Source organism: Scyliorhinus torazame, chromosome 18 (assembly GCF_047496885.1).
Source record: "Scyliorhinus torazame isolate Kashiwa2021f chromosome 18, sScyTor2.1, whole genome shotgun sequence".
Classification (NCBI taxonomy): domain Eukaryota; kingdom Metazoa; phylum Chordata; class Chondrichthyes; order Carcharhiniformes; family Scyliorhinidae; genus Scyliorhinus; species Scyliorhinus torazame.
The window spans coordinates 48,353,910-49,507,342 of record NC_092724.1 but is presented as its reverse complement, the minus strand read 5'-3'; the positions used below and the strand labels follow the sequence as shown (position 1 = coordinate 49,507,342).

Sequence of the window (1,153,433 nt, the reverse complement as noted above, 5' to 3'; positions counted from 1 at the left end):
CATTTCAGGCTGAGCCCCACTTTTGCCTCTCACAGCAAGAACTAACCCCTCGGTCCAGTGCTCGCACCGTGCAGAGCCCTTGGGGCTACCATGTTACCAGATGGTAAAAGAATCAGCATTCAATATCCAGCAGTCTTTCATCTCCACCAGGTTTTGGCCATCTTCTACTAAATCCATTAACATTTTGCATTTCCTAAATCTGCTGGATTGCTTCTAATTGTTACTAAAAGATGGTAGGCACCCAGCTAATTTGAAAAGGTTAGAAATCCTCAGTATAAAGGCACATCCAGGTACAGTTTGTGTTCAGTTGGGTTACTGCCTGCATGGGAAGCGGTTCAATTCTGGCCTTGCATTACTGCCCGTGTGGAGTTTGCACTTTCTCCCCATGTCTGCAAGAGCTTCCTCCCAGTCCAAAGGCATGCAGGTAAGATAGGGTTATGGGGGTAGGGTAAGGGAGTGGGCATTGGTATCTTACTCTTTCAGAAGGCCTTTCAACACAGCAGCACACTGGTTAGCACTGTTGCTTGACAGCACCAGGTTATTCCTGGCTTGGGTCACTGTCTGTGCAGAGTCTGCATGTTCTCCCAGTGTCTGCGTAGGTTTCCTCCAGGTGCTCTGGTTTCCTCAAGTTCCGAAAGGCAGGCTTGTTAGGCGAATTAGACATTCTGAATTCTCCCTTGGGTGTACCCAAACAGGCGCCAGAGTGTGGCAACTAGGGGATGTTCACAGTAACTTCATTACTTGTGACACTAATAAAGATTATTTTATTAAAAAATTATAACAGAGGGTCAGTGGTGCAGACTTTGGGCCAAATGGCCTCCTTCACCACTGTAGCAATTCTGTGAAATAGTTCGGTGTTGTGCTGAAAGATCATTCTAAAGATAGCACCACAAGTCAGTACTCTGGAATGATAGGAAGTCAGTCCAAATAGGTAATATGAAGGTCCCACTAGTTTCCAGTGGAATATTGTTAGACATCAAGGAGCTCCTTCAAAACAATTATACCCAAAATAAAAATAAACAACAATCAAGAATTACCAATTGGGTCTCTTAATGCCCCCAGTTGATCCAATGAAAGCACCTAGGGCGCGATTCTCCACTCCCACGCTAGTTGGGAGAATCGCCTGGGCCGCCGGTCCGACACCCTCCCAAGCGGCGGGAACGGGCCGGTCGAGTTTCGCGGGCCAGAGAATCGCCGGAGATACCCAAAATGGCAATTCTCCAGCACCCCCACGATTCTGAGGCCCGGATGGGCAGAGCAGCCAGGCCAAAATGGCAGGTTCCCCCGGCACAGTCCACACCTGGTCACCGCAGTAGTGGGCAGTGCGTGAACGCTGGGGGGGGGGGGGGGTGGGGGGGGGGGGGGTGGCGACCTGCAATCGGTGCCCACCGATCGTCGGGCCGTCCTCTCTGAAGGAGGACCTCCTTCCTTCCGCGGCCCCACAAGACCCGTCCCCCATCTTCTTGCAGGGCGGATTGGGACAGGACGGCAACCACGCATGCGTGGGTTGGCGCTGGCCAACCCGCGCATGACGTCCGTCATGCGGCGTCGGCCACGTCATCTATGCGGCGCCGCTTTTACGCGGGCGACAAGGCCTGGCGCGGGTAGATGACGCGGCCCCGATACTGGCCCATTGTCAGGGCCTGAAATCGGTCGGGACCGGGGCCATTCCACGCCGTCGTGAATCTCGACGGCGCAGCCACTTCGGCGTGGGGATGGAGAATGTCTGAAGATTAAAATCAACCTCACGAGAGAATCAAATGGATCACAAGTTGCAAATCAGATTCTGGAAAAGTAGCAAATGTGACCCCACTATTGAAGGGAAGCAGGTACAACACTTGGATTTCCAGAAGGCATTTGACCAGGTGCCTCCACATTAAAGCCCAGTTGTGTAGGGGGCAACATTTTGGCTGACCATCAGAAAACCTGTGCATACGAGTGTTTTTCTGAGACAGGATAATGAGAAGTGGAGTCCTACAGGGGTCAGTGCTGGGCCTCAAAACGTTTTACAATTTCAGTGACAAGGGGTGTGAAGGCACAGTAGCTAAATTTGCAAATGACAAAGATAGGTGGATAGTATGCAGTGAAGAACAAGAGGATACAAGGATGTTGGAGACCCATGTAGAAAGGTTTGCGTTTGGGCAAAAATCTAGTAAAGGAGTATGATGCAGAAAAAAATGTGAAGTTGCTCACTTGGGCAGGAAGAATAAAGAGCAGAGTATTTAAAATGGAGAACAACTGCAGAATGCCACAGAGGACTCGCATGCATTATGCAGGTAGACAAATAAGTAAGAAGGGGGATTTCCAGCAGCAGCCATGTGTGGTTGCACATTTGGTGGCTCCCAAGGTAGATTTTTTCTGTCCTTCCCAAGCCAATTGTAGTGTTGGAGGGCCCAAGGAATGTAATACACCTCTGGTGGAAGTCTCATCAGACAAAGAAGAAACAGAAACTGGAGCAAATTCTCGTGATGTGACACAAGAGAAGATGGCAGAGAGCAAGGGGGCAGTGCTGCCTGCCCAGTGGTTGATGGAGCAGCCGCTGGAATTCCTCAATGGAAAATTGCAGCAAGAGGGGAAGAATGCCTCATAGGGTCCATCAACCAAACAAACATGGCCAAGGTGGTGGAGCAGCTTAGGGTGGCAATCGAGCAGATGGAGCTCAGGACCTGGCGATCTAAAAGGTGGAAGAGTTGATGGTGGAGCATGCAGATCGGTTGACCTCGCTGGAGGGAGAGATAGGGATGTCGTTGAGCAGCCAGAAGAGGCTGAGGGAGAAGCTGGAGAACTACTCCAGGAGGCAAAATCTGCAAATTTGTGAGGGTGCCAAGGGCATTAAGGTGCAGAGGTCTTGTGACGACATGCTGGAGAAGCTGGTGAGAGGGGGGGGGCCAAAGCTGGATCAAGCACAGGGGCAATGTGGAGGCTGCAGAGGGGGGGGGGGGGGGTCACCAAAGGTGATGCTGTATCGGTTCTTGGATGAGGAGACGATAGAGGTGGGCGAGGCAGACCAAGAAGTGTACCTGGGAGAGGAGTGAGCTGCGGATTTACTAGGACCTGATTCAGAGCTGGCCAAACATAAGCAGATAAAGGCCTAAGGCCGTTACCCACTACAGGAATGGGGTGAAATTTGGAGTTTTGACACACCAAAAGCAAGAATTGTATTTTGACTCATTGGAGGAGGCGATGGACTTTATGGGAGACCATGGTCTGGGAGGAGTGCAAGGACATTGAACTGTGGAGAAGAGTTGGATTGGGGCAGTGTACGACAGGGGAGCAGTGACAGAGAGTGTGCCATCTGTTTTGTTTGCTGGTGGGCAGAATAATGAAAGATAGCCAGGGGCTATCCCTGGAAATATCCTCTGCACCCTCTCAAGGAACTGCCATCAATTTTCCAACCTGTGACTAGACCAGGGAATTACATTAGGTGCTGTATAAATTCCCATTTTGTCCTGAATACCTTAGAAGCCCAAGATCCCATATGTTTTACTAATTATTCTCTCAACATACCTTCAAAGGATCCAGGCACAAGAACCCCTAGCCAGAGAACTCCTATAGTTGGGGGTGGGGGGAGGAAAGGGAACAGTAAGTACAACTAAAGGGCCAAGTGCTAAGTAGGTGAAAGGGCACTGGGGGGGGGGGGGGGGGGTAGGGAAAGTTTAAAATTCTAAATTTGCTGTTTACACTCTTAAAAAAATTAGTGTTTATGTTGAAACAGACCTCCGATATACACAGTACACATTTTCCTACTTTTATATAAAAACAGATAATGAATTCGGTCAAAGGTCGCAACAGCTCATAGAAATAATCAGTGAGTAAGATTTGCCAGCAGGGGCAGAGAGCGGTTCCTGAACTCGTGATAGTTGGATCATTATCTTACACAATGAGGTCTTCCCGCAAGAGTAACTAGTCTATGGGTCACCGAGTCAGAAAGCTGGAATTACACAGACCCACAGTTTCAGTACCTGCTGTTCTCCGTTCTCCTGGGACTCGGGTAGTTTGGAGACTTCAATGTTTTCGGCCACTTCTGACGCCATAACAAAACCGACGAAGTCTAATGGAAAGAAATTGGGATGGGAGAAAAGAATTAGCTAGTTTAACTCTCAGTCCGAGGGAGGGACGAAGTTAGAGTAAAGCCACTTGTCTCCACTGATTAAAGACTGAGGCAGAGTCAGGGCAACTTTTACAGTAACAAGTTGGGCGAAATCCCACAATTAAAAGTTTGCCACAGCCTTCGAACTGAAATAAATACCACCAGAACGGAACAATAAAAGCTCCATCGAACTTTTTGGAACATGAAGACAAAGTCTGAAACCTGCAAAGTCAAACAGGCAAAAAAATATAGTTTCTCACCTTACGAAATTGTCTTAAAAATATGCTCTGAGTCTCTCTCGCTCTCGACACAATTTAAACACCAAGTCCACAGCAGTGACTTTATAAAGAACCATCCGACATTATCGGGGCGGGGCACACTTCCTGATTGATAACAGATCTGACCAATCCACATTGAAAGAGTGAAATTTAATGAGGCACCGATCAATCAAAGAGTACAGAGGCGTGTCGTGGCCCGTGTCAATCTGGACTGAGCGCAAGTCTGAAGTTACGGATTGTGGAACCTAGAGTTACCCCAAGAGTTTAGCAGATACGACAGACACAATAAAGACTAAAGTGTAAAGGCCACCAATGCCTTCTAAAGAACACAAAAAATAGGACCGTACCACAGAAAAATCCATAGAATCCCTACAGTGCAGAAGGAGGCCATTCGGGCCATCTGGTCTGTGCCTTCCAAAGGAACACTCTATCTAGGTCCACTCGCCTTACCCTACCTCCATAACCCCGCACATTGATCATGGCCAATCTACCCAACCTGCACATCATTGGACTGTGGGAAGAAACCGGAACACCCGGAGGAAACCCACTCAGACAAGGGGAGAACATGCAAACTCCTCACAGGCACTCACCCAAAGCCAGAGTTGAATCTGGGTCCCTGGTGCTGTGAAGCAGGAGTGCTAACCACTGTACTGCCATAACCTGTTCTGCCATTCAATGTGATCATTACTGATTTGGGGCTTAAACTCCATTTTCTCGGCCTCTCTTATCCCTCAATTCCCTGACAGACCACAAATCTGTCTATCTTGGCCTTAACTGCATTCAACGATAGAACAAAGCTCTGAAGTTAATTGAGGATAAGGAGAACCATTTGACTCCCCTGAATCCCCACCTAGCATCCCTAATACTAGGGGCAATTTTATCATGGCCAATCCACTTAATCTGCACATCTTTATACTGTGGGAGGAAACCGGAGTACCTGGAGGAAACCCACGCAGACATGGGGAGAAAGTGCAAACTCCGCATAGACAGTGACTCAAGCCGGGAATCGAACCTGGGACCCCAGAGCTGTGAAGCAACTGTGCTAACCACTGTGCTGTGCCCCCCTGTGCTACCATGCCCCCCTCACCATGTCAAACTCGAAAGTACGAAGTTCTAGGCTTATTTCCAACTGTTGTCAGTCATTATCTCCCACGTCAGGTTCAAATAAGGAGGATAACTGGCATTCAAAATTCCCCCAAATAAATTATTTTGAGAATAATTTATTTAAAACTTTGTTTATCGTTTCTCCCTCTCCTTCACAAGACCCTGAGTTGACCTGGGCCCTTACCATGAAGCTTGTCTCCCTTGAAAAACAACACTAATAAAACAAAACTTACTTTTATAAAAGCTTTAACCATTTATTTGTTTCTTTTCATTAGTATCGATACATTGAAATTGAATCATTAACCTATCGAAGGACTATAAAAAGAGGCTTGGATGTGCTGCCACCTGAACAGAAATTTTTACAATCTCCACATCTCAGGAATGTGATGAATTGCACTTCAGATATTTTCAAGATATTAGCTTCTTAAACTATCGTAAACATCTCCAGGGTTCCACTGTGTTTTGAATATTCCTCTCCTAGGAAACAGCCTTGGTTTCCACCTTGTAACTCAATATTTTGATATACGGCAGGTGTCTTGAGGATATTCATTACATTGCATCCTGTGGCTTGACGTTTCCCTTTATGGCGGCACGTTTGCACAGTGGTTAGCACTGTTTCTTCACAGCACCAGGGACCTGGATTGGGTCACTGTCTGTGCGGCGTCTGCAAGTTCTCCTCGTGCCCGTGTTGGTTTCTTCCGGGCTCTCTGGTTTCCTCCCACAAATCCCGAAAGACGTGCTTGTTAAGTGAATTGGACATTCTGAATTCTCCCTCTGTGTACCCGAACAGACGCCATAGTGTGATGACGAGGGGATTTTCACAGGAAGTTCACAGTAACTTCATTGAAGTGTTGATGTAAGCCCACTTGTGACACTGATGAAGCTTATTATCACTTGTGTGACCATGGAATACAAAGCCCAATGTATGGTCTTACCGAGTGATAGGGCAGTTTTACCAGGCCTCCTCCGGCTAATTCCGTTTGGACACTCACATGGATATCAGAGTCTTCAGGAGAGGGGGCGAGAGTGGGTGGCGTGGTAGCACAGTGGTTAGCACAGTTGCTTCACAGCTCCAGGATCCTAGGTTCAATTCCCGGCTTGGGTCACTGTCTGTGTGGAGTCTGCATGTTTTCCCCGTGTCTGCGTGAGTTTCCTCCGTATGCTCCGGTTTCCTCCTACAGTCCAAAGATGTGCAGGTTAGGTGGATTGACCATGTTAAATTGCCTGTATTGTCCAAAAAGGTTAGGTCGGGTTACTGGGTTACGCGGATAGGGTGGAGGTATGGGCTTAGGTAGGGTGCTCTAAGGGCAGCACGGTGGTGCAGTGGTTAGCACTGCTGCCTCATGGCGCCAAGGTCCCAGTTTCGATCCTGGCTCTGGGTCACTGTCTGTGTAGAGTTTGCACATTCTCCCCGTGTTTGCATGGGTTTCGCCCCCACAACCCAAAGATGTGCAGGCTAGGTGGATTGGCCACACTAAATTGCCCTTAATTGGAAAAAAATGAATTGAGTGCTTTAAATTTAAAAAAAAAGGTAGGGTGCTCTTTCCAAGGGCCAGCACGGACATGATGGGCCGAATGGCCTCCTTCTGCACTGTAAATTCTATGATTCTATGATTCTAGGAGGGAAGAAGGTATGGTGAGACGCAGCGGAGAAAAGAGAATTGAAGGATGGAAGGGGAGAGGAGTCGAGATGTGGAAGGGAAAGAGAAGAGAGTGGAGGAAAAGAGGAGGAGAAAGGAAAAGGAATTGATAAGAGATGGTAGAAGAGGAGAACAGAAGAGGCGGAAGGGGAGGGGAAAGAGATGGGAGGGGGAATGACAGACGAGAGGAGAGAAGAGGGATAAGGGGTGCAGAAGAGAGGAGGAGGTGTAGTGAAGGATGGGAGGAGAGAAGAATGGGAGGGACAGCGAAGAAAAGAGGGGTGTGGAAAAAAGGAGAGGGAAGGAGGGGATGTAGAGCGATGGGAGGGAGAAGAATGGGTTGGAAGAGGAGAATAGAAAAATTCACAAGAATGACAGAGGCTTGGATTTTTAATAAGGTTGCATATATGAAAATCCAAAATAGAAACAGAATGTGCTGTAACCACATAGCAGGCTGATCAGTAACTGTAAAGAGGAAGGGCAGATTCATGTTAATCAGCAGAACTCTTCTGTGAAAGGTATCAAGCCAAAATGTTAACCTTTGCCTTTCAGAGGTTCATGACCTTGTTGCACATTTGACCCAGTTAGCTCGAATTCAGAATATTGCAAAACCCTGCACAGGTTCCTGATTCACAGACACCAGTCCAAGCAGCCCACAAACTACAAACGTTTAGAATATAGAACCTTCACACAGCTGACTCGCTGATTTATGACTCTGCCCCCTGCACTTAATACTTTTGGGGTACATTTCAGTAAGTTGGCACACCCCCTCCGCATCCCCACAAGTTTCATGCTGGTAAATCACTTCTAGAACTATCTGTGTCACATATGGGAAACTGCAGGGTAATAAATCTCACTAAATTTTGCATCATAAATTATTACGTAACTGTCCAATGTCCAATGATAATTGCTTTGGTAATCATTCATAATAGCGGGTTAGATGTTGTAATTGATGTGTAATCTTTCCTGTTTGCACATTATTTTAACTCTTGCTGTGCCAATCTATGTCTTTGTTATTGTGTCAATTTTCACTCAGGGTACGATTGTGGCATGAGGGTGCGGGGCTGAGAGATAATGGGACGAAGGACAAAAAGACCAGGGGTGGAATTTTCCAGCCACCCGTGGCAAGCCACTGCAATCTCCATTCACATCGGCGGGACTGGAAGACCCTGTCTGCGTGGAGGGCTGGAAAATTATATTATGATGCGCTGGGGTGGAATGAATGATGTGGAAAAAGTATGTTTCCCAGGGGCAATTTAACGCTCTGGGCCTCATCACCATAATCTAGGGCTGATTCCCATCTGATTCTGGTTTGAATGGCAAGGGGTTGCATTATACATTTTTGGCAGAGTGCGGGAGGCAGGATGGAAAATGAACGAATGTACGAACAGAAAATGGTGAAAAAACTCAGCAGATCTGGCAGCGTCTGTGGAGAGAGAAACAGAGTTAATGTTTTAAGTTCTTCTGACTCTTCAGAGAGGTAGAAATGTAATAGGCGCAATTTGCCGGTCTCATCACGCCTGACTTGGTGATGTGACGAGGCCGTTGCGAGATTCGCAACACTTGAGACGTCTCATGAGATTCAACCGAACCTCGCGAGATGTCGCGATCTGGATCTCGCCCGCAATGGGCGTGATCCAGATCAGCATATTTAAATAAGTCGTTCGGCTCATTTGAATATGGGTGCGCCCGATTCTCCCAGCCTCGACTGGGCGGCGTTTAGTGCAAACGTGGACCAGGGATAACGGCACCTGGGGGGTTTCCCAGGCACATGGAGACCCCTGGGTGGTTGTGGACAGGGCAGGGTGGCCCCCTGGCTCTCCCTCTGGCCCCCAGATACCTTGGCACTGCCACCCTGGCAGTGTCCAGGTGGCAGTGCTAGGTACCAGGGTGGCACTGCCAAGGGTTTGGTCCTGAGGGGGGCCATGCCCATGGAAAGGGGGATGAGGGGAGTATAATATCCTGCACATGACCTACGGGGTGGGAATGGTTGTCTTCCCTGTGCTCCTTGGAGAGTACCGGCTAGGGGCAGCTTATCTCAATTACCAAGAGTATATAAGGCACCAAGCAGAGAAGTACCCGGTAGGAGTCTACCAGGGAACGTAAATATACTGTGTAAATAAAACTTTGTTTTTATTTTCCCTTGGTTTGGACTCCTGTGTCCTTGTTAAAGGGGGTATTAAGCGTGGGGGGGGGTGAAGGGCAGGTATGAAGGGGCCTCATAAAGGTGGGGGAGGGGAGGGTGGGGGGCCTGAAATGAGAGGGTGGGGCCTGATTAAAAGGGGGGGGGAGAGAGGGGGAACCCGCAAACTCACTTAGAGATGAGGGCATCCTTTCAAAATGGCGACCCGATCTCTGAGGAGCCAGTCTGGCTGGTGAGTTCAGCTGCCGGTGATGAAAACATCTCTAAGTGTGGGCTTGACCAGGGAGAAATTCCCCAAGACCAAAAAAGATGTCTAAATGTGTTTGAATAGTGGTGTGGATCTCACCCAAAAAGATGGTGAGAACCACCCTGCCAAACTCGCCCAAATGACACTTAGGGCGTAATTCTCCCGAAAGATTTTTAAGTGTTGTCGTGAGCAGGAACTGTCGCGAGCTCCCTGCCGTTTGGCCCAGTGAGACTGACAATGCTTTTCAACATTAATTAGTCCACATAACAAGGCCTCACGGGCGTCTTGCCGCAAATGAAGGCTCGCCAGCTGATTCCGTGGCACCATGTTTGCCAGCCCCTCGCTAACAAGATCAAGCAGCACTTAAGCTGCACTTGCTCAGCCAACTCCAGCCAGCTCACAACAATGGCCCCAAGATTGAGGGACGCAGACCTGCGAGGCTGCTAGATGCTGTGGAGGCCAGGAGAAGTGTTCTGGTCCCCTGTGGATCCAGGGCGGTCAGCCATAGGGCAGCCAATGCTGCCTGGGACGAGGTGGTGATGGCTGTGAGCTTCGGGAGTGTGACCAGGAGGACTGGCCTCCAGTGCAGGAAAAAGGATAATGGCCTACACTGGGCTGCACGAGTGAGTAGACACCAAAGTACCCCCCCTCCCCATCCCCCCCGAAACCTCTCCACCTCCACAGCAGCATCCACTCCCCAACTCTCCATGTGACCCCCACTCCTCCCTCCACCCCATCTCCCTTCAACCGCCTCCACCTTTCCTTCACAGCTCCCCTCCCACCACTGTGAACCACGTGTGTGGCTAATGATGCCCTCTCTGTGTCTCCATCCACACTTTTCAACACCATAAAAGCCATCTACCTCACAGACCTGAAACGTTAACTCTGTTTCTCTCCACACAGATGCTGCCAGAACTGCCGAACATGTCAGCATTTTTCTTTTTATTTCACATTTCCAGCATCCGCAGTATTTTGCTTTAATTATGTTGGCTGTCTGGTGGGAAAGCGGCTGTTATAACCTGCCTGCTTACCATTGGCTGGGGACTAATGACAATCCCACAATCCTGTGGGAGTATGAGCTTCCCCAATGAGGGGGCGGAGAAATCAGGTGAAGAGGGTTAAAGTGAATAGCTGTCTACACTGCTGAAACCACCTCCCTGGATTTTTGTTGGATACAGGTTGGAAGTTGTTTTCTATTACACCATGCCTCTGTACTGACATTTGGATGTTTTTGATGCTGCGCTGGAAAGCTGGAACCAGTACGCACAACGGATGCATGACTATTTCCGGGCAAACAATATCACCGAGAACGAGCGCCAGGTGGTCATATTGCTCACCGCCTGCGGCCCACATACGTTTGGGATGATTAGGAGCCTTACGTACCCAGCTGCGCTGGACACCAAAACGTTTGATGAACTTGTGAATTTAGTGGGGCCACATTTTAACCCAACCCCATCCACGATAGTCCAGCGTTACTGGTTTAATACCGCTGAGAGGATCCCAGGAGAATCCCTTGCCGACTTTCTATCCAGGCTACGCAGGATTGCGGAGTACTGTGACTATGGTGAGACCTTGTCAGAAATGTTACGCGACCGTTTGGTTTGCGGTATTAACAATGTGGCCACCCAGAGAAAGTAGTTAGCTGAGCCAACATTGACTTTTCAACAGGCCATTCAAATAGTATTGTCCCGAGAGAGCGCAGAACGAGGAGTGCAGGAGATACAGGGAATGGAGGTGCATGCCTTGGGGCGCAACCCCTTCCGTCCGAAAACGTCCCCCCACACTCCTGCGGTACCTTGGGCGAGGCGACGTCCGGATCGACGCCAGTGGCCATCGGACATTCCTCCCCGAAGGGAGCCTTCTCCAGAACCAATGGATGAGGAGCCATGTCCGTGTCAGACTTGTAGGCGCCGACCCCGTCGCGGACGCCGGTCCTGGGGGCGCCAGAGGCGCCGTCGTTCCGACCGAAAGTAGGACCAGCCCAGGGGCCGTACCTTCCATGTGGATGAACCTGCGGCGACTACTCCTGAGGACGTGGAGACGGAGGATGACTGCCTGCAGCTGCATTGTGTGGCAGCTCCCCGTGTGGCCTCCATTAAGGTGACAGTATGGGTCAATGGTCACCCGCTTGAGATGGAGTTGGACACTGGCGCAGCGGTCTCCGTGATCGCCCAGAGGACGTTCGACCGCATCAAGCAGGGTATACAGACCTTTACATTAACCGACACACAGGCCAGGTTGGCCACCGACATGGGGGAACCATTGGACATTGCAGGAACTACGATGACCCCTGTTGTTTATGGACGCCAGGAGGGGCGTTTCCCACTTATTGTGATGCGCGGCCATGGGCCCAGCCTGTTGGGTCGGGACTGGTTGCGCCATTTGCGGTTGCAATGGCAGCACATCCTCCAAACAGTTTCTGGAGGGTTGACTGAGGTGCTAGGACGATACCCAGATGTATTCCAGTCCGGTTTGGGGAAAATAAAAGGGGCCGTAGCCCGTATCCAAGTCGAACCAGGAGCCACGCCGCGCTATTTCCAGGCGCGCCCGGTGCCTTACGCCTTGCACGAGAAGGTAGAAGGGGAGCTCACTAGTTTGGAGAGTTTGGGTATTATCAGGCCCGTCCGTTTCGCTGACTGGGCAGCACCAATTGTACCTGTAATGAAGCCAGATGCCGCAGTTCGCTGGTGCGACGACTATAAACTTACAGTGAATACGGCTTCCCGACTCGACCGACATCCAATGCCTCGCATAGAGTCTCTACGCAAAGCTTGCAGGCGGATTCTCGTTCTCAAAATTAGATATGAGTCACGCCTACATACAGTTGGTGCTGGACCCTGCCTCCCGACCATATGTAACGATTAATACACACCGGGGCCTGTATGAATATACACGTTTGCCCTTTGGAGTATCCTCTGCCTGCGATATTTTTCAACGCGTTATGGAGGGCATTTTGAGAGGTTTACCGCATGTCGCTGTCTAATTAGATGATGTTTTGATCACAGGGATGTCGGAGCAGGAACATTTGGAAAATCTGGAGGCTGTCCTGAGACACTTTTCGGAGGCTGAAGTCCATTTACATCGCACAAAGTGCGTCTTACAGGCGAAGGAAGTAGTCTACCTGGGTTATCAGATGGACCGCGAAGGTTTGCACCCCGTCGCAGAGAAGGTGCACGCGATTCAACAGGCCCCCGCCCCAACTGACACTTCGCATCTTCGTTCTTTTCTCGGCCTCGTAAACTATTACGGGAAGCTCCTCCCCAATCTGGCAACTACGCAGGCCCCGTAGCACATTCTGCTAAAGAAAAATCACACCTGTGTTTGGCGTCAGCCGCAAGAAACCGCTTTCCGGCGGGTAAAATTGTCATCGTCTGGGTTACTAACCCACTATGATCCTGGAAAGCCTTTGCTCGTCACATGTGATGCATCCCCGTATGGTATTGGGGCCATCCTGTCCCACAAGATGGAAAACGGGGCCGAGCGGCCGATACCTTTCGCCTCCCGCACATTGACTGCAGCGGAGAAAAAGTACGCGCAGATCGAGAAGGAGGGCCTGGCAATGGTTTTTGCGGTGAAACGTTTCCACCAGTACGTGTATGGCTGCCACTTCACTTTCGTGACTGATCATAAGCCTCTGCTGGGACTTTTCAGAGAGGATAAGCCAATCCGCCCATTGCTTCTGCACGGATCCAGCGCTGGGCTTTGTTGCTCACTGCATACGAATATTCTCTGGAGCACAAACCAGGAATGCAGATAGCGAATGCTGACGCACTGAGCCGATTGCCTTTATCGACTGGCCCCATGTCGATCCCCACGACCGGTGAGGTGGTTGCAACCCTAAATTTTATGTACACCTTGCCTGTCACGGTATCACAGATCCGTGAGTGGACCCAGACGGAGCCAGTCCTGTCAAAGGTTCGACACATAGTCCTGTATGGTGGGCAGCATAGACAGCTCCCAGGCGAGTTGTGGGCATTTTCCTCCAAGCTGTCAGAATTCAGCGTGGAAGACGGCATCCTCTTGTGGGGGACGCGTGTGATTGTCCTGGAAAAAGGACAGGAGCTGATACTAAGAGACTTGCACAGTGGGCATCCAGGTGTGACCAAAATGAAAATGTTGGCCTGGAGTTATGTCTGGTGGCCAGGCCTCGACACCGACGTTGCGAAGGTGGCCCAAAACTGCTCCATTTGCCAGGAGCATCAGAAGCTTCCGCCGTCCTCGCACCTACATCACTGGGAATGGCCAGGGCGGCCTTGGGCACGCTTGCATGCGGATTTCGCCAGCCCTTTTCAAGGATCCATGTTCCTTCTATTAATCGTATTAATCGACGCACAGTCTAAATGGCTAGAGGTGCATAAGATGCTAGTCACAACGTCCTGCGCAACAATTGAGAAGATGCTTTGTCTTTTAGTACGGATGGCCTCCCCGAGGTGCTGGTCACGGATAATGGCACTCCATTCACAAGTGAGGAGTTTGCGAGGTTCATGAAGATGAACGGCATACGCCATATCCGCACTGTCCCTTACGACCCGGCTTCAAATGGGTTGGCGCGCAGTGCAGGCATTCAAACGAGGCCTAAAGAAGCAGTCTTCCGGGTCAATGGACACGAGACTGGCTCGTTTTTTGTTTTCGTATGGAACCACCCCCCCATGCGGTGACTGGGGTAGCTCCCGCAGAACTCCTAATGGGCCAGAGACTTCGCACCCGCCTTAGCATGGCTTTCCCGGACATTGGCGCAAAAGTACGCCGCACACAAGAACGGCAGGGACAGGGTTTTTCTCTGCATCGGCCGATTCGGCAGTTTGCACCCGGTGACCCAGTGTTCGTTCGGAATTTTGCTGGTGGTGCCCAGTGGGTCCCTGGCGTAATCTTTCACCAAACGGGCCCTATATCTTACCAGGTGCAAGCCCAGGGTCGTCTCCAGCGCAAACATGTAGACCACGTTCGGTCTAGAAGACTATCCCTTCCAAAGATTCCCCGCCCCCGGATCTCATTTCTCCAGCCACAGAGACCAGAGACAATGAAAAATAGTCCTCACAATCTTCCGCTGGTGCCTCACTCAAAGCCTGCGCAGGCCGGTACAGATCCGCGTGGAGATAGAGACGCCGAGATGATGGAGGCAGCAGACTCTGACTCCGAGATGTAGACCCAGGACGCATCAGAGGGGGAATCCTCGGGTCCACGGGCCGTGGATGTACAACCGTTACGCCGTTCATCACGGAAGCACCAGTCTCCGTATCATTACACGCCGCCCGATCCAGCGCTTCGTGGAAATGGTGTCCGGCCTGCGGCAAAATGAGTCCGCGCCCTCCTTTGCCAGGGTCTTTGGTGGATTCCTTGGACTTTGGGGGGGCAGGGATGTTATAACCTGCCTGCTTACCATTGGCTGGAGACTAATGACAATCCCATAATCCCATATGAGCTTCCCCAATGAGGGGGGCCGAGAAATCATTAGCAGACTTCCTGTATAAATAAAGTTGGCCAGTTTGGAACCAGCAGGAAGGAGTGAGCAGCAAGCGAAGTTGCTGCTGCTGTTGTGTATACATATGTTATTGTAAATAAATGTAATTTCTTTGTATCCTTAAAACTTGTGCTGGATTCTTCGTGGCCCTCACAAAAGCAGCCAATCAACGATACAAATTTTGGTTCTGCATTCAATTGGGATTGTAGGCCGGAAGGGCATCCTGCAGAGGTGTTGCCTCATGTACAGCAACTCCCAAACATTTTCCCAACCGACGCCCAAAAAAGAGCGAGGGAAATGAAATATTGCGCACAAGTGGCTCAATAGCTTGTTAATTGGTCATTTCAAAATAGTGGGCAGGATTCTTATTTCAGCGTCCACTGATCTTCCATAATTTCTGAGACTGGCGTGATGATGTCATACTGCTGATGTCATCACGGCGTATTTTACGTTTGCGTGGGGGCAGGGTGCGTCCTGCCTGATTTATGGCCATAGAATCTAGCCCAAGGAGACTGGTCTGCAGGAGTGGGATGTTTCAGGAGGTGGGAGGTCAGTTGTGACAACCTCACCAATTCCCCAATGGGAATAAACCCGAATGGCTGTGATCTGTATAGCTCAGCCCCACAACAACTGGTAAATTCAATCCATTTTGGGGTGAATTTCCGGTTTTCATTTAATTGAAAAATGAGCAAGTGGATAGTTCTCTGGGAATGCATAGTTTTGAAAGGTGCAATTTTCATGTAGTTAATTAGAAATGGATTGTTAATTGTAGAGAAAATCAGCAACCTTTCACTCATCGCCAATAGAGAAATGTCACCCCACCAAGCCACAACCCACATGGGTAGGCCAGGGACATGGATAGAATCCCTACAGTGCAGAAGGAGGCCATTCGGTCCATCAAGTCAGCACGGACCCTCAGAAAGAGCACCCCACCAAGGCCCACTCCCCCACCCTCTCCTTGTAACCCCACCTAACTTGCATCTCTTTGGACACTAAAGGGCAATTTATCATGGCCAATCCACCTAACCCACACATCTTTGGACTGTGGGAGGAAACCGGAGCATCTGGATGAAACGCACACAGACATGGGGGAGAATGTGCAGACTCCACACAGTCACCCAAGACCCTGAACTGAATCCGGGTATCTGGCTCTGTGAGGCAGCAGTGCTAACCACTGTGCCACAGCGCCGCCATTCACTGACAAATAGTTCAGGCTCCAGTTAGGCAGTATACTAACAATCTGTGTGTTAGCTGTCATTTCTGCTTGATTTTAGCAGTCTGAAATTGTGAGGCAGAGGTTACCGGCAGTCAACCTCCTCAGCACTGCTTGGGCAGAAGCTATTCATTGAAAATGGTCACCTCAAAGTCTTTGCACTGGCGGTTTAAACTGTGGAGCAGCAGTAACAGGGTAAACATTCAGCTGGCTTCTGTGATCGACAAGCATTTAAATATTTAACATTCCTGCTAGTGCAGCGGGGGAGGTGTGGTGGAAAGCACCCTCAAGATAATGGTATTTCACTCATTATTTATTTTAGAAATAATGGGTTTTAACATTGCAAATCAACCAGACAGGGCCACTTTATTGTAAATTTTCCTTTTTAATTTACATACTCACTTGCAGGATGTGGGTGTCATTGATAAGTCTGTTGTTTATTGCTGATTTCTAATTACCTTGACAACTGAGTGGCTTGCTAGCCCGCTTGAGAAGACAGTTAGGAGTCAACCATGGTGGTGTGAAATCAGGCTGCGCATGGCAGATCGCCACCAATTGGATTTTAATGACAATCCCAGAGCTTTTACTGATGTCAGCTTTTTATTCTCACATTTCTAAAACCTGAGCTGAAATCTTCAAAATGGTGAAATTTGAGGATTATTAATCTGGAGACAGAAACTCATTGCAACCTTACTCTGTGTGCTGCGGGCAGCTACCTGCACCGGCCGTGCTGCGTTCTTCAATCATATCAAGTTTATGGAGGTCGGCCTGGAATAGTCAAGTCCAGAGGTTTCATAGACACGGCATGAGGTTTTCAGCAGCAGATGAGCTGAGTCAGTGGTGGAGTTGGCCGATGTTAAGTAGGTGGTCTTGGTGACGATGCCAATATATCATTGGAATTACCTCTCAGGGTCAAATACGACACCAGAGTTGTGAACAATCTGGTTCAGCCTCAGATAGTGTTTGGAAAGTTGGCTGGAGTTGGCAGTTAGAGAATTAATTTTGCAGTGGGGACCAAGTTCAATGGGCGGGATTCTCTGTTCCTGAGGCTAAGTGTTGACGCCGTCGTAAAAGCCGGCGTCAACAGGCCCCCAGGAGCAGTGATTCCGAGCCCCTCAGTAGGCCAGCACGGCACTGGAGTGCCCCACGCTGCTTCAGCTGCTGATACCAGAGTCAAATGGGCGCCGCGGGTCTGTACATGCGCAGTTCGACCGGCGCCAATGCGTGCATGCGCGGTGGCTTCCTTCTCCGCGCCGGCCCCAACGCAACATGGCGTAGTGCTACAGGGGCCAGCAAGGAGCAAAAGAGGCCCCCAGCCCGAGAGGCCGGCCCGCCGATTGGTAGGCCCCGATCGCGGGCCAGGCCGCAGCGGAGGCCCCCCATGGGGCTGGACCCCCCCTCTCCTTCCTAACAGGTCGCCCCGGATGGATGCACGCTGAGGTCCCGCCGGGTAAGACCGCACGTGGACGTCGCCGGTGGGACTCGGCCTTTTATGCGGCCACTTGGCCCATCCTGGGTGGAGAACCATGCCGGCGCCAATGGCGCTGATTCTCCGCTCTCCGGAGAATCGGTGGACCGACGTCGGGGCAGCGTTGCGCGATTCGTGTCCGGCCCCCCGGTTTGTCGGCCCGGCGTGGGCTGAGAGAATCCCGCCCTACGCCTTCAGTCCTCCCAATATTTGTTTGGTGGATGTAGGGGTCTCTTCTGTCCGCCTTCGCCTTCTTCAGCAGGTGTTTTAAGATCTGCACGGTATGTTCCACCATTCCATTGGATTGTGGATATTTGCAACTAGACAGTGTGGCAAAACGTCCAGTCCTGTGCAAATTTGCTGAACTCTGTACCCACATCAAAACTCCCCGCCTTCCCACTCTCCAGTAAAGGCCAAAATCCGACAGCCTTGGCAACTTGACTCTCTCCCAGTGTATCCTGTTATAATGAGCTGACCTCACAGTGTCCTTTGGAGTACAAAACCTGGAGCCGCATATTTCGAGTCATATTATTAGCTCTACTCTCTGTCCAATCATGTCAGAGCTCTATTTTGACTAATGAATAGCCTCCAACAACCTTTCTTGACAGATTCTTCCAATCATTATTCTCACTCTTTCCATAAAGGTGTTCAACCTTATATCTGTTAAAAATCTGTTATGACTCATTTTCATTTCTATGTTCCCTGTTCCTGCGCATATTCTCTACTTTGAAGTAATCATCTGAGTTCAATCTATTGATAAATTTTGTGGATTGAGTTGAATTCTAGAATGGGTTTGACAATAACCTCTAGTGCTGACCCTGCTTGCCTGTGACCCTAGGTACTGACCTTGCCAAAGGGTGAGGGGAGCACATATAATTTAAAAATGACTAATAGGGCACACCTCAGGCCTGACCAAGGAGGCTGGAATCCTGATATGGGTGCCGATTCACTGGGAAAGGGGACTGGACCTCACCAATGGACCTCTAAAAGCTGCATTAGTTGTTTTTACAAAGGGCTGAAAAATATTCAGTATAATTTCTTTCATACATTTGGTGAGCCCAGCTTTGCTGATCATGGGCTAATACATCCACAGTATCACCAGCCCTAAGGAAGGAGGTCCATGGCTCAGGCCACATTCCTGATGATATATCAGACCATATTTCGAGCAGAAGCGTGGGGTTCGGCTCCAAAAAAAAGACATTAAGGAAACCTGGCGGGGTATGTCGGGATCTGATAAATCTGGATTTCCTCCTAATGTTCGTCTCTACCCATGCTAGTCATTGCTAGCAGGCGTGCCTCAAAGTCAGCAGGTTGAGTGTCCGAGTTAAGCTCTAAAGACTTGAGCACAAAGGTGGACAATTCAGTGCAGTGCTGTAGGAGTAAAGTAAAGTTGCTATAGTCCCAGATGATCATAGGCTGCTTTCTCCTTTGAGGAGGAGAACTGACTGGTGGTGATGTATGAATAATCTCAGCCGGTACGGGAATTGGCCTCGCTCTGCATCATGAACCATTGTCCAGCCAACTGAGTTAAACCACCCCCACTGTAGGAGTGCCGCACTGTTGGAGAAACCATATTTTGGATTAGACGTTAAACCGAGGGAGGGAATTCTAGGACCTAGGGCCGAGGCAACTGGAGGCATGGGTACCATTGTTGGTGTGATTATGATTGGAAATGCACAAGATAATAATAATTGCTTACTGTCACAAGTAGGCTTCAATGAAGTTACTGTAAAAAGCCCCGAGTCGCCACATTCCACGCCTGTTCGGGGAGGCTGGTACGGGAATTGAACCCGCGCTGCTGGCACTGTTCTGCATTGCAAGCCAGCTATTTAGCCCACTGTGCTAAACCAGCCCCAGCCAGAATTAGAGGAGTGCAGATATTTTGGAGGATGGGGGATTGGCAGAGAAACAGATTTTGTGTTCATTATCATATCACTGTTTGTGGGAGCGTGCGCAAATTGATTGGCCTATTTCCAACATGAAAACAGTAGCCACACTTCAATGGTACTTCTTTGGCTGTGCTGGGTTGAGGTTGCAAAAGGTTATGTAAATGTGAGTTTTTCTTTTTCTCATCGTTGCAGTAAGGGACCCGATTGTGATCAAGAAACCTTCCTCCTTGGTGGAGGGATGAATGACCAAGGGGTATAAAATTAAGGTAAGGGGCAGGAGGTTTAGAGGGGACGGAAGGAAAAGCTTTTTTACTAAGAGAATGGTGGGAGTGTGGAATTCACTGCCCGAAAGGGTGGTGGGGGCAAAGACCCTCATAACATTTAAGAAGCATTTAGACGTGCACTTGTGATGCCAAGGCATTCAAGGCTATGGGTCTAGTGCTGGAAATGGGATTAGAATACTTAGGTTGTTTTTGACCGGCACAGACACCATGGGCCAAAGGCCCTTTCTGTGCTGTAGTCCTCTATGACTCTAATTGTGGGAGCTCTGGCTGACCCTCATTTCTCTAGTTCAGGGTGACTGCCAGTTCTAGCATTCTCACTGCAATGTGCTAACTGAACACAGAACGGGCAATTTTCCCTGGGCACATACCCAGAGACAGATGGACTTTACTCTGAGCCATCAGGTCCCATGTAAGTTCGGACTTTGGAATCTGAACTGACAACTCATATCTGTGAAGTTACTCAGTGCAGGGCACGGCGTGATTTAGCAGTCTCACTGATAACCCAGACAATGAAATCAACAGAGGCAGGACTGTTGTGTGTGGTAACGTTACACATATACCACTTCAACACACAATCTAACAATAGTAATTGGTTGAGTAAAGCTAGATCACTTACTGCTCTGGTTTGGTGGCCACTTGAGTGGTGAGCATTTCCTCACAAAGGTAACTGACCCCTTTAATTGCTCCGCACTTTAAAGTGACTCTGAAACATCTGCAATAAACAATTGTCTCCTTGATGTATGTTAAAGCCCTCCATATGAGGGTTGGATGCCACCGTCCACCTTCCCTGCTCTCCCATAGAGAGCTTGATGAATCCCAGATGGAATGAGAATAGTTGTGCAAATCACGATATTCTAAAGGTGGGAATTCCTTTTTGGAGAATATTATCTTAAAGATGAGGGGCGAAATTCTCCGCCCCGCCCCGCCACATTTCTGCGCCGACCGGCCGGCGGGAGTCTCCGTAACACCGGCCGGTCAATGGGGTTTCCCATTGTGGGGCACCCCCACGCCGTCGGGAAACCCCCGAGCGCCGGCAGAACGGAGACTCCCGCCGGCGGAGAATGACGCCCGTGATGATCACGCAAAAAATATATCTTGCAATCTCTTGTATTCTTCTCTCCATTTCTTGGAGGCATTGGCTCTGACAGAGGGCCATGGTCTAAAGGCAATGTTCCCCTGAGGTTTAGGCTCGGGTCACATGTCAGGGCCGAGCGTGCCTCACCAGCTCTGAAAGCCACAACTGGATTTGATGTTGGTTACTGATCAATGTAGAAATTGACATATATTGGGTGGAATTCTTCCCCCCCCCCCACGCTGGGTGGGAGAATCACTCGGGCGCCACGAGAGTCCCGCCACGACGCCCGCACGCAATTCTCCCCCCCCCCCAAACCGGTGCAGCGCGAATCATGGCTGGCCGCGGGAGAATCGCCGCTTGCTGTTGGTAACGGGCGAGCGGCGATTCTCCGGCCCGGATGGGCCGAGCGGCCTGCCCAACACGACAGGTTCCCACCAGCGGCGTCCACACCTGATCACTGCCGGCGGGAACAGCGCAGGAACGCTGGGGGGGCAGCCTGTGGGGGGGGAGGGGGCTTCCTGCACCGGGGGGGGGGGGGGGCTCAAAATGGGTCTGGCCCGTGATCGGTGCCCACCGATCGGCGGGCTGGCTTCTCTGAAGGAGGACCTTCTTTCCGCTGCTGCCCTGCAAGATCCATCCGACATCTTCTTGCGGGGTGGCCGCGGGGAGGACGGCAACCGCGCATGCGCGGGTTTGCGCCGGCCAACCCGTGCATGCGTGGGTGATGTCATTTACGCGGTGCCGGTCGCGTCATTTACGCGGTGCTGCTTTTATGCGGCACCAAAGCCTGGCGCGCGTAAATGATGCGGCGCCACTCCTAGCCCCCCAGGGGCGGGAGAATAGGGGGCTGGGAGCGGGCTCCGACGCTGGAGTGAAACACTCCGGTTTTCACTCCGGCGTTGGGACTTAGTCTCGCGATGGGAGAATTGCGGCCATTGTATTTTATATCTGTTGCATAATGCTATTAAAGAGTCTCGGTTAAGGGGCAAAATTCTCCGTAATCGGCGCGATGTCCGCCGACCGGCGCCAAAAACGGTGCAGATCAGCCCTGCATCGGCCGCCCCAAAGGTGCGGAATCCTCCGCATCTTGAGCGGCCGAGCCCTAACCTTGAGAGGCTAGGCCCACGACGGACTGATTTCCGCCCCGCCAGCTGGCGGGAAAGGCCTTTGGTGCCCCGCCAGCTGGCGCGGAAATGACATTGCTGGGCGGCGCATGCGCGGGAGCGCAGTGGAGGTGGTCTCTTCCGCCTCCGCCATAGTGGAGACCACGGCGAAGGTGGAAGGAAAAGAGTGCCCCCACGGCACAGGCCCACCCACGGATAGGTGGGCCCCGATCGTGGGCCAGGCCACCGTGGGGCACCCCCCTGGGCCAGATCACCCCGCGCCCCCCCCAGGACCCCGGAGCCCGCCAGCGCCGCCTTGTCCCGCCGGTAAGAGAGGTGGTTTAATCCACGTGGCGGGACAGGCATTCCAGCAGCGGGACTTCGGCCCATCCGGGCCGGAGAATCGCCGGGAGGGGGGGGCGCCAACCGGCGCGGCGCGATTCCCGCTCCCGCCGAATCTCCGGTGCTGGAGAATTCGGCAACCGGCGGGGGCGGGATTTATGCCAGCCCCCGGCGATTCTCCGACCCGGCGAGGGGTCGGAGAATCCTGTCCAAGGTATCCAGATTGTGTGTCTGCTAAAGCTGTAATTAAGAAGTCGTAAAAAGTGAGGTAACCATGGTTTCGAACCATTTACTTGTTACATATAGAGAGGTAATGGAACATTGTTATGATTGCTGGAGATTCCATGGAGAGTAAATAATTTATATGGGATTGTTTTTAGTCCTAGCTAAACAAGCTTGTGACTTCTTAGTGGGATACAGATGATATAATTAGTGGGAGAAGCCAGGTCTGTCTGTAGTTTTACACTTTGCCATAGGATTTGAGTCTGACAAGACAGAAGGATTTTAAGTTGAACCGCAGTTTTGCAAAATGCTGCTGCATTGAGCAGAAGTGTATTGGTTCTGCGCCGAAGAGGGCAAGTAATGGGAGCGATTCGCCAGAAAGATTTCAAAGTGTGGAAGCGAGCGGGAATTGCTGCGAGCTTCACTGCACTTGGCCCGACGAGGCCGGCAATGCTATTCAACATTAATTGGTCGACTTAACGAGGCCCCATGGCTTCACGCCATAAATGAAGGCTTACCAGCCGATTCTCCGGGACCGCGCTCTTCATGCCATCCGCTAGAAAGTCAAGCAGCACTTAATCAGCACTTGCACAGCCAGCCCCACTCAACTCACATGGTGCCGAGATGACCAGCCCAACGATTCAAGGATGCAGACCTGGGGAGGCCCCTAGATGCGGTCGAGGCCAGGACCGATGTTCTGTTCCCCCAAGGGTCCCGGAGGGTGAGCCGCAGGGCGGCCAGTGCAGCCTGGGACGAAGTGGCAGTGGCTGGCATGACCTGGGGGACTGCATGACCAGGAGGACTGGCCTCCAGTGCCGCAAGAAGGTCAACGACCTACACCGGGCAGCACGGGTGAGTTGACACCAATGTCCCCTCCCGAGACCTTTCCACCCTCATGCGCGCATCCCCCCCCAAACCTCTATGTAGTCCACAACCCTCCCTTCAACCCCCCTTTCCATTCAACACCCCACCCAACCCTTCCTTCACCACCCCCTCCCACCGCTGTGAATCACGTGCGCAGCTAACGATGCCCTCTCTGTGTTTCCACAAGGGAAGCTCTCCCACAATCGCGAGGAGAAGGCCCAGATTTCCGGAGGGGTGCCGGACATAAGAAACCCCACGACCTTCAAGGAACAGGTCCTGGAGGTGACGGTGTGGCCGAGGACAGAGCGGTCACCAATGAGCAGGTTGGCGCATGCCGCAGAGTTGAGGATCCACTGGGCCCCACCCGGAGGACCTGTCACACGTGAGTTGTTAATGCCTTACAGACTGACCCATCCCTGCAACTGACCACATGTCCATTCTCCTGCAGGTCCTCCAGCCGACTGCAATGGACCATCCGGGGTGGCCCCATCCCCTGCCTCCGAAAGAGACTACCTTGGAGGAGAGCTCCAAGGATGCCACAATTGACGCATCACAGCTGTCATCCCCACCCTCCAGCAGCGCAGAGACACACACCTCGGTGGGCAACATTAGTGACCAGGCTTTAGGGGCACAATCTGGTAAGCACCACACAGTCGCTGATGTACATCAGGTGGAGGCAGTAACGCCCAGGCGAGACAGCAATCGGATCTGCTGGATCCCAGGACCCAGCTGGGTCCCAGCCAGATGCTATCCCAGAGCTGATGGAGATGTTAGGGAGTGGCCGGGACATTCAGAGGGAGATGTCAGTGACACTTCAGCAGGTCCATAGCTGGTTGGAGGATGCCCAGAGGCTTCGGGCACAGGAGCTGTCAGCAGCAATGCATGGCGGCGAGGCCAACACTGCTAGGGTGGCGGCTGCAGAGGAGAGTCTGGTGCACAATGTCAGCAGCATTAGTGAAGGTGTCCAAGGCGAGGCACAGTCATGATGGCAATGGTTGAGGGCGTTGGCAGAATGTCCGACTCACTGGGGGACGTGACTCAGTATCAAGCTGACCTTGATGAGGTTCTGCGGGACATGTCCCGCTCTCAGCTGGGAATGGCCGAGGCGCTGCAGTGCTTGTCCCAGTCGCAGATGGGCATTGCTGAGGCGCTGCAGAGCATGTCCCAGTCACTGAGGAGCATCGCTGAGGGGTCGGCTCGACAGTGCAGACACTGGGGAACTACCATGATTGGCAGAGTAAGATGATGCAGGACATCTGGGGCTCGAACCAGCTGCCCCGCCATCCCGAGCTGATCCCCAGGGCCCTATGGGCACAGAGGGGGAGGAGAGGGCGCTAGGTGCCAAGCCGGACCCATCCCATAGCGTGCAGATGGTGGCCACCAGCTCACCTGAGTTCCACCCTTCTGATGAGGTTGCGGTTTGCAGTTGGCACACGGGGCAGGGCGGCACGGCTGTCCATGTACCTCCGGCCCCAGAACCCCCAGAGGACCCACGCCTGGGGACACACCACGTAATGGTAGAGCAAAGGAGACTAAGCACATTGAGGATCGCTGAGGGAACTGGGGAAGGGGGGAGAGGGCAGCGGAGGACAGGTAGGGGGTGGTGGGTAGAGTAAGGCAGTACCATTGGGAGAGTGAGGCATTGTATGACACCTGTGAAACATTAAAACCCCATCACCATAACCAGTATGATGCCTGTCACTTTCTTCCGCAGTGCGGGCCGACCTCCAAACCCTTGGCCGATCTCTCCAGGCATTCCCCCCCAGACACACCAAGTGCAGATGGGTGTGAGCGAGCATTTTGCAGACGGGCAGGAAGAGCAAAGGGCTAAAACAGCAAGACTGGCAGCAGAAATAGCAGATGATTTTGAATTTGGTTTTTGATATCAATTTCAAATGAAGGTTAGGAACTGGGGAAATGAGAAATCCACTGGTGATCAAGGCAAACGACGTCTAGTTGGAGATATTAATTAGTTTTTGCCTCGGATTAAGAAGGAAACTTATGAGGGTGGAAGAGAGGTAAGAAAACCTAAATGTTTTCTTTGTAATAAGGTTGGACACACAAAGTAGCAGTGTTGGTATCTTAAAACAAATACTGGGAAGACAGACTCTTTAAAACAGGATACGCCAGTGGGATACATTAAAGTAGCAAAATAAACCAGGGTTGCAGCTGAAGGGGTGCAAAAGATTATACAGCCGGTTCAGAGATCGGTTGAGAAGAAGGTGCCAGATCTTTTGAAAGATATTCAGCGTGATTGACCGGCCCCCCGCCGGGTCGGAGAGGCGTGAATCCCGCCCTGCCGCCCCGACGGCAGCTGCCCCCTCTCCCCCCCCGGTAATTCTCCGGGCCCCAATGGGCCGAGCAGCCATTCGTTTTTGGCCAGTCCCGCCGGCGTAGGTTAGACATGGTCCCACATGGTGGGACCTGGCAGGTAAGTCGGCTGGGGCGGTCCTCGGGGGGGCACGGGGGGATCCGACCCCGGAAGGGGGCCCCCACTGTGGCCTGGCCCACGATCGGGGCCCACCGATCTGCGGGCGGGCCCGTGCCGTGGGGGCATTCCTCCCGTCCATGCCGGCCCCTGTAGGGCTCCGCCATGGCCGGTGCGGAGACGACAACCCCCTGCGCATGCAGCAGAATACGCCGGCCGGTCTGCGCATGCGCGGAATCATGCAGGTGGTTCTGTGCATGCGCAAACTCGCGCAGTCCCTTCGGCACTGGCTGGCGCAGTGTCAACCCTTCCGGCGTCCACCTAGCCCCCGGCGAATTCCGCAGTTTTGGGGGCTGTTGACGCCGGAGTGGTTCCCGCCGGTTTTCCCACCGGCGTGGGGACCTAGTCCCCGGAAAGGAGAATCCCGCCCTTTATTTGTGAGGGTAATGTTTACTTTTCTGCACAAGGTGGAGTAGATAGATTAAGATCTTAAAGGATACAAGAGCAAGTCAATCTTTAATGGTGAGTGATAAGGAAATATATTGTTCAGAAGTAATATTGCCAGAAAAGGTGGTAATATGTGGGATTACTGGTGAAGTGAGTCGTATTTCATTATGTAAATTGAGGTTATAGAGTGCAGTGAGAAGTGGTGAAGTGGTGGTAGGAGTAACAGAGAAATTACCTTTTTACAGCAATACAGTTTATCCTGAGTAGCTGCAGATCCCGTAAATATCAACAGCATTTGTCAAGGACAGAAAATATCAGGAAGCAGCCCACCAAATTCACCAGCATGGGTTGTGATGTAGGAGTGGTTTCAAGACCTGTGTATTCAGTCAGCTTCCACGTGGGGTTATTCGCTGAGGCTCAGCTCAGTTCAGAGAGGAACGAACACGACAACCTGGACAAAGATGGCTTATTTAATCAAGCTTGTTACGTGTGCACGGAGAACAGACTGGATATCGGCCAAGACCTGTTCTGCCGAATAAAGACCAGGGGCGAGATTCTCTGACCTCCCGCCGGGAGATTCGGCGGGGGCGGGAATCGCGCCGCGCCAGTTGGCGGGTCCCCCCACGCAATTTTCCGGCCCGGATGGGCCGAAGTCCCGCCGCTAAAATGCCTGTCCCGCCGGCGTAAATTAAACCACCTACCTTACCGGCGGGACAAGGCGGAGCGGGCAGGCTCTGGGGTCCTGGGGGGGGGGGCACGGGGCGATCTGGCCCAGGGGGGTGCCCCCACGGTGGCCTGGCCCGTGATCGGGGCCCACCGATCCGCGTGCGGGCCTGTGCCGTGGGGGCACTCTTTCCCTTCCGCCTCCGCCACGGTCTCCACCATGGCGGAGGCAGAAGAGACTCCCTCCACTGCGCATGCGTGGGAAGCTGTCAGCGGCCGCAGGCACTCCCGCGCATGCGCCGTCCGGAGATGTCATTTCCGCGCCAGCTGGCGGGGCACCAAAGGCCTTTTCCGCCAGCTGGCGGGGCGGAAATTTGTCCGGCGCCGACCTAACCCCCCAAGGTTGGGGCTCGGCCCCCAAAGATGCGGAGCATTCCGCACCTTTGGGGCGGTGCGATGCCCGTCTGATTTGCGCCGTTTGGGGCGCCAGTCGGCGGACATCGCGCCGTTTCCGGAGAATTTCGCCCCAGAACACAGTACTTATACAGCGTTCAAAAATCAATAGCCCACTCCAGTTGGACGCAATGCAATCCCTGAAGCTGCTACTTTTAAACCAATAGAATCGCATGATGTGGAGATGCCGGCATTGGACTGGGGTGAGCACAGTAAGACGTCTTACAGCACCAAGTTAAAGTCCAACAGGTTTGTTTCAAATCACTCGCTTTCGGAGTACTGCTCCTTCCTCAGGCGAATCAATAGAATCGCAAGCAGTGTTTAAACTTCACCCAATAGAATTGCAAGCAGCACATGATTGATCCTCATCCTGACGCTGTGTGCAATCCCAGCAGCTTGCTGATTGTTTGTGAGAAACAGAACAACAGAACCAGCACCTTGAATTGTTTCACAAAGAGTTGGGCGGGATTCTCCACTCCTGCGGCCAAGTGCCCACGCCATCGTGAACGCCGTCGAGGTTCACGATGGAGTGAAACGGCCCCTATCCCGACCGATTCAGGGCCCGATAATGGGCTAGGAGTGGGGCCGCGTCGTTTACACGCGCCAGGCCTTGTCACCACGTAAAGGCGGTGCCGCATACATGACGTGGCCGGCGCAGCATTACTGGCGTCACTCGCGCATGCGTGGTTGCCGTCCTCTCCGAGTCCGCCCCGCAAGAAGATGTCAGACGGATCTTGCGGGGCTGCGTAAGAAATTAGGTCCTCCTTCAGAGAGGACGGCCCGACGATCAGTGGGCACCGATCACGGGCCAGACCCCATTTGAGGCCCCCCCCCCCCCCTCCGGTGCAGGATCACTCTCACCGCCCCCCCCGCAGGCCGCCCCCCCAGCGTTCCCGCGCTGTTCCCGCCGGCAGCGACCAGGTGTGGACGGCGCCGGGGGGAACCCGTCGTTTTGGCCTGGCCGTTCGGCCCATCCGGGCCTGAGAATAGCAGGGGTGCTGGAGAATCGCCATTTTGGGTGTCTCGGACGATTCTCTGGCCTGTGCCGCGGGGAACTCGGCGGGGCCGTTCTCGCCGATTGGGAGAATCGCAGGAGGGCGTCGGACCGGCGTCGCGGGAAACTTCGGCGACCCAGGCGATTCTCCCAACCGGCGCGGGAGTGGAGAATCCCGCCCAAGATGTCAGAAGTAATGTCCTTTTGGTCAAGTTAGCTATCCTAAATCCCATTTGATTACTTATTACTGCTCTGTCCTAAAAATACATGTTTAATGGTTAATAATGATTACTCAGTCCTATAATTCATCTCAATCCTTAATAAAATAACTTACATAAAACTACTCTAGTGGCATGCTAACGATTCAGTTTTAAGAGGTATCATCAGTGAACCCCCCCTTCAGGTTGGATGGCCCAAATTCAGACTTTTTAAACAAAGAATGGAGCTGTGCTTTTTAGATTTATCTATCAAAGTATTTGAATTACTATCAACAGGTAAGGCGGAGAGCCGGCTGCGACATTCGAGGGGGATATTTTATGAACAGGGGGAGAAGACCAGTTGCCTTTTAGCTCATCAGCTGAGCTGGCAGGCTGCTTCCCAGGAGATTGTGCAGACAAGTGGCTGTTTGGTTTCCACCCTGCCTAAGGTCAACGCGGCTTTTGAAACATTTTATTGGGATCTCTATAATGGATCGGAGCCGCCGGAGCAGAGTTCTGCATGACAGGGTTTTTTGATGGGATTACCTTCCCATTGTTTGGGGGGGACGGGGGGGGGGGGGGGGGGGGGGGTAGTTGCGGTGCAAAAGTGCTGGGATTGCAGTTGGGGCACCAATATATCTCAGCTATTAAATATTGTCCTTTCCCCCTCTCCAGTTCCTGAACTAGGGGTGATTGTTCCCATGGATGCTGTAAAAGTGTTTGATAGGGTGGAGTGCAGTATCTCTTTGAGATTCTTGGGAGGCTTGGTTTTGGGTAAAAGTTTATATCCTGGATTTGTTACTGCATAGGGTCCCCACTGCTAGTGTTCGCACAAGTGCCTTGAGCTCGGGTTATTTTCCACTGAATTGGGGCACAGGGCAAAGATGCACATTGTCTCCACTTCTATTTGCTTCAGAAATTGAACCGCTGGTCATGGTATTATGATCTTCCAGTAAGGGGAAGGGGATAAATCAGGGAGGGAGGGAGCATAGTGTGTCCTTGTGCACAAATGATTTGCTTTATATTATGGACACAGCATCCACTATGGATGAGGTAATGAAGCTACTTAGGAGTTTTGGCTCCTTCTGGGTTTAAGTTGAATTTGGATAAGAGCAAATACTTTCCAGTTAACCCCCCGGGGAGAGGAGCCTATCTGGGGATGTTACCTTTTCATCTGGTCAGATCTAGCTTTCGTTATCTGGGAATCTGGGTGGCCCACGATTGGGCCTCACCCCATAAATTAAATTATGCTAGTCTGGTTAATGGGCACAAATCTGACTTGTAGAAGTGGGATGACCTCCCCCTGTCCTTGGCGGCATGGTTCAGACTATTATAATGATTAGCCTCCCGAGGTTTTTCCTTTTTCAGTGTCTTCCCACTTTTTAGGATTTCTTCCCTTTGCCTTGTTAATAGCCCGGAGGGGAGTATTCCGCCCAGTGCCTTGGCCTGGTTGGGTGACCTTATGGTGTTCCTACATTTGGAGAAGGTCAAGTACACCATTAGGGTGTCAGTAGAAGGGTTCTACTTAAGATGGAACACATTCATTTTCTTTTCCAAAGAGTTAGTCGACATCAGTTGTTAAGGGGGTGTTAATTTAATATTGGGATGGGTGAGGATGGAGGAGTCCATCTGCACGAGAACGACCCTCCGAGCCTTGCCATAAGTTACCCTAGAGCCCCGAGAGACACAATGTCGGAGAAGCTACTCGATGTGGACAGTATGGAAAAAGGGAACTGCGGGGACATATACGGACAACATTTAGAGAGGACACGCTCACCACTGGACGGAACAAGGGAGAAATGGGAGGAAGAATTTGATTTGTTATGTTCTAGGTGTAACATAAGCGGCTTCCTTGTGGTGCACTTGACAAAGGAAGGTTCAGACGTGGAGATAACTTCAACACGTTTATTAAACTATTTACACTTCTATTACTCGGGTTCGACACTACTGCTAATCCTACTATAGCTACCCAGACTGACTAACCAGTTGCTGCAATCCACGTGGTGGGTGTAATATTGAATCAACCCTGTGTCTCTACTCACTGACTGTCTCCACTGGAAAGAGGCAGATCATGTGTGTGGTGTCCTTTATATATGGGTTGGTGTAATGCCCTCCTGTGGTGGTGTCACCTATGTGTGTATTGTGAATGTCCATTGGTTGTGTCCTATCTAACTGATCTATTGGTTGAGTGTGTGTGTGTGTGTGTGTGATGTCTTTGGTGCTTCATCTAGTGTCTAGCTAGCCTACATGCATTTACATTGATACACATCACCACATCCCCCCCTTTTTTATATGTTACATATTTTCTGCACACTTTGAGAAAATTGAACAAAAAACAGGTAGATAGGTTAAAGTATATACAAGTCATGGGAACAGTGATTAAACAAAAAGTCCAAATCATTCGTGTGAGCCCAAAAACCATCAATCATCATGGTCAAATGTCTCTCTTGGTTATGAACGCCATCAACGTCCCTGTACCACAGGCACCAAGAAGTGGTCAAATCACTTCGCTGTCTGATTTGGAGTCCCTTTCTTTTTTGATGTTTGTGATGGTGCTGTCGGATGGCATCTTGTAGCTGATAAGGTGTTGACGTTGAAGAGGTACCATCAACTGTATCATTCGAGGTCATGGATGTGCCATATTTGAAGTTGGATAAAACTGTACATACTGGTTCTGGCCACATGCTGTGCTGGAAGGGTGATCCTGCTGAGAGCCGTTGAAGCTTATCAAATTGGAAACAGAATTGCTGCTCGCATAAATATCTGGTGTTGGTGTGAAACTAGAACCTTGCATCTGATCGGAATATGCCGTCTGGCCAGGCTGGGGTGCAGCAAATCCTGGGCTGTAACTAAGGTATTGTCTGTAGTGCAGATTGCGCTTGCGCTAGTCCTCCTTCGGTCTTGATTCCATTAGTGGGCAATCCGTAGTGCTGGCCTGTTTGAGAATATGCGGCATAGACTGCTGGCTGCTGCATGCCTGAATACTGGGTTTGTCCAGCATGAGCTGTCATTGGCTGCACTGCTGGTGTGGAAAAATGTGTGGATATAGCGGTGGTGAATTTTGGTGTATTCCTCTTGGACTGTAGCCGCTGCTTGTTATTACTGACCCAGTGTAATTGTTAAGTGATCCATCTCCTGTCGTTGTGGCATCTGCTGTCACCCTGAGTGTGCCATCACTGAGGTTGCGGCACTCCCTGTCTGGAGTAAAGTCCGGCTTACGTGAATCAGAGTCGGCGTTTGGTTGCTCCCCATCTGGAGTCTTGTCTGTTTTAACTGAGTCAGTGTTGGTTTGTTGATGCTCCCCGTCCGGAGTCGTAGCAGGTTCACTGGAGTCAGCTGAGATTTCTTGAAGCTGCACGTCTGGGGTCGGAACATGCAGGAATGCATTGACTTGTGGAGAGGTTCGAGCAAATGAGGGTGGAAGTATCGTGGTGTCACTGGAGTCACCAGTGGTCTCACAGTGATCGTTGAGTGCCTCTGTACACACCGGCTGAGGTCTGTCACTTTGCACATCTTGCATGGGAAGTGGGATGCTGTCGTCACTCCTCTCACATACCGTGGGTAGAGCCTCAGTAGATGCTTGTTGTTCACTTGGGTTGGGTAAATTGTCAGACTCTTCATCTGGTGGCGCAAACAATGTGGGTGGACTGTCATTGCCTTGCTGTTGTCCTTCATTTGGGCTTGGACTGTCATAGTCGCTTTGTTCTTCACTGGAGCATGATAGACCGTCATGGTCGTCCTGCTGTGCACTGGAGCGTGGTAGACTGTCATAGTCTTCTTGCTGTTTACTTGAGCATGGCAGACTTGTATCGTCTGCCGCTAGTTGGTCAGAGGAGGTTGCTAGACCCTCATGGTCTTGGTCCTGCAAGGACTGCGCGTCGGAGTCTTGCGATGCTTCTATCGTGGAGGCTGTCCACGAGCTCGCTGCGGAAGCTTGTGACACTGGAGTCACGTCTTGTGTGTGCAAGGACTGCGCTCTGGAGTCTTGCATTTCTTCTATCGTGGAGTCTGTCCACGAGCTCGCTGTGGAGGCTTGTGACACTGGAGTCACTTCTTGTTCATGCAAGGACTGCGCTCTGGAGTCTTGCATGTCTTCTTTTGTAGAGTCAGGAACCCTGAGTGGTGCATGGACCACGCTCTGTGTGGCAGCAGGCCGCTCTCTGTGGGCTTGTACCGCTCTCTGTCTCTTGGAATCAGGCCGCAGATTAATCCTGCACTCACGAGTCAGGATGTCATATCTGCTGGGCTGAAGATCGTCAAATCCGAAGAACTCGTCGTCGGGGTTGTCAATGTGCAACAAGTCTAGTTGCGGTTCGGATTTGGTACTGGGGTAGCCTCCCAAGGTGAAAGGTTTGTCTGAGTCGTTGTCTTCTAGGACCATTTCATCACTGTTTGTTTGCGTCGGAGCTGGCATTGGGCTCGCAAGGTCCAGAGAAAAGGTCGGTATCGAAGTATTCAAGGTCGGAATCATCAGTTTGGGCATAGGTAACTGCTTGTTGCAGAGTTCTTCTGAGGTTAATTTCATTTCCTGGATCAATTTGAGGCATTGTGCTGTCATTCCAGGTGAAAGAAGGTTGTTTTACGGCTTTAAAAGATTTTCTCTTTGATTTGGGACATTTCCCCTTTAAATGGGCGTGGTCCGTGGCCTCTGACATCATGACGCGCGTGATGTAGCGCGTAGGAAGCGATTGTGCATGCGCAGATTGCTGTTCTTTTACTTTGGGCCTTTTTTGTGATTGCGCATGCGCGGCGCCTTGCACATGCGCAAACGGACCTTCCCGTTCTGTGCGCTTTTCGCACAACTGTGCAAGTGCAGTCCCTTTAGAAGGATGGCCGCCGATCACAATTATTCTCTGCTCCGGGATCTCGGCCTCGTGGTGAGTACTGGGGCTTCTCTTACCTTTTCTTGCTGGTTGGAGTGTGTTTTCCTCACAGTATTTGCCAAATTTGTCCAGGACTGCCTGGAAGTCGCTCCTGTTTTGCCCCTTGGAGAACTTGAATTTTCTAAAGATTTTTTCTGCTCTGGCACCGGCGATGAGGAGAAGCTCTGTCCTTTCAGCATCGGCCAGGTCTTCTAGTTCGGCTGCTACCCGGAAGATTTGAAACATTTGCCGGAATACCCGCCAGTTTTCACGGAGATCGCCGTGGCACTGGAGCTGCTGCGGAACCCAGATCGCGAACATCTTGCCTGGGTATCGTTGCTGATTGTCACTGTACGCTGAAGTATGGCTATCTGGATTGAAACAGTTCAGTCCTGGTACCATGATTTGTTATGTTCTAGGTGTAACATAAGCGGCTTCCTTGTGGTGCACTTGACAAAGGAAGGTTCAGACGTGGAGATAACTTCAACACATTTATTAAACTATTTACATTTCTATTACTCGGGTTCGACACTATTGCTAATCCTACTATAGCTACCCAGACTGACTAACCAATTTCTGCAATCCACGTGGTGGGTGTAATATTGAATCAACACTGTGTCTCTACTCACTGACTGTCTCCACTGGAAAGAGGCAGATCATGGGCGAAATTCTCCGGTATCGGCGCGATGTCCGCCGACCGGCGCCAAAAACGGCGCGAATCAGTCGGGCATCGCGCCACCCCAAAGGTGCGGAATCCTCCGCATCTTGGGGGACCGAGCCCTAACGTTGAGGGGCTAGGCCCGCGCTGGACCGATTTCCGCCCCGCCAGCTGGCGGAAATGCCCCGCCAGCTGGCGCGGAAATGACATTGTTGGGCGGCGCATGCGCGGGAGCGTTAGTGGCCGCTCACGGCACCCCGCGCATGCGCAGTGGAGGGAGTCTCTTCCGCCTCCGCCATGGTGGAGACCATGGCGGAGGCGGAAGGAATAGAGTGCCCCCACGGCACAGGCCCGCTGTGGATCGGTGGGCCCTGATCGCGGGCCAGGCCACCGTGGGGGCACCCCCCGGGGCCAGATCGCACGGCGCCCCCCCCCCAGGACCCCGGAGCCCGCCCGCGCCGCTTTGTCCCGCCAGTAAGAGAGGTGGTTTAATCCACGCCGGCGGGATAGGCATCCTAGCAGCGGGACTTCGACCCATCCGGGCCAGAGAATCACGGGGGGGGGGGGGCGCCCGCCAAACGGTGCGGCGCAATTCCCGCCCCTGCCGAATATCCGGTGCCGGAGAATTCGGCAACCGGCGAGGCGCGATTCCCGCCCCTGCCGAATATCCGGTGCCGGAGAATTCGGCAACCGGTGGGGGCGGGATTCATGCCAGCGTGATTCGGCGAGATTCGGAGAATCTCACCCCATGTGTGTGGTATCCTTTATATATGAGTTGGTGTAATGCCCTCCTGTGGTGGTGTCACCTCTGTGTGTATCGTGAATGTCCATTGGTCGTGTCCTATCTAACTGATCTATTGGTTGAGTTTGTGTGTGATGTCTCTGGTGCTCCATAGAACATACAGTGCAGAAGGAGGCCATTCGGCCCATCGAGTCTGCACTGATCCACTTAAGCCCTCACTTCCACCCTATCCCTGTAACCCCATAACCCCATCTAACCTTTTTGGTCACTAAGGGCAATTTATTATGGCCAATCCACTTAACCTGCATGACTTTGGACTGTAGGAGGAAACCGGAGCACCCGGAGGAAACCCACGCAGACACGGGGAGAACGTGCAGACTCCGCACAGACAGTGACCCAGCAGGGAATCGAACCTGGGACCCTGGCGCTGTGAAGCCATAGTGTTAACCACTTGTGCTACTGTGCTGCCCATCTAGTGTCTAGCTAGCCTACATGTGTTTACATTGATGCACATCACCACAGAATTAGGGACGGAAATAGGGGTGAGGACTCTGGAGCAAAGCACTGAACAGGGCCAACTCCAACACCTCCAAGGCTAAACCACATGCAACTTTAAATGCTACACAGAGCACACCTGACAAGAACCCGAATGAGCAAGTTCTTTCCGGAGATGGAGGACAACTGTGAATGGTGCCAGGGAGGCCCAGCTAACCGCACCCACATGTTGTGTGCCTGCCCCAGACTTGTTGGGTTCTGAACAGCCTTCGAGGTATTGTCCAAGGTTGTGGGGGTGAGGGTGGAGCCGTGCCTGAGAGTGGCATCGGATGAGCCAGAACTTCACATGGGGAGGAGGGTTTACGCCCTTGCATTTGCTTCCCTAATCACCCGTTGGAGAATCCTGCTCGGCTGGCGATCAGCAGCAGCACCCACAGCTGCAGACTGGCATGCAGATCTAATGGAATTTCTCCACCTGGAGAAGATCAAATACACCATCTGAGGGTCGGAAGATAGCTTGCACAAAGCATGGGGGAATTCATCAGACTGTTTCACAACCTGTTCGAAGCCAACAACAGATAGAATGGGGGGAGAGGGGGGAGGAGGGATGCATGGGAACCACCAGATCCACAGAAAGCACATAGGAACGAGGTGGGAGGGGGCAACAGCGGGAGAGACCCAAGGAAATACCAAAAGGGAACCCAGGGAGAGACCAACACGGGGACCAGAGGGCCCCTCACAAAGCTGAAGAACAAAACAAACGCCAAAACAAACCGTCTACGGTGAAGGGAATAGCCTAGGATAGGACCCGGAGACACCAGAAAAGGTCTTCTCACTGCCATCCTCTTGGCTGGAATGACAGTGTGTGTTGAGTGGAATGCTTAAAACCAGCTCCAACTTGTCACACTCTTTAACGGGAATTCCGCTCCCAGCGAATCAGATGCCAATGGTGCTGGGAATTGGTTGCAATTCACGTGGCCAATGTGCTGGCTTATTTGCATCTCCTGAATTTTGTTCAAACAGCGCCCCCAGCAAGAACACAAATTGCATGTGATTCAGTTCCGGCAGGATTACCTAGGGCGGGATTCTCCTTTGCCTGTCATCGGTATTGTAATCGGCGATCAGGCGGAGAATCCACTTCGACGCCCAAATCGGGGCTGGCAGGGGTTTGACGCTGGTCAGCCATGCTCCTCCCCTTGGAACTGGCATCATCGCATTGCACGCCGCCTGCTGTTGCAACGCCTTTGGCGTGTCATCGGCAGGCCCTCCCGTGATTCTCTGCCCCCGATGGGCTGAGTTTCCGATCGCGTGGGACACGTGTGGTCTCAGTGGTCGGAAACCTGGCGTGGCGGCAGTGGACTGTGTCCAGCGCCGCCACACTCGGCTGGGATCCATGCTGCTGGCCGGGGGGGGGGGGGGGGGCTTACGCGAGGGCTGGGGGGACTGCTGGGGGATGGCCAGGGGGTGACTTGTGGGGTAGCGGATGATGGGTCGGGTCAACACATGGCCGGCGCCATGTTGTACGCCGCGACCGCTGCAGGTCGTCGCCGTGCGTATGTGTGGCCAGGGACCCGGCCATCCTCCTGCAGTTTTTGCCGTGGGAGCCGGAAGTTTCACCCGGCGCCGCTGCTAGTCCCGCACATGTCCTGGAATCGGTGATGGGTCGGCGCCAATTTCTGGGTCACAAAATGGCCGTGAATTTTCCGTTCGAACCTGCACGTGGACGCTGAAATAGAGAATCCAGCCCCTAGCATTCCAAACGGAGAATCCAGCCAAGATGTATTGATAACGTAAATGTACAGCAGATGCTGCCTCATAGAATTTACAGTGGCGAAGGAGGCCATTTGGCCCATCGATTCTGCACTGGCCCTTGGAAAGAGCACCCTGCTTAAGCCCACACCTCCACCCTAGCCCCGTTATCCAGTCACCCCACCCAATCCTTTTGGACACTAAGGGCAATTTAACATGGCCAATCCACCTACCCTGTGCATCTTTGGACTGTGGGAGGAAACTGGAGCACCCGGAGGAAACCCACGCAGACACGGGGAGAACGTGAAAACTCCACACAGACAGTGACGTGAGGCCGGAATTGAACCCAGGCCCCTGGAGCTGTGAGGCAGCAGTGCTAACCACTACGCTACCGTGGCGCCCCAATTTGTGGGGCAATCTAGAACAAGAGGTCAGAGAAGTGGATGGTGAGTAAATTTAAGGAGAAGATGGACAGATTTTTAATTAGTAATAGGTTGGAGGGTTATGGAGAACAAGTAGGGAGTTGAGGCCGAGATGAGATCAGCCGTGATCGTATTGAATGACAGAGCAGGCTTGTGGGGCTGAATTGCCTACTTCTGCTCCTAGTTCTTATGTTCTTGTGATCTTATGTATGGCAAAGAGGTTGATAGAGGCAGACAGATTAACATACAGAAAGCACAATCAAAGAGGAACAAAGGTATAATTGGCTTGTGATCAGACGTGTGGGGCCCAGGCGAGGCAGCTTGAGTGATGGTGTGGGCCTAAGCGAGGCTGCTGGAACTGCGGGGCCCAGGTGAGGCAGCTGGAACTGTGGGGCCAAGAGAGGCTCCTCGAGCTGTGGGGCCAGGAGAGGCTCCTCGAGCTGTGGGGCCAGGACAGGCTTATGTAGCTGTGAAGCCCAGGAGAGCCAGCTGGAACTGTGGGTGCCAGGGACGTACTTGGAACTGTGGGTGCCAGGGGACGTTCCAGGAACTGTGGGTGCCAGGGGACGTTCCAGGAACTGTGGGTGCCAGGGGACGTTCTTGGAACTGTGGGTGCCAGGGGACGTTCCAGGAACTGTGGGTGCCAGGGGACGTTCCTGGAACTGTGGATGCCAGAGGACATTCCAGGAACTGTGGGTGCCAGGGGACGTTCCAGGAACTGTGGGTGCCAGGGGACGTTACTGGAACTGTGGGTGCCAGGGGACGTTCCAGGAACTGTGGGTGCCAGGGGACGTTCCTGGAACTGTGGGTGCCAGGGGCAGTTCCAGGAACTGTGGGTGCCAGGGGACGTTCCTGGAACTGTGGGTGCCAGGGGACGTTCCAGGAACTGTGGGTGCCAGGGGACGTTCCAGGAACTGTGGGTGCAAGGGGACGTTCCAGGAACTGTGGGTGCCAGAGGACGTTCCAGGAACTGTGGGTGCCAGGGGAAGTTCCAGGAACTGTGGGTGCCAGGGGACGTTCCTGGAACTGTGGGTGCCAGGGGACGTTCCTGGAACTGTGGGTGCCAGGGGAAGTTCCAGGAACTGTGGGTGCCAGGGGACGTTCCTGGAACTGTGGGTGCCAGGGGACGTTCCAGGAACTGTGGGTGCCAGGGGACGTTCCAGGAACTGTGGGTGCCAGGGACGTTCCTGGAACTGTGGGTGCCAGGGGACGTTCCAGGAACTGTGGGTGCCAGGGGACGTTCCAGGAACTGTGGGTGCAAGGGGACGTTCCAGGAACTGTGGGTGCCAGGGGACGTTCCAGGAACTGTGGGTGCCAGGGGACGTTCCAGGAACTGTGGGTGCCAGGGGACGTTCCTGGAACTGTGGGTGCCTGGGGACGTTCCTGGAACTGTGGGTGCCAGGGGACGTTCCAGGAACTGTGGGTGCCAGAGGACGTTCCAGGAACTGTGGGTGCCAGAGGACGTTCCAGGAACTGTGGGTGCCAGGGGACGTTCCAGGAACTGTGGGTGCCAGGGGACGTTCCTGGAACTGTGGGTGCCAGGGGACGTTCCTGGAACTGTGGGTGCCAGGGGACGTTCCAGGAACTGTGGGTGCCTGGGGACGTTCCTGGAACTGTGGGTGCCAGAGGACGTTCCATGAACTGTGGGTGCCAGAGGACGTTCCTGGAACTGTGGGTGCCAGGGGAAGTTCCAGGAACTGTGGGTGCCAGGGGACGTTCCAGGAACTGTGGGTGCCAGAGGACGTTCCTGGAACTGTGGGTGCCAGAGGACGTTCCAGGAACTGTGGGTGCCAGGGGAAGTTCCAGGAACTGTGGGTGCCAGGGGACGTTCCAGGAACTGTGGGTGCCAGAGGACGTTCCAGGAACTGTGGGTGCCAGGGGACGTTCCAGGAACTGTGGGTGCCAGGGGACGTTCCAGGAACTGTGGGTGCCAGGGGAAGTTCTTGGAACTGTGGGTGCCAGGGGACGTTCCTGGAACTGTGGGTGCCAGGGGACGTTCCTGGAACTGTGGGTGCCTGGGGAAGTTCCAGGAACTGTGGGTGCCAGGGGACGTTCCTGGAACTGTGGGTGCCAGGGGAAGTTCCAGGAACTGTGGGTGCCAGGGGACGTTCTTGGAACTGTGGGTGCCAGGGGACGTTCCTGGAACTGTGGGTGCCAGGGGACGTTCCTGGAACTGTGGGTGCCAGAGGACGTTCCAGGAACTGTGGGTGCCAGGGGAAGTTCCAGGAACTGTGGGTGCCAGGGGACGTTCCAGGAACTGTGGGTGCCAGGGGACGTTCCTGGAACTGTGGGTGCCAGGGGACGTTCCAGGAACTGTGGGTGCCAGGGGACGTTCCTGGAACTGTGGGTGCCAGGGGACGTTCTTGGAACTGTGGGTGCCAGGGGACGTTCCTGGAACTGTGGGTGCCAGGTGACGTTCCTGGAACTGTGGGTGCCAGAGGACGTTCCAGGAACTGTGGGTGCCAGGGGACGTTCCAGGAACTGTGGGTGCCAGGGGACGTTCCAGGAACTGTGGGTGCCAGGGGAAGTTCTTGGAACTGTGGGTGCCAGGGGACGATCCTGGAACTGTGGGTGCCAGGGGACGTTCCTGGAACTGTGGGTGCCAGAGGAAGTTCCAGGAACTGTGGGTGCCAGGGGAAGTTCCAGGAACTGTGGGTGCCAGGGGACGTTCCTGGAACTGTGGGTGCCAGGGGACGTTCCAGGAACTGTGGGTGCCAGGGGACGTTCCTGGAACTGTGGGTGCCAGGGGACGTTCCTGGAACTGTGGGTGCCAGGGGAAGTTCTTGGAACTGTGGGTGCCAGGGGACGTTCCTGGAACTGTGGGTGCCAGGGGAAGTTCCTGGAACTGTGGGTGCCAGGGGACGTTCCTGGAACTGTGGGTGCCAGAGGACGTCCCTGGAACTGTGGGTGCCAGGGGAAGTTCCTGGAACTGTGGGTGCCAGGGGACGTTCCTGGAACTGTGGGTGCCAGCGGACGTTCCAGGAACTGTGGGTGTCAGGGGACGTTCCTGGAACTGTGGGTGCCAGGGGACGTTCCTGGAACTGTGGGTGCCAGAGGAAGTTCCAGGAACTGTGGGTGCCAGGGGACGTTGCTGGAACTGTGGGTGCCAGGGGACGTTCCTGGAACTGTGGATGCCAGGGGACGTTCCAGGAACTGTGGGTGCCAGGGGACGTTCCTGGAACTGTGGGTGCCAGGGGACGTTCTTGGTACTGTGGGACCCAGGTGAGGCATGTGGAGCTGCGGGGCCCAGGATCCCAAACAGCTAAAGATTGGTGTGCAGGCTTTTGTCTATGCTGTTCCCTCCTGCCACCCTCTTATTTTTAAAGTAAGAAGTCTTACAACACCAGGTTAAAGTCCAACAGGTTTGTTTTGAATCACTAGCTTTCAGAGTACAGCTCCTTCCTCAGGTAAATGAAGAGGTGGGTTCCAGAAACATTTATATAGACAAAGTCAAAGATGCAAGACGATACTTTGAATGCGAGTCTTTGCAGGTAATTAAGTCTTTACAGGTCCAAACGGAGCAACTGGAGTAAATACCCTTACTTTTAAAAGGCATTGGAATAGAATGTTGATGAAGAGGAATCTGCAGACTGGGTTAAATGGCTAATGATTGCTGCTGTGTACTATATATTCAGAATAAAATGCCTATTGTATTTATATAAATATATGTCTATATATAGGAAAAACAACACCTGCTTTGGGATAAACTTCTCTTCATTATGCTACACGAATGAGAATTACAAATCCTGTCAGAATCCCGAGTGGAGCAAATGTAAAGGCTGTAGTACCCTCTGGTGGCCAGTTGAATTATAGGCTCAGTCACAACACTTTTTCTACATTCTGGGAAAGTTTTTTTAATATGTATTTTTATTAGGCCGGAATTCTCCGGCCGTTCGCTGGCAGCGGGATGTTCTGGTCCCGCTGGTAATGCACCCCGGCCCATGGGTTTCCCGGCACCGTGGGGTGGTATCAATGGGAATTCCTATTGGCAACTGTGGGAAGAGAGAATCCTGTCACCAGCGAACAGCGCGCTGCCTCCCGCTGCCGAGAGACATGTGGCTGGAGGATCGCAGAATCCAGCCCTAGATTTCTAAAATTTTTTTTTACAAATAATGCAACAAAAATATTTACAATGTAAAATGGGTACAGTACAGAACAAGAATTATTGTAAATACAAGAACAAGCAAGACAGGACGAATTTAAAACAACAAACTTCATGAACTCGTTTTAATACTAGATCAATCAAAGAACGGATTCGGTGAGAAAGAGGATAGGGCCATACGGTCGCACATCGTTATGTTTTACGAAATCAAGACTTGCAATATGGCTCAAATGAAACCTAACAGGAGTAGGTCAGACAAGGCGGAACCTATAAATTTGAGATAGGAGGTCCCACACTTTAGGAATGCATCAGACGTAGAACGGATTACAGACATCAGGAATTGCATAGAAATACATTCCGTGACTAATGCATGCCAGTTTTGAATTAATTTTACGAGCTGCGAAAGTTAGGATGTTGTACAGCCTTTTTTCATTAACGTCAGTAATTCTCCCATCTGGAAGACCCAGAATTAGGAACAGAGGATTAAGCTCTAAGACTCTGTTAAATATCCTCTCAAGCTCCTTAATTACACCAGACCAACAGGATTGAATCTTAACACAGGTCCATACGCAGTGTCTCTAATCACCCTCGACTATCAAGCACTAGGGATATCGAGAATATTGCAGGACCAAACCTGTGTCTCAGACCAGGGGTGAAATGCAAACCTTGCAGTATCTTAAACTGAGTCTCCTTCGTTCTATTGCAACCAAAATGTTATTGGCATAATCACATATACTGCCCCATGTCTCCTCATCGATATTAATTTTTCTCAAGACTGCAAGGTACCTGATGCACGAACATCAGAGATCTAGGACAAAAGATATCATAAAACTTTCTAATTAACTGTTTCAGCTCCACAGAAATCAGAATTTATTCCACTGGGGAAATTGAGGAGTTACGTCGCAAGATTGTCTTATTCAGGATTAAGTCTTAAAGTTGTAGATAATTTAAAAAAGAGACTCTCAGGATGTCAGATTGTTGACATAGCTGCTCAAAGAATGACAAGAAAACATCACTGAACAGGGGCGAAATTCTCCGGAAACGGCGCGATGTCCGCCGACTGGCGCCCAAAACGGCGCCAATCAGACGGGCATCGCGCCGCCCCAAAGGTGCGGAATGCTCCGCATCTTTGGGGGCCGAGCCCCAACACTGAGGGGCTAGGCCGGCGCCGGAGGAATTTCCGCCCCGCCAGCTGGTGGAAACGGCCTTTGTTGCCCCGCCAGCTGGCGCGGAAATGACATCTCCGGGCGGCGCATGCGCGGGAGCGTCAGCGGCCGCTGACAGTTTCCCATGCATATGCAGTGGAGGGAGCCTCTTCCGCCTCCGCCATGGTGGAGATCGTGGCGGAGGCGGAAGGGAAAGAGTGCCCCCAGGGCACAGGCCTGCCCGCGGATCGGTGGGCCCCGATCGCGGGCCAGGCCACCGTGGGGGCACCCCCCGGGGCCAGATTGCCCCCCCCCCCCCCCAGGACCCCGGAGCCCGCCCACACCGCCTTGCCCCGCCGTTCGAAAGGTGGTTTAATCCACGCCGGCGGGACAGGCAATTTATCAGCGGGACTTCGGCCCATCCGGGCCGGAGAATCCAGTGGGGCGGCCCGCCAACCGGCGCGGCTCGATTTTCCCCCCCGCCGAATATCCGGTGCCGGAGACTTCGGCAACCGGCGGGGGCGGGATTCACGGCAGCCCCCGGCGATTCTCCGACCCGGCGGGGGGGTCGGAGAATGATGCCCCAGATCTGCCAGCCTACAAATGTCTCTATCTCTCTGAGTATCAAATCCGTGATTGATAAGACCTGGTGGGAATTCTGGGCTGCCCTGGATGGGAGAAAGAGCGGAGGTCAGTTTAGATCTCCCTTCTAGTTGGTGGACTATTCTCCGTGCTCTAAGAGTATTAATAATAATAGGATTCTCACATCTAGCACAACCGGTCCCTCATGTCCTCATAAAATAACAACACCTGGGAAGGAAAAACCAACTGGTCTGCTTCAATATCGAGTCAAACGGAAGCAGGGTCCTTTCTAACACAATTCCTTATAAGTCTAAGGTGAGAGGCCAGTTGATATAGTCTAATATTCAGGACACCCTAAGCCCCCTTGAAACTGGGACCTGCAGCTTGGTGAACTTTATATGAGGCTTCTTCTTATTCCAAATTCATTCCATTAATATCCTTTAAAGCTCTAGCTGACAATAAGATTGGCAACATCTGCAGGGGGTATAACAATCTAGGCAACACATTAATTTTAATCAAGGCAATCCTGCCCAGCCATGAGGCCAACAGGGAAGACGAATGAGTCAAATCCCATCCAATGGAAGCAATTACCGGAGGGTGATTAGCCCCATGTAACTGCCTAAAGAGGGGATAATTGTAATGCTCAGGTACTTAAACCCCAATGGGGATCATCTAAAAGGAAAATTGGCAAGTGGGGGAGGTCTGCCCCTCAACTCTCCCCCTGGCCTAGTCTCCAATTTTGTAAAATTAATCTTATAACCGGCGAAGGTACTAAAATATAACATTTATTTTTTATTCATTTACGGGATGTGGCCATCGCTGGTTAGGCCAGCATTTATTGCCCATCCCTAGTTGCCCTTCAGAAGGTGGTGGTGAGTTGCCTTCTTGAACCGCTGTAGTCCCTGAGGTGTAGGTACCCACTGGGCTTCCAGGATATTGCCCCGATGACAGTGAAGGAACGGCGATATATTTCTGAGTCAGGGTGGTAAGTGATGTAGAGGGGAACCTCCAGGTGGTGGGATTCCTAGGTATCTGCTGCTCTTGTTCTTCTAGACGGTAGTGGTTGTGGGTTTGGAAGGTGCTGTCTAAGGAACCTTGGCGGATTACAGCAAAACATCTTGTAGATGGTACACATGGCTGCCACTGTTCATTGGTGGTGGAGGGTTTGTGGAAGAGGGAGCAATCAAACGAGCTGCTTTGTTCTGGATGGTGTCGAGCTTCTTGAGTGTTGTTGGAGCTGCACTCATCCAGGCAAGTGGAGAGTATTCCATTATGCGCCTGACTTTTGCCTTGGGGGGTCAGGTAGGTGAGTTATTCACTGCAGGATTCCTAGCCACAATATTAATATGGCTGGTCCAATTCAATTTCTGATCAATGGTAACACCCAGGATCTTGATTGTGGGGGATTCATCAATGATAATGCCGTTGAATGTCAAGGGGTGGTGGTTAGATCCTCTCTTGTAGGAGATGGTCATTGCGTGGCACTTATGTGGCGCGAATGTAACTTGCCATTTGTCAGCCCAAGCCTGGACTTGTCCAGGGCTTGCTGCATTTGGACATGGACTGCTTCATTATCTGAGGAGTAGCGAATGGTGCTGAACATTGTGCAGTCATTCACAAGCTTCCCCACTTCTGACTTTATGATAGAAGGCAGGTCGTTGATGAAGCAGATGAAGATGATTGGGCCTAGGACACAGCCTGTGGAACCCCTGCAGTGATGTCCTCGAGCTGGGATGATTGGCTTCCAACCACCACAACCGTCTTCCTATGTGCCAGGTATGACTCCAACCAGCGGAGAGTTTTCTCCCTGATTCCCATTGACTCCAGTTTAGCTAGGGCTCCTTGATGCCATACACAGGCAAATGCTGCCTTGATGTCAAGGGCAATCACTCTTCTCTGACCATGTCAGTAATAATGAGAACCGAGACATCTGGCTTTGACACAAACAGCGCAAATCATCTGTATAAAGCGTAATCTTATGCTGCTTCTACCCAAGACCCACCTAATAGTCTCCACCAGTGGCTCTATGGCCAATGGAAACACAACGGGGGATAGAGGGCAGCCTTGTCTAGTCCCTCTCTGCAGACAAAAGTTCTCAGAGCCAAAGCCATTTGTGAGCACTGCCGCCAATGGTCTATGGGACAGCACCAGAACCCACTTAATATATTCCTGGCCCAGCTATCAAATAAATTTAACCCTTTCTCTCCAGCCCATAAAAGGATGTAGCTGGCCTTTTCTTCTATATCAGTGTCTTATAGAAAGCTGTTGAACGCCAGTCTGCTCGTTTGTTTAAACTTCTCAAACAATATCATCAGCCTTCATCATGGGCTGCAGCCTTGAGTTTATTGCTGCGACAGTGGCCTTTTTAATTTTTCGCTCTCCCTCTTGCAATAGTATGGGTTGGTTTTTTTCCATATAATTCATCATTAAGTTTATTTAAAAAGTTTGGGTTTTTTACTCAGATTATCGCTGCCACAATAATCACATGCTACACTCAAAAACTCAAGATCCATCGAGTGTATTTCTTGTTGTTCTCCATGTAGCTAGTAGACTGGTACATTGGTGCGGCGGGGGGGGCGTAATCTCCAGCCCCCCCCCCCCCCGCTGCGGAAATGGCTCCACCGCCAGCCGCCGGTGGGAATTTCTGGTCCCCCTGAAGTCAATGGTTATTTACATTCCTCGCCCCGTGCAACCGTTGGGAAACCTGCGACGGGGGTTGACTTCGGCAGGTCTGGAAGATCCCACCAACGGGAATGGCTGAAGTATTCCGCCCATTGTTACTCAGCGCATGACTGCATTGCGATGGCGAATGCGGCACTCCGGATGTGCATTGTCATAACAATTAATTTCTGTTCTCATTCTGAATAATCTAACAATATAACCGTGCCTCACCTGTCATAGCCACCCTTCTGCTGTGGAGGAGTAGGCCATGGCAATCTGCAGGGTAGCAATGGCGCTCGATGATGATACGACTTTGGTCTCCACCAGCCTGGTGAGAGAATTAGATATCACACTGACACATGTCAAATGGCAAACACTATTATTGATTCACTCTCACCACTAACTAAAACTTCATAGAATCCCTACAGTGCAGAAGGAAGCCATTGGGCCAATCGAGTCTGCATCGACCCTCTGAAAGAACACCCTACCTAGGCTCAGTTCCCCGCCCTATCCCCATAGCTCCACCTAATCTTTGGACACTAGGGTGCAATTTAACATGGCCAATCCACCTAACCTGCACATCTTTGGACTGTGGGAGGAAACCGGAGTACCCAGAGGAAAGCCAGGCAGACGAGGGGAGAACGTGCAAACTCCACACAGATAGTCACCCAAGCTCGGAATGAAACCCGGGTCCTTGGTGCTGTGAGGCAGCAGTGCTAACTTTTGTGCCACCATGCCACCCCTTGAAAACGTGAACATTGCACAATGATGACTTTCGACCCTTTCCCCGTGTCAGTACTAACTCAAGTTTTTCATCTGTAACAGGTCTTCCGAGCAAGACGCAAAAGCTGCATTGTGTACTTTGAGGAGGCAGTCTCACAAGTACATGCACCACATAGACTGCAGTTACTCAAGAAGGCAGCTCACCGCTGTCTTCTCAAGGGCAATTAGGGATGGATAATAAATGCTATCCTAGCCAGCCTAGCCAGTGACGCCCTTATCCTGTGAGAGAATTTTGAAAAAAGGTGACTCATACTCACCTACTACCAACACAAATGCATACATCTCATAGACCTCCAAGGCAGCTAGTATCCTTGTTACCTAGTGAATCACACGTCACAAATGAGTGGGAGCAGGTTGGAGCAGTGGGCAGTCTCCCCGTCATAGAGTTGCAGGGACTAAGTTCTGCTCAGCCAACCGGAGGCATTGAACTTCAAGGGTCATCGGGGAAGAAGAAATTGATGAGCACCGACAGAAAATGCAAGAGACAACAACGTTCAGCAAGTCTCACAGCTTCAGAACTATTCTGGTGATAGGTCATCATCCGAAAGCCTTAGCTCTGTTTCTTTCTCCACGGATTCTGCCAGCCCTGCTGGGTATTTCCTTCATTTTCTGTTTTTATTCCAGATATCTGCAGTATTTGGCATTTGCGGAAAACATACCAGGTTCCGTCAGCATTTCCAGAGACACAGCACCAGCTGGCCCTCACCAATAACTTCGCACTTCACCTGCCACTTTAAATAGGAGGGAGGCGAGTCTTGCCTCGGCTGTTCAGTGTCTCAGTGCTCTCCAGCTCTTGGCTAGGAATGTGGGCAAGCTATGTGAGGTGTTATAACCTGCCTGAATCCTATTGGCTGGGGACTATTGGCTATTCCATGTCTCTTGGGGAGTATGAGCTCCCCCAATGGGGGGGGGAGGGGGAGGGGGAGGGGAGGAAACAATCATGAGTAGTTGCAGGTGTATTAATAGAGCTGGCCAGTTTGGTACCAGCTAGAGAAGGAAGCAGTGGTGAACTACTGCTGCTGTGTACATATTGTTGCAAATAAATGCATAAGACAATTACGCCCACATTTCTGTTTGACTCGACAAACTCATGCTGGATTTTTCGTGGCCCTCCCACGAGGGAAGATGGAGGAAGGGCAGAAGGAATTGGGGACTTCTCTCAAAGCACTCTCAATTCTCATCTCTTGATCCCCACCTCAGGTTAAGGCCCCATTGCCTCATGCTTAAATCACAGAGTCTCCCCCAGCAAATGCAGGTGGGGCCGTCTTTGACTGGAGCCTTATGGGCTCATAACCCAGTGTGTCGTCTGCCACAGACACCTCCGCTATCAGAGCAGGGGGACAAGCAGCCTACCCCCTATCTCTGCTGAAGCTGCAGGGGTAGCATCATATAGAAGTAAAAAGAAGAGCAAGAGGAAGACATTTTAGGTCCATGAGGAGAATTACTTGGGTGTTTATACCAAAGCCCTTCTGATAATATTTTTGTAAATGTTAATGAAGCAGAAACCCTTGTTCAAATCTCCACCACTCATTTATCTCCATTGTTGCCCCTTGGTTGCCAAATTGTCATCAGGCCTTGAGGAGAATAGTATGGCTATACTGGAAGATGGTGGAAGGGTATGAAGAAAATGGAAGGATTGTTGACGGTGGCAATGATTTATGTTGTGGGGATTGAGCAATGGATTCAGAATTGTGCCATCAGGGGTCATGTACTCGTTATCTGAATTGCGTCTGATGAATATGTCCTCAGTTTTCTGGTGATTGCTTATTCCCCATTGGTAGATTTTGCTATTGTTTAGTCATTGCTGTTAATTTATTATTGTTGAGAAGGTCAGAGACTGGGAGAGTTACCGACTCCCAAAATCTCTCCACCTTCTACAAGGCAGGATTGCGATGAAAAACTCTCCACTTGTTTGGATGAGTGCAGCTCTAACAACGCTCAAGAAGCTCGACACCATCCAGGAAAATGCAGCCCACTGGATTGGCATCCCATCCACCACCGTCAACATTCACTCCCTCCACCATCGGCGCATAGTGTATTGAAAGATGTATTGAGCAACTTATCAATGTTTCTCCGACAGGACCTTCCAAACTTTCAACCCTGACCAGAGAGTCTTAGAATTTCACAACACAAAAAGCGTCCTTTTGGCCCATCATACCTGCGCCGGCCATCAAACACCTATCCAGGGAGCACCGGATGCAGCGTGGTGGTAGAATCAGGCCTATTGTGTCTTGTGTACTCACGATGAGCTTTGAGGCCATACTTAGAAAAGTATCACCATTTTCACAGGAGCTGAAGACAAGTCATGTAATTATATTGGCCATCCCACTGCTATCTGAGCATCTCTCACACCCACAGAAACATTCTGACGGAACACAATTTTATCCAAGGTGAGCTCCAAGGGTTTCATCCCACCCCCCCCTCTCGGCCTCTTCCCCAGCAAAAAACACGTCTCTGACTGCCACAAGAATAGTTTTGACATTTAGCCTGCACTGCCCAGCAACCAAAAGCTTTGCCTCCTTAATTCCAAACTGACATTTGCCCTGCTGACAACTGTAATTTCCTTAATAGCAGTAATATAGCGCACAAGAGATTGAATGAATCGGTTGGGTTGTCAAGCTCTCTGCTAAACCTCCTCCGCTGCCTTAAAGCAGCAGAGTCCTCTTATTGGAAGTCTCTTTGAAAGCCAGGCTCATTCCATTTTCCAAGCACTGGGACATGCTGCACTGTCGCATTCCTTGCCTTGCTTCTGATGGGCCGAATGTTTTTTCTCCCCCACTGTCACCTTGCTGTCATGTACTCCATTGCATTCTGGCCATCGAACTTTCCTGATGGTTTGGCTGGTGAAAGCAAATCTCGAATTATAAATCTATTCCCAGTAATGGTGACTATGAAACTAACATCAATTGTTGTAAAATCCCACTGGCTTACTGACGTATTTTAGGGAAGGAAATCTGCCACCCTTACCTGGTCTGGCATACATGTGACTCCAGATCCACAGCAATGTGGTTGACTTGCCACTCAGTTCAAGAGCAATTAGGGATGGCCAACACATGCTAACTTTGTCAGCAATGTCCGCATCCCATCAAAGAATAAAGAAACAAAATGGGGCTCTATAAAGCAGGGTGGTCCCAGATTTAATCCTTCACATTAGATGGAATGCTTCAGTTACCCCTAGGTTAGTGATATAAATTAGGGAAAATTAAGATTACGAAAATGAAATTGGGGTAAAATAAAAAAGGGAATTGATAAGGGTAGCTGTCTGAAGGGGGTTTTGATATGTGAATTAGCACAGGATGAAAAAAAAGTGTTTAAAACCTCCATGACCCGGGGAAAACAATGGGGTATAGAAGAAGTAACTTCAAAGTGGAACGATAAGGGAATTGGCACTTATAGGCTAAAAAGTCGGGTCCACAGGGTGGGTAACGTCAAAGAGAAAGAATGATATATTCATATCACAATAACTTGAGAAAGACACAGTAGAGGCAGCGACCATCATATACACATCCAGCTGTAGAAAACAGTCTCCCCTGAAAATAAGTTATTGCTAAAAGGGCAACTAGTTAAAATCCAAAATTCGAACCATGAAGATTTCACCTTCGCTGAAACTGAAGACGGTTTTTCCAAATGTGGGCAAATAACCCGTGTGTGGTAATTATCTGCCGGATTTAGCTCATAGAGTTATATAATATTGGATGTTGTTTGGGAAAAAGGGGCAACTCAGAGTTCACGAAACATAGGTAGTTGGGAACAAAGGGGTAACTTTGTGTAATACTGTGTGTATGTAGCCATCAGTGTAGTTAAGCGTTGTGTGTTATTGTCCTTCTTATCGTGTGTTTTTTGTTTAAGTTCATAAATGTTCTTTATTAATTGATCACAAAATGACTGGACTATTTCTTCCTGGTTTGAATATCTTTTCTCACATTATACCAAACTGAAAATACACATGCACTGTAAATTCAATGATAATCTATGATTAATCTAGGACAAAGGTTCGGCACAACATCGTGGGCCGAAGGGCCTGTTCTGTGCTGTATTTTCTATGTTCTATCACTAAGAACTGATTTTCCCAGTTATCTTTCTGGGTTTTGGGATACCCTCACATTTAACATCAGCAGGGTTTGTGACATTAGGGATGGGGGAAAAGACGTGAGTCAGGGTAATAAAAACCAAAAATGCAGAAATGTTACAGGGACTCAAAACTTTGACCCTGCTTCTCTCTGCACAGATGTTGTCAGAGCTGCTGAGCTTTTCCAGCACTTTCTGCTTTTATTTCAGATTTCCAGCCTCTGCAGCATTTTGGTTTTATTTATGTGAGGCAGGCTTCCTGCTGCTGCTCACTGTGGTCCCTGAAGAATAGTAGGGAAATGAATCCCCCTGGTGTCAGAGTCCAACATTCCTCCCTCCACCAACATTGCCCAAAACCCCACCCCTCTCCCCCAGACTATTGGGTCAGTCAGCTGATCTTTGAGGGACCTTAATCTGCACAATTTGCTTGCTGCTTCAAGAATAATTAGTTGATTATCACATGCTTTGGGATCCTGAAGTTTTTATAAGCTGCTATATCTAGTCATAGAATCCCTACAGTGCAGAAGGAGGCTATTCAGCCCATTGAGTCTGTGCTGACCCCCTGAAAGAGCGCCCGCACCTAGGCCCATGGCCAAGTCATATCCCCATCACCCCACCTAATATTTGGACTCCAAGAGGCAATTTGAATGGTCAGCCCACCGAACCTGCACATCGTTGGACTGTGGGAGGAAACCAGAGCACCCGGAGGAAACCCCACGCAGACATGGGGAGAACATGCAAGCTTCACACACACACAGTCACCCAAGGCCAGAATCGAACCTGGATCCCTGGCGCTGCAATGCTAACCACTGTACCACTGTTCTTTCCACCTTCTCCCTCACTCAGTATTCTGTGCATCATGGAGTTTAGCCCCTTCACTTAGGGTTTTGAAATAATACAAAATATTTGAAAATCTGGCTGCAAACATTTAGATGATGGCCAAAAACCTATGCACTCTATTGCTGGCAATGGGTAAACACCCTGTAATGAGAGGATGATGGAGAGAAGCTAATTTGAAACATGTAATTGCATATTTTAATTTACCCGTTTTCACGGTGCACTTTGCATTGCAGTAGCCATAATTTTTACTGCCACGTTGAACAGCATTTTATGACCACAAAATAGGCAATTTGTGAGAAATGCCAGTAAACATTTGGTGGCAATTTTCAGCTCCAATAATCCTCTGCTATCTCACTTTAAAGCCTAATTGTAGCTTCCGCAGCTTGAGTTGCTGAAATGTCAGGCCACGTAATGTTGTTTTTCGAAAGCTGGCCTTGGCCTATCAGACTCTTTCTCCTCATACATCTGGGCCATCATTTTAAAAAAATGCACGGCTGTTGACAAGTCAAGACTGCCTCTTTCCTCCCATTTACAGTGCTTTATTATTCTCTACCAGTTTACAGATGCTGTATTTGTAAATATATTTATATTTTTTAAAAAACGAACACACTCAAAATGAAATTCTCCCATTTGCTCTGAAATAGCCAAAACATAGATTTTCTGAAGAAAAACATTCTTTTTTCAATCTAATCTTCCTTAAAACATATTTTTATTGATTAAGTTACAGGTTGCAAAACCACACATAATAACAGGTAAAAACAACCAAGGAGAAATTAAAATGACAAAAGAGATGAACCATAGGGGAAAAAGGAGAATGGAAGCAAAGAAAGATCACTACACATATTTACATGTACTTGTCTCCCCTCCCTCTGTGGCTGTGGTCCCCATTTGGCCGACCTGCCTCAGTTGGGCTCCTCCGTGTAGCCCGAGCATGTGCCTAATGTGTTAATTTTATTTTTTTATGTTCACTCTGGTTTCCCCTCCCCCACTTCCCTTCCCCCCCCCCTCCTTTTCCTTTAGGTTCCCTGGTTTGTTTGTGCCCCCCCGCCCCACCTCCGCTCTACTGGTTGTTGGCTATGAACAGGTCGTGGAACAAGTTGGTGAATGGTTTCCATGTCCTGTGGAAGCCCTCTTCTGACTCTCGGATGGCAAATTTTATCTTCTCCAGTTGGAGGAATTTGGACAGGTTGGACAGCCAGTCTGCAGCTTTGGGTTTTCTTGCCTATTGCCAGCCGAGCAAGATTCTCTGGCGGGCACTTAGGGAGGCAAAGGCTAGGATGTCGGCCTCACTCCCCATAAAAAGGTCTGGTTGTTCTGAGACCCCGAAGACCGCCACTTTAGGACATGGCTCCACCCTCACCCCCACAACCTTGGATATTGCCTCGAAGAAGGTCGTTCACAACTCGGTAAGCCTGGGGCAAGTCCAGAACATGTGGGTGCGGTTGGCCCAGCCTCCCTGGCACCGTTCACATTTATCTTCCACATCCGGAAAGACCCTAACCCACTACCAGTGACTTTAATTCCCTCACAGTGTTCCTTACGCCCTAATAGTTACCCAGCTTTCTCATAGTGACCCTAACCCTCCACCGATGTCCCTAACTCCCTACTAGAATCATAGAACCGCTGCAGTGCAGAAGAAGACCAAGTCTGCAACTGCCCTGTGGACGAGTACCGTATCTAGGCCCCCCCCCCCCCCCACACACGCCGTCCCCGTTTCCCCAGTAACCCACCTAACCTTTTGGACACTAAGGGGCCATTTAGAATGGTCAATCCACCTAACCTGCTCATCTTTGGACTGTGGGAGGAACCAGGAGCACCCGGGGTTAACCCACGCAGACACGGGGAGAACGCGCCAACTCCACACAGTCACTCAAGGCCAGAATCAATCCCGGGTCTCTGGTGCTGTGAGGCAGCAGGACCTGCAGAGAGGGAACCAGCAGAGAAGGGAGAGAATGTTCCTTTATTTTCACCTGTCTCTTTAATGGTCAATACATTTCCCTGGGATAAAAATCGCTTTTTAAATGGATCTCCTGTGGTGTTCCTTATTGGTCGCTTGGCACTTGGAACACAGACACATGCATAACATTTAGCTGTTGACTAATCTGAGCATGAGATGTGCTTAGCCTGGCTTGTTTCCAACGGCAACTGCTGATATATTGCCCATGGGAAAATACAGGTAAATCCTACTAATTGTTGCTGCTTGTAAACCCTTGTAGGTCCAGTTGAGAAACACTCAGCACGAACAGATCGACTTCTTCCACATATTCTTTCAAGGGCATTTGCCCTGGTACAATGTGTGGCATCTGGAGTGAGTGACAATTGAGTGTGAGAAATGTGACACAGTGGGGGCAATTTTAACCTGACTTAACAGTGGGGAAACCAGGTGAAACACCAGTTTTACCTTCCATCTAACAGGTGGAATTTAATGCCTTTATATCCAAACGTTTCTTATGATTAAGATTAAATTACTGTGGATGTTGGAATCTGAAACAAAAAGAGAAAATGCTGGAGAGTCTCAGCAGGTCTGGCAGCATCTGTGGAGAGAGAACAGGGTTAACATTTCAAGTCTGGATGACTCTTTGTCAAAGCTAGAGAGAACTGGAAATAGGATGAGATCTTTAATGTTGTGAATACGTGGGTGTGGGGTGTGGGGGGAAAGCAGGGGACATTGGATCTGGATAGAAGGCCAGCAATTGGTGGAGATTGACAAGGATGTTGTGAACAAAAAGACAAAGTGAATGTAAATGGTGGTGATAATGACTAAGAAGGGTGCTGATAGTGGCCCATAAAGAGATCAAAACGTGTTCATGGCAGAACAGGGGTAAGCAATGTGTCAAAGACCATAAGACCATAAGATATAGAAGCAGAATTAAACCATTCGGCCCAGTGAGACTGCTCCACCATTCGATCATGGCTGGTATGTTCCTCATCCCATTCTTCTGCCTTCTCCCCATAACCCCTGATCGCCTTATTAATCAAGAAAAACCCTTATTAATGGAGAACACAGATTTGTGTTTGAAGCGCTGTTACCTACAAGGCTCCAGACCAAGAGCTGGAAGGTGGAATTAGACCGAGTAGTTCTTTCTTAGAACATAAGAACTAGGAGCAGGAATAGGCAATTTAGCCTCTCGAGCCTGCTCAATACGCTCATGGTTGATCTCATCATGATCTCAACTCCATCGTCCTGCCCATTCTCCGTAACCCTTCAACCCATTACTAATTAAAAATCTGTCTAACCGCTCCTTAAATTTACTCACTGTCCCAGCATCCACTGCACTCTGGGGTAGGGAATTCAACAGATTCACCACCCTTTGGGAGAAGTAGTTTCTCCTCATCTGTTTTAAATTTGCTACTCCTTATTCTAAGATTATGACCTCTTGTTTTAGAATGCCCCACAAGAGGAAGCATCTGCTCCACACCTACATTATACATACCTTTTATCATCATGCGTACCTCAATTTGATCTCCCTTCATTCTTTAAACTCTAGAGAGTATAGGCCTAAACTGCTCAACCTTGCTTCATAAGAGAAACCCCATGGACGGGTTTCTCACGCCGTCGGGATTCTCCGTTTTGCCGGCTGGTCAATGTGGTTTCCCATTGTGGGACAGCCCCATGCCGTTGGGAAATCTCCGGGCTGGCGGCAAAACGGAGAATCCCGACAGTGGATAATTCCGCCCCATATCTCTGGAATCCATCTAATGAACCTCCTCTGAACTGCCTCAAATGCCATTACATATTTCCTCAAATAAGGGGACCAAAACTGTACACAATACTCCAGGTGCCGTCTCATCAATGCCTTGTACAGTTGCAACAATACTTTCTTACCCTGCACCCTATTTTTTCAGCCATAAATGCCAAAATTCCATTCATTTTCTTTATTACCATCTGTATCTTCATGCTAGTTTCCTGCGACTCGTGCACGAGGACACTCAGATCCCTCTGCACTGGAGCACCCCGAAGTCTCTCTCCATTTAGATAATAAGTTGCCGTTCCATTTTTCTGATCAAAATCAACTATCCATGTTAAGCTCCATCTGGCACATTTTGGCCCACTCAGCTAACCTATCAATATCCATTTGTAAGGTTCATCTTTGCAACTTGCTGTCCCAACTATGTCATCTTCAAATTTGGCTAGAGAACCTTTTATCCCTGTATCCAAGTCATTCATATATAGTGTAAATAGTTGGGGCCCGAGGACTGAACCCTGTGGCACCCCACTAGCTACATCTTGCCAACCAGAAAAAGACCCATTGATCCCGACTCTCTGTCTTCTGTCCGTCGGTCAGCCTTCTATCCAAGCGAATAAATTACCCCTAACCCCATGTGATCGAACCTTGTGTATTAACCTTCTGTGAGGCACCTTATCTAATGTCTTCCAGAAGTCTAGATATACTACATCTACAGGATCCCCATTATCCACTTGACTCGTTATATCTTCGAAGAACTCTAGCAAATTAGGCGAACTTAATTTACCCTTCAGAAAACCATGCTGACTCTGACGGACAATTTGGACAAAAAGGACAATTTTAAACAGGGAACAAATGGCCCTCGTGGGGTGGGGTAGGGGAAGGGGAGATAATCTCCACCTATCGCTGGCCTCTATCTAGCCCCACACAACCCCCTCAACAGTATGAACCAAATCCTATTTCCAGTTCTCTCTAGCTTTGACAAAGAGTCATCCAGACTCGAAACATAGCTCTGTTCTCTCTCCACAGATGCTGTCAGACTTGCTGAGATTGTCCAGCATTTTCTGTTCTTTTTTCTTCTTCATTCTTTCATGGGATGTGGGTGTCACTAACAAGGCCAGCATTCGTTGCCCATCCCTAATTCCCTGAACTAAGTGGCAGTTAAGAGTCAACCACATTTCTGTGGGTCTGGAGTCACATGTAGGCCAGATCAGGTAAGGATGGCAGATTTCCTTCCCTAAAGGGCATTAATGAGCCAGGTGTTTTACGAGAAGGGACAATGGTTTCGTGGGCATTATTAGACTTTTAGTTCCAGATTCTTATTCAATTCAAATCCACCATCTGCCCTCGTGGGATTTGAACCTGAGTCCGTGGAGCAGTACCCTGGGTCTCTGGATGACTAGTCCAGTGGCAATACCACTACGTCACCACCTCCCCCTTATCATTATTGTCGCATCATGCAGCTGTCAGGCTGTTAACAGGTGAACAGACTTGGATTTTTGTTTCTGTCCAGCAATTCCAATGTTCTGATGGAGAATGGGGCGCTATCGCTGTAGCTTTTGGATTGCATGTTGCACAAGAATCCGGAGCATTGTGGCATAATCATATTTTCATCCCGGTTGTTGTTAGCACCAGTTTCTGGGTCATGTGAGATAATTATCCATTGAAAGGAATACCCGTGAAACCACTGATAGAGGATCAATTGCTTAAATGTTTGCACCTGGGGGTGGACAGAGGCCAGTGTAGCCCCTGGGTCATCAGGAAAATCGCCCGGCACCGCCAACCTGCCAGGTTGGCACGACTGGTTGATACTGCCAGGTTGGCACTTACAAGGGACGGGACCAGGGGACAGGGCCAGGGAGTGGGCCCAGGGACCGGGACCGGGAGCGGGGCTATGAGGGGGGTGCGGTGCCGGCAATGATGAGTGGGCGGCGATAATTGATAGGGGGGAGAGGAGGTTCCTGGCGGTGGTGGATGGATGGGGGTAAGATTGCCGGCGCTAATTGATATGGGGGAGGGGAAGTCACTGTCGGTGATGGATGGGGGGGAATAGATTGCTGGCGATAATTGATATGGGTGGGGGGGGATTGCTAATGGTGACGAATGGGGGACCATTGTGGGGTGACCAGGGACTAGTGCCTTAACTTTGAAATCAGTGCACCCTTTAAAAAGGCCACCACTTTCTCTGTCAGCTGGGCTTGCCGATGTCTTTAGGCCCTACCCCTCAAGAATGACGGTGCAAAACATGCCCCCTGCTTTTTTTTGGACAAATGTCAGAAGATCTGGAGAGAAAATCGGGCTCTTTCTCCCGTGCTGATTTTCAGTCAGAACCTGACACTTCTCTGTTTTTTGGGAAAATTCCACCCTCGGTTGCAAGGGAGGGGGTGGATTCAATGGGAAATATTATTGACAGTGGCGGGACTAGAAGATTCCATTGCTGACCAACGACAGGCTGCCGAGAAACAAGCTGCGGTGCCTCAAGGGAAAGCACCCCCCCCCAGACTCTAGTGAAAGGCGCAGCTGCTGAAATGGGACAAAACTTTCAGCAAATAACATGCCATAACTTAGTGAGCTGTGAACCTTTAACCTGGTCTGCCAGCCTCTTTGTTGTTGTTAACAGCTCCACAACTCATTGAGAATGGTGAATCAATACTATATTAACTAGCACTGGGTAATTGATGGCTCTGCCAATAGTGGATAGGAAATGCTAATAAGATTTATTTATGCTAATAAAGCACCTCAGCAAATAGATATTTGAAAGCTTCTTTTAGAATGCTTCAGACTCGCTAATGAGTTTGATCTTAGTGAGTCCCAGAACACAGATGGCTTTGTGAGGTCCTTGCTGCAGGAAACCAGCAACACAGGTCCAGCTAGCCCTCAATATTACAGTAACTTTAATCAATGTATAACCTCACTCATTTCAATGATCAGGATTTGCTGCTCAGGTGGACTGTAAGATATAAAAATTGCTATCACTGATATTGGAATGCTGAGTCACATTTTCCTCTGTGTGTTATTATTGATCAAACCATAGGCATAAAAGTGACAATTTGGCCATTTGCACTGATACATTCCCATCTTAAGGTGAATTCTTTGTTAAGGCTTTGCTAGGCAAATTGATTGCAACTCCTTAATAGAATTTACAGGGCGATGGAGGATGAGAATACACCAAACCTCCTCAACTTCAGCACAGGACTGCTGAAACATTTGTATGTAATGGTGCAACGTACAGCATGGGAGATTTTCAGCCCCACTGGATGGGGACAATGGCCTTTGCGACAGAAGGTGGCATCAACAGTGCTATCAAGTGGCACTTACCGAAAACCTGCCAACCTTTTGGGTTCTGTCTGGATTGCTCAGCACCAGCTGCAGCCTTGACCCAAATATTGACAAAAGAGTTGGATTCCATGGTGTGAGTGTGATTGTGCCTGACATTGATGCAACATTTGACGGAAAGTGCAGCATCCAGGAGACCTAGTGAAATTGAAGTCGATGGGGATTGGGGGTAAACGCTCCACTGGCTGCAGCTGTACCCAATACAAAGGAAGACAGTTGTGTCAGTGGGAGGTTGATCATCTCAGCCGCAGGACTTCACTACAGAAGTTCCCCAGCGTGTCCTAGGCCCAATGCCTCAGTTTCTTCATCAATAACCTTTCCTTTTGGGGCTTCCGGGTGCGGCGATGACCAGCTAAGTTGCACGTTTCGGCAGCTCCCGGTGGAACGGACTTTTGGGCTCTTAATAAGAGCCCCAACGGCATTTTTGACGGCTAAAAGCACTGTGCGGTAAACCAGAAGGGAATCCCCCCTGGATACGGATGGAAAAAGGAGAGGAAAGTGGCCGGATTGCGGTGGATCCTTTGGAGCAGCGGCAAGGAAGGCAAGCAAAAACCAAGATGGCGACGGAAGGTGGCAGTTTAATATGGGGCCCTGAACAACACGAGTTTTTGAAACGCTGCGTGGAAGAGCTTAAAAAGGAGATGAAGAAGGAGCTGTTGGCCCCGATATTACAGGCGATTGAAGGGCTAAAAGATGAGCAAATGACCCAGGAGCGGGAGCTTCAGGTCGTGAAGGCAAAGGCTGCCGAGAACGAGGACGATATACAGGGCCTGGTGGTGAAGACGGAGATACACGAGGCACACCATAAATGATGTGTGGAAAGATTGGAGGTGCTGGAGAATAACGTGAGGAGGAATAATTTAAGGATTCTTGGTCTTCATGAAGGTGCAGAAGGGGCGGACGTCGGGGCATATGTGAGCACGATGCTGCACTCGTTAATGGGAGCGGAGGCCCCGGCGGGTCCGTTGGAGGTGGAGGGAGCATACCGAGTGATGGCGCGAGGACCGAGAGCAGGAGAAATTCCCAGAGCCATAGTGGTGAGATTCCTCCGTTTTAAGGACAGAGAGATGGTCCTTAGATGGGCAAAGAAAACTCGGAGCAGTAGGTGGGAGAATGCGGTGATCCGCGTATATCAAGACTGGAGTGCGGAGGTGGCGAGAAGGAGGGCGAGCTTTAATCGGGCCAAGGCAGTGCTTCACAAAAATAAGATAAAATTTGGAATGCTGCAGCCGGCAAGACTGTGGATCACATATCAAGGGAGGCACCACTACTTTGGGACGGCGGATGAGGCGTGGACTTTTATTGTGGAAGAAAAACTGGAATAAGCGGGTTACTAAAAAAGAACGTTTGAAACAAAGTGGTGGGGCGAGTATGGGGGGCGAAGAGGAGGGAAAAAGGGGGGGAAAGATGAGTTTAATGTTATTAATCCTGCGATGCGGTAACTTTTCTCTCTTCCACAGGTGGTGGTGGAGGGAGGAAGGGAGGTGGAGGAGATGGGGCGTTGGCCATGGGGGGGGGGGGCCAAAAGGGAAGCGCGGGCTTTGTTCCCGCGCTATTATAATCATGGCGGGAATAGGGAAGCAGGAAGGAGGGGGCGTCGCACGGTGCGAGCCGAGGTCAAGGGGGGAAGCCGAGGTCGGCCAGAGTTTGCTGACTTCTGGGAGCAACATGGGGGGTGTAACTACGCTAGTGGGGGATCTAGCGGGGGGGGGGGGGGGGTGGGAGTTACTGGGTTGCTGCTGCTGGGGAGAGGGGGGAGCCGGAATGGGGTGGGGTGGGCGGGGGGGCGCCGCCTGGGGGGGACACAGCTGCGTAGGAACCGGGTGAGGAGCTGGAAAAAGGGGATGGCTAATCGACAAGGGGGGGGGGGTAAAAAGCCCCCCAACCCGGTTGATCACGTGGAATGTGAGAGGGCTGAACGGGCCGATAAAGAGGGCACAAGTACTCGCACACCTTAAGAAACTTAAGGCAGACGTGGTTATGTTACAAGAGACGCACTTGAAACTTATAGACCAGGTTAGACTACGCAAAGGATGGGTGGGGCAGGTGTTTCATTCGGGGCTAGATGCGAAAAACAAGGGGGTGGCTATACTAGTGGGGAAGCGGGTTATGTTTGAGGCAAAGGCCATAGTGGCGGATAGCGGGGGCAGATACGTGATGGTGAGTGGCAAATTACAGGGGGAGGCGGTGGTCTTGGTAAACGTATATGCCCCGAACTGGGATGATGCCAATTTTATGAGGCGCATGCGAGGACGCATCCCGGACCTAGAGGTGGGAAAGTTGGTAATGGGGGGGGATTTTAATACGGTGCTGGAGCCAGGGCTGGACAGGTCGAGATCCAGGACTGGAAGGAGGCCGGCTGCAGCCAAGGTGCTTAAAGATTTTATGGAGCAGATGGGAGGAGTAGACCCGTGGAGATTTAGCAGACCTAGGAGTAAGGAGTTTTTGTTTTTCTCCTATGTCCACAAAGTTTATTCGCGAATAGACTTTTTTGTTTTGGGAAGGGCGTTGATCCCGAAGGTGAGGGGGACGGAGTATACGGCTATAGCCATTTCGGATCACGCTCCACATTGGGTAGACTTGGAGATAGGGGAGGAAACAGAAGGGCGTCCACCCTGGAGAATGGACATGGGACTAATGGCAGATGAAGGGGTGTGTCTAAGGGTGAGGGGGTGCATTGAAAAATACTTGGAACTCAATGATAACGGGGAGGTCCAGGTGGGAGTGGTCTGGGAGGCGCTGAAGGCAGTGGTTAGAGGGGAGCTGATAACAATAAGGGCACATAAAGGAAAGCAGGAGAGTAGGGAACGGGAGCGGTTGCTGCAAGAACTTCTGAGGGTGGACAGGCAATATGCGGAAGCACCGGAGGAGGGACTGTACAGGGAAAGGCAAAGGCTACACGTAGAATTTGACTTGCTGACAACGGGTACTGCAGAAGCACAGTGGAGGAAGGCACAGGGTGTACAGTATGAGTATGGGGAGAAGGCGAGCAGGTTGCTGGCCCATCAATTGAGGAAAAGGGGAGCAGCGAGGGAAATAGGGGAAGTGAGGGATGAGGAAGGAGAGATAGAGCGGGGAGCGGAGAGAGTGAATGGAGTGTCCAAGGCATTCTATAAAAGATTATACGAAGCTCGGCCCCCGGATGGGAAGGAGAGAATGATGTGCTTCCTGGACCGGCTGGAATTTCCTAAGGTGGAGGAGCAGGAGAGGGTGGGACTGGGAGCACAGATCGAGATAGAGGAAGTAGTGAAAGGAATTAGGAGTATGCAGGCGGGGAAGGCTCTGGGACCGGATGGATTTCCAGTCGAATTTTATAGGAAATGTGTGGACTTGCTTGCCCCGATACTGATGAGAACCTTTAATGAGGCGAAGGAAAGGGGACAGCTGCCCCCGACTATGTCGGAGGCAACGATATCGCTTCTCCTAAAGAAGGAAAAAGACCCGCTGCAATGCGGGTCCTATAGACCTATTTCCCTCCTAAATGTAGATGCCAAGATTCTGGCCAAGGTAATGGCAATGAGGATAGAGGATTGTGTCCCGGGGGTAGTCCATGAGGACCAAACTGGGTTTGTGAAGGGGAGACAGCTGAATACGAATATACGGAGGCAGCTAGGGGTAATGATGATGCCCCCACCAGAGGGGGAAGCGGAGATAGTGGTGGCGATGGATGCCGAGAAAGCATTTGATAGAGTGGAGTGGGATTATTTGTGGGAGGTGTTGAGGAGATTTGGCTTTGGAGATGAGTATATTAGATGGGTACAGCTGCTGTATAGGGCCCCGATGGCGAGCGTGGTCACGAATGGACGGGGGTCTGCGTATTTTCGGCTCCATAGAGGGACGAGGCAGGGATGTCCTCTGTCCCCGTTACTGTTTGCACTGGCGATTGAGCCCCTGGCAATAGCATTGAGGGGTTCCAGGAAGTGGAGGGGAGTACTCAGGGGAGGAGAGGAACACCGGGTATCTCTTTACGCGGACGATTTATTGGTGTATGTGGCGGACCCGGTGGAGGGGATGCCAGAGATAATGCGGATACTTGGGGAGTTTGGAGAATTTTCAGGATATAAGCTGAACATGGGGAAAAGTGAGCTGTTTGTGGTGCATCCAGGGGAGCAGAGCAGAGAAATAGAGGACTTACCGCTGAGGAAGGTAACAAGGGACTTTCGCTACTTGGGGATCCAGATAGCCAAGAATTGGGGTACATTGCATAGGTTAAACTTAACGCGGTTGGTGGAACAGATGGAGGAGGACTTCAAGAGATGGGACATGGATTCCCTGTCACTGGCAGGGAGGGTACAAGCGGTTAAAATGGTGGTCCTCCCGAGATTCCTCTTTGTGTTTCAGTGCCTCCCGGTGGTGATCACGAAGGCTTTTTTCAAAAGGATTGAGAAGAGTGTCATGAGTTTTGTGTGGGCCGGGAAGACCCCGAGAGTGAGGAAGGGATTTTTGCAGCGTAGTAGGGATAGGGGGGGGGGCTGGCGCTACCGAGCCTGAGTGACTACTACTGGGCCGCCAACATCTCAATGGTATGTAAGTGGATGGGAGAAGAGGAGGGAGCGGCGTGGAAGAGATTGGAGAAGGCGTCCTGTAGGGGGACTTGCCTACAAGCCATGGTGACGGCGCCGTTGCCGTTCTCACCGAAGAAATACACCACAAGCCCGGTGGTGGTGGCTACTCTGAAAATTTGGGGGCAATGGAGACGGCATAGGGGAAAGACGGGAGCCTCGGTGTGGTCCCCGATAAGAAATAATCATAGGTTTGCTCCGGGGAGAATGGATGGGGGATTTGGAACATGGCAAAGAGCAGGAGTAACACAATTGAGAGATCTGTTTGTAGACGGGACGTTTGCAAGTCTGGGAGCGCTGACCGAAAAATACGGGTTGCCCCAAGGGAATGCATTCCGGTATATGCAACTGAGGGCTTTTGCGAGGCAACAGGTGAGGGAATTCCCGCAGCTCCCGATGCAGGAGGTGCAGGACAGAATGATCTCAAAGACATGGGTGGGGGACGGTAAGGTATCAGACATATATAGGGAAATGAGGGACGAGGGGGAGATTATGGTAGATGAGCTGAAAGGGAAATGGGAAGAAGAGCTGGGGGAGGAGATTGAGGAGGGGCTGTGGGCTGATGCCCTAAGTAGGGTAAATTCATCGTCCTCGTGTGCCAGGCTAAGCCTGATACAATTTAAGGTGTTACACAGGGCGCATATGACTGGAGCACGGCTCAGTAAATTTTTTGGAGTAGAGGATAGGTGTGCGAGATGCTCGAGAAGCCCAGCGAATCACACCCACATGTTCTGGTCATGTCCGGCACTACAGGGGTTTTGGGTGGGGGTGACAAAGGTGCTTTCGAAGGTGGTGGGGGTCCAGGTCGAACCAAGCTGGGGGTTGGCTATATTCGGGGTTGCAGAAGAGCCGGGAGTGCAGGAGACGAAAGAGGCTGATGTTTTGGCCTTTGCGTCCCTAGTAGCCCGGCGCAGGATACTGTTGATGTGGAAGGAAGCCAAGCCCCCGGGTGTGGAGACCTGGATAAATGACATGGCAGGGTTTATAAAGCTGGAAAGGATTAAGTTCGTCCTAAGGGGATCGGCTCAAGGGTTCACCAGGCGGTGGCAACCGTTCGTCGAATACCTCACAGAAAGATAGAGGGAATGGAAAAGAAGAAGACAGCAGCAGCAACCCGGGGGGGGGGGGGGGGGGGGGAGGGGGTGGAGGAACCAGAGGGATTCTCAGGGATGTTAATATATAAGTATATAAGTATAATATGTATAGGTTGTTGTTATAGATAATTGTATATTGGACTGTTAAAACATATTTTTGGAGAATATTTATCTGGGACAAGGCAGTTGCCATTCAGTTTTGTTTTTGTTTTTGTTTATATATTATTTATTTCTTGTTTATAAAACTGGCCATTGTTATTTATATTGATACACAATGTACTGTGATGGTTGGCCAAAAATTTTCAATAAAATATCTTTAAAAAAAAAAAAACCTTTCCTTTATCATAAGATCAGAACTAGAGTATCCACTGATGATTTGGCAATGTTCATTTCCATTCGTAGTTCCTCATATAATGAAGCAGTCTGTACCCACTAGCATCAACATCCAGACGAGGGTAGCTAACCATCTAAAACTCGTGCCTCACAAGTGCCAGGCAGTGACCATTCCTATCAGAGGGAATCTAAACAGCTGTTCTTGATATTCACTGTCATTAGAAGCATAGAATAGATCCATAGAAATCTTACCCTAACAAGGCTCACTCCCTCGCTCTATCCCCGGAACCCGATAATCCACATAACCTGCACACCTTTGGTCAGTCAAGGGCAATTTAGCATGGCAAATCCATCTAACCTACACTTTTTTGGACGGTAGGAGGAAACCGGAGCACCTGGAGGAAACCCATGCTGACATGGGGAGAACGTGCACACTCCATTCAGACTGTCACCCAAGGTCGGAATTGAACCTGGGTTCTTGGTGTTGTGAGGCAGTAGTGCTAACCACTGTGCCGCCGTGTCCATATCTTGGAGGGGTTACCACTGACCTGAAATTTAATTGGGTCAGCCACAGAAACAGAGTGACAAAAGTAGGTCAGAGGCTGGGTATTCTGTTGCGAGTGATTCACTCCTGCCTTATAAGGTACTATTCAGGAATGAGATAGAATACTCCCCACATGTTTGGATAGGTGAAGCTCCATCAACACTCAACAAAGCAGTCTGCTTGATCTGCACCTCATCCACCACCTTAAACATTTACTCTTTCCACCACACCTGCAATGTGACTGCAATGTGTATCACCTTTGTCAGCTCCTCCAAAACATATGGCATCCACCATCGAGAACAGGGTTCGGTGACCTGTGGCTCCCTGGGTCTGTCGTGTGGCTTTCGAGAAGCTCTTGAATGAACGGGCCTTTCAGACATTGACTAAATTCTCAGAGAATTGTGGCCACAATGTACTCCCAGTGCAGAAACATATATTTTAAAAAATCATTACCTATCTAAAAGTTATTTTCCGTTGAATGCTTCACCAAGAAGAAGGCTCTGAGATAACTCTCACAAAGAGCACGAGGGATCACTCATCAATCTCCCCCTGGTGCTCGTGGAGCACATGTTCCCATGGTAATGGGTGGCGGCCCGTTCAGCTGGGACTCATTATCGAGCCCTTTAAATACCGTCCCAGACCCTGATTGGGAGTTCTGGTAATCCGGGGTGAACATTTGTGCTGTATGCCGCTGATGCGGCTTTACTTTTGAGTTTAAAATAAAATTAGTTAATCCTTCACCTTTGTGTCTCCTGGATGACAACTGGCGTCCTGCACCATTATCACTGAGGGTCACATGCAGGCAGACACATTATTCAGTAAAAAAGTGCACTCACCCTGGCCTTGGTGCTGAAGCTGTGTTGGTGAGCACATGTGTCATGTACTGACAGGCAGATAAATCATTGAAGAGACAAACATACTCCGCTCCTTGTTTTGAGGCTGCTTTGGAAATGGCTGCAAAGAACAGAATAATTAAAGAGGAAAATCGAGAATTTCGGGATGAATGAACTGATTCACTTGCATTCATCCCACATTTGGCAGGTCTCGCTGTGAGCCTCATTCACAATGAAAAATTCATCAACAACAGGAAATCAAATCTTGAGAGACATTTCACTAAAAAGCACAGTGCCTTAGCTGCAAGTTATGCAGATGGAGATGGCCAAATGAAAGCGATGCAGGAGCTGATGAACCAGGCAGCGGTATTGGGAAACACATTCGCTAAGTGGGTGAAATCATCAGGTAGCTTAACTGCTGTTGGTACTGTGGCTGCTGAAGAGATTGTGGAATGAGGAAAACTGTTCCCAGATCGTGAATTTCTTTATTCTTTATTCGTTCATGGGATGTGGGCGTCGCTGGGTATGCAGAAGAGTTCCTTATCAAATTGCAAAGCCACTTTACTCTGATGATAGAAACAAAAATGAAAAATTAAAGAGCGTGAGGGACAGAATAGTGAAAATGGCCACGGGTAGCACCATCCAACAGATTGAGGCTATGAATTCAACTCCAGTGTCAGCAAATGTTTTCTTGGGCGAATTCCATAAAAAGCAAACTGACAATTAAACAATGAAAGTTTATAGTCCTGCTTGAAATTAAAAACTGCAGCAGATTGTCTGGATGAAAAACAATTCTTCACAGATATCCAGCAGTAGAAATCACATGAAAATAAGAAGTTTTTTTCCATTTAAAAAATAAATTAATGTTAATTAAATGGTTTGTTCCATTATTTTAAATTTCCATTGACAGTGCGCTTGTGAGAGGGCATCAGTAAATTCACAACTTTTAATCCAAAATCTCTAAAATGTTATTGATAATTAAATGTCCTCTTTCATTGGTATTAATACAGGTACATTAATGAGTGTCAGTAAAATGGTGTTGCATGCAAATGCACAAGTGTGTCTCTCTTGTTTTTTTGTCCTAAAGGACAATCCTGCTATAAAGAGGGCAAACGGCGAGGTGAAAGTAGTGTACATTAAACTCAACAAACAGTTTGCACAGATAAGGTAAAGGGAGAACCTTGAACTGGATTCTCCGGTCCCCTAATCAGATGTTTCTCTGCCATGCGCCATTTGGGATTCCATCTTCCTGCTGCTTGTCAATGGGATTTCCCATTGTAACCACCCCATACCGCCGCAAAACCCATGGGCTGGGATGCGCTGCCGGTGGGAAAACTGAATCGCAATGGCCGGAGAATTCCAGCCCTCATCCGGGAAGGTCAGGATAAATTCAGTAATCCTGCACTCCCAGTGGGAAGCTTCATTCAATGGGAGGGTGGCCATACCTTACTTCCATCTGCCTCCCTTCAAACAAGGCTGACCCCAGTGAGCACAGAAGTAGTTAATTCACCCATTATTAAATGGCATACATTAGGCAAACACAAAGAAAATATTGAAGTTGAAAAAACTAACTCCAAACTAGTTCAAAGTAAATAAACAAAAATGAGCAAGAACTTCTTTACTCATGGAGATCATTTTCTTCAGAATAATTTACGAGACTGCATAGCAGAGATAAAGGCTGTGGGAGCATTGACAATACAGGGCACGCTTTGATTAGTTCAGTGGCCTTTTCTTATGTTGTGTTATTTTGGCTGTCTTCCATGGAAACTAGACAACAGACTAATTGCTAAGAGAATAGCGCGACTGTGGCATCTGTTGTGTAAACTTAAACTTACTTTGGCTGTCAATATAACATTGAGCCTATTCTTCTCTGAACAAGGAGGGGGATGGGCACATGGTGGGACACATCTTGCCTTATAGTTTCCAGGCTTCAAATGTGTGTTGTCAATGGGTTTCCAGTGGGGGTCAGTAGCAGTGAAGGTTCTTCCCCATTTTTATCAATGTTTCCCATAGCGTGATAGCAATCATCCAGTGGCTGTTATACTAGCAGGAGATAAAGACTTAGCTTGTCTGATCGATACTATTGCTGGTGTTAATATTATTACGACCCCAAAGAGACTGATACCGTCAAAAAATAATCTGAACTTGCAGTTAATAGCTCAAAGGATGGCATGGCAAGATTTCACATTTTAAGACTTTTACCGTAACAAAGGACTAAAAACACTCTTGATTAAACAATATCCCTTGAGGCAACTTATATACCTCAAACCACAAAATAGAACATTCATGTTATACTTTTTGCACAACTTAAAACACACTTCACTTTAGACTGTCCTTTTATTAGATATTCAATTCTCCCATAACCAATTCAAGGTGATTCTTAGTGCCAAAGTGTTTATTTCTGTTCTTTTCCGTTCTTAGCCTAGGGGCTTTTCTCTCAGAATTCTCTTTCATTTTTGTGTTCGCAAAAGGGGATGCAAAGTCAGCCAGGCAAATTGAGATACTGGATTACAACATTTAACAGGCAGACCTTCATTCCTGGGACATTTCTGATCTTGATAAGCAGAAACATCTGCTGGCCTTGCAACGAGGAAGTGTTTTGACAGAAGTAGATTTCTTTCATGGATTTCAATTGCCAAGCCAATTTGGGTTGATGGATGTTTGCAGCCTTAACCCAGTACTGCAAGCATACTTCAGTTCCTGATGAGATTCTTAACTTCTCCTTGGATATAAAATTAATGAATGCAATGTTCAAGATCCCAAATGCAGCTGCTGTTAATGGGAACTTTACTGCTGGTTTGAATAAGTACAAAAGGAAAGCCAATTTTTACTTTTCCTGAATTTTTTTCTCCCCCCTCCAACTCGAACTATAAAAGCTCAGGAGACCCGAGAAGGTGCTTCAAATGGAGGTAGAGTGGGAATGGGGCAAAGGGAGCACCAAAAGTACCAAAATAAAATGTATGTATAAAAATATATTTCCCTACACAAGAGGGAGACAGACAGTAGCGCGACTTTCTCAACACACTAGGGGAGGGGAGACTTGATTTTTGCAGCCTGGAAATCTTAACTCACTGGCAACACCCAGGTTGAAAGGCAACCCACTTCTGACCCCCACTTTCAAATAAACCCCACTGAGGCCAGCTCATAGTGTGCTCCAGCAGAGGCGAATGCAAGCTCAGTGTTTGTTAAACCCAACTCCTTAGCTTGACTCCCCTTTCCCTGGTGATCAGGACTTGGGGCCTAGTCTGTCTCAATCCAGCTCTGCTTCTTAAGTGAAAAGGCAAATATGGTTTTATCAGTTAGCTCTACTGCTTGAAACTTTTTAATGGTCATTTTCCTCCATTATTCTTTTTAAAATTATCAATTTATTATTTTGGCAATTGTGTTTCTCGGCATGTTGTTTATATTTTCTCTATACCGCAACTATTTTTTTGAAATTCATGTTTAATGTGCTAAACCAAGGGGACGTAATTCAACAGACTGCATCAGAAACACATCCCCCAACAACTGGACATGCTGTCAAGGTGCTCAGCCCTGGCCGTCACTTACTGGACAATGCCTTGGACATCACCATATGTGATGCGGACGTCGTGCTCCAGGCTCTCGACAGAGGTTGACAGGCGGGACCGGTGCCAGGGGTGATGCCAACTCACCAGTGCTGGGGACTTCCGGGTGCGGCTATGCAGAGCTAGGTCGCATATTCGGTAGCTCCCGCTTGGAATGGACTTTTGAGCTCTTTTACAGGGCCCCCCACGGCATTTGTTTGACATTTCCCGGTGTGGGAAGAAGACTGCAGCATTCCCCTGACAGTGTCCCACAGGAATGTTATGTCTTTTGGCTACCAGACCCGGCAGAAACAGTAAACGATTTGGCTGCAACAGGATAAACAGGGCCTCTTCCAGCATGCAGGCAGGGGAAGGGCAAGCTTAAAGCTGCAATCTGACTTGACTCTATCAAAGGTGAATTCTAGCAGCAGAGGGAACAACTGTGAAAAGATCTACCAAGGCCATTGAAGAAGCAGGACGAGGCTTCCGGTGGCGCCCATGGAGGAGTATGTCGCGCATGTGGCAGCTCCCGTCTGGAACGGACTCCCAGACTTTTTTCAGGAGTTTCCATAGACTTTTTGGGGCAGACTGGTGAAGCGAACACTGCCAAAAGGATTCCCTCTCGACTTCCGGTTGCGGCTATGCGGAGCAAAGCCGCACGATTCGGCAGCTCCCGTAACCACGGACTTTCGGGCTCGTTAGAGGAGCCCCAACGGAACTTTTTTTTTTTTTTTTGACGCAGGCCGTGGGGAAGGGAAGAGAGAGGTCCCCCTCCAACTTCTATGAAACGGACCAGAAGTGTAATGGCCAAAGGAGCGGCACTGGAGCAACGGGAGAAGTGAGGGGAAGAAAACAAAATGGCGGCGGCCAGGGACAAAGGGGAGCTGCAGGAGTTCATCAAGCGCTGCTTCGAGGAGCAGCGCGAGGAGGTGCGCAAGGAGATGTTGGCGCCTATGCTTTCGGCAATTGAAGGACTCGGGATCACCCAGAAGGCCCACGAAGCTAAGATCCAGGAGGTACAGAAAAGAGTCAGTCAGAACGAGGACAAGCTCGTGGGCCTGGCGGTGAGAGTGGAGCAGGACGAGGCGCTACACAAGAGGTGGGCGGGAAGACTCGAAGACCTGGAGAACAGGTCGAGGAGAAAGAATCTGCGAATCCTGGGTCTCCCTGAGGGTGTGGAGGGGGCTGATGCCGGGGCATACGCGAGCACGATGCTCGAGGCGATGATGGGCACGAAGGCCCCTTCGAGGCCGCTGGAGTTGGACGGGGCACATCGGGTGCTGGCGAAGAAGCCCCAGGCAAATGAGCCGCCAAGGGCGATGGTGGTGACGTTCCACCGGTTCACGGACAGAGAGTGGGTCCTGAGATGGGCCAAGTAAGTGGGACAATGCAGAGATCCGAATATACCCAGACTGGAGCACGGAGGTTGCAAAGCGGAGAGCGGGTTTCAACCGGGCCAAAGTGGCGTTGTACCGGAAAGAAGTGAAATTCGGAATGCTGCAGCCAGCGCAACTGTGGGTCATATACAAGGGCCAACACTATTCCTTCGAAATGCCTGAAGAGGCGTGGACCTTTGTACAAGCCGAAAAGTTGGACTCTAACTGAGGGTTTGTGAGGGTGGGGGGGGATGTTTTGGGGTTTGATGTGTGATGGTTGTTCTCTAGGGGGTCAATCACGCGCAGGAAATGTTACATGGGCTGGGGGAGAGAGACAAGGCCGCGACAGGAGCTGTGCCAGAGGTGGGGGAGCGGGCTTTGGAAAGGCGGGAAGGGGAACGAAGGAATGCATATGGATTGGGAGACTCCCACGCGGGGAGGTCAATGGGACGGCGGGGGAAGCCGGGGTCAGCAGGCGTCAGCTGACTTACGGGAATGACATGGGGGGAGCAAAAAAGCTAGACAGGGGTCTAGAGGGGGGGAGGGGAGGGGGGGGAAAAAGGGTTGCTGCTGCACTGGCCGAAAGGGAAGGGGACACAGAAGAGGTGGTCGGGATGGGGGTCCCCCCTCTGGGGGACTTAAGGGTGAGGGAGGCGTGGACACGGGACTGGCCCAGAAAAGGAGATGGCTAGTCGGCGGGGCGTGGGAGGTGTGAGAGCCCCTCCAATCCGGCTGATAACGTGGAATGTGAGAGGCCTGAATGGGCGAGTGAAGAGGGCTCGAGTGTTCGCGCACTTAAAGGGACTGAAGGCGGACGTGGCCATGCTCCAAGAGACACACCTGAAGGTGGCGGACCAGGTCAGGCTAAGAAATGGATGGGTAGGACAGGTATTCCACTCGGGACTGGGCGCGAAGAATAGCGGGGTGGCAATATTGGTGGGAAAGCGGGTGTCATTTGAGGCCAAGACTATTGTAGCGGACAATGGAGGGCGATATGTAATGGTGAGCGGTAGGCTGCAAGGGACGTGGGTGGTGTTGGTAAACGTATACGCCCCGAAATGGGATGATGCAGGATTCATGAAGCGCATGTTGGGGCGCATTCCGGACCTGGAGATAGGAGGCCTGATAATGGGAGGGGACTTCAATACAGTGTTGGATCCAGCACTGGACCGCTCCAAATCAAGGACTGGAAAGAGGCCGGCGGCAGCCAAGGTACTTAGGCGGTTTATGGATCAGATGGAGGGAGTGGACCCATGGCGGTTTGCAAGGCCGCAGGCCAGGGAATTTTCTTTCTTCTCCCATGTACACAAAGCCTACTCCCGGATAGATTTCTTTGTTCTGGGTAGGGCGCTCATCCCGAGGGTGGAGGGGACGGAGTATTCGGCTATAGCCGTTTCGGACCATGCCCCGCACTGGGTGGAACTGGAGCTGGGAGAGGAGAGGGACCAACGCCCATTGTGACGGCTGGATGTGGGACTGCTGGTGGACGGGGTGGTGTGTGGGAAGGTGACGGGGTGTATCGAAAGGTACTTGGAGGCCAACGACAATGGGGAGGTGCGGGTGGGGGTGGTATGGGAGGCGTTGAAGGCTGTGATCAGGGGACAGCTAATTTTCATTAGGGCTCATAGGGAGAAGACAGAAGGTATGGAAAGGGAGAGGTTAGTGGGGGAGATTTTGAGAGTGGTCAGGAGATACGCAGAGGCCCTGGAGGAAAGATTACTTGGGGAAAGACGACGGCTCCAGACGGAGTTTGACCTGTTGACCACAGGGAAGGCGGAGGCACAGTGGAGGAAAGCACAGGGGGCGACCTACGAGAATGGGGAAAAGGCTAGTCGGATGCTGGCACACCAGCTCCGTAAGAGGATGGCAGCGAGGGAAATAGGGGGAGTCAAAGATGGAAGGGGAGCCACGGTTCGGAGTGCGACGAAAATAAACGAGGTATTCAAGGCCTTTTATGAAGAGCTGTACAGATCCCAGCCCCCAGCGGGGGAAGAAGGGATGAGACGATTCCTAGATCAGCTGAGATTCCCGAGGGTGGAGGAGCAAGAGGTGGCTGGTTTGGGGGCACCAATTGGGTTGGAGGAGCTGAGCAAGGGTTTGGGGAAGGCCCCGGGACCGGACGGATTCCTGGTGGAGTCCTACAGGAAGTACGCAGACCTGTTGGCCCCGCTACTGGTGAGGACCTTTAATGAGGCAAGAGAGGAGGGGACCCTGCCCCCAACAATGTCGGAAGCGACAATTTCTTTGATCCTAAAGTGGGACAAGGACCCACTGCAATGTGGATCGTACAGGCCGATCTCGCTCCTCAATGTGGATGCAAAGTTGCTGGCAAAAGTGCTGGCCACAAGGATCGAGGACTGTGTCCCGGGGGTAATCCACGAGGACCAGACGGGATTTGTAAAGGGCAGGCAACTAAACACCAATGTGCGGCGGCTCTTAAACGTGATAATGATGCCATCGGAGGAGGGAGAAGCGGAGATAGTGGCAGCTATGGACGCGGAGAAGGCCTTTGACCGAGTAGAGTGGGAGTACCTCTGGGAGGTGCTGCGTAGGTTTGTGTTCGGGGTAGGGTTTATCAGTTGGGTTAAACTCCTTTACAGAGCCCCGGTGGCGAGTGTAGTGATGAACCGGCGGAGGTCGGAGTACTTTCGACTGTACTGAGGGACGAGGCAGGGGTGCCCCCTGTCCCCCCTGTTGTTCGCATTGGCGATTGAACCATTGGCCATATCATTGAGGGAGTCTAATAAATGGAGGGGGGTGGTCCGAGGGGGAGAGGAGCATTGAGTGTCGCTATATGCGGATGATCTGTTGCTGTACGTGGCAGATCCAATGGAGGGGATGGTGGAGGTCATGCAGACTCTAAGGGAGTTTTGGGAGTTTTCGGGCTATAAGCTCAATGTAGGGAAGAGTGAGCTCTTTGTATTACAGGCGGGGGACCAAGAAAGAGGGATAGGGGACCTACCGCTGAGGAGGGCGGAGGGGAGCTTTCGGTATCTGGGGATCCAGATAGCCAGGAGTTGGGGGACCCTACATAAACTGAATCTGACGAGGTTGGTGGACCAAATGGAGGAGGACTTCAAAAGATGGGACATGTTACTGCTCTCGCTGGCGGGTAGAGTGCAGTCGATCAAAATGGTGGTCCTTCCGAGGTTTCTGTTTGTGTTTCAGTGCCTTCCCATCGTGATCACTAAGGCCTTTATAAGAGAGTAGGCAGGAGTATTATGGGGTTTGTGTGGGCGAATAAGACCCCGAGAGTAAGGAGGGGGTTCCTGGAACGCAGTAGGGACCGAGGAGGGTTGGCGCTGCCAAACCTGGGGAGCTACTACTGGGCAGCAAATGTGGCGATGATCCGCAAGTGGGTTATGGAGGGAGAGGGGGTGGCATGGAAGAGGATGGAGATGGCGTCCTGTAAAGGAACGAGCCTGGAGGCATTGGTGATGGCACCGCTGCCGCTCTCGCCGACAAAGTATACCACGAGCCCGGTGGTGGCGGCAACGCTAAGGATCTGGGGCCAGTGGAGACGGCACCGGGGTGCAATGGGAGCATCGGTGTGGTCCCCGATCAGGGGTAACCACCGGTTTGTCCCGGGGAAGATGACCGGGCGTTCCAGAGCTGGCATCGGGCGGGGATTTGTAAGAATGGGGGACCTGTTCATTGACGGGACGTTTGCGAGCCTAGGGGCACTGGAGGAGAAGTTCGAGTTACCCCCGGGAAATGCCTTTAGATATACGCAGGTGAGGGCTTTTGTGAGGCGACAGGTGAGGGAATTCCCGTTGCTCCCGGCACAAGAAGTTCAAGATAGGGTGATCTCGGGTGTATGAGTCGGGGAGGGCAAAGTGTCGGAAATACACCAGGAGTTGAAAGAAGAGCGGGAAACGCAGGTAGAAGAGTTGAAGGGTAAATGGGAGGAGGAGGTGGGGGAGGAGATCGAGGAAGGTCTGTGGGCTGATGCCCTAGGTAGGGTTAATTCCTCCTCCTCGTGTGCCAGGCTCAGCCTGATACAATTTAAGGTGGTCCACAGAGCGCACTTGACGGGGGCGAGGTTGAGTAGGTTCTTTGGGGTAGAGGACCGATGTGGAAGGTGCTCAAGGAGCCCGGCGAACCATGTCCATATGTTTTAGTCATGCCCGGCACTGGAGGGGTTCTGGAGAGGAGTGGCGGGAGCAATATCTCAGGTGGTGAAAGTCCGGGTCAAGCCAAGATGGGGGCTAGCAATATTTGGAGTAGTGGACGAACTGGGAGTGCAGGAGGCAAAAGAGGCCGGCATTCTGGCCTTTGTGTCCCTTGTAGCCCGGCGAAGGATCTTGCTAATGTGGAAGGAGGCGAAGCCCCCCAGCCTGGAGGCCTGGATAAACGACATGGCTGGGTTCATAAAGTTGGAGAGGATTAAGTTCGCCTTGAGAGGGTCTGCGCAGGGGTTCTACAGGCGGTGGCAACCGTTCCTAGACTATCTCGCAGAGCGTTAGAGGAAGGTCGGTCAGCAGCAGCAGCAACCTTGGGGGGGGGGGGGGGGGGGGGCTGGAGGGGACGTCCTGGGAGGGGGGGGGTGGAGGGGACGTCCTGGGAGGGGGGGGGGGAGGGGGGGGCGGAAAGGGGGGACTGCCTGGGAGGGTGGATGAGCAAGAGATAACATGAAGGGTTGGGGAAACTGGCACGTACGGGTGAGGGCCAGTGTACAAAGCTGTGTAAATATATCATTTTGCCATATATATATCTTGCTCTGCGCGATTTCCCGTTTTTTTTTTGTTACGAGTGGGGGGGGGGGGGGTTATTGTGTGTAAGGGAGAAAAATTGTGTTAAAAAACTTTAATAAATATATATATTTAAAAAAACTCACCAGTGCAGCCTGGTGGAGGTCATTTAGCTTTTTGTGGCACTGTGTGGTGGTCCTCCGGTCACGCTCCCTGCACTGAAGGCCGTTGCGAGTGTTATTGGCTACCTTCTGAATGACCCACCGAGCCCCTTGGGGGGCAAGGTATCTTGTTGCGACTCGGGCCACGTCGGCATCACTGAATCTTGGAGCCTTGGTGGCATGGCTGCATGTTGTGTGGGATTACCCCTGTGGGATCCGTTTAAGTGCTGCTCCCCTTCATTAATGTGGGGTTGTCGAGCGCTGTCTCTGCAAATTAGCTGGTTGGGACTGTCATTTGTGGAGTGAAATGCATGGGTCCTCATTAAGTGGAGCAATTAATGATTTATACAGTGTCGGTCTCGCCAGGTCGACCGTCGGGAAGCTCGCGGCAGTTCTCGCTCGCTACCAGACTGAGAAACCGTTCTGTTTGATCGTGCCCTCAGTAGTCTGCTCCCAACTTGGTTCAGCTCCATCTTCTGATAAAGTTGGTCCTTCTTCAGCTTCTGCAGATGCTGTTGGTTCACAGAATCATAGAACAGTAGCAAAGTGGTTAGTACCGTTGCTTCACAGCGCCAGGGTCTCAGGTTCGATTCCCGGCATGGGTGACTGTCTGTGTGGGGTCTGCACGTTCTCCCCGTGTCTGCGTGGGTTTCCTCCGGGTTCTCCGGTTTCCTCCCACACGTGCTGTTAGGTAATTTGGACATTCGCAATTCTCCCTCAGTGTACCCGAACAGGCGCCGGAATGTGGCGACTGGGGGATTTTCACAGTAACTTCATTGCAGTGTTAATGTAAGCCTACTTGTGACAATAAACATTATTATTATGAAAATACAGAGTCTGCACCCGCCTTTTGAAAGAGCACCCTACCCAAGCTCACGCCTCCACTTTATCACCATAACCCAGTAACCCGACCTAACCTTTTGGACACTAAGGGACAATTTATCACGGCCAATCCACCTAACCTGCACATTTTTGAACTGTGGGAGGAAACTGGAACACCCGAAGGAAACCCGCGCAGACACGGGGAGAAAGTGCAAACTCCACACAGACAGTCACCTGATGTCGGAATTGAACCCGGGATCCTGGAGCTGTGAGGCAGCAGTGCTAACAGTAATGCCACCCTGCCGCCCCACTGGTGTAGAGTCTGAATATGGCTCATCTGACTCTGTCATAATTATAGGTTCAGTCATTTCCAAAACCTGAGTGTGAGATGTTGGCCTTCCAGATGCCGACTCTGCAAATTCTCTTTCTGAATTGAAGATCTGATTTGTGTGCCACTTCCAAATTCTCTCGTCACCAGTTTGCACCGTACAAGAACATAGAACATAGAACATAGAACAATACAGCGCAGTACAGGCCCTTCGGCCCACGATGTTGCACCGAAACAAAAGCCATCTAACCTACACTATGCCATTATCATCCATATGTTTATCCAATAAACTTTTAAATGCCCTCAATGTTGGCGAGTTCACTACTGTAGCAGGTAGGGCATTCCACGGCCTCACTACTCTTTGCGTAAAGAACCTACCTCTGACCTCTGTCCTATATCTATTACCCCTCAGTTTAAAGTTATGTCCCCTCGTGCCAGCCATATCCATCCGCGGGAGAAGGCTCTCACTGTCCACCCTATCCAACCCCCTGATCATTTTGTATGCCTCTATTAAGTCTCCTCTTAACCTTCTTCTCTCCAACGAAAACAACCTCAAGTCCATCAGCCTTTCCTCATAAGATTTTCCCTCCATACCAGGCAACATCCTGGTAAATCTCCTCTGCACCCGCTCCAAAGCCTCCACGTCCTTCCTATAATGCGGTGACCAGAACTGTACGCAATACTCCAAATGCGGCCGTACCAGAGTTCTGTACAGCTGCAACATGACCTCCCGACTCCGGAACTCAATCCCTCTACCAATAAAGGTCAACACTCCATAGGCCTTCTTCACAACCCTATCAACCTGGGTGGCAACTTTCAGGGATCTATGTACATGGACACCGAGATCCCTCTGCTCATCCACACTTTCAAGAACTTTACCATTAGCCAAATATTCCGCATTCCTGTTATTCCTTCCAAAGTGAATCACCTCACACTTCTCTACATGAAACTCCATTTGCCACCTCTCAGCCCAGCTCTGCAGCTTATCTATATCCCTCTGTAACCTGCTACATCCTTCCACACTATCGACAACACCACCGACTTTAGTATCGTCTGCAAATTTACTCACCCACCCTTCTGCGCCTTCCTCTAGGTCATTGATAAAAATGACAAACAGCAACGGCCCCAGAACAGATCCTTGTGGTACTCCACTTGTGACTGTACTCCATTCTGAACATTTCCCATCATCCACCACCCTCTGTCTTCTTTCAGCTAGCCAATTTCTGATCCACATCTCTAAATCACCCTCAATCCCCAGCCTCCGTATTTTTTGCAATAGCCTACCGTGGGGAACCTTATCAAACGCTTTGCTGAAATCCATATACACCACATCAACTGCTCTACCCTCGTCTACCTGTTCAGTCACCTTCTCAAAGAACTCAATAAGGTTTGTGAGGCATGACCTACCCTTCACAACGCCATGCTGACTATCCCTGATCATATTATTCCTATCTAGATGATTATAAATCTTGTCTCTTATAACCCCTCCAAGACTTTACCCACTACAGATGTGAGGCTCACCGGTCTATAGTTGCCGGGGTTGTCTCTGCTCCCCTTTTTGAACAAAGGGACCACATTTGCTGTCCTCCAGTCCTCTGGCACTATTCCTGTAGCCAATGATGACATAAAAATCAAAGCCAAAGGTCCAGCAATCTCTTCCCTGGCCTCCCAGAGAATCCTAGGATAAATCCCATCAGGTCCCGGGGACTTATCTATTTTCAGCCTGTCCAGAATTGCCAACACCTCTTCCCTACGTACCTCAATGCCATCTATTCTATTAGCCTGGGGCTCAGTATTCTCCTCCACAACAATATCTTTTTCCTGCGTGAATACTGACGAAAAATATTCATTTCGTATCTCGCCTATCTCTTCAGACTCCTCACACAATTTCCCATCCCTGTCCTTGACTGGTCCTACTCTTTCCCTAGTCATTCGCTTATTCCTGACATACCTACAGAAAGCTTTTGGGTTTTCCTTGATCCTTCCTGCCAAATACTTCTCATGTCCCCTCCTTGCTCGTCATAGCTCTCTCTTTAGATCCTTCCTCGCTACCTTGTAACTATCCATCGCCCCAACCGAAACTTCACACTTCATCTTCACATAGGCCTCCTTCTTCCTCTTAACAAGAGATTCCACTTCCTTGGTAAACCACGGTTCCCTCGCTCGACGCCTTCCTCCCTGTCTGACCGGTACATACTTATCAAGAACACGCAGTAGCTGATCCTTGAACAAGCCCCACTTATCCAGTGTGCCCAACACTTGCAGCCTACTTCTCCACCTTATCCCCCCCAAGTCACGTCTAATGGCATCATAATTGCCCTTCCCCCAGCTATAACTCTTGCCCTGCGGTGTATACTTATCCCTTTCCATCATTAACGTAAACGTCACCGAATTGTGGTCACTGTCCCCAAAGTGCTCTCCTACCTCCAAATCCAACACCTAGCCTGGTTCATTACCCAAAACCAAATCCAACGTGGCCTCGCCTCTTGTTGGCCTGTCAACATATTGTTTCAGGAAACCCTCCTGCACACACTGTACAAAAAACGACCCATCTATTGTACTCAAACTATATATTTTCCAGTCAATATTTGGAAAGTTAAAGTCTCCCATAATAACTACCCTGTTACTTTCGCTCTTATCCAGAATCATCTTCGCCATCCTTTCCTCTACATCCCTAGAACTATTAGGAGGCCTATAAAAAACTCCCAACAGGGTGACCTCTCCTTTCCTGTTTCTAACTTCAGCCCATACTACCTCGGAAGAAGAGTCCCCATCTAGCATCCTCTCCGCCACCGTAATACTGCTCTTGACTAGCAGCGCCACACCTCCCCCTCTTTTGCCTCCTTCTCTGAGCTTACTAAAACACCTAAACCCCGGAACCTGCAACATCCATTCCTGTCCCTGCTCTATCCATGTCTCCGAAATGGCCACAACATCGAAGTCCCAGGTACCAACCCATGCTGCCAGTTCCCCTACCTTGTTTCGTATACTCCTGGCATTGAAGTAGACACACTTCAAACCACCTACCTGAACACTGGCCCCCTCCTGCGACGTCAAATCTGTGCTCCTGACCTCTATACTCTCATTCTCCCTTACCCTAAAACTACAATCCAGGTTCCCATGCCCCTGCTGCATTAGTTTAAACCCCCCCAAAGAGCACTAACAAATCTCCCCCCCAGGATATTTGTGCCCCTCAGGTTCAGATGTAGACCATCCTGTCTGTAGAGGTCCCACCTTCCCCAGAAAGAGCCCCAGTTATCCAGAAATCTGAATCCCTCCCGCCTGCACCATCCCTGTAGCCACGTGTTTAAATGCTCTCTCTCCCTATTCCTCATCTCACTATCACGTGGCACGGGCAACAACCCAGAGATAACAACTCTGTTTGCTCTAGTTCTGAGCTTCCATCCTAGCTCCCTGAAAGCCTGCCTGACATCCTTGTCCCCTTTCCTACCTATGTCGTTAGTGCCAATGTGGACCACGACTTGGGGCTGCTCCCCCTCCCCCCTAAGGACCCGGAAAACACGATCCGAGACACCACGTACCCTTGCACCTGGGAGGCAACATACCAAACGTGAGTCTCTCACGCTCCCACAAAATCTCCTATCTGTGACCCTGACTATAGAGTCCCCAATTACTAATGCTCTGCTCCTCTCCCCCCTTCCCTTCTGAGCAACAGGGACAGACTCCGTGCCAGAGGCCCGTACCCCATGGCTTACCCCTGGTAAGTCGTCTCCCCCACAAGTATCCAAAGCGGTATACTTGTTTCTCAGGGGAACGACCGCAGGGGATCCCTGCACTGACTGCTTTTTCCCAGTCCCTCTTACAGTTACCCACCTATCTCCAATCTTTGGTGTAACTAATTCCCTGAAGCTGCTATCTATGACCCCTTCTGCCTCCCGAATGATCCGAAGTTCTTCCAACTCCAGCTCCAGTTCCCTAACTCGGTCTTGGAGGAGCTGGAGATGGCAGCACTTCCTGCAGGTAAAATCAGCAGGGACACTAACTGCATCCCTCACCTCAAACATCCTGCAGGAGGAACATTGCACTCCCTTCCCTGCCATTCCTCTAACTTTCTACCAAGATCTGGCTGACAACTAAATTAAATTTTTATAAAAAATAATAATAATATAATAAAATATGGTACTTACCTCAGACCAATGGGTTTCCTCTCCACCAGAATTTATTGGTGAGGGTCTTCCCAGACGTCCGCGAGTCGACTTCCTGTTCCCGCCTAAAAAACTAATTTAAAAAAAAAGAAAAATTCTCAGCTCCTGCTGAAATTGACTAACCAGCCAGCTCCACTCCCGCCGAAATAGACAGAAATAGACCCTGGGCGCGATTCAGCGGTCTCACGTTAAAGTCCGCTGAATGACATGTTCAGCGGGGTGTTTCTCAGCGGCTGCAGCACCGAGAAACATCCCACTATCCAACGGCACTTTGCCGTTTCTTTTGGCCCCGGGTGTTTCTCCCCGTCAAGGACCCACTTAGATGGATTTCCTGCTGTTGAGCTTGCCCTGATCTGTCTCCCCCCACGCCCTTTTGACCCGCCTTAACCCCGTAACCTTGGGGAGGACCACGGAAAGCCCCCCTTGATGCGACCATCAATTAACTCAAAGATGCGAGGAGAAGTAAACCGTGGTTTTAATCAGCTTAGAACAGTGCCTGCCTGCGACTGGTACAATACTGGGAACCGCCTGCAGGTCAGCTGCTCTTTATACTTCCTTTCAAGGGGAGGAGCCATGGGCGGAGCCCGTACATGCCCCAACATATCCTCCGTGGGTGATGCCACACAATGGCCCATAGGTGGAGCTCGCAGGGTTAACAACATAACACAACAGCAGAACATGATATAAATGCACTGGTGAATTATTGGCTCTATACATTCACCACATTCACCCCCTGTTAAAAAGTGAAGTCTGGCGGGGGGTGATGGGCTCATAAGTTCAGCCGGTCCGGCACAAAGATCGTGCGCTGCGATCACCGAAGCACTGGTGCTGCAGCCGATCCGGATGGCTGTGGAAGTGGTCCCGGTGCGGGCACAGTCGTGGACTCCGGGAGCGTCTCTTCTGGAGCTTCATTCCTGTGGACCGGTGTGGCGGGTGGGAGGGAGCGCGGGAGCCATGTAGCGGTGGGGGCGCTGGACATGGTAGGTTGGACGGGATATAGTGTGGGGGCTGCGGTGGTGGTGGTGGAGCCTGCGGGCGCCAGGTCCCGGAGGGAGACGGTATCTTGTCGGCCATCAGGGTGTTCGACATAAGCATATTGGAGGTTGGAGTGTAGGAGCTGGACCCTCTCTACCAGAGGGTTGGTCTTATGGCTCCGAACGTGTTTTCGGAGGAGGGCTGGTCCCGGTGTCTTCAGCCAGGACGGAAGTGAGGCCCCTGAGGTAGCTCCCCCCGGGGAACATCTTCAGGTACTTACAGGCAAGGGCGTTTGCCAGACGGCAGGTGATGCAATTCCCGCGGCTACTGCCACACACAGTACAGGACAGGGTGCTCTCGGGGGGGGTGGGTGGGAGTGGGGAAGATCTCGGAAACATACCAGGTGATGCAGGAGGAGGAGGAGGCCTCGGTGGTGGAGTTGAAAGGTAAGCGGGAGGAGGAGTTGGGAGAGGAGATCGAAGAGGGGACGTGGGCAGATGCCCTAGGGAGGGTGAACTCTTCCTCTTCATGCGCGAGGCTCAGCCTCATACAGTTTAAGGTGCTGCACAGGGCACACATGACCGGGACAAGGATGAGCAGGTTCTTTGGGGGTGAGGACAGGTGTGTTAGGTGCTCAGGGAGCCCAGCAAATCACACCCATATGTTCTGGGCATGCCCAGGCTGGAGGAATTTTGGAAGGGTGTAGTGAGGACGGTGTCGAGGGTGGTAGGATCCAGGGTCAAACCGGGCTGGGGGCTCGCAATATTTGGGGTGGCAGAGGAGCCGGGAGTGCAGGAGGCGAAAGAGGCCGGAATTCTGGCCTTTGCGTCCCTGGTAGCCTGGCGAAGGATTCTCCTTCAGTGGAAAGATACGAGGCCCCCAAGCGTGGAATCCTGGATCAGCGATATGGCAGGGTTCATTAAATTGGAGAGGGTGAAATTCGCCTTGAGAGGGTCGGTACAAGGGTTCTTTAGGCGGTGGCAACCGTTCTTAGACTTTCTGGCAGAACGATAGGCATTGGTCAATGGCAGCAGCAGCTCGGGGGGTGGGGGGGGGGGGGCGTTTACTTTATTTTTGTTTATGTTATTTACACTGGAAGGGTCTGAGGGGGTGTATACATCTGTTGTCTTAAGTCAGGGTGTTAATGTTAATTTATTATTTAGGGACAGGGGGGAGGGGTTTGGGGGGTTGCTTTTTTAGATTGTGCTTTGTACTTAACCCTGTTGGGTTCTTTTTTCTTTCTCATTTTGTTATTGATATTTTATGGAAACCTTTAATAAAAATTATTTTTAAAAAAAATAGACGTCTCGGACGACGAGCTCCATGTGCTGAGTGGCCGTAATGGCCTGGTAATTACAGTTACGTGCGAGGGCTTTGAGGTCACGTAGGTAGTCATCCAGCGTCTCCCCGGGGCGCTGGCGGCGAGTGGTGAAGATGTGTCGCGCGTAGACCTCGTTCACAGGCCATACGTAGAGGCGTTCGAGCATCGCATAGGAGGCGGCCTCATTGAGCTGAACAGAAATGCAATGGCTCACCCGTGCGTGGAGGAGGCTCAGCTTCTGTTCATCAGTGACGGATGGCGTGGACGAAGCGGCAAGATAGGCCTTGAAGCATCGAAGCCAGTGAGAAAAAATGTATTTCGCCAACGTGGCCTGCAGATCGAGTTCCAGTCTGTCAGGTTTTAGGGCTGATTCTATAGTTGTATTTAAGCTGATTAAATTGATGCGACCATCAATTAACTCAAAGATGCGAGGAGAAGTAAACCGTGGTTTTAATCAGCTTAGAACAGTGCCTGCCTGCGACTGGTACAATACTGGGAACTGCCTGCAGGTCAGCTGCTCTTAAGGGGGGGAGCCATGGGTGGAGCCCGTACATGCCCCAACATATCCCCCTGTGGGTGATGCCACACAATGGCCCATAGGTGGAGCCCACAGGGTTAACAACATAACACAACAGTAGAACATGATACAAATGCACTGGTGAATTATTAGCACTATACATTCACCACACCCCTCAACCCCCTCTACCTGGCAACCCCCCCGCCCCCCCCGGGCCAAACACCCTGGCAGTGCCAACCTGGGAACCCTGGCACTTCCGGCAGTACCTGTGTGGCACTGCCAGGGTGTCAGACTCGCGCTGCCAAGGTCTCCGGGTACCTGGGGGGTACCAAGGGACCACCCTGCCCTGTCTCTGACCACCCGGGGTCTCCAATGGCCTGGGAGAATTCCCAGGTGCCGCTGTGACTGATCCACGTTTGTGTGCACCAGTACTAAACGGCGCCCTGGTGAGGTCTCCCAGGCGCGGCAGTTGAGACCCGGGCGCTGGGTGAATCTGGTGTCTGGGTATTTCACTGAGCCTGGTGGAGCAAGTTGGGTGATTTGCGTGAGGTTTTACGCCTGGTGCAGAATCCGATTTGGAGCTCATGTGCAATTCACCAGTTGTGCGCGGATCCATGCCAGGAGCAATGGCATCACTGAATCGCACCACCTGTCTTTGCAATGTAGCCACTTCTCATTTGAAGAGTAATTTCATGTTAAAACTCTTTCTCCTTGATCAAAACTTCTTGGTTTCGATGTCCGTTCATGGCGACTAACTTGGTGTTGTTATTACTGCTCTACAATGGTAGAAGTGACAGGTGGTAAATGCAAATTAAATTTGGTTCTCAACTTCAGTTTATAAAACAATATCACCGAAGAGTTTTGGGTTGTCACATGGCTCGGGTTTCTGTAGGATATGAGAAAGTTGCTTACCTTTTTAGCTAATGGTCGTTCATATTTTGATGCTTTAATGACTTACTTCAATGAATCCATTGGTGAAAGAATGATAAGGTGCAGTTTTTATATGCTGATTGCATTTGTTTTGAAGGTAGTCCACGGGTTCCTTTGATGTGCACTGAGTCAGTCCCGTTATCGCTAATAATTGTTCCGGTTTGCCAAACTGTGCAAATACTTCATCCAGTCGTTTGATTGTCTTTTCAGTAGTCATTGACTCCATCATCATTACTTCGGGCCACTAGAAATGTGCATCCAACAGGACGAGAAACATATTCTTCAATTGGTCTCGCAAAATTGACTTGTCAATTCAAAATTGATTTTCGACAGCTGTTTTGGCCACTCCCAAGGGTGAAGTGCTTGAAGAGGTGGAGTCCTAGCACATAACTGACACTGACCTATTCCTTCTTCAATTGTGAGTCTAGTTCCGGCCACCAGAAATAACTTCTTGAGAGTTCTTTCATACGTACAATTGCTTGATGCCCTTCGTGGAACTGATCCAATCTTCAACTCCGCAAGCATGAAGCAATGAGAACCCTGATTTCCCCATAGAAATACTCCGTTTTGAACCGTGAATTCAAATTCCCTTGTTCGGTACAACGTGAATTCCGAATTCCTCCTCTGTTAACTGAAGGTCTACCTTTCGAGATCAAGTCCATCACCTTCCCTGTCACTGGTCCTGACCTCATGTGTCTTTGAGATGCTGAAATAGGTACACTATCAACCTGGGAAAAGTACACAGTTCTCCTGTGATTTGACTTTGTCCTGTGTTGGCAAACATGATAGAGCATCAGCTTTTGCATTTTGCTCAGATTTTCTGTATTTAATCTTGTAATTATGCGCTGATAAGATGAGGGACGATCTCCGCAAATGACTCAGAACTAGAGAGGATATTCCTTCGTATGGACCAAAGATCATTGCTAAAGACCTGGGTGGGGTTCTCCGGTTTTCTACGCCAAAATCGCGTTTGCGCTGATGGCATGGAACATTTATCCGTATTTTTGTGAACCCGGTGTGGCGGCTGCGGACTGAGTCCAGCGCCGCCACAGTCAGGCGGGAGCAGTACCGTGGGCAGGGGGGGCTTTGGCGGGGGCACTGGAGGGGGGTGGTCCGGGGGTCGCAAGGAGGGTTACTGGGGAATAGTATGTAGCAGGCTGGGTCCGCGCGCAGCCAGGAATAATTCACATTTCTCTCACTTGATGCAAAGATTTTCAGCCGTGGTGACTCCGGGACAGGATTCGTGGAGTTCTACGACAGCAAAACTGGCGCCGCACTTGGACCAATTCGTCGACCGTTAAGGGGCTAGCACTGGCGCCACATGTAACACAATCGATTCCAATGAGAAACAATGCCAGGTTTGCCAAGTTCGGGATTGACTCTCAGGATGCTGACAACCTGCAGCAGCATATATAGGGGTGGCACGGTGGCGCATTCAAGAAAGTTGCCACTTTAATTTGATCCGATATTCTGTTTTCAGCAAGATAACTAACATTGAAATTTCTCTTCAAAGGCACTCCATGATATTGCATTCTCGTTGACTGATTCAATAGTGTTGTATTTCTTTGTTGCCACAAAGAGAAAAGGTATGGAAGTGCCTATACTCTGGGTTCTTGTAAAACACAATGATAGGTTTATTAAGAGGTGTTGCTCATACAATCAGCGATGGAGAACTGCCCAAAGCTCGCCGAAACACTCTGCAGATGTCACTACATATCATGTGATGCTTAACCAGCAGGAATGTATTCTCTGATACATGACATGTCGTACCACCGTTTCCTGGCATCGCAGTAACCTATTAGTAAGTTTTAACTTTTCCTCCCCCCTAATTTATTTTCTTGGTTGGACTATGACTTTAAGAAAAAGGGCTGGATTCTCCCTTTAAGTGGCTATGTGACGATGTGGCCTGGGACCCGTGGTGTTTCACGACGAGCAAATCGGTGCCAACCCCTCATTGATTCCGGTACCAGTGAGGGGCTAGCGCCGGCACCCATGGATCTTGCCAAAAATGGCCGGAGAATGGCCAGGTCCCGGGCTGTGCATGCGTACGGCTGATGACGTGCACCGGTTGCGCCGTACAACATGGCGCTGGCCATGGTGACCCATCCCGCAAATCATGACCCCACAGCCCACACCCTGTCCACTCCCCCACCAGTCCCCCCAGCCCTTGCAGAAGCCCCTCCGGCTAGCGGCACGGATCCCGGCCGGGTGTGGCGTTGCTGGACACAGTCCGCAGCCGTCACACCGGGTTCCCGCATGGCTGATACCACACGTGTCCCGTGCCATCGGGAACTCGGCCCATCAGGGCTGAAGCATCATGGATGAGCTGGCCGATGGCGCGCCAACGCGATTGAAACCATGAAAATCCATTGTCCGCCCGATCGTCGAACATGATTTTGGCGTCGGGCTACGGAGAATCCAGTCGAAAATATTTTTTTCCTTTTCTTTTTTCACAAACATAAATTTGTTTTGAAACCAGAAGATTTCAGCTTTAATTCTGCTTAATCTTGGTTATTATCGCGGTATTAATTTAAAAAAATTTTGAGTAGTTGATTTTCCAAAAGGATATCTCTCTCTCTCTCGCTCTCACTCGCTCCCTCTGAGATGGAGAATCCAAAGCTGCAGCCCGCCACGTGCGAAGGCATGCAGCTGGAAAAGACTCCCCAGCATCGGTAAGTAAACCTGTTTTTTTACACAGCCTACCCACTCATTTATCATTCCGTGATCGTTTTCCAGGAGATGTTGTTCCCATCGATTATTTGAATCAACCAGCATTACCGTTGATGTGTGGCTGACAAAATTTATTTTCTTTTCCCGCCTCCAACTCTCCGAGCGCTCCTGGGATCGCGGTTGAGTAAAATGAAATTAAGGAATGGTCCGGAGTGCTTTTTATCAATTTGAAAATTAATGTACACCCTTAACAAAGGTTAAAAACTGGTGGAGCACTTTTAATGCTGCCTGTAAATTGGCACATTTCGCTTCTAGATGAGTGACCTTATGTTTGGCCTCCTCTCTTACCAAGATAGCACGTTGTGTATCTTGGTAGACCTTATCGCATTGGGTTTGGAAACTGCTTAAATGAAATTAGCTAGCCTGGTTGGCGCACGTGAGATCAGCAATTTCCCTGTCTTTATCAGCTTTTAGCTGGGCTGTTTTTACCTGGTGCTTTTCTCTCAGCGTTTGGGCTTGCGCTTGTATTTCGGTTTTGGATTGCTTGACCTCCTCCTGCCTATCCTCCTGTGTTTTCTTTATCTCCTGCTGGTGTTTGTGTTTTAATCTCTCTACCTCCTCCTGTGATTTCTTTTGTTCCCTACTTTCATCTGCGAGCTGCCGCGGCCGGTCACTAGGATCGCCTTGGTTCCTAACAATTACGCCAAGCAGCACACTATGGCCATTGGCTTCTTATAGTTTTGTGCACTTTTCCCCTGCACTTTACTCAGGTCTTCTCACCAAATTTCTCCTATCTTTCCGGGACCTGACTCGGTATTCGAACAGAAATCTGGCCACATGGGCCAGCATTTCCCCTTCATGTATTTTCTTAAAACTTCCTCCCATATGGGACACTTCTTCGCCGCTATCGCTATATCTTTCTCTGCCTGCTGAGGGCTCATTTCCTTTCCTATTAGATGCGCTGCCATTTAAAAAAATTTTTTTGGGACAAGGGGGTAGAGAGTCGATCGGACAGCGGGTACGGCTTGTGGCTATGTTCCGGCCCAAATCCCTCTGAATTTGCGCACAAATTTACAGAGTTGTTCCTGTCCTCCTCTGTTAGGAATGCATGAAATTAGTACACACTTCCGAAATTTGATGATTTATCTAATACGGAGTTCACACCTGTGGTTTTTCATTTTAAAATAATTCTCAAAATAGAGATCTTACACTCCCTTCGATTTATATGAAATCCTGGTCATTACGTGGGGCATTTGCCTTCTTAATTTGGGCTCAGGCTAAATCTCCAGGAATATAGGTCTTGTGGGATCTTTCAGAACAGCAATTGTTAGTTCCTGTTGAATCCCACCAGAGTCGCCAATTAAGTTGTACCTTTTAAAAAAAAAAAAAATTTTTTTATTGGAGTTTTCACAAAATATCAACAACAAAATGAAAAAAGAACCCAATAGAATTAAATACAAAACAAAATAAAACAACCCCCCTGCCCCTATACATAAATAATAAATTAACACCCCGAATTAACACATAGCAAACATAGCAAATATATACACCCCCTCAGATTCCCCAGTGTAGACAAACAAAAATAAAATAGAACACCCCCTGCCTCTCCTTCGACTCCTCCAATTGTGGGACATCCCCTGCTCCTCCATTACCCATCAGCAGGCTCTCCTCCTCCCCCTTCCATCCCAAGCATGGGAAACAACCCCCGCTTCCCTGCCCCAGCCCCGCCCCCTCCAGCCTTCAGCGCGGGAAAAAGCCCGCGCTTTCCACCTGCCCGGCCCCGCCACCTCTGACGCAGCTCCTCTTACAGGCCCAGACCCGGGCCTCCCCCTCCCCCGCGGGGCCCCATCCCCCCTACCGGCCATTCACCCCTACTCCATTTACTTGCCCCCTCCAAGAGCCCACCCGACAGACCCAACCAAAATAGTGCCCAACCCACCCTAACCACCCACACTGAATCAAAAAGAAACAAGAGCAAAGAACCCCCCCTCAAAATGTAACACACCAACCGCAGTCCCCGACCACCCATCCCGACCCTCAATTTGTGTCCAGCTTCTCGGCCTGAACAAAGGCCCACGCCTCTTCTGGGGACTCAAAATAATGGTGCCGGTCCTTGTAGGTGACCCACAGTCGCGCCGGCTGCTGCATGCCAAACCTCACCCCCTTCCTGTGCAGCACTGCCTTCGCCCGGTTGTACCCGGCCCTCTTCTTTGCCACCTCCGCGCTCCAGTCCTGATATATTCGAACCTCCGCGTTCTCCCACCTGCTGCTCCTCTCTTTCTCGGCCCATCTGAGCACGCACTCCCAATCAGCAAACCGATGAAACCGCACCAGCACCGCCCACGGCGGCTCGTTAGCCTTGGGCCTCCTCGCCAGCACTCTATGGGCCCCTTCCAGCTCCAAGGGACCCTGGAAGGACCCCGCTCCCATCAGCGAGTTTAACATGGTGACCACATAGGCCCCTACGTCCGACCCCTCCAGCTCCTCCGGGAGGCTCAGGATCCGCAGATTCTTCCGCCTCGACCGATTCTCCATCTCCTCGAACCGTTCCTGCCATTTCTTGTGGAGAGCCTTGTGCGCCTCCACCTTTACAGCTAGGCCCAAGATCTCGTCCTCGTTATCGGAGATCTTTTGTCGGACCTCGCGGATCGCCACCCCCTGGGCTGTCTGGGTCTCCAGCAGCTTATCGATAAAAGCCTTCACCGGCTCCAGCAGGTTCGCTTTGAGCTCCCTGAAGCAGCGCTGGATAACCTCCTGCTGCTCCTGTGCCCACTGCATCCACGCTGCCTGGTACCCGCCCGCCGCCATCTTGCTCTTCTTACCTCGCACTTTCTTTGGGTTCACCACCACTTTTTTAGTCATCCCGCTCCTGGTCCAAGCCGTACACTGTCGGGGGAATGTTGCAGTCTTTTTCCCACACCGAGAAATGTCGAAAAAATGCCGTTGGGGGCGCTGAAAAGAGCCTAAAAGTCCGTTCCAAGCGGTACCTGCCGAACGTGTAACTTAGCTCTGCATAGCCACAACCGGAAGTGAAGTTGTACCTTTTAAACCACAGTGTGTATTTAACCCGTATATGCTGGACAAATGTTCACACATGTTGCTTAATACAATAATTGTTTATTAACAAACACACAAGGTTAATATTAATCAATCACACACACATGCAAGTTGAACTCTAAACTAATACACTAAAACAACCTTAACTTAACTTCCAGGTGGCCTTATCTGTAACCTTGTAATCTAGCAGTGCTGGATGTCTGTTGCTTGTCTGTGAATTTGGCTCTGGTCCCTCTGTGGATCGCGTGGATGGTCTTCGCCTTGGCTGGTGAAGGGTTCACCATTGTTGTTGGCTGTCAAAAGCTGCAGTTGAGAGAGCGTGTGAGCTGCACTGCACCGTTTATCCCTGGGACTTTTGCGTGCTTTTGGGCGGTCCTAGGTGAAGTTCCAATGGATCGATCAGGTCATGATCACCCTGATCGATCTTAGCCAATTGGAGGTGGACATCCTGATGGCTGGGCGGGTCTCGGTCGGCCATAGCCGTTAGTGTCCAAGGCATGTAGGCGTTTCCAAATAAGGAAAGCAGGCTGATGCACGATCAATTACACTCAAGACGAAGTAATTTCATAACTGAAAGCTTTAATCGACTAGAACTTGTTCCCCAGCAGCTTCGGTACAGAAAGTGAAGGCTGCTGGGATGGCACCGGTTCTTATACTCCACCTGTCAGGGCGGAGCTACGTATCAACAGCCAATGGTAAACTCCTAGGTTTAACCAATGGTCATCAGCCTCTTAGGTACAGCAATACCTGATAATACTACACAGGCGCCACTGAGTCTGCCATTTGTTGTCAGTTTCTACCTGGAGCCCATTGTCGCAGGATGGCCGTTTAATGGCCTTTTTCCTATGTTCGTTTCTGCTTAAGTCTGAACTGCAGCCTTTTGTATGTTTGCAGTTGGCAGCCTGTCTGTGCTCAGGCTTGGCCAAATTTCCCATCGAACTCTGCGGGCGGCCATTTTAGGTGGCCCCAGGATTTTGAATATATATAGCATAAGGACCAGAACAGAACAATTGGGCCATATGGTCTGTATCTCTGCTGTAAAATTCAATGTAATAAATGCATTTCAGGCAGAACCTCAGGACAATGCTTTAGGCTGAAATTGTGTTTAGTTCCCAAGACAGCTCTCAACCAGAAGCCCACTGACTCTCGCAAATACCTTTGCTGCATTTCCTCACACCACCTTTCCGTAAGGGACCTGTTCCATCCTCCCAGTCTCTTTGTCACTCTTTTGATGACACAACCTTCCATACCAGTGCTTCTGATATATCTTCCTTTCCCCCAACTGTGGTTGACAGGGTCATTAACCATGTCCATTCCATTTCCCACACTTCTGCCCTTACCCCTCCCACCTCGCCTTCCAATTCACCAACTTCTACATAACTGGATCATCTTCCGCCATTTCCTCCACCTCCAGAGTGATGCCATCACAAACATATCTTCCCCATCCCTTCCACCATTCAGAAGAGATCATTCCCTCTGAGACAGCCTGGTGCTCTCCTCAATCATTCCCAACAATCCCTCCCCGACCACAAAACACCTTTCCCTGCAAGTGCAGGAGATGAAACACCTTCCCTTTTACCTCCTCTCATCTCACCGTTCAAGACCTTGTTTTGTTACCTGTGTGGTAGGTAACATGTGCTACTCAAATCTTGGTTAGTGATGAGGTCTTCTGAATCTCGATGAAGAAGACTCAAACTCGTCCAGTAGTAACAAAAGGTTTATTGAGTAACTATAACAATAATTGCATGAGTTCTTTACTTTAACTTTGATACTAGTGATAAGGTTAACAAGACCTAACTTGTTAACCTTATCACTAGTTAACAAGTGACTATACGTAACTCCACTAGCCATCTGAACTAGTCTGCTATTGCCCTGATCACAATGCACCCAAGAGAGAGCGAGAGACCCAATGTGGTTGCTTTTTATACCCCTGTTGGTCCGGCCCTCTCGTGATCATGTGGTGCTACTGATTACACATTAACCTCTTGTGTACATGCACATATAGAGATCACTACAGAACTCAAACGCTCCTTTCAGGTTAAGCAACAACGTACTTGTACCTCTTTCCATTCGGGAAACCGAATTCCCTGCTCACGGTGTGGTCTCCCCAACAATGAGGGGAAATATCCAACGCAGACAGGATGACCGCTTTGTGGATCACCTCCGCTCAGTCCGCAAGCACAACCCTGAGCTTCCAATCATCCGCCATTTTAATTCTCAGCTACACTTTCACTCTGCCCTCACTCTCCTTTACTTCCCATACTGTTTCAATAAAGTTCAACAGAAGCTTAAGGAACAACACCTCATTTTTCGATTGGATACTTTCCAACCTTCAAATTCAAAAACTTCAGATCAAAGCCCCTTTTGCTTTTTGTCTTTGTTGCAACTATTGACGATGATTCTGATTTTTTTTCTAATTAACCTCTATTCTAGATCTACCATTTGTTTCTTTCCTTTTCCTACTACCATCATTCCTTTTGTCATTTAATCTCTCCCGCCCTTCACTCGATCACTCTTTTCCCTTCATTCTTTCTTCCCTTTACACGCCTGTGTTCTTGCTTACTTCCTGTGACATCACCAACTTATTCAGCTCTGATGGAAGGGTCATCGAGCTGAATTGTTCCCGCCTTTTCTCTATCCACAGCTGCTACCAGACCTCCTGAGCATTCCCAGCATTTTCCATTTTGATATCAGACATTCAGCATCCACAGTATTTGCCTTCATATCTCCTGGCTTTTCTGCGTGAGCTTGGCAATTGGTGCCCCATCAGGATCGTTGTTTTGAGGCTGTGGGTTCATGTCAGGTCGGGAACTGGTTAGAAATTGTCCAAATGTTTCACAGGACCCAACTACATTCAAACCCAAGGTGCAGCGGCTGAATTACCCGAATGCATCTGACCCAGTGCAGCACAGCTTCCTGTTTATAAGTTCATTGTAAAACACCACACGCACAGGCTGCCTTGTAAATTTTTAATGAGTTTTGTTTATTGAGAGATTTTATTTTGAATCTGGCATAATTTCCTTGTGTTTATTTTATGGCAACAAGGAAGGAGATTCACATTTTATTTCATCATTGTTCATACATGAGAGCTTTCAGAATGGTAAAAAAAAATAATTTCCGTGGTCATAAAATTCAACATACAGCTTCTGGCTGACTGACTGCTCCATGAATTTTTTTTTTAGAAAAAGCTGCATCCGTTGATTCCTGCAAAATGTAATATTCAAAAGGCCAAACTTTAAGCCCAGATGTAACCATGTAAAGTGCATTTTTCTGCCCCCAAATGCCGTTAAAATATAAAGGTAAACAGGTGGTGGGCGATTGTCATTAGGTTAGTAACGGAGGAAGATAGGCTCGGGATGGTCACTGGAAGAAGGTGGGAAGTTAGAAGAAATGTTTTTCACAAAGTTGTCAGAATATGGGATGTTTTACCAAACATATGAAGGCAGACTGTGTGTTAAGTCTTTCTGATTAAAGTTAGAAATAATCTCACATTAGACTCAAAGCCCTGGAGCTTAACCAAGTGTGTTTGTTGATGCTCCCAATGTGGCTGGTGGATTGGTAGACTGTGACATTGTTACTCAGTATATGCAGTTCACCCGGGATGCATATTCATGTAACAAATTATTTCTAACCCTTCAATCCTGGTGTTGTAGGAATTGTGCTTCATGTAGCTCTTTGTGATGATATTGATGTTGTCTCGCTGGAGTTGCTTGGTGGCGGTGATTTCTGTTTTGCTAGATTAGGTGGAGGCCCAATATAGACTCAATGAATGACCTTGGCCTCTCAATTTCAGCAACAACTTTTGTTGGCTTCCAGGATTTCATGATCAGATTCCGCACGCATTTGGTCCTTACACTAGCTCAGGCAAGGATTTAGCGTCCTAGTTCAAGTGCTGACCTCCTTCTCACTGTGCACAAATGAGTTGTTGTCTTGTTTCATCCTGGTCACTTGGTGGAGATATCTTGGCAGTGTTGTTTTATACTCCTTCCATTCAACAGCTCTGCGGGCAATTTCATGTCGGCCTTGAAAGGTGCGTCTTCCCTTGTCTCTTGGGATTTTGTGAGCGTTCTCTTGGCCGTCTGGCTCATCTTTCTATAAACCCGTGTCCCTTGGGTAATAATGAGGTGATGATGTTTGTTATAACCTTCCTGCTTACCATTGGCTGGGGACTAATGACAATCCCACAATCCTGTGGGAGTATGAGCTTCCCCAATGAGGGGGGCGGAGAAACCATTAGTAAACTCCATGTATAAATAAAGCTGGCCAGTTTGGAATCAGCAGGAAGGAGTGTGCAGCAAGGGAAGTTGCTGTTGTTGTTATATATATATATGTTATTGTAAATAAATGTTATTACTTTGTATCCTTAAAACTCGTGCTGGATTCTTCGTGGCCCTCACAGAACTGGCGACGAGGGTTATCGTGAATAGCTGTCTCCACTGCTGAAGCCACCCCCTGGATTTTTGTTGGATACAGGTTGGAAGTTGCTTTCTATTATACCATGCCTCTGTACGGACGTTTGGATGTTTTTGATGCTGCGCTGGAAAGCTGGAACCAGTATGCACAACAGATGCGTTACTATTTCCGGGCAAACAATATCACCGAAAACGAGTGCCAGGTGGTCATATTGCACACCGACTGCGGCCCGCATACGTTTAGGGTGATTAGGAGCCTTACGTACCCAGCTGCGCCAGACACCAAAACGTTTGATGAACTTGTGAATATAGTGGTGCAACATTTTAGCCCAACCCCATCCACGATAGTCCAGCGTTACCGGTTTAATACCGCTGAGAGGACCCCTGGAGAATCCCTTGCCGACTTTCTATCCAGGCTACGCAGGATTGCGGAGTACTGTGACTATGGTGAGACCTTGTCAGAAATGTGACGCGACCGTTTGGTTTGCGGTATTAACACTGCGGCCACCCAGAGAAAGCTGTTAGCTGAGCCAATATTGACTTTGCAACAGGCCATTCAAATAGTATTGTCCCGAGAGAGCGCAGAATAAGGAGTGAGCTACAGGGAATGGAAGTGCATGCCTTGGGGCGCGACCCCTTCCGTCTGAAAACGTTCCCCCGCACTCCTGCGGTACCTTGGGCGAGGCGACGTCCGGACCGACGCCAGTGGCCGTCGGACATTCCTCCCCGAAGGGAGCCTTCCCCAGAACCAATGGATGAGGAGCCATGTGTCAGACTTGTAGGCGCCGACCCCGTCGCGGACGCCGGTCCTGGGGGCGCCAGAGGTGCGGTCATTCTGACCGAAACTGGGACCAGCCCAGGGTCCATACCTTCCATGTGGATGAACCTGCGGCGACTACTCCTGAGGACGTGGAGACAGAGGACGACTGCCTGCAGCTGCATTGTGTGGCAGCTCCCCGTGTGGCCCCCATTAAGGTGACAGTACGGGTCAATGGTCACCCGCTTGAGATGGAGTTGGACACTGGCACAGCGGTCTCCGTGATCGCCCAGAGGACATTCGACTGCATCAAGCAGGGTATACAGACCCTTACATTAACCGACTCACAGGCCAGGTTGGCCACCTACACGGGGGAACCACTTGACATTGCAGGAACTACAATGACCCCTATTGTTTATGGACGCCAGAAGGGGCGTTTCCCACTTATCGTGGTACGCGGCCACGGGCCCAGCCTGTTGGGTCGGGACTGGTTGCGCCATTTGCGGTTGCAATGGCAGCACATCCTCCAAACAGTTTCTGGAGGGTTGACGGAGGTGCTAGGATGATACTCAGATGTATTCCAGCCTGGTTTGTGGAAAATAAAAGGGTCCGTAGCCCGTATCCAAGTCGAACCAGGAGCCACGCCGCACTATTTCCGGGCGCGCCCGTTGCGTTACACCTTGCTCGAGAAGGTAGAAGGGGAGCTCACTCGTTTAGAGAGTTTGGGTATTATCAGGCCCGTCCGTTTTGCTGACTGGGCAGCACCAATTGTACCTGTAATGAAGCCAGATGCCACAGTTCGCTTGTGTGGTGACTATAAACTTACAGAGAATACGGCTTCCCGACTCAACCAATATCCAATGCCTCGCATAGAGGATCCCTACGCGAAGCTTGCAGGCGGACTCTTGTTCACAAAATTAGATATGAGTCACGCCTACCTACAGTTGGAGCTGGACCTTGCCTCCCGACCATATGTAACGATTAATACACACCGGGGCCTGTATGAATATACACGGTTGCCCTTTGGAGTATCCTCTGCCTGCGCTATTTTTCAACGTGTTATGGAGGGCATTTTGAGAGGTTTGCCACGTATCGCTGTCTACTTAGATGATGTTTTGATTACAGGGACGTGGGAGCAGGAACATTTGGAAAATCTGGAGGCTGTCCTTAGACGCTTTTCGGAGGCTGGTGTCCGTTTACGTTGCACAAAGTGCATATTTCAGGCAAAGGAAGTAGTCTACCTAGGTTATCGGGTGGACCGCGAAGGTTTGCACCCCGTCGCAGAGAAGGTGCGTGCGATTCAACAGGCCCCCGCCCCAACTGACACTTCGCATCTTTGTTCTTTTCTCGGTCTCGTAAACTATTACGGGAAGTTCCTCCCCAATCTGGCAACTACGCTGGCCCCATTGCACCTTCTGCTAAAGAAAAATCACACCTGGGTTTGGGGTCAGCCGCAAGAAACCTCTTTCCGGCGGGTAAAGCAACAATTGTCGTCGTCTGGGTTACTAACCCACTATGATCCTGGAAAGCCTTTGCTCGTCACATATGATGCATCCCCGTATGGTATTGGGACCGTCCTGTCCCACAAGATGGAGAACAGGGCCGAGCAACCGATAGCTTTCGCCTCCCGCACATTGACTGCAGCGGAGAAAAAATACGCGCAGATCGAGAAGGAGGGCCTGGCAGTGGTTTTTGCGGTGAAACGCTTCCACCAGTCCGTGTATGGCTGCCATTTCACTATCGTGACTGATCATAAGCCTCTGTTGGGACTTTTCAGAGAGGATAAGCCAATACCGCCCATTGCTTCCGCACGGATCCAGTGCTGGGCTTTGTTGCTTGCTGCATACGAATATTCTCTGGAGCACAAACCAGGAACGCAGATAGCAAATGCCGACGCACTGAGCCGATTGCCTTTATCGACCGGCCCCATGTCGACCCCCACGACCGGTGAGGTGGTTGCAACCCTAAATTTTATGTACACCTTGCCTGTCACGGCATCACAGATCCGTGAGTGGACCCAGACGGAGCCAGTCCTGTCAAAGGTTCGGCACATAGTCCTGTATGGTGGGCAGCATAGACAGCTCCCAGGCGAGATGCGGGCATTTTCCTCCAAGCTGTCAGAATTCAGCGTGGAAGACGGCATCCTCTTGTGGGGGACACGTGTGATTGTCCTGGAAAAAGGCCAGGAGCTGATACTAAGAGACTTGGACAATGGGCATCCAGGTGTGACCAAAATGAAAATGTTGGCCCGGAGTTATGTCTGGTGGCCAGGCCTCGACACCGACATTGAGAAGGTGGCCCAAAACTGCTCCATTTGCCAGGAGCATCAGAAGCTTCCGCCGGCCGCGCCCCTACATCACTGGGAATGTCCAGGGCGGCCTTGGGCGCGCTTGCATGCAGATTTCGCAGGCCCTTTTCAAGGATCCATGTTCCTTCTATTAATCGACGCCCAGTCTAAATGGCTAGAGGTGCAGTTCTCCCAGTGAGACAGAGAAGACAGCCAGGAGTGAGGCAGCAAAGAGTGAGTTTGGGAATTTGAATCGAGGTGGGAATTCAAAGCTGGATGGGGAGGAAGTGCTTTTTGTGACTGGTAAGTAGTGTTTCTGTTTTTCTGTTTCTTTTCATTGGTATATTTATTTATTTTTTCTTCTTTGTTTATATATTTATATAAATTTTTTTGGGGGGAAATTGAAATTGTTGAAGTTAACCAAAGGTTTAAGACATGGCAGGAGATCTCAGACCCGTGTCATGCTCCTCGTGTGCGATGTGGGAGCTCAGGGACACGTCCACTGTCCCTGGCTCCTTCACGTGCATGAAGTGTGTCCAGTTGCAGCTCCTGTTAGACCGCTTGACGGCTCTGGAGCTGCGGATGGACTCACTTTGGAGCGTCCGCGATGCTGAGGACGTCGTGGATAGCACGTTTAGCGAGTTGGTCACACCGCAGGTGAAAGGTACTGAGGGAGATAGTAAATGGGTGACCAAAAGACAGAGCAAGAGTAGGAAGGCAGTGCAGGTGTCCTCTGCGGTCATCTCCCTGCAAAACAGATATACCGCTTTGGATACTGTTGAGGGAGATGGCTCACCAGGGGAAGGCAGCAGCAGCCAGGTTCATGGCACCGTGGCTGGCTCTGCTGCGCAGCTGGGCAGGAAGAAGAATGGCAGGGCTAGAGTGATAGGGGACTCAATTGTAAGGGGAATAGACAGGCGGTTCTGCGGACGCAATCGAGACTCCAGGATGGTATGTTGCCTCCCTGGTGCAAGGGTCAAGGATGTCTCGGAGCGGCTGCAGGACATTCTGGGGGGGGGGGAGGGTGAACAGCCAGCTGTCGTGGTGCACATAGGCACCAACGATATAGGTAAAAAACGGGACGAGGTACTACAAGCTGAATTTAGGGAGCTAGGAGTTAAACTAAAAAGTAGGACCTCAAAGGTAGTAATCTCAGGATTGCTACCAGTGCCACGAGCTAGTCAGAGTAGGAATGTCAGGATAGAGAGGATGAATACGTGGCTCGAGAGATGGTGCAAGAGGGAGGGATTCAATTTCCTGGGACATTGGAACCGATTCTGGGGGAGGTGGGACCAGTACAAACCGGACGGTCTGCACCTGGGCAGGACTGGAACCGATGTCCTAGGGGGGGTGTTTGCTAGAGCTGTTGGGGAGAGTTTAAACTAATGTGGAAGGAAGATGGGAACCAATGCAGGAAGTTAAAAGGTAGTAAAACAGGGACAGAAATAAAAGGCAGTAAGGGGGAAAGTGTAAGGCAGAGAAGCCATAGTCAAAAATCAAAAAGGGCGACAGTACAAGGTACAGTGACTGAGGGGAGCTCAGTGAATAGGACTAGGAATACTAAAAGAAATAAAACGGGAAGTGAAAACATTAATGGTAAGCGACGCAGCAGGTTGTTACAGGAAGATATGGGTTCGACGACAAGGAAAATTAGGAGAAAGGTTAAGAGGAAATATAACTTAGGAGAGGTTACTGATCGAGGTGTTAAGATTAAGAACAGAGGTAAAAAAGCCAACATAAGTGTACTTTACCTGAATGCTCGTAGTATTCGGAATAAGGTAAATGAGTTAATGGTGCAAATCATCGTGAATGACTATGATTTAGTGGCCATTACTAAAACATGGTTAAAGGATGGTCACGACTGGGAGTTAAATATCCAAGGGTATCAAACTATTCAGAAGGACAGAGTGGATGGTAAAGGAGGTGGTGTAGCTCTGTTATTTAAGGATGACATCCGGGCAACAGTAAGGGATGACATCGGTGCTATGGAGGATAAGGTTGAATCCATTTGGGTGGAAATCAGGAATAGTAAGGCGAAAAAGTCACTGATAGGAGTAATCTATAGGCCACCAAATAGTAACATTATGGTGGGGCAGGCAATAAACAAAGAAATAACAGATGCATGTAGAAATGGTACAGCAGTTATCATGGGGGATTTTAATCTACATGTTGATTGGTTTAACCAGGTCAGTCAAGGCAGCCTTGAGGAGGAGTTTATAGAATGTATCCGCGATAGTTTCCTCGAACAGTATGTAATGGAACCTACGAGGGAACAAGCGGTCCTAGATCTGGTCCTGTATAATGAGACAGGATTGATTCAGGATCTCATAGTTAGGGATCCTCTCGGAAGGAGCGATCACAATATGGTGGAATTTAAAATACAGATGGAGGGTGAGAAGGTAAAATCAAGCACGAGTGTTTTGTGCTTAAACAAAGGAGATTACAATGGGATGAGAGAAGAACTAGCTAAGGTAGACTGGGAGCAAAGACTTTATGGTGAAACAGTTGGGGAACAGTGGAGAACCTTCCAAGTGATTTTTCACAGTGCCCAGCAAAGGTTTATACCAACAGAAAGGAAGGACGGTAAAAAGAGGGAAAATCGACCGTGGATATCTAAGGAAATAAGGGAGAGTATCAAATTGAAGGAAAAAACATACAAAGTAGCAAAGATCAGTGGGAGACTAGAGGACTGGGAAATCTTTAGGGGGCAACAGAAAGCTACTAAAAAAGCTATAAAGAAGAGTAAAATAGATTATGAGAGTAAACTTGCTCAGAATATAAAAACAGATAGTAAAAGTTTCTACAAATACATAAAACAAAAAAGAGTGGCTAAGGTAAATATTGGTCCTTTAGAGGATGAGAAGGGAGATTTAATAATGGGAGATGAGGAAATGGCTGAGGAACTGAACAGGTTTTTTGGGTCGGTCTTCACAGTGGAAGACACAAATAACATGCCAGTGACTGATGGAAATGAGGCTATGACAGGTGAGGACCTTGAGAGGATTGATATCACCAAGGAGGTAGTGATGGGCAAGCTAATGGGGCTAAAGGTAGACAAGTCTCCTGGCCCTGATGGAATGCATCCCAGAGTGCTAAAAGAGATGGCTAGGGAAATTGCAAATGCACTAGTGATAATTTACCAAAATTCACTAGACTCTGTGGTGGTCCCGGCGGATTGGAAATTAGCAAACGTGACACCACTGTTTAAAAAAGGAGGTAGGCAGAAAGTGGGTAATTATAGGCCAGTGAGCTTAACTTCGGTAGTAGGGAAGATGCTGGAATCTGTCATCAAGGATGAAATAGCGAGGCATCTGGATGGAAATTGTCCCATTGGACAGATGCAGCATGGGTTCATAAAGGGCAGGTCGTGCCTAACTAATTTAGTGGAATTTTTTGAGGACATTAACAGTGCGGTAGATAACGGGGAGCCAATGGATGTGGTATATCTGGATTTCCAGAAAGCCTTTGACAAGGTGCCACACAAAAGGTTGTTGCATAAGATAAAGATGCATGGCATTAAGGGGAAAGTAGTAGCATGGATCGAGGATTGGTTAATTAATAGAAAGCAAAGAGTGGGGATTAATGGGTGTTTCTCTGGTTGGCAATCAGTAGGTAGTGGTGTCCCTCAGGGATCAGTGTTGGGCCCACAACTGTTCACAATTTACATAGATGATTTGGAGTTGGGGACCAAGGGCAATGTGTCCAAGTTTGCAGACGACACTAAGATAAGTGGTAAAGCAAAAAGTGCAGAGGATACTGGAAGTCTGCAGAGGGATTTGGATGGGCTAAGTGAATGGGCTAGGGTCTGGCAGATGGAATACAATGTTGACAAATGTGAGGTTATCCATTTTGGTAGGAATAACAGCAAAAGGGATTATTATTTAAATGATAAAATATTAAAACATGCTGCTGTGCAGAGAGACCTGGGTGTGCTAGTGCATGAGTCGCAGAAAGTTGGTTTTCAGGTGCAACAGGTGATTAAGAAGGCAAATGGAATTTTGTCCTTCATTGCTAGAGGGATGGAGTTTAAGACTAGGGAGGTTATGCTGCAATTGTATAAGGTGTTAGTGAGGCCACACCTGGAGTATTGTGTTCAGTTTTGGTCTCCTTACTTGAGAAAGGACGTACTGGCACTGGAGGGTGTGCAGAGGAGATTCACTAGGTTAATCCCAGAGCTGAAGGGGTTGGATTACGAGGAGAGGTTGAGTAGACTGGGACTGTACTCATTGGAATTTAGAAGGATGAGGGGGGATCTTATAGAAACATATAAGATTATGAAGGGAATAGATAGAATAGATGTGGGCAGGTTGTTTCCACTGGCGGGTAAAAGCAGAACTAGGGGGCATAGCCTCAAAATAAGGGGAAGTAGATTTAGGACTGAGTTTAGGAGGAACTTCTTCACCCAAAGGGTTGTGAATCTATGGAATTCCTTGCCCAGTGAAGCAGTAGAGGCTCCTTCATTAAGTGTTTTTAAGATAAAGATAGATAGTTTTTTGAAGAATAAAGGGATTAAGGGTTATGGTGTTTGGGCCGGAAAGTGGAGCTGAGTCCACAAAAGATCAGCCATGATCTCATTGAATGGTGGAGCAGGCTCGAGGGGCCAGATGGCCTACTCCTGCTCCTAGTTCTTATGTTCTTATAAGATGCAGGGGACAACGTCCTGCGCAACAATTGAAAAGATGCGTTTGTCTTTTAGTATGCATGGCCTCCCCGAGGTGCTGGTCACGGATAACGGCACTCCATTCACGAGTGAGGAGATCGCGAGGTTCATAAAGATTAATGGCATACGCCATATCCGCACTGCCCCTTACCACCCGGCTTCAAATGGGTTGGCAGAGCGTGCAGTGCAGACATTCAAAAGAGGCCTAAAGAAGCAGTCTTCCGGATCAATGGACACGAGACTGGCTCGTTTTTTGTTTACGTATAGGACCACCCCCCATGTGGTGACTGGGGTAGCTCCTGCATGACTCCTAATGGGCCAGAGACTTCGCACCCCCCTTAGTACGGTTTTCCCGGACATTGGCGCAAAGGTACGCCGCACACAAGAACGGCAGGGACAGGGATTTTCTCGGCATCGGCCGATTCGGCAGTTTGCGCCCGGTGACCCAGTGTTCGTTCGGAATTTTGCTGGTGGTGCCCAGTGGGTTGCTGGCGTAATCTTTCACCAAACGGGTCCTATATCTTACCAGGTGCAAGCCCAGGGTCGTCTCCAGCGCAAACATGTAGACCACGTTCGGTCCAGAAGACTATCCCCTCCAAAGATTCCCCGCCCCCGGAGCTCATTTCTACAGCCGCAGAGACCAGAGACAATGGAAGGTAGTCCTCACAATCTTCCTCTGGTGCCTCACTCAAAGCCTGCGCAGGTCATTACAGAACCGAATGGTGATCGAGACGCTGACATGACGGAGGCAGCAGACTCTGACTCCGAGATGGAGACACAGGACGCATCAGAGGGTGAATCCTCGGGTCCACGGGCCGTGGATGTACAACCGTTACGCCGTTCATCACGGAAGCGCCGGTCTCCATCTCGTTACACGCCGCCTGATCCAGCGCCGCGTGCAAATGGTGTCCGGCCTGCGGCAAAATAAGTCCGACGCCCTCCTTCACCAGGGTCTTCGGTGGATTCCTTGGACTTTGGGGGGGAGGGGTGTTATAACCTGCCTGCTTACCATCGGCTGAGGACTAATGACAATCCCACAATCCTGTGGGAGTATGAGCTTCCCCAATGAGGGGGGCGGAGAAACCATTAGTAAACTCCATGTATAAATAAAGCTGGCCAGTTTGGAACCAGCAGGAAGGAGTGTGCAGCAAGGGAAGTTGCTGCTGCTGTTATATATATATATATATATATATATATATATATATGAGTTACCATTTTTGATTGTATATGAATAAATCAGCTTCCACAGTATGTATGGTCAGGGTGGCACTTCAGTAGCTATCATCTCGTCTTTCTGCTGTGTCTTTGCGCTTCCGGCATGCATTATATGTAGACGTATTCTTTAGAATGGTGGTAGAAACATCAAAAAAGAGAAAATAGGAGCAGGAGGAGGCCATTCAGCCCTTCGAGCCTGAACAAAAACAAAGTACAAGGAATAGTACAGCACAGGTACAAGTTCTTCAGAATTCCGAGTGCGCCGACCATGATGCCTGTCTAAACTAAAACCTTCTGCACTTCTGGGGTCCGTTCCTCTCTGCTTCCAACCCATTCATATATTCATCAAGGTGCCTCTTAAACGCTGCCATCATATCTGCTTCCACCACCGTCCCCGGCAACACGTTCTAGGTACTCACTACCCTCTGTGCAAAAACTTGCCTTATACCTCTCCTCTAAACTTTTCCCCTTGCTCCTTAAACTTATGTCCCCCAGTAATTGACTTTTCCACCTGGGAAAAAGCATCTGACTATCCATTCTGTCCACGCCACTCGTAATTTTGTAAACTTCTATCAGGTCGACCCTCAACCTCTGTCGTTCCAGCGAAAACCATCCATGTTTGTCCAGCTTCTCCTCATAGCTAGGCAAAACCTTCGTAAACCTCTTCTGTACCCTCTCCAAAGCATCCACATCCTTCTGAAAGTGGAGCGACCAGAATTGTATGTAATATTCCACTTGTAGCCTATCCAACTTTCTGTACAACTGCCCCATGACTTGCCAATTTTTATACTCAATGCCCTGCCCGATGAAGGCAAGCATGCCGTATGCCTTCTTGACTGCCTTAGTCATCTATGTTGCCACTTCAGTGATCTGTGTGCCCAGACCTCTCTGCCTGTCAATACTCCAAAGTGTTCTGCCATTTACTGTATAATTCCCCTCTGCATTCGACCTTCCAGAATGCATTACCTTACATTTGTCCAGATTAAATTCCATCTGCCATTTCTCTGCCCAAGTCTCTAACCGGTCTATATCCTGCTGTATCCCCAGACAATCCTTTTCACTATCCGCAACTCCACCAATCGTTGTGTCATCCACTAATCAGGCCAGCTATATTTTCCTCCAAATCATTTATATATACTACAAACAACAAACGTCCCAGCACTGATCCCTGCAGAACACCACTAGTCACAGCCTTCCATTCAGAAAAGCAACCTTCCACCGCTACCTCCCGTCTTCTATGATCGAGCCATTCTGTATCCATCTGGTCTGCTCATCTCTGATCCCGTGTGACTTCACCTTTTGTACCAGTCTGCCTGCTCCGCCATTCATTTAGATCATGGCTGATCATCCAACTCAATTGTCTGTTCCTGCCTCCCCCTGCCTCCAACACCCCCCCTGTATTTCCTTTTATTTCTTTCGCCCCAAGAGCTACATCTAACTCCTTCTTGAAAACATCCAGGATGCAACTTAATGGAAAACAGAGTTCTGTTTTGGGTGCCTTTAGCAGGCTGTTGTCCACCGCTTTTAGTGGCAAGAATGACCCCGTTATTAAACGGAACTCTGCTTCTTTTTCTTCTGGAGTTGCTTCGACCCATTTCCTGCACTAACAAGCTCAGCCCGCTCGTCAGTGCAGGAAGAGATCGGGGCGCCATTTAAAAATGATGCCCCGATCTCGCGACTCCCACCGCAGCCTCCGGAATGTCCCAACCTATCAATCAGGGAACCCTCGAGAGCCCTGCACCACACCGCATAAGGACAGGGCACCCTTGGGTCCAATCCCCGGCATGGGCAAGATGCTACCCAAACATCTTGGCACTGCCAGCCTGGCACCCTGGCAGTGCTGCTGCCAGCCTGGCAGTGACACATGGGCAGCCTTGAATTGCCAGGGTGGCAACCAGGTGGCACTTCCAGGGTGACAGGCTGGCAGTGCCACAGTGCCCAGGTGGCATCAGGGGTGCCAGATAACCACCCTGCCTAGAGCCCGACCATCAAAGGGCCCCCCATCTCATGGAAGACCCCCAAGTGCCGTTACGTCTGGTCCCTGTTTGTGGAAACCAGTGCAAAAAAATGCTACGACAGGGTCTCTGAGGCGAGGCTGTTCGATCCTGCACCTTTGGTATCTCCGGTGCAGACATATTCAAGTGATCCTAACTGCTTACTTGAATATGCAAATCTGGATCACGCGTGTTAAGGGTGAGATTCAGATCGCAATGCCTCGCAAGGCGTAACAAGCATCGTAAATCTTGCGAGAAGCCTCCCACGAAATTTACCGGCCTCTTTGCATCCAGAGTCGGATGCAACAAGGCCAGTAGATTGCGCCCACAATGTTTTGGCCTCAACTACTTTCTGCGGTAACAAATTCCACAAGCTTACCACTCACTGGTTCTGTGGAAGCTCCCACGTTCGATTCCCTGTTTGTGGCGAGTCAACTGATTTTATCTTGGGTTGAGGCGGACATGGCACAATTGGCCACAGACCCTTTTGGGGTGAGATGGGAAAGGCCTGTCTCAGTTTCCGCTCCTCTTTACCGTTTTGAGACGTTTGCCTTAATCTGAAGGTTGGGCCGGCCTGCGTTGCTGTCCATAAAATTCTGCCCACATTTGCCATTTGTATTTCACGGCTGGAGAATGGGGATCAATATTTCCCCTACTGTGGACTTCAGGAGAGCCAGAAGGCCATTGCCAGGAGTCCCAGTCTGTTTTGAGGGTTGGGCTTAATTAGCATTCGGTCCACATTCTACAAGCTGGAAGGCAGGTCACAACCCTGAGTCTCTGGATTACTAGTCCAGTGACAAAACCGCTACACCACCATCTCCCCATGGGTGGCCTCAAAATCTTATCTCTGCTCTTTTGTGTGAGATGTCAGATGACGGCCATATCCAGGACATGAATGTTTGCAGGTGGAACTAAAAATCTGCAGTCAGACATTGGGTGAGACATTACCTGAATGAAACATAAGGTCCCGAGGGGACTTGACAGGGTGGATGAAGAAAAGATGGGGAGTCTCGAACTATGGGAGTATGGTGGGGTTTAGCCTCTCACAGGACAGGGTCATAGGTGGGATCATTGTAGCTGTAAGTGGAATTTATGATTGCTGAACAGACCACTTCTCTAAGACAATTGAATAAAGTGATTGCTAGTTATTAGGGGAAATGTTTCTCTTTGGTCACTCTGTTCGAGCCACACATTAAAAATTCTGGTGTCATGAACTTGAGTGCAGAGGATCTCTGAGTGTGGAAGAGTATTTCCCTGCAGTGCCATATGCATTTTGCTCCATTGGAAAGAGATGATTGGTATATAGCTTGATGGGCATGTCTCCGCATCAAGCAGTGGCAGTGAGGAGGCAGGCCCCATGTTTACCTCAGACAGAGTGGGAATTGAACCTGCACTGTTGGTGTCATTCTGAACCTCACACTAGCCATTGAGACAACTGTGATGAAGGGATCAAACATCAAGTGATACTTCTGAAAGCTCAAAGCAAGAAGGGAAGTCAGGGAGAACCATTCATTCAAAGGGTCATGGGGTTAAAAAAGATTGATTGATTGATATTTATTGTCTCATGTACCGAAGTACAGTGAAAAGTATTTTTCTGCGGCCAAGGGAACGTACACAGTACGTATAAAATAGACAAAAGAATAATCGACAGAGTACATTGACAGTGGTGCATCGACAAATAATGATTGGTTACAGTGTGGAAAAAGGCCAAACAAGAGCAGCATAGGGCGTCGTGAATAGTGTTCTTACAGGGAACAGATCAGTCCAAGGGAGAGTCATTGAGGAGTCCAGTAACTCAGATTTTATCATAGAATTTACAGTGCAGAAGGAGGCCATTTGGCCATCGAGTCTGCACCGGCTCTTGGGAAGAGCACCCTACCCAAGGTCAATCCCTCCACCCTATCCCCATAACCCAGTAACCCCACCCAACACTAAGGGCAATTTTGGAGACTAAGGACAATTTATCATGGCCAATCCACCTAACCTGTACATCTTTGGACTGTGGGAGGAAACCGGAGCACCCGGAGGAAACCCACGCACACACGGGGAGGATGTGCAGACTCCGCACAGACAGTGACCCAAGCCAGAATCGAACCTGGGACCCTGGAGCTGTGAAGCAAATGTGCTATCCATAACGCTACCGTGCTAACTGTGGGGAAAAAGCTGTTCCTATGTCCGGATGTGCGAGTCTTCAGACTTCCATATCTTCTGCCTGATGGAAGAGTCTGGAAGAGGGCAAAGCCTGGGTGTGAGGGGTCTCTGACAATGCTGTCTGTCTTTCAGAGGCAGCGGGAGGTGTATACAGAATCAATGGGAAGATGGCACATTGTTGGGCCGAGCAGTTGCCATACCAAGCTGTAATGCAACCGGATAGGATGATCTCTATGGCACATCTGTAGAAGTTTGTGAGAGTCGATGCAGACATGCCGAATTTCTTTAACTTCCGTAGGAAGTAGAGACGTTGTTGGAATAGTCAGTTGGACGGTGTAAATGGATTTTGGAAATAATTGTTGTGTGAGAGAAGAAGACACAAAACAAAGAGGCTAGATCCAGAAGCTGAGAGTACGTTTCTGCAGCTGTTTTTGCCACTTGAAGATAACAGTGGTGAACTGTGTCATCCATATTGAGATGATCAGCTTTTGCTGGTGTGTACCATCCATGTTGAAGACTGTGCCAGTGAAACTTGGGTTGACTGTGTGCCACTGTCAAATGGGGATCAGACTAGCTCATAGAAGGGGAGGAGTTGAAATTCCTTGTGAGGAAGACATTGTTTGAAGGACTTTGTGACTCACTGTGATTGTTAAAATCTTATTGGATTGCTGATCCAATTTGTAAGATCTGTTTTAGTTGGAGCTGCCCTTTAATGTGCAATTTATAATTTCAATTTGGCCACAATTTCTCTGTTAATTCATGTTAAACACACACGTTAATTTTGTATGCTAGAGTATAAGATAGATGGCATTTAGTCTTCATGTTGTTGACTCTTGTATAATAAAAGTTCTTCTATTTTAAACTGTGGATAATTGTGGCTTTATTATTTTAGCAAATAACTGGGATTTTGAGTTTTGTCTACTTTAAAACACTTATTGGTCTCTACTGAGGTCGTAACCGTCTGCAGAAAGATGGGATGGAAGGAAATGGTGAGTAGGTGATAGCAAGTTAAAATAAAATAAGCTTTTTGTGAGAATGGTCTTTTCCCATTCTTTAACTTCCCCCGAGTAATTGGCCAGTGGTATTACTTTTGAACAGACAAATTATGATATAGAAAATGCACTTAAAAAGCTATGAACTGCAAATACTGAAATGACCCTGTAGCTATGGATTTGGTATTGCAGGTTAAAGCCTACAAGTTGTGTACAACGTCCAGTACTTAAACTTAATTATTGTGCTTCTCAAAAGGTGCATTTAAGCGGGAGCTAGGCAAGTAATTTACAGGAGAAAGGATTAGACTCAAAGGAGGCTCATATGGAGCATACCACAGCAGGATTGATGGCCTGTTTCTGTGCTGTAACCTCTGTGTAATAAATGACTGGCTGAAAAAGGTTGATCATCCTCGAGCTGTGAGGTGCACACTTTACACGTCTGATGTTATTAATTTTCCTCCGACTAACTAAACCACAACTAACAAAAATTGGAAAAGTTCTGTAAGTGCCGTTCGATGTTCCGTGGAGAATGGTGTGACAGACGGTCAGATATAGGCAAATTCCTACAGCATTAGGTTTCCCTGGTACTGTCGGGGCTGGATAAACAGATGGTGGCGCATAACATAAAGTTTCACAGGCGCAGTGTCAGCAAGCACATTTTTTGCAGATGTTACTGTTTAATATGTGTTGACACATTCCCGCTTAATGGATTCCTCATGTTGCTATTGGTTTTTCTAACTTGCCAGGACTCATTAAAGCAATGACTGTAATCAAATTTTAGTCAATTAAACATGAGATATTCTTTGGGTGTCAGTGGAGGGATTTTGGCAGTCATTCAAATGGGAACTTGGAAAACCCGGACTTAAAGGAATAAGACCTACAAGCCCCCATTTTCAGATTGAATATCTTGAAGCATAAAAGAGATATGCTCAACAACAGCAACAATATGCCTTATCTCATCTTCATGTTTTCTCTGAACGTGGCTCCTTATTGGGAGCGCAAAACTGTGGAATTTGTCATGTCTTCCCAGCATCGCACACTTATTGCAGATCTGTTTTTTAAACCACTCTTACATTACGGTAGCACGGTAGCATTGTGGATAGCACAATTCCTTCACAGCTCCAGGGTCCCAGGTTCGATTCCGGCTTGGGTCACTGTGCAGAGTCTGCACATCCTCCCCGTGTGTGCGTGGGTTTCCTCCGGGTGCTCCGGTTTCCTCCCACAGTCCAAAGATGTGCAGGTTAGGTGGATTGGCCATGATGAATTGCCCTTAGTGTCCAAAATTGCCCTTAGTGTTGGGTGGGGTTACTGGGTTATGGGGATAGGGTGGAGGTGTGGACCTTGGGTAGGGTGCTCTTTCCAAGAGCCGGTGCAGACTCGATGGGCCGAATGACCTCCTTCTGCACTGTAAATTCTATGAATTATTTCACTTTGAAGCAATTCATTGTAAGAGATCTGGAAACAGTGTGATGAGTTGCTTGCATAAATATACATCTTTCTTTCATCGTCCAGTCATACTTTGCAGCCCATCCACCTTTTCCTTCCTTTCCTTCCAGTGGTTAGCACTGCTGCCTTGGGGGCAGCACGGTGGCGCAGTGGGTAGCACTGCTGCCTCACGGCGCCAAGGTCCCAGGTTCGATCCCGGCTCTGGCTCACTGTCCGAGTGGAGTTTGCACATTCTCCCCGTGTTTGCGTGGGTTTCGCCCCCACAGCCCAAAGATGTGCAGGCTAGGTGGATTGGCCACGCTAAATTGCCCCTTAATTGGAAAAAAATTAATTGGGTACTCTAAATTTATAAAAGAACTTCAGAACTGGGTCCAAGACTATCTTTGGACTCATGCGCGACACCATGGAGATAATGCGGTTGAGTAATTAGGTTGGAAAATGGAGAGGAATTGGTCCAGGGGCCTTAGCTACGTTATTGGGGTCATCTGGTCACACTACCACACGGAGCACACCTGAGTAGAAAGAAGAATTTTGTTGGATCCGCCTGACGGTCATCAGCTCTTTAGTAAGATTAGGTGTGGGGAAGAAGAGGAAAGGGATGGTTGTAATGCCTGTCGAGTTGGAGATGCATCCTTTTGGCTCCACAGGAAGGGTTTCAGGAAGGCATTCCTCTGTTGCCCATTGCTGGGAGTGTTGAAGAATCCTGACAACAGACCCAGTCATTGGAAACTCATTTTGAAAGGGTGTCCTTCAAGCGGTGCTAAGAGGTATTGGTGCTCACTAAGCATTCTTTGCCGCTGAGCCAAATGTTCCCGATTGAAATCCCACTCCAGGGATTTGTTCGCCATGAAAAGAGTGGTCATGTTGCAGCTCAACAGGTTGATAATCTTTCCAACTCGTCCCCAGAGGGGGTAAAATGTGTGTGTGATGATATGAAGCAAATACACTGGCATTAGGTCCCTTATTAACATGTTCAAGGGGTTCAGTGCTTGCTTTAAGGCATCCATCTGAAAATTCCCATTTTGACTGATAAGTCGGATAGTTTTTCGTTGCTTCCTTGAATGATGTGTTTAAGTAAGTGTGCCATCTTTTGACTTTCCAACAGAAAGTTGGTTGTGCAGGTGTAGAGCCATCTGAAGGTAGAAGCATGGAGTTGCTCGCCCTGGAGTGAGAGTTGAACCCAAAAGTTTTGCGCCCCGAGGCATGGGCGCCACAGACGGAGCCCACAAGACCTCCAGCTGAAGGACCCTTTTTCGAAATGAGCACCTGAAGGTCAATAATGGCAGTATAACTTGGGTGTGCTGAACCCTTATTACTGTGAGCAGTCAGTGCTTTCAGTGACCTGGGGCGTCATTCTCCGACCCCCCAGCGGGTCGGAGAATGGCCGTTGGCCGCCGTGAATCCCGCCCCCGCCGGTTGCCGAAGTCTCCGGTACCGGATATTCGGCGGGGGCGGGAATCGGGACGCGCCGGTTGGCGGGCCCCCCCGCTCGATTCTCCGACCCGGATGGGCCGACGTCCCGCCGATAAATTGCCTGTCCCGCCGGCGTAAATTAAAGTACCTATTTACCAGCGGGACAAGGCGGCGTGGGCGGGCTCCGGGGTCCTGGGTGGGGCGTGGGGTGATCTGGCCCCGGGGGGTGCCCCCACGGTGGCCTGGCCCGCGATCGGGGCCCACCGATCCGCGGGCGGGCCTGTACCGTGGGGGCACTCTTTCCCTTCCGCCTCCGCAACGGTCTCCACCATGGCGGAGGCGGAAGAGACTCTCCCCACTGCGCATGCGCGGGAAACTGTCAGCGGCCGCTGACGCCCCCGCGCATGCGCCGCCCCGACATGTCATTTCCGCGCCAGCTGGCGGGGCAACAAAGGCCGTTTCCGCCAGCTGGCGGGGCGGAAATCCCTCCGGCGTCGGCCTAGCCCCTCAATGTTGGGGCTCGGCCCCCAAAGATGCGGAGCATTCCGCACCTTTGGGGCGGTGCGATGCCCGTCTGATTGGCGCCGTTTTGGGCGCCAGTCGGCGGACATCGCGCCGTTTGGGGAGAATTTCGCCCCTGTTGTGTATCTGTACGCTTCAAAGCTTCAATTTCCACAAAAACTGATGTTACGGCCTGAAGTAAGCGGTGTTCCGACTATTCCAACAGGTGTGATGATGAATTAGAAAAGAAAGTCAGTTTAGTGTCATTGTCGTCTTGTTCGAATTGATCTGCTTGTGCAGCTGTATCAGAATTTTTTTTATTGAAATGTGACATTTAGAAATCAATTAAGCTAGGAAAATTAATGATCTTTGATAAAGGAACAAATGCACCATCCTTCTCATCTCTTCTTGATGCACATTCTACGATTAATGATCCAAAGGCAACGAATCTCACCTGGGCTGTGTTCACGTTGCCGGTGTATTGCCCCTTGATACAACAGTGCTTCACATTCACTTGTTGAGGGCGGTAAAAATACTATAATCCAATGAAAATGTTTCCGTCTATATAGAGAATTTTTGCAAATTCTATTTAAGTCTGAGTTGAGCTCCTGCTCCCATATACCCATCCATCACCAAGAATGTGCTGACGTCAGCGCATGACGTGTCCAAATTGTGGCTCCGCCCATTTAAAGCAGCAATGTCCAGCCAAAGGCAGGCGATGTCTACAGCGTGGAAAGTCTGGCAAATACGCAGCCTTCTGCAGGACCACTCCACCGAACAACAGCCAGTGATCCCAGCTGCAACGCAGATGTGTCCGCTGCGTACAACAAGGCATGCAGGATTCTGATCCAGACAGCCCAACGGACCCCGATGCTGACTGCCTCGAGTCTCCATATTGGGTGGGCATCATCACCACACGCGAGTTGGTCTCTACCTTGCCTGCCAACCGCCTTTCAACCCTCAGTGTGGACCCTGACGACGGGTGGTGTGCCGTCATCACGGTCAACCAGCCTCGCATCCGATTTAAATTGGACACTGGCGCGTCTGCGAACCTCATATCACAGTCGGACCTTGACAGCATCTGACACCAACCTAGCATTCTTCCACCAGCCTGCCAGCTCCTTGACTACAATGGTAATGTCATAGCTGCCAGTGGGTCGTGTCAGCTAGGTGTCTCTCACAAGGCAATCAAGGCGATGTTGAGATTTGAGATCGTCCAGCCTGACAAGGCATCCCTGCTCGGTGCTCGCGCATGCAAACTCCTAAATCTGGTACAGCGAGTTCATGCCATGTCCTCGACACTGGCGACGCCCTTTCCCAATGCGAATCTCCAGGCTGAGATAGACGACATTCTCACACAATACCACAGTGTGTTTGATGGGATGGGTACGCTCCCATATCGCTACAAGATATTGCTCAAGCCGAATGCCACCCCAGTCATCCATGCACCATGCCGGGTGCCGGCTCCTCAAGGATCGTCTGACAACGCAGCTATGAGAGCTCCAAGACCAGGGCATCATCTCAAAGGTCACGGAACCCACAGACTGGGTCAGCTCCATGGTCTGCGTCAAGAAACCCTCTGCCGAACTCCGTATTTGCATTGATTCCAAAGACCTGAATCGTAACATCTTGCGTGAGCATTACCCGATCCCGAAGCGTGAAGAATTGATCTGTGAGATGGCTCACGCCAAATTCTTTACCAAGCTGCAACGCCTCCCCTGGCTGCTGGCAAATTCGGTTGGACAAGTCCAGTCGGAAGCTGTGCACTTTTAACACTCCGTCCGGCAGGTATTGCTACAACCGCATGCCTTTTGGTATCATATCAGCTTCCGAAGTATTTCATCATATAATGGAGCAAATGCTGGGGGGCATCGAGGGGGTGCGAATCTATGTGGACGACGTGATCATCTGGTGACGAGGATCATATTGCTCGCCTCAAACAGGTTTTCCACAGGATTCATGAAAATAGCCTCCAGCTCAACAGGGCCAAATGCTCATTTGGGCGGTCGGCTATCAAGTTTTTAGGTGACCACATTTCACAGCAAGGTGTGCCACCTGACGCTGACGAGGTGCTGGCAATCAATGCCATGAAGACACCAGAGGACAAAAAGGCGGTCCTCCGCTTCCTCGGGATGGTAAATGTTCTCGGAAAATTCATTCCCAACATGGCACCCCACACCATGGCCCTCCGGCATCTCGTTAAAAAGTCGACAGTGTTCCAGTGGCTTCGTGCACATCAAGTGGAGTGGCTTGAGCTGAAGGCGAAGCTCACCAAAGCCCCAGTACTGGCGTTCTTTGACCTAACCAAGGATACCAAGATATCCACAGATGCAAGCCAGGACGGCATTGGGGTGGTGCTCCTCCAGCGAGACGATTCCTCCTCCTGGGCTCCAGTGGCATATGCCTCCAGGGCCATGACTCCGACCGAACAACGGTATGCCCAGATCGAAAAGGAGTGTCTGGGTCTCCTGACAGGAATAGTCAAGTTTCATGATTACGTATACGGTCTGCCGAAGCTCACAGTGGAAACAGACCACAGGCCTTTAGTCCACACAATCCGGAAGGATTTAAATGACATGACACCTCGGCTGCAGCGAATTCTTCTTCGTCTCCGCCGATATGACTTCGAACTTGTCTACACACCGGGCAAGGAGCTCATCGTCGTGGATGACCTATCCCGATCCATCACTATGCCGTGTGAACCGGGCGACTTCATTCGCCACATCGAGGCACAGGTGCAGTTGTGTGCCAGCAACCTCCCAGCCACTGATGAACGAGTTGTCCAGATACGCGAAGAAACTGCCAAAGATCCTCTACTGCAGCACGTGATGCAACACCTTGCCCATGGCTGGCAAAAGGGGCAGTGCCCCCAGTTCTTCAACGTTAAGGACGAGTTAACGTTTGTCGAGGGGATCCTTAATAAACTAGATAAAATTGTCATTCCCCAAAGCATACAAGCCATGGTGCTCAGACAGATCCATGAGGGTCACCTTGGAGTCGAAAAATGTTGACGTAGAGGTCGGCATGCAGTCTACTGGTCTGGCATCAGCCAGGACATTGCCAACACGGTCCTCAACTGCACAACATGCCAGAAGTTTCAACCAGCTCAGCCCAAGGAAACACTGCAACAGCACAAGATCGTGACTTCTCTGTGGTCCAAGGTGGGGATAGACCTCTTTCACGCAAATGGGCGTGATTACGTGCTCTTGGTCGACTACTTCTCCAGCTACCCGGAAGTGGTGAAACTGTCGGACCTCCCGTCCAAGTCAGTGATTAAAGCCTGCAAAGAGACATTTGCCAGGCAGGGCATACCACTCACAGTAATGAGTGACAACGGCCCATGTTTCTACAGCCAAGAGTGGTCCGACTTTGCACGATCCTACTGATGTGTTGGGTGTTCTGGATCACATACAGGTCACCAACACTTGAAGTAGTGCAACACTATTTTATTAAAAGGTTAACTATTTAAACATACTCTCACTGTGGGTGAATACGATACGAGCTTTAACTAAAGACCTTTGCCTTGTCCTAACCAGTTGATGCACTCAGCACATGGTGAATGTCTGTGTTGCAGGCTGTGAGCTCTGTGCTCCTAGCTAGCTGCTACTTGAATGAGCGGGAACTCTGATGTCCCCTGTCTTTATAGTGCATGTGCTCTCACTGGTGATTGGCTGCTGTGTTGTGTATGTTGATTGGTCCCACTGTGTGTCCATCAGTGTGTGTCTGCACCATGATATACTGGTGTATATTATGGCATCCCCCCTTTTATATGAAAAAAATGTGCCTGTGTGACAATAAATAGTGTATGGTGAATGTTCCTGACTATGTGTGTGCGAAATATTTACAGGACTATGTACATAAAACTAAGCTATTTACATGGGAAGGTGCCTGGTGCAGAAAAAAACATTGTGTCACACAAATAACAAGATGAACACTATATACAAACCACTTGAACGATTAAACGGAAGAACAGAACAGACCAGAGAGTCCATTAGTGCAAAGTTCACAAATTAAGTCTCTGAGGTGGGCGACGAGTTCTGGTTGACCGCCTCAAGGGTGGGTCAGGAGCCACCAACTGAGGAGCGGGCTGGACTGCGTCAGAGTGAGGAGGATGTAGAGTAACCAGAATCTCTGCATAGTCCAGTTCAGGGACAACAGGAGGGCGTGGCACTGGTGGAGGATCACGTAGCGAGGGTGGAATGAGACGAAGGGCACGCCGATTATGGCGCAGAGAATGGAACCATCCAGTGGACGAACCAGGAACGAGTGGGGAGCCACCTGCCGAAGAACCACAGCAGTTGCAGACCAGCCACCATCCGGAAGATGGATGCGGACGTTGTCATCTGGAGCTAGAGCAGGGAGATCAGTTGCACGGGCGTCATGAGCCGCCTTGTGCTCTGCACGGGACAGTTGCATTCGTTGAATGACCGGAATGTGGTTGAGGTCTGGGACGTGAATGGACGGCACCGTCGTCCTCAGGGTGCGACCCATGAGCAGCTGGGCTGGTGACAGGCCAGTGGACAGTGGGGCCGAGCGATAGGCCAGCAGGGCGAGGTAGAAGTCGGATCCCGCATCGGCAGCCTTGCAGAGGAGCCGTTTGACTATGTGTACGCCCTTCTCCACTTTGCCATTGGATTGGGGGTACAGGGGACTGGATGTCACATGCACAAAGTTGTACCTCCTGGCAAAGTTGGACCATTCCTGGCTTGCGAAGCAGGGGCCATTATCCAACATCACAGTGAGTGCGATGCTATGACGAGCAAAGGTGTCCTTATGGGCACGGATGACTGCAGACGATGTGATGTCGTGCAAACGTACCACCTCCGGGTAGTTTGAAAAATAGTCTACAATCAGAACATATCCCTGCCCATCATGTGGAACAGGTCAATGCCGACCTTGGACCAAGGGGACATGACCAACTCAGGGGCTGTAGGGTCTCACGTAGTTGGGCCGGCTGGAACCGCTGACAGGTGAGGCAGTTGCGCACTGTGTTGGCGATGTCGTCATTGATGCCGGGCCAGTACACTGCCTCTCGGGCCCGTTGGCGGCACGTTTCCACGCCAAGGTGGCCCTCGTGTAGCTGTTCCTAGATGAGCTGGCACATGCTGTGCAGGATAACAATGCGGTCCAGCTTCAGGTCACCATCGACGACTGCCAGATCGTCTCTGATGTTGTAGATCTGTGGGCATTGGCCCTTGAGCCACCCGTCTGTTAGGTGGCGCATGACACGCTATAGCAGGGGGTCAGCCGCAGTCTCGCGGCGAATTTGGATGAGGCGTTCATCCGTGGTCGGTAGATTGGAGGCCACGAAGGCCACATGGGCGTCAACCTGGCAGACGAACCCCGCTGGGTCACACGGGGTGTTGACTGCCCTGGACAGAGCATCGGCTATGATCAGGTCTTTGCCCGGGGTGTATACGAGCTTAAAGTTGTATCGCCGGAGTTTGAGCAGAATGCGCTGGAGGCGAGGCGTCATGTCGTTCAAGTCTTTTTCTATTATATTGACCAGCAGGCGATGGTCAGTCTTGACGGTGAATTGGGGAAGGCCGTACACATAATCATGAAATTTGACGACACCAGTCAACAGGCTGTGATGGCAGCCACCTTGTCCGCATCCGGCCGCACACCCAACTGGGAGATGTGGTCCCCTAGGAACTTGAGTTCCGACTGGCCGAAGGAGCATTTGGCTCTGTTGAGGCGTAGGCCCTGCTCCCGTATGTTTTTGAACACGCGCTGGAGGCGACTGATATGTTCCTGCGGGGTGATGGACCAAATGATCACCCTTCACTGAGGTAGACAGCTGTGCTGTTGCACAACATCCCAGCAGACTGCAAAAAAGATTCTCCGGTTGATAATTGAATGGAAGATGAAGCCAACTTTGATCTGTGTCTGGAGCTGGAATGGTGTTTTTATTTAAAAAAAAAACAGTGGGCAGCACGGTAGCATTGTGGATAGCACAATTGCTTCACAGCTCCAGGGTCCCAGGTTCGATTCCGGCTTGGGTCACTGTCTGTGCGGAGTCTGCACATCCTCCCCGTGTGTGCGTGGGTTTCCTCCGGGTGCTCCGGTTTCCTCCCACAGTCCAAAGATGTGCAGGTTAGGTGGATTGGCCATGATAAATTGCCCTTAGTGTTCCAAATTGCCCTTAGTGTTGGGTGGGGTTACTGGGTTATGGGGATAGGGTGGAGGTGTTGACCTTGGGTAGGGTGCTCTTTCCAAGAGCCGGTGCAGACTCGATGGGCCGAATGGCCTCCTACTGCACTGTAAATTCTATGATTATGTCGTCAACATAGACGCAAACACCTTCAATGCCTTCCATCATTTGTTCCATGATCCTGTGGAATACTTCTGACGCCGATATGATCCCAAACGGCATCTTGTTGTAACAATATCTGCCAAAAAGGGTGTTAAAGGTACACAGTTTCCTGCTGGATCTGTCTAGTTGAATTTGTCAGAATCCTTTCGAGGGGTCAAGTTTGGTGAAGAGCTTGGCCTGAGCCATCTCGCATGTGATCTCTTCGCGCTTGGGGATTGGGTAATGCTCCCTCATTATGTTGCGATTCAGATCCTTTGGATCAATGCAGATTCTGAGCTCGCCGGAAGGCTTCTTTACGCACACCATGGAACTGACCCAGTCGGTTGGTTCCGTAACTCTGGAGATCACTCCTTGATCTTGGAGGTTCTGCAGCTGCTGCTTGAGGCGGTCCTTGAGGGGTGCTGGGACTCTGCGAGGTGCATGCACCACAGGCGTGGCGTTCTGTTTGAGTATGATCTTGGGAGATATGGGAGCGTGCCCATGCCTTCGAAGACGTCGCGGTGCTGGTCGATGAAGGCGCCCTGAAGTCAGCATCCTGGAAGGCAGACGTGTCATCAGGAGAGAGAGAGTGAACTCTTTGAACGAGGTTTAGCAATTTGCCCGCCTGTGCGCCAAGCAGAAAGTCCTTCGAGGAGCCCACGATCTCGAAAGGAAGGATGGCTTTTCGTGACTTGTGCGTCACTTCGATTTGGCACGAGCCGGTAGCAGGAATGATGTTGCCATTGTAGTCCAATAGCTGGCAGGCCGATGGGAGAATGGTTGGTTGACACGAAGGCTTTGGAAAGCAGACCACGTCATGAGATTGGCGGAGGCACCAGTGTCCAGGCGGAATTGTATTTGGGACCGGTTGACCATCAGGGTGGCACACCACTCATCGTCTGGATCGATGCTGTATACCGACAGCGGCTGGTGTCTTTGCTTCAGGGACAGCCTGTTTTTCGTTACGACACCGACTCGAAAAGGCGCCTTCGGGTCCTCGGTGTCACTGCTGTGTGGGAGGTCGGAATCGGACTCGGTGACCGTGGGTTGAATTGCCCGAACATTCCTGCGAGGCTGTCTGAAGCAATATGAATTGAAAGGCTGAGCTGCTCGACAGCAAGCAGCATAGTGGCCAAGTCTTCCACATCGTAGGCATCGTCGAGAGTTTGCATTGCCGCTTTAAATGGGTGGAGCCACAGTTGCCGCATGTCTTGACGTCAGCACGTTCGCTGCGCCACCACGCATGCGCAGTGCGGTCCTGCATGGTGCACGCCTGCGCATTATGTTCCTCCATGTCGCCGTCCCCTCGTTTGGTGCATACAAGCGCGGGAGTCCGTAAAAAGCGCGCAAAATGGCCGCCCTCATCCAGGCTGAGGCACTGGAGGTGTTCAATCACTTGGACCCGTTCGCCTCGTGGGGACCTTGCCGTGCCGTTTCAGCCGCTTGTATATGGGAGTACCAACTGGTAGCATTTTCATGTAGGACAAAGGTCTCGATGGCGGTCGCTAGGGTGAGTTGCTTTACTTTGAGGAGCTGCTGACGTAGGGGGTCCGACTGAACACCGAAAACGATCTGGTCACGTATCATGGAGTCGGAGGTGGGCCCGTAGCTGCAAGATTGCGCAAGGATGCAGAGGTGCGTTAAAAAGGATTGGAAAGGTTCGTCCTTACCCTGCAAACGCTGCTGGAACATGTAGCGTTCAAAACTTTCATTCACCTCTACGCTGCAGTGAGTGTCAAGTTTGAGGAGAACCGTCTTGAACTTCCTCATCTGCAAGGATGAGAGAGTTGAAAATATGGATGGCATGGTCCCCGGCCGTGGAGAGGAGAAGAGCAATCTTTCTGGTGTCCGAGGCGCCCTCCCTGTCCATGGCTTCAAGGTTGAGCTGGAAGCGCTGTTTGAAAATTTTCCAGTTGGCCCCGAGGTTGCCGGCGATGCGGAGCGGCGGTGGCGGGCTGATGTTGTCCATGTTGCAGAATGACGGAATGCTGCCGGAAGGCAGATCACTTGCAGGTAGGTCTAAGAAGTGCTAGTATGCAACCACTCCTGGTATCACGATGTGTTGGGTGTTCTGGATCACATACAGGTCACCAACACTTGACGTAGTGCAACACTATTTTATTAATAGGTTAACTATTTAAACATACTTGAACTGTGGGTAAATACGATACCAGCTTTAACTAAAGACCTTTGCCTTGTCCTAACCAGCTGATGCACTCAGCACATGGTGAATGTCTGTGTTGCAGGCTGTGAGCTCTGTGTTCCTAGCTCGCTGCTACTCGAATGAGTGGGAACTCTGATGTCCCCTGTCTTTATAGTGCGTGTGCTCTCACTGGTGATTGGCTGTGGTGTTGTGTATGTTGATTGGTCCCACTGTGTCCATCAGTGTGTCTGCACCAGGATATACTGGTGTACATTATGCCACCTACCACTTCAGTCATATCACATCCAGTCCCCATTACCCGCAATCAAACGGGAAAGGCCGAAAAAGGGGTCCATATTGTCAAGCGGTTGCTGTGCAAGACTGCAGACTCAGCCTCGGACTTCAACCTGACGCTGTTGGCATACAGGGCAACCCCTCTGTTGACTGGTTTGTCTCCAGCGCAGCTGCTCATGAACCGCAACCTGAGGACGACTGTTCCAGCTATCCATGTTTCAGACCTTGACCGCCTCACGGTGCTGCAGAAAGTGTAGCGTTCCAGCGACGAGCAGAAGATCACGTATGATGCTCATGCCAAGGATATACCTGCGCTGGCTCCAGACGATGTTGTTCACGTCCAGTTGCCTGAGGGAGGTTGGTCAGTCCCAGCTATTGTCGTCAGGCAGGCTGCCCCCAGATCCTTCGTTGTCCAAATGGCTGGTGGCTCCATTCTACGGCGCAACAGGAGGGCGCTACGAAAAGTTCCCTGTCCACCGCCTGGCCGCACTTCTCCGCATGCCTCCTCCAGACATCTCGCACCACGAGGCCACCGATCTGGCAGCAATCCCGCCTCTCCATGAGGCCACCGACATGGCAGCAATCCCACCTGTCCAAGTGCCGGCGTCCCCCCCTCCACCTCTGAGGCGATCGACAAGAATTTGTCACCCGCCACAAAGACTGAATCTATAGACTTAAATCTTGTAATTTTGTTCAGCTTGCTCTGTATCTGCACGATAGACACCTTCCCATGTACATATGTTCATTCACTCACCACTTGAAAAAAAATCATGCATGCATATATATCGCCACGTTCCAAAATTTACTTCAAAAAGGGGAGATGTCATAATATCCACTCATGTACATAATGAAATGCAGACAGGCCCTGCGTGTCCTTATTTCTGTGACCACCCCCCCCCCCACAGCTCCATGGGATCTCTGTGCGCCTCCAAGTCAGACCTCAAATGGATCCCTGATGTTCATCCCGCCATCATTCGTTGCCGTGCCTCCTAAAATGTGGAAATCCCACCCTAAACCTTTGCAGATTTCTCTCCATTAAGTTGCTCCTTTAAACTTTACTCTTTAATACCTCCTGTCCTAATACCTCCTAACATGCTTGGTATCTGGTAAGGTGGTAATGAGGAGGTGACATTGGATGAATTATTCTTGCAGAGAGCCAGCACAGACATGATGAGCTGAATGGTTCCTTTCTGTGCTGGGTAACCATTCTATGATTCAACGTCCCTTGGGAAATATTGTTATGTTGAAGGTGCTATAAAATGCAACTTGTTTTTGATACATTTGCACAATGGTGTCGATGATGACATTCCACAACTGCTATTATGTGGACCTATGTGTCACAATTCTGTGTTGTCAACATCCTATCATGAGTGACAATTGGAAAGAATGGGGTAGCGGAGGCAGGTACCTTTCACATTAGCTTTGGAAATCTCGTCATTTCCCATTCAGCCCATCTACTCCTGCTTGGGCCGACCCATTTAGTTGCTGCAGTGTCACGCTCATGATTTTAGTTTGATCCAAATATGAGGACCGGAATTTCCCAGCCATTCGCTGGCAGCCGGATTCTCAATGGGAATTCCCATTTACATCAGCAGTACCAGAGAATTCTGCTGCCAGCGAATGGCACGCTACCTCCCGCTGCCGAGAAACAGGTGGCTGGGAGCCTGGAGAATCCAGCCCAAGGTTTATGAGATTGTTATATTTTGTGACTGTGTCTTTCAGTTAGGGGAAAATGAAGGGGGTCATGTGGTCTCTTCTGAAGTCTGGGTGGTATGGCTGTTACAGATTAAAGGGAAGCCTGTCTTGTTTTACTCATAAAAATGTTTAAGGTGTTCTTACTTGGTGACAATGGGAGTAGCATCTGTGTTTACAGTGGTTAGACTGCTAGTTTCCAAAGCCCCAGGAAGCTAATAAGAATGTAAGGTTATAAAAAGCTATGCTTTAAACTGTTCATTTACTTGATAAAAGAGAGCCCTGGTCTCAAAGATTGCTAATCGGCATTACTACATAGATACAACGCCCATGTGATTCAGGGAGATGGCTGTGAGAGGGGAAGGGTTTCTAAGACCTCCATGAAACTCATAGACACAGGCAGTCTGCCAGGGTCGGGGAGATAGAACGCAGCTAGCTGCAGGCTTAAAATACCTATTGTTCATTATGCAGGAATGGAGGTGAGAGTTTGCATTTGGTTTAGAAAGACACATTTATGGGGATTTGAAATGAGACTGGAAGATTCACTTTGTTTCATTAGAGGAAGAAATGCCAGGAAAAACCATCTGTAAAAGACAGTCCTGGGGTAAAAGATACCAGGATTGGAAAGGAAAGGAATGAAAGTAAACACTCATGAGCGAAGAATCATTTTGGGCGGGGTCCAGGAAATTAAACGACTACTTAAGCGACAGTGTAAAGTATACCTGTGAAGTGGGTTTCTCAGTTGTGTTAAAAGTAAAAGGGGCAAGTTCTATTCTGTAGTTTGAAGAATGCATTGCCTACAAAAGTAGTGTTTAGTCAACATTGGTCTTGGTCTATTTGTTACAGCAAAAATCTTAAAACTGAAAACGTGTCCTCTCATGTTTTCAGCTATCAACTGGAAATTCAAAGTTATTTTCTTAACGAGATTGGTCTCTACCGGGTTCATAACAAATTGTACAGGAGAGCAAGGCAGGTCTAAAGAGAATGAGATGAATTAACATTTGTATAATGTCTTTCCCTTCCTCAGCATATACCACATTGCTTCACACCCAATTATTTTTTGCAGTGCAGATAAGTGAGGCCCTTATTCAATCAGAAGTTATTTGTGTGTATCCAGGGTTCAAATTTGAGGGAACAAAAGAAAGGTTGGGCTACAGTATTGCATACGTAATATAAAACATAGTCTTAAGACTGAGGATTCCCTTTGTTAAACAATTGAGCTATAAGTTGTTTTCTTTTAGCTCAACATTACATCTGTAAATGAAGCAATAATTGTTGAGGTGAACAAATGTTGCACCTACTGTGCAGTGACATTAAGCAAGACCATCTGGTTAGTGAGGCCTGAAGGAAGTAGCTATTAAATTTGCTTTAGTCATCTGTTTTGGCTGAGAAGATAAGGCGAGATCTAGTCAATGTGTCCTCATTCAGCACTAATGTCACTCCGTGATCCAATAATAGCAGGCATGCTCATTGCTGTCCAAGATGAAATATATGAATGGAACACTCTCTATGTAATACCTCTGTCAAGAACTGATAAAACTTATTGGGCTGGATTCTCCGATTTTGAGGCTAAGTACTGACGCTAGCGTGGGAACTGTGGCGTTTTACGACTCCAAAACCGATGCCGAACCCTCGCTGATCCTGGGCTAGAAGCCACGCTGGGTAAAACTCCCGGCTCGCACGACAAAAACGGCTGGAGAATGGCCGAATCTGTGGCCGCACATGCGCATGGCGACAATTTGCAGCGGTCGCGCCGTAAAGCATGGCACCGGCTGTCCGCAGATCCGAACTGCCAAATAGTGCCCACCTGGCCACCCCCTCATTATGCCCCACCAGTCCCCCTGGCCCTCGCGGATGCCCCCACCCAGCCAGCAGCATGGCCCCCGGCTGACTGTGATGGCACTGGACACAGTCCGCAGCCGCCACGCCGGGTTCCCGACTGCTCAGATCACACGCCAACCGCACGGTCAGGAACTCGGCCTATTGGGGGCGGAGCATCGGGGGAGGGCCTTCAGGTGACATGCCAATGCCGTTCCAACGGTGTGCGGCGCGGGCACGGTGATGCCATTTCGGAGGGGACGGCGAATATAAAACCAGCGTCAAATCGGCACTGCCCCCGATTTGGAGGTCAGAAGGGATTCTCCACCTGATCGCCGATTACAATATCAGCGTAGGGCAACGGAGAATATCGCACATTGTTCTCTGCGTCTCTCTACTTTTCCTCTTTCAAGACGTTTGCTAATATCTTCAATGTTGGGTCATCCGCCACATCACCCCTGTGCGTGGCTTGGTTCAATTTTGTTTGTAAAGTATTTTATTGTGTGGTAGGGGTTCAGACAGGATTTTTGGTGATTGTCTAGGCTTGCAAAAGCATGCTGCTTTGAGTCCATAATGACTTCATAGAATCATAGAATCCCGACGGTGTAGAAGGAGACAGTTCACTCCATTGAGTCTGCACCGACCCTCTGAAAGAACACCCCACTGAGGCCCAATCCCCTGCCCTATCCCCATATCCCCACCTAACCTTTGGACACTAAGGGCAATTTAGCATGGCAAATCCCCCTAACCTGTACATCTTAGGACTGTGGGAGGAATCCAGAGCACCCGGAGGAAACCCACACAGAGACGGGGAGAATGTGCAAGCTCCCCACAGACAGTCACCCAAGGCTGGAATCGGACCCGGTTCCTGGCGCTGTGAGGCAGCAGTGCTAACCACTGTGCCACCACGTCGCTTACAGAAAGTGTTTCCAAATTTGGACCTCCACAAGAGGTTAGAGTTTCTCTCTCTTCCAGATCTCTCTTATGTCTCAGTGATGCGACCTGACCTGATCATTGCATTAACATAATGGATTCTTGTGATGTTAACCCTTTACTCGATGTCCTCCCCCCAAAAAACATTATCGTTAGCTTATTTACACCTCTGGGGTGGATTCTCTGCCGCAGGTAGCGGGGTTCCTGATCTGGCGGAGAAATGTCTCAGCGAAACACTCCAGTTACAACTATTAGAAATTGGGTCCTTTTGTGTGTCTTCTAGTTGTTGCCAATTACAGGATTTGCAAGTCTTCCTAAACTGCCCGCAGTGTAGGAGAGTCAGTTGGCTGCCATAGCAATTCGTGACTTTGTAATTTCTTCAATTCATGCAAGCAGATTTTTTTTAAAGGAACAAAGAAAATAGGAGCAGGAGTTGTTCGTTCGGCTCTTTGAGCCTGCTCAGCTATTCAACATGATTACAGTTGATTGTCTATCTCAAGACCATACTCCAGTGCTCTCCCCATGCTCCTTGACACTTTCAGAGTCTAGAAATCAATCTATTTCCTTCTTAAATATATTCAGTGCCTTGGCCTTCACAGCCTTCTGTGGTAGAGAATTCCACAGGTTCACCACCCGCTGAGTGAAGAGGTTTCTCCTCATTTCAGTCCTAAATGGCCTAGCCCGTATCGTGAGAGACATGTCGGGAGGATATGATTTTCTTGACCATTGATCAAGTGGGTTTTATTTGTAGTACAATGGAGTATGTTAGACTAAGGGCAGCATTCTCTGGTCCCCCAGCCGTGCGTTTCTCGGCGGCATGTTGTTTGCTGGCCACGGGATTCTCTCTTCCTGCCGGTGGTCAATGGGATTTCCCATGGAAGCCACCCCACGCCTCCAGGAAACCCGCGGATGGGGGTGCGCTGCCAGCGGGAAAAGACAATCCTAACAGCCGGAGAATTCTGGCCTAAATCTTATATAGGGTTAACTGTAGTAGTCTGTGATGACATAGAAGGGAGTGACTATACTCATGGGATCAAAGTCTCTGGGACAGTCTAAAGTGAAAGTAAAAGGAAAGCAAACATGGTCAGAAGCTTGTTGGAGATTGTTCATCGTGAGCTGTGAATACTTCACGTTTACAGCTAGTGGTCTTCGGGAATCAGTAATAATAATAATGATAATAATAATAATTGCTTATTGTCACAAGTAGGCTTCAATGAGGTTACTGTGAAAAGCCCCTAGTCGCCACATTCTGGCACCTGTTCGGGGAGGCTGGAACGGGAATTGAACCTGCGCTGCTGGTCTTGTTCTGCATTGCAAGCCAGCTGTCTTAGCCCTTACCTTGGTTTGTGCTAAACCAGTAAAACTACTGCAACCCAACAACATAATAGTAGTACTGGCTTTTGATAAGACTCCTGTGTTAGTGACCTTGTCCTACCATATGATGCACAGTGCAGACAACAGATCATGTGGAATTTATCATATTATTTCATGTGATGGCATTACGGAGAATGAGGAAAGAGCTGCAGCCACTACTCGACTAGCTGACCTCGATCATTTATTTATTACCAACCTTTTTCTATTCTTTCAGCAACAATGTATGTTACAAAAGGGTTTATAACAAACCGCAGCAGTCTCAGAGTAGACAGCTAGCTGGCAGGGGCAATAAAAAGGCTCAGGGGAGGGCATAAGGTGATCCAAATGTTGAGTCTTGGAAGGTATTTGTAAAGCAGGAAGACAAGTCTGAAGGCAGAAGTACTGGTGGACAGGAGGAGGCATGGGAGATGGCTAAAGAGAGAGGCTGCCCATGATGGAGCACAGGGAACATGGATGAGATGTAGACTGGGTATCGGAGGAGGCAAGGGTACTCTCAGGATAGAGGAGACCACAGAGGCTAAAAGAGAGTGAGGTTATGGAAGGATTTGAAGGTAAGGACTGTTGTGTTCTGCTGCTTTGTGTAGCATAAGCTGCTTCCTTGATGTATGCTTTGACAAAGGAAGCTCCAGACTATGAAATGAGTTCAACTTGTTTATTGAACTATTAACATGGTTCTTAAATGGGTTCAACTCTCTGCTAATCTAGCTGTAGTAACTCAGTCTATCTTTACCAGCCTGCTCTAAGCCACGTGCTGGATGTGATGCTGCTGATCAACCCTGATGTACTCTCTAGATGTCTGTCTGTGGAAAGAGGCAGAGCATGTGTGCCCTGTCCTTTTATATGGGTTGTGAAGTGCCCCCTTGTGGCAATGCCACCTCTGGGTGTCCTGATTACCCATTGGTTGTGTCCTGTTGTAATGACCCATTGGCTGTATGTCTGCATGTCATGACGTCTCTGGTGCTCCCTCTAGTGGTTACTTAGTTGTAGCGTATTTACATTAACCCCTTGTGTATATACAGTGATGTATATCACCACATCCCCCCTTTTTTCGTGTTACATATTTTCTGTACTTTGTTAAGAAAATTGAACAAAATAGGTAGATAGGTCATGATGACAGTGATTGTTATACAATACCAAATAATATTTATGAGTCCAAAGTTCATGAATTTATATGGTCGAGTGGCTTTCTTGTTTTGTTATTGAAGTGTCGATGTTGATGTTGTCATTTCCTTGTCAACACCGTCAGTGTCCCTGTGCTTAAGGAACCAAGAAGTCATCAGGAGGTGTTCAAATGGTCAAATCACTTTGTTGTCTGATTTGGAATCTTTTATTTTTCGATGCTTGTGATAGCGATTCTTGATGTCATCTTTCCTGTCTGACCTGGACTGGTGTCTGTGTTTGTGGTATTGATGCCATATGTCAGCTGCCTTGAAAGCTGGTCTGCTTGTTTGTAGTGTAGCAAACGTGAATTTGTACGATGCGTTATCATGCCATGGTATGCCTGCACACTTGCCATTGTCTTGAGCTGTGCTGTCACAGTGTCCTGCAGTGGCAGAGTTGTACCATGTCGTACCAGTGTTGTTGGTTTTGTTGTGCTTGTTGTTGACATTGGTGCCTTTGGTACGCTTCTTGTTGTTGTCTGTGTTGTTGTTTTTGTAGGTTTTGTTGTTGTGTTTGTTGCGCTCAATGACCATTCCGAGTGGAGAATTTGAGTCCTTCACAAAGCTACTTGTGTCAGTGTCCTTTGTGGCATCTGCTGTTTCATTGAGCAGTTCGTCTTTGATTTCTCGGTGCTCCCCATCTGGAGTCATGTCCGGTTCACTTGAATCATCTTTGGATTGTTGATGCTCCCCGTCTGGAGTCCGTTCTGGTTCACCTGAATCATCTTTGGTTTCTTGATGCTCCTCGTCTGGAGTCAAAATGTTCAAGATTTTATTTTCTTGTGGAGAGGCTCGAGTGGATCAGGTTTCAATTGAGGTGGTCGCACTGGACTCACGAGTAGTTTCACTTGGATTGTCAAGTGCCTCTGTGCATACGAGCTGAGATCTGTCAGTCTCGCTGTGATGTTGCACATCTTGTATGGGAATTGTGATGCCTTCGTCACTTGTCTCGCATACAGTGGATAGACCTGCAGTGTCTTCTTGTTGGTTAGACAAGCTGGGTAGACTGTCAGAGTCTTCTTCTGGTGGCTCAAGTAATCTGGGTAGACTGTCATAGTCTTTCTGTTGTTCACGTGAGCATGGCAGACTTACATCGTCTGCTGCTGGTTGCTCAGATAAGGTTGATAGACCTTCATGGTCTTGTTCATGCATGGACTGCGCTTTGGAGTCTTGAGTTGCTCCCATTGTGGAGTCTGTCAACGAGCTCGCTGTGGAGGCTTGTATCGCTCTCTCTGTGGAGTCTAGCATCGCTCCCTGTGTGGAGTCGTGCAGTGGTCTCGCTGTGGAGTCTATCTGTGCGCTCTCAACGGAGTCGTGCAGTGGTCTCGTTGTGGAGTCGTTCATTGCTCTCTGTGTGGAGTCGGGGAATCTTCGTGGTGCGTGGACCACCCTCTGTGTGGAGTCGGGGACTCTTTGTGGTGCGTGGACCACTTTTCGTGTGGCACCAGGCCGTTCTCTGTGGGCTTTGTCTTCTTCGTGGATATTTGACAGGTTGCTGTCATCCAATGTATCGACGATCTGCAATGGCATCATGGTATTGGATTCATCTACCATGAGTAGAGTCGTTTTGAGCTTTGCAACCGTGTTGCTGATGCTGTGATCAGCATATCCGAATAACTCAGCCATGTCTGAATAGTATTCTTCGATGAACCAATTATCTTCTTGTGTTTCGGTATTGTCATTGCGCTCTTTGTGTCCAAGGAAGAAATCATTGTCTGAGTAGTAGTCTTCAAGAACCAAATTATTTCCTTGGGCGGTGCTAACTGCTTGTTGCAGGGTTCTGCTTAGGTTGAATTCATCTACTGGTGGAAGTTCAGGCATTGTTCTGTCTTTTGAGGTGAAAGAATGGTGTTTTGCAGCTTTAAAACTCTTCTTTTTAATTTTCGGACATTTCCCCTTTAAGTGGGCGTGGACCGGGGCCTATGGCGCTTGTGACATCATGCGTAGGACTCAATTGGTGTGCTCATTTCGGAACTGCGCATGCACGGCTTCTCGCGCATGCGCAAAACACTGTTTTGCTGGTTCGCGCCTTCTTAGGAACTGCGCATGCACGGCTTCTCGCACATGCGCAAAACACTGTTTTGCTGGTTCGCGTCTTCTTAGGAACTGCGCATGTGCGGACTGGGCTGGCTGAATACGTGCAAGATCGCTGTCAATCAAAATTGCCGTTTGCTTCTGTTTCAACCCTACGTCTGCCTCGTGGTGAGTATTGGCGCCAGTTTTACCGACTTCTTTTGTGTTTACCTCACAGTAGCTTTCAAATTTGCCAAGGACTGTCTGGAATCGCGTTCTGTCCTGCCCTTTGGAGTACTTAAAAGAGTGGAAGATCTATGTTGCAATGGTGAGTAGAAGAGCAATCTTCTCAGCATCGGCCACGCTTCCATGTAAATCTGAAATCGTTACGTGAATGCACGCCAGTTGGCACTGAGATTGCCGTGGTACCTGAGTGGATTAGGAACCGGAATCTCGATCATCATGCCTGGGTTTGGTTGCTGGTTGTCACGGATCTTGCTGAGTTGACCTAAATAGATTGAACAGGCACTCCTGGTATCATGTTGTGTTATGCTGCTTCGTGTAGCAAAAGCTGCTTCCTTGATGTATGCTTTGACAAAGGAAGCTCCAGACTATGAAATGAGTTCAACTTGTTTATTGAACTATTAACACAGTTCTTAAATGAATTTGACTCTCTGCTAATCTAGCTAGTAACTCAGTCTATCTTTACCAGCCTGCTCTAAGGCACGTGCTGGGTGTGATGCTGCTGATCAACACTGGTGTACTCTCTAGATGTCTGTCTGTAGAAAGAGGCAGAGCATGTGTGCCCTGTCCTTTTATATGGGTTGTGAAGTGCCCCCTTGTAGTAATGCCACCTCTGGGTGTCCTGATTACTCATTGGTTGTGTCCTGTTGTAATGACCCATTGGCTGTATGTCTGCATGTCATGACATCTCTGGTGCTCCCTCTAGTGGTTACTTAGTTGTAGTGTATTTATATTAACCTCTTGTGTATGTACAGTGATGCATATCACCACAAGGACAAAATCCTAACATTGATTCTTTGGGGCAGCAGAAGTGACAATAAACAGGCAGTGGCAATACAGGAGCTAGCAGCCCTTTTGCCCTTTAGTTGGTACTTTGCTCAATTGTGCTGGATTCTCCATCGGTGGGATCCACCGCTTCGCCGGCAGCGCATTCAAGCCCACAGATTTCCTGACAACTTGGGGGTGCCCACAATGGGAAAGCCGATTGGCTGGCTGCTGGGATGGAGGACTCCACTGCTGGCAGGGGCACGCCGCACCAGAAAATGGGTGTGGCAGGGCAGAAAATCCCGCCCCATATTTCAAGTGTGAGCCTGCCTATTTAACTGTGGAGTCTGAACCTGTCCTTACCTGATGTCTACACACACGCAACCTTAACCAAGGATCATTGAATTTGCGAACCATGATTTTAATTTTATCTCCCCAAAACCAGATGCCAGTTGGGATGTTTCAGCTACTCATCTGGCTGAGATCAGCCAAGACGAGATGGATCTCAGACCAAACATATTATTGATGTTGGAACTAGGTTCAAAATTAACCTGAGGAGCAGCAATTAAATTCTATAAGATTGCCTGCTCTATTGCTGCTCTCATTCCAGCGAAACACATTGGTATTTGCTGATCACTTCGATTGCAATTGGCATCTTACCCAATAAATGGCTGCATTGCCTCGCTGAACAGTTTCAACTGCTGAATAAACGCACAATTAGATAATGTAATTGGAGACAGAACAAATATCCCACCATTAGGGAGGAGAGGAAATTGGCTAGCCTTCCTAGCTATGATGGTCCTTCAAATGACCAATGCTGGAAAGTATGCTCATGCAGAGGTCAAAATGGCCGACTTGGGGGTAATGCCTCCCATTGAATAACCTGCTGATGCTCAGGTATCTGAGCTTGCGCATCAAAGAGGCACCAGGGAGCTGTTGGCGTCCGTGGAACTGTGCCCAGCAAGACTCTGAGCTTTCGCAGAAGAAGGGACAATTGGCAATTTAAGCTGCACCTACACTTATTCTGATAACCTGCGGTTCTTTCCAGATTTGTTGATGATACTCTGAGGTAGCAATCTTCCACCCTGACTCTGCAGGTTCCAGTTTCACTCCAGAGAGTTGGAGCAGTAAATCTAGGCTGACACCTCAGTGCCGAACTGTTGCAGGATGTGATCACACCCTCGGAGGTTGATGTAAAATACCTCCAGCACTATTTGAAGAACAGCTAGGCCCCTGGTGCCCTGACCAATAATTATCTCATATCCAAACCTGCAACGGATGATAAATATTCATGACCTATTTTATCATTTGAATAGACTGAGATGATGAAGTATCTTTTATCTGGGTTAATGAATCACAGACAGGGTTTTGCCAATTATGAGGAATGAGGATAGAATGACCTGGTCATAACTTTGTTGCTGTTTGTGGGAGATTTCTCTGCAAAATGTTTCTAACATTAAAACAGTGATTACACTTCAAAAGTACTTAATTAGTTTTTTATTTGCCTATTTCCATAATTTAGCAAAGAAAAGATGCCTGTAAAATTGCTGGACGATTTGTGTCATAGAAATATATAAATGCTGTGCTGTTGCTATCTTGTCCTCAATCTCCATATAATTTTAATGAAGTTGTTATATTTGCATGTTTATTTCCCATTAAACTTGCCGCAGAATGTTAAATTAACAGCGTAAGTACCCTTTTAGTGTGGTCATAATTGTTCATTGTTGTGTTGCCAATTTTGCCCAGAAGGTGAACAATTAAAAGTGTGAAATCTCATTTCTACATGTAGTGAATTGTTGGAGTTTTTTTAAATTCCAAACTTGAATTTGTTTCTTCCTGCTCATTTCTCTCCCTTAAATCTTTCTTTCCCTCTTTATTTCTTTTCCTATACCTGATTTGAATGGGATCACATTCCCTCTTATTAAATTCTCTCTTAATTTATCTTGCTAGAACCAGCCTGGCTCTCTACGCCTCTTATTTTAGAAAACACTTGGGTAGTTGGCAATTTTTCATTATTACGGAGAATTCTCTGAATGGGCTTGAAAACGATTGAAAATAGCAGAGAAAACAAGAATACCTTTTTAAAATCATTTATGGATTGGTTTTTTGCTGACAAGACCAGCATTCATTGCCCATCTCTAATTGGTCCGTAAGAGATGCCAGCGATCTAGGTTCTTGAACCATTGTAGTCCATATGGTGTAGGTACTCCTACACTGCTGTTAGGTAGGCAGATCCAGAATTTTGTTCTAGCGATGAAGAAGGAACGGTGAGATATTTCCAAAGCAGGATGAGGTGTGACTCAGAAAGGTTAGTGTTCCCATGCACCTGCTGAACTTGTCATTCTAGGTGATAGGAGTTTAAAAAAATTATTTCTTGGGATGTAGGCGTCACTGGTGAGGCCAGCATTTGTTGCCCACCCCTAATTGCCCTTGAACTGAGTGGCTTCCTAGGCTATTGCAGAGAGGGCAATTAAAAGTCAACTGCATCGCTGTTTGGGCCTGGAGTCATATGTAGGCCAGACCAGGCAAGGATGGCAGATTTCCTTCCCTGAAGAATGTTAGTGATTCAGGTGAGGTTTTTATGACAATTGGCAAAGGTTTCATGGTCATCATTAGACTTTTAATTCCAGATTTTTATTGAATTCAAATTTTACCAACTGCCATGGTGGAATTCAAACCCAGGACCCCAGAGCATCACCCTGATTCTCTGGATTACTAGTCCAGTGACAATAACACTGTGCCAATGCCTCCCCGTGCGTGTTTGGGAGGTGCTATCAAAGAAACCTTAGTTAGTTGCAGCAGTGGATCTTGTAGATGCTGCATGCTGTAGCTACACTATGCCAATGGTGGAAGGAGTGTAATGTTCAAGATAGTGGAAGGGGTGTCAATCAAATGATCTGTTTTGATCTGGATTGGGTTGAGCTTCTTGAGTGTTTCCTCTTGTGGACAAATGGACAGTATTCCTTCGTTATTCTGAATTGTGCCTTGTGAAGAGGTGGCTAATTAAAATTGGGACAATTGCACAGGAAGGATTACTCTTAAAGGGCAATTGCTGTTGTCTTGCAGGCAGCCAATGTACGGGCAGAAAAGTGGCAAAAATAGCAAAATTAATGACCAGATAATCTTTTCTTCATGCTGTTATTTGAAGGGATTCTCTGGGATATCAGGAGAGATCTGTAAAATTTTGTTGAACAAGCAGATGGCCTTGTTTTAGCAGCTCATCCAAAAGGCCTGCAATGTAGGACTCCCATGGTACTGCGTTAAAATGTCAGCCTAGATTAAAGTTTTCAGCTTCTGACAAACTCAGGAAATGGTGCTCTCTCTTCAAAGCACGCAAACCACCTGTTTATGGAATTCGATATGCCTGATCATGTGTCAGCACCTGTCACAGAACCTCCGAACACTATTCGTCTCTTGTGTTTTAACATTTAACCACTTTCCTGAAAAAGCAATTTCACTGAAAACTGCCCTTGAGACCGACTTTGATGAAGTTACAGAATTTACTCAATTGGCATCTCAATCCACTCTAACTTGGCTCTCCCAGGTCTTCTTAATAATACAACTTTGAAAACACTTATCGCAGTTTTGCAGCCTTGAGTTCGCCGTGAGTGCAAATAGTGACGTGGGTGCAAAATCTCGTGAGACTAAGAATACGAGAATCTCGTCGGCGAGATCTCGTTCTCTGAGCCTCCCCGCCTTCACCGGTGATGTAACGAGGTTCCTGCCCAGGAAGGTCGTCAACCTCATTTCAATACATTTTAATGTAAATAGCAGGCTTCCCTGCCATATTTCCCCCCACATTTGGAATTTCCCACTCACCGGCGTGACGTCATGTCGGTGACGTTTACAACTGCTTTGGAACCACGTGAAGGGACCCCGCTGGGGATGCACAGGTAGGCATAGCCCCGGGGTGGGGGGGGGGGTGTGTGAGAGGGACATGCCCAGGAAGTACCCTGGCAGTCCCTGGCACATTTGGCATTTCCCCCTGGCATCCTGGGTTTGCCCTTTGACACTGCCCCTGAAATCCTGGTAATGCCTCTTGGCACATCCCCAGCAACCTGACACTGCCCATTGGCACTGCTCCCTGAATGGCACCAGAGGCAGTGGCAGTAAGAGGAACCAAATTGACAGGGGAGAGTGCTGGAGGGCCTTTGGAGGGGGAGAATTACTCTTATCGATTAGGGAGAGGGGCTTCCCTTGTGCATGAGGGAAGATGTCCCCATGTCCATGAGGCGAGGGTCCCCCGTGTCCATGGGGGAGGTTTCCCCGTGTCCATTGGGTAGAGCTCCCCTTTAAAACAGTGGCCCAATATTCCCGGCTGCCAGCTTTCTCTGGCCCTGCTTCGCCAGGGTGACGGTGTGGGTCATGGCTCCAGATTCCTTTTGTACAGAGTGCTGGCTGAACTGATGGGAAAAGCCAGCGGTGCTGCCTGCGAGCTGCACACCAGCGTTCTCGCCTCAGCCAGCACTCTGTGCACAAATTGGAAAATTCTGTCCACTGGGCCAATCTTCCACCAGCAGCAGGAAGGTCGAGGCCAAAAATCAGTTTCCCAATGGCGGGATGAATTTTAGAAATTCTGTTACCGGGACTTTGAAGGTCTCCCAACGAGTAATGTCAGGAGTCCTTTTTGCGTGCTCAAAATAAGGCCAGCTCACCAGAATTAAGTTTCCCCTTCAATTTTAGTTCTGTGCCAGGGAGAAATTAGAATATTCATTTTTCTGACTGCACATTAGTGATGTGCAGTAACGAGGTAAATTCCTTCCATATTTAACGGTGAGATGGCACTGTATTGTCCTTTTGGGGGAACATTTATCAATGCCAGACTATGCGTGAGACCTGGTGGTGGCAGTGAAAGTCATAATGAATTGAACGGGGTAAGATGGTGTGTGGCCAGTCTCACAGCGGAAATTACCCCCAGTTCCAGTCCCACCACTGAACGTTCGCTCCAGAATGGAACATTCTGGCCATTAAAAAAGGGGTGGGGTGGGTGGATGGCAAGCCATAGAAAATTAAAAAACTACAATCTATAAAATCTAAATGAACACCGAAAACATATATACCAAGTAAATAAGAAGATAAGTTATAAAATTAAAATTTAATTTTGGAAGGCAATAGAGATGTCAAACTTAAGGCACATTTGATAGAATTAGCTAGTATTAGATAGAATTGTTCAATCCGCAATATAGCTTTTGGCAGAGTGCTTGACAGTATTCATATCCATGATTTTGATAATACCAAATTTTAACAATTTTATACAATATCAGAGTTATAGAACTGTGCTGACCATCTCCAAGACCAGTAATCCATACTCACCCAAATCAATTGCACTAATTTTCTTCTTCAAATTCCTTCCCCTGGAAATATTTATGCTGGCATGTGGGTTTAAATTGCCAGCTCCTCAGTACATTTCTCATGTGAGCAAACTTCAAACAATACAATTGTCATGGACAGAATGTTATTGCTCTCCCACTGTCCATGTTCAGTATGTTTTGTTTGGAAAGAAATGTGCCTTTTCTTACTCCACTTGATTCCATATCCTAATTAAATAATTCAGCAGCAGACTTTTGTAAGTTTAAAAATGCAGAAGGTTATTTATTCTTACACTTACCCCAAATCAACACAACATCAGGCACACTTGTTTTCACAGACACAAAGATCAGATACAGATAATAGTCTCTGGCTTATGCTCTCCAGCATCCAATGTGGCAGGCCTGCCATTTGTTGGACGTTTTTGATACTTTAAAGTTGAAAGGAAGGTCTTGTAAAGCAAAATGTTCACAGCAGTTCTGAAGTTTCTAGTAGATGAATCTCTAGCAAGTTGGTTCTCAGGTGAACTTTAACTGGAACAGGTAAAGTAAGCTGGCTGCCTGATGTCTCGCAGATTTATTTACTACTGGCTGAACTGATTGTTTGATGGCTTTGGTGAAATTCACTGCAAACAGTTCTTAGCTGATTTTTAAAAGCAGCAAAAATGTGGCTACCCTACCATGTAACCTTCCACAAATTTACATCAATTTACAAATAACGGATGGTGTTTATGTTGACTCCACATCCAGTGTTGTGCATTAATACATTTGAGGGTTTGAGACAGTCATCACAATACAATGAAACGTCAAGAGGGGCCATTTACTTCCATAAGCCACCAACTGAGTTTCATTCTTCCCTTTTGTTCAGTGTAAAACATGGAGACAGATAGTCTGAAAATGTCACCGTCTTTTTATATTGGTCTACCCTTAAACAAAACGATTTGTGAATTCTCCGGATGGCTTTCATTGTCTATATTTAATTAAGTATTTGATGGAGACTTGACAGTGACTGTAGCCCAAATACAAAACGTCACATTGGTTTGCATTGTTTGGATTGCAATGATTTGGGCCAGAATTAATTGCTCATCCCTAATTGCCCTTGGACTGAATGGCTTACTCGGACATTTCAGAGCTGTTGCTAACTTTTGGTTGGCTCTTAATTTGGTTCTGTTTAATCACGTTTGCTCAAGAGTCGCCAGGTATCTTCCGACACTGCCACAAGGTTCAGAACCGAATACTAATCAAAGACTCAATACACCAGTTAGTAAGTTCAAAAGCAATGCTCATTTATTTACACACATTCAAATCTACTCATGCATAAACTCTACAAACTAAACTACCACTATTACTAAAGCCTATATTGGCTTCGGACGTCCACTCAGTCAGAGGAACAATAGCCATTGCTCAGTTCTGAGGCTGCTGGGTTGAGCTGTTTACAGGGTAGCAACTAGGAGCATCTATCTTGTAGCGTGTGTTGACTTGGGACTTACTTGGTCTGATGCAGCTGCTAGGCAGGTCTCTCTCTTCGGTGAGAGCCAAAGCCAAAGGAGAGCGTTCTCCCTTGGGGGATACCTTTTATACGGAAAAGGGCTTTGCGCGCTTTTGGGCGGGCCTTGAACTTGACCTCAACTAATTGGGTCTTTCCCAATCATCTGCTTCGATTTTCCTCCAACAGAGGGGTGGTCCCTGATCGCTGGGCGTGTCCTGGTGACTGTCAATCTGCTTTGTCTTAGCTTCTTCTGGTGCCGGGGAGTCTGCCTTAACATTGTATATCTAAATGTTTCACTTTTGTCCCCGGAGATGGCTCATTAATATGTAGATTGTTTGGTACTTTCAGTCCTGTCTGAGAGTTTAAGGTTCTAATCAACAGACAGAGCTTGCACCTGCTTGTTTCTTAGCATTGTCCAATTTTCCCTGCATTCTTTGCAGGTCTCCATTTTGTAATCGGGATGTGGCCATCCCAGATGGCTACACTTCCTCCTTGTGATCCTCAACGCGAAGCGTGAAGGATCACATTGCTATGGTGTCTTCATCCTCTGACCACCCGGGGCACCCATGCTTAGGCTCTACACTGTCCTATCCTATGCAACACAATTTTACCTAAACCATTCAAAATACATTCATTATCATAAAATTCTACTGGGCGCTATGACATTAATACACGCATTACAGAAAAATAAAAAAACTCGAACCTCTAACTATTCTCAATAAGCTATCCTCATTCAAACAATCCAAAAATACAAACAATCCAAAAACAATCTATACATCTTAAACTGTACAAAATAGCAGCACACAAATTTCTCTGGCCTGGCAGTCAGACACAGAGGTTTACATCTCTTTATTCCACAGAATACATAAAGAAAATGGATGCTCTTTAACCCGTCCCAATGGGTTCGGGGGTCTGGTGGAATCCGAAAATGGGGGACCTAAATCTGTATACCGGGGTGCAAGAGCGATATGCTCTGTTTCGCCATTTCCTAACTCTAAACGTTTGCACGACGACACTGCAAAGTATCGCCAGCACTAAGAGTGCTTCGACTACATATGAGAGTGAGTACCAGGTAATAAACTTATCACACCAAGTCGGGGTATTGCTAGCTGTCGCTGGGCTAGTTATCTCGGGGTTCCGTGTATTGCAGGGGTGAGAGTCATTTACGGTTTGTGTGATAGAGGTCAGGGGGGTAACGCCCGCGCGCAACTGAAGGGATCCCGCTAAGATCCATGTGAACACGAAGGCTGTCTTCATCTTTGGCGGACTTCTTCTTTGTCTTCCTCTGGGGTTCCTGGGGTTCTGAGTTCTGTGAACACAAGCATAATTTCTGTTATTATCTTGCTTAAGATCTCGTATGTCTGTCTGCCTGTCCTTTATTGCCAATTTCCCTTTATAATTGGTCACTATCTGTGACTCACTCATTTTTTTTAAACCGAATATTTGGACTAGACATCTAAGAAAAATACTGCCGTACTGCGAGCCACCTCGCAGCCTGTGTGATTTACCATCCCAGTGTTTGAGGATGTAAATAGCACAGGGAAGCAACCTAAGGGTTGCCAAAACCAAACAAAAGAATTTTGAACATAATGAGCCAAAAATGGGATGCGTATGGGCCGCAGCGGGTAAGAAATGGGTGGAATCCCCGGGTAGGACGGTGAGCAATGCCGTATGTGCTCTACCCGAGCGTAGCTGACCAGAGAGTGGGTCCTCATGCAGGGCGGGGACCAATGCCGTTTCTCCACTGCCTGAGCAACCAGCAAGAACGGGTAAGAATGTGGTCGTCGTGGGGGCTGCCTCTCGAATTAGGAGAGCAACTATGAGTCGGGTTCTGTCGACAGACTAGTTCCCCTGAACTATTGTCTGGGACAAACTTGTACCTTTAACAAGGTTCTGGTGACAAACTAGTTCCTCTGAACTATTGTCTGGGACAAACTTGTTCCATTAACAAATTTCTGGGGACAAACTAGTTCCTCTAACAGCCATTTGGCGTCAAAGGGGGTGGTGACGTGGGGCCGTGAAAACTTTCCGAGTTTACACAACACTTCACGATAACACTAACGAACAAACATTCAACAAACATGGTGCAGGTTCCATCAGAAAGGACACCGTATCTCTCCATTGGTTCCTTTTTCTGCATCATCTGGACACCTCACTGCTCAACACAGGGTCGCAAAGGGATTTGTTTGGTGGGAGTCAGACTCTAAGTCATCATCTTCTCCCGGCTGCCAAACTCTTGTCTGTAGTAATCGTGCTAAAGCTACTTGGGGCGAATTGGGGTCCATCTCATCATTCCGGATGAGCCGGAACGAATTGTCTCGGTGCCAGAATCGTGTGTCGAGGTTGGAGCTACTATGCTTCAATCCGTAATCGTCGGGCGGTGGGTCTGGGTCAGGGGCTTTGATATAAGTGATCTCGAATGGGTCAGTAGAATCATGCTCAGATTTACTGGGAGTGGGGCCTGGTGCAGGGGTGTAGTCGTAACGTGGTGTGCTGTGGCTGTCGTCATTGTGATCGCTATCACTGTCGCTGCTGGTTGAGGGAAGGGAGAGGCGGAGTTGTGCCTCTGGGGGCGGAGTTGAAGTCGTGTCTGAGGACGGGCTGGAGTGGTTGCGGGACGGTAGGAATACGTCATATGTGGGCGGGGTATGATCGTCTGCTGCTGCGAGCAGGATGTGGTGTGTATGGTTATTCTGCGAGCTGTAAGCCTTGAGCTGGTTTATATGAAACCACGCAGACTTACCATTGGGATAGGTTATTTTGTATACTGAGGGGCTGACTTTGTCCGAAATGGAGTCAGGTCCGGAAAATTTTGGGGAAAGGAATGAAGTGGGGTTGTAAAGGAAAAGCATAACTTGTTGCCCTACTGTAAACTCAGTGGCGTGTACTGTTTCTTCCTTGCTCTGTTTCTTCCTGGTTCCAAGTCTCACTGCTGTGGCGAGTTGGGCTGCCTTTATGTTCTGTACTAGTTGTGTAACCGCGTTTCCATGTGTGAGGGCTGTAACTGCGGGACTGGCCAAATCCAGTCCCAGTAAATACTCAGTGCCTTTCATGGGGCGTCCGGTCATGAGGATGTGAGGGGTGTAACCTATGGATGTAGATACCGTGTTTCTTAAAAACATTAAAGCAAATGGGAGTACTGAATCCCAGGTGCTGTTATTCTGCTGTACCATTTTCCTGAGGGTAGCTTTCAATGTCCTATTCATTCGTTCTACAATACCACTTGACTGGGGGTGGCATGTGATATGGAACTTTTGTTGAATGCCGAAAATCGTGAGGACATTTTTCATTACACGTCCGGTGAAATGGGAGCCTTGGTCGGACTCTATACTGCGTGGGAGGCCCCATCTTGTAAAGATGTGGTGCGTTAATATTTTAGCTGTTGTCTTGGCCGTATTCGTTCGTGATGGAAATGCTTCCATCCATTTTGTGAAGGTGTCTATGACCACCAACACATACTTGTAACCATTTCTGCATGGGGGTAGGGGTCCTGTATAATCGATCTGGAGATTTTTCCAGGGTCCATTAACGGGGCGGGTATGACTAAGTTGAGCCTTTTTAGCATATCTGTCCGGATTGTTCTGGGCACAGATTAAACAATTCTCTACGTAGTGTGTGACATCGATTTTTAAATCAGGCCACAAGCAAAGCAGTCTGAGGTGGGCTAGGGTGGATTCAATTCCTTGGTGTCCATGATTGTCATGGAACTGACAAATGATCTGGTTCCTGTCCTGGCTGGGAACTATATAAATGCCATCCTTTAAAATCACACCGTCGTGTGTGGTGATTGCGTTTTTAAACTTGTCGTACGGGGCTGGGAAGGTTCCCTTTAAAACTTCCGTGAGTTTCTCGTCCTCTTTCTGGGCCTTCGCTAAATCCTGAATGTTGATCTGTGAGACCTGAACTGCATGTACTGTGCTTTCGGGGGGGGGGTTCCAAAAATAACCATGCCTGGAGCCTGCCTTCGCTAGGGCGTCTGCTTTAACGTTACCAGGGGGGGAAGAACGGTGATGACTGCGAACCTTAATTATTCCGTATTTCCTATCCTTCGCTGTCTCTAAGATATGGCGGAGTAATGGGGCTGAGGGTAGGGGTTTACCGTCCGTGGAAACAAATCCTCTTGTTTCCCACAGGGGTAGGAACTCTGTCAAACTATTACAGACATACAAGCTGTCTGAATAGATGTCTGCTGGGGTCGGGAATGAGTCTGGGTGGTCTACAATATATGCAATCGCTGCCAGCTCTGCTGTTGCGAGGCTAAGTGTCCTGGCAACTTTAATGAAATTTCATCTAGGGCGCGTCCCTGCACGTCCTCTACATATATACTGCAACCGGTGATTCTCTCTCCGTTCAACACTGTGGATGAGCCATCCACATCTATCTTCAGGGGTGTGCACGTGTCTGTGGGCTGGGGTTTCTGGGGTGTACGACCTGTTTTCCTGGGGTGTGTTTTGGGAATAAATGGGCCTGTGTTCTGTTTAGTGGTGATGATCTCACATTCATGAGGGGTGCCTGCATACTGCAAATTATCAGCAAGGGATGTGTGGGTTTTGGTTCTCTTTACCGTGATGTCCCGTACCTGCAAAAGAAAGGTCCAACGGGCTGCGGGGATTTGGCTGACTGTGCCATCTTTAAGTCGGCCGTCTAACAATAGCTGTGTCGGTGTGTGTTCTGTGAGGATGGTGATGGGGTTGAGTCCTGTCATGTAGGCGAAGTATTGTACCGCCCAAAAAACTGCGAGCAGGTGCCTTTCACAGGCAGAAAATCCTTGCTCTACGGGGTCTAACATGCGTGAGGCGTATGCAATGGGGCGTAACTGGTCGTGGCGTTCCTGGAGGAGCACGGCCGAAAGGGTTCGGTCGGTGCTTGCTACCTCGATAGCGTATGGGGAATGTGGATCTGGGACCTGTAGCGCGGGGGCTGTGCTGAGTGCTCTTTTTAAAGCATCCACAGCATCTGTATGCTGTGGAAGCCATTCCCAAGGTGCCTGCTTCTTGAGAAGTTCGGAAAGGGGTGCTGCTTTAGTGGCGACACCGTCAATATGGTTTCGGCAGCAGCCAACCAGTCCTAAAAATGACCGGAGGGCTGAGACATTGTGGGGAAGGGGCAATTTGACGATTGAGTCAATTCTCTTTTGCTCGATCTCGCGTTTACCATGAGTGATCGCTGTTTCCAAGTAAATCACTTTTTCTTTCAGAATCTGGGCCTTCTTGGGGTTGACTTTACAACCAATTTCTTTTAGGAGTGCTAGGAGCTTGACGAGAAGCTAAATGTGCTCTCCCTTTGTGTCTGTCTGTAGTAACAAGTCATCTACATACTGGACCAGACCATCAGGGCGGGAAAATTTTGCTAAACCATTTGTCAGCTGTCGGTGGAAATTGGAGGGGGAGTTGTGGAAGCCTTGTGGAAGGCACGTCCACGTATATTGTTGCCTTTGGAATGTAAAGACGAATTTGTACTGGCACGCTTTAGCCAATGGAATGGACCAAAAGCCGTTACTAATGTCCAAAACCGAAATTTTTTTTTGACTGGAGTCCCTGTTTGAGCATGGTCTCGGGATTCGTGGCTACGGTGGGGGCTGCTGCTGGGGTTACTTTGTTCAGTTCCCGGTACTCAATGGTCAGTCGCCATGATCCATCCGGTTTCCTGACGGACCAAATTGGTGCGTTGTTTGTGGAGGCTACTGATCTGAGTACGCCGTGATCCAACAAACTTTTTATTATTTTGGAGCTTTCTCCTTCTGCTTCCTGGGGAAATCTGTACTGCTTCTGGGGTTTAGGGTCGGGACCTGTAATATTCACAAAGCCAGCCAAACTGCCACAGTCGTGCTTGTGCTGTGCAAATGCTGCTTTATGTTCCTGCAGGACTGCCCTTACCTGTTTGTCTGCACTAATGGCTCGAGGGTCGAACCAGATGTCTCCTACTGAGCTAATTCTATTTACGTATTCTCCTACTGTGAGCATGGCGGGGGCTCATGCTGCGTTTGCCATTTTCCATACACACTTGTTCACTGGGTCGAAAGAAAGGTTATGGGAGCTCATGAAATCGATCCCAAGGATATGTTCTGCTGTCTGGGGAAGATCAACTAAAACTACGGGGTGCTTGGTTGTGATGTTCCCTATCTGTATTGCTGTAGGGGCCGTGATGTGTCCCTGTTGTAAATGGCCTGTAAAACCGCTGAGTGTAATGGTGTCTGTTGTGGGCCACATGTCTCGCTGAAACATCGTGGAGGAATTGAGTGTGATGCGGGACCCTACTGTGTCCCAAAGAAATTCTACGGGCTGTCCCCGGACTTTGCCTGCTACTACCGGTCTACCGGACTTGTCCCAAAGGGTGTCGCAGACCCAAGTTGGGGAGCCCGAACACCGTCAGTCGGTGCCGTTCATGTCTGTACTCTCCTAACGGGCGCTAACGCTATGGATCGGCTTTGCCCTATTCTTGTTTAGGGTGCCTGTCTGGTGGTTTCTCTGCTACTTCTGGGGCACGTTGCACTCTCGTGCAAAGTGTCCTAGCTGTCCACAATTGTAACATTCTTGAGGTTTTGGCTGGGGTTGGCTGTTCCTGCCCTCATTTACCCATGCGGGGTTCTGGTTTGCTTTAATTGGGTTCATTTATGCCTGCTCTTCATCGGGTTTTTTACGCAGAGGGTAGTGGGTGCCTGGAACTCGCTACCGGAGGAGGTAGTGGAAGCAGGGACGATAGGGACATTTAAGGGGCATCTTGACAAATATATGAATAGGATGGGAATAGAAGGATACGGACCCAGGAAGTGTAGAAGATTGTAGTTTACTCGGGCAGTATGGTCGGCACGGGCTTGGAGGGCCGAAGGGCCTGTTCCTGTGCTGTACATTTCTTTGTTCTTTGTTCTTTGGGTGTTGTAAATGCGGTTTTGCCTGCAATTGATTGCTCCCAAGCGCGGGACAATCTCTTCAAAACCCATTTTTCATTGTGGGCTTCATCTGAGGGGTCATAATTTGCGCAAGCTTTTTGTCCTGCTTCTGTGGCGTGGGAGACTAGACTTCGGGTCTATTTGGCCATATTATCTGGGGACAAATGGGCGCGGGCTAACTCTCCGAAAGCTGCGGTGAAGTGAATCCACAAGCGTCCAGCAAACGCTGTGGGGTGTTCTTTCTTCTTTTGCCTACACTTATTTAGGCCTTCTACTGTTAAAGCCAATCGCATCAAGGATCGCTGTGTGCATCTCTTGGAGTGTGCCTCCTCCTACATTCTGTGCGTTGGGAAGGGCTACGACTGAAGGGTCGAGGCTCAAAACTGTGCGCTTCACTTGCCCCTTTTCGTCCCAGCCGTATATGGTAGCCTATTGTTTGACTTTCGCGAAAAATTGGTGGGGGTCTGAAGTGGGGAGGAACGGGGTAATTTTTCCCACGCGTCCCGTAATTGGGTCACGGTTAACGGGGTTGTGTAAAGGAAGTCTGCTTCTCCTTCTCCTGCGGCCCTGCGGTGTGTGGTCACAGGATTCATGGGGTTGTGTTCTGCATGTTCGGTTGGGGGTTGGGGCGCTTTCCTTTTCTGGGGTTTTTCCTGCTTACATGTCCCATGTATGTATCTATGGGCAGTCCCGTTCAATTCCTGCCAATCGGGGCCATTTTCTTGATCTAATTGGGGTCCGAATGTACTCTGAAATCCATTTTGCACGGACAGCAGAGATTGCAATTCTGCAATTTGCTTCCGGGATTTTGCGTGGTCTACTGAGCTCTGCCTTTGTTCCATCGTGGAAGTATGGAGTGCTCGTAGGGTTGCTTTTAAATCATTGCACTGTTTCTTCAATTTCTCAACTTGTTGTTCAGTTTCTTGTCTTACCAAGACCGCACGTTGTGTGTCCTGGTAGGCCTTATCGTATTGTGTCTGAAAACTGTTCAAATGCGCGAGACAAGACTGATGTGCCTCCTTGGCATCATCCACCTCTCTGTCCCTTGCTGCTAACTGCTCTTTCAGATCTCGATTCTCCTTCTCTACCTCACTCACGTCTACCTCACTGGTTCTGTCTCTCTCCTCTATCTCTCTACGGAGTGTCCTAACGACCTCCTCTGTGCCTCACAATTGTGCCAAACAGGACACTATTGCCATCGGCTTGCGAGCTTTCCCTAAGCTCTTCTCGTGGATCTCTGACAGGTTCTCCCACCAAGTATGTCCTATACTCCCGGGTCCTATTTCCTCTTTATCACAGAATTCACTCCAAAGGGGCCATCCATTCCCTTTGAGATATTTTCTGATCTCATCTTCCCAAACGGGACACTGTCCTACTCTACTGCTGGTCGCTGCAACCTCAAATACCTGAGGGTTCATAAGGCATTCATTGCCATTCTCTACATCTAGGATCTTTACTGAATTTGGAACAGGGGGTGGTAAAGCAGTGGTGTAAACACGGCTACAGCTTACGCTAATTTCCGGCCTACAAAACTCTTGGCAGTTTTACGCAACAAAATCTCTCAGGTTTACCTTATATCCCTGTTAGTACGCATGCATTAACACACTTCTAAATCTCAGAGGCTTAATCAGTACTGCTCTAAATGCTTGTGGTTTTTCTTTCTGTTCCCAATTGGATTCTCAATTCAAATTTTGGGTTCTCTCGGAGTGGTTAGGCCACTTCTCAGTCGAGTCCCGGCGGAGTCGCCAGTAAATGTTGCTAACTATTGGTTGGCTCTTAATTTGGTTCTGTTTAATCACATTTGCTCAAGAGTAGCCAGGTACCTTTCGACACCTCCACAAGGTTCAGAACCGAATACTGATCAATGAGTCGATACACCAGTTAGTAAGTTCAAAAGCAATGCTCATTTATTTACACACAGTCAAGTCTACTCATGCATAAACTCTACAAACTAAACTACCACTATTACTAAAGCCTATACTTAGCTTTGGGCGCCCACTCAGTCAGAGGAACAATGGCCGTTGCTCGGTTCTGAGGCTGCTGGGTTGAGCTGTTTACAGGGTAGCAACTAGGAGCATCTATCTCGTAGCGTGCGTTGACTTGGGACTTACTTGGTCTGATGCAACTGCTAGGCAGGTCTCTCTCTTCGGTGAGAGCCAAAGCCAAAGGAGAGCGTTTCTTCCTTGGGGGATACATTTTATACGGAAAAGGGCTTTGCATGCTTTTGGGCGGGCCTTGAACTTGGCCTCAACTAATTGGGTCTTTCCCAATCATCTGTATTGATCTTCCTCCAATAGAGGGGTGGTCCCTGATCGCTGGGCGTTTCTTGGTGACGGTCAATCTGCTTTGTCTTAGCTTCTTCTGGCGCCGAGGAGTCTGCCTTAACATTGTGTATCTAAATGCTTCCCTTTTGTCCCCGGAGATGGCTCATTAGTATGTAGATTGTTTGGTAGTTTCTGTCCTGTCTGAGAGTTTAAGGTTCTAATCAACAGACAGAGCTTGAACCTGCTTGTTTCTTAGCATTGTCCAATTTTCCCTGCATTCTTTGCAGGTGTCCATTTTGTAATCAGGACGTGGCCATCCCAGATGGCTACAGTGCTAACCACATTGCTGTGGATCTAAAGTCGCATGTCAGCCAGACCAGTAACGGTGGCAGATTTCCTTCCCTAAAGGGCAATAGTAAACCAGATGGGCTTTTATGACAATTGGCAATGGTTTCATGGTCATCATGAGGCTTTTAATTCCAGATTTTCTTAGTGAATTCAGATTTCACCATCTGCTGTGGGTGGGATTTGAACCCAGGTCCCCAGAGTATTACCCTTGGTCTCTGGATTACTAGTCCAATGACAATACCTATTTGCCGCTGCCTCCCCATAATCATAGAATTTACAGTGCAGAAGGAGGCCAATCGGCCATCGAGTCTGCACTGGCCCTTGGAAAGAGCACCCACTGAAGTCCATGTCTCCACCCTATCCCTGTAATCCAACCTAATCTTTTTTTTTGGACACTAAGGGCAATTTAGCAGTGCCAATCCACCTAACCTGCACACCTTTGGACTGTGGGAGGAAACCAGAGCACCCGGAGGAAACCCACGCAGACACGGGGAGAACGTGCAGACTCCGCACAGACAGTGACCCAAACCGGTAATCGAACCTGGGACCCTGGAGCTGTGAAGCAACTCTGCTAACCACTGTGCCATCGTGCTGCCCTATACCTGAAATTGCAAGAACAAAAATATCTCTAAAAAGTGGCATCTAGCAATGAAAATTTCAGTATTTCAGCCATTTGACCAGAACTGCAAAACTACAGAGGTCTCCTTGTGGTGGTAAAGTGGAGCGCAGCAGAGAGAGGGATCGACCTAGGTATTTGGATGAAGGATATCCTGAGTGGTTGCTGACGAGCTGGAGGATATGTGAGGATGATGTAAGACAGATCAATGTGACATACCACTCTGACAACTACTGGACCTGACACTAAATCACACTCTAATTGTACTTTATAAAATGGAACTGGGATATAATCTTGACATATTCCCTTCACAAATACTTTGGCTTTATTAAACTTTGGAGGGAGAACAAAATCCTTCTCCAGTAAGAGAGCTTGCATAGCACCTGTATCCCTTAAACTAGTCATGGGGTTGACTACCCAGATCCCCTGGTAGGAGAAGCTACAAGCAGCAACAGCGGCAAAAGGTTCATAATGTACAGGGCATGACAGTGTTAGAAGGTTTTCCCAGTAAGAGTTAACTGGAGCCCAGACAAGGACGGATTCTCTGACACCCCCTCCGGGTCGGAGAATCCCCGGGAGGAGGCGCGAATCCCGCCCCGCCGCTCCAACGCCGGCTGCCCTATTCTCCGGTGCGTTTTTCAGGCGGCAGCGAGATTCCCGCCACGCCGGTCGGGGACCGTTGGCAGCGGCCCCCTCCCCCGGCGATTCTCCGGGCCTCGATGGGCCGAGTGGCTGTCCATTTTTGGCTAGTCCCGCCGGCGTGAATCACTCAACTCACGGACCGGCGGAACCTGGCAGGTAAGTATGCGTGTGCGGTCCTCGAGAGGGTGCGGGAGGATCCGAGCCCAGGGGGCTCCCTACAGTGGCCTGGCCCGCATTTGGGGCCCACCGATATGTGGGCAGGCTTGATCCGTGGGGGCATTTCTTTTTTCCATGCCGGGCCCCTGTAGGGCTCAGCCATATTGCCTGGGGGCTGGCGCGGAGAAGAGAACCCCCCGCGCATGCGTGAAAATACGGCAGCCGTTCTGCGCATGCGCGAACTCGCGGCGGCCCTTCGGCGCTGGCTGCAGTGGTGCCAACCCCTCCGGCGTCCACCTAGCACCTGAAAATGTGGAGAATTCCGCACTTTCGGCAGCTGTTGACGCCGGAGTGGTTGGCGCCGGTTTTCCCGCCGGCATGGGGACTTAGTCCCCAGAAGGGAGAATCCCGGCCTTAGATTTTCCAGCAAAAGTTCATCTCACTCCAGAGATTGAGCACAAAAGATTGACTATCCAATGGAGTACTGAAGGAGCACTGTAGTGTTAGAGGTGCTGACTTTCAGAAGGGAAGGTTAACCTGACGCCCCGATGTAAAAAGTCCTGTGGTGCATTCAAAGAAGAACAGGAGAGTTCTCCCTCGTGCCCTTCCACCAAGATTATTAAAACAGAAAATCTGGTCGTTATCACAATGTACTTCATGGGACCTGGCTGCAGGCAAATTGGCTGTCCCATTTCCTGAGTATGAACAATCATTCATCCATTATGGGTCAACTGAAAACTCAGTATCCAGTTCTTTAGGTGTTCCTGAGGATGAAGAGTGAGGAGGAGTGAAGCCATTTTTAAAATTAATTTACAGGATGTGGGCTACATTGGCCAGGCCAGCATTTATTACCCATACCTAATTACCCTTGAGAAGGTGGTGTTGAACTGCCTTCTTGAACTGCTGTAATCCATGAGGCGTAGGGAGGGAGTTACAGAATATTGACCCAGCGAAAGTGAAGGAACGGCGATATATTTCCAAGTCGGGACGGTGGGTGATTTGGAGGGAAACCTCCAGTTAGTTGGGTTCCCATGAATCTGCTGCCTTTGTCCTTCTCGATGGTAGTGGTTGTGGGCTTTGAAGGTGCTGTCTAAAGAACCTTGGTGTATTCCTGCAATGCATGTTGTATTTGCTTTTGACCAACCAATTTAGGGAAGGAGCATTAAATAACTTCATCAGTTTTTTCTTCACTAGTACATGCATTACATCAGCAATTATACTTCAACAATACTTCATTGGCTGGAAAATGCTTTATGATGCTCTAAAAGTACAAAAGATGCCCTGTAAATGCATTCTTTGTTCTATGAGATTTTGATTTCTGAAGGTCAAGACTGGGAACATTTCCCCCTCTGTAGTCCAGGAGCAATGAGATCAAGTGTAGTTGCTGATACTCAATTAGGTGAGATATTAAAGGCTATCACACAACACCAGCCAAAATGGAGAATTAACATCCATTTCCACTGATGCAATCGACTGAGTTGGATAATGTGTATGTGGCGAGAGTCAATCACTCCCAGTCCTACTGGATATCTAACAATGGTGTAATCATTGGTCTACAATACACAGCTTTACTGCACAAACCTGACAACTCAAAATCATTGCAGAATTTCTGTTGTGTTCCGTTGTGGAAATATTGGACTGCATGATGCCACAGTAATTATCATCGGCATCAATTGGAACCACAGCTGCACACTGGTTAGCACTGCTGCCTCACAGCACCAGGGATCAGGGTTCAATTCCGGCCTTGGGTGACTGTCTGTGGGGAGTACGCACTTTCTCCCTATCTTCTATCTGAGGCACTGTTGTCACTTTAAGAGCCAGACGTAGAGCAGTTGTTGTGACAGATGTTGAATCCAAATGCTGCGCGTCAGCTACATTCTACCTGTTCAGCCAAAACATACTTGTGTCTTCGTTCTCAAATGAAGCAAGGGAATAATTAATTGGCTTTCTCCAAATCACTCCTCTCAGCCTTGTGTGTTGCACCTGACTATCCTTAGCAATGGTTGCAAGCACCTGAATGATGTGAAAAATAGTTTTTAAAAAGCTGAATTGAATGTTATATGGCTAATTACGTGAGCTCTGGATTACGTCTGTTGAATAAAGGGAACAATAAATTGAACTTCTTTTCGTTCAAAAAGATTCACCCTTTAGTTTTACAAATAATAGTATATGGATAATTAACATTTCTGGTAAGTTTGTTAAGCCATTGGGTAAACAGAAAACATTCTCCTTTCCTCTGATCACTTTGACTTCTTGATGGAGGACAATTCATTGGACAATAGGTGCCCTTTGGTCCCTCACTCAAATAACCAGAATTCCTGCTTGAGCGTTAATAGTGCATATTGGTTGGGTATTTAAGTCCAGTAAATATCTCACCAAGCTCAAACTCAATGTTCGTACATAATGGCCAATAGAGAGGAGTAGCATGAACTATTAGTTGTATAAATCAAAATTAAGTATCTACAGGTGGGGAGAATTCACCATACAATTACTTGCGTACGCATAAAGAGACACTCATTCCATGACCAGCGGGCAATGTGGGGGCTGGGTGCATCATCATTGCCAAAATTACATTTTGGTTTAGTTAGTTAAATTTCCTTTGACAATGGGCGCGATCTTCCGGCCTCATGACGCTCTCGCTCAATCAAAACGAGGCCGGTGAATAGCAGGAGAGGCCAAAAGCGAGAACCATGCCAGGCGCCAAATTGTTTGCGATGCAACCGGCCCGCTCCCGTGGGAGAAATAGAGATCTTGCCGTAGCGAGGCGAGAAACCAATTATCACCACTTAAGCCCAATTTCCATACAATTAACGGGAGCCAACCCATATCCAATGGCCTCCGGTCGTTCTGCAGCCTCCCCAGCAAGTGTTCACAATTAGTACTCCTTTTCAAAAATGTAAACCTGGCGGAAGAGCTTCTGTGGGGAGCTGAGGAGGTGGGTAGCCATCTTTGCTCATGGGCAAAAAGCCCTGGGGTGCTGACCTTGCCTCCCCAGTGCTTGGCATGGGTGGGGGACTCTTGGCTGGGGGTGGGGGACCCTCTGCAGGGGTGGCCGCCATAGGAGGGTGGGGGGGGGGGGGGGGGGAGAGAGTGCTGGGGGGAAACCGGAAGGAAACAGCATCATAGCACCACCATGCCAACCCCTGGATTGTTTACCTGTTCCAGGAGCAACCCTTGTCCTTGCCTGTCTGCCCCACTGACTACCCATAACCCCCACCAACTGCCGAGGCCTTCGGCCATGCGGCTGAAGGCTTTTGCTAATAGGGAATTGGTAATCGTGGTGAAGTGAGCACTTCTCACATCCCAATTCGATTCCTGTGGGTGGGCGGGCCATTTAGCATGTGGGAGTCATTGCCCAGCATCCCATCATAACTTGATGCCTGGACACTGTGCTTGAACACTGCGGGACGTAACACCACACACGCAGCAGCCAACATCCGAACACCCAGGAGATGGGGCACAGCTCCGGGGACATGCCCACAGCCGGAGGGTGGGCGAGTGCCACGAGAGGGGGAGATGTCTAGAGAGATGGTCCAAGGGTTCGGAGGTCAGCCCGCATTACGGAAGAAAGTGACAGAGGCGGCATAATGGTTGTTCACAAATGTATTCAATGTGTTTTACAACCCCCCCACTCTGCTGATGGTCCCAACCCCCCCCCCCCCCCCCCCCCTCCACCTCCTCCACCGGCACCCTCAGTGATCCTCAACGTGCTTGGCCCTCCTAGGTGTTTCTAGGTGTCTCCCCAGGATGCACATCTGAGGTGGAGGCAGCCAGCTGCTTACCTTGTCCCGTGGCCTTTGATGAACCTGCCAGGCATCCTCTGGGGCTCTAAGGCCAGAGGGTCCTGCAAAGCCGTGCCGCCCTGTCCCATGTGGTGACTTCGAGATGCGGCCTCATCAGAGGAATGGACTTGGAGGAGCTGGTGGCTGTCGTGTTATTCACCCTGGGGTAACACGGACTGCAACAGGATGCAGTTGGACTGTAAAGCATACACCAAACGTAGGCATTGGTTCAATACGATTTATTGAGCTTCTGTAACAATGCACACAGCTGGCTGTGGGTTGACACTCTACTACTCTAAGTGTACTAACTCTAACTTATGACCAGGCTAGCTCTGATCCATGTGTAGAAGGTGCTGACTGATATATACACCCTGACTGTCACTACAGTTGTCACCAGTGGAAAGAGGCGGAGTGCTGATGCCTCATGTGTTTTATAGTTGGAAGCCCCCCTCTGGTGTTCTGTTTGGTGATTGGTTGTGTTCTGTCCTGTATGTTGATTGGCTAACCTGGGTGTCTGTCACTGCCTGTTTTTACCTCATGATGTGCATGGGTGCATATTATGACATCCCTTCCTTTTAAAAAAATAAAATAAAAAAATTGTCGGTTGCTTAGAGCGTATACGACATGTTTACAGATATAACTATTTACAGCAAGAGGTGAGTGAATGCATATGTACATGTCAGGTGTCTAGCATGCAGATACAGAACAATATGTACAAAGGAAATATTTATAAGACCAATCTCTGGGGCTGGCGTTGGATCCTTGTCGACCGCCCGAGAGGTGGAGGTGGGGATGACGGCGCCTTGACAGGCGGGATTGCAGTCTGATTGGTGGCCTCGTGGAGCGAGGTGACCGGAAATGCATAATGACAGCTGGGAACGTGACATCCGGTGGTGGGCAGGAAAGTTTGCGTAGTGCCCTTCTGTTGCGCCTGATAATGGAGCCATCAGCCATCAGCCATGCGAACCACAAACGACCTGGGAGCAGCCTGTCGAACAACAACAGCTGGAGCTGATCAGCCTCCACCAGGCAACTTGATGCAAACAGCATCTTCCGGAGAGAGCACGGGCAAATCAGTAGCATGAGCATTGTATGTCAGCTTTTGCCGGTTTCTGAGTTGCTGCACCTTTTGCAGCACTTGGAGGTGATCCAGATCAGGTAAGTGTATGGCCGGAACAGTCGTCCGCAGGTCACGATTCATAAGGAGTTGTGCCGGAGACATACCGGTGGACAGACGGGTTGCCCTGTACGCCAGGAGCGCAAGGTTAAAGTCAGAAGCAGAGTCCGCAGCCTTGCAGAGCAGTTGCTTCACAATATGGACCCCTTTTTCGACCTTCCTGTTAGATTGCGGGTAATGCGGTCTCGAGGTAATGTGCTTGAACTGGTATAGCTTCGCAAAGTTGGACCACTCTTGGCTGTAAAAGCAGGGACCGTTGTCGCTCGTGACCGTGAGCGGAATACCATGCCTGGCAAATGTCTCCTTGCAGGCCTTGATGACAGTCCTTGATGTGAGGTCTGACAGCTTCACCACTTCGGGGTAACTCAAGAAGTAGTCAATTATAAGCACGTAGTCACGCCCATTGGAGTGAAAAAGGTCGATTCCCACCTTAGACCACGGAGAGGTCACGATCGCGTTTCTTTGGGCTCAGCAAGCTGGAAACGCTGGCTAGTCGCACAATTGAGGACCATGTTGGATATGTCCTCGTTGATGCCAGGCCAATAGACAGCCTGCCAGGCCTGCGCCTGCATTTCTCGATACCGAGGTGTCCCTCATGGATCTGTCTGAGCACTAAGCTCTGCAGGCTGCGAGGAATAACGATACGATCCAGCTGAGGAGGATCCCCTCGACAACTGTTAGGTCATCCTTGACATTAAAGAACTTGGAGCATTGCCCTTTCTGCCAACGATTTGCAAGGTGATGTATGACCTGCTGCAGAAGAGGGTCCTTGGCAGTCTCTTCTCGAATGTTGACGACTCGTTCGTCTGAGGCCGGGAGGTTGCTGGCACACAGTTGCACCTGTGCCTCAATTTGGCGGATGAAGTCGGCCTGTTCACAGGGCGAGGTGATGGCGTGAGACAGGGCATCCACAATGATTAGCTCCTTGCCCGGTGTGTAAACCAATTCGAAATCATACCTGCGGAGTCGAAGGAGAATGCGCTGAAGCCTGGGCGCCATGCCATTCAAGTCCTTGTGAATGATATGGACTAGGGGTCTGTGGTCAGTCTCTACTGTGAAGGTTGGTAGACCATAGACGTAGTCATTGAACTTTACAATACCGGCGAGGAGGCCCAGGCACACTTTCTCTATCTGAGCATACCTCTGTTCAATGGGAGTCAAGCCCTGGACGCATAGGCCACTGGAGCCCAGGACGAGGAGTCATCCTTCTGGAGGAGCACCGCACCAATGCCGTCCTGGCTGGCGTCCGTGGAGATTTTTGTCTCCCGCTCTGGGTCAAAAAACGCTAGTACCGGAGCAGTGGTGAGCTTTGCCTTTAACTTGAGCCACTCTGCTTGATGTGTGGGTAGCCACTGAAAGGCAGTGGACTTCTTCACCAGGTGCCTGAGAGCCGTGGTGTGTGATGCAAGGTTGGGAATGAACTTTCCCAAGAAGTTAACCATACCCAGGAAGCGGAGTACCCCATTTTTGTCTTCTGGGATCTTCATGGTGCTGATGGCCTTGACTTTGTCCGAGTCCGGTTGCACGCACTGCTGGGATATTTGATCACCCAAAAACTTGATTGATGACATGCCAGAGGAGCAGTTGGCCTTGTTCAACTTGAGGCCATTGGCATGTATGCGTCTAAAGACTTGTTGGAGACGAGATATGAGTTCCTCTGGGGTCGTGGACCATATAATGACATCATCAACACAAACCCGCACACCCTCTCTGCCCTCCAGCATCTGTTCCATGATCCTGTGAAAGATTTCAGAGGCTGAAACAATACCAAACGGCATGCGGTTGTAACAGTACCTTCCGAAAGGTGTATTGAACGTGCAGAGCTTCCTGCTGGACCCGTCCAGTTGTATCTGCCAGAAACCCTGCGATGCATCTAGCTTCGTGAAAAATTTGGCATGTGCCATCTCACTGGTTAGCTCCTCCCATTTCAGAATCAGATAGTGTTCCCACATTATGTTTCGGTTAAGATCCTTGGGATCTATACATATGAGCAGTTCTCCAGAGGGCTTCTTCACACAAACCATCGAGCTGACCCAGTCAGTCGGTTCCGTCACTTTAGAGATTATACCCTGGTCTTGGAGCTCCTGCAGCTGCGCCTTTAAATGGTCCTTCAGAGGAGCCGGCACCCGGCGTGGTGCATGGATCACAGGCGTGGCATCAGGCCTGAGTAAGATTTTGTAGCGGTACGGCAGTGTGCCCATCCCACTGAACACATCCGGGTATTGTGACAGGAGTTTGTCAGCCTGAAGATTCATATTGGCAGAGGATATGGCATCTACGCGCTGGACGAGATTGAGTAGCTGGCATGCATGGGCACCAAGCAGGGAAGCCTTGTCAGGCTTGACGATTTTGAATCGCAGTGTGGTATTGATGGTCTTGTTGGAGACATGCAGGTGACAAGACCCTAACGCAGTAATGGCATTGCCATTATAATCAGGAAGCTGGCAGGCCGGCGGAGGAATTTTTGGTCACCTTTTGAAGCGGTCAAGATCTGCCTGAGATATGAGATTGGCTGAAGCACCAGTGTCCAGCTTGAACCGGATGCTGCATTGGTTGACTTGTACGACAGCACGCCATTCATCCGCAGAATCCATGTTGAGGATGGGTAGGCGTGTTGCTGACTTTGAGGAGGCCTTGTCATATATGGTAATGATGCCCACATGATATGGGGACTCCAGGCAGTTGTCCTCTGGATCCGTGGTGTTACCAGGTTCCGAATCCAGCAGCCCTTGCTGCACACATCGAATGCGTTTACGTTGGAACTGGGATCGCTGGCCCACGATCAGAAGTGCAGAGCTGCATAAGGCTGCATAATGTCCAGGCTTCCCACAATTTAAAGATCGCCTGCCTCTTGCAGGGCATTGCCGCTTTAAGTGGGCAGTGCCGCAGTTCGGACACGCCATGACGTTGACGTTGTAACGCTCCGTGCGTCGTCGCACATGCGGAGTGCGGTCAGCCGCCGCTCGCACCTGCGCAGTGTGGTCTTCGGCTGCTTCGTTCTCCCGTCTGTGGTGCGCATGCGTGGGACCCCGGGAAAAGCGTGCAAAATGGCTGCCTTCATCGATGCTAAGGCACCGCATTCGGGCGATGGCATATACATTCTCTGTCTCGTGGGAGGCAAGTTGGTCCTGTTCTGCCGATTTAAGGTGACTTTTAAGGGGTAGTGACTTTTTGCCTGTTCATGCACTTTACACGTCTCAATGGCTACTGGCAGGGTCATGTTTTTAATTTTGAGGAGCTGCTCCCGCAAAGAGTAGGAGTGGACCCCAAACACGATCTGACCCCTGATGAGGGAATCAGCGGTGCCACCGTAGTTGCAGGATTGCGCTAATATGCGGAGATGAGTTAGAAAGGATTGGAAAGGCTCATCCTTACCCTGAAGGCATTGCTGGAAGACATAGCGCTCAAAGCTCTCGTTTGTTTCGACTTCACAGTGACTGTCGAATTTGGCTAACACGGTCTAGAACTTGGTCTTGTCCTCGCCGTCGGCAAAAGTGAGCGAATTGAAGATTTGGATGGCCTGGTCCCCTGCAGTCGATAGGAGCAGCGCAATTTTTCTGGCATCGGACGGAGCCTCGAAGCCTGAGGCCTCAATGTATAGACTGAATTTCTGCTTGAAGACCCGCCAGTTGGTGCAGAGATTGCCGGAGATCCAGAGCTGTGGAGGGGCCTGGATCTTCTCCATGCCGCTGGAAGGCACTGCTGGTCGTCACTGAATTATTCAAGGTAAATTACTTAGATGAAGTAGACTCCTGGTATCATGTCGTATTATCCACTCTGGGGTAACACGGACTGCAACAGGATGCAGATGAACTGTAAAGCATACACCAAACGTAGGCATTGGTTCAATACGATTTATTAAACTTCTGTAACAATGCTCACAGCTGGCTGTGGGTTGACACTCTACTACTCTAAGTGTACTAACTCTAACTTATGACCAGGCTAGCTCTGATCCACATGTAGAAGGTGCTGACTGATATATACACCCTGACTGTCACCACAGTTGTCACCAGTGGAAAGAGGCAGAGTGCTGATGCCTCGTGTGTTTTATAGTTGGAAGCCCCCCTCTGGTGTTCTGTCTGGTGATTGGTTGTGTTCTGTCCTGTATGTTGACTGGCTAACCTGGGTGTCTGTCACTGCCTGTCTTTACCTCACGATGTGCATGGGTGCATATTATGACAGTGACCACCGTTTGGACAGGTCCGGGTTGGCACCCAGCACCCCCTCCTCTCGGTCGGGCCCATAGGGCCCTGCAGTTCACCTTGGGATGGAGGGGCAGCTGGTTTGAGTCCTGGCTGCCCCTGCATCATCTGGCACTGCCAACTCTGGCAGTTCCCCATGGTCTGCTACATCGTGTCAACGCCCTCGGCGATGCTCCTCAGTGATTGGGCCATGCTCTGCACTGCCTCGGCAATGCCCACCTGCGACTGGGACAAGCACCACAGCACCTCGGCCATTCCCATCTGAGAGCGGGAAATTTCCCGCAGAACCTCATCAAGGTCAACCTGGTACTGAGTTACATCCCCCGGCGAATCGGACATTCTGCTAAGACTTTCAGCCACGGCCGTCATCGGGAAGCACTGTAGCACAAGTGGATGGGCTGCACAGTAGCATAAGTGGATAGCACTGTGGCTTCACAGTGGCAGGGTCCCAGGTTCGATTCCCCGCTGGGTCACTATCTGTGCGGAGTCTGCACGTTCTCTCCGTGTCTGCGTGAGTTGCCTCTGGGTGCTCCGGTTTCCTCCCACAGTCCAAAGACGTGCAGGTTAGGTGGATTGGCCATGATAAATTGCCCTTAGTGACCAAAAAGGTAAGGAGGGGATATTGGGTTCCGGGGATAGGGTGGAAGTGAGGGCTTAAGTGGGTCGGTGCAGACTCGATGGGCCGAATGGCCTCCTTCTGCACTGTATGGTCTATGCTTCATGTTCTATGACTGTGCGGCACCTTGGATACCTTCACTAATGATGCTGACGCGTGCACCAGGCCCACGCATTGCCGGCGCCATATCCTGCACCTTTAGCCTCAAGGACATCTTCAAGCGGCCATGGATTTGCTGGAGTGATGCTGACATCTCCCTCTGAATGTCCCGGCTGCCCCCTATCATCTCAATCAGCTTTGGGTAACTCTGTACCACAGGCTCAGCATCAGGCTGGGACCCAGCTGTGTCCTGGGATATTGCAGCCCTCTGACTGCTGTCTCGCCTGGGGGTTCCTGCCTCCACCAGATGTGCATCAGCAGCTGTGTGGTGCTCACCAGATTGTGCCCCACAAGCCTGTCCACTAACATGCCCCACCGAGGTGCACGTATCTGCGCTGGTGGAGATGGGGATGACAGCTGTGCCTCGACTATAACGGTTGCATCCTCAGGGCTCTCCTCCAAGGTGTTCTCCTGGGAATCAGGAGAGAGGACTGTCATGATATGCGGACACACACCTAATGATATACAGACAAGCAGCTAATGGACACAGAGAACAGGACATGACCAATGAGCAGGCAGGACACTCAGGGGTGGGATCTGACTATAAAAGACATGAGGCACTCACACTCCGCCTCTTTCCACTGATGAACATCTAGAGAGTCAGTCAAGGGTGTTGTTACAATCTCACACCTCCACCACGTGGCTAAGAGCTAGTTTGGTTCAGTCAGACAGAGTAACCACACTTAAGTTAGCAGAGAGTTGAACTCACAGAGAACTGTGCTAACTGTGCTATTAGTTCAATAAACCTGATTGAACTAACATCAAGGTCTGGAGTATCTTTCTGATCTAAGCTGCATCCAGTTTCAGCCAGTGTTAGGCCAGAGTACCTAACATGACATGATACCAGGAGACTACTAATTTAAGGTGGCTTACCTCAGTCCATTCCGTGACGACCAGCAAATGTATCCCGGCACCAGGGAGAAGATTCAAGCTCCTCACCAGCTCAGGACCTCCGGCAGTCTCAGTGCCAACTGGCGGATATTCAAGCAAAAGTTTCTGCTGTACATCGAAGCTTCAGACCTCGAGGGTGCTTCTTATGCAAGAAAGATCGCGCTTCTCCTCTCGACAGCAGGTGATCAAGCCATCGAACTCTTCAATTTGTTTAACTTCACCGAAGGCCAGGACAAAACAAAGTTTCAGACCATCCTGGACAAGTTCGATAATCACTGTGAAGTGGACACCAATGAAATCTTCGAGCACTACATATTCAAATAACATCTTCAAGGTAAAGATGAATCTTTCAATGCCTCCCTAACTAGCCTCCACCTGCTAGCTCTGTCCTGCAACTTTGGTGATATTGCTGACTCCATGATCAGAGACCAAATCGTGTTTGGAGTTCACTCTGATCCTCTGAGAGAGCAGCTCTTAAAAATCAAGCATATGGCCCTGCCAGTCGCGATTGAAACATGTACAGTGCACGAGCATGCAAAAAAATCGGTATTCCCAATACAAATCGGCTGAAAATGAGAAACTTGCCTCCCACGAGGCAGTGAATGTGCAGGCCATCTCCCGGATGCAGTGCCTCAGCATTGAAGACAGCGGCCATTTCGCACGCTTTTCCCGGAGCCCCACGCATGCGTGATGCGAACGGGATAACGAAGCGGCCGACACGCACATTGCGCAGGTGCAGACGTCTGCCGACCGCACTGTGCATGTACGACAACGTACACCGCATCACGACGCTGACATGATGACGTGCCCGAACTGTGGCAACGCCCACTTAAAGGGACACTGCCCTGCAAGAGGCAGGCGATGTTTAAACTGCGGGAAGTCTGGACACTCTGCAGCCTTGTGCAGGTCTGCACCACCAGTCAGAGGCCAGCGCTCCCAATTCCGACAACGGCACGTCCAGAATGTGCAACGACGATTACAGGATTCTGATCCTGGCAGTACAACGGATCCAGAGGACGAATGCCTGGAGTCCGCCTACCGAGTGGGCATCATTACCACACGTGAACATGCCACACCTAACTCATCTCGCATTCAGTCCATCCTCGCTGTGGATTCAGAGGATGAATGGCGTGCGGTGGTGCAGGTCAACCGTTGCTCCATCCAGTTCAAGCTGGACTGTGGTTTTATGTATTAGGGGTAATACGGTACACCACGTGTCAACAGGCTATTGGTGGAGGGATGCCAGGTCCTGATAGGATCTGCCACCTACTAGGCTCCACCCAGAAATGCCGGTATAAGAACCCAGTTTTTCCCTCTATTTCCCTCAGCAGCTGCACTCTGTAACCACGCTGCTGGGGATAAAGTTCTGCTTAATAAAGCCTTCAATTGACATTACCTCAACCTGCCTCGCGTCATATTGATGGTGCTACAATTATTGTGTCTTGTTATAGTTATGGCATCATGACGACCCTGTTTGGCCCGTTGGCCCAGTTGAAGCGGTCATTTTGTGTTTTGTTCAAAGTTACGGCACAGTACCGACTCTGTAAACCCCTACCACCATGCGAACCACCATCCCGCCGGGTTTTTTTTCAACAAGGGGTGAATGTGGTGGAATGTATTAGGGGTAATACAGTACACCACGTGTCGAAAGGCTATTGGTGGAGGGATGCCAGGTCCTGATAGGATCTGCCACCTACTGGACTCCACCCAGAAATGCCGGTATAAGAACCCAGTTTTTCCCTCCATTTCCCTCAGCAGCTGCACTCTGTAACCACGCTGCTGGGGATAAAGTTCTGCTTAATAAAGCCTTCAATTGACATTACCTCAACCTGCCTCGCGTCATATTGACGGTGCTACAATTATTGTGTCTTGTTATAGTTATGGCATCATGCCGACCCTGTTTGGCCCGTTGGCCCAGTTTTCAGTTATTGTGTCTTATTATAGTTATGGCATCATGACGACCCTGTTTGGCCCGTTGGCCCAGTTGAAGCGGTCATTTTGTGTTTTGTTCAAAGTTACGGCACAGTACCGACTCTGTAAGCCCCTACCACCATGCGAACCACCATCCCGCCGGGTTTTTTTTCAACAAGGGTTGAATGTGGTGGAATGTATTAGGGGTAATACGGTACACCACGTGTCGACAGGCTATTGGTGGAGGGATGCCAGGTCCTGATAGGATCTGCCACCTACTGGACTCCACCCAGAAATGCCGGTATAAGAACCCAGTTTTTCCCTCCATTTCCTCAGCAGCTGCATTCTGTAACCACGCTGCTGGGGATAAAGTTCTGCTTAATAAAGCCTTCAATTGACATTACCTCAACCTGCCTCGCGTCATATTGACGGTGCTACATGGACACAGGTGCTTCTGCCAACCTTCTCTCACAGGCAGACTTCAAACGCATCAAGAAGCCCCCAAGGTCCTTCCAGCAGCCTGCCAGTTCCTGGACTATAACGGGAATGCCATCACGGCACTGGGGTCCTGCCATCTACTCATCTCCAACCGGAGTACCCATGCACGGCTAAGGTTTGAATTGTCAAGCCGGGAGGAGGACTTCCGGTTGCGGCAGGGATGAGTTAGCCGCACGTTTCGGCGGCTCCAGCTCCGACGGAACTTCGGGCTCTTTTAAGAGCCCCAACGGGGACTTGGACGGCCGTAAAACCCGGTGCGAGGCGCGAGAGAAGGGAGTCCCCCCCGAACGACGGAGGGAAAAACCGGCGGCGGCGGCTGCAGCCCGAAGAATCTGCAGCCAGACGGTCAGAGGGAGTGGAACAAAATGGCGGCGGAGAAACCACAGGTGACATGGGGGCCTGAGCAGGACGAGGTGGTGAGACGGTGCGTGGACCTGCTGAAGAAGGAGGTAATGACCCCGTTGTTACAGGCAATTGAGGGGCTTAAGGAGACTTTAAAGACCCAGGAGACTGAACTTCGCGTGGTGGAGCAGAAGGTATCCGGTATTGAGGACGAGGTCCTGGGCCTGGCGGTCAAGACTCAGACGCACGAGGCACTTCATAAAAAGTGTGCTGATAGGATTGTGGCCCTTGAAAATGGAGCGCGAAGGAAGAACTTTAGGATACTAGGTCTCCTGGAGGGTGTGGAAGGAGTGGACTGTGGAGCGTATGCAAGTAAGATGCTGAGCTCACTGATGGGTGCTGAGGCCCCTGCGGGCCCCATGGAGGTGGAGTGGGCAAATCGGATCCCGGCGAGAAGACCAAAAGCGTGAGAACCACCGAGGGCGATAATCGTGCGATTCTACCGCCTTAAGGACAGAGAAGAGGTCCTGAGATGGGCTACAAAGGTGCGGAGTAGTAGATGGGAGAATGCGGTGGTAAGGATCTACCAGGATTGGAGTGCGGAGGTGGCGAGAAGGAGGACGAGCTTCAACCGAGCCAAAGAGGTTTTGCACAAAAGGAAGGTGAAGTTTGGGATGCTGCAGCCGGCAAGACTATGGGTCACGCATCAGGAGAGGCACTATTATTTCGAGACGGCGGAGGAAGCATGGTCCTTCATCAATTAAGAGAAACTGGACCGGAACTGAGGGACTGATGCTGCAGGGAACTGTTATTGTTGTTATTATTGTTTTTGTTAATGAGATGGTGAAAGTTAATCGAGAAGTAAACAGGGAAGGGGGGGGACACTGGGGAAATGTGGGCGTCGGTGAGGGGGGAGAGGCGGGACATAGTCAGAGAATGGGGAAGGAGAGGGGGAGGGAAAGGGAGCTGCGCCATAAGAGGCGGGTCAGGTAAAGGGATGTTCCCGCGCCAGAAAGAATAAGGCGGGAAAACAGGCGCAAGGCGGATGGGAGTTCCCTCACACCGGGGGGGGCCGAGGAGCGAGCAGGAGTAGCCGGGGTCAGTTGAAGTCAGCTGACTTACGGAAGTTATATGGGGGGGAGCAATCAAGCTAGATAGGGATCTAGCGGGGTGGGGGGGGGGGAGGAAGGGGACAACTGGGTTGCTGCTGCGGAAATCCAAAAGGAAATGGCTAAAGAGAGGGTGGTCGGGGGCGGAATGCGACGCTGGGGGAGCGAGCGGGAGCGCGGAGGCGGGATATGGGACTGGCCTAGAGAAGGTAATGGCTAGTCGACACGGGAGGGGGGCGGGTAGCCCCCCAGTGAGGCTGATCACGTGGAACGTGAGAGGCCTGAATGGACCGATAAAAAGGGCCCGAGCGCTCGCGCATTTGAAAGGACTAAGGGCAGACGTGGTTATGCTCCAAGAGACGCACCTAAAGGTGGCGGACCAAGTTAGGCTAAGGAAAGGATGGGTGGGACAGGTGTTCCACTCAGGACTGGACGCAAAGAACAGAGGGGTGGCCATTTTGGTGGGGAAACGGGTAGCATTTGAAGCAAAGAACATCGTAGCAGATAGTGGAGGTAGATATGTAATGGTGAGTGGTAGGCTGGAGGGAATGGAGGTCGTGTTGGTTAATGTGTATGCCCCAAATTGGGACGATGCGGGGTTCATGAGACGGATGCTGGGGCGTATTCCGGACCTGGAGGCAGGAAATTTGATTTTAGGAGGGGACTTCAATACGGTGCTGGACCCGGGGCTAGATAGATCCAGCTCAAGGACTGGAAGAAGGCCGGCAGCGGCCAAGGTACTTAAGGGGTTTATGGACCAAATGGGGGGAGTGGATCCATGGCGATTTCTTAGACCCAGGGCTAGGGAGTATTCCTTCTTCTCCCACGTCCATAAAGTGTACTCCCGGATAGATTTTTTTGTTTTAGGAAGGTCGTTGATCTCTAGGGTGGAAGAAGCCGAATACTCAGCCATAGCGGTTTCGGATCATGCCCCACATTGGGTGGACCTGGAAGTAGGAGAGGACAGGGAGCAGAGAACACTCTGGCGATTAGATGTGGTACTGATGGCGGATGAGGGAGTGTGTGCAAGAGTGAGGGGGTGCATCGAGAGATACCTGGAGGTCAATGACGACGGCGAGGTCCCTGTGGGAGTGGTCTGGGAAGCACTAAAAGCGGTGGTCAGAGGAGAGCTGATTTCTATTGGGGCCCACAAAAGGAAAACCGAGGCCAAGGAAAGGGATAGATTACTGGGGGAGATTTTAAGGGTGGACAGGGAATTTGCAGAGACCCCGGAGGAGGAGCTGTACAGGAAGAGGAGACGACTCCAGACCGAGTTTGACCTTCTGACCACCAGAAAGGCGGAGGTACTGTGGAGGAAGGCACAGGGGAGGAGGTATGAATATGGGGAAAAGGCTAGTCAACTGCGAAAGAGGGCAGCAGCGAGGGAGATAGGAGGAATTAGGGATGAAAGGGGAGACACTGTGCGAAGGGCAGAAAAGATAAATGAGGTGTTTGAGACCTTTTATGAAGAACTGTATAGGTCTCAGCCCCCAGAGGGAGAGGAGGGGATGCGGCAGCTCCTGGACCAGTTGAGGTTCCCGAAAGTGGAGGAGCAGGCGGTGGCAGGCCTGGGGGCGCCGATTGGGGTGGACGAGGTTATTAGGGGACTGGGAGGCATGCAAGCAGGGAAGGCCCCGGGGCCGGATGGGTTCCCGGTGGAATTCTACAGAAAATATGTGGACTTGTTGGCCCCGTTGTTGGCGAGGACGTTCAATGAGGCCAGGGAAGGGGGGACACTACCCCCGACAATGTCGGAGGCAACGATATCGCTAATTTTGAAGAGGGACAAAGATCCGATGCAGTGTGGGTCCTATAGACCTATTTCACTATTGAACGTGGAGCCATAACTGCTAGCAAAGGTGCTGGTATCGAGGATAGAGGACTGTGTCCCAGGGGTGGTGCACGAAGACCAGACAGGGTTCGTAAAAGGGAGAGAATTGAATGTTAACGTGCGACGGCTATTAGGGGTGATAATGATGCCCTCAGTGGAGGGGGAGGCAGAGATAGTGGCGGCAATGGACGCAGAGAAGGCATTTGATAGGGTGGAGTGGGAGTATTTATGGGAAGTGTTAAGGAGGTTTGGGTTTGGGAACGGATTTATTCGCTGGGTTAGACTACTTTATGGGGCACCGACGGCAAGCGTAGTTACAGGTCGACATAGATCGGAGTATTTCCGATTATATAGGGGAACAAGACAGGGATGCCCGCTGTCTCCATTGTTGTTTGCGCTGGCAATTGAACCTCTGGCCATGGCGCTGAGAGACTCCAGGAAATGGAGAGGGGTGACTAGAGGGGGAGAAGAACACCGAGTCTCGTTATACGCGGATGACCTATTGCTATACGTGTCGGACCCAGCGGGGGGGATGATAGAGGTTATGCGAATCTTGAGGAGGTTCAGGGAATTTTCGGGGTATAGGTTAAACATGGGGAAGAGTGAATTATATGTGATACATCCAGGGGACCAGAGTAGAGAGATAGAAGGCTTACCGCTAAGGAAAGTGGAAAGAAACTTCCGATACTTGGGGATTCAGATCGCTAGGAGCTGGGGAACCTTGCACAGACTTAATCTGACACGGCTGGTAGAACAAATGGAGGAGGACTTTAAGAGGTGGGACATGCAGCCTTTATCGCTGGCGGGCAGGGTGCAAGCAATTAAGATGATGGTCCTTCCGAGGTTCTTATTTGTATTTCAATGTCTCCCTATTTTAATCACCAGGACCTTTTTTAATAAAATAGATAGGAGCATTACGAGCTTTGTGTGGGCAGGGAAAGTTCCGAGAGTAAGGAAGCGGTTCCTTCAGCGCAGTAGGGACAGAGGAGGACTGGCACTACCGAACTTGGGAGATTATTATTGGGCCGCCAATGTGGCAATGATACGTAGATGGATGATGGAGGGTGAGGGAGCGCCGTGGAAAAGGCTGGAGAGAAGGTCCTGTAAAGGGACGAGTCTAGAGGCGCTGGTGACGGCGCCGCTACCGTTCTCACCGAAAAGGTACACCACGAACCCGGTGGTGGCGGCAACACTGAACATATGGGGACAGTGGAGGCGACAGAGAGGGGTGCGGGGAGCCCTGGTGGGGTCCCCTATCAGGAACAATCATAGGTTCGCCCCAGGAAGAATGGATGGAGGATTTCAAAGCTGGTACCAGTTGGGAATTAGGAAGGTGGGAGATCTATTCATAGATGGGACTTTTGCGAGCTTGGGAGCACTGGAGGAAAAGTATAAGTTGCCCCGGGGAAATTTCCTGCGATATATGCAGGTGAGGGCGTTTACTAGACAACAGGTGAGGGAATTTCCGCGGCTCCCGACACAGGGGATACAGGACAGGGTGCTTTCAGGGGTGTGGGTCGGAGAGGGCAAGGTGTCAGAGATTTACAGTGAGATGAGGGAAGGGGGGGAGGAGTCGGTGGGCGAACTAAAAAGAAAGTGGGAAGAAGAATTAGGGGAGGAGATAGAGGAGGGTATGTGGGCTGATGCCCTAAGCAGGGTAAATTCCTCTTCCTCATGCGCCAGGCTTAGCCTGATTCAATTTAAGGTGCTACATAGAGCACACATAACGGGGGCAAGGTTGAGCAGGTTCTTTGTAGTGGAGGACAAATGTGGGAGGTGTGGCGGGAGCCCGGCAAACCATGCACATATGTTTTGGGCGTGCCCGGCACTGGAAGGGTATTGGAAGGGAGTGACGGGAGTGATTTCGCAGGTGGTGGAGGCCCGGGTCAAACCAGGCTGGGGGTTAGCTCTATTTGGAGTTGCGGAAGAGCCGGGACTGCAGGAGGCGAAAGAGGCCGATGTCGTGGCCTTTGCGTCCCTCGGAGCCCGGCGCAGGATCCTACTCATGTGGAAGGAGGCGAAACCCCCCGGACTGGAGGCCTGGGTAAACGATATGGCGGGGTTTATTAAACTGGAGCAGATAAAGTTTGCCCTGAGAGGATCGGCTCAAGGGTTCACCAGGCGGTTGCAGTCATTTCTCGACTACCTAGGGGAACGTTAGAGGGAAGACGGATGACCAGCAGCAGCAACCCGGGGGGGGGGGGGGGGAGGGGAGGAGGCTCAGTTGAGTATAGGTCAATAGAGTACGAGGTTTTGTTACTTGTATATTATTATTATTATTGTTAAAAAGTTTAAAAATTTCTGTTTTGTTACTGTTATCGTTTCGCTTGTTTTGTAAGCGGGAAAAATGTTGCTCAGGGAAAAAAATTTCAATAAAATATATTTAAAAAAAAAAAAAAGAAATTGTCAAGCCGGACAGGGCATCCCTACAAAAAGCTAAACCTGGTGCAGCGGGTTTATTCAACGACATCCTCCAACATGGATCTTCAAGCTGGCATTGACGACATCCTCGCTCAGTATCCAGATGTGTTTGACGGGATGGGTACTTTGCCATATCGGCCCCGGCTCCGCTGAAGGAGCGCCTGAAGGACCGGCTCAAGGAGCTGCAGCAGCAGGGGATAATTTCAAGGGTAACCGAACCAACTAGCTGGGTCAGCTCGATGGTGGTGGTTAAAAAAACCTCTGGAGACCTGCGCATCTGCATTAGTCCCAAGGATCTCAACCAGAATATAATGCGTGAACACTACCCCATCCCGAAGCGGGAGGAACTCACCAGTGAGATGGCACATGCATGGTTTTTCACGAAGTTAGATGCGTCACATGGATTCTGGCAACTCCAGCTGGATGAGTCCAGCAGAAGGCCCTGCACCTTATGCTGTTCGGCATCGTCTTGGCATCGGAGATATTTCATCGCATCATGGAGCAGATGATGGAGGGCATCGAAGGGGTTCGTGTGTACGTGGACGACGGCATCATATGGTCCGCGACCCCTGAGGAGCATGTTTCCCATCTCCAGCAGGTATTCCGCCGTGTCCACGCCAATGGCCTGAAGCTGAACAGGGCCAAATGTTGCTTTGGCATTTTGACACTCAAGTTCCTAGGAGACGTGGGGCGAGATTCTCCACTCCCGCGCCTGTTGGGCGAATCGCCTGGGCCGCCAAAATTTCCCGGGACGCCGGTCCAACGCCCTCCCGCGATTCTCCCAAGCGGTGGGAACGGCCCGGTCGAGTTCCGCGGGCCGCAGGCCGGAGAATCGCCGGAGACACCCAGAATGGCGATTCTCCGGCACCCCCGCTATTCTTAGGCCCGGATGGGCCGAGTGGCCAGGCCAAAACGGCGGGTTCCCCCCGGCGCCGTCCACACCTGGTCGCTGCTGTCGTGAACAGTGCGTGAACACTGGGGGGGGCGGCCTGCGGGGGGGGGGTGGGGGGGGGTAATGTGGGGTGGCCCGCGATCGGTGCCCACCGATCGCCGGGCCGTCCTCTCTGAAGGAGGACCTTCCTTCCGCAGCCCCGCAAGATCCGTCCGCCATCTTCTTGCGGGGCGGACTTAGAGAGGACGGCAACCACGCATGCGCAGATGACGCCAGTTATGCGGCGCCGGCCCCGTCATCTATGCGGCGCCGCCTTTACGCGGGCAACAAGTCCTGGCGCGTGTAGATGATGCGGCCCCGATCCTCGCCCATTGTCAGGGCCTGAATCGTTTGGGATTAGGGCCGTTTCGCGCCATCGTGAACCTCGACGGCGTTCACGACGGCGCGGCCAGTTCGGCGCGGGAGTGGAGAATCCCGCCCCAGATCTCTCAGCAGGGCATGTGCCCTGACACAGACAAGGTCAAGGCCATCGCAGCCTTGAAGGTCCCGGAAGACAATAAGGCGGTATTGCGCTTCCTGGGTGAGGCACGATCAATTGAACAAAGACTAGAGTTGGATACAACTGAGGATTTATTGCTCTAAGATATGTGGCCTCACACAGCAGCTGGCGAAATGGCTGCTGAATGGAGGACACGCATATTTATACTCTGCCTAATGGGCAGAGTCAGCAGGCAGGGACGACCGGTGAACCTGTTGTATAGGTCCTATCTTACATCACCTAATACAGGTGCAACAGTGGTTTACCACATTCACCCCCTGTTAAAATTAAGTCCTGCGGCGATGGTGGAGAACTGTATACAGTATTAGATCAGAAAGAAAATGTCTTCTGAAGTCCGGTGCCAGTTAGAGATTTAACCGGTCTGGTGCCTTGATGTTCCGCTGGGAGCGACGTAGCGGTGTCAGCGATGTCGATGCTGGCCTGATGTTCGGTGACTCCAGGAGCGTGCCGAAATCGTCTTTATCCTCGGGCGTGGGCAGGGGAAGGATGGATGGTCCTGGTGGGGTTAATGCTGGGAGCGCCAGGGGAGGGGTGGGTGGCGCCGGGCCGGAAGAGGTGTGTGTGTGTGGAACCTGCTGGTGCCAGGTCCCTGAGGGAAACAGTATCTTGGCGACCGTCGGGGTTCGCCACGTAGGCATACTGGGGGTTGGCATGGAGCAATTGCACCTTTCCCACCAATGGGTCCGCCTTGTGGAAGCGGACGTACCTACATTTTAAAAATGTTAATTTGTTAAATTGTGAAAATTACAAATGCTTCAATAAAATATTTTCTAAAAAAAGAAAATGTACCTGACCATCTGCTACCCCTTTCTAATAATAATAATAATAATAAATCTTTAGTGTCACAAAAAGGCTTACATTAACACTGCAATGAAGTTACTGTGAAAATCGCTAGTCGCCACATTCCGGCGCCTGTTCGGGTACATGGAGGGAGAATTCAGAATGTCCAATCCACCTAACAAGCACATCTTGCGGGACTTGTGGGAGGAAACCGGAGCACCGTGAGGAAACCCACGCACACACGGGGAGAACTTGCAGACTCCGCACAGATAGTGACCTAGCCGGGAATCGAAGCTGGAACCCTGGTGCTGTGATGTCACAGTGCTAACCACTGTGCTACCGTGCTGCCCATCCCCCTCCCCTCCTCCTCCAAACTCGCCCCCCTTTGTGCACACACAGACACACACAACACAGTGGAAAGGGTGGTGGAAAGGGAAAGAAAAATCAGCGGGATCACGTTTTAGTAAATCTGCATATTAAAGTGAGAAACCTAGTCTCATTTTAATGTGCAGATTCCCAAGTTACCTGAGGCATAGGATCTATCTCCTTTGCCTTGGAGATCTTGGGTGAGTGCTGTTCAGTACCTGTTGCCAGAAATGAAGACTATATGGAATGGCACTTGTGGGGGTCTCCTGGGGATTGGAGGCCTCCAGGTGCATGTGTTCTTGGCAAGGTGGTACCCTGGCCCTGCTGGTGCCACCTGGCAATGCCAACTGGGTGCCAGCCTGACACTGCCAAGGTTCCCAAGTGACATTGCCAGCTGGCATAGGTACTGCCAGGTTGGCACTACCAATGTGCCAAGAAGGCATTTTTTGTGTACTGGTGATTGGACTGTGGGGGCAGGGGTTGCAGGGACCCTGCCACAATGCATTGGGACTTGGTGTTCTGATCTCTTGCTATACTGAAGAGTTCCAACACCTGGAGCTCCTCAATGCACAAAATGTGGCTATGTGCGGCCTCAACTGTGTGTTCCCCACTGAGGCCCCCTATCTAACCTGAGTGCCGTTTTATAGCTAAGTGTTTCTCAGTGCTGCATGCGCTGTGAAACATGTAGCTAAATGTGATCACTGTGGGACTTTGTTCCCTTTTAGTAAAAGCACATCCAATGTCTTTCTGAAGTTCAGGCTTTGATTTTGGTTCTTTTTCCTTCTCGAGTTCAGATTTTTTTTTGTGGCAAGGTTGTCTATCTTCCCTGCAGACTCAGCATCATTTCAGGTTCACAGCAAAGGATGTGCCCGGCACGCACTGCTTTCAGAACAATAAAGCAGTTCTTTCACTTCAGCAAGCAGAAGAGAGAGACAATTCCTTTCACCTCCAAGGTCTAATCACTTCTGCTAATTTATCTCAGAAAGCATACTGCAGGAAACAATCACTGACCATTGTCAGGCAGAGCACTGTCACTAGTGAACCCACTGGTTGTCAATTAACCAATCGAACCTAATCCCTCCAAACCTGGTTCCTAAGATCCACTCAGTGCTGAAGATCCTGGCTTCTCCCTTCCAAAAACAAAACCTGGGAAACAGTGTCCTGGCAAGCAGGCTGATTCAACAGTCTTCTGCTTAAAGGCACACGCTGATTATGGGTTCATGGACTAATATAATAAAATAAAGAAATGGGAAAAAAGGATATAAACAGGAAGAACTCACACCAGCAAGAGTTTATCAAATTGTTACAAAAATATTGCAAATTGAATAAAACTGGGCAGACCACTGCCATCACCTTCGGCATTAGATGTGTACATATCAGCCATACCCAGCCCAGTCCTCCTCACTAACACCCCTGAGGACGTGTACCAAAGTTGAACCTGTTGTATATTGAATGGGATCACAGGGATAATGATTTCTACAATCAAAGGGATTACAGAGATAAAGTGCTGGACAATGTGGAATTACATTGAGTCGGAGACTATGCCAGAATGCGACATTGAAAGGCAACGAATTGAAGTCGAACATTTTACATCTTGTAGGGTGGTTATGCCTGTGTTGTGTCCAAATCTTGTGCCAAGGTCGATGTTGAGAGTTCCACCCGGGTTTATTCTTATTTGTAGTCATCCCAGGATCAATAAATCCCAAATTGTTTCACAATGATCAAGTTGTGGTTCAAATATTCAAGCTCATTGATCTCAATACTGGTCATTTACTCTGAGTTTAATTTTTTTCTCGTGATTTGTTAGAGCAGAATGACTTGCTGGGCCACTTCCAGGGACTGTTATGAACCAACCACATTGCTGTGGGTCTGGAGTCACATTTATAGACTTGCGAGAGCAGGAGAGACCGAATGATGTCTTTTGATGCAAAATAGAATTACATAGAATTTACAGCAGTTGATCGGGCGATCTGGAGTGCATTTAGATGATCAGTGGGTCGTGAAGATTGGTCGGGTGGTCAGGAGTTAGGGGTTCAAGTTGGGGGCGTAGCTTGGGCAGCATGGTGGCACAATGGTTAGCATTGTTGTCTATGGCACCGAGGACCCAGGTTTGATCCCGGTCCTGGGTCACTGTCCGTGTGGAGTTTGCACACTCTCCCCGTGTCTGCGTGGGTTTCACCCCACAACCCAAAGATTTGCAGGGTAGGTGGATTGGCCACACTAAATTGCCCCTCAATTGGAAAAAATAATTGGGTACTCTAAATTTATAAAAAACAATTTAAAAAAATTTAAGTTGGGGGGAGTTAGGTCTGGTCGGCAAGGATAGTTGAGTGTTGAAGGAGTTAGGTCATGGTTGAGTGATCTTCAGTCCAAGGGGGTGTGGTTGTGGGACCAGTAGGTCGGTACAGTACTCAGGTCGGAAAGAGTAGTTAGATTGGGAAGTAGCTACATAGTCGGGTTGGGGGGTAGTCGGATCTGTTTGAGGGTAGTCATGTGGTCGGGTCATGAGGGGGATAGTCGGGTGAACGGGGGTGTTCAGGTCAGCTGGGGAGGGAGGGTAGTCAGGTCTGGTCAAGAGAGTAGCCCGGGGAATCAGCGGGTGTGTTTTGAGTGCTGGTTTGTAGGTGCCCTGGTGTGAAACTAATCTTACTAAATAACCTGGTAACTACCCACGTATGTACTGTGGAACTGTGTCAAGTCTCCGACTCTAGATCAGAGTTCCAGGCAATTTCCAGGCAATTCCCACTTCGTGTGTGACAGGACTTCCACTGGGTCTTCAGTCATATGTCCAGTCTCCTATGATCTGGAAACTGGAAGATTTGGCCCATTATGTGTAATCAATTAACAAAATGCTCTTTTTGCAGCAACTTTCAGGCCTCAAAGATCTGTCCTTAGCCACATCCAACAAGAGAGCAAAGTCCATAGAATCCCCACAGTGCAGAATGAGGCCATTCGTCCCATTGAGTCTGCACTGACCCTCTGAAAGAGCACCCTACCTAGGACCACGCCCCCTGCCCTATCCCCATAGCCCCACGCATTGATCATGGCAAATCCATCTAACCTGCACATCTTTGGACTGTGGAAGGAAATCGGAGGAAACCCACGCAGACATGGGGAGAACATGCAAGCTCAACACAGTCGACCAAGGTCGGAATTGAACCCAGGTCCCTGGTGGTGTGAGGCAAAAGTGCCAACACCACTGTGCTGCCTGTGTAAGGACTTAAAGGGGCCTCATAGCTTTTACTGCATTCAGTCTGAGCTCTATGGCTGCCATTACTGCATCAGAGTTCGTAACCTAAAAATCTCTTCATGAGACCCCACAGGGGCATGGCGGTGGGGTGGGGGGGGGGGGGCAGTGGGGGGTGGTTATGATCACAATTTGGGAATCCCTCCCCCACAGGATGGTCACTGGTGGGAGTATGCAATTACAGATTGGCAAGTTTATATAGGATGTTACCATTATAATTGTTGTCACAGGAATTTATAAAGGAAAGGTGAGAGAGAAGGCCTGTGTTCACATAGATACTGAAACGTATGTCAAAAATATGAATTAATGGCAGCACAGTGGCGCAGTCGTTAGCACTGCTGCCTCACGGCACCGAGAACCTGGTTTGAACCCGGCCCTGGGTCACTGTCCGTGTGGAGTTTGCACATTCTCCCAGTGTCTGCGTGGGTCTCACCCCCACAACCCAAAGATGTGCAGGGTAGGTGGATTGGCCATGCTAAATTGCCCCTTAATTGGAAAAAGTAAAATAAAAAAAATATATATTAATTATATATGCTACATATGAATATATCAAAAATGATAATGGGGAATACACTCTGGGGATTTGGATAATGTAAAATTGATATGGGCCAGGGTTTAGAGAACCCCAAAGTGTATCATGGAGTTCACCTGACCCACAACTTTTAATAGATTGTGGTATGGGGAGCACACGGCCCACTCTACAGGTGTGGTACAGCAGAAATGGAAATGTATTTTTTAAAGCAAACCAATGTTTATTCTATGAACTCAAGTTAACCTTTTTAAAACATACAGTGAACATCTTAGCAACCATTAATTCAAATACAATCCCCAAAGAATACACTAAGTAATCCTTTAAGCTTTCCTTTTAACATCCATAAGACTTAAAACACCTTTTACCAGAAGCACATCAGGTTAAAGTCACTACTGTTATTAGTTTTAAATGACCAGAATCGATTTACAGTCTTTAGATTACAGAGAAAGACTCAAAACTAAAACACACCCTGCAGCAAACAGCCTAAAACAAAAGTAAAAAGCTGACAGACAGCCCAGCTCAACCCACTCGCTGACATCACTGCAGTAATAAACACCCCTTTCTTAAAGGTACTCTCACTACAGATACTTATATACACACCCATTTATAAACTCCCATTTCTTAAAGGTACTCTCACATGACACCTCCCCCCCAAGAAAAAAAACATAAACCATCAACTTCAAGATGGTTTCATTTTTCACATTTTCACCATGCTTTAAGAAATGGGCACAGAAAATATACTTTATCGTTTAAAAAAAACAACACACACAAACAGGTACAATAATATAGTCCATTTTTTTCATTCTTCTTCCTCCAATTGAAATCCTTCTCGATTGACAGTCTCTTTGAACAAGAAGGTCCTTGCACAATCCGTCCATTTCTCTACGCCTCGGCTTTTCTCTTTAAAGTCAGATACTTTAGTTCAATCTGATCACAGTGTCCCTTATAATTCTCCAACACATGAGCATTGGTTATCATAGCTTTCACAGCGGTCCACTGGAATTTGTTACGCTTCTTGAGCGAGTCAGTCAGTGGAGCAATCACGCTACAAAAACCTTACACCAATGTTCGAACAAATCCACTCATGCCAAGAAATCGCATTATTTCCCTTCATCTTGAGGGTATCGGAAACTCCTCAATAACTGTAGGTTTCACATCCCGTGTGACCATTCGACCCTATCCAATTCTATGGCCAAGGAAAGCAACTTGGGCTTTTCCAAATTCACTTTTGGCTAGGTTTATCACCAAACCCACCTCCTGAAGTCGATCGAATAACTCCATCAGATATTTTAAATGTTCTTTCCATGTCTGGCTGAAAATTATCAGATCGTCGATGTATACCGCACAATTGGGTAATCCTGAAACGACTTTGTTAGTTAACCGTCGAAATGTGGCTGGGGCGTTTTTCTACCAAATGGCATAACTTTGAATTGGTATATACCATCTGGAGTCACAAAAGCTGAAATCTCCTTCGCCCTTTCGGATAAAGGTACCTGCCAGTAACCTTTAAGTAAATCCAGTTTGGAAATAAAAGCTGATTGTCCCACTTTCTCAATGCAATCCTCCAAACGTGGGATAGGATAAGAATCCGTTCTTGTAACTGCATTAACCTTTCTATAGTCCACACACAACCATTGGGTACCGTCTGGTTTAGGTACCATCACTATGGGTGAGCTCCATTGGCTGCAACCCACTTCAATTATGTCATTTTTAAGAATACTCTCAATCTCTTTGTTAACCTGTGCCAATTTTAAAGGGTTAAGTCTACATGGATGTTGTTTGATTTGGAACAGCATTTCCCACATCTACATCATGTATAGCCATTTTAGTACTTCCCAATTTATCTCCACAAACTTGCCCACGTGATATCAATAACTCTTTCAGGTCAGTTTGTTTTTCCTCTGGAAGGTAACTCAACAATTTATCCCAATTTTTAAGAACATCCTCGTTTTCCAATTTAATTTGAGGTATGTCAAATTCACAGTCATCTGGATTTGGTTCATCACTTTAAGTTAGAATCATTAAAACCTCCTTTTCCTCTCCTCCCCTTTCAAAGTACCTTTTAAGCATATTCACATGACACACTTGGTGAGTTTTCCTTCTATCTGGTGTTTTTACCACATAATTCACCTCACTTAATTTCCTTTCAATCTGATTAGGTCCACAAAACCTTGCTTTTACAGGTTCACCTACCACTGGTAACAACACTAAAACTTTATCTCCACAGGCAAAACTACGAACTTTGGATTTCTTGTCCGCTACCCGTTTCATCACATGTTGTGCAACTTTTAAATGTTATCTAGCCAATTCACCTGCTCTATTTAATCGTTCCCTAAAATTGGACACGTAATCCAATAATGTTATTTCTGATTTCTCACTCACCAATTTTTTCGTAATCAATTTAAATGGTCCTCTATGACCAAATATTAGTTCAAAAGGACTGAATTTGGTTGACTCATTTGATGCATCCCTAATTGCCAACAGTACGAATGAAATTCCTTTATCCCAATCCTCTGGATAATCTTGACAATAAGCCCTCAACATTGTCTTTAATGTCTGATGCCACATTTCTAATGCTCCCTGCGATTCTGGATGGTACACAGTTGATTTAAATTGTTTTATTCCTAAGCTATCCATAACTTCTTTGAATAACCTTGATGTAAAATTTGATCCTTGATCCGATTGTATTTCTGTGGGTAGTCCATATCTAGTAAAGAATTTAAGTAACTCCTCCACAATCTTTTTAGCTGTAATATTACGTATTGGGATGGCCTATGGAAACCTAGTAGACACATCCATTATAGTCAAAAGATATTGATTCCCACTTTATATTTTAGGAAGAGGTCCTTTGCAATCAATTAGGACCCTTGTAAAAGGTTCCTCAAATGCTGGAATGGGTATTAAGGGCACTGGTTTTTTTCACTCTTTGCGGTTTCCCTATCACTTGACATGTGTAACATGATTGACAAAATTTAACTACACCTTTATGTAGTCCAGGCCAATAAAAATGTTTTTGGATTTTGGCTTGAGTTTTCCTTATTCCCGAATGACCTCCCACTGGTACCTCGTGCAACTTGCAACACCTCCTTTCTATACCCTATCGGCAATACTACTTGATGAATTTCTGCCCACTTTTCATCCACCTGCATATGTAAAGGTCTCCATTTTCTCATCAAGACATCACTTTTACGGCAATAACACCCAAGTAAACACTCAGATTCCTCTTCTGTGTATGCTTTCTGATACATCAGTTTTATTTCTATATCTTTTTGCTGTAACTCCGCCAATTTTTCTGAACTAAAAATATCCGCCTCATCCTCCACCTGTTTTTGTTCTTTTTCAACCATCTGATCAAAAATCGTTTCTGATAATTGCACTTCCACTTCATCTTCACTCTTTATTTCTCCTCTTGTCTTAAACTGCGACTTTGCGACCTTGTTACTACACAATCCTGAAAAATCCCAGAATATTCGTCCTTCAACACTTCAGTTGTCTGCTTTTCCACTGGCTTATCAACCACAGTAGGCATCACTCCCACCTGCGATCCAGCTATATCATTACCCAAGATAAACTGTATTCCTGGACAAGATAGTCTCTCTATTACTCCTACTACCACTTCACCACTCTTCACTGGACTTTCCAACCTTACCTTATATAATGGAACACTACTCCTCTCACCCTGAATTCCACATATTACCACCTTTTCTGGCTATATTCTTCCCAGACTACATAACTCCTCACCTCTTACCATTAAAGATTGACTAGCTCCCGTATCTCTTAAAATTGTGACTTCTTTACCTGCTCCTCCTGATGCACATGAGTAAACTTTACCCACACAAGTAAATTCTTTAAAGAGATCTGGCACCTTCTTATCGATCATCTCTTGATCAGGCTGTACACTCGTTTGCACCTCCTTCACTTCACTTGGGCTTTCCTTTACCATTTTAACAAACCCCACTGTCTTATTCTGTTTTACCACATCAGCCTTCCCAGTACTTTTCTTCAACCACCAACACTGTGACTTTACATGGCCTAGTTTATTACAGTGAAAACATTTGAAACTTTTCATTTCTTTTACACCCTCCTGGATTTATTTTTTAATCTGAGGTACACTCCTTACTATCTCCCATCAGATCACTTTTACCTTTACCACTTGAGTATTTCTCATGTCCCCAGTTTCTATCCCTCACAGGCTGAAATTGATGTCGGAAACCAAGCTTTGATTTATGAACTAATTCGTAATCATCTGCCATTTCTGCTGCTAATCTTGCAGTTTTAACCCTCTGCTCTTCCACATGAGTTCTCACTACATCAGGAATTGAATTTTTAAACTCCTCCAAAAGTATAATTTCTCGGAGAGCTTCATACGTTTAGTCTATTTTCAAAGCCCTTATCCATCAAAATTACTCTGTTTGATCCTTTCAAACTGCATGTATGTTTGACCAAATTATTTCCTTAAATTTCCAAACTTTTGTCTGTAGGCTTCAGGCACTAGTTCATATGCATCTAAGATGCAGGATTTTTTCACCTCCTCATACGACCCAGATACCTCCTCCGGTAGTGATGCAAACACTTCACTAGCCCTACCTACCAGCTTTGTTTGAATCAGTAATACCCACATGTCCTGTGGCCATTTCATTTGTTTAGCTACCTTCTCAAATGAAATGAAAAAGGCTTCTACCTCCTTCTCGTCAAACCTTGGCAATGCTTGGACATATTTAAATAGATTCCCACCAAGCCTTTGACTATGACACTCTTTATCACTATCCTCATCACTATCCATCAACTGTACGTTTCCCTTTACGTCTGCCAATTTTAACTGACTGTCATGTTTCATGGTCATTTTCTGAAGTTCAAACTCTCTCTCTTTATCTTTTTCCCTGATCTGTATCTCCCTTTCCTCTTTCTTTTTGTTCTGCTAGGGCTATTCTTTCTATTTTCCTTTCTTCTCTCTCTTTTTCCACTCTCTCTCTTTCTCTTTCTTTTTCCTCTCTCTCTATTGTATTCAAGCTGCTTTAATTCTTTTTCATGTTCCATTTGTTTAATTTGTAACTGAATTTTTGCTATTTTCAATGAGTCAAACTGTATCTGAGGCAACTTTAAATGCTTCGCCACTGCCATAATGACCTAATCTTTTCGCATTGTCAGGTAAAGTTAACTGCAATGCTTTTGCCAAATCTAACAGTCTGCTTTTAGTCTCCATCCGTAAGGTACTGCGTGTGACCGTCTCCACCCCCCAAAACTTCAGAGCCTCTGAAAGAGCCATTGTCCACAACACACTCCCTACTTAAACTGAAATACCACACCTGAAAAGCAACCACAATATGCTCACCCCTCAGTCTTTAAGTTCACTAAGTCAATCCAATAGATAGACTTTTATCCCGGACGAGCCCCCAGTTTGTTCAATGCCAGGGTTTAGAGAACCCCAAAGTGTATCATGAGTTCACCTGACCCACACCTTTTACTAGATTGTGGTATGGGGAGCACACGGCCCACTCTACAGGTGTGGTACAGCAGAAATGGAAAAGTATTTTTTTAAAGCAAAACAATGTTTATTCTACAAATTCAAGTTAACCTTTCTAAAACATACAGTGAACATCTTAGCAACCATTAATTCAAATACAACCCCCAAAGAATACAACACTATGTAATCCTTTAAGTTTTCCTTTTAACATCCATAAGACTTAAAACACCTTTTACCAGAAGCACATCAGGTTAAAGTCACTACTGTTATTAGTTTTAAATCACCAGGATCGATTTACAGTCTTTAGATTATAGTGAGAGACTCTAATTCACCTTCTGGCTGTGACTGCAGCTATTCAGCTTTGAAAACGAAACTAAAACACACCCTGCAGCAAACAGCCTAAAACGAAAGTAAAAAGCTGACAGACAGCCCAGCTACACCCATTCTCTGACATCACTGCAGCAATAAACACCCATTTCTTAAAGGTACTCTCACTAGAGATACTTATATACACACCCATTTATAAACACCCATTTCTTAAAGGTACTCTCACATGACAAAATATATTAATGAATATATTAATTAGCCAATTATTCTAATTTTAACTTCAATAAATTAAAAAGAAAACTTTGACCTCACTGTCCACAGATCATTCCCTCAGTACAGAGGGAGGCCATTTGGCCCATCGATTTTGCACCGGCCTTATGAACGAGCACCCTACCTGGGCCCACACCCCCACCCTATTCCTGTAACCTCACCTAACCTGCACATCTTTGGACACTAAAGGGCAATTTAGCATGGCCAATCCACCTAACCTTCGTACTGTGAGAGGAAACCGGAGCACCCAGGGGAAACCCACGCAGATACGGGGAGAATGTGCGAACTCCACACAGTCACCCAAGGTCGGTTTCAAACCCTGGCCTCTGGTGCCATGAGTCAGCAGTGCTAACCACTGTGCCAACACATCACAGACATTTAAGGTTCCAGCATCGTGCTAGATGCAAAGCAGCTTAATTTCCATCTCTAATCAAGGTCATAGGTCTATGAACTGCATATGTATCCAACAGAAAGTGCACTTTAACCTTATGTCCTTCACTTTTGGGCCCGATTGCAAGGATAAAATCCATTTGGATGATAACGTGTATAAAAGTGAAAACCTGTAGAAGCAAAGCTATAAATGTATAAGCAGCTATCACATCTTTGTTTACAAGAGTGAAAATGTTGAGTTTAAAAAATGAAATCTGAACAGTAATGACTAATGCTTAAAGGAAGTAAGTGTGACACAGAAAATAGGAACTTTCTTATAGATTTATTTTAACATGAATTGATCTACCATGTGTTGTACAATGTCCAAGAATACAGACTCTTAAAATGCCTCAAGTGCTTTGGTGTTGCTGTATCTCTGAAGTCTCTTCTCTTTCATTTCTGTGCCTTCCTTTTCTTATCTCAGCTTCTTCATTCCCCTTAATTAAGTCTTTTGGCTTTTTTCCCTGTCCACAATCATCCCTCGGGGTCCCATCTCCAAGTACTTAGCTTCAGGCTGCTGACAGTAAGGCGAGGAGCCAGATTAACAGGCTGTGCAAATCGATGAGGTACCTGCATGGACGCACTTCCAGTTTGCACATAAAATGGTAATGAGAGCATGTGGCCCAGTTTTGAGTCAGGACTCGCAGTTGGGGTAAGGGCTGCATCATGCGGTGCAAAAATCTCAGTCAAGAAAAGGCTCCCAGACTTACAGCTCCAAGTCCAAGGCTTCCGGGAGAAGCTGTAAAAACTTTAATGGATATGTTAAATAACACAAAAAGCAATTTAATGGAAAAAGTCCAACGACACTATTGTGAGATCAGTCAGTATTTTTAAAATAATTTTGTTTAAAATTTTATTTTGAATATTTGAAATCTCAGTTACTGAGGAAAACAATTACAGTGGAATATTATTTTCCAACAAGCAGTTCGAGACCAGTGATCACATTTTGAAAGCTTGGGTGCTATAAAATTAGGGTTGCCAACTGTTATGTGTTTCAGACATGGAAACGTACATCAAAAGTAGAAGCAGGAGGAGGCCATTCAGCCCTTCGAACCTGCTCCGCCATTCATTATGATCATAGCTGGTCAAGTTCAATACCCTGATCCCGCTTTCCCCCCATGCCCCTTGATCGCTTTAGTCCCAAGAGCTATATCTAATTTCTTTTTGAAATTACACAACATTTTGACCTCAACTACTTTCTGCGGTAATGAATTCCACAGATTCACAGTCTCTGAATGAAGATTTTTCTCCTCACCTCAGTCCTAAAACATTAACCTCTTGTCCTCAAACCCCTAGCTCTGGATTACCCCACCATCGGGAACATTCTTTCATCACTATTAGTATCTATTGGGCAGCACGGTAGCCTTGTGGATAGCACAATTGCTTCACAGCTCTAGGGTCCCAGGTTCGATTCCAGCTTGGGTCACTGTCTGTGCGGAGTCTGCACATCCTCCCCGTGTGTGCGTGGGTTTCCTCCGGGTGCTCCGGTTTCCTCCCACAGTCCAAAGATGTGCAGGTTAGGTGGATTGGCCATGATAAATTGCCCTTAGTGTCCAAAATTGCCCTTAGTGTTGTGTGGGGTTACTGGGTTATGGGAATGGGGTGGCAGTGTTGACCTTGGGTAGGGTGCTCTTTCCAAGAGCCGGTGTAGACATGATGGGCCGAATGGCCTCCTTCTGCACTGTAAATTCTATGATAATCACATCGCTTGCCCCCACGCTCCAGTCATTGGGAGCGGCACGGTGACACAGTGGGTAGCACTCCTGCCTCACCGCTCCAGAGACCCGGGTTTAATTCGACCTTGGGTGACTGTGTGGGGTTTGTACATTCTCTCCATGTCTGCGTGAGTTTCATCCAGGTGCTCAGGTTTCCTCCCACAGTCCAAAGATGTGCAGGTTAGGTGGATTGGCCATGCTAAATTGCCCCTTAGTATGGAAAGGATAATTGGGGTTACTGGGTTACAGGGATAGTGTTGGGCTGTGGGCCTAGGTACGGTGCTCTTTCAGAGGGCCGGTGCAGACTCGATGGGCCAAATGGCCTCCTTCTGCACTGTCGAGATTCTAGGATTCTATTGGTCAGCCGTCCTTGTGAAGCACTGCCTTGCTACACCAATTGAAAAGCAAAAGGACTCATGACCAAATTGGGCGATGCTTGGCTGTCAGCAAAACAGCCTTCATTCTTTACCTCCAACATTTCTGCATCCAGTAAAGAGATATGTTCAAAGAAATCTCTTCTGAAACCTATTTTTTAATGGTCCAATCATTTCTCTCCATTCTTTGCACGTGGAGATTGATCTTCAATTCCATGAGATTCAGGTCAATCCTGGAGAGCTGGAAATCCTACATAAAATAGTAGCTTTGATATATCACATAGTGTGAAACTTCTAATGCTGAAAAATCCTAACGTGGTGCCACTTATATGAGTAACAGGCACTGCAGGCATTTATAATGAATTTCTTTTTAAAAAAAAATATTTTATTAAGTTATTAAGGTTATAATAATAACAAAAACAATAACATTGACATGGTAAACTAAACATTTCCCCACCCGACCCAACCTTCACACACCTCAACCATCTAACATCTATCCGCCCGCCGCCCCCCCCTTCAGAATGCTGCTTCTGCTGACATTTTAATTTTCCCCGAGAAAGTCGACGAACGGCTGCCACCTCCGGGTGAACCCCAACATTGACCCTCTTAAGGCAAACTTTATTTTCTCAAGACTGAGAAACCCAGCCATGTCACTAATCCAGGTCTCTACACTTGGGGGTTTCGAGTCCCTCCACATTAAAAGGATCCGTCTCCGGGCTACTAGGGAGGCAAAGGCCAGGACATCGGCCTCTTTCACTCCCTGAACTCCTGGATGTTCTGACACTTCAAAGATCTCTACCTCTGGACTCGGCACCACCCGAGTTCCTAGCACCGTGGACATTGCCTTCGCAAACCCCTGCCCAAACCCTCCGAGCTTCGGGCATGCCCAGAACATGTGACATGGTTTGCGGGGTTCCCGCGCACCTCCCACATCTATCTATTACCCCGAAAGCTATGCTCATCCTCACCGCCGCCCGGTGGACCACCTTAAATTGTATTAGGCAAAGCCTGGCACATGAAGAGGAGGAATTGACCCTGCTTAGGGCGTCCGTCCATGGACCTGCCTCTAATTCTCCACCTAGCTCGTCCTCCCACTTGCCCTTAAGCTCCTCCACCGGGGTTTCCTCTGCCTCCAACAGCTCCTGGTAGATATCCGACACTAACCCCTCCCCCACCCAGGTACCAGACACATACCTATCCTGTATCCCCCATGGCGGCAGCAGCGGAAAGACCGGTACCTGCTTTCTCAGGAAGTCTCGCACTTGCAGATATCTAAAACCATTCCCTGGCAGCAGTTTAAATTTATCCTCCAGCGCCTTCAAACTGGGAAAGCTCCCGTCTATAAATAGATGCCCCATCCTTCTAATTGCTGCCCTCTGCCAGCTCTGGAACCCGCCATCCAGCTTGCCCAGTGCAAACCTATGATTGTTACAAATCGGGGTCCATACCGACGCACCCTCCACCTTCTTATATCTCCTCCATTGCCCCGAGATCCTCAGTGCCGCCACTACTACCAGACTTGTGGAGTATCGGGCCGTCGAGAACGGCAGAGGTACTGTTACCAATGCTCCCAGACTGGTGCCTTTACATGACGTCACCTCCAACCGCTTCCATGCTGACCCCTCCCTTCCTAATCATGGCAATGTTAGCCGCCCAGTAGTAGCTGTAGAACTTCGGCAGCGCCCACAGCCCCCCCCCCCCCCCCCCCCCCCCGCCCCCGACTACGCTCCAACCACAAGTTCATCACCCGCGGGGTTTTATTCGCCCACACAAAGCCCGAGATGATCTTGTTCACCCGCTTGAAAAAGGCCTTAGGGATGAAGATGGGGAGGCACTAAAAGACAAACCGAAATCTGGGGAGGACCGTCATTTACACGGTCTGTACCCTCCCCGTCAGTGACAGCGGGAGCATGTCCCATCTCTTAAAGTCCCCTTCCATTTGCTGTACCAACTGGGATAGATTAAGCTAATGCAGTGCCTCCCATTTCCGAGCCACCTGGATTCCCAGATAGCGAAATCTCTTCCCTACCATTCTAAGTGGCAGCTCTCTCATCCTGCCCTCTAGCCTGAATAACTAACATCTCGCTCTTCCCCATGTTCAATTTATACCCCGTAAAACTACCAAATTCCCCCAGGATCCCCTCCAACGGGTCCGAAATGTACAAAAGCAAATTGTCCACGTAGAGCGAGACCCGGTGCTCCACCTGCCCCCCCCGAACCAGCACCTGCCAGTTCCTCGAAGCTCTTAGCGGCATGGCCCGTGGCTCTATAGCTAGAGCAAACAATAACGGGGAGAGGGGGCACCCTTGCCTCGTCCCTCAGTGTAATTTAAAATACCCCGACCCCAGCCGGTTCGTACGCACGCTCGCTACAGGCGCCTGGTAGAGCAACCGCACCCAGCCAATAAAGCCCTCTCCAAACCCAAATCTTCCCAGCGCCTCCCACAGGTATTTCCACTCCACCCGATCAAAAGCCTTCTCCGCATCCATCGCTACCACCACCTCCGCCTCTCCTCTTTCTGAGGGCATCATAATAACATTTAAAAGCCTCCGAACGTTGGCCTTGAGTTGCCTGCCCTTAACGAATCCCGTTTGGTCTTCCCCTATCAGCCCCGGAATGCAGTCTTCTATCCTTGTGACCAATACCTTAGCCAACAACTTGGCATCCACATTCAAAAGCGAGATCGGCCTATATGACCCACACGGCTCAGGATCCTTCTCCCGCTTAAGAATAAGTGAAGTCGAGGCCTGCAACATTGTTGGGGGGAGGATTCCCTTCTCTCTAGCCTCATTAAATGTCCTCACCAGCAGTGGGCTCAATAACTCTAAGAACTTCTCATAAAATTCCACCGGGTAACCATCCGGCCCCGGAGCTTTGCCCGACTGCATGCCCTCCAGCCCCTTGATAATTTCCTCAATCTGCATGCCCTCCAGCCCCTTGATAATTTCCTCAATCTCAATTGGGGCACCCAGCCCCTCCACCAGGTCCTCCTCCACCCTCGGAAACCTCAATTGATCCAGAAATTGCCTCGTCCCCTCCACTCCAGCCGAGGGTTCCGACTCATATAATTTACTGTAAAATTCTTTAAAAACTTTGTTCACCCCCCCGGGCCCAAGACCATGTGGCGGGATTCTCCGCAATCGGCGCGATGTCCGCCGACCGGCGCCAAAAACGGCGTGAATCAGTCCGGCATCGCGCCGCCCCAAAGGTGCGGAATTCTCCGCATCTGGAGGAGCCGAGCCCTCACCTTGAGGGGCTAGGCCCGCACCGGAGTGATTTCGGCCCCGCCGGCTGGCCGGAAAGGCCTTTGGCGCCCCGCCAGCTGGCGCGGAAATGACTTTGCCGTGCGACGCATGCGTGGGAGCGTCAGCGGCCGCTCATGGAATCCCCGCGCATGCGCAGTGGAGGGGGTCTCTTCTGCCTCCGGCATAGTGGAGACCATGGCGAGGGCGGAAGAAAAAGAGTGCCCCCACGGCAGAGACACGCCCGCCGATCGGTGGGCCCGATCGTGGGCCAGGCCACCATGGGGGCACCCCCGGGGCCAGATCGCCCCGCGCCCCCCCCCCCCCCAGGATCCCGCCCGCGCCGCCTTGTCCCGCAGTTCGTAAGGTGCTTCAATCCACGCCGGCTGGCATGCGTTGACAGCGGCGGGGCTTCGGCCCATCGCGGACCGGAGAATCGCCGGGGGTGGGCCCGCCGACCAGCGCGATTTCCGCTGACCGGCGCGGCGTGATTCCCGCCCCCGCCGAATCTCCGGTGGCGGAGAATTCGGGACACGGCGTGGGTGGGATTCACGCCGGCCCCCGGTGATTCTCCGACCCGGTGGGGGGGTCGGAGAATCGCGCCCCAGGTTACCATCCCTATTCTTCACTCTACCAATCTCCCTGGCCGCCTCTCTCTTCCTAAGCTGTTGCGCCAACATCCTACTTGTTTTTTCCCCGTACTAATAAACCGCCCCCTTTACCTTCCTCAACTGTTGCACTGCTTTCCCTATGGTCAACAACTCAAACTCTGCCTGCAACTTCCGCCGCTCCCTCAGGAGCCCCGCGTCTGGGGCCTCTGCGTATCTTCTGTCCACCCGGGGTATCTCCTCCACTAATCTCTCTCTCCCCGCACGTTCCCCCTTTTCCCTGTGGGACCTAATCAAAATTAGCTCTCCTCGAACAACCGCCTTCAGAGCTTTCCACACCGTCGCCGCAGAAACCTCTCCCCTGTCATTTGTTTCCAAGTAGTTCTGGATGGACTTATTCACCTGCCCGCAGACCGCTTCATCCACTAGCAACCCCACATCCAGTCTCCATAATGGACGTTGCCCTCTCTCCTCGCTAACCCGCCAATCCACCCAATGCGGGGCATGATCCGACACTGCAATTGCCGAATATTCCATCCCCACCACCTTCGGTATTAGTACCCTGCTCAAAACAAAAAAGTCAATACGAGAGTAAACCTTATGGATGTGAGCAAAAAAAGAAAACTCCTTTGCCCTCGGCCGTGTAAACCGCCATTGGTCTACACCCCCCATCTGTACCATAAAGCCCTTCAATTCCTTTGCCACAGCCGGCCTCCTCCCTGACCTGGATATTGACTGCTCCAATTACAGATCAATGACCGTGTTAAAGTCCCCCCCCCCCCCCCCCCCCCCACCACCATGATCAGATTATGTGACTCTTAAGTCCGGGATCTTACCTAGCACACACCTCATAAATTCCACGTCATCTCAGTTCAGAGCATATATGTTCATGAGCACCACTCATACACCCTCCAACCTTCCATTCACCATGTACCTACCCCCCCTTATCCGACACGATTCTCCCAGCCTCAAATGCCACTCGCTTACTAATCAAAATTGCTACCCCCCTGGTCTTTGAGTCCAGCCCTGAGTGGAACACCTTGCTAACATATCCCTTCCTCAATCTCGTCAGGTCTATGACCTTAAGATGTGTCTCTTGTAGCATTGCCACGTCTGCCTTCAGTTCCCTTAGATGCGCGAACACGCGAGCCCTCTTGACCGGCCCATTCAGTCCTCTCACGTTCCACGTAATCAGCCTGGAAGGGGGGCTTCCACCCACCCCCACCCCCCTGCCGACTAGCCAACACCCATTTTAGGCCAGGCCCGCAACCCCCTCTTCCTCCAGTACCCCCATGAGCAGCAGCCGTTCCCGACCTCCCATTTATTCCCCGACAATAGTTCCTCCCCCTCAGCAAAGCAGCCTCCCCCCTTTCCCCCCCCAACAGCACCAGAAACCTCATCCCCCAGGTCAAGTACCAGTTTAACGCTTGCTCACCCCCCACTGCGCTTCCGAGAGTCAGCTGAACCATGCTGACCCCGATAACCCCCGCCCCTGGTGCCAAACAGTCTGTCTCCCTATTGTTCAAACCTCTCCCCCACATGAATAAACCCTTTAACAGCATCACATTCCCCAGTAAGTAAACAGCAACAGAAAAAAACAAGAAAAGACGACATTAACATAAACCAGTGAAGAGACAGTCACTTAAAACAAAACCCAGTCTCCCGAAGAATAGCCCTAACTTCAAGACCCCCTCCTCCCCCGCATTAAATCCCTGCAAGACAAAGCAACCTACAACCATAATTTCACCCAGAACGACATAAAATCTCTTTTCTTTTAAAAACCCAGTACAGTATTACAAACCACCTCTACAAAACTTCTCCGCAGCTTAAATGTCCTTTAAATCGTCTCCAGCTTCCTTTCTTTAATGAATGTCCATACATCGTCCGGCATCTCAAAATAAAAGTCCCGTTCCTCGTGCGTAACCCACAGCCGTGCTGGGTACAGCATCCCGAACTTCACCCCCTTCTTGAAGAGGGTCGTCTTTGCCCGATTGAACCCCGCCCATCTCTTGGCCAACTTCGCTCCCAGGTCCTGATAAATACGCAACTCACAGTTCTCCCACTTGCTGCTCCGTTCTTTCTTGGCCCACCGCAAGACGTGTTCCTTATCCGTAAAACGGTGAAAATGTACCACCATGGCCCTCGGCGGTCATTCACCCTGGGCTTCCTCGCGAGGGCTGTGCGCTCTATCCACCTCCAGGGACCGAGGGAATGCCCCAGCCCCCATCAACCTCTCCAGCATGTCCGTCACATATGCCCTCGCATCCGATCCCTCACTGCCTTCAGGGAGGCCAACGATTCTGAGGTTCTGCCTCCTGGACCTATTCTCTAGGTCCCTCAGCTTCCCCTGCATCCTCTTCTGGCGGTCGACCAACACCTCCACCTTGTTCTCCAGGACGGTTATATAGTCCTCCTGGTTGTATAACGTTTGTTCGATCTCCTGTATCGCTTTCTCCTGGGCCTCCTGATTCAAGGCTACTTGATCAATCGAAGCGTTGATCGGGTCCAGCGTATCCTTTTTCAGCTTGGCCAAGCAATCCTCAACAAACTTCACCAGCTGCTCCGTCTCTTCTCGGCCCTTGCCCTCCGCCATGCTGTCTCGCGGTACCAGCTCCGCTTGCTTCTCACTACCAGGACTGAGTCGTTTCACACGGCCACTTCTGGTCCAATTCTCCATACACCAGAGAAGGAATCCTCCTTACTGTAGCAGAGTTCGCCGATTTAGACCATAAAATCCGAGAAGAGTCGGGGGAAAAAGGTCCGAATGTCCGTTACAGGCGGGAACTATCGAATGTGCGACCTACTCCTCCATGGCTGCCACCGGAAGTCCTATAATGAACTTTTAATGGAATTTGTGCCCACCAATCAAATTGTAAAATATATATTTTATAGATAGAAAGGACTTTTGGGGGAGTTTTTAAAAACGTTTTAAAAATCATTATGCGATGGGATGTTACCCACACCAGGCTTTTCAGCTATGACTCAGCATCAAATATCGAGAAGACGTGCCTGTATGATATTTTCCTACTTAATTCCCACGGCACCCATCCGAGATTGTCAATTTACTGCCAGTTTTATGATTCAAAATTAAAACAAACTGCAATGTGATTAGCTATTGCATTTTGTAGAGTGACTTTCAGACAAAAGAAACTTTCATCACATGGGACTTGGAAGGATTTGACTTCACGTCGGAGAGCTGGACCCATTCAGTCTTCCCCTGCTCTGTTTTTGCACATAACCTCAATCAGGAAAATAGAATCCTGCACCCAAGATCTCACGCATCTTTTGCTATACATTCAGAAAGAATCTGTGGTACAACAGGTCAGTGGTCTTTTTATAGAGTGGATAAAGTAACAAACACCCTGCATATATACTACACATCCTATATGTATTTATCAAAATAACAGGCTTTGATGGAGTCAAGTGTTCGTCTTTACTTATACAAAGCCTGAAATAAACTGGAATTACACAGTTTTCTGTATTCCACCCCAGAGCACCATTGAGGGCAGTACCTAAGTGTTCTAACATCACCTTGTTACCCTATATGCCTGTATTATCTTGAAATGTAGAATGGTGCACAAAATAACTGAAAGCTACAACATCAGATTTTTATTATTATTATTATGTAGGACCTTTATAAGCATTTTAAATTCACATTTCAGAAAGAGAACACAATATTTAGAAAAAGCCAGTGCATATCTGTTTCCAGACTTCAAAAGAGACTGGGACAGCTTTGTTTCAAATAAATGGGATGTAACACATAGGTGGGCACGTTACATTAATGTGCAGATGAGTCACAGCCTAGTACCTATAATCCTAAACCATAGAGGTGTGTAGACAAATCTTCATGCATGCAAAGATTTATGTGCAGAGTATATAAAAGGGCAACTGGACATTGTGGTGTGTGCCACATTTGCCTGGTACATTTGTGTTGCCGTTTCCCTCAATATTCTAACCACGTGCCTTTTCAAAATTAATTAAACTCAAATAAAACACATTAAAAGAACGTCGTTAACCTGGTCATAACAGAGGGCTGTGCATTCCATTCTTGAAAGTATGCTTAAGAGATGCCTAGCACCATTGCAACTGAGGATGTCAGTTACTGGGAGTGTTGGCTACCAACTCGATGACTTTAATTACAGGGATTTACCTGATCTAATGGTTCATGGCAGTGAGAATTCCTGCTCATGACTTTGATCAATCCAGTAGGGTTGATTGTTCATAGATTATTCTGTCAGTGTGCGGTGATGATAATTGCACTGCATTTAGCTGACTCGAACAATTTGGTATTTTTCCTTTAATGGCCTGAAATATCCATTCCAGTTTTAAACACATCAGCCCTTTCAGCACTGAAGTGCTTTAAGAGTAGTCGCAAAGGCATTCAACAGAAATTGCAGCTAAGAACCAGGAAGGATTTCAACTCAAGTTTGTTCATTTTGCACCTGAATAAAAGGCAGCCGGAAATTGAAAAGCAGAAGACTTCTCATTCGCCGTGTAATCCTGAGGCGTGCCTGATGCCATGGTTCAGATGGACTGGTAAATCAGCCTATCTGCCTAAAAGAGCTTTACTGAGGACCTCAGGTCCAATTTGGACGCAAATTGAATTTACCTCTCATTTTTGGTCACTGATCACCTTAAGACACTGAATCATGCCACGGTTTGCCCCCGCAGGCACAGATATTCCTTGAAATCTCACCCAAGAAGCCAGGGGTCATATGTAAGCACATGCACAATGTGTTGTCAGGGTGTCCCACCATTGGAGCTGAACCTGATTCCACTTTCCACGCATGTAGGTGCACTGCTGAGCCGTGAACAAAGAACAGGGACACGGGACAATTTTTTTTCCATTTCCTTGACAAGTGCATTAAGACCTACTCTGGCCTTCCAGCCACTGCTCTGGTGAGGATCAGTGAACTCAGCATAGCTAAGGGATCATACCTTGGGACTTGGGTCAGTGTGACTCAGTCCCACATCAAATTGTGTGTTTACCCACTACAAAGGGGAATATTTCTTAATTGACAGTTTTCGCTGACTTTTTTCAGATTGGTGGTCCGTATCTTTGCATTTTTCTAATGAAGGACCATTACCATTATTTTTAAAGGGTTTAAATTCAGGCAAGAAAGGACTATCTCGGCAACGTACATAATTTTGAAAATGCCATTCAAATGATTTTTTAAAAATGGTCTTTCTCACTGGAATTTGATTAGATTTTTTTATTCCTAAAAAAATTCAAGTGCATTATTCTTTTCAGAATCTGGACAATTTAGAAGAATTTACATTATTAAGATTTGATGAATACTGATCTCATGAGGTAAGGGATGAAATGAAAATGAAAATCGCTTATTGTCACAAGTAGGCTTCAAATGAAGTTACTGTGAAAAGCCCCTAATCGCCACATTCCGGCGCCTGTTCGGGGAGGCTGTTATGGGAATCGAACCGTGCTGCTGGCCTGCCTTGGTCTGCTTTCAAAGCCAGCGATTTAGCCCTTGCTAAACAGCCCCTTGATTAGTGTTGGGGTACACTACACTTTCCAATTCTCTGCAACGTCTAAAAGTACTTGTTGGTCAGGTACAGCACAGTCAGATGCAGAGGCAACTTTCTATAACATCCTAACGACTTGCTTTTGTTTCAACCCCAGAAGCTGCATTCACTACAGCAACTGGTGTGACATTTTCTGTTTCTTTCCCCTGCTGTCTTTTTTAAAATTCGTTCAGGGGATGTGGGGTCGGCAGCATTTATTGCCCGTCCCTAACTATCCTTGAACTGAATGGTTTGCTGGACCATTTCAGAGGACATTTAAGAGCCAATCACATTGCTGTGGATCTGGATCACATGTAGGCCAGACCAGGTAAGGATGGCAGATTTCCTTCCCTAAAGGACATTAGGGTTTTTACGACAATTGGCAAAGATTTCATGGTCATGATTAGACTTCTAATTCCAGACTTTTATCAAATTCAAATTTCACCATCTGTTGTGGTGGGATTTGAACCTGGGATGCTGAGCATTACCTTGGGTCTCTGAATTACAAGTCCAGTGACAATACCAGCCCGCTACCACCTCCTCTGAGTGAGATATGGAGATGGCAGCACAGGAAGAGGCCATCCCGTTCATTGCGCCTTCATTCTATAATGGAGGGATCTATTCAAATCCTATTTCCTTGCTTTTTCCACACTCTTTTGCAAGATTCTTCTTCAATTGCTTATCTAATTTTCCTTTAAACATTGTGATCGATTTGGCTTCAGTAGCCACTTGTAACGTGCTCCCTACTATTGGATTGCCAATTTAGTGTCAATTAGTTCCCAATTAGGAGGTGGCTTTGTGTTCTGACTACCTGTCAACTAGAAACTAGGCTGACACTGTAGAATCCTGACAGTTAACAAAGAAGCCATTTTTATTAGGCTGATCTTTCTGTGTTCTGCCTTGTGGTACATTTTGCCCAGATGCATTGTGATCTGTGTTTTCCAAAGTGGTACAAATTTGATCAACAACAGAAAATAAGAACATCAAATATCCAAATAATGTGCAATAATGATACTATCAGTGACTCACATGCAAGGGCTCTAATTCCTTAACTACACGTATCAGCATTTTCATATATATCATTTAGATTTTGTTTCTCAGTTTGTACATTGCACACAATGCAACCTTTTTATAGTTACCTCTTGTACACAATATAAGACGTGAATATACCAGGAACAGAGACTCAGATACAAAGGAAGTACAGAGACTTTTCATCATTAAGGAGTTATTTTAGGGTTTTACTACTAGAGCAAAAAGTTAATTATATTGTGTTGTTCCAGTCCCTTTATAAAAAGAGGAAACAAACTGACACACAAACGTACTCACACAAACGCGCACACACAGAGCTTCCCATTAGAACTGGGAGTTTTTTTCTTCCTTCAAAGATCTCAATACCATCCATCTTCCTCCAGTTGGAATATTCTGAGCTGAGGGCTTTTCAAAAACCACCATGATTACCACTCCAGGTCAGAGGCAAGGAGGGGCATTTCAAAGGAAGTAGGCATTCTTCTTCCCCAAATTGCATCACCTTGCCTCCGAGTGACACTCCATCTAGTGGCTATAGTAAGACACTCCCTCAACAAGAAACAAGTACTGTATCAGATTGCACTCGGATTCACATGTGACCTATGGCTAGAAATCAAGTGATAAACTACTAATGCCCCCCAAAAGCCCCAACATTTTTTGTGGGGGAGTATGCTTGTTATTTGTCTTGTTAGACCACAAAATGTTCCAATCATGGGCTTTCCTTTCAAGCTAGCAGCATTTCCCATCTTTTGAAAGCTAAACTAGTTCCCAATATTGGTGCCTTTCAGATTTTATTGGGTGTATTGGACATCAGACTGGATTCTCTCTCAACAGATCTGATGTGTAGCATTGCAGACCAACCAACATGAAAAGTTGTATACTAGATCTAGGGTCTAATATGGTCTGTAACAGTTGCAATGTCCATCCGATTGGTGCCCAGGAAAACGGGTTAGGCAGCCTTAAGGCAAATTATATTTATTCCCCTCTGCACATCATGCACTAACAATTGTAATTAAGCAAATGTGTTGAAGCAAGCTATGGTCAATGACAGAACTGAACTCCCAGTTATTTAATTGGAACCACCATGAATCTGTCTCAGATTGTTAATCTTTGTCAAGTGCGATGGAGATAAATGATGCACTATGTACAAGAAAAGGCTGGCCCCAAAGTCTTGCATCTAGACTTAGAATCTAAGCCCAGCTCAGAAGCAGCGGCCACAATGTCCTGCTTGGCAGGCTTGGGCAGATTGTTCACTTTGGGTTGGGTATGTCTACATTCCATGCCCAAAGCTAAGCCCATGTCAAAAGATTTTTGCATAGACCCACACAAGGCATGCGCATCATGCAATGCAAGGAATGAGTAAACTGGCTAGGAAGCAACACACACTTTTGTACGATGGTTAATAACTAACTGCATCTGGGACAGGGCCTTGACATGGTTTAAGCATCCTTCAAGTAGGCCCATCAAAGTTCAAAACTAATTTCTTCTTGGGAAGTCAACAGTCAAATTAACTTTTGACCTAAGAAATAGTTACAAATAGATCTGATTTATTTATTTGAGTTATGGTAAGGTGGGGAACTTATTCATGTTGCCGTAGAGTAAGTTCACATATTGATTTTAAAGAATAATCAATATGGTTGCAGCTAGCTTTAATTCCCAAGCCTCAGTTGTTAAGCTCCAGGACAAGTTTTTAGACCGAGATTAAGGCAGAAACACTGAGTCTGATGCAGACTTTTGCTACCAATGCAGGAAACTGTTGACTGAAATGGAGGAGAAATAAATAAGCATTGATCAGGAAGAATTACATATCCTTCATAGAAATGCCTGCTGGCAATATATATATATATACATATATATGTTACCATTCTGATGATGGTACACCACTGCTTCTCATCCATTAGTGAGGATTTTACCCATGCACTAAATCAGCACCACTAATGTAATGTCCTCTTTGTTCTAAGGCCTTTGGGTTGAAACACATTATAAATTGGACACTTATTCGTCAGCCATTTTGTGGGTATAATTGTTCTAGTTTCCCAGTAGAGGATTACCGCATTGCATGTTGCAGAAGTAATATTAGCCTCAAAATAAATAGTCTCACGCCCTAGAGGCAGCAGGGCAATAGCGTCACTGGAGGGACTGTTATTAATGTGCGAGAGGAAAAACTGTACTTTAGAGAATATATTTTAATATTGTGCCAATATGCTTCTTGAGTGATTCTGTTAATTTGTCAGCTTGAACTGCTTCTGTCACTGCCTCTACCAGTGACTGGCCTGTAACCACCAGTGCGTCACTCCAATGGTGTACAGCTCAAAATGTTCCTTCCAGAAAGAACCCAAGTGCAAAAGGACAAAATCTTAATTTTATGGCTGGGTTTTTCACAGTTCGAGTGGGCAGAATCTGAACATTTCATGCGCCCATTATTATGCTTTGCTGAATTTCAAGTGCCAACGCTGAGTAGAAAATTTGTCGTAACTGTCCTTCCGTTGTTAGCGCTCTAACATTCCTAGATGCACCCGAACTAAAGCAATAGTTTATGTGCAGTCCATAAATACATGAACACTGAGAAACTCTTTCACAATCATTGCAAAATTCAACCGTCACACCATCATCAAAATTATCAGTGCTTCTAAAATTGTACCTTTTATCTAAAATTTTATAAAATGATATTTTTCCATTAAAATTTGTGCTTGCAATCTTCTACAGTAATTATAACAGGACTCTTACTGCTGCTTTCCAGGAACCGCCGCTAATTAGGTTTGGGTGGATATTGGATGGAATTAAAGGTCGCAGAAAATTCTCTTCCCACATCCATCACTGAGTAGTTAACATTCCCTTTGATTTTTGTTTTAAACATAATTTTGGGGCAAATTTCAACGAAACAAATTAATCTTGACAAACAAAGCTTTCAATTTCTCCATTTCCTTTGATCTTAAGGGGCTACAGCTAACAGGCTCAAACGTTAAACTTTGGAAGTTGAGCAAAGTTGGCTCCTATCAAATTTAGACAGTTTAGTTCATCAGACTCTTCTGTTGTTCGACGGCATTAAGTCAGGGGAGGCAGTGGCGTGGGGGTATTGTCAGAGGACTAGTAATCCAGAGACCCAGGGTAATGCTCTGGGGACATGGGTTCGAATCCCGCCAGGGCAAATGGTGAAACTTGAATTCAATACAAATCTGGAATTAAAAGTCTAAGGCCGACCATGAAACCATGGGCGGCACTGTGGTTAGCACTGCTGCCTCACAGCTCCAGGGTCCTGGGGTCAATTCTGACCTCGGGTGACTGTCTGTGTGGAGTTTGCACTTTCTCCCCATGTCTGCTCCGGTTTCCTCTGGGTGCTCCGGTTTCCTGCCACATTCCAAAGATGTGCAGATTAGGTGGATTGGCCATGATAAATTGCCCCTTAGTGTCCAAAGTTTAGGTGGGGTTACTAGGTTATGGGGATAGGATGGAGGTGTGGGTTTAAATAGGGTGCTCATTCCAAGAGCCAGTGCAGACATGATGGGCTGAATAGCCTCCTTCTCCATGGTAAATTCTATGATTCTATGAAGTAAATAATACTAAATATTCAGTATTATATTGATAGGGATTGAATCTTGAAGTAGGAAGTCTTCATTTGAGGTGGGGAATAGGAACTGGCTAAGTTTAGACACACTGAAAGGGAAAGGAAGGATTGTCCAAAATACTCACCTGTTTATACAAAAAAACGTATAAAATATAAATATAGGGCTTGATTTTTTAAAAAAGTGTTGGATTTCTGTCTGAAAGTCATACGACGTCAACAACACAGCACAGCAGCTGAGAGGCAAGTAAACCGGGCCTGTGTCTGTGTTGTAAATTCTCTGTAATGTGAAATCAATATGAGACAACTGTGCTGAGATTTAAAAAATCAAAGTCAGCTTTCTAATTTTGTAGCCTTTGATTAGATGCCGAACAAAAATAAATTTGCTTGGAGCTTTTGTTTCTGCATTTAAAGATGGATGGGATTTGTTAATGAAACTTAGACCGAATCATGAAATAAGGAGCATGTTTGACATCCGATAATGGAATTATCATCAGAATTGCAGCATAATAAATGGTTCCTCTGGTGCTTCTTTACATTCTGCTTAAGTTAATGTTTAATATTTGTGTTCAGTCATCCCTCGACTCAACACCTTTCACACTTTAGTGGATATGTGTTATTCACATTAGGCTACATGAAAATACTATTTAGATTTGTGCGCCATTAGGTGGTATTATCCAAACTAAATTAACATTGTGGATAACATTTGTGATGTTATGTGATAGGGCATGAGCAAACCTCATACTCATTCTGATTACTTATTTTATAAAGAACTAGAGTTTGATTCTCAGTCTGTTGTGCAGTAACTGCCCCAATTGCAGGGCTAGTAGTGTGCACCATAGCTGGCTTCAGCACTTCAGGTGAAGAACTATTAGCAATGGCTCCTTCTTCTGCTCACCAGTCACTGTTGCTAGCTAGTGTCTGTTTCTGGTTCATAAAAAACCATGGGCTCATCTGTGGTGCTTCTATATCTTTTAATGGTCAAACTGCCTGGATTCAATTACCGATGCGGGAGGATTGCTCGAACCCATGACACTAAATTGCCCTCAGCCGAAAAGGAATTATGGATGTAATGCCTCCAATTGACATTTGGAGGAAAATCTCAGGGTGGGGATCACCTTCCCAAGTCTACCCTCTGGGCAATTGAAATGGCCAGCTGAAAATCAGAGAGATTTGGGTTATTCATCAATCCTTTCTATTTATTGGTGACAAGGTACTATTATAATAGAAGGGACAGAATTAATAAGAAATATGAAACTGGCTGGCACAGTGCCACAGTGGTTAGCACTACTGCCTTCTCGGAGTGCAGTTTGCACGTTCTCCCCGTGGCTGCGTGGGTTTCCTGCAGGTGCTCTGGTTGACAGTCCAAAGATGTGCAGTTAGGTGGATTGGCTATGCTAACTTGTCCTTCTCCGTCCAATGATGTGCAGGTTACGTTACGGGGTTACGGGGATAGGATGGGGTGGGCGGGGGGGGGGGGGGGGTGGACCCAGGTAGAGTGCTCTATCAGAGGGACGGTGCAGACTCAATGGGCCGAATGGTCTCCTGTAATGTAGGGATTCTGTTATTCTATGTTACCCTATTGGTACAATTTTAAAGGGCGTACAGGGTTAGACAGCCCAGAGATGGGGGTGTATATCTGCACAATCCCTAAAGGTGGCAGGTCAGGTTGAGGAGGCTGATAAGTCAGGATTCTTGGTGTTAGAAACTGAGACATGGGTTTTTACACACCTGACCTGCTGGGAGGAGATCAGTCAGAAGGATGATGGGAACACACAAGTTGGGAATCCCCCAATAGTGAGGAGTTAAATCCAAAAGTGTGTGTGATGCCACCAATTGGTTCCCCTCCAGGAACCCAGCCTGAGCAATAAGCTTGGCTCCCAGACAGATGAGGAGCCATTTTGTGAAGACTAAAGGATCAACGGGGTCAACACAGTAGTGGGTGATGGGGCCATTCTTGAGGCGAGGTTGGCAGAGGTCTTTGGTGTTAGGTGGGAGACTTTGGGGAACTTGGGCTCATGGACACGGTGTAGGTGATCTGAGACTCAGGGAGAGGAGAGGTAAATTCAGACGAGCTAAGAATGCAATCTGAGGCCTTGGAGAGAAGAGGGACATCGAAGGGACCCCTGAGGTGGAGGCTAAAGACCTATGGGATGAATCGGAAACCCCAAATTGGTTCCTGCTCACCTTCCCACCTCAATTAGAGCCAGAAGTGGGCAGGTTGGAGGTGGGGTTTGATTGGAAATCTAATTTTTAAAGTCTTTATTGCTCCCCCCCCAATCCCCCCCCGCCCCCACTGACCCAAACTCACCTTCGTTTTTAGATAGTATTCCTCCCACAGAATTTAAAAAAGCAAGGACAATCTGCTAAATATGAGCAAAACACTGGCAAAGTCCCATCTGTGGTATTGTGGCCAATTCTGGGCACTACACTACAAAAAGGTTGTGAAATCCTCGGAGAGGATGAAGAACAGATTTACTGGAATGGCATTGGCAAGGCTGAACTTCAAGGCTATAGAAAATCTTGAGAAGCTAGGATTGTTCTGAGAGTTGAGAGGTTTAAGAGGAGATATGATCAAGGTGTCCAAAATCATGAAGAGTTAACACAAGCAGAAACTATTCCCAGTGGGTTGGTAACCCGAGGACACATTTAAGGTAAAAGTTTTTTTCCCAAATGCAGTGAGTGATGTTGAACTGGAATGCACTCCCTGAAAATGTAGCGGAAGCAGATTCAACAGTAACTTCAAAAGGGAATTGGATCTACACTTGAAAGGCAAAAAATTGGGGGGAAAAAGGGGATGTGGAATTAACTGTAAAGTTCTTTCAAAGAGCCTTAATAGACACGATGGTCTGAATGGTCTCCTATGCTTATCATTCTATGATGTTGAACCCCTTGGGAAGCATATATGCGTGAAGGAATATGTTACCATTAACCTAATCTGCATAAATCTGAGATTAAGCCCAGTGTAGCTTGTCCAAACAATAGATCATGCTGAATTAATTTCAGCAGTAATAAACGATAACAGTAAATTAACTTTATAAACTCGTATTACAGATCTAATGATTTTCTGAAGTGCACAGTCAGTACCTTGTGCTGTTGCAGTTTGTTTTATTAGATCACCAGTAATAAAAATCTTACTGTGAAAAATTGCAAGAAAGATTGCTAATTAAAATTCCTGGATAATTTTTCACATCGTTATCACGGCTCCTGAAAAGTTAGCAGTAGAGAGAAATCCAGCAAGATTCCTCAGTCATTTTTCTCCCCTAAACTACTCTGTCCTTCTGAAGCTCATGTTTTGTTTTTGCAAAGGAAATGCATCCTTAATTTTGAGGACAGGCCTTTGTTATTTAAGGAGTGCTGTTGACTCCACGTTCAGTTTCCTTCAGTATTTAACTCTTGTTTTTAAATATTTGTCCCACATTCACAAAGGTTAATGAAGAGATAGGAAAGCACAAGGTGTCTCATTTTGCTAAAGGTGTCCTTTCAACACCTGACTTTTTTGGTGGTTTAAAGCCTGTGAGGTCAGGTTGCCCGGTGACTGATTGGACTGGTTGATGGAGGTGTACATGGTGTACAGGCACTGGGTCCTTTCTCTGCAGTGCTGCCGAGCTTTCCCCTCTGCTGAAAGTCTGATTCCTCACATGTTGTGAGGGTATGGGCGCGTTTGCCTTCTCGTAATTCCACTGTGTGGAACATGTGGAGTCATCCCCCATATAGTCCTGTGGCATGATGGGCGTTGATGCACCCCTTCTTCTTTTGGGGCTGCTATGAGGAGATACTGAATATTCCACAAAAGCGTGGTTACCTCCAGTGCCGCCCAGGGATGACCTATAGTGAGAACCAGGGTTCTCAAGTTGTTCTCTCATACTATGTGAAAGATAGTTGTCCACAATGTCTTTGCTATCGCTCATCAGCTCCTGATCCCGATGAAAGGAATGGCGGGAAGTTGGAATGACCCGCATGTTACCAAGGTGATGGGACATTGCTTGGTGCGAGGAGTCAACAAGGATCATCGGTGATCCTGCGCACGGTTGATCTCTTAGGCTTGCGTTTATCAGGTTCTGCTCCCACTCACAGCTTCTGATGCCTGCACTGCGCTTCTGCTGCAGTGGGGTCTGTTCCGGTGTTGGCAAAACAGTCGAGTCAAGATGGTGCTGGCTGGTTTTGATCAGGTTTTTCGACCAACCGTTCTGCATCAGTGGAGCAAGTAGGGTTTCCGGCTGCCCTCTGGACTGGCGCTCTACCATGCCACCCAGTTTGGTTACACTGACGACAGACTCACTGTGAGAAAGGATGGTTTCCTTGTCTTTTCTTCGTGCTGTGTCCTTTTTGTCCCGATGGCCAATGAACCAACAGACGCTGAATCCGGAGATAACTGCTCCTATCACAAAGGCAGCGATGGCTGATATCACAAGGAGGTTGACGGAAACCAGACCATTGGGCTCTTCAACAAAACTTTCATGTATCAGGCCTATAATGGGAACAAGGTTATACAAATTGAGAAGCAGTAAACATTCCACTTAATGGCCCACAAAGAAGTTGGGCCGCAGTAATCATAATGCATTTTTGTCCTCATTTATATTCCATTCTATAGTTTTCTGCTTCATCTCATAGTGACAAGGCTAAATGCATCACAGATGTAACTAGCTCATTTTTCTTCAGCTATATCATGCTTACAATCCTGCCTCACAAAGACACCTTCTCTATTACTGTGATTATTCCATTCCAGTTAGAACACACCACTGTACGAATTTGCCCTCTGCACCATTCTATTGAAATCATAACCCACTTTATCCCAATCCATCCTTTCCAGGGATCTCAAAACTGGAACTTTGCACCTCCCCAATTTTCTCCTTCCCCTTTAATCTGTAGGGTTTTTGAAATGCAATATTGGTGACTTTAAACTCATATACAGGCACACTATAAAAATATGCCTTTTCGAAAGTACCCTTTTAAATTAAAACTTTACCAGGTTCTTCTGGGACTGGAATTCTGCTCTGGGTCAGTACCAGCCTGTTTTGCTCAGTGCACTTAACTGCTTCAACACAGGGACAACTTTGCCTGGCATTTTGCTTGTTTCAATGAAGTTGGTGCGCTCTTCATTGTGATTTGGGAGTATAGAGGTTGGGGTGATCAGGGCATAAGCAGAGGTTTCCTGAAGTCTCAACTTTCTTGTTGATAGCAAAGGTTGAAATGAAGCATCTGACATTGAGCTTTGCAGTAAAAATAATATCAGAAGAGATGTAAAATCATTTGCAGATTTGCCCCTTTACAACGCAAGACCAAGTCATGATCTACCTGACTGGCTTTAATTCTGAATTTCTGGGCAGGATTTTCCAGCCCCTCCCATTGGCAGGATCTTCCAGTCTCGCTGATGTCAACCCTCGTAGTGGCTTCCTCAGTGTGGAATGCGTGAGCCACGCAAAAGCCCATAGGCCTCGGTGGGACTGGATGGTCCCACTGGCGACCAATGGCTCACCTTCCTGGAGGTGTGGAGACAGCACAGCCATCTGCAGCTTCTAATGCTTGGATAGTATCCATTCCTGACAGATGAAGCGAGAGAGTTAGTATTGGCAGGTTCTCCTACTATAACGGATGTCACAGATGAGTACTCTGCCAGTGATGATGTTCTCTGCCAGTGTTGAGGTCCATACACTTCCCAACAAGAGTGAGAACTCTGATTGATGGTTCACCTCCCTGGCCCTGTGATATGGACTGAAAAGCCCGGAAATGACAGTGTAACTGACCAGTTTCAACTGCATATTATGATGAGAATTTAGCCTGTTTAGCTGTGAAAATTATATATTAAGTCAAACTGGCCAGTGGTGAGTTTTCTAGCATGATCTTTGTGGGCATGTTTCACCGCCCTTCCTTCCCCAAACATAGATTGCAATCATAAGTTCCGCGCCCCCCTCCCCCCAGCACATAGGTCACCAATGTGATCCACCTTCTCCTGAATGTAAACCACAAGCATTGGGGTCCCTCCTAATGGGTTGCTCTATGTGCACCCCCTGGCAGTACTAACCAGGCTGTGCCAAACAAGCTTCCTGGAGGAGTTGCTCGGGAACAGCCCTGCCATGTTATAATGGTCTCTGAGTCACCCCGTGTGGTATCATGTTTGGTCTCCATTTGTGGAGACCAGTAACGATCCCTGTCGGCGCCAAGTCACGCCGGTGGGTGGGAAAGTAGCACGTTCCCTGAAGAATCGGCCGTAAGCTGATCGAATATTAAAATATATTTAAATGAATGGTAATGGGCGGGATTCTCCGCAATCGGCGCTATGTCCGCCGACCGGCGCCAAAAACGGCGCGAATCAGTCCGGCATCGCGCCGCCCCAAAGGTGCGGAATCCTCCACATCTTGAGGGGCCGAGCCCTAACCTTGAGCGGCTAGGCCCGCGCCGGACTGATTTCCGCCCCGCCAGTTGGCGGGAAGGCCTTTGGTGCCCCGCCAGCTGGCGCGAAACGGACTTTGCCGGGCGGCGCATGCGCGGGAGCATCAGCGGCCGCTCACGGCATCCCCGCGCATGCGCAGTGGAGGGAGTCTCTTCCGCCTCCGCCATGGTGTAGACCGTGGCGAAGGCGGAAGGAAAAGAGTGCCCCAACGGCATAGGCCCGCCCGCGGATCGGTGGGCCCCGATCGCGGGCCAGGCCACCGTGGGGGCACCCCCTGGGGCCAGATCGGCCCGCCCGCGCCGCCTTGTCCCTCCGGTAAGAGAGGTGGTTTAATCCACGCCGGCGAGGCAGGCATTCCAGCAGCGGGACTTCGGCCCGTCCGGGACGGAGAATCGCCGGGGGGGGGCTCACCAACCGGTGCGGCGCGATTCCCGCCCCCACCGAATATCCGGTGCCGGAGAATTCGGCAACCGGCGGGGGCGGGATTCACGCCAGCTCCCGGCGATTCTCCGACCCGGCGGGGGGTCGGAGAATCTCGCCCCAGGTTCATGTCCTCGCTGGGTGTGAACCTGATTACATCAGCCCGGAGGACGAGGAAACATTGTGAACTGTTTTGCACCCGGCACAAATCCTCTTTCAGGCCTCTTTTGGAATTTTATTGACATAGCGGGATTTGCACTGGGCGCAACACAGCTTGAAAATCTCCCCCCTTAGCTGCACCTACCCATTCTATCCCTTTAAGTATTTTGTAGGTTTTAATGAGATTACCTCTCATTCTTCAAAACTCTAGTGAATACAGGTTCATTTTCTTCAATCTCTCTTCATAAGACAGTCCCACCATCCTGGGGACAAGTCGAGTGAATCTTTGTTGCATTCCCTCAGTGACAATAATATCCTTCACAAGGTCAGAGGACCAAAACTGAATGCAATGCTCCAGCTATGATCTAACCAATTACATCTGAAGCAAGACTTCACTACTCCTGTACGCAAACCCTCTTGCGATAAAGGTTCAGATACCGCTAACCTTCTTCATTGCCTACTGCACCAGCATGTTAGCCTTCAGTGACTTATTGAGACCCAGATCCTTTTGGACACCTACACTTTTTAATAGAATCAGTACAGTGCAGAAGGAGGCTATTCGGCCCATCGAGTCTTCACCGACTTTCTGAAAGAGTACCCTATCTAGGCCCACGTCCCCATCCTATCCCGTAACATAAGAACCCACCTAACCTTTTGGACACTATGGGGGGATTTAGCATGGCCAATCCACCTAACCTGCACATCTTTGGACTGTGGGAGGAAACAGGAGCACCCGGAGGAAACCCACACAGACACGGGGAGAACATACCAATTGCACACAGACAGTGACCCAAGGCTGGAATTGAACCTGGGTCCCTGGTGCTGAGGCAGTAGTGCTAACCACTGATAGTCTGATCCCTTACTATTTAATAAATACTCTGTGCCCCTGCCCCACCTACCAAAGTGGACAACATTTTTCCACATTATATTTCATCTGCCATGAAATTTATCTGTCTGTCCAAATCCACTTGAAGCCGCTTTTCACCTTTTTCACATCACATATTCCCACCGAGCTTTGTATCATTCCCAAACTTGGAAATATTACATTTGGTCCCCACATCCAAATCATTGATATTTGTGTGAACAGCTGGGACCGGAGTATAGATTCCTGAAGTAACCTATGAGTCACAGCCTGCTATTGTGAAAATGACCCCTTTATACTTGTTCTCTGCCTGTTAACTAATCCTTAATCCATGCAAGTATATTACCTTCTATCCCATGTGCTTTAATTTTGCTAACCAAACTGAAAATCCAAGTATGCTGCATACTCCGATTTTCCTTTATCAATTTTGTTAGCAACATCCTCAAAACGTCCATCAGGTTCGTCAAACATAATTCCCCATTTCTTAAATCCATGTTGACTGTCCTAAATCAGATCATCATTGCCCAAGTATCAATTAATCACATCCTTTATAATAGAATCCAGAATTTTCCCTACCACTGATGTAAGGCTATCAGGTCCGTAGTTCCTTGTTTCACTCTCCCTCCCTTCTTAAATAGTGGAATGATATTTGCTACCTTCCAATCTACAGGAACCATTCTCGAATCTATAGAAACAATTCACAGGGACTCTCTATGATGGGTGATGATCACTCACAGAGCTGACAATGCAGTGAGTAACCAAACCCCAATAGTAAATATAAAGGTAAAGTCTCCATAGTCCCAGATGACCATAGGCTGATTTCCCCATTAATAGAGAGATCTGACTGGTGGTGATTTAACCTGAGGATCACCACACCTCAGGCAAGGGGCAAGGTTGAGAAGGTGGGGCCTTCATGAACCATCACCCCAATAACAAACTCATGTACAGAGGGTATAAGAAAGGTGTAGCTTTCTTTGTTCTCCACAGTGCAGCTGGACATTGATCAACACGTCAGGAATTATGGGCGTCATTATCCGACCCCCCGCCGGGTCGGAGAATGGCCGTTGGCCGCCGTGAATCCCGCCCCCGCCGAAGTCTCCGAAGGGAGAAAAGTCGGCGGGGCGTTAATGGCGCCGCTGCCGCGAAGAATGTCACGGGTCTGCGCAAGGCAGCCGATTTTCGGCCTGCCGATATTCTCCCTTCCGGATGGGCCGAAGTCCCGTCGACGTGATGACCGTTCACGTCGACGTGAATCAAACCTCCTTTTCATCGGCGTGACCCGGTGCTCCAGGCTCACGCCGACCAGCGAGGAGGTGAGTGACTGCCTGGGGGGTTGGCTCTGGGCAGGAAATGGCGTGGCCGCAGACGGATTGCGTGAGGAGAGGTGTGTCTCGGCTTGTGTGTGTGTGTGTGCGGCGGGGGGGGGGGGTGGTTAGAGTAGGCTGGGCTCCGGGGGAGTGCCGGGAGGGGGTCCGTGCTGGGGTGGAGGTTGGGGGGGGGTCCGTGCCGGGGTGGAGGTTGGGGGTTGGGGGGGGGGGGTCCGTGCTGGGGTGGAGGTTGGGGAGGGGGTCCGTGCTGGGGTGAAGGTTGGGGGGGGTCCGTGCCGGGGTGGAGGTTGGGGGTTGGGGGGGGGTCCGTGCTGGGGTGGAGGTTGGGGAGGGGGTCCGTGCTGGGGTGGAGGTTGGGGGGGGTCCGTGCCGGGGTGGAGGTTGGGGGTTGGGGTCCGTGCTGGGGTGGAGGTTGGGGGTTGGGGAGGGGGTCCGTGCCGGGGTGGAGGTTGGGGAGTGGGTCCGTGCCGGGGTGGAGGTTGGGGGGGGGGGGGTCCGTGCTGGGGTGGAGGTTGGGGGTTGGGGTGGGGGTCCGTGCCGGGGTGGAGGTTGGGGGGGGGGTCCGTGCTGGGGTGGAGGATGGGGGTTGGGGGGGGTCCGTGCTGGGGTGGAGGTTGGGGAGGGGGTCCGTGCTGGGGTGGAGGTTGGGGGTTGGGGGGGGGTCCGTGCTGGGGTGGAGGTTGGGGAGGGGGTCCGTGCTGGGGTGGAGGTTGGGGGTTGGGGAGGGGGTCCGTGCCGGGGTGTAGGTTGGGGGGGGGGTCCGTGCTGGGGTGGAGGTTGGGGGTTGGGGAGGGGGTCCGTGCTGGGGTGGAGGTTGGGGAGGGGGTCCGTGCTGGGGTGGAGGTTGGGGGGGGGTCCGTGCTGGGGTGGAGGTTGGGGGTTGGGGAGGGGGTCCATGCCGGGGTGGAGGTTGGGGGGGGGGGTCCGTGCTGGGGTGGAGGTTGGGGGTTGGGGGGGGGTCCGTGCTGGGGTGGAGGTTGGGGAGGGGGTCCGTGCTGGGGTGGAGGTTGGGGGTTGGGGAGGGGGTCCGTGCCGGGGTGGAGGTCCGTGCTGGGGTGGATGTTGGGGGTTGGGGGGGGGGTTCCGTGCTGGGGTGGAGGTTGGGGAGGGGGTCCGTGCTGGGGTGGAGGTTGGGGGTTGGGGAGAGGGTCCGTGCCGGGGTGGAGGTTGGGGGGGGGGTCCGTGCTGGGGTGGAGGTTGGGGGTTGGGGGGGGGTCCGTGCTGGGGTGGAGGTTGGGGAGGGGGTCCGTGCCGGGGTGGAGGTTGGGGGTTGGTCCGTGCTGGGGTGGAGGTTGGGGAGGGGGTCCGTGCCAGGGTGGGTGATGGGAGGGCAAATGAGTTGGTCCACCTGGCCAGGTGCCAGCCTCCAACAGTTGGACCCATGCGGTCCATGCCACCTGGCTGGGGGGGGAGGAGGGGATATGGGCAATGATGACATGTCGTCGTTCCCCTCCCCCCCACCAGGCCGTCATGTTTTCAGACCATCCAGCGATGTTGGCCGCCGTGGTGGCAGCCGCTCATGTCTATGTTGCCCTGGATGAGGAGGAGGAGGAGGAGCGTGCCAGAGAGGCGGCGCAGGCTGCCGCAGAGGGGCAGGCGGCAGCTGCCCAGGCTGGAGGGACACCTGACCGACAGGACGAGGAGGGGGAGGAGGACGTCGCGGCCCCACGGCAACGGAGGCACCCGAGGGCGCCCCGTGTGTACCGGCCCCGGCAGTCATACCAGGACCTCACGGACCGGGAATGCAGGAGGAGACTCCGGATGAGCCGGGAAACCGTGGCACACATCTGCCACCTGCTGGCACACCTGTCACCGCGTGGCACTGGCGGGGGACACCCTCTCCCCGTGTCCGTCAAGGTTACGGTGGCCCTGAATTTTTATGCAACGGGGTCATTCCAGGCACCGAGTGGGGACCTGTCCGGCATATCGCAGACATCGGTGCATCGGTGCATCCGGGCAGTGACAGATGCCCTTTATGCCATGGCGCACCGCTACATCCGCTTCCCCGTGGACCGGGCCAGCCAAGATGCTCGAGCCGTGGGCTTCTCTGCCGTTGCCGGGTTCCCCATGGTCCACGGCGCGATCGATGGGATGCACGTCGCCGTGCGGCCACCTGCAGAGAACAGGGCCGTGTTCACTAATAGGAAGGGGACCTATTCAATGAACGTACAGGTGGTCTGCGACCACCGCATGATGATCCTGCACGTCTGCGCCCGTCACCCAGGCAGTGTACACGACTCATTCGTGTTGTCGCGGTCATCCATCCCCGGCATGTACGAGGGACGCCATCCCCGGCTGAGGGGCTGGTTGCTGGGCGACAGGGGCTACCCATTGCGATCGTGGCTGATGACGCCTATACGGAGGCCACGCAATGAGGCGGAGAACCGCTACAATGATGCCCATGTAGCGACCAGGGGAGTGATCGAGAGGTGCTTTGGCGTGCTGAAGATGCGTTTCAGGTGCCTGGACCTCTCTGGGGGCGCCCTCCAGTATCGGTCAGATAGGGTCGGCCGCATCATTGTGGTGTGCTGCGTCCTGCACAACATAGCCCAGCAGAGGGGCGATGTGCCGCAGGCAGAGGAGGGCGGAGTGGAGGAGTAGCAGGAAGAGGCCCAGTCCTCCCCAGATGAGGGGGATGGGGGCAATGGTCAGGGCAGACGGGGTAGACACAGGCGGGTGGCTGTCCACCGTTACCGGCTGGCCCAGCGGGCACGGGACAGACTGATAGACGCCCGCTTCACTGACTAGATGGGCGTGGGAATCGGGTAGTATGGCCACAGACCGCACACCATGACAACAGCCGACCATCCACACCCCCCACCCATCCACCCACCCAGCACCCTCACCCCCCTCCCCAACCCCACACACCCCACCCGCATGCACACCACCCCCCCCCCCCAATTGCCGATCCACCGGCGGCACAACGGGCCGGGCTCACCCAGTTGCGGGTGGACGCGTGTCTATCGCAGGCCATGGAGGATGATAACAACCCGCCTCCGATGAGCTCCTGGCTCTACATCGTTGGACTATGTCTGACCCATGGCCACAGTACCACCATCCACCCGGACCATCCCTGCATGCGGCTGTGACACTGCAGCGCACGGTCCCGTCCTCTGCCCGGGGGATGTTGATGGCGGCCCAGGGGGAAGGGGGCAGACTCACCTGGGGCTGAGGTAAGACCACCCGTCACACACACACTTGCGCTCAACGTACATGACACGCCCGCACACTTTGGACAGAGCACAAAGGCAGCTTCGGTAGGTGTAACATTGACTTTAATAACCAAAGGAGTTCATGCACGTGCCCTAGCCCCTAAAACTCATCTGTGCCCTGCACCCGTGCCAACTTACTCAGTGTCTAATTGTTTGGCCTTACGGGCCCTTTGACTACGTCTACGTGGTTCCCCAGACGGTACAGCAGAACTGGAGGTGGACTCCTGTGATTCCTGCCCTCTGACACTGGATCCCTTTGGCGGCCGTTTCCTGGGGCGTCCTGGCCTAGATGGGCCAGGCTGCGGCCCGGGCGACTGGGATGGCGAGCTGCCAGCCTGTCCTGCCCGTTGCCCACCCGATGCACCTGGGACGGAAGGGGGGGAGTCCGAGGTGTCGCGGTGTACCGGGACCTCCCCTGCAGAGGGAGCCGGGACGGACCATACCACCTCCTCCTCCCTCGGGGTGCCCGATGGCCCCCAGGCCTCTACATGGGTGGGGGATGCGAACGGACTGGCCATCCGACGCGCCCCCGATATCTGGCGCTGCCAGTCCTGGAGGCCCGTGCTGGTATCGACAGGGGTCTGCAGGTTTGCAGCCATGGAGCCCAGGGGGTTGTCGAACCCTGTCTGGCGCCGATGCCCTCAGCGATGGCCTGCAGAGACTGGGCCATGGCCTGCAGAGACTGGGCCATGGCCTGCAGAGACTGGGCCATGGCCTGCAGAGACTGGGCTATGGCCTGCTGAGACTGGGCCATGGCCTGCTGAGACTGGGCCATGGCCTGCTGAGACTGGGCTATGGCGTTGAGCGCCTCTGCCATCTGGCGCTGGCACTGGCTCATGGCCTCCTGTGAGAGGGCAGCCATTTCCTGGGCCACAGACGCCGCCTGCACGGAAGGCCCCAGGCCTCGCAAACCGTTCCCCATGTCTGACACCGTCGCACCCATTGCCTCCACCGCGGACGCCACCCGTGCGGTGTCAGCCTGGGTGGCACGCATGACCGGGACCACTCCCAGCTCCTGGACGCGGGTGGACTCCTCCACCTGCGACCGCAGCCGCCGCAAGCCACCCGTCACCCTATTCGCTCGTCTCCGTGTCGGTGGTTGCATCGGATCTATGTGTGGGTGTGGTAACTGCAGGAACCCGGGATCCATCTGGGCGGCAGATGTTCGCTTGGCCTGGGCTGCCCTCCGACCGCCCGGTCCCTCTGCTGCTCCTACCTCCACCTGCTGTACCGGGACGGCTGTGTTGTGCGCACCAGTGAGTGTACCAGACGCCTCATCACTAAAGTGCCCAACCGTGGTGAGTGTTTCTGCGATGGTGGAGGGTGTTGGTGACAGCAGTGGCGTTGTGTCGTGCTCTTCGTCCCACTCTGAGTCCATGGCACTTTGGGGTGGGGGTTCGTCTCCACCCATCCACTCTGAGTCACTGTCCGGTATTTCGTCTTCCCGGGTAGGGGTGTCCTGGGTAGTGCTGTCCCGGGTAGGGGTGTCCCGGGTAGGGGTGTCCTGGATAGTGGTGTCCTGGGTAGTGGTGTCCTGGCTCGGATGTGACGGGGGCCTGTGGCTGCCCCCCTCATCGCTGGGTGGTCGCTCCCGCACGTGACGGGGGTGTCGTCTCCCTGTTGCTCCAGGTCTCTCCGTCTCCCGTGGTGTGCGAGGGGCATCCTGCGGGCGTCGCATGCTGGAGGGTCCGGGTCTCTCCGTCTCCCGTGGTCTCCGAGGGGCATCCTGCGGGCGTCGCATGCTGGAGGGTCCGGGTCTCTCCGTCTCCCGTGGTGTGCGAGGGGCATCCTGCGGGCGTCGCATGCTGGAGGGTCCGGGTCTCTCCATCTCCCGTGGTTTCCGAGGAGCATCCTGCGGGCGTCGCATGCTGGAGGGTGCGGGTCTCTCCGTCTCCTGTGGTCTCCGAGGGGCATCCTGCGGGCGGTGTGCATCTGCGGGGATGGGTGCCTGGACGTTTGGTCCTGCGATACACAATGAAGCATGCATGGTTAGACATCAGGCAGTGATCAGGTGATACGGGGGAGGGGGATATAGGGGAGGGGGGATATGGGGACGGGCTGTTGGTGGCTCACTTGCTCGTGGGGCCCCGACCTCTGCATCAGCAACCTCCCGGTCCTCAGGTCCGCCAGCCAGTTCCAGGGCCCTTTCCTCGTGTACGGTCAGTGGCCTCTCATCAGCGGGCCCTCCTCCAGTCCTCACATGCTCCCTATTGTTGTGTGCGCGCTTCTCCTGTGGGGGGGGGGGGTGGTGGCAGGGGTGAAAGGCAACAGTGTTAGGCAGGTATATGAATGCACGCCATCGGTTGCGCGTGCATTGCAGAGGTTAAGGTTAGGGCTGGATTCACTTGGGGATATGGGGGAGGGGGGGATATGGGGGAGTGGGGGATATGGGGGAGTGGGGGATATGGGGGAGGGGGGATATGGGGGAGGGGGGATATGGGGGAGGGGGATATGGGGGAGGGGGGGATATGGGGGAGGGGGGATATGGGGGAGGGGGGATATGGGGGAGGGGGGGATATGGGGGAGGGGGGGATATGGGGGAGGGGGGATATGGGGGAGGGGGGATATGGGGGAGGGGGGATATGGGGGAGGGGGGATATGGGGGAGGGGGGATATGGGGAGGGGGGATATGGGGAGGGGGGGATATGGGGAGGGGGGGATATGGGGGAGGGGGGATATGGGGGAGGGGGATATGGGGAGGGGGGATATGGGGAGGGGGGATATGGGGGAGGGGGGATATGGGGGAGGGGGTATGGGGAGGGGGGATATGGGGGAGGGGGGGTTATGGGGGAGGGGGGATATGGGGGAGGGGGAGATATGGGGGAGGGGGGATATGGGGGAGGGGGGATATGGGGGAGGGGGGGATATGGGGGATATGGGGGAGGGGGGATATGGGGAGGGGGGATATGGGGAGGGGGGGATATGGGGGATATGGGGGAGGCTCACCCTGCCTGCTCTGACGAGGTCGTTCACCTTCTTGTGGCACTGGGTGCCTGTCCGTGGTGTTAGGGCCACAGCGGTGACGGCCTCTGCCACTTCCCTCCACAGACGCCGGCTGTGGCGTGGGGCAACTCTGCGGCCGTGCCCGGGATACAGGGCGTCCCTCCTCTGCTCCACCGCGTCCAGGAGCGCCTCCACATCGCGTGACTCGAACCTCGGGGCTGAGCGACGGCCAGCCATCCAGTCGGGTGTTGCGGTCGGGTGTTGCGGTCGGGTGGGGGGGAGCTGCGCGGCCTTATGAGCCGTCACGCCGTGCAGCGCGTATGACGCTGCACGGCGTGAACCACTGCGCAAGCGCGGATCCCGTCACGTCGCTGCTAGCCCATTTCGGGCCGGAGGCTATCGGCCCATTTTTATGACGTGACGCAAGTGGGATTTGCGCCGTTTTTTGCGCCGATCAGCGGAGTTTCCGCCGATAACGGAGAATTTCGCCCTATATCTTTGCCTTAGATGTCTGATCAGTGCTCAAGGTGTGAACAGGGACTAGAAGGGACTAACTGGGCTGAGTGAGAGGAACATTTTATTCTTCTGGACGAGTTAAAGCAGAGAGCTGGAGGGAACGTGCCAGTTATGTTAAAGACAGAATTACTGGGTAATAGAGGCCAGTTTTTCTGTAGGTTAAAGTAAAGAAATTGAAAGGAAAGGCTGGGGATTGCACGGACAATTAAGCTTGCGGATACAGTTAATTGGATGTGAAAACTTGGGCTGGATTCTCCATTATTGGGACTATGTCCCCCCCGTCGGCATCAAAACGGTAGAGTTTTACACTAGAAAAACTGGCATCAAAGGGACACGAATTCCCAGCCCTGCAGGGGGCTAGCAGATCTTGCAGCTTTTGCTGCAGATACGGGCCCCCACACTTCCGGGTCGGTGGCCGCGCATGCGCACAGGGTTCGGAGAATCCAGCCCCTTGTATCTCATAGTTTAGAGTAAGACAGGGAGCTGGATGAAAGAGGCCAGTTGTCCTGTAATTTAAAAAGTAAAACATGAACTGGATTGGGAGGATTCAGCATCTGTGGGAATGCAGGAAATAAGTTTGTAATTTCTATTTTTCATTGATTGGATCTGCATGATGTAATTCACTGTTCATGAGCTATCAGTGTGCTACTCATATCCTTGTGATTTTGAACCAGCTCAATAAAATTGGTACAATTTTCCAGCCAATTATTTATTCAATTTAAGTCCTTTCATAATTCTTGTTAACACTTCAAGTGTTACAGGCCAGAGGCAATTAGGCCAATTGTCGTAGGTCAGTTGATGCCGGTCTGAATAAGCCGATTTAAGATTGACTGGGAATCAAACCTGGGCACATTTAAGCTTTACTAATTTGTACAAGTGGTACTTTCGCCCACTGGACCACAATCCATAATAACAATAATAATCTTTATTGTCACAAGTAGGCTTACATTAACACTGAAATTAAGTTACTGTGAAAAACCCCTAGTTGCCACATTCCAGCGCCTGTTCGGGTACACAGAGGGAGAACTCAGAATATCCAATTCACCTGACAGCATGTCTTTCGGGGCTTGTGAGAGGAAACCAGAATACCCGGAGGAAACCCACAGGGAAAATGTGCAGACTCCATACAGACAGTGACCCAAGCCGGGGAATCGAACCTGGGACCCTGGAGCTGTGAAGCAACAGTGCTACCCACTGTGCTACCGTGCCGCCCATTAAGGAGTTAATGAATTTTACTTTAAATTTCTTCTTAATCTGAGCAGGAAGACCATGGGACAGGGGTGATGGGTGAGTGGAGTGAAACTAAAAACATCCGTCGGGGTGTTTGACCTCAAGTTTACAGAAGATAGAATGTGCGAGGCTGGCCTGGAGTCTGTTGAAATAGGCAGGCCTCGAGCTAACAAAGGCACAGATAAGGGCTTCACTGATCAGATTTTCCTGAATTTAAGAATTTTAATTTAATTTATTTATTTTCATGTGGGTCTCACTCACAAGGCCAGCATATTTTACCCATGCCTCAGAACATTTCAGAGGGCAGTGAAAAGTCAACCACATTGCTGTGGGTCTGGAGACATGGCTATTTAAGGATGGCAGATTTCCTTCCCTAAAGGGCATTAGTGAACCAGATGGGCTTTTATGACAATTGATAATAGTCTCATTAATGGTGATGATGAAACTGCTCTCCACTCTGGATTGTTGCTCTGTAGTCACTTAATAGCTGAGTGGCCCTGAATTCACTTGAGGTGGGCCTTCCGCTCCTTGGCAACAGGATGTCCTGACCCAGAGAGCTGTAGAATGAATGGTTAACTCTAATAATAGTTACTGAACATGTGCATAAGGGACTATGCCACAGCGATGTCACCCACTGAGAGAAGATGACTAAGATGCATCTCAGGCGATGGCTCCAACTGTGTCTTGACCTTGTTTAACCTTTGTAAGTAGAATGTAAACAAATAAATGTTTTTTCAACAAATGACCATTGCTTCCAGCAAGGGGCACGATCTACCGGCCATGCTGTGCCCAAAAGGCAGCGCGCTGCGGTGCAACGTAGCCGGTAATTTATGGGGGAACCAATGATTTCAGCAGCAGATGAGGTGAAGGAGGAATGGAATCAGTGGATGTTATGAAGTTGAAAATAGGCGGTCTTTGTTGTGGACTTGTTGCTGAAAGCTCCTCTTGGGATCCAATAAGACATCCAGGTTGCTAAAAGTCTGGTTCAGCCTCAAATTCCAGAAACAGGGAGTAAGTTATTGCCTCTGAAATGGAGTTTGTGGCAGCAATGACAGCCTCATTCTTCCCAGTATTTAGTTCAAGAACATTTCTACTCATCCAGGATTGGATAGCAGATAAGCTGTGCTGTCTATTCATAGTGTTTTTAGTGCTTCCTCACAAGCAGCCTTGTAGCTGAACATGGGCACTTTCAGAGAATGATTGCACGACGTCATCGGACATCACCCGCCATTTTGTGGGCAAATGGGCAGTCTAACATTGCAGCTTGTAGTGTTAACATCTTCTAAATAAAGCTCTACATTTTGTTTGAATCTCCGAGATCTGCAGACCCAATCTTGAATCCACCACAAGCAGCTTGACCATTTAGAAAGTGTAGAGGTGTCAAGAGGGGTGGCGGTGAGGTGGCGAGGTAGAACAGGGTGTTATCAGTGTGCACGTCAAAATTGACACTGTCCTTTCAGATGACATCACTGGGAGGCAGGATGTAGATAAGAAATAGGAAGGAGGTTCAAGGATAGATCCTGAGGGGATACTAAAGTTAATGATGTGGGAGCAGGAAGTAAACTCTTGCAGTTGATTCACTGGCTACAATTTGATAGATAAGTATGGAACTAGCTGAGGGTAGTCCTATGCAGCTGGGTATTGGCTAAAGAGGCATCAAAGGAGGATGCTATGGTCACCATGTCAAAGGCTGCAAACAGATTGAGAAGGACAACGAGCGATTGTTTTACAAGTAACATTTGCCTTTATCTTAAAGGCCATTAGTTCCTTCTTCTATTCTCATAAATCTATCTGTGACTCTTATTATATAAATTAATTCATGGAATTATAGTGTTGTCCCATGAGGTGGATATTACTTAACAGGTTACTTGCATTGAAATTCTTCAGCCCTTCCATTAATCTGGCAAAAATATTGATCCTTTTTATTTTTGAAATTTCTCGAGCTATATTGATTTCACTTTTAAGCTAAGAACTGTTTAAGCCTAACTTTACATTAACTGGAGTTTAATTAGCTCTTTCCTCCTGGGTATAGCTGAATTCTTTTTAAATTACTTTACTTCAAATAAAGTAGCAGGTACATGAACTAATGAGAAATGGAATCAGTTTATTTCCTATTCAATCTTTTCCTCTCCTGAATACACCGACTCATATTACAATAAGATCATTGGGACAGCATTAGGCCAGTCATCCCTTTGAATCTGTAGCATCAATCAGTTAGATCATCTTAACACCATCTACTGCTTTCATTCCAGTTGTTTTAGAAGTTGGTAGGTCCTCCAGTCCTCACTTCTTATGTCCCATCCAGACCTCAAGGCCTGTCATACCCTCTATGTCACCTCCTTAACTATTCACCATTGCCAATGTCAGGCACCATGTGGAATTAAACAACAAACTTCTAACAATCTAATACAGCTCATATACACCTGATAGTGAAAAATAACTGATTCATAAAATCCATTGAAAGCTTTTCAATTCTCTCAAATCATTGATTTCTTATAAAATCATACAAACTTCTATTCAGATCCCACATCAAACACAATTCATCTGGTAATAGCTCTTTAAATTGTCAGTCAAACTGTGAACTCAGAACCCCTGATGAGATAATCATAGCTTTTTAAACTCAGCCAAGTATTCACAATGACATAATAAAATTGGGGAAATGTCAACAAAGAACTCTATTGAAATTGCATGATCAGATGTGACTATTCTTTCTAACCTATAGCTATTAATGAAAGCAGTCCAGCACAGATTTTTTTAAATTCCCACTGTTAGCTGCAGCCTGTTTCTTTAAAGTTTAAAGAGCGGGGCATCTAAAAAAAAACTTCAGGTCATGGCCGTCATACCCACCTTATTTGCCCTTTGAGAGCATCAAGTCTTGATTCTCACACTGTGGTTTAAAGCCATTTGCAACAATGAAAATGGGGTCTGTTTGAACTCAGCACTGGGATCAAATGGCCCTGTTTAATATGGGTTTTCCACCTGTGTGCATCATTCCTTGCCACCTTTTCCCTACTGACAAAAAATCTGTCTGTCAGAAATGGGAGCATCCGGGCTCCGTACCCCATTTTTAGAGATCTTTGGAGTTGGGAAGACTCCAATCTGGCCCTAGGTTCTAATGCAATGTCGTTGACGGGAAGTGCTATTTCTATTTCCCTCTGCACAGCTACTGCCTGAAATGCTGAATGGTTCCAGCATTTCCCCTTTTGTGTATATATATATACCTGCTTCAAAATGAGGGATTGGAAATGGTTTTATTTCAAGAAACGTTATTTCAATAAATTGAAAGCAAGGATCAAAAGCAAGTCCCAATATTTATCACCAGTGACAGAATAGGTTGACAAACACAAAGAAATCCAATTATTTTTAGTTACTATTTAAATTTTGTTTTGTATATATGAAACTTCTAAATGAATTGTCTTTGAATTGTACAATGCAGAAATCCATAAAAGTATATCAATATTCATTAAACTCTCCTACGGCTTAATCCCCTGGGTTGGCATTAGTTAGTATTACACATACCTGTCATGCATCACTTATATTGCAGCAAGGTTTCTTATAGTTTATACAAAAATTAGTCTGCTTCCATGGGAACATTCAATTCCAATGACCAAAAAAGTTGTTTTATTAACATTGGATTCATTTATCAGAAATTAATGAAAAAATATGTTTTCAGTGTATTATCTACGGTGTAATAAAATTTTCTACAAAAGCATTTTATTTGGGTGAATTTTGTATTTGTCTGGAATGGCTTAGCCAGTGAGTGGAACACTTGCCCTATCAGACACCAGGCCCTGAACTTCAACAGGTCTATCCTGCCAATACAAGAGCAATGGAGCGCCCTCCTCCACCAGCACCCCCTCCCCTTGCGCCCCCCCTCCCCAACTAACCAAGGCCCAGGTCAGAGAACCCCAAAAAAAACCTCTGGGAGGAGGCATTTGCATAGCTATGGCAAGTGTATCTGCTTTTATGGGCACATCATAGAGTCATAGAGGTCGACAGCACAGAGAAGACCCTTCGACCCATCCCGTCTGTGCCAGTCAAAAACAACCACCTAACTATTCTAATCCCATTTTCCAGCACTTCGCCCGTAGCCTTCTGTGCCTTGGTATCACAAATGCACATCTAAATACTTCTTAAATGTTATGAGGGTCTCTGCCTCCACCACCCTTTCAAGCAGTGAGTTCCAGACTCCCACCACCCTCTGTGTGAAAAGGTTTTTCCTCTCATCCCCTCGAAACCTCCTGGCCCTTACTTTAAATCTGGTCATTGATCCCTCCACCAAGTGGAAAAGTTTCTTCCTGTCTACACTATCTGTGCCCCTCATTATTTTATCTATCTCAGTCATGTCTGCCCTCGGTCTCCTTTGCTCCAAGGAAAACAACCCCAGTCTATCCAATCTCTCTTCATAGCTAAAACCTTCCAGCCCAAGGGAACATAATGGGAATTCTCCTCTACACCCTTTCCAGTGCCATCACATCCCTCCTATAATGTGGATTCCAGAACTGCACACAATACTAATTAGCTTTGGCCGACCTAGCATTTTGTACAATTTCAGCATAACCGTTCCTGCGCCTCGGCTAATAAAGGCAAGTGCACCATATGCCTTCTTAACCACTGTATCCACTTGCTCTGCTACCTAAAGGGACCAGTGTACATGCACACCAAGGTCACTCTGATCCTCGGTGCTTCCCAGGGTCCTGCCGTTTATCACGTAGTCCCTTGACTTTTTCGTCTTGCCTAAGTACATCACATCTTATCTGGATTGAATTCTATTCACCACTGATCAACCCATCTGACAAACCCCTCTATATCCTCCTGTAATTCTAAGTGGGGAAACGCTTAGGGAATCAGAAGCACAAAGGGACTTGAGAGTCCTTGTTCATGATTCTCTTAAGGTTAATGTGCAGGTTTAGTCGGCAGTTAAAAAGGCAAATGCAATGTTAGCATTCATGTCAAGAGGGCTAGAATACAAGACCAGGGATGTACTTCTGAGGCTGTATAAGGCTCTGGTCAGACCCCATTTGGAGTATTGTGAGCAGTTTGGGCCCCGTATCTAAGGAAGGATGTGCTAGCCTTGGAAAGGGTCCAGAGGAGGTTCACAAGAATGATCCCTGGAATGAAGAACTTGTCATATGAGGAACAGTTGAGGGCTCTGGGTCTGTACTCGTTGGAGGTTAGAAGGATGAGGGGGGATCTTATTGAAACTTACAGGATACTGCGAAGCCTGGATAGAGTGGACGTGGAAAGGATGTTTCCACTTGTAGAAAAAACTTAGAACCAGAGGACACCATCTCAGACTAAAGGGATGATCCTTTAAACAGAGATGAGGAGGAATTTCTTCAGCCAGAGGGTGGGGAATCTGTGGAACTCTTTGCCTCAGAAGGCTGTGGAGGCCAAATCACCGAGTGTCTTTAAGACAGAGACAGATAGGTTCTTGATTAATAAGGGGATCAGCGGTTATGGGGAGAAGGCAAGAGAATGGGGATGAGACGATATCAGCCATGATTGAATGGCGGAGCAGACTCGATGGGCCGAGTGGCCTAATTCTGCTCATATGTCTTATGGTCTTACGGTAATCTAAGGCTACCCTCCTCATTATTTACCACCCGACCAATTTTTGTATCACTCGCAAACTTACTGATCATTTATGTCTAAATTATCTACATAAATCACAAACAGCAAGGTCCCCAACACTGATCCCTGCGTGACCCCACTGGACACAGGCTTCCAGTCAGAAAAACACCCCTCGACCATCAGCCTCTGCTTCCTACCACTCAGACAATTTTGGATCAAATTAGCCAAATTTCCTTGGATCCCATGGGCTCTTACTGTCGCTATCAGTCTCCCATGTGGCACCTTATCAAAAGTCTTGCTGAAGTCCAAGTAGACTACGGGTGCAATCCAACGGCCATGCTGCACCGGAAAAGCAGCTCACCGCGGCGCAGCGTGGCTGTTGAAAGCAGAGAGATCCCGCTCCCAGGATCTACCCGGCTCCCAACGCCTCGCGAGATTCAACACAATCTTGTGAGACGCTGCGATGTGAATCCTGCCTACAATGGGCGGGATCACCTTTCAGCAAATCTGCATATTAGAGCGAAACAGTAAGCGTCACTCTAATGTACAGATTTCCGAGGTACCTGAGGTGTTGGGATTCAACCGCTTAGCCTCAGAGACCTCGGGTGACAACCATTCTGCACTGGTTCCCACAAACGGGGACCACACGGAATGGCAGTCATGGGGTTCTCCCAGGGGATTGGAGGCCCCCAGCTGCATGCCTCTTCTGCAATGTGGTGCCCTGACATTGCTAGTGCCACTTGGATACCCTAGAAGTGCTGCCTGGCAGTAATTGGCTGGGTTGGATTTGCCCTGGGCAATTTTCCACATTGCTGGGTAGATGCCAGTGTTGTAGCTGTACTGGAACAGCTTGATTAGGGGTGCAGCAAGTTCTGGAGCACAAGTCTTCAGTACTATTGCCGGAATAGTGTCAGGGTCCATAGCCTTTGCAGTGTCTAGTATTTCCTCCCTTGCCTCATTCAAAGCCTGGGATATGTTTCATGTGGCCCTGGAGATTTGTTTACTTTTAAGCGTGGCAGACCACATAGAACCTTCTCTCTGCTTATGTTAAACTCTTTAATTTTATCACAGACCTCCTTCCTGATTTCTATACCCACACTATCCTTCTCATGAGTGAACACTAACACAAAGTATTCATTTAGATCAGTAGTCCTCACCTTGAATATCTGATGAGATGGCAGGGTGGCATTTTCTAGCGGTTGAGGTTAGCAAAAACCCTTAATCGGGATTCCTGCCAGCTGGCGGCACGGTGGCACAGTGGTTGGCGCTGCTGTTTCATAGTGGCAGGGACCTGGGTTCAATTCCGGCCTCCTGCGACTGTCTGTGTGGAGTTTGCACTTTCTCCACTTGTCTGCGCGGGTTTCCTCCGGGTGCTCCGGTTTCCTCCCACAGTCCAAAGATGTGCAGGTTAGGTGGATTGGCCATGTCAAATTGCCCCACTGGATGGAGTTTCAGGAATTGGGTGGGGGATTGGGCCCTAGGGTGGTCTTTTGAAGGGTCAGTGCAGACTCGATCAGCCGAATGGCCTCCTTCTGAATTGTAGGGATTCTATGATTCTATGAAGGCACCTGGGCCACTTTTCGCAATGCTTATGATTTCCCACTTTATTAGCTAACATAGTTCAGACTCGAGGGACTGCGCCTGCTTGATGATGGTCCATGTGGCTCACTACCCACTGTAATTTATGGGGTAATGCAATTAATTTCAAAGGTACGCCAATGTCCAGCACAAACTCACCTTCACAGTCACCCAGGTGTGTTGTGTTTCCATGTTCGACATCCTGTTCAAATGGAATACTGCAGGGACAGCAAAGAAGAACATTTAACACATCAAACAGTTTATACCCATTTGTGTGACAATAATCCAATGCCTTCTCTATTGGCATTTAAAAAGTTACTTCCAATTTAGGTTGAAAAACATGAAGGGGACAAGATGAAAGATTGCAGTCATCCAGATGATAGTAAGATTTCCATAATATATTTTATTTTTGTGCTGCCAGTTCCTGAATTCGACTTAGTTCCCTGAACATCTTCTGGTACCTAGTCATTCTTCCAGCATGAGTCTGAGAGCTTGGTCAATTGTGGAGGAGGAATCACAGCCAGCCTGATCCTGTCCTGATTCAATGGCCTGGATTCTATGGTTGCCAACGCCGAAATTGCGTTCGGCGACAAGCCGGAGAATCCAAATTCCCGACAGAATCGAGGGCGGTCCTGCTTCCGCGATGTTCCGGCCCCTTCAAAGTACGCCGTGCCACGTGTCCGCGGCCTCAGGCCATTGCCTGAGGCCTGCCCCCCCGCTGTTCCTCCCCCGACTGGCCGAGTTCCCGACGCCGTGGGACACGTGTGGTCTCATCCAGTCGGGAACCCGGCGTGAGGGCGGCGGACTCTGTCCAGCGCCACCACAGTTAGGGGAGGGCCGATCTGTGGGCAAGGGTGGACATATTTGGGGCTGGGGGCACTGTGGTGGGGCAGTCCGGGGCACGCGAGCCGGCCGAAGGGGGGGACTATTTCACGGGTCGGGTCCGCGAGCGGCGTCTGCCATGAAGCACGGCGCAGCCGCTGCAGGCCCCTGCCATGCCCTTCCTTGGCCACGGACCCAGCAATTCTCCAGGCTGTATTGGCAGATAGGGCCGAGTACTCTACGCTGCCTCCCTGCTAGCCCCGAGCAAAACGGGGAATCGGTGGCTGTTTTGTGCCAGTGCTCCCACGCCGGCGTGGGGACATAGTCTCCAAATCGGAGAATCCAGCCCAATATCTGTGTCAGTACCGAGACTCACTCATGAAGACCGTCCGTTTGACTAAGTCTGAAGACAAGCTGGAGGAAAGGGAAGAAAATGGACAAGGGAGAATCTCTTTCCAAATGAAGACGTGCGACTAGATTTTAACGTCTGGGTCTTGTAACAGGGGTTAGGAAATTACCCAGCTCACCACGTTCACCTCAGGGGAAAATGCTCTGAATGGCATGATGGGGCGCATGGTAGCACAGTGGTTAGCATGGTTGCTTCACAGCGCCAAGGTCCCGGGTTCGATTCATGGCTTGGGTCACTGTGCGGATTATGCACGTTCTGCCCGTGTCTGCGTGGGTATCCTCTGGGTGCTCCGGTTTCCTCCTAAAAGAAGTGCTGTTAGGTAAATTGGACATTCTGAATTCTCCCTCAGTATACTCGAACAGGCGCCGGAGTGTGGCGACTAGGGGATTTTCACAGTAACCTCATTGCAGTGTTAACGTAAGCCAATTTGTGACAATAATAATAATGATTATTAAGATTTTCTTTGGTGGGGGGGCTTTGGGTGTGGAATAGAGTCAGGCTTCTCACCCCTTGAACATGGATCAAAGACAGCTAGAGGGGCTGCCGAGTTCCGAGGTGGGCTGTATAAAAGGCCTGCCTCAGTTCTCTGGGGCTTTATCCCACTTGTTTTGTGAAATATTAGGGCCACTAGCCCTCATCCCTTGCGTGCCCACACATGCCCGCACCCTGCCCCATGGAACCTCCAATGTTCATTCACCCAGCATATGCTACTTTCAGATCAAATGAACCCCATAGTAACAAAATAAAACTTGCAACTACAGCCCTATAAAAGTGCCAGTTGACCAGACCTTTAAAGTATCAATAACAGAAGCTTGGTGGTGAGCCCAGATTTTCATGAAAACATTCACTTTGTTGGCGCGCACCCAGAAGGAAAAACATTGCTTGATTGACAGCTTTACAAACCTTTTTCTTAGGTCTAGTTTGTCAATGGCTTAGTGTTTATTTACACAAGATAAAGAAGTGTCAAGTGCTTCTAGTTTCTATTATTTCTAATATTTTGGAGATTGTTGATTGAAACTTTTATGTGGCTGCAGTAACAGCAGTGTTTGTTTTTAACTAGTTCCACGTATTCCATCGGTTTCATTGAATTTATACAGAATGTACACTGGGTAAAGGTCCTGGATGTGCCATTAGCTATCAAGAGGGCCCTAAGGAGCCATTGGGGTGGGTAGGGGTGGCAAGAGTCGACGTTACATTGACAAGGGGCCTATAAAAGGGACGTTAGGGTGGATGGGATGGCATGAGTGGTCATTAAGTTGTGAAGCATCTCCAAGAGGCCATTGTGTGGGTAGGGAACATGAGTGGGCATAATAACATAAGAACTAGGAGCAGAAGGCAGTTCTGCCGCTCGAGCTTGCTCCTCCATTCAATATGATCATGGCTGATCTCATCTCGGCCTCAACTCTACTTTCCTACCCGTTCTCCATAACCGTTAAACCCATTACCAATTTAAAATCTGTCTACCTCTTCCTTAAATTCATTCAATGTCCTGACGTCCACCAGACCCGAGGGTTGTGAATTCCACAGATTTACGACCTTTGAGAGAAGTAAATTCTTCTCTCGTGTTTATATCTGCTACCTCTTATCCTAAAATTATGACGTCTCATTCTAGATTGCCCCACAGAGGAAGCATCTGCTCTATGTTTACTTTGTCAATACTTTTTATCATCTTATATACCTCAATTATATATCTCAATTAGATCTCCTCTGATTCTTCTAAACTCAAGAGAGTATAGATCTAAATTGCTCAATCTCTCTTCATAAGACAGACCCCTCATCTCTGGAATCAATCAAGTTCAATCTAGAACCTCCTCTGAACTGCCTGTAATGCAATGACATCCCTCCTCAAATAAGGGGACAACTGTACACAGTGCTCCAGGTGTGGTCTCACCAATGCCTTGTACAGTTGCAGCAACACTTCCCTGCTTTTTTACTCTATCCCTTTAGCTATAAAGGCCAAAATTCCATTTGCCTTCCTTATTACCTGCTGTACCTGCATGCTAGTTTTCTGCAATTCATGCGCCGGGACACCCAGATCCCTCTACACCGAAGCACTGTGAACTTTCTCTCCATTTAAATAATAAGTTGCCTTTCCATTTTTCCGAACAAAATGGATAACCTCACACTTATTAAAGTAAAACTCCATCTGCCAAATTTTGGCCCACTCACCTCACCTACCTATATCAATTTGTAAATTTCTTATTTCCTCATTGCAACTTATTATCCCACCTATTTTAGTGTCATCTGCAAATCTGGCTACAATATCTTTTATCCCTACACCCAAGTCATTAATATATATTGTAAATAATGGGCTCCTAAGGACTGGCTTGTGGCACACCACTAGTTACATCTTGCCAACCAGCAAAAGATCCATTCATCCCAACTCTCTGCCTTCTGTCCGTCAGCCAGTCTTCTATCCAAGCTAATAAATTACCCTTAACCCCATATGATCTTGCCTTGTGTTTTAACCTTTTCTGTTGCAACTTATCAAATGCCTTCCGGAAGTCCAGATATGCTACATCTACAGGATCCCCATTATCCACTTGGCTTGTTACATCTTCGATGAACTCTAGCAAATTAGTCAAACATGATTTACCCTTCATAAAACCATGCTGACCCTGATGCATTGTGTTTTGATTTTCCAAATGACTCGTTATCACTTCCTTAATAATTTTTAACAATTTCCCAATGACAGATTTTAAACTAACTGGTCTATAGTTTCCTAATTTCTGTCTCCCTTCCTTTTTGAATAAAGGTGTTACATTAGCATTTGTCCAATCTACTGGAGAGGCCATGGGGTGGGAATATCGAGGGCATGGGTGGCATGAGTAAGACCTTTTGGAGTTATCCTTGAGAAGCTGGCCCAACTCCATGAAAATTGCAGGAGGCTAGGAAATGCCTACCCTGCAATGAAGCCAGCCGAGTCAGGATCGCAGGCTGCTTGCTCACTGCCAGCACCTTTCCACCGCACCAATGAAAATTGGGGGTGTTGGGAATAAGGCTGGGAATCCCTGAGTTGTGTCTCACCCGCCATTTTAAAGATCAGCGAAGGATCCAAAACGCTTTGAAAATCTGGCCCCTTGTCTCTGAAATTCCATTGTTGGACAATAATGTACAAATGCTTAATGCACCATTTGAAACGCATGCCTTTTGCTATTTTGATGGAGTCAATAATCTATTTCAAACAAGAGTACAATACCGCAAATCCAGAAATCTGTAATAAAAATAGACATGCGGAAAATACTCAGCAGGTCTGGTAGCGTCTGTGGAGAGAAAAACAGAACTAAAGGAGTTTCTGTCTTTCGATGACCTTTCATCAGAACTGGGAAATGTTTGATAGATAATAGGCTGTAAGCAAGTGTGGGGGCGGGGGGAGGTGGTAGTGGAGGGGGGTGGGGGAAGAATAATAATAAAAAGATTGGGCTGTGATTGGGTGAAAGGCAGGAAAGACTGAATGACTAAAGAGATCATGGTGCAAGGCCAAAGGGACTAGTAATGGGACAGTAAAGGAACAAAAGATATGTCCAGAGGAGGTGTGAGTGGCAGAATGATGTAAAGCCGCTATTTGAAAGCAAAAATAAAGAGCAAAACAAGAGGGAAAATCCAAAAGAAAAATGGTGGCAGTGATTACGATCTGAATTTGGTGAGCTCGCTGTTGAGTCTGGATGCCAAATTGAAAGATGAGGGGAGGGGGGATTTTCTGTCCCCGTTTTTGGTTGGTGGGGGAAGCCAGAGGGGTCAAAGAATCTAAGAGGGGGCGAAAAGTCTAAACAGGAGAACACAAACATCTTTTGTGGCAGCGGGATTCCCGACTGAGTTTCTCCCCGCCCCTTGTCAATGACGTAATGGGGTGTCTGCCATGAAAGGCCGAGAACCCCATTTGCATTCATTTAAGTACACCTAGTGTTTTCTCTGCTGTATTACCCCCCACATTAGGATCCCTCCTAATGGCGCGACGCCACCGCAGTGGGGTTCACAACAGGTCTGGACAAATGGCGAGCTGGCAAATGGTCCCCGCTGGGGGCACATAAGTAAATACAGGGGGGGGGGGGGAAAGAGTGTCATGCGCAGGCAGTAGTCTGGCACTTCCCTTTGCAGTGCCAGGTGGGCAGTGCCAGCGGGGAGGGTCCCTGGAGGGGGTGGGTGGTGTTCCCATGTCCGCACGTAAATGGTTCTCTGGGGTGTTTCTGCTTTCATTTTTATCTCTGCTTTCATGTTGATTTTTTTTCAGATTGCGGCGCCTTTCGAGTATTGGTATGCGGCCTGTGTCAGCTGTGCGGCTTCAAGGACAGTGATCGAGTGATTGTGAGCAGCGAGTACAGTATACCAAATTCAAAGTTTCTGTTTCCTTTGGCGGTTTTGGTTTTTCTCCCTTGTCTTTTTTCTCTTTTATTTGCTACAGGACTGCCATTCACACCTCCTCCAGACATATCTTTTGTGTCTTCCTCATTCCCACTGCCTTTATCCTCACATCACAAACCCGTTTGTCCTGAGTCTCTCCAGCCTTTCACCCTAGTTTAAAATCTATTACATCTCCATCTTTTCCCAGTACTGAAACCTTAGCACTGCTTCTCCCGCCACCTATTTTAAACAGCCTTTGCGATAATAGCGGAGAAATGATTTTCTCACGGACCTGCTAGGTATTTGTACAACAGTATCCCACTGCTGTATGAATTATGCTCTTATGTCCATGAGCGATGTTATTCCACTAATAGCATCGACATTTTTGTTTAACTTCTGGCAGAGAGAAAGTAAACCCTGATATCAAATAGGGTAAGTTACCCAAGAGTAATCTAGAAGTGAGTATCAGTCCATTATAATCTCAGGCTAGAATTAATCACCAACTGGCAGCCAAGTTTGCACTCTGTACTCACAGGTCCTCAAGACTTTCAGGTAACAATTTTATGTGACAGAAACAGAAAATCCTGAACAATCTCAGCAGGTCTCGCTCCATCTGTGGAGAGAGAATGGAGCTCACGGTCCAAGTCTGAATGACTCCTTGTCAAAGCTAGACAGAACTGGAAATAGGACGAGAGTTAAACTGTTGTCGGGGGAGGGGGGGGGGGGGGGCAGCGCATTGCGCAGTGGGGTTGGATAGAGGGCCAGGGATAGGTGGAGATTGACAAGGATGTTGTGAACAAAAAGACAAAGGGAATGTAAATGATGGCGTTCATGGCTAAGAAGGGTGCTGATAGTGACACGTTAGACATCAGAATGCGTTAATGGCAGAACAAAGGTGAGCACGGTGTCAAAGGACAACTAGGAAGAGGGAACAGTGGCCATAGAAGGGTGGAGTGGGGGAGGGGTCCAACGGTGATGGAAAAATGGATCAATGGAAGAAATGAAAATAAATTGATAGAAATGAAAATAGAGTGAGGGTGGAGGAGGGTATTTGCAGTCTGAAGTTGTTCAACTCAATGTTAAGTCCGGAAGGCTGGACTGTGTCTAATTAGAAGATGAGGTGCTGTTCCTTCAGTTTGCGTTGGGCTTCTCAGGAACATTGCAGCAGGCCAAGGACGGACATGTGGACATGAGAGCAGGGTGGCGAGTTGAAATGGCAGCAACAGGAAGGTCTGGGTCCTACTTGGCTTGCAGAGGGACAGAAGGTAGTTTGAAAAGCCGTCACCCAGTCTGCGTTTAGTCTCTCCACTGTAGAGTAGACCACATTGGGAGCAGTAAATGCAATTGACCAGATTGAAGGAGGTGCACAAGAAGCACTGCCTCACTTGATAAGAATGTTTAGGTCCTTGAATGGTGAGCATGGAGGAGGTAAAGGGGCAGGTGTTGCACCTTATGCGATTGCTTGGGCCAGTGCTGTGGGAAGAAATGAAATGAAAATCGCTTATTGTCATAAGTAGGCTTCAATGAAGTTACTGTGAAAAGCCCCTAGTCGCCACATTCCGGCGCCTGTTCGGGGAGGCTGATACGGGAATTGAACCGTGCTGCTGGCCTGCCATGGTCTGCTTTAAAAGCCAGCTATTTAGCCCAGTGTGCTAAACCAGCCCCGGGTGAGTTGTTGGGGGTGATGGAGGAGTGGACCAGGGTATCCCAGAGGAAATGGTACCTGCAGAATGCTGACAGGAGATTAAGGGATAGATGTGTTTGGTGGTTGCAATTTTATGTAATTTGGAAGTGAGTTTGCAGTAAATGCATTCCTTTTTTGAGACATATTATGCTTAAACTTTTCCTTTGAGAAGTGGAGAAATTCCCGTTTTCAGCAGTCACACAAACATATGAATTAGGAGCAGGAATAGGCCATTCAGCTCCTTGAGCCTGCCCGACTGTTCAATAAGATCATGGCTGACATGACTGTGGCCCAAACACTACTTTCCTGCTTGGCCCCTACGTACACTTTGACCCAGCCCCCTCCTTTGTTGGTCATGAAGTTGTCTACCTCTGCCTTTAAAATATTCAATGACCTTGCCTCCACAGCTCTCTGGGAAAGAGTTTCAAAGACCCATGAACCTCTGAGAGAAAAAAATCTCCTTATCTTGGTTTTATGTGTGTACCTTCTTCACAGTAGAGGATATAATTGACAAACTCTGCACTCCTGGGAGGTAATACCACTGGTGAGAAGCAGATTTTCAGGTGCCAGGCAAAAATTAGTCAGAAGCATTTTTAAATATTTAAACAATTTGAATTTAAATGGGGCTGGGGGTTGTGGTGGGTGAGGAGGAATTGTGATTTAAAGTTTAGCGTGTGCTTGCTGATTGAAAATGAATTGCAAACATTTGTAACTTTAAATACATTATCACAACATAAAGCAGAGGGCAAAATAACTGGCTTCCGGTTTGAAAGTCAGACTTCGGGGGCGGGATTCTCCGCAATCGGCGCGATGTCCGTCGACCGGCGGCAAAAACGGCGCGAATCAGTCCGGCATTGCGCCGCCCCAAAAGTGCGGAATTCTCCGCAACTTGAGGGGCCGAGCCCTCACCTTGAGGGGCTATGCCCGAGCCAGACTGATTTCCGCCCCGCCAGCTGGCGCGGAAATGGCTTCGCCGGGCGACGCATGCGCGGGAGCGTCAGCGGCCGCTCACGGCATCCCCGCGCATGCGCAGTGGAGGGGGTCTCTTCCGCCTCCGCCATAGTGAAGACCATGACGAAGGCGGAAGGAAAAGAATGCCCCCACGGCACAGGCCCGCCGGCGGATCGGTGGGCCCCGATCGCGGGCCAGGCCACCGTGGGGGCACCCCCCGGGGCCAGATTGCCCCGCGCCCCCCCTGGACCCCGGAGCCCGCCCGCGCCGCCTTGTCCCGCCGTTCGAAAGGTGGTTCAATCCACGCCGGCCGGCGTGGGTTGACAACGGCGGGACTTCAGCCCATCGCGGACCGGAGAATCGCTGGGGGTGTGCCCATGGACCGGCGCGATTTCCGCCGACCGGCGCGGTGCGATTCCTGCCCCCGCCGAATCTCCGGTGGGGGAGAATTCGGGATACGGCGGGGGCGGGATTCCCGCCGGCCCCCGGCGATTCTCCGACCCGGTGAGGTTCATGACGGCGCGAAACGGCCCCTATCCCGACCGATTCAGGGCCCGATAATGGGCGAGGAGCGGCGCCGCGTCATTTACGCACGGCAGGCCTTGGCGCCGCGTAAAGGCGGCGCCGCATACATGACGCGGCCGGCGCCGCATAACATGCGTGGTTGTCGTCCTCTCCGAGCACGCCCCGCAAGAAGATGTCAGACGGATCTTGCGGGGCTGCGGAAGAAAGGAGGTCCTCCTTCAGAGAGGACGGCCCGACGATCGGTGGGCACCGATCGCGGGCCAGACCCCATTTGAGGGCCCCCCCGATGCAGGATGTGGACGGCGCCGGGGGGGAACCCGCCGTTTTGGGCTGGCCCCTCGGCCCATCTGGGCCTGAGAATAGCAGGGGTGCCGGAGAATCACCATTTCGGGTGTCTCAGGCGATCCTCCGGCCTGCGCCGCGCGGAACTCGACGGGGCCGTTCTCGCCGCTTGGGCGAATCGCGGGAGGGCGTCGGACCGGCGTCGCGGGAAAAGTTGGTGACCCAGGCGATTCTCCCAACCGGCGAGGGAGCGGAGAATCACGCCCCCAGTTTTTGTTTTAGAAGTTTCCAATTAAGCCACTCAAAAACCTGCTTTTCTAACCCTGAATTGGAAGGGTGAAAGCTCTACTTAAAATTAAGACTAAGGCGGCACATGGGTGGGTTATGCGTTCTGGGAAGATTTGTAAGTAAGTCTTTTGTCTCCAGCAAGATCATAATGTAAAATACCTTGTTGAGCAAAGTGATCAATAAATATTATCATAACAATCCTGATTGATTAATTTGGGATGTGTATCTTCCAACAGCAAATTCTTCCCATTTTGAAATTGAGTTTAACCCATAGGAATTAACTTGATTCTACCTGATTCCTGGTTCCAAATACACACAGGCTCCGTCTCCAACCCAGCCACAATACGGATCACGAGTACCAATGCAGTTCCTTCAGAAACAATTTGAAAAATGCTATTGTTAGACAAAAGCAAAACACTTACATTTATATTGTACCTTGTATGACCTCTAGGCATCCTAAAGCTCTTTGCAGCTATTGAAGTGTATTTTGTGGGTTGGTCACCATGGTAATCTCCTTTCTGTTTCCTTTGCTCGTGTGGTGATTCGCTCTTTAAGGATAACACAGCTGAGTAAAGGTCGCCTAGCCTGGGTGACCAATCTGGACTCAGAGTGGGGAATCACGCCAGAGGGAGGATTTCTCATCGGCAGAGGTATTTGACAGCTGGCTGCGAACCTAACAGGATTAGACAGGATAGATTCAGAATGTTCCCGATGGTGGGGAAGTCCAGAACTAGGGGTCAAGGGATATGGGGGGGGGGGAAGGCTATTGGACTTGGTATTGAATTTGATGATCAGCTATGATAATAATGAATGGCTGAGCAGGCTCGAAGGCTGAATGGCTTCCCCCTGCTTCTATTTTCTATGTTTGCTGTTGCTCTCAAAGACCATTAAATAAATCCCCTTTTTGTTCACTAATGAAGTCCCTGAAAATGTATCATTACAGTTCGACAACAAAGTTTGTTTTCTCAGATATCACACCCCGCACCCCCACCCCCTCGAAGGTGGTGACTTCTGCTGGGATATGATTGACTCAAGTAGCATTCTTTATAGGTAATTTTTTAGGGATATTTATCTTATTGGTATCTTCAAGGGTATCTTCACAGGAGACTAATTTCAAATCTTGGGCTGGATTTTCCAGCCTCCCAGCTGCGTTTTTCCCAGCGGCAGGAGGCGGCGTGCCATTTGCTGGCGGCGGGATTCTCTGCTCCCACCGCTGTCAATGGGAATTTCCATTGAAGCCACCCCACACCACGAGGAAACCTATTGGGGGCGGCGAGGGGCGTTGCCGGCAGGACCACAGAAGTCCGGTCCTCATCTGTTGTATCTTTTTTCCTAGATCTGCATTTTAATCTTTGTATCTGTATTTAAGTTCATAGCTTTAGTTTTGTAGCCGTAGTTTTGTAACAAATAAACCTTCTTGTTTGAGAATAAAGCTTGACGGCTGAGTTATTTTAAAATTGAATCACTCGCAATTTAACAAGTGGCTGCACACACAGACACACTTGCACAGTCACAGACATAAACAGAAATACACAAATACACACACACACAGACATAAACAGAAATACACACACTCACACACACGCACAGACATAAACAGAAATACAAACACTCAGACACACACACACGCAGAGACACAGACATAAACAGAAATACATACACTTAGACACACACATACGTACAGACATAAACAGAAATACACACACTCAGACACACACACTTGCACAGACGCAGACATAAACAGAAATACACACACTCATACACACACACAGACATAAACAGAAATACACACACTCACACACACGCACAGACATAAACAGAAATACAAACACTCAGACACACACACACGCAGAGACACAGACATAAACAGAAATACATACACTTAGACACACACATACGTACAGACATAAACAGAAATACACACACTCAGACACACACACTTGCACAGACGCAGACATAAACAGAAATACACACACTCACACACACGCACAGACATAAACAGAAATACAAACACTCAGACACACACACACGCAGAGACACAGACATAAACAGAAATACATACACTTAGACACACACACATACGTACAGACATAAACAGAAATACACACATTCAGACACACAGACACAGACATAAACAGAAATACATACACTTAGACACACACACACGTACAGACGTAAACAGAAATACACACACTCAGACACACACACTTGCACAGACGCAGACATAAACAGAAATACACACAGTCAAGACACATACACAGACATAAACAGAAATACACACACTCAGACACACACACACATGCACAGACACAGACATAAACAGAAATACACACACTCACAATCAAAAATTCTTAGCACAGGGAGGGACCACTTTGAGGAAATGCCTTTTATGTAGCTGTGACGAGCTCCATGTTGCACTGTACGCAGTCAACGGGGAGCTAAGAAAGACCTCTAGACAAGCACCAGAGATAATTAACCCCTCCATTAGTTGCTAAAAACTGGTTAGTTTTTGACAGTCATAGACCGAGACAATTACTTTGGCGGTATTTATAGCTGAAAAGGAGGATAACTTGCCGTAAGTCCTGAAAAAGTGAATAGAAGATAGAGGACAGGGACCTAATACAATTAACGTAAGTACAGCGTCAGGAAGTAGGAAATTAATGAAACTAAAGAGTGACACATCCCCAGAGCATGCTGGTTTCCATCCGAGGATGTTAAGGAAAGTATGGGAGAACATTGTAGATGCCCTAACTATAATCTTTCAGAGTTCCCTAGATCCAGGAGTAGTCCCTCTGGATTGAACAATTGCACAGGTCACTCCACTTTTTAAGAAGGATGAAAGGGGGAAACCAGGGAATTACACACCGGTTAACCTAACATCTATGGTGGGGAAATTGCTGGAGTTCATAATCAGGATAGCATAACTGAATACCTTGAAATATTTTGGTTGATCAGGGAGAGCCAGCATGGATTCATGAGGTCATGCCTGACAAATCTCATTGAATTTTTTGAAGAGGTGACTAAGGTAGTGGACAGGAGAATGTCTACCTAAGGATGTTATTTATATGGACTTCCAGAAGGTATTTGATAAAGTTCAACATAAGATGCTGTTATCTAAGATGGACACCCACAGAGTTGAGGCCAAATTATTGACATGGTTAGGAAACTGGTTGAGTGGCAGGCGACAGAGAGTGAGGATAATGGGTAAATACTCTAATTGGTAGGGTGTGACTAGTGGTGTACCACAGGGATCTGTGTTGGGGCCTCAATTATTCACATTATTCTTTAATGACTTGGATGATGGCATAGAAAGTCATATATCTAAATTTACGGATGAAACAAAGTTAGACGGCATTGTAGACAGTCTAGATGATAGCATGAAATTGCAAGGAGATATTTGCAGACTAGGTGAATGGGCAAAATTGTGGCAGATCATCAGGTCGGCATGGTGGCACAGTGGTTAGCACTGTTGCCTCACAGCTCCTGTGACCTGGGTTCAATTCCGACCTCGGTTGGCTGTGTAGAGTTTGCACGTCCTCCTCCTGTCTGCGTGGGTTTCCTCCTGGTGCTCCGGTTTCCTCCCACAAATTGCCCCTTAGTGCCCAAAAGGTTGGGTTACGGGAATAAGATGGAGGCGTGGGTTTAAGTAGGGTGTTCTTTCCAAGGGACAATGCAGACTCAATGGGCCAAATAGCCTCCTTGTGCACTGTAAATTCTATGATTCTATGATGGAATTCAATGTAAACAAGTGTGATGTTATCAATTTTGGACCAAAAAAGGAGAGCAGTACTTTCTAAATGGGAAGAGGTTAAGTACAGTGGATGTCCAAAGAGACTTGGGGGTTCAGGTGCATAGATCTTCCAAATGCCATAAACAAGTGCAGAAAATAATCAAAAAAGCTAATGGAATGCTAGCCTTTATAACTAGAGCATTGGAGGAAAAGGCACAGAAGTTATGCTATATAAAACCCTGGCTAGACCCCACTTGAAGAACTGTGAGCAGTTCTGGGCACCACACCTTAGGAAGGATATATTGGACTTGGAGGGAGTGCAACGTACTTTTACAAAAATGATACCTGGACTAGAAGGGTTAAGTTACGATGAGAGATTACACACATTAGGCCTGTTTTTGCTAGAATTTAGGAGGTTAAGGGGTGATCTAATTGAAGTATTCAAGATATTAACAGGGAGAGATAGGGTAGATAACAATAAACTATTCCCACTGGTTGGAGATTCTAAAACTAGGGGGCATAGTCTAAAATTTAGGGCGAGACCGTTCAGGAGAGATGTTAGGAAGCACTTCCGTCAGAGGTGGTAGGGGTTTAAAACTGTCTCCCACAAACAGCAGTTGACGCGAGAACAGTTGTTCATTTTAAATCTGAGATAAATAGATTTTTGATATCAAAGATATTAAGGAATATGGACCAAAGGCAGGTATATAGAGTTGGTCCACAAATCAGCCATGATCTCATTGAATGGTGGGACAGGCTTGAGGGGCTGAATGGTCTACTCCTATTCCTGTGTTCCTAAGATGATCAAATAATACTGGGGTGTAATGCTTCTACTCCTTTTGGGGATTGTGTATATGATGTACGAAGTCCAGCAGGCTTTGATTGGATTGTGGAGCAGTGAGGACAGTGGGACGTTACATGATGTTGCCTTAAGGATCAGGAAGCATTTATGTTGAACTATGTCACAGGAGTGTAAATGAGTAGGGTGGAGTTCATGACTGAGTTGGCTTGTAGATCAACTGTGAGAGAAAATTTAAGGGTACCGAGTCTGAGTAAGGAGATCAAATGGTGGGGTGGAGTCCATAACAGGGTAGATGTACAAGCTGCGGAAGCATTGGGTTTGACGGACCATGTAATTGTTTCTTGTTCTGTATGTTTCTGTGATCTTTCACGCCAATGATTACACGCCAATGATTATATATTTCATCCAGGTTCGTGGACGCTTATATGATATTGATTTATTCATTCCTTTGAATCAATCTTTACTTCTGGTTCTGAAAATTATAGTTCCACTCCTGTCTCCACGATGTGCTCCTATGGCTGAGGCAATGGGGAACATGCATATTTTACCTCTGCTTCATTACGTGATTGAGACGTCTTAGGCCTGAAGAAATTCCTGACTAATTCACTTACTGCTTTCGCAGCTTGACACATTGGCTGATGCTATAAAATAGTTTGTGGCTAATTGCTCAGCCAGTGCTCAAGCAGGCTGCCTATACTGAGCCAATATATAGAAATTGACAGCTCCAGCCCAGCAATTTGCGGCTCAAGTCACAGCAACGGTTCCTGATGCTATTACTGTTCTCTTTTTGCTCAGTTTATATGATACATACCATCTTGTGCCACATAAAACAGCTCCCGGCAACCAATTTCGTAATTGATCTCCCACACAGCTCGTCCTTAATTATGGATTCCAATATCAGGATTCCATTCGGTCCTCATATGAAAGAGATCAGTTAAAAAAACTTTCAAAAAACTCCAAGCCTCAGGATGTCCAAAAGCTCTTGCAGCTTAAGTACTTTTGAAGTGTCGTCACCAATGGAACGCCTGGGCAAGGTCCACAAACTGCAATGTGGTAAAGGCCAGCTCGTCAGCTTCAGGGATGTTGGATGATGGGTAAATATTACCGAGGACACCAAAGAGCATTCCCCTGTTTTTCTTCAAAATAATGCCAAGGGGCGGCACAGTGATCAGCATTGCTGGCTCACAGCGCCAGGGACTCGGGCTCGACCCCAGACCTGGTTCACTGTCTGTGTGGAGTTTCCACTTTCTCCCCATGTCTGGTTGGGTTTCCACTGGGTGCTCCGGTTTCCTCCCACAGTCCAAAGATGTACAGGTTAGGTGCGGTTACAGGGTTAGGTCAGGGGAGTGGGCCTAGGTAAGGTGCTCTGTTCGCCTTTCCCCATTTTTAAAACCAGTTGTAAACCCCACCACTGTGATGTTACACCAGTTGGAGGGGGGCATTCCTACATGGGGCGATGTTACAGCAGAAAGGCCTGACATCGCATTAAAATGTATTTAAATGGTGTTCCCATGATTGCATGGCAGGAATCCCGTTTCGTCACTGTGAGGGGCAGGGACAATCGAGCGGGAAAATCCCACTGACATAATAGCCGTTTTGGGACACCGACTCAATTCTCTGCTTTCTCTGCCATTCCTGCCTGCCGAAAATGGGGCGGCAAATCCCTCTCAATGGGTCACCCATTTCAAATGCAGACAAGGTGAAATGTAGTTCACTCGGAGGGTTGAGTCTTTGAAACTTTCTTCCTGAAAAGGTGGTGGAAGCAGAGTCTTTAGCACACTGGGCTAAATCGCTGGCTTTTAAAGCAGACCAAGGCAGGCCAGCAGCACGGTTCATTTCCCGTACCAGCCTCCCCAAACAGGCACCGGAATGTGGCGACTAGGTGCTTTTCACAGTAACTTCATTTGAAGCCTACTAGTGACAATAAGCAATTTTCATTTTCATTTTTCATTTAAATATTTTTATTTCTTATACATTTAGAGTACCCAATTATTTTTTTTTCCAATTAAGGGGCAATTTAGCGTGGCCAATTCACCTACCCTGCATATCTTTGGGTTGTGGGGGTGAAACCCACGCAAACATGGGGAGAATGTGCAAACTCCACACGGACAATGACCCAGGGCTGGGATTCAAACCGGGGTCCTCAGCGCCGCAGTCCCGGTGCTATCTACTGTGCCACATGCCGCCCCGAGTTTTTAAATATCTTTAAGGCAGAGCTGGATTGATTCTTGGTGAGAAACGGGGTGATAGTTTGTTGGGAGGTGTGGTGGTATGTATTAGGGGTATTACGGTACCCTGTGATGCCGAGAGGCTATTGGTGGATAGACGCTGGGTCCCGATTAGATCAGCCGCCTACTGGCTCCACCCACGAAGGCGGAGTATAAGAGCCCGGGTTCTCCCAGCAGCCGCATTCTGTAACTATGCTGCCGGGGAACTAGTCTGCGTAATAAGGCCATCGATTGGCTCCTTCTCTTCTCATCTCGTGAGTGATTGATCGTGGTACAATTTATTATGCAGACTGAAAGGACATGGAGCTCCAGCGATTACTGGAGAGAGACGCACTAGGCCTCAAGGAGGTATGGGCCCTCGCTGCCTCGCTCGATGTGGCGTCACAGAACGCACGTGCCTACTCCCCCAACCGCGCGGCTGCCCTTTGGGCACCATGGACCCCGCCACGACCGACCTCCCGGCACCCCCCACCCCCCTGAAGGCCTGTGCTGCCGGAGCACCAGCCCACCCGGGGGGGGCCCCGCTGCTACTATTGCGGGCAAATGAAACACCCCTGGCTGCGCTGCCCGGCCCGCTCAGCACTCTGCAAAGGGTGCAGCAAAAAAGGGCACCTTGTAGCGGTGTGCCAGGCCCGGGGGGTCGCCGCAATCTACCGGGGAGAACCAGGACCCCAAACCCAACCCCCCCAACGATCCATGTGCGACCAACGGGCGCCGCCATTTTGGGTCCCGGACTCCATGAGGGGAGGGAGGGGCGCCGCCATCTTGGGTCCCGGACTCCATGCGGGAAGGATGGGCGCCGCCATCTTGGCTGAATGGACGACTTCACGGGGCCTGAAGAAAACGCCCCGATGCAGCAACAGTGACTGGCTTCAGTGACCATGGACCAGTCGTGGCCCCGAACGTTCCAAACAGCAACAACGACGGTACTCGTCAACGGGTACGAGACGCCCTGCCTGATCGACTCTGGGAGCACGGAGAGTTTTATACACCCCGATACGGTAAGACGCAGTTCTCTTCCGATCCACCCGAGTAATCAACATTTTTTCCTGGCAGCCGGATCCCATTCCATAGAGATCAAAGGGTTCTTCATCGCGAACCTCACGGTACAGGGGAGGGAGTTCAAGAACTACCGGCTTTATGTCCTCCCCCACCTCTGCACTGCCACACTCCTGGGGTTGGATTTTCAGTGCAACCTCCAGAATTTAACGTTCCAACTCGGTGGCCCTATACCCCCACTCACTATCTGCGGCCTCGCGACCCTCAAGGTCAACCTGCCTTCCCTGTTTGCGAACCTCACCCCGGATTGCAAACCCGTCGCCACTAGGAGCAGACGGTATAGCGCCCAAGACCAAACCTTTATCTGGTCGGAAGTCCAGCGGCTGCTGCGGGAAGGCATAATCCAGGCCATCAATAGTCCCTGGAGAGCTCAGGTGGTAGTTGTAAAGACCAGGGAGAAGCAGAGGATGGTCATAGACTATAGTCAAACTATCAATAGGTACACATAGCTGGATGGGTACCCTCTCCCCTGCATATCCGACATGGTCAATCGGATTGCACAGTACAAGGTCTTTTCCACGGTGGATCTTAAGTCCGCATATCACCAGCTCCCCATTCGCCCGAGTGACCGCAAATACACTGCCTTTGAAGCAGTTGGGCGGCTCTATAATTTCTTAAGGGTTCCATTCGGCGTCACTAACGGAGTCTCGGTCTTCCAACAGAAGATGGACCGAATGGTTGACCAGTACGGTTTGCGGGCTACGTTCCCGTATCTCGATAACGTCACTATCTGCGGCCACGATCAGCAGGACCACAACGCCAACCTCCGAAAATTCCTCCAGACCACAAACGCCCTGAATCTCACGTACAACAGGGAAAAATGCGTGTTTAGCACCGACCATCTAGCCATCCTTGTAGTGCGAAATGGAGTTATAGGCCCCGACCCTGAACGCATACGCCCCCTTATGGAGTTCCCCCTCCCTCACTGTTCCAAGGCCCTGAAACGCTGTCTGGGCTTTTTCTCTTATTACGCCCAGTGGGTCCCCCACCACGCGGACAAGGCCCGTCCGCTAATCCAGTCCACGGTCTTTCCCCTGTCAACAGAGGCCCGCCAGGCCTTCAGCCGCATCAAAGCGGATATTGCAAAGGCCACGATGCACGCGATCGACGAATCCCTCCCCTTTCAAGTCGAGAGCGACGCGTCCGACGTAGCTCTGGCGGCCACCCTCAACCAAGCGGGCAGACCCGTGGCCTTTTTCTCATGCACCCTCCACGCTTCAGAAATCCGCCACTCCTCAGTGGAAAAGGAGGCCCAGGCCATAGTGTAAGCTGTGCGACATTGGAGGCATTACCTGGCCGGTAGGAGATTCACTCTCCTCACTGACCAACGGTCAGTGGCCTTCATGTTCGATAATGCACAGCGGGGCAAGATCAAGAACGACAAGATCTTGCGGCGGAGGATCGAACTCTCCACCTATAACTATGAGATCTTGCATCGTCCCAGTAAGCTGAACGAGCCTTCCGATGCCCTATCCCGCGGCACATGTGCCAACGCACAAGTGGACCGTCTCCGAACCCTCCACGAGGACTTCTGCCACACGGGAGTCACTCGGTTCTACCACTTCATAAAGACCCGCAACCTGCCCTACTCCATCGAGGAGGTCAGGACAGCCACCAGGAACTTCCAAATCTGCGCAGAGTGCAAGCCACACTTTTACAGGGTAGATAAAGCGCACCTGATAAAGGCTTCCCGTCCCTTTGAGCGCCTCAGTCTGGACTTCAAAGGCCCCCTCCCCTCCACCGACCGCAACATGTACTTCCTGAACGTGATTGACGAGTACTCCCGGTTCCCTTTCGCCATCCCCTGCTACATGACCACGGCCACGGTCATTAAAGCCCTCTGCACCATCTTTACACTGTTCGGTTGCCCCGCCTACATACATAGCGATAGGGGGTCCTCCTTCATGAGTGACGAACTGCGTCAATTCCTGCTCAGCAAAGGCATTGCCTCGAGCAAGACGACCAGTTACAACCCCCGGGGGAACGGTCAGGTAGAGAGGGAGAACGGAACGGTCTGGAAGACGGTCCTGCTGGCCCTGCGGTCCAGAAGTCTCCCAGTTTCCCGCTGGCAGGAAGTCCTCCCGGACGCCCTCCGCTCCATCCGGTCGCTGCTTTGTACAAGAACGAATCAAACACCTCACGAACGACTCCTGGTCTTCCCTAGGAAGTCCTTCTCCGGAACGTCACTTCCGACCTGGCTGGCAGCCCCGGGACCCATCCTGCTCCGAAAACATTTGCGGACGCACAAATCAGACCCGTTGGTCGAGAGGGTTCATCTCCTCCACGCGTACCCTCAATACGACTACGTGGTGTACCCCGACGGCCGACAGGACACGGTCTCCCTGTGGGACCTGGCGCCCGCCGGAGCTCCACACACCCCCTCCCTCCCACCGGCGCACACCACAGCCGACCCCTCCGGAGCTCCACACACACCCCCAACACCAATCACCCCCTCCCTCCCACCGGCGCACCCCACAGCCGCCCCCTTCCCGGGTGGATCGGTCCTCGCCCCAGTCGCGATTAGGGGTAGTGGAGCAGGAAGAAGCGTCGCTACCCTCCCAGAGACGATGGTGCCCGAGCCAGCGCCTGCATCACCACCGTGGGTGAGACGATCGGCGAGGATGACCAGGGCACCCATTCGACTCATCAAATCCGTATAACGAAGCAAGAAATGCCTCTGTAAATAATTCAGTTGCCCAGTAAATGTGGCATTGTAAATAGTACTGGTAGTTTAATATCGGAGCATAGCCGCCGTGTTAGCGGCATCCTAGGTACCGACTCTGTAAACCCCTTCCACCATACGGCCCACTACCCCCGCCGGGTTCTTTTTTAACAAGGGGTGAATGTGGTGGTATGTATTAGGGGTATTACGGTACCCTGTGATGCCGAGAGGCTATTGGTGGATAGACGCTGGGTCCCGATTGGATCAGCCGCCTACTGGCTCCACCCAGTAATGCGGAGTATAAGAGCCCGGGTTCTCCCAGCAGCCGCATTCTATAACTGTGCTGCTGGGGAACAAGTCTGCGTAATAAAGCCATAGATTGACTCCTTCTCTTCTCGTCTCGTGAGTGATTGATCGTGCTACAGGAGGGTAGGCGGGATGCAAATTTGAAGTTATTATCAGATCAACCACGATCTTATGAACTGGCAGAGTAGGTTCGAGGGGCTGAGTGGCCTACTCCTGCTCTTTGTCGTAAGTCAGGTTGTACTTTTCTAATGAGCTTTATTCTTAGTGCTGTCAGAATATGATTTAGACTCTGAACTTGGAGGCGAAAGGCCAACATTAGCAGCTTGTTCTACTACCTGGAAACTCCAACTCTATCAAAAGTTTGGCACGGGGGCTGCAGAAAGCACACAATTTCACAGTGGATGAAATTTAATTGCTGTACTTTTAATTTCCACAGAACTTAATTATTTCAGCAGTCTGGCAGGGAACCAACTTTGGGCATGATTTAACGAGCAAAACACAGAGTCCAGTTTTGAGCGCGAATAGCGGTGTCTTTCTCGGCGCTGTAGCACCAAGAACGAACCCGCTATCAAACAGGACTATGTTTTTTTTTTTCTGGCCTCGGTTGGGAACGCCCTGCCGAAGCGGCACTTAAGCTTGTCAGTGCAGGAAGAGATTGGGTGCCATTTTTAAATGCCGCCTGGATCTCTCTACCCCCTTCGGACACCTCACCGCAGCCTCTGGACCCCACCCACACCCAACGTACTTCTTAGGGGCTCCTTGATCCCCTCCTCACGCCCATCTCTTAAAGGCAGGGCACTCCTGGGCCTGATCCCTGGCATGGAAAAACTGGCACCTGGGCACCTTGGCACTACAGGTCTAGCAGCCTGGCAGTGTCCCTACCAGCTGGGCAGTGCCAAGGTAGCACCCTGATCAGAGCCCAACCACCCAGGGCTTCCGATGGCTTGGGAGACCACCCCCCAAGTGCCGTTATGCCTCGTCCACGTTCACCTAGGCATTAGTTCCCGGGTCTCGGGAGAATCGGGCGGAGACATATTTAAATGAGCCGAATGGCTCACTTAACTATGTTAATCTGGATCTCGCCGAGGTGCAACTTTTCGCGAGATGTAGTTCAGAGCGTTGCAGATCTCACCCTCGTCCGGCGTGACAAGGCCATTCAATCGCGCCTTTTGTTGAAGCTTCTTCTTTTCAAATTATAATTGAATATTAAGCAGATCTCTAGTAAACTGATCTCAAAGCTAAAGTACCTTTTCAGTTACTTGCATGGAGTCATGGAGGCCTACAGCACAGAAGCGGCCCTTAGGTCAACCATGTCTGCGTCGGTAAAAAACAACCACCTAATTATTCTAATCCCATTTTCCAATACTTGGCCTGTAGCCTTGTATGCCTTGATATTGCAAGTGCAAATTTATTTCCTTCAAGTGTCCTCCAAAACCTCCTCGAGGCACTCTCAGTTTCAAACCAATTTTGATTTCAGCCAATTTTGCCTTCCCATTTCTTCCCTCCCAGTCTATGTCTCACAGTGAAAAAAAAGGCATGAGGAAAGTGTCAAGCTTCAATCGGCAGCGTAACAAAGCAGTGAATTCTAATATGGACCTGCTGTACAGTACAGGCCTTTTCTCTCTGGTTTGAATAGTGTGCTTGCTGCTATTGTAATAATAATCTTTATTAGTGTCACAAGTGGGCTTGCAGTAACACTGCAATGAGGTTACTGTGAAAATCCCCTAGTCCCACACTACAGCGTCTATTCGGGTACATTGAAGGAGAATTCAGAATGTCCAATTTAGTTAATAAGCATGTCTTTCAGGACTTGCGGGAGGAAACCGGAGCACCCGGAGGAATCCCATGCAGGCACAGGGCGAACGTGCAGACTCCACACAGACAGTTATCCAAGCCGGGAATTGAACCCGGATCCCTTGGGCTGTGAAGCAGCAGTGCTAACCACCGTGGCATACAGTCTGGATTTGTGTTGGATTGCGCTGTGAAAGAAGGCAAAAATATTTTTTTGATGGCCTTGGAAATCATGAAAGTTCATTCAAAATTCCCATTCCAGCCTCATAATTATGGATGAGAACTATCTTTGCAACCACAGAATTCATCATGCAATGCACAAACTTATTTGGACTTGCTGGTCATCTTAGGTGACAGTTTAAGTTCCATTGTTTTCGGGATTCCTAAAAATAAGGCTCCCCGTCCCCAAGCAAATACACTAGGGTTTACTTATAGGAACATACGAATTAGGAGCAGGAGTAGGCCATTTGGCCCTCGAGCCTGCTCTGCCATCCAATAAGATCATGATTGGTGTGATTGCGGCCTAAACTCCCCGGGCGGGATTCTCCGTTGCCCCAGCCACGGGTTTCTCGGCTGCGTGCCATACTGCTCGTCAATGGGATTTCCTTCGCTGCACTCCCTCCATAGCTAGAACATCCTTCATCAGATAAGGATTCCAAAACTGCACACAATACTCCAGGTGTGGCCTCACCAACGTCCTATACCATTGAAGCAACCCCAAACCGCTAGGAAACCCAGGGGAGGGGTTACGCTGCCGGCAGCAAAACTGAATCCCAACAATTGGAGATCTCCGGCACATTTTCACCCACCCCACCATATCCCTTGTTAGTCAAGAGTCTATCTATGTCTGCCTTAAAAATAATCATTGACCCTGCCTCCTCTGCTCTCTGGGGAAAGAGAGTTCCAAAGATTCATGACCTTCTGAGAGAAAGCATTCCTCTCAACTCTATCTTAAACGTTAGGGGCGCAATATTCCGCTCAAAATTTCCATCTTTCTTTCCAGTTCCTTATTTCACTCTGTTGTTTGGAAAGCACCAATATTTTGCTGGGGTATGAATTCGATGCTACTAAGCTCCTTCCAGTCCACTATCCACTTACCCATTTTTTATCAGTGAACTTAAGTTTGTGAATGTTAGCAAGTTATCTGATTGAGGGGGAAATCACAGTCAAGTCTGATCCTGCCTTTGCCCAGGATCTGCGCAGATCTGAGCTTTTTCAACAAAGGATGGATTTGGAGCAGCATATACATATTGGTCCATCACAACATCACTGAGCTAAGGATAAGCTTTTCAATGAAAGAGCTCTAAGTGGTTGCACAATCTGTACCCACTTCTCTCATGGCATTACAGATCTATAAAAAGGGCTGAATGGGCAGCACGGTGGCGCAGTGGGTTAGCACTGCAGCCTCATGGCGCCAAGGTCCCAGGTTCAATCCCGGCTCTGGGTCACTGTCTGTGTGGAGTTTGCACATTCTCCCCGTGTTTGCGTGGGTTTCGCTCCCACAACCCAAAGATGTGCAAGCTAGGCCACTCTAAATTGCCCCTCAATTGGAAAAAATTAATTGGGTACTCTAAATTCATAAATAAAAAAGGGCTGAATAATATCAAACACACTCTCACTGACCCGGAAACCACATCGATGTGGAGCCAGCCGACTCCACCCCTGAACATTAACGAGAACAGAATGGGTCTTTTGCCTCTCATTGTGGTAGAATTCCTGCCTGCTCCATCGGACCCTGCAGGGCCAGGAGGGCATCTGTGGCAGCTACTGGGACTGCAGCTTAGAGAAGGGTTTACATAGAAACATATATAGAAAATAGAAGCAGGAGGAGGCCATCCGGCCCTTCGAGCCTGCTCCACTACACATTATGATCATGGTTGAGCAACAAATTCAATACGCTGATCCCCAAATCCCTTTAACCCCAAGAGCTATATCTAATTCCTTCTTGAAATCACACAACGCTTTGGCCTCAACTACTTTCTGTGGTAGTGAGTTCCACAGATTCCCCACTCTCTGGGTGAAGAAATGTCTCCTCATCTCAGTCCTATAAGCTTTACCCCTTATCCTCAAATTATGACCCCTGGTTCTGGACTTTCCCACTATCAGGAACATTCTTTCTGAATCTACCATGTCTAATCCTGTTAGAATTTTATAATTTTCTATGAGATCCCCTCTCACTTTTCTAAGCTCCAATGAATTAAATCCTAACCGGCTTAATCTTTCCTCAAAAGGCAGTCTCGCTTTCCCAGGAATCAGCCTGGTAAACCTTCGCTGCACTTCCTCCATAGCAAGAACATCCTTCCTCAGATAAGGACATCAAAACTGCACACAATACTCCAGGTATGGCCTCACCAACGTCCTATACAATTGCAGTAAAACGTCCCTATTCCTACACTGAAATCCTCTCGCTATGAACACAAGAACATAAGAACTAGGAACAGGAGTAGGCCATCTGGCCCCTTGAGCCTGCTCCGCCATTTAATGAGATCATGGTTGATCTTTGTGGACTCAGCTCCACTCTCCGGCCCGTACACCATATCCCCGAATCCCTTTATTCTTTAGAAAGGCATCTATCTTTTTCTTAAAAACTTTTAAAGAAGGAGCCTCAACTGCTTCACTGGGCAAGGAATTCCAGAGGTTCACAACCCTTTGGGTGAAGAAGTTCCCCCTACACTCCGTCCTAAATCTACCTCCCCTTATTTTGAGGCTATGCCCCCTAGTTCTGCTTTCCCCGACCAGTGGAAACAACCTGCCCGCATCTATCCTATCTATTCCCTTCATAATTTTTTATGTCTCAATAAGATCCCCCCACATCCTTCTAAACTCCAATGAGTACAGTCCCAGTCTACTCAACCTCTCGTCATAATCTAATTCCCTCAACTCTGGGATCAACCTAGTGAATCTCCTCTGCACTCCCTCCAGTGCCAATATGTCCTTTCTCAGGTAAGGAGACCAAAACTGAACACAATACTCCAGATGCGGCCTCACCAACACCCTATACAATTGCAGTATAACCTCACTAGTCTTGAACTCCATCCCTCTAGCAATGAAAGACAAAACTCGATTAGCCTTCTTAATCACCTGCTGCACCTGCACACCAACTTTTTGCGACTCGTGCACCAGCACACCCAGGTCCCTCTGCACAGCAACATGTTTTAACATCTTACCGTTTAAATAATAATCCATTCTGCTGTTATTCCTCCCAAAATGGATAGCCTCACACTTGGCAACATTGAATTCCATCTGCCAGACCCTAGCCCATTCACCTAACCTATCCAAATCCTTCTGCAGACTTCCGGTATCCTCTGCACTTTTTGCTTTACCACTCATCTTGGTGTCGTCTGCAAACTTTGACACATTGCACTTGGTCCCCAACTCCAAATCGTCTATGTAAATTGTGAACAACTGCGGGCCCAACACTGATCCTTGAGGGACCCCACTAGTTACAGGTTGCCGACCAGAGAAACACCCATTTATCCCCACTCTCTGCTTTCTGTTAGTTAACCAATCCTCTATCCATGCTACCACTTCACCCTCAATGCCATGCATCTTTAGTTTATGCAGCAACCTTTTGTGTGGCACCTTGTCAAAAGCTTTCTGGAAATCCAGATATACCACATCCATTGGCTCCCCGTTATCTACTGCACTGGTAACGTCCTCAAAAAATTCTACCAAATTAGTCAGACACGACCTACCCTTTGTGAACCCATGCTGCGTCTGCCCAATGGGACAATTTCCCTCCAGGTGCCCCGCTATTTCTTCCTTCATGATAGATTCCAGCATTTTCCCTACAACCGAAGTTAAGCTTACCGGCCTATAATTACCCGCTTTCTGCTGACCTTTTTTGAACAGTGGTGTCACGTTTGCTACTTTCCAATCCTCTGGGACCATCCCAGAGTCTAGTGAATTTTGATAAATTATCACTAGTCCGTTTACAATTTCCCTAGCCATCTCTTTTAACACTCTGGGATGCATCCCATCAGGGCCAGGAGACTTGTCTACCTTTAGCCCCATTAGCTTGCCCAATACTGCCTCCTTAGTGATTACAATCATCTCAAGGTCCTCACCTATCATACCTTTATTTCCATCCGTCACTGGCATGTTATTTGTGTCCTCCACTATGAAGACTGACCCAAAAAATCTGTTCAGCTCCTCAGCCATTTCCCCGTCTCCTATTATTAAATCTCCCTTCTCATCTTCCAAAGGACCAATATTTACCTTACCCACTCTTTTTTGTCTTATATATTTGTAGAAGCTTTTACTATCTGCTTTTATGTTCTGAGCCAGTTTACTTTCATAGTCTACCTTACTCTTCTTTATGGCTTTTTTAGTAGCTTTCTGTTGTCCCCTAAAGACTTCCCAGTCCTCTAGTCTCCCACTAATTTTTGCCACTTTATATGTTTTTTCCTTCAATTTGATACTCTCCCTCACCTCCTTAGATATCCACGGTCAATTTTTCCCCTTTCTACCGTCTTTCTTTTTTGTCGGTATAAACCTTTTCTGAACACTGTGAAAGATCGCTCGGAAGGTTCTCCACTGTTCCTCAACTGCTTCACCATGAAGTCTTTGCTCCCAGTCTACCTTAGCTAGTTCTTCTCTCATCCCATTGTAATGCCTTTGTTTAAGCACAAAACACTAGTGTTTGATTTCACCTTGTCATCCTCCAACTGTATTTTAAATTCCACCATATTGTGATCGCTCCTTCCAAGAGGATCCCGAACTATGAGATCATTAATCAATCCTGCCTCATTACACAGGACCAGATCTAGGACCGCTTGTTCCCTTGTAGGTTCCATTACATACTGTTCCAGGAAATTATCCCGGGCACATTCTATAAACTCCTCCTCAAGGCTGCCTTTACCAACCTGGTTAAACCAATCGATATGCAGATTAAGATCTCCCATGATAACCGCTGTACCATTTCTACATGCATCTGTTATTTCTTTGCTTATTGCCTGCCCTACCATCCTGTTACTATTTGGTGGCCTATAGACTACTCCTATCAGTGACCTTTTCGCCTTACTATTCCTGATTTCCACCCAAATTGATTCAACCTTGTCCTCCAGAGCACCAATATCATCCCTTACTATTGCCCGGATGCCATCCTTAAACAACAAAGCTACACCACCGCCCTTACCGTCCATTCTATCCTTTCGTATAGTCTGATACCCTTGGATATTTAACTCCCAGTCGTGACCATCTTTTAACCATGTTTCAGTAATGGCCACTAAATCATAGTCATTCACGATGATTTGCGCCATCAACTCATTTACCTTATTTCGTATACTACGAGCATTCAGGTAAAGTACACTTATGCTGTTTTTTATGTCTTTGTTATGAATCCTAACACCTTGATCAGTAATTTTTCACAATTTATTTTTCCTCTTACCCTTTCTCCTAATTTTCCTTGTCTTTGAACCCATATCTCTACATAATAACCTGTCACGTAACCTGCTGCCTTGATCTCCATTAACCATTATACTGTCCATAGCTTTACACTTCCCTTCCCCCCAACTTGCTAGTTTAAAGACCTTGTGAACAACCTATTTATCCTATTTGCTAGAACACAGGTCCCAGAATGGTTCAGGTGAAGACCGTCCCAACGGTACAGGTCCCTCCTGCCCCAGTACTGATGCCAATGCCCCATGAAATGGAATCCCTCTTTCCCGCACCACTCCTTTAGCCACGTGTTAACTTCTCTAATTTTCTCAACCCTATGCCAATTGGCACGTGGCTCGGGTAGTAATCCAGAGATTATAACCCTGGAGGACCTGCTCTTTAATTTAGTCCCTAGTGTTTGATAATCCCCAAACAGGTCCTCTTTCCTAGTCTTACCTATGTTGTTAGTCCCAACGTGGACCACGACAACTGGATCCTCCCCCTCCCTCTCCAAAATCCTTTCAAGCCGATCAGAGATGTCCCTCACCCTGGCACCGGGCAGGCAACATACCATGCGGGACTCTCAGTCTGGCTTACAAAGGATGCCATCAATCCCCCTAATTATAGAATCCTCAACAACTACCACTTGTCTTTTTGCTCCCCCCTCTTGAATGCCTTCCTGTACCACGGTGCAGTGGTCAGTCAACGCATCCTCCCTACAGCCCTCTTCCTCATCCACACAGGGAGCAAGTACCTCATACCTGTTGGACAAGGTCAAGGGCTGAGGCTCCTCAACTCCTAAACTCAGGATCCCCCTACCTGCCTCCCTTGCAGTCACACCACTCTGACCCTGGCCACTGTCCGAATGAACAGAACTTATTCTACCGGGTGTGACTGCCTCCTGAAACAAAGCGTCCAGGTAATGTTCCCCCTCCCTGATGTGCCGCAGTGTGTGCAGCTCGGTCTCCAGCTCATCAATTCTGAGCCGAAGTTCCTCGAGCAGCCAACAGCTGCAGATGTGGTCACTGATGGTCTCAATGGGATCCACCAGTTCCATCATCATACAGCAACAGCACACCACCTGTCCAGCCATATTCAACTAAGGCCAACATACTATTTGCCTTCTTTACTACCTCCTGTACCTGCGCACTTACTTTTAGTGACTGATGCATGAGGACTCCAAGGTCTCGCTGAGTGTTCACCTCTCTCAATTTACACCCATTCAAATAATAATCTGCCTTCCTATTTTTGCTACCGAAGCGGATAACCTCACATTAATCCACATTATGCTGCACCTGCCATGCCCACTCACTCAGCCTGTCCAAATCATGCTGAAGCATCTCTGCATCTGCCTCACAGCTCACCCTCCCACTGCGCAAATTTGGAGATAATGCATTTAGATCCCTCGTCCAAATCATTCATATATAATGTGAACAGTTTGAGTTCTAGAACAGATGCTTGCGGTACCCCACTAGTCACTGTCTGCCAATCGGAAAAAGACCCGTTTTTTGGGACCATTATGGACAGTGGCGGAGGGGGGGGGGGGGGGAGGGTCTGGTTTAAGGGAGGGAGCAGGTAGGAAGGAAGTCGGGGTTCAGTCTAAGGTGCGCTGCTACGTGAGCAGCAAAGGACAACTTCCCCTTCCTTTCTGCTCTTTAACAATTTGAGGTTAAAACTTGGACTTCCCACTGCCCAAACATTATGGTGTGGGCAGCACATTATTCGGGTCAATTGGCTTGATAGCAAGCCTAACTGAGCCTTACGGGGTTATTTTAATATGGTGGGTGGGCTGTTGATTTCAGCGTTCACCTTCCCGTATTAAGGCATTGAGTGCAGGAGTGGGCAGGAAAGTGGTTGGATGGACGCCCACACCATTGTACCTGCCCCCACCTACCTCATTGGAAACACACCCACTGGGGCACCTAAAATTCAGCCAAGGGTGGCAACCCCACTGCTGCATCCAATCATAATGAAACAGGAGAACAAAGAGAGAATAAAATAAGGGATTTAGGAGAAAGTCATGGTGGGAAACTGTGTATAATGTCAGGCAGTACCCAAGGCTCAGGATATTGCCAATATTGATGATCCTGGTCCAAACTTCGATGTTAATTGGTGCCACCATTATGCTGCTATCTGAGATCCTTGGTCATCAAATTGAATGACCAAGCCAATAGCTCAGGAAAAGCTTCATTAATCAGTAAGAGGTAATAATTAGTGAAGGATCACTGAATATATTTCACCCTCAAGGTGGGGAGTCCTGTGAGAAAATTAAGGGCGCGATCTACCGGCCCAGTTACGCCTGAAAAGCAGTGCAATGCGGCCAATAGTTGCCGGGAGAACCCTCTTCAAGGATCTACTCGGCTCGCCATCCCTCGCGAGATCTAATGTGATCTCGCAAGACATCACAAAGTGAATCCTGCGCATTGTGGGCGGGATCACTTTTTAGAAAATCTGCATATTAGAGTGAGACAGCTAGTCTCAATCTAGTATGCTCTCCCATGATCTACCGAGGTCTAGGATCTAACCCCCTTGCCACAGAAATCTCGAACAAGCGCTGTTCAATGCTGGTCTCCACAAACGGGGATCAGACGGAGCAGCACTCGTAAGGGTCTCTCAGTGGATAAGAGGCCCACAGACATATGCCCTCAGAGCAGGTGGCACCCTGGCACTGTTAGTGCCACCTGAGTACCTTGGCACTGTCAGCCTATCATCCTGGCAGTGCCAAGCTGACATTTTTCCCGTGATAGGCATCGGGTCCCGGGGTGCCCTACATGGGGTGCACAGGGAGGTCTGAGGACATCTTTATAGGTGTGTTTAGACTTAGGGGAAGTTCAGGGGTCACGCCGGGGAGTTGACAGATCAAGGCCCCATTTAGAAATGGCTTCCTGACCTCATCCTGCAGTGAGGGGTTCCTCGATGAGGCCCCCAATCTACCCAATAGCTCTTAGCACCAGGGAATCCTCAGCTAATCCCCCGTGCTATGGGTGTCTGTTCCCATTCGGGGAAATCGCACCCTATACCTTTGAATTCCACTTTGTATGATAACTAAACCTTGGGGCGGCACGGTGGTGCAGTGGTTAGCACTGCTGCCTCATGGCGTTGAGGATTTGGGCCCGGGCCACTGTCTGTGTGGAGTTTGCACATTCTCCCCATGTCTGTGTGGGTCTCACTCCCACAACCCAAAGATGTGCAGGGTAGGTGGATTGGCCACACCAAATTGCCCCTACTTAGAAAAAAATGAATTGGACACCTTAAATTGATTAAAAAAAAACAAGTTTGAAAAAGTAAGTTAATTAAACTTTGCTATGAAATTCAGCAGCAACAATCTATTGCTAAATAAGTTCAAACATGAAAGGGGGGTTGTTACACCCCGTTTTCAGTGGGCGATATGAAGGGGCAGAGAATCGAAGGGGGAGTCCCAGAACATTTTGTACCCTTGCTCGATTGTCCCCGCTCCCCACCAGTGATGTAACAGGTTCATTTGAATTAATTTACAAATAATTAATGGACTCTGGTGCAAAGTCCCTCCACTAAGAAGGTTCCCCCACGCCTGGCAGCGTGACGCACGTCACGTGGTTTCTTGACCTATTTTTGCAAACCGGGAACTGGTGAAGAGAACCCGCTGGGGGTGCACAGGTAATTACAGCCCTCAGGGGCAAGAGGGTTCTGCTGGGCACAGCCTTGGCAATGCCAGGGTGACTTCTGTTGGGAGGTTCGGCATGGGGAGCATTTGGGGGGGGTTTCAATGCCCCTGGGGGGGACAGAATCTTATTTTAAAAATGGTTTCAGATTGGACACCCTTTCTTTCTGTCAGGAGCCGGTGTGACTTCATGGCACGCACCTGCAGCAATTTCTTTTGACAATATGTCAAAAAATATGGTAGGAAAAGCCGGCAATGCAGCTAGAGGGCGCCATCCTGCTATTCCTGCCTGAGTATTGTCAAAAAAAGAGGACGTTCTGCCTTACAAAGTGTACTCCAAGTGGACCTTCATAACCTGGACTTGTAGGTGTTTGTAATTGTGTCGAACCTAGTGATCAGAATCCTAAAAAATGCTAAGGTGTCTTGATGAGTGAGATCTTTATTCTTTACAAATAGAAGCTAACACCAGATACCAGACTTCCGGTTGCGGCCATGCCTGAATAGGTCGCATGTTCGGCAGCTCCCGCCGGGAACGGACTTGAGGGCTCTCTAGAGGGGCCCCAACGGCACTTGTTCGACGGCTTCCAGTGTGGGAAGGTGACAGCAAGGTCCCCCCGACAGTATATGGATTGGACCAGGAGTGGAGCGGTGAAAAAAGGGATCTTGGAGCAGCGAAAAGTGAGAGGGAGAAAAAGCAAGATGGGTGCGGGTGGAGACCAAGCAGCATGGGCGCAGTGGTCGCAGGAGCAGCAGGAGTTTCTTAAACGCTGCTTTGAGGAGCTGAAGACAGAAATGCTGGCGCCAATGAAGGCGGCGATTGAGAAGCTAATGGAGACCCAGAGGGCGGTGATCCGGGAGGTGCGGCAGAAAGCCTCGGAGAACGAGGATGAGATCTTGGGCCACCGGTGAAGGTGGAGGCACACGAGGCGCTGCATAAGACGTGGCCGGAAAGACTTGAGGACCTGGAGAATAGGTCGAGGAGGAAGAATCTTCGGATTCTGGGTCTCCCTGAAGGAGTTGAGGGGCCCGAAACCGGGGCATAAGTGAGCACGATGCTCAATTCGCTGATGGGCGCGGGAGCCTTCCCGAGCCCCCTGGAGCTAGATGGGGCTCATTGGGTCCTGGCAAGGAGACCCAAGGCGAACGAACCGCCAAGGGCTGTAGTGATGAGGTTTCACCGCTTTAAGGATAGAGAGTGTGTCCTGAGATGGGCCAAGAAAGAGCGGAGCAGCAGGTGGGAGAACACGGAGATCCGAATCTACCAGGACTGGAGTGCAGAGGTGGCCAAGAAGAGAGCTGGCTTTAATCGAGCCAAGGCGGTGCTCCATCGGAAGGGGGTGAAGTTCGGTATGCTGCAGCCAGCGCGATTGTGGGTCACATTCCAAGATCGACACCATTATTTCGAAACGCCTGAGGAGGCTTGGAGCTTTATACAGACTGAAAAGTTGGGCTCAAATTGAGGGTCTGTGGTTGTGGGGGGGATGTCTGCTGTATATATGGTTTTAACTACGTGTAGGGAATGTTCCCTTGGTTGGGTGCTGGATGGGGATGGGTGAAGGGATTTGGCGGGGAGACTGGGGGAGAATGTGGGCGCCGGTGTTGGAGGGAAAGGAGGCATGGAGATGGGGGAATTGAGATAAGGCCGCAAAAGGAGCTGCGCCAGAGGGGGCGGGGCCGGCTCAGGAAAGCGTGGGCTTTTTCCTGCGCTAGGGAAGGACGGTGGTGGGGGTCGGAGAAGCGCACACTGACTGCTAGGGAGGAGGGTGAGGGGGGATTCCCACACTGTGGGGGTCGATGGGAAGGCGGGAGAGGCCGGGTTCAGCAGGAGTCAGCTGACTTACGGGAGTGTTATGGGGGGAGCAAAAGAGCTAGATATGGATCTAGCGGGGGGAGGGGGGTATAGGGTTGCTGCTGCATTGACCAATGGGGAACTGGAAATAGGAGAGGTGGACGGGACGTGGGTCTGCCGTCTGGGGGACTGGAGGGTGCGGGCACGTGACTGGCCTAGAAAAGGAGATGGCTAGTCGGCAGGGGGGGGGGGGGGGGGGGGGGGCTCGTTGGCCTTGGGCCCCCTTGCCAGGACCCAATCCGGCTGATAACTTGGAATGTGAGGCGCCTGAATGGGCCGGTTAAGAGGGCCTGGGTGTTTGCACACTTAAAGGGACTGAAGGAAGACATGGTCATGCTTCAGGAGACACATTTGAAGGTGGCAGACCAGGTCAGGTTGAGAAAGGGATGGGTAGGACAGGTATTCCATTCGGGGCTGGATGCGAAGAACAGAGGGGTTGCAATACTGGTGGGGAAGCGGGTGTCATTTGAGGCCAAGAATATTGTAGTGGATAATGGAGGTCGATACGTGATGGTGAGCGGTAGGTTGCAGGGGGTGTGGGTGGTACTGGTAAACGTATATGCCCCGAACTGGGATGATGCCAGGTTTATGAAGCGCATGCTGGGTCGGATTCCGGACCTGGAGGCAGGAAGCTTGATAATGGCGGGGGATTTCAACACGGTGCTGGATCCAGCATTAGATCGCTCCAGATCCAAGACGGGGAAGAGGCCGGCTGCGGCCAAGTGCTTAGGGGGTTTATGGACCAGATGGGGGGAGTGGCTCCATGGAGGTTTGCTAGGCCCCTGGCCAGGGAATTCTCATTCTTTTCCCATGTACATAGAGCCTACACCCGGATAGATTTTTTTGTTTTGAGTAGGGCGCTAATCCCGAAAGTGGAAGGAACGGAGTATTCGCCCATAGCATTCTCAGACCACGCCCCGCACTGGGTGGAGCTGGAGTTAGGAGAGGAGAGGGACCAGCGCCCGCTGTGGCGTCTTGATGTGGGATTACTGGCGGATGAGGAGGTGTGCAGGAGGGTACGGGGGTGCATTGAGAGATACTTGGAGGCCAATGACAACGGAGAGGTGCAGGTGGGGGTAGTCTGGGAGGCGTTGAAGGCGGTGTCAGGGGAGAGTTAATCTCCATTAGGGCCCACAGGGAGAAGAGAGAGGGCAGGGAGAGGGAGAGGTTGGTGGGAGAGATCTTAAGGGTGGACAGGAGATATGCAGAGGCCCCTAGGAGGGACTACTTAGGGAGCGGCGAAGCCCCCAGACGGAGTTTGACCTGTTGACCACAGGGAAAGCAGAGGCACAGTGGAGGAAAGCCCAAGGGGCGACGTACGAGTATGGGGAGAAGGCGAGCTGAATGCTGGCACACCAGCTCCGTAAGAGGGTGGCAGCGAGGGAGATAGGTGGAGTTAAGGATAGCAGGGGAACTACGGTGCGGAGTGCGGTGAGAGTAAATGAGGTATTTAAGGACTTCTATGAGGAGCTGTACAGATCTGAGCCCCCAGTGGGGGAAGAGGGGATGCGACGATTTTTGGATCAACTGAGGTTCCCGAGGGTGGAGGAGCAGGAGATGGCTGGTTTAGGGGTGCCAATTGGGTTGGAGGAGCTGATTAAAGGATTGGGGAACATGCAGGCGGGGAAGGCCCCGGGGCCAGATGGGGTCCCGGTCATGTTTTACAGGAAATATGTGGACCTGCTAGGCCTGTTGTTAGTGAGGACTTTCAATGAGGCAAGGGAGAGGGGGACCCTGCCCCCGACAATGTCCGGGGCACTGATCTTGCAGATTCTGAAGCGGGCGAAGGGCCCACTGAAATGTGGGTCGTATAGACCGATCTCGCTCCTCAATGTGGATGCTAAGTTGCTGGCAAAAGTGCTGGTTACGAGAATTGAGGACTGTGTCCCTGGGGTGATTCATGAGGACCAGACAGGATTTGTAAAGGGCAGGCAGCTAAACACTAATGTGCGGAGGCTTCTCAACGTGATTATGATGCAATCGGTGGAGGGAGAGGCGGAGGTAGTGGCAGCTATGAACGTGGAGAAGGCCTTCGACCGGGTGGAGTGGGAGTATCTTTGGGAAGAGTTGCGGAGGTTTGGGTTCGGGGAGGGGTTTATCAGTTGGGTCAGGCTCCTATATACAGCCCCAGTGACGAGTGTGGCTATGAATTGGTGGAGGTCGGAGCATTTTCGGCTGTACTGAGGGACGAGGCAGGGGTGCCCCCTGTCCCCCTTGTTGTTTGCATTGGCAATTGAGCCTTTGGCCATGGCACTAAGGGAGTCCAGAAAATGGAGGGGGTTGGTCCGAGGGGGAGAGGAACATCGGGTGTCGCTGTATGCGGACGACCTGTTGCTGTATGTGGTAGATCCAGTGGAGGGGAGGTCATGCGGATCCTAAGGGAGTTTGTGGACTTCTTGGGCTATAAGCTCAACATAGGGAAAAGTGAGCTCTTTGTGGTGCATCCAGGGGACCAGGGAAGGAGGATAGACAACCTACCATTGAAGAGGGCGGAAAGGAACTTTCGGTACTTGGGGATCCAGGTGGCTGGGAGCTGGGGGGCCCTGCACAAGCTCAATTTGATGTGGTTGGTGGAGCAGATGGAGGAAGATTTCAAAAGATGGGATGTGCTGCCACTCTTGCTAGCGGGCAGGGTACAGTCGGTTAAAATGATGGTCCTCCCGAGGTTTCTCTTTGTGTTCCAGTGCCTTCCCTTTATGATTACCAAGGCCTTTTTTAAACGTGTAGGTAGGAGCATCATGGGTTTCGTGTGGGCAAATAAGACCCCGAGGGTAAAGAGGGTGTTTCTGGAGCGTAGCAGGGACAGGGAGGGCTGGCGCTGCCGAATCTGTGCGGCTACTATTGGGCAGCCAACGTGGCGATGATCCGTAAGTGGGTAATAGAGGGAGAGGGGGCGGCGTGAAAGAGGTTGGAGTTGACATCCTGCATGGGCACAAGCCTGAGGGCGCTGGTGACGGCACCTCTGCCGCTCTCGTCGACAAGGTACACCACGAGTCCGGTGGTGGCGGCAACTTTGAAGATCTGGGGGCAGTGGAGACGGCATAGGGGTGGGATGGGAGCCTCGGTTTGGTCCCCGATTCGGGAGAACCATCGGTTCGTCCCGGGAAGGATAGATGGGGGGGTTTCGGAGCTGGCATCGGGCAGGGATCAGAAGAATGGGGGACCTGTTTATAGATGGGACGTTTGCGAGCCTAGGGGCGCTGGAGGAGAAGTTTTGGTTACCCCCGGGAAATGCGTTCAGGTATATGCAAGTGAGGGCATTTGTGAGGCATCAGGTGAGGGAATTCCCGTTGCTCCCGGCACAGAGGATTCAGGACAGGGTGATTTCGGGTGTATGGGTCGGAGAAGGCAAGGTTTCGGCGATCTATCAAGTGATGAAAGAAGAGGAGGTTTCGGTAGAGGAGCTAAAGGGCAAGTGGGAGGAGGAGCTTGGGGAGGAGATTGATGAGGGTCTGTGGGCTGATGCCCTGAGTAGGGTTAACTCCTCTTCCTCTTGCGCCAGGCTCAGCCTAATACAATTTAAGGTTACTCACAGAGCGCATATGACAGGGGCGAGGTTGAGTAGGTTCTTTGGGATGGAGGACAGGTGTGGGAGGTGCTCGGGAAGCCCGGCGAATCACGTCCACATGTTCTGGTCGTGCCCGGCACTGGATGGGTTTCACGAGGACTATGTCCAAGGTGGTGAAAGTCCAGGTCAAGCCGAGTTGGGGGGTTGGCATTACTTGGGGTAACGGACGAACCGGGAGTGCAGGAGGTGAAAGAGGCCGGTATTCTGGCCTTTGCGTCCCTGGTAGCCCGGCGGAGGATCTTGCTATTATGGAAAGACGCGAAGTCCCCCAGTGTGGAAGCCTGGATAAATGACATGGCAGGGTTCATTAAGCTGGAGAGGATAAAGTTTGCCTTGAGAGGGTCTGTGCAGGCGTTCTTCAGGCGGTGGCAATCGTTCCTAGACTATCTCGCGGAGCGATAGGAGGAGGTCAGCAGCAACAGCAACAAGGGGGGGGGGGGGTATTTGGGCGTGTGGGGGGGTTTCCCCAAGGGTACTTTTGAATGACATATGGGGGGGGTTAATATATGCGGAAGAAACCCAATGTATAAGTAGTTTATTATTTTTGATTGTAGTGTTTGTGTTTTTTCTTCTTTTTGTTATGGGGTTATAGGGGTTTGTTTGTTAAAAAATTTTGTTGGAAAAATTTGAATAAACATATTAAAAGAAAACACCAGATACCAAAGCCAGCTTATTACCAATTATGGGCATGATCTAACCAAATTGGAAAAGAGTCCGGTGATGAGCGCGTTTAGCCGGGTGTTTCCCGGCACTAAAAGTGCCGAGAAACACCATGCTATCTATCGTGTCTCTGATTCAATTCGACGCCTCAGTGGGAAATGCCCTGCCGAGGCCGCACTTAGTCCTGTTTCCGGCGTTGAAGAACTCCGCTCTTCGGAACTCCTCAGTGCAGGAGGAGATCAGGAAACCATTTTTAAATGGCATCACAACCCCCTGATGCGACTCCCAAACCCACAACTCACCTATCAGGGGGTCCTCACCCCCCGTCCCACAACCCCTGCATGCCACTCCACATGCACAGGCACCCCTAGGGCCCAATTCCCAGCATGGGAAAAGTGCCAGGCAGGCACTCCCTGGCAGTGTCCCTTCCAGCTGGCAGTGTCATCTAGGCAGTGCCAGGCTGGCACACAGGTGGTAGTGCCAGCTGACAGTGGTGGCATAAGCAATGCCAAGATGCCACACTGCCCATAGGGCAAGCACCTGGGGTCCTCAATTCCCTGGGTGACCCCCACAAGTTCCATTCAGTCTGTTTCCCGTTTGTGGGCACAGCACTCGCCCGAGATCTCCTATGCAAAGGGGTTAGATCCCACGCCTCAGGTAGAACAAGGATGTGCATATTAAAGTGAGACTAGCTGTCTCACTCTAATAGGCAGATTTGCAAAATTGTGATAGGTGGGATTCAGATCGCGACATTTCGTGAGTGTGCGTTAGATCTCACGAGGCATGGCGAGCCAGGTATATCCCGGAAGAGGGGGTCTCCTGGGATCTACTGGCCATACTGCGCCACCTTTCAGAAGCAATGTGGTGAGTAGATCGCGTCCTACGTATTCTGGTCACTGCTCATACGGTTTGTAAAGGAGGCGATTAATTAGTTGTTTTGGGTTTAGGAAAGGAGGTCAAAACCACATTCTTCACAGCAGGAAGAAAACAGATCCACAAAGAGGGACTACCTCTTCCTACGATCTGAGAGCATTAACAGGGGACGGAAATCTGAAGAGGCTACAAGAATTTAAGCAGTCAAAGTATCTATAAGATAAATCCGGTCTGAGTTTTTGCATACTTTGTTGTCAATAGCTGGATGAGGGACATAAGGCTGCGTTAATTACTGCCTACTGACAAAGTCATATTTTATCCTAAAATAAATCTTTTCACTTTGCTACAATTTCACGGTCTTGCTGTCGACATACAGATTTGTGGCAAAGGCTTCCTGGGATTTAGCTTGTGACCACTATCCGGTGACTTCTGTTGGGAAAGTGTGGGTGTTTGACAGCGGTAGGATCAGGCTTGTAGTCAAACCTGTCACTGTAAATAGCCCTATGGAAACACAATACCAATACTCCTGAATGCTGTCTGAGAGGGGATCTACATCTCAGCTGTGTTTGCTGAAGCAGACAGCAAGATCACGCATTGATATCGTGTTTTTTCACACTTTGGATGTCTCAAAATGCTTTATGGAAAAATGAAATGAAATGAAAATCGCTTATTGTCACAAGTAGGCTTCAAATGAAGTTACTGTAAAAAGCCTCGAGTCACCACATTCCGGCACCTGTTCGGGGAGGATGGTATGGGAATTGAACTGTGCTGCTGGCCTGCCTTGGTCTGCTTTCAAAGCCAGCGATTTAGCCCTGTGCTAAACCAGCCCCTTTATGGTAAATTTGCTTTTTGGAAGTGTAGCCACCATTGTTATGAAGACATATACAGCAGCTAAATGAGTCCATCAGTGCATAAAAAAACAGCAAATAAGATGAAAAAAACAAGTCATCAATTTTTTTACAGTATTGGTTGAGAGAGGAGTGTTGATTAGGACAAATGAAAACAACTCTCTATTTCCCTTCAAGTAATACCGTGGGATCTTTTATAGTCACCGCAACAGGTACCTGGACCCACAGTTTAACATCTCATCCGATCATAGAATTTAAAGTGCAGAAGGAGGCCATTCGGCCCATCGAGTCTGCACTGGCTCTTGGAAAGAGCACCCTACCTATGCCCACGCCTCCACCCTATCCCCGTAGCCCAATAACCCCACCAAACCTTTTGACACTAAAGGGAATCCACCTAACCTGCACATCTTTGGACTGTGGGAGGAAACCGGTGTCACCACTAACAGTGCAGCACTCCCTCAGCACTGCAAGGTAGTGTCTAGGTTGCATATTCAGGTCTTCAATGGGGTTTGGAACCAACGGAGGAAAAACATTGCAAATGTCATCCGTAATTTTAATTCCAGCGCTTTGCACAGACGGATGGGTTGGACTCACTTCATGCAGACAGCATGCTGCTGACAGTGGGCAAATGCCACACGTACGATACAAGTGGAAAATGCAACTAATAGTGTTCCGCTGATCTTATCGAGCTCCATTCCCACAATCCTCCTGTTCTCCTGTCCCTCGCTGTCGCACCTGGAATAAAGAGTAGGTTACCTGTTACTTTGAGTGATTCGGAAACTGCATTTTGTGATGGCAGAATTAAAAAGAAGTAAATTGCACTTAAGCAATGCTGCATCACATCTATCAGGACCTCAAAGTGGGTCACGCACAACATATTACTTTTGATGTACAGACAGGATGGCTATGCAGAAGGTGGCACCAGTACACAGCAAGGCCCTAAAAAAGCAAATGGATGAGCGAGCATTTGATATATTTTTGGTTAATAATTATGGTAATCAATCTGTCAATAGTTACTAATATAGCATAATCAGTTAAGACTTTTTTGCCCTCCCCTGTGGTTTGGTCTCCTTCTGACAATACTAATTCTCGTGGGGTGCCACTTGAAAAGTGAGTCCAACACTTAACAACATGAGACTGCAGTTTAATCTGCATATTGACTATCTCCTGAAATACATTGCCCTTAATTTCCTTATTTAGACCTTTATTTCAAAGCTTGCTGCACATCCAGACCGAAGAAGAGTAATTTGTGTTCCATCAATTCCTATCAACATCAATTTTAAATACCTGTATCGTTGGTCCTTTCTAATCTGCTGTGCTCTAAGCACAAAGATGTAAAATATTCTTACCTTCCTTCACAGTTCTTGGAAGAGAGCCCAGAACTTTTAGTTGCTCATTTTGCACTTTTTTCCTAGATCATTGATATTCTTAATTACAGAGACCAAAACTATGCACAATATCCTCTGTACAGTTTGTGTGTGTCAGACAGCTAATATTGTGCGTGATTTCTGGACTATGATTTCAAGACTGTTATTCACCTCTTTAAATGATTGCTCACAGGTGCTGGAGTTTCATTTTTCTTCACAATTTGTCTCCACTTCTGAAGTGGAAATGCTGCGTTGGACTGGGGTGAGCACAGTAAGAAGTCTTATAATACCAGGTTAAAGTCCAACAGGTTTGTTTTGAATCACTAGCTTGCAGAGCACTGCTCCTTCCTCAGGTGAATGAAGAGGTGGGTTCCAGAAACATATATATAGACAAAGTCAATGATGCAAGACGATACTTTGAATGCAAGTCTTTGTAGGTAATTAAGTCTTTACAGGTCCAGACGGAGCAGCTGGAGAGAGGGATAATCACAGGTTAAAAAGGTGTGAATTGTCTCAAGCCAAGACAGACGGTAGGATTTCGCAAGCCCAGGCCAGATGGTGGGGGTGAATATAATGCGACATGAATCCCAGGTCCCGGTTGAGGCCATACTCATGTGTGCCGAACGTGGCTGTAAGTTTCTGCTCGGCGATTCTACGTTGTCCCGCGTCCTGAAGGCCGCCTTGGAGAACGCTTACCCGAAGATCAGAGGCTGAATGTCCTTGACTGCTGAAGTGTTCCCCGACTGGAAGGGAACATTCCTGCCTGGCGATTATAGTGATATGTCTGTTCATCTGTTATCACAGCGTCTGCAGGGTCTCGCCAATGTACCACGCCTTGGGACATCCTTTCCTGCAGCGTATGCGGTAGACAACGTTAGCCGAGTCGCACGAGTATGTACCACTTACCTGGTGGGTGGTGTTCTCACGTGTAATGGTGGTACCCATGCCGATGATCTGGCACGTCTTTTAGAGATTTCCATGGCAGGGTTGTGTGGTTTCGTGATCGCTGTTCTGAAGACTGGTTAGTTTGCTGCAAACAATGGTCTGTTTGAGGTTGCGTGGTTGTTAGAAGGCAAGTAGTGGGGTGTGGGGATGACCTTGGCAAGATGCTCGTCTTCATCGATGACATGTTGAATGCTGCGAAGAAGATATCGTACTTTCTCCGCTCTGTTGGTTGTGTCCCGTGTTTGGCTTCTGAGGAGGTCAATGCGGTTTTTTGCTGTGGCGCGTTGGAACTGTCGATCGATGAGCCGAGCGCCATATCCCGTTCATACGAGGGCATCTTTTAGCATCTGTAGATGTCTATTATGCTCCTCCTGAGCAGATGCTGTGTATACAGAGGGCTTGTCCATAGGGGATGGCTTCTTTACTGTGTTTAGGGTGGAAGCTGGAGAAGTGGAGCATCGAGAGGTTATCCGTGGGCTTCCGGTAAAGCGAAGTGCTGAGGTGACCGTCCTTGATGGAGATGAGTGTGTCCAAGAATGCAACCGATTCTGGAGAGCAGTCCATTGTGAGTCTAATGGTGGGATGGAACTTATTGATGTCATTGTGTAGTCGTTTCAGTGATTCTTCGGCATGGGTCCATTTCTGAAGGCACTGGGAAGGGGTTGAATTTGGAGGGGGGCAGAGATGGAAAACAGGTAGCACTGCCTCCGTCGCCTGTTACATGTTCAGCTCGATTGATTTCAATGGAACTGAATGACGGGAGTGCTGAATGACTGTCAGCAAATGTGATTCCATTTGATGTGTGACTCCTTCCCTGTCTAGTTTCCATGCCCCGCTGACTCTTGTCGGGGTAAGGTTCAAGAATGTTGGAAGTTATTTAGTACTTTGCAGAAGTGAAAATGTTTTTTGGCGTGAGCCTGGATATCGAGTGCTGGCAGGATGTTTGACTGCGGAAAAGATTACTGTCAAACCTAAACTTACTCTCACGCAAACTTGCCTACAGGGCCAAGGGAAGCCACCAGAAGCCAAACCCTTTTCCTGTCGCTAGCCCCAGGCACACTCAGGCTAATTGTTGCAGTCATAGCCTGCCTGAGATTAACAAACAACATAGAGCAGAGAGCAGAATTGATTTCTCCCTGACTTTGTTATCAAACTGATATGTATAATACTCTCAACCATTTAGAATGGAGCCGAAAGTAATTTCCCATGTGCTTGCAATCACTCATCGTTTGCAAACTCATGCAGTGCATTACAATGCACAAGTGTGTAATTGTCCCAGATTTTTCTGCGTGTTAACTGGTGATATTCCACATAATTTTGTATCATCTGCAAATTTAGCTGGTCTATTAATAAATACCTCTCAACTAGATTATCCATGAAGGTTAGCTAGGATTTAGGATTGCTCCCAGAGGCATTCTGCAACTTAACTCTCTCCAACCAGAAGACGGCAAATCCAATTTTTTTCTGTCCCACTTTCCAACTACTTTTCTATTCAATGTCCTATTGCACCTTTGGTTCCACAAGACCATAAGATGTAGGAGCAGAAGTAGGCCACTCGGCCCATCGAGTCAGCTCCCCCATTTATTGAGATCATGGCTTATATAATCCTCAATTCACTTTCCAACCTTATCCCCCATACCCATGATTCCCTTCCTGATGAAAAATCTGTCTATCTCAGGCTTGAACATACTTAATGGCCCAGCCTCTGCAGCTCTCTGTGGTAAAGAATTCCATAGATTCACTACCCTCTGAGAGATGGAATTCCTCCTCATCTCTGTCTGAAATGGGCGACCCGTTACTCTGAGATTGGGCCCTCTGGTCCTATACTCCCATAAAGGGAAACATCGTCTCAGCATCTAACCTGTCAGGCCCCTTAAAATCCTTGCTGTCTAAACAAGGTCATCTTTCATTTTTCTAAACTCCAACAAATACAGGCGCAACCTGCTCACTCTTTCCTCATAAAAAAAATCCCTCCATACCCAGGATCAATGTAGTGAACCTTCTCTAGACTGCTTCCAATGCCAGTATATACCTTTCCTTAGATAAGAGGACAAAAACTGTTCACAGTATTTCGGGTGTGAGCTAACTAGTGTCTTGAATAGTTTCAGCAGGACTTCCCTATTTTACACTCAATTCACTTTAAAATAAAGGCCAACATTCCATTTGCCTTCCCAATTACCTGCTGAGCTTGCATACTAACTTTTGTGATTTATGCACGAGGATATCCCTGTGTGCTGTAGTTTTCTGCAGTCTTTCTCCATTTAAATAATACTCGGCTCCTTTATTTTTCCTACCAAAGTGCGTAACTTCGCATTTTTCTGCATTATATCCCATTTGCCAAGTTTTTTCCCATTCAACTAACCTTTTTTTTTGGAAAATATTTTATTGAAGCATTTGTAATTTTCACAATTTAACATATTGACAATTCTAAAGCAACCGCTTGGGGCGACGCACAAAATACCTCCTAAAATAAAAACAAATAGACCACGTACCCCACTTCTCCCGCCCTATCCCCAATTACCCGTATACTAAATTCCCTGTCCTTATTTAACATTACCATGCCTCCTATTTTCCTCCCTCCCCCCTTTTTCCCTTTCCCCCCTTACTGCTGACGTTCAGTTTTTGTTAAAGAAGTCGCTGAACGGCCGCCAACTCCGGGCGAATCCCTGTATTGATCCTCTTAGAGCGAACTTGATTTTTTCCAGACTGAGAAACTCTACCATATCACTGACCCACACTCCACTCACCTAACCTGCCAATATCCCTCTGTGGACTCTTAGGTCATCCTCACTACTTGCCTTCCCACCATACATTTTAGCTTTTAAGTAGCAATACTGTCGAACCATAGAACCATAGAAAGATGACAGTGCAGAAAGAGGCCAATCAGTCCATCATAGAATTTACAGTGCAGAAGGAGGCCATTCGGTCCATCGAATCTGCACCGGCCCTTGGAAGGGCACCCCACTTAAGCCCATGCCTCCACCCTATTCCCATAACCCCGCCCAACCTTTTTGGACACTAAGGGCAATTTAGCATGGCCAATCCACCTAACCTGCACATCTTTGGACTGTGGGAGGAAACCGGAGCACCGGAGGAAACACATGCAGACACGGGGAGAACGTGCAGACTCCACACAGACAGTGACCCAAGCCGGGAATCAAACCTGGGACCCTGGAGCTGTGAAGTAACTGTGCTAACCACTGTGCTACCGTGCCACCCACTGTTTGCACTCATGTCAGCACTGGCCAAAAAAAGAAACTAGCCGCTCATTTTAATTCCATTATCCAGTACCTGGTCTGTGGCCTTGCAGGTTCCAGCATTTTAAGTGCAGATCCAGCTACCTTGTAAATTAGTTGAACAATTCAGCCTCAACCAGCAATTTAGGTGGTGAACCCCAGATGCCCGCCCCCTAGGGTGCATAAGATCTTCCTCATGTCCCCTATAATCCTTACACCAATCACCTTAAATCCACGATTTAAGCCCGAGTGATTGCCCCTTGGCTCAGAGAAAGAAATCTTTCCTGTCTACCCCTCATAAATTTGCACTCCTCAATTAGGTCACCCCTCAGCCTCCTCCATTCTAAGTGAAACAACCCAAGCCTACCAATCTCTCCTCATTGCTGCAATTTTCTCTGGACTGTTGCCAGCTCTAATATTTTTGAGGAGTCCAGATAAACAAAGGTTTTGATTTCCCATTACCAAGCGGCTTCAAAACATTTTTTGAAAAATTACAACTTATATTTATACAGTGGGATGGAGTCAGCTTTGCCAACCCAGAAAGCAGTAGCGATGTGGGGGGAACACGTCTTGGGTGTAGGATAGAAGAAGAATCTGTGAGGAGTTCCTGCAATGATACAGGATGTAGATGATAGATCTGCTGCAGGTCCGGGACAGAGATGTTGATCAGTGGAGTCAGGTAAATACTAGTTAATATTTCCGTAGAAAAATGTCAAGATTATTGCTGCCTATTTACACTGCAAGGAAGAAGCATGCTCGACTGCATCAAGGCTGAAAAAACATCACAGGATGCTACCATCAGCATCAGTTGCTCATGATACTCCATCAATCAGATTAGCATAATGCTTCAGGAGAAGACTGATAGCAAATGCAGAACCTTTTTCCTTCCAACTAGCCTCTCTCCATCTTTCTCATAGAGTGCGATCATGCTATGGAACCTTTGCCATGACCCTCACAACCACACACTGTCACGGTAGACCACTGTGACTAAGAGTGAGCAACAGGGTAGCTTGTCCCCAAGGGGTAGCACATTAGTTAACACTGTTGCTTCACGGGGCAGCACGGTGGCATAGTGGTTAGCACTGCTGCCTAGGGCGCTGAGTACCCGGTTTCGAATCCTGGCCCTGGGTCACTGTCCGTGTGGAGTTTGCATTCTCCCCATTTTTGCGTGGGTTTCACCCCCACAACCCAAAGATGTGCAGATTAGGTGGATTGGCCATGCTAAATTGCCCTTTAATTGGAAAAAAATAATTGGACACTCTAAATTTATTTTTTTAAAATCCTGTTGCTTCACAGCTCCAAGGTCCCAGGTTTGATTCCTGGCTTGGGTCACTGTCTGTGCGGAGTCTGCACGTTCTCCCAGTGTCTGCGTGGGTTTTCCCCGGATGCTCCAGTTTCCTCCCACAGTCCAAAGATGTGCAGGTTAGGTGGATTGGCCATGCTAAATTGCCCTTAGTGTCAAATAAAAAGGTTAGGTGGGGTTACTGGGTTACGGGGATAGGGTGCAGGTGTGTGCTTAAGTAGGGTGCTCTTTCCAATGGCTGGTTCAGATCTGATGGGCTGAATGGCCTCCTTCTGCAGTGTAAATTCTATGATAATTCGAAGAGCACGCCATGCCATCTGAGCGACAGGAACAGATGCCAGCCACCCTGCATTAGTGCAGCCCTTCCTCCCCATCTCCAAGCCCCCAACTTCGGGGCATTGCTGAGCTAGAGAACATAGTTCATGCTTGTGAACAGACGTATGTTACATGTGAGAGCAATCGAAGATGGCAGGTCCATGTTTTATTTTAAATCAGAATGTCACAGAGGAGGTCAAGTGGAGAGGTAGTGGGAGGAGCAGAGCCTGCTTCAGTGACCTGGACCTGTAGATCCTGGATGGCGAGATCCAGAGACAGTGGAAAACATACCTAAGTGGCAAAAGGAACCCACCTATAGTGACCAAGCAGGCAAAGCCTCCACCGTGATTGGAGCAGAGGATCATGCAAGATCTTGAATACAATGTAGGAAGAGGTCCCATGACCTGCTGTGCTCCGATAACCGTGAGTTGTTCGGCAGGAGAACACTGAGGTCCCTGGGATGGTTGCCATCTGAATCCTGCACCTATGGTGAGCGACCTGGTGTATATCTCCTATAACATGGAGGCTGGCATGTCCAAGGCGCTCCTATTGGAGCACCCAGTAATGGATACTATGATGCACTGACACATTCAAGAGCTTCGTCCCTGGTGGCACTATATATTCGGCGAACCTTAGTCTTGTGTGTTCCATTTCTTAACTCCAGGGCAATGGCTTCAACAAATTTGGGAGGCCACAGGCAATTCAAAATGTTGAGGAGGCAGCCAGGGACAAAAGTGATGGGGCTCATTCAGCTTGTGGTCGGACGTGGAGAAACACCTGTAGCAGGCGCTAAAGGCGGTGGTAAAAGCACATTGGCCTGTTAGTTCACTGAGCAGAAGGGGGTTGATCAAGAAAAAAGACAAGGTAATTCTATGAACTGAAGTTGGATAATACCCTGTAAGTTGCAGGAAGCAGGGAAGGTAAGACGTGGCACATCTGTGAGGTCTTGGGAAGGAGTGTGTTGGAATAGGAGACTGAGAATTAATTAAATGCAGTAAAGAATGGGGGACGGTGAAAGACAAAGGTGGTTTGTTTGTATCTGAGTGGAATGAGGGAGGAAGTTTCATTAGAGTAATAATTGTTATACTGTTGATCTATTACATGTATATAACACATAGTGATAAAAGAAAAGCTGCAATGAAGAGATAGAGAATAGAAACTAAAATGCTGTCTCAACTTTCTGAATTGGGTTACAGATTTCTCCTTCCCTCTGATATTTACTCATCTCTTTGTGATTAATGACTGACATCTTCCTGAGTGTAGGAATTGAATAAAGCAATACTTACTTCTCTGGACTGTAGGCATCAAAATGTTCCAGAAATAGGCTCCGATTGACAAGGCTGGTACTTGCAGTTGGACGAATAAGGAATTTGAGAATAATTCCAGTTTCGGAGCCGAGGAATACCACTGTGTAATTCTTAAAGGGACCAGCCTCTGTATCCACGACAATCTTGTTCAGTCGATCCCTAGGTATTGAAGAAAAACATCAGTTGAAATGTAGAGATGAAAAGTAAAAGATTTCCAGGAATGCCCAATAAAACAGACACTCTACTCATAGCTTAATTCCACCTGTAAAACACACAGATATTGTTCATAAAGTTATAGCATCAAATGTTGGCCATCGTCAGATGACGTAACATTCTCATCAACACTGCCTGGAATTTTGCAGCATTTTCAACCAAACCTATTTTCTGCAAGAAATATCTTTCATCTTGTTTTGCAAGCTTGTCTGTGCGTTTGCGTATTTATGTGTGTATGTGTGCGTATGTCTATGCGCATGTGTATGCTTGTGTGTGCTTGTGTGTGTCTCTGGGTGCTTGAATGTGTATGTGTATGATTGTATCTGTGTGTGCATATGTATGAGTATTTGGGTGTGTGTATGTATCTGCGCATGTGTGTATATACATTTGTTGTTGTACCTGTATGTGTCCGTGTGTACTTGTGTATGTATATATGCATGTATGTGTATCCATGTGTTTATGTATCTGCGTGTGTGTGTATGTAACTGTATGTGTACATATATATATCTGTGTGTGTCTATGTGTGCTTGCGATTGTGTGTATATATACACACCTGTGTGCATCTGTACGTGTGTGGGTCTGTGTGCTTGTGTATGTGTGCTTGTGACTGTGTGTGTATGTATCTGTGTGTATATATACATCTGTGTGTATCTGTATGTGTGTGGGTCTGTGTGCTTGTGTATGTGTGCTTGTGATTGTGTGTGTAAGTATATGTGTATATATATATATATATATATATATATATACATCTGTGGGTGTATCTGTATATGTGTGTGTGTGTGTGTATGTGTGATTGTGACTGTGTGTATGTATCTGTTTGTGTACTTATTCTTCTGTGCGTATCTGTATGTGTGTGGGTCTGTGTATGTGTGTGTATGTGCATACATATCTGTGGATGTATCAGTATGTGTGTCTGTGTATGTACGTGTACGTATGTGTTTGTGTGCCTGTGTATGTGTCTTTCTGTTAATGTGTCAATATATCTGTGTGTGTGTGTGTGTGTGTGTGTGTGTATGTCTGTGTGTATGCACGATTTAAATAGACTTAGAAATTATTCAGTGCACTTAACACAGTGCCTTACCTTTGAATCCAAAGTTGCCTAACAACTAACTACTTACACCAGTTTTCCAGGAACATTTCATCCTTATTTAAGACGAGGAACATTGTTTGCAAGTTACTTAGCTGCTTCATTTTCTATTGGGCTAATTGTATTATGATAATGATATAATCACCAATCGCTCATAAGGGATTAGATAAACATGTTGTGGGTTTATTTATTAAGAGCAGTCACATGAATAAAGTCATGCATAGGTATAGACCTTGAAGACATCAGAGCTGTGTGTACTGTGCTGTGCTGTGCTCTGTTCAAAGCAAAAGTGAAATTAAGACTGGATCACGTGACATTTCCCTTCAAGTGATGTAATTCTGATATCCCTTAAAGACACATAACACCAAGTGCCTCTGGTCCCAACACAGGAATATACCGCTGGATTGAGTTCTGAGTACTACAGCGGAAACCTGCACAAGGATCCACAGAACTTTCCAGGAGCATGGAGAGTTTTGATGCCTTTCATGTCTGTATAAAATTGGTCTGAGACGATGGGAGGATCATTTCTGGCAATTACAAACCTTCAGGTCATAGATCATAGCATTTACAGTGCAGAAGGAGGCCATTCGGCCCATCGAGTCTGCACTGGCTCTTGGAAAGAGCACCCTACCTATGCCCACACCTCCACCCTATCCCCGTAACCCAATAACCCCACCAAACCTTTTGACACTAAAGGGAATTTAGCACGGCCCATCCACCTAACCTGCACATCTTTGGACTGTGGGAGGAAACCGGAGCACCCGGAGGAAACCCATGCAGACACAGGGAGAACGTGCAGACTCCGCACAGACAGTGACCCAAGCCAGGAATCGAACCTGGGATCCTGGAGCTGTGAAGCAATTGTGCTAATCACTGTGCTACCATGCTGCCGTCAGCTTGATGTTGCAAAACACTGTGCCTTGCAGTTCCTCTTGCATTGCGTGTGTTGCACTACTTGCATGGGGAATGCTCCATTCAACATTATTACCGAGGACTAACGATGAAGGGCCAAGACCCATAGGGCCAAGTGCAGGGTAGAAAGCAGTGGCAGGATCAGCCAGAGTCAGCATGGATTTATGAAGGAAAATCAGGCTTGACAAATCTGTTGGAATTCTTTGAAGAGGTAACCAGTACAGTCGACAAGGGGGAGCCAGTCGAGGTGGTATATTTGGACTTTCAGAAGGCGTTTGACAAAGTCCCGCATAAGAGATTATTGTGCAAAATTAAAGCCCATGGGATTGGGAGAAATGTATTGAGGTGGATAGAAAACTGGTTGGCAGAGAGGAAACAAAGAGCAGGGATTAATGGGTCCTTTTCAAATTGGCAGGCAGTAACTAGTGGGGTACCACAGGGATTGGTGCTGGGACCCCAGCTATTCACAATATATATCAATGATTTGGATGAGGGAACAAAATGCAACATCTCAAAGTTTGCAGATGATACCAAATTAGGTGGGAGGGTGAATTGTAGGATGCAGGGCTCCTACAGCAAGATCTGGATAGGTTGGGCGAGTGGGCAAACCAATGGCAGATGCAGTATAATTTAGATAAGTGTGAGGTTATTCATTTTGGAAGCAAAAACGGGAAGGCAGATTATTACTTGAATCGTTGTAAATTGGGAGAGGGGAATGTGCAGCGGGACCTGGGTGTCCTTGTGCGCCATTCGCTGAAGGTAAGCATGCAGGTGCAGCAGGCGGTAAAGAAGGCTAATGGTATGTTGGTCTTCATTGCACGAGGCTTCGAGCATAGAAGCAGGGATATGTTGCTGTAATTGTACAGGGCCTTGGTGAGGCCACACTTGGAGTATTGTGTGCAGTTTTGGTCTCCTTCTCGGAGGAAGGATGTTCTTGCTTTCGAGGGAGTGCAGCATTGGTTTACCAGACTGATTCCAGGGATGGCGGAACTGACAAATGTTGAATTCTTTACCCGTCTGTCTGGCCTCAATAAAACTCGAGATGGATTTGTAGGCATAGTATTATTTATTTTCACCCGACTTGCAAGTTGTTCAAAAAGGGGAGCAGAGACAACCCCGGCAACTATAGACCGGTGAGCCTCACGTCTGTAGTGGGTAAAGTCTTGGAGGGGATTATAAGAGACAAGATTTATAATCATCTAGATAGGAATAATATGATCAGGGATAGTCAGCATGGCTTTGTGAAGGGTAGGTCATGCCTCACAAACCTTATTGAGTTCTTTGAGAAGGTGACTGAACAGGTAGCCGAGGGTAGAGCAGTTGATGTGGTGTATATGGATTTCAGCAAAGCGTTTGATAAGGTTCCCCACGGTAGGCTATTGCAAAAAATACGGAGGCTGGGGATTGAGGGTGATTTAGAGATGGGGATCAGAAATTGGCTAGCTGAAAGAAGACAGAGGGTGGTGGTTGATGGGAAATGTTCAGAATGGAGTACAGTCACAAGTGGAGTACCACAAGGATCTGTTCTGGGGCCGTTGCTGTTTGTCATTTTTATCAATGACCTAGAGGAAGGCGCAGAAGGGTGGGTGAGTAAATTTGCAGACGATACTAAAGTCGGTGGTGTTGTCGATAGTGTGGAAGGATGTAGCAGGTTACAGAGGGATATAGATAAGCTGCAGAGCTGGGCTGAGAGGTGGCAAATGGAGTTTAATGAAGAGAAGTGTGAGGTGATTCACTTTGGAAGGAATAACAGGAATGCGGAATATTTGGCTAATGGTAAAGTTCTTGAAAGTGTGGATGAGCAGAGGGATCTAGGTGTCCATGTACATAGGTCCCTGAAAGTTGCCACCCAGGTTGATAGGGTTGTGAAGAAGGCCTATGGAGTGTTGGCCTTTATTGGTAGAGGGATTGAGTTCCGGTGTCGGGAGGTCATGTTGCAGCTGCACAGAACTCTGGTACGGCCGCATTTGGAGTATTGCGTACAGTTCTGGTCGCCGCATTATAGGAAGGACGTGGAGGCTTTGGAGCGGGTGCAGAGGAGATTTACCAGGATGTTGCCTGGTATGGAGGGAAAATCCTATGAGGAAAGGCTGATGGACTTGAGGTTGTTTTCGTTGGAGAGAAGAAGGTTAAGAGGAGACTTAATAGAGGCATACAAAATGATCAGGGGGTTGGATAGGGTGGACAGTGAGAGCCTTCTCCCGCGGATGGATATGGCTGGCACGAGGGGACATAACTTTAAACTGAGGGGTAATAGATATAGGACAGAGGTCAGAGGTAGGTTCTTTACGCAAAGAGTAGTGAGGCCGTGGAATGCCCTACCTGCTACAGTAGTGAACTCGCCAACATTGAGGGCATTTAAAAGTTTATTGGATAAACATATGGATGATAATGGCATAGTGTAGGTTAGATGGCTTTTGTTTCGGTGCAACATCGTGGGCCGAAGGGCCTGTACTGCGCTGTATTGTTCTATGTTCTATGTTCTAAGTCTGACTCGCTTCACAAAAACCCAGAACACAAGCAGCCTCCTGGATCTTCAGAATTGAGTGCTGTTGGAGACAAAGGAATCTCTACAAATACATTCAAATGGCATCAAGTTTCACATAAACGATTCCCATAGGTCATCCTATACCCCTCCTGACCTGGCCATACATCCTAATCGGCTCACTTCTTATTCCTTTCCCCTCGCTTCTTGTTACCCAGCATCCTTTTCTCCTCCTCCACTAGACACCCCTTCCCCTTCTGTGTCATGCTTTCTGAAATCCTTTGTCTGTGAACTCACTAGAATTAGACCGGCCGACATCTACATTACTGTAACTAATATATTTAAACTAACTATTTTATATCACATTCGTGAGAACTGTCATACGAGGAGAGATTGACTAGGTTGGGATTGTTCTCGCTGGAGTTCAGAAGAATGAGGGGGGAGCTCATAGAGACTTATAAAATTCTAACAGGACTAGACATGGTAGATGCCGGGAAGATGTTACTAATGATAGGTGTGCCCAGAACCAGTGGTCACAGTCTGAGGATTCAGGGTAAACCATTTCGGACAGAGATAAGGAGACACTTCTTCAGACAAAGAGTGGTGAGTCTGTGGAATTCATTACCACAGGAAGTAGTTGATGCTAAAACTTTGAATATATTCAAGAGGTGGCTGGATATAGAACTTGGGGAGAATGGGATCAAAGGCTATGGGGAGAAAGCAGGATTAGGCTATTAAGTTGGATGATCAGCCATGATCGTGATGAATGGCGGAGCAGGCTTGAAGGGCCAAAAGGCCTCCTTCTGCTCCTATCCTCTATGTATCTATGTATCAGCAGGGTTAGAAATTGTGGCCGTAAAGTAATAATAATAATCTTTATTGTTGTCACATTAACACTGCAATGAAGTTACTGTGAAAATCCCCTAGTCGCTACACTCCAGCCTGTTCGGGTACACAGAGGGAGAATTCAGAATGTCCAATTCACCTAACAAGCGCGTCTTTCAGGACTTGTGGGAGGAAACCGGAGTTCTGAGTTCCTGTGAAAAATGAGTTAGATAGGAGGCGTTGGAATAAGTCTTGATCTCAAAACATGGAAGGAGGAAGAATGTATAGGATTATGTATCAGAGAACAAGAGAAATTCAAAGAAAAGTGTCCTTGTTTACCAATTTGGCAGAGCATTTCAGTGAATGAATCGCCCCGAAAATAGGCTAAAGATAGCAAATCTGAAGTTGGGAAAACATGGCAAAATGGACATGAGTTTCTGAAACACAAGTATGAATTTCTTCTAAATAAGATGTCAGAAAATAAAACTTTATTACTTTCCAGGAACTGTAATCAATTGGAAAGGCAACTGTTAGATATTTAATCCATTCTCCGGCATTTGTGCTTGAAAATGCTGTTACCTGCAATGACACTAGGGGTCAGTATTACAATCCTATGATAGCTTATTCTTCTCTGACTTCGTGAATGTTACACCTCTCAAGAAAAAGACCTGCCAAGTCCTTTTATTGGCCTGCTTAAGAGTAGACAATTCACTGATATTGCTGTATTGATTACGGAGTGAGGTGATTCTCAAGAACACACAGTAATCAAGAATTACTTCACAACTTTGGCTCTTGGTGGGGTGTCACCCTGTTCCTGAAGGTCACCCACACCCTGCAAACCCAGGACATGACGCGCAACGACACCAACTTTCATTTTATGCCTGAAATACAACCCCAATGTGCTTCAGAGATAGGCGTGCAGGAAGATGGAGCAGTTAGATGGTGGGACCTAATGTTTGGTTGGGGGTATGGCTTCGGAGGAGGGGAATATGGGCCTTTCAGTAAGACACAGAAGTGGGGGGTTACGTGAAGCAACGGAAGGAGTTAAAGATAAGGACGAGGATTTGAAACAATAACAGGCGATCTGAGGAACTACTGTCGGTCAGCAAGGGTTGGATTGGTGGATGAACGTGATAGAGTGCAGCATAGGATACTAGCAATTGCCAGCTGATAAATTGGAGCTTATGGAGGGTTGAAGATTGGAAATCTGTAAGTAGAGCATCAGAGTAGCCACGCAGTGATGAAGGCATGTGTAAATGATTCCGCAGTGGAGTGGAGTGGTGGAATGGATGTGGAACTGGTCTATCTGATGGAGCGATATGGAGTCTGAAGCTCAGTCCAGGATTGGATAGGTTACTGCAGTCACAAACAATGTAGTGCTGCCAGAGAGAGCGCCCAGGGAAAGAGATGGAATCAGCGCTGGCTTCGATTTTACCAAAAGTTGAATTGGAGGAAGTTAAGACGCATTTAACTCTGGATGCCAGATAACAACTGTATAGAGGGGTTGGGTGATGTGATCAAGATGAAGAACTGGATATCATTGATGTTAATGTTGGCTCAATGTCGGCAGACATGTCAGTGAGGAAAAGGATGGGGAGCTAAGACTGGATTACGTTTCAGGAGCAGGAGGAGAAGTGATCGCTGGAAAAGGTTTGGCTACATTTGGATAAATAGGAGAAGAAGGCAAAGGGCATCTCTGATAGGACTGGTTGTCCCACCTCAGGGATGTCGAGGAGAATGGGGATGGGTAAAACACATTAGTCTGAATCAATAATGGGCACTGTTCATGACTTTATTTCAGACAATCTTGGTGCTGTAAGAAGGATAGAAGCTTGACTGGATGGATTCTAGCAGGGAGTTAAGGAAAAGTTGGGAGTTGGGAGAAATTTCATCCAAGAGGTGGATAAGGTCAGTCCAGGTCATTTCTGGCTCGGCCTGCCCGCCTTAAAGGTAAGTGTCCAAGGTTGGGAATCTTCATTATTGGGGTCGGGTACGACGTGCAGATCTGGAAAAAGGTTTGAAGGCAGCTCAGGGGTTGGCGAGTGTGGACTGTTTAAATGGCCCACCTTAATGCTGTGGGACTTTGTCCCAGTTAAAACAAAAACAGAAAAGCCCTCACTCCCCCCACCCCCCCAACACACACACACACACACACACACACACACACACACACGTGCTCCTCATGCCCCATCACACTCCATGGGCTGGTTTAGCAGAGTGGGCTTGTAATGCAGGACAATGCCAGCAGAGCGGGTTCAATTCCCGTACCAGCCTCCCCGAACAGGCGCCGGAATGTGGCGACTAGGGGTTTTTCACAGTCACTTCATTGAAGCCTACTTGTGACAATAAGTGATTATTATTATTATGACACCCATATCCCCAATGCCAAGTTATGCCCTTCCTGATGACCCTCCACTCCCCCATGGCCACTCATGCTCTCTAAGTCAAGCTGTGATACTTCTATGTCCACTGACCCACTATAAAACTAATAAAACATCAGGTGACAATAGGATGTGTAAAAAAATAATAAAAATCATTCATTCATAGCTTTCCACTTTTGTTTCAAAAATATTATTTTACTACAGGGCAATAAACGTGTCAATCATCCAAACTTTTCAAAGTTACAACACCCAATACCAAAAGTACTTGAATCCTCTTACTTTAAGTGGGTCGGTGCAGACTCGATGGGCCGAATGGCCTCCTTCTGCACTTTATGTTCTATGTTCTACGTGTAAATAAATACAGATTGGAGAGGCAGAGCTGTCAATCAAGCAATGTGATCTGTGGGGCTCAGGTGTTTTCATATTCTAATGGATGTCTGAGCTCTCAGTCAAGACTAAATAATGAGGCTTGGCCCAGCACCCAGAAATCCATTTGCTTTTTGAAACACCTCTTGGATCGCTGCTGGGGACAGGATCACATTTTTTTAAACGGACATGTGTCTGGAGAGTAATTAATCAGTTGCTCGATGGGCCAAAAAAAATGGCTGAGGATCCCTCAAAAGACCAAGATGGTGTTGGCACCTCTGCTTTCCGTCTTATCTCTGCGCCAGCTGTCTTGATTACATTCAGCACAAAGAAACCTCATACAGCAGTGCTGCTGTTTTGATTCCCAATGGACAATTACCACTCATTTTCGCAGCACAGTGGAGAGAGATCTAAGGCAGTGTTGCCATCCATCACTTGATGGTCAGCATTTTGATGCATTCACGAGCAGTGAAATATAAGAAGAGGAGTACAGCAAAGGTTCAAAAGGTCTGTCCCTCGGTTGAGGGGGTTGTCCTATGATGAGAGGCTGAGTAAATTAGGCCTCCATTCTCTGGGATTAAGAAGAATGAGAGGTGACCTCATTGAAACATACAAGATCCTGAGGGGGCTCAATGGGGTGGATGCCAAGAGCTTGTTTTCACTGGTTGGGGAATCTTAAACGTGGGAGAGCAGTCTCTGATTAAGGAGACAATCTTTTAAGACTGAGATGAGGAGAAATTACTTCACTGAAAGGGTTGTGAATCTTTGTAATTCTCTACCCCAGAGGGTTATAGAATATCTACAATGCAGAAGGAGGGCATTCGGCCCATCGCGTCTGCACCGACCCTCCTAAAGAGCACCGCACCCAGGCCCACTCCCCTGCCCTATCCCCGCAACCCCACCTAACCTTTGGACACTAAGGGGAACTTTAGCATGGCCAATTCAGCTAACCTGCATAGCTTTGGAGTGTGGGAGAAAACTGGAGCACCCGGAAGAAACTGACGCCGACGCGGGGAGAATGTGCAAACTCCGCACAGACCAGTTGTTGATGCTCCATCGTTGAAGTCATTTAAGGCTGAGATAGATGTACTTTTGGCCTCTAAGGGAATTAAAGGATACAGAGAGAGGGAGGGAAAATGCAGAAGAAGCCCAAGATCAACCATGATTGTATTGGCAGAGCAGCCTCGACAGTCTAATCATGCTTCCATTTATTGTGTTCTTGCGAGTGGAAGCTGTGAAGAATACTAGACTTGAGTTAGCACCACCTGCGACAGCCGTACAATGACGGGATCAACTTCATTCTTGTTCTTTCTCGATGTGTAGGCGTCGTTGGCATTTGTTGCCCTGCACAATTCAGTAGCTTTCTCAGAGGGCACATTAACGTGATCACATAAGCATATGTATTTTGCTGAAGGACATTAGTGAGTCAGCTTTGCCAGTACAAGCATTCTATTTACATATTTAAACTGAATTTAAAGTGCCGTGGTAGGATTTGAGCTTCCGTCTTCTGAATTATTAGTTCAGGTCTCCGGATTACAAGTCCAGTCCCATAATCCCTACATTATTGTACTTGTGTATATTAGGCAGACTGCAGAAAGAAACGTGTATATCTCTTTTCCCTGTATTCAGTATATTTAAAGACACGAATGCTGCAGTGACTGTAAGATACCTTACTATGGTGTTAGCACCGTACACAACATTAACACCAGTAAGATGGTGCCAAAACCTCTGTTGGATGAGAGAGGCACTTTTACAGGCCTGTTTCCTGTCCTGCTGTGGGAAAACGTAAACCAGCTTCTTTTTTCAGTCTGCAGTCAGCTGGTCCTCCATGGCGACTAATACTTTTGCTTTGATAGCCTGCCCGGTAACTTGGAGCCATGACTGCATCTGAGAAACAACTGTGTTTCCCCGCTGCACTGTTTACAGGACAGATTATGGAGCACCAGCAGCTCAATACACTGAGGGACTCCTTCAATATAAAGGTTTCTGCAATATTAACGTGGCATAAAACAAATAGGCTGGATGAGGGAGCTTACCAGGCCACATTCCTTATGATATTACAGAGATTTGGCAATGTGGTCAATTCTCCATAGTGCAATAAATGTTACGAGTACTTGAGCTACATTTTCATGATTCCTCCATCTCAATGGCCTCTATCAATCCACAACATCCATATAAAATACGAGCAGTGAAGCTTCCAAGCATCGCCCGTTGAACTATCTCCACACAGGGTTGATGCCTCAAATACAAATATGAAAGTTAAAAAAACGGGGAGTGACTTACTGAGCCACTAACGCACTCAGTGTAAGAACGCTAATTCCTTTTGGGATGTGCGGGCATTTCCACCTGGGCTTTACTTGGTTTCAGAAATCACTGGGGTCAATCTGGAGCGTGGCCTCTCACCAGCCCTCCGCGTTGCTAACAAGTGAATGTGCTAAAATTAACAGGAATGCAACCTCCACCACCACAGTAAGAGTAGGTATGGGGTCAAGATTAAACTGATATTGAAATCAAAGGAAAGTGGAATTATACAGGATCTGCAATGGGTGGCTGATATGTTACAACAGCAACTTGAATTTATATAGCGCCTTTAACATCGTAAAATATCCCAAGACGCTTCATAGGGCATTATCAAACAACATTTGACACTGAGCCACATAAGGGTTCCAATCCAGAAGCTTATTCAATCAAAGAGGCGGTTTTTAAGGAGAGGGAAGTCAAGAGGCAAAGAAGTTCAGGAAGGGACTTTCAGTGATGGAGCGACTGAAATCTTCCCAGTTCGTATTCCTGGAATGGGAACACTGGATCCCACTGCAAGAAAAAAGGACAGATTCTGACCAGATGGCTTCACAGTTAAACAAAATCCGACGTCAGCAGATAAGACCAATTAAAACGTGGATTCCAGTCATGTTTGTACGGCCAAAGATCCCAACTCTACATCGCACAGTGCTGTGAAGCATGGAAATAGTGTGAATCTGCAGCCAGCAAGATTCAAATGTAAATGCTGTGTGTCTTAAAACCCAGGTGTTGAAATAACTGTGGCTGTCGCTTACAATTTCTTTTTTTACATTTGCTGTAAAAATGTAGGGAAAGGAAAAGATGTATCTATGGTAGCCAGTGTGAGATTCGGCACGGATGACTTAGATGACTAAGATGTACATATTAGGAGGGTAAAGGGGAGGGCAGATGCAGGGAGTAATGGCACAAGCAATGGTCGGTATTGAATCTCAAGCTGAAACACCGATTTAGTCAGCAGTTAATACACGGTGCGAACTTGGAAAGGAGTTTAAGTATGCTGTTTGGCGAATTGTCTTTGTGCACTATGTATTGCTATTAGCTTGCAACAGTCATGGGACCTCGGGGGCGAAATTCTCCCCCAACGGCGGGATGCCCGCCGACTGGCGCCAAAGCCGGCGCCAATCAGACGGGCATCGCGCCGGCCCAAAGGTGCGGAAGGCTCCGCATCTTTGGCGGCCTAGCCCCAACATTGAGGGGCTAGGCTGACGCCGGAGGGATTTCCGCCCCGCCAGCTGGCGGAAATGGCGTTTGTTTCCCCGCCAGCTGGCGCGGAAATGCGGCGCATGCGCGGGAGCGTCCGCGGCCGCTGTTAGTTTCCCAGCGCATGCGCGGGAGCGTCAGCGGCCGCTGTCAGTTTCCCGCGCATGCGCAGTGGGTAGAGTCTCTTCCGCCTCCGCCATGGTGGAGGCCGTAGCGGAGGCGGAAGGGAAAGAGTGCCACCACGGCACAGGCCCACCCGCAGATCGGTGGGCCCCGATCGCGGGCCAGGCCACCGTGGGGGCACCCCCCGGGGTCAGATCGCCCCGCGCCCCCCCCCAGGACCCCGGAGCCCGCCCACGCCGCCTGGTCCCGCCGGTAAATACCAGGTTTGATTTACGTCGGCGGGACAGGCAATTCCTGGGCGGGACTTCGGCCCATCCGGGCCGGAGAATCCAGCGGGGGGTCCCGCCAACCGGCGCGGCCGGATTCCCGCCCCCGCCCAATCTCCGGGAGCGGAGACTTCGGCGGGGGCGGGATTCACGGCGGCCAACGGCCATTCTCCGACCCGGCGGGGGGTCGGAGAATGACGCCCCTGATAGCATCCTTTGCTTATAAAGGCTTGAGATAGGAGCCATTTTACTTGGAACATGATGACAGGAGTGTTTAGCTAAAACCGAATGGATTTTGATAACTTATAGAGAGCCTGCTGCTGTAAGAAACAGCAGAGAATAAATAAAACTCCAGCCTGCAACTATTTACAGGAAACTGGCTGCTACGTGAGTGAGAATGTCTTTGAATGTTCCAGTACTGGCTCCTATGGAGATGAAGGGAGATTTGAACATCAATTGGAAATTCCTCTAGTTACAATGGCAGAACTATGAAATTGCCACATGGTTCAAAACACGAAACCAGAACAAATAAGAGTAGCAACTCTGTTATGCGTGCTGGGGAAAGAGCACTCCCAGCTGTATGGCACCTGGATTTCATGGAGGAGTCCAACAGCAAGTCTTGTGAAATATTGGAGGGTTGAAGATTGACTTCGAACCCTCTACTGATGTCACTTATGAATGCTATGTGTTCAATATCAGAGATCAGGAGGACGGGAGAATATGGATCACTATGTCACATCCAGCTGAATCTTGTGAGTTCGGGCAACTGAAGGTTGATCTTTTCGGAGATAAGATTAATTTATGCAAATGAGATCCTGCCAGGGGAGCACGCCTGCTGAGAGAAGAGAAACCTGCTCTCAAGGAAGCTATTGACATGTGCATAATCTCTGAAGCGGTTAATCATCAGCTGAAGGTTATTGATGGGAGAATGCAGTCTGTTGAGAGGTTGTTCAGACAGTAGAGGAAAGGAAGAATTATTTACAGAGGGGGCCAGCAGAGAGATCAAGGCCCGAAGTACTGGATGTAAATCTTGTGGAAGACACCATGCAAAAGGAAAGGAAACATGTTTAGCATGAGGAAAGCAGTGTCCTAACTGCAAGAAGCTGAATCACTCTCTATAGCAGTATTTTGATGAAAAGAACAAAAGCAAGCTGGTTGCTGGAGAGATCTTAGACGATGACTCCGAAGAATCACTATGCTGGTAATGATTCTGACAAATCACTCTACACCCTGGAACAGGCCGGTACCCTCAAGTGCCAAGTAAAATAAATATAATTTGTTACTTTTGGAAATAATGGCTACAGAAGGAGAGCATCAAGTTAATGTGAAGTGTCAGGTAGACGTTGGTGCAACATGAAAACATCATGGGTGTGAAGTTGCTCAAGGTGGTGACCTGAAAATGGTAAAGTCAAGGCTAAATGATGGAACAATGCACACTCCAAGAGGACAGACTAAGCTGAGAGCCCAATGCGTTGGAGAGAAAGAACATTTTCAGTTCCAGATAATGAACACTTAAAAAAAAAAAATCACTTCTCAGCTAAAACAAGTCAAAAGCTTGGACTGGTAACCTGTCCATGCACCAGAAGAGGTTTACAGTATTTCATATGGCACAAAGCTATTGACTGCTGAACAAATCCAAAAAACTTACAAAGATATTTCCATGGGTGTGGGACAGCTATCTGATTGAATATCATCTTGAAGTCGATGAGACTGTGAGACTAATTCCACATTTTCCGGGGGAGTTCCAACTGACCTCAAGTCCAGCCTTAAAGACAAGATAGAGGAACTTGAAAAGATGGGAGTAATCAAGAAAGGGACAACTCCTGCCACCTCGGTTAGCAGCATGGTTGCATGGAAATGGAAAACTGCTAAGCCAAGAGTAGGCATGGATCCAAAGGACCTCATTAAAGCTTTGAAGAGTTCTCTCTACTGCATGCCTATCATTGAAGAAATTTTGCCACCACTTTTCACGGCAATGCTTTCTTATACCACGTGAGATGTGAAGGATGGATATTGGCAAGTGAAGCTGGATGAAAGCAGCAGTTTTCTGACTCCGTTCTGGATGCCTTTTGGGAGATGGTTGTGCATGCCGTTGGGCATTTCTGCCACTCCGGATGAGTATCAACGCAGGCTGCATGAGATAGTCAGTGACCTTCCAGGAACGGATGTGATCATCGGTGATCTGCTAATCTGTGGATGTGGCGATATGATGGAAGAAGCCATCGCAGACCATGATCAGTATCTAGTGAGACTGCCAGAGAGTTCGCCAGGTGAATCTGAAGCTTATTAAGAAGATACTGCAACTGAAAATAACTGAAGTCAAGTACATGGGTCATGTATTGTGGTGGAATGACTCACTCCTGATAAGCAGAGATGCAGCAACCAATGGATGTGAAGGCAATGTAACAATTTGTTGGATTTGTGAACTATCTAACAAAGTTCTTGCCCAATTTGTCATCAGTGTGCGAATCTCTATGCATGCTCACCACAAATACAATGAACAAAGAAAATTACAGCACAGGAACAGGCCCTTCGGCCCGCCCAGCCTGCGCCGATCCAGATCCTTTATCTAAACCTGTCGCCTATTTTCCAAAGATCTACTTCCCTCTGTTCCCCACCCGTTCATATATCTGTCTAGATGCATCTTAAATGATGCTATCGTGCCCGCCTCTACCACCTCCGCTGGCAAAGCGTTCCAGGCACCCACCACCCTCTGCGTAAAAAACTTTCCACGCACATCTCCCTTAAACTTTCCCCCTCTCACCTTGAAATCACGGCCCCTTGTAATTGACACCCCAACTCTTGGAAAAACTTGTTGCTATCCACCCTGTCCATACCTCTCATAATTTTGTAGACCTCAATCAAGTCCCCCCTCAACCTCCGTCTTTCCAACGAAAACAATCCTAATCTACTCAACTTTTCTTCATAGCTACCACCCTCCATACCAGGCAACATCCTGGTGAACCTCCTCTGCACCCTCTCTAAAGCATCCACATCCTTCTGGTAATGTGGCGACCAGAACTGCACGCAGTATTCCAAATGTGGCCTAACCAAAGTCCTATACAACTGTAACATGACCTGCCGACTCTCGTACACCCCGTCCGATGAAGGCAAGCATGCTGTATGCCTTCTTAAACACTCTATCGACCTGCGTTGCCACCTTCAAGGTACAATGGACCTGAACTCCCAGATCTCTCTGTACATCTCTGTACAATGGTATTAGGCACAGAACAAGAAGCATCTTTCATTCACATCAAACAACTAGTAATGGTAATGCCAGTGCCGAGGTCCTGTGTTGTTAATGATGAAGTCAGCCTGCAGTGTGATGCCAGCCAAAGAAGACTAGCAGCAGCCGTCATGCAGCAAGGACAACCGGCTGTGTTTACATCCATAACATTAAGGCAAACTGAATGGGCAGGACCCCCCCACTCCCCCCACGGACTGTTTTACGCCGGTGGAGGCAGCCCACCATTGGGCAGCGGCACATCATCTCCACACAATCACCAGTAAAATGGAAAGGCTGAGGCAGCATGAAAATTTCCAAACGGATCATCAAAAACCCGAGGTGATTCAGCATATTGATGCAAAGCAATCTTATTATAGAAAAGCAGCTGGCTAGAGGCATGGAAAGTTGTCCAGTTCAGTGACTAATGTCACAAAACACCCAAACCATTCTTCCAATAGCTAAAAAACTACAGAAGCTAGACATAGTAACAGGAGTGAGTAACACAACAGAAAATGAGAATTTGATAAAGCTGCCAAATCATTGCCGATCTGAGGGTTGGAAAGTCGTTCAGAATGCAAACATTCAATGTTTTAACAAAAGGCAGCCCACTTGGCAGCATGCAACTTATGCAGAGGTGGTGTAACCTTGATCGTCCATGGTGGAAGTGAACGGCCAGATCTATCGTTGTAACCGCAGACATAAATATACATCATAATTGGTGAAGCAGCTCCTTCACAGCAGACAGCTGATGAGGAAGATGTCAATTCATCAACCAGACCCAGAATGAACATCAGTCCCAGAGGTTCAACAGTTCCCCAACAAAGGTCACAGATGAGCAGCAAAAATTATCATGGCAGCAACACTCTTCACAGTTGCAACATTCCCCGGAGAGGGAACGTCACCTGAGGGATGAGCCAGAAAAGAATGATACCAGAAAAGAAAATAATAACAATCTGCATGCGTATCATTGGAAGACCTGGAAGCATTAAAAATTGTGTGTGTTGTTTGTGTGGGTTTCGCCCTTACAATCCAAAGATGTGCAGGGTAGGTGGATTGGCCACGCTAAATTGCCCCTTAATTGGAAAAAATGAATTGGGTACTCTAAATTTATTTTTAAAAAATTGTGTGTGCAATGTGTGTGCAGGAACAGATGAAAGTGGTACAGACTAGAAGGAACAAAGTGTTTTCTATACATGAGTGATGGTTTTCATTGTAGACCATGTATGTGCCTGACATACAACTGCAAATGTTAGTGTATGCAGATTGCTTTGTATTTTTATGAAAAAGGGGGATGTTGGGAAAAGTGCCTTTGTGCACTGTGGCTTGTCAAGGGTTTCTATAGTCGTGAGACCTCTATGTCATCCTTTATGTGTAATTTCATCCACCACTTGGAACACTTGAAGTAGGAATGGACCCAGGAGGTTGTTAAGCAACTGATTGCCTCTTATATGGCATACCTTCCACAAACATTAACTCCCTCCACCACTAACAAACAGTGGCAGCAGCAATGTGTACCATCTACAAGATGCACTGCAGGAACTCACCAAGCAGCACCTTCCAAAGCCATGACCACTGCCATCTGGAAGGACAAGAGCGGCAGTCATATGGGAACACCACCACCTGGAATATCCCCTCCAAGTCACTCACCATCCTGACTTGGAACTATTCCTTCACTGCCTCTGTGTCAAAATCCTGGAATCCCCTCCCTAACAGCACTGTGGGTGCACCGACGTTACACGGCTTCCAGCGGTTCAAGAAGGCAGCTCACCATCACCTTGTCAAGGGCAATTAGGGATGGGCAACAAATGCTGACCTAGCCAGCGATGCCCACATCCCGTAAATGAATAAAATAAATATTCTCTGCTAACGCTCATTAAAGAGGTTGCATGACACTTTGATGCTTAGCACTTGACCAAACTCCCTCTTTAAGAGCGAACAGCTGATTGGCAGCAAACTAGACTTAGTAGAGGATTTTCAGCATTACTTAAAGGCATATCAGCTTTTAATGTTCACTTGCTTCTGGAGGTTTGAAGGCTATCATTAAAACATATCAGGAGACTTTCTGGGACACTTTAAGATATCACCAACACCCTATCAACATATATTCTGGAATTTCCCTGAGGACTTTGCCTAAATAGAATGAGCACTGTGCTGCCCCTTATTGACACCTTACAGGAGTCACCAGGACAAAGGGAGTAATTGGTCATTGGCACTTCACAGAAGGAATGGCAGGAGGGGTTGAGGCCAGACAGAGCAGCACCAGCTGCTGGATGAGGGAGTGCAAGGAGCAGGAGGTGGACTCCTTCCCTTCTGCAATTGTAGGATATTCCTTCTCCTCTATCCCTCCTCCACCAGGACCTCCTGTGCTTCATCGGAGAACCTGTGCTCCCTCTCATTTGAGCCTGAAACTTGCTGTTGTGTGTCAGCAAGCCCACTCCAGGGCTAAATTTTTCCACTTTAGTTTTTTTTGATCCAGTCATTAGCATAATTTGCAGGTTACAAATCCAATGGTTGGAATATTGGGCCTCCCCGGAGTAAGGCGTTAAGAGCCCGTCTCCAGGCCTTCGACCAATTAGGATGCGTGGCCTTTTGTCAGAGGAACGGTTCCGATTTGAAGGGAACACGATGTGCTTCAGGAATTGGGTTCTTCAGGCAGCAGGAACAGCAGGAATGTGAGAGAACCTGGGACAGCTATTCCCTGGATGTCCCAGTATAGATTCACCTGAGGAAGCTGAGGGCCTGCACTGGAGTGAGCTCTCATAATGACAGAAGGCTGATGACATTTTCTTCAACCAAGAAGGCATGATTGGAAGTGGCTGGGGGGTCCCGCCTCCTTCCACCTGCAACTGGGTGCCCATTCCTTCGTCCCTGCAGAGGGGCATATGGCTGTAGAGAAGACAGCTGGTGCTACAGCTGCAGCATGTTGCAGTGGGAAGCCTCTTGCTCCTCACTCTCAGCAGAGGGGGCCAGTGGAGTTGCATAAGTTGCTCTCTTTCTGCTCTGAAAGATGACTGCAGGGAAGTGCAAATGAATGTGCGTTTACCGCCTCCCAGGCAGTTGGGACTCACCAGTCAAGCAATAATAACACTTTCTGGCAGAATCAATGCTTTGCAAGCCAGCCTCTTATCCAGTCCATTTCTGTAGCTATTGCAACTGATCAAAGACGTCGCTGCTTGTCAATTTGACTGAATCAGTCCCTCCCGCTGTGCTCTCACCTTCCCCTTCACTGACAAGTCCAATATACAAAGTGAAACTGCTTTGGTGCCAGGAAGGAGGGATTTCACTGGGAAATGGCTTCCCATTGCCTGGGGAGAGCTGGAGGAAGTGGAATCATTTCTGAATAACTGTCCTGTGGCACTTGTTTCTTAATCCACCCCCCCTCCCCCAAAATCACCTCCACAAATTCACCCCCCCACCCCGTCAGATTATCCATGGAATGAGTGAGTGGAGCGCACATACACAGCTCTGTAAGAATGGTGTCATAGTAGCACTTAAGTGTTAAGCCTACAGGTGTCTGTATCTTAGTACCTGCAGGACAGTTTAAATAATGGTAATCAATAATTAGGACTAAAATTGCATGCAAAAACCAGACTTTCAAACCTTCGTTGCTACAGTACACATTTAGTATCTATTTGCCGCCTTCCACCGTGTATTCTGCTGTGTATTCATGTTCAAAAGGTTCAATATGAAGTCCTAAAACTTGCTAAGATGACCTAAGCATTCATCAGATGCAGTTTTAAATCTGTGGCTGACATGAACATGAAGCAGTGTGGGGTGACCTCTGGGGAAGACTCTCACGTTGCTAATAATTTGGGAGTTAGATTGAGACCTGATAATGGGGTTGTGTGGTCACTGTGCCCATCTGAAACCAAAGCACATTGATGTAAAATTGCCCAACATCTCCTCCCTGACACTTCCAGATTTTTAGAGTCAGAGTTTTTACAGAACAGAAAGAGGCCCTTTGGCCCATCGGGTCTCCGCTGGTCATCAAGCACCTATCAAGCACGGTGGCACAGTGGTTAGCATTGCTGCCTCATCGCGCCAGGGACCCTGGTTCAATCCTGGCATCGGGTGACTGTCTGGATGGAGTCTGCACGTTCTCCTCATGTTTGCGTGGGTTTCCTCCGGATGCTCCGGTTTCCTCCCGCAGTCCAAAGATGTACAGGTTAGGTGGATTGGCCATGCTAAATTTCCCTTAATGTCCAAATGATGAGCAGGTTGGATGGGGTTGTGGGGATGGGGCAGGGGAGTTGGCCTCAGTAGGGTGCTCTTTCAGAGGCTTGGTGCAGATTTGATGGGCCGAATGGCCTCCTTCTGCACTGTATGGATTCTATCTACTCTAATCCTATTTTCCAGAACTTGGCCAGAGGCCTGGTATGCTGTGGCATTTCAAGTGCTCACCTAAATACTTCTTAAATTATTTAATTTGGTATTTAATTACTAGAATAAGTAATTAAAATAATTTCATTCCTGCATAAATCAGGAAGGGCAGAAGAGGAAAGGGGCACAGAGCACGATCACAGCCTGAATTCAATACTTTTCTTGCCAGCGATTACAATGGATTGAAAATCTCTGATTATACAATGAAGGTAGACGAATAGGGCTTCTCTTTTTAAATAATTCTGCTGCCTGCGTCTCTAAATTTCACCTGATGGTTGTCTTTATAATCCAAGGTCCATGGTTCAGCGAGGGAACCGTGTCATCCATCAGTGGGTGAGTCTTCACAAAGTTCAGCATCTCGTCTGGAAACCCGTTGGAGGAGTTGTATTTTGTTCCGAGTCCTGCACAGCAGCCGGGTCTGTACGTGTGAGAAACAAGAATTCAGTGAAAAGTGACATTGTCGGCAAATTCAGTCCATTGCACAAAATAAGCTAGGTTGTTGGCCCACAGATGTGTTGCCCATCTGTCAGAAAGATAACATTTAACCATCCTGTGCCACAGTTAGGTTTGAGGCATCCAGGCGATCTCGTTCTGGGAGAATGGATGAATTTGACGACAAAAAAGTGCATCACAGACATGTGACAATGTCCTAACCAGCCAGAAAATACATTCATGTTGCTGCACACATTGGAACACGGGACATCTCAAATCAACAGTGATCTCAAATCAACAGTGACCTGAAGATGCACATCACAGTCATAGAGTCATCGGGTTTTACAGTGCAGAAAGAAACCCTTCAGTCCATCGTGTCTGCACCGGCATGGGACGTATATTGGAGGTCCTATCTGTCTGGTTTGCTATTCATTTGGTTTCTCCTGTCGGTTTTGTTAGTGGATGGGGTTCAAGGGATGCAGGGCACAAATAATGTGGGAGGAGGGTGATGTTTGAGTATTAAGGCAGGGAAAGCTCCAAGCAATTCCCGGTTGACCTCCACACAACATCTACGTGAAAACTGGCAGGAGGTGAGTGGGTAATCCCCACCTTGGCATCTGAAGTGCCGAACTGTTCCGCTGCTGAATGCACATGCTAAAAAAAACCCCATTAAATCACACCCTCACTGCCAAATTTCCTTTATTTTAATTGGCAGAATGAATTTCCTCCAATTTATTTCATCTTCTGGTCGTGCCAACTTTGCTTTTTGCCATCTGCCAGCAAAATCTCGACATGAAACGACATTTTATCCCAATTGCACTTTGGTATTTTTACTTATAATCCCATTAACCCATGGAGCACATCTTGCCTTTGATGTACAAATATGTCAGTATTCACCCCTGTTAAGAAATTTGCAGCATTAGTCCCTTCGTTTGGTCCGAATCTCTCTGCCTTCTGAAGCTCTCGCCCCAACATCATCTTACCTCACCAGCAACACTTTTTTCCTTCAAAAGCCTGCCACAAAATCTTGGACCATGCCTCCTTTCTTCTCCACTCATTATACCAGTTGACACCTTGGCCCGGATTTTCATCCTGATCTGGGGATTGGGAGTCAGGTAATTCCCCGTTATCATGATCTTGCCTCCTGCCTGGCATTTGCTGCCCACACTGTTTAAATGGTGGTGTGGCAGGCCACCATGGAAGCTGGCCCAAGGCAGGAATGGAGGTTGTTGGATGCCGAAACAGGCAGGTTAGAAGGCCTACTCCATTATCTGGGGTATTGGCAGTTTTGTAACTGAGTGTTAGCTGGTCTAGCCGTTAATTCTCACTTCCCCTCCCCCGCCACCCCTCCCCAACAACTCCTCATGACCCTCCACACCCTTTATGGCTCCTCATATCCCCCATGTCTTCTCCATTGCCCCCATGACCCCTTCATACTCCCATTCCTACATACTCGGTATCCACTATGGAAAGAACACATGAGCCCTATAATAACAATGGGTGTATTTAAGATGCTCATAAAACAGTTAAGATAAACAAACAGCCGTTCAAAAACCACTTTAACAAACTTTAATCTTCTTAGGGACTCATAAAACTGGCAATCAAATACACAGCCATTGAAATTGCACTTGAAAAAAAAATCCTCTTAAGTGCTCATATAGCTGTCAAAATAAACAAATCGCAATTCAAAAATCTCTTTAACAAACAAATCCATAGAAGCATAGATCCACTACACTGCAGAAGGAGGCCATTCAACCCACTGACCCTCTCAAGAGTACCCTACTTCGGCCCACTCCCCACCTTATCCCTGTAACCCTGTAACCTCACGTAACTGCACACCTTTGGACACTAAGGGGCAATTTAGCACGGCCAATCCACCTACTATGCACATCTTTGGACTGTGGAAGGAACTGGAGCACCCGGAGGAAACCCACACAGACACAGGGAGAAAGTGCAAACTCCACACAGGCAGTCACCCAAGGCTGGAATTGAACCCTGGTCCCTGGTGCTGTGAGGTAGCAGTGCTAACCACTGTGCCACTCTATTAACTGTTCACAAAACTATCAATCAAAATTCCCCTTGACAGCTATATCAATAACTATTGCTGAGCTAAACAATTCATGGTGCTTGGAACTCAAGCAAGCATTCATAATCAGATTCTAAAGCAGCGTCAACAAAGCCTATAGAGCTGAATATATCAAAGCTTTTAAAAGCTGTGGAACAAATAGTTATCTGCTCCTCGGATTCAAAAAGCTAAACTAATTGCAGGACTGTCAATCAAAGAAAAGTTTAAATCACCGGGGGAAACTGACACCTTGAAATCTTAATCTCAAAACTGTTGAATGCACAAAAACACGTTATCCATGGATAAAGACCTTAAATGCATCTGAAGACTTTCACAAGGCTAGTAAATTTAAGAATTATTTATCTTTTAAGAATAAAGCCCTTTCATTAATCACTGTATTAAAAATGTATTTAACTTATCATACACCATTACTTCAGGTCATGTGAAGTCAACAACTTGACAACAATTTAGCAATAGGATCCCAACTCCAGATTAGGCTCCCTCATGGTTATGAACTCCTGAGAGGTGCCGGGAATCACGTCTTGTAGAAAAACAGGTCTATCATGATGGGAATGACGGCGATCTGAATCCCCAACTCGCAATTGAGTGGGCAGGGTGTGACTGTTTCATGTGGGCTGGTTATCCACACCCTTAAGGTGGGCCCTAAGCCAGGTTTGAGATTCCAATCTTACTCAGAAAAGCCACTAGATTGTCTAAAATGGAGAAATGCTACACTAGTGCAGTGGGCAGTGCTCTCTGAGGTTCCTTCACAGTTGTGTTACTTGGTTAGAATCAAGTAAGCTATAATCTTTCTTTTTATTAATTCATGGGAAGTGAGTGTCGCTAGCAAGACCAGAAATTATTGCCTAACCCTTGAGAAGGTGATGGTGAGCCACCTTCTTTTTTAAAATAAATTTAGAGTCCCCAATTATTTTTTTTTCCAATTAAGGCGCAATTTAGCGTGGCCAGTCCACCTAACCTGCACATATTTGGGTTGTGAAAATGAAACCCACGCAGACGTGGAGAGAATGTGCAAACTCCAATCGGATAGTGACCCAGGGCCGGGATTCTAACCCGGGTCCTCAGCGCCGCAGTCCCAGTGCTAACCACTGCGCCACATGCCGCCCTTGTGAGCCACCTTCTTGCCCGGAATCCATGTGGTGTAGATACACCACAATTCTGCTAGGAAGGACATTCCAGAATTTTGACCAAGCGGCAAGTAAAGGAACAACTATAAGTTCCAAGTGAGGATGGAACATGGCTTGGAGGGGAAATCTGGGTGTGGTGGTGTTCCCATGCATCTGCTATCATTGTCCTTCTAGGTGGTAGAGATTGTGGGTTTGGAAGGTGCTGTTGAAGGAGGCTTGGTGAGTTGCTGCAATGCATTTTCTAGATGGTACACACGGTTGCTACTGTGCATCAATGGTGGAGTGAGTGAATGTTTATGGTGGAGAATGGGCCAATCAAGTGGGCTTTGGCCTGGATGGTGCCGAGCTTCATGAGGTTGTTGGAGCTGTGCTTAGCCAGGCAAGTGAAGAGTATTCCATCACATTCCTGATTGTGCCTTGTAGCTTTGGAGAGTCAGGTGATAAGTTACTCATCACAGAATTTCCAGCCTTTGACCTGCTCTTGTAGCCACAGTATTTATATGGCTCATCCAGTTCAGTTTCTGGTCAACGGTGACCCCCAGGATGTTGATAGTGGGGGAATTCAGTCAGTTATGCCATTTAATGTCAAGGAGAGATGGTTTGATTCTCTATTGTTGGAGATGGTCAATGACTGGCTCTTGTGTGGTGCCTAAGCCCGAATGCTGTCTGGGTCTTGCTGCATATGGAATTTTGGGGATAAGATGGTGGCATAATGGCAATGTTACTGGATGAGTAATCCAGGGGCCCAGGCTAATTCTCTGGGGACATGAATTCAAATCCCACAACAGCAGCTGGTGGAATTTAAAATACATTTATAAATTTGGAATTATAAACCAATCTCAGTCATGGTGACCACAAAACCACTGCCAATTGTCATAAAAGCTCATCTGGTGTCTTTTAGGAAAGGAAAATCTACTGTCCTTCCCTGGTCTGGCCTACACGTGACTTCAGACCCACAGCAATGTGGTTGACTCTCAAACGCCCACTGAAATTGCCCAGCAAGTCACTCAGTTGTATCAATCTAGTTGTGTTGAATTTTACTTTTGACAGCTCAGCGCTCACGATAAATAGAAAGCATTTTATTTGCAGCAATTTCGTCTCACCTTCAGGTGGACATATTTTAATGCATTGTGTGTTCTTGTCTTACCTTGGCTTTGGAACCAATTCCTCAGGAACTGGCGTCCATATAGACTCTGGAGATTTCTGCTCCTTGAAACGTCCATCAAAATTGCTGGAAATCTGCTCCATGTCGAAGGCACAGATGGCAGATCCCGGAATGCTTCAATAAACAGGAAAAGAAAATGCTGAGTCAGATCCTTGCTTAAAACCTTCTTCAATTATGTAGCCAGAGGCTAAATTAGGAGGAGTTGTCCAAAAATAAACTCTGGCCCCTTCTCTTGGCCCTTTGAAAACTGAGTTGGGTTGACTAAAAATTATGAAGAGATTGTCTTATCCCTCACCCCCTTAATTTCTGACAAGAAACTGGGTAAACACATGAGGGAGATAAGAATAGAACTTGATGCTAATTTGATTAAATGAAGATGTTTGGAGGGGGAGGCTTATGAAGAATAAACAATGTCACAAACCAACTCGGCCAAATGGCTGATACTGAGCTTAAGAACATAAGAAATAGGAGGAGTAGACCATATGGCCCCTCGAACCTGCTCTGCCAACTCCACTTTCCAGCCTGTTCCCCATATCCCTTTATTCCCCGAGAAATGAAAAACCTATCTATCTCAACCTTGAAAATACTCAACAACGGAGCATCAAGAGGCCTCTTGTGGAGAAAATTCCAAAGATTCATAACCCTTTGATTGAATCCCCTCGTCTCACTCCTAAATGATCCGCCCCTTATTCTGAGGTTGCGTTAGAGATTCCCAGTGTGTATCCAGTGTAGTCTCTTCACAATCTTGTGCACTTCGCTCACCCTTTTCATACTCCAAAGAGTTTAGAGGCTCAATTTCCTCCATTTCTCACGACAAATCACCCCTCTTATCCCAGGAATCTATCTAGTGAACATTTGCTGTATGGTCTCTAAAGCAAGTATAGCTTTCCTTGGATATTGAGGCTAAAATTGCACAAAGTACTCCAGGGGTTGTCTTACCAAAGACCTATACAATTGTAGCAAGACTTCCTTATTCCTGTAACTCCCCTTGCAATAAATGCCAACATGTTAGTTAGCTTCCAATTGCTTGCTGGATCTGAGCGCTAACATTCTCTGTTCCTTGTACAAGTACACACAAGTCTCTTTGACCATCAACATTTAAAAGTTTTGTGCCTTTTCAAAAAAATTCTCCTTTTCCATTCTCACTACCCAGATGAATAATTCACATATCCCCACATTAAACAACATCTGCAATCTTGTTGCCCACTCACGTAACCTATATTCCTCCACATCCTCTTTATGTCCTCCTCACAGCTTACATGAAAGTGAATAGATTTTACAGGTGGGCTTGTAAATTGGACCCTATGTAAAAGCCTGAAAAAAACCTATTTGCTTTGCTCTATTTATATTTATTTCCGCTGCATTCAATTGAGCTGCCTCCTGATGCGAAAAGTTGAAAGTGTGGTCATCGTCTGAGTGAATATAACCCATTTTCTAATTCACTTGACATCCTGGAAAGTGGAAGTTTATAAATGAAGAATTCAAACTTCTATTAGGATGCATCGAAAGACTAATGCGGTGGGTTGGGGGGGGGGGGGGGAAATAACATTCAAAAGCATTTATTTAGCTTGGCTATTAAATATTTAGCTCAGATAAAATCCAAATTAAGCCTCATTATGTAAACAGTGCTGTTGGGAGCAGGCTGCGTATTGTGTTATATTGAGAGAAGTCCAATTTATAAAGATGGGAAACCCTTGGCATATCAGCAAAGCAACCTGACTCTCTATCGAGCAGTTATAACGAAATCACAGCCTGTGTTGTGGACTCGAGCCAACAGCTAACTAGTGTAGCTCTGCCAGAAATGCCTTCACGTAGGGTTCTTAGCAGCCAACAAGGGAGGAATATTTATCTCATTCCTGTTGGCTGATTCTGAAATGTTAGAGATGTCGGATACTTTTATTTGGCTTTGTTCATGGATGTGCAAACGCTGTGAATGCACCAGCTTTCCTATTAAATGCAAAAAACCAAGTTACCGTTCCACGCGCCTGGTTGGGGTCCACCACATGCTGGAGGGGGGTCAGCCATTCCTGTCCATAAAACCTGGCTGTGTATGGTTGTGGGCAGAGGGGGTGGGGGCGGTGGGGAGGGGGTTGCGGCAGGGAACAGATGCATTGGGTTCATTATCATTTTGCAATTGCACTCTCTCTCTTTGCTACAAGTTCACCATCATGGATTAAACTACTCTCTGCACTTAAACCAATGTGAGTTGGTAATAAATGACGCAAAGCCGCTGAGAAGAGTTCCAGGGTCTGATTTAGCACACTGGGTTAAATAGCTGGCTTTTAAAGCAGACCAAGGCAGGCCAGCAGCACGGTTCAATTCCCGTACCAGCCTCCCCAAACAGGCGCCGGAATGTGGCAACTAGGGGCTTTTCACAGTAACTTAATTGAAGCCTACTTGTGACAATAAGCGATTTTCATTAAGTTCATTCTGAATGTATATCCTTCAGATCAGCAACGTCTCGAATATCCGCTCACCTGCTCAAAGACGTTCGTTTCTGTTCCTACCAGAATCACTTGGCCCCTAAATTCATTGCAGCTTTGATCCAGACATAGATTTGAAACCTAAATGCCAGAGGAAGGGTGCGAGTAGCTGTTCTTCATAGCAAGGCAGGATTGTGTTGATTCCAGCACCAGTGACTTGTAAGCTAACTGCAGTTAATGAGAGTCAACAGAGAAACCCTCCAATGGCAACAATCATACCTGCTCCAGGAAGACACTCGTTCTGGTCGGAGACCAAGCAGTGTAGGACGTTGATTTTGTTTTCCACATGTAGCCAAGCCAGCAAGGTCAAATGTGTTGTCTATCTTTTTTAAAATAAATTTAGAGTACCCAATCAATTTTTTCCAATTAAGGGGCAATTTAACATGGCCAATCCACCTACCCTGCACATCTTTGGGTTGTGGGGGCAAAACCCACGCAAACACGGGGAGAACGTGCAAACTCCACACAGACAGTGACCCGGGGCTGGGATCGAACCTGGGACCTCGGCGCCGTGAGGCAGCAATGCTGACCACTGCGCCACCGTGCTACCCCTTGTATTGCCTACCTTAAACTGACATGAGGTTCCTGCTTTAAACAAAGTGGTTCTTGGATCAATTCAGAAGGCATTAAGAATCACTTACTTGAATATTGTTGAAAGGAGAGACATGTTGCCAAAGCTGTTTGTCTTATACTCATCAGGACAAACACAAGAATGCCAAATTTCAAACAATCGCAACAATTTATATTGGAGGAAAAAAGGGTGCTGATTGGGTGATATGATGACTCAGATTAAATGAGGATTGTCATGGAGAAGGCAACCAGGAGCTATAAGCTCCCCGAGCTCAGGGCAATTTTTTGAAAAAGCTCAAAGCTTGCCTGTTGTTTACAGAGAATGGGTCCCTGCATGTGAAAGTATGTCGCCTTCCAGTAAATGAGCTTCATTGATAATCTTAAATCGATCGTCAGCGTAGATATTAGTGCACTCTTGATTATTTGAAAAGTGCTGTCCAATTGCTGAATCACATCGAACGGTAGACATAATTCATGGAATTTCATAGAATTTACAGTGCAGAAGAAGGCCATTCAGCCCATTGAGTCTGTCCTGGCCCTTGGAAAGAGTACCCAAGCCCACACCATCACTCTATCACTGTAACCCAGTAACCCCACCCAACCTTTTTGGACACGAAGGGCAATTTAGAATGGTCAATCCACCTAACCTGCACAACTTTGGACTGTGGGAGGAAACCGGAGCACCCGGAGGAAACCCACGCAGACACAGGGAGAAAGTGCAGGCTCCGGACAGTGACCCAAGCTGGGAATCGAACCTGGGACCCTGGAGCTGTGAAGCAACTGTGCTAACCACTATGCGGCCGTGCTGTCCAATTTGGAGCTGCCCATTTTGTGTTGGTTTCTGCAAGTGCGGTCTGGTCGAGTATGGTCTGCCCTCGCTACCTGTTACAAATAACCAAAGGAACATTCTGGGTGGGATTCTCTGATACGGAGGCTAAGCGTTGACGCTGTTGTAAATGCCGTCGCGTTTCTCAAAGGTATCAACATGGCTTCAGGAGCAGCAATTCTGACCCCTAAAGGGGGCCAGCACGGCACTGGAGTGACTCACGCCGCTCTAGCTGCCGTTCCCGGCGTCAGATAGGCGGCGCGGAGTTCGCGCAAGCATAGTGGGACCGGCGCCAACGCGTGCATGCGCAGTGGGACCGGCGCAATTGCCGCGCATGCGCGGTGACTCCCTTCTCCGCGCCGGCCCCGACGCAACATGACGTAGGGCTACAGGGGCCGGCGCGGAACAAAAGAGGCCCCCAGCTCGAGAGGCTGGCCTGCCGATTGGTAGGCCCCGATCGCGGGCCAGACCATAGCGGAGGCACCCCCTGGGGTTGGACCCCCAACCATGCCACGCCCAGATGCATCCACGCCGAAAGTCTCGCCGGCTAAGAGCAGGTGTGGACGGCTCCGGCAGGACTTGACTTTTTTTAGCGTGGCCGCCCGGCCCATCCCGGACCGAGACTCGCCGGGGAGGCCCCGCAGAGCGGCCCCCGACCGCGCCGGCGCCAATTCTCTGCTCTCCGGAGAATCGGTGGATGGATGCCGAGCGGCGTGGCCCGATTTGCGCCGGTCGCGGCAATTCTCCGGCCCGGCTCTGGGGTGAGAAAATCCCACCCTCTGTTTTATGCGATCAGTCAATCACAGGGACATATGGCCTATGTACCTGACATTCCATTCGCACTGAAATTCACACATGATGTCACTCAATTGTGTAGCAGGCACAATGTCTTCCTGGAATGATGACTTCAACCTGTTCGTGGAAAATACCACTCATATAGCCACCGCATAGTAGCAGTGTGAAATGGCTTGCTTAACCTGTTGATCAAATTTTTGAATTACTTTGCTCTTCCAGGGTCATTTGAGGTAGACCGAAGGTCTGAAATTGGTGGGCTTTGGCCCATTTGTGATTTGTGTGATGCACAGCAAACAGTGACCAGATCAGGACTGGCATTCGGGCAGCATAGTAGCATAGTGGTTAGCACTTTGGCTTCACAGCGCCAGGGTCTCAGGTTCGATTCCCGGCTTGGGTCACTGTCTGTGCGCAGTCTGCATGTTCTCCCAGTGTCTGCGTGGGTTTCGTCCGGGTGCTCCGGTTTCCTCCCACAGGTCCCAAAAGACGTGCTTGTTAGGTGAATTGGACATTCTAAATTCTCCGTCTGTGTACCCGAACAGGCCGGAATGTGGTGACTAGGGGCTTTTCACAGTAACTTCATTGCAGCGTTAAGCCTACTTGTAACAATAAAGATTATTATTATTGTCCTGCAGAATAGCTTTGGTGCACCCAATATCGGTGTCATGCGTTTGCACCTTTATTGTATTACCCAGGAGATTGGGGAGTCTCTTGTTTCACTGTTGCTTTCTCCATGGCAATGCCTCAGCTTATCAGAGTTGAGTTGTCAACCAATCAGCTCCTTTTTCTCTTGGCGTATAAATTGTCGCGATCGTTTGAAATTTGGCATTCTTGCATTTGTCCTGATATGTGTAAGATGAAAAGTTTCAGTGACATGTCTCTCTTTTCAGCAATATTCAAGTTCTGCGCTACCAAATGACAGTCAAACACTTTGTGTTGGACTGAAATCACCTGTGGGGTTGCAGATCCTCCCTCCTGAAGGACATTAAGTGGAGAAGTTGAGTTTTCCAAATAATTCATTTATTTTTAGAGCCATGACAAAAATAAATTGGTTTCTTGAAATCAACTTCAGAACTTGCCATATTAGATTTGAAGTTATTACCTTTAGGGTGCTCAACATGGTGATGTAGGAACAGGCAAGGCTATTCAGACATTCCAAGTATGTCATTTATTTAGATCTTGGCTGAGCTGTATCTTAAGGTCTTTGATCCGCATCCCTCGTTACCTCTAATAAAATCTGCCAATTTCAGATTTGAAATTTTTTATGGACCCAGTGTCCAGAGCCGTAACTACGACACAACCATAGTCATCACATTGCCATTCCTTTGGCAGTACCCCAGGCTGAACCATCTTCAATTGCTTTGTGCGCGAACCTCCCTGTGTCATGAGGCACTTTCTGATATGTAATTTTTCCAAGATGGAGGAGCCACATCTTACCCACCCTTTCCTCACAATGCACCCCTCGAACACCAGAAGATCCATTTCAGACTAACTGGGGTTAAGCAACGAATGCAAGCTTGTCAGCATCATGTAAAAGGTCATCAGAATAAAAAAGAGAGAGAGTCTGGCAGTTGCAATGTATAGAACGCTCGGAGTTCCGCGGAGGAAAACACAGAGACAAATTGCTAGTGTTCAAGGGATGAGAAATGAGCAAAGACTTGATAAACTGTCATTCTTTAGTCTTGGAAAACACTATCAGACAGGGCTTATTGAAGTATGTAAAACAAAAAAACCTTAAAGGATAAAGGAATAAATGGAGCTCAATATGTTCAAATGTAAGACCATAAGACGCAAGAGCAGAAGTAGGTCATTTGGCCCATCGAGCCTGCTCTGTCGTTCAATGAGATTATGACTGATCTGATATATCTGAAATATGCCAGGGCCACAGGGCAAAGAGGGGTGTGAAGGGCAGACTTCATTCGTACAGATGATGGGAAGGAGTTATTTACATTGCAAGAAAGGTTGAAACCAGCACATTGGATTCATTTAAGAAACAGTTAGATTCTGTAATGGAAAAAATGGTAGAATTGATCTTCTGGATGACAGTGTTAGATTAAGAGTAAACCAGGGCTAGCTACCGAGTGAATTGCGAGTAAGTGATGCTCATTGAAGCCAGCATTTAAGAGGTGAGTCTTTCGCCATTAGGGGGTTGCTTCTGGACAGGGAGAGAGTCCAGAAACAAAGAGTGGAGATGAGTATTTTCCAGTCCCGCCCGCCGTGGGTATTGTTGCGGGTGGGGCGGAAAATTTGACGGACCATTTAAAAGTTTGTACGGGCTGCAATTTCCGGTCTTGGGCGAGTTCGACTGGAAAACCCCGTCCATAGTATCACAATAAAACAGTTGTGAATCATCAGAATGTCTTCTGCTGCCTAATTCGGTAATTGGATATTTTAATGGTCACAGAGGAGTCAGGTACGAGAGTATAATGAAAACAATTTGTTGAAGCAAACTATTGACAGGTCACAATCCAGATCCTGGCCAGGTTCTCTCTCCCTGGGCTCCTATCAGGGTCGGCTTTTATGTCCGTAATCAATTACCTCAGGGAGGGAGTTCGTATTCCACAAGGCGTACGGGAAGGCTAATCGGTCCCTCCCGTAGGTCCCAAGAGGGTTATAACATCACTTTCCGCCAAAGTCTGAAGACCCACCTGAGGAAGGTGGAGTAGGAGGGTGCTTGCTCCTTGCCCGCGGCTGCACTTCCAGCGCCTGTGGAGTCGGAATGGGCAGATGTGTATTGCGCCAGGGAACACCGCTTTCTTGTTGACCGCCTGGAGTGTATCACTACTGGAGGATGATTCCTGGCCTGCTCAATGTAGAAACTTCCAATGCCTGGGTCTCCAAATTTGAGTCAATGACCTCTCGCAACTCTGTGTTGGACCCCCCCACCCCCACCCCAGGGGGGCGACGCCCTGAAGCTTGCTTGGGTGCGGCCGATGTGTTTAGAAGCTGTTTCCTCCGGAGTGGTGTAGAGCAATGCTGATTTCCTGCCCCTGAGGTGGTCAAAATATTCCTTCATTGTTCGTTCTTGCGTCCACACCTGGTAAGAGACTGGCAATGTTCGCCACACCATCGATCCAGGAACCCACTTGGTGCCGTCGCTGAAGTTCTAAACATGAACCGCATCACCTGGTCTGAACTGCCTGGTCTGTGCTCGCCCGTCCGGGCTACGCCCCGCTGTTCCTGATTCCGCCAATATCGGAAACATGAGGCTGAGGCAGGTCCTGAGATGTTGGCCCATTAACAGTTCTGCTGGTGTTACGCCAGTTACGGCATGCGGTGTGGTGCGACTGCAAAATAGAAATCCAGCCATCCATGTTCCCAGGGACTCCAGAGACTGTTTCTTCAGGCCCCTTTTAAAAGTTTGCACTGCCCTTTCAGCCAGCCCATTGAAGGATGGATGATATGGGGCTGTGTGGATGTACTCCATTGGCCTTCATGAAATCCCCGAACTCTTCGCTGGTAAAGGGGATACTGTTATCCATGACCAGCATCTCCGCAGTGCCATGAGTGCTAAAAGAGAGCCGGAGCTTCTCAATCGTCGCTCTCGATGTAGTGGAGGACATCTTATGGACCTCCAGCCACTTGGAATGTGCATCTACTAGAAGCAGGAACATGGATTCCTGGAAAGTCCCGGCAAAATCGGGGTGAAGACACGCCTAAGGCCGGACCGACCATTTCCATGGACGAAGTGACGTGGCAGGCGGGAGTTTCAGCTGCTCTTGGCACAGAACACACTGTTGAGCCAGCTGTTCTAGTTTTCCATCCAGGCCTGGCCACCACACGTAGCTACATAGAACATAGGACAGTACAGCACGGTACAGGCCCTTCAGCCCACGGTGTTGTGCCGACCATTTATCCTAATCTAAGATCAACCTGACCTACACCCCTTCAATTTACTGCTGTCCATGTGCCTGTACAAGAGTCGCTTAAATGTCCCTAATGACTCTGACTCCACCACCTCTGCTGGCAGTGCATTCCACACACCCACCACTCTCTGTGTAAAGAACCTGCCTCTGACAACTCCCCTATACCTTCCTCCAATCACCTTAAAATTATGTCCTCTTGTGACAGCCATTTTCACCCTGGGGAAAAGTCTCTGGCTATCCACTCTATCCACGCCTCTCATCACCTTGTACACCTCTATCAAGTCACCTCTCTGCCTTCTTCGCTCCAGTGAGAAAAGCCCTAACTCCTTCACCCTTTCTTCATAAGGCATGCCCTCTAGTCCAGGCAGCATCCTGGTAAATCTCCTCTGTACCCTTTCTAAAGCATCCACATCCTTCCTATAATGAGGTGACCAGAACTGGACACAATATTCCAAGTGTGGTCTAACTAGAGTTTTATAAAGCTGCAGCAAAACCTCACGGCTCTTAAACTCAATCCCTCTATTAATGAAAGCCATCACACTATTCGCCTTCTTAACAACCCTATCAACCTGGGTGGCAACTTAAAGGGATCTATGTACGTGGACCCCAAGATACCTCTGTTCCTCCACACTTCCAAGAATCCTGTCTTTAACCCTGTATTCAGCATTCAAATTCGACCTTCAAAAATGAATCACTTCACATTGATCAAGGTTGAACTCCATTTGCCACTTCTCAGCCCAGCTCTGCATCCTGTCAATGTCCTGTTGTAACCTGCAACAACTTGCAACACTATCTACAACTCCACCAACCTTCGTGTCATCGGCAAACTTACTAACCCACCCTTCCACTTCCTCATCCAAATCATTTATAAAAACTACAAAGAGCAGAGATCCCAGAACAGATCCTTGCGGGACACCACTGGTCACCGACCTCCAGGCGGAATACTTTCCATCCACTACCACTCGCTGTCTTCTTTCGGCCAACAAATTCTGTACCCAGACAGCCAAATTTCCCTGTATCCCATGCCCCCTAACTTTCTGAATGAGCCTACCATGGGGAACCTTATCAAATGCCTTACTGAAATCCATATACACCACTTTCACTGCCCAACCTTCATCAATGTGCCTCGTCACATCCTCAAAACTCCCAATAAAGTGACTGCTCCTTGCTTGTTTCTGACTTCCATCCATACTGACTCAGTAGACAAACCCTCCTCAACTACCCCCTTTTCTAAAGCTGTGGTGCACTCCCAAATTAACAGTGCCACTCCCCCTCCTCTTTTACCTCCCTCCCTATTCTTCTGAAAACATCTAAACCCCAGAACATCTAACAACCATTCCTGCCCCTGTGAAATCCATGTCTCCGTCGTGGCCACAACACTGTAGTTCCAAAGCACTGATCCATGCTCTAAGTTCATCTCCCTTATTCCTGACACTCCTTGCATTGAAACAGACACACTTTAACCCATTCCACTGAGTGCAACTTTGCCCTATAAACTGTCTATCCTTCCTCACAGACTTGCTGCATACTATTTCTGCCTGTTCAACAGCTCCCCTATCCTCTGATCCATTGCTCTGGTTCCCATTGCCCTGCCAAACTAGTTTAAACCCTCCCGAAGAGCTCTAGCAAACCTCCCACCCAGGATATTGGTGCCCCTCCAATTTAGGTGCAATCTGACCTTCATGTACAGGTCCCACCTTCACCAGAAGATACCCAATGATTCACATATCTGAAGCCTTCCCTCCTGCACCAGCCCTGTAGCCACGTGTTCAGCTGCACTTGCTCTCTGTTCCTTGTCTCACTTGCACGTGGCACCGGTAGCAATCCTGAGATCACTACTCTGCTTTTCCTGCTCTTTAGCTTCCAACCTAACTCCCAAAAATCACTTTTTAGATCCTCATCCCTTTTCTTAGCTATGTCGTTGGTGCCTATGTGCACAACGACTTCTGGTTGCTCCCCCTCCTCCTTAAGAATCCTGTAGACGCGATCCGAGACATCCCTGGCCCTGGCACCCGGGAGGCACCATACCTTCCGGGAGTCTCACTCGCAACCACAGAATCTCCTATCTATTCCCCTAACCATAGAGTCTCCTATCACTATTGTTTTCTGTTCTCCCCCCTTCCCTTCTGAGCCACAGAGCCAGACTCAGTGCCAGAGACCTGGCCGCTAGGGCCTTCCCCCGGTAGGTCGTCCCCCCCCCCCCGTCCCCCCCAACAGCATCCAAAACGGTATACTTGTTTTGAAGGGGAACGGCCACGAGGGATCCCTGAACTGTCTGCCCGTTCGTTTTCTTTCCCCTGACTGTAACCCAGCTACTCTTGTCCTGTACCTTGGGTGTGGCTACCTCCCTGTTACTCTTCTCTATTACCCCCTCTGCCTCCCGGATGATCCGAAGTTCATCCAGCTCCAGCTCCAGTTCCCTAACGCGGTCTCGGAGGAGCTGGAGTTTGGTGCACTTCCCGCAGGTATAGTCAGCGGGGATACCGGTGGTATCCCTCACCACCCACATCCTACAGGAGGAGCATGCAACTGCCCTAGCCTCCATCCCCTCTAACCTTACAGAATAAAACTGCCCTGTGGATCAACTGGAACTCCACCCTCCGACTCTGCTCCCAGTCGGCTGCACTTTCTGTAAACTCCCGGCTCCCTTCACGCTCTTTGAGGAAATGTAGGAAATGAAATGAAAGGTACACCTTACTCCCTCCTTACCTAACTCCCTCAGTCACTAAACTCTCACGAGAGCACTCAAATGCACCCAAATTCAGCACTCCCTCAGTCACCAAACTCTCACTATAGCACTCAAATGCACCTAAATTCAGCACTCAGTGCAAATAAAGTCTGCACTGTAGCTGGCTCACCTTTATACTTTGACTCTAGCCTCTGAAAACTGGCCTAATCCGATTAACTAATTAACAAGCTCCAGCTGCAAGTAGCTACCAGTAGAACCTTTGTTTAAAGCTGATTGAAAATTCACCTTCTTCTAAACCAAACAGCAACTTTTAAGTTAATTAACTAAATAAAAGAAAGACTAGACTTTATATAAAAATGAACCCTTAATATCCCTCAGTCACCAAACTCTCACAATACCACTCAAATGCACCCAAATTCAGTACTCAGTGCAAACAAAGTCAGCACTGTAGCTGGCTCACCTTTATATTGTGACTCTAGCCTCTGAAAACTGGCCAGCGTTTTCTTTTTTGAGACACGCGGGTGTCCGTTGTGTAGATTCCGTAGTATAGGGTCTCGGCCCTAGTGTGAGAACACAACGCGGAACTTCTACAGAAGAATGCCTTCCGCAACACTGAGCCCCAACATCTTGGCAGCAAGTCAGTGGGCTGCTTTCGCTGCTGATCTCCCAACAATACAACATGGCGGGCTTTTGACAATGAGGCATCCTATCGCTGATTTGGGTAATGATGACCAGCAAAGAATGCATGAATATCAGCGTGGTGATGACTTTGTCAGTTCTGGGAGGAGATGGGGTGTGTGTTGGCAGTGGGAGCCTGCTCAACACATCTGCATTCGCAATCTGCGTCCCTGGACGATTCTCGAATGTATATTTGTACACCACTAATAATAGGGCTCACCTTTGGATCATGGTGGACGCTATCAGTGGAATTGCCTTGTATTCTTTAAAGAGTCCCAGTAATGCTTGTGGTCCATCACGACAGTGAAGTGACGTACATATGCGTTCCGGTGAAACGTTTTCACCTTGAACACTACCGCCAAATCACCCTTTTCAATCGGAGTATAATTACGCTCTGCCGCAACCATTGTCCTGGATGCAAATGTGATCGGCCGTCGTCCACACGGTGTGACAACATGGCACCAATGCCATATTGCGAGGCATCGCACCTGGCCAACAACAGTTTTGCAGGGTTGTAATGGCATCAACTGTCTTTTTAGTCGGGGGGCAAAAGCTTTCTCCTGAGGTGCACTCCATGCCCCTCCTAGTACTTTTTCAGCAAAGCATGTAAGGGGGGAGGGGGGGGGGGCGCCAGGCAAATAATAAACTTTCAGTAATCATTTACGAGTCCTAAAAGGAGCACAGTTCAGTTGCATTTTTCGGATTGTGAGCTTGTTGAATCGCTCACACCTTCTCTTCCAAGGGATGCAATCCATTCCGGTTCTTGCAGTATCCCAAGTAGATAACTTCCTTGGCTTGGAAAACACACTTGCCCCTTGTGAGGCGTATGCCCATTTCAGAAAATTGGCGGAGGACCTCGGCTAAGTTGCTCAGATGCTCTGTGGCTCTGGTGATCAAAATGTTGTCCGAATAGACCGCCACCCACGGCAGCCTTCAGACGGTATTCTCCATGACACATTGAAAAGTGGCACAAGCTGATGACACTCCAAATGTCAGCCTTGTAGACCCGTAAAGGTCCCTGAGTGTATTAACAGTCACAATGTCTGGACTCTGCGTCCATCTCCAGCTACAGATGTGTGTGGCTCAAGTTGAGCTTAGTAAAGGAATGAGCCGCAGCTAATTTTGCAAACAAATCTTCAATTTTGGCCTTGGGCACCTGTCCTTATTCATGGTTAATTTATAGTCGCCGCACAGTCGAACAGTTTTGTCTGGCTGAAGTACTGGGATTACTGGCTCTGCCCAATCAGAAAACCGTAGCGGCCATATAATCCCGAGGCCCTCTAGTCGGCCGAATCCAGTCTCGACTTTCACCAGCAATGCGTAGGGGAACAGCTGGGCCCGGAGGTTTTTAGGCTGTGCTTCAGGGTCCACTTGTATTTTGACCATGGTTCCTTTGATCTTACCCAAGTCTGCTTGAAAAACCTTAGGGTACTTTCCCAACACCTCCGGTGCCCACCCGGAAGATTCGTTGCAGCCAGTCACGACCCAGTAGTCTCAATCCGGGGCCCTTCACTATAATCAATGGCAGCCGAATGGATTGCTGTCCAGAGGACACCGGGAGTCATCGTTGTCCCTGCTGTGATGAGGGGTTCCCCTGTATATGTTGCAAGTCTCACTGCTGTGTCTCGCAGACTCAACCTTTGCACCCTGGTCTTAATTTTCTGAAACATTTGCCTCCCGAAGACCGAAACTGTGGCTCCCGTGTCCAACTCCATCTCCAGCGGGTGCCTGTTCACTTGAACGGTGATCCGAATGGACCCAACTGTTGGCGCTGCGATGCAGTTCAATTGCATGCAGTCTTCATCCTCACGTTGGTCCACGTGGAAAGTCCAGGTTCTGGGCTGGCGCCTGCCTCGGGTAGGGTGGCAAGTGCCACAAGTGTCGCCCTCTACCGATTCGGAGAAGGGATCCGGCCTGGTTTTCAAGGCCCTAAACCCATGGACCCATCCTCGACAGTGCTCGGGCCAGGGTAGAGTCCCAGGAGGTGCCGTGCACCAGGATGGTGCGCATGCCATGCTGTTTACCTCCATCCTTGATGTCCCCTGGAGTTCCGGGATTCCTTGTCTGCACTTTCGCATGAGAGCGAGATCTCCACGGCTTTTTTAATGTCCAACAAGGGCTGAGTCGCCAGTTGTTCACTCCACATACTAGTCGGTCCCGCAGCATCTCAGGAAGTGCTGGACCACAGTTGTAGAATTCAGCTAATGTTCATAAGTGTATCAAGAACTCAGAAATAGACTCCCCTGGGATCCTGTCAACCGTATTGAAATGGTACCGCTGTACTATAGCCTATGGCTTGGGGTCATAGTGGTTCGGCATCAATGTTACCAGGTCTTCAAATATTGGAGTCGGGGCTGCGGGGTACGTCAGACTTTTTTTAACCACAGGTGGTCAGAAAGATCACTATCTGTTGTTCATCTCCGGCTATAGCATTAGCCTTAAGAAATACCACATACGCCCTGCGTATTGCGTCCAGTCATCCAGTCCTCCACACTTGTGTCGAACACATCGTATCTTAGAGCGTCATTTTTGAAATAATGCAAACCTTATTGTGGTACGAAGAGAGGAGGAGGCTGTGCTTCAAACTGTTAGCAGTGCCGAACGTAGCACCACTTTAACCTCATCGCCAATTTAGTGGTCACAGAGGAGTCAGGTATGCGAGTAAAACAAAAACAATTTATTGTTAAAGCAAACAATTTACAGGTCACAATCCAGATCCTAGCTGGGATTCTCTGCCTAAGCTCCTATGTGGGCCAACTTTTATGCCCGCAATTACCCAGCTGATGGGCCTCTGCCCCTCAGCGGTACCCTGCCATCAGTCAATGGCAGGTTTAATGAGGACAGCCGGGAAAACACACACACCGCGATCCCCCAACCACGCTACACCAGAAAAGCAACTCACCATGGCGTAACGTAGCTGTTGAAAGCCGATAGACCCCGCTCCCGGGATCTCCCTGGCTCGCAACACCTTGTGAGATTCAATGCAATCTCGCGAGACATTGCAAGGTGAATCGCGTCCACAATGGGTGGGATCACCAAATCTGCATATTAGAGCGAGGCAGTAAGCCTTACGCTAATGTGCAGATTCCCGATGAACCTGAAGCTTTGGGATTCAATCGGGCGAATGGCATTTGGTACTGGTCCCCACAAATTGTCTCGTGGGGGTCTCCAAGGAGATCGGAGGCCCCCAGTTGCATGGCTGTGTGTAGGGTGGTGCCCTGGCACTGCTGGAGCCACCTGGGTACCCTGGCAGTGCCAGCCTGAGATCCTGGCAGTGCCAGCCAGGTACCTTGGCAGTGCTACCTGGGTGCCAGTCTGGCACTGTCAAGGTGACCAGGTGGCACTGGCAGGGGCACTGCCAGGAAACATGTGATAAACGTGCTCGCTTGGGGACGTTATTTCCTTTTGCAAAGAACGCGCCCACAAATTTCACACACACACCATACATGACACATGCACTGCATACAAGACATATAATACACACCATTCACAACACACACACACTGCACACGCCATACATTGCACACATACACAATTCACGACACACAAACTATACACACATACTCGCACACATACTGCATACACCACACACAATACACTACACATAGACTAAACACACACATTGCACGCACCATACAGACACACACACTGCACACACCAGACACTACACACATACTACACACACACATGGCATACACCCTACAATACACACACGCGCACACACACATACTATACACTACACAGACTACACACATATACTCACTACACAGGCAGATGCACACTACGCACGCGCATAACAAACACACATGCTATGCACACACACAAACATGCATATACACACAGGCTACATAGACTACACATGTAAACGCACTGCACACACCATGCACTACACATACCCATACTACAAACAAACCACACACACACACTATACACACATACACATAAAATACAAACACACTATATATACACATGCACACACAAAACTACACATGCAGACTACACACAAAAAACATCACATACTACATATACACATCTTGAATATATATTTCTGCTAACTTAAAGTCATGGTTTGCTTGAAGAAATAATGAATTAGCGAGCAGTGCAATTAAGGAATTTTAATACTAAGGGGAAGATTCTTTTTGCAAGGCTTCAATTTAAATTCAGAGATAATTTGATTTAATAACTTTGAATAAAGATGAGTACGCAGTGCATATTAAACTAGCTTTGAGATGCGCCTGTCACAATTCAGATATCTTATTTTGTCACCATATGTAAATTATTGTGTCACAGTAATAAAGAAAAGAAGAGGAGAGCCAGTCATTGCTACTTGTTTGTTCAGCAACAGAAAATATCCTTTAACTGACCTCACGATATACCTACTCCCAGCAATAAGACCTTGCAGACTCAAAATGGATGGGTCAGGTTACACACTGATCCTCTTTAGCAACAGAATGATATATGGTGTGTTAAATGGTATAATGCTCCTCTTCTTATAAAATAGCTTATCATCTGACTTACCATGAGAAACACCATGGATGATTTGCTAGTATAATGTGACACTTATATAATGCAGTCACATCAGTCACAGCCTGACCACAGGACTCTGCAGAAAGCCAAAGAAAGAATGCACCCTCATGGTAGAAATGTTGACCTGCTCCACAGAACAATGATAATCAAATTTGTGAGCAAGAGATTTGTTCAACTTAATTGTGGAGAGTTAATTATGATCACACGCACTGTGAGTAATTACACTGTGTAGTGTGTTACTGGCAAAAGATATCTGGAAGTTCACAAATGTGACTCTCAGTAATGGGAAACATTAGCACGGTTCCTATCCCAAATACTATCCAGTGATCCCTGTTTGAAGTAGGGTTTTCAATCCCCTGGATTTTTTGGGAAACTCCAGGAAGTAAAGATTAATCGCTTGGACACTGATGTTACCAACATAAGGAGCAGGGTTTTATGATTGGGAAAAAAGTATCCCTTTGACCAGCTGGATTGATTGGAGGTATGAGGTCGTGTGATGAAACTGTGAGGGATATATCCATCCAGAGTAGGAAGGTGCGAGTAAGATGATCCTCGGTTGTGATGTCTTACAGGGACTCAATGCCTTGGTTCACAAGTGAATAATAGCTTATTGGACATGGTACTGGAAGCTGGTACTGTCAACCCATTTGGAATTGAATCCCAGCAGGAGCTGGCACATACAGGATATATAATTTTGGATGGTGGGCAAATACAATTACACAATATGTTCTGAGCTGTCAGCTGTGATTCAGTGGGTAACACTCCTGTCCCTGAGTCAAACAGTTTGGGGGTTCAAGACCCGCTTCAATCCAGAGCTCGACGACATAAAATCCAGACTGGCACCCCAGTGCAGCTCTGAGGGAGTGCACTGTTGGAGCTGCCCCCTTTTGGCTGAGATATTAAACCGAGACCCTCCTCTTGCTGCTCGACTGGATGCAAAAGATCCCATGGCACTATTTTGAAGTAGAAAGGGGAAGTTACCCCTGAGGCCCTGGCCAATATTTATCCCTCATTCTGCATGTTCTCCCTATGTCTGCGCGGGTTTCCTCCGGATGCTCCGGTTTCCTCCCACAAGTCTCGAAAGACGTGGACATTCTGAATTCTCCGTCTGTGAACCCGAACAGGCGCCGGAATGTGGCGACTAGGGGATTTTCACATTGCAGTCCTAATGTATGCCTACTTGTGACAATAATAAAGATTAACAAATTAAAATTAAATCCAAAATCACACCAAAACAAATGATCTGGTCATTATCACATTACTGTTTGCTGGAGCTTCCCGTGTGCACGTTAGCTGCCGTGTTTCCTACATTACAACAGTAAGTATGCTTCAAAAATAATTCATTGCCGGTAAAGCACTTTGAAACACCTGGTGGTCATGAAAGGCACTAGATAAATGTAAGTCTTATTTTCGTCTTGAAAATTGCAAATTCATCTTCCCTTTTCTTGCTTTGTGACAGCCTCATTAAAGCCACAACAACTAAGCTGCCTGCTGGCCTGAAGTTCAAGAAAAAAATAAGTTTGGTTGTGAGACTTTGTATTTTCTTTTTAAAATAATTTTAATGACTTTGTCTCTGCCCTAATCATAATGTAGTCTTGCAGAAAATAGTTGTTACAGCTGGGTGCTCATTACTTCTGGCTGATTCTGTACAGCCGGGCTGAAAGATGTAGCAGACAAGGTATAAAAAGAATCGCCTTGACAGTTAAGGGCATGCAGAGACTTAAATGAAACTCGGTGTCAAGGCTGATTAATTTCCCCCGTTGGTACACATCTTTCCTGTATCGAAATCTGTTTCCCACTGTCGCACTAATTGAAATCCGTTAATTTTAATGACTTTGTCTCTCTCCACACCTTGCTGCCAATAAAACAAGTTTGACAGGTATATGTACTTGAACATATGACTATTGTAATAAAGAAAGATCAATTGAAGCCTCTATTACCTTGTTCAACAGCTAATAAGGTAGGAACACTGGGAGCTGCAGCAATTTGAAATGCTGTCATTGTGTTGATTGCAAGTTGGGGGTTCAGGATGTAAAAACACTTAATTAATGCTCAGATGAATACACTGTATTCACAAGGTACAACTCCTCGCTGCAAAATATTTTGACCTGTTTGCCTTCTTTATATGCTGGCTAAAAATGCACCTAATTAGCTTTTATCATTTATTTTCTACCACTAATTTTCACCTCTCCCTCCTTTCAGGCTCATACTGAATTACAGGCCCATGGACATCACTTGACCTCCACCCTTCATGCAGGAAGCTCCCAGTTTGCTCACCAATCTTTGCTCAATTAGTGTAGCTGGAGCAGGACTGCTAAAATTGGCTACAGGCTGTGAATAACCTGCTAATAATGCTCACTATAAGAAAGAAAGCAAGAAGGAACAAATGCAAGAAAGGGAGAAATAAGGAAAGAATACATTTGCAGTAGGCCTCAGAGCTCTGCACATCCAATCAGCACTGTAGTACTGTTGCTATATAGACAAAAGCAGTGGTCAATTTGTGCCCAGCAAGTTCTCATAAACAGCAGCCAGCTGGTCGAAGGAGGAGACGAAGCTGTTGTAATATGTGTGTTGTGTTACGCTGCTTCGGATAAGACAGGCTGCTACTTGAAATAGTTGAAATTTCTGCTTGAATGATCGCCTGTTGGCACTAAGATTGCTGGTGGTCCTGAGCTGATGAGGAGCCTGAATCTTGCCCATGGTGCCTGTATTCAGTAGCTGGTTGTCACGGATCTTGCTGAGGTGAACTAAATAGATTGAACTGTCACTCCTGGTATCATGTTGTGTTATGCTGCTTCGGATAAGACAGGCTGCTACTTGATGCAGTCTTAACTAAAGGATGCTCCAGACTCTGAAATGAGTTCAACGTGTTTATTGAACTATTAACACAGTTCTCAAATGCGTTCGACTCTCTGCTAATCTAACTGTAGTAACTCAGTCTAACTGTACCAGCTTGCTCTAAGCCACGTGCTGGGGTGTGATGCTGCTGATCAACCCTGTCGAACTCTCTAGATGTCTGTCTGTGGAAAGAGACAGGGAGCGGAATTCTCCCCCCCCCCCCCCCCCCCCACGCCGGGAGGGAGAATTGCCTGGGCGCTGCGCGAGTCCCGCCATGCCGTCCGACGCCCGCATGCGATTCCCCCCCCCAAACCGGCGCGGCGCGAATCACGGCTTGCCGCTGAGAGAATCGCCGCTTGACGTTGGTAATGGGCGAGCGGCGATTCTCCGGCCCGGATGGGCCGAGCAGCTGCCCAACACAACAGGTTCACGCCGGCGCCATCCACACCTGGTCGCTGCCGGCGGGAACAGCGCAGGAATGCAGGGGTGGGCAGCCTTTGGTGGGGTTCCTGCACCGGGGGGGGGCTCAAAAGGGGTCTGGCCCGCGATCGGTGTCCACCGATTGGCGGGCCAGCCTCTCGGAAGGAGGACCTCCTTTCCTCCACTGCCCCGCAAGATCGATCCGCCATCTTCTTGCGGGGCGGCCGCGGGGAGGACGGCAACCGTGCATGCGCGGGTTGGCACCAGCCGACGCGCGCATGTGCGGATGACGTCATTTACGCGCCGCTGCTTTTACACGGCGCCAAGGCCCGGCATGCGTAAATGAAGAGGCACCGCTCCTAGCCCCCCGGGGGTGGGAGAATAGGGGGCTGGGAACGGCCTCCGACACCGGAGTGAAACACTCCGGTTTTCACTCCGACGTTGGGACTTAGTCTCCCGATGGGAGAATTGCGCCCAGGGTGTGAGTGCCTCATCCCTTTTATAGTGTTTATGTCATGCCCCCTTGTGGTGATGCTACCTCTGAGTGTCCTGACTGCCCATTGGTTGTATCCTATTCTGAGTGTTCATTGGTTGCATGTTTGCATATCATCACATCTCCCCCCCCCCTTTTTAAAAAAAATGTATACACATGTGAATGTGTCTGTCTAACGTGACTGACTGAGGAATACAGAATAGAACAAACAAAACAAATGCTCATAAGTCCAGTCTCTGAGGCTTGCGTCTGATCTTCGTCGACCGCCGGAGAGGTGGTGGAGGGGATGACGGTGTCTTGACAGGCGAGTGGGAGGCACGACGGGTGGCCTTGTGGTTCGAGGTGTCTGGAGGTGGCAATTCGACATGTGGAAATGGAGGGGAAAGTGGCTGTGGGCAAGCAACTTTTCGCAGTGCCCTTCGATTCCTTCGCACAATGGAGCCATCAGCCATACGTATGACATAGGATCTGGGCGCGGTCTGTCGAACAAAGACAGCCGGAACAGACCACCCACCATCCAGTATCTTGATCCTGACCGTGTCTGCCGGGGATAGCACGTCCAGATCGGTGGCATGTGCATCATAGCCCTGCTTCAGGCTGTCACGAAGCTGCTGCATCTTCTGCAGCACCGGGAGGTGATCAAGATTGGGCAGGTGAATGGCTGGAAGTGTCATCCGCAGGTCCCTGTTCATCAGCAGTTGAGCTGGCGACATGCCAGTGGACAAGGGAGTCGCCCAGTACGCAAGTAGTGCAAGGTGTATGTCGAAAGCGGAGTCTGAGGCCTTGCGGATGGGCAGCTTAACAATGTGCACCCCTTTTTCGACATTGCCATTGGACTGCGGATAGTGCGGACTGGAGGTGACATGCCTGAAATTGTAGCTCTTGGCAAACCTGGACCATTCTCGACTGTGGAAACACATGCCATTGTCGCACATGATGGTGTTTGGGATGCCATGCCGTGAGAGTGTCTCTTTACACGTTTTGATGACAGTCTGTGAGGTGAGGTCTGGAAGCTTCAGGATAGCAGGATACCAGGAGTGACAATTCACAACATGATACCAGGAGTGACAGTTCAATCTATTTAGTTCACCTCAGGATAGTTCAAAACGTAATCGATGATTAAGATATAGTCGCGACCATTCGCGTGGAATAGCTCAATGCCAACCTTGGACCACGGAGAGGTTTCTAGGTAATGTGGCTGGAGCGTCTCCTTGCTCTGCACTGGTTGGAACCTCTGACGGTTTTGCAGTTCAGGGCCATGATGTCCTGGTTGATGCCGAGCCAGTAGACAGCTTGCCGGGCCCTGCGTCTGCACTATTCTACGCCCAGGTGTCCCTCATGAATCTGCTGCAGCACCATGCTCTGGAGACGTAGCGGGATGACTATCCTGTCCAGCTTGAGCAGGATGCCGTCGATCAGCGTCAGGTCGTCCTTGAGAATTGAGGGCATTGCCCTTTCTGCCAGCCGCTGCTGAGGTTGTGGATGACTTGCTGTAACAGGGGTCTCTTCTCGGATGAGAACGATCTTCTCATCTGTTGCCGGGAGAGTGCTTGCACACAGTTGTACCTGCAATTCAATGTGCTGGATGATCTCCAGTGGTTCACTGGGTGAGTTGACAGAGCGGGACAATGCATCGGCGAGGTGTGAACACCAAATTGAAATCATACCTCCGGAGTTTGAGCAGAATTCTCTGCAAACGAGGCGTCATGTCATTCAGTCCTTTTGGATGATGTGGACCAGAGGCCTATGATCCGTCTCAACAGTAAATGTTGGCAAGCCGTAGACATAATCATGAAAATGGAGGGTGAGAAGACCTAAACACTCCTTCTCAATCTGCGCATATCTGGTCTCAGTGGGTGTCATTGCCCGTGACGTGTATGCTACTGGTACCCAGAATGAGTGTCGTCTCTTTGAAGCAACACCGCCCCAATGCCATCCTGACTCTCATCTGTGGATATCTTGGTCTCTCGGTCTGGGTCAAAGAATGCAAGGACGGGTGCGCCTTCCACTCAAAGGCTGTTGATTTTTTTTATCAGGTTGCGTAGGGCCGTGGTGTGTGTGTGGCCAAATTCGGGATCAACTTGCCAAGGAAATTGACCATTCCCAGGAAGCGCAGTACTGCTTTCTTGTCCTTGGGGACTTTCATTGCCTCGATGGCTTTAATTTTGTCTGTGTCCGGGCGCACACCGTGTTGCGGAATCTGATCGCCCAGGAACTTCAGCGTGGATGTCCCAAAACAGCACTTGGACCTGTTTAGCTTGAGGCCATGTTCATGTATGCGTCGGAATACTTTCTTGAGTCGCGACACATGTTCCTCTGGGGTTGTGGACCAGATTATGATATCGTCAATGTAGACACAAACCCCTTCGATTCCTTCCATCATCTGTTCCATGATGCGATGGAAAATCTCTGATGCCGAGATGATGCCAAATGGCATTCGGTTGTAGCAGAATCTGCCAAAAGGCGTGTTGAAGGTGCAGTGCCTTCTGCTGGATTCTTCAAGTTGGATTTGCTAAAATCCTTGGGAAGCGACCAATTTTGTGAAGAAGTGCATGTGTGCCATCTCACTCATGATTTCTTCCCTCTTCGGGATGGGGTAATGTTCCCGCATAATGTTTTTGTTTAGCTCCTTGGGGTCAATGCAGATGTGTAGTTCCCCCAAGGCTTCTTTACGCACACCATCAAGCTGACCCAGTCGGTCGGTTCAGTGACCTTGGAGATGATGCCTTTTTGTTGTAGACTCGTGAGCTCTGCCTTCAGGCGCTCTCTCAGTGGAGCAGGGATATGTTGTGGTGCATGGGCCACTGGCTTGGCATCAGGCTGCAGTGGAATCTTATACTCGTACAGCAGCATGCCCATCCCGCTAAATACATCTGGGTACTGGGTTAGTATGTCGTCGATGCTAGCCTAAAGATCCGAATGGGACGGCGTTGTGGTGTAGACTCTTTGAATGAGGTTCAGTTGCTTGTAGGTGTGCGCACCTAGCAGGGACACCCTGTCTGGTTCAACAATCTCTAAGCATACGCTTGCTTGTGTGTGGTGGCTGGGCACCTGCAGATGGCAGGACCCCAGTGCTTTGATTGCGTTTACATTGTAGTCCAGGAGTTTGCAGGCAGCTGGAAGGATTGTGGGGGGCTTGCTGATTCTCTTGAAGTCCACCTGCGTAATCAGGTTGGCGGAGGCACCTGTGTCCAGTTTGAACTGGATGGGGCAGTGGTTGACCTTCATCAATGCATGCCTTTCGTCCTCGGAATACACGGCCAGGATTGATTGGACTCGCGATGTGACCGGTGTGGCGTATTCGCACTTCGTAATAATGCCCACTCGGTAATTGTTGTCCAGGTATTCATCATCTGGATCCATCACACTGCCTGGATCAGAGTCATGCATTCGGTGTTGCACACTTCTGACGCGCCACTGTCAGAATTGGGAGCGCTGGTTCCTGACTGGTGGTGCAGATCTGCACTGGGCTGCATTGTGGTTTGGTTTCCCACAGTTTAAACAGCATTTGCCTCTTGCAGGGCAGTGTTTTAAAAAATGGGCGGTGCCACAGTTCTCACATGTCATGACGTTGCCGTCACGACACTCAGTGCATCGTTGCGCGTGCGCGGTGCGGTTCTCAGATTTCTGCACCTGCGCAGTGCAGTTTTTGGCTGCTTCGTGTTCCCGATCGCACTGCGCAAGCGTCGGGCTCCGGGAAGAGCACGCAAAATGGCCGCTTTCGTCAATGTGGAGGCGCTGCATCCGGGAGATGGGCTGAACACTCTCCACCTTGTGGGAGGCTTGCTTTTCACTTTCTGCCGTTTTGTACTGCGAATAGCGATTTTTAGAGTGCTCATGCACAGGACACGTTTCAATCGCGACTGGCAGGGTCATGTGCTTGATTTTCAACAATTGCTCTCGCAGAGGATCAGAGTGGACTCCAAAAACGATTTAGTCTCTGATCATGGAGTTAGTGATATCACCGAAGTTGCAGGATTTTACCTTGCATCCTTTGCTGAAGATGTAGCGCTCAAAGATTTTGTAGGTGTCCACCTCGCAGTGGCTGTCGAATTTGTTCAGGATTGTTTGGTACTTCGTTTTGTCCTGCCCTTCGGAAAAGTGAAAGGAGTTGAAGATCTCTATCGCATGGTCACCTGCAGTGGTGAGTAGAAGAGCTATCTTCCGAGCATCGGTCACGCCATTGAGGTCGGATGCTTCCACATATAGTTGAATTTTCTGCTTGAATGATCGGCAGTTGGCACGAGGATTGCTGGTGGTCCTGAGCTGATGAGGAGCCTGAATCTTGCCCATTGTGCCTGTATTCAGTAGCTGGTTGTCACGGATCTTGCTGAGGTAAACTAAATAGATTGAACAGTCACTCCTGGTATCATGTTGTGTTATGCTGCTTCGGATAACACAGGCTGCTACTTGATGCAATCTTAATTAAAGGATGCTCCAGACTCTGAAATGAGTTCAATGTGTTTATTGAACTATTAACACAGTTCTCAAATGAGTTCGACTCTCTGCTAATTTAACTGTAGTAACTCAGTCTAACTGTACCAGCTTGCTCTAAGCCACGTGCTGGGGTGTGATGCTGCTGATCTACCCTGTCTAACTCTCTAGATGTCTGTCTGTGGAAAAAGGAAGGGTGTGAGTGCCTCATCCCTTTTACAGTGTTTATGTCACGCCCCCTTGTGGTGATGTCACCTCTGAGTGTCCTGACTTCCCATTGGTTGTGTCCTATTCTGATTGTTCATTGGTTGTATGTTTGCATATCATGACAATGCTTTCTATAGATGTCTCAATGATGAATTCTTGAGTTTGTATGTTTAAACATGAACCATTTGTTGTTAGTCTTTGATAGATTATTGAATTATTGATTCATTGATCCATTCATGTTTTTAGGTGCTTATTGAATACATAGCTAAAGAGTGAAATTACTAAAAATGCCTTGACTATGAGAATACAGTCATTGTTTTAGATAATGAATCAACTCTAGTGTCTTGTCTGTGGAAATTTAGACATTGTTTCAGTGAATATTTCATATAATCATAGAATTTACAGTGCAGAAGGAGGCCGTTTGGCTCATCAAGTCTATACCCTCTTGGAAAGAGCACCCCTCTCGAGCCCACACCTCCACCCTATAGCCTTAACCTCACTTAACTTTTTGGGACACTAAGGGTAATTTAGCATGGCCAATCTACCTAACCTGCACATCTTTGGACTGTGGAAGGAAACTGGAGCACCCGGAGGAAACCCACGCAGACACGGGGAGAACATGCAGACTCCACACAGACACTGACCCAAGCGGGAATCGAACCTGGGACCCTGGAGCTGTGAAGCAACTGTGCTAACCACTATGCTACCGTGCTGCCCACAAATTGACTATTGTATTTCAATGCATTTGGCAATATGAATGTATCAACTAATTCATTCCAGCAAGGTCTATGGCCAGTGGTGGCGTGAGAAACCTATTTTCATGAGACTGCACACGTAGACGCTGAACTAACTTTGATGGACACCAGTCAATCTTAAGTAATGGCCAATGTTTGATTAATAAATCATCCTCGAAGTAACAGACATCCATTTGAACAGTCCAAAATTGAACTGTGGGGCTTGCAGATAGAGCAAATTTTGGAGCGTCTAAGAATTTTGTCTTTACAGCTGTATTATAGGGAGGCAGTGGCATAGTGGCATTGTCACTGGACGAGGAATCCAGAGACCCAGGGTAATGCTCTCGTGGCTCGGGTTAGAATCCCACCATGGCAGATGGTGAAATTTGAATTCAATAAAAATCTGAAATTACAAGCCTAATGATGACCATGATGTCATTGCCAATTGTCGTAAAAACCAATCTGGCTCACTAATACCCTTCAGGGAAGGAAATACCCTTCAGGTAACACAGTGGTTATCACAGTTGCTTCACAACACCAGGGTCCCAGATTTGATTCCCGGCTTGGGTCACTGTCTGCGCGGAGTCTGCACGTCCTCCCGGTGTCTGCGTGGGTTTCCTCCGGGTGCTCCGGTTTCCTCCCACAGTCCAACAATGTGCGGGTTAGGTGGATTGGCCATGATAAATTGCCCTTCGTGTCCAAAAAATGTTAAGTGGGGTTACTGGGTTATGGGGATAGGGAGTAGGGTGCTCTTTCCAGGGGCCGGTGCAGACTCAATGGTCCGGAATGGCCTCCTTCTGCACCGTTAATTCTATGATTCTATGAAATCGGCCATCCTTACCCGGTTTGCTCCAGACCCACACAGCGATGGGGGTAACCAGAAATGGTCTCGCAAGCAAGGGATGGGCACCAAATGCTGGCCCAGCCAGCGACATCCACATCCCAAGAGCGAATTAAACAAAATCCATGGGACCAAGACTCACAAAAAACACCTAAATCCACATTCATATTGATTTGCATATATTGAATGATGATAATATGAACATGGCTTGGATTCATCCATCAATGAACTCTATGAAATGCAAAATATTCAAATGGATGGAATCAAAGATATAAGCACAAATAGAATTAAGTGGCCTCTTCTTTGTACCCTGAAATGCCAATGCTCACAAGTCACCAATGGTCCGCTTAATATATAGACTGAGGTTGTCAAATCCTTTATGGGGCTTAATGGCAGCATGTTCCGCGCCCTCCCCCCTCCGCGTCCTCCGCGCGACCCCCCCCTCACCCCCGCAGTGCGGTTTATGGTGAAGGAGGCAGTTCACCATTGGCTGGTTGTGGGACTGGGTTTCCCGCTGTTTGCACCCTCGCCTCTGGGGAACCCGTGTTGGGGCAGGGGAGGGACACCATTGGTGGAGCCAGATTATCCCCGGCCGGAAGCACTCGCCCAATGAGTGGATGTGGTTGGGTTGCGGAGGGCCCAGTTGGCCGGGGGACAGCAGGCGGCGGGACTGACAATGGAGATGTTAGGATGGATAAATATGCTGAAATGTAGTTTGCTCAGCATTGGGGCTTAAGAAAGAGGAACCCAGAACTCTTCTCAGGTGAAAAATTGATTTCCACAATGGTGGAGACCACCCGCGTTGAAAAAGAGAAGAATGAGGTGAATCAGGAAATAATTGCTTGGTAACTCCTAACTTGGGTTTTAAAGCTGGAAAGAAGTGAAGAAATAAAAGCACTCCCACCAGATGCAAGAATATTAAATGATTCATGTTAAATTAGTTGCAATATGGATGCATTTAAGGGGAATCTAGATGAATGCATGGGAAAAAAAGGAATAGCTGAGTATGGTGGTAGGTTGAGATGAAGAGGGGGTTATAGGGAGCTGTTTTAGGGCTTAAACGCAAACATAGACTAGTTGAGCTGAATTTCTATTTCCGTGTTGCACAGAGATTCAATGTAACATATGTCATAATATGCACCCATGCACATCATGAGGTAAAGACAGGCAGTGACAGACACCCAGGTTAGCCAATCAACACACAGGACAGAACACAACCAATCACCAGACAGAACACTAGAGGGGGGGCTTCCTACTATAAAACACACGAAGCATCAGCACTCCGCCTCTTTCCACTGGTGACAACTGTAGTGACAGTCGGGGTGTATATATCAGTCAGCACCTTCTACACGTGGATCATAGCTAGGCTGGTCTAGTTAGTTAGAGTTAGCACACTTAAAGTAGTAGAGTGTCAACCCACAGCAAGCTGTGTGCATTGTTACAGAAGTTCAATAAATCGTACTGAACCAACGTCTAAGTTTGGTGTCTGCTTTACAGTCCAACTGCATCCAGTTGCAGTCCGTGTTACCCCAGGGTGAATAACACGACAACATATAAAGCTGTGATGTAGGAACGAGAATGGCAAAAGCCATTGACCTCACTTCCTCATAACCTCCCTAACCTCAGTTGCTGTGCAAAACTTAGGAGGTCAGCATATAATTGACAGAGAATAGACTTTAAAGTCCTATTTCCAGCAAGAACTGCGGTGTCTGCAGATGAATGTATTCAGGGTCAGGCTGCCGTTACTTACCCAGCACAGAAATTGCTTACAGAGAGAAGACACAATTCAAATGACCTGCCAACATACTGGCCCTGTTAGCCCAAATGCTTCATCAACATGCATGCTATCTAAAGTCCGTTGTGTATTAAATGGAAATATATTGGAAGCACCTGGAGTAATAGTTCTAGGGTCACCTCACATTCTTAGATATTACATGCAGGTTTTCTGAACTTCCAACAAATCTTTTATGTGGGGTGGGCAGGAAAGTGGAGTTAAGGCCAGAATTAGATGAGCCATGATCTTACTGAGTGGTGAAGCAGGCTCGAGGGTCCCGAAGGCCTCGTTCTTCTCTTTTTCAATATATTCCTTATATTCCTTTGCTACCTTTAACCTCACTTTAATTCAGAGCTAATGGTTTCTCTCAAATGAGCAAAAGTTATGCTTTAGGAGTCAAAATTGAAGAACAGTTGTACGATGAAAACACCCATTGCAGAGGCTGGTGCACTGAGCTACTGGGGTCCTTAGAAGAAGGTGCAGCAATGCTAGCTGTGGGACTCTGGATGGCCGATGTCCTTGCAGCTCTGCCATGGCAACTATGTGCGTGTGTGATGTATATGCGGGTGGTGTAGATCAAGGAGAAATGGGAAGCGGAGTTGGGAGGGGAGATCAATTGTGCAGTATGGAGTGAGGCACTGCGTAGGTAAACAGTGGCCGGGATTCTCCGATCCTGCGGCATGTCGTAGAATCGCCGGGGGTGGCGCGAGAATCGCGGCACGCCGTTCCAGCGCCGGGCCATCGATTCTCCGACGACTGGAGAATCGGCGGCAATCGGGTCTGCGGGGTCGCCGCCGCGCCGGTTGGGGGCCGTTGAAAGCGCCCCCCCCCCCCCCCCGGCGATTCTCCGCGCTCGACGGGCTGAGTGCCCGCCGAGTTCCGCTGAGACTCGCCGCGTGGGTTACGTATGGTCCTACCCGGCGGGACTTCGGAGTTCTGGCTACGGGGGCCATCCTGGTGGGGGGGGGGGGGGGGGGGGGGCAGGGAGATCCGACTCCGGGGGGGCCCTCCACGGTGGCCAGGCCCGCGATCGGGGCCTACCGATCGGCCGGCGGGCTAATTCCCGGGGAGGCCTATGTTCCTCCGCGCCGGGCCACTGTAGGGCTCCGCCATATTGCCCGGGTCCGGCGCGGAGACGGCAACCAATGTGCATGCGAGGACTCGCGCCTGCCGTGGCGTGCATGCATGGACCCGCACCACCATGGGTGCGCATGTGTGGACCTGCACCGGCCGTGCATCGTGCCGGCTTTCGAGCGCACAGCACTCCGGCGCCATACTAGCCCCCCTAGGAAGGGGTGAATGCCTGGGCCTGGAGGCCCGATGAGGCCGGAGTCGCTCACGTTGGTTTTGACGCCGGCGTCAACACTTGGCCGGGATTTCGGAGAATCCCGGCCAGTATCTCTTCTTGCGCAAGGATGAGCCTGATGCAGTTTAAGGTGGTGCACAGGTTGTATGTGACTTGGGCGAGAATGAGTGGGTTCTTTCAGGGGGTAGCAAATGAGTGCGAGACGTGCGGGCGGGGTCCAGCGAATCATGCGCACATGCTTTGGGGTTGGGAAGATTCTGGGCGGGAGTGTTCACGGGTCTTAGCCGGATAGTGGAAGAGGAGGTGGGCCTGGACCCTTCGGTGGCAATATTTGGGGTTTCAGAGAAGCAGGAGCTCAGGGAGAGGAGGAAGGCCGATGTCGTGGCCTTCGCCTCTCTGAGTACACGGCAGCAAATTTTGCTGGAGTGGTGGTTGGCATCGCCACCGGGGATAGCGACATTGTTGGGTGACCTGTGCGACTTCCTGTGGTTAGAGAAGATAAAGTATGAGTTAAGGGGCTCAGCAGGGGATTTTGATAAAAGGTGGGGATGTTTGTGACCGTGTTTGAGGAGCTGTTCGTTGCAGGGGGGGTGCGGGGTGGAGGGTGGAGGGAGGGGGGATGGTGTAAAAGGGGAAAAATCTGTACAGATTGTGTTGATTGTTGGGAAGTATGTTTCCCAGGGTGTTTATTTGCTGTGACCTGTTTTGATACATTTGTAATAAAATAAATTTACAAAAAAGAACATCAGCTACACTGCTTTTTTAAAATTTTGGTTTGACTCTAAGAGCCTGAAGGGAGGTTGTGACGGCTATGCTGCAGTTCTAAATGGCAATAAAAATCTTTCAAAAAAAGGATTTTGATGATACACACTAATCCTGTTTTGCTGAGGACATCAAATATCACCACCTGGCTATTTCACCTGACTGCCTGTTCTTCATACGTGAACAGTGATGTCCTTGTGGAATGCATTAAACTTGTGACATCACTCAACAACTATTGAATCACACTCTTCAGCAGGAATCAATGGACAGTGATTAAATACAGGACACTGTTCTGATTTTTCTTGATCTAACCCAGTGACATTGAGGCTATTTGTCATATCATTCCCAAGTAATGTCATTGCTGAGGTTGACATATTCAGCAATAACAGCTTGCATATATACAGCATCTATAATGTAGGCAACCACCCAAAGGTCCATCATAACAGCACAGGAATTGACATCAAGCCGAAGAAGGAGCAATTTAGGGAGTTGAATAAAGGCTTAGTCAATGATTCTGGTCTTAAGGAGGGTTCTAATGGGAGAATTGAACATAGATTCGGGATCAAATCAGGAATCATCTTCAACTTTCTGGCTTAAGAGGCAGATTATTGAAACTCTGTTCCAAACAAGAATTTTAATAGTGAGGTCATTGGTTTTCACATGACCACATTATTCTTTGCATAATAGCTTAACTCTCGTTGCCATGTACAAGGCCAGCTGGTATTTAACTGATGGGTATGGGGTCAGAATGAAATCATTGTTTCAGAATTAACATTGACCTGAAATGCCAAATTTGTCTCCCTCTCTCTCTCTCCACAGTTGCTGACTTACCATCTGAGTGTTTCCAGCATTGTTTTAGTTTGGTCACTCAGCTGCTTTTCCTTCAGACAAAAAGGAATTTTGCAGATGTTGAATTTGTGCAACTAATCTTTTTATTCTTGTTATAGAATTTACAACAAGGTTGATTTGAACAGGAAGCTTGAATTAGTCTGTTTGTCAGATATTTCACAAGACGTAGGGAGTGACTGAATGGTATCATCGTGCCCGATGTGGTGATGCGACGAGGCCGTTAAATCTTGTGAGATTTATGACGCTTAGAACACCTCGTGAGATCGAACGAGATCTTGCGATCTGGATCTCGCTTTTGCTGGCTCACTTGAATATGACTGAGCCCGATTCTCCCGAGGCCCGCGAACAAGCGCCCGTGCCTGGGAGACCTTGCCATGGTGCCGTTTAGAACCATAAGACCATAAGACATAGGAGCAGAATTAGGCCACTTGGCCCATCGAGTCTGCTCCGCCATTCAATCATGGCTGATATTTTCTCATCCCCATTCTCCTGCCTTCTCCCCATAACCCCTGATCCCCTTATCAATCAAGAACCTCTCTCCATAACCCCTGATCCCCTTATCAATCAAGAACCTATCTATCTCTGTCTTAAAGACTCTCAGTGACTTGGCCTCCACAGCCTTCTGCGGCAAAGGGTTCCACAGATTAACCACCCTCTGCCTGAAGAAATTCCTCCTCACCTCTGATTTAAAGGATCGTCCTTTAGTCTGAGATTGTGTCCTCTGGTTCTAATTTTTCCTACAAGTGGAAACATCCTCTCCACATCCACTCTATCCAGGCCTCGCAGTATCTTGTAAGATTCAATAAGATCCCCTCTCATCCTTCTAAACTCCAACGAGTACAGACCCAAAGTCCTCAAACATTCCTCATACGACAAGTTCTTCATTCCAGGGATCATTCTTGTGAACCTCCTCTGGACCCTTTCCAAGGCCAACATATCCTTCCTTAGATACGGGGCCCAAAACTGCTCACAATAGTCCAAATGGGGTCTGACCAGAGCCTGAAACAGCCTCAGAAGTACATCCCTGGTCTTGTATTCTAACCGTTTCACCTAAACGTGGACCAGGCATCTTGGGGTAACTCCCAGGCCATCGGAAGCCCCTTGTTGGTCGGGCTCTGAGCAGGGTTGTATCCTGCACTTCCATTGGCACCATGGCACTGCCAGTGGGGCACCATGGCAGTGCCACCCAAGCACCCTGCCAGTGCCAACCTGGCACTGCCACTGCATTGATGAGCTGAGATCGAGTGTTCCCGACCGAGGCCAAAAGAAAGCGTCCCCCAGCTGAGGCAGACCCCGCTCTACACTCCCAAAACGGGACTCTTTTTTGGGCATTAATTTGCACCTGTAGTTCCTTTCTGGACCACACAATAGTGGTTGGAAGTGTTAATTTATCACATGGGTGCATTATTTACAATACAAATAGCATTATTACAGGAGTATGAAAATTCGCCCATCATCTCACAAACTTTACATTGTATGGGCAAACGGTTAAGAACGTAGGATACAGAAAGAAGGGGCGGCCACTCAGCCCCTCAAGGCTACTTTTCTAACCTGAAGCCGACTCTCCCTCCAATCCCCATGTCACTTGATTCTCTTAGCATCCAAAAGTCTATCAATATCCATCTTGAATGTACTCAACAACTGAGCATCTACAGCCCTCTGGGAGTAGAGAATTCCAAAGATTCACAACCATATGAGTGAAGAAATGACTCCTCATCCCATTCCTAAATGGTCCATAGAATACCTACGGTGCAGAAGGAGGCCCTTCAACCCACCACATCCGCACTCAACCTCCGAAAGATCATCCTCAGCCAGGCCCACTCCCTCGCCCTTGTCCCCGTGACCTCCTAACCTGCACCTCTTGTCTGAAGGCTTTGACGCCTAATTCACGGGAAGCCAACTCTCACATTTATCCGGTCAAACCCTCAAAGAGGTTTACCTGCTGAAAATGTTATTTTATTCAAGCAGCCTGCTGTAAGCCCCTTAATTGGTTAAACACACCGAGGGACAGACTATCAAGCTGGATAGAGACTTGTTTGGCAGCTGGTGCTGAGACCAACAGCAAAATGAGCAGGCTCGCACTTAGCTGGAGCCCTCTGTAAATTGACAATTTGACACACAGAGACTTAATCGGACAAATCCATATGCTTCACAGTGGAGGGAATGGAAACAGGCAGTCAATAACGAGGGACGATCAAACTCAGCAGTGGTCAAGGTTTTCTGATTTTGAAGTCCTGCAGCAGCTTGATGAGCAAAGTCAGACTGGCTTGAGGTCAAAGGAAATAGATATAAGGTTAGAGAGGATGATGATGATGATTTTGGCATCCTGTGCAGGCTGGTTTAGCACAGTGGGCTAAACAGCTGGCTTGTAATGCAGAACAATACCAGCAGCGCGGGTTCAATTCCCGTACCGGCCTCCCCGAATAGGCACTGGAATGTGGCGACTAGGGGCTTTTCACAGTCACTTCATTGAAACCTACTTGTGCCAATAAGCGATTATTATCAGCTGGGAAGTGGGTGATGCGTCCTCCTGGTTTGCCTGGCCAATAGCATCAGCTTGGGGCCAGATCAGTTTCCTTGCAAATCAGACTGATGAGCTGTCCACACTGATGACTAAATTGGGTGGCTTCCACATGAAATTGAAGCAGAAATTTCTCACTGAAGGGATGGTTGGTAGGGGTAGGGAAAGCAATCTGGCAGTGGTGTCAGACATGGAGGATCAGGCCATTGATGAGAGATTTATATCCTACCTGGAAGAGTATTCATGCTCATCCTAATTCAACAACACTCTCGTTACAAGCTTCTTGTAATTTCTCTTTCTCGCATTCTGCATTCCTTTAAGGACCACTAGTTTTGCTGCTTTGTGTGCGGTGATACAGCAGGTACACTTGGATTAAGGTCCCAATCGCATCATGAGACCATGATTCGAATATGTTTATGAGGTTCTCACCTGTTCCATGGACCCCTAGAGTGAGGCACAAAATTGCATCAGATGGCAAGTGTGGAGTGCTTTTCTTTTTGCCTTTTTGTCTTCGCCATTTGTGCTGAAAAATAAGTCCAGTAGTGAGATGAGAATTGCTCCTTACATTCGGAAACTCAGTGGGCTGGATTCTCCGTTACAGCGGCTAATTGCCAGTGCCAGCAGACCAGGTGTGATGTTTTACGACCAAAAAATTGGTGTGCAACCCTCACCGATTCCGGCACTGGTGAGGGGCTAGCACCGGCGCCAACTGAAACTCACGCTTCAAAAACAGCTGGAGAATGGCTGGGTCCCGTGCCATGCATGCGCATGGCTGATAACCTGCAGCGGTCGCGCCATACAACATGGCACTGACTGTGCACAGACCCAACCTGCCATCCGCGACCCCACAGCCCACACCCTGGCCAATGCCACCCGTCCTTCCAGCCCTCTCAGAAGACCCTCCAGCCAGCGACATGAATCCCGGCCGAGTGTGGTGGCGCTGGACACAGTCCGCAGCCGGCATGCCAGGTTAAGGAACGCTTGGACAATACTGCACCGTCGGGAATTCGGCCCATCGGGGACAGAGCATCGCGGGTGGGCCGGCCGATGTAGGGGGTCATGATGATTGCCATTTCAGAGGGAGCGGAGCATGGTGGACCAGTGTCAAACCGGAGCCGGCCCCGATTTCGGCCTAGGAGCCCATTCTCCGCCCGATCGACGAACACGATTTTGGGGTCGGGCTACGGAGAATCCCGCCCGATGAGTCTTTGTTAAGTGAGAGAAGAAGTGTGAAGGGAAAATGAATCACACTGTGTGAAACTGTGAACGTTTTGTTCATCTAACACCTCAGCCAGAATTTTACGTTGTTTGGGCAAGCGAAATCACGGGAGAAAATGCTGGGCGTGTGTCCCAACCCCATCGTACATTCACGCAATATTTCGGTCGGCGGGCATGCACGAGAATCGGCGCCCGCTAACAATCAAACAGGAAATTGAGCCCATTAAGGGACCAACGAGTGCAATTTTACATGGCCCATCTACTTTTACACTTGGCGGGCAGGGTGACTGGCCAGGCGGTCTTTAGGTTTGTGCTGCAACCTCGATCCAGGGCAGGATAAGCCGTCCGGACTGAAATAAAATTAAAACAGGGTCAGCAGACTGACCTTTGTGCTTACTGCTTGTATGAGCTGCGTGTAGAAACTCTTTGCATAGTTTGTCCATTGCAATTTTTAAAATAATTTTTTTTAAACAGTTCTGCAGCATCCTGATACAGCTCCGCAGTGGCTGTTCCCCTCAGCAGGGCACAGTAGAAACACCAGCCCGCCGTACCTTCTCTTTTCTCAGCACCTGTCCTCTTTCCACCCTCCCTGGCAGCGCTGAGCCTTTTCCCAGCGTGCGTTTCACACCAGCTGCCCATCAGTTGTCCAGTCAGGGTGAAATCATATTCCGGGCCCTGATCACACCGGAAACGTGTTTCATGCCCGCTTCAAGCCCCACTGCGTGCCCCTGATGGATGAAAATTTGGGCCATTATACATAGAACCATTTGTTGGTTCAAAGTCTGTATGTGGTTGTCATGATATGCAAACATGCAACCAATGAACACTCAGAATAGGACACAACCAATGGGCAGTCAGGACACTCAGAGGTGGCATCACCACAAGGGGGCATGACATGAACACTATAAAAGGGATGAGGCACTCACACCCTGCCTCTTTCCACAGACAGATATCTAGAGAGTTAGACAGGGTTGATCAGAAGCATCACGCCCCAGCACGTGGCTTAGAGCAAGCTGGTACAGTTAGACTGAGTTACTACAGTTTGGTCAGCAAAGAGTCAAACTCATTTGAGAACTGTGATAATAGTTCAATGAACACGTTGAACTCATTTCAGAGTCTGGAGCATCCTTTAGTTAAGACTGCATCAAGTTAGTAGCCTGTGTTATCCGAAGCAGCATAACACAGCATGATACCAGGAGTGACTGTTCAATCTATAAAGTTAAACTCAGCAAGATCTGTGACAACCAGCTACTGAATACAGGCACAATGAGCAAGATTCAGGCTCCTCATCAGCTCAGGACCACCGGCAATCTTAGTGCCAACAGGCGATCATTCAAGCAGAAATTTCAACTATACGTGGAAGCATCCAACACAACGGCGCGACCGATGCTCGGAAGATAGCACTTCTACTCACCACTACGGGTGACCATGCAATAGAGATCTTCAACTCCTTTCACTTTTCCGAAGGGCAGGACAAAACAAAGTACCAAACCATCCTGGACAAATTCGACACCCACTGCGAGGTGGACACCAACGAAATCTTTGAGCGCTACATCTTCAAGCAGAGGATGCAAGGTAAAGACGAATCCTTCAACTCCTATCTAACTAACCTTAGACTGCTAGCGCAATCCTGCAACTTCGGTGATATCACTGACTCCATGATCAGTGACCATATCGTTTTTGGAGTCCACTCTGATCCTCTGCGAAAGGAATTGTTGAAAATCAAGCACATGACCCTGCCAGTCGCGATTGAAACGTGTACTGTGCATGAGCACGATGAAAATCGCTATTCGCAGTACAAAACGGCAGAGAGTGAGAAAAACAAGCCTCCCACAAGGTGGAGAGTGTTCACGCCATCTCCCAGATGCAGCGCCTCCACATTGACGAATGCGGCCATTTCGCGCGTTCTTCCCGGGGCCCGACGCATGCGCAATGCGGTCGGGAACACGGAGCGGCCGAAAACCGCACTGCGCAGGTGCAGACATCCGAGAACCGCACCGCGCTTGCGCAATGACGCACTGAGCGTCATGATACCGACGTCATGACGTGTGCGAACTGCAGCACCGCCCATTTTTTAAAAAACTGCCCTGCGAAAGGCAAACGCTGTTTAAACTGAGGGAAACCAAACCAGTATGCAGCCCTGTACAGATCTGCACCACCAGTCAGTAGCCAGCACTCCCAATTCTGAAAGCGGTGCATCAGAAATGTGCAACACCGAATGCATGACTGATCCAGGCAGTGCGACGGATCCAGATGATGAATACCTGGACAACACTTACCGAGTGGGCATTATTATGAAGTGCGAATACGCCACACCGGACACATCGCGAGTCCAATCAATCCTGGCCGTGGATTCCGAGGACGAATGACTTGCAGTGATGAAGGTCAACCACTGCCCCATCCAGTTCAAACTGGACACAGGTGCCTCCGCCAACCTGATTACGCAGGTGGACTTCAAGAGAATCAAGAAGCTTCCCACAATCCTTCCCAGCTGCCTGCAAACTCCTGGACTACAATGGAAACGCAATCAAGGCACTGGGGTCCTGCCATCTGCAGGTGTCCAGCCGACACACACAAGCAAGCTTACGCTTCGAGATTGTTAAACCAGACAGGTCGTCCCTGCTAGGTGCGCACGCCTGCAAGCAACTGAACCTCATTCAAAGTGTCTCCACCACGACGCCGTCCCATTCGGATCTTCAGGCTAGCATCGACGACATACTAACCCAGTACCCAGATGTATTTAGTGGGATGGGCGCACTGCCATACGAGTACAAGATTCTACTGCGGCCTGATGCCAAGCCAGTGGTCCACGCACCACAACGAGTCCCTGTTCCACTGAGAGAGCGCCTGAAGGCAGAGCTCACGAGTCTACAACAAAAAGGCATCATCTCCAAGGTCACTGAACTAACCGACTGGGTCAGCTTGATGGTGTGCGTAAAGAAGCCTTCGGGGGACCTACGCATCTGCATTGACCCCAAGGATCTAAACAAAAACATTATGTGGGAACATTACCCCATCCCAAAGAGGGAAGAAATCACGAGTGAGATGGCACACGCGCGCTTCTTCACAAAATTGGACGCATCCCAAGGATTTTGGCAAATCCAACTTGAAGAATCCAACACGTCATCCTGGGTACCAGTAACATACGCGTCACGGGCAATGACACCCACTGAGACCAGATATGCGCAGGTTGAAAAGGAGTGTTTAGGTCTTCTCACCGGCATCCTCAAATTACATGATTATGTCTACGGATTGCCAACATTGCAAGTGAGTCATCCACATCCTGTTGCAGCGAGTCATCCATTACCTCAGCAATGGCTGGCAGAAAGGGCAATGCCCTCAATTCTACAACGTCAAGGATGACCTGACGCTGATCGACAGCATCCTGCTCAAGCTGGACAGGATAGTCATCCCGCTACGTCTCCAGAGCATGGTGCTGCGGCAGATTCATGAGAGACACCTGGGCATAGGAAAGTGCAGACACAGGGTCCGGCAAGCTGTCTACTGGCCCGGCATCAACCAGGACATCACGGACATGGTCCTGAACTGCGAAACCTGTCAGAGGTTCCAACCAGCGCAGGGCAAGGAGACACTCCAACCACATGACCTAGAGACCTCTACGTGGTCCAAGGTTGGCATTGACCTATTCCACGCGAATCGTCGTGACTATATCTTAATCATCGATTACTTTTCGAACTATCTTGAGGTGCTGAAGCTGCCAGACGTTACCTCACGGACCGTCATCAAAGCGTGTAAAGAGGCATTCTCACGGCATGGCATCCCGAACACCGTCATGAGCAACAATGGCCCGTGCTTCCACGGTCAAGAATGGTCCACATTTGCCAAGATCTACAATTTCAGGCATGTCACCTCTAATCCGCACTATCCGCAGTCCAATGGCAATGTCGAAAAAGCGGTGCACATCGTTAAGCAGCTCATCCGCAAGGCCTCGGACTCCGCTTCCGACATACACCTTGCACTACTTGCGTACCGGGCGACTCCCTTGTCCACTGGCATGTCGCCACCTCAACTGCTGATGAACAGGGACATGCGGATGTCGTTGTTCGACAGACCGCATCCAGATCCTAAGTCATACGTATGGCTGATGGCTCCATTGTGCAAAGGAATCGAAGGGCACTGCGAAAAGTTGCTTGCCCACAACCACTTTCCCCTCCATTTCCACATGTCGAATTGCCACCTCCAGACACCTCAAACCACGAGGCCACCAGTCGTGCCTCCCACTTGCCTGTCAAGACACTGCCATCCCTCCACTACCTCTCCAGCAGTCGACGAAGATCAGACGCAAGCCTCAGAGACTGGACTTATGAGCATTTGTTTTGTTTGTTCTATTCTGTATTCCTCAGTCAGTCACATTAGACAGACACATTCACATGTATATTCATTTTTAAAAAAAGGGGGAGATGTGATGATATGCAAACATGCAACCAATGAACACTCAGAGTAGGACACAACCAATGGGCAGTCAGGACACTCAGAGGTGGCATCACCACAAGGGGGCATGACATAAACACTATAAAAGGGATGAGGCACTCACACTCTGCCTCTTTCCACAGACAGACATCTAGAGAGTTAGACAGGGTTGATCAGAAGCATCACGCCCCAGCACTTGGCTTAGAGCAAGCTGGTACAGTTAGACTGAGTTACTACAGTTAGATTAGCAGAGAATCGAACTCATTTGAGAACTGTGTTAATAGTTCAATTAACACGTTGCTCATTTCAGAGTCTGGGGCATCTCTTAGTTAAGACTGCATCAAGTAGCAGCCTGTGTTATCCGAAGCAGCATAACACAACTGTGGTCAGTGTGTTTATGTTGTCTGTTACTGTAGTGGGGATAGTTCATACGGTGGCACATGAGAGATGACAGCAGCTGATGTACAGAGTAAGTACACTTGGTTGAGATTCCTGGGCTTTGCGATTGCTGTCGATGGTGGAAAGATCACCATGTTGAGGGACACGAGGTCCACTTCGGGAAGGGACTCGTGTTGGCGAATCTCAAAACATAGCTAGCACTGTAAAACAACAAACTGTAACAACTTCTTCATATAGTTGCCTTCAATCACATCACTGTAAAGTAATTAAGAACCACCTTGGAAAAGACACTGCCTGCACATTCAGAGGTAGCAGCAATAAAAACCGCAGACATAAATAACTGCTGCTGGCCCACTTTTCGTTCTGGATGCAGTCAGGCAGGGCAAGGACGCAGTTCTCCACCTGCCAATATGGAAAGTCCATGGTCAGACTGAGAAATGTAGTGGGTTACTAGAGAGCAACTTGGGCAATCCATGTTGACAGGGCTGTTATAATACTGAATAATGGCTGCATACTTTGGAAAGGAATAATTGTGAGCTGAACTCAACCGCAAGTTGCAATATGGAGTATTAAAAATAACATGGATCTCTGGCAGATTTAGACATCAAGGTCTGTGTTGACATGCATATCTTTTTCTAGTATTACTGTACAAGCTGCGTAACTGAGATCTTCTTTCTTCCAGCCTTATAAATAATTTGCACGCTCAGTGATCTGCACGCTGGGATCATTACCACAGCTGGGAGAAGTACAACATATGTTGGCACTTTCAGGGCGAAGGAGCTCAAGGTAAATTCGAGAGCACAACCTGCATCGAACAACTGTAAATGGAGGAAAGAATAATATGCAAATAAGCGTTTTCTAGCGTAAAACTTCCCTGGTGCTTTCTGTGATTCCTTTCTTGTTTTTATTATTGCCAAACATGACAGTCACTTAAAGGATCTCTGAAATGCAAATCAGCTGGATTAATGGATTACTTAATGGTGATATTAGTCGAGGGGGGGATAAAAAGAAAACAGAATTGCCTTTATGTAGTGCTTTTTGGGACCACCGGTCCACCGCTGTATTTTACAGCGAATTAATTGGTTTTTTAAAAGTGTAGTGACAATTTTATTTCAGGAAGCACTGCAGTCAACCCACAGATAGCAAGATCCCACTAACAGCAATGCGATAATGACCAGGTAATCTGTGTTTTTTGTGTGTGATGTGGATTGAGGGATAAATATTGGCCACGGCACTGGGGAGAACCCCCTGCTCTTTTTCAGAACATTGTAAAAGGATTTCTTATATCCACCCGAGCAGGAAGTTGGGGCCCTCAGTTTAAGGTCTTATCTGAACGACAGCAGACAGAATTCTGCCAAGCCCATGCTGGCAGGTTCGATGCTGGGAGAGTATGGCAGGAGGCCCAGAAATCGCTTTGATGCTGATGTGAGTTTACATCGGGAGCTTCTGCTGGTGGCCACCGTGGGGGTTGGAAAACCCACCAAAGGTCGGCGTGAACCTCATTTGCATCCTGTTAATGGCATGCACATGGAGGCCTGACCACCCGCTCCCAGATCAGATTGTCTGCGATCCCAGTGTGAAACACGTTCAGGACAATGTGGCGTGCAGATGTCTGTGCTCACCTGAACAAGATCTGGGGTCTACTCCAGAGTTCAGAATGGAGGACACCCGCAACCCTGGGCCCTGGAATGGTGGGTGGGGGGAAGCATCTACAGGTGAACCTTTCAGCTTAGACGTCCTGGAGTCCATTTTTCAGTCTCAGAATGTCCCTGGAGATCCACTTTCATTCTCAGGAGATCCATCTCCTTGCCTTAGAGTGTTCCCGGAGATCAATCTTAATTTTCAGGAGATTCATCTTCTTTCTTAAATAGTAGGTCAGTGATGTTGGGCACCTTTTCAATATGGCACCTGGACATGAAGACGGACTACCTGCCAACCTGCCATCCGGGCCTGCCCTGCCATTGAACCAGCATAAAGCCCCAAGGTGCATAATTAATGAAGTCAGGGCTGGATGATTTGCCATGTTTTCCTGCTGGCCACCACAGTGGGAAACATTCCTTGCTCATGCCCTCACCATGGCACATAGTCCTCAGCATCTCCAAGCCACCAGAGTGTTAGTTAGCCTTACTGTTTATGCTCAAACCCTGGAGTGGGATTAAAATCCAGAACCTTGGGCGGGATTCTCCAATATCGGCGCGATGTCCGCCGACCGGTGCCAAAAACGGCGCAAATCAGTCCGGCATCGCGCCGCCCCAAAGGTGCGGAATTCTCCACATCTTGTTGGGCCGAGCCCTTACCTTGAGGGGCTAGGCCCGCACCGGACTGATTTCCGCCCCGCCAGCTGGCGAGAAATGCCTTTGGTGCCCCGCCAGCCGGCGCGGAAATGACTTTGCCGTGAGGAACATGCGCGGGAGCGTCAGCGGCCGCTCACGGTATCCCCGCGCATGCGCAGTGGAGGGGGCCTCTTCTGCCTCCGCCATAGTGGAGACCATGGCCAGATCGCCCCGTGCCCCCCCCCAGGACCCCGGAGCCCGCCCGCGCCGTCTGCTCCCGCCGGTACGGTAGGTGGGGGGTCGGAGAATCCTGCCCCAGGTGACTCAAGAGGCACGAGTGCTATCGACTGAGCCACAGATGAAAGCTGGAAAGAGCCTCCTGATCTTCTTGCTACAGGATGGGAGATTATGTAGATGTTTTACACTGAGGGCTATAAAGCTGCGGATTGATAATAATCGAAACAGAGAGCAAGTCTGATGGTATTTGAAGGAATAAAGGTAGGTGAGAAAAGGTTGGGGATAAGGGATCAGGATCACTGCTGAGAATAAACAGCGTCACCGACTGGTTGGTCCAAATGACCTGTTTTCCTAGTGCAATTTCTATATAATTCTAAATATATTCCATATATATAATTCGACATATATAAATAATATATAGGGGTGGCACGGTGGCACAGTGGTTAGCAGCTTAGGCAGCATCTGTGTAGAGAAACATAGGCCTGGAATTTTGTCCCTGGGTCAGGTTTCCAGAGTTAGGGGCGGGATTCCCCCATGCCGCGCCGTATGGGAGAATCGCCGTCCGCGCCATTTTTTCCCGTGGCTCCGGTCCGATGCCGGCAGGTGATTCTCCGAGGAGCGGAGAATTGGCGCCCTTTGCGCCGGCACGTTTGGCGTGGCGCCGGTCGCGGGCCGCTCTCCGCGGCCAGGCCGCCGATTCTCCGGCATGGGCCGAGCGGCCGGGCGGAAATGGCAGAGTCCCGCCGGCGCCGTTCACACCTGCTCACAGCCGGCGAGAACTCTGCTCGTAGGGTCGGGGGGCGGCCTGTGGGGCAGGGAGAAGCGCTCCTTCACGGGGGGGGGGGGGCTCCGATGGGGTCTGGCCCGCGATCGGGGCCTCTCCAGACCCGGCTCCATTTTATTATGCGGCCGGCCCCTGAACCCCAACGCCATGTTGCGTCGGGGACGGCACGTTGAGGAAGTCCCCCGCGCATTCGCTGGTTAGCGCGGCACCCAGTTGGCGCCGGGAAGGGAGGCTGGAGCGGCGTGAATCGGTATTGCCCGCACCCCTTTCGTGCCGTCGTGAAATGCGACGGTGTTCACGATGGCGCGAACACCCTGCCTCCATTTCGGAGAATCCCGCCCAGGAGATTTCAAGGCTCTGCGAGCCTGACTTTTAAAGATGGCCGCCCATTGGTTGGATTTTCAGTCCGTGGGGGAGGGGGGTTGTGTCGGGGGTGGGTGGGGGGGGAAGAGAGCGGTGGGCTCAAATGGGGGTCAGGGCAACCAACCCCAGAACGAGTGCAGAGGCTGCCAGGTGTGGAGGTGGGCTGGATGGAAGGCCTACTCCTGTGCTCTGGCACTCTTTAAATTAATAAAAATATTAATAAGACAAACAATATTCCTCCAGCTCACACCCATCAAACCTCCACATATGCCCTATGTCTCAGACATGCCAACCTATGCCAACCCATTTCCCCCATATTCCCTACGGCAACCCATGTACTTTTATCCACACCCCATTGTCCCATATGGCATCTTAGTGCCCTTGTATCCATGCAGGAAAACCTCCCACTGGCTTTCCAGCGTCAAAAGCCTACATGGCAATCTCAATGCAACATTTCCAAGTTTGCCAACGACACAAAACTTGGTGGGAATGTGAGTGGTGAGGAGGATGTTAAGTGGCTTCAAGGTGATTTAGACATGTTGAGTGAGTGGGCAATTACATGGCAGATGCAGTCTAATGTTGGTAAGAGTGAAGTTATCCACTTTAGTGGAAAGAAATAGAATGGCAGAGCGTTATTTAAATGGCAACAGATTTGGAAATGTTAATGGATCTGGGGGTCCATGAAAGCAAGCATGAAGATGCAGCAAGCAGCTAAAAAGACAAATAGTATGTTGGCCTTCATACAACGATTTGAGTAAAGGAGCAAGAATGTTTTATTGCAGCTGTACAAGGCCTTGGTGCAACCGCACCTGGAATATTGGTTTCCTTATCTAAGAAAATATATATTTGCCTTGGTGGGAATGCAGCGAAGGGTCACCAGACTGATTCCAGGGATGGCAGGATTGTCATAAGAGAAGAGATTGGGTCGACTGGGCCCGTATTCACTGGAGCTTAGCAGAATGAGAGGGGATCTCGCTGAAACGTATAAACGTCTGACAGGGCTGGACAGACTGGATGCAGGGATGTTGTTTCCTCTGGCTGGGAGGGGAAGGGGATCTAGAACAAGGGGTCACAGTCTTAGGATCCGTGTTATGTCATTTAGGGCTAGGATGAGGAAAAACTTTGTCACTCAGAGGCGGGTGAACCTGTGACATTTTCTACCACAGAAGGCTGGCGCCCAAGTCACTGATTATACTAAAGAAGCAGACAGATAGATTTCTAGGCTTTAAAGACATCAAATGATATGGAGAGAGCACGGCGGTATGGAGTTGAGATAGAGGATCAGTCATGATCATATTTAATGGCAGAGCAGGTTCAAAGATTCAAAGTCATATTCCTGATTCTGTTTTCTATGTTTCGATGTTAGCTGGATGGCTGGTCATTAATTGACTAATTCAGGGAAAATCACTGCAATTAACAGGGAAAATCATTGCAATTAATGGATTGCCACACATTGTGGGGTCACGACCTCCACAATGGGTTCCCACCCCAAAATCCTGCCCATGGAGTAACAAATTTTTCATTGGTCAAAGGTGAAAGGTACATTTCAAGTGGATCGTGAACCATAATCTAATGGAGGGGAAGACCAATAAATAACTTTAAAAAAATCAATACTTGAAATCATAAAGTGGAAGTTACAAGGTATCATTAAAATCTTCTTGCCTTCCGCTTAGAACACATTCGAAAGTGGAACGTAGATATTTGTGTATAGTTTGACAGACATGATGGGCAGAAGGGCCTCCTTTTGTGCTTTAAAGTTCAGTGACTCTATAATGGAAGACATGCCAGGAATAGCATCAGTTTTCAGTTGGTACAGGGAAATGGGGTCAAACACATTTTTGTTGATGGGATCTCAGTGTGTGTACGATTTGGGTGGTACATTGGGATAGGAAAAGGTCATAATGCCCAACAGTAAATTCTTTATTTCAATCCCACTAATCTGCCCATTAATAAAACACTACAAACCCTTTGCTCTGTTAAACTACACACAACCATCTCAGAGATGTATTTGAAAGCCATGTGGTCTCATGATGTAGGTAAGTCATTCAGGGGCAAACAGGCATTCTCTCCCTTTATTAACAAAATAATTCCCTGAGTTGCCTTCTGTACAGTTTTATGCTGTTGCTTTATTAACAATTCCTGGTAACATATTCCAAATCTCTCTTGTCAATCTTATTCCCTTTATTACTCCCAACTTCTAATATTAAGTCATGATATTTGAAACTTGAACAATTTGCTGGATTAACTTTGCCAAACATGAAAACTTAGTGGGAAAGGGGGGAACTTACTCCCAGCATCTATACCAAAGGCCCTTTTGAGATTGCAAAGATCCGCTCCATATAGCAGGCTGGAAATCAATATCGTTCTGTTTTAATGAAATTCTACCTTGCTCTGAGTTAAGCCATTTCATTGCAAGCCAAATTAATTTTATACTCCATGTGGTCAAAATCTCTGCAGGTCAGTACTCATCAAGCATGCACTGGCTGTAGAATTGCCATAGTCATTAGAATAGAATTGCCACAGTCATTAGAGAAACATTCTCAGAAGCCAGGACTATGTCTTTCTGCTGTCTCTCACCTGTGTATCAAGAAGGCACTGAATCTTGCTGCAGATATTGTTTCCACAGGCAACTAGTACCATCAGTGATAAAGTAAAGTCGCATAGTCCCAGATGCCATAGGCTGCTTTCCCCTTTGAGGGTGCGAGCTAATTGGCGGTGATTTAACCTGAGGATCACCACACCCCAGGTGAGGGGCAAGTTTGAAAAAGCGGGGCCTCGATCAATACCTCAGCCAGTACGGGAATTGAATCCGCACTGTTGGCCTTGCTCTGCATCAAGAATCAGGGGCGAAATTCTCCGACCCCCCGCCGGGTCGGAGAATCGCCGGGGGCTGGAGTGAATCCCACCCCGGCCGATTGCCGAATTCTCCGGCACCGGAGATTCGGCGGGGGCGGGAATCGCGCCGCGCCGGTTGGCAGGCCCCCCCCCCCCCCCCCCGATTCTCCGGCCCGGATGGGCCAAGGTCCCGCTGCTAGGATGCCTGTCCCGCCGGCGTGGATTAAACAACCTCTCTTACCGGCGGGACAAGGCGGCGCGGGCGGGTTCCGGGGTCCTGGGGGGGGGGGGCGCGGGGCGATCTGGCCCCAGGGGGTGCCCCCACGGTGGCCTGGCCCGCTATCGGGGCCCAACGATCCGCGGGCGGGCCTGTGCCGTGGGGGCACTCTTTTCCTTCCGCCTTCGCCAAGGTCTCCACCATGGCGGAGGCGGAAGAGACTCCCTCCACAGCGCATGCGCGGGGATGCCGTGAGCGGCCGCTAACGCTCCCGCGCATGCACCGCCCGGCAATGTCATTTCCGTGCCAGCTGGCGGGGCACTTCCGCCTAGCCCCTCAAGGTTAGGACTCGGCCGGTCAAGGGGCGGAGGGTTCCGCACCTTTGGGGCGGCGCGATGCCGGACTGATTTGCGCCGTTTCTGGCGCCGGTCGGCGGACATCGCGCCGATACCGGAGAATTACGCCGCAGGAGTGGGATTCTCCATTGGCTGATGCCAAAATCAGGAAAGGCGATTGGGCGGAGAATAGGCTCCGATGGCAATATTGCAGCAGGCTCCGATTTGACGCCAAATTGCAATTCTCCTCGACAGCTGCATCAATGCGTTCCGGTTCGCATGTACAGTAAACACCGCATGTCATTAGCAGGCCCGACCCGTTATTCTCCAGGGCCTCCGTGATTCTCCGCCTCCGATGGGTCGAGTTCCCAACGGCGTGATTCACTTGTGCCTTTAAAAATTGTGAAACCGGCATCGTGGCTGCTGAAGGAGAGGGGGCACGGAAAGTGTCCAACATCACCATAGTTTGCTGACAGTTGTGCTGCTGGCGAGGGGGGGGGCTTCTGCTAGGACCACGGGGGGGTGGCCAGGAGGTGGGCTGTGGGGTTGGTGTGGATGGGCACGGAACACCATTGCTGCAGCTGGCAAGGCAGCCATACAGCTGCGCTCACTGTGAACTTAGGCCCATGGTCGTATAGGTGCCCCCCAGGCCATCCTGCACCCTGCGGCTGCAGCTTGTCAGCTTCTTGACTGTCAATCATGGACCTTGAAGAGGATCAACCAAGTACCTGCACCAACTGACCCAAAAATTCAACCTTGGAAGATTGCCCAGGGAACTAACAGATTTAATGCCTGGTCATGCCTGGAGTCGGGGGGCAGGGAGGGGGGGGGGGTGGGGGGATGGAGTGGCAGAGAAGAAAGGATGAGAAAACTGCAATTCCTTTTCTTCGCAGGGTCTTTGATGTTAGTGTGCTTTCATAGGATTTGACAGAGCCTATTAAAATGGGCGGGGCTCCCTCTGGGCGACAGGCAGCATGGGCAAAATTCTCCATTATCGGCGGAAACTCCGCCGATCGGCGCACAAAACGGCGCAAATCCCACTTGCGTCACGTCATAAAAATGGGCCGATAGTCTGCGGCCCGAAATGGGCTAGCAGCGACGTAACGGGATCCGCGCTTGCGCAGTGGTTCACGCCGTGCAGCGTCATACGCGCTGCACGGCGTGACGGCTCATAAGGCCGCGCAGCTCCCCCCCACCCGACCGGAACAGCCGACCGCAACACCCGACTTGATGGCTGGCCGTCGCTCAGCCCCGAGGTTCGAGTCACGCGACGTGGAGGCGCTCCTGGATGCGGTGGAGCAGAGGAGGGACGCCCTGTATCCCGGGCACGGCCGCAGAGTTGCCCCACGCCACAGCCGGCGTCTGTGGAGGGAGGTGGCAGAGGCCGTCACCGCTGTGGCCCTAACACCACGGACAGGCACCCAGTGCCACAAGAAGGTGAACGACCTCGTCAGAGCAGGCAGGGTGAGCGTCCCCCATATCCCCCATATCCCCCCTCCCCCATATCCCCCCCTCCCCCATATCCCCCCTCCCCCATATCCCCCATATCCCCCCCTCCCCCATATCCCCCCTCCCCCATATCCCCCATATCCCCCCTCCCCCATATCCCCCATATTCCCCCCTCCCCCATATCCCCCATCCCCCATATTCCCCATATCCCCCCTCCCCCATATCCCCCATATTCCCCCCTCCCCCATATCCCCCATATTCGCCCCTCCCCCATATCCCCCATATTCCCCCCTCCCCCATATGCCCCCTCCCCCATATCCCCCATATCCCCCCTCCCCATATCCCCCCCCTCCCCCATATCCCCCCTCCCCCATATCCCCCATATCCCCCCTCCCCCATATCCCCCATATTCCCCCCTCCCCCATATCCCCCATATCCCCCCTCCCCCATATCCCCCCCTCCCCCATATCCCCCCTCCCCCATATCCCCCATATCCCCCCTCCCCCATATCTCCCCCTCCCCCATATCCCCCTCCCCCATATCCCCCATATCCCCCCTTCCCCCATATCCCCCCTCCCCCATATCCCCCCCTCCCCCATATCCCCCCTCCCCCATATCCCCCCCTTCCCCCATATCCCCCCTCCCCCATATCCCCCATATTCCCCCCTCCCCCATATCCCCCCTCCCCCATATCCCCCATATTCCCCCTTCCCCATATCCCCCCTCCCCCATATCCCCCATATTCCCCCCTTCCCCCATATCCCCCATATTCCCCATATCCCCCCCTCCCCATATCCCCCCTCCCCCATATCCCCCCTCCCCCATATCCCCCATATCCCCCCTCCCCCATATCCCCTCCTCCCCCATATCCCCCCTCCCCATATCCCCCATATCCCCCCTCCCCCATATCCCCCCTCCCCATATCCCCCATATTCCCCCCTTCCCCCATATCCCCCCCTCCCCATATCCCCCCTCCCCCATATCCCCCCTCCCCCATATTCCCCATATCCCCCATATCCCCCCCTCCCCATATCCCCCCCTCCCCATATCCCCCCTCCCCCCAAGTGAATCCAGCCCTAACCTTAACCTCTGCAATGCACGCGCAACCGATGGCGTGCATTCATATACCTGCCTAACACTGTTGCCTTTTACCCCTGCCACCACCCCCCCCCCCCCCCAGGAGAAGCGCGCACACAACAATAGGGAGCATGTGAGGACTGGAGGAGGGCCCGCTGATGAGAGGCCACTGACCGTACACGAGGAAAGGGCCCTGGAATGGCTGGCGGACCTGAGGACCGGGAGGTTGCTGATGCAGAGGTCGGGGCCCCACGAGCAAGTGAGCCACCAACAGCCCGTCCCCATATCCCCCCTCCCCTATATCCCCCTCTCCCGTATCACCTGATCACTGCCTGATGTCTAACCATGCATGCTTCATTGTGTATCGCAGGACCAAACGTCCAGGCACCCATCCCCGCAGATGCAGACCGCCCGCAGGATGCCCCTCGGAGACCACGGGAGACGGAGAGACCCGAACCCTCCAGCATGCGACGCCCGCAGGATGCCCCTCGGAGACCACGGGAGACGGAGAGACCCGAACCCTCCAGCATGCGACGCCCGCAGGATGCCCCTCGGAGACCACGGGAGACGGAAAGACCTGGAGCAACAGGGAGACGACACCCCCGTCACGTGCGGGAGCGACCACCCAGCGATGAGGGGGGCAGCCACAGGCCCCCGTCACATCCGAGCCAGGACACCACTACCCAGGACACCACTATCCAGGACACCACTATCCAGGACACCACTATCCAGGACACCACTATCCAGGACACCACTATCCAGGACACCACTATCCAGGACACCACTATCCGGGACACCCCTACCCGGGACACCACTACCCGGGACACCACTACCCGGGACAGCACTACCCGGGACAGCACTACCCGGGACAGCACTACCCGGGACACCACTACCCAGGACACCCCTACCCGGGAAGACGAAATACCGGACAGTGACTCAGAGTGGATGGGTGGAGACGAACCCCCACCCCAAAGTGCCATGGACTCAGAGTGGGACGAAGAGCACGACACAACGCCACTGCTGTCACCAACACCCTCCACCATCGCAGAAACACTCACCACGGTTGGGCACTTTAGTGATGAGGCGTCTGGTACACTCACTGGTGCGCACAACACAGCCGTCCCGGTACAGCAGGTGGAGGTAGGAGCAGCAGAGGGACCGGGCGGTCGGAGGGCAGCCCAGGCCAAGCGAACATCTGCCGCCCAGATGGATCCCGGGTTCCTGCAGTTACCACACCCACACATAGATCCGATGCAACCACCGACACGGAGACGAGCGAATAGGGTGACGGGTGGCTTGCGGCGGCTGCGGTCGCAGGTGGAGGAGTCCACCCGCGTCCAGGAGCTGGGAGTGGTCCCGGTCATGCGTGCCACCCAGGCTGACACCGCACGGGTGGCGTCCGCGGTGGAGGCAATGGGTGCGACGGTGTCAGACATGGGGAACGGTTTGCGAGGCCTGGGGCCTTCCGTGCAGGCGGCGTCTGTGGCCCAGGAAATGTCTGCCCTCTCACAGGAGGCCATGAGCCAGTGCCAGCGCCAGATGGCAGAGGCGCTCAACGCCATAGCCCAGTCTCAGCAGGCCATGGCCCAGTCTCAGCAGGCCATAGCCCAGTCTCTGCAGGCCATGGCCCAGTCTCTGCAGGCCATGGCCCAGTCTCAGCAGGCCATCGCTGAGGGCATCGGCGCCAGTGGCCATGTGCGAGCTGGCGTCGCACTGTCGCAGACAGGGTTCGACAACCCCCTGGGCTCCATGGCTGCAAACCTGCAGACCCCTGTCGCTACCTGCACGGGCCTCCAGGACTGGCAGCGCCAGATGTCGGGGGCGCGTCGGATGGCCAGTCCGTTCGCATCCCCCACCCATGTAGAGGCCTGGGGGCCATCGGGCACCCCGAGGGAGGAGGAGGTGGTGTGGTCCGTCCCGGCTCCCTCTGTAGGGGAGGTCCCGGTACACCGCGACACCTCGGACTCCCCCCCTTCCGTCCCAGGTGCATTGGGTGGGCAACGGGCAGGACAGGCTGGCAGCTCGCCATCCCAGTCGCCCGGGCCGCAGCCTGGCCCATCTAGGCCAGGACGCCCCAGGAAACGGCCGCCAAAGGGATCCAGTGTCAGAGGGCAGGAATCACAGGAGTCCACCCCCAGTTCTGCTGTACCGTCTGGGGAACCACGTAGACGTAGTCAAAGGGCCCGTAAGGCTAAACAATTAGACACTGAGTAAGTTGGCACAGGTGCAGGGCACAGATGAGTTTTAGGCGCTAGGGCACATGCATGAACTCCTTTGGTTATTAAAGTCAATGTTACACCTACCGAAGCTGCCTTTGTGCTCTGTCCAAAGTGTGCGGGGGTGTCATGTACGTTGAGCGCAAGTGTGTGTGTGAGGGGTGGTCTTACCTCAGCCCCAGGTGAGTCTGCCCCCTTCCCCCTGGGCCGCCATCAACATCCCCCGGGCAGAGGACGGGACCGTGCGCTGCAGTGTCACAGCCGCATGCAGGGATGGTCCGGGTGGATGGTGGTACTGTGGCCATGGGTCAGACATAGTCCAACGATGTAGAGCCAGGAGCTCATCGGAGGCGGGTTGTCATCATTCTCCATGGCCTGCGATAGACACGCGTCCACCCGCAACTGGGTGAGCCCGGCCCGTTGTGCCGCCGGTGGATCGGCAATTGGGAGTGGGGGGGTGGTGTGCATGCGGGTGGGGTGTGTGGGGTTGGGGAGGGGGGTGAGGGTGCTGGGTGGGTGGATGGGTGGGGGGTGTGGGTGGTCGGCTGTTGTCATGGTGTGCGGTCTGTGGCCATACTACCCGATTCCCACGCCCATCTAGTCAGTGAAGCGGGCGGCTATCAGCCTGTCCCGTGCCCGCTGGGCCAGCCGGTAACGGTGGACAGCCACCCGTCTGTGTCTACCCCGTCTGCCCTGACCATTGCCCCCATCCCCCTCATCTGGGGAGGACTGGGCCTCTTCCTGCTGCTCCTCCACTCCGCCCTCCTCTGCCTGCGGCACATCGCCCCTCTGCTGGGCTATGTTGTGCAGGACGCAGCACACCACAATGATGCGGCCGACCCTATCTGACCGATACTGGAGGGCGCCCCCAGAGAGGTCCAGGCACCTGAAACGCATCTTCAGCACGCCAAAGCACCTCTCGATCACTCCCCTTGTCGCTACATGGGCATCATTGTAGCGGTTCTCCGCCTCATTGCGTGGCCTCCGTATAGGCGTCATCAGCCACGATCGCAATGGGTAGCCCCTGTCGCCCAGCAACCAGCCCCTCAGCCGGGGATGGCGTCCCTCGTACATGCCGGGGATGGATGACCGCGACAACACGAATGAGTCGTGTACACTGCCTGGGTGACGGGCGCAGACGTGCAGGATCATCATGCGGTGGTCGCAGACCACCTGTACGTTCATCGAATAGGTCCCCTTCTTATTAGTGAACACGGCCCTGTTATCTGCAGGTGGCCGCACGGCGACGTGCATCCCATCGATCGCGCCCTGGACCATGGGGAACCCGGCAATGGCAGAGAAGCCCACGGCCCGGGCATCTTGGCTGGCCCGGTCCACGGGGAAGCGGATGTAGCGGTGCGCCATGGCATAAAGGGCATCTGTCACTGCCCGGATGCACCGGTGCACCGATGTCTGCGATATGCCGGACAGGTCCCCACTCGGTGCCTGGAATGACCCCGTTGCATAAAAGTTCAGGGCCACCGTAACCTTGACGGACACGGGGAGAGGGTGTCCCCCGCCAGTGCCACGCGGTGACAGGTGTGCCAGCAGGTGGCAGATGTGTGCCACGGTTTCCCGGCTCATCCGGAGTCTCCTCCTGCATTCCCGGTCCGTGAGGTCCTGGTATGACTGCCGGGGCCGGTACACACGGGGCGCCCTCGGGTGCCTCCGTTGCCGTGGGGCCGCGACGTCCTCCTCCCCCTCCTCGTCCTGTCGGTCAGGTGTCCCTCCAGCCTGGGCGGCTGCCGCCTGCCCCTCTGCGGCAGCCTGCGCCGCCTCTCTGGCACGCTCCTCCTCCTCCTCCTCCTCCTCCTCATCCAGGGCAACATAGACATGAGCGGCTGCCACCACGGCGGCCAACATCGCTGGATGATCTGAAAACATGACGACCTGGTGGGGGGGAGGGGAACGACGACATGTCATCATTGCCCATATCCCCTCCTCCCCCCAGCCAGGTGGCATGGACCGCATGGGTCCAACTGTTGGAGGCTGACACCTGGCCAGGTGGACCAACTCATTTGCCCTCCCATCACCCACCCCAGCACGGACCCCCCCCCCCCCCCCCAACCTCCACCCCGGCACGGACCCCCTCCCCAACCCCCAACCTCCACCCCGGCACGGACCCCCTCCCCAACCCCCAACCTCCACCCCGGCACGGACTCCCTCCCCAACCTCCACCCCGGCACGGACCCCCTCCCCAACCCCCAACCTCCACCCCGGCACGGACCCCCTCCCCAACCCCCAACCTCCACCCCGGCACGGACCCCCTCCCCAACCCCCAACCTCCACCCCGGCACGGACCCCCTCCCCAACCTCCACCCCGGCATGGACCCCCTCCCCAACCCCCAACCTCCACCCCAGCACGGACCCCCTCCCCAACCTCCACCCCGGCACGGACCCCCTCCCCAACCCCCAACCTCCACCCCGGCACGGACCCCCTCCCCAACCCCCAACCTCCACCCCGGCACGGACCCCCTCCCCAACCCCCAACCTCCACCCCGGCACGGACCCCCTCCCCAACCCCCAACCTCCACCCCGGCACGGACCCCCTCCCCAACCCCCAACCTCCACCCCGGCACGGACCCCCTCCCCAACCCCCAACCTCCACCCCGGCACGGACCCCCTCCCCAACCCCCAACCTCCACCCCGGCACGGACCCCCTCCCGGCACTCCCCCGGAGCCCAGCCTACTCTAACCACCCCCCCCCCCCCCCGCCGCACACACACACACACAAGCCGAGACACACCTCTCCTCAGGCAATCAGTCTGCGGCCACGCCATTTCCTGCCCAGAGCCAACCCCCCAGGCCGTCACTCACCTCCTCGCTGGTCGGCGTGAGCCTGGAGCACCGGGTCACGCCGCTGAAAAGGAGGTTTGATTCACGTCGACGTGAACGGTCATCACGTCGACGGGACTTCGGCCCATCCGGAAGGGAGAATATCGGCAGGCCGAAAATCGTCTGCCTTGCGCAGACCCGTGACATTCCCCGCGGCAGCGGCGCCATTAACGCCCCGCCGACTTTTGTCCCTTCGGAGACTTCGGCGGGGGCGGGATTCACGGCGGCCAACGGCCATTCTCCGACCCGGCGGGGGGTCGGAGAATGACGCCCCATATTCCAGCCAGTGAGGACAGTTTGGGAAGAAGGCGGAACCAAAAAGACTTCATTGGCAAAGGTGTTAGTCTCCTTGAAAAATGGCAAGCAATATTTAAACAAATAATTTTAGATAGAGATTGTAAGACCACTTTCAACAAAATGTATTCCCCTTAGATGCCCCTATCACTTGAAGGTATAGAGCCAGATCATGTTAATTAAAACTGAACACCATTGTAAGTGGAGCTTGTTGAGCCTTATTAAAACACAATGTTAATTGTTTTCAATAAATGCAAGATCATGGACAATTTTCATCAAGGATTTAATTTGCCCTTTGGGCTATTTTTCTATAAGCAACAATTAAAGGTTTGCCGGACAATTGGCAAGCGTGAGCCTTTAAAATAACACATCATTTTCCACTCATAATTGTAAAAATACTAATAGTTCCCAGGTTATGGAAGTTTAATAGCGGAGTCCCAATGAAACACATAATATGAGATCACTACATAGTGAAGTGTCTGATGTGAAAGGGTGTAGCTGTGGAACACAGTCAAAAGATTTACTTGGGTTTAACATTTTGATGCTAAACAGCATTTTTAACTGCAAAAATTTCAATGAAGATTGAAGTCCATTGATAGGACACTGCCGGGGTTAAACCCTTGGGCACACAATGGCATTATGACAATGTGGTTGGACAAATAATCCAGGCTAATGCGCTGGGGACACAGGTTCATATCCCATTGTCGTGGAATTTAAATTAAATTAGTAAATCTGGAATTAATGGTGAGATGAAACTACCATCAATTGTGGTTAAAAACCCATCTGGTTCACCAATGCCCTTTATAGAATCCTTACAGTGCAGAAGGAGGCCATTCGGCCCATCGAGTCTCCACCGACACGCTGAAAGACCACGTCCACTCACCCGTCCTATTGCCACCATCTTGATACACTAATTTAACGTGGCCAAACCACCTAACCTGAACATCTTTGGACGAGGGAAGGAAATCTGCTGTTCTCACCTGGTCTGGCCTATTTGTGACTCCAGCCACGCAGAAATGTGGTTAACTCTGTGCAAGGGCAATTAGGAATAGCAACAAATGCTGACCTTGCCATTAATGCTCACATCCCATAAAAGAATAAAAAAAGGATACTTATGCTTGTATTGGCCAGCCTTAACTTTCTGTGTCACTTAAACAAAAGCTAGTCTCAGTAATGATTATCATGAAATCATTGTCAAGTGTTGTAAAAATAGAGGGCAGCACATGGCGCAGTAGTTAGCACTGGGACTGCGGCGCTGAGGACCCGGGTTCGAATCCCGGCCCTGGGTCACTGTGTGGAGTTTGCACATTCTCCCCATGTCTGCGTGGGTTTCACCCCCACATCCCAAAGATGTGCAGGTTAGGTGGATTGGCCACACTAAATTGCCCCTTCATTGGAAGAAAAATAATTGGGTACTCTAAATTTTTTTAAATTTTTTTATAAAGTATTATAAAAATAGGCCCACCTGGTTCACTAAAACAAAGAAAACCTGACATCCTGACCTGCTCTGGCCTACAAGTGACTCCAGGCCCATAGCAATGTTTTTGACTCTTAACTATCCTCTGTCCTGTGTCTGTATGGGTTTCCTCCTGATGCTCTGGTTTCCTCCTCCAGTCCAAATATGTGCCGGTTGGATGGAGTGGCCATGCTAAATTTCCCCTTAGTGTCCAAAGATGTGTAGGTTAGGTTACCGGGTTGCGGGGATGGGGGCAGGGGAGGGGGGTGGGTAGGGTGCTCTTTCGGAGGGTCGGTGCAGACCTGATGGGCTGAACGATCTCCTTCTGCACTGTAGGGATTCCGTGATTCAATGAAATGACCTAGCTCGCCACTCAGTCGAAAGGCAATTTGGCAAGGGCAACAAATGGCCAATCAGATAAGGTGACCCTGTGGCCACAGTTATTGCCACAGTGCCGAGCTCGTGTTCTGGTGGGTAGCTGAGTTCGGTCCCCGCTGAGCGCTCTTTCCATGTGCGCCTTTATTGTTTATTTCATTTAGGGGCTGGTTTAGCACACTGGGCTAAATCGCTGGCTTTTAAAGCAGACCAAGGCAGGCCAGCAGCACGGTTCAATTCCCGTACCAGCTTCCCCGAACAGGCGCCGGAATGTGGCGACTAGGGGCTTTTCACAGTAACTTAATTGAAGCCTACTTATGACAATAAGCGATTTTCATTTCATGCTGGCCTTGCCAGTGACGCCCATGCCCCAAGAAAGAATAATTTTAAAAATCAGGAAGCAGACAAAAGAGATAAGGAATGTTCTTCTACAAATAGTGCCACAGGAGCTATTAGCCTTCACCCAACATGGAGTTGGAATGTCAATTTAATAATTCATCCATCGGATAATATTTCCAAAAATGCATTACCAAGAATCAAAATTTTGGTGATGTTTTGGTCTATGACGCTAATCTTCTAAGAGTTACCAACCGAGTGAACATGCCACGTGGCTAGTTTTGGTGCTAGCTGGTTGCAAGTTGCCAATCAAAATGGCAGCCAAAAGAACTTTTCTCCTTGTACGCACATAAACAGGGACGTTTTGTGAAACTTTTCCCATGCAAAAGGGTATGATTATATAGAATATATTACATATGGCTACTGAAGTCAGTTAAACCAAAATATCTGAGAGGGGGTTAGATAAAAAGTTGAAGGAAACAAATATACTTAAAGCAGCAGATAAGTTGACCTCGTGTAGAAAATTCTGAAGTAGAGTTAGCAGTGAGACAATAATAATAATCGCTTATTGTCACAAGTGGGCTTCGATAGGACAGTGGGCCGAGAAGAATTCTTTCCACGCTTCTACCAATCTTCCTTTCCCATATCTCAGCGGCTAACAAGATACTACCCAGGCAAATACATGCTCAAATAGCTATGTGCGAGTTGTTCATTGGCCGTCTTTAACTAGTCATAGAAGAAGTCATAGATTCCTTACAGTGTAGAAAGAGGCCATTCAGCCCATTAGGTCTGCACCGACCTGCTGAAACTGCACCCTATCTAGGTCCACTTCCCCAATCTATCCTCATAACCGCACCGAACCTGCGCATACGTGGACATTAAGTGACAATTTGAGCACGGCCAATCCACCTAACCTACACATCTTTGAACTATGGGAGGAAACCAGAGCACCCAGAGTTCTTGTTTTTCTAAAGTTTGCTAACTTCTCTGGGCACATTTCAGAATAGCAGTAAGACTGTGTGTAGAGGACAAACAGGACAAAACCATTATTGTTGTCTACCAGTCTTCCACCCATATTTACTAATATTTACTTTACAATCCTGAAAGGTAAATATAACCACAAAGAAGTTGTGAAAGCGAAAGCGGTTGGGGACTCCCAGCCAACAAGATTCCTTGGGACATTAAAGTCCCATAGCGAGCGCATATCACCGCATGTTTCCTGGTGCTCACAGTGCCGAGAAACACATGGCTATTCAACGCAACTCATGTTGTGCAAGGGGCCTGAACAGGAAATGTGCAAACGAGGCAGCACATAGCCCCGTTTTTTACACTGGGGAGTTCCACTTGCTGGAACTCTCCAGTGTAATGAGGCCCCCTCTCCGAGGGCCCGACCTCTCCCCTAGCCCAGGAGGGCCCCCTAGCCCGGGAGGGCCCCAGCACCCCCCTCCCCACCCCTCCCCCTCCCCCGCACCCCTCTCACCATCCATGCAGGGCACCCCCGCCCTGATCAAGCGCACAAAATGCCTGCTTGGCACCTTGGCAGTGCCAACTTGACACCCTGGCATTTTCCCTGCTAGTTGGCATTACCTGCACAGAATTGTGTAGAATGTACAGAAACTGACCATTTTGCCTAACTAGTCTGTGCTGGTGTTTATGCTTCACATGGGCCCATTCCATTTACCTCTTCTTAGCCAATCAGTCTATCTTACTACGTCTTTTTCCTGTATGCACTCGTCTATTTCTTTCTGAAAGCAGTTAAAAGCCATCTGCCTCCACCATTCCGTGTGGCAGTGAGGTCCACGTTTGAACCACTCATGAGCAAAGAGATTTCTCCATTGGACTTATTAGGAATTGTCTTTTGTTTATGACCCTTCGTTCTGAATTCTCCCACAAGTGGAGTTTTAAAAACGTAGCCCCTGCTGAAATGACGGGACCTATAGTGGTCAGAAATCTGCTGATCTCTTCAGGGAAATTTGCTGCAACTAAGCCACGGCATTAACTTCTGTTTCCGAGTCACCCAACCAATCAAGGAGGGTGGGTGGTGTTCATGGTGTGTTAATGACATTGTTAGGATGCATAGATGTAGGGCATTGTTTAATTAAGTACTTCGAGCACTTATAAAGTGAGACTCCATGATCAGTCAGCACCCGTGGGCTGGACTGCTTTCTCACCCAACAAAAAGACATCCTGCTTAATTTAGTAATGGTTCCTTTAATTATTTTTCTTCATTACAGTGCTTCTCACTTGGTTTATTGCCTAAATGGGCTTTTAAAAAAAAATTAGCTATTTGATTAATTGATCAACTCAAAGAGTATATAGTGAGCCGCCAGGGGCTGCCATCCTGCTTTAATTTGTTTATTTTTTTTATGATCGTTTGTTTTTATTCAAAGGAGTATAAAGTGAGACTTGGCCCGCAAAATGGCATTTTAATTTAATAAGATTCCTTCAAAATTTTTTTCCCGTTTGTTTCAGTGCCCCTCAGGGGCTGTCGTTTGGTTTGATTGGCTTTTTCTCAATGGGTTGATGTATTCATTTGTTACATTTGTGTTACTTGTACTCAAATAAAGAGAGACTTCTGTGACTGGTGCGCATCGCAGGGGCTGGAATGTTACATCAGTTCTCACAATGTCATTTTGATAGGTTTTCTTTAAATGTTTGTCTTTCGTTACACTGTCCCTTCAAGAAACGTCAATTTGTTTGATTACTTAATGTGTTAATTATTGGTATGCTCAAAAAGAGAGTCTGCGTCTCTTTAAAGGGCTATCACTTTAATTTAATTTGTTAATTAGCTTTTCCTCTAGTTAACTAGTTTCAACCAAAGGAGTATAAAGGTGAGCCTTTGCGTTCCATGCTCACACAAATTGTACCTGGATGCGGCCCCTTTTTAGATTTTTTGAAGGGGCTGTCCCTCTAGCTTTGGCTGTATTTCAGGCCCAGGCTCCTGATCTTGGGCCAGTGTGGAGGGGAGCAGGCAGGGAGAAGGACCTCCTTGTCAACCTGGGCCTGGCCAAAGTGGCCATTGACAGGTTCAGGCAATGGGCGGTCGAGGGAGTTGTCCAGCCTGACTGTCTTCCTTGCTTCCATGACAACGTTCATGGCTGGGTGACCCGAGAAATGGAGCACACTGTGTCCGCTGGTTCGCTTGAGGCCTTCCATGACAGGTGGGCATTACGGGGTTGTAGTTCATCATTACCCCCTCTCCCAAAATGATATTTTGATTTGGTTCAAGTTTCCTTTCAACTCTTAGCCCTTTAGTGCCCATTTAAAGGGCTGTCACACACATTTAATTGCTTAATTTGTTAATTGGCCTTCTTTATTTTCTTCAATCAAAAGAACATTGGGGGGATTCTCCGACCCCCCCCCGCCGGGTCAGAGAATCGCCAGGGGGGGGCGGTGTGAATCCCTTCCCCGCCGGCTGCCGGATTATCCGGCGCCGGGAAAAGCGCCCCCCCTCCCCCCGGTGATTCTCCGGGCTCCTTGGGGGGGGGGGGGGGGCGTGGGGGGATCTGGCACCGGGGGGGTGGCCCGCGATCAGGGCCCACCGATCCGCGGGCGGGCCTGTGCCGTGGGGGCACTCTATTCTTCCGCGTCAGCTGCTGTGGTCCTCCGCGATGACCAGCGGAGGCCCTTTTGCACAGGTTGGCGTGGCGCCAAGCTCCTTCCCCGTCAGCTGGCGCAGCGCAAATCACTCCGGGGCCGGCCTATCCTCTGAAGGTGCGGAGGATTCTGCACCTTTGGGGCGGCCCGACGCCAAAGTGGTTCACGCCACTCCTCGGTGCCGGGACCCCCCCCGCCCCGTTGGGTAGGGGAGAATCCCGCCCATTATGTGAGACAATGGGCACGATTCTCCCAAAAGGGAACAAAGTCCAATAGCGAGCGTGTTTAGCCTCAGGTTTCCCGGCGCTCTCAGTGCCGAGAAATACTTGCCGACTCAACGCGACTCGCATTATATGAGGAGCCTGAATGGGGAACATGCAACCAAGGCCACACATAGTCCTGTTTTGTACAGTGGAGAGCTCTGCTCTCCAAATTCTCCTGTGTAGAGAGAGATTGGGCCATCGTTTTTAAATGTGTCCCAGTCTTTGAGGCCCCCGAAGTGATCCCTGGCACCACCCACAGCCAGAATGCACTATGGGAGAGTTCCCAGACCCTGCACCCAACAGCCTCGCACAGCACCCCCAGCCCGATCACGCACACGCATGTGCATATGCCAGCTGACACTGCTAGGTTGGCACTGCCAGGGTGCCCAGGTGGCCCAAGCAGTGCCAGCGCACCATCCTGCCCAAAGGGCATGCAACTGGGGACCTACGATCCCCTAGGAGACCCCCACGAGTGCCATTCCATCTGGTTCCCATTTGTGGGGACCAGTGTTGAACGGCACTTACCCAAGGTCTCTGAGGCAAAGGGGATGAATCCCAAAGGATCATAGAACATAACAGCGCAGTACAGGCCCTTCGGCCCTCGATGTTGCGCCGACCTGTGAAACCACTCTAAAGCCCATCTACACTATGCCCTTATCGTCCATATGTCTACCCAATGACCATTTCAATGCCCTTAGTGTTGGCGGGTCCACTACTGTTGCAGGCAGGGCATTCCACGCCCTTACTACTCTCTGAGTAAAGAACCTACCTCTGACATCTGTCCTATATCTATCCCCCCTCAATTTAAAGCTATGTCCCCTCGTGCTAGACATCACCATCCGAGGAAAAAGTCTCTCACTGTCCACCCTATCTAATCCTCTGATCATCTTGTATGCCTCAATTAAGTCACCTCTTAACTGTCTTCTCTCTAACGAAAACAGCCTCAAGTCCCTCAGCCTTCCCTCATAAGATCTTCCTTCCATATCAGGCAACATTCTGGTAAATCTCCTCTGCATCCTTTCCAATGCTTCCACATCCTTCCTATAATGCGGCGACCAGAATTGCACGCAATACTCCAAATGCGGCCGCACCAGAGTGTTGTATAGCTGCAACATGACCTCATGGCTCCGAAACCCAACCCCTCTACCAATAAAAGCTAACACACCGTACGCCTTCTTAACAATCTTCTCAATCTGGATGGCAACTTTCAGGGATCTATGTAAATGGACACCGAGATCTCTCTGCTCATCCACACTACCAAGAATCTTACCATTAGCCCAGTACTCTGTCTTCCTGTTATTCCTCCCAAAATGAATCACCTCACACTTTTCTGCATTAAACTCAATTTGCCACCTCTCAGCCCAGCGCTGCAGCTTATCTATGTACCTCTGTAACATCCTTCCGCACTGTCCACAACTCCACCGACTTTAGTGTCATCTGCAAATTTACTCACCCATCCTTCTATGCCCTCCAGGTCATTTATAAAAATGACAAACAGCAGTGGCCCCAAAACAGATCCTTGTGGTACACCACTAGTAACTGGACTCCAGTCTGAACATTTTTCATCAACCACCACCCTTTGTCTTCTTCCAGTTAGCCAATTTCTGATCCAAACTGCTAAATCACACTGAATCCCATGCCTCCATATTTTCTGCAGTAGCCTACCGTGGGGAACCTTATCTAACGCTTTACTGAAATCCATATACACCACATCAACGGCTTTACCCTCATCCACCTGTTTGGTCACCTTCTCAAAGAACTCAATAAGGTTTGTGAGGCACGACCTACCTTTCACAAAACCGTGTTGACTATTCCTTTCCAGATGATTATACATCCTATCTCTTATAAACCTTTCGAAGACTTTGCCCACAACAGAAGTAAGGCTCACTGGTCTATAGTTATCGGGATTGTCTCTACTCCCCTTCTTGAACAAGGGGACAACATTTGCTATCCTCCAGTATTCTGGCACTATTCCTGTAGACCAAGATGACTTAAAGATCAAAGCCAAAGGCTCAGCAATCTCCTCCCTAGCTTCCCAGAGAATCCTTGGATAAATCCCATCCGGCCTAGGGGACTTATCTATTCCAGATTTGCTAACACCTCCTCCTTATGATCCTCAAGCCCTTCTAGTCTAGAGATTCTAGCCGGAATCTCAGTATTCTCCTCGACAACATTATCTTGTCCTGTGTGAATACTGACGAAAAATATTCATTTAGCACCTCTCCTATCTCCTCGGACTCCGCGCACAACTTCCCACTACTGTCCTTGACTGGCCCTACTCTTATCTAGTCATTCTTTTATTTCTGAATGAATAATCTATATAAAGCTTTAGGGTTATCCTTAATCCTACCTGCCAAAGACTTCTCATGTCCCCCCCTGTCTCTTCTTAGCTCTCTCTTTAGGTCCTTCCTAGCTAACTTGTAACTCTCGAGCGCCCTAACTGGACCTTCATGTCTCATCTACCTCGGATCAGGTACCTGGGGAATCTGCAAATTAGAGTGAGACTAGCTGTCTCGCTCTAATGTACAGATTTGCCAAAAAGCTATCTCACGAGACGTTGTGAGCTGGGTAGATCCCAGGATTGGGGTCTCCCACCTTTTATCGGCCATGCTGCTCAGTGGCGAGCTGCTTTTCCAGCGCAGCATGGCCATTTGATCACGCCCTCTGTGTTTCATGCTTACACAGGGTGCACAAGTTTGCAGCCCACTTCTACTTTTTTGAAGATGCTGCACGTCAGCCCCATGTTCTTGAATTTTGGCTATCCTGGTATGGAGGGGTGCTGGCAGGGAGGAGGACCTCCTTGTATTATGCTGTTGGGCTTGGTTAAGGCAGTGGACGGTCAAGTGATTTTTCCGGCCCGACTGATCTTTCGTGGCTACATTGGCGGCTGATTGCCAAGAGAGGGAGCACGCAATGACCACTGGTAAGCTTGAGGTCCATGACCAATGGGCACCGTGGCGGCTAGGTGCATTATTAGCCTCCAAACTTCCATTTTCGTTTGATTCAGAAGGTTCCTTTAAGATTCTGTTTTTTGTTACAATGTCCTTTAAGGGGCCATCAATCTGCTTAATTTGTTAATTAATTTATTTTTATCGGTATATGCAAAAAAGTATAAATAGATACAATGGCCCTTTAAGGGGCAATCAATTTTTAAAATTGGTCTATTTGTTAATTTATCTATTTAATTTCATGGGTGTATTCAAGACTGTGGTGAGAGGTCAGCGCTCGCCACTCTGAGATTCAGCTCTAACATATTCACCGGCCTCGTCGCGCTCTCGCTCGAGCGCAATGAGGCCAGAGAATCGTGCCCATTGTTCTAATTTCCCCACCCAAGAGGCGCATTGCCTCACATTTATTTTTAAATGGAGTTCAGAATGCTCATTTGAACATTTCTAATGCCTTTTCATTGCATTCTACAATCTACAGTTTTTACATGCCCCAACTGCAATTCCTCCCGCTCCCGTTTGGCATCGTCTGCCAGTTTTGATTCGGAGTTACTTGTTCCCAAGTCCAAATCATTCATATAAACAATGAATAATGCTGAATCATGAACAATATTACTCCCAGAGATGATCCTTGCTGAATACCATTTTCTTTGCTACAAAGCTCCACTTTTCCATATTATCTGCACTTTGAGAAAAAACTGGATCACACAAAGCTGTCAACAAAATCAAAGATACTGACCCTGCATTCACTGCGGATTTAAACATGCAATTTATTCCCATTTTCAAATCGGTTTTCAAAATGGACTGTTACAGAAATAAAGGACTTATTTTGACATATGAATGACTGTTGAACAATGTGCAGACCATGGTAGTCATTTTGCAGTCATTATTTCTTTGATTCAGTTCACTTAGTTTCATCTGTAGAGCATATTCATCGTTGACAGTCATTGATTTGACCTAGAGATGTTATATTTTTGCACAAACCCATTTTGAAAATTGCCTTGTTTACAGGAATGAACATCTGATTTTAAAGAAGTAGCTTAATCTGATTCATTTGACGTTGACTGACTCAGGAGGCAATAAAACAGAGAATTTAAAAAAAAAACACGGTCCAAAATAACACCACTTTAGTGAGATTAGCTGCCAGAACTGTGTTCTACCATTACCATTCTCCAGCCATACCCAATTTCAGATGCTGTGTTGTTTTCTGGTTCCTTTTGTTAAAAGCAATAGGAAGAACTGGGTTGCATATCGAGTTGAACATAATCTTTCAGCTCGGGGATCCGAGTTCAATTCCAGACCACACTTCTTTTTTCTTCTTTCATGGGATGTAGGCATTGCTGGCAAGGCCATCATTCATTGCCCATCCTTAATTGCTCTCAAGAAGGTGGTCCCGAGATACTTCCTTGAACGGGTGCAACAGATGTTGTTTATGTGGGAGTTTCAGGATTTTGATCCAGCGATGATGAAGGAATGGCGCTATATTTCCAAGTCAAGGTGGTGTGTGGCTTGGTAGGGAACTTTCAGGTTGTGATGTTCTCATGTGTCTGCTGCCCTTGTCCTTCTGGGTGGTAGAGGTCGCCAGATTGGACAGTGTTGTTGAAGAAACCTTGGTGAATTCCTGCAGTTCATCTTGTTAATGATACACACTGCTGCCACTGTGAGCATCAGTGGTGGATAGGGTGTCAATCAAGTGGACTGCTTTGTCCTGGATAGTGCTGAGCTTCTTGAGTGATGTTCGAGCTGACCCAGGCAAGTGGAGAGTATTCCATCACATTCCTGACTTGTGCCTTGGAAATGGTGGACAAGCTTTGGGGAGTTAAGAGATGAGTTACTTGCTGCAGAATATCCAACCTTTAAGTTTGGTTGAAATTTTCCAGCCCTTCCCACTGGTGGGATCTTTCGGTCCCGCCGATGGTGACCCTCTTCCTCCTATGGCACGTTCCCCGGCAGGGGAGAGTGCGGAGCACACAAAGCCCCATAGACATTGGCGGGACAGGAAGATCCCATTGCCAGCCACTGGCAGGCTGCCTCCATGGCTGGAAAGTATGCCGCAGCGGATGTTGGGAGGAACCTCACTCCTTCTCTTTCAGCTGAAGGTTTTATGTGGCTGATCATTGAGGGGAGTGAGGTGGTTCCCCAGGATAAGGAAGTCAATGATGGAAAGTCTTTGAATGGTATGGGGAGGTGGTTACTCACTTACTCACTCTCTTATTGGAGATGGTCATTGCCTGGCACTTGTGTCAAATACAATTGTTACTTTCCATGGATCAACCAAGCCTAAATGTTGTCCAGTCTGCCTGTGGAAAGGGATTAATGCAAGGACCCTCCATTTGCTATCAGTGCAAATTAGGTTTGATGTTTCAATCCAGTTTTTAGTGGTACAGACTTGTAGAACAAAGCTGCTTTCATACTTGTCCAAGAGGGTCAGCAGTCACATGGAATGGCTGCATGTGGGAGACGTCACACTAATAGATAAAGGATGAGTCACCTGTTAATGTTTAAGGGCTTTACATTGTATCTAATCTCTATCTGACCTGAGAGTGCCCAATACTGACAATGAAGTGGTGATTTAAACCTCAATTGCCCAGTGAAAGTAGCAGACTGACTTAACCACCCCATGTCCTACATCAATTCCACCCTCTATTCCAAGCAGTGGGCATTCATATCCTCCAAAAGTGATGGGGCCTGCCTTTAAATATGCAGATTGGGATTGGATTAGGTCACCAGGCTCCCCCTCAATTTTAACCATGCCCTTGTTAGTTTTCCCGCTAGGTGAATACCACAGGAAGCAGATCCGGGACTAGACAAACGTACTCTTCTGGGCTCCTTAAAGAAAAACTTAGGCATGTGTTCAATATCCCCTCTGTCCTGAAGTGAGACCCTCACCAAATGGTGAAGGTGGTGGTTTAGTGGTAATATCATTGGACATGTAATCCAGACGCCCAGGCTAATGCCCAGGGAACACAGGTTCAAATCCCATCATGAGCAGCTGGTGGAATTTAAATTCAATTAATGAAAAAAAATGAAATATAAAGCTATTCTGAGTAATGTGACCATGAAATTATCATCACTGGTTGTAAAAGCCACCTGGTTCTCTAATGCCCTTTTAGGGATAGAAATTTGACATCTGTATCCTCTCTGGCTTCATGTGATTATAGACCCACAGTAGTGTGGTTGATTCTTAACTGGCCATAGGATGATCTTTACCTCAAAAACCTCTGGTTTCTCAGCACATCACTTAATCGCCTTTCAAAGCACAAACACATATATTTGGTCTTTAGATCCATTTTTACTGTTTCCTTCAATAGTCTCCCAGAGTAACCTGAATCTATTACATTTCTGTTCTCCCTCCTTATTTCACACCTACTAACTTGTACCAGGTGTCCTGTGCTGTTTGAACCCGTTACACCACAGTGAACCATTTGCTTCAATCGCTTTTTACCTGCTTCCTTCGTAACTTTTTAAAAGTCTGATCGGTCACTCCAAAGTATCATGTTCAAAGAAAACAGACCTCTTAACCTATGCTCTTACTGCAATTCTTTATTCTCTCAATCACTTTATTTGTTCTTCTCTGTATTCCTTCAAGGGCAGTAATATATCTTCACAAAATTAGAACCACGCTTTGAATTCCAGGTGAAGTCCGGTCAATGTCTCGTCTGTATAAATGGACGAGTTTTGTTTAGGCAAAGTCAACACTGCTGTTTCACCAGAGCTATTATCACTTACATAGATTATTTAGTAGCTTTCTCGCAAAATCTGAAAAGGTGGAATGTACATTTTGGTATATGAAAATTCATTTACCTATTGGAGGGGGTGGAGAAGATGGCCAGCACAATCGTGTGCCCGTTGATCCGAATGATGTCTGTAACCGCCTGAAGGACGTTGAAGTAAAAGTGGGAGTCACCTGGTACTGAGCAGTTCAAGCGTGCTTTCAGGAAGGATGTCCACTGCTTCTCAAGCACCCGCTGAGAACCACCCATGTCATTCTTACAGACGCGAGCAACCCTGGAGAGAACGACCTGCAAGTAGGAAAGAGAAACACTGGTGGACTTTTCATCTGCCAGTCAGGTGTGCTCTTGAGGCGGTCACCTTCCAATTTTCCCCCTTCCTCTCCTGAAGGCCATGTTGGGTTACGGCCCCAAGGGGACCAGCCCCCCGCCCCCCCCTCAGCTAGTTTGTCAAAGTGTCAGTTTCTCAAGTGAGTCTAAATGGTGAGTGCCAGTGGTTATTTCACTGTGGTGGGCATCGCAGGTAACCTTGGCCTTGTCTTGATTTTGTTGACAGAAATATGAAATATGTTCAGGTGCACGAATCCCAGTTGATTTTCCTATACGTCTTCCCCTCCACCCCAGCATCTGGAATGCTGTGAACAGTTTTGGTCCACTTATTGAAGGAAGTATATACTGGTGTTGGAGGCAGTAGATAGAAGGTTCACCCGGTTGACCTCGGGTATGGAGGGATTTTCTGTTTGAGGAGAGGTTAAGTAAATTGGGCCTGTATTCATTGGAGTTTAGAAGAATGAGAGGTGACCTTATTGAGACGTATAGGACTCTCAGGGGGCTTGACAGGGTAGATGCTGGGAGGATGTTTCCTCTTGTGGGAGAGTCGAGGACCAGAGGTCACAATCTCAGAATTAAGAATCGCCAATTTAAGATAGTGTTGAGGAGGAATTTCTTCTCTCAAAGGGTAGTAAATCTGTGGAATTCTTTACCGCAGAGGCAGGATCCTAAGTTTGTTCAAGGCTGAGATAAATTTTCAATCAGTAAAGGAATCAAGGGTTATGGGGATAAGGTGGGAAAGTGGAGGATTATATCAGACCGGCCATGACCTCATTGAATGGCTGAGCAGACAGGATGGACTGGGTGGCCTACTTCTGCTCCAAGTCTTATGGTCACTACTGAGGACAAATAGTACCCCATAAGCATTTTGGCTGAGAGCAGGTAATTTACCATGGGCTGGGATCACCTTGTTTCCTACACTGCATGCTGCATTTACCATCTGTGCAAGGCCATTTCCACACTTAATGCAAGGTATGGCCAGTCCTTTTTAATGCAAGGTATGGTCAGTCCTTCTTCCTATTCAACACTCGTGTCAACATCACAGAAAAGTGCAACAAACACAGAATATGTACAGGTAGAGTACATATTGAATCGTGTGACTGCAGTAAAAAAATACATTTTTTAACAAATCACATGCTGAGTAGAATTGAATTATACTTGGCAGTTGTGTGGATTAGAATCAGAATTCGGATCTAGTGACAACAAACAAGAGCAACTGAAGTTGAAACGATTAATTTATTTAAACAACATCAGATCGAATATACGGTTGGGCCTGAGACAGGGAACTGAAGGGATATATATCATGTATCGATATATTTTATATAATTAAATGATTAAGTAGAATCATAGAATCCCTACAGTACAGAAGGAGGTCATTTGGCCCATCGTGTCTACACCGTCCTTAGAAATAGCACCCTACCTATGCCCAATCCCCCCCCCCCCCACCCTTTATCACTATGGGGTAATTTAGCATGGCCTATCCGCCTAACTTGCCCATCTTTGGACTGTGGGAGGAAACCGGGGCACCCAGTAGAAACCCATGCGGAAACTGGGAGAACGTGCAGACTCCGCACAAATAGTCACCGGAGGTTGGAATCGAATCTGGGTCCCATAGGATATGATGGTTTTTTGCAGCTGAGGGAGAGGAGATCTGGGGCGGGATTCTCTGATCCCCCCGCAGGGTCGGAGAATCGCCGGGGGCTGGCGTGAATCCCGCCCCCGCCGGTGTCCCGAAGTCTCCGCCACCAGAGATTCGGCGGGGGCGGGAATCGTGCTGCGCCGGTCGGCGGGGGCCGGAATCGCACCGTGCCGGTCCCACACCAGCCGATTCTCCGGCCCGCGATGGGCCAAAGTCCTGCTGCTGGAATGCCTGTCCCGCCAACGTGGATTAAACCACCTTTTGAACGGCAGGACAAGGCGGGCAGGCTCCGGGGTCCTGGGGGGGGGGGGGGGGGGGGGGGGGATCTGGCCCCGGGGGGGTGCCCCCACGGACAGCAAGATAATGAGGATCACAGTTGAGTCTGACAACATGGTGAGAATCACAGTTGAATCTGACTTTATTGTCACTCAATGTCCAACATCTGCATTTCCAGGAGAAGGTTGCTGGATAGTGACCAGGCGCAGGAACCCTGGAGGATATTCATCACCCAAGCTCAGGACTACAGAACCAGTGTGGCTCTCTCCTTATTGTAGTTTTGCTGTAGATCACCAAAGTCAGTTTACAGAATTCAATTGGAGCCGTTGCTGATCTGTTTGCTTAGCTACTCATGAGCTAAGGAGGGAACAGTAATTCTCCATGGATCATTCAGTGAAACAGTTGGAAGACCGGGGTTTTAAATGCCAACTGTCCTTTCTCAGCATGTTAAGCCACATCTTTCACGGTGTATTGACCAGCTGCTGCATGCTGCATTGTGAACAAGATCTGCTCAATCTCTACTGCAACGGCAGGATCATTTTCGGATTTGGAACCCAGCCCCTTGATGTGCTTTGAACAGCTGTCCCTTCAGCTAGCCATGGCTGCAACTCTTCAGTCTACCTGATCAAAGCCTTTGCAGCTCATCAGTTTCATTGAAGAAGATCTTCCCTCTGTACAATCACCCTGGTGACCTTGGGCTGTTGCTGATGGGTAAATAAGCAGCCTCCATTTTGGAAAATCCAGAGCTAAGTGCTAAATGACCACCAGAACAACCCCAACAACCTCCACATTATTCACTCATCAGACCCATGGGGGTTTCCCACTCTCCTTCAATTCTACTGCAGGGAAAGCCGTCAGAGAGAGGGATCACACTGGAATCCCGACCAACATTTTTAGAATTATCCCACTCCCACGAACTCCAAATCCCACCTCCACCAGCCTGGTAAAATGGCGCCACCCCACCCTTCCCTTCAATGCTTCTGAGATCAACTAAACTCAATTAACTGAAGAGAGAGAGAGAGAGGATGATGTAGAAAGTGAATTGGCAAATGCACACATGCAGCTGTGATCGAAAGATGTAAACTTCATATAAGGCCAGAGATTCAAGAACATTTCCCTGCACAGTCTTTCAGCAACATTTGTATTGGTGTTAAGCCAATGACCTGGATCTGGATGATTGAAAATTTTGGTTGTAAGTGAAATGAGGGATACAAAGATAGATTTAGTGATAAATAATTATGGAACATGGTGTCATGTTACTCAGGACATGGCAATATTAATGAGAGGAAGTTCACAGTTTCAGCTTCTTGCCTTGGGAGAATCTAATAATGCTGACTGTACCTAGCAGAAATGGCTGAAGGAATTACAGTTAAAATGGTCTTTTCCTGTTCCGCAATTTCTTGTGTGCTTCACTTCACAATGGGCTACGCTCAATCCTTTAATGGCAGGCAAAGGAGGAGAGGGACAAAAGGCCAGGGGGACCACTTAATTTCCCAGGGACAAAGCACTGTTGCCAGTTTGATTTTTAAAAAAAACTTTACACAATTTTCACTTGGCATACTACTCTGCCATCACACCTACCCAAAGTTCCCAGTTACCTTTTCCAGGTAGTTAAATTCCATAGCGATTTCTCGGAAAAAGAAGAAAACATGCCGGCCATATTCTACAGCATGGATAAAGTATGGTTCTGGAAGAAAAGCAGATCGGTTTTAGTTATGCTTTCTCCCTTATCGCTGACATCAAGTACAACACTGTGCGAATTACTTATCAACCCATTACAGGAAAAAAATGTAATTGTAAATTGGTTGAACACCTTTCAATGTAATGAATATTTTACAGCAATTGTATTGACTCAGTTTTCATTATAATTCACTTTAATCATCACAAATTGCACAAACATAATTAGGTGCAGTGAAGAGAAGCTACATTAATATACAACTTAGCATTAATTATTATGATGCAACATTGTTGTTTTTTTATAATATGCATGATATCAGTCTTCAAAGGAAAGTGTAGATGTTGAAAAAAAAGCCCTGAGGATCAGCTAAAAGGAAAGGATTTTTTCAAAGCAAAGTATAACGATCTTGATGAAATTACCACGGGAACCATTAACAGGTCAAAAGTTATTACATTTATTATCCAGTCACAGTTATTCAGAAATGCTACAGAGGAATTGGAACAAACCTGTACACAAAATTTGTGAGTGATGAATGGAATTAGTGCAGGTCATCTACTTCTGAAATCAATTAATACGCAAGAGAGACATGAGTGGTTTGCATGATGCTTCTCCGGTACAAATGAGTATTTTCTCTTGTGAGAAATTGGACCATTGTGACAGCATCTTTGTAGCTATAGTGGTGACTGAAGCATACACATTTTTCCCCCAGTACAGGGTCATTGGATGCGATCAGGTGTGGGGAAAGTTGATCCATTGAATAGATTTTCTTTCCCCAGCCCAGTCACGCTAAGCCCCACTCTAACATCTTGACTGATGATCTGGCTGAATTGACCTAATTCAGTGCAGTCTAGGGATTAAACTGAGGACCTTCCTCATCTGTATGGCTCAGTATAACTTGTTATCTCTTGGGCCACTGGAGCAGTTAAGATTACCCTCAACACTGCAATATAAGTAGTGCATAATGTGGTACGACATTAGGTTGATGGGAATTGCAATAAATATTTATTAAAAACTTATAATGATCCATTCCATTTCAGGAAAGTGATTCTACTGCAGGACCTATGCACAGTATTAATTGTATTTTTGGTCAAATACCATTATCAGTGATTATACTCTGTTCCATATTCCCTGTGTCAGGGATAAAACAATCAACTCCATTGATCTCTTCAGCTCTCCTGGGCAATTTTATATTTGGGTTTATGAGTCCCACAATTCTTCCTGACAATTTTTGCTAATTTCTTTTTTCACTGCCTTCCTTAATCTGTCCAGGACTGTTGTTTCTGTGACTTTCATTGACTCCATTCATCTCATTCCGCTTTGGATTCAGGTTTAAATCTTGCATAGTAAATTTGAAGATGGACAGATAGTTGGAAATGATTACAAGGTGGGGAGATAATTGATAGCTCCTGAAAATGTTGTAAATATTTCAGTGCTTCATCATATCTAAAATACGAGCTCTAATTACAGCCTTCCAGTCAATTCTTTCATTTTAATCTCTCCCCCGAAACCTCGGAGTCAGAGCGAGGACTATTTCTGCAGAGCAATCAGTCTCTATTATGTCATCTTAATGCTTTAATTTTTACAAATATCTGTTTTTATTTAAATGTTGGCTGTAAGAGCCTATAATAAATCAAAGAGTTGCAATGTTACAAAATAATCTACATATTTTTCTTCTCTGTGTTACGCACTCTTGTGGGTGGATGACCTACCTTTGAACCATTTGGAGTCATGTTTCACTGTTCGGAGGGTTGGACTCTCACCCAAGCTCCGATAGATGACAGCGTCAATCGCTAGGAAATCAGTTACTGTCCCAGTAAAAAGCTTATTATCTGTAGCGTGAGAAAATCAATAACACTTTAGCTTTTTGATCAAAAAGCACCTTCGACTTTGAACAAGAACATTTAATGATCAATGATACTGGATCAGACTAAATTGGGGTAATTTTCAACTTTGCCACAAGCAAAGAGGGTAACGGATATCCTGCACATTGTAAACCTCGCCTGATTTCCATCCCATTGCCATGCATGTGTAGTGCCTGCACAGCGAAGGCATAGGCAATTATCAACCACTTATCAACCACAACCATCAGCATTATCAACCACTTTTCTGCTTCCCTCATCATTTGTACCATCTTAATTTTGAAGTATTTTCCTAATTCAAATCTTTATTACCATTATTGTGACCAATTTACTTGGAAAAATGCCATCAATTCCCTTCATATTCTTAGAAACACCATTTAGAGTGCCCCAGATGTTCCAACATTTCCTGAAAGTTTGGATTCCTGACATGCAAAAAACATCTTTGCCCTTCCTAAATGGGAGGAATAAAGAGGGGGACATACCAAAGAATAATTGCACAGATTTGCCATGTTACCTCCAGATTTCATTATTCTAATGATCTTCTAGTTGTCTTCCCTCCTTCCATAAAATTCAGCTCTGTTCTGCCTATATCATGTCCTTCTGACATGTCTACAAGGGAGACTGCTCCTCTATCTATCTTTGACAATTTAAAATTCTCTTCCTCATGTTTTAAACACCTTTGTTGCTTCACCCCTCCATAAATTTGTGAAGTCCTTCAGTCTGATAACAGTTCCAGGACTTTCCACCACTCTAAGTTTGGTCTTATGAATATTCCACTCGCTTCAGTTCACCATTGGTAGTCATGCCTTCAGTTACCTCATAATTTCCCAAACGTTTACTCGACATCTCCCTCACTTCCTGTAAGACCACCCTTAAAGTCACTTCTTTGGCCAAGCCTATAGTCACTCCATCTATCTTCTTTGGCTCAGGTGTTAATTTTGGTTTACCTCTGGGAAGCACCTTAGGATATTTCCCTATGTCCATCCCCTTTCAGCCATTACGCCCGTGTATGTTGACCTACATCGACTCTCAGACCATCAATGCCTCAAATCATGTTTACATTTTTCTCTACCCATCTTGCCCTTCCTTATCTCAGAAGCCTCTCCAGTCCTACAACTCTCTGAAAACTCTGCATTCTCCAATCCTGATCTCTTATACATCCCTAGTTCCTTTTGTCCCACCATTGTCGGCTTCATCTTCAATTACACAGTCTGGAATTCCCACTCTGAACCTCTCAGCACTTTACCTCTTGCTCTTCTTTAAAAACCCTCCTGAAAATCTACAATTGAATTAAGCATTAAGACTTCTGTCCCAACACTTCCTTTTTGTAGCTCGGTTTCAATTCTTGTCTGATTAGGCTGCTGTGAAGCATAGGATCCATAAAATCTCTACAGTGCAGAAGGAAGCCATTCGGCCCATCAAGTTTGCACCGACCCACTGAAAGAGCACTCTGCCTAAGCCCACTCCCCCACCCCATTTCCGTAACCCAGCATATTGATCATGGTAATCCACCCAACCTGCGCATTATTGGACTGGGGGAGGAAACCAGAGCACCCAGAGGAAACCCACACAGACACAAGGAGAATGTGCAAACACCACACAAACACTGAAGGCTGGAATCTAACACGGGTCCCTGGTGCTGTGAAGCAGCAGTGCTAACAAATATACTACCATGCAGGACAATAGGTTACACTATCTGTTATCATAGCTCCGTCTGGTTTGTCACTTTATGTACACACTTTCCGCCGTGACTCATGCAACCAAAAAACACCAACCAAAAAAGTGCAACCAGCTTGGGTTTTGCCACTCCCTGGGTTCTGAGACCAGGGTTGGTAAAATACCATCCTGGATGCAGATCAGTAAAGACTGCAGTTTAAACCTGGGACCTTGGAACTTAGGGGCAGCACGGTAGCTTCACAGCTCCAGGGTCCAAGGTTTGATTCCCGGCTTGGGTCACTGTCTGTGCGGAGTCTGCACGTTCTCCCTGTGTCTGTGTGGGGTTCCTCCAGCTGCTCCGGTTTCCTCCCACTGTCCAAAGATGTGCAGGTTAATTGGATTGGCTGTGATAAATTGCCCGGAGTGTCCGAAAAGGTTAGGTGGGGTTACTGGGAGAGGGTGGAGGCGTGGGCTTAAGTAGGGTGCTCTTTCCAAGGGCTATTGCAGACTTGATAGGCCGAATGGCCTCCTTCTGCACTAAATTCTGTAAATTCTAGGATTTTATGATTCTTTCTGGTCTCTTTGGTTCTCCTCTTCTTGGCAGTACATTTTCCAATTGATGTGTTTGGATGATCAGCCATTAACCAGCCGCCAAAAGCCGAAGTAAAACTGAAATATAACTTTATATTCTACATAATCTAGTCAAATTACAGTGCTTTTTAAAATTTTGAGTGGTTCAGAAATTAATTTGACATAATTGCAGATTTAGCTAATAGATGTTAATGTTTCAAGTCTTACCAGCAAAGAGTGCAACGTTGGCTTGTTTAGGATCATAGGGACATCTTGCCATACCACTGATACTAGATCCGAGAGACTCAAGCGTATCCATCTGAAATAAATAAGGACTATCAGCTTGTAAGCGAATGAGAAATGGATCACATTAGTGCTCAGCAAACTGGTCAGAGTTGAGCGCAATGACCATATTTCATTTGAAATTGAAAAGAAAGTCAATTACAGTGAAACTTTCTTATAATCAACTCATACTGCCTTTATAATGTGTTCATGCAATAAAGAAATCAATTCTAAGGTGGAAAATAAACAGCTGTAAATAAGTTATTGGTCTACCAGCCACTGCTGCATTATCAACATATATAGGTTTGCAAGATTGTAGATGTAAGGACAGTGCACTGTTTGAAACATCTCACTATAATTTAAGACTCAATCTCAATCTCCAATACATTGATCGTGAAACTATGTTCTTTTTGTAATGTCTTTTAGTTCAATTCAGGATTACTGTGAGGAGACTAAGACACAACATGGTATATTTTTGTTATAAAACCTGCAAAGCTGTCCTCTTGGCTCATTCTAAAGTTTTAAAAACTGGACAAACACCTTTTTAAAATGGTTGACGTTATGTCTGTCTGTGACCCTCGAGCAAAATGAGTTACCAGGCAAGTACCAGGGAAACTCATACAATGGAAACTCGTTATTTCTGAAGAGACATCAACAACACATTGTGGGATGCACAGACCAAATTCAAAGAGAGCTATACAAAGGTCATCTGCATTTCATAACCCAGAATGGCCAACTGGAATTATTCATCTGCTAGGACCTTCTTTTAAATTCTTAATGGTTGAGACATTTAACCATCTTGAGGACCCAAGCGAAGGGTACAAATCCTTTGTCAAAGACAGTGTGGAGAGGTGGGAGTCATGTGACACAGATCTCTTGCTTGTGTAACCAACTGCATTGCTCTGCTGTACTGAAAACTCAGTTTGCATTTTACTGTCTAACTGGCAGCATTCAGAAAAAGGGTTCTGGCCAGATGAATACCTGGCCCCATCTGCACTATTTCTACTGGAACTTTTGTACCCTTGCATTCAAGACTGCTTCATCTCTGTGCACCTTTCTCATTGTGTGAAGTCAACACCGTCAGAAAAGTGAAGTATACAGCATTCATTTTCAACCTGCCAACCTCCTGAAGGAATACCTCATTGGACTTTGCTTCTGGTCTCAGGACCCATTTGAAACAGCATTTATTTTCTCTGTGATCTCTGCACCACAAATTATTCTGTTCTTGATCCCTCTTTTACTGTATAAATACAAAGTGGGCAATGTTGCGATCTTCCTCCTGTATTTGCCTGTGTGCAAATAAACTAACCCTCTGAGTTCATCCTTTATAAGGTTTTCTGTGGGGCTATTGCTAGAAATTGGATCACACCAAAACCGAGGGGTTGGAAAATGCGCTATGGCGTATAAAGGGGGTGGCAAATCAAAACACCTTTCTGTTTATGGACAGATGGTGAGAGGATAAATTAATGCAGTTTAAATTAACCCCCTCCATCCATAACAATTACATTAGTTATGTTAGTAAATATCTGTGTAGATGTAAAAATTCTTATGTGTAGTGCAGCCTTCTTTCAGTATGTCATACTTTTTCCATCACTCGCCTATATGTCCTAATTGTTACAAAATAGTAGATTCACTGTGAGAATCCATGGAATCCCTAGAGTGCAGAAGGAAGTCATTTGGCTAAACAAATCTGTACCAACCCTCTGAAAGAGCATTCTACCGAGCCCCACTCGCCCGCCCTATCCCTGTAACCCAGCACATGAATCAATGGCCAATCCATCTAACCTACACATCTTTGGACTGAGAGAGAAAATCAGAGCACCCGGAGGAAACCCACGCAGACACAGGGAGAACGTACAAACTCCACTCAGTCACGCGAGACCGGAATCGAATCCGGATCCCTGGCACTGTGAGGCAACAGTGCTAACTGTTGTGTCACAGAAATGTAATGAGAAATCTGCTAGTATGACAAAGGACTCTTGTTTACTGGTTGATTTGTGCCAATAGTCTGTGTTCGAACATTGTTCTTTTCTAAAGTACTATCTTCTCTCTTTCTCTCATGAGAGTGCTGACCATTTCTGGGAGATGGTTCAATGAATTTTCAGCCATAGTCCATTACAATGCACTAGTGGCCATACCTAATGCTCGAGCATACAGCGAAGCATTGGGATCATTGATCCCCAAAATTCAGGAGGCAATGAGTAACATCTACATTGCAGACTACTATGATCAACTGATCAAATTTTACAAACAGAAAGCGACTGACTTTCTGATTAAATTGTTTGTGACCAACAGTAAACAATCCTCCATGCCAATGCCAAATTGGTTTGGATTGGTAAAATATGTTAATCTTAAAGCAGTCCAGCTTCCAAGCTCGAGCCGAGAAAGACCTCGCTATTCAATGGTGTTATGGGCCAGGGTTTAGAGAACTCCAAAGTATATCATGGAGATCACCTGACCCACGACTTTTACTAGATTGTGGTATGGGGAGCACACGGTCCACTCTACAGGTGTGGTGCAGCAGAAATCTAAAAGTATTTTTTACAGCAAAACAATGCTTATTCTATGAACTCAGTTAACCTTTTAAAAACATACAGTGAACATCTTAGCAACCATCAATTCAAATACAACCCCCAAAGAATACAACCCTCTAAGTAATCCTTAAACTTTTAACATCCACAAGATAAAATCCCTTTTAACAGAAGCACATCAGGTTTAAATTATCTACTGAGAGCAGTTATCACTCTGAATTCACAAAATGATCTAGAGGTAGTCTTTAGGTGGCAGAGAGATCCAAATTATGCCTTCTTTGGCTGGCTGCAGCTCCAACACTGAAACAAAACTAAAAAACAGACACACCCAAGCTTTTCCTCAAAGCGAAACTAAAAAGCAGAGCCAGAGCATAGCTCCACCCACATTCTGACATCACTGCAGCCACTTGAGCAGACAAACATTTTTTAAAGTGACATTTCCATGACAACTGCATTTTGCCGTTTTATTTCGGCCTCTGGGAGCTTCTCTCTGTCAATGCCGCACTGGAGTTATTTCCTGCTGACGAGCACTGCAGGAAAGGCTCCTCGCAGATTGGGGTGCCATTTTGTCTGGCTCCCCGATCTCCCCCCCCCCACCTCCTGCACCCCAAGCAACACCCACTCCGCTTTTGAATCCCCCCTCTCATGCCAACCTCAGGGAGGCCCCCAGGAAAACTCCCTCACCACCCTCTCCACCTCGTAAGGCCCCCCAGGGCCTGATCCCTGGTAATGTCAACCTGCCACCCGGGCACCCTGGCACTGCCAGCTTGGCACACTGGCATTGCCCCTGCCAGCTTAGCAGTGTCATCCTGACAGTGCCAAGGTGACCGGGTGTCAGAGGGAGCGCCAGGTTGCCATCCTGCCCTGTCCCTGACCAACTCGGGTCTCTAATGGGCTGGAAGAGCTCCCCAGGTGCCATTATGATTGGTACATGTTTGTGGAAGCCAACACTAAAGGGTGATCTGGCAAGGTCTCCCAGGCATGGCCTTTAGATCCTGGGCACCGGGGGAATCTTGCTTTGTGGCTCATTTAAATATGCTGATCTACATCATGCCCAGTGAGGGCGGGATCCAGATCACAGCATCTCACAAGATTTTGTTAAATCTCACGAGGCGTTTCGAGCATCGTACATTTTGTGAGAGGCCTCCCATGAGATTCAACAGCTTCGTTCCAACATCAAGTCGGGAAAGACGAGGCCGCTCAATCGTGCTCAGAGTCTTTGTTTCCATGGGTCACAACCTCCCCTTTAGGTTCCACCTCATCGGCAGAGCATCAGTACAAACAGGGAAGTCTGCCAGTGTCCAGCAAATCCTGAAAGTAATCTCAGAGACATTTGGATAGGCAATTGTTCTAAGAGCCACAAATGAATGGGAGATGGCCTGAAAACTGTCCACAGGTCATCATATAACCAGTAGCTCTGACAGAGATGAACAAGAAAACAGCCATCTGTAGTGTTGACTCAATAAATAGGGGCAATTTCAAATTTTCTTAATAAAACGTTTGGTCAAAAAATTGCTATTTTATCCTTCAAAGGACATTTACAGGAGGTGCCAGCTACATGAATACCAACATAGTCTGTATGAATAAAATATATTCTAGGCACAATATTTCTGTAACAGGCTGTCAAAATTCTGGTAACACTGAACATAGATTGCACACCAGAAAGAATCTATTTCCTTTGATCTCTTCACGCTTTCAACTATCAAAATGGAGCAGAGGCTTCTTATAACTATTGACTTTATTGAGAGATTAAAACTAGGCGTAGTGAAGAATTACAGCAATTTTTGAAATTCCTGTCAGGAGGCCTGCTAGTTGTTACAGCTGTATGCATGCTGACCAGGGTGAAAAATTGAATTGACTTTTTAACAGCTACATTCCTATTTCCTTAAAATGTGAGGCCCAATATATACAGCAAGGACAATGTGCGTTCCACAAAGAAGCTTTGGATTATATTCAACCAAATGAGAATTCCTGCAACACTCAGTTTCAGCCGCGAGAAGGGGCAGGTCGATAACTCTGGTGACAAAGCTGTACCATGGTGTTTTTAGCTTATTGGCTTATTCCTCGTCTGTAAGTGCACCTGATCTTTATCAGCAACAAATAATTCAGCAGCATAGGTTGGACATAAATTTCATGTTGTCGCCTTCCCTCTACCCACCACCACACATTCCAAGGAAAAATGTACTCATTCTACCTTCTTGGGCTCCAGGAATTTGGGGGCTTTAGTGTTGGACAGCACCATGATTGAGTAGACAAGAAGGAGGGGTGAGTAATTCAGAGAAATAAAATCTTGAACAAGGTGCGTTGACTGGTGGCACGGTGATACAGTGGTTAGCACTGCTGCCTAACAATGCCAGGGACCTGGGTTCGATTGCAGGCTAGGTCTGTGTGGAGTTTGCACGTTCTCCCTGTGTCTGTGTGGGTTTCCTCGGGTGCTCCGGTTTCTTCCCACAGTCCAAAGATGTGCAGGTTAGGTGAATTGGCCATGCTAAATTGCCCCTGAATGTCCAAAGATGTGCAGGTTAGGTTACGGGGATAGGGTGGTGTGGGCGGGGAAGTGGACCAGGGTAGTGCACTTTTTCAGAGGGTTGATGCAGACTCGATGGGCCAAATGGCCTCCTTCTGCACTGCAGGGATTCTATGAAGACTAGATTTCAGGGTAAAAATTTTGCTCAGCCGTAAATATCGTGCTGCTTTTCAGAGCCAGTTAAATTTTTTGTTAGGCCACCTTTGTTAACATATTCCTGGCAAACTCCCAACACTGTTGCCATTCTTTACAGACTGCCTGAGGGAAGGAAGTTGCAGTCCTGTTACACCAGTCCAAAGACACAAGGCAACCATAGGGGCTGTAACATTGGATCTGACTGCAGTGCCGGTGCTTCTTCAGGATAACAAACCCATAAAGACTCTTTTCTTCTATCTTGAACCCAATAAAGACTACTCAGATCTTTGGGGCTTCAGCAAAAGAGGCCTGTGAAGGACCTAATCCAGCTTTGTGGAACAAGGTGGTCTTAGCAGTGAATGTGCTCCCTCTAGCAATGCTTGCATGACTACTCAGTCCATAGACTGCTACAGGGTGACCGATCAAGTATCTCTTGTCACCACAATGTGTTTACTCGGTGCAGCTCTCACAACATTGATCACTACCGGCCACCTACTTCCTATGCACAAGAGATAGTACAATACCCTTCACACCCCTTCCCTTGTGCAAGTCATCCTTTATTCACAGCTACACATGTAGTGAAGCAGTCGAAGACTTACATGATAGGTTTTTCATTCTCCAAGAACCTGTTCTCGTCCTATGATCTCTGTGTGGACTGCCCTTCATGGAATGACACAGAGTGCCTTCATTCAGTCTCTCGACCTCAGCTAGTTGTAGAAAACTAAGGAATAACACTACAATCCCCCAGGGAGCTTGCTGCAGATCGCTAGCCAGGCACCTCGTAATGTCAAAGAAGGTGACGTGATGGGTACCTGCCACCTGTAGGATGCTAGGACTGAGAAGTGACATATGGTAGGCGAGCCACTGTGGTCTTAAATAGAAACAAGGTTGTCCAATTCCGTGTCAGTGAGATGTTTTAGTGACTGATGGCACTGGTATGGAATGATATGCGATGAGGTGGATGAGGGCTGTGAGAAAGCAGAATAAGTTGCAAAGAAACACAGTGTGTCAGCAAGTGACTGATTTGAGTTGCCAAAGGAAAACTATGTGGGAGAACTTTTGACCATTGGTTCTTATACAGCTGAGGGCCTCCATTATGGATTCTATCCATTGCGATTTGGAAGTACCTAACTACCTTCTAAGGAAAGTTTTGTTTTCTGAGGCATTTACCAAGGGTTGCATGAAGTTGCCCCCTAGATCTTCAGACAGGGAAGTGTAAATATTACCATGATAGAGGTCAAAGGAATATTAAGGGCAAGTGTCACAGCTATCGCAGCTAAGTCCAATCCTCACTAAGTTATTGATACCACTTCTCCAGGGGTTTTCTAATCTTCTGCTGTAACGTCAGATGACGATTGAGGGGAACGTTTGGGTTTCTGCTGACGTTCTGTCAAAATTACAGCAGCAGATCAGGAGAAGCCTACAAAAATTTGTAGTACAGGTTTGTAGCATAGTATCGGGCTGGTATATACAGTGCTTATGTGGGACTGAGTACCGTACTGCCCACATTGATATAAGAAGTCACATGGCCCAGAGCCAGGGTCAGTCGGTGGTTGACCGGAGACATGTTAAGATCTCGACATGAAGATAGCTCCTTGCTTGTATCTTTTATCCTACATATGTATACAGTTACAAATAGTTAATAAAGATTGACTGTTAACAAATGGAAGACCACCTTACAGACATATTCTGTATCAAAAAGCACCACAACAGAATTCTCCACCCTTGTATTACAAGAATGGATCAACATAGAAGGGGGAATGAAACATAGCTGATCTTTTCTGTCCTTAGCACAATCTGAATGAAGCCAGTTAGAGTGGTTCAACTTCCATCCTGATCCCAATGTTTTGTAGAGCCAATGCCATGTTCCTTAGCTGTCCTGTTTTGTTACCAGTTTGCTGTATTTTAGCAGCACGTTTTATTTGCTTTGTCACGCCTCCCTGGCTAAATATTCTGCTGAGAATCACAAGGTCCTTGGACAAAAGGCAGGGTGAGTGATTAGTGAATCTGGAATCAACAACAAGCAAGTGGAAGGGGGAAAGGCACAGAAAAACCATGGACATATATTTTTGGATTTCATGGATTTTTTGGGGCTGTGTTAATAGTATGTTATTGTGTGACTTTGCACAAACATTGATGGATAAAACTGATTGCGTACACTGTAGTGATGTTGCTCGAATATAATTCCATTATGTTTTCACTATACGTGTTGATGTTTTGCTGGAAGGTATGCAACTGCTTTGCTTCTCCTTTTGCCAAAGTCTTTACATACCAAAAGAAAAGATTGATTTTTTTTTGTCTATCTCCAAAAAAACATATGCTTGTCAAGATTAAAAGTGTAATGATATATAATAAAAGTGAAATGAAATGAAAGGCAGCCATGAACAAGTGGCACAGTTAATACCAATGCATTTGATGCTGTCACCTCCATGATTTCTTTTGTTAATAGACTGCCATCATATTTAATATGCTACTGAAATTTCTCAGCGATAAAGATATGAAAAACATATAACACCTACTTCAAACAAAATATTATTTTTAAAACGTTCTCATTTTCAGCTAACGGCATTAACTTGTTTCGGGCTGATTCATAATATCTCACGCTAGAGAGGCTGGTTTAGCACAGTGGGCTAAACAGCTGGCTTGTAATGCAGAACAAGGCCAGCAGCGCGAGTTCAATTCCCGTACCGGCCTCCCCGAACAGGCGCCGGAATGTGGCGACTAGGGGCTTTTCACAGTAACTTCATTGAAGCCTACTTGTGAAAACAAGCGATTATTATTATTATGAACTAATCTTCGGGCTTCTGTGCTGTGCTTCATAGTTACTCTCAGTAACCCACTGTTGGTTAATTATTCTTTAAGAGCAAGACTGTTGGCTCTTCTTTATGCGCGTGGGGTCGGGGGGTTTGATGGCAGGATTAGGATTGGAGCTCATTAGTACTCAATCCACTGCACTCCCTCCAGCATAAGGGGAATGAGAACCTTCAGACCCGTGTTGTCTATTCTAGCTGTTGCTAGTTAATGTATGCACGTCTACTGATCAAATTGAACTGTGTATATGGCTTGTCACTCCTAAACTCTCAACATGTTATCCTAAGGGTTCTTTTTCTTCTTCTTATCCTCACTGATGAAATCAGGGCACATTACATTGTCTCGTATTCAAGCTCATTCATTCTGCTGATCTCAATATAATGGGCCACCTTATCTCTTTCCTTCCCCCTGTAATCTTAAAAGCATTTAAAACCTATGTTTGGCGTCATCAAAGGAGGATTTCTGGATTTTGCTAATCTGCTCTCCTATTCTTTTATGCAAAGCAGGACGAGTTCTTCACTTCGGATTCAAAATAATTGCAAACTCTAACTGCTGAAAACATTTCCCTGAGCGACATTCCAAATCAAAATTTTCATGCATGAGGTAGGTGTTGTGTTTTGGGGTTAATTTATTGAGACAAGGCACATGAGAACATTTGCACAGAGACATAAACTTTGAAGCCCCCAGCGTCAGAGCTGTGTGTGCTTTGCTTAAGCAAAAGTGAAACTAAAATGGATTGCATGACACACTTCCTTCCTGGTGATGTCATGTCCCTATCCATTTAATGTATACTACAACAGTAGGTAGCCTATTAGAACACGCTATAGGCCAATTGAGAAACAAATTCTCCTCACCTCCCTCTAATCCTTGTCCCAATTAATTTAAATTTATGCCCCTTGATTACGGACTTCTCCGCTAAGGGAAAAGAATATTGATTTCAGTCAAAGTGGTAGGACACTCAATCTTCCTCCTCTGGTCCATTTTCCATCTGAAGAAGCCCAATGAGCACTGCCCCCTCCCCAGCAACTCAATCCAACATATATCCCTTTTTCTGGGTACCGGCAACTTACTCAGTGTCAGTCATCTAGCTACCTAGTCTGACCAATGGATACAAGACAGGTAATCCAAATGTCAGTGTGGTTACCACTTCCCCTGTTCATCACCCTGCACAAGGTCAGCTTTTCTGTTTACATCGTGCTGAGGGTCATAGATTTATCTTTTCTTGGTCTTATCCATTTGAAGAAATTATTTCTCACTAAATCTAATAAACCCTTTAATCATCTTAAGCTGCTAAATATGCAGCCTCACAGATCAGAGATGTTCACTGAAACATCACCATCAATTTGCATTTGTAGAACATTTTTAACATTGTAAAATATCATAGGATTAATATCAAACACCTCTTTTTTTAAATAGTAGGGTTACATTAGCTACCCTCCAATCTGAAGGAACTGTTCCAGTGTCTATAGAATCTTGTAAGATAACCACCAATGCATCCATTATTTCTTGGGCCACTTCCTTCAGTACTCTGGGATGTACTTTATCAGGCCCTGGAGATTTATTGGCCTTCAATCCCATCAATTTCCCCAACACCATTTCTCCAGTAATACTGATTCCTTCAGTTCCTCCCTCTCACTAAACCCAGCGTTTCTGGTATGGTTAGATGGTCAGAACACTGTCAAATGAACTTTGACCATGAAAAGTGTGATGTGATGTATTTTGGGAGGACTAACAAGGCAAGGGAATATACAATACATGGTAGGATCCTAGGAAGTACAGAAGGACCTTGGTGTGCATGTCCATAGATCCCTGAGGACACCAGGACAGTTAGATAAGGTGGTTAAGAAGGCGTATGGGAACTTGCCTCTATTGGCAGAGGCATAGAATACAAGAGCAGCGAGGTTACAAAGGAACTGTACAAATTGTTGGTTAGGCCACAGTTGGAGTACTGTGTGCAGTTCAGGTCATTGCTCTTTAGGCTAGAAGTGATTGCACTGGAGAGTTTCACCGAGATGTTGCCTGGGCTGGGGTGTTTCAGCTATCATGAGAGACTGGATAGGCTGGGGTTGTTTTCCTTGGAGCAGAAAATGCTGAAGGGGTCCGGACTGAGGTGTATAAAATTATGAGGGGCAGATTTAAGGTAAGGGATAGGAGTTTAGGGGATTTGAGGAAAAACCATTTCACCCAGAGGCTGGTTGGAATCTGAAACTCACTGCCTGAAAAGGTGGCAGAGGTGGGAACCCTCAAAACATTTAAGAAGTGTTTTGATGAGCACTTGAAGCGCCATAGCAGACAAGGCTTTGGGCCAAGTGCTGGAAAATCGGATTAGAATAGGTAGGTGCTTGATGGCCAGCATGGACATGATGGGCAGAAGGGCCTCTTTCCCTGCTGTAAAACCTCTTATGACTCTATAGTTCCCCAGACTTTAGTGCCTAGACAGCTGAAAGCCAATGGTGGAGCATTTAGAACAGGGGATGTACAAGAGACCTAGGGCGAAATTCTCCAGAATCGGTGCGACGTCCACCGACTGGCGCCCAAAATGGCGCAAATCAGTCGGGCATCGCGCCGCCCCAAAGGTGCGGAATGCTCCGCATCTTTGGGGGCTGAGCCCCAACCTTAAGGGGCTAGGCCCGCGCCGGACTAATTTCCGCCCCGCCAGCTGGCGGAAAAGGCCTTTGGTGCCCCGCCAGTTGGCGCGGAAATGACATCTCCGGGCGGCGCATGCGCGGGAGCGTTAGCGGCTGATAATGGCCTTCCCGCGCATGCGGAGTGGAGGGAGTCTCTTCTGCCTCCGCCATGGTGGAGACTGTGGTGAAGGCGGAAGGAAAAGAGTGCCCCCACGGCACAGGCCCGCCCGCGGATCGGTGGGCCCCGATCGCGGGCCAGGCGACCGTGGGGGCACCCCCCGAGGCCAGATCGCCCCGCGCCCCCCCCAGGACCCCGAAGCCCGCCTGCGCCACCTTGTCCCGCCGGTAAGGTAGGTGGTTTAATCTACGCCGGCGGGACAGGCATTTTAGCAGCGGGACTTCGGCCCATCTGGGCCGGAGAATCGCGGGGGGGGGGGCCAACTGGCGCGGCGCAATTCCCGCCCCTGCCGAATATCCGGTGCCGGAGAATTCGGCAACCGGCGGGGGCGGGATTCATGCCAGCCCCCGCCGATTCTCCGACCCGTCGGGGGGTTGGAGAATCTCGCCCCAGAACTGGAGGAACAGTGAATTCTCAGTGGGTTTTAGGACTAGAAGGTCATATAGATAGGCGGGGACAAGCGCATGCAGGGATCTGAAAATATGATGAGAATTTTTAAAAATGAGGCCCTGTTTAACAGTAGCCAATGTAGATTAGGGGTGATGGGTAAACAGGACTTGTTACCAGTTAGGACATGGATAGCAGAATTTTGTATGAACTTGAGTTTATGGAGGGTGGAGGAGGGGAAGCCGGCAGGAATGTGTTGGGTAAATTAGGCTTAGATGTAACAAAAGGCAGGCAATGTTACGGAGATAAAAACCTGTGGTCTTGGTGATGGAGTAGATCTGTGATCAGAAGCTCCTCGAGGTCAAATATGTCACTAAGTTTGCAAGCTATGTGGTTCAGCCTCAGTCACGAGGGAGGCAGAAGGAATGAGTAACTAGGCAACAGAGTTTGTAGCACAGATTGTAGACTATGGTTTCAATCCTCCCAATATCTAATTGGAGGAATTTCTGCTTATACAGTGGTGAATGTGGACAAGCAGCATGTCCATTTGGAGACAGTGTAGTGATCCAGAGAAAGGTGGTAAGTGGAGCTAGGTTGAGGACATGTTTTCAGATGGTGTCACTGAGGGATAGCAGGTAGATAGGAGAAATATAGGAGAGAACCCAAGGATAGATCCTTGGGGAATACCAGAGGTAACAGTTTCGGAGTGAGGTTCAAAGTCTTTGCAGGTGATTTTCTAACAAGAGTTGTATTGCCCTTGATTATGTTATTCTGTTCAATGCTGCATTTCTACCTTCATGTAACCATTATAAGTGGTTGCCTTAAATGTTGTTTGAGCTAGAAGCATACTTAATTTGCACATTTGCCTTGAATTGGTACTCAAACAAGCTCCTATCATGCTAAATAAATGTTAATGTTGGGTATATATGTTGGTATGTGTTAAACTGGCTTTGACCAGCAGGAATTTTGGAAGCTTGGTCAAAGATGTATGATCGCTTTGTTAATGCTAACACACCGGGGCTTTGAAATGACCATGTGGGATGGGAGTACGAATATTTAACTTGCTTGATAGAATTTCCTCTTCCACTATTTTACTGCTGTTAGCGCATTTATTTGAAATGGGTTAAAATAGCGGAGAGAAGAATTTTAGTCAAACACATTAACAGTCTATAAGTTGGTATCTCGCGATGTGATCCCAGGGCTCATATTACTGAACTGTAAATGTCCATTAGTGTCTGTTAGATTTAATGCACCGAGTATCTGCAGTCTCTTAGAGTTAGAAAAGAAGTGAAATGGAGAAAGTTGAAGCTGATGGAGTGTGATCTCCTGAAGTCAAAGTTTCCATGCATGTTATGTGGATAGAACCACTAAGGACTTTAAAAAGAACCGAATGTGGTGCAGACCAAGACACCTGACAAAACTCTGGTAATAGAGATTGATAGCAGTGCATTTGTCTCTGTAATCTGAGAGAGGATATTAAAAAAATGATCTCCAGAGTTAGAGCCACAGTCTGTTAAATGTGTACTTAAAATATGTACCTCTGGAACATTAGAGCTGATGGGGAAATCTCAGCGAAATGAAAGTCAGTTCTTTTGCTTGGAATTGCTAACAGTAAAAGAGAGATGAACTTTCACTGTCTGAAAGAAACTGTCTGGAAAAGATTCGGTTATATCCCTGTTATATTGCATTCTTAATATTGCTGTGGTGTCTTTTCAGCATCAGTGTTAAATGTGAGCTAACGCTGCCAAGTTGCAAGAAGCCAGCTTGTATCTCTCGCACTTGAACATCTGAACATTGGTGCAAAGGAAACTTAGCTTGGTCCTGATGCCCATCATGATAGAACAGGCGACTAATGTTATGAAGGCTTGTGCGTAAATGTTTGGAACATGACCAGTACCTGTGGAACTATAGTTTGGCAATAAGTCAGGAGCAGAGGAGGGCATGGGAGAACGCTGGGGAAGGTGATAAAGAGCTGCCTGAAAAGCAAATGGGAATAATTATATGTTTTATTCAAAACCTTGGGCGCGATGAACCGTCCTCATCGCGCCTGACTCGGTGGAACATCTCGAGAGATCGCGCAATCTGGATTTCATCTTCGCTGGGCAAGATCCTAATTAACATATTTAAATGAACCATTAAGCTAATTTAAATATGTCTGCACCAGATTCTCCTGAAGCCTGGGATCAAAAACCCACGTCTGGGAGACCTTGTCATGGCATCGTTTGGTGACAATGCCGCCACCCCCCCCCCCCCCCCCCCCCCCACCACCACCCTCCCACCCCCAAGCTGTCACTATCTCAACACCTCAAAACCTGTACCTTCCCTTTCTTCTAAATTTCACCTGTTTTCAAAGTCCAAATGGAGTGACACCAAATGAATATTGTTAATGGTTGGTTGATTATGTTGTCAAAGATACACCAGTGATGGGAATTATTTGATTAAGGACTGAGAGCACATATAAAGTAGTCAGCTGGGACACTGAGTTACTAGTTAGGAGGCCGGAATCTGTAATGCTGTATCCTGGGAATAAATCTATTCCCAAGTACTCTCCTCTCCATTGGGAAAGCCAAATTCTGACTGGGTGACTGCTTCGCGGAACACCTTTGCTCAGTCCGCAAGCTTGACTCGGATCTTTCAGTTCCAATGATAACCTCACGCTCACATTTCTGTCCTCGGCCTGCTGCCATACTCCAGTGAAGCCCAACGCAATCTGGAGGAACAGCACCTCAGCATCCGATTAGGCACTGTACAGCTTTCTTCACTCCACACCGAACTCAACAACTTCAGACCATGAACTCAGTCCTCCATTTTACTTTATTGTCCCCCAAGTGCGAGTCTGTATCTTGCTCACATGTTTTTGCTTTCAGGCAGAACTAACCTTTATTCTGTTGTCAACACTTTCTCTGGATCAATGATTTGTTCCACTACTAGTACCATTACCAGTCCTTTTCCCTTTAGTCCCCTGACATCTTGGTCATTTATTCTCCCCTGTTCTCTAACCTATCCCTGCCCTTTACTTTTGCTCCACCTGATCCTCCATCCCCCCCTCCTTTTTCATAAAGTCCATCACATTTTCCCTCTCTCCGGTTCTGAAGAAGTATCATATTGGACTCGGAACATGAATTTTGTCTCTCTGTCCACGCATGTTGCCAGACCTGCTGAGCCTTTTGAGCACTTACTGTTTTTATATTATATAAAATCCTATTTCATGCAGACCCCCGATAGACTTAGCATTAATTATTTTAAGGCAGGTGTAAAGTCCCATTCCTGTTGCATCACTGCACTCTATAAGCAGGTTGCATCTCGCTCAATGTACTTGTCACAATGTCATCTGGTGGAAAAATTGCAATTTAACCAGCTGGATTTCTTGGTGATACAACTCAAGTTGGGAGTAAGCTAATGAAATTCATCAGTTTTCTTCCAACAGCACTGAGCTTTTCTTAGAAATCATTGCGTTGACTGGCAGATTGGGGACAAGAACAGGGCTGTGTCGTATTTCATGACAAGAAGAATTTGTTCCTACAAATCACAATTACTTTTAAATGAGTTGCAGATAGAAAAATGGATACCTGGTTATGATTACAAGGCTGTAATCTAATCAAAGAGTTCAGATGTAGTAATAAACTAGATCAAAGATCAAGTGATTTACAATCGCCATCTCAATTTCGCAGCAAACTCGGCTTTATTCCCCGGCACCTGCGATTATTTATAATGTGTATTGTTTCAATTTTATGTGAGGATAGTTTTGGGTTTTTTTTATCATCGGGTTTTGAGCAGCCGGAGGTCGGCAGTGCAGGCAGGAGCAGTCGCTGTGCTTCATGCTCATGAGATAGGAGGTTTAAATTTGTCAGAAGAGGTTTTACCGCCAGGACCTAGAGTGAGACTTGATCCCATGCTAGCGGGCAGCAGGATCCGGAGCGTGCACTTTGTCAGTGTGGGCCAATTAACAGGTTGCTGTTGGGACTATTGGCCAATTGAGGATGGCGGTCTGCCACTCTGAACTGCCGGTCCAATCAGAGGGGCAGACAGCTTTGGCAGCACCACTGCTAGCGGTGGACACTGCTGAGACTGCAAAATGAGGGAGATTGCTCTTCCATGGTGAGGTGCCCTCAAAGACCAGTTAAGTTTCTTTCGGTAAATCGGGGCCACACAGGCAGGCCGAATGATTGGGGTCATATTCCAGTGGCGTACTTAGCCACAGGGGTGGCCATTGCCACCAGAAGCCTCTTCCATGGTCCATAGAATGGCCATTAGGAGATGACCCAATTGCTGGAAACCCACAGGGATGATGCCAGAGTCTCCCGATATCATAATGGGCCCTCCCAACACAGGGTAATTGCTGGGGAGCCCATGAAATGGTCCTCAATTGGGCGTTTATGTGGCTCAATTAGCCACCTAGCAGATGACTGTATCATTGAGGTTCCTCTCACTCGTAATATGACATGGAGGTGGGAAGACAGCAGGCTCCCCCCTCAATATTATCAACCCACTCTGTCCTTCACCATCGCTCCCTCTTCAGGTAGCAAGAGGGCTTTTGTGACCATGGGGTTCCATCGGATTGATCCATGATTATCCTTGTCTAAATACTGCAGTGATTTTCCGTTGCCTTTTGCAGGATGGCTGACCAGGAATCTCTCCCACTCTTGCCACCTGCCATCAGGCATAATGGGAGGATTTACAGGCTGCTAATCAATCTGTCAGGCCACTTTGTGAACACACCTTCCATGGTCATCCAGTCTTGAAGTCATGTAAAGATCTGAAAAGTAAAGAACACCACCACAAGAAGATAAATCTATCAAAAACTGCAGAGGTCACTGGAAAGTTCCAAGAACAAGAACCTGGATAGTTTCTATTCACCCTGCAGATCATTAGACCAAGGCCTAATATTTGCATAGTCCTCACTCAGCTGAAATTGGCCACTCTGAACAGACTGTGCATTGAACCATGGGAACCCTGGTTCAGTTATATTGCAGGTGGTACAGTCACCAATAGTGTTAACAGAGCTGAAATCGGAATCCATTTTAGTTTTGAAGATAGTGAAACACGATGACACAAATGATTCATGTAAATACTGGAACAATGTGCAGAGGACATTTCAAATGGTTGCAACTATTATCTTGCAGCTTAATTTCATGATCATTTAATTTTTAAGGGTTAATGAGTTTTCATCGATGGCTTCTCTTTAATTTTTGCTGGCATTGAAGTTACAGCCAGCTATTAATACTATAACCTGACCTTGATGAATTACCTGTCTCAACAATAAGTCGAGGAAACTTCTTTCATGGGTTTCATTTGTATAGATTCAAATCTGTGGGGAATATCTTTTACCGTGAGTATACTTTTGCTTTTCCACATTTTCCCTTCACCTTTTGCCTCTTCCACTCAGAAAGGTTCTTGCTGGGATTTGGTTCAATGGCCTGAGTTTTTTGCCTGTCGGGCACATGCACTCGGTGGGGCCGCTGTGAAATGCGCTTCCGGTTGTGATCTAGCCACCAATTAATAGCTAATCAGAGTGAAATGCCCGCTCTAAAAGGTGAGCGCTGCCGGTAAGGCGGGAAGAGGGTGGGCGGACAGCTGCCTCCAGGAAATGCAGTATTGTTCCAATGACATTTGCACCCAAAACATGCTGCAAACCTCTCTGTATCATGCAGACTCATGCGGAGGGTGGCACGATGGCACAGTTGTTAGCATTGTTGCCTCACAGCGGCAGGGACCTGCATTCAATTCCAGCCTCGGGTGACTGTGTGGAGTTTGCACTTTCTCCCCGTGTCTGCGTGGGTTCCTCTGGGTGTTCCAGTTTCCTCCCAGTCCAAAGATGTGCCCGTTAGTTGCATTAGCTATGCTAAATTACCCATTTTGTCAAAAGATTAGGTTACAGGAATGGGGATTGGTATAAACTCAATGGGCTGAATGGCCCAGTTCTGCACTGTAGGGATTCAATGAATCAAGCAAATGGCAGCATAACGCATAATAACTCAACCCTTCAGCACATTCTTTTATTTTATTTCAGCCTGGACATTTTATCCTGCCCTAGAATGGTGAAAAAAACGTGAAGGCACCGAGCGTAGAAGCGCACAGACCACATAAAATTAGGGCCAATTGCATGCTTATTGGGCTTAATTGCCCTTTCAATTGTCAGCAGGTGCACTTCTAACTCATGCAGACCCGCTGAATGAAATAACGTGCGAGGGCGTCATGACACAAACCCGATGTCTTCTCGCACGAGCCTGGGTCGGGTGCGCATCCGCTCAAGCTCCGTAAAATTCCAGCCAATGGGTTTGACGTGCCAAATGGAACTTAAACAAGTAGCTGCTCGTCAGAATAGAGTGTACGTGATGGCAGCATGGTGGCGCAGTGGTTAGCACTAGGACTGTGGCGCTGAGGACCCGCGTTCAAATCCCGGTCCAGGGTCACTGTCCGTGTGGAGTTTGCATGTTCTTCCAGTATCTGCGTGGGTTTCACCCTCACAACCCAAAGATGAGCAGGGTAGGTGGATTGGCCATGCTAAATTGCTCAATTGGAAAAAAAAGAATTGGGTACTCTAAATTATAGATTTAAAAAAAGAATAGTGTGTATGTGCATGGATGTCCCATCTGGTGAGTTAGGTTAAAATTACTGCCTAAGTGGTAACATGTTAGCCAGCACGCAGTATATTACAGACGAACCCGGTCGTTTACTTTCTCAGCACTCAAACGTGTGCATTTTCCAAAGGTTATCCAAGTTATAAATAAATAACCTTTATTGTCACAAGTAGGCTTACATTAACACTGCAATGAAGTTACTGTGAAAAGTCCCGAGTCGCCACACTCCGGCGCCTGTTTGGGTACACAGAGGGAGAATTCAAAATTCTGAGCTGGTACGGGAATTGAACCAGCGCTGCTGGCCATGTTCAGCATCACAAACCAGCTGTCTAGCCCACTGAGCTAAACCAGCCCACTGCACAAATGGAATATGTTGGTTCAATACTTTGAAAAGCTAGTGGAGCTGCTTCTTTCAGACAACACAAAGTTAGCAGCCGACAGAGAAGGAGACACATGTTTAGTACAATACTGTCTTCTTTCTGCTGATTAAGAACCACCTGTTTGTCACAATTACCAGCGGGGGACACTGAATAGCCACCAGGAGCAAGGGCCATGGTTGAATTTATTCCTGTAAGAGGGATATAATGGCTAATCATAGCATCCAATCTACTGCTCCAGTTGAAAAATTTCCCTACCCAAGTGACTTGGTATCATGCCCATATGATATATACATGCACTGAATTACCCAAAGACCTCATCTTGTGGCCTGAAGGGTAATTGTTAAATTAACTCTTTTAATAATCTGAAAATAAATGGCACAAAATAATGGCCGCGATTCTCCGACCCCCCCACCAGGTCGGAGAATCGCCGGGGGCTGGCGTGAATCCCACCCCCGCCGTGTCCCGAATTCTCTGCCACCAGAGATTCGGCGGGGGCGAGAATCGTGCCGTGCCGGTCGGCAGGAATCGCGCCAGTTGGCGGGTCCACCCCCGGCGATTCTCCGGCCCACGATGGGCCGAAGTCCCGCCGCTGTCAACCTTCGGCCGCCGGCGTGGAATAAACCTCCTTTTGAACGGCGGGACAAGGCAGCGCGGGCAGGCTCCATGGTCCTGGGGGGGGGGGGGGGGGGAGATCTGGCCCCGGAGGATGCCCCCATGGTGGCCTGGCCCGCGATCGGGGCCCACCGATTCGCGGGCGGGCCTGTGCCGTGGGGGACTCTTTTTCTTCCGCCTTCACCATGGTCTTCACTATGGCGGAGGCAGAAGAGACCCCCTCCGCTGCGCAGTGATACCGTGAGCGGCCGCTGATGCTCCGCACATGCGTTGCCCGGTGAAGACCTTTCGGCGCCGGCTGGCGTGGTGCCAAAGGCCTTTCCCGCCAGCTGGCAGAGCGGAAATCACTCCGGCGCGGGCCTAGCCCCTCAAGGTGCAGAGAATTCCGCACCTTTGGGGCGGCCCAACGCCGGGGTGGTTCCCGCCACTCCATTACGCCGGAACCCCCTGCCCCGCCGGGTAGGGGAGAATCCCGCCCCATGTTTTCCAAAAAAATAAGTGCTTTTTCTTGTTTGAAACCAACCCTAGTATAAGCACAATGCAGGTGCAGACATTCACAAATCATCAATAAGACACTCAATGTTTGTTTGTGCTCTGGGCCATGGGCGTTGATGGCATAGCTAGGAGTTGCTGTCCATCCCCAATTATTCTGTGAGTGCAGTTAAGATTCAACCACATTGTTGTGGATCTGGAGTCACATGTAGGCCAGGCCAGGTAAGGATAACAGATTTATTTTCCTAAATGGGGCTTGGGGAACCAGATTGGTAATTTATGAGAATTGATGATAGTTTCATGGTTTTCATGGTTCACATTACTCAGGTTAGCTTTCAAATATTTGCTTCAAATGAACGCCTGATTGTAGCCAAATTCTCTGATTGGACAATGTTCTATCAGCTGTCAGGCATTTATCCCAATACTGTGCGATTGCACATAAGGAAATTCAATGTTGAATTATTAGTGAGTACTGACATTGATTAATGAAGCATATTATCATTCCTGTGAATTTCATTAATGGAGAACATGTTTGTGGGTTATAAGGCGCACCAGAATTTGTAATCCCTGGATTCGAACTACCTGTAGTAATTTGTTTGTGTGCTGGGTGATAATGAGTGTGCAAATTAAATTGCGGTATAGTCGATTAACGTCCTGGGGAGTTGAATGACCAGGATCATAGAGAGGGCTTTAAATTAATGAAGCGGGCGGATGGGGGGTGGGTGCGGAATATATGAAAGGGTAAATCCAAAAGCATGAAGAGAAAAGTCAATGCTGGAGAGCAGAGCAGAGATTTGAGTGAAAATAAGCAGAGTGGGTCAGGAAAGTACAGAAAGTGGAAATTAGTGAATAAGGTGACATTAGGGAAAAAGAGAAAATCGTTACGAGTAAATGCACCATACGTATCTGCATGAAGTATTTGCAAGAAAATAGGTGAATTAAAAACACAAATTAGAAAGTTGGACAGAATCAATTGATCCAAGAGCAATTAGTTGCATGGTTGCAGAATGATCAAAGTTTTCAACTAAATTTTCAGGGTACTTAATTTTTGGAAGAGATAGGCAAAACGGAAAAGGTGAAGGAGTAGCCAGCCCTCACGATAAAGAATGGAATAAGAAATGGTAGAGGAAAAGGATCCTGGCTCAACTATCAAGTTGAATTATTCAGTTTGAGTGGAGCAAAGAAATAAAAAGGTGCAGAAAACACCAGTAGGAGTAATTTATAGCCCCTCTAACAATAGTCACAGTGTCAGATAGAGTAACAATCAGGAAATTAGAGTGCCATGTAACAAAGTCAATACTGTAATCATGGGGGACTTTAATCTTCAAACAGACTGTGCAGGCCACATTTGCTGTAATAGTTTGGAAGGCAAGTTCATGGACTGCTTTCAGGATACCTCTCTAGATCAATGTAGGAAGGCAATAGGCTTTTCTGCATCTATTACTGTGCAATAATCCATAGAATTATTCATAGAATCCATAGAAGGGCTAATTCATAGAATCATTACAGTGCAGAAGTGGGTTATTCGGCCCTTCGAGCCTGCACCTACCCTCCGAAAGAGCACTCTACCCAGGTGCACTCCCCTGCCAACTCCACTCTATCCCCATTACCTGCACATCCCTAGACACTAAGGGAAATTTAGCATGGCCAATCCATCCAACCTGCACATCTTTGGACAATGGGAGGAAACCAGAGCAAAGGGAGAACGTGCAAATTCTACACAGGTCGTCACCCAAGGCCGGAATCAAAGCCAATCCCTGGCGCTGCGAGGCAGCAGCGTTAACAATTGTGCCATTGCGCCACAGGGAAGCAATATCATTTGCATGATAATTCTGTTATAGAGAGTTTGAGAATTATTTTGTTAAGTCAGGAGACTATTTGCGGAATTTTACAGCCCCTCCTGTCAATGGGATTTTCCAGTCCTGCCGAAGTTAATGGATGTTTGATCGGCTGGCTGCATTTTCCAGTCTGCCTCTGCCACGCCAGCATTGTATAATTCTGCCCGGGCCTTAGATAAACAAGGCAAACTATTTCGGTATGAAGAGTGAGCTAGTTAAGGTAGTTTGGAAAACTAGATGTCAAAAAAGGACAGCAGCTGGGTAATGAAAGGAAATGAAAATCGCTTATTGTCACAAGTAGGCTTCAAATGAAGTTATTGTGAAAAGCCCCTAGTCGCCACATTCCGGCGCCTGTTCGGGGAGGCTGGTACGGGAATTGAACTGTGCTGCTGGCCTGCCTTGATCTGCTTTAAGAGCCAGCGATTTAGCCCAGTGTGTTAAATGAACACACAAAAATGTGAAAATGGCCAAGTGTGGCCAATGAGAAATTAAAAATAGTATTAGATTAAAAGATGAGGCGTATAATGTTGTATAAAAGGCCTGATGATTGGGAGGATTTTAAAATTCAGGAAAGGATAAACAAGAAAATGAAGAAGATACAAGGAAGTCACTTACAGAGAAGGGAACAATTAGAGTGGGGAATAAGGAAATGACAGAATTAAAAAAAAATATTCATAGAATATGGGCTGCACTGCCAATGCCAGCATTTATTGCGCATCCCGAATTGCTCTTGAGAAGGTGCTGGTGTACTGCCTTCTTGAACTGCTGCCGTCAGTGTGGTGTGGGTACATCCACAGTGCTGTTGGGGAGGAAGCTCCAGGATTTTGACCCAGCGACAGTAAATTATATAGTTCCAATCCAGGATGGAGTTTGATTTTAGAGGGGAACTTGCAGGTGGTGGTGTCCCTGTGCATCTGGTGCCCTGTCTTAGGTGGTGAAGGTCACGGGATTGGAAGGCAATGTCGAAGAAGACTCAGCGAATTGTTGCGGTACACACTGGTGTGCACTGGTGGTGGAGGAAGTGACTGTTTATGTAAAGGTTGAAATGCCAATGAAGTAGGTTTCTTTGTCCTGGATGGTGATGAGTTTCTTGTGCTGTTGGAGCTGCACTCATTCAGGCCATTGGGGAATATTCCAGCACAGCACAGTCCTGGTTTCTGCCTTGTAGATGATGGACAAGCTTTGGGGGTCAGGCGGCGAGATATTCGCCACAGAACTCCCAGCCTCGGACCTGCTCTTGTAGCCGCACTGTTTATAAAGCTGGTCCAATGGTAACCTCCACGATGCCGGTGGTGCATGGAGTGATGGATAGATCCTCTCTTGTTGGCTATGGTAATTGCCCGGCACATGTATGGTGTGGATACTACTTACCACTTATCAAGCCAAGCGTGAATATCATTCAGATATTGCTGCAAGTACCTGAGGAGTTACAAATGGGGCTGAACACAGCAAAATCATCTGTGGAGATTCCCACCTCTGTCTTTATGATGGAGGGATGGTCATTGATGTAGCAGTTGAAGATGGCTGAGCGGAGGATATTTCCCTGAGGAACTCCTGCAGCCTGTCCTTGGGCTGAGATGATTGGTCTCTAACAACCAGAAACATTTTCCTTTGTGCTCGGTATGATTCTAATCATTGGTGAGTTTCCTTCTTGATACTTATTGACTCCTTGATGCCAGACTCAGACAAATATTGCCTTGATGTCGTCAAGGGCAATTGCTCTCACCTCACTCTGGAATTCAGCTTTTTTATCCATGTTTGAACCAAAGCTCCAATAAAGTCTGCAGCCAGGTGGCCCTGGACAATTGCAAAGTGAGCATTGATGAACAAGTTGTAGTTGAGGATGTGCTGGCACTGTTGATGATGTCATGTTACTGATGATTGAGAGTAGACTGAGGTGACTGTAACTGGCAACATTGGATTTGTCCTGCTTTTTGCGGGGACACTCATAACAAATATCCAAAAAATAGAAATTGTGGGGAAGTTAGTGAGAACTTTAAAAAGTTAATATTAGTAAAGAAATAGTACTGAAGGAATTAATGGGATTAAAAGCCATCAAATCTACTGGACCTGTTGGCCATTATTCTAGAGTTGCAAGAGAATGGTGAGATCGTGATTTTGATTTTCCAAAATTCTCTGGGCTTTAGAATAGTCCCTTCAAATTGGAAGGTAGCAGTCAGATTAACCATGATATTATTGAATGGCAGAGCATGCTTGAGGGACCAAATGCTCCTGCTCCTAATCCCTATATTCGTAAACATCATTACGTTTCTTCAAGAAAGGAAAGAGAGAGGAAACAGGGGTCCAAAGGCTAGTTAGCTTGATATTACTATGAGGAAATTCTTAAGGGGCTTTACAGAGTAAATCCTGAGAGACTATTTCTCCTGGCTGGGGAATCTAGAACACAGGGTCACATTCTCAGAATAAGGGGTCAAACAAGGTACATGTGGATAGGACAGGAAGGTCGAGCCAAGGTAAAAGAAAGCCATGATCTTACTGAACGATGGCAGAACTGGCTTGTTCCCTGTTCTTATTTATTATATTTTTATGTGGTATTGCTGACAAAATCAAGAGTTTTCAAAATGTAAATGAACCAGGTTCATATGACTCAGTTGGTTAAGGCACTTCTTGGTGTTTAATAATTGTGATCAGGGTGGTGCCAGATTCTCCCTGCTATTGGCTATAGAGCCCTTGGCCATTGCGTTGAGCTGCTCAGGGTTGTGGAAGAGCATAGTGAGGAGAGGATGGAGCATAGAGTGTCCTTGTCTGAAGATTTATATATTTCAGAGCCGAGCTCTTCAGTGTGGGACATAATGGGCTTGCTTCAGAAATTGAATTTGGGGAAAAGTAAGTACTTTATGGTCTCCTCTCTGGGGGTGGGAGCGGGAGTGCTGACATTTTGCTTGGCAGCGACCCACTTTCGGTATCTGGGGGTACAGGTGACCCGGGATTGGGCAGGTCTCCAGAAGTTTAATTTCACTAGCTTGGTGGGGAGGGTTAAGGCCGACTTATTGAGGTGGGACAATCTTCCTGTGTTGTTGGCGGGACAGGTACAGGCAGTAAAGTTGAATATTTAACCACAATTTTTATTTCAGTGCCTGCCAGTCTTTTTGCCCAAGCCATTTTTCAGGGAGGTGGACAGGCTGATCTTCTCATTTGTCTGGGCAGGGAAGGTAGCAAGGATGAAGAAGTTATTACTACAGAGGGGATGGCAGGCCTCCCAAATTTGATATATTACTATTGGGTGGCGAATGTAGCCAAGGTTCAAGGATAGAATAGGGAAGTGTGGGGGTTTTGTAGGTGAGGATGAAGGCAGGCAACGGCACCACTTCCAATAGCCCCAGGGAAGTACTCAGTGGGTCAAGTGAAATGGCGTCGGGGGGGGGGGGGGGTGGGGGTGGTGTTGTTGCTGATTCGGGGGAGTCATGTGTTTGAGCCGGGGAAAATGGATACGAGGTTCCGGGGATGGGAGGAGAAGGGGATTAAAGAGATGAAGGATCTGTTTCTAATAGGATGGTTTGCGAGCTTGGAGGAGCAGAGTGACAAGTTGGGATGGTGTGGGGCAAAAGTTTCAGGCAGAGACAGGCATGGGACTTTGCGAGGAAGGTCTTCTCAACCTTCCAAATTTCCCAATAGCGCCTGCCTCCTCGCTGTTGGAGGTGGTGCTGCAGGGACGGGGGCAGTTGGAGGCGGGGGGGGGGGGTCGTCTCAGTGATTTACAGGAGGATTTTGGAGGAGGTGGGGTGTCCTTGAGGGGGTTAAGGCGAGGTAGGAGGAAGAGCTGGGGTGGTGCTGGAAGAGGGTCTGTAGTGTGAAGTGCTGTGGAGGATAAAAGCCTTGACTTTGTGTGCGAGGCTGTGGCTGTAAGTAGTGTACAGGGAGCAACTTACGAAGTCTAGGATGAGCCGGCTGTTGGTAGGGGTGGAGGATATCTGTGAGCGATGTAGGAGGGGCCTTGCAAATCATCCGAAGAAGTGTTTTGCAAGATGGGTTTCAGCACCATTTTGGGGTTCTGCATGCGGACATGGAGTCCGGTCCCCTAGAAGCCATATTTGGGGTTTCGGTCTGCTGCACAATGGTGCGGGGGCAGATGTCTTCGGGTTAGCCTTTTCCTTGCTGATTGCTTGCCGACGGGTCTTTTGGGGTGGAGGTCAGCTTCTCCACCCTGTGCCTCAGCATGGTGGGGTATGTGTTGGAGTTTCTCAGCCCTGGAGAAAGCTAAATTTGATCTGGGGCGGGGGGGGTGCGAGTGATGGGTTCTACAATTGTTGGGGTTTGTTCATTTTGGAGAGTTGGTTACTGTTTACTGCTGAGGGTGGGGCGTGGAGGGGGGGTTCAATGTATTGGGGAGAGTGTTTGTGTTTGTTGCAAATTGTAAAACTGTTGAAAAATTTGGAACAAAAATACTTTTTCAATAAAAGATTCTCCTTGCTGACATATCAGCAATGCTGGAGAATAGAGAACAAATAGGAGTTCAGCTCTTGATGGTTATCTGGTAATGGCTACTGGAAAACTGCAAGTATAGGTGCCAGATAAGATCAGGGCTCGGTTCATGCAATGCCAAAGATCACCAATTGATAATTGTCATGGTTCCCACACTTGTGCAGTGTCTGCTGTGGTTCAATTGGTAGCACACTGGCCTCTGAATGGCAGGTTCTGCATTCAGGGCTTGAATACAGATATCAAGGCTAACAATCTAGCGCGGAACAGAGGGAGCGCTGTATTGTTGGAGGTGTCGGGCGAGATTCTCTGACCCCCCCGCCGCGTCGGAGAATTGCCGGGGGCTGGCGTGAATCCCGCCCCCGCCGGTTGCTGAATTCTCCGGCACCTGATATTCGGCGGGGGCGGGAATCGCGCCGCGCCAGTTGGCGGGCCCCCCCCCGCGATTCTCCGGCCCGCATGGGCCGAAGTCCCGCCGCTAAAATGCCCGTCCCGCCGGCGTAGGTTAAACCACCTACCTTACCGGTGGGACAAGGCGGCGTGGGCTGGCTCCGGGGTCCTGGAGGGGGCGCGGGTCGATCTGGCCCCGGGGGGTGCCCCCACGGTGGCCTGGCCCGCGATCGGGGCCCACCGATCCGCGGGCGGGCCTGTGCCGTGGGGGCACTCTTTCTCTTCCGCCTTCGCCACGGTCTCCACCATGGCAGAGGTGGAAGAGACCCCCTCCACAGCGCATGTGCGGGAATGCCGTCAGCGGCCGCTGACGCTCCCGCGCATGCGCCGCCCGGAGATGTCATTTCCGCGTCAGCTGGCGGGGCACCAAAGGCCTTTTCCGCCAGCTGGCGGGGTGGAAATTCGTCCAGCGCGGGCCTAGCCCCTTAAGGTTGGGGCTCGGCCCCCCAAGATGCGGAGCATTCCGCACCTTTGGGGCGGCGCGATGCCCGACTGATTTGCGCCGTTTTGGGCGCCAGTCGTCGGACATCGCACCGATACCGGAGAATTTTGCCCGTCATCTTTCAGATGGAAGGTCCCTTCTGCCTGTTTCGATGGATTCAAAATATCCCATGGCATTATTTCGAAGAAGAGTAGAGGAGTTACCAAGTGTCCCAGCTGGCCGCTCGATCACCATCACATGAAACAGATTGGGTGGGATTTTCCAGTCCCACCGCCAAAAATCGATGGACATTTGGTTGTCACTCGATATTTTCTGTTCCTGCTTGCGAATATTCCCACCATGGGCCAGGCTGGGAAATCCCAGTCCCATTGCGGTTTCATTCCTAAATGTTGGCAGAATCCAGATGGTAGTCTTTGATGCCGATACAAAAGAAACTGCAGCTTAGCAGCTGTTAACCGCAATCTGGACAAAATGCGCTAACTTTACAAATGTTCGAGAAATAGGTTGGCTGTTGTCAATTTAGTTTCTCATGGTCCACAACTCAAAATTGTTGATATTTTGACTCGAACTTGACAATTCCTCTCAGTGAATCAGGAAAATATTACATTTGTACAATAGCAAACTATCTTCTGAGGTGAAGTTTGAGGCACGTTGCTGGAACAAAGGAAAGCGACCTTTGATTTTTCGAGGAGACCTGGAAGTGAATCATAGAATCTCTACAGTACAGAATGAGACCATTGGGCCCATCTAGTCTGCACCTACCCTCTGAAAGAGCACTCCACCCAAGCCCACTCCCCTGTCCTATCCCAATAACCTCTTAACCTAACCTACACATCTTTGGACTCTAAGGGCTAATCCACCTAGCCGGCACATCTTTGGACTCAATGTTGATACCAGATTCTGAAATGAGGAAGTGTTGCAATCCCTTGCACTATTGCTTTATTGGAGATTTTCACTCTTCACACAATGCCGCAAGATCTGCAGCATTGCTTTTCCGTGAGCATGGACAGTAGTTAGAAAAAGGTACAAGATTAGCATTCCAACTATTTTGATCAACATAAAATGTCTTCTGAGAATGCTGCAAATCGGGATAAATACCGCTCCACGTGTTTATATAACTATTATTTGCACCACCCCCGATCGCATTCACACATACACACTCTTGTCCTCATAAATAGTTTCTGATGATGAGTCCACTGTCAGGCAATGGACTTTGGGTCTCACCATCTACATGCCATCTTGATTATAATAGAGCTTTCCAGGCCCATTCTCTGGATTTAAAGTTTGGTTTCGAAAAGTCTGCAGCAGGACCGAGATTCCAGTTTTTAGAAAATTAGTTGGAGAAGTGTCACCATTAACCCGAGGAATGGTCATTTGCATTGTCATGATTTCATCGAGTCTTGTCCAGTCATGACGTCTAGCTCAGGGTTCTTGCAGTAACAGGTGCGCTGGCAGGAAAGAAAACGCCACCTGACGTCTCAACTCTATTTTGCCCTCCAGGAAAGTGTCCATTTTGGGGTTAGACTTCAAAAGTTCATATTGCTGGAGCGTGACACAATGCCATAGTATCTATTATGTCCACCTGAATGGGATCCAAGCATCTCATTTGAAAGACAGCATCTTCAACAATACAGTAGTCCCGCAGTACTGTACTGAAATGTCAACCTAGTCAAGTTGTGGGAATTGAACCCACGATTATTTTACCAGAGATATTGGTGCCACTATTGAGCTAAGCTGATACGAAGGCCATCATTTCATTTTTGTTGAGACCTGAAGAAATGTTAAGTGTAATATTATTGATAAGGTGGCTGAAGTGTTTTGGGGGTTGTTACATTACCAGAAGAGGTTATCTAGTACCAACAGCTAATTCTCCATACATCGGGCTGAATTTTCTTTGGAGTGGCAATCACCATTCCTGTAATAATCCACAGGAGGCAGGGGTTCCGTCACTACACCAGTATTTATTTGCAACAACTATATACAAGAGCAGCTCCAAACAGTGCTGCTAGCATTCCAGTCAACTTAGGACTGCCTCTCAACGCCTACACAGGTGCTTATATGGGCCCCCTCACTTAGCTATCATTGAGGGAGCTCATACTCCAATTGGCCAACCAATAATGCCAATTGGAGGTCATTACACCCCTCCCCCACAAAGTCCGAGGAATTCCTGCCAGCTGGCATTCCTCGGAGCTTCTTCCTGCTCCTTATGTCCGGGTCTGTCACCTCTGTGTCGTCCGCCGGGTCGTTCTCCGACGTGGGTGGGGTGTACCTTATCGGTGCCCGTCTTTTCCTTGATGACCTCCTTGGAAGTTGTTCTTCCTCCTCCTCGGGGAGAGGTGTCGCGGCGGCATCGTTGAATGTGTCCATCTCTGACTCTGACGACTGGATGACGGGGTCTGGAGAAATTGCTCGGGGCTGGGGTTTGGGTATCTTCTCCGTCTGGGCTATCCCAGCTTGAGGCGGTCCTGCTTCGACTGCCTCCAGGTGTGGTTCCGCTGCCCTTATTTGGTCTAGGTGTTTCTTCAGCACCTTACCTCCTATCGAAACTTCATAGGATATGGGCCCCGTTTGGGACTCTACCGTGCCTTTGACCCACGTTGGTCCATTCCCATAATTCCTGACCCAAAGCGGTGCTCCCACCTGGAAATCATAGATCATAGAATTTACAGTGCAGAAGGAGCCCATTCGGCCCATCGAGTCTGTACCGGCTCTTGGAAAGAGCACCCTACCCAAGGTCCACACCTCCACCCTATCCCCATAACCCAGTAACCCCACCCTACACTAAGGGCAATTTTGGACACGAAGGGCAATTTAGCATGGCCAATCCACCTAACCCGCACATCTTTGGACTGTGGGAGGAAACCAGAGCACCCGGAGGAAACCCACGCACACACAGGGAGGACGTGCAGACTCCGCACAGACAGTGACCCAAGCCGGAATCGAACCTGGGACCCTGGAGCTGTGAAGCAATTGTGCTATCCACAATACTACCGTGCTGCCCATGGAAATGTCTCTGCTGCCGACTATTATCATGCCCCCCGCGTTGGACCTCCTGTTGTTTCTCCCCTTTCCCTGTTAAATTTGGGAAAAGGAGACTCAGCCTCCTTCACAGCCGTCTTGCCATTAAGAGTTCAGCTGGCGGTATGCCCGTTGTGGAATGCGGTGTGGTCCTGTAATCAAACAGCCAGCGGGAGAGCTTTGTGTCCATTGACGCTCCCGGCTGCTTCTTGAGTCCTGCTTTTAGTGTCTGGACCGCTCTCTCTGCCAAGCCGTTGGACGCTGGATGGTAAGGGGCCGTCTTGATGTGGCGGACTCAGTTTCCCTTTAGGAATTTTCCAAATTCCCCACTTGTGAATGCCGTTCCATTGTCCGACACCAATACCTCCGGAGGTCCATGTGTTGCAAACGAGGCCCTGAGCTTTTCAATTGTCGATGCTGTGCTTGCCGCGTTTACCCGGTGGACGTTCAACCATTTGGAGTGGGCGTCCACTATCACCAAAAACTGGGGCAGCACGGTAGCATTGTGGATAGCACAATTGCTTCACAGCTCCAGGGTCCCAGGTTCGACTCCGGCTTGGGTCACTGTCTGTGCGGAGTCTGCACATCCTCCCAGTGTGTGCGTGGGTTTCCTGCGGGTGCTCCGGTTTCCTCCCACAGTCCAAAGATGTGCAGGTTAGGTGGATTGGCCATGATAAATTGCCCTTCGTGTTCAAAATTGCCCTTGGTGTTGGGTGGGGTTACTGTGTTATGGGGATAGGGTGGAAGTGTGGGCTTGGGTAGGGTGCTCTTTCCAAGAGCCGGTGTAGACTCGATGGGCCGAATGGCCTCCTTCTGCACTGTAAATTCTATGATTCTATGAAAAACATTGAGCCCATGAAAGGGCCGGTGTGGTCAATATGCAGACGGGTCCACGGTCTGCCTGTCCATTCCCACGGGTGCAATGGCGCAGCTGGTGGCACTCTTTGCCCCTGTTGGCACTCCTGGCACCGACGTACCAAGGCTGCTATGTCTGTGTCCAATCCTGATCACCAAACGTAGCTTCGAGCTAGCATCTTCATTTTAGTCACCCCTGGGTGTCCGTGATGTAACTCGGTTAAGATTGCCCGACGGCCCTGAGCTGGGACTATTACCCGGGCTCCCCATAATAGGATACCGTCTTCTACGGTTATTTGGTCCCTTCTGCTCCAGGATGGGTGCATCTGGGGCTCCACTGGTCTCTCCAGCTCCCCTGTTAGCAGTAAATGCTTCATCTTGGCTAAAACTGGGTCTTTTTGTTGTGCGTCCACTGGTAGGGTGTCCAAAAAATTTAGAGTCATTACTGTCTCCTCTACTTTCGGTATTAGCAGCGGGGTGTCTGGGAGGGGAAGTCTGCTCAAAGCATCTGCATTTGCTACTCGTGTTCCCGGTCTGTGCTCCAGAACGTATCTATACGCCGCCAGTAGCAACGCCCAGCGTGGATTCTAGCTGATGCAATCGGGGTTATTGACTGGTCTTCTTTTATTAACCCTAATAACGACTTATGGTCCGTCACTATGGTGAATTTCCGCCCGTACAGATACCGGTGAAATTGTTTTACTACAAATATCACCGCCAGTCCTTCCTTCTCGATTTGGGCGTACTTTCTCTCAGCCATCGCCAAGGTCCTCGAAGCATAGGCTATTGGCCGTTCTTCCCCATTCCTTCCTCTATGGGCTAAGATGGCTCCTACCCCGTAAGGTGATGCATCACACGTGACCACCAACTCCTTCCTTGGGTCATAATGCTCTAGGACATTTTCGGATGACAGCTGTTCCTTAATGTCCCTAAATGCTCGGTTTTGGCGGGCGGACCATTTCCATTCTTGTCCCTTTTTTAGTAGCTGGTGGAGGGGTTCTAGGATGGATGCCCTATTTTCAATAAATTTGCCATAATAGGTTACCAACCCTAGAAATGATCGTAGCTCCTGGACCGTGGTGGGAGCTGGGGCTTCTTTTATTGCCCTTACTCGGTCTTCCAATGGGTGTAAGCCCGACACGTCTACTTTATATCCCAGGTACATCACTTGTGGGGCCAGAAAAACACATTTTTCTCGTTTCAGCCGTACGCCTGCCTTTGCGAAACGCCTGAGCACTTCCTCCAGGTTCCTTCTGGGTTCCCTGTTTGTCCTACCCGTGATTAAGACATTGTCCAAATAAATCGCCACCTGCGGTAGTCCCTGCAGAATATTTTCCATCGTACGCTGGAATATAGCGCAGGCTGATGACACTCCGAAAGGTAGCCTAATATAACGAAAAAGTCCCTTCAGGGTGTTGATCGTAGCCAACTTCTGGGAGTCCTTGTCCAGTTTTAACTGCAGGTAGGCGTGGCTCATGTCCAGTTTCGTGAACAAAAGCCCACCTGCCAATTTGGCATATAGGTCGTCTATTTTCGGGATCGGGTATTTGTCCAGCAGTGCGTATTTGTTTACCGTCTGTTTGAAATCTCCAGAGACGTATCGAGCCATCTGGCTTCAAAATTGGTGCCACCGGCGCTGCCCATTCCGAGAACTGTACTGGTCTGATAATGCCGTCGCACCGTAACCTTTCTATTTCGACATCTACTTTCTTCCTCAATGCAAAAGGTACCGGCCTGGCCTTACAAAATTTCGGACGGGCTTCTGGGTCTATGTGCAAAGTTGCTTTGGCACCAATAATTTCCCCCAAACCTTCTTGGAAGACCTCCGGGTATTTTTGGAGCACTCCACTCAACTGCCCGCTTCCACTCTGGAAAATTTTCATCCAATCTATGTTTAGGTCTTTCAGCCAGTTCCGTCCTATTAAGTTCGGTCCGGATCCCTCTCCTATTGTCAACGGTAATCTGAGCAATTGTTTGTCATATTCCACGGGTACATGGTTCGTGCCTAGAACTTCCGGGGTTCCCCCGTGTAGGTTTTAAGTTTTGTCGATGTTTTTGTTAGGGTTAGTGGCTGGAGTCCATCTTTGATTTTTTAAAATGCTGCCACTCCCATTACTGATACGACCGCACCCATGTCTATTTCCATTATTGTCGGCCGACCGTTCACCCGTGGGGTAACCTTAATAGGTTCTGCTTTCTTCGTCGCAATATTATATAATTGTTCCCCTTCGGAGAAGGATGGGGCATCTAGGTTGTGTACCTCCCTGCGTCCCCACCTGCTATTCCTCTTTTGCCACCTCCTTCTAGGGTTTCTGTCGCTGTTACCCCACTCTGTCTGGTGCCAGAAACGGTCCTTCTCTGTTGGGGGAGCCTCAGCCGATAGTTCCCTCTGTCTCCAGTTAGTCCTAGCAGACTTGGGGGCAGTTCTGGGGTTTTCCTTTGGCCCTCTATTCCTCAGGCTTTTCCTGAGGGCGGCTATCTGGTAGCTGGACCCGTTGTGGTAGTCCCTCTCCCAGGTATCTACCTCCATTGGCGTGCCCTGTAGATCCTGCGCCCCACTTGCTGCCTTTTCCAGGGACAGTGCGAGCTGTAAAGCCCGCCTGCAGTCTAGCTGCGTTTCCGCCAACAGGCGCTTCTGTATTGTCAGGTCATTTATGCCACACACTAACCGGTCCAGAAGCATTTCATTTAGCGTCGGGCCGAACTCACATTTTTCCGCCAGCCTTCTCAGGCGGGTCAAGAAATTCGTGACTGACTCTCTGTCCTCCCGCTTCGTTGTGTAGAATCTGTACCTACGCAAAATGACGGGTGGTTTTGGGTCATAGTGCTCTTCCACCAATTTCGTTAATTCTTGGAAAGGTATCGTGTCTGGCATATCGGGATAAGTTAGACTATGTATAATGGTGAAGGCGGAGGGTCCGCACGCCGACAGCAGGATAACCCGTTTCCTTTCGTTCTTCATTATCTCATTGGCCTGGAAGAAGTAACACATTCTCTCCACATACTGGGACCAGTCCTCAATAATTGGGTCGAATGCATCTAACCTCCCAAAAAACAGCATTTTTGAAAGAGCAAGGCTTACCCTCCGAGTGCGGCAGCTGGTCTCCGCAAGGTTCTTTGTTTACCTCGTCGCCACTGTAATAATCCACAGGAGGCAGGGGTTCCGTCACCACACTAGTATTTATTTGCAATAACTTATATACAAGAGCAGCTCCAAACAGTGCTGCTAGCATTCCAGTCAACTTAAGACTGCCTCACAACGCCTACACAGGTGCTTATATGGGCCCCCTCACTGAGCTATCATTGAGGGAGCTCATACTCCAATTGGCCAACCAATAATGCCAATTGGAGGTCATTACAATTCCAATTACTTATCTCGCACTGGAGCTCCACATCTCTCGTCTGACATTCCGAACTGGGTCTCCTGCGAAATGTGGAGTGTACTTGCTCCTAGAGTCCTTCCTTTGTAGAACAGGAGTGTCGGGGAAACCAAGCCACACTCCCTCTCTTCTTACAGCCCTAGCTCCTGCATCCCAGCAAATTTGACCATCCTTTTGTTTACATGCCACTTTGACAAGTTAGGGAGAGAAGGTAAATGAGTGAGAGTATGAGTGAGTTGGGGGAGGAATGGGGGTGAGTTAGGGTGGGAGGCAATCGGAGGTGGGGAGAGGGGTGTACTTTGGTGTTGGGAAGGTAGTTGGAGTGTCAGGAGGGCAGTCAGGATGTCATGGTGGTGTAAGGGGAGGGAGGTAGGGAGATAGTTAATCTTGGGAGGGTAATCAGGGGTGGGAAATGATCGTTGAAGTGGAAGTTTCGGGAAGGATTCAGGGGGTTAGGGAGGAGTCGGGGGGAGGAGGGGGGGGGGGGGGGAGTCAGCAGGATAGCCGGTGGTTGCATGGGTAGTCAGGAGCTAGTCTGAAGGATGGTGTTGGGGATATTCAGTGGGTCAATAATGTATTTGGGTGGTGGGGGTGTGGGGGGGGGTAGTTGGAGGTGTGAGGGTAGTCACGAGTGGGAGGTAGTTGGGAATGGTGGGGTGTAGAGTGTTATTCAGGGGCTTGGGAGGGTTGTCAGTAGGTCAGGTGAAATTGGGGAGGTCAGGATTGGGGTGTTAATGTGGAATGGGTGGGTAGTCGTAGGGTGCGGACTGGGGTAGCAGTCAGGGGGCCAGGGATTCGGGGGAGGGGGGCTAGTAAGGTTTGATAGGTTAGTTGGTGTTGGGGTGTAGTCAGGAGGGTAGTTGGGGATGGGGATAGCTAGTCAGGGAATGGTGGGGAGGTGTCAGGGTAGTTGGAGTGTGTGTGTGGGGGAGGGGGGGGGAATGGGTAGCAATGAATCCAATGGGGAGTCGAGATGTCACTAGTATAGTTGCTCAGGAGTTAGAACTGGTTTTAACCTTTCTAACGTTTTTGGGATAACTATTCTGCTAAGTGAGTCAGACTTGCCTTTGATTTAAATCAGAGATTTGGAGGATTTCAGGTGCAGGGTAATTGCCCAACGGAAGTGGAAATTTGCCAGGCTATTCCCATGCAGTCAGTGCCTGGGTTCCTCCGAGAGGCTTCCCAAAGTGTCTTCCAAAGAACCTTGGGGGTATGACCATCTGGAGGCTGGACGATCTTGGCTGTCAAGGGTGCGGGTAGTTGGGAGTGATGGATTGTAGTCGTGGGGTGGGGAGTGGCGAGGCAGTCAGAGTGTCAGAGGAATCAGGGAAGTCAGGGTGTAGTTGGGAGTTTGGTGGGGTAGTCAAGTTTGGGGGATAGTCGGGATGAGGGTTAATTGGGAATGGGTGGGTAGTTGCGAGGCCGGGGAGTGAGGTGGCAGTCAGGAGTCAGGAGGGTAGTCAAGGGGTGGGGGTTAGTTAGTCAGGTTGGGAGGATGGGGGACGTTGGGGGTTTGGTCAGGGGGATTCAGCGCCAACCTCAAAATCAATGTTCTGTAGACTTGTCGGATAGAATGCTGTCATTGACGTTTGGCATGAGGTGGATTAAGTGAAACAGATCCAAACTAAATCTTGGTGCTAACTACTTCTGTGATGGAAACGACACTTCAAAGTGTGTAATCTAGCGTAGGAAATATCATCTTTTATAACTGCCCTCCTTTCAAAAGCTGCACATTTAAACATCATTTGAGAAGGAACGAATGAATGATGAGGCAAGTGTTTATTAACAGTTTTAATCTTGAAGTTAGCAATGATGCTGAATGTTGAGATTGTTCCACTTCCACAAAAGATCACAAGCAAATTTTTTGAATATTTGATTGTGATAATTTTTCAACCAGTTTCCCTTGGACTTAAGTTAAAAGTATTTATCTTAATTGTGGAATTTTCTTTTATTGCAGGGAAAGCTGAGGTTTTGCAGTTATGCCACATTGGAATGATCGGGTCCCACTGGCCTCCATTCGGGAGTCAACACAACAACATTTGAATTGGTGAAGCTGGACCAGGTCAGCACTCAGACAATCTCCAAGTGTAACTCGGCTCAAGTACACTGAAAACCAGAAAGAAAATGAAGCATTGTTGACCGTTGCTACTTGCTTCGAACAAGGATCATTTGCTTACATTAGAGAAGATTATGAATTCAAAGCAAACTATCCTGTGTAGAAAGGTACAATTCTTTGTTTTATTTTTCTCTGTTCTCTCTTAATGGTGCTGGAGTACAGTTCCACTTCAGCAATTTCCTGATCCCTTACAAAAATAATTATTGTTATAACGTATGTGTATGGAATGAATGTGTACAGATTATAGGACCGTGCAGAGTTCACTAAAGTGCTCTGACCTGTAACCATCTCGCTGTGCACTCAGGGATCACAAATGCTAATCAGAAGATGTCTTGGTTAACCCAGCCCCACTCCTCACTAGTCTAGGGATATTAATCATCCTGTTCTCCATGGTTCTGGGTATCTACATATCATATCCACAGAATCACTTGCAATGTCTTCTCTTCCTACTCCCACACCATTACCTCTGGTGTCCTTGGCCTCCTCTACATGCTGCCCCTCGGCAACATCACCCAAATGTGCAGTTTTAGTTTCCATATGTACACTAACAAAACTTAGCTCTACCTCATCACTACCCCTCACGACTCCTCCAGTGTCAGTTACCAGACTGCTTTTCCGACATTCAGTGCTGATGCACAGAGATTTCTTCCAATTAAATATTAGGGAGTATAAAGTGTTTTTGCACTTCATGTCAAATTCCGTTCCCCAGCGACAGACTCCATCCCTCACCCTGGCAGCAGTCTGAAATTGAGCCAATCTGTTCGCAACCTTGGTGTCCTTTGATCCCAAGATGTGTTTCTGACATGTTCCTGCCATCACTAAGGGAGTCTATTCCTAGCATGGTAACGTCATACCATCGGATACTGAAACCCTCTTTCGTGCCTTCACTACCTCGAGATTTGATCATTCCCATGCGATCCTGGTGGGTCTCCCATATTTCACCCCCGGTAAACTTGGGACTATCCAAAACGGAGGTGCCCGTTTCTTAACTCACAGAAAGTGCTATTCACCCGTTGCCCTTATGCTTGCTGATCCACATTGCATTCCAATCTCGCAGCATCTTCATTTGAAACTTCTCATTCACCTTTTCAAAGCCCTCACTCTTCCCTATTTCTGTGACCTCCTCTAGTCCCTCAGCCACCTGAGGGCGGGATTCTCTGACCCCCCCCCGTCGGGCCGGAGAATCGCCGGGGGGCAGCGTGAATCCAGCCCCGCCGCCCTGACGCCGGCTGACGAATTCTCCCGCGCCGTTTTTTTGGCGGGGGCAGAAATCGCGTCTCGCCAGTTGGGGGGGCGTTGGCAGTGGCCCACCCGGCGATTCTTCGCTCCGCGATGGGCCGAGCGGACGCCCGTTTTTGGCCTGTCCCACCGGCGTAAATAACACAAGGTTCTCACCGGCGGGACCTGGCTTTGCGGGCGGCCTGCGGAGTCCTCGGGGGGGAGGGGGAGGGGGTGGGGGGCTGGGGGATCTGGCCCCGGGGGGGGGCCCATGGTGGCCTGGCCCACGATCGGGGCCCACCGATCTCCGGGCAGGCCTGTGCCATGGGGGCACTCTTTCCCTCCGCGTCGGCCACTGTAAAGCTCAGCCATGGCCGGCGCGGAGAAGAAACCCACTGCCCATGCGCAGGAATCACGCCAGCGGTTCTGGGAACACGCTGGTGCTCCTGCGCACGCACCACATTGCGCCGGCCGGCGGAGGCCCTACTGCACCGGTTGGTGTGGCGCCAGTCTCTCCAGCGCCGGCCTAGCCCCCGAAGGTGGGGAGGATTCCGCACCTTCCGGGCGGCCCGACCCTGGAGTGGTTCACGCCACTCTTTGGTGCCGGTAAGGCCCGCCTGCCGGATACCGGAGAATCCCGCCCGAGATGTCTGCACTCCTCTAATTCTGGCCTCTTGTGTATCCCCAATTTTGATTGCTCCACCACTGGTGACCATGCCTTGGCCCAAAACTCTTCCTACATCACTCTGCCTCTTTTCCTTGCTTTCTGCCTTTTAGACACTCCTTAAAACCTAACTCTTTCACCAAGCCTTTGGTCATCTGACCTGATGTCTTTTATGTACGTCAGTGTTGTACCAGGTTCTATAATGTTTCAGTGAAGCACCTTGGGTTGCCAGAATCAGGACGGTATGTGGCCGGTAAATCCCGCAAGAGGCCACTTCTGGGATTCTGAAGGTCTTTGTACCCCGCTAGAACTAACGAGATCTCGCAAAATGTCATGTTCTGGATCCCACCCACAATGGGCAGGATCCAGACTTACTTAACTATGCCAATGCCAGATCGAACCAGCCCCCGGGATCTACTCGTCATCGCTGAGGAGACCCCAGCCGGGCGCCGCTTAGCACTGGTTCCCACAAATGGGGACCATGCACTTAGTGGAGTCGCCCAGACAATTGGAGGCCCCGATGATTGGCCTCTGGGGAGCGTGATACCCTGGCACTGCTGATCTAGGTGGGTGCCGACCTGAAACTTCCAGGGTGCTCGGGTGGCACTGCCAGGGTGCCAGGCTGGCAGTGCCAAGTTGCCCAGCTGGCATTTTGCCATGCTTGGGATTGGGCTCGGGGGTGCCCTATCCATATGGGGGAGGGGGGGTAAGGGGCTCGAGGGTGCTCCAGCTGGGAGGCTCGCATTGCTGGGCGGGGGGGGGGGGGGGGGTCGAGATGGCATCATCTCTCCCTACGCTGATGAGTGGAGCTCCTCAGTGCGGGCAATGAGACTGAGTGCGGCCTCGGTGGAATGTTCCCCGCTGAGGCCCGAAAAAAATAACAGTCCCATTCGGTAGCGCCGGGAACGACCTGCTAAACCTGCCCAAAGCTCTTTTTGTTAAATCGCATTCTATATAAATACAAATAGGCAGATTATATAAATACAGTTCTGGGTGCCACACTATAGGAAGGATGTGAATGCTCTGGAGCGAGTGCAGAAGAAGTTTACAAGAATGGTTCCAGCAATGATAAACTGAAACAAATGTGCAGTGAGAATTTTTTTTTCCCACTCTGCAGGAGGTTCAGGTCTGGGGTGCACCGGGTGGAGGCATTTCAATTGAGGCATTCAAGAGGGCATTAAAGAGAAAGAATGTACAGGGCTACAGGGAATAGCACTAAGTCATTCTGCTCGTTTGGAGAGCTGGTACAGACACAATGGACCAAATGGTCTCCATCTGCGCAGTAACAATTCTGTGCCCTGTGAAGCTGTTCTTGTGTCAATAGGTAATGGGGCATCACATGAAAAGTCAGAAAATAACTCTTCCAAAAACGTTAACGTGAAATTTTAATCCAAGCCGTCCAAATTGTAAACCCCTCTCATAATCATACTTTTATTTTGACTCGGGTAGATTATATAAACACCTAACATGACAAGGCTCAGGGAATATAGACCTGCAATGAATCTCAGTGAAGCAAAACACAGTTACTGAGGGGAAACTGTTCATCCACTATCAAGGCACAACAAAATGAACACTTAAAGAATGGGAACTCATCCATAGAAGTAAACTTTAGTGCTTAGATAAATTGATTCTGGAGGAAAAAGATCTTATAAAGCATAGGCCACTGACTTGCTCACAAAAAGCACAAATTCATAAGAAACAGCACAGTTTAGAATCACAGGTTACTGTGGAGAAACAGCCAATTTGGTCTTTCAAGTGCAGACCGGTGTTTTTCTCCACATGACCAATCTAGTCTAACACTGCTCTTCAGACCCTTTAATATTCCCCATTTTCAGACAACTGGTGAGTTTATTTTTGAAAGAAATTCTCGATTGCTGCAACAGCAGAAGCACGAGGAACTGTTTTTCACAAATAAACTTAGCAAGCTTGAGGGCACAGAAAAAGAAACAAACTGGACAAAATTGGTCTGTTTATAATGTAATTTCTGTACAGATACCACAATCTATCAACTTAATTGAGTCATTGGATAGTCCAAAGACAACTGGGAAAGTGCCCAACAGCAGTTAACAAGTATCTAGCTCCATTCTAAAACTTGTGCACAAAATGAATGGAGTACTGTGGTGTGATTACAAGGTTGTAATATAAATCAGGCATTTCTGTGAAGGCAAGTGTACAATTTAACTGGCCATAGCACCTGTACTGTGATTCAATTGCCTGTTGTCAACTCCGCCATTATTCCGTCAGTTTCAAGTCTCAAGGTAAACTTCTTGGTCTATATGTATGTCAGACTCGCCGGATGTTGCAGAGAACAATAACTGCAACTTGTATTTTTTGCACCCACCTTTTATGCATTAAAACATCCCATTGTGCACAGGAGAGTTATGAAACAAAATGTGTCACCGAGTCACACAAGGGGCAGAATTTAATTTTGGTGACCAACGATTGCCTGGCAGTTGAAGGATCTAGCAGGCACTTAACTGGTCAACATGGGGCCATCCCTGGGATTACGACCCTAGAAGCAGAAAACCTGCTCTCCCACCACCCTCCAACTAACTGCTGGTCAACTGGATGCCAGTCGCTTTACATTGCCTGTCAGCACCAGGAGGAGCAGTGATAATTCACCTACCGGAACCCGAAGATTGCCAAAGGACCCAGGTCACAGCTGAGTGAGGACGGGGTGGACGTCATCAGCGGGGGTGAGGGGGGTGGGGCAAATGGTGTTCGAAAGAAATGTCAGGGGAGATTCACTCAGAAGCCCCTCCTTTCCTAATGCTGGGTCCTTTGATCAGGCACTTGGTGTCTTTGAACAAGGGACCCTACCATCCCCACTGCAAGGTCTCAAGCAAAACAAACATTAATTGCCCACTCACGGGCTTCAATTAGCATCTGGGTAGAAGGCTATCCATGAAACATCCTGCCCTGGGAATCGGCCAGAGGTGGGTGGTGATGGATTGCCCACCCCTCAGTTTCCTGACTAAATTCCCCATCCTACCTCCAAAGTCATTAGACTCTCCCCAAGGAAATATTAGGGCAGGTGGTCAAAGGGATAAGCTTTAAGGAGTGCCTTCAAGGAGACAAGAAAGGTAGGCAGGCAGAACAATTTACAGAGTGCTATGATCCAGCAGATGTTAATTGCTGCGCAAACCCTATCCCAAAGGGAAACTTGGCCCACGTATCACAAACCTTTGTTTGTACTCTTGAGAGAAGAAATATCTATTGAAGTCAGAAGCTACAAATTCCAATAACACTTCTGGAGTTGGGGTTTTAAACATGAAATCAAAACATTTATTAACAAAAGAAAAAAAAACTTAAGCGCACAAGATTAGTGTTTTGTTTTACCTAACATTCCGCAAAGTAACCTCACTTGGTTAGACACACAGGTAAACACCCTTTAGGTAACACGCCATAAGGAGGTGTTCAATTACAAAATTCCAGCAATAATACCAGAGGGCATACCCACTGTAGGAAATGTTTCTCATAGGACTTCTCAAATGCATTTCCACTCTGCTGTGGAAATTCAAGAAACTTCTAAAACAAAATCCTGCTTTCAACTTAACTTCCCCAAAATATAAAAATATTTTATGATCTCCCTATTTCCCCTACTTTCTGGTCAAATTAAAATTAATAACCTCACCTTGTTTGTTTTCCAAGTTGTATCTGCTTTTACTTCCCTTTGAAATTCAACAACCAATCCAATCCAATCCAACTCAAAACCCAAGCTCTCAACCTATCTCCTAATGCAAATTTTTATCCAGAGCTTATTCTCTTCCAGAAATCCACTTGATCATACCCATTTCCAAAATGCATGCATTTCGAACCTACACTCTGCCGTCAGTTAAATTAAATTAGTGACTGCGAATCAACTGTGAATCCTGTCAGAAAGTCTATAAATGAGAATAAAATTGAACTTGGCAATGGTTGAATTGCAGGTGAATGATTACTGACCAAGATCACACAGGAAGAATATCCATTTAGGCGAAGTGCAGGAGGATAGCAGATGCCTGTGAGGTTGTGCCCAAGGAAGAGTGGACACTTTCCAGAAAGGAGAGGAGAACATTAATTAAAACCCAACCATTGAAACAAACAAACCTGAAGAGCAATATAAGATAAACTTTGACTGCTGGATGGGATTTTAAGCAAGATTCCAAATTTGAGAAATCCAGGGCGGGATTCTCCCCTACCCGGCGGGGCGGGGGGTTCCGGCGTAATGGAGTGGCGGGAGCTACTCCGGTGTCGGGCTGCCCCAAATGTGCGGAAGTCTCCACACCTTTAGGGGCCAAGCCCTCACCTTGAGGGGCTAGGCCCGCGCCGGAGTAGTTTGCGCTCCACCAGCTGGCGGGAAAGGCCTTTGGCGCCACACCAGCTGGGACCGAAAGGTCTTCGCCGGGCGACGCATGCGCGGGAACGTCAGCTGACATCATCCCCGCGCATGCGCAGGGGAGGGGGGTCTCTTCCGCCTCTGCCATAGTGAAGACCATGGCGAAGGCGGAAGACAAAGAGTGCCCCCCCACGGCACAGGCCCGCCCGCGGATCAGTGGGCCCCGATCAGGGGCCAGGTCACCGTGGGGGCACCCCCTGGGTCCAGATCGCCCCGTGCCGCCCCCCCCCCCCCCCCGGACCCCGGAGCCTTGTCCCACCGTTCAAAAGGTTGTTTAATCCACGCTGGCAGACCAGGCGTTCCAGCAGCGGGATTTCAGCCCATCGCGGGCCGGAGAATCGGCAGGGGTGGGCCCACCGACCGGCGTGGTGTGATTCCCGCCTCCGCCGAATCTCTGGTGGCGGAGACTTCGGGACACGGCGGGGGCAGAATCCACGCAAGTCCCCGGCGATTCTCCGACCCGCCATGGGGTCGGAGAATCCCGCCCCCTGTCTCTCATCTAGGCAGAATACCAAAGGCCACAAATCACTGTTGAAATTATAGCCCACAAGAGCCAAAGAGCAATATAAGTGCAGGGTAATAGAATAGACCCCTTTCAAATCATTCTCACAAAGCCTTCTCGGGAGATCTCCCGTCTTCTCTGCTTCTTGCCACTTTTAATTAATGTGAACCTATTTCTGGTCTTTTAATCCATTGGCCTCCCACCCCTTCCAACATTCTGCTTTTAATCTAACATTAATTTCCTGAAATTTACAGGATTCGTTACATTTCCCTATAAAAATCCTTGAGTACACCTGCACAAGTTTTCCTACTTTAGTTTTCAACTGTCGCTTTTAATTCCAAAATGGAGTTCAGTGGCTGCCCAGCAGACAAACAGATGCTATTGTACTGTTTTCCTCCGGTTTCAAAGGAGGAATTCCTCCAAACTTCGCTCAAATCACCTTATTCCACCGCCCCCCCCCCCACCAAAGGCATCCTTCAGCGCCGATTGAAAATTATACTGTCAGATTGATTTTTAAAAAAAAAGTCAATGTAATTACCTAAAGGGAAACGAAAAGTTGGGCCGGCATAGGAAGAGGTGTTGTTGGGGTGAATGGGCATTATTAATTCTGTAGGAAGCAGTATTTCTGCACAGTGCAATGCTGTACATACTGCGCTGGAATTGGAGCTGGCGTATTGTCAAAACTATTGACATAATTGCATCCTCGACAAGTTTAAGAGAACAAGCCAAAATTCAAACATTTCACAAATGCAACGGCAGGGATAGTTGGCATACTGATCTTTCACCTGATTCAATGAAGATCTCGGAAGCCATAGGAAATTATTTCTCATTACGCACATTTATCAATCCTGCAGCAAATGAACTCAGCCTTGAATGATGGCTTGAACCGTGAAATAAGCTTCACTTTTTTCATCATGAGAATCTCTCAATTATGTTCATCCTGTAGTCACACTTTCAGATGCTGTTGAGGGCGAGAGAGTTAACTGTGCGGACAGTTTACTAACTGTATTCACTAACAGTGTTTCAGCATCTATCAATTATCCAATGACTCAATTCAATTGGTAGTTTGGATACTGAACTGAAGAATTGTTGTCAATTTTTAAAGCATCTGGGAATTGAATTCTTTACTCAGATTTGATTCTTCTCCCTCCATAACAACAATCCTGTCGGAGTCTCAGAATTTGCTATCATCAAAGACCAGAGTGACACTTGGGAACAGTAGCATAGTGGTTATTTAGAAGACCGTTAATCTGAAGGCCTGCACAAATTCTCCAGCGACGAGTTCAAATCCCACCACTTAAGTTGGGGGATTTAAATTTAGTAAAGCAAATACATCTGCAAAAATTAATATCAACAATGAAGACCATTTAGCGAAGGAAATCTGCGATCCTGCCCTGGTCTGGTGATTCCAAGTCCAAAAGTGGTTGACTCTTAAATGACCTCTGATGTTGTCCATCAAGACTGTCAGTTGTCAAGGAGGAGGTTCACCACCATCTTCTGAAGCGCAATTAGGGATTGACAATAAGTTCTGCCTTCGCGAGTGACACACAGACCTCATGATGAACAAAAATAAATAAGGGCCTGTACACTGGTGAATGCCAAATTAAAATAAATAAAACAACCAACTGTGTAGACTGCAAATGGATATAAACTTACGTACACAATCTCATGGTTATAGAACTCTGAGGTTGCATTTGTTCAATGTAGGAGAATGCTGGCTATCAATTGGAAGGAGAGAAAGTCTGGCATGCAGTAATTAGTTAATGTGCAGTAACAGTAGGTGGAATTTTTCACTCTCTCTTCCCCCCCCCACCTCCCCCCACACCATGGCGTGTTATACACCAGTGCAGGCAGCCCACCATTGGCTGGTGGTGTGGTCCAGTCCCACCACTGTCAGCGGGGTTTCCATTGTTCGCACCCTCTGCCGCCGGGAGAACCAATTGGCAGGACTGGAAGTTTCTGCCAGCGGGAATAGCTTGAAAGTCCAGGCTGTTTTGTTATAATGAGCTTTCCTTATGGAAGCACTGGGGCCCAGAGAACAGGACACGGTCATGGTTGAAAAGAGTAGGAGAAAGAGTCGTAATTTGTTCATATCAAGCTTGGACTTCACAAGCCTGTAAATTGCAACTTGTGTCGGACAGGGATTTGCATTTAGTCGTAAAACAATCAAAAAATCAGAATAAAGAGACTCTTGGTCCTATTCTGAAGAATGGCTGATTAGGCGAGGATTCACTGTGACAATATGTAGATTGTATAGTAACTGAAGGGCTAACAATTTGATGTGAATGCTTCAAACCAGTAGATGGTGATCAAGAACACACACATGAATCACGTAATACCTTGATTCAGGGAGTAGCTGATTAGGCGGGATAGAGAGTCGTCATGTTTTCAGAAGCTCTGTAGATAGACTAATAGTCTTAGTATATTTTGGTATATTTGTATCTTAGTAAGTTGGTTTGAATCTAGTTTAGTTGTAGTGTTAATAAATAAGCTTTGTTTGAAACATAGCTTCATGTTCTTTGTAAGACACTGCACTTCAAAGCCATCCTCATCCACAAAGCAGAGAACATCACATTCACCAGTTGCGTTTATACTGAAATGTGACAAGTATTTACCAAATCAGGAAGAAAATATAAGAGCAAATGACAACTTGAATCAAAGATGGCCAGGAAACCAGGATGGAACAATGACAGAAGGGAACAGCTGTAGGACGTGGCGGGTGGGGGGGGGGGGGGGGGGGGGGGGGTGGGGTGGGGGGGGGGGGGGGGGGAAGAGAGAGCGAGAGAGAGAGAGAGAGAGAGAGAGAGAGAGAATGGGAATGGTCTGTGGTATCAATTGACTAGTTACGCTGACTAATTTATTTTCCGTCTCTTCCATTTTTTATGCACAGCCAGTAACTACCAACACTCTTCCTTACCTCACCCCCTTTCCAGTTTCATGCTACACTGGATGATAGACATGGCCTTTGTGTTTTCTAAAAGTCGAAAGGAAATGTGATCCTCAGACCTGCCAGCATCAGCTACCTGATTAGGTAAATACTTGTCACATTCCAGTATAAACACAATTGGTGAATCCTATCCCAATCAGCCGTTCTTCAGAAACCTTACGAATGGGAACAAGGGTCTCTTTATTCTGGTGTTTTAAAAAATCTTTTAGAAATGTAAACCTAGCTCGAAAGAGACGGAAGGAATCCTACAGTTATAATTAACTGTGTTTATAAAATTTTAACTCCCGGAAATTTTCACACTGTGGAGGTTGTTTGAGCTATGGCCAATTAAACAGATTAAAGTAACAGAATCCCTTTCTTTAGGGCCACAGAAACTGCACTTAATCATTGCCACGACTTGTGTCACATCTTTTTTGCTGACCTCAATTTTCACACAAACATGTACACTCAAACCGTATCGCACAAATTCACTAAGATAGAAAATTAACATTAACACTTGCAGGGTCAAACCTCTCAGTGGTTGTACGATCGTCAAGCAATTCCGGTAATGATTCAAACTATTCGAGGGAAGCTTTAAATACTTTAATGTGGAGATGCCGGCTTTGGACTGGGGTGAGCACAGTACTAAGTCTTACAACACCAGGTTAAATACTTTAAGAATACAACATATGAATGAATTTAGCATGCCAACCTTTCACTAGACGCAGTTTGTCACGACAAGGTGAGAAGAGGTGAACTAGCTCCCTCTATCTATTGAACCCCCTTGGTTGGTCATAACAAAGGGTTTACGCTTCTTTATCATGAGGATATACCTTTTTCAAATCAGAATGTATTTAACTAATAAGGAGCAAATCAAACCAGGTTTTTCTTGAAACCACATTATACATGAGAGAAAAAGAATAAAAACACGGTATCATTAGGGCCTACACATGATCTGATATCGGAAACCAAGTTAGGGTTCAATATAAAAAGTAAAAAGAATTAAGTGCTCTTCCATTGCCCATGAGTCCATTTTTAAATGTTGTGGCTGATTCAGGTTGGCTAGTTTCTTGGATGTGATCAGATGAAGAAGATGCTGCAATTCTTACTAGATCTTGGATGGTTGATAGATTTCCAATAGTTGCCTTCTCAAACCGGGTGACGTCTACTTTTTCTAAAAATGAGAGAGGAATGCACAGCTTTTCAACCTGTTTCCTTTGTTGAAATTTATCTTGGCACTCCCTGTGCCACATGTAATCTCTCTGCAGTGTCTGCAAGCAGTCCTGTAATACTGCACCCATTGTGTATTTCCAAGACGTTTTGGGTGAGTCTACCTGTGGCAGTATTGTTTCAATATCCAGTACTCTGCATTTTAAATGTCTCCTCCTTAGATAGCGAAGAGTGTTTTTTTTTTTAATTTAGAGTACCCAATTATTTTTTCCAATTAAGGGGCAATTTAGCGTGGCCAATCCACCTAACCTGCACATAGTTTCATAGTTTTCATAGAATTTACAGTGCAGAAGGAGGCCATTCGGCCCATCGAGTCTGTACCGGCTCTTGGAAAGAGCACCCCACCCAAGGGCGACACCTCCACCCTATCCCCATAACCCAGTAACCCCACCCAACACTAAGGGCAATTTTGGACACTAAGGGCAATTTATCATGCCCAATCCACCTAACCTGCACATCTTTGGACTGTGGGAGGAAACCGGAGCACCTCGGAGGAAACCCACGCACACACGGGGAGGATGTGCAGACTCCGCACAGACAGTGACCCAAGCCGGAATCGAACCTGGATTGTGGATTGTGGGGGTGAAACCCATGCAGACATGGGGAGAATGTGCAAACTCCACACGGACAGTGATCCAGGGCCGGGATTCGAACCCCGGTCCTCAGCGCTGCAGTCCCAGTGCTATCCACTGCGCCACATGCCACCGATAGCGAAGAGTTTTGATGGGTCTTTGAATTATCGGAAATATCTCTCTCTTCACACTTCCCTGAGGGTGGGTTCTCTGATCTCCCGCCTTCGCCTTGGAAGGTGGCCTTGCATTTCTAAGTAGTTTGTTCAGTCTCATTTCAAATTACAAAATTTCCAGTGTGTGGAAAGTTGAAAAATTACAGTTACAAAACTAAAGGGGCACAGCCTCGTGACACCTCTGCATCATAAGAAATGAAGTCAGATTCATGCTCATTTCGATACAAGGTATAAAAATGACAAGCCAAAACAAAATACATTCACTTTCTTACTCAAATTGCAACCATTCTGCTGTGCTGTCACCATGCGATCCAGATAACCCCAAACTCTGTTAGGCCTTGTTTTTAATCTATTCTTACATTGTTTTTTTTTCCTTTTCAGGTGGTTCGTTACAAACAAAACACCATCTGCATTTGCAAAAATTAAGCTGGCATCAATTTCTGAAGTTGGTAGTAGGCAGGACAGATAATTTTGTCAGTAACCCTGTGCCTGTTCCTTGCTGTAACTCCGCATTAAGTATTGTCTAAGGGCTTTGGTTGCTTTACCTGGCTGTTATCTCCCAGATTACTCATGGTTTCCCCTTGTAGGGGTATTCTGTGCTTCTCACTGGCCCTGCCTTCATGCTGTTCAGCACAGAAGGTTTTAACATGCACTTTTTCCAGATTGCTACTCTGGTCTGCTCGGATCGGTTTTAACACCTCGCTGTCTACCTCAGTAACGTTCGGTCGGGGACATGGAAGGGCAGTGCCATAACACTGTCCTGGAAACCTGGCAAGTTGGAACTCGTACAAATCTGGTTTCTAAGGTGTTAATGGGCAGTAATTGTATTTTTGCCTCCTGTACAAATTCAGGTTTTGCACCCAGTACTTCACCTTTAGTGAATTTTAAAACTTGGGTTTGTTTTGTCTTCCTTATCATTGGTTAACTCCACATGAGTTTCGTGGCTAATCCCCTTGTGGTCTCCACAAGTATTGATAGGATCAGCTCTCATGCTCTTTTGTTTTGGGAATGGATCTGTTCCACATTCCCTGGAATACTATTGTCCTCAAGTGGGTGTTCACCTCCTGCTATACTTCCTTGTGGCTGTTCAACTGAGTGCATCATCATCACTCCTTTTTGGTCTATTTTGGAACCTTCCTGGATCCAATTTAAATTTGCCCGTCTGCAACTCCTATGGATTCAATCCTGACCTATTTTACTTCCAGTGGCCTCGCCTTGACCTTTTTAAACTCTGAGTAGTTCTTTCCCTACGACTTCTACTTTCACGGGTTCTACGCACTCTTACAGATTCCTGCTGATTTAATCTGAATCATGCCCTCATTGGAGGCCAGGCACGATGACCTCGCCAAGGAACTCCGAGGATGTTGGAGTACCCATGTGGTCAGGGACATGGAAGGGCAGTGCAATAGCACTTTCCTGGCACCCTGGTAAGTTGGCACTGCTAAAAGGGCAGGGCCTGAAAGAGTAAGGCATGAAGGGGGGAGGTCTTAAGCAACCAGATAGTAGGGTGTCGACCACCTGGGGGGGTTGGGGGGGGGGGGGTCAACAATTCCAGAGATTGGGGAGGTCTAATGCCAGTGAGAAGGGATGGGGGGGGGGAGAAGAGCTATGCGGGGGAGAAGACTTCTGAATGGAGGTCCATTGGGAGGGCTCTGGTGCCAGCGATCCTTGGAGGGGTGGTGGTGGTGGGAGGGGTGGGGGGGATGTTTGATGCTGGTGAGAACATTATGGGTGGGTACTGAAACTCTGATGCTGGAGATTTTGCGGAGGGTGGGGAGGGGGGGAACTGTCACTTTGAGATCAGGGCACCATAGATCTCTGTGATCTCTTAGACAGCTAAATGCGGGAAGATCGCAATGATTTTCTCATCCAAAATGACACTTAAGGCTGGTTTCTCCTGCCATGCCCGCTGCAGGAACGCCACGGGAGAACTCCATTGACCTCTGGCGGGATTCTCCGGTCGCCGGGCGGATACAGCCGGAGAATCCCGCCCGGAGTCATCTTTGGGGAGAACTCCTTATGCCTACTTTTCCAAAAGATAGTGAGGGAGAGAGTGCAGCATTTCGGCCTGTTTCCTCGACTGGAAACTTTCTTGTTTCCTGTACCACTTGCAAACTCTTCGCAGTGACTACAGCCGGGCCTGCTATACTTCCAAGATATCTTGGGTGGGTCTGCCTGTGGCAGTTATTGGGTGTGATTTAAGTAAATGGGAACAAAGTCCCATAGCGGGTGTGTTTAGTTGCATGTTTCCTGGTGCCTTGCAGCGCCGAGAAACACAAGGCCATAAAACACAGCTTGCGTTTGATTAGGGGCCTCAACGGGGAACGCACATAGCCTAATTTTGTACACTGAGGAGATCCGATCGGCGGAACTCCTCAGTATAGCAAGAGATCGGGACACCATTTTTAAATGGCGTCCCGCTCTCCAAGGACCCTGATACAACCCCAAACCACCCCCTCCCCAACACCCATGCAGGGCACCCCAGCCTGATCTACCCAACCTGTGCACAAAATGCCAGCTCTGCACCAGTTGGCAGTGCCACCTGGGCATCTTGGCAGTGACAGGCTGGCAGCCAGGTGGCACTGCCAGTGTGACAAGCTGCCACAGTGCCTGGGTGGCTGTGCCAGGATCCCAAGATGGCACCAGCAGTGCTAGGATATGCACCCGAGAGCCTACGATCCCCTGGGAGATTGCCATGAGTGCCGTTCAATCTGGTCCACATTTGCAGAGACGAGTACTGAACAGCACTTGCCCAAGGTCTACGAGGCGAGGGAGATTGATCCCCTGCCTTGGGTAACTCACGTATCTGCATGTTAAAGTGAGACTAGCTGTCTTGCTTTCCTATGCGGATTTGCTAAAAAGTAATCCCGCCCACAATGGGCGGGATTCACATTGCAACGTCTCGCGAGTTCGCGTTAAATCAGTGGTGAGCACTGCTGCCTCATGGCTCTGAGGACCCGGGTTCAATCCTGGCCCTGTGGAGTTTGCACATTCTCCCCGTGTCTGCATAGATCTCACTGCCACAACCCAAAGATGTGCAGGGTCGGTGGATTGGCCATGCTAAATTGCCCTTTAATTAGAAAAATGTTTGAATAAAATATATCATTAAAAAAAAAAATCCTGCGAGGTGCTGCAAGCCGGGTAGATCCTGGGATCTCCCGCATTTATCGGCCACGCTACGCAGTGTTGAGCTGCTTTTCGGGTGCAGTGTGGCCACTAAATCGCACCCATTGTTTCAATATCCAGCACTTTAATGTCTCTTCCTTAGACAGTGAAGAGTTTCGATGGGATTTTGGTTTCTTTTCCAATGGCCTTGCATTTTTAAGTAGTTTGTTCTCATTTCAAATGCAACATTTCCAGTCAATTGAAATTGTTTGAAAATATTTTTTTCAAAATTAAAGTGGCATATCTCGTGACAAATGGAATGTATTGGAATCATATTGGAAGTAATATTTATGTATTGCCTTGCACTGTGGTCAGCCCAAATCGATAGTTTGAAGGATGGTGAGGTACAGAAAGTGCAAAGGTTGGAGAAAGCAACCCTAAAGGTCTAAACTGGTAATGTGCTGGTGGAAACTGTAGTTAAAACTTTGGAAGAAGAAGAACCTTTTAGCACAAATGATGATAAACTTGTGAAACAAGAAGTAAAGGAGACCAAGGGAATGCATACTTTTCAAGAAGGCAATTAGAAATTGTTCTGGAGAATGAGAATTGGATTGGGTTCAGTGCACACGTTCACTGGTGAAGACTGTTCACTTGAATGAGGTAATGAGGGGTGGCAGTACGTGTGGAATTATACCCAGTGCATGTCAATACCCTCAGAAGGTACCAAAAGTAATTGAAAAGGCTATAGATTGTCGGATTCATGGGTAGAAGCTATGCTGCATCTGTATAGAGCTCTGTTGCGATCATACCCAGAGGACTGTATTCAGTTATTCAGTTCTGGGCACAGGGTCTCAAGGCACTACAGGCCTTTGGGGGGGTGGGGTGGGGGGGCTGCAGTGCAGATTCACAAGAATGATACCAGGGCTCAATGGGACAGGTTGTATAGACTAGGCTTCTCCCCCACATCCCTGCACCCCGCTCCTAATACAGAACATTAAAGATGTTGAAGTTGATAAAGGGATTTGATAGTGTAATAACCCCCACAAGTCCTACAGGGATAGCCTGATTGATCTCCCTGTGGAATATTAACTTTCCCACTAGTGGGCAGAGGTCTGCCTAGCTGGGGCTTGAAATATCATAGTATAAAAGCCGGCCCAACAAGAACTGGTTGTCCCAAAGGGACTTACTCTATACGTATGTTTATTGCTATAGGCAGATTTCCTATGAATGTGAATAAACCAGTGTTCACCCTACTGCTTAGCTTCCTGGGTCTTTATAGATATATTAAACTGGTAGGAGAGTCCAGCACAAGAGGCATAACCTTAAACTTAAGAGTTAGGCCATTCAGACGCAAGGTCAGTACTTCGCACAAAGGATAGTGGAAATCATGGAATGATATAGCACAGGTGGAGACCATTCAGCCATTCAGCCTATTGTATCTGTGCTGGATCTTTGAAAGGCTGATCCAATTAGTTCCCCACCACTGCTCTTCTGTCATAGCCCTGTTAAGTTATTTTCTTTTCAAGGACTTAAATCTGTTTCATTTTGGAAATTACCAATGAATCTGCTTCCACCACTGTTTCAGGTAATATGTTCCAGACCCCAACATGCTGCAGAAACATAAGAACATAAGAACTAGGAGCAGGAGTAGGCCATCTGGCCCCTCGAGCCTGCTCCACCATTCAATGAGATCATGGCTGATCTTTTGTGGACTCAGCTCCACTTTCCGGCCCGAACACCATAACCCTTAATCCCTTTATTCTTCAAAAAACTATCTATCTTTATCTTAAAAACACTTAATGAAGGAGCCTCTACTGCTTCACTGGGCAAGGAATTCCATAGATTCACAACCCTTTGGGTGAAGAAGTTCCTCCTAAACTCAGTCCTAAATCTACTTCCCCTTATTTTAAGGCTATGCCCCCTAGTTCTGCTTTCACCCGCCAGTGGAAACAACCTGCCCGCATCTATCCTATCTATTCCCTTCATAATCTTATATGTTTCTATAAGATCCCCCCTCATCCTTCTAAATTCCAACGAGGACAGTCCAAGTCTACTCAACCTCTCCTCGTAATCCAACCCCTTCAGCTCTGGGATTAACCTAGTGAATCTCCTCTGCACACCCTCCAGCGCCAGTACGTCCTTTCTCAAGTAAGGAGACCAAAACTGAACACAATACTCCAGGTGTGGCCTCACTAACACCTTATACAATTGCAGCATAACCTCCCTAGTCTTAAACTCCATCCCTCTAGCAATGAAGGACAAAATTCAATTTGCCTTCTTAATCACCTGTTGCACCTGAAAACCAACTTTTTGCGACTCATGCACTAGCACGCCCAGGTCTCTCTGCACAGCAGCATGTTTTAATATTTTATCATTTAAATAATAATCCCTTTTGCTGGTATTCCTACCAAAATGGATAACCTCACATTTGTCAACATTGTATTCCATCTGCCAGACCCTAGCCCATTCACTTAGCCCATCCAAATCCCTCTGCAGACTTCCAGTATCCTCTGCACTTTTTGCTTTACCACTTATCTTAGTGTCGTCTGCAAACTTGGACACATTGCCCTTGGTCCCCAACTCCAAATCCTCTATGTAAATTGTGAACAGTTGTGGGCCCAACACTGATCCCTGAGGGACACCACTAGCTACTGATTGCCAACCAGAGAAACACCCATTAATCCCCACTCTTTGCTTTCTATTAATTAACCAATCCTCTGTCCATGCTACTAGTTTACCCTTAATGCCATGCATCTTTATCTCATGCAACAAACTTTTGTGTGGCACCTTGTCAAAGGCTTTCTGGAAATCCAGATATACCACATCCATTGGCTCCCCGTTATCTACCGCACTGTTAATGTCCTCAAAAAATTCCACTAAATTAGTTAGGCACGACCTGCCCTTTATGAACCCATGCTGCGTCTGCCCAATGGGACAATTTCCATCCAGATGCCTCGCTATTTCTTCCTTGATGATAGATTCCAGCATCTTCCCTACTACCGAAGTTAAGCTCATTGGCCTATAATTACCCACTTTCTGCCTACCTCCTTTTTTAAACAGTGGTGTCACGTTTGCTAATTTCCAATCCGCCGGGACCACCCCAGAGTCTAGTGAATTTTGGTAAATTACCACTAGTGCATTTGCAATTTCCCTAGCCATCTCTTTTAGCACTCTGGGATGCATTCCATCAGGGCCAGGAGACTTGTCTACCTTTAGCCCCATTAGCTTGCCCATCACTACCTCCTTGGTGATATCAATCCTCTCAAGGTTCTCACCTGTCATAGCCTCATTTCCATCAGTCACTGGCATGTTATTTGTGTCTTCCACTGTGAAGACCGACCCAAAAAAACCTGTTCAGTTCCTCAGCCATTTCCTCATCTCCCATTATTAAATCTCCCTTCTCATCCTCTAAAGGACCAATATTTACCTTAGCCACTCTTTTTTGTTTTATTTATTTGTAGAAACTTTTACTATCTGTTTTTATATTCTGAGCAAGTTTACTCTCATAATCTATCTTACTCTTCTTTATAGCTTTTTTAGTAGCTTTCTGTTGCCCCCTAAAGATTTCCCAGTCCTCTAGTCTCCCACTGATCTTTGCTACTTTGTACGTTTTTTCCTTCAATTTGATACTCTCCCTTATTTCCTTAGATATCCACGGTCGATTTTCCCTCTTTTTGCCGTCCTTCCTTTTTGTTGGTATAAACCTTTGCTGGGCACTGTGAAAAATCACTTGGAAGGTTCTCCACTGTTCCTCAACTGTTTTGCCATAAAGTCTTTGCTCCCAGTCTACCTTAGCTAGTTCTTCTCTCATCCCATTGTAATCTCCTTTGTTTAAGCACAAAACACTCGTGCTTGATTTTACCTTCTCACCCTCCATCTGTATTTTAAATTCCACCATATTGTGATCGCTCCTTCCGAGAGGATCCCTAACTATGAGATCCTGAATCAATCCTGTCTCATTACACAGGACCAGATCTAGGACCGCTTGTTCCCTCGTAGGTTCCATTACATACTGTTCGAGGAAACTATCGCGAATACATTCTATAAACTCCTCCTCAAGGCTGCCTTGACCGACCTGGTTAAACCAATCAACATGTAGATTAAAATCCCCCATGATAACTGCTGTACCATTTCTACATGCATCTGTTATTTCTTTGTTTATTGCCTGCCCCACCATAATGTTACTATTTGGTGGCCTATAGACTACTCCTATCAGTGACTTTTTCGCCTTACTATTCCTGATTTCCACCCAAATGGATTCAACCTTATCCTCCATAGCACCGATGTCATCCCTTACTGTTGCCCGGATGTCATCCTTAAATAACAGAGCTACACCACCTCCCTTACCATCCACTCTGTCCTTCCGAAAAGTTTGATACCCTCAGACATTTAACTCCCAGTCGTGACCATCCTTTAACCATGTTTCAGTAATGGCCACTAAATCATAGTCATTCACGATGATTTGCGCCATCAACTCATTTACCTTATTCCGAATACTACGAGCATTCAGGTAAAGTACACTTATGTTGGCTTTTTTACCTCTGTTCTTAATCTTAACACCTCGATCAGTAACCTCTCCTAAGTTATATTTCCTCTTAACCTTTCTCCTAATTTTCCTTGTCGTCGAACCCATATCTTCCTGTAACAACCTGCCGCGTCGCTTACCATTAATGTTTTCACTTCCCGTTTTATTTCTTTTAGTATTCCTGGTCCTATTCACTGAGCTCCCCTCAGTCACTGTACCTTGTACTGTCGCTCTTTTTGATTTTTGACTATGGCTTCTCTGCCTTACACTTTCCCCCTTACTGCCTTTTATTTCTGTCCCTGTTTTACTACCTTCCAACTTCCTGCATCGGTTCCCATCCCCCTGCCACATTAGTTTAAACTCTCCCCAACAGCTCTAGCAAACACCCCCCCCCCCCAGGACATCGGTTCCAGTCCTGCCCAGGTGCAGACCGTCCGGTTTGTACTGGTCCCACCTCCCCAGAATCGGTTCCAATGTCCCAGGAATTTGAATCCCTCCCTCTTGCACCATCTCTCGAGCCACGTATTCATCCTCTCTATCCTGACATTCCTACTCTGACTAGCTCGTGGCACTGGTAGCAATCCTGAGATTACTACCTTTGAGGTCCTACTTTTTAGTTTAACTCCTAGCTCCCTAAATTCAGCTTGTAGGACCTCGTCCCGTTTTTTACCTATATCGTTGGTGCCTATGTGCACCACGACAGCTGGCTGTTCACCCTCCCCCCCCCCCCCCCCCCCCCAGAATGTCCTGCAGCCGCTCCGAGACATCTTTGACCCTTGCACCAGGGAGGCAGCATACCATCCCGGAGTCTCGATTGCGTCCGCAGAACCGCCTGTCTATTCCCCTTACAATTGAGTCCCCTATCACTATAGCCCTGCCATTCTTCTTCCTGCTCAGCTGCGCAGCAGAGCCAGCCACGGTGCCATGAACCTGGCTGCTGCTGCCTTCCCCTGGTGAGCCATCTCCCTCAACAGTATCCAAAGCGGTATATGTGTTTTGCAGGGAGATGACCGCAGAGGACACCTGCACTGCCTTCCTACTCTTGCTCTGTCTTTTGGTCACCCATTTTCTATCTCCCTCAGTACCTTTCACCTGCGGTGTGATCAACTCGCTAAACGTGCTATCCACGACGTCCTCAGCATCGCGGACGCTCCAAAGTGAGTCCATCCGCAGCTCCAGAGCCGTCAAGCGGTCTAACAGGAGCTGCAACTGGACACACTTCATGCACGTGAAGGAGCCAGGGACAGTGGACGTGTCCCTAAGCTCCCACATCGCACACGAGGAGCATGACACGGGTCTGAGATCTCCTGCCATGTCTTAAACCTTTGGTTAACTTCAACAATTTCAATTTCCCCCCCAAAAAATTTAAATAAATAAATAAACAATGAAGAAAAAAATAAATAAATATACCATTGAAAAGAAACAGAAAAACAGAAACACTACTTACCAGTCACAAAAAGCACTTCCTCCCCACCCAGCTTTGAATTCCCACCTCGATTCAAATTCCCAAACTCACTCTTTGCTGTCTCATTCCTGGCTGTCTTCTCTGTCTCACTGGGAGAGAATTTACAAGTGGCTCTTTTTAAACTGTCCTCAATTGACTCCCCTCCCCCACCTGCTTTTAGATCAAAGTAGATTGAAGTGACTGACACTTAACTGCCAACCAGTTATGTTTTCCCGCCAGCAGCACCGGGTTTCCCGGCAGCATGGGGTGGCTCCAATGGGAGCCACTTTATAGGAGCATTGCAAAGCAAAACAAAAGTCTGGTTGTTTTGTCTATCACCTTAAATCTGTATTCTCAAACTAACCTGCCAGCAGAAACAGTGGGGAGGATTCTCCGGTCCCCCAGCCGCGTGATTCTCAGCGGCGTGCCATTCGCTGGCGGGATCCTATCTTTCCGCCGCTTGTTGATGGGATTTCCCATTGGAGCCACCCCATGCTGCCGGGAAACTCGGTGCTGCTGGCGGGAAAAATTCTGTCCGATCTCTCCTTATTTACTTCATCAAAAAACAATTCATGATTTTGAATGTCTCTGTCAAATCTGGAACTCCTGTCGCAGCTGAGATGAGATCAATTGAACATTTCAAAACTGCAATTGGTAGATTTTTGTTATGCAACGGGACTAAGCCAAGGGAACCAAGGCGCATAGGTGGAGTTAAGATCCAGATCATTCCTAGTCTTGATCTAACCCACACTCATGCGGCTGAATATAAAACCACAACAACTTATATTCACACAGCGCCTTTAACGTAATGAAATGATGCAAGGCACTTTACAGGAGCATTGCAAAGCAAAACACCACATCGAGCCATATAAGGAGATGTTAGGTCAGATAACTAAAAGCTTGGGCAAAGAGGAAGGTTTTAAGAAACATCTTAGAGGATGCAAGTGAGGTAGGGAGGCGGGGACGTGTAGGGAGGGAATTACAGTGCTTCGGGTCTAGACACTGAAGACGGAGGTGAAAGAGAAAATGCTCGACACTGAAGACACAGGCATCAATGGTGGAGGAATTTTAATTGAGAATGCACAAGAGGCCAGAATTAGAGGTGCTCCGATATCTCAGTGTTGTGGGGTTGGAGGTGATCATAGTGATAGAGAACGATGAGTGATGGAGGAATTTGAAAGCAAGGGTGAGAATTTGAAAATCAAAATGTTGCTTGCCCAGGAAGCAATGTCGGTCAGCGAGCTGAAGGTGATGGGGGAGCGGGGCTTACTGTGAGTTAAGACAATGGCGTAGTGGTAATTTCATAGGTCTAGCACTCTAGAGGCCCTGGCTAATCACCTGGGAGTGTGGGTTCCACCATGTCAGCTGGTGGAATTTAAATTCAATTCAGAAAATCTGGAATTAAAAGCTGGTCTCAATGGTGATCAAGTATTGTAAAAACCCATCTGGTTCAGGAAATCTCCCATCCTTACCTGGTCTGACCCACATGCGAGTCTAGGCTCGCATCACTGTGGTTCTCTTTACTGCCCTCTGAAATGGCCTAGCAAGGCACTTGGTTCAAGGGCAATTAGGGATGAGAAACAAATGCCAGCCTTGCCACTGATTGCCACTTCCCATGAAAGAATACATTCTTTTAAAAGATGTTTTGGATGATCACTCCTTCACGGAGTGTAGAACGTGGGAGACCAGCCAGGAGTACTTTGGAATAGTTTAACCCACTCCCTGTTTCTATCTTCCCAGAAGATACGGGTTGAAAACACATGGAGAAATACAAGGATGATTTAATAAGTCCCTGGACAGGATTTTCCAGCACAAACCCCCCACAGTGCATTTGCCAGCAGCGGAGGAAGCCGTCATTAGCTTACGACAGGATCTTCCTGTCCCGCAAATGTCTACAGGGTTTTGCATGCCCCGCACCCACCGCTGCCGAAGAACACACCTTTGGGGTGTTCGTCATTCGGCAGGACGGGGCTGGTGTGAACGGCTGGAAATTCTCGGCCCCTGTTTTTGGCGCACACCCTCACCCACTGGCCTTGACTTGGAAAATTCAGGTGCATGAGATCCCTAATCATATGACTATAATGGCTGTAAAATCAATATTTGCCCAAATATAAGTTGTGCCGTGTTAGCAGTCAATGCTTTCTGTTGATGAGGATGGCTTCTAAAATTACTTCAGGCCCATCTCCTTAAATTCCTTTACGGCTTAAAAATACTTCCTTTTAACAAGATTCTGGGCTCCGTTGGGACGGGAGATGGTGAAGGGACAATGAGAATATGCAGAATTAAGGAACAATCAGAATTTAATCCCACTGTATCAAGTCTCACTGAGTAAGCTCAACACCTACATTGTACCGGAGGGCACACAAATGCACAATAGCAAAGTCTTGACTCAGTGAAATTTGAAGCAAAGTCTCAAACCCCTGTGGTTCAAAAACCGTGCCAGTGGGTAGGTGTTCAAATAAATTGGTGTGGTTGCACGGATTATAGATTTTCTTTTTGCGGCACAAAGAGAAAAAGAATGTGTTGGAAAGGTTACGGGGACAGATCAATTCTGTTCTTGTCATACGGAAAGGTCTGTTCATCACACCGTACAAATGTCAGAAAAATTCATTTAAGAGGAATACAGAATTAAAATGGAAGGAAGCGGGGACCCACTTTAAACACTGAAGTAAGTCAGGAAAGATAAAATCTAGAAAGAAAATAGGAATTCAACTCAACAGCAAGTGCTTCTTGCATCAATAATTCATTCTCTGTGTGTAGAGTAAAATATCAGGGCAAAAAAAGAATGGAGTTGCCGTTAAGCTGACCCCGGAATCTGATGTCCCTACACATTCTGACTGGTTAGTTTCTGCAGTTAATACGTCAACTGTCAGAAGTCCAGCTCACAAAACGGGTGATTGGTTAAATACAGCAGGACCGGGAATGTATCATGTTTAATTCCATCAGTTCTACAATTTTAACAGGGTTCCTTGGAACGGAGGACAACTCTGCTTCCTAATTGGCTTGCAATTTCTTTGCTGGAAAGCATGGAAACCAGAGGAAACAGCAATGGATTTGAGCTGGGTCAACATTTCAAAGCTAGCTCGCCCTGTTAGCAGAGGTTAGATGTAGCTGTTGTAGGAAATTGGGTGTAGCAAATGGAATAAAAATGTGATACTGTCAGTTGCACGGATTCTCTTTTGAGGCTGGGGTTGAAGCACATTATTGATCAATGTGGGAGTGTTCAAAATCCTGAAACAGTTTGGGAAGCAATGAAAGATTATTTCCTCTGGCCAGCGAAACGGTAGCCAGTTTTGACAAGAAACAAAGATTTGAAGTCCAGGGTCAGATCAACTTTACAGATTTCATTCGGTACCGTACAGGAGGTTAAAACAGCCTATAAAATTGAACATTCACCCATAGGAGACTAATTAGGAGCCAGGACCATCATCAATCCACATTGTTCCTAATACTAGTTCAACTAACAAAGGGCTGTATTACACATTTATGCTCACCTCCTGACTGCCAGTGGTAACTATACAATAAGAACTGGGCAGCAAGTCTCCAAGTTTATAGTGTTCAGTAATCACTTCAACAACAAAACTGTGCCACCTGTATCACCTTTATATATTGGCGCAGTCTATTAAACAATAAGTGCAATCTAATAAGCAATTAAAAACCCAGTTCCAACTTAAGTACTAGGGAACATTAACTCTTTCCTTAAAGAAAAAAAAGTATTCTTTAAATTTGAGGTAAATTACAATATACCATGATACAAATGTGTATTTTCTTCTGCAATAAATGCACCCCCCCCCCTTTTTTTTCTCAGTCACATATCTCTTCCTTACAGGAAAAGACGCCCCTCCTTAATAATTTCTAATAACTTCTTCGAACTAGCCCCCTTTTTTGTCAATCAGATAATTGGTAACTGCTATCAACCTACTTAATCTTGTGAACCTCCCTGTTCTCTAGCATTGTTTTAGGCTCGCTATGTGGCAGTTATGGGGCAGCACGGTAGCATTGTGGATAGCACAATTGCTTCACAGCTCCAGGGTCCCAGGTTCGATTCCAGCTTGGGCCACTGTCTGTGCGGAGTCTGCACATCCGGGTTTCCTCCGGGTGCTCCGGTTTCCTCCCACAGTCCAAAGATATGCAGGTTAGGTGGATTGGCCATGATAAATTGCCCTTAGTGTCCAAAAGTTCCACCCTCACACTCAGGATCGCCAACATGGTGTCAAAGAAGACCCCCAAAGCTCCAGCCTGTGGCATGACCAGAACTTGTGTGTATGGTTTGTGGGCCCCCTCAACAGCGTCGCACCTATCCTCCATCCCTTCAAAAAGGTGGCTCATCCTTTAGTAGAGTGCACTTGAAAAGCCATATTTAACTGAATGTCCCTCTTCAGATACCCTACAAATTTCCGCGATATGGTCCTCATAATTCTGTAACATGTCTATGAGATATACATGGTTCCTCAGCACATTCAATAACCCCTTTTGAATCTGCAAACTTGTAATCCCACTAATCTTGACGCGTGTGACCGACCGGTCTGGTTTCCATGCTGCAAAATTATTGTTTTACCAACTGTACACACAAGCTTTCGTGGACATTTCCAGTTGTCAAATCCATCTCTTTTTTCGTATCTCATGTCCCCTTATTTGAAAACATTTTCAGATGACTATGCATTGTGCCTCAAAGCACTCCAAATTCTTTTTCTGTTTTAAGGAATGCTCTTCTGCCTGCGTGCAGTGCTTTCAAATGCTCAGAAAAGATTAAGCTAATTGTAGTCCGTTCCCAAGCTGGAGGATGATCATTCATGACAGAAGGAATTTTGGAAATTCCCAAAAGATCAACTGATACAGACTGTTTCCCCCAACCATCTGTAGTGAATTTTTGGCACGGATGGCCCATGCTAAAGCCAAAGGTAATTTACAATTTGGCTTATCTGTCAACATTTTACGAAGCATTTAATCTATCATAGCATGATTTGCCTCGCACACCCCGTTACTAAATGTGCTTTCTGCAGCTCTATTCATAACTATTATGTTCATGCTCTCACACGTCCCCCATTCATCATTAGCACAATCTCCCCCCCCTCCCCTCACCCATTATCAGTGAGGAACTTTGCCTGTGGCCCTCGTCTGGTCCCTATCCATTTTTCCATGTCTATTCCACAATAATTTTCTTTACGATGTATAATTGTTAACTGTCTAAGACTCGTTGCCAAGTCTACAAAGTGTAAAATAAAAATGTTCTTTTCTTTACACCACACCTTAAGATCATTAGCCATAACATCATTAAAATCTCTTGCTAATGGCACACTCACTATGGGTCGCAATCGTGTTCTACTACATTTCTTACATATAACACATCTATCGGTTATCTGTTCTATAAGTTTGATGTATTCTTTATCTCTTCATCCCTGAGCAAAATTTTTAATCTTTGGGAAGATGGATGGACAAATTGCTTTAACACTTTAACACAGACTTTGTTTTCCAATGCTAACAGTGCTTCCCTAATTTCTTTGCAAGGACTCATTAACAGGATACAATTTAAGCTCACAGTTTGTCCAAGTATGATGGCCTTGTCACTTTCCATGTCAATTTTCAGAAGTGCTTTCTGCATCGATAGTCGGCTCAATAATAAAGGTATTTTGCTGGATACAACATCTGTGCATAGAAAATGTTTCCTTCCGATGATTTTACAAGGAATCACTACTATTTATAGAGATTTAAGTGTATTTTCATCCCTATATCTAAAATTCATGGAACTTCCAAATTCCTTAACCTTGTTCTGATCTTGTCCCTTAATCTAGGTAACTTTTCAGCCAGCCCATTCAACACACTCTAGATGTACATCTGCTGTCTAATATGGCACAATTGAAGGACTCTGCAACCAGCACATTCATCACCGGACATAAACTTCGCCTTACTAAGACAATGTCTTCCTTGGAGGGTCTTCATCTCATGTTTGATTTCAAACACCTTATTATATCGCTTAGGACAGTTTATTGTATAATGGAACTTTGGATCACATCTAAAACACCAGCTGACCACCACCTGGGCACTTCTGGGGTTCACTTTTCTGTTAAAATTTCCCAATTCATTCCTCCTGCTGTAATGTTTCTGTCCTTTTTGTATTTTTACCAATAAATCTTCTTTCGTATTGACGTTTGTGGCCTGTTTCTTGACCACCTCACCATCCCGTTAACATTGTGTCTTCCATAGTCTGTAGTACTGCTGATTGACCCATTTATGTCATTGTTAGGATACTTGACCAGACCCCAACCATTGTTCGGATACCAGACAAGAGCCCCAAACAATTTGTCAATTTGTAAAACTCACCCCAGGATTGATCACTCTGACCAATAGGTATAAGTTATATTAAAACAAACTTTAATGTAAACACGGAATTAACCACATTAATATCAAAGAAATAGCTTTACAATTAACAGTTAAACAGTTCTTAAATAAAAGGTCAAAAACTTTAACCTACACCTTCATTATAAATATTCCAGTCAAACAACCAAAATACAGATCAAATGTCACTTATAATTAAAGTTAACACAATAGGTTTACTTGCGGTCTTTTGTGCAGAGACTTTTGAAGAGAGACCTTTTCAAGAGTAGGTCCAGTTCTGACTTGTCAGATCCTTCTGCTCAATCTAACAGCATTTGGCAAAACTGCAAACTACAGACAGACATGGCTCCTCTCATTAATTACATCATCTATATCCTGTTAAAATGTCCCATGACCTGCTTAGTTAGGGCTAAATACAATCCCTCAAACTATCTATACCCCAGGGAATCGTCCACAATTAAAACAATGTCCCATTAGCCATCTTTGTAAAATTAGCTCACTTTTTATGATGCCTGTATTACAGCTTTAGTAGACACCTTTGAATGGATTTTAAACCAGGAATGTTAATAACATTGCTGCCACAAATATGAAACATAATATATACCAATTTCTACATTCATCACAGTCATGAAGGCTGCCAGGGAGGATTATTTGTCCAGTAACTTTTTTAGAGCCTCTGACATTTGTTCTAGCAGGTTGTGTCTTGCTGAAACCTGTCAAAACCAGAAGCCTAGCCATATTTGCAACTTTAGCACAGTTCAATAACTTGAACACCAGCACTGACTGAGGAATTTCTAGATGGAATTTTTGCAGCCTTATATACAATCTGTTAAATTCCATTATGTACTATTCTATGGGGGTATCGTCCAACTTTCTATATTTGTCAAAATCTGACCAAGCCTCATAAGCACTTAATAAGTCATCCTTTTGATAAATATGATCCGTAAAAGTTAATAATGTATCCAAACCTTCATCTAAGTCGAAATCTCGATCTCCAATTCTGAAAATACCTCATCTTATTTTGCTTTTGCTTTCGTACAGTAATGAAAGTGCCAAAGTCATTCCTTGTTTATCTTGGCCAAGGACGTAACCCGTGTCCACATGGTAACTTCATTCTTCCATTGGTTATAGAGTTGACGCTCAGAATACAATGGTGGGTAGTCATACCTCAACACGCTATCCTTGGATTCATCCATTTTTTTTCAAAGTTACTCTGAATCACCCTCCAAGTTAGAATTCAGAATAGTCTTTCATCAGAAGAAATCTTAGTTTGCAATCCTTTTTTCTTACAGGCAGAAACCATACTTTGTTACCATTGTTTAGCTCCAATGGTAAATATATAAGAACTGGGAAGCAAGCCTTGACTCTTCAACTCCAATTTACAATTCTCTGTAATCTCTTTCCAATAACAAAACAGCGCCACCTGTATCCCCTTATATAGTGGGCAGCACGGTAGCATTGTGGATAGCACAATTGCTTCACAGCTCCAGGGTCCCAGGTTCGATTCCGGCTTGGGTCACTGTCTGTGCGGAGTCTGCACATCCTCCCCGTGTGTGCGTGGGTTTCCTCCGGGTGCTCCGGTTTCCTCCCACCGTCCAAAGATGTGCAGGTTAGGTGGATTGGCCATGATAGATTGCCCTGAGTGTTCCAAATTGCCCTTAATGTTGGGTGGGGTTACTGGGTTATGGGGATAAGGTGGAGGTGTTGACCTTGGGTAGGGTGCTCTTTCCAAGAGCCGGCCAGACCCGATGGGCCGAATGGCCTCCTTCTGCACTGTAAATTCTATGAAATAGCTATGAAATATATTGGTGCAATCTATTAAACAATTAAAATTCCAGTTCTAACTTATAAACTAGGGGACATTAATATTAGGGGGGGGGGGGCATAGGGAGAGGGGTGAAGGCAGAGGATAGATCATAGAATTTACAGTGTAGAAGGAAGTTAGTGAGGAGAGAGGAGGAAGGGGGAGGGGGAGAGGTGGCGAGGGAAAGAGGGGTGGGGGTATACCTTCAAGCAGCAGTGCAGTAGCTGCGGAGGTAGCCATTGCTGTCCATGGGACCCCTCTGTGGGCCGTGCAACAGCAGTGAAGGAGGAATCCATCTGACAACCTGCAGGGATGTTACCAAGGTTTGAGGTAAAGTGCCAGCTGGGGAAGAAGATGGCATTTAATTGAACGCTCAATTGGCCACCGATGGCCGCCGTCCTGTTTAGGTTCCCGCCTGTGATAATATGCTTAGGCAGCAGGAAGATATTGGTCTCCTCTTCCCATCGGAACGTCTTCCATTGCCACGTTACCAGCTCTCCCAACTCTCAGACTGTCCCCACAGGTCCTTTGCTTAGCTGATATCAAGTGACTCGTTTTGGAGCAAACCTGTGTGGAGCAAAGGCCCAAATTCAGCTCTCTAGCCAGTACTGCTGAATCCTGTAGACCTTACCTTGCACAACTGAATTTATCCCTCTGGTATTAGTCAATGTGCAATGAGCCAAATGGCCTCCTTCTATCCTGAAATTTCTAAGATTCTTTTCGTCCAGATGTAGACATCCAGATATAAAATACTACAACGGAATTCTTTCTGTTTCCACCCCTTTAGGCTTATACTGCCAAAATGTTACAAGTCTCACAAAGCCTTCAATCCTTGTATAGGCTGCCAGGGTCAATAGCCCTCAGTTGACAACCCTGGCTCATTAAGTAGCTGGCATCTTGTGTTGTGCAGGCTGTAAAGGAGACGAGCACGGCAAACACATACAGGAATGTTACAGGAGGCAACAGTCACTCACTGTGTAATTTGCACACACTGGATTATAAGCATTGGTCCCGCATATGAAGAGCGTGCTGCCATTGCTCTTCAAAAGTACTTTGATAAAGTTCCGACATTCTGCCTGGAAATAGAGAGAGAAAAAAAAAGAATCATTATAACTCCTTCCGAAAAATCTGCTCTCCTAATTTGCTTCCTTTTTAAAACATGCAGCTTCTCCCTATGATTTGGTGATTTCAATGATTTGAAATTACACATATTAACCCTTCACACTGGCAGAAGCTTCAGGAAAACTGTTTCCCTTCTGTTTGCTTTGAGGGGAATGTGCCGAGACCCCGAAACAATCACAAATCTTACAGCAACAAATCTATTCAGAATTCAGAAATTTTCCACTTTGGAGACTGCAGTAAATTTAGAAAAGAAGATTTTCATTGGCTGCGAAAAATTGGAATATTGAGGATCATGGATACAACTTGGCCAAATTTTGATTGGACTTTACACATCAACACCTTGAATATCGCGATAGCATATTGTTATAACCTGCCTGCTTACCATTGGCTGGGGACTAATGAGAATCCCACAATCCTGTGGGAGCATGAGCTTCCCCAATGAGGGGGGGCGGAGAAACCATTAGTAAACTCCAAGTATAAATAAAGCTGGCCAGTTTAGGAACCAGTAGGAAGGAATGTGCAGCAAGGGAAGTTGCTGCTGCTGTTATATATATATGTTATTGTAAATAAATGTTATTACTTTGTATCCTTAAAACTCGTGCTGGATTCTTCGTGGCCCTTACAAAACAAATGGACGACATGTATACAACGGTGACAGCCGCAACTGCAAATTGCATCTATTTAACTCAATAAAACATTCTGAAGTGTTTCACAGAAGTGCAATCAGACAGAAGCTGACAGAGATGGCCCAAAGGCTTGGTTAAAGAGGTAGGAATTAACGAGTGACTTAAATAGGGGGTGGAGAGGTGGAGAGGCAGAGGTACAACACTGGTGTAAGGAGAACAATGAATGATAGCGAATTAATGGTGTGTTTAATATTTCCCGCAATTTTTATTTCCATTCAAGTCAATAGAAAAACAGTCGGGAACGATGTGAAATGAGGCACTGATTCGCTATCAGCCAATTTACTTTATAATATCACAAAAAGTTAGAATTGCCTCCCTTCAGTCCTGTATGTTAAATTGTACCCATAGCCAACAACAACTTGTATTTATATAGCACCTTGAACATGGTTAAACATTCCAAGGAACATCATGGGAGTGTGTCTATACAAAATTTAATGCCAAAACATTAGGACAGATGACCAAGGAGTTCCTCAGGGTAGTGTCCTAGGTCCTGCCATCTTCAGTTGCTTCATCAATGACCTCCCTTCCATTATAAGGTCAGAAGTGGAGTTGTTTGCAGATGACTGCACAATGTTCAGCACCATTTGCAGCTCCTCAGATAATGAAGCAGACCATGTCCAAATGCAGGAAGACCTGGACAATATCCAGACTTGTGCTGACAAGTGGCAAGTTACATTTGTGCCATACAAGTGCCAGGCAATGGCCATCTCCTACAAGTGAGGATCTAACCATCGACCCTTGACATTCAATGGCATTACCATCGCTGAATCCCCCACAATCAACGTCCTGGGGGGTTACCATTGATCAGACACTGAACTGGACTAGCCATATTAATACTGTGGCTACCGGGACAGGTCAAAGGCTCGGAATTCTACGGTGAATGACACACCTCCTGACCCCACAAAGCCTGTCCACCATCTGTAAGGTACAAGTCAGGAGTGTAATGGAATATTCTCCATTTGCCTGGATGAGTGCAGCTCAAACAACACTCAAGAAGCTTGACACCATCCAGGACAAATCAGCCCACTTGATTGCCCCCCTTTCCACAAACATTCAAACCCTCCACCACTGACTAACAGTGGCAGCTGTGTGTACCATCTACAGGATGCACCACAATAACGCGCACCATCCAAACCCACGACCACCACCATCTCAAAGGATAAGGGGGAACACCATCACTTAGAGGTTCTCCAAGTCACTCACCATCCTGACTTGGAACTATATCGCCATTCCTTCACTGGTGTCCATAAAATTTAGGGTTGCAACCACCTCACCGGTTGTGGGGGTCGACATGGGGCCAGTCGATAAAGGCAATCGGCTCAGTGCGTCAGCATTTCCTATCTGCGTTCCTGGTTTCTGTTGTCGCGCGTGCCTGAAGGCCGTCTTGGAGAACGCTTCCCGAAGATCAGAGGCTGAATGCCCTTGACTGCTGAAATGTTCCCCGACTGGAAGGGAACATTCCTGCCTGGCGATTGTCACACGACAACGCAGAATTGCCGAGCAGAAACTGATAGCCAAGTTCCACATACATGAGTATGGCCTCAACCGGGACCTTGGATTCATGTCGCATTACATTCACCATCTGACCTGGGCTTGCAAAATCGTACCAACTGTCCTTGCTTGAGACAATTCACACCTCTTTAACCTGTGATTATCCCTGTCTCCAGTCGCTCCGTCTGGACCTGTAAAGACTTAATTACCTGCAAAGACTCACATTCAAAGTATCGTCTTGCATCATTGGCTTTGTCTATATATGTGTTTCTCAACCCACCTCGTCATTCACCTGAGGAAGGAGCTGTGCTCCGAAAGCTAGTGATTCGAAACAGACCTGTTGGATTTTAACCTGGAATCACAATGGGGTTGGCGATCGCTGATTGAGTTGAGTTGAGTACAAAGGAAGACATCTCGGAAACACAAGATTGCGTCGTTAGAACAAATGTGATGGAGAAAGAGAAACTGGGTGAATGGAAGAGAGTTCTGACACGAAGCAGAAAGTGAGGACGTGCCGTCAAGGTGGAATGTTTTAAATGGAGGATGTGAGTGGGGTCGATGAAGATGTTGTCCAATGAGAGAACAGGTTCAGACAGGCGGAGGAGGGTGATGGGCGATGCAGACTGGTTTGGTTTCATAGAATCATAGAATTTACAGTACAGAAAGAAGAAGGAGGAGGAGGCCATTCAGCCCATCGAGTCTGCGCCGGCCCTTGGAAAGAGCACCCTACTCTGGCCCACGCCTCCACCCCATCTCCATAACCCAGTAACCACACCTAACCTTTGGACACTAAGGGGCAATTGAGCATAGCGAATCCACCTAACCTGTACACCTTTGGACTGTGGGAGGAAACCGGAGCACCCGAAGGAAACCCACGCAGACACGGGGAGAAAGTGCAAATTCCACACAGCCAGTCACCCGAGGCCGGAATTGAACCTGGGACTGTGGAGCTGCGACGCAGCAGTGCTAATCACTGTGCCACCATGCCGTCTCCTTTCACGGTAGAAGGGGAGAGCTCAGACTACTTTGTCAGGGATGGAGGTTTAGAGGGATTGGTAGTCCTTGGTGAAAAGGAGATGTGAAATGTTAAAGTAACAGAGGGAATTGATAGAGTCATCAACGTATATGCGTATCCTGCAAGATGACTTCAAGATCATGTATATATGTCATTGGAACAATACGCATGATATCCCCAAGTACTCATGCGGCTTGCAAGCTCCCAAAAATAACAAGAGAAGAGGTGTATTCTGATGTGAGGTCTAGTAACTGACAGGAACGATTACTCCACCTGTCACCGTGAAATAAGAATCAATAGAAAAAGAGATCCATTCCAATAGGAAGATACATTTTAATGTTACTATAAATTCAAAAGCTGGTCTGATATAAGGTGTCTTACAGGTTGTCTTTCAAACACCCAGAAATATGGGAAAAGAAGGCCGGTGATTGTGCCTCCCAGAGGTGAGATTTAGTTGAAATCTGACAGATGGACACAAGGGGTGGGGGGGAAGAGAGTAGAGAGAAAACAAATAAACAAATAACTTGCTTCTATATATCTATGTCTTATCACAGCTTTCAAGATGTTCCATTTCACAGAAAACAAATTGCTTTGAAATGCAGCCACTCTTCTGCCAATAAACACAATATTTTGCTCATAGCTAAACAGAATAGCAATGAGAGGAGTCACCTGTTGATCTGTTTTTCATGGATGAGGGATGAATGTCAGAAACAAAACTGCACAAACCCCCTGCACTTCTTGCATCAGTGGCTCGGGAATCTTCAACTTTTAATGGCCTTTCATCAATTAGTTCAGCTGTGACTAAGCTGCATGATTATCAGCTGCTGCTTTGAACCTCACACATTGCAACTGCGGCTCTGCTGGTAGCTTGCCTGAGTCACAAGGTTGCGGGATCGTGCTCCATTTCACACACTTGAGTGAGAACTCCAGGCTGACACTGCGAAACAGACCCTCCCTCTCTTGGATGGGACATTAAACTGAGGCCCCTCAGATGAGCAAAAAAGAGCCGGGGAGTTAGCCCAGGTGTCCTGGCAAATATTTATCCCTCAATCAATATCACTAAAACAGATGATCCAGTCATTATCGTGTTACTGGTTTTAGGGGGCAGCAGGGTGGCACAGTGGGTTAACCTGCTGCCTCATGGCGCCGAGGTCCCAGGTTCAATCCCGGCTCTGGGTCACTGTCCGTGTGGAGTTTGCACATTCTCCCCGTGTTTGCGTGGTGTGGTGATATTCATCACTGTAAATACACAAGGGGCTAATGTAAATACACTCGGATTAAGTAAACACTAGAGGGAGCACCAGAGACATCATGACACTCAGACATTCAACCAATGTTGAGTATAGGACATGACCAATGGGCAGTCAAGACACCCAGAGGTGACACTACCACAAGGAGGCTACCCATATAAAAGGACAGGGCACACATGCTCTTCCTCTTTTCCATAGGCGACACAGGGGCAGATCAGAAGCATCACACCCACATGTGGATTAGAGCAGACTGGTTAGTTAGATTGAGTTACTGTAGCAAGATTAGCAGGAGAGTTGAACTCAAGTAGGAGAATTGGTAAACCTATCTCCAAGTCTGAACCTTCCTTTGTCAGAGCATACATCAAGGAAGCAGCTTATGCTACATGAAGAAGCATAACACAACATGGTACCAGTAATGCCCTGTTAAATCTCTATAGTTCAACTCGACATATCCGTGACTACCAGCAACAGCACCCAGGCAAGATGTTTGAGATTCCGGTTCCACAGCAGCTCAGGTACCATGGCAATCTCAGTGCAAACTGGCGTGCATTCAGGCAGAGATTTGAGATCTACCTGATAGCGTCTGACCTAGATGGCGTGGCGGATGCAGAGAAAATAAAGCTTCAGCTCACCATTGTGGGTGCATGTGCAGCAGAAATCTTCAAGACCTTCAAATACTCAAAAGGGCAAGACAAGAGAGACTTCCAGACAGACCTGGACAAGTTTGAAGAATACTGCGAGGAAAACACAAGACAGAACGGTGAAAGAGGCGCCAATACTCACCACGAGGCGAAGGTAGACCTGCAAATGCAGAAAACGGCAGGTTTGATTGGCAACCATCTTGGGAAAGGAGCCGCACATACACAGTTCCCCAAAAGAAGCGTACCGGCAAAACAGTGTTTTGCGCATGCGCGAGAAGCCGCGCATGCGCAATCCATTTCTACGTTCTACGTCACAGGCGTCATGACGTCAGAGGCCCCGGACCACACCCACTTAAAGGGGAAATGTCCTAAAACAAAAAAAAAATTTAAAGCTAGAAAACACAATTCTTTCACCTGGAACGACAGCACAATGCCTGAACTTCGACCAGTCGCTGAAAGTAACCTCCGCAGAACCCTGCAACAAGCAGTTAGCACCGCCCTAAGAAATGATTTAGTCCTTGAAGACTACGACTCAGAAGATCATTTCATCATTGGACGTGGCGACCTCAGTACCAAATCCGAACCGCAACGAGATGCGTTGTACAGTGAAGAACCCGACACAGACGTGGGCGAGTTCTTCGGATTTGAGGATCCTCAGCCCAGCATAGACGACATCCTAACCCATGAGTACAGGATTCTGCTGCGGCCTGACGCCAAGAGACAGAGAGCAGTACAAGCCCACAGAGGGCGGCCTGACGCCAAGAGACAGAGAGAGGTACAAGCCCACAGAGAGCAGCCTGACGGCAAGAGACAGAGAGAGGTCCAAGCCCACAGAGTGCGGCCTGACACCAAACCAGTGGTCCACGCACCACGAACAGTGCTCCACGCACCACAAAGAGTCCCCGACTCCGCACAGAGGGTGATCCACGCACCATGAAGAGTCCCCGACTCCACACGAAAGGTGGTCCACGCACCATGAAGAGTCCCAGACTCCGCACAGAAAGCGATGACAGACTCCACAGTGAGACCACTGCACGTCTCCACACAGAGAACACAGAAAGACTCCACAGCACGACTCCATTGAGAGCGCACAGATCGACTCCACAGCGAGACCACTGCATGACTCCACACAGGGAACGATGCCAGACTCCACAGAGAGAACGATATAAGCCTCCACAGCGAGCTCGTTGACAGACTCCACGATGGAAGCAACACAAGACTCCAGAGTGCAGCCCTTGCATGAACAAGACCATGAAGGTCAAGCAACCGTATCTGAGCAACCAGCAGCAGACGATGCACGTCTGCCACGTTTGAGTGCACAGCAAGGCGATTATGACAGTCTACCACGCTCACGTGAACAACAGAACGACTATGACAGTCTACCCAGATTATTTGAGCCACCAGAAGAAGACTCTGACAGTCTACCCAGCTCAGTTACCCGACAAGAAGACACTGAAGGTCTACCCACTATATGTGCGACAAGTGACAAAGGCTTCACAATTCCCATACAAGATGTGCGACATCTCAGCGAGACTGACAGACCTCAGCTAGTATGTTCAGAGGCACTTGACGATCAAAGTAAGGCTACTAGTGACTCCAGTGACACCACGTTAATTCAAACCTCATCCACTCGAGCCTCTCCACAAGAAAATGCATTCCTGAACGTGTTGACTCCGGACGGGGAGCATCAAGACACCTCAGATGATTCAAGTGACACCTCAGATGATTCAAGTGAACCTGAAATGACTCCGGACGGGGAGTGTCAAGAAACCAAAGCTGATTCGGATGAACCAGAAAGGACACCAGGCGGGGTGCATCGACAAGCCAAAGATGATTCTAGTGAACCGGACATGACTCCAGATGGGGTGCGCCGAGGAATCAGAGACGGCACGCTCAGTGAGACAGCAGATGCCACAAAGGACAATGACACAAGGAACTTTTGATGTGGAGATGCCGGCGTTGGACTGGGATGAGCACAATACGAAGTCTTACAACACCAGGTTAAAGTCCAACAGGTTTGTTTCGATGTCACTAGCTTTCGGAGCGCTGCTCCTTCCTCAGGTGAATCTGAGGAAGGAGCAGAGCTCCGAAAACTAGTGACATCGAAACAAACCTGTTGGACTTTAACCTGGTGTTGTAAGACTTCGTACAAGGAACTTTGTGAAGGACTCGAGTTCTCCACTCGGTGTGGTCATTGAGCGCAACAAACACAACAACAAAACCGACAAAAACAACAACACAGACAACAACAAGAAGCGTACCAAAGGCACCAACGTCAACAACAAGCACGACAAAACCAACAACACTGGAACAACGACTGGTATGACATGGTACAACTCTGCAAATGCAGGACAATGTCACAGCACAGCTCCTAACACTGGCAAGAGTACAGACATACCATGGCATGACAGAAAATCGCACCGATTCAAGTTTGCTCCACTACGAACAAACAAACCAGCTTTCAAGGCAGATGACATGCTGCATCGCTACCACAAAGCATAGAAAAAAAGAGTCCAGACAACGAAGTGCTTTGACCATTTGCACACCTCCTGATGACTTCTTGGTTCCTTAAGCACAGGGACACTGACAGCGTTCACAAGGACATGCCACCATCTACATCATCACTTCACCAACAAAACAAAAAAGCCACTCAACCATATTAATTCATGAACTTTGGACTCATACATATTATTTGGTATTGTATAATCATCAGTGTCATCATGATTTGTACATGTCATCACTTATCTACCTATTTTGTTCAATTTTCTTAAACCATGTACAGAAAATATGTAACACGAAAAAAGTGGGATGTGGTCATATGCATCACTGTAAATACACAAGGGGTTAATGTAAATACACTGGGACTAAGTAAACACTAGAGGGAGCACCAGAGACATCATGACACACAGACATTCAACCAATAGGTCAGTAAGATAGGACACGACCAATGGGCAGTCAAGACACCCAGAGGTGACACGACCACAAGGGGACTACCCATATAAAAGGACAGGGCACACATGCTCTTCCTCTTTTCCACAGGCGACACAGGGGCAGGTCGGAAGCATCACATCCACATGTGGATTAGAGCAGACTGGTTAGTTAGATTGAGTTACTGTAGCAAGATTAGCAGGATAGTCGAACTCAAGTAGGAGAATTGTTAACTGTTCAATAAATGTGTTAACCCTATTTCCAAGTCTGAACCTTTCTTTGTCAGAGAATACATCAAGGAAGCAGCTTATTCTACATGAAGAAGCGTAACACAACATGTGGGTTTTCGCCCCCACAACCCAAAGATGTGCAGGGTAGGTGGATTGGTCACCCTAAATTTCCCCTTAATTGGAAAAAAAAGAATTGGGTACACTAAATTTATGAAAAAAATAATGTTACTGGTTTTTGGAATTGGCTATGCATAGATTGGCTGCCTGCATTACAACAGTGGTTACCCTCGAAAGAACCTTCATTAACTGTAAAGCACTTCTGAAGGTCCCGAGATGGTGAAAGTTGCTATACAAATGCAAGATTTTTTTTCTCTTTTTCACTGAACCAAAGTAAAAGATTGATGAAGCCCCACTCTCAGTCCCACTCAACATCTCAACCAAAGATTGGCACCTTTAACCATGCAGCACTCCCTCCGTAGCACTGGACGTGTGTGCTCAGGTATTGAAGTTGAAACATACCTTGTTGTTCCCACTTGAACCAATTCTGATACACATTGATGAAAACGTTCAATATCTTCCCATGGTTTTCAATAAAATCGAATCAGTATTTTCCTGAGAAGATCATTGACTTGCTGTCAAATGAGGATGTTATAACGAGGCCCATGGGGACAACCCGATTAATCTCCCGTGAGCCTTGTGGAGGATGAGTTTCCCCGCTGAGGGGCCTCTTCCCATCAGCGGGATACTTAACTCAGGACATTAAAAGCCGGGCCGGGTAGGAGCCGACCTGCTAAGTAGACTCGGCAGAGACTGGGACTGTTACTTGTATCTACTTTATTTTGGTAATAACCATTTGTTTTAACTCTCCTTCCCAGACTCCTCTGAGACTATTAAAGAAGGATACTGTAAAATTAAGAATAAAGTTAGACACAAAAATATCCCAAAATGCATTCAGAAACTCTCATTGTAATAATAGGTAGGAGAAGTAGCATCACTGGTCTATTAGTGGCTGGTTTAGCACAGTGGGCTAAACAGCTGGCTTGTAATGCAGAACAAGGCCAGCTGCGTGGGTTCAATTTCCGTACCGGCCTCCCCGAACTGAAGCTGGAATGTGGCGACTAGGGGCTGATGTGTTGGGTACTCTGGATCTGTGGAGACTGCGTTTACCTTAGCAGTAACATAGACAGACTTGTAACAGTACAACTCTATTTTATTTAACTAAGAGCTGTTAAACATACTTGCACTGTGGGTCGACACTATGTTAGATTGACTGAAGACCTATGCCTAACCTGACCAGCCTATACTGCGAGCACATGATGGATGTTTGTGCTACTGACTGCAGGCTCTGTCTGTCTCAGAGGCTGCATCCCGAATCCATGGGAAAACTAGTGCCCTCTGTCTTTATAGTGACCGTGCCATAACTGGTGATTGGCTGCCGTGTTGTGTGTGTTGATTGGTCTTGCAGTGTGTCAGTCAGTGTGTGTCTCTGCACCATCATATACTGATGTGTATATTATGACATCCCCCCTTTTCTAAACAAAATGTGTGTTTGTGGCAATAAATAATGTAGTATGCAAATGTTCCTAACTATGTGTGGTACATGTGAGCATATTTACAGGACTATGTACAGAAACTCTGAGATATTTACATTGGAAGGTGTCGAGTGCAGATGGACAGTATGTAACACAAAATATAACTAGAACAACAGTATGTACAAACCAGTGAGTTAATCAAACAGGGTAATGAAATAATCAGTTCATGAGTTCAAAGAGTCCATGAATTCAGGCAGTTCATAAATTCAGTCTCTGAGGTGGGCGACAAATTCTGGTTGACCACCTCAAGGGTGGGTCAGGGGCCGCCTGTTCTGGAATGGGCGGGACTGTGTCAGACTCAGAGGGTGGCAGAGCGAAAGGGAGATCTGCAAAGTCCGTGACGGGTTCATCGTGACGGTGGGGCAGGCCATGATGATCTGGTGGCGAGTGAGGAAGGAGTCGTAGTGCCCGCCTATTTCGGCGAAGAAGAGAGCCGTCTTGTAGACGAGCCAAAAATGACCTGGGGGCCACTTGTCTGAGCACCACAGCGGTGGTGGACCAACCACCATCGGGAAGTTGGACACTCGTCATCAGGAGCCAGAGCAGGGAGATCTGTGACGCGGGCGTCGTACGCCGATTTGTGTTGGGCCCGAGACAACTGCATTCGACGGAAGGTTGTCCAAGTCCAGGACATGAATGGCCGGCACCGTCGTCTGCAGCGTGCGATTCATCAACAATTGAGCCGGTGACAGGCCGGTGGACAATGGAGCTGATCTGTAAGCAAGCAGGGCGAGGTAAAAATCGGATCCTGCATCGGCCACCTTGCACAAGAGTCGTTTGACAATATGCACCCCATTTTCAGCTTTGCCATTGGATTGGGGTAATGGGGACTGGACGTGATATGTGTGAAGTTGTCTTGTTTGGCAAAATTGGACCACTCCTGACTGGCAAAACACGGGCCATTGTCGGACATGACCGTGAGCGGGATGCCATGGCGAGCGAAGGTTTCCTTGCACGCCCGAATGACCGCAGTTGAGGTGAGGTCGTGTAGCCTAACTACCTCCGGGTAGTTTGAGGAATAGTCCACTTTGAGGACTTAGTCCCGGCCAAGTGCATGGAACAGGTCGATGCCCACTTTGATCCAGGGGGACGTTACCAACTCATGGGGTTGCAAGGTCTCCCTTGGCTGAGCAGGCTGGAAACGCTGGCATGTTGGGCAGTTAAGAAGGGCGTTGGCAATGTCCTCGTTGATTCCAGGCCAGTACACTGCCTCACGGGCCCGTCGGCGGCATTTCTCCACTCCCAGGTGGCCCTCATGGAGCTGCTCAAGGGCGAGGTTCCGCATGCTGTGCGGAATGACGATCCTGTCCAGCTTTAGTAGAATTCCATCTACCACCGCCAGATCATCTTTAATGTTATAGAATTGAGGGCATTGACCCATGAGCCACCCGTCTGTCAGGTGGCGCATGACACGTTTGAGCAGGGAATCGTTGGCCGTCTCACGACGAATATGGATGAGTCGTTCGTCCGTGGCGGGCAGATTGGATGTGGCGAATGCCACCGAAGCATCAATTTGGCACACGAAGCCCGCTGGGTCGCAGGGTGTGGTGACAGATCGGGAGAGTGCATCGGCGACGATGAGCTCCTTACCCGGGGTGTAGACAAGTTCAAAGTCGTACTGCCTGAGTTTAAGGAGAATGTGCTGCAGGCGCTTTCGTTAAGGTCTTTTTGAATGATATTGACCAGTGGTCTGTCTCGACTCTGAACTTTGGGAGTCCATAGACATAGTCATGGAATTTGACGACTCCGGTAAGAAGGCCCAGGCACTCTTTTTCAATTTGCGCATAGCGCTGTTCGGTGGGCGTCATTGCACGAGACGCATATGCGACAGCAGCCCATGAGGAGGCGTTGTTACCTTGAAGGAGCACTGCTCCAATGCAGGACTGACTCGCATCCGTGGAGATCTTTGTTTCTTTGGCCGGATTGAAAAATGTCAACACTGGGGCCTTGGTCAGCTTCGCCCTGAGTTCCCGCCATTCTTGTTCGTGGGTGGGGAGCCATTGGAACTCGGTCGTCTTCTTAACCAGGTTCCTGAGAGCCATGGTGTGGGAGGCGAGGTTAGGGATGAATTTCCCCAGGAAATTGACCATGCCCAGGAAGCGGAGGACCGCCTTCTTGTCCTCCGGTGTCTCCATGGCCTTAATGGCAGACACCTTGTCAGCATCCGGTTGCATGCCAAACTGTGAAATGTGGTCTCCGAGGAATTTAAGTTCTGTTTGACCAAAGGAGCATTTGGCCCTGTTGAGGCGGAGGTCATGCTCATGGATTCGTCAGAAGACGCGTTGGAGGCGATCAATGTGCTCCTGCGGGGTGGTAGACCAGACGATGATGTCGTCCACATATAGGCGAACCCCTTCGATACCTTCCATCATCTGCTCCATTATTCTGTGGAACACTTCAGATGCAGAGATGATGCCAAACGGCATCCGATTGTAGCCAAATGGGGTGTTAAAGGTACAGAGCTTCCGACTGGATGTGTCGAGTTGGATCTGCCAGAACCCCTTAGATGCGTCTAGCTTGGTGAAAAATTTGGCGCGAGCCATCTTGCAGGTGAGTTCTTCGCGCTTTGGAATGGGATAATGTTCTCTCATAATATTGCAGTTGAGGTCCTTGGGATCAATACATATGCGTAATTCACCGGATGTTTTTTTTCACGCTCACCAGAGAGCTGACCCAGTCAGTCAGTTCTGTAACTTTTGAAATTACGCCCTGGTCCTGGAGGTCCTGCAGCTGCTGCTTGAGGCGGTACTTGAGGGGTGCTGGTACCCTGCGAGGTGCGTGCACCACAGGCGTGTCATTTGGTTTTAACAAGATTTTATAAGTGTATGGGAGTGTGCGCATGCCCTCGAATACACCGTGGTATCGGGTGATGATGGCGTTCAGCTGTGCCCGAAAGTCAGCGTCCTGCGATGCGGAAGCGTCAGTGGGTGACAGGGAGTGAACCCTTTGGACAAGGTTTCGAAGTTTGCACGCCTGAGCACCAAGCAGGGAGGCTTTAGTGGATCCCACTATTTTGAATGGCAGGTTAGCCTTTAATGACCGGTGCAACACTTCAAGCTGGCAAGAGCCACTGGCAGCAATGGCATTATCATGATAGTCCAGAAGCTGGCAGGCGGATGGCAGGATGGTAGGCTTGACATGGAGGCTTTCGAGGTCAGACCGCGCAATGAGGTTGACTGAAGCGCCGGTGTCCAGGTGGAATCGGATGCGGGATCGGTTGACCGTGAGGGTGGCCCACCACTCGTCATCCGGATCAATGCTGAATATTGAGAGAGACTTGGCTTTTGTCTTCTGGAGCATCTTGTGATGATGCCCACCCAAAATGGTGCTTTGGGGTCCTTGGTGTCAAGGTCCGGAATCAAGTCGGAGTCGGAATCGGTGACCGGTGGCTGGACGGTTCGGACATCCCTGCGTGGCTGGTTGGAGCGACGAGAGGCAGTAGGTTGAGCAGTCCTGCATAGTGGCCAAGCTTGCCACATTGGAGACAGTGACGGGATTTTGCAGGACATTGCAGTTTTAAGTGGGCGGAGCCACAGTTGCCGCATGTCGTGACGTCAGAATGTTCGGTACACCACCGCGCATGCGCGGTGCGGTCGTACGTAGTGCGCGCCTGCGCAGTGCGGTCTTCGGCCTCGTCGTCCCCTCGGTCAGTACGCGCATGCGCGGGAGCCCGCGGAAAGCGCGCAAAATGGCCGCCCTCATCCAGGCGTAGGCCCTGGAGTTGTTTAATGGCTTGCACCTGCTCTGCCTCGTGGGGACCTTGCCGCGCCGTTTCAGCCGCTTGAATGTGCGAGTATCGGTTAGTGGCGTGTTCATGCAGAACGCAGTTCTTGATGGCTATCGCAAGGGTGAGCTGTTTAATCTTGAGGAGCTGCTGGCGTAGGGGGTCCGACTGCACACCGAAAACGATCTGGTCACGGATCATCGAGTCGGAGGTGGAGCCGTAATTAAAGGACTGCGCGAGGATGCGAAGGTGGGTGAGGAAAGATTGAAAAGGTTCACCCTTACCCTGCAGTCGCTGTTGAAAGACATAGCGTTCAAAACTTTCATTTCCCTCAATGTCACAGTGACTGTCGAATTTGAGCAGGATTGTCTTGAACTTGGACTTGTCTTCACCTTCAGCGAAAGTGAGAGAGTTGAAGATATGGATGGCGTGGTCCCCGGCCGTGGAAAGGAAGAGAGCAATCTTCCTGGCGTCTGAGGCAGCTTCCAGGTCTGCAGTTTTGAGGTATAGCTGGAATCGTTGTTTAAAGATTTTCCAGTTCATACCGAGGTTGCCGGTGATGCAGAGCGGCGGGGGAGGGCGGACGCTGTCCATACTACCAGATGGCTGATTGCTGGTTGAAGGCAGATCACTTGAAGGTAGGTCTATTAAACTCTAACATCACATACCGGTACCATGATGTGTTGGGTACTCTGGATCTGCGGAGACTGCGTTTACCTTAGCAGTAACATAGACAGGCTACCAACACTTGGAATAGTACAATTCTATTTTATTTAACTAAGAGCTGTTAAACATACTTGCACTGTGGGTCGACACTATGTTCGATTGACTGAAGACCTATGCCTAACCTGACCAGCCTATACTGCTAGCACATGATGGATGTTTGTGCTACTGACTGCAGGCTCTGTCTCTCTCAGAGGCTGCATCCCGAATGAGCGGGAAAACTAGTGCCCTCTGTCTTTATAGTGAGCGTGCCCTAACTGGTGATTGGCTGCTGTGTTGTGTGTGTTGATTGGTCTTGCAGTGTGTCAGTCAGTGTGTGTCTCTGCACCATCATATATTGATGTGTATATTATGACAGGGGCTTTTCACAGTAACTTCATTGAAGCCTACTTGTGACAATAAGCAATTATTATTAGTATTTGCTTTAGGCACAATGGGCTAGAGTGCTCTTTCTGTGCTGTACAATTCTCGTATGGTCATTGGTTTGATTGGGTTAAAACTCTAAAGCAAGGCCCCCATGAGACTTGCAACCAGTCCCACTCAGCCTCACTGGTCAGTTCAATCTCCCTGGTCAAGCCAATTCTCAACCAGTTGCTCTGTCTGAATTAACCTTTCATTTGCCCAGATTTTCTGCCCAGCTGAGCCCCTCATCCAACCCTCACCAGCTTCTCCATGTGATCAATCCTCTTTCAGCCTCAGTGGTTCACCTGACTCGGCTCTTTAATTAACCCACTTGTGTTGAATGTAGGAAATTGTTATATATATTGTATTATATATGTCACAGTAATGTTATTAAAATAATTTAGGTTAAGGTATCCATATAATATGTCTGCTAAAGCTGTGATTCAGGGGTTAACAGCTAGGCAGGCTGTGATGTCACTCATGGGAAGGGCTGGGTCTGTTTTTTAGTTTGGTTTTCAGCCTTGCCCTGTGTCTGTTTTTAGTTTCATTTGGAGTTCTGCTCTGGGTTCTGAGGAAAGGAGGTGTGCTTCTCTGACTGACTTCTGAAGGCTTCACTCCAAGGACTTTGTGAATACTTCTGTAAGCCATTTAGTGTTAACTTTTTTAATAAACTACATTTAACATTATGTGGATTTTGCTTAATTTCAATTTTCGAAGGAGATGGGGAAATAAACTCAAAGACCTTTATTTTTTTAAGAACTGGTTAACAGTTAATTGAATAGCTGTATTTTTCTTGGATGTTCATGGGGTTAATGATAAAGTTTGTTCCAATACAAAATATTCCCGTTTGTCAGTGGAATCACTCCTGGGGGGGAAGTAATCTTTCCTCACAGTTTACAAATTGAAAGATTGTTGGGGTTTCTCATCGGGTTTCCCAAGATAATTTGGGGATCTGGTCAGGTACCGTAACACAATCCATATCTCTGCTCCTCTGCTCCTGTCTTCAGAAATACCCCCAAATCTGAGAAAATATAAGTAAAGAAGGCCTGCATTTATGTATCACCTTTCAAAACCTCAAAGTGCTTTACAGCCAATTAGGTGCTTTCGAAGTATTGTCATGTGAGAGTACCTTTAAGAAATGGGTGTTAAAAAATGGGTGTGTGTATAGATATCTCTAGTGAGAGTACCTTTAAGAAATGGGTGGCATCAGACATTAAAGACAATGTTGAGGGCTTATTGTCACGATTATCCAGAGGATTGGGATAAAGGAATTCCATTCGTACTGTTTGCAATGAGGGATGCTCCTAATGAGTCAACCAAATTTAGTCCTTTTGAACTAATTTTTGGTCATGAGGTAAGTGGACTACTTAAATTGATTAAGGAAAAATTGGTGAGTGAGAAATCAGAAATTACATTATTGGATTACGTGTCAAATTTTAGGGAACGATTAAATAGAGCAGGTGAATTGGCTAGACAACATTTAAAAGTTGCACAAAATGTGATGAAAAGGGTAGCGGACAAGAAATCCAAAGTTTGTGGTTTTGCCAGTGGAGATAAAATTTTAGCATTGTTGTCAGTGGTACGTGAGTCTTTAAAAGCAAGGTTTTGTGGACTTTATCAGGTTCAAAGGAAATTAAGTGAGGTGAATTATGTGGTAAAAACACCAGATAGAAGGAAAACTCACCGAGTGTGTCATGTGAATATGCATAAAAGGTACTTTGAAAGGGAAGGAGAGGAAAAGGAGGATGTTTTAATGATTCTAACTCAAAGTGACGAACCAAATCCAGATGACTGTGATTTTGACATACCTCAAACTAAATTGGAAAATGAGGATGTTCTTAAAAATTGGGAAAATTTGTTGCGTTACCTTCCAGGGGAAAAACGAACTGACCTGAAAGAGTTATTGATATCACATGGGCATATTTGTGGAGATAAATTGGGAAGTACTAAAATGGCTACACATGATGTAGATGTGGGAAATGCTGTTCCAATCAAACAACATGCGCGGAAATCGCGCCGGTGGGACTGCGCATGCGCGGGTTCGCGGTGGCCCCACTGCGCATGCGCGCATTCCCCGGCGCCCATTCCATGCCCGGATCAGCAGCTGGAGCAGCGTGAACCGCTCCAGCGCCCTGCTGGCCCCCTGTAGGGGCCAGAATTGCTGATCCTGGGGCCGTGTTGACGTCGTTGAGAAACACTTAGCCGCAGGATCAGAGAATCCCACCCAGGATTCATTGTGCCGATGAGCACCTCATAGAATCAAATAACTTTATAATCTCTACATTGCAGAAGGTGGCCATTCAGCCCATTGAGTCTGCACTGACCCTTTGAAAGAACACATAGCTAGGCTCACACCCCCACAACCCAACTTATCCTTTTGGACACCATGGGGCAATTTATCCTGGCCAATCCACCTAACTGGCATAAGTGGACAGTGGGAGGAAACCGGAGCACCCGGAGGAAACCCACACAGACATTGGGAGAATGTACAAACTCCACACAGACAGTCACCCTTGGCCAGAATTGAACCCTGGTCCCTGCACTGTGAGGCAGCAACACCTAACAAACCTGCTGGAAAATTTGGCTGCGGATGTCAGTGGGAGCAGGGTGAGTCTCGCCTGTGATGCCTTCTATATTTGAAAAGCCCACTTTATTCACTTTAGATGGAGAACTTTAATGTGATTGAGATTCCTGGGGGCTCCAAGTGACTCTGGAACTGTCCTCCAGCACATTAGAATAGTGGAGGGAAGGCTTACTGAAAAAGTAAATCTATGACCTGAAGAGTGCTGGATCGTTTTGTTCTGAGCAGCTCACCACAGTCAGTATTTTCTTGCCTTTTGTTAAATTGTCCTGATGCAGACCAGCAGTGTTGAAGATTTGGAGCCAAGTATCTGGTCAGCCTGTACAGAAATAAAAACTCCTGTACCTACTCGGAAATATTATTTCACCATCTCCGATGCAACAAGTGCATTAATCCTCTGCTGTTACGTTTCAATTACATTTCCCATTTATTTTTATAGCAGTCATTCTGAAAGTCTATGAGGGAATCACTCTTCGTCGTTTGCAGAATTAAACCGCTAGTTTCTAAACTACAGTCAGAAGAGAGGGAAAATATCATGTAGAACCTTTATCTGGGTAGAAATACAGCAGGAAGAAACAAGTTTCATGGATGCCCTAAAGGTCTCTGACATTCAGTGCTATCTATAATTCAAAGATTTTAAAAGTCATTTATGGCTTTCAGGATTTATACATCCTACCATGGCTGCACTTCTAGGTATGATTTCTGGTGAATTTTTAATGCTGAACATTATTGCTCATTTATGTTTCACTTATGATAGCTGAGAGCAATACAATGGAAAGCAATGTGGTTAGCAACAGTGATTGTTTTTGTTTTTAATCAGAGGCCCAAACAATGGACACACATAGAAGGATGAACGGCAGAGAAAGGAGGAAAGAGGTCATAATTATGCCCTTCAGCTAGGCGGTCAACATAGCATTGAAATAGGTCCACATTTTACGGTTATAAACAAAAAGTAATAACTGGGTAATAGTCATACAACTTTTAAGAACTTCCAGCAACTCCTCTTTATAATCCATGAGATGGGCACTCTTCCAGCCTGTTAAACATACAATGCTTCAGTCTAATCAATCTATGGTAGCACAGCAGTCAAATGTACAAGCTGGTCTTATCGGGCACGATCTACCGGCCACTCTGCGCCTGTAAAGCAACGTGCGGCAGTGCAACATGGCAGGTAAATGATGGGAGATCTCGCTGCCGGGATCGACACAGTTCGCCACGCCTCATGATCTCATGAGATGTTGCGATGTGAAGCCTGCCCATTGTGGGAGGGGTCACTTTTTTGTCAAATCTGCATATTAGTGCGAGACAGCAAGTCGCACTCTAATAAATAGTTCCCTGAGGTAACCAAGGCGTTGGGATCTATTCCCTTCGCTTTGGAGACCTTGAGCGAGCGCCGTTCAGTACTTGTCTCCATAAACGGGGACCGGATGGAATGGCACTTGTGGGGGTCCCCCAGGGGATTGGAGGTCCCCAGGTGCATGCTCTCTGGACAAGGTGGCATGCTTGCACCTTGGCAGTGCCAGCCTGGCACCCTGGGTCCCCTGAGTCCCAATATCCAAAGGTAGTCACGTTCGATAGCATTGTGTTTCTCAGCTCTGCTCAGCTTGCTTTGGGATATCGCTCCCATTTGGTTAAATCGTGCCCAAGTTATGATCATTTTCAACAGACCCTCTTATGATCACTTTTCGTCACAATGATCTGATAAGGGTGATTCCAGTACTTGGGGCTGAGAAGACAGATGCTAAATTTAATTCACTGAAGATTGAAGGATTGAAGGGAGACACAATGCAATAGTTTAAAATGCTGGAAGACTTAGACAATATAGAAATAAAAGAAGGCATGTGGGATATTGCCTTTATTAGCCGAGGCATAGAATATGAGAACAGGAAGGTTTGATGGAGCTGTGTAAAACGTTTGTTAGGCCCCAGCTGGAGTAAGTTCTGGTCACCACACCATGGGAAGAATGTGATTACACTGGAAAGGGTGTGGAGGAGATTCACCAGGAGGAGATTCACCGGGGTGTTACCTGAGCAGGAGTGTTTCAGTTATGAACAGAGGCTGGATAGGCTGTGGTTGTTTTCCTTGCAGCAGAGAAGGCTGAGGTTGGACCTGATTGAGTTGTACAAAATTATGAGGAATACAGATAGGGGGCGGGATTCTTCAGTAATGGGGCTATGTCCCCATGCCAGAATCACTCTGGACTTTCCTGCAGATAGTCCTGAGTTATTCTTCTACCTGCAGGGGGCCAGCAGGGCCCCAGAGTGCTTCCCGCAGCTCTGGCAAGACCAGCTTGTGCATCACCCGCACGTCCGGTCGGGAGACCACGCATGAGCACGGAGGCGGCCTGCAGCAGCCGTCCCGTGGGACATGGCGGACTAAGCCCGAGGAGCGGCGCCAGAAATGTAGGCCCCCCGAGATCGTGCGCCCCCGCAGGTCGGTGACGCCCGATCGCTCCCCTGGCCGTCCATGAGGCCCTCTCTGATGATCGAACCACCACCAGGGTGGCCGCAGACTAAGTCTGCAGCCGCCACCGGCCATTTCTGATGGCCAATAGGTGGTTAGAACCACACCGTCAGGAACCGCTCAGAGAATCTTTGGGGGGTGCGCCACTGTCAAGCGATTCGGTGTTAACGCACATTCTCCGCACCGGCGCCAATCGCGATTCCGGCGTGGAAGCTCGGAGAATCCACCCAGGGGATGGGATTTTCCGTCTCGCTACACCTGATTTCTGGTGCAGCGTGTTTTCCTTGCAGCCAGCCGATGGGGTTTTCCATTGTGGGCACCCTTACGCCGTCAGGAAATCTATGGGCATGAGCGAGCCGCAGGTAAAATGGAGGATCCCGCCGATGGAAAATCCAGCCCAGGGTAGCTAAAAATAAAAATATTTCCCTTTAGTAGAGAGGTCAGTAACCAGGGAGCATAAATTCAAGGTAAGGGGCAGGAGATTTAGAGGGGATTTGCTGGTGGGTATCTGGAACTCACTGCCTGAAGGGGTGGCAGAGGCAGGAACCCTCACAACATTTAAGAAACATTTAGATGAGCACTTGAAATGCCAAAGCACACAAGGCTATGGACCAAATGCTGGAAAATGAGATTAGAATAGATAGGTGCTCGATGACCACCACAGACACGATCGGCCTAAAGGTCTCTTTCTGAGCTGTAAAACTCTATGACAAACAGAACCAAAACAGTGGGGATCCTGGAAATGTAAAACAAATCAGAACATGCTAGAAACACAACATTTTCTGCAAATTTAAGCAGGTTATTTGCTTCCAATCAAGGACCCAGAACTAGATGATGTAGAGGAAGAAGATATAGGTTCAACCAAACATCACTGATGCGAGATTATAGAAGAACTTTCTCGCCGCAGAATAGAGATGTGGTTCAGGTTAATCAAAAGCTCTGGCATTTCTGGTTAATACCTGCAAAACGGAGTTGTATACACACAGGTTAAACGTCCAAATTCTGCCACTCTGAGCTGAGACCGTGCCAGATTTAGGATTTTCCTGGATTTTGGAAACCCGGACCAGATGGGGCCGAGTGTTATTTGGGTCAACTTGGAATGTGGGAACTAGACCCAACAAGGTAGCACAGTGGTTAGCACTGTTGCTTCACAGCTCCAAGGTCCCAGGTTCGATTCCCGGCTTGGGTCACTGTCTGTGTGGAGTCTGCACGTTCTCTCCGTGTCTGCGTGGGTTTCCTCCGGGTGCTCTGGTTTCCTCCCACAAGTCCCAAAAGGCGCGCTGTTAGGTAATTTGGACATTTTGAATTCTCCCTCAGTATACCCGAACAGGCGCCGTAGTGTGGCAACTGGGGGCTTTACACAGTAACTTCATTGCAGTGCTAATGTAAGCCTACATGTGACACTAACGATTATTATAATTGCATGCCACAACACGGCAAAGTTAAATAGCAGTCCTGCACGCCTCAAAGAACTAGCACCTAGCTGAAATGTCCATGTGTTTGGACAATAAGTCTGAATTGTATTTAACTGATTATCAAATGGAATATTTTTTTTAATGTCCCTGGTTTTCAGACAATTCCAGTTTTCCGACAGCTGGACTTTGGACACCCAACCTGGTGAAAATGTTTGGAAAATGAATTAGATGTTATCAGGTTAAATACAGATGGAAGTGACCAAATAGTCCAAGGGAACTGATAAAGTACTTTACTGCTGGGATTGTGCTGGATGGAGGTGCTTTAACTTGCATGCCCTTGTTATCAGTGGACAACATCTGGTTGTAAAGTAGAAATGTGGAAATGGCTTAATATTGTTAATTGCTGCTTGAATAATTTGGGGGAAGATTGGGCAGTAATAATGCAGATCTTTCCCAAAGATTAAATGGGTGGCTATGGTCCATGATTGAATGTGGTCTGTGGAAAAAGCAGGCTTTACAGGTTAAATGGCCTCATCTAGATTCCTTCTTTAAATCTTAAATTAAATTAAAATTCCTTCAAGACACTGTCGACACAGAGCGTCAGCTCGGCTAATTTGTAGAATTCATGCCTCAAAGTAAATGGTACTGAATCCCTCTGGGCTTCGAGTTCACAAAGCCAAGCTAAGTCTCCAGTGTTGCGTGGGTACATTGTGAAAGGTATTGTCCTTTATACATGACATGTGCCATTCCTATGATAGTTCTAAGTGGAAGTAAAAGATGTATTATTAGAGGCAGAGCAGGGAGTCGGTCCTGTTTAATATTTCTTCCTCTTATCATTGTAAAACAGATTAATTGGTTATTCATTCCATTGCTCCTTCTGGGACATTGCTGGTGAAAAATGATTATTTTGTTTGACTACATAACAATTAATTATGTAAAACCTCATCAAGGCACTTCATTGTGAAATGCGTCCGATAAATATAAGTATTAGTATGGTTCGCAGTTTAAATCTTAGCCTTCCCCGAGAGGAATAATGATCAAAATACCCAGTGTGGTACTGAGCCAATCTCAAACGCCCAAGGGTCAGTCCTTTTCTTGCACAAAGTCAGCTGATCTCAGGTGTGGAATGGGCTTCAGTCTCTCTTGGATCGAATGAGGGGGACAAAAAACAGCCAAGTTTCAAAATCCCGATTCTTATCCAATAACCTTGCTGGGAACATGGCTATCGGATGAGAAAAAGCCCAGCTGTGATGCCATCATGGCCAAATAATCCACTGGCGCTCTTCGTGAAGGCTCTTATAAGGAGAATCGTCAGTTGGGTTTTGCAGCAATGAATGGACAAATTTGCTCTTAAGTTAGCACTGAGAAAGAAACTTGAGACCAAACATCTTACTTTCCCAGCAGTATTTCTTACTGTTGCAAATATTTTATTTAAACTATTTCAAGTAATTTCCTGAAGTGGTATTCCATCTACAGTCTATGCAACTGAGCCTGTGCGCCATTGTCAGACACACCAAGCTTTGTATAATTAATTGCACGTTGAAAAACTACTCACTCACTTGTTAGAAACATAGAAGGATTCCATTTTAAGCAGCATCAAGGCTATTTTATTCCCTCTTGAGCTAAGCCAGAAGACTACAGATCTGACTTTGCTTTCCTCTCTGGACTGCAGTGGATGTAGCTCCCAGCAACAGTCCCTCAACTGTAATTTTTCAAGCAGCTAGGATGGGGAGGGTGGAGCCAAATCTAGGTTGCATTAAATTACAAGCACATAATAGTAATCTTTATTGTCACAAGTAGGCTTACATTAACATTGCAAAGATGTTACTGTGAAAAGCCCCTAGTCGCCACACTGCGGCGCCAGTTCGGGTACACAGAGGGAGAATTCAGAATGTCAAAATTACCTAACAGCACGTCCTTTGGGGATTTGTGGGAAGAAATCCACGCAGACGTGGGGGAATGTGCAGATTCCGCACAGATAGTGACCCAAGCCGGGAATCAAACCTGGGATCCTGGCGCTGTGAAGCAACAGTGCTAACCACTGTGCTAATATGCCGCATCAAAGTTTTGTTTGAAGGATACACAACACGTTTTGGAGGGGGATAAACACTGGGACTTGAAATATGTGTTTCTGGATAAACTGTTCATCTGTAAAATCTTCTGATTCTGCCAAAGGGCCTTGAAACCTGAAACTTTAACATTCCCTACCTTTCCCTTTCCATGGATGCTGCTGGTCTCTGGGCAGCTCCAGCATTTCCTGGTTCTTTACATTTCAGATTTCTCGCATTTGCAATATTTTGTTTTTGGCAATTTTTCATGATTAGCCGTTTCCAGAGTATGCACGAGTGGCATGTTTGTAACCGATGCTGTCTTGCACATTGTTGAAAAGAGGCACACATTGTCGAAGCTTTTTGTCTTGCACTCATCAGGATGAAGGCAGGAATGCCAAATTTCAAACAATTAAAATAATTAAATTGTTGCGATTGTTTGAAATTTGACGCTCTAATGTTCGCCCTGATGAGTGCAAGATGAAAACCTTCAACAGCATGTGTCTCTTTTCAGTAGTCTCCGAGTTCTGTACTGCCAAGCGGCTGTTTCTTTCCAGTCTTGTTAGTCAGCAGAGACGTCAGCTAGTTCAAGGGTTAATTAAGAGTTATTGTACATGTGATAATCTGACCCAAATCAACATCCCATTGGTCCCGGACTTTATTTGAACTCAGCGTCTTGTGTGGGAACAGAGCGAGGCAGATTGATATGCAGGCCACTCTCCAGCAGCCACCCAGTGTGAGGTCAGTCGGACATGGAAATATGTATAATAGAATTAGAAGATTGAATTTCCCTGAATTTTGAGATGCCCCTGTTTTGATCAGTGAACTAGAAATAATTAATTGCAAAACCAATTACACGGACAGCTAATAAATCATGTTTGACAATATAATTCAGCGATAATAAAAATGGAAGACACTGCCCTTCAGGCACAGAGTGACACAGTTGCTGAACTTAAAATAATGCCAATTTGTTTGCAGATGTACCTCGTTTTTGCCTTTCATTCTGCAGATGTCAATGTCATGTTGATTCGATCGCCATGTCAGTTTCTGTGGAAAAAGGAATTTGGTGGTTAAAAACAGGCAAAATGGAAAAAGGTTTCTTTAAATGCAAAAAAAAAGGAAAATGGCCATGCTTCACATAGACCGATTTTCCACACTATGTACTGGCAAACTAGAGTATTATACTACTAAATAGTTCACAATGAAAAATAGGTTACATCGATCTCAAGGGAAATATAAGATCAACTGAAAATCGTCAGTTGACCAGGTTTCGTTGAACCTATGTAGATTTCATGTTTTGAAGTATTTTATGAATGTCGCACAACCTTCCTTTTCTCACAAGATCGGGCAAGCTGGGTAAACGGAGGTGGGTAGATGAGCTGGCAGTTGAATTGTGGGCAGATGGTTTGTAAAGAGTTGCAAATGTACCACGGAACAAATAGACTGTGCAACAAATGGCTTTTTTTTGGTTTAATATGATGTCCTTGAGATTTGATGCACTCACCACGTAATCAATAGGAGTTCTGACAAGGGAGAAAAATGCCAGCACCATCTTGTCCTGAGTCAACTATGGCATGGGTAGCAAAACCTTCTGAAAATCTACTTTATCATCTGCAATTTATATCTCAGTGACAGTGGGCAGCCAGGAGAGTGAACCATCAAATTGCTTTGTTAACGAGAGCCATGCATGAAATAATTTATTGATTTATTTTATCTTCTCTTTTCAGTTAACATTTTGTACTCAACAAAACGGAGCAAACCAGTCACTCGGGATCATAATATTTTTCTACTCCTGGGAATCTGTGGTATCAGAATCAAATGTTCCGATGTCAGGTACAAGATGCTCTGTCAGAAATTGTAGATAATTCATGCAATTCCCAAAGAGACAGGTTCCGCCAACATTTGGCCAACTCTCCAGCTGCTTCATAAAATTCATAGAATTCCTATGGTGTAGAAGGAGGCCATTCAGCCCATCATGTCTGCACCGACCCTTTCAAAGAGCATCCTACCTAGGCCCATGACCCCCCCCTATCCTCGCAACCCAATAACCCAACCTAACCTTTTCTGACACTAAAGGAAAATTTAGCTAATCAATCCACCTAACCAGCATATCTTTGGACTGTGGGAGGAAACTGGAGCATCTGGAGGAAACCCACGCAAACACGGGGAGAACATACAAATTCCACAGCTACCCGAGGCTGGAATTAAACCTAGGTCTCTGGCGCTGCGAGGCAGCAGTGCTAACCATTGGGCCACAATGCCGTCTTGTTAACAAAGCAAATCTGCAGCGTAAGCTGTCAAACTGTATTGTGCTTTTAATGTGTAAAGTTTCTACCTTGGCATTTTCTTGGTTCCCAACAGGGCGAGAGGCCTTTTGTTCTACATGACATTCAATATCACCACACAGCCCCATAATCTTGAACTCATTTCTCATTAAATATTCATCAACTCTTTTTTTCAAAGGGTGCTAACTGACACCATTTTATTGGCGGAAGAACTCCTGAACTTAGTTGCAAGATTAGATTGAAAAGATTTACACTGAGAGCTTTTTATTGAGAGTCGACCTGGTAATTAATGCCATAAATTCAATCTCCAGGATGTGTGGCTCTTGGGAAGAAAGGAGACCAGTGTCGTATCAAACTGTAACTGTCACATATTCATGAGTCACTCCTTCTCCAGGTGTCACACAGATTCCGCCATTAATGAAACCAATATAAAATAAGAAACAAATCATCCAAAAACATAACTTGAAAGACCCCAGGATACATTTTTTTCCAACTTGAGCACAAAATGGCACGGGGTGAAGGAGGAGTTCTTAAACATAGAGGAAACAGAGGTCAAGTATGAGCATCAGTACACCACCATCTGTTCTCTCCTCTTTCTGCTAAATCACTGACCATTCCTGAGGATGATGTCTTGATGTTGTGTAGATCAAAAGCCACAGGAGCAAGTCACACTCCAGTGTGACATCCTGGTGGCTAGTCCTCATGTCTAAATCGAGACAGTGTAAGCAAACATGGAAGGCATCGCAGCCAAGTTCAATTCTATCTTTACCCAACGCGGACAGAAAAATGCACACTTTGCAGAAGTCGTTGCTGGATAATGACTGGGAACAGGATTTCCAAAAGTTTCTCTCCTTCGAAGAAGGTTACCAAAGCCAGTTGAGTCTCCCAGATTTAACACCAAGCTCTCCAATGTCAGGGAAAGTAAAGTTTTGTGAATCTAGAGGTGAAACCATTTGCAGGATGAATGGAACACCAATGGTTTAGGTGTAGCGTGTTTAGATACTGATTGAAACTCCCTCTGCTTCGCCCCATCTATGAGACCCAAGTCTCCCTACTTCCCTCCCACCTCAGGATCACAAGTGCATGAATTGCACCAATAATTTTCAGTACTTTTCTTCCTTTCTTTCAGTGTCCCACATGGCAACAGGCCAAAAAAAGAATGGAGCCGGGTCAGAAATATATGAGCACATGGCATCCAAGAGCAAGTGGCAAGTTGATCAAACATTGGCCCAATGCCAGGAAGCAAATAAATGTCAACAGGTGTTATGGTGACTGGAAGGCTGTTTTGATATAAACTTCAATATAAGGACATGATTAAGAGATTTGAAAATTATACTGATTGTGCAGTTAATAGCGAGAAAGAAAAATCTAGACCACAGAAAGATATGAATGGACTGGTCAGATGAGCAGATAAGTGGTAAATGGAATTCAATCCAGAGACATGTGGGGCAGGATTCTCCAGTCTGTCAGCCGCATGTTTCATAGCAGCGGGAGGCAGTGCACCGTTCGCTTGTGGTGGGGTTCTCTGCTCCCGCCGCTGTCAATAGAAATTCTCATTGAAGCCACCCCACGCCACCGGGAAACCCCACGTCGCGGGGGTGCACTGGGACCAGAGAATCTCGCCGCCAAAGAACGGCTGGCGAATTTCAGGCGTGTTGTGCAATGTTCAGGGAGGTAAAACAAGGTAAAGACATGCATTAATAAATGATAGGATGCTGAGCAGTGTAGTGGAGCAAAGGAACTTGGAGCACATGTTCAGCATTTCCTGAATGTAGCCGGACAGGTGGATAATGTGGTTTAGAAAACGGGATATTTTCCTTTCTTAACCGAGGTACTGAATATAAGAGCATAGAGGCTATGCTAGACTTATCTAAAACACCAGTTGGACCACAACTAAAGTATTGCATACAACTCTGGTCCCTTTATTACAAGAGGACGTGACTGCAGAGGAGATTCTTTTAAAAAATATATATATTTATTCAAATTTTTCAACAAATTTTCAACAAAACCCCCCCCCCCCCAACAAAAAGAAAGAAACAAGAACACAACATAGAACATTATAGTGCAGTACAGGCCCTTCGGCCCTCAATGTTGCGCCGACCTGTGAAACCACTCTAAAGCCCATCTACACTATTCCCTTTGTCGTCCATATGTCTATCCAATGACCATTTGAATGCCCTTAGTGTTGACGAGTCCACTACTGTTGCAGGCAGGGCATTCCACGCCCTTACTACTCTCTGAGTAAAGAACCTACCTCTGACATCTGTCTTATATCTATCTCCCCTCAAATTAAAGCTGTGTCCCCTCGTGCTAGACATCACCATCCGAGGAAGAAGGCTCTCACTGTCCACCCTATCCAATCCTCTGCTCATCTTGTATGCCTCAGTTAAGTCACCTCTAAACCTTCTTCTCTCTAACGAAAACAGCCTCAAGTCCCTCAGCCTTTCCTCATAAGATCTTCCCTCCATACCAGGCAACATTCTGGTAAATCTCCTCTGCACCCTTTCCAATGCTTCCACATCCTTCCTACAATGCGGCGACCAGAATTGCACGCAATACTCCAAATGCGGCCGCACCAGAGTTTTGTACAGCTGCAACATGACCTCATGGCTCCGAAACCCAATCCCGCTACCAATAAAAGCTAACGCACTGTACGCCTTCTTAACAATCTTCTCAATCTGGATGGCAACTTTCAGGGATCTATGTACATGGACACCGAGATCTCTCTGCTCATCCACACGGCCAAGAATCTTACCATTGGCCCAGTAGTCTGTCTTCCTGTTATTCCTTCCTAAATGAATCACCTCACCCTTTTCTGCATTAAACTCCATTTGCCACCTCTCAGCCCAGCGCTGCAGCTTATCTATGTCCCTCTGTAACTTGTAACATCCTTCCGCACTGTCCACAACTCCACCGACTTTAGTGTAATCTGCAAATTTACTCACCCATCCTTCTATGCCCTCCTCCAGGTCATTTATAAAAATGACAAACAGCAGTGGCCCCAAAACAGATCCTTGTGGTACACCATTAGTAACTGGACGCCAGTCTGAACATTTCCCATCAACCACCACCCTTTGTCTTCTTCCAGCTAGCCAATTTCTGATCCAAACTGCTAAATCACCCTGAATCCCATGCCTCCATATTTTCTGCAGTAGCCTACTGTGGGGAACCTTATCAAACTCTTTACTGAAATCCATATACACCACATCAACTGCTTTACCCTCATCCACCTGTTTGGTCACCTTCTCAAAGAACTCAATAAGGTTTGTGAGGCACGACCTACCCTTCACAAAACCCTGTTGACTATCTCTAATCAAATTATTCCTTTCCACGTGATTATATTTCCTATCTCTTATAAACCTTTCCAAGATTTTGCCCACAACAGAAGTAAGGCTCACTGGTCTATAGTTACCGGGGTTTTCTCTACTCCCCTTCTTGAACAAGGGGACAATATTTGCTATCCTCCAGTCTTCTGGCACTATTCCTGTTGACAAAGATGACTTAAAGATCAAAGCCAAAGGCTCAGCAATCTCCTCCCTAGCTTCCCAGAGAATCCTAGGATAAATCCCATCAGGCCCAGGGGACTTATCTATTTTCACACTTTCCAGAACTGCTAACACCTCCTCATGAATCTCAAGCCGTTCTAGTCTAGTAGCCTGAATCTCAGTATTCTCCTCGACAACATTGTCTTTTTCCTGTGTGAATACTGATGAAAAATATTCATTTAGCACCTCTCCTATCTCCTCGGACACCAAGCACAACTTCCCATTACTGTCCTTGACTGGCCCTACTCTTACCCTAGTCATTTGTTTATTCCTGACATATCTATAGAAAGCTTTAGGGTTATCCTTGATCCTACCTGCCAAAGACTTCTCATGTTCCCTCCTGGCTCTTCTTAGCTCTCTCTTTAGGTCCATCCTAGCTAACTTGTAACTCTCGAGCGCCCTAACTGAACCTTCATGTCTCATCTTTACATAAGCCTCCTTCTTCCTCTTGACAAGTGTTTTGACTGCTTTAGTAAACCACGGTTCCCTTGCTCAGGGGGTTGGATAGGGTGGACAGTGAGAGCCTTCTCCCGCGGATGGATATGGCTGGCACGAGGGGACATAACTTTAAACTGATGGGTAATAGATATAGGACAGAGGTCAGAGGTAGGTTCTTTACGCAAAGAGTAGTGAGGCCGTGGAATGCCCTACCTGCTACAGTAGTGAACTCGCCAACATTGAGGGCATTTAAAAGTTTATTGGATAAACATATGGATGATAATGGCATAGTGTAGGTTAGATGGCTTTTGTTTCGGTGCAACATCGTGGGCCGAAGGGCCTGTACTGCGCTGTATTGTCCTATGTTCTATGTTCTATGCTCGACCACTTCCTCCCTGTCTGACAGGTACATACTTATCAAGGACACGCAGTAGCTGTTCCTTGAACAAGCTCCACATTTCCATTGTGCCCATCCCCTGCAGTTTCCCTCTCCATCCGATGCATCCTAAGTCTTGCCTCAACGCATCATAATTGCCTTTCCCCCAGATATAGCTTTTGCCCTGCGGTATATACCTATCCCTTTCCATCACTGAAGTAAACGTAATCGAATTGTGGTCACTATCACCAAAGTGCTCACCGACCTCCAAATATAACACCTGTCCTGATTCATTACCCAGTACAAAATCCAATATGGCCTCGCCTCTCGTTGGCCTATCTACATATCTTGTCAGGAAACCCTCCTGCACACATTGGACAAAAACGGACCCATCTAAAGTACTCGAACTATAGCGTTTCCAGTCAACATTTGGGAAGTTAAAGTCCCCCATAACAACTACCCTGTTGCTTTCGCTCCTATCCAGAATCATCTTTGCAATCCTTTCCTCTACATCTCTGGAACTTTTCGGAAGCCTATAGAAAACCCCCAACAGGGTTACCTCTCCTTTCCTGCTTCTAACCTCAGCCCATACTACCTCAGTAGACGAGTCCTCATCAAACGTCCTTTCTGCCACCGTAATACTGTCCTTGACTAACAATGCCACCCCTCCCCCTCTTTTACCACCTTCCCTGAGCTTACTGAAATATCTAAACCCCGGCACCTTCAACAACCATTCCTGTCCCTGCTCTATCCATGGGCGCGATTCTCCACTCCCACGTCGAAGTGGCCGCGCCGTCGTGAACGCCGGCGAGGTTCACGACGGCGCGGAACGGCCCTGGTCCCGTCCGATTAAGGCCCTGAGAATGGGCCAGTATCGGGGCCGCGTCATCTACCCGCGCCAAGCCTTGTCGCCCGCGTAAAAGCGGCGACGCATAGATGACGCGGCCGGCGCCGCATAACGGACGTCATCCGCGGGTTGGCCGGTGCCAACCAGCGCATGCATGGTTGCCGTCCTGTCCAAATCCGCCCCACAAGAAGATGGGGGACGGATCTTGCGGGGCCGCGGAAGGAAGGAGGTCCTCCTTCAGAGAGGACGGCCCAACGATCAGTGGGCACCGATCGCGGGCCACCCCACATTCCAGGTGAAGCACGGTGCAGGATCCTCCCTCGCCCCCCCCCACAGGCCGCCCCCCCAGCGTTCACGCACTGCCCACGACTGCAGCGACCGGGTGTGGACGGCGCCGGGGGGAACCCGCCGTTTTGGCCTGGCCGCTCGGCCCATCCGGGCCTCAGAATCGCGGGGGTGCCAGAGAATCGCCATTTTGGGTGTCTCCGGCGATTCTCCGGCCCGCGAAACTCAACCGGGCCGTTCCCGTCGCTTGGGAGAATCGCGGGAGGGCGCCGGACCGGCGTCCCCAGAAATTTTGGCGGCCCAGGCGATTCTCCCAACTGGCGTGGGAGTGGAGAATTGCGCCCCATGTCTCCGAAATGGCCACAACATCGAAGTCCCAGGTACCAACCCATGCCGCAGGTTCACCCACCTTATTCCGGATGCTCCTGGCATTGAAGAAGACACACTTTAAACCACCTTCCTGCCTGCCGGTACACTCCTGCAACTTTGAAACCTTACTCATGACCTCACTACCCTCAACCTCCTGTATACTGGAGCTACAATTCTGGTTCCCATGCCCCTGCTGAATTAGTTTAAACCCTCCCGAAGTGCTTTAGCAAATTTCCCCCCCCAGGATATTGGTATCCCTCTGGTCCAGGTGTAGACCATCCCGTTTGTAGAGGTTCCACCGACCCCAGAATGAGCCCCAATTATCCAGAAATCTGAAACCCTCCCTCCTGCACCATCCCTGTAGCCATGTGTTCAACTCCTCTCTCTCCCTATTCCTCGTCTCGCTATCACGTGGCACGGGTAACAACCCAGAGATAATAACTCTGATTGTCCTCGATCTAAGTTTCCACCCTAGCTCCCTGAATTCCTGCCTGACATCCCTATCCCTTTTCCTATTTACCTGCTGACCCCGGCCTCTCCCGCCATTCCATCGACCTCCCAGTGTGAGAATCCCCCCCAGCCCATGGCAGTCAGTGTGCACTCCTCTCCTTTCCCCCCGGCCCCACCCCCATCCTTCCCTAAAAAGGGAAAAAGCCCGTGCTTGCCTGAGCCAGCCCCGCCCCCTCTGGCGCAGCTCGTTTTTGCGGCCTTACCCCAACTCCCCATTCCCGGGCCTCCACCCCCCTCTTCCTCCATGGGGCCCTGCCCTTCCAACACCAACGCCCACACTCTCCCACAGCCCCCACATCAAATCAATTCACCCATCCCCACCCAGCACTCAAACAAAAAGAACATTCCCCAAATGCGGTAAAGATCCCCCCACGACAAACCCTCAATTTGAGTCCAACTTTTCAGTTTGTATAAAGTTCCATGCCTCATCAGGCGTTTCAAAATAGTGGTGCCGATCCTGGAACGTGACCCACAATGGCGCTGGCTGCAGCATCCCGAACTTCACCCCCTTCCGATGGAGCACCGCCTTAGCCCGGTTGAAACCAGCCCTCTTCCTAGCCACATCCCCACTCCAGTCCTGATAAATTTGGATCTCCCACCTGCTGCTCCGCTCTTTTTTGTCCCATCTCAGGACACACTCTCTGTCCATAAAGCGGTGGAACCTCACCACTACAGCCCTTGGCGGCTCGTTGGCTTTGGGTCTCCTTGACAGGACCTGATGAGCCCCAACCAGCTCCAGGGGCCTCGGGAAAGCTCCCACGCCCATCAGCGAATTGAGCATCGTGCTCATATATGCCCCGGCATCGGGCCCCTCCACTCCTTCAGAGAGACCCAGAATCCGAAGATTCTTCCTCCTCGACCTATTCTCCAGGTCCTCGAATTTTTCCGCCCACCTCTTGTGCAGCGCCTCGTGCGCCTCCACCTTCACCGCCAGGCCCAAGATCTCGTCCTCGTTCTCCAAAGCTTTTTGCTGCACCTCCCTGATCGCCACCCCTTGGGCCTTCTGGGTCTCCACAAGCTTCTCAATCGCCGCCTTCATGGGCGCCAGCATTTCTGTCTTCAGCTCCTCAAAGCAGCGTTTAAGAAACTCCTGCTGCTCCTGCGACCACTGCGCCTACGCTGCTTGGTCTCCACCCACCACCATCTTGCTTTTCCTCCCTCGCACATTTTGCTGCACCAGGATTACCTTTTTAGCGCTCCACTCCCGGTCGAATCCATATAATGTCGGGGGGACCTTGTTGTCACCTTCCCACACTGGAAGCCGTCGAACAATTGCCGTTGGGGCCCCTCTGAAGAGCCCAAAAGTCCGTTCCCGGCGGGAGCTGCCGAACGTGCGACCTACCTCGGCATCGCCACAACCGGAAGTCACACTGCAGAGGAGATTCATGCAGTCATTTCCAGGCATGGAGAATGTTAGTGATGAGGAGAGATTGGATAGATTGGGATTTTCTTTTCATTTGAATGGGAGGCTGAGAGGAAATCTTATTGAAGTGTCTAAAACTATGAGGGGCCTAGGCAGAGTGGGTAGAAAGGATGGATTTCCCTGAGCAGAGAGGTCACTAATCAGGGGGCACAGATTTAAAGCATTTGGCAGAAAGTTTGACAGGATTTGAGGAGAAAGTCTGTCATGTGGAGGGTGGTGGGAGTCTGCTCACAGCCTGGCCGTGTGGTAGAAACAGCAAACCTCATTGCATTAAAAAAATTTAAAAATGCCCTTGGAATGCTATAAACCACAGGGTTACTGACTAAGCTGCAAAGTAGGATTGGGTTTGACACACCTTTTCAGCCAGATCAGAGACGATGGGCAGAATGGTCGCCTGCTGCATTGTCAGTTTTCTAATTATCGATGCATGCTGGGTGAGGGTTAAATCCTCTGCAGCTTGATCATCTGCTAATGCTCCCAATATAGATCCATACCGGGACCTGTGGAACTAAACCCCCCTCTAGAACACTGGGAATAGGAGAGAAGAATATTGGAGGAGGAAGAAAAATGCAGGATTCACTTCTACACCTTATTAATTTGAGCCGAAACGTCTTATTTTCTGTATCAGATATATCTAGCATTGCAACCGAGTGAACAAACTGCACAAAGGAACGGGTGACAGTTAATAATTACAGACACTGGATATACCACAGTTGAAATGATAAATGACGGGCTTGACGGTATTGTAGCGTTTAACAGCAGAATGTGCAAACTAAACATTTTCTGTTTCTCAAGGTTAGTCATGAGGATTTGATATGCAGAATACACTGTAAATTATTTTACACAATTATAAAACACAAAGGGACTCAGCGGGATATGGATTCAGAGGATTTCAGCTTATATTTGAGTTATTCCTAAGAAAATGTTCCCTTCCTCTTCAGCCAGAAGTACAGTAGCTTGCCAGTTATAATGACGAATTGGACTTCTGAAATTAAAACAGTAAATGCAAAGCCAGTCAATGGGATCTGCAAGAGAAGAGGGAGGTTAACATATCAGATGGTTCAGAAGCGGTGCTGAAATACAACAATACCTGTTCCTGTCTAGGGTCACATCCAAAACATTAATTTGTTTTCTCTCCACTCCCCCCCCCCCCCCCCCCCCCCCCGCCCTCCACTATACCGTCCACCCCTGCCGCCCGCTGGTGATGTTATGATTTAAAAAAATATTTTCCAATACAGGTCATTGGTCAGGCAGTCCTTGACTTTACAACATTCAAGTTATGATGAACGTCTCTTGAACGATAAATTTTAAAAGCTAACACCAGCTTTTGGCTTTGCAATATTGGTTTTGACTTTACGTCGCTACGCCAGTGAACCCTTGGTCTTTACCTTTATGTTCCTTTACACTCCACCTTTCACAACCTCAGGAAGGGCAAATTGTTTCTCAGATATCTAAGATCTCACAAGCTTTATGTGATAAAGGTCCCAGTTTAAAACTAACTGACTCAACGGAAACTGGTGAGCCAGATGTCTGTTGTGTCTACTTCACACTCATAAACGTTTTTTTTCTCTCCAAAACACTAAAACATTGAATGAAGGGTGATTCTGTGCCTCTGTTTATGATGTCACAGCCACAAGTTGATGGAAAAGGAACATAATTTGCCAGTGAAAATAGGGTTCAGGAATCAATCTCCCATTTATGCCATTGCTCCAATGGGAAAATCTGTTCCGACTTATGACATTTCAACTTATGATGGGGTTTTCAGGAACCAAATGTATTTTAAGTCTGAGGACTGGCTGTACACAGCTTTTGCTTCACATTTATGCATGCTGGATGTGTAGATTACGTTCTGGTAATAGGCTATGATGTCAGTTTGTGAACAGAGCCCCATATAGAGTTTCACCTTCACACTGGTGCATTTTCAACAGTGTAAAGATTTAGCTCGATAGGACACTCTGCTGCGTATGCCCCATCTCCTGCACCACTCTCTTCACCCCCTCCCCTCCCTCCCAGAACCATGGGCGGGATTCGCCGACACCCCGCCGGGTTGGAGAATCGCCAGGGGCTGGCGTGAATCCCGCCCCCGCCGGTTGCCGAATTCTCCGGCACCGGATATTCGGTGGGGGCGGGAATCGCGCCGCGCCGGTTGGCGGGCCCCCCTCCCGGCGATTCTCCGGCCCGGATGGCCCGAAGTCCTGCTGCTGGAATGCCTGTCCCACCGGCGTGAATTAAACCACCTCTCTTACTGGCGAGACAAGGCGGCGCGGGCGGGCTCCGGGGTCCTGGGGGGGGCGCGGGGCAATCTGGCGCCGGGGGGGTGCCACCACGGTGGCCTGGCCCGCGATCGGGGCCCACCAATCCTCGGGCGGGCCTGTGCCGTGGGGGCACTCTTTTCCTTCCGCCTTCGCCATGGTCTCCACCATGGCGGAGGCGGACGAGACCCTCTCCACTGCGCATGCGCGGGGATGCCGTGAGCGGCCGCTGACGCTGCTGCGCATGCGCAGCCCGTCAATGTCATTTCCGCGCCAGCTGGCGGGCACCAAAGGCCTTTCCCGCCAGATGGCGGGGCGGAAATCAGTCCGGCGCGGGCCTAGCCCCTCAAGGTTAGGGCTCGGCCGCTCAAGATGTGGAAGATTCCGCACCTTTGGGGCGGCGCGATGCCGGACTGATTTGCGCCGTTTTTGGCGCCGGTTGGCGGACATTGCGGCGATTACGGAGAATTTCGCCCCATGATAGGGTTCCCCTTGTCCTCACTTATCACCCCACCAGTCTTCGTATTCAAAGGATTATCCTCCGTCATTTCATCCAACTTAAACCACCACGACACATCTTTCTCTTATCCCACCATCCTCGTTGCCGCCCCCCTCCCCCATTCCGTGGGGCCTGTTCTCTGCATGACACCCTGGTTCCCTCCTCCATCACTCCCAACTCCTCATCCACTTCCCATGGCACCTGCCCTTGCAATCGCAGAAAGTGCAACACCTGCCCCTTTACCTCCTCCTTCCTCGCTATCCAAGGCCCCAAACACTCCTTTCAGCTTTAGCAGCATTTCACTTGCATCTCCTTCAATTTGGTTTGTTGTATTTACTGCGGTTTCCTCTCCATTGGGAGACGGAATGCAGGTTGGGTGAACCGCAAGCATGACCCCAACCTTCCGGTCATTTGTCTTTTCAACTCAGCATCTTGCACACATACCCACATGTCTGTCCTCGACCTGCTGCAATGTTCCAGCAAAGCCCAACACAAACTGGAGGAGCAGCATCTCAACTTCTGTTTAGGCACTTTTACAGCCTTCTGGACTCAACATTGAGTTCAACAACTTCAGATCATGAACTCTCTCTTCCATCTTGACGCCTTTTTTGTAATCCAAACATATTTTTGTCCCAATGCTAATGCCACTTCCCCACAGAGCCGCCTGTCACTTGTTCTTACATTTTGCTTTCTCTGAGCACTGTTATTAACACATTCTGTTATCTTACCTTTATTCCATTATTGGCACATTCTTTCGTCCTCAATACTACCATTAAAACTTCCTCTGTCTTGTACCCTACACATCTTTAATCAATCTCTCAGAGTTCACATCTTCTACTTTGCGCCACCTGCTTCATCCCCCTCTTAAACAGTAAAAAAATCCATTGCATTTCTCCCTCTCTTTAACTCTGAAGAAGAGTCACGGACTCAAAACGTTAACTCTGTTTTTCACTTTCCCTTCACTTCACTTCAGTTTCCGGAATGCAGAAAGCAGGTCTCCATTGTGCCCTCTTCTTGGCTGGAATGGGAATGTGTGGGGAGCGAAGTGCTTATAAGCAGCTCCAGCTTTGTCAGGCTCTCCAGCACCAATTCCGGTTCCATCGAATCAGACGTTAGCGGGAATGGGAATTGTTCTCGATTCATGTGGGCACAGTGCTGGCTGAATCACTGAATGAATAGCGCCCCCCAATGGAAACGTGCATCGCACGCTAGTGAGTTCCTATGGGATCACAAACTGACCCTACTGGAGAATCCAATCCACTGTTTACAATGCAATTGTCCATTCTCATTGTGCATCTTTGCACAAAAGCTTCTACGGAGGGTACATTGTATGTAGAAATAATTTTATGCTAAACGCAGGTATTACCAAGAAATTAGGCCAATTCTTTCATGTTAGACATGTCAAAAATGCATGAATGGTTGTCATGTGCAGGCTTTTCTCCAGCCCTGTCTCTCAGTGCTCTAGAAAGTCAATCTCAGCTCCCACAAATGTGCATTTGTCCTTGTTGAGCATCCAACTTTGTTATGTGACTCAAGTAAGCACCACTGATCATCACTGATCATGTTCTACTTCCACGGACAAGGTTTCTTTGTATCTCATTGACAGGTCTTGAGGCTTGTGTTATTGAACATAAACAGTTTATTTTTAACATATAACGATCGGGGGGGAAGGCGGGGTATTGAACTTGATGATCAGCCATGATCATAATGAATGGCGGAGCAGGCTCAAAGGGCCGAATGGCCTCGTCTTGCTTCTATTTTCTATGCATGTTTCTCCCCACAGATGCTGCCAGACCTGCTGAATTTTTAACACTTACTGTTTTTATTTCAGATTTCTAGCATCTGCAGTATTTTGCTTTTAGTATAAAGGTTTAGCTTGATGTTGGCAGACAACTGACTGTCTTGACTTCCCGAATATTAACAATTCCAGTTGAACACCTCAGTTTTGTTTGACATAAGAGCGCCAAGTGTCCAGCACCATAACTTCTCCTTCGAATTTTAAAAAGTAAATGGCTGTGACAAGCATTGCGACTCCTAGCACCTTCAGCTTCAGCCTCTATAAATCTGAACAACATTGCCAATAGAATATTGGCTTTACTCTGTGAGCAATACATTCTTCTGTTCTCCTTTACATCATTAAAGGGTGCACTACAAATAGGTTTCCTTCCCAGTATCTGAAAAACTAAGCAAAATTGTCTTCCCACCCCCACAGACAGGCAGTGTGGGTAATAGAAGTCAATTTAAGTCTCTAATTGAAGGTTTCTTTACAAATTCACGACAGCCTGGAACAGGTTGCTAGTGGCATGTTACTCTCCTGAGTCAAACGCCGATAAGTATTGTTATCTTGTTAACAGAAAGGTACAGCAGCCCTCTTAACTTCAGAACAACGCCTTCGGTTGCACCAACGTGACTGTTCCCCTTGCCCACAGCAGTCACCTAGCAGTCTCTCTGAGTGAGATTGCCAATTTTGTACAAATTATACAGAATGTTCAGATCAGAAACAGGCCCTTCGGCCCAGCAGGTCTTATGCTGGTATTCATGCTTCACATGACACTCCACCATCACTTTTTCTTCCAAAGCTTAACAAGAGACAGAGAAAATTGCAATTATAATAGAGCTTTTCATGAGCAGTGGATATCAAGTGTAGTCGTTGTTGTAATGTAGGAAACATGGTAGCCAATTAGGATGCAGCAAACTCCCAAAACCAGCAATGTGATAATCGTCAGATAATCTGTTTGTTGTGATGTTTGCTGGAATTCTCCGCTCATTGTGATTTACTTTCCCCGCTGTCAGCGCACTCCCGCCCGCACGTTTCGTGGCAACATTGGGTGGTTACAATGGGAAATCCCATTGACAAGCGGCGCCAGCGAATGGCTCACGACCACGAAATACGCCGCTGGGGGACCGGAGAATCCTATCCGTTGTTTGAGGGATAAATACTGGCCAGGACACTGGGGATATAACTGCCCTGGCTCTTCAGTGAAATAGTACCTCGAGATCTTTTACATCCACCCAAGCAGGCGGGTGGGACCTTGGTTTAATGCCTCATATGAAAGATGGCACCTTTAATGGTGAAGCATTGCTCACATGCTCCACTGCAGTGTCAGCCTTGAGTGGGACTTTAACCCAGATCTTTGTAATTCAGAGGTGACAGTGTTACCAACTGGGCCACAACTAACAGCATAATCTTTCATTCTTTTCTCCCTCTTGAATTTATCTAGCTTCCCCTTCAATGCACGTCTGTTACTTGTCTCAACTACTCTTTGTGGTAGGGATTCCATATTCAAACCAATCTATTGGGTAAAGTTTCTCCTGAATTTCCGATTCGACTTATCAGTGACATTCTTACAGTTATGTCCTTTTGTTTTGATGGCCTAATAAGTGGAAACCTCTTCTCTATGTCTATCCTATCAAGTCCTTTCATAATCTTAAAATCCTCTATTGGATCTTCTCAGTCTTCTTTCTCTGAGTGAATAAAGATCCAGCCTGCTCAACATTGCTCAGCAGCACGGTAGCATTGTGGATAGCACAAATGCTTCACAGCTCCAGGGTCCCAGGTTCGATTCCGGCTTGGGTCACTGTCTGTGCGGAGTCTGCACATCCTCCCCGTGTGTGCGCGGGTTTCCTCCGGGTGTTCCGGTTTCCTCCCACAGTCCAAAGATGTGCGGGTTAGGTGGATTGGCCATGCTAAATTGCCCATAGTGTCCAAAATTGCCCTTAGTGTAGGGTGGGGTTACTGGGTTATGGGGATAGGGTGGCGGTGTGGACCTTGGGTAGGGTGCTCTTTCCAAGAGCCGGTGCAGACTCGATGGGCCGAATGGCCTCCTTCTGCACTGTAAATTCTATGATTCTATGATTTGCTGATATGTACAATCTAATGATTAGAGACTTCACATCTCAATTTGCATAGGCCCGTTACAGCGAGCAGACACTCTGGGTTTGAAGTAGTGTTTCAGAAGTCAAATGTTAGGGCGCGATCAAACAGCCATGCTGCACCGAAAAGCAACACGCCGTGGTGTAACGTGGCCGATAGATGCCGGGAGACGATGCTCCTGGGACCTACCCGGCTCGCAACGTGTTGCGAGATGGAAAGGCACTCGTGCGGGTCTCCCAGGGGATTGGAAGCCCCCATGTGCATGCCCTTTGGGCAGGTGGTACCCTGGCACTGTTGGTGCCACCTGGGCACCCTGACACTGCTGTCCTGGCACCCTGACAGTGCCACCTGGGTGCCAGCCTGGCACGGCCAAGGTGCCCAGGTGGCACTGCCAGGGTGCCAGGTTGACACTGTCTAGGTGCCAAGCTGACATTTTACACATGGTGGCGATCTGGCCAAGGGTGCCCTGTGTGGGTATTGAGGGGCTGCAGGGGGTCCTTGGGACCCCTCATAGCGAGTTGGGGCTTGGGTGGGGGTTGGTTGGGGGTCGTGTCAGGGGCCCAGAGACCGGGACGGCATTTAAAAATAGTGCCCCGATCTCTCATTATACTGAGGACTTCTCAGTGCAGAAAACGCGGCTATGTGAGGCCTCGGCTGCGTATTGCCCGCTGAGGCCCCCTGTCTAACTCGCGTTAAATAGCGGGGTGTTTCTCAGCACTGCGAGCGCCCGAAAACACACAGCGAAACACGCTCACTATGGGACTTTGTCCTCGTTTAGTTAAATCACGCCCTTAGTGTCTAAACTATGGCATTCACAGCGGAGAGAAGCAAAAACCTGAGGAGTGGACTGAGAATAGAATATCACATTGCTGAGAAATGCAGATGGATCCTGCCTCTCCCGCTCAGTAAGTTCGGCTGAGATTACAATCGACTTAAAGTGTTGTCAGAGTCAGTGCTTTTGGGGAATGCTTGCACAATGTTTTCTGTGGTGCAATGAGGCTCAGCACACTTTCCAATGGGCATTGACTCACAAAACATAAAACTGCTTCAAATTTAGATCCAAAAACTCTCTCAAAGAGGCCATAGGGTGGGCTGATGTGAGAAATAGGAACATATTAAACTGAAGTGGGTTATGGAGGGACTTTTCTCTTCATACGACTTATTGCTTTAGCTGATGTGGCAGAGTTAGGTGCTGGCATTGGGAAATATTTCCCAGTATTTGGCATTGCGGCATTGGGATGGCACAGTGGTCAGCACTGCTGCCGCACAGCACCAGGGACCTAGGTTCGATTCCAGCCTTGGGTGACTGTGTGGAGTTTGCACTTTCTCCTTGCGCCTGCATGGGTTTCCTCCAGATGATCCGGTTTCCTCCCACAGTGCAAAGATGTGCAGCAGGTTAGGTGGATTGGCCAAGCTAAATTGCCCCTTAGTATCCAAAGATGTCCTGGTTAGGTCTGGTTATGCGGATAGGGCAGGGGAGTGGGCCTAGGTAGGGTCTTCTTTCAGAGGGGCGGTCAGTCTTGATAGGCCGAATGGCCTCCTTCTGCACTGTAACGACTCGATGATTTTACGCTGATCATGCTCGGCATAATTATCACAAAAATAACTTTATTGAAGGATGAAATTTGCAAGGTGACTCGATTGGTTCTGTGATGGGCTTCCACATTTAAAATGAAAAACGTGCAGAAAAAGGAAAGTTCCAGAACCGTTTCCAATAACATCCATGTCCCTTATAAAGCTTACGAGAAATCCATTAGTTGCTGGGTGAGTTTTGCTATGGCTCCACTATTGAGAGACACATCATAAGCGGAGTCTTATTTGAATCAGGGTGACTAACCTTGTAAAGTGTAAAATTTGTCATAAATATTTAATTTTTCTTCTGTAAAACTACTGTTAAATAATGAGAAAAAGTGTTTAAAAGTATATTACTCTATATATACGACATTCAAATCTGCATGCTTATTTGACACACTGCAACCTTTGCTTTATTTTCCATAAACCGCATCGCACAGTCCAGACTGTCACTGTTCTGGGCTAACCATCCCAATCTGCATATTATCCTTGGTGTGATACAATACAGACAGTGTTATCCTGTGTGTAACACCACTAAGACCGTGTTACCCTGCACATAACATTGCACAAACTGGGTTATCCTGCATGAAACACAGTCCAGACTGTGTTATTCTGTATACAGCCTCCCGTAACAGCCTTCCCGAACAGGCGGCGGAATGTGGCGACTAGGGGCTTTTCACAATAACTTCATTTGAAGCCTACTTGTGACAATAAGCAATTTTCATTCATTTCATTTTCATTTTCATTCACTTCATTTCATTCATTTTCATATAACACAACACAGACTGCATTATTTTGGATAAAACACAGCCCAGCCTGCATTGTCCTGTGCGAAACATGGCCCAGATGGCATTTTCCTGTGTGAAACACAACCCAGACTACATTATCCTGCGCGAAACACAGCCCAGACTGTGTTACCCTGTAAATACTGTTCCAGATTGAGTTATCCTGCGTGAAACATAGCCCAGCCTGCACTATCCTGCATGAAACAAAGCCCAGTTTGCATTATTCTGCATATACTGGTTCAGACTCAGTTATCCTGCACATAACACTGCCCAGATTATGTTATCCTGCACATCCTGGTCCAGACTGAGTCATCCTACTGAAAACACTGCCAGACTGCGTTATCCTGCACATAACACGGCCATACATTATTCTGAATGTAACACGGCACAGGCTGCTTTATCCGTTCAAAATATCTTTGCATCTAAGAATTAGGGTGAGCTCCAATGGCCACGCTCTGCCCGAAACGAAACTCACCGCGTTGCAGCGTGTCTTCACTCCCGAGATCGACCCGGCCCACAACGCCTCGTGAGATTCAACGCTATCCCGCGAGACGCTGCGATGTGAATCCCGCCGTGATCAGCGTAAAATCATCGAGTCGTTACAGTAAGTGGGATCACGTTTTGTGGGACCCGTGAATCGAGTGGGGTCACGTTTTGGCATATCTGCATATTAGAGCATATATAAGCCTCACTCTAATGTGCAGATTCCTGAGGTACCTGAGGCTTTGGGATTCAACCCCTTCATCTCAGGGACCTCGGGCAAGCGCCGTTTGGTATTGGTCCCCACAAACGGGGACGGAATTATATTCGTCGGGGTTTCTAAGGGGATTGGAGGCCCCCAGCTGCATGTCCTTTTGGCAGGGTGGTGCACTGGCACTGCTGTGCACCTGGGCATCCTGGTAGTGCCAGCCTTGCACCCTGGCAGTGCCATGCTGGCACCCAGGTGGGACTGACACGGTGCCAGGCTGACACTACCAAGGTGGCAAGCTGGCACTGTGTGCGCGAGTGATCGGGCCAGGGTTGGTCGATGTGGGTGTTGGCCGGGTGCCGGGGACTCTCCTATACTGTGTTGCGGTTGTGCGGAAGGTCAGGAATCGTTTTGGGGACCGAGGAGATCATTTTTAACTTTGTACCAATCTCTCACTACAATGGGGAGTTCCGATGAGCGGAGCTCCCCCACTGTACAAAGGGGGCTATGTGCGTCCTCAGCTGCGCGTTCCCCGTTCAGACCCTTATTCAACGCGGGTCGCGTTGAATAGTCATGTGTTTCACTGTGAGTGAAATCTGCTCGCTATGATACTTTGTTCCCTTTTGGGAGAACCATGCCCTAAGTGTGCAGTCAGGAAATTGGCACACGTCTTGGGTGCATGGGCTACCAGCTTCAGGGGCGTATGCCCAGCGCTCAATTTGCCAAAGTAAGGTGATGTTGGAATGCCGATATTTAGCTGCCTGGGAGGCCATCTGAAGCAGGTGATGAAATATCTGTTTTATGATCCTGATCTCAAAATTAATTTTTTTTAAAGACAGGCATAAGCTCAGACTCATTTGTCCTGTGCTCCAGTGGCCTAAAGGGACCAGTAGAAGCAGCTTCTCCATGAGGAAACCTTTTTCTTCAGTGGAACCAGTTGAACCAAGCTACAGAGGAGCTCTTTTCCGGGCTCTACCAGTGGGTTTCTGCCACTCAATGTTTGCTCTCCTCCCCACCAAAACCACCTACCATTTATCTAACCCTCCTCACAGTACCGACCTGGCATTGCCTTCCATCCAGTTATCATACCCACCCCTGCCTCCCATTTTCTTCCTCCCCTAACAGTCTTTCTAAAGGTCATTGTAATGCCTGAATGAGTCAATCTCTCTCTTTTCCTGACCGACTTCATGGCAATAAGGCCTGCGCACCGGTTGTGGGCAAACGTTAGGTCACCCTCTTCAGATGGTTTTGATCCAAAAATACACTTGGTTCTTAACATTTATTGGAAGTATATTATATGACTGTTGAAACTTGGCATTATATTAGACACAGACCAATTCAGTTTCCTCCAATATTGTACATTATTCATTACATTTACAACTATAGTTAATATTTACAAGATTCATTACGTCAAGCAAACAACCCGAGCGGTTTTACCCAGTTTACAGCACTCACTACTTTATGATGTAAGGCCTCAGACAGCGACCTTTCCCCATTGTGCCTTTGCTGTGACTATCTTCAAGCTTTACTGCATCATTAGCACATAGTCCTGGACCTTTGAATGTGCCAGTCTGCAACACTCGGTCATGCACCACTCTTTGCACTGGAAGGCCAGTAGGTTTTGGGCAGGTCAAAGCGTGTCTATAATCAACTTGATGGCCCTCCAGCCACAATTAATGTTTATTTCAGTGCACATCCCTGGGAACAAGCCGTAGAGCACTGAGTGCACCACGGAGCTGCTCGAGATGACCCTCAACAGAAATAAGCACATCTCTTTCCAGACCTTCTTTGTAAAGACACATTCCTGAAGGGCAGTCTCTTTCCCACTGCAGTCCCTCGAGGGTAACATGTGGCGGGGATGAGATTGCAAGCGTGTAGGAAAGAACTGATGGGGAGGGCCTTTGTCAGAATCAGCCAAGCTACGTCTTGGTGTTTGTCTGAAAGTTCTGGCGAAGAGGTATTCTGCCTTTGGCAACCTGCTCAGCAAATCTCATTTGACAGGATCCACCCTCTCCTTTTCCCGTGGGGCTTTAAGGAAGTTACATGAAGATAACTGTTTGATGGACTTGTGGCCAAATGCAATTTTCTGTACATACGCATGTTGCAATCTTGCCGCTCAATTTGCTGCCACTGTCAGCTAACAAGCTCCCCCCACCCCCACACCCCCCAGTACCTATAAAGCCTTCCTTGCAGTACTGAGACCTTGAGCTCTCTCGCTGTAGAAAAAACTATGCTGTCGCTTCTATTTTGTCACTTTCACCTGAACTACAAAATTTGGAAGTTTGAAGTGAGATGGTCAGTCAGGTGGAAACTTTTCATCCAAATTGGAATTCACTTGTGTAACACAGCGGAACATTTATGGTCAGTATAAGTGAAATCAGCAATTAGATGCATTTCTGCAGCGAGAAGGGAATGAAAGACATAGTGAGAATACAATTTTGGTGACCTGCAATCTATCAAAAAAGGACAGCATCGTCGAGCTTAATGGCTTTTTTCGAAGGTTGCAAGGAAGTGCAGCACACTCAGTTGAGAAGAAAAAAAAGGTAAAAACATCCATGTCACAGCAATTGTTTACATTGAGAGACTCAGGTATGGAGCAAACACCAACATGAAGGGCATTACCGAGATAGAAAGCAGTCCGAGAGATGACAAGATATGTGAGTAGATAGGCGTTAATGACACTGTGGGACGGATTTTCCGTCCGTTCTCACCGGTGGGATCTTCCGGTCCTACCGAGGTGACCCCCACCCCCACCCCTCCCCCCACCTAAATGAGTCGACGTTGGCATCAATGGAACTGGAGGATCCCGTGGGCAGCCAATGGTGAGCCTCCTCTGCTGCTGGAAAACACGCCGTGGGGTCTGGAAGATCCCGCCAGTCGTGTTTGGATTTCAGGTGAATGGGGGTCTCTTCGAAGTTAATATTTACCAGGAAGGGAGTTTGACCTGGGGCGTGTAGAGGAGATCTGGACAGGAAATCTGGACGGACAGGTTTCATGAACGTTCCCAGATATTGACTCCAGGATGTTTTAATTTTTTTGCTGCAGGTTCCTTGGCCAACAACCATGCTGATTTATAGGTTACCCGCTTGTCTGGCATGAAAACCATGAGTACAATGTCTCATTCGAAGGGTAGTGAGCAGGAAGGGAAGCAGGGAGAGATTATGGTTAACTCATGGGGGATTTATAATTGGGAAGGGTGGGGTGGGTAAGAAAACTCAGTAATTGTGGAGCTGGAAATGGGTAAGATCATTGGGCCAGGGGCAAACTCCTTCTGCTTCTCCTGGCCCACAAGCAGTGCTGTAAAGACAATTATCTCATGAGTGCAACCCTTCTCTCCTCCTTTTAACTTCTGGGCTTCTAAGGCCCTGGAATCCTGGCTGAAAAGGATTAAAAATAAAATAGCTGTAAAATGGAGGCTTGCAGTAGCTTGGACAGCTAATCATGCCTGTTATTATTAAAACTGAAAATGGGAGGATTTGAAATGGGTTGAGGTCGGGTTTTAAATTTGAAAATCTGAGCTTCTCACCCAGTCGAAGCCCCTCTTCACTTCAAGGTGATTTAGATGCACAGATGAAAATTGGAAAGCTATTGAGAATATTCAGCTATACCAAGGAAACGCTGGTGTCATTAATGTAACAAATATTATCGGGTGTTGGGATGGGGAGAATAACATAATATATATTCAGTAAGATAACTGATGCAGTTCCATGAGTTCAAAGATAACCTTGAATATCTGCATTCTTATCATACGTGCCCTTGTTAATCCATAAGAAATCTAGTCCTGCACAACTAAAATTATTTTAAATTGATTTTTCATAGAATCTGGTCCTTGATCCAGCGAACCAAGTAGTTGTTATCTGGGTACCTATCATAAGTATTTAGAATTTACTATCCACGCAGCTGTTATTTAGCTTCAGGTCTGATCAGCCAGTGTCAAGTCTTTGAGTTTGGGTTTAGCGAGAGTTCAACTGCTGGCAATTTCTATCAAAAAAATACCTTATTTTAAAATTGGAAAATGGGGGCACCGAGCTCCACAACATGATTAAGTAATGTAAATTGTTCAACCTGAAGCTCAATGCGTCATCCTGTTAACTATGGAGCTCTGTCAATTATCCGACAATTTCCATTAACGGCCAGGGTGAGTCTCTTTCTATTGTTGCAGTTAATTGGAGTCTCACTGTCATCTTTACAGCAAACATCTCATATAATTCACACATTCACGCTTTCCTGAGTGTTCTTGCAATCATTGTTTTCGTAAGGCTTCTTTCTGCGTGGAGCTCAAGAATTATGCCAAATCACATGCAAATACGGAAACAGAGCATTTGGCCCCAACTGGTTTATGCTCCACACAAACTTCCTCTCCATCCTTCTCATTTCACCCCATCATCATTGTCTTCTAGTCCTTCCTTCCCCATCAACACATCAGGTAGACATGGGTCCCTTTGCAGAAGCCTCTCTACACCTACCAAACTGAAGTGCAAATGGGTGCGTACAACACTGTTACAAAACCCAGCTTAGATCTTTGATCTAACCCACTATGAAACTGGACCACTGCAGTCGGGAATTCTGACCACTTTAATATGTAAGTGGTATAGTGATATCCATTTTTCACAGGACAAACACAATTGCACCAGCAGGCAAAACTATTATACCAATATATACAGGAGTTTCGGGAACTGAAAAAGTCAATCAATCCAATCCCAATGATTGTATTCAATGTACTATCACCCTGTAAAACTTAGACTGACCTCAAAAAACCCCACAAAGATGTAAAATGATTTGTGTGAGCCATGATTGGTTCTCAACTTTGAAAATTAGCTTTCCGTGAACACTGCAGAACTTTGACTCCACGCAGTGAGTTAGCAGAAGGTTGGAATCTATTGTCCATTGGAAGTGAGAGTTGAAGCCCTGATTCCCAAAGAGTTCATATTGTGTACCGAGTTGGCTGAGGGGAAGGCCCTGAGCTCATCCCCTTGGGAAGAGAATGGAAAGTGCCAATGCAAACATCCTGGTAACCAACGGATAAAGGAGAAATGGAAAGGGGCTGCTGCCATGGCCGTGTTCTCACACGCTGGTAAGTGGGGAATTATTTACCCCCTTCCTTTTCCGCTCCCCCAATCTAATAGTGATGACTGGTATGGGGACGCAGACTCACAGTTATTACTTGCTCTCCAATACTGTATCAAACTGACCTGGACTTTCGGAGCGCTGCTCCTTCCTCAGCGCTCCGAAAGCTAGTGATATCGAAACAAGCCTGTTGGACTTTAACCAGGTGCTGTAAGACATCTTACTGTGCCCACCCCAGTCCAACGCCGGCATCTCCATATCATGACCTGTACTGAAACAGTGAATACCAGCAGGCTACTTAACAATACAGATAATGAACAGACAATCCTGACTGTTTCCTTACTAAATGTATACACATGTTCACAGTCTAGTGGGAATCACCAGGCAGTGATCATGAGTGGGAATCTTAATTGATGAACCTCTCATTAATCCAGGGGAACTGAAGAGAATTGTCATTCCCAAACTGCTGCCATGGTTGAAAGCAGACAAAGACTTGCATTTCTACAGTGTCTTTCACAACCTCAGAATATCCCAAAGGGCTTCACATCAATGAAGCACTTTTGAAGTATCATCACTGTTGTTTCGTAGGAAATGTGGCAGCTAATGTGCATACAACAAGGGCTCATAGGCAACAAGAAGAAAGCAACAAGATACTTTCTTAAGTGACGGTTTCTGGGACAATTTCCTTGCCTTTAAGGATGTAGTGCCATGGATTTTTTTACATCCTGCTTACAAGGCTTACCTTCTCATCTGAAAGACAGTGCCATTTTTATTTTGTCTTGCCCAGTGAAGGAATCCTTTTCCATAGCTTTAAGCATGGGCAGCGCTCAGTATATAATTTTCCAGAGCTGTCTTTTATTTTTCAAAAGACACTAACAAGGTTGCCAAGATAACTGCTGACGGTCAAGTGATTTTTGCAGTTCCTGCCTCAAGTCTTCGGAAAGTTTCTGATTGAATGGCCAAGGGTGGGGACCTCACCATTGAATGGACATACCCGGATGGAACCCATCTGTGGAATTTACAATTGTTTGTGGTTTATTGAAACTCTAAATAAAGTCACTTCTAGATACGTCCAAGTTTGAGCCTTTACAAAAAAAAGCTAAAGAAGCCAATTTATCACAAGTGATTGTGAGCAGATCCTCAATTATTTCTCCATTGTATAGCAATGACTTCTAGCCTTATTCTGGGGAGACAGCGACAGGTGATCAGGTGATTGAAACTGTCTTTAGCTCACAAACTATTTTATCCCAAGAACAAGAGATAAATAGGTCCGTCTACACAGAATACTCGCTGCAGAAACAGCAGGTTCAGAATAGGCAGCAAAAGCTATGGGCGGCTAACAAACAATGGCGTAACATGGCTGGTAGATGCCAGGGGATCCGTCTTCCGGAATCGACCAAGCTCGCCAAGCATCGTGAGATCTAATGCAATCTCACGAGATGTTGCAATCTGAATCTGGCCCGTTGTGGGCTGGATCACTACCTGGCAAACTTGCATATTAGATCGAGACAGCTAGTCTCACTGTAATATGCGCTCACCTGATCTACTGAGGCCCTGTGATCTACCTCCTTCGCCTCGGAGACCTTCGGCGAGCGCCATTCTGTGCTGGTCCCCACAAATAGGAACAGGATGAAACAGCATTGCAGGGGGGGTCTCCCCGGGTATTGGAGACCCCATGTGGTTGCCCTCTGGGAAGGGTGGCACCCTGGCACTGATGCCACCAGAGCACCATGGCACTGCCAGCCTGGCACCCTGTCAGTGTAACCTGGGTGCCAGCCTGGCACTGCCAAGATTTCCAGATAGTACTGCCAGCTGACAGGAGCACTGCCATGGTGAAAGGATGGCAGTGCTCTGGAGCCAGGCTTTTGCCCATGCCGGGGATCGGGCCCAGGGATGCCCTCCCTGTGTGAGGTGGGGTGCGGAGGTGCGGGGGGGGGGGGAAGGACGGGGGAGAGCCGATGACCCTATTATAGGTGAGTTGGGGCTCTGGAGGTGTAGCGTCGGGGGCCAAGAGATCGGGACGCCATGTAAAAATGATGTCCCAATCTCTTCCTGCACTGAGGAGGACCAGCAAGCAGAGTTCCTCGGTGCAAGAAAATAGACTTTGTGCCACTTTGGTGGGGCATTCCTGCTGAGGGCCCGGATTGCAATAAAGTCCCGATAGTTAGCATGGTGTTTCTCAGCGTGTGAGCGCCGGGAAGGAGATCCACCATCCATACCTGGTCTGGCTTACATGTGACACGAGACCCGAAATACCGAAAATGCTGCTCTTGCCAATGATATCCAAATCCCATGAAAGAATAAAGGAAAAAAAATGACTCCAGCTATTGAAACCACCTGTGCTACCCTTTTAGAGTGAAATGCCTTTTTCAAGACACCCCAAACTCACTATGTCCCCATGCCGGCATGGGAATGGTGGCGTTTTATGCCAGGAAAACTGGCGCAAAACGGCACCGATTTGCCGTTTTGCTGGGGGCTAGCAGGGGGGAAGCGTCGAGCACCCGGCTCTACGCCCTGGAGAATAGCCGGGTCCGAAGATGCACACGGCACCTGCCATTCGCGGACCCGGCTCGGGAAATAGCCCCACTTTTGGCCGGCTCACGCGCCCCGGACCGTCCCACCAGTGCCCACAGGCATGAATAATGTCGTCGGCCCCGACTGTGGATCGGCCCTCCCCGACTGGCGCCGCTGGACTGAGTCCACAGCCGCCATGCCGAGCTCCCGACGGGTGAGACCACACGTGTCCCACGCCATCCAAAAATCGGCCAGTCGGGGGTGGAGCAATGCGGGACGGGCCTCAGCCAACATACGGAGGCCGTGGATACGGCATGCGGCGTACTCTGCGATTTTGGCATCGGGGATCGGAGAATCCAGCCCCATAACTATTTTGTTACAACTTGCAAAAGTGCACTATCCTCTTGAAAGGTATCTTTCTTGACCTTGTGTGCACAAGTGAGTGATGCAGCATTTAGCCTTTCAGAGTGAATGCATGAATAAATAATCCTTTGTCACCCACAAAAACCTACTGCGACTATTTAAAAATTGACCACTCACTCAGAGGTTGAGGAAAATATCCTTTCCAAAAATACATTTATTACGGACAGTAAGGTAAAGGAGACAAGGGTTTCCGTTCTCTCCTGTCCCTAACAGCTCCTCAGTTGCAGCCCTGAGGTGTCAGTCTAGATTATGTGGTCAGGTTCCATGGCAGAACTTTGAAACAACGATCTTGTGGCTCAGAGGCAAGGCTGCCACCAGCTGAAGCATGGCTGACACAGACTTAATTCAGCACAGACCACGGAATGTACAAGGGATCTTCCAGTTCAGGTTGGTTCAATGCCACGTTAGGGCAGAGCATTCATTCAATAAGCCATCAGAGAACTGGAGTTGAGAACAGATTTGAAGCAAGTGTAAAAACGATCAAAAAGTTTCCAGCCTTTGAGTTCATCAAAAGAAAAACAAATGGTGGAAATCTGGAAATTTATTCATTTTGGTGGGTCATTTAGCAGATTGTTTTTGCAGATTGCAGGATATGAATTTTGAGTTTAAATGAATTTCAGTCCTCACATGAAGGCATTCAACACCGCCTCGAGGATGGAGCTTTAACAAAACTACTTTGAATTGGACCATTAAAAAATGAGTATCACAAGGTCATTAATTTTTTAAAAGCAACAAAAGGAAATACGCAGCAAGCACTCGCACCTTCTGGAGAATAAGGGAGAAAGGTAAGTAGATTGGGGGATATAAATAAATTAATACCATTAAATTAAAGTAATCTTCTCAAGGGAAAAATGGTTGATGTGAAATACTGGAGCTGATTTAAATGGGTACAGTATGAATCACTCAAGTGTAATTTTAACGTAATGAAGTATCTAATAGCATAATGGCAAAGTTCAAGTCTTATTATTTTCATTTGCCAATCGTATTTTCTTTTTATTAATCATCCTTTTAATAATGCACATTTCAGTATGCCACATGGAATGGTTAATTTACCCTAATGTATTAGGATGAGATGTCACAATTTTCCAGTGGCTCACATAATGCAACAAATAATCTAGACATATTGAACACCAGAGTCCTCTGTAAATTTAAATAAATTCAGTGTTTGTGTGATAAACAGACTGAGCTCCGTACCTTCAAACAGGTCTAACCTGACTCAGCCCTATGCTTGAGCTGTGGTCTAGCTTGGAAATTAGGCAATTTTATGACCATTGTAGATTGTGTATCCTGCACAGCCACCTTTCCATAATTGCCCTAAACCCCTCTCCAGCCCTGCTTGTGTTAATTCACCATCTCTCCTTAACTCCCTTGCGTATATCCCTTAGTCCCACCACATTTATACTCCCCTCCCCAAGTATTCTTCCTCAGCTGCGCCCCATGTGTTTTTCTCCTCACCCATTGCTTTAAATATCACCAACCAATTTCCTGTTTTCTGCCCATGACCATAATCCAACATCAACCTCAATCCCTCAATGCAGTTTAAATCCTAATATAACTTCTTCGGCCATTCGCGTTTAGAACTGCTGCCTCACAGCGCTGGGAGCCTGGGTTGGATTCTGGCCTTGGGTGACTGTGGAGTTTGCACAGTCTCCCCATGTTAGCGTGGGCTTCCTTTGGATACTCCAGTCTCCTCGAACAGTCGAAAGATGTGCAGGTTAGGTGGATTGGCCATGCTAAAGTGCCCCCTTCGCGTGGGGTTGCAGGAATGGGACAGGAGATTGGGCCTAGGTAGGATGGTCTTTCGAAGGGTCGGTGCAGACTCGATGGGCCAAATGGCATCCTTCTGTACGGTAGGGATTCTATGATAATCTTGTTACCGACAGTAATACTCTAACAAACATTAATCAAATATCAGACATTACTTTATTATAGAAATTGCTAAATTAAACAAGTACAGTACAATGTTAATTCAATCTAAAATTTTAAACGTTTTTATTCGGCTTTCACTTCATTCTTCTTTCTCATTCTCTCTCGGCCCTAATTTAATTTTAACTGGAATGTTAAACTTTGTTGTGCACAAACAATTCAAATATGGAGCAGTCGGTCCTCAGTAGTTTGACTAATCTAGTTCCCAGTGTAAAACTGAGCAAAAACATGCCTGGAGCAGCCCTAGTTCTGTTTCTAGATTGACATAAGAAGATGAGAGTTCAGCCCATATTTCTGGTGCATTTCACAGCTTGCCTGATTTTAAACACTGAATGAATGAATGGAGTTCAAAATCGGGCGTGGTGCAAAACAGGCAGCTCACCTTCACCTGTCCATTTCTTGCTGACCAGATTCATTTAAAATTATCCCAAAATATCCAGAGCTGCAGAAATCCTCATTTGGATTCTTTGTGAGCTGCAACAATGTTAAGATCAATACTTGTACAGAACAACTCAGATTTCCCTGGGCAGAGAACGTGCACTGGCATTATACCTTAGGTCTACCAGACCAATGTCACTCATGGCAGATACTGGCCTCTGGTCTGTCCTGTAACAACACTAGAAAAGTGTTAGGACGCAATTCAGTCCTGCTTCGGTGTGTTTGGCGGAGTGTTTCTTGATATCTGCAGTGCCAAGAAAGACCCCGCAATTCAATGGCATTCTGCCATTTTTTTACACCTTGGCGGGGAACGACACATCGAGGCCGCACTTACTTCATTTCCTGCACTGACGAGCTCAGCTCACTGTGCAGGATGGCGACTTACGGATCGGGGCTCCATTTTTAAAGGCCACCCCGATCTTTCGACCCACCTCAGGGATCCCAGCGCTCCCTCCGGACCCCTTCACTGCACCCAACTTACCTCTTCCAAGGTTTCCGAGCTACCCCCCCCCCCTCCCTCACCTCTTATGGGCAAGGCACCCGGGCCCGACCCTTGACACGTTGGTACTGTCAGTTTGATAGTGCCCCTGTTAACCTGAAAGTGCCACCTTGGCACCCTGGCACTGTCATTGTGACACTGTCAGGGTGCCCAGGTGTCAGTGCCAAGGTGTCAGTGCCAGATTGCCTCCTTGTCCAGCGCACGTCTACCCGTGGGCCTAGGAGACCCCCCCCAGGAGTCGTTACGGCATGTCCACCTTTGTGTGGACCAGTTCTAAACAGCGCCTTGGCGAGGTTTCGCTTGCGCTGCCATTAGGTCCCGGTCACCAGGAGAATCTGGCACAGAAAGGCTCATTTAAATATGTGAAATTGATCACGCCCAGTGAGGGCAAATTCCAGATCGCGACGACTTGCAAACTTTTGTTGAACCTCGCAAGGCATTTCGAGCGTCGCGAATGTCGTGAGAGGCCTCTCTCAAACTTCAATACTCTCGTTGTGTCACTAAGTCGGGCATGGAAAGGCCGGTAAATCGTGCCCTTAATGTGAAGGGACATTTTTGGGGGACTTACAGTCCTGGTGAGGCTTGCGAGATTAGGTCGGTAGACTTTTGACGTTTTCCAGAGAGCGCTTACCAAAAATTAATGAGCTTTCTTCGGCATCAACTGAAAACTCAGTTAACATCAGCATTAAATTTACAATAAAATTTACATCAGCATAAAAAAATAATAAAAGTATAAGTCTTGCCAGCAAGCCAGAAAGTTTTCAGAAAATGCATTTCACATTCTTAATCTGTGCAGCTGCTGCTCATTACCCAGCTGTGACAATATGTGTATTGTGATAATAATGAAGGGTTGACAATTTACTGTCACAACTTCCAAACAGTAGATGGCAATCAAGCGCATACACGTGGATCACATGATACTCTTGATTCGGGGAGAAGGTTGTGAGGTGAGATAGTGAACAGTCATGTTATTAGGAGCTCTGGAGTTAGTACCATAGTTTTAGTCAATTTGTAATCCTTTATATCTTAGCAAGCAAGACATATCTATTTAGTTTGTAGTGTAAATAAATTAGCTTTGTTCAAAGCATAGCTTGATGTTCTTTGTGAGACACTACACTTCAAAGCCATCCTCATTAAGAAATCAAAGAACATCACACGATACCAGGAATGGACGTCATAAGGTGCCAGGTGTGCATGCTAAAGATAAGTAGAACGTAGAGAAAGAAAAGAAAAGTTTGCAAGAAATTTCCGTGAAACAAAACTTGGAAAAATTTCTAACCAGAGTCTGACTTCAACGACGGCACCAAAGCAAATCCCAGTCGAAGCGAGATGGGAAGTCTGCAAACTCCACGGCAATTTCGTACTTCGGGTAAAGTAGACGTTAATTAGTGCAATTTCAAGCAGCAGTTTCAATTGTATCTCTCTGCCCTAGACTTAGAAGCGACCAGTGCTAAACAGCACTGTTTTTAACAATTGCTGGCTCGCAAGCCATTGAAATCTTTAACTCGTTCCAGCTTGAGAATGAGGCAGGTAAAAAAAAAAATGACAAAAGTTACGGAGAAGTTTATCAAGCACTGCCAATTGCAATGAAATGAAAAGTTTGAATGGTATGTGTTCAGGCAAAGGTTGCAAAAAGCAGGTGAAATGCTTGACTGCTTCATAATGGATCTGAGACTAAAAGCGCAGACATATAGGGCGGGATTCTCCAATAATGCGGCTATGTCCCCACGCCAGCGTGAAAAGTGGCACCAACCACTCCGGTGCCAACGGTCCCCAATAATGGGGAATGCTCCCCTTCCTAGGGGGCAAGGTCGGTGCCGGAGTGGTCCCCGCAGCGCCAGCTGGCGCGGAGCGGCCGGCGTGATTCCGCACATGCGCGCTACGGCCGGCGTGATTCCACGCATGCGCGGGAGTTCCCTCCTCCGCGCCGGCCCCCGGCCGAAATGGCAGAGTCCTACAGGGGCCCGGCGTGGAGGAACATAGGCCCCACGGAACCAGCCCACTAGCCGATTGGTAGGCCCCGATCACGGGCCAGGCCACTGTTGGGGTCACCCGGGGGCAGATCCCCCCCACCCCTCTAACAGGATGGCCCCCCCAGACACACCGTCCAGGTCCCGCCGGGTGGGACCTGAGTAATCCATGTCGGCGGGACTTGGCCAAACTCAGCGGCCACTCGGCCCGTCGGGGCCCGGAGAATCACCAGGGGGTGGGGGCCACTCTCAATGGCTCCCGACTGACGTGACGGGAATCCCGCGGGCGCCCGAGAATCGGCAGGGAAGAATCGGGACGCCGGCGTTGGGGGCGAGATTCTCGCGTCCCCCGGGGATTCTCCAACCTCGCGTGAGGTCGGAGAATCCCAGCCATAATTTTTGGATTCTCCTAGACTCACTTTTGCGAGATCAGATAGTCTACGGAGTAAAACGTGACAAACTCCGAGAAAGGTTATTGCGAGAGTCTGATTTGACTTTAGAATTTATGGAGCAAGCGAACTTACATTGAACATAGAGCGTACAGTGCAGAAGGAGGCTATTCGACCCATCGAGTCTACACTGACCCACTTAAGCCCTCACTTCCACCCTATCCCCGGAACCCAATAACCCCATCTAACCTTTTTGGACACTAAGGGCAATTTATCATTGCCAATCCACCTAACCTGCACGTCTTTGGACTGTGGGAGGAAACCGGAGCACCCGGAGGAAACCCACGCAGACACGGGGAGAAAGTGCAGACTACGTGCAGACAGTGACCCAGCGGGGAATCGAACCTGGGACCCAGAACTTGCAAGAAAACAATTTTCAGAAATGATTGTCGCAGAAAGTGGCGCGAAAACTGACAACGTGGCCGACGCCATTAATGCAGTGGGGCACCTAAAAACGAACGTGCTCCAGATGGCAATCATTTTAAGAATTATGGCAGCCATTTTATGAATGAATTTGCGAACACCATTATGTATAAAATGTGCGGCATCACACATCGGATTAAAAAATGCCCTGCATATCGAAAAACATGGCTAAATGTCACAAGCTAAACCATTATGCATCTCAATGTAGATCGGGAACAAATTCGCAATTTAAAATGCTTAGTACAGTGAATAAAGGAAGAGCTGTGCAAGAAGTAGCATTGAAGAAATTTCAAAACAAGCAATCAAAGCCGGCTCAGAAGAAGATGAATTTGACTTTGAGGATTCCTTCTTTGTTGAAATAGAGGAAAGCATAAAAAAAGCACATCAAAAAATGATCAATTCGGAAATTTTAAAACAAATTTCCATCGTTCAGAATACAGATGAATGGAAAATTCCTTTGATGATAAATGGCACCAACACCAATGTAAAATTTGATACCGGAGCAAGAGCCAACCTTATCAATCAAGCAGATATGGCCTGGTTAAGGATAAAACCAGTGATTGACGAGGCTGATTGTCATCTGAGAGATTATGGGCGGCATGGTAGCTCAGTGGTTAGCAGTGTTGCTTCACAGCTCTAGGGTCCCAGGTTCGATTCCCAGCTTGGGTCATTGTCTGTGCGGAGTCTGCATGTTCTTCCAGTGTCTGCGTGAGTTTCCTCCGGGTGCTCTGGTTTTCTCCCACAGTCCAAAGATGTGCAGGTTAGGTGGATTGGCCATGCTAAATTGCCCTTAGTGTCCAAAAAAGTTTAGGTGGGGTTGCTGGGTTAGAGGGAGAGGGCAGAGGCATGGACTTAGGTGGGGTGCTCTTTCCAAGGGCTGGTGCAGACTCGATGGGCTGAATGGTACCATGATTATAATGGCAACTTGATAACCACAATGGATACTTGCTATTTGAATGGCGACGTTAAAGAAGAATAAATTCCAATTAAATTTGAGATTGTTGAACCAAATGGATCATCATTACTTGGCATTCAGGCATGAAAGATTCTGCAGCTCATGTAACGCATTTATAGCTTCGCCAGGAAGTTACAGAAGACGTAAACATTTTTGGCCTCCAAATTTGAGGAGGCTGATCATGAGTACCAAGTATTACAGACAGCCCTGGAATCAACTCAGACTGGGCCATGTGATTTAAAAGTGAAGTATGATGCAGAATCTACTGCCAAAGTGGATGAAGTTGAAGTTATCAGTACAGATCCGGAAAAGCCAATCAGAGTGCAGTGGTGGTTCAAAGAGAGTCAGAGACGTTACGTGAGCAACTTTTCTCAGTTAACAAATCCCTGCAGCTGGCCACCCAGATCCAGAAAGCTCATGGTGGGTTCAAGCTATCGAAATGTTAACACGATCAAGTCAGGAAGTTGAACTGGCAGCAAAAGACCATGAGATAATACAATTCGTTGAGGATGTACAGAGGTTACAGGCAAACCTAACCAAACTCCGTGAAACCTCAGCAAGTCAGGTCTTACAACTGGACAAGTTCACACTTCAGAACAATATAGATCAAGGTGCATATAGATACCAAGCCTGTCGAGAGTGACAATACATAAAGGAACAAGAGTTCTTCATGCTCCAGCCACAGATCTTTCAAGAAGCAAGACATCAATGGTTCTTCAAACATAGAGCAAAGAAAACAAGAAGTCAACACACATATCAATACAACAAGCACAGGAAAAAGACCACTTCAGGCAATAAAGGCGGTTCAGCAGCTGAATCAGTCGGAAACCTGATCGATTGAACTGATGGACACGAAGATATGTACCACATTACCGAGTCTTACAACAACAAATCTTGAAAACAAAGACGCAAAAAATCAAACAAAACAAAAGGAAACAAAGAAAGTAATATGCTAGAACAGCAAAAAAATCTATCACTGCTGGAACAAGGTGATATTGTCAGAGTACAACTTCCAGTTGGGTGGTCAAGCATGGCACATGTCATATGCCAGGCAGCTCCACATTCCTATGTAGTAATAACGGGACAGGGTTCTATCTTGAGGAGAAACCGCAGAGCACTTCTTAAGGTAAAGATGACTCAACCCACATTTCCAAACACCACAATAGATAGAGAGCGACTCAAAGCAACTCCAACAGTATGTCAGGGAGACATCAGGCGGAATTCTCTCAGCCCGGGGCTGGGCCGGAGAATCCCCGCGACCAGCGCGAATCGCGCCACGCCGCCCCAATGGCGGCATGCGATTCTCCGCAGCGGAGAATCTGTGCCATTGGTGCCGGCGTAGTTGGCATGGCACCGGTGGGGCGACGCTCCACCCGGCCGGCCCACCGATTCTCAACCCGGGATGGGCCGAGCGGCCATCATAAAAATGGGGAGTCCCGCCGGCGCCGTCCACACCTGCTCTCAGCCGGCGGGAATGCGGCGTGGAAGGGTCGGGGGGTGGTCTGTGGGGGGGGGAGGCATGGTCTGACCCGGGTGGGGGGGGCTCCGATGTGGTCTGGCCCACCGATTGGCGGGCCGGCCTCTCTGTCTGGCGGCCTCCTTTCTTCCGCGCCGGCCCCAGTAGTCCTGCGCCATGTTGCGTCGGGGCTGGCGCAGTGAAGGAAGCCACTGCGCATGCGCGCGTTGGCGCCGGTGTCACTGCGCATGCACGGGTCCCACGGTGCCCAGTTCGCTCCGGGATCAGTAGCTGGAGCGGCGTGAACCGCTCCAGTGATGTGCTGGCCCCCTGTAGGGCACAGAATTGCTGATCCTGAGGCCGTGTTGATGCCGTCGAGAAACGCGACGGCTTTTCCGACGGCAACAACACTTAGCCTCAGGATCACAGAATCCTGCCCATCATTCCAGCAACAAACACAGCAACAAAGAACAAAGAAAATTACAGCACAGGAAACAGGCACTTCGGCCCTCCCAGCCTGCGCCGATCCAGATCCTTTATCTAAACCTGTCGCCTATTTTCCAAGGATCTACTTCCCTCTGTTCCCCGCCCGTTCATATATCTGTCCAGATGCATCTTAAATGATGCTATCGTGCCCGCCTCTACCTCCACTGGCAAAGCGTTCCAGGCACCCACCACCCTCTGCGTAAAAAACTTTCCACGCACATCTCCCTTAAACGTTCCCCCTTTCACCTTGAAATAGTGACCCCTTGTAATTGACACCCCCACTCTTGGAAAAAGCTTGTTGCTATCCGCCCTGTCCATATCTCTCATATTTTTGTAGACCTCAATCTGGTCCCCCCTCAACCTCCGTCTTTCCAATGGAAATAATCCTAATCTACTCAACCTTTCTTCATAGCTAGCACCCTCCATACCAGGCAACATCCTGGTGAACCTCCTCTGCACCCTCTCTAAAGCATCCACATCCTTCTGGTAATGTGGCGACCAGAACTGCACGCGGTATTCCAAATGTGGCCTAACCAAAGTCCTATACAACTGTAACATGACCTGCCGACTCTTGTACTCAATACCACGTCCAATGAAGGCAAGCATGGTGTATGCCTTCTTGACCACTCTATCGACCTGCGTTGCCACCTTCAGGGTACAATGGACCTGAATTCCCAGATCTCTCTGTACATCAATTTTCCCCAGGACTCTTCCCTTGACCGTATAGTCCGCTCTTGAATTGGATCGTCCAAAATGCATCACCTCGCATTTGCCTGGATTGAACGCCATCTGCCATTTCTCTGCCCAACTCTCCAATCTATCTATATTTTGCTGTATTCGCTGACAGTCCCCCTCGCTATCTGCAACTCCACCAATCTTAGTACCATCTGCAAACTTACTAATCAGACCACCTATACCTTCGTCCAGATCATTTATGTATATCACAAACAACAATGGTCCGAGCACGGATTCCTGTGGAACACTACTAGTCACCTTTCTCCATTTTGAGACACTCTCTTCCACCACTACTCTCTGTCTCCTGTTGCCCAGCCAGTTCTTTATCCATCTAGCTAGTACACCCTGAACCCCATGCGACTTCACTTTTTCCATCAACCTGCCATGGGACACTTTATCAAACGTAACAACAGCAGCATTGCAACAACAGCATGAAGAGGTAATGGAGAATAACTAAACACAATTGAACGACAAGGGCCGGGATTCTCCGAGCCTCCATGCCGAAATAGCGCTCGGTGAGGGGATGGAGAATGGGGCCTCAGACCCGCGATCGAGTCCGACGCCGGGACGCGATTCTCCGGCGACTGGAGAATCGACGCCAGTCACGCGCGCGGTCAATGCAGCGCCGGTCGGGGGCCTTTGAAAGAGCCCCCCGCAACGATTCTCCACGGTCGACTGGCCGAGTTCCCGCGAGCGTGATCACGTATGGTTCCACCCGGCGGGTGCTTGGCGGCATCAACACGGCCTCAGGATCAGCGGCTGCAGTGGCCGTCCTGGTGGGGGGCGGGGGGATAAGTCTCGGTGGGGGGGAAGGGGGCCTCCACGGCGCTCAGTCCCGCAATCGGGGGCCACCGATCGGCGGGCGCGTGCGATCTGTGGGGACCTACCTTCTTCTGCGCCGGCCCGCTGTGTAGCTCTGCCATGTTGGGTGGCGCCGGCACGGAAGCGGCCGCCACGCCCATGCGCGGACCCGCAGCCGGTCGCCGCGCAGACCCGCGGAGAGCAGTGCAGGGCCGTGTACGGCAGCTGGAGCAGCGCGGAGCACTCCGGCGCCATGCTGGCCCCCTGTGAGTTACAGAATCGCTGGGCCAAGAGGCCCGTTGACGCTGGCGTGAAGCACTCCGGTGTCAACACTTAGCCACGTTTTTAGAGAATCACGGCCAAGATCTACATGTCTCAGGACAAAACCAGACCGACTTAATTTGTGAAGAAAAGGAAAAAGAAATTGTTAACTGATGGACAATAATATTGTGAAACCATGTATAGACTCAACAAGAATCATGTACTGTAAATATGTTTGAATGCATATCCAAACAACTTCAAAGGAAGGAGGATGTGACAATGTGTGTGTTGTAAGAATAATGAAGGGTTAACAATTTTCTGTAACTACATCCAGCCGCTAGATGGCGATCAAACGCATACACATGGACCACGTGATACTCTTGATTCAGGGAGTAGGTTGTTAGGCGAGATGGTGAATAGTCGTGTTATCAGGAGCTCCATAGTTAGTATCATAGTTTTTGTAAATCTGTAGTCCGCTGTATCTTAGCAAGCAAGATGAATATATTTAGTTTGTAGTTTAAATAAATTAAATTTGTTCAAAACGTAGCTTGATGTTCTTTATGAGACACTATACTTCAAAGCTATCCTCATTAAGAAATCAAAGAACATCACACCAGACTGAAATATAAAAAGATGATGCTGATAAATCGAACATTTCCTATCTTAATCTCAGTAACAACATAAAACATCACCTCCCCTTTATAATCTTTTCCCCTGCTTTCCTGAACACTTTGACTAGGGAGACAACAATGGTTCCATTGGTACTTGCTGCTTTCAAGTATCCTTTCTTCTCCAAAAACTAGTCAAGCAGGGTAATCACAAATCATTCAATAGTGGTGGCTGGGGCGGGGGGGGGGGGGGGGGGGGGGGGAGGGATCCCAATCAATTCAATTCAATTGGTTCTCATTTCTGATGCACATTGTTCCCCTACAATATTTTAACACTCTCGTACTAATACCCACTGTGCATTTATTTTTAATGCTTACATGGAGTTCATACACCTGAAAAATATAGCACAACCCCCATGTAAATGCATGTTGCATGGGATTACTGGTGAGCAATCTGTAGTGGGAATGCCAATGCATTTTGTTTCCTGATTTGGGGGCACAGGAGTAAATTACGGAGCCCCCTACTATGCCTGTGAATGAGAGAGTTAAAGAAAAAAAATTGGCAGAAAAATCTCATTTACAGAAATTAATTAAGTGCAATATGTTGAAAATGAGCTTTTATTCAATTCGTCACATGCTTGTTAATGCGTCCATGATTTGTCACCAGACACATCTGATTGACCCTTATGTCATGTGCTAACACAGGCACCGCAGTAGGGGGATATCATAAAAACAACAGTGGCCATTTTAATTGTGGTTTCCATGACTACAAAAGAAAAATGACTAAATGGTGGCCCAGTGCAATGATGCGGTATTACACCACCGATCAATAATCACTGGGTGGTCGTTTTAGGTTTCATGGAATATGCAAATAGCGATAAAACTGGATATGACTCCCCACAATTGGTGAGTCGATTCTTGATGTGCTTTCCCTCATTTAAAAAAATTAATTTGCAGCTACGAATCGAAAGTTTTTAACACATAGCACTCTTCAGAATCCCTGGATCAGAATCTATTCATGTGATCTCTATTCATTCTGGTATGCCATTAGTCCATTACTTGGGGTGTTGGGCGTCATCATTGAATAATTTGCCTACCACACCTGCTAAGGCAACCCACAACGGCACTGACCCTATTCACCCAGTTCTTGTTTGAACAATACAGAATCCGTCGTACCACATTTTTCAATTCACTCCGAAACAATGTTAAAAGGAAATCGCTTCTCACTGCAAAATGAAAGAGTGAAAAGAAAAAGGGTAAAAATTGATACCTTGAGATTTCAAGGCCAATTCTGTCAACCGATAAATTGCACTATTTATAATAAATACATCCAAAGCCTGTCTGAAATAAATTCTTAAACAGAATAGTTCTTGAGAGATTTGGCAAAATTGTCAAATTAGCTTCAAATTAACGTCACATTTGGAGTTATTTACTGCTGTAAGTATTCATCCTCTACAAGCGAACTGAAATTGTTTGAACCCTTCTTATCCATTTGTCACAAAGGAAAAGGTCCCTCGCTTTTCCGCTTTTGAACAAGGCAAGGAGGTTGTCAACTGCCAAATGCACTGGTCAGTTTGGAACTAAGACACGGTGGTTTCTGCTGTAATGGTGTTGGTTACAGAACATGTCTGTTACAGGAGGCCTTCGTTGCCTTCTGTACGTTAACAACATGTCTTTATTGTTTATTTGTAACTGTATAAAAATATAGAGTAAAGGGTACAGGCAAAGAGCTAAATCCATATCTAGATCTTAACATGTCTCTGCTCAACATTACATTGACCCTAGCTCTGGGTCATGTCTGCTTCTTACATCACTGTGCGGGTGGTACTGTACTCAGCCTCACATTAACCCTATATATACCAGGCCCTTATACTACAAGTCCCAGGTACAATCTCGGGGTGTGTGCTGAGTTAGCTGATTCTAGCTGGGAAGCAGTTGAAGTTCTGCACTTGTCCTCAGTATCTCTGTAGGGAGAATTCCCGCACTTGACCGTGTCATTCAGTGATTCCTGCTGGGAAATCATTCTGTGAGGACATTGGGTGCTCTGTGAAGTGGCCAGGCAAGCGACACAGATGTACAAAGTCACCACAAATAGCAACCTTTCCAGGAAAATGAAGGATGCGCAATATAGACCTGCCTCATCAATGACATCCCAAGAATGATTTAGTCGAGATTTTAGTAGAGATATTTTTGATAATATTCTGGGACCAATTTTCCTCAACTTGCCCTTTGGGGAATATATTTTTGTTCGCTATTCTCTTTATATTGCTCCTGGATTTCCCGAGCTGTCCCTTGGGTGAAGCAGGGTTTATGCTTGCAATAGGTGAAGGACCAACAACATCATGTACAAGAAGGAGGAGAGGCATCCCCAGCAGCTCACGCTTTGATTCTCCTTTTGTCATTTGGGTGGTCCTGTTATGAGAGTGCGAACAATTCAGCATGAGTCTGGTTCCATCAGTTCGGGATGTGCGACTGTGGGCGCTAAAAAGAAAGATGGTGGCCAAAATCTTTCAGTCCTTCATGCCGCTGGCCTCACCGATGTGAACGGAAATTTCAATGGCTTGCCTGCCCCACCGTGTGCTGAGCTGGAAGATTCCGGCCTTTAAGCCGGTGGGCAAAAAATCTTTTCACAGCAACGTTTTCTTCTGGAGGTCCTGAGGCCAATGAAATAGCTCAAGCTCCATTCAGCCTCGATTTTGCTCTGCCTAAGTGTGGGCCCGAATCAGGAACACAGCAGACCGTGTTGACAACTCAGTGGAGCAAATTGTGGCACATGAGAGCTGGCCCAGTGCCCCTGCAGTGGGAGAGGGGAGGAACATTGGGCCCTCACTATCCAGACTGCATGAAGAATGGCTGCTTGTGTGAGGTAGCACATAGATGTGGAACTGTACCCTAACAAGAGTCAGAAGTACTTTCAGGAGAGGAACCGAGACAAGGGAAGGAAACTCTGCCATTATATAGCATTTTTGTCACAACCTCAGAATGCCCCCAAACGCTTTGCAGCCAATGAACTATTTTTGAACTGTTGTTAAGCAACAACTGGTTTGTACACATCAAGCTCTCCACACTCAATAAGGTGTTAATGACCAGCAGATATGTGTTAACAATGCTGATGGGGGGGTAAATATTGGTCAGGACACCAGTGATAACTCTCCTGTTCTGGTGTGTTGGCATCTTTTATATCCACCTCAGAAAGATCTAATTTTCACATCTCATCTAAATGGTTGCACCTCCAACAGTGCAGCACTCCATTTGTTCTGCACTAGAGTATCAATTTAGCAGAATGCCTGCTTCATGAATATGCCAGCTATTCATTCTGTGGAGGCTGGATGTGGGACTGCTGGCGGACGAAGGGGTGTGCGAGAGGGTGAGGAAGTGAAATGTTTGTAGTTCAGGAGAGGGGCCAAGGGGGCCAGCTGAGGGAGCTGCCGTTCCGGTTAGTTGAGGACAGTTTCAGGTATCTGGGAATACAAGTGGCGCGGGATTGGGGTCGACTGCACAAGCTGAACCTGTCCTGACTGGTAGATCAAATGCGAGGGGAGTTCCGGAGGTGGGATGTGCTCCCGCTGTCGTTAGCTGGGAGAGTACAGACAGTTAAAATGACGGTCCTCCCGAGGTTCTTATTCGTGTTCCAGTGTCTCCCCATTTTCATTCCACGTTCCTTTTTTAAGAGGGTAAGCAAGATCATTTTGGGGTTTGTATGGGCGGGCAAGTCCCCACGAGTGAAGAGGGTGATGCTCGAGCGGAACTGGGGGGATGTGGGGCTTGCACTGCTGAATTTCAGCAACTATCATTGGGCGGCTAACATAGCCATGATAAGGAAGTGGGGGTGGGTGACGGCTTGGGAGCGGGTTGAGGCAGCCTCATGTAGGGGTACCAGTCTGGGGGCATTGGTGATGGCGCCTCTGCCGTTCCCGCCGGCACGTTTCTCCACCTGTCCTGTTGTGGTGACGGCCCTTCGGATCCGGGGATAGTGGAGGCGGCACGGGAGCATCGGTCTGGTCCCCGATATGTGACAACCATTGGTTTGCCCGGGGAGGTTGGACGGGGGGTTTCGGGTATGGCAGAGGGTGGGGATTGAGCGGATGGGAGGTTTGTTTTTGGAAGGGAGCTTCCCTAGCTTGAGGGCGCTGGAGGCCAAGTTGGGGTTGACGAGGGGGAATGAATTCTGGTATATTCAGGTGCGGGACTTTTTGCGTAGGCAGCTGCCATCTTTTCCACTCTTGCCACTAAGGGGGATCCAAAATAGGGTAGTGTCTAGAGGATGGGTGGGGAGGGAAGTGTCTCGGATATTTACAAGGAGCTCATGGGGACGGAGGAGACGCAGACCAAGGAGCTGAGGCATAATTGGGAGGGGGAGTTGGGAGGGGAGATTGAGGAAGGCCTGTGGGCAGACGCGCGAGGAAGGCCTGTGGGCAGACGCGCTGAGCAGGGTCAATGGGACTGCAACATTTGCCAGGCTTGGCCTGATTCAATTTAAGGTCGTCCACGGGCCCACATGACAGTGTCTCGGATGAGCAGATTCTTCGGCATAGAGGACAGGTGTGTGAAGTGTCTGAGAGGACCGGCAGACCATGTCCACATGTTTTGGGCTTGTCCAAAACTTAGGAGATACTGGCAGGGGTTCGAGGACGTCATGTCTAGAGTACTGAACACGAGAGTGGCAATGAGTTCAGAGGTGGCGATTTTTGGGGTTTCAGAGGCCCCGGAAGTCCAAGGGGAGAAAGAGGCCGACGTCTTGGCCTTTGCTTCCCTGGTAGCCCAGAGACGGATACTTCTAGCTTGGAGGGACTCAAAGCCCCCGAAGTCGGAAGCTGTCAGACATGGCGAGTTTCCTGGGCTTTGAGAAAATCAAGTGCGCCTTGAGAGGGTCGTTGTTAGGGTTCGCCCGGAGGTGGCAACCATTCACTGACTTCTTTGCGGAGAATTAATCGTCAGCGGGGGTGGGTGGGGGTTAGGGGAATGTAGTATAGGGGGTCAATTAGGCAGATCTGGGTGGGGCGGGCTCCGGCAATTGCACTATGTACTTTGTTTACTGTACAGTCCTTTTGTTTTCTCGTTCTGTAATTCTACTGTTTACAATGCCAAAAAATACCTCATTACAATTGTTTTTTAAAAAGAAATGATACCCGTGGAAGACACGGACACAAACACACCAAGTGGGGGCAGGATAGGATGAGCTATGATTCCATGTAGCCAATCAGCACTAACAGATGGGGACGATATCATGAACAAGATGAAGGAGAGGAAATGAAAGCTCACAGAGCCATACCCATGCCGATACACACACCAGTGCCATTTTCAGAAGAGGGGGGGGGAATAAATGGGGAGAGAAGGAAGGAACTGGATAGAATAGGAAAAGAAAAGTTACATTCTGAACCCAGTTGTTGCAAACAAGATCTTGGATGAGATTCAGCGGCCTCGCCGCGCCTAACTTGGTTGGGACGAGGCTATTGAATCGCGTCCCAAGTGTATAGCGCAAGGAAATATTCAAAAGGTTTATTTTCATCCTGTGGTATGGTATCCAACCTTTAAGATGCATTTCTTTCATTAAGTACCACATCAAGTGAAAAATACTCTTTAACTCATGTATTTTAAGGCTGTGTCAATTCGTCACGATTATATTTAATACTCGACATAAATCACTGACATGTAATTTGTTAAACAATATCTGTTTGATTAATGTATTTGACTCAAAAGCAGTTCATTATTCATATTAAATCATTTTCTATTTATCAACAGGAAAAATCTCACTTAATTACATGGTGTAATTCTGCCAACAAGAATCCACTGAGTCTACCGGCTTTCAACCTCTCCCCCCTCAATTTATAATCTGCCTCCTTTTTAACCTCATTCCTAAAAAACATCGATCTGGAGGTCGAGACATGTTTTTAGGCACTGTGTGGCCTCCTAAACTCGCAGAGTGTCAATGACCAAACTGGGTAAGGTCATTCAGGAGGTAAAGGGCCAAATGGCTTTGCTGGGGGAATTGGGCATCGGGGTGTCCTACTCTTATGAGGTGGGGTATGAGGGGCCTTGAGGACCCCCCCCCCCCAACAGGTGGGTTGGCGGGTTGGGAGGATCCGGGGCTTGAGAAATTGGGACTCCATTTTCTCACATGACTGAATGTGACTAAATGTGACCTCGGTGGGGCGTTTCTCTCTGAGGTCAGAAAAAAAAAGTGTCATTAGAGATCTGGGTCATTCCCGACAATTTTAATTCCGCCCAGAACAGACCTTTTGTTCGTTAGATTGCACCCAGTATACCATATCCCTATTTATTTGCGTAATCACTCCTGGAGCAATGTACACTTTCCTCACAGTATTACAAAATTTAAATAAAATATTGGGGTTTCTGTTTAGTATCCTCGCCACGGTTGGGGTCTGGTCCAGGTTTGTAATAATTCTTGGCTTATTTTCTTTTTGCCCCCTATTCAAGGGGTGCTGAAACTCAAGGATGGATGATATGTATCTCTGCCGGGTGTGTTTTCAGCGATGGGCACTGGGGAGGTGGGCTGAGGTGGGGAGGAGGCATGTAAAATAGGTCGGGTGGCCAGATTCCCACCACCCCTGAACTCACCAGCATAGTATGTTAGGTAGGTGGGCATCAAAATCAATAGTCTGCCTGCCATATGAAAATGAATAATTTAGGCGTGTTCCAAGTCCAGTTACCTGAATAATACTACGCTGCCTAAGGCATAATATAATTGCTGTGATCAGCTGACTGGAAGTGGGCCACCGTCCGTCTGTGCCCATCTGTCGGCCTTTCACCCACCCATTACCCCCACCCCGCTCCCCCCGGCACATGCATGCATTCACACACACACACACATACCTCCTGCAGCATCGGGAACTCCTGAGTGCAGCACTTCCTCCTGAGTAAGGGGTGGAATTCTCACGGTTCGCCCTTGAACTCCCTGGGGGACAGGTTGGCAGGGAGCGAGTGGGCATCCGATCAACTTACTCTTGGCGGGTAGGGTGGAAGGTGAGTGGGGGTGTGTGGTAGTCATCACTGATGTATATATTGTATATATAGGATGTTGATATAGGTGCTTTACGGTAAGGCCCTTGTACTACAGGTACGGGGGTAGACCCCTGCCTGCTGGTTCCGCCCAGTAGGCGGAGTATAAATGTGTGCTCCCAGTGCAGCAGCCATTACATCAGCTGCTGTAGGAGGCCACACATCTCAGTGTAATAAAGCCTCGATTACGTCCTACTCTCGTATTTGTGTAATTGTTCGTGCATCCGGGGGGGGGGTGAACAGTCTGCTCCCAGTAAAATGCAGCCTCTAAAGTGTTTCCCTGACTTAGGTGGGACAGCGCAGTAATGGTCCGCGAATGAAGCTGAGACCTCTTGAACTCTCCACTCTGGTCACTAACTGAGCTAATGTGAAAACTCTGACAATAAAAATATGAGGGTGTTTGAAATTCACGCTGCAATTTGCAAAACCATTGAACAGGATATGCAGAATTCTTCAAAAAAAGCCAGCATTACAATGTAAAATTCTTAACTTCTACAGTGGCCTAGTGACAATGTCACTAAAATAGTCATCCAGTGGCCTTGATTGCTCTGCGTTCAAATCCCCCACCCCCCGTACTCCAATTTAAATCTTTGGGCAGCACGGTAGCATTGTGGATAGCACAATTGCTTCACAGCTCCAGGGTCCTAGGTTCGATTCCGGCTTGGGTCACTGTCTGTGCAGAGTCTGCACATACTCCCCGTGTGTGCATGGGTTTCCTCCGGGTGCTCCGGTTTCCTCCAACAGTCCAAAGATGTGCAGGTTAGGTGGATTGGCCATGATAAATTGCCCTTAGTGTCCAAAATTGCCCTTAGTGTTGGGTGGGGTTACTGGGTTATGGGGATAGGGTGGAGGTGTTGACCTTGGGTAGGGTGCTCTTTCCAAGAGCCGGTGCAGACTCGATGGGCCGAATGGCCTCCTTCTGCACTGTAATTTCTATGATAATCTATGAAACTCATTCCATTAAAAGCATATTTTGTGTAGAAATTGAGGAATAGAGTTAAATTGATTCACTGACTACAGAATCCATTCCAACTTCCTCAGATATAATGAAAAGTGTTGAGATGAGGATGTTTGAGAGGTGTAAAGACTTCTGCGTTAATTGACAGCCCAGTGAGCTTACATTGGTCCAATTATAATGTGGCAATAGTGAGCTTTGAAATAAGAACCCACAAAAATGATTTCATTTTATTCAGGTCAGTCATGGATTTTAGAAGAGCCTTGTCATTTAACAAGGTTCGTTCCGAATTTGTTTTGATTTTTTTTTCCAAGTCACTTCTCTCCTTTTGGTTTTGTGAAATCAGCTGTCTTTTGGTTCATTAAAAAGTAAAGCGTCAAATTGGCAGAGAGTGTGGCAACCTTCTCTTGAAGATGCTGCATGTACCATCCTTAACTTGTATTTTAATGTGTGGGAGGTTTCTTTCAGCTATTCAATGGCCTTTTAAAATAAGCAGGGTTTTTTTCCTACCTTCACATTTATTTTGCCTTATTCCTCCTCACCCCATATAGATATCAGTCATGTGGACTTGCCCTGTAGTTACTGTTCTGTACCTTCAAAAACACCGGCCACCTTGCTGAGATTTCCCCTGCATTAGGTTGGCACAAACCTTGATGGTGAGGTACAGTAAACTATTCTAAGACCGCAAGAAGGCTGGCTACAAAGCTCAACACAATCCTGTTCTTGCTTGGCATCACCTGCAGGTAGGGGTGCTATGGTGACCAATCTGGTGTGGGGACACTGCCTGCTTTTTTCCCTAGTCAATCCAGCACAGACTAAGGGTAGAAACAGTCACTTGCTGGGATATTCATTGCTCCCTGAGTTGGCATTGAGACAGCTCCAATCCAATTAAGGGTGACAGGCGGGCTCCGGAAGCTGGAAGACTAGCCAGAGCCCTTCAAGCTTGAGAGGAGCAGCTGGTTGTGATGGCAGGTATGTAACCAAAGGGGCACTTTGAAATGGAAGTGCTCTCTTGCTCAAAATTGTTTTAAATGTTTTATTTTAAGAATGATTCCTGTAGCCAACCTACCACTGTACAAGGTGGAGCCCTTCTGGAGGGGAGAGCATGACTGCACTTGTACCCAGGCAGGCAGAGACGGCCTGTGGGCTTGTTTGGAACACTTACACCCTGCACCACACTCCCTCAACCCCGCTTGCTGCCTAAAGCTAACCCTAAACTGATCCCAGTCGGTGTGGATGACTGGAGGTCGACTGGAAAACGCTACCTGGCCTCCTTTATTTGGAATTAAGGAGGCCCTTATCAGCCTGAGGCCATCGCGCACGCGCGCACACACACTCACGTGATAACAGGCAGATCTATAAGGAATTACTATGAACTGAAAAGGCCCATTTTACTCCGATTTACCACCAGTTGTAGAAGTAAACGTGACAGAAAGGGATATGTTTTGAGCGTTCGAGTCAGAACAGATTTTTTGTCAGCAATAACTGTTTAGGTTTTATTTTGCCATAAGTTTTCCCTCCTCCTCTCTTTTAGCCACTAAGATAAGCTGGGGGCTGGTTCTACATGGGCGCTGGTCACCCTGCAGTTTGTTCAACCTTCGCGGCAAAGTTGACCATGTTCATCACCTCGAGAGAAAATGCTGGAAAATCTCAGCAGGTCTGGCAGCATCTGTCGGGAGAGAAAAGAGCTAACATTTCGAGTCCAGATGACCAGCTTTGGCAAAGAGTCATTGGACTCGAAATGTTAGCTCCTTTCTCTCCCTGCAAATGCTGCCAGACCTGCTGAGATTTTCCAGCATTTTCTCTTTGGTTTCAGATTCCGGCATCCACAGTAATTTGCTTGTATCTTATGTTCATCATCTAGGCTGTTCGTGTTTGGGTGATCGTTGAGGCTGATCTGCACCTGTTTTGGTGACGTTCCTGCCTCAGGAATTCCTCTCCTAGTGCTTGCTCTCTGCCCCTGATATGTGCATGCTTTCAAAGACGGCCACAACGCTTTTCATTTGGTTGGTTCCGGTGCAGGGATCCCGGCCTCCACTATCTGAGTGAGGATAGTGGAGAGAGGAGCTGTTTCAAGAGGAGGTTGCTGGGGGGTTTCCAAGGTGGAGGAGTGGGGGGGGGGGGGGGGAAGGGTAGCTTTCTGACGGTGACTAGGATTTGTTCTATGTCCCATCTGTTGGGTGGAGCTGGGTGTCATCTCGAGTGGGTTCCGGTTTCAGGGGTTTGGTGGGGGGAGGGGATAATCCCTCGTAGTGGAAATGGCTGACTTGATGGGGAGGTGGGGGGTGAGAAACCCCCAATTTGTTTGGTTACATGGAATGTGCAGGGTTGGGGGGCCCAGTCAAATGTGCGAAAGATTTCCTTCACTTGAAGAGTCTGACTGCTGATGTGTTGATGCAGGAGACCCACTTGCGGTGAAGGACCAGGTCAGGCTCTGTAAGGGTTGGGTGAGTCAAGTGTTCCATTCTAGGGCAGCATGGTGGCACAGTGGTTACCATTGTTGCCTACGGCGCTGAGGACCTGGGTTCGAATCCCGGCCCTGGATCACTGTCCGTGTGGAGTTTGCACATTCTCCCCGTGTCTGCGTGGGTTTCACCCCCACAACGCAGAGATGTGCAGGATAGGCGGATTGGCCACACTAAAAAATACCCCTTAATTGGAAAAAATAATTGGGTACTCTAAATTTATTTTTTTTAAAGTGTTCCATTCCGAAAGAGGAGAGATAATCTTGCATAAAGCGCAGCTAGGTGGGGAGGCAAGGGAGGAATGGCAAGGGTTGGTGGATGAGATCTTGGAGGTAGATGGCAAATATTCAGAGGATCACACCCTAGAGCTCCTAGCCAGCAGGAAGAAACTGCAAACGCAGTTTGACTTGTCCACTGATAAGGTCGTGCGCCAGTTGCAGCACTCGAAGGGGGTTATACAGTGAGAAGGCCAGTTGTCCTTTGGCTGGTCAGCCGAGGTGGCAGGCGGCCTCCCGAGAGATCGTTCAGGTTTGGGATATGGGAGGTGGCACCAGACAAAGTGAATGGGGCGTTAAGGCATTTTACCAAAAGATGTATTGGCCGGAGCCACCTAGGGATGAGTTGGATATGGCGGAGTTTCTGAAGTGATTGGAGTGTCCTACAGTGCAGGGGGAGGATCTGAAGGGCTGGAGAAGCCACTGAGGGTTGAATAGGTTTGGACAGCTATAGGAAAAATGCGTTGGGGTCGAATGGGTTCCCGGTGGTATTTTATAAACAATTTGCTGACGGGTTGGTACCATTGTTGGCGGAGATGTTTGAGGATTCAGGAGCACTGGGGTCTGTTCTGGAGATGATGATGTAGGAATCCATTTTGCTACTATTAAGGAAAGATAAGGACCCGGTGGAGTGTGGGTCATACCGACTGATCTCCTTACTGATTGTGGACGCTATGATCTTGGCTAAGGGATTGGCGCTTAGGTTGGAGGAGTGTCTCCGCCAGGTTGTTGAAAGATCAGCCAGGGTTTGTAAAAGGTAGGCATTTGGGTGTTTGTCCTCCAATGTGCAGTGGCTGTTGAATGCGGTACTATCATAGAATCTTAGAATCCCTACAGGGCAGAAGGAGGGCATTTGGCCCATTGAGTCTGCACTGGCCCTCTGAAAGAGCACCCTACCTAGGCCCAGCTCCCCACTCTATCCCTGTAACCCCGCTTAACCTTTGGACATTAAGGAGCAATTTAGCATGGCCAATCCACCAAACCTGCAGATCTTTGGACTATGGGAGGAAACTGGAGCACCCAGAGGAACCCCACACAGACACAGGAAGAATGTGCAAACTCTACACAGGCAGTCAACCGAAGTCCGAATCAAGCCTGGGCGCTGTGAGCAGCAGTGCTAACCACAGGTGCCACCGTGCCGCCCTATCTCTTCGTGTCGAAACGGGGAGAACATGAAGTTATTGTGACTGGATGCAGAGAAGGCTTTTGATAGGGTAGAGTGGGATGATTTGTTTGTGGTGTTGGAACAGGTTGGGGTAGGGCCCAAATTTGTGGCATTGGTCCGGCTATTGTGAGTGCAAGATATTTTCAGCTACACAGGGTAATGAGGCAGGGGTGCCATATATCCCCACTCCTTTTTGCGTTGGCGCTGCGCTTTAGGCCATCGCTCTGACGAATTTGGGTCAGTGGACGGGGAGACTTGGGGGGGTGGGTGTAGAGCATAGGGTATCCCTATACGTTGATGATCTTTTGTATGTCACAGACCCGGTCCCCACAATGGGGGACATAATGGTTTTGTTGAAGTGGTTTGGTGCGTTTTCAGGATATAAATTGAATTTGGAGAAAAGTGAATATTTTTCAGTTACTCCACTGGGTAAGGGAGCCAATCTGGGGGTGTTGCCGTTCTGCTTAACGTGCACTTATTTCAGGTACTTAGGGGTGTCTGTAGCTCGGGACTGGGCCCTGCTTCGTAGGTTAAACTTCATGAGCCTGGTGAGTAGGTTTAAGACCGATTTACCGGATAGTCTCTCTCTGTCTTTGGTGGGCCGAGTCCTATCGGTGAAGCTGAATATTCTACCGGGGTTTCTGTTCCTATTCCAGTGTTTGCCATTTTTTCGACTAAACGCATTCTTTGTGGGTGTGGAGAGATTGATTTCATCCTTCATCTGAGCGGGCAAGGTAGCAAGGATTCAGAAAACAGTTCTCCAGAGAGACTGGCAGTCAGGTGGTTTGGAGTTGCTGAATTTGATATATTATTATTGGGTGATGAATGCGGAGAAGGTGTTGGGCTGGTGTGGGGATCAGGAGGCAGTTTGGGTGCAGATGGAGTCAGGGTCATGTCGTGGGCTGCGGCCCCAGGGAAGTATTTGGGTAACCCGGTGATGGGCTCCACATTAAGGATATGGAGACAATTTTGGCTGAACTTTAAATTTGGAGCCCAGCCACTTCATGATTTTGAACATCTCTGCCAAATCTCCTCTTAGCCTTCACCTCTCCAAAGAGAACAGTCCCAACCTCTCCAATCTATCCTCATAACTGAAGTTTCTCATAACTGGAACCATTCCTGTAAACATCTTCTGAATTCTCTCCAATACGTTCACATCCTTCATATAGAGTAGCACCCAGAATTGTTCACATTACTCCAGCTAAGATCTAACTAAGTGTCTTGTATAAGTTCAACCTCCTTGCTCTTGTACTCTATGCCCCTATTAATAAAGCCCAGAATACTATATGCTTTATCAACTGCTTTCTCCGCCTGTCCTGCCACTTTCAATGATCTATGTACATATATACCCAGGTCCCTCTGCTCCTGCACCTCTTAAGAATTGTACTCCTTATTTTATATTGTCTCTCCATGTTCTTCCTATCAAAATGCATTATCTCACACTTCTCCGCATTGAACTTCATCTGCCATCTATCTCCCTACTCCACCGACGTTTCCCTGCCTTTTGAAGTCTACACTGCCCTCTTCACAGTTTACAATACTCCCAAGTGTTGTATCATCCACAAGCTCTGAAACTGTCCCCTGCATACTGAGATCTAGATCATTCATACAAAACAGGAAAAGGAAGGGTCTCAATACTGACCATTGGGGGACACCACAATAAACCTTGCTCTAGCCTGAAAAATATCCAATGATTGTTACTCTCGGCTTCCTATTATTCAGCCAATTTTACGTCCCTTTTATTCCATGAGCTATAACGTCTCTCACTAGTCTGTTTTGTCTAGCCCGTGTGAATTCAATCACTTATAAAGATCAGAACTCATGGGAATGGGGGTAATTTATTGACATGAATGGGGGATTGACTAATGGACAGAAGAGAGAGTAATAATTAACGGGTTATTTTCAGGATGGTAAGGGTGTAACTAATAGAAGTGCCACAAGGATCAGTGCTCGAGTCTCACCTTTTTATAATCGACAGCAATGGTTTAAATGAGGAGACCGAGTGTAATACATCTAAATTTGCTGATACAAGGAACAAGGCTGCAAAGGGATATAGACCAGTTAAGTGATTGGGTAAGAAAGTGGCAGAAGGATAAGAATTTGTGAAAATAAGAAATTATCCACCTAGACAGTTAGAACGAGAAAGCAGAACATTTCTTAAAAGGTGAGAGATTTGGAAATATTGGTATTAACAGCATGCAATTAGGAAGGCAAATGGTGCATTGGCCTTGCATGCAAAGGAGTTTGGAGACCATAAGACGATAAGGAATAGGAAGAGGAGTAGGCCAGCCGGCCCCTCGAGCCTGCTCTGTCATTCAATAGGATCATGATCGATCCGACGTTCCTCAGGTCCACTTGCCTGCTCTTTCCCCATAGCCCTTGATTCCCTTACTGCTCAAGAATCTATCTAGCGTAGCCTTAAATATAAACAAGGACTCTGTCTCCACAACTCTCTAGTTGCAAGGAGTTCTAAAGACTCACAACCCTCTGTGAAGAGATTCCTCCTCATCGCAGTCTTAAATGGGCACGCCTTTATTCTGAGACTATGCCCTCTGGTTCTAAACTCTCCATTGACGGGAAGCACCACCTCAGCATTTCCCTGTCAACCCCCTTAAGAATCCAATATGTTTCAATGAGGTCGCATCTCATTCTTCTAAATTCCAATGGGTAGAGTCCCAACCTGTTTAACCTTTGCTTATAAGACAATGCCTCATACCAGGGATCATTCTCGTGAACTTTCTCTGAACCGCCTCCAATTAAATAACAGGCATGATCTAACCAAATGTGAACTATGTCCCATAGGGAGTGCATTTAACCATGTGTTTCCCGACACTTGCAGTTAGATACGTGGCCTCAGCAGGCAATGTGGTCAAGCCTGCACTTAATCCCGTTTCCTGCACTGAGGAGTCCCGCTCGCTGAAGCTCCTTAGTGCAGGGAGAGATCAGGACGCCACCCCTGTCGAGACCCCCCTCCCGCGCCCCCCACTCTCCCATAGTGCTTTGGAGCTTGAGGGGGAGGGGGTCACTTTGGGGGCTCCAGAGATTGGGATGGAATTTTAAAAAGGTGTCCCGATCTGTCGCTACACTGAGGAGATCCGGCGAGCAGAACTCCTCAGTTCACAAAATGGGCTGTGTGTGGCCTCGGCCATGCATTCCCCGCTGAGGCATCCTATCTAACGCGAGTGCCTTTTTATGGCATTGCGTTTCTCGGCGCTGTGAGAGCCGGGAAACATGCGGCTAAACGCGCTCACTATGGGACTTTGTTCCCATTTAGTTAAAACCCGCCCTATGACTGAATGTGCAAAGACTAATTCCTTCATTTAGTAATTTGATATCGCAGGTTTTTAAGAAGTCCATTCATAATTTTTTAGCTTTTCCTTTCTGTCTCTTTTTCTTTCCTCCCTCAATCCAATCTTTATTTTACTTTCTGTACTTGATTTGACATTAAAAAAGACCTTCATTTACAGAGTATTTTTCACAAACATTGGATGCCTTAAAGCACTTTTCAGCTAGTGAGGCACTTTTGAAATGTCATCACTATTTTAAAACTTGGCAACCAATTTGTGCACAGCAATCTCCCAAAAACAGCAATGTGATAAAGACCAGATAATCTGTTCTGTGGGATGTTGGTTGAGAGGTAAATATTTGCCAGGATATCAGGGAAAAATATCCCCTGATCTTTTTCAAAATCATGGCATGGGGTCTTAAGCATTCAACCGACCAGCCAGATGGGGCCTTGGTTTAAAATCTCACCCAGAAGACTGCACACCTGACAGTGCAGAGCTCCCTCAGTACTGCGTTGGTGCATCAGCCTTGATTCTCATGTTCAAGCCTGATGTTGGATTTAAACCCAGCGTCTTATGATTCAGAGAAAAGACTTCTGCTGCTTGAGCCACAGCTGGCACTCCGATATTGTCCAAAAATGTGCAGGTTAGGTGGAGTGACCATGCTAAATTGCCTCATAAGTATCCATAAGGTTAGGTGGGGTTACTGGGTTACGGGGATAGGGTGGATACGTGTGCCGAGGTAGTGTGCTCTTTCCAAGGGTTGGTGCAGACCCGATGGGCCGGATGGCCTATTTGTGTAGTGTAGGGATTCTATGATTCTATGACTTTGCCCACGCAAATTCACACTCCCTCACAGTCCTTCCTCTGTTTATTTCTCAATCCTTCAATCCGGTCAGTTGACGGGATAGTCTATTTGCCCATTCACACAGGTTCCAGATGTCCTGTTTCCTTCTTATCAAGTCACACATTGAGCAAAAAGCATTTTGAGCTGGAATGTACAGGGCAGGTCTAATTAATGGCAGATGCTTTGAAGTGCCCTGCTTTGATGACCCATTGTTACAGTCCAAGGTAGGTTACCCTTGGCATTGGTATATATGTTAGGCTAGGTAGAATGGATTTTTCTATTCTGTATCCAGTTTATTTTGTATTTGCCCTGGTAGTATTTAATGGTACCCGACATAAAATATGGTTTAATCCTCATGCAAAAACCTTTAACATAGTGAGGAGAAAAATGGATCAAAAAAGATTGGCATATATGTGTCTAACTGCCACAATCTCTAAAACGTCATACCTGATAAGTCATTCAACTGGTCTCTTTTTGTGTGTACGAGTTCTACCATTGATGCCACTTTGTTAATGGTACCTTTTGTGTCAAGTTCCTTTGCCTGTCATGGCTCCATTTACACCATAACACGACAGCGTCAGTGAATACACTTCAGAACTCATGTTAACGCGAGTGCCCATTTGCACGGCCGTGGAGCTGCAAGCAGCGAGGCTGGGCAAAGTTGTCAATGACAGGCCGTTGCTATGGTAAGTCTCACGGAAATAAAACAGTTGCTATGAGAAGTCTTCTTGGTATAAAGCTTATCTCTGCATCCGCACATTTCTTTTCAAGAATAACAGGTTTGATTCAGTGGTGAACTCAGGCCACCCATGATAATTAAAGACAATGCTGTTTTGAGGCTGGCTACTGCGCTTCTCCCCACAATTCCATTGTTGCCATGTTACAATGGCTTAGTGACATCAACCAGTCGTTTACACCATTTATCTTCAATTTTCAATCTTTAAATCTTAACCAAATCTCATTTCTGAAGCCTAAAATCACTGTGAGGCTACTTGATTTCTCTCTGTGAGATAGATTTTCATTTTCCATTTACCAAGCTGTAACTTTGTTGTGAAAATGTATTTTCAACTCATCATGAAAATTAAAATCGTATTTGAAAAGCAGGTATAGGGCATCCTCAATTTCTACCCTGCGAAGTACACCATGGGGTACCACAGATTAAACCTGACAATAGCATCCGTACAATTTGACTTGCAAATTCGAACAAATAGGAAGCTAATTAAATGTCGCCATTACAGGATGGCTGTAGATTAGGAATTTTGCATCTCCAGACCACAAAGGAGTTCTCTGTAAACTCGGAACAATCAATTTCGCACTAATCCATCCCTGGTGTCCCTTTATGTGGCTCCCAAATAATAAAACTAATCCCATGATACTATATTTTTTTGCTTTTTACAACTGATTTAAACCTGCTGGGAAATACATTAACTTATAATTTTCTTATTACTTTCACAGTTACTGCAAATTTCCGAGAGATTTGGGGCTGGATTCTCTGGGTCCCCAGCTGCACTTTTCCCAGTGGCACGCTGTTCGTTGGCGGCGGGATTCACTACTTCTGCCGCTTGTCAATGGGATTTCCCATTGATCACCCCACACTGCCAGGAAACCCGCGGCGGGGCGGGTGGGTGCGATGCCGGCAGGAACAGAGAATCCTCACGACCGGAGAATTGCGGCCTTGGTGACAAAGCATGACAAAATCGAACAGACCGTTTATTTTTTTAAAAGGTCTTCTGAAATATTCAAGGATGGTTCCTTTCTGATTGCGTTTCTTTCGTTTAATTTGCTTCCCCTATTCTCCTACATCGATCAGCTCAGGTAATTTCTATAGCATCTTCCTCATGAAGGTTTTGCTCCCATCCTTGCAATCAGGCCATTTCTTGATTGGCTGTTGTGAATCTACATTTTCCTCTTGTCGTTCTTAAATTCAAAATACATTGACCTACACATTTACCTTTTCCCTGCATCCTCAATTGAGCTGAAATTAAGACTCATTGTACAGTTAGTTAGTCTCCTACTCATTTTGTATGCCTGAGAGGACTTCCAAAATTGTTACCCTCATCAGTTCCTCTTCTCCCATAATCTACAAGCTTTTAAAGCTTAAGATTCATGGCAAATCACGGTGGCGCATTGGTTAGCACTGCTGCCTCGCCGTACACGGGTCCCGGGTTCGATTTTGACCTTGGGTGACTGTGTGGAGTTTACACATTCTCCTCATGTCTGCTTGGGTTTCTTTCGGGTGCTCCGGTTTCCTCCCACATTCCAAAGGTGTGCGGGCTAGATGGATTGGCCTTGCTAAATTGCCCCTTAGTGTCCAAAGGTTTGGTGGGATTAAGGGGATAGGATGGGGGGAGTGGGCCTAGGTAGGGTGCTCTTTCAGAGGGTCGGTGCATACTCGATGGGCTAAATGGCCTTGTTCTGCACTGTAGGAAATCTATCATTCTACTTTCTGACATGGGTCATCCTCCTCTTGTAACTGTGATGCTATCTTACATTGTTGAGCTCAATCCTTCATCAAGCCATCCCAATACATAAAAGGAGGCTTCTTCAACTGGTCAGACATTTACTCCTCCAGAACCAACCCCAATTCTGGTGAATAAATTAAGAGACAGAGAGGAAATGTTGCTCCATTTGGGTGAGACAAGCAATGGACTTCGTATTCTCATCACTACTGGTTAATGGGACAAACTGTTGTTAAGGTTCATTGAGGGAAGCTGGGCTTAATCGAAGCACAACCATTGTGTCCACCACATTGTGATATGAGTGCACCAACTTCAATTCTTTTCAATCAAATTATGGTCATTTTCTTGGATGGCAGTCGTTGAGTATTTCGGTAAAATCTATCAGGTGATGCTCGGAATTTTACTCCCAGGCTGGGAGTGCAGGAACCGGACATTTCCAAGCTCCACACAGGCCAGGAAAGAGAGGCCCAAAAGGTTAGAATTTTATTCTGGGGTGCAGCCTGCGTTAGAGGTTGGGCCCACCGACCCCAGATGAAGTACGGAGGTTAGCTGTGTGCAGAGGCAGACTGGGCAGAAGGCCTGCTTCGATACACCGGCACTTTGTTGAAGGTATTAAACATGAATAAACCAAAAAACAGTCCAGCCCATTCTCTTGCCTTCTCCCCATCCTGACTCCCCAAAGCCTGTCCACCACCTACAAGGCACAAGTCAAGAGTGTGATGAAATACTCTCCGCTTGCCTGGATGGGTGCAGCTCCAACAACCCTCAAGAAGCTCGACACCATCCAGGACAAAGCAACTCCGCTTGATTGGCACAGCTTCCACAAATATTTACTTCCTCCAACACTGACGGACAGTTGCAGCAGTGTATACCATCTATAAGATGCACATCAGGAACTCACCAAGGCTCCTAAGCGGCACCTTCCAAACCCATGACCACTACCACCTTGAAGGACAAGGGTACGGGCACATGGGAACACCACCAGTTGGAGGTTCCCCTCCAAGCCACTCACCATCCTGACTTGGAAATATATCACCACTCCTTCACTGTCGCTGGGGTAAAATCCTGGAACTCCCTCCCTAACAGCACAATGAGAGTACCTACACCACATGGACTGCAGTGGTTCAAGAACATAGCACACCACCACCTTCTCAAGGGCAATTAGGGTTGAACAACAAAGTTTGCCTAGCCAACGAAGGCCAAATACCGTAAAAATGAATTTAAAAAAAATGAATTTTGACTGTCCTTTGACCATTCTGACAGTTCTTTAACAGCTTGATCGTTCCAATGAGCTTCTGTACTTGTTACACACAATTATGTCTGCTTTTAACAATATCTGACAATTGGTCAAAGTTTCCCTCTATTTGCTCTGCAAAAAGAATACACTCACAAAGAAAGCAAAATGAAGTATTCTGGGAAGAATTCTGCCTACTCTGCGGAAGGATGAAATTGGGAAACGCAATAACCAGGATAGCCTTGAAACAGCAGGTAAGAAATGTACCTTTAAGAAACGGGTGTTTATCAGTGATGTCAGAGTGCTGGTGGAGCTGGGCTGTCAGCTTTTTACTTTTGTTTAGGCTGTTTGCTGCAGGGTGTGTTTTAGTTTCATTTTCAGTGTTGGAGCTGAAGCCAGACCAAGCAGGTGTATTGCTGTTCCCTCTGCCTTCAAAAGACTATCTCTTGATCATTTGGTGAATTCAAAATTATAAATGTTCTCAGTAGTGAATGTAAACCTAATGTGCTTCTGTTAAAAGGTGTTTCTTTTGTCTTCTGGATGTTGTTTGGGAAGTTATTAAGCATTACCTAGTGCTGTATTCTTTGGGGGTTGTATTTGAATTAATGGTTGCTAAGATGTTCACTGTATGTTTTAAAAAGGTTAACTTGAGTTCATTGAATAAACATTGTTTTGCTTTAAAAAAATACTTTTCCATCTCTGCTGTACCACACCTGTAGAGTGGGCCGTGTGCTCCCCATACCACAACCTATTAAAAGTTGTGGGTCAGGTGAACTCTATGATACACTTTGGGGTTCTCTAAACCCTCACCCATAACAAATTGGGGGCTCGGGGGGGATAAAAGTCTATCTATTGGACTGGCTTAGTGAACTTAAAGACAGTGAGGGGTGAGCATATTGTGGTTGCTTATCAGGTGTGGTATTTTAGTTTAAGTGGGGAGTGTGTTGTGGACAAAGGCTCTTTCAGAGGCTCTGAGGTTTTTGGGGGTGGAGACGGTCACACACAGTACCTTACGGACAGAGACTAAAAGCAGACTGTTAGATTTGACAAAAACATTGCAGTTAACATTACCTGACAAAATGCGAAAAGATGAGGAAATTATGGCGGTGGTTAAGCATTTAAAGTTGCCTGAGATACAGATTGACTCATTGGAAATAGCAAAAAATTCAGTTACAAATTAAACAAATGGAACAAACAGAAATAATATAGCAGCTTGAATACGAAAGAGAGGAAAAAGAAAAAGAGAGAGAGAGGAAAATGAAAAGGAGAGAGAAGAAAGGAGAAAAGAAAGAATGGCCCTTGCAGAACAAAAAGAAAGAGAATGGGAGATACAGATCAGGGAAAAAGATAAAGAGAGAGAGTTTGAACTTCAGAAAATGGCCATGAAACATGTAAACATGAGTCAGTTAAAATTGACAGATGTAAAGGGAAACGTACAGTTGGATGATACTGATGAGGATAGTGAGAAAGAGCGTCAAAGTCGAAGTCTTGGTGGGGATCTATTTAAATATGTCCAAGCATTGCCAAGGTTTGCCGAGAAGGAGGTGGAAGCCTTTTTCATTTCATTTGAGAAGGTAGCTAAACAAATGAAATGGCACAGGACATGTGGGTATTACTGATTCAAACAAAGCTGATAGGTGGGGCTAGTGAAGTGTTTGCATCACTACCGGAGGAGGTATCTGGGACGTATGAGGAGGTGAAAAAATCCATCTTAGTTGCATATGAACTAGTACCTGAAGCCTACAGACAATGGTTTAGAAATTTAAGGAAAGTATTTGGTCAAACATACATGGAGTTTGAAAGACTCAAACAGAGTAATTTTGATAGGTGGATAAGAGCTTTGAAAATAGACCAAACATATGAAGCTCTCAGAGAAATTATGCTTTTGGAGGAGTTTAAAAATTCAATTCCTGATGTAGTGAGAACTCATGTGGAAGATCAGAGGGTTAAAACTGCGAGATTAGCAGCAGAAATGGCAGATGATTATGAATTAGTTCATAAATCAAAGCTTGGTTTCCAACATCAGTTTCAGCCTGTGAGGGATGGAAACTGGGGACATGAGAAATACTCAAGTGGTAAAAGTAAAGGTGATCTGATGGGAGATAATAAGGAGAGTGTACCTCAGATTAAAAAAGAAATCCAGGAGGGTGGAACAGACATGAAAAGTTTCAAATGTTTTCACTGTAATAAACTAGGCCATGTAAAGTCACAGTGTTGGTGGTTGAAGAAACGCACTGGGAAGGCTGATGTGGTAAAACAGGGTAAGACAGTGGGGTTTGTTAGAGTGGTAAAGGAAAGCCCAAGTGAAGTGAAGAATGTGCAAAACATTGTACAGCCTGATCAAGAGGTGATTGATAAGAAGGTGCTGGATCTCTTTAAAGAATTTACTTGTGTGGGTAAAGTTTACTCATGTGTATCAGGAGGAGCAGGTAAAGAAGTCACAATTTTAAGAGATATGGGAGCTAGTCAATCTTTAATGGTAAGACATGAGGGGTTATGTAGTTTGGGAAGAATGTTGCCAGAAAAGGTGGTAATATGTGGAATTCAGGGTGAGAGGTGTTGTGTTCCATTATATAAGGTAAGGTTGGAAAGTCCAGTGAAGAGTGGTGAAGTGGTAGTAGGAGTAATAGAGAAACTATCTTGTCCAGGAATACAGTTTATCTTGGGTAATGATATAGCTGGATCGCAGGTGGGAGTGATGCCTACTGTGGTTGATAAGCCAGTGGAAAATCAGAAAACTGAAGTGTTGAAGGACGAATATCCTGGGATTCCTCCTGATTGTGTAGTAACAAGATCGCAAAGTCACAGGTTAAGACAAGAGGAAAAATCAAAGAGTGAAGGTGATGTTGAAGTGCAATTATCAGAAACAATTTTTGATCAGTTGGAGGAAGAACAAAAATGGACTATATTATTGTACCTGTTTGCGTTGTTGTTTTTCTTTTAAACAAAAAAGTACATTTACAGTGTGCATTTCTTGAAGGATGGTGAAAAGGTGAAAAATGAACCATCTTGAAGTTGATGGTTTATTGTTATTTCTTGGGGGGAGGTGTCATGTGAGAGTACCTTTAAGAAATGGATGCTTAAGAAATGTACCTTCAAGAAATGTGTGTTTATCAGTGATGACAGAGGGGTGGAGCTGGGCTGTCTGTCAGCTTTTTACTTTTGTTTTAGGTTGTTTACTGTAGGTGTGTTTTAGTTTAGTTTTCAGTGATGGAGCTGAAGCCAGACCAAGCAGGTGTACGGCTGTTCTCTCTGACATCAAAACACTGTCTCTTGATCATTTGGTGAATTGAGAATTATAAATGTTCTCAGTGGTGAATGCAAACCTAATGTGCTTCTGTTAAAAGGTGTTTCTTTTGTCTTCTGGATGTTGTTTGGGAAATTATTAAGCATTACCTAGTGTTGTATTCTTTGGGGGTTGTATTTGAATTAATGGTTGCTAAGATGTTCACTGTATGTTTTAAAAAGGTTAACTTGAGTTCATAGAATAAACATTGTTTTGCTTTAAAAAATACTTTTCCATTTATGCTGTACTACACCTGTAGAGTGGGCTGTGTGCTCCCCATACCACAACCTATTAAAGGTTGTGGGTCAGGTGAACTCCATGATACACTTTGGGGTTCTCTAAACCCTGGCCCATAACAAATTGGGGGCTCGAGGGGGATAAAAGTCTATCTATTGAACTTAAAGACAGTGAGAGGTGAGCATATTGTGGTTGTGGGGGCAGGCACATGGGACAGTGGTTAGCACTATGCCTCACGGTGCTGAGGACCCGGGTTCGAATCCCGGCCCTGGGTCACCGTCCGTGTGGAGTTTGCACATTCTCCCCGTGCCTGCATGGGTTTCACCCCCACAACTCAAAAAGATGTGCCGGGTAGGTGGATTGGCCACGCTAAATTGCCCCTTAATTGGAAAAAAAATAATTGGGTCCTCTAAATTTATGAAAAAAAAAGAAATGCCAGCCTGCCTCAACCTCCCTTTTTTCAGCGGCCACCCCTTCCCCCCCCTCCCCGGCAGTGCTCAGCCTTTCAGAGAGCGAGTTTCATGTTGGATGCCATTAATTGGTCAGCCAGTGTTAAATTGTGCGCCGGGGCTGACCGTTGCAGGGGATGTATTTCACGGCCACTTCCGGGCTCACCAAGTGCACATACAGGATGTGAGAGAAATTCACGCCCTGGTGTCCTCATAAAGTATGACCCATCAGAGAAAATGTATCCAGTTGGAGGTAGGTAGTTTATTTCTAGAGGGAAAACACATTGCAAGTAAGATGCATTAAAGTATTAAATTATTAAAGTATTAAATTAATGTATTAAAGTAAATCCGCAATAGTCCCCAATGACCACAGGTTGCTTTCCCCTTTGAGGGGGAGAGCTGACTGTTGGTGATTTAACCCGAGGATCACCTCAGGCAAGGGGCAAGGTGGGGAAGTTGGGGCCTTCATGAAGAACCTCAGCCAATACAGGAATTGAACATCGCTCTACATCACGAACCAACCGTCCAGCAAACTGAGCTAAACCGGCCCCCTGCCAAATATTACCTGAAACTGGTAACATATATGTTGGTCCAACCCCTTGTCGTCATTTTATTTTCAGTGTTATTGATGTAATTTTAACCAACACATGGTTCAGACTTTAAACAGCGTGACAATACTGACAAGGCTGAAATTAACAAAAGATGCCAAGACTGTTATCAAAAGATATATATATATATTTTTGTTTTTGTTTCGTTTTTTAATAAATTTAGAGCACCCAATTCATTTTTTCCAATTAAGGGGCAATTTAGCGTGGCCAATCCACCTACCCTGCATATCTTTGGGTTGTGGGGGCGAAACCCACGCAAACATCAAAAGATATATACAAAAAAGTTTGAAAAGGTCTTGATAAAGTTGATTTTGGTGAGCTGGACATCTCTTCAGTCTCTATAAAGCTAATTGCATCCCAATCTAATATAAATCTTCTCAACGCTTCATCGCACTTGCAGACAGGATATATATTTTTAAAAGAGCTTTCTTGGTGTTGACAAAGCTTGTTTAACCTCCAACCTTTATCTTTCACTCTTGCAACCTTTTTTGTTCTTCAAGTTGTTTATACTTCTGTGGTCACTGGTCTTTCAACTCCACCCTCCCCGTGTCCTTTCTAAGATTCATCACGTCAACCCTTCCAATTCATTCATTCCCAGGACCTCAAGAACACTGAACTATTTACCTCCCTCAGTATTTCCTTCCTTCGACAAACCACTTTAAACCTAAGCTAATCTTTTGCTCTTTGAATTCAAGTAGCTCAGCCCAACTGAAATGGACCCACCCTCATTTTATGGGCATGGCCCCCCTTGCCCCCTGACCCTTTGCAGTGCTACCCTGGCACTCGGGCACCCTTGCACTGCCACCTACCACTCAGGCAGTGCTCCTGCTAGCTTGGCAGTGCCTTCTAGGCACCTTGGCAGTGCTTGGGTGGCAGTGCCAAGGTGCCCATATTCTAGGGGGAGGGCCAGGGTGCCACCTTGCACTTACCCTGGGGTCTCCAGTGGCCCAGGAGAATCCCCGGATGCCGTTCCGCCTGGTCCATGTTTGTGTGGATCACCACTGATCGGCACCCGGCTGCAGCTTCCCTGAGGAGGCCGAAGAATCGCGGGATGCTGCTGGATCCTGCGCAGGTCGGGCGTAAGTAGATTTACGGCCTACTCCGCGAGCGTCATTCGGTCCCGCCCATTTGGGGCAGGGTTACGACTCTGACGTCTCGTGGGACGTTGGAGAATCCCGGGCGGCGCGGAGTCTGTCGGGAGGCTCGCCGCAAGCCTCTCCCCGCATTCTCTGGCCGGGTTACGCTCAAGTGAGAGACCAACCCGGCCGGAGATTCGCACCCTATAATACATTGATGGAATAGTTCATATAAATGATAGATACAGCACAGAAGAAGGCTATTCATCTCACTATGTCAGTGCTGTCTCTTTGCTGCAGCCACATATAAAGTTGGAATCACTGTATAAATTCTCCCTCAAACATGACAAAGTTATTGTGAGCAACGGAGTCAAACTAATCAACTGTCAAAGGTTACATTGCCCATCTCACAAGCTCTATGGCGCTTTAATATGGCCACAGTCAGAAATGCAGCGGACAGAGCTATGTGAAAAAATGATGTGGTGAAACAATTTTTGTCCTTTCATTGTGTACTCCATGCTGTGGGTGTGAGAAATAAAAGTACAAAGCAAACCAGCGCACTACCAAGCCAGGCAGAGAGATTCCATTTACTCAGCAAGAGTCAGATTGGAAGAACAAGCAGTTCTTCATATCTACACACACCCCCCCCCCCCCCACCCCACCCCCCACCTCACCCCAGGGCCTCATTCATCTACAATATTATTACTGCAAATTTTTGTTATTTTGACAGCTGACACCAGGGGATGTGTTTAATGGAGATGTTTTTTCAGCACCAAGGATTGATTCTGACTTTATTTAAATCTGTGCTGCTGGGTTTCCCTTAATGAGGACAGTATGCAAATCATACAACCCGATTTTCACCAGGGTGTGCTATTTACAATTTCAATCGCATTTGGAATGAGCAGTGTTCGTCTGTGATAAATTGCTGACTGCGTGGCTCAGGTGAGGAGTGCATTGTCATGTGTGGTAACTGAGCGACACAACCTGGGAAGCACCTGAACTGAATTCCTGGTGTGTGTGGAGTTGGTTGATTTTAGGAGAGCAGTGTCAGGGGCTACGATTGATCTCAGTTCCTTTGGGTTAGAGAAAGGAAAGGGAAACCATGGGGTGGGATTCTCCGTTTCTGGGACGGTGTTGACGCCAATGCAGAGTCCGTGGACTATTACGACACAAAAACCAGCGCCGCACCTTGACCGATTCTGCTACCGCTGAGGGGCTAGCACAGGTGCTGCGTGGAACACAATTGATTCCAATGAAAATCGGTGCGGGAAATTCGCCGTGTTTGTGATTGACACTCGGGAGGCTGAAAAGCTGCACATACACATTACAATCCCCATGCCCACATCCCAGCCAACAAAATGGCACTGGTTGCGCTGGAGCATACCCATAAGCTGATGGATCAGCTGGGGCCAGAGGGCACAAAAGGGTGCCCTGGGTGGACACTTATATGACCCGAGGCACCAGCTTCAAAGTGGGCTGTTAGCGGTGTGAGCAACTTAGCAGCACGGTAGCACAGTGGTTAGCACAGTTGCTTCACCGCTCCAGAGTCCCAGGTTCGATTCCCGGCTTGGGTCACTGTCTGTGCGGAGTCTGCACGTTCTCCCCGTGTCTACATGGGTTTCCTCCGGGTGCTCCGGTTTCCTCCCACAGTCCAAAGATGTGCAGGTTAGTTGGATTGGCCATTGTAAATTGCCGTTAGTGTTCAAACGGATTGGGTGTTGTGACTGGATTACGGGGATAAAGGGGATGGGGTGGAGGTGTGGGAATTAGGTGGGGTGCTCTTTCCAAGGGCCGGTGCAGACTCAATGTGCCGAATGGCCTCATTCTGCACTGTAAATTCTACAATAACTTCATAGCTGCCTTGCCGGCTGCGGCAATGGTGTTCTGTGCCCGTCCACCCCGACCCCACAGCCCACCTCCTGGCCACCCCTCACTACTCCCCCCGGCCTTGGTAGAAGCCCCACTGCCAGCGGCACAGCTGTCAGCAACCTATGGTGATGTTTGACACCTTCTGTACCCCCTCTCTCTCCCTCGGCAACTGCCACGCCGGTTTCACGACTGTTATAAGCACAAGTGAACCATGCCGTTGGGAACTCGGCCAATCGGAGGCGGAGAATGATGGAGGACCCCGAGTATACCGGGTCGGGCCCGCTAATAATATGCAAACACTGTCTACTTGTACGTGTGTTCCGGACCGCATTGAATCCGCTGTCGAGGTGCTGGAGCATTGCGATTTTGGCGTCAAATCGGCACCTTTCCCGATTTCGGCGTCGGCAAATGGAGAATCTCGCCCATGATATCTGTAAAGGAATCTGTTATTTGGTGCAATTGTACGCATCCCAAGTAGTTCCTTAACAGCTGCACCCTGACAGTTCCTCCTTTTGTCTTCTGAGCTCATCAAGGTGAGGCATTTTCCCCCCCAACTTTTATAAATTCCATGGGCGGAATTCTCCGACCCCCCCCCCCGCCGGGTCGGAGAATCGGCGCGGCGCGAATCACGCCACGCCGACGCTGGGACGCAATTCTCCACAATGCTGGCGTGGTCGGTGCGGCCGGAGTATCCGGTACAGGCCGGCACGCCGATTCTCCGGGTCGGATAGGCCGAGCGGCCATCAACAAAATGCCGAGTCCCACCGACGCCGTTCCAACATCCTCTGAGCCGCAGGGACCTCGGCGTTGAAGGGTCCGGGGGCGGCCTGTGCAGAGGGGGGGGGGGGTCCGAACCTGGGGGTGCCTCCGTAGTGGCCTCTCCCGCGATCGGGGCCCACCGATCGGATGGCCGGCCTCTCTGCCCCATGGCCTCCTTTCCTCTGCGCTGGCTCCTGTAGCCCTGCGCCATTTGTCGTCGGGCCGCCGTGGGGAAGAAGGCCACTGTGCATGCGGCAGTTGGCGCCGGCTCAACTGCTCATGTGTGGACCCCGCGGCACCGGGTTCAGGCCAGGATCGGCAGCTAGGGCGGCGGTGGCTGCTCCAGCGCTGTCCTTGCCCCCTGTGGGCTGCAGAATGGGGTCCTGGAATGGTCGCCGACCACTCCCATTTTTACTCTGGCGTCGGCACTTAGCTGCCCGTTGGGAGAATCCTGCCTTATAGAATTAATAAAAGTACATCATGGGCTGGATTCTCCGGTCGCCAGTATCGCGTTTGGCAATAGGCCGGAGAATCACAGTTCCTGACCAAATCGGTGGCAGCGTCGCTTTTGCGATGCTCCGTCCCCACCAAAGCGGCGTACTCGCGCGACGTATCGACTGCCTCCGGACATTGCCTGAGGTCCGCCCCCGACCGGCCGATTTGCTGAAGGCGTGAGTCTGTCATTGTCTCATCCATCGGGAACTCGGTGTGGCGGCTGCGGACTCAGTCCAGCGCCACCACAGTTGGGGGAGGGTTGATCCGCGGGCAGGGGGGACTTTATCAGGGGCTGGAGGCACTGTGGGGGGTGTGGTCTGGGCTGGCCACTATTTCACAGGCCGGGTCCGCGAGCGGCGGTCGCCATGTAGCATAGCGCGGCCGCTGCAGATCGCCGCCGTGCACATGCGCGGCGACGGTCCCGCCAATTCTCTGGGCCATATTTGCAGCTAGAGCTGGGCGCTCTATGCTGCCTTGATGCTAGCCCCCAGCAAAAAGGAGGATCGGTGGCCGTTTTACACCATTTTTTCTGTCGTAAAACGCAACCGTTCCCACTCCGTCCTGAGGACGTAGCCTCATACCAGAGAATCTAGCTCCATATGTCCGTTCAAATTACATAAGGTGAAACCAAATCATTTTCTTGCTTAGAGGGGCTTTTTGGTTGGCATGCCCCAGTTTGGGTTGAAGGGCCTGTCTCCGTGCTGTAGATTCTATGATTCTATGGACGCCAGAAATGCATTATGCCGTGGAACAGCGTGGCCAGTGAAAGCCGGGAGGCCCCGTTCCCAGGACCTACCTACCTTGCAATGCCTCGCGAGTTTCAACACAATCTGTAGGGGGAATCCCGCTCACAATGGGTGGGATCAGTTTTTGACAAATCTGCATATTAGAGCGAGGCAGTAAGCCTTACTCTAATGTGCAGATTGCCAAGGTACCTTAGACTTTGGGATTCAATCCCTTTGCCTCTGGGACCTCGGGTGAGCGCAGTTTAGCATTAGTCACCACCCCACACCCCCCAAGTGAGGACAGCTCACTCTGGGGTCCTTGGGCATCCCTCTTCTTCAGGCCATCCCCTAACAGGGACCAGATGGACTGTGGGGTCTCCAACTGGATTGGAGGCCCTCCATCTAAATACCCTTCAGACAGGGTGGTGCCCTGGCACTGCTGGTGCCACCTGGGTACCCTCACTGTGCCAACTCTGGCATTGCCAAACTATCAAGGTTTCATTTTTTGTGTGCGTGTGATTCGGCGAGGGTTGCCCACCATGTGTGTTTGGGGGGGCTAGGGGACCCTCCCATGTTGTGTTCAGGCTGGGCGGGGGGAGGTTGGGGATTTTTTAGTGGGCCTCAGAGATCGGAATGGCATTTTTAAATGGCATCCTGATTTCTCGCTACAACTGGAGTACCGGCGAGCAGAGCTCCTCTTTGTAAAACACGGCGCTACGTTCAGCCTTGGCCACATGTTCTCCGTTTAGGCCCCTTATTCAAAGTGAGTCGTGTTGAATAGCCACTTGTTTTTCTCGGTACAGCGAGTGCCGGGAAACCCATGGCTAAACGCGTTCACTCTGGGACATTGTTCCCTTTTGGGAAGATAGCGCCCTCTTGGTGTGGGCTAAACTGGTGAGAAACCAGGTTTGATTCCTGCGTGGGTCACTGTCTGTGCGGAGTCTGCACATTCTCCCCGTGTCTGCGTGCGTTTCCTCCGGGTGATCCGGTTTCCTCCCAAAAGACGTGCCTGTTAGGTAATTTGGACATTCTGAATTCTCCCTCAGTGTACCCGAACAGGCGTCGGAGTGTGGCGACCAGGGAGTAACTTCATTGCAGTTTTAATTTAAGCCTACTTGTGACAGTAACAAACATTATTAGGGCCGCACGGTGGTTCAGTGGATTAGTCCTGCTGCCTCACGGCGCCGAGGTCCCAGGTTCGATCCCGGCTCCGGGTCACTGTCCGTGTGGAGTTTGCACATTCTCCCCGTGTTTGCGTGGGTCTCGCCCCCACAACCCAAAGATGTGCAGGCTAGGTGGATTGGCCACGCTAAATTGCCCCTTAATTGGAAAAAATGAATTGGGTACTCTAAATTTATTTTTAAAAATAATAAACATTATTATTATTAAAAAAGGCTTAAAATGCCATGTCATAAACTTGGTTTATAAAAGGGGCAGTGGCTGCATGGAAAATTAGCTGAGAGACAGGGAGTGGAAGATAGTAGTAAATAATTGTTTTCAGAATGGAGGGATGAAAGCAGCGTTGTCGCTGAGGGGCCGGATATATTAATATATTATATATTAATTACCTAAAATGGGTATTATCGGCATAATTTCAAAATTTGCACATGGTGCAACATAGAAATGTAGTAAATAATGAGGCGGACTTATAAATGCCAGGTAAAGTCCATCTCCAACAAGAAAGAATCTAACTGTCGCCTCCTGACACTCAATGGTATTACCATCTCTGAATTCCCCACCATTAACATCCTAGGGATTACCACTGACCAGAAACTGAACAGGACGAGCCACATAAATGGGCAGCACGGTAGCGCCGTGCCAGGGACCTGGGTTCGATTCGCAGCTTGGGTCACTGTCTGTGCGGAGTTCAATTCTGGCCTCGGGTGACTGTCTCTGTGGAGTTTGCACTTCCTCCCTGTGCCTCTGTGGATTTCCTCCGTGTACTCCGATTCCTCCCACAGTCCAAAGATGTGCCGGTTAAGTGGATTGGCCATGCAAAATTTCCCCTTAGTGCTCAAAAGGTTAGAACAGAGAATATAGAACATACAGTGCAGAAGGAGGCCATTCGGCCCATCGAGTCTGCACCAACCCACTTAAGTCCTCACTTCCACCCTATCCCTGTAACCCAATAACCCCTCCTAACCTTTTTTGGTCACTAAGGGCAATTTATCATGGTCAATCCACCTAACCTGCACATCTTTGGACTGTGGGAGGAAACCGGAGCACCCGGAGGAAACCCACGCAGACACAGGGAGAACGTGCTGACTCCGCACAGACAGTGACCCAGCAGGGAATCGAACCTGGGACCCTGGCGCTGCGAAGCCACAGTGCTAATCACTTGTGCTGCCGTGCTGCCCAAAGGTTAGGTGGGGTTACTGTGTTACAGAGATTAGGGTGCTCTTTCCAAGGGCCTGTGCAGATGTGATGGGCCAAATGGCCTCCTTCTGCACTGTGGGTATTTTAATGGATTCCCAAGGCCAATTAGAGATTGGCAATAATTTCTGCGTAGCCAGCAGCACCCACATCCCGTGAATTAATTTTAAAAAAGAAATAATGGGACCTAGTCAGCTTGTTGAAAACGGAAGACACATGACAGATGACGTTTAATGCAGAGAAACACAATGCATTTCGGAAGGAAGAATAGGAGAGTGATATTAGCAAAACAGTACAATTTTAAAAGGGGTACAGAAAAGAGAGACTTTCATTTTGCTATACATAAACACAGATTTGAAAGTCACTGAATAAGTTGCTAAACACGTGGGACGTTGGGCTTTACAAATAGGGGTATAGAATACAGAATCAAATAAGTTCCATAGAATCCCTATAGTGCAGACGGAGACCATTTGGCCCATCAAGTATGCACCGACTGTTATGGGTCAGGGTTGAGAGAATCCCAAAGTGTATCATGGAGTTCACCTGACCCACAACTTTTAATAGATTGTGGTATGGGGAGTACACGGCTCACTCCACAGGTGTGGTACAGCAGAAATGGAAAAGTATTTTCTAAAAACAAAACAATGTTTATTCTATGAACTCAAGTTAACCTTTTTAAAACAAACAGTCACTATCTTAGCATCCATTAATTCAAAGATAACCCCCAAAGAATACAACACTAAGTAATCCTTTAAGCTGTCCTTTTAACATCCAAAAGACTTAACAACCTTTAAACAGAAGCACATCAGGATTTACATTCAACACTGAAAACATTTAAATTTCTGAATTCACCAAATGATCAAGAGATAGTCCTTCATGGCAGAGATATCAACAGTACAGCTGCTTTGGCTGACTTCAGCTGCAACACACTGTAAAACCCAGACACACCCAAGCTTTTTCTCCAAGTGAAACTAAAAAGCAGAAACAGAGCTCAGCTCCACCCACACTCTGACATTTCTTAAAGCGACATTCTCATCACACCGACCCTCTGAAAAAGCGCCTTACCTAGACCCACTCCCCTGCCCTATCCCTGTAATTCACCTAACCTGCACATCCCTGGACATCAAGGGGCAATTTAACATGGCCAATTCAACAAACCTGCACATCTTTGGACTGTGGGAGTAAACGGGAGCACTTGGAGGAAACCCACGTGGGGACGGGGGGGGACGGGGGGGGGGGGGGAGAGACGTGCAAACTCCACGCAGTCACCCGAGGTCGGAATCGAACGCTGGTCCCAAGTGCAGTGAGACAGCAGTGTTAATCACTGTACCACTGTGCCGCCCCTTATACTAAACTTTATAAATCACTGGCGGTTAAGCCTCAACTGGAGTACTGCATCCAATTCTGGACACCACATTTTAGTGTGAAGGCCATGGAGAGGGTGCAGGGGAGATGCCAGAGAAAAGAATGTGGAAAGACAGAAGAAGCTGAGATTATTCTCGGTAGAGCAGTGAAGGTTACAGAGAGATTCAATAAATGTGTTCAAAATTATGAAAGCTTCTGATTGACGAGCAGCAGAACCAGATTTGAGATAATCAGTCAAAAAAACAAGGGAGAGGGAGTTGAGAATTATGTTTGCGCAAGGGGTCATCATAGTGTGGAATGCACTGCCTGGACGCAGATTCAACAGCACCTTTCAAAGGTAATTCGAAAATCAAAGGAATTACAGCAGTATAGGGAAAGACAGGACTCACCTGGCAGCTCTATCAAAGAGCCTGCTTGGATACAATGGGCCAAATGGCCTCTTTTCGTGCTGTAAGATTATTTTGAATCTATCATTTGTGAAAGATATGGGGCGGGATTCTCCGGTCCGCCAGCCGCTTTTTCCTGCACGGCGCGCCCTCGCCGCCATCGAGATACTCCGTTCCGGCAGCCAGCCAATAGGATTTCCCATTATGGCCACCTCACACCATTGGGAAACCTGCGGATGTGAGTGCGCTGCTGGGGGAGCCGAGGATCCCGCCAACGAAGAATTCCGGCCCTGGAATCATATTCCAGCATGAATCAGCTCCTAATGAAAGTTACATCTGAACATACGAACAAAGTTCAGGAGGCTCCCATTTGGCTCCTCGGGCCTGCTTCACCATTTAATAAAATCATGGCTGATCTGATTGTCACCTCCAATCCGCATTCTGCCTAACCCCCGATAACCTATCACCCCCTTGATTACCAAGAATCTATCCACCTCTGCTTTAAAAATTCAAACACTCTGCTTCCAGCACCTTTTCAGGAAAAGAGTTCCAAAAACACATGGCCCTCTGAGAGAAAAACAAATTCACCTCATCTCCATTTTAAATGGGTGATCCCTTCTGCGGGATTCTCCGTTGATGTGATCCTCTGCTTTGCCGGCAGCGCACCCACATTGGCTGGCTGTGCGAACGGAGAATCTCGCTGCTGGCGGGGGCGCGCCGTGCCGGACAACGGGGCTGGCGGGACGGAGAATCCCGCCCCTTATTTTTAACCAGTGACTCTCCAGTTTTAGATTCTCCCACAAAAGGAAACATCCTCTCGACATCCACCCTGTCAAAATCCATGAGCAGAACGCTATCAATCCCACTAAAGTTTCATAATTTGTTCACCAAACATGGAAGAACATAGTCATGGACGTTTTGTAGCTTTGATGTTCTCATCAGAGGCCTCGGTGACATGGGATTAAAAACTGCAGGAAGTGGATATGTGTGGAAACAATGCTGTCAGTAATCCAATAGCACCAAAGGGGTAGTTTTAATTCATGTACAATAACCATTTCAACACCTAGTTAGTGACCACAAAGGATGATGGGATAAAGAAAAGAACCAATGCTTGAGATTATCATCATATTATTACTCCACATCGCAAAACATTTCTGTGCTTTTTGGAGCTTATATTTTATCCATCATTGGAAAGCTGTTGATTATGTTGATTCTGTACTTACCTTATTATAAAACATCTCTTCTGCAGCTGGTGCATCTAAATCCACACTGTACAGGTGATCCCTGCGAATGAAACAAGAGCCTCATTAGCTTGTGGAAGAACTAATACAATATTTACATCTGATTACTAACGCTGCATTAGATAGACTTTGGAAGCGTTATATTATGCAGTGCTCTATAGCACTAATGTGATGGTTAGAATGTCCTCATTTGTCAGCTAACATTTGCTTCAGGATCTGTGGACCGGTTGATGGATTTAGATCAGAGTCGAGTGAGAAGTTGTAAATTGTCCTTTCCCTCCCCTTTCCCACACATTTTTTCTACTCCTGTCCTAAAGGTGCTAATTCTTGATGGGGCATAGCTCCATGAATAAGGGGAGCCTTCTTGGCATCTTAGATTGGCCGGAAGTCTCTGGTTGTTGCGGTTCAAAGGTAATTCGAAAATCAAAGGAAGCCCCACCAAGGGGTTTCCCGGTGACTTAAGGTGGTTACAATGGGAAATCTCATTGACAATTGGTGGGAAGGTAGAATCCCACTGCCAGCGAATGTCGCGCCGCCTAGAAACACCCGACTTGGGAACCGCAGAATCCAGCCGATGTTCCTTATATTCAAATGTGACCATGAACTGGGAGCGGAGTGGGCATATTCAAATAAAGGAGGCATCCGACAGCCTCATCTTGTCCTCACCTGGTATTCAGCCTTGTCTACTTTTCAAAGAATATTGGAAGATCCGCGGAAGAGGAACTCTGGTTGATTTTGATGGTTCCTAATTCCAAATGGCGTTGAAGCACGTGGGAAGTTCCCAACTGCTGCTTAGTTGAATTCAGCTTATTCAGCACAGATTTGAGATTGAAACTGATATTTTCCTGGGCTGGTAGGCCCAGTAGCCCTCTGGGTAGAGGGTCACATCACTGTGCCCCTGGGAGCGAGACTGTGACTCCGACATTTACAAGGAGGGGGCAAGGACATTTGTCCATTTGCAATCTTGAAAGGAGTGGGACTTGGAAAAGATCACAGGTTAGTGGGAGGGAGGTAAGGCCAGCAATCAGGAATGCAGACTGAGAAATATCCCAAGTTTGTGTTGAAGGGGTGATTGTGGGATGGGGCTGTGGGAGGAGTGGGTTAGGGGAATGGTGTTGGATCGACAATCGGGGGGGGGGGGGGGGGGGGGGGGGGCAGGTGGCGGAGACTTAGGACACATTGTATATTCAGTCACTCAAGACAGTAGATTTACTTTGGCAGGGTGGGGAGTGGGCAGGTTGTCGAAGCATTCCTGCTCCTTCTAGCCCATAAGCAGTGCTCTATGAACCTCTTGCCCACTGCATGCAGCAGCTGCACAGGCTGTGTGTAGTTGCAATGTTTCCTGAATATTCTCCTTCTCATGTAAGTACCAATGAGCTCTGGTTCCTGCTGCTCTGAAATTATGCTCATCCTTTTCACCAGCATCCACAGAACCCCTACATGGCAGGAGGAGGACATTCGGCCCATCGGGTCTGCACCAACCCACCGAAAGAGCACCCCACCTAACCCGATCCCTGTAACCCCGTAACCCCACCTAACTTGCACATTTTTGGACACTCAGAAGTAATTTAGCCTGGCCAATGCGCATCTTTGGTCTGTGGGAAGAAGCCAGAGGACCCGAAGGTAACCCTTTCAGACATGGGGAAAATGTGTAAACTCCACACAGTCACCCAAGGCTGGAATTGAACCTGGGTCTCTGGCCCTGTGAGGCAGAGGTGCTAACCACTGTGCCATCATGCTGACCATGGGAAGATGGCTCACCCTCATCCACTCTTCCTACTCTGTGCAAGGTGCATCAGGAAGCAAAGAGAGAGTTGCTGTGTGTTACCACATCTTCCCTCATCATCTTATTGAGTTTCTTGTGGTACTGACCTGCAGTCTTGGTGATGACAGGGTAGGTATTTAGTAACGATGCCAATTGCCTGCACATGCCCTCATCCAGCAATCTCTCTCTCTCTTTCCCCTTCAATAAATCTCTTTGGGGGTGATTTGGTTTGACTGAAATTGTTCTTTTTTCGTTCATTCCGCTTTGCCCATTTTAGCTGCTAATGTTCCAGTTGAAATTCTTGAAAAGATGGCACAAACTCAGGTGTACCATCCAGTGCAGCTATCTGACAGTAAGCCAAACACTTTCCTACTTATGCTGGAAACTCCAGATAAATGGGCCTTTTGAAAGGCTGCACTCCAATTTCCAAGCACTTAGCACATCCCTGTTTTACACCACACTTGCACAATCGTTATTTAACTGAGTCGACGGAGCAGGTTTTGGCAGATTCTGCTGTCCAAAGTATTAACAAGTGCAACTCCACATTCTGGCTCGAATCCTGTGCAACTTGCATGTGGAATCTCATCCCCATATACATGTTAACTGATCAAGTTACATTTGGCCTGGTTTTCAATTCGAACCCTGCCAGAAATCAATCTGCGTCTTCAATTAATTCAGCGCAAAGTGTTTCCCAGAAATAACTTTCAAGTAGTAGTCACTTGCTCATGCTGCTGACCCTGACATATAAAAGTGGTATGTTGATGTCAGTTTTGGCTTGGTTTGCAGCACTCTCACCTTGAAGTTCGAAGCTTGTGGGTCAACTCCTTTGCCAGCCAGGACTTGTGTTATCTAATCCAGACTGACACTTCAATGCAGCACTGAAGGATGACGGCACTGTTGGCGTCAACAGCTTTTGGATAAGACTGTTAAACCAAGCCTCTATCTGTCCTCTCAGATGGACTAAAAAGATCCCAAGGCTTTAGTGAAATAAAAGCAAGTATTTTTACCCAGTGTCCTGGCCAACAATCGCTCAACCAACTCGACCAAACACTGTTAAACAGGCCGTTCACCTCACTGCTGGGACGTTTCTGTATCCAAAATTGGCCGATGCATTTGACTGCAAAATAACTTGGCTGTGAAGTGCTTTAGAGGACTCAGAAGCAATGTTCCATCCAATTTCTCTTTGCTGTGCATGGCCTGTTTGTTGTGAATTTGCGCATCTTAAAGGGAATGTTGGGCGTAATTTGACAAATTGGGAAAAAGTGCCATAGAGAGCATTTTGCCACGTGTTTCCTGGCACATGTTTCCCGGCGCTGCAACGCCAAGAAACACCCAGCTATTTAATGCGTCCCCGTTAGCGGGGAACGCGTTGCCGAGGCTGCACATAGCCCTGTTTTCTGCATTAAGGAGCTCCACGTGCCGGAACCCCCTCGGTGTAGCAAGAGATTGGGAAACCATTTAAAAATGGCGTCACAATCTCTGGAGCCCCTGATGTAACCCCTGACGCTCCCCCACCCAAGCCACAACTCACTATGGGGCGGTGTCCAGGCTCCCTTGCACACCCTCCCCACATCCGCACAAGGCACCCCCAGCCCGACTACCGATGTGCAGAAAATGCCAGCTTGGCACCTGGGCACCTTGCAGTGCCAAGCTGATACCCAGGTGGCAGTGCCAGGGTACATCGGCTGGCAGTGCCAGGGTGCATTGGCTAGCAGTGCCAAGGTGCTGAATGGCACCAGCAGTGTGCCATAGTGCCACCCTGCCCAGAGGGCATGCATCTGGGGCCGCCGATCCACTGGGAGACCCCCACGAGTGCCATTCCGACCTGTTTGTGGTGAGCAGTACTGAATGGCCCTGGCCCAAGGTCTCCGAGGCAAAGCGATTAGATCGCAACTCCTCGGGTACCTCGGGAAACTGAATAGTAGAGTGAGACTAGCTGTCTCGCTCTAATACGCAGATTTTCAAAAGCTGATCCCAAAATGGGCGGGACTCACATCGCAATGTCTTGCAAGATCGCGTTAGATCTCGCGAGGTATTGTGAGCCAGGTTGATCCTGGGAGTGGAGTCTCCCGGCTTCTATTGCCCACGTTGCTCTGCGGTGCACTACCTTTCAGGCGCAATGTGGCCGTTTGATCGAGCCCGTTGGTTGTGTGCAACCTATTTGTTCCCCCTGCAGAACATTCCTGATTACTGAGTGTCCACGCACTCGCACAGCTCAGAGGGAACAGTGTCCTTATGGCATGACATAAATGCAAGCCCTTTCTTTAATCTGGTCTGTTTTCTGTGAGGTCCCCTTACCGAAGAGATGTTTTCTTCAATCACCTCCACATTGTTTGTTTGTCTGTTTTGCATTGTATAGTTGCCCCAATCCACTGCCAAATCAGGACCCTCACCCCACTCCCCACTATAGCTGCCCACTCATACTGCAGCATGGTTCTGCAAGCACAGGAGACCTCCAGTAAAAAATCCACCTTGCTGATGTCGACATATGGGTCCTGATAGTGGGTGGCTGCATGATGCATCACCAGCAAGCCAAATCTTGGTGCTCACTTGATTAACCGTCACTGCTGGCGCACCAGCTACAATTACAGTCCGGGACCCGAGCCTGTGACCTTCTTGGATGGCTAATTCCTGCCTCGGATAATCCATTTATCAACGGGCTCATCAGTGCCGCTCCAGGCAGAACGACACTTCAAACTCCAGAAGACTCAGGCACCCTGACGTCAGGCTGGGACGTAACTTCACTTTGATTTGGGCTCAGCAAATAATCTTTTGTACTTGTCTCGACTGAAAGACAAAGGCTTTATAGTTATGAGAATTTGTGGTCCGCCTTGGGCTGCAAGGTCTTTTTTTTCTGCTATGCTTAAACTGAAGGCTCAGCATTAAAAAGAGAGCTTCCTTGTCCATTGTGTTGGCAGGACTGCGCCAGAGTCCCTGCTGGAGTTAATGATTTAGGGCTTTCGCTGTGAACTTTCTGCCTGATTGCACAAGTGAAAGTGTGTCACCCCTGAAAGTGCTATTGTACAACCTTCTTCATGTGCCTGCATCAAAAGGATTGTGCAAATTGACTTGCAGATTTGAGGCTGATCACTATCTCATGGGTAGCAATAGAAAGTGTCTCAGAAATTCGAAGGTCATAACTTGGCCTTTGGTGCAATACACAGCCTCAGCAAAAAAGAAACTATTTGAAGTTTGTGAGCATATAAATAAATCGAGTTCAGTGTTTGTTGAGTTTCATGTAGGAGAAACAATAGGTGACAACACAAGTGCTTGTCAGGCATGAGATAAATGTGTTCCATTTAACAAGGGTACTGTTTTATTGAATGGTGGCTGCAAGCAAATAGAACCACTCTGACAGCCTTTGACATATTTTGTGATGCTTTGGCGCGAATGTGGCTTTTTACCAATTCCTAACCGAGTTTCCATTTCCCCAGTTTCGGATCTCACACTATTGGTGTTTGAGTGGAGGCTCTGGGCATATTTGAATTTCAACTGGATACCCCTTCAAGTTTGAAGATACAAATTTTCGGGCAGCATTGTGGCGCAGTGGTTAGCACTGCTGTCTCACGGCACCGAGGTCCCAGATTTGATTCCGGCTCTAGGACACTGTCTGTGTGGAGTTTGCACATTCTCCCCATGTTTGCATGGGTCTCACCCCACAACTCAAAGATGTGCAGAGAAGGTGGATTGGCCATGCTAAATTGCCCCTAAATTGAAAAAAATGAATTGGGTATTCTAAATTTATTTAAGATGTGGAGATGCCGGCGTTGGACTGGGGTGAGCACAGTACGAAGTCTTACAACACCAGGTTAAAGTCCAACAGGTTTGTTTCGATGTCACTAGCTTTCGGAGCGCTGCTCCTTCCTCAGGTGAATGAAGAGGTCTGTTCCAGAAACACATATATAGACAAATTCAAAGATGCCAAATAATGCTTGGAATGCGAGCATTAGCAGGTGATTCCGGCTCTAGGACACTGTCCGTGTGGAGTTTGCACATTCTCCCCATGTTTGCATGTAAAGATTTAATCACCTGCTAATGCTCGCATTCCAAGCATTGTTTGGCATCTTTGAATTTGTCTATATATGTGTTTCTGGAACAGACCTCTTCATTCACCTGAGGAAGGAGCAGCGCTCCGAAAGCTAGTGACATCGAAACAAATTTATTTTTAAAAGATACAAATTTTCAACAAGAGCAAAGCAAACTCTGGGATCGAACTAGGCTTCCATCTGCGACAGCGACCCTCGTTCACCCCTGAAATTCTTGACAAGTGAATGGCTTTCTGCAGTCACTGTCTGGAAAAGAAATTGTGATAATTTCCTGTGGTCATTACTGCTAATGGCATCAGATATGTGGTGATTTTATTTCCCGTACATGGTTTCATCTCATCTGCCCTTCCAAAAGGTGATGCACGATCAATGACCACTAAAGCGAGGTTGTAGTAAAACTGAAGGCTTTAATAAGCTAGATGTTTCCCCCAGCAGTTCAGGTACAGAATGAAGGCTGCTGGGGCGACACGGGCTCTTATACACCGCCTAGCAGGGCGGAGCTACCATGCAGCTTGACCAATAGGAAGTATACAATTTCTACCAATGGTGTTCCAGCATTACCAGGTACCGTAATACCTCTACTACCACATTCACCCCCTGTTAAAAAAGAGTCCAGTGGGGGTGGTGGCCTGATACTACAAACATGGCAACGTGGTAGAATTAGTTATGGAGGTACCGTAATACCACCGTACAGTGTTTTGTAACTATTTACAATTCTAGTAACTATTTACAATTTAAAATGAAGCAATCAGTCGATCGGGGGCCCTGGTCGTCCTCTGTGTTCGTCGGAGCTTCGGTGGTGAGTCCGGTGGAGGCTCGGGCGTCTGCGACGCCGGGAGCGTGGCCTCGATCTCTGTGGCAGCTTCGACACCCCTAGACGGCGTTGGTGGGGAAAACGGTTGACCTGGGAAGGGAGCGCCTGCGGGGTGCGTAGGTGGTTGGGGAGGCCTAGACGGGGCCGACGGAAGGGCCGATCCTCCTGTAAGGTGCCCTGGTGGAGGGGAGGGTGGGACTGGTGGCTGGGGTGTGCGTGGGGCTCCGGCGGGCGCCAGGTCTCGTAGGGAGACCGTATCTTGTCGGCCGTCAGGGTATGCCACGTAGGCGTACTGGGGGTTAGCGTGGAGAAGATGGACCCTCTCGACCATGGGTCCGACTTGTGCACCCGCAAGTGCTTTCGGAGCAGGATGGGTCTGGGGGCTGCCAGCCAGGTCGGGAGCGAGGTCCCAGAGGAGGGCTTCCTGGGGAAGACAAGGAGATGTTCGTGAGGTGTCTGGTTGGTTGTGGTACAAAGCAGTGACCGGATGGAGTGGAGAGCATCCGGGAAGACCTCTTGCCAGTGGGAGACTGGGACATTCCTGGACCGTGGGGCCAGTAGGACGGTCTCCTAGACCGTTCCTTCTCCCTCTCTACCTGGCCGTTACCACGGGGGTTGTAACTGGTCGTCCTGCTCGAGGCGATGCCCTTGCTGAGCAGGAATTGACGCAGTTCGGCGCTCATAAAGGAGGACCCCCTATCACTATGTATGTAGGTGAGGAACACGAACAGTGCAAAGATGCTATGGAGGGCCTTGATAACGGTGGTTGCGGTCATGTCGGGGCAGGGGATGGCGAATGGGAACCGGGAGTACTCGTCAATCACGTTCAGGAAGTACGTGTTGCGGTCGGTGGAGGGGAGGGGGCCTTTGAAGTCCATCCTGGGGCATTCAAAGGGACCGGAAGCCTTTATCAGGTGCGCTTTCTCTGGCCAGTAGAAGTGCGGTTTGCACTCAGCGCAGATTTGGCAGTCCCTGGTGTCTCTCCTGACCTTCTCGATGGAGTAGGGCAGGTTTCGGGTCTTGATAAAGTGGAAAAAGCGAGTGACCCCAGGGTGGCAGAGGTCCTCGTGGAGGGCTCGGAGGCAGTTCACTTGTGCGGTGGCACATGTGCCGCGGGACAGGGCGTCAGGAGGCTTGTTTAGCTTCCCGGGACGATACAAGATCTCGTAGTTGTAGGTGGAGAGTTTGATCCTCCACCGCAAGATCTTATCGTTTTTTATCTTGCCCCGCGGTGCATTATCGAACATGAAAGCAACAGACCGTTGGTCAGTGAGGAGAGTGAATCTCCTGCCGGCCAGGTAATGCCTCCAATATCGCACAGCTTCTACTATGGCCTGGGCCTCCTTTTCGACTGAGGAGTGGCAGATTTCGGAAGCATGGAGGGTACGTGAGAAGGAGGCCACGGCCCTGCCCGTTTGGTTGAGGGTGGCTGCCAGAGCTACGTCAGACACGTCGCTCTCGTCCTGGAAGGGGAGGTACTCATAGGTGGCATGCATCGTGGCCTTTGCAATGTCCGTTTTGATGCGGCTGAAGGCCTGGCGGGCCTCTATCGACAGGGGAAAAGCTGTGGATTGGATCAGGGGACGGGCCTTGTCCGCATAGTTGGGGACCCACTGGGCGTAGTAACTGAAAACCCCGAGGCAGCGCTTCAGGGCCTTGGAGCAGTGAGGGAGGGGGCACTCCATAAGGGGGCACATGTGTTCAGGGTCGGGGCCTATAACTCCATTCACACTACGTAGCCGAGGATGGTGCTATACACGCATTTATCCTTGTTGTATGTAAGGTTAAGGATCTTTGCTGTCTGGAGGAATTTTCAGAGGCTGGTGTCGTGGTCCTGCTGGTCGTGGCCGCAGATGGTGACATTATCGAGATACGGGAATGTTGCCCGTAAACCGTACCGGTCAACCATTCAGTCCATCTTGCGCTGGAAGACCGAGACCCCGTTGGTGACACCGAAGGGAACCCTTAAGAAGTGATAGAGCCGCCCATCAGCATCGAAGGTAGTGTATTGCGGTCACTAGTGCGGATGGGGAGCTGGTGGTAGGTGGACGTAAGATCCACCGTGGAGAAGACCTTGTAATGCGCGATCCTATTTACAGGTCGGATATGCGGGGGAGAGGGTACACGTCCAGTTGCGTAAACCTGTTGATGGTCTGACTGTAGTCGATGACCATCCTATGTTTCTCCCCGGTCTTTACCACCATTACATGAGCTCTCCAGGGACTGTCGCTGGCCTCAATGACTCCTTCCCTCAGTAGCCTTTGGACATCTAAAACTAATAACGATCCGGTCCTGGGCACTCTACCATCTGCTCCTGGTGGCGACGGGTTTGCAATCCGGGGTGACGTTCGCAAACAAGGAAGGCGGGTCGACCTTAAGGGTCACGAGGCCGCAGACAGTGAAGGGGGTATAGGGCCGCCGAATTTGAAAGTTAGACTTTGGAGATTAGACTGGAAGTCTAAACCCAGGAGTGTGGCTGCGCAGAGGTGGGGAAGGACGTAGAGCCGGTAATTTTTAAACTCCCTTCCCTGGACTGTGAGGTTTGCTACACAAAACCCCTTTATCTCTACTGAGTGGGAACCGGAGGCCAGGGAGATTATTTGATTAACGGGGTGGACGAGGAGAGAACAGCGCCTTACCATGTTGTGGTGAATGAAGCTCTCCGTGCTCCCAGAATCGATTAGGCAGGACGTCTCGTGCGTTGATAAATACAGTCGTTGTAGCAGTTGAGAGTGTTCGAGGCCGGGACTGATCCAGAGTCACAGAGGCTAACCGCAGCAGTTGAGTGTTCTCTTCGTGCAGTGTGTGGTCAGCCGAGCTGGGTTCCTGGGGGTCCATCCAAGATGGCGGCTCCCATTGGTCGCACATGGCTGGGGGTGCACAAAATGCCCATCCATCTAACGTGGTGTCCGCGGGACAAGGTGGCGGCGCCCGGGGGCCGCACGGGCCCGGCATACCACCACAAAATGGCCCTTTTTACCGCATCCCTTGCAGGTGGATGCGCGGGCCGGGCAGCGCTGGTGGGGGTGCTTGGCCTGCCCGCAAAAGTAGCAGCGGGGCCCCCCGGGGTTGCCAGGCCGCCTTGCAGCACAAGCTTGGGGGGGGTGGGGGATGTCTTGGGGTCGGCTGCGGAGGCGTTCCACGCTGCCCAGTGGGCTGCCGTGCGGTTGGGAACATAAGCGCGGGCATTTCTGGAGGCCACGTCTAGGGAGCCTGCAAGGGCCCGTGCCTCCTTGAGACCTAGAGTGTCTTTTTTCAGCAATCGCTGACGTATTTAGGGGCAGCACGGTAGCATTGTGGATAGCACAATTGCTTCACAGCTCCAGGGTCCCAGGTTTGATTCCGGCTTGGGTCACTGTCTGTGCGGAGTCTGCACATCCTCCCCGTGTGTGCGTGGGTTTCCTCCGGGTGCTCCGGTTTCCTCCCACAGTCCAAAGATGTGCAGGTTAGGTGGATTGGCCATGATAAATTGCCCTTAGTGTCCAAAATTGCCCTTCGTGTTGGGTGGGGTTACTGGGTTATGGGGATAGGGTGGAGGTGTTGACTTTGGGTAGGGTGCTCTTTCCAAGAGCCGGTGCAGACTCGATGGGCTGAATGGCCTCCTTCTGCACTGTAAATTCTATGATAATCTATGATTTGGGAGGACAGCATACCTGCCACGAAAGCGTCCTGGACCAAGAGTTCAGTGTGTTTGCTCGCCGAAACTTGCGGGCAGCTGCAGTTTCTCCCCAACACCAGGAGTGCACGGTAGAATTCTTCCAGCAATTCCCCAGGGATTTGTCGCCTCGTTGCTAGCAGATGTCGGGCGTAGACCTGGTTTACCGGGCGAATATAATGTCCTTTTAGCAGCTCTATTGCTGCATCGAAGTCTTCCGCTTCCTCGATGAGGGTGTAAATCTCCGGGCTCACCCTCGAGTGCAGGACTTACATTTTCTGTTCTCCCGTGGGTGTGTTTCTGCAGAGAGCGATAACTTTAAGATAAGATTTGAAATTTCAGTTAACTGAAGGAATGACACAAGGGGCTGTATTCTCCGCAGCCCCGCGCCGGAATCCATTCTTACATGAGAATCAGGCCTGGCGCCGCTCCCGTGATACTCCGGTCTCCGGGGAATCGCTCGCGCGCCATTTACGCGGCGCGGCTGGAGGGCCATTGCCTGAGGCCCTCCCAGCGATGCTCCGGTCCCGACCGGCCGACTTCCCAATGGCGTGGTTCTAACCACGTCTGGCCGGTCGGGGCTCACGCGCGGCGGCTGCAGACTCAGCCTGCGGCTGCCCCGGTGGGGGGGGGGGGGGGGGGGGAGAGAATTAAGTACCAGGGGGGGCCTTATGGGCGGCCGGGGCGGCAATCGGGCGGGTTAGATGGAGCGGTGTGGGGCAGATTGTTGGGACCTTGTTGTTGGTCCAGGTCCGCCGGCTGAGTCCGCCATCGCGTTCGGCTCAGCCGCTGGAGTCCGCCGCCGTGCGCATGCTTGAACTCGGAACCGGAAGTGCGGGGGCCCGTACCAACAGCTAAAGCTGTGAGAAGCACTCCGGGGCCCTGCCAGACTCCTGGAAGTAGGCGAATCGCTCTTACTTGTTTTAAGGAAAGCCTGGCATGAAACCCCAGCGTTTTTACACCGACGTGGGAACATAGCCCCATTTGTGGAGAATCCAGCCCAAGATTTGTCTTTTAAAACTTGTACTCTAATGAATGACAGGAAAAAAAACCACTATCGACTAAAGCCTATTTTACAGGCAGCTTATATTTTAAACAACAGAACAGAATTTTCCCCTTTTAGAATTATCACACATCACACGGTCCACAGAATTTCAGTCCTTGTAGAAAACAATCCACAGATGCTCTGACCTTCAAGTGGCTGCCTCCAGGCACTTCTCTTAGTATTTGGGCAGTTTAGAAAAATCTACTTTCAATAGTAAAGCCTGTCGCAATGATTCTTCCCCTCAGGTCACACCAAGACAGATCTCCCAGGTTCCTTCGATGGCTTCAGGATGTGTCTCTTTGATATCTCCTTCCGAGATGTGGTGGTGGGAGTACACAGAACCAATCAGCTTCTTCTCACTGCTGATCGTACAGAAATGCTGCCTATCTGTGATATTCATTGATTTGTAGGGAGTCCAGTAACCTGATCTCAAAAATGGTTTCTTCTGCTCTCTTCCCCAGGACAATATGAAGTAGGGGCAAGATGTCATATTATTCCAGCTTCTCCCTTGCGCCTTACAAGCATAACTTCTGCGATTTCAGTGACTGCCGTGTCGGTGAGCAGATTGTGGGAAAGTTCTAGGTCGAATCAAAAATGATGTTGCTGCATTTATTGGATGGAAACCTATCAGAAATCGGTCCTACCTGAGAATCCATCAGTGAAATCACTGTAATACTATACTGTAACAACCAATATTTCTAGAAAGGAGCTCAGTTGGAATAAAATTGAAATGTTGACCAACAAGGAATGGAAGATAACATAGACAAGGAATGAATTGAAGAAAACCAAGAAGCTGAAGGAAAAAGTAAGAATCAGAGAACCATAGAAACATTATAGTGCAGAAAAAGACCATTCTGCACAGCTGCGCCAGCCAAAAGAAGGAACGAGCTGCTCATTTTAATCCCGCTTTCCAATACCTGGTCCAAAGAAGAGCTAGTTACTCGAAGGCCTGGGGAAGAATATGGGTTGGGAAAGAGAATGGTAGGCAATCCACTGAGACAGTGCTTGACATGGCCTTCCACAATGATTGGTAAATGGTATGAAGTGGCTCCTTCGGCAACACTTTTAGAAATGAATAGTGAGTAAACTGGAGCCCTCTCAGCTCAACTGCTACTCCATAGACCACAAATAGTTGGAGTTGGGAGGGCATCTAGATATGGATCCTGCATTCCTGACAGGAGCCTGGATTCGACCAGTTCCTGGCACACAAATAATTTGCACGTACTTTGGCAATATATGAACAATAATTACCAAGCTGAGTGAAAATTCTATTACGCAAATAAAATACCTCAAGTTAATGAAGCATCTTTATGGATTATTTTCAAAATGCAATATGACCTTTATTCCCAGCCTGATTAGGCCCATACGTTCCTACTTAAGTTAAGTATTGATTTCAATTCTGTTATTTAAAAGGCTCCAGATTAACGGCGCTGTAACGTTGTATATCAATTAAGTTATCAAGTATAATTTGGGACACAGTTGACAACAATTACATTTTGCTGTTACAAAAAATTATTTACAGACACTCCACAGACATATTACCAGAGGAGAAAAAAGAGGATGTCAAGCCAAAGGCCACCAGACATGCAAAGTGGGGGTTTGAATCCCAGCGCTGCCATAATTTCAGGTGGTTTATTTTTGAGTCACATTGAATGATCTCTGCTGTTTATTCAGCGGCAGCTTAAAGTTAATGCAGCACTTTAACAGGAAGATCGAGGCAAGGTGCTGCAAATATAAATTGCTGGAGGGAGATTTCTACCCCAGTAGCTCAACTCCCTAGTGTACAAATACGGGTTGAATTGAAATGCTAACAAAGAGTAAATGAGACAATCAGTCCTTTGCAAAGACATCAAAAAGGTTACAAATTAGCAAGCCTGACTGATTTTAAAAATCGTTTTCCAGCTCTGGGACCACTTGTCATCAGAGAAATCTGCTAATTTGGCACTAACTCTTACATTTCATTTTGCTGTGTTTGTCATTCTTGGGAGGTGCAAGCCTGAAATGCTACAAGTCAGCCCTCATTGGGGTTGGTCTCACACTCTTTCTTCAATCAGGAAGTGTGTTAGTTCAGTAACTTTACACCCAGTTTTATTACACATCTCTCACGTCGGTGATTCTGCAATCACTCCAGTAAATGGTGAAAAGTGCAATGTGACTGGTGTAATACTTTGTTCCTCGTTGTGCAGCAATACAGCAATAACAATGCTAATCTCCATCTGTAGAAATTCAGAAACAAAAGAACAGGCTTTGTGCCTTGGAGTTGCTTCAATGCCCATTCTGGAATCAATTGATACAGCAGTGGTTTCAAATTTTTCATCCCACCTCTTGCAATCTCCTGTTCCCCTCTTGCTGACCCGCACTGGGTTGAATTCCACAGTTAATCCTCCCCCACCTTGCATGAATGGTGTTGCTCTTATTAGCCTTAGTTTATTAGCTCTGATTATGTCACCTTTGCTCACGAGTCGCCAGGTATCTTTCTGATACCGCCACATGGTTCAAGCTCGAGTTATGATTAATAAGTCAGCACACCGCTTAGTAAGATTGAAATCAACGGTCATTTATTATATACAACAAGTAATGCTTACACAATAATCCTACTATCTATACAGAAACCTATGACTACTGGCCAATACTTAACTTTAGGAAGGGCCCACCAGGTCAGGGAAACAAATGGCTTATTGAATCGGATCTGGCCCGCGGGATTCAAAAAGGCTGATACAGGTCGATGGCTAGGAGTCTTTATCGGGTAGCGATCGCTGGAGTCAAACTTACTGTTTCTTTGTTGATGTTCTTGCGAAGGTCTCGAGCAGGAGAAGAAGGGAGAGAGAGAGCGATCTGAACTTGGCCCCTTACTTTATAGGGCCCAGGGGGTTCCCGCCTCTTGGGGCGGCCCTTGACCCCGAGTCCCAAGTGATTGGACTTGTTCCCAATCAGTGGGTTCGATACGTCCAATAACGGGGCGATTCCTCGATCGGGGGGTGGTCGTTCACCTGTCTTTGTTTCGGCCACTGCAGGCGCCGACAGGTCTGGCCTGGTATTCAATTGCTAATATGTTGCAATTGTTCCCGGGGATAGCCGATTAAACTGCAGATGTCTGGGTTGATGTGCTGCTAATGGTCTTGAGTATCGATCTGGGTCGACTTCCCCAGAGCCGAATATGCTATTCTGTCTGCAGCTGTCCGTTTGTGTCCTGTTGGCTGCTTTTCCCATCAGCCTTTTCGGTTAGCCATTTAAAATCGGGTTTTGGCCAAATTAATAGGGAATCAGCCATTTTAGGTGGCTACAATGGCTATTTCTTATCTCAAGCCTTGTGTGGTACGGCCTAGATTTCCCACTTAACCTCTGCTGATTTTTCACTAGATCTGGGCTGAGCAGTGTGTGTGGAAAATTTCTCATGGGCAGGCTTTGTGGCGGGCACCCCCCCACCGGTGTCAAATCCCCAGTCTCTGGGCCCAGACCTGTTCAGTATGCTGGCCCAACAGGCATATTCAAACAGTATATCAGCAAGGGAAATATCTTCTCCAGGGTACTATTTCTGACACTTAAATGTGGGCTCAACTGCCTGGAGATGGGGCAAAATCACAATGCTAACAGAGTCAATGGGACAGTTAGAACAAGTCCAAAAAGGTTAAAAATTAGCTAGCCCGACTGAATAAGAAAAACAAAGAATTCCAGCTCTGGGACCTCTTGTCACTCATTAAACTTGCTCCTAATTTGTCACTTGGCTCTCCAAGGTTGACAGAAGGAATCCACGATTGGATTCACTACTGGAAATAGCCACAGAATGTTGGTTTGCACAGGCTGAAGAAAGAGCCTCAAAACCTAAAGAAAAATCCATTCAATATTGCAGGCATCATGGAGGCTACTAAGTAGGCCTCCCAGGCGCCAGCACAGCAAAACTTTGCTGCTCGTCCGCCACTCAATGTAATGGCCCCAAGGTTGAAAGGTCACCTGGGGCCAGAAACATAGTCCTGTGGCAGTCCCTTCCCACTCCAAGATGCATTGCAATCAAAACAGGGCAAAGTCTCCGCTCCAAGAGTTGGTTGAAACTGAGGAAGCATCGCAGCCAGTCCAATGCAGCCCTCACTAGAGATCCTCAAACAAAATACTTTCCAGCACAGTCCAATGGATTGCATTGACTTGTGGGACCCTTTGCTGACTTTGTAATCCCAACTCTAGCCCGATGGATTTGAGCCCAAGTGTAGCATCCTTAGCACTGAGCACACAGCTGGAGATATGCATTTCTGGTAACTGATTCTCGGGTTGTGGGTTTCACAGGGAAGACCGGCATTTATTGTCTATCCTTGAGAGAGTGATTCGCAATCACTCTCAGGGTGGGTTGCCGCCTTCATCCTGTAACGTAGGGAGTTCCAGCATTTGGATCCCATGACAGTGAAGGATCAATGTCCAAGGCAGGATAACATGTAATGGCATTCTAGTTGCCAGCTGCGGGCAGCACGGTAGCATTGTGGATAGCACAATTGCTTCACAGCTCCAGGGTCCCAGGTTCGATTCCGGCTTGGGACACTGTCTGTGCGGAGTCTGCACATCCTCCCCGTGTGTGCGTGGGTTTCCTCCGGGTGCTCCGGTTTCCTCCCACAGTCCAAAGATGTGCAGGTTAGGTGGATTGGCCATGCTAAATTGCCCTTAGTGTTGGGTGGAGGTGTTGACCTTGGGTAGGGTGCTCTTTCCAAGAGCCGGTGTAGACTCAATGGGCCGAATGGCCTCCTTCTGCACTGTAAATTCTATGATAATCTATGATTAATCTAGGACAAAGGTTCGGCACAACATCGTGGGCCGAAGGGCCTGTTCTGTGCTGTATTTTTCTATGTTCTATGTTCTATGCTGCTCCTGTCCTTCTAGATGCTGAAGACTGGGAGTTTGGGGGCTCGACTATCAGAGCTTGATGCTGATACAAAATTGCTGGTGAAATAGAAAGCTGTTGTATTCCTGGCATGAATGTCCTTCAATTTGATAAACACAAAATCCACTGGGGAAGAAGGAAGCCTTGGCTTCTCCTGCATACAGAGCACACTGCAGTCACAGTGGTGGAGGTGCGTGTTTACATATCACAAAATCAACCATAATTACAGGGGAAACGGAGAATGTTTCACTCCGACAAGGTGATGAACAAGCCTGAGATTAAGTTTGAGGAGTCTACTCTGCATCTAACCTGACCCAGCAGTGCTTGATGTTGATGCAAAACGCCATTGAAAAATGTTACATTCTCAGCACTAACATCCCTTTATTTGACAACACACAATTCACAGAAAAAAATATATAAAAATCAATAACTGAAATGATCCCTGATCTGTGTTTCCTTTGAGAACCAGTGATCTGATTACATTACTCAGACGAGAGAGCAGAAGACACAAATGCAGCATTGCACACAAATCAGATGGAATGATGTGAAAGCAACAAATGCAGGTTGTAACATAAAACGGAGACAAATGTAGATGTGGAACTTGTTGGGAGAGATTTGAACCCAATTCCTGGAGTAAGGAGCGCGGAAGGACATTTTCCATATTTTCTCCCAAACTGTGCTTTGTTTCCTCAACTGTTTTTGAGACAGCTCTAAGAATGTCACACCTTGAATCAAAACAAACAGGATGCCTGAGTTTGTTATGATTAGGAAAGCAAACATCTCAGACCTGACCTCCACCCCTCAGCCAAACAAAATACCAATTAATCTTTGCACAGTGTTGTTTCTCTATTATTTATTGGTGTTAGTTTGGGTTGAGGGGGAGAGTACCTTCGTCCATGAGTCAGGAGGTCATAATTGAAGCTCCATTCCAGAAACCTGAGCACATAATTCAGGTGGACATGTCACCGAGTGAGCACGGCACTGTCTGACATGTAACCAAGACCCACCCCCACGCCCATCTGTTTGCTCATGCTGGATGCATGGGAGCTGACCTGCTATCTTGACATCATTTATCCCTCAACCAACATCACAAAATTAGATTATTTGCTCATATTTCATGACTGTAATGTATGAAACCGACTGTTATGTTTGTCTACATTACATACAATTGCATAGATTTTGCAGTCGATGAACAAACCATGTGGCACAACTGGTCTACGCCAGTGTTGAAGGTGCACATCCGGGGCGAGATTCTCCGACCCCCCGCCGGGTCAGAGAATCGCCGGGGGCTGGCGTGAATCCCCCCCCCCCCCCCCCCGCCGGTTGCTGAATTCTCCTTCTCCGGCACCGGAGATTCGGCGGGGGCGGGAATGGCTGGCGGGCCTCCCCCAGCGATTCTCCGGCCCGGATGGGCCGAAGTCCCACTGCTAGAATGCCTGTCCCGCCGGCGTGGATTAAACCACCTCTCTTACCGGCGGGAGACGGCGGCGCGGGCGGGCTCCGGGGTCCTGGAGGGGGCGTGGGGCGATCTGGCCCCGGGGGATGCCCCCATGGTGGCCTGGCCTACGATCGGGGCCCACTGATCCGCGGGCGGGCCTATGCCGTGGGGGCACTCTTTACCTTCCGCCTACGCCATGGTCTCCACCATGGCGGAGGCGGAAGAGACCCCCTCCACTGCGCATGCGCGGGGATGCCGTGAGCGGCCGCTGACGCTCCCGCGCATGCGCCGCCCGGCAATGTCATTTCCGCGCCAGCTGGCGGGGCACCAAAGGCTTTTCCCGCCAGCTGGCGGGGCGGAAATCAGTCCGGCGCGGGCCTAGCCCCTCAAGGTTAGGGCTCGGCCGCTCAAGATGATGCATGAGGATTCCGCACCTTTGGGGCGGCGCGATGCCGGACTGATTTGCGCCGTTTTTGGCGCCGGTCGGCGGACATCGCGCCGATTACGGAGAATTTCGCCTCCGATTCCTCACACTCCTTTTTATCTAACCCTATTAGTAGAACCTTCCATTTCTTTGTTCCTAGCCTGTGTTCATTCAGTCTTCCCAGGGATACATCAGTGCTATTTGCCTCAATTACCTGATGTGATAATGACATGTGGAGATTGGCCTCAATGGGCCCTTGAATTGGCTTAATTGGCTCCCAAACAAAAAAAGCCTGGAAGGGGAAATTATTACTGGGATTCTCTGACCGGGTGCTGGGTCAGAGAATCCCCGAGGGTATGTGAGAATCGCGCCCCTCCACCCTGACACTGACCTTGGGGGGGGGGGGATCTGATCCCGGGAGGCAGTCAAGGTGGCCTGGCCCGCGATCGGGGCCTACCAATCGGCAGGCGAGCTAGTTCCGTGGGAACCTATTTTACTCCGCGCCGGGCCCCTGAAGGGTTCCACCATATTACGCGGGGGCCAACGCGGAGAAGAGAACCCCCATGCATGCGCAGAAATACACCGGCTGTTCCGCGCATGTGCGGAATCACGACGGCCGTTCTGCGCATGCGCGAACTTGCGCGGGCCTTTCCACGCCAGCTGGAGCTGCGGGGACCACTCCGGCGCCAACCTAGACCACGAAGAAGGGGAGCATTCCCCTTATCGGGGACAGCTGACGCCGGAGTGGTTGGCGCCGCTTTTCACACCGGCGAGGGGACACAGCCCCATTATTGGAGAATCCCGACCTGTCACCAGTCCCACTTCCACGACTGTTTAAAATTTCAGCCCAAAAGTTACTTTCCCTGATGAATTACTTGATGAAGGATTTGTGCTCCGAAAGCTAGCGAGTCCAAACGTCTTTTAAAATAAATTTAGAGTACCCAATTTATTTTTTTCCAATTAAGGGGCAATTTAGCATGTTCAATCCACCTACCCTGCACATCTTTGGGTTGTGGGGACAAAACCCACGCAAACATGGGGAGAATGTGCAAACTCCACACGGACAGTGACCCAGAGCCGGGATCGAACCTGGGACCTCGGCGTCGTGAGACTGCAGTGCTACCACTGCGCCACTGTGCTGCCCTGTGAGTTCAAACTTTAACCTGGTGTTGGACTTTAACCTGGTGTTGTAAGACTTCTTACTGTGCCCACCCCAGTATAACGCCGGCATCCCCATATCATTACTTTCCCTTGGCTGGGGAATATAGAACACTAGGGGCACAGTCATAGCATAAAGGGTTGCTCGTTTAGGACCGAGGTGAAGAGAAAATTCTTCGGTTGGAGGCTTTGACTTGTTGGAATTCTCCACCCAACAGAGTTGTGGATGCTCCAGTGTTGAATATATTTAAGGCAAAATCAGACAGATGGCTGGTCTCCCTGAAAACCGAGAGATATGGCGAATGGGCTGGAAAGTGAAGTTGAGGTAGAAGGTCAGCCCAGAGTTGACTGCTTGTTGAGAGCAAGTTCGAGGGGTCGAATAGTTAACGTCTACTCCTATTTATTATGTTATGTTCAACTAAACGGAACAGTCATTTCCAGGTTCATTCCCCAGGGCAATGCCAGAACACTTGGAGTCGATCTGCCTGGTTTGAATTTGTAAAAAGCTGGGCAGTTAACTGTTCCATGCTGCATTCGCCATGGCAAATGCCTCCAACAATTGGAATTAACCTGTGGACCAATTAGCACTCTCTTCACATGCAGTATAAATTGTTGCTCTCCTGTTATGGTTGGCAATTCTTGCAAGCTATCCTGGTGAGTGCAAAATGAAAAGTTTTGATCGCATGTCTCTTTTTTCCAGCAGTTCTTAGAATTAATTCAGCTTTGGGCACTGAACGCTGTCCATGTGGCATTTGCACATTCTCCCCCATGTCTGCGTGGGTCTCACCCTCACAACCCAGAAAGATGTGCAGGGCAGGTGAATTGGCCACGCTAAATTTCCCCTTAATTGGAAAAAAAAGATTTGGGTACTCTAACTTTATATAAGAAAAAGCTTTGGGCACTGAAATTCAGCATTGGGCACTGAGAAGATGGAAAGTGCCAAATAAATGAAAACACTTGCTTTTCTTTCATCTGAGATCTGCACAAACACAGTTGATAAAGTATGTGCCGTCCAAAATAAATCATGATTTAGAGCAGCTGCCCAGTTCTACAAATTGTCAGTGAGTATCTACGCCATTCCCCCACTGCAGCACTCAATTTCACAGGCCAGGGATAGCTTGTTTCCTGAGACCTGCGAGTGAGATGAAATTGGCTAGTAGAGTACCCCTGATCCTCAGGTCCGAGGAACAGCCAGGGATCCACCCGGGACCATTTTAGTTCACACATCCCACACTCAATATTCGCTTCAAATTTTCTTTGTACCGGGCAGACAATAAACTCCGGCAAGCACTACTTTCTTTTCCATGGGCTGTTAGCCTTTTAAAAGTCTGACTTATATTATGTTTGCAATTTCTCTCAATGAATTGAGAAGTTCTGCTCATTATCTGCAGGTTTGGGACTTTGCAAGTAAGGTTTTTTTGCCTTTTCCGATAGTGTCGCCAATGTCGCTGTTGGAAAGGGTTAGTTGCCCGTGAGAGTCTCGTGGGGACGGAGGAGGGGAGTACTTCGGGAATTTACAGGAGGATCTTGCGGCGGATACTGCATCCCTGGAGGAGATTAAGGCCAAGTGGAAGGAGGAGCTGGAGGCGGAATTGGAGGAGCGGGTGTGGTGTGATGCGCTACGAAAGGTGAATGCCACATCATTGTGCGTGAAACTTGGGCTTATACAGTTAAAGGTGGCACACCAGGCACATTTAACAAGGTTTAGGATGAGTCGGTTGTTTGAGTGGTTGGAGAATAAGTGTGAGCATTGTGGTAGGCGCCTGACAAACAATATGCACATGTTCTGGGCATGTTCTGAGCTGGTGAGATTCTGAGCCTCCCTCTTCAGTACCACGTCAGCAATTTTACAAATTGAATTGGAGCCTAGTCCCCTCAGGGTGTCAGATCGGCCGGAGCTGCAGACGAGTGCAGCAGTAGAAGTCTTAGCCTTCCCTCAATGATCGCTCGCAGGCTGGTTCTGTTAGTGTGGAGGTCAGCTTCTCCACCCAATGCCTCAGAGTGGTTGGGGGATCTTGTGGAGTTTCTACACCTTGAGAAAATTAAAGTACATCATAACGGGTGCAATTAACAGGTTCTATGAAAGATGGCAGCTGTTTATTCTGTTCTTCAAAGAGCTAGTCACTGTCAGCTGCTGGGGGCTATCTGGGGATTGGGGGTGGGGGGGGGGGGGGGTACTGTTGTTTTTGGCTTGTCTTCTTTCGGTATTGCCTTGTTCTTATCAAAAAATATTTAATAAAAATGTTCTAAAAATAAACAATGCATAACAATAAAATGAAACACAATGGGCCGGGACTGGGATCGAAACTGGGTCCTCAGCGCCGTGGGGCAGAAGTGCTAACCATTGTGCCAATGTGCCACACCCTCCCCGCCCACCAACCCAGGCATTTAAAACCATTACTGCACCAGATACATATAATACAATATATCTACTAACTTCTTACATTCATCACAAAAGGTCCCTATTTCCCGATCCCTCCGACACTGCTTTATTGACTCAATAACAGGAGTGCTGTAGATGCAACTTTGTAACATTACCCAAAGGTACATTTTGAAATGAGCTCTTCTGAGGTTTGGCCTCTGTCATAGTGTGTGTCAGAGCAACGCATGGAACTGATTTGCATTTGACTTCGCCGGCTGAACTCTCACACTAGATCCCCAAACACTCACTCTAACAGCCTTTGCCGTCATTGTAGTACATTACAGCTCTGCTACCCTGCTGAGTGGGGCAGCGTAAATAAAGTTAGTTCAATAATGGTTGGCTGCAGTTGAGCGAGGGTTAGTCTGACTATACAAGTCACAAAATTCACGACAAAAAAGGGAGAGCAGCCTGGGTTCACACTTGCCCTTGTTTGTAATCTAGCTGGAGAATGCCCATTGCGTGTTACCTTGTGGTGGCACACCCTGAGATAAAGAATCAGATTCAACAATGACTAAAACAGAAATCAAAGCACCAAAGACATCTGCAACGAAGAACTGTCTATTACTTTATCCTTTTTCTGTTCTTATCCTTCAAGTGGCCGTTACATATTTAACTGCACTCCGTGCTCATTATATTGCAGCAGTTGGCAATCTCATTTTATTCTTCATAAGTCCTATTTTTTATTCATGCACATATTTAATCATATTATTCCTGCATTTGATTATCACATATTTAATTAACTGTCCCATACCTGTTTGATCATTCTATATTTAATCATTCTTATTTATGTGCATGTTTAATGATACTTAATCAACTGCAAACACATTTAAATGTATTTGGTCAACTAACATATCGCAGAGGTCTATGATCCACTGAATATTCAATCAATAACCAAGCATAGAGAAATTGTTTGCACTCAAATAATTGTTACTGTTGCTAGGTCTACTTATTAACCAGCAGCTACCACTTCTCAACATTGATCACTGAACCTTCGGCCTTTCATCCATGGAGACTCTTGCCTTCTTTTATTTCTCTCATCTCATTTGGCATTCCCACCACATTTGCCAAAGCTCCCCTCATGAAACGAGATTTATTTTTTGTTCGTGTCTGACATTTTCTTGTTCCTCAATGAACAATTCACCACTAAAGGACAAATTTGGTGAGGTTGTGTTTCCGGAGTGGACTCTTGCTGAGCTGGAGCAGGGTGAGGGTAATAGAGTCATAATCTTCAAATCCTGCTCCAGTTTAATGAAACTCTGTTCCGGGTTTGCACTGTTGTTTGAGTATTTCTTTAAGGCCCAAATTCATCCAGGTATGAAATGTTACCCCCATATCGGAGCATGCTCTTCCAGAACTTCCCTTTCCCTTTACAGTGGGATTCAAGAATGTTTTTGACACCTGCAATCACATTCAAATTTTGGGATTTGTGATACAGAATGGAAAATGAGCAGAACTTGCCATAAACAGGTCCAGGCAGCAGGCGACCGATGGGGTTGTCCAATCCGACCGCCTGCCCCTCTTCCTTGGCTATATTCGCAGCCTGGTGTCCCTGGAGAGAGAGCATCCAGTGTCCAGTGGCACTATTATCGTCTTCCGTGCCCGGTGGGAACCGCAGGGTCTGGAGTGCTTCATTGACCCTTTTAGTCACATTTTGGATGACGTTTTAAGCTTCATTTACTCTTTGTTACTGTTTCAGGCAGAATCCCTTTCAGGGGCTGCCTGTTTTAATTTGTCCCTCAGTTTGTTTAATTTATTTCATTTGGTTCAATTAGAACTGTAGAACTGTTGGAAAATGAGCAAAGCTATCGCTTGACTCCTGTTTCGTAGTTTCAGTCTATGATTTTGATGGATTTCTGAAAACTGAATGTGCCGACAGGCCAGTTACTTTCCAATGATGGGTCTGCTAGAATTGAAAACAGAGATGTATACAATTAGAACTGCCTCTTCCCACACATGCGTTAGGAATTTGGCATCTTTGCTGGAACCTCCTGGAATGCCACACCTCCAGTGTTGAGAAATGTCTTTGCGCCAGAATAAAAATTAAAGAAATACAGCTGCACATGCACAATCAATGAACGAATTGCACTGTGACATGTACAATATCTGCTTAAAATTTAATTGTGAGCAAAATCTCTCACTACCAGTCTGAACGTAAAGGTGAGTGGGATTGTCAGATAGTCTGTGTTACTAGTAGGTGAGTAGTAGCTCATTCTCGCATTATTGGGGAGGGTTTAAACTAATGTGGCAGGGGGATGGGAACCGATGCAGGAAGTTGGAAGGTAGTAAAACAGGGACAGAAACAAAAGGCAGTAAGGGGGAAAGTGTAAGGCAGAGACGCCATAGTTAAAAATCAAAAAGGGCGACGTACAAGGTACAGTGACTGAGGGGAGCTCAGTGAATAGGCCCAGTAATACTAAAAGGAATAAAACGGGAAGTAAAAACATTAATGGTAAGCGACGTGGCAGGTTGTTACATGAAGATATGGGTTCAACAACAAGGAAAATTAGGAGAAAAGTTAAGAGGAAATATAACTTAGGAGATGTTACTGATCGAGGTGTTAAGATTCAAAACAGAGGTAAAAAAGCCAACATAAGTGTACTTTACCTGAATGCTCGTAGTATTTGGAATGAGGTCAATGAGTTGATGGCGCAAATCATCGTGAATGACTATGATTTAGTGGCCATTACTGAAACATGATTAAAGGATAGTCACGACTGGGAGTTAAATATCCAAGGGTATCAAACTACTCGGAAGGACAGAGTGGATGGTAAGGGATGTGGTGTAGCTCTGTCATTTAAGGATGACATCCGGGCAATAGTAAGGACTGACATCGTTGCTATGGAGGATAAGGTTGAATCCATTTGAATGGAAATCAGGAATAGTAAGACAAAAAAGTCACTGATAGGAGTAGTCTATAGGCCACCAAATAGTAACATTATGGTGGGGCAGGCAATAAACAAAGAAAAAACGGATGCATGTAGAAATGGTACAGCAGTTATCATGGGGGATTTTAATCTACATGTCGATTGGTTTCACCAGGTCAGTCAAGGCAGCCTTGAGGAGGAGTTTATAGAATGTATCCGCGATAGTTTCCTGGAACAGTATGTAATGGAACCTACAGGGAACAAGCGGCCCTAGATCTGGTCCTGTGTAATGAGACAGGATTGATTCATGATCTCATAGTTAGGGATCCTCTCGGAAGGAGCGATCACAATATGGTGGAATTTAAAATACAGATGGAGGGTGAGAAGGTAAAATCAAACACTAGTGTTTTGTGCTTAAACAAAGGAGATTACAATGGGATGTGAGAAGAACTATCTAAGGTAGATTGGGAGCAAAGACTTTATGGTGAAACAGTTGAGGAACAGTGGAGAACCTTCCAAGCGATTTTTCACGGTGCTCAGCAAAGGTTTATACCAACAAAAAGGAAGGACGGTAGAAAGAGGGAAAATCGACCGTGGATATCTAAGGAAATAAGGGAGAGTATCAAATTGAAGGAAAAAGCATACAAAGTGGCAAAGATTAGTGGGAGACTAGAGGACTGGGAAATCTTTAGGGGGTAACAGAAGGCTACTAAAAAAGCTATAAAGAAGAGTAAGATAGATTATGAGAGTAAACTTGCTCAGAATATAAAAACAGATAGTAAAAGTTTCTACAAATATATAAAACAAAAAAGAGTGGCTAAGGTAAATATTGGTCCTTTAGAGGATGAGAAGGGAGATTTAATAATGGGAGATGAGGAAATGGCTGAGGAACTGAACAGGTTTTTTGGGTCGGTCTTCACAGTGGAAGACACAAATAACATGCCAGTGACTGATGGAAATGAGGCTATGACAGGTGAGGACCTTGAGAGGATTGTTATCACTAAGGAGGTAGTGATGGGCAAGCAAATGGGGCTAAAGGTAGACAAGTCTCCTGGCCCTGATGGAATGCATCCCAGAGTGCTAAAAGAGATGGCTAGGGAAATTGCAAATGCACTAGTGATAATTTGCCAAAATTCACTAGACTCTGGGGTGGTCCCGGCGGATTGGAAATTAGCAAACGTGACACCACTGTTTAAAAAAGGAGGTAGGCAGAAAGCGGGTAATTATAGGCCAGTGAGCTTAACTTCGGTAGTAAGGAAGATGCTGGAATCTATCATCAAGGAAGAAATAGCGAGGCATCTGGATGGAAATTGTCCCATTGGGCAGACGCAGCATGGGTTCATAAAGGGCAGGTCGTGCCTAACTAATTTAGTGGAATTTTTTGAGGACATTACCAGTGCGGTAGATAATGGGGAGCCAATGGAGGTGGTATATCTGGATTTCCAGAAAGCCTTTGACAAGGTGCCACACAAAAGGTTGCTGCATAAGATAAAGATGCATGGCATTAAGGGTAAACTAGTAGCATGGACAGAGGATTGGTTAATTAATAGAAAGCAAAGAGTGGGGATTAATGGGTGTTTCTCTGGTTGGCAATCAGTAGCAAGTGGTGTCCCTCAGGGATCAGTGTTGGGCCCACAATTGTTCACAATTTACATAGATGATTTGGAGTTGGGGACCAAGGGCAATGTGTCCAAGTTTGCAGACGACACTAAGATGAGTGGTAAAGCAAAAAGTGCAGAGGATACAGGAAGTCTGCAGAGGGATTTGGATAGGCTAAGTGAATGGGCTAGGGTCTGGCAGGTGGAATACAATGTTGACAAATGTGAGGTTATCCATTTTGGTAGGAATAACAGCAAAAGGGATTATTATTTAAATGATAAAATATTAAAGCATGCTGCTGTGCAGGGAGACCTGGGTGTGCTAGTGCATGAGTCGCAAAAAGTTGGTTTACAGGTGCAACAGGTGATTAAGAAGGCAAATGGAATTTTGTCCTTCATTGCTAGAGGAATGGAGTTTAAGACTGGTGAAGTTATGCTGCAATTCTATAAGGTGTTCATGAGGCCACACTTGGAGTACTGTGTTCAGTTTTGGTCTCCTTACTTGAGAAAGGACGTACTGGCACTGGAGGGTGTGCAGAGGAGATTCACTAGGTTAATCCCAGGGCTGAAGGAGTTGGATTACGAGGAGAGGTTGAGTAGGCTGGGACTGTACTCGTTGGAATTTAGAAGGATGAGGGGGGATCTTATAGAAACATATAAAATTGTGAAGGGAATAGATGCGGGCAGGTTGTTTCCACTGGCGGGTGAAAGCAGAACTAGGGGGCATAGCCTCAAAATAAGGGGAAGTAGATTTAGGACTGAGTTTAGGAGGAACTTCTTCACCCAAAGGGTTGTGAATCTATTGAATTCCTTGCCCAGTGAAGCAGTAGAGGCTCCTTCATTAAATGTTTTAAAGATAAAGATAGATAGTTTTTTGAAGAATAAAGGCATTAAGAGTTATGGTGTTCGGGCCGGAAAGTGGAGCTGAGTCCACAAAAGATAAGCCATGATCTCATTGAATGGCGGAGCAGGCTCGAGGGGCCAGATGGCCTACTCCTGCTCCTAGTTCTTATGTTCTTATGTTCTTATCGTCTGCCCTTTTTGCGAAAACTATTCTGCGTTATAAAGGGCTGACTTTTAAAAGTGGTCTTGCATATTTGCTCAGCTGCGTCACAATTGAACATGAGGCTGAAACATCAGTGCAGCGAAAGAAACGGAAATGCCACTCCACTGCTGGAAGACAGAGGGAGCATGGGCTGGATTCTCTGTTTAGGGGGCTATGTTCCCATGCCGGCGTCAAAACTATGGAAAACTGGTGTGAAAGGGCCATAAATTCTTAGCCCTGCGGGGGGCTAGCAGGGACCCGGCGTAAAACTAACAGCTTTGCTGGAGATACGGGCCACCACATTTCCGAGTTGGAGGCTGCGCATGCGCATAGCAGCGGCCTCCAGCAGCCGTGCCGTGCTCCATGGCGGACTTAGACCGCAGAGCAGGACCTTAAAAATAGACACCCCGATCGGTCGCGTGCCCAACCCTGACCGCCCGCCTGAACATTGCCCAGCCGCCCATAAGGCCCTCCCGCCCTCCGATCGGCCCATCCCCGACCAGGGCGGCCGCGGACTAAGACCTTAGCTGCCATGCTAGTTTCCCGACCGGCAGGACCATATTAGATCCATGCCGTCGGGACTTCGGCCGGTCGGGGGCGGAGCGGGCCTCCAGCAATGGCCGCGAGTAGGTGCTAGGCGGTGAGTACACCGCTTTTCGGGGCCTGTGGTATTGGGGAACTGGCACTGGTCCCGATTCAGTGTTTCACTCCGGTGTCAACGGGCCTCTTGGTCCAGCGATTCTGAAGCCCACAGGGGGGCAGCCTGGTGCCGGAGTGCTCCATGCAGGTCCGGTGCATATACGCGGCACTGCACTGCCGGCCGCGGGTTTGCGCCTGCGCTCAGTGGCCGCTTCTGTGCCGGGCCCGTGCAACATGGCGGATCCACATAGCGGGCCAGCGCGGAAGAAGGTAGGCCTGTCCGCCGATCGGTAACCCCCAATCGCGGGCCTGGCCGTTGTGGAGGCCCCCCTCGGTGTCTGATCCCCCCATCAGGATGGCCACCGCGGCCGTGAATCTGAGTTCCCACCGGGTGGAATCATGTTAGAACCATGCCGGCGGGAACTCGACTGGTCGACTGTGGAGAATCACTGCGGGGGCCTCTTTCAATGGCCCCCAACCGGCACTGCATCGACCGCGCGCATGCGGCTGGCAGCGATTCTGCGGTTGCCAGAGAATCGCGTCCCAGCGTCGGACCTGATTGCAGGTCTGAGGCCCCATTCTCTGCCCCCGCGCCGAGCGCGATTGTCGGCAACTAACAACTGTTAGGATTCTGACCCCTGTTCCGCAGAGAAAAACATTGGATATCTCTGAGAGATCAATTACCTTGGGCTGGCACAGGTTAGGGCATCTCCAACAGCCTCAGTGGAACTCACAGCAGCTCTCAGGTGGGCAGACTCACACGCTAATCCTCAATACCAGGGCCCCACAAGGCTGCGTACTTAGCCACCTAATATACTCCCTCTACACACATGACTATTCAGCAAAATGTGGTTTCAACTCCATCTACAAGTTTGCTGATGGCACGACCATAGTAGATTGGATCTCGAACTATGATGAGTTAGAGTACAGGTTGGAGATAGGGAACCTAGTGGCGTGGTGTAATGACAACAATCTCTCCCTCAACGTCAGCAAAACTAAAGAGCTGGTCATTGACTTCAGGAAGCGAAGTATCATACACACCCCTGTCTGCATGCAAGGTGGAGATGGTTGACAGCTTCAAATTCCTAATTGCACACATCACCAACAATCTATCCTGGTCCACCCACTTCGACACTACGAACAAGAAAGCTCAACAGCGCCTATACTTCCTCAGGAAACGAAGGAAATTCGGCATGTCCACATTGACTCTTACCACATTTTACAGATGCACCATAGAAAGCATCTTATCTCCTGGCAACTGCTCGGTCCAAGACCACAAGAAACTACAGAGAGTCGTGAACGCAGTCCAGTCCATCACACGAACCTACCTCCCAACCATTGACTCTATCAACACCTCCTGCTGCCTTGGGAAAGCACAAAGCATAATCAAAGACCCTTTCCACCCAGGTTATTCTCTCTTCCAATTGTCGTGTTATTCACCTTGGGGTAACACGGACTGCAAGTGGATGCAGTTGTACTTGAAAGTTGACTCCAAACTATGGTGTTAGTTTAATACGCTTTATTGAACTTGTTAAGCAGAGCACACAGTTCGCTGTGGGTTTGACACTCTACTAATCTAAGCGTGCTTACTATAACTAACTAGACCAGGTTAGCTCTGAGCCACGTGCAGAAGGTGCTAACTGATATATACACCCTGACTGTCACTACAGTTGTCACCAGTGGAAAGGAACAGAGTGTTGTGCCTCGTGTGTTTTATAGTGGGAAACCGCCCTCTAGTGTTCTGCCCGGTGATTGGTTGTGTTCTGTCCTGTGTGTTGATTGGCTGTACTGGGTGTCTGTCACTGCCTGTCTGTATCTCATCATGTGCATGAGTGCATATCATGACACCAACTTCTTCCATCGGGCAGGAGATACACAAGTCTGACAACACAAACCAACAGCTTCCAAAACAGCTCTTTCTCCGCTGTTACCAGACTCCTGAATGACCCTCTTATGAACTGAACTGATCTCTTCACAAATATTCTCTACTGAGTGGCACTGCACTCCCAATGTCTATGTCTATGTATTTACATTGTATATTTGTGCACGTCCAATGTTCTTCGTGTATGGAATGATCTGTCTGGACTGTGCGTAGAACAATACTTTTCACTGTACCTCGGTGCACGTGACAATAAATCAATTCAATTCAATTCGGTCACGCATGTGCATACATGTGATAATGTTAGAAGTGCAGGTTCCTTTAAGAGTAAAGCAGGTCTTACTTCAGAGGGAATTGAGAACAGGTGATGCTCACTGAAGACTGTGCATCACAACTTGGTTTTCCTCAGTAGAAGGCAGGGAGAAGATCACAAAGGGAATGGTGGAAACCACAGTATTTGTACTGAACTCTGGTACCACAATAAAACAGTTGTGAATCATAAGTATGCCTTCTGCTGCCTAACTTGGTAAATGGATGGTCACCTACAAAACACACACCTGAATACATTACTGAATGTGGTGTTTTACTCAGTTAATACCGAAAATCCTGAAAGAATTGGATCCCACCCTAAATTCCAGCACTTTTGTTTGGCAGTGTATCCACTTGTTCCCCCATCTCTCAAAATGTTCAGATCTAGGACCTCGGCATTATCGGAGATGTCATCCTTTCTGATGAAGTGGTTAATCAAAGGATTTTTTGGGTGGATGTCAAAGATCCTATAATTATCTAGGAGACCCGATAAAGAAGGTTTGCTTCAGTTTATTGTAAACTTAAAGATTAAGGCCGCTACCGCAGCAAACAACAAAAAGGTTCCAGCGAGAGTGCCGGTCCGGGTTCAGGCCGGTATTCAAAGGGCTAAATAACGAGACCCAGCTGGGTGGATCCCTGCCCACTAGCAGGGAAGCTCGTCTTCTATGAGTCCCACGGGGCGATCTATCAGTGTATCCCCATGGGTCTCATGAAGGTTATCATACCCCTCCCCCCCCAATGTCAGAACCCTCAAAATCCTGCTGATGGAGTCCTCTTTGCCACTTGTCATGTGGCCACGTGTCTGACTGTGGCAGAGCAAAGCCAAGAGCTGTAAAGCGAGTCAGGGATTGTCTCTTCCACGATGAGTGTTGAAGGGCCACTGCTGAGGGCTCAACTTCAACCGTGACAGCCCCTGGGAGCTGTTTTTTCTGTCCACTGTGACATCCCCAGGGAGCGGTTTTTTCTGTGTCCTCTGTGACAGCCCCTGGGAGCTGTTTTTTCTGTGTCCACTGTGACATCCCCTGGGAGCTGTTTTCTCTGTGTCCACTGTGACATCCCCAGGGAGCGGTTTTCTCTCTGTCCACTGTGACAGCCCCTGGGAGCGGTTTTCTCTGTGTCCACTGTGACAGCCCCTGGGAGCGGTTTTCTCTGTGTCCACTGTGACAGCCCCTGGGAGCGGTTTTCTCTGTGTCCACTGTGACAGCCCCTGGAAGCTGTTTTTTCTGTCCACTGTGACATCCCCAGGGAGCGGTTTTCTCTGTGTCCACTGTGACATCCCCTGGGAGCTGTTTTCTCTGTGTCCACTGTGACAGCCTCTGGGAGCTGTTTTCTCTGTGTCCACTGTGACATCCCCAGGGAGCGGTTTTCTCTCTGTCCACTGTGACAGCCCCTGGGAGCGGTTTTCTCTGTGTCCACTGTGACAGCCCCTGGGAGCGGTTTTCTCTGTGTCCACTGTGACAGCCCCTGGGAGCTGTTTTCTCTGTGTCCGCCGTGACATCCCCTGGGAGCTGTTTTCTCTGTGTCCACTGTGACAGCCCCTGGGAGCGGTTTTCTCTGTGTCCACTGTGACAGCCCCTGGGAGCTGTTTTCTCTGTGTCCACTGCGACATCCCCTGGGAGCTGTTTTTTCTGTGTCCACTGTGACAGCCCCTGGGAGCGGTTTTCTCTGTGTCCACTGCGACATACCCTGGGAGCTGTTTTTTCTGTGTCCACTGTGACAGCCCCTGGGAGCGGTTTTCTCTGTGTCCACTGTGACATCCCCTGGGAGCTGTTTTTTCTGTGTCCTCTGTGACAGCCCCTGGGAGCTGTTTTCTCTGTGTCCACTGTGACATCCCCTGGGAGCTGTTTTCTCTGTGTCCACTGCGACATCCCCTGGGAGCGGTTTTCTCTGTGTCCATATAGGATGCCAGGCCTTTGTTGTCCTGTTGGCTCAGACGTTGGTCCCTGGCAGAGCGTGCCTCTGGGTGTAGGATGGCACGAAGGATGGTGAGGGTACCAATTCACCTGGCATAGTGTCCTCTAAGGCCTTGTGCCTGAGGTGGTCCATGTATTACATACGTTTTTATCTGGGTCTTGCTATTGTATGAAATTGGCCCCGTTTTCTTCACCACGACCCCTGGGATCCATTGAGAACTGTTCCCAAAATTACGGTCACATATGATGTCTCCTGGTCTAAAAGCTCTGCCTTGCCTGCAGTGGTCATTATTTTTTTTGTATGTCTTGTTTAGCCTCCACTTACCCACTGATATTTAGGAACGTTAAGCTCCGGTACGTCCTGGGACATTGGCTCATGAGTAATTCCGGCGGTGTCACCCCGGTTGTTACTTGTGGTATAGTCCTGTAGAGTTGAACAAGATTCATGCCTGCTTCTTATTGAGGGAGCCTACGTTCTGCTTCCTCACGCCACATTTTAAAGTCTGGATTGCCCGCTCGGCTAAACTATTCGAGGACAGATGGTATGGGGCTGTGCGGATGTGTTTTACCCATTGATACACATGAATGCCTGGAACTCCTCGCTGGTAAATGGGGTTCCATTGTCCGTGGGTGCTGATCGACTGGCATAGTTTTTCCATGATGACTCTTGAGGTAGCGGAGATCATCTGGTGCACATCCAACCATTTTGAGTGGGCGTCTATGATGATCAGGAATATCTACCCCGTGAATCACAGAATCATAGAATTTACAGTACATAAGGAGGCCATTCGGCCCATCAAGTATGCACCGGCCCTTGGAAAGAGCACCCCACTTAAGCCCAGACTTCCAACCTATCCCCGTAACCCCACCTAACCTTTCTGGACACTAAGGGCAATTTAGCACAGCCAATCCACCTAACCCGCACATCTTTGGACTATGGGAGGAAACCGGAGCACCCAGAGGAAACCCACGCAGACACGGGGAGAACGTGCAGACTCCGCACAGACAGTGACCTAAGCCGGAATCGAACCTGGGACCCTGGAGCTGTGAAGCAACTGTGCTAACCACTGTGCTACCGTGCTGCCCCATATGGTCCAGCAGAATCAACATGCACTTGCACCCAGGGCCACATTGGTCATTCCCAGGGGTGTAGCGAGGCCGATGGCAGGAGCATTTGGCTCTCCTGGCAATTCGAGCACTGTTTCACCATGTGCTCAATGTCCTGTCGAGTTCGGACCACCATACAGAGGTCCTCGCGAGTATATTCATTTCGAGATGCCGGAATGTCCGTTATATAATTCTTGCAGTATTGTGGATTGACCCTGTCGTGGGATGACCACTCATGCTCCCCATAGAATTATATCATCTTCCATGTCGAGCTTTTGTTGCTTCACAAGGAAAGGCTGTAAGGTTTCCGTGAAGGCTTCCTGTAACACACTGCTCAGGATGATGTGGTGTAACTTCGTCAGCGCAAAGTGCATTTGAGTCCATGTACAGATCTGCTTGGCTGCCACGGGTAGGATATCCATAAAGTTTAAAAGTTTAAGGTCACCAGAAGGTGGGGGCGGTGAGTGCTCGCGGGCAGCGGTAGCTGACTTACGGCATCTGCATTCACTATCTGTTCTCCTGTGTGACGCTGGAATGTGCACTCATAGGTGGCTCACAGTAGTGCTCAATGTTGGACCTGGGCCAAGGCTATTTGCCCAGTCCTCCTTGAAGATGCCCAGTAGGGGTTTATGACTCGCGATAATGATGAAACAGCGTCCATAGCATCTTCACTGCATATAGCATGGCCAATCCCTCCTTCTTGATCTGGGTGTATCTATACTCCGTGTCAGCCAGGGGCCTGGATGCATACATTATTGGTCATTCAGTGCTATCGTCCCACCGATGGGATAATATTGCTCCAATTACATAAGGCGAGGTATTGCAAGTGAGGGTGAGCAGTCTTGAGAGTTCATAGCATGCCATTATTTTAGATGACAGCAATTGCCTTTTTACTCTGGTGAACATTTACTCCTGTGACGTTCGCCAAGACCACTTTTGCTCCTTCTTTAGTAGTGTGTTTAAGGGTGTTAGTAGGGTAGCTAGAATTTCCAGTAGTAAGTTATGAGTGCCAGGAATGACCTTAGTTCTGTTGTGTTTTCCAGCATTATGGCCCCTTTTATGGCCTGTACTTTTTCTTCCACTGAGTACAGGCCACCCCTATCAAGGTGGTGTCTGTGATATGTGATTCCCTTTGCCTGGAACACAGACTTGCCAAACGGATGCCTGCGTTAAGAAGTTGCCAGTATAATGAACCAGGAGACCCAAGAAAGAAGGTTCACTTAACTTTATTGTAAACTTAAAAGTTAAGGCCACTACTACGGCATACAACAAAAGGGTCCCAGTCGGGGATTAATGAGAGGGCCGATCCCGTTTCGGGCTGGGGCTAAGTAACGAGGCCCAGCTGGGCAGACCTCCGCCCACTAACAGAGAAGCTCGTATTCTATGGGTCCCACAGGAAGATCTATCAGTGTATCCCCGAGGGCCTCCTGAGAGTTATCACAGATCTCTCAGCACAGTTCCCTGGAGCCTTGGCCAACATTTCTCCCTCAAATTACACCACTACAACACATAGTTCGAATGCTTACGGGTGTTGCTCGTGCAGGATGGCCACCATGTTTTCCCCACATACCAGGCTGGTAGTGTAGTTACGCCACTGGACAAGCAATGGGAGATTGATCGCTCACAATCCCACTAAAGCTCATTGCAGAATTATATTCTATAAATTCGGTAATATTGGAAGTACTGTTCATAAAAGCTGCTGAATTGCTGGGAAAAACTTATCTGATTCCACAATGTCTGCCGACACAGCCTGACCAGTGCAAGAATCTAGTGCACACTACGTTATGGCCTAGCACAACACTTGGTTGTACACATAATTGCTAATCAAGGAATCAGGGGTGGCCTTGCCAGTGTCGACCATATCCTGAGAACAAATTAAAAAAGCCACTGAACTCCAGGGTAATTTACGCTTTGAAATATCTTGATGACAGAAGGCAATATATAAATGATGGATTATTGATTACTATTCAGATGCTCTTAAAAGCAGCTCTGAACTGTAAATTAAGTATTGAATGCTTTTTTTGCACTGCACGCCTCCAAAACAGATATCCTGTTCAATTGGCATTCTAAAGAAATAACCATTTCAGCTGTTAATCGATTGTAACATTAATTGGAACTGACTGCATGTGCTTTGACTATTATGAGAAAAAGCATGTTGAGGTTTCCATACTGCGTACCAACGGTAGCAAAGGAGTGCTTAAGGTACAATCTCAGGGCTTTATAATTCAATCCTTCAACTTTCCTTAAACCTTTCGTTTCACCTGTCGCTGCCAAGAACTGACATTCATTTGAAAACTGAAGTTCCCTCATTAAGGATTGCTTGAGAAACCTTGAGACAAATGGAGGTAATGTCCCAGGGCTGACCTTTACTGAGTTTTTCTATGCTATCTTCCCTCTCTCTTATGAAGTTACTGCCTCCTGCTGGTGGATGATACTTTTGTTATAAGTTCAAGTCGAACAATATCTCAAACCATAGGTGACTGTCAGAAGGAGAATAGATTGTGAGACACCCTACCTAAGCCAGAGCTTGTGTCACCTTTTTGCCCAAATGGGGGTCAAAGGATTATAGAGCAAAGGGTTAATTATTATAGTACAACACAATGAGGTTAATGATGATGTGAGAATGATATCAGAGTCAGAAGACCAAGAGGCTCCAAAAGAGCAAAACACAGAAAGGTCTGAATCCACAGAATCACGTACTTTCTATATTTGTTTTGCATGGGCTGGATTTTCCGGTCCCCCAGCCGCCTATTTCTTGGCAGCGCACCGTTCGCTGGGGGTGGGTATCTTTACTTCCGCCACTCGTAAATGGGATGTCCCATTGAAACCATCCCACACTGCCGGGAAATCCAGGGCAGGGATGCACTGCCGGCCGGAACAGAGAATCCCAACGGCCGGAGGATTCCGGTTCATTTCCATCTTTTTTTGTTTTGGGTGATAGTGGAGGTAGTGGTGGAAGGATTTCTGAGCTGATTATCAGACTGCTGAACTGCATTCTGAACCATGGCCAACAGGTCAGAGCGTTGGATTTAAAACTGACGCTTCTGATCCAGAGGTAGGGATGCTACCAATGTGTCACATGACCCTATACTTTTGATGACGTCTTGTAAACAGTATAAATAAGTAGTTTCTACATAAACTATATCCCAACTATCTCAGAATACTCTTCGAATAAGGGAAACCTAATCGAAACAAAATAACGATCAGGAGCAGGAAGCTTGGTTGGTTCCCTCTCCGACCCTATTATTCTAGAGCTGAGGCCAATTATAGCAACTCCATTGTCATTGCCATTGATGTCAGCAGTACCTCAGTATAAATGTAGTGGGGGCGGGGCTTTCCTAAGAGGAAAGAAAATTGGTAAAACAAAACATAAATAAAGTTGAAGTAATTACCTCTCGAATGCAGAAAGAAGTGAATTACGGTAATCATGGGACAGAGCTGGGTTTATTGAGTGCTGGACAATGCAACAATGCATTGAAACCATAAAAACCTCCACGGCAATGCAATGGAAATAAATAAACAAATCAGTCATGAAGGAAAGCAAAAGAAAACAATGACTTCCGTTGTCATCAAGATTTCCTTGGGATTTATTTGGATACATTATTTTCTTCCTGTAGATTGTCAATAAAGCTATTCTTAGCTAATAACAATACAATGGTCAGTTGTCAAGTGGGTATTTATTGATTGAGTGATTGCATTTTAAAATCATTTTCTGGATGTTTCAGCAATTCTATTGTACATTGACCAATATTTTCATTAGGCACTCGATTCTTCAATCTGTTATTGTGCACTGCACACAAAAGCAAATGGCTTCTCTTGTTAATGGAAGCCTACTTGAGACAATAAAGATTATGAATCATTATTAACTCTCCTAGAGGCTCTCTTGGTGAATGCAATGCTTGATGTGAGTCATGCAGATGTTTTTCACCAAAGAAAATACTGTACATGAGAAAAACTTTCAAAACAATTCTGATCCGAAAGAGGGCAATCCCATGAGGGAAGACTAGAGAAGCTTAACCTCTGTAGTGTGGGAAAGAGCCGACTAAGGGGGAATCGATAGAATTATTGGGGAAATAAGATGGTTTAAGTCAACTGAAGTCTGACTAGAGCCAAAGCAATTTACAGTGAGAAGTCTTACAACACCAGGTTAAGGTCCAACTGGAGACCCTACTGATGAAGGAGCTACGGTACGAAAGCTAGTGATTCCAAATAAACCAGTTGGACTTTAACCTGGTGTTGTAAGACTTCTTACTGTGCCCACCCAAGTCCAACGCTGGCATCTCCACATCATTTGTACAGCACCAAAAGAGGCAATTCAGCCTCTCATTTCCATGATAACTCATTGCTGAGCAATGCAAAACATATTCCCCTACTTGGCTTTCATCTCATCGCCGGGACCTTCCTCGGTTTAAGCATTTGTTCAAATTTCTCTAAAATGATGCAACATTGTCTGTCTCAGTCATTCTCTGTGGAAACATTTTCCAGCATGTTCCATTAGCCCTTTTGTGAACAAAGATCTCATGACTTCACTACTCTATGAGTGGCAACTTCAATTGCTGATCCCACATCACTGACCCCTGGTGTACTGATATTGGACGGATTTGTCCGACCACCTCATGCCGTATTTTCTGTCGCTTGGGTTTTGCGTGTTGCGTTCCCACCACTGCCAGGGATTGCATGGCGGGAGGGGTCGCCATCAGCGGGACCGGAACACCCCACCAGTGGGAAGGCATGGAAAATTTTGGCCACTGTAAGCTTGTTAATACTTCAAAGTATTGCGATCCCAGATCAGATCTCAACAGTGGCTAGGATACTGGACCAAAACTGTAATATTTTAGTTTATTCGTAAGACTGCGTGGAAAGAATGATTCGCTGCAGGAGCGATAGCATGGAAAAATAGGGGGCGGGATTCTCTCAGCCCACGCCAGGCTGGAGAATCGCCGGGCCGGGCGCGAATCACGCGACGTCACCCCAGCGCCAGTCCGCTGATTGTCCGCCCGGTGGGCCGAGCGGCTGCACAAAACATCCAAGTCTCGCTGGTGCCGTCCACGTGTGGTCTTACCAGGCGGGACCTCGGCGTGCATGTATCCGGGGGCGGCCTGGTGGGGGGGGGGAGGGGGGTCCGACCCCAGGGGGGGCCTCCGCTGTGGCCTGGCCCGCGATCAGGGCCTACCGATTGGCGGGCAGGCCTCTCGGGCTGGGGGCTTCTTTTGCACCTCGCCGGCCCTGTAGCCCTACGCCATGTTGTGTCGGGGCAGGTGGGGAGAAGAGAGCCACTGCGCATGCGCAGACGCGCAGCGCCCATCTGACGCCAGCATCGGCAGCTGGAGCGGCGTGGGTCGCTCCAGTGCCGTGCTGGCTCCCTGTAGGGATCAGAATCGCTTCTCCTGAGAGCACGTTGACGCCGTCGCACAACGTCAACACTTAGCCTCAGGATCAGAGAATCCCGCCCAGGGCTTTTTGATATTTCGAAAACAAAACTTTGTTATTGATACAATATTAAACTTTTTAAATTCACACCTGAAAAGAACAGCTTACAATTACCCCTTAACACTACTACTTAATTTCCCATACAACAACAAGAAAAGAAACCTACAGCTCCCAATCTATCTTAAAATTAGCATGGCACAGGGTAATTCTTGCTTCATAAAACAGATTTGGCTCATGTTAGAACGCCTTCAGGCTCTGACTTAATGTCTTCAAACAACCTGGTTCACCTGGTATGTTTCAGCTTCTTCCTTGTCCCCAGTCAAGACTGCTCTGCTTTCCAGATTATTACTCTTTTATAACTATCCTGCTGTGAGAGAATTGTGGACTCGGTTTCAGGCAGATCAGAAATCACCTTTTCTCTCTCCCAAAGCCTCTCCAAAACCAACTTCCTCTCTGCATTCCTGGGCCCCACCCAGCAATAACCTTATCTCCCCAAGCTGAAAAACAAATGGGGCGGGATTCTCCTGTACCCGGTGGGGCGGGGGGTCCCGGCGGGATGGAGTGGCGTGAACCACTCCGGCGTCGGGCCGCCCCAAATGTGCGGAATCCTTCGCACCTTCAGGGACTAGGCCCGCCCCGGAGTGGTTTCTGCCCAGCCAGCCGGCGGGAAAGGGGCTTGACGCCACCCCAACTGGCGCGAAGGGCCTCCGCCGGCCGACGCATATGCGGGAGCGCCAGCGCGTGCTGGCGTCATCTCCGCGCATGCGCAGGAGGGTTCGTCTCCGCATCAGCCATCACGGAGGACCACAGCGGCCGATGCGGAGAAATAGAGTGCCCCCACGGCACAGGCCCGCCCACATTGGTGGGCCCCGACTGCGGGTCAGGCCACCGTGGGGGCACCTTCCGGGGCCAGATGTCCCCGCTACCCCCCAGGAACCCCGGAGCCCGCCTGCGCCGCCAGGTCCCGCCGGTAAGGGACCTACTCTGATTTACGCTGGTGGGACCGGCTACAGACGGGCGGGTCTTCGGCCCATCGTGCCCCCCCCACCCCCCCACACACAAAAAAAAAATAATTTCCTGGTATATTGATGGCTGTAGCAATGCTGCAGCAAATTGGGCAAATTAATCAATTTAGCTTCTAATTTCCACCCTTCTCTCACCTTCACGTAATCTATCCCCAACTCTTCCCTTCCCTTCTTCGAGTATCTGGGGATAGACTGTCCACTAATATTCATTACAATCTCACCAACAGTCACATTCAACTCGAAATGTTAACTCTGTTTGTCTCACCACAGATGCTGCTAGACCTGCTGAGTTTTTCCTGCATTTTCCATTTTCATTTCAAGCTTCCAGCATCCGATGCATTTTTCTCGTGTGTCAATTAGTGCTGGACGTGGCTTAGTGGTAATGCTCCTGCCTCCAATTCTGTAGGTTCAAGACCCCCTCTAAGGCATGAATAAAATAATCTATGCTGCTATTTGCTGTCGTAGTGAGGAAGTGCTGCACTGACAGAAGTTCTGTTTTTCAGATGAGAGATTAAACCAATACCCTCTCAGGCGAACATAAAAGATCCCATGGCATTACTCGATGAGCTGGGTTTTCCCTGATACGCTGGACACCACTGCTAAAACAGATAATCTGATCATTAGCTCATTGGTGTTTCTAGCATCTTGCTGTTTACAACTTTGCTGCCACGTTTCCTACATTATGGCTTTAACAGTCCTTCAAAAGTACTTAATTGGCGGCAAAGTCTTTTTGGATTTCCTGAGGTACTGAAAGGCGCTGCATAAATCAGCGTTCTTTTGTTGGTAGGTACTAGTAGGTGCCATGATGGGAGAGTTATTGCATTAGAAGGATGAGCTTCAACAAGGACTGAAGACTCACCTCTCAACAGGGGAATAGAATCAGCATCAGTATTCCCAGGAGAAGACAAGGTCTGAAACCAGACAGGGTTCCTGCTCTTGACTGATGTTCAATGTTCCCGGCTGGATATGTGTTGAGAGCTGAGGAGAAGTTTACGTGTCAGCTGTAGATAGTTGGTGGCACTCTCACCAGAGTCAGCAGGTTTGTACGTTCAAATACCACTCTTGAGACTTAAGCAGAAGATCTACACTGGCACTCCATAGCAGTGCTGAGGGAGTACTGCACTGTTGGGGGAGTTATTTTGACTGAGATGTTAAACTGAGACCTTGGCGGGGATTCTCCATTTGGAAGACTATGGGCGGGAATCTCTGATCCTAAGTGTTGACGCCGTCGAAAACGCGGTCGCATTTCTCAACGGCATCAACATGGCCTCAGGAGCAGCGATTCTGACCCCTACAGGGTGTCAGCACGGCACTGGAGCGACCCACGCCGCTCCAGCTGCCGATCCCCAGCGTCAGATGGGCGCCGCGGGTCTGCACATGTCCAGTGGGACCGGCGCCAATAGGGCTACAGGGGCTGATGTGGAACAAAAGAGGCCCCCAGCCCAAGAGGCCGGCCCGCCGATCAGTAGGCCCAGATCGCGGGCCAGGCCACAGTGAAGCCCCCACCTCGCTCGGCCCAGACCGCCACCGGATGTATGCATGCCGAGGTCCCACCAGGTAAGAGCAGGTGTGAACGGTGCCGGCGGGTCTCGGCTTTCTTTGCGTGGCCGCTCAGCCCGTCCCGTATGCAGTAGAGCGGCCACCAAACGGCCCTGCGCCAACCATGTGGTGCCAATGGCGCCGATTCTCCGCTCTCCGGAGAATCGGCGGACCGGCGTCGGGGCGGCATGTCCCGTCCCGTCCCGTCCCGGCGATTCTCCGACATAGGGCGGGATTCTCCGTTGCCCGACGCTGAAATCATGGACGGGATTCTCCGACCCCCTGCCGGGTCGGAGAATCGCCGGGGGGCGGCGTGAATCCCGCCCCTGCCGGCTGCCGAATTCTCTGGCGCTGGGGTGTTGGCGGCAGCGGGAATCGCGGCGGCTGGTTGGCGACTGCTGGCAGCGGCCCCCCCGGCGGTTCTCTGGCCCGCAATGGACCGAGCGGCCTCTGGTTTTCGGCGGATCCCTGCCTGCGTAAATCACAACAGGTCCTTACCAGCGGGACCAGGCTCCATGGCGGCCTGCAGAGTCCTCGAGGGGGCGCGGGGGGATCTGGCCCCGGGGTGTGCCCCGAAAGTGGCCTGGCCTGCGATCGGGCCCACTGATCCGCGGGCGGGCCTGTGCCATTGGGGCACTCTTTCCCTCCACACCGGCCGCTGTCAACCTCCGCCATGGCCGGTGTCCAGCGCCGCCACAGTAAGGGAGGAGCCAGGCTTCTGGCAGGGGGGGCTTCGGAGTAGGTATGGGGGACTGGTGGAGGGTGGTCCGGGGATGGAGAGGGTTCAGGGGTCACTATTTGGCAGGTTGGGTCCGTGCGCGGCCAGTGCCATGTTGTATGACGCGACCGCTGCAGGTCATCACTGTGCGCATGTGTGGCCATGGACCCAGCAATTCTCCAGCCGTTTATGTCAAGAATGGTGGGAGATTTACCCGGTGCCAATGCTATCCCCCTACCGGGCGGAGCATCAGTGCGGGGGCGCGCAACTTTTTCATTGTAAAACTAGATACTTCCTCCGGACATAGCCTCGAAATTGGAGAATCCAGCCCTATGTTCTCCCACCGGAGATTAATTGGCCTGATTTGCGCTTGTGTTGGGAGCGTTAATCAGTCACGATTCATGATCCTTTCCCATGCAAATCTATGCATGGTGGTGATTGCTATGGATTCCATTGCAAATCCCACTATCGGGCCGCCACTTTGGCAGTTAAGTGCTTTCTTCAGAGAAAAAGAGGAAGTGAGAGCACTTAACTGGCAGTGAGAGAGGTCAATCATATCTAGATCTTTATAAACATTGCAGTTAGTTTCATAGCTTGCTGCTTAAGATCCACTCAAGCAGGAAGGGAAATGAAATTAATACAAAATGATCAGGGGGTTGGATAGGGTGGACAGTGAGAGCCTTCTCCCGCGGATGGAAATGGCTGGCACGAGGGGTCATAACTTTAAACTGAGGGGTAATAGATATAGGACAGAGGTCAGAGGTAGGTTCTTTACGCAAAGAGTAGTGAGGCCGTGGAATGCCCTACCTGCTACAGTAGTGAACTCGCCAACATTGAGGGCATTTAAAAGTTTATTGGATAAACATATGGATGATAATGGCATAGTGTAGGTTAGATGGCTTTTGTTTTGGTGCAACATCGTGGGCCGAAGGGCCTGTACTGCGCTGTATTGTTCTATGTTCTACGTAAACAATCCAGACAGCTGGCTGTGTGTGCAAGCTCTCAATAACAGCCTAGTAAAATCAATTTCACATTGATATGAATGAAAGCTTTACAGATTAAAGATCTGAAGTGGTTTAAACCGAGCTGATATGGTTTTCTCTTTCCAGGAATGTATAGATGCTGCTTTCTCTGCCACATATGAGTTTTAAAGCAGTAATGTTTTTCACTGTGTCTGGACTGCTCTCTAACTTCCAGGCAGGTGTCTTTGTAATGGGGGGCTGACAGGTAAGGGTCTCTGGTGGGGATCACTCTTGTGGGGTGGTCTGTAGTGGGGTCTCTCTTATGGGAGGCGTTCTCTGGTGGGAATCACTCTTATGGGGGGTCTGTGGTGGGGGTCTCTCTTCTGGGGGGTTCCTGGTGGGAGGTTCTCTTATGGGGGGGGGGGGGGGGAGTCTCTGGTGGGAGGCTCTCTTATGAAAGGTCACTGGTGGAGAGTTGGTGGAGGAGTCGGGTCACCCTCATAGTGTGCAGGGAGGGGGTGGGGGGTGACCCAGGAAATCCCATGGTGGGGGAGGGAGAGCAGTTGTATTGTGGGGGTGGGTGTTCCACTGGTTTCGCAATTGGGCGGCCCGCTCAAAATGGCAGCCCAATAGTGGGATTCACAACGGAATCCCATGCATAAATTTTCATGGCAAGCGATAGTGAATGGCCCCTGATTTGCTCTCCCAGTGCACAGTCTCCCAAACAGCGAATTATGGCTATTGTCTAGAAAGCTCTTTGAAACATCCGGTCATTGAAAAAGGTGCTACATAGATGCAAGCCTTTTTATTTACTTTCTGAGATACCCGCTGTGTTGATTAGGCAACTGACACTGGCTCTGAGGCTCTCCAGTGTCAACGCCGCAGTGAATGAGTGCTAGTGCGAAACTGTAAGCCAATTTGAGCCGGCGTTTCAAGAAAAGTGCAGCAGAGAAGCGAATTGGAGAAAATATACTCATGAAGGGAGGTGAAATGGCTCTGAGGGATCCTTCAGTTAATTACCTAATTCATTAGATTATGAGACAGACGCACGATTGATTGCCAGCAGGTAAAAGCCATTGATTATTTATGAAGCTTCGCCTCAAGTAGATATAGCTTTTTATATGAAACTTGTATTTCATACACCTCTGTCAAAGCTTTCCTACAAATAATATACTATTTCTTGCTGATCTGCTGGCAGAGGTTAAGGACAAGGCTGTAAAATCATTCATTTGTGTCAAACCATTCATGTAATACTTTAATAAACCTGGCACAGAGCTTGCCCAACAAAGGAAGGAAAAGGAAAACAATGGAAATAAGAAGGAACTTAAAGAGGAAGAGATTGTAGATGGACTCCTTTTTGTTCAAAGGACTTACTATTTTCCATAAATTTTCTGGGGCTGGGATTTTCAGATCTTAGATTCGTCAGTGGGTTTGGCAACGGGAGTTAAGCATCATTTCCACACATTAGCATCTCATTATTCGGCCTCTATGCCCGAGTGAGGCAGACCAGCATGAAACCTGACAGGTCTCCCAAGGCGTGAACTTGCCGAGCAGAAATCCCCGTAGGACTCAGGGGATGCATCGATCGGGGAGGTGTGGGTTATGCTTTGACAGTGCTGGGGGCAGTGCTGTGGGGGTTCTGTGGTGGGGAGTATGTGTGTGTTCCAAGTGAAACTTTGTGTACTGGGGTGGGCTTTAAAAATGGCACCCTGATCTTCATAAAGCTAAGTTGCTGCGTGACATTGTGAGACACGCCCCTTGCCATTTTGTTCTTTATGTCCCGAACGATTCGGCAGTGCCCGTTGCTTCTGGTGGCTTCCACGGCACTTTTCCTGCCCATTATTCCCCAACTGGCGGCTCCCTTTCTCAGAGGCTGCTCCATTGATATCAAGAAGAGAAAACATTCGCAACTAATGGTGTAGCGTTAGTGGTGAATGAATGGAATGAGTTTAACCTGAGCTGAAAATCGCTCAGGGACAAACATGGAGGACAGCTCTTCAGAAGAGTTGCACGGACCCAAAACGTTAACTCTTTTTCTCTCCCCACAGATGCCACCAGACCGGTTGAATTTTTCCAGCGTTTTCTGTTTTCTTACAGAGGCTGCGAGATTTGCTTTTCGAACCTTTAACATACTTTCCTGGAGAAGCTGGTTTGAAGTCATGGTTCTCACGGTTGACACTAGAATGACTTAACATTGGAAGAGAGCACCTGAAGGTCTCCATGTTGGTAACAAAACCAACATAATGTTAATGGTATTTATACTTCTTATTGGCGAATCTAGAACTCGGGATCACTGTTCAGAATAAGGGGCGAAATTCTCCCAAAACGGGGCGATGTCCGCCGACTGGCACCCCAAACGGCGCCAATCAGACAGGCATCGCGCCGCCCCACAGGTGCGGAATGCTCCGCATCTTTGGGGGCCGAGCCCCAACATTGAGGGGCTAGGCCGACGCCGGAGGGATTTCTGCCCCGCAAGCTGGCGGAAACGGCCTTTGTTGCCCCGCCAGCTGGCGCGGAAATGACATATCGGGGCGGCGCATGCGCGGGAGCGTCAGCGGCCGCTGACAGTTTCCCGCGCATGCGCAGTGCAGGGAGTCTCTTCCGCCTCCGCCATGGTGGAGACCGTGGCGGAGGCGGAAGGGAAAGAGTGCTCCCACGGCACAGGCCCGCCCGCGGATCGGTGGGCGGATCGGTGGGCTCCGATCGCGGGCCAGGCCGGGGTCAGATCGCCCCGCGCCCCCCCCAGGACCCCGGAGCCCGCCCGCGCCGCCTTGTCCCGCCGTTCAAAAAGTGGTTTAATCCACGCCGGCGGGACAGGCAATTTATCGGCGGGACTTCAGTCCATCCGGGCCGGAGAATCCAGCAGGGGGGCCCGCCAACCGGCGCGGCCCGATTCCCGCCCCCGCCGAATATCCGGTACCGGAGACTTCGGCAACTGGCGGGGGCGGGATTCACGGCAGCCCCCGGCGATTCTCCAACCCGGCGGGGGGTCGGAGAATGACGCCCCTGGGATCACTCATTGAAGAGAGAGATGAGGAGAATTTCTTTCTCTCAGAAGGTTGAGAGTCTTTGGAACTTTCTTTCTCAAAATGCAATGGAAGCAGTGTTTTGGGTGAAAACCCATTTCCTCAAATCCCCTCTAAATCTCCTGCCCCTTACCGTAAATCTATGCCCCCTGGTTTTTTGACCCCTTTACTAAGGGGAAAAGTTGCTTCCTATCTATGTCCATCATAATTTTGTACACCTTAATCAGGTCCCCCCCTCAGCCCTTTCTGCTCCAAGGAAAACAACCCCAGCCTCTCCAGCCTCTCTTCAACCAGCCAAGGAAACATCCTGGTGAATCTCCTCTGCACCCTCTCTAATGGAGTCACATCCTTCCTATAATATGGTGACCAGAACTGCACACAGGATAACATGTGATGCTGTGGCATAATAGGCATTTTATACAGTTGCAACTCAATATCCCCTTCGCTGGCTCAATGTCAGTTTTTGTCTGAATATGTTTCTGTGAAGAATCTTGGGAAGCTACCCTAGATCAAAGGCACCAGATATGTGCAAGTTGTCGCTGTAGAATTTTATCCTTTAAATGAAATTGTAAAACATTTGATCAGTGTTTTTGTCAAAAACAACTTAAATGATTTCCTAATAGGAGTTAAATGAATTAGTAGTTTCATGTAAGTGGGGAGCCACTTACATTTAAAATGGATAAGAGCTTTTATTGGGTAAAGTTAATTTTTTTCAGGAGATGAGATGGGTGGCGAGAGTCAGACTGGGAAATTCTGGCCCTTCCCACTGGTGGGATCTTCCTGCCCACCGAAGGTGCCATCCCGCCAAAGGTGACCCCCCCCCCCCCCCCTCATCCCCACAGCACAACCGGCTAGCAACGCAAATGGCCATTGACTTTGGCAGGACCAGAAGATCCCGGCTATTGTGGAATGAATGGGCTTGATGCCCTGTACATCGCTCTGATCCTGGGTACCAGGATTTTGTGTACATTATCGACATGCTGGGAGATGGGGAAGAGGAGGTTTATCTCAAGTTAAATTTTTAAATCCAAAAATCTTCAGCTTCTGGTACATTTGAAACCATGAAGAACTACTATTTCAATTGAGATTGCTAACAACTTGCTATAACAACCTAATAAAGCACCCCTGATAGAATCAATGATACTTTTCCATTTCCTTAACATGCCTTTCTGTAGCCCGTCTGAATGATATTGCTAATCTTGCTCTTTGAGCAAATTTCAGCTTTCGGTTTATGCCAATTAAGACACTGTCTCATAAAGGCACCATGCAGCTCCGTCACAGCAGGAAGAGTGTCACCTGGAACATGCTTGCCGCAATTTTAACCTAACCAGCACTGCCTTTGACCAGTTGCAGAGAAATGAGACGGCAACATTAGATTGTAGGTTGGAACAACCTGTACACTCTCTCCACCTTTACCATATTTAAAATCTCAGCGCTGGCAAGTTAGTTGGAGACCCAATGAATATGCACACACTGACCCCAATTTAGAGTCACAGGTTGGTGATTAGGGGCAGTAAGTGTGGCTGATCTTTCCTTTTCCCAGCTCAGGGGTATAGTGGAATTCCGGCTAAGATCAGCTCAGTCTGGACCATCGGTGTTTGGACCTTCCTGAACTACACACTAATGCACTGACTCACCAAACTAATGAGGAAGTTTAAAAACAATAAACTTTTAATCAGGAGTCGCTGCCAATGCTAATTGAGGCCAAAGCTCTTTGAAACTTTTATATTAATGCATTAACATTTCAACTGATAAACAAAAATACCCTGGAGAGATTGCTGAACATGACAGTCTCATTAACAAAGGAAACTGAGAATTATTGAAAAGAATATCTGAAAACAGAACCATATAATAACGCTGACAAGACTCTGAATGACAGTCACTCTTCAGTGTATTTACCTGCCACCAATGAAGAGGGTCCTGTTCACTTTCAGTATCCGCTGAACATCCAACCTTCCTGTGAGACCAGGGTCTCCTCCGGGGCCACTTCCTACGAAGGCTACACTCCGCCTCACATCTGTGGAGAAAGAAGTGACGTGTTTTGATTCTAATTTTACTCTTGCCTTCTGACTCATGGCGGATGGGATTTTGTGTTTGCTGGCCCACCTTTGCATGCCCCCTTACCCAATACAATGTTCCTCCTGCGTGAGCCGACAGGGTTACTGGCCACAAATGGCATCAGAGCTTAGCTCAGTTGTGTCTTCACCTGGCAGTCTCCTTCCAGCAAAGGTCAGTGATAAGAAACCCAGCACTACTGAAGCCTCCTTTGGCTGAGATCAACTCAATTAGCACAGATCAGAACTTAACAGAGACGTTCTGTTCAGTACATTAGGTGTTGTCGTGATGGAAGTTGGAGACATAAAAACCGAATGCTCGAAGCAGAAATGCCAGATGCAAACAGGGAGGACTCTTTCAAGATTAGGGCCACTGAACTTTTTCAGGATAGACTGGATGGAGAATCTAACTTGCATCTCAATTTGCCCGGGAGAGCGTGGTAGAGTGGGGCAAGATGGAGAGAGAGACCCACTGACCCATCTAGAACTATACATATAAAAATTATACTACTTGTTCTTTTAAAAACAAATGTACTTTTTTTGGATGGTGGCTTTTCATTTTAAATGTTTGCGTTGATGAGACAAGTATGAATATCTTCTTTAAAAAGTCAAACTTTGGGGGGTGGTGGTTGGCATGAGGTTGTGGAATTGTTGTCACTTCATTTAAAGACAGGTGGTGGGTACCCTGGACATTGTGGCTGTCTGGCCCAGGATGTCACACAATGTGGCTGGGAGGTCAAGTACAGACTGGGCTAGGTACAGGGCAGAGAGGCAGTTGCAATGATCCATCATTCCCGCCATGGTCGGACTGATTACAATGGCAAAATTCTTCACCTTGTGAACTCCTGCTGTAACTCTGGTGAGACTAAAGAGGAAAAGCCACTTTATAGGCCAGGAGCCTGGCCTGTGCTGGTAGTTTTTTTACAAGAGCACTCCTCGCCTGAACAAGCGCAAACACCATTCAGACAGATATTGACGTTTCAGGTTCAGGCTCAATTCAAAACTGCCTGTTTGGGGAGAGATAAATGCTCACCAGGTTTCAGGGTGATCTGACCACATAAAAAATTGATAAGTCAAATGTAGATTAGAGACTGTCCATTTAATAATGAGTTTCACAAGATACAAGCACAAATACGTATCTTTGATTATTACAATTTCTTGCAAGGTGATTCGACATTTTGAGCTCCAACCTGCTACTGAATTAATAGAGCCTATTAATTATTAGTCTGGTAAAAAAAGGGGCTGGTTTAGCACAGGGCTAAATCACTGGCTTTGAAAGCAGACCAAGGCAGGCCAGCAGCACGGTTCAATTCTCGTACCAGCCTCCCCGAACAGGCGCCGGACTGTGGCGACTAGGGGCTTTTCACAGTAACTTCATTTGAAGCCTACTTGTGACAATAAGCGATTTTCATTTTCATTTCATTTCAAAAGGTATTAAAACACAATGTAACAGTAAAAGGGGACTCAGCCATAAGTCTCCAATTACAAATGTAAACAACTAAACATGTTACAGTTATTCCAATTTTGAGCCTCAGGTATAATTGACAGGTTTTATTTGTCTGTATCCCAACATCTTCTGAAGGCGTTAATTCATGCTAGACTCCAGTTCCAGGAAGTTCGCTGCGCAATTACCTTTGATGTGGAGATGCTGGCATTGGACTGGGGTGGACACAGTAAGAAGTTTTACAACACCAGGTTAAAGTCAAACAGGTTTGTTTGGAATCACTAGCTTTCATCTGATGAAGTAGTTATGCTCCGAAAGCTAGTGATTCCAAACAAACCTGTTGGACTTTAACCTGGTGTTGTAAGACTTCTTACTGTACAATTACCCTCGACCATGGGATGTGGGCATCAATGACTGGATCAGCATTTCTTGCCTATCCCTCATTGCCCTTGAATTGAGTGGCATGCTGGGTCATTTTAGCAGGCATTTTAAGAGTCAATCGCATTACATTGCTGGAGATGTAGGTCAGACCAGGTAAGGATGGTAGATTTCCTTCCCTGAAGGATGTAAAATAGGTTTTTAACAACCAATTGACACTGGATTTCATGGTCATCACGAGGTTTCCAGAATTTTATTGAATTCAAATTTCACCATCTGCTCTAATGGGGTTCGAACCCGGGTCCCCAGAGCATGACCCTGGGACTCTGGATTATTAGCCCAGTGACAATACCACTGCGCCACCACCTCCCCCAGTGGTGGATGTGCACTGTGATTGCCCCTACTGCCAAAGGGGGTAGGTCAGGAAAACATTAACTGGGGCTTTTGCTCCTGAACCCTATGATTGGAAAACCACACATATGTGGGACAACTGAGCTCACACGTGAAGACTGTTGACTTGGACCTGTACCAGAAGGGCAACTTAAACGCTACTCAAGCAAAAGTCTGTTTAGATGGAGCTTCACTGCACATCTGACCACTGATGTGTCTGGCCTGGGAGTGTTGTTGTTGGCCACACAAAGCAGGGAGTAGACTGTTTTGGTAGAATTTGTCTTTAAGCTAGAATCAGAAGTGGAAAAGCAGGAGCTGTAATGTAAATCAAATTGGATGTGTGGGTTACAGATAGGAATGCGGGGATTTCTCAGATTAAATGAATGCAGGTCATAGGATTAGTTAGTGTATTCTGGGTAATTGCGGCAACATGTTGATCACCATTCACCGGGTAGGGTAATTAGGTTGCAAGTCAGTAAGTGAGACTAGAATGGGGAAACATTAAAATCTGTTGGGGGCCAGGTGAAATGTTTTAACCTTAATAATAATGGAGACACGCATGGTAAAAACGAATAAGAAGCAACCTTTTTTAATTGCAATCATTAAACCAATGACGGGTAATCCTAAAATAACACTGACCTTTTCACCATTCCTGAAGTTATGGTACAATTACTATTATGCATTACTCATTGTCAGGCTCTCAGACATAACATCCTCTCAGTGTTAAATCTCATAATTTAAGGCTCTTAAGTATGAGAGGGAGGGGGACACCAAATCAAAGCTGGAACCAGTTCTCACCTAACATAATGGATGCATATGCACCAACAGGAGCAATTGCACATTGGTAAGCAGCATAATCAAGAATACCCATTATCTGGGTGTCACGGTGGCACAGTGGTTGGCACTGCTGCCTTACAATGACATAGCCATGGGTTTGATTCCAACCTTGGTGACTGTGTAGAGGTTGCATGTTCTCCTCTTGTCTGCGTGGATTTCCTTGGGTGCTCCAGTTTCCTCCCACTGTCCAAAGGTGTGCAGGTTAGGTGGATTGGCCATGGTAAAATTATCCTTAGTGTCCAAAGATGTGTAAGTTAGATGGGGTTACGAGGATAGGGCGGGTAAGGGGGCCTGGGTAGATTACTTGTCTGGTGAGCCGGTGCAGGCTCGATGGGCTAAATGGCCTCCTTCTGCATTGTAGGAATTCTATAATTCTATGATAGTTGCCAGTTATAACTTTCCAATATCCCACCCTCGTTTTTAAGGCTCACCTTTGCAATGCTATGAGAACATTTCCTCTGTGTAGCAATGAAATCATTACCTGACTTATAAAGAATGAGAATGTACCTACCCCCACATGGGCTGGAGTGGTTGAAGAAGGCAGCTCACCATCACCTCCTCATGGGCAATTAGTAATAGGCAATAAATGCTGGCCTAGCCAGCGATGCGCGCATCCCATTAATGTGTGAAAAACAAGTTTACATTTTGTCAGGCATGGTGCACATTGGACTTCTTCCGCAGTCCCCCTCTCCTGCCCAAGATGTCAATTCCTTAACCCCTATTCCCCACATTGATAGACTGTCAGTTTAAAAATCTTTTGGAAGAATGTACGAATTTACCCTTTTTTTGTATTAACCCTATCTTTCTTTCTCACCATATCTCTCAACAACCCCTCCCTTTTAAGTCCACTTCAATGGCCTTCCCTGCTGCACATCCCACATGTGTATTCCCTTTGGGCGACAGAGTAATGCCTGACTTCCCTTCTTACTCCGAGCTTCGGAATCATAACCGTTGAAATTTGAGCCCTTTCATGTAATGATCATGGAACATGATCAATGGTGGTTTTGAAGTTTTTAATTGACACCTGCCTCAGTAGTTTTCTGGGGGTAGGCCGTAGGATGGGCGGACGGGAGCGGAGGAGGGCTAGTGGGGAGGAGTTCAAGTTATCCACTATCCACTGAAGTGAGGAGAAAGTCTTGCAGGAAGATATAGTTGAGAGGGAAGGACTAAATGGGCTTGGAGTGAGATGCACCAGTGCCAAATGGCTTGGGGAGTTTGGCACCATTGATGAATATACTGCTGAGACTCACTTGATGAAGAATGTCCATTTGGTACTGATAAATTGACATGGCGAGAGAGGTAGATCACAGTATGAGTCTGAACATTCAGAGGAGGAAGCGAGAACATTGAAGGGGAAAAGAAATTCTAGTCAACTAATTTGTTGACACTAAATGAATTGATTCACAGCTTGGTATCAATTGCCTCAGACTGGGCAAGTTTACATCAAGGGAGGGGTGGTTAGATCAACATTATACACAGTTTCTCTGGAGCCTGCTCATTAAGATAGCGCATCTGTTCATCATGCTATCATAATGCATTGCTGACACACCCACACCCAGTTCAAGGATGGCGTTTAAAAAACATAATACGTAAAATCAGAATCGGCTTTAGAGTCCCATTCGGCTGGTATTTACATAACCCAAAAACAAATACACAAAGACAACCAGCGAGAAGGTTGTTGAGAGATTTAATTTCACCCTTGTGTGTGTTTTATTGGGTGAATTCACAAGGTTACTGCCCAACAATGCTGCTCCGAATCAGTTCCAATAGTCAACAACCCGAGGTGTTATTAGGAATTATATGTCGGTTCATGGTCTAATTGGGCCATACAGCACTCTATTATAACAAGAGAATTAGCTGATGAGGGTCATTTATATTCATTGCAATGCAGTCAAACCTTACTCATGTTTAACAGAATTGGAAAGGCTCTTATGCCTGAAATATCCTGATTCATTGTTGAACGTGTCACAAAGCACAATGGGGCAATTCCCTGAAAATATATTCAATTATCAGTGTTGACCGCAGTAATTCATAAGAAAACATCTGTGTAGTCAAATAAATGTTTGACTTGAATCTACTTGAGGACACATATTCCATAGGTGACATCTTCTATCCCAATGTAGCTTTACAAGAGCAATTGGGTTTTTTCTCTCACCCCCCCCCCATCTGTGTTGGATGTGAAGGGAAGTTATTACTTTGACTTAGTTCCTCCAGTCTCACACTGGAGACAATGAGCAGCAACCTCTACCACAGGCCCCGGTCCATCGCAAATTCTTTCACTCCAACACACTTGGTGTCCCCTCTTGGAGATCTTCATAAAGGCACTCTGCCAGCTCTTCTCTGGTCAACCCTGTCTTCTTCTTCCAACAGGGTGGTGTCCATTCTACCATCACACAGGGCATACGTTTGTGAGGTGAGATATGTGTCCTGTCAGCCTCAATCGTCTCTCCATCATGATGCCTGCAGACCAGTCCTCCATAGCATTTCATCATTGGTGATGCTGCCTCTCCATGTGATACTCAGAATCGTATGAAGGCAGCGCTGGTGAAAGATGCCTGTCTTAACTTTGGTAACTTCCAAGTCTCGCTAGCATAGACTACGGTTGGTGTTACTACGGGCATGTAGGGTCACAGCTTCATGGCCATGTTGGATGCTCACACCAATGCTGCTTTGCTTATTCTTCCCAGTCGGAATAGCGAGTGGATCAGAGAATCAGCATTACAGTTTCGTAGCCCAAACTTTAACCTGCAACTCCTGATTTTAATAGCTCTGCTGGGGGTACAGGATTGATGAATGTACCTTGTGATATGGTCCTTTCCGGCAGCAACCATTGGAGAGTAACCAGGTATTCTGATCAATTTCTATTCACTTTACTGCAGCCAGGGACATTGTGGTCAAATGTAACATCATAACCACCGTTCAACTGAGAATGAAACCTGACACAAGGCAATGCATTCACCAACTGAGCAGTTGAACAAATGGGAAAATTTCAATTATCTTTTCCAGATTGGATATAAAGAACATTATTTTCTTGGCCCGCGGCTCCCTTTAAAGGGTCGAGATAAATTGGATGCTGTTGAACCATTCAGAGCTGGAAAGCTCCAAATTTCACCCAGCTCAGTGCGAGTGAGTTAATCTGTTAGGAATGTAAAAAGTTGGCCTCACTAGTCCTGAGCTCTGGAGGAGGAAAACAAGCTGGGCTTCATACTCCTGCCTATTACCAGTTGGGGGGGGGGGGGGGGGGCGTCGATTTAAATTCTGAAAAATGAGATAGCTAACTTGAACCCACTGTGAATGTGCTCACTTCTCATCTAACCCGGGCAGGTTGGAAGTTGGTTGAGTAACCCACCCTCAAGAGTTGGGTCAGTATTCATAATATGTTAATTATAAATACGATACGCTTTAGATTGTAAATCCATCTGGATTTAATGGCCACAGGTCAGCTTCTCAGGGCTAGGAACACAGCAGCTGAAGGGCAGCAAAAAAACTGCTGGATCTGAACTCTACTACAATCTCTTACCTAGAGCTCTCCTTCCATCCCCTCCAGCCCTTTCTCCTCCTACAGTAGGGGGAGGCAGTGGCATAGTGGTATTTTCGCTGGACTAGTAATCCAGAGACCCCAAGTAATGATGTTTGAATGTTCAAATCCCACCATGGCAGATGTTGAAATTTGAATTCAATAAAACATCTGCAAAGTCTAATGGTGACCATAAAACCATTGTTGGCGGTCAAAAACCCATCTGGTTCACTAATGCCCTTTAGGGACAGAAATTTGCCATCCTTACCCTGCCTCCATGTGACTCCAGACCCACAGCAATGTGGTTGATTCTTAAATGCCCTCAGGGACGGGCAATGAATGCTGGCCCAGCATCCCATGAATGAATAAAATAAAAGGTTTGTATTTCCGACCAACCATTGGCCAGCTGTTGCTCTGGCTGGCAGTCGGCTGTGAATTAGAGGGGGAGAGAAACATCAAATGAGCTCCTGCTGTTAAATTTGCCAGGAACTCTGTCTTCCCCATATTTCCCCATTTCCCTGTCACATGAAGTAATTCCCACCTTGTTTTAAGGACTGGGGCTATCATCCTTTAGGCTCACAGATCTTTAAAGTAGCCTGCCAGCCTGGAGTGCTTTGCACTACAGCTTGAGTAATCTCTTTCAGGAGAGGATGGGACAAAAAAAAACCCAAAATAATGAACAAGAGCGAGCACTTTATTATTAGTGCATCCCAATGCTGTTCATTAACCACCGCTTGTGAGAAACGTTGAGCTGTACATATGCACAGATTTCCTCCCCTGCTGTTTAGGGAAGCACTTAGCACCACTTGGCCTGACTGTACAGCAGCAATCAGCAACACGATGTCTCAGGAATTGTACTAAAACCTATGTTATGACAATCCGCAGCATGATTTATTGGCACATTGACATTCTGTGCCACCAGTAGTGTCACAAAGATTTCACCACTGGTTTCACCAATGCTGTACAGCATGAACTGCGAGTAGGTCTGAGAAAAATACCTCGAGATTGTGGATGGAAAGAGCATCAAATCAAATAAGGACTCATGTTTAGCGGTATATCTGTGATTATGCTATTAATAGTAGGAACAATTTGAGAGGACACATTAAGATTATCACTGTCGGTGTAATGTACAATATTAGACTTCATTGGTCAAGTGCAATTCTTTTGAATAATGTCCTGATAATAATACACTAAAAGCTCAGACTACCATGTAGTTGATCTTTCAAGAACATTTTCGATGTTCAGCTCTTTGTAATCCTATTCCATCCCCAACAGCAGTTCTGTCCCAGGTCAACAGAGAACGAGAAGGTCAAGGGAAACCACACAGCCTATTGTGGGTTTCAAAATGGTTCCCACCCTATAAATCTACCCATAACTCAAGCATGTATTTAAATCAGTCCTGTATCATTTCCAGTGAGTCCCCATGCCACCATTTATTGCGTTCTTCCTGATGTCTGGCATATATTTCCATTAGTTCACATGAATTTCATCAGACAATCTTCTCAGCCCCTTAATTGAACAATGAGGCATTGCCCAAACCTTTCAAGAAAAACAAAGCTTCAATTCACTGTGGAATGTCACTCCCTGGAGGTCAGGACTTGTTGCTGTTGAGTGAGCACCTTCCCACAATGCATAGTGTAAATACAACTCTCAGTGAATGAATGAACGAGAAGCTCGATCTGACAGCGGCGAAAGCATTTTTAAAGGTATGAATTCAAAAGGTCATTTATCTGAAGTCATGACAGGGTGGTCCTTTCGAGGACAGTGAAGGACCAATTTTGACAATAAGGTGAGGTCAAGCACTCTCCTCAAGGATTAAACCTCGGCCCAAACCTGATAAACTAAGTGAGATGAAAGGAAGAAGCTGCGGCCTGTCATTTCTCCGATGAGTGATTAATTATCCTTCTCAGGAATTATTTCTGGAGTGATGGGTGCTTTCATATTGGGCGGATGAGAAATTTATTTGGGGGGCATTTTTCACTTCCTGTTTTCGGTGGCGGGTTTGGCGTCAGAGGCGGGAAATCCCACGAAGGCACAAAATGTGTTTTTTACGCAGACGGGATTTCCCGCTGCAATTGTCACGGCCCCCTGCCAATTACGTAATGGGTATCCTGAAAATCAACATCGGGAGCCCATTTGAAAATATTTAAATATAATTATCAGGCCTTTACGCCTGATAATTTCCCCCTCCCCCCCCCCCCCTCATGTAATCCATTCATGTCCCTTGAGGGCACTCCGACATGAATCACGGCAAGTTCCCCATGATTTGCACCTGGTGAGCAGAAACGTCCGGAGGAGAACAAGTATCCCCCAGGACGAGAGGGTCATGCCCGGGCAGTATCCTGGCACTGTGCCAGGGGGTATTGACTGGGGCAGTATTGAGGGGTGGAGGGGGGAGGTGTTCCATTGCAGGGGGAGTTCTGCGGTGAGGGGATTCCGTGGTGAGTGGATTCCATGGTGGGGATAGTTTCGTGGTGGGAGAGATTCTGTGGTTGGGGGATTTTGTGTGTGTGTGTGTGTGTGTGTGTAGGGGTGTGGGGGAGAGTTATGGGGTGGGATCCATGATCGGGAACTCCGTGGTGGAGAAAGGTTCCATGGTGGGGGGTTTTGTGGTGAGGGGTCATACATAGTTGGGGGGGGGGGGGGGAGATTCCGTGGCCAGGGAGTTCCATAGCGGGGTGTTCCATGGTTGAGGATCTTCCATGGTGGGGGAGCTCTGTGATGGGGGAGCTCTGTGATGGGGGACTTCCATGGTGGGGGAGTTCCACGGGGGGGAGGTTTCATGATGGGGGTGTTCCTTGAGGAGTTCTGTGATGGGGAGCTTCCAGAAGGGGGTAGGAGAGAGGTTTCATGGAGGTGGGGCAAATGCAGATTCCATTTCTAATTCTTTGCATTGGGGCGCACTTTAAATATAGCTCCCCAGTCTTTCAAAACATAAGTAGCTGGCGGGATGGGCTCCGCCAATGTGACATCATGGGACCCGCCCCTTAACCTTTTTTTTAATGTTCCTAAAAGTACGACGGAGGAAGCTGCCCTTGGGATCTGCTTCTTCCATGCCATTTTTCCACCTGCTGCACCACTCTGCCAAAAAATGAGAAAATCCAGCTCCGTTCTCTGTGTTTGGATGTCTAGCAGTTGGAAGGTACTTGAGAGGATGCAGAGGAGATTTATCAGAATGATTCCAGGAATTAGGGATTTTTGGAGGAATATGGAGGCTTCCTCAATCAAAGGATCATCGTTGGCCCTTTCCACCACCTTCAGCATAATACCATCAGCATACACATCTTCTGCTCCCTTGTCAGCATTCTGATGGGATGACACCATTTTTCATGACTCCTTGGTCCACCCCTCTATCACATCCTACTCCTCATTCCCTTCCCAGGGCACCTTTGGGGAGACTCAATTGAGGTGTGAAAATTGTGGCCAGGACCTGATTCCAGGATTCATGAGCTCATTCCCAGGATTTCAGATTTTCACAAGTGTTATAAATCCGAGCATGCACCCCGAACCTTGACCTGACTGGCTCCGATATGGGGATAGACATATCCTACTCCACTGCACTTTACGTGGAGTCGGGTCAGCTTTTAAAGGACTAGTGGTTCATGGCACCTTAGAGGTACACTGATTCATAGTCTAGATGAGGAAACTATTTGAAAGCTAAGTTCAAATGTTTTACCCATGCCACGTTATGCCCCTCCACCCACCCCCATAGCCTCTTACACCTTTCCTGCTAAGCTACGGCACTTCCATGACCATTCATCCATTATATACTCTGTCTAGAACCAATGAACCATACAATGATAATAGAATGTATAAGAAAAGCTTTAAAAAAGTTATTCATTCAAAATGAATGCGTTTACTCTAGCCCAGTAAAAGTGTCAGTCATCCAGACCCTTTAGAGTATCCATAGAAGAAACTGCAAGCACTTCAACCCTCTTTATCTTGTATAAATAAATGTTGTAAAATTGGCAGAATATTTATCAGGGCAAGAGCTGTCAATCAAGCAATATTTCCCCTGAAGTGCAGTTGATTCAACTCCCCAATAGATGTCGGAACTCTCAGTAAAGAATATAAATTGAGGCTTGCCTGACAGCACAGATATCCATCAGAGTGTTGAAATAGCTGCACTCTAGGGAAAACATTGCTTGATTGGCAGCTCTGACTCTATGATCTATTCTGTCAATTTCAAGTGCTTGCAGTTTCAGCTATTACTACTTTAAATGATTTGGATGATTAATAATGCAGGACAAGACATTTTTCTGAATGAATTATTTCTTAAAGATTTTTTAACTCATCCTACTGTCACTATAGGGTTCATTTGGTCCAATGCAGTGCGTATAGTGGGTGGATGAGCATGAATGTTCCATAGCTTGGCGTGGAGGGTATGAAGAGCTGTGGCAGTGGTTGGAGGGCATGAGGCAGCATGAATGGGGCATGGGGGATTGGAGGGGGTTGGTGAGCCTTTCTGTTTTTATTATAACAGACAAAGTCCCACAGGACAGATCTTTTAAACAGCTCACCTCTGCACCCGGAAGCCGCTGTAGTTGCCTCTGACCACTTTCCAGGGGCGGAGGCCCTGGCTCCTGTTAGCGCCCATCCAACCAGAGCAAAAATCCTGTTTTTGCAGGCAATTTCTCCCAAGGCTGGAAATTTCCTGACTACCGCTACCCACCTCAAAGATGGAAATCCAGCCCAACATCTTCGGTAGAAAATGAGAAAAGGATAGACCCCATCCCAAAAAACATATTAAATGTCTCCCAGGCAGGTCAATGCTAAGGTAACCCTTACCAAATGAACTGCCCCCTGAAAATGTACTGTTCTTTCAAGCTATTAATATGCTCCTATATACTTACAGTCTGCAGTGCCAGCGCTGAGGGGCCCACTATCATCTGGGAATGTGGCTGCAGCCAGTCCAGACAGTGCTGTGAGGAACAGGAAGGTCAACGGCTTCATGGTGAGAGAGAAAATATGGCCTTCTTTAGAGATGTCTGGCGGCAAAGACACAAAAACACAGCGGTTAGCAGAGGAGCTCTGTGTTAATTTAAAGTTAGTGAACCTAGCCATTCCCTGGAACAATTTTGCTTAATGAAAAGGCTGCGTTTGCGAAAGACCCTCCAGCAAAGTAAGATTTCTGTGAGAACATAAGCCTTAATGTCATACAGGATGCAGAGGGAATTGACCTCCAGGAGCCAGCTTTGACTGTGGCTTCAAATGGAATTGTAGATTTCTGAGAAATAAAATAAAGGATGGCTCCCTTTGTAACACAGAGACTGTATTGAACATAAACACTCTGCCGACACTAAAGTTGGTGGCACAGACTTGATGCTTCGTCTGTGTTGAGGCAGCTAATTTAACCGGGGCAACAGTTTTAATGCAACAATTGACGGTAGTGGAAGGGGTTGGAGTGGAAATCAGCCAGGGATCCTACTCTCGATCACTACCCAGTGACCACGGCTGGAAAACCTACATCCGCTTACATTGATTGAGGACAGGATCAAACGTTGCCCTGAGACATATCCCACAATCAAACTGTCAGCTGATGGTCACTTCTGGACAATATGTGAAGAATGATGATTTGCATAAGATTCCTGAGGGTGCTCGGTAATTGTGGAACCCTAACCCCAGTCGGAGTCAGGGTCTTCAAGGTTGGAAGGGATAGAATTGGGAGGTGTGGGGATGGTGGGTTGAGGAAGAGAATGTTTATGAAGAGAATGTTTATGGAATGGAGCAATAAGAAGGCATTCCAAGTGTTAGTTAATGATCATAGAATCCCTACAAAGCAGGAGGAGGGCATTTGACACATCAAGTCTGCACCAACCCTAGATAACAGCATCCTACCTAGGCCTCTCCCCCCACTCTAGCCCCGTAATCGCATAACTCCGCATAATCTAACATTTGGACACTAAGGGAAAATTTAGCATGGCCAATCCACCGAACCTGCACATCTTTAGACAGTGGGAAGAAACTGGAACACCCGGAGGAAACGGGAAGAATGTGCAAATTCCACACAGTCACCCAAGGTCAAAATTGAACTCATGTCCCTGGTGTTGCGAGGCAGCAGTGCTAACCACTGTGCCACCATGCCGTCCTAATTTTTCAATTCCAGATTTATTCATTAAGCTTAAACTCAACCGGATGTTGTGAGGTGGGATTTGAACCCAGATCCCTAGAGCAGTTGCCTGGGACTCTGAATTACTAACCCAATGATATTAGCAGTACACCATCATCTCTCCCTAATGAGTCAGATAATTATCATTCAAACACTCCTTGATACAAATACCTGAGAGAGATCTTGTTAGGTTCTAGGAAACAGAAAAGCAGCACGGTAACACAACGGTTATCACTGCTTCCTCACAGCGCTAGGGACCCGGGAGTCATTCCGGCCTTGGGTGACTGTGTGGGGTTTGCAAATTCTCCTTGTGTCTGCGTGGGTTTCCCCCTCGTGCTCCAGTTTCCTCCCACAATCCAAAGATGTGCAGGTTAGGTGGGGTTGTAGGGATACGGCGGGGCGGAGGAGTGGGCCTAGGTAGAGTGCTCTTTTGAATGGTTGGTACAGAACCGATGGGCCAAATGGCTTCCTTCTGCACTGTAGGGATTCTATTGTTATAACTATTTGCCCTGGTTATAATCCAAACCATCTTAAATAAAATTGCAGGAAAGAATGCACGCAAAGCTCCATAATGAAACAAGCTAAATTTCCTCAGATGCTCATTTGTATCGTATTTAAAATTGCTTGGGTATATCTCATTACTACACCTGTTAGGCATGATCTCAGATTCCCTCCGTTTCAATAGAAATCATAGAATCCTGCAGTGCAGGAGGCGGCCATTTGCCCCATTGAATCTGCACAGACCTTCTGAAAGAGCACCCTACGTAGGCACACGCCCCCACCCTATCCCCATAACCCTGTAACCCCACCTAACCTTCTGGACACTAAGGGGCAATTTATCATGGCCAGTTCACCTAACCTGCACATCTTTGGACTGTGGGAGGAAACCGGAGCAGCGGAGGAAATCCACACACATGTGGAGAATGTGCAAACTCCACACAGACTGTCACCCAAGGCTGGAATCGAACTCGAGTCCCTGGCGCTGTGAGGCAGCAGTGCTAACCACTGTGTCATCCCATCTCAGGGTTTTAAAGGTAATAGCTGAAAACATTGTCGATGACGCGACTACAGTTTTCCAGAGTTCTCTCAATTTGGAAACTGTTCCTTTAAATTGTAAAATTGTGCATGTCACGCCATCATTTAAGGTGAGAGAAGGGAACAAGGGAATTATAGATCAGTTAGTCTAACATCTGCTGTGGAGTAATTACTAGAGTGTTTAATTAAGAATAGCATAACTGAACCACCTTGGAAATGTTTAGCCAATCAGGGAGAACCACATGGGTGTGTTGTGCCTGACAGGCTTGACTGAATTTTTGGAAGAGGTAACTAAGTGGTGGTTAGGGGTTGCCTACGATGTTATGAATCTGGATCCCCATAAGATATTTAACAAAGTGCCTCATATGATAGGTTAGCTAAATTTGGAGCTAGAATTCAGTGAATTGACCTGGTTAGGAAACTGGCTGAGTGGCAGAAACAGAGAATAAGAATTATGGACTCTAATTAGCGGATGTGACTTGTGGTGCCCTCATGTTGGGGTCTCAACTATTCACTGTATTTATTAACAACTTAAATGAGGCATTAGCCACATATCCACATTTATGACACAATGATAGGTGGCATTGTAGCGAGAAGCATTACATTACAAAGAGATGTTGATAGACATATTGAGTAAATGGGTAGAACTGTGGTAAATGGATTCCGATATGAGCAAAAATGTGCTGCGGGATCCTCTGCTTCGCCAGCAGCGCATCCACGCCCGGGATTTCCCGACAGCATGGGGGTAGCCACAATGGGAAACTCCATTGGGCGGCTGCGGGAACGGAGACTTCCGTTGCCGGCGGGGGAGTGCCGCGCTGAAAAAAGGGGCTGGCGGGACAGAGAATCCAGCACATTGTCATCCATTGTAGACCTAAAAATAATTGATTAAAATACTTCCCAAATGGTAATAAAACGGGTCTGGTTTAGCACAGGGCTAAAGAGCTGGCTTTTAAAGCAGATCAAGGCAGTCCAACAGTGCGGGTTCATTTCCCGTACCAGCCTCTCCGAATAGGCGCCGGTATGTGGCGACTAGGGGCTTTTCACAGTAACTTCATTTGAAGCCTACTTGTGACAATAAACGATTTTCATTCACATAGAAACAGTGGGGGAATAAACAGCCATGAGTACATCAATCATTAAAATGTGCAGAAAATATTCAAAATGCAAATGGAACGCTAGCCTTCATATCTAGAGTTCTTGACTCAAGGTGGTAGGGAGTGTGCTATACCTATACAAATCCCTTGTTAGACCACATTTGGGGAACGGTGACCATCGCTGGGCACCACACCTCAGGCAAGACATTCAGGCCTTGGAGGGAGAGCTGATGAAGAATCACTAAACTGCAAGCTTAACCCTGCTTAACTCTCCGCACAATGCTGCCTGACCTGCTGAGTTATCTGTTCTTATTTCCGGTTTCCAGCACCTACCGTATGTTGCCAGGTGTACAAAGGTAGGGGTATGGAGTTAGGTCACAGATCAGCTAGGGCTAAATGGCCAACAACAGTTCCTACGCTGCAGTCTGATGAAAAAGTAAAATGAACACAGGCATGTTTAATCCTTACCTGCTGAATTATTTACCTCTATGGTTCTCTATAGTCACTGGGAGAAAAGCAATAGATGGTACTCCATGCATTTACAGCAGTGTAGCCTTGGCTATCCAAATGGCAGTTGTGAATTTTCATGAATATTAATGGAACTTCAAGCTGTCACAATTTTTTTAAATTTGAAGTTTTCTGTGTAACTCAGGTGTGCAACCACCCAAGTTTAATTCCATTAGCTGCCTCGATACCTATCCTCACAATTCTTGCCACATTTTTTTTTAATTCTTAGAAGAGCTAGCTGTCCGGCCATCTCTTCATCAGTGCTAAAGTTTCACTGATATTCAGCTTTCAATATATTAATCTCTTCATACACACATGCCCAAGCAAAGCACCCTTTTCTTTGATCAGAAAATGGCGGCGATTTGCCACCCTGAGTTATTCAACCTCTGGTCGTACAATAATTTATTTTGTGACTATTTCTGTCTAAACCTGAAGTGATTTATTTGATTAGTAGATTGTTTTCAAAACAGCCAAGTTTATCATTATTCATCCAGAATGCAATGGGCTAAATCCACCAGCAGTCGGCTGACCTTTGCAATCAGTGTATCAGCCCAATGAGCTTGCAACAATGATTTGTCATCAAGGCTAAAATCAAAACTCCATTTGCATTGAATTGGTACATGCTTATTATTGATCACTAAAGGAATGTGTGCCTGAAGATTTTTCCAGGCTTTTGCGGCCTGCTGGAACAAAATGGTTTCATTCCCTTTGCATTGTACTTGCTCGTAGAACAGTGTATGTCATGATATTCAGGTGAACATCACAGCACATACATATACACATAATGATGGACAGATCAACGGACCAAAATCGTGACTTTATCCCATTATGTTCCTGCATGGGACCAGGCCGTCTCTGTCATCCTGCTGCTGAACGGACAGTTGAAGCAGATCCGATATTAACTTTTAAAAGGGGCTTGGATTGTTACTTATAAAACGGGGGGCAAAAAACCGAGGTGCAATGGGAGAGTGGGACTGTAAAGTATGAGCCTTCAACTACAGCATGGGTTAGCTGTAAGTAAGTAAAATGGCCATAGTCTCAGATGACCACAGGCTGTGCCTCTATCGTGACAGCGGAGAATGTAAGCTAGAGTTTCGTGCAAACGCAAATTGAAAATACAAAGCACCTACTCCAGCGTCATGTGAATCCAACACAGACACCCTTCCTGTGTGGGGCGGGGGAGGGGTGGGAAGTTAGGGGGGTGGTGGAGAAGGAGGGGGGGTGGAAGGGTCGGGTATGCTGGGTGGGGAGAGGTTGCTGTGCCTGAGAAACTGCCAACTTGTGACTTCTAATGGTCGCATTCAAGCTGTGGAGCAGACTGCACCCTCCAATTCACGGAGGATTCTCACAGTCGGCAGAAAAATAAGCTTTCAATACATCAGTGCAATCAAAGCAAAGCCCCGTGAGGAAAAGCACATTGTAGTGATCCAGTCTCCCGAAATATGATTCCCATTTCAACAAGTGAAGACAGATGAATAATTCACGAGGCACATAATTGGTCTCTTTGACTGGAAACAAACATGGCTCCTGGATATGAGACATCACTCCATTTGTTGCCAAGTTACAAAAAACTAGAAAGCATCCAGTTCCACTTCTGATTTGGCCTGGACTAGTCTCAACCAGGCACGTTTTTGATGATGCTGCAATTAGTTTCAGTGGGCGAGACCTCCCGGCAGCGTTACGCCCGAAAGGTAGAACAACAGGTAGATGATCCATCTTCCGGAATCTAGCCGGCTCGCCACGCCTCACGAGATCTAACATGATCTGGCAAGATGTTGCAATGTGAATCCCGCCCATTGTGACAAGCATTCCCATGATCTACCCAAGGCCTTGGGGATCTCGGGTGAGCGCTGTTCAGTGCTGGTTGCCACAAATGGGAACCAGATGGAACGGCACTCGTGCGGATCTCCCAGGGGATCGGAGGCCCCCAGGTACTTGACTTCTGGACAGGGTAGTATTCTGGCACTTCTGGTGCCACCTGGGCACCTTGGCATTGCCTGCCTGGTACCTTGGCAATGCCAGCCAATGCCACCTGGGTGCCAGCCTTGCCACTCCAAGGTACCTAAGTGACATTGTCAGCTGGCAGTGGCACTGCCAAGGTGCCAGACTGGCAGTGCTAGGTTTGCCAAGGTGGCAGGCTGGCATGAGAATCGGGCTGGGGTGCCCTGGGCCGGTGCAGTGGGTGCCCTGCGTGGGTGCAGGGGGTGCGGGAGGGCCTGATGACCCCTTACAGGTCGGTTGGAGCTGGGGGCGGAGTTCAGTATTCATGTCCGGAGGGTTGAGAGATCGGGACACCATTTAAAAATGGTGTCCCAATCTCACCCTCACTGAGGAGTTCCGGCGAGCGGGTTCCCTGCTGATGCCCCCAATCTACCCGAATGGCCATTTGATAGCGTGGTGTTTCTCAGTGCTCTGAACACCGGGAAGCACCCAGCTAATTGCGCTATGGAACTCTGTACCCATTCGGGTAAATCACGCCCAGTGGCTTGGCAATAAGGAAGTGAAAAAAAAACTCCACCAGAGTTTCTGCCCCTGATGGCTGGTCAGTCCCTCCTGCTGGGAAAATGCACTTGTGAGGAGAGTATAAAGCTGTGAAGCATCTCATAGTTGAATTGCCTGCCCATACTCCCAGTGTATGATTCCTGCCACTTAAGGAATTGTACCATAGTGCAACTTAATGCCCCTCAGGTGGAAGGGAAGGGATGTGTTGAGTACCACTTGCTGTGCTATTCCATTAGCAAGAAAATTTGTTCATCTATGGAAGGGATTGAACTGCAAAAACTGTGGAAGCGAGAAAGCAATCTGTGCAGGTGCCAGCCCCCACAGAGCCTTGAACTGGCAGCACAATTTCTGAAGTGTGTGGATTGCTGTCTTTCAGTTGGCATGGGTTGTACTGTATGCATGATAGGCAGGAAAGATGTCAGAGGCTAACCCTCAAGCAATAGTATCAAGTTTCTGTTGAATGTTTGGATAATTCTATGCCTCATGTCCCTTCAATGTGCAGACCTATTTTTAAACCCCATCTCCAACAGCAGCTTCATTCTGAGCTCCCTGCATGTTTTGGCTGGGATATAATCATCCTTCTATACCTTTGGTCCCCCTATCTCTGGTCCGGAAGGATGTTGCCTCAGTTTAATATGGTGCATGGAGAGAAGCAGGCCCATAGTACACAGCCTTCATCACCACCCGTGAGCCAGCTTGAAACTCGAGGCACTCCCTCCCTAACAGCACAGTGGCAGAAACTGCAGTAAACGGGCTGGCAGCAGTTCAAGAAAGTGGCTCACCGTCACCTTCTCAAGGGGTATTAGGGAAGGGCAACAAATTCTGGCATTGCCAGCGATGCCCATATCCCCAGATTGAATTAAAAAACAGGCAATTAAGTTGCCGGCTATTTGACCATGGAGGCATCACAGATACTTGCACCTGCCAGCAATGGGCCCCTGAATTGTGATCAGAAGGAGAAATCATGACTGATTTATTTTCTCCTCCTTACCTGAAGTGACGGCAGTGGTAGCGACAAATCAAAGAGCAGAGGTCAAACATGGTGACTTTCCCGCACTATGTGGCTCAGCACCTCGCTAGGCATTGTCCCTTGAAAGGACTAAGGGTAGGTGGTAGCATAGATATATGGTCACTGGACTAATAATCGAGATCCAGGGTCATGCTCTGGAGGACCTGGATTCGAATTCCACCACGGTAGATGGTGAAATCTGAATTGAATAAATATCTGGAATTAAAGGCTGAATGAAAAGCATGAAACCATTGTTGTGTAAAAAAACACACCATCTGGTTCACCCATGTTCTTTAGGGAAGGAAATCTGCCAGCTTTACCTGGTCTGGCCTACATGTGGCCCAGATCCAAGCAATATGGTTGACTCTGAAATGGCAGTTCGAGGGCAACCAGGGATGGGCAATAAATGCAGGCCCAGCCAGGGATGCCCACATCCCATGATTGAATAAAGAAACGTAAAGCCAGATAGCTAATTAACCTTCGCGCTACAAAAAATATTTGTTTCTGGTAAATGCTAAGCCAACCTTTGAAAATGTACAGACCACTCAGTCCTCAGGTGTGATTAAGTTGTGAAATGCTTGGCTGTGTGTCTAACGGAGTAATTCAGACAAGGGAGGGCTCTACGCTTGATCACTTGTCTGTGCTGTATTAGGTGATCAAAGTAAGAGGTGAGGCCAATGGCTGCACTCCCACAGGCAGAGGCTGAGGGGGAGATGAACATAGCTGGGGGGGGGGGGGGGGGGGTGACTGGGCTGGGCTAAGCGGTCAGAATGCCTGCCTGAATCAATTTGATGGTTGGCCTCATTAGCATGGAACTGGCGAATTGTTTCAGAGTTGAGAATACTGATTAGAGTGCAGGGACAGAAACTCCAGTGTCCAGACTTCCCAAAAGCCTTTTAGAAACATAGAATCATAGAATTTACAGTGCAGAAGGAGGCCATTCGGCCCATCGAGTCTGCACCAGCCCATGGAAAGAGCACCCTACCTAAGACCACACCTCCATCCTATCCCCGTAACCCAGTAACATCACCTAACCTTTTTGGACACTAAGGGCAATTTATCATGGCCAATCCGCCTAACAGCACGTCTTTCGGGACTTGTGGGAGGAAACCAGAGCACCCGGAGGAAACCCACGCAGACACGGAGAGAACCTGCAGACTCCGCACAGGCAATGACCCAAGCCGGGAATCATACCTGGGACCCTGGAGCTGTGAAGCAACTGTGCTAACCACTGTGCTACCATGCTGCCCTTTACAAGAGGGGAGGCCAAAAAAGTGGCGAGGAGGTCAACTAGCGAGTGGTCCGCAATAAACATGTTCACCCTGCCTCAAACATACCTCCGCCAACCTGAATTTTGGGCTTCCCTGAGGGGCCCAACAAAAGTCCTTTCAAGGGACACTGCTTTGGGAACTTCATACCTCTGCCAGTGGGCAAGGCTTCTGAAGCTTAGATACTGCAATCTTTCAGTTAAAAATTCCATCAAAGTCCAAAGCATATTACAGGAATCCTTTGTGCATCTAGTTACACACCTCTGGCCCATTTCCATTCAGAGCCTTGGGTGCCAGAACAAAACTGCGGTGAACACCAAAAATATGGTAAGGTTTTCTGTACCATTATAGTCTCTCTACCACTCACTCCTGATGCAAAATCGGTTGGTAAACCCCATTGGTTTTGACTGCTCTGTCGTGACCTGTGCCAGAAATTCTGTAATGAATACAGAGCCGTGACGTCACAGCCTGCAAGTAAGTGATTGGCTGGTGACTGGTAAGTAGTTTTTCTTTTATTTTCCCTCAGGTGTTATCGTGTGGGGTGCAGAGGTTGCTGAGAAGGGGAGTAATTTTTTTAAAAAACTTACTGTTGGGAGTTTCCAGCTGAATCCGGTTGGAGTGAGGACAGAGTGACTGCTGGGTAAGTAGTAAAGATTGAAATTGTTTGCGCAGGCCAATAACAGCTGATTGCTATTTTTGTGTGGGGCGCAGTGGTTGCTGGTTAAGTGTTTTATTTTAACCCGTATTTAAGCTGGGCAGTTTCTAAACCCTAGACACTACATTTGTAGTGTCCCCCACCCTTCCACCTCCTTTAACCTAAGGGGTAGAGTGAATAACAGGTAAGCTCTTTCTTCCTTTTTTTTTTAATCGAGAGGGGATGGCAGAGAAGGTAGTGCAATGTTCCTCCTGCAGAATGTTTGAAGTGAGGGACGCCGTCAGTGTCCCTGCTGATTTCATCTGTGGGAAGTGCACCCATCTCCAGCTCCTCAGAAACCATGTTAGGGAACTGGAGCTGGATGAACTTCGGATCATTCGGGAGGCAGAGGTGGTCATAGATAGAAGCTTCAGAGATGTAGTTACTCCGAAGAATAAAGATAGATGGGTGACGGTGAGAGGGGCTGGGAGGAAGCAGTCAGTACAGGGATCCCCTGTGGTCGTTCCCCTCAGTAACAAGTATACCGCTTTGGATACTGTTGGGGGGGATGACTTACCAGGGGTAAGCCATGGGGTACAGGTCTTTGGCACAGAGTCTGTCCCTGTTGCTCAGAAGGGAAGGGGGGAGAGGAGTAGAGCATTAGTCATTGGAGACTCTACAGTTAGGGGGATAGATAGGAGATTCTGTGGGAACGAGAGAGATTCACGGTTGGTGTGTTGCCTCCCAAGTGCCAAGGTCTGTGATGTCTTGGATCGTGTTTTCGGAATCCTTAAGGCGGAGGGGGAGCAGCCCCAAGTCGTGGTCCACATAGGTACCAACGACATAGGTAGGGATAGGGATGTAAGGCAGGAATTCAGGGAGCTAGGGTGGAAACTTAGATCTAGGACAAACAGAGTTATTATCTCTGGGTTGTTACCCGTGCCATGTGCTAGCGAGACGAGGAATAGGGAGAGAGAGAGGAGTTGAACACGTGGCTACAGGGATGGTGCAGGAGGGAGGGTTTCAGATTCCTGGATAATTGGTGCTCATTTTGGGGTAGGTGGGACCTCTACAAACGGGATGGTCTACACCTGGACCAGAGGGGTACCAATATCCTGGGGGGGGGGGAAATTTGCTAATGCTCTTCGGGAGGGTTTAAACTAGTTCAGCAAGGGATTGGGAACCTGAATTGTAGCTCCAGTATACAGGAGGTTGAGAGTAGTGAGGTCATGAGTAAGGTTTCAAAGTTGCAGGAATGTACCGGCAGGCAGGAAGGGGTTTAAAGTGTGTCTTCTTCAATGCCAGCAGCATTCGGAATAAGGTGGGTGAACTTGCGGCATGGGTTGGTACCTGGGACTTCGATGTTGGCCATTTCGGAGACATGGATCGAGCAGGGACAGGAATGGTTGTTGCAGGTGCCGGGGTTTAGATATTTCAGTAAGCTCAGGGAAGGGGTAAAAGAGGGAGAGGGGTGGCATTGTTAGTCAAGGACAGTATTACGGTGGCAGAAAGGATGTTTGATGAGGACTCATCTACTGAGGTAGTATGGGCTGAGGTTAGAAACAGGAAAGGAGAGGTCACCCTGTTGGGGGTGTTCTATAGGCCTCCGAAAAGTTCCAGAGATGAAGAGGAAAGGATTGCAAAGATGATTCTGGATAGCAGCGAAAGCAACAGGGTAGTTGTTATGGCGGACTTTAACTTTCCAAATATTGACTGGAAACGCTATAGTTCGAGTACTTTAGATGGGTCCGTTTTTTTCCAATGTGTGCAGGAGGGTTTCCTGACACAGTATGTAGATAGGCCAACGAGAAGCGAGGCCATATTGGATTTGGTACTGGGTAATGAACCAGGACAGGTGTTAGATTTGGAGGTAGGTGAGCACTTTGGTGATATTGACCACAATTCGATTACGTTTACTTTAGTGATGGAAACGGATAGGTATATACCGCAGGGCAAGAGTTATATCTGGGGGAAAGGCAATTATGATGTGATGAGACAAGACTTAGGATGCATCGGATGGAGAGGAAAACTGCAGTGGATGGGCACAATGGAAATGTAGAGCTTGTTCAAGGAACAGCTACTGCATGTCCTTGATAAGTATGTACCTGTCAGGCAGGGAGGAAGTAGTCGAGCGAGGGAACCGTGGTTTACTAAAGCAGTCAAAACACTTGTCAAGAGGAAGAAGGAGGCTTATGTAAAGAAGAGACATGAAGGTTCAGTTAGGGCGCTCAAGAGTTACAAGTTAGCTAGGAAGGACCTAAAGAGAGAGCTAAGAAGAGCCAGGAGGGGACATGAGAAGTCTTTGGCAGGTAGGATCAAGGATAACCCTAAAGTTTTCTATAGATATGTCAGGAATAAAAGAATGACTAGGGTAAGAGTAGGGCCAGTCAAGGACAGTAGTGGGAAATTGTGCGTGGAGTCCGAGGAGATAGGAGAGGTGCTAAATGAATATTTTTCGTCAGTATTCACACAGGAAAAAGACAATGTTGTCGAGGAGAATACTGAGATTCAGACTACTAGACTAGAAGGGCTTGAAGTGCATAAGGGGGAGGTGTTAGCAATTCTGGAAGGTGTGAAAATAGATAAGTCCCCTGGGCCTGATGGGATTTATCCTAGGATTCTCTGGGAAGCTAGGGAGGAGATTGCTGAGCCTTTGGCTTTGATCTTTAAGTCATCTTTGTCTACAGGAATTGTGTCAGAAGACTGGAGGATAGCAAATGTTGTCCCCTTGTTCAAGAAGGGGAGTAGAGACAACCCCGGTAACTATAGACCAGTGAGCCTCACTTCTGTTGTGGGCAAAATCTTGGAAAGGTTTATAAGAGATAGGATGTATAATCATCTGGAAAGGAATAATTTAATTAGAGATAGTCAACACGGTTTTGTGAAGGGTAGGTCGTGCCTCACAAACCTTATTGAGTTCTTTGAGAAGGTGACCAAACAGGTGGATGAGGGTAAAGCAGTTGATGTGATGTATATGGATTTCAGTAAAGCGTTTGATAAGGTTCCCCATGGTAGGCTATTGCAGAAAATACGGAGGCATGGGATTCAGGGTGATTTAGCAGTTTGGATCAGAAATTGGCTAGCTGGAAGAAGACAAAGGGTGGTGGTTGATGGGAAATGTTCAGACTGGAGTCCAGTTACTAGTGGTGTACCACAAGGATCTGTTTTGGGGCCACTGCTGTTTGTCATTTTTATAAATGACCTGGACGAGGGCGTAGAAGGATGGGTGAGTAAATTTGCAGATGACACGAAAGTCGATGGAGTTGTGGACAGTGCGGAAGGATGTTACAAGTTACAGAGGGACATAGATAAGCTGCAGTGCTGGGCTGAGAGGTGTCAAATGGAGTTTAATGCAGAAAAGTGTGAGGTGATTCATTTTGGAAGGAATAACAGGAAGCCAGAGTACTGGGCTAATGGTAAGATTCTTGGCAGTGTGGATGAGCAGAGAGATCTCGGTGTCCATTTACATAGATCCTTGAAAGTTGCCATCCAGATTGAGAGGATTGTTAAGAAGGCATACGGTGTGTTAGCTTTTATTGGTAGAGGGATTGAGTTTCGGAGCCATGAGGTCATGTTGCAGCTGTACAAAACTCTGGTGCGGCCGCATTTGGAGTATTGCGTGCAATTCTGGTCACCGCATTATAGGAAGGATGTGGAAGCATTGGAAAGGGTGCAGAGGAGATTTACCAGAATGTTGCCTGGTATGGAGGGAACATCTTATGAGGGAAGGCTGAGGGACTTGAGGCTGTTTTCGTTAGAGAGAAGAAAGTTAAGAGGTGACTTAATTGAGGCATACAAGATGATCAGAGGATTAGATAGGGTGGACAGTGAGAGCCTTTTTCCTCGGATGGTGATGTCTAGCATGAGGGGACATAGCTTTAAATTGAGGGGAGATAGATATAGGACAGATGTCAGAGGTAGGTCCTTTACTCAGAGAGTAGTAAGGGCGTGGAATGCCCTGCCTGCAACTGCAGTGGACTCGCCAACACTAAGGGCATTCAAATGGTCATTGGATAGACATATGGACGATAAGGGAATAGTGTAGACGGGCTTTAGAATGGTTTCACAGGTCGGCGCAACATCGAGGGCCGAAGGGCCTGTACTGCGCTGTAATGTTCCATGTTCCATGTTCTAATAGAAAACTGAATCACCTTTAGCCATGTCACTTACAAACACTCACAACCAATTCCGAACGATCGCTTGTGTGAGGGCTTGAAGGCCAGCCTATCTCCGCTAATTATATTCCAGCAATAATCAGCCCTTCAGAAGAGTGGATAGGCAAAATGAAAAAGAAAATTGTCAGAACTCAGGGAATGCCTGTGAGAATTTGAGTCTGTCACGATACAATATCCCTGTTATACTTGATGAGGTTTATGGGCAACTGTTACAGACAGAAACCAGTCTGCCTGAAACGAAGTCCAGGTTTTGTTCTCCACAGGAGATGAGGAGAATTACTTTAGGAAGGGTTTCCATCCAGATTAATTAGAGCACTGAGCGGTTATAGGTGCACACAGTGTGAAGTGGTCACAGCATCCTGAACTAATAAGATGGGGGAAGCAGCCAGGGTTCTTGTGCCTGGACTGCATCCAGTAACACTTGTCTAATAACAAGAGGCATGTGCTTATCGACTGAGAGAGGTTTTGACTTGGCTGTGCTGGCCCTAATCAAATAGTCCACCAGTTTCCACACATGACGAATGACAACTTTGGAGAGTTACCAAGAGGGTGGCCAGCATTGTCTTATACTGTATCGCAGCACGGCTTGGTGCCTTTGCGATCGGCAGGGGAAAAAACACGGCAGGAGTAACGGAGGGAAAAGAACGCACGTTGGATCACTCCCGACTTACATTCAAACTCAAAGTCATTGTTGCAAATAAAACACAGCATAACACATTCACACTGACTTTCTTTGGCTTCTCATTTCTTGAGAGGCTTATTAATATTTAATAAGCCACTGAGATGTTTCCAACCAGGAACTAACAACATCAGCATGTTTTTGATGCAAATAATTTTGCACCCGACCAACCCCCAGGATAGATAGCTCTTTGCAATCACAAGAAGGAATGAGACATGAAAGGTATATCGATGCAGGATTAGTCATTCGGGTTGTCTCTTGATCTGCTGTTTCCTTTTGTTCTAACTGTCGCCTCATCTCCCTTGACGCTCCTGACACATGCTGAGGAAGGTGTCATAGGTTCCATCAACCCACTCAGCGATGTTACAACTTGTCAATAACATTCAATGTCAGTGAAGGAAAGAGGACAAGAGTGTATACTTGTCTACCCAGTGCCTAGAAAGGGAGCTTTCCAGTGAAAACACAGGGATCTTGGATGAAATTTTAACTCCCTAACTAACGGTGCTAGGTCTAATTGCTGCACTGCTAATGCAACTCCAGTTGAGGCCAGCCAACCCAGACTAAGAATCAGACCGCAAACATTTCAGTGTCTGACTAATTGTATTGTGTCTCTTATCAGACTTGACTTGTATGACAGATAGAAACTTCCTTTTGTGGAGGCAGTTTCAGCTTAGTGTACAGTGAGTCTGAAACAAGCACCGATATTTCAGTGAACCGACTCAAATGTCACCATCAGACTTCTCACTGTAATAGTTAGCGCACAATGAATGAGTTCACTTGGTCGGGTTGCTCCTCTGTTGGCGGCTGTGATGCTCGCCTGTCCACTCTTGTCTCGTACAGAAAAATGAGTCCATTTTGGTCACGTTTGTATATGCGGCAAATGTGAATTTTGAGTTCTCTCACAGCAGTGGCTTTTGGAGGCTGACTTCTAACCAATCAAATCACATCTTTGTTCAAAGTTTCTTTCAATGCCAAAGAGAAGCACTTTTATTCTACAACACCTCATCATATTTCTGACGACATGCTCCGAAAGCACTTCACAGCGAATGAGTCCCTGTCTGGAGTGCAATCACCAATGCGATGTGGATTGCGCAGCAGTTATTTCACACATAGCAAAATCCCACAAACACCAAATGAGATAAAGAACCGATCCATCTTGTTTTTGGTGATTGACCTGAGGGAGGAATGTTGACCAGGGCAGAAACTTCACGTTCTCTTTTCAGTATGCGGCCTGCTGTATCGACAGAACAGGCAGGCAGGCCCTGGTTTGATAAGGACAGCAGTTTATACAGTGTAGCACTCTGTACCGCATTGAAGTGCCAGTCAAAGCTTTATGCTTAACTCCTGCATGGGGCTTGAACCTACAACCCATGCTGACTCTGTTGTGAAAGGGCCACCAAGTGAATCAAGCTGGGCCTCAAAATGATTGCTGAAGGCAAGGAGGCAAAGAAAGAAGTCAAAGACTTTAATCTTGAAAAAAAACCAAGATTAAAATCGATAGTACAGCGAAGTGGAGAAGACATGAAAATAACGTTAAGAATCAGTAATGCAGAGGACAAGAAGGTGAGATAAAACTGAGGGAAAAAGAAATCGCATCACAGTATGCAAAGCTTCATAATGAAACTTTTCAGTTTTTTGGCATGTTAATAATAAACTTAACAAAAATGTGGATTGTTGCTCCATTTAGTATTCGTAAAGAAATAAAGAATAATTCTTTTGTTTAATAGAATTTTGTTTTAGTAGAATTTAATAGAATTGTTTAATAGAATTTTGTTTAATAGGACGGCACGGTAGCACAGTGGTTAGCACTGCTGCCTCACACCGCCAGGGTTTGACTCTGACTAGTGTGGCGTTTGCACTTCCCCGCAGTGTCTGCGTGGGTTTACTCCGAGTGCTCTGGTTTTCTCACACATTCCAAAGATGTGCAGGTTAGGTGGGACGGCTATGCTAAATTGCCCCTTAGGGTGGGGTTGCAGGAATAGGTGGCTGGATTTTCTGAGCCTCTGTGCCGAAATCGCGATTGGGGCGGGGGCGGAGAATGGGCGTCTAGGCCGAAATCCAGTCCGACGCCGCTCCCGCATCGTGAATCTCGCGTGCATTAACTACGCGGTAGGGGGCCATTGACAGAGGCACCTCCGCGATTCTCCAAGGAAAACTGGCCGAGTTCCTGACGGCATGGTTCTAACCACCTATCGGCCGTCGGGAATGGCCGGTGGCGGCTGTGGACTCAGTCCGTGGCTGCCTTAGTGGGGGGGGGGGGGGGGATCGATCACCTCATGGATGGCCAGGGGGGCGATTGGGTATCACGGACCCAAGGGCGCGCGGGATCTCGGGGGGGGAGGCCTACATTTCAGGTGCCACTCCGCGGTCCGAGTCCGCCATGTCCCATGGCTGCAGGCCGTCGCCGTGCGCATGCGCGGATTTCCGATCAGAAGTGCGGAGCCCCGTGTCTGCAGCCAGAGCTGCGAGAAGCACTCCGGGGCCCTGACAGCTCCCTGCAGGTAGTAGAATCACTTTCTTAAGGAAAGTCCAGAGTGATGGGCCACCGCCCCATTATTGGAGAATCCCGCCCAGGGTGCGGGATTGGGCGTAGTTAGGGTGGTCTTTCAAAATGTCGGTGCAGGCTCAATGGGCCGAATGGCCTCCTTCTGTCCTGTAGAGATCCTTTGAGAAGAAAATAAAGAGAGGAAATAGCTTTTAAGTGAAGGCTCTGGTGGACCAGATACTGGAAGGGTACTTGTTAATACTCTGGCCTATATGAACTGTGCAGGAGGGAGCTGTATAAGCCTACAGGTCTGGGGAAAAGGGCACTCTGATCAGAGCTCTGACCTCTATGTACTGCTTTCACCATTTACTCTATCTGGATCCACCACTGATGCCTGGAAATTCCCATCGGACAAAGACTCAGCTCTATGTTTTCACATTTAAGTGGAGGCACAGAAGTTGGAGAGTCCCATGAGGTTGCGGAGCTCGTTATTCGGTCTCTGCATTATGAAGTGGCATCAACTACAACAGCTCTGTGTATTGTGCAGTGAAAGAGTCAGAAAACGTCATTGCATGTGGCCTGTTTAAGTGCAATTAGACAAAGCCACATGATGCCACCCATGGAACATGGCCCAGACCAGAACATAAACAAATCAAAATTTTGAAAAAGCTCTCACCGTTCTCAACAAAACTGGAAGCACTAACCTTGTCACAGTCAGCAACACACGCAGGAAACCGAGGAACTCCTGAAGGACACATAATGTCCCAGTGGTAAGAAGACCTGTCTACACTGAGCCTTCCCTGTCATTAATATATGTAGTGCATCTCAAACAGGGTTTTAGGTTTGCTCTGTACACTAGGTAGCGTGCCACGATGAATAAAATATAACTTTAAAAAAGAATACAACTCTGTGTGTATTGTGACTAGGAAAGGGGGGTGGGTGTTCCACATCATCCTTGTTTATCCAGCTGTCACCTGATACAACTTCAATCAAAAATGAGTTTGGTTTGCAGTGTATAAAGCTCTGTTACAATGTGCAATTTTGAATAATATCGTTAACCCTTTTCATCTGGCAACTCAACTAAAAATAACTGCACCACCATGCCTGCTGAATTAGTCTCATCCAAAGTTAAGTCAACTTGTTAAATTCAATATTTCGAGTTGAATTGAAACATGATCCGGAGCCCATAGCTCGCCAAGTCTGTGACATGAATTAAGCTCGCTAGGTTTTAACTCAAGAGCAATCTTGGTGTGTCAATTTCTTCAATTCATTGATGAAGATGCAACAGCACCATTACACGGGAGACGCATTGTGCTGCCGTTAATAATTTATGATGGTGTATTAGAATACAGTGGTGAATTAGCATAATTAGAAATTACTGGAGGCTGGCTCTATGAGGCCTGAAGTGAGATCTGAAACCAGATCACAAAATCTTAACTTTTATACCTTCGCCATTAGTGGCACTGAAATTAAAACATTCAGGCAATTGCTTATTCAATAGGTGGAGAAAATAGTTGAACCCTTGACAATAAATTAATGAACGGAGCTCTATTTGACTGACATGTTTGTCTTCCTGTCTGGTTTAGCAATTCTATTGTTTGCTTCAAAACACAGAGGACTGGAATTGGATTAAAGGGACTGTCGGCAGAGACCCTAGTTCTCTCAGCCTGGAGTGTAAAGATGTGCAACGTGCCTAGTTGCCTCCCCTGTGCCACTGAAAACACGCAGGAAGGACACTTGCGCCATATCGTCAGCTGGAATGGCCGATTGGAGCTGGAGGGCTGCTGAAATGTTTAGGGCGTCCCCAGCCTTTCAAAGCCCATTTCCAGCTGAGCCCACACCCTGAACTGGATTCCACCAACTGCACTACATCGCCCCACATGCCAAAAGGCCTCTTGTGCAGCTTTTGACAAATAACCTACAGATTCACTGCCAAAAGCTGTAGGTGGAAATTGGGCGAGGAGACGGCATCTTATTGGATAACAACATGATAGGGAATATGAAAGAGCAGGAGGCTGTCACAGGACGGCAGGTTGTTGGAAGGGATTATTGTGAAGATTTAAACCACACAAGCTGTATTCAATGGAACAACTAAACTTATCGGGAAAGAGGTTCCATGATAGCTTGTCAGACAATTGATAGTCAATGTTAGGAAAACACAGATAGTTTGTATGGGTAAACATTAGAAATAAGGTATAGTTTTAGGTGGGTTTAATTCAATGTATGTGTGTCTGGAAGGGACCTATGTTTAGATTCATGCTGGACAAAGGTATTTGTAGGCTTGAGGTTTGGTTAATTTCCAACTGTGATAGAGAGAGCTAAGGCATGACAAATAAATATAACTGCTCAGCAACTGAAGGCCCTTGTTAAAAAAAAAAGCTTTGCTTTATCCTTCAGTTACTGCCGTTGGTGACATGCAGCTAGAGAGGGAACATCCCTCTCAGCTTTTCTGGAAAAAAAGCCATACAATGGAGTAATGGTTAAGAAAGCTAGTGCCAGAAATCTAAAGGACAGTTAATTAAGGAAACAAGAGAACTGAAGAGGAGTTTCCAGGGTGCCTGAAGTTAAAGGAACAAAGAGGAACTGGGAGCAGAACAGGGTACTACTCATTTCAATTGACAGAACTGTAAAGGAACTAGCTAGTGAGAAGTCAGAAAGATATCTTAAGTGGTTCTAAAGCTTGTGATATCTTAATGCAGTTTGTGAGATGTTAATTTTTAAGTAATTGATGAGACATTATTGGCTGGATATCAGAGTTTGTGTTAATGGTGGAAATCAGTCAAGATAAAGAAATCCTAAAGGGGTTGGTGTAAAACCTGGAGTGGGTCCACTGCTAGAGGTTAAGCAGACGCCCTGTTCAAAAGAGTCATTTGGAAAACACGGAGTGGATTTCGGAATGCAGCCTGCTAATGGAAAGTCTGATTACGAGAGAAGGTTTTAAAGCGTGTTTTTGGGACTGGAGTTTCAAACTCCCATATGACAATCATCTCGGGAGTTTCTGAGGAGAAATCCCAGACACTAAAGTGGGTTCAGAGTGCAGTGCATATTTAAAGGACTTTGGGTGTTAATGAGACCATTGTATTTTCAAATGTACTTTGCCATTCGTGTTAATCTTATAACACGTATGTCTTTGTTAAGTTAAGGGAGAGCATATTAAATCCATTTTTTCCATATTTAATAAATGATTTTCTTGTTGTTAAAACTAATTAGTGGCCCTGTCACTCTGTTCCTACACATTTGAGTAAAAAAACAGGTAAATGTTACAGGGCGGGATTCTCCGGTCCACCAGCTGCAATTTCTTGTGCGGCGCACCCTCACCGGCAGTGTGATCCTCCATTCCGGCCAATGGGATTTCCGATTGTGATCACCCCACACCATCGTGAAATCCGTGGGCGTGGGTGCGCTGCTGTGGAGCGGAGGATCCCACTGAGGGAGAATTGCGCTGACAATCTTTTGAGCCAGGGTTCCATTCTGGGATCTTCCCATCCTCTAAAACATCAACTGGGATCGTAACATTAGGCCAAGGGTGGAATTCTCTGGCCCCTCCCACTGGTGGGATTTTCCAGTCACATCCAAGACAATGGGGTTTTGAACAGCTGGCCATATTTTCAGACCCCACCCCTCACCCCCACGCCGCAAAGGGGCCGTAACATTCTGCCCGAAACCTCCCAAGTTCCAATGCTGGCGGGTGGGCTTATGGCCCATTTACAGTCAGCGCATCAGGCAGGTCTTGGGCGTCAATCACATGACTGAGGTGCCCCTCTCCCGAAATCAATTATTCAACTGCGAAGTGCACAGCTGTGGGAAGTATTGAGGCATCCAACCATCAGTTCATATCACACAGGCATTGTGTTCAATCCACAAGCACCTCCTCACGGAACACAATGACTGGAACTTGGAAGCTGCATTCATTTATTTCATCTCGTATGGACAAACTGATTGATCTTGACTTGGATTCCTGACTGCTTATTAACCGGAACAACATTAATTAGAAAATTAAAATTAAAACTTCCAAGTAATTTATTATTATTTTTTAATTAAGAAGGTTCATTCTTAATGTAATGCAATCAAGGGACTGACACCGTAATTATTATACGACACACAGTGAAGCACTGATAAGCTTCTGCTTACACGAGGGAGATAAGGGAATATAGCAAGAAAGAGAACTGGATGTTCCACAATGTATTTGACCACAGAGAACTAAAAACGGGTTTTGTGGCCACAGTCTTGGAGTGAAATTTCTACTTCTGCTTGTTTTCGATGTGTTTCTTGTTGACTATGGGGAATATTATAAGAGACTATTCAACAACACCCACTTTGTACTACTGCCCATTGTTTCTAGCCAAACCTCCACAACTGCAAAGCAAGAATTTGCAAAACAAAATAAATATTCAATGCTATACACAAAAAAGCTGGAATAGCAATTTTTAAAAATGCGAATAGTTTATAAAGATAAAGGGCGGGATTCGCCGACCCCCCCTCCACCCGCCCACCGGGCCGGAGAATCGCCGGGGGGCGGCGAGAATCCCGCCCCGCCGACGGCTGCCAGATTCTCCGGCGCCGGTTTTTCGGCGGGTGCGGGTATCGCGCCGCACGGTCAGGGGTCATTGGCAGCAGCCCCCCCCCCCCCCCGGCGATTCTCCGGCTCGCGATGAGTCGAGTGGCCGCCCGTTTTCGGCGGGTCCCACCGGCGTATATTACACCAGGTCAGTACCGGCCGGACCTGGCTCTGCGGGCGGCCTATGGAGTCCTCGGGGGGGGCGCGGGGGGATCTGGCCCCGGGGGGCCCCCCACGGTAGCCTGGCCTGCGAGCGGGGCCCACCGATCCGCAGGCGGGCCTGTGTCGTGGGGGCACTCTTTCCCTCCGCGCTGGCCGGTGTAACGGTCCGCAATGGCCGGCGCAGAGAACAACCCCCCCCGCGCATGCGCTGGAATGACGTCAGCTCCTGCTGGCGCTCCCGCGCATGCGCTAACTCGCCCCGGCTGGCGGACACCCTTCGGCGCCAGTTGGCGTGACGTCAAACCCTTCGGCGCCGGCCTAGACCCTGAAGGTGCGGGGGATTCCGCACTTTCCGGGCGGCCCGACGCCGGGGTGGTTCACGTCACTCCTCGGCGCCGGTACGGCCCGCCCCGCCGGTTAGGGGAGAATCCCGCCCAAATAGTTTTTTTAAAATATCAACAGTACAGAGGAAAAAAAAGTTCCAATTTCTGTGGTTAGCACTGCTGCCTCACAGAGCCAAGGACCTGGGTTGAATTACGGCCTCGGGTGACTGAGTTTACACTTTCTACCAGTGTGGAGTTTGCACTTTCTCCCTGTTTTTTGCGTGTGTTTCCTCCGAGTGCTCCGGTTTCCTCCCACAGTCCAAAGATTTGCGAGTTAAGTGGATTGGCCACGCTAAATTGCCCCTTAATGTCCAAAAAGTGGGGTTACAGGGATAGGGTGGGGGTGTTGGCCTAGGTAGGAAGCTCTTTCGAAGGGTTGGAGCAGACTCGGGCTAAATGGGCTCCTTTTGCACTGTAGAGATTCTATGATTCTATGCACTTTGGGAACTCAGCTCTGTGCTACAACTTGCCTCAGAATCCTTGTGCTTCAGGAGGGTAAACCTGGTTGTGGTTCCCACTCTGGCATGCCATCCAGTGACCTCTGCAAGAAAGTCCATGCTAACATATGAATTTGAAGCAGGAGTAGGCATGTGGCGATCACAGGGTAGAATATCTGTGACTGCTACTGAACGGCCATGGTAGTTTCAGCAGATGGCTGGCAGAAATGTTGCAGGGGTGGCAGAAGATACCTAGGTTTCCGGCTGTTCTGCTGAATTCATGCCAGGAGACCGGGACAATCCCCATGAGAATCCTAACCCTATTGGTACAGGACTAGTTCAGCTGCCTTCCCAATTACTGCTTTGGTCCACCGGAAAATATGGTCGCTTGTTCAAGTACCATAAAGTTGCCATTGTCTCTTGCCACGTGAATGAAGTACCAAAGCCCTAATAATAATTGTTAATACCAATGATACAATGGGCTTTATATTAAAGAGGATGTGTCAGCTCTAATCTTCTCCTTTAGGAAATAAGCTGGATGAGTCTCAAAGCCAACAAGATTGCACATAATGGGTGTTAAATGCTTCCTAACCCTTCTCTCCCTGCAAAGAAATCTGTTCCGCACCACTTCAAGCTACATCTGGACTCTGTGACTAAACGCTACTGTCAATCGACACTCTTGGCAATTGATCTTCCCTATTCAATTTAATTTCCCCTGAAGCAAATTGGAGGTGGCCACAAGGCTGGACAACTGCTGAGGTGGGCTGTTTAAAAGATTCATGGGACTTTGTCCAGTTGCCTGGTTCCAGTTTAGGCCCTGTAGCTCTCAGCCCTCAAACCTGTCATTGCCCCCCAACTCCCCATGCCACCTCCATGCCCTCATTGCCCACCAACCGAATGCTAACTTACATCCCCACCCACCTCCAATGGGCATTTACTACCATGCCAAGCCATGACCCTTCCATGGCTATGCACCCAGAACGTACTTTGTTCAGAAGCAATGTACCCTGCAGTAACAATGGAATGTGCTTAGAAATAATTCTTTGAAAATAATATGGTGTTTCTACAACCCTACAAAAAGGTTAAACAAACACACCATTATGGTAACAACAGAAGCTTTAAGTACTTCACACCTCTTAATCCTGTGCAAATAAACATTGACACATTGACAAAAGAGCTCATCGAAAAATAGCTTATAACCACATTAAGATGTCAATCAACAAAATCAACAGGCCTCTCTAACTGTGCAAACAGCCTCCCACTCAATAATTATTTTCTGGGTCCGTGCTCATTGTATACTGACTGAATGGGCACAGAAGGGCCAGGAGTTGGCCTGGAGAATATGAGGGGCCATTGGAGGGAGGTGGTGGTTGTTACAATCCCAGTTGATGTTATAACTAAATAGGAAGATCCCTGAATAGTACCCTAACGCAAAAGACCTTTACTTTAAAAAAATATCAAATGTGGAGGAACAGATTCACGGGGCTGCTAACTAGTTTTCACAACAAGAAAAATACATTTATTAAACATGGGAGAAAATGGCTCATAATACAATATTCCTTTTACTCCCCCCTTAGTTTAACAATTACAAGCAGATTTTAAGATTAACATGAATTACAAAGTGTTCTTTTATCTACAATAGTCTCCAGGGGCGTCATTCTCCGACCCCCCAGCGGGTCGGAGAATGGCCGTTGGCCGCCGTGAATCCCACCCCCGCCGGTTGCCGAAGTCTCCGGTACCGGAGATTGGGCGGGGGCGGGAATCGGGCCGCGCCGGTTGGCGGGCCCCCCCCCCCCGCTCGATTCTCCGGCCCGGATGGGCCGAAGTACCGCCGAGAAATTGCCTGTCCCGCCGTCGTACATTAGAGTACCTATTTACCGGCGGGACAAGGCGGTGTGGGTGGGCTCCGGGGTCCTATGGGGGGCGCGGGGTGATCTGACCCCGGGGGTGCCCCCACGGTGGCCTGGCCCGCGATCGGGGCCCACCGATCCGCGGGCGGGCCTGTGCCTTGGGGGCACTCTTTCCCTTCCGCCTCCGCAACGGTCTCCACCATGGCGGAGGCGGAAGAGACTCTCCCCACTGCGCATGCGCGGGAAACTGTTAGCGGCCGCTGACGCTCACGCGCATGCGCCGCCCCGACATGTCATTTCCGCGCCAGCTGGCGGGGCAACAAAGGCCGCTTCCGCCAGCTGGCGGGGCGGAAATCCCTCTGGCGCCGGCCTAGCCCCTCAATGTTGGGGCTCGGCCCTCAAAGATGCGGAGCATTCCGCACCTTTGGGGCGGCACGATGCCCGTCTGATTGGCGCCATTTTGGGCGCCAGTCGGCGGTCATTGCGCCGTTTGGGGATAATTTTGCCCATGAATACACAAAGACTAGGGCGCGATTCTCCACTCCCACGCCGGTTGGGAGAATTGCCTGGGCCGCTGAAATTTCCGGGGACGCCGGTCCAACGCCCTCCCGCGATTCTCCCAAGCGGCGGGAACGGGCCGGTCGAGTTTCGCGGACCGCAGGCCGGAGAATCGGCGGAGATACCCAAAATGGCGATTCTCTGGCACCCCCGCTATTCTGAGGCCCGGATGGGCCGAGCGGCCAAGCCAAAACGGTGGGTTCCCCCCGGTGCCATCCACACCTGGTCGCTACAGTCGTGGGCGGTGCGTGAACGCTGGGGGGGCGGCCTGTGGGGGGGCGAGGGGGGATCCTGCACCGGGCTTCACCTTGAATGTGGGGTGGCCCGCGATCGGTGCCCACCGATTGTCGGGCCGTCCTCTCTGAAGGAGGACCTCCTTCCTTCCGCGGTCCCGCAAGATCTGTCCCTCATCTTCTTGCGGGGCGGATTTGGACAGGACGGCAACCCGCGCATGCGCGGATGACGTCCGTTATGCGGCGCCGGCCGCGTCATCTATTCGGCGCCGCTTTTATGCGGGCGACAAGGCCTGGCGCGGGTAGATGACGCGGCCCCGATACTGGCCCATTGTCAGGGCCTGAATCGGTCGGGACCGGGGCCGTTCCGCGCCATCGTGAACCTCAACGGCGTTCACGACGGCGCGGCCACTTCGACGTGGGGGTGGAGAATCCCGCCCCATGTGTACAAAATGCCTGTGGTCCAATACATACTACAATCTGAAACCCAAGTGAATGTTTGTGGATGCCTGTTCAGAATCCCCCCAGATGATTATCATGGAAGGATTTCCAAAACCTACTCCCCAAAACATGCTTTCAAATCTTGACTCATAATCATGCTTCCCATTAGTGGTATGCATTCTAAAATCCAGTCCATGTTTTTCAAGAGACTCTTGTGAGCAGAACTTCCACTCCACTTTTACCAGCGATTCAATTCCAAGATTTTGCATCAACCCTTCAGTATTTCTTTCTCTCCACTGACTAACCTCGATATCCAGCCAATACTGTCTTCCCAATTACTTTAACACTTTAACATAGTGGAGACCATGGCGAAGGCAGAAGGAAAAGAGTGCCCCCATGGCCTTCCGGTTGCGGTGATGTACTGCTAAGCCGCACGTTTCGGCAGCTCCCATTCTAACGGACCTTTGGGCTCTTATCGGGAGCCCCAACGGAATTTTTTTCCCGACCTAACCCAGTGTGGGGTGACGAAGGAAGGAGTCCCCCCCGGGTGTGTATGGAAAGGAGCGGTGGTAGTGGCCAGATTGCGAAGGATCCTTTGGAGCAGCGGCAGAGAAGAGAAGGGAGAAGCAAGATGGCGGCGGATGGAGCCCAGATGGTATGGGGCCCGGACCAGCAGGAGGTTCTCCGACGATGTGTGGAGGGGCTTAAGAAAGAGGTGCTGGCCCCGATGCTACTGGCAATCGAGGGACTGAAGGAAACACAAAAGGTCCAGGCGATGGAGCTCCGTGGAGTGAAGGCAAAGGCAGCCAAGAATGAAGATGAGATACAGGGCCTGGTGGTAAAAACGGAGACACACGAGGCACTACACAAGAGGTGCATAGAAAGGCTGGAAGCCCTGGAGAACAGCTCGAGGAGGAAAAACCTACAGATTCTAGGTCCCCCCCGTAGGAGCAGAGGGAGCTGATGTTGGGGCGTATGTGAGCACGATGCTCCACACGCTAATGGGAGCTGAGGCCCCAACGGGCCCCCTGGAAGTGGAGGGAGCGAACCAGGTCCTCGTGAGAAGACCAAAGGCAGGGGAAACACCAAGAGCAATAGTGGTGAAGTTCCATCGCTACATGGACAGAGAGATGGTCCTGAGCTGGGCCAAGAAGGCACGGAGTAGCAAATGGGAGAATGTGGTGATACGGGTGCATCAGGTCTGGAGTGCAGAGGTGGCGAGAAGGAGGGCGAGTTTCAACCGGGCCAAGGCGGTGCTCCATAGGAAGAAAATAAAATTTGGGATGCTGCAGCCGGCGCGATTGTGGGTCACGCATCAGGGCAAGCAACACTACTTCGAGATGGCGGATGAGGCATGGACATTCATCCAAGAAGAGAAACTGGACTAGATTTGAGAGTTTGATGTTTGGAGAGAAGCAGCGAGGTGGTGATACAGGAATGTAAAGTGGGGAAAGGGGAGTGCTATTGTACAGCAATGTTGGACGGGGAATTTCTCTCCACCCGATGGGGGGGCACGAAGAAATGTGGGCGCCGGTGGAAAAAGGGACAGAGAAGGGGAATGAGGGAACTGTGCCATAGGGGGCGCGACCGAGAGGAAAGCATGGGTATTTTCCCGCGCTATGGAAATTATAGCGGGAAAACGGGCGCAGGAAGGAAGGGAGCCCCACACGCAGGGAGGTCAAAGAGTGAACGGGGAAGCCGAGGTCAGCCAGAGTTAGCTGACTTCCGGAAGCAATATGGGGGGAGTACCCAAGCTAGGGGGGGATCTAGCGGGGGGGGGGGGATTAACTGGGTTGCTGCTGCTGAGGGCAAGGGGGAGCTGGTAAGAGATGAGGTGACCGGGGCGGGAAGGCGCTGCCTGGGGGACGGACGGGTGCGCGGGACCTGGATGGGGAGATGGCCTAAAAAAGGGGATGGCTAGTCGACGAGGGGGGGGGGGGGGGAGGTGAATGGCCCCCCAATCTGGCTGATCACGAGGAATGTGAGGCGCTTAAATGGGCCGATTAAGAGGGCACGGGTGTTTGCGCACTTAAAGAGACTGAAGGCGGACGTAGTCATGCTCCAGGAAATGCACCTGAAGGTGGTGGATCAGGTTAGATTAAGAAAAGGATGGGTGGGACAGGTATTCCACTCAGGGTTGGACGCAAAAAACAGAGGGGTGGCAATATTGGTGGGGAAACGCGTATCATTCGAGGCTAAGAACATAGTGGGGGCAGATATGTGATGGCGAGTGGCAGACTGCAGGGAGAGGCGGTTGTGCTGGTGAATGTATATGCCCCAAACTGGGATGACGCGGGATTCATGAAGCGAATGCTGGGACGTATCCCGGACCTGGAGGTGGGAAGCTTGGTAATGGGGGATGATTTTAACACAGTGCTGGATCCAGGGCTAGGCCGGTCCAGATCCAGGACCGGGAGGAGGCCGGCAGCGGTCAAGGTGCTTAGGGGATTTATGGAACAAATGGGGGGAGTGGATCCGTGGAGATTCGCCAGGCCGATGGCTAAAGAGTTCTCTTTCTTCTCCCATGTCCATAAGGTATACTCCCGAATAGACATTTTCGTTTTGGGAAGGGCACTGATCCCGAAAGTGGTAGGAACGGAGTACTCGGCCATAGCCGTTTCAGACCACGACCCGCATTGGGTGGATTTGGGTGAGAGGAAAGGGAGCAGCGCCCACTCTGGCGACTAGATATGGGACTACTGGTGGACGAGGGGGTCTGCGGAAGGGTGAGGGGGTGTATTGAGCGATACCTGGAGGTCAACGACGATGGGGAGGTTCAGGTGGGGGTAGTATGGGAAGCGCTGAAGGCGGTGGTTAGAGGAGAGCTGATCTCCATCAGAGCCCACAAGGGGAAACAAGAGGGCAAAGAAAGAGAGAGATTAGTGGGGGAAATTTTGAGGGTGGATAAAAAATATGCGGAGGCCCCAGACGAAGGGCTATATAGAGAAAGACGAAGACTACAGACGGAGTTTGACCTGCTGACCACAGGAAAGGCAGAGGCACAGTGGAGGAAGGCACTGGGGATGCAATATAAGTATGGGGAAAAGGCGAGCCGGCAGTTGGCCCACCAACTTCGAAAGAGGCTGGCGGCGAGAGAGATCGGGGGAGTTAGGGACGAAACGGGAAATATGGAGCAGAGAGCAGGGAAAGTGAACGAGGTGTTCAAGACCTTTTATGAGAGGTTATATAAGTCCCAACCCCCGTGGGGAAAAGAAGGAATGTTACACTTTCTGGACCAGCTAAGGTTCCCGAAGGTGAAGGGGCAGGAGGTGGCAGGTCTGGGAGCGCCAATCGAGGTGGATGAGGTGACTAAAGGACTGGGGAACATGCAGGCAGGGAAGGCCCCGGGACCAGACGGGTTTCCGGTGGAATTCTACAGGAAGTATATGGATCTGTTGGCCCCGCTCTTGGCGAGAACCTTTAATGAGGTTAAGGAAAGGGGGATGCTACCCACGACAAAGTCGGAGGCGACGATATCGCTAATCCTGAAACGAGATAAAGACCCGCTGCAATGCGGGTCATACAGGCCTATCTCACTCCGAAATGTAGATGCCAAACTGCTGGCAAAAGTGATGGCGACAAGGATAGAGGATTGCGTCCCAGGGGTGGTGCATGATGACCAGACAGGGTTTGTAAAGGGGAGACAACTGAATGTTAATGTACGAAGGTTGCTGGGGGTGATGATGATGCCCCCACTGGAGGGGGAGGCAGAGATAGTGGCGGCGATGGATGCAGAGAAGGCATTCGATAGGGTGGAGTGGGACTATCTGTGGCAGGTGCTGAAGAGGTTTGGGTTCGGTGAGGGGTTTATGAGATGGGTCAGACTCTTATATGGGGCCCTGGTGGCAAGCGTAGTCACAAACCGGCAAAGATCGGGGTATTTTCGGCTACATAGGGGTACAAGACAAGGGTGTCCCCTGTCCCCGTTACTGTTCGCATTGGCAATTGAACCACTGGCCATAGCGCTGAGGGATTCTAAGAAGTGGAGGGGGGTGCTTAGAGGGGAAGAGGAGCACCGAGTGTCGCTGTACGCAGATGATCTACTGCTATACGTTGCGGACCCGGTAGAGGGGATGCCAGAAGTAGTGCAGATACTTAGGGAGTTTGGAGAGTTCTTGGGATACAAACTAAATATGGGGAAGAGCGAGCTTTTTGTAATGCACCCCGGGGAACAGGGAAGGGGGATAGATGCTCTGCCGCTGAGGAGAGTGGAAAGGAACTTCCGATACCTGGGGATCCAGGTGGCCAGGTACTGGGAACCCTGCATAGACTTAACCTGACGCGACTGGTGGAGCAGATGGAGGAGGACTTTAAGAGGTGGGATATGGTGCCGCTATCACTGGCGGGCAGAGTGCAGGCAGTTAAAATGGTGGTCGTCCCGAGGTTTCTTTTCGTGTTTCAGTGCCTCCCCATTCTGATCACAAAGGCCTTTTTAAAAAAAATAGACAGGAGCATTACGAGCTTTGTGTGGGCAGGAAAGACCCCGAGAGTAAAGAGGGGGTTCCTGCAGCGTAGTAGGGACAGAGGGGGACTGGCGCTGCCGAGTTTGAGCGACTACTACTGGGCCGCCAATGTGTCGATGGTCTGTAAGTGGATGAGGGAGGAAGAGGGAGCAGCGTGGAAGAGGCTGGAGATGGCGTCCTGTAAGGGAACAAGCCTAAAAGCGCTGGTGACGCTTTTCTCCCCGAAAAGGTATACCACAAACCCAGTGGTGGTGGCAACCTTGAGGATCTGGGGGCAGTGGAGGCGACACAGGGGAGTGACAGGTGCCTCGGTGTGGTCCCCGATAAGGAATAACCACAGGTTTGTCCCAGGGAGGATGGATGGGGGGTTCCAGTGTTGGCAACGAACAGGAATTAGGAAGCTGAGGGACCTGTTTATAGACGGGACGTTTGCAAGTCTGGGAGCGCTAGAAGAAAAATATAAGTAGCCTCCGGGGAACGCCTTCCGGTATATGCAAGTGAGGGCATTTGCGAGGCAACAGGGGCGAAATTCTCCCCAACGGCGGGATGTCCGCCGACTGGCGCCAAAGCCGGCGCCAATCAGACAGGCATCGCGCCGGCCCAAAGGTGCGGAAGGCTCCGCATCTTTGGCGGCCTAGCCCCGACGCCGGAGGGATTTCCGCCCCGCCAGCTGGCGGAAATGGCGTTTGTTTCCCCACCAGCTGGCGCGGAAATGCGGCGCATGCGCGGGAGCGTCAGCGGCCGCTGTCAGTTTCCCAGCGCATGCGCGGGAGCGTCAGCGACCGCTGTCAGTTTCCCAGCGCATGCGCGGGAGCATCAGCGGCCGCTGTCAGTTTCCCGCGCATGCGCAGTGGGGAGAGTCTCTTCCGCCTCCGTCATGGTGGAGGCCGTAGCGGAGGCGGAAGGGAAAGAGTGCCCCCACGGCACAGGCCCGCCCACGGATCGGTGGGCCCCGATCGCGGGCCAGGCCACCGTGGGGGCACCCCCCGGGGTCAGATCGCCCCGCGCCCCCCATAGGACCCCGGAGCCCACCCACGCCGCCTTGTCCCGCCGGTAAATAGGTACTCTAATGTACGCCGGCGGGACAGGCAGTTCCTGGGCGGGACTTCGGCCCATCCGGGCCGGAGAATCCAGCGGGGGGTCCCGCCAACCGGCGCGGCCCGATTCCCGCCCCCGCCCAATTTCCGGGAGCGGAGACTTCGGCGGGGGCGGGGGCGGGATTCACGGCGGCCAACGGCCATTCTCCGATCCGGCGGGGGGTCGGAGAATGACGCCCCAGGTGAGGGAATTTCCGCAGCTCCCGACGCAGGGGATCCAAGATAGAGTGATTTCTGGGGTCTGGGTCGGAGAGGGCAAAGTGTCCGAAATATACCGGGAGATGAGGGACGAGGGGGAGGCGATGATAGAGGAGCTGAAGGGAAAATGGGAAGAAGAGCTGGGGGAAGAGATTGAGGAGGGGCTATGGGCTGATGCCCTAAGTAGGGTAAATTCCTCGTCCTCGTGTGCCAGGCTTAGCCTGATTCAATTTAAGGTTCTACATAGAGCACATATGACGGGAGCAAGACTGAGCAGGTTTTTCGGGGTGGAGGACAAGTGTGGGAGGTGCTCGGGAAGCTCGGCGAACCACACACACATGTTCTGGTCGTGTCCAGCACTGCATGAGTTCTGGGGGGGCGTGGCAAGGGTAATTTCAAAGGTGGTGAAGGTCCGGGTCAAGCCAGGCTGGGGGTTAGCTATATTTGGGGTTGCGGAAGAGCCGGGAGTGCAGGAGGCGAAAGAGGCCGATATTTTGGCCTTTGCGTCCCTAGTAGCCCGGCGTGGAAGGAAGCGAAACCCCCAGGCATGGAGGCCTGGATAAACGACATGGCAGGGTCCATAAGATTGGAACAAATAAAATTTGCTTGAGAGGATCGGCTCAGGGGTTCTCCAGGCGGTGGCAACCGTTCCTTGACTATCTCGCGGAACGATAATGAAAAGATAGAAATGACAGCAGCAGCAACCCGGGGGGGGGGGGGGGGGGGGGGGGGGGGGGGGGGGGGGGGGGGGAGCACTATTTTGTGTTTTTGCTATTTGTTTTTTCTTTCTTTTTTTTTAGTTGTTGTTGTTAGTTCACTATATTATTTAAATAATGTTATTTACCAGTTAATGTATAATCCCTTGTTGAGTTGTAAAAACGGAAACATTTTTGTTTGAAAAATTTTAATAAAATATATATTTTTAAAAAAGAGTGCCCCCATGGCACCGGCCCGCCCGCGGATCGGTGGGCCCCTATCGTGGGCCAGGCCACCGTGGGGGCACCCCCCCGGGGCCAGATCGCCCCGCGCCCCCCCCCGACCCGGAGCCCGCCCGCGCCGCCTTGTCCCGCCGGTAAGAGAGGTGGTTTGATTCTCGCCGGCGGGACAGGCATTCCAGCAGCGGGACTTCGGCCCATCGCGGGCCAGAGAATCACCGGGGGGGGGGGCCACCAACCAGCGCGGCGCGATTCCCACCCCCGCCAAATATCCGGTGCCGGAGAATTCGGCAACCGGCGGGGGCGGGATTCACGCCAGCCCCCGGCGATTCTCCGACCTAGTGGGGGGTCGGAGAATCCCGCCCCTTATTTCTAATGTTTATCCATACAAATATATACCCCTGAAAACTACCTTTATTTTCCTAACAGGGTGCATGAGTTGCCATTGAGTTAGCATGGAGGCTATGAGAGACCATGGGCTGAGTGGGTGCCATGAATTGGCATTAAGCTGGCATGTGGTATATAAGTGCCAGGGAGGTGTATGTGTGTGGGGGTGGAGGGGGGTTAGAGTCAGCATTGAGTTGGCAGAGAGGGGAAATGGAAGGCATGAATAAAACCTTTTGAACTTACATTTATAAAGTTTCCCAATCGAGACTTTTGTTCATATCTCCTCTGACATCTATCATTCACTAGTCCTGGAAAAGATGGCTGAATGCCATGAATGTTCTTGGCTACTGGGAGATGTCTACCTCACAACAGAGCCAGACAGATTGGGAGTCTAGGCCTGCTGCCCTCACACTTATCCTGTGCCAGCAAAAATTATGGGCACCAGTTTGGGGGCAGGAATGCTGGAATCAGGTCCTACCTGCCATTCTCAAATGGCACTGGAGTTGTTCCATGTCTGCGAAAATTTGAGCCAATGTTATTATAAATAGGTAGCTCTTCTTTGAAGCTTTTACCTATCTCCTCCACCGCAGCAATCCATAATATTCAAAAACAATGAACTACATGTTACCTTGCTAGAAGTGACATGCTTTCAAATCAAAGGACACATTCTCTGCAAATAAAAGGAGCACGTTCAAGCCTTGCCCATTTTTTGAATTAACAGGGAATATGTGGAGCCAATCAGAGTCGACTTGCCAACCAATTAGCATCCTTGTTGCCTGTAGTATAAATTGGCATGATCATCTCCCAATGTTAACGCATCCTTAAAAAAATTCCAGGATCTGGACTTGGATCTTGATTCACTTCTTTGCCAAAAACTGATCAATTTTTCCTTGGGCCAAACCGTTATCCCAAATTCTGTTGGAATTTCATAGAATCATAGAATCTCTACAGCGCAGAAGGAGGCCATTTGGCGCATTGGATCTGCACCGACCCTCCAAAAGACTGCGCCCACATCCCCGCCGTAGCTTCGTAACCCCAGCTAACCTTTTGGATACTAAGGGGCAATTTAGCATGGTCAATCCACCTAACCTGCACATCTTTGGACTGTGGGAGGAAACCGGAGCACCCGGAGGAACCCCACACAATCATCCAAAGCCGGAATCGAACCCGGTTCTGGTGCTATGAGGCAGCAGTGCTAACCACCGTGCCACCATGCAGCAGTTTATTTTTTGATATATACTGTTTACAGACAAACAGACTAACAAGCAGGGACAATACCAGTACCTCGGCCGGTGAAATTAAGTCTACTCGGCAGTAAAGGATTGTTTGGCCCAGAGCCTCTGACAGCAAGACACCATGAATAGTCAATAACAATGCCCAGCAACGACAGCCCTGTATATTGTGTGCTTCCATTTCATTCTCATCCAATCTGCCATGCAGGACAGAATTTTGTTTTTATGCACATGGTCTCAGTTTGGTCCTTTCCTTGACATCAGTGATGATCTCTGAGCGGAATCGTGACTGCAAAGTAATTGTGCGTGGATGATTTTGCGTGCGTGTAGCATCAGTGTTACAGTAGCTGCCCAAAACCCTGCCCTGCAACTTAAACCATCAATTAGCCGTGAAAGCAATTTAAAATGTCCTCAAGGCCTTAGTGGCCAGCAGTGCACGCTGAATGAAAGTCGGTGCACGGTTTCCAAAGACTTGAAGCTGCAGGTCTCGCCCCGTCCCCATTCCTCATTCTTCTTTTCCTTCCACAGAATACCAGCTTTTGAAATCAAAGATTGAATTTGTCGGATCACCCCTGCCTGATTAGTTTTATCTTCAAAGCCCCACTTTGTTCGTGTGACTCAGACCTTCATCTCTTTCAGATCAGATGTTAAACCGATGCCCCTCTGCCCTCTCAGGTGGACATAAAATATCCTGTGGTACTTTTTCAAAAGAGGAGCAGGGGAGCTTTCCCCAGGGTCCTAACCAATAATTATCTTAAACCGCACTGTTGTTCGTGGGAGCTATGCCAGATCCAAATTCACTGCTGTGCCTCCGACACAGCAACATTGACCACACTTTTAAAAGTATTTAATTGACCTCAGTTGTTCTGGGATTTTCTGAGGTTGTGAAAGGTATTGTTAAATACAAGTTTTACGTTTATTGTGTGGGGACGGCATTCGCCGTCTCAAGTTGCACACGATTTGGCGGGTTACCTCACATCCTTTAAAAAGTACCTGGATGAGCACATGGCATGTCATAACATTCAAGGCTATGGGCCAAGTGCTGGCAAATGGAAGTAGGTAGACAGATCGGGGGCGAGATTCTCCGACCCCCCGCCGGGTCGGAGAATCGCTGGGGGCTGGCGTGAATCCCACCCCCGCCGGTTGCCGAATTCTCCGGCACCGGAGATTCGGCGGGGGCGGGAATCGCGCCGCGCCGGTTGGCGGCCACTCCCCCCCCCCCCCCCCGGCGATTCTCCGGCCCGGACGGGCCGAAGTCCCGCTGCTGGAATGCCTGTCCCGCCGGCGTGGATTAAACCACCTCTCTTACCAGCGGGACAAGGCAGCGCGGGGGGGCTCCGGGGTCCTGGGGGGGGGCGCGGGGCGATCTGGCCCCGGGGGGTGCCCCCACGGTGGCCTGGCCCGCGATCGGGGCCCACTGATCCGCGGGCGGTCCTGTGCCGTGGGGGCACTCTTTTCCTTCCGCCTTCGCCACGGTCTCCACCATGGCGGAGGCGGAAGAGACCCCTTCCACTGCGCATGCGCGGGGATGCCGTGAGCGCCCGCTCACGCTCCCGTGCACGTGCCGCCCAGCAATGTCATTTCCGCGCCAGCTGGCGGGGCACCAAAGGCCTTTCCCACCAGCTGGCGGGGCGGAAATCAGTCCGGCATGGGCCTAGCCCCTCAACGTTATGGCTCGGCCGCTCAAGATGCGGAGGATTCCGCACCTTTGGGGCAGCGCGATGCCGGACTGATTCGCGCCGTTTTTGGCGCCGGTCGGTGGACATCGCGCCGATTACGGAGAATTTCGCCCCAGATGTTTTTTGTGCATCGGTGCAACCTCGATGGGCCGAAGGGCCTCTTCTGCGCTGTATTATTCTGTGAACGCAGACGTGTTCTAAAATGGACAATAATGAACTGCCTGCTGAGAGAAGCGAACATCTGAATGATTGCTCAGGATCACTGAAAAGATGAGCCCAGTATGACCCCCAATGGGGCTTTTGTGGGCTGCTCCTCCCTGGGTGTCAAAAACATGAATTTTATGAGTCCCGCAGGTGCACACTGAATTATGGAGGCCTTTGCGCAGACAAACATTGAAAGGAGAGTGTTAATGCACAGTAATAGCGGTATGATCCTATTTATTATGTATGAGCAAATTTACAGGTCAGGATTAAAAACGTCTCAGAAATGGGCATTGTGCAGAAGAGCACTAAGTGATAATTCACTCAAGTAGATGATTATTTTTGACCCCCGAGATTTATGACCTGTCTGTGCCATGGACATAATAAACCGCAGATTCTGGGACAAATCAATCTTTCAGATTTCTATTTCTTCCAAAACATCCAGCTCGCAATTTATCATCAAGGTGAATAGCGGTGCACGCCAGATTCATCTACTTCTCCAAGCAGCCAGTGGCCTCACTAACAATGGGAATACTACACAGGCATACTCCACAAAATCAATCCCTAAACCCTTTTGATCACTAAGGTCCAGTTGTTTACTGTTTATGTGGGCTAGTCCACACAATGGCTGAGGAAGGTTCTTCTGTCAAGTTCAGAGTTTAGAACGGCTGAATCTTTCTGGGTCGCAGGACATGTGTCTTTTGGTAAAATGTTATTCTTTTCTCCATGTCCCTCCAATTATCTCCCCTTCTCTTTTGTACAGTTACACAGCTGCCAGATAGCCACTGCTGTCTCCCCTAGCTGAGCACTTCTTGTAATTTTCACAAGAATACCGAATCTAAAGGAGGCAACATTTTATGCTGCATAGAAAAGGGTGCTGATTGGCTGGAAAAAAGATTCTGAATGATAGAGATGTTGTCATGGAGAATGCATCAGAATTTTAGGGTCGGGTGATGCGAGGTATGTAGGTTGTACGTCCCAGTGACTGGTGAATCATATCAAGCAGCATGTACCCATAGCTATTCACAATGGGCAAGACACTCACCACACTCATCCAGCCCACGCTCGCAAAACTCAGAACATGGTATCCAATATTCCGTGATTGGACATTCATAGAATCCTCACAGTGCAGAAGGAGGCCATTTGGCCCATTGAGCCTGCACTGACCCTCTGAAAGAGCGCCCTAACTAGGTCCAATCCACCACCCTATCCGTATCCCTATAACCTAACCTACACATCTTTGGACACTGAGGGGAAGTTTAGCATGGCCAATCCATGTAACCTGCACATCTTTGGACTGTGGGAGGAAACCGGAGCACCTGGAGGAAACCCACACAGTCACGTGGAGAATGTGTAAACTCCACACAAACAGTCACCCAAGGTTGGAATTGAACCCAGGTCCCTGATGTTGTGAGGCAGCAGTGCTAACCACTGTGCCGCTGTGCCACAGGAGTTGGCCATTTGGCCAACCAAGCCTGCTCCGTCATTCACTTTGATCTTGGTTGGTTGTATACATCAGTGCCACTTTCCTACACTATCTCCATATCCCTTGATGTTATTGACCTTGAGAAATCTATTGATTTCTGTATTGAACATGTTCAGTGATTGAGCTTTCACAGTCCTCTGGGTTCAGAAGAATTGCAACGACTCATAACTCTCTGAGTGAAGAAATTCCTCCTCATCTCAGTCTTAAATGGTCTGGTTCTTATTATGGACAACACTTGCAAATCATTCTTAATTGTGGTCAGAATTTCACTGACAATCAATTTAAGATTATCAGTCAGGTTCACAGTGTAGCTCATTTATGTGTGCTAGAAGCCACATATATTCACACATGTGGTCCTGTCCTTTGCAGACTGAAGAAGCATGTCCACACATTGCACCTTTTTCAACTGAACACAAGCTTACGGGGCAGCAATTCCTTGGTTCATTGCCAATGGCAATGCTTTGACCAATCAAAGTCAACCTGCCTGATTTGAATTTAAACAAAAGCTTGGCCGTTAACTGTTCCTTGGTGTATTCTCCATGGCAACGCCCCTACCAAAGTCCTCATGCCAACCAATCAGCACCCTCTTCTCATGCAGTATAAAATTGTTGTTCCTTTTACAATTCTTGCGAATCTATCCTGATCAGTGCAAGATGAAAAGCTTCCACAGCATTTCTCCTTTTCACTAATAATTAAGTTTTTTTTGACCAAGTTTCCACTTTTAATTTGTCTGCCATTATTGGGCCTATTTCCTCTACTGAAGATGCTATTTAAGTACAATGTCTTATTGTTGATGTAGCTAACCAACTACAGGAAAAGTGAACATCATTGACAAGCCACATTCTTTCTTCAAACACCATCTAAAGAATTTAAATAAAATTAATTAAATAAGTCTCGAATAAAAAGCTTGTTTCAGTAATGGTAAGCACAAAACTACCGGATTTCCAGTAAAAAAAACCACTCTGCTTCACTATCATGTCCATTAGGGAAGGAAATCTTCCACCATTACTGGTCTGTCATACATTTAATTGCAAACTCACAATAATGTGATGTGGAGATGCCAGTGTTGGACTGGGGTGAGCACAGGAAGAAGTCTTACAGCACCAGGTTAAAGTCCAATAGGTTTGTTTCAAAACACTAGCTTTCGGAGCACTGCTCCTTCCTCAGGGGAATGAAGAGGTATGTTCCAGAAGCATATATATATAGACAAAGTCAAAGATGCAAGACAATGCTTTGAATGCGAGCATTTGCAGGTAATTAGGTCTTTACAGATCCAGAGCTAGGGGTAACTCCAGGTTAAAGTGGTGTGAATTGTCTCAAGCCAGGACAGTTGGGAGCATTTTACCCCCAGCTCTGGATCTGTAAAGACTTAATTACCTGCAAATGCTCGTATTCAAAGCATTATCTTGCATCTTTGACTTTGTCTATATATATGTTTCTGGAACCCACCTCTTCATTCACCTGAGGAAGGAGCAGTGCTCCGAAAGCTAGTGTTTTGAAACAAACCTATTGGACTTTAACCTGGTGTTGAAAGACTTCTTACTGTGCTCACAATAATGTGGCTGACTCTTAGCTCTATTCTGAAATGGCCAAGTAGACTGCTCGGCTGTAGCAAATCAGAACAGGGAAACTGGATAGACCACTTACCATAACTTCTGACCTGACAGCACTGTGGGTGTACCTACACCAAATGATCTAGAGTAGCTCACCACCACCTTCTTAGGGCAATTCGGGATGGGCAACAAATGCTGGTCTTGCCAGCACGCCCACCTCCCACAAGTGAATAACAACTAAAAAAAAATCTACACATGCAGACATTCCAACAGCAGTCAAAGCCTTCGGGAGGGAAAGAAAATGAGAAAGCAAACACACTGATCAGGATTTTTCAGCCCCGCCCGTGACAGGAACTGTCGCAGGCGGGAAAGGAAAATTTGGAGAGGCAGGCAAAAGTCCACTGACCTTTTGGCCGGACTGGAAAGCCCAGGCCATGGGCGGGAGTGGAAAGTCCTGCCCATTCTTTCCCCTGTTTTAGAAGAAATATCACAGAAATTATCCTCAGAAAATTAAGTGAGTTAGTACAGTCCATGATAGAGCAGATTGTACATGTCTGTGCAAATAGATTAATGGGTGGGTACTGTCCATATTAGGATAGATTGTGCACCGGCTGTAGAATTGATGGGGTGTATATGTGATGGAATTGGTTGCCCAGTGGTTGTGGAAGGGTGGACATAATGAACAGATGGTGTTTTCTTGTTGCAGGTTCTTATACTAAGTTGATGTCAAATCTGCTAATCAGGTTCTTAAGCCATCTGAACCAACTTGAGTCGATAGTTACATTCTGTTGGCATTCTGAAAGAGAGTGATCTACCCTTATTCACTACAACAAATGCATGTTTATCACAGTACTTTAGTTTCGCTTTCTTTTAAATTACTCTATAATCACTTCTGTTTTGCCAAGGTCAAATAACTTTTTTCGATCAATCTGCCCTCTTTTACCTGCTGCTTTTTGGTTCCTCACATTTAACTAACACTAAGCTTGCCAAATAAATATTCACAAAGGATATGACTTGATAGGTATGAAAATATGAAATTCCATCTCGGAGGAAAGGTTGTGTGCAGTTATTTGGGATCAGAAAGTGAATTGCAGTGTATTTTATTACTTGCTTCAACCTCAATTTCTTACTGCCTCTTCATGTGACACGGGTTTCAAGCACATCGGTCTGCACGGAGGTTATAAAACTGAGGTCGGATGTTGATAAATATTAATGCCAAAGCTTAACTGAGATGAATCAACTATTTACAATGAATGGATATTCATGGTCAATGCTCCAGATCCATTAGGAGCTGAACTAATGAGGCGGGATTCTCCGTTTCTGAGATTAAGTGTTGCCGCCAACGCAGAATCCGTCGACTTTTACAATAGAAAAACCGGCGCCGCAGCTGGAGCGGTTCCACTGCTGTTGAGGGACTAGCACTGATGCCACGTGGAACGCAATCAATTCCAATTAAAAAACAGTGCGGGATTCACCGGGTCCGTGATTGACACTCTGGAGGCTAACATGCTGCAGCCGCAAATACACATTACACTCCCCACACACATTCATCAATGCCAAAAAGGTGGCTCTGGTTGTGCTGGTGCGTGCCCATGCAGCTGATGGGTCGACTGAGGCCAGGGGGATGCCCTTGAGGGACACCTATATGACCCATGGCACTAAGTTCATAGGGGCCATGAACTGCGCACACCGCATGTGTGCACAGCTGCATGGCTGCCTTGCCGGCTGCGGCAATGGTGCTCAGTGCCCGTCCACCCCGACCTCACAGCCCACCTCCTGGCCACCCCTCACTACTCCCTTGGCCCTGGCAGCAGTCCCTGGCCAGCAGCACAACTATCAGTGAACTATGGCAATGTTGGACACCTTCCGTACCCACTCTCTCTCCCTCAGCAACCGCCACGCCAGTTTCATGATTTTTAAAAGCTCAAGTGAACCATGGCGATGGAAACGCGGCCCACCAGAGGTGGAGAATCGTGGAGGCTCCGGAGTATACCGGTCGGGCCCGCTAATGATATGCAAATGTGTCAACCGTACATACTTTCTGGAACGCATTGACATTGCTGTTGAGGTGCTGGAGCATTGCGATTTGGCATCAAATCGGCACATGCTGCGATTTGGCATCAAATCGGCACATGCTGCGATTTTAGCATCGGAACCGATACTCTGCCCAATCACTTTTCCCGGTTTTGGCTTCGGCGAAAGGAGAATCTCATCCCTGATCTTTAACCAGCTGGGTAGCAGAATTCAGTTGCTGCAGCTCCCTCCTACTAACTTCCCATGACTACGTGACCCAGATTACCTCATCTCCCAAACACAAAGGAGATCTTCCTCGTAACAGTCAGGGGTGGTGTCTAGATGGTCTGCATTGGTCTTCTGCAGCTGTGCACCTGCTCCGTTGGGTCTTCCCGGCGCTCCAGCCACTATGAGATGCTTTGGTCTGGGCTCGGCTCCTCAATGCTGTGACCCACCCAGCCTGGACTTCTGGTCCTGCTCCTTGCTGCTGCCCTGCTCTCCTCTCTCTCACTCAGGCTTCCGACCTCCCCAGATTTTCCAGACTCTGAACTTCAGACTTCACTCCCGCTGCTTCACCCCACGCTTTGGGCTTTAGGATCGTCCCCCACATAAGCCTGTCAAAGGCATCTCTTCTCATCCACAGGGCTGATTGAGTACCCTGCCCAGTACCCTCTCGGCCTGACGATCTCTACTTCCGGGGTCCCAGTTCCCTGCAGGGAATGTCCCGCAATGGCAGGGTCCAGCATCCAATCCCACTCCAAAGTCAGAAGTTGAGTCATCTCGATCTCGCTCACCTCCCCCTGTCACATTCATAATCCATTCCATGGAACTCACACGATCATTTAATTTCTCCCTCACTCCACATCACTCCATCATCTGCACCCCCCCTCCCAATGTTGTTCCTATTCACCCCTTCACTCCTTAAGGCACTCAGTATTTGGGATATGGTTCCTCATGAGTAAAGTGACTTTCAGTGTCCTGCTTCTCTGGGCAACCCTTATCTGCGAGCATTGACAGTGAGTACTGACAGAATATCCAACATTGAAATTGGGGGGGGTGCACAATGGATCCAGGAGGAGTGGCGGGGTCAAGATACACGTTGAGGCACGCTCTAGAGGGAATAACTCAATGGCAATCAGGAGCTGATCTTTTTCCCGTGCCATAGTCAAAGCACATTTAAGCAAATCATGGGAACCTAAATGCTGCACTTTTGAAATCAACTAACTCAGCATTGACCCAGGATTGAACCTGGCAACTGTCTGCTCGGTATATCTCAGTACCACACCAGGTAGCCTATGTACACGTTGAGCCAGTCAGCCATCATTCCCGCAAACATTCTGCCTTCAGATTTCTTGACTCTGGGTTTTTCACACAACCTGCCCACCTTTCTCCAACACAGATGAGCTGTTCAGTATTCACTGATTCCAAGTATAATTCAAATCCCCCCTTGTGCATTTTCTTTGCTTCGGTAGATTTCCAAAAGACAAACACAATACACCAGAGCATTATAGAGAGAGAGAGAAAAAAACTGGAAGGGTTGGTTTCAGTTTGAATGTAGTTCTAACAACGAAATAATAAATTCTGTCAGGATCACTGATAGGGCAAAGGATTCAATGAGTTGTAACTTTCTATCATAAGTATTGCAAATTTCTACAATTAAGGTGTGTAATGTGATTTCTTTACAATGTCTTGCGAATTTCGACAAAAGGTGTTGGAGGCAGTGAGGAAATCTAATTAGTACCAAATTACTTGCTCCACTATTATATCTTGCTTCACAGTCCCTGTTTGAGTCACAGTGATTGTAACAGTTCAGGTTATATCAGCAATACCCTGCTCACTGCACACTCAGGTCGCACCATCTATGTTTTGACTGCTATGTACGCCGAGGGAACTTGGGAATATGATTCTAAAAATACCTGAACAGGCGGGAGGAGGCAGGATGGTGGTCTTTGTGCTTCACCCTAATGACATCTGGCTTCAGTTCCACAGATAGCGTCCCAGCAAGGTGGCCATCCGTCAAGAAACACCTTGAAGCCATTAATATTGCACCTGCTCACATCAACCAGAGCTCCCCAGGGAGTTTGTACATTCAAATCTAATTCCACAGGAGTAAGAAAGATCACATGCTAATGTACTCAGTTCTTGTTTTGCTGAGCACAGAATGTTAGGGATCACCTCTTGTCATTTCCAAAGGAGAATGCAATGTTGAGCCAAATCAGATGGTCCTGTCGAAGCTTGCTGTTGATCTAGTATGACAAGGATGATATCCATATTTTTTTAAAGGTTGGCATTGAATCATAGAATCCCTGCTGTGCAGATGGAGGCCATTTGGTCCATTGAGTCTGCACCGGCTCTCTGAAAAAGCACCCTATCTAGCTCAAGCCCTTCTTCCATCCTATCCCCATAACCCCACCTAACCTTTTTGGACACTAAGGGGCAATTTAGCATGGCCAATCCACTTAACCTGCACATCTTTGGACTGTGGGAGGAAGTCGGAGCATCCGGAGGAAACCCACGAAGATACAGGGAGAACTTACAAACTCCACACCGTTACCGAAGGTCGGAATAGAATCCGGATCCCTGGTGCTGTGAGGTAGCAGTGTTAACAACAGTGCCACCGTGCGGCATGGATTCACTTTTAAGTTCTTTGGCAAAGTACTTAGTAATGAGTATAACTTTTATGAGAGGAAGGGGCAAAGGAGAATGTCTTCCAGAATAACAGGAGAGACTGGAAGTGCTCACCAGGCCTGGCAGCATCTGTGCAGATGCAAACAGAGCTTCCGCACACCTGCCATTTAAATTCTCCGCCTTCACTCCCACTCTGACCACCCTCTCCGATATTTATCTCCTATCGCAGCTGGAAAAAGTTAGAGATGTAACAAGTTTTAAGCAAGTTCAAAGGCAGGGAAATGTGTCGAAAGAACAAACAGGAAGGTCTGTGAGAGATTAAATGAGAAAAGGGGTGATGGTGCAAGGCAAATGGAGATGGTAAGTAAAAGAAGCTAAAGATGGTCTCGGAGAGGTGTAAATAGGAAAGCAGAATCACCATTAGCAGCAGTTACTATCCGACAAAATAACCGGCTAGAGGTTACAATCTCAAATTCTTGAATCCAGAAGTGCCTAATTAAAAGATGAGAGGCTAGAATTCTCCAGTCCCCCAGCCGCGTGTTTCTTGGTGGTGCGCCCTTCACTGGCAGCGGCATTCACTGCTCCCGCCACTTGTCAATGGGATTTCCCAATGAAGCTGCCCCATGGGTGGGGGTACCCTGCTGTCAGGAACAGGGAATTCCAATGGCCGGAGGTGTTGTTATACTGGGCTTCATTGGAAGAGTGTAGGAGGTGAATATTGGAGGAGAAGGACAGGTTATTCCAAGTGGGAGCGGGCAGAGAATTAAAATGGCAGGTTATTGGAAGTTCCGGGCTATGCTTTCCAACTTCCAGCACCTTCCACCGAAAGTCACGAAGATTGAGGGTGAAAACATCAAAGGAGGGGTCAAACATGACACATTGCCAGCTGATGTTGGGACTTTTGAAATGGGAAAAATCATTCACTTAGAAGAACATAAAAAAGTGGCCTATCTAAAAAAAAAGGTAGGAGCCACTTGAGCAACGAGGAAATTGGGCCAATGAGTTATGGAGGGTGATTTTATGTGTTAGCATTTATTCTTTTATTGTTAGAACTATATTCAAATCCCATTCTAACTGACATTGACCCTTCCATTTAATATATTTTTAAAAAATGCTTGTGAAACATGACACAATAGATATGGAGCAAAAAAAGTGGAAAAAATCTCAATTCCCAAATCAATTCAGCACTTCACTGAGAACAAAACCACAAGTGACCTGCCAGATAACTCATTGCTAACAAGCTGCCTGTGGCTTTCAATGGTTGGATTATAAATTGAATTACTCTGCATTCATCACCCTGATGCCATATACTTTCTCATAATATATCCCAAAGAACATTCTTGTGATCGACTGCAAATAGGTCCCTGCTAATAAAGGACATCTCAGACAGATCGAAACCTTTTACTGAGACCACAGCTCTGAGATAATGCAACTCTCCTGGCAGCAAGAAAATTGCAAGCTTGAATCTGCATTTAGTGTAAACCTGGTGAAGGATGTTTTGAGCAGTCCATCGTCAGACCACATTAGATAAAGAGGAGGGTTCACTCTTTGCTTTGCATAGCGTTGCCAACCCTCCAGGGTTGTCCTGGTGTCTCGAAGCATCAATGGGAATCTTCTGGGCATTAAAAACATCTGTTTTCTCTTTTAAATGTTTCCCCCCAATTAACAGGCAATTTAGCATGGCCCTGGAAGGGGCTTTTGAGATCCCTTTTGGGGACAAAACCTACCGCATCTTCTGGTCCCGCGGTTGGTGTGCGGTGCCACGCCTGCAAGAAGGTGGGGCATATCAGAAAAAACTTCCCCACCTCTAACACTGCCGCTGATGGTGCCGCCACCCATCTACTTCCACTGGCGTGGAGGTGAGGGGACAGCCGCGTGGCCGGAAGGCTGAGAAGAAGACCAACAGGGTGATTCGCCAGCGGTCAGGTTTGGATCCTTCTGACCCCCTGACCCTGACTGACCCAGTGCCCCTGGCTACTCACTCGGGTGCAGCTGTTAACCTCACCCCACCATCACCCAGCAACACCTTCAGCCTGGCGACATTTCGCTCTCGGATGCCGGGCCCAGTGACACTTCTGCGCAGGCCCCTGTGGGTGGCGGTAGTGAGGTGCGTGGCTTCGAACCAGAGGGTGCTCTGTCCCAGCCATAAATTCTGGAGAGAAGCATTGAGGGGCAAGGAGTCAGCCTGGAGGGGCATCCTGAGATAGAGGTCTCCCTGGTGTGTGACCCTCTCCCCCGCAAACGGCGTCACTCCAGGCTTTTTTCCATAGATGTCATGCCCAGTCCCCGAAAGAAAAGAGGCGGGGGGTTAGTGAGGAAATTCCAGCAGCTGCTGCTGTCTCCCGAGCCTTGTTCTTCGGTGTCGGACGGGACCCGAGAGGGCCAGTTCCACCCTGTACAATTTAGCACCCCGGTCTTGTTCAATTTCTCAGGGGAGGGGGACAGCGATAGCCCCCTGCTTCTTAGGTTCTTGGCGGGTTTAGTTTGGAAGACCCTCTGTCCCAACCGCTGCCTTCAGACACCTCTGCCACCATCCCGGACCTGTTTCCGGAGTTATTTTCGAGGCCTTCCGGTGATCAGGCGGCAGGGGCGGAACAGGCATCAGCAACACCGCCCCCCACTGGCCCGAGACCCCGGGAGGAGCCTGAGGAGATCCCACCTGTCAATGATCTCGGTGGCGGGATCAAGGCAGGCCCTGAGTTGGGTGGTGGGCCCGTGTCGCCCGCCGCACTCAGTGTGGTGGAGGATTCGGGTCCGCAGGGTGACTGTCCGGAGGCTGTCAGCCGCCCAGTGTCGGGACAGAGTGTACAGACAGAGATCAAACCTTGGGTAGATTATACATGGTCTAGGGGCAGAACCACTCCCTCCATAAATAATTCACTTCATTTGTTTAATTTCCAGGGATTTCTGTATAGATATTCTTGAATCCCCAAAATTCAGAGACCAAGGGCCCACTGGCGTGGAGAATGGAGAAATATTGTACTGCTGCAGTAGGAGTGTTTATTAAGTTGAACATTGTAATAATTAGTGTTTGTACCGTTTGGTTTTGTTATATTTTTTATTGTTTTAATAAAAAGATATGGCCAATCCACCTATCCTGCACATCTTTGGGTTTAGTAGTGAGACCCACGCAGACATGGGGAGAATGTGAAAACTTCACACAGGCAGTGACCTGGGGCCAGGATCGAACCCGGGTTTTTGGCGCCGTGAGGCAACAGTGCTTAAGGAAATGGCCGTGTTGGCGGCATACAACACAATAGGTCCCGGTCTGGACTCACGCAAGTGCCCGCCCCAGTCTGGGCCAGCTTTTAAATTGAAAAGTAATAAGCCCAGCTGGCGGGCCTCTGTCCACTAGCAGGGAAACTCATATTCCATGAGCTCCATGGGAAACTCGATTAGTGTATCCCCATGGGCTCAATTGTACAAAAAACAAACAGTGGGCCCTTGCTCTCTGAATTTTGGGGATTCAGGAATATCTATACAGAAATCCCTGGAAATTAAACAAATGAAGTGAATTATTTATGGAGGGAGTGGTTCTGCCCCTAGACCATGTATAATCTACCCAAGGTTTGATCTCTGTCTGTACTGAGTTAGCTGATCACAGCTGGGGTGGCACCGCTATTGGTATCCAAGGACGAGCGAGGGGAGAAGTCAGCTCGGGTGCTTGCCCCAATTGTTTTAGTTCAACGATGTCTGCTGAAGATGTGTCTCTGTTCTCTGAATACTGTCTCCAGCTTCACTGAACGTGCTGTCTTCACTAAAGCTCGTGCTGCACAGAATCACACCAAAGGAACAAGCCTTAAACTCACCGTTAGTGTCTATAGGCCAGAATCTTCTGTTGTGGAGTCTAAGTTCAGTGGTGGGACAGAAGTGAGTGATTTCCACTGCGGGGCTGGGGACCCATGATCTTGCACTGTTCAGCTCATTATCTATTCACCAGCTCTCACGGCACGAGTGTGCGGGAAATCGCTGACCCCGCAGTTACTTAAGGGGTTAAAGATCCAGGTGCCATATTTAAAGTGCAGCCAGACAGCCTGCACTTTCCTGGCCCCACTACTGCTCTACCAATTCCCGCTAACCCTTCCTCACTCCTCTGGTCATCCTCCACACAATGTGCACTGCCACCACCTGGTCTCAGACATGAACTAGCATTTACAATTGCTCCCCAAAGTGGACAATGCAGTGGAAACTCACGACTAATGATGGTAGAAGTCTACCTCGCCAGGTGCACACCACAAATGCTCAGTCATGAATTTGAACGTATCAATTTCTCACTGGCGGGCAAGTTAATTCCCTTAGTTCTGGCAAAGTGGCCTTTTAAGGAGCATGCTTGACAAATTAAGATCCCCTGCCTGCTAAGCCTCCCACTGCTGCCAGGCCCAGAGGATTTGTCCTATGTCTGAGGTATCAGTCCCAGGGTACTTTGCAGAAGAAGAAAGAGAATACTGTCGTGAGAATGTGTTGTGTGCAATGTGGAATATTAATCAATTGTTTCATCAGCTGGTCGTTCACAAAAAGGAAAAGAAACACCTAGAACTGTAAATACTCTTTTGTATTTCAAAACGGCTACAGAAGTCACCTGACTAACAAGTTGGCCAAGTGGCTAGAAACAGCTGAACATGGATTACGATCGTGCAATATGGCTACAGTCAGTTCCCAGATGGATTTCAAACTTTCCGTTGTCAGAACACTCCATAAAATATTAGAACGATAGGGCACTAGACTTCATCACCTCAGAAACTGGGAGAAACAAAAAAAGACTCATTGTGCAAAGAGGGTGGCTGAGGACCCTATTTGTTTCCATGGCATCTTGATAGCATTGAGAATGGGAGATTGAAGCTCGCTCCTTAATATGCATTACCTTCCATTATGTTGAAATAGCCAGCTGTCACATGGTCAAAACCCCACGTGTGAAAAGCTATGATTATATGTCTTTCTATTGGTTGCAGCAAAAAAAAAAAAGGAGTGTGCAGAACAGACCAGTAATGCCATCTCTCTCTCCCTGCTATTCTCAAGTTTGGGACCCAATCTCTGTTACATTTTGGAATACATCACAGAGACAGAGAATTTTAATGATAGGAACATCAAACGTCAGCGCACCCATTTTTGAGAAAAGATGGATTACAGTTTAAAAGAGATTGTGTCCGGAGAGAAAAAGCAGTTTACATTGGCCGGAACACCTGGAATTCCCCCACCTGTCATCAGGGAGATGTTGGAGTCCATTATAAAGCATGTAATAGCAGAGTATTGGAAAAAACAGAGCATTAATAGACGAGAGATCTGCGATAAGAGGAGCGTTTTCAGGATGGCAAATTGTAAATAGAGAAGTTTCACAATTATGGATGGCAAGGTGGCACAGTGGTTAGCACTGTTGCCTCGCAGCGCCAGGGTCCCGGGTTCAACTCCGACCTTGGGTGACTGTGTGTGTGGAGTTTGCACGTTCTCCCCTTGTCCGCCTGTGTTTCCTCCGGGTGCTCTAGTTTCTTTCCACAGTCCAAAGATGTGCAGGTTAGGTGCCTTTGTCATGTTAAATTGCCCCGTAGTGTCCCAAAGGTTAGGTGAGGCTACTGGGTTATGGAGATAGGGCCTAGGTAGCATGGGCCTTTCAGAGGGGCAGAGCAGACCCAATGGGCCGAATGGCCTCCTTCTGCACTGTAGTGATCCTATGATTTCTATGATTCTATGATTCATTCAGAAATGCATAATGTAATCAAGCAGAGCCAGCATGGCTTCACAAAGGAAAAATATGCCTGACTCATTTATTAGAATTCTTTGAGATGGTAACGAGCAGGATAGGTAAAGGGAAACCAATAGATGTAATATAATTTGATTTCCAAAAAGCATTCAGTAAGGTACCACACAAAAGATTACTCAATAAGGTAATATTCCCTGGTGTTGGGGATAGTATAGTGGCATGGCTAGAAGATTGGCTCATGAAAAGAGAGATTTGGGATAAGAGGAGCATTCTCAAGATGACAAACTGTAAATGGAGAAGTGCTGCCATAATTATTTACAATATATGGGCTGGATTCTCCATTTGGGAGACTATGGCCTGGAGTCTCTGATATTCAGGCAGTGACCGGAGGATCCGTGGCTTTTACGCCAAAAAAATCGGTGGCGCTCCAGCACCGATCGTCCGACTGGTGAGGGGCTAGCAGCCGCGCCACATAAAACAGCCGGCCTCTATTTTTGGCCGAGAATTGCCGTGTCCATGGCCGCGCATGCACATGGCGACGACCTGCAGTGGCTACGCCGTACAACATGGCGCCAGCCGTGCGCGGGCCCGGCCTGCCAGATAGTGCCCCCCTGGACACCCCCTGGCCACCCACCCCACCAGTCCGCCCAGCCATTGCCAGAGTCCCCCCCGGCCAGCAGCATGGCTCCCGCCCGACTGTGGCGGCGCTGGACACAGTCCGCAGGAATGACAGAGCTCATTTTCTTTCATTATGGACTTTTACTCTTATCATTTTCACATCCTCCACCCTGTAACTTTACCTATGGTGTGTATGTTGCAGGAGCCAGGACATGAATTTTACGTCTTATGCTTCTACTTGAGTGAGTTTATAGCAATAAAATTAACTCCTTACTTATTGGGCACGATCTTCCCAAAAGAGAACAAAGACTCCAAGCGAGCGCGTTTAGTCACCTGTTTCCCGGCACTCACAGTGCAGCCGAGGCCGCATATAGCTCCGTTTTTTACAATGGGAAGCTCCGCTTGTCGGAACTCCCCGTTGTAGTGAAGGATTGGGACACCATTTTTAAATGGTGCCCTGATCTCCGAGACCCATAGAAAAAATTCACGATCTCCCAGCCCAAATGCAACATGCCAGGGTGTCAGGTTGGCACAATGCCAGCTGGCAGTGCTAGCTGGACATCTTGGCAGTGTCTGGCTGACACCCAGGTGGCACTGCCAGGGTGCCAGGCTGGCATCAGCAGTGCCAGGGCACCACTCTGCCTAAAGGGCTTGAAGCTGGGGGCCTCTGATCCCTTTGGAGACCCCCATGAGTACAGTTCCATCTGGTCTGGTCACCGTTTGTGGGGACCAGTACCAAACGCCGCTCGCCTGAGGTCCCTGAGGTGAAGGGATTGGATCCCAAAGCCTCAGGTATCTTGGGAATCTGCCCATTAGAGTAAGGCTTACTGCCTCGCTCTAAGATGCAGATTTGCTAAAAAGTGATCCCGCCCATTTTGGGCAGGATTCATTTCACCTTGCAACGTCTCGCGAGGTCTTGTTGAATCTCGCAAGGCATTTTGAGCCGGGTAGATCCCGGGAGCGAGGCCTCCTGGCTTTAACCGGCCACCCTGTGCCGTGGCAAGCTGCCTTTCTGGCGGAACATGGCTGGAAGATTACACCGTTGACTCAAGAGATATGGCTGACTTATTTCTTCATAAATAAGCTCTACATGCAGTCAAATAAATATTGAATTGAAAAAAAAAAAATCACAATTTTCTAAAATTTCAAACTCCGTTATATCCGACCTCAGGAGTGGAAGAGGAATTTATTTCCCCCTCCAGACTTGGTTGCAACACAAATAAAAATAAAAGGTTAGAATTTATTGCTGTTTGCTTTTTTATCTCCTTTCATATCCACATGTCTCTGCCAACCTCCAACCCCAGGCTATGTGAAACATTGGTCCTTTTCTGCCTATAATCTAGCTTGAAGACCACCGTATTCATCACCAAAGCTACTTACTTACATTTTCAAAAGATTGCCTGCTTGAACTCACGATGAACCCTTTTGTTTCTGTCATCATCAACTCTGGACTTTTTTGTCTAATTTGACCTCGTTGGCCCCCTGACCTCTACAAATTCCGAATGATCTAAAATTTGCCACTGGCATCCTGACCTGCAATAAGCCCATTAACCTTATCCTCACTGCCCTGTATTGCCTCCCTGTTCCCCATTGCAACAATATTAAAGTCCTCACCTTCAAGTTTGGTCTCTTGTGCTGTCTTCGCCTTAGTCTCCACCATTCATGGCAGATGCTTCAGCCATGTTAAATCTCCATCTTGTAAATCACTCCAGCTCACAATCGGTTTTTCTGCCTTTAAATGTCCCCCTATCCAGACTTATTTCTTTCAAACAATATTTTAGTCCATTCCCCTGCCTTTCTCTGAGAGGCTTTTGTATTTCATTCTCCTTCGCTCTGTGAAGCACATTGGAATTTTTTCTATACTAATGGAATTATGTAACATGTAAGTTATTGTTGAGTGGAGGTCAGGTGAAGACAACAACAATGTGTATTTATATGGTATTGTTAATGTAGATAATGCCCCAAGGCTCTTGGCTATAATCAAAGAGATGGATGCCAGTGAACGGAGACAACATGAGGAGTTGGGTTACCAGGAACGTGGACAGATGGAATGCCTCCGGTAACTGAACAACTACCCTTCAGTGTCTGGGCTCCTACTTAGGCAATTCAACCAGAGACCTGTTTGTATTTAGCAGAAATCGAGGGAACAAATTCTGATTTCACCCTTCACCAGTGGTATTGAAGCCAACGAAAGCGCCCAAAGCACCACCAGAGGTCAAACACTCGATCAATGAGGGCAAAGCTGCAATAGATTGCATGCGCAGTTTCAAAATCGAAAATTCGATGGAGATCATCGAATTATCATAGCAATTACAGTGCAGAAGGAGGCCATTTGGCCCATCGAGTCTGCACCAGCCCTTGGAAAAAGCACCCTACCCAAGCCCACACCTCCACTCTATCCCCACACCTTCAACCTATCCTTTTTTGGACACTAGAGGCAATTTAGCATAGCCAATCCACCTAACCTGCACATCTTTGGACTGTGGGAGGAAACCGGAGCACCCGGAGGAAACCCATGCAGACACGGGGAGAACGTGCAGACTCAGCACAGACAGTGACCCAAGCCGGGAATCGAACCTGGGACCCTGGAGCTGTGAAGCAACCGTGCTAACTACTGTGCTACCGTGCTGCCCTTCACTTCGTTCATTTATCTTGCATATATTAATTAAGAAAAACATAGTTTTTCCTGACTGAGTGTTTGTACCAGCCAGCATTTTCACTATCTCCTGAAATCGAGAGCTGAATCACAATTGTTCTAGAATTTTTCTAACACTGGTGTGGATCCGCCTGCAGGTAAGATGTTCCTTCCATGGGCTAGCTCATTATTATTTTTTGGCAGAAGACTTTTCGTGACGGACACCAGGGTTGGAGATGGCTGCCACCGAACACATTATTTGTTAATGCAACTGTCAATTTCAGCTACTTGATATTAAAATCCTTGTGAAACCATGGATATTCCAAGAAATAAAATACCCAGGGACCCAGTAATAACTGTGCACATAATGAAAAATACAGTTTAATGTAAATGTCTTTTTGTCCCAGTAATAAAGACCTCAGCTATTAATTCCTTACTCCAGAAACAAAATTATTTATAATTTATTGAAGGGGTGAATTTTTCCTTTGAAAGTCAGTGTGAGGATGGGTTTGGGAGAGGGGGCTGCAAGCAGTGCCAATCACTGGGGCCCAGGCTCATTGGCCAACCAGCATGTCATTCAGGATAGTCAATGTCCAAAGGAGCCAATTAGGTATGGAGACCATCCTGATTGACAGGCTACTTAGCCAATGATTTCTGTTGTTCTGAAGGGGGGGGGGGGGGGGGTAAGGGCCTAGGGACACAGACAGAACCATTACATTCAGACCCTGTGAAAATAAAGGAATGCCTGGAGTAGGTTCGAAGCTGTACAGGACAGGCTCCTGATTGGAGTCCAAACCCAAGGCCATGACTGGCTGGCTGGCTACTGGGCAACAATCCTGGGACAATGTACACCAATTCTCCACCACCTGATTGTCTTCTCATCCCAATGAGGAGGACGGGGAGCACAGTGAAGGATGTAGCCACGCTAAATTACCCCTTAATAACCCTTATGGCACCTATGGGAAGACACAATTGATCTCCCTGTGGTACTTGTGGAATATGAGCTCCCTGCAAATGGGCAGAGACCTATCAGCTGGGGCTCGTAAAATCGCCTGATAAAAGATGGCATGGACTAGGACCGGCATGATCGGTAGGCTCTGCTGGGACCTTTGGGCTGCAAGCTCCGTTGTTGCCTTTACTTTTTGTTGTTAAATTAAACTTTTTTCGAACTTAACCTTCTTGGGCCTCCTGAGCTTTTATAGTGTGTAATGGATAGATTCGGTATCCCCAGCAGCTCTTCCTTCTGTCCCAGCAGGCAGCTGAGTATGGCCCCACCTCCCTGGCTTCCTGCCTCTCTCTCTCTCTCTCTGAGCAATGTGACCCAAAGCCATCAGCCACACGATGGAGGTGGCAGGCAGAGGTGAAGTAGTGAGGAGTAGATTCATTGGTTACACCAGTCTGGGGAAGGAGGAGGGAGTTGCAGGCCGCAGCAAACGATTGGGATCAATCCCCCCTCCTCCTGCCCACCCACTTTCTCTTCTACAGCTCTCCAACAATGAAACAATGCGAGCTGCAGCATAGAGCCGGTTTTCTTGTTTTATTTAGAACAGGTAGTCGAAATATAAAACAAAATCTGATGGTTTCCTTGCAATCAGAGCTGCAAGTATTGAAGTGAGGGCTTAAGTGGGTTGGTGCAAACCCGATGGGCTGAATGGCCTCCTTCTTCACTGTATATTCTATGTTCTATTGAATCATTCTCCGAAAGATGAATTTACTGTTCTGATGATAGGTCACCAAATCAATCGTAACTGTTTCTCGCCCCACAGATGCTGCCAGGTCTGCTGAGTTTTACAGCATCTGTCCTCTTTTATGAATTTACTATCACTGTGTACACCGTAATGTACAGAACACGTTAATGAGGCAGTCACTGAAATTGATGCTATCTTGCGTACAATGTTGTAAATAGTTAATGGGATGGTTTCCTTATCTTATTGAACAGGGTAGGTAGTGGTGGTGGTCTAGTGATTTTGTGTACTCTGGACTAGTAATCCAGAGGCCCAGGGTAATGCTCTGGGGTCCTGGGTTCAAATCCCACCAAGTGGTGACATTTGAATGCAATAAAAATCTGGAATTAAAAGTACAATGATGACCATGAAACTATTGCCGATTGTCGTAAAAAACCATCTGGTTCACTAAAGTCTCTTGGGGAAGAAATCCATTGTCCTTACCTGGTCTTGGCCTACATGTGACTCTCGATCCACAGCAATATGGTTGACTGAAATGGCCTAGCAAGCCATTCAGTTCAAGGACAATTAGGGATCGATAATAAATGCTGGTCCTGCCAGTGATGCCCATATACCATGAATGAATAATAAAAAAAGCAATGTTGCAAAATGGTGTTAAGATAACTTTTGCACTCTCTGGTTTGTTTTACAGTCATGGTGGGATCATCTGTAGGGGGCACACAAACTAACACTACATTATATTGTTGTTACTCCTAATTAATGCTCTGCTGCATATATGCTGGATGATATTTGTAACCAGATGTCAATAGTGGGCATTGTCATTTTACTAGGCCCCTTTTGTGATTGGTTGGCGAATTGATTGGCGAACCGTGAAAGGGGGAAGAAATAACATGCATAATGGGGGGGGAGTGGGTGGGGAGCGGGCAAATGGCACAGGAACAGAATCACCAGGGCCCATATGATTTATCTCTGGGGGGGGGGGGGGGGGGGGGGGAGAGAGAGAGAGAGAGAGAGAGAGAAGCTGGGTGTTGGGGGAAAACAGCCAGTGGGAGGGGGGGGGGGGGGGGGGCGGCTATTGCTGGCAAACATTAGAACAGTCAAAGTAAACATACTGCCCATGGTGAGAAACTGAATGCTACAGATAACAACACTCCCAGCTTTGATCTCTGTTTTGTGCTCTTTCCCACTAAGGCAGCAATCGGCATGCTGTACTTATGCTTTGTGCTTCTTGGGCAGCTGGCAGCAGCGGTACCAACCAGGGTTTTTGCTCTGATCATCATTCAGTGACTCCTGTTGGGTAGTAACATGGGTCACAATGCTGGTTGGCTGTTATTCAACCTCTTGCTGCGACGCACATGAATAGTAAGCACTTGGGAGAAATACTTTTGCTGCTCAATGCTCATATAATTAAACTTCTACCCACGTACATAGAACCGTAGAATTCCTACAGTGCAGGAAGAGGCCATTCAGTCCACTGAGCCTACCTAGACTCACTCCCTCTTCCTATCCCCATAACTCTACCTAGTCTGCACATCTTTGGACACGAAGGGGCAATTTTAACACGGCCAATGGACTTAACCTGCACATCTTTGGACACTAAGGGGCAATTTTAACTTGGCCAATCCACCTAATCTGTACATCTTTGGACACTAAGGGTAAACGTATCATGGCCAATCTGCCTAACCTGCACATCTTTGGATGTGGAAGGAAACCCGGAGCACCCAGAACAAACCCACGCAGACATGGGGGAACGTGCAAACTCGACACAGTCACCAAGGCCGGAATCGAATTTGGGTCCCTGGCGCTGTGAGGCAGCAGTGCTGCTCCTCATATTCCCTTAATTCCCGAGGAGATCAAAAATCCATCTACCTCAACGTTAAACGTATTCAGAGATGGAGCAGCCACAATCCTCTGGAGGAGAGAATTCCAGAGATTCACAACCCTTTGAGTGAAGTTATTTATCTTCATCTCAGTTCTAAATGATTGGCCCTCTATCCAGAGATTGTGCTCCCCTTCCACCCCCCCCCCCCCCCCCCGCCACCCCCCCTCCCCACCCATCACGTTTTAGATTCTTCAATTAGAGGAAACATCTCTCAACATTCATCCTATCAAACTCTTCAGAATCTTGTGTCTTTCAATGAAATTGCCTCTCATTCTTGAAACTCCAGAGAATATAGGCCCAATTTACTCAGCACATGGACTCAATTTACTGAGCTATAGGCCCAATTTACACTGCATATAGGCTCAATTTACTGAGCCTCATACAGTACTTGGCCTATTTTCAAAATGTGTGCTTTGGCTCACCTCCCTCCCCATAACAGGAAATTACAGGCTTCCACCTATGTTACCTCTAAGCTACCCTAAATGGGCAATGTGGCAACAGGGAATGAACCGGCCATGCACAAGTGCGGTCACAAAGCAATTTTAAAATGACCAAACAACAACACAAATGCGTTGTGCACAGCAAAATGATATTGGAGGGAAGAATGCTTGCACTCATTATCAGCAAATTGGAGGTGCAGCTCACTCCTAAGACAGCCCCTCATCCTTCACAGTAACTCATCCTATCCATACACCAAATTGTAGGTTAATCAAATATGGGCCGGGATTCTCCGACCCCCCACCAGGTCGGAGAATCGCCGGGGGTCGGCGTGAATCCCGCCCCCGCTGGCCTCTGAATTCTCCCACCCCCCAAAAACCGGCGTGGTGTGAATCGCACCACCCACCTCGGAGAATGGCGGGGTCCGGCGCGACTCAATGGGCCCCGGGGCCGCCCAAATTCTCCGGCCCGCGATGGGCCGAAGTCCCGCCAGCCTGTAGCCGGTCCCGCCGGCGTAAATTGGAGTTGGTCCCTTACCGGCGGGACCTGGTGGCATGGGCGGCCTCCGGGGTTATTGGGGGGGGTCGCGGGGGGATCTGGCCCCGGGATGTGCCCCCACAGTGGCCGGGCCCGCGCGGTCGGGGCCCACCAATCCGCAGGCGGGCCTGTGCCGTGGGGGCACTCTATTCCTTCCGCCCGATTCCTCCCCCCCTCAACTCCACGCTCAATTCTCGGCAGCTGGTGGGAAAACACGTCGGCCCAGAACAACATGCCTTGCAAAAGTTGGGCCTCATCTGCATAATGTCTGAGGCTGTGTCCAGAGTTTGGGTTGGAGGCCACCAGCGAGATTGTATCCTGGAACACCACAGCAGTGAGTGGGAGAAGCATCTATCAGGTGCATCTTCCAGCTTCAGTGTCATCGAGGATGTTCATCTTCCAGCCTCAAGAGTGTTACTGGAGGTCTATCTTCTTTCTTCCAAAGTGGATCAATGATGTTGTGCTCCTTTTAAATATGGCACCCAGAAATGACGGCAGAACGCGTCATTTCAAATCTGTCCCGCCATAGCATATGGCGCAAAATCCCGTGATGCATAATTAATTAAGGCTGGGCCGGAAGATATAAGGCCCGATCTAACAAAACGGGAACAGAGTCCCATAGCGAGTGCGTTTAGCCGTGTGTTTTCCGGTATTCACAGCACCGAGAAACACCCCTCTATCTAATGCCCCTCCGGTTAGATATGGGGCCTTAGCATGAAACGTGCGCTCACTGTTTTCTGCACTGAGGAGCTCCATTCGCCAGAACTCCTTAGTACAGCAAGGGATCGGGACACCATTTTAAATCCTGACGTGACCCATGAACCTCGCCAAGACCCAGCTCACTATAAGCTGGTTCCCCGGGCCACCCTGCACCTGCACCGTGCAATCCCCGGCCCAATGATCGGCGCCTGAAAAATGCCAGCTTGGCACCTTGGCACTGTCAGCCTGGCATTGCCCTGCTAGCTGGTAGTGCCACCCGGGTAACTTGGCAGTGCCTGGCTGGCACCCAAGTGGCACTGCCAGTACTTCACATCGTAATGTCTCGCAAAATTGTATTAGATCTCATGAGGCATAGCGAGCCGGGTAGATCTTGGGAGCAGGGTCTCTCACAGTACCGGCCAGGTTGCTTTGTAACACTAACACCGTGCTTTTCGGGCACAGCTTGGCTGGTAGATCGCACCCATGGTGTGGTTCCCTCTGGTTTCACAGCGGGAAACACTCCCTGTCTCCACCCCCGCCACAGGACTTAGTTCCAGATGGGAGAACGTTTCCATTGTGCGAGAAACATTTTTAGCACAAACTATCAGATTCTGAAGAAAACTGGCCAGAAAATACAGACTTCCTAAATAACATAAACAGAAAAGATTGCCAATCAATCACTAGAATGACAGAAATTAGTCACAGACAAATCTCTGGTTGTTGCTGGCTTCTGCACTCTGTGTCTTCCCCAGCAAATACTTATTTTCTGGATCTAATTTTCACAGTCGCAGGAACTGTTGGCAGCCTAATAATGACCAGTAAATGCCTTGCAAGTATTATCTTTGTGGGTGTTAATCATCCCACCATTAAGCTGCCGTATGTGGGCACCTATTACAAATGCATTTTGACTGTGTTCTCATGTTTCGACCTGTACTATGAAAAGTTGCAATACCTGTATTGTGTCAGTCTGCTCCCATCTGCAGGAGCAAGGGTAAGGAGAAATGAAAAAGAGAGAGGCTTGGAAAAGGAAATGAAATAAACACATTCTTAAATTGACTGAAAAGGAGGAAAACATTTGCTGTGTACTTGAGAAATTATGTTTAAATTTGCAGAAATCCACCTCAATTTTTGTTATGACAGATTTATTGGAGTGAAAGCCTGGGGAAATGCTGCTCTACCCTTTTCCTCATATTTATTACAGTTAATAGTTGTATTATTCATCACTGACTAGCTACAGATACTCTTAAAACGTTCACTAAAACAGATTTCAACAATACATCAGTGACATGCGACATCGGCTGAACGCAATCTTACTACTTTCTAAAGAATTCAAGAAGCAACCTCCTATTTTGTTGTTTTCTAGATTGTGCACATTGAGGTGAGGGATGTTAGCAGTGAGGACCTGAATGCTTTGCAACTCAGGCGTGCAGTGTGAGCATCAAGCACTTTCTGGGCAGACAAAGCACAGTCGGCTGTAACATAAAACTTCTTCCCTGTCGCAAGAATGTATTTCACCTCAAAATGCACTCCCCCCCCTCCCCCCACCCGCCACCCCCAACAGCCCCCCGCCACCCTGCGTACTCTCCAAATTTGGTCGCCAACTGCATGTCAGTTGATTCAAACTTAGGGGCAGTTTATTCCGAGCGGGCTCATGTCATTGTAGCACGATCAATCACTCACGAGACGAGAAGAGATGGAGTCAATCGATGGCTTTATTACGCAGACTTGTTCCCCAGCAGCACTGTTACAGAATGCGGCTGCTGGGAGAACCCGGGCTCTTATACTCCGCCTTACTGGGTGGAGCCAGTAGGCGGCTGATCCAATCGGGATCCGCCAATAGCCTTTCGGCATCACAGGGTACCGTTATACCCCTAATACATACCACCACATTCATCCCTTGTTAAAAATGAACCCGGCGGGGGTAGTGGGCCGTATGGTGGTAGGGGTTTACAGAGTCGGTACCTAGGATGCCGCTAACATGGCGGCTATGCTCCGATATCAAACTACCAGTACTATTTACAATGCCACTTTTACTGGGCAACTGAATTATTTACAGAGGCATTTCTTGCTTTGTTATACGGATTCGATGAGTCGAATGGGTGCCCTGGTCGTCCTCGCCGATCGTCTCAGCCCCAGTGGTGATGCAGGCGCTGGCTCGGGCACCGTCGTCTCTGGGAGCGTAGCGACGCCTCTTCCTGCTCCACTACCCCCAGTCGCGACTGGGGCGAGGACCGATCCATCCAGGAAGGGGGCGGCTGTGGGGTGCGCCAGTGTAGGGAGGGGGTGATTGGTGTTGGGGGGGTGTGTGGAGCTCCGGAGGGGTCGGCTGTGGGGTGCGCCGGTGGGAGGGAGGGGGTGTGGAGCTCCGGCAGGCCAGGTCCCGCAGGGAGACCGTGTCCTGTCGGCCATCGGGGTACGCCACGTAGGCGCATTGAGGTTTCGGGTGGAGGAGGTGAACCCTCTCGACCAACGGGTCCGATTTGTGCGTCCGCACATGTTTAAGAGCAGGATGGGTCCCGTGGCTGCCAGCCAGGTCGGAAGTGACGTTCCGGAGGAGGACTTCCTAGGGAAGACCAGGAGGCATTCGTGAGGTGTTTGATTCGTTGTTGTATAAAGCAGCGACCGGATGGAGTGGAGGGCGTCCGGGAGGACTTCCTGCCAGCGGGAGACTGGGAGACTTCTGGACCGTAGGGCCAGCAGGACGGTCATCCAGACCATTCCGTTCTCCCTCTCTACCTGACCGTTCCCCGGGGGGTTGTAACTGGTCGTCCTGCTCGAGGCAACGCCTTTGCTGAGCAGGAATTGACGCAGTTCGTCGCTCATGAAGGAGGACCCCCTATCGCTATGTATGTAAGCGGGGCAACCGAACAGTGTAAAGATGGTGCAGAGGGCTTTAATGACCGTGGCCGCGGTCATGTAGCAGGGGATGGCGAAAGGGAACCGGGAGTACTCGTCAATCACGTTCAGGAAGTACGTGTTGTGGTCGGTGGAGGGGAGGGGGCCTTTGAAGTCCAGACTGAGGCGCTCAAAGGTACGGGAAGCCTTTATCAGCTGCACTTTATCTGGCCTGTAGAAGTGTGGCTTGCACTCTGCGCAGATTTGGGAGTTCCTGGTGGCTGTCCTGACCACCTCGATGGAGTAGGGCAGGTTGCGGGTCTTTACGAAGTGGTAGAACCGAGTGACCCCCAGGTGGCAGAGGTCCTCGTGGAGGGTTCGGAGACGGTCCACTTGTGCGTTGGCACATGTGCCGTGGGATAGGGCATCGGAAGGCTCATTCAGCTTTCCGGGATGATACAAGATCTCATAGTTATAGGTGGAGAGTTCGATCCTCCACTGCAAGATCTTGTCGTTCTTGATCTTGCCCCGCTGTGCATTATCGATCATGAAGGCTACCGACCGTTGGTCAGTGAGAAGAGTGAATCTTCTACCGGCCAGGTAATGCCTCCAATGTCGCACAGCTTCAACTATGGCCTGGGCCTCCTTTTCCACTGAGGAGTGGCGGATTTCTGAAGCGTGGAGGGTGCGTGAAAAAAAGGCCACGGGTCTGCCCGCTTGGTTGAGGGCAGCCGCCAGAGCTACGTCGGACGTGTCGCTCTCGACTTGGAAGGGGAGGGATTCGTCGACCGCGTGCATCGTGGCCTTTGCGATATCTGCTTTGATGCGGCTGAAGGCATGGCGGGCCTCTGTCGACAGGGAAAAGACCGTGGACTGGATTAGCGGACGGGCCTTGTCCGCGTAGTGGGGGACCCACTGGGCGTAATAAGAGAAAAAGCCCAGACAGCGTTTCAGGGCCTTGGAACAGTGAGGGAAGGGGAACTTCATAAGGGGGCGCATGCGTTCAGGGTCGGGGCCTATAACTCCATTTCGCACTACGTAGCCAAGGATGGCTAGATGGTCGGTGCTAAACACGCATTTTTCACTGTTGTACGCGAGATTGAGGGCTTTTGCGGTCTGGAGGAATTTTCGGAGGTTGGCGTCGTGGTCCTGCTGATCGTGGCCGCAGATGGTGACGTTATCGAGGTGCGGGAACGTAGCCCACAAAATGTACTGGTCAACCATTCGGTCCATCTCCCGAAGACCAAGACCTCCGTTAGTGACGCCGAATGGAACCCTTAAGAAATGATAGAGCCGCCCATCTGCTTCAAAGGCAGTGTATTTACGGTCGCTCGGGTGGATGGGGAGCTGGTGATATGCGGACTTAAGGTCCACCGCGGAAAAGACCTTGTACTGTGCAATCCGATTGACCATGTCGGATATGCAGGGGAGAGGGTACGCATCCAGCTGTGTGTACCTATTGATGGTTTGACTATAGCCTATGATCATCCTCTGCTTCTCCCTGGTCTTTACAACTACCACCTGAGCTCTCCAGGGACTATTGTTGACCTGGATTATGCCTTCCCGCAGCAGCCGCTGGACTTCCGACCGGATAAAGGTTCGGTCCTGGGCGCTGTACCATCTGCTCCTAGTGGCGACGGGTTTGCAATCCGGGGTGAGGTTCGCAAGCAGGGAAGGCGGGTCGACCTTGAGGGTCGCGAGGCCGCAGATAGTGAGTGGGGGTATAGGGCCGCCGAATTGGAACGTTAAACTCTGGAGGTTGCACTAAAAATCCAACCCCAGGAGTGTGGCAGTGCAGAGGTGGGGGAGGACGTAAAGCCAGTAGTTCTTGAACCCCCTCCCCTGCACCATGAGGTTCGCAATGCAAAACCCTTTGATCTCTATGGAATGGGATCCTGCTGCCAGGAAAATTTTTTGATTACTCGGGTGGATCGGGGGCGTAGGCACGGGCGATCTGTGATGCCACATCGAGCGAGGCAGCGAGGGCCCGTGCCTCCTTGAGGCCCAGTGCGTTTCTCTCCAGCAATCGCTGGCGAATTTGGGACGGGAGCATACCTGCGGCTGAAAGGATAAATGCATATCCAATACTGAACCGCAAGGTCCAGGAAGATCTAAGGCTTGATCCATCATCTGTGGTGGGCTAAATGATTTTAATCATTTTTTGAGGTACATTGTGTGGCCTCAGTGCTCAGTGTTCGTGAGGAGAAGAATCCGACATTAATGTGATGTTAGGAAAAAAAAGTGTGGTGGAGGCAGGTTCAAGATGGCATTAGATGGGTATTTAAATTGGAACATTGCACAGAGGTACGGGGAAGAGGCAGAGGAATAGCACTAAGCCATGATGCTCGCTCGGGGAGCTGGTGCAGACACGATGGGCCAAATGGCCTGCTTCTGCACCTTAACAATTCTGTGATTAAATTGAATTCCTGTCTGTCCTCCCGGGTGGATGTGAAGACCTCAATGATGCGCAGAGGAGTTCGCCCTGTTGTCTAAGCCAATATCTATCCTTTAACCAACATTGCTAAAATAGATTAGCTGGCCATTATCACATTGCTGTTTCTGGGAGCTTGCTGTGCAAATATTGGCTGCCGCATTTCCTATAATACGGAGTACAATTAAAAACAATAATTATCTGGCTGTATAGTACTGTGTGAAAGGTGCTACATAAATGCAAATCCTCTTTCTTCCCACCAGAGATCCTGGGTGAGTAAGGCATTTGCATGCTCACAGACTTACATCAACTCCCTCGGGCCACAGGCTGCTGGCCAGGTAGAATTCCTCACTGATAGTATTGATCTACTTCGGCACAAAGCTCTGGAAATGGCCTCCTTATACCTCTGCACCTCTCTCTCTCTCTCTCTGACTCCTCAATTCAGATGCTGCATAAAACCCACCTCTTTGGCCAAGCTTTGGGTCATCTGTCCTATCATAGAATCATAGAATCCCTAAAGGGCAGAAGGAAACCATTCAGCCCGTCGAGTCTGCACTGACCCTCCAAAGGAGCACCCTACCTTAGTTCACTCCCCCGCCATATCTCCGTAACCCTGCAATCTAATCTGCACCTCCCTGGACACCAAGGGGCAGCATAGCGTGGCCAATCCACCTAACCTGCACATCTCTGCGTGTTGCTCAGTGTCAAATTCCATTTGATGAAATTCCTATGAGACGCCTTGGAATGCTTCACCACATTAAAGATGCTATATAAATGCAAATCGTAGTGATGTTCTCTCTTCCCGTCCTTCCATAAACAGGGTTGACACGCATAATTTTACAAAGACTGGCCACGCTTGAGATGTGAACCTCGTACCCTTGGAACTGTAGCTTCACATCCTCAGGAGAGAAAGGGAAGAAGAACAACAAAAACAAAATCAAGCTTCTGAGAGGCTTCCACTCAATTCCATGAGACTGACATTTGAATTGATTAAAAAAAACATTGTTTTGAGTTCATTTTTGTTTACAATGACAGCATACAGTCCTTGCAATTTTAACTTCAGAAGTGCTGATTAGGTTTCAATGGGAACAATGGCTTGAGAATGTGCTAAGGATGTGTACTTTAAGACTTATTGAAGCTGTATTCTTTCCTCTGTCGTAGTAAATGAAATTGGGAAATATTTGAGTCAAGTATTTGATACACCACACACACTTAAATTTGAAGTGAACAGCGCCTTTAAACAGCTGCAGAAGCAAAGAACGTACCGATCGCATTATCTGCGTAATTGTCTAATCAACAGAAAGGGAACACTGAGTGATTGACTGAGTTAGTCACTGATCTTTCACCTTTGTGGCATAGGATCAAATCCTGAGCAGGCTGACAGGATGAAAGTTTACTCCTTCTGCCAGCGAGGAGTTCAATCCATTTCTACATGTCCTGTAAGCCGTTTCTGACATTAACTTTTGATTCTATTGTAACCTAGTCACTGGAATGAATGCAGAAACTGTTACATATTACATTTTATATTTGTGGCAGCAATATAATTAAATAACCTATGTTAAGGTATCCAGAATGTGTGCCTGCTAAAGCTATAATTAAGAAATCATAAAAGATGAGATCATGATTGATTCTAACCATTTTCTTGTTTACATATAGCGGGTTAATGGGATATTATTATGATTGCTGGAGATTCTCTGGCGAATAGATAATTTATGCAGAGTTGTATTTAGTCCCAGCTAAACAGGTTATGTTACATCTTAGTGGGATATAGATGATTTGATTCATGGGAGGAGCCAGATCTGTCTGTAGTTTGATATAGGCTTTGGGTCTGGAAAGACAGAAGGATTTTTACAGTGAACTGCAGTTTTTCCAAATGCTGCTAGGTTGAGCAGAAGTGTGCTAGTTCTGCTGCTGAAAGGGTCTCTCTCTCCAAAAATCTCTGAACAACTGAGCAAGTAATCTGTTTGTTAACTTCATTTATAAGTGGCATTTGAACTGTATTGGGTTGCTTTGTTTAATATAAATTTAGAATACCAAATTTTCTTTTTTTCCGATTAATGGGCAATTTAGCGTGGCCAATCCACCTACCCTGCACAACTTTGGGATATGGGTGTGAGACCCACGCAAACATGGAGAGAATGTGCAAACTCCACACGGACATAACCCCGGACTGGGATCAAACCCGGGTCCTTAGCACCGTGAGGCAGCAGTGCTAACCTCTGTGCCTCCGTGGTACCCGGTGTATTGGGTTGCTTAATTGGAGTTAGTAGCAGATATATATAGTAAGTTTTTCCTTTTGTTTAAACCCGGTGGCAGTCTTAAAGTAGGTAGCACTGCTGCATCACAGGGTCCCGGATTCAATTCCGACCCCGGGTGACTATGTGTGGAGTTTGTACTTTCCCCCTGTGTCTGCGTTGGTTTTGTCCGGGTGCTCCGGTTTCCTCCCACAGTCCAAAGATGTGCAGGTTAGGTGGATTGGCCTAAATTGCTAAATTGCCCCTTTGTGTCCAAAGGTTAGGTGGGGTTACTGAGTTACGGGGATAGGGTAGAGGTGTTGGCTTAAGTGGGGTGCTTTTTCCAAGGGCCGGTGCAGACTCGATGGCCCGAATGGCCTTCTTTTGCACTGTAAATTCTATGATTCTAACTATTTAACTGATAATTGTAAAGCTGTTTTATTTGATGTTAATGCAGTTAATTAAAGTTTGTTTTAACATAAAAGATACCTATAGGTCAGAGTCATCACTCCTGGAGTGAAGTATCCTTTCCTCACAGTTTTACAAATTAAACAAAAATTCTTTGAGGTGATAGCCCAACAAATGGTGGAGGTCTGGTCTGGTACTTTAACATCAGGGATGGCAATAAATCGGAAAACTGTCCAATGAGTGCCACTGAAAATAAACAGAATGAACGAGAAGGGTAAAAAAACAGTAAAACGGGGAAATAAGAGTATTGCTCTGAACTGATCTTGTATACTTTAACATGGAACACCAATAACATGGGAAAATAAGAATATTGATTTGAACTGTTGTTTCCTTCCACATCCAACCTGACGATTCTTGAATTTGACACCAGGAGCATGAATTAGAAACTGCCTTAATCTCCAGCATCCCTGACTGACAACTTTAGGACGAGGAAAATGTTTAACTGTGATTGGAATGTAGATGTGTGAGCATTCAACGGTCTTCCTCATTCATGTTTAGCTTGCAAAATCTGACCTCATTCTGCCTCGCCTGCTCAAGAGCTAATCGAAGGTAAGATGAGAATTTTTCCACCAAATCTCCCAACCTGAATCGCTCCATGAGCACAAATTTCATTCTGCATTTTATGTTACAAATTAAAACTACAGTTGCAGTATAACCGAGGTTTATGATGGTAATGGTGACACTAAAAGGTTTAGAAAAAGGTAAGAAGAATGGAGTAAGTGATCTGCTGCAGTTATTTCCAATGGAAAGAGGCTGCAATTTGTCCATCAGCATTACTTGTTAAGCACTGTGGAGCCTGCTAACTGGAATTCCAAGTAAAGGCATGGTTTAAGGTTCAATTTACTGAGTACTAAGAAATGAGCCTTTTCTGAAGCAATGCTTCCAGGTTCAAATGAAATGGGACTTTGAAGAGGAAATGACATGACTGAGAGAAGACCTTAGTCAGAAATACCCAGATCTTGGTACTGACAGCAGGAATTCACAACCCCATTTCAGAACACTAAAAGGCAGCTTTACTCCATCTCTCTGTCTCTCTCTTAAGTAATGGATGGGGATTGGGAGAATCCCCAAGGAAATCCCACTGTTTGTTTCAGTTTAGCATGGTTAATGCAAAACCTGCAGTGTAATAATTCCCTCCAAATGGTAGGCATCGCCCCAATTTGGTTTCACATTGTCTGCAGCATAACTACAACTGGGGCGAGGCAAAGATTCAAGCGCTTTCATGGACCAGTTATTTTTCCGAAGAAAGGTTTGAAGGGCTTTTACAGCACTTTTTGTGAACTCAAAGGCCTGCATTTGCAGAGTCGGGACATTTCCAAGCTCTGTAAACCCAACCCAGCAAAAGGTGCCCCGAAAGTTTGGATATTGGGTTAGTGAAAATGAGAGTTGTCATGGTAACACAGGAAAGTGTTTGAAGGCTGCAGGTGTGGAGGCAGGCAGAGCACAAGGTAACCTCGATGTTCCAGCACTTGTTCAAGTATGAATAAATGAATAAAACTAAAGACAGCCCTCCAGCCCGCACTCCTCACAGGTCCCGCACATGCCCCATGCTCCATCCTTGCCGACCCATGTGCCACCCTATGACCCCCATTCCATGGACCCTTATACCCTCCAGGTAAACATATGCCCCTCCCCCACCACGTGACCCTTCATAGCCCCTATGCCAACTTAGTGCCAACTCATGCCAACCCAAGCCCACCATGCTTAACCACAGTCTGTGATAATGGTAGGCTGTGAAATCAGCCATGCAGCACTAATCCTATAATGCTAACCCTCAGTCTTATGTCAACAGATGGAGTAAAATAGCAAGTACTGATGTATTTTTAACACTGCAGACATATTTCTTCCAAAGAGCAGGAAATTTAATTCCTTTGACAGCGAGACAGTTCCCTTTGATGGTATCATTTAACAGTTCTAATGAACTTGACAGTTCTCATGAGCTTGATAATTCCAGTGAGTTTATGCCCTTTTTATGCACATTCATGTCTACTTCTAATAATCTCAAAAGGTACCTTCTCTCTCTCAAAGTGCACTTTACTTCTCCTAAAGGTGTCCCAGGACCATATCCAAAAGGGTACCATACCTCTCCAAATAATGCAGCTAACTTTAGACTTTCTTCTGTCAAGTCTAAAGTGCACAAGTCACGGTTTGGATATCCCAGCTAAACTTTAACATGTGCAATTGTCTCTGTGAGCGACAGATGTGGTATTTAAAACCTATCCCAATTCCCCCTTCTTCCTGTGAAAATGTTCGGGATTGACTGATAGGTTTAGTCAGCACACGAGGCCATCTCCCTTACTTTTCTTTGAGTTGCGTGTCATGACATCCTTTATGTCCACGTCAGAAAGTAGTCGGGGCCTTGATTTAGCATCTCATCCAAAGAATGGTATCTCCGACAATGCAGCACCCCCTCAATATTGTACTGCCGTATCAGCCTAGGTTATGGCCAGGATTGTCAGCTCCCACCCATGATGGAAATTGTCACGGGCAAGGAGGAAATTTTGACGGACCAGCCAAAGGCCCTTTGACATGAGACAGGAATTTCACGCCAGTCTATATATTCGGGTCTCTGGAGTTTAAACATCTGGTCACTTAATTCTACCTTTCTGTTAATTTTAAAACTTGGTTAACAGGGTAGAATGCTGATGGATGAAGTTCTGAAATCACGGGCTCAATTTATCAGCCATATCCCACTGGAATCGAGATGGGATTTGGCCAGTAGATCCTGGGAGAGGTCTCTCCCAGGATTCGCGGGATTTCCGTCATTATGCCTTGTGAGATCTAACCAGAACTCGCGAGATGTGGCGATCTGGATACCGCCCAAAATGGGTTAAATGAGCTTAAAAGCCCAGTTAACTATGTCTACACCGGATCGAACCGCCACCCCCACATCCACCAACCTTGCCGAGGAGACCCCAACTGAGGGTTGTTGTGGTCCCCACAAACGGGAACCAGGCAGAATGACACTTGGGGGGATCTCCCAGGCGATTGGAGACACATGGGCTTCTGGGCAGGGTGGCAGCCTGGCATTGCTAGGGCACCCAGCTGGTCCTGCCAGGGCTGGCAGGAGAACTATCAGGTTGACAGTGCCAAAGTGCCAAGCTGGCATTTTGCTCAGGCTGAGGATCGGGCCTGGGGGTATCCTGCCTGTGTGAGGTGGAGTTCGGGATCCGAGAACCTGCTTATAAATGAGTTGGAGAGTTGAGAGATCAGGACAATCACTAAGATGCTTCGCTCACTGGAGCTTCTCAGTACAGGAAATGACTCTAAGTGCGGCATTGGTGGGGGGCGAGTGGGGCGGTGCTTTCCTGTCAGGGCCTGAGTAGCAACGAAGTGCCGTTAGGTAGCGGTGTTGCTCCCGGCACTACAATCGGCAGGAATGACTCTGCTAATCCTGCCCAGAACGGTCTCTGATTTTCTTTTGCTTAAATGGCAGCCATATGTCCACAGTTTTCCCTCAAGCCTGCCAGCCCAAAAGTAGCTACATCGTCCTGCATTGTCAGAAACAGAAAGGTAGAAAGGTTGACAAAATGTTTCCTATTTGCACTTAAGATAGAAACAAATTCAAAATTCTCTGAACAGAATAGTGTTTCAGTGAGGGTGCATTTAATGACATGAATGAGTTTCTGCACAATTGCAAAATCAAGCTGGTGATAACATAATAATAATCTTTATTGTCACAAGTAGGCTTACATTAACACTGCAGTGAAGTTACTGTGAAAAGCCCCTAGTCGTCACATTCAGGCGCCTGTTCGGGTACACAAGAGGGAGAATTCAGAATGTCCAAATTACCGAATAGCTGGTAGCTGGTCTTTTGGGACTTGTGCGAGGAAACCGGAGCACCCGGAGGAAACTCACGCAGACACAGGGAGAACGTACAGGCCCCACACAGACAGTGACCCAAACCGGGAATAGAAGCTGGGACCCTGGCGCTGTGAAGCCATATAGCTAACCACTGTGCTACCGTGCTGCCCGATAAAGTAGAATATTTAAGTGTTGCTGCTGATCAGATATGAAAACTGGACCTTGAATTTGGAAATAAAATGTGGGTTGGAGAAATTTATGTTGCCACGCAACAAACAGTTCTGAGGAAATTCTTCGAGTCAGCAAAAGTGAAAAAATAAAAGTAACGGTGAGTTGATTCTGACGAGGAAAATTACATATTAATTGAGAATTACATTCTAGGTATCACTGACTGGAAAGGTTGCTGGTAATAGGTTGAGAAAGAGTCGAAGAATATCATGGCTGAATGATGTGACGGAATACACAGGGGCTGATACAATGCCTAAATGCAGATATCAACAGTGTGGGATGCGCAGGTTGCCAACATCTAGAATGGAGAAGGCATGTTTGTCATGATATTTAGATCAGCATATCATGGTGCAATCAAACACACACTGATGAACATGCAGTAGGACCAACCAACATCGCAGCCAATCACCAGTGAGAGCACACACACTATAAAAACAGGGGACACTACAGTTCCTGCTCATTCCAGCAGCAGCCAGCTCAGAGCACCGAGCTCAAAGCCTGCCACTCAGACATTCACCATGTGCTGAGTGCCTCACCCAGATAGTAATAGGACAGGGTCCACAGATTAGCTGGTAATGCACAGACACAAGTTAGCAGTGTGCTGTTATAGTTAAGTAGTAAATAAAATTGAGTTACACCATCTCCAGCCGTGTTGGATCGTTTGTACACCAGAACACCCAACACGACAATGTTCACAGCTGTAAAAACAGAACCATGCTGTCATGATATTCAAACACACACATCATGATAGACACACCAACAGACAAATCAGAACACACGACACCACAACCAATCACAGAAAGATATAAAAGCACAAACACGACACCTGGTGGTCAGTATTAGCTGGAGACGAGGACCAGGACAGACCTGCTACACGACACACTCAGGGAGACAGCACGTGCAGAGTATCCAGAACGAACTGTATATAAGAGTTAAAATAAAATAGAGTTGTACCACATACAACTGTGTTGGCTCATCTGTGCACCAGAGAACCCAACACCACATGGTACAGGAGTGGATCGATACCTGCCGGCATACCTCAGTGTACAGAGACAACCAGCAGTGCCCAGGCAAAATGATAGAGCCCCGGTTCCGCAGCCGCTCCAGTGCCATGGCGATCTCCGCGAAAACTGGCGGCGATTCCGGCAAGTGTTCGAATTGTTCCTGGTGGCAGCTGAACTCCAAGACCTGGATGATAGCGAAAAAATTGAATTTCTGATCACCATCGCCGGTGCAAGGGCAAGAGAAATATTCACAAGGTTCAGGTTCTTCAGGAGGCAGCAAAGGTACGATTACCAGGCAAGTACTGTGAAGAAAACGCAATCCAATCGGCAAGTAAAGGTAAGAAAAGCGGCAGTACTCACCTCGTGGCCGGGATCCCGGAGCCCGAATTCCCAGAGGCCGAAATCCCGGGCCTGAGAGAGGGCGGCGGCCATCTTGCTAAAGGTATCACGCTAGCACAGTTGCGCGAGCAGTGCGCAGAACCGGAAGTTTCGTTTGCGCATGCGCGAGATGCTGCGCATGCGCAGTCAAGAAAACGGCCATCGGTAAAGGAACAGCGATCTGAGCATGCGCAGTCGCTCCCTACGTGCTACATACCGAGCGTCAGAATGTCAGAGGCCCCAGACCGCACCAATTTAAAGGGGAAACGTCCCAAATCCAATTTAAAAGGGAAACGTCCCAAATCAAAAAAACAAAAATCTGTTAAAGCTGTAAAACAACCTTCCCTCACCTGGAATGACAGCACATTGCCGCAAATTGACCCAGGAGATGAATTTGACCTCCGAAGAACCCTCCGACAAGCAGTTACCTATGCACAAGCCGATGATTCCGACCTCGAATACTTCGATGACTATCTTTACAGTGTTTCCGGACCTCGCGAGCCCAATGATAGCTCCGTAGTCCTATACGACTATGACTCGGACGAACCTTTCGTGATGCACATTGGCGGCCCCCCCATTGAATCCGACGCAGATGCGGATTCATTTTTCGGATTTGAGGATCTTCAACCCAGCAGATATGACGTCCCAACTTATCAGTACCGGATGATGCTGCAGCCTGACATTAACAGACAGGGAGTGGTGCAAGCACACGGAGAGCGCCCTGCTGCCACACAGAGCGTGGTCCATGTCCCGCTCAACGTTCCCGACTCTATGAAAGAAGACATGCAAGACTCCAGAGCGCAGTCCTTGCATGAACCAGAAGTGACTCCAGAGTCACAAGCCTCCACAGCAAGCTCGTGGACAGACTCCACAATTGCAGAAACGCAAGACTCCAGAGCGCAGTCCTTGCACGAACAAGAAGTGACTCCAGTGTCACAAGCCTCCACAGAGAGCTCGTGGACAGCCTCCACGATAGAAGCAACGCAAGACTCCAATGTGCGGTCCTTGCAGGAACAAGACCATGAGGGTCTAGCAACCTCTCCTGACCAACCAGCGGCAGACGATGCAAGTCTGCCATGCTCACGTGAACAGCAAGAAGGCTATAACAGCCTACCATGCTCCACTACACAGCAGCATGACCATGACGGTCTCTCATGCTACAATGAAGGGCACAGCGCTGAAGACTGTTCCAGCCCAACTGAAGCCAAGCCAAAGGAATCGCCTCTTCCAAGCCCGAAGAAAAAAGGTTTATGCGCTGACCTTCAGGATCATTATAGCCGAACAGAGATTAATAATGCTGCACGGTCACAGAAGGATGCTGAGGATTTGCTAAAGAAATTAATTGAATGTTTAACTTGCAAGGAGCAGACTGAGAATTGCCAGTGTTTTAGTACGGATCGAAAAAATGGACAAGACATTGATCCTCAGGTAATGGAAATAACACAACCTGAATCATATCTACAGCAGGGACAAATGTCTCCCTTCAACACAACGCCGCAAAGTCCCAACTTCGGAGACCAGCAGTTAGTCAGTAATGACTCTTCAAACCTTGAGGGGAACATTAATTGCATTGAACCTATACACACTCCACTGATAAATGAGCAGAACATTGGAGCAAGAATCCTGAGGACACCGACATCGAGTAGCCAGATAACAAATTTAAAACCCGCAGCAGTTTCAAGTGAACCAAGTGTGCTTTCCACTAATGGTGAAGATGCAGATAAGGTCGACCCGATTATCCATTGTACCACACTAACCTCAGTGATTAAGCAGTTATGTATGGGGAGTATAATGTGGGCAATTGAGAACAGTAAAAGAGAGACTGTGACCATGCCAGTCCCAGCAAAATCAGACCCAGAGACCATGAAGGCATGTACATTAGACAAAGATACATATGAGGTACCTGAGAAGAAAAGTGAAACGGAATGTTCTTTGGAAAATAGTACAATGTCGATAGAAACATTGGATCCTATATTCGAGACCATACATATGGGAGAATTTGGGGGTAATAAACAAGGTTCTGCAATGTCTGGGGGAAGATTTAAAATTCCAAAGAAGAAAAGCCCAAATGAAGGACAACGGCAAGACAATGACAGTCCACCGACATGGTGTGCACCACCAGATGAAAACTCTGACAATTTACCCAACCCTAGTGAACAGCAAGCTGCTAATGAGGATCTATCCACGGGATGTGAGACGAGTGACGACAGCATCCCACTTCCCATGCAAAAGGTGCAAGGTGACAGACCTCGCCTAGTGCGTACCGAGGCACTCGACGATCACGGTGGGACCACTGACGACTGCGGTGGTGGCGCACCGCTTCCACCCTCGATGGCTCGAGCCTCTCCACTGGTCGGTGCATTCCTGCATGTTCCAACTCCAGAAGTGCAGCTTCAGGGAATCTTGGCTGCCTCCAGTGAACCTGTTGGGACTCCGGACGGGGAGCATCGACGGAAGGCAGACCGGACTCCAGATGGGGAGCAGCCAAGCGCCGACTCTGATTCGCGCACGCCAGACCTTGCTCCGGACGGGCGGTGTCGCGGCCTCGGTGATGGCACGCTCAGGGTGACGGCGGATGCCACGGCGACAGGGAATGGATCGCGTGGCAGTCCCACTGGGTCGGCAGTGGCGACCAGTACCGGCGGTCCAAGACGGACACACCAATTCGCGCCATCGCCAGACGTTGATGCGAGCAACAATTCTCTCTCCAAGGCGACATGCTTCGACGTTTCTCTGCGGAGTCGCCCTTCCGGCACAGCAGGTGGCCGGAACCAGCGTGCACAGTCTTGGCCAACTTCCACATCTGGCACAGTCATCGCCTTGCATGATATTGGTGATGGTGCTTCTTCGATGGCAACGACCCATCGGCTACAAGATGCTGTCCACCACAAACATAAAAAGAAAAAAGACTCCACCTTGTTCCTGGCATGCAGGGCGGATGGATTGGTGCGTAGGCGCAATCAGCGAGCTTTGCGCCGCCTTCCACGCTCGCAACTGAACCGTACACACACGCCGGATCCTCCACTGGTTCCCAAGGATGACTTCGTGGAGATGCCACGGATCATGCCCCTTCCATCGCCACCAGAACCAAACCACAGCCAAGGCAACACTAACAAAGATGTTGAATGTTATATTTGCACGAATGAAAAACCAAGCACTGCACGAAGTACAACAAATGGAAAAGTAGAGACTTCGGCAGCAGCATCACCTCCAACAGTCCAAGGTGAACCAGTGTGAACCCAAATCTCCACAGCTGAACCGGCTTGAGGACCAGCCTATTCTTGAGGCGGTCACCCATTAGACTGGACTTATAACGCTGTTCATACGTTCAAAAAGTCAAACACTTCTGTATTATAACCTGTTGTTGTTTATCGTTCCAGATATCGTCTGACCGGACCACTGTTCAAGTTTTTTTTTTCTCGCATTCATGTTTTGTTATGGTACAACCTTGTTAGTGTGACGCACCCGACATCGCCCCATGTAAATAGTTACGTCATATACACACGCTGTACACGACACACACACACACTCTTAGATGCACTCACGACACGATTATATTTATAACCACGTAGGCACATATCTTTGTAAAAAGGGGGGATGTCATGATATTCAAACACACACATCATGATAGACACACCAACAGACAAATCAGAACACATAACACCACAACCAATCACAGAAAGATATAAAAGCACAAACACGACACCTGGTGGTCAGTATTAGCTGGAGACGAGGACCAGGACAGACCTGCTACACGACACACTCAGGGAGACAGCATGTGCCGAGTATCCAGAACGAACTGTATATAAGAGTTAAAATAAAATAGAGTTGTACCACATACAACTGTGTTGGCTCATCTGTGCACCAGAGGACCCAACACCACACATGCAAGCTACCTTACTGTTGCACCAAAGACATTAGATTCAACACTGCTGAAATTGGCAGTTTTAAAAATTCATTGTCAGGATGAAGGCATCGCTGACAATAATTATCCATCGTGGTTATCTGAGGGATTATGCTGTTGTGTTTCCAGATTAGTCCAAACCTCTGAATTACTAGTCCAGTATTATAACTGAAGTGAAGGACCAGTGACCACAGGTTGATTTAGATCGGCCCACACTTATGTCCTAAGTCATTTGGGGATAAATGGAGCAGTGTTGTTCTCAGAAAATGGAGACGTTCTGCTACAAACTACCTTTTCGGCACTTATCAGAGTACTAATCAAAGAAGGTCACGCTATTGCTGTGTCATGAATTGGTCACACCCTATCAGCGAGTTGAGGAGAATTCTGGTCAGCTTAGACTGGGAAGCATATTATTTCCATTGAGCGGGGACAAAGGGGAGAAATCGATGATGATTCTGGATATCAGGAATAATCTGGCATTAGAAGTGTTTTCTCTATCAGAAAAACTTGAGAAATGAGGGCTAGTTCTTGAAAATAAGTTTTTAAGATAATCGAACTGAAGGTTTTCTCTTTGGAAGATAACACTGGTGATTAATGAAGTTAATTACTAATTGCAGCGTGGGGTCAAATGCAAGGGGATGCAAATAAAACAGTGCAAATAAGAAGTAAAGTCAGGCAAAGCTATTTGCCTGCAAGGAGTGGCAGATTTGTAGAACAAATTACCAGGGAAAGACACTGGAGTAAATTGAGCAAATAGGTTCAAGAGACAGTTTGATGTGTTTCTGGAAAGAGAAGGGATCGAGGGAGGGTGAGCATGTAGATGGATGGGGTTGAGGTAAATGAAAGAGAAACTGCCTTGTTAGACCTAATTGCCTTTTCCTAAAACGCTTTTGCTACTGGCAGGCAGGGGTGTTCCTGTAGAGAGAGAGAGAGGTGGAGTTTCTGGCTACATTATCCTGAATGAATAAAGCAACAAAGTGGTGTAACTTTATGCAACTTTACAACCTAATCTGTGGTAATGTGAACATTAAATGAATACCATCTGTTACATCCCATTTCATGCAATTTGATGTCAATGCCCATGTGAAAGCATGCCTTTTTTTAAGTGGAAGTTTTTTTTCCGTGAAGTGTTTTATGCGCGCACAGCAGATCCCATTTCCTTTTGCAAACATTCTTGGCTGGAGGCCATTGAGGATGCTTGGAAGTAGGAAACCTATTATCCATTTTAACTCCAAGCTGCTGATCAGTTAATGGAAAGGGCCAGGTCTAGCTGGCTTCAAACACACCCAGGGACACTCTGTGAGAGCTTGGGTTTCATGAATAAGTTTTTTGTATTAAATGGAACTTTGAACAGTACATTTTTGTCCTTTTGCAAACATCTTGTGATTAATGAGGTATTCAAATGCTCTTTTCTTTAAAAAAAAAAGAACGCGCAGTCCATTGTGGGCAGCAGGAATTTGTTGAGTATGGTGACTTTGTGCTGGATTTTAACATTCCGACATGCTCGCAATGGGTGAGGCCGGTAGCCGGTTGGGAACTATTTCAGCGGCATGTTTATTCAATTATTTTTTTTTTTAAAAAGCTCAGCACTTGCATCTGACTTTTGGATTTCCAGACCGATTTGAGTGTGCGGGTGTGATGACAACCTGCAGCATTTTGCTTCAGCTCCACTATTTCAAAGGGACTCTCTGAGGGTCGGAAGGGAAGCATTCCAGACGTGCCATAAGTGAGTCAGAAACTGGACCAATGGACGATCAATGTGTCAAATGCATTCTTGGATATCTTGCTGTTGGCTGCAAGCACCAGCACAAAGGTTTTTACTTCCCCACCCCCCCCCCCCCCCCCACCCCCAACAGGGCGAAGACAGGAGCCACATGAGGACCACCAGGTGCGACTGGAAGTGGCACAGATACAGCAGGAATGTGACCTCAATCCTGGATACGGTACCGAATACAGCTCAGAAAGGCGAGTGCAACTCCACATTCAAGTGGAAACCCCCTCACACTGTCTTCCCCGACCGCCTCCTGCACGCTATCCCCGTGATCAGCTCACCTTGCAGACGAGGCAATTCCTCACCAGCCTTATTGCAATGTCACACCTATCATTCAGAGTGACCGTCCACAAATATTGTCCTTCCATCCACCCAAAACCTTCCACAGCTCACATTCATAATTCCCTTCTTGAAGGCGAGTGCACAGAGTATGCGGGAGGGGCAGCGAGCCAGGAAGTGGTCCTCCAGCCATTGACAACCTGACCAGCAGTGGATCAGGTGACACCAGAAATATGCTGGGTCTCCACATGTCTGGCCACTGGTGATAGAGAGATGGGAGTTTCCCAGTTACCTGGTGACAGAAAAATTCACTCAATTGTTGTTACCAGTCACTGACATCTGATTATCTGCACAAAGAAGACTTTCGAAACCTCTCACTTTGCCAGTTTCAGTTCATGCCTTTTATCTGTCACAGGTCCCACAAGCATGTTGCTGCCAGGAAAGGAAGACAAGGGGCTGGATTCTCCACTCCCCCAGCCGTGTGTTTTCGCAGGGAGTGGGATTGTATATTCTCATCGCCTGTCAATGAAATTTGCCATTGTAGCTACCCGCAGCTGCCGGGAAACCCACGGCAGGGCTGCGCTGCCGGCAGGAAAATTGAATTGCAACGAGCGGAGAATTCCGGCCAGGGTCGCTCGGAGGAGGAGGAACTGTCTCAGGAACCATTTGGACACTCCAGCAGCTCAGACACACACTTGGGTAGAGCTACCAAGATAGATTATCACTGAAAATAAGAGACACGCCAAATCTTTTCATCTTGCATTCATCAGGACATTTCCTGGAATGCCACATGTAAAGGGAACAACAATTTATACTTCTTGAGAAGAGAGTACTGATTGCTTAACAAGTGGAATCTGATTGGTGGAAGTGTTGCCATGCGAGATGTACCAGTTAATGGATGACTATCAGTTAATTGCCGAATTTTCCTTAAATTCAAACCTGGGGACTTCCAGTGGCAGCCATGGAGTGAGTGGTGGCACTCGAGCTCCCGCTCGAGGCAGCTTTTTTGGTACTTTTCCCCATTTGCTAGGCGGATGTTTTGGTGGAAAAAGGTGTGGAGGTGGTTGAGGAACGTTAAACTTCGCTGGTGGTGCTGGTGGATGGATCCACGGACTAGAAGTGGGTTGAGAAGAAGGGAGCTTTTGGAGCAAGAAATGCTTTTTGCGCCACAGGTGAAGATGGTGGAGGGTAAACGGCCAGCCCTGCCTGCCTAGTGGTCAACGGAGCAGCTGGTGGGCTTCTTAAATGAGAAGTTCAGTCGGTAGAGGAGGGGAGCCCAGGAAGACCTAGCCAAAAGCTGGAATCAATTGGGTGGAACAGATGCTGGAGTCTCAGAGCCTGGCTACTCGGAAGTGAAGAAGGCGGTGGGGGAGCACGAGGAGCAGCTTGCCTCATTGGCGACTGAGATCGGAATGGAAGGGGAGACCCAGAAGCGGCTAAAGGAGAAAGTGGAGGATCTGGAGAATTACTCCTGGAGGCATAATGTGAGAATCGGTGGGGATGCCAGGGGACATTGAGGGAGCGGATGCTGGCTCATAAGTAATCAAGATGGTGAAGAAGTTGATGGAGGAGAGGGCCTTCGACCGGCCCGTGGAGGTCGACTGGGCACATCTAGCACTGAAGCTGCAGGCGAATGAGCCGCCGAGGGCGATGGTGGTGCGTCTCCACTGATTCCTCGACGAGGAGAAGATTTTGCGGTGGGCCAGGCAGATGAGGAGATGCAACTGCAAAGGTAATGAGTTCCGGCTATCTGGGATCTGGGTGCGGAACTGGCGAAGAGGAGAGCCAGGTTTAATCGAGTGAAGGCTGCCCTCTTTAAGAAGGGGGTGAAATTTGGGATGCTGTACCCGGCCCACCTCTGGGTGACTTACAATGGCCATGAGCATTATTTTGGGAAACCAGAGGAGGCGATGGAGTTTTTAAGGGACAATGGACTGGCAGGAGAAGGTAAACATTGAACTGTGGAGGAGGTGTGAGGAGATGTTTTTTTTCTGCCTTTTTTCGGTTTTGTTGCCTTTTGTTTGTTGGTTATGGGAGAACCTCTCTTCTTTGCGAGGTCTTGTTGGGTTCTGTGGCAGGATGCTTGGGGAGTGTCGAGGGTGAGTGCACTTTTTTTCATATTTCACTGTTGTTTGTGCTACGGAGATGGGCGAGCCGGGGGGGGGGGGGGGGGAAATCAATGGGGGTTAGGAGGTTTGGCGCCATAGGCGGGGGCTGCCAAGATAGCTGGGCGGGCTAGTTAATGGGAGCGCAGTGAGGGTTGAGCAGGTGGTCAGTATAGCAGAGGGGGATGGGATTGTTGTTTTGCTTAGGGGAGGGGGGCGGAGTGGGGGCTGCTGACAATGGTGTGTTTGCTGTGGCACAGCAAGGAGGTGGTGACGGTGGACATCCGAGGGTGGGCCTGGAGGGTTGCGTGACATGGGTTGGCCCAAGAAGGGATATGGTTGGTCAGCAGGGGAGGGGGGTGGTGTGCCCCCTGACCAGGTTGGTCACATGGAATGTGAGAGGGCTGAATAGGCCGGGCAAACGGTTGCGTGGGTTTACGCACTTGAGGAGCTTGAAGGCAGATGTGGCCCTTTTGCAAGAAATGCATTTGAAGATCGGGGTCAAGACTAGGAAGGGTTGGGTAGGGCAAGTCTTTTATTTGGGATTAGATATGGAGGTGTGGGGGGTGGCGGTGCTGATAAACAAACGGGTGGCGTTTGAGGTGGGGAATATTGCGGCAGATTCGGTAGGGATGTTCGTGATGGTGAGTGGGAAGCTGGAAGGGATGCCAGTGGTCTTGGTGAATGTCTATGCCCCAAACAGGGATGTTGTGGAATTCATGAAGCGGGTGCTGGGGAAGATCCCGGATCTGGACTCGCATCGATTGATCATGGGGGGGGACTTTAACACGGTCATTGAACAAGGACCGGTCGAGCCCAAGGTTGGGGAGGGTGTCGGCGGTACCAAAGGAGCTGAAGGGGTTCATGGAGCGCATGGCGGTGGGGATCTGTGGAGGTTTGGGAGGCCAAGAGCGAAGGAGTTCTCGTACTTCACCCATATGAATACAGTGTACTCGCCAATTGATTATCTTCTGGTGGACAAGGTGCTGTTGGCAGGGGTTGTCGATTCGGGGTACTCGGCAATCGTGATTTCAGACCATGCATCGCACTGGATGGACTTGCAAGTGGACCGGGGGGGAGGGCCCAGCGCCCGCAGCGGAGATTGGATATAAGGTTGTTAGCGGATGAGGAGGTATGCGAGCGGGCGAGGGCAGCCATTCGAGGGTACGTGGAACTGAACGATACAGGTGAGCTTTCGACCGCCACACTATGGGAGGCACTCAAGCAGTGGTCAGGGGCAGTTCATATCAATCCGGGCGCATAGGGAAAAGGTGGAGCGAGCAGAGATGGCAAAGCTGGTGGACGAAATCCTGCAGGTGGATAGGAGGTATTTGGAAGCCCCGGAGGCGGGATCATTGAGGGAGAGGCAGAAGCTCCAGATGGAGTTTAGGTTGGTGTCCACGGGAAAGGCAGGAGGGCAGTTGCGGAGGGCCAGAGGGGCAATGTATGAATGCAGGGAGAAGGCGAGCAGTATGCTGGCCCACCAACTTCAGAAGCAGGTGATGACAAGGGAAGTTAGCAAGGGGAAGGACGGGAGGGGAAGGGTGATACCGGACCCGGTGGGGATGAATGGGGTTTTCAAATAGTTTTCTAGGAGGCTCTACGATTCAGAGCCCCCGGCCGAGGGGGTGGGAAAGCGTCAGTTCCTGGATGGATTGGAGTTCCCCAAAATGGTCGAGGGGCTGGGGGCCTCCATTGGACTGGTGGAGGTGATGGAGGGCATGGGGGCGATGCAGGCAGTCAAGGCTCCTGGCCCGGATGGGTTCCCTGTAGAATTTTATAAGACGTTGGCTGGGGATCTGGGGCTCCTTATGGTGAAGGCATATAATGAGGCGAGGGATAAGAGGGAGTTTCCCCCTACATTCTTGCAGGCATTCATATCCCTACTATTAAAGAAGGCTAAAGATCCGGAACAGTGTGGGTCCTATCGCCCGATTTCATTGGGAAAGATCTTGGCGTTGTGGATTGAGGACTGACTGTCGGGGGTGATAGGGGAAGATCAGACAGGGTTCGTAAAGGGGAGACAACTGTCGGCGAATGTCAGGAGATTACTGAACGTGAGAACGATGCCCCTGGATGGACAGGATGTAGAGGTGGCAGTTGCTATGGTCGCGGAGAAGGCGTTCGATCGGGTGGAGTGGGAGTATCTGTGGGAAGTGCTAGGATGTTTATGTTCGGGCAGAGGTTTGTAGATTGGGTCTGATTGTTGCATAGGACGCTGGTCACGAGTGTGCGGACGAACCGGGTGAGCTTGAGGTACTTCCGGATGCACCGTGGGACAAGGCATGGGTGCCCACTCTCCCCGTTGATTTTTGCCTTGGCAATAGAGCCATTGGCAATGCGCTTAGAGCACCACGGAGTTAGAGGGGGATTGTGTATAGCGGGGGGTGGGGGAGGGGGGGTTGAGCACAAGGTCTCGCTTTATGCGGATGATCTGTTGCTGTATATCTCTGACTAATTGGGAGGCATTGGGGGATTATGGGTATTTTCAAGGAGTTTGGCTGGTTTTCCCTGATACAAGCTAAACATGGGGAAGAGTGAGGTCTTCCCGACCAGGGCCAGGGGGCAGGAGAGGAGGTTGGGTGAGCTGCCGTTTAAGGTGGTGGGGGCGAGCTTCAGATATTTGGGCTGCCAGGTGGCGTAGGGATGGGAACAACTTCACAAATTGAATCTGGCGTGGTTGGTGGAACAGATGAGGGGGGATTTCAAGAGTTGGGTGGGGCTGCCGCTATCGCTAGCGAGGAGGGTGCAGACAGTGAAAATAACAGTGCTCCCGAGGCTTTTATTTGTTTTTCAGAACCTCCAAAAATCATTCTTTGATAATGTTAATTTGTTGATCTTGGGGATTTTGTGGGTGGGGAAAACCCTAGGGTTACAAAGGAGCGGGGACGTGGGGCAGGAGGGTGGGCGCGCTGGCCTTGCCAAACATAATGAATTATTATTAGGCAGTGAATATCGCTATGGTAAGGAAGTGGGTAGTGGGGGAGGGGTTGGCGTGGGGTATTCTTGCAGGGGTACGATCTGGGGGCATTGTTGATGGCGCCTCTGCCGTTCTCGCCGGCCAAGTACCCCATGAGCCCGGTGGTGGTGATGGCATTGCGCGTGTGAGGACACAGGCGGCAGCATTTGAGGTTGGAAGGTGCCTTGGTGTCGGCACCGATTTGCGGTAATCATAGATTTGTACCGGAGGGGTGGTGTGGGGGGAAGGGGGGTCCGGTTGAATGCGGGGTTTCGGGGGTGTTGATGGGCAGGGATCGAGCATTTGGGGACCTGTTTTTCACATTTAGGAATTGGAGGAGGAATATAAGCTGCCCAGTGGGAACAGATTCCATTACTTACAGGTGCGGGACTAGATGAGGAAGCAGGTGCCGTCTTTTCCCAATCTTCCACCCCTGGGACTACAGGACAAGATGGTGTTGAAGGAGGATGTGGGTGAGGGCAAGGTGTCTGCGATTTACAAGGAGTTAATGGACTGGGAGGAAGCCCCAATAAGAGAAGTTAAGAGAAAATGGGAGGAGGAACTGGGGGATGGGGGGGAAATGGAGTCCAGGTTGTGGGAGGAGGCTCTGAGGAGGGTGAATGCATCTTCATCGTGCACAGGTAGTTCACAGGATGCATATGGCGGTGGCCTCTCTGGTAGCCTGGAGACGGATTTTGCTGGAGTGGAGGGATTCAGGGGATACCAAAGCTGGGGGTGTGGGTGAGCGACCTGGCCCAGGGGGAGGAGGGGGGGGGGGATAATGGACTTAAAATGGGGAAGGAAGGTGGAGCAGGGGAATGGCAGAGACGTTGGGCTTTCGGTTAGTTATTTATGTTTGATGAGATTTCTGTTCTTACTCTTGCGATGGTTTGTGTTTAATGTTTATATAAATTTCTTAAAAATATATTTTAAAAGAATAAATTGAAACCTGGCTGGTTGACTCTGGTTGGTCAAGGCATTGCCCTGGAAAATGAACCAGAGAATGGGTGTCACTTATTGTCAGCTGAAACAGGCACTTCATTTCATTTCATTCATGTGTATACATGTTCTTTCAGCCTGCAAAGAATTGGTCTCTGAGCAATAATCTGGCATGCGGAAGGACACCACACTGCCAGCCTGACTAATAGTCTGAAATTTGCAGTTAACTGTCAGTCATCAGTTAACTGGTGCATTCTCCGTGGCAGTGTCTCTACCATTTGGTGTAAATTTTTGTTCCCTTTACATTTGGTATCTAGCGAACTGTCCTGATGTGTGCTTCGATACGTCTCTTTTCAGCGATACTATCAAACGACTGTAGATATTTTAATTATCACACAGTGAGCTGCACGTCACAAGTGAGCAGGAACAGGTGACACAGACTAAAACAGTGATGGCGGGTCCACGTCAGAGGGTTCAGGATCCTCCAAGCCCTGCTCAGCTGGCCACAAATGCTGAGTCTCGGGAATCAACTATTCTCGAGCTGCAGCAGCAAGTGTTTGGGGGTATTTCAGCCTTTGCGAAGGCACTACGCACATTTGGAGGAGTTTGCCTCCAGCATGGGTGCCAGGATATCTCAGGCCCTCATGTTTGTGCCCATGGAAAGGGGGGCCACATCAAGAGGCATGTGATACCCTCTACTGAGTGCATGTTGCTTCTCACTCACCTCTGCACACTGCCTTTCATCTTAAGAATAGTGGAAAGCTTCCCCTTCGCCATGCAGCAAAATGCTCTCCAGCCTTGGCCAGCAGGGAAGTGAAGGAAGAGGCACAAAGAGTACATGGTGTTGTAATATGCCTTTAAGGGATAGCAGCATGCCGTCCCTTTAAGGGAAATGTTTATGCCTTTATATCATTCCAACATACACAACATATGGAAATGAGGCCTCTTCTCAAAGTGCTTCCACTCCTGATCCTTTCCACTGTCATCTACCGGCAAACGCACCCCACACCCCTCCCACCCCCGCACTCCCATTCACACACACTCAGTTAGATCCCCCACAAGCTGTCTCGTACCCCAATGGTCGTGTCTGCCCATTGGGCGCGGTCGCAGGTGTGGTGGTCTTTGGTAGGCCCTCGTGCAATCCAAATCCTGGAGGACAGCAGCCAAGGATATCTGGGTATTCTTGGGGGAGATGGGCAACCTGCTCCAGCTCTGCAGAAGCCACGGGAGTCCCACAAGGTAGGAATGATAGGGAAAGAAAAAGGATGTGTCGGTGTATGATGGTATTCACTTGGGTGGCTGCTCCCTGGGAATCTTCCACAGGCATGCATGGTGATATTTATGTAGTTGCATACCAGCCAAACATGGAGGGATTGTAATCACATCCTGTTGATGAATATTTGTGACTCCCTGCACCTGTGTGAATACAGTCAGTGCAGCAAATCCCAGGTCTCATAATTTGCAAAGTGCATACAAACTACGGCATCCGTCACCTAGGAGGTGCACTGTGGGCGGAAGACTGTGAGACTCTACAACTGTCTCCTGCTGAACCTTGGAAACAACTGGAGGAAAAGACATTAAATGCTGTGGTGGCTTTCACTGTTCCCTGGCAACATGTATTCACCTGGTGTACTTGGCAGGAAGCTGCAAATGTAGGCAACAACCTGACAGGAATGTTGGAGCTTTCAGAGGCACACCCGGTCGCCCACTCATGTCCCGAAAGCTAAGCCACTGCATTTTTGGGGAGCAATGACCCTCACTTATTTTTTGTGGCGCAGCCAATCCTTTAAGGGGGTGGGCCTTTAAATTTTCACAATGGTAAGGGGAAGAATTGTGCAAACGTTTGCTATACTGTGCAACAGAGCAGCTTCCTGGGAAAATTGTTCAGGGGCATCGCCCTTCTAAGCTAGAGCTCTGCGTTCATCTCTTCTCTCCTGTGGAACTGGAGATGGTGCACCATCAGAACTCCAAGATAAGAGTCACGTAAGTGGCTCCCATTGTGCTGCGAAGGCTGACAGCCGGGAATTCCAAATCTAAAGACAAAAATCTCCAACGTATTAGAAATCACCTCCAAAACAGTGAAAGGAGACACTCAGAGCCAGTCCAACGAGCAAAAGCCTTCCACCTTTGTAAGGAAGCAGCTGCCGCATTTGAAAGATCGCTTGCCTATTAATCGCTCAGCCCTGTTGATTGGCCTTGTTCAACCTGGTGATTCCTGGGAAGCCGAGCAAGCTATTGTGCTCAGAGTTGAAGACGGATTCTCGGGATAAAATTCCACTCAATTGTCTTTAACATATGCCACTGTGAGACCAGCCTATCGCACGGGGATCTTTGATGCACTCATTAATGTGTTCGAGTTAAATGCAGAATTCTTGCCGACTACACAACATGCCGGCAGTTTAACCCACATACCCTCGCAGCTTAAAATTAATCCCTTTATCCAGAGACATTGAACTTCCATTGATATTCTTCTGAAAGATTAGACAGGTGTGAATATTGCATCTCCTCTTGGCTTATAATTATTTGTTCAGTGACTATCAGTTGCTGAGAAAATGCCCTAGAATCATTGAATGGTTGAACATAGAAGAGGCTATTGGGCCAGTCAAGCCCATGCTCGCTGTCCGCAAAAGCAATTTAGCTCCAAATGACCACATTTTACACCAGAGGTTTTACATAACCACCACACACGGTGAGGGGCGAGTGACTGCTTTTCAAAAGCATCCAGGTAAGTTTTACAATTCATATGAACGTACTAACAATACATTTAACTGTTGTTAAAAAGCTGACATGAATTACATGACTGTTACAAAAAGGGTAATAAATGTTTTTAATAATCTTCCTGACGAATGAAATGGGAACAAGACAATGGATGCCATTTTCCCTAAATTGCACCGGATGTTGGACTGGGCTAGAAAAGCTGTGTGAAACTCACTGGCTTCACAGGCGCCTTTTCCTGATTAAACAGCACTCTGTGCAAGTTCAGAGTGCTGGCGAGGACCACACAGCCAACTGCAGGGGTGAGGACGAAACATGCTTTTAAAAGGGTTCCTCGATCTCAAAGTTAAATTTAAGGCCCCCCAACTCCCCGCCCCCTCCACACGCAATGGAGATCGGGAACCACCGCATGGAGATCAGGAACCTCCCTCCCCAAGGCACTGGGAAATCTCATTCCCCTTGCAGGCATTTGGGCTTACCCCTCTCCCCCACCACACATAAGGGGAACCCCCCCCCTCACTCAATGTAGGATGGTAACTCCCTATGCCAGAGCCCCATTGGCACTGCCTGTTCATGTATCCTTTGGCATGACTCCCATCATGTTCCCTCTTAGCACTGCCAAGGTGCCAGAGGGAATGCCCAGCCTTGTCCCTCAACCCCCAGGGCCTACAGTCAACTCTCCAATCCGGCATCGTCATCACGGCTGGTTTTCGCTTTGGACAACGAGTAGTGATTCAAGCCGGCATGACCGTATGCCATCGGGAGGTGGAGGGGGATGTGGGATACGTTGTTGGGTGGCTGCTACGGTGACAAGCCCAGTACCCGCCTTTACATTTATTTTTTAAAAATATGTTTGACTTCTTAAAATTTAGAGTACCCAATTCAGTTTTACCAATTAAGGGTCAATTTAGCGTGGCCAATCCACCTAGCCTGCACATCTTTGGATTGTGGGGGCGAAACCCACGCAAACACGGGGAGAATGTGCAAACTCCACACAGACAGTGACCCAGAGCCGGGATCGAACCTGGGACCTTGGCGCCGTGAGGCAGCAGGGCTAACCCACTGCGCCACTGTGTTGCCCTACGTTTACATTTATTAACCTATATGATCATGTCACTGGCAGGGGAGGGACAGGGAAGATCTCAAAATGAAATCTCGCCTGCATAAATCCCATTTCTTGCTGCTTGCGCGAATTAGTGGTCATTACCGGATTTGCACCCATGGCTAACGGGGCTGCTGGAGTGCGGCCAATGTGTTTAAAACGTAGTTGGATGAAATGATAAATAATGTAGCAGAGAGTTAAGTTTCAATAGACCAACAACTTTCTAATATTTCTCCCATCTTCTACCTTGGGTTAGAGGTGAAGGTGAAATTCGCAAACTGATTGTGTGAAACCTTGACCACATTTTCTTGCCATTTTTAAAACGCAAAAAGGTGCTGTGCTCAAAAAATAACAGCCATAGTCCTGACAAGAGGGTTCACCCTGACTGGAACATCATGCCTGGGGGACAAGCATTTTGTATTTTAGAGAAAATAAAAATCACTCAATGTTCCCAGCTGATTGCCACTTTGGTTTCCGACTCCACAAGATAAGGAAGCTGATAAAAGGCATGGGAAAAAGCACTGTGAATATCAATCCAAAACAAATGGATGGTCGCCTACCTTCAAACAAAATGGAGCTTGCATCGGTCTCAAGGCAGGCAGCTGTAAAAGGGGTCACTGTGCCAGTGCTGTAACCTCTTTGAGCAGTTGAGCAGTAGATCGATGCGCTGTCGGTTTGGTAGGTGAAGCTCGCTGAAGACACTGGGCACTGACACTCTCGGACAGCACTACATGTGCGATGTCTGAACAACCGATTCTGAGTGACCTGCACAAACTGCCAGGCGCAGCATTATTCGACAGGCCCCACTCGTGACAGGTTAATTAAATAGAACAATCGCGTCAGAGAGCTAGATCATGCTGCTAAAATGTCAGAGTGAAGCACCCTTGGTTCAGGGAGGGTTTCCCCCAGTGTTTCTCAATGCCTGTTGGGATGCAAGAGAAATTTCACAATCTTTTGGAATATTTTTTTAGCTTCCTCCTATTTAAATGTCCAGTCTTGCTTGTTCCAAACAATACCTTTTTAAATGGGACATGCTCAATTGGGCACTATTAACACGGCAATGACTGTGTATTGATAAAAGAACAATGGAAGCATGCACCATAACACAAGCCTTGAACAGCCGCAGTGTGACTTCCCCATAGAAGCTCCAAATTTATTAGTCTGAACAAACTATATTGAAAATAGATTGTTCTAAGAGACTAAAGACCTGTCTAGAATTCAAAAAGATATCAGATTTGGCAGAATTTACATGTAGATCTGATATCTGTGTGATCGATTTCAACACAAACTCTTTGAAAATGACAGGTTTTGTTTGCAGCACATGGCAGATTGAGCGATTGGGGGGGGGGGGGGGGGGCGGGGGGCTAGGATAGCTTCTGATTGCTTCTGGTATCCCGTAGCAGATTTTTCACCTTCTCTGGTGCTATTAGTTCTTTAAGTTTGCCTCAAGGCACTGTCTCTTGTTGCAGTTTATTCTCACAGGCACAAATGTCCTCTTATCACCTCTAACAAGTGGCCATTTTGTGTACGTGTGTGAGCTTAGAAAGCAAATGCCCACAGCCTATTTGACTATGGAGAACATTGCAGCTTGACTGTTTGTATGTGACTTCCCAAAATGCGCTATTTACAATTGTGGTAATCAACACTGTTGTATATATTAGGAGATGTGTGATAAGGCCCTGTACTACAGGTACGGGGGTAGTCCCTGCCTGCTGGCTCCGCCCAGTAGGCGGAGTATAAATATGTGTGCTCCCCGTACAGCAGCCATTTCGCCAGCTGCTGTAGGAGGCCACACATCTTTGTGTAATAAAGCCTCAGTTGTATTCAACTCTCATCTTTGTGCAATTGATCGTGCATCAATTTATTACACTAAAGTTTTCAGAAGGTGGACCTCCTCATCAAGCCGGATCGCTTGCAGCTGGATCCGCAATCAAGCAACGCCAAAAAGGACTTTGAACATTGGTTAGCTTGTTTCGAAGCTTACATCAGGTCTGCACCAGACTCAATTCTGGAAGCTCAGAAGATCCAGATTCTCTACTCGCGGCTGAGCTCCAACGTTTTTCCGCTTATCCAGGACGCGCCGACCTATGATGAAGCCATGGCGCTACTGAAAGAGAACTACGCCCAGAGAACGAACACGCTCCTCGCCAGACACATACTCTCTACTCGTAGTCAGCTCCCTGGTGAGTCTGTAGAAGATTTCTGGCGTGCTTTAATTCCCCTGGTCCGAGACTGTGACTGTCAGGCCATCACGGCCACGGAACATTCAAACCTCCCCATGCGGGATGGGGATAGGGTCAGACCACATCCGCCAGCGACTTTTAGAGGGGGCCACGCTCGACTTTGCTGAAACCAAAAAGCTGGCGCTATCGATGACAATCGCCTTGTGCAATTTCCAGGCCTACAACCCTGGCCGCGCGGCCCACTCATCCTACGCATTGTAGACTCCGCAGACGGCCGCCCCACCGGGGACCCCACTCAGCCAATCCTATGCCTGTGCCACGCGCCAGCCAGCCAACCCCGGGGGCCCCAGATGTTACTTCTGTGCGCAGCAAAAACACCCCCGACAATGCTGCCCGGCCCACAGTGCTCTTTGCAAGGCCTGCGGCAAGAAGGGGTACTTCGCCACGGTGTGCCAAGCCCGCTCAGTCGCCACAATCGCCCCAACACCCCACCCCCGCGCGTACGGACAGTGGGCGCTGCCATCCTCACCTCCTCGGACCTCGCGCGGCCAGTGGGCGCCGCCATCTTCCCCTCCTCGGACCACGTGCAGCCCATGGGCACCGCTATCTTTTTCAACCCCCGCCACGTGCGGCCCGTGGGCGCAGCCATCTTATCCACCTCAGGATCTTCAGGCGCTGCCATCTTGTCTCCCCCATGGCACATGGGCGCCATCATTGTACCAGGACCCGTGCCCCCAGGGCACCCCATCGTCCGACACCAGCGACGACCAGCCGCGACTCGCCTCGGTCATGATTGACCTGTCCCGCCCACACAATCTAGCCACCGCCTCGACAAGCGTGAAGATCGATGGGCACGAGATCACCTGTCTGGTGGACTCCAGGAGCACCGAAAGCTTCATCCATCCCGATACGATAAGGCGCTGTTCCCTCGCGGTACACCCCGCCAATCAGAGAATATCCCTGGCCTCCGGGTCCCACTCCTTGGCGATCCAGGGGTACTGTATAGCCAAGCTCACGATCCAGGGAGTAGAATTCAGCGGCTACCGCCTCTACATCCTCCCCAACCTCTGTGCTGTCCTGCTACTCGGCCTGGACGTCCAGTGTAACCTCCAGAGCCTAACATTGAAATTCGGCCGGCCCCTACCACCCCTTACTGTGTGCGGCCTCGCGACCCTAAAAGTCGACCCACCTTCCCTATTCGCAAACCTAACCCCGGATTGCAAACCCGTCACCACCAGGAGCAGACGGTACAGCACCCAGGACAGAACCTTCATCAGGTCCGAGGTCCAGCGGCTGCTTCGGGGAGGCATTACCTGGCCGGCAGGAGATTCACTCTCCAACGGTCGGTAGCCTTCATGTTTAACAACACACAGCTGGGCAAGATCAAAAACGATAAAATCTTGCGGTGGAGGATTGAGCTCTCCACCTACAACTACGAGATTTTGTATCACCCCGGTAAGCTCAACGAGCCCCCTGATGCCCTATCCCTAGATATATGTGCCAGCGCACAGGTGGACCGTCTCCGGACGACCAGCTATAAACCCGGGGAAACGGGCAGGTTGAGAGGGAGAACGGGACGGTCTGGAGGGCCGTCCAGCTGGCCCTACGGTCCAGAAATCTCCTGGCCTCCCGCTGGCAGGAGGTCCTCCCCAATGCACTGCACTCCATTCAGTCGCTCCTATGCACTGTGATTAACGACACACCCCATGAACGTCTCTTCGCCTTCTCCAGGAAGTCCACATTCGGGGTGTCGCTCCCAACTTGGCTCGCAGCTCCAGGACCCGTTCTCCTCCGTAAGCACGTACGACAAGGCGGACCCGTTGGTTGAAAGGGTGCAGTTATTCCACGCTAACCCCCTGTATGCCTACGTAGTGTACCCTGACGGCCGCCAGGATACTGTCTCCCTCAGGGACCTGGCACCAGCAGGTTCCCCACACACACACCCCTCCGGCCCGGCGCCACCCTCCCCTCCCCCGACGCACCCAGCAGCAACGAGCATGGGATCATAGTCCTCCCCCTGCCTACGCCCGTGGATGAGGAGGATTTTGGCACGCTCCCAGAGTCACCCAGGACCAGACCAACACCGGAATCGCCGCCACCACTGCGTCGCTCCCAACGTGAGATCAAGGCCCCGGACCGGCTAAACCTGCAATTGGTTCGGGACTGTTAAAGCACCATGTACTGGACTACAAAATTTTATTTTTGCCTCTGTATATTAAAACTTGTTCTGTATATAGTTCTCCGCCACCCCCGCAGGACTCAATTTTAACAGGGGGTAAATGTGGTAATCACCACTGTTGTATATATTAGGAGATGTGTGGTAAGGCCCTGTACTACAGGTACGGGGGTAGTCCCTGCCTGCTGACTCCGCCCAGTAGGCGGAGTATAAATATGTGTGCTCCCCGTACAGCAGCCATTTCGCCAGCTGCTGTAGGAGGCCACACATCTTAGTGTAATAAAGCCTCAGTTGTATTCAACTCTCGTCTTTGTGCAATTGATCATGCATCACCAATAGAAGTAACTGGACTCAAATCAGGAGCAGGGACCTATAGGCAGAATGGTTTGCTCTTTAGCTGGAAGCATATGTAATAACCATAGCCTGCTTGGCATCCAACTGCTGTATCACCTAAAAGCAGCTATAAAAGCAGAATAAACTGAAAGTTTGAGCTGGGAACCTTTCTGCTCGATATCCATCATGGGGAGTATTTTCCCATTGCGTCCTTGTGGAAGCTGTGCACAGTGACTTTCTCCAACTAACCTTGCATACTTTTTATGGAAACTAGCGGACTACAATCCTAAACGTCAATAGCGTCTGCATTTTTACAATCACCATGTGCCTTCACAGGCACATGTAATGTAATTTTTATCATCAGTATATCAATGGGAGACTTACTCTAGCTTATTTAGATTACACTATATACTCCCCAAGATCCGATCCTTGTCTTAATAATAATAATAATCTTTCTTGTCTCAAGTAAGCTTACTTAACACTGCAATTAAGTTACTGTGAAAATCCCCTAATCGCCACATTCCGGCGCCTGTTCGTGGACACACAGGGAGAATTCAGAATGTCCACATTACCTAATAGCATGTCTTTCGGGACTTGTGGGAGGAAACCGGAGCACCAGGAAGAAACCCACGCAGACACGGGGAGAATGTGCAGACTCCATCCGCACAGACAGTCACCCAAGCCGGGAATCGAACCTGGGACCCTGGCGCTGTGAAGCCATAGTGCTATGCTACCATGCTGCCCCTTGAGTCTTGAGTTCTAAGCAATCATTTGATAACGTGCTCAGGTAAATGAACTGATAATTTGGTGTTGGTTTATATTGGGGCCGCAATTTAACTAAATGGGAACAATGCCCTGTGGTGAGCGCGTTTAGCTGCGTGTTTCCTGGCACTCGCATTGCCAAGAAACACAACGCGATCAAACATCACTTGGGTTAGATAAGGGGCCTCAGTAGGGAACGGGAGTCTAAAGCCGCACATAGACTCATTTGTGCACTGAGGAGCCCCGCTCGGTGGAACTCCTCAGTGTAATAAGAGATCCCCTAAGCCCTCCCCAAGCCCCAACTCACTATGAGGGTGTCCCCGGGACCCCCCACACCTGCACAGGGCACCCCCAGACCGATCACCACCTTGCAACAAAAATGCCAGCTTGGCACCCTGGCATTGCTAACCTGGTTTCCTGGCAGTGCCCATGCCAGCTAGCAGTGAGTGTCCAGGTAGCATCAGCAGTGCCAGGGTGCCACATTGCCAGAAGAACATGCAAATGGGGGTCTTCGATCCCCTGGGATACCTCCACGCGTACTGTTCCATCTGTTCACCGCTTGTGGAGACGAGTGGGCGGGACCCAGATCTGTCAAATTTGCATATTAAAGTGTTGCAGTCAGGCACACTTAAAACATTTTTTTTTTTAAATTTGAGTCCCCAATTCATTTTTTCCAATTAAGAGGCAATTTAGGGTGGCCAATCCACCTAGCCTGCACATCATTGGGTTGTGGGGGTGAAACCCACACAAACACGGGAGAATGTGCAAACTTCATACGGACAGTGACCCAGAGCCGGGATCGAACCTGGGACGTCGGCGCCGTGAGGCAGCAGGGCTAACCCACTGTGCCACCGTGTTGCCCCTGCAGTCAGGCTCACTTTAATAAGCACTCGCCAGAGTTACCCAAGGTGCAGGATCTAACCCCTTTGCCTTGGCGTCGCTGAGCGAATATAGGTTAGTATTCACAAATAGGGGACCAGGTGTTTTGCCACATGCAGGGGTGGTATCTGGATCTGGGGCCCCTGGGTGGCTGGGCTCTGGGCAGGGTGGTACCCTGGCACCCCTGATGCCATGCTGGCACTGGTACCCTGGCAATGCCCAGGATGACCATCTTTATAGGTGCGTTGGGGCACTGGGGGGGGGGGGGGGGGGGGGGGGGGGGGGGGGCCCAGGGGGGGGGGGGGGGGGGGCCAGGGGGGGGCCCCAGGGGGGGGGGGGGGGCAGGGGGCATGTTGGGGGTTCTGAAATCAGGGTGCCATTTAAAAATGATACCCCCATCTCTTCCTGCACTGGTGAGCAGAGCTCATTAGTGCAAGAAATGAGAATAAATGCAGCTTTGGGGGGCATTCTCCGCTGAGGCCCTGAATAAAACAGAGTCCTGTTAGATATCGGGGTCTTTCTTGGCGCTGCGAGCACCGGGAAACACCCGGCTGAATGCATGTGACGGTTTAATTTCCATTCGATCGCGCCCTTCATTTTTGACACATACACAAAAGTGCTTTTTTTTTAAGCTGGTAGAGCTATAAATTTCTGAAGGGTATTGCAAACAGTGAAGGTGCAAGATTTATTCCACAAACCTGCGTCCCCAGGGAAGTTTTGATTTATGACACTTACATGTTGGAATCTAGTGTAATTCTGACTTTGTAGCCAAAAATAATTTTTCTTAGAAAATAAAATTACTGTAAGTTACAACTGACACTTGATTTTTATACCATCGCGAGGCATACACAATGAAAGAGCATTGCAGATTAAATGGATGGTGGATATCTGATAAGGTTAGAGTTGTGCTTAGAACTGATATTTTACATACCCCATGTCAAATCCAGTATTGTTGTTCACTATCAAGGTTCACACATAAATAACATGCACTTGGGCCAGGTATCATCTCTTTGCTAACAATGCCTGCAGAACTGTATCGAGACAATTGAATAGCTCATAGAACTGTCTCCGAGCAAGGAGCTGATGTTTTTAGTTGGGCAAAGTGGGTGGGGGGGGGACTGCTGAGAGGAAAAAAGATCCGTGTACTGTTCAATGACATAAACAAATTGAAAACAGATGCATAGTTTGTCGGATATGTTTCCGACTGTAGCAACCAGTAAAACTGATGATAATGATATGTATTTAATTCCAGCAAAATTAACTAATCAGTACTTAATTGTACAACTTTCATAAGGAGAATTTTGTGTTGAGCAATGAAATCAGATAGCAGCTCTTTCATTCCTCTATCTGGGCCGTACTGCAGATTAGCTAGGCTGTTTGCTGAGTTCAGTAATGAGTTTGTGGTCCGATAGTAGACTGATTGGTTGAAGACTGTTTTTGAATCTAACCACAATTTCATTGATTAAATATGTATCTTGAAAGAGAGCTTTTGAAAACTCGTTCAGAGCAAAGTTGGGGAGGGGGAGGATTTATGTATTATCTATTGCTCTCCAGATGTTGATGGTTTGTCTAAATCTGCAGCAAATCTTTTCAGTCTTGCTGGTCGTGTTGCCTTCTCTGAAGCATCTTTGTAAACTGAATGTAAATGCAGCATCTGGAGAAATGCTGCAACTGGTGTATTTCAAGGAATGGTGCTAACTCACCCACAGCTTAGATGCCTTGATCACAGGTAGGTGCGGGGGAGGTCCTTGGCTGTGTGGTTGTAAATGCACAGAAGGAGGTTTCTGGGAAAATACTGCTACCGTGCCGTGGCAGTGCAGGCAAAGATCAGCAAATATTGACTGTCAGCGTGAGGCACTGATGGTTGGCATGAATGCATGACTGACCAATAGCCAAGCTGTTCCAGTGTATCTACAACAGTGGCATTTCCCGACAAAGTGGAAATTTGCCCAGGTTTGTCCGGTTTTTAAAACGTTGGACAAATCCATCAATTGCTATCCCATCAATCTACCCTCGACCATCAGCAAAGTGATGGAAGGTGCCATCAATTGGCACTTACTCACCAGCAATCTGCGTACCAAATTGTGTGTTTGGGTTCTGGCAGGACCACCCCATTGCAGCCCTGGTCGAAACATTGATAAAAGAGCTGAATTCCAGGGATAAGGTAAGAGTGACTGCCTTTGACATCAAAGTAGCATCTGACCTACTGACTAGGTGTCAAGAAATCCTAGTAAAATATCCTGGGGTCACCGTTGACCAGAAACTTAACTGAACCAACCACACAAATAATATGAAGCGTAGGTCTGAGGCTGGGAACTCTGCAGTGAATAACACGTCCCATGACTCACTAAAGCCATTCCCCGATCTACAAGACACGAGTCAGGAGTGGAATATTCTCCACTTTGCCTGGATGAATTCAGCCCCAATGACACTCAAGAAGCTCAACGCCATTCAGGACACGCAGTCCACTTTGTTAGCACTCCATTCCCATCTTAAACATTCACTCCCTTCATCAATGGCATTCTGTGGCAGCAATGTGTACCATCCCCAAATACACTACAGCAACTCACCAAGGTGCTTTCAACAGTACCTTAAACACTTGCAACCTCCACCACCTAGGAGGACAAGGGCTCGTGAATCCAAAGAAATGATGAACAATTAAAATAATTACATCCCTCCTGGAGATGTTAGCACTCCATTCCCATCTTAAACATTCACATGCACGGGATATATAACTGGGGTAGTGGACCAGCTCAACAGATTGATGACAGGCCAATTTGAACGTGAAAAATGTACTTCAGGAAAATTGATCAAACTATTTTAGTGTCACTGAAAGTTGGTTGAGAAGACTTAAAAGTGGTTTGATTTTTTTTCAAACAAAGATCAGGAGGGATGTAATTATTTTAATTGTTCATCATTTCTTTGGATTCACGAGCTCTTGTCCTCCTAGGTGGTGGAGGTTGCAAGTGTTTAAGGTACTGTTGAAAGCACCTTGGTGAGTTGCTGCAGTGTATTTGGGGATGGTTCGAATTCAGGGTTCGAATTGTGACCATGAACGACAGGTTGCCAAGAAAACAACGTGATTCTCATCAAGACGTTGATAAATGGCAGGGCTCCCAAAACATTGGCCAAACCTTTGAACCTCTTCCATCTTCAGGACAACACATTGGTATGCTTTATCGATATAAACTTTACTTCAATGCATTCATTCCATCACTGACTACATAAGGTTGGCTGCTTGACACCTCACGTTGCGAAAACAAAATCTGACCAGACGGTAACTTTTCAATCATAAATTTAATACTGATATAAATAGATGAGAATTAAAATTGAAACCTTTCTAAAAACATCACTAAGATAGTGTCAAAGAAACATTCTTGTTCCAAATTCCAAATCAAGCTGAGGCAGTTCCCATCTTTTTGATTAATTATGTCAGGTAAATGGGTGCTTCAAAAGTTTTTCAGCTGAGGCATTCGCTATACTGAGCTCAGAATTAATCAGGCTTACTTTGCGTCATTTTGTTTTGTCTTGCCTGTTCATCCGAAGCTGATTCACTCCTTTCACCTTTGCGTGCGTTTCTCATTCTGAAAAATCACTGCTTTAATAATAAAAAACACTTCAGAAACAGCTAGAATATAAGGCCTCATGCCCTCAGGGTTTAGAAGGAGAATCTTCCGCTTGCGAGCGAGTAATCCTGAATGAGACACAGGCTTTAATGAACTGGCTGAATCTTTCAAAAAATAACACGTTTTTAATTTATCAGCATGGTCAATGTGTCTCCAGGTTGGGATTAGGCATAAAATGTTGGGATTTAATGAGTGGATTCACAAGCTGCCAGCTTTCAAGGACCTGCTGTTTTGTTTTTCTTTAAGAAGTCACTGGAGAAATCTCGGCTAGTCCTTCATTAAATTGGGTGCAAACTATTATCTGGGATTTTGGTGCCAAATCTGATTAAAAAGGCAGGTACTGGAAGTAAGTATCTCTCACAGATGTTATTGTTTATAAACAGGCTGGTGTGCGATAATGTGATTACAGTTCGGAGGCTATAAATTAAAACCCACTGCCACCCAATTGAAGTTTACTTTTCCCGAGAACAAAGCCTTTTTTTACATCGACTGACATTTTCTCCAACTGTCTGAAGGTGTGCGGGTTAGGTGTATTGACCACACAAAATTGCCCCTTAAAGTCCCAAAAGGTTCGGTGGGGTTGCTGGGTTACAGGGATAGGGTGGAGGTGTGGGCTTGGGTAGGGTGCTCTTTCAGGGGCCGGTATAGACCCGATGTGCCGAATGGCCTCCTTCTGCACTGTAAATTCTAAAAAAAAAATTGTTTAACCCCCGAAAACAGGGGGAGTGAGGTGGATTGTGATGCTTGATTAACCCATGCACACTGAGCAGAATGGAGAGCCCGTGCCAACAGCAGTGCTACCACGTTGCTCATTGCCCATGTCCATCGGGAAGAGGCCCCCCAACAGCATTAGTAACATAAAAGCAAATTACTGCGGATGCTGGAATCTGAAACAAAAACAGATAATACTGGACAATCTCAATAGGTCTGACAGCACGCATGGAGAGAGACGGGAGCTAAGGTTTCGAGTCTGGATGGCTCTTTGTCAAAACTATGACAAAGAGTTACCCAGACTCGAAATGTTAACTCCCTTTTCTCTCTACAGACGCTATCTCGTAGAGATTATCTAGTATTTTCTGATTTTGTTGTGGCATTAATTACATAATAATAATCTAATAATCTTTCTTATTGTCACAAGTAGGCTTACATTAACACCGCAATGAAGTTACTGTTGAAATCTCCTTGGTAACGACTGAACTACTGCCTTCACCTCTTAAAGGAGAGATGCATTGTGGCGGTAGCAGGTGCTGAGAGTTGTTCAACAACTGAAGATTACCTGGCAAAGTGAGATCAATGGTTGGCCAACGGCATAGAGCAGTACTGGCATCAAATCAGCATTTCACACTGACTAACAATTGGGGTGACTTTGAGCCTGCATCAGCCGTGAGACTATACGCCGATGCAGGCCCAAAATACTACGAGAGGCACAAAATGGGATTCTTGCCGGTGAGGTGTCGTTTTCCCATTTTCCCCGCGCCGGCGATGGAACGAGGTTGAGGGATCAGACTGTTAGGAATCAGACTAGATTGAGAGTAACGAACAGTGCCAAGCTGGCAGTGCCAGGGGCAGTCCATCCGAGGAGCCTGTCATGTGAGAGTACATTTAAGAAATGGGTGTTTATAAATGGGTGTGTATATAAGTATCTGTAGTGAGAGTACCTTTAAGAAATGAGTGTTTATTATGGCAATGATGTCAGAGAGTTGGGTGGAGCTGGGCTGTCTGTCAGCTTTTTACTTTCGCTTTAGGCTTTTTGCTGTAGGGTGGGTTTGGTTTCATTTTAGTTTTGGAGAAGCTGAAATCACAGCAGGATGTGCATGAATCTCTGCAAGCTTATGAATGTTCATTTGGGATTTTCAAAGTGGTAACTGCTCTCAATGGTGAATTTAATCCTGATTTTTGTGTTAAAAGGGTATTTTGGCTTCTGAATGTTGTTTGGGAATTTATTAAGGATTACTTAGTGTTGTAGTCTTTGGGGGTTGTATTTAATTAATGATTGCTAAGATGTTCACTATATGTTTTAAAAAGGTTAACTTGAGTTCCTAGAATAAACATTGTTTTACTTTAAAAAAATACTTTTCCATTTCTGCTGTGCCACACCTGTAGAGTGGGCCGTGTGCTCCCCACACACCACAATCTATTAAAAGTTGTGGGTCAGGTGAAGTCCATGATACACTTTGGGGTTCTCTAAACTGGCCCACAACAAGTCCCATGGTGAGGGATGGGAGTTCACCTTATGTGTGTGTGGGGGGGGGTTTGCCCCAGTGCTTGTTGGGGGGGGGGGGGGGAAAGAGTTGCCCCGTTGCTTGTGGGGGGGGGGGGGGGAGAACACAACGTGTCTGTGAGAGGAGAAGTATTCTTCCATATTGGAGATCTTTAAAAACAGCGGCGGATCTCTGTGGAATTGGCCTTGTCGGCTCTATTAGGCCCCACCCCATCAACATGGCAGCGGAAACCGTGCGCCCAAATTTTCTGTGCACAGAATGCCGGAGAAACTGGAGAGAAAAACACAGCTGTGCAGTAGAGAGTTGCACGCTGGTTTTAATTCGCCGACTATGTTTTGCCTGCTCTATATATTTCTGGCGAGCATTAGGTCCATGTGTGCAATATTTTTTACAATATAATGTTGGGAGCCCTCTGTCTGAGAAGTATGTGTACAGTACGTGGATGCCATTTTGAATCTCCAGAGGCATCACAGCATCCATACAATGGATGTTACCCAGCTCAACGTCACCCCCACTGACTATATTGCTCATTCTAGGAGTTTGTTCTACTTTCCCTCACAACGTTTTTCAGGGTGTTGACTCAGGCTAGAGCAAAGTTCTACATTTCCAATTGCAATTCATCTTTCCTAAGTGGTTGTTTGTCATGTGATCTCAGACAATTATTGGGTTATTCAGCTATGAAAGCATCGCAACTGATTCTGTCAGTTGATTCTGTCCTCACTCAAACCACACACACACACAGACACAAACGCACACACAAACACACCAAACAGGGGCAATAGATACAGGGCAGGTATAGAAGCCCGGAGGTTATCACATTCGGCTGCCAACAATTGCCGGATGAGTTCAAATCTGGGCCGTAATTCTCCGCTGTCGGGATTCTCTGCTCCCACCGGCAGCACAGCCCCACCCATGGGTTTCCTGGTGGCATGGAGTGCACAATGGGAAATCCCATTGACAAGCAGCGGGAACAGAGAATGCCGCTACCAACGAATGGCACACCACCAAGAAACACGCGGACGGGGGACCAGAGAATCCAGCCCCTTATCTTGGGAGATTGAGTTTAATCAAGCTGGTTATTAATGGATTCACAGCAGAAGAGAACTTTGAGAATTACAGGCTCCTGTAACAACGCAACTAGAGTTACAGAAAACTTCCACCCTACAATATGGTCTAGTCCACATGTGACTCTGTGGCTGTCCCTGAATGTACTCAGAGCTACTGTGGATGTGCAATACATGGCCTTGCCGGTGTTGGCGATATCCTGAGAACAAACAGGCCCAGTCTAAGAGCAGATGCACTCGTACAGAGTGCACATAAAACACAGCGCAGGGCAATTGGGGCAGAAACTTTAAACTGAGGTCTAAACTCTGATATAACGGTAGTGGTGTTCCCGATGCCCTGGCACCGATCCCGTTCCGATGCTCTGGTCCCCCGGCGGCGGTAGTAGCAAACTACACGCCTCCGGGCTGGCGGGAGGATGCCTATGGGTCATTTGAACCCATTTGTATCTGATTAATGGGCTGGAAGCCAGGTTCTCCATGCTGCCGTGATGCTCCAACCCTCTCGGCCGGGATTCACGCAGGTAAGGATTGGTGCAATTATTTTCAAACGTGGCCCTGACACGGTGGATCTCGCGGTGAGTCATCGGGGTAAGTACGTAAGGTAGGCACCGCCAATGTCCATTAGAGGACCCCCTCTCCCCCACAATGCAAATCCTGCCCACCCCACATCCTAGCTCCCCCGATCAGACCCCAAATCTGACCTGGATATTATAACTGCCCAATCAGACCCCCCCCCCCCCCATTAAACCTCCCATCAGACTCCCTTGTAAGACCCCCATATCAGTGATCCTCTTCGAACACCCCATCAGACACCCATATCATCTAACTATGATTGACAGGTCCTCACCACATCAAAAGCAGTTAAGTGCTTTCTGCTGAGTAAAAGAGGAAGTGAAAGCACATATCTTATGGATGCTTATAAACATTCATGCCCTTCAAGAGCATGAAGGGAGATTAAAATAAAAAATCCCGACACCAGGCTGACTAGAAGCTATTACCTTATCAATTACAGCCTACTAAAATCGATTTATCTTTGAAAGTGAATAGAAGCCTCACAGATCAAAGGATCTGAGTGGGTTGAAAGCTGCTGCTTTCTACACCTATGTCTGAGTCAGCAGGTGTAAGGGACAGGTGAGTGAAAAAGGAGTAATTTTTCACTATTTCTGCCTGGGCTGCTCTTTAGCTTCTAGGCAGGTATGACTGATGGGGGGGGGGGAGGGGGGTCTCGGATATGGGGAAGTCTCTGAGATGGGGGGGCTATCTGAGATGAGTGGGCCTCTGGGCTGGGAGGTGTATGATGAGGGAGTCTGATGGAAGGTCGTGGGGGGTCGGGTCACCCTCATGCATGCATGCTGTGGGGGTGGTGACCTGTAATTCGCATGTTGGTAGGTGGGAAGATGCCCCTACCTGTGGCGGGGGTGGGGTTGGAGCAGGATTTGCATTGTGGGGGGCTAGCAGCCAGAGCTCGGTTATGGCGGTCGCTCGCTCAAAATAGCAGCCCGATAGCGGGATTCCGTGAGCTCCCTGCTATGCATAAATTACCATGGCAAAGGAGAGTGAATTGCCCCTGGGTGCCTCTCCTAGCACCAGCATAGATCAGGAATGATTCTACTCCGGCGGGAGAACAATTGTCCCCCAAACGGAGAATCCAGCCCAACATTTTTCAAAATATATTGGAGCAATTTGCGCAGCTGATATGGCAGAAGCTGGTCTTACAGACAGTCTGAAAGGACTCCGTTGAACCAGTAAAATTCCTTCTAAAATCCATAAACATGTAAACATTTCATTAGGAGAAATGGTAATGTTTTAGTTCAAACTCATAGATAACAGCAGAATTAAAAATCATTAATGCATAATTACACTCTTAGTCATCAAACTGCAGGAACAACAAAGACACTGCTCTTGTCCAATTGCAGTATAATCAATACTTTATTAAGTTATCAGCAGCACAGCATGGTAAACATCATAGTAAAGCATTTTGTTTCCTTGTAAACCTGCTCATGTGAGTGAGCAACATAGTTAGCTCTCAAATGAACGAACCCCAGTGAGATATTGGGCAGAATCCTCCGCTTCCCACTGCCAGCAGTGAGAATTTTGATCAGGGGGAGAATCGTGCGCAATGGAAAAATGGCGATTTGCGCCCGGTAGCCAATTCCGACTGCACGCTCTGGTCCCCCACTACCGGTGTTAGCAACGTTTGTGCCCCGCGCCGGCGGGTCCATGCAAAACCGTTATCTGTATGGATTTAAATCTCATTTTCGGGTTGGGCACTTTCATGCTCCACCCCTCCGTGATTCTCCACCCGGCATGAAATTGGTGTAAGTATTCACAAGTGGGGCCTGGGCACCATGGCTGTTGAGGGGGAGCGAAAAGGTAAGAAAACTCTCAAAAAAGATTGGGCTTGCTGGGGGTGGCTGCCTGGGCCAGGGGGAGTAGCGGTGAATGACTTGCTGCCAAGTCCGTGGACTCAGGGTGTCTCCCTCGGGATTGGGATGGCCTGGCTCAGACCACCATTGCTGCAGTATTTGTTTTAAATCACCCCTTTGGTGCTACTTACAGGCTCCTGACTATTCACCCTGCTGACTGCTCACTGTGCCCTCTGGTCATGTGGGAACCCACCCAGGCTGCCCCTCTGGAAACCCTCAGACCCCAGCTGCATCGTTAATGGGATGGGCGTGGCCAAGCTCAATCAGTGGCCTACCAGGTGCTGCCACTCCTCAGTGCTCTCATCGGAAATGTAGTCCCAATGCAGGGGAATAGCAGTATTCACCCCAAACAATGGATACATGTACCGTGGCCTTTGCTATCCTCCATGGCACACTGCCCCTCTCAGAGTGTAAGCCTCACCAGTGATGTTATCAGCTAGCCCACCCTTAGCTGTCTCTAAACACTGCCTGTACACAGCGCCCTGCACCCATCCATCCTGCCCCGTCCAGGAAACCTGACCAGCTCTGTCACACCTTTTGTGTTACACCCAGACTCCATGTCACACAGCAGCTCAGGTCCCAGCAGACGCATATATCCCTCACTTACCCCCATCTGTAGGACCTGCCCACACACAAACCTCTAAGCATGGAGGCGATTAGTGGCACACCATGAAACCCCTCCACCACACAACCAGGTGCCACCCTGCTAGCGGGATAACACACGGTCCACCCATCGAGAACATCCACAGTAGACCCCACTGGGGAGAAACAGGACAGGGACCACAGAGTTTATCGCTGACACGGGTTGTAGCAGCCATTTGTACCCCTGTTGACAGGGACAGGTGATGAGGATATAGGATCCCCATACCACAGGCCCGGTCCGCTCACTTATGGAGCAGGGGTGCAATGAGGCAACCACATATTGAGGGGACAAAAACAGAAAATACTGGACAATCTCAGCAGGTCTGACAGCATCTGTGGTGAGAAAACGGAGCTAATGTTTTGAGTCTGCATGACTCTGTCAAAGTTAGAGAGAACTGGGAATGGGGTCAGACATTGAGGGGGTTATGCTGCAGTATAACTCAGGGTCACCATGTAGCCTGATGGCTTTGGATGGTCAAGGGAATACTCATCTTACTAGAATGTCTTCTCTTTTCTGACCCTGCAGAGAATGAATTTCGGAGTCCAGCCAACTATGTTCACTATCTACTGGTCCACAGCTGCCTTATGGATGCAAAGAGGCTGGGTAGGCGGCCCACCAGCGGGATCTACCGGCCCCGCCACTGTCAACAGGATTTCCCATTGACAGCACCCCTCGCCGCCGGGAAACCATTGTTCTGCCGATGGACCGGAAATTCCCACTGGCGTGAACAAGCTTGCCACCCACACATTGATTCTGTCTATACCTCCTGCTGCCTCAGGAAGGCAGACAGCATTATCAGAGACCCTTCCCACCCAGGCTTTGCCTTCTTCCAGACCCTTCCATCAGGCTTAAGGTACAGAAATCTGAAGACCTGCACATCCAGACATAGGAACAGCTTCTTCCCCACAGCTACTGGACTCCTCAACGACTCCCTCTCGGACTGATCTGTTACCTGTAAGAACACTAATCACAACGCCCTATGCTGCTCTTGCACATGTATTTGCTTTGTTTGGCCCCTTGTTCCGCAATGTAACCAATCACTGTTTGTCGATGTACCATCTGTCGATTATTCTTTTTTTGTCTACTATGTACGCACTGTGTATGTTCCCTTGGCCGCAGAAAAATACTTTTCTCTGGACTTCAGTACATGTGACAATAAATCAAATCAAATCAACAGCCGGTAAATCCTGCCCATAATCTCCAAAACGATATTGATGGATTGGTGGAGTGGGCAATAAAGTTGGAGATGGAATTTAACACATAGAAGTATGAGGGCATGCATTTAGACAGGTCAAACAGTTATAGAGAGTACACAGTAAATGGGAATCTATAAGGGGGGTAGATGAAGTGAGAGATCTTGGCATACAAGCACACAGATCCCTAAAGGCAGCAGTTTAAGTAGCCAAGGTTGTAAAGAAAGCATATGGAATGCTCCCCTTCAATGGCAGAGGTATATAATTTAAAAGTAAGAATATATTGTTGGAATTGTGTAAAACACTGGTGAGGCCACAACTGGAATATTGTGCACGATTTAATAAATGGGAACAAAGTCCCATAGTGAGCGCGTTTAGCTGTGTGTTTCCCGCCACTCATAACATCGAGAAACACCCTGCTATTTAATGCGTCCTCGATTTGATAGGGGGCCTCAGTGGGGAATACGTGGCTGAGGCCGCACACACCCTGTTTTCTGCACTGAGCAACTCTGTTTGCCCGAACACCTTGATGGAGCGAGAGATCGAGACGCCATATTGAAATGGTGTCCCGATATAAGGAGTCCCCGGCACAACCCCCAATTCCCACCAAGTCACAACTCACTTTGAGGGGGTGACCTGACCCTCCCCACTGCCACCCTACCCAATATCCGCACAGGGCAATCCTAGCCCGATCGCTGCCGCACAAAAAAATGCCAGCATGGTACCTTGGCAGTGCCAGGCTGGCACCCCAGTGGCACTACCAGGGTACCAGGCTGACACTGCCAGGTTGGCAGTTCCAGGGTGCCCAGGTGGCACTATTAGTGCCAGGGTGCCATCCTGTCCAAAGGGCAAGCACCTGGGGGCCTCCAATCCTCTGGGAGAGCCCCACGTGTGCCGTTCCGTCTGGTCCCCATTCGTGGAGACCAGTACTGAACGGCGCTCGCCCAAGGTCTCCAAGGCAAAGGGGATAAATCACAATGCCTCGGGTGCCTCAGGAAACTGAATATTAACGTGAGACTAGCTGTCTTGCTCTGATATGCAAATTTTCCAAAAGTGATCCCACCCACAATGTGCAGGATTCACATCTCAATGTCATGCGAGATCACGGAAGATCTCACGAGGTGTTGCGAGCCAGGTAGATCCTGGGTGCGGGGTCTGGTCTCCTGGCTTTTGTCAGCCACATTACGTCGCGGCACACTGCCTTTCAGGCGAAACGTGGCCATTCGACCGTGCCCATTGTGTGCAATTCTGGTCACATTACAGGAAGGATGTAATTGCTCTGGAGAAAGTGCAGAAGATGTTTACAAGAATGTTGCCAGGACTATAAAAGTGCAGCTAAGAGGAGAGATTGGATAGGTTGGGGTTATTTTCCTTGGAACAAAGAAGGCTGTGGAGTGACTTAACTGAGGCATCCAAAATTATGAGGGGAAGAGATATAGTGGTCAGGATAAAATTGTTTCCCTTGGTGGAGAATTCGAGAACTGGGACATAGATTCATGATAAATGGCAGAAAGTGTAGAGGGGTCATGAGGAAGAACCTTTTTACGCAGAGAGTAGTGGGAGTCTGGAATTCGCTGCTCGAGCTGATGGTGGGGGCAGAGACCCTAAACTCTTTTAAAAAGTACCTGGATCTGCACTTTAAGTGCTATAAGCTGCAGGGCTATGGAACGGGTGCAAGAAGGTGGGATTAGAAGGGCACCTGGGTGCCCTCGGGCTGGCATGGACAAGATAGGCCAAATGGCCTTCTTCTGCGCTGTAACGTTTCTATGGTTCTATGACAACTGGACTCAAAGGATAAATTATGAGAAATAACACATGAAGCAGGATGACTTTCTCTGGATCTTAGAAAGTTAAGAGGTGATTTGATCAAAGGTTTCTTACATATTATGGGGAACAGGGAGAGTGGATAAACTATGTCCCCTGGTTGAGGATTTGAGGATTAGGGGATCATAAAAATAAAAATTAGAGCCAGCTATTTCATGGGTGAAATTAGGAAATAATTCTATCCACATAAAATGGCAGAAGTCTTCCAAAAATGGCAACTAATGCTAGATCAATTCTTAATTTTAAATCTGGGATTGATAGATTTTTGTTAGCCAAAGATATTCAGGGAAATGAGGCAAAGGCAGGAATATGTGGATAGGTTGCAGAACAGTCAATGATCTCAATGAAGTGTGGAACAAGTTCAAAAGTGTTAAATAGCCGAATCGTGTTTCTCGGTTTTGGCTGAATGATTAGATTGCAACTTTGTCAGTCTGCTTGGGTGACCACAAAGAAATCTAGTCCAAGTTTTCGAAGATGATCAGAGATTTTTCCGAAATATTCTGGCTGGCATTCCTTCCCCTGCTGACAACACCAGAAGCAATATAACCTGATATTAAATGCATTTGCTGCCTGTGAACAAATTGGCTGCTGAATCAATCCCTGTAAAAATGTGACTACACTTAAAAAAAAAGTGTTATGCAGGAAACATCCTGAGGATGTGATGAGCTGTGATTGAAATGTAAGGTATTTGTTCTTTGAAATCTCAATAGTTAATGAAGCCCTGCTGCTCCCTTCAAGATGTCAACAAACAAAATCTTTGGACACGCCACCACTTCTATGGATGCCAGAATCGACAGTATCCCTATCCCGACAGCAATAAGTGTTCCAGTTACTGTCCTGTGTGGATCTATTCCAACGTTCGGGGAATCTCTGACAAACATGACTAACGATCATGAACTGCAACTATTGCCGCTAGGTTAGCTTTCACAGTTTGTAGCCACTGTGGGATAAAGAGTTAGCGGAATAGATATGCGAATTTATGAGTCACATGATGAGGCAGCATTGACGTGAGGCGAGGTACTGTAGCCAGCAGACGGGCAGTCCTGGGGGGTGATGGGCTTTCCTGATAACTCACTATGTACATACGGTAAATACTGTGATGAAACGAGCTTTTAAATAGATACCCTAGTACTCCTGCAGATTCTCCTTGCTGAAATCTTGGCCTTGCACCTTCGGTGCCAGCTACAGTGCTGTGGGTATGCCCTGCAACATAAGCCAACTGGATTCCATACCACTGACAGTCATGAAATGCACTATTGAATTGCTTCTTCAAGGGATTTGTGATGTAATCGGATCCGATTCCATGATCCAATGTTGATGTAGTCAGGGTATTAGATATGATTGCATGATCCCAGGCTGATATAAGAGCATTAGATAGGAGAGTGGTGAGCCCATGTCAGAAGACGCTCACTGCCAACAGGGCAGAGAGTGCCTCTCAGGAAATGGAAAAGGTTCAACCCTCCTTTGCCTTTATTCATTCAAGGGATGTGGGTGGCATTGGCTGAGCCAGCATTCACTGCCTATCTCTAATTGCCCTTGAGAAGGTGGTTGTGAGCTGCCTTCTTGAACAGCTACAGTCAATGTGTTGTAGGGAGATCCACGGTGCTGTTAAGAGGGAGTCCCAGGATTTTGACCCAGAAACAGTAAAGGAACGGTAATGTATTTCCAAGTCAGGATGGTGCGTGATGTGCATTTGCTGCCCTTTTCCTCCTAGATGGTAGAGTTGCTGGTTTGGAATTTGCTGTTGAAGGACCCTTGCTGAGTTATTACAGTGCATCTTGCAAATGGTACAAATTGCTGCTACTGTCAGTGTTGGAAGGAGTGAATGTTGAAGGTGGTGGATGGGGTGCCAATTAAGCAGGCTGCTTTTTGCAATTGGTGTTGAGCTTGTTGAATGTTGTTAAACTGCACTCATCCAGGCAAGTGGAGAATATTCCATCACACTCTTGATTATGCCATTTGGCACTCAAGCAGTCCTGTGTTGTAGCTTCACCAGGTTGACACCTCAGTTTTAGGTACGCCTGGTGTTACTCCTGGAATGCTCGCCTCCACCCTTCACAGAACCAGGGTTGCTCCACTGGCTTGGTGGTAATGGTAGAGTGCGGGATATGCTGGACCATGAGATTGCAGATTGTGGTTAAATACAATTCTGCTGCTGCTGATGGCCCACAGTGCCTCATGGATGCCCGGTCTTCGAGTTGCTAGATCTGTTCAAAATCTATCCCATTTAGTATTGTGGTAGTGCCACTCAACACGATGAAGGGTTTCCTCAATGTGAAGACGGGACTTTGTCTCCACAAGGACTGTGCAGTGGTCACTCCTACCAATACTGTCATGGACAGATGCATCTGCGACAGTTAGGTTGGTGAGGTGAAGGCAAAGTAGGTTTTTCCCTCTTGTTGGTTCCTCACCACTTGTCGAAGACCCAGTCTAGCAGCTTTATCCATTAGGACTTGGCCAGTTCGGACTGTACTGGTACATCTTGGTCATGGACATTGAAATCCTCCACTCAGAGTACATATTGTGCTGCCACTCTCAGTGGTTCATCAAAGTAGTGTTCAATATCAAGGAGTACTAATTCTTCAGCTGAGGGACAAATGGCAGGAGGTTTCCTTGTCCATGTTTGACCTGGTGCCGTGCGAGTTCATGGAGACCAGAGTTGATGTAGACTCACAAGGCAACTCCCTCGTGACCTTATACCATTGCGCCACCATCTCTGGTTGTTCTGTCCTGTCAGTGGGACAGGGCACTCTCTGGGATAACAATGATGGTGTCTGGGATATGGTCTGTAAGCTATGAATCTGTGAATATGACCATGCCTGGCTGTTGCTTGACTAGTCTGCGGGTCAGTTCTCCCAATTTTGGCACAAGTCTCCAGATGTTAGTGAGGAGGATTCTGCAAGGTCGACAGGACTGGATGTGCTATTGTCATTTCCGCTGCCTAGGTCGATGCCGGGTGGTCCATTTGGTCTCATTCCTTTTGGGATTCGCAGCGGTTTGACACAGCCAAGTGATTGAAGAGTCAACCACATTGCTGTGGGTCTGGGGTGACATGTAGGCCAACAGATTTCCTTTCCTAAAGACCATTAGTGAACCAGATGGGCTTTGACGACAATTGACAATGGTTTTGTGGTCACCATTCGACCAGCATTTATTCCAGGATTTATTAATTGAATTTAAATTCCACCAGCTGCTGTGGTGGGGTTTGAACTTGGGTCTGCAGAGCCGATGCCATTGTCTCTCCTATTTCCGATGATCTGCTTACCCCCCCCTTAAGCGCAGCTTTTCTTCTTCGAATTCCAAATAAAAGAAAATATCAGCTGTAAAGTTCATTGTTTGTAGTTCACTTAAGGAAAGAACCCTCACTCCAACACACTGACGAGGCACCTGCTGCTGCAGAGACCAAAGTAACTGAGCATCTTCCATATTACAGCCCACAGATTGTTTACAGACCAGACAGTAGTGGGCCTGAGCTGGCTTGGATCCTAACCAAATATTCAACGACAGCTGTTAATGTTGTAATAGAAACTTGCACCCGCATAAGCCCAGGCAAGCAAAGTTAGTGTTACATTACATCTGAGACGACGACAGTCACATAGAATTTACAGTGCAGAAGGAGGCCATTCAGCCCATCGAGTCTGCACCAGTTCATAAAAAGAGCACCCTACCCAACCCCACGCCTCCACCCTATCCCCATAAACCAGTCACCCCACCCAACACTAAGGGCAATTTAGCATGGCCAATCCACCTAACCTGCACATCTTTGGACTGCTTTGGACTATGGGAGGAAACCGGAGCACCCGGAGGAAACCCACGCACACACGGGGAGAACGTGCAGACTCCGCACAGACAGTGACCCAAGCCGGGAATTGAGCCTGGGACCCTGGAGCTGTGGTTTGAATAAAGCAAGACCACGTTCTACTTCATTTCCTTCACAGGTAGCTGTACCGCCTGGTATGTGGTTCAAATCAAACTGACCACGAGCTTCTAGGTTTTGACTGTGCTGAGTTAAGTGATCTAGACTAAGGCAGAAGGGAAGGGTGCTGTTCAGACTCATCGCTCCTCTAGGTCAAGGGGCGAACAAGCAACCTTAATTTCTGTCACTGATTACTATCCAGCGATCCCCGCTAAAGAGTTGCATGTCCCAACACTGGGTGAGATTAGGACCAGATTTGGCTATGATGCTCTCTATGGTAAACACCCTGCTGAAACCAAATATTTAGTGGCACTGTAAGTACAGCAGGAAAAGTTCCTGCATGTATTAAACTGAGCCTAAAGGCAAATTGAAAAAGTGAATTTAACACGTCATTGCAGATATTAACAGCAGAAGGTCTTCCTGGTTTATTTATGATGTCAAAAATACTGTGGTCTGAATTTTCACAACCATGGAAAGCCTCTCTAGCATTGCAAAAATGGCCGAAGAGGCCAAAATATTGAAGTCCCACTCTCGAACATGACACCAACAATATTTGCAGATTCAACTGCTCATGTAAAACAGCAGTTCCTCCAATCAAATCTAACTTCCATTAGCCAGGAAGGGAATCACAATGCGTGAAGATTAGACCAAGTAGGAGCAGGACTAAACTTTGCAGAACCCTTTGGAGAGATGGGGTACCCTTTTGGACTGGTAGGTATCCCTTTGGATATCACACAGGACACCTTTGGGAGAGGTTAGCTTCCCTTTGGGATTGTGAAAAGTGGACATGAATGTGTGTGATAAGTGCATAATCTCATTGGAACTGTCAAGAGAACAGGCAAGAGGAATTTTCACGTGGCACTGTGTCGAAAGCCCTGTCAAGTTGGCAAAGTATTTTAAAACTCCTGCCCTTTAAATTGCTGAAAAAACTGAAATGTTAAAAAAAATCTTTACTATTTCACTCTGTTGATATAAGGCTGAGGACTATTATTACTGGACTGTGCTGCATGACTGATTTTACAATCGTCCATTAACACAGCAAAGTGCCTTCTATTTCACAGTTGGATTGCTATCTCAAAGTCGTGACAGACCCTTTGAGAAAGGACTACAATTTCCTATACTTGTCTTCATAAGAGATGAAGAAATTGAGTAAAATGTTGTTCTTATAAGAGATTATTTATTTGAAGGAATGTAAATGTAGTTTTTATGAATCAGAGGGCTTTAAACACTTTGAACTTTAGGTTATTTGATCTCAGTGTGGTTCCTGAGGCCTGCCCACAATTGGTGCAGGGTGAGTTGTCATAGTAGGTACAAGGAAAAAGAATGGGTTGGCACTAAGCTGGAAAAGGGGCTACAAAGAGCCATGGTGAATGGAGGAGTGTAGGTTGACATAGAGGGTAAGAGGGGTTATGGGGTGAATGAAAGGGCACAGGTTAATATGCAGAGTATGAGGCAAAGGTTGGCATGAAGGGTGAGGTGTTATCGGAGTGGGTGGAGGGGTATAGATTGGCGTGGGCAATATGGAATCACAGGGTTGGACAGATCGGTCATAAGCTGGCATGGAAGGTATGAGGGGTTATGGCAGGTGGGTACAGGTTTAGGTGGCATATGTTTGCATGGATTGAGCATGAGGAATGTGTGGGCTGTTATGGGATGTGAGGGGTGAGGGAAGAGGGCTGTTTTTTGTTTTAATGCTTTTAAAAAATCTTTCACAAAATACTTGTGCACAGAGGCACACCTTCCACCCAGCGCACCTTCATATCCGGTAACCTCCGCACTCATTCTGGGGCTGACCAGCTCAACTTCCAGAGAACCCCATCACCCTGGAACTAAAATCCCAACTTCAGGGGCACTTTCTCCCAGGTCAGGTGTGCGGAACTGGGAAATGTCCTGACTCCCAAGCCAGGAGCAAAACATCCGGTCTTAGCAACCAGAGAATGCTCCTCCCATCGAACAGGTTCAGATGTTGAAACAGGTTGAGGTATTGGAGCGGCCCACAGAATAGTCCCCACCAGGAGAGGAGAGAAGCAAACCGGGAGGGAGGAATTCAGGGATCTCTTCCCAAAAGTGAGTTTTATTTTTGAGCCTTCCTTTTGTTGGAGTTTGTAAATTCCTCTATTGTTAATCTAACCAAGTTGGATGGGGATGCGTGTTGGGAATTTTTCAAAAGTCAAAATACCAATTTTTAAAAAAACTGCAAATCACGATCTCTGAAGTAAGAGAAAATGCTGGAGATACTGCAACACATCAGTGTGCACCTACACAGAAGAAAGACAGTTTAGTATTTTACAGCTAACCTTTATTTCTGATTCACCAATTAAAAATCTACTGTGCAGAAACTATCATTAAACCACATTCTGTGTTGCAAAACAGGTATGATTCGACATCGGGCGCGATTTTCCCAAAAGGGAACAAAATCCCTGAGTGAGCACGTTTAGACGAGGCTGCGCATAGCCCCGTTTTTTTACAACAGGGAGCTCCGCTCACCACAACTCCCCATTGTAGTGAGAGATCATGATGCAATTTTTAAATGGCGTTCCAATCTCCGGGACCACGAGAAGAATCCCCGACCTCCCCCCCCCACAGCCCAAACACAACCACCAGAGTGCCAGGCTGGCACTGCCAGGGTACCCAGTGCAGCATGGCCAGAGCATCGCGCCCATAGTAACTTACCAAAAATTATCATGATAACCAACGCAGTTGAAATAATTTACAGAACCAATAAGCTAAATTCACCTCCATGATCTTAAGAAGAATATACTTCATGACAAACAAATGACTTTTGATTTGTGGTCACCTATGCTAAACCAGGCAGCTAATTTACATGTGTGATCCAGCAGGCAGTAAATGCTAAATTGATCTGTTTTAGTGGTGTTGCCTGAGGGTTGAATGTTGGTCAGTAAATTGAGAGAGTTCCTTGCTCTTCAAAGAACTGCCATAGGGGCTTGGTTTTATCCCAAGTCAGGAAGGCTTGGGACCCCTTTAAAAATGGCATGAGGATCCCAATTATGGAATTCCTGACCCTGTTCCCGGAGTTACCAATTTTAAGAAGTGCCTTTTAAGGGTCCGGGTGAGTTGTGAGCCCATGCCCTCCACTCCCGAACTGGAACGCTCCATTGCAGGGACCAGTGTGTTCTAGTCATCCCAACTTACATGGAGCTGGGCCAGCTTTTCAAACAGCCGTAGTTCAGAGCACCCCAGGTGATGAAGGATCCTTTAAGAGGTAATTTCAAATGGTCCTCCTCTTAACCCCCCCCCAATCCCCCCCCCCCTGTGCAAATGTATGCCCCCCACACTTCCCCCTGTATCTCCTCCTGCTCCACGCCATGGCATGCCCCAAACAACCTCTATGGTACCTCATGGTCTACATGCCAAACTATTCTCCCCCAAACAATCCATATGGCCCGTTATGCTTCCCATGCCAAGGTATGATGTCTTATCCTGAAGGTAGCACCTCAAATTTTTTAAATTATTCTTTGAAGGAGTGTCTGTGTGTGGGGAGGGGTGTGGGATCACTGGTTGACCAGCTCATGTTGTCTGTCACTAATTGCCCTTCAACTGACCATCTTACTCGGCAGTTTCAGAGAGGAGTTAAGAGTCAACCACATTGCTGTGGATCTTGAGTCACTTGTAGGCCAGACCAGGTAAGGATGGCAGATTTTGTCCCCTAAAAATCATTAGTGAACCAAGTGTGTTTTTAGAACTATCAATGATAGTTTCATGGTCCACTTTACTGAGATTTGCTTCAAATTCGAATTTTATTAATTGAAAGTTCAGCAGATGCCCATGGTGAGATTTGAAGCTGTGTCCCCAGGGCATTAGCCTAGGCTCCTGGAGTACAAGTCCATTGACGTTACCACTATGGACATGACCTAACGGCTGCGCTGCGCCCAAAAAGCAGCGACACAGCGTGGCTGATGAAAGTCGTGAAACCCCGCTCCCGGGATCTACCCGGCCCGTCATGCCTTGCGAGATCCAATGGGATCTCGCGAGACATTGCAACGTGAATTCCACCCACCATGGGCGGGATCACCTTTTGGCAAATCTGCATAACAGAGCAAGGAAGTTAACCTCACTCTAATGTGCAGATTCCCAAGGTACCTGAGGCACTTTATGGAATCGTAGAATTCATAGAGTGCAGAAGGCGATCATTCGGCCTATCGAGTCCGCACCGATCCACCGAAAGAGCGCCCTACCCAGTCCCACTCCCCGCCCTATCCCTGTAACCCCACCCAACCCGCACATCTATGAACTCTAAGGGGCAATTTAGCATAGCCAATCCACCTAACCTGCATATATTTGTGGGAAGAAACGGGACCACCCGGAGGAAACCTACGCAGACACAAGAAGAAAGTGCAAACTCTACACAGACAGTTACCCAAAGCAGAATTGAACCCAGTTACCTGGCGCTGCGAGGCAACAGTGCTAATCACTGTGCCACCATGTCGCCCATTCCCCATTTAGGCCCCTTATTCAACGTGAGTCGCGTTTAATAGCTACGTGTTTCTCGGTATTGCGAGTGCTGGGAAACACGCGGCTAAATGAGCTCGCTTAGGGACTTTCCCTATTGGGAGAATCATGCCTGAAGTATCCTCCCATATGAATGGAAAAGATGCCACGGCACTATTTCAAAGAAGAGCAGTGGAGTTATCCGAGAATGGACAGACTTTTGTTCTCTCGGGGAATTAAGGGATATGTGGAGCGATTGGAAATATGTAGTTGAAGCCCGTGATCAACCAGGAGCAGGCTGGATAGGCAGTGTGGTCTACTCCTGCTCCTACTACTTACTTTTTTGTTCTTGATATCCTGGCCAATGCTAATCCCGCAATCAACACCACAAAACAGATGATCTGGTCATTCTCACTCTGCTCTTTGTGGGATCGTGCTGTGTGAAATTTGGCTGCCACAATTGCTACATTCCAACGGCAACTACACTTCAAAAGGTGCTCAATTGGCTGATGGGGATCCCTGCTGTTCGCGAAAAGTGCGGTAGAAATTGCAAGTCTTTTCTATCTTACCTTCTGGACATTAAGTTCGTACTAAACGCAAGGGGAGTCACCCAATTGAAAAGTTAGTACTTTTGCTTCAATACAATGAAGTCACAACACAAGTTACAACAACAGACGAAACAATGCGCACACTGTTCCAAACCATTACATGCTGAGAACAGAATGACTGTACCTGAATGTGGTTTTGATTACTGGCAGCAAGTTATCAGGAATGGTATCTGCTGGTTCATCTTCTCCCCCACCTTACATTCTATTGCCATGGAACTGCTTTCAAATTATGCAGCTCTCCTGGGGAAATACGCCCTGTCTGTTTTTGGTTTATAGTTGTACAGAAAAATCTATTACAGGAGCACCATTGCCCTCTGAATATAAAATCTCTGGTGAAGTATTATTTATTTTCTTTGCAAAACGAGATACATCGCCATGCAATGCGGCATTTCTGTGACATTTCCTTGATGAAACCGAAACAGCAATACACTTAACTAATCCTGTTCTGCTTTAAATCCATGTCCTTTTCTACAATAAATCCACTCGATACTGAAAGACACTTTTAGGACAAGCTGTCTGTCTCGGGCAAAAAGCTTCAGAAAGGTTACTTGAGACAGCGACCATCACAGTCAGTTAAATGTGAAAAACGTATCTTCATTTATAACCTACAGCAAGTTACATATTAACCCAAATGCACATTGATGTGAGTTTGTCCACAGCTCTTTTGCTACCCTCACAAGTATGTTCCTCTTTTTATTACTGAAAGGTACTCTCTTAATGAGAGGCAATGACACTCCTCTTATAACATCCCTGTGAGACCATTCTTTGTCAGGCAAGACAGTGGAGTGCCATCAGACTATTCACCATGATGGGCATCACAGCCCCACTCTTTCCAGCAGCGGTCACTAGCTAGTGACCATAAGCAGCAACCGTGGCTGATTTTCTCCTCCTGCCACCCCAACCCTCCAAGCCCAGGAACATTGAGACCAAAAAGACCACCTACCATTCTTACTGTGACAAGTCACCACCAACCAGTGATTGTTGGAGCCTTTGAGGGGAGCCTGGCTTAATTCCACACTAGACAACAAAGCAACTGTACAATCCAAGAGGGTGATCTCCCATCAAGACGCAAAGGAAAATTGCAGCAGTATCAGACTTACTTGGGTAGACGTGTGTATGTCCAGTAACGCAATGGTACCCTGCAATTCCAGTGTCGAAGATTACTGAATGGAACTGAACAGTGACGTGGAAGGTGACATTAGCACTGCTTGACTAGAAAAAAAAAAGGACTCAGAAAATGCTCTGATGCAGAGCGAGTGCAGACTGCCAAGGCTGGTGTGTGAACATCGTGTGGTCTAACAGCTGCACTAAAGAAAGGATTGGCTATGAATTTCCATTAAACACATCATACACGTATTAATCTCCCGACCTGATCAACATTTTCTCCTTATTTATCGCCTGACTTTATCAGCTGTTCCTCTTTAATACGGCCGGACTGATATTCTGAGACAGTTTCTCTTTGTCTGCCCCAGCAGCTCTAGCCCTACTCTCAGTAGTCAACTCCTCAATTGCGAGCGTCTAATCTCCTCCTCCCATCAGCTGTCTCCAAAGACAATTTCACTCTTGTTGCTGGAGACGTCGTCGGGTGACGCAAACATTGCAGCAACTTCAGACAGTTGTCTTGACTCGAACAACTGAAATGAGAAAACTGTTCGCACCACAGCAAGCTCCTAACAGCTGAAAACAGCTGTAGGACTTTTAACAGAACAACGGTGGTCTGAACAGAATAAACCAGAGAGCGCAAACAAATTGCTCAGAGAGCCTTTTACACTTCGCTCTTTTTCCAGATGGCGGAAACTCCTGGCGAGTAAAGTGTTCCCTATATCCTGATATTAGCCTGCTGGAGAATGCAGAAGGAACATTTACGAAATGGAAAATTTGAATACAATGAGTTTCAGCTTCCCCTCAGTGGGTAGATGTATTGTCTGCTTTGGTAATGAGCTAAACAGAACAGGATAGAGCCAGGTTTGATTCCCAGTCTATTCTGGGGTATATGATCTCAACCCGAGAAGAGAAGCTGATCCTACATTTGGCCTCAATATCCCTGGCCTAAATTTTCTGCCGCAGGAATCGTTGCGGGTGGAACGGTAAATTTGACGGACCAGCGAAAAGGTCCATCGGTTGGGAATTTCTGATTCCCCTGTGGGCGGGACTGGAACATCCCGCCCTCTGAATTTGATGGTAGGAAGGGTAAGAATCTGCTAGCTGTATCCTTTTTTAAATTAAAAAAAAATTTAGAGTGCCCAATGTCTTTTCCAATTAAGGGGCAATTTAGTGTCGCCAATTCACCTACTCTGTCCATCTTTGGGTTGTGGGGGTGAGACCCACGCAGACACGGGGTGCGGGATTCTCCGCCGGCGTGATTCACCGTTTTGCCGGCGCCCGGGGAATTCCCGCCGGTGCCCACAGCGGGAAACCCCGGCCGGCATAACAGAGAATCCCGCTGGCAGGTCGGGGCAGAAATGTGGCGCGACGGGGCGGAGAATCCAGCCCGGGAAGAATGTGTAAATTCCACACGGACAGTGACCCGGGGCTGGGATCGAACCCGGGTCCTCGGCGACGTGAGGCAGTAGTGTTAACCATTGTGCCACCTGCCGCCCCTGCTAGCTGTATCCTATCTTGCACCTAGCCCTGCTCATTCATTAGACCTGTTCTTAGCCGCATAGCTTTCAACTTTCGATTCCCCCAAAGCTTGAAATTTAAAATTCACATCCTCATATTAGAATCTTGCCCCTCTCCATGGCAGGATCTTCCTGGGGCTCTATTATTTATTTATCACCCCCCCGCCCCCCCCCCCTTCCCACTGAATTTTATCATCTCTCCATTAACCCCACCATTGGCAGCCATACTTTTAGCTGTTCAGCTCCCAATCTCTGGACTTCCCTCATGCCTACCTCACACTGTCTTCCTTTAAGACTCTCCTGAAGGCAGGCCTCTTTGACTGTGCTTTTACCCATCATCCGAGTATCTTTTTTTCTTGATTATGCCTGTGGATGTTTTTCTACATTGAGGCATTAGATAAACACAAGTTGCAGCCAGCACATCTGAATCTGATACTATGGGGGCCAACACTTTCAGGAAAGGAGAGTTTCAAAGAGAAGGACAAGAATCACAATGAGGTATGCACTGAATTTATTGCCACTATTGCTCCCATTTCTCTCCCTGCTTTTTGGTGTTCAGAAAACAAAATGCAAGATAGCCCAGGTCAGTTCTGCATGATGCTTTGACTCGTAACTGGACTATTCTGCACACAGCAAGATGGAGCTTGTAGTTTCTTTTCCAAAGTCTAATTTAAACCCCAGCTGAGCAATTCTAATTTGTTAAAAGGGTGTGAATTGATGGGAGAGAAACGTTCTGTAGGGGAAATGGTGCCAAGGCTTTGCTGCGGCTGAAAATTAAGAATCCCCAGTTTGGGAAATTGGATCTGTAATGAGGTGGACTTTAGGGACCTTTAGGGCATAAACGTGTGCAAGGTCGGTGTTCAAGAGTGCTCAGCTGCGAGAGCTGTATTTGATCCCAGCTTCAATTTGCCCTCAATCTGAACTGTTCCGAGTTGAGGCCCCGAATCTGGTGGATGGGTATAAAAGACATTGGCAGCCTGCCCTCTGGACTCCAGATGGCAAAGAATGGGGGATGGAAACACAAGCATTGGTAAAGGAGGAAATTCAGCAGAATACCCCGTTAAAAAAACATGGAATTTACAGTGCAGAAGGAGGCCATTCGGCCCATCGAGTCTGCGCCGGCCCTTGGAAAGAGCACCCTATCCAAGCCCATACCTCCACCCTATCGCCACACCTCCACCCTATCCCTGTTATCCTACCTAACCTTTTTTTGGACACTAAGGCAATTTGGCATAGGCAATCCACCTACCCTGCACATCTTTGGACTGTGGGAGGAAACCAGAGCAGCTGGGGGAAACCCACGCAAACACGGGGAGAACGTGCAGACTCCGCACAGACAGTGACCCAAGCCGGGATTCGAACCTGGGACCCTGGAGCTGTGAAGCAACTGTGCGAACCACTATGCGACCGTGCTGCCCTTATAAAATATACAGTGAATAGAAGCTGCCAAACAGATAATGAGTACAAGCTCAGAAACCTGCAGTGAGCAACAATAAGAAGACACTCATCCCCTAAGGCAAAATAACACTGCCAGACAGGTATTACACACAGTAATAAAAACAGCAGAAAAGGCTGGAAATGCTCAGTAGATCTGGCAGCCTCCGTGGACCGAGAAACAAAGTTAACACTTGATGTCAATGAAAAACCTGATGTCAGGTCATTGACTCCATAGACTCCCTACAGTGCAGAAGGAGGCCTTCCGGCCCTTTGAGTCTGCACCAACTCTCTAAAAGAGCACCCTACTTATGCCCACTCCCCTGTCCTAACCTCGCAACCTCACCTTACCTGCACATCTTTGGACATTAAGGGGAATTTTTTTTTAGCATGGCCAATCCATCTTAACTCTGTTCCTCTCTTCACAGATGCTGCTAGACCTACTGGGTATTTCCAGAGTTCGTTGTTTTTTTTACCGATTTCCAGTCTGCACAATATTTTGCTATTTGCTTATTTAATAAGGACATGGGGAGTCCACACCGAATAAAAATAAGAACAAAGTTTTATTTACAAATGATATATATATATGCACTTCCTGGTAGACCCCTATTAAATTCTTGCTTGGTTGATGCCTTACTGGCCGACCTTATATACATTGGGCAATTGAGATACCCCGCCCCTACGAGGAGCTCATACTCCACAAAGAGCGCGGGGATGGCAAGCATTCCCACCCCGTAGGTCCCATGCGGGATATTACAATTTATGTATTACATGAAGATTAGCTATGTTCAAGGGCAATGATGTTATATACAGAATAAGACCAAGTGAGCTTCACATTGGGGTACAATGGAAATAGATGGCCATGATATTTGTGTAACTCAAGTACTCAGGGTATAAGAATACGATATTTATGGAACCAAGCCCATTTGAGGTCAAGGTAAAAATTAAAATTAAATTAGGTCACAGTGCATTTGTCCATCGCAATGTGTGTGTGTCTGAATCCTAACCAGCAACAATCTCACGTCTCTCAGAACTGGACCCCAAAATGTTGGGTCTGACTCTCTACTTTATATAACAAGGCAAGAGACGTTTTAAGTGCAGCTGTTGTAATTTTTTTTGCAATGGCCAAAAGTTGCAGAACTGCTGGAGCAGATTGAAATGAGAGCCAAACTTGTCCGAAAACCTCTCAAGATAGTTCCAGCTGCCCTTTCAAATCAAGCCACTGCCTAAACAGTGAGCAAGAATCTCCCCTGACTTCTGAAAAACTCTGTGGACTTGTTGCACCAGTGATTAATGATCGTTCCAGGTCACGGTCTATATCAGGATAGAAGGAAATGGTAATTCTGATTCAAGCTCAGTGCTGTCTCTTAGCAGAAATGCATGACTGGCTGGAGCAATTCATGGGCTAAGAAGTCCTTGAAACCCTTGTGGATTAGTTGATAGTTTTAGACATCAGCCGACTTTGCAGTACTGAGACAGAGGTGTTTAAGTGGAATATTCTAGGATATTTTCAAATGTTTAATAGACTGAGTTCTCTTAATGGATAAATGAACTACAAGGTCCAGCACTGAGCTACATGGACAAGGGAAGGCATCACTTTTTCAATTTTTGTTCTTGCAGGAGATGATTTTTCAAAAAAAAAAAAAAAATACTTTTCTTCATGTAATTATCTACTTCTGTTATTGACTCAAGTCAATGGCCACTTGTGGTAAAGAATCCATGTACAAATAACATTTTGGCCAGACTTTTGCCAAATCAGGGTGGTATCATAACCCAAAAGTGCAACTTAACCCCATGCAGGCAATGACAGGACCCCAGTGGCCAACTGCTGATGCTAGTTTCCTGCGGTGATGGGATTACGTCAGGCTCCCTTGCCAATGCTTTCTGCCCCCATTTTACCAGCCAGCCCTTCTTCAGAAGGCTGGTAAGGCATCGGCCCTTTATGGGAGATATAAAAAGAATTTATCTTCTTGGCTTCTATTTCCAATCTTACGGTTATGTTCAGTTACCACAATTGGCCTTGAGAGCTTTGGGCCGGAGAGGAGCTGAGGTCTTCTGCTGCTAAGTATTAGCTGGTAGCTCTTGCCAGCAAATATGAGGTAATCAAGTGAGGGAAGGATCAGATGCACCAGTGATTCTGTCAATGGTAACTGTGACTTACTGTCTAAGATCATACCTAAAGAATAGCCACTTGCTTGGGGTGCTGGCGTCTGGCCAATATTCATGGCACTGTGCCCAGAAAGATTAAGTGCCTTTAAGAGAGAGGGGAGGAAATAAGTGGTAGGTGAAACTTTTAATTGGGTAATAAATATGGTAAATAAGACCACCTGCATAGATTTCTTGGGAATCCTGTTATTTTATATTCTGTTCCTCCCTTTAACTGCTGTGAATAATTTCTGAGGAAACTATGCCTTGCGTATCCAGCCCATTTATTTTCAACTCTCCATATTCCGTTCCACCGAAGTGACTCCACAAAGCTTAAGCCAGGGCCCAAGTCTGTGAATAAAAACAAACCAACTCTTCTCCATCTCCCAAAATGGATGATCTACTGCTTTTCCTATTGTTTGTCTATCTTCTCTTGATGTCTACACGTGGGACTCTCTGGCCCAGCAAAGCTAACATTAAGATTTACTAAAGAGTTTACGTAACCTCTCTCAACAGCAATAAGCAAGGTTCTGCTGGGAACTTTGAAAGTTAACTTACTAGGTGTGTTACAGCAATGGAGGGCAACTGTGGGCCAAAGAGCCACATGCGGCCCATCTGGGTTCTGAGTGTGGCCCACAAGACATTTTTTTTGAGCACTGCCCATGTGCAGGGTTCCACATGCTGCTGATTTCTGTCTGCATAGTTTTTTCCAGAAGCAGTTTGTACATAAAGCGAGGGTGAGTGAAGTGAGGTGCATGCTGATTGCTCACAACATTGACTGTGAGAACCATGCATTCCCTCTGCGTTCAAAGTGCAAAATTTATTTTGTTTTTACCATTTGAAGTTGACGACAGTTCTATTAATGTATAAATGATTAAGCATTTTCTGTAACTCATTATGAAATATTCGGTGTATATTAAATGGTATTCAAGGGGTAATGGTTAGTGAAACAAGCCTGATTTCAATTTTGTGGCCCACCGCGATGAGGGGCAACTCATGAGACACACTCACTTGCCTAAGTTGTCCATCACTGTGTTATAGGATGCAGTGAGGAAAATCCACTGTCCTGAGTGAACCTGCCCAGTTATACACAATGAGAGTTGATAGGATTGGGGGTAATTTAAAAAAAAAAATTATTCAAGGGGTGTGGGCATCGCTGGCAAGACCAGCATTTAATGCCCATCCCTAATTGCCCCCGAGGAGGTGGTGGGGGGCTGCCTTCTTGAACCGCTGCAGCCCATATATGTTAGCGTGGACTGACAATTGGTTAGTGGACAGAAAGCAGAAATCAAGATTTTCCCATCCCGCAGGAATCATCGCGGAAGGAACTGGAAAATTAAACAGACCAGCGAAAGGTCAGTTGACTCCGGGTGGGAATTCCTGGTCTTTCAGCGGGCGGGAATGGAAAATCCTGCCCGGACAGTGGAAGTAAACAGGTCATTTTCAGGATGGCAGTGTGTAAAGGAGTAGATTGTCACAGGGATCAGTGCTTAGCCCTCATTAATTTACAATCAATATCAAGCAGTTAGATTGGAAAATTGTGAGTGAACTGTTCTAAAAATATCTCCTGAGAAATTCAAGAATGGCTCTTTTCTTACTTACTTTCTTTCCTTTATTTGTCTGCAATGATATACAAAGGTTACATTTCACGGTTAAAGGATTCAAAAGCATCAGATGGTTAAACTACCTAAGCACCTCGCCAGTAATCATTGGCCCTGCATGTCATAGACTGAATTAAAACGTTTCAGTCACACTATTTCCATTTCAACGGGGCCAACATTATAGTGAACTGATACCTGTGAAGCAAGGATGCGCCAAGATTAATCTGGGAAAGGGCCGTTTGAGATAATCAAGGCGGCTGTCATATTGAGTCCTGCTGCAGTCAGCTCTTTGCCTCCTTGTCCACTCGTGCCTTCATAAATCGCGTGCCTCATAGAAATTAAAATCAGCGCAGCTGGCAAAAAAACCCTGGCACTCATTTGCCAAATGCTTTCGGGGGGGGGGGGGTGCTTTTTTTTGCAAGAGAAATCTTGTGAATGAAATGAATGGGAATGTCCTGCCAGTGTGCAGCATTGCACAGATCCTGACAGAATGATCACCCAAATGCTCGATTGGGATGGACGGGTTACCGCCTGCAGTCGGTAAGATATGTACATTTCAGGATTACACCAGAATCAAGAGCTGCCATTTACTATTCAGTATTTTTACGGCAAGATATTAAAGGAAAGGCTGGCTGATCTTTCCAATATAATGCCTTCCAAATGGCACCTCTGCTCTGTGATTGATCGATAAATGGAGGAATCCACATCTCCAGGTTGACTGACATTACTGTGATTGACACCTCTGGCATTCAGCTTATAATTGTAGGTATATGCTCCACAATAGTGATCCTGTGATCCATGCTAGGGCAAACTATTCAAAATTAAACATGTCAAAGAACAAGGGATTAAATTGGATTGCCCCCGAAAGTGGGTGCAGGGAACAAGATGCGCGATTAACCTGTTCAGTGTAAGGCATGCAGCACATCAACTTTGTGCTGTTTATTCATTATAATGATCACTGTGCAAGCCAGCACCAATTTTGATTGGCTTCATGTATCAGCAAGAGGCCCAATATGGTTAAACCCTAGCACTATTCAAAGCAAGCCTACACTACCTAAAGTTGGCATATACCTCTTAAAAGTGGAGGTACAAGCAGACGGGCAAGGCACCGGGGCCGGATGGGCTCCTCGGGGAGTTTTATAAGAAGTTCAAGGATAGGTTGGCGCCATTGATGGTGCAAATATTTGAGGACATGATGGTAAAGGAGGATTGCCAGAGACAATGAAGCAGGTATCCATTTCACTGTTACTTAAAAAGGAGAAGGGTCTGGTGGATGTACTGTTCTTTGTGTTGCTTATTTCAGGATGGTTGGCATAGTGTTCACAAAGCCCACAAAATAGCTTGAACTTAAACAAAGCTATAAATTTAGTAACACTACTAATTTGGTTCCACACGTACTTCTAAAGAATACACAGTTGATTATTAACATTGAAACTACTCTCATCGACAGTTAATCTTAATACTGATATAAACTATAATCTGCTCTCATTCACACTATTTGTACTTCTGACTCTCTAGCTAACTCCTGCACACACTCTCCCACAAGGCTTAGCTTCACTGCCTTATATACTTGCAACTGTAGCTCCATCTAGTGGCTACTCTGGACACGTCATTAACCCTTGCAGTTCTTACAGTTATTAACCCTTGCAGTTATGATAATACCACAGTGGAGTGTGGTATTTCTCTACTGAACATAGATGCTACGATACTGGCAAAGGTGTTGGCGGTAAGGCTGGAGGAGTGCCTTCTGAAGGTGGTGGGGGAGGACCATATGGGGTTCGCCAAGGGCAGGCAGCTGTCGTTGAACGTGCGGTGGCTGCTGAATGTGGTTCTTTCTCCAGCAGAGGGAAGCGAGTTAGAGGTGATAGTGGCGTTAAATGCGGAGAATACGTTTGACAGAGTGGAGTGGAGTTATTTGTTTGCGGTGCAGGGGGAGTTTGGGATTGGGCCTAAGTTTGTGGCATGGGTGAAATTGTTACACAAGGACCTGACAGCATGTGTGCGGACGAATTATACGAATTCTGGGTACTTCCCATAATTGCAGTGAATGATGCAAGGATGCCCCATGTCCCCCTTCTGTTCGCATTGGCAATTCAGCCCTTGGCTATTGCACTGAGGGTTCGGACCTCTGGAAGGGGATAGTGAGGGGAGGTGAAGCATAGGGTGTCTCTGTACATGGATGATCTGCTGCTGTACATCTCGGACCCGGGCTTATCAGTGAGGGACATAATGGGGTTCCTGAGGAATTTGGGGCATTTTCGGGGTATAAAATAAATTTAGGGAAGAATTAATATTTTGTGCTGTCTTCTTCAGGTGCAGGGGTGGGAGTGGGAGGGTTGTCATTTTGGGTAGCGACAACTCACTTCAGGTATTTGGGGGTGTAAGTGGCACGGGACTGGGCACGACTTTGTAAGCTAGATTTCAGGAGCCTGGTGGGGAGGGTGAAGGAGGACTTGGTGAGATAGGACAGTCTCCCTTTGTCATTGGCAGGTCGGGTGCAAGCAATAAAAATGAATATTTTGCCACGTTTTTTGTTTCTGTTCCAGTGTCTGCTGGTCTTTTTGCCAAAGTCATTCTTTCGAGGGGGAGGCAGGCTGGTCTCGTTTGTGTGGGGAGGAAAGGTAGCTAGGATAAGGAAGGCTGAGCTCCAATGGGGCTGGCAGTCGGGGGGCTTGGCCCTTCCGAACCTGTTGCACTATTATTGGGTGGGGAATGGAGAAAAGATGCGGGGCTGGAGTAAGGAGATGGAGGCTTGGTGGGTGCGGATGATGTCAGACACTGCACCAGAAGTCTGGAGGAGGTAGAAAGGAGGAGAGTCATAGAATCATCATGTTTTCACAGCACAGAAACAGGCCCTTCAGTCCATCGCATCCGTGCTGGCCATCAAGCACCTATATATTCTACTCCCATTTTCCAGCACTTGGCCCATAGCCTTGTATGCTATGGCATTTCAAGCGCTCATCTAAATACTTTTTAAAAGTTGTGAGGGTTCCCATCTCTACCACACTTTCAGGCAGCAAGTTCCAGATAACCACCACCCTTTAGGTGAAAACGTTTTTCCTCACATCCCCTCTAAACCTCTTACCCTTAACTTAAATCTATGCTCCTGGTTATTGACCCTCTACTAAGGGCAAATGTACCTTCCTAGCCACCCAATCTATGTCCCTCATAATTTTATGTAGCTCAATTAGGTCCACAGGCCTTCTCTGCTCCAGGGAAAACAGCCCCCACCTATCCAGTCTCTCTTGATAGCTGAAACGCCTCAGCCCAGGCAACATCCTGGTGAATCTCTTCTGCACCCTCTCCAGTGTAATCTCTTCCTTCCTATAGTTTTACAACACCAGGGTAAAGTCCAACAGGTTTGTTTCAAATCACTAGCTTTCGAAGCACTGCTCCGAAGAAAGCTAGCGATTTGAAACAAACCTGTTGGACTTTAACTTGGTGTTGTAAGACTTCTTACTGTGCTCACCCCAGTCCAACGCCTGCATCTCCACATCATTCCTATAGTTTGTTTACCAGAACTGCACACAGTACTCCAGCTGGAGCCTAACCAGTGTTTTATACAGTGGTGTTTTTGAAACCTTTTTTCCTGGGACCCAACCGGTAAACCTTGGGGATCCATGTCGACTTTCGCGACCCACGCCGGTCGATCTTCACGACCCACACCGACCAACCTTCATGACCCATGCCGACCAACCTTTTCAACGCACAATTTTCGCTTACGTTTAATGCAACAGGTGAGTGTGCTTGGTCCTCATGATCTCACTTGCTTTGTCACTCAATGTTACATTTCTGCCAAGGACTTTAGCTGACGACTCAAGTTCACGCTGCATCCTTTGAAAAAAATCAAGAGGTTTGTCTTCGAACTTGCCATGCGTAGTCTTCAAATGTCTTTGAAGTTTTGAGGGTTTTATACTTTCATTTGCCAGCACTTCCCTGCATGTAACACACATGGGCTTTGCATCCTGATTTTCATTGGCAAAATTAGCAATGCCATACCTCAAGAAATTATCTTTATGCTGCTTTGTCCTGCATTTCAGTCTCTTCTTAATGAGTTGTTCAGCAGAGCACCTGGAGCTCTGGATACAGCTCACACCAGCACTGCTTTGTCCTGCTGTGGACTCCCCTGAGAAGCTAACTCCAGCAGATTCAATTGTGAGATTCTGGCCTTTTTGTGTCTCTAGTCCTTTCTTCCTTTATTACAAAATGATCCATCTTCAGTTCTTCACACAGTCCTCTTGCTTGCTAGCAGCTACAAAATGGAGGAATCTCTCCTCTGTCATTTTGCACCCAGAGCACATGACCTGCTCTCTGCCGCCCCATCTGGCGGGAAGATTCCATCGATTAAAAAAAAATCTGGTCCTGGGACAGCACACTGACAGCAGGAGGAGACGGTCTGCCCCACTGGGTTCTGGGCCTGTGCACTGCTAGATCCGGCTGAGGGGGCACACGTGCCGTGACGGCCGGCATTCTTGAAAGCCGGTCACGGCCAGCATTTTTAAAAGCCGGTTGTGGCCGTTGGCACTTCTTTCCGTGATCGGGAACGCTCCGACCGATCGCTCCGCGACCATCCTGACACCTGCCCGTGACCAACCCGTGGGTCACAACTCTTGAGTTTGAAAATGACTGTTATACAGCTTCAACATAACCTCCCTGCTCTTATATTCGATACCTCGGTTAATAAAGGCAAGAATCCCATAAGCCTTCTTAACCACCTTATCTAACTGTCCTGCTGTCTTCAGAGATCTGTGGACATGCACACTAAGGTCCTTTTGATCCACTGTACTTCCTGGGGTCTGACCGTTCATTGTATATTCCTTTGCCTGGTTAGTCCTCCCAAAATGCATTACCTCACACCTTTCATGGTTAAATTTCATTTGCCGCTCGACTGCCCATCTATCCTGCCCATCTTCATCGTCCCGTAATCTTGCTCCTCACTATTTACCACACCACCCAATTTTTGTGCCACCTTCAAACTTACTTATCATATCTCCTACATTCACATCCAGATCATTAATCTGTACTAGAAACAACAAGAGACTCAGCAGCGATCCCTGCGGAACGCCAATGGACACAGATTTCCAGTCACAAAAACAACTTTCAACCATCACCCTTTGCCTCCTACCACAAAGCCAGTTTTGGATCAAATCTGCCCAATTGCCCTGGATCCCATGGGTTCTTGCCTGCTTCATCAGCCTTCCTTGTGGGACCTTGTCAAAAGCCTTACTAAAGTCCATGTAGACTGTATCAACCACCACACTGCCCTTATCTACACACCTAGTCATCTCCTCATTCAATCAAATTTGTAAGACAGGATCTCTCTTTGACAAAACCATGCTGACTAACCTTGATTAATCCTTGCCTCCCCAAGTGGTGTTTAATTCTGTCTCTCAGAATTGTTTCTAATAGGTTCCTAATACTGAAGCTAGATTCACTGGCCTGGAATTTCTTGTTTTTTCCCTACTTCCTTTCTGTAATAATGGTACCACACTGGCTGTTCTGCAGTCCTTTGGCACCTCTCCTATGGCCAGAGAAGATTTGAAAATCTTTGTCAGAGTCTCTGCAATCTCCTCCCTTGCCTCCCACAGCGGCACAGGATGCATATTATCGGTCCCCGGAGATTTATCGACTTTTAGGTCTGTTAAAACGGTTAATTCCTCCTCCCTCTCAATGCTAAGTAATTCAAGTAAATCACAATGCGCCTCCCTGATTTCTATAACCAAATTATCCAACTCCGCAGTGAACACAGATGCAACGTACTCATTTAAAACCTCACCTATATCTTCCGGTTCTACACACAAATTGCCACGTTGGTCCCGAATGAGCCTGAATCTTACCCTGGTCAACCTCTTGCCCTTAATATATTTCTAAAACACCTTTGGATTTTCCTTTATCTTACCCACCAGTATTTTTTCGTGCCCCTCTTGGCTTTCCTAATTTCTTTCCTAAGTAACCCCCTGCACTTTCTATACTACTCTAGGGATTCGGCTGTTTAGAGCCCTAAGTATCTACCATAAGCCTCCCTTTTCTCCCTTATCCAAATCTGGATATCCTTTGATATCCAGGGTTCTCTGGACTTACTGCGCCCACCCTATACTATCACGGGGACATGTTGGGGCTCTACTCGCGCTTTTTCCTTTTTGAATGAATCCTACTGTCCTGATGTTGATTTTCTACAAGTACCTGCTTCCAGATCGTGCCTTATTTTATTTAAACTGGCCCTCCCCCAATTTAGAAACTTAATTTCCGGTCTATCTTTGTCCCTTTCCATATCTACTTTAAATTCTACTGAGTTATGGTCACTGTTTCCAAAGTGCTCCCCAACTGAAACTTCAGCTACTTACTGGCTTCATTACCTAAAACTAGATCCTACACCCCCCCCTTCCTTGTAGGACTTTCTACAGACTGTAGCTCTCCTGAATGCATTTTAAGAGTTCGGTCACCTCTAAGCCTTTCACACTTTTAGACTATCCCAGTTAGCATTTGGGAAATTGAAATCCCCTGCTATTATTATCTGATTTTTCTTACAATTCTCAGAGATTTGCCTACATGTTTGCATATTCTATCTCTCCCTGACTGTTGGGGGCCGATGGTACACTCCGAGATGTCCTGCAAAGTCACCAGTGGGAACAGGTAGCTGGAGAGGTCAATGCCAGGTTGGCGGCAGTGCCACAAGAAGTTTAATGAGCCCACACAAGTGGTCAAGATCAGTGAAGGCATCTTTAAATGCCACATCCTACCAAGTACATCACTAGCCTCAGAACTGCTCAATCCACCACAACCCCATCATTCGCCTGCCATCAGTTAGGACTCATGCTTAACATTCATTTGTTTCACCTCACCCTCACTCACTTAAACACTGTTGAAGTCTCACACCCACATCCTGCACACATGGCAGCTATGCAACTGCGAAAGGCACATCAAAAAATGAATTACATGGCATTGTGGCCACACCTCCCTCCCTTTTATAAGAGGAGGTGTCACACAACTGGAGGCCAAAGGAAATAATTGGGGAAAAAAAAGCTATTCTTCCCCCGCATGGAAGAGACAGTCATTGTGGGAAGGTGCCATTTGAGACCCTGGCAAATAATGGAGGGGAAACATTCGAAAATAAGATGGGTTCACAACTAATGCTCCTTATTTCACTTCACTCTTTTCAATGTTCCCTCTAAGCTGCACAGCAGAAACCTGCAAGCTCATGTGCAGATTACACCCAAAATGGCCTCTTTAAGGTGCAACTGTGCAAAAGAATCTAAAGGGCCTATGCACTTGAACAACTCAGCTGGGCACTACAAAAGATAATTAGCCGATTCTTTGCCTCATCCCATAATCCCTTGTGCCTTACAAACTGCGGATGGTTTAAGAATGCATCTCTTTCTTTCTTCTCTCTCCCCCCACCTCGCGCACCCCCCCCCCCCCCCCCCCCCACCGCCGCCCCCCAGACTTTCAATGTACCTTTTACCTTTCCAATAATCATGACCTGCAACCTGGCCAGGCAGTGGAGGAAGGGTAATTTGATGAAGACGTGCACCACTCAACTTCATACTTGCAACTAAGGTGCTGTGTGCAGTGCAAAGGCTAGCAAAGAGGCGTGAGCGAGGTCTGTACATGGTGAGCCACTGGACACGAGCTAATTAATGTATTGCTGACCGGGTGGCGACAATGGCAGAGGTGCTAGTTTCCAGGGTGTAGGTCACACACAAGGTCTGCTCCAGAAGACTCAAATAAGGCCTCTAATTGTCCAGGCTACAAAATAATGCTTGGTGCATTGGGAAACCTGTCAGAAAGCCTACAGTCACTGTCAAAGTTCCTTGCTTCGAAGCCCAATTTCGCTCTTGAGATTTGCACAAAATAATTTGTCCTCCAATTTTCTTTGCTCTTCCGCTGAGGACACGAGGGCATGCATCTGTAAATTTTAACAGTCCTGTAGTATCTTACCAAATTGGCCATTCTTCATGCGTGAGCCTGGGTGGACAGCAAGCATTGTCAGGTTTTTTAAACCAGTCATCACAGTGGAGCCCAATCATGTTCTCACCAATGCCCATTCACATGCACCATCCAACGAGGGTCACAAGGCAACAGGATCCCTTGTTAATTCCTTCCTCACTCATCTGGGGCACTGAGGCCAACTGAATCACGTCTACTGCATCAGAAATTAGCAACCTTTGCTATGAACAAGCGGAAAATCCTGGGAGCTTCTTTGTTTCCGTGGCTGTAAATAAAGGCGGTGGTATTTGCTAATCACCCAATCAAGAATGATCATGCCATAATTATCTTTGAGGCAGAAGGACCAATCAGATTGCTGGTGTAAACATGCCGTCAAACCCTTTTACTCCTCCCAAACCGTTGAACCACAGCCTAACACCCATTCTGAGAAATAGTGAGTCAGGAGAGAGGTGATCTGAAGGGAGGCATTATCTTCAGGGATGCAAACTACAGGTGAATAATAAACTACATACCTTTTGTATAGCTACCCATCTATATATTAGTGAATTAATCTGTTGATCAGCCATTAATCGGACGGATTTACAAGCTGTCCAGTTGTGCCATGTAAAGCCATTTTGTTTTATAGCAAACAACACACAAATTTGAAATTAATTCAGCCGTTACCTCATTTGCCGACCTGCAGAGGGGAAGCAAACATCATGCAAACATCATGTTGATTATGCAAAGAACTCTGAACTCTTTAAACACTGAAATGTTCTCAGTTTTTCTTTACTTTGCCCTGAAGGAACCAATACAATAATTATATATATGGCAGCAGCCCAGAAGCTCGCTGTTTGATTTGAGTTTTTTTTTAAATTTAGAGTACCCAATTCCTTTTTCCAATTAAGGGGCAATTTAGGGTGGCCAATTCACCTACCGTGCACATCTTTTTTATTTGGGTTGTGGCGGTGAGAACCCATGCAGGCACGGAGAGAACGTGCAAACTCCATACGGACAGTGACACAGGGCCGGGATCGAACCTGGGTCCTCAGCACCGTGAGGCAGCAGTGCTAACCACTGCGCCACCATGTTGGCCTCTGTTTGATTTAGTCAATGAATATCGCAAACTATTCAATCCCAAATTGGGATTTACACTTTGTCCCCTAATCTTGTTCTCACCTGATGTCTACATACATTCCAGCTGCAGGGGTCATTGAATGCCATATCAGTATTGAACCTGGGATCACCTTGGTGTTCATGGCTCATTATTATGAATTACTTCCACCAACTGAAGAGCTACAAAGCCCCTTTTCATGAATTGCATTGATCAGAAAACAGCTTCATTTCCTTAAGTCCCTACAATTCCTGCTTCAGTATTGACACCAGGAACTGTTGCAGAGGTCCGTTTGGTCTCTCACTCAGAGGTCTTGAGATTGTATGGTTAAACATAAACCATTTCTAATTAATCCATAACTTTGTACAGATCCCAAGTACTGCTGTGCATGGGCTCTCTACTCCACAGTCAACTATCATTGGACTCTTGTTTGTATTTTTACAGACGGTACAGTGGTTAGCACTGCTGCCTCACAGCGCCAGGGATCTTAGTTCAATTCAGGCCTTGGGTGACTGTGTGGAGTTTACACAGTCTCCCTGTATCTGCGTGGGTTTCCTCTGGGTGCTCCGGTTTCCTCCCACTGTCTAAAGATGTGCAGGTTAGGTGGATTGGCCATGCTAAATTGTCTCTTACTGTCCAGGGATGTGCATGTTAGTTTACGAGGATAGGGCGGGTGGAGTGCTGTTTCGGAGATTTGGTGCAAACACGATGGGCCAAATGGCCTCCTTCTACACTGTAGGGATTCTGTGATTCTATCATACTATGGCTAATACTGCTTTCAAGTCCCACATTAACAATTGTCTTGCTGAACATACTTATGCTGCAATGGCAAGCTGCGACTTCCGGTGGCGGCCATGGAGTGAATGGTTGCACATTTGGCAACTCCCACTCAAGGTGGCTTTTTCGGATATTTTCCCCACTTGCTGGGCGGATGTTTCGGTGCAAAAAGGTGTAGGGGTGACTGAAGAAAGTTTAACTCCACTAGTATAGCTGTTGGATGGATCCATGGACAACAAGTGGGTCAAGAAGAAGGGTGCAGTTGGAGCAAGAGAGGTTTTGTGCACCACAGGTCAGATGGCGGAGGGTAAAGGGTCAGCCCTGCCTGCCCAGAGGTCGACGGAACAGCTGGTGGACTTCTTAAACAAGAAGTTCAACCGGCAGAGAAGGGAAGCCCAGGAGGACCTAGCCAGGGCGGTGCACCCACTAAAAGCGGGAATTGACCGTGTGGAACAGAGGCTGGAGTCCCAGGGTCAGGCTATTCGGAAAGTGGAGGAAATGGCGGGGGAGCACGAGGAGCAGCTTACCTCGTTGGCGGCTGAAATATGAATTATGCAGGAGACCCACAAGTGGTTAAAGGAGAAGGTGGAAGACCTGGAGAATCGCTCAAGGAGACTAAATCTAAGAATTGTGGGGATGCCTGAAGGCATCGAAGGAATGGGCGCTGGCTCATATGTAGTCAAGATGCTGGAGAAGTTGATAGCGGAGCGGGGGTCTTTGACCGGCTGCTGGAGGTCGACCTAGCGCACAGGGCGCTGATGAGGAAGCCGCAGGCGAACGAGCCGCCGAGAGCGATGGCGGTGCGCCTCCAACGATTCCTGGATAAGGAGAAGATATTGAGATGGGCGAAGCAGATGAGGAGGTGCCACTGGGAAGGGAATGAGTTTCGGGTGTACCAGGACCTGGGCGCGGACCTGGCAAAGAGGCGAGTCGTGTTTAATCGGGCGAAGACTTCCCTCTTTAAAAAGGGGGGTGAATTTCGGGATGTTGTACCCGGTCCGCCTCTGGGTGATTTTTAACAACCGTGAACATTATTTTGGGATATCAGAAGGGTGATGGAATTTTTAAGAGTCAATGGACTGGCAGGAGAAGCTGGACGCTGAACTGTGGAGGAGGTGTGAAGAGTTGTTTGCTTTTTCTGTCTTTTTCGTTTCATGGTGGTTGGAGAACTTCTCTCCTTTGAGATGTTCTGTTGGGTTTAGTGGCAGGATGAGTGCACGTTTTATCCTTGTTTCATTGTTGATTGTGCTTTGGAGTTATGCAATCGGGGGGAGGGGGGGAATTAGTGGGGGGTAGGAGGCTTAGGGGCCTTGGGTGGGCTTTCTGGGCGGGCTAGTTAACGGGAGCGCAGTGGGGGGAGGCCAGGTGGTTAGTGTAGTAGAGGGGGATGGGTTATTGTTTTGTTCAGGGGAGGGGGGGGGGGGGGGGGAGTTGCTGACAAAGGTGTGGTCGCTGTGGCACAGCAAGAAAAGGAGTGGTGATGGTGGGCTAATGAGGGTGGGCCTGGAGGGTCGCGTGACACGGGCCGGGGGCTGTCTCAAGAAAGGTAATGGTTGATTGGCAGGAGAGGGAGACATTGTGCCGCCCGACCAGGTTGGTCACATGGAATGTGAGAGGGCTGAAATTGCTGGTCAAACGGTCGCGTGTGTTCGTGCTCTTGAGGAGCTTAAAGGCGGAAGTACCATTTTTGCAAGAAACACACCTGAAGATCGGGGGTCAGACAAGGCGAAGGAAAGGGTGGGGAGAGCAAGTCCTTCATTCAGAGTTGGCCATGAAGACGAAGGGGGTGGTGGTGTTGGCAAATAAACAGGTGGCTATTGAAGTGGGGAACATTGTGGCAGATTCGGGAGGGAGGTTTGTGATGGTGAGTGGGAAGCTGGAGGCGATGGCGGTGATTTTGGTTAATATTTATGCCCCAAACTGGGACAATGTGGAGTTTGTGAGGCGGGTGCTGAGGAAGATCACGGACCTGGATTTGCACTGATTGATTATCAGGCGGGGGGGGGGGGGGGGGGGGGGGGGTACTTTAACACGGTCATTGAAGCAGGTTTGGACCGGTTGAACCCAAGGTCGGGGTGGGCGTCAGTGGTGGTGAAGGAGCTGAAGGGGTTCATGGAGCACATGCGGGGGTGGACCCGTGGACGTTTGGGAGGCCGGGGGTGAAGGAGTTCTCGTACTTCTCCCCATGTGCACAGGGTGCACTCTCAGATTGATATATTTGTGGTGGGCAAGACGCTGCTGGCGAGGGTTGCTGACACGGGGTACTCGGCGATTGTGGTTTCAGACCACACACCACACTGGTGCACTCAGTGGAGGGTGGAGGTAGGGTTGTTCCTGGATGAGGAGGTGTGTGAGAGGATGGGGGCTGCCATCCGGGGGTATGTGGAACTGAATGATACAGGTGAGGTCTCGGCCGCCACGTTGTGGGAGGCGCTCAAGGCAGCGGCTAGAGGGGAGTTCAAATCGATCCGGGCGCATAGGGAGAAGGAAGAGCGAGCAGAGACGACAAAGCCGGTGGACGACATTTTGCGGGTGGACAGGAGGTATTCAGAGGCCCATAGGAAGGGTTGTTGAGGGAGAGGCAGAGGCTGCAGGTGGAGTTTGGGCTGGTGTCCACGGGGAAGGCAGTAGGGCATTTGGGGAGGGCCAGAGGGGCAGGAAGAAGGCTAGTAGGATGCTGGCCCACTAATTCAGGAAGCAAGAGGTGGCGAGGGAGATTGGACAGTTGAGGGATGGGAGGGGAACAGTGGTACTGGACCCGGTGGGGGTGAATGGGGTATTCCAGGAGTTTTACAGGCGGCTTTATGATTTGGAGCCCCCCGCCGGGGTGAGGCAATGCAGTGGATCATGGATGGGTTGGAGTTCCCCAAGGTAGAGATGGAACCGTCGGAGGGGCTGGGGCTCCCATTGGACTGGTGGAGGTGATGGAGGGCATGGGGGGCGATGCAGGCAGGGAAGGCCCCCTGCCCGGATGGGTTCCCTGTAGAATTTTATAAGAGGTTTAGGAGGACCTGGGACCTCTGCTGGTGAGGGTACATAATGAGGCGAGGGAAAAGAGCGAGATTCCCCCCCACATTATCACAGCCGTCCATATCCCTAAAACTGAAGAAGGATAAAGATCTGGAACAGCGTGGGTCCTATCGGCCGCTATCACTATTAAATGTGGACGGTAAGTTCGAGGTCTGTATGCCGGGGATGATAGGGGAAGGTCAGACAGGGTTTGTAAAGGGGAGGCAATTGTCGGCGAATGTTAGGAGATCACTAAACATTGTAATGACGCCCTCAGAGGTCGAGATGACAATGCCAATGGACGCAGACCAGGCTTTTGATTGGGTGGATTGGGAGTACTTGTTTGAAGTATAAGGGCGGTTCAGGATTGGGCAGGGGTTTGTGAATTGGGCCCGACTGTTGTATAGGGTGCCGATAACAAGTGTGCGGATGAATCGGTGAGCTCGGTGTACTTCGGGCTACATCGTAGGTCAAGGCAGGCGTGCCCACTCTTCTCTGTGCTTTATGCCTTGGCAATAGAGCCACTGGCAATGGCACTTTGAGCGTTGAGGAGTTGGAGAGGGAATGTGCGGGGTGGGGAGGGGGGGCGGGGGGCATTTGAGCACAGGTTCTCTTTGTACGCGGGTGACCTGTTGCTGTATATGTCAGACCCATTGGGAGGTATTAGGGGAGTCATGAGTATCCTGGAGGAGTTTGGCTGGTTTTCTGGATATATGCTAAACATGAGGAAGAGTGAGATGTTCCCGATCGAGGCAAGGGGGCAGGAGAGGAGGTTGGGAGAGCTGCCGTTCAAGGTGGTGGTGGTGAGATACTTGGGCATCCAGGTGGGACGGGGATGGGCGCAGCTGCATAAGCTGAATCTGGCTAGGCTGGTGGAGCAGATGAAGGGAGTGGGGTGTGCTGCCACTGTCGCTGGCGCGGTGGGGGCAGACAGTGAAAATGACGGTGCTGCCCAGGTTCTTATTTGTCTTTCAGAACCTCCCGATCTTCATTCCCAAATCGTTCTTTGAGACAGTCAATATTCTAATCTCAGGGTTGTGTGGGCGGGGAAAACCCCACGGGTTCAGAAAGTGCTGTTGGAGCGGTGGCGAAGGTGGGTTGGCCTTGACAAACATAATGAATTATTATTGGGCAGCAAACATTGCTATGGTGAGGAGGTGGGGCTGTTTAGCACACTGGGCTAAATCGCTAGCTTTGAAAGCAGACCAAGGCAGGCCAGCAGCACGGTTCAATTCCCGTAACAGCCTCCCCGAACAGGCGCCGGAATGTGGCGACTAGGGGCTTTTCACAGTAACTTCATTGAAGCCTACTTGCGACAATAAGCGATTTTCATTTCCTTTCAAGTGGGTAGTGGGGGAGGGGTCGGCCTGGGGGTGGATGGAGGTGGCCTCTTACAGGGGTACGGGTTTAGGGGAATTGTTGACTGCGCCTCTGCCATTCTCGCCGGCCAAGTACTCCACAAGCGGTGGTGGTAGTGGTGGTGGTGGCCCTGCGGGTATGGGGGCAGGTGGTGGCAGCCTCTGAGGTTGGAAGGTGCCTCTGTATGGGCACTGATTTGCAACAACCACAGGTTTCCACCAGGGGGTGGGGTTCGACATGAGGTTTTGGGGATGGCAACAGTCAGGGATCGAACGGTTTGGGGACCTGGGCAGCTTTGCGGGTTTAGAGGACTTGAAAGAGGAATATGAGCTACCTGGTGGGAATAGGTTCAGATACTTACAGGTTCGAGACTTTGAGGAAACAGGTGCCGTCTTTTCCCGGTTTTCCGCCCTCAGGATTGCAGCATTATGTGCTATCCAGGAAAGGAATGGGTGAGGGTAGGTGTCTGAAATTTATACGGTGCTAATGGACCGGGAGGGATCCCCGATAGGGGAAGTCAAACGGAAATGGGAAGAGGAACTTGGGGGAGGGAAATGGAGACCAGAATGTGGGAGGAGACCCTGAGGAGGGTAAATGCGTTCTTGTCGTGTGCAAGGCTCAGGTGCACGTGGAGGCCCGCGAACCATCTTCACGTTTTGGGCATATCTGAATTCGTACTTTCTCCCCGTGTCTATGTGGGTTTCCTCCAGGTGCTCCGGTTTCCTCCCACAGCCCAAAGATGTGCAGGTAGGTGGGTTATGGGGTCACAGGCATAGGGGTTCTGGCAGGGGTTTGCAGGTAATGTTTGAGGTGTTGAGGGAGAAGATGGTCCCGAGTCCAGAAGTGGCGATATTTGGAGTGTCGCAAGACCCGGGAGTCCAGGGGGTGAGAGGGGCCGATGTTCTGGTTTTTGCCTCCCTGATAGCCCGGAGAGGGATTTTGTTGGAGTAGATGGACCCGGAGCCACTAAAACCGGGGATGTGGATGAGCGACCTGGCGGAGTTCCTAAGGTTGGAGAAAATCAAGTTCTTCTTCAGAGGGTAGGTTGATGGATTTGCCCAGAGGTGGACCCATTCTCCGATTTCTTCAAGGAGAATTGAGGCATCAGCGAGGGGAGGGAGATAAAGGCGCCAGAATGGGGAAGGCAGGATGGGAGGGGGGAAATGGCAGGGGGTTTGGGGTGTTGGTGAGTTAGCTTTGTATTTATTATGATGTTCTGTTTGTTCTTGCTCGTGTTTGTTTGTGTTTATGGCAAATGCCACAATGAAAATATTTAAAAAAATAAAATGGCATGTTGCTATATCGCCTAAAGGCAATAACAACAAATATAGAATCATAGAATTCCTAAAGTGCAAAAGGCCATTCAGCCCATCGAGTCTGGATTGACCCTCTGAAAGAGCACACGCCCTAGGCCCACTCCCCACCCTATCCCTGTAACCCACCTACCTACATATTTTAGGCTGTGCGCGGAAACCGGAGCACCCGGAGGAAACCCACGGAGACACGGGGAGAAAGTGAAAATTCTGCAGAGTCACCCGAAGTCGGAATGGAACCTGGGTCCCTGGCGCTGTGAGGCAGCAGTGCTAACCACTGTGCCGTTGTGCCGCCCCAGACTTTCACCATTCACCATCTCAAATTGTTCCCAGCTCTCTTTATAAGTGGCACACATAAGTAACCACCAGTACCTCTCAGCAGAATACACGTGATGTAAGGTCATCAACCTGAAGTATTAGTTCCGTTTCTTGGTCTCCACCGATGCTGCCTGACCTGCTGAGTGTTTCCAACATTTTCTGTTGTTTTATTACTTGGCACTTGGAAAGGCAATACCCAGAATTGTGCTGAAGGTGTTTTCTTTTCCCCAGTAAACACAGTATGAAAAACCTTCCACAGTAAGTGAAATATTTTGCTGAAACAGTCTTCTTTATTATATGCATATTGCCATTTCAAAGTGTCGGGAAAATAATCTGTGTTCCATACGGTCGAGCGGAAATCGAGCAAGGTTCCAACTTGTTGACAGTAGAGGATTTATTGACAATGAGTATTTCAATAAAACCTTCGCCACAAACATTTGATTGAATTTGATTCAAACGCACTCAGGCATCAGCCTGGCAAAAGTTGGGGATCTGTTTTTATGCCTTTGAGCTGTTCAGATCTTGATTCCGGAAGTGACTACTTTTGAATATTTGATCTGTAATTTGTAATCAAATACTCTAGTCATGCTTTTGAACGCATCTTCAGATGAACCTTAAAAATGAGTCACCAAAATGGATTAAGTCGGATTATTTTCATGTGAAGACAATCCAAATGGGAAAGCTCTCCCACAATATAACCCTGTTCATATTGATAATCCAAATCCCACTTAATCTTAAATTTCCCTGTGTTTAGTAATAAATGTATTATCAAAGTTGTCAAAATCAGACTAATCCTCAAAGTGAAATTTTCTGTTGTGAGGTGTTCAGAGTGAGTAGTGAAAAGTGAGTGAGTGTATCATCAAGTGACAATATTGTTTATCCCCTCTTTCCTATGATTCTTTGTGGCACTTTTTGTCTTTCTAGTTTATTCCTCCTCTCCTTCTGTTCACAATTTGTGAATGTTTTTTTTCTTGTTTGAGAATAAAATCAGGAGACAGGGCCTGAGCAGATGCTGGGATTTCCCTCCAGAGTTGGGAAGCAGGAGGTTGGAATGGTTTCCAGGTTCCGAACCTGCAACCCAGGAGAAACATAGGGGGCTGGATACGCCGCAGCCCCGTGCCGAAATCGCGTTTGGCGCGGGGGCGGATAATCCACTTTTAGGACAGGATAGGGCTGAAGTTACGAGAAGCACTCCAGGCTGCTGCCAGCCCCCTGCAAGTAAGTGAATAGCTGCTAATATTATTAAGGATCTCTAGAGTAAAATTCCAGTGTTTTTACGCTGGCGTGTGGACCGAGCCCAATTTTTAGAGAATCCAGCCTGTAATTTTCCCCAGGGCTATCAATTAAGGTCCTGGAGAAAGGGCCTGGTGAACAGGCCTGGAGAAAGATGCTGGAGAACAGGCCTGAAGGACGGACCGGGAAAACGGGCTTGGAGGACGGTCCTGGAGATAGGTTCAATAGGTTCTCAAAGCTGGAGAGCAAATCAGAGGCCTTCAGATTTGCAAGGAAAGGAGCAGCTGGGACTCTTGGAAGGTAGATCAGGGAGAGAACGCTCTAAATTGGAGGTCCTCTCCCCAACATTTTAAAATATATTAATGAAAAAGATTCTGCAGCTCAGCCACCACTGTAGTGGCTGGGAGGAGGTTGTAGGGAAGAGGGTCTGTGGTGGGGCCTGTTGTGAGGTGTGGAACCCCTGGTGTGGAACCCCTTTACATGGTCACCAGTTGCTGCTCTTGTGGCAGGCAGGCAATGAGGATCTTGTCTGGAATTCCGAAGGATGTCTAAAAACCAGCTCCTGCATGCAGGGACCTGTAGGACGATAAGAAAATTCCAATTGGTCTCCTTTAATTGGCCTTAAAAGACCAATAATGATCCTGTTTGGCTACCCGCAAGTGGGAGTACGGGGATTGGGGTTGCGGACTGCTCTGTCACCTCCTGAGTCCATGTCTGAAAAAATGACTGAGGGGCAGGGTGGAACTAAAGAACAGACACTCCAGCTGCTGGAGCCTATTTTCACTCTTGTCCATCTTCACTCTCGTTCCTGGTGGAGTCCAACCAGCACCCAGGATTCTAATGTTTTCCCTGGGGCTCAGGTGTTTCAACAGGCTAATGGATTTCTGGGCTGTCAGTCAAGCTTCGTTATGCATTCTTGATTAAGAGCCCAGGCATCCATTAAAGTATTAAAACACCAAAGCCCCTGGAAACATTTCTTATTGAACAGCTCTTGCTCTCTCATCTACACTGTCAATGTCACAATGTTCATTTACACAAGATGAAGAGGTTTCAAGTGATTGGAGATTCAGCTATTTACACTTTAAAGGGCCTGGATGATGGACATTTTTATTTGATTGCAGTAAAATGGCATTATTTTGTTTTAGAAGTGAAAAGTTATCAACGGATGACTATTTTTGAAAAACATGTTTTATACTTCCTATTGTCACTAGAAGCTTCATTAGTTCTAACAGTGCATACTGGGTGAATGTGCATGGAAGTGTCATAACTTGCATGAGGCAGCATGAGAGATCAGAGGGGTTGTTTGGAGGTCAAACTTTGGCATGGAGGCACGAGGGCCTTGGGGATTTGTTGGGGGGCATAACTTGGCACGATGGGGTCATGGGAACAACATTTGTAACTCACCTTTCAAGAGGTTCTTTCATGCAGACTACAGATCACAACACCTGAGATTCCGTGAACCATGCACTTCCAAAAATTGGAAACCTCGGGAATGTGGTCAGGAATCCCGGAATTGAGGACTGGCTGCCATTTTTAAAGGTTTCTCGCATCATCAAGGGTGGCACGATGGCACAGTGGTTAGCACTGCTGCCTCACAGTGCCAGGGATCTGGGTTCAATTCTGACCTCGGGTGACTGTCTGTGTGAAGTTTGCACGTTCTCTCCGTGTCTGCATGGATTTCCTCTGGGTACTCCGGTTTCCTCCCACAGTCCAAGGATGTTTAGGTTAGGCGGACTGACCATGCTAAATCTCCCCTTTGTGTTTAAGGATGTATAGGTTAGGTTAAGGGGTTATTGGGTTAGGGCAGGGAAGTGGGCTTGGATAGGGTGCTCTTTCAGAGGGTCCATGCAGATTTAATGGGCCGAATGGGCTCCTTCTGCACTGTAAGGATTCTATGGGCACGGTTCTCCCAATAGGGAACAAAGTCCCTGAGCGCATTTGGCCACGTGTTTCCTGGCACTTGCAGTGCCGAGAAACACATGGCTATTCGACACGGCTCGCATTGAATAAGGGGCATGAACCCGGAGCCTGTGACCGAGGCTGCACATAGCCCCGTTTTGTACAGTGCAGAACTCCAATTGCTGGAACTTCCCATTGTAGCAAGAGATCGGGTTGCCATTTAAAAATGGAGTCCCGATCTCCAAGGCCCCCAAAACAATCCTCGATCTGCCCCCCAGCAATATGGCAGAGTCCCTCATCCCCCCCCCTCCCACCCTGCCCCGTACACTCGCCAGTCAACCCCAACACAATTGCATGACAAATGACAAAGGTGTCACTCAGGTGGCACCAGGGCATCACCCTGCCCAAAGGGCATGCAGGTGGGGGCTTCCAATCTCCTGGGAGACCCCGATGAGTGTCGTTCCTTCTGCTCCCTGTAATGTGCAGATTCCTGAGGTACCGTCTGTTTCCTGTTTAAGGGGACCAGTGCTGAACAGTGTCATGATATCCACATTAGCATATCATGGTGCAATCACACACACTGATGGACAGGTAGTTGGACCAACCAACACACACACAACATCGCTGCCAATCACCAGTGAGAGCACACACACTATAAAACAGGGAACACCACAGTTCCTGCTCATTCTACCAGGAGATAGCTCAGAGCACAGAGCTCACAGCGTGCCACTCAGACATACACCATGTGCTGAGTCCCTCACCAAGATAGTGAAAGGGCTGGGTCCACAGGTTAGCTGGTGAAGCACGAACCTCAGCCAGCAGTTATTATTGTACAAGACAATAAATCAGAGTTGTACCATTTACAACCGTGTTGGTTCATTTGTGTATCGGAACACCCAACACAACATGATACCAGGTCTGGAAACTAGCCAGCGATTGTGAGACCTACCTGCACCTCTTCATGGACACCATCAGCCCGCCTCAGCCGCTCCAAATCGCTGGAAATCTTGGCGTCAACTGGAAGCTGTTTAAACAGCGCTTCCAGCTCTTCCTAGAAGCCAGAGACGGGGAGAATGCATCGGACACCAGGATCGCCCTCCTCTCCACGGCGGGGCAACACACCATCCACATCTACAACTCCCTGGCATTCGCGGAAGGCGAGGACAAGACGAAATACAAGACGGTCCTTCTAAAGTTTGATGAACACTTCAGCGTGGAAGTTAATGAGAGCTTCGAGAGGTACCTCTTCCAGCAGCGCCTGCAGGGTAAGGATGAGCCTTTTCAATCTTATTTGACACACATTGCGGTGGCGCAATGAACACCATGACATCATGACGTGCGGCAACTGTGGATCCGCACACTTAAAGCGGCAATGTCCGGCCAAAGCGCGACACTGCCTCCGCTGTGGCAGGATGGGCCACTACGCTGCCTGCTGTCGAGCAGCTCAACCTGCCAACTCTCTGCAATTCCGCCAGTCTCGCAGGGACGTGCGGGCTATTCGGCCCCCATACACTGAGTCATATCCTGACAACATGCAGACCTGTGATACCGGCGACTGGGAATCCTTCCGCGTTGCAGTAATAAACACGAACCGGATGTCCCCAAGTCGGAACCACCAGCTGATGCCAGTGCACAGCATTGATCCGGGCGATGAGTGGTGTGCCACCCTAACGGTCAACCGATCACCCATCACATTTCACTTGGACATTGGTACCTCCACCAATCTCCTTGCATGGTCAGCCTTCCAAAACCATCGATTCTGCCATCCCACTGTCAGCTAGTTGACTATAACGGAAACGTTATCCCGGCCACGGGGTCCTGCCAGCTCGAGGTTACACACAACTCACAAAAAGCCACGTTGTCTTATGAAATAGTTGGATCCTTGAAGGACTCTCTGTTAGGCAGAGAGGCATGCAAGATCCTCCACCTCGTTCAGCGGGTACACACTCTGGCTCCAGAAGGCACGTCCGATTTCCTGGATGCAGACTTTAGGGCGCAGCTCCACTCACTCCTCACGCACAACCAGGAGGTTTTCGAGGGCATGGGCACACTGCCCTACACTTACAGAATATGGTTCAAACCGGACCCACCCCAGTCATTCACGCACGTCGTAGAGTCCCAGCACCACTCAAGGACCGCCTCAAGCGCAGCTGCAGGACCAAAGAGTGCTTTTCCGGGTCACGGAGCCAACGCCATGGGTCAGCTCCATAGTGTGTGTCAAGAAGCCCTCCGGCGAGCTCCGGATCTGCATCGACCCAAAAGGCCTGAACAACAACATTTTGAGGGAACACTACCCCATACCCAAACGAGAAGAAATCACGAGCGAAATGGCCCGGGCAAAAATATTCACCAAGCTTGATGCCTCAAAGGGTTTTTGGCAGATTCAACTGGATCAGTCCAGCAGGAAGCTGTGCACTTTCAACACTCCCTTTGTCAGATACTGCTACAATAGGATGCCGTTTGGCATCATCTCGGCCTCCGAGGTGTTCCATCGCATCATGGAACAGATGATGGAGGGCATCGAAGGGGTACGCGTCTATGTAGACGACATTATCATCTGGTCCACCACACCACAGGAGCATATCAGTCGTCTCCAACGTGACTTTGCAAGGATACGAGATCAGGGCCTGCGCCTCAACCGAGCCAAGTGCTCTTTTGGCCAGACTGAGCTAAAGTTTTTGGGGGACCACATATCCTGGTCAGGGGTACGGCCGAATGCCGACAAAGTGGCAGCCATCGCAGCCATGCAGCAGCCGGCAGACAAGAAGGCAGTGTTGTGCTTTCTCGGGATGGTCAACTTCCTGGGGAAGTTTATTCCCAACCTTGCCTCCCACACAACGGTTCTTCATCACCTTGTCAAGAAGACAACGGAATTCCAGTGGCTGCCCGCACACCAGAGTGAATGGGAGGAGCTCAAGGTCAAGCTCACCACCGCCGTTTTTCGATACCACTCGGGACACCAAGATCTCGACTGACGCCTGCCAGTTCGGCATTGGGGCGGTACTCCTGCAACGGGACGACACCGCATCATGGGCCCCGGTCGCCTATGCCTCGCGGGCCATGACCCCCACAGAACAGCGCTATGCGCAGATCGAAAAGGAGTGCCTAGGCTTGTTGACCGGCATCGACAAATTCTACGATTATGTGTATGGTCTTCCACAGTTCACTGTGGAGACCGACCATCGCCCCTGGTCGGCATCATTCAGAAGGACCTCAACGATATGACCCCTCGCCTCCAGCGCATTCTGCTCAAGCTCCGGAGGTACGACTTCCAACTTGTCTACACCCCGGGAAAGGACCTCATCATCGCGGATGCTCTGTCCAGGGCGGTGAACACACCGCCCGAATCGGAGGGGTTCGTTTGTCAGGTCGACGCACAAGTAGCCTTCACATCGGCCAATCTGCCGGCTACTGACGCACGTCTGGCCCACATTCGCCGTGAGACTGCGGCTGACCCCCTTCTGCAGCGTGTAATGCGCCACATGACGGAAGGGTGGCTCAAGGGGCAGTGCCCACAATTCTACAATGTCCGGGACGACTTGGCCACCATTGACGGTGTCCTCTTGAAGTTGGACCGGATTGTGATCCCACACAGCATGCACCGGCTTGTCCTCGAACAACTGCACGAAGGCCATCTCGGAGTTGAAAAGTGCAGGCGGAGGGCCCGAGAAGCAATGTATTGGCCGGGCATCAGCGACGACATCGCTAACATGGTGCTCAACTGCCCCACCTGCCAAAGGTTTCAACCGGCGCAACCCCCTGAGACACTTCAGCCCCATGAGTTGGTCACGTCCCCCTGGGCGAAGGTGGGTGTGGACCTCTTTCATGCGCTCGGCAGGGACTACGTCATTCTGATTGACTATTTTTCAAATTATCCGGAAGTCATACGCCTGCACGACATGACATCATCAACTGTCATCCGGGCATGCAAAGAAACCTTCGCTCGCCATGGATTCCACTCACCTTCATGTCTGACAACGGGCCTTGTTTTGTGAGCCAAGAATGGTCTTCTTTTGCCACTTCATACAACTTCACACACGTGACGTCCAGTCCTTTATATCCCCAGTCAAATGGCAAGGCGGAAAAGGGCGTCCACATCGTGAAGCAGCCCCTCTGCAAGGCTGCTAATGCCATATCTGACTTCTGTTTAGCCCTGCTGGCCTATCGCTCGGCCCCACTGTCCACAGGCCTCTCATCAGCCCAGCTGTTGATGGATCGCACCCTCAGGACCACTGTGCCGTCCATTCATGTTCCTAAACCCGACCATGCTCCAGTACTGCGGAGGATGCAACAACGGCGTGCTCAGCAGAAGGTGGCACATGACGCTCGGGTGACTGATCTTCCTGTCCTGGCGCCTGGAGACAACGTCCGCATACACCTACCGGAGGGTGGCTGGTTGGCAACCGCCGAGGTTCTCCGCCGCGTGGATCCCCGCTCGTTCCTGGTTCACATGCCTGATGGCTCCATTCGGCGACGTAATCGGCGGGCCCTTCGGCTGCTTCCGCGCTCGCTACGAGATCATGCACCGGTGCCACGCCCTCCTGTTGTCCCTGATGTCGACTTCATTGAGCTTCCTGCCACTCTGCCTATTCCTCTCTCGCCCGTGGCCAGGCCCATTCCTCAGCTGGTGGTTCCTGACCCACCCTTGAGGCGGTCAACCCAAATTTGTCACCCACCTGATAGACTTGACTTACGAGCCTGTTAGCACATTGTTTTACAGTACTGTTAACGTGTTTCTTTCTTGTCGTTCCAGAAGTTCTCTTTCGATATTTGCTGATTGCATTTGTTTTGTTATTGGTACAACCTCGTTGCTCTGTTGCACCTGACACCTTCCTCTGTACACACTAATATTTATTAGCATGTAGGCACATATCCTTGTGAAAAGGGGGATGTCATGATATCCACATTAGCATATCATGGTGCAATCACACACACACTGATGGACAGGTAGTTGGACCAACCAACACACACACATCGCAGCCAATCACCAGTGAGAGCACACGCACTATAAAATAGGGAACACCACAGTTCCTGCTCATTCTACCAGGAGATAGCTCAGAGCACAGAGCTCACAGCGTGCCACTCAGACATGTGCTGAGTGCCTCACCAAGATAGTGAAAGGGCTGGGTCCACAGGTTAGCTGGTGAAGCACGAACCTCAGTCAGCAGTTATTATTGTACAAGACAATAAAACAGAGTTGTACCATTTACAACCGTGTTGGTTCATTTGTGTATCGGAACACCCAACACGACAAACAGTACTCACCCGAGGTCTCTGAGTCAAAGGGGTTGAATCCCAAAGCCTCAGGTACCTCGGGAATCTGCACATTAGAATAAGGCTGACTGCCTCGTTTCAATGTGCAGATTTCCGAAAAGGTGCTCCCGCCCATTGTGGGTGGGATTCGCATCTGAATGTCTCGCGAGATTGTGTTGAATCTCACGCGGCATTGTGAGTCAGGTAAATCCCACCCACGCTACGCCATGGCAAACACCTTTTCCGGTGCAGCGTAGCCTTTGGATCGCGCCCTCGGATCTATGATCCTGATTCGTTGGAAATCTAGCCCAAAAGAACAAACAGGATAGTTCATATGTGGCCTGACCAGAGTACTGTGTAACACCCAACTTATACTGCAGTGGCAATATAAATAATTCAGCATTTGCTTTGTTTTTTGACACTTTGCACTGATTTGAGATGTTCTGTCTGAATACATTCCCAATACCAGGTTCATTCTGCTGTAGATTTAGCTCGTTTTACACCAACCAATGTTCTTCTGACATCCAATTTTCTTTCTATACTGCAACACCTTATGCTTACTTATTGATATTGAATTTCATTTCCACTGATTTCACCAATCGCAATTGCTTTTATCTAACTGGCCTTGTGGGTACCCGAGTGCTTCATCTGTCTTGACAGTTCTGTCCCCCCCAGCATAGTATCATGATCAATCTTGATCCATTTGCATTGGGTTTCTGAATGTGAATTATTGATGCAGATTAAGAACAGGAGATGCCTCAGAGCGCTTACACCACTGTGCTAACAAGTAGCTGCTGCTTTTTCCCCTTCCGCCAACTTATACCCCACACCTAGACTTCAGAAGCATTCCCGTGTTTAATTATTTTGCGAAGTATTTTGATGGTAAATTTGCAGATTCCAGGCGTGATTCAGCAGCCTCGCCGTGCCCGACTTGGTGTCGGGATAAGGCCATTGAATCATGTGAGTGGCCTCCCACGAGGTTCGAGATGCTCGAAATGTCTCGCGAGGTTCCGTTGAATCTCGCGAGCGTCACAAACTGGATTGTGCTCTCACAGAGCGAGGTCCAGATCTGCAATTTTTGGCTTGTTTATATATGTGTTCCTCGATTCACCCGGGGCCCGGGATTCACCGGCCGCGGCTGGAAGACCTCGCCAGAGTGCCGGTTTAGTACTGGTCCACATAAACATAAGACCAGTCGTAACGGCATCTGCAGGCGTCTCCCAGGCCATTGGAGACCCCAGGTGGTCGGGGACAGGGCTGGGCGGTACCCTGGTACTACCTCTGGCACATGGGCACCATGGCACTGCCATCCTAGAATTGTGCACGGAACCTGCAAATTTGCCATCAAAATAAATAAACACGGGAATGCTTCTGAAGTCTTGGTGTGGGGGACGCGTTGGCGGAAGGGGACAAGGCAGCAGCTACTTGTTCGCACAGTGGTGTCAGGGTGCAGCTTATACTGACAGGGGTCGGGCCCAGTGGTTAGGGGGGCCTTGCCCATAAGAGGTTTGGTGGGGGATGGGGGGGGAGGGGCATGCTCAGGAACCCCGGAAGAAATAAGTTGGTGAATTGTGGGGGTGGGGGTTCCTGAAGCCACGGTGGGAACTCTTCTCGCGAGTGCAGGAAACGACTTAAAGTGCGGGCTCAAGGGAGAGCTCATTGCCTCGGACAAAAAAAATGCCGTTGAATAGTGGGGCCTATCACAGCGCTGCAAGCCGCTAAATGGGCTGTTCGGCAGACTTTCACTTGAATCCGCTGAATCACGCCCTTCATGTATATTTGGTAGCCCATTACCAGAGCTGCTTATCACAACCCACTTCTGTCCTCGCACCTCTCACCCTTGCCATCTGGGCTCAGAATACATTCCTGCAGCCAGCAATATTTGCCGTTCGTCCCTGGCTGTATCCCTGTCTATATCCCCTGGGACCTTGATTCAATTGCTCACCTGTACCCTCCATGGATGATGTGTTTCTGCTGGATCATGGCTTTTTCCAAACAGTTAAGCTTCCCGCCCCACCCAACAGCCCTGATAAAGCCACTGTGCTTTGTTGCTGGTTTGGGATTCATGGCTTTGCCGCCCTTTTCTCACACACTCCCCATTCTGCTGTCACTGCTGGAGCTCTGTCACTCACTCCCCCACAGGTTCATTCAATCAGTAGATGGTCACGTTCAAACAAAGATGCCACATCTTTTTCTGCATTATTGAGCCACCTGTAAATATTCTGCAAATCAGTTAGTTCCTATATATCCTGACCAGTCAGAGATTTCCCCAAGGGATCATTTAATAGGTAGCCATAGACTCCTTGTTCACGACGGACAATATTCTGAATAAAAGCATCGAATCACTGTTAAAAGTACTGACAGAAATGGAAAGCACCAATTTTGTGATTTAGTTGGCCTGCTAAGTTTACTTCTCGAAGTAAGTATATTTTAATAACATATATATAGATTTTTCATTTACATTTTGCTAGCCTGTCATAGGAGTAGTCCATCAGAGCCAATTTTGATTTCCTGCATCGCTGGCCTCTGCCATTGGTAACATTTTTATTAACTTGCTGCTCATGCTTGATGCTCCACTGTCCCATTTCTCCTTACTACCTGTAGTTTGACTCTCAACTGTCCTATTTCTCCTCATCTCCTCACTGCTAGTCTCTGAGGCTTGGCCATCTCTCTACTCCCCTTCATTTTCACAACCAGCCCCCCCCGCCCCAACCCCAGCGACCCCCAAAATGTTATTTGAGAAGTGGCCGCTCACACCCAGCCTTCCAGTGGTACAGAGGTATTTTATAGTGGAGTCCCCACACACTGTCACCTCACTAATTTGGAGGTTCACAGCATTCCTATATATATATATATCCTCACGAGGGCAAACCTCTGGAAAGGGCAGCCATCAATTTTCATTTCAAGGAGCAACGACGACATATTTCACCACAGATGTTGGCTTTGAGTCTCTGCAACTGCACTCCAAAAGGTCACAGTTAGCATGTAAATGCATTACATGTAAGTAACTGCCAGTGCTGGAACATCAAACACTTCAAGGAAAATAACAGTCCTGACTCCTTTGTGCAATGCCTCAGGAGACTGACTAGTAATTTAGAACCACAGCATTCCTACGGTGCAGAAAGAGGCCATTTGGCTCATCGAGTCTGCACCGACCCACTGAAAGAGCACCCTACTTAGGCCCACTCCTCCTCTCTATCCACATAACCCCACCTAACCTGCACATCTTTGGACACTAAGGGGTAATTTAACATGGCCAATCCATCTACCTGCACATCTTTGGACTGTGGGAGGAAACCGGAGCACCAGGTGGAAACCCACGCAGACACGGGGAGAACGTGCAGACTCCGCACAGACAGTGGCCCCAGGTCAGAATTGAACCCGGGTCCCTGGCACTTGTGAGGCAGCAGTGCTAACCACTTTTTATTAAACCCCTGGTGGACCGTGGGATTCCACTTTTACCTTTGATAAATACGTTTCAATCTAGCCCTGATAATTGACTGTAGAGATGCTATCAAAATGGAATTGGAGCTGTACCGTGTGGGCATTGGCTTAAGGCTTTAAATTACCATCTTACACACCTGTCTAGCCATCCAAGGCTGTCTCTGTGTTCACCATTTCAGCCAAATCCCATCCACTTACCTGGTCGCTTACTTTCTCCCTGGCCTGTCAAGGTCACTGGGCCCTTTGAACCAACTTGCTTTACGGAAGACAGTGTGGCTAAAGAAAAGGTGGGCGTGCCCTCCCTGAGTGCACCGGAGCTGGTCTGCACTGGGACCTGGGAGCCATCACTTTCCGACTCGAGTTGGAAGTTACGGCCCACGCATGGTTTTTAAACAGCATTGGGATCTGTCCAGCACTGGGTGTAGTGGGAAAGGAAATCGGCCTAACATGAACATGATTGAAAACACACAAACAGATCAAGGAACCTGATCAAGCTTGTAAAGTCTCAATGAAACATGATCAATATCTGTATTCACTCAAGCAGTTTATACCCCTGACTAAGACCATCAGTAAACGAACAATGTGCTTCAGTCAAAGGGCTGGCAACAATACTGTAATTCCTGACATTCCTAGCTTTAATTGGGAGCATCCTGACTTATAGCTTTATCACACACCGTCTTAAGCACTCCTGTGTTTAAAATTCTAAAATAACAATCCATTGTCCGATCGTACTCTCAAGGCATTGAGTTAACTGCACAAGTCACAAGGGTTGAGCTGTACTTGGGCAGAGACAAAGAACTGAATTTCTTTTAACTCTATTAACAATGGCATATCACATTTCCTGAATCTGATCTGCCAATGTATGTGCTCATCATTGCCCACTCTTTCCCTAATCCTCTTCAAGCAGCAGTTGCTAATCGAGTTTCCAGACGGACATTAGCTTTTATCCTCAGGACAGAACTTAACCAGGGATCTGAACATGCAGTTTATCAAACACATTAGTTCCAGTTACACCACAAATGTTAATTAGAACAAACTGGTGAAATGCAAGAAGCGCGTAGGTTACATATTTTGACAATAATGTAATATATTCAGAGGAACAACCCCTAACCAAGGATCACAGCTCATCTGTTCTGCGTAGGCAGAGAAATTAAACTTTGGTTTACATAGGCTGGTACAATGGTCCCCATCGTTTGGGCCAGAGAATTCAATGCAACATGTTGGACCCCCAGATACTTGAGCAGAACCTAGAAGCTTCTCTGATGGCCTTGCGAATCTGTTGTGGGACTGAGGCATAGATGAAAAAATGAAATGAAATGAAATGAAAATCGCTTATTGTCACAAGTAGGCTTCAAATGAAGTTACTGTGAAAAGCCCCTAGTCGCCACATTCCGCGCCTGTTCGGGGAGGCTGGTATGGGAATTGAACCCGCGCTGCCGGCCTGTCTTGGTCTGCTTTAAAAGCCAGCTATTTAGCCCTGTGCTAAACCAGCACCTTGTGCTAAACCAGCCCCTAAACCAGACAGATCCTCGGTCTGCACTGTATTGGCAATGGATTAATTACAATTGATTTCACCCATGGAGAGGAAAATGTCAACTTGATTCTTTTGCTCCTGATTGCTTCTCCCAGAAAGAGCGTATCTGTCGATTATGAGAACAGGATTCGCCACGATGCCTTCACAGCCAAATAGCTTATTGATGTACATTGCCTAAGTTCACATGCCATGAACAATTGACTGGATGAGTGCAGAAGAGCTGATGCCACCTATGGAACTGTATTCTAGAACAAGCGACAGTAGCTGAAGGAGTGGGAGAAAATTGGCATTTAGGAAGAAAATTGGATCAGGTCTGAAAACAGTCACAGGAAAGGAGGCTTGGAGCTTCAATGTCCTGGGGGAGAGGACTCCACAACTCTGAAGGGACCTTCAGAGTGAGACACCCCATCCCCACCTCCCCTCAACCCATCCTGCCAAAGAAGGGGAAAAGTGTAAATGTTACTTTCCCACTCTCCCCACACTCACTCCTGCCATCCTACGAAGTGAGGCTAGGCAGGATAAAGCCCTTAAATGGCCATTAAGTGGCCACGTAAAGCACTGAATAGGTGAATGGGTGAGTTTCCCGCATGAGGCCTAGCCGGCCAAGTGTGAAATTGCACTTGGGCTTGAGCAGGTGGGCTTCTGAGGGGGAATCCCATTCATTCAATTTCATGCTCCTCACTGCCTCAGAGCCCGCATTGGCGGGAGGGGGGTGAGCATAAAATTCTGCCCATATTGTTACCAAATTGATTGCTATACTGAATAGCTAACAGCTAGCTTAAAAATAAATTCCCAGCGCAGCACCATCTGCTTCAAAGACTGAGCAATCTTTGTGCCTGTGTAAGTGTATACAGCAGAGTGAAGATTGGTTCAATGCCTTAGCCAGAGCATTTCCTTGTTGGGGAGCACAGCCCCTCACTTCCATTCACTGAAACCGAGAAATAACACATTTCTGTAACACGTAATCACATAGGTCAAAAGAAAATCTCAAAAGCGCAGAAAGGCAACAAGTTACTTTGACGTGAAGCTGCTGCTGTTCTGTGGGCAAGCATGATAATAAATTTGTGTGCTAGGTCCAAGAAACAGCAAAGAAATGCTTACTCGTCCCTGCACTGGAATGTGCAGCGCTAAACCTGGGCTCATATCTTAAACGTGCAATTGAAAGGCACCAGTGCTGTGAACCGAACATTTTTAGTCATTGCTTTATTCCACAAATAGCTGGAAATAAACAGCACCTGGAAGAGAAAGCTAGGTTAATGCTTTTGTGTGGAGATTTTTCGTCACAACTTTTTCCTTTCTCAGAGTGAGCTGTGGATTGTGAGGCTCATCGGCTTTTATTTCAAATTTCTGTTCACCTTACCGCTAGCAACCAATGTTGCCCTCACCTAATCACCATCTGTGACTTGCCCTTATTCGTCAGTTTTTATCCCTGTGCCAGCCATGGGCCTTGTCACTTTAGATAGGCTTCTCAAAATACACCCTGTTCCATGAAGGAATTCTGAACTGTGAGCAGATTTTCACACATTATGGTTGCCGTGGTTTCTAAAAGCTTTGATTTCCTCAGTGTTAACCTTGATGAAAAAAAAGCTGCCTTAAGAAAAAAAAAAATCATTTTCAAGATCTTGCCTGATGGTAGCTGACACATATTGGCTAGAGAGAAGAAACATTTCTGCTGAAGTGACTGCACTTGAATTTTATTTACAGAGAAGCTCTATCTTGAGCGGAACAGCTGATTGTGCTTGAACCAGACAAAACCATTCCCTGACTCGTAAGATGCAAACCGAGTTTGATTAGTAATACACAAGGGCCTTACAGGAATTCTAGCAAATTCAAATCAAGAGTTGCTGATAAGCGAGAAAACTTGCAAGAATAGTTACGTGTCCGTCCGTCAATAGATTAAATTAGAAAATGAAGAATGACATTCTCTTCTCTCATGGAATCCCTGCTCCCCTAAGCTCAGAGGGCATGCGCACTGACTACTGAAGCTGCTGCAGATAGAGCAGGAAGACTTGCACTTTGATCCTTGCAAGGGCACACTGCTAGCCTTAACTAGGCCTGTAGCCGTTGATTATTAAGATAGATAGTTAAGATGGATAGTTAAGATGAGACAGACAGATAGGTAATCGGTTTACCTTGGTTGATTGCAAAATCATCTTGGCGCATGTTCCAAATTGTGATGACAATACAAATAAAAAATAATTATAATTCCTAGTTATAGACAATCATTAAAATAGTATTATGGCCAGAGGAGTCCCAAGAAGGATTTAAACTCAGAGGTTTATTAAGTAAATAAATGCATGGCCGCAAAGCGGCGGACTGTAAATCCAATCCCAGCCTGGACCATCGGAAAATGCCGGCTCCCATTCTGGCCGGCTTTTATCGGTCTGTTGTAACGAGCCATGCGGTTACGTCCCTGCCCCTCAGCATGGGAGCTCATATTCGGGTTATCTCCGTTGGTCTCGTGGGGGTTATTACAAATAGAAACTGGGCGGGATTCTCCGACCTCCTGGCGGGTCGGAGAATTGCCGGGGGGGGCGGCGTGAATCCCGCCCTGCCGCTCCGACGCCGGCTGCCAAGTTCTCCGGCGCCGGTTTTCGGGTGGGCGCGGGGATCATGTTGCGACGGTCGGGGGCCGTTGGCAGCTGCCCCCCCCTGGCAATTCTCTGGGCCCCGATGGGCCAAGCGGCCGCGTGTTTCTGACCAGTCCCGCCGGCTTGAAATGGACATGGTCCATCCTGGCGGGACCTGGCTTGTCGGCCGTCTAGCGGGGTCCTCGGGGGGGCACAGGGCGCGGGGGGGATCCGGCCCCGGGGGGCCCCCGCGGTGGCCTGGCTCGCTATCAGGCCCACCAATCTGAGTGCCGTGGGGGCACTCTTTCCCTCCGCACTGGCCTATGTAAGGCTGCGCGATGGCTGGCATGGAGAAGAAACCCCCTGCGCATGCGCAGGAAACACACCGGCGGTTCTGCGCATGCGCCAAATCGCACGGCTCGCGGCGGCCCTTCGGCGCCGGTTGGTGCGGCACCAACCCCTCCGGGGCCGGCCTGGCCCCCGGATGTGCAGAGGATTCTACAACTTCCGGGCGGCCCGACGCCGGAGTAGTTCACGCCGCTCTTGGCGCCGGTAGGGGCCGCCCTGCCAATTCCGGAAAAATCCGGCCACAATGTTTTGCAAGGGGAAACGAAAGGAGTCCACACCGAGCTGCCGAGAAAAACAAAACCTATTTTATTTAACACGTTACCTACATACACAGCTCCAGTAGTTCCCTACTGGGTCTTATTTAGTCAGTGCCTGACTGCCCGACCCTATTTATACAAAGACACATGAACTTTAGCGGGGTACTCATATTCTGCAACCTCCAGGGGATAGTGGATCATTCCTACCCCGTAACACAAAGTCTAAATAATACAAGGGTTGCACAATTCAGAACATGTTAGTATACAAGTCACAATGATACATTACAAGATGCAGGTCTCCTTAATTTACAGACTAAAAATGAAATGTCTGCCACACAAGCTGGATGAACTTAACGCCAGACTTACCTCTCAGAGGGAAGTAAGAGACTGCTGTGTGCTCTGTTTCACAGAGATATGGCTCACCCCTGCCTCACCGGACTGTGCCATACAACCTGAAGGCTTCTCAATTCATCGGGCGGACCGCACGGCATCATCAGGCAAAGCGAAGGGTGGAGGGATTTGCCTCCTCATCAGCTCCTCCCGGTGCTTGGATGTGGCGACTCTTGCGACCTACTGCTCCCAGACCTGGAATATCGGACCGTGAAGTGTCGCCCATATTATCTTCCACGTGAGTTCACTTCAGCCATTATCACAGCGGTCTACATCCCACCCCAGGCAGTAGTGAGGAAGGCGCTGGACGAACTATACACAGTAATAAACAACTACGAAACAGAACACCCGGATGCCTTGTTCATCGTGGCCGGAGACTTCAACAAGGCCAACCTCAAGAGTGTACTGCCAAAATTCCATCAGCACATCTCCTGTCCCACCATGGGCGACAACACTCTTGACCACTGCTACTCAAAAATCAAGAGCGCCTACCGTTCCATCCCCCGACCGCACTTTGGGAAATCAGACCATAAGACGGTTCTCCTTCTCCCGGTCCCCACCTGCTTCAAGAAGACCACCATCATACAGTTACCAAAGAAGAACCAGGCAACGTGCCTCAATGACGACCAACCAGTGGCCCTGACTTCAGTCGTAATGAAGTGCTTCGAGAGGTTGATCATGAAGCGCATCACCTCCATACTCCCAGAACGCCTTGATCTACTGCAATTCGCATACCGCTGCAACCGGTCCACATCAGACACCATTTCCCTGGCCCTACATTCATCCCTAGAGCATCTCGAAAACAAGGACTCCTACATTAGACTCCTATTTATTGACTACAGCTCCGCCTTCAACACCATAATCCCAGCCAAGCTCATATCAAAGCTCCAAAACCTAGGACTTGGCTCCCCACTCTGCAACTGGATCCTCGATTTTCTGACCAACAGACCACAATCAGTAAGAATGAACAACAACACCTCCTCCACAATAGTCCTCAAAACCGGCGCCCTGCAAGGCTGCATACTTAGCCCCCTACTCTACTCCCTGTACACACACGACTGCGTGGCAAAACTTGGATCCAACTCCATCTACAAGTTTGCTGACGATACAACCATAGTGGGCCGGATCTCGAATAACGATGAGTCCGAATACAGGAGGGAGATAGAGAACCTTGTTGGAGTGGTGTAGCGACAACAATCTCTCCCTCAATGCCAGCAAAACTAAAGAGCTGGTAATTGACTTCAGGAAGCAAAGTACTGTACACACCCCTGTCAGCATCAACGGGGCCGGGGTGGAGATGGTTAGCAGTTTCAAATTCTTAGGGGTGCACATCTCCAAAAATCTGTCCTGGTCCACCCACGTCGACGCTACCACCAAGAAAGCACAACAGCGCCTATACTTCCTCAGGAAACTAAGGAAATTCGGCATGTCCACATTGACTCTTACCAACTTTTACAGATGCACCATGGAAAGCATCCTATCTGGCTGCATCACAGCCTGGTATGGCAACTGCTCGGACCAGGACCGCAAGAAACTTCAGAGAGTCGTGAACACCGCCCAGTCCATCACACGAACCTGCCTCCCATCCATTGACTCCATCTACACCTCCCGCTGCCTGGGGAAAGTGGGCAGTATAATCAAAGATCCCTCCCACCCGGCTTACTCACTCTTCCAACTTCTTCCATCGGGCAGGAGATACAGAAATCTGAGAACACGCACGAACAGACTCAAAAACAGCTTCTTCTCCACTGTCACCAGACTCCTAAATGACCCTCTTATGGACTGACTTCATTAACACTACACCCTGTATGCTTCATCCGATGCCAGTGCTTATGTAGTTACATTGTATATATTGTGTTGCCCTATTATGTATTTTCTTTTATTCCCTTTTCTTCTCATGTACTTAATGATCTGTTGAGCTGCTCGCAGAAAAATACTTTTCACTGTACCTCGGTACACATGACAATAAACAAATCCAATCCAATCCAATCCACTCTCCATTTGTATTAAGGCCCATAGATCACATATGTTGTCAGGTTGAGTTCATTAAATTCTCAATCATTTGCATGCTATTTATAAAGTAGACGATTGAGCTATCTTGCCGTCCATTCCCTTTGTATCTTAGGATGCTGCCTGGTTTGCAGGATAGGTCTTATGAGGAAAGGTTGAGGGAGCTAGGGCTTTTCTCTTTGGAGCGGAGGAGGATGAGAGGCGACTTAATAGAGGTTTATAAGATGATGAGGGGGATCGATAGAGTGGACGTTCAGAGACTATTTCCTTGGGTGGATGTAGCTGTTACAAGGGGACATAACTATAAGATTCAAGGTGGGAGATATAGGAGGGATGTCCGAGGTAGGTTCTTTACTCAGAGAGTGGTTAGGGTGTGGAATGAACTGCCTGTTGTGATAGTGGAGTCGGACACTTTAGGACCTTTCAAGCGGTTATTGGATAGGCACATGGAGCACACCAGAATGACAGGGAGTGGAATAGCTTGATCTTGGTTTCGGACAATGCTCGGCACAACATCGAGGGCCGAAGGGCCTGTTCTGTGCTGTACTGTTCTATTTGCAGAATGGTTAATGCAGTGACTTGTAAGTGGGGATTCAGGACAGGATCAGCTTGGCTCCAAGTCCTCCCTTGAGAGCAATGGGCATACGTGTCCAGCAGGGGAAGAGCAAGGCAGCTAACATTATTTTGGCTCAGGAGTTCGGTTTTTTCATTGAGGAAGAAATGTTCGCTAATTGGCACCAGGAATTGGGTGTGAGACAGGAGTCTGCAAGCCCTCACAGAATTGCAGTGAAAATGAGTATGGAGAATAGAAAGACTGGGGTAGAATAGTGACAGAAATTAATCTTAAGTTATTCAATATAAATTTCAACTTTTGCCGAAGGCATCAACTATATATCTACAGACACAATCACAGCCTATTATCTGAATTTAAAAGATCAAATAGTCTGGAGGAAGGCTGCTCGGAATGTGTTTCCGGATTATAAAAATTGTGACATTGTCCTGTTAATTGCTCTTCGAGTTGAATTAGATCTTCAATCTGATGAGTTCCCATTAACCACAAAACTGACTCCCGAGGAGTCTTTGTCCAATTCAAGTCATCCCTGAGTTGGTTCACTGGGGTAACCTGCTTTGAAGGAGTTTTACTTAAGCTCTTTGGATGGATGCATCCCCAACACTCCAAAATTAAACAAATGTTTCATTGGGTGTAACATTCAATATTGCTCACTGCAAATTGTTCATCAGGAGATAAAAATCAAAACTGTTTGACCGACTGCATTTCAATGAGGAAATGGGAGCCACAAGGGTGGTACTAGACATATTTGATTCTGGCTTGGGAAAATAATACAATTAAGTGGCAGGAATTTTCCTATCTACTGGCTGAGGCGGGAAAACCGGCGTGCAGCGCGCAGGATGTAGAGCCTGACTTTCTCTCCAGATAATCTAACACGTGTGTGGAACAAATCTGGAGCGTGGCCCACTCTGTCACACTGGCTGTGGGGGGGCCAGTCAAAGCCGAGATTGGTGCACAAGTTTTAAGGGGTGCCCCGATCTCCAATATGTAAAACAGGAGGGGCAGGCGGCAATGCCAGGGAACTGCCCAGGCACGTCCCTCACACCCCGGGGGCTATACTTACCTGTGCTCCCCTGGCAAGTTTCCATCGTTTTTGAAAAGCGTTGTAAACCTCGCCGACGTGACAGGGAATTCCAAATGTCGGTGGGGGTGGGCACATTGACTGGGAAACCTACTAATTATATTAACATTTATTGAAATGAGGTTCCCAACATTTGGCAGAACTTGTCAGTGACAACAGGCAGGGAAATCAGAATACGAGGGGCGTGATCTACCAGCCATGTTGCACCCGAATGGGGGTGCGGCTGGTAGGTTCCTTTTCGAGGATCTACCTGGCTTACCACACCTCATGAGATCTAATGGGATTTTGCGAGATGTTGCAATCTGAATCCTGCCCTTTGTGGACGGGATCAGTGTTTGGCAAATCTGCACATTAGGATGGGAAAGCTAGTCTCACTCTAAAATACAGCTCGCTTGATCTACTGAGGACCTAGGATCTAACCCTTTTTTTGCCCTTTGTCTCCCAGCCAGGGTGTATGGAGGATCTCGGTCCCTAGGTAGTTGCCCTCTGGGCAGGGTGGCTCCCTGACACTGCTGGTGCCACCTTGGCACTGCCAGCCTGGAACCCTGGTATTGCCACCTTTGTGTGGCTGAGAGATCGTGACGCTGTTTAAAGATGGCATTCCAATCTCCTCCTGCTCTGTCCGACGAGTGGAGCTCCTCAGTGCAGCATTCCCTGCTGAGGCCCCGGATAGTAACAAAGTCCTGTTAGATAGCACGGTCTTTCTCGCCGCTGCAAGCGCTGGGAAAAACCTGGCTAAGCGTACTCGACACAGGGCTCTGTTGCAATTTGGTTAGATTGCGGCCGAGATCTGGTTGGTGTGATTCTCGTTTTCTGAGTATCGCAAGGTTTTGCGCTCGGTTTGCCGTTTGCGATCGCGGTGAACAAGGATGTAAAATCGCAGTGAGGAGCTTTAGCATTTTTTGTATCTCACTGAAGTCCAAAGGAGGTTGGAGGTTGTACAAAGAAGAGCCAGGAAACTGATCGAGTGCAAGGGGACAGAATTGTGTGGAGAACCTCAAGAAATCTGGGCTCTTCAGCCTTGAGGGGAGATCTCAGAGGAATATGAGTTTTAATAGCCGAGAGGAGGTAAATCAGGAGCACTATATTAAGTTAAATAGAGACAGCAGAAAGGCAAAAGTTAGTAATGATGTCAGGAGGTTCCTCTTCTAATATAGAGGTTGATTTTAAAGCCCTTTCCCTCAGTGACTCTAATGGCAGGTGGCAATTAATCTGGTGGGATGGTGCTTTTCCTGATATTTTCCCACCCCTGTTCCATTTAATCCAGGGTGAGAAGGCCTATATGCAGCCTTAAGACCATAAGACCATAAGACATAGGAGCGGAAGTAAGGGCATTCGGCCCATCGAGTCCACTCCGCCATTCAATCATGGCTGATTTCAACTCCATTTACCCGCTCTCTCTCCATAGCCCTTAATTCCTCGAGAAATCAAGAATTTATCAACTTCTGTCTTAAAGACACTCAACGTCCCGGCCTCCACCGTCCTCTGTGGCAATGAATTCCACAGACCCACCACTCTCTGGCTGAAGAAATTTCTCCTCATCTCTGTTCTAAAGTGACTCCCTTTTATTCTAAGGCTGTGCCCCCGGGTCCTAGTCTCCCCTGCTAATGGAAACAACTTCCCTACATCCACCCTATCTAAGCCATTCATTATCTTGTAAGTTTCTATTAGATCTCCCCTCAACCTCCTAAACTCCAATGAATATAATCCCAGGATCCTCAGACGTTCATCGTATGTTAGGCCTACCATTCCGGGGATCATCCGTGTGAATCTCCGCTGGACCCGCTCCAGTGCCAGTATGTCCTTCCTGAGGTGTGGGGCCCAAAATTGCTCACAGTATTCTAAATGGGGCCTAACTAATGCTTTATAAAGCTTCAGAAGTACATCCCTGCTTTTATATTCCAAGCCTCTTGAGATGAATGACAACATTGCATTTGCTTTCTTAATTACGGACTCAACCTGCAAGTTTACCTTTAGAGAATCCTGGACTAGGACTCCCAAGTCCCTTTGCACTTCAGCATTATGAATTTTGTCACCGTTTAGAAAATAGTCCATGCCTCTATTCTTTTTTCCAAAGTGCAAGACCTCGCACTTGCCCACGTTGAATTTCATCAGCCATTTCTTGGACCACTCTCCTAAACTGTCTAAATCTTTCTGCAGCCTCCCCACCTCCTCCATACTACCTGCCCCTCCACCTATCTTTGTATCATCAGCAAACTTAGCCAGAATGCCCCCAGTCCCGTCATCTAGATAGTTAATATATAAAGAGAACAGCTGTGGCCCCAACACTGAACCCTGCGGGACACCACTCGTCACCGGTTGCCATTCCGAAAAAGAACCTTTTATCCCAACTCTCTGCCTTCTGCCTGACAGCCAATTGTCAATCCATGTTAGTACCTTGCCTCGAATACCATGGGCCCTTATTTTACTCAGCAGTCTCCCGTGAGGCACCTTATCAAAGGCCTTTTGGAAGTCAAGATAGATAACATCCATTGGCTCTCCTTGGTCTAACCTATTTGTTATCTCTTCAAAGAACTCTAACAGGTTTGTCAGGCACGACCTCCCCTTACTAAATCCATGCTGACTTGTCCTAATCTGACCCTTATCCTACCCCATCATAAATTGAGGCCCTTCCGTGAGCAATTAAAGGACCTCATCCTGCCACCACACAAATGACCCCATTAGCAGGTAGGGAAGTGCCATGCGGGGAGCATGACAAGCAAAATGGTTGCTTGCGGGCATCCGGGGAGATCTCTTGTTGATAGGCACTCAATGCTTGATCATAGGATCTCGCATTGGGATGGGCAGTGGAACCACCCCCCTCTCCCATGGTGCTGACCCCCCCTACCTCCCACAACACCCATCTCGCCATCAACCACTTGAGGCTTCGGATCAATTGATGATATTAGGCCTCAGGTGTATGTAGTACCAGCAGATGCACTGACTCTGATTGGCTTACAACTCTGAGAGTGGGACTTCCGCCCATGGGCTCCTTAATCCTGCTGCTCTCCAGTTAAGTGGCTGAGTGGCAATCATTTTGAGAGGTGATACGGGGCTCTTGCCAGCTCTCCAGCTGGAGCGGTGAGACCCCTATCATCTAGGTTGCACTCAAGGGTGGAATTTTCCCCCAAAATGGCAAAGTAGCATTTTTGGCGAGAAAACCAGGACGATTACCGGCAGCCCTTGCGGCGTGATTTGGATCTCAGTCTCTACCCACTGAAATTTTTATTTTCCTCATCTGAAGTGCCTGAGGTGCGACCCCCATCCCAGAGGCCCCCAACCGCCCTGCCCCGCCCCCACACATCCCAAGCTCTCACCCCACAACCCTCCCCCGGAGCTGGGCAGCGGGCTCTGTCCCCTGTGACTCCTGGGAGAGCAGTGCTCACCTCCTTCCTTCCTATCGGAGGTCACGGCGCCTGGTAGTGATTCGTGCTCATGTAATACCGGGCCTGGCGGGTGGGAAGATTCACTGAGATCTGAAGATGCAACTTTAGCCTCGCAGAGTACATTTTATTCATTTCAATTGAAGCAAATCAGGTTAAGGCCCTTCCTCGGCGTAAACCTGATTGCACCATCGGCAAAATCGCGATCGGAAATCTCCCTGGCTCAAATCCTGTTTTTGACCAGCCATGACATGATTTGCAACCGTGGCTAATGGGCTCTGGCTTTACTGGTCAGCCATTGTACCTTTGCCAAGAGGCTGTCAAATGGTGTTACCACCTCTAATTGATTGTATATCTGGAGGTTTTAGCATCTAATCCACACCAACTGCCCCACCTCCACAGTCCTACCTCTTGTAAGCTAGCATGCCCGCACTCACAGTGCATTACTTTCCCTGTCAATTGGAAAACAAAGACTGCATTGCACAATTGCATGATATTTTTGCCTGTTAGTCAATAGCCGCATTGCTAACATTTTTATAACTGATAAACAGAAATTCTTGAACATGAGAAAATATTTATTTTTAAATGTCTCTGTAATTTTTCTCCAGGTTTGCTTGCAGCAGTTCCCTGGCGGTTAAACTTTAATTCACGGAGACCCCGGATTAGCCCTGGAATCCTGGCAACCCTATTGTGGAATCCGCAGGGAAATGACATAAACAGCCATTTTCATCGACATCTCCTGGGGGGTCTTTTGCCAGCCAGTAGGGCTGACAGCGACCTGAAACATTAACTCTGCCTCTCTCCACACAGATGCTGCCTGACCTGCTGAGGATTTCAACCATTTTCTTTTTGGGTTTTTTCGCTGTAGTGTTTATGGAATGGTTGAATAGATTTTCATCCAGCTCTCTCTCTCGTATTATTGTACTGTTTGATTGAACATAAAAATGGAAGCCCTCTGCTGGCTGACTATGGAGCTGTGCCCTGCTGGTCAGGTTTGTTTGGGCGCTGAATGGAGTCACACGGCGGCAGACAACTGCTGTATCATAACCATGTCTTGGAGCAGCTAAGTAGTCAGCATGTAAAATGGTGACAACGTGCGAGGCTGCTGCATTGACAGTTAATACTGTTGGTAACAAATATATATATATATATAACATATAAATAGGCATTTAAATAATTGGCAAGGAACCGAAGATTAAATGAGGGAAAACATTTTTATGCAGTAAAATGGACAAATAATTGGAAAGTCGGGCAGTAGAATGGCACAGTGGTTAGCAATGCTGCCTCACATCGCGAGGGATCCGGGTTCGATGCCGGGGCTTGGGTGACCATGTGAAGTTTGCATGTTCTCCCCTTGTCCTCCAGGTGCTCCGATTTCCCTCCATAGTCCAAAAGATGTGCAGATTAAGTGGATTGGCCATGCTAAATTGCCCTTTAGTGTGCAAAGGTTGGATGGGGTTATGGGATTAGGGTGGGGGAGTGGGCCAAGGTAAGTGTGCTCTTTCAGAGGGTCGGTGCAGACTCGATGGGCCAAATGGCCTTCTTCTGCACTGTATCATGATTGTATGATTGTATGTCCACACTCACACCATATTTCTTTCAATAGAAACTTAAATACTGTGAGCAATTTTGGGCCCCACACCTCAGGAAGGACATACTGGCACTGGTCCAGCGGAGATTCACACGGATGATCCCAGGGATGGGACTGAAAACAGCGCGAGAGGAGAGAGAGCCGGGACATTGAGAACAGCGCGGGAGGAGAGAGAGCCGGGACAGTGAAAACAGCGCGGGAGGAGAGAGAGCCGGGACATTGAAAACAGCGCGAGAGGAGAGACAGCCGGGAGATTTAAAAAGTGCGGGAGCTGCGAGTCGGAGCGGAGATTTAAAAAGCGCGGGAGCTGCGAGTCGGAGCGGAGATTTAAAAAGCGTGGGAGCTGCGATTCGGAGCGGAGATTTAAAAAGATCGCGGCCTAGTTTCGGGAGCCGTTCGGAGGAGGAGCAGTCACTGTCAGGGAGAGAACCTGAGAGTATCTTAGACCCTCAGAAGGTAAGAAGTGAGTAAGTGATTTTTACTCATTTTTACTTTTATTACCTTTTCAAATTGTGTGTGTGGGGGGGGGAACTGAATTGACATCACAGAAAAGCTGTGACCTGAGTGGCTGGTTGGGAATCTACACTAAATTTTAAAAATTAAGCATTGGTAACTAATTAAACATAATTACTTAATTATAATTTAGAGGGGTGTCTAAGCCAGAGATCGGAGAGTACTATATTTAGCTTTCACATTTATAGTAGAAATCTAGTGCTAGGAAACAGATAGTTAACAGTAACTTTTTAAACTTTTAATTTTAATTTACTAATTAATTGACGCAATGTCAGTTAGAGGGGTGCAGTGCTCTGACTGTGAGATGTGGCAGGCCCGGGAGGCTTCCAGCGTCCCGGATGGCTTCATCTGCAGAAAGTGCACCCAACTGGAGCGCCTCACAGACTGCATGGTTCGGTTGGAGCAGCAATTGGATGCACTTAGGAGCATGCAGGTGGCGGAAAGCGTCATAGATTGCAGTTATATAAATGTGGTCACACCCAAGGTGCTGGCAGAGAAATGCGTGACCACCAGAAAGGGCAGGCAGTCAGTGCAGGAATCTCCTGTGGTTGTCCCCCTCTCGAACAGGTATACCCCTTTGGATACTGTCGGGGGGGACAGCCTATCAGGGGAAAACAGCAGCAGCCAGAGCAGTGGCACCATGGCTGGCTCTGATGTTCAGAAGGGAGGGTCAAAGCGCAGAAGAGCAATAGTAATAGGAGACTCTATAGTCAGGGGCACAGATAGGTGCTTCTGTGGACGTGAAAGACACTCCAGGATGGTATGTTGCCTCCCTGGTGCCAGGGTCCAGGATGTCTCCGAAAAGGTAGAGGGCATCCTGAAGGGGGAGGGCAAACAGGCAGAGGTTGTTGTACATATTGGTACTAACGACATAGGCAGGAAGGGGCATGAGGTCCTGCAGCAGGAGTTCAGGGAGCTAGGCAGAAAGTTAAAAGACAGGACCTCTAAGGTTGTAATCTCGGGATTACTCCCTGTGCCACGTGCCAGTGAGGCTAGAAATAGGAAGATAGAGCAGCTAAACACGTGGCTAAACAGCTGGTATAGGAGGGAGGGTTTCCGTTATCTGGACCACTGGGAGCTCTTCCGGGGCAGGTGTGACCTATATAAGAAGGACGGGTTGCATCTAAACTGGAGAGGCATAAATATCCTGGCCGCGAGGTTTGCTAGTGTCATACGGGAGGGTTTAAACTAGTATGGCAGGGGGGTGGGCATGGGAGCAATAGGTCAGAAAATGAGAGCATTGAGGGAGAACTAGGGAATAGGGACAGTGTGGCTTTGAGGCAGAGCAGACAGGGAGACGTTGCTGAACACAGCGGGTCTGGTGGCCTGAAGTGCATATGTTTTAATGCAAGAAGTATTACGGGTAAGGCAGATGAACTTAGAGCTTGGATTAGTACTTGGAACTATGATGTTGTTGCCATTACAGAGACCTGGTTGAGGGAAGGGCAGGATTGGCAGCTAAACGTTCCAGGATTTAGATGTTTCAGGCGGGATAGAGGGGGATGTAAAAGGGGAGGCGGGGTTGCGCTACTGGTTAGGGAGAATATCACAGCTGTACTACGGGAGGACACCTCAGAGGGCAGTGAGGCTATATGGGTAGAGATCAGGAACAAGAAGGGTGCAGTCACAATGTTGGGGGTTTACTACAGGCCTCCCAACAGCCAGTGGGAGATAGAGGAGAAGATAGGTAGACAGATTTTGGAAAAGAGTAAAAAGAACAGGGTTGTGGTGATGGGAGACTTCAACTTCCTCAATATTGACTGGGACTCACTTAGTGCCAGGGGCTTAGACGGGGCAGAGTTTGTAAGGAGCATCCAGGAGGGCTTCTTAAAACAATATGTAGACAGTTCAACTAGGGAAGGGGCGGTACTGGACCTGGTATTGGGGAATGAGCCCGGCCATGTGGTAGAAGTTTCAGTAGGGGAGCATTTCGGGAACAGTGACCACATATTCAGTAAGTTTTAAAGTGCTGGTGGACAAGGATAAGAGTGGTCCTAGGATGAATGTGCTAAATTGGGGGAAGGCTAATTATAACAACATTAGGCGGGAACTGAAGAACCTAGATTGGGGGCGGATGTTTGAGGGCAAATCAACATCTGACATGTGGGAGGCTTTCAAGTGTCAGTTGAAAGGAATTCAGGACCAGCATGTTCCTGTGAGGAAGAAGGATAAATACGGAAATTTTCGAGAACCTTGGATAACGAGAGATATGGTAGGCCTCATCAAAAAGAAAAAGGAGGCATTTGTCAGGGCTAAAAGGCTGGGAACAGACAAAGCCGGTGTGGAATATAAGGAAAGTAGGAAGGAACTTAAGCAAGGAGTCAGGAGGGCTAGAAGGGGTCACAAAAGGTAATTGGCAAATAGGGTTAAGGAAAATCTCAAGGCTTTTTACACGTACATAAAAAGCAAGAGGGTAGCCAGGGAAAGGGTTGGCCCACTGAAGGATAGGCAAGGGAATCTATGTGTGGAGCCAGAGGAAATGGGTGAGGTACTAAATGAATACTTTGCATCAGTATTCACCAAAGAGAAGGAATTGGTAGATGTTGAGTCTGGAGAAGGGTGTGTAGATAGCCTGGGTCACATTGAGATCCAAAAAGACGAGGTGTTGGGCGTCTTAAAAAATATTAAGGTAGATATGTCCCCAGGGCCTGATGGGATCTACCCCAGAATACTGAAGGAGGCTGTAGAGGAAATTGCTGAGGCCTTGACAGAAATCTTTGGATCCTCACTGTCTTCAGGGGATGTCCCGGAGGACTGGAGAATAGCCAATGTTGTTCCTCTGTTTAAGAAGGGTAGCAAGGATAATCCAGGGAACTACAGGCCGGTGAGCCTTACTTCAGTGGTAGGGAAATTACTGGAGAGAATTCTTCGAGACAGGATCTATTCCCATTTGGAAGCAAATGGATGTATTAGTGAGAGGCAGCATGGTTTTGTGAAAGGGAGGTCGTGTCTCACTAACTTGATAGAGTTTATTCGAGGAGGTCACAAAGATGATTGATGCAGGTAGGGCATTGGATGTTGTCTATATGGACTTCAGTAAGGCCTTTGACAAGGTCCCTCATGGTAGACTAGTACAAAAGGTGAAGTCACACGGGATCAGGGGTGAGCTGGCAAGGTGGATACAGAACTGGCTAGGTCATAGAAGGCAGAGAGTAGCAATGGAAGGATGCTTTTCTAATTGGAGGGCTGTGACCAGTGGTGTTCCACAGGGATCAGTGCTGGGACCTTTGCTGTTTGTAGTACATATAAATGATTTGGAGGAAAATGTAACTGGTCTGATTAGTAAGTTTGCAGACGACACAAAGGTTGGTGGAATTGCGGATAGCGATGAGGACTGTCAGAGGATACAGCAGGATTTAGATTGTTTGGAGACTTGGGCGGAGAGATGGCAGATGTAGTTTAATCCGGACAAATGTGAGGTAATGCATTTTGGAAGGTCCAATGCAGGTAGGGAATATACAGTGAATGGTAGAACCCTCAAGAGTATTGAAAGTCAGAGAGATCTAGGAGTACAGGTCCACAGGTCACTGAAAGGGGCAACACAGGTGGAGAAGGTAGTCAAGAAGGCATAGGGCATGCTTGACTTCATTGGCCGGGGCATTGAGTATAAGAATTGGCAAGTCATGTTGCAGCTGTATAGAACCTTAGTTAGGCCACACTTGGAGTAGAGTGTTCAATTCTGGTTGCCACACTACCAGAAGGATGTGGAGGCTTTAGCGAGGGTGCAGAAGAGATTTACCAGAATGTTGCCTGGTATGGAGGGCATTAGCTATGAGGAGCGGTTGAATAAACTCGGTTTGTTCTCACTGGAACGAAGGAGATTGAGGGGCGACCTGATAGAGGTCTACAAAATTATGAGGGGCATAGACAGAGTGGATAGTCAGAGGCTTTTCCCCGGGGTAGAGGGGTCAATTACTAGGGGGCATAGGTTTAAGGTGAGAGGGGCAAGGTTTAGAGTAGATGTACGAGCCAAGTTTTTTACACAGAGGGTAGTGGGTGCCTGGAACTCACTACCGGAGGAGGTGGTGGAAGCAGGGACGATAGTGACATTTAAGGGGAATCTTGACAAATACATGAATCGGATGGGAATAGAGGGATACGGACCCAAGAAGTGTGGAAGATTGTAGTTTCGTCGGGCAGCATGGTCGGCACGGGCTTGGAGGGCCGAAGGGCCTGTTCCTGTGCTGTACATTTCTTTGTTCTTTGTTCTTTGTTGAATGGTAGGCCTAACATACGATGAACGTCTGAGGATCCTGGGACTATATTCATTGGAGTTTAGGAGGTTGAGGGGAGATCTAATGGAAACTTACAAGATAATGAATGGCTTAGATAGGGTGGATGTAGGGAAGTTGTTTCCATTAGCAGGGGAGACTAGGACCCGGGGGCACAGCCTTAGAATAAAAGGGAGTCACTTTAGAACAGAGATGAGGAGACATTTCTTCAGCCAGAGGGTGGTGGGTCTGTGGAATTCATTGCCACAGAGGGCGGTGGAGGCCGGGACGTTGAGTGTCTTTAAGACAGAAGTTGATAAATTCTTGATTTCTCGAGGAATTAAGGGCTATGGAGAGAGCGGGTAAATGGAGTTGAAATCAGCCATGATTGAATGGTGGAGTGGACTCGATGGGCCGAATGGCCTTACTTACGCTCCAATGTCTTATGGTCTTATAGAGGTTGCTTTATCACCAGTAATGTTGCTCACACTTTTCTATCCTGTTTAAAAGCATGAGTAGAAATGCATTAATTCTCACAAGGCCACGTAGAGATACCTGGAATTGGAAGCTAAAAGCAAACATTACTTCGTACTTCAGATTTAAGCCATTCAATTACAGAGCAGGCCAACCTGCGACAGTTACACTCCATTGTGGATGGCATACCAATGGCACCAATTCTGTTTTCCGCGCACGCATGGTTGCTTAAAAATACACTTATGTGCATTTTGTATCATGCCTTCACAGCCCAGCACTTGGAATGCTTGATAAATGGTCTGTTCTTAGCTACTGAGTCAGTATTGCACATTGCAAAAGATTAATTTGCCCTCGAGGTTGAGGAGGAACTGTAAATGAGTACTTGTGAAAACTAGAAAGTGGAAGACTGAAAGGAAAAGAGGATTAAAGAGTGCTGGTGGTGTTTGGAGATGGACACCCAATGCTTGATCACCATGCAATCCATGATCCCTGCTGTTGACCAAATGCATTTGGATCCCGATTTGGTGTCACTCATGATTGATTACCCTCCAAGTAGTCACTGTAGAAGCGTACATTCTTTTTCTGGCAATGCAAATCAGCTTGGCTCAGTTGGTAACTCTTTGCATCACAAATGTTCATGGCACACTGCAGGATTTTGTACCTGTGGGTGGAATTGAATGCCTCCGCCCTAGGCAAGTTTGGAGACGGGGTGAGGAACATTTAATCGGGTGGGCGGGTGCCAGATCGGGACTCGTTGCCTTTTCTCCCGTCTCGATTAGGTCTGGGGTGGAAAGGCTTATGGATGGCCATCCCATCCCACCGCCAATTGAGGCACTTATGCCAAGAAGGTCCAATCCCACTGCTGCTGGTATTCAACCAACAGCAGGCAGGACAGTTGCAACATGGGGAGCCCAAATTGCGTGAGTCCCTTGATATCAGGCACTCAATGCCTGGTTGAGCAACCTGGCATTGGAAAAGAGGGGCCTGTTGACAGCCACCCCCCCCCCTCACCACCCATTCTACGCTTCCACCCTGAGAACCCCATTCTGTCCTCACTCACCTATGGCCTGGGCCCCTCGCGGATTCTGGGCCTTTGGTTGGTGCAGAGCTGGCAGCTACCATCACCACCACCACCCTGGTGGCACTGCCTGTGATAAGAGCAGCCAGCCTCAGATAGGCCAGCAGCTCTTGGAAGAGGGTGGTGTGCAGGATTTCCATCTCCTGGAGTCCTTGGGTTCGGGGGTGGGCTGCCACCAACCACTTAAGTGCCTGACTGATAATTAATAACTCAGGAACATCCCCTAAAGCGATCGACGTGAGGAAACTGAAGGTAACAGTGACCATGGAAAAGAAGCCGAAAATCTGCAAAAAGGGCAGCGATAAGAGGAGAAAGTTGAAGAAGGAGAGTTACTCCATCTACATCTGCAAAGTGATGAAGCAGGTTTGCCCTGGCATCGCCTCCACGGCCATGAGAATCCTGAACTCGTTTTCGAGCGCATCGTGGGTGAGGATTCCCGCCTGGCCCATTTCAATAAATGGCACACCATTAGCTCCTGGGAGATCAAGACCGTCATGCGCCTGCTGCTGTCCAGGGAACTAGACAAGCATGGCGTGTCGGAGGGGGCAAAGGCGGTGACCAAGTACACCAGTTCCAAGTATAACTACGTCATGTAACTGGCGAGGTCATAGAAGGCAGAAAGTAGCAATGGAAGGGTGCTTTTCTGATTGGAGGGCTGTGACCAGTGGTGTTCCACAGGGATCAGTGCTGGGACCTTTGCTGTTCGTAGTATATATAAATGATTTGGAGGAAAATGTAACTGGTCTGATTAGTAAGTTTGCAGACGACACAAAGGTTGGTGGAATTGCGGATAGTGATGAGGACTGTCAGAGGATTAGCTATGAAGAGAGGTTGAATAAACTTGGTTTGTTGTCACTGGAACGAAGGAGGTTGAGGGGCGACCTGATAAAGGTCTACAAAATTATGAGGGGCATAGACATAGTGGATAGTCAGAGACTTTTTCCCAGGCTAGAGGGGTCAATTATAGGAGGCATAGGTTTAAGGTGCGAGGGGCAAGGTTTAGAGGAGATGTACGAGGTAAGTTTTTTTACACAGAGGGTAGTGGGTGCCTGGAACTCGCTGCCGGAGGAGGTGGTGGAAGCAGGGATGTTTAAGGGGCATCTTGGCAAATACATGAATAGGATGGGAATAGAGCGAGTGTAGGAGATTTTAGTTTAGACGGGCAGCATGGTCGGCACAGGCCTGGAGGGCGGAAGGGCCTGTTCCTGTGCTGTACTTTTCTTTGTTCTTTGTATGTACTGAAAAACATACTCCGGCCAATGAGCAGGACCCCCAACACCTAGGGATTAGTATTCCAGGGTCAAATAAAATGTAGATCAAGGAATGGTGATTCAGGTCAACACTGAAGATTCCATGACACTACTTGAAGATTAATAGAGATTTAACCAGCTAATTTGACCATAGCGTAGCATGGTGGCACATTACTAGCACTGCTGCCTCACAGCGCCCGGGACCAGGGTTCGATTCAGACCTTGGGTGACTGTCGATGCGGAGTTTGCACATTCTGCATGAGTTTCGTCCGGATGCTCCGGTTCACTCCATAGTCCAAAGGATGTGCAGGTTAGATGGATTGGCCATCATAATTGCCCCTCAGAATCCAATGATGTGCTGGTTACATGGGATTACAGGGATAGGGCAGGGGAGTGGGCCTAGGTAGGGTGCTCTTTTGAAGGGTCAATTTAGACTTGATGGGCCGAATGACTTCCTTCTGCACGGGAGGGATTCTATGATTCTATGTAATGTTTCGCCCATAACCAGCTGTACGCCTGACTCCTGACTGAGACCTTGCTGTCTGCAAAATGGCCGCTGTGTTTACCCCTGTAAGAATGGTAACTGCACAAAGTAACTTCACTGTGTCTGCACTGCTGACACTGCAGCATTTTTCTCTTTTCACAAGGGGCTGCTGATACTCTAGAAACGGTTTCTCGGCATTGAGAAATGAAAAAAAAGGACTAAAAATTCTCTGGTAAGGAAGGCTGAACTTAATTCTGAACGTGACTTTGCATATAATGGCTCAGGCTTTCTCTGCGTTTTGTACCAATGTAAATGAGGGGAAGCTACATTGCAAAGTCTACAGATTTCACCGGGTCGGTAACTGTTCAGTGGACAATGATGCTAAACCTTTTAGCAAAGCAAGCCGTCAGGTAAGTTGCCCTCCAACTTATTCTTTTTAGTGGCTTCAGTTATGTTTGATAGTATTTTCTTTCTGTATGGCAACCATTCCCAGTAACCAGATCTTTCAATTCAAGTCCGTTCAATTGTCTGTTGTCAGGAGAGCCAAAAGAAGTGTATAATAGGTTGATTCATGGTATTGGAGCCAGGCTTTTGTATGGGTTAAAACCCCCAGTGGCAAAAAAGAAACTCGTTAAGAGTTGCAATGAGATCTGTTGAACATTTAGGTTAATAGACGATTGGTTTAAATAAGTGTAAATTGGTGCAAGGATAAAAAGGGAATTAAAGGAAGAATTAAGTTTCCAAAACAGTCCTTAAAGAGCACGCTGTCACCATCTGCAGTCTTCTTTGCAAATCCAATTGGTTGTTTCCCCAATGACTCAATTAGTAAATGAACATTTCAGTAATTTATTGAGCCACACAGACCAGGGAGATCACACGTTCAGCTCCTGAATTATTCTGCCTGAACAGGCCACATTGGGATGGCTCTAAAGGTGTGGGGTGCCCTTGAATTAAGGAAGGTAAATACAGCCGAGATTGGTGCTTCTGGTCACAATAAAGTGCCGATGGAAAAATTACGACAATTGCAAAGTAATTCTGCACAATTGGTACAAATTCCTCACAATATGTAAAAGGTTGTGTGAATGAAAAGCCTTTTGAGGTACTGGTCTTCATGGTACAGATTTGCCATTTTGTAAAACAATGCTCCACGTTCCTGTACCATTTTGTGCTGTTCTTTTTACATATTTAAGCACGTCACTGAGTAAACATTTGGTGCCATTTCTCAGACAAAGAGATCATTTTGAGAGCGAGGCAGCTCAATAAAAACTCAGTTCTCCATGTAAAAAAAAAAATTTATCAGGAATTAATTGTGCGTGGAGCATTTCTGGGAAACAGGGTGTGGTGTTGCATAAATTGCTGGCTTGCTCCTTCATTCCACCTCTTCAGGGATGTGGTGTGAAATTCCATTTCCAAATTTCCCCTGGACATTTTAGTTTGAACCGGGAATCTTCCTGGTTCTGATACCTCATATCACAGCAATTAGTGTGCTTAACCCTTTAGAAATAGACTTGCTTTAGCAAGATGCTAACAACTTGGAGTTAATGGGTTAACAACTCTGTTAAAGTGCAGTGGTGAATTTGATGTAATTGAATTAAGCATCTAAAAAGTAATATATATATTTTTTTTTTATAAATCGGTCTTGAAAGCTCTTATTATGTTTGTGAGGCGTACACTTTCCCACTTAATATTAGAGTTTTCATTGTTAGTTTTCAAATCGGGGCAACTTTCCACTTTTCATTCCTCCTCTGGAAGGATTGGCTTTTGCTAGGCTCCATGGCTTTGGAAGCCCACTGGTGCCTTGTCCAAAATGGCTCCTTTTCCTCTGTGAGGCTGGCAGTTTGTTTTACTGTTTGAAGCCTATTCGTACATCTGGATGAAGCCGCTCTAGATGAGTTGAAATCATTTTATCTAACAGGAATTGTGGCTTTGCACAAAGCACTTTGGTGAAGCGATTGAGAAATAATTAGAGTCTAGCATTGGCAGAAACACTGTAATGGACCAATTATCCGAAGGATAATTACCAATGTCACAGATGAGAGAGAACTACATTTAAATGAATCGAGTCACAATTTTCTGGCCCTAAACTCAACATCAGCCCCTTGTTCAGACACGGCCCCAGAATCCTTGTCCCAGAGAAATCCACCCTCAAGACCCCACACCCTTGACCCTTGGAATGCAGACGAATATTTGACATGTCCAGCCCTTTTGGGCGGGATTGCTGTGTGGCGGTGGGATTCTCTCTTCCCGCTGCTTGTCAATGGGATTTCCCATTGGAGCCAGCACACACTGCCGGGAAACCCGTGGGTGGGGATGCGCTGCTATCGGGAATAGAGAATCCCGTTATTTGAGAGTGAGGATTACAGAGTTGTCTCTTTAGAATGCCTGGCAGCACCTGCCCTGATGTTCTCCCCCCCCCCCCCCCCCCCACCCACCCCCCCCACCCCCCACCCACCCCCCCCACCCCCCACCCACCCCCCCCACCCCCCACCCACCCCCCCACCCCCACCCACCCCCCCCACCACCATCCTGAACAGGACACAGTAATAAGTCAAAATCTGATCTAAACTAGATTTGTAAATCAATCCAGCCAATCACAAGTTAGCCTTCAAAATGGCTGAATCCTTTTGGGAGTTTTTGCTCAGCCAATCAAATGGCATTTGGTTTCAAATTTGAATCCACCTGCAAATTGGACAGTGGCAGCAGGAAAGGTGAATGCAGGAGCAAACAGAAGATTTTTAATTAATGTAATTTTCCGTATTCTGTTCTTGTATGTCTTGAAAACAAATAAGACAATTGTCTGGGAAGGCTGTGTTTGCCCGAACCTGTTCGTAACCTAGAACCGGGACCCAACCTTATTCATGCTCGCCAGAAAAACCTGATGGAGATGGGAGCTTACAGTCTGGGAGACGGCAGCACAATCCCATGTCCTACTATTCTGTGCCACAGCATGGTCCTGTGAGACATTGATGATATGTTTTGATGTAAAATTCTCTTTCAATAGAGGACTGTATTGTGCAGCAGCCTTTCATCTCTATAATAGCAGGTTCAAACCAAAATTAAATAAAACAGAATACACAGGATAAACCCAGCAGGTCTGGCAGCAACCGTGGTAGGAGAAACAGAGGTAACGTTTTGAGTCCATACGACCCTTTTACAGGACATATCGGACTCAAAACGTTATCTCTGTTTCTCTCTCCACAGATGCTGTCAGACCTGCTGAGTTTATCCCGCATTTTCTGTTTCTGTTTCAGATTTCCAGCATTGCAATATTTTGCTCAAATCAAAATAAGACTTATTTTTCTAACAGGTACCCGAAGGCTTCCATGTGAAATTAATTTGGCCAGCTGTTATTGAGAAGTCAAAAGCAGATGACAAAAATACATCAGGACGACAACCAAAGATGCTCAGAAGACCCACTGAAGATTCACCCGAAGTGGCGCGACATGGTCATTGGCCCGAGAAAAATCCTGGTCGCTGACGGACAGAAGTGGCGGGCTGCAGGGAATGAAGGCTATGATGGTGCGACAAACACTGTGAGAGTGTGGAGGCAAGGTGTGAGAGGTGGAGGGATCGGCAACATCAGAGTCATCAACAGAAGAGCACCCTAGGAACATGGTTATGTGTGCCGACGGTGCCTTTCATGTATTCGCCTGCATTGTTGTCAACGCAACCTGACACAAACTTATTCGCTGTTGGCATGGTCATCCTTGACTGCAAAGGATGTACCAAAACTCAGAAACAAAATGCTGGATAAACTCAGCAGGACTGACAGTATCTGTGGGGAGAGAAAATAGAGTTAACGTTTGGGGTCCGTTTGACTCTTCTTCAGTACTCTTGTTGATTCAACTCCAACTGGATTTAGCACAAAACTGACACTAGCGCCTGCTCAGACAGGTCACAGAATGACTGGTGCTGGGAACGGAAAATGCTCTCCTGGTACAGTGGGATGATGCAGCGCTGAGGTTAAGCTGAAGCACAAGGTTGGGAGAGTAGAGGGAGCTTTGCACCTAATTGTGTCCGATGACACCTGGGAGTGCTTAATGCTGACTCAGAGTAAATCTAGCTCCAAGTATTCAATTCTCCAGTATTACCACTTCTCACTTTGATGAGTGCAAAATTCACACAAAGAAAGATAGGTTGTGCCCTCTAAGTCATTGTGAGCAATCTACGTCTTGTGAGCAAGCTGAACTGTCTGAGAAATGCTCGGATCCAGTGTCGCCCCTTCCAAATAAATCACACTCATTCATAAACATGGAACAATCTTGCTGCAGCCCCTCTGACACCATCTTTCCTCGGGCAACACAGATCTGAAGGACTCATCTTCCAGAGATTAATACTTAACAAGCAGAGTGCTGAAGTTTCATTAAATTGAGGATTAAAAATTCAGGATATATTCTAAATGGAAGTTTTCAAGATTAGAAGGGAATTGGCGGAATTCTCTCAGGTAAGAATGTACTCTGGCGAAGGGTTCAAACCTCAGTGGACTCGAGCGAAAGATTTGGAAGCGAAGTGCCACAAGGGGAATGATGATGAAACTTTTTTTATATACAAAGGCAAATGAAAATGCGGTCTGAAGGATAAGCCATTGAAGCAGGTAACATCAATGCACTGAACGGATTGGTGAGAGAGAGAAGTGATTACGGGATACAAAGAGAAAGTAGTTTGGTAGGATTCATGTGTCAAAACAAGACAGACATGTAGAGATCAGTTGCAATTCCTGTTCTTTTGTTTTAGTTACATTAAAACAAATTCTAATTTGAACTCTACTTTGTTTCCCTGTTGACGTTCTCATTAGCCCTCCAAAATGGATTAATATTTCTGATTTAAACAGTAGATTGAAGCCAGGCCAAGAGAAATGTCATATTCTCTCATTTTAAAAAAAATTATAAATTTAGAGTATCCAATTAATTTTTTCCAATTAAGGGGCAATTTAGCGTGGCCAATCCACCTACCCTTCACATCTTTTGGGTTGTGGGGGCGAAACCCACGCAAACATGGGAGAATGTGCAAACTCCACACGGACAGTGACCCAGAGCCGGGATCAAACCTGGGACGCCGGCGCCGTAAGGCAACCGTGCTAACCACTTGCACCCACATTCTCTGGTCTGCCTGGTTTTTGAAAAAGAATTTCAGCCGATGTACTTTCAAATTGCGGCCGAATAAAATAAAACACCTGACATTTTCTCATATTGATGAGTATGAATAAGATTAAAGAAGAACATTTTCTTTTTGTACCTTTTAATGGGAGCTTATTCTTCGTGAAAACCCATTCGACTGTCTGGAGAGGCAGCTGAGTTGCCACATTGGGCAGAATTTTCCATTCTGGAGTCTAAGGCCGGGATTCTCCGTTGCGAGTCGCCCCACTATCGCTGCTGGCGATGACAGAGAATATGGTGCTCAGCATCTCCCATTCACTGCAGCGGGACAGGAGAATCCCGTGCTACCATGGACAGACAGAGAATCTAGTCCAAATCTGGTGGCAGGTGGGAACGTCGGTGTGACTCCCAGTGGATGATGGGGAGGGTGAACATGAATGACCTTTCTCTCTTCAGCCTGTTAATTATGCATCAATGAGGAGCTCGTGTGGGAGCGGACTAGAAGTTCCCGTCCCGTCCCCTCACTCGGCCGTTAACTTGTGGGATCAAAGGGTATGCTGACAGACATTCACTCATTGCAGGTCAGGGGCCCCACACTACTCATCCATAGTCAGCAAGAGCAGCACGGTAGCACAGTGACTAGCATTGTGGCCTCATAGCGCCAGGATCCTAGGTTCAATTCCCCGCTGGGTCACTGTCTGTGCGGAGTCTGCATGTTTTCCCCGTGTCTGCGTGGACTTCCTCCGGGTGCTCCGGTTTCCCCCCATAGTCCAAAGACGTGCAGGTTAGGTGGATTGGCCATGATAAATTGCCCTTAGTGTCCAAAAGGGTTCGGAGAGGTTATTGGGTAAGGGGGATAGGGTGGAAGTGAGGGCTTAAGTGGGTCTGTGCAAACTAGATGGGCCGAATGGCCTCCTTCTGCACTGTATATTCTATGCTATGCTATGAACTACAGAATTCCATTCATTGCTAGTCCTTATGTAAGAGTCCTTCCTGTTAATTTCATTTGTTCCCATTTCTTTTATATTAGTTTTGGTTCATGGACCCATAATCGGGATGTACCTTGAAGCAGAAGATGGAAAGGATATAGCCAACTTGCCAGGACACTGTGTTCCCAGGTTTTGTATTTTGGAACGGAGAAGCCAGACTCTTTGGCATTGAGTGGATCTTAGGAACCAGCATTGGATGGACCTGGGTTTCATTGATTAACTGGCAATTGGTGGGTTGGCCAGGGACAGTGCACTGCCTGGCAAAGGTCAGTAATTGGTTCCTGTGTGATGCTTTCTTGGACAATGTAGCAGAAGTGTTTAGTTCTTGGAAGTGAAATGAATAGTCTCTCTCTCTCTCACTCTCTCTCCTGCTTACTGAAGTGGAAGAACTGCTCGATTGTTCTGAAAGCAGTGAGTGCGTGACACACCCTTTGCTGTGAACCTGAAATGATGCTGCGTCTGCAGAGAAAGTAGACAACCTTTCCAGAGAAAACCATCTCAAGCCTAGAAGGAAGAAGTACCAAAATGCAAGTCTGAACTTCAGAAAGACATTTCCTGGAAGTAACCCCAATGCATCTAGGATCTTATCCTTTTATTTTTATAAATATTGGGCGGGATTCTCCGAGCCCCCGCCGGGCTGGAGAATCGCCGGGGGACGGCGTGAATCCCGCCCTGCTGCCCCGCCGAATCCGGCAGCCGGTTTTTCGGCAGGGGCGGGAATCGCACCGCGCCGGTCGGGGGCCGTTTGGAGTGGGCCCCCCCCCCCCCCCGGCGATTCTCCGGCCGAGTGGCCGCCCATTTGCAGCGGTTCCCACCGGCGTAAACTCCACTAGGTCCATACCGGCGGGACCTGGCTCTGCAGGCGGCCTGCAGGGTCCTCGGGGGGGGGGGGGGGGGGGGGCACCCCCCCACAGTGGCCTGGCCCATGATCAGGGCCCACCGATCTGCGGGCGGGCCTGTGCAGAGGGGGCACTCTTTCCCTCCGCGCCGGCTGCTGTAACGGTCCGCCATCGCCAGCGCGGAGAAGAACCCCCCTGCGCATGCGCTGGTATGACGCCAGCACACGCTGGCGCTCTCACGCATGCGCCAACCCGTGCCGGCCGTCGGAGGCCCTTCGGCACCAGTTGGCGTGGCGCCAAGCCCTTTGACGCCGGCTGGCGCAGCGCCAACCCCACCGGCGCTGGCCTAGCCCCTGAAGGTGCGGAGGATTCCGCACGTTCCTGGCGGCCCGACGCCGGAGTGATTCACGCCACTCCTTGGCACCGGTACAGTCCGCCCCGCCAGGTAGGGGAGAATCCCGCCCATTTTCGTTCCCTGTCCACCACCCTTTCCCCTCTGTGTTGCTTGTCTGTGCGTGTGTGTAGAGCTTCGGCCGGTGAGAAATGGGGGAGGCTTTATAAAGGGGTAGTAGATAGTCAGATTTTCTGTCTGTTTAATTATAATACTGTACAAAATAAAAGGTAACTTGTGTTTTAAAGTTACAAACCTGTGACTGTAGTTTATTGGGCTCAACCATGGACCATTTTCAATAAATCAAATTTTACCTATATAGCAACTCCAGGTCACGTGGGGCTGAATTGACGGTGTACTAGCCAAGGATGTCATGACAACTTGCAGCCAGCCGCAAGTCATACTGGAGAGGCTGGCAGATGTGAGCAACCATATCCCAGGAAATACGAGGCTATCTCTGGCATTGCTTTTTGCTCAATTCTAGGTTTGAGCACTGCCAGTGCTACACCCATGGTCATGCCAATGCTCACCATTGCAGAGGCCCATGTTCACCGGCCTCTTCATCTTTTAGAGGCTCCATTGCCTGTTGCTGCTCAGGACCTTACTCTTCATGGCCTTGCGACAGCTTGTGATGGGCCCTCCTTCCCCTCGTCTGGATGAGAGCAATTACCAAAGCAGGGTTTCATGTAGCCTGCATCATCAATGCCTCCGTGGATGTGTGAACGAATTGAAATGATACATTTAGTGAACATGTCCTTTACAGATTTCCCTCAATTCTAAAGAAAGTGCTCAGCCCTTCACCTGGCCTCCGTGTAGACATGACATCCCGGAAGATTAGAGATGGTTTTTCCTCACAGTTTGAAGTGAATGTATATGGAGATATTATTCTTTGACCAGGGTGAGCAGACACCTTTCCATTTGTGTCCACTGCCCTCAAAACTCCATTGAGACCATTGCCTTGGCACCATAGAAACACTCTTGTTCGTCATGACCATTCACCCAGGAGGATGGAGGTTTGGAGTCACGGGTTGGCTTTGCTCCACCAGCCCTGACCCTTACAGCCATTCCACCTTCCTCCTTCTTTTCATCCCTGCTTCAAATTGCAGCCAATAGCAAATGGCACAGAATGAATTGCAGCTCCACTCCTTGCTGGGACCTCGATGTTATGAGATGCAGGAGTCTGGAACATACCTACTCCAATGCACCCTTCATCATTGAGTGGAGAGCACAAGTGAGCATCCTTGATCTCCAATTGCTTCATAATTGTTAGGGTTAATCACGTTAGTCAGCCACTGGTGCTGATCTTGAACCCCACCCACCCAAAATGACTCTCCTCCCATCCCGAGGGATCTCACTGACTGATAACTGTGTGGTCGAGATCAATTGGGAAAAATGTTGTGCATCACCTATCGAACTTGCTCCACCACCTTCTATCCTCCCCGTCACCGAAAGTCCCGCCCCTTGATCCACCCAATATCACCATTCCTCTCTCCTCAGTCATCATTGGACTTCTCTGCTTTACCTTGGATCCCTTCACCATCCACCTCCACATGCTTTTTGCACCCCCCAATGCAGAACCCATTTCTGTCCCAACCCACCCTGACTCTGCCCCCTCCCATTATCTGAGCCATCAGTCTTATCTCCGCTGTGACCCACCTAATGATAACTTCACCTCCCAGACTCCCACTCTGGACTTGCCACTCCATTGCATCCTATTCACCTCTCTGAGACTGTTCCCTCTTATCACCAGTACCCTGAGTTCACTTCCCAGCAACCCACTGTCAGCATCGCTGACCCTGTCCTCCAAGACACATCTCTCCTTTCCCAGACATTCTCCCACCCCTACCTTCCCCGGGCATTCTCCCCACCCTTCTCCCAGAAGCCTATCTCCCCTGCCCAGCCTTCACTCCACCTTTAAACCCTACGCTCCCCACCTTCCAGATTTTGTCCACCTTCCTTGCCCAGTCTTTGTACAATGTTTGCGAACAGCACTCGAGAGATGTTAGGTGAGGTCCTCAAGAAGGCAAAAGCAACGTCCATTGACCTCAAAGTCATGGTGAGGTGAAGCATATCAGGGGCACGCCACTGCAGCTGTGAACAATCTAAATGCTCGCTGACGGGGAACTTAATTTGGAGGGTGAACTTAATTCTGGTGAGACGGCCTTTTAATGAGCATACATGAGATGCGAATGCAGAAAAATGACAATCCCAACATTGTTCATCTGGGAATCTCAATCCGCCTTTAACCTGCTTGAAAGTCGAGAACGGGCAGCACAGCGTTTGATCCCGGCTCTGGGCCACTGTCCGTGTGGAGTTTGCACATTTTCCCCGTGTTTGCGTGGGTTTTGCCCCCAAAACCCAAAAAGATGTTCAGGGTAGATGGATTGGCCACGCTAAATTGCCCCTTAATTGGAAAAAATTAATTGGGTACTCTAAAAGTATAAAAAAGAGAAAAAAAAACTAAAGTCGGGAGAACAAATTTTCAACAGTTTATCCCACTGTTGGGATACTAATTTCTTGCCTCCTGTTTCCGCCCGCTATGATTCCCACATTATGTCACAATGGAATTGTGCTCAAATGACACAAAAACACGTTTTGAGAAAATCTCCAGATACCAATGTCAATCTCCAAAAGGATGAAAAACCAATAATGCCTTTTTTTCAAAATGAAGATGATGACCGTGATGCAACCAAATCGGAACAGAGTCCCGGGACCAGCACATTTATCCAGGTGTTTTCCGGTGCTCACAGCGCTGAGAAACACCACACTATCTACTGGGACTCTGGCTCGATTTAGGGACTCAGGGGGAATCCAACAAGGCCGCATTTAGTCCCGTTTCCTGGACTGAGGAACTCCGCTCGTCGGCTCTCGACACAACCCCGAACCCTACCCAAATCCAAAACTCACCCAGAAGGAGTCCTCGGGGCCTATCCCTATCCACCCAGGACATCCCCAGGCTCCATCCCCGGCGAGGGAAAAATGCCAGCCTGGCACCCTGGCAGTGCACCTGCCAGCACCACCTTGGCACACTGGCAGTGCCACCTGGGTGCCAGCCTGGAACTGCCAAAGTGTCCAGGTGACATCAGCAGTGCCAGGGTGCCACCCTGCCCCGAGGGCAAGCACCTGGGGGCCTCTGATTCCCTGGGAGACCACCATAAATGCCGTTCTGCCTGGTACCAATTTGTGGAGACCAGCACTGGATGGCACACGCCTGAGGTCTCCAAGACAAAGGGGTTAGATCCCAACGTCTTGGGTACCTCAAGGAACTGCATATTAGAGTGAGACTACCTGTCTCTAGACGTCTTGCGAGATCACGTTAGATTTTGCGAGGCATGACGAGCCGGGTAGATCCTGGAAGAATGAACTCGTGGCATCTACAGGCTGCCTTTTGGACGCAATGCGCCCGGTGGATCGTGCTCAATGTAGCATATTTTCTAAATGTGCAGTTGTGGTGGGAAGCGCATATCAGAAAACCAGGAACAGGTTATGCATCAAAATAGATTTATAAAATTAGATTCATATACATTAAAATTTGATGCTGCCCTTTCTTTGTGTTTCAGGACTAATGAAACAGGGCGATGAAACATCTGCATGCATTAAAGGCAGAAAAGAAATGAGCTTGGGTAAACAGCAACAATATAGATTACATAGATTACATAGAACATACAGTGCAGAAGGAGGCCATTCGGCCCATCGAGTCTGCACCGACCCACATTAATCCCTCACTTCCACCCTATCCCCGCAACCCAATAACCCCTCCCAACCCTTATGGACACTACGGGCAATTTTTAGCATGGCCAATCCACCTAACCTGCACGTCTTTGGACTGTGGGAGGAAACCGGAGCACCCGGAGGAAACCCACGCAGACACGGGGAGAACGTGCAGACTCCGCACAGACAGTGACCCAGCGGGGAATCGAACCTGGGACCCTGGCGCTGTGAAGCCACAGTGCTATCCACTTGTGCTACCGTGCTGCCCCCAACAATATAAAAACTTATATTTATATATCACCTTTAATCTAGTAAAATGTATCTGGGGTAGACTATGAAACAGCATTTGCCACATAAACAGATAGTAGGACTGATGATCAAAAGCCTGGTCAAAGCTGTAGGTTTTAAGGGTGACCTTAAAAGAAATAAAGAAAGGTGAAGCTCAAGGTGTGGTCAGCTAATGGCGCTGTAAGTAAAATGAAGACTGCAACGCAGATATCTTGGTGGGCTGTCCTGAAATAGCGGGGAGGAGGGAGGCCATGGAGGGATGTGAAAACCAGGATGAGAATTCCAAAAACAAGGTTCTGAGAAAGATCAGCGAGCTCAGGAGTGATGGGATAAGTGGGACTTGGTGCGAGATGGATTACAGGCACCAGAGTTTGGGATGAGCTCAAGTTTATGAGGGGGGGGCAGGGAAGGGGGGTGTGGTTTGTGGGGGTTGGAAGATGGGGACCTGGCTGAGTGATCATTGGAATGATCAAATTTAAAGGCCACAGAGGCATGGACAGGAGGTTCATCAGCAGATCATATGAGGTAGGAACAAAGATGGGTGGTGTTACAGGGATTGGAAGCTGACAGTGCTGATGATGGCTGCGTGATTGGAATCCCTCCTAGGGGGTCAAATATGACACCAGGGGTTTGAATGGTCTCGCTCAGCCTTAGATAACGGCCCAGAAGAGGGACAGGGTCAATAGTTAGGAAATTGAGTTGGTGCCAGGGAACGAAGGCAATGGCGTTGGCCTGCCCAATATTAAGTTAGAAGACATTTCTATTCATCCAAGACCCAAGACTGGATATCAACAAGGAGCATGACAAATTAAAGATCATGGAGGGGTCGAGAACATCACTTCAGAGTAGATCAGGCAAGTAGGAGGGAGGAAATGAATTATAGAGTAATCTTAAAATAGATATGAAAAAGAAATTCTTCACTTAAGTAATAAATGTTTGAAATAATCTGCCAGCAGTGTAATAGAGGGGAAAAAAAGAGGGATATTTAATATACTGGGATGTTGGTCGCTAGGTGAGGACTGCTTAAATAAGGTGAATAACCTTTTCTCGTTCTCAGCATTTTGTCTGCTCTTTCCCTGCACCATGTATGAAACCTACCAGAGGAATTAGTCAAGGGGATTTGAATTTTATTGATCTTTCTTCAAACACAAAATTCAGCGATAATACAAGATAAAGTGTCACATTGGATTCCCATGAAGTGACATACAGAACAGTTAGAGGTAATAATAGCTGGAATTTTAAAATGTCAGTTCCTCATCACTTGTTCCTGATTTACCTAAGCTCCCTTCTCTTTACATTGCTGGTGCTGCACAATGCTGTGGAGCTTGGTCATCCATCTAGGTTGCTCAGACAATAATAACACTAATTTGAAGTGTGAGCCCATTTACACCAAAGGCTTGCACTTCGATGGGAATTGAGCACAACTTCATTTTTAAGTTCGAAAATCATGATGCAAAATCAAGCGAAGGAATAACAGCACAAAATTTGTCTGACATCCCTGATATTTTCATGCAGGAGATGGCCCATTTACACGCTGCAAAATAATTAACAATGTTAATTCTTGTGTAGTGCACGTTCACCCATATGGAGCTCCCTGTTGATGCAACTAACAAGGTCTACCCAGTGTAGGCTGAGACTTGGAGGTAGGCAGCGGAGGAAATGCTATAATGTGATTCACCAGACGAGTGATGATGTTTACTGCTAGTAAAACCTGAGTAGTTAGTCTCCCTATGGATAAAACTGTGAAGGCGTCTTACCTATTCCCGAGAAATGAGAAAAAGGTTGACGAAGCTCATTACACTGGAGCAACCTGAAGAGTGGAGGGTCAGGCACAGTTGGACTTCAACCTATGACAAAGAAACAAAGGTGTCCTGTGAGTTAATCACTGTTCCATTCAAGCTTATACACTGCCACCATGTTTGACAAGAGCTGCAAATATAATCATAAGATCAGTTTGTAGCATACAAGTTAGTTAACAACAGTCAACTCCAACTAAAAAAAAATGCCTTGCTCAGCAGAAAGCTCAGTGGTCAAACGCATTGTACGGTGTGTAGGGTTACCAATGCTGATCTAATATATTTCTGGAGGTTTCACCACATGATCTTCTATTGTCTTTCCGCCCTCCTCCCTCCACCCCTCCCCCCAAGCACCCAAGATCCAACCCTTGGTTATCCAACACACCCATCCACACAGTGCCGATTGAAAAGTGCTAAGACTCTACTTCATTCAACTGAATGATTCTCACCTTTAAGTCAAGCACCCAGGTCTGGATTCTCAAATGGCTGTCGGTGTAAGGCCAGGTGCAGGCACACCCTATGCTCTCAGTTGGTGTCAGCCTTCCAAAACCTCTGCGACATGAAAAGGAAGGGTGAGGAGAGCATCTAGCAACATCGTATGCCTCCAATTGACTGGTTCAGAAATCAGCAGCACACGGTGGCAGAAAGTTGCCATCGCTTGAGCAGGTTAATTACCTCAGGACCGAGGGTGTGGGCACTTGCTTGGACCATGAGGTTCCTATTCTTTTGCTTACTCCATTCCGCAAAGACAAGACGCCGCTGACATCGGTCTTTGAAACATTACAATCCAGGGCCGGTTCCCAAGCAACACTTCATGGAATCATAGAATTTACAGTGCAGAAAGAGGTCATTCAGCACATTGAGTCTGCACTGGCTCTTGGAAAACGCACCCTAATTAGGCCCACACCGCCACCCTATACCCGTAATCCAGTAACCCCACCTAACCTTTTGGACACGAAGGGTCAATATAACATGGCCAATCCATCAAACCTGCACATCTTTGGACTGTGGGAGGAAACCGGAGCCACCCGGAGGAAATCCACGCAGACACGGGAAGAAAGTGCAAACTCCACACAGTCACCCAGGCCGGAATTGAACCTGGGATCCTGGCGCTGTGAGGCAGCAGTGCTATCCACTGCACCATCATAACGTCCCGTACTTAAGGTATCACTAATGGTGTTGAACATCGTCATTGGCCTAATTTGGCATTTTCATATCAAAATAATGTCAGCAAAGCAGGGTTAGGATCCAGAGATGACCATCTTTGAATGCTCAATCATTTTTCTACAGAATGACATGCAGCAGGAGGCTTGGCAAATCTGAGGCAGAGCCCAGAGCAAGAAGATCCCAGACTTAATTGTTGATCCAATCATGGCAACAATTGAGGAAGTTTAGACAAATAACTTCAGTGCTCCTGCTTGACATTGCGGGAAATATCAGCTCGGGTTTCCCCTTTCTGGATCACAGTCCTTTATCCCCTGCAGTAAAGTCTTTTTTAATTCATTGAATGTGGGCATTACTGGCTGGGCTAGCATTCATTGTCCTTGAACTGAGCTCCTTGCTGGACCATTTCAAAGGGCACTGCTGTGGACCTGGTCATCATTAGATTTTTAATTCCAGGTGTTTATCGAATTTAAATTCCACGGTCTGTCGTGGTGGGATTCGATCCCAGATCCCCAGAGTATCGCCCTGGGTCTCTGGACAGCGACAATACCACATCACCACCGCTTCCCCTTCATGTGCCTACAGTTGGAATTTTTTTCTTCAGCTTGTTTTCCAATAATCAAGATGGCAGCCTGATCTAGAACTGTTAAAATAACCTGGTGGGCACCTAAACCTCGGTAACAAGAGAAAGTAATGATTGAGTAAAGTATTGGTGTCCTGAGTAAGAATGAGTTACAGTAACAGACGGTGCAATGAGTTTTGATCTCAAAGTGAGATCCCAAGGAGGAACACGCAAGAAAGTCATAGAATCCCTACAGTGCAGAAGGAGGCCTGTGGTCCAATGAGTCTGCACCAACCCTTTGAAAGACCACCCTAACCTCAGCCCACTCCCCCGCCCTATCCCATAACCCCACCTAACCTTTGGACACTAAGGGGCAATTTAGCGTGACCTATCCACCTAATCTGTACATTTTTGGACTGTGGGAGGATACCGGAGCACCCAGAGGAAACCAACACAGATACGGGGAGTATGTGCAGACTCTACAGAGACAGTCACCCAAGGCCGGAATCGATCCAGGGTCCCTAGCGCTCTGAGGCAGAAGTGCCTCTGTGAGATCCGTGGCAGCAATAGCATAATTGATAAAATGAAGAGAACTTCCTGCCAGTGGCCCCCCTTTTTGCACTGAAATTGTGTATTGGTAATGAAGAAATGCAGTTAAAAGAGAGATAGCTTTCAGTTTATGAAACTAACTCAGTATGAGTTAAGTCCTGTGGCAGAGAAAGGGAGAACACAGCAAAAAAAACATTTAAACCTGAGATAAAGGCAATGAAGTGACAGAACTCTATCAATTCTACAGGGAGCCTGGTAGTCAGTACTTATTTTGTCTGATGTTTCACTGCTGGTAGGAGCTCATTCACTGACTGAAAATTGGAGTTGTTGGACTGGCACCAGCTGACAGAGTGAACTGATGAGGCTGCTCCGTGGGAATCGCAGCTGCAGTATAGACATCAGTCATGCTGCACAGGCGAACTGCGTTGTTGCCTGATGTGATGGAGAGGACATCTGCCATATACCTCCGAGCTCTTAAAATGCCCTGACCTCACAATTCCCTTTATTTCAATTTGAAGTATTTTCTCAGACTGCCTCGTGCTTGTCTTTGGAACTGTCAATCAGCCGTCCTTCTGGCTGACAAGGATGCTGGGAACTAGTTTGGCAGCAGCCTGTGGGCTTGGCCACACCCACAAGGAGCTCTCAGGGTAAACAAATACGCAAAGTGTTCATTAAGAGGTATCTCTCCAAGAGTGTCAGACATGGCTGACTGGTAGCATTCTCGCTCTGAATCACGTTTGTGGATTCAAGTCCCTCGCTAGAGAATTGAGTAGGAAATCAAGGCTGACATTTTACTGTCACGCCAGCATTGCACTTTCAAAAAGACATAAAACTGTACCTTCGGGTGGGTGTAAAAGATACCATGGCACTATTTTGAAAAAGGGCAAGAGAGTTATCACCAGGTTCCTGGCTAACATTTAATCCTCAATTGACATCGCAAAAAAGAAATGATCTGGTTATTATCATATGGCTGTTTGTGGGACCTTGCTGTGCACCAATTGGGTACTGTGTTTCCTCCAACAATGGCCACAGTTCAGAAGTCCTTCACAAGCTATCGAGGTGCTTTGAGGTACGCTGTGATCATGAAAAAATGCTGCATAAAGCAAGTTCTTCTGATTGAAGGAAGCTCACAACTCCCTCAGTCCTTGAGTAGATGAATGTTTTTTTTTTCCAACTGAGACAGCTATCGTGTCTGGAAATTGGATTGTGCTGCACTGTTTTATAGGCCTTAGATTCAATTTGATGGGCGGTGTGCGAGTACTCATTGCAGGCAGTAAAGGTTGCACCATATCACGTAGGCTGCACAACTGAAAACCCGTCAGACCCCTTGCCAATGCAAAGATTGGATTGTACTTGTACGGAGCAGGGACGCCATGTTGTGCTTAGTTTCTTCAGGCACTTGACAGTCAATCAGGGCACTGGAGAAGGCTGTCTTGGTAAAGATAAGGGGAAGCGGGTGTTTCCCTGTGGGGGAGGGGGGGGGGTGAGATCAGCGGCGGGAGCAAGAAATCCCGTGGGAGTCCTAAAACACTGTTTACGTCGGCGGGATTTCCCGTACCGATTGTCGCTGCCTTCCACCAGTGACACAACAGAAATTGTGCTGTTTCAACATCGGGATCTCCATTTGATTACATTTAAATATAATTATAAGGCCTTTATACCTGATCCCCCCCACCCCACCCGTTAAGATTATCCATTCACGTTGACATGAACAGGTCGCCCACAACGTGCACCTGGAGAGCAGAACCCGCCGGAGACGCGCAGGTGAGTACAGCCCCCAGGGGGAGAGGGTCATGTCAGGGCAGTACCCTGGCATTATCCCCTGGCGATATGTAATCAACATTTTGTAAAACAAGCCTTGCTCTAGCATCCACATTCAATTGCTTGCCTCTTCCACTCTGTTGTCTGGAATCTGAGTACGCCAGTCTTTGTGGATCCCGAGACTGATGAACAGTCTCTTGGGCTCCGATTGGTGTCTGAAGCTCAGTTAAAATGAAGTGTGCAGCCCAATGTCTCGTGGTCCTGCCACCAGCTTCATTTAGTTCATGCCCCATCCAATGCCCTGGGAATCATGCTCCAATTCACGTGTGATCCAATTCATAGGCCCTGATCTCAGCTGAGCAACAGGGGATGCTCTGCGATTGGTCACAGTGGACTTGGGAAGGTGGAACGTGGGCAGGATTCCTGCTCCCGAACGCTATGAAGGGGCTTCTGCTGGGGTGAGGGGGGGATCAGAAATGTCATGATATGCACTCATGCACACAATGAGATACAGACAGGCAGTGACAGACACCCAGTACAGCCAATCAATACACAGGACAGAACACAACCAGGCAGAACACTAGAAGGTGGTCTCCCACTATAAAACACACGAGGCATCGACACGCTGCCTCTTTCCACTGGTGACAACTGTAGTGACAGTCAGGGTGTATATATCAGTTAGCACCTTCTACACGTGGCTCAGAGCTAGTCTGGTCTAGTTAGTTATAGTAAGCACACTTAGATTAGTAGAGTGTCAAACCCACAACGAACTGTGTGCACTGCTTAACAAGTTCAATAAAGCGTATTGAACTAACATCAAAGTTTGGAGTCTACTTTCAAGTACAACTGCATCCAGTTGCAGTCCGTGTTACCCGAGGGTGATTAACACAACATGGTACCAGTAGTCTACTATCTCTAAGTGGTTTACCTCGAGTGATTCCGTGACGACCAGCAAGTGCCTTCCAGCGGCATGGAGAACATTCAGGCCCCTCCACAGCTACGGATCTCCGGCAATCTCGGCGCCAACTGGCGGGTCTTCAAGCAAAGGTTCCTTCTCTACATTGAGGCCTCAAACCTAGAGGATGCGTCCGACACCAGAAAAATCGTGCTGCTCCTATCAACTGCGGGGGACCAAGCCATCCAGATTTTCAACTCGCTTAATTTTACCGACGGCCAAGACAAGACCAAATGCAAGACCATTTTGGAGAAGTTCGACAGTCACTGTGAAATCGAAACAAATGAGAGCTTTGAGCACTACATCTTCCAGCAACGCCTTCAGGGTAAGGATGAACCTTTCCAATCCTTTCTAACTCATCTCCGTATATTAGCGCAGTCCTGCAATTATGGTGCAACCGCTGATTCCATGATCAGGGATCAGATCGTGTTTGGGGTGTATTCCGATTCCTTGCGGGAGCAACTCCTCAAAATTAAGCACATGACCCTGCCAATCGCAATCGAGACGTGTATAGTGCATGAGCATGCGAGAAATCGGTACTCCCGTTTCAAATCGACAGAATACGAAAAACTTGCCTCCCACGAGGCAGAGAGTTTTTCGATGAAAGCGGCGTTTTGCGTGCTTTTCCCGGGGCCCCACGCATGTGCAACACGAACGGGAGAACGAAGCGGCCGAAAACCAAACTGTGCAGGTGCGAATGTCGGCTGACCGCACTGTGCATGTGCGACGACGCACGGAGCGTAACAACGTCAACATCATGACGTGCCCGAACTACAGCACCGCCCACTTAAAGCGACAATGCCCTGCAAAAGGAAGGCGATGTTTAAATTGCAGGAAGCCTCGACAATACGCAGCCTTGTGCAGGTCTGCACCACCAGTCAAGGGCCAGCGATCCCAATTCCAACGCATTCAATGTGTGCAGCAAGGTTTACTGGATTCTGATCCTGGTAGCACTACGGATCCAGCGGACGACTGCCTGGAGTTCCCCTATCGTGTGGGCATCATCACTACATTTGAGTATGCCTCCTCAAGTTCAGCAAGACGCCTATCTACCCTCAATGTGGATTCCGCGGACGAATCGCGTGCTGCCATACAAGTAAATCAATGCAGCATCCAGTTCAAGCTGGACATTGGTGCTTCTGCCAATCTCATCTCTCAAGCTGATTTTGACTGCATTAAGAAGCAACCCAAAATTCTTCCGCCAGCCTGCCAGCTCCTCGATTATAATGGCAATGCCATAACTGGACGAGGATCTTCTCATCTATTCGTCTACAACAAGACCATCAATGTCACACAGCAATTCAGAATCGTCAAGCCTGATAAGGCATCCCTGCTCCATGCCCATGCATGCCAGCTACTCAACCTCGTACAGCGAGTCCATGCCATGTCCTCTTCCAATGTGGATCTTCAAGCTGACATTGATGACATCCTTGCTCAATATCCGGATGTGTTTGATGGAATGGGCACTCTGCCATACTGCTACAAGATCCTACTCAGGCCTGATGCCACGCCTGTAATCCATGTACCACGCCAGGTGCCAGCTCCTCTGAAGGAACTTTTAAAGGCACAGCTACAGGAGCTCCAAGACCAGGGCATCATCTCCAAAGTGACGGAACCGACTGACTGGGCCAGCTCGATGGTCAGTGTGAAGAAGCCCTCAGGAGAGTTGCAGATATGCATAGATCCCAAAGATCTTAACCAGAACATAATGCGGGAACACTACCCGATCCCGAAGTGGGAGGAACTGGCCAGTGAGATGGCACACGCCAAATTCTTCACTAAGCTAGATGCATCGCGGGGTTTCTGGCAGATACAACTGGACGAGTCCAGCAGGAAGCTCTGCACGTTCAACATACCATTTGGCAGGTACTGTTATAACCGTATGCCGTTCAGCATTGCCTCTGAAATCTTCCACAGGATCTTGGAGCAGATGATGGAGGGCATTGAGGGTGTGCGTGTCTACGTAGATGATGTAATCATATGGTCCACGACCCCCGAGGAACACATATCTCGCCTCAAACAAGTCTTTTGATGTGTCCATGCAAACGGCCTCAAGCTGAACAAGGCCAAGTTCTCCTTTGGCATGTCAACCCTCAAGTTCTTGGGCGACCAGATATCCCAGCAGGGTGTGAGACCAGATTTGGACAAGGTCAAGGCCATTAACGCCATGAAGACCCCTGAAGACAGGAAGGCGATACTACGCTTCCTTGGAATGGTGAACTTCTTGGGAAAATTCATTCCCAACATGGCCTCACACAGCACGGTTCTCAGGCATCTGGTGCAGAAGTCCACTGCATTCCAGTGGCTACCCACACATCAAGCAGAGTGGCTCGAGTTCAAAGCAAAGCTCACCACTGCTCCGGTACTAGCGTTTTTTGACCCGGACAGAGAAACAAAAATCTCCACAGACCGCAAGCCAGGACGGCATTGTTGCGGTGCTCCTCCAGAGGGATGACTCCTCGTCCTGGGCTCCAGTTGCTTATGCATCAAGGGCCATGACTCCTACTGAACTCCTAGTGAAGCAACTGCTCTACAACGCTGCGGACTCTGCTTCTGACATCAACCTTGCGCTGTTGGCGTACAGGGCAACCCCCCTGTCCACCGGTATGTCTCCATCACAACTCCTCATGAATAGAGACCTGCGGACGACTGTTCCGGCCATACACTTACCAGACCTGGATCACCTCGCAGTGCTGCAAAAGGTGCAGCAACTCAGGAACTGGCAAAAGCTGACGTACGATGCCCATGCTACCGATTTGCCTGTGCTATCTCCGGAAGATGCTGTTCGGATCAAGCTACCTGATGGAGGCTGGTCAGCTCCAGCTGTTGTTGTTCGACAGGCTGCTCCCAGATCATTTATAGTTCATATGGCTGATGACTCCATTGTCAGGCGCAACAGAAGGGCACTGCGCAAAGTTGCCTGCCCCCCACCAAATCCTACTTTTCCATATGTTGTTATGCCTCCTACGGACACCTTGCACCATGAGGCCACCAATCTGGCAGCAATCCCGCCTGTCAAGGCGCCGTCGCCCCCACCTCCATCTCTCAGGTGGTCGACAAGGATCAGACGCAAGCCCCAAAGATTGGACTTATAGACATTTATCTTGTAAATATTGTTCTGTCTCTGCATGCTAGGCACCTTTCATGTACATATTCATTCACTCGCCATTTAATGTAAATAGTTATACATGTACATACAGTCGCATATGCTCTAAGCAACCGACACATTTTTTTAAAAAAAGGTGGATGTCATGATATGCACTCATGCACATAATGAGATACAGTCAGGCAGTGACAGACACCCAGTACAGCCAATCAACACACAGGACAGAACACAACCAATCACTAGGCAGAACACTGGAAGGTGGTCTCCCACTATAAAACACACGAGGCATCGACACTCTGCCTTTTTCCACTGGTGACAACTGTAGTGATGGTCGGGGTGTATATATCAGTTAGCACCTTCTACACGTGGCTCAGAGCGAGTCTGGTCTAGTTAGTTATAGTAAGCACGCTTAGATTAGTAGAGTGTCAAACCCACAGCGAACTGTGTGCACTGCTTAACAAGTTCAATAAAGCGTATTGAACTAACACCATAGTTTGGAGTCTACTTTCAAGTACAACTGCATCCAGTTGCAGTCCGTGTTACCCCAGGGTGATTAACACGACAAGAAAGATGGGGAACAAGGCAGCTGAATTCACCTTTCCCAGCATATACACACACAGGTGGGTCCCCGGCTGGTTCTTGCTCACTCCCCAACCAGGAACCTCAAGTCCAAAGAACAATTATTATCTCCATCCTCACTGGCATCAGTTAAAGTGACAGAGGTTGGGGACCAGGCCTGGAACTTTCCTGACCTGCATGACTTATTTCTTCACTGAGCACTGCACTTATTGAGTCGGAAGCTTAGGTCTTAATGGGACTAGAGGCAATAAATAATTAACTCAAGTTTTTCTTGATTTCTGATGGACCGGAATGTAATTACGATTGGAATGTGCTGGAATATGCAATGATAACAGTAGCTAAGAAGACAACAGTGTTTTTGTAATGCATCACTAAACATGACAAGGATCGAAATTTACAGATTAATGCAGTCTCAATGCTTTTCATTCTCTAATAAAGGATGGATAGTCGCTACATCAATCAAAGACATGCTCACCCAGCATAAAGGTGGTGCCCATTAAAAACTGATTCCTTACACTGAACAGGACACACTGGAGTCCATTAGGCTCAGCTCGCATTAGAGAGCTCATAGATTACCCTTTGAAAGAAGCAGAGCAGCCGATCTTTTCTCGGTCCAGCAACTCTGAACCAGTTCCTGAGCTGGCCCAGGATCAAGGGTGCTGGTGATTGGAAAGACATTGCTCTGTGTTGAGCGTGGCTGCTCCTTGCCAGCACCAGTGAGGGAGGGCTGGCTGGGCAGAATGTGAAACAGCTTCAAAACAAATCAACATTTTCAGAAAAATCTAATCGGGTTCATGTAAACCGTAGCTTTCGTGATAGAACTATTGAGGAGGGATGTCATCCTCTGAGCAAAGGGCATTCCCGTAATGCTCCCTCTCTCCTTGATTCATTGCAGACAGTTATTTATCCCTCAGTTTTCTTCTCTCGAAAATGACGTCGCTTTCGGATTGTGATTCAGAAGCAGCAGTTCCCTCCGGCATCTAGCTGGTCACTCCCCCTGAGTCACTCGAAGCAGCAAGTGCTAACTAGTTGTTCACTGGGGTCAGCATCATCACTGTGTTTCATCCCATCTTCGGCCAACATATAGAGGTCTTGTACTTTCCAAAAGGAGACCGTGATTAGGGAACAATTGCATCAAGTTTATTGATTTTTCCTACACTGACCTCCCCAACCTCAGAGCGCAGGGCCCATTTGTGAGATTGTTCTTGCTCGTCTTTCTGCACGATTATCTCAGCATAGATCAGGGATTAAACTGGGGCCTTTTTGATCTGCAAACCTCAGTTCCATGACAGACAGGCAACTTGGCCGCACTTTAAACGGATTCATCCCTTTCCCGTGTACATTTGCTCTGCTTCAACCCAATCCTGTTGTTACTTTGACAGTGCAAAAGCGTAACAAATTCTTTGACTGCCCATAGAGAGCTTCTCTCTCTGCGCCTCATTATTAATAAAGAGTAAAACACTCTCACTGTTCCATGGGTTTTTAACCCACGGTTCAGTACTCCAGCCGTCTCTTTTTGTGAATAAATCTTCCTTCCTGAATACTGCGCTTATCAAATTGAAAGATGTTAGTGCTGGGCACATGAAACAAATAACCTTTGGCAACCCGTGGCAGTATAAAGCACATCCAGATCAGGGAGAGCGCTGGTCATAAAACTCCCCCTGCACCATTCCAACAACATATTTCAGCACCAACCTCAGAACAGCAGCCTCTAATGCATCACTCCAACATTTGTCCCATTTTATCAGTCATGCTGCTGCCACAGAGTAAGATTAGGCGTCATTTTATGCTTTTACCCATGGGGACCACAAGATAACGTGTTGGCACCTTTTAACAGTGAAATCTCAGCATGATTTTGGTGATAGGGCCAACAGGCAGTTACCAGCATGGTCCATCTTTCAAGCCAACCTAGACTCCAAAATTATTCTGTCACTCGTATGACAACCTCTGTAGCACAAGCAATTTGATCACTTTCTGCATGTGACTCTTGAATAAGTAGGAATTAAATCTCTCAACCGGACTGAAGTTAAAGACTTTTGCTGCCCACGCTGCAGGAATGTGAATTAAACCAGTTTTTTGGTGCACTCAATATCAACTTGACTGAATGACACTAAATTTAAAATAACACAGAGCAAGCCACTGACCATGGCCAGAACAAAGTTCGGGTGCATGCCCGACATGGCAGCGCATGAAAATCACAAGAGAAGACTTTAGGTGGAGTCCTGACCACATCGCACACTCGAGCGATATTTCCGTTGGCAGGCATGCGTGAGATAGGGAAGCGCGCCTGACATTCAAGAAGCCAATTTAAATTAATCAAACACCAATTGACCGTAGTTTTACATTACCCATCTGCCTTTGCAGTTGGCGGGTGGGATGATTGGCCAGGCGGCCTTTACGTTTAAGCTGCAACCTCAATCCAGGGTTAGGATGAAAGGTCAGGGTTCAAATAAAATTAACAACTGTGTCTGGGGACTGAGGTTTGTGCGTGATTGTTCAGCTCAGACACTTGTGGCATAGGTTTTCCGTCGATATTTATTATTCACGGGTCAGCAGCTCCTTGCTGTCCCACTGAGGGAGCACATTAGAAACACCAGCAAGCTGCACCCGCCCTTGTCCCATCGCCGGCCCTCTTGCCACCTTCCCTGGCACCACTCAGACTTTCCCACCGAGTGTTTCACACTGGCTGACTGTTAATTGGCCAGCTAACGTGAAATTGTCAGGAGCACATTTCATGCCTACTTTTCAGCCATGAGTGCAAGCGCCCAACAGGAAAAACGTTCAAGCTCTTTTGGTGATGGTGCCTCAATCCCACACCGAGCAGCCCGTTTACAAAATGAGGTCTTTATTTGAAATGCGGGGATTTGGGAGTTGCTGTAAAGGAGGCAACCAAAAGGAAAACGTGAATAGTAACAGAACAGCAGATGTTCTCTCAACAGAACCATTCACGAAAATGTGAGAACAATAATAAGCTGTCACACAGCAGGGCTACATCGTTTCAAATTCAAAGATAATCAAGAATCTCTGCTACACAGAGAGTTTGGCACATTAGCTTCTGGTTGCCGTATTTTATTAAGTTTCCAGTAATTTTAGATCCAGACCCAATGTCTCAACCCCTTCTGGACCTAGAAACAAAGCGTCAAGTTGGTCGCTGTGCCCATCCTTCACCGGAGCATGGGCCCAGTGTGATGAACGGTTACTGTAACACTGTACCCTTGTCATCATGTAAGGTGATGTCCCCTTTAAGACCGGGCTTGGAACCCTGGGGAACTCCGCCTCCGGCTCCGCCCATCTGGGAGCCGTATATATATATATGGGAGCAGTGCAGCAGTTAGCACACGTCTCGGCATCAGTCTAGTTCTTAGTTTATTAAAGCCTTCTTACCGTTTACACTCTAAGCGTCGTTATTGATGGTACCATAATTTAATAAACTAAGCTACATCAGGATGGACGCAGGCCTAAAACCAGAGAAGCTCAACCTGGAAGCACGGACACCGGAGGCAAAGGAAACTTTTAAATACTGGCTCCGATGCTTCGAGACTTATCTGGACTCCTCAGAGACTCCCACCCTGGGGCCGCGTAAGCTGCGTCTACTCCACGCCCGGGTGAGTCACAGAATCTCCGCCACGCCCGAAAAGGCGACAAGGTATGAAGAGGACGTCGAGCTACTCCACAAGCAGTTCGTCAAACCTATCAACGAGGTGCACGCCAGACATCTGCTCTCTACCTGCCGGCAGCGGCTGCTCGAAAACGGGGCAAAAGACCTCCAGGACACGCTAACGCTTGCCTCCTCGCTGGAGGTGGCCCGACATAATTTGGGTACGTACCCCGCGGACTGTGCGAGCCCCCCCCCTAGACTTCCGCAGACTCAGCCATATTACAGGCCTGCGCCACACGGCGACCCGCTCATCATGGTGGCACACCGTGCTACTTCTGCGGGCAAGGCCAGCACCCACAGTCACGCTGCCCAGCCCGTTCCGCGATCTGCAGCGACTGCGGGAAGAAGGGGCATTTTGCGAGGGTCTGCCTGGCCAGGCCCAGGGGCCAGAAGAACAAAGAACAAAAATCAGGCTCTCAGGCCCGCAGGCCTCGCAATGGGGCTGCGTGCTGACCCGACACGCCCCCTTCTGACGCGTCATCAGCCTCGTGTGAATCATGGGAGCGTCCATCTTGTCGGCGGCCACCTTCTCAACCCGACACGCACAGCCAATGGCGGTGGCTATTTTATGAGTCCGACTCGGCTGAGGACTCGGACTACCTGCGAGTGGGAGCGATCAACCTCGACCAAACTCGGCCAAAACACCTGCAGAACTCTATGATGCAGGTGCAGGTCAACGGGTGTGACACTGCATGTCTCTTCGACTCCGGGAGCACGGAAAGCTTTATCCATCCTGAAACGGTAAGGCGCTGCTCCCTACGCACCCATCCCGCGTCCCAAACCATAGCCCTCACATCCGGGTCCCACTCGGTACAAATCAAGGGGTACTGTATCGCGGATCTCTCGATCCAGGGCGCCAAATACACATGTTTCAAATTTTATATCCTCCCCCACCTCTGTGCCCCCCTGCTGCTCAGACTGGATTTCCAGTGCAGCCACTGAAACCTGACACTGAAGTTCGGTGGACCCTTGCCCCCCGCTCACGGTATGCAGCCTTGCGACACTGAAAGTCGCACCCCCCTCGCTATTCGCGAACCTCACTCCCGACTGTAAGCCCGTCGCCACCAGGAGCCGGCGGTACAGTGACCAAGATATGACTTTTATCAAGTCAGAGGTCTAGCGTTTACTGGGAGAGGGGGTCGTCGAGGCTAGCAACAGCCCTTGGAGAGCACAAGTGGTGGTAGTCCGGTCCAGGGATAAGAAACGGATGGTCGCGGATTATAGCCAGACCATAAACCGATTCACGTAGCTTGATGCATACCCCCTTCCTCGCATCGCGGAAATGGTCAATTGGATCGCCCAATACCGAGTATTTTCCACGGTCAACCTCAAATCCACCTACCACCAGCTCCCCATCCGACCAAAAGACTGCCGCTATACTGCCTTTGAAGCAGCCGGCCAAAGGGCGATGGATCAAATGGTGGACCAGTACGGTTTGCGGGCTACATACCCGTACTTGGACAATGTCACCATCTGCGGCCATGACCAGCAGGACCATGACGCAAGCCTTGAAAAGTTCCTCCAGACCGCCCGAGCGGTTAACCTGACATATAATGAGGAAAAATGCGTTTTGCACACAACCCGGCTAGCCATCCTCGGCTATGTCATGGAAAACGGGGTCCGAGGTCCCGACCCCGACCGCATGCGCCCCCTTAAGGAACTTCCCCTCCCCCGCAGCCTCAAGGCCCTCAAACGGTGCTTGGGGCTCTTCTCCTACTACGCCCAGTGGGTCCCCAAGTATGCGGACAAAGCTCGCCCACTCATAAAGACCACCACTTTTCCCATCTCGGCTGAGGCTCGATTGGCCTTCAACCGCATCAAGGCCGATATCATTAAGGCCGCTATGCGCGCGGTGGACGAAACTATCCCCTTCCAGATAGAGAGCGATGCATCAGACATCGCCCTGGCTGCTACCCTCAATCAGGCAGGCAGACCAGTAGCGTTCCTCTCCCGGACCCTCACCGCCTCCAAGGTTCAACACTCTGCAGTCGAGAAGGAGGCACAAGCCATTGTGGAGGCTGTGTGGCGCTGGAGGCACTACCTAGCCGGTAGGAGGTTCACCCTCGTCACCGACCAACGGTCGGTCGCCTATATGTTCGATAACATGCAACGGGGAAAAATAAAAAACGATAAAATCTTGAGGTGGAGGATCGAAATCTCCACCTGCACGTACGATATCAAGTATCATCCAGGGGAGCTCAACGAGCCCCCAGATGCCCTGTCCCGCGGCACATGCGCCAACGCGCAGGACGACCGCCTGCAAGCCATCCACAATGACCTCTGTCACCCGGGGGTTACCCGGCTCGTCCATTTTATCATGTCCCGCAACCTACCTTACTCAACCAAGGAGGTCAAGGCCATGACCAGGGCCTGCCAGATCTGTGCGGAGTGCAAACCACACTTCTACCGGCCAGACAAGGTTCGGCTCGTGAAGGCCTCGGGGCCCTTTGAGCGACTGAGCGTGGACTTCAAGGGGCCCCTCCCATCCACCAATCGTAATGCCTATTTCCTCACTGTTATCGATGAGTTCTCCCGCTTTCCATTCACCATTATCTGCCCCGACATGACCTCAGCCACCGTGATTAAGGCACTGCACAGCATCTTCACCCTGTTTGGTTTCCCCGCTTATATCCACAGCGACCGGGGTACATCGTTCATGAGCGATGAACTGCGTCAGTATCTGCTCAGCAAAGGCATCGCCTCGAGCAGAACGACCAGTTATAACCTGCGGGGAAACGGGCAGGTGGAGAGGGAGAACGCGACCGTGTGGAAGGCTGTCCTTCTGGCCCTACGGTCGAGAAGTCTCCCAACTACCCGCTGGCATAAGGTCCTGCCCGATGCCCTACACTCCATTAGGTCACTACTCTGCACGGCCACGAATGAGACCCCTCACAACCGATTGTTTGTCTTCCCCAGGAAGTCTACATCCAGGGTCTCGCTTCCACCTTGGCTGACGGCTCCGTGACCTGTTCTTCTCCGGAGGCACACGAAGAGCCATAAAACAGACCCCCTGGTCGAAAAGGTCCAATTATTCCACGCCAACCCCAGATAAGCCTACGTCGAGTACCCTGACGGCAGGCAAGATACGGTTTCCCTCCGGGATCTGGCACTCGCTGGATCCCTCACTACATACCCCCCTTCCCGCACCGCTCCCCTGCAGGACCTGGCACCCCCTACAACACACCCCCTCCCGGCCCCACTTCCCATTGGTGAGCACCTACCGCACCCCCTTTACACACCCCGCCGGCGCCAGCACCGCTACCCCCAGCCCTGCCTATTCTCCCTGTGCCCTGTTCCCCTGCCGAACCCGGACCGAAGCTCCGACCGCCGTGCTTCCGGACGTACCCTCAACCAAGACGTCCGTGTCCGCCGCACCACCGCCCGAACTGAGGAGGTCGATGAGGACGACTCAGCCACCGAGACGGATGGACTTATGGTGGCACTTCACCCCCGCCGAACTCTTTTTTAAACAGGGGGTGAATGTGATGAATAGTTACTGTAACACTGTACCCTTGTCATCATGTAAGGTGATGTCCCCTTTAAGACCGGGCTTGGAACCCTGGGGAACTCCACCTCCGGCTCCGCCCATCTGGGAGCCGTATACAAGGTGCCGTCTTGTGGGCGGCGTAGCTGTTAGCACACATCTCGGCACCAGTCTAGTGCTTAGTTTATTAAAGCCTTCTTTACCGTTTACACTCTTAAGTGTCGTTACTGAGGGTACCACACCCAGTCTGAAAATTCAATTAATTAAGAATCCTCAATTACATTTCAGCGGGTTCATGTAAAATTAAATCCCGATTCTGACAATAAGTTCCTGCGGATGATGGAATCCACCTGCAATTTCTTTTGTCAAGCATCAACTGCAGATGGGCTTCATCAAATGAGAAATGCACTGTCCCATTATTGAATTTGGCAGCGAAAGAGTTGCTTGTACACAGGGTACACTCTGTATAAAGAGGGCTCAGTGGCTTTTGTGCCTCTTATCTCTGATGCAAGCTATCTATTTCGCCCGTAAATGAGGTCAAATTCAAAACGTGCCTGCTTCGAGAAACGAAGAGAATCTGATACCAGTCTAATGAGGAGGAGGGTTTATTTTCTCTCCGGGGGACATTTCAATCCCAACAAATAAAACATTGAATCTCTCTCAAACAAAAGCGATGCTGGAAAGGGCAGGTCGAGAGCTTTTGTATGTTTGCAACATGACCTCAGGCTCGGGCCTACCATCTACAGCTTCTGGAAACTCAAACCTGGCACCACTGAATGATTACTTCTGGGTTTGCTTCATCTTCTCCATGCTCTTTCCACCCAGGGTGATTCTCCACTCTGTGAGCCTCAGCTCTTCAATTAAGGAAAAGCTAAAAAATCTGTCAAAAAATCTATTGACAAAACTGCGAGCTTCACCACTTTCAAAATGAAAATAAAAAACGTCAAGGGATTTAAATAGAAAGGAAAAGAAGTTCACCTCACAAAATGTTGTTTTTAATTAATTATTAAAATAAAATATATTCAGCCGGTATCACATTCAAGTGGTGATTTGAGGATATGACTGTTGTTCATGATTCTGTTGGGATATCTTCATTCCCTCCTGTCCACGTACGAGTTTCCTGATAAGGCTGCTTCTAATTCCCAGAATATACGGTGAGGTCAGTGCTTTGTGTCTCCACCAGTATCAAGTTAAGGAACCTTCTTGCATTCCAGCCATTAACAGGATATCTGCTTTCTTTCTTTATTAAGGGCATAAAGCTGAAGGTCCTCTGATGGCTGACAGGGTAAAGGCAACACCCGATATATGACTAACCCATAGAGACCAGCAAGGCCCACTTTCAATTCTTGCCTGCAAAGTAAACGTTTACGCATGACGAGAATTGTTCCAGGCACAATGAACTTCAGTTATGTGGGGAAGCTAGAGTTGATCTTCTTAAAGAAGGTTGAGAGAGGGGATTTTGATAGAAGTCTTCAAAACCATAGGGATCTAGACAGATTTGGCAGGACAGTTTGGAACCAGAGGACACATGTTTCTCCTGAATGGCAAAAAACAACAGCTACACAGGGAAAAATACATTTTAAATAGTGAGTGGTTAAGATTTGGAATACAGTACCTGGAACTGGAGAAGGGGAAGCAAAGATTCATGCAATACTTGATTTATGAGGAAAACTCTTTCCAAAAATGTAACTTTCTTGTTCCGACATTCCTATTATTAATGCTGTATTATTCAATTTTTAAAAATTTAAATTACCCAATTATTTTGATTTCCCAATTAAAGGGCAATTTAGTGTGGCCGATCCATCGACCTTGTACATCTTTGGGTTTGTGGGGATGAGACCCATGAAGACAATGTGGGGAGAATGTGCAAACTCCACACGGACAATGACCTGGGGCCGGGATCAAACTCGGGTCCTCAGTGCCGTGAGGCAGCAGTGCTAACCACCACGACACCGTGCCGCCAGTGCTGTATTATTCTAACCCTAACAGTTAATTGAATAACATCTGGATGAATTGTGAGATAGATGTTCCTCTCTTGTGGGGTATTCTAGAGCGAGGGGACACAGGGACTGAGATAAAGAGAATACATTTTTAACTCAGAGGATCATTACCCTGTGGAACTCACTTCCCCAGAGGGAATTGGAGGCCGGGTCATTGAATACGCTTGAAGCTGCGTTAGACAGATCTTTGATCACCGAGGAAGTCGAGGGTTATGGAGGGGCGGGGTGGGGGCAGAGAGAAATTGGAGTTGAGGTCACAATCGGATCATCGAATGGCTGAGCAGGTTCGAGGGGTCAAATTGCCTGCTCATGTTCTTAATTCTTGTGTCCTTGTTGCACTTGGAAGTTGCTCAGTTCTCAGTGGTTGTACAGAAGAGATGGAGGTGCCAAGTCTCCGCACATTCTCCAGGATTTCTGGAGCATCCTCAAATCAGCATTGTAGAAAGTTGTGGGCTCCTTAAATCAGCGACCTCAAGGACTTCAACAAAGGTAGTTTATTTCTAAAATCACAGCTATATAGGGTACTTGTGCTCCACCCGAGATCCTGGGGTAACTGCTATCCGCACTCCCTCTTATGTAGCCGTGTCCTCACGTTCTCACGTGACCACTTAGTCTACACCTTCCCCGTTTAGTTGGGACACCAGTAGCATGAGATGGGACATGTGGGCCATAAGAAACTATATACATACCATTATGTCACATGTAACAAAACAAAATCTGGTAATGCATAATATATACACATATACAATGGGGCACGTATTGGGCTGCAACAACTGGCGTATAGCCCATCATGTCTCCGTCTCTCCCCGCCTTTCCATTGGAAAAAAATTGGACTTCAAGAGTCAGCTCAAGGCTAAATGATAATGAAGTCCTGGAATCTTGTGTTTGGCTTGCTCAGGTGCCCAGAGTGCGTGATTACACTGCTAGTGCTTTTATGACCAGTATCCTCACTGGCAGGAAGATGGGACATTTCATCTGTGTGTACGGCAAGAGCAGGATGCACTTTGTTGGCCTCTATAGGAGTCTTCATGTCCGCTGGTGCAGGGGGTTGCTGCCATGACTGAAGTAGTGCTTTATCTATGGGTGCAGGTTCTGCTACTTGCAGAAGGTGACAACGATTGCGGACATAGTGGGCAACATCTAAGGCTATCACGTAGCTGTTTGTTTGCGGGGCATTACTGTGTACCAACACCACATCATGGCCACGTACAGTCTGTATCTTGACCGTTTGGCCTGGTGTAAGAAGGCCGAGTCTGTGGGCATCTTTATCATAGTGCCTTTTGTTTTGTATCCTGTGTTGCAGGAGAGCTTCATTGCTTTGTTGAACTCTAATCATTCACCTTACTGATGCTCGAGTTGGAGGATCGAGTTGCTGCCATGGTGCAGCCTTTAGCAAAATGGTTCCATTTTCCACATTTGTTGCATCTTGTGCCATGTGCAAGACGGGCTGTTTTGTTTGGTAGGTGATGGCCACTGCAGTTGGTGCAGGGTGCTCCCAGTACTGCAAATACCTCACTTTTCCACCTGAAATTACTGCCTTGTTTCTCAGATTGTTCGTTTAATGTGCTGATATTGATGGCTGCTTGTAATATTTAGTCTTTTTTCTCACAGCAGCTGCTCGTGAACTAAATCGCTATATAATCCACAGACAACCCCTGATTAAACCTTCAGTGAGAGTTCCGAATGCCAATATTTTTAGGGTTGCCATGTAGGATTATGCTGACTCATCTGCTTTCTGGTTCGTGGTATTGAGCACATGTCTATGTTCTCAAATTATTTCAGGATTATCTTTTTGTTTTTATAAATTTAGTGTATGCAATTCATTTAATCCAATTAAGGAGCAATTTAGCGTGGCCAATCCACCTACCCTGCACATCTTTGGGGTGTGGGGGCGAAACCCACTCAAACACGGGGAGAATGGGCAAACCCCACACGGACAGTGACCCAGAGCCGGGATCGAGCCTGGGACCTCGGCGCCATGAGGCAGCACTGCTAACCACTGCGCCACCGTTCTGCCCGTTTCAGGATTATCTTGGGGTCTTCCTCTTCCATCTCTGTCTGGAAGACTAACAACCCAGGTTTTTTGATGGCCTTGGGGCCCGCGAGGTTTAATAGGGTAAACTCTTTGGTTTGTCCGCGAGTACAGCACCGGAATAAATGCGCCACTCCTTCTGGAACTTTTCAAAACTGTCCGCAATATTTCTGTTGAAGACAAGTGGGTCAATGCGTTGAGGTCCATGTGCCATGCTGCCAGCTCCTGGCACTATGTAGAATGTTGTGGGTTCCTTAAACCAGCGATATCAAGGACTTTCAACAAAGATAGTTGATTTCTAAACTCAGTTACAAACAGTGCTTCAGCTCTGCCCGAGACCCTGGGGCAGCTTTCCCGTGCTCCTCGCCATGTGACCGCTTATGTAGCCTTGTCATCGCATTCCCACGTGATCACTCGGTCCACAAGCATTATTGTGGTTGGCAAAGGCCCAGGCTGTCATGTAGGCACCCAAGCCTCTGATTTACTTTCTTCTTTGTGTATCCATGGGTGCCCAGCTGGAAGGGCGTCTGAGCAAAAACTGGACCAGGACCTTTTGCCAGTCTGTTGGAGTTCAGGGAATAGTCTGATGAATAAAAACACCAAAGATCTTTGAAATGTTTCTGGCACTCTTCCACCCAAGCCAGAAGACGGCAGTGCCAGCAGCTAAATATAGAGTTGCAAGCCTCTCAGTCTTGTGTTCAGTCCTACTGGCAACCCAGTCCCAGGATTAAGACTTGCCAAGTGTATATTCAGATGAGTAAAAAAATTTTTTTTTTAATTAAATATTTTATTGAAAATTTTTGGTCAACCAACACAGTACATTGTGCATCCTTTACACAATATTATAACAACACAAATAATAATGACCTATTTTATAAACAAAAAATGAATAAATAATAAATAACAAAAATAAAAACTAGCCCTAATTGGCAACTGCCTTGTCACAAGTAACACTCTCCAAAAATATAATTTAACAGTCCAATATATAATTATCTGTAGCAACGACCTATACATACTATACAGTATATATTAACAACCCTGAGAGTCCTTCTGGTTCCTCCTCCCCCCCCCCCCCCCTCCCCCCCCCCCCCCCCCCGATCCTGGGCTGCTGCTGCTGCCTTCTTTTTCCCATTCCGTCTATCTTTCTGCGAGGTATTCGACGAACGGTTGCCACCGCCTGGTGAACCCTTGAGCCGACCCCCTTAGGACGAACTTAATCCGCTCTAGCTTTATAAACCCCGCCATGTCATTTATCCAGGTCTCCACCCCCGGGGGCTTGGCTTCCTTCCACATTAGCAATATCCTGCGCCGGGCTACTAGGGACGCAAAGGCCAAAACATCGGCCTCTCTCGCCTCCTGCACTCCCGGCTCTTGTGCAACCCCAAATATAGCCAACCCCCAGCTTGGTTCGACCCGGACTCCTACTACTTTCGAAAGCACCTTTGTCACGCCCATCCAAAACCCCTGTAGTGCCGGGTATGACCAAAACATATGGGTATGATTCGCTGGGCTTCTCGAGCACCTCGCACACCTATCCTCCACCCCAAAAAATTTACTGAGCCGTGCTCCAGTCATATGTGCCCTGTGTAATACCTTAAACTGAATCAGGCTTAGCCTGGCACACGAGGACGACGAGTTTACCCTGCTTAGGGCATCTGCCCACAGCCCCTCCTCGATCTCCTCCCCCAGCTCTTCTTCCCATTTCCCTTTTAGTTCATCTACCATAGTCTCCCCTTCGTCCCTCATTTCCCTATATATATCTGACACCTTACCATCCCCCACCCATGTCTTTGAGATCACTCTGTCCTGCACCTCTTGTGTCGGGAGCTGCGGGAATTCCCTCACCTGTTGCCTCGCAAAAGCCCTCAGTTGCATATACCTGAATGCATTCCCTTGAGGCAACCCATATTTCTCGGTCAGCGCTCCCAGACTCGCGAACTTCCCATCCACAAACAGATCTTTCAGTTGCGTTATTCCTGCTCTTTGCCACATTCCATATCCCCCATCCATTCCCCCCGGGGCAAACCTATGGTTGTTTCTTATCGGGGACCCCCCCCAAGGCTCCAGTCTTTCCCCTATGCCGTCTCCACTGTCCCCAAATCTTCAGTGTAGCCACCACCACCGGGCTTGTGGTGTAGTTCCTCGGTGAGAACGGCAATGGGGCTGTCACCATAGCCTGTAGGCTAGTCCCCCTACAGGACGCCCTCTCTAATCTCTGCCACGCCGCTCCCTCCTCCTCTCCCATCCACTTACTCACCATTGAAATATTAGCGGCCCAATAATACTCACTTAGGCTCGGTAGTGCCAGCCCCCCCCCTATCCCTGCTACGCTGTAAGAATCTCTTCCTCACTCTCGGGGTCTTCCCGGCCCACACAAAACCCATGATGCTCTTTTCAATCCTTTTAAAAAAAGCCTTCGTGATCACCACCGGGAGGCACTGAAACACAAAGAGGAATCTCGGGAGGACCACCATCTTAACCGCCTGCACCCTCCCTGCCATTGACAGGGATACCATATCCCATCTCTTGAAATCCTCCTCCATCTGTTCCACCAACCGCGTTAAATTTAACCTATGCAATGTGCCCCAATTCTTAGCTATCTGGATCCCCAGGTAACGAAAGTCCCTTGTTACCTTCCTCAACGGTAGGTCCTCTATTTCTCTACTCTGCTCCCCTGGATGCACCACAAACAACTCACTTTTCCCCATGTTCAATTTATACCCTGAAAAATCCCCAAACTCCCCAAGTATCCGCATTATTTCTGGCATCTCCTCCGCCGGGTCCGCCACGTATAGTAGCAAATCGTCCGCATACAAAGATACCCGGTGCTCTTCTCCTCCCCTAAGTACTCCCCTCCACTTCTTGGAACCCCTCAACGCTATCGCCAGGGGCTCAATCGCCAGTGCAAACAATAATGGGGACAGAGGGCATTCCTGCCTTGTCCCTCTATGGAGCCGAAAATATGCAGATCCCCGTCCATTCGTGCCCACGCTCGCCACTGGGGCCCTATACAACAGCTGCACCCATCTAACATACTCCTCTCCAAAACCAAATCTCCTCAACACCTCCCACAAATAATCCCACTCCACTCTATCAAATGCTTTCTCGGCATCCATCGCCACTACTATCTCCGTTTCTCCCTCTGGTGGGGCCATCATCATTACCCCTAACAACCTCCGTATATTCGTGTTCAGCTGTCTCCCCTTCACAAACCCAGTTTGGTCCTCATGGACCACCCCCGGGACACATTCCTCTATTCTCATTGCCATTACCTTGGCCAGGACCTTGGCATCTACATTTAGGAGGGAAATAGGTCTATAGGACCCGCATTGTAGCGGGTCCTTTTCCTTCTTTAAGAGAAGCGATATCGTTGCTTCAGACATAGTCGGGGGCAGTTGTCCCCTTTCCTTTGCCTCATTAAAGGTCCTCGTCAGTACCGGGGCGAGCAAGTCCACATATTTTCTATAGAATTCGACTGGGAATCCATCCGGTCCCGGGGCCTTTCCCGCCTGCATGCTCCTAATTCCTTTCACCACTTCTTCTACCTCGATCTGTGCTCCCAGTCCCACCCTTTCCTGCTCTTCCACCTTGGGAAATTCCAGCTGATCCAAGAAGCCCATCATTCTCTCCCTCCCATCCGGGGGTTGAGCTTCATATAATTTTTTATAAAATGTCTTGAACACTCCATTCACTCTCTCCGCTCCCCGCTCCATCTCTCCTTCCTCATCCCTCACTCCCCCTATTTCCCTCGCTGCTCCCCTTTTCCTCAATTGGTGTGCCAGCAACCTGCTCGCCTTCTCCCCATATTCGTACTGTACACCCTGTGCCTTCCTCCATTGTGCCTCTGCAGTGCCTGTAGTCAGCAAGTCAAATTCTACATGTAGCCTTTGCCTTTCCCTGTACAGTCCCTCCTCCGGTGCTTCCGCATATTGTCTGTCCACCCTCAAAAGTTCTTGCAGCAACCGCTCCCGTTCCTTACTCTCCTGCTTCCCTTTATGTGCCCTTATTGATATAAGCTCCCCTCTAACCACCGCCTTCAACGCCTCCCAGACCACTCCCACCTGGACCTCCCCATTATCATTGAGTTCCAAGTACTTTTCAATGCACCCCCTCACCCTTAAACACACCCCCTCATCTGCCATTAGTCCCATGTCCATTCTCCAGGGTGGGCGCCCTCCTGTTTCCTCCCCTATCTCCAAGTCCACCCAGTGTGGAGCGTGATCCGAAATGGCTATAGCCGTATACTCCGTTCCCCTCACCTTCGGGATCAATGCCCTACCCAGCACAAAAAAAGTCTATTCGCGAGTAGACTTTATGGACATAGGAGAAAAACGAGAACTCCTTACTCCTAGGTCTGCTAAATCTCCACGGGTCTACACCTCCCATCTGCTCCATAAAATCTTTAAGTACCTTGGCTGCTGCCGGCCTCCTTCCAGTCCTGGACTTCGACCTATCCAGCCCTGGTTCCAACACCGTATTAAAATCTCCCCCCATTATCAGCTTTCCCATCTCTAGGTCCGGAATGCGTCCTAGCATCCGCCTCATAAAATTGGCATCATCCCAGTTCGGGGCATATACGTTTACCAAAACCACCGTCTCCCCCTGTAGTTTGCCACTCACCATCACGTATCTGCCCCCGTTATCCGCCACTATAGTCTTTGCCTCGAACATTACCCGCTTCCCCACTAATATAGCCACCCCCCTGTTTTTCGCATCTAGCCCCGAATGGAACACCTGCCCCACCCATCCTTTGCGTAGCCTAACCTGGTCTATCAGTTTCAGGTGCGTTTCCTGTAACATAACCACATCTGCCTTAAGTTTCTTAAGGTGTGCGAGTACCCGTGCCCTCTTTATCGGCCCGTTCAGCCCTCTCACGTTCCACGTGATCAGCCGAGTTGGGGGGCTTCCTACCCCGCCCCCCTTGTCGATTAGCCATCACCTTTTTCCAGCTCCTCACCCGGTTCCCACGCAGCTGTATCTCCCCCAGGCGGTGCCCCCCCGCCCATCCTCTCCCATACCAGCTCCCCCCTCTCCCCAGCAGCAGCAACCCAGTAATTCCCCCCTCCCACCACCCCCCCCCCCCGCTAGATCCCCCGCTAGCGTAATTACTCCCCCCATGTTGCTCCCAGAAGTCAGCAAACTCTGGCTGACCTCGGCTTCCCCCGTGACCTCGGCTCGCACCGTGCGACGCCCCCTCCTTCCTGCTTCTCTATTCCCGCCATAATTATCATAGCGCGGGAACCAAGCCCGCGCTTCTCCCTTGGTCCCGCCCCCAATGGCCAACGCCCCATCTCCTCCGCCTCCCCCCATCACCACCTGTGGGAGAGAGAAAAGTTACCACATCGCAGGATTAGTACATAAAACCCCTCTTTGCCCCCCACATTCGCCCCACCACTTTGTTCGAACGTTCTTTTTAATAACCCGCTCATTCCAGTTTTTCTTCCACAATAAAAGTCCACGCTTCATCCGCCGTCTCAAAGTAGTGGTGCCTCCCTCGATATGTGACCCACAGTCTTGCCGGTTGCAGCATTCCAAATTTTATCTTCTTTTTATGAAGCACCGCCTTGGCCCGATTAAAGCTCGCCCTCCTTCTCGCCACCTCCGCACTCCAGTCTTGATAAACGCGGATCACCGCGTTCTCCCATTTACTGCTCCGAGTTTTCTTCGCCCATCTGAGGACCATTTCTCTATCCTTAAAACGGAGGAATCTCACCACTATGACTCTGGGAATTTCTCCTGCTCTCGGTCCTCGCGCCATCACTCGGTATGCTCCCTCCACCTCCAACGGACCCGCCGGGGCCTCCGCTCCCATTAACGAGTGCAGCATCGTGCTCACATATGCCCCGACGTCCGCTCCCTCCACACCTTCAGGAAGACCAAGAATCCTCAGGTTGTTCCTCCTTGCGTTGTTTTCCAGTGCCTCCAACCTTTCCACACATCGTTTCTGATGTGCCTCCTGCGTCTCCGTCTTCACCACCAGGCCCTGTATATCGTCCTCATTCTCGGCTGCCTTTGCCTTCACGACCCGAAGCTCCCGCTCCTGGGTCTTTTGTTCCTCCTTTAGCCCTTCGATCGCCTGTAGTATCGGGGCCAACAGCTCTTTCTTCATTTCCTTTTTGATCTCTTCCACACAGCATTTCAAGAACTCTTGTTGTTCAGGGCCCCATGTTAAACTGCCACCTTCCGACGCCATCTTGGTTTTTGCTTGCCTTCCTTGCCGCTGTTCTAAAGGATCCACTGCAATCTGGCCACTCTCTCCTCCTTTTTCCATCCGTATCCAGGGGGGATTCCCTTCTGGTTTACCGCACAGTGTTTTTAGCCGTCAAAATTGCCGTTGGGGCTCCTATCAAGAGCCCAAAAGTCCGTTTCACAGGGAGCTGCCGAAACGTGCGACTCAGCTGGTCATCGCCGCACCCGGAAGTTTCCAGATGAGTAAAATTTTCTTGCAGTTACAATATACCTCCTACATGCTGCACCTCTTTGACATCAAACAGGGTCTGTAGAGGAAAACTGGTCCTAAAACAGCCAACAGCAATACGATCTCACCTTGAGACTGATCTGCAAGTTGGAATCTGCATTTTGAAACACTGGGAACATCTAAAAATAATTATTCCCATCACACTTGCTGATGTTAAGGCTGTATCTAAAAAAACTCTCATTCAGATGGATGCTTCATTCTATAATTGGAGCTCGATGGTACAGGCAATTGGAGAGGCACAGTAGCACAGTGGTTAGCACTGCTGTCTCGCAAGGGCAGGGACCCGGGTTTTATTCTGACCTCGGGCGACTGGCTGTGTGGAGTTTGCACATTCTCCCCGTGTCTGCGTGGGTTTCCTCCAGATACTCCGGTTTCCTCCCACAGTCCAAAGATATGTAGGTTAGGTGGATTGGCCATGCTAAATTGTCCCTTAGGGTTGGGTTGCAGGAATAGGGTGGGGAATCGGGCCTAGATAGGGTGGTCTTTCGAATGGTCAGTGCAGACTCGATGGGTCGAATGGCCTCCTTCTGCACCACAGGGATTCTATGATTCTATGAAGTATACGTCAGCAGACAAAAGCTTTTCAACTTCAGGACAAATTTGCCAAGAGGAAGATGAACATCTGAAGCAGCGACCAGCCCATCAGTGATAATTATCTGTCAATTTGAGGCCAGATTGGGGACTCTGCTGGTAAGACCCCTATGCTACAAACAGATCTGCCTCCTGCAGACTGGCTTATGGATCAAGCAAGGCCTTCTTCATTTATACACCCCCTGCACCTCTCCAGCTGCAGAGTTACTGCTGTGGCCACAGGCTATCCTCCACAATAAATAGCTGGCAGCTGTGAACACAGTTCTTTTTTAATAACTGCATATAAACTTCAAAGGGCACCTCCACCTACGGCCGGCCTGCCAGCAGGAGATCCCTGTGGACACGTCTGTTGGCTCACCTGGGTGCATGTCCTGTTAGATCATGCAGACGGGAGGTCAGGCACCATCAGTGGGACCTGGACCTGCTTTCGGTTCTGATCTCAGAAAATCCTCAGAGAAGGTCAGAGTCCAACTTACATTTCAGACCTTTACTGGATTTTCTGCATATCTCAATCACTATGAGGCAGAGCAAATTGACGTGGGATCTGCTCGCCCTGGGGAACTAGATTTCCACGGTTCTCATTATCAATCCATCTTAGTATTTTGTATTCAGCAGTTCTTTTTGAAAGTCTGGTGGTTTTCTTTTGCTCAGTTTGTCTGGTAACTCGGGTGCAGGTGAACACAGGAAAGTCTCAGGTTTAGTTTTGTGGCCTACGCTAAGTCAGTTCAGGGCAAGCCAGGACATTGGTTTGGATGCAACAATTAGCCTCCGTGTCCTGTGCTAGAAGGGGGAAAAAAAACCAGCACCACCCCACTCCCCTCTTGCTCACGGAAAAATAATCCGCTCCCAAGTATGAGGAACGGCAGTTTTGGTGGAAAACCTGGAGAGCAGCAGTGAGCAACCTGCGGCCTGGAGGCTACATACGGCCCATCTGGGTTCTGAGTGCGGCCCACGAGATTTTTTGTTGGCCGTTGCCCACGAGCAGAGTTGCCACATTCCGTTGATTTGCATCCACGTCATTGTTTTATTACCGGTTTGACTGAAGTGATACACAGGTAAAGCATGGGCGAGTGAAGGGAGGTGCGTGCTGATTGCTCACAACATTGACTGTGAGAGCCACGCACGCCCTCTGTGTCCAAAGCGTAAATTGCCCTTCTGTCTTTACCATTTGAAGTTGTTGACAGTTCTATAAATATATAAATCATTCAGTATTTTCGATAACTCATCAAATATTTGGTGTGTATTAAATCTATTTAATCTTATTCATGGGGCCATGGTTAGTGATCGAGCCTGATTCCAATCTTGTGGCTCACTGAGGTGAAGGAGGGCCACTCATGTGGCCCACTCACTCACCTAGGTCGCCCACCGCTGTTTCAGGGCATGTCAGCACCTGCAGCTGGGGAGGCAGTGCCAGGAAAAATAATTTACCAAACTCATTCGAAGTCCATTACTGAGCACGCTATGATTAAAGCCTTTTTAATGATGAAATAGGTTTGTGATGCATCTTCCAAGGAGCTTTATGATTTTGTTTGCTAATTTAAGGGAAGCATTTGAAAATGGTACATCTGACGATGTTTTATTATGCCAATAATTAAAGGTCTCAATTGGACAAGAACATTCATAATTTTAGCGTAATTGCACTTTTCCAATTAAGCAACATCCTTAATTAAATAACACAAGCAAGTACATGGGCTTATTAATATTCTGCTCGTGAAATGTGCATAACATGTGAATAAAGGCAGGTTTTAAAACTACCACAAAGCTAAAATATGGATCTTATGAATTAATGTAATATTTTCCTTCCGATGATTCAGAGAATGAAGTGTTCTTCCTTTCATAGGGATTTACTGTTCTGTAATTTGATTCCGTTACTCTGACCCTCTGTGCTGTTTTCCAGTCACATGATCTCCAGGAGGGGTTAACCTTCGCCTCCCCTCCCCCTCCAAGCTGTCAAAAACAGCTGCCCAATATAAGTATCACAAAAGGAAAAAGGCAGCCAATAGAGTTAAACTTTGACTAAGCCAGAGTGACAGGATAATATATACTTAGCTTCATAAGAAACCAAGCAACCCATACTGTTGTTTCTCCTTCAGCTATTTAGCCTTTTTTATGACCGTTGGCTAAATCACATGGAGTTTCATACCCTTTGTATCGAAGACCCGTGAAAATTCACACAATGACCCATCAAGTGCCCCCAGGGCAGGTAAAACATCAATCGATCCGAGGAGTACAGTTCCCTTGACATCAAAGAGGTGCCTCAACCCCCAGCCTCAGGAAAGCACTCTTCATGACGCCAATGCGATATTTTTCAGATTCTAGATGCCATACGTTTTGTTCCAAAGCAATAAAACTGGTCAAATTCAATGCACGTGGATAGAATCATTCAGAACTAATGGATCATTGCGTGAAACAGTTTCCCAAGAACGCACCTTGAAACAAAAGGTGAAGTCATCTCGTACAAAAGGTGAAGTCACACGGGATCAGGGGTGAGCTGGCAAGGTGGATACAGAACTGGCTAGGTCATCGAAGGCAGAGAGTAGCAATGGAAGGATGCTTTTCTAATTGGAGGGCTGTGACCAGTGGTGTTCCGCAGGGATCAGTGCTGGGACCTTTGCTGTTTGTAGTATATATATATATAAATGATTTGGAGGAAAATGTAACTGGTCTGATTAGTAAGTTTGCAGACGACACAAAGATTGGTGGAATTGCGGATAGCGATGAGGACTGGCAGATGATACAGCAGGATTTAGATTGTTTGGAGACTTGGGCGGAGAGATGGCAGATGGAGTTTAATCCGGACAAATGTGAGGTAATGCATTTTGGAAGGTCTAATGCAGGTGGGGAATATACAGTGAATATACCCTCAAGAGTATTGAAAGTCAGAGAGATCTAGGAGTACAGGTCCACAGGTCACTGAAAGGGGCAACACAGGTGGAGAAGGTAGCCAAGAAGGCATACGGCATGCTTGCCTTCATTGGCCGGGGCATTGAGTATAAGAATTGGCAAGTCATGTTGCAGCTGTATAGAACCTTTGTTAGGCCACACTTGGAGTATAGTGTTCAATTCTGGTCGCCACACTACCAGAAGGATGTGGAGGCTTTAGAGAGGGTGCAGAAGAGATTTACCAGAATGTTGCCTGGTATGGAGGGCATTAGCTATGAGGAGCAGTTGAATAAACTCGGTTTGTTCTCACTGGACCGACGGAGGTTGAGGGGCGACCTGATAGAGGTCTACAAAATTATGAGGGGCATAGACAGAGTGGATAGTCAGAGGCTTTTCCCCAGGGTAGAGGGGTCAATTACTAGGGGGCATAGGTTTAAGGTGAGAGGGACAAGGTTTAGAGTAGATGTACGAGGCAAGTTTTTTTTACACAGAGGGTAGTCGGTGCCTGGAACTTGCTACCGGAGGAGGTGGTGGAAGCAGGGACGATAGTGACATTTAAGGGGCATCTTGACAAATACATGAATAGGATGGGAATAGAGGGATACGGACCCAGGAAGTGTAGAAGATTGTAGTTTAGTCGTGCAGCATGGTCGGGACGGGCTTGGAGGGCCGAAGGGCCTGTTCCTGTGCTGTACATTTTTTTGTTCATTGTTCTTTTTAAAAATATATATATTTATTAAAGTTTTTTAACAACACAATTTTTCTCCCTTACAAACAATAACCCCCCCCGTAACAAATAACAAAAAAATCGCACTGAGAAAGATATATACATGGCAAAATGGTATATTTACATAGCTTTGTACACTGGCTCTCTCCCGCACGTGCCAGTTTCCCCCACCCTTCATGTTATCTCTTGCTCACCCATCCACCCAAGCAGTCCCCCATTCCCCTCCCCCTCCCAAGATGCCCCCCCCCCGCCCCCCGGGTTGCCGCTGCTGCTGACCGACCTTCCTCTAACGCTCCGCGAGATAGTCTAGGAACGGTTGCCACCGACTGTAGAACCCCTGCGCAGATCCTCTCAAGGCAAACTTCATCCTCTCCAGCTTAATGAACCCAGCCATGTCATTTATCCAGGCCTCCACGCTGGGGGGCTTTGCCTCCTTCCACATTAGCAAGATCTTTCGCCGGGCTACTAGGGACGCAAAGGCCAGAATGCTGGCCTCTTTCGCCTCCTGCACTCCCGGCTCGTCCACTACTCCAAATATTGCTAGCCCCCAGCTTGGCTTGACCCGGACTTTCACCACCTGAGATATCGCTCCCGCCACTCCTCTCCAGAACCCCTCCAGTGCCGGGCATGACCAAAACATATGGACATAGTTCGCCGGGCTCCCTGAGCACCTTCCACATCTGTCCTCTACCCCAAAGAACCTACTCAACCTCGCCCCCGTCAAGTGAGCTCTGTGAACCACCTTAAATTGTATCAGGCTGAGCCTGGCACAGGAGGAGGCGGAATTAACCCTACCTAGGGCATCAGCCCACAGACCTTCCTCGATCTCCTCCCCCAGCTCCTCCTCCCATTTACCCTTCAACTCTTCTACTAGCGTTTCCCCCTCTTCTTTCATCACCTGGTGTATTACCGACACTTTGCCCTCCCCGACCCATACACCCGAGATCACCCTGTCTTGAATTTCTTGTGCCGGGAGCAACGGGAATTCCCTGACCTGTCGCCTCACAAAAGCCCTCACCTGCATATATCTAAAGGCATTTCCCGGGGGTAACTCAAACTTCTCCTCCAGTGCCCCTAGGCTCTCAAATGTCCCGTCAATGAACAGGTCCCCCATTCTTCTAATCCCCGCCCGATGCCAGCTCTGGAACCCCCCGTCCATCTTCCCCGGGACAAACCGGTGGTTACCCCTGATCGGGGACCACACCGATGCTCCCATTGCACCCCTGTGCCGTCTCCACTAGCCCCAGAACCTTAACGTTGCCGCCACCACCGGGCTTGTGGTATGCTTTGACGGCGAGAACGGCAGCGGTGCCGTCACCAACGCCCTCAGGCTCGTTCCTTTACAGGACGCCATCTCCATCCTCTTCCATGCCGCTCCCTCTCCCTCCATAACCCACTTACGGATCATCGCCACATTTGCTGCCCAGTAGTAGCTCCCTAGGTTTGGCAGCGCCAACCCTCCTCGGTCCCTACTGCATTCCAGCAACCCTCTCCTTACCCTCGGGGTCTTATTCGCCCACACAAACCCCATAATACTCCTACCTACTCTCTTAAAAAAGCCTTTGGTGATCACGATGGGAAGGCACTGAAACACAAACAGAAACCTCGGAAGGACCACCATTTTGACCGACTGCACTCTACCCGCCAGCGAGAGCGGTAACATGTCCCATCTTTTGAAGTCCTCCTCCATTTGGTCCACCAACCTCGTCAGAATCAGTTTATGTCGGGCCCCCCAACTCCTGGCTATCTGGCGAAAACTCCCCACCGCCCTCCTCAGTAGGTCCCCTAGCCCTCTTTCTTGGTCCCCTGCCTGTAATACAAAGAGCTCACTCTTCCCTACACTGAGCTTATAACCCGAAAACTCCCCAAACTCCCTTAGAGTCTGCATGACCTCCACCATCCCCTCCATACGTGGATCCGCCACGTACAGCAACAGGTCATCCGCATATAGCGACACCCGATGCTCTTCTCCCCCTCGGACCACCCCCCTTCATTTATTAGACTCTCTCAATGACATGGCCAAGGGTTCGATCGCCAATGCAAACAACAGGGGGGACAGGGGGCACCACTGCCTCGTTCCTCGGTACAGCCGAAAGTACTCCGACCTCCGCCGGTTCGTCACTACACTCGCCACCGGGGCTCTGTAAAGGAGCTTAACCCAGCTGATAAACCCTCCCCTGAACCCAAACCTACGCAGCACCTCCCAGAGGTACTCCCACTCCACTCGGTCAAAGGCCTTCTCCGCGTCCATAGCTGCCACTATCTCCGCCTCTCCCTCCTCTGATGGCATCATTATCACGTTTAAGAGCTGCCGCACATTGGTGTTTAATTGCCTGGCCTTTACGAATCCCGTCTGGTCCTCATGGATCACCCCCGGGACACAGTCCTCAATCCTCGTGGTCAGCACTTTTGCCAACAACTTAGCGTCCACATTGAGGAGTGAGATCGGCCTGTACGATCCACATTGCAGTGGGTCCTTGTCCCGCTTTAGGATCAAAGAAATTGTCGCTTCTGACATTGTTGGGGGCAGGGTCCCCTCCTCTCTTGCCTCGTTAAAGGTCCTCACTAGTAGCGGGGCCAACAGGTCTACGTACTTTCTGTAGAACTCCACCAGGGAACCCGTCCGGCCCTGGGGCCTTCCCCGCCTGCATACTCCCCAAACCCTTGCTCAGCTCCTCCAACCCAATTGGTGCCCCCAAACCAGCCACCTCTTGCTCCTCCACCCTCGGAATCTCAGTTCGTCTAGGAATCGTCTCATCCCCTCTTCTCCCACTGGGGGCTGGGATCTGTACAGCTCTTCATAGAAGGCCTTGAATACCTCGTTTATTTTCGTCGCACTCCGAACCGTGGCTCCCCTTCCATCTTTGATTCCACCTATTTCCCTCGCTGCCGTCCTCTTACGGAGCTGGTGTGCCAGCATCCGACTAGCCTTTTCCCCATACTCATAGGTCGCCCCCTGCGCCTTCCTCCACTGTACCTCCGCCTTCCCTGTGGTCAACAGGTCAAAGTCCGTCTGGAGCCATCGTCTTTCCCAAAGTAATCTTTCCTACGGGGCCTCTGCATATCTCCTGTCCACTCTCAAAATCTCCCCCACTAACCTCTCCCTTTCCATGCCCTGTGTCTTCTCCCTATGAGCCCGGATGGAGATTAGCTCTCCCCTGATCACCGCCTTCAACGCCTCCCATACCACCCCCACTCGCACCTCCCCGTTGTCGTTGGCCTCCAAGTACCTTTCGATACACCCCCTCACACACACCACCTCATCTGCCAGCAGTCCCACATCCAGCCGCCACAGCGGGCGTTGGTCCCTCTCCTCTCCCAGCCCCATTTCCACCCAGTGCGGGGCGTGGTCCGAAACGGCTATGGCCAAATACGCCGTCCCCTCCACCCTCGGATGAGCGCCCTGCCCAGAACAAAAAAATCTATCCGGGAGTAGGCTTTGTGCACGTGGGAGAAGAAAGAAAATTCCCTGGCCTGCGGTCTTGCAAACCTCCATGGGTCCACTCCTCCCATCTGATCCGTAAACCCCCTAAGCACCTTGGCCGCCGCCGGCCTCATTCCAGTCCTTGATCTGGAGCGGTCCAGTGCTGGGTCCAGCACTGTATTGACGTCCCCTCCCATTATCAGGCCTCCTACCTCCAGCATCATCCCAGTTCGGGACGTATACATTTACCAACACCACCCACGTCCCTTGCAACCTACCGCTCACCATCACATATCTCCCTCCATTATCCACTACGATAGTCTTGGCCTCAAATGACACATGCTTTCCCACCAATATTGCCACCCCTCTATTCTTCGCGTCCAGTCCCGAGCGAAATACCTGTCCTACCCATCCCCTTCTTAACCTGACCCGGTCCGCCATCTTCAGGTGTGTCTCTTGGAGCATAGCCACGTCTGCCTTCAAGTGCGCGAACACTCGAGCCCTCTTCACCGGCCCATTCAGGCCCCTCACGTTCCACGTTATCAGCCCCCCCCCCCCCCCCCCCCGCCCCCCCCCCCCCCCCCCCCCCCCCCCCCCGCCGACTAGCCATCTCCTTTTCTGGGCCAGTCCCGTGTCCGCGTCTCCCTCACCCTCCAGTCCCCCAGCCAGGGGACCTCCCTCCCAACCACCTCTTCTGTGTCCCATTCCCTTTTGGCCAGTGCAGCAGCAACCCCTTTCCCCCCGTTCCCTCCCTCCAGGCCCCTGTCTAGCTTTTTTGCTCCCCCATATCACTCCCGTAAGTCAGCTGACACCTGCTGACCCCGGCTTCCCCCGTGTGGGAGTCTCCCAATCAATGTGCTTTCCTTCGTTCCCCTTCCCACCTTTCTTCCCGCGCGCGGGAAAAACCCCGCGCTTTCCAAAGCCTGCCCCGCCCCCTCTGACGCAGCTCCTGTCGCGGCCTTGTCTCTCTCCCCCATCCATGTAACATTTCCTGCGTGTGATTGACCCCCTATATACAACAACCATCACACATCAACCCTCAAACATCCCCCCCCCACCCTCACAAACCCTCAGTTAGAGTCCAATTTTTCAGCTTGTCTCAAGGTCCACACCTCTTCAGGCGTTTCGAAGTAGTAGTGTTGGTCCTTGTATGTGACCCACAGTCGCGCTGGCTGCAGCATTCCAAATTTTACTCCTTTCCGGTGCAGCACCGCTTTGGCCCGGTTGAAACCCGCTCTCCGCTTTGCAACCTTCGTGCTCCAGTCCGGGTATATTCGGATCTCTGCATTGTCCCACTTGCTGCTCCGCTCCTTCTCAGCCCATTTCAGGACCCTCTCTCTGTCCGTGAACCGGTGAAATCTCACCACCATCGCCCTTGGCGGCTCATTTGCCTTGGGCTTCCTCGCCAGCACCCGGTGTGCCCCGACCAGCTCCAGCGACCTCGAAGGGGCCTCCGCGCCCATCACCACCCCGATCATCGTGCCCGCATATGCCACGGCATCGGCTCCCTCCACTCCTTCTGGGAGACCCAGGATCTGCAGATTCTTTCTCCTCGACCTGTTCTCCAGGTCTTCAAGTCTTCCCGCCCACCTCTTGTGTAGCGCCTCGTGCCTCTCCACTCTCACCGCCAGGCCCAAGAGCTCGTCCTCATTCTCACTAACTCTTTTCTGTACCTCCTGGATCTTCACCTCGTGGGCCTTCTGGGTTATCCCTAGTCCTTCAATTACCGCCAGCATAGGCGCCAGCATCTCCTTGCGCAGCTCCTCGAAGCAGCGCTTGATTAATTCCTGCAGCTCTGGCCCGCACTCCGCTTTGTCTCCGCCCGCCGCCATTTTGATTTTTTCCCCTCGCTTCTCCCGCTGCTCCAATGCCGCTTTTTTGGCCGTTGCACTTCTGGTTCTGGGCAGCACGGTAGCATTGTGGATAGCACAATTGCTTCACAGCTCCAGGGTCCCAGGTTCGATTCCCGGCTTGGGTCACTGTCTGTGCGGAGTCTGCACATTCTCCCGTATGTGCGTGGGTTTCCTCCTGGTGCTCCGGTTTCCTCCCACAGTCCAAAGATGTGCGGGTTAGGTGGATTGGACATGCTAAATTGCCCATAGTGTCCAAAATTACCCTTAGTGTTGGGTGGGGTTACTGGGTTATGGGGATTAGGTGGGGTTACTGGGTTATGGGGATAGGGTGGAGGTGTGGACCTTGGGTAGGATGCTCTTTCCAAGAGCCGGTGCAGACTCGATGGGCCGAATGGCCTCCTTCTGCACTGTAAATTCTATGTAATCTATGTAACCTATGATCCGGTCCTTAAAAGTTGGAGGGGGACCTCTCTCTTCACTTCCACACGGGTTGTCGTCAAAAAAAATTCCGTTGGGGCTCCTCCAATGAGCCCAAAAGTCCGTAGTAGCGGGAGCTGCCGAATCGTGCGGCTTAGCTCCGCATAGCCGCAACCGAAAGTCGTTCTTTGTTCTTTTTGTTTGAAACTTTTCATCTTGCGTTCTACTCCGACCCAAAAGTATCAAATTTGAACTCCAGTAGGGTTCCAATAATACGACGATTTTTCATTTCACCACCCACGTTTTGCAAACGATAACCTGTCAATCAAGAATCCTGCAGTTCAAGCTTTGTTCCTCAAAGCCCAGGCTGTACCTTTCCCTTTCACATCCATTTCACATGGGTGAGCTCAGTGTGTGTGAAAGGAATTTCCATATGTTATATTAAAATGAAGCCTTCAAGGAGAATCTGCAGCACTGAAGGTGAGCTGGAAGATGATGATGGACAGTTTATCGAGGAATCCAGCGATAGGTATCTTCCATCTGATTTACAGCACCTCTTTTGTGAGTTCTAGAACAAAGAACAAAGAAATGTACAGCACAGGGACAGGCCCTTCGGCCCACCAAGCCCGTGCAGACCATACTGCCCGACTAAACTACAATCTTCTACACTTCCTGGGTCCGTATCCTTCTATTCCCATCCTATTCATATATTTGTCAAGATGCCCCTTAAATGTCCCTATCGTCCCTGCTTCCACTACCTCCTCCGGTAGCGAGTTCCAGGTACCCACTACCCTCTGCGTAAAAAACTTGCCTCGTACATCTACTCTAAACCTTGCCCCTCTCACCTTAAACCTATGCCCCCTAGTAATTGACCCCTCTACCCTGGGGAAAAGCCTCTGACTATCCACTCTGTCTATGCCCCTCATAATTTTGTATACCTCTATCAGGTCGCCCCTCAACCTCCTTCGTTCCAGTGAGAACAAACCGAGTTTATTCAACCGCTCCTCATAGCTTATGTCCTCCATACCAGGCAACATTCTGGTAAATCTCTTCTGCACCCTCTCTAAAGCCTCCACATCCTTCTGGTAGTGTGGCGACCAGAATTGAACACTATACTCCAAGTGTGGCCTAACTAAGGTTCTATACAGCTGCAACATGACTTGCCAATTCTTATACTCAATGCCCCGGCCAATGAAGGCAAGCATGCCGTATGCCTTCTTGATTACCTTCTCCACCTGTGTTGCCCCTTTCAATGACCTGTGGACCTGTACTCCTAGATCTCTTTGACTTTCAATACTCTTGAGGGTTCTACCATTCACTGTATATTCCCCACCTGCATTAGACCTTCCAAAATGCATTACCTCACATTTGTCCGGATTAAACTCCATCTGCCATCTCTCCGCCCAAGTCTCCAGACAATCTAAATCCTGCTGTATCCTCAGACAGTCCTCATCGCTATCCGCAATTCCACCAACCTTTGTGTCGTCTGCAAACTTACTAATCAGACCAGTTACATTTTCCTCCAAATCATTTATATATACTACAAAGAGCAAAGGTCCCAGCACTGATCCCTGTGGAACACCACTGGTCACAGCCCTCCAATTAGAAAAGCATCCCTCCATTGCTACCCTCTGCCTTCTATGGCCTAGCCAGTTCTGTATCCACCTTGCCAGTTCACCCCTGATCCCGTGTGACTTCACCTTTTGTACTAGTCTACCATGAGGGACCTTGTCAAAGGCCTTACTGAAGTCCATATAGACAACATCTACTGCCCTACCTGCATCAATCATCTTAGTGACCTCCTCGAAAAACTCTATCAAATTAGTGAGACACGACCTCCCCTTCACAAAACCGTGCTGCCTCTCACTAATACGTCCATTTGCTTCCAAATGGGAGTAGATCCTGTCTCTAAGAATTCTCTCCAGTAATTTCCCTACCACTGACGTAAGGCTCACCGGCCTGTAGTTCCCGGGATTATCCTTGCTACCCTTCTTAAACAGAGGAACAACATTGGCTATTCTCCAGTCCTCCGGGACATCCCCTGAAGACAGCGAGGATCCAAAGATTTCTGTCAAGGCCTCAGCAATTTCCTCTCCAGCCTCCTTCAGTATTCTGGGGTAGATCCCATCAGGCCCTGGGGACTTACCTACCTTAATATTTTTTAAGACACCCAACACCTCGTCTTTTTGGATCACAATGTGACCCAGGCTATCTACACCCCCTTCTCCAGACTCAACATCTACCAATTCCTTCTCTTTGGTGAATACTGATGCAAAGTATTCATTTAGTACCTCGCCCATTTCCTCTGGCTCCACACATAGATTCCCTTGCCTATCCTTCAGTGGGCCAACCCTTTCCCTGGCTACCCTCTTGCTTTTTATGTACGTGTAAAAAGCCTTGGGATTTTCCTTAACCCTATTTGCTAATGACTTTTCGTGACCCCTTCTAGCCCTCCTGGCTCCTTGCTTAAGTTCCTTCCTACTTTCCTTATATGCCACACAGGCTTCGTCTGTTCCCAGCCTTTTAGCCCTGACAAATGCCTCCTTTTTCTTTTTGACGAGGCCTACAATATCACTCGTCATCCAAGGTTCCCGAAAATTGCCGTATTTATCTTTCTTCCTCACAGGAACATGCCGGTCCTGTATTCCTTTCAACTGACACTTGAAAGCCTCCCACATGTCAGATGTTGATTTGCCCTCAAACATCCGCCCCCAATCTATGTTCTTCACTTCCCGCCTAATATTGTTATAATTAGCCTTCCCCCAATTTAGTACATTCATCCTCGGACCACTCTTATCCTTGTCCACCAGTACTTTAAAACTTACTGAATTGTGGTCACTGTTACCGAAATGCTCCCCTACTGAAACATCTACCACCTGGCCGGGCTCATTCCCCAATACCAGGTCCAGTACCGCCCCTTCCCTAGTTGGACTGTTTACATATTGTTTTAAGAAGCCCTCCTGGATGCTCCTTACAAACTCCGCCCCGTCTAAGCCCCTGGCACTAAGTGAGTCCCAGTCAATATTGGGGAAGTTGAAGTCTCCCATCACCACAACCCTGTTGTTTTTACTCTTTTTCAAAATCTGTCTACCTATCTGCTCCTCTATCTCCCGCTGGCTGTTGGGAGGCCTGTAGTATACCCCCAACATTGTGACTGCACCCTTCTTATTCCTGATCTCTACCCATATAGCCTCACTGCCCTCTGAGGTGTCCTCTCGCAGTATAGCTGTGATATTCTCCCGAACAAGTAGCGCAACTCCACCTCCCCTTTTACATCCCCCTCTATCCCGCCTGAAACATCTAAATCCTGGAACGTTTAGCTGCCAATCCTGCCCTTCCCTCAACCAGGTCTCTGTAATGGCAACAACATCATAGTTCCAAGTAGTAATCCAAGCTCTAAGTTCATCTGCCTTACCCGTAATGCTCCTTGCATTAAAACATATGCACTTCAGGCCACCAGACCCGCTGTGTTCAGCAACTTCTCCCCGTCTGCTCTGCCTCAGAGCCACACTGTCCCTATTCCCTAGTTCTCCCTCAATGCTCTCACCTTCTGACCTATTGCTCCCGTGCCCACCAGTGCCAATGGCCCCTGTGGCCAGAAAATGTAACATGACTCCAGATTCCATGGAGCCTCATGGCGTCAAGTCAAACATGGGCAAGGAAACCTCTGCTGATTACCACCTATTGTGAATCCCCCCACTCTCCCCTCGAGCTGATGAACCAGTACTCCTTCATGTTGAACACCAATTGGAAGAACCACTTGAATATGGCAAGGGCACAGAATGTACTCTGAGTGGAGGCCTTCAATGCCCATCACCAAGCGTGGCTCAGTAGCCTCATTACTGACAGCTGACTGAGTTCTAACAGGCATAGCCTTAGATTGGGTCTGCGGCAGGTGGTGAGAGAACCAACAAGAGGGAAAAAGCTACTTTAACTGGTCATCGCTAATCTAGCTGCCACAGATGCTTCTGTCTATGACAGTATTGGTATGAGTGATCAACACACAGTCTTTATTGAGGCCAAGCCCCACCATCATACTGAGGATACCTTCCATCATACTGCATGACACTACCACTGTGCTAAATGGAATAGATTTCAAACACATCTAACAACTCAAAACTGGCATCCATGAGATGCTGTGGGCCATCTACAGCAGCAGAATTATATTTAACAACATTCACAAGACCTTTCCTCCATGTTCGCTGATAATTACATAATATACTGCACCATTTGTGACTCTGTAATCCGCAGTACGTGTCACTTTGTACCAAGACCTGGACAGCGTGGGCTAATAAGTGGCGAATTACATTTGTACGACAAAGTGACAGTCAATGACCATCTCACGAGAGAGAATCTAACCATCTCGCCTTGGCATTTAATTGCATTGCTATCATTGGGTGCTATCATGGCACCCACTGTCAACATCCTGGGAGTTACCATCTGAACTAGCCATACAAAAACTGTGGCTACAAGAGGTGGTCAGAGACTTGGAATTCTGTGGCAAGTAACACATCTCCGGACTCCCCGAAGCCTGTCCACCATCTACAATGCACAAATCAGGAGTGTGGTGGAATACTCTTCACTTGCATGAATGAGTGCAGCTTCAATAGCATGCAAGAAGCTCAACGTCATCCAGGACAAAGAAACCCTTTTGGATTGGTGCCCAATCGGCTACTTTAAACATTCACTCCCTCCAGCACTAATGCACAGTAGCAACAGTGCGAACATCTACAACAAGATGTTGTGCAGCAACTCACCAAGGCCCCCTCGACAGCACCTTCCATATCCCAAGATCTTTACCACCCAGAAGGATAAGGGCAACAGGAGCATGGGAATGCTCACCTGCATTATCCCATCATAATTTAGAAATATATCACTGTTGCATCTCTGTCGCTGGGTCAAAGTCATGGAACTCTCTAACAGCACCGTGGATGTACCTACACCACATGAACTGAAATGATTCAAGAAGGCAGCTCACCATCACCTTCTCAAGGGAAATTAGGGAAGGGCAATAAAGTCTGTCCTAGCCAGCGATGGTAGCCACATCCTGTAAATGAATACATTTATAAAAATCAGATATCTAGCAGGAATTTTGGTAGAATCTTTTCTATTTCTTTGATTATACAAGGTGCATAGAATTTACATATAGGACAGAAATGGTTGGAAAATTGTGAATTTCTTGCCTTTCCATCTTTGCAGAATGTTTACTGCCTCATATTGATAGTTGCTGAAATGGAATCTCTCATTAAAATAGGCAGAGTGATGATGCCAATGAAATTAAATGTGTTTTGACATCTCAATGAAACATAAAGGGGGCGATTCTCCGATATGGAGGCCAAGTGTTCGTGCCGTCGTGAACACCGTCGCATTTCACGATGGCGCGAACAGGGCCCGGGCACAACCGGGCCAGCACGCGCTGGAGCGGTTCACACCGCTCCAGCGTCCTTATGTGGTGCCAAATGGGCGCCGCGCCAACCCGCGCATGCCCCGATCGCGGGCCATACCCCATCGGAGGCCACCCTGGTGAAGGAGCCCCCCTCCCTCCCCCATAGGCCGCCCCCCCAGCGTTCCCGCAGAGTTCCCGCCGGCAGCGACCAGGGGTGGACGGCACTGGCGGGAACTTGTCGAATCGTAGTGGCTGCTCGGCCCATCCGGCCGGAGAATCGCCGCTCGCCGGTTGTCCGAGTGGCCCGGTGCGATTCGCGCGCCGCTGGTTTCCGGGGGGGAGGGGGGGGGGGAGAGAATCGCGTACGGGGGTCGGGGCGGCTTGGCGCGATTCACGCGGCGCCCCGGCGATTCTCCCACCTGCCGGGAGAATAGCGCCCAAAATATCTCAATTCTAAGTATGGTTTGCACAGTTTGAACCGTGCTCACATAACTTGTACTTTACTGGGGAATGTGTACAAAAGTACAAGCTCAATTTGGGTGGGCTCTGAACTTCTGTCTCCCAGATAAGAGTAAACAATTGCAATTCGAAGCTGAAGATAATGTCTGTAGCCCCCCGATGGTTCAGATGGTAAGTACACTGTTGTTGATATGTTCCTGGAAGTCCCTGGGATCCTCTGTCTTGCCGCACCGGTTTCCTGGTGCGGCGCGCCCCCGTCGGCAGCGGGATTCTCCGTCGCGGCAGCTGGTCAATGCGGTTTCCCATTGTAGGCACCCCCGCGCCATTGGGAAATCTGCGGACGTGAATACACTGCCGGCGAAATAGAGTTTTACAGCACGGAAAGAATCTTTTCGGCCCATCATGTCTGTGCTGGTCACCAAGCACTCAATCTACTCTAATCCTATTTTCCAGCATTTGGTCTGTTGCCTTTTATGCTATGGTGTTTCAAGTGCTCATCTAATATCCCAGGGTTAGCCAGGAACCCAATCCCAATGACTATCTGGTAGGCGCTGATGGAGGGTGCCTACGGATGTTGGATGGTCACAGATCAGCTGACACTCACACCTTGAACTTCCATGGGGTTTCTCCCCATTGACTGCTGTGAAATCAGCAGAATGGGAGTTAGAAATCCAGTTTATCCAAGTTCCTCCAGTTTTCACTGCAGTTATGCCAGCTATGGGCGGCATGGTGTCACATGGGTGGCACGGTAGCACAGTGGTTAGCACTGTTACTTCACAGCGCCAGGGTCTCAGGTTTGATTCCCGGCTTAGGTCACTGTCTGTGTGGAGTCTGCACGTTCTCCCTGTGTCGGCATAAGTTTCCTCCGGGTGCTTCTGTTTCCGCCCACAAGTTCCGAAAGACGTGCTTGTGAGTCGAATTGGACATTCTGAATTCTCCCTCTGTGTACCCGAACAGGTGCTGTAGTGTGGCGACTAGGGGATTTTCACAGTAATTTCATTGCGATGTTAATGTAAGCCTACTTGTGACAATAAGCAATTTTCATTTCATAATAAAGGTTATAATTGAGAGGAACCCTGAGGAAATACTTGGAGTTATTTTCTAGGTTCATTAATGGAGAATATAGCTTGGTACAGACCATTACCTGCAGGACAGGAGAACACAGGAAGAAGAGTAGTATCGCTGTATCGCAAGAAAAGAAATGACAGCAAAATAAAACCGAATGCAAAATTAACAATGTGCAGTGGTAACAATTAACGTAACCCTCAGATGCAATCTAATCTCACAGTGGTTTATTTTGTTTCCCAATATTTTCCCTTCCTCTGCTGAAAAGCGCGCAGTGCGGTTCCGCAGGCAACATCTGTGCAAAGTGATCAAACTTCATCGTTGACAGCGAGTGTTAGTAGGCTATGCTAATGAAGAGAGCATTACAATGGTTCCTCACACTGTCACATCTGCATGTGTACTTTCCAACAAGGATCACTGGACAATGATTCAGAACAAGGGATCCTTCCACTGTCTTTGCCAGTACATCGCTCAATGTATAACATGTATCAAGCTGTTAATCATCCTGGTTTGTGTGGCTCAACCAATCAAAAAGTTGAGACAGGCTTTGTGTCTCGCACAAACTGTGTACCTTCACTGAAATATTCACTGGCCTCCGTCCTTTCCAAGATGTTGGGCTGGATTCTCCGATTACCGACACTGAAATCGCGTTCGGCGATTGGCCGGAGAATCCATTTTTATGCCGGAATCGGGGCACGTTTATCGGATGCTCTGACCCCTCATAAACGGTGACTACGCCGCACGCTGTTGGGACAGCCTCAGGACGTCACCTGTGGCCCTCCCCCAATGCTCCGCCCCCAATGGGCCAACTCCCCGACAGCGTCAATAGCTTGTCCACTTCAGTTTTCAGAGACCTTGCGTGGTGGCTGCGGACTGTGTCGAGCGCCGCCACAGTCTGGGGTGGGGGGGGGAGCCATTCCACTGGCCGTGGGGGCTTCAGCACGGGGGTATGGTGAAGGGTTGGTGGAGGGGGGTTACAGAGGGCACTATCTGGCAGGCCGGGTCCACGCGCGGCCGGCACCACGTCATATGCGCGACAGCTGCAGGTCATCGCTGTGCGCATCATGCATAGCCACGGACCCGGCAATTGTCCGGCCGTTTGTCAGGAACACTGGGAGTTTTACGTGGCGTGGCTGCTAGCCCACCTCAGGGCGGAGCATTGGTGCGGGGGCGTCACCGACATTTTCATTGTAGAACTACACTTCCTCCGGACACAGCCTCAAAATCGGAGAATCCAGCCCGTTGTGTCTGGTGTTTGAGAGGTTATTCTGCAGTCGGATGCTTTTGGCATGCAATGGCACTGCCAAGGAATGTTGGCCAGAATATTGCGTGCTTGCAGTTCCTGAATTTCTACCCTTTGATTTAAATGCCTGGAAAATAAGCACTGCTAATCCATGATGTCCTGGTTGGCACTCCCTGCGATGTCTGTTAGCTCTGGGAGCTAATCTAAATCCAACCCATGGCCTCCCCGGTGTTGGTTGGAAGTATCCAGAGTAAAATGCACTTGAGCAGTGTGACGAGCTGGTTCTGACAAGGCATGACCCCAGTTCAAAACTGTGCCTAGCATTAAACTGCCAATCTCACTCAGAGGCTGCAGGATGGCTGAAGTGGGGTATGGAAAACGGATGGAGTGTGAAACCCTGTTCTGAGATATAGGGAAGATTAGCCAGCACCATGGTCTCATGGTAAATTGTCCAATTGCGTGCATCTGACTCCGAACTTCACTCGCAAAGAGCGGATATCATGGAAATGCACAATGATTTTCCCCCTCAACTCAGTGAGTTTCTATTCATTAAAATAAACAGATGGAAAATCATAGGCTGCACATGCGACTTTCTGATATCTGTTCTTGCTGCTGCTGGATAATTGTTATAAGACGCAAGTCAGTAATTAGCCTCAGTCCACAAAGGCCCATGGGCATCCCTCTCCATTAGAGAGATGGTTGCCTGTATATAGTTTGAGGGGCACCAAGCGTGGGGTAAGGCAAGGCGGCAGGATTTTGAAGAACTGCCACAGATAGTGAGGATTGAACCTGTGCTGTGGGCGTCACTCTGCATCATTGCTTCATTGCTGTGGGAATATTTAATGGTAGCACTCGGTTCCCTTAATGGAATTATTTCATTTCCCTAACACTTGCAACACCCCCATTAACAGACAACAAACGGGCATTCTTTAAAAAAAAATGTAAAATAAATTTAGAGTACCCAATTCATTTTTTCCAATTAAGGGGCAATTTAGCGTGGCCAATCCACCTACCCTGCACATCTTTGGGTTGTGGGGGCGAAACCCACGCAAACACGGGGAGAATGTGCAAACTCCACACAGACAGTGACCCAGAGCCGGGATTGAACCTGGGACCTCGGCGCCGTGAGGCTGCAGGGCTAACCCACTGTGCACAAACGGGCATTCTTAAAGACTGCCCAAACTCGTGTGCAAAGCTACAGGAGACTTCAATCCATAAGCCTAGGTTATATTTGAATCCAGCTCCTAATACTGAAAGGCCAGCATCTAATAAAAAGCAGCAGCCATGCTCGCCAGGATACTCATTTCATTGCTCTTGAGCTTGTTTTGGGTAATATTCACACAAGTGTTTGAAGGTTATTACATACATACTGTGTAACCAAAACTGATCACTTATCGCCACTGGGTCAACATAACATATGTTTCCTTTTTAACACATTTCTACGAAACATGAGAACCTGGGAACTGACAAACTATCCAATGCTCAAATCCTCTGATACAAAAAGCACAGATGTGTAACCGATCTGCCAGTAAATCAATATGGATTCCTATGACAGTGTGTCAGCTATCAAACATCAGCTGCCATCTTTATGTCAAGCCTTCAAGCAATGCCTGTCTTCTGCAGCTTCTGATCTGTTTGCAGAGTTGACCACAAGAACCATCTCCGAATATCCTTTTGTAAAGCTGAGTGCAGCCCACTCTCTGTCCGAGTGTTAATTTGCCTGAGCATAACTTTCCATTGACAAGAGCTAGAAGAGCCATTGTGTCACTGTCAGTTGCAGCAAAGCTAAGCAACGATTAATCTCCATTCCAGACCCGGACAATTCAGCAGGTTTAAAGATGCCAAGGGTCTGGGATTAAGAGAGGTGACAAAACGCCCAAACCGTAAAACGGCAACTTATCCATTCTCGGAAGACTGTTTCCCGCGTTCTCCATTATTATTTCAAGTTCTTATTCTGTTCTTTTGACAGCACAACGTTGCGACCAGAGGACCAATAGACTCGAATTTCTGCTCTGTAACAGAAAGAAAACTGGCACGCCTGCAGCGGTGTGGAGTCCCACCATCTCTTCCGCACACGTTAACGGAAAGTCTAGCATTCTTGGGGGCTGCCATTTTGTTTTTGATAAGGCTGGGCCTGTCTGTACAGACTGGTGTTGCAATGTTCACGTTGCTGAGTCCGTACTACACAAAAAGTGTAGCCTTTTAAAAACCTATTCGAAAATGCGCACTGACCCAAGAACAAACGTATTTAGAATCCTGCTGTAGTTTCATAATGGCACTGATCAGGAATGTGACATAAAGCTGTATTTACTTATGAAAAGAATGGAGCTCTTTAATAAAGCATATTGGTCAAACATACTCCAGTAGTTGAAAATGTTCACAGTCAGAAACTTCAAACATTGTCGGGACAAGATCTTGTAAGCACCATTGCCACGATTTTGTGCGCGCCCTTGCCACGAGCGCAAACAGCGACGTGGGTGCAAAATATCGCAAGGCTCAGAAAACGAACATTTCACTGGCGCAATCTCGTTTTCTGATTTTTCCATCCCTCGCCAGTAACAGAACTACATGCCGGTTTTCTCACCTCAGCCAACACTCTGTGCAAATAACGGAATATTCTGCCCCATGTCTTAAAATCCCAACTGCAATACTTGTTCATGACTTAGTGAGTCCACAGATAGAACTCTTACTTCATGAGTTTGTGGGTTTGAACTCCACTCCAGGACCGCAGTTTGCGATGTGGACTAATATTTCAATGCGGTATCGAAGAAAGTGCTGGAATATTAGGGCGCGTTGTCTCACATGAAACATTAAGCTGATGCTCAGGAGCCAGGTTTTGTTTACTCGGGGTTCAATGGCAAGGCAAGGGGCGTGGCGATTGTGGTTAGTAAGAGGTTTCGTTTACAGGCGAGGACAGTGGTGGCGGATCAGCATGGTTGTTAGGCAATGGCAACATATGTACTGGAAGGGAAGGTAGTACTGTTAGTTGACGTGTCCATCCCGAATTGGGATGATGTTAAGTTTCATGGCCTTTTTAGGTTTTGGTCTTTTTAAGTTTTGGTCTTTTTAATGAGGGGCCTTATAAAGTCGGTGCTACTGGAGGGTGAGCAGGGGATGTTAGAGTTTTAGAGGGGTTCGAGTTTCCCCAGCTAGAGGAGGAATTGTGGCAGGATTTGGAGGCGCCATTGGAGTTGGAGGAGGTGCGCACGGCTTTGGTGAAGACGCAGTCTGGGAAGGCGCTGGGGCCAGATGGGTTCCCGGTAGAATTCTACAAGAAGTTTGTGGATCAGTTGGCCCCATTGGTGTTGGGGATGTTTACTGATTCATTGGCATGGAGCGCCCTTCCAGAGACGTTGAGGCAGGCTTCGATTGCCCTTCCTTCTAGGTACTGGATTTGTGTTGTGGGGGCAGCTGTTATACAAGGTATTGTCGGCTCGTATGCCAACTAACGCCATGTGTTCAGGTTGTATAGAGGGACAAGGCAAGGTTGTCAAGGTGGTCCCCTATTTGTAGGAATTATTTCTCCCAACTGGGGAAACTTGGTGCCACTTTTGGGGAGTGAACAGGTAAGGGTCCGGAGAGGGTAAAGGACCTATTTCTGGATAATTGGTTTGCTGACTGGGAGGAGCTAAGCGAAAAAGCAGGCCTTGGTGGGGTGGATATGTTTAGGTGCTTTCAGATGTGTGACTGGATCCAGCAAGGTTTTTCCACTTTTCCAGGTGTGCCACCATCCATCTTGCTGGAACGGATTCTCTCTTGTGCGGGGTCAAAGCAGAGAAGTGTGTCCGGTTTGTATGGGCGGATCATGTGGGGAAGAGCAGGTTTCGGCAGAGGAGGTGAAGGCCAGATTAGAGGAGGAGCTGGGTCCCATTTTGGAGGAGGAGGTGTGGAGTGAGTCTCTCCGCAGGGTGAATGCTACGTCATTCTGCGTGCAGTTGAGTTTGACACAGCTCAAGGTGGTGATCAAGGCACATCTCACCAAGGGCAGAATGAGTCGATTTCTTGAAGGAGTTGAGGATAGGTGTGAGCGGGGCTGGAGAGGGCCTGCGGATCTTGGGCACATGTTCTGGTTCTGCCCCAAATTGGTGGACTTCTGGGGGTCTTTTTCCAACACCATATCGGCAATTTTAAATGCGGGTTTGGAGACCTGCCTGTTAGTAGCGATATGTGGGGTGTCAGACCAGTCAGAATTGAGGGCGGAATTGGTGGATGCTTTGGCCTTTGCTTCATTGTTGGCTCGACAGTGGATTCTGCTGAGTTGGACGCAGTCAGTGCCGCAGCGTGGCTGCGGGATTTGGAGTTCTTGCACCTGGAGGAAGTCAAGTTCACGGTGTGGGGAGCGAATGACAGATTCTATCGTAGATGGTGACCACTGATCTTGTATTTCAAGGACCTGGTTACTGTTAGCTGTTGGGAGAGGGGTGGTATATTGGGGGTGCGCTATAATTGTGTTTGGGGTTTTGTTTAAATATGTTTGTTGAGGTGGTTGATACATGTGTTACTGTATAAAATGTTACAAATTCAATCAAAATATTTTCCATAAACTGATGCTCAGTTTATCCATAAGTATCCCATGACCCCAGTCAAAAAGCCCTATTCTCTTAGCATCTTGTTAACACTCTTCAATTCCATCATGACACAAATATTAAAGTATTTGGGCGGGATTCTCCGACCCCCCCCCGCCGGGTCGGAGAATCGCCGTGGGCTGGCGTGAATCCCGCCCCCACCGGTTGCCGAATTCTCCGGCACCGGAGATTCGGTGGGGGCGGGAATCGCGGCGCTCTGGTTGGCGGGTCCCCCCGGAGATTCTCCGGCAGTCCCGCTGCTGGAATGCCTGTCCCGCCGGCGTGGATTAAACCACCTCTCTTACCGGCGGGACAAGGCGGCGCGGGCGGGCTCCGGGGTCCTGGGGGGGCGCGCGGCGATCTGGCCCCGGAGGGTGCCCCCACGGTGGCCTGGCCCGTGATCGGGACCCAATGATTGGCGGGCGGGCCTGTGCCATGGGGGCACTCTTTTTCTTCCGCCTTCGCCATGGTCTCTACTATGGCGGGGCGGAAGAGACCCCCTCCACTGCACTCCCGCGCATGCGTCGCCCGGCGAAGTCCTTTCAGCGCCGGCTGGCGTGGCGCCAAAGGCCATTCCCGCCAGCCGGCGGGGCGGAAATCACTCCGGCGCGGGCCTAGTCCCTCAAGGTGAGGGCTTGGCCCCTAAACATAGAACATAGAAAATACAGCACAGAACAGGCCCTTCGGCCCACGATGTTGTGCCGAACCTTTGTCCTTGATTAATCATAGATTATCATTGAATTTACAGTGCAGAAGGAGGCCATTCGGCCCTTTGAGTCTGCACCGGCTCTTGGAAAGAGCACCCTACCCAAAATCAACACCTCCACCCAACACCAAGGGCAATTTTGGACATTAAGGGCAATTTATCATTGGCCAATTCACCTAACCTGCACACCTTTGGACTGTGGGAGGAAACCGGAGCACCCGGAGGAAACCCACGCAGACACGGGGAGGACGTGCAGACTCCGCACAGACAGTGACCCAAGCCGGAATCGAACCTGGGACCCTGAAGCTGTGAAGCAATTGTGCTATCCACAATGCTACCGTGCTGCCCCAAAAAGAATTCCGCACCTTTGGGGCGGCCCGCGCCGGAGTGGTTCCCGCCACTCCATTACGCCGGATTCCCCCACCCCGCTGGGTAGGGGAGAATCCCGGCCCATGTTTGTGAGGCCTAGCTGTGCACAATTTTGCTGCTGTATTTACCTAGATATCAATAATGGGCTGCACCGGAGTACTATGTCCTATTATGAACACAGAGGTAAAGAAGATGAGACACAAGACTCATTGCTTCTAAAGTTCCAAATTATGAGGGAAAATTGGAGAGATATTGGCAGAAATCTTTCAGCCAGTCCCGCCGACGGCACACCTCCACCTTGGGTTGCCGGCAGCAGGGGCTGCGTACAACGGGAAGCTCCATTGACAACCAGAAAATCCCGCCGCCAGCCAATGAAGCAATTGTACAATATAAACACGTTAGCTGTTTTATATTATTCATGGGATGTGGGTGTCAGTGGCTAGGCTGGCATTTACGGCCCATCCCTAATTGCCCTTGAGAAGGCAGTGGTGGGCCGCCTGCTTGAACTGCTGCAGTCCATGTGGTGTTAAAGAGGGCGTTCCAGTATTTTCGCCCAGCGACAGTGAAGGAGCGGCAATATATTTCCAAGTCAGTATGGTGGGTGACTTGAAGAGGAACTTCCAGTTGATGGGTTCCCAGGCATCTGCTGCCCTTGCCTTTCTAGATGGTAGTGGTCTTGGGTTTGGAAGGTGCTACCTAAGGAACCTTGGTGAGTTCCTGCAGTGCATCTTGTAGATGGTACACACGGCTGCCACTGTGCATTGGTGGTGGAGGGAGGGAATGTTTGTGCACGGGGTGTCAATCAAGTGGATTGCTTTGCCTGGATGGTGTTGAACTTCTTCAGAGTTGTTGGAGCTACGCTCTCAGGAAGTTTGTTCCACACACCAACCACCCTCTGGGTAAAAAGATATTTTCCTCAAATCACTTTTATTGCTTCTGCCAATTATTCTAAATCTGTGCCCTCAGGTCCTTAATGTTCTCTTGAGTGAGAACAGTTTCACACAAGTTACCCTGTCCATACCCCTCAGGACCTTGAATACCTCTATCAAGTCTCCTCGCAGCCGTCTTTTCTCCAAGGAAAATAGATTGACCCTCTCCGATCTAGCCTCATAGGTACAGTTCTTTATCACTGGAATCATTCTTGTGAATCTCCTCTGTACTCTCTCCAATCCCTTCACATCCTTCCTCCAGCATGGCGCCCAGAACTGGACGCAGTACTCTAGATGAGGCTAACTATAGTTCAACATGATCTCCTCACTCTTTTGCTCAATGTCCCTATTAATAATGCATAAGAAATTAACAGCTCTTTTAACTGGTCTCGCAATCTTTAGTGATATATGTACCTAAAAACCAATGTCTCTCTGTTACTGCACTTCCTTTAGAGTTCCTCCCTTTCTTTTATACAGTCTCTCCCAATTCTTCCTGCCAACATAAATCACCTCACTGTAGCCTGATAATTTGCATAAGGACACTGGCAAAGTGAAGATACCAGCAAAACAGTGAAGAACAGGATGTGCAGTCAAGGAGCTAGATTCTCGGATTTTGAGGCTATGGCCCCACACTGTCGTGGGAACGGAGGCATTTTAAGACAGAAAAAATGACATAAAACGGCCACCGATTCTCCATTTCGCTGGGGGCTAGCAGCAAGGCAGCATAGAGCACCCGGCTCTATTTGCCGATACAGCCCGGAGAATTGCCTGATCTGCGGCCGCAAATGCGCATGGAGACTGCCTGCAGTGACCGCGCCATGCAACATGGCACCAGCCACTCGCAGGCCCGGCCTGCAAAATAGTGCCCCTCCCCTGGACCACAACCCACAGTGTCCCAAGCTTCTGACAGTCTCCCCTGCCCACGGAACGGCCCTCCCCCGACTGTGGCGGCGCTGGACTGATTCCGCAGCCGCCACGCCAAGTTCACGACGGATGAAATCACATGCGAGCGACGCCGTCGGGAACTCGGACGGTCGGGGGCAGAGCATCAGGGGGTGGGCCTCAGGCAATGTTCTGAGGCCGTCAATACGGCGCGCGCTGTACCCTCCCAGTACACCGCTTTGGAGGGGCGGAGCATCGCAAAACCAGCACCGCCCCCGGTTTGGTCATAAACAGGGATTGTCCGACCGATTGGCGAATGTGATTTCGGCATCAGTGACCAGGGAATCCCGCCCAAGGTGTGAGCACAGGATCTGATTGGACAATACATGTTGCTATGCCTTGGAACACAGACCCCTCTGTGTGTCGTGCTCCAGAGAAAAAATACGACCCCTGAGTGAGTCATGACCCATGAGCATTCGTGACCAGAAAATATATTGATTGATTAGTGCTGTCCTGTGAGTACGTGACTGGAAGCATGAGCGAGATCTGCATAAAAAGAGACAAAGAGACTTCTGAAGTGATCATCTGCAGGAACAACCGTTGTAAGAAGCCGTGCCCTGTGTCCAGGACCCAGAGAGGACAACGGGATCCACTAAGAAGGAGTCTGATCATCTTGCCTCTTAATGGGTTGTATTTAGGTTCAACCCATGAGTTTTGATACCTTTGTAGAACAGCAGTTTGATACTATGTGCAAGAGAGCTTTTGATACGTTGTGTAATGGAGATTTAATGTAGTGTATGATGGAACCTTTCATGAAATAGTGATGAGCATTGGGATTTATATTGTGTTGAATACAAAAATGATGTGATTCAAAGTTAAAGGTGTTGTGTCTATCAATCAACTGAAGTGAGGGACCCGGTCAACATCACACTTATCTATATTGAGTTTCATCTGCCACTTGTCTGCCCAATCTACTAAAATATATATGTCCTTTTGAAGTTCAAGACGATCCTCATCAAAGTTGACAACATTTCCAATCTTCGTATCATCTTCAATTTTTGAAATCAGACTCGGAATACCACAGTCTAGTCTTGGATCTGTGGATATTTTCGATAGGGTTTTTAGAAAGCTCTATATTCTATGATGTACAGGATCAATTGTATGCTTTAAACAAAAGTCAGAAAAATGTTCTCTTGCTCGAGTCACTGCGCTCTCCGAGGGATGTAGAATCTTCATTTTAGCACTTATCACTAATGTGGCAAAGGAATGGAACTCTTTAATAATGCACCATGGTCAAACTTAATCTGTGACCCTTTTCTGTTTGACCTAAGCAATTCAAATGGGACAGTGGCTTTTTAACCATCTATCAAAAATCTGGCATACAGCAATGAGTCATATGTGGGGGGATAATTAATGGCCGCTTGCTAATGCTAATTACCAGAGTGTAACTTGATAAGGCAGGTTGAAAGACAGCATAAACCATGGGAGTGAAGCTGGAGCGGTTTAGGAACCTCAGTAGATGCGGAGATGTCTCTCTTGCCTTACCTTCACTGCTTGCTGTTCGTTATTATAATAACTTACTTTTATTCTGCATGGTTAAATATTTCCTCCGATTTTCTCCACTTCGCGACATGTTGCGACACATGGTGATAGCCTTTCTACCTCAAACAAATGCCCACTATTCATTTGCAAGCATTGACATCAAGCAACCACAAGCTATTTGGTAATTTGCATAAACCAGACCCTCCACTTACCCGACTTCAACAACCCAGGAATTTTCTCGCAGAACGCACTAATATCGAAGAGAAGTTAGTTTCCTTGTTGCCTAGATAGCTCACCACGTGCATATGCTGAAATTAAACCACTGGATGCTAACCTACTGCTATGTGTTCTTGTTGTCCTTTGCTTCCCAGAAGCTGATAATAATCATACTTTCAGCTTGGGAAGATCAGAGCTCTTTAGCCTGAACTTTGTTAACAATCAGTTTGTCCGGCAGCAATCCAGCCCCTCCAGGGACAGTGCTGGTGAGAATCTTGTTTCCCGGCTCTCGAGGAAATCTGAGCCTGCCTCGCCGTTTAGGCTCACAGCTCAAAATTACGCCCAATACAACAATATACAATATCCCTCTTTCTTTACAGGTTGTCCTTGTGGCTGCAGGAGTTATGTTTGCCATTCCTAATGTTGTATCATTTTCCGGTGATGTCGTTAATGTTGTCTCCCTGAATATTAATGTTTCCAGTGTTGTTTGTGGTCTTTTCCATTCTTCCAGCTCTGGTGTACGTTGATAGAATCCCTACAGTGCAGAAGGAGGCCATTCGGCCCATCAGATCTGCACCGACCCACTGAAAGAGAACCTTACCCCACTCCAGCACCCTATCCCCGTAACGTCGCCTAATCTGCACACCCTGGACTCCAAGTGTCAATTTAGCACGGCCAGTCCACCTAACATTTGGGCTGTGGGAGGAAACCCATGCAGATGTGGGGAGAAAGTGCAAACTCCACACAGGCAGTCAGTCACCCAAGGCTGGAATTGAACCCAGGTCCCTGGCACTGTGATGCAGCAGTGCTAACCACTGTGCCACCATGTCGCCCCCCCCCCCCCAATAGGGATTCTGTTTCTCCTTATTTGCTGACCAGTATGATATATGACCTTGGTGTCTCAGCTTAAGCAACAACCTTTGCTGGTTTCCAGGTTTTCATGATTGGATCCAATACATGTACACTTTTTCCTTTCAACATCTCAGGGAGCGATTTAACATGTTAGATGTGTGTTGAAGTGCTGGCCTTCCCTTGTGTTGCAATAAGTTGTCTCGCTTCCGGCTGATCATTTGGAGGGTGTACTTTGCTTTGCAGAGCAGTTTTATATTTTCTTCCATTCAGCAACTCCACAGATGATTTCTTGTCAGCCTAGAGTGGCGGGGATCAGAGTGACAATAAGGCAAAGTTTGGGTTTTCATTTGTCTCTCAGCATTTCGCAAGGGTTTTTTCGACCATCTGGAGATGTCTTTCTATAAGCCCATGTCCTCGAGAGTAGTGTGGTGATGAGGTAATGACGTTGAACCCATTTTGTTCAGCAAATCCCTTAACTTCCGTGGATGTGAACTGGGTGCCATTATTAGATATTAATCTTTCAGGAATTCCTTGCTTGCAAATCGAACTGAGATGATCAAGGGCCGGTTTAGCTCAGTGGGCTGGACAGCTGGTTTGTAATGCAGAGCAAGGACAGCGGGTTCAATTCCCGTACCGGCTTACCCGAACAGGCACCGGAATGTGGCGACAAGGGGCTTTTCACAGTAACGTTATACTTGTGACAATAAAAGATTATTATTATTGTGGCTCTCAAGTTTTTCATTAAAGGGAAACTTTGAGTAGTAGTCTGTGACTATGAGATGCCATTCTTGATTGTGTGAGAGTAAATCGAATCCCACATCATTTCTTCGTTTGGGTGGTATTTCAACAGCTCCTCTTTCTGCTGTGTGTTTCTGTACTCCTGGCAAACATTACATGCAGGAACATTGGGCTGGATTCTCTATTTTTGGGACTGTCCCCACACCGTTGTAAAAACTGTGGCCTTTCACGCCAGAAAAACTGTCGTGAAAGGTCCGCATATTCATAGCCCTGCAGGGGGCTAGCAGTGAATCATCGTAAATCTCGCAGCTTTTGCTGCAGATACGGGCTCCCGCACTTCCGGGTCAGAGGCCGCGCATGCGCACGGCGGCGGCCTCCAGCTGCCGCGCCGTGCTCCATGGCGGACTCAGACCGCTATAGTGCTCCCAATTAGCCGCGCGCCCGACCCTGACCGCCCGCCCAAAAATACCCCAGGCCCATATGAGGCCCCACCTGCCCTCCGATCGGCCGCCCCCAACCATAGCGGCTGCGGACGCTAGTATCCCGACCGGTAGGACGAGTGGGACTTCGGACGGTCGGGGGCGGAATATGATGTGGCGGGCCTCCAGCAAGGGCCACAGGTAGGTAACATGCGGCGCAGCGTACTTTTCGGGGCCCGGAGAATCGGGGAACCAGCGCCGGTTCTGATTCCATGCGGGGAAATGGATTCTCCGCCCTGGTGCCGGCCGCGAATTCGGCGTCGGAGTGCAGAGAATCCAGCCCCATGTTCTTGCTTTCAGACAGTACTGATTCTATTTCTGCTATTAATAGACTCTGCTATTTTGCCTTTAGACCATGGTGACCTTTATTCTGCTATTAACGCCTACTCTGGACTAAGGCTTTAGTTATTCATACTATCATTGCCACTCCCATTGTCTTATGTTCCACGACATGTTTATCATTTAATCTCTCCTGCTCTCTAACCTATCCATGATCTTCTATTTTGCTTCATCATCTTCTCTGCCGTTTTTCAACAGCATTACACTCATCACATTTCTACCTCCCTCCCGTTCTGAAGAACAGTCACATTGGACCCAAAATATTGGGCTGGATTCTTCCGCCCCGCCCGCTGCAAGAACGCCACGGGCAAGATGCCGAAAATGGAAAACTCCATTGACCTTGGGCGGGATTCTCCGGTTGCCAGGCGAACACAGTCAGAAAACCCCGCCCATTAAATCTGTTTTTAGCTTCACGGATGCTTCCAGACGTGCTGAATGTTCCAGCATTTTCTGTTTTTAGTTTGGATTTCCAGCATCTGCAGTATTTTTGCTTTTATGCTAAAGTCAATTAAAATGTTTTAGATGCACAGACACTTGCTGCAGCCAGGCTATGTGTGTTTATTGGTAATAAGCACACTTTATGCTTGGAAAGATCATAAATCTTTATGGTTAACTTGCCTTGTATACAAGAAGGACTGGTTTGAACTGGTTCTGTGCACATTACACCAGTCTCTCGTGCCGCCAGGAAATGTGGCCTCCTGGAAAACTTACACATAACCATAAGTTCCGAGCTAATTAGTTCCTAGCTCTTTACAGAAATTTATAGATAATACAACAATATTGTCCAATGGATCCTGCCATTAATAAACAGTCAATTGGAGGAATGTGATTTCCGATGAGTGCGCCAAACCATGATCAGGATCCCTTTGTAATTTCAGGGCCTCATTAACTAGGATTCCATATGGAAAATGGTCCTGAGAGTTGTGGTAGAGAGCTGGCAGCATCTGTGGAACTGCAGCCCAGCGCCAGCAAATTCAGAGGCAAGGAGTTGAAAATGGCACAAATAAATATGTTGGAGGAGAACTTAAGAGTCATACAAACAAGGTCAAAAGCAACAGGAGTTTTAAGGCCACGTGATTTGAAATGACTTCACCAGTGCAGCAGAGAGGGAAACTTTACAATGGAAGCTTTCAATTAGTACCTGGGAGAGATATTTCATTTTCTATGTAGAAAATGTCAACTGCTTAATCCTAAAGGCATTAGAAGGAAGAAAAAAGCATGACAAAATGTCTCCGAGTTAATCACTGAAAATAATCAACAAATTGTAAGTCGGTAATTGCTTCCATTTATGAACAGTTTGCACCTTGTACAGTGGGAAAGATGAAGTAATTGTGAAAGCCAGTGCATAGAATTAGACACAAAGGTTTTAGAAATTTTGGAAGAACAAAAAGGAACTAATGGAAAATCACATTATATTGTACCAAGCTCATGTAAAGACTATTAAGGAAACCGAGCTCTCAGTGTGATTTTCTTTTCGATTCGATGATTACAACAGAATGTGTTAAAGTCTGTGGGGAACATTGCTGCAGACTGTGGGAGGACAAAAGCAAGTAGCAAAACAGCCAGGAATTCTCAGCCTTCAGAGGTTCACTGCCCTTGAAAGAGTGAGCAAGCTCGGTGGATTGCAAGCTTAGCATTTCCCCTAATCACATTTAAGAAGCGGATTCCGTTAAAAATGAACCAAATTACTTTTTCTTTGATGCATGTTCATCTAATATGCCAGGCACCTTATGAACCACGGGCTTTTCGAGAGGTAAACGAAAAAATGATTTGTCATCCAGCATTCTTACCATCAGCATGATCACCTCTTTGATTAACCCACAATCAAGCTACAGTTTGTTGGTGTAGTAATTATCTGGCTTTCTCTTATCCCTCTCCCCTCTCCTCCCCCACCAAGTTGTCCATTTGAAATGAAATGAAAATCGCTTATTGTCACAAGTAGGCTTCAAATGAAGTTACTGTGAAAAGCCCTTACATGCTACCTTCTTGTTAACTGCAGTTTCCTGTTCCTATTTTGGGCGAGGTTAAGCTGATCTCAGCCAAGGCAATAGTTTCAGTCCAACTGCATTTTAATGACCTTAGCAAACTTGGTTTTCCAAGAAGCCTGCAAGACCCTCTGCAACATGTTTTTCAGTCTAGCTTGCTTTTCTAAGACCAAAAGATGCAGGCACAACCAACAGTGCTGACAGCAAGGGAAGAGATTAGGGAAAGAGCCATAGAAAGACAAGGGTAGAAAGCGTGATGCCACCACCAAACACATCTTCCCTTCACTCACTCTTTCAGCATTCCGCAGAGACCATTCCCTCCAAGATAATCTAGTCCAGTTCTCCACCATACCCAGTACCTCTCGCATCAGCCATGGCACCTTCCCATGCAATCGCAGAAGGTGTAACACCTGCCCCTTTACCTCTTCCATGCTTAACATCTCAGGCCCAAAACACTCATTCCAGGTTCAGCAGTGTTTCACTTGCACCTCTTCCAATCTGGTTTATTGCATTCGCTGCTTCCAATGTGGTCTCCTCTATATCGGAGAGACCAAACTCAGACTGGGTGATCACTTTGCTGAGCACCTTCGGTCTGTGGGCATTTAGGACCTGGACCTTCCCGTTGCTTGCCATTTTAACACAAGACCCTGCTCCCATGCCCACATGTCCATCCTTGGCCTGCTGCAATGTTCCAGTGAAGCTCAACGCAAACTGGAGGAATAACATCTCATCTTCTGGTTAGGCACGCTACACCCTTCCGGTCTCAACATCAAATTCAACGCCTTCAGAGGATTAGCTCTACCTCACCTAGACCCATTTGTGTTCATCCCATTTCATTTCAACTGTCTCTTACCATTTCTTTCTTTCTTGTCTTTCTTAATATATATTAACCCCCCCCCACCCCCCCCCCCCCCGCCCAATCTTATCCATTTTTCCTTACCCCTTCTCTCCTTTGCTTCCCCCTTCTCCTCCCCCCACATCTCCATCTGTCACAGTTTAGCCTCTGATGTGTTGGGTAAGCTGGGTCTGCGAGGTCTGCGTTTACTGTAGCAGAGAGAGTGTCAGGCTTCCAACACTTGAAGAAATGCATCTCTATTTTATTAAACTCTTAACTATTAAACATGCTTAAACTGTGTTGACACTATGCTGAGTTGACTGGAGGCCTGAGGCTAACCTGACCAGACTATCTGACTTTCACATGGTGGATGTTCTAGTTGTTGCTCACAGGCTCTGACTGTCTCAGAGGCTGCATCCCAAGAGAGCGGGAAAACTAGTGCCCCCTGGGTATATAGTGGCCGTGTCCTGTCTGGTGATTGGCTGCTGTGTTCTGTATGTTCATTGGTCATCCTTTGTGTCACTCACCGTCTGTCTCTGCACCATCATATAATTGTGTATATTATGACATCTCCCCCTTTCAAAAAATGCATGTATGTGTCAATAAATAGTGGGTGTGTGTATGAGCCTGACTATGTACAAAGTATGTGAGCGTATTTACATGAGTAGGAGCTGAACTACATACAAAATACGTGAACGTATTTACATGGGAAGGTGTCTAGTGCAGATAGAGTGCATACAACAAATTAGGAAGAAACAATATGTACAGGTGTGTAAACGAAGCACAAGGCAATGCAACATTCAGTCTATTGTTATGGGCGACGTGTTTTCAGAACCCCAAAATGTATCATGGGAGTTCAACCAACCTCTCCCTTTAATGGATTTGATGCTTTTCCTAGCACACGGCTTTTTCCCAATGTGTGGGATTACAATTATGGACACGTGGGTTTTTAGACACAAAACACTGTTTATTCCATGAACTCAACTTAACATCTTAAATAAACATTGGATCTCTTAACACCCCTTACTTCAAAGATAACTCAGAAAATATTGCAACAGTAAATAATTCCTTAAAATGTTCCTTCAAACTTCCAAGAGACTTAACACCTTTAAACAAAATCACATCAGGTTAAAGGTTTTACTATTATGAGTTTAAATTACCCAAATAATCCAGAGATGGTCTTTTATGGCAGACATCACAGCAAATCCAGCTCACTGCAAAACACAGACACTCACAAGCTCTTTTCAAACTAACAGCAGCTCTGTGGAAACACACAGACACACACCAGCACTTTTTCAAAAAATTGCAAAACCAAACTGCAAAATGGCTGACTTGACCTCAGCTCCACCCATTCTCTGACATCACTGTTTTCTTAAAGGTACATTGCTTAAACATCCATGTCTTAAAGGTACCCTCATATGACACCTCCCCCCAAGAAAAAAAAATAAACCATCAACTACAAGATGGTTTCATTTTTCACTTTTGCACCATCCACTAAGAAATGTACACAGTAAATATACCTTTTTGTTTCATTAAAAAAACAACACATGCAAACAGGTATAATAATATAGTCCATTTTTCGTCGTTCTTCTTCCTCCAACCGAAAACCTTCTCGATTGACAGTCTCTTTGAACAAAGTCTCTGCACGATCCATCCATTCCTCTACTCCGCGGCATTTCTCTTTAGAATCAGATACTTTAGTTCAATCTGACCACAGAGTCCCTTGCAATTCTCCAATACAGGAGCATTGGTGATCACAGCTTTCAGACAGTCTGTTGGAGGTCCACTGGCCATTGAAATTTTTTAGGTTTCTTTAGTGATGCATGATCAATGACCACTAAAGCGAGGTTGTAATCCAACTGAAGGCTTTAATAAGCTACATGTTTCCCCCAGCAGCTCAGGTACAGAATGAAGGCTGCTGGGGCGGCACGGGTTCTTATACCCCGCCTAGCAATGCGGAGCGATCATACATTCTAACCAATAGAAAGCATACAGTTTCCACCAATGGTGCTTTAGCCTATCAGGTACCGTAATACCTATAATACCCCATTCACCCCCTGTTAAAAAAAAGAGTCCAGCGGGGGTGGTGGCCTGAAACTACAAAACATGGCAACGTGGTATAATTAGGTATGGAGGTAGCGTAATACCTCCGTACAGTGTTTAGTAACTATTTACAATTCTGATATCTATGTACATTTGATGGTTTATATTTACAGTTTACAATTAAAATGGAGCAATTAGATTACAGTTTACAGTCTACCATTTAAAATGAAGCAATCAGTCGATCGGGGCCCCTGGTCGGGGAGGGGATGACCTCTGTGATCGTCGGAGCTTCGGTGGTGACTCCGGTGGAGGCTCGGGCGTCTGTGACTCCGGGAGCGTGGCTTCGGTCTCCGTGGCAGCTTCGGCACCCCTAGACGGCGCTGGTGGAGAAAATGGTTGACCTGGGAAGGGAGCGCCTGCGGGGGGCGTCGGTGGGTGGGGGGGCCTAGACGGGGCCGGCGGAAGGACCGATCCTCCTGCAAGGTGCTGCGATGGAGGGGAGGGTGGGACTGGTGGCTGGGATGTGTGTGGGGTTCCGGCGGGCGCCAGGTCCCGTAGGGAGACCGTATCTTGTCGGCCGTCGAGGTACGCCCGTAGGCGTACTGGGGGCTAGCATGGAGCAGATGGACCCTCTTGACCAACGTATCCGACTTGTGCGCCCGCTCGTATTTTCGGAGCAGGATGGGTCTGGGTGCTGCCAGCCAGGTCGGGAGCGAGGTCCCAGAGGAGGACTTCCTAGGGAAGACAAGGAGACGATTGTGAGGGTCTGATTGGTGGTCGTACAAAGCAGTGACCGGATGAGGTGGAGCGCATCCGGGACGACTTCTTGCCAGCGGAAGACTGGGAGGTTCCTGGACCGTAGGGCCAGTAGGACGGTCTTCCAGCCGTTCCGTTCTCCCTCTCTACCTGTCCGTTACCCCGGGGGTTGTAACTGGTCGTCCTGCTCGAGGCGATGCCCTTGCTGAGCAGGAATTGACGCAGTTCGTCACTCAGAAAGGAGGACCCCCTATCACTGTGTATGTAAGCGGGGAATCCGAACAGTGCAAAGATGCTATGGAGGGCCTTGATGATGGTGGTTGAGGTCATGTCGGGGCAGGGGATGGCGAATGGGAACCGGGACTACTCGTCAATCACGTTCAGGAAGTACGTGTTGCGGTTGGTGGAGGGGAGGGGGCCTTTGAAGTCCATGCTGAGGTGTTCAAAGGGACGGGAAGCCTTTATCAGCTGCGCTTTCTCTGGTCGGTAGAAGTGCGGTTTGCACTCCGCGCAGATTTGGCAGTCCCTGGTGGCTGTCCTGCCATCCTCGATGGCAACCTTGGGCAGGTTGCGGGTCTTGACAAAATTGAAAAAGTGAGTGATCCCCGGGGTGGCAGAGGTCCTCGTGGAGGGCTCGGAGGCGGTTCACTTGTGCGGTGGCACATGTGCCACGGGACAGGGCATCAGGAGGCTCATTTAGCTTCTCGGGACGATACAAGATCTCGTAGTTGTAGGTGGAGAGTTCGATCCTCCACCGCAAGATCTTGTCGTTGTTTTATCTTGCCCTGCTGTGCTTTATCAAACATGAAAGCAATCGACTGTTGGTCCGTGAAGAGAGTGAATCTCCTGCCGGCCAGGTAATGCCTCCAATGTTGCACAGCTTCTACTATGGCTTGGGCCTCCTTTTCGACTGAGGAGTGGCGGATTTCAGAAGCATGGAGGGTACGTGAGAAGAAGGCCATGGGTCTGCCCGCTTGGTTGAGGGTGGCCGCCAGAGCTACGTCAGACGCGTCGCTCTCGACCTGGAAGGGGAGGGACTCGTCGATGGTGTGCATCGTGGCCTTTGCAATGTCTGCTTTGATGCGGCTGAAGGCCTGGCGGGCCTCTATCGACAGGGGAAAAGCTGTGGATTGGATCAGGGGACGGGCCTTCTCCGCGTAGTTGGGGACCCACTGGGCTTAGTAGCTAAAAAGCCATAGGCAACGTTTCAGGGCCTTGGAGCAGTGAGGGAGGGGGAACTCCATAAGGGGGCGCATGCGTTCAGGGTCGGGGCCTATTACTCCATTTTGCACAACATAGCCGAGGAATGCTAGGCGGTCGGTGCTAAACACGCATTTATCCTTGTTGTATGTAAGGTTAAGGATTTTTGCGGTCTGGAGAAATTTTCGGAGGTTGGTGTCGTGGTCCTGCTGGTCATGGCCGCAGATGGTGACATTATCCAGATACGGGAATGTTGCCCGTAAACTGTACTGGTCAACCATTCGGTCCATCTCGCGCTGGAAGACCGAGACCCCGTTGGTGACACCGAAGGGAACCCTTAAGAAGTGATGGAGCCGCCCATCTGCCTCGAAGGCAGTGTACTTGCGGTCACTAGTATGGATGGGGAGCTGGTGGTAGACGGACTTGAGATCCACCGTGGAGAAGACCTTATAATGCGCGATCCTGTTTACCAGGTCGGATATGCGGGGGAGAGGGTACGCGCCCAGCTGCGTAAACCTATTGATAGTCTGACTGTAGTCGATGATCATCCTATGCTTCTCCCCGGACTTTACCACCACTACCTGAGCTCTCCAGGGGCTGTTAATGGCTTCAATGACCCCTTCCCTCAGTAGCCTTTGGATCTCTGACCTAATAAAGATCCGGTCCTGGGCACTGTGGCCTCTGCTCCTGGTGGCGACGGGTTTGCAATCTGGGGTGAGGTTCGCAAACAGGGAAGGCGGGTCGACCTTCAGGGTCGCGAGGCCTCAGACAGTAAGGGGGGGGTATAGGGCCGCCGAATTTGAAGGTCAGACTTTGAAGGTTACACTGGAAGTCTAAACCCATGGGTGTAGCCGCGCAGAGGTGGGGAAGGACGTGGAGACGGAAATTTTTGAACTCCCTTCCCTGGACTGTGAGGTTTGCGACACCAAACCCCTTTATCTCCACTGAGTGTGAACCGGAAGCCAGGGCAATTTTTTGATTAATGGAGTGGATGAGGAGAGAACAGCGCCTTACCGTGTCAGGGTGTATGAAGCTCTCCGTGCTCCCAGAGTCGATTAGGCAGGACGTCTCGTGCCCGTTGATGAATACGGTCATCGTAGCAGTTGGGAGTGTTCGAGGCCGAGACTGATCCAGAGTCACATAGGCTAACCGCAGCAGTTAAGAGTTCTCTTCGGGCAGTGCGTGGTCAGCCGAGCTGGGGTCCTGGAGATTCATCCAAGATGGTGGCTCCCATTGGTCGCACATGGCTGGGCGTGCACAAAATGGCGGTGCCCATCCCTCCAACGTGGCGAACGCAGAACAAGATGGCGGCGCCAAGGGTCCGCTCTGGCCCTGGAATATGAAGATGGCGGCGACCGCTGGCCGCACGGAGCCCATGGAGAAGTTTGTGGTTGCGGTCCGCATTCGCCGCTGGAGACCGCGGCAACCGCGGGCCTGACATACCCCTACGAAATGGCCCTTTTTGCCGCATCCCTTGCAGGTGGATGCGCAGGCCGGGCAGCGCTGGCGGGGGTGCTTGGCCTGCCCGCAAAAGTAGCAGCGGGGCCCCCTGGGGTTGCCAGGCCGCCTTGCAATGCAGGCCTGCGGGGGAATGGGGGAAGTCTCGGGGTCGGCCGCGGAGGGGTTCCACGCTGCCCAGGGGGCTGCCGCACGGTCGGGAACTTAAGCGCGGGCGTTCCTGGAGGCCACGTCCAGGGAGCCTGCAAGGGCCTGTGCCTCCCTGAGACCCAGGGTGTCCTTTTCTAACAGACGCTGGCGGATTTGTGAAGATAGCATACCTGCCACGAAAGCGGCCCGGACTAAGAGTTCCGTGTGTTCGCTCGCCGAAACTTGCGGGCAGCTGCAGCTTCTTCCGAACACCAGGAGTGCACGGTAGAATTCCTCCAGCGATTCCCCAGGGGTTTGTCGTCTTGTTGCATGCAGGTGTCGGGCATAGACCTGGTTTACCGGGCGAGTATAGTGTCCTTTTAGCAGCTCTATTGCTCCATCGAAGTCTTCCGCTTCCTCGATGAGGTTGTAAATCTCCGTGCTCACCCTTGAGTGCAGGACTTGCAGTTTCTGCTCTCCCGTGGGTTCGTTTTCGGCCGTCCCGGGATACCCTTAAAAGCACGCCAGCCAGTGCTTAAAGATTGCTGCTGAGTTCGCCGTGTGGTGGCTAAGTTGCAGACACTCTGGTTTGATTCGGAGCTCCATCCTTTCTTCTTAAAAAACTAGCTTATTAAATTGATGCACGATCAATGACCACTAAAGCGAGGTAGTTGTCCAACTGAAGGCTTTAATAAGCTAGATGTTTCCCCCAGCTGCTCAGGTACAGAATTAAGGCTGCTGGGGCGGCATGGGTTCTTATACCCCGCCTAGCAGGGCGGAGCTATCATACATTCTAACCAATAGAAAGCATACAGTTTCCACCAATGGTGCTTTAGCCTATCAGGTACCTTAATACTTATAATACCACATTTAGCAAGTCCATCAGTGGAGTAATCACGCCACAAAACTGTTGCATAAATGTTCGATCAAATCCACTCATGCTAAGAAATCGCATTATTTCACTTCGTCTTGAGGGTAATGGAAACTCCGCAAGGAAAGTGATTTGGGCTTCTCCAAATTCGCCTTTGGCTAGGTTCATCACCAAACCCGCCTCCTGAAGTCGATCGAAGAACTCCATACGATGTTTTAAATGTTCTTTCAATGTCTGGAAGTTGGAAATAAAAGCAGATTGTCCCACTTTCGCAATACAATCCTTCAAACGTGGGATAGGATAAGAGTCCGTTCTTGTAACTGCATTCACCCTTCGATATTCCACACACAACCGTTGGGTACCATCTGGTTTAGGAACCATCACTATGGGTGAGCTCCATTGGCTGCAACCCACTTCAATTATGCCATTCTTCAACATACTCTCAATCTCTTTGTTAACCTGTGCCAATTTTAAAGAATTAAGTCTACATGGATGTTGTTTGATAGGGACAGCATTTCCCACATCTACATCATGTATAGCCATTTTAGTAGTTCCCAATTTCTCTCTACAAACTTGCCCATGTGATATCAATAACTCTTTCAGGTCAGTTTGTTTTTCCTCTGGAAGGTAACTTAACAATTCATCCCAATTTTTGAGAACATTTTCCAATTTAATTTGAGGTATGTCAAATTCACAGTCATCTGGATTTGGTTTGTCACTTTGAGTTAGAATCATTAAAACATCCTTTTCCTCGCCTTCCCTTTCAAAGTACCTTTTAAGCATATTCACATGACACACTCGGTGGCTCTCCCTTCTATCTGGTGTTTTTACCACATAATTCACCTCACTTAATTTCCTGTCAATCTGATACGGTCCACAAAACCTAGCTTTTAAAGGCTCCCCTACCACTGGTAACAACACTAAAACTTTATCCCCACTGGCAAAACTACGAACTTTGGATTTCTTGTCCGCTACCCGTTTCATCACATTTTTTGCAACTTTCAAATGCATCCGCATCTTTGGGGGCCGAGCCCCAACCTTAAGGGGCTAGGTCGGCACCGGACGAATTTCCGCCCCGCCAGCTGGCGGAAAAGGCCTTTGGTGCTCTGCCAGCTGGCGCGGAAATGACATCTCCGGGCGGCGCATGCGCGGGATGGTTAGCGGCCGCTGACGGCATTCCCGCGCATGCGCATTGGAGGGACTCTCTTCTGCCTCCGCCATGGTGGAGACCGTGGAGACCGTGGCGGAGGCGGAAGGGAAAGAGTGCCCCCACGGCACAGGCCCGCCCGCGGATCGGTGGGCCCCGATCGCGGGCCAGGCCACCGTGGGGGCACCCCCCGGGGCCAGATCGCCCCGCGCCCCACCCAGGACCCCGGAGCCCGCCCGCGCCGCTTTTCCCGCCAGTAAGGTAGGTGGTTTAATCTACGCCGGCGGGACAGGCATTTTAGCGACGGGACTTCAGGCCATCCAGGCCGGAGAATCGCGCGGGGGGGCCCGCCAACCGGCGCGATTCCCACCCCCGCCGAATCTCCGGTGCCGGAGACTTCGGCAACCGGCGGGGGCGGGATTCACGCCAGCCCCCGGCGATTCTCCGACCCGGCGGGGGGTCGGAGAATTTCGCCCCACATCTCTGTGATGCCTACCACATCATACCTGCCAGTCACAATCTGGGCCACAAGCTCATCTACCTTGTTCCGTACACTGTGCGCATTTAAATATAGCACCTTTAATTCTCTATTGACGGTCCCTTTTTGTTTTCTTAGTGTGATGGACCTTGGTTTACTGAGACTTTCCATACACTGTGCCATATTTTGTGAGATGGGGACTATCGTAACCTCTCCTGAGTTCTGTCTTTTTGTGCTTTTTTGTATTCCTAAGCAGCTACGCTTCCCACTGATTACTTCACCTCTTGGTTCCCTTACTTTCCCTTCCCTCCCAATCTCTAGTTTAAAGTCCTATTGACCACCCTATTTACTCTTTTCATCCGCCTGCATATCTACAAGTCTCCATTTTCTCATCAAGACATAATTTTTACGGTAATAACACTCCGGTATGCTCTCAGATTCCTCTTCCGTATATGCTTTCTGATATATCCGTTTTATTTGTACATCTTTCTGTTGTAACTCCGCCAATTTTCCTGAACTAAAAATATCCGCCTCATCCTCCACCTGTTCTTGTTCTTTTTCAACCATCTGATCAAAAATCGTTTCTGATAATTGCACTTCAACTTCATCTTCACTCTTTGATTTCTCCTCTTGTCTTAACCTGTGGCTTTGCGACCTTGTTACTACACAATCCGGAAAAATCCCAGGATATTCATCCTTCAACACTTCACTTGACTGATTTTCCACTGGCTTATCAACCACAGTAGGCATCACTCCCACCTGCGATCCAGCTATATCATTACCCAAGGTAAACTGTATTCCTGGACAAGATAGTTTATCTATTACTCCTACTACCACTTCACCACTCTTCACTGGACTTTCCAACCTTACCTTATATAATGGAATGCTACTCCTCTCACCCTGAATTCCACATATCACCACCTTTTCTGGCAACATTCTTCCCAAACTACATAATTTCTCATCTCTTACCATTAAAGATTGACTAGCCCCTGTATCTCTTAAAATTGTGACTTCTTTACCTGCTCCTCCTGATACACATGAGTAAACTTTACCCACACAAGTAAATTCTTTAAAGACATCTGACACCTTCTTAACAATTACTTCTTGAACAGGTTGCACAATTGTTTGCACCTCCTTCGCTTCCCTTGGGCTTTCCTTTACCACTTTAACAAACCCCACTGTCTTATCCTGTTTTACCTTCCCAGTGCTTTTCTTCAACCACCAGCACTGTGACTTTACATGGCCTAGTTTATTACAGTGAAAACATCTGAAACTTTTCATTTCTTTTCCACCCTCCTGGATTTCTTTTTTAATCTGAGGTACACTCTCCTTATTATCTCCCATCAGATCACCTTTACCTTTACCAGTTGAGTATTTCTCATGTCCCCGGTTTCTATCCCTCACAGCCTGAAACTGACGTCGGAAACCAATCTTTGATTTGTGAACTAATTCATAATCATCTGCCATTTCCGCTGCTAATCTCGCAGTTTTAACCCTCTGTTCTTCCACATGAGTTCTCACTACATCAGGAATTGAATTTTGAAACTCCTCCAAAAGTATAATATCTCTGAGAGCTTCATACGTTTGGTCTATTTTCAAAGCCCTTATCCACCTATCAAAATTACTCTGTTTGAGCTTTTCAAACTCCATGTATGTTTGACCAAATTCTTTCCTTAAATTTCTAAACCTTTGTCTGTAAGCTTCAGGCACTAGCTCATATGCACTTAAGATGGATTACTTCACCTCCTCATACGTTCCAGATACCTCCTCCGATAGTGATGCAAACACTTCACTTGCTCTACCTGTCAGCTTTGTTTGAATCAGTAACACCCACATGTCCTGTGGCCATTTCATTTGTTTAGCTACCTTCTCAAATGAAATGAAAAAGGCTTCCACTTACTTCTCGTCAAACCTTGGCAATGCTTGGACATATTTAAATAGATTCCCACCAAGCCTTCGACTATGACGCTCTTTCTCACTATCCTCATCACTATCATCCAACTGTACGTTTCCTTTTACGTCTGCCAATTTTAACTGATTGTCATGTTTCATAGCCATTTTCTGAAGTTCAAACTCCCTCTCTTTATCTTTTTCCCTGATCTGTATCTCCTTCTTTTTCGTTTTGTTCTGCTAGGGTTATTCTTTCTTTTCTCCTTTCTTCTCTCTCCTTTTCTTTTTCCTCTCTCTCTCTTCGTCTTTCTTTTTCCTCTCTCTCTCTTTCTCTTTCTTTTTCCTTTCTCTCTCGTATGCCAGCTGTTTTAATTCCTTCTGATGTTCCATTTGTTTAATTTACAACTGAATTTTTGCCATTTCTTAGGAGTCAAACTCTATCTCAGGCAATTTTAAATGCTTAACCACCGCCATAATAACCTCATCTTTTCGCATTTTGTCAGGTAATTTTAACTGCAATGTCCTTACCATATTTAACAGTCTGCTTTTCGTTTCTGTCCGAAAAGTACTACGTGTGACATTCTCCATCCTCAAAAACTTCTGAGCCTCTGAAAGAGCCATTGTTCACAACACTCTCCCCACTTAAATTAAAATACCACACCAGAAAAGCAACAATCCTTCACTGTCTTTTAAGTTCACAAAAGCCAATCTAATAGATAGACTTTTACCCCCCTTGAGCCCCCAGTTGTTATGGGCGAGGCGGTTTCAGAACCCCAAAATGTATCATGGAGTTCAACCAACCTCCCCCTTTAATGGATTTGTTGCTTTTCTGAGCACACGGCTTTTCCCCTAGGTGTGATATTACAATTATGGACAGGTGGGTTTTTAAACACGAAACACTGCGTATTCCATGAACTCAACTTAACATCTTAAATAAACATTGGATCTCTTAACACCCCTTACTTCAATGCTAACTCAGAAAATATTGCAACAGTAAATAACTCCTTAAAATGTTCCTTCAAACTTGCAAGAGACTTAACACCTTTAAACAAAATCACATCAGGTTAAAGGTTTTACTATTATGAGTTTAAATCACCCAAATGATCCAGAGATGGTCTTTTATAGCAGACATCACAGCAAATCCAGCTCACTGCAAAACACAGACACTCACAAGCTCTTTTCAAACTAACTGCAGCTCTCTGGAAACACACAGACACACACCAGCTCTTTTTCAAAAAATTGCAAAACCAAACTGCAAAATGGCTGACCTGACCTCAGCTCCACCCACTCCCTGACATCACTGTTTTCCGAAAGGTACATTGCTTAAACATCCATGTCTTAATGGTACCCTCACATGACACTATAAGTTCAGTCTCTGTGGCGGCCGATGAATTCTGGTTGACCGAACGAGCAATTGGCTCTGTTGAGTCGGAGGCCGTGCTTGTGGATCTTATGGAACACTCGCTTGAGGCGATCAATGTGTTCCTGAGGAGTTGTGGACCAGACAATGAAGTCATCGACGTACACTCGCACCCCTCGATGCCCTCCAACATTTGCTCCATTATTCGGGGGAACACGTCCGAGGCGGAGATGATGCCAAAGGTCATCCGGTTGTAACAGTAACAACCAAATGGGGTGTTAAAAGTGCAGAGCTTTCGACTGGATGCGTCAAGCTGTATCTGCCAAAACCCCTTGGAGGCATCCAGCTTCGTAAATAACTTGGCGTGAGCCATTTCGCTAGTGAGCTCTTCTTGCTTAGGGATGGGGTAGTGTTCCCTCATGGTGTTACGATTCAAATCTTTGGGGTCGATACAAATGCGAAGTTCCCCTGATGGTTTTTTGACACAAACCATGGAGCTAACCCAGTCCGTGGGTTCCGTGGCTTTAGAAATAATGCCCTGATCCTGGAGGTCTTGCAGCTGCGGTCCTTAAGGGGTGCCGGCACCCGACGTGGTGCATGAACCACGGGTGTGGCATTCGGTTTCAGAGGTATCTCGTATGTGTAGGGGAGTGTGCCCACACCCTCGAAGACGCTATGGTATCGTGCTATGATGTCAATTAATTGGGTTTGAAAGTTGGCATCTCGCAAGGCTGATGCCTCAGCGGGCGACATGGAGTGAACCCGCTGCACAAGATTCAGGATTTTGCAGGCCTGAGCACCGAGCAAAGAAGCTTTGTTGGACGCTACTATTTCGAAACGCAGGGTGGCTCTTGAGGAACGATGAGAAACCACAAGCTGGCATGAGCCACTGGCAGCAATGGCATTGCCATTGTAGTCGATAAGCTAGCAGGCCGTTGGAAGAATGCTCGGCTTGATGTGGATGTTATCCAGGTCAGACTTTGAAATGAGGTTCGCTGAAGCGCCGGTGTCCAGCCTGAAGCGTATGCGAGATTCGTTGACCGTAAGGGTGGCACACCACTCGTCTTCCGGATCAATGCTCAGCACTGGGAGTGGATTAGTCTTTTTTTTAGAAAGCATCGTATGCTTGGTGATGATGCCCACCCGGAATGGTGAGACCCTCGGTGTCGGGATCTGGAACCATGTCGGAGTCGGAGCCTGCAACGGGTGTCTGCACTGACCGGACGTTCCTGCGCTGCGGCTGGGATCGCTGTGTTGGGCAGTTGAGCAGATCTACACAGGGCTGCGTAGTGGCCAAGCTTGCCATACTGGAGGCAGCGGCGAGATTTCACGGGACATTGCCGCTTTAAGTGGGCGGAGCCACAGTTGTTGCACGTCATGACGCCGACGTCAGGACGAACTGTGCGCCACCGCGCATGTGCGGTGCGGTCGAAAGATGTGCGCACATGCGCAGTTCGATCCTCGGCCTCGCCGTCCCCGCGGTCGTTGTGCACATGCGCAGGAGCCCGGGAAAAGCACGCAAAATGGCTGACCTCATCCAGACTCAGGCCCTGGAGCTGTTTTATGGCCTGCACCCGCTCCACATCGTTGGGGGCATTGCCGCGCTGTCTCTGCCGCCTTGATATGGGAGTACCGGTCATTAGCGTGCTCATGTAGGACGCAGCTTTCGATGGCGATGGTGAGGGCGAGCTGCTTAACTTTGAGGAGTTGCTGGCGAAGGGGATCGGAATGGACCCCGAAAACGATCTGGTCGTGGATCATGGAGTCGGAAGTGGAGCCATAGTTGCAGGATTGCGCGAGGAGACGGAGATGGGTTAAGAAGGACTGAAAAGGTTCATCCTTACCCTGATGTCTCTGCTGGAACACATAGCGTTCAAAGCTCTCATTGACTTCGATGTCACAGTGGTTTTCGAACTTCAGCAGGACTGTTTTGAACTTTGTCTTGTCCTCACCTTCAGCAAAGGTGAGGGAGTTAAAAATGTGGATAGCATGGTCCCCAGCTGTAGACAGGAAGAGGGCAATCTTTCTGCTATCCGATGCGGCCTCGAGGTCGATGGCTTCAAGATACAGCTGAAACTTCTGCTTAAAAATCTTCCAGTTCACACCGAGGTTGCCGGCGGTGCGGAGCGGCGGGGGAGGGCGGACGCTGTCCATGTGACCAGATGGCTGATGGCTGGTCAAAGGCAGACTATCTCAAGGTGGGTCCGTCAAACTCAAACATAACTCACTGGTACCATGATGTGTTGGGTAAGCAAGAACTGCATTTACTGGAGCAGAGAGAGAGACAGGCTTCCAACACTTGAAGAAATGCAACTCTATTTTATTAAACTCTTAACTATTAAACATGTGGGTGACACTATGCTGAGTTGACTGGAGACCTGAGGCTAACCTGATCAGACTATCTTACTGCCACATGGTGGATGTTCTAGTTGTTGCTCACAGGCTCTGACTGTCTCAGAGGCTGCATCCCAAGAGGGTGGGAAAAGTAGTGTCCCCTGGTTATATAGTGGCTGTGACCTGTCTGGTGATTGGCTGCTGTATTCTTATAGCCAAGTTCCGCACACATGAGTGCGGCCTCAACCGGGACCTGGGATTCATGTCACATTACATTCATCCCCCACCATCTGGCCTGCGAAATCCTACCAACTGTCCTGGCTTGAGACAATTCACACCTCTTTAACCTGGGGTTACCCCATCTCTGGATCTGTAAAGATTTAATCACCTGCTAATGCTCGCATTCCAAGCATTGTTTGGCATCTTTGAATTTGTCTATATATGTGTTTCTGGAACAGACCTCTTCATTCACCTGAGGAAGGAGCAGCGCTCCGGAAGCTAGTGACATCGAAACAAACCTGTTGGACTTTAACCTGGTGTTGTAAGACTTCGTACTGTGCTCACCCCAGTCCAAAGCCGGCATCTCCACATCGTGTTCTGTATGTTCATTGGTCATCCTTTGTGTCACTCACTGTCTGTCTGTGCACCATCATATACTTGTGTGTATATTATGACAGCCTCTGATGTTAGTTTCTCTGCTGTTTGGCCTCTCACACCTTTTGTTCTCTCTGGGGACTGCCATTAGCACTCTATCCCCTTGGTTTCTGTGGCTGTCAGCGCCCCGTTTCCCTGGGTTTCTGTGGCTATGACTCATCTTTCATTCTCACTCCATAATATAAATATTCCCTACATTCTCGGTCTGTTAGCTTTGACAAAGAGTCATTGGTCTCGAAACGTTAGCTCTTTTCTCTCCCTACAGATGCTGCCAGACCTGCTGAGATTTTCCAGCATTTTCTCTTTTGTTTCAGATTCCAGCATCTGCAGTAATTTGCTTTTATCAAGTGCTCACTCTGCCTGGGTGAATGCCTGTAACTTGCTTAATGTAAAGTTTGAACCAGACAATGTTCAAGTGTAAATTATGTCTTTGCCCACGTGACTTACAATGTATAAATATTACTTAATTTCTCAGTTAGGTAGAATCGGTTCCGGAAACCTTTCTCAGAAGTTGTGGTCTTACCAACTTGTTGGCTAATAAACAAATGTTCTGTACCTCAGTCTCCTCAGATCATTTTGACTAATTGGTGATTACAGCAGCCTCTTTCTTGAATGGCTGCAGTGAAACAAGTCATGAGTTCCAGTGACAATTAAGTTTCACTGGTACCCAACAAAGTTGTGATGGTTTGTGGCTTGTCGGGGAATTTGGAGGTGATGGTGTTCCTATAAGCCTTCTGCCCTCGTTCTCTAGATGGCACAGGCATGGGTTTGAGAGTGTCCAAAATTGCCCTCAGTGTTGGGTGGGGTTACTGGGTTATGGGGATAGGGTGGGGGTGTGGACCTTGGGTAGGGTGCTCTTTCCAAGAGCCGGTGCAGACTCGATGGGCTGAATGGCCTCCTCCTGCACTGTAAATTCTATGAAATCTATGAGGTGCAGCCTTGGTCATTTGCTGCAATGCATTCTGTGGATAGCACACACTGAAGACTCAGCGTGTGGGTGATAGAGGGAGTGGATGGTAAAGCTAGTGGAAGGAATGCCAATCAAAAGGACTGCTTTGTACTGAATGATGTAGAGCTTCTTGAGTGTTGTAGCTGCAGGGATTATCTGAAATCAATTTGTCCATCAAGTGTTCTTATCTGTTTAATCCCTTTTTTTAACCATGCCATTACACCAATTACATTGCTTTGGAGAAATTATAATTCATTCAATGCAGTATATATTCTAAAACCTCAAGAGCAGTTGTTTCATCAATGCTTCCTGCCATTACGCTTTTCCTCTCTTTGGACACCTTGGCCGCGTCCTCCACCTGAGGACGTGATTTAAAAAGTGCCGCAAAATCTCGCAAGAGAGCTGATGTGTTGGGTGTTCTGGATCACAAACAGGGGCGAAATTCTCCGGAAACGGCGCGATGTCCGCCGACTGGCGCCCAAAACGGCGCAAATCAGACGGGCATCGCGCCGCCCCAAAGGTGCGGAATGCTCCGCATCTTTGGGGACCGAGCCCCAACCTTGAGGGGCTAGGTCGGCGCCGGACGAATTTCCGCCCCGCCAGCTGGCGGGAAAGGCCTTTAGTGCCCCGCCAGCTGGCGCGGAAATGACATCTCCGGGCGGCGCATGCGCGGGAGCGTCAGCGGTCGCTGACGGCATTCCCGCGCATGCGCAGTGGAGTGAGTCTCTTCCGCCTCCGCCATGGTGGAGACCGTGGCGAAGGCGGAAGGGAAAGAGTGCCCCCACTACACAGGCCCGCCCGCGGATCGGTGGGCCCCGATCGCGGGCCAGGCTATCGTGGGGGCACCCCCCGGGGCCAGATCGCCCCGCGCCGCCCCCCCAGGACCCCGGAGCCTGCCCGCGCCGCCTTGTCCCGCCGGCAAGGTAGGTGGTTTAATTTACGCCGGCGGGACAGGCATTTTAGCGGTGGTACTTCGGCCCATCCGGGCCGGAGAATCGAGCAGGGGGGGCCTGCCAATCGGCACGGCGCGATTCCCGCCCCCGCCGAATATCCGGTGCCGGAGACTTCGGCAACCGGCGGGGGCGGAATTCGCGCCAGCTCCCGGCGATTCTCTGACCCGGCGGGGGGTCGGAGAATCTCGCCCCAGGTCACCAACACTTGAAGTGGTGCAACTCTATTTTATTATAAGGTTAACTATATTAACATACTTGAACTGTGGGTAAATGCAATACCAGCTTTAACTGTTGACCCTTGCCTAGTCCTAACCAGGTGATGCACTCAGCACATGGTGAATGTCTGTGTTGCGGGCTGTGAGCTCTGTGCTCCGAGCTGGCTGCTACTAGAATGAGCGGGAACTCTCCTGTCCCCTGTCTTTATAGTGCGTGTGCTCTCACTGGTGATTGGCTGCGGTGTTGTGTATGCTGATTGGTCCCACTGCATGTCCATCAGTGTGTGTGTGTGTGTCTGCACCGTAATATACTGGTGTATATTATGACAAGAGCGACCTGCCAATCAACAAATGCTTGCAAAACATTCACCATTCCCCTGCTGCTTTTAAATCTATTGGCCATTTAAAGGCTTGCACCTGAAATTTCCAAAAGCAGTCCTCGCGGTGCAGTCCTCCTGTGTTACACAGGAGTCGGGCTCACTCAGTGCCTGCGGTTATGCAATTAAGCTGACCTGCAATGTATGATCAAGTCAGGGCTGGAGCGGCTAGGAAGTGCCATCATTCGAGTGCAATATCAGACCCAGTGGCTCTTGTGTTTCTGGCGGAACTCTTGCAGTAATGCTGAAATGCAGCTAAATGAGAGCAGCATGACTTCTTGAGCTCCACTTGGGTACTACGCGGTCGCTGCCACTTTGAATGCTGTACCTGAACTCCCTTTGACAGCAGCATGTGTTGGAGGTGCTGAAAACAGTGAAACGACTGCTGCTCGCCATTTGCCTCAGAGTGACAGGGAACATTAAGTAATGGTGAGAGGGTTGAATCCAATGTGGATGTTTTCCCTCTGAGAAACTGCCGAGGTGAAGCACTTTGCAAGAAAATCCACTGTGAAAGTTGGCCATGATCAATGTGCAGGGTTACGGGGATAAGGTAGGGGAGTTGGCCGAGGTAGGGTGCGCTTTCGAAGGGTCGGTGCAGACTTGATGGGACAAATGGCCTCCTTCTGCACTGGAGGGATTCGATGATTTTCCAGTGATAGGCAAGGCTCTCCACTATCGCTGTGAATTTCATTTCATTTCAATTCTAATGATCAGCACTTGTAGCTAATAATTAGCAAAGGTGCTGACCCATTTATTTTAAAGAGATTGAAGCCACCATTAAAATACTGATTGTCATATGTCACAGGAACATAGCTGGAGTCACTGCGGAGTTTGGAAGAGGGAGGATCTCCCAAAGTGGAGCTGCAATAACCCTCACTTCTAGCTTTGAAACGCCTAGCACAGTGGGCTAAACAGCTGACTTGTAACGCGGAACAAGGTCAGCAGTGCGGGTTCAATTCCCGTACCGGCTTCCCCGAACAGGCTCCGGAATGTGGCAACTAGGGTCTTTTCACAGTAACTTCATTGAAGCCTACTTGTGACTATAAGCAATTATTATTATTATTATTATTAATAATGAGGAATGGCCAATTGGCTAATTTATTGGAGGACTGCTGGCACCCTGTGTGGTCATATCGTAAAAGTCAGTCAGGGAATCGGGGTCTTCGGGGGTGGGCGGAGGGAGTGGGGGAGGGCGAACTAAGGAAAAGGGGGCATCTCCATTAACAATTTCATGGTCATTGCTGAATCATCAACAATTCAATACCTGACCAAATCCAAGCTTTACTTCAAGTATAAAAATTACCTCAAATTTGGCATTGATATCCCCGGGTGACTATAATGTTTCCATTACGGGAAACGTTTGTTAGCATTTTGTGCTGTGAATATGCTTTGCACACATCATAAACTTTACTCTGCGCACAGGCACATTGAGCCCAGTACTTTCATGTTCAACCTTCTAAGTTTTGAATTTACAAACCAAAAAGAGCTTTGAAATATACTGTATCAAACATAAATGAAGTTAATTCAGCAAAAAAAAAAATCTAATCTCGCTGACTGACATATCCCTCATTCCCTGATCATCAAGTCACAACATCGAGGGTAGATGGGAACGCCGGGGCCCAAACCGGCATATCTCAGGATATGGTACCAAGTTAGTGAAGCTATTACACAAAGATACTTGGGGCGGGATTCTCCAACCCCCCGCCAGGTCGGAGAAACGCCGGGGGGGGCAGCGTGAATCCTGCCCCCGCCGGCTGCCGAATTCGCCGGCACGGGGATTTGGCGGCGGCGCACCGCGCCGGTCGGCGGCCGCTGGCAGCGCACCCCCCCCAGCGTCTCCGGCCCGTGATGTGCCGAGTGGCCACCCGTTTGTTGCCGGTTCCGCCGGCGTAAATCACAACAGGTCCTTACCGGCGGGACCTGGCAACGCGGGCGGCCTCCGGGGTTCTTGGGGGGGCACGGGGGGGATCTGGCCCCGGGAGCTGCCCCCACGGTGGCCTGGCCCGCGATTGGGGCCCACCGATCCGCGGGTGGGCCTGTGCCCTGGGGGCACTCTATTCTTCCGCACCGGCGGCTGGAGCGGTCCACCATGGCTGGTGAGGAGACGAAGCCTTCTGCGCATGCGCTGGGATGATGCCAGCACATGCTGGCACTCCCGCACATGCGCCAACTCGCGCCAGCCGGCGGAGGCCCTTCGGCTCCGGTTGGCGTGACGCCAAGCCCGTTCCCCGCTGGCCGGCGCGGCGCAAACCACTCCGGGGCCAGCCTAGCCCCTGAAGGTGCGGAGGATTCCGCACATTTGGGGCGGCCCGACGCCGAAGTGGTTCACGCCACTCCTTCCCGCCGGAGTTGCCCGCCCCGCCGATTACGGCAGAATCCCGCCCCTGATGTTTCTTTGGCATTGAAACTCAGGCCTACATGTCTGAATGAAGGTTCTGATGAGGTTAAGCACCGAAAAAATAAGTTTGTGGACAAAGATCAGGGGCGGGATTCTCCGACCCCCCACCGGGTCGGAAAATCGCCGAGGGGCGGCTTGAATCCGGCCCCCACCAGCTGCTGAATTCTCCGGCCCCCCCGAAATCCCGCCATGACCACGGGTCACGTCAGCGTAAATCAAACCACCTATTTAACGGCGTCAACCAGTCGTGCTGGTTGGCGCCGACCAGTGCGGAGGTTGGGCTCAGCATGGGGCGGACGCAGAATAAGTGACGGCACAAGTCTGTCCCTGGCTTGTGGCCGCCCTGGATGGTCCTGGGGGCAATCGCCATCCGCGGGGACGGGTGGGTCGACGTTTGGTCCTGCAATACACAATACAGCATTCATGGTTAGAGACGCAGATGGGGATAGGGGCAGGGGGGATATGGGGGAAGGAGGATATGGGGGATATGGGAGGTAAGGGGAATATGAGGGATATGGGGGTATGGGGAAAATGGGGATATGGGGGATAACGGGGATATGGGGTGATGCAACCATCAATTCACTCGAGACAAGAGTAGAAATAAACTGTGGCTTTAATCAACTAGAACAGTGCCTGCCTGCGACAGATCTAACACTGAGAGCCGCCTACAGGTCGACTGCTTTTTATACCTCCCTTCAAGGGGAGGAGCCATGGGCGGAGCCCATACAGGCCCCAACATGTTACCTTATGGATAATGCCATACAATGGCCCATAGGTGGTGCCCACAAGGGCAACAGCATAGCACAGAAACAAATGCTGGATTATTAATGTAATGCATTCACCACATGGGGGAAGGGGGATATGGGGGAAGGGGGATGGGGGATAACGGGGCAGGCAGTGAGGGGTCTCTCTTGGTGGTGCGCCCCCGACCTCAGCATCCGCAACCTCCCGGTCCTCAGATCCGCCTACAACTTCCAGGGCCCTCTCCTCATGGATGGTGAGTGGTCGCAGTTCGGGTGGAGACCCTCTGGTCCTCTCACACTCCCGGTTGTTGTGAGCGTGCTTCTCCTTTGGTTATGGGGGGGGGGGGCTGGCAGGGATAAAGGGTAAGAGTGTTAGGCAGACATATACATGTGGACCAGCGGTTGTGTGTATGTTGGCTGAGGTTCACAACCCATCCTGCCACTGCAGCCTGCATGGGTGGGTGCAGCCATGTCAGTTGCACTTAGGGCTGTGCTGCCCATCGTAGGTGGGACGTGGGGGGGGGGGGGGGGGGGGGGGGGGGTACTCACCCTGGCTGCCCTGACAAGGTCATTGATCTTCTTGTGATACTGGATGCCTGTCCTTGCTGTTACGGCCACGGCACTGACGGCCTCTGCCACCTCCCTCCACAGGCGCCGGCTGTGTCGTGGTGCGACCCTGCGGCCGTGTCCGGGGTACAGGGCCTCCCTCCTCTGCTCCACTGCGTCCAGGTCCCGCTCCTGGAACCTCGGAGCTGCGTGGCGGGCAGCCATTTTGACGGGTCTGGGGGGGGGGGGTCTTTTGTGCTGCGACGCGGGGGGGGCCGTCTTTTGTGCTGCAACGTGGGGGAGGGGCCGTCCTTTGTGCTGCAACGCCGCACGGCGTCACTGACGGCACGCGCATCCGTGACGGGTGACGCCGTCGCGAATGGCGTCATGCCGCTGCTAACTCATTTCCGGCCAGAGAATTCGCGACGTTCCGGGGGGGTCCGACGCCGGAGTCATTCGCGCCGTTTTTGCCGCCGGGTTCGGGCCATCGCGCCGATTCACGGAGAATCCCACCCCAGAGTTCCAACAATCAATGAATTGGTGAAAAGCATTCTCGACTGTGGAAACACGGGCCATTGTCACTCATGATGGTGTTCGGGATGCCATGCTGTGAGAACGTCTCTTTACACGCTTTGATGACGGTCCGTGAGGTGAGGTCTGGCAGATTCAGCACCTCAGGATAGTTCGAAAAGTAATCGATGATTAAGATATAGTCGCGACCATTTGCGTGGAATAGGTCAATGCCAACCTTGGACCACGGAGTAGGTAATGTGTTTGGAGCGTCTCCTTGCTCTGCACTGGTTGGAACCTCTGACAGGTTTCGCAGTTCAGGACCTTGTCCGTGATGTCCTGGTTGATGCTGGGCCAGTAGACAGCTTGCTGGGACCTGCGCCTGCACCTTTCTACGCACAGGTGACCCTCATGAATCTGCTGCAGCACCATGCTCTGGAGACGTAGAGGGATGACTGTCCTGTCCAGCTTGAGCAAGATGCCGTCGATCAGCATCAGGTCATCCTTGACGTTGTAGAATTGAGGGCATTGCCCTTTCTGCCAGCCATTGCTGAGGTTGTGGATGACTCGCTGCAACAGGTGTCTTTGGCCGTCTCTTCTCGGATGAGAACGATCTTCTCATCTGTTGTCGGGACAGTGCTTGCACACAGTTGTACCTGCAATTCAATGTGCTGGATGATCTCCAGTGGTTCACTGGGTGAGTTGACAGAGCGGGACGCTGCATCGGCGATGATGAGCTCCTTGCCAGGTGTGCGCACCAAATTGAAATTATACCTCCGGAGTTTGAGCAGAATTCTCTGCAAACGAGTCGTCATGTCGTTCAGGTCCTTTTGGATTATGAGGACCAGAGGCCTATGATCCGTCTCAACAGTAAATGTTGGCAAGCCATAGACATAATCATGAAATTTGAGGATGCCGGTGAGAAGACCTAAACACTCCTTCTCAATCTGCGCATATCTGGTCTCAGTGGGTGTCATTGCTCATGACGCATATGCTACTGGTACCCGGCATGACGTGTCGTCTCTTTGAAGCAACACCGCCTCAATGCCATCCTGACTCGCATTTGTGGATATCTTGGTCTTTCGGTCTGGGTCAAAGAATGCAAGGACAGGTGCAGTGGTGAGCTTGGCTTTCAGCTCCAGCCACTCTGTTCGCTGCTCCGCCTTCCACTCAAAGGCGGTTGATTTTTTCACCAGGTTGCGTAGGGCCGTGGTGTGTGTGGCCAAATTCGGGATGAACCTGCCAAGGAAATTGACCATTCCCAGGAAGCGCAGTCCTGCCTTCTTGTCCTCGGGGACTTTCATTGCCTCGATGACTTTAATTTTGTCTGTGGCCGGGAGCACACCGTGTCGCAAAATCTGATCGCCCAGGAACTTCAGCGTGGATCTCCGAAAACAGCACTTGGACCTATTTAGCTTTAGGCCATGTTCATGGATGCATCGGAATACTTTCTTGAGTCGCGACACATGTTCCTCTGGGGTTGTGGACCAGATTATGATATCATCACGTAGACACGAACCCCTTCTATTCCCTCCATCGTCTGTTCCATGATGCGATGGAAAACTCTGATGCCGAGATGATGCCAAATGGCATTCGGTTGTAGCAGAATCTGCCAAAAGGCGTGTTGAATGTGCAGAGTCTTCTGCTGGATTCTTCACATTCGATTTGCCAAAATCCTTGGGATGCGTCCAATTTTGTGAAGAAGCCCGCGTGTGCCATCTCACTCATGATTTCTTCCCTCTTCGGGATGGGGTAATGTTCCCACATAATGTTTTTGTTTAGATCCTTGGGGTCAATGCAGATGCGTAGGTCCCCCGAAGGCTTCTTTACGCACACCATCGAGCTGACCCAGTCGGTTAGTTCAGTGAGCTTGGAGATGATGCCTTTTTGTTGTAGACTCGTGAGCTCTGCCTACAGGCGCTCTCTCAGTGGAGCAGGGACTCGTCGTGGTGCGTGGACCACTGGCTTGGCATCAGGCCGCAGTAGAATCTTGTACTCGTATAGCAGCGTGCCCATCCCGCTAAATACATCTGGGTACTGGGTTAGGATGTCGTCGATGCTGGCCTGAAGATCAGAATGGAACGGCATCATGGTGTAGACCCTTTGAATGAGGTTCAGTTTCTTGCAGGCGTGCGCACCTAGCAGGGACGCCCTGTCTGGTTTAAAAATCTCGAAGCGTAAGCTTGCTTGTGTGTGTCGGCTGGACACCTGCAGATGGCAGGACCCCAGTGCCTTGATTGCGTTTCCATTGTAGTCCAGGAGTTTGCAGGCAGCTGGAAGGATTGTGGGCAGCTTCTTGATTCGCTTGAAGTCCACCTGCAAACTCAGGTTGGCGGAGGCACCTGTGTCCAGTTTGAACTGGATGGGGCAGTGGTTGACCTTCATCACTGCATGCCATTCGTCCTCAGAATCCACGGCCAGGATTGATTGGACTTGCGATGTGTCCAGTGTGGCGTATTGGCACTTCGTAATAATGCCCACTCGGTAAGTGTTGTCCAGGTATTCATCATCTGGATCCGTCACACTGCCTGGATCAGAGTCATGCATTCGGTGTTGCACACTTCTGATGCGCCGCTGTCGGAATTGGGAGCGCTGGCTCCTGACTGGTGGCGCAGATCTGCACAGGGCTGCATAGTGGTTTGGTTTCCCAAAGTTTAAACAGCGTTTGCCTTTTGCAGGGCAGTATTTTTTTAAATGGGCGGTGCCGCAGTTCGCACACGTCATGACGTCGGCGCCATGACGCTCAGTGCGTCGTTGCGCATGCGCGGTGCTGTTCACGGACGTCTGTACCTGCGCAATGCGGTTTACGACCGTTTTGTGTTCCCGATCTCATTGCGCATGCGTCGGGCCCCGGGAAGAGCGCGCAGAATGGCCGCTTTCATCAATGTGGAGGCGCTGCATCCGGGAGATGGCCTGAACACTCTCCACCTCGTAGGATGCTTGTTTTTCACTTTCTGCCATTTTGTACTATGTATGGCGATTTCTAGAGTGCTCATGCAAAGTACACGTTTCAATCGCAGCTGGCAGGGTCATGTGCTTGATTTTCAACAATTGCTCTCTCAGAGGATCAGAGTGGACTCCAAAAACGATTTGGTCTCTGATCATGGAGTCAGTGATATCACCGAAGTTGCAGGATTGCGCTAGCAGTCTAAGGTTTCATAGATTATCATCATAGAATTTAGAGTGCAGAAGGAGGCCATTCGACCCATCGAGTCTGCACTGGCTCCTGGAAAGAGCACCCTACCCAAGGTCAACACCTTCACCCTATCCCCACAACCCAGTAACCCCACCCAACATTAAGGGTAATTTTGGACACTAAGGGCAATTTATCATGGCCAATCCACCTAACCTGCACATCTTTGGACTGTGGGAGTAAACCGGAGCACCCGGGGGAAACCCACGCACACACGGGGAAGATGTACAGACTCCGCACAGACAGAGACCCAAGCTGGAATCGAACCTGGGACCCTGGAGCTGTGAAGCAATTGTGCTGTCCACAATGCTACCGTGCTGCCTAGTTAGATAGGAGGTGAAGGATTTGTCTTTACCTTGCATCCTCTGCTTGAAGATGTCGCACTCGAAGATTTCATTGGTGTCCACCTCGCAGTGGCTGACAAATTTGTCCAGGATGGTTTGGTACTTTGTTTTGTCCTGTCCTTCGGAAAAGTGAAAGGAGTTGAAGATCTTTATCGCATGATCACCCGTAGTGGTGAGTAGAAGAGCTATCTTCCGAGCATCGGTCGCGCCACTGAGGTCGGATGCTTCCACGTATAGTTGAAATTTCTGTTTGAATGGTCGCCAGTTGGCACTAAGATTGCCGGTGGTCCTGAGCTGATGAGGAGCCTGAATCTTGTCCATTGTGCCTGTCTGCAGTAGCTGGTTGTCACAGATCTTGCTGAGTTGAACTAAATAGATTGAACAGTCACCCCTGGTATCATGTTGTATTATGCTGCTTCGGATAACACAGGCTGCTACTTGATGCAATCTTAACTAAAGGATGCTCCAGACTCTGAAATGAGTTCCAACATGTTTACTGAACTATTAATACAGTTTTCAAATGCGTTCGACTCTCTGCTAATCTAACTGTAGTAACTCAGTCTAACTGTACCAGCTTGCTCTAAGCCACGTGCTGGAGTGTGATGCTGCTGATCAACCCTGTCTAACTCTCTAGATGTCTGTCTGTGGAAAGAGACAGGGTGTGAGTGCCTCATCCCTTTTATAGTGTTTATGTCATGCCCCTTGTGGTGATGCCACCTCTGAGTGTCCTCAATGCCCATTGGCTGTGTCCTATTCTGAGTGTTCATTGGTTGCATGTTTGCATATCATGACACCCTGCTGTTACCAGACTCCTAAACGGGCCTCTTATGGACTGACCTCATTAACACTACACCCTTGAATGCTTCACCCGATGCCGGTGTTAGTTACACTGTGTACCTTGTGTTGCCCTATTATGTGTTTTCTTTTCTTTTCATGTACTTAATGATCTGTTGAGCTGCTCGCAGACAAGTACTTTTCACTGTACCTCAGTACATGTGACAATAAACAAATCCAATCCAATCCAATCCAACAGAGGAACGATTTGCAATGTCCAATTCACCTAACAGCCAGTCTTTTGCAACTTCTGGGAGGAAACCGGAGCACCCGGAGGAAACCCATGCAGACACGGGAAGAACGTGCAGACTCCGAACAGACAGGACCCATGTGGGAATCGAACACGGGACCCTGGCACTGTGAATCAACAGTACTAACCACTGTGCTCCCGTGCCGTTTTTACATTGTCGCCATTTGCCCGAGTCTGTCCTGTCCACAAAAGACAGGTTACGTTAAACCTGTCTAATTACTGCCCTTACAGCCTCTTCCTGAACATCAGAAACTGGTGGGAGAAGTCATTAACAGTACATCAAATGACAGCTATCCCTCAAATATCTGGTTACATAGTTCAGTTTCCAGTAGAATCTCTTAGTTGTAGACCTCATCATAACCTTCATTCATGCATGGAACACAAAACTTGAACGACATAGTCGCTTCTCATGGCACCAGGGTAGCATTCAACTGAGATGGTACAAAGGGGCATGAGGAAACTGAAGTCAGTGGGGGTCAAAATGGTAACACCACCTACAAAGGGAAATAATTGTGGTCACTGAACACCATGAACGCCTTGGTAAATCACTCTCAATCTAAACATTGAGAGTAGGGTTGCCTTCTGATGAACCAAATCATTCATGACTCCTCTAATTATGAAGCAACCCAAGCCAGTCTACAGTAGAACCTAGGTTGCATTTCCTTTCAGCTGATTAAGTGAAATGAAATGAAATGAAAATCGCTTATTGTCACAAGTAGGCTTCAAATGAAGTTACTGTGAAAAGCCTATAGTCGTCACATTCCGGCGCCTGTTCGGGGAGGCTGGTACGGGAATTGAACCGTGCTGTTGGCCTGCCTTGGTCTGCTTTAAAAGCCAGCTATTTAGCCCTGTGCTAAAACAAGTAGAGTGAGCTTCTGACCCTGTCAGGCCTGTCAGTAATCCACAAGGTTCAAATCAGGACTTTGGTGGAATCAAAGAATCCAGTTAATTTTATTGGGGCATTGGACTTAATATGAACCACCTCCTTAGCTATGAAAGAGTTGGTGTACACTGAATGCACTGTGGCAAATTATCAAACTTACTATGACTTCACCTCCTGCTCTTGTGGCTGCTCCCAATAAGGAAAGGTTTTCCACCTGGGGCGGCAAGTGGCGCAGTGGTTAGCACTGCTGCCTAAGATACTGAGTACGAATTCTTACAACACCAGGTTAAAGTCCAACAGGTTTGTTTCGATGTCACTAGCTTTCGGAGCGCTGCTCCTTCCTCAGGTGAATGAAGAGGTCTGTTCCAGAAACACATATACAGACAAATTCAAAGATGCCAGACAATGTTTGGAATGCGACCATTAGCAGGTGATTAAATCCTTACAGATCTTACGGATCAGAGAATCCCTGGGGCACCGCGCGAATTGCGCCACGCCGTTGGGATGTGATTCTCCGCAGAGCCGGCGTGGTCGGCGCAGCGCCGGTCGGGAGCCGCTCTACGCGGTCAGCCCGCCGATTCTCCGGCCCAAATGGGCCGAGACGCAATAGCAAAAAACCCATGTCCCGCTGGCGCCGTTCTAACCTGCTCTGAGCCGGCGGAACCTCAGCGTTGAAGGGTCCGGGAGCGGCCTGTGGGGGCGGGAGGGGGGGGGGGGGGTCGGGGGGGGGGCGGTCGGGAGGGGGGGGTCGGGAGGGGGGGGGGTCCGACCCGGGGTGGGGGGGGGGGGGGGCCTCCGTTATGGCCTGGCCTGCGATCGGGACCCACCGATCGGCAGGCGGCATCTGGGGCTGGGGGCCTCCTTTCTTCCGCGCCGGCTCCTGTAGCCCTGCGCCATTTGGTGTCGGGGCCGGCGCGGAGAAGAAAGCCACTGCACATGTCGGGGTCAGCCGACCTGGGCCGCTCCAGCGCCGTGCTGGCCCCCTGTGGCCTGGAGATTCGGGTACCGGAAGGCCTGTTAACGCCGGAGTAAAACAATCCCATTTTTACGCCGGCGTCAGCACTTTGCCGCGTGATGGGAGAATCCTGCCCACTGTATCCAATTCACTTGTTCCAATTAAGGGGCAATTTAGCGTGGCCAATCCACCTACCCTGCATATCTTTTGGGGTGTGGGGGCGAAACCCATGTAAACATGGGGAGAATGCGTATACTCCACACGGACATTGAGCCAGAGCTGGAATCGAACCTGGGACCTCGGCGCCGTGAGGCAACCGTGCTAACCACTTGCGCCACCGTGCTGCCCTGAGCTTGCACATTCTCCCAGTGTCTGCATGGGTTTAACCACCACAAGCCAAAGATGTGCAGGTTAATGGATTGGCCACACTAAATTGCCCCTTAATTGGAAAAACATTATTGGGCACTTCAATTTATTTTTAAAAATAAAAATAAAAAATAGATTTCCAGCTACTTATACAGCACCTTGACCTGGCCATATATTGACATTCCTGCATCAATATCCTGGAATTTCCTTATTGGCTCATTACACATGCTTGGCTGTGAGACCAGACCAATGAAAGCATTCGCTCAGCAGGGGGTTCTGTTTTAACAACAAAAGTGAAACGTTGGCTTTGCTTGATTGACATCTTTAAGTATTTATAATAAATTGTTCTTTCTGTGATCTCCTTTGTCGATGTTTCAATATATATTTGGACAAGATGAAGAGGTGTGAAGTGTTTGATGTTTCTCTAACTGATACTTCAATAGTTCAATACTTCAATAGTTGGTCTGATTGACATTTTTATGGGGTTGAAGGAACAGCAGTTTTTTTTTTCAAAATAATATTTGTGAATGGGTATTTTCTCTCTCAGCAGTTCCAATCTTCCCATTGTAATTATATGGGTAATTGATAATGTACATGGGTGAATGGGCATGATAGGGACATGTGTTGTCATGGACAGTGTAAATGGAAACTGGGAGCGACTGGAGGCATGAGTTGTCTTGGGGAGTATTCGGGACCGCAAAGATGTGTGGGGGGTATGAGCTGGCACTCAGTGGAATAGAGGGGGCATGCTCACTATGCCTCCTCCATTCCAACTAAATGCCAACCCTAGCTTTCAAAAGGTTCCCAAATACAGATTATGGTTTGTGACTTCTCTGAGGGACCGTGAGCCATGGTTCACGGAGAAGCTGGTTCGTTTCCACAACCATTGTAGACCTGGGAGTGCTAGGAGATGCCTGCAACCACAATGGGCAATTTCATTCACGCCCAGAACGGGAGTGCAGGGTATGGGATTGCTACTCACACCTTTATCCAGCGCCACAAAAATTGGAAATGCCAGGAGGGGGGACGCGAATCCTGGAACTGGCCATTTTTAAATGGTTCTGGTGTTGTTCCAACTCCTGACCGCAATGGTTGAATAATGTGGTGTTAATTGCTGTCTTCCCAGTACTCTGATACATTCAACTTAACTCTGTACACAATGGAGCAAAAATGCTTGTGCATGCTTGTGCAACACGGTAGCACAGTGGTTCACACGGTTGCTTCACACCGCCAGGGTCCCAGGTTTGATTCCCAGCTTGGGTCACTGTCTGTACGGAGTCTGCATGTTCTCCCCGTTTCTGCGTGTGTTTCCTCCGGGTGCTCCGGTTTCCTCCTACAGTCCAAAGATGTGCAGGTCAAGTGGATTGGTCATGCTAAATTGCTCTTAGTGTCCAAAAAGGTTAGGTGGGGTTACGGGGATAAGGTGGAGGTGTGGGGCTTAAGTGGGGTGCTCATTCCAAGGACTGGTGCAGACTCGATGGGCCGAATGGCCTCCTTCTGTACTGTAAATTCTATGTTCTATGAATGCTTGGTTGTTTAAGAATTACAATGCTTACTTTTAGTTTCTACCTGTTAACTGCTTTCACTTGCTGGTAAATATCCACACAGGCCTTTGAATGGAAAATAGCTAAAAATAAATGGTGTCCAGCAGTATTATTGGTAAGTGTTTTCACTTGGTATCAGTGAGTGGCACTGTGGCCTCTTTAGGAGACTTTGAAGAATAGCTTGAGAAGATATCTGTACGCCAGAGGAACTTGTGCCACTTTCCTGTTACGCAAACATCTGGTGCTACTGTTGTAATCTTTTATATTTAAGACGTAGTACTTTGATACGATTCACATGTATGCATATTCTATTAAATATAAAATTTAGGTCACCCTTATGGTATCTGCAGCAAGCTCTCAGATTAAAAGCATTCTGCTGAAACCATTACTTACAACATGATCTACATTACAACCAAGGGTCTTTTGTATTGCTGAAAAAAAAATTTTTGTAGAAAGAAAATCTTTGTCTAATTCTATAGACTGCACCTCAATCTGTGCCAGAGCAAAGAGAAAACATTTGCTGCATAGATCTCTCTCTCTGGTGCCAATTCCGAATGCAGCCACTTCACATCAAACACTTAATTTCCTCAAAAAATGTGTCTCCCGAGACATTAGCGCCGTCAATATATGGACAACTCCATTCAATCCAACTATCAGGAAGGAGAATCCAGTTTACCCTTGCAGCACCCGGCATTAACTCATTATAAACCAACTTTCATCAAAATGCCAATTAAAGAAATATCTTGTGTGAGGTCACATGCCAGATTGATTCATGATACTGTTCCTTTGAATGGTAAAGTAAATTCCTGTACGCATGATTCCTTATGTAGGCAGAAGACTTACATTAGTTCCTACGGGCTCAATTTACTGGCTCCCCCCTGTCCAGGACCACCCTATGTGTCTTGAAATTGTAAACATTTTATTTTTGGATCTGCCTCATGTAATATAAATGGTTAACAGATATAATATCCTAATGTATAACATGAATAATGTCTGCGAAAGGTGGTGACGGAACCAACAAGAGGGAAAAATATACTGGACCTCATTCTCACCAAACGGCCTGCTGCAGATGCATCTGTCTATGACAGTATCGGTAGGAGTGACCACAGCACAGTCCTTGTGGAGACAAAGTCCCGCCTTCTTATTGAGGATAAGTCCATCATGTTGTGTGGCACTACCATCATGCTAAATGGGATAGATTCAGAACAGATCTAGCAACTCCAGGCTGGGCATCCTCACAGCATATCCCCCACTCTACCATTACCACCCGGCCAGGGTATCAACCCTGGTTCAATGGCGAGTGCAGGACAGCATACCAGGAGCAGCACCAGGCATACCAAAAAATGAGGTGTCAAACTGGTGAATGTATAACACAGGACTACTTGTGTGTCAAACAGCATAAGCAGCAAGTAATAGACAGAACTAAGCGATCACACAACCAACAGATCAGATCCAAGCACTGCAGTCATGACACATCCAGTTTTGAATGGTGGTGGATAATTAAACAACTCACTGGAGGAGGAGGTTCCACAAATATCCCCATCCTCAATGATGGAGGAGCCCAGCACATCTGAGCAAAGAACAAGACTGAAGCATTCACAAGAATCGTCATCCAGAAGTGTAGAGTGGATGATCCATCTCGGTCTCCTCCAGAGGTCCCTAGCATCACAGATACCAGTCTTCAGCCAATTGAATACACCCCACATGATATCAGGGAATGGATGACGGCACTGGATACAGCAAAGGCGAATGGCCCTGACAAAATTTCGGCCATAGTACTGAAGACTTGTGCTCCAGAACTTGCCGTGCCCCCATTCAAACCGTTTCAGTATAGTTTCAACACTAGCATCTTGCCAGCAATGTGAAAAATTGCCCAGGTATGTCCTGTACATAAAAAGCAGGACAAATCTAACCTGCCCTATCAGTCTACTCTCAATCATCAGTAAAGTGATGGAAGGGGGTCATCAACAGTGCCATCAAGCAGCACTTACTTAGTAATAATCTACTCACTGACTCTCCGTCTGGGTTCTGTCAGGGTCATTCAGCTCCTGACCTCATTATAGCCTTGGTTCAAACATGGACAAAAGAGCTGAACTTCAGAGATGAGGTGTGAATGACTGCCCTTGACAACAAGGCAGCATTTGATCAAGTATTAAGGAGCCCAAGGAAAATGGGAATCAGGGGGAAAATTCTCCACCTAGTACAAAGGAAGATGGTTATGATGGTTTGAGGTCAGTCTTATCCATCCTGGGATATCACTGCAGGAGTTCCTCAAGGTAGTATCCTCGGCCCAGCCATCTTCAGCTGCTTCCAACATAAGGTCAGATGTGGAGATGTTCGCTGATGATTGCATAATGTTCAGCACCATTCCCGACTCTTTAGACTCTGAAGCAGTCCACGTGCAAATGCAGCAAGACCTGGACAATATCCAGGCTTGAAGTAACATTCACGCCACATAATTACCAGGCAATGACCATCTCCAATAAGAGAGAATCAAACCATCGTCTTTTGACATTCAATGGCATTACAATTACTGAATCCCCCGCTATCAACATCCTAGGGGTTACCATTGACCAGAAACTGAACTGCACTAGCCACATTAATACTGTGGCTACAAGAGCAGGTCAATGACTAGGAATCCTGCAGCGAATAACTCACCTCCTGACTCCCAAACGTCTGTCCACCACCTACAAGTCAGGAGTGTAATGGAATACTCTCCACTTGCCTGGATGAGTGCAGCTCCAACAACACTCAAGAAGCTCAACACCATCCAGGACAAAGCAGCCCGCTTGATTGGCACACCTCCCACAAGCATTCACTCCCTGCACCACCAATACACAGTAACAGCAGTGTGTACCATCTACAAGCTGCACAGCAGGATCTCACCAAGGCTCCTTAGGCCGCACTTTCCAAACCCACAACCACTACCTTCTGGAAAGACAAGGATAGCGGATACATGGGAACACCATTACCTGGAAGTTCCCCTCCAAGTCACTCACAAGCTCGACTTGGAAATATATCCCAAGTTCCTTCACTGTCATTGAGTCAAAATCCTGGCAATCCTTCCCTAATAGCACAGTGGGTGTACCGACATAACATAATATGGAGATGCAGGCGTTGGACTGGGGTGGGCATAGTCAGAAGTCTTACAACCCCAGATTAAAGTCCAAGAGGTTTGTTTCGAATCATTAGCTTGCGGAGGTGGGTTCCAGAAATACATGTATAGCCAAAATCAGTGTGATGCAAGACGATACTTTGAATGCGAGTTTTGGCAGATAATTAAGTCTTTACAAGTCCCGACGGAGTGACTGGAGAGAGGGATAATCACAGGTTAAAGAGGTGTGAATTGTCTCAAACCAGGACAGTTGGTAGGATTTCACAAGCCCAGGCCAGATGGTGGGGGGGGGTGAATGTAATGCAACATGAATCCAGGGTCCCGGTTGAGGCTGTACTCAAGTGCGCGGAACTTGGCTATCGGTTTCTGCTCAGCGATTCTGCGTTGTCGCGCGTCCTGAAGCCAGTCTTGGAGAACGCTTACCCGATGATCAGAGGCTGAATGCCCTTGACTGCTGAAGTTTTCCTCGACTAGAAGGGAACATTCCTGCCTGGGCGATTGTCGCGCGATGTCCGTTCATCTGTTATCGCAGCGTCTTCATGATCTCGCCATGCTTCGGAACATCCTTTCCTGCAGCGTATGAGGTAGACAATGTTGGCCGAGTCGCACGAATATGTACCACGTACCTGGTGGGTGGTGTTCTCACATGTAATGGTAGTACCCACGTTGGTGATCTGGCATGTCTTGCAGAGATTGCCATAGCAGGGCTGTGTGGTGTTGTGTTCACTGTTCTCCTGAAGGCTGGGTAGTTTGCTGCAAACAATGGTCTGTTTGAGGTTGCGCTGTTGTTTGAAGGCAAGTACTGGGGGTGTGGGGATGGCCTTGGCAACATGTTAGTCTTCATTGATGACGTGTTGAAGGCTGCGATGAAGATGTCGTAGTTTATCCGCTCCAGAGAAATACTGGACGACGAAGGGTACTCTGTCTGTTGTATCCCGCGTTTGTCTTCGGAGGAGGTTGTTGCGGTTTTTTGCTTTGGCGCATTGGAACTGTCAATCGATGAGTCGAGCTCCACATCCCGTTCTTACGAGGGCATCTTTCAGCATCAGTAGATGTCTGCTTAGGTTCCACCTCGCCTGAGCAGATCCTGTGTATACGGAGGCTTGTCCATAGGGGATGGCTTCTTTAATGTGTTTAGGGTGGAAGCTGGAGAAGTGGAGCATCGGGAGGTTATCTGTGGGCTTGCGGTAAAGCGAAGTGCTGAGGTGACCGTCCTTGATGGAGGTGAGTGTGTCCAAGAATACACGATGACATCAATACGTTCCATCCCACCATTAGACTCACCATGGACTACTCTCCAGAATCGGTTGCATTCTTGGACACAACCGTGCAACCTCAAACAGACCATTGTTTGCAGCAAACTATCCAGCTTTCAGGGGAACAACGACCACGACACCACAACCCTGCCATGGCAACCTTTGCAAGAGATGCCAGATCATCGACATGGGTACCACTATTGCACGTGAAAACACCACCCACCAGGTACACGGCACATACTCGTGCGACTCAGTCAATGTTGTCTACTTCATACGCCGCAGGAAAGGATGTCGCGAGGCACGGTACATTGGCGAGATCATGTAAACGTTGCGACAACGGATGAACGGATATCGCGCGACAATCGCCAGGCAGGAATGTTCCCTTCCATTTGGGGAACACTTCAGCAGTCAAGGGCATTCAGCCTCTGATCTTCGGGTAAGTGTTCTCCAAGGTGGCCTTCAGGACACCCGACAACGCAGAATCGCGGAGCAGAAACTGATAGGCAATTTCCGCACATATGAGTACGGCCTGTACCGGGACCTTGGATTCATGTTGTATTACATTCACCCCCCCCCCCCCACCATCTGGTCTGGGCTTTCGAAATCCTACCAACTGACCTGGCTTGAGACAATTCACACCTCTTTTACCTTTAATTATCCCTCTCTCCAGTTGCCCCGTCTGGACTTGTAAAGACTTAATTACCTGCAAAGACTCGCATTCAAAGTGTCGCCTTGCAACATTGACTTTGTCTATACATATGTTTCTGGAACCCACCTCTTCATTCATCCGAGGAAGGAGCTGCGCTCCGAAAGCTAGTGATTGTAAACAAACCTGTTGGACTTTAACCTGGTGTTGTAACCTATGTGATCTTCATCATTACATAGACTGCAGAGGTTCAAGAAGGCAGCTCACCACCACCTTCTCGAGGGCAATTAAGGATGGGCAACAAATGCTGGCATAGCCAGTGATGTCCACATCCTGTAAAAATGAACTTTTAAAATAATTGGACAATCTCACTCAGAGAGGACGCAAAGAGGTGATGTGAGAAATGGACATTCCACTGCTGTGCAGAACCGGTGACTGAGACTTGTGATGAGGCATGTTTCTGAAACACTCCAGAAAGTGCTCTGAAATCTATTTGAGTAATATTGTAAGTAATCAGGGAAGGACTTAATAGTCTCACTGCAAGAGAAAAAAGCAGTCCAAATTTATTGAAATTCCAGAAACGCTGCCATGCTGACAAAAATGATAAAATCATACAAGAAATATTTGGTGTGGAGAGTAATTTGGCATAATTGTTTATATACGTGTTCAGTAGATAAGTGCAATGATGGTTCCGAGGTTTTCTAAATTTGTTTTCTAATCATAATTTGAAGAAACATCATTAATTTAAAATATTTTATCATCAAAAGGACAAATGAGACATGTCGCTTGTACCACAGCCATAATGACACTACAGCTTCAATGAACTATGCAACAACTGGGCACATACAAGATTGGGACACATGCTATTGCCCAAAAGGAATCGTTTTACCATTGTGATCACAGGCCTTACTTGTTGTGTATGGGTTCTGACCTTCTAGAAAGAGCTGGGACATTTGATCAGATCTGAGGTTCAATTCCTCCTCCCCCTCTTCGGGAGCAGCATGGTTGACAAACAAAATCAGACCACAGCAGAAAGGGAGTTATTAAAACCTACTCCTATGGTCAGTACCTGGTAACTGTGTGAAATTAAGACTGCTCTTGTAACTTATGTGTAACAACATCCTGAATCATTGGCTCCCAATTGTGATTAAAGGATACCTTTTCAAATGGATTAGTGACCTCTGATCAACCCTACACCTCGCACCCCATCTAAATTATATTAGAGGCGCAAATCGTATAATCATGGTAGGAAGAGTTTAAATGTCGTAAAGTATCTCATTATGTGAATGAGCAATGTATGGGTGAATGTTTGTGTGTGCAAGTGGGTAGGGCAAGAGGTAAATGGATAAATTGAACAAGGCAGGTTGGTAAGTGGATGGGATCTGATACTTTGAGAGTTGGGTTCAGACCGTCTGAGCTTTGGATCCTTAACACCCCATCACAGAGAGCGACAACTTTCATTTCAAACTTCAAACTGAAGTCCCAGTTGAATAAAGGACATTATTGCTTTCATTTCATGCCACCTACCAAGCACTAGGGCTGGAGCACAAAAAGAAAATCAAAGTTGACACTCCAGTGCAGTATTGAAGGAGTGCCACACTGTTGGAGGACAAGACATTAAACTGAGATCCCATCCATTTGCTTGATATTTGCTTGATAGGGGCTGGTTTAGCACAGTGGGCTAAACAGCTGGCTTGTAATGCAAAAAAAAAAGACCAGCAGCGCGGGTTCAATTCCTGTACCGGCCTCCCTGAACAGGCACCGGAATGTGGCGACTTGGGGCTTTTCACAGTAACTTCATTGAAGCCTACCTGTGACAATAAGCGATTATTATTTATTGAAAGGAAGCAAAATATCCCATGTTATCATTTATTTAATGGAAGAGGACAGAGATAGTAAGAGTGAAGTAGGGAAAGAGGTCGACAGTTCACAGAGCGACCCTCCTGTGGTACGATTAGTAAATACAGTAATACTAGAACAGTTAGAGACTGGGTTTGCTCACGTTTGGCCAAATTGATGACTAAATCAGCCAACAGCAGTTGTTTAAGCAACTACTCCAACTGTCCTACATGTTCCTTCCACGTGTCACTGGTTCTCCCGTGTCTGCGTGGGTTTCCTCCGAGCGCTGTAATTTTCTACCACAAGTCCAGAAAGACGTGCGTGTTAGGTGAATTGAACACTCTGAATTCTACCTCAGTGTACCCGAACAGGCGCCGGACTGTGTCGACTAGGGGAGTTTCACAGTAACTTAGTTGTAGTGTTAATGTGAGCCTACTTGTGACACTAATAAACATTATTATTATAGACCACACAGTTAGGCATCCGGACCACTGCTTGATGGATGAGTTGGCGAAATGTAACTGATGCATTTTTAAATCCAAAGAGCATCATTTTACTCTGATTAAAAAAACTCTCAACCACCCTTCTCTCTCTCAAAGTTGTTTGCACGTGTGTGTGTCTGTGTGTGTGTGTATAGAGGGGCGTGGCTAGAAAGGCAGGGGGTTGGGAAAAGGGTCCTAGGTTGTCAGTTACATTTTTGTCAGTTTAATTATAATACTGCATATAATAAAGGTTTCTTGTGCTAAAGTTACAAACCTGGTGACTGCAATTTATTGGGCTCAGTCAAGGACCTCGGATATTTTAAATAACATCTAATTTCACTTCTGTTGCGACCCTGGGTAAAGTGGGGATGGAATTGACTGTGCACTAGCCCAGGGGGTTATGACAGTCCATATGGCTCTTTTTCAGAGCTTCAGACCACTGAAGAAGATTCATACGGATGCAAAACATAAACACTGTTTCTCTCTCCACAGATGCTGTCTCCACAGATGCTGCCAGACCCACTGTGTTTGTCCAGCATTTACTTGTTCTGTTTCAGATTTCCAGCATCCACAGGGTTTTGCTTTTGTTTTAAATTTTCCAAAGCATGATTTCTTATTACCTGCCCAAGAAATCCCAACCATCTCTTCCTGATCTTGGTTGGCAGAGTTCGTCTGGTCTCAGATGTTATTAGCATCTCTTCATTGGTATTGTGACTTTTTCAAATGCATCTTTGACCATTCTAATCCTGCATCTTATTTTTTGTCGGCACGTTCGATGTTAACATATTTCCCAAGTAAGACAATTTGTTTACCTGTTTGAACTTGTCATTGTTTACCATGATCTTCCATTCTGATATAAATCTTACTTTTGAATGAAATGAAAATCGCTTATTGTCACAAGTAGGCTTCAAATGAAGTTACTGTGAAAAGCCCCTAGTCACCACATTCCGGCGCCTGTTCGGGGAGGCTGGTACGGGAATTGAACCGTGCTGCTGGCCTGCCTTGGTCTGCTTTCAAAGCCTGCGATTTAGCCCTGTGCTAAACAGCCCCTGCTATGAGACATTTTGTTTTTTTATAATTGTGCTCAGGCCTTTCTTCTCATTTTCACTCAATCAACATCACACAGATAATCATCTTGTCATTATCACATTGCTGTTTGTGGAAGTTTATACTGCACACATTGACTGCTGTATTTCTTACATTATGCTCGTCAATGCTGTACCTCTGTGGCTGTAAAGTGACTTGAGATCTTCAGTCATCCTGACAAGCACCATATAAATGCAAGTTGTACTTTCCTTATCACAAAGCCTCATCTCTAGTCTCCAATTATTTTTCTGAATAGTGATGAGATTTCAGTCTTAACGAATGTTACACATGGCAAGTTGAATGGTGGGATGCTTCAGGACAGACGTATTACACCACATAACAAGCAGAGGCCCAGTCTTTCGCTCCTGGGTTAGGTGTGTACAGATTGGAGGATTCCTGGCGCCGTGAACCTGACCTTCAAAAAGGCCCCACCCATTTGGGATTTTCGATTTGGGGGTGGAGTAGGATGTGGGCTGTGTTGGAAATTGAGCCACCCAGCCCCTGGAACAGGTGCGGAGACTACTGGATGCAGAGACAGGCTGTACAGGAGACATACCACTGTCCTTTGGAATGATGTTTCAAGATTTTAAATAATGATTAAAATGAAAAATAGTCTTCCAACTCTCACCCCTCAACCTCCTTATCACCCTACACACTTCCCGTGCCCCTCCATGCCACCTCATGACCCCACCTACATCCCCATGGCCCTTTATAGCCACATGCCAACTTAATGCCAACCCATTCCCCCCCCACAAACCAGCCTTTGCCCTTCATGCCAATTCACCTAGCAGCCTCTGACAGCTTGACAGTTCTTGCAGTTCTTTGACAGTTGCTTGGCAGCTCCTTGAAGGTTCTTTGACAGTTCCTTGACAGCTTCATCAGTTCCAATGAGTTTACGCACTTTTACACACAATCATGTTTACTTTTAACAACCGTACCTCCCCAAAGTGCTACCCTGGCTATCCCAAATGAAACCAACAAGTTCAGACGTCCTCTTGCTGGTCGAATCTGCATCTTGAGTTTTACACACCTGGCATTCCAAAGTTCCATTTCAGTGGAGAGGCTGGTGATTTAAATGGCCAGCTGCCTCCATAGACCCGAGACTGACTCCAGTCCCACCCCGTGAAAATAGGAAGTGACGTGTTCGAGTTGCCAGAACATTTTGTCACAACGGAGAGCCTCTCCATGATAACAAAAATCTGGGCCAGAATGTGTTATTCCGCAGTGCACGTGTAGCTGCATTTAATCTGGACTATCCCTTTAATAGCACAACATCTACAAACTACAAATAGGAGATTTAACACGACTGTCGGGGGTTGTTTTGCAGATTGCCAGCTATTTGTCGCCCGGCTGTGTGTTTCTCAGCGGCGCTCCATTCACTGTCAACAAGATTCTTACTCCCGCCGCTTGCCAATGGGATTTTCCATTGAAGCCACCCCACGCCGCTGGGAAACCCATGGGTGGGAATGCGCTGGCAGCAGGAAAAGAGAATTCCAATGGCCGGAAAATTCTGGCCCTGATGTATAATAGACTCAAATTTTTTACTTCTTGATAATTTCCAAAAATGTCACAAATAGTAAATCAGATATGGTCACTCTCTGACACATCTCTAAATAGCTAATGCTTTTGTATTGCTAATTCTATTTGTCACCTCAACTTCTACCTCTCTTTCCCACTCATTCTCCTTGATTTGCTCTCTGTCCTCTTCCTGTTTTCCCTTTTCTGTTAGTTGGGAGACAGTACAGCTAGATATGGCAAGGACAGAACCTACCAATGGCTAAAGGCTTCAATAAGAGTTGGGCATGCATGAAAATATGGCTCTCCTCCCAGTCTTTCACCTCCACTCCCCTGCCCCTGCTCCCATGCCTTTGCTTCAATTATAATCCCCTAACTCTTCACCTTCCTGCTATTAATTGTCTTGCCTATCACTCCCTCACCTCTTTGAATAACCCACTCACCCTTGTATTCTCGTCTTCACCCTTCACTGATCGTATCTAACTCACCTGCCCAGACAGTTTGTGTCAGAAATTGGCCTTGCCTTCCTTAGTTTCCCTCCCATTACAACTTCTCCGATTTTCCCCTTCTTATCTTCTTCCTTAAGAGTCTTTGCTTGCTTTCAAAATCCAACACAAATTGAAAATAAGTTCCATGAAAATGAGGACAACCTGGAATTGTTGCCTTTTTAACTGTGCCTTTTCCCTTTACCTCATAGGTTTCCATCTTCTGGGTGTTTGTGATTAATCTCAGACCCTGCTGCCAACATCTTTCAAAATTCAGCTGGGACTTATCTTTTAAAAGTGAAATAACATTAAGTGAAAAAAGCATGCCTTGTTTCCAATTTCCCAGAGTTGCATTGATTTTAAGTTCTGAACACACGTGTTACCATATTTTTGCAATTCCTTTTCTCTCATGTCTCCCCTCCCTTTAAAAAAAAACATGCATTATATGAATTTCACCTTTCAAACTCCTTCAAATGTTACTGAGCAGAAATTGCTCAGGTGACAACAGAAAATAATTGGGCGTCTCAATGCCTGACTGAATAATGATGCATTCTGGGAAATGAGATGTACGGCACATGCTTAGACTGCCCAATCCTAATTCAATTCACAGAGTCACAGCTCTGAGCTACAGATCATTCCCATCTCCAATCTGCAGGCATCATTTTGGGTCACTGTACCATTCTTTCCTGGTTTGCTTAATCTGAACTTTTAAAAATGCTGATACTGTCCCACTCCTCATGCCCTGGGGCGGGATTCTCCATCGGCCAAAATCGGAAAACGTGATTGGGTGGAGAATTGGTTCCGATGCTGAAATCGGGTGTCGATTTGACGGCAAATCTCAATTCTCCGTCACATTGACACCGGCGCCAATGCACTCCCGAACGCACGTACAGTAAACACCATTTGCATTTCATTAGCGGACCTGACGTGGTATTCTCCTTCTCAGAGGTACCAAAATCTCGACAGCGTGGTTCACTTGTGCTTCTAAAAATTGTGAAACCGGCGCCTTGGCTGATGAGGGAGAGGGGTACCCCAGCCGAACCATCAGCAGGATGGGTGCGTTCCAGCATAACCAGTGCCATCTTGTTGGCTGGGATGATGTGTGTGGGGAGTGAAGTGCGTAATGCGGCAGCAGCTTGTCACCCTCATGAGTGTCAATTGCAAATCCGGCGAATCCGGCACCGTTTCTCATTGGAGTCGATTGTATTCCACGTGGCGCTGGAGCTAGCCCCTCAACTGTCGCTCCAGGTGCAGTGTCAGTTTTGCTGTCATGGAGGTCCACGAATCCTGCGTCGGCGTCAATACTCAGTCTCAAAAACGGAGACTCCAGCCTCTGGTCTTTCATCAAGGCTTCTCAATTCAGCAAAGGGGAATCAAAATACTTCTGCGTGCATGAATGGAGGTCTAAAGGGCCACAGACAAGCCTTGGGAATGATGACTGGTATCAGATGGAATTTAATCACTTGGTTAATGTTAAGGGAGTCAACCAGAACTAGAGGAGCAAATCGAAACTGCGTCAGAGTCAGACCGGCTGTGGACATGAGGGACTACTGAGGCTCATTGTGATGACAAGTGATTACCTAGAGGAGGTACAAAACGTTGGGAGGCACTTGTGGAGCCGTAACCAGTAGGAGAAGAAGGAAAACTACATGAGTTTCTCATATGAGAGTTGACACTTTGCACTTGAGCAGGCATTGCATTAGTAATTGACCTTGACATTAAATAATACATCTTAATTGAAACTTGACTGAGAAATTACCTGTTTCTCCCCTCCGACCATGATTCAGTGAATTTTAATTTAATAGTACCACTTCTTAAAGAAAGGTCTCAAGAGTACTTCATTAATGTAGACTTAACTGGTAAAGGAGAGATTCTTTAGAACGTAAATAAATGCTTGCTGAATTAAGATGTCAATCTTAATGTGCTATGTTAGGCGGAGTGCACTACAATTCCAAAGCAAGTTGCTTCTTTTCCACATTTATAATTGCTTATCTGGGGCACATATTGTACATTCAGAATCCACTGCTGCTATTCCTTAAACTCAATGCCCGACTCGTGACTTTCTATAAGACCCAGTTTTGTCCATGGCTTGAACAGTGCTTCTGTATCTAGTGAGACTCTTACATCCCCTTCATTTACGGGGGAGAGAAAAAGTAAAACATCGGGTGAGTGCTCAATCTCTCCACTCCAGCCTCCCTCTTTCTTTCTCTCGCTTTTGTCCAATTTGCTTGCTCAGCAGCGGTGGATTAAATATGCACAATATGTGCTCCAGATAAGTAATTGCCAATGTGGAAAAGAAGCAACTTGCTTTAGAAAATATGGCACGCTCCTCCTACCGTAGTGCATTTTGTTTTATTAATTCTCCATGAGAATTCCTGCTCAAAGGTTTTGCTATCTATTTCCTCCAAAGGACCTATTATGTTGGTGTTCACTCATCACAAACTAGCTGATCCAGAGCTTTGGGATATTTTTTATGTGACAGAATGTTCTGTGCATTCAACCAGCTGACCATACAAACCAGTTTCAAAATCCTCCTCTTCATTTCCAAATGTTTCCATCGCTTCACTTCGCCCTATCTCAGCAAAACTCTCCACTAATCCTTCCCCACCGGCATTCTTTTACTCAGAAGGTTCTGGATTACAACTCAATTGTTGAGTCTACCAGAGATCTACCGTTGAGCCAATTATTCTCTGAAATTCTTTCACAAAAACAGTTTGATAGGCTACCACCTTCCCGACATTCCAGAAAAAGAAAACCAAAATATTAAAAATAGTTTTTTTTGATTGCACCTGTAAGTCAAGACATACCAACATATGAAGCAGGAGTAGGCAATTCAGCCCCTCGACATTGCTCCGCCATTCAGTAAGATCATGGTTTCTGTTTTGAGCTCCACATTCCCATCCACCCCCTTTGATTCCCTCCCTAACAAGAACCTATCCATCTCTGCCTTAAAAATATTCAGTGACCCCCCCCTTCTGTGGCAGCGTTCCGAAGCAGCCCACTTTATTGGCACTCCATCCCATCACCTTCAACATTCACTCTCTCTACTACCAATGCACCATGGCTGCAGAGTGTACCATCTGCTGAAGTAACTCGCTAAAGCTTTTTGATAGCACCTTTCAAGTCCACCGTGATCATGGCAGATGATCCACCTCAGTAACCTGTTCCCACTTACCCCCATATCCTTTGATCCCTTTCATCGCAAGAGCTAATCTTAACAACTGTCCTGGCTTGAGACAATTCACACTCTCTTTCACCTGTGATTATCCCTCTCTCCAGTCGCACCATCTGGACCTGAAAAGACTTAATTACCTGCAAAGACTCGCATTGAAAGTATCATCATGCATCATTGAATTTGTCTATATATATGTTTGTGGAACCCACCGCTTCATTCACCAGATGAAGAAGCTGTGCTCCAAAAGCTAGTGATCCGAAACAAACCTGTTGCACTTTAACCTGCTGTTGTAAGACTTCATACTGTCATTTATAATAATGTAATAATCTTTATCGTCACAAGTAGGCTTACATTAGCACTGCAATGAAGTTACTGTGAAAAGCCCCTAGTCGCCACATTCCGGAGCCTGTTCATGTACACGGAGGAAGAATTCAGAATGTCCATTTCACCTAACAGCACTTTCGGGACTTGTGGGAGGAAACCAGAGCACCTGGATGAAACCCACGCAGACACAGAGAGAACGTGCAGACTCTGCACAGACAGTACCCAAGCCGGCAATCGAACCTGGGGACTTGGCGCTGTGAAGCAACAGTGCTAACCACTGTGCTTTCATGCCACCATTACTGCTCCGACTAGCACGTGGCACAGGTAGTCATCCTGAGATCACTACCTTTGAGTTCCTACTTGTCAGAGCTGCTCCACCTCTGAAGACCGAGCTTCCAGGGCTGCAGCTAGAGACGCTTCCCGCTGACATGCTGGCCCCGGATACTGGAAATGTTCCAAACTTCCCACATAAAACAGGAGGAGCACACCACAGCTTTGAGCCTGCCTGTCGTGACACACCCCTTTAAATTAAGCTTTTTTTGAAGATATTTAAACTCAAATAATATCAATTTCTTTTGGGTTCTTCTTTCCTGTTCTCGTCACCGCAGCACTCTGTAACTATGACTCTATGAATAATATAACATTATAAATACACCACAAAAATAGATCTTACAAACTATAAGCAATAAAAGAGGAAATACCTACTCGACTGTACTCACCCAGTCAGTTTCAAATTTTTCTGCGTCATTTTTGAATCCTGACGTCACCTGAGGTGCTTCAAACTCCAAGCTAGTACTCCGATTTCTCCTTGAATTCTCGCGCTGTTTTCAAAATCCTCTCGCACACTCCTCGAGGTCCTGACTTGAAACTATGGTTGGAATTTTACCCAAATTTGTCCGAGTGTCAGGTTCTGCCTAAAAACCGGCATGTTTCCTCCCAGACGTACAGCAGAGTTTTCAAACCAGATATTCTGACACTCCATGGACTGATAATCTGAGGGCATGGATAGCACCTTCATCCTGCCGGGGCGGGGCCTGATAAAGCTGACAAGATCATGTCCACAGAGATTGGGTGCCATCTTTAAAGGGTGCCACCATCAGGACTGATAAAACACCTCCCCCTTCCCCCCTACCATGCAAGTTGTACTCCCCCTAACCACCACACAGGTATTGGGGGCACTGTCTGGGAAAGTGCCAAATTGTGACAGGAGGCTATACATACTTTGGCGCTCCATTTAGGTTTCCCTTGACTTGTTCCCGTTTATATATAGCTGTTGTGAATATGACGTCACGTCGGTGAGGTATGAATATTCAGGAAGGGAAAACATGTGGTTGGGCAGCCCTTTAATGATATGTAAATGTAGTAAAATATACGGATATGAAATTCCCACCCAGTTGTTATATCACTGGAGATGGGTGGGGAAATTGGGGAAAACAAGATCTCGCTGGCAAGAATCTCGTTTCCCGACTCTCGCAAGATTGTCGACCCGCATCACCATTTACGCTGACGACGAACACGGAATCGTAATCGCCCCCTATATCACTGTTCCTTCATAATTGTTGGATCACAATCCTGGAACTCATTCCCTAACTGTAATGACAGCAGAATTGAATTCCACACCACTACCGTCACAAAGGTAATTAGAGTTTAGTAAAAAATGATGGGCTGGATTCTCTGTTTGGGAGACTAAGCCCCCACGCCAGCGTGAAAACAGTGGTCTTTTATGCCAGGATAACTGGCGCAAAATGGCCATGATTCCCCGTTTTGTTGGGGGCTAGCAGGGAGGCAGCATAGAGCTCTCAGCTCTAGCTGGCGATACACCCTGTGCATTTTCGGTTCCGTGGCCGCGCATGTGGATGGCGCCCCGGACCGCCCGACCACAGTGCGCCCATCCCCAAATGAAGCCCACTTGGCCGTGGATCAGCCATTCCCCGACTGCAGCAGTGCTGGACTGAGTCTGTGGCCGCCACGCGAGGTTCCCGAATGGGAGCGCACATAACCCACGCCGTCGGGAACTCAGCCGGTCGGGGTGGAGCATCGCGGGATGAGCCTCAGGCAATGGTCTGAGGCTGTGGATACTTGGCGCGGTGTACTCCTAGAGTACACCGCTTTTCAGGGGACGGAGAATCCAAAAACTGGCGCCGCTCCCGATTTCGGTGTCAAAATGGGTTCTCTACCCCGTCGTCGCACGCGATTTCGACGTCGGGGGGGCGGAGAATCCAGCGCATTGTCCTTGCCAGGTATACATGAACAAATAATAAAAGATACAGTTTATCCCCAAATCCCCACTACTTTGCCATCCAGGTTAATTGTCAGATCTTAAGATATCAATCAGTGTTTCAAATGAAATAAATCAACCTTTTTTAACAAGGATTTCAGATTATCAAAATGAATCACTTGGATCACATGGCACTGGATTGGATTGGATTTGTTTATTGTCACGTGTACCGAGGTACAGTGAAAAGTATTTTTCTGCGAGCAGCTCAACAGATCATTAAGTACATCGGAAGAAAAGGGATAAAAGAAAATACATAATAGGGCAACAGAAGGTATACAATGTAACTACATAAGCACTGGCATCAGATGAAGCATACACGGTGTAGTGTTAATGAGGTCAGTCCATAAGAGGGTCATTTAGGAGTCTGGTAACAGTGGGGAAGAAGCTGTTTTTGAGTCTGTTCGTGCGTGTTCTCAGACTTCTGTATCTCCTGCCCAATTGAAGATGTTGGAAGAGTGAGTAAGCCGGGTGGGAGGGGTCTTTGATTATGCTGCCCGCTTTCCCCAGGCAGCGGGAGGTGTAGATGGAGTCAATGGATGGGTGGCAGGTTTGTGTGATGGACTGGGCGGTGTTTACGACTCTCTGAAGTTTCTTGCGGTCCTGGGCCGAGCTGTTGCCACACCAGGCTGTGATGCAGCCAGATAGGATGCTTTCTATGGTGCATCTGTAAAAGTTGGTAAGGGTTAATGTGGATATGCCTAATTTCCTTAGTTTCCTGAGGAAGTATAGGCGCTGTTGTGCTTTCTTGGTGGCAGCGTCGACGTGGGTGGACCAGGACAGACTTTTGGAGATGTGCACCCCTAGGAATTTGAAACTGCTAACCATCTCCACCTCGGCCCCGTTGATGCCGAGAACCGAAAGCCAGGAGAATCAGACATTACTATCTCGAATTGCTGGCCACATGCATATCTGAGGCAGAATAATCGTAAGATCTGCGTGTTTAGCAATCATCCCCGCAAGAGTTTGAGCAAAATAATGCAACTTTTAAAAAACTTGTTTTCATTTCTCCAAGGGACACACTCAGCTGCTGTCTTTTGTGATGATTTATTTTCTTCAAAACCTTTGCAGCTGTTTTATTTTTTTGAGGTAAAGAGGATATGAATGGTGAGAACCAGCACGCTGGTTTCGTTTAAGCATCCCTGTCAATGAACTGATAGAATCAACATGATTTGGGAATAGCTACATGGAAGTGTTTGCAGACGTGTGCAAGTGTGAGCTGCATCGTCTGGTTATGCTCAGCAACCTCGAAAGCTGTTTCCGATTTGTTCATGTGTAAGTTGTGGAGATCCCTTTGTGGCTAAGAGAGAATCATAGAATCCCCATAGTGCGGAAAGAAACCAATTCAGCCTAAGTCTGCACTGACCCTCAGAAAGAGCACCCTACCTAGGCTACTCCCCCGCCCTATCCCCACCTAACCTGCATGTCTTTGCACACTAGGGGACAATTTAGCATAGCCTATCCACCTTTCATATTTAGTGTGCAGGATGATGTGAGGCAGAGTGAATGCGTCCAGTCCTTGGTTTGCAGGCCAATCTAGGGCTATAAAATGTAGTGGCCGAAGACTGTTCCTGCAGATTGTGTTTTCGTGCACGTCAATCGTTGAATAATGGCAACATGCAATGGCTCGTATTTCCAATACAAGAAAATAAAGCTTTCTGATGTTTTCAAAGAGCAACAAAGGCTTAATGCTCAACAGGTTTATTTGACATTATTTCAGTAGGCATTAACCCATTTAATCTTCACCCACAAAGTTGTATTGAAGTCCATGCCATGTTTATGGTCGCACTTAAAATATCTGTGATCACGCCATTAAAATAAATACTTTTTACCCGAGAACCAGAATTGCAAAATACCAGAAAATGCACCAAATAAACGGCTATGAATTGAAACAGTCAGTGAGAGGGAAACATGGTTCTATATCCCCATCTGTTTTTATCGCTTTCTTTTCCCCCACAGCGATTTCCAAATTCCCCTGCGTATAGCTTGTAACCTGGTGTAAAAGTGAATGATTGTTGAGTGAACTGCAACTTAGGTGATGAAAAGTCTGTGTCTGCCGTACTCTCAGTCTGATTCCTGGTCTTCGTACATCATAGGGCAACGTGCTGGGCTGTTTTTGAGTTATCTGCTTCTGGAAGGTAATGTGGCAGCTTCTGTAAGGGTCAGTGTTTAGTAGTTTTTTTTTAAAAATTGTCTGCCAGATTCCACCTCATCATTTTGAGTGCTCCTCAACATTCCTTTGCACAAAAAGAAATATCAAACGTAGGTTTAATCCGATATTTAATATTTGGTCGTCTCTGATCTGTAGCGGTTAAGTTGACCTTTGAAGCTTTGAACAATCTTTCCAAAAACAGGCGTCCACTTATATGCTGAGCATTAGATGTGAACCGGTGTTCATGGATGTGGTCACCATTGTGAAACGTGGGAATAAAAATGTAAGTCAAGCTGAATCAATATCACATTATATTTAATTACATAATTCTACAAGGATAGTTTGAAACATTACAGTAACGTTTTAAAAACTTAAATTTATCGCATTTGGCATCAAACCCAAAGCGTTCATCAAATTCCTCCAGAGTCAATTTGGTTATGGTTATGGATCCCACTCTGGATCAGATGCGACACTTTTAGTTTCATAATTACCCGCGCACAACAAACGATCTTGCTCTCCATCCATTGAATTAGGTATTCGGCATTTATTTAGACCAACTGCTTCACAGTGTTGGGCGGCATGATGGCACAGTGGTTAGCATTGCTGCCTCACAATGCCAGGGACCCGGGTTCAATTCCAACCTTGGGTGACTATGTGAAGTTTGCACATTCTCCCCATGTCTGCGTAGATTTCCTCCGGGCCTTTCGGTTTCCTCCTTTACAGTCCAAAGATGTGCTGATTCGATGGATTGGCCATTCTAAATTGTCCCTTATTGTCCAAAGATGTGCAGGTTAGGTGGGGTTATGGGGATAGGGCAGGGAAGTATGCCTAGGTAGGGTGCTCTTTCGGAGGATCGGTGCAGAGTTAATGGTTTGGATTGGCTTCTTTCTGCACTGCAGGGATTCTGTGATTCTTTGAAACCACACAAGACATCAACAGGGGCATCGCGCATATTTCCATTCTTTTTGAGAAGGGTTTTTCTCCATCAACCATCCATCTATTCCATTCAGCGCAAACATGATCCTTGGATGGTTTGTTCAGGCACACATCTACAGGTTAAACTCTGAATGTTAGACGACCCCCTCCCAACCCTCCTACCTCCGTCCACCATATTCTGTGGCGGGACAGGCCTGATGGCGCATATTCCGCCATTGTGCCTGGGCACCATATCGAAAAGGTGCCCTACATCATTGACCTCCTGTTGAAGAAAGAATTTGGACCTCCTGAAAATGATGGATCTCCAGGAGCACTCTGAGACCGGATGGATGATGGACCTCCTCGAGGACACTAATGCTGGAATGCCCACCTGTAGATGTTACCCCCACCCACTTCCGTGGTGTGTCAGGATCCAGGGTTGCTGGTGGCCTCCATTCCATACTCTGGGGGCAGCCCCAGGCAGGTGAATCCCGACACCTGCACACCACATTGCTCCATTCGTGTTTTGCACCGACGCGTTTTCCCACATCCGGTGTGCAGAGAAAACTCCGGTTGAGTCTTCATCTGCATCTCGTTAGCGGGATGCAAATCAGTTTCCAGCGGGTTTCCTGATCCGCTGTGGTGAGCACCAGTGGAACATTCCGTGGGAAATTCACGTTGTTGTGAAACTGATCCTTGGGGTCTCGCTGAATTCCCCCCCACTGCCTGCCATTGGACCTGCCAGCAAGGGCTTGGGAGACTTTCCCCCCCCAAGTTTCTCAAGATCAGCGGCATTTGCTCGAGTAGCTCCTTCAGAGCAGGTTCCTTCTTCCATTTCACACCAGTTTTTCATGAACGCTGAACTTCCTTGCTGCAGCACGGTTATTTGACGAGTAAGCAAATGTTCTAACCTGTAGCTTGAAACTAGCATCTCTCTTCATTTGTTTTGCAGATTTATGTTCATTGGTCACCATATGTGGTCTACTCTATGTGGGCGAGTCTTAAACTTCCATGCATCTCCTTGGCAAAATGACCACTATCGCCTGCTTGGTCCCACATGTCAGCTTATTAAGCTGAAAAGTGGAGGCCTACTCCAGTACAAGTATAGTCTTAAATACACATTTATTTGCTGTAAAATGGAGGACTGACTTTTATGCTGAGAATAGGCCTATTGGTACCTGGTGTTGTCTTATACCTAGGGTTTATTTTGTTAGGAAAACAAAGGTAGTTTTAAGGGATTCATATGTGTATTGGTAAACATCAGGAATAAGGTATAGTTATAAGTGTGTTTACTTTAATGTTTCTGTGCCTGGAAGGGTAAAAGCTACAGTTAGATCCATGTTGAACAAAGGTGTTTGTATGTGTGGGAGTTTGTTAAGTTCCAACTATGTTTCTGTTGTGCTTAGAGAGAACTAAGGCGTGAAGATTAAATAAACCAGCAGTGGTTGATTAGCAACTGGGGCCTTGTAAGATAGAGAAGCTTTTGAGTTTTCATTTACACTGAATTTGTGGGCAGTTGGAGACTGGACACGGGGAATGAACAGCTCTCAACTCTGACATGACAAAGAAGCTTCCTGAGGAACAAAATGCAGTCTGGATAACCAGGGAATTGGGACAGAAAGAATGTTTAAGACACCTGGGGCGAGATTCTCCGACCCCCCCGCCGGGTCAGAGAATCGCCGGGGTCTGGCGTGAATCCCGCCCCCACCGGTTGCCGAATTCTCCGGCCCTGGAGATTCGGCGGGGGCGGGAATCGCGCCGTGCCGGTTGGCGGCCCCCCCCCATGATTCTCCGGCCCGGATGGGCCGAAGTCCCGCTGCGAGGATGCCTGTCCCGCCAGCGTGGATTAAACCACCTCTCTTACCGGCGGGACAAGTCGGCGCGGGCGGGCTCCGGGGTCCTGGGTGGGGCACGTGTCGATCTGGCCCTGGGGGTGCCCCCACGGTGGCCTGGCCCGCGATCGGGGCCCACCGATCCGCGGGCGGGGCTGTGCCGTGGGTGCACTCTTTTCCTTCCGCCTTCGCCACGGTCTCCACAATGGCGGACGTGATAGAGACTCCCTCCACAGCGCATGCGCGGTGTTGCCGTGAGCGGCCACTAACGCACCCGCGCATGCGCCGCCCGGAGATGTCATTTCCGCGCCAGCTGGCGGGGCACCAAAGGCCTTTTCCGCCAGCTGGCGGGGCGGAAGTTAGTCCGGCGCCAGCACTTTTGCTTTGGATTCCGCACCTTTGGGGTGGCGCGATGCCCGACTGATTTGCGCCGTTTTTGGCGCCGGCCGGCGGACAACGCGCCGATACCGGAGAATTTCACCCCCGAAGTTAATTGAACGGAAACCAAGTTATTGTTCAGAAGAATTCAAGGAAGAGTACACAAAGTGAGTTAAAGAGACAATTGCAGTAACTAGATTTAAAGTGGGACAGCAGACCTCAGAGGTAGATGAAATGTTTGATGTAATTTTAATACAATCTGAGAGTTGAGAGTTAAAGCAATTGTGAATGGTTTGTACAGCAGTCAAGATAAAGAAATCCTAAAGGGGTTGGTGTGAAATCCTGGATTGGATTCGCTGATAAAAATGGAGTGGAAGCTTTGTTTAAAAAAGTAATTTAGAAAACCTGGTCTGGATTTCAGAATACAAACCACGAATGGAAAGCATACTTATGAGAGAAGATTTTAAAGTGTGTTCTTGGGAGTGGAGTTTGGAAACTCTCATGCAACATAGAACAGAAGAGGCCCTTCGGCCCTCGATGCAGTCATATGGGGGGATTCTGGGGGAAATCCACAGACGAACTTGGATTCAGAGCAGAGTGTGTATTTGACCACAGCCATCTTGTGTGCTTAAAGGGGACTTTTTGTTTTATTGAGACCATTGAAGCATAAAATGTACTTTGTAATCCATGTTAATCGTTAAATCTGTGTGTATTTGTTAAGCTAAGGGGGGAGCAAAGGAGTATTGTCTAATAATCCAACTTTTCATGTTGAAGAAATGTTTTTTTTTCTTGTTGTTAAAACTAATTGGTTGACCTATGACTCTGTTCCTTAATTTTTTATGAAAAAAAGTATTTTCAGCCAGGATTCCATGCTGGGATTTTCCCGGCAAGTTATAACATCAACTGGAATTGTAAAAACTTGCATACCGCAATCAATAGTATTTCTTTCACAAGTCTACAGATCTACAGAGACTTCCCAAATGTTTCCTTCCTCCCACAATCATCAGGCTCTTTAAACTCAAGTTTAACTATTGAATTACTTCTTAATTTCCTTTTGACTATTCTCTTCAACATTGGTAGATCATCATTCAGGTACCTCACAAAACACACCCCAAATTGAATCGCAGAGTTCAAATCTTCTACAAAATGAGTTTATTGTCAAAAGGTTTGAAATGGATTTTCAATTTTAGTATTTTTAATAAAGGGAAGATGTGCAGGTTGGATGAGCAGTGGCATATTAATTCTACATAAGTTTAGAACTAAAAAACTTCAGTTGCACATGAATTCCAATGGAGTGGAAGCCTTCCATCTTGTAAGACGATGGTTTGCACCATGGTGGTCAATGCCGAGACATCACCTGGGTGGAACCAATCTGACTTGGCAGTCTCTGAAACATTTACAGCAAAGGAAGTGAGTGGACTGAGAAAGTGTGCAATTTGCTCGCATCTCTGGGCCCTCTTCTGTGCTTTTCAGTTCTGCTCACCTCTTCCAATGCCCTTCCAGATAGTTAGCCTCAAGCAATCATGGCGTCGGTGTCTGCTCCCAGTTATCAAAGCCAATGTCCACCAACTTCATATCTCACTTGACAGTGTCCTTCTAGTGAAGGTAGGGATATCCAGAAGGTTGTGCCTCAGTGGTCAGTTCACAGTACAGAATGTTTCTGGGCATACAGCCATCAAGCATCTGATGAATATAGTCAAGCCAGTGCAGACAGTGTTGGCATAGCAATGAGTGTGTGTTGATGGGAGTTTGTGCACTCCAGGACCTCTGAGTTGGTGAAAACCCAATTCTATAGGAGCCTGACACTGCAATCAGCCGAATCCCTTTGTCGGAACATCGATACCTGCAGGTGGATTTCAACACAAGAATGGACATGGGCCATGTGGCATGGCCCTCTTGCCTCAGGAATCACAGCCAGGAAAGGTGAACGAGGACAGTCAGAGACCACGTGAGCCTTTGTGCTGCCACGAGCTGTGTTGAACTAACATGGTGTTTCAGAACAAACCAGGCAAGAATGGAAACATTCAAGATCAGGCATTGACACCAGCTGGATCTGATGATCACTAGAGGTGACTCCGAACAAACAGCACTCTGAACACACACATCTACCACAGCTCTGATTATTCCCTGGCGTACCCCAGAGTTAGGATACAATCCTCAGAGACTTTTCATTCAACACAGAAATGCTGCCCTTGTTTCAACACAGCAATGCTGGCTACCCAGAGGATAATCAACAGTGTCTCAACCCGATTGAACAGGTGCTCTCTGGCATTCCCACACAGAGTGCAGAAGTAAAATAGGACATACTCTGAAACACCATCTACAACACCAACTCTCAACATATGAATCAAGAACAAAAAACTTCTGACTGTCACTGAAGCCAATGCTCCAGTCTCATTAATTATCGGGGAGATCAGAGAGCGAAGAGTCTGAATGCACTAAGAATCACTCAAAGTAAAGTCCACCAGCCTGCTAGGTGGTGTGGCAGTGGCTACAACTTTGCCAGAATATCCAGGTGTCCTTTGTCCCTAAACGTTTCTTAGGGAATGCCAGGACATGTATGAAAGGACCAAAAAGTCAATAGGCCGATTAGCAAAGAAAACGGTTCAATTGAAAACTAAGGCTGAGGCGGTGACTGCAATAAACAGAATCACAGAATCAGAATCACAGGATATCACAGTGCTGAAAAAGCCCTTTGGTCCATCGAGTCTGCAGCCCAGAATGAAAAACAACTGAGCTGCCTACCTAATCCCGTTTACCAGCTCTTGGGCCATAGACTTGAATATTATGATGTGCCGAGTGCTCATTTAGGTTCTTTGTAAAGGATGTGAGGCAACCGGCCTCTACCACCCTCCTGTTCAGTGCATTTCAACCCGTCACCACCCTCTGGGTAAAAACGTTTTTCCTCAAACCCCCCCTAAACCTCCTGCCCCTGACCTTGAATTGTATCCCTTCGTAACTGACACTTTAACTAAGGGAAACAGCTGCTCCCCATCCACCCTGTCCATGCTCCTCATAATCTTGTACACCTTGATCAGGTCGCCCCTCAATCTTCTCTGCTCCAGCGATAACAACCCAAGCTTATCCAACCTCTCTTCAAAACTTAAATGTTCCATTTCAGGCAACATCCTGGTGAATCACCTCTGCACCCACTCCCGTGCAATCACATCCTTCCGATAATATAGCGCCTAGAATTGCACACAGTAATCCAGCTGTGGCCTTACCACAGAATTAAGAGGAGACCAGCAAGGTAATGGTGAATGCCAAGCCAAATGTAAACTCAAAGCTAGAAATGTTGGAAATACTTAACAGGTAAGTCCCAACAGGTTAAGAACAGGCAGGCTAAAGTTTGGATTAGGCCTAACATGAGCCACTTTATAGAACAAAGTGAAGGTGTGGGGGTGGAACAACAGGTGGGTTAATTTACATATCCATATTCTTGACTGTTAATTGTTGTTCTTTGCAATTTATTCCAGTCAGTTTTAAAAGAATGTCTTCCATCTGACCAGTTTTCGAGGTGGTTTCCAGCAAAGCATTGACCTGACTCTTGGGCCTTTTCTATTGACCTTTTAAAACGTATTTGAGGATCCAGGTACCCATGAGTTAAGGTTCAAACCATTTAACCCGTTCGACATAAACCACCAAAGAATTCCAGATCCTAGATTCAGAGAATCATACAATCATACTGCACAGAAAAGGCCCTTGTAAACACAATTAATTGTTATTAATAATAATAACCATGAGTAATTCGGCAGAAAATAGTGTCTGCATCAGTCAAAAACACCCACCTAAGTATTGCAACCCCATTTCCCAGCACTTGTTCCATAGCCTTGTATGCCTTGGGATCGCAAGTGCACATCTAAATAATTCTTAAATGTTGTTTTTCTTTTGAATTTAGAGTACCCAATTAATTTTTTCCAATTAAGGGGCAATTTAGCATGGCCAATCCACCTACACTGCACATCTTTGGGTTGTGGGGGCAAAACCCATGCAAACAAGAGGAGAATGTGCAAACTCCTCACGGACAGTGACCCAGAGCCGGGATCAAATCTGGGACCTCGGTGCCGTGAGACTGCAGTGCTACCACTGTGCCACCGTGCTGTCCATTCTTAAATGTTATGAGGGCCTCTGCCTCCACCATGTTAAGTAATGGGTTAAGAGACATTGCAATTAGTTGTCTCATTTATGTTAAGTATCCATTAATTGACACGGATATGTAATGGGGCTTCAGGTGGCCTCTGTCAGGTGATGTATAGTTAGAGTTTTGTGCAAAGGCTGTTGGAATGAAATAAATGTATGTTTGTGAAAAAGGAACAGAACTTTAGACTCTTCATATCACAGCAACTAAAACATATAACAATTGGTAGCACAGGATGGTTGCTGTGTAAATGTGAAGGGTTGAAAGATAGAACTTTTCCAGATCAAACCAAGGAGTGAGTGAGAAAAGAAAAAAAAAAAGGGATATATGGCTGAACCGAGGATAAAGATGGCTGGATATGACTATCCTCCCTTATTTTCTGAAAGGGAATCATACGACCAATGGAGAAGTGCAGTAGTTATGTGGACTAAGGTAACTGCTTTGGGAAAGAGAAAACAAGGTATGGCATTGGCTCTTTCTTTCCCATATGGCAGTAAAATCCGAAACAAAGTGCTTTCTGAGCTGGAATTGGAAGAGTTAGACTCAGAAGAAGGTCTGAAGACTTTATTACATTATATGGATAAGATTTATAAGAAAGATGACTTGTTAAGTGCGTATGAAGCATGGTCGAATTTTGAGAAGTTCCGGAAAATGGAGGATATCTCCATGGAAGACTATATAATGGAATTTGGCAGACTATATAAAAGGCTGCAGAAACATAATCTGGAATTTCCACAGCCTGTGTGGGCCTTTAAATTACTTGACTGTGCTAGAGTGAGCAATATGGATAGGCTCCTGGTTTTTACAGGAGTTCAGTTTACTGATAAGGATACCTTATTTGAACAGATGACAAAATCTTTACAAAGGTTTCTGGGAAAACATTCGATTCTGATGGCTCTGATAACCCAAATAGGTCAGCCTGCAATAAGGCAGAAAATGGAAGATACACTACTAACAGGATGGTGAAATCATATGGCTACGAACAGGGCCCAAGACTATAGAAGGAGACCGAGACAAGGAAATTATGAAGACAGAAACCTAGTTAGAACCTACAATAGGAAGATGAACCCCAGAAATGCACGGGGCATGATAAATCGATGTTTTCGATGTGACTCTCAATACCATTATGCTTTCACCTGTCCAACTCGTTATGATAGAGTGTTTGAAGCGACACATGACACGGAAGAGTCAGAAGAGGAAAAAGATAGTGACCAGAAAGAAGGCATTGTCCTATTGACAAGCAGTTGTACGCCGGTAATGAGGGTGTTGGTTTCAGAATCCTTCAACTGTGCTGTATTGGACAGTGGCTGCACATCTACTGTGTGTGGAATTGACTGGTTAAAATGTTACCTGGACTCTTTGAATGCTGAAAATCATAACAATGTTAAGGAATTTGAAAGTTCCACAAGTTTCAGGTTTGGGGATGATAATACTCTGAAGTCGCTGAAAAGAGTGGTGATCCCTTGCAATATTGCCGGGGTGAATCATTTCATTAGCACGGATGTTGTATCAAGTGAGATACCTTTGCTTTTGAGCAGACCGTCGATGAAGAAAACACACATGAAACTGGATATGGAACAGGATAAGGCAACAGTTTTTGGAAAGACGGTGGACTTACAATTTACACAATTTATTGTATTCCATTACTGACAAATAATATTTCAAGTAGAGTGGATAAGGATGTGTTATTGGCAGTTGGAAATGGGACTTTAGCTGATAAAAAGCTTGTGGTATGAAAACTGCATAGGCAATTTGCACATCCGTCTCCTCGGAGGCTTAAAAATGTATTAAAGGATGCAGGGGTAAGGGATGACGACTATACAAAACTGATAGAACAGGTTAGTGACCGCTGTGAAGTTTGTAGGAAGTACAGAAGGCCATCAGCACGACCGATAGTTACCCTACCTTTGGCCAGGGATTTTAACAACATTGTGGCCATGGACCTTAAGATCTGGGATAAAGCAAATAATATATTTATTTTGCAGATTTAGCAACCAGATTTAGTCAATCAACGATTGTACGAAGTAAAGAAAAGAGAGTAATTCTGGATCAAATCGTGGAAAAATGGATAGGGACAGGAATGGGTCCACCGGCAAAATTCCTTACGGACAATGGGGGAGAATTTGCTCATGATGAGTTTAGGGATATGTGTGAAAACATGAATATCAGAGTTATGAATATGGCTGCAGAAAGCCCATTTAGTAATGGTGTCTGTGAAAGAAATCATGCTGTCATTGATGACATGCTTCGGAAAATTTTGGCAGATCAACCAAATTGCAGGCTAAATTCAGCTTTAGCATGAGCAGTACATGCAAATAATTAATTGCAGATGGTTGGGGGCTATAGTCCTTATCAATTAGTGTTTGGTAGAAATCCTAAAATTCCGTCCATTTTGGATGACCAGCCTCCAGCTTGGGAGGGTAGTACAATTAGCTCTGGTTTTGCTGAACATTTAAATGCATTACATAGCAGTAGAAAAGCTTTTTTGGAAGCAGAAGTCTCTGAAAGAATTCGCAGAGCTTTAAGACATAACGTACGGCCATCAGATGCTGTTTTTCAGCAAGGAAGCATGGTATACTATAAGAGAGACAATTCTAATGAATGGAAAGGCCCAGGGAAGATCATAGGCATAGATGGCAAAACAATTATTTTGCATCAAGGTAATCAAACTGTTAGGGTACATTCATCAAGGATAATGGGTACAGATTACAAATTTTCAAATTTAGACAGAGCAGACAGACATGACAAGGAACCAGAGTCATCTAGTACGCATGTGTTACAGAACTATGAGGACCAATTAACTGATATAGACAGGGTTTCTGTGGAGGAACACAACATTTCTGATGAATTAGAACAGGCCATTTTTCCGAAAGGGCAACTGCCAAAAGTTGGTACAAAAGTGACAGACTTGCCTGAAGGGTCTAGTCAATGGAAGGATGTAACTGTTATTAGTAGAGCAGGGAAGGCCACTGGAAAGTACAAACATTGGTTGAATGTACAGCATTCAGGGGAAGGAGTCAAGACAATGGATTGGGAAAACAAAGTTCAAAAATGGAGGGCACAGAAACGCAGTGCCAGTTCAGATAGTACATCGGATAGTGAACAGGTTCGCAGGAAAAGGTCATGAACTATTGAAAGGACATCCCACAGCAGAAGGGGAAGATCAAGCAGTAGCAGTACAGAACGAGATACCAGGCGGGAGAGGGGACATAGTTTATCAAGATCTCGGAACATGAGTAAGACTATGAATACTAATAGGATTAGAAGCCCACATGCACGTGAGATTTTGGTGGCTTCAAATAAATTAGATGAAAAAGTTATCAAAGAAGCTAAACAGCAAGAATTGCATAGTTGGAGTGAATTTGGGGTATACACGGAAGTACCGGATAGGGGACAAAGAGCCCTATCCCACAGATGGATTTGCACGCAAAAGGTTCTTCCGAATGGAACTTATAAGGCAAAGGCCAGGCTTGTGTCAAGGGGATTTGAAGAAAACTTAGAAGATCAGGATTTAAGGGTAGATTCACCGACAGCAGGAAAGGTTATTTTAAAGATCTTCTTGGCTCTATTAGCCACAAAGGCATGGGAATGCAAATCTATAGATATAAAAGCTGCCTTTTTTGCACGCGCATCAGCTCCAGAGAGACATTTTTCTCCGTCCTCCTAAAGAAGCAGCTAACACAGAAGGGGTACTCTGGAAGTTGAACAAATGTGTATATGGATTAAATGATGCATCTCGAGTCTGGTATTTTTCGGTGAGGTCAGTTTTGTTAAAAGTTAGGCTGTTGCCAGTTGAAAGCAGATCCTGCAATGTTTTACTGGCACTATAAAGGAAATCTTTCTGGCATTTTTATGATGCATGTCGATGATTTTTTTGTGGGGTGGGACTAGTGATTTTGAAGCTATTGTAATCTCTGGTTTGAGGAAAGAATTCAGGGTTGGAAGTCAGGCTTCCGGTGCATTTAAATGTATTGGACTGGAAATTGGACAGACTAAGTTCGGGGCAACTTTACGTCAGCAATCTTGGGCGAAATTCTCCGTTATCGGCGGAAAGTCCGCCGATCGGCGCAAAAAACGGCGCAAATCCCACTTGCGTCACGTCATAAAAATGGGACGATAGTCTCCGGCCCGAAATGGGCTAGCAGCGACGTAACGGGATCCGCGCTTGCGCAGTGGTTCATGCCGTGCAGCGTCATACGCGCTGCACGGCGTGACGGCTCATAAGGGATACGCGCAGCTCCCCCCCACCCAACCGGAACACCTGACCGCAACACCCGACTGGATGGCTGGCCGTCGCTCAGCCCCGAGGTTCGAGTCACGCGATGTGGAGGCGCTCCTGGACGCGGTGGAGCAGAGGAGGGACGCCCTGTATCCCGGGCATGGCCGCAGAGTTGCCCCACGCCACAGCCGGCGTCTGTGGAGGGAAGTGACAGAGGCCGTCACCGCTGTGGCCCTGACACCACGGACAGGCACCCAGTGCCACAAGAAGGTGAACGACCTCGTCAGAGCAGGCAGGGTGAGCCTCCCCCATATCCCCCCTCCCCATATCCCCCCTCCCCCATACCCCCCTCCCCCATATCCCCCTCCCCCATATCCCCCTCCCCCATATCCCACCTCCCCCATATCCCCCTCCCCCATATCCCACCTCCCCCATATCCCCCATATCCCCCTCCCCCATATCCCATATCCCCCATATCCCCCTCCCCCATATCCCCCCTCCCCCATATCCCCCCTCCCCCATATCCCCCATATCCCCCCTCCCCATATCCCCCATATCCCCCTCCCCCATATCCCCCATATACCCCCTCCCTCATATCCCCCATATACCCCCTCCCTCATATCCCCCATATCCCCCTCCCCCATATCCCCCCTCCCCCATATCCCCCATATCCCCCCTCCCCCATATCCGCCCTCCCCCCTCCCCCATATCCCCCCTCCCCCATATCCCCCCTTCCCCATATCCCCCCTCCCCCATATCCCCCCTCCCCCATATCCCCCCATATCCCCCCTCCCCCATATCCCCCTCCCCCATATCCCCCCTCACCCATATCCCTCCTCCCCCATATCCCCCCTCCCCCATATCCCTCATATCCCCCATATCCCCAAGTGAATCCAGCCCTAACCTTAACCTCTGCAATGCACGCGCAACCGATGGCGTGCATTCATATACCTGCCTAACACTGTTGCCTTTTACCCCTGCCACCACCCCACCCCCCACCCCCCACCCCCACAGGAGAAGCGCGCACACAACAATAGGGAGCATGTGAGGACTGGAGGAGGGCCCGCTGATGAGAGGCCACTGACCGTACACGAGGAAAGGGCCCTGGAACTGGCTGGCGGACCTGAGGACCGGGAGGTTGCTGATGCAGAGGTCGGGGGCCCACCAGCAAGTGAGCCACGGACAGCCCGTCCCCATAGCCCCCCTCCCCTATATCCCCCTCCCCCGTATCACCTGATCACTGCCTGATGTCTAACCATGCATGCTTCATTGTGTATCGCAGGACCAAACGTCCAGGCACCCATCCCCGCAGAAGCACACCGCCCGCAGGATGCCCCTCGGAGACCACAGGAGACGGAGAGACCCGCACCCTCCAGCATGCGATGCCCGCAGGATGCCCCTCGCACACCACGGGAGACGGAGAGACCCGGACCCTCCAGCATGCGACGCCCGCAGGATGCCCCTCGGAGACCACGGGAGACGGAGAGACCCGGACCCTCCAGCATGCGACGCCCGCAGGATGCCCCTCGCACACCACGGGAGACGGAGAGACCCGGACCCTCCAGCATGCGACGCCCGCAGGATGCCCCTCGGAGACCACGGGAGACGGAGAAACCCGGACCCTCCAGCATGCGACGCCTGCAGGATGCCCCTCGGAGACCACGGGAGACGGAGAGACCCGGACCCTCCAGCATGCGACGCCTGCAGGATGCCCCTCGGAGACCACGGGAGACGGAGAGACCCGCATCCTCCAGCATGCGACGCCCGCAGGATGCCCCTCGCACACCACGGGAGACGGAGAGACCTGGAGCAACAGGGAGACGACACCCCCGTCACGTGCGGGAGCGACCACCCAGCGATGAGGGGGACAGCCACAGGCCCCCGTCACATCCGAGCCAGGACACCACTACCCAGGACACCACTACCCAGGACACCACTACCCAGGACACCCCTACCCGGAACACCACTACCCAGGACACCCCTACCCGGGACAGCACTACCCAGGACACCCCTACCCGGGACAGCACTACCCAGGACACCCCTACCCGGGAAGACGAAATACCGGTCAGTGACTCAGAGTGGATGGGTGGAGACGAACCCCCATCCCAAAGTGCCATGGAGTCAGAGTGGGACGAAGAGCACGACACAACGCCACTGCTGTCACCAACACCCTCCACCATCGCAGAAACACTCACCACGGTTGGGCACTTTAGTGATGAGGCGTCTGGTACACTCACTGGTGCGCACAACACAGCCGTCCCGGTACAGCAGGTGGAGGTAGGAGCAGCAGAGGGACCGGGTGGTCGGAGGGCAGCCCAGGCCAAGCGAACATCTGCCGCCCAGATGGATCCCGGGTTCCTGCAGTTACCACACTAACACATAGATCCGATGCAACCACCGACCCGGAGACGAGCGAAGAGGGTGACGGCCGGCTTGCGGCGGCTGCGGTCGCAGGTGGAGGAGTCCACCCGCATCCAGGAGCTGGGAGTGGTCCCGGTCATGCGTGCCACCCAGGCCGACACCACACGGGTGGCGTCCGCGGTGGAGGCAATGGTTGCGACGGTGTCAGACATGGGGAACGGTTTGCGAGGCCTGGGGCCTTCCGTGCAGGCGGCGTCTGTGGCCCAGGAAATGGCTGCCCTCTCACAGGAGGCCATGAGCCAGTGCCAGCGCCAGATGGCAGAGGCGCTCAACGCCACAGCCCAGTCTCTGCAGGCCATGGCCCAGTCTCAGCAGGCCATGGCCCAGTCTCTGCAGGCCATGGCCCAGTCTCAGCAGGCCATCGCCGAGGGCATCGGCGCCAGTGGCCATGTGCGAGCCGGCGTCGCACTGTCACAGACAGGGTTGGCCAACACCCTGGGCTCCATGGCTGCAAACCTGCAGACCCCTGTCGATACCAGCACGGGCCTCCAGGACTGGCAGCGCCAGATGTCGGGGGGGCGTCAGATGGCCAGTCTGTTCGCATCCCCCACCCATGTAGAGGCCTGGGGGCCATCGGGCATCCCGAGGGAGGAGGAGGTGGTGTGGTCCGTCCCGGCTCCATCTGTAGGGGAGGTCCCGGTACACCGCGACACCTCGGACTCCCCCCCTTCCGTCCCAGGTGCATCGGGTGGGCAACGGGCAGGACAGGCTGGCAGCTCGCCATCCCATGCACCGGGCCGCAGCCTGGCCCATCTAGGCCAGGACGCCCCAGGAAACGGCCGCCAAAGGGATCCAGTGTCAGAGGGCAGGAATCACAGGAGTCCAACTCCAGTTCTGCTGTACCGCCTGGGGAACCACGTAGACATAGTCAAAGGGCCCGTAAGGCCAAGCAATTAGACACTGAGTAAGTTGGCACGGGTGCAGGGCACAGATGAGTTTTAGGGGCTAGGGCACGTGCATGAACTCCTTTGGTTATTAAAGTCAATGTTACACCTACCGAAGCTGCCTTTGTGCTCTGTCCAAAGTGTGCGGGCGTGTCATGTACGTTGAGCGCAAGTGTGTGTGTGAGGGGTGGTCTTACCTCAGCCCCAGGTGAGTCTGCCCCCTTCCCCCTGGGCCGCCATCAACATCCCCCGGGCAGAGGACGGGACCGTGCGCTGCAGTGTCACAGCCGCATGCAGGGATGGTCCGGGTGGATGGTGGTACTGTGGCCATGGGTCAGACATAGTCCAACGATGTAGAGCCAGGAGCTCATCGCAGGGCGGGTTGTCATCATCCTCCATGGCCTGCGATAGACACGCGTCCACCCGCAACTGTGTGAGCCCGGCCCGTTGTGCCGCCGGTGGATCGGCAATGGGGGGGGGTGGTGTGCATGCGGGTGGGGTGGGTGGGGTTGGGGAGGGGTGTGAGGGTGCTGGGTGGGTGGATGGGTGGGGGGTGTGGGTGGTCGGCTGTTGCCATGGTGTGCGGTCTGTGGCCATACTACCCGATTCCCACGCCCATCTAGTCAGTGAAGCGGGCGTCTATCAGTCTGTCCCGTGCCCGCTGGGCCAGCCGGTAACGGTGGACAGCCACCCGCCTGTGTCTACCCCGTCTGCCCTGACCATTGCCCCCATCCCCCTCATCTGGGGAGGACTGGGCCTCTTCCTGCTGCTCCTCCACTCCGCCCTCCTCTGCCTGCGGCACATCGCCCCTCTGCTGGGCTATGTTGTGCAGGACGCAGCACACCACAATGATGCGGCCGACCCTATCTGACCGATACTGGAGGGCGCCCCCAGAGAGGTCCAGGCACCTGAAACGCATCTTCAGCACGCCAAAGCACCTCTCGATCACTCCCCTTGTCGCTACATGGGCACCATTGTAGCGGTTCTCCGCCTCATTGCGTGGCCTCCGTATAGGCGTCATCAGCCACGATCGCAATGGGTAGCCCCTGTCGCCCAGCAACCAGCCCCTCAGCCGGGGATGGTGTCCCTCGTACATGCCGGGGATGGATGACTGCGACAACACGAATGAGTCATGTACACTGCCTGGGTGACGGGCGCAGACGTGCAGGATCATCATGCGGTGGTCGCAGACCACCTGTACGTTCATCGAATAGGTCCCCTTCCTATTAGTGAACACGGCCCTGTTATCTGCAGGTGGCCGCACGGCGACGTGCATCCCATCGATCGCGCCCTGGACCATGGGAAACCCGGCCACGACAGAGAAGCCCACGGCCCGGGCATCTTGGCTGGCCCGGTCCACGGGGAAGCGGATGTAGCGGTGCGCCATGGCATGAAGGGCATCTGTCACTGCCCGGATCCACCGGTGCACCGATGTCTGCGATATGCCGGACAGGTCCCCACTCGGTGCCTGGAATGACCCCGTTGCATAAAAGTTCAGGGCCACCGTAACCTTGACGGACACGGGGAGAGGGTGTCCCCCGCCAGTGCCACGCGGTGACAGGTGTGCCAGCAGGTGGCAGATGTGTGCCACGGTTTCCCGGCTCATCCGGAGTCTCCTCCTGCATTCCCGGTCCGTGAGGTCCTGGTATGACTGCCGGGGCCGGTACACACGGGGCGCCCTCGGGTGCCTCCGTTGCCGTGGGGCCGCGACGTCCTCCTCCCCCTCCTCGTCCTGTCGGTCAGGTGTCCCTCCAGCCTGGGCGGCTGCCGCCTGCCCCTCTGCGGCAGCCTGCGCCGCCTCTCTGGCACGGTCCTCCTCCTCCTCCTCCTCCTCCTCATCCAGGGCAACATAGACATGAGCGGCTGCCACCACGGCGGCCAACATCGCTGGATGATCTGAAAACATGACGGCCTGGTGGGGGGGAGGGGAACGACGACATGTCATCATTGCCCATATCCCCTCCTCCCCCCAGCCAGGTGGCATGGACCGCATGGGTCCAACTGTTGGAGGCTGGCACCTGGCCAGGTGGACCAACTCATTTGCCCTCCCATCACCCTCCTCGGCACGGACCCCCTCCCCAACCTCCACCCCGGCACGGACCCCCCCCAACCCCCAACCTCCACCCCAGCACGGACCCCCCCCCAACCCCCAACCTCCACCCCAGCACGGACCCCCTCCCCAACCTCCACCCCAGCACGGACCCCCCCCAACCCCCAACCTCCACCCCGGCACGGACCCCCCCCCAACCCCCAACCTCCGCCCCAGCACGGACCCCCTCCCCAACCTCCACCCCGGCACGGACCCCCCCAACCTCCACCCCAGCACGGACCCCCTCCCCAACCTCCACCCCAGCACGGACCCCCCCCAACCCCCAACCTCCACCCCGGCACGGACCCCCCCCCCCAACCCCCAACCTCCGCCCCAGCACGGACCCCCTCCCCAACCTCCACCCCGGCACGGACCCCCCCAACCTCCACCCCAGCACGGACCCCCTCCCCAACCTCCACCCCGGCACGGACCCCCCCCAACCCCCAACCTCCACCCCAGCACGGACCCCTCCCAACCCCCAACCTCCACCCCAGCACGGACCCCCTCCCCAATCTCCACCCCGGCACGGACCCCCCCCCCCAACCCCCAACCTCCACCCCAGCACGGACCCCCTCCCCAACCTCCACCCCAGCACGGACCCCCACCCCAACCTCCACCCCAGCACGGACCCCCCCAACCTCCACCCCAGCACGGACCCCCTCCCCAACCTCCACCCCAGCACGGACCCCCCCCAACCCCCAACCTCCACCCCAGCACGGACCCCCTCCCCAACCTCCACACCAGCACGGACCCCCCCAACCCCCAACCTCCACCCCGGCACGGACCCCCCCAACCCCCAACCTCCACCCCAGCACGGACCCCCCACAACCCCCAACCTCCACCCCGGCACGGACCCCCTCTCGGCACTCCCCCGGAGCCCAGCCTACTTTAACCACCCCACCCCCCCCCCGCCGCACACACACACACACAAGCCGAGACACACCTCTCCTCACGCAATCAGTCTGCGGCCACGCCATTTCCTGCCCAGAGCCAACCCCCCAGGACGTCACTCACCTCCTCGCTGGTCGGCGTGAGCCTGGAGCACCGGGTCACGCCGATGAAAGGGAGGTTTGATTCACGTCGACGTGAACGGTCATCACGTCGACGGGACTTCGGCCCATCCGGGAGGGAGAATATCGGCAGGCCGAAAATCGGCTGCCTTGCGCAGACCCGTGACATTCTCCGCGGCAGCGGCGCCATTAACGCCCCGCCGACTTTTCTCCCTTCAGAGACTTCGGCGGGGGCGGGATTCACGGCGGCCAACGGCCATTCTCCGACCCTCTGGGGGGTCGGAGAATGACGCCCCTTATTTGGAAAGCATCAGCCAAATAGCAATTAGTCGTGGCCGAGTTTCACAAAAAGACGCAATGGTTTCAAAGATAGAAAAAGAGCAACTGCGAAGTTTAATTGGGCAACTGAACTGGTTAGGTAGACAGACTAGACCGGACTTGAGTTTTGATGTCTTAAAGTTGAGTACAAAAATGAATGATCCCAAAGTGGAAGACATAATAAGAGCAAATAAAGCGTTGGCCAAACTAAAAATGCAGGAGTGTGTTTTGAAGTTCCTGGTTTTAGGTGACCGTAGGCACTTGAAACTCATAGTTTATAGTGATGCGTCCTACGCAAATTTATGTGATGGGGTTTCAAGTGCAGGAGGTTTTATAATTTTCCTTTTGGGGAACAATGGTAAATGTTGCCCGCTTGTGTGGGAAACAAAGAAAATAAGGAGAGTGGTAAAAAGCACTTTGGCTGCTGAGACGTTAAGCCTTGTAGAGGCGGTGGATATGGCCTTTTATATAAGTATGATATTGACAGAAATTTTGGGATTAGGGGATTTGGGTAATATACCTATTGACTGTCACATTGACAATAAATCCCTGTGGGAAAATGTGCACGCTCCAAAAAGTGTCAATGAAAAGAGGTTACGGATAGACATCGCAAGTTTGAAGCAGATGTTGGACAGAGGGGAAATAACAAAAATTAAATGAGTTGACAGGAGCTATCAACTGTCAGACTGTTTTATGAAAAGAGGGGCGAGTTCACAGAAACGTTTGGATATTGTTAACGAAGGGCGTTTCTGTGACTGTTTTTTTTATTTCTCGTCCAAAAAAAAAGGGGAGGAAATCATGTGTGTTGTTTTTGAGTTTCTTGAAATTTTGTTTTCACGGAATTATTTTTTTTCTCCAAGGAAGGGGAGATTGTTAAGTAATGGGTTAAGAGACATTGCAATTAGTTGTCTCATTTATGTTAAGTATCCATTAATTGACACTGATATGTAAAGGGGCTTCAGGTGGCCTCTTGTCAGGTGATGTATAGTTAGAATTTTGTGCAAAGGCTGTTGGAATGAAATAAATGTGTGTTTGTGAAAAAGGAACAGAACTTTAGACTCTTCATATCACAGCAATAAAAGGTATAACACACCACACTTCCAGGCAGCGAATTCCAAACTCCCACCACCCTCTGGGTAAAAAAGTTTCCCCTCATATCCCTTCTAAACCTCCTGCCCTTACCTTAAATCTATGCCCCCTGGTTATTGACCCTTCACAAAGGGGAAGGTTTTGTTCCTGTCTACTCTATCTATACCCTTCTTAATTTTACACATCTCAATCATGTCCCCCATCAGTCTCCTCTGCTCCAAGGAAAACAATCCAAGTCTATCCAATCTCTCTTCATAACTAACACTCTCCAGCCCAGGCAACATCCTGGTAAATCTCCTCTGCACCCTTTCCAGTGCTATTACATCCCTCCTGTTGTGTGGATTCCAGAACTGCACACAATAATCTAGCTGTGGCCTAATCAACGTTTTATATAGTTCCAGCATAACTTCCCTGCTCTTAAATGCTATGCCTCAGCTAATAAAGGCAAGTATACCATATGTCTTCTTAACTACTGTATCCACCTGCTCTGCTACCTTAAGGAACCAGTGTACACGCACAACAAACTTCCATTGATTTAGAACATAAAACATACAACATACAGTGCAGAAGGAGGCCATTCGGCCCATCGAGTCTGCACCGACCCACTTAAGCCCTCACTTCCAACCTATCCCCGTAACCCAGTCACCCCTCCTAACCTTTTTGGTCAGTAAGGGAAATTTATCATGGCCAATCTACCTAACTTGCACGTCTTTGGACTGCAGGAGGAAACCGGAGCACCCGGAGGAAACCCACGTAGACAGGGGGAAAACGTGCAGACTCTGCACAGACAGTGACCCAGCGGGGAATCGAACCTGGGACCCTGGCGCTGTGAAGCCACAGTGCGAGCCACGTGTGCTACTGTGCTGCCCATCAACATAATCAACATGAACTCCAGGGTTGGTTTACAAACACCAAGCTCCAATAATCTGCATTATAAGAAGGTTAATGCGACATTTTTCCTTTCAGCTGTTAATCAACTTGTTCCATTACCCTGAGGGGCCTCCTATGTGTCACCAGGGTCATGGGGTCTCTGAAAATTCTACGAACAGACTTGTTGACCTGGCTGCAGGTGTGTATGCGTGGAGCATTCCAATTTCTGGGCATGGTAGAGATGGAGATGATTAAGATCACCAGAAAGTCCCCATTCACATCATGAAGTTGATATTTAATTTGGAAGAGGATTCCATTAAAGGTCCTGTACATGGCAAATGACAGGCGGAGGGCTGAATGTTAAACAGAAAAGAAAAATAAGAGAAAAATGAAACAGTAACCAAAAATATTGGTCACCAAACAGGATTTTAACTGGATGGGTTATGTGTTTGAACATTTTTGGACTGAAACTATCTTAAGCTCAGTTCAATTTGCAGTAAAAAGGGCAATTATACATTGTTACAATTCTAGTTGATGTTATAACTAAATGGGAAAATCCCAGAATCGAACCCTGGCTTTACTATATTTTATAAAATGTGTAGGAACAGAGTCACAGGATTGCTAATTAGTTTTAACAAGAAAAAAACATGAAACATGAAAAGTTGGATTATTATACATTACTCCTTTACTCCCCACTTAGCTTAACAAAAATACACATTTTAAGATTTGCACGGATTGCAAAGTACATCTTAAGCAACAATGGTCTCACTCACACACAAAGTCCCTTTTAAGCATGCAAGGTGACTGTGGTGAGACACACTCCTTTCTGAGCCCAAGTGAAAGTCTGTGCTTCTCTCCTCAAAATCCGCCCAGGTGATTGTTCTACTGTGAACCACCTTGTCTCACTGAACAGTGGCTTCCACCTGAGTGATTTTCTGCTTTCAAAAGGCCTGCTTTCAAATCTTCTTTTAAATTATGACTTCCCTCTGCTGCTTCCATTAAGATATTGCTTTCAGGTTTTACACTTCTCCCTTCGGATTTCCTTTGTCTTAAAGGCTTTTACACAATGATTTCAATAAAGGTGTCCCAAACTGTGGTAATTTCTCAGAAACCGTAGCCCTACTGCAGATATATTTCTGGCCACTCACTCTCTCTATGACTTTGCAGAACAGTATGGGCAGCATGGTAGCACAAGTGGATAGCACTGTGGCTTCACAGCGCCAGGGTCCCAGGTTCGATTCCCCGCTGGGTCACTGTCTGTTCTCCCCGTGTCTGCGTGGGTTTCCTCCAGGTGCTCCGGTTTCCTCCCACAGTCCCAAGACGTGCAGGTTAGGTGGCTTGGCCATGATAAATTGCCCTCAGTGACCAAAAAGGTTAGGAGGGGTTGTTGGGTTACAGGGATAAGGTGGAAGTGAGGGCTTAAGTGGGTCGGTGCAGAATTGATGGGCTGAATGGCCTCCTTCTGCACTGTATGTTCTGTGTTCAATGTAACAGTAATCTGTTCTGGTTCCTAGTTTCTTCAGTTCCAGACTTTTTGGAAACCTCTCATTTCTCTAGTTTCCTCAATTAGCTGGAATTTATATTTCTGCATCTGTTCTCTTAACCATTACTCCACTCTATGGCTTTTCTTCTAGCAAGGTTGAGAGAGATGTTCCCTCTTTAGCCTTCTAAAACCAATTATATCTAGCAGAGCTGCGAGAGCTGTCTTCTCTCTAACTACCTATCTCCAACTATAATCAAATAAACTAAATTAAAACTTAGAGTCTTCTCTACCTCACAAGGCCCCAGTTGCTTTAAATAGCACATTAACCTTCTTCTTATAATTCACATTCTTGGAGTTTGGTGCTTGTAAACCAGCCCTGGAGTTTATGCTGAATAAATCCAGGATCTAAAATGTTTTGGTAGTTTATCTACCCCCACACATACAAACACCTTTGTCCAGTTTGAACCTGACTCTAGGTTTTACCTTCCTAGGCACAAAAAAATTAAATTAAATCGATTTAAAACTATTCCTTATTTCTAAGGTTTGCCGATACAAATATAAATTTCTTAAAACTACCTTGGTTTTCCTAACAATATGATCAAATTTGCTTTGGGCTTTTCTTATACAAAGCGATCAACCTTGTCAAGAGAAAAATAATGACTGGATTTTCCATTATTATTGAAACATTGCTTTCACTAACTGAGTTTAGGGACAATCCCTATATCTGACTGTTTTACAATTATATGAGCCACAAAAATGGGATACAACAGCCATTTTGGCAGAAAGGTGCCAGTAAAAAAGACTAATGCCTCATTTACCTTGTACTGCGGCAGCCAGCAACAACCTTGACTTCAACAGTATTGTTGCACATATGGTGCTGCTGCTCAGAAAGATGTTTGTTTGTTTTGCCCATTGCTTACATATAGGGCGCGATTTTATTAAATATGAACAAAGTCCCATAGTGAACACGTTTAGCCATGTGTTTCCCGGTGCTCGTGCTGAGAAACACAAGGCTGTAAAGCACAACTCGCGTTTGATAAGGAGCCTCAATGGGAAATGCACAGCCATGAGCTGACATAGCTCCGCTCGCTGGAACTCCTTAGTGCAGCAAGAGATTGGTACGCCATTTTAAATGCCATCACAATCTCAGAGGCCCCTGAAGCGATCCCCACCAAGATACTATGGGAGGGTCCTCGGCCTCCCCCACACCCCTCCCAACACCAGCCTAGGGCACCCCAGCACAATCACACCCGTGCAGAAAATGCCAGCTTGGCACCTTAGCAATGCCCCTTCCATCTGGCAGCACCACCTGGACACCTTGGCAGTGCCAGGCTGGCACCCAGGTGGCACTGCCAGGGTGCCAGGTCAGCAGTGCCAGGATATCCAAGTGGCATCAGCAGTGCCAGGGTGCCACCCTGCTCAAAGGGCATGCACCTGGGGGCTTCCGTTACCCTGGAAGACCTCCATGAGTGCCATTCCATCTGGTCTCCATTTGTGGAGACCAGTACTGAATGGCACTGGACCGAGGTCTCCGAGGTGAGGGAGATTGATCCCACGCCTGAGATACCTCTGGAATTTACACATTAAAGTGAGACTAGTTTTCTCACTATAATATGCATATTTGCTAAAACGTAATCCAGCCACAATGACTGGGACTCACATCGCAACATCTTGCGAGATCGGGATAGATCTCGCTAGTCATTGCAAGCTGGGTAGATACCGGGAGCGAGTCTCCCGGCTTTTATCAGCCACACTGCATTTTACGAGCTGCTTTTCGGGCACAGCATGGCCTTGAAATCCCACCCAAAATGAGCCACTTGCTGCAGTACTTTAAATGCTGCTGCCAGCCCCAGAAGCCATTGTTATTGTAGTCACGCACAAGAACACAAGAATTAGAGGCAGGAGTAGGGCACCAGGCCCTTCAAGCCTCCCCTCCATTCAATACGATCACGGCTGATCTATGCCGGCCTCAACTCCTTTTCTCTGCCATTTCCCCATAGCCCTCTATTCCTCAATCTATCAAATATTTATCACCCTCAACTTTAAATACTTTTAATGATCCACCCTCCACCACCCTCCAGGACAGGGAATTCCAGAGATTCACCAGCCTCTGCGAGAAGAAATATCTATGCACCTCAGTTTTATCTTGTAGCTGTATCCCCTTGTTCGAGACTCTCCCACTAGTAAAAACATCTCACCATCTTCCCTGTTAAACCCCCTCAGGATCTTATATGTTTGAATAAGGTCACCCCTCACTCTTCTAGTCTCCAAGGAATACAGACGCAGACTATTTAGTCTCTCTTGGTAGGAGAACCCTCTCGTTCATGGAATTAGCCTGGTGAATCTCTTTGGGACTGCCTCCAATGTTTACTATATCCACTTGCCAAATCAAGCCAGCATTACGCACCATTCTTTACCATGCTCAGGGCTTACCTATTTTGATGAAGGTTCGCAGGATCAACAAATAAAATCACACCAAGACTTACAAGGGACAGAGGAGTCAAGTAGAATTAAAGCATTCGCAATGCTTTAAAGTTGTGCTTCAAGTATTTATTTTAGTAGATTAATTATGCTGTGACTGATAGGGACATATATTACTTTAATATTAAGGGCGGCATGGTGGCACAGTGGTTAGCACTGCTACCTCACAACACCAGACATCCGGGTTCAATTCCGACCTTGGGTGACTGTGTGTAGTTTTCACTTTCTCCCTATGTCTGCATGAATTTTGCCTGGGTTGCCCATGTTTCCTCCCACAGTCTAAACATGTGAAGGTTAGGTGGATTGACCATGCTAAATTACCCCATCGTGTCCAAAGATGTGCACATAGGGTGGGATTGCGAGGATAGGGTGGGGGAGTGGGCCTGGTTAGGGTGGGCCTCTTTTGGAGGGTTAATGCAGACTCAATGGGCCGAATGTCCCCCTTCTGCAGTGTAGGGAATATTAATTGCAGTTTCAGTTCATGGTGCGTGAGCTACACAGGCCCAGAGAGAAGAAAATCTAAAGTTAAACTCAAGAGTAAAACTAGAGGGCATGGTTTAAAATTAGGGGTCACACTTATAAGGGCAGAGATGAGGAGGTTATTTTTCTCTCAGATGGATGTGCGACTTTGGAACTCTCTGCCTCAGAAGGCGGTGGAAGCAGGGAGTTGGCAATGTGGAACTCAACATAAACAGATCAGCCATGATGTTACTGACTGGCAGAACAGGCTTGGGGGGCTGAAAGGCCTACTTCTGTTCCAATTTTGTATGTTTGTAAACTTAGGAATTTTGACAAGCCCAAACCTCAATGTAAACAGTAGCGGTGATACCATTGGATGTCTCATTACTAATGGAGCTGGTGAACTATCACCCTATGGAAATCAGAGGTCATCCAAAAACTCGGCTGCCTCTTCCTGAGCTTCCACTAAGTCCTGTTCAACTACCACCACTGTGCTCGCTAGCCCAAATTGGCTCCCGGCCAAGCAATGCCGTAATTTTAAAACTCTCATCCTCAATTTCGAATCACTCCCCCGCCTTGCCCAACATTCTATGTAAGTTGCATGGCTGAACAGCAACCGGAAGTTCCCACACAGCCCCAACACAAGTTGGGTCGTTTACCTTACTGTGCTTGGGTGCCCATGCAAAAACAATTAAAGGGGCCCACACAGTTAATCAAAAAGGTCACATACAACCAAAGAATGAGAGAGAACATTGGCTTTGCTCTTTCCTATCTCTGACATCTCCTCCAGGTACACAACCCGTATGAGGCATGAGTTTGCTATGATCGATTGAGGAACTTACTTTAAAGGCATGATGGTGGCTAGGAAATGCCTATTTAAGGAATGAATGTATGCATTCAAACAGTTAGACATTCCTTTCTGGCGCAAATAAGATCAAAAAAGCAGCCCAACCATGGTTTATGAAATAAATTAAGGATAGTATAAGAATCAAAGAGGAAACCTATAAAGTTGATAGAAAAAGTAGCAAGCCTGAGGATTGGGAGAAGATCAACATTCAGCAAAGGAGGTCAAAGAGTTTGATTGAGAGGGGATAAATAGAGTGAGTCAACTTACAAGCAATATAAAAGCAGACTGTAAAAGCTTCTACAAGTATATAAAAAGAAAATATCAGTGAAGACAAATGTAGATCCCTTAAAGTCCGAGAACAAGAGAATTAATAATGGAGAACAAGGAAATGGCAGAGCAATTAAACAACTGCTTTAGTTCTGTCTTCACGGAGGAAGACCAGAATTACTTCCCAGAAATGCGGAGGAATCAAGGGCGGGATTCACCGCAATTGGCGAATTGGCCCGACGCCGGTGCCAAGAACGGTGCGAACCACTCCAGCGTTGGGCCAACCAAAAGTTGCGGAATTCTCCGCACTTCCGGGGTCTAGGCCAGCGGTGGAAGGTTTGGCGCCCCAAGGGACTATGCTAGTTAGCACATGCGCAGAACCGCCGGCGTGGTTTAGCGCATGCGCAGACCGGTCGGCGTATTCTGGCGCATGCACAGGGGGGGTGTCTTCTCCGCGCCGGTCATCGCGGACACAGTGGCCGGTGCGGAAGGCAGGAGTGCTACCGTGGCCCCCCCCCCCCCGGGCCGGATCCCCCCGTGCCCCCCCAGGACCGCACCAGCCGGCCTACCAGCCAGGTCACGCCATGTGGGACCATGTCCAATCCACGCCAGCGGGACTGGCCAGAAACCGACGGCTGCTCAGCCCATCGGGACCCGTAGAGTTGCCGGGGGGGCCGCTGCCAACGACTGGCGTGGCGTGATTCCCGCCCCCGCCGAAAACCGACGCCGGAGAATACGGCAGCCAGCATCGGAACGGCGGGGCGGGATTCGCGCCGCCCCCTCCCCCGGGGATTCTTCGACCTGGCGGGGGGGGGTCGGAGAATCCCACCTCAAAAGTCTAGTGAGAAAGTGGAATTGAAGGAAATTAGTATTACTAGCAAAATAGTGCTGGAGAAATGAAATGGATTAAAAGTCAATTAATTCCGAGAGCCTGATAACCTACATCCCAGGGTACTAAAGGAGGTGGCCATGGAAATAACAGATATGTTGGTTGTCATCTTCCAAAATTTGGTAGTTTCTGAAATAGTCCCTGCAAATGTAATTCCACTGCATATAAAGGGGGGATAGAGAAACAGGGAACTACAGACCAGTTAGCCGAACATCAATAGCCAGGAAAATGCTAGTTTATCATAAAGGACGTGATAACAGGTTAATTAGAAAATGTCAATGAGATTCGGCAACGGAAACATGGATTTCTGAAAGGAACGTCATGTTTGAGAAACCTCTTTTGAGGATGTAACTAGTAGAATAGATAAGAGTAAACCAGTGAACATGCCGTATTTGGATTTTCAGAAAGTTCAAAGGGACTTGAGTGTCCAATTACACCAGTCACTGAAAGCAACCATGGAGGTCAGTAAGCATTTAGGAAGGCATATGGTATCTTGGTCTTCTTTGCAAGAGATCTTGAGTACAGGAGCAAGGGTGTCTTACTGCAGGTATACATGGCGAAACCACGCCTGGAATATCACATGCAGCGTTGGTTTCCTTATATAATAAAGGATATACTTGACATAGAGGGAGTGCAGTGAAGGTTCACCACACTGGTTCCTGGGATGGCAGGATTGTCATACAGGGAGTGATTGGGTTGACTGGGCCTGTATTCACTGGAATTTAGACGAATGAGGGGGGTTCTAATTGAAATGTATGAAATTCTGACAGGGCTGGATAGACTGGAAGGGGATGTTGCCTCCTGTAGCTGGAGGGGTCTAGAACAAGGGGTCACAGTTTCAGGATGCAGGGTAGATTATTTGGGACTGAGATGAGGAGAAATGTCTTCATTCATTCCAAGGGTGGTGAACCTGTATAATTCTCTACCACAGAAGGCTGTGGAGACCAAGTCACTGAATATATTTAAGAAAGGAATAGATAGATTTCTAGACTTTAAAGGTGTCAAGGAGTATGTGAAGAGAGCTGGAGTATGGCATTGAGATAGAGGATCAGCAATGATCATGTTGGATGACCTATTTTTCATGTTTCTATGTAAAAACCTGCTGAGGTGTCTGCACTCCTCCAATTCTGGCTTCTAGAACATCCTTGATTTTAATCACTCCACCATTACATAGAACATAGAACATTACAGCGCAGTACAGGCCCTTCGGCCCTCGATGTTGCGCCGACCTGTGAAACCACTCTAAAGCCCATCTATACTATTCCCTTATCGTCCATATGTCTATCGAATGATCATTTGAATGCCCTTAGTGTTGGCGAGTCCACTACTATTGCAGGCAGGGCATTCCACGCCCTTACTACTCTCTGAGTAAAGGACCTACCTCTGACATCTGTCCTATATCTATCTCCCCTCAATTTAAAGTTATGTCCCTTCATGCTAGACATCACCATCCGAGGAAAAAGGCTCTCACTGTCCACCCTATCCAATCCTCTGATCATTTTGTATGCCTCAATTAAGTCACCTCTTAACCTTCTTCTCTCTAACGAAAACAGCCTCAAGTCCCTCAGCCTTTCCTCATAAGATCTTCCCTCCATACCAGGCAACATTCTGGTATATTACCAGCTAGCTAATTTCTGATCCAAACTGCTAAATCACCCTGAATCCCATGCCTCCGTATTTTCTGCAGTAGCCTACCATGGGGAACCTTATCAAACGCTTTACTGAAATCCATATACACCACATCAACTGCTTTACCCTCATCCACCTGTTTGGTCACCTTCTCAAAGAACTCAATAATGTTTGTGAGGCACGACCTACCCTTCACAAAACCTTGTTGACTATCTCTAATCAAATTATTCCTTTCCAGATAATTATACATCCTATCTCTTATAAACCTTTCCAAGATTTTGCCCACAACAGAAGTAAGGCTAACTGGTCTATAGTCACCGGGGTTGTCTCTACTCCCCTTCTTGAACAAGGGGACAACATTTGCTATCCTCCAGTCTTCTGGCACTATTCCTGTAGACAAAGATGACTTAAAGATCAAAGCCAAAGGCTCAGCAATCTGCTCCCGAGCTTCCCAGAGAATCCTAGGATAAATCCTATCCGGCCCAGGGGACTTATCTATTTTCACACTTTCCAGAATTGCTAACACCTCCTCCTTATGAACCTCAAGCCCTTCTAGTCTAGTAGCCTGAATCTCAGTATTCGCCTCAACAACATTGTCTTTTTCCTGTGTGAATACTGACGAAAAATATTCATTTAGCACCTCTCCTATCTCCTCGGACTCCACGCACAACTTCCCACTACTGTCCTTGACTGGCCCTACTCTTACCATAATCATTCTTTTATTCCTGACATATCTATAGAAAGCTTTAGGGTTATCCTTGATCCTACCTGCCAAAGATTTCTCATGTCCCCTCCTGGCTCTTCTTAGCTCTCTCTTTAGGTCCTTCCTAGCTAACTTGTAACTCTCGAGCGCCCTAACTGAACCTTCATGTCTCATCTTTACATAAGCCTCCTTCTTCCTCTTGACATGTGTTTCGACTGCTTTAGTAAACCACGGTTCCCTTGCTCGACCACTTCCTCCCTGCCTGACAGGTACATACTTATCAAGGACACGCAGTAGCTGTTCCTTGAACAAACTCCACCTTTCCATTGTGCCCATCCCCTGCAGTTTTCCTCTCCATCCGATGCATCCTAAGTCTTGCCTCATCGCATCATAATTGCCTTTCCCCCAGATTGGTGGTCATGTGGCAGGTGGTAGCACAGTGGCATTATCACTGGGCTAGTAATCCAGGGATAATGTCCTGGGGACCTGGGTTCGAACCCCACCATGGCAGATGGTGATATTTGGGGAACGCACAGTCGCACAGTGGTTAGCACAGTTGCTTCCCAGCTCCAGGGTCCCAGGTTTGATTCCTGGCTTGGGTCAGTCTGTGCGGAGTCTGCATGTTCTCCCCTTGTCAGCGTGGGTTTCCTCCGGGTGCTCCGGTTTCCTCTAAAGATGTGCAGGTTAGGTGGATTGGTCATGCCAAATTGCCCCTTAGTGTCAAAGAAAAAGGTTACGTCGGGTTACTGGGTTATGGGGATAGAGCGGAGGTGTGGACTTAAGTAGGCTGCACTTTCCAAGGGCCGGTGCAGACTCGATGGGCTGAATGGTCTCCTCCTGCACTGCAAATTCTATAATTCTATGGCCTCAGCTGCCAAGGCCCTAATTTCTGGAATTCCCTACTTAAACCTCTCTGCCCTTTCCTCCTTGAAGATGCTCCTTCAAACCTACCCTCTTGATTAAGTTTTTGGTCACTTGCCCCAAATCTCCTTCTGTTACTCTCTGTGTCTCTTGGTTGAGACATTGAACCGCGGCTCCAGCTGCTTGCTCAAGAGGAAGTAAAAGATTGCATTGCTCAAATTTGAAAAAGTTTATCCCCAATGGCCTGGCTAATATTTATCCCTCAACTTAGAAACAGATTATCCCATTGCTATTTGTGGAAGCTTGCTGTGCACATACTGGCTGCCTCATTTCCTACATTAAGCAGCAACTACATTTCCAAAGGATGTAATTGGCATCTGCTAGTCATGAGAAGTACGATATAAATGTAGCTTCCTCATTTTTGCACCAAATTTTGTGCTCATATGAACTGCCTTGGGCCATTTTATGATGTTTAAGGTGCTTTATAAATGCAAGTTGCTGTTTCTATGGGGTAAACTATAGAACAGTCAACGGAATAATAACTGGAGGCCTTCAGAAAAGTTGCATCCTTCCACACTGCTACTTCACAGATTTAAAGGCCATAGGTCACCTGCATGGGAGTAAAGTAAAATCGCCATAATCCCAGATGACCATAGGTTGATTTCCCGTTTGAGGGAGTGGGGGGGGGTTGCTGACTTGTGGTGTTTTAACCTGACGGTCACCACACCTCAGGTGAGGGGCAAGGTTGAGAAGGCGGGGCCTTCAAGAATAACCTCAACCGGTATAGGAATTGAACGCGCGCTGCTGGCCTTGCTCTGCATCATGAATCAGCTGTGCAGCCAACTGAGTCATGGGAGCCAGCGTCTGGCAATTAACGGTCAGCGTTCGAGTCTTGACACTTGAACCTACTCACACTTACTTCACACTTTTCAATTCTTCACTCCTAACAGTGCAGATGGAGGCTGCGGCAGTGCTTTATGATCACACGCAACTTTACATGTCACCCTGCACAATGAATGTGAGCAGCCGATTCAACAGTGGAAGCTCTACAGCCAAGCCCCGACTTATTTTCTTTCAATGGCCGCATATGTGCACCACACACGGCAGAAATTGGGAGGAGAAATCCTGGCAGAGTCTCTTTTTCCTCTCTACCCAAGGAGTCACTGTGTGGAGCTGTAGCTAGCTAATTGCTACCCCAGGTGATCGAGTTCTTTCAGCACATCGCCAATGCTCAGTCCATGTGGTTCAATTCCACCAGTATATTCACAAGGAGACTGGCCACGTGAACATCTGACAGATTTAGTGGGCAGATGGTAAGAATTAATTTTAAAATGCTCACCGTAGTAGAGAAAAGATCAACTTTCCAGCATATTATGGAACCCAGTCAGCAATTCAGACAAGTCTATTAAGTGAGAATTCACTGTTCTCTTTAATCATTTATAATTTGACTGCACACAGGGATATTGCAGTGGTAGCCTGAGTAATTGGCTTTATGTTATGTGTGTGCAAGACTTAGAATTCAGGTGTGAAAAGTCGAGTTCATTCAGCACAAGCCAACGCCAATGCTTTCCTCGCTGTGAAATAAAACCAGTTATACATCACCCCTAATTTTGTACCTCCACCAAATTTGCTTCTCGTCTCTTCCCGAGATGCTGGTTGATGCTAACATGGAGTTCCATTCCTGCCAACAGCCCTTCACCACCTTGGTCAAGTGCCCATTTGTCCTGAGTTCAGTAAAGTGTCAACAGTCTATTTATCCAAGGAAAGCATCAAAGCCATACCTATTTCTGTCCTCTCTCAAATGCCACACACCCTCGCCTTCCAGCAGGTATCAAGGCATAGTGTTCAGGAGCCATAACCCTGGTTCAACGTTTGTCCTCCTTGCCCAGGGGCAGTGAAATCAAATGCAACATTCCAATACTGAGATCATTTAAATGGGACTGTTTCATTCCTGATAGACCTGGCGAAACCCATCTCTAAATATATTTGTGTTAAAGAAATTGGACAAACCATGGAACAGCACCTCAGTGTTAAAGTACACTCCCCTGTACAGCGGCGAGCCAGACTAGGATGGTCCAGATCTCATTTTGGGTTCCTGCCCGAGGCAAGATTAAAATGCCGAAGTACAAAAACATTTTAAACATAAATTTAATTTAAAATTTTAACATTTTTATCTGTAAGTACACTTCTGTCCTTATTTTTATCCTTTGTTTTGCATTTCTAATCTTTTGATTTCAGCATTTTTCTACTATCCTTTTCTGAGTCATTTCTTACTGTCGCCCATTTTGGAACTGGGGACATATTCTTAAAAATTACTGACTAAAAACAGCTCTGAAAAGTTCTCTCTTTCAGACAGTCGGTGAACAGAAGGGTGTCATGCTGACATAATAATTCCTACCAGGTTTATATAGCAAGGAGGTTCTTTTTCGGAATGGCAACCGGTGACGAGTGGTGTCCCGCAGGGTTCAGTGTTGGGGCCACTGCTGTTTTCTTTATATATTAACGATCTAGATGACGGGACTGGGGGCATTCTGGATAAGTTTGCCGATGATACAAAGATAGGTGGAGGGGCAGGTAGTATGGAGGAGGTGGGGAGGCTGCAGAAACATTTAGACAGTTTAGGAGAGTGGTCCAAGAAATGGCTGATGAAATTCAACGTGGGCAAGTGCGAGGTCTTGCACTTTGGAAAAAAGAATAGAGGCATGGACTATTTTCTAAACGGTGACAAAATTCATAATGCTGAAGTGCAAAGGGACTTGGGAGTCCTAGTCCAGGATTCTCTAAAGGTAAACTTGCAGGTTGAGTCCGTAATTAAGAAAGCAAATGCAATGTTGTCATTCATCTCAAGAGGCTTGGAATATAAAAGCAGGGATGTACTTCTGAAGCTTTATAAAGCATTAGTTAGGCCCCATTTAGAATACTGTGAGCAATTTTGGGCCCCACACCTCAGGAAGGACATACTGGCACTGGAGCGGGTCCAGCGGAGATTCACACGGATGATCCCAGGAATGGTAGGCCTAACATACGATGAACGTCTGAGGATCCTGGGATTATATTCATTGGAGTTTAGGAGGTTGAGGGGAGATCTAATAGAAACTTACAAGATAATTAATGGCTTCGATAGGGTGGATGTAGGGAAGTTGTTTCCATTAGCAGGGGAGACTAGGACCCGGGGGCACAGCCTTAGAATAAAAGGGAGTCACTTTAGAACAGAGATGAGGAGAATTTTCTTCAGCCAGAGAGTGGTGGGTCTGTGGAATTCATTGCCACAGAGGGCGGTGGAGGCCGGGACGTTGAGTGTCTTTAAGACAGAAGTTGATAAATTCTTGATTTCTCGAGGAATTAAGGGCTATGGAGAGAGAGCGGGTAAATGGAGTTGAAATCAGCCATGATTGAATGGCGGAGTGGACTCGATGGGCCGAATGGCCTTACTTCTGCTCCTATGTCTTATGGTCTTATGGTCTTATGAACAACGGAAGGGTCGTTGATTCGCAATGATGTGAAGATGCCAGTGTTGGACTGGGGTGGCACAGTAAGAAATCTTACAAAAGCAGGTTAAAGTCCAACAGGTTTATTTGGAATCACGAGCTTTCCGAGCGTAGCTCCTTAATCAGGCGATTCGCAAAGAGCTCACCCTGAAGAATTAGCCCACTTATGGGAGCCCTGGTCCCAAGTCCTTTGACAATTGAACTGGAAACACATCCCAACTAAGCCCATTGAAGACCCCTGACAGCTATAGTTGAGACTTGCATTCCATCTGATGAAGTGAGATTTATGCCTGGATCCTCGTTGTAAACATAATAGTGATCACACTTCCTTGCGCTCAGCTTTTCTTACATAAAAGCTCTTTAGTGTTACCAAGGTTGCTGATTGCCTCTAATTACTCTCAGATTAATAGATATTTCAAAGTATGGTCCTTTGCTTTCCCTACGTTAGACCGGATTGTATTGATTTAGTGGCAGAACGTGCTAATACTGGAATTTCTCATTTTTCATGCACTACACAGATGCTAATGCAATAAATTCTTTGTTGTTGCCAACTTTATTTAATTATAGTGCACAGAGATCAGCAAAAAATTCACACAAGTCATTCTTAACACTAACACCAGGCCTTGTACTGGGCAAGAAGAGATTGCTGCTTATAATCACCTTGTAAATATTATCCATTTGTAAACACTGTTGAAGTAGGGTTTATTTATAGGCTGACAGAATTGAAAGAGAGAAAAATTATGCTAAGATCAAACCTTGGCTAGACCACACTTTGAGCACAGTACTGTGAACAGCTCTGGTTGCCATAGTATTAAAATGATGGAGAGGCACTGGAAAACGTGCAAAAAGGATTTACACGCATGATACAAGGAACTGAGAGGTTATTCTTATCAGGAAAGCAAGAACAGACTGTGCCCCATCTCTGTCAAAGAATAGCTGAGGGAGTGATCTATTAGGGTTATGTTGGACTTAGATGAGGAAAGATACGAGGAGGGAGTGGAACAGAAATGCCAGCATGATGGTCAGACTGAATGGCCTTGTCTTTGTGCTGTATGTTCTATTTAAACCCATGTAACCTTTACAGCCAATGGAGTTTATTGTTGTCTAGCTCCCCTTCCCTTGTGGAGGATAATTTCAACTTACTAATGGATGATATTGATTGACTGCTGTTAGATGTTATGCTCGACTTTCTTTCTATGGATTCCGATGGTTGGGTAACTTGATATTGCCTAATTCACACTATCGCCAGAAGTTAAAATTATCCTGCAGTGTTCTTCAAACCTGCAGCTTTCTTAGTCTCCAGGCATCTATTTATGGCCTGCCTGGCTGCACGTGGCATATTCGTGTACATTTGCTTTAGTGCTGTCGTCAATAATCCTTGCTGGCATGATATGCACTCATGCACAGAATGAGATGCAGACAGGCAGTGACAGACACCCAGTACAGCCAAACAACACACAGGACAGAACACAACCAATCACCAGGCAGAACACTAGAGGGGGGTTTCCCACTATAAAACACACGAGGCATCAGCACTTTGCCTCTTTCCACTGGTGACAACTGTAGTGACAGTCAGGGTGTATATATCAGATAGCACCTTCTACACATGGATCAGAGCTAGTCTGGTCTAGTTAGTTATAGTTAGCACACTTACATTAGTAGAGTGTCAACCCACAGCAAGCTGTGTGCACTGCTCCAGAAGTTCAATAAAACATATTGAACTAACGTCTAAGTTTGGTATCTACTTTACAGTACAACTGCATCCAGTTGAAGCAATTTAGCGTGGCCAATCCACCTAGCCTGCATATCTTTGGGTGGTGGGAGCGAAACCCATGCAAACACGGGGAGAATGTGCAAACTCCACACGGACAGTGACCCAGAGCCGGGATCGAACCTGTGACCTCGACGCCGTGAGGCACCAGGGCTAACCCACTGCGCCGTTTTAGCTAAATTCGACAGTCACTGTGAAGTCGAAATGAACGAGAGCTTTGAGCGCTATGTCTTCCAGCAACGCCTTCAGGGTAAGGATGAACCTTTCCAATCCTTTCCAACTCATCTCCATATATTAGCGCAGTCCTGCAACTATGGTGACACTGCTGATTCCATCATCAGGGATCAGATCGTGTTTGGGGTCCACTCTGACTCTTTGCAGGAGCAGCTCCTCAAAATTAAAAACATGATCCTGTCAGTCGCAATCGAGACGTGTAAAGAGCATGAACAGGCGAGAAATCGGTACTCCCGTTTCAAATCGGCAGAACAGGAACAACTTGCCTCCCACGAGGCAGAGAGTGTACAGGCCATCGCCTGGATGCGGCGCCTCAGTATCGATGAAGGGGGCCATTTCACGGCTTTGCCCGGGGTCCCACGCATGCGCACCACGAATGGGAGAACGAAGCAGCCGAAGACCAAACTGCGCAAGTGCGAACGTCGGCTGACCGCACTGCGCATGTGCGACGACGCACGGAGCGTAACAACGTCAATGTCATGACAAGCACGAACTGCGGCACCGCCCACTTAAAGCGGCAATGCACTGCAAAAGGCAGGCGATGTTTAAATTGTGGGAAGCCTGGACATTACGCAGCCTTGTGCAGGTCTGCACCACCGGTCAAGGGCCAGCGACCCCATTTTGAACGCAAACGCATTCGATGTGTAAAGCAAGGTCGACTGGATTTTGATCCTGGTAGCACTGTGGATCCAGAGGACGACTGCCTGGAGTCAGCATATCGTGTGGGCATCATCACTACATGTGAATATGCCTCCTCAAATTCAGAAAGACACCTATCTATCCTCAATGTGGATTCTGTGGACGAATGGCGTGCTGACATACACATTAACCAATGCAGCATCCAGTTTAAGCTGGACACTGGTGCTTCAGCCAATCTCATCTCTCAAGCTGATTTTGACCGCATTAAAAAGCAACCCAAAATTCTTCCGCCAGCCTGCCAGCTCCTCGATTATAATGGCAATGCCATAACTGCATTAGGACCTTGACATCTGTTTGTCTCCAACAAGACCATCAATGCCACACTGCGATTCGAAATCGTCAAGCCTGACAAGGCATCCCTGCTTGGTGCCCATGCATGCCAGCTACTCAACCTCGTACAGCGAGTCCATGCCATGTCCTCTTCCAATGTGGATCTTCAGGCTGACATTGATGACAGCCTGGGGCAATACCCGGATCTATTTAGTGGAATGGGTATGCTGCCATACTGCTACAAGATCTTACTCAGGCCTGATGCATGCCTGCAATCCATGCACCACGCGGGTGCCGGATCCTCTGAAGGAACGTTTAAAAGCACAGCTACAGGAGCTCCAAGACCAGGGCATCATCTCCAAAGTGACGGAACCGACTGACTGGGTCAGCTCGATGGCCTGTGTGAAGAAGCCCTCAGGAGAGTTGCGATTATGCATAGATCCCAAAGATCTTAACCGGAAGTTAATGCGGGAACGCTACCCGATCCCGAAGCAGGAGGAACTGACCAGTGAGATGGCACACGCCAAATTCTTCACGAAGCTAGATGCATCGGGTGGTTTCTGGCAGATACAACTGGACGAGTCCAGCAGGAAGCTCTGCATGTTCAATACACCTTTCGGAAGGTACTGTTATAACTGGATGCCGTTCGGCATTGTTTCAGCCTCTGAAATCTTCCACAGGACCATGGAGCAGATGATGGAGGGCATTGAGGGTGTGCGGGTCTACGTAGATGATGTAATCATATGGTCCACGACCCCTGAGGAACACATATTTTGTCTCAAACAAGTCTTTCGACGTGCCCATGCAAACGGCCTCAAGTTGAACAAGGCCAAGTGCTCCTTTGGCATGTCATCCATCACGTTCTTGGGCGACCAGATATTCCAGCAGGGTGTGCAACCAGATTCGGACAAAGACAAGGTCATTAACGCCATGAAGATCCCGGAAGACAAAAAGGCGGTACTACGCTTCCTCAGTATGGTAAACTTCTTGGGAAAGTTCATTCCTAACCTGGCCTCACACACCATGGCTCTCAGGCATCTGGTGAAGAAGTCCACTGCATTCCAGTGGCTACCCACACATCAGGCAGGGTGGCTAGAGCTAAAGGCGAAGCTCACCACTATTCCTGTACTAGAGTTTTTTTGACCCGGACAGGGAGACAAAAATCTCCACGGACGCAAGCCAGGACGGCATTGGTGCGGTGCTCCTCCAGAAGGATGACTCCTCGTCCTGGGCTCCAATGGCTTATGATTCAAGGGCCATGACTCCTACTGAACAGAGGTATGCCCAAATAGAAAAAGAGTGCCTGGGCCTCCTAACCGGCATTGTAAAGTTCCATGACTATGTCTACGGTCTACCAAACTTCACAGTGGAGACGGACCACAGGCTCTTGGTCCATATCATTCATAAGGACTTGAATGACATGACGCCCAGGCTTCAGCGCATTCTCCTTCGACTCCGCAGGTATGATTTAGTATACACAACAGGCAAGGAGCTAATAATTGCAGATGCCCTGTCAGGTTCCATCACCTCGCCCTGTGAACAGGTTGACTTTATCCACCAAATTGAGGCGCAGGTGCAACTGTGTGCCAGCAACCTCCCAGCCTCAAATGAAAGAGTAATCAACATTCGAGAAGAGACTGCCAAAGACCCTCTTCTGCAGCGTGTAATGCACCACCTCGCAAATGGTTGGCAAAAAGGGCAATGCCCTCAGTTCTTTAATGTCAAGGACAACCTGACAGTCGTCGAGGGGATCCTCCTCAAGCTAGATCGCAGCCTGCAGAGCTTAGTGCTCAAACAAATCCACGAGGGACACCTCGGTGTCGAAAAGTGTAGGCGCAGGGCCTGGTAGGCTGTCTATTGGCCTGGAATTAACCAGGACATATCCAACATGGTCCTCAATTGTGTGACTTGCCAGCACTTCCAGCCTGCTCAGGCGAAGGAAACACTCCAGCAACACGAGATCGTGACCTCTCCGTGGTCCAAGGTGGGAATCAACCTTTTTCACACCAATGCGCGTGACTATGTGCTCATCATAGATTACTTCTCAAGTTACCCGGAAGTTGTGAAGCTGTCAGACCTCACATCAAGGACAGTCATCAAGGCCTGCAAGGAGACATTTGCCAGGCATGGTATTCCACTCACTGTCATGAGTGACAATGGTCCCTGCTTCCACAGCCAAGAGTGGTCCAATTTCGCCAAGTCGTACCAATTCAAACACATTACCTCAAGCCCACACTACCCGCAGTCCAACGAGAAGGTCGAGAAAGGGGTCCATATAGTGAAGCAACTGCTCTGCAAGGCTGCGGACTCTGCTTCTGACTTCAACCTTGCGCTGTTGGCGTACAGGGCAACCCCCCTGTCCACCGGTATGTCTCCATCACAACTCCTTATGAATAGAGACCTGCGGACGACTGTTCCGGCCATACACTTACCAGACCTGGATCACCTCCCAGTGCTGCAAAAGGTGCAGCAACTCAGGAACCGGCAAAAGCTGACGTACAATGCTCATGCCACCGATTTGCCTGTGCTACCTCGGAAGATGCTGTTCGCATCAAGCTACCTGATGGAGGCTGGTCAGCCCCAGCTGTTGTTCTTCGACAGGCTGCTCCCAGATCATTTGTGGTTCGTATGGCTAATGGCTCCATTGCCAGGCGCAACAGAAGGGCACTGCGCAAAGTTACCTGCCCACCACTAAATCTCACCTTTTCAGATGTTGTTATGCCTCCTCCGGATACCTCGCACCACGAGGCCACCAATCTGGCAGCAATCCCGCCTGTCAAAGCGCCATCGCCCCCACCTCCACCTCTCAGGCGGTCGACAAGGATCCGACGCCAGCCCCAAAGATTGAACTTATAGACATTTATCTTGTAAATATTGTTCTGTATCTGCATGCTAGACACCTTTCATGTACATATTCATTCACTCGCCATTTAATGTAAATAGTTATACATGTACATACAGTCGCATATGCTCTAAGCAACCGACAATTTTAAAAAAAAATAAGGGTGGATGTCATGATATGTACTCATGCACATAATGAGATACAGACAGGCAGTGACAGACACCCAGTACAGCCAATCAACACACAGGACAGAACACAACTAATCACCAGGCAGAACACTAGAGGGGGATTCCCACTATAAAACACTCGAGGCATCAACACTCTGTCTCTTTCCACTGGTGACAACTGTAGTGACAGTCAGGGTGTATATATCAGTTAGCACTTTCTACACGTGGCTCAGAGCTAGTCTGGTCTAGTTAGTTATAGTTAGCATGCTTATCTTAGTAGAATGTCAACCCACAGCAAGCTGTGTGCACTGCTCCAGAAGTTCAATAAAACGTATTGAACTAACATCAAAGTTTGGTGTCTACTTTACAGTACAACTGCATCCAGTTGCAGTCCGTGTTACCCCAGGGTGAATAACATGACACTTGCCTCGATTCGCAGCAAAGGAATGTGATCAAGAGGCAGAATCGTCCTGTCGTCCAAGTTCAAGCGCCTGTTTAAATTTGAGATTTTTAATTTTGCTGTGCTCTTGTAATTTTGTGGTTGCTTTCTGTTTTCATGGCAACTCTCTAACTTCCAGTTTGTACCTGTTGTCAGCCACCACGTTTGAAATCATGGGCTGAATATTTAGAGGTTTTGAGGTTGTGGTGGAGGGTGGATGGGGGGTAGGTGAGGCAGCATGGACAGATTGTTCCCCCTCCTCCACAAAACAAAGTTCTACACTGGCCCGCTCTGCAGTCGTACCAGGCTGTGGGCAAGTTAAATAAGGATCGTGTGGAACTTTTGTCCCTCAGGGGTGAGGCTGCTTCCACAAGGCTGGGAGTTCATATACTAATCTTTTGGCCACCAGGTTTAGCATGAATCACGGCTTCAGCCCCCATCTGGGAGGATGTTCCACCTCCCAGAGCTACCTACCAATCAGGCAGCTGCCAGTTCTCCAGTTCCAACTGCGCCACCGGGTGTGGTAGCCAGTGATGGGACTGTAGCCAGCCCACCACAAGGAGCAGAATGGGAGGCGGGTTCAAATCATGGTGGCTTTGCCAGAGCCAGGTAAGTAGGCCCCAGCAAAGAGGGGGTGGGGGCATGATCACAAGGGCCATAGAAATGTTGGGGGAGGGGGGGGCAACAAGCATGGGGTGTCAATCATCACTGGGTGGTCCTCCATTGGCTATCAGGGTTTACCTGGAAGACTTGCAAATTGACTGGGAAAATACCAGTATGGTATTGGCTACATAAGGGCCTCAACTGGCCCAAAGGTGGCCAAAGCACCTGATGTTTATTTACCCTGTGACTGATATTGTACCATCAGAGAAAGGTAGGCGAAGAAGTAGGTGACGTGCATTGTATTCCCTGCCATGCCACTTGATCTCTTGCCACCCACCCAATAGTTTGCCACTGACAGTCCGCTCATTCATAGTGGAAGAATGTAAAATAAGGGCCCAATATTGGGCCCAAGAGTTCGCGCCGTCGTGAACGCCGTCGCTCAATCCTGTGCATGCGCAGTTGGGCCGCGCCATCCTGCACATGCGTGGGGGACTTCTTTAGCGCGCCGGCCCCCGACTCAAGATGGAGTCGGTGTTCAGGGGCTGACCGCGCCAGAGAGTAGGCCCGGGGGGGGGGGGGGGAAGAGGCCGGCCCGCCGATCGGTGGACCCCGATGGCGGGCCAGACCTCATCGAAGGCCCCCCCTCCCGGTGAAGGAGCCCCCCTCCCGCCCCACAGGCCGCCCCCCGACCGTTCCCGCAGAGTTCCCGCCGGCAGCGACCAGGGGTGAACGGCGCTGGTGGGGACTCTGTCGTATTGACGCGGCTGATCAGCCCATCCGGGCCGGACAATCGGCGGCCCCGCTGATTCCAGCGGGCCGCGGCCTGCGCCGCGCCAAACGCGCCGGCGCAAATGGCGCCGATTCTCTGCACCTCGGAGAATCGCGCGCCGGCGTTGGGGGTGTCGTGGTGCTGTTGCGGTAGGGTGTTCGTTCCGAGGGCCAGTGCAGATTTGATGGGCTGATTGGCGTCCTTCTGCACTTGTAAATTCTGTGATTCCAAGAATTAAGAATTTACACTATGAGGAAGGATTAACATAAGAACATAACATAAGAACAAGGAACAGGAATAGGCAATTCAGCCCCTCGAGCCTGCTCCACCATTCAATATGATCATGGCTGAAGTCCTCTTGGCCTCAACTCCACTTTTCTGTCCGTTCTCCGTAACCACGGTAACCTGCAGCAGGGGTTTGCCACTGGTGGGATGGGAAGATCCTGCTTGCAAGAATGGGCACAAAATCCACCCCCCCCCATTCCCCCTGCACCAAGAGCACAACCCGGCGGGAGATTCGCGCCCATGGAGACAATCATGAGAGGTGGTGGTGAGATGTGTAGAGCTGAATGTCTTTGGCGCACATATGGAAACCAACACTGTGCTTTCACATGATGCGGAGGGTAAGCATGTAGGTGAGAAATTGGAGGAAAATAGAGAAATCATTGTGTTTTTGCTGTTTTACATTAAAATGCATGGGAAAATATATCTCAGCGTGTAAAACTGTGCAATGAGAGAATTTCTTCTCTCAGAGAGTTCGTGAATCTATGGAATTCTTTACCGCAGAGAGCTGTAGAGGTTTGGTCGTTAAGTATGTTCCAGGCAGTGTGACACTGATTTTTAATCAATAAGGGAATCAAGGGTTATGGGAATAAGGCGGGAAAGTGGAACAATGGAATCATAGAATCATAGAATCACTACAGTGCAGAAGGAGGCCATTCGACCCATCATGCCTGCACTGACCCTCTTAAATAACACCCAAACCAGGCCCACTCTCCCGCCCTATTCCCCTAACCCCTTAACGTTACCTACACATCTTTGAACACGGAGGGACAATTGATCATGGCCAATCCACCTTACCTGCACATCTTTGGAATGTGGAAGGGAACAGGAGCGCCCAGAGGAAACCCACGCAGACACAGGGAGATCATGCAAACTCCACACAGAGTTGAGGATTATCACTTCAGATCAGTCATGGTCCGGAATTCTCCCGCCATTTGCTGGCATCTGGATTCTCTGGTCCGGCCGACAGCACATATCCGCCCGTGGGTCTCCCGCCATTGTTGAGTGGCTTCAATGGGGTGGGCTACCAGCAGCAAAAGAGAATCCCAACCGCCAGAGAATTCCAGCCACCATTTCCTCCCATGATAACACCATCTGGATAACTGCCGTTGCTTTTAAAAACTTGTTAGCATTTAAAAGGGGCCGCACGTGAGTGACATATGAAAACTGTTGCTCCGTGACTCTTCTGACACCCGTAACCCACCCGCAGGTAGTGAGTGACCTGCACTTTGAAAAACCCTGGTCTATTCCATTCATTTAGGTTGTGCAAACGAAACCAAATATTGGTTCAAGCTTATCTCTTGATTCAAAAGGAGAATTTATCCAGTCTGTCATCTTTAGAGGAAAGAGAATTCACATGATGCATTCCCCAATCCAGTGTACAATCTAAGAGTCTTCTTTCAGAATCCATGGTTCGTGCTATCATTTATCTAGATATCGTGCATAAAATAAAACTGCATCCTGAAGTGTGTGTAAGGAATCTGAGTTCTATGTATTAGAGGTGGCAGTGATATTGAAACTAAATATAAAACACAAGCTTCTGATCTGCAGGGTGGATTGCTACCAACTAATCCAGCTCGACCTGACAGAGCTGAAGTGATTAAAATCTTCAAGATTCCGAGAAGATCCAACACGGTTAATTGATGTAAATGGTTCACTGTGGGTAAGCATTCAAATACAATCAAAAATAAAACTCTAAAGTTAAGAGTAAGAAGGAAATCCGGTGGCAATATTTCACAAGGGGGGGGGGGTCATTGAATTGTGGATACTGAGGAAGACTATTGAGATCAATAGCATTCCTTGGAGCAACATTTGTTTTTTTAAATTTAGCGTACCCAATTATTTTTTTCCAAGAAAAGGGGCAATTTATCATGGCCAATCCACCTACCCAGTGGGGTTGTGGGGGCGAAACCCACGCAAACACGGGGAGAATGTGCAAACTCCACACGGACAGTGATCCAGGGCCGGGATCGAACCTGGGACCTCGGCGCCGTGAGGCAGCAGTGCTAACCCACTGTGCCACCGTGCTGCCTCTAGGAGCAACATTTGATGTTTTTGGGGGGGAGAGGTAAATGGTTGAGAGATATTGAAGAAAACAATTGTGGGATCTTAAGACTAATCCAAAATGGAAAGACTTCAAGTAACTATACAGATTTCAAGTACAGTTTTCTTGATTGTGTGGTTCGATACAGGATTAAAAGGCTGTAACAATGTTGTCCAATTGAAAGTGCTGACGAGCAACAAGTTTGGCTAGAGCCTATTTGCCACATGACCTAATTTTAATCTTACATACACTGCCACAATACAGATCAATGTACTTCACATCTACATTTACTGAAACATCTACCACAATTCAGTAAGCAAGAAAATTGTGCACCCAAGTGATCAAAAATGATTATTGAAATCACATAACAAAGGTGGTATTTATTATTCACTTATTGGCCGGGGTTCTCCTGTCCCCAGTCACATGTTCCTCGGTGGCACACCATTCGCTGGTGGCGGAATTCCCGAATCCCGCTGCTTGTCCATGGGATTTCCCATTGAAGCCGTCCCACACTGCCGGGAAACCTGCGGACGGATGTGCGCTGATGGCAGGAACAGGGAATCCCAGTGGCCAGAGAATTCCGGCCATTAGTCCCTGTTCAGAAATGCAATAAAGTCCACTTCGACAGCTCTTTCCTGAAAACTTTCACTGGTTTTCCTCCTTATTTGTAATGTAAATATTTAAAATAAACTTTTAGTTGAATACTTTCCCCACAATGGACTTCTCTAGATCATTTTTGAACTTTATCGTGATACTGTTGGGTAATGATCAGTGTTTGAAACAAAGAAACTATTTTGGGCATTAAAAGCAAAGGATTTTTTTTATTTACCAGGAAGAGTTAAAAAGACATTGGGTGCTTGGCACCTCTTGACCACTAGTGCATTATATTATGTTGCGACAAATTGGGAATCCAATTGAATGTAATTACATTTCCAATTTTTTGTAACAGTTTTGTGAATTTGGTAAATAGTTACTCGGTATCAAATGGCAGCTGAGAGCTGCAAAAAATGACAACTTGTTGTCAAAGAGCGAGAGAATGAATAGTTCTTTAATTCCTTAGCCAATCAGATCTAAAACTGTTCCTGCCGATTCGTCTTAACCAGCATTTGCACAGGAGCAGGAGAAACATGGGAGAAAATAAAAGGGAGAATGGGGTTATCTTCAAATCATCAGATACAGTTCCATTAACACATTAAATGCACTTAGATCGTTCAGCTGGGGAGTGATGTTGTCATAAGTACTTAGTCGTCAAAGATAAATTATCATGGAAGATCAGTGGATCAGATGCATGGCTGCACCAGACAGTCCCAGGTAGTTCAGGTTTAATTCCCGGCCGGCCCCAATCTCATCTGAGATGGAAACTGGGACAATCTGCCTCAAACCTCTAGCTAGCTGATCAATAATTAATCTTATCAAGGACATGAAAAACAAATCAGTGAAGTCAAAGGACTAATTGGTCCATCAAAGCCAATTCCTCGAGTACCTAAACTCCCTTATGATAGTGCCCATCTGAACTTTGAATCGCTGTAGTGTTTTTGCTTCTGTTACTCTGCCTGGCAGTTGGAAGGGTATATGTGACCTGCCCAGAGTAGGCAGCCAGTGTACCTCGGAACATTACGGGAGCACAGCAAGATTTAGTCCCTGGGAACACCACTCGCAATCATGAGCACTGCAGGTTACAGGACAATTTCCTCTACTCCAAAAGATTGCCATCTTTAAAGTAAAGATTTTCTGTAGTATGGTTGCCACAGTGGTTAGCACTGTTGATTCACGCACCAAGGACCTGGGTTCGATTCCCGCTTGGGTCACTGTCTGGATGGAGTCTACACGTTCTCCCCATGTCTGCATGGGTTCCCTCCAGGTGCTCCGGTTTCCTCCCAGAAATCCCAAAAGACGTGCTTGTTAGATGAATTGGACATTCTGAATTCTCCCTCTGTGCACCCGAACAGGCGCCGGAGTGCGGCGACTAGGGGATTTCCACAGTAATTTAATTGCAGTGTTAATGTAAGCCTACTTGTGACAATAATAAAAATTATTATTATTACACTTATTTTCCAGGCCCACATCCAATAGCAGTGTCCTCTAACAGACAGGATGCACTTGAGTTCTGGCAGTTGCATTTAAGGGAAGCTAGATAAGTACATTTTTAAAATAGTCTCTCATGGCACGTGGGCATTGCTGGTCAGCACTTTTATTGTTCATCTCTAATTGCCCTTGAGAAGGTGGTGGTGAGTGTCCTTCTTGAACTGCTACAGCCCATACTGCTGTTGGGGGGGTGCGGGGGGGGGGGGGGGGGGGGGTCCAGGATTTTCACTCAACAACATTTAAGGCACGGTTATATTGTTCCAAGTCACTATAGTGTGTGGCTTGGAGGGGGACTGGCAAATGGTGAAGTTCACATGTTGCTGCTGCCTTTGTCCTTCTAGGTGGTAGAGGTTGTGGGTTTGAATGGTGCTGCTGAGGAGGTAGAAAGGTACATGAGTTTGAAAGGAGTAGAACGATGTGCTGATAGGAATGGGAGAAGGCTCATAAAACAGTTAGGCCAAATGGTGTGTTGTAAAGTTTTGTACATCCACCTTATTGCACAGTTGGAATCATAGCACCTGTAATATCGAGAGTATTGGGCTGAAGCCAGTATTTGATTCTAGCAGGTTAGCAGAGCAACTTTAGCACTAATGGCCTGTACGGGTCAGAGGAGTTTACAGATTGTCTCCTGGCACAAGATATGTGAAATGATCATCACTTTGACCGTTTACAACTCAGACCTGCAGGCTTGCCCAGCAACCTAAATTCTGCTCCTCAAGGGAACCAAGACAAATTCAGACTAACAACAGGCTTCTCACTGCAGGAGAATTGTAAGGGGAAAAGAAAAATCACTGACAGTGCATGCAAACCTGCCATTGTGTATCAGTTATTATTTTTGGTGCACACAACTTAATAGGTGACAGATGGATTTCGTTCGCAATCTCCAAGGCCTACTCTATTCAGGATACACGTCAGGCGTGATCGACGGCCTCGTCGCACCTGACTTAGTGACACGACAAGGCCGTTAAATCTCACGAGACGCCTCTCACAAGATTTGCACGTTCAGAATGCCTCGTGAGATCTGGGCGAAATCCAGATTAACATATTTAAGTGAGCCTTTAGGCTCATTTAAATATGTTGGCACCCAGTTCTCCCAAGGCCCAGGAATGAACACCCACGTCAGGGTGAGCTCGCCATGGCCCGTTTAGCACTGGCCCACACAAACCGGACCCAGGCGTAACTGCACCTGAGGGGGTCTTTCACATGCCATTGGAGGTCCGGGGCTGTTGGGCTCTGGGCAGGGTGCTACCCTGGCACTCCTGCTGCCTGGGCACCTTTGCACTGCCAGCCTGCCACCTTGTAATTGCCACTGGGCACACTGAGAGTGCCACTCAGGCACCATGACAGTGCCACCTTGATTCTGCCAGGGTGCCTGGGTGACACCAACAGGCTGTCATGAGCACTGCCAGGGTTCCAGCCTGGCAGTACCAAAGTGCCTGGGTACCAGGTTGCCCATGCCAAGGATCACACCCAGAGGTACCTCGCTCTTAAGAGGTGGGGTGGGTAGGGCTCGAGGTCCCCCTAAGAGGTAAGTTGGGGCCTTGGAGGGGTCAGAAGGCCACAGTGGGGAGTCTGAGGGGGCTGCATTGGGGCAGCATTTAAAAATTGCACCCCAATCTCTGTCTGCACTGACGAGCTCACCCCACCTCTTAAGAATGAGGTACCTCTGGGTGTGATCCCTGGCATGGGCAACCTGGTACCCGGGCACCTTGGTACTGCCAGGCTGGAACCCTGGCAATGCTCCTGACATCCTGTGAGTGTCACCCAGGCAACCTGGCAGAATCATGATGACACTGTCATGGTGCCTGGGTGGCACTCTCAGGGTGCCCAGTGGCAGGAAGCGAGGTAAGTGCAGCCTCAGCGGGGCATTCCCAACAGAGGCCAAAAAAAAGTAGAGAGTCCCATTTGATAACGTGATCTTGCTTGATGATGCTGTACCGAGTAACACCCTGCTATACGCACCCAAAACGGAACTCTGGGTGATAAATCATACGCTGGTCTTGTTTGTACCGTCCCCAAATGCAATAGAAGTTCTCAGTATTTACAAAAATGAAGTGCTCCACTGCATGTTTATTCAAGAATCCCCTATACTTAATTTGACACAGTGTGGTATTTGCTTCTTACTGATTTATTTACATTATTTAATCACATTCCCAGCATCTGCAGACGTGACCCAAGGTTTTTCATAATTATATACACATATGTTATATATAATTAAGTGCTGACAGCCCAACTTTTGCTAGTTTTCTGGACCGAAGGCATTGACCCTGCTAGCGTTCAAATTGGAAACTAATTTCAGGGCTGTGTACACAGTACAAGTTATCATCCTGCTGGATCAGACATTATGGAGAAGAGTAAAATATCAGATTTTTGCAAAGCTTGGGTTCAACTCCCACAAAAATGCTTTAAATTAAACTTGCTGCAAATAGTATGTGACCAAAGATAACCCAAGTTCAGCAGGAAGAACTCTTGTATGGTGTCACAGTAACTCAGGGGTGAGTGACAATGGTGCTGACTACTTGGGAAATGAGGTCAAAAGAGACCACTCTGGGCCCTGAAACCAAAAAGGAAATGAGTCTAACTTTGCCTTTAACAGTAACCCTGTGCCGTTTGTTCTGTAAAACGCATCAAAAAGATCTTACCAGCCTTTAACCTTTCAATTGGGACTGTGTCCGGGGAAATCACAACCTGATACCTAAGGCTGTCCATAATTGAGAAGTACTCAGTACATCCATTGTGATTGGAAAATCAGTAATAAAGCTTTTCAAACAGCAGAAGGTACATTTATTGCTGGAACATTAACCCTCAACTACCAAAATAAACTCATAAAACAGAACTTTGAGTAACAACTTGTTTAATTGTTTTAAGGGGTGATTTTTATTGCATTGATTTTTCCCTTCCCTCCATTCCTTTGCCTTCACTCTTACTTTTTTTTTAACCTGGTTGAGCGCTTCCATGTTTTTATTTACACAGGATTTAAGTAAAGCTGACACGGCCAGCATTTTTACCCATCACTCATTACCCTTGAGCGAAGTGGCTGACTGGGCCATTTTAGACGGCAGTTAAGAATCCACCAAATTGTTGTGGGACTGGAATCACATGTAGGCCAGGCCAGGTAAGGATGGCAGATTTCCTTCACAAAGGGCATTAGTGAAGCAGATGGGTTTTTACAACAATCAACGATGGTTTCACGGTCACCCTTACTGGAACTAGCTTTCAATTCCCAATTTTATTCATTGAATTTTAAATACCACCTTCTACCAAGGTGGGATTTGAACACATGTTCAAATTATTAACCTGCTCCTCTGGATGACCACCATCATTCCCTCTGTTTGGAAGTGAATAGGTTTGGGCAGCTGGGACAAGTTCAATAGTTATTCTCAATATAGCCAAGTAGCCTACAAGTACTCACTACTTGGGGGAGATTCTCCACTCCCGTGCCGGTTGGGAGAATCGCCTGGGCTGCCAAGATTTCCCAGGACGCCGGTCCGACGCCCTCCCGCGATTCTCCCAAGCGGCGGGAATGGCCCCGTCGAGTTCTGCGGGCCGCAGGCCGGAGAATCGCCGGAGACACCGAAAATGGCGATTCTCTGGCACCCCCGCTATTCTCAGGCCCGGATGGGTTGAGTGGCCAGGCCAAAACGGCGGGTTCCCCCCGGCGGCGTCCACACCTGGTCGATGCCGTCGGGAACAGCGCGGGAACGCTGGGGGGCGGCCTGCGGGGGGGGGGGGGGGGATCCTGCACCGGGGGGTACCTCAAATGTGGCATGGCCCGCGATCGGTGCCCACCGATCGTCGGGCCGTCCTCTCTGAAGGAGGACCTCCTTCCTTCCGCGGCCCCGCAAGATCCGTCCGCCATCTTCTTGCGGGGCGGACTCAGAGAGGACGGCAACCACGCATGCGCGGGTGATGCCAGTTATGCGGCGCCGGCCGCGTCATCTATGCGGCGCCTCCTTTACGCGGCGACAAGGCCTGGCGCGTGTAGATGACGCAGCCCCGATACTAGCCCATTGTCGGGGCCTGAATCGGTCGGGATCGGGGCCGTTTCACGCCGCCGTGAACCTTGACGCCGTTCACGACGGCTTGGGCACTTCGGCGCGGGAGTGGAGAATACTGGCCAACCCGCGCATGCGTGGTTGCCGTCCTCTCCGAGTCCGCCCCGCAAGAAGATGACAGACGGATCTTGCGGTGCCGCGGAAGGAAGGAGGTCCTCCTTCAGATAGGACAGCCCGACGCCCACAATTGAGGTACCCCCCGGTGCAGGATCCCCCCCCCCAGTGTTCCCACGCTGTTCCCGACGGCAGCGACCAGGGCAAAATTCTCCGTAATCGGCGCGATGTCCGCCGACCGGCGCCAAAAACGGCGCAAATCAGTCCGGCATCGCGCCGCCCCAATGGTGCGGAATCCTCCGCATCTTGGGGGGGCAGAGCCCTAACCTTGAGGGGCTAGGCCCGCGCCGGACTGATTTCCGCCCCGCCAGCTGGCGCGGAAATGACATCTCCGGGCGGCGCGTGCGCGGGAGCGTCAGCGGCCGCTGACAGCTTCCCATGCATGCGCAGTGGAGTGGGTCTCTTCCGCCTCCGCCATGGTGGAGACCATGGCGAAGGCGGAAGGAAAAGAGTGCCCCCACGGCACAGGCCCGCCCACGGATCGGTGGGCCCCGATCGCGGGCCAGGCCACCATGGGGGCACCCCCCGGGGCCAGATCGCCCCGCGCCTCCCCCAGGACCCCGGAGCCCGCCTGCGCCGCCTTGTCCCACCGGTAAGAGAGGTGGTTTAATCCACGCCGGCGGGACAGGCCTTCTAGCAGCGGGACTTCAGATGGGAATCGCTGGGGGGGCCCACCAACCGGCACGGCGCGATTCCCGCCCCCGCCGAATCTCCGGTGCCGGAGAATTCAGCAACCGGCGGGGGCGGGATTCACACCAGCCCCCATCGATTCTCCGACCCGGCGGGGGGGTCAGAGAATCTCGCCCCAGGTGTGGACGGCGCCGGGGGAAACTCGCCGTTTTGGCCTGGCCGCTCGGCCCATCCGGGCCTGAGAATAGCGGGGGTGCCGGAGAATTGCCATTTTGGGTGTCTCCGGCGATTCTCCAGCCTGCGGCCCGCGGAACTCGACGGGGCCGTTCCCGCCGCTTGGGAGAATCGCGGGAGGGCGTCGGACCGGCGTCCCGGGAAATTTTGGCGGCCCAGGCGATTCTCCCAACCGGCGCGGGAGTGGAGAATCTCGCCCCTTGTGTTTGTATATGAGGAATAGTTGCTTGCATGAGGTACCCCTGCATGTAGAACCCTACTTCAGAATCAGCGCCATCAAGCAAAAAGGACCAAGCCTTGAAGAAACAACTTCAAGTGATGACGGGGTCTTCCAACATTATCAATTGATATGTAAATTGAGCACGATTACCACATTGCCTTTGACATATGTAAATACTTCTGCAGTTTTTTCTCCTCTTCCTGCAGATGGTTTTTCTACATTAATTGCTCAAGTGTTGAGTTTTATCAGAGATGGAGAACAAATTCTGCAACTAATCTTTGTGCCAAATCACACTTTATAATAATATATTCCTGCAATCAAAAATTCTGCTCCCAATTAATCTGACGCGATGAACTGACTGAAGGAGGATTTGACAGGATTAAAATTTTGTTTTCCTGCAATGCCAGTGAATTTTATACCCTGAACATTTAGCCTCTGAATTTTTCAGTATCCATCTCTAAACTTCCACAGCAACAAGAAGTATTTAAGAAAATATACTATTTCTATAGGTCCAAATGCCTAGCACGTTGAGTGTTGATTTTGAGACAAAGAGAATTCAGGTGAGGAACACCCTGGAGAGTAATGGCCTCCCTAGAATTAGAGAGCTGAGGGACTAAATATTGCAGAATGGGGAGCAGGTAGCTCACAGCCCCGAGAGCAAATTCGGCATGGAGCCAGTCTGTTCACACTTACTCATCATGCAACCATAACGTGCTGCAGGTAGGCTTAACAAGGGCCGAATGGGACATCCGGCTCTCACTGGTGAGAAAGTCCCAGACTCTGAGCTGCTGGCCAATATGAGCACCAAGAGCACCTTCATGGGCACTGCAGGGAGTGCAAGAGGCTCATGTATCCCCCTAGACAGGTAGGTCCGGGGTCTTCGGCGGGAAGTAGTGGGACAGTCAGGAAAGAGGTTGGGACGGGTGGAAAGTTTAAGGCTGCAAGCAGGTAGGAAGAATGAGGGTTTTCCACCTTTGGGGTCTGTCCTCTGATCTGCAAAGAGAAATCCTTGAAAATAGAAGTTTGCCCACTTCCTTCCCACCCTTTGAAGAAAGAATGTAAACAAAAATATTGGGGTGCCTGATCCGACCAACCTCCCACGCCAAACGTTTTATAGCACTGGCAGAGTATTATCTGTGTCCAATGGTTTGTTAACACGTCTTGTTAACCCTTGATTACCTATTTAAATATGGGAGGGGTGCCTGACCAACAACTGCCCCCATGTAACATGTATTATGGGAGTGGGTGGAAAGGTGGAGGAGTTGGGATCCACCCTATTTTATGTGCCCACATCCCACTGAAAACATACAAATTCAGCCCTCAGTTGCAATGCAGAGAAAGATTGAAAGGACTGAGGGGATAGAAGGATATCTATCCTCATGCATACCAAACTTTATCTTTAATCCTGACTATCTATTGACCAAAAAGGAATGTCAGATTTGGAGTGGGGGGAACTGGCAATTTCTTTCCCCGACAGTTAATAAAATCAGAGAAAAGGTAGTGCACTTCAATTAAAAATTTAATTAAAACAGAATTACTTCATTATTATAGGGATGAGGTTCAGCAATTTCAACAATCTTAATTCAATTTGTCCAATTCAAACTATACCAGAGCAGGAATGAAAGCAGAGAGTATTGGAAAAGCACAGCAGGTCCGGCAGCATCTGTGGAGAGACAAGCGGAGTTACTTTTTCGAGTCCGTCTGGCTCTTCTTTGGCACTGAAGCCAGTTAACTCGAAACGATAACACTTGTTTCTTTATTCACGGATGCTGACCGACCTGCTGGAGTTTTTCCCCCAGAACTTTGTTTTTATTTGGGATTTCCATCACATGCAGTATTTTTGCTTTTATACCAGACCAGGACTTGATTGAACTTAAAACTAAAAGTCTCAATAAAGTCCTCTCTGCTTCTGTGTCTCAATCTTTGTATGAGGCATGCTTTTCAACTGTTAAGCTGATAGTCCTCAACTCATTTCTGACGTCTCCATGTCCATTTGGTGAACTGACCTGGTTGCCTTTACGTGGTCTAGCTCAATCTCCCAGAGGTTCACACCATAATTGTGCTGTCGCCTCCAAAAGGAGAGTAAGGCACTTTACAAAACAGGCAATTCACTACCCAGCGATGTAATTTTCTTATACAGTGCAGTCTCTCATAAATGATTTGGGTTTTAGCTTATTTGACCAATAGCTGAACACATTCAGTGGCACAATTTGAGAAAAACGGCAGCATATTGCGGGTGAACGAGAGGTACAAGCATTGAGTGCCATCTGTTGTTAACAGCTCAACAACGTTTTCTGCCTCAGGAAATTGTTTGTCCATATTGAAGCAATTTTTGTCCTCTCCCAGTCCCCCAGTTTGAAGGCAGTGACTTATGCTGGTTTCTATGGTTATCATTTTACAATACTTCATGCAAAAAGCTATGCTTCATGCGTGCTTCCAGACAGAAGTGCAGGGTGGAGGGAGGAAGGCATGGTAGGGAAGATTGGTGAGAGGAAATTGGATGTGCTGGACTGGTGTGGGGGCAGGGGAGGGGGGGGGTGAGCTAAGCTAATACTGCCATCATCTGTGGTTCACGCAAAGACTAATAGCAGAGCATTTAGAAATACACAATGTAATCAAGCAATTACAAGCATGGCTTCATGAAGGTGAAATCATGCCTGGCAAATTTATTAGAATTCTTTGAGCTGGTAACGAGCAGGATAGATAAAGGGGAACCAGTAGATGTAATATACTTGGAATTCTAAAAGCATTTGATAAGGTACCGCACAAAAGGCTACTTAATAAGATAAGAGCCCATGGTGTTGGGGACAATATATCGACATGGATAGAGGATTGGCTAACTAATAGAAGACTGAGGGTGAGATTCTCTGATCTCCTCACGGCGTGTTTCTCAGTGGCAGGAGGCGGCCCGCTGTTGGCAGGCAGCGGGATCTTCTGGTTCCACCATTGTCAGTGGAATTTCCCATTGAATCCACCTAACACCGCTGGGAAACCCGTGGTGGGCATGCACAGTCAGCCGAATTGTCAGATCCCACTGGAGTTAACAGCGGGAAAATCTCACCCAGCGAGTTGGAATCAGAGGGATATTTTCAGGATGGCAACCTGTAACTAGTGGATTGCCACAGGGAATCACTGCTGGGACCACAATTATTTGCAATATATATTAATGACTTGGACGAGGGAAGTGAATGTACAATTACTAAGTTTGCAGATGACACAAAATAGGTGGGAAGACAAGTGGTGAGGGTAACACAAAGAGTCTACAGAGGAAGATAGACAAGTTAGGTGAGTGGAAAAAACTTGGGAAATGGGATATTATGCAGGAAAATGTGATGTTATGCACTTTGGGATGAAAAGTAAAAGCACTGAATATTATTTAAATGGAAAACGACTGCAGAAAGCTGCAGCAGAGAAGGCTTTTGGGGTTCTTGTGTATAAATCACAAAAGGCTAGCATGCAACTTCTTCAGGTAATTGGGAAGGTAAATGCAATGTTGGCCATTATTTCAAAGGGAATGGAGTATAAAAATAGGGAAGTCTTTCTAAAACTATACAAGGCGCTAGTTAGACCCCCACCTGGGATGCTGTGAACAGTTTTAGTCCCCTTACCTGAGGAATGATCTACTGCCATTGGAGGCAGTCCAGAGAAGTTTCACTCAGTTGATCCCATGTATGGAGGGAATTTCTAATGAGGGGTGGTTGAGTGGGTTGGGCATGTACTCATTGGAGTTTCGAAGAATATTAAGCAACCTTTTTGAGCTATATAGGATTCTCTGGGGGCTTGACATCTTTGGGTTGTGGGGGTCAGACCTACGCAGACACTGGGAGAATGTGAAAACTCCACAAGGACAGTGACCCGGGGCCAGGATCGAACCCGGGTCCTCGGCACCATGAGGCAGCAGTGCTAACCACTGCGCCACCCTTAAGTCACTCACCATCCTAACTTGGAAATATGTGGCCGATCCTTCACTGCTGCTGGGTCAAAATGCTGGAACTCCCTCCCTAACAGTAGTATGGGTGTACCTATAACTCAGGCTCTGCAGCAGTCAAGAAAGCAGTTCAGCATCACCTTCTCAAGAGCAGTTAGGGATGGGCGAGCGGAGCTCCTCGGTATAGAAAACAGGGCTGTGTGTGACCTCAGCTACGCATTTCCCACGGAGGGTCCTTATTTAACGTGAGTAACGTTGCATAGTCAAGTGTTTCTCGATGTTGTGAGCGCCGGGAAACACGCGGCTAAACGCGCTCGTTCTGGGACTTGGTTCCCATTTAGTGAAATCGTGCCCATAATGTTGGTGCTGTTATCCTGGTCAACATCAGCTATCTCAGTACAGATTGGGAATGGAATCTAGGACTACTCCAAGGGGCAGCACGGTAGCACAGTGGTTAGTACAGTTGCTCCATAGCTCCAGGGTCTTAGGTTTGATTCCCGGCTTGGGTCATTGTCTGTGCGGAGTCTGCACGTTCTCCCCGTGTCTGCGTGGGTTTCCTCTGGGCACTCCCACAGTCCAAAGATGTGCAGGTTAGGTGGATTGGCCATGCTAAATTGCCCTTGGTGTCCAAAAAGGGTTGGGTGGGGTTACTGGGTTACGGGGATAGGGTGGAGGTGTGGGCATGGGTAGGGTGCTCTTTCTAAGGGCCGGTGCAGACTCAATGGGCTGAATGGCCTCCTTCTGCACTGCAAATTCTATGAAACTGTATCACTCAGTTCCGTAATCGAGAGTCTATGTGCCTAATGAGCCGGCAGGAAGGCAGTGTTGGAATTAACTAGATTGGCATTTGCACAATCACTGCAGTTATACAGAAATTTAACAAAATTAATTTTAAAATTAATTATCGCATTCAGTTGTATCTGCAAACCCAATAAGTACAATTAACACACGGCCCTAAAATTAAATTAAAAAAGAAAATAAATACTTGCATTTATACCGAGTCTGTCATGAAACACAGGATGCCAAGGAGGTTCCCTTGAAACCACTGTTGTAAAGTTGTAAACACAGCTGCCAATTTCTACACAGTACGAATTCTTACAACACCAGGTTAAAGTCCAACAGGTTTGTTTCGATGTCACTAGCTTTCGGAACGCTGCTCCTTCCTTATTCACCTGAGGAAGGAGCAGCGCTCCGAAAGCGAGTGACATCGAAAAAAACCTGTTGGACTTTAACCTGGTGTTGTAAGACTTCGTACTGTGCTCACTCCAGTCCAACGCCGGCATCTCCACATCACAATTTCTACACAGCAAGCCCCCACAAACAGAAATGCGAAAATGACCAGATGAACTGTTTTTGTGATATTGATTGAGGGATAAATGTTGACCAGGTCAGCAGGAATAATTCCCATGCTCCTCTTTGAAACAGTGTCAGGGGAGCATTTACATCCACCTCAGTCGAACATTTCATTGGGGAGTGGCTCTGACAGTTCAACGCTCCCTCATTATTGGATGCGAGTGTCAGCCTGGTTTGTTGCAATTGAGACTTATACCCACAACGGCCCGACTCAAAGCGCTGAGAGTACAACCAACTGTGCCATCGCTGACAAATAAACAGTTTGCCTTTCCAGAAGAAATAGTTTCCAGTATTTTAGGTTGCACTTAAAATATTATGTACAAATTTGGTCATAAGTATAGATTCACTAGGATGGTGCACGTTGCAGGATGGGTTGAGTCCAATAAGAAGATACAACTGAGAGTTTGGAATTTATCACTGGAGGTGGGAAGGTTTAAAAGTCATAGAACATCGAACATTACAGCGCAGTACAGGCCCTTCGGCCCTCGATGTTGCGTCGACCTGTGAAACCACTCTAAAGCCCATCTACACTATTCCCTTATCGTCCATATGTCTATCCAATGACCATTTGAATACCCTTAGTGTTGGCGTGTCCACTGCTGATGCAGGCAGGGCATTCCACACCCTTACTACTCTCTGAGTAAAGAACCCACCTCTGACATCTGTCTTATATCTATCGCCCCTCAATTTAAAGCTATTTCCCCTCGTGCTAGACATCACCATCCGAGGAAAAAGGCTCTCACTGTCCACCCTATCCAATCCTCTGATCATCTTGTATGCCTCAATTAAGTCACCTCTTAACCTTCTTCTCTCCAACGAAAACAGCCTCAAGTCCCTCAGCCTTTCCTCATAAGATCTTCCCTCCATACCAGGCAACATTCTGGTAAATCTCCTCTGCACCCTTTCCAATGCTTCCACATCCTTCCTATAATGCAGCGACCAGAATTGCACGCAATACTCCAAATGCGGCCGCACCAGAGTTTTGTACAGCTGCAACATGACCTCATGGCTCCGAAACTCAATCCCTCTACCAATAAAATCCCTCTAACAATAAAAGCCTTCTTAACAACCCTCTCAACCTGAGTGGCAACTTTCAGGGATCTGTGTACATGGACACCGAGATCTCCCTGCTCATCCACACTGCCAAGAATCTTACCATTAGCCCAGTACTCTGTCTTCCTGTTATTCCTTCCAAAATGAATCACCTCACACTTTTCTGCATTAAACTCCATTTGCCACCTCTCAGCCCAGCGCTGCAGCTTACCTATGTCCCTCTGTAACTTGTAACATCCTTCCGCACTGTCGACAACTCCACCGACTTTCGTGTCATCTGCAAATTTACTCACCCATCCTTCTACGCCCTCCTCCAGGTCATTTGTAAAAATGACAAACAGCAGTGGCCCCAAAACAGATCCTTGTGGTACACCACTAGTAACTGGACTCCAGTCTGAATACTTCCCATCAACCACCCCTCTTTGTCTTCTTCCAGCTAGCCAATTTATGATCCAAACTGCTAAATCACCTTGAATCCCATGCTTCCGTATTTTCTGCAATAGCCTACCGTGGGGAACCTTATCAAACGCTTTACTGAAATCCATATACAGCACATCAACTGCTTTACCCTCATCCACCTGTTTGGTCACCTTCTCAAAGAACTCAATAAGGTTTGTGAGGCACGACCTACCCTTCACAAAACCGTGTTGACTATGTCTAATCAAATTATTCCTTTCCAGATGATTATACTTCCTATCTCTTATAAACCTTTCCAAGATTTTGCCCACAACAGAAGGCTCACTGGTCTATAGTTACCGGGGTTGTCTCTACTCCCCTTCTTGAACAAGGGGACAACATTTGCTATCCTCCAGTCTTCTGGCACTATTCCTGTTGACAAAGATGACTTAAAGATCAAAGCCAAAGGCTCAGCAATCTCCTCCCTAGCTTCCCAGAGAATCCTAGGATAAATCCCATGCGGCCCAAGGGACTTATCTATTTTCACCCTTTCCAGAATTGTTAACACATCCTCCTTATGAACCTCAAGCCCTTCTAGACTAGTAGCCTGAATCTCAGTATTCTCCTCGACAACATTGTCTTTTTCCTGTGTGAATACTGACGAAAAATATTCATTTAGCACCTCTCCCATCTCCTCGGACTCCAAGCACAACTTCCCACTACTGTCCTTGACTGGTCCTACACTTACCCTAGTCATTCTTTTATTCCTGACATATCTATAGAAAGCTTTAGGGTTATCCTTGATCCTACCTGCCAAAGACTTTGCATGTCCCCTCCTGGCTCTTCTTAACTCTCTCTTTAGGTCCTTCCTAGCTAACTTGTAACTCTCGAGCGCCCTTACTGAACCTTCATGTTTCATCTTTACATAAGCCTCCTTTTTCCTCTTGACAAGTGTTTCGACTGCCTTATTAAAACACGGTTCGCTTGCTCGACCACTTCCTCCCTGCCTGACAGGTACATACTTATCAAGGACACGCAGTAGCTGTTCCTTGAATAAGATCCACATTTCCATTGTGCACATCCCCTGCAGTTTTCCTCTCCATCTGATGCATCCGAAGTCTTGCCTCATCGCATCATAATTGCCTTTCCCCCAGATATAACTCTTACCCTGCGGTATATACCTATCCCTTTCCATCACTAAAGTAAACGTAATCGAATTGTGGTCACTATCACCAAAGTGCTCACCTACCTCCAAACCTAACACCTGTCCTGGTTCATTACCCAGTACCAAATCCAATACGGCCTCGCCTCTCATTGGTCTATCTACATACTGTGTCAGGAAACCCTCCTGCACACATTGGACAAAATTTGACCCATCTAAATTACTCGAACTATAGCGTTTCCAGTCAATATTTGGAAAGTTAAAGTCCCCCATAACAACTACCCTGTTGCTTTCGCTCCTATCCAGAATCATCTTTGCAATCCTTTCCTCTACGTCTCTGGAACGTTTCCGAGGCCTATAGAAAACCCCTAACAGGGTGACCTTTCCTTTCCTGTTTCTAACCTCAGCCCATACTACCTCAATCGACGAGTCCTCATCAAACGGTCTTTCTGCCACCGTAATACTGTCCTTGACTAACAATGCTACTCCTCCCCCTCTTTTACCACCTTCCCTGAGCTTACTGAAATATCTAAACCCCGGCACCTGCAACAACCATTCCTGTCCCTGCTCTATCCATGTCTCCGAAATTGCCACAACATCGAAGTCCCAGGTACCAACCCATGCCGCAAGTTCACCCACCTTATTCCGGATGCACCTGGCATTGAAGAAGACATACTTTAAACCACCTTCCTGCCTGCCGGTACACTCCTGCAACTTTAAAACCTTACTCATGACCTCACTACTCTCAGCCTCCTGTATACTGGAGCTACAATTCAGGTTCCCAATCCCTTGCTGAACTAGTTTAAACCCTCCCGAAGAGCATTAGCAAATGGCTAGAACGCTTAACGGCATGTTTTGGGAGGGCCACGAAGAATCCAGCACGAGTTTCAAGGATACAAAGAAATAACATTTATTTACAATAACGTATATTTCCGCAACAGCAGCAACCTCGCTTGCTGCTTACTCCTTCCTGCTGGTTCCAAACTGGCCAGCTTTATTTACACAGGGAGTCTGCTAATGATTTCTCCTCCCCCCCCCATCATTGGGGAAGCTAATACTCCCACAGGATTGTGGGATTGTTATTAGTCCCCAGCCAATGGAAAGCAGGCAGGTTATAACATTCCTCCCCCACAAAGTCCAAGGAATCCACCGAAGACCCTGGCGAAGGAGAGCGTCGGACTCGTTTTGCCGCAGGCCGGACACCATTTGCACGAGGCGCTGGATCGGGCGGCGTGTAACGATACAGAGACTGGGGCTTCCGTGATGAACGGCGTAACGGTTGTACATCCACGGCCAGTGGGCCCGAGGATTCCCCCTCTGATGCGTCCTGTGGCTCCATCTCGGAGTCAGAGTCTGCTGCCTCTGTCATCTCGGCGTCTCTATCTCCATGCAGTTCTGTAACGACCTGCGCAGGCTGTGAGTGAGGCACCAGAGGAAGATTGTGAGGACTACTTTCCATTGTCTCTGGTCTCTGCGGCTGTAGAAATGAGCTCGGGGGCGGGGAATCTTTAGAAGGGATAGTCTTCTGGACCGAACGTGGTCTACATGTTTGCGCTGGAGACGACCCTGGGCTTGCACCTGGTAAGATATAGGGCCCGTTTGGCGAAAGATTACGCTAGGGACCCACTGGGCACCACCAGCAAAATTGCGAACAAACACTGGCTCACCGGGCGGAAACTGCCGAATCGGCCGATGCCGAGAAAAACCCTTTCCCTGCCGTTCTTGTGTGCGGCGTACTTTTGCGCCAATGTCCGGGAAAACCATACTAAGGTGAGTGCGAAGTCTCCGGCCCATTAGGAGTTCTGCGGGAGCTACCCCAGTCACCGCATGGAAGTTGGTCCCATACGAAAACAAAAAGCGAGCCAGTCTCGTGTCCATTGACCCGGAAGACTGCTTCTTTAGGCCTCTTTTGAATGTCTGCACTGCGCGCTCCGCCAACCCATTTGAAGCCGGGTGGTAAGTGACAGTGCGGATGTGGCGTATGCCGCTCATCTTCATGAACCTCACAAACTCCTCACTGGTGAATGGAGTGCCGTTATCCGTGACCAGCACCTCGGGGAGGCCATGTGAACTAAAAGACAAACGTATCTTCTCAATTGTTGCGCAGGACGTTGTGCCTAGCATCTTATGCACCTCTAGCCCTTTAGACTGGGTGTCAATTAATAAAAGGAACATGGATCCTTGAAAAGGGCCGGCGAAATCCGCATGCAAGCACGCCCAAGGCCCCCCTGGACATTCCCAGTAATGTAGGGGCACGGCCAGCGGAAGCTTCTGATGCTCCTGACAAATGGAGCAGTTTTGGGCCACCTTCTCAATGTCGGCGTAGATCCTGGCCACCAAACATAACTCCGGGCCAACATTTTCATTTTGGTCACACCTGGATGCCCATTGTGCAAGTCTCGTAGTATCAGCTCCTGTCCTTTTTCCGGGACAATCACACGCGTCCCCCACAAGAGGATGCTGTCTTCCGCGCTGAATTCTGACAGCTTGGAGGAAAATACCCGCAACTCGCCTGGGAGCTGTCTATGCTGCCCACCACACAGGACTATGTGTTGAACCTTTGACAGGACTGGCTCCGTCTGGGTTCACTCACGGATCTGTGATGCCGTGACAGGCAAGGTGTCCATAAAATTTAGGGTTCCAACCACCTCACCGGTCGTAGGGGTCGACATGGGGCCGGTCGATAAAGGCAATCGGCTCATTGCGTCGGCATTCGCTATCTGCATTCCTGGTTTGTGCTCCAGAGAATACTCGTATGCAGCGAGCAACAAAGCCCAGCGCTGGATCCGTGCGGAAGCAATGGCGGATTGGCTTATCCTCTCTGAAAAGTCCCAGCAGAGGCTTATGATCAGTCACGATAGTGAAGTGGCGGCCATACACGTACTGGTGGCAACGTTTCACCGCCAAGACCACTGCCAGGCCCTCCTTCGCGATCTGTGTGTACTTTTTTTCCGCTGCAGTCAATGTGCGGGAGGCGAAAGCGATCGGCCGCTCGGCCCCGTTCTCCATCTTGTGGGACAGGACGGCCCCAATACCATACGGGGATGCATCACATGTGACGAGCAAAGACTTTCCAGGATCATAGTGGGTTAGTAACCCAGATGACGACAATTGTTGTTTTACCCGCCGGAAAGCGGTTTCTTGCGGCTGACCCCAAACGCAGCTGTGATTTTCCTTTAGCAGAAGATGCAACGGGGCCAGCGTAGTTGCCAGATTGGGGAGGAACTTCCCGTAAAAGTTTACGAGGCCGAGGAAAGAACGAAGATGCAAAGTGTCAGGCGGGGGCCTGTTGAATCGCGCGCACCTTCTCTGCGACGGGGTGCAAACCTTCGCAGTCCACCCGATAACCCAAGTAGACTACTTCCTTCGCCTGAAAGATTGTGCAACGTAAACGGACTCCAGCCTCCGAAAAGCGTCTAAGGACAGCCTCCAGATTTTCCAAATGTTCCTGTTCCGACGTCACTGTGATCAAAACGTCACCTAAGTAAACAGCGGTAAACCTCTCAAAATGCCCTCCATAACGCATTGAAAAATAGCGCAGGCAGAGGATACTCCAAAGGGTAAACGTGTATATTCATACAGGCCCCGGAGTGTATTAATCGTTATATATGGTCGGGAGGCAGGGTCCAGCTCCAACTGTAGGTAGGCGTGACTCATATCTAATTTTGTGAACGAGAGTCCACCTGCAAGCTTTGCGTAGAGATCCTCTATGCGAGGCATTGGATATCAGACGAGTCGGGAAGCCGTATTCACTGTAAGTTTATAGTCGCCGCACAAACGAACTGTGGCATCTGGCTTCATTACAGGTACAATTGGTGCTGCCCAAACAAAACGGACGGGCCGGATAATACCCAAAGTTTCCAAATGAGTGAGCTCCCCTTCTACCTTCTCGAGCCAGGCGTAAGGCACCAGACACGCCCGGAAATAGCGCGGCGTGGCTCCTGGTTCGACTTGGATACGGGCTACGGCCCCTTTTATTTTCCCCAAACCAGGCTGGAATACATCTGGGTATCGTCCTAGCACCTCAGTCAACCTTTCAGAAACTGTTTGGAGGATGTGCTGCCACTGCAAGCCTAAATGGCGCAACCAGTCCCGACCCAACAGGCTGGGCCCATGGCCGCCCACCACGATAAGTGGGAAACGCCCCTCCTGGCGTCCATAAACAACAGGGGTCATCGTAGTTCCTGCAATGTCCAATGGTTCCCGTCCAAATGGAATAAAACCTGGAGAGCATTCAGGCTTGGCAGATAATCATATGTTCATAATTTGTGCAACACTAGCGCCAGGTGTGTAGGTGGCCAACCTGGCCTGTGTGTCGGTTAATGTAAGGGTCTGTATACCCTGCTTGATGCGGCCGAATGTCCTCTGGGTGATCACGGAGACCGCTGCGCCAGTGTCCAACTCCATCTCAAGCGGGTGACCATTGACCCGTACTGTCACCTTAATGGGGGCCACACGGGGAGCTGCCACACAATGCAGCTGCAGGCAGTCGTCCTCCAACTCCACATCCTCAGGAGTAGTCGCCGCAGGTTCATCCACATGGAAGGTATGGCCCCTGGGCTGGTCCCAGTTTTGGTCAGAACGACGGCACCTCTGGCGCCCCCAGGCCCGGCGTCCGCGATGCGGTCGGCGCCTACAAGTCTGACACGCACATGGCTCCTCATCCATTGGTTCTGGAGAAGGCTCCCTTCGGGGAGGAATGTCCAACGGCGACTGGCGTCGATCCGGACGTCGTCTCGCCCAAGGTACCGCAGGAGTGCGGGGGAACGTTTTCGGACGGAAGGGGTTGCGCCCCAAGGCATGCACTTCCATTCCCTGTATCTCCTGCACTCCTCGTTCTGCGCTCTCTCGGGACAATACTATTTGAATGGCCTGTTGAAAACCCAGCTAAGAACTTTCTCTGGGTGGCCGCATTGTTAATACCGCAAATCAAACGGTCGCGTAACATTTCTGACAAGATCTCACCATAGTCACAGTACTCCGCAACCCTGCATAGCCTGGATAGAAAGTCGGCAAGGGATTCTCCTGGGGTCCTCTCAGCGGTATTAAACCGGTAACGTTGGACGATCGTGGACGGGGTTGGGTTAAAATGCTGCCCCACTAAATTCACAAGTTCATCAAACGTTTTGGTGTCCGGCGCAGCTGGGTACGTAAGGCTCCTAATCACCCCAAACGTATGCGGGCCGCAGGCGGTGAGCAATATGACCACCTGGCGCTTGTTTTCGGTGATATTGTTTGCCCGGAAATATTAACGCATCCGTTGTGCATACTGGTTCCAGCTTTCCAGCGCAGCATCAAAAACAGCCAAACGTCCGTACAGAGGCATGGTGTAATAGAAAACAACTTCCAACCTGTATCCAACAAAAATCCAGGGAGGTGGCTTCAGCAGTGTAGACAGCTATTCACTTTAACCCTCGTCACCAGTTTTGTGAGGGCCACGAAGAATCCAGCACGAGTTTCAAGGATACAAAGAAATGACATTTATTTACAATAACATATATTTCCGCAACAGCAGCAACCTCGCTTGCTGCTTACTCCTTCCTGCTGGTTCCAAACTGGCCAGCTTTATTTACACAGGGAGTCTGCTAATGATTTCTCCTCCCCCCCCCCATCATTGGGGAAGCTAATACTCCCACAGGATTGTGGGATTGTCATTAGTCCCCAGCCAATGGTAAGCAGGCAGGTTATAACACATGCATACTCTGTAAATGGCTTATCCAATAACCAGTTATTGTTCAGGCGTATCAATGGGCGGGATTTTCCGACCCCCTGCCGGGTCGGAGAATCCCAGGGGGCGGCGCGAATCCCGCCCTGACGGCGGCAGCCGTAGTCTCCGGTGCCGTTTTGCGGGCGGGGGCGGGGTTCACGCCACGCCAGTTGGGGGCCATCGCCAGCAGCCCCCCCCCCCCCCGGCAATTCTCCGGGCCCTGATGGGCTGAGCAGGTGTCCGTATTTGGCCAGTCCCGCCGGCGTGGGTTACGCATGGTCCCACACGGCGGGACCTGGCAGGTAAGTCGGCGGGGACGGTCATCGGGGGGCACGGGGGAGGGATCCGACCCCGGGGGGGCCCCCACGGTGGCCTGGCCCGTGATTGGGGGCCCATCGATCTGCGGGCGGGCATGTTCCTTGGGGCACTTCTTCCTTCCGCGACAGCCCCTGTCGGGCTCCACCATGGCCGGCGCGGAGAAGTGAACCCCCGCGCAGGCACCAAAATATGCCGGCCGGTCTGCGCATGCGCGGAACCACGCGGGCGGTTCCGCGCATGCGCAAGATCACGCCGGCACTTTGGCGCATGCGTGAACTCGCGCCATCCCTTCGGCGTCGGCTGGAGCAGCGCCAATCCCTCCAGTGTCCATCTAGCCCCCGAGACAGGTGAGAATTCCTCACCTTGGGGGCCCGTTGATGCCGGAGTCATTGGCACTGGTTTTTCCGCCGGCGTGGGGACTTAGTCCCCTGAAGGGAGAATCCCGGCGAATGTCTCAGCAATCAAGGGTGGGTTTCTCCAGTCCCGAAGCCATATCTTTCTTGGCAACATGCCGTGCGCTGGTGGCAGGATTTCCAATTGAAGCCACCCAGCATTGCGAGGAACCCTGCAGGCATGGGTGCGCTGTTGATGGGAAAAGAGAATCCCAACAGCCAGAGTATTCCGGCTCATTTCTCAGCCAGTCACAACAAACATACAACAGGACCGAAGGGAACAAAGGAGTAAGGGAACCACTGGAGTCTGTGCCAAATAATATGGGTCGCCCAGTACATATAAAAAAGAAAAATTCAATTGAAGGCTCCAGAAATCCGTATGTTGTGTTTTCAAAGTGTACAAACTGTTTCCCACAAAAGTTTACACACTCATTAGGAACATGTATTTGCAGAGTATCAAAGACCTATGTCATCATGTTGGGGAACATTCCAGTCATACTCCAGTCTAAGAATAAACAGTGATTCCCTGAGCCACAGAAACACTTGGTGAGCTCTTGGAAATAATTAGCACTGTCATTGCTTCAAAGTTTCATCTTTCCAGAATGCCATAGGTATAAAATTAAGCCAAAATTGAATCCCAGTCATAGTACATTGAATTAGCAACATCACCATAAGAAGAGTCAAGATGAGGGAAAGCCATTTCGCTCACTGACATCCATCCTTCCAATATTTGATTCTCCCTTTGTACCATTCAGCTACATTTTGAATGTCTATGCTATTTCTCCATGAGGCAAATTATTTACCAGCCTCGATAAAGAAATTCTTCTCAACATCTGTTGATAATTAACCTTTCACAAAATGGAATTTACATCTTTTGATTTTATATTCCTGGCTTAATATGAAGGAATATTTGAATTTGCTTTCTTTAGAAATATTTCAGACGAGAAGCTTGAATTCCCTCAGTTTCCTCTGTTGTTCCCTCAGACTCACCTCCTGTACAATTGGCATCAGTCATCTTGCTCTGCTTAATCTCCCTGATGCTTGCGATTTTTCTTTGTGGTCAGCACAACTGGGCAGATGTGGTCACCCAAGGATACGCTGAGCATTTTTACTGTTTTACTGAAGACGTCAGGAAGCTTTGCCGTAATGGCGAGTCTGAAGAAAGTGCATCTGGCTGGATGTGCTGGATGTAGTGTTCAACCTGCCAGAAGTGTGACATTAAATAATGGGCTCTGACGTCAGGAACCTTTGGTTATCATGAGGGCAAGTGCCATGTTAAGGTGCCGGAAATCATAAGTGATGATTTTCTGATCTTTTTCCCAGGGAATGGGGCAAAGACCATGAAAAGACCATGAAGGAAGAGAGCTGGAATCCTCACTCTTCTCTCTTTCTTACATTTCCCCAGAACATCTAGGATCTCCCTGGCCAGGCAGTGTCAGGCTATTGTCTGCACAACGCATAGGCCCAGCAATACCGTGCACATAAAGGGCGCAATCTAACCGAATTGCAACAGAGTCCCGTGTCGGGCGTATTTAGCCGGGTGCTTCCCAGTGCTCGCAGTGACAAGAAACATCACGCCATCGAACATGACTTTGTTGCAATCCGGGACCTCAGCAGGAATACCCCACTGAGGCTGCACTTAGTCCTGTTTCCTGCACTGAGGAGCTCTGCTCGCCAGAACTCCTCAGTGCAGGGGGAGATCGGGAGTCCATTGTTAAATGGCGTCCGGATCTCTCGACCTTTCGCCGCGACCCCTGAATCCCCCCAATGCCCCAGCTTACCTACAAGGGTATCCTGGCCCCCTCCTTCCAATACCTCAGCTCACATGGGCAAGGCACCCACAGGCTTGATCCTGGGCAAGGATAAAATGCTAGCCGAGCACCTTGGCACTGCCAGTGCCCCTGTGAGCTTGGACGTGCCACCTGGGCACCTTGGCAGTACCAGGCTTGCACCCAGACTGGCAGTGCTAACATGACACCAGCAGTGCCAGGGTGCCACTCTGCCCAGAGGGCACCCACCTGGTAGCCTCCAATCCTCTTAGAGACTCCCCAAGTACCATTTCATCTGATCCCCTTTTGTTGGGACCAGTACAGAATGGCGCCTGCCTAAGGTTTGTGAGGGTAGGGATTAGTTTCCAGAGCCTCGGTAGATTAGGGGCTAGATTCTACGCTGGCGGGATGCTCCGTTTTGGCGGCAGCCTGGGGTTTTCCCGATGGTGTGGGGCTGCTCCACAATGGGAAACCCCATTGACAGGCCGGCGTAATGGTGAATCCCGCCGGTGGGGTGAACCGAAATGTGGCGTGGCGGGGCGGAGAATCCAACCCTTGGTGAGCACATATTAGAGTGAGACTTGCTGCCTCACTCTAATATGCAGATTTGCCAAATACCGATCCTGCTTATGGTGGGCGGGATTCTCAGATGAGGGTTCTCCCAGCATCAACCAGCCGCGGCCCCGTTCACCTGAATGGGGGCATGGCACAGCTGGTAGATCGCACTCAAAGTGTTGGGGGTGTGGGGGTTGAGGAAGGGGGAATGTTAGAGTGGCACGGTAGCGCAGTAGTTAGCACTGTTGCTTCACAGCGCCAGGGACCCGGGTTCACTGCCCGGCTGGGGTCACTGTCTGCCTGGAGTCTGCAAGTTCTCCCTGTGTCTGCGTGGGTTTCCTCCGGGTACTCTGGTTTCCTCCCACAAAAACCCGAAAGACGTGCTTGTTCGGTGAATTGGACATTCTGAATTCTCCCTCTGTGTACCGAACAGGTGTCGCAATGTGGCGACGAGGGGATTTTCACAGTAACTGCATTGCAATGTTAATGTAAGCCTACTTGTGACACTAATAAAGATTATTATTATTGTTGGATAACTTCCTCTTTTTCCTGAATTTGCTGCCAGCAAGCTAGTAAACCAAAAGACCAAAAGTTGACATTTGGCCTATACCAGGAACCCAACAACAATCCAAAGTGGCGCCTCAAGATCAAGGCTACCAATTTCCATCATCATTGAATAGCAGATCAATTTGTTGGGGAACCAGCAGCCTAAAGAGCGGAGACCAATTCCTCACAACTGGGATGCCGTCAATGAATGTGAAGGGGCTTAGGAGGGGTGTGAGGATTCTCTATAAAGTACAAATGACATTCTTGCCATGAGACCCCAGAATTTCTGGGATTCTTTTCGGAGTTCTCGCATCTAACTTTAAGAAAAAAACCTGCTTATAATTTACAGCATTCGTGTTCAAGAGGCTTTTTAGGGAAGATGTATTAGATGTGGTATGGATGAACGCAACCCATTTGCATGATATCCTTTTGCTAATTTAGCAGAGGCATTAATATGTATAAAATATTCAATCTGACACCCTTGTTAAAATAGCTGTCAAAGGAATGTCGTACGAATGGGTGAGGTATTTGCCCACTAATAATCACCAAAAAGTAATTTCTAGCCTTATATCTTGAATGTATCAGTGGATAGCAGATTTTTAGGAGCATGTTACAAGGGTGTAGCACATTAAGTCGGACAGATGATATCATAAACCATACAGCTGGAGAGGTTTATGGCCATCACTGGTAACCTTAAAGCACACAGATGAAGAACCTTGCCAAGAAGGTGACAGATGGCACTGTTAATTTATTTTTTGCAGTTTAAAAAATATGGACTTGTCAAGGTGAGGGATGTTAATGATGGGGAATAGAACGCCCATTTCAGGAACTCAAGTGGCAGCATCAAATATTCCCAGTTCAGGTGTCTGGAACTGCCCGATGCGCGATAAAGCCCTCTACACTGTACTCAAAGCCAAACTCAGAAATATATCTCATATTGCATCCGTAACATTTTATTGTCATTTCCCACGCCGGCCATCTTGTGTCATCTCTCAGTCGAATTGACAATTTGCGTAAATTCGGGACAGATTTTAAAGTCCACACCCATTAGGAACTGAACTGAAGCAACAGAAGCTCAATTGGCATGTCACCCTCACAGCACAAGGAGATGATGCAACCAATTAATAGAGACTGCATTTGAAGCCAATACTGGAAGGAAGTGCAGGGTGGTACTTAATGCACTGCACCATTCAGTCCTCTGAGAAGATGTCCTTTCAATCTAAGTTTAAAAATAAATGCTGCTGAGATTATTGCGGTCAGGAATTTGGTATTGAAAGGTGATTACATGTGGAAGATGATTGAAGGGAAGGAGAGATTGCCGAAGAAAATGTTAACAGTCTGGGAGTGGATTGGTCGTCACAGATGAAATTACACTTCCAGCTGAAGAGTAAAGAAGTGACGTGACTCAGACCAGAATGCGAACAGTCGTACCGTTTGGGACATAGGAACATCGAACTAAGGAGCAGGAGTAGGCAATTCAGTCTTTTGTGCCTTGACAATCTTTCCGACAGTCTGCATATTTTTGTTTGTTCTACTCGTTAAACACAGATTACCCAAACTAATTCAGTCACCAGCAGTTGTGACACAATGCCACATGGTGCATCGCAGTGTTTAAATTGGTAAAGGGAATTTGATAGGTAGATACAGAGAACCTGGAATTCTCCATCGGCTGAATCCTCCATTTTGCCAGCAGCGCATTCACGCCCGCGGACAATGGGGGCGGGATTCTCTCAGCTCATGCCAGGTCGTAGAATCAGCGGGCCGGGCGCGATTTGTGTGCAGAAAATGGGGGCAGGATTATCTCAGCCCACGCTGGGTCGTAGAATCGGCGGGCCAGGTGCGATTTGTGCGATGCCGCCCTGACGCTGGTCCGCCGACTCCCCGGTCACCAGAGAATCGCGCAGCGCCGGTCAGGGGGCGCTCTACGCACCTCCCCCCCTCCCCCCCCCTGCCGATTCTCCGCCCGGGATGGGCTGAGTGGCTGCCCATAAAAACCCGAGACCCACCGGCGCCATTCACATCTGGTCTTACCCGGCGGGACCTCGGCATCCATCCTGTCTGGGGCGGCCTGTTGGGGGGGGGGAGCCAACCCCGGGGGCCTCGACCGTGGCCTGGCCCACGATCGGGGCCTACCGATCGGCAGGCCGGCTTCTCGTGGTGGGGTCCTTTTTTGCTCCACACTGGCACCTGTAGCCCTACGCCATGTTGCGTTGGGGCCGGCGCAGAGAAGGAGGCTACCGCGCATGCCGCATTCGCGCCGGTCGCAGCGCACATGCGCAGACCCGCGATGCCCATTTGGCGCCGGTATCGGCAGCTGGAGCAGCGTGGGCCGCTCCAGTGCCATGCCGGCCCCCTATAGGGCAGAGGATTGCTACACATAGCGGTCCGATGACGCCGTCATTAAACTCTCCAGTTTTTACGACGGCGTCAACACTGGTTGGGGCAGCATTTATTGCACATCCCTAATTGCCCTTGAACTGAGTGCCTTGCTCGACCATGTCAGAGCAACCACATTGCTGGGTCTGGAGTCACATCTAGGCCAGACCAGGTAAGGATAGCAGGTTTCATTCCCTAAAAGGACAATTATGAATCTGATGAGTTTTTATGACAATTGGCAATGGTTTCATGGTCATTATGAGACTTTTAATTCCAGATTTTTTGATTGAATTTTTTATTGAATTCAAATTTCACCATCTGCCATGGTGAGATTTGAACCTGGGTCCCTGGATTTCTAGTCCAGTGACAATACTATTACCCACCGCCTCCCCATTTATGCTTTGATGGGCAATTCTTAACCATTCCGTATTAGGAACGGAAATATAGTGCTTATGCTCCTGGACTGGCAGTCCAGAGGTCTGAATGAAAGACATGGGCCGAGATTCTCCGAAATCCCGGCTAACTCTTGATGCCGGCGTCAAAACCGGCGCGAGCAACGCTGGTGTCAACGGGCCTTCAGGCCCAGTTGTTCTCCCCGTCCTCGGGGGTTAGTACGGCGCCGGAGTGCTGTGTGCTGCTCCGGCACTGAAAGCTGGCCCGCCAAGGCGGGCGCAGGACTGCGGGCAACATGGCGGAACCCTAAAGGGGCTGGTGCGGAGGAACATAAGCCCCCCCTGGAATTAGCGCACACGCCGATCGGTTGCCCCCGATCCCGGCCTTGGCCACCATGGAAGCCCCCCCCCCCCCCCCCCCCCCCCCCGGAGTCGGCTCCCCCGCCCCCCACCAGGACGGCCCCCGCAGCCAGAATGCAGAGGTCCCGCTGGGTAGCACCAGACGCAAACGCGCCGGCGGGACTCGGTGGGCACTCGACCTGTCGAGCACGGAGAATCGCTGCGGGGGCCACTGCCAACGGCCCCCGACCGCTGCCGCGGCGTCCGCGCCGGCTCGATTGGTGCCGATTCTCTGGTCACCGGAGAATAGGTGGCCCGGCGTCAGAGCGGTATGGCGGGATTGCCCCCCCCCCCCGGTGATTCTCCGACCCGGCGCGGGCTCGGATAATCCCAGCCATGGATGCAAGATGAAACCCACCAAAGCAGGTGGAGACGTTAAATTCTGTTAATTTAATACACCTGGAACAAAAATCTAGGGCGGGATTCTCCGCGAACCGGCGGGGCGGGCCACTCCGGCGCCAAGGAGTGGTGTGAACCGCTCCGGCATTGGGCCGCCCCGAAGGTGCGGAATCCTCCGCACCTTCAGGGGCTAAGCCAGCGCCGGAGTTTTTGGCGCCCCACCAGCCGGCGCGGAAGGGCTTGACGCCACGCCAACCAGCGTTGAAGGGCCTCCACCGGCCAGTGCGAGTTGGCGCATGCGCGGGAATGCCAGCGTGTGCCAGCATCATCCCAGCGCATGTGGAGGGGGGTTCTTCTCCGCACCTGCCATGGCGGAGGTTGACAGCGGCCGGTGCGGAGGGAAAGAGTGCCCCCATGGCACAGGCATGCCCGCGGGTCGGTGGGCCCCGATCGTGGGCCTGGCCACCTTGCCCCCCCCCCAGGGCCAGATATCCCCCCCCCCCCCGAGGACTCTGTAGGCCGCCTGTGGAGCCAGGTCCCGCCGGTAAGGACCTGTTGTGATTTATGCCGGCGCAACCTGCCAAAAACGGGAGGCCACTCGGCCCATTGCGGACCGGAGAATTGCCGGGGGGGCCGCTGCAGCAGCCGCCGACCGGCGCGCCGCGATTCCCGCCCACGCCAAATCCCCGGTGCCGGAGAATTCTGCAGCCGGCGGGGCGGAATTCACGCCGCCCCTGATGATTCTCCGACCCGGCAGGGGGTCGGAGAATCCCTCCCCTAGTCTTGATAATGGTAACCAAAACACTGCTTGATTGTAGTAATGCAATCTGTTTCATTAATGCCCTTTCGGAAGGAAATCTGCCCCCCTTACCCAGTCTGGCCTTTGCGTGACTCCAGATCCACTAAAATGTGGTAGACTTTTAACACCAGGACAACACGAGGGCACAGTGGTTAGCATTGCTGCCTCGCGGCTCCAGGGGCTGAGTTTCAATTCCGGCCTCTGGTACCTGTCTCTGTGGAGTTTGCACTTTCTCCCTGTGTCTGCGAAGGTCTCCTCCAGGTGCTCCGGTTTCCTCCCAAAGTCAAAGATGTGCAGGTTAGGTGGATTGGCCATGCTACATTGCCATTCTACATTGCTAAATAGGTGGGTTTACTGGGTTACAGGGATAGGGTGGAGGCATGGGCTTAAATAGGGTGCTCTTTCCAAAGGCTGGTGCAGTCTCAATGGGCCAAATGGCCTCCTTTTGCACTGTAGGGATTCTATGATTTTAACTGTCTAAAATGGCCCAGCAAGCCTCATGGGTTGAAACCCATAGAATCCCTACAATGCAGAAGGAGGCCATTTGGGTCATCGAAAAAGCACTCTACCTAGGCCCACTGCCCTCCCCCACCATCCCCATAGCCCCGCACATTGATCATGGCCAATCCACCTAACCTGCACATCTTTGGACTGTGGGAGAAAATCGGAGCTCCGGGGTGAATCCCACACAGATACAGGGAGAAAGTGAAAACTCCACAGAGACAGTTACCCAAGGTTGGAATTGAACCCGGGTCCCTGGCACTGTGAGGCAGCATTGCTAACCACTGTGGCACCGTGCTGCCATGGCAGGTAGTAAAATTTGAATTCAACAAAAAATGGAATTAAAAGTCTAATGATGATCATGAAATCATTGTTGATTGTTGTAAAAATCCACCTGGTTCACTAATGTCCTTTCGGGAAGGAAATCTGCCATCCTTACCTGGTCTGGCCTACATGTGACTCCAGAACCACAGCAATGTGATTGACTTTTAACTGCCCCCTCAGGGACAATTAGGGATAGGCAATAAATGCTGGCCCAGCATTTTTAATTAGAAACTTGTGTAATTAGAGTTTGATCATTCAGAAGAGTGAAAAGGAAGTATTTCTCACACAAAGGGGAGTGGAAATTAATATCCACGCCCTGACCCTCCTCCACAAAATGCTGTGGATGTTGGGACAAACAAAATTTCAGATTTGGAGGGGGGATTTGAGGAAAAGCATTTTGGCGCAGAGGGTGGTGACATTCTAGAATGCACCGCCTGGGAGCAATGATGAAAATCCACAAGGGTAAAGTCAAGTTGCTTCAGATCTATGCAGAGTTCCTCCACAGATGCTGCCAGACCTATTGAGCTTTCCAGCATTTTCGGTTTTCAGATTTTCAGCATCCGCAGTTTTGGCTTTTGCTTTAGGTCCATGTTCGCTGTATAAACCCTGTCAGCGATCTGTTGTCTTTCTCCAGGTTGGGATATGGATGGGTGCAGAAGTTAATCTTACTCAATGGTATTTATAAAGACTATAAACTGAACTGTCACATAATCCGAAAGCAAACTTGTAAAATTGTGATTGTCTCTCACTTATCTCTTGTCTCAGGGATTAATGCTTGACTCGGTCCCATTGAAGCCAACCCACGCCGCCCACAGGTGGGGGCGTACTGCTGGCAGGAACGAGAATCCCAACGGCTGGAGAATTCCGCCCATTATCCCGAATATGACATCATAAAATTAATTTCCAGTGTGGAATGGAACGTTTGCTGTGTGTTTAAGTGCTGAGTCCTCAGTCAATACAATTCATAGTGTCAAAAGAGAAGTAGGTAATAAAAAGCCACCCTCTTTACGTTGGTATCAGAAATTTACAAACACCTGTCAATTTGCAGACTTCATCAAAAGCAATTAGCCTTTTAGCGACCCTTTCTAAACAGCAATTACAGCATTGGGCATTGTAAGGAGATACCATATCGAACGGATCCTCAAGTTCGCAACAGGATAATAACTCTGCACCATGTGACACAACACTCCGACCATTAAAGAAAATGGCTTTTTCACCTGGCTGTCCCTGAGCAGAACCACAGAGGATGCGCTCATACCCAAAATAACATCCCCTGCAAGAAAAAGAAATTGATCATTCAAAGCAGCAGCATCTTTGTGAAAGAGTCCGACAAACGTTTTAAATTAGCCTGTAGGCACATTCCAATAGTACAGATCACAGTAAAAGCAATCTCATGTCGCTCGTGTGTGACGTCATTGAAAAATGGCTTTCCCAACTCTGTCCCCGCTGAGATAAAATAAAAAGGGGTAGGGATTTTGTTTTCAAGGAGATGGTTCTCATTTAAATAGGGGTTACTTTAAATACCTTCATAAATCATGACAGCACCCTTCCCAGCCAGATGTGGGCTGCTCATGTGCCAAATTGTAGTTTTCCCCGTGGAATACTTTGCAATTTGTACTGATCTAACAGCAGCAAAATATATTTTCGGCCACTCGTTTTCACAAGGACAGCAAAATATTCCTACAGTCAATTAAAAACGACATGACCATTAAGTCTTTACAATTCACTCACACAGCCATACTGATTCTCTGATCCTGAGCATTTTCATCATAAATCACTGGTGTCCGTGATGTGGACTGGGGCTATTTGCTGTCAGTCACCTCTTCACCTGTGGCCTTTGGGAGAGTGTCTCAGCTTGCTCAGCGAGGAGATGTTTACGAAGCTAACAGGAGACCGATTTACATTCAAACAAGTTTAAAAAAGCCTAATTAACATACAATGCAATAGAAATATGAGCCACATGTGTGTTTTTTTTTAAAAACTAATCCTGGGGGTAAGAGCCTGGTCTCCATTTAACAACTGCCCAGAATGAGAGAAGCTCATTCAAGAGCTCAGTGTAAAAAAATCACAGATATGGAACATTCATTTTCATAATGCAAGATATTACCACACTCCTGAGAGTGCTCTCCTGAAGCTGGCTCTGATTGTTATCCCTGACAAAGAAATTTAGTGAGCAGCCATGAAAAGGAAGGCTTGCTTTTATATAAGATGTGGAGATACCGGCGTTGGACAGGGGTGAGCACAGTAAGAAGTCTTACAACACTAGGTTAAAGTCCAACAGGTTAGTTTCAAATCACTAGCTTTTAAAGCACTGGTCCTTTCTCAAGCTCCTTCCTCAGATTCACCTGTCCAAAGATGTGCAGGTTAGGTGGTCCAAAATTGCCCTTAGTGTTGGGTGGGGTTACTGGGTTGTGGGGATAGGGTGGAGGTGTTGACCTTGGGTAGGGTGCTCTTTCCAGGAGCCGGTGCAGACTCGATGGGCCGAATGGCCTCCTTCTGCACTGTAAATTTGATGATAATCTATGATTAATCTAGGACAAAGGTTCGGCACAACATCGTGGGCCGAAGGGCCTGTTCTGTGCTGTATATTTCTATGTTCTATGTTCTATCTGTTCCCTGTCCCTAGTTGCCCTTTGACACACTGCTCACCTTTGTTTTGCCATTAACACATTCTAATCTCTTTATGTGCCATCATGCGCCCTTCTTAACCTTAATCACAACCCCCCCCCCCCCATTTACATTCCCTCTGTCTTTCAGTGCACGACACCTTTGTCAATCTCCACCTATCGGTGGCTCTCTGTCCAGCCCCACTGCCCCACACCCCCTACAACAGTATTAATCTAACCCTATTTCAAGCTGTCGTCAGCTTTGACAAAGTGTCATCGAGACTTGAAACGTTAGCTCCCTTCTCTCTCCACAGATGCTGTCAGACCTGCTGAGATTGTCCAATATCTTCTATTTTTGTTTCAGATTTTACTGCGTCCGCAGTAATTTGCTTTTAATAATCCAATAACCTGTTTTATTTTTGTGATTGAGATAAATATAATTTTACTGCCAAAGGATCCTTTACATCTATCCACAAGAGTGCAGATGGAACCTCAGTTTAGTGTCTCTTACCTCTGATCATGGAGCATTCCCTGTGTCAGCCCTGGATGGTGATTTGAACCCATTTTCCTCTTTTTTAAATTCTGCTGTGCCAGCATTTATTGCCCAACCCTAATTACCCGAGAACTGAGTGGCCTGTTAAGCCATTTCAGAGGGCATCTAAGAGTCAGGTACATTGCTATTAATCTGGAGTCACATGTAGACCAGACTAGGTCAGGATGGCAGATTTCCTTGCCTAAAGTATATTTGGTTTCATGGTCATCATCAGATTTTTACTGAACATGAATTTCAACATCTGCTGTGGTTGGATTCGAACCTGGGTCCCCACAACATTATCCTGGGTCCCTGGATTCAGTCTCTGTGTCCAGTGACAATACCACAATGCTACCGCCTCCTGATTCAGAGGCAAGTGCATCACCAACTAAGCCAGGGTGAAACCTGTTGCAAGGCTGACTGTTAAACATCAAATTTACAAAGGAACGTATGTTGGGTGCGTGGAGAGAGCCACACCACAATGGCTTTTTTCTTGCATCTGTCTAAATGTGGACATTGCCAAACCGTTACTCGACACTTCGAATCAATATGTACCATCAAGTAAGAACCATAGAATTAAACTATTTACAACACACTGACAGAACTGTGCGGTGTTTTCCAACTTGTAAATGGTATAGTCTTTCAAAGAACACTGTGGCGAAAATCAACTTAGTGAGTATCTTTTATGTAATTAAACATGGACAATCTTCAAGTCAACACAGTGGACAATGAACAACTCCAATACGTCAATCCCTTATTTACAGTTAGACTGAAATACTGTCATACTGTGCCAAATATAGCTGCCAACAGTACTAATGGTGCAGCAAGATTTCAGCTCAAACTTTCCATTAAAATCTCTCCAAAATGGTGCCAAAGATCGTTTAAGATGCAGTGGTTTCTCTATAAGGGATCAGCAATAACTTTCAAATGGTCTTCTCCTTCTATTGCAGTTATAGAGGAGACATGGTGACTGTGTGGCAATAGCAATTAGAGATCGGGGCTCAAATTCCACCAAGGTAGTCGTGAAATTGATCTTAATAAATCTCAATTTGGGAGTTGGTATCATGGATTGTTGCAAAACCCAGTTGGTTCACTGAGGTTCTTTTGGAGAGGACCTACCTACAAGCCCCTAAGGTGGAAAGGGAGTGGATTGAGAAACCCAGAAATATGAGTAACGCGGAAGACCTGCCGAGTTTAATTTTGAACTCTTTGTCATGATATTCAGATAAACATCATGGTGCAAACATACATACACACTGATGGGCAGATCAAAGGACCAATCAATACACACACATCACAGCCAATCACAGGCAAGAGCATACACACTATAAAACGGGGAACACGACACTTCCCGGGCATTTCCAGCAGGAGACAGCTCAGGGCACAGAGCTCGCAGCAAGCCACTCAGACATTCACCATGTGCTGAGTGCTTCTCCAAGATAGTGAAAGGGCTAGGTCCGCAGGTTCAAGGGTAATGAACGAACCACAGTAACCAGTTTGCCAATGTTAATATTGTTCGTAATAAAACTGAGTTGTACCATCCGCAACCGTGTTGGTTCATCTATGTAGCAGAGCACCCAATACGACATAGTACCAGGATTGGAACCCAATAACTGTGCGACCTACCTACGCATCCTAAGGAATCTGCCATCCTGCGCCGTGGACACTTCAGCCCGCCGCTGCCGCTCCAAATCACTGGAAACCTCGGCATCAACTGGAAGCTGTTTAAACAGCGCTTTCAGTTCTTCCTGGAAGCCACCAAAAGGGAGAACGCTTTGGACACCAGGAAAATCGCCCTCCTCCTCTCCACGGCAGGGCAACACGCCATCCACGTCTACAACTCCCTGGTGTTCATGGAAGGTGAGGACAAGACAAAGTACAAGACGACCCTTCTCAAACTCGAGCAACACTTCAGCGTTGAGGTAAATGAGAGTTTCGAGAGGTACCTCTTCCAGCAGCGCCTGCAGGGTAAGGATGAGCCTTTTCAATCTTTCCTAACACATCTCCGTATCCTTGCGCAGTCCTGCGGTTACGAGGCCACCTCCGATTCCATGATTCGGGACCAGATTGATTTTGCGGTCACCTCAGGCACCCTATGCCAGCAGCTCCTCAAAATTAAAGGCCTCACCCTAGCCACCGCCATCGAAGCCGGCGTCCTTCATGAAAACGCGACCAGCCATTACTCCCAATTCCAGGTGGCCGAATCGGCACAACAGGGGTCCTACGCGGCCGAATCGGCAAGGCGGGTCCTACGAGGCTGAGCGGGTCCAGGCGATCGGCCCGGACAAGGGCGGCCATTTCGCGCACTTTCCGCGGCCTCCTGCGCTTGTACGCGCAAAAAGAGACGTCGACGCAGAGGGACGTGACGCGCAGGCACGCTTGACACAGGACCGAACTGCGCATGCGCGGTGGCGCAACGAACGCCATGACGTCACGACGTGCGGCAACTGTGGATCCGCACATTTAAAGCGGCAATGTCTGGCAAAGAACCGACAATGCCTCCGCTGTGGCAAGATGAGCCACTACGCTGCCTGCTGTCGAGCAGCTCAACCTGCCAATGCTCCCCAATTCCGACAGCCTCGCAGGGACGTGCGGACCATTCAGCCTCCGTACTACGAGTCATACCCGGACGATATCCCAACCAGTGATACAGACGACCGGGATGCCTTCCGCGTTGCAGTCATAGACAGGAACCGGATGTCTCCAAGCAGGACCCACCAGCCGATGCCAGTGAACAGTGTCAATCCGGGTGATAAATGGTGTGCCACCCTAACGGTCAACCCAAATTCGTCGCCCACCTACTAGGCTGGAATTATGAGCCTGTTTGAACATTGGATTCGCTGCGTATCATGCCACAATGTTAACACGTTTCTCTTTTGTCATTGCAGTAGTTCGTTTTGACGCTTAATATTTAGACGTGTTTTGTTTATGGTACAACCTCGTTGCTATGTTGCACCTGACACCGTCCTATGTATATAGTTTAGCCTCATGTACATGTTGTAGATATTGCACACACACACATTTAGCTGCACTCGGTACACATCTATATTTATTACCACATAGGCACATGTTCTTGTAAAAAAAGGGGGGATGTCATGATATTCAGGTAAACATTATGGTGCAAACATACATACACACTGATGGACAGATCAGCGGACCAATCAATACACACACAACATCACAGCCAAGAGCATGCACACTATAAAACGGGGAACACGACACTTCCTGGGCATTTCCAGCAGGAGACAGCTCCGGGCACAGAGCTCACAGCAAGCCACTCAGACATTCACCATGTGCTGAGTGCTTCTCCAAGATAGTGTTAGGGCTAGGTCCGTAGGTTCAATGGTAATGAACGAACCACAGTAACCAGTTTACCAATGTTAATATTGTTAGTAATAAAACTGAGTTGTACCATCCGCAACCGTGTTGGTTCGTCTATGTAGCAGAGCACCCAACACAACACTCTTGTTCTCCATTTCCCCATTAGCAGTAGTCCATGTCAGACATTACGTACTCTCCCTTAATCTGACAACTGCACAGCTCACCGGTAGACAGTAAAATGACTGAGAGATTATGGCCCCAATATTAATGCAAAGTTGATTGAGTGAAGTGAGAGAGATTGGGCACAGGAAATAGAAAATGCAAGATGGGTGGTGCTGAAACCTTTTTGAAATTTTTCCAAAAGGGGGCAATTCAGCATGGCCTGCTCATCTTTGGGTTGTTAAAATCCAAAAGGAAAGTCAATTGGCCAAATGCTTTGATTTTGATTTCATCTAATCATTGTCTTTAAGTTCCTGGGTTTGCGTCTCTAAATTATCTGGTGGGTAACGTGAGCATCCTGATCTAAAGTCTACTATTTACAGGCCAATGCAGAAATGTACTTTTGAGGAACTTGGATGAATTTACAAAGAGCAAGGTGAGCAACCCGAGTCAATGATCTTTCCATCGATTCGCTCGCATCAAGTGGTGCAAATATCACCCCCACCCCATATCCCCCCTCAGTGTGCCTTCCATCACATCAGTCCTCACACCTACTTACATTTCAGCACCACCCAGGTGGCCCAGTGGTTAGCACTACTGCCTCACGCCACTGAGGACACGGGTTCAATTCCGGCCTCGGTTCACTGTCCGTGTGGAGTTTACACAATTCTCCCCGTGGGTCTCACCCTAACAACCCAAAGATGAGCAGTCCATGCTAAATAGCCCCCTTTTGGAAAAATTTCAAAAAGTTTTCAGCACCACCCATCTTGAATTTTCTATGCACTTGTTCATCTCGTGTGTATACCTACTGTTCCCACTCTCACATTCCTTATGCAATGTGATGCATCTGTCTGATAGTTACCTTCACCAAATGCATTGGTCCAGTAGGTGAATGCTTTTTAAAATTAATTTATGGGATGAGGGCATCGCTTGCTCGGCCAGCATTTATTGTGCATCCCTAGTTGCCCTTGAGAAGGTGGTGGTGAGCTGCCGTTTTGAAAAGCCACAGTCCCTGTGGTGTAGTTCATCCCACAATGCTGTTAGGGAGTGAATTCCAGGCTTTGGCCCAGCAACAGTGAAGGAACGGAGATATATTTCAAAGTTAGGGTGGTAAATGATTTGGAGGGTAATCTCCAGGTAGTGATGTTCCCAGGTATCTGCCCTTGTCCTTCTAAATGGTAACAGTCGTGGGTTTGGAAGTGGCTGCCTGAGGAACCTTGGCGAGTCCCTGCAATAGAACATAGAACATAGAACAATACAGCGCAGTACAGGCCCTTCGGCCCACGATGTTGCACCGAAACAAAAGCCATCTAACCTACACTATGCCATTATCGTCCATATATTTATCCAATAAACTTTTAAATGCCCTCAATGTTGGCGAGTTCACTACTGTAGCAGGTAGGGCATTCCACGGCCTCACTACTCTTTGCCTAAAGAACCTACCTCTGACCTCTGTCCTATATCTATTACCCCTCAGTTTAAAGTTATGTCCCCTCGTGCCAGCCATATCCATCCGCGGGAGAAGGCTCTCACTGTCCACCCTATCCAACCCCCTGATCATTTTGTATGCCTCTATTAAGTCTCCTCTTAACCTTCTTCTCTCCAACGAAAACAACCTCAAGTCCATCAGCCTTTCCTCATAAGATTTTCCCTCCATACCAGGCAATATCCTGGTAAATCTCCTCTGCACCCGCTCCAAAGCCTCCACGTCCTTCCTATAATGCGGTGACCAGAACTGTACGCAATACTCCAAATGCGGCCGTACCAGAGTTCTGTACAGCTGCAACATGACCTCCCGACTCCGGAACTCAATCCCTCTACCAATAAAGGTCAACACTCCATTGGCCTTCTTCACAACCCTATCAACCTGGGTGGCAACTTTCAGGGATCTATGTACATGGACACCTAGATCCCTCTGCTCATCCACACTTTCAAGAACTTTACCATTAGCCAAATATTCCGCATTCCTGTTATTCCTTCCAAAGTGAATCACCTCACACTTCTCTGCATTTAACTCCATTTGCCACCTCTCAGCCCAACTCTGCAGCTTATCTATATCCCTCTGTAACCTGCTACATCCTTCCACACTATCGACAACACCACCGACTTTAGTATCGTCTGCAAATTTACTCACCCACCCTGCTGCGCCTTCCTCTAGGTCATTGATAAAAATGACAAACAGCAACGGCCCCAGAACAGATCCTTGTGGTACTCCACTTGTGACTGTACTCCATTCTGAACATTTCCCATCAACCACCACCCTCTGTCTTCTTTCAGCTAGCCAATTTCTGATCCACATCTCTAAATCACCCTCAATCCCCAGCCTCCGTATTTTTTGCAATAGCCTACCGTGGGGAACCTTATCAAACGCTTTGCTGAAATCCATATACACCACATCAACTGCTCTACCCTCGTCTACCTGTTCAGTCACCTTCTCAAAGAACTCAATAAGGTTTGTGAGGCATGACCTACCCTTCACAAAGCCATGCTGACTATCCCCGATCATATTATTCCTATCTAGATGATTATAAATCTTGTCTCTTATAATCCCCTCCAAGACTTTACCCACTACAGACGTGAGGCTCACCGGTCTATAGTTGCCGGGGTTGTCTCTGCTCCCCTTTTTGAACAAAGGGACCACATTTGCTGTCCTCCAGTCCTCTGACACTATTCCTGTAGCCAATGATGACATAAAAATCAAAGCCAAAGGTCCAGCAATCTCTTCCCTGGCCTCCCAGAGAATCCTAGGATAAATCCCATCAGGTCCCGGGGACTTATCTATTTTCAGCCTGTCCAGAATTGCCAACACCTCTTCCCTACGTACCTCAATGCCATCTATTCTATTAGCCTGGGGCTCAGCATTCTCCTCCACAACATTATCTTTTTCCTGAGTGAATACTGACGAAAAATATTCATTTAGTATCTCGCCTATCTCTTCAGACTCCACACACAATTTCCCATCCCTGTCCTTGACTGGTCCTACTCTTTCCCTAGTCATTCGCTTATTCCTGACATACCTATAGAAAGCTTTTGGGTTTTCCTTGATCCTTCCTGCCAAATACTTCTCATGTCCCCTCCTTGCTCGTCTTAGCTCTCTCTTTAGATCCTTCCTCGCTACCTTGTAACTATCCATCGCCCCATCCGAAACTTCACACTTCATCTTCACATAGGCCTCCTTCTTCCTCTTAACAAGAGATTCCACTTCCTTGGTAAACCACGGTTCCCTCGCTCGACGCCTTCCTCCCGGTCTGACCGGTACATACTTATCAAGAACACGCAGTAGCTGATCCTTGAACAAGCCCCACTTATCCAGTGTGCCCAACACTTGCAGCCTACTTCTCCACCTTATCCCCCCCAAGTCACGTCTAATGGCATCATAATTGCCCTTCCCCCAGCTATACCTCTTGCCCTGCGGTGTATACTTATCCCTTTCCATCATTAACGTAAACGTCACCGAATTGTGGTCACTGTCCCCAAAGTGCTCTCCTACCTCCAAATCCAACACCTGGCCTGGTTCATTACCCAAAACCAAATCCAACGTGGCCTCGCCTCTTGTTGGTCTGTCAACATATTGTGTCAGGAAACCCTCCTGCACACACTGTACAAAAAACGACCCATCTATTGTACTCGAACTATATCTTTTCCAGTCAATATTTGGAAAGTTAAAGTCTCCCATAATAACTACCCTGTTACTTTCGCTCATATCCAGAATCATCTTCGCCATCCTTTCCATCCCTAGAACTATTAGGAGGCCTATAAAAAATTCCCAACAGGGTGACCTCTCCTTTCCTGTTTCTAACTTCAGCCCATACTACCTCGGAAGAAGAGTCCCCATCTAGCATCCTCTCCGCCACCGTAATACTGCTCTTGACTAGCAGCGCCACACCTCCCCCTCTTTTGCCTCCTTCTCTGAGCTTACTAAAACACCTAAACCCCGGAACCTGCAGCATCCATTCCTGTCCCTGCTCTATCCATGGGCGTCATTCTCCGACCCCCCGCCGGGTCGGAGAATGGCCGTTGGCCGCCATGAATCCCGCCCCCGCCCCCGCCGAAGTCTCCGCTCCCGGAGATTGGGCGGGGGCGGGAATCCGGCCGCGCCAGTTGGCGGGACCCCCCGCTGGATTCTCCGGCCCGGATGGGCCGAAGTCCCGCCCAGGAATTGCCTGTCCCGCCGGCGTAATTCAAACCTGGTATTTACCGGCGGGACCAGGCGGCGTGGGCGGGCTCCGGGGTCCTGGGGGGGGGGGCACGGGGCGATCTGACCCCGGCGGGTGCCCCCACGGTGGCCCGGCCTGCGATCGGGGCCCACCGATCCGCGGGCGGGCCTGTGCCGTGGGGGCACTCTTTCCCTTCCGCCTCCGCCACGGTCTCCACCATGGCGGAGGCGGAAGAGACTCTCCCCACTGCGCATGCGCGGGAAACTGACAGCGGCCGCTGACGCTCCCGCGCATGCGCTGGGAAACTGACAGCGGCCGCTTACGCTCCCGCGCATGCGCCGCATTTCCGCGCCAGCTGGCGGGGCAACAAACGCCATTTCCGCCAGCTGGCGGGGCGGAAATCCCTCCGGCGTCGGCCTAGCCCCTCAATGTTGGGGCTAGGCCGCCAAAGATGCGGAGACTTACGCACCTTTGGGCCGGCGCGATGCCCCTCTGATTGGCGCCGGCTTTGGCGCCAGTCGGCGGGCATCCCGCCGTTGGGGGAGAATTTCGCCCCATGTCTCAGAAATGGCCACAACATCGAAGTCCCAGGTACCAACCCATGCTGCCAGTTCCCCTACCTTGTTTCGTATACTCATGGCATTGAAGTAGACACACTTCAAACCACCTACCTGAACACTGGCCCCCTCCTGCGACGTCAAATCTGTGCTCCTGACCTCTATACTCTCATTCTCCCTTACCCTAAAACTACAATCCAGGTTCCCATGCCCCTGCTGCATTAGTTTAAACCCCCCCAAAGAGCACTAACAAATCTCCCCCCCAGGATATTTGTGCCCCTCAGGTTCAGATGTAGACCATCCTGTCTGTAGAGGTCCCACCTTCCCCAGAAAGAGCCCCAGTTATCCAGAAATCTGAATCCCTCCCGCCTGCACCATCCCTGTAGCCACGTGTTTAAATGTTCTCTCTCCCTATTCCTCATCTCACTATCACGTGGCACGGGCAACAACCCAGAGATAACAACTCTGTTTGTTCTAGTTCTGAGCTTCCATCCTAGCTCCCTGAAAGCCTGCATTGTGTAGATCAGGGTTTTTCAAACGGGGATTGCTACCTGCGGGTGGCGGGGGGGTTTGTGGCGCAATCGGTCAAGGCCTTCCCGATCGTGGGAGAAGCGCCCAACGGCCGCGACCGAATTTGAAGAATCCCAGCCGTGACCGACTTTTAGGTTGAGAATGCCAGCCGCAAATGGCCTTTAAATGCGAATGCTGAAGCCAGAAGCGATGACAGAGAGCAGGCCACACACCCGACACGTACATTGGCTCCCTGTACGTCCATGCTGTGGGTGTGAAATCACAGAGGAGAGATTCCTCCATTTTGTAGCTGCCAGCAGGCAAGCAACAGGACAGTGAAGAGCTGAAGATGGGTCATTTTGTAATAAGGAACTGTGGACTAGAGACACAAACAGGCCAGGATCTCACAACTGAACCTGCTGGAGAGAGCTGTCAGGAGAGTCCATGGCAGGACAAAGCAGTGTTGGTGCGACCGGTATATAGAGCTCCAGGGCCTCTGGTGAACAACACATTAAGAAACTGAAATCAAGACCAAAGCAGTATAATTATGATTTCTTAAACTATGGCTTTGTGAATTATGCTAATACAAATCAGGATGCAAAGCCCATGTGTGTTATATGCAGATAAGTTCTGGCAATTGGGATTTGCATGCTAACTATATCCTACCTTACAGACATATATTCAATTCTAAACAATCTGAACCTCAAATTGCTAAGGAAGGATGATGATTGCTTTTGTTACTGTGAAAAAAAGATGCTTTCTAAAAGTCATTGAAAGTTTGGCAAGTGCAAGTACAAAGTCAAAACTACTACATGTTCCCAACACTGCTACAACACATCGGAAAAAACAATATCAGTAAGGGAACTGTCAGTAGACTGGCAAGCCTTATTCAATCGCATCTGGCTGCACTAATCGAGAGGAGAAATTAAGATTTTGAAAGAGAAGAGGTGGTTGATAAATCCTTTTGAGTTTGAGACCACAGAGTGAATTATTATCTTACAGCTGACTCTAAATGAAGAGACTGAACTTCTGCGCCTCACCTGTGACAGCACATTAAAAACACGCCACCGATCCTAGTGGCTGTCAGCATTCTGGAGTAGTGTCTCTGAGAAGTATCCAGTGCTGAGTAAAACAAGCATTTTTTGCTATTATTCTTCACAACGACCTATATGTAAGAGGTTGGAATTTCTGGCTTCACAAAGTAACCAGCTGAAATCTGAACCTGATATGAGCATGTCCCTCTCCTCGTGTGAACCTGATTGGAGGGAGATCCTGAGGAGGCTCACCTGCTGCATTAAAGGTAAGAGAAAATGGTGTGTTGCGAAGGCCAGCTGGCGTGGGTCACGAAGGTCGGCTGGCGTGGGTCACGAAGGTTGACCGATTGGTAAAAGTGGGTCCCGGGAAAACAAATTTGAAAAATACTGTTGCCACTATTCGTCCGTGGTTGAGGGAGTGACTGTTTGTGGAAGGGGTTCTAATCAAGCGGGCTGCTTTGCACTGGGTGATGTCGAGCTTCCTGAGTGTTGTTGGAGCTGCACTCATCCAGACAAGTGGAGAGTATTTCATCACACTCCTGACTTGTGCCTTGTAAATCAAGACAGCACGGTAGCATGGTGGGTAGCACAATTGCTTCACAGCTCCAGGGTCCCAGGTTCGATTCCCGGCTTGGGTCACTGTCTGTGCGGAGTCTGCACGTTCTCCCCGTGTGTGCGTGGGTTTCTTCCGGGTGCTCCGGTTTCCTCCCACAGTCCAAAGATGTGCAGATTAGGTGGATTGGGTTAGCTCCTAACCTGCTCTTGTCGGCACAGTATTTATATGGTTTGGTGCTCACTCACTCTGGTGACTCTTGTAGGTGAAGGAAGTGTAAAATACAAGGGAAAAGAAGATAAACTGGAGGTGGCCTGTCACAAATTGTGGAGCTAACAGACGCAGAGGAGGATGTCATGGAGATAAGGGGCACATCTGCGTCCTTCTCCATCAGAAGCTTGGAGATGACAGGTGACAGAATTAAAAATATTCCTCACACAAATACTAACTTTATTTCATCAGTGACTCACCTATGAAAACACTGATAAGACTGTAATGTTGCCACAATTATTTCACATCCCAATTCTTTTGTCTTCCTGTGTTTTCACACATAGAACTGCTGGAGACACATCAGGATGATTCGTCAGAGGACCTAATTCCTTCAGAGGTGCAACATAACAGAGCATGTAGCTATACCAGAACAAACATACATACATTGGTGACTCCAGTTAGAGAATAAGTTAGGGGCTCACTCACTGAGTCACAGTTAACAAGCATGCACAAGCAGGCATAGCCTTGGAGAATCTGCATCGGAGGGGGTCGGCGGGACGGGTACAAGACTCTTCAAGCTCTGGTTAGCTTGACAAAAGCCGAATCCTGGGGGTAATTGTTGAGAAGGAGAATTCTGGAGGAAAATCAGCAACTTAGCCGAGCATTGACAGACGTGCCAAACATATTTTGCGCAAGATCGGACAAGTTGGAGGAGTGATGGATTGGTGACACAAGTGATTGTGAGATTGTCTGCCATGGATAGAGAGTCTACCATCAAGTTTCAGAGCCTGTTCTCAAATGTGTCCATGTAGGCCATGTCCACAGTTGCACAGATGTTGAATGCCAACTATTTTGCCTTCTTAATCAGGATGACAGTTACCTTAGTCCTAGCCTTGCAACTTAATTCTGATCAATTTAGTCTGCAACAGAGTAAAATAAGTAATATGGTACTGACCTTGGAGAGTGTTGATGGCAAAAGGGATATGGATGTATGACCCCCATTCAAAGTGTTTCTCACCCATTGCCCGCCCTGCCCCTCTTCCTCAGCCAATACCCAATATATTGCCTCACCACCCAAAGGCCACTCAGATACAGCTGACAGAATCTTTGGCAGGGCTTTCAGGAGGTCCAAAACCCAGGTACCATCAGCCAAGAGCATCTCAGCAGTAGAGCAGGGATCTGAGCAACCTTTGTCTACCTCTACTGAACTGACATGGATGGATCACACCAAAGTTATAAGAAATTGATAGAATTCACCAAGGGTTTTGACAAAATGCTAAGCGTCCTTTGTTTTTATTAGTGTCACAAGTAGGCTTACATTAACACTGCAATGAAGTTCTGTGAAAATCCCCTAGTCGCCACACTACGGTGCCTGTTCGGGTATAAAGACGAGAATTCAGAATGTCCAATTCACCAAACAAGCACGTCTTTCAGGACTTGTGGGAAGAGACCAGAGCGCCCGGAGGAAACCCACGCAGACAAGGGGAGAACGTGCAGACTCCACACAGGCAGTGACCCAAGCCGGGAATTGATCTTGGGTCCGTGGCGCTGTAAAGCAACAGTGCTAACCACTGTGCTATCGATAAAGCCCCATAAAATGTATTGTTTACCAAAATGTTCCCCATTATTCTACCTCCTTTTCTCAGTGAGTTTCCCAAGGCCTGGAAAATCTCTGCTGGAGGCCTTACATTCAAAAGACTTTGAACTAATTCCGGATCCCCTCATTTCTCTGTATTTATAAAGTTCAATGTTGTGTTAATATCTGGCCGCCTGTGCTATGTAGGTTATTCGCATGGAGCACAATGTACCCCTGTCTAACTCGGAATGGGCGAGTCAATTTTCTCCAGCGTTTACTTTCTAACTCAACTCTAATCTGTCTGTTCTCCAGCTGTAAACTGCAACCCTTTCCTCTCCCGTCACCCCCTTCCCCTCCACCCCACATCCCTCGCACCTATTGTAGAATTGAAATTTGCTGCTTCTGGACCAGGCAGGTACAATGACCTCTTATGAGTTCAGAGTGCTTGCCAATGCCATCCTCCTTGAGCTAAGACTGGGGCTTTCATTGGTGGCAGAACTGTAAGGTACATGTTGACCAAGCCACCAACTCTCTTTTGCTGTGCCTCTTGGTCAATAAAGGCAGCTTCGATTTGACCAGTCAGTGGGGACGTGTCTTCAACATTTCTTACTTGGAGAATTAAGTATGTTGATTGTCTATTTTGTGTCATCGGCTGCAATTCAAATGGAAATTCAGTTATGCTCGTATAGCATGAAGTGATTAGGAAATCGCCATTTCTCATCTGTTCTATTTGCCCATTATCAAGGCTGTTGTTTCAATGACAGAGGAGCAAGTGGCATTGTTCTGTGCGCTGGTATGATCCAAATATCTCAGAACGCACTGTTTCTTATGCAGCTTCATTTGTTGCTTATCAAGCATTCAACGCTAGAACTCTCCATTCTCCTTGGGGATTTAATTTAGTCATTAATATTAATGGAGGTTCAGAGGCTAAAAGCACTCCCAACAATGCACTGGACTTCAAAAGAGCATGAAGGGCGCTGGTTTAATCCTTGTGTCAGCTAATTTCAATCAGTGGATTTGAGTTGATAGTCAGTTGGCTGAGTATTGCCAGTAGAGGCAAGGGAAGGAGAGGGTGCAGGGAGGGGAGGGGCGTGGAAACTGGAGAACCCAGGGAAGAATAAAATAGAACAGGGCAGTAAAAAATGTCAGTGACATTTGAAGTAGTGACAGTGTGTTCTACCTCAAAGAGCTGAGAGGATCCATCTTGTTTTCTATATACAGAAGCTTACCTTATGACATGATATAATACAATTGAACTGTTCCATACATAGGAGGTTTGGATCGTATTTCACGTTAGGGACATGGATTTGAACCCAGACCAGACCAAGATGAAAGTCTCCTTTTGTCTCTGGCACCAGATTCACAAGGACAATTGGTGCAGTGAATGCAAAATATCACACTTATGCAATCGGAAGGCTTATCTGAGGCTACAGCTTGATTGCATTTGGGTTGGGGGGGGGGGGGGGGGGGGGGGTGATTTACTCTGTATTTTACTGTGCCGGCCCTGACCTTGATCTGGTTGAAGTGCTTAACTGGAAGGAAAGTAGAAAAATATCCCAATCTCTAGCATAAAATTTCTGATTCAGTGATTTGCAAAGGAATGTCACTCAAATATCGTTCGGCTGTTGGCCAATTAGGTGAAATCTTCCTCCCAATCATCAGCCCATTACTTATACAGTGCTAACTCATAATCGAAGAAGTAACAATCGATGATGTCCTTAAACCAATTCTGATCTGCCTGACAGAGCTCCATTATCATATATTCAATATTAGATACTAAAATTTCACTTAAGGCTTGACTGCTCTGCATCTTTCTGCTGTGCTCCAAGGGGCCGGTATCAACTTGAGGCATTTTTTTGGAAACAATTTCTACTTCCTCATGTTTAAATAATTTTTTTGTAGTTTTTTTGTTGAACCTTCTGGGTCCTTTTTTTAAAAGATTTTCTCTTCTCCTTTTCTGATTCACTTTGAAATTCCGCTCCAATAATTCATGGAACTGTACCCTAACGTGATCAGCATGTTCAGAAGGGCTAAATAGGAATTATGTTTCTTTACAAAACAAACACGGGCAGCACGGTAGCATTGTGGTTAGCATAATTGCTTCACAGCTCCAGGGTCCCAGGTTCGATTTCGGCTTGGGTCACTGTCTGTGCGGAGTCTGCACATCCTCCCCGTGTGTGCGTGGGTTTCCTCCGGGTGCTCCGGTTTCCTCCCACAGTCCAAAGATGTGCAGGTTAGGTGGATTGGGCATGATAAATTGCCCTTAGTTTCCAAAATTGCCCTTAGTGTTGGGTGGGGTTACTGGGTTATGGGGATAGGGTGGAGGTGTCGACCTTGGGTGGGGTGCTCTTTCCAAGAGCCGGTGCAGACTCGATGGGCCGAATGGCCTCCTTCTGCACTGTAAATTCTAAGGGCAGCACGGTAGCATTGTGGATAGCACAATTGCTTCACAGCTCCAGAGTCCCAGGTTCGATTCCTGCTTGGGTCACTGTCTGTGCGGAGTCTGCACATCCTCCCCGTGTGTGCGTGGGTTTCCTCCGGGTGCTCCGGTTTCCTCCCACAGTCCAAAGATGTGCAGGTTAGGTGGATTGGCCATGCTACATTGCCCTTAGTGTCCAAAATTGCCCTTAGTGTTGGGTGGGGTTACTGGGTTATGGGGATAGGGTGGGGGTGTTGATCTTGGGTAGGGTGCTCTTTCCAAGAGCTGTGCAGACTCGATGGACCAAATGGCCTCCTTCTGCACTGTAAATTCTATGATCTTCTATGATCTAAACATTACTTGAATTATGAAATGGTCAGAACTCCCAGAGTGAATTGGAGTAACTGCTTTGTAACATTGCTGGCTTTCAGTTATCCATCTTTTGAGGCGATGAAATATCTTGAGAAACAAGTTAAATAGAGCCCCTCAGACAAAGGTTTTGTACATTCAGCGTTTGTCTCCCATTATTTAATCCTGCATTTTCTGGCTGAATTGAAATGTTAAAAACATTTCATAGGTTTATTTTATCTTTTTGTTGTTTAACAGTCGAACCATCATAGCCAAGGTAACAAAAGAAAGAAACTATAATTGACTCGGTGATTATAGTATTGTACAAGTGTGGGCGAAGGGAAGAATGAGCCAGGGGGCACAGTGGCTAGCACTACTGCATCACAGTGTCAGGGACCCGGATTCAATTCAGGCCTTGGGTGACTGTCTGTGTGGCGTTTGGTCCATCGAGGCTGCACAGACTCTCTGAAAGAGCACCCTACCTAGGCCCACTCCCTGGCCTATCCTCATAACCCCATCTAACCTACACAGCTTTGGACACTAAGGGTCAATTTACCATGGCCAATCCACCTAACCTGCACTTCCTTGGACAGTGGGAGGAAACCGGAGCACCCGGGATGGGAAGATCCCTCCAGCAGGAAGGGCGGGAAAATCCTGCTCCTAGAGTCTGTGTCCAGCAAGTCCAGCTGCCCCAGTTCTCTGTCATGGTGTGAAAACTGGCCCTTGAGCTTTTATGGGTCCAACCTGGGCCGCTGACCCCATGGCAACCAAATCACATGGACCTGTCTCAGGGCTGAGTTCAGGATGATTACCATCCCCCTCTTTTGGACAACACTCTTTACTTCAAATCAAAGGAAACATATTGAAACATGATCATTCTATAATGTAACAACATTACAACAGTGACAACACTTCAAACATTCTTCATTGGTTATAACGCACCTTGGAACATCCAGTGGCTGTAGGAGATACTATGTGAAGCACCTTTTCTTCCTTTTTCAAAGTTGGAGACTGGGAAAGTGGGGAGCGGTGAGAGTGGGGGGGGTGGGACGGTGGGAATGTGGGGTGAGAAGAGTGTAATGCAATTAACTAATTTGGCATCATGTTCTGCAGTATTTTGTCAGTATTATCATGTCAATGGCCCTAATTGCTACACCTACAATTGGGAGGGCACGAGCAGGCCAAAAACAATAGGCAGAGGCTAAAGCTGTGCGACGAACCTCTGTCTAACGGGGAATCAGGTTGCGAGCTGAATAGAGTCTTAATAGCTGGAATGTGGATGAGATCAGTAAGTCATTCCCCTGACTCCAAACCACCACCAACAATTTTGTGCTATCAGCAAATATCGTACAGTGAAATAATCAATACAATCAAAACACAATTGGGTGAGGAGGGTAGAAAAAGCCTTGAAGGTTGTCTCTCATTATAAATCGTTATACCGCATTGCCAAGCAACCAGGACTGGTGTGTTATGATATGAGATGTTAGAAAACTGCTGATATCCTTGGCTGCAGCTTACGGTCTCAAACACCCGAAAACTCAATATGCCACCCAATCCCTCAGCATTTATCCGACAGCATTAAAAAAAAACATTTGACACTGCCTGCTGAAATGTACTTTGAGCCTCGCAGTGTGAGCCAAAGTCCCACCATTTACGGCAGCCTCAAATGGTGAAAATTAACTCTCGCTCAAAGTGTTCAAAATCTTTCAACTGTGCGCTCGGGGAGGAGACAATTATTGTGACAGGAGGAATGTGCTGCTCGCCCATGTGTTCCCCCCCAGGTTCCGCAGCTTGAGATGGAGTTCTGCAAAACGCACAGTAAATCCCTCTTGCAGATGAGTGAATGGCTGGTTCAAAATCAACAGAAAGACACGCGTCGCTGGAGGTACATTTCCAACCTATTATTAGTGGATTACAAACATCAGTATCATGTGTAAAGGGTAAAGTCAGTGTTAAATCCTACACCGCAACTGATTAGAATGGAGATGGAAAGCATTGTCTAACAACACCTGCCGATTTTCCTCTCACCTAAAACATCATAAGCCTGTCCACAAAATACCACCTGGACAATGGAGCCAACTCTGTGATTGTTTCTCTCCCCCGCCCATGTATTGATTGAAATGATTTTCAATTCATTTTGCTCCCTTCTCCTAAAGGCGTTGTTACATCCTGGGGTCCGAGCACTCCAGTGTTTCACACAAGCATTCATTTTTACGCAAGAGACAACATGCTAAGTGCCAGCAAGCTATTAAACCAATCCTAACCTCATCCTGTGGAAACTAGACCCGATTATACTACATGCTCGAGGCCAGTATCCACTGTCATTTTCTTCAAACTTCTATTAGATATACAGTATCTGTAGCAAAGGGTGGAGAGGTTTGCTTCCTCATCTACTCCTCCTGGTGCTTGGATGTGCGACCCTGGCGACCTACTGCTCCCCGGACCTGGAATAACTGATCGTGAAGTGCCGCCCATATTATCATCCACGTGAATTCACTTCAGCCATCATCACGGCGGTCTACATCCCACCCCAGGCAGAAGTGAGGTAGGGCTCGACGAACTGTACACAGTTATAAACAACTACGAAACAGAATATCCGGAGGCCTTGTTCATCGTGGCCGGAGACTTCAACAAGGCCAACCTCAAGAGTGCACTGCCAAAATTCCACCAGCACATCTCCTGTCCCACCAGGAGCGACAACACTCTTGACCACTGCTACTCAAAAATCAAGGGCGTCTACCGTTCCATCCCCAGACCGCACTTTGGGAAATCAGACCATAAGACGGCGCTCCTTCTCCCAGCATACAAGCAGGTACTCAAGCGGGAGAATCCAGCTAAGAAGGTCGTGCAGAGCTGGTCGGAGGAAACAGAAGAGCTCTTACGTGACTGCTTAGAGACAGTGGATGGTCCATATTTAAGAACTCAGCGACCAACTTAAATGAGTATGCCACCACTGTCACAGACTTTACCAGCAAATGTGTGGACGACTGCTTGCCAAAGAAAGCAGTACGTACGTACCCCAACCGGAAAACATGGCTCAAACGCGGTCTGAGGCGTTAATGTCAGACGACCCTGACCTATACAAGAAATCCAGGTACGACCTCCGCAAAGCCATCCGAGATGCCAAGTGAGAATATCAAACCAAGCTAGAGTCACAGTCAGCCTCTCGGCGGTTGTGGCAAGGACTAAACAACATAGCGCAGTATCTCTGGCAGCAACGCACCCCTCCCCGATGAACTCAATGCATTCTATGCTCGGTTCGAGCAGGAAACCAACAATCCACTGTCGAGAGCCCCAGCAGCCCATAACTCACCCATACCCACCATCACAGCTTCCAAAATCAGATCGGCCTTCCTGGAAGTGAACCCTCAGAAAGCGACGGGCCCGGACGGGAACCCTGGTCGTGCACTCAGAGCCTGCATGGACCAGCTGGCAGAGGTGTTTGCGGACATCTTTAACCTGTCCCTACTCCACTCCGAGGTCCCAACCTGCTTCAAGAAGACCACCATCCGGTGCCAAAGAAGAACCAGGCAACGTGCCTCAATGACTACACTCCGATGGCCTTGACCTCAGTCGTAATGAAGTGATTCGAGAGTTTGGTCATGAAGCGCATCACCTCCATACTCCCAGAACGCCTTGATCCACTGCAATTCGCATACCAGCGCAACCGGTCCACAGCAGACGCCATTTCCCTGGCCCTACACTCATCCCTAGAGCATCTCGACAACAAGGACTCCTACATCAGACTCCTATTTATTGACTACAGCTCCGCCTTCAACACCATAATCCCAGCCAAGCTCATATCAAAGCTCCAAAACCTAGGACTTGGCTCCCCACTCTGCAACTGGATCCTCGATTTTCTGACCAACAGACCACAATCAGTAAGAATGAACAACAACACCTCCTCCACAATAGTCCTCAACACCGGCGCCCCGCAAGGCTGCGTACTTAGCCCCCTACTCTACTCCCTGTACACACACGACTGCATGGCAAAATTTAGTTCCAACTCCATCTACAAGTTTGCTGACGATACGACCATACTGGGCCGAATCTCAAATAACAACGAGTCCGAATACAGGAGGGAGATAGAGAACCTAGTGGAGTGGTGCAGCGACAACAATCTCTCCCTCAATGCCAGCAAAACTAAAGAGCTGGTCATTGACTTCAGGAAGCAAAGTACTGTACACACCTCTGTCAGCATCAACGTGGCCGAGGTGGAGATGGTTAGCAGCTTCAAATTTGGAGGGGCGCACATCTCCAAAAATCTGTCCTGGTCCACCCAGGTCGTCGCTACCACCAAGAAAGCACAACAGCGCCTATACTTCCTCAGGAAACTAAGGAAATTCGGCATGTCCATATTAACTCTTACCAACTTTTACAGATGCACCATGGAAAGCATCCTATCTGGCTGCATCACAGCCTGGTATGGCAACTGCTCGACCCAGGACCTCAAGAAACTTCAGAGAGTCGTGAACACAGCCCAGTCCATCACACGAACCTGCCTCCCATCCATTGACTCCATCTACACCTCCCGCTGCCTGGGGAAAGCGGGCAGTATAATCAAAGACCCCTCCCACCCGGCTTACTCACTCTTCCAACTTCTTCCATCGGGCAGGAGATACAGAAGTCTTAGAACATGCACGAATAGACTCCAAAACAGCTTCTTCCCCCGTGTTACCAGACTCCTAAATGACCCTCTTATGGACTGACCTCATTAAAACTACACCCTGTATGCTTCATCCGATGCCGGTGCTTATGTAGTTACATTGTATACCTTGTATTGCCCTATTATGTATTTTCTTTTATTCCCTTTTCTTCCCATGTACTTAATGATCTGTTGAGCTGCTCGCAGAAAAATACTTTTCACTGCACCTCGGTACACGTGACAATAAACAAAGCCAATCCAATCCAATACCCCATTCATCATGCCATCTTAAACTTGTGAGAATTATTTTGCTGTTTTATTTATTTAAATGTTTGTGAAGCCATATTTGAAACTAAAAACAGAAAACGCTGGATAAATTCAGCAGGTCTGGCAGCATCTAGGAGAGAGAAACACGGTTACCGTTTCGAGTCCATTGGCCCTTCCACCGAACTGAAAAGGAATAGAAATGTGATGAATTATATACTTGGGGGAGAAGGGGGTGGCACAGAATGGGAAGTCAGTGATAGGTTGGAACTGAGGTGAGATTGGCAAAGATGTCATGGACATGTGACAAAGGAGGTGTTAATGGTGCCCTGTGGAGTGTTAATAGTGGCAAAGGTAGGATGGCAGAATGTGTTAATAGGATAACAGAGTTCAGTGGGAGCGTAACTGAACAACAAGGGACAGTGGCCATGTGGGGGAGGGGTGGGTAGTGTTGGGAAAAGCCAGGGAATTATTTGAAACCAGCTGGCTTCATTTAAAACATGAACACTGTTGACTTGCAACTGCTTCCCTGCACCCACTTTAGTGAAATATGTACAGTACACAAAATGGGCAAGAAATTCTGCAAACTGTACCCAAGATGTCTTAAGAGTTGGCTGCTTCAAATTCGCAAATTACCTGGCTATATTGGTGGCAAGGTAACTGCTAATGGACAAACCATTTTGAGGAACTAGAATCAGCAGTGCACACAATTTAAACTGAAAGGGCTTGTATGCTGACTAGCTAGGCTGAGGTATGTACGTATGTGCTTCTCTGTATTGAATGAATTGCTATTGATAGAACACAGCAGATGGAATATAATGTGGAAAATGTGAGCTTATCCACTTTAGTAGGAGGAACAGATGCGCAGAGTATTTCTTAACTGATAAGAGATTTGACAGTGTAGATGTACAAAAGGACCTGGGTGTCCTCTTCAACAAGTCACTGAAGGCTAACATGCACCAGGCATTTCAGAAGGCTAATGGTATGTTGGCCTTTATCACAAGAGGGGTTGAGCACAGGAATAGCAAAGTCTTGCTTCAAATAAATGGACCTCGGTTAGATTGTACCTGGAGTACTGTTTGTAGTTTTGGTCCCCTTACCGGAGGATGGATGTTATTGTCATCGAGGGAGGCATCAAGGTTCAGCAGACTTGTTCCCAGGGTGGTGGGACTGTCTTAATAATAATAATAACCTTTTATTGGCACAAGTATGAAGTTACTGTGAAAAGCCCCTAGTCGCTACATTCCAGCGCCTGTTCGGGTAAGATGGTACGGGAATTGAACCTCCGCTGGTGGCCTTGTTCTTTATCGCAAACCAGCTGTCTAGCTCACTGAGCTAATTCTGCCCATAATGAGGAGAGATTGGGGAAACTGGGCCTCTATTCTCTAGAGTTTCAAAGAACCTCATTGAAGGTGATCTCATTGAAACGTACACTATATTTAAAAGAATAAATAGAGTAGATGTATCCCCTGGTTGGGAGGCTGGAATCAGGGGAAACAACTTCATAAAATGAGGGAAAGCCACTTAGGACTGAGATGAGGACAAATGTTTTTACTCAGAGGGTTGTGAACCTTTGGAATTCTCAACCTAGAGGGATGGGGAAACTCAGTCATTGAGTATAGTTAAAGTCGAGATGAACAGATTTCTAAACGCCAATGATGTAAAGGGATATGGAGATAGTGTGGGAACAAAAAGCATTGAACTGGATGATCAGCCATGATCACATTGAAAGGCAGGGCATATTCAAAGGGCTGAATGGCCTACTCCTGCTCCTATGTTCCGATGTCTAAGCTCATTTTCTGCTAAAACTCTCATTCGTCCTTCGTTGCCTCTTCCAATGCACGCCTCATCAGTTTCCCATACTCTATCCTCTGTAAACTTGAGGTCATCTAAAGCTCTATCATAACTCACACCAAATTCCATTCACCTACAACCCAACAAGCAATATTTTGATCTTTAAGTTCCCACCCTTGTTTGCAAAACCCTCTATGTCCCCTCTTCAACTTTGCAATTCTCTCCATCGTCACAATCCTCCGAGATATCATATTCCTCTAATTCTGGCCTCTCAAGGACTCCGATTTTAGTTGCTTTACCATTGGGATCTACGCCTTCAGTTGGTGAGGCCTTAAGTCCTGGACCTCACTCCTCAAATCTCTCTGCCTCTCTACCTTGTGTTCCTCCTTAGCGCTCCTTAAAAACAAAGTCTTTGACCAGGCTTCTTGACATCTGATCCAAAGACCAGAATTTTCCGGTAGTTCGCACCAGCGGGATCTCGAATTGAAAGTCTAATGATGACCATAAAACCATCATCAATTATCCTAAAAAAAAAACATCCGGTTCACTAATGTCCTCTAGAGACGGAAATCTGCCATTCTTACCTGGTCTGGCCCACATGTGACTCCAGGGGCGTGATTCTCCGATATCGGCGCGATGTCTGCCGACCGGCGCCAAAAACGGCGCGAATCAGTCCGGCATCGCGCCGCCCCAATGGTGCGGAAGTCTCCGCATCGTGAGGGGCCGAGCCCTCACCTTGAGGGGCTAGGCCCACGCCGGACTGATTTCCGCCCCGCCAGCTGGCGGGAAAGGCCTTTGGTGCCCCGCCAGATGGCGCGGAAATGACTTTGCCGGGCGGCGCATGCGCGGGAGCATCAGTGGCCGCTCACGGCATCCCCGCGCATGCGCAGTGGAGGGGGTCTCTTCCGCCTCCGCTATGGTGGAGACCATGGCGAAGGCGGAAGGAAAAGAGTGCCTCCACGGCACAGGCCCGCCCGCGGATCGGTGGACACCGATCGCGGGCCAGGCCACCGTGGGGGCACCCCCCAGGGCCAGATCACCCCGCGCCCCCTCCAGGACCCCGGAGACCACCCGCGCCGCCGTGTCCCACCGTCCCAAAGGTGGTTCAATCCACGCTGGCTGGCGTGGGTTGACAGCGGCGGGACCTCGGCCCATCGCGGACTGGAGAGTCGCCGGGGGATTACCCGCCGACCGACGCGGCGCGATTCCCACCCCCGCCGAATCTCCAGTGGCGGAGAATTCGCGACATGGCGGGGGCGGGATTCACGCCGGCCCCCGGCGATTCTCCAACCCGGTGGGGGGTCGGAGAATCGCGCCCCTGATCCACAACAATGTGATTGGACTCTTAAATTCCCTCTGAAATGGCCCAGCAAGCCACTCAGTTCAAGGGCAATTAGGGATGAGCAACAAATGCTGACCCCGCCAGCAATGCCCACATCCTACAAAAGCATTAAAAGAAAAGTGATGGATAGATCCACCATTATCTAATAGAGTGGCCAAGCAGGTTCGAGGGGCTGAATGGCCTACTCCTGCTCCTATTTCCTAGGCCGGAATTCTCCCTCCGTTCGCTGGTGGTGGGATTCTCTGGTCCTGCCGACAGCGCACCCCTACCTGGCGGAGCAGGGTGATTTCCATGGGAACTCCCATTGACAGCAGCGGGAGCAGGAAATCCCGCCACCAGCGTAAGGCTCGCCGCCTCCCGCTGCCGTGAAACATGCGACTGGGGGCTGCAGAATCCCACCCCTAGTTTCCGATGCCTCGTCAAGGTTGAGCTCAGTTGTTGTTAACCTCTGTAGTCGCATGGCATTCCCTGCCCAGATTAGGCCTGAATAATGGCTACCAGACTGAAAAAGAGAAGGATGCAAAGCTCTTGTCAAATGGTATCCCAGTAGCACGACGTTCACTAATCAGAGGACACACCTTGAAGATAATTGGCAAAAGAACCAGAGCGGGAGATGAGGAGAATGTTTGTTTTAAGCAATTGTTTTGATCTGGAATGTACTGATTGAGTATGTGGTGGAAGCTGGCTCAATTATAACTTTGCAACAGAATTGGATGTATACTTGAAAAGTAAACATTTTCATGGCTATGGGAAGAGAACAGGGGAGTGCAACTAATTGGGTAGCTCTCTCAAAAAGCTGGCTCAGACATGAAGGGCCGCCTTCTGTGCTGTAAGATTCTGTGAGTCAGTAAGGAATCAATGCTTTCTCCCAAGGAATGCAGAAAAAAGAGATTGGCAAGAAAAGGGGCCCATATTCACCCTCATGAATTTGATACAATTTGAAAATGAAGAAGCAATTCAGGCATGGATATAAGAGGGATTTTAAGTGTTGATACAATGCCATGGATAACCGGATCTGTCAACACTGGTCAAAACACTAGAAATGTGATTTTCATAATTTAAACATCTACCACAGCGCCTGTCTCGCAAAAACACCAGAAATGTGTTAAATTGACAAGCTAATGGAACGATCCTCGTGATTAAAAGTTAATGCTGGTGTCTAAGCACAGTGTATGCTCAGACCAGATAATAATGCAGGAAGATGGAAGATCGTAATCTTGCCCATGACTCTCCTGCTGAATGTAAGGGAAACGGTAGGATGATTAAATACTGGACTGAGATATCTCCTGATGGTCGGAGTCTTATATTCATGCATTGTGTTCATATGATGTTACTTCTATCAGATTGAAGAATAAAATAGTTGCACGTTCTAAATACACTGACACATCATATTCAGTAAAAGGAAGGGATGTTGCAACTCTATCTCATGCTTATACTGATTATTTTCAGTGACAATAAAGGTCTTTAAGTTACTGCACACACATGAAATGATGTTACAGCAAAACGTTAAGCTTAAAGCCACTTAATTCAAGGTTGGAAGCCTTTATAATTTATTTTCTTGCTGGCCTACACAGCAAACTAGGTGGTTAGCAGTGACTGATCATTACCTTGAAATCATTGTTGGCTGCCTGCTACAGACTGACCAGGTGATAGCGTGGGAGCGCTCTCGTTTTTCATTCAGAATCGTGCAGGTTCAAGTCCATTTCCAGTGACTTGAGTGCGAAATGCAGGCTTGTTCTTCATTGCAATACTGAAAAAGGACTCATTTCAAAGAAGAGTGGGAGAGTTCTCCCTGGATTCCTGGTCAATATCTATCACTAAAATAAGTTGCCTGGTCATTGTCACATTGCGTGCTTGTGCTACCATGTCGTTTGTAAGTTGGATGCTGCAATTCACTCCAAAAGCTGAGAGGCTTTGGGACATTCTGAAGTGATGAACTGCGCAGACTTTTACCAGATACAGGAGAATATCTGCAATCCTTCCATGTTTTGCAGTCCCATACTGTCCTTCCGCGATAATACAATTGGCACCGCCTCAGAGAGTTTTGAGGTCAAGAATGGGGTTATTAACATCCAGGGAGCTGAGGGGTAAGGTGAACACTGTTTTATTACCATCACAGAAAATCTGCCTATGGCAGCGAATATATTTACAGAGTACAGTCTCTTTGGGAGAAACAACCTGCCGGTCCCCATTCAGGCCGGCCTTTATACGGAGCTCTTTTGAGCCCCAGCTGGGCGGGCCTCCACCCAGTAATGGGGAAGCTTGTATTCCACAAGTCCCATGGGGAGTTCAATTAGGGTATCCCCATGGGTCTCATGTGGGTTATTACAGGGGTGAAACAGGACAGTGCCCTAGCCCCTTCTCTGTTTTGTATCTTTTACTATGTTCAGCTGTCTTATGCTTTCCCTGCTGAGGTGGGAGAAGACAGTTGGGAAACTCCTCAACCTATCAAGACTGAAAACCAGGACAAAAGTGCGACATAGTCCTGATCAAAGATCTTCTGTATGTCGATGGTGTTGCACTGGTTGCCCAGACAGACGACCGTTTCCAAAGGTTTGAGCATCGTCTGTCACACCAACGTCATGTTTCCTCTCACCATGAATGTGAAGAAAACTTAAATAGGCTGTTGTGTCTTCTCCGCCTGTGATCAGATCAGTTCAAGCAACACATTACTGAAAGCAGTCAAAAGATTCTGTGACTTTGGCGCTATGGAGACAGATAACCCGGGCACAATTCCCCACCCCGCCGCACCAGTTTTCTATTGCAGGGCTCCCCTGCCGGCAGCGGGATTCTCCATGCTGCCAGCTGGCCAATGGGGTTTCCCATTGTGGGCAGCCCCACGCCGTCAGAAATCCCCAGGCGTGGGTGTGCTGCCGGCGCAACGGAGAATCCCCACAGTGGAGAATCCAGCCCACATTGTTTCATGACAAAGGCCTCAATGGAAAGACAGCCACCATCTGTGGTCGAGCTTGGAAAAATGACAGACTGACTCACAAGACCAAGATGTTATTCTATAAGCGCAATGTTACACACCTATGCCTATCAGGAAAAAACACTCCATAATTTCCATCTTCAGTGTCCACAATACATCCTCAGGGTTTTAAATTGGCTGTGCCAGCATTTGTGGCCCTAACTGCCCTTTAACTGAGTGACTTCCTATGCCATTTCAAGAGGACATTTAATAGTCAATCATATTGCTGTGGATCTGGAACCACATGTAGGCAAGACCAGGTGAGGGCATTAGATTTCCTTCCCTCAAGAACATTAGTGACCCAGATGATTGTTTTTAAGAAAAGCATAAGAATGGGCAGCATGGTGGCACAGTGGGTAGCACTGCTGCCTCACGGCGCCGAGGTCCCAGATTCGATCCCGGCTCTGGGTCACTGTCTGTGTGGAGTTTGCACATTCTCCCAGTGTTTGCGTGGGTTTCATCCCCTCAACCCAAAGATGTACAGGGTAGGTGGATTGGTAACGCTAAATTGCCCCTTAAATGGAAAATATGAATTGGGTACTCTAAATTTATGAAAAAAAAAGAAGAGCATAAGAACATAGGAACTAGGAGCAGGAGTAGGCAATTCAGTCCCTCGAGCCTGCTCCACCATGCAACACGATCGTGGCTGATCTCATCTTAGCCTCAACTCAATTTTCCTGCCCGTTCTCCATTACCACGGTCGCACAATGGTTAGCACTGTTGCTTCACAGCACGAGGATCCCAGGTTCAATTCCCGGCTTGGGTCACTGTCTGTGTGGAGTTTGCACATTCTCCTTGTGTCTGCGTGGGTTTCCTCCGGGTGCTCCACTTTCCCCCCACAAGTCCCAAAAGGTAATTAGGACATTCTGAATTCTCCCTCTGTGTTCCCGAACAGGCACCGGAATGTAGCGACTAGGGGCTTTTCACAGTAACCTCATTGCAGTGCTAATGTAAGCCTACTTGTGACAATAAAGATTATTATTATTACCTTTCAACCCATTACCAGTTAAAAAGCTGTCTATATCCTCCTTAAATTCACTCAATGACCCGGTATCCACCGCACTCTGGGGTAGTGAATTCCATAAATTTCCATGAAAATCAACAATGGTTTCATGGTCATTCAATCATTATCCAATGCCAAGATACCAGACGGGTGTCCAAAGTTCCCACTTAAGGATGCTGTCAAAAGAGACACAAAAGACTTCAACAATTACGTCAAGTAGGAAACTAGATGATGTCTGATGCAAATGGCGTCAACAACTGTGGGCAAGAATGCACCACCAGACATGTGTTTTCAGAAGCACGAAAGCAGATGTCAGCCATCCAAATGAAGCAGTGACCACCTCACACCACCAGCAAGGGACAATTTCAAGCCTGGTCCTTGTTGCAGGCTCTGCATCGCCAGAATGAACTTTTTCAGCTGTCCACAGGAGTGCAATGGATGATCTTCTCTGACCTCACCAAAGTTCTGAGGCTTCATTCCCAACATCCCTCACAGTGGAAGGATGCCAATCATTGTCGCCATCCTGAGTTTGCAGAGGCTGTTATATTTATCGTGGTTGTTCTTTCTCGCTGGAATTCCAATGCACTCTATTTTTTGTCTTTCCACCGTTCATCCTCTCAAGCTGTTGTTCCAGGCATCAGAACCAATCCAATTCTGTCTGAATCTAATCGGCCAGCGGACAATCAAGAAGGGAAGGAATCCCAGTCGATTCCTTTTCTGTCTTAGTCCATGAATGCTGAAGGCATTTTGGATCAAGTACTTTCTTAATTCAGGTGATCAGCCTGGATCCTAAACTGGGACTTTCCCCGGTCTCTATGAATGAGCCCCAAATGAAGAAATTACCAACAAGATTTCACTTTTTCTAACTTTTACTTTAACACAGATCAGAACCAACGCAAATTACCCAAGAATTAACAGGCAAATGATTCTTCAACTAAAAAAGTAAATTTCATTTTAAATAGTTGATGCAATAAATACATCTCTTACGTGCTCACAAGTATTTGTATCAATCCCAGCATAAATGTGGCCCTACGTAGCTACACAGTTCCACACAGGGTAGGTGTAGAATCCATCCAGCAGCCGCGATGCGCTGGAAAAGCAGCTCGCCGCAGCGCAGCGAGACCGTTGAAAGCCGGGACACCCGCTCCCGGGATTTACCCGGCTCACAAAGCCTCGTGAGATTCAACGCAATCTTGCAAGGACATTGCGTTGTGAATCCCGCCCACAATGGACGGGATCACATTTAGGCAAATCTGCATATTAGAGCGAGACAGCTAGTCTCACTCTAATGAACAGATTCCCAAGGTACTGGAGGCTTTGGGATTCAACCCCTTTGCCTCAGAGACTTCGGGTGAGCACAGTTTGGTACTGGTCCCCACAAACAGAGCACTTGTGGGGGTCTCCAAGAGGATCGGAAGAGGCCAGCTGCATGCCCTTTGGACAGGGTGATGGCCTGGCACTGCTGGTGTCACCTGGGTGCCAGACTGGCACTACCAAGGTGCCCAGGTGGCACTGCCAGCTGGCATGGGCACTACCAAGATGCAAAGCTGGCATTTTCTGCTTCCGCGCGATCGCCTGGAGTTGCCCTGGGTGTTGGGGGCGGCGGACTCTCCCATAGTGTGTTTGGTCTGGGGGAGGTCGGGGATGGCTTTGGGGGCCGCAGAGATCGGGACGCCATTTTTACATGGTTAGTGCAGGTATCAATTTTAGCTTTGTTACTCCTATGCTATGAAGAAAAAATATTAAATCAGCCAGAATTTCCATTCTATCGCGTAACACTTGGAAGTGTGGGTGTGTCGATCAGGGCTGTCTCAAAGGTAACTGATATTTGTCATGTAAAAATAGATAATTGAGTCTCATTTTCCTGACTAATGAATGAAATAGAGTCATTTGGATAAGGTACTGGAAAATGGCCAGTTTCTGTGGGACTAATTCTAGTACCAGCCAATATCTTCAACTATTTTGTAAAACAAACATGAGTTCTGTCTTTCTAGGTTCTATCCACCTATGCAAATTAAAAGCTGCAAAATGAAGGTGCTTTAAAGATGGAAGCATTTGAATGAACGGAGAGACCGGTAGCTGTCTTTTAGCTCTAGCTTTCTCGGGAAACACCGGACAACCCATAATTTCTGAGCAATACTTGGTCAAGAACCAAATATGTGGCAATTCCATGAAGGAAGGGACTGCGAAAGGAATGGACTGCGAAAGGAATACGCTCATAATTTCATAGGGATCACTCCAAAGGAGGAATGCCTCGTTTCCCATAGATGGACCTGTCTTGGGAGAGATTAAGGAGCAAGGTAAGAATTCAGACAAGTCTGGGTTGACAGCTGTCCAAAAAAAGTGGGCCGAATGGCCTTTCCTTGTCCTTGGAAATACTTTGTATGTATGTGAATTAAACTGAGACCCCCGTCTGTGTTTAGGTGGTGTGTAAACCTATAGAATAGTAATAAAAAGAGGGAGTAGATTTTATGAAAACCATTTGGAATTAGTTTGGTGCTTTGGAATCTCAGTCTGTTTAGGCTAAAAACATTATTTCTCCATTGCCAGTTTTTAGGCTGCAGTGATTGAATTTTTTAATTCCCTTCATGTGGAAAATAGTCTTTTCTCTCTTCTTGTTAACATAAGGAGCTTCAGTCAACCACAGATAAAGTGTGTGAAAACACTCTATCTCTAGATGCTGCGCAACAGAAACTGGGATTGTTTTTCACACAAAAAAGCACGTGGACAACAATCTAACAGGCTTAGTAGCACTTACATAAAAGTAATGGATGAATTTGCATTTATATAGAGACTTATCATTTCTTTAGGAAATCATAAACGTGCTTCACAACCAATGGATATTGTTTGCAATGCTGTCACTGTTGTCAAGCAAAAGCACCAATCACTCTGTACATTTAAATTCCATGGGCGTGGAATTCTCCTTTCTGGGGACTAAATCCCCACGCCGGCGGGAAAACCGGCACGAACCACTCTGGCGTCAACAGCCCCGAAAGTGCGGAATTCTCCGCACTTTCGGGGGCCAGGAGGGCGGCAGAGGGATTGACGCCGCTCCAACCAGCGCCGAAGGGACTGCGCGGGTTCGCGCATGCGCCGAAGGGCCGGCGTGATGACGTGCAAGCACGGAACCGCCGGTGTGGTTCCGCGCATGCCCAGGCCCACTGCCGTATTCTGGCGCATGCGCAGGGGGTTGTTTCCTCCGCGCCAGCCATGGCAGAACCCTACAGGGGACGGCGCGGAAGGATGGAGTGCCCCCACGGCACGTGCCCGCCCGCAGATCGGTGGGCCCCGATTGTGGGCCAGGCCACCGTGGGGACCGGTCCCCCCTAGGACCGCCCCAGCCGACTTACCTGCCAGGTCCCGCCGTGTGGGACCATGCCTAACCCATGCCGGCGGTACTGACCAAAAATGGACAGCTGCTCGGCCCATCGGGGCCCGGAGAATTGCCCGGGGGGGGCGCTGCCTACGGCCTCCGACCGGCATGGCGTGAACCCTGCACCCGCCCGAAAATTGGCTCCTGGAGAATACGGCAGCCGGCGGGGGGTCGGGTAATCCCGCTGCATTAATAGCAAATGAGTGAAAGACCAAATAATTTGTTTTTAATGATCATGGGTGGCACGGTAGCACAGTGGTTAGCACTGTTGCTTCCCAGTGCCAGGGTCCCAGGTTCGATTCCTGCTTGGGTGATTGTCTGTGTGGAGTCTGCATGTTCTCCCCGTGTCTGCGTTGGTTTCCTCCGGGTGCTCCGGTTTCCTCCCAGTCGAAAGACGTACTTGTTAGGCGAATTGGACATTCTGAATTCTCCCTCTGTATACCCGAACATGCGCCAGAGTGTGGCGACTAGGGGATTTTCACAGTGACTTCATTGCAGTGTTAATGTAAGCCTACTTGTGTCATGAATAAAGATTATTATTATTAGAAATGTTGGCCACAGAAGTGGGAGAATTCTCCGCTCTGTTTCGGGTAATGGGGTCTTTTGCACGATCTAAACAGGCAGATGGGGTCTCAGTTTAACGTCACACACAAACTGCGTTGAAGTACTCCCAGGGTCAAGTAAAGGCCATTCGGCCCAATCCTTTTTGGACAGCTGTCAACCAGACGCGGCTGAATTCTCACCTTGCTCCTTAGTCTCTCCAGGGGTAGGTCCAATTGCAAAGTGAATCCATTTATAATGTCTACATTAATGACCTTCCTGCTGCGATGGCAGAAATCAGTTGTTGAGTTTTATTTGATTTGAAACATGACAGTTCCTCAGAGTGTTTACACCCCAGGCGAGGCAAATAAATAACCCTTGGACTACTAGCAGACCCAGAGAAACTCTCATCTCCAAGGGCAAATTGGTTTTGCTTGCATTTAGCTTTTGCACCATGAAGCTGAAAGAAACATTAATTTTGCAGAAATTAACTTACATGCATTCCTGATGCAAGATATTTTAATAATAACACCAAACCACCAGAATGAAGGTTGGTAATGAAATTTTAAATTGATAATTTAAATACCCTACTTGTCCTTACCCAGTCATTCAATAATTATATTAATCTTTATTTTGCCTCCCTGCTCCCAGCTCCGTCCGTTTGAGAGAGGAAGTACCTTTAAAAAGAATTAGGAGCATAAGAGAAGGGAAGGGTATTCAATGATTATTCAACCCATCTATTCATGTCTCTTGTATGCCATCTATCACACCTTAGCAGCATTTTCTGTGTTTCCAATCCTTTTGTTTCCATTGCATAGCCTGGCAGACTATTCCAAACATTGGCTTAACCACCATGGAAGGTTACCGGTGCCAACCAGTCAAAGGACAACGATCTGAAGATTGAGGAGGTTGGTATTTTGGCACATTTTTGTAAATCAACACAATGAACGTACTTGTGCCCCAGTTGAAAAGAGCATCATGTAATTTAAGAAAATTTGGATGTAGTTTTTTTTTCATAATTGAGAAGCGTTAGTGAGTGGATAGTACCTCCGCTCAACATCGCCAAGGCTGCAAATAGTGGAAGACAAATCAAATCACAGAATATTGATTTGGCGACGGCAAGTTTCAGTTTTGAAAGTCTACAGATGGGAAGAGGAAGGAATGACTCCGTGAGGTTAGGAGTTCAACAGTTTACATGTCCTTGGGTAGGATAAATTAGGAGATGGTGTAATGACGCTGACTGAAACAAAGTGTGGAAGTCGAGAGGAGCGCGAGTAGATAATTGGTACATCTGGAAGGACAAAAGTGGCGAGAAGCACAGATGTTTCAATAAAACAAAAGAATAGAAAGGGCTGTGATGGAGCGAAAGTTGCCAGTTCGAGAATTATTCGATGCATGGATTGTGCACTGGTTCCACTGATTAACTATGAACATTTCCCACATTGCAGTCTGTTCTGAATTATGGCATCATCGTGACGAAATAAAAAGATAAACCTGGTATTCATTTATTTTGCAACATCTAAGTACACACTTTGAAGAGATTTCTTTTAAGTTTCTGTGGTGTAAATTTTTTCCGAATTGAGAGAGAGACTGGAGGGAAATAAACCTACAGGGCTTCAGGGATAGAGTGGGAGAAAGGGACTGACTGCATTGCTCTATAGACAGCCAGCATGGACTCAATGGGTTGAATGGCCTCCTTCTGTGCAGTAATGACTTTAAGATTATCTGAATTTAAGTTTACATAAAGGGCAGGATTTTCCGATTCCATTTTAGCCCCATTAGGACCTTATTTAAACAATCAGTTTTTTTTTACAAGGAGACAGTAAGTACTGCAGAGAAAAAGGGTGGGGTAGCTTTGACAGTTTGTTGGATGGATGTCCATGTTCACTGTTATAGCTGATAATGGTGACATGGTTCTGTTCAGCATGGATTATGGGCAACCCTTACAATTCTGTACCTTGGCTATGTTCCTGATGGTCCAGGTGAACATTGATAATCCGAAGACACAAGTTGAGAACGAGCAGGGAGTTTTCCCAAATTCCCTATTGCTTCCTTAACTCATATAACCAAAAACAGATTAAACTGATTATTCATCTCATTGCCCTTTGTGCAGAATTATTGGCAAATATTTGTGATGCTTTTCTACGTATCAATATCCACTGTCCTTCTAGAAAGAATCCACTCTGTGAATTACGCACCTTGAAACATTTTGACCTGATATAGCATTAGTATTTTGAATATATTATGGACGAGATTCTCTAGACTCCCTGCGGTGTGTTTCCCGGCAGTGGGAGGCAGCCTGCTGTTGGCTGGTGGTGGGATCTCTGGTCCCGCCTCTTGTCAATGGGATTTTTCATTGAATCCACCTCACACCACCGGGAAACCCACGGAGTGTGTGCACCGTCAACGGCACCAGAAGATCCCACCGTTGTGAACAGCAGAAGATCTCGTTCTTTAGAGATTATCATTCCAGAAATACCTACATTCACAGCTCACTGACCTACATTGCCTCTTGGTCAAGCAACATCTTAATTTTCAAATTTTAAGCCTCGTTTTCAAATTCCTCCTTGACCTCACCCCTCTCCAGCTCTGTAAACCCCTGCAGTCCCACAGCCCGCCCAGATCTGCACCCCTCCACATCCGATCGCTTGAACATCTCTGATTTTAATTGTTCCACCATTGGTGGCCATGCCGACAGCTGCCCAGGCCCCAAGCTCTGGAATTCCCTCATCGCTCCCTCTCTGTCTCTCTACCACCCTTTGATCCTTTAAGGCCCTGCTTAAAACTCACCTCTTTGTCTAAGCTTTTCATCATCTGACTGAATAGCCCCTTGTGTGGCTCAGTGTTATATTTTGTTGCAGCATGCTCCTGTGAAGCACCTTGGGACATCCTGTTGTGTTGAAAGGTACCATATAAGTTGTTGTTGTAGATTGGTCAAAACTGAAACTGGGGCAGCTTCAGCAGATTGTCGGAACAAACACGGAGATGCAGATAACATGCTGCTGCAATGAGTGGCAGAAACGTTCAAGCAATCAGGGACTGGCCATGTCAGGGCACTGAACGCCTTATCGTGAAATCAAAGCTCGAATCTCCCCGTCCAACGTATCAGAAAAGTCTCTGGTTTCATTGCTGGTCTATGCTTGGTTAACTGATCTCAGCCATGATACAGTAGGAACGTTACAAGTAGCCTCAGTATTTCTTTCAGATAGGGACACTAGTTGGAGCCATGGGCCACTCCAGCCAACGATGCAAACTCATACACCGCCCCACCCTCATACACAGCCAGCTCATATTACACACCCTCACAAAGCGGTAGGTCCAATCCAGAAAAAACACCTTCAGTTACCGCCCAACCTAGCAAATCATAGAATCATAGGGCGGGATTCTCTCAGCCCGGAGCTGGGCCGGAGAATCCCCGCGACCGGCGTGAATTGTGCCAAGCCGTCCCGGCACGCGATTCTCCGCAGAGCGTAGAATCGGCGCCATTAGCACCGGCGTGGTTGACGCAGCGCCGGTCGGGAGCTGCTCTACACGCCCCTCCCCCTCCCCCCCCCCCCCCCCCGCCCGCTGATTCTCAGCCCGGGATGGGTTAGGGTTCTTCTAAAAAAGCCAAGTCCCACCGGCGCCATCTACTTCTGCTCTGAGCCTGTGGGAACTCGGCATGGAAGGGCCGGGGGTGGCCTGTGGCGGCGGGGGGGTGGGGGGTGGGGGGGGGGGGTCCGACCCAGGAAGGGGCCTCCGATGTGACCTGGACCGTGATCGGGGCCCACCTATCGGTGGGCCGGCCTCTCTGGCTGGGGGCCTCCTTTCTTCCGCGCCGGCCCCTGTAGCTCTACGCCATGTTGCGTTGGGGCTGGCGCGTTGAAGGGAGCCACTGCGCATGCGCGCGTTGGCGCCGGCGGCACTGCACATGCGCGGATCACGCGGTGCCCAGTTGACGCTGGGATCAGCAGCTGGATCAGCGTGAACCGCTCCAGTGCTGTAGGGGCCAGAATTGCTGATCCTGAGGCCGTGTTGACGCCGTCGAGAAATGCGATGGCGTTTCCGACGGCATCAACACTTAGCCTCAGGATCACTGAATACCGCCCATAGAATCCCTAGAGTGCAGAAGGAGGCCATTCTGCCCATCGAGTCTGCACCGTCCCTCTGAAAAAGCACCCCACCTGGGTCCACTCCCCCAACCTATCCCCGTATCTCCACATAACCTTTGGACACAAAGGGACAATTTAGCATGGCAAATCCACCTAACCTGCACATCTTTGGACTGTGGGAGGAAACCGGAGCACCCGGAGGAAACCCACTCAGACACGGGCAGAATGTGCAAACTCCACACAGATAGTCACCCGAGGTGGGAATCGAATCCGGATCCCTGGCGCTGTGTGTCAACAATGCTAACCACTGTGCCACCCCATTACAAAAAAAGGTACTCAGAGGAATATTGGCATGACCAATTTTGGGAATACCCTGGTAAAATCCTTTTTTTCCTAAGGCAGGTCGGTTCCCGATTGCCACATGGTGATCTCTCTTGGAAAGAGTGTGCTTCAGGATTTTGGGGAAGTGAGTGAAGAGATGATGCCAGGCATGGCTGTGTTGCCCTGTACAGTCAAACAGCTTAATGACGCCTAAAGGAATGCCCACTTGAATGAGGAATTGATGGTCAGTTGACGCCAGTTAAATTGCACCCCAGCCATGCACCAGCAGTTTTGGCAGAGCAGAGATTAAGTCATTCACCAATGGCAAATGTATCCTTCATCTTGCTGAAAGAGGGAGCCCAATTATCTTGAGAGAGATACAATTGAGAATTTGTAACTTGCTGAATTGCTAATTTTGCGGGTGTGGAAGGTTCACATCTTACATTACAGAGATGCCTCCGTGGACTTTGAAGCAGTTATTGAACAACACACACAAAAATAAAGTAGCTATTTCCTTCACACATGTCTCACTGATATGGGATTTGTTTTGCTGCCTGATGAAAGATGATAGCAGCTCAGGCCGAAACATGGTCTTATGTTGTTGAACAGGCATTTTATTTGAATCTATATATAGGTTTTGATTTCTAATCTCTGAAAGGTTGCACAGCAGGTTCTGTTTCTTGTCAATTAACCCTTTTTTTAAAAAAAACTTAAAGTACCCAATTCTTTATTTTCCAATTCAAGGGAAATTTAGCGTGGCCAATCCACCTACCCTGCACATCTTTGGGTTGTGGGGGCGAGACCCATGCAGACACGGGGAGAATGTGCAAATCCCGCACGGACAGTGACCCGGGGCCGGGATCGAACCCAGGTCCTTGGCGCCTTGAGGCCGCAGTGCTAACCACTGCACCACCATGCTATCCATCAATTAACCCTTTATTATCTGACAGCTTTTGGTGATTTTCCCATGACAGTGGGCTCCCCACAACATCGGAACAGAGAGTGAGCTTGCTTTTCTCCCACCTCGCCCCTGAAGGTGCTGACCCACAAAGGTTTAAGCTCTAGAGAGGGTGCCCTCTGGCACCAACTGTTGCCAATACTGGTTAGATGTAATCTGGGACATTTTATCAAATGACAGCCCTGTCCCTCCTGCCCCAAGGTTAGGCGATTGATCACCCAATATGCCTGACCTACAGGACTCTCCTCTACCCAATTAGACAAAGTCTAACTTTTAATGAAACAGCCTCTCCATCCCCCTTCTCTTGTAACGAATGATCAAAAAAGTTTCAAAAATTTGTTTTTCTAAATGGCCCTCTGTGATTTTTCAGATTAATCTTTAACTCCTAGAGACCCCAAGGAGAAAATGAAGTGTTGGCAGCCCCTTATTTCCACTTTTGTATCATAGAAGAATCTCAGAATCCCTACAGTTCAGAAGGAGGCCATTTGGCCCATCGATTCTGCACCAACCTTCTGAAAGAGCATTCTACATAGGCCCAATCCCCCACCTTGTCCCCATAACCCACCTAGGGGCAATTTAGCATGGCCAATTCACCTAACCTGCACATCATTTGACTGTGGGAGGAAACCGGAGCACCCGGAAGAAACCCACGCCGACAAGGGCAGAACGTGCAAGCTCCACACAGTCACCTGAAGTCGGAATTGAACCCAGGTCTCTAGCACTGTGAGGCAGCAGTGCTAACCACTGTGCCACCGTGCCGCTCCTTTAACAAAGTTCTTCCTGTGCGAATCAATGTAATGAATATTGAGAAGGTATTTGGCATGGAGTGTATCAAAGGTAATCCACCATGGATAGCTATCACCTGCTCTCGCCTATGGTTTCAAAGGGAAATGTTGCCTTCTTCCACGGCTATGTCTGTGCTGCTCTTTAATTGCTGGCTGCAGTCTGCAGTCTGACGTTCCTGGGAGTGAATCATGCAACATTTACCTTGCACACTGCATGCCCTAATTCAGTGACGGTGCTGAGAGATAAATGAGCAGCCAAGAGGAGCATCTCAAGCTTGTTTTGCACACAAGCAGAGATAACAGAATCGGAGTGGCGAATGGCTGCCACTAGTTAGCCCCTGCCACCATTTCATGTCTGCTCTCAGTCCAGCAGCACATCAGGCCGACAATGCAGTTTCCTGCTTGCTGGCCTCTGGGATCTTCCCCCACCCATTGAGTAAGCTCCAGTTGCAAAATATAAAAATTATAATTGTGATTTCCAAATAACATAGGCTTCTCCTGACTGCTTAACCAGCAATGGAACATGCTGTCACGTGTGCAGAACAGTTCTGATGATGCGTTGCGACCTGAAGTGTTCGCCTCTTCTCTTTCCACTAATGCTGCCAAATGTACGACCTGTTTCCAGCATCTTCTGTTTACAAAAAAATATTGGAACTGTTTAAATGAATTAATCGGATCAACGAAAGTCTGTTTATTTTCCAATTGGCATGGAAAGTGGTGATGGTGGGGGCGGGGGTGGGGGGGGTGGGATAATTGGAGTAGGAGGTCATTTGATAAATTCCCTTGATTGTATCCAAAGTAGCCACCATAGAGATTTCATAGAATTTACAGTGCAGAACGAGGCCATTCGGCCCATCGAGTCTGCACCGGCTCTTGGAAAGAGCACCCTACCCAACCGCACACCTCCACCCTATCCCCGTAACCCAGTAACCCCACCCAAGACTAAGGGCAATTTTGGACACCAAGGGCAATTTAGCATGGCCAATCCACCTAACCTGCACATCTTTGGACTGTGGGAGGAAACCGGAGCACCCGGAGGAAACCCACACACACACACACGGGGAGAACGTGCAGACTCCGCACAGCCAATGACCCAAGCCGGGAATCGAACCTGGGACCCTGGAGCTGTGAAGCAATTGTGCTAATCACTATGCTACCGTGCTGCCCGATAACCAGAATAACTTCCAAGTCCAAACAATTGCGTAACATGCGCGGAACACCACTGTTCCTTCTCAAGGGAACTAGATGGCCTCTTTCTGCTACTGTCCCACTGTAAACGTTAATAGACCAGTGACAAGTCACACAGTGGAACAAGTGCCAAACCTGGGCTGAGGAAATAAACACTACATCTAGCATTGAGAAATTCCAGCACCAGATTTCACTTTAAATATTCCACATTTGTGAATGATCTATCATCCTTTTCTGTACTTTCCCGATTCTCGTGTCATTTTCAAATGCTGGAGGGGGGGTAAAGGATGGTTTTCCCTGTCGGCAGATTTACTTCTCATTTGAATAAAACTCTCAGTGCCCTCTTCAGGGTCCTCTGCAACAGTCAGCAAACCCAACCAGGCTCACCTTTCAATTGAATCCTATACTGCAGCATTTTTGGAGAATGCTGTTTTAATGAATTCCCCACCCTGTCCACAAAAGATATCTCTTCCACAAATATTGATAACTGTCCCATCTGCTTGGACAAAGGAAATTATCATTGGAGAATAATGCCACTCAAAATGTTGACATTTCAGTGATATTTGCTTAAATGCCAAAATCGATTTAATAGAGCACAAACTTGAGAGGAGGCACCCGACTCTCAACCAGGCTGATTGGTAAGCTTGCAAAGCCAGGGAGACATCATACAAAGAAGGTACTAAACCTCTGGGGATGGTGGATGTTCGCCACTACATTTCAATAGGATAACAGGAGCTCCTCAATAATGCAATGGAAAATTACCCCTTTCCCCTTGATTTTCATGGAAATAGACACATCCCCATTCGAGATTATCAAAAATGAATCCTGTTTCATTAGACTGACATGGAAATGGGATAGTCTATAACACTCTCCTCTTGCACACAAGTACTGGCTTAAAAATATTTCATTGCAATGGGTGTGCTACTACTACTACTAATAATAATCTGTATTAGTGTCATAAGTAGGCTTACATTAACACTGCAATGAGGTTACTGTGAAAATCCCCTAGTCGCCTGTTCGGGTACACTGAGGGAGAATTCAGAATGTCCAATTCACCTAACAAGCACGTCTTTCAGGACTTGTGGGAGGAAACTGGAACATCCGAAGGAAATCCAGACACGGGGAGAACGTGCAAACGCTGCACAGACAGTGACCCAAGGCGAGAATCGAACCTGGCGCTGTGAAGCAACAGTGCTAACCACTGTGCTACTGCACCGCCCGTGCTACCACATTTGAAAGGGAAGGTCGTGGCATAGTAGTACTTTCACCAGTAATCTAGAGACCCAGGATAATGTTCAGGGGTCCCAGATTCATCTCCCACTACAAAAGATGGTGGAATTTGAATTCAATAAATATCTGGAATTAAAATTCTAACGACCCAAAACTATTGTAAATTATCGCAAAAAACCATCTGGTAAACTAATGTCCTTGAGGGAAGGAAATCTGCCTTCCTTAGCTGGTCTGGTCTACATGTTGTCATAATTTACACCAGTACATCATGGTGCAGACACACACACACTGATGGACACACAGCAAGACCAATCAACATACACAACACCGCAGCCAATCACCAGTTAGAGCACATGCACTATATAAACAGAGGGCATCAGAGTTCCCGCTCATTCGGGATGCAGCCTCGCATAAGGACAGAGCTTACAGCTCACAGCACAGATCTTCACCATGTGCTGAGCGCATAGACTGGTTCGGACAGGCATAGGTCTTTAGTTTAATCTAACATCATGTTAACCCACAGTGAAAGTCTGTTCAACAGTTTCTAACATAATAAAATAGTGTTGTACTATTTTAAGTGTTGGTGGCCTGTATGTGTTCCACGGATCCAGAGCACCCAACACATCACATGTGACTCCAGATCCATGGTTGGCTCTTAAATGCCCTCTAAAATGGCCTAGCAATAGCAAGCCGCCCAGTTGTATTAAACCGCTACAAAGTCAATTCATGGATTGCAGTGGTTCAAGAAGGCAGCTCATCACCACCTTCTCAATGACAATTTTGGGTGAGCAAAAAACGCTGGCCCTAGCCAGTGGCACCCACCTCCCATGAATGAATAAATAAAATCTGTAATTCTCTCCTTCAAAAGTCAGTTGCGCTAAGACAATGGAGTTTTTGAGACTGAGGTGGGTAGACATTTGTTAGACGATGCATCAAGGAGTTAAATGGATCGATGTTAACAATAGCCACAATCTATTTGAATGGTGGACTAGACTCGACAGGCTGAATGGCCTACTCCTTTTACTATGTCCCACTGGGATGCACCCTGAACTATTGTCTCAGGGTTTAATGCTTCCAAACCTATCTGTTTGGAGTCTCAGTTGCATTGGACTGCAGCGAATGCACAGCCTCTGGCAAATAGGCATCTGGTTGGGATTTGATGGCAGTTTTGCTTAAGTATTGTCAGTTCCACCTGTTGTCGCTGTGCAAGAAAATAAAAGGAATTCTTTGTGCTCACGTACACCTCTTCTCTCTTCCGTCAGATCCATTCAGAAGCAAGTGTCACAGCTCTCTTTAAGTTGGCAAAGTAGGGGAAAACATTAATTCAAATCGGCACACAGTGACCCAACAAAGAGGCAGCTTGATTTTAGGACAACGGCCAACATTTCTCAATGCACTTCAGCAGAGTACAATCCATCAAGTTGATAACCACCAGTTTCTTTGTCAATTTTAACGGAACAAATCATTAAATTCACTTGATTAAGTTTGTAAGTGGACTGTCATTGTAAAGCTGACCCATGCCAATCCAAACAGGTCCCTGCTTTATTCCAAGATAGCTAAATTCAGCTGGGGTAGAAATTGGGAAAATTGCAATTGGCCTCAGTGCCTGTGGATGAGGAAGCAGGAGATCAGTGAGACTCTGATCGCCGGATCACAATCCAAGGATTCCAAGTTCACATCCATGGAGAAAAAAAGAAATGCTGGAAATACGCAGCAGTTCAGGCAGCACCTGTGCAGAGAGAAACAGAGCTAACGCTTCAGGTCGAAGGCCTTCCATCAGAACTGGAAGAAGACAGGATTTCCCTTTGTATTCTGTTTTCCAGTGCTGATAAAAGCTCACTGACCTGAAAGATTAACTCTGGCCACGATTCCTGACCCCGTTGCACCCGGTGCGGATCCGGGCGCAACAGGTGAATCACTCACGAATCCCAAATTGGGTTTCGTGCCAGGTGCCGGATGGATCGTTAGTCACCTGACTCACTCTACCCACCGCCATCTGGATCTCGCCCTCGCTGGGTGTGATCCAGATCTGAATATTTAAATCAGTTTAACAACTCGTTTAAATATCCGAATGCCGAATGCCGGATTCACCAGGACTACACCGGGAGACCTCATCAGGGCGACGTTTAGCACACTGAAACGTGGACCAGGCATAACTGCATCTGAGCGGGGGGGGGGGAGACTCTCAAGCCATTGGAGACCCATGGCTGGTCAGGGACAGAACAAGGTGACACCTTGGCAGTGCCACCCTGACAGTGCCACCCAAGCATCCTGGCAGTATCACCCTGGAATGAGGAAAGGAGGCAAAGAACAAAGAAAAGTGCAGCACAGGAACAGGCCTTTCGGCCCTCCAAGCCCGTGCCGACCATGCTGCCCGACTAAACTACAATCCTCTTCACTTCCTGGGTCCGTATCCCTCTATTTCCATCCTATTCATGTATTTATCAAGATGCCCCTTAAATGTCACTATCGTCCCTGCTTCCACCACCTCCTCCGGCAGCGAGTTCCAGGCACCCACTATGTAAAAAACTTGCCTCGTACATCTACTCTAAATCTTGCCCCTCGCACCTTAAACCTATGCCCCCTGGTAATTGACCCCCTCTACCCTGGGGAAAAGCCTCTGACTATCCACTCTGTCTATGCCCCTCATAATTTTGTAGACCTCTATCAGGTCGCCCCACAACCTCCGTCGTTCCAGTGAGAACAAACCGAGTTTATTCAACCACTCCTCATAACTAATGCCCTCCATACCAGGCAACATCCTGGTAAATCTCTTCTGCACCCTCTCTAAAGCCTCCACATCCTTCTGGCAGTGAGGCGACCAGAATTGAACACTATACTCCAAGTGTGGCCTAACTAAGGTTCTATACAGCTGCAACATGACTTGCCAATTCTTATACTCAATGCCCCGGCCAATGAGGGCAAGCATGCCGTATGCCTTCTTGACTACCTTCTCAACCTGTGTTGCCCCTTTCAGTGTCCTGTGGAGGGGTCAAGCTGACAGTGCCCCGGTGCTGAGATTGCCACTGCCAGGGGGTGGGCCTGGGGAGGCCTTGTCAGGGGGGGGGTGGAAGGATCAATGGATAGGGGCACTGCGGCCACCGCGAAACATCCCGCTAATCGCGCAGTTCAGTGGACTTTAACTTCAATCCGCTGAATCGCGCCCTCTGTTTTTCTCGCCGCAGATGCTAATTTACTCAGTTTTCCCAGCATTTTCAGTCCTCATTTTAGATTTCCAGTATCCGCAGTATTTTCTTTTCACATCCGTGGCGATTGTCTGAGGAATGGACAAAGCTCAGCTGTGATGTTGTCACGGAGTAAAGGCCCGCTGATGGTGACTGCCTCGGCTCACAGACAGATTGTGAACAGTAATAGGGGGCTGTGAGCACCATGGCATCTTAGATAAGTGTAAGCAACTTCAAACAGGGAAGAAAACAAAACGGAGGTTGAAAAACACAGGCCTGGGGTAACAGATAATTGCTTCTAAATAAAGTATGCTCTCAGTTCAAATTTATTGGTGCGAAATTACTTTATTTGCAGTAGCTTTATGTCAATTGCCTCAGTAAGGCTATGTTGGAGGGGGTCTCTCTCCTGATTCTTCCTTAATTCACAAAGCAAGATCAGTAAATTGAACTGCCGTGGTTACAGTCTTTAGAACAGCCAAAGAACAGTTTCTCAGAAAATTGCCGAAACTCAAGGGGACAGCATAATATTAAGCACCCTGACATATTTAAAAATATAGCAGCATCGTGCCCAACATGGTTAGCAATGTTGACATCATCCTAGTCCAAATCGATTGCTGCAAACTACTTTTATTTTTCAAGAACTGAGAATGTCTGAAATCTCTGGACCAAGACAGTAATGACCTTTAACCCATCCAGAGCCACACTCATCAGCAGAGCCTCTTTCAGATTTTGGCAGGTAAAAATGCATCAGGAATTCACCTTCAATGGTGCAGTCAAGGTGCAAAGATAAGCACGTAGGGGGTTAAGTGAATTAATCTAAGTCTTCCTGTTGCCTGGTGCAGTCCGAGAATATGCAAGGCTCGGGTATTTTGTTCTGGTGAACAGGATTTGCTTGGGTCGGTTTGGATCGGCGTTTCGGGGTCAGTTTAACACTAAAAACTGAAACAAAACTGATTCTAGTAGGGCTACACAAAGAAGTGGACTATTCTTAGTGCGTGGGATGTCTTGTAAACCTGGTGATGCAGAACAATCAATTGAATGCACTCACTCCCACATGTTGAGTGCAGACCAAGTCTTTCACGTACACACTTAGAACTATATATTTAAAAAGTTACAAAGCAACAAAAAAGGGCTAGCAACAACCTGAAGCGACTCCCACACACTGGTGCAACAACCTAGTAAAAGCAGTTTGCAAGATTGACACTCAGTGACATCTCACGGCAGTCTGCAAAGTTCTAGATGGGACCGACTGCGCAATAGAATGGATGATGTTCGTTCCAAATGTTCAGCTGCATTGAATTAACCTTGTTACCCTTGAGATTCTCAGGAAGTCCAATTATTTTCCAATGGGAATTGGATGGTCAGTTCTGGCTGAATACGTGGGAATAGAATCAAATCCCTTCTAATTGTGTCCCTTTGGTGATGTTTGCTAAATGGAACTCCCATCTTCAGATGCCAATTTAAAATGGGATCCGAAACAAATAGATTTGATTCAGGATGAGTGTAAGAAGTCAGTGTTCCTCTTGGTTCAACACAATGCACAGCGCAAGCTAACCTGATACCAGTCAAAACTGCACAGGGACAAAAGCAAGAAGGGATTGCTGGAGGGCTGGAATTCAGCAATGCTGTCATTGTAAACATACCAGCACACCTTTACTACCAAACCCAGACATTAACAACATCAAAGGTGTGCTACCAAACGCAGAGCCCAGTCCAAACACATCAATGAACAGATGGTGCCAAACCCAGTGAAAGGACCAAATCAGCCATGATCTTACTAAATGGCGGAGCAGGTTCGAAGAGCTGAATGGTCTGCTCCTTCTCCTAAGTCCTATGTTCCTAGTCCTATGTTCCAAACGCTCAACTCAGGTTCCAGTTCTCCTGTGTGCCTCCCTGCAATATATTTAGCTCATGCTGTCAGCAGCTTGTCACATAAAAGTTTAAAAACCTAAATGCATGTGGACAAGGCTAGCTAATAGCAAAGGCTATTAGATGCCCGGCCAAAGCAAATTCTGTTCCATTAGACTTCTGAAAGAGGCAGTAGGTTATCAGCGTTAGTTCTTGGCTGGGTGACAAGTTGAAAATCTAGCCTGCAGAGACTCATGCTTGAATTTACAGTAGTTTGCAAATTAGGCTTCATATATGAGGGTGGTAAAGGAGCTATTTAACTGCAGAAGGCATCACATTGGGTGGGGACAGGACCGTGCTCGACCACCACACATTCTCGTTATACCTGTCAGTCACTAGACAGACATCAAGAGTGAGACGTATCCTTGGTTCCACTGAAAAGTTCAGGGTTTCTGAGGCCAATTGTACTATCCTAATTGTTGACCCAACTGAGGTCAGCTTACTCAACCAGCCTGCATTTGTAAAGCCCAAATCAAATTGTCTGCTGTTAGATGTGATTCTGCGATTGACTGTCACGAGATGAATAATCTTGACTGCTAATAAATACACGAACAACCAATTTAAGATAATCAGTCAAACTCATAATGTAGCTCATTTACATTTGCTGGAAGCAAAATACATTCATACACAGGCAGCCATTCTCTGCAAACAAAAGGAATATGTTCAAGTCTTGCAGCTTTATGGTATTATCCAGCAGTTTGGTGAATCTGTCGTTTCCCTTTGCATTCTCCATGGAGAGACCTCAGCCAATCAGAATAAATTTGCCAATCAAATTAGCAGCCTTTTTCTCCTGTAGTATAAATTGTTGTGATCGTTTAAAATTTGGCATTCTTGCATTTGCCCTGATGAGCAGAGGCAGACTTTCAATGAAACTCACAGCAATGCAAGGCGGGATCCCAGACAATGGGGCCCCGCCTTGACCCATACGGAGAGGTGACTGTTGTGGTGGGAACACCCTGGGAGCAGCATTCAGAGACTTGGTAGCTCAAAATTTGCTGGTAGGCTTATTCTTGAGCCTATCAACAGGCAATATAGAACAACATTGGGCTCTGATTGGTGGACTCCACTTTAGAGCAGGAAAACAGTTTGCCAGATGTTGGGAGATGGTGGAGCCTTAGAGCAGTTCAGGCATGGATCTCCTGAATTGGCATGAAGTATCTGAACTTTCATTGAGTAAAGCTGCAAAGTAACAGCCAGGTTGCTGGCATTCGGTCTGGCTGGCAGCCTGAGTCAAAAGTGAGGTGACATGCTGGGTACAAGCCTGCAAAGCCTTTAGCCAGGAGCCGCTGGCCAATGGTTGGAGTAAGAGCACGGAGTGGGAGAACCAGAGGGCAGCCAGGCAGCAGGGCTGAGAAAGAAGGGCTGCACTGGGCAGCAACCGGATGGGATGATGAGGATGAGAGAGAGCCGAGGCCTAATCAGAAGCCAGCAACAGCCAGCCAGGAGCACAGGGAGTCAACGAGACTGGAGTCCCGGCCATTGGTGGCGGGGTCCGACTTCATTTGGGGCAGAGCTCGATGTCATTGGGGGCAGGGCTTGAAGTAATTGGGGCTGGGGCTCGACGCATTGGGGGTGGGCTGCCATGTCACCAGGGGGTGGGCATGATGTGGGGCCCCCCGCAAAGTGGGAGAGCGCTGGGCTCCCAAAAGTGTAAGTCTGCATCTGCTGATGAGTGGAAGGTGAAAAACTTTGACAGCAGGTCTCTCATTTTAGAAATATTCAAATTCTGTATTGCCAACCAACTCTTTGAACCTCAATTACTAGAAAGGTAATGGAAAGCATCCAATGACCACCTTCACGAGGGAGAGAAAATATTTCACAAAGGTTTTCAAGGATTAACCACAGCAGACTGCCTGAAAAAAGATAAATCCATAAATAACGGAATGTTATAATTAATTGAATTCAATAAGAGGCCTGTGTAGGGCCCAGAATGTTTTCTTCATGCGCAGAATTTACTTCAATAAAATAGAAATGCAAATTTAATTCATTTTTTATTAATAGGTGCTTTATTAAAATTACACAATTTGATTGGCTGATGAACAGACTCCAATTCCCTTGTTGGATTTCTGCATTCTGAGAACTTCATTTAAATTTCTAAACTGGCTTTGCTCATGTTCTAAAGGGATCAACTGCCAATCTTCCTTCTAATGGTTAGAGGAAAGTCTCATTTGTAATTGATGTCATTTAATGATCAAGCTGATGGCCCTGTTGTCACTATGACAGAAGATTGTTGATTCAAGCCCCACTCAAGGACCTGAGCACATAGTCTCAGCTGACACCCTGGTGCAGTACTGAGGGAGTGCTGCACTGTCAGAGGCGCCAGCCATCCTCTCTGTGTGACGTTAATGGATGTTAAGAAATTTTCAAGGCACATTAGTACGATATCCTGGCAAGCAGTCCTTCCTTGTCCAATATCGCTGTCTGTGATAGCTTTCTGAATGCTAAATAAGAACCATTATTGATCTTTATAACAGTCATCGCATGTTAAAATAATTCAGAGAACCCCACAGAGTCTTGAGCCAATTTTGCGAAAGAGGACAAGTTGCGATCAAAATGCAGACTTTTCTTTCTTTTTGTATCTTCATTTGCCTCCTTTATTCCTACTCGTTACAACTTTGGTGGTATCTACCACGGCGAGCCCGGTGTGCTCATTGTGGTCCCTCAACAGGAAAACCCTAACCAAGGAAGTAATTTTAATCTCATATACCTAGAGGCAAACTCGTGGGGACTGAATCAAATTGCTTTGTGCCCTGCTCGATTTTACCCTCCATTGACTTAAGCGATTCACCCTCCTCCCAGTTTGAGGCAGGGTTGCCTTCTTCCACCAAGCCCAAAACAAGCCAGCAAGTGAGGTATGGCAGAGCTGGGGCAAGGATCGTGGTTTGAGTTTTGATTTATGCTTAGTTGATGAGGAACCGTCAATGAAACCCTGAATATCTACAATCCCTATCGACTGACACAGAACCAGAAAGGCGGGCCGGGGGAGGAAAAATACATTTTAAAAACATTAGGCTTTTGTGACTTTTATGTTTCAGGCTTTCATGGTTATTTTAATTTTAGAAGTTTCTGGAATACAGCACACACAAAATCAAATGGAATCTGCATTCCTAAACTTGACCACTTGCAATGGGCAAGGCTGGAATCAATTAAATCACTTGGCTATCACCTTGTTTATTTTATCAGCCTGCTCTTCATCTCCAATCCTGATTCTGGATATACTGATTCACTGGAATCACAGTGCAACTAAAGCTGATCTGCCGTAGTTTTTGTTTTTGCTCCCATGGTCTACAATTCATGGGGAATGAGAGGCACATTCAAATCCATCTAAAAACCAGGAAGGTACTCATTCGACGCAGGCAGCATCTATCTCCCAATGGGTCTCTATAGGCTAGCCTGCATTCTGCCAATGCAATATCATTGAAGGCACTAATCCGAAGTGAATAGATTTCGTATGAATATTACCACAAAATGCATTTTTGTTTTAAAAAGCAAAACCCTGGTAGAGATTAACACCTAGAGGAACACAGGAGATGAAGGGGTATTTCCATTAAGGTAAAGCAACTGCAAAAACCAGATTATCTTACTGGCAGTAAAGAACATACTGGGAATTGTGAAAGATGCTAGTGCTGAAATATAAACAGAGATAGACAGATGAGGAAGACATCCTTGCAATATTTAATTGACGCATACATACAGCCAGCAACAAGACAAAGGATAGCTATCATGAAGGAAACATCTCTGGGTGGGCTCAGAGGGCAAGGAACACTAACAATTGCCTGCAGGAGTTGCTTAGTTTTTTTGTTAGCAAAAGGGAGATCGGTCATCCGAAACTTTGTCACTTTTCCTTTGTGTTGACAGCTAATAATTTTCCATTGAAGGGAAAGCAGGTGAAACCTGCTAGAGATTGCCTAAAGGGCAATCTCTCCCCCCACCACTACATATTGTCCCACCTGTCACAAGGGTTCACCATGGAAAGTCACAGGTCCGGAACAGAAGCTGAATGGATCCCCAGTCTCCCTATTCCTGATGCTGCTGCCTGGAAAGTGTGTGTGTGTGTGTGTGTGTAGAAATTCCGGGTGAGGACAGCATTCAGCCTGACTGTTAGCAACCCTCGCTCGTGTGGGTCTGTCGTTCCTCACAGTCCAAAGCCTCCAGGTATTTGCAGATCACTTCCTACCAGCCTAGTTTTGGCTCTGAAAACAAGGCTAAAAGAAAGCAAGAAGTGTACCTTCTTTTCATTCAGATTAACCAGTGCAACGGAAGGGGGGAGGCTCACAAAGGACTCTAACAGTCCACCAGCTGAAGCAGCGAATGAACGGGGAAGGCCAAGTCACTATTGCGACGGTGGACTCCCCATTCGTAAAGCGAACCTTACACCTGTAGAGAGAGAGGCATCTTAAAAAAACCACTGCCAGTCAAATAAAAGAGGGGCTGTTCCCCAGCCATTCTCCTCCTTTAGAAAGTACGCTACTTAATTTTAAGTGCTTAATAGGTGGCAGAGACAACACACTTACCCAATAAAAAAAATAATGCAATTTTCCCCCCCATTTTGCAATAGATTATCCATTAGGCGCTGCCAGTGGCAGTGGTTAGTTCAAACAGACCATTCAAATAACATGACTTAAAACAATTGCTACTGTGCCGCTCAAAGGCAGGAGCGAGTCGATTGAGAAAACCTTGTTCAAAAACCAAATATTTACAAGTTCCTCTAACCGTTTATGCGTTGTGGGTAATTTAAGACATATACAAATATTCACATTTATTTTAAATCCCAGATTGTTTTTTTTTGCCAAGTCACAGCTAGACGCCTTATGAGAAACAATCTTTTTAAAGGCATCTTTGAAATCCAGTCGGATTTCAAAATCCATATAAAGTCACAGTAGACATTGAAATTGACGCTTTTCCAGCACAGTAGCAATTTGCTCATAAATTTGTGACCATTAACGCTGCAACGAATCACATCAAACAATTATTAATAAGTCAGAATGCAATCTTAAACGTTTTTTTTTGTTTGTTGTTACCTTGCTTGCAGAGTCAATAGGCAATTGCATGTACCCGGGATGCGCACTCCGCTGTATTGCCTTGTGGGCTGAGGGTTTTGACATTCGGAGGGGTTCGCGAAGCAACGAGGACTTCACTGACCGCCCATCTGGGCTCTTCTCAGCTCATGCTCTCAACTAGTTGCCTCCACACCTGTCCCAAATGCAGAACGAGCTGCGAAAGGAGGGTCAGGGGGAAACAGTCCTGGGAGCCTGCTGGCAGCCACGGCAGCTGGATGCAGTTGGAAGCCACCTGGCTCTTCTGTGCCTTCTCCAATCTGTAGATCCAAAGTGAGTGGGGTGAGGGGAAGAGGAGAATAGCCGTGAAAGTGATTTGTCCCCGTGCTGTGTGTGGATATGCAGTCTCTCTCTCTGCTTCCTCTCTCCCTCCAGTGTCTGTGAGCCGCCCTGCACGGGATTAGGGCTGAGCTCCCACCTCATACCTCTGTGTGATACCAGGAGCGCATGCAGTGCCCTCATCTCACTGCTACTCGGAGCACCAGCCTCCAGCATGTAGCAAAATCTGAACTGGAGCTTGCATCGAAACGGGACTGGCTTCTGCTGCTTTCCATTCCTCCAGGCTGCTGTATTTCTTTATTTTTCACTTGCTTTTCTTGCTTGTAATGTACAAAACCAAAGCTTTCCCCGACACAGTCTTACATTAAATGAGAATTTCCAACCCCCCATTCACCCAAAATCTGGATATATTTTACAGAATTTCCCAACCAAACAAATCTGTTCAGTTTCGACATCTATCAATTGATGTTTCCTGAGATTTGTTTTTTTCAATTTTTTTAAATGACCAGCACTCGAGCAAGTTTTGGGTTACACACGTTAAATGGCTTTTTAAAAAAACCCTGAGAATTAGCAGCCGCTAATGAAATTTGAAGAGATTATAATAATTATCTTTATTATTGTCACATGTAGGCTTACATTAACACTGCAATGAAGTTACTGTAAAAAGCCCCTAGTCACCTCATTGCAGCGCCTGTTCGGGTTCACTGAGGGAGAATTCAGAATGTCCAATTCACCGACGCAACGCACAATTCGCTTACCTTTAATGTGACGGGTGAGTGTGCTTGGGCCTCATGATCTCACTTGCTTTGTCACTCAATGTTACATTTCTGCCAAGGATTTCAGCTGACGATTTAAGTTTCACTGCATCCTTTGAAAAAAATCTAGAGGTTTGTCCTAGAACTTGCCATTCTTCGTCTTCAAATGCCTTTGAAGTTTTGAGGGTTTTGAACTTTAATTTGCCTGTACTTCCCTGCATATAACACACATGGGCTTTAGACCCTGATTTGCATTGGCAAAATTAACAATGCCAGGCCTCAAGAAATCATCTCTATACGGTTTTGTTCTCGATTTGAGTTTCTTCTTAATGAGTTGTTCAGCAGAGCCCCACACCAGCAAAGCTCTGTCCTGCCGTGGACTTCCCTGAGAAGTTGTCACCAGCAGATTTGATTGTGAGATCCTGGCCTGTTTGTGTCTCTGGCTCTCTTCCTTATTGCAAAATAATCCATCTTCAGTCCTGCTGCTTGCTTGTTGGGAATTACAAAATGGAGGAACCTCTCTTCCTTGATTTTGTACCCAAAGAGTGGACCAACAGGACGCGAGACATCAGCGTACGTTCTGGGCGCATGACCTGCTCTCTGCCGTTGCTTTTGGTGGGATTTACAAGCTGGCTACGACCGGCATTCTCAACTTAAAAGCCGATTGCGGCTGGCAGTCTGAAAAACCAGTTGCAGCCATTGAGCCCTTCTCCCGCAATCAGGAACGCTCTTCGACCCTCCCAACACCAGCCCGTGAAAAATCCTACTCTAGGTGGTTGCATTCAAGGGTTAGAGTAATGACCATGAGTAGAATCCTGTCTTACCTTTTGTTCTCCGTTGCACAGGGACACTTTGAAGCAAATTCCTATAACCACAGGAGTTCGGCTTAATTAACACAACGTGGAATGTGGATCAGAACACAATCTACAAAGTTCATTTGTCACAAAGGTAGTTGTTTATCAACATTAACATTCCTAGGAGCAGGAATCGCAGTCTATTTCTTCCTTGCTCACTGACAAACATTAGATTCAAATACATCATCCCAAGTGGGGTTCTTGCATGCAGTGGGTAGCCCCCTGCCTCTGGGCCAGAAGCTGAAGGTTCAAATCCCACCCCAGGACTTGGTGGCCAAGGAAGGTGTGTTTGTAATGTGGCTAAATGGGTTGATTATCAATGTGCAAAGGTATTCCAACATATGCCTGCCAATGGCAGGCGGTAAGTGTGGGAGACATTCTTGGGCAGCCATGCTTGATGTGGAGTGCCTCCCCTCAAGCTATAAGCACATGGCGATAGGCTAGTGACCTATTCCAGGAAAAACACCTCATTATGGGAACAGATGAAAGTCTGCCCGGCGCAGCACGAGATACGGAAAGAAAAACAACTTATCAACTAAGTTGAGTGGACTTTCGTGACGTCTAACGTACACACTCCACTTTGCCAGACTGCTCTGTACTACATTTATTGACTTCCCAAGCTGGGGACCTGAGAAAGCATATTTTTTTAGGGTTTCTTCATTCTAAATCTGTGCCCCTGGCAATGATGGATGCTGGATCGTTGACCGACTCTTGGGTGCTAATTGGTGCTTGGGTGTCATTTTTCTGCCAATGGACTGAGTGGCCAGTTTTCAAATTGCCAGTCTGTGCAAGCTGACAGCCAGAACCCAAAGCCACAAATGGAACGTCCAAACAGCAGTGTCTGCATAAATCCTGCTCTGTTGCTGTCACTGGGCTATGAAAATACTGAGCTGTATAAAAGAGGCAAATCTTGGACCATCCACTGATCCGCCAGTGGCGGAAGTCCCACATCATAAATAGCTTGTCAGAGATGGAGCCACAGGCAATATGTATTCAACAAGAGATATTGCCGTCACAGTGAGACACTGTGTATTGAATTGAACCAAATCCCGAGGGGTATCATTAATGTGCTCCATCAGAATGTCCCAATTTCAGCAACTGCATTTATTCTCATCGTTAATAATGTCAATACTTTGTATGATTAAATCCCAGCAAGACTTTAACCTATTTCATTGAAAGTCCTGAGCATCCTAAAACTAGTTTTTGTGACTCTGTCCTTCCGCAATTGTTTTTATTTGGTGCCAGATTAATTAATTAATTGAAGGAATTAACAAGTGCGTTCAATTAACTGTTTACAAGGATGGAGCCGGTGATGAAGAGGGACTTGGTGGGGGGAGGACAGTTCATAGTAGGAGTTTATGATATCTGTTGCCTGGGCTTTGTGCAGCCTCCCCTGGGCCTACTCTTCCCCATCTCCAAAATTCCAATTGAACCAAATCATATCCTATCTATTCCCACCTTCCTCATTTAGTCACAGTACTCGAATGTGAATTCCCGACATCAAATATCAAACAATCCCCCTCTTCCCCTAATTCCCCGCTGAGCCATGAATTAGGATCATTCATGTTGACCTAGCAAGCCTGCCTTGCACCTTTGGTTCATCAACATATGTAGCACACCACTGGTTACAACACACTGTGGTTTAGTGATATAAACCCCCACCCCCACTCACAACCCTGACCTTCAATCTGCCCTGGCTGCAGCCTGGCTGAAGTTTACTTCCTGCCATTTACCTTCTGAAGGGTGAGCGCAGAGCATCGGTAGTGGCTGCATTTAAATAAATAGACAAGTGCAAGGTTGCGCATTAGCAGTTACATTGGAATCATTAAACTGTGGCATCCTTAGGAGTCAACAGAATTGCATATATCCAGTAATGTAGAAACAGCAAACTCCACGCACGCGCAAACGTGTCAGCCACAGAATGGCAGCCATTGCATTGGTTGGAGATATAGAGAGAGAGCAGGTGAAGCAGCCGTTATCCCAGGTTGAGCCCCAGTTCTGATGGACACTCACTGGATCTGAAACATTGGACACTAACTTCCTGACTTCCCAGTCAGTTCTGGGGAATACCCCAATGAAGTGCCGGGGAATCCCTCTTGGATTTTGCATGTAAGGATTTACCTGGCAATTCTCCAGTTGCGCTAATTTCCCCGGACAATTGTCCTGTGCAGGGAACGGTCTCACAAAGCGATTTAAATTGCTAACTTCAGATGGTTCTGCCAGTTGTAACACCAATAATGGGTCAGAGGAATAAAAGCACTTCTAACTTCAGCGTAATTATTTTAATCACCCAGACTGAGCCCTGCAAGGGACACCCCCCACTCTCCAGACCTCCCACCCCTCTGACTAGTCAACCACACAGGGTATTCCCAAACCCCCCCCTCGCCAGACTCTGTCCCCATGGGATTCTGCCCCCCCCCCCCCCTCACTAATCCTGAGACACACGGGACACTCTCCCCCCAAATGCAGGGCCTGACTCTAAGTCCCTCTCCTGACCTGAATCGCCCCTCCCGGCCCAAACAGACACCCCAACTCAGCCAAACCACCCTTCTGTCCCTTGGACAGGACCCAATCCCCATCCTTTCACTGGACTGGACCCAACCCCACCACAACAGCCAACTCCCATCCAATTGTCTGGTCACTTACCTTGTCCCTGGCCTGTCAATTTCACTGCGCCCTGTAAACCTACCTGCTTTCTGGCAGCCAGTGTAGTTAAAAGGTGTGGCCTCGCTGAATTTGCCAGTGTTGCATGGCGCTGGTGCTTGCGAAGTCTCTTTCAATGTTAGATCCAATTAGCTCATGCCAGCAGAGGTTTCAACATAGTTTTTCAGAACAGTTAAGTGCGCTTGAAACTTGTAATTCCAGCAGGCCGGGACTTTACACCTTTGGGATAAAGTTATATTGATTCTGTTTCTCTCTCCACAGATGCTGCCTGAGCTGCTGAGCGCTTCCGTCATTTTCTGATTTTATTTCTGATATCCTGCCTTTTGTTGATGTTGAAGGATTTGCCTCTGCGTCATTCAGGGACACATCAGACTTGTTGCTGGAACGTGCAGCTAGGGGGTCTCACTCCACAGTCTTAAACTAAATCAATCAAATCAAACAGCCTCCGAGAAGCTGCCCCACTTGTCAGCATGGCTCCCTGGAGCATGGTAAATTTGTAAGTTCTGGCAATTCCCTTACCAAGCATTCAGACAGTGTGCGTCCCTGGCTTGCTTCCCCAGTTCTTGTGTATGCAGCATAATGCCTCATTTCCAGACTGCCTCTAAAAGGCATGACTAGAGATTGTAAATAAGACATTAAATTCAGCCAGAGCATACATGGGGAAATAAGCAGAGTACAAATTCTGCGCACAGAAATTCTAATCTAAGAACGTAATGCTTTGCACTTGTATATTTGTCAGAATCCAGCTGCACTTAATAGACTCATGAGGCTTGCAGCAGGATAACTGACAGCTGTCACTGGTTACATGATAGCAAATTAGCCAAACTCTGAGGGCATAAGAAATTGCAAAATAAATTTACTTTGGTCCCAAAGTAAACCTTTCATTTTCCACACCTCCACCTCTGCCACCACCACAGTCCTTTCCCAATTCCCTGAAGGTGCTGACGCTTGCACAAATGTTTCCATACATTCGGGAAGTTCCCCAGTCCCCCCACACCTGTCCCCACTATCCATGTTTCCATTCTTTACGTGTGAATCGATTCAACCACGGGGCACCATCGTGAGCGTGTTGGTGTCCCTCCCTGATTTCCACACACATGTTCAGCAGGAATGATATCCAGCACACTCGATAACGTTTGGTAACGTAAAACTTGGTCAATTCTCATTCTTCATAGCCCTGGGGTCACTGGGTTTTCCATGTCAGTTCAAAGTCACGTGGTGAAGATTGTCATAGCAGCACCATAGCTGCAACCTATGCTTTAACACAGGAGAACAGGAAGGAGATGACACCATGAAAGTGTACATGTCAGCAAATCCCAGGGAAATATTGGGATCTCGCCAGTACTGCGAAGGGACTAACATGTTTCATTGTGCATCATTCCTCCATTTAGTTACCTTGTGCAACTTTATAAATGTAGTGATCTCTGTATATCAATATACATGATCAATATATGTAATGCTCGGACAGGCAATTGAACACTAGAGGTCTCACTATCAGGACCTATATTAATAGTTTTCCCGCTCTTTCTGTTGAGAGTGTGTATCAGGAGTGCAGAGAGAACAGACATAGTAAAGCTGGAGAGAGAAGAAGTTATTAGTTATCAAAGCATTGGATTGTATAATTTAATAGTTATCTCTACAATTGTTTCTTTATTTTACTAGTTGAGTATTAAGTAAAAGAACTCACAATATTTATTTATATCACTCAATAAATTAGTTTATCTTTACAAGAAGACTACTGCTCATTTCAACAACTCGGCTGGTTCAAAAGAGTAATATATGTATTACGTAAGGTAATAGAACAATAAATAAATGTTCTCTCCTCAAAATAATCTATTCTCCACATTCTAAACATTTCTCCATGTTACTTTGTGTTTTCAGATTTACATATTTGAGAAGATTCATCTCAGTCCTCAAAAGGCTACAGAAGAAGCTTGGGGCTTGATTGGGATCTTTACCCCCATCCTCTCTTTCTTCTTTCCCCATTTCAGTAAAATATTTAATCACTCCTCTTTTGATCCTCCAGAGGTGCCTTCTTCCATCCTGATTAAAACTGTCTGCCACTATTACTGATTCTTTCCCGAAGTTTTAAAACTTATGCAGATCGGGCGGCACGGTAGCACAGTGGCTAGCACTGTTGCTTCACAGCGCCAGGGTGCCGGGTTCAATTCCCGCCTGGTTCACTGTCTGTGTGGAGTCTGCACGTTCTCCCTGTGTCTGCGTGGATTTCCTCCAGGCGCTCCGGTTTCCTCCCACAGGTCCCGAAAGATGTGCTTGTTAGGTGCAGTGGACTTTCTGAATTCTCATAACCTCATTGCAAAGTTAATGTAAGTCTACTTATGACAATAATAAATATTAAATGTCTGATTAATTACATTGTAACGGTTTAATGGCAATCACATTGTTAAAGAGGTGAATGGTAGTTGAGGTCTTGGTATCAGGGGGTGTTTTGGGCCTGTGTTTTTTTTGTTCCTATGAATTTCTGGTTTTCTGATATTTCTGCAAAATGCCTTTAATAAAAATATTTTTAACAAAGAGGTGAATTCATTTGCATACCTATAAATAAGGATAGCTGGGACACTGGGGTGGTTAGAGGAGTGTTGGCTGTGAACTAAGTCGGTAAATCTTCCAGCCAAGAAGGTCTTAGTTTTAACTTCACCAACCGGCGTGGATCCAGTTATCACTTTACCTCCCTCAGTCTTCCCTCTGTGACAATCGAGGAGACACAAGGGTGAATATTTATTCTAAACTCAAATGTAAAGCTGTACCCACTGCGCACAACTCAAGTTTCCCAGCCTGGAACTAACAGAACACCTGGTCTGGGTCTGGGACAGCATTTAAAGGGCTTGGTGACGAGTCCCCGCTGGGATCCTCCGCCCGTTACCATGGAATCTCAGATTCTATGAATCTCACGGGGAGATGGATGAGTAATTCCCATGAGGCTCGTGAGGGTTATTACACCCTCTTTGTTACTACCAGCAGGCTTTTAAAGATTCTGTTTAGCATCACCAAAATTACGACTTGTCTTCCCATCTACTCCTTACAATCTTGTCGTGCTCCCGCACGATCAGCCTTATCCCTCGGTTCAAGTTCTCGAGAAAGAGTGCATTCCACTGACAAATTGGCCAAGATTGGACAGAGATGATGTTTCAGACTCGCAGCTGACAAACATGCTCCAGATATCGGATTTCTCTTTAACTCTTCACAAACATTTCTCAATGTTAAATAGAAGTGTTTTATGCAAAATAGCTTTGTTGAGATCATTAGTAAATAGGATCAATCCCCAGATGGTTTCCCGTCTTCGCAATTTCCCAATTAGAACTGTTTCTATTGAAAACCGTGTTGTTTTTCTTTCTATTTTCCAGCCAATTAGTAATCACATTTGCTCGTGTCTTGCATCTTGTGAGCTTTCACTGCAGATACATATGAACCTCATTAAATAGCACAGTGCAGTCACCTTTCATCTTGCATTGAGCAACGCAGATCAGGCAAGCCTGGACCCCACAGCGTGGCTGGCTCAGAGAAAATTCAGATGAAATTGATGATAGGGAGCATGAGGAAAGATGTGAAAGATAGGCCAGCTCTCGGCTTCGGAGATGAGGGGGCTACCATTTAGGACCGAGAAGAAATTTCTTTGCACAAAGGGTTGTAATTCTTTGGAATTCTCCACCTCCAGAGGGCTGTGGAAACTCAGACAGCACTGCACTAAGCTTTATTGCGACGGGGGTCTCTGTGATCCAACTGGTGATGGACACTCATTCCCGAAGTTTATGCATGCCAAATGGCCGACTGAGCTTCTGGAAAACTGCTGGCCATGAGTCAACAATTTCCGGAGAGGTCAGAGAATCGGAGGGAAAGTTACCATTAGAGGACTGACTGAAATAGATTCAAAACTAGTAATCATTTATTTTTGTGATCAAAAATAAAACCACTTGAGCGAATCATCCAGATTTTCTAAGCATTTCCCTTCTCTTTGATGCTGTTTGATATCCTATTCTGTGCGATATAAAAACAGGCACTTTGCAAACAACTAAAGAAATTTGCATTGATTTTTCCCCTCATAGAATTCATTATGCTTTCCAACAAAAAGTCAAAATGGATGTCAATTTTATCTGAAACATATTTTTGTATGACTTATTGGATTTGTTCCATGAGGGCAGCTGATAAATTTACGACTCATAGAATTGACATTTTATGCATGTTAAACAATACGTGACAGTTCACACTTATGAAATCATACGTGATAGTCAGTAAAGGCATAACCAGTAGCCTGTGGATCATATGAGGAGCAGTCGAGGACTCTGGGTCTGTACTCGATAGAGTTTAGAAGGATGAGGGGGGATCTAATTGAAACTTACAGGACACTGAGAGGCGTAGATAGAGTGGACGTGGAGAGGATGTTTCCACTAGTCGGAAAGAATAGAACACAAGGGCAAAGCCTCAGACTGAAGGGACGATCCTTTACAACTGAGATGAGGAGGAACTTCTTCAGCCAGAGGGTGGTGAATCTGTGGAACTCACTGCCACAGAAGGCTGTGGAGGTCAAGTTACTGAGTACCTTTAAGACAGAGATAGATCTAGGTAGATTGTTGTTCAATTAGGGGATCAGGAGTTATGGGGAGAAGACAGGAGAATGAGGATGAGAAACATACCAGCCATGATTGAATGGTGGAGCAGACTCAATGGGCCGAATGGCCTAATTCTGCTCATATATCTTATGGTAAGTGGGCTCATCTGCCTTTCCAACCAACCCCAACCTTGCCTCACCTCCAAGCTGATTGTGAGCCATATGGGCATTCCTGATAATGTAACCACTGCAGCGCTGAGGAAAGTGCTACACATGGACCGTGAATGGGCAAGACCTCAGCCACAGCTGTCCCGTCATCCCAGTTGGACATTTTCTGTGTTTGGATGTCAGCTAATGACACATTAATTGGTCATTTCATCCCACTGTTGTTTACCTCAAATGTGTGAGTTAGGAGCCGGATGCAGCCACTCTGCCTCTCGTGCCTGCTCTGCCATTCAATAAGATCATGGCTGATCAGCTGGTGATCTCAACTCCACATTCCCACCTACCCTCGATAACCTTTCACCCCCTCCTTTATCAAGAACCTATCCAATTCTGCCTTAAAAATTTTCAATGATTCTGCTTCCATCACCTTTTGAGGAAGAGAGTTCCAAAGACTCACGACCCTCTGAGAGAAAAAAAATGTCTCCGCATCTCCACCTTAAATGGGGGACCCCTTGGGCTAGATTCTTTACAGCCCCGCGCCAAGATCGTATTCGGTGCGATGGAGGAGAATGGCCGTTTACGAGGAAATCGGGACTGGCGCCACTGAATCGCTCGGGAATCGTTCGCGCACGATCTACACGGCGCGGTTAGAGGGCCATTGACAGAGCCCCCCGCGATTCTCCACACAAAATTGGCTGAGTTCCCGACGGCATGGTTCTAACCACGTATCGGCCGTCGGGACCATGGTGGGGGGGGCAGGGGGATCGATCACCAGGGGCGGGCCTCACGGACGGCCAGGGGAACGATCGGGCAGCACGGATCGGTGGGTGCTCGCGCAATCGCGGGGGGGGGGGGGTCTACATTTTGGATGATGGTCCACGGTCTGTGTCCGCCATCGGGCACGGCACGGCCACTGCAGGCCGCCGCCGTCCGCATGCGTGGACTCCTGACCGGAAGTGCGAGGCCCCGTATCGCAGCCAGAGCTACTAGAAGAAATCTGGGGCCCTATTGCCAACCCCGGCAGGTAAGAGAATCGCTCAGGACATTCTTAAGGAAAGTCAAGAGTGAAACGCCAGCGTTTTAATGCTGACGTGGGGATATAGCCCCATTTTTGGATAATCCAGCCCCTTATTTTTAAACAGTGGTCCCTAGTTCTAGATTCTCCCCACAAGACGAAACATCCTCTATGACTATGACATCCTCTCCACATCCACCCTGACAATACCCCTCAGGATCTATGGCCGGGATTCTCCTACCCCCAACCGGGTCGGAGAATCCCCGGGCGGGGGGGGGGGGGGGGGGGGGGGGGGATGCGAATCCCGCCCCGACGCCGATTGCCGTATTCTCTGGCGCCGGTTTTCGGGCGGGGGCGGTGTTGTGTTGGGCTCTGTGGATCACATACAAGTCACCAACACTTGAAATAGTGCAACATAATTTTATTGAGTCATTAACTGTTTAACATACTCTCATTGTGGGTTAACACGATATTAGCTTTAACTAAAGACCTTTGCCTTGCCCTAACCAGTCGATGCACTCAGCACATGGTGGATGTCTGTGTTGCAGGCTGTGAGCTCTGTCCTACTAGGAAGCTGCAGCTCGAATGAGCGGGAACTCTGATGCCCCCTGACTTTATAGTGCGTGTGCTCTAACTGGTGATTGGCTGCGGTGTTGTGTGTGTTGATTGGTCCCACTGGGTGTCCATCAGTGTGTGTGTCTGCACCATGATATACTGGTGTATATTATGACATCCCCGCTTTTATAAAAGAATGTACATGCGTGGCAATAAATAGTGTCTGATGAGAATGTCCCTAACTATGTGTGTGCGAAAGACATATTTACAGGACTATGTACATGAGAACTAAGCTATTTACATGGGAAGGTGCCTGGTGCAGAAAAACAGTGTGTCACAAGAATAACGAGATGGACACTATATACAAACCATGTAAACGATCAAATGGAAGAACAAAACAATTCAGAAAGTCTATAAGTCCACAAAGTTCACAAATTAAGACTCTGAGGTGGGCGACGAATTCTGGTTGACCGCCTCAAGGGTGGTTCGGGAGCCACTGGCTGAGGAGTGGGCTGGACTGCGTCAAAGTGAGGAGGATGCAGAGTTACCAGAATCTCTGCATAGTCCAGTTCAGGGACAACAGGAGGGCGAGGCAGCAGTGGAGGATCACGTAGCGAGCGTGGAACGAGACGAAGGGTGCGTCGATTGCGGTGCCGAATGGAGCCAGCCGGTAGACGAACCAGGAACGAGCGGGGAGCCACCTGCCGAAGGACCACAGCGGTTGCAGACCAGCCACCATCCGGAAGATGGATGCGGACATTGTCATCTGGAGCCAGAGCAGGGAGATCAGCTGCACGGGAGTCATGAGCCTCCTTGTGCTGTGCACGAGACAGCTGCATCCGTCAAAGGACCGGAACGTGGTCGAGGTCTGGGACATGAATGGACGGCACCGTCGTCCTCAGGGTGCGACCCATGAGCAATTGGGCTGGCGACAGGCCAGTGGACAGTGGGGCGGAGCGATAGGCCAACAAGGCGAGGTAGAAATCGGACCCAGCATCATCAGCCTTGCAGAGGAGCCGTTTGACTATATGTACTCCCTTCTCTTTTGCTGGATCAAAGAAAGCTAAGACCGGGGCAGTGGTGAGTTTGGTTTTGAATTCTCTCCATTCGCGCTCGTGGGCAGGGAGCCATTGGAAGTCTGTCGACTTCCTGACCAGGTACCTGAGAGCCGTGGTATGAGAGGCGAGGTTAGGGATGAACTTCCCTAAAAAGTTGACCATGACCAGAAATCGGAGGGCCGCCTTCTTGTCCTCTGGCGTTTTCATGGCTGTGATAGCAGCCACCTTGTCCGCATCCGGCCGCACACACAACTGGGAGATGTGGTCCCTGAGGAACTTGAGTTCCGTCTGACAAAAAGAGCATTTGGCTCTATTGAGGCGGAGGCCATGCTCACGTATACGTTTGAATACGCGCTGGAGGCGACTGACATGCTCCTGCGGGGTGGTGGACCAAATGATTATGTCGTCGACATAGATGCGGACACCTTCAATGCCTTCCATCATTTGTTCCATAATCCTATGGAACACTTCTGAAGCAGATATGATACCAAACGGCATCCTGTTGTAACAATATCTGCCAAAGGGGGTATTGAATGTACACAGTTTCCTGCTGGATTTGTCGAGCTGGATTTGCCAGAATCCTTTTGAGGCGTTGGGTTTGGTGAAGAGCTTGGCGCGAGCCATCTCACATGTGAGCTCTTCACGCTTGGGAATTGGATAATGCTCCCTCATGATATTGCGATTCAGATCCTTGAGAACAATGCAAATTCTCAATTCGCCGGAAGGCTTTTTTACACATACATAGAACATATAGAACATAGAACGATACAGTGCAGTACAGGCCCTTCGGCCCACGATGTTGCACCGACATGGGAACCATGGAACTGACCCAGCCGGTTGGTTCCGTGACTCTGGAAATCACTGCTTGGTCCTGGAGGTCCTGCAGCTGCAGCTTAAGGGGCGCTGGGGCCCTGCGAGGTGCGTGCACCATAGGCGTGGCATTCTGTTTCAATAAGATCTTGTAGGTGTATGGGAGCGTGCCCATGCCTTCGAAGACGTCGTGGTGCTGGTTGATGATGGCGTTGAGCTGCACCCTGAAGTCGGTGACCTGAAAGGCAGACGTGTCATCAGGAGAGAGCGAGTGAACTCTCTGAACTAGGTTCAACAGCTTGCATGCATGCGCGCCAAGCAGGGAGGCTTTCGAGGAGCTCATGATTTCAAAAGGAAGGATGGCTTTGCGTGACCTGTGCGTCACTTCAAGTTGGCACGAGCCGCTGGCAGCAATGGCATTGCCATTGTAATCCAATAGCTGGCAGGCTGATGGAAGGATGGCTGGTTTGACACAAGGGCTTTGGAAGTCAGACCGCGCAATGAGATTGGCGGAGGCACCAGTGTCCAGGCGGAATCGTATTTGGGACCGGTTGACCGTCAGGGTGGCACCCCACTCATCGTCTGGATCGATGCTGTATACCGACAGCGGCTGGCATCTTTGCTTTGGGGACACCCTGTTTTTTTCACGATGCCGACTCAAAAAGGTGCCTTCGGGTCCTCGGCGTCACTGTTGTGTGGGAGGTCCGCATCGGACTCGGTGACTGTGGGTTGAATTGCCCGGACATTCCTGCGAGGCTGCCTGAAGCGATATGAATTGGCAGGCTGAGCTGCTCGGCATAAGGCAGCATAGTGGCCAAGTCTGCCACATCTTAGGCATTGTCGAGATTTGGCAGGACATTGCCGTTTTAAATGGGCGGAGACACAGTTGCCGCATGTCGTAGAATCAGCACGTTCGCTGCGCCACTGTGCATGCACGGTGCGGTCGTGCGTGGTGCGCGCCTGCGCATTATGTTCTTCGACGTCGCCGTCCCCTTGTTTGGAGCGCACAAGCGCGGGAGTCCGCGAAAAGCGTGCGAAATGGCCGCCCTCATCCAGGCTGAGGCCCTGGAGTTGCTCAATTACTCAGACCCGTTCCGCCTCGTGGGGACCTTGCTGCGCAGTTTCAGCCGCTTGGATGTGGGAATACCGACTTGTGCCATTTTCGTGTAAGACACAGGTCTCAATGGTGGTCGCTAGGGTAAGCTGCTTTACTTTGAGGAGCTGCTGTCGTAGGGGGTCCGACTGAACACCGAAAACGATCTGGTCGCGTATCATGGCGTCGGAGGTGGGCCCATAGCTGCAAGACTGTGCAAGGATGCGGAGGTGAGTGAGAAAGGATTGGAAAAGTTCATCCTTACCCTCCAAACGCTGTTGGAACACGTAGCGCTCGAAACTTTCATTCACCTCTACGCTGCAGTGAGTGTCAAACTTGAGGAGGACCGTCTTGAACTTTGTTTTATCTTCATCATCCACAAAGGTGAGAGAATTGAAAATGCGGATGGCATGGTCCCCGGCCGTGGATAGGAGGAGAGCAATATTCCTGGTATCCGAGGCATCCTCCCTGTCTGTGGCCTCATGGAAGAGCTGGAAGCGCTGTTTGGATATCTTCCAGTTGGCCCCTAGGTTACCAGCGATGCGGAGCGGAGGCGGCGGGCAGATGTTGTCCATGTTGCAGGATGACGGAATGCTGGCGGAAGGCAGATCACTTGCAGGTAGGTCTAAGAAGTGCTAATATCCCTCAACTCCTGGTATCATGTTGTGTTGGGCGCTCTGGATCCGTGGAACACATACAGGCCACCAACACTTGAAATAGTGCAACACTATTTTATTGAGTCATTACCTGTTTAACATACTCTTATTGTGGGATAACACGATATTAGCTTTAACTAAAGACCTTTGCCTTGTCCTAACCAGTCGAAGCACACAGCACATGGTGAATGTCTGTGTTTAATGCTGTGAGCTCTGTCCTACTAGGAAGCTGCAGCTCGACTGACCGGGAACTCTGATGCCCCCTGTCTTTATAGTGCGTGTACTCTAACTGGTGATTGGCTGCGGTGTTGTGTGTGTTGATTGGTCCCACTGTGTGTCCATTAGTGTGTGTGTCTGCACCATGATATACTGGTGTATATTATGACAGGCGGGGTTCACGTCACGCCGGTCGGAGGCCGTTGGCAGCAGCCATCCCGGCAAAATGGTTGCTCTGCTTGTCTACACAGTAATCGTCATTGCACTTTATAAAGTGTTAGTAAGAGCTAAAAGAAAACATTAATATAAATGCAAGTATTTAATCCTCGGGATAAAAAGTCCCGAAAGACATGCTGTTCGGTGAATTGGACATTCTGAATTCTCCCTCTGTGTACCCGAACAAGGGCCGGAGTGTGGCGATTCGGGGATTTTCACAGTAACTTCATTGCCGTCTTAATGTAAGCCTACTTGTGACAATAATAAATATCATAATAAAATTCTACAGCCTGACCTTAGTTTGTATCTTCCCTAACTCCAGAAATGCAGAGCTTAATTGGAATATCTTACTGCCCTGGCTGAGATAAGCTATATTGCCGTTGATCATGGACGGATTGTGGGATCTTTCTGCTTAATACAGCTCCATCCATCCCTGCACATCCAGTTGCCAATTGAGCTGCCTGGGGATTTACACTGGTCAATTATGTGAGAGATTTGTTTCCAGCGTGTTGGAGCAAAGTCTGTAGAACAATGGAATTTTTATTGAACCTGACGCACAAATAATTCACTCTCTAATTTGTACTGGCTGTTTTAGTAGTGAGACCTTGATAATGGGAGCACGGCAGACAGGAGATGCAGGACAGAGCTTGTCTGTTTGTAATTTGTGCTGTTAACGAGAAAGTGCAACATGAAGAAAACAAACCTCTATTTAACAAGATTTCACAGCTGAAAGCAATCAGTTTAAAGCACGGACACAAGAGGTATGTATTATATCACTTTGGCTGTTTACATTTGTTTTCATTTTGAGTTATTGGCAAATTTTCCTCACAAGAGATATAAAATCTTGTACCAAAAGAAAATTACATATTTAAGGGCTGCTGCTAGGGGACTGGACAGTGCATTATGTTCCTACAATGACTTTTCACCTCTGGGTCTGTACTTGTATGCAGCCCAAACTGATGTGATGATAATCTCTCTTTATGAATCCCATGAGAAATTATTTTGGGTCAGCCTCAATCACGTTGTTTTGTGGTTCTGAACTCACAGCAGAAAACTGTCACTAATTGGCAGCTCACTTGGAGAGAACGAGAGAGGGTTATGTGAGAAATGATGACATTTCTCATGCCACGAAGGATGGGGCGATCAGAGATCGTAGCTGATGCATGTTGTTGAGGAAGAGTAGAGGAAGAGTGGAAGTAGGTTAACTCTGTAACAAACCTGCACTATTCTTAACCTGGAAATGCTCCATGTTGGCGCCAGTTACTTTTGGCAAGCAGAAGAGGTAGATGGCATCATTGGTGGCGTTATTCTATGGCTATTATGCCACCAAGAACAGGCACCGGAATGTGGCGACTAGGGGCTTTTCACAGTAACTTCATTGAAGCCTACTTGTGACAATAAGTGATTATTATTATTACTATGTTTGTGGCCATGATCAGGGCATATTCTACGTCAAGTGCTCGGGGAAGCTCTGCACCTTTAAAAAAAAACTTTGATTATCAATGAGCTCAGTACATAAACAGTCGAAGTTTGCTGTTTTATTACTTTATCATGAAGTCTTTTGTTTGAGTGCATCGCACAGCTCAGTGTTTTCCTCCAAGCTTTTCCCCTTGTCTTAAGGCTTCGACATGTGTGTGGGCATGGTTAAATGGGAACAGTTATCAACACGTCTCTCACAGCTCACTCGAGAAGCCATTTCTCTTGCAAGCGCAGACAGTCACCATTGCCAGGATTTTGTCTTGGAGAGGTCGTCAAAGCCAAACTTGATCCTGGCATCTGTGAATGTGCACTTTCCTGTGGAAGCTATGGGTTGCTAATCAGGAGAAGAAAGAGTGACATTTTTCATCTCTGTTGTCCAAGATCACTCTCCTCCAACATCAGCTGAGACTGAACCAGGAACCTTCCAAATATAAATACTTCACATCTACACTGAACAGTCTTGTCAGGGGAGCTCAGCATATATTATTTAACAATCCTGAAATGAAAAAATATAATATCTGCCAAAGAGCTGGTACACAAACCACTCGCCTATCATTTCTCTTTGAGGCTGCTGATGAGCCTGCATTGTGTTTCCAGAGTTTTCTTTTGTTTATGCTTTATATTGTATTGCTTTACAGTGAAATAAAATGCTGGATCTTAATATGAGACTGAATTAATTAAATCTTGGCAGACATCCCAATTATTGTTTATCACAAAGAAATAAATGAATTCATTTGACTTCATTTGCAATGTTAAGGTCAAGGCCAGGTCACATTAAAACAGTCAAATGCAGACCATATTGTTCTTCTTTTGATTTTCTGCTGAGAATCATTGCTCCCATGATTGATACATGAAAGTACAACAATTCTCAAGCCTGAAGCAATCTTTCTGCTATATTCTGCCGAATATCCAGCTTTGTAAGAGAAATTATTTTTGGGGTGGGGTTGGTCCACATTTATTGCCAACTCTAGCTGTTTCGGAAGGTGTTGATGGACTTTCTGCCTGAACAGCAGCAGCAATTATGATGACCATGATCCCCCAGCGCTGTCCCCACAGCAGTCACACAAATTTAACAAGATATAATAGGATGGGGTCTGCTCAATAACAGATAGAAATCTGCCTCATGACAGCAGTGACCAGTATTGAAAAGGCCAGATGAGATGGGTCTCTCCCAGTAACAAGATAAGCAGGCATCTGGATAGAATCAGGTGTGAATCGCATAATAGTAGAAACAGCTTACCTAGACGATTGGAAAAGCAATTATGTATATACATGTTAATTTCTAGTGTCAAGGAACTTGATAGAGGCAAGCAGTCAAATACACAGAATCAAAGGTGAGAAATGGTACAATTGCCAGCACCCTCAGAAGCAGAGAGGTCAGTTTACAGCTAGCAGCTCTGAGTAACTCTGAAGTCCTATAACCACAATGTTTACAAACATTAACCACTTCAAAGAGAGTTAAGTGCATTCCAATCACCCCCTTTCATGCTTCAGTGATTGTGAAGTGCTGAGCTGGAAATTGACAGCACTTAACCCTCTTTGGGTCTCGGGGGGGGGGGGGCTGTTTTAGTTAGGGGGTCCCTGTGAGCTCATTTCTTTATTTAGGGGGTCTCAGGAATCACTTTAATTAGGGGATCTCTGGGGGGCTGGGCAAGTCTTGCATTGTGGAGGGGAGGGTGGACCTCGGGTGGACTTTGGCGGCAACATCCTTAAGGGGTTACCTTCTTGGCCCAAGACGAGGTTTACCACGTCAAGGTCAAGCTGGTAAATTCCAGTAGTGACCTCGCCCATTCGATTCCCAGCCCAGAGGACCAGAGAATTGCAAGTGCTCGGGGAATCTGGTGCCCGACCCGCTAAGTAGATGCAAATGGGTCTTTATGACCATTCACATTCACATCCATTTGCATCATCTGGCTGGCACGTGGGCACGAACATCAATTCCGCCACCAGTGGGGGCCAGAGTATCCTGTTTTTATACTGGATGCCACATTGTCCGCCGCATTGGGAACCTCGCTATCGGTGGCCGGCATGGAGAATCCTGGCCTACATCTTGCAGCGTAGAGACCAGTTTTAGAGCTATTAGCCTCTAAGTATTAGATCCAAAGTAGTGCAGAAAAGGCAGTAAATCGTAAAGGCAGTTTAAATATCCCCATTGGACCAGGGCAAGACAGTTCCCACACTTGATTGTCCTTCCTGTATTATGTGGTAACTATAAGCTGGTTTTGACTTCCTAGAATTTACAGTGCAGAAGGAGGCCATTCGGCCCATTGAGTCTGCACCGGCCCGTGGAAAGAGCACTCAACTCAAGCCCACACCTCTACCCCATCCCCACAACCCCATCTAACCGAAGGGGCAATGTAGCATGGGCTAACCATCCAACCTGCACAGCTTTGGACTGTGGGAGGAAACCGGAGCACCCGAGGGAAACCCATGCAGACACGGGGAGAAAGTGCAAACTCCACACAGTGACCGAAGGCCGGAATTAAACTCGGGACACTGGAGCTGTGAGGTTGCAGTGCTAACCACTGTGCCACCAAGCTGCCTTTGTAGATCTATTTAATTTGGATCTTGTTTGGAGGAAAGGGGAAGTGAGTTTGGGGATTATAGGTATATTTTGGGTCAAGGGGTATGTGTGTGTGTTAATAATGCATATACTTAATTGTCTTAATACATTCACAGGAGAACATCAACGTTACAATGAAGGATGTTCAACCATTTGCATTACTGACTCCACAGTCTCATATTTTGAGTTTTCTTTTTAAGTTACAGTTTAGTTACATAAAAGGACATTACTAAGTCCACACCTGGGCTATTGTATCCAGATTTTGTTCCTTACCTATGAAAATTCACACTTTCCTTAGAAGCACTGCAATGGAGATTCACTGGATTGATTTCTGCTTTGAGGGGACTATCCCATGAGGAGAGATTGAGTAGGCAAGGGGCTGGATTCTCCGTTATTGGGACTATGTCCCCACGCCAGCGTCAGAACTGTGGACTTTCACTCCAGAAAAACTGGCCACATATTCCTAGCCCAGCAGGGGGCTAGCAGGGACCCGGCATGTTTCTAGCAGCTTTTGCTGCAGAGACGGGCCCCCACACTTCTGGGTGGGAGGCCGCACATGCGCATGGCGGCAGTCTCCAGTGGCCGCGCTGTGCTCCATGGCGGAATCGGACCGCGGAGCTGGATCATGAAAACAAACCCCTTGATCAGCCGTGTGCCCGACCCTCAACACCCGCACAAACATCTCCTGGCCGTATAAGGGCTCCCCTGCCCTCCAATTGGCCCATCCACGACCAGGGCGGCCCCGGACTGAGTCCGCAGCAGCCATGCGAGTATCCCGACTGGCTGGATCATATTAGATCCACGCCGTCGGGACTTCAGCTGGTCGGGGGCGGAGAATGGCGGAGCGGGCCCACATCAATGGCCCCAAGTAGGTGCTGGGTGGCACGGCATACTCGGAGACTACACTGCTTTTCGGCACCCGCAGAATCGGGCAACCAGCGCCGGTCCCGATTCCGTACGGGGAAATGGATTCTCCGCGCCCATGCCGGCTGCGATTTCGGTGTCGGGGTGCTGAGAATCCAGCCCAAGGTCTATATTCTCTGAGTTTAGAAGAATTATAGGCGATGTAAATTAAATTCTTAAGGGGCTTGACAGGGCAGATACTGAGGATGGAATTCTCCAGCTGTTGGGATTCTCTTTTCCCGCTGGCAGTGCTCCCCTGCCATGTGTTTCCCGGTGGCGTGGGGTGGCTTCAATGGGAAGTCCGATTGACAAGTGGTGGGAAGCAAGAACCCCACCGCCAGCAAACGGCGCGCTGCCGAGTAACATGCGACTGGAGGAGCCCCCCTGAGAAAATGTTTTCCCAGGCTGAGAAATCTAGAACACGGGGTCACAGTCGTAGAAGAAGGGTTCTGCCATTGTGACATGAGTAGAAATGTTTTCATTTAAATAGTTAAAAATCTACCCCAAAGAGCTTGGACGCTCAGTCGTTCAGTATATCCAAGACCAAGGCTGATAGCTGATTAGGTGCTCAAGGAATGAAGGGAAATGGGGATCAGGTGGGAAGCTTGGACCTGAGGTAAAAGATCAGCTATGATCTTGTTAACTGGCAGAGCAGGTTTCGAGACCCAAGTGGTCTAATCCAGCTCCCATTTCATTTATGCTCCACGTACCAGTGACTCCTTCTGGTAAGTGTCTGTAGGTTGAAACTGGATAAGGACAAAGTGATCAGGCTCAGATCTAGGGCCTCCACTCCTCCCACCTCTCTTATCCAGAGCTGAGCAGCCTGCAGTGCTGCATGATTGGCATTGTGGGTGAAAGAAGTGTGGCCCATGTCTGTACTTCAGTCCTTCGGCATTAGTCAGTGCATTCAGGAAAGTGTAATTATACTACTTGTTCTTGCTTTGAGTTCAAGTGGATACAGCATCTATCAGGTTATTTACATAATGTGGAGCTGCCGGCATTTGACTGGGGTGAGCACAGTAAGAAGTCTTACAACACCAGGTTAAAGTCCAACAGGTTTGTTCCAATGTCACTAGCTTTCGGAGCGCTGCTCCTTCCTCAGGTGAATGAGGAGGTATGTTCCAGAAATATATATATAGACAGATTCAAAGATGCCAGACAATGCTTCGAATGCGAGCATTAGCAGGTGATTAAATCGTTACAGATCCAGAGATGGGGTTACCCCAGGTTAAAGAGGTGTGAATTGTGTCAATCCAGGACAGTTGGTAGGATTTCGCAGGCCTGATGGTGGGGGATGAATGTAATGCGACATGAATCCCAGGTCCCGGTTGAGGCCGCACTCGTGTGCGGAACTTGGCTATAAGTTTCTGCTCGCCGATTCTGCGTTGTCACGCGTCCTGAAGGCCGCCTTGGAGAACGTTTACCCGGAGATCAGAGGCTGAATGCCCTTGACTGCTGAAGTGTTCTCCGACTGGAAGGGAACATTCCTGCCTGGTGATTGTTGCGCGATGTCCGTTCATTCCTTGTCGCAGCGTCTGCATGGTCTCGCCAATGCACCACGCTTCGGGACATCCTTTCCTGCAGCGTATGAGGTAGACAATGTTGGCCGAGTCGCACGAGTATGTACCGTGCGATACCTCTTCATTTACCTGAGGAAGGAGCAGCACTCCGAAAGCTAGTGATATCGAAACAAACCTGTTGGACTTTAACCTGGTATTATTTACATAGCCAATGCTCATTCGACATGCCGACTTGACTCTGTTCTAAAATATTGTAATAAGATCTTAGGGAGTGCTGTTGCCAAAATGATTTGATAAACACTTAACGCAGAGATGCCTGACCTCTTAGTACCAGGGGTTGGATACCCGTGTACAAACCAGGGGTGATGGCTGGCATGATCAGGCATAAATGTGACCCCATTACACTAACAATTGAAGGATCCCCGACACAAAAATCGGAAGCTCTCATGGATGGGTAAATGAGGCTGCCCATACACCAAAAGGTGGCACCAAGCACACACAAACCTCAAGACCTCTCTTACAGACAAAAAGCTTGAGTACCTCAATATCAATAAGTGAGATACCCTGAGACATTCCCCCTATCCCCGCCCCATCTTCTCCATCCTTCCGTCACCTGTGCTCCATCCTCTTTCCAATCCCTCCCCCTTCCCCAAACGTGGGGCACAGGAGAGCTTCAGCTTCAATTCTTTGATGGAAAGACATTGCTCTCTGGTCTGAATCCACCAGACACAGGGCGATCTCCAGGCAGGTAGTTTGAAGGGCTGCGGCTGATCTCTCAATCCAGCCACAACTGGTCTCCCTTTTAAGCAGGGAATACTGAATCCAAATGAGGATGGTATCAACTCCCAGCAAATTAACTGTAGTTGTAATTAGCTTAGCGCGCGTGAAGATGTGTGAGCATATGCTGGACTTAATGTGTCCTCATAACCTTCCATGACTCAGAAGTTAACCCGTTTATGTGAAATTAGTTAATTCTCTTGCTAAATTCAGGGTGAGAAGAATGTCATACAAGAGCATTAATCATTTGCCCGACAGTACCAGCAGCAGTGATTCCCAAACGGTGACATGTGGGAAAGAATTGAGTCGAGTCTTCTTGAATTATCAAATACTTTTTTTATTGTCCCTGAGACAAGAGAGGAGAAAATTGAAACAGGGGAGGGAGAAGTGTTTGCGAAATGCAAACATTTCGCCTGTGGTGGCTCATTTTAAGTTCCCAGAATATTAGTTTCCTTTTCGCTTTTCCCTTTGTGGCCTTTTGTGATGCTGATGTCATAAAGCCCTCAGCACGCTATTTAATGAATCGTAATTTACCTTCTCTCCTTCAGCAGGGCATTGAATATATTCCCAGCATGATTCTGGCAAAATCAAATTGTGATGCTTTCAACTTGTATCCGAGCAAGGAGAATTTGTTCCGCCTTATGAATCTGCTGTGTTAAGAAATATTATGTAGTGCACAGCAAGTGAAAGCTGACAATTCATTAACATCAGCACTGTAGGGTTCAAGTACGGCCCAACAACAGCCAATTGCATTTACATAGCAGCTTTAGCCATAATTAGATGTGCTTCACAGGAGGGTGATCAAACAAAACTTGGTACGCAACCATGAGGAGGCGATGCTAGGACTGATGACAAAAAGAAGAAAGGTGGCGGGTAATGGAAATAGTGTGATTATCTTTGAAGTGAAGGATAAATTGTAGGCACTGTTTATGAGATAAGTCGATATTGGCTGTGTACCTGTGGTTCTTGAGAAAGAAATTGACTTCAGCTAGCTTACACCGGCCTTTCCAATGCGATTCAACAAAAATTGAACAAATCCTTTCCAAAGATTGAGGCGTTTCAAGCACAAATTACATCCAATGCCTCATGCGACACCGGACATGGGAATTACCAAACTGGAATAAGCCAAATCAAGAGCTGACAAGTAGCAAGTAACATTCCTGTGACAATAAGTAGCAGGCAATGATCAGCTCCAACGATGGCACGGTGGTCAGCAATCCTGCCTCACAGCACCAGGAACCCGGGTTCAATTTCAGCCTTGGGTGACTGTCTGTGTGGAGTTTGCTCGTTCTCCCCGTGCCTGCGTGAGTTTCCTCTGGGTGCTCCGGTTTCCTCCCACAGCCCAAAGGTACGCAGGTTAGGTAGATTGGCCACGCTAAGTTGCCCCTTAGTTCCAAAGATGCCATGGGGTTCATAGAATAGAATTTACAGTGCAGACGGAGGCCATTTGGCCCATCGAGTCTGCACTGGCTCTTGGAAAGAGCCCCTACCCAAGCCCACACCTCCACTCAATTCCCATAACCCAGTAACCCCACCCAACACTGAGGGCAATTTTGGACACTAACACACCTGCACATTTTTGGACTGTGGGAGGAAACCGGAGCACCCGGAGGAAACCCACGCACACATGGGGAGAACGTGCCGACTCCACACAGATAGTGACCCAAGCCGGGAATCGAACCAGGGACCCTGGAGCTGTGAAGCAATTGTGCCAACCACTATGCTACTGAGCTGCCCGTTACGGGGATAAGACAGGAGTGTGGGCCTGGGTAGGGTGCTCGTTGTCAGTGCAGACTCAATGGGCCCAAAGGCCTCCTTCTGCACTGTAGGGATTCTGTGTAAGCAGAATCTAACCATTGCCCCTCGACTTTCAATGGAATTATCATTGCTGAATCTCCCCTGTCAACGTTCTGAGAGTTACCATTAACCAGAACCTGAACAGGGTGCAGGTGAGGCCACACCTGGAGTACTGTGTACAGTTTTGGTCTCCTTACTTGACAAAGGATGAACTGGCACTGGAGGATGTGCAGAGGAGATTCACTAGGTTGATTCTGGAGTTCAGAGAATTAGCTTATGAGGCGAGACTAAATAAACTGGGACTATACTCATTGGAATTTAGAAGAATGAGGGGGAATCTTATGGAAACATATAAAATTACGAAGGGAATAGACAGGATAGAAGCAGGGAGGTTGTTTCCACTGGCGGGTGAAACTAGAACTAGGGGGCATAGCCTCAAAATAAGGAGCAGATTTAGGACTGAGTTGAGGAGGAACTTCTTCACCCAAAGGGTTCTGAATCTGTGGAATTCCCTGCCCAGTGAAGCAGTTGAGGCTACCTAGTTAAATGGTTTTAAGGCAAAAGTAAATAGATTTTTGAATGGTAAAGGAATAAAAGGTTACATCGAGCGGGTGGGTAAGTGGAGCTGAGTCCGTAAAAAGATCAGCCATGATCTTATTGAATGGCGGGGCAGGCTCGAGGGGCCAGATGGCCTACTACTGCTCCTAGTTCTTCAGTTCTTATGAACAAGAATGAATAATCTGATGATATCCATGAAATCATTGTCGATTGCCATAAAAATCATCTGGTGCATTAATGTCCTTTAGGGACCTCCTTACCTAGTCTGGTCTGCATGTGATGCCACACCGATAGCAGTGTAGTTGGCTCTTAAATGCCCTCTGAAATGGAGGGCAATTAGAGATGGGCAATAAATAGTGGCCCAGTCAGATATGCCCACATCCAATGAATGAATTAAAAAAGAAATCCATACAAACACTGCTGCAAGAGCAGGTTAGCGCCTCGGAACCCTATTGCTGGTGAGTCATCTCCTGATTCCAAAATATGCCCAGCTTCTATCAAGCACAAGTCAGCAATGTCATAGAATAATCTACACTTGCCTGGGTGAGTGCAGCTCCAACAACACTCAAGAAGCTTGACACCATCCAGGACAAAGCAGTCCATTTGACTGGTACCCGATCCACAAACATTCACTCCCTCCACCAGTTGCGCACAGTAGCAACAGTATGCATCATCTACAAGACGCACTCCAGGAACTCAGCAAGGCTCCTGAGACAGCACCTTCCAGACCTACGACTTTTGCGTTAATTTAAAATGCATCACACTGCAAATTAGCCCCTCCCACAAAACTAGTCGAACCCTAGATTGAATTATCACTATGGCAAGGTTCTGTTAACTGCATCTGCTAGTGGGCCTTCAAGAAAGCTCTTCAAACTAAAGTGTTTATGTTAAGGTGCAAGACATCTTTGAAAAGCTTTTAAATATTAAAAGAAATGTAACTTGCGGAGAACCTGACTATTGTCTACCATTGAGACTAGTCATTGGTTCTGTATAGATCTTTCGTGCCTTTTTTAGTTATTTAAAATTGGGTACTCAAAAGTGGTGGACTGGACACTTATTAAAATGATTATTTTTTGTGATGATCTCATTTTCAGTGTATTCATAGAAATCATGGAATCCCTACGGTGCAGAATGAGGCAATTCGGCCTGTGAAGTCTGAACCGACCTTCTGAAAGAGCCCACTTAGGCCCACTTGGCCACCATATCCCCATAATCCCACCTAACCTACACATCCTTGGACATTAAGAGGCAATTTAGCATGGCCAATCCACCTGACTTGCACATATTTGGCTTATTTTTTAAATGTTATTATTAAAATATTAGTAAAAATATTAGTAAAATGGCACCCAGGAACCATTTCAAGGAACATTTTTAATGCAATTCTTTTTTAAAAGGATAAAAATTAAGTCTTAAATCTCTGCCCAATTGTGTTGGGTCATGAACGGTTATATGTTTGTGATTATGCAAATGAGTTTGAGGAGAAACACGAGACGTAAAATCAATTCAGACAACAAGCGCAAATTTGAGCACAATTCATGACCGGATTGCCGATTATTCCCAAAGCAGAAACATTATGCCCGAGTGTTTGTGCTGTAAATTGAGCAAGGTTTATGCCCTCCAGAATAATGTTTCAGCAAATAAACTGTGTATACACTCCTTTTATACCACAGAACCATTTAAAGTTGCCAAGGTTAAGGGTCCCTTGTTATAACCGGCACGGGTCGTACGAGGTAGGGATGCTCTACGATCCCGTAGAGCTTGTAGAATATGAGCTCCCCCGATAAGGGAGCGGGGGACCCTTAACACTGTTCATGCGCCTTCGTATAAATAGAGTCGGCCAGTCAGGCACCGACTAGAGAAGACCCAGTAGGGAACTACTGGAGCTGTATGTAATAATTAAAGTGTTAAATAAATATGTGTTTTTCTCTACAACTCGATACAGACTCCTCACATTGCCCCTTACAAATCTCCTGGACTGGGGTTCCTGTTGCTCTGGAATCTGCACTGTTTAAACTGTGGGGTACATGTCCCAACATTTTTGTCAATGGAGTTAGTCAATGTATAGAGCAAGACTACACATGTGCTGTTATTAGAGTTCACAGTACTGATAGTTATTTTCTATCAAAGTCAGGGAATGCCCATCCAGTTGAGCTCAGCGAGATGCTTGTCTGAACCAGAAAAATGCAGGCCAGGTTTGCAAACAGCAATACCATAGCATTTACAGTGCAGAAGGAGGCCATTCGGCCCATCGAGTCTGCACCGGCTCTTGGAAAGAGCACCCTACCCAATGTCAACACCTCCACCCTACCCCCATAACCCAGTAACCCCACCCAACATTAAGGGCAATTTTGGACAGTATTTATCACGGCCAATCCACCTAACCTGAACATCTTTGGACTGTGGGAGGAAACCGGAGTACCCGGAGGAAACCCACGCACACACGGGGAGGATGTGCAGACTCCGCACAGACAGTGACTCAAGCCGGAATTGAACCTGGGACCTTGGAGCTGTGAAGCAATTGTGCTATCCATAGTGCTACCGTGCTTCAGTATCTGAGGGAAGCCTTCCTCAACTGCTGCTCCTGCTTCTCTGTTGCATTGAAGATGGGACCATGTTCAACAATGAAGCGAATAAACGGCACTCATTTACCACACACTGGAGTCACCGTTGCTTGTAGGACAAGGATTGCACACAAGGAGGCCCGCCAAACAATCATAAAACAATGTCATAGAGTTTTACAGCACAGAAAGAGGCCTTTCGGCCCATTGCGTCTGCGGCGGCCATCAATTCTAATCCCATTTTCCAGCACTTGGCCTGTAGCCTTGTATGCTATAGCATTTCAAGTGTTCATCTAAATACTTCTTAAAAGTTCAGTAAGAAGTCTTACAACACCAGGTTAAAGTCCAACAGGTTTGTTTCGATGTCACTAGCTTTCGGAGCGCTGCTCCTTCCTCAGGTGAATGAAGAGGTATGCTCCAGAAACATATATATAGACAAATTCAAAGATGCCAGACAATGCTTGGAATGCGAGCATTAGCAGGTGATTAAATCTTTACAGATCCAGAGATGGGGTAACCCCAGGTTAAAGAGGTGTGAATTGTGTCAAGCCAGGACAGTTGGTGGGATTTCGCAGACCAGATGGTGGGGGATGAATGTAATGCGACATGAATCCCAGGTCCCGGTTGAGGCCGCACTCATGTGTGCGGAACATGGCTGTAAGCTTCTGCTCGGCGATTCTGCGTTGTTGCGCGACCTGAAGGCCGCCTTGGAGAGCTCTTACCCGGAGATCAGAGGCTGAATGCCCTTGACTGCTGAAGTGTTCCCTGACTGGAAGGGAACATTCCTGCCTGGTGATTGTCGCACGATGTCCGTTCATTCGTTGTCGCAGCGTCTGCATGGTCTCGCCAATGTACCACGCTTCGGGACATCCTTTCCTGCAGCGTATGAGGTAGACAACGATGGCCGAGTCGCACGAGTATGTACTGCGTACCTGGTGGGTGATGTTCTCACGTGTAATGGTGGTATCCATGTCGATGATCTGGCACGTCTTGCAGAGATTGCCATGGCAGGGTTGCGTGGTGTCGTGGTCACTGTTCTGAAGGCTTGGTAGTTTGCTGCAAACAATGGTTAGTTTGAGGTTGTGCGGTTGTTTGAAGGAATGTAGTGGGGGTGTGGGGATGACCTTGGCAAGATGTTCATCTTCATCGATGACGTGTTGAAGGCTGTGAAGAAGATGTCGTAGTTTCTCCGCTCCGGGAAAGTACTGGACGATGAAGGGTATTTTGTCGGTTGTGACCCATGTTTGTCTTCTGAGGAGGTCTGTGCGGTTTTTTGCTGTGGCGCGTTGGAACTGTCGATCGATGAGTCGAGCGCCATATCCCGTTTGTACGAGGGCATCTTTCAACGTCTGTAGATATCTGTTACGCTTCTCCTCGTCTGAGCAGATCCTGTGTATACGGAGAGCTTGTCCATAGGGGATGGCTTCTTTAATGAGTTTAGGGTGGAAGCTGGAGAAATGGAGCATCGTGAGGTTATCCGTGGGTTTGCGGTAAAGCGAAGTGCTGAGGTGACCGTCCTTGATGGAGACGAGTGTGTCCAAGAATGCAACTGATTTTGGAGAGTAGTCCATGGTGAGTCTGATGGTTGGATGGAACTTATTGATGTCATCGTGTAGTCGTTTCAGTGATTCTTCGCCGTGGGTCCAAAGGAAAAAAATGTCATCAATATATCTGGTGTCTAACGTCGGTTGAAGGTCCTGTGCGGTGAGTAGGTCTTGTTCAAACTTGTGCATGAAGATGTTGACGTATTGGGGTGCGAATTTGGTCCCCATGGCTGTTCCGTGCATCTGGATGAAGAACTTGCTGTCGAAGGTGAAGACGTTGTGATCCAGAATGAAGCGGAAAAGTTGTGAGGGTTCCTGCCTCTACCACCCTTTCGGGCAATGAATTCCAGATTCCCATCCCCTCTGGGTGAAAAAGTTTTTCCTCACATCCCCTCTAAACCTCCTTCCATATTATCTTAGAGGTTATTGATCCCTCCATTAAGGGAAAAAGTACCTTCCTGTCCACCCAATCTATGTCCCTCATAATTTTATACACCTCAGTCAGGTTCTCCCTCAGCCTCCTCTGCTCCAGGGAAAACAGCCCCAGCCTGTCCAGTCTTCCTTGATAGCTGAAACATTCCATCCCAGGCAACATCCTGGTGAATCTCCTCTGTACCCTCTCCAGTGGAACCACTTCCTTCCGGTAGTGTGGTGACCAGAACAGCACGCAGTACACCAGATGGGGCCTAACCATTGTTTTATACAGCTCCAACATAATCTTTCGACCCTTATGTTCAATGCCTCAGTTAATAAAGGCAATAGTCCCATAAACCTTTCAAACACTTTATCTACCTGTCCTGCTGTATTCAGAGATCTGTGGACATACACACCAAGGTTCCTTTGATCCTCTGTACTTCCGAGGGTCCAATCATTCATTTTATAGTCCCTTACTTTGTTAAATCTCCTAAAATGCATTACCTCATACCTTTCATGGTTAAATTCCATTTGCCACTCTTTTGCCCATCTAACTAGCCCGTCTATATTGTCCTCTAATCTAAGGCCTTGCTCCTCACTATTTACTCCACCATCAATTTTTGTGTCATCTGCAAACTTAGCACACCTCTTACACTTAGATCCAGATCATCAATGTATACGACAAGGGACCAGACATCAATCCCTGAGGGACACAACTGGACACAGGCCTCCAGTCACAAAAACAAACTTCAACCTTTGCCTCTTATCACTGGATCCCATGGGCTCTTAACTTCTTCATTGGCCTCCCATGTGGGACCTTGTCAAAGGCCTTACTAAAGTCCATGTACACTTGTAGCCACCTGGGTTGGCCAACCCCCGACCTAAAATGGAGAACAGCAAAGGCTGAAGGGAAGTTCAGCCAACAGAGGCAGAAACTAGCAGGTGCAAGTTTACTGTGTATTAAACTCTGCAAAAGCCCAGACAGCATCGATACAAGCATCCATCTGCATAATAATGTAGCATCCATCTACATACTAATGAGCAATCCCCGGGAACAATCAAAACATTTGGGATAAACAAGGCCAAGCCAGACTCCTCAGCGCCAGCAGGAGCCAACACAAAAGAGGTTAACGGACACCTCAAGACCGCCCATCGATCAGGGAAACGCTCCAGTATTGGAGAAATCGAACCAAGCGATTGGAACAAAGTCCAATCACTGGGAACCAGGTACAGGGTCTGCCCCAAAAGGCGGGAAGCCCCTGGGGACTATAAAATTAAGCCCCCAAGTTCAAATCGTCCTTCTTGACCGGGTCACTCAGCAATGCGAACCAACCCTTGACAGTGACCGGTTCAGCTGCCGCCAAGAGCCCGTAAGCCTTAAGTCAACGCTCGCTACGAGATAGGTGCTCCTAGCTACCAATCCGTACCAACCTTTGAATCCCGCAGACTCAGAACCCGAACGAAAGGCTATTTGTTCCCCTGACCTGGTGGGCCAGTCCGAAGCTAAGTATAGGCCTGTTAGTTGTAGAAGTAGCTTAGAAGTAGAATTTATGCATGAGTAGCGATTTACTGTGTATAATAAATGTGCTTTGATTTGAATCTTACTAATTGGTGTATTGAGTTATTGATCATTACTTGAACTTGAACCACGTGGCAGTATCATAAATATACCTGGCGACTCGAGAGCAAAGGTTATAAAACAGAGCCAATTGAACCAACCAAAAGTTAGCAACATATTACTGGTGACATCTGACGGTACCCGATCTAGAAGTGGCTTAACCACTCCGGGAGAACCCCAAAATTTGAATTAGAGATCCAATTGGGAACAGAAACCACAAGTGTTCAAGCAGTTCTGATCAATCCTCATAATTCGGAAGTGTGTTAAATGCATGCGTAACTAACAGGGCAATAAGGTAATACTGATAGATTTTTTGTTGCGACAAAACTGTCGGGAGTTTGTATTTCGGAAAATAGCGAAAGCCGTACCCGTAATTACAGCACCGCCTTAATACCCCTGCCCCAAATTTAAGAAAGCATTCAGAGAGGAAAGATGGCAATGCAGGCAATGCAACGCCTCATGAACACCGAAGAATTTGTGGTCGCAGCGACCAGCAGCAGTAGAGTAGGACAATGTCCCGTTTGGGAAGAAATCAGGAAGTACCTCAAAGGGAAAGGATGGCTCATTTGGAGCGAATTCTGTAACAATGAGGAAACAGGTCCTGGGAGTATCGGACATACTTGATGGGAGAACCTGAGCGAGATTCACACGAAGAGCTTAGGAAAAGCTTGCAAGCCGATGGCAATCGTGTCCTGTTTGGCACAATTGCGAGGCACAGAGGAGGTCGTTAGGACGCTCCAGAAAGAGATAGAAGGCGTACATCGAATGAGCAAGGTCGATGTCAGTGAGGTAGAAAGAGAGAACGTAGAGTTAAGGAGGAAGTTGGTGGCAAAAGACGGAGAGGTGGATGATGCCAAGTGGGCACACCAGTCTTGTCTGGCGCACTTAAGCAGCTTCCAGTCCCAGTACGAAAAGGCCTACAGGACACGCAACGTGCAGTCCTGTTACGAGAGGAAACCGAGAAGCAGGTAGAGGCATTGCAGAGGCAGTGTAGTGACCTGAAGGCAGCCTTAAGAGCACTCCATGCTGCCACCACGGAGCAAAGACAAAGCTCATTAGACTACGCAAAGTGCCGGAAGCAGATTGCAGAACTGCAATCTCTGCTTTCAGTTCAAAAAGGATTCCAGGAAACCTTTGGATCACAATTAGATGAGGAAGACGGCCCTGATTGGGAAGAGTTAAATGAGACAGCGCAGAGATATGTTCAGGGAACATGTGCGCAGGGAAAGCCCCAAAAGAGAAAAGCGCCCCAACCACCCACCGAGCAGATAGTTCAGGCTCCAATGAACCCAGTCACCACCCACCGCACAGCCACATCGGACGACACGGAATTTCTGTACACCACCCCCTTAACAGTGACACAATTACGGGACGCGTGCGAGAAAATCAAACCGTTCCTCCCCACCTCAGACCCCCACCACTTCTTTGCCAGAGTAAAGCAGCAGGCGACCATGTACGGCCTGGATGAGCGAGAGCACGTAAAGCTCACAGTTTTCAGTTTAGACCCTTTGGTCGTAGCAGCCCTTCCCTACCCACAGAATGAAGGAGGAGGCACCCTTGCAGAAATAGAACATAGAACATAGAACATAGAACAATACAGCGCAGTACAGGCCCTTCGGCCCACGATGTTGCACCGAAACAAAAGCCATCTAACCTACACTATGCCATTATCATCCATATGTTTATCCAATAAACTTTTAAATGCCCTCAATGTTGGCGAGTTCACTACTGTAGCAGGTAGGGCATTCCACGGCCTCACTACTCTTTGCGTAAAGAACCTACCTCTGACCTCTGTCCTATATCTATTACCCCTCAGTTTAAAGTTATGTCCCCTTGTGCCAGCCATATCCATCCGCGGGAGAAGGCTCTCACTGTCCACCCTATCCAACCCCTTGATCATTTTGTATGCCTCTATTAAGTCTCCTCTTAACCTTCTTCTCTCCAACGAAAACAACCTCAAGTCTGTCAGCCTTTCCTCATAAGATTTTCCCTCCATACCAGGCAACATCCTGGTAAATCTCCTCTGCACCCGCTCCAAAGCCTCCACGTCCTTCCTATAATGCGGTGACCAGAACTGTACGCAATACTCCAAATGCGGCCGGACCAGAGTTCTGTACAGCTGCAACATGACCTCCCGACTCCGGAACTCAATCCCTCTACCAATAAAGGCCAACACTCCATAGGCCTTCTTCACAACCCTATCAACCTGGGTGGCAACTTTCAGGGATCTATGTACATGGACACCTAGATCCCTCTGCTCATCCACACTTTCAAGAACTTTACCATTAGCCAAATATTCCGCATTCCTGTTATTCCTTCCAAAGTGAATCACCTCACACTTCTCTACATTAAACTCCATTTGCCACCTCTCAGCCCAGCTCTGCAGCTTATCTATATCCCTCTGTAACCTGCTACATCCTTCCACACTATCGACAACACCACCGACTTTAGTATCGTCTGCAAATTTACTCACCCACCCTTCTGTGCCTTCCTCTAGGTCATTGATAAAAATGACAAACAGCAACGGCCCCAGAACAGATCCTTGTGGTACTCCACTTGTGACTGTACTCCATTCTGAACATTTCCCATCAACCACCACCCTCTGTCTTCTTTCAGCTAGCCAATTTCTGATCCACATCTCTAAATCACCCTCAATCCCCAGCCTCCGTATTTTTTGCAATAGCCTACCGTGGGGAACCTTATCAAACGCTTTGCTGAAATCCATATACACCACATCAACTGCTCTACCCTCGTCTACCTGTTCAGTCATGCATACCGCGGTCCAAGATGCGATCGGGTATAACAGGGGTGACCCCGTAGATGGCCTCAATAAATGCAGGCAAAAGAAAACCGAGCACCCCACAGCGTTTGCTGGACGCCTGCAGATCCTTTTTGCAGCAGTTTTCGGAGACTTAGACCTCGCCCATTTGTCCCCAGACAACATGGCCAAATGGACCCGCACCCTTATCTCCCATGCCACAGAAACAGGACAAAAAACTTGTGCGAATTATGACCCCTCAGAGGAGGCTCATAATGAGAAATGGGTCGTAAAAAGATTGTCCCGCGCCTGGGAGCAGTCTGTAAAAAACAAACCCGCAGTTAAAAATCCTGAAGAACAGCAGGCAGAAGCAGACATACAAGCAGTTAAGGCACACCAGAACCCCGCATGGGTAAATGAAGGCAAGAACAGCCCCCAACCAAAGTCACAGGAGTGTTACAACTGTGGACAGTTGGGACACTTTGCTAGAGAATGCAATGCCCCACGAAAGCCACAGAGAGCCCAGCAGGCAGGCACCCTGAATAAGAATAAGACAGAGCCCATACATAGTGTGAGCACCCGTTCAGATCAGACGGACCTGAACGGAACGGACTGACGGTGTTCGGGCTCCCCCAGTTGTGTCTGCGACACCTTTTGGGACAGGTCCGGCCGACCGGTAGTTGCAGCAAAAATACGGGGACAGCCCATCGAGTTTCTCTGGGACACAGGAGGGTCCCGCACCACAATAAATTCCTCCACCATGTTTCAAAAGGACACGTGGCCCACGACACCCGCCATCACCCTCAGCGGCTTTACAGGCCACTCACAGCAGGGACACATCACAGCCCCTGCACCCATTCAAATCGGCAACATCACCACCAAGCACCCCATAGTTTAAGTTGATCTACCCCACACAGCAGAACACATTTTGGGCATAGATTTTATGAATTCCCACAACCTATCCTTTGATCCAGTCAACCAATGTGTCTGGAAAATGGCAAAATCCGCAAGAACACCCGGAAAGCTCACAATAGGTGAATACGCCAACAAAATTAGCTTAGTAGGCGAATTTTGGTTTAACCCGACTACAATTAGCACGGACAAGCAGGCTAGGGCAATGTTACAAAAGAACAGGACAGCATTCGTGACCCACGAACACGACTGTGGCCGGCTGACTGGTTCAGTACAAATCACAGGACCCCAAAAGCAATATGGATTTCCCCAAGAGGCCGAGGGAAAAATCGCAAAAGTAATCGGCAGCTTATTAGAGCAGGGCGCACTTAGATCAGTAGCCTCCACAAATAATGCCCCGATTTGGACAGTGAGAAAGCCCGATGGATCATGGCGACTGACCATCGATTACCGGGAACTCAACAAAATCACCCCCGCAGCAGCCCCCACAGTAGCAACAAGTCCCGAGACCATGCTCAAGCAGGGACTCAGTCCCGATTCTTTACCGTTTTGGATATCAGTAATGGATTCTGGTCCATTCCATTGGCAAAGGCGTGCCAGTACAAATTTGCCTTCACCTATAAAAATCAACAGTACACGTGGACATGCCTTCCACAAGGATTTCACAACTTCCCCTCCATTTTCCACCGACAGCTGGCAAATGGTTTAGCCAAATTCTCTCGCCCCCGAATGTCTGGTCCAGTACGTAGACGACCTACTACTGCAGTCAGACACCAAGGAAGAGCACATCGAGCTTCTGTCCGAACTCCTGGAACTCCTACAAGCAATTGGATGTAAAGTTAACCCCCAAAAGGCCCAGATTTTGGAACACAAAGTGATATATTTGGGTACAATTATCACGCAAGGTAAACGCGGGATCGAGCATAAAAGGATTGACTCGATTGCTAAATTGCCTCTTCCCCAGAATGTTTCAGCCCTCCGGTCATTTTTAGGACTGGTTGGCTATTGCCGAAACCACATGGACGGTATCGCCAGCAAGGCAGCACCCCTCTCAGACTTCCTAAAGAAAGGAGACCCCTGGGAATGGCTTCCGCAGCATACGGATGCTGTGGACATGTTGAAAAGAGCACTCAGTGCAGCCCCCCGCATTACAAGTTCCAGACCCGCTTTCCCCCTATGCGATAGAGGTAGCAAGCACAGACCGCACCCTTTCGGCCGTGCTCCTTCAGGAATGGCACGAACAGTTAAGGCCCGTGGCTTACTCCTCCAGAGTTTTAGATGCTGTGGAGCAGGGATTTTCAGCCTGTGAAAGGCACCTGCTCGCAGTTTTTTGGGCCGTACAGTATTTTTCTTACATAACCGGACTAAACCACATCACAATCCTGACGGAACACACCCCCACCCAACTTTTACTGGACGGACGACTCAAGGACGGTACAGTCAGTCAGATTAGAGCAGCCACATGGACCCTTCTTTTGCAGGGACGGGACGTCACTGTTAAAAGGACAAAGACCCACACTTTTTAGCCGATAACCTACAGTACCCCGGAACCCACCATGAATGTGAAATTATCTCTCCAGACCACAACACAGGCCCCTTTATTGCTGAAACACCCCCCAGAAAGATAGGTAGTTCAACCCAGAGCCCCAAGCACATACACGTGCAAACCCATTAGGATATATGTGGATGGTTCTTCCACAGTATTAGAAGGGAAGCGCATAACAGGATGCGGCATTTACGTCGAGGATGCGCAGGGACGCGCCCTAGAAGAAATAGCAATAAAACTTCCAGGACACTGAGGCGCGCAGGCGGCAGAACTTGCAGCCATCGCATACATAGTGGAACACCCAGATTCCTTCCACAGCCCAGCAGACATATACTCGGACAGCCTCTATGTCTGCAACAGCCTTACGGAATTCCTACCCCTGTGGAAAGCAAGAGGATTTGTTTCCGCAGACAGAAAACCCCTCCCCTCAGCCCCATTGCTCTGTCACATTTTAGAGAGAGCACAGACCAGGACTTTTGGAATAGTTAAAGTTCGTTCCTCCCCCCTGGAAATGTAAAAGCCGACCCACTGGCAAAAGCAGGTTCCAGGCACGGATATTTTTGGACACCCCCCCGAAAGCGCACCAGTGAATGCAGTTCAGGTCTCGCAGTCTAATATCAAGGATTTAGTGCAGGCCCAGAAGCAGGATAGCAATCTCAGGGAGATTTTAAAAGGAAACTATCTAGCACCGTATGATAGATTTAAGAATACACTGACCACACATGACGGTGTGGCGTTAAAAGACACCCTTTATGTGGTTCCTGAACAGGACAGGAATCAGCTCATTTGTTTGTTCCATGACAGTCATGGACATCAGGGAATCGATCCCACTACAGCCCATCTCGGGCAGCTCTGTTGGTGGCCGAGTTTAAAAGACGATGTAAATCACTACATTGAGAATTGCCTTATCTGTGCCCAGAACAACCCGGACAGATACGCCAAAAAGGCTCAGCTCATTCACACCTAACCCGTTAATGGCCCCTGGAAGAAAAGCCAGATTGATTATATTGGACCATTGCCCCCTTGCAGGAATGGTTTTAAATATGTACTTGTGGTGATAGACACGTTTACAAAATGGGTGGAAGCATTCCCATCCAGAACGAACACGGGAAAGACCACAGCCAAGATTTTAACCCACCATATCTTTACGAGATAGAACATAGAACATAGAACATTACAGCGCAGTACAGGCCCTTCAGCCCTCGATGTTGCGCCGACCTGTGAAACCACTCTAAAGCCCATCTACACTATTCCCTTATTGTCCATATGTCTATCCAATGACCATTTGAATGTCCTTAGTGTTGGCGAGTTCACTACTGTTGCAGGCAGGGCATTAGACGCCCCTACCACTCTCTGAGTAAAGAACCTACCTCTGACATCTGTCTTATATCTATCTCCCCTCAATTTAAAGGTATGGCCCCTCGTGCTAGACATCACCATCCGAGGAAAAAGGCTCTCACTGTCCACCCTATCCAATCCTCTGATCATCTTGTATGCCTCAATTAAGTCACCTCTTAACCTTCTTCTCTCTAACGAAAACAGCCTTAAGCCCCTCAGCCTTTCCTCATAAGACCTTCCCTCCATACCAGGCAACATTCTGGTAAATCTCCTCTGCACCCTTTCCAATGTTTCCACATCCTTCCTATAATTCGGTGACCAGAATTGCACGCAATACTCCAAATGCGGCCGCACCAGAGTGTTGTATAGCTGCAACATGACCTCATGGCTCCTAAACTCAATCCTTCCACCAATAAAAGCTAACACACCGTACGCCTTCTTAACAACCCTCTCAACCTGGGTGGCAACTTTCAGGGATCTATGTACATGGACACCGAGATCTCTCTGCTCATCCACGCTGCCAAGAATCTTACCATTAGCCCAGTACTCAGTCTTCCTGTTATTCCTTCCAAAATGAATCACCTCACTCTTTTCTGCATTAAACGCCATTTGCCACCTCCCAGCTCAGCTCTGCAGCTTATCTATGTCCCTCTGTAACTTGTAACATCCTTCCGCACTGTCCACAACTCCACCGACTTTCGTGTCATATGCAAATTTACTCACCCATCCTTCTACACCCTCCTCCAGGTCATCTATAAAAATGACAAACAGCAGTGGCCCCAAAACAGATCCTTGTGGTACACCACTAGTAACTGGACTCCAGTCTGAACATTTTTCATCAACCACCACCCTTTGTCTTCTTCCAGCTAGCCAATTTCTGATCCAAACTGCTAAATCACCCTGAATCCCATGCCTCCATATTTTCTGCAGTAGCCTACTATGGGGAACCTTATCAAACGCTTTACTGAAATCCATATACACCACATCAACTGCTTTACCCTCATCCGCCTGTTTGGTCACCTTCTCAAAGAACTCTATAAGGTTTGTGAGGCACGGCATACCCCTCACAAAACCGTGTGACTATCTCTAATCAAATTATTCCTTTCCAGATGATTAAACATCCTATCTCTTATAAACCTTTCCAAGATTTTTCCCACAACAGACGTAAGGCTCACTGTTCTATAGTTACCAGGGTTATCTCGACTCCCCTTCTTGAACAAGGGGACAACATTTGCTATCCTCCAGTCTTCTGGCACTATTCCTGTAGACAAAGATGACTTAAAGATCAAGGCCAAAGGCTCAGCAATCTTCTCCCTAGCTTCCCAGAGAATCCTAGGATAAATCCCATCCGGCCCAGGTGACTTATCTATTTTCACACTTTCCAGAATTGCTAACACCTCCTCCTTATGAACCTCAAGCCCTTCTAGTCTAGTAGCCTGAATCTCAGTATTCTCCTCGACAACATTGTCTTGTTCCTGTGTGAATATGACGAAAAATATTCATTTAGCACCTCTCCTATCTCCTCGGACTCCAAGCACAATTTCCCACTACTGTCCTTGACTGGCCCTACTCTTACCCTAGTCATTCTTTTATTCCTGACATATCTATATACAGCTTTAGGGTTATCCTTGATCCTACCTGCCAAAGTCTTCTCATGTCCCCTCCTGGCTCTTCTTAGCTCTCTCTTTAAGTCCTTCCTAGCTAACTTGTAACTCTCGAGCGCCCTAACTGAACCTTCATGTCTCATCTTTACTTAAGCCTCCTTCTTCCTCTTGACAAGTGTTTTGACTGCCTTAGTAAACCACGGTTCCCTTGCTCGACCACTTCCTCCCTGCCTGACAGGTATAGACGTATCAAGGACACACAGTAGCTGTTCCTTGAACAAGCTCCACATTTCCATTGTGCCCATCCCCTGCAGTTTTCCTCTCCATCCGATGCATTCTAAGTCTTGCATCATTGCATCATAATTGCCTTTCCCCCAGATATAACTCTTGCCCTGCGGTATATACCTATCCCTTTCCATCACTAAAGTAAACGTAATCGAATTGTGGTCACTATCACCAAAGTGCTCACCTACCTCCAAATCTACCCTCTGTCCTGGTTCATTACCCAGTACCAAATCCAATACGGCCTCGCCTCTCGTTGGCCTATCAACATACTGTGTCAGGAAACCCTCCTGCACACATTGGACAAAAACGGACCCATCTAACGTACTCGAACTATAGCGTTTCCAGTCAATATTTGGAAAGTTAAAGTCCCCCATAACAACTACCCTGTTGCTTTCGCTCGTATCCAGAATCATCTTTGCAATCCTTTCCTCTACATCTCTGGAACTTTTCGGAGGCCTTTGGAAAACCCCTAACAGGGTGACCTGTCCTTTCCTGTTTCTAACCTCAGCCCATACTACCTCAGTCGACGAGTCCTCATCAAAAGTCCTTTCTGCCACCGTAATACTATCCTTGACTAAAAATGCCACCCCTCCCCCTCTTTTACCACCTTCCCTGAGCTTATTGAAATATCTAAACCCCGGCACCTGCAACAACCATTCCTGTCCCTGCTCTATCCATGTCTCCGAAATGGCCTCAACATCGAAGACCCAGGTACCAACCCATGCCGCAAGTTCACCCACCTTATTCCGGATGCTCCTGGCATTGAAGAAGACACACTTTAAACCACCTTCCTGCCTGCCGGTACAGTCCTGCAACTTTGAAACCTTACTCATGACCTCACTACTCTCAGCCTCCTGTATACTGGAGCTACATTTCAGGTTTCCAAGCCCATGCTGAACTAGTTTAAACCCTCCCGAAGAGCATTAGCAAATTTCCCCCCCAGGATATTGGTACCCCTCTGGTCCAGGTGTAGACCATCCCGTTTGTAGAGGTCCCACCGACCACAGAATGATCCCCAATTATCCAGAAATCTGAAACCCTCCCTCCTGCACCATCCCTGTAGCCACGCGTTCAACTCCTCTCTTTCCCTATTCCTCATCTCTCTATCACGTGGCACGGGTAACAACCCAGAGATAATAACTCTGTTTGTGCTAGATCTAAGTTTCCACCCTAGCTCCCTGAATTCCTGCCTTACATCCCTATCCCTTTTCCTACCTATGTCATTGGTACCTATGTGGACCACGACTTGGGGCTGCTCCCCCCCCCTTAAGGATCCTGAAAACACGATCCGAGACATCACACACCCTGGCACCTGGGAGGCAACACACCAACCGCGAGTCTCTCTCGTTCCCACAGAATCTCCTATCTATCCCCCTAACTATGGAGTCTCCAATGACTAATGCTCTACTCCTCTCCCCCCTTCCCTTCTGAGCAACAGGGACAGACTCTGTGCCAGAGACCTGCACCCCATGGCTTACCCCTGGTAAGTCCCCCCCCCCCGCAACAGTATCCAAAGCGGTATACTTGTTACTAAGGGGAACGACCACAGGGGATCCCTGTACTGACTGCTCCCTCCCAGCCCCTCTCACCGTCACCGATCTATCTTTATTCTTCGGAGGAACTACATCCCTGAAGCTTCTATCTATGACCACTTCTGCTTCCTGAATGATCCGAAGTTCATCCAGCTCCAGCTCCAGTTCCCTAACGCGGTTTCTGAGGAGCTGGAGATGGGTGCACTTCCCACAGATGAAATCAGCAGGGACACTGTCGGCGTCCCTCACCTCAAACATTCTGCAGGAGGAACATTGCACTACCTTCCCTGCCATTCCCTCTAGATAAAAAAAGAAAAAGAAAGAAAGAGCATACCTGTTATTCTCTCCTCTTCTCAGCAAGCACTCACTCAGCAACCTCTGCGCCCTGCACGATAACATCTGAGGGAAAATAAAAGAAAAACTACTTACCAGTCACCAGCCAATCCCTTATCTGCAGGCTGTGGCATCACAGTTCAACTTCTTTATACTTCTACCTGACCTCGAGCCTTCCTTTTGATCTTTACAGCGGTTGGGGTTTTTTGGTTAGAGGAGGGGGTAGGGAGGGAAACACTGAAGAAGTGTTTCGGGTTTAAGTGTAACTTGACAACAGCTCCTCCACAAACCACCTTCAAGTTAGGGTGACCACAACGGAGTTATGCAAATCTCCCTTGCAACAGCCAATCAGCAGCTCCGCTCTACTGCCCTCTGCTGGATGCTTGTCTTCACTTGAACAGCTAGGGTCTCTAGCTCAGGTACACCTTCACGTTAGGGTGACCACAATGACGGTATGCAAATTTCCCTTGCAACAGCCAATCAGCAGCTCCGCTCTACTGCCCTCTGCTCAATGGGGACTCCCCCGCAGCATTGAATCCGACCAAGGTTCCCATTTTACGGGACGTGTCATGAACAACGTCCTCACGATATTTGGTATTACCCAAAAATTCCACATTGCATACCACCCCCAGTCGAGTGGTATCGTGGAGCGCATGAATCGGACCCTAAAATCCACCCTCAGCAGCAGCAGCGACAGCGACTGTGACTCAGACAAAAGCCACAGCACACCTCCCTACTATCCCCATGCAACCGGACCCACACCCAGCGAATCTGACCACGATTCGAGTGATTCCTTCATGATCACTTTCCTAAACAAACCCCACCACCGACCACCGACCTACAATGACAACCCCGATTCCGTCCCCACAGAACTAGACACCACCTTTTGGCACCGAGACAATTCATACAGACTTGTCCGGAATGACGAGAGCGATCCCAAATCACATCAAGCAGCCCTATCAGCCCTGATACACTCGAGCATTTGCCATCCGGGAGAAGATGACGACTTTGAGCCTGACTCCCAAAACGAGAACCCCTTTGCGACCCTGTTCGCAACCGATAACTGAGGTGTCCAGATGATGTTTTAAAAGGAACCGCTTGGGAGACAACGGTGTTCTTTCTGATGGAACCTGCAGCATGTTTGATGTTGTTTGTACTTGTTCTGTTAAATGTTGTATGTTAGACCGGAAATTTTTTTGGTGCCCCCATGCCACCACCCTTCTGACGCCCACTGGCAGTCAGAGAAACTAGTTTGACCAGAGGCTAGGGCAGCACGGTAGCATTGTGGATAGCACAATTGCTTCACAGCTCCAGGGTCCCAGGTTCGATTCCCCGCTGGGTCATTGTCTGTGCGGAGTCTGCACGTCCTCCCCGTGTGTGCGTATGTTTCCTCCGGGTGCTCCGGTTTCCTCCCACAGTCCAAAGATGTGCAGGTTAGGTGGATTGGCCGTGATAAATTACCCTTAGTGTCCAAAATTGCCCTGAGTGTTGTGTGGGGTTGCTGGGTTGTGGGGATAGGGTGGAGGTGTTGACCTTGGGTAGGGCGCTCTTTCCAGGAGCCGGTGCAGATTCGATGGGCCGAATGGCCTCCTTCTGCCCTGTAAATTCTATGATCTATGATAGTTCAGAGGAACTAGTTTGGCCGCAGAGACTTGTTAATGTCCCAGACGCCTGTTCAGAGGAACTCCTCTGTCGACTGAAACACAGACCCCCGTTCGTAACTGCCCTTCTGGTTCGAAGGAAGAACCAATACGGCAACCCCCCCACGATGACTACACTTCTTGCCCGTTCTTGTCGGTTGCTCAGGCAGTAGAGAAACGGCATTGGGACCCGCCCTGCCTGGGAACCCCCCTCTGGTCAGCTACGCTCGGGTAGAGCACACACGGCATTGGTCGCCGTCCTACCTGGGGACTCCATCCAAATCTTACCCGTCGCGGCCCATACGCACCTCATTTCGGCAAGTTTTGTTCAAAAAGTTTTGTTTTGTTTTCAGGTAACCCTTAGGTTGCCAACTCTCTGCTATTTACATCCTCAAACATTTGGATGGTAAACTGCACAGTCTGCGAGACGGCTCATACTGGTTCAGTTTTTGTAAGTATGTCTTGTCCTGAAGTTCGGTTTTTGAAAAAAAAATGAGGGAGTCACACACAGTGACCAATTATAAAGGCAGTAATTGGCACTGAAGGACAGACAGGCTATCATACGAGATATTAAACCAAGATAGTAACAGACACTATGCTTGATCCCACAGAACTCCAGAAGCTCCAGGACCAGAGAAGAGAAGAGAAGAGAAGAGAAGAGAAAAGAGAGAAGAAGAACCACGAGGACATCCTCCGGGTTGCTCATCATCACAATGGACATTTGGTTGCGCGCGAACGCGAACCCCCTGACCTCAACCCCCCCCCCCAGCCATTAATGATTCACTTCCCCATAGTACCCAGAGCCCAGTCACAAGCGACACCACACCATCTTGGTGTGACAGGTTTATAACCTGGTACTCCCTGTCCTACTTGGTAGAATCCCTACTAGTATTAGCGATACTCTGCTGCATCGTGCAGACTATTCGTCTGAGAAAATGGAGAAGGAACGCCTACTGCGCTACGCCAGAAAAATGTGTATAATGCTGCTATGATTTTGTGTGTATTGTTTAGGAAGTTAGTGTGATGGAATGTTTGAGTGAGTGTAGTTTATTAAGGATAGTTAGAGGTTCCGATTTTCTTATTTTGTAATGCATGTGCCTGTTTGTCATAGCGCCCCTCAGAATTGTCAGTTAAAAATTTTCTTGCATCGTTATGGTCAGTGTAGAGGCCATAGAAGAGTGCTCGCTGGGTCAGGGAATGAAGAACAACGCAGTTATGTGATCCTTCACACTTCGTGTTAGGATCACAAGGAGGGTGTGTAGCGACCTGGGTTGGCCAACTCCCGACGAAAATGGAGAACAGCAAATGCTGAAGGGAAATTCAGCCAACAGAGGCAGAAACTAGCAGGTGCAAGTTTACTGTGTATTAAACTCTGCAAAAGCCCAGACAGCATCGATACAAGCAGCCATCTGCATAATAATGTAGCATCCATCTACGTACTAATGAGCAATCCCCGGGAACAATCAAAACATTTGGGATAAACAAGGCCAAGCCAGACTCCTCGGCGCCAGCAGGAGCCAACACAAAAGAGGTTAACGGACATCTCAAGACCGCCCATCGATCAGGGAACCGCTCCAGTATTGGAGAAATCGAACCAAGCGATTGGATCAAAGTCCAATCACTGGGAACCAGGCACGGGGTCCACCCCGAAAGGCGGTGAGCCCCTGGGGACTATAAAGTTAAGCCCCCAAGTTCAAATCGTCCTTCTTGACCGGGTCACTCAGCAACGCAAACCAACCCTTGACAGTGACCGGTTCAGCTACCGCCAATAGCCCGTAAGTCTTAAGTCAATGTTCGCTACGAGATAGGCGCTCCTAGCTACCAGTCCGTACCAACCTTTGAATCCTGCAGACTCAGAACCCGAACGAAAGGCCATTTGTTCCCCTGACCTGGTGGGCCAGTCCGAAGTTAAGTATAGGCCTGTTAGTTGTAGAAGTAGCTTAGAAGTAGAATTTATGCATGAGTAGCGATATACTGTGTATAATAAATGTGCTTTAATTTGAATCTTACTAATTGGTGTATTGAGTTATTGATCATTACTTGAACTTGAACCTTGTGGCGGTATCATAAAGATACCTGGCGACTCGAGAGCAAAGGTCATAAAACAGAGCCAATTGAACCAACCAAAAGTTAGCAACACACTTCATCAACCACACTATCTGCGTCTACACACCTAGTCACCCCCTCAAAAAATTCAATCAAATTTGTAAGACATTACCTCCCTTTGACAAAGCTATGCTGAATAACCTTGATTAATCCTTGCCTCCCAAGTGGAGATTAGTTGTTTCCCTCAGAAAATCTTTTCCAGTGGTTTTGGCCCATTAAAACTGTTAATACTTCCTAACTCTCAATGTTAAGTCATTCAAGTAAATCACAATGAGCCTCGCTGATGTCTATACTTACATTGCCCTTCTCCATATTGAACACTCTGTCTCCTTAGTGAACATTCTCATTGCTTGTAAAGAGGGAAATGCTGGCCAGGTTTCAGTTTGAACTCCCTCCGATAATGTGAAGACTGGCCTCCGGGGAAGCTTTCAATATGCAGATCGGAGGAAGGATGTTCTTGCTAAGAGGTGGGTGCAGCAAAGGTTTACCAGGCAGATTCCTGGGATGGCGGGGCTGTCATATCAGGAAATACTAAATTGGTTAGGTTTATATTCATTGGAGATTAGAAGTGTGAGAGTGGATTTCATAGAAACTTTAAAAACTCGAACAGGATTAGATAGGGTAGATTCAGAAAGATGGTGGGGGAGTCCAGAACTAGGGGTCATAGTTTGAGGATAAGGGGTAAACCTTTGAGGACTGAGGTGAGGAGCGGTTTCTTCACCCAGAGAATCTGTGGAATTCACTGCCACAAAATGTAGTTGAGGCCAAAATGGTGTGTAAGTTCAGAAAGGAATTTGATATAACTCTTGGGGCTAAAGGGATTTCGGGATATGGAGGAAGGTGGAATCAGGGTATTCAACTTGATGATCAGCCATGATCATAATGAACAGTGGAGCAGGCTCGAAGGGCCGAATGGCCTCCTCTTACTTCTATTTTCTATGTATGTTTCTACGTGTGTATACTCTCTGGTAACATCCTAATGAAAGCCATCACTGAGATGGTACAAATCTGTAGAGAAGAGCTGAATGTAAGGATGTCAGATGTTTGGGGGTAGATCTACCCGACCCCCACCCCTGCTCTCATTGAACAGCATTAGGGAAGTTGATCAGTGGACTGTTTTGATGGGATGACTGGTCCACTGTGAGAGTGGGATCTCATTGACGTATGTTTGGGAATTGTGGGTGGAAAATGTGAGTTCCTGGGAAGCCTGCTGACCCCGACACACTGCAGTATTAGTGACCTGTCAGCTTGTGGGGCTGTAGAAAGGTGGACCCTGTTGGTCCACTCATGGGAAGAGGGTGCACCTGGTGCAACAGAATGCTTTGCGGAGTTGGAAGAATCTCCCTTTACTCCTGCCAGCCCCAGAAATCTAAATAGAAATTTACCTGCTGTCCCCAGAATGACTAGATTGTCAGTAGAAACTGTGGAGTGGGGACAAGGCCCTCCAAATGTGAGGCATGACTGTGGTTTCCACCAGGCGGGGACTTACAAAATCTTTCCCATAGTATATGAACAGAGATGTTTATTGTTGGAACAAGGGTTAGTTCGGCAATTAGAGCAGCAGGAATTATCTGGGTGTTTTAATGAGCTCCAAGCCTCTTATCCTGGAGACCCTCGCTTAAGTACTTGCACCATAAGCAGATAATTATATTCGCTTGCACACGTTATGGATGGGAATTCAAACTAAGTGCCAGGAACATGAATCTCCACTAGGATTTATAGGGTTTCGTAACACAATCAGATTCAAATAAAGACTAATTAACTAATTACTTTCCTGATCCTTTAATAATTCAACTATGTGAATGGAAACATTGCCCACAAAGGAAGTACAATTAAAAGTCAAAAAATCTCGATTGGCTTATTTAATAAACCAAATGTATAATTCAGCCACACTAACCTGGTCGCAGGTTCAGTCTCTGATCCATGTGGATCTCAGTCAGAGAAATGGTTGGTTTGAGACCTGTTGATCCTATAGGGATATAAAATATGGTAAAATATATCCCGAGAATATTTATATAGGCTTACATAAGATAAACAGTAACCGTGCCATTTGTGCCAATTAGTCCATGTTGGTGTTTATGCTCCACCCAATGAACATTTCTCATCTAAATCTCTTATTGTAACCCTTTATTCACTTCTCTCGTATAGGCTTTCCATTAAAGGCATCAATATCCTTTGCTACTATCACTCCTTGTGGTAGCATTCTCATATTCTCACTTCATTCTGCAATATTACATTTGTGCCCCTATCAGCACCATCTTTAGTCCTTAATACTGTCATTAACACTTCCTTTGTCTTGTGCTTAAAAACCTTTGTGCAACCTCTCCTCGCTCATACCTCTCCCTGAGCTACTTTCCTTCACCTGCTCCAATCCATCCCTAACAGTATATAATCCTTCACATTTCTCCCTCTCTTTAACTCTGAAGAAGAGTCATACAGACTGGAAATGTGAACTCTATCTCTCTCACTCCACAGATGCAATGATGTGAGATGTCGGCGTTGGACTGGGGTGAGCACAGTAAGAAGTCTTACAACACCAGGTTAAAGTCCAACAGGTTTGTTTCAAATTACTAGCTTTCGGAGCACAGCTCCTTCATCAGGTGAATGAAGAGGTGGGTTCCACAAACATATATAGACAAAGTCAATGATCAAGACGATACTTTGAATGTGAGTCTTTGCAGATAATTAAGTCTTTACAGGTCCAGACAGTGCGACTGGAGAGAGGGATAATCACAGGTTAAAGAGGTGTGAATTGTCTCAAGCCAGGAGAGTTGGTAGGATTTTGCAAGCCCAGGCCAGATGGTGGGGCGTGAATGTAATGAGTCATGAATCCAAGGTCCTGGTTGAGGCCATACTCATTGTTGCTAACTTTTGGTTGGCTCTTAATACGTAATTTGCTCTGTTTGTTTAACCTTTGCTCTAGAGTCATCGGGTATCTTTATGACACCGCCACGAGGTTCAAGTTCAAGTAATGATCAATAACTCAACACACCAATTAGTAAGATTCAAATCAAAACACACTTATTATATACAGTAAATCACTAGTCGTGCATAAACTCTACTTTCTAGACTATTCCTATCACTAAAAGGCCTATACATAGCTTCGGAATTGGCCCATCCGGTCAGAGGAACAAATGGCCTTTTGTTCAGGTCCTGAGTCTGCAGGATTCAAAAACTGGTATGGACGTGTAGCTAAGAGCGCCTATCTCGTAGCGAGCGTTGACTTGAGACTTACTTGGTTGGCGGCCGCTGGACAGTTCACTCTCAGGGGTTGCTTCGCGTTGCTGAGTGACCTTGTCAAGAAGGATGATTTGAACTTGGGGGCTTTACTTTATAGTCCCCAGGGGCTTCCCGCCCTTTGGGGCGGACCCCGTACCTGATTCCAAGTGATTAGACTGCGTTCCGATCACTTGGATCGATTTCTCCAATACTGGAGTTGTTCCCTGATCGCTGGGCGGTCCCTAAATGTCCGTTGGCCTTCCTTTGTCTTGGCTCCTGCTGGCGCCGAGGAGACTGGCTTGGCTTTATTCACCTTAACTGTTGCAATTGTGCCTTGGAATTGCTCATTACTATGCAGATGGCTGTTGGTTTCAGTGCTGTTTGGTTTCTTACAGGTTTCAATACACACGATTTCTGTATTTGCTAGTCTTTGCCTGTGTTGGCTGAATTTCCCTTCAGCCTTTGCGGTTCTCCATTTTAAGTCGGGAAGTGGCCAACCCAGGTGGCTATATCATGCGTGCAGAACTTGGCTATCAGATTCTGCTTGGCGATTCTGCATTGTCACGCGTCCTGAAGGCCGCCTTGGAGAATGCTTGCCCGAAGATCAGAGGCTGAATGCCCTTGACCGCTGAAGTGTTCCCTGACTGGAAGGGAACATTCCTGTCTGGCGATTTTCTTGCGATGTCCGTTCATCCATTGTCGCACTCGCCAATGTACCATTCCTCATGACATCCTTTCCTGCAGCGTATTGTTATGGGCCAGGGTTTAGAGAACCCCAAAGTGTATCATGGAGTTCACCTGACCCACAACCTTTAAGAGATTGTGGTATGGGGAGCACACGGCCCACTCTACAGGTGTGGTACAGCAGAAATCGAGTATTTTTTAAAGCAAAACAATGTTTGTTCTATGAACTCAAGTTAACCTTTTTAAAACATACAGTGAACATCTTAGCAACCATCAATTCAAATACAACACTAAGTAATCCTTAATAACTTCCCAAACAACATCCAGAAGACAAAAGAAACATCTTTTAACAGAAGCACATTAGGTTTACATTCACTACTGAGAACATTTATAATTCTGAATTCACCAAATGATCAAGCGATAGTCTTTTCATGGCAGAGCGATCAACAGTACACCTGCTTTGTCTGGCTTCAGCTCCAACACTGAAAACAAAACTATAACACACTCTGCAGTGAACAGCCTAAAATGAAAGTAAAAAGCTGACCCACACTCTGACATCACTGATAAACACCGATTTCTTAAAGGTACATTTCTTAAACATCCATTTCTCAAAGGTACTCTCACATGACACCTCCCCCCAAGAAAAAAAAACCCCATCAACTTCAAGATGATTTCATTTTTCACCTTTTCACTGTCCTTTAACAAATGCACATCGTAAATATTTGTTTCAAAAAACAACACACGCAAATAGGTATAGTAATATAGTTCATTTTTTTTCTGTTCTTCTTCTTCCAACTGAAACTGCTTCCATTCATCACATTTGTGACAAAGCACCGGCTAGCACGTTTTCTCGTCCTGCCACATGTACTACTTTTAAATGAAATGGCTGTAACAATAAACTCCAGCGAAACAGCCTTGCATTGATATTCCAGAATCGCTCCAAAAACGTCAACGGATTATGATCAGTAATAATAAGTCTCTAGATGGATTGCTGGTCACATAAATGTGAAAATGTTGCAAAGCCAGCACCAAACTCAAAGTCTCCTTCTCAATCGTGGAATACTTTTTCTGGTGAGAATTCAATTTCTTTGATAAATAGCCAATAGGCCGCTCTAGCCCTTCGTTGTTGTCTTGTAGAAGCACCGCACCTACGCCCACAACACTCGCATCAACCGCCACTTTGAATGGTTTCGTATAATTTGGGATGGCTAACACAGGAGCAGTGGTTAACACAGCCTTCAGGCCATGAAATGCCTGTTGACACTCCGCTGTCCACTGGAATTTGTTACGCTTCTTGCGCAAGTCCATCAGTGGAGCGACCACACTGCTAACATTTGATACAAATTTCCAGTAAAATCCACTCATACCACGAAATCGAATTATTTCCCGTCATGTGGGACCATTCGACCCTGTCCAATTGTATGGCCAAGGAAAGTGACTTGGGCCTTTCCAAATTCACTTTTGGCTAGGTTAATCACCAAACCCGCCTCCTGAAGTTGATCGAATAACTCCATCAGATGTTTCAAATGTTCTGTCCATGTCTGGCTGAAAAATACCAGATTGTCGATGTATACCGCACAATTGGGTAATCCTGAAACAACTTTTTTAGTTACCCGTTGAAATGTGGCTGGTGCATTTTTCATGCCAAATGGCATAACTTTGAATTGGTATATACCATCTGGAGTCACAAAAGCTGAAATCTCCTTCGCCCTTTCGGATAAAGGTACCTGCCAGTAACCTTTAAGTAAATCCAGTTTAGAAATAAAAACTGATTGTCCCACATTCTCAATGCAATCCTCCAAACATGGGATAGGATAAGAGTCTGTTCTTGTAACTGCATTAACCTGTCTATAGTCCACACACAACCGTTGGGCACCGTCTGGTTTTGGTACCATCACTATGGGTGAGCTCCATTGGCTGCAACCCACTTCAATTATGCCATTTTTAAGCATGCTCTCAATCTCTTTGTTAACCTGTGCCAATTTTAAATGGTTAAGTCTATCTGGATCAGCATTTCCCACATCTACATCATGTATAGCCATTTTAGTACTTCCCAATTTATCTCTACAAACTTGCTCACGTGATATCAATACCCATACCAGCCTCCCCGAACAGGCGCCGGAATGTGGCGACTAGGGGCTGTTCACAGTAACTTCATTTGAAGCCTACTTGTGACAACAAGCGATTTTCATTTCATTTCATAACCCTTTCAGGTCAGTTCGTTTTCCTCTGGAATGTAACTCAACAATTTATCCCAATTTTTAAGAACATCCTCGTTTTCCAATTTAATTTGAGGTATGTCAAATTCCAAGTCATCTGGATTTGGTTTGTCACTTTGAGTTAGAATCATTAAAACCGCCTTTTTCTCTCCTTCCCTTTCAAAGGGCCTTTTAAGCATATTCACATGACATACTCAGTGAGTTTTCCTTCTATCCGGCATTTTTACCACATAGTTCACCTCACTTAATTTCCTTTCAATCTGATAGGGTCCACATAACCTAGCTTTTAAAGGTTCGCCTACCACTGTAACAATACTAAAACTTTATCTCCACAGGCAAAACTACAAAATTTGGATTTCTTGTCCGCTAGCCGTTTCATCACATTTTGAGCAATTTTTAAATGTTGTCTAGCCAATTCACTGGCTCTATTTAATCGTTCCCTAAAATTTGACACGTAATCCAATAATGTAATTTCCGATTTCTCAGTCACCAATTTTTCCTTAATCAATTTAAGTGGTCCACTTACCTCAAGACCAAAAATTTATTCAAAAGGACTGAATTTGGTTGACTCATTAGGTACATCCCTAATTGAAAACAGTACGAATGGAATTCCTTTATCCCAATCGTCTGGATAATCTTGACAATACGCCCTCAACATTGTCTTGAATGTCTGATGCCACCTTTCTAATGCTCCTTGCGATTCTGGATGGTACGCAGTTGATTTAAATTGTTTTATTCCTAAGCTATCCATAACCTCTTTGAATAACCTTGAGGGAAAATTTGATCCTTGATCCGATTGTATTTCTGTGGGTAGTCCATATCTAGTAAAGAATTTAAGTAACTTCTCCACAATCTTTTTAGCTGTAATATTACGTACTGGAATGGCCTCTAGAATCCTAGTAGACACATCCTTATCGTCAAACGATATTGATTCCCACTTTTCGTTTTAGGATGCGGTCTTACGCAATCAATTAGGACCCTTGTAAAAGGTTCCTCAAATGCTGAAATGGGTATTAAGGGCCCTAGTTTTATCACTGCTTGAGATTTCCCTATCACTTGACATGCGTGACATGATTGACAAAATTTAACTACATCTTTTTGTAGTCTAGGCCAATAAAAATGTTTTTGTATTTTAGCTTGAGTTTTCCTTATTCCCAAATGACCTCCCACTGGTACCTCATGTGCAACTCGCAACACCTCCTTTCTATACCCCACCGGCAATACTACTTGATGGACGTCTGCCCACTTTTCATCCGCCTGCATATGGCAAGGTCTCCATTTTCTCTTCAAGACATTACTTTTACAGTAATAACACTCTGGTATACACTCAGATTCCTCTTCCGTGTATGCTTTCTGATACATCCGTTTTATTTCTACATCTTTCTGTTGTAACTCCACCAATTTTCCTGAACTAAAAAAAGCCGCCTCATCGTCCACCTGTTCTTTTCCAACCATCTGATCAAAGATCGTTTCTGATAATTGCACTTCACCTTTATCTTCACACTCTGATTTCTCCTCGTCTTAACCTGTGACTTTGCGATCTTGTTACCACACAATCCGGAAAAATCCCAGGATATTCGTCCTTCAACACTTCAGTTGTCTGATTTTCCACTGGCTTATCAACCACAGTAGGCATCACTCCCATCTGCAATCCAGCTATATATTTACCCAAGATAAACTGTATTCCTGGACAAGATAGTTTCTCTATTACTCCTACTACCACTTCACCACTCTTCACTTGACTTTCCAACCTTACCTTATATAATGGAACACTACTCCTCTCACCCTGAATTCCACATATTACCACCTTTTCTGGCAAGATTCTTCCCAAACTACATAACTCCTCATGTCTTACCATTAAAGATTGACTAGCTCCCGTATCTCTTAAAATTGTGACTTCTTTACCTGCTCCTCCTTATACACATGAGTAAACTTTACCCACACAAGTAAATTCTTTAAAGAGATCTGGCACCTTCTTATTAATCACCTCTTGATCAGGCTGTACAATCTTTTGCACCTCCTTCACTTCACTTGGGCTTTCCTTTACTACTTTAACAAACCTTACTGTCTTATCCTGTTTTACCACATCAGCCTTCCTGGTGCTTTTCTTCAACCACCAACACTGTGACTTTACACGGCCTAGTTTATTACAGTGAAAACGTTTGAAATTTTTCATTTCTTTTCCACCCTCCTGGATTTATTTTTTAATCTAAGGTACACTCTCCTTATTACCTCCCATCAGATCACCTTTACCTTTACCACTTGAGTATTTCTCATGTCCCCAGTTTCTATACCTCACAGGCCGAAACTGAGGTCGGAAACCAAGCTTTGATTTATGAACTAATTCATAATCATCTGCCATTTCTGCTGCTAACCTCACAGTTTTAACCCTCTGCTCTTCCACATGAGTTCTCACTACATCAGGAATTGAATTTTTACATTCCTCCAAAAGCATAATTTCTCTGAGAGCTTCATACGTTTGGTCTATTTTCAAAGCCCTTATCCACCTATCAAAATTACTCTGTTTGATCCTTTCAAACTCCATGTATGTTTGACCAAATTTTTTCCTTAAATTTCTGAACCTTTGTCTGTAGGCTTCAGGCACTGGTTCATATGCACCTAAGATGGATTTTTTTTCCTCCTTATATGTCCCAGATACCTCCTCCGGTAGTGATGCAAACACTTGACTAGCCCTACCTATCAGCTTTGTTTGAATCAGTAATACCCACATGTCCTGTGGCCATTTCATTTGTTTAGCCACCTTCTCAAATGAAACAAAAATGGCTTCCACCTCCTTCTCGTCAAACCTTGGCAATGCTTGGACATATTTAAATAGATCCCCACCAAGCCTTCGACTTTGATGCTCTTTCTCACTATCCTCATCACTATCATCCAACTGTATGTTTCCCTTTACGTCTGCCAATTTTAACTGACTGTCATGTTTCCTGACCATTTTCTGAAGTTCAAACTCTCTCTCTTTATCTTTTTCCCTGATCTGTATCTCCCTTTCTCTTTCTTTTTGTTCTGTTAGGGCTATTCTTTCTTTTCTCCTTTCTTCTCTCTCCTTTTCATATTCTCTCTCTCTCTTCCTTTTATTGCTCTTTCGTATTCAAGCTGCTTAAATTTTTTCTCATGTTCCATTTGTTTAATTTGTAACTGAATTTTTGCCATTTCCAATAAGTCAAACTGTATCTCAGGCAACTTTAAATGCTTAGCCACTGCCATAATTACCTTGTCTTTTTGCATTTTGTCAGGTAATGTTAACTGCAATGTTTTTGCCAAATCTAACAGTCTGCTATTAGTCTGTGTCCATAAGGTACTGCGTGTGACCGTCTCCACCCCCAAAATCTTCAGAGCCTCCGAGAGAGCCATTGTCCACAACACACTCCCCACCTAAACTAGAATACCACACCTGATAAGCAACCACAATATGCTCACCCCTCACTGTCTTTAAGTTCACTAAGCCAATCCAATAGATAGACTTTTATCCAGGATGAGCCCCCAAATTGTTATGGGCCAGGGTTTAGAGAACCCCAAAGTGTATCATGGAGTTCACCTGACCCACAACCTTTAATAGATTGTGGTATGGGGAGCACATGGCCGACTCTACAGGTGTGGTACAACAGAAATCGAAAAGTATTTTTTAAAGCAAAACAATGTTTGTTCTATGAACTCAAGTTAACCTTTTTAAAACATACAGTGAACATCTTAGCAACCATCAATTCAAATACAACCCCCAAAGAATACAACACTAAGGTTTAGCTCCCTGGGCTAAATCGCTGGCTTTAAAAGCAGACCAAGGCAGGTCAGCAGCACGGTTCAATTCCCATACCAGCCTCCCCGAACAGGCGCCGGAATGTGGCGACTAGGGGCTTTTCACAGTAACTTCATTGAAGCCTACTTGTGACAATAAGCAATTTTCATTTCATTTTCATTTCATTTCATTTTCATTTCATTTTCAATACTTAATAACTTCCCAAACAACATCCAGAAGATAAAAGTAACACCTTTTAACAGAAGCACATTAGGTTTACATTCACTCCTGAGAACATTTATAATTTGGAATTCACCAAATGATCAAGAGATAGTCTTTTCATGGCAGAGAGATAAACAGTAAACCTGCTTTGTCTGGCTTCAGCTCCAACACTGAAAACAAAACTATAACACACCCTGCAGCAAACAGCCTAAAATGAAAGTAAAAAGCTGACCCACACTCTGACATCACTGATAAACACCCATTCCTTTAAAAAAAAAATGTTTTATTAAAGGTTTTCATAATATATCAATAACAAAATGAAAAAAAAAAGAACCCAACAGGGTTAAGTACAAAACACAATCTAGAAAAGCAACCCCCCATAGCCCACCCCCCGTACATAAATAATAAATTAACATTAACACCCTGACTTAACACAATAGGTATAAACACCCCCTCAGACCCTTGAGTGTAAATAACAAAAACAATCATAAAGTAATTCCCCGAGCTGCTGCTGCCATTGACCAATGTCTATCGTTCTGCCAGAAAGTCTAAGAACGGTTGCCATCGCCTATAGAACCCTTGTACTGACCCTCTCAAGGCGAATTTCACCCTCTCCAATTTAATGAACCCTGCCATATCGCTGATCCAGGATTCCACGCTTGGGGGCCTCGCATCTTTTCACTGAAGAAGAATCCTTTGGCGGGCTACCAGGGACGCAAAGGCCAGAATACCGGCCTCTTTCACCTCCTGCACTCCCGGCTGCTCTGCCACCCCAAATATTGCCAGCCCCCAGCCCGGTTTGACCCTGGATCCTACCACCCTCGACACCGTCCTCGCTACGCCCTTCCAACATTCCTCCAGCGCTGGGCATGACCAGAACATATGGGTGTGATTTGCTGGGCTCCCTGAGCACCTAACACACCTGTCCTCACCCCCCAAAAAACGGCTCATTCTTGTCCCAGTCATGTGTGCCCTGTGCAGCACCTTAAACTGTATGAGGCTGAGCCTTGCGCATGATGAGGAAGAGTTCACCCTCCCCAGGGCATCTGCCCACGTCCCTTCCTCAATTTCCCCTCCCAACTCCTCCTCCCACTTAACTTTTACCTCCACCACCGAGGCCTCCTCCTCCTCCTGCATCACCTGGTAAGTTTGCGAGATCTTCCCCACTCCCCCCCACCCCCCCGAGAGCACCCTGTCCTGTACTGTGTGTGGCAGTAGCCGCGGGAATTCCACCACCTGCCGTCTGGCAAACGCCCTTACCTGTTAGTACCTGAAGGTGTTCCCTGGGGGGAGCCCGTACTTCTCCTCCAGCTCACCCAGGCTCGCGAACTTCCCGTCCACAAACAGGTCCTCCATCTTTCGTATCGCTGCCATGTGCCACCCCGAAAACCCTCCACCTGTTCTTCCTGGTGCGAACCGCTGGTTCCCCTGTAATGGGGTCCACGCCGAGGCCCCAACTTCCCCCCTGTGCCGCCTCCACTGCCCCCAAATTTTGAGGGCAGCCACCACCACCGGGCTCGTGGTACACCTCCTTAGAGGGCGCGGCAGCGGCGCCGTTGCCAACGCCCCCAGACTCATACCCACACAAGACGCCATCTCCAGCCTCTTCCATGCAGCCCCCTCCCCCTCCATCACCCACTTGCACACCATCGTCGCATTAGCGGCCTAGTAGTACCCACAGAGGTTGGGCAGCGCCAGTCCCCACCTATCTCTACTCCGCTCCAAGAACACTCTTCTCACCCTCGGAGACCCTCGCACCCACACAAACCCCATTATACTCCTGTTAACCCGCCTGAAAAAAGCCTTCGGGATAAACACGTGGAGGCACTGGAACAGGAACAAAAACCTTAGGAGCACCGTCATTTTGATTGACTGCACCCTACCTGCCAAGGACAACGGCAACGCGTCCCACCTCTTGAACCCCTCCTCCATTTGCTCCACCAGCATTGTAAAATTAAGCCTATGCAGGGCCCCCCAGCTCCTGGCCACCTGGACCCCCAAATACCTGAAGCTCCTCCCCGCCCTTTTTAGTGGGAGCTCGCCAGTTAGAAACAGGAAAGGAGAGGTCACCCTGTTAGCGGTTTTCTATAGGCCTCCGAAAAGTTCCAGAGATGTAGAGGAGAGGATTGCAAAGATGATTCTGGATAGGAGCGAAAGCAACAGGGTAGTTGTTATGGGGGACTTTAACTTTCCAAATATTGACTGGAAACGCTATAGTTCGAGTACATTAGATGGGTCCGTTTTTCTCCAATGTGTGCAGGAGGGTTTCCTGTCACAGTATGTAGATAGGCCAACGAGAGGCGAGGCCATATTGGATTTGGTACTGGGTAATGAACCAGGACAGGTGTTAGATTTGGAGGTAGGTGAGCACTTTGGTGATAGTCACCACAATTCGATTACGTTTACTTTAGTGATGGAAAGGGATAGGGAGATACCGCAGGGCAAGAGTTTTATCTGGGGGAAAGGCAATTATGATGCGATGAGGCAAGACTTAGGATACATCGGATGGAGAGGAAAACTGCAGGGGATGGGCACAATGGAAATGTGGAGCTTGTTCAAGGAACAGCTACTGCGTGTCCTTGATAAGTATGTACCTGTCAGGCAGGGAGGAAGTGGTCGAGTGAGGGAACCGTAGTTTACTAAAGCAGTCGAAACACTTGTCAAGAGGAAGAAAGAGACTCATGTAAAGATGAGACATGAAGGTTCAGTTAGGGCGCTCGAGAGTTACAAGTTAGCTAGGAAGGACTTAAAGAGAGAGCTAAGAAGAGCCAGGAGGGGACATGAGAAGTCTTTGGCAGGTAGGATCAAGGATACCCCAAAAGCTTTATATAGATATGTCAGGAATAAAAGAATGACTAGGGTAAGAGTAAGGCCAGTCAAGGACAGTAGTGGCAAGTTGTGCTTGGAGTCCAAGGAGATAGGAGAGGTGCTAAATGAATATTTTTTGTCATATTCACACAGGAAAAATACAATGTTGTCGAGGAGAATACTGAGATTCAGGCTACTAGACTAGAAGGGCTTGAGGTTCATAAGGAGGAGGTGTTAGCAATTCTGGAAAGTGTGAAAATAGATAAGTCACCTGGGCCAGATGGGATTTATCCTAGGATTCTCTGGGAAACTAGGGAGGAGATTGCTGAGCCTTGATCTTTAAGTCATCTTTGTCTACAGGAATAGTGCCAGAAGACTGGAGGAGAGCAAATGTTGTTCCCTTGTTCAAGAAGGGGAGTAGAGATAACCCTGGTAACTATCGACCAGTGAGCCTTACTTTTGTTGTGGGAAAAATCTTGGAAAGGTTTATAAGAGATAGGATGCATAATCATCTGGAAAGGAATAATTTGATTAGAGATAGTCAACACGGTTTTGTGAAGGGTAGACCGTGCCTCACAAACCTTATAGAGTTCTTTGAGAAGGTGACCAAACAGGCGGATGAGGGTAAAACAGTTGATGTGGTGTATATGGATTTCAGTAAAGCGTTTGATAAGGTTCCCCATGGTAGGCTACTGCAGAAAATACGGAGGCATGGGATTCAGGGTGATTTAGCAGTTTGGACCAAAAATTGGCTAGCTGGAAGAAGACAGTGGGTGGTGGTTGATGGGAAATGTTCAGACTGGAGTCCAGTTACTAGTGGTGTACCACAAGGATCTGTTTTGGGGCCACTGCTGTTTGTCATTTTTATAAATGACCTGGAGGAGGGTGTAGAAGGATGGGTGAGCAAATTTGCAGATGACACTAAAGTCGGTGGAGTTGTGGACAGTGCGGAAGGATGTTACAAGTTACAGAGGGACATAGATAATCTGCAGCGCTGGGCTGAGAGGTAGCAAATGAAGTTTAATGCAGAAAAGTGTGAGGTGATTCATTTTGGAAGGAATAACAGGAAGACAGAGTACTGGGCTAATGGTAAGATTCTTGGCAGTGTGGATGAGCAGAGAGATCTCGGTGTCCATGTACATAGATCCCTGAAAGTTGCCACCCAGGTTGAGAGGGTTGTTAAGAAGGCGTACGGTGTGTTAGCTTTTATTGGTAGAGGGATTGAGTTTCAGAGTCATGAGGTCATGTTGCAGCTGCACAAAACTCTGGTGCGGCCGCATTTGGAGTATTGCGTGCAATTCTGGTCACCGCATTATAGGAAGGATGTGGAAGCATTGGAAAGGGTGCAGAGGAGATGTACCAGAATGTTGCCTGGTATGGAGGAATGATCTTATGAGGAAAGGCTGAGGGACTTGAGGCTGTTTTCATTAGAGAGAAGAAGGTTAAGAGGTGACATAATTGAGGCATACAAGATGATCAGAGGATTGGATAGGGTGGTCAGTGAGAGCCTTTTTCCTCGGATGGTGATGTCTAGCACGAGGGGACATACCTTTAAATTGAGGGGAGATAGATATAAGACAGATGTCAGAGGTAGAGTCTTTTCTCAGAGAGTGGTAGGGGCGTGGAATGCCCTGCCTGCAACAGTAGTGAACTCGCCAACACTAAGGACATTCAAATGGTCATTGGATAGACATATGGACAATAAGGGAATAGTGTAGATGGGCTTTAGAGTGGTTTCACAGGTCGGCGCAACATCGAGGGCCGAAGGGCCTGTACTGCGCTGTAATATTCTATGTTCTATGTTCTAATCCCCCTCTCCTTGTCCCCAGGATGAACTACGAACAGCTCGCTCTTCCCCATGTTGAGCTTGTACCCCGAAAATTCCCCGAATTCCCTTAGAATCCTCATTACCTCCGGCATTCCTCCCACCGGGTCTGCCAAATACAACAGCAGGTTGTCCGCATAAAGTGACACCCTATGCTCCTCCCCACCCCGCACCAACCCCCTCCAGTTCCTTGACTCCCTCAGTGCCATAGGCATGGGTTCAATCGCCAGTGCGAAGAGCAGGGGGGACAAGGGACACCCCTGTCTCGTCCCTCGGTGCAACCAAAAGTACTCGGACCTCCTCCTGTTTGTGGCCACACTCGCCATCGGGACCTCATACAACAGCGTAACCCACCTGACAAACCCCTCCCCAAACCCGAACCTCTTCAGCACCTCCCACAGGTACCCCCACTCTACACTATCGAAGGCTTGCTCAGCGTCCATCGCCACCACTATCTCCGCCTCCCCCTCCCTCGCCGGCATCATGATAACGTTCAAAAGCCTCCGCACATTCGCGTTCAACTGTCTACCCTTCACAAACCCCGTCTGGTCTTCATGGATGATCTGTGGCACTCAATTCTCGTGGCTAAGACATTCGCCAGCACCTTGGCATCTACATTTAGCAAGTAAATCGGTCTGTAAGACCCACATTGCAGGGGATCCTTGTCCCGCTTCAGGATCAAGGAGATCAGAGCCCGGGACATCGTCCGGGGCAAAGCCCCCCCTCCCTTGCCTCATTAAAGGTCCTGACTAACAGCGGGCCCAACAGGTCCATATATTTTTTATAGAATTCGACCGGGAAACCGTCCGGCCCCGGTGCCTTCCCCGCCTGCATGCTTCCTATCCCTTTGATCAGCTCCTCCAGCCCAATCGGGGCCCCCAATCCCGCCCCCAGCTCCTCCAGCCCAATCAGGGCCCCCAATCCCGCCCCCAGTCCCTCTTCCACCTTTGGAAACCTCAATTGGTCCAGGAAGCGGCCTATCCCTCCCTCCTCCTGTGGGGGCTCGGATCGGTACAATTCCTCGTAAAAGTCTCTGAAGAGCCCATTGATGCCAACCCCACTCCGCACCACACTCCCTCCCCTGTCCTTAACTCCCCCAATCTCCCTAGCTGCATCCCGATTCCGAAGCTGATGCGCTAGCATCCGGCTTGCCTTTTCCCCATACTCGTAAATTACCCCCTGGGCCTTCCTCCACTGCACCTCCGCCTTCCTGGTGGTCACCAGGTCGAATTCGGCCTGGAGGCTACGCCTCTTCCTCAACAATCCTTCCTCAGGCTCCTCCACATACCTCCTGTCTACCCTCACCATCTCCCCCACCGGCCTCTCCCTCTCCCCCCGCTCCCTCCGCTCCTTGTGGGCCCTAATGGAGATCAGCTCTCCCCTCACCACCACCTCCAGTGCCACCCATACCATCCCCCTCAGACCTCCCTGTTGTCGTTGGTCTCCAAGTTCCTCTCTATACTTCCTCGGACCCGCTCGCTCACCTTCTCGTCCGCCAACAGCCCCACCTCCAAGAAACACAGCGGGCGCTGGTCCCTCTCCTCCCCCATCTCCAAGTCCACCCAATGCGGGTCGTGGTCCAAAATGGCTATTGCCGAATACTCAGTATCCTCTACTCTCACTATCAGCGCCCTACTCAAGATGAAAAAGTCGATTCGGGAATAAGCCTTATCGACATGTGAGAAGAATGAAAATTCCCTAGCCCCCAGCCTTGCAAATCTCCAAGGGTCCACCCCTCCCATCTGGTCCATAAACCCCCTCAACACTCTAGCCGCCGCCGGCTTCCTACCCGTCCTAGATCTGGAGCGATCCAGTGCCGGATCCAGCACAGTGTTAAAGTCTCCCCCCATTATCAGGCCCCCCACTTCCAAGTCTGGGATCCGACCCAACATACGCCGCATAAAACCCACATCGTCCCAGTTCAGGGCATACACATTGACCAGTACCACCCTCTCTCCCTGCAACTTACCACTTACCATTATGTACCTACCGCCATTATCTGCCACAATGCTCGCGCCTCGAATGACACCTTGTTTCCCACCAAGATCGCCACCCCTCGATTTTTGGCAACTAGTCCTGAGTGAAACACCTGACCTACCCACTCTTTCCTCAATCTTACCTGGTCTGCCACCTTCAGGTGTGTCTCCTGAAGCATAACCACATCCGCCTTGAGCCCCTTCAGGTGCGCGAACACGCGGGTCTGCTTAACCGGCCCATTCAGTCCCCTTACATTCCAGGATATCAGCCGGATCAGGGGGCTACCCACCCCCCTCCCCCGCCGACTAGCCATGACCCCCTCCTCGGCCAGCCACGCGCTCGCACCCCACACCCAGCCTGTTCCCCACAGCGGCATATCCCCGTTCCGATCCCCCCCCCACTCGCTCCAGCTCCTCCTTGACCGTAGCAGCAGCAACTCGATTCCCCCCCCCCCCCCCCGGCTAAGACCCATCCCAGCTGATTTACTCCCCCCATTGCACTTCCGCAAGTCAGCTGACTCCTGCTGACCCCGGCCACTCCCGCCTCTCCTTCGACTCCTCCCATTGTGTGGCACACCCTCCTCTCCCGTTCCCCATCCATAGGCTCTCCCCCTCCCCCTTCCGTTCTTAGTACGGGAAACAACCCTCGCTTCGCGCCCTGGCCCCACCCCCTCCAGTCTTCAGCGAGGGAAAAAGCCCGCGCTTTCCACCTACATGTTTGAGGGCAAATCAACATCTGACATGTGGGAGGCTTTCAAGTGTCAGTTGAAGGGAATACAGGACAGGCATGTTCCTGTGAGGAAGAAAGATAAATACGGCAATTTTCGGGAACCTTGGATGACGAGTGATATTGTAGGCCTCGTCAAAAAGAAAAAGGAGGCATTTGTCAGGGCTAAAAGGCTGGGAACAGACGAAGCCTGTGTGGCATATAAGGAAAGTAGGAAGGAACTTAAGCAAGGAGTCAGGAGGGCTAGAAGGGGTCATGAAAAGTCATTGGCAAATAGGGTTAAGGAAAATCCCAAGGCTTTTTACACGTACATAAAAAGCAAGAGGGTAGCCAGGGAAAGGGTTGGCCCACTGAAGGATAGGCAAGGGAATCTATGTGTGGAGCCAGAGGAAATGGGCGAGGTACTAAATGAATACTTTGCATCAGTATTCACCAAAGAGAAGGAATTGGTAGATGTTGAGTCTGGAGAAGGGGGTGTAGATAGCCTGGGTCACATTGTGATCCAAAAAGACGAGGTGTTGGGTGTCTTAAAAAATATTAAGGTAGATAAGTCCCCAGGGCCTGATGGGATCTACCCCAGAATACTGAAGGAGGCTGGAGAGGAAATTGCTGAGGCCTTGACAGAAATCTTTGGATCCTCGCTGTCTTCAGGGGATGTCCCGGAGGACTGGAGAATAGCCAATGTTGTTCCTCTGTTTAAGAAGGGTAGCAAGGATAATCCCGGGAACTACAGGCCGGTGAGCCTTACTTCAGTGGTAGGGAAATTACTGGAGAGAATTTTTCGAGACAGGATCTACTCCCATTTGGAAGCAAATGGACGTATTAGTGAGAGGCAGCACGGTTTTGTGAAGGGGAGGTCGTGTCTCACTAACTTGATAGAGTTTTTCGAGGAGGTCACTAAGATGATTGATGCAGGTAGGGCAGTGGATGTTGTCTACATGGACTTCAGTAAGGCCTTTGACAAGGTCCCTCATGGTAGACTAGTACAAAAGGTGAAGTCACACGGGATCAGGGGTGAGCTGGCAAGGTGGATTCAGAACTGGCTAGGCCATAGAAGGCAGAGGGTAGCAATGGAGGGATGCTTTTCTAATTGGAGGGCTGTGACCAGTGGTGTTCCACAGGGATCAGTGCTGGGACCTTTGCTGTTTGTAGTATATATAAATGATTTGGAGGAAAATGTAACTGGTCTGATTAGTAAGTTTGCAGACGACACAAAGGTTGGTGGAATTGCGGATAGCGATGAGGACTGTCTGAGGATACAGCAGGATTTAGATTGTCTGGAGACTTGGGCGGAGAGATGGCAGATGGAGTTTAATCCGGACAAATGTGAGGTAATGCATTTTGGAAGGGCTAATGCAGGTAGGGAATATACAGTAAATGGTAGAACCCTCAAGAGTATTGAAAGTCAAAGAGATCTAGGAGTACAGGTCCACAGGTCATTGAAAGGGGCAACACAGGTGGAGAAGGTAGTCAAGAAGGCATACGGTATGCTTGCCTTCATTGGACGGGGCATTGAGTATAAGAATTGGCAAGTCATGTTGCAGCTGTATAGAACCTTAGTTAGGCCACACTTGGAGTATAGTGTTCAATTCTGGTCGCCACACTACCAGAAGGATGTGGAGGCTTTAGAGAGGGTGCAGAAGAGATTTACCAGAATGTTGCCTGGTATGGAGGGCATAAGCTATGAGGAGCGATTGAATAAACTCGGTTTGTTCTCTCTGGAACGAAGGAGGTTGAGGGGCGACCTGATAGAGGTCTACAAAATTATGAGGGGCATAGACAGAGTGGATAGTCAGAGGCTTTTCCCCAGGGTAGAGGGGTCAATTACTAGGGGGCATAGGTTTAAGGTGAGAGGGGCAAGGTTTAGAGTAGATGTACGAGGCAAGTTTTTTACGCAGAGGGTAGTGGGTGCCTGGAACTCGCTACCGGAGGAGGTAGTGGAAGCAGGGACGATAGGGACATTTAAGGGGCATCTTGACAAATATATGAATAGGATGGGAATAGAAGGATACGGACCCAGGAAGTGTAGAAGATTGTAGTTTAGTCGGGCAGTATGGTCGGCGCGGGCTTGGAGGGCCGAAGGGCCTGTTCCTGTGCTGTACATTTCTTTGTTCTTTGTTCTTTGTACCAGGCCCCGCCCCCTCTGATGCAGCTCCTTTTACAGACCCGGTCCCCTCACCCCCGACTCGGGCCTCCCCCTCCCCCTCCCCCTCGGGGCCCCACTTCACCGCCGTCCATCCCCCCTCTTCCGTTAACCTACCCCCCTCCAAGAGCCCCCCCCCGACCAACCCAACCAAAACAGTGCCCAACGCGCCCCAGCCACCCTCACCGACCCGAAAGAGAAAAACACAGAGAAAAACAAACCCGGAGCAATACAAAGGCCCCCCCCCTCAGAAAAAAAATAAACATAACATACCAACCGCAGTCCCCAATTGCCCATCCCGACCCTCAATCGGTGTCCAACTTCTCGGCCTGAACAAAGGCCCACGTCTCCTCCGGAGACTCAGAATAATGGTGCTGGTCCTTGTAGGTAGCCCACAGTCACGCCGGCTGCAACATGCCAAACTTCACCACCTTCCTGTGCAGCACTGCCTTCGCTCGATTGTACCCGGCCCTCCACTTCGCCACCTCCGCACTCCAGTCCTGGTATATTTAAACCTCTGCGTTCTCCCACCTGCTGCTCCTCTCCTTCTTGGCCCACCTGAGCACACACTCCCGATCGACGAACCGATGGAACCTCACCAGCACCGCCCGCGGAGGCTCGTTAGCCTTGGGCCTCCTCGCCAGCACTCTATGGGCCCCTTCCAGCTTCAGGGGCCCCTGGAAGGACCCCGCTCCCATCAGCGAGTTCAACATGGTGACCACATAGGCCCCCACGCCCGGCCCCTCCAGCCCCTCCGGGAGGCCCAGAATCCGCAGATTCTTCCTTCTCGACCGATTCTCCATCTCCTTGAATCGCTCCTGCCATTTCTTGTGGAGCGCCTCGTGCGCCTCCATCTTTACCGCCAGGCCTAAGATCTCGTCCTCATTGTCTGTGTCTCCAGCAGCTTATCAATAGAAGCCTTCATCGGCTCTAGTACGTCCGTTTTAATCTCTCTGAAGCAGCGCTGGATACCCTCCTGCTGCTCCTCTGCCCACTGCATCCACGCTGCCTGGTCTCCGCCCGCCGCCATTTTGTCCTTCTTCCCTCGCACCTTCTTCGGGTCCACCACCAACTTTTTTGTCGCGCCGCGCCTAGTTGAAGCCATATACTGATGGGGAGCTGTTATAGACTCCTTCCCACACCGGGAAACGCCGAAAAAGTGCCATTGGGGGCCCCAAAAAGAGCCCAAAAGTCCATTTTTGCGGGAGCCACCGAATGTGCGACTTAGCTCCGCATAGCCGCAACCGGAAGTCTCCAAACACCCATTTCTTAAAGGTACATTTCTTAAACACCCATTTCTTAAAGGTACTCTCACATGACAGTATGAAGTAGACAACGTTGGCCAAGTCGCACGAGTATGTACCACGTACCTGGTGGGTGGTCTTCTCATGTGTAATAGTGGTACCCATGTCGATGATCTGGCACGTCTTGCAAAGGTTGCCATGGCAGGGTTGTGTGGTGTTGTAATCGTTGTTCTCCTGAAGGCTGGGTAGTTTGCTGCAAACAATGGTCTGTTTGAGGTTGCGCGGTTGTTTGAAGGCAAGTAGTAGGGGTAGGGGGATGTCCTTGGCAAGATGTTCGTCTTCATTGATTACATGTTGAAGGCTGTGAAGAAGATATCGTAGTTTCTCCACTCCAAGGAAGTGCTGGCAACAAAGGATACTCTGTCTGTTGTGTCCCGTCTTCTGAGGAGGTAGGTGTTATTTTTTGCTGTGGCGCATTGGAACTGTCGATCGATGAGTCAAGCGCCATATCCCGTTCTTATGAAGGTGTCTTTCAGCGTCTGTAGATGTCTGTCACATTCCTCCTCGTCTGATCAGATCCTGTGTTCTATGGAGGGCTTGTCCATAGGGGATGGCTTCTTTAATGTGTTTAGTGTGGAAGCTGGAGATGCTGCCAGACCTGTTGAGTTTTTCCAACATTTTCTGTTTTTGGTCCAGATTCCCAGCATCCGCAGTACTTTGTTTCCATATTATTACTACTTTGTTGCACGATTTCCAGCCTCCAATCACGCAGCTACGTCAAACAGCCTTTTTTCAGCGTCTCTAATCGTTTTAAAGCCAATGAACAAAACTGTTCAAAGAAATTGAAACAAACCCGTTTTAAAAAAATGACCCATGATTTTTCCCCCGGCAGATCAGTCTGCAGATTAGCCTTCATTTTTTGGAGACTGTACTTCTTGGCAATCCTGGAGGGTTGGCAGGCATTGTGGGGCCCTGAGCTAGGGAGATGGAAATGGGTCCAAATTCCCAGTCCTGACTTTCATCCAGAGACACATACTGGAAAAAGAGTGTGCAAGCATATCAGGTGAGCTCACAGGCTGGTCCACCTGTGAATCTTGCACTGCCCTGTAGATATCTGGCCCTCATTGTCTGTGCCAAGGTACTGCTGGGAGCTCGTTACTTATGGTGTTGTGCCTTCAGGAGTGGAGGCAAGGTAAAAACACAAATAATTAATTGGAGACTATTTGACTGCAAACAATGAGTTTGAGCAGATGTCTTATAAATGAGAGTTCCAAATGGGAGGGAACTGCAGGGTTTCTTAACATGACTGGGTGATTGCCAGAAGAATCTGAAGTTTGCCGTTACTGGAAATGGCAGTAATTTCTTCAAAATCACTTTGGTATTTCATTGCTGCTCACCATTATGGAAGGTTATACTCATTTCAAGGGTTTTGAAGTGTGTATGTGATCCCGGTGATGTTGCCTAGATTGTGCCTGCTGCTTCTCTCAAAGTTTGCTGAATTGGTGTAAGGTCAGCTACCTAGCTAGGCATCAATGTACAATCCCCATCTCCCCATCTCCCAAACATGTGGTGCCCGTGCGGCTGAAAATTCCCTTGCCTGTATCCTGCCCATCATGCTGTGTGTGGGGTGGTGATGCTCAGACTCCAATCCCCTTCACCCTTTATGTATCTGTGGGGAGGCGGTGGCTTATTGGTATTGTCACTGGACTCGTAAACCAGAAACCCAGAGGAATGCTCTGGGGATGTAGGTTCAAATCCTGCCACTGCAGATGGTGAAATATGAATTCAATGAAAAGAAAATCTGGTATTAAAAGTCTAATGATGACTATGAAACTACTGTTGATTGACGTAAAAACCCATCTGGTTCATTAATGTCCTTTAGGAAAGGAAATATGTCATCCATACCTGGTCTGGTCTACATGTAACTCCAGACCTACAGACTTGTGGTCGACTCTTAACTGCCCTCTCAAGGGATAGGCAATAAATGCTGGCACAGCATGCAATGCCCACGTCCCATGAATACATTTTTAAAAAGGACCTTTCTGAAAACAGTTTTAAGGAGTGGTTCCTTTCTTCAGGAGTCCACGCTGCTACCCCGGACTCTCAACAACTGGATTTTCCACTCATCCATCTGGAAGCTGCTACTCCTTAGCTCACCTGGCTGACTGCCCTCTGTGGGCATACATCTGGTCCTGACAAAGCGAAGTCAGCAGGAATTCCCAGTGAAGGCAATCTTTCCTGACAGTCTAGTCAGACGATGTACCATCTACGATATCACGGACTCCATCTGTTCACCTAATCGCTTTTCAAATGCCATGAATGCTCTCCCTGACACTCACTTGTTACGATGTGAGGGAAAGTTCTGTACAAATAACTTTGCGAAATCCAACGGTTTTTAACCAAAATCTTTACCCATCCTCATGCCTCCACTATTCGACCTGGCTCTGCAGTTTTCCATTGGCTTTTGAAATACAGACGTTATTGCATCTTGCAGAGCATCTGAACATCTCAGTTTGTATGTCTTGATCGATATACATTCAGCCTATGCAGGTCAGTTAGCCCTGTTGGCTGGACGGCTGGTTTGTGGCGTGGAGTCAACGGCAATAACGTGGGTGATACACAATCAATACGCTTGAGTCCACGTGGAGTCATATCGATTCAGCTTTAATCAGATAGAACTGTACCCAGCAGCGATGTTACAGAAGTGGAGGCTGCTGGGACGGCATTGGTTCTTATACCCCGCCTCTCAGGGCGGGGCTATGTACATTGCCCAATGATAGACCCCGCGGTCTAGAATGGTTATTCCTTTCTCTGGTACCGCAATACCTGGTATTACCACAGTGGGTTCAATTCCCATACTGGCTGCAGTTATCCATGTAGACTCCACCTTCTCTACATTGCCTCTCCTGAGTTGTTGTGACCCTCAGGTTAAATCACCAGTCAGCTCTCTGTCAAAAAGGTGAGAGTGGACTATAGTCCTCTGGGACTATGGCAAGCTTCTTTCATTCATCATGAATAATGTGAGCTCACAATGAGATTTAATGCATAAAGTTGTTAAAAGCCTTTAATTGTTAACTATAGAGGCCCTGTGATCCACCGTGTAATTTGTACTTGTCCGCCTCACTTACAGGTATTGACTAGTTTATTGACTAGTGTTTAGCTCCCATTTCCTGAGTAGGAGAAGGGATAAAGTTGAACAGCATCCCTCTACATTATGCGCCAATTAGATGGTTATTTACAAGTTTACTTAGTTCAAAGCTCGATCAGAGAAAAAAAGCTGGCCCGAGTCATTTGTGGAGCTAATGTCTCATGAGAGTAAAACCTGAGGAAACATTTAATATATTGCTTGGAGGCCAGATTATAACCCGCTGTCTTTCTGGATGGATGCATAATTGTGCACCAGGAGCTAACCATTTGGAAGATAATCATTTTCCTTCATTTGAATTCTGGGCGGAATAACCTGGTTGCAACAATTTTTGCAGTCTTAAACCAAAAGCATAATAAAAAAAAACATTTGGGTTCACTGAAAATCAGAGACATAATTGAAAGGGAGGGAAATCGATGGTATTTGGACTGCAGAAACTCACAAACAGAGGGAGTGGACAAATACTGTCTGGTGTGAAAATGAACCATGGCAACCAAGATGAACCCAAATTTGGCTTCTGGACGAAAGTGATTCAATTCAAGCCGGGCGATATTGAGCATATTACAGGCGACCTGAGGCAAATAGGGAAGACTCAGATCTCTGCCCCTAATGTCCCATGATTGTGAGGTGTTGTTGGACGAGGGCAGCTTCACGTTCAGCTGTACTGACCTCCCAGTATTCAAATAGCCAACTGGCGTTCCGTGCCCAGATATGGAAAATGATATCTGTGATGAGATTCCAGACAACTGTTAGCGTTCATGGAACTTTCATGGCGCAGTCCAAAACTCGCCTTCACACCTGCTTATCATTTACAAGTGCAATCAGAACCTTTGACTCTTGCCAACATGAACAATTTCCTTGGACTGGTTGCTGATTACAGACACAAGTTGGGCTCAAATCCAGACCTGGTCAATGGAATGCAAATTTCTGCTTTCTGCCAAATGTCAGGATTTTATGTGGAAACAGATTCAGCGAAATAAGAACATAAGAAACCATGGAATGACAAAGGTCATTCAGTTTGTCCCTTACTTGTCATGTAGAAATCTTGAATTCGAAACTCAGGCCCCCCCCCCCGCCCACACAACATTTCCTGAAAACCAAATCGAATCGAGTAAAATACCAGGCTTTTTAAACCCAGTTCTTCCAAGGCATGGCTTCAACGGCATTGGATAGCTCATAATTCATTGAAAATTGTCTTGACATTTAGCCTCAGTGCTTGGACAGTGAATAGAATGGATGGTGCGGGGAAAACACTTTCACGAGGCTGGGATGAACAGAAATCCGCTCTACAGCAAAACAACCTAATGTTTGACACGGGAGGCTGGAAGAGTACTATTTCCTATCCCAAAGCTGCCTTATCTCAAATAAACACAAAGCATCCCGAGTGTTAAAGCACTCCACACAACATACATTGGAAGAGAAGCTGAATGTCCCTTTTGTTAATTATGCCCTGCCCCACCCCTTTCAAAAAAACATTTCTGGAACATTTAGATGAAACCAGCACTCGTTTAGAATAAACAAAATCTTGATGAATTTTCAATGACCTCCCCTTTGAGGAAATCTCAACCAGGGAAAGGTTTAATCAGCCAACCTGTCTAAAATTACGTAATTCTGATCCCAAGGAAACCCAAACTTTATCCAATTTGGAAAGTTTAGTATAAACATTGAGTTTGTGCTTATTTTTATAAGGTGCATGTTGCATATTACATGTATAATAAGGAGATGACAGCACACAGTTGGTTGCCAAGGTAAATACTTTGCTTTCTCCCACCCTCCGTACCCCCCACCTCCTCCACCCACCGCCCTCCTTGCCGCCGCCGCTGCCACCTCTGTACAGAATTCAATTGCATTAAATAACATTAGTTTATTCCTTAACTCATCCCCTGCTGAACTGAATTCATCCAGCTTCCATACTCAAAATTCAAGGCCTAGCTGATGGCCACCTACCTATACAGCTGCAACTAGTTTGCATTCACTCTACGAACCTTTTCAGTAACTGACTTCAGCCAAAATTCACAGCAACGCAGTCTCCCCAGGGTGATTATAAATACAAAAACAAGAAGAAATGATTTCTCTTTTATTATTAGTCAGCCAAGTTATCCTCAGATCAGATTTGTGCAGATTAACTCAAGTGTAAGGCAATGGCTGCAATGAGCCACCAAATCCAATTTCCTAACCAAGAAGGTGGCCAGTTTATTTTTCGTTGAACAATCCTGGCATCAAGGCCCATAGACCAGGACAGCATCAAGGCTGCAAAGAGGATGAGATAAATCAAGATGTTAAATTTGGATTTTAATAGTCTACGTATTGGTGGGGTGTCCCACAGTTTTGAAGGGGGCCCTCAGAAGGAGTTGGTGTAACAGGCCTTGATTTTTGATTAGTAGTGTTCCTAAAGGAAGAGGAAGTAAAGACAAAAGAGCATGAGATTGTGATGAGCCAATAAAGGGAGGGATATTTTGGGAAAGAATGGCCTTTACCTACTCTTAAAATTTCCTGCGTTTTTAATCTTAATATTTAAAATGAAGCAGCCAGGAGTATATTTCTTGATATAAAAATTGAAAGTTCTGGAAAAACTTAGCACATCTGGCAGCAGCTGTGGAAACAGAAACATTTTGGGTGGAATCGTCCCGAAAATACACAGAATGCTGGCTGAGGCAGAACAACCGGTGCGTAGCTTACAGGTTCCACCGCCAGCATTTTTTTTATCAGATGGAAAAGCACTCGGTGCATTTTAAAAAGGGGAAGCGAGATTTACTCTGTCAGCTGGAGGAGCGGGGCCTAAGGAAGCCAACAAAATCAAGAATCCCAAGATCGGGGTGCCGATTTTAAAGGGCACCTCGATCTCCGACTTAAACAAAAGGTCCCCTCCCACCCACCCCAGAAAATTGAGAGCCACCCAAAGAATCACGGCACCCGCCCACCACAACGTCAACATTTCCCTCCCCCCTCATGGCCAATGGGACTCTCTCCTCTCTCCAGCCCAGCACACATAAAGGGAGCCCCCCCCCCCCCCCACCACCGGGGCCCTTATGCCCCTTGTGCTGCCAGGTAGGCACTGCCAGGGGAAGTGGCAAGGCGCTGTCTGGCTCACCGGCTGCACCCTCGACATGGTCATCATGACTGGCTATCGTTTTAGAAGATCAGTAATGATTCACACAGGCATGATGTCACGCCACATAGTGGGAGGATAAGGTATGGGCGGACGTTACGCTGTCAAGGCCAGTAAGTACACTTTAGATCATAGATTTAACTGTGCAGAAGGAGGCCATTCGGCCCATCGAGTCTGCACTGGCCCTTGGAATGAGCACCCTACTCAAGCTCACACCTCCACCCTATCCCTGTAACTCAGCAACCCCACCTATCCTTTTTGGACACCAACCCGCACATCTTTGTGTCATGATATACAAACATGCACATAATGATATACAGACAGGCAGCTAATGAACACAGAGAAGAGGACATGACCAAGGAGCAGGCAGGACACTCAGGGGTGGTATCTCACTATAAAAGGCATGCGGCATTCACACTCCGTCTCTTTCCACTGATGAACATCTGCAGAGTGAGTCAGGGTGTATGTACAGTAACGCACCTCCAGCACGTGGCTAAGAGCTAGTCTGGTTCAGTCAGACAGAGTAACCACACTTAGGTTAGCAGGGAGTCGAACTCATAGAGAACTGTGCTAACTGTGCTACTGGTTCAATAAATCAGATTGAACTAACTTCAAGGTCTGGAGTATCTTTTGGTCAAAGCTGCATCCAGTTACAGCCTGTGTTATCCCAGAGTACATAACACATCATGATATCAGGAGGCTGCTTAATCTAGGTGGTTTACCTCAGTCCGTTCCATGACGACCAGCGAATGTATCCCAGCACCATGGAAAAGATTCAAGCTCCTCACCAGCTCAGGACCTCCGGCAATCTTAATGCCAACTGGCGGACATTCAAGCAAAAGTTTCTGCTGTACCTCGAAGCATCAGACCTCGTGGGTGCGTCTGATGCAAGGAAGATCGCGCATCTCCTCTCAACAGCAGGCGATCAAGCCATCAAACTCTTCAACTCTTTTCACTTCACCGAAGGCCAGAACAAGACAAAGTTTCAGACCATCCTGGACAAGTTTGACAGTCACTGTGAAGTGGACACCAATGAAATCTTCAAGCGCTACATTTTTAAACAGCGCCTACAAGGTAAAGATGAATCTTTCACCTCCTTCTTAACTAACCTCCACCTGCTAGTGCTGTCTTGCAACTTTGGTGATATTGCTGACTCTCTGATCAGAGACCAAATCGTTTTTGGAGTTCACTCTGATCCTCTGAGAGAGCAGTTACTGAAAATCAAGCATATGACCCTGCCAGTCGCGATTGAAACATGCACAGTGCATGAGGACACCAAAAATCGCTATGCCCAGTACAAATCGGCTGAAAATGAGAAACTTGCCTACCACGAGGCAGAGAGTGTGCAGGCCATCTCCCGGGTGCAGCACCTCAGCATTGATGAAAGCGGCCATTTTGCGCGCTTTTCCCGGGGCCCCACGCATGCGCGATGCGAACGGGATAACGAAGCGGCCGACACCCGCACTGCGCATGTGCGACGACGTGCGGAGCGTCAGGACGCCGACGTCATGACGTGCTCGAACTGCGTCAACGCTCACTTAAAGAAACACTGCCCTGCAAGAGGCAGGCAATGTTGAAACTGCGGGAAGCAGTGGCAGCACGGTGGTGCAGTGGGTTAGCACTGTGGCCTCACAGCGCCCCCTAAGATCCTTCCAGCAGCCTGCAGGCCCCTGGACTACAATGGGAATGCCTTCACGGCACTGGGACCCTGCCATCTACTTGTCTCTAACCGGAGCACCCATGCACGGTTATGTTTTGAAATTGTCAAGCCAGACAGGGCATCCCCACTTGGCGCGCACACCTGCAAGCAGCTGAACCTCGTGCAGCGGGTTTACACAACAACATCCTCCAATGTGGATCTTCAGGCCGGCATTGACGACATCCTTGCTCAATATCCAGACGTGTTCGACGGGATGGGCACGCTGCCATATCGATACAAGATTCTGCTACGACCTGATGCCAAGCCAGTGGTCCACGCACCACGCCGGGTCCCGGCTCCGCTGAGGGAGCGCCTGAAGGCACAGCTCAAGGATCTTCAGCAACAGGCCATCATTTCCAAGGTAACCGAACCGACTGACTTGGTCAGCTCGATGGTATGTGTCAGAAAGCCTTTGGGAGACCTGCGCCTCTGCATTGATCCCGAGGATCTCAATAAGAATATAACGCGTAAACACTACCCCATCCCGAAGCGGGAGGAACTCACACGCACGTTTTTTTACCAAGTTAGATGCGTCACATGGGTTTTGGCAAATTCAGTTGGATGAGTCCAGCAGAAGGCCGTGCACCTTGAACAAACCGTTTGGCAGATACTGCTACAATCGCATGCCATTTGGCATTGTCTCGGCATCGGAGATCTTTCATCGCATCATGGAGCAGATGATGGAGGGCATTGAAGGGGTTAATGTGTACGTGGACGACATCATTATATGGTCCACGACCCCTGAGGAGCATGTTTCCCGTCTCCAGCAGGTATTCCGCCGTGTCCATGCCAATGGCCTGAAGCTGAACAGGTCCAAATGTTGCTTTGGCATGTCGACACTCACGTTCCTAGGTGACCAGATCTCTCAGCAGGGTGTGCGCCTGGACACAGACAAGGTCAAGGCCATCAAAGCCATGAAGGTCCCTGAGGACAAGAAGGTGGTGTTGCGCTTCCTGGGCATGGTCAATTTTCTGGGCAAGTTCATCCCAAACCTGGCCTCACACACCATGGCTCTATGAAACCTGGTAAAAAAGTCGACTGCCTTTGAGTGGCAGGCAGCAGATCAGGCAGAGTGGCTGGAGCTGAAAGCCAAGCTTACCACTGCACCCGTCTTGGCATTTTTTGGTGCGGTGCTGCTTCAACGTGATGGCACTTCATCCTGGGCACCGGTAGCCTATGCATCGAGGGCCATGACGCCCACCGAAACACGGTATGCGCAGATAGAGAAGGAATGCCTGGGTCTTCTCACTGGAATTCTCAAGTTTCACTACTATGTCTACGGCCTGCCGACGTTCACTGTCGAGATGGATCATAGGCCTCTGGTCCACATTATCCACAAGGATCTTTGAACGACATGATGCCTCGGTTGCAGCGCATCCTCCTCAAACTCAGAAGGTACGATTTTGACTTCATGTACACGTCTGGCAAGGAGCTCATCATCGCTGATGCATTGTCCCGCTCCATCACATTGCCTAGTGAACCACTGGAAATCATCCGGCAGATTGAATCACAGGTGCAGCTGTGTGCTAACACCCTCCCGGCGTCTGATGAGAAGACAGCCAAAGACCCCCTCTTGCAGAGTGTCCTGCACCACCTCGCCAATGGCTGGCAGAAAGGGCAGTGCCCACAATTTTACAATGTAAAGGACGGTGATTGATGGTATCCTCCTCAAGCTGGACCGGATTGTCTTTCCACTCAGTCTCCAGAGCTTGGTGCTCAGCCAAATCCATGAGGGACACCTGGGAGTCGAGGAGTGCAGGCGCAGAGCCAGGCAGGCTGTCTACTGGCCTGGTATTAGCCAGGATATCTCGAACATGGTCCTCAACTGTGCGACCTGTCAATGCTTCCAGCATGCGCAGAGCAAGGAGACGCTCCAGCAGCATGAGATCGAGACCTCCCGTGGTCCAAGGTTGGCATCGACCTCTTTCGTGCGAATGGTCGTGACTATGTGTTGATTATTGACTATTTCTCCAATTACCCTGAAGTCGTGAAGCTCTCAGACCTCACATCTCGGACTGTCATCAAGGGCTGTAAGGAGATGTTCTCCAGGCATGGTATCCCACTCACTGTCATGAGTGACAATGGCCCGTGCTTCAGCAACCACGAGTAGTCTCTGTTTGCCAAGTCGTACCAATTCAAAGATGTCACTTCCAGCCCACACTATCCGCAGTCCAATGGGAAAGTTGAAAAAGGGATGCACATTGTGAAACAGCTCATCTGCAAGGCCACGGATTATGCTTCTGATATCTACCTCACGCTGCTTGCATACCGGGTGACCCCACTGTCCACTTGCATGTCTCCGGCTCAGCTCCTGATGAATAGGGACCTGCGGACGACACTTCCAGCCATACACCTGCCCAACCAGGATCATCTCCCGGTGCTGCAGAAGGTGCAGCAGCTCTGAAACCAGCAAAAGCAGGGCTATGATGCTCATGCCACCGATTTGCCCTTATTATCCCCGATGGACACTGTCAGGATCAAGATACCGGATGGTGGCTGGTCTGCTCCAGCTGTCGTTGTTCGACAGGCTGTGCCCCGCTCGTATGTTGTACGTATGGCTGATGGTTCTGTTGTGCGACGGAACAGACGGGCACAGCCTGCCCGCAACCGCTTACTTCTCCGTTTCCGTCCGTTGTTTTGCCACCTCCTGATAACTCAAACTACGAGGCCACCAGTCAGGCTTCCATCCCGCCTGTCAAGGCGCCGTCGTCCCCACCACCACCTCTCCGGCAGTCGACAAGGATCAGACGCAAGCCCCAGAGACTGGACTTATGAACACTTGTGTTGTTTGTTATGTTCTGTTTTCTCGCATTAGACAGCTAGCTGTCTTCACATGTAAATATGTTCACATATGCCACCGTTTGTAAATATGTCAGTCTATGACACCACTTGTATATACATTTCCACATGCCAACAGAACATACAAAAAAAAGGGAAGATGCCATGATATGCAAACATGCACATAATGATATCCAGACAGGCAGCTAATGAACATAGAGAACAGGATATGACCAATGAGCAGGCAGAACACTCAGGGGTGGTATCTCACTATAAAAGGCATGAGGCATTCACACTCCGTCTCTTTCCACTGATGAACATCTGCAGAGTGAGTCAGGGTGTATGTACAGTAACACACCTCCAGCACGTGGCTAAGAGCTAGTCTGGTTCAGTCAGACAGTGTAACCACACTTAGATTAGCAGAGAATCGAACTCGTAGAGAACTGTGCTAACTGTGCTACTGGTTCAATAAATCAGATTGAACTAACTTCAAGGTCTGGAGTATCTTTTGGTCAAAGCTGCATCCAGTTGCAGTCTATGTTATCCCAGAGTACAGAACACATCACTTTGGACTGTGGGAGGAAACCGGATTACCTGGGGGAAACCCACGCAGACACGGGGAGGAGATGCAGACTCCACACAGACAGTGACCCAAGCCGGGAATCGAACCTGAGATCCTGGAGCTGTGAAGCAACTGTGCTAACCACTGTGCTACCGTGCTGCCCTTTATTAAAATTATAGAAAACGCAGGTGCGGGACGGGGAAGATCTTAAACCGAGATTTCACCAATGCAAATTGTATTTTGGCCCTCTCGCAAGAATTTAAAAGCACTTACCTTTACAGGAGCAGCCCTTTGGATTTCGGCGGCAGCGGTGCGCAGGGGCCTTCTTGGAGGTGAGTAGTGAATTTAAAAGCACTTACCTTTACAGGAGCAGCCCTTTGGATTTCGGCGGCAGCGGTGCGCAGGGGCCTTCTGGGAGGTGAGTAGTGAATTTAAAAGCACTTACCTTTACAGGAGAAGCCCTTTGGATTTCGGCGGCAGCGGTGCGCAGGGGCCTTCTGGGAGGTGAGTAGTGAATTTAAAAGCACTTACCTTTACAGGAGCAGCCCTTTGGATTTCGGCGGCAGCGGTGCGCAGGGGCCTTCTGGGAGGTGAGTAGTGAATTTAAAAGCACTTACCTTTACAGGAGCAGCCCTTTGGATTTCGGCGGCAGCGGTGCGCAGGGGCCTTCTTGGAGGTGAGTAGTGAATTTAAAAGCACTTACCTTTACAGGAGCAGCCCTTTGGATTTCGGCGGCAGCGGTGCGCAGGGGCCTTCTGGGAGGTGAGTAGTGAATTTAAAAGCACTTACCTTTACAGGAGCAGCCCTTTGGATTTCGGCGGCAGCGGTGCGCAGGGGCCTTCTGGGAGGTGAGTAGTGAATTTAAAAGCACTTACCTTTACAGGAGCAGCCCTTTGGATTTCGGCGGCAGCGGTGCGCAGGGGCCTTCTGGGAGGTGAGTAGTGAATTTAAAAGCACTTACCTTTACAGGAGCAGCCCTTTGGATTTCGGCGGCAGCGGTGCGCAGGGGCCTTCTGGGAGGTGAGTAGTGAATTTAAAAGCACTTACCTTTACAGGAGCAGCCCTTTGGATTTCGGCGGCAGCGGTGCGCAGGGGCCTTCTGGGAGGTGAGTAGTGAATTTAAAAGCACTTACCTTTACAGGAGCAGCCCTTTGGATTTCGGCGGCAGCGGTGCGCAGGGGCCTTCTGGGAGGTGAGTAGTGAATTTAAAAGCACTTACCTTTACAGGAGCAGCCCTTTGGATTTCGGCGGCAGCGGTGCGCAGGGGCCTTCTGGGAGGTGAGTAGTGAATTTAAAAGCACTTACCTTTACAGGAGCAGCCCTTTGGATTTCGGCGGCAGCGGTGCGCAGGGGCCTTCTGGGAGGTGAGTAGTGAATTTAAAAGCACTTACCTTTACAGGAGCAGCCCTTTGGATTTCGGCGGCAGCGGTGCGCAGGGGCCTTCTTGGAGGTGAGTAGTGAATTTAAAAGCACTTACCTTTACAGGAGCAGCCCTTTGGATTTCGGCGGCAGCGGTGCGCAGGGGCCTTCTGGGAGGTGAGTAGTGAATTTAAAAGCACTTACCTTTACAGGAGCAGCCCTTTGGATTTCGGCGGCAGCGGTGCGCAGGGGCCTTCTGGGAGGTGAGTAGTGAATTTAAAAGCACTTACCTTTACAGGAGCAGCCCTTTGGATTTCGGCGGCAGCGGTGCGCAGGGGCCTTCTGGGAGGTGAGTAGTGAATTTAAAAGCACTTACCTTTACAGGAGCAGCCCTTTGGATTTCGGCGGCAGCGGTGCGCAGGGGCCTTCTTGGAGGTGAGTAGTGAATTTAAAAGCACTTACCTTTACAGGAGCAGCCCTTTGGATTTCGGCGGCAGCGGTGCGCAGGGGCCTTCTGGGAGGTGAGTAGTGAATTTAAAAGCACTTACCTTTACAGGAGCAGCCCTTTGGATTTCGGCGGCAGCGGTGCGCAGGGGCCTTCTGGGAGGTGAGTAGTGAATTTAAAAGCACTTACCTTTACAGGAGCAGCCCTTTGGATTTCGGCGGCAGCGGTGCGCAGGGGCCTTCTTGGAGGTGAGTAGTGAATTTAAAAGCACTTACCTTTACAGGAGCAGCCCTTTGGATTTCGGCGGCAGCGGTGCGCAGGGGCCTTCTGGGAGGTGAGTAGTGAATTTAAAAGCACTTACCTTTACAGGAGCAGCCCTTTGGATTTCGGCGGCAGCGGTGCGCAGGGGCCTTCTGGGAGGTGAGTAGTGAATTTAAAAGCACTTACCTTTACAGGAGCAGCCCTTTGGATTTCGGCGGCAGCGGTGCGCAGGGGCCTTCTGGGAGGTGAGTAGTGAATTTAAAAGCACTTACCTTTACAGGAGCAGCCCTTTGGATTTCGGCGGCAGCGGTGCGCAGGGGCCTTCTTGGAGGTGAGTAGTGAATTTAAAAGCACTTACCTTTACAGGAGCAGCCCTTTGGATTTCGGCGGCAGCGGTGCGCAGGGGCCTTCTGGGAGGTGAGTAGTGAATTTAAAAGCACTTACCTTTACAGGAGCAGCCCTTTGGATTTCGGCGGCAGCGGTGCGCAGGGGCCTTCTGGGAGGTGAGTAGTGAATTTAAAAGCACTTACCTTTACAGGAGCAGCCCTTTGGATTTCGGCGGCAGCGGTGCGCAGGGGCCTTCTTGGAGGTGAGTAGTGAATTTAAAAGCACTTACCTTTACAGGAGCAGCCCTTTGGATTTCGGCGGCAGCGGTGCGCAGGGGCCTTCTGGGAGGTGAGTAGTGAATTTAAAAGCACTTACCTTTACAGGAGCAGCCCTTTGGATTTCGGCGGCAGCGGTGCGCAGGGGCCTTCTGGGAGGTGAGTAGTGAATTTAAAAGCACTTACCTTTACAGGAGCAGCCCTTTGGATTTCGGCGGCAGCGGTGCGCAGGGGCCTTCTGGGAGGTGAGTAGTGAATTTAAAAGCACTTACCTTTACAGGAGCAGCCCTTTGGATTTCGGCGGCAGCGGTGCGCAGGGGCCTTCTTGGAGGTGAGTAGTGAATTTAAAAGCACTTACCTTTACAGGAGCAGCCCTTTGGATTTCGGCGGCAGCGGTGCGCAGGGGCCTTCTGGGAGGTGAGTAGTGAATTTAAAAGCACTTACCTTTACAGGAGCAGCCCTTTGGATTTCGGCGGCAGCGGTGCGCAGGGGCCTTCTGGGAGGTGAGTAGTGAATTTAAAAGCACTTACCTTTACAGGAGCAGCCCTTTGGATTTCGGCGGCAGCGGTGCGCAGGGGCCTTCTGGGAGGTGAGTAGTGAATTTAAAAGCACTTACCTTTACAGGAGCAGCCCTTTGGATTTCGGCGGCAGCGGTGCGCAGGGGCCTTCTGGGAGGTGAGTAGTGAATTTAAAAGCACTTACCTTTACAGGAGCAGCCCTTTGGATTTCGGCGGCAGCGGTGCGCAGGGGCCTTCTGGGAGGTGAGTAGTGAATTTAAAAGCACTTACCTTTACAGGAGCAGCCCTTTGGATTTCGGCGGCAGCGGTGCGCAGGGGCCTTCTTGGAGGTGAGTAGTGAATTTAAAAGCACTTACCTTTACAGGAGCAGCCCTTTGGATTTCGGCGGCAGCGGTGCGCAGGGGCCTTCTGGGAGGTGAGTAGTGAATTTAAAAGCACTTACCTTTACAGGAGCAGCCCTTTGGATTTCGGCGGCAGCGGTGCGCAGGGGCCTTCTGGGAGGTGAGTAGTGAATTTAAAAGCACTTACCTTTACAGGAGCAGCCCTTTGGATTTCGGCGGGAACCGGAAGTTCGACCTCTGGCAACCCCCCCCCCCCCCCAAACCAATAAATTCTGGTGGAGAGGAAACCCGAGACACTACACGTGTAGTGTCTCCCACCCACCCTCCTCCTCTAACCTAATAATAAGACCCATTGGTGTAAGGTAAGTGCCATATTATATTATTATATTATTAGCATTGTGCAGGTCAAGGATTGGAGGTGGAGGAGCAGTCTCTGTCAGCGAGAGAACCTGAGAACATCTCAGAAGGTAAGCAAGTGATTTTTACTTTTATACCTGTTTTTCAAATTGTGTGCGTCGGGGGGAAACTGAAGTGACTTCACAGAAAAGCTGTGACCTGAGTGGCTGGTTGGGATTCTAACCTAAATTTTTTTGAGTATTTGGGAACTAATTAAACATAATAACTTAATTATAATTTAGAGGATATCTAAGCCAGAGATCGGAAAATATTATAGTTGGCTATCGCATTTCTATTAGAAATCTAGTGCTAGGAAACAGATAGTTGACAGTAACTTTGAAATTTAAGAAAAGTATTTATAAAAAAAAAAGACAAATTTTAATTTTAATTAATTGACGCAATGTCAGTTAGAGGGGTGCTGTGCTCTGACTGTGAGATGTGGCAGGTCCGGGAGGCTTCCAGCGTCCCGGATGGCTTCATCTGCAGAAAGTGCACCCAACTGCAGCTCCTCACAGACCGCATGGTTCGGTTGGAGCAGCAATTGGATGCACTTAGGAGCATGCAGGTGGCGGAAAGCGTCATAGATCGCAGTTATGTAAGTGTGGTCACACCCAAGGTGCAGGCAGAGAAATGGGTGACCACCAGAAAGGGCAGGCAGTCAGTGCAGGAATCCCCTGTGGTTGTCCCCCTCTCGAACAGATATACCCCTTTGGATACTGTCGGGGGGGACAGCCTATCAGGGGAAAACAGCAGCAGCCAGAGCAGTGGCACCACGGCTGGCTCTGATGTTCAGAAGGGAGGGTCAAAGCGCAGAAGAGCAATAGTTATAGGGGACTCTATAGTCAGGGGCACAGATAGGCGCTTCTGTGGACGTGAAAGAGACTCCAGGATGGTATGTTGCCTCCCTGGTGCCAGGGTCCAGGATGTCTCCGAACGGGTAGAGGGAATCCTGAAGGGGGAGGGCAAACAGGCAGAGGTCGTTATACATATTGGTACTAACGACATAGGCAGGAAGGGACATGAGGTCCTGCAGCAGGAGTTCAGGGAGCTAGGCAGAAAGTTAAAAGACAGGACCTCGAGGGTTGTAATCTCGGGATTACTCCCTGTGCCACGTGCCAGTGAGGCTAGAAATAGGAAGATAGAGCAGACAAACACGTGGCTAAACAGCTGGTGTAGGAGGGAGGGTTTCTGTTATCTGGACCACTGGGAGCTCTTCCGGGGCAGGTGTGACCTGTATAAGATGGACGGGTTGCATCTAAACCGGAGAGGCATAAATATCCTGGCCGCGAGGTTTGCTAGTGTCACACGGGAGGGTTTAAACTAGTATGGCAGGGGGGTGGGCACGGGAGCAATAGGTCAGAAGGTGAGAGCATTGAGGGAGAACTAGGGAATAGGGACAGTGTGGCTCTGAGGCAGCGCAGACGGGGAGAAGTTGCTGAACACAGCGGGTCTGGTGGCCTGAAGTGCATATGTTTTAATGCAAGGAGCATTACGGGTAAGGCAGATGAACTTAGAGCTTGGATTACTACTTGGAACTATGATGTTGTTGCCATTACAGAGACCTGGTTGAGGGAAGGGCAGGATTGGCAGCTAAACGTTCCAGGATTTAGATGTTTCAGGCGGGATAGAGGGGGATGTAAAAGGGGAGGCGGAGTTGCGCTACTTGTTCAGGAGAGTATCACAGCTATACAGCGAGAGGACACCTCAGAGGGCAGTGAGGCTATATGGGTAGAGATCAGGAATAAGAAGGGTGCAGTCACAATGTTGGGGGTATACTACAGGCCTCCCAACAGCCAGCGGGAGATAGAGGAGCAGATAGGTAGACAGATTTTGGAAAAGAGTAAAAACAACAGGGTTGTGGTGATGGGAGACTTCAACTTCCCCAATATTGACTGGGACTCACTTAGTGCCAGGGGCTTAGACGGGGCAGAGTTTGTAAGGAGCATCCAGGAGGGCTTCTTAAAACAATATGTAAACAGTCCAACTAGGGAAGGGGCGGTACTGGACCTGGTATTGGGGAATGAGCCCGGCCAGGTGGTAGATGTTTCAGTAGGGGAGCATTTCGGTAACAGTGACCACAATTCAGTAAGTTTTAAAGTACTGGTGGACAAGGATAAGAGTGGTCCGAGGATGAATGTGCTAAACTGGGGGAAGGCTAATTATAACAATATTAGGCGGGAACTGAAGAACATAGATTGGGGGCGGATGTTTGAGGGCAAATCAACATCTGACATGTGGGAGGCTTTCAAGTGTCAGTTGAAAGGAATACAGGACAGGCATGTTCCTGTGAGGAAGAAAGATAAATACGGCAATTTTCGGGAACCTTGGTTGACGAGTGATATTGTAGGCCTCGTCAAAAAGAAAAAGGAGGCATTTGTCAGGGCTAAAAGGCTGGGAACAGACGAAGCCTGTGTGGCATATAAGGAAAGTAGGAAGGAACTTAAGCAAGGAGTCAGGAGGGCTAGAAGGGGTCATGAAAAGTCATTGGCAAATAGGGTTAAGGAAAATCCCAAGGCTTTTTACACTTACATAAAAAGCAAGAGGGTAGCCAGGGAAAGGGTTGGCCCACTGAAGGATAGGCAAGGGAATCTATGTGTGGAGCCAGAGGAAATGGGCGAGGTACTAAATGAATACTTTGCATCAGTATTCACCAAAGAGAAGGAATTGGTAGATGTTGAGTCTGGAGAAGGGGGTGTAGATAGCCTGGGTCACATTGTGATCCAAAAAGACGAGGTGTTGGGTGTCTTAAAAAATATTAAGGTAGATAAGTCCCCAGGGCCGGATGGGATCTACCCCAGAATACTGAAGGAAGCTGGAGAGGAAATTGCTGAGGCCTTGACAGAAATCTTTGGATCCTCGCTGTCTTCAGGGGATGTCCCGGAGGACTGGAGAATAGCCAATGTTGTTCCTCTGTTTAAGAAGGGTGGCAGGGATAATCCCGGGAACTACAGGCCGGTGAGCCTTACTTCAGTGGTAGGGAAATTACTGGAGAGAATTCTTCGAGACAGGATCTACTCCCATTTGGAAGCAAATGGACGTATTAGTGAGAGGCAGCACGGTTTTGTGAAGGGGAGGTCGTGTCTCACTAACTTGATAGAGTTTTTCGAGGAGGTCACTAAGATGATTGATGCAGGTAGGGCAGTAGATGTTGTCTATATGGACTTCAGTAAGGCCTTTGACAAGGTCCCTCATGGTAGACTAGTACAAAAGGTGAAGTCACACGGGATCAGGGGTGAACTGGCAAGGTGGATACAGAACTGGCTAGGCCATAGAAGGCAGAGGGTAGCAATGGAGGGATGCTTTTCTAATTGGAGGGCTGTGACCAGTGGTGTTCCACAGGGATCAGTGCTGGGACCTTTGCTCTTTGTAGTATATATAAATGATTTGGAGGAAAATGTAACTGGTCTGATTAGTAAGTTTGCAGACGACACAAAGGTTGGTGGAATTGCGGATAGCGATGAGGACTGTCTGAGGATACAGCAGGATTTAGATTGTCTGGAGACTTGGGCGGAGAGATGGCAGATGGAGTTTAACCTGGACAAATGTGAGGTAATGCATTTTGGAAGGGCTAATGCAGGTAGGGAATATACAGTGAATGGTAGAACCCTCAAGAGTATTGAAAGTCAAAGAGATCTAGGAGTACAGGTCCACAGATCACTGAAAGGGGCTACACAGGTGGAGAAGGTAGTCAAGAAGGCATACGGCATGCTTGCCTTCATTGGCCGGGGCATTGAGTATAAGAATTGGCAAGTCATGTTGCAGCTGTATAGAACCTTAGTTAGGCCACACTTGGAGTATAGTGTTCAATTCTGGTCGCCACACTACCAGAAGGATGTGGAGGCTTTAGAGAGGGTGCAGAAGAGATTTACCAGAATGTTGCCTGGTATGGAGGGCATAAGCTATGAGGAGCGATTGAATAAACTCGGTTTGTTCTCACTGGAACGAAGGAGGTTGAGGGGCGACCTGATAGAGGTATACAAAATTATGAGGGGCATAGACAGAGTGGATAGTCAGAGGCTTTTCCCCAGGGTAGAGGGGTCAATTACTAGGGGGCATAGGTTTAAGGTGAGAGGGGCAAAGTTTAGAGTAGATGTACGAGGCAAGTTTTTTACGCAGAGGGTAGTGGGTGCCTGGAACTCACTACCGGAGGAGGTAGTGGAGGCAGGGACGATAGGGACATTTAAGGGGCATCTTGACAAATATATGAATAGGATGGGAATAGAAGGATACGGACCCAGGAAGTGTAGAAGATTGTAGTTTAGTCGGGCAGTATGGTCGGCACGGGCTTGGAGGGCCGAAGGGCCTGTTCCTGTGCTGTACATTTCTTTGTTCTTTGTTCTTTGTCAATCAGACTGGTTACATTTCAAAACCCAAACAGACTGAATCAATAGGAAAGCTGGGTTGATTAGATCCAGTGCAGAAAGTATTTCCAATTGGAAAAGAAAACTTAAACTTGCATTATTTCTGAAGGGGGTGATGTAGTGTTAGTCTGATCCTTTGAGAGCTCATTAAACAACCACATTGTTTTAGCTTTACTGACCTCCATGAACTTGACGCTGCATTCTGATGTGAATAAATTGGTGCCACCATTTCCGACCATATGTTTAAGTTGTTTTATGTGTATTTTTTGAACTGATATATGGAGCTCCTGGATGGTTTGGTGGGTGTTGAAACAGACAGCTCAGGGAGGTCATAGGTTTGATCCCCAGTTTGCACTGACTTGGCCCATTTCCATTTGGATGACATTAAGAATGTTACAATTGGTCTCAACTGTAAGAGTCTCTACTCTTGTTAGTTAGCCAGTGACAGTACCCTCCCCTGATCTCCAAGTGAAAAATTATGATCTGTGGGCACTGAGCTCGGACAACACCTTTCCAATGTTATATAGATACTCAATGTATAAGCCCTTGATTGGAAAAAGGAATAATTTGAGTGAGGCATCAGAAGGAAATAAAGATATCGATTTCCCTACACTCAATAACTTGAAAAAAATTCCAGTTTGGCAAACATATGTCTTGGGAATTGTCTCCATAATGGTGCATGACTAACACTTTAAAAATATTGGGAAATGGCCAAAAAGGCCAACATGTTTCCATCCAGCAACAGTGGGAAATGGTGTAAAACTAAAGGCTTTTGCATGCTAATCTGTCATGTTATGTCCATTTGCATTGCTTGTCACATCTAACAATGCTCATGCCTCACTAAAGCGTGGGAACAGTCTGCTGTACTATTACTGTCCTGTGGTAAATTTAACAGCCAATTAGTGAGGGGTGGAAATGATTCCTGACTCTTAAATCTGGAATTGGTGCTATTTTTCACTCAGCATCTCGTATTCATAAAAAAGGTGTGTACCATGCAAGAAGGCTGCATTCCCAATTCTTGTTGCCCCATATCACAGAAGGCAGAATTGTTACAGTGCAGAAAGAGGCAATTTGAACCATCATGTCTTCACCGGTGCTCCGAATGAACAATTGACTTTTTGCCTGTCTTCCCCCTGTAACCTTGAACATTCTTCCTTTTCAGATATTCAGCTAATTTCCTTCTGAGTGCTTCCTGCCTCCACCACATCTCAGGCAAAGCATTCCAGACCTTAATCACTTGCTGCATGAAAACGTTTTCTTTTTGTATCGCTTTTGCTTCTTTTTCTAAGTATTTTAAATCTGTGCCCTCTGATCCTTAGGATCATAGAATCCCTACTGTGCAGAGGAGGCCATTCAGTCCATCGAGCCTGCATGGGCCCTCCGATTGATTGCCCTACCTAGGCCCAATCCCCTGCCCTATCCCCTTAACCGCACCTATCCTTTGGACATTTAAGGGACTATTTAGGGTGACCAATCCACCTAACCTGCACATCTTTGGACTGTGGGAGGAAACAGAGTACCCAGAGGAAACCCATGCAGACATGGGGAGAAAGTGCAAACTCCACACAGTCACCCGAGGTCATAATTGAACCCGGGTCCCTGGAGCTGTGAGGCAGCTGTGTTAACCACTGTGCCAACGTGCCTGCACAAAATCAACGTGGAGAAAGTGGCATTCTTGATCTGTTCATGAGTGGGTGCAGCTTCTCCTGATCAATTCTGTCCAGAACCTTCATGATTTTGAATGCCTTCACCAAATATCCTCTCAGCCTTCTTTTCTACAAGGAAAACAGTCTGAACTTCTCCAATCTGTCTCCAAAACTCAAGTTCCTCATCTCTGGAATCATTCTTGTGAATCTTTTCCACACTCTCTCCAATCCACATCCTTCTTAAAGTACGGTGCTCAGAACTGGACACAATACTACAGTTAAGGCTGAACTAATGTCTTATCCCCCCCCCCCCACCCCCGGTGACGATTAGTTCCCCGCGAAGAAGTCGATGAATGGTTGCCACCTCCGGGCAAACCCCAATAGTGATCCTCGTAAGGCGAACTTGATTTTTTCCAAGCCGAGAAAATCTGCCATGTCCGACAACCATACTTCGGTCTTTGGGGGCTTTGAGTTCCTCCAGGCCAACAGTATTCATCGCCGGGCTACCGGTGAAGCAAAGGCCACTATCCCCTCCTGGACTCCCGGGTCCACCAACACCCCAAAAATCGCCACCTCTGGACTCATCGCCACCCTTGTTTTCAGTACCCGGGACATGACATCCGCAAATCCCTGCCAGTACCCCCTCAGTTTTGGGCACGCCCAGAACATGTGGACATGGTTCGCTGGTCCTCCCGCACATCTAGCACACTTGTCCTCCTGCCCAAAGAATTTACTCATCCGGGCCACCGTCATGTGGGCCTGGTGAACTACCTTGAACTGAATCAGGCTGAGCATGGCACATGTTGCGGTTGCATTTACCCTCCTCAGAGCGTCTGCCCATACGCCTCCCTCCAACTCCCCACCAAGCTCCTCCTTCCACTTGAGTTTCAGTTCCTCGGTCCCTGTGTCCTCCGCTCCCATAAGCTCCTTATAAATATCCGAGACTCTCCCCTCTCCTACCTCTCCCCTGGAAATTACCCTGTCCTGGATCCCCCTTGGTGGAAGGTGTGGAAAGGACGGGACCTGTCTACATACAAAATCCCGCACCTGCAAGTACCGAAAGTAATTTCCCCTTGCCAGCCCGAACTTCTTCTCCAGCGCCCTCTTGCTTGCGAAGCTCCCTTCCAGGAACAAGTCGCCCATCCTTCCCAACCCGCCCTCCACCACGCTCGAAACCCACCGTCCATCTTCCCCGGGACAAATCGGTGGTTGTCACATATTGGGGACCAGACCGACGCTCCCACTTCCCCCGCATACTTCCTCCATTGGCCCTAAATCCGCAGAGCCGCCACCACTATAGGGCTGGTGGAGTACTTGGCCGGCGAGGAGCCGTGACCAGGGCTGCCAAGCTGGTGGCCCTGCACGAAGCAGCCTCCACCCGCCCCCAAACCGGCCCCGTACTCACCATCCATTTCGTTATCATGGTTATGTTAGCCACCCAGTAGTAGTTGCTGAGGTTCGGCAACGCCAGTCCCCCTCGCTACGGCTCCGTTCCAGCATCCCCCTCTTTACCTGCGGGGAATTCCCCGCCCAAACAAATCCCAGGATGATTGTATTGATCCTTTTAAAGAAGGACCGCGGAATGAAAATAGGGAGACACTGAAAAATAAACAGGAATCTTGGGAGGATCATCATCTTCACTGTCTGTACTCTCTCCTCTAGTGACAGCGGGAGCGCATCCCATCTCCGAAACTCGCTCCTCATTTGCTCCACCAGCATAGACAAGTTCAACCTATGCATCCTGCCCCAGTCCTGCGCCACTAGTATCCCTAAATACCTAAAACTTTCCCCAATCAGCCTAAACGGTAGCTCCCTCAGCCTATTCACCCGACCCCTCGCCTGCACCACAAACATCTTGCTCTTTGCCATGTTCAACTTGAACCCCGAAAACCGGCCAAATTCCCCTAGGATTTCCATAATCCCGTTCATCCCTGCCACTGGATCCGACACGTACAAAAACAGGTCATCCGCGTAGAGCGAGACCTTGTGTTCTACCCCCCCCTGACCATTCCCTTCCATCCCCTTGCCGCTCTCAGAGCAATTGCCAGCGGTTCTATGGCAAACGCAAACAGCAATCGAGAGGGGGCATCCCTGTCTTGTCCCACGGTATAGTCGAAAATACTCAGATGTCATCCTGTTCGTCTTTACACTAGCCTTCGGGGCCTGATATAGCAGTCTAACCCAGTCCACAAAGCCTTCCCCAAACCCAAACCGTCCCAGCACCTCCCATAAATAGTCCCACTCCACCCGGTCAAAAGCCTTTTCGGCATCCATTGCCACCAGTACCGCCACTTCTCTGCCCTCCGGGGGCATCATAATCACATTGAGTAGCCTTCTTAGGTTGGCTACCAGCTGCCTGCCCTTTACAAACCCTGTTTGGTCCTCCACAGTCAAGTCTGGTACACAGTCTTCGATTCTGGACGCCAGGATCTTGGCCAGTAGTTTAGTGTCAACATTAATCAAGGAGATTGGCCTATAGGACCCACAGGCTTCCGGATCTTTATCCCGTTTTAGTATCAGCAAGATGGTGGCTTGCGACATCGTTGAGGGTAATGCCCCATTGTCCCTCGCCTCGTTAATCACCCTAACCAGCACTGGCCCCACTATCCCGAGAACTTTTTGTAGAACTCCGCTGGGTACCCGTCCGGCCCCGGGGCTTTACCCGACTGCATGGCCTTCAGGCCCCCCATTACTTCTTCAGCCCTAATCAGAGCCCACAGCCCCTTTACCATCCCCCTGCCCACCTTTGGGAAGGTCAGCCCATCTAAGTAGCGCCTCATCCCCTCCGGCCCCGTGGGGGGTTCCGAGGTATACAGCTTGCTGTAAAAGTCCCTGAATACCCTGTTAAATCCTGCCGGGTCTCCAACCTGGTTCCCTGCCCCATCCACTACTGTCCCTATTTCCCTGGCTGCCTCCCTCTTCCTAAGTTGCTGTGCAAGCATTCTGCTGGCTTTCTCCCCATAATCTTACACCGCGCCCCTGGCCTTTCTGAGCTGCTCTACGGCCTTCCCAGTGGATAGCGCCCCCAGCTCCGCCTGCAGTCTCTGTCGTTCCCTAAGTATCTCTGCCCTCGGGGACTCCGCTTATTCGCTGTCCGTCCGTATCATCTCCTGAACCAGTCTGTCCATCTCCGCTTTGTCTGTTCTGTCCCTATGGTCTCGGATTGAGATCAGGTCCCCTCTCCCCACCGCCTTCAGTGCCTCCCAGAGCACCGCTGCTGAGACTTCCCCTGTATCGATGACCTGCAGGTAGTTTTGCATGCATTTCCCCACTCTCTCATACACACCCTCATCTGCCAACAATCCCACCTCTAACCTCCATTGTGGGCGCTGGTAACTTTCTTTGCAGACCTGCAGGTCGACCCAATGTGGAGCATGGTCCGAAATAGTGATCGTCGAGTATTCTGTATCCCTCACCCCCTCCAAAAAGTCCCTACTTATAATAAAGAAGTCAATACGAGAATAAACCTTGTGAACATGTGAATAGAACGAGAACTCCTTCCCCGTCGGCTGACTGATTCTCCAGGGGTCTACCCCCCCCGTTTGTTCCATGAACCCCCTCAGTTCCCTTGCCATTGCCGGGACCCTGCCCGTCTGGAGCACGACCGATTCAGGTCGGGATCAAGGACTGTATTAAAGTCCCCACCCATAATCAACTTGTGCGAATCCAAGTCGGGGATTTTCCCCAGCAGCCTTTTGATGAAACTGCAGCGTAAACATTCACTAGGACCACCCCAACCCCCTCAAGGTTACCCCGGACCATGAGAAATCTACCACCCCCATCCGCAACTGTGCTGTCCGCCTCAAATTGAACCCGTTTGTTAATCATGATCGCGACCCCTCTGGTCTTCGCGTCAAGCCCCGAATGGAAGAACTGGCTAACCCAGCCCTTCCGTAATCTAATCTGGTCCGCCACTTCCAAATGTGTCTCCTGCAGCAACATTACATCCGCCTTCAGAGCCCTTAAGTGCGGGAACACACGTGCCCTCAAGACCGGCCCGTTTAACCCTCGAACATTCCAGGTGATCAGCCTGGTTGGAGGGCATCCTGCCCCCTCCCTACGCCGATCAGCCAACCCCCTTCTTGGGCCCACCCCCTGCCCATATGCCGCGCCTCCCCTGCTCATCCTCTTGCCAGCTCCCACCCCCGATCTCTTCCCTGATACCTGGTTCAGTTCCCTCCCTCGTCAGCAGATCATCTTCCCCCCTCCCCCCCCACCAACAACCCCCTGTAACCTAACCCCTTCCATATACTCCGGCGCCACCATGTCTCCCCCCTATTGTCCCCCCGCTCCCTTCCCCCCCCGCCCCTCAACACCACTTCCCCAGAACAGCCCTGTTCGAGCAATCGCTCTGGGACTGAAACAGAGAGAAAATAAACGAAGAACAAAGCTTGCCCCCACAATAGTGCAATTCAAACTGTGTAATGAGGTGGGCACTACCACCCACCCCCCCTCCCCACATTACCAGAAAAATAGCAAAAAGAACACGTACAGCCCCCCAGCACCCAATAACTTAACCTTTAACTATGACTTTGGCTTTAATTTTAAAACTTTCAAACAGGCAAAAACAAACACAAGAACACCCCAAATTTTAAGTAAAAGAACACGCCGAACGACATCGCTAACACGAAGGGCAATCCACAAACACATGCAAACATCCCTTGAAACACTCTAACTTGAGCCCATGGGTCCTCAGTTTGGCACCAGTCCATGCCCCTCAGCGACGTCCATCGTCGCTTCCTCCGGGTCATCAAAATAATGTTGCTGTTCCCGGTAAGTGACCCAAAGCCGCGCCGGAAAAAGTAGCCCAAACTTAACCTTCTTTTTAGACAGGATCTCTTTAATTTGTCTGTTCTCATTGAACTCCACCTTTCCACCCATTCTTTCAACTTGTCCATGTCCTTTTGAAGTTCTGCACTATCCTCCTCAGAGTTCACAATGCTTCCAAGTTTCGTATCATCTGCAAACTTTGAAATTGTGCCCCATACACAAGGTCTAGGTCATTAATATATATCAGGAAAAGCAAAGGTCCTTGGGGAACTCCACTGCTAAACTTCAACTGGGCTTAAAAGCATTGATTAACCACTACTCTTTGTTACCTGTTACTCAGTCAGTTTTGTATCTGAGTTGCTACTGTCCCCTTTGATGTGTTGGGTGTTCTGGATCACAACCAGGTCACCAACACTTGAAGAGGTGCAACTCTATTTTATTAGAAGGTTAACTATATAAACATACTTGAACTGTGGGTAAATGCAATACCAGCTTTAACTATTGACCCTGGCCTAGTCCTAACCAGTTGATGCACTCAGTGCATGGTGAACGTCTGTGTTGCAGGCTGTGAGCTCTGTGCTCCGAGCTGGCTGCTACTCGAATGAGCGGGAACTCTCATGTTCCCTGTCTTTATAGTGCGTGTGCTCTCACTGGTGATTGGCTGCAGTATTGTGTATGCTGATTGGTCCCACTGTGTGTCCATCAGTGTGTGTGTGTCTGCACCATGATATGCTGGTGTATATTATGACATCCCTCCTTTTATATAAAGAACATGTGCCTGCGTGACAATAAATATTGTGTAGTGAATGTACCTATGTGTGTACATGTTATTTACATGACTATGTACATGAGGCTAATCTATTTACACGGGAAGGTGCCTGGTGCAGAGAAACAGGGTGTCACACCAACAACATGATGAACATTATATACAAACAACTGGAACGATGAAACAGGATAACAGAACAGATCAGAGAGTCCATCAGTGTAAAGTTCATAAATCAAGTTTCTGAGGTGGGCGACAAATTCTGGTTGACCGCCTCAAAGGTGGGTCAGGAGCCGCCGGCTGAGGAACGGGCTGGACTGCGTCAGAGTGAGGAGGATGCAGAGTGTCCGGAATCTCCGCATAGTCCAGGTCAGGGACAACAGGAGGGCGTGGCACTGGCGGAGGATCACGTAGCGAGCGTGGAACGAGACGAAGGGCACGTCGATTACGGCGCAGAATGGAACCATCCGGTAGGCGAACCAGGAACGAGCGGGGAACCACCTGCCGAAGAACCTCAGCAGTTGCAGACCAGCCACCCTCCGGAAGATGGATGCGGACGTTGTCATCTGGAGCCAGAGCAGGGAGATCAGCTGCCCGAGCGTCATGAGCCGCCTTGTCTTGTGCACGAGACTGTTGCATCCGTTGAAGGACCGGAGCGTGGTCGAGGTCTGGGACGTGAATGGACGGCACCGTCGTCCCCAGGGTGCGACCCATGAGCAGCTGGGCTGGCGACAGGCCCGTGGACAGTGGGGCCGAGCGATAGGCCAGCAAGGCGAGGTAGAAGTCGGATCCCACATCTGCAGCCTTGCAGAGGAGCCGTTTGACGATGTGGACGCCCTTTTCTGCTTTGCCATTGGATTGGGGATGCAGGGAACTGGATGTCACATGCACAAGGTTGTACCTCCTGGCAAAGTTGGACCATTCCTGGCTCGCGAAGCAGGGGCCATTGTCCAACATCACAGTGAGTGGGATGCCGTGTCGAGCAAAGGTGTCCTTACAGGCACAGATGACCGCAGATGATGTGATGTCGTGCAAGCGTACCACCTCCGGGTAGTTCGAAAAATAGTCTACAATCAGAACATAGTCCCTGCCGAGCGCATGGAACAGGTCGACGCTGAACTTAGACCAAGGGGACGTGACCAACTCATGGGGCTGTAGGGTCTCACGTGGTTGGGCCGGCTGGAACCGCTGACAGGTGGGGCAGTTGAGCATTGCGTTGGCGATGTCGTCGTTGATGCCGGGCCAGTACACTGCCTCTCGGGCCCGTCGGCGGCACTTCTCCACGCCAAGATGGCCCTCGTGTAGCTGTTCCAAGATGAGCTGGCGCATGCTGTGCGGGATCACAATGCAGTCCAGCTTCAGGAGGACACCATCGACTACTGCCAGATCGTCTCTGATATTGTAGAACTGCGGGCATTGGCCCTTAAGCCACCCGTCCGTCAGGTGGCGCATGACACGCTGTAGCAGGGGGTCAGCCGCAGTCTCTCTGCGAATTTGGATGAGGCGTTCATCCGTGGCCGGCAGATTGGAGGCCGCGAAGGCCACATGGGCGTCAACCTGGCAGACGAATCCCGCTGGGTCACACGGGGTGTTGACTGCCCTGGACAGAGCGTCGGCTATGATCAGGTCTTTGCCCGGGGTGTATAGGAGCTGAAAGTCGTATCGCCGGAGTTTAAGCAGAATGCGCTGGAGGCGAGGCGTCATATCATTCAGGTCTTTTTGTATTATGTTGACCAGCGGTCGATGGTCAGTCTCGACAGTGAATTGGGGAAGGCTGTATACGTAATTATGAAATTTGACGACATCGGTCAACAGGCCCAGGCACTCCTTTTCTATCTGCGCGTAGCGCTGTTCCGTGGGGGTCACGGCGCGTGACGCATATGCAATGGGGGCCCATCATGAGGCCTCATCGCGTTGCAGGAGCACTGCCCCAATGCCAGATTGGCTGGCATCCGTCTAAATTTTTGTTTCCTTCGTGGGATCAAAAAATGCCAATACCGGGGCCGTGGTGAGCTTGGTCTTAAGCTCTTCCCATTCACGCTCGTGGGCAGGAAGCCATTGGAAGTCTGTCGTCTTCCTGACCAGGTTCCGAAGAGCTGTGGTATGGGAGGCGAGGTTAGGGATGAACTTCCCTAGGAAGTTGACCATGCCCAAAAATCGGAGTACCGCCTTCTTATCCTCTGGCTTTTGCATGGCTGTGATGGCAGCCACCTTGTCCGCCTCCGGCCGTACACCCAACCGGGAGATGTGGTCCCCTAGGAACTTGAGTTCCGTCTAAAGGAGCATTTGGCTCTGTTGAGGCGTAGGCCCTGCTCCCGTATGCATTTGAAAACGTGCTGGAGGCGACTGATATGCTCCTGCGGGGTGGTGGACCAAATGATGATGTCATCAACGTAGACTTGAACACCCTCAATGCCCTCCATCATTTGTTCCATGATCCGGTGGAATACTTCTGATGCCGATATAATCCCAAATGGCACCCTGTTGTAGCAGTATCTGCCAAACGGGGTGTTAAAGGTACGCTGTTTTCTGCTGGATCTGTCTAGTTGAACTTGCCTGAATACTTTCGAGGCGTCAAGTTTGGTGAAGATGTTGGCCCGAGCCATCTCGCATATGATCTCTTCGTGCTTGGGGATTGGGTAATGCTCCCTCATTATGTTGCGATTCAGATCCTTTGGGTCAATGCAGATCCGGAGCTCACCAGAAGGCTTCTTTACGCACACCATGGAACTGACCCAGTCGGTTGGTTCCGTAACGCTAGAGAGCACTCTTTGGTCTTGGAGGTCCTGCAGCTGCTGCTTGAGGCGGTCATTGAGGGATGCTGGGACTCTGCGAGGTGCATGAATCACAGGCGTGGTGTTTTGTTTGAGTAGGATCTTGTAAGTATATGGAAGCGTGCCCATGCCTTCGAAGATGTCGCGGTGCTGGTCGATGATGGCATTGAGTTGCTCCCTGAAGTCCGCATCCTGGAAGGCAGACGTGTCATCGGGAGAGAGAGAATGCACTCATTGAACGAGGTTTAGCATTTTGCACGCCTGTGCGCCAAGCAGAGAATCGTTCGAGGAGCCCACGATCTCGAAGGGAAGGATGGCTTTTCGCGAGTTGTGCATCACTTCGAGTTGACATGAGCCGGTAGCAGGAATGACGTTGCCATTGTAGTCCATTAGTTGGCAGGTCAACGGGAGAATGGTTGGTTTAACCCAAAGGCTCTGGAAGGCTGACCACGCCAGGAGATTGGCAGAGGCACCAGTGTCCAGGCGGAATCGTATTTTGGACTGGTTGACCGTCAGGGTGGCACACCACTCATCGTCTGGATCTATGCTGTGCACCGACAGCGGCTGTTGGCTTTGATTCGGGGACAGCCTGTTCTTTGTTATGACAGCGACTCGGAAAGGCGCCTTCGGGTCCTCGGTGTCACTGCTCTGTGGGAAGTCAGAGTCGGACTCGGTGAACGTGGGTTGAATTGCCCGAACATTCCTGCGAGGCTGGCTGAAGCGATGTGACTTGGAAGGCTGAGCTGCTCGACAGCAGGCAGCATAGTGGCCACGTCTGCCACACCTTAGGCATTCTCGAGATTTTGTGGGGCATTGCTGCTTTAAATGGGTGGAGCCACAGTTGCCACACGTTGTGACATCAGCACATGCACGGTGTGGTCCTGCGTGGTGCGCGCCTGCACATCACGTTCCTCCACGTCGCCGTCCCCTTGTTTGGTGCGTACAAGCGCACAAGTACTTTATGGTGGTCAATCCGACTGATACAGTCATGGACAGATGTATCTGCGGCAGGCAAGTTGTTGAGGATGAGTCAAGTATGCTTTCCTTTGTGCTGGTTCCCTCACCACCTGAGTACATTGTGTGCCCTTGCCACCCTCAGTGCTTCCTCCAAGTAGTATTCAACATGGAGGGGTACTGATTCATCAGTTTAGGGTGGATTGTATGTGTCAATCAGCAGGAGGTTTCCTTGCCCATGTTTGACCTGAGACTTCATGAGGTCCAGGGCTGATGTTGAGGACTTCCTGGGCAACCCCCTCCTGACTGTATACCAATGTGCCGCCACCTCTGCTTAGTCCATCCTGCTAGTGGAACAGGATATCCCCAGGAATGGTGATGGCAGTGTCTGGGGCATTATTTGTAAGTTATGATTCCGTGAGGCTATTGCTTAACAGGTCTGTGAGACAGCTCTCCCAACTTTGGCACAAGCCACTAGATGTTAGTAAGAAGGATTTTTGCTGGATCGATGAGTTTGCCATTGTTGTTACTGGTGCCTAAGTCGATGTCGGGTGGTCCGTCTGGCTTCATTCCTTTTTGTTCCATTTGTCGCTGTTGAATACAATGGAGGGGCTTTCTAGGCCATTTGAAGAGTCAACCAAATGGGTCCAGAGTCACATGTAGGCCAGACCAGGTAAAGATGGCAAATTCCCGAAAGGATATTCATGAAGCACATGGATTTTTACGACAATGAGCAATGATTTCATTATTAGACTTTTAATTGCAGATATTTGAGTTTTTAAAAATTCCATCATCTGCCATGATGGGATTTGAACGTGGGTCCCCAGATCCTGGGTCTCTGGATTACTCGTTAAGAGATAAAACCACTATACCACTGTCTCTCCCAGTTGACTCTTAACTGCACTCTGAAATAGCCTAGCGAGCCACTCGGTTGTGGCAATTAAGAGTGTGCAGCAAATGCTGACCTTGCCAGTGACACCCATGTCCCATTAAAGAACAAAATCTTACTGTTTTCAGAAACACAGAAAATAGGGGAAGGAGTAGGCCATTCGGTCCATCGAGCCTGCTCCACCATTCAATATGACCATGACTGATCCTCTATCTCAACCTCATACTTCCGCACTCTCCTCATGCTCCTTGGTACCTTTGGTAGCTAGAAATCTATGTATTTATTTCTTAAATACATTCAGTGGCTTGGCCTTCACAGCCTTATGTGGTAGAAAATTCCACAGGTTCACCAGCCTCTGAGTGAAGAAAGTTTTGCTCACCTCAATCCTAAATGTCCCTCCTGTATCCTGAGACTGTTGTTATCAACCCTCCCCCCAGCCAGGGGAAACGTCTTCTCTGCATCCAGTCTGTCCAACCCTTTCAGAATTTCATACGCTTCAATGAGATCCCGGCTCGTTATTCTAAACTCCAGTGCACACAGACCTGGTACATGGTTGGTAGGTGAACAGTAGTCTCTCGGGAAAGTTATTGGGGAATTCCTTTTGAACCACATCCTGGGACAAGTTAACATCGCAGGAGAAGAAAACATTGAACAGATGGTGGGATGCACAGGAAGTCAAAATGCAGATTTTGTTTCATAAATGCAAGGGATTAATACAGAAAAAATATTATGATGCGAAGCGTGCTGCAGTGTCTAATTAGGCTTAACTACTGTAAACAGGTATATTTTAAGAATCAACACATATGAGACCGGTGATTCTTTCTCAGCAGTCTGACAGCAGCAGGAAATGAATAACTAGTTGCATTTTAGACCTTTCTGAAGATTGTTTTTACATGTGTAATAAATATATGTGGCAATTTAAGTTGTGACGTTTGACATGTGACAGATCCAATGTAATACAATGTAATTGCATATGTGCTGTAGATATATAACTTACATTGTAACAGAGGCTAACTTCAGATAGAGCTTAATTAACTCTAAAGCATCTGGGACTGCCTATGGTTGTGAACGGTGCTACATAAATGCAAACCTTTCCTTCTTTGGGAATCAAACAGACAGCAAGAGAGGCAGATGCCAGGTAGACAGGGAATTAGTAAGCGAGATGAGATAGATAGACAGGTTGTCAGCATCAAAATATTTAGCTTCAACATTGCAGGACTGGAGGTAAAAGAGACAGGAAAGTGCAAGATTTGTGGAAAGTGGGTCCTGTGGTTTATGGTGCATGATTGCATCGGACAGCTTCTGCTACTTTCCAGCTGCTTTAAGATGGATTATGATGCAAAAGAAAACATGGAGTAGGGCATGAATTATTACTTTGCTGCTTTATGATCAAGCACTTGTGTAGTTAATGAACTCGTTTATGTTTTGCCATAAACAATGCTGCACACATTAATTCAGGGCTAAATGTGCCAGAAAGAATATCCCCCCAGAGGCTGGAATAACCCAAGTTGTGTCCTCAGAATGCTAGAAAGCTTGGAGAGGGACTTCAAACATTGGGAGGAAAGACAGCAGCTAGGAGAGAGATCAGTCTGAAATAACTAACAATGCCTCATTTGTGTTCCTGTGCACCAATAAATCCTTTGAGAAATAAAACAACGTGGATTTCAGATGTTCTCCAGCTTAAAATTCGGGAGGCATAAACAATGGGAGAGGTTTGAGGCGTTTGTAGGGAAGGTGGAAAATTTGGGAATCAGATACGTTCATGAATTCATAAGATTTTGGACACGATCTTCCCAAAAGGGAACAAAGTTCCCTAGCGAGCGCGTTTAGCCACGTGTACCGGGCACTTGCAGTGACGAGAACCACGTGGCTATTCAACGTTACTCGCGTTGAGGGGTCTGAACGGGGAACGCATGGCCGAGGCTGCACAGGGCCCCATTTTTTTTGCAACGAGGAGCTTTGCTCATCGGAACTGCCCATTGTAGCGTAGCGTCCCGAACTCTGAGGTCCACAAATAAAATCCCAGACCTCCACTAGCCTGAACGCAACATGGGAAGATTCCCAAGCCCCCTCCCAACATCAGCCCAATCACACGCATGCAGAAAATGCCAACTTTGCACCTTGGCAGTGCCAACCTGGCAGTGCCCATGCCAGCTGGAGTGCCACCTGGAGACATTGGCAGTGTCAGGATGGCACTCAAGTGGCACTGCCAGTGTGGAAGTGTGCCAGTGCACCAGGCTGGCATTGCCAGCATACCCAGGTGGCGCCAGCAGTGCCAGGGCACCACCCTGCCCAAAGGGCATGCAGCTAAGGGCCTCTGATCCCCTTGGAAACCCCCACGAGTGCCGTTCCGTCTGGTTTGTGGGGACAAGTACCAAACGGCACTGGTCCAAGGTCTCCAAGGTGAAGGGATTGAATCCTCAGGTACCTTGGAAATCTGCACATTAGAGTAAAGTTTACTGCCTCGCTCTAATGTGCAGATTTCCCAAAAGGTGATCCCACCCATTATGATTGCGTTGAATCTTGCGCGGCGTTGGGAGCCGGGAAGATCCTGGGAATGGGGTCACCCGGCTTTCACCGGTCACGCTGCGCCGCAATGAACTGCTTTTCCGGCGCAGCGTGGCCGGAAGATCGCACCCATAGGATCAGAATTAGGCCATCAGGCTCATTGAGTCTGCTCAACCATTCGATCATGACTGATCTCATCCTGGCCTCAACTCCAACATCCTGCTCGTTCTCCATAACCCTTCAACCCATTGCCAATTAAAAATCTATCTGTTATAACCTGCCTACTTACCATTGGCTGGGGACTAATGACAATCCCACAATCCTTTGGGAGTATGAGCTTCCCCAATGGGGGGGGGCGGAGAAACCCCTAGTATAAATAAGCTGGCCAGTTCAGGAACCAGGAGGAAGGAGTATGTAGCAAGGGAAGTTACTGCTACTGTTATGTATATATGTTATAGTAAATAAATGTTATTACTTTGTATCCTTAAAACTCGTGCTGGATTCTTCGTGGCCCTTACAAAACTATCTTACTCCTCCTTAAATTTACTCACTGTCCCAGATTCCACCACACCATGGGGTAGTGAATTCCACAGATTCACAACCCTTTGAGAGAAGTAGTTTCTCCTCAACTCTGTTTTAAATTTGCTAACACTTATCTGAAGACTATGACCTCTCCTTCTAGAATGTGGGAGGAAACCAGGGCACCTGGAGGAAACCCACATAGACACGGGGAGAATGTGCAAACGCCACACAGGCAGTCACCCAAGGCCGGAATTGAACCTGGTACCCTGGAGCTGTGAGGCAGCAGTGCTAACCACTGTGCCACAGTGCCATTCCAATCCAGCACTTGGCAGGCCAGCGACAGGCCTTTTCCGGGATCAAGATCTCCAGGGGCAGAGGTCCCACCCATTAACAGCTAACGGCCAATCTGAGGCAGGCATCAGGAAGGAAGTGGCGTTGCTGGTATGGCACCCTCCTGAGGTCTAGAGTCTAAGCCAGGGGCAATTAATGGCAGGGAGAAGGGAGATCGCAGTGTGGTGGTCATGGGGGAGGAGAGTGAGGAGCAGGGGTGAGGAGCCGAGGAGGGGAAGAGAGGGGGGATGAAGTGGAGGAGAAGGAGGGTGGAGGGGCAAAGGGAGGGGAGGAGGGGAAGGGAAGAGGGGAAAGGGACAGGCAGGCAGGGTGAAATGGAGGGGGAAGAAGGGAAAGGGGGGAGGGGAGGGGAGGGGAGGGGAAGGAAGGGGGTTGGGAGGGGGAGGAAGGGAGGGAGAGTGAAGGGAGGGAGAAGGGAAGGGAGGAAGGGAGGGCGAGGGAGGTGGGGAGGGGGAAGAGATGAAAGGAGAGAGGGAGGGGAGGCGAGGTGTCAGTAGCAAAGGGGGGGGCGGGGGTGGCTCCCAGCATGATCCTCATCTTCTTGGTGCTATTGCTGGTCGATCATGCACTGGCTGCCTGAATGAAGGACCATGGTGGAAGCTTGCAGGCAACCCTACGTGGTGAACACCTGCCTGCCTCCGTGTTTATACCAGCAGCAGTGAGATGAGGCCCTTAAATGGGCATTAGTTAGCTACTTAAGGATCTCCAATGGAGCGGGGCAGGAGGTCCACCCACCAGCCTACCCCCACGGACTAAATCAGGGTGGAGGCAGGAAGGTGGAGGGGTTTTTAACCCCTAACCCCCTCCCACCTGATTAAATGTGCCCCACCCCCACCACCAAGCACCACTTTAAAGTCAGGGGTGAGTAAACGTTTATTTAATCAATTGAAAATCGTGGCATTTAATTGTCTTTTGGATAACACTCAAAAATGTTACCGTTATTAACTTGCGACACATTTCTCAATTTCATGTGTGATTATTCCACAGGAAGGAAAGGGAAAGTTGCTTACAATGTTGGTGTGGGGGGTGGGTGGGGGTTGGAAGGAATGCAGATTACTTGAAATTAGGGAAGGCATCAAAGGTGGCCAAAATGCCAACTGCATGTAGCTTTTCAAGTGACCAAAAGATAAGTAATTTGTTAGCTTCTCTGACACATTTCACCATGATGCAGGGAACGCTTTGATGTTTGACAGGCTTTTTGACACAGCGGGAGAGGTTTTAAAAATCAGAACACAGACACCAAACGAAGCAGCTCGTGTTTCTTAAACAGAGGATGCTGCAAATTGGCAGACAGGCAGCAAAAGGTTGTGAAGAGAGGAGATTTTTCCCCAAGCTGTTGGAGAGAAGGCAGAGCGGTTTATTCTTTCTCTCTGAAGTCAAGATATCTTTGCATGTCATTTATTTTGTATCATTGCACAAATGTAAACTGTATCTACAAAACTCCTGGAATACCCATTGCTCTTGTGTGACTCCGCGAACTGTTGGATAAAACAGCTTATGATTTGAACCAAATTTCATCTCATCTAATGTGAGCTTTGCCCGTCTTTGAGACGATTGAAGAAACATGCAAATTATCCGTGTGTCCAGTCCTGTTTTTCTAAGGAGGTTACCAAACGCTTGTGGGTTAAGCAAAAAGCAAACGGATACAGAGTAATTGTGAGTCACTGCCATGGGAGTACAATACTCAAACTGAAGAATGCAAATGATGTCACTGAGCCCTAGAATTCTTCACAGCGGACACAAATTCCTACCACCTTACTTGGTCTGTCCTTACAATTCCCAGGAGCTTCAAAACTCTGAGGCCTCTGAGTTCGTTTAGCTAGCTTTTATTCTGAGAATCTGCAGCCTTTTACCACTCAAACCTGTTCTCCTCTCATCACTACTTCCTGCAATTATCTCATATTCACTCCCATTCCTTTCTAAACTCATTCAATACCAGACTTTGACCCAGGAGACTTGATTAAAAAAACACTGCCTCCTGCCAGCACAATATGGCTGCCAATTTACGCACTGTTCCACGCATGCGCAGAAATCCTTCTCTGTCACTGCTGCAGACTTCAACATTTGTCACTGACATTGTGAGACAGAGAGAGGAATTCTCCATCCTTGAGACCAAGTGTGGTGGTGCGTGGCCAGAATGGCAGGATCGAGGGGCGGAATTTTCCCAGCCCTAGGCCGGGCCGGAGAATCCCCACGAACGGGCCACGCCGCCCCACGCCGGCACGGGATTCTCCGCAGAGCGGAGAATCGGCGCTATTGGCGCCGGCGTGGTTGGCAATTCTCCGGCCCGGATGGGCCGAGCGACCGCAAGAAAAGAACCGAGTCCCACCGGTGCCGTTCTAACCTGCTCTGGGCCGGCGGGAACTCGGCGTTGAAGGGTCGGGCGGCGGCCTGTGGGGAGAGGGGGGGGGGGGGTCTGACCCTGGGGGCGGCCTCCGATGTGGCCTGGCCAGCGATCGGGATCGACCGATCGGCAGGCCGGCCTCTGTGGCTGTGGGCATCCTTTCCTAACGTGCCGGCCCCTGTAGTCCTGCGTCATGTTGCGTCGGGGCCGGCGTGTTGAAGGAGGCCACTGCGCATGCACACATTGGCGCCGGCGCCACTGCGAATGCGAGGATCCCGCGGCGTGAACCGCTCCAGCGCCGTGCTGGCCCCCTGTAGGGAACAGAATTTACGACGGCGTGGACACTCTGCCGCGGGATTGGAGAATCCCGCCCCAGGTTCTGCACTTGGAAGCTCACTAATTATGCACAGGTGCATTCCCCTCTGAATCACCTGAAGGCAGGCAGCTGATTTGTCTGCCTGCCATCAGCTGACGACTTTGAAGGTTCATGCTCCATATGTCAGCATCAGAGGCAGCACACTCGGATCACTCTTACCAGCCCAACAACCTCCTGAGACTATGCAGGATGTCCAAGCAGTCCCAGGAAGAAGTGTGTATCTCGAGTCAACCACCAAAGCCGCTCCCCGCCTCCCCCACAGGCCCATCACCTGTGAGACCCCCATGTCCCACGTAGACCTCTACACACTCTGTCTGGAGACTGCATGCATATCCTTCCACGGCCCGCCCTTGTACAGTCCTCCTGCCACATTGTCCTCTGTGCTTTCGTCAACTCCCCCCCCACCCCACCTAACACCTCACCTCCGATCGAACTTCAGACCATTGGAGTGGCGGGGTCCACGTATCCTGCAGCACAGTGTTTTCCATAAAGACCAGCTCAACATGGAGCTGGAGGGCATGAACTGGTCTGCCCCAGAAGAGTGGCGTTCAGCGCAACAGGAACAGAGCAGGGCTAAGGCAGATCAGCTATGCATGTTGCACTGACCTCGAAGTCTCAAATGAACTGAGGTATGCCTTAGGCGCGTCAATCTTTTTTCAAATGGGTCTGACGCCAAAGTGATTTCCCTGGTGTGACGCGAGATTGGAAGTTCTGACGAGATTCCGGTGAGCGCCATTTTAATGAGCATTCATGAGATGCAAGTGAATACAAATGGTATTCATGCCACCAGACAGCGGGTCAAACAACCAGCCATTAACCAGCCATTGGGAGAATTTCAAACTGTTTTTATGCTGACGGGAGTCCGACTATTCGCCCCCCCCCTGGTTGCTGCGTCACCAGCCATTGCAGGAAGAATGGGAGAACTCTGCCCAGAGTTTAAAAACACTGACCAACCTGACTGCAGTAAAATATCCTGCAAGGAAATTATTTTACTGTCCCATCTGCAAATTCTTCCCTACTAACCCCTTATAAAAGGAGTTTCCAAGATCCACCACTTGTCAGTCCGTGATAGACATTTGTAACATTCTCTCCTCCTGCTGCCAGGGACAGTAATATCTGGGAATGAATCCTGTTGCACATTGCTCCCTATCAAGATTGTGGCTGCATTGTGCGTCTGCTGCACATTGCCCCAATAAAGATGGCGGCCAATAACTACAATCCTACGAAGAGACACACAGGAACGCACGGGAGGATGTAAAATGAACATAGGTTTATTTGATGCACACAACTAACTCTCCTTGCCCCGAAGCATATAGAGTATAAGAAGGACGGGTTGCATCTAAACTGGAGAAGCTTAGATATCCTGGCCGCGAGGTTGGCTAGTATCACATGGGAGGGTTTAAACTAGTATGGCAGGGGGGTGGGTACCGGAGCAATAGGTCAAAAGGTGAAAAAAATGAGGCAGAACTAGGGAATAGGGCCAGTATGGCTCTGAGGAAGAACAGACAGGGAGCTATTGCTGAAAACAGTGGGTCTGGTGGCCTGAAGTGCATATGTTTTAATGCAAGAAGTATAACAGGTAAGGCAGATGAACTTAGAGCTTGGATTAGTACTTGGAACTTTGATGTTGTTGCCATTACAGAGACCTGGTTGAGGAAAGGACAGGATTGGCAGCTAAACATTCCAGGATTTAGATGTTTCAGGTGAGATAGAGGGAGATGTAAAAGGGGTGGAGGAGTTGCGCTATTGGTGAGCGAGAATAGCGCAGCTGTACTGCAGGAGGACACCTCTGAGGGCAGCGAGGCTATATGGGTAGAGATCAGGAATAAGAAGGGTGCAGTCCCAATGTTGGGGGTTTACTACAGGCCACCCAACAGCCAGCGGGAGATAGAGGAGAAGATAGGTAGACAGATTTTGGAAAAGAGTAAAAGCAACAGGGATGTTGTGATGGGAGACTTTAACTTCCCCAAAATCGACTGGGATTCACTTAGTGCTAGGGGCTTGGATGGGGCAGAGTTTGTAAGGAGCATCCAGGAGGGCTTCTTAAAACAATATGTACATAGTCCAACTAGGGAAGGGGCTGTACTGGACCTGGTATTGGGGAATGAGCCCGGCCAGGTGGTAGAAGTTTCAGTAGGGGAGCATTTCGGGAACAGTGACCACAATTCAGTAAGTTTTAAAGTGCTGATGGACAAGGATAAGAGTGGTCCTAGGATGAATGTGCTAAATTGGGGGAAGGCTAATTATAACAATATTAGGCAGGAACTGAAGAACCTAGATTGGGACGGATGTTTGAGGGTAAATGTGGGAGGCTTTCAAATGTCAGTTGAAAGGAATTCATGACCAGCATGTTCTTGTGCGGAAGAAGGATAAATACGGCAAATTTCGGGAATGTTGGATAACGAGAGATATTGTAGGCCTCGTCAAAAAGAAAAAGGAGGCATTTGTCAGGGCCAGAAGGCTGGGAACTGTTGCTCTGTTTCTCTGGTTATGAATATGGCAGTCAATATGGTCGATTTCCTTAATTCTAATTATGTTTGCTTTAGAGTCACCAGGTATCTCTCGATACCGCCCCAATGTTCAAATCCGAACACTGATCAAAGAGCCAATACACCAGTTAGTTAGTTCAAAGTCAATACTATTTATTTACACACACAGTATTATCTACTCATGCACACAGTACTACAAACTAAACTATCTCTAACGCCTATACTTAGCTTCGGGTGCCCACTCAGTCAGAGGAACAATGGCCGTTGTTCGGATCTGAGTTTGCTGGGTTCGAAGTGGTACAGGAGAACAGCTAAGGTCATGTGTCTGGTAGCGAGCGTTGACCTTGGACTTACTTGCTTCTGGTGCAGCTGGTGGATGGGTCTCTCCGCTTTGAGAGCCAAGTCCAAGAGAGCGATTCTCTCTCGGGGGTTTCTTCTTATACCCGGAGGGTCTTCGCGCGCTTTTGGGCGGGCCTTAAACTTGGCCCCAATTAATTGGGCCACATCTTGATCACTGGTATTGATCTTGACCAATAAAGGGGTGGGTGCCCTGATGGCTGAGCCTGTCTTAGGTGGCCGTTGTCCTTGCTTTGTTTGCGCTTTCGGTTGGGGGAACTGGTGCTGGGATAACTGGAGCTGTATCGGTTGCTTGAGTGTCTTTCCTTTGTTCCCGGAGATGGGCCATCAATATGTTAATTAACCTACAGTTTCAATTCCGCCTGGGAGCTGTTTCTCCAATATGCATACAGGCTCTGTGCCTGCTTGTTTTCCTAACATTGTCCACAGTTTCCTACATTCTTTGTGTGCGTCCATTTTGTATTCTGGAAGTGGCCATCCCAGATGGCTACAGAACAGATGAAGCCTGTGTGGAATATAAGGAAAGTAGGAAGGAACTTAAGCAAGGAGTCAGGAGGGCTAAAAGGGATCACAAAAAGTCATTGGCAAATAGGGTTAAGGAAAATCCCAAGGCTTTTCACATGTACATAAAAAGCAAGAGGGTAGCCAGGGAAAGGGTTGGCCCACTGAAGGATAGGCAAGGGAATCTATGTGTGGAGCCAGAGGCAATGGGCGAGGTACTAAATGAATACTTTGCATCAGTATTCACCAAAGACAAGGAATTGGTGGATGTTGAGTCTGGAGAAGGGTGTGTAGATAGCTTGGGTCACATTGAGATCCAAAAAGACGAGGTATTGGGCGTCTTGAAAAATATTCAAGTAGATAAGTCCCCAGGGCCTGATGGGATCTACCCCAGAATACTGAGAGGAAATTGCTGAGGCCTTGACAGAAATCTTTGGATCCTCACTGTCTTCAGGTGATATCCCGGAGGACTGGAGAATAGCCAATGTTGTTCCTTTGTTTAAGAAGGGTAGCAAGGATAATCTAGAGAACTACAGACCGGTGAGTCTTACGTCAGTGGTAGGGAAATTACTGGAGAGAATTCTTCGAAACAGGATACACTCCCATTTGGAAGCAAATGGACGTATTAGTGAGAGGCAGCACGGTTTTGTGAAGGGGAGGTCATGTGTCATTAACTTGATAGAGTTTTTCGAGGAGATCACAAAGATGGTTGATGCAGGTAGGGCAGTGGGTGTTGTCTATATGGACTTCAGTAAAGCCTTTGACAAGGTCCCTCATGGCAGACTGGTACAAAAGGTGAAGTCACACGGGATCAGGGCTGAGCTGGCAAGATGGATACAGAACTGGCTAGGTCACAGAAGGCAGAGAGTAGCAATGCAAGGGTGCTTTTCTGACTGGAGGGCTGTGACTAGTGGTGTTCCGCAGGGATCAGTGCTGAGACCTTTGCTGTTCGTAGTATATATAAATGATTTGGAGGAAAATGTAACTGGTCTGATTAGTAAGTTTGCAGACGACGCAAAGGTTGGTGGAATTGCGGATGGCAATGAGGACTGTCAGAGAATACAGCAGGGTTTAAATCATTTGGAGACTTGGGCGGAGAGATGGCAGATGGAGTTTAATCCGGACAAATGTGAGGTAATGCATTTTGGAAGGTCCAATGCAGGTAGGGAATATACAGTGAACGGTCGAACCCTCAAGAGTATTGACAGAGAGATCTATGTAGCCATCTGGGATGGTCACTTACAAAGCATCCTGGGAAATATGGCCACCTGCAAAGGACCATGGGAAATATGGTCAGCCCAAGACTCAGGCGCTCAGACCTTATGTAAATTGGCAACTCAGATAACTAGACACTATCGAAATCCCCAGCTATTTTGCATTCTAATGGCCCATTTTCCCAGAAAAAAGACCTGTACTCAGGTAACAGATACAGAAACAGACTCGTCGGTGCCACTCCCTTTGCTTAGGGAGCCCAAAAGGCCAATGTCAATGACCGCTCAGGACACGCCCCGCCATCAAGGTACCCACCCCTTTATTGGCCAAAATCGAAGGCAGTAATCGAAGCCTGCCGAATTATTGGCTCCAAAGCTAAGGACCGCCCAAAAGAACGTGAAACCCCAGAAGGATAAAGAGTGACACTTCCATGTGTTCGGTCTCTCTTGGCCCCGACGCTCGGTCTCTCTTGGCCCCGACCTATCCCTAAAACGAAGTGTAGCATCACGACCAGAAGACAAGTTCAAGACCAACGATCGCTACCAGATGGATGAGCCCAGCAGAAACGAAGTCACTTCTCCAGACCCAGCCACGCAAGAGCCGAACAAAGGCCTTGTTCCTTTGCATAAAGCCGGGTGCCTGAAGTTAAGTACAGGTTGTTGTAGTGTTAGGTGTAATTTAGCTTGTAGTGTTTTATGTTGCATGTCGAAGTAATTCTTGTGTGTAAATAAACTGTCATTGAACTTGAACTAACTAACTGGTTGTTTGGTCTTTGATCGATATCCGGTAAAACATTGTGGTGGTATCATTTGATACCTGGCAACTCTGAAAAGCAATATCATCATTAATAACTGTCATATCAGTATCCAGTTAAAAAGAGCAACATTTAGGGGTACAGGTCCACAGGTCATTGAAAGGGGTAACACAGGTGGAGAAGGTAGGCATGCTTGCCTTCATTGGCCGGGCCATTGAGTATAAAAATTGGCAAGTCATGTTGCAGCTGTAGAGGACCTTATTAGGCCACACTTGGAGTATAGTGTTCAATTCTGGTCACCACACTACCAGAAGGATGTGGAGGCTTTAGAGAGGGTACAGAAGAGATTTACCAGGATGTTGCCTGGTAAGGAGGGCATTAACAATGAGGAGAGGTTGAATAAACTTGGTTTGTTTTCACTGGAACAACAGAGGTTGAGTGGCTACCTGATAGAGGTCGACAGAATTAAGAGGGACATAGACAGAATGGATAGTCAGAGGCTTTTTCGCAGGGTAGAGGGGTCAATTACTTGTGGGAATAGGTTTGAGGTGCGAGGGGCAAGGTTTAGAGGAGATGTACGAGGCAAGTTTTTTACACAGAGGGTAGTGGGTGTTATGTAATTTGGAATAACACAAGCTGGCACTTGATGCAGTTTTGAGTAAAAGATGCTCCAGACTTTGAAGTGAGTTCAATGTGTTTTATTGAACTATTAGCACAGTTCTCAATGAGTTCGACTCTCTGCTAATCTAAATGTAGTAACTTAGTCTAACTGAACCAGCCTTGCTCCACGTGCAGGGATGTGATGCTGAGGATACACCCTGTCTCACTCTGTAGATGTTGGTCTGTGGAAAGAGGCGGGGTGTGAGTGCCTCATCCTTTTTACAGTGAGATACCACCCCTAAGTGTCCTGACTGCTCATTGGTCGAATCCTATTCTATGTTCATTAGCTGCATGTTTGCATATCATGACATTTCCCCTTGTGCACCCCTTTCTTGACTTTTCCATTGGACTGCAGATAGTGCAGACTGGAGGTGACATGCTAGAAATTGTATGACCTGGCAAACGTGGACCATTCTTGACTGTTAAAGCACGGGCCATTGTCGCTCATGACGGTGATTGGGATGCCATGCCTTGAGAACGTCTCCTTACAGGCTTTGATGACGGTCCGAGAGGTGAGGTCCGGGAGCTTCAGCACCTCAGGGTAATTCGAGAAATGGTCAATGAACAATACGTAGTCACGACCATTGGCATGAAAGAGGTCGATGCCAACCTTGGACCACGGAGAGGTCACTGTGTCATGCTGTTGGAGCGTCTCTGCGCTGGCTGGAACCGCTGACAGATAGCACAGTTCAGGACCATGTTCGTGATGTCCTGGCTGATGCCGGGCCAGTAGACAGCTTGCCGGGCTCTGCGTCTGCACTTCTCAACACCCAGGTGTCCCTCATTAATCTGGTGCAGCACCAAGCTCCGGAGACTGAGTGGAATGACAATCCTGTCCAGCTTGAGAAGGATACCATCAATCACTGTCAGGTCATCCTTCACATTGTAAAATTGTGGGCACTGCCCTTTCTGCCAGCCATTGGTGAGGTTGTGGATGACGCGCTGCAAGAGGGGGTCTTTGGCTGTCTCATCACGGATGAGAACTACCTTCTCATCTGTCACCGGGAGAGTGCAAGCACACAGCTGCACCTGCAATTCGATGTGCTGGATGATCTCCAGCGGCTCACTGGGCGAGGTGACGGAGCGGGACAATGCTTCAGCGAAGATGAGCTCCTTGCCAGGTGTATACACCAAGTTGAAGTCATACCTCCTAAGTTTAAGCAGGATTCTCTGCAACCGAGGCGTCATGTCGTTGAGGTCCTTGTGGATGATGGGTACCAGAGGCCTTTGATCCGTCTCGACAGTGAATGTCGGCAGGCCGTAGACATAATCATGAAATTTGAGGATGCCGGTGAGAAGACCCAAGCATTCCTTCTCAATCTGAGCATATCTGGTTTCAGTGGGCGTCATCACCCTTGATGCGTAGGCTACTGGTGCCCAGGATGATGTGTCATCTTGTTGAAGCAACACCGCACCGATGCCATCCTGATTCGCATCTGTGGATATCTTTGTCTCCCGGTCCGGGTCGAAGAATGCCAGGACTGGTGCAGTGGTGAGCTTGGCTTTCTGCTCCAGCCACTCTGTCTGGTGTGCCGCCTTCCACTCAAAGGCAGTTGACTTTTTCACCAAGTTGCGTCGGGCCGTGGTGTGTGTGGCCATGTTGGAATGAACTTGCCCAGAAAATTGACCATACCCAAGAAGCGCAGCACCGCCTTTTTGTCCTCAGGGACCTTCATCGCCTCGATGGCCTTGATTTTGTCTGTGTCCGGGCGCACACCATGCTGTGAGATCTGGTTGCCTCTGAACTTGAGCGTCGATGTGCCAAAACAACATTTGGACCTGTTTAACTTGAGGCCGTTGGCATGTACACGGTGGAATGCCTTCTGGAGACGGGACACATGTTCTTCAGGGGTTGTGGACCATATGATGATGTCGTTCACGTACACATGAACCCCTTCAATGCCTTCCATCATCTGTTCCATGATGCGATGGAATATTTCCGATGCCGAGCTGATGCCAAATGGCATGCGATTGTAGCAGTATCTGCCAAATGGTGTATTGAAGGTGCAGAGCTTTCTGCTGGACTCTTCCAGCTGGATTTGCCAAAATCCCTGTGATGCATCCAATTTGGTGAAGAAGCGCACGTGCGCCATCTCACTCGTGAGTTCCTCCCGCTTCGGGATGGGGTAGTGTTCCCACATGATATTCTTATTGAGATCCTTGGGATCAATGCAGATGCACAGATTCCCTGAAGGCTTCTTTAATCACACACCATCGAGCTGACCCAGTCAGTCGGTTCGGTGACCTTGGATATGATGCCTTGTTGCTGAAGATCCTTGAGCTGTGCCTTCAGGCGCTCTCTCAGGGGAGCAGGGACACGTCGTGGTGCGTGGACCACTGGCTTGGCATCAGGTCGTAGCAGAATCTTGTATTGATACGGCAGCGTGGCCCTCCCGTTGAACACATCTGGATACTGGGCGAGGATGTCGTCGATGCCGGCCTGAAGATCCACATGGGAGGATGTCGTGGTGTAAACCCTTTGAACGAGGTTCAGCTGCTTGCAGGTGTGCGCACCTAGTAGGGGTGCCCTGTCCGGCTTAACAAGTTCAAAGCGTAACTGTGCTTGTGTGTGTCGGTTGGATACGTGCAGATGACAGGATCCCAGTGCCGTGATGGCATTCCCGTTGTAATCCAGGAGCTTGCAGGCAGCTGGAAGGACCTTGGGGGCTTTTTAATGCATCTGAAGTCTGCCTGTGAGAGGAGGTTGGCAGAGGCACCTGTGTCCAGATTGAACTGGATGGGGCAGTGGTTGACCTTCACCACTGCTCGCCATTCATCCTCGGAATCTACAGCTAGGATTGACTGGACTTGCGATGAGTCTGGTGTGGCATATTCACACTTTGTAATAATGCCCACACGGTAGCGTTGTCCAGTCATTCATCATCTGGATCCGTTGCACTGCCGGGATCAGAATCCTGCAGGCATTGTTGCACACTCCGGATGCGCCATTGTCGGAATTGGGAGCGCTGGCTCCTGACTGGTGGTGCAGATCTGCACAGGGCTGCATAGTGGCCTGGCTTCCCGCAGTTAAACAGCGCTGCCCCTTGCAGGGCAGTGTTTCTTTAAATGGACGGTGCCACAGTTTGAACACGTCATGGCGTCGGCGTCCTGATGCTCCATGTGTCGTTGCACATGCGCAGTGCGGTTCTCAGACATCTGCACCTGCGCAGTGCGGGTTTCGGCCGCTTTGTTATCCCGTTCGCATCGCGCATGCGTCGGGCCCCGGGAAGAGCGTGCAAAATGGCCACTTTCGTCAATGTTGAGGCACTGCATCCGGGAGGTGGCCTGCACACTCTCCACCTCGTGGGAGGCTAGTTTATCATTTTCTGCCGTTTTCTACTGGGAATAGCGATTTTTAGTGTGCTCGTGCACTGTGCATGTTTCAATCGCAACTGGCAGGGTCATATGCTTGATCTTCAATAACTGCTCTCTCAGAGGATTCGAGTGAACTCCAAAATCGATTTAGTCTCTGATCATGGAGTCAGGGATATCATCGAAGTTGCAGGATTGCGCTAACAGTCTAAGGTTTGTTATATATGAGTTGAAGGATTCGTCTTTACCTTGCAATCGCTGCTTGACTATGTAGCGCTCGAAGATTTTGTTGGTGTCCACCTCACAGTGGCTGTCAAACTTGTCCAGGATGGTCTGAAACTTTGCCTGGTCTTCGGCAAAGTGAAAGGAGTTGAATATTTCCAAGGCGTGATCACCCGCTGTGGTGAGGAAAAGAGCTATCTTCCGTGCATTAGATGCACCATTGAGGTCTGATGCTTCGACGTAAAGCTGAAATTTCTGCTTGAATGTCCGCCAGTTGGCACTGAGATTGCCGGAGGTCCTGAGCTGGTGAGGAGCCGGAATCTTTTCCATTGTGCCGGTATACATCGCTGGTCGTCACGGATCTTGCAGAGTTGAACTAATTAGACTGAACAAACTCCTGGTATCATGTTGTGTTATGTAATTTGGAATAACACAAGCTGTCACTTGATGCAGTTTTGAGTAAAAGATGCTCCAGATTTTGAAGTGAGTTCAATGTGTTTTATTGAACTATTAGCACAGTTCTCAATGAGTTTGACTCTCTGTTAATCTAAATGTAGTAACTCAGTCTAACTGAACCAGCCTTGCTCCACGTGCTGGGGTGTGATGCTGAGGATACACCCTGTCTCACTCTGTAGTTGTTGGTCTCTGTAAAGAGGCGGGGTGTGAGTGCCTCATCCCTTTTATAGTGAGATACCACCCCTGAGTGTCCTGACTGCTCATTGGTCGTGTCCTATTTTATGTGTTCATTAGCTGCATGTTTGCATATCATAACAGGTGCCTGGAGCTCACTGCCAGAGGAGGTGGTGGAAGCAGGGACGAAAGTGATGTTTAAGGGGCATCTTGACAAATATATGAATAGGATGGGAATAGAGGGATACGGACCACAGAAGTGCAGAAGATTTTAGTTCAGCTGGGCAGCATGGCTTGCACAGTCCTGGAGGGCTGAAGGGCCTGTTCCTGTGCTGTACTTTTCTTTGTTCTTTGTTCTTTGAAGGTTCACACTCCCCGACCTGCACACAAGTCGGAGTTTTTATACAATGAGGTTCCCCTTGTTTAGGGGAAGCCCAGCCCCATTTTACCGGGATCACGGGGAAATGGATGGTGCATAGTCCGTGACCTCCGAGGGGGTCATAACAACTCCCTCACACCCCATGTCAGGAGAGATGTCTGTCATGATATCCACATTAACATATCATGGTGCAATCACGCACACACACTGATGGACAGGTCGACGGACCAATCAACACACATGCAACATCACAGCCAATCACCAGTGAGAGCACACGCACTATAAAACAGGGAAAACCACATTTCCCGCTCATTCCACCAGGAGATAGCTCAGAGCACAGAGCTCACAGCGTGCCACTCAGACATACACCATGTGCTGAGTGCCTCTCTAAGATAGTGCTAGGGCTGGGTCCACAGGTTAACTGGTGAAGTACGAACCACAGCCAGAAGTTAACAGTTGTTATTATACAGAATAATAAAACAGAGTTGTACCATCTACAACCGTGTTGGTTCGTTTGTGTATCGGAACACCCAACACGACAATGTCCACGTCCATTCGCTGTGGAGGAGGTCCGTTCGTCCATTTGTAGAGGGAGCAGCATTCTAGGGTGTATTCATACATAGCTAATAGCAAAAGCCACCACTGGACCCTGGCCAATGCGATCAGGGAATTATTTCCTTAAGTAACCTCAGCAAGGTCTTGTGATTGCTGTAGACCGTAAACGCATGGCTGTAGATGTACTGGTGGATTTGCGAATCTAAGACAGCCAGGCCCTTCTTCTCAATTAGCGCATCATTGCACTCTGTTGTGTGTTGAGTGAAGGACACGAACGTGATAGGCCGTTCCGATCCGTCGGCACTCGATGTGAGAGGACAGCCCCCACTCCGTACGAAAAAGCATCACGTGTGAGTAGAAGCAGCTTGGTGGGGTCGAAATGGGTGAGCAATTTCACGGAGTACAATGTCCGAAGCTTAAGGGATTCAGGCTTCTCAGAGGACAATCTCTGTTTCAGCTCCGTGAAGGGGGGTCCCATTCCCACAGGTGCCCCTACTTCAACAGCAGGTGGACCAGGCTGAGCAGCGTTGCCACGTTAGGGATGAACTTCCCATCGTAATTGACTAGCCCTAAGAAAGAGCGTGATTATTATTCTAGTTCCGTTTGACCTCTTGGGATAGGTACCTGCCTGTTTGCCCCACGTTGTCCTCCACCAGGTTTATGCTATGTTGGTCCACCCGATACCCCCAAATAGGTGACCCCAGGGGCGTTAAAAACGCACCTCTCGTTCCAGAGGTGGACGCTGGCCTGTTCACACTTTCTGAGGACTTCAGTTAAATTATCCAAGTCCGAGGCTCCAGTGATGAGGACGTCGTCCAACTACATGGCCACCCTAGACAGACCCAGCAGTATGTTCTCCATTACTTCCTGAAATATTGCACAGGTCGAGGAAACCCCAAACGGCAACCAGCTGTAGTAAAATAACCCGGTGGGTGTTGATGGCGACAAGGAGCCTGGAACCAGGATCCAAGACCAACTGCAGGTATGCGTGGCTCAACTCAAGTTTGGTAAATGTCTTGCTGCCGCTGAACTTGGAGTAAAGATCCTCAATGCGTGGGACCGGGAAATAGTCGAGACGGGAGACCCGGTTCACCGTCATTTTATAGTTCCCGAACAACTGCACAGATCGATCGGGCTTCAGAACATGTACTACTGTCGCAGCCCAGTCAGCAAATTGCACGGGGCTGATGATGTCCAAATACTCCAGGCGATCCAGCTCGGAGTCGACCTTGGGACGTAGTGCACATAGTACTGGTTGGGCACGGAAGTAGTGGCACTGTGCGTGCGAGTCCACACTGCTTTTAGCCACAGATCCTTTGATGGCACCGAGACCTTCGGTGAAGACTCCTGAAAACTTCAACAGGACCCATTCCGGGTCATGGGTGTACACACAGCAGACCCACTGCCAGTCATGGCCCAACAAACTGGGACTACCACCGTGAACCACCACCAACGGCAAACATGCCAACTGGTCACCATATGACACGGGTACCAGAGAGATGCCCTCAATGGCCAGAGGTTCTTCCATTTACGTGGCCAACTTGACATCCGTATCGTGCAGGGCCAAACACTGGAACATCATTGAACATATAGCAGCTTTTGATTGAGACTGCCACCCCGGTGTTTAGCTTCATCTTGATGGAGTTCTCATTGACCTGCAGCACTATCCGAATGGATGGGTGTCTGGGCGCGATCATGCAATGAAGTTGTTGGTAGGCATCATCAACATAGCATGCCTGATTGCAAGGGTGTCAGCAATATCTGGATGGGGACCAATGAACAGCATCCTTGCGGGCTCGTCTGGGCTCTTGGTGCCGGCTCCCAGCCAGTGCCCTGCGGCCACCATCATGGTATCCTGATTCGGGAGAACTGACCCGGTCGGCCTCAGTAGGCTCAATGGCGACAACCTCTGTTCCTGCAGCGGGCCCCACACTGCAGGAAGTTGCGCTTCTCGGGTCTGGTTTCGGTTGGCCGGTAGTCGCTCTGCTAGCTAAGGTTTAGGACTGCCATTCCCTGGAGTTCTTGGACCCTGAGTGCTGTGCTCTCTCGGGAGTCGGTGATTTCAGTCGCTCGCTGGAGGCTCAAGTGGTTTTCCGTCGGCAGTTTTTGCTGTCTGTCGGCATCGCAACGGCCACAAACAAAACAGGAACTCTTTTTTAAAATAAGTTTTTAAAAAATAAATTCAGAGTACCCAATTCACTTTTTCCAATTAAGGGACAATTTAGCGTGGCCAATCCACCTAGCCTGCACATCTTTTTTGGGTTGTGGGGGCGAAACCCACGCAAACACGGGGAGAATGTGCAAACTCCAGACGGACAGTGACCCAGAGCCGGGATCGAACCTGGGACCTCGGCGCCGTGAGGCATCAGCAGGGATAACCCACTGTGCCACTGTGCTGCCCAACAGGAACTCATTTAATGTGAGCCCAAGTTCGCAAGTTGCGGCAAGGCTTCTTAAGCGCACCAAAAAGTCGCCATTGGACTCTCTTTGGGCCTGGGAAGCCGTATGGAAGTGAAATCTACGGACTGTAGTGGGGGTTTTGGATTCAAATGCTCCTCTACCAAGGCTACCAATGCATCAAATTACAGGAATCTAGCTTGTCCGGGGAGGGTCCGGATTTTTATAAGTGCGTAGGTTGACCCACCAACTGCTGCCAGCAATATTACGGTTACCCTCTCATCCCCAATTATGATGTTCAGGTGGAAAAACCATTGTACCATCTCAATATAGAGGGTCCAGTCATCACTATTCACATTGAAAGGTTCTAGCTTCCCTCTGTGCAGCATCTCTATCGCTGGAGGAAAAGCCACCTGGGCCCTTGACGAAGTGGTTCGGCGGTGCAGAACGTGGGGCCGATGGCAGCCCACTTCAGCCTCGTCGCCAGTGTAGATTCCAACGAAGAGACACACAGGAACGTATGGTAGGGTGTAAAATGAACACAGGTTCATTTGGTACACACAACTAACTCCCCTCGCCCCAAAGGGTCACCCTGCCAGACCTGCACCCAGGCCAAGGTATTTATACAATGAAGTTCCCCCTTGTTTAGGTGAAACCCTGCCCCAATTATCAGGTGAGTTCATTCTCCGTGGCGGTCACAGTGAAACAGATGGTGCATAGTTCGTGCCCTCTGAGAGGGTCATAACAGTAACCTGGATCTACCATCAGTATACTACTGCACATGCAGGGCATTGACAGCAAAAAAGCAGGCCCTTAAAAAAAATACCAAAAATTCTGCCTGTCAGTCTGACTCAGTACTTACACAAATTTTAAATTTCCCTTGCGCACTTATTTTGATTATCTTGGATTTGCTTTTGTTTGAAGGTTCACAAAATTTAGTATTTTGTGACTGGACTAATGTCATCTATAATAAGAAATTACACCTCAGTCAACACACTTTAATATTGTGTGATACACTTGGTGTGGTAATCTTCTGTCAGCTTAAGTTATTCCCAACACTTGCTACACAGGTGACAGATGAATCCACAAGAGCTGACATGCATATCGTAGTTCTCAATTAATCTGCATGGAAAAGGAGATTACCTAAACTTAATGAATGTTGGAAACAGGGAGGTGAGCCAGGATTGCATTGGAGAAATCAACCGTTGAGGAGATGGATTTGGGTTTTGGTAGAGGTGGGGAATCATGGAATCATAGAATTCCTACAGTGCAGAAGGAGGCCATTCGTCCCATCACGTCTGCACTAACCCTCTGAAAGAGCACCCTACCTGGGCCCATCCCCCGCCCGATCCCCGTAACCCCATAACCCAGCCTAACCTGCACATCTTTGGGCACTCACGGTTGGATTCTCCCGCCCCGTCTGCCACAAGAACAGCATGGCTGTGCCGCGTGGAATGGAAAAGCCCATTGACCCTGGGTGGGATTCTCCGGTCGCCAGGCGAACGCGGCCGGAAAATCCCGCTCTAAGGGACAGTTTACCATGGCCAATCCACCTAACCTGCACATCTTTGGACTGTGGGAGGACTCCGGAGAACAAGGCGGAAACCCACGTAGACACGGGGAGGAACTGCAAACTCCACGCAGACAATCACCCAAGGCCAGAATTTAACCCGGGTCCCTGGCAATGTGAGGCAGCAGTGCTAACCACTGTGCCACCAAAGCAGAGGATCCTCATCAAGCAAGGCTCGAAAGATGAAAGCGCGTAGTCCCAATGACAAAGAAATGGAGTAAAATGCTCAGTTTTGGACTGAACAGGCCACCAGGCTTACAGATCAAAAGACCCAGCTGTGGGACCTGCTGGATTCAGGGCTTGAAGCAGGTAGGTGTATGTCAGAAACAAGAAAGGACTTTTTCTTGAACGTGCGGGCATGGAAAATAAACTATTAGGGAGAATATAAGGTGGAATTTTCTGTTTTTTCTTCAAAGTGCTGAACAAGGCAAGAAAAGAAGTGTGCAGCTTGCCGGCTGCACAGCTAACATTTCTCGCCAGGGCTTAATATGAAACATGCCGGGGGCGCAGCCACACCATCACGCTGGCAGGCCCTTAAAGAGCCGGCAATGTCAGCTTTCCAGGGATCGGGACACCGTTTTAAAAGGATATACAATAACCGCCCCACCACATGCACACGGGGAACTCCCTCTCCACTTACAATGGGCTCTCTCTTCCCCATGGAGCTCCCCAAAGCAATTCCCATCCCCTGGCACTGCCTCGTGGCCCTGCCCCCTGGCAGACTCCCCTGACACTGTCCTCTGGAAGGGGAAGCAGCAGGGTGTCAGAGTGCACTGCCAGGGTACTGCCCACACCTGCCCCTCTCCTCCTTGGGGGCCGTACTTACCTGTGCACCCCAGGCAGGTTCCCTTCACCCTGCTCCCATTTTTACAAACCTATTCTCAACCTCGCCGACATGACATCACGTTGGCGAGGGGTAAATCCCAATGTGATGATCATACAGCGAGGAATCCTCAGGGCGGCACAGTAGCACAGTGGGTAGCATTGTTGCTTCACAGCGCCAGGGTCCCAGGGTCGATTCCCAGCTTGGGTCACTGTCCGTGTGGAGAGTGCACTTTCTCCCAGTATCTGCGTGGGTTTCCTCCGGGTGCTCCAGTTTCCTCCCACAAGTCCCGAAAGACGTGCTTGTTAGGTGAATTGGACATTCTGAATTCTCCCACTGTATATCTGAACAGGCGCAGGAATGTGGCGACTAGGGGCTTTTCACAGTAACTTAATTGCAATGTTAATGTAAACCTACTTGTGACAATAAAGATTATTATTATAATGATATGGAAATGTATTTAAATGCGGTACTTGTCCTTCCTGGACAGAACCTCATCACGTCAATGGTGAGGGCGGAATCAATTGCGTCCCAAGGTCTCGCTGGTGAAATTCTCTCGCGAGATTCTATGCACGTGTCACCATTTGTGCCCGCGTTCTCTGTGGGTGCAAAGAGCCGGCCAGAGTTTCTGACTCGGAATTTATAGCCCTGCCAAAGTGAATGGCCCTTCCACTGGGCTGACACACTGTAGAGAGATCTTAAAATCTTGGCCTCTCCTTTGGAGCTGATAGGAATGGAGCCACATGAGGATGGCGCTTCAAGGATTAATGTGGAGGAGAGCAGATGCAGGATGGAATAGTTTTAACACAGTGTTATGACGACTTCTGGCGGCGCGATGTGAGGGGAAGACATCCACGAGGTGGCTCCCACTGGAAACCTAACCTTTCTACCTTTTTACCTGGCACCATAGATCTTTAAACTTACCTTAAGACTCTGAAGTTATGAGTACAGAGTTCCCTCATCTTCGGGATACGGAGGAGAGGCAAAGCGGTAAAAAATAATTGTTCGATGTTTCGACGACAAGTCAGATTCCAAAGCCTCCCACGGTTCAACTAGAGGTAAGGTGGCACCACTAAAAGCCGAATCACTCAACAACATTTTGGCGGTTCAGCTCGAAAAGTACTGTCAAAGCTTGACTGCGGATCTTTAAAGATCAATTGAGGAGGCCTTGGCCCCTATTCGTTCGGTTCTCGAGATCATCAGCCAGACCGTCGAAGCACAAGGAGCTACAATTAAGGACGAGACTGCATTGACTGATCATAGTGATAGGATCACCTCCCTGCAGTCCGACCTTGCCACCGTGATCAAGGAGAACAGGACATTAACTTCTAAGCCGGACAACTTGGACAACAGATCCAGAAGGCAGAACGTTCATGCTGTGGAGATATCGAAGGCCACACCCCTACTCAGTATTTCTCAGACCAGTTCTACAAAATGGTGGGTGGGAACATACTTCCAACCCCCCAGAATCAGACTGGGCCCATTGTTTGCTTTAACCCAAGCCTCACTCTGGACATCCTCTTCGTGCTGTATCCCACTAGGTTGCACAGCTTTAAGAAGGTGTTGGTGCTTCGATGGTCAAGAGAGCATCGGGATTTCACATGGGTAGGCCACTGCACCAGACTATACCAGGGCATGAGTGTAGACCTAGCCAAGAAAAAGGCTGCCATTACAAAATTAAATCTTCTCTGTATAAGAATGGAGTCAACTACAGGATGAATTATCCAGCCCACTTTCATCTGACACTCCGTGAAAAGAACTATTTTTATGACTCATCGGGAAATGCAGTTTCCTTTCTTCAGAAGCAGAATTTGTGCTCTGTTTAATCTGATTTATGGCTTGTTGTATGGGCACTTTTCGTGTCTAGTGTTTGGGCATATGTTTGACATCCTTAGCTGTATAAGAGGAACTTCTATTATTCATTCCCTACAGTAACCTATTTTCTTTCTTTTTGTTATTACTAATTGGCGTGACTTTTAGTCACCCTCATGGCACTCGTAATAAGTTTTTACTCACCTGTTGGGAGTCTCCCTGTTAACAAAGTGTGTGAGTTAATGGGAGCAATATTACAGGGTTTTCTGCAGTTCATTATGAGTTTTCAAATGAGCTTAAAGTTTGTGTTAAGTTGTGTTTTGTTTTTTGTAGGTTTTTGGTTAAGTTATTGTTTGCTACCATTCCATTTGCTTTTGGGTGTGGTTATGACTGATTGCGATGGTGTGTTTTGGTGTGAGAAGGGGAGGTGATGTGGGATTTAGTTTTAGTTTTAGTTTGTTTACGGTGTCTGTTGATCTCTCCTTGTTGAGTCACCTGACTTGGCTCGGTGGCCACCTTGGGTTAGTCTTCTTGATTTGTCTTTGTGCACCTTCCCTTCCCTGCTTGGCAATGGTTGACTTTGGTTTCCAGGTTGGCAGGAGACCTTCAATCTAACTGATTACCTGGAACTTTAGGGATTTGAAAAGCCCTGTAAAACGATCGAGATCATTTGCCCATCTTAAGAATATAAATTCTGATTTATTTTGTGCAAGAGACCCACTGATGTGTTAAAAGTCAGACCAGGCAAGTTGGGTTGAGCAAGTTTTTCATTGTAGTTTTAATAGCAAGGCCAGGGGCACGGCGATTTTAATCAATAAAAGAATCTAATTCTCCTTGTTGCAGATTGTGGCTGATCCAATAGTCGATATATAATCATATGCGGCTCGCTATTGAGCACCCTGGTGATTCTGGTGAACGTATATGCCCCTAATTGGGATGATACAAATTTCATAAATTCTTTGTTGTCTTCCCTCCCCAACCTTGACACACACCATCTGATTTTAGGATGCAATCTGAAGCCCTCTCTTTATGTTGCTGGTTCATTTCTTTTAAGGGGGAGGGGGATGTGTGACAATTGGAGGATTTTAGGAATATTGGCATCTATATATTGAGACAGGCTAAGAGTTAAAAGCCTGGGGGTATGGTGTGTTTAGGAAGGATTTTGTTTTGTGTCCAGAAATGGAAGGTGAAATTGACAAGGAATGTGTTTTTCAGTCTAAGCTAATGGACTGTGGTTTGACTGGGGAGGTCCCTGGGGAGTTAATGTGCTTTTGCAACCTGCAGAGCTGATGTGCTTTCAGCTTGAGAAGATGAGATCATTGCTGGGCGGAGACAAGAAAGGCAGCGAGGCAGTGAGTTTCGAGAAGCTTTGAGAGAGAGAGCGGTGCGAATTCTGATCTGTCAGACTGTGAGTCCACAATTCTTTCCAAGTAGGATAGTTAAAAAAAGAACAATAATATTTTAAAGCAGAACAGTCTTGTCTGAAGACTAGGAAGAGGCTGAAACAACCTAGTTGAATTCGCTTTTTGAAGACATTCAGCCAGTGTCTGAAGGGGTTCCAACTTTGAAACTCCCGGCTCCCGCGCCAAAAAAGGCTGGGTCCCTGGCCGCACATGCGTACGGCGGCGACCTGCAGCGGTCGCGCAGTACAACATGGCGCCCCGACCTGCCAAAAGCAACCCCACAGGCCACTCCCTGGCCATCCCTCAGCCACCCCCCACCGGTCCCCCCAGCCTTCACAGGAGCCCCCCACTCCGACCAGCGGCACGGACCCCGGCTGAGTGTAGCGACGCTGGACACAGTCCGCAACTGCCATGCCATGTTCCCGACCGCTCAGACTACACATCAACCGCAGGGTTGGGAATTTGGCCCATCAGGGATGTAGAATCGTGGGAGGGCCTTCCGATAACTCGCCAACGCTGTTTCAATGGCGCGCCGCGCACGACGCGTTGATGCCATTTTGGAGAGGTGGAGACTCTAAAACCGCCTTCGAGCCGGTGCCGCCCCCGATTTGGGCAGTGGAAGGGATTCTCCGTCCGATCGCCAATTACGATATCGGTGTTGGACAACGGAGAACCCCGCCCTCTGAGTGTGGCCTAAACTAGTGAGAAACACCCCAGGGCCCAAAAAAGTAACTAAGTGTCATTGAGTAGAGGTGGGGGACTCGCTGGCAGAGCCGACGGGAAACTCCCTGAAAAACCAGCCACAAATGAACTTAGAAATTTTGGGGGGAAATCTGGCCTGTTGAACGGGAAATTGCATAGTTGTCTTAAGGGGTAATTTTAAGCTGTTCTTTTCTGGTGTGAAGTTAAAAGTTTAATATTGTATTTATAATAAAGTTTCATTTTAGAAATACCAAAGCCCTATTTTCAAAATATTGGGCTTTCGGTATCCTAGCCACTGCTGGGGTCGGATCTGGGATCGGAATGGACTCAAAATTGGATCGATCAATCAAAACTCAAATCTTTTGTCCCATTGGTGGTGGCCAGGGCTTTGTCTTCCTTCATGGTTCAGATGGCAGGGGTAGATCCCTGGTGTTTTTTGTATCTGATTTATATGGATTTCTCCTTTATCTCTCATGTTCACCATGTGTCCTGTCACATTGAATTGTCCATTTTGGATAGGGCTCTCCTCCCATTGGTGGTAGCGGCTGAGTACTCAGCAATTGTAATCTCTGACCATGCCCCACAATTTGTGGACCTGTAGTTGGCGTCCGGCCCCACCCAACGTCTGCCCTGGAGATTGGATACTACTTTGTTGTTTTTATTAAAATTTAGAGTACCCAATTCATTTTTTCCAATTAAGGTGCAATATTAGCATGCCCAATCCACCTAACTTACACATTTTTGGGTTGTGGGGGCGAAACCCACGCAAACACGGGGAGAATGTGTAAACTCCACACAGACAGTGACCCAGAGCCAGGATCGAACCTGGGACCTCGGCGCCATGAGGCCACAGTGCTAACCCACTGCACCACCGTGCTGCCCCGGATACTACTTTGTTGACCGCTAAAAAATTTTATGAACGTTTGTCCACCTCTATTGATAACTACATTAAATTTACCAAGTTGGACTCCATCTCCTCTTCCATGTTGTGGGCGGCTCTTAAGGCTGTCCTTATGGGAGAAATTATTTCTTATAGCACTTATGTGCTAACAATGAATAAATTAGAACGGCAGAGGTTGGTGGACTTCATTTTAGAGGTAGATCACCTGTACTCACTCGATCCCACACCGGAATTATATTAAATCAGACAGAAGATGTAAACCCAGTTTGAACTACTGTCCACCAATAAGACCGTGCATCTGCTTCAACACGCAAAGGGTACTCTCTACGAGTATGGAGAGAAGGACAGTTATCTTTTAACACACCAACTTAAACGCCAATCAGCTTCAGGTGAAATCCCCAGATACTCAACCTGGGCAGCAACCTCCTTTCTTCCCCTCTCCAGGTCAGTGTAGCTTTTACATCCTACTGTGACCTGTATAAATCTGAGCCTCCTGCAGACATGGCTGAGCTTTTGGACAACCTGTCCATCCCTTCTGTTGAAACAGTCAAGAGTAGTGAGGTAGACTCCCCATTATTCCCCAACAAGATTTTGTAATTTATTGGTCCAATGTAGGCTGTTTAGGTCTCGGGCCCAGATAGCTTTCCGATCGTGTTTTATAAGAAATTCTCTGAACAAGTTACATCTTTTTTGTTACATATGTTGAATGACTCCTTAACCCGTGGTTCTTTGCCTCCAACGCCTACTCAAGCCTCTATTACCTTGATCCTTAAGAGGGACAAGGACCCAACCGAAAGCTATCCAAAACGACCCATCGTGCTCTTAAATGCCAGTTTACTAAGGTCCTGCGCTCCAGTTGGAACCTTGCCTTCCCAGCATAATTTCAGAGAACCAAACAGGCTTTGTAAAGGGCCTTCGGTTATCTGCTAATATATGTCACCTTTTGAATGTCTTATTTTCTCCCTCTCTTGCAGGCAAGCCAGAGGTGATGGTATCCTTCACGGAGAAAGCATTTGACAGGGTAGAATGGGACTATTTGTTCGAAATTCTTTTATTAATAAAATATTCTTATTACCCCCTTTTTCACATTTTCATCGAAATTTACACCCACCAACAAACAATCAATGGTAACAAATACAATGTCAATCCCCTGGCCAATAATTCCTTCCTCCCATCAACCCCCAAACAACCCCCAACATTTTAAATACAAACATCAAAGAAAAGGAATCAGGAATCCACATGCCACCCATACATAGTCACCAACATGGTTTGATATTCTTGTAAGATTCAGGTTATAACCCCTATGAGACCCATGGGGAGGACCCGATCCATCTCCCTGTGAGCTTCGTGGAGTATGAGCTCCCCCTCTGAGGGACGGAGGCCCATCAGCGGGCTAGTTAAATCAGTTCCATAAAGTTGGCCCAGGTAGGAGCCGTGCTGGAGAGTAGTCCCGATTGGGACTGGTACTGTTACTTGTAAATATTTTTTCTTTTGGTAATAAACCATTCTTTTGACTCTCCTTTCTGGACTCCTCCCTAACTACTAAAATTTGGATTCAGCTAAAATTTGTTTCATGTGACCATTTGCTATATAATGCCCAGCGATCACACAAATACGTTATATTCTGACTATTTCCTCTTGAACACACTAGGCAAGGCTGCCCACTCTCTCCACTTTTATTCGCCCTGGCAATAGAGCTTCTCTCTATAGCCTTGGGAGCTTCCAATCAATGGAGGGTATTGATCGGAAGAGGTGGAACATTGGGTAACTCTTTATGCAGATGACCTACTTTTATATATTACAGACCCAACTCCCTCCATCAGTGGCATAATGAAGGAGCTTAATACTTTTGGATCCTTCTCTGGCTATAAATTAAATCTAGGTAAAAGTGAATGTTTCCCGGTCAACCCCCCCTGGGAGTCGAGCCCAGTTAGGTACATTACCCTTTTGCCTCGCCAGTGAAGGTTTTCATTACTTGGGGGTCAGAGTGGCCCACAATTGGGTCCCACTCCACAAATTTGTATTATTCCAACTTGATCGGCAATGTTGGAACTTACCTGCAGAGATGGAACAACCTTCCTTTATCTTTGGCTGGAGGATTTAAACAAGAAAAATGAACATACTCCCTAGATGTTTCTTTTTCTTTCAAGGTTAATAAATTGATATCCGCTTTTATCTGGGCAGGCAAGAGGCCCAGAATCCGCTGTGTTCTACTCCAGCGGGAAAGATAGACCCTCTTTTTGGCCCTCCCAAACTTATTATTCCATGATCCCAAAAATCTTACTGTGGATCAATGATCCCGATTCAATCTGGGGCCAAATGGAGGCTCGCTCTTGCACTACATCCACTCTCCTTGCCATGTTACCGCACCATTTCCCTTTTCTCCCGCTAGATTCCCCTTGAACCCAATGGTGATCGCCTCTCTTAGAATCTGGAAACAGTTCCAACAACATTTTAAACTGCTGCCTTGAAATGGGAGATTGAACAGGGTCCTAAACTCACGAGCGAGGTTTGGAGAGAGGTCCTATACAGGGTCAACTCCACAGCCACCACTACACCTAACAATGTTGAGAACAAATATGACCACTGTTCATGTGACCTCACAGATCACACACATATGTTCTGGTCCTGCCCCAGACTCACTAACCCCTGGGCTTTCATTTTTAAGACTATGTCTAGTATCCTCCGATTAGATTTACACTCATGCCCGTTGGTGACCATATTTGGAGTTTTGGATTCTCCGGCAATTCATGTGGGGAGTAGAGGTGGACGTTAATGCCTTTTCCTCATTGATAGTCTGGAGGCTGATACTGTTCGGTTGGAGGTCTCCCGCTTCACCTAGCCGTTGACTGGTTTGGGGACTTGTTGCTTCAAAACGCCATGGACCCGGGTTTGATTCCCGGCTTGGGTCACTGTTTGCGTGGAGTCTGCATGTTCTCCCAGTGTCTGTGTGGGTTCCTCCGGGTGCTCCGGTTTCCTCCCACAAGTCCCGAAAGGTGTACTTGTTAGGTGAATTGGACATTCTGAATTCTCTCTCAGCGTTCCCAAACAGGCGCCGGAGTGTGGCGATTTGAGGATTTCCACAGTAACTTCATTGCAGTGTTAATGTAAGTCTACTTGTGACACTAATAAAGATTATTATTATTATGTCATTTTTACATTTGGAGAAAATTAAATTTACTATCAGGGGATCAGTTGAGAGATTCTACCTGAGATAGCAACCGTTCATTTCCTTTTTAAAGATCTGGGCGGGGTTCTCTCCTATCCGGCAGGGCGGGCCGTACCGCCGCTGAAGAGTGGCGTGAACCACTCCGGCGTTGGGCCGCCGGGAAGGTGCGGAATCCTCCGCACCTTCAGGGGCTAGGCCGGCGCCGGTGGGGTTGGTGCTGCGCCAACCGGTGCCTCCGCCGGCCGGCGGATTTGGCGCATGTGCGGGAGCGCCAGCGTGTGCTGGCGTCTTCCCAGCGCATGCGCAGGGGGGGTTCTTCTCTGCGCCAGCCATGGCGGATCGTTACACTGTCCGGCGTGGAGGGAACGAGTGCTCCCACGGCACAGGCCCACCCGCAGATTGTTGGGCCTCGATTGTGGGCCAGGCCAACCCCCCCCCCCCCCCCCCCCCCCCCGGGCCAGATCCCCCCGCGCCCCCCTGAGGACTCCGCAGGCCGCCCACAGAGCCAGGTCCCACCGGTACGGACCTGGTGTAATGTACGCTGGCGAGACCCGGCGAAAACGGGGGACCACTCGGCCCATTGCGGGCCGGAGAATCGCCAGGGGGGCCGCTGCCAACAGCCCCCGAATGGCGCAATTCCCGCCCCCGCCAAAAAACGGAGCCGGAGAATTCGGCACCCGGCGTCAGGGCGGCGAGGCGGGATTCACGCCGCCCCCCCCGGCGATTCTCTGGCCTGGCAGGGGCTGGTCACTGTCAGAGTTTCAGGTTGTTAGGGCTAGAGTTTAAGTTATTTACTTTTTCTTTGTTTTGTTTGTATTATTGGGAAGTTTAATTTTGTTCTTATATTTGTAATAGTTCTGTAATGTACCTGTTTTGCATTGAAAATGTGTTTGTTGTGTTATTTGCAAAAAATTTGTAAAAAAGCCAATAAAAAAATATTTAAAATAAAACTGTTAAAGGCGCAAGAACATTCAGAATCTCAGAGAAGGGAAACATGCACTCTGTAGACATAACATCAGTTTGGACAGACAAAACATATGTATCATTGTATATCAGCATCTAGTGTTACTCAGTGATAGGGGTTTCCCCTCTCACCATCTGAAGATATGGTCGGGAACATATCCGCGCTGACTCTGACTGCTCCGCAGCCATTTTACACTCGAATGAGCAGCAATTAGCAGCAAGTGGGACTCCCAACCTTCACTCAGGTGGCCTCAATTTGGGCAAGGGGCAGGCTTTTCCTTTTCAGAGGCCTTGCCTGCCCCAACACAAAATCACAGTGAGATCGGGGTAGGTGGGAATCCGGAGGGAATCCTGGGCGAAATTCTCCTACCCGCCCCGCCACATTTCTGCCCCGACCGGCCAGCGGGAGTCTCCGTAACACCGGCCGGTCAATGGGGTTTCCCATTGTGGGGCAGCCCCACGCCGTCGGGAAACCCCCGGGCGCCGGCAAAACGGACACTCCCGCCGGCGGAGAATGACGCCCCCTGTTCCTTCAATTTCATGCTCCCCCCCACTTTAAAACCCGCCAATGGAGAATGTAAAATTCAGGCCACGGTGAACATGTCACATATCCACCCCTATACCTAACAAGCATTTCAGAGACAATACTGTGATCCATGTCTTTGTGAGGGAGATTACAATTAATTAACAGCAAAGATCGGTAAGTGGCATGATAATCTTAAACAGCATTCGTTTAACAGTGGTTCTAACCCATTTATACAAATGGACTAACAGCAGCATTGAAATAATATCGATTGGATAATCTTTGCTAGTTCCTTCTTTTAATGGCTTTGCTTCAAATCATAATGGGTCGAATTCTCTGTTCGGGAGACTATGTCCTCCCGCCGATGATGAATCATCTCCCATTTGCCCCCCTGACCATATCAAAAGCAGTAAAGTGCTTTCTAAAGCACTTAACTGCTTTTAATGCGGTCAAGAGCTGTCAACAATAGCTAGATGTTTATAAATATTGCTGTTTAGATTCACAGCAGGGTACTTGAAATCCATTCAAGCGTAAAGGAAATAATATTAAACAAACCTGACATTTGGTTGTCTGAAAGCTGTCAATCACCACAGCTGAGTAAAAACAATTTCTTAATGATGTGAATAAAAGTCATGCAGATCAAAGAATCTGAGGGGGTTTAAACCCTGGAGGTGTGGTTTGCACTCTCTAGGAATTTACAGATGTTGCTTTCTCTCTCTGAGGCAGCAGGTGTAGGAGACAGGTGAGTTTTAAAGCAGTGATTTGTTTTCACAGTTTCTGTCAGGACTGCCCTCTGGCTTCCAGGCAGGGGTCTCTGTTAAGTGGGGTCTCAGTTTTGGGGGCTCTATGTATGGGCTGGATCTGGTGGGGATCTATGTTATGTGGGTCTCTGTTATGGTCATCTCTATTGGGGTCTCTGTAATGGGGTCTGTGGTGGGGTGCTCTGGTGGGGGGGTCTGGTGTGGGGCTCTTGTGGGGGAGTGGCAGAATTTGCATTGTGGGGGAGGGGGACACCCATGTCCCATCAGCAGGTCCACCGAGCCAAGGCCACGCTGACAAATACCTGCACCAATCCACAACCACGTAAATCCTGGCCCAGGGGCCCGGAGAATCATGGATGTATGGAGAATCTGGGGCGAAATTCTCCGTTATCGGTGCAAAGTCCGCCGATCGGCGCAAAAAACGGCGCAAATCCGACCTGCATCACGCCGCCAAAAACGTCGCGAAGTCTCCGGCCCGAAATGGGCTACCAGCGACGTGACGGGATCCGCGCTTGCTCACGTGGTTCACGCCATGCAGCGTCATACACGCCGCACGGCGTGACGGCTCATAAGGACGCGCTGCTCCCCCACCCGACCGGAACACCCGACCGGAACACCCGACCGGATGGCCGGCCGCCGCTCAGCCCCGAGATTCCAGTCACGGGATGTGGAGGCGCTCCTGGACACAGTGGAGCAGAGGAGAGAGGCCCTGTATCCCGGGCACGGCCGCAGAATTGCCCCACACCACAGCCGGTGTCTGTGGAGGGAGGTGGCAGAGGCCGTCACCGCTGTGGCCCTGACACCACGGACAGGCATCCAGTGCCACAAGAAGGTGAACAACCTCGTCAGAGCAGCCAGGGTGAGCCTCCCCCCCACCTGCCCGATATCCATATCCCCCATATCCCCCCTCCCCCATATCCCCCCTCCCCCATATTCCCCCATATCCCCCCTCCCCCATATCCCCCCTCCCCCATATCCCCCCTCCCCCATATCCCCCTCCCCATATCCCCCTCCCCCAAATCCCCCCTCCCCCATATCCCCCCTCCCCCATATCCCCCCTCCCCCATATCCCCCCTCCCCATATCCCCCATATCCCCCCTCCCCATATCCCCCTCCCCATATCCCCCTCCGCGATATCCCCCATATCCCCCTCCCCAAATCCCCCATATCCCCCCTCCCCCATATCCCCCCTCCCCCATATCCCCCCTCCCCCATATCCCCCATATCCCCCATATCCCCCTCTCCCCCACATCCCTCCTCCCCCATATCCCCCTCCCCATATCCCCCTTCCCATATCCCCCTCCCCCATATCCCCGATATCCCCCCTCCCCCATATCCCCCTCTCCCATATCCCCCTCCGCCATATCCCCCATATCCCCCCTCCCCATATCCCCCATATCCCCCTCCCCCATATCCCCCATATCCCCGCTCCACCATATCCCCCATATCCCCCCTCCCCCATATCCCCCCGCCCCCATATCCCCCCCATATCCCCCCTCCCCATATCCCCCCTCCCCATATCCCCCATATCCCCCCCTTCCCATATCCCCCCTCCCCCATATCCCCCCTCCCCCATATCCCACTCCCCCATATCCCCCATATCCCCCCTCCCCCATATCCCACTCCCCCATATCCCACATATCCCCCCTCCCCCATATCCCCCATATCCCCAAGTGAATCCAGGCCTAACCTTAACCTCTGCAATACACGCGCAACCGATGGCGTGCATTCATATACCTGTCTAACACTGTTGCCTTTTACCCCTGCCACCACCCCCCACAGGAGAAGCGCGCACACAACAATAGGGAGCATGTGAGGACTGGAGGAGGCCCCGCTGATGAGAGGCCACTGACCGAACACGAGGAAAGGGCCCTGGAACTGGCTGGCGGACCTAAGGACCGGGAGGTTGCTGATGCAGAGGTCGGGGGCGTACTAGCAAGTGAGCCACCGACAGCCCGTCCCCATATCCCCCCTCCCCTATATCCCCTTCCCCCATATCACCTGATCACTGCCTGATGTCTAACCATGCATGCTTCATTGTGTATCGCAGGACCAAACGTCCAGGCACCCATCCCCGCAGATGCAGACCGCCCGCAGGATGCCCCTCGGAGGCCACGGGAGACGGAGAGACCCGGACCCTCCGGCATGCGACGCCCGCAGGATGCCCCTCGCACACCACGGGAGACGGAGAGACCCGGAGCCTCCGGCATGCGACGCCCGCAGGATGCCCCTCGCACACCATGGGAGACGGAGAGACCCGGACCCTCCGGCATGCGACGCCCGCAGGATGCGCCTCGCACACCACGGGAGACGGAGAGACCCGGACCCTCCGGCATGTGACGCCCGCAGGATGCACCTCGCACACCACAGGAGACGGAGAGACCCGGACCCTCCGGCATGCGACGCCCGCAGGATGCCCCTCGCACACCACGGGAGACGGAGAGACCTGGACCCTCCGGCATGCGACGCCCGCAGGATGCACCTCGCACACCACGGGAGACGGAGAGACCCGACCCTCCGGCATGCGACGCCCGCAGGATGCCCCTCGCACACCACGGGAGACGGAGAGACCTGGAGCAACAGGGAGACGGTGCCCCCGTCTCGTGCGGGTGCGACGACGCAGGCGTGTGCCACCCAGCGACGAGAGGGGCAGCCACAGGCCCCCGTCACAGCCGAGCCAGGACACCACTGCCCAGGACACCACTACCCAGGACACCACTACCCAGGACACCCCTACCCGGGACAGCACTACCCAGGAAGACGAAATACCGGACAGTGACACAGAGTGGATGGGTGGAGACGAACCCCCACCCCAAAGTGCCATAGACTCAGAGTGGGACGAAGAGCACGACACAACGCCACTGCTGTCACCAACACCCTCCACCATCGCAGAAACACTCACCTTGGTTGGGCACTTTAGTGATGAGGCGTCTGGTACACTCACTGGTGCGCACAACACAGCCGTCCCGGTACAGCAGGTGGAGGTAGGAGCAGCAGAGTGGCCGGGCGGTCGGAGGGCAGCCCAGCCCAAGCGAACATCTGCCGCCCAGATGGATCGCGGGTTCCTGGAGTTACCACACCCACCCATAGATCCGATGCAACCACCGAACCGGAGACGAGCGAAGAGGGTGACGGCCGGATTGCGGCGGCTGCAGTCGCAGGTGGAGGAGTCCACCCACCTTCAGGAGCTGGGAGTGGTGTTGGTCATGCGTACCACCCAGGCCGACACCGCACGGGTGGTGTCCGCGGTGGAGGCAATGGGTGCGACGGTGTCAGACATGGGGAACGGTTTGCGAGGCCTGGGGCTTTCCGTGCAGGTGGCGTCTGTGGCCCAGGACATGGCTGCCCTCTCACAGGAGGCCATGAGCCAGTGCCAGCACCAGATGGCAGAGGCGCTCAACGCCATGGCCCAGTCTCAGCAGGCCATAGCCCAGTCTCAGCAGGCCATAGCCCAGTCTCTGCAGGCCATCGCTGAGGGCATCGGCGCCATTGGCCATTTGCGAGCCGGCGTCGCACAGTCACAGACAGGGTTTGCCAATCCCATGGGCTCCATAGCTGCAAACCTGCAGACCCCTGTCGATACCAGCACGGGCCTCCAGGACTGGCAGCGCCAGATGTCGGGGGGGCGTCGGATGGCCAGTCCGTTCGCATCCCCCACCCATGTAGAGGCCTGGGGGCCATCGGGCACCCCGAGGGAGGAGGAGGTGCTGTGGTCCGTCCCGGGTCCCCCTGTAGGGGAGGTCCCGGAACACCGCGACACCTCGGACTCCCCCCCCTTCCGTCCCAGGTGCATCGGGTGGGCAACGGGCAGGACAGGCTGGCAGCTCGCCATCCCAGTCGCCCGGGCCGCAGCCTGGCCCATCTAGGCCAGGATGCCCCAGGAAACGGCCGCCAAAGGGATCCCGTGTCAGAGGCAGGGATACAGGAGTCCACCTCCAATTCTGCTGTCCCGTCTGGGGAACCACGTAGACGTAGTCAAAGGGCCAGTAAGGCCAAACAATTAGACACTGAGTAAGTTGGCACGGGTGCAGGGCACAGATGAGTTTTAGGGGCTAGGGCACGTGCATGAACTCCTTTGGTTATTAAAGTCAATGTTACACCTACAGAAGCTGCCTTTGTGCTCTGTCCAAAGCGTGCGGTGCTGTCATGTACGTTGAGCGCAAGTGTGTGTGTGAGGGGTGGTCTTACCTCAGCCCCAGGTGAGTCTGCCCCCTTCCCCCTGGGCCGCCATCAACATCCCCCCGGGCAGAGGACGGGACCGTGCGCTGCAGTGTTACAGCCGCATGCAGGGATGGTCCGGGTGGATGGTGGTACTGTGGCCATGGGTCAGACATAGTCCAACGATGTGGAGCCAGGAGCTCATCGCAGGGCGGGTTGTCGTCATCCTCCATGGCCTGCAATAGACACGCGTCCACCGGCAACTGTGTGAGCCCGGCCATTGTGCCGCAGGTGGATCGGCAATGGGGGGGTGGTGTGCATGCGGGTGAGGTGGGTGGGGTTGGGGAGGGGGGTGAGGGTGCTGGGTGGGTGGATGGGTGGGGGGTGTGGGTGGTCGGCTGTTGCCATGGTGTGCGGTCTGTGGCCATACTACACGATTCCCACGCCCATCTAGTCAGTGAAGCGGGCGTCTATCAGTCTGTCCCGTGCCCGCTGGGCCAGCCGGTATCGGTGGACAGCCACCCGCCTGTGTCTAGCCCGTCTGCCCTTACCATTTCCCCCATCCCCCTCATCTGGGGAGGACTGCGCCTCTTCCTGCTGCTCCTCCACTCCGCCCTCCTCTGCCTGCGGCACATCGCCCCTCTGCTGGGCTATGTTGTGCAGGACGCAGCACACCACAATGATGCGGCCGACCCTATCTGACCGATACTGGAGGGCGCCCCCAGAGAGGTCCAGGCACCTGAAACGCATCTTCAGCACGCCAAAGCACTTCTCTATCACTCCCATTGTCGCTACATGGGCATCATTGTAGCGGTTCTCTGCCTCATTGCGTGGCCTCCGTACAGGCGTCATCAGCCACGATCGCAATGGGTAGCCCCTGTCGCCCAGCAACCAGCCCCTCAGCCGGGGATGGCGTCCCTCGTACATGCTGGTGATGGATGACCGCGACAACACGTATGAATCGTGTACACTGCCCGGGTAACGGGCGCAGACGTGCAGGATCATCATGCGGTGGTCGCAGACCACCTGTATGTTCATCGAATATGTCCCCTTCCTATTGGTGAACACGGCCCTGTTATCAGCAGGTGGCCGCACGGGGACGTGCATCCCATCAATCGCGCCCTGGACAATGGGGAACCCGGCCACGGCAGAGAAGCCCACGGTCCGGGCATCTTGGCTGGCCCGGTCCACAGGGAAGCGGATGTAGCAGTGCGCCATGGCATATAGGGCGTCTGTCACTGCCCGGATGCACCGGTGCACCGATGTCTGCGATATGCCGGACAGGTCCCCACTCGGTGCCTGGAATGACCCTGTTGCATAAACGTTCAGGGCCACCGTAACCTTGACGGACACGGGGAGAGGGTGTCCCCCGCCAGTGCCACGCGGTGACAGGTGTGCCAGCAGGTGGCAGATGTGTGCCACGGTTTCCCGGCTCATCCGGAGCCTCCTCCTGCATTCCCGGTCCGTGAGGTCCTGGTATGACTGCCGGGGCCGGTACACACGGGGCGCCCTCGGGTGCCTCCGTTGCCCATACCCCCTCCTCCCCCCAGCCAGGTGGCATGGACCGCATGGGTCCAACTGTTGGAGGCTGGCACCTGGCCAGGTGGACCAACTCACTTGCCCTCGCACACCCCCCTCCCCGGCACGGACCCCATCCTCCTCCCCGGCACGGACCCCGTCCTCCTCCCCGGCACGGACCCCCCGTCCTCCTCCCCGGCACGGACCCCCCCCCCCCCCCTCCCCGGCACGGACCCCCCCATCCCCCTCCCCGGCACGGACCCTATCCTCCTCCCTGGCACGGACCCCGTCTTCCTCCACGGCACAGACCCCCCCATCCTCCTCCCCGGCACGGACCCCCCATCCCCCTCCCCGGCACGGACCCCCCCATCCCCCTCCCCGGCACGGACCCCATCCTCCTCCCCGGCACGGACGCCCCCCATCCCCCTCCCCGGCACGGACCCCATCCTCCTCCCCGGCACGGACCCCCCATCCCCCTTCCCGGCACGGACCCCATCCTCCTCCCCGGCACGGACCTACCCATCCTCCTCCCCGGCACGGACCCTATCCTCCTCCCCGGCACGGACCCCCCCATCCTCCTCCCCGCACGGACCCCTTCCTCCTCCCCGGCACGGAACCCCCATCCTCCTCCCCGGCATGGACCCCCCCACCCCCCTCCCCGGCACGGACCCCATCCCCCTCCTGGCATGGACCCCCCCATCCTCCTCCCCGGCACAGACCCCCCCATCCTCCTCCCCTTCGGCCCATCCGGACGGGAGAATATCGGCAGGCCCAAAATCGGCTGCCTTGCGCCCACCCATGCCATTCTCCGACGTCTGCGGCGCCATTAACGCCCCGCCGACTTTTCTCCCTTCGGAGACTTCGGCGGGCGGCGGGGGCGGAATTCACGGCGGCCAACGGCCATTCTCCGACCCGCTGGGGGGGTCGGAGAATGACGCCCCCGGTGTCCAGCAGCTAATAGGATGCAAATCAGTCAATTTGATCTATTTTCATCCTCCTGCTGGCGCAGGGCGTGAACCTCAATGCCACCGCCAGTGGTGCACCAGAGCACAGAAACGGCGCCACTGTTTTTGATGCCACTGGATTCTGCACCCGATCGCGGTACTCTCTGCCAACGTTTGGCAGTGGAGAATCCAGTCCATGTTTTTCCCCGTAACATGGTGACAAATAAGTTTTGAAAAGCTGAAACTTGATGGAGCAGTACATCGATTTAAGAAGCTACCCCAGCACTTACCTGTGAATGGTTGGGAGGGACTGTGGGTGGATGCTCACTGGGTGTTCTCAGACCTTTGAAACCTAAACAAAAAATAATTTTTGTTACAATTTATGCAATCAGCAAGAGCTAACATGGCGTGGGAAAAATATCCAGGAATAATCTTGACCTTTTATGATATTTGAGTGATATTGTTAATTTGCCGGTACTGTTACCCAACCCTCCCATTTTTTACTTTCATTGGAGCCAATGGAAATTAAGGTCAGGAAAGACATGGGTCGAAATTCTCCCCCAACGGCGGGATGTCCGCCGACTGGCGCCAAAGACGGCGCCAATCAGACGGGCATCGCGCCGGCCCAAAGGTGCGGAATGCTCCGCATCTTTGGCGGCCTAGCCCCAACATTGAGGGGCTAGGCCAACGCCGGAGGGATTTCCGCCCCGCCAGCTGGCGGAAATGGCGTTTGTTTCCCCGCCAGCTGGCGCGGAAATGCGGCGCATGCGCGGGAGCGTCAGCGGCCGCTGACAGTTTCCCAGCACATGCGCGGGAGCGTCAGCGGCCGCTGAAAGTTTCCCGCGCATGCACAGTGGGGAGAGTCTCTTCCGCCTCCGCCATGGTGGAGGCCGTAGCGGAGGCGGAAGGGAAAGAGTGCCCCCACGGCACAGGCCCGCCCGCGGATCGGTGGGCCCCGATCGCAGGCCAGGCCACCGTGGGACCCCCCGGGGTCAGATCGCCCCGTGCCCCCCCAGGACCCCGGAGCCCGCCCACGCCGCCTGGTCCCGCTGGTAAATACCAGGTTTGATTTACGCCGGTGGGACAGGCAATTTCTGGGCGGGACTTCGGCCCATCCGGGCCGGAGAATTGAACGGGGGGTCCCGCCAACCGGCGCGGCCCGATTCCCGCCCCGCCCAATCTCCGGTACCGGAGACTTCGGCGGTGGCGGGATTCACGGCGGCCAACGGCCATTCTCCGACCCGGCGGGGGGTCGGAGAATGACGCCCATGAACACCAATTTTATTCACCCGTTGTATACTTTCTAGAAAGTAATATCTCCTGTATTTGATACCAGAGAGAAAAAGCTGTTATCACACAATGAAAGGCAGCCAGGAAAAAGTTAGGTGAGATTGTTAATAGATGTGGTGGAGTGAGCTTTTGCGATGTTTTGTTCTCAGTGGGATGTGCAGTTGAACCAAGATGAGATTTGATTAGACCGGGTGACTTGCTGTCTGAAAGTTAAAGTATTTTAATGATTAGTACGTGGATCAATTTATGACATATTTTAGTCTACTTTTGGAAAGGTTAGAGTTCAGTTCAAATCTCCAGGAGTCCCATTTTCATACCAATGTATAATGAGATAACTGGCAGTATAGCCATGCTCCTAACTGGAGCCTGCAGGAATAAACTATACATCATGCTCAAGGGAATATCTAAGGTGGACCTTACACTTATGAGAGAGGTCCATTCAGCAGAATTCTCCCACCTGGGACCATGTCCCGTGGCGGGGGCAGGGATGGTGAGTGTTTCCTGCTGCGGAGGCCCAGGCCTCCTGCAGGTAAGTCATGACTTCTGCGCACCACGTTGGTCCAGGCATGATTTGGACCGGTGTATTTTCCCACTGGCGTAACTGAAAATAGAGCATGATTGCGGTCGGGTCCTCATTTGCATTCCATTAATTGGCGGAATGTAAATCAGATTCACACCGGCCCCCAGCGGGATTCTGTTACTGGGGGTATGGGAGAATTCCGCCATTGTGTCTGTTCCAGCTCTTTGATATTAAATGTGGAACAAGTATTTTTAAGGGAAATAACCAGAAGAGACATGAGGAAGCCATTGCTTTACCCAGTGAATTGGATTTTCCAGCCCTTCCCATCAGTGGGAATTTCCAATCCTGCTGAAAGTTGTAGCCATCTGGGATGGCCACTTACAACAAGAAACATGGATGTTCGCAAAGCCTGAAGGGAAATATGGACAATGTAAGATTCAGGCAGGCACAGAGCCTGCATGTATATTCGTGAGCAGAGAATCCAGACAGCATAGAAACCTCCAGCCGATTAGCATTTTAATGGCCCATCTCCGTAAGACAAAGGATTGATACTCAGGTAACCGATACAAGCCCAGACACCTCGGCGCCACTCCCTTTACTCAGGAAGCATAAATAGCAGGGTCAATGACCGCTTAGGACATGCCCAGCCATCAAGGCACCCGCCCCTTTCTTGGCTGAGGTCGAAGGCAGTGATCGAGAACTGCCCAATTAATTGGGTCCAAACCTAAGGACCGCCCAAAAGAGCGCAAAACCCCCCAAGGATAAAGAGAGACACCGCCATGTGTTCGATGTCTTTTGGACCTGGCGCTCCGGCAACATCCACCTCTAATCACAGCACCACGACCAGAAGCAAGTCCAAGTTCAACGCTCGCTACCAGACGGATGATCCTAGCTGAACAGCAGTTACTTCTCCAGACCCTGCGAATCCAGTTTCGAACAAAGGCTACCGTTCCTCTGACCGTAGCTGGGTGCCTGAAGTTAAGTCCAGGTTGTTATAGTTGTTAGGTGTAGTCTAGCTCATAGTGTTTATGTTGCATGTGTAAGTTAATCTTGTGTGTAAATAAAGTACCATTGATTTTGAACTAACTAACTGGTTGTTTGGCTCTTTGATCGATACCCGGTTGAACCTTGTGGGCGGTATCATTTGATACCTGGCGACTCTGAAAGCAATATAATATCAATATCTAGATAAAAGAAGGGCAACCTCATTTACTGCCATATTTATAGCAAGTAAATATAGCAACAGAGTCACACATCGCAGGTGGTTCCCCAGCCACAGGATGGGCGAGCCATGCAAAATGCCGTAGGCATGAGCAGAAATGGAAGGTCCTGCCAGCAGCTAATGGTGAGCCTCCTCCGTCGCTGGAAAACATATTGTGGAGGGAGGGGGGGGGGGGGGGAATGGAATACCACCCTGCGAGTTGTTGTGGTTTATGTTCTTTATTCGTCCTTGGGATGTGGAAGCCACCTTTAAGATCCCGAGGGGTATTGACAGGGCGGATGTGAGGAGGTTGCTTCCTTTTCTGGGAGAATCTAGAACTAGGATGTCACTGTTTAATGATAAAGGAGGGGTCACTCGCAGGGCGGCACGGTAGCACAGTGTTTAGCACTGTTACTTCACAGCGCCAGCGTCTCACGTTCAATTCCCAGCTTGGGTCACTGTCTGTGTGGAGTCTGCACCTTCTCCTCATGTCTGCGTGGGTTTCCTCCGGGTGCTCCGGTTTACTCCCACAAGTCCCAAAAGACATGCTTTTGAGGTGAATTGGACATTCTGAATTCTGCTTCATTGTACCCGAACAGGCGCTGGAATGTGGCGACTAGGGGATTTTCACAGTAACTTCATTGCAGTGTTAAACAAGCCGACTTGTGACACCAATAAAGATTATTATTATTTCAGAGGAGATGAGGAGAAGGCTTTTATCTCAAAGGGCTGTGAGTCTCTGGAATTCTCTTACCCAAAAGTCAGTGGAACAGAGTCTTTTAATAATTTTAAGGCCAAGATAGATAGATTCTTGATTAACACAAGGGTGAAAAGTTATCGGACTTTATAATTCCAGATTTATTAATTTAGTTTCAATTCCACCAGCTGACCAGAATATAACTGGGGCCTCTGGATTACTAGCGAGTAGCTGACATTACTGCTGCGCCACCATCTCTTCGAACCTGGGAAAAGATGGAAAGAACTGCCTGAAAGGGTGATGGAAGCAGATTCAACACGAATATTTGAAAGTAAACTGGGTAACTATCGAAAGAGAAAGCGATTAGAGGCTATGGGGAAAGAGCAGGGGAATAGGACCAATTGGATAGCTTGAACAAGGCTTGCCCAAACACAATGGGCTGAATGGCCTCCGTCTCTGCTGCACTATGCTATTATTCTGCGATTCTGTGATATCGATTCTGGCCACCTTAAAAGTAACTACTAAAATTAAACCAAATATAATTAAAAAAATATTTGAAAATGGTTTTTGCCTTGACACATTTCTGCCGACACCCAGATCAACTCATTACAACCACATAGTCCAAAAATAACACATGACATTTTGGGGGCTGCGGTTCAGCTGGTTTGAATTTTGGTCGACTGATAATCTTTGTGCAAAAAGGAGATTCCTATTCCCTTTAGAATATCCAGTGTCAGCTCTACTGGTCTCTCAACATGCTTCGGTGAAGGGGCGGGATGGTGGCACAGCAGTTAGCACTGCTGCCTCACAGCGTCAGGGACCCGGGTTCAATTCCGACCATGGGTGACTGTCTGTGTGGAGTTTGCACATTCTCCCAGTGTCTGTAAGTGTTTCCTCCAGGTGCTCCAGTTTCCTCCCATAGTCCATGTTAGGTGGATTGGCCATGATAAATTTCCTATTAGCGTCCAAAGATGTGTGGGTTGTTTTTTATTCATTTACAGGATGTGGGTATCACTAGTTAGGCCAGCATTTATTGCCCATCCCTAGTTGCCCTTCAGAAGGTGGTGGTGAGTTGCCTTCTTGAACCGTTGCGGTCCATGGGGTGTAGGTATACCCACTGTGCTGTTAGGGAGGGATTTCCAGGATGTTGCGCCTGTGGCAGTGAATGAACGGCAATATGTTTCCAAGTCAGGGTGGTGAGTGACTTGGAGGGGAACCTCCAGGTGGTGGGATTCCCAGTTATCTGCTACTCTTGTCCTTCTAGATGGCAGTGTTCATGGAATTGGAAGGTGCTGTCCAAGGAACCTTGGTGAGTTATTCCAGTTGTAGATGGTACACACGGCTGCCACTGTTCGTTGGAGGGTTTGAGTGTTCGTGGAAGGGGGAGCAATCAAATGGGCTGCTTTGGCCTTGATGGTGTCGAGCTTCTTTTTTTTTTCTTTTGTTTTTTTCCCTCTGTTTAAAATAGATTTAGAGTACCCAATTAAGGGACAATTTGACGTGGCCAATCCACCTACCCTGCACATCTTTGGGTTGTGGGGGCGAACCCACCCAAACGCGGGGAGAATTTGCAAACTCCACACGGACAGTGACCCAGAGCCGGGATTGTGCCTGGGACCTCGGGCATGGGGATAGCAGTGTTAACCACTGTGCCACCATGCTGCCCGGGGGTGTCAAGCTTCTTGAGTGTTATTGGAGCTGCTCTCATCCAGGCAAGTGGAGAGTATTCCATTATCCTCCTGACTTGTGCCTTGCTGATGGTGGACACGCTTTGCGGGGATCAGGAGGTGAGTTACTCGCCATAGGATCACTAGCCTTTGACCTGCCCTGGTAGCCACTGTATTAATGTTGTTCATCCTGTTCAGTTTCAGGATGTTGATTATGGGGGATTCAGCGATGGTAATGTCATTGAATATCATTGAATATCTTGTAAGAGATGGTCATTACCTGACACGTGTGTAACTTGCCACTTGTCAGCCCAAGCCTGGATATTGTCCAGGTCTTGCTGCATTTGGACATGGGCTGCTTCATTATCTGAGGAATCATGAATGGTGCTGAACATTTTGCAGTCATCTGCAAACATCCCAACTTCTGATATTATAATGGAAGGGAGATCATTGATGAAGCAGCTGAAGGTGGTTGGGCCTAGGACACTACCTGAGGAACTATTGCAGTGATGTCCTAGAGCTGATCTTCCTTTGTGTCAGGTATGGTACCAGCCAGCGGAGAGTTCCCCCCCTGATCCCATTTGACTCCAGTTTAGCTAGGGCTCCTTGATGCCATACTCGGTAAAATGCTGCCTTTTTGTCAATGGCAGTCACTCTCACCTCATTTCTGGCATTCAGCTCTTTTGTTCATGTTTGAACCAAGGCTGCAATGAGACCAGGAGCTACGTGACCCTGGTGGAACCCAAGCTGAGCATCCATGAGCGGGTCATTGTTCAGTAAGTGCCGCTTGTTAGCACTGTTGACGACTCCTTCCATCACTTTGTTGATGATGGAGAGTAGAGTGATTGGGTGGTAATTGGCTGTGTTGGATTTGTTCTTTTTCTTGTGTACAGGACACACCAGGGCAATTTTCCACATTGCCGTGTAGATTCCAGTGTTGCAGCTATACTAGAACAGCTTGGCTTGGAGCACAAGTCTTCAGTACTATTGCCGGAATATTATGTGGGTTAGGTGGATTGGCCGTGCTAAAATTGCCCCTGGTGTCCAAAGATGTGTGGGGTTAGGTGGACTGTCCATGATCAATGCGTAAGGATAAGGTAGTGGGCCTAGTGTCATGTGAGAGCACCTTTAAGAAATGGGTGTTTATAAATGGGTGTGTACATAAATATCTGTAGTGAGAGTACCTTTACGAAATGGGTGTTTACTACTGCAGTGATGTCAGAGAGTGGGTGGAGCTGGTCTGTCTGTCAGCTTTTTACTTTCGTTTTAGGCTGTTTGCTGCAGGGTGTGTCTTAGTTTCGTTTTCAGTGTGGGAGCTGAAGCCAGACCAAGCAGGTGTACAGCTGTTCTCTCTGCCATCAAAAGACTATCTCTTGATCATTTGGTGAATTCAGAATTATAAATGTTTTCAGTAGTGACTTTAACCTGATCTGCTTCTGTTAAAAGGTGTTCCTTTTGTAAGTCTTCTGGATGTTAAAAGGAAAGCTTAAAGCAATGCTTAGTGCTGTATTCTTTGGGGAGTTGTATTTGAATTGATGGTTGCTAAGATGTTCACTGTATGTTTAAAAAGGTTAACTTGAGTTCATAGAATTAACATTGTTTTGCTTTAAAAAATACGTTTCCATTTCTGCTGTACCACACCTGTAGAGTGGACCGTGTGCTCCCCATACCACAATCTATGAAAAGTTGTGGGTCAGGTGAACTCCATGATACACTTTGGGGTTCTCTAAACCCTGGCCCATAACACTAGGTAGAGTGCTCTTTTGGAAAGTTAGGCAGACTCGATGGGCCAAATGGCCTCCTTCTGTTCTGGGGGGATTCTATGGATTCTAAACGCAATTCTCCCTCTCCACTGTTGTAACAATACGCTCTACTCAGAATCATACAAGAGCATCAGACTGACCATTTTCCATCACCATCCATTCTTTAGCCTCTCTGAATGAGATTGTCAACTGGTGCTAACTCAGGTGCAATGTTAAGAGATGGACCTCTTCTCACCAGGGACTAAACCACAAGTACACCAGCTTAAAGTTACCAGTATCCTGGCATGCTTGTCGCAATAGCTCATTGCTGACCGTCTAACTGACAACCTGCAGTTTGAGTTATCACTGCATGTTAACAATTATATCAATGGAAACTTCCTTTTCCAGTGATTATGGCAGTGACTTTACTGATCTGAGCCTGAGGTTTGGGATGTGAAGCCTCCCATTTTTTGGTTTTCCTGGCAAGGCTACTAATGGAAATTAGTTTGAACACACTTAACTCAGCTCTGGGGAAGTGGTTTCCACAGTACAGGATCATCATTAATTTACTGTTAATTGACTCAGAATGAACAATCTCACTTAAGCACACCACAAGGATATGGAAAAAATATGGCATGAAACTGCCCCCACCCTCCAGAAGATGCCCTGACTTGAGCTTTATTCTACTAGGATTACAACTTCAAACATGCCCAATAGGGTAGCCATATTTTAAATACAACTCAGAAAGACTGAGCGGCCCCACTGGCTTAGTTGGACAATTCACCAGCTGAGGTATCAGCACAATTCAGCCCACATTTGTGTCTCTGAACCAGGATATTGTGGATTGGATCGCAATTTGAGAATTTGTTCACATAGTCTCCAATGGCCCTTCTACGCAGAACTGAAGGTGTCCTACCTTGTCAAAGGGGAGTCTTTTAGATGAAACATTATAACCGAGACTGTCCTCTGGCCCTTTGTGGATAGTGAACTGACCCATGGCGCTATTTGAAGAACAGCAGATGAGGTCTGCAGGTGCTGAGGACAATAATCACCCCTCAAACCACAGTACGAGAAACCAGATTAGGCAACATTTGATTTTGTTGCTATTTGTGGAAAATTGCCTACATTACAATAGCATCTACATTCGAATAACACTCTGTCGACTGGGAAGTACATTAATATCAACATCCTGGGTGTTACCGTTAACCAGAAATTGAACTGGACTAGCCATATCAATACTATGGCTACAACGACAGGTCAGAGGTGAGGAGTCCTGCAGCGAGAAACTCACTTCCTGACTGCCAAAGCCTGTCCACCGTTTACGCAACAAGTCAGGAGTATGATTGAATACTCTCCAGTTGCCTGGATGAATGCAGCTTCAACTACACTCAAGGAGCTCGACCGGGACAAAGCAGCCTCGTTTCATTGGCACCCCATCCACAAACATTCACCTCCCTTCATCACCAATGAGCTTTGGCACTCGTGTGTGCCATCTACAAAATGCACTGCAGGAACTCACCTAGGCAGCACCTTCCAACCCATGACCGTTGCCATCTGAAAGGAACACACTGAGCTTCCTTAGGCAGCACCATCCAAACCCACGACCACTGCCAAAAATACAAGGGCGACAGAAACATAAGAACACTACCACTTGAAGGTTCCCCTTCAAGCTACTCACTACCCTCACTTGGAAATATATTGCCGTCCCTTCATTGTCACTGGGTCAAAATCCTGGAACTCGCTCCCTAACAGCACTGTGGGTGTACCTCCATCACAAGGGCTTCAGTTGTTCAAGAAGTCAGCTCACCACCACCTTCTCAAGGACAATTAGGGATGGGCAATGAATGCTGACCTTTCCAGCGAAGCCCCCATCCCGCAATTGAATAAAACAAAATATTCTGAGAACGTAAAAGGTACGATAGAATGCAAGTTATTTCTTTACTGGATCCACATACCCAGAAAAGGCAGTGGCCACTCTCCCCTCACATGCCCAGAGGTTCAGTGAGGATATGATTCTGCTTGTCCGCCACGTACTCATTGCTTGAGAATCCTTGCCACTCACATCATAAATGGCCGTTCGGATTGGGATGTAGTTCATGACTACGGAACTATAATCCATCACCTCGGAAGAGCTGCGGCCTTCAGGTCAGAGATTAGGACAAGGGAAAGAAAATTGGAAAAAGATAAAGCACATGCAATATAAATGCTTTCTAGAACTGCCTCCCAAACAATGATCTGGCCTGTGAAGAGAAACTGATTTCATCTCTCACCATTAATTGCCAGTGGCCAGAAACAGCTTGCATTTATAGAACCTTGATCAGTGGATTGGTTGTATCTGTTGTCAGAGGTGATCTGGTTTGGAATGTAGCGAATACCTGGCAAATGGAAATATGCAACCTCTGATGCAATGTTGAAACTGGCCAAAGGCTTCACAGCAAAATGTGATTAAGCTGAGATTCTAATAGAACGGTCTGCAAAATAATGCTGAATGCTGCTTTTTTTTAAACAGATATTTCAGAACTGTTGTTGAAGATTCTGGGACTAAGGTTCATCCTTGGTGGTAGCACAGAGTTGATGGAGTCACATTAGCCACTAGTTAGACACCCTGACTTGCCTGACATTTAGGACAGTGGTACGATTCTTCGACCCCTGGCGGGTCGGAGAATCGCCGGGGGGGGCGGCGTAAATCATCCCCACCATATTCGAGGGACGCCCCCCCCACCAGCTGAGGGGCTGGTTGCTGGGCGACAGGGGTTACCCGTTGCGGTCATGGCTGATGACGCCTATACGGAGGCCACAGACTGACGCGGAGAACCGCTACAACGATGCCCATGCAGCGACCAGAGGAGTGTGATAGAGAGGTGCTTTGGGCTGCTGAAGATGCGCTTCAGGTGCCTGGACCGCTCTGGAGGGGCCCTCCAGTACCCGTCAGATAGGGTTGGCCGCATCGTTGTGGTCTGCTGCGTGCTGCACAACATAGCCCAGTAGAGGGGCGATGTGCTGCAGGCAGAGGCGGGGGAAGGGGAGGAACAGCAAGACGAGGCGCAGACCTCCCCAGATGAGGAGGATGGGGGCAATGGTCAGGATAGACGGGGTGGACGTGGACGGGAGGCTGCCCACCGTTACCGGCTGGGCCAGCAGGCACAGGACAGGCTGATAGCCACCTGGTTCACGGACTGGGGGGGCGTGGGAATCGCCGAGTATGGGCACAGACTGCACACCAGGGCACCAGCCGACCACTCTCACTCCACCCACCCAACACCAACCACCCTCACCCCACCCACCCAACACCAATCACCCTCACCCCGCCCACCCAAAACCAACCACCCGCACCCCACCCGCATGTACACCACCCCTCCATTGCCCATCCACCTGCGGCACAATGGGCCGGGCTCACGCGGCCGCCAGTGGAAGCGTGTCTATTGCAGGCCATAGAGGATGATGACAACCCACCCTGCAATGAACTCTGGGTTCTACATTGTTGGACAATGTCTGACCCATGGCTCCAGTACCACCCTCCACCCGGAC

At 48.4% G+C, this 1,153,433-nt stretch overlaps 2 protein-coding genes and 2 long non-coding RNA genes across 6 annotated transcripts in view; 2 read left to right on the top strand and 2 right to left on the bottom strand.

Annotated features, from left to right (window-relative positions):
- LOC140395197 (perilipin-2-like) overlaps positions 1–4,494 on the bottom strand; it is a 13,478-nt gene extending 8,984 nt beyond the window's left edge. For both annotated transcript variants that reach the window (XM_072482725.1, XM_072482727.1), the window contains exons 1-2: positions 4,351–4,494; positions 3,963–4,051 (exon numbers count right to left, since the gene is read on the bottom strand). In XM_072482725.1, coding sequence (XP_072338826.1) covers positions 3,963–4,034 — 72 coding nt within the window. In that variant the 5' untranslated portion in view covers positions 4,035–4,051; positions 4,351–4,494. The remainder of the gene's footprint in view (positions 1–3,962; positions 4,052–4,350) is intronic.
- Positions 4,495–198,257: 193,763 nt separating this feature from the next.
- sema6bb (sema domain, transmembrane domain (TM), and cytoplasmic domain, (semaphorin) 6Bb) lies at positions 198,258–1,007,540 on the bottom strand. Of its 2 annotated transcripts, XM_072482724.1 has the most exons (17): positions 1,007,056–1,007,540; positions 774,836–774,925; positions 578,210–578,327; positions 530,608–530,668; positions 458,278–458,340; positions 433,957–434,058; positions 368,252–368,342; positions 365,648–365,767; positions 363,859–363,947; positions 360,089–360,306; positions 292,722–292,853; positions 288,198–288,347; positions 268,147–268,326; positions 260,289–260,429; positions 230,592–230,669; positions 221,157–221,215; positions 198,258–201,252 (listed from the first exon to the last, which is right to left on the bottom strand). In XM_072482724.1, the coding sequence occupies exons 4-17, from the start codon at positions 530,620–530,622 to the stop codon at positions 200,243–200,245; spliced, it is 2,448 nt and encodes an 815-aa protein (XP_072338825.1). In that variant the 5' UTR covers positions 530,623–530,668; positions 578,210–578,327; positions 774,836–774,925; positions 1,007,056–1,007,540; the 3' UTR covers positions 198,258–200,242. The 2 variants fall into 2 exon arrangements, with proteins under 2 accessions (XP_072338825.1, XP_072338824.1); XM_072482723.1 differs by lacking the exons at positions 774,836–774,925; positions 1,007,056–1,007,540 and adding an exon at positions 589,784–589,908.
- On the top strand, positions 832,017–989,228 carry LOC140394808 (uncharacterized). Its single transcript, XR_011936013.1, has 3 exons — positions 832,017–832,131; positions 924,315–924,426; positions 989,187–989,228. It is a non-coding gene; the product is annotated as an uncharacterized lncRNA (long non-coding RNA).
- A 466-nt stretch (positions 1,007,541–1,008,006) lies between the features above and the next one.
- LOC140394807 (uncharacterized) lies at positions 1,008,007–1,014,095 on the top strand. The gene is made up of 4 exons (XR_011936012.1): positions 1,008,007–1,008,142; positions 1,008,971–1,009,073; positions 1,011,905–1,012,139; positions 1,013,525–1,014,095. It is a non-coding gene; the product is annotated as an uncharacterized lncRNA (long non-coding RNA).
- The last annotated feature ends 139,338 nt before the right edge of the window (positions 1,014,096–1,153,433 follow it).

Bases quoted from the DNA above. Each gene is read 5' to 3' on its own strand.
- sema6bb (XM_072482723.1), bottom strand. From the start codon at position 589,883: ATGAAGCCGTTGACCTTCCTGTTCCTCACAGCACTGTCTGGACTGGCT. The intron at 360,307-363,858 runs GTAACTGGGAAC...TCCTACTTGCAG, and splicing joins AATTTAACTACCTGGAAAAG to GTCGTTCTCTCCAGGGTTGC. The intron at 201,253-221,156 runs GTGAGTTTGTGC...TTCCCATTATAG, and splicing joins ACACCTGGGTGACTGTGAAG to GCCTGATACATGAAAGTTTT.